We start from the raw sequence: 1,153,433 nt of genomic DNA on the forward strand, positions 1-1,153,433 counted from the left end.
TTGTATGACATGATGAGGCTAAAAGCAGGGTGTTACCGCTTGTGCCTTTTCTATAATTCCTGCTAACCACCTTGCCCGCCTTCTTTGATAGCTGAATGTCCAAAAAAGGAGTGTCCTCTGAGGACAAATTATATGTAAATCTAAGATTTATATCGTTCTTATTCATGTAATCGATGCATTAAAAAAATCTGGTCTGTGGAGTTCCAGATCATCACAATATCATATATGAACCTCCTATACCACACGATCGAGGACATGAAAGTGTTATCCTTGGTCATGAGATGACACTCCTCCTTCCAAATATATATATTTGCAAACGAGGGGGAGAACTTCGCACCCATGGATGCTCCCCCTCGTCTGCAAATAAAAATTCCCATTGAAGGAGAAGTAATTGTGACTGAGCAGGAACTCCACAGACATATAAAGAAACTCTTTGAGAGCTGGACTATATTTACTGTATACGTACAGATGTCTTTTCAAACTATACAAGCCCAAGTGGTTTGGGATTGAAGGGTAAAGTGCCACCACATCGCATGTGGCCCACCTGAAGCCCTCCCTCTATTCTATTCTACTTACAATATCCAGAACATGCTTTGTGTCCCGCAAATAACTGGGAATACATTTCACCAATGGTTGTAAGTAGTGATCCACCCATTCTCCCAATCGCTCCCCCAAACTCCCTATTCCTGACACTATAGGTTGCATCGGGGGAAGAAAGATTTTTTTATGTATTTTGGGGAGCGAATGGAAGATTGGAACCACAGGTCTTTCCACCATGACGTAATCCCTGGTTTTTACATCCAGCACTCCCATAGAAACTCCTTCATACAAAATTTTACTCAGGGCTAAACCAAACTCCCTAGTGGGATCTGCTTTCAACATCCTATATATAGAGGAATCAGTAACTCCTCATTGCACCTCTTGTAGAGGCCTGCATTTAAGATCGCAGTGCAGCCTGCATTTCCAAAAATCTGCTGCAATTTTTCTACAATTTATAAGTGCAAATAAGTGTGTTCATAGCAGAGGATGGATGGATTTAATTAGGCCTTTATTCCTTACCAAAAACTTCACTTGGTCTGTATTTCTTATCAAAAAAACTGTTACAGTTTTGCTACCATTTATAAGTGTGCACTTTAGGGCATTTTAGTGTGTCAATACCAATTTGTGTTTGTGCGTTTGTAGCAGGAGACATTTAATAGGGCCAGAATTTTTTACCCCAAATAATAGTTGCAATTTTGCTATTGTTTTTGGTGCGTCAATACTAGTTAATAGTGTGTTCTTAGCAGGAGACATTTAATGTATTTCTTATACAAAATAAACGTTACAGCTTTTCAAATGTATTAATAAGTGTGCACTTTAGTGTGTTAATACCAGTTTACAGTGTGTTCGTAAAAGGGAGTATTTAATTGGGCCTCTATTTATTTTTTTTAAAAACAACAGTTGCAATTTTTCTCCATTTTTTTTTATTTTTATTTTGCACTGAAGCATTGTTAACACCATATTTATAAAACATATTACAAAGGACTTACACCACCCACACATTACCCTCCCACAATCCATGGATGCCAGCTGGAAAAAGAGAAAAAAACAAAAACAAACATCATTTACCTTTCCGCCTTTTCTGCCATTCTAGCTCTTATCCACAACCCGTCCACAAACACCAGACTTTATTCCATTTGATTTCTTGGTTAATAATCTGATAGTAAATATCCTATAGCCATATTCAACAAACCTTTCCATTCCTTTATATCTGGGGATTTTTCTGAACACCATACTCTGGTAAAAATAACTTGTGCTATTAAAAGCACTCGTAAAATACATTTTCGTTTATTTCCACCCTCAATACCTTTATCCACATCACCAATCACTGCTACTTCTGGAATATCAGGACATTTTTTTATCTTTCTCTCCTTCATCTGAAAGATCTGGTTCCAATAGTCCCTTATTTTAGGGCAAGCCCATATTAGATGCAGGAAATCCGCCTCTCCTTGTTGACAGCTCCGACATTTAGAGTTATTTTTTAAATTACTCCTATACAGTAATTTGGGAGTATAATAATATCTATGCAAGATATTAAATTGGGCCATCCTATGTTGTTTTGAGGAATCTTTAATATTCCCATATACCTTTCCCTATTGAATTTCGCCTCTTAGGCCTTTATCTCTTTTCCATTTCCCTGCACTTTTAAATATTGTTACTTCAGCCAAATATTTTTTTTTAAATATATTTTAGAAAGTGAAATTTGTGTTCCCTTAGTTTAATAACATAATTCCATAACCTTGTGAGGTTTAATATAAAATAAATCTCTTTGCAACGTGTTTTCATAAGCATGTATAAGCTGAAAATATCTAAATCTTATCATTATATTTCTTTCATCACCTATATTCATCTCTGATAGTGCTAATAAAATCTTACCTTCTTTAAATAAATGTGAAACTAAATAAACACCCTTATCTTTCCAATATTTACAATCTTGAACTTTTTAAAATTCCGGTAGGTGAATATTGTGCCATAGCGGGGTAAAGGCAAAGGAATGTTTAATGCACAATATTCTTTTAAGCCATAAGACATATGACAAACCTCGTATTTTCTATATGATATATTTTTCAACGTCCCGGATTCCAGAACCTCAAATATATTTGAAAATCTACCTTCCATTTTATTTACTATACCTGTAACAAAAGAACTTTTAGTACCTTCAGACGTGATCCATTGTATTTGTGAATAGGGATGAGCGAACCCGAACTGTATAGTTCGGGATCGTACCGAATTTTGGGGTTTCCGTGACACGGACCCGAACATTTTCGTAAAAGTCCGGGTTCGAGTTCGGTGTTCGGCGCTTTCTTGGCGCTTTTTGAAAGGCTGCAAAGCAGCCAATCAACAAGCATCATACTACTTGCCCCAAGAGGCCATCACAGCCATGCCTACTATTAGCATGGCTGTGATTGGCCAGTGCAGCATGTGACCCAGCCTCTATATAAGCTTGGGTCACGTAGCGCTGCACGTGACTCTGCTGATACAAGTGTAGGGAGAGGTTGCAGCTGCGACGTTAGGGCGAGATTAGGCAGTGATTAACTCCTCCAAAAGACTTCATTCAGTGATCGATCTACAGCTGTGGATCATTGAACTGCTGCTATTCAATTGCTCAGTGTTTTTAGGCTGCCCAGAGCGTTTTTCAGTCACTTTTTTCTGGGGTGATCGGCGGCCATTTTGTGGCTTGTGGTGCGCCAGCACAAGCTGCCACCAAGTACATTTAACCATCAATAGTGTGGTTATTTTTTGCTATATCCTACATCAGGGTCAAGCTTTCATCAAGTGCATTTAACCATCAATAGTGTGGTTATTTTTTGGCCATATACTACATCAGGGGCAAGCTGAGCCTGTCACCCAAGTGCATTTAACCATCAATAGTGTGGTTATTTTTTGGCTATATCCTTCATCAGGGTCAAGCTGTCATCAAGTGCATTTAACCATCAATAGTGTGGTTATTTTTTGGCCATATACTACATCAGGGGCAAGTTGAGCCTGTCACCCAGCGCCTAAAAAATAGGCCTCACATTTATATTCATCCAAATCTGTCATTACTGCTTTAGCTGGTCAAGTTATTTAGTGTCCGTCAAAGCACAGTTTTTGTTCTGGGTTGAAATACAATTCCCAATTTTGCAATTCTCAAAATTAGTGGTTTCTGCTGTATCAGGCCTACTTTAAATCTATCCCTAAAAGGGTATATTAGATTCAAGGTGCTGATAGGGTATTTCTCAATAACTTCACACACACGCTACAGTGCAGATCCAAGTCTAATTCTGTGATTAAACGTATACCTGTCACCCAGCGCCTAAAAAATAGGCCTCACATTTATATTCATCCAAATCTGTCATTACTGTTTTAGCTGGTCAAGTTATTTAGTGTCCGTCAAAGCACAGTTTTGTTTCTGGGTTGAAATACAATTCCCAATTTTTCAATTCTCAAAATTAGTGGTTTCTGCTGTATCAGGCCTACTTTAAATCTATCCCTAAAAGGGTAGATTAGATTCAAGGTGCTGATAGGGTAATTCTCAATAACTTCGCACACACACTACTGTGCAGATCCAAGTCTAATTCTGTCCGTAAACGTATACCTGTCACCCAGCGCCTAAATAATAGGCCTCAAATTTATATTCAGCTAAATCTGTCATTACTGGTGTGCCTGTATTAGTGTAAGGGCTCTTTCACACCTGCGTTATTGTCTTCCGGCATAGAGTTCCGTCGTCGGGGCTCTATGCCGGAAGAATCCTGATCAGGATTATCCTAATGCATTCTGAATGGAGAGTAATCCGTTCAGGATGCATCAGGATGTCTTCAGTTCCGGTACGGAACGTTTGTTGGCCGGAGAAAATACCGCAGCATGCTGCGCTTTTTGCTCCGGCCAAAAATCCGGAACACTTGCCGCAAGGCCGGATCCGGAATTAATGCCCATTGGAAGGCATTGATCCGGATCCGGCCTTAAGCTAAACGTCGTTTCGGCGCATTGCCGGAGCCGACATTTAGCTTTTTCAGAGTGGTTACCATGGCTGCCGGGACGCTAAAGTCCTGACAGCCATGGTAAGTGTAGCGGGGAGCAGTGTACTTACCGTCCGTGCGGCTCCCCGGGCGCTCCAGAGTGACGTCAGGGCGCCCCAAGCGCATGGATCACGTGATCGCATGGATCACGTCATCCATGCGCATGGGGCGCTCTGACGTCATTCTGGAGCGCCCCGGGAGCCGCACGGACTGTAAGTATACCGCTCCCCCGCTCCCCGCTCCTACTATGGCAACCAGGACTTTAATAGCGTCCTGGGTGCCATAGTAACACTGAAAGCATTTGGAAGACGGTTCCGTCTTCAAATGCTTTCAGTACACTTGCGTTTTTCCGGATCCGGAGTGTAATTCCGGCAAGTGGAGTACACGCCGGATCCGGACAACGCAAGTGTGAAAGAGGCCTAATACGGTACCTAAATAGATAGCCAGATAGTGTTAGGTGTCTGTAAAAAAAGGCCTGAATTTGAATTCAATACATTGGCCCGAATAATATTTTTCTTATTGTGGTGAACGGTAACAATGAGGAAAACATCTAGTAAGGGACGCGGACGCGGACATGGTCGTGGTGGTGTTAGTGGACCCTCTGGTGCTGGGAGAGGACGTGGCCGTTCTGCCACAGCCACACGTCCTAGTGTACCAACTACCTCAGGTCCCAGTAGCCGCCAGAATTTAGAGCCATATTTGGTGGGGCCCAATGCCGTTCTAAGGATGGTAAGGCCTGAGCAGGTACAGGCATTAGTCAATTGGGTGGCCGACAGTGCATCCAGCACGTTCACATTATCTCCCACCCAGTCTTCTGCAGAAAGCGCACAGATGGCGCATGAAAACCAAGCCCATCAGTCTGTCACATCACCCCCATGCATATCAAGGAAACTGTCTGAGCCTCAAGTTATGCAGCAGTCTCTTATGCTGTTTGAAGACTCTGCTGGCAGGGTTTCCCAAGGGCATCCACCTAGCCCTTCCCCAGCAGTGGAAGACATAGAATGCACTAACGCACAACCACTTATGTTTCCTGATGATGAGGACATGGGAATACCACCTCAGCACGTCTCTGATGATGACGAAACACAGGTGCCAACTGCTGCGTCTTTCTGCAGTGTGCAGACTGAACAGGAGGTCAGGGATCAAGACTGGGTGGAAGACGATTCAGGGGACGATGAGGTCCTAGACCCCACATGGAATGAAGGTCGTGCCACTGACTTTCACAGTTCGGAGGAAGAGGCAGTGGTGAGACCGAGCCAACAGCGTAGCAAAAGACAAAGAGGGAGCAGTGGGCAAAAGCAGAACACCCGCCGCCAAGAGACTCCGCCTGCTACTGACCGCCGCCATCTGGGACCGAGCACCCCAAAGGCAGCTTCAAGGAGTTCCCTGGCATGGCACTTCTTCAAACAATGTGCTGATGACAAGACCACTTTCAGGCCAGTCTCTTCGAAGTGACTCAGAGGGAGGTTTTTTGCAACAGCAGAGGCCAGGTACAAATGTGGCCAGACAGGGCCCACTACTGGAGGACGAGGAGGACGAGGATGAGGAGGAGGTGGAGGAGGATGAGGATGAAGCATGTTCACAGTGGGCTGGCACCCAACGCAGCTCGGGCCCATCACTGGTGCGTGGCTGGGGGGAAATGCAGGACGCCTCCCACAGAGGACAGCTTGTCCTTACCTCTGGGCAGCCTGGCACACATGAGCGACTACATGCTGCAGTGCCTGCGCAACGACAGCAGAGTTGCCCACATTTTAACGTGTGCGGACTACTGGGTTGCCACCCTGCTGGATCCACGGTACAAAGACAATGTGCCCACCTTACTTCATGCACTGGAGCGTGATAGTAAGATGCGCGAGTACAAGCGCACGTTGGTAGACACGCTACTGAGAGCATTCCCAAATGTCACAGGGGAACAAGTGGAAGCCCAAGGCGAAGGCAGAGGAGGAGCAAGAGGTCGCCAACGCAGCTGTGTCACGGCCAGCTCCTCTGAGGGCAGGGTTAGCATGGCAGAGATGTGGAAAAGTTTTGTCACCACGCCACAGCTAACTGCACCACCACCTGATACGGAACGTGTTAGCAGGAGGCAACATTTCACTAACATGGTGGAACAGTACCTGTGCACACCCCTCCACGTACTGACTGATGGTTCGGCCCCATTCAACTTCTGGGTCTCCAAATTGTCTACGTGGCCAGAGCTAGCCTTTTATGCCTTGGAGGTGCTGGCCTGCCCGGCGGCCAGCGTTTTGTCTGAACGTGTATTCAGCACGGCAGGCGGCGTCATTACAGACAAACGCAGCCGCCTGTCTACAGCCAATGTGGACAAGCTGACGTTCATAAAAATGAACCAGGCATGGATTCCACAGGACCTGTCCATCCCTTGTGCAGATTAGACATTAACTACCTCCCCTTAACAATATATTATTGTACTCCAGGGCACTTCCTCATTCAATACTATTTTTATTTTCATTTTACCATTATATTGCGGGGCAACCCAAAGTTGAATCAACCTCTCCTCTGTCTGGGTGCCGAGGCCTAAAAATATCTGACAGTGGCCTGTTCCAGTGGTGGGTGACATGAAGCCTGATTCTCTGCTATGACATGAAGACTGATTCTCTGCTGACATGAAGCCTGAATCTCTGTTATGGAACCTCTCTCCTCTGCCTGGGTGCCTGGGCCTAAATATGTGACAATGGACTTTTCCATTGGTGGGTGACGTGAAGCCTGATTCTCTGCTATGACATGAAGACTGATTCTCTGCTGACATGAAGCCTGAATCTCTGTTATGGGACCTCTCTCCTCTGTCTGGGTGCCGGGGCCTAAAAATATCTGACAGTGGCCTGTTCCAGTGGTGGGTGACATGAAGCCTGATTCTCTGCTATGACATTAAGCCAGATTCTCTGCTGACATGAAGCCAGATTCTCTGCTATGGGACCTCTCTCCTCTGCCTGGGTGCCTGGGCCTAAATATGTGACAATGGACTGTTCCAGTGGTAGGTGACGTGAAGCCTGATTCTCTGCTATGACATGAAGACTGATTCTCTGCTGACATGAAGCCTGAATCTCTGTTATGGGACCTCTCTCCTCTGTCTGGGTGCCGGGGCCTAAAAATATCTGACAGTGGCCTGTTCCAGTGGTGGGTGACATGAAGCCTGATTCTCTGCTATGTCATGAAGACTGATTCTCTGCTGACATGAAGCCTGAATCTCTGTTATGGGACCTCTCTCCTCTGTCTGGGTGCCGGGGCCTAAAAATATCTGACAGTGGCCTGTTCCAGTGGTGGGTGACATGAAGCCTGATTCTCTGCTATGACATGAAGACTGATTCTCTGCTGACATGAAGCCTGAATCTCTGTTATGGGACCTCTCTCCTCTGCCTGGGTGCCTGGGCCTAAATATGTGACAATGGACTGTTCCAGTGGTGGGTGACGTGAAGCCTGATTCTCTGCTATGACATGAAGACTGATTCTCTGCTGACATGAAGCCTGATTCTCTGCTATGGGACCTCTCTCCAATTGATATTGGTTAATTTTTATTTATTTTATTTTTATTTTTATTAATTTCCCTATCCACATTTGTTTGCAGGGGATTTAACTACATTTTGCTGCCTTTTGCAGCCCTCTAGCACTTTCCTGGGCTGTTTTACAGCCTTTTTAGTGCCGAAAAGTTCGGGTCCCCATTGACTTCAACGGGGTTCGGGTTCGGGACGAAGTTCGGGTCGGGTTCCGAACCCGAACATTTCCAGGAAGTTCGGCCGAACTTCTCGAACCCGAACATCCAGGTGTTCGCTCAACTCTATTTGTGAAGCAACAAAATAACCCTGGAAAGATTGAAGTGCTAAAGTGCTAAGCCTCCCATTTCCTCAGGTAACCATAAATACTGCTGCTTTATTCTGACCCTTTCAGTCCTCATATATGTTCGTAATTGTTCTTTAAATCTAAAAGAATATCCTCTATCCACATCATACAAGGGGCTAAAACATATAGTATTTATGGAAGAATTATCATTTTAAATAATCCAACTGTATCCATTCTAATAATAGGTGGCTGCTGCCATACACTCACCTTAATTTTTATCTTACTGAGAATTGGGGAGATATTTTATCTTGGGTACTCTTTAATTTTAGCCAATATTTTAACGCCTAGGTACTCAAAGCAATCTGTTTTACATAGTACTTTTAAACATTTCATTGATTTTGTTCTATCACTATCCAGTGGGAGTAATGTTTATTTACTCTGATTGATCTCAAATCCTGACTGAAATCTTAATTTACCTTAAATAGCTTAGAAAGTGTATGTTGGATATCTTTTAAAAATATGTTGTCCGCATATAAACTAATCTTTTCCTTGTCCTCTTCTACCCCAAAACCACATATTTCCTCATCATCTAAAATTTTACAGACAAGCGGTTCTAAAAAAAAAAAAAATTTTAAAAATTGCAAATAGCATCGGTGATTTTGGGCATCCTTGTCTGGTACCTCGACCTAGATTAAAGCTAACTGTTTGTTCCCTATTAATTTTTATTTTTGCCTTAGGTTCATGATATATCAGTTTAACCCAATTTATAATGTTTTCTCCCAATTTCATTTTATCCGATACCTTCCAGAGGAAGGACCACTCCACATTGTCAAAGGCATTAGCGGGATCCAGCGACAGGATGGTGCAGTCCTTCTCGTCCCCATTTGAAACATTCAATAACGCTCTTCGTATATTTATCTTAGCGCTCCTTTTGGGAATAAATCTGCATTGATCCAGAAGAATTAATTCAATAATAACCCTTTTAATCTATTTGCAAGCAGTTTTGCAAAGATCTTGAAGACCGTATTTAGTAGTGAAATGGAAGAGTAAGATTTCACTTCTGAACAATCATTCCCTTTTTTTTAACAATAGGGTTATTAATGCTTCTGATTGGGATAGTTGCAAGGAGCCACATTTACACAATTCATTAATACTTTCAAATAGAAGGGGAAGTAACGTATCTTCATATTTTCTGTATACCTTGAAAAGAAGTCCATCTTTCAGCCCCTTTCCATATAAATAATGGAACCCATCAAGGTTGCCCACTTTCACCAATCCTGTTCATACTATCATTAGAACCTCTCCTAGCAGCCATCAGAGCACACCCAGACATTAATGGATTTGATGATGGCACCCGGACATACACAACACGGCGGCATACGCTGATGATATTTTATTAATTCTGACTAATCCATCCTCCGCTTTCCCTGCTCTTCAATCGTTGCTTCAGGAATATGGACAAATTTCTAATTTTTAATTTAATACCACTAAATCGGAGGCCTTGGGTTTTAATTTGCATAGTAAGGAGACCGAACTACTTCAAACACTTTATCCATACCATTGGCCCAAATCTCACATCACATATCTCGGCCTGAAGATCAGCTCTACATGGAAAGACCTGTATGCACTGAATTACGCCCCCATTCTATCAAAATTCAAACTGACCTTAGACTCGTGGGCCCTACCATTCTTATCATGGATGGGTCGCAAGAATCTTATAAAATCCATACTCCTCCCTAAACTACTATATCTTTTTCAAACCCTCCCCATTTCACAATTTTTCACAAACATCAGGAGACTGATTAGCAACTATCTCTGGTGAGGCAGCCGACCCAGATTGAGCCCCAACCTGTTAGTTCAACACAAACTGAGAGGGGGAATGTCCCTACCTGATTGGAGACTTTATTATAACACAGTACATTTATCCAGGGTGGTACATTGGTTGCGTGAAGGAGACAAAAAACTTGGTTTTTCATTGGAGACATACCTAGCTAAATTTCCGTTAAGATCTCTCCTATGGCAAAATGAAAACGAAAACTACAAACCTCCCAGCCAACTCTCCTCGAACGCCATCACTCAAACCACCTTAAAAATTTGGAACATATATAAAAAAAACATTAGCCCATTCTCTCTCCTCTGATGTCAATAGCTGACACCTTATACTTACACCTGCCAAAATTCAAAGGAATTAGACTCAACCTTCAAGAATTACAAAATATATGCCTTATAAACTTCTTCAATAATGACTCTGCAGAAGACCCACTAGAAAGCGTTTCCCTTCAATACATACAAAGAATGCATAAAACTAAACTTATAGCTCCTTACATACGTCACGCTGGTGCCCCAAGAGCTCTCACCTCCTTTGAAGAATTGATCTCCTTTAAAAACCCACCGCCACACCTCCTCTCAAAAGTTTATGCCATACTGAAATCTATAAGATCTTCCACAGATAGAAACTATATTTCAGACTGGGGTAAGGATCTGACAACCACATGGACTCCTCATAAAATCAAACAGATTTACAGGAAATCTCATGGCATCTCACGTTGTATCCGACTACAAGAAAACTCTTTTAAGCTTGTCTCTAGGTGGTATCCTACCCCAGTAAGGCTTAAACAAATGGGATGCCTTGACCTAGACACATGCTGGAAGTGCAACTCTGCACAAGGCACATACTTACATATGTGGTGGTCATGTCCTGTATTAACTCCCTTCTGCTCAGCGGTATTGAACCAGACCAAACAAATATGCTCTTTGACCTCAGATCCCACCTCAGCCTCCATCCTCCTCAACATTAGACTTGAAGGTATCCCCCCCCACCCCCCCCCCCCCAGAAAAGCATCCTTTTCCAACACCTCATGGCCGCTGCAAAATGACTAATCCCACAACAGTGGAACCAACAGAAAGCCCCTAACATAGCTCAATGGTTACAAAAAGTTAATTTCATCTTCCTGATGGAAGAACTATCAGCGTGGGAACTACGCTCTATTAAACAAAGTCCCTTTTAGAGACCCTCGGGATATTTATATTAGTGCAACAATGGTCTTTGAGACCTAGAATCCCTATAGGGGTCCCTAACTAAAGTTAAAATTATATCTTTATTGATTAATTAAAAAAAAATATTGTTTTGCAAACACACACTCTAAAGAAGAAAAATCATTTAAAATTATCAGTGTCTAGTGTCATATGGGATTATTACGGTTGGAGTAGTGTAATCACATTCACAATTGTTTTGTCAGGGTCCCTTGATTGGTGTATCTCATCCCACCTTTTCCATATAGGATGGTATTCACACTGGCAATTTATTGTGTTGGTTTTTGTCATGTAATTACATGCGGAGCACTAGTGGAGGTGTCACTATCACTATTTGTCCCCTGTGCTCAGGGTGACCATACAGCTGACAATGTTGCTGTCCTTATATTAGTTGTAGCTACTTGTCTCTACCGCAGGGCTACCTCTAACTCCCTAGTCTCTCTCTCAGCTGTCTCCCTACTCTCTCTCTCTACTAAGGCTGCGCTAAATACTCTATTACTATTCATAGAGGTCTCAGTGACGCTGTGAATACCTGTTTCCCTCACTCAGACACTCTCCTTTGTGCTACGCTGCTGCTACAGTGTGCTTTTATCAGTTACTCCCTGCAACTAGACGCTGTTTAAAATGTATCACACTATACCACCCCTCCCGACATGTTTCGCCACATGCTGTGGCTTCGTCAGGGGATGTGGGGTATATGTGTGCGCGCACTCACTATGACCTTCCTTTATGCTTTTACAGGTCCCGCCCACCTGTCAAGACTCTCACTTGCGACCAATCACAGTCGCTTCCTCCGGTCAAATCCACTATGCGCAGACTGGACCCGTCCGCAGACGTGTATCCTGTGCGCTCCCCTCTTCCTCCTCGTCACCTGTGACGCCAGGTAAACAAAACATGTTGCATGAATGGGAGGGGAGTTGCGGTCTATCTATGAGGGATGCGATCGTCACGAATCTCCACCCCCTCTACTCATCGCACCCCCTCCTCCTCCTCAATCGAGCTTTAACCCATTCATGCCGCCCAGTTACGTCAGTCTACCCATATTGTATATTATCCTACACATTTTGTACATTATTCATCTCTAGGTAGAGGCATACATCAAAGGGGGCTTGTGATGTCATTTGTGGTTGGGGAGAGATCTAAAAAAAAATTTTACATTTTTTATCAGAGTTGCCAGGGTATAGTCCATCCACCATACTTTGTACTGTTCTATGGAAGTGACACTGTGACTGGCCTTCTTTTTTAGCTATGTGACTATCCTACGGTTGTGCGGCGGTACCAATCTCTAATTAAGCTGAGGTCTATAGTAATATTCCTTCTAGTTTGTTGTTTTGCTGTAATATTTTTTACTTTTGCTTTTTGTGCTTTCTTATTGTGCTATGTTAGATTTATATGAAGGCCGTATATGAGAAACCCTCATTTAGGCCACCTGGACTCAGGGTCTGTAATTTGTATATCCATCTGGCCTCTTCCTGCAGAAGTTTTACATCTAGGTTACCTCTTCTTGGTCCCAGAGTTTTTTTCTCCAGTCCCCAGAATTTTAGGACCTCCGGATTTCCACCATGGTCATATGTTATATGCCTATATAGTGACGTGTCTTTACCCGTGTTTATGGCACTTATGTGACCAGATATTCTGCGCCTCAGCTCCTGTGTAGTTTTGCCCACATATAATTTGGGACAATTGCATGAGGCGATGTAAATAATGCCACTGCTCCGACAGTTGAAGAACTCTCTGATCACATATTCACGTTCATCTATGGGTTTTTTAAATTTTTCTACTCTAGGTAAATATTTACAAAAGGTGCAACCTCCGCAAGGGAAAGAGCCAGTAATACTGGATTTTAACCAACTCGTATTTATCGTCTGTCTTTCAGGAAGGAAGCTATGAACAAGCTTGTCCATAAGATTTGGTCCTCTCCTGTATGTGACGCTGGGATATGATGGTAGTACAGCTCTCAATTGTTCATCGCTGGTAAGTACCTTCCAATGCTTCTTTAGAATCTTCATCACCTGTTGATTGCCACAATCATAGGTCCCTATGCACCTAATCCTTTTATCTTTTCCTTCTTTCCTCTGATTAGCTTTGTAATCCTGAGCTATTAATTCATCCCTATTTATGCTTTTGACACGGTTAAATGCCTTTTTTAGGCATTTTCGTGGGTAACCCCTGCTCCTAAATCGATTATAGAGCTCATCAGCCTCTTTCTTAAATGTCTCTTCCGTGGCGCAGTTCCTTCTGGCTCTCAAGTACTGCCCCACTGGTATTCCTTTCCTCAATGCCCAAAGACTATTTGTTGAGGTGGGTTTTCGGAATATTTGCGTTAGGATTTGCCCATCCATGTCCTTCTGGATCAACAGATCCAAAAAGCATATTTGACTAGGGTGGATTTTGAAAGTGAAGTGCATGCCTATTTCATTGTGGTTTAACCTATCAACAAAGGTGACAAACTCCCATTCCTCCCCCTCCCAAAATAACTGAACATCGTCGATGAATCGACCCCAAAATAAAACGTGACTAGTGAATTGTGCCATACTGTCAATAAAAACAATAGTGTCTTCCCACCACCCCAAAAACAAATTAGCAAAAGTCGGTGCACATGGAGTCCCCATCGCGGTACCCTTCATCTGTTGATAGAAGGCACCGTTACAGAGGAAATAATTGTGAGTTAGAATAAATCTTAATAAAGATAAAATAAATTCGTTGTGCTCGTGGAAATTAGTGCTCTTGGTGTCCAGAAAGTGCTTTGTGGCCTGAATGCCCAGCTCATGATCTATATTACTGTAGAGAGCTTCCACATCTAAGCTCGCCAGGAATGTGGATGAAGATAAAGAGATTCCCCTAATTCTTGTTAATACATCAGTCGTATCTTTGATATACGAAGGGAGAGATGACACAAAAGGCCTCAATATCTCATCCACATATTCACTGGCAGGTTGGCTTAGAGAGTCATTACCCGAAACTATCGGGCGCCCAGGTATTGGGTGCTTCCTCTTATGCACCTTGGGTAGTGCATAGAAGGTGGGGATCATGGGGCTTTTATTATATAGGAAATCAAACTCGTCTTTAGATATGAGATTGTTTTCTCTGGCTGTTCCCAAGATCCCTTTAAGGTCCTCCAGGTATCTCCTGGTTGGATTTTCCTGTAGGATCTGGTATACTTCTTTATCCTCCAGTAACCTGTTTACCATATCTTCATAGTCATCCCTATCCAAGATAACTATGTTACCCCCCTTGTCACTCGGCTTCACTATTATATCTTTGTTGGCTCTCAGTTCATCCAGTGACCCAAGTTCTTCCTTGGTTAGATTCCCAGGGATCAGTTCCTTGTTTATTCTAACTTTATTGATGTCCTGAGATACCAACTGTACAAAAGTGTCAATCTTTTGAAACTGTGAGAAGGGGGGGGTCCACTTGGACCTTGGTTTGAGGTCTGTTAGTGGAGGTGTGATCTCTGCACTAAAGCCCTCACTTTCCAATTGTAGGCTCTCCAGTATATCTAACTCTTGTTGCTCTTTCTAGTTTCTGTATTTGTACTGGAAAATTGCTTGTGCAGTGCTAATTTGCGTGCAAAGAGGTTGATGTCTTTTATCCAGTTGAATTTGTCAAAATTCGGTACTGGCGTGAATGTGAGTCCTTTTTCCAATAGAGTGACTTGTGCTTTTGTGAGAGACTGTGATGAAAGGTTTATAATTTGGGTAGATTCAACATTTCCATTTTGGGCTATTTCGTGTTGTATCCCCACTTGTCCCTGTCCCTCAACTGGACATTGCTCGGTCCTAAAAAAAAGGGGGGCTATGGGTGATGTGCCAAATAGGTTTGATTGCCCTGGCATAATTGGGCCTTGATTTTGTAATGCCACCGCATTTGTACCACTCATGCTTACATGTGTGGGTACTGATGATGTTATTTCCAAGGGGGTCGGTGCGGCGGAAGGTACTTTTGACCTCACTGAGACCACTTGGTCTATCTTGTTCTGGGCTCCCATGTTTACATTGGAGAATGCAAAACCACCCAAAAAAGAAGGTGCCCCACTTGTTGGGGGCTGAGTACATTCCGATATATTGTTTTTTGGATTACCAGTTTTTTTCTGGTTTCTGAATCTGCTAGATCGCACCTTTCTTTTAGTTCCCCCCCTAGTCCTGGGGTCTTGATTGTTTGTACTTTCGGTGCCAGATGTATCAGACTCAGAATAGTCTGTATATCGTGTACTTCTAGTCGGGTAGTTCTGCCTATTTCTCCAATTGTAAATATGATTGGTGTCAAAATCCAGTCTATCCCGGATGTATTTACGATGTTTCCTTTCTTTTATTTCCTCTTTTAGGATTTCCAAGTTTTTCTGCAATTTTAATTCCTGATTTTTAAATTCCGGATGTTGTCCAAAGGTAAGTATCTCTTTTACTTCCTGATTTAATTGTTCTACTGTGCGTTCGAAGCACTGTTTTTCATAATCCACCATATATCTCATGAGCTTCAGCGAGCTCTCTGTCTGGATATCCTCCCACCCCTTTATATATTCAGGGTCCTCAGTGTGGATATTGGGTCTCAAGGTGCTTCTTAGGCCTCTATACACTATTTTATGGTTAAAATAGGTCTCAAGACTAGCTATTTCCCACCAGGATCGATAATATTGCTTATAGGTTTTACTGAGATTTTTAAAACCAACACAATAAATTGCCAGTGTGAATACCATCCTATATGGAAAAGGTGGGATGAGATGCACCAATCAGGGGACCCTGACAAAACAATTGTGAATGTGATTACACTACTCCAACCGTAATAATCCCATATGACACTAGACACTGATAATTTTAAATGATTTTTCTTCTTTAGAGTGTGTGTTTGCAAAACAATTTAAAAAAAAAATTAATCAATAAAGATATAATTTTAACATTAGTTAGGGACCCCTATAGGGATTCTAGGTCTCAAGGAACTACGCTCTCACACTAAATTTCAAAAGATCTGGCATGACTGGATTGAGTTCCGGTCAACTCCTCAGGTACTACAACAGATCGCTTCATTGTCACAAACTACTCCGGACTGATTCTAAAACACAGAATCCGAACCCTGCCCCCCTTTCATCTCTACTCCCCTCTCTCCATTAATCCCTCTCCCTCGCCCCCCCCCCCCACATTTATAACTTTCATAATACTCCTAGTATGGAACTATATTCTTTATTTATTATTACGTGCAAGATACCTCTGTATTAGAGCGATATGCATCTATCTGTACATCGTGATTGTCCAACTTATACTCAGATGTTGTAACATCATAGTCTATCTCTGACTCTGTATCTTGTATCACAATTGTTCAATTGTTTTTCTGTATTTGTTACGGACTTTACTATAAAATCAATAAAAAGAGAATTGAAAAGAAAGAAAAGAAGTCCATCTAAGCCTGGAGTTGTATTCTCTTTAATACTATACAGTGTTTAAAGGGCTTCTGTCACCCGACTAAACTCTTTTTTTTTTTTTGGTGTACTTGTAATCCCTATCCTGCCATATTGCCATACATTATGTTATTAATAATTTTCGTTCAGTAGATTTAGCAAAAAACGTACTTCTGTTGATTGACAGGGCCAGCCGCGATCTCCTCCTCCGGCCAGCCCTGTCAGCATTTCAAAAATCGCGCGCAGGCGCACTGAGGGAGTGCTGAGGAGGCGAGCCTCCTTATCTCAGAGTGCCGACGCCGAATCAACACAGGCGCGCGATTTTTGAAATGCTGACAGGGCTGGCCGGAGGAGGAGATCGCGGCTGGCCCTGTCAATCAACAGAAGGAGGGGGCGGTTTTCTGCGGCTGCTACCAGCAAGTAGACGCCCTACTTGCTGGTAGAAAGGTAATTAGCATATCATAAAAGTACGTTTTTTGCTAAATCTACTGAACGAAAATGATTAATAACATAATGTATGGCAATATGGCAGGATAGGGATTATAAGTACACAAAAAAAAAAAAATTGTTTAGTGGGGTGACAGAACCCCTTAACCACCTCAGCCCCCAGTGCTTAAACACCCTGAAAGACCAGGCCACTTTTTACACTTCTGACCTACACTACTTTCACCGTTTATTGCTCGGTCATGCAACTTACCACCCAAATGAATTTTACCTCCTTTTCTTCTCACTAATAGAGCTTTCATTTGGTGGTATTTCATTGCTGCTGACATTTTTACTTTTTTTGTTATTAATCGAAATTTAACGATTTTTTTGCAAAAAAATGACATTTTTCACTTTCAGTTGTAAAATTTTGCAAAAAAAAACGAGATCCATATAGAAATTTTGCTCTAAATTTATAGTTCTACATGTCTTTGATAAAAAAAAAATGTTTGGGTAAAAAAAAAATGGTTTGGGTAAAAGTTATAGCGTTTACAAACTATGGTACAAAAATGTGAATTTCCGCTTTTTGAAGCAGCTCTGACTTTCTGAGCACCTGTCATGTTTCCTGAGGTTCTACAATGGCCAGACAGTACAAACACCCCACAAATGACCCCATTTCGGAAAGTACACACCCTAAGGTATTCGCTGATGGGCATAGTGAGTTCATAGAACTTTTTATTTTTTGTCACAAGTTAGCGGAAAATGATGATTTTTATTATTTTTTTTCTTACAAAGTCTCATATTCCACTAACTTGTGACAAAAAATAAAAACTTCTATGAACTCACTATGCCCATCACGAAATACCTTGGGGTCTCTTCTTTCCAAAATGGGGTCACTTGTGGGGTAGTTATACTGCCCTGGCATTCTAGGGGCCCAAATGTGTGGTAAGGAGTTTGAAATCAAAATCTGTAAAAAATGACCAGTGAAATCCGAAAGGTGCTCTTTGGAATATGGGCCCCTTTGCCCACCTAGGCTGCAAAAAAGTGTCACACATCTGGTATCTCCGTAATCAGGAGAAGGTGGGGAATGTGTTTTGGGGTGTCTTTTTACATATACCCATGCTGGGTGAGATAAATATCTTGGTCAAATGCCAACTTTGTATAAAAAAATGGGAAAAGTTGTCTTTTGCCAAGATATTTCTCTCACCCAGCATGGGTATATGTAAAATGACACCCCAAAACACATTCTCCACCTTCTCCTGAGTACGGCAATACCAGATGTGTGACACTTTTTTGCAGCCTAGGTGGGCAAAGGGGCCCATATTCCAAAGAGCACCTTTCGGATTTCACAGGTCATTTTTTACAGAATTTGATTTCAAACTCCTTACCACACATTTGGGCCCCTAGAATGCCAGGGCAGTATAACTACCCCACAAGTGACCCCATTTTGGAAAGAAGACACCCCAAGGTATTCCGTGAGGGGCATGGCAAGTTCCTAGAATTTTTTATTTTTTGTCACAAGTTAGTGGAAAATGATGATTTTTTTTTTTTTTTTCATACAAAGTCTCATATTCCACTAACTTGTGACAAAAAATAAAAACTTCCATGAACTCACTATGCCCATCAGCGAATACCTTGGGGTCTCTTCTTTCCAAAATGGGGTCACTTGTGGGGTAGTTATACTGCCCTGGCATTCTAGGGGCCCAAATGTGTGGTAAGGAGTTTGAAATCAAATTCTGTAAAAAATGACCTGTGAAATCCGAAAGGTGCTCTTTGGAATATGGGCCCCTTTGCCCACCTAGGCTGCAAAAAAGTGTCACACATCTGGTATCTCCGTACTCAGGAGAAGGTGGGGAATGTGTTTTGGGGTGTCATTTTACATATACCCATGCTGGGTGAGAGAAATATCTTGGTCAAATGCCAACTTTGTATAAAAAAATGGGAAAAGTTGTCTTTTGCCAAGATATTTCTCTCACCCAGCATGGGTATATGTAAAATGACACCCCAAAACACATTCCCCACCTTCTCCTGAGTACGGAGATACCAGATGTGTGACACTTTTTTGCAGGCTAGGTGGGCAAAGGGGCCCATATTCCAAAGAGCACCTTTCGGATTTCACAGGTCATTTTTTACAGAATTTGATTTCAAACTCCTTACCACACATTTGGGCCCCTAGAATGCCAGGGCAGTATAACTACCCCACAAGTGACCCCATTTTGGAAAGAAGAGACCCCAAGGTATTCGCTGATGGGCATAGTGAGTTCATGGAAGTTTTTATTTTTTGTCACAAGTTAGTGGAATATGAGACTTTGTATGAAAAAAAAAATAAAAAAAATCAGCATTTTCCACTAACTTGTGACAAAAAATATAAAATTCTAGGAACTCGCCATGCCCCTCACGGAATACCTTGGGGTGTCTTCTTTCCAAAATGGGGTCACTTGTGGGGTAGTTATACTGCCCTGGCATTTTCCAGGGGCCCTAATGTGTGGTAAGTAGGTAAATGACCTGTGAAATCCTAAAGGTGCTCTTTGGAATGTGGGCCCCTTTGCCCACCTAGGCTGCAAAAAAGTGTCACACATCTGGTATCGCCGTATTCAGGAGAAGTTGGGGAATGTGTTTTGGGGTGTCATTTTACATATACCCTTGCTGGGTGAGAGAAATATCTTGGCAAAAGACAACTTTTCCCATTTTTTTATACAAAGTTGGCATTTGACCAAGATATTTCTCTCACCCAGCATGGGTATATGTAAAATGACACCCCAAAACACATTCCCCACCTTCTCCTGAGTACGGCGATACCAGATGTGTGACACTTTTTTGCAGCCTAGATGCGCAAAGGGGCCCAAATTCCTTTTAGGAGGGCATTTTTAGACATTTGGATACCAGACTTCTTCTCACGCTTTGGGGCCCCTAGAATGCCAGGGCAGTATAAATACCCCACATGTGACCCCATTTTGGAAAGAAGACACCCCAAGGTATTCAATGAGGGGCATGGCGAGTTCATAGAAATTTTTTTTTTTTGGCGCAAGTTAGCGGAAATTGATATTTTTAATTTTTTTCTCACAAAGTCTCCCGTTCCGCTAACTTGGGACAAAAATTTCAATCTTTCATGGACTCAATATGCCCCTCACGGAATACCTGGGGGTGTCTTCTTTCCGAAATGGGGTCACATGTGGGGTATTTATACTGCCCTGGCATTCTAGGGGCCCTAAAGCGTGAGAAGAAGTCTGGAATATAAATGTCTAAAAAATTTTACGCATTTGGTTTCCGTGAGGGGTATGGTGAGTTCATGTGAGATTTTATTTTTTGACACAAGTTAGTGGAATATGAGACTTTGTAAGAATAAAATAAAAAAATTCCGCTAACTTGGGCCAAAAAAATGTCTGAATGGAGCCTTACAGAGGGGTGATCAATGACAGGGGGGTGATCAATGACAGGGGGGTGATCAATGACAGGGGGGTGATCAGGGAGTCTATATGGGGTGATAACCACAGTCATTGATCACGCCCGTGTAAGGCTTCATTCAGACGTCCGGATGCATTTTGCGGATCCGATCCATCTATCAGTGGATCCGTAAAAATCATGCGGACGTCTGAATGGAGCTTTACAGGGGGGTAATCAATGACAGGGGGGTAATCAATGACAGGGGGGTGATCAGGGAGTCTATATGGGGTGATCACCACAGTCATTGATCACGCCCCTGTAAGGCTTCATTCAGACGTCCGTATGCGTTTTGCGGATCCGATCCATCTATCAGTGCATCCGTAAAAATCATGCGGACATCTGAATGGAGCTTTACAGGGGGGTAATCAATGACAGGGGGGTGATCAGGGAGTCTATATGGGGTGATCACCACAGTCATTGATCACGCCCCTGTAAGGCTTCATTCAGACGTCCGGATGCGTTTTGCGGATCCGATCCATCTATCAGTGGATCCGTAAAAATCATGCGGACGTCTGAATGGAGCTTTACAGGGGGGTAATCAATGACAGGGGGGTAATCAATGACAGGGGGGTGATCAGGGAGTCTATATGGGGTGATCACCACAGTCATTGATCACGCCCCTGTAAGGCTTCATTCAGACGTCCGGATGCGTTTTGCGGATCCGATCCATCTATCAGTGCATCCGTAAAAATCATGCGGACATCTGAATGGAGCTTTACAGGGGGTTGATCAATGACAGGGGGGTGATCACCACAGTCATTGATCATGCCCCTGTAGGGCTTCATTCAGACGTCCGGATGCGTTTTGCGGATCGGATCCATCTATCAGTGCATCCGTAAAAATCATGCGGACATCTGAATGGCGCTTTACAGGGGGGTGATCAGGGAGTCTATATGGGGTGATCACCACAGTCATTGATCATGCCCCTGTAAGGCTTCATTCAGACGTCCGGATGCGTTTTGCGGATCGGATCCATCTATCAGTGCATTCGTAAAAATCATGCGGACATCTGAATGGAGCTTTACAGGGGGGTAATCAGGGAGTCTATATGGGGTGATCACCACAGTCATTGATCATGCCCCTGTAAGGCTTCATTCAGACGTCCGGATGCGTTTTGCGGATCGGATCCATCTATCAGTGCATCCGTAAAAATCATGCGGACATCTGAATGGAGCTTTACAGGGGGGTGATCAGGGAGTCTATATGGGGTGATCACCACAGTCATTGATCATGCCCCTGTAAGGCTTCATTCAGACGTCCGGATGCGTTTTGCGGATCGGATCCATCTATCAGTGCATCCGTAAAAATCATGCGGACGTCTGAATGGAGCTTTACAGGGGGGTAATCAATGACAGGGGGGTAATCAATGACAGGGGGGTGATCAGGGAGTCTATATGGGGTGATCACCACAGTCATTGATCACGCCCCTGTAAGGCTTCATTCAGACATCCGGATGCGTTTTGCGGATCCGATCCATCTATCAGTGGATCCGTAAAAATCATGCGGACATCTGAATGGAGCTTTACAGGGGGGTGATCAATGACAGGGGGGTAATCAATGACAGGGGGGTGATCAGGGAGTCTATATGGGGTGATCAGGGGTGATCAGGGGCTAATAAGGGGTTAATAAGTGACGGGGGGGGGTGTAGTGTAGTGTAGTGGTGCTTGGTGCTACTTTACAGAGCTGCCTGTGTCCTCTGGTGGTCGATCCAAACAAAGGGGACCACCAGAGGACCAGGTAGCAGGTATATTAGACGCTGTTATCAAAACAGCGTCTAATATACCTGTTAGGGGTTAAAAAAAACACATCTCCAGGCTGCCAGCGAACGATCGCCGCTGGCAGGCTGGAGATCAACTCTCTTACCTTCCGTTCCTGTGAGCGCGCGCGCCTGTGTGCGCGCGTTCACAGGAAATCTCGGCCATCGCGAGATGACGCGTATATGCGTGACTGTGCGCAGCGCTGCCACCTCCGGAACGCGATCCTGCGTTAGGCGGTCCGGAGGTGGTTAAAGGGCTTCTATCACCAGATTTGGTCCTATTTAGCTGACTGACACTAGCAATGTGCTAGTGTCAGCAGTCCATACTTATCATCTGTCTGCTGCCGTTCATCTTAAAAACGTACTTTTATAGATATGCTAATGAGCCTCTAGGTGCTATGTGGGCGTCATTAGCACCTAGAGGGCTCCGTCCACTAACCATTTCAGCCGCCCATCGCGTCCCTCCAGCCCGCCCCACTCCTGTTGATTGACGTGAAACTTCTCAGTATCTCGTACCAATTCCCGCGCCTGCGCCGTGCGCTTCTGTATTCGGCGCAGGCGCAGTGAGTGAATGCCGCGCTCCTGGTGCCGATGTTCCGTGAAAAGTTGGTACCTGTAAAAAGTTTGTACCCTCGTCACTTCCGGTAGTGACGTAGAGGCATCAGAAGGCTCAGAAGGAGGTGTGTCGCCGAGCTCGCCACCTCAGTGGCTGAAAAGAAGGTGTGTTAGCGCCTGCGCAGAACTAACTATGGTACCAACATTTCACGGCAAGTGAATGTGAACGCGCCGACGGGGGCGCGGTAGGTTAGATTTATGGCCCACGCGCATGCGCAGGGAGCCTCAGCAGAGTTGGGGTAGGCAAAAATTATGGGCCAGTGCGCACGCGCGGCGGACAGGGAGATCTATCATAACGAAAATGTTCTATTAAATCTCACTACCACTCACCTGATCATCGAGCATGCTGACTGTTCTATCAGGTCAGTCTCTCCCTGCTCCCAACACTCACAGACATGTGGGGTCTGCGCAGTATATGGGGGACTGCCTGCGCACATTATATTGGGGGGTCTGCGCAGTATATGGGGTGCTGTCTGCGCAGTATATTGGGGGGCCGTCTGCGCAGTATATTGGGTGCTGTCTGAGCAGTATATTGGGGGTGTCTGCGCAGTATATTGGGGGGCTGTCTGCGCAGTATATTGGGTGCTGTCTGCGCAGTATATTGGGTGCTGTCTGCGCAGTATATTGGTGGTGTCTGCGCAGTATATGGGGTGCTGTCTGCACAGTATATTGGGGGGCTGTCTGCGCAGTATATTGGGGGCCTGTCTGCGCAGTATATTGGGTGCTGTCTGCGCAATATATTGGGGGTGTCTGCGCAGTATATTGGTGGTGTCTGCGCAGTATATGGGGTGCTGTCTTCGCAGTATATTGGGGGCTGTCTTCGCAGTATATTGGGGGGCTGTCTGTGCAGTATATTGGGGGGCTGTCTGCGCAGTAAATGGGGGGCTGTCTGCGCAGTATATGGGGGGCTGTCTGCGCAGTATATGGGGGACTGTCTGCGCAGTATATTGGTGGTGTCTGCGCAGTATATGGGGGACTGTCTGCGCAGTATATTGGTGGTGTCTGCGCAGTATATGGGGTGCTGTCTGCGTAGTATATTGGTGGTGTCTGCGCAGTATATGGGGTGCTGTCTGCGCAGTATATTGGGGGTGTCTGCGCAGTATATTGGGGGGCTGTCTGCGCAGTATATTGGGGGGCTGTCTGCGCAGTATATTGGGGGGCTGTCTGCGCAGTATATTGGGGGACTGTCTGCGCAGTATATGGAGGACTGTCTGCGCAGTATATGGGGGGGTGTCTGCGCAGTATATTGGGGGTGTCTGCGCAGTATATTGGGGGTGTCTGCGCAGTATATTGGGGGTGTCTGCGCAGTATATTGGGGGTGTCTGCGCAGTATATTGGAGTGTCTGCGCAGTATATTGGGGGTGTCTGCGCAGTATATTGGGGGGCTGTCTGCGCAGTATATTGGGGGCTGTCTGCGCAGTATATTGGGGGCTGTCTGCGCAGTATATGGGGTGCTGTCTGCGCAGTATATATTGGGGGGTGTCAGCGTAGTATATGGGGTGCTGTCTGCGTAGTATATTGAGGGTGTCTCCACAGTATATTTTGGTGGGTCTACGCAGTATATTGGGGGGTGTCTGGGCTATATATTGGGGTGGTCTTTGCATTAGATTGGGGGTGTCTGAAGTATATTGGGGTGGCCTGTGCATTAGATGTTTGGGGGCAGTGTATTACATGGGGGGCTGTGCGTTACATGTGGGGGGGCAGTGTATTATATTTGGGGGCTGTTCGTTAGATGAGGTGCAGTGTATTACATGGGGGGCTGTGTGTTACATGTGGGGGGGCAGTGTATTACATGGGGGGCTGTGTGTTACATGAGGGGCAGTGTATTATATTTGGGGGAGCTGTGCAGTACGTCTGGCCTGTGTGTTAGATGTGTACAACCCTATTTTCACCCCCAAATTTATTTTTTCCCTAGATCTCATCTGCCATGTCATGCTTTTTGCTATGAAACTGCAGCCATCTAGTCAGTCAGAGAAGGATGAGAAGCTGCCCCCCAGCCAGAGGGACTGCCCCACATCTGCCACCAAATCCGTCACTCACTGGATTCAGTAATCTCCGTCTCTGTGTCTCCCACAATCTGTGTGTCTGTCTGCTGTGTATATGTGGACCGTCAGTCTGCATGCACTGCGTCTGTTCTGCCACTTACTCTAACCTGTTTTTTTTTTTGTTTTTTTTTGGGTCACAACTCTGACCAGCATGTTCTCCTATGGAACACGAAGTACCTGAAGTGGAATGAAGAAGCCCATGTTTGAGGCCCGTGCCCCTGGCTGGGGCATTGAAGGGGCATCTGACACTTGACAAGCTGCTCTTGTTTGCACAGCTACTTCACCATTGTGTACTGTGATCACCGCGAGTTCAGAGGTCGGCAACCATAGGCCGTCCAGATGCTGTGAATTACATCTCCCATCATGCTGGCAAAGCATTATGGGAGGTGTAGTCCAAAACATCCGGAATACCAAATGCATATGAATGAAAAGCATAGTGTGTGTGACTGGTCAGTAACAAGGGTTGGAGCCTTGACGTGGCGTTACTGCTCACATGTATATCCATGTGCCAATTCAACCAATGTGAGTGACTGTAATACTACACTGCTTACACCGTGACCGTATCTCCTACACACTGCTTACACCGTGACCGTATCACCTACACACTGCTACTCTTTTTATTATAAAAGTACAAAACTTTACAAAATAAAACAATTTCAAATAAAACAATACTCCTAAAACAATGTTATTACTGGCCCAGCCACATACATCCACACTCGCATTCATGCCCAAACAACATATCAAGCTTAACAACTAACCTTATAACTATAAAACCTTACCTGGCCGCCCGGCTGTAAAACCCAAACAAAAATAGGACTAATCGTCATAAACAGAAAAGTATATAATGAACAGAAAATAACAAACATAAACATAAATAAATCAATAAAGTAACTAAATAAATAAAGGCGACCTTTGCCAAAAATAAAAAACAACAACAAGGCGACTTTGCCAAATATATACAGAATTATTTATATATTATTTTTCCTTTTTTTTTTTTTTCTCCCGTCACCTGTTTATAGAAAAATCACCAACCTAACCTATTCTATCCCTACTCACACTATCCTTTTACCCATCACCCGACACCCAGGGCTGACCTTCGCCTCATGTCTCTATCATGTCCGCATAGTCCAAGGCCAGCCCTTCCGTCACCACCCACATCTAGCCCCTCGCCCCATGTCCTCCCATGTCTGCATAGTCCAGGGCTAGATGCAGGCCTCCCCACTCAAAACACAAAAGGACACATAAAATTATCCCCCCCTTCCTCACCCACCCAACCTAACTAATCCCAACTTTCCCTCCTCTAGCAAACATAACTCACGTAACTACATAACAATCTCCCGAAGGCCCAAGTTCGGTCTTTGCAAGCCTTTTTCAAAAACCTCAACTTACTACAAAACAAAAATCTAGTGTGGAAGCGTCAGCCCACCACCAGGAACAGTATGACTAGACTTACGGTACATCAAAAGCAAAGCCTCTCCAGAGGAGAGAGGTCCTACTGGTACCCAGTCTCTCATACTCAAGAGAACGCACCTTCACCAGGCCACCCAAGATGTTCCTACAAACCTCGTCCACCGGGAGGACTTTCTGCTGCGTAGAAACTAAACACCGTGCGCTCCACGTGTAGAACCTAACCACTATGCTAACTAAAAAACTTGTGCACGGGTCCCTCCTTCCCAGGTCTCTGAACACTCCGTAGGCCCACTCCGCATAGGAGAGGCTGGCTAGCCTTGGCCAGCCAATGGAAGCTCCCACCCGTTCATACACCTCTGTATTAAAAGGACAATGAAGCAGGAAGTGCTCCATACTTTCCAGTATAAAGCCGCACTCCTCCCGGGGACAACCCCTTTCCTCAGAGTTCCTGTACTTCAGGTTGTCCCTTACATACAGCCTCCAGTGAAAGCAGCGCCAAGCCAAGTCCCAAAACTTCAAGGGGATCCTTGCAGAATTTAGCAACTGTAACCCCTTGTCTAGATCCCGGCTTGGGCAATCCTTGAGGGCCAGGGGCTTCTGAAAGTGGGACAACAAGACCCTCTCGTCAAGGGATCTCCTTGACAGAGTCCTGATTTCCCTCACCTCCAAACCCAACTGGCGGATCACCTTCAGAATCGGGGTGACATAAGCCGGAAGATATCCGTGAGGCATACGCAAGTCCTTCACTCGCCCTCCTGTCTCCCATTCCTGGAAGAAAGGCCGAAACCACCCCCTGCAGGAGACTATCCACGGAGGAGCCCTCTCCATCCAGAGGTTTGCCAAATTGATCTTAACAAAGGTGTTCACGAGAAACACCACGGGGTTGACCATAGATAACCCCCCTAGTCTCCTCGTGCGATAAGTCACCTCTCTCTTGATCAGGTTTAGCCTATTCCCCCATAAAAGCTGGAAGAACAGGCTATAAACCCGAGTCCAGAGAGGCTCTGGCAAGATACACACGCTACCCAAATAGATAAGCAAAGGGAGAAGGTAAGTCTTGATCAGATTCACCCTTTCCCTGAGGGTCAAAGACCAACCCTTCCACTGGCCGACCTTCTGAGCGGCGATCTTGAGCCTGTCGTCCCAATTTTGGGTGGGATAATCCCCGTGGCCGAAATGGATGCCTAGAACTTTTGCTGACGACTGGGGCCCCGGAAGGGTGTCCGGGAGATCGAAAACTGGATCACCCCCTCCCAGCCAGAGACTCTTGCACTTATCCCGATTGATCATGGACCCGGATGCCTCCGAGTAGCTGTCCACCTCAGACATCACGTACTCCGCCTCCCCTCTCGAGGACACGAAAACGGTGACATCGTCGGCATATGCTACTGCCCTCAGAGCGGCTTCCGGCGCTGCCGGATCCATCCCGACTCCCGCCAACGAACCACGATCGATCCTCTTAAGAAAGGGATCGATCGCGAACACGTATAAAAGCGGGCTCAAAGGACAACCCTGACGAACGCCAGACCCAACCTCGAAAGAGCAGCCAGACCAACCGTTCACAAGCGGGAAACTCTCCGCCCCCACGTACAAGATCTTTAACCAATCAACAAACCGCCCCGGCAGGCCGTACTTCAGAAGGACCGACCAGAGGTACTCGTGGTTCACCCGATCAAACGCCTTTGCCTGATCTAAGGACAGCATGTACCCCTTCCAGTGACCCGCTCTACTCCGCTCCACTGCCTCTCGGACACCGAGCACAGCACTAAGAGTACTGCGGCCTGGAACCGAGCAATTCTGGGCCACCGAAAGGAGCTGGGGTGCAAATTTCACCAACCGATTGAACAGTATCTTGGCCAGAATCTTTCTGTCCATATTGAGAAGCGCTATGGGACGCCAGTTCTCAATACGGCTCGGATCTTTACCCTTTGACAGAAGGATCAGGGCTGACCTCCTCATTGACTTCGGCAGAGTGCCCGAGGATAGACACTCATTGAATACATCAGTCAAGAGGGGACATAAAGAGTCCTTAAAGGCCTTATAAAACTCGGATGTTAAGCCATCCGGGCCTGGCGACTTCTTCAGAGCTAACCCTTCCACCGCCAGGATTACTTCCTCCTTCCTGATCTCTTCCACCAAAACGTCAAAAGAGAGATGAGCTCCCGACTCAGGGGTGATGTCAGCCAGGAAAGCCGACATCTTGTCCCGATCCAGATCCTTCTTTCCCAAGAGGCGCGAGTAGAAGGATCTGACGACTTCCAGGATCCCCGATCTGGACCTGTTCAGAGATCCCGTACTATCGACCAGTCCCGTCACCAACTTACTACTCACTGACATCTTGCAGTTTCTGTAAGGGTTGGGCGAGCGGTACTTCCCGAAGTCCCTCTCAAAAACCAAAGATGTGTGCCTATCGTACTGGCACCCCCTGAGCAAAGATTTCACCCTGGAGATATCCTCGCGGCTACCTCCAGTCGAGACCAGACGCTCGAGTTTCCTCCTCAGACCCTGATACAGGCGGTACCTGTCCAGGGACCTGAGGCTCGAGAGCTGGCGGAAGAACTTTGCCGCCCGATCTTTGAATATCTCCCACCACTCTGACTTAGTATCACAGAGATCCAGCAAAGTTACCTGACTCTGAAGGAAGTCCTCAAAGGATTGTCTCACCTCCGCTTCCTCCAGGACACCCGAATTCAGCTTCCAGTAACCTCTTTCTATTTGGGGGGACTCTGAAATATTCAAAGAAAACATAATCAGACAGTGATCGGAGAATTCTACCTCTACGACCCTTAAGGGCGAGAAGATAGCCTCCTCCTTTAAATAAAAGCTGTCTATTCTAGACCTAGTCTGACTTCCTCTATAATAAGTGAAACCCCCGTGGCCTGGGGTATGCCTGATGTGGACATCCACCAGACGAGCCTCGCTAGCTACGCTATTCAAAGAGATGCTATCGCAAGCCAGCCGGTCTCTGGCGCCTCCCCTATCCTGGGACCTCGTGATCGTGTTGAAATCCCCTCCAAAGACCACTTGCCGACTCATAAAAAGAAAAGGCTTGATCCTCATAAAGAGACTTTTCCTGTCCCCTTTGGTCTGGGGCCCATAGATGTTAATTAGGCGCAGTTCTTGTCCCTTCATGAGAACATCCAGGATCAAACACCTCCCCATTTCCAACTCGATCACTCGTCGGCTTTCTACCGGTGCAGTAAAAAGGACCGCCACTCCGCTATACGGCTCGGCCGCAAGAGACCAGTAGGAGGGCCCTGATCTCCACTCCCTCCTGGCTTTGTGAATCGCTGCCAAATCTGGCAGCCTGGTCTCTTGCAAAAACAAAATGTCAGCCCCAATTCGGCTGAGAAAATCAAAGGCCGCAAAACGAGCCGCATCCAACTTAATGCTGGCGACATTAATGGTCGCCAGTGTCAGCAGAGCGGGTGCCGCCATACAGAGTGATCGAGTTAGACGGCCTTCTTCCCAACACTCCCTCTCCCGGGGCTGTCTTCTAAGGCGGCACGACCCCTCTTGAGGGAGACGGTGGTGTCCATCTCATTTGTCACCACCGCCTCCCCCCGCGCACCACCCCTGGCTTCCTCGGTCTCAGGGCCCGGTTTTGCCACCCCTCCTGAGGACTTTACATCCCCACCAGAGGGGGGCGCGGGGCCTCCTGAAGGCCTTCCCTCCTTCGCCCCCGGTCTCCCACCTTCAACCTCCTCCCCAGAAGAAGAGGAGGCGGAGGTCTCATCCAAGGTGAGAAACCGGTTGGAGAGCTCCAGAGGGGAGTCGGTTAGGCCCTCCCTGGCTACTTTGGTCGAGCCAGGTCTTTTCTTAGTACGGCGTTTCCGTCAAATTATTTTGGACTCCGTCCCGCTATCCTCTGCGGCGCTTTCATAGTGCGAGGACAGAGTCCCCTCGGCACGCTCCAGTCTTTCGTTCTCCTCATTCAGCTCCCTGTCCCCTAGGGTCTCCGATGCAGGAGGGGCAGCCGCTTGGGAAGGGGCAGGCATCACCCCAGGACGGGGTTCCTCCCGCTCCCTCTCCGCCTGGCGTCTCTCCCTCCGCCTCTGCCGGGACGGACCATCTTTGTTCTTCACCGACCCCTGAACTCTGCTGTCTCTGCCAGCACCCGCCTCAGCCGAAGGGACCTCCCGGCCCGCTCCTGCGTGAGCTCGGGCCGCATTGACCTCAGAGAGAGGACAACGACTGAAAGGGTGACCGAGTTCACCGCACAGGTTGCATCTAATCTCCCCACAAGATGCAGCTAGATGACCAGTCCCCCCACACAGCGCGCACTTCTGCACTTGGCAGCTGGCGCTGAAGTGTGAGGGGCTGCCGCACTTGTGACAGAGCTTAGGCTGCCCCCTGTAGAAAACCAAAATCCTGTCACGGCCGATAAAGGCAGATGATGGAATGTGGGAAACCGTACTCCCCAGACGCTTGAGTTTGATGTTAAACGTCCAGGCGCCCGACCAAATGCCAAACTCGTCCAGGTTCTTGGATGGAACCCCCTGGATCTCTCCATACCTGCCCAGCCAGGTCATGATGTCAACACAAGAGAGCGACTCGTTACGGGTCAAAACGGTCACTCTCTTGACCTCACTCTGACGGGTTATTGCTTTCGCAAGGAAACCGCGCCAGTCCGGCGTGTTCTTCGCCAGCTCATACCCGGACCAGAAGAGCTCCAGCCCCTCCGGCCGGACAAAGCTGACGTCGAACTCCTTGGAGCCGTACGGATGGATCAAGGCAAAGATGTCGGTCGCCTAGGAAAACCCATCCCAAGCAGGAGCTCCGCCACCCTCTTTCTTGTAGGGCAAGCTTCATCGCTACTCCACTTGAGACAGACCACATTCCGTCTGACCCCAGGGCCGGTTGTAGGTGACGACCAGGCGGTCTCGCCCCCGTTCTGCTCTCGGAAAGCCCTCACGCCATGTCTGTTGAACCAGAATGACAGATCAACCTTCTTTCCCTCTACAGTGATGGAGCTCTCCCCCTTTTTGAGGGCCTCCAGCAGTCGCCGCTGCAAGTCACCATCACTGGACTGTGAGAGCGAGGAAGCCAACGAGGACAGCCCCTCCCCCCCCACGGCCGCAGCCACACTGGCATAACTTCTGCCAGGCGCCACGGACGCGGGAGGGGCAGCCGAGACGGCCCCCCCCTCCCCCACCATGCCTAACGCAGATACTGCACCCCGTCCCCCCGGAGGGGCCACACGGGGGCCCGCAGCCGCTTTCTCAGCGGCCGATCGCCCCCCCGCATTTACCCCACCACCAGAGACCGGGCCCGCAGCCCTAACACACTCCTCCACACTCTTTTGGCCACTGACCCCAGAAGCCCGAGAGGCCACGGAGGCACCGGCCGGCTTAACAGGCACACCAGCAGCTACTCCAGCCACCGGTGTCCCACCGACCCCCACCTCCATAGCCCCCCCAGCCCCAGCGGCCAGAGACCCATCACACGTTTGTCCGCTAGGAGCAACCCCTTTTCCAGGAGCCGCCTCCCGCGAACAAACCGCTGGGCCAGCAGAGACTTCCATTACGGAATTCATTACAGCATTCGTATTCACATCTATGTTATCGCTGCCGGCCTCCCTCAATACTTGGGCGCCGGTTACCACTACCTCCCCCTTTCCAGCGCTTGATTCAGCGCCGGAGGAGGAGGCAGAGGCCCCAGCAATAAACCCAGTCTTTATGTATTCGGCCACTGCACTGGGGGATGCAAACCCCGCTTTTAATCTCTTAGCCTTTTTGGCCCTCTTAACATTCTTCACCTTTTTTATTTTAATTTTAATGGGGAACTGGTGCGCTGTAGAACCACTGCTCCCAGCCACACCAGTCCCCGCTTCTCCTGCTGCCGCCACTCCCGCCGCCACTGTGCGATGCCGCCTGGGCGTGCCCCCGGACACACCCCCAGCTCCGCCCCCAGACAAGGGAGCATCGCCGGGAGCATCCCCAGGCACGCCCCCAGCCGCGCTCACCGCACCGCCTCCCGTCTCCATCTCCAGGACCTTTAGGCTCCGCCCATGTGTGGGAGGAGCAGCGTCGCCGCCGTACCGCCTCAGCTCCACGCCACAAGCGCTCACCGAGGCAGCGGACGGGGACACTTTTTCCATGGGAGCGCACCCCATCACCAAGCCACTCCCCCCTCCCACAGGAGAGCAGCCCACAGCGCCGGGGGCTCCCAACTGGCCAGCACCGCAGCTAGCCCCGCCTCCTCTATTGCCGGCAAGACCGCGTCCTGCACCATCTTTCCTGCACCTGATGACTCCGCCATGACAGCGGGACCCAGAGGACCAACCTGCGGCTCACCCTGCACGGACTTTTCAGCCTGCACAGAGGGAGCCACAGGAACATATACATAGCGTACTTCAAATTTTTGGTCTTTGTTCTTTTTGCTTTTTTTGTTGTTTTTTTTCTTCCCTTCTTTGTCTTTCAATAATTCGTCGACAAAGGCAAAATCCTTGAACTCCATAGGGGATTCCAGCAGCCGGATCTGTTCCATCAGACCCCCACCGCTCCCGCTCTCTTCCTCGCTGAAGTCGCTTGCATAGGAGGCGCTGTCGTCAGATGGAGGTAATCCAACTTGCTCAGCTGGGATCCAACTTCTGCACTCCAGGCTCTGCAACGGCTCCCGGAATTCAGGGGGTGCAGGGGCAGGCTCAGGCTGGGCTTTCACCATGGACCCAGTTACTTCACTGGGTTTTGGGATGTCTGCCTCACTATCACTGCCCTCACCACACTGCTCCCCTTTCCTCTCCATTTCCATGAAGCGGTCCTCATTTTCCAGCTTTTCTCTGAAAGGACCGCTTTCATTAAGCAGCTTCTCCTTTTCCACCTCGGCAGCTTCAATCACTACCTTTAGGTCCCTGATCCTCTCCGCAATAGGGAGTCTCTTTCTGCTAGAGGTATTATTTGCTTTTATCCTTTCAAGCTTTAGCTCATTTCTCAGAGCTTTGAGGTGTCGCCCCAGCTCCTTATACTTCTGTAGGTTGGCTGCTACCCGGGAGCTGTAGGTGGCGGTGGACTCTCCCTCCCACCGGACCCCCAACCTACCTGGGACGACACCTCCATAGCCTCCGCAGGGACTTCACTCTTCCTTCTTGGGTCTTCATGGGGGACCTGGCTGTTATCACCAGGTTTCTTGACCCCACTTCCGCTCAGGGCCGGTTTCCTGGACCCCCTGCTCCCCCCCGACCCTGACCGGAGAGCAGGGGTCCTCGTCTTGGACACCATGGTCCAAGACCCCACCAACTCCCTAGGGAGAGGCAGGGCCTGGACTGGGAGTAGCTGGTAAAACTCCCTGGAAGACAGGTGGCTCTACAGAGGAAAAGTTGGTGAATCACCCTGGAGCACAAGCTGGGATGCAGGAGCTCCACCCAGGCACGTCTGATCCCAGGCACGTCACAGCTGCTAGCACCAGACTGAGCTCAGCAATCTCCGCCTCTGCTTACACCGTGACCGTATCTCCTAAACACCGCTTATACTGTGATCCGTCTGGTAACTGCACAGACGGATCCGCACCTATAATGCAAACGATTGTATCCGTTCAGAACGGATCCGTTTGCATTACCATCAACGAATAAAAAAAAAAAATATATATATTTTTTTTTTTATTCATGATAAGGCAAACGGATCAGTTTTGACTTACACTGAAAGTCAATGGGAGGCGGATCCGTTTTCAATTGCACCATATTGTGTCAATGTAAACGGATCCGTCCCCATTGACTTACATTGTAAGTCAGGACGGATCTGTTTGGCTCCGCATCACCAGGCGGACATCAAAACGCTGCAAGCAGCCTCCAGAGCAGAATGGAGGCTGAACGGAGGCAAACTGATGCATTCTGAACGGATCCTTATCCATTCAGAATGCATTGGGGCTAAACTGATCCGTTTTAGGCCCCGAAACGGATCTCACAAGCGGACCCAGAAACGCCAGTATGAAAGTAGCCTGATCAGCGAGTTTGAATTTTATTTTTTATTTTTGACTTTTTATTTTGTTTTTAGTTATTTTTATTATTTTTTCTGTTAGGTTTATTGAAAAGTCCTGGAACACCCTCCTTCCCCCACACACGCACACTATATAAAGTTTTACACGCACACACACACTCCCCTATGGCCCGCAGGACGTTCTCGGCCAAGGAGGCATACACCCAGCTTGCCTCCAAGTCCGAGAGCCCCAGTGAGGATGAGGATGACCGCACATCCTCCTGTCATATAGCGATGATGATGAGCCCCCAAGGCGGCGGAGATGCCGCCAGGCGGAGATGCCGCCAGGCGGAGCAAGGGAACCGCCATGCTAGGGACCCTGTGGCCCACACTAGTACGAGCTGCTCTGGGGCTCGTACTAGTTTTCCGGCCCACCAGTTAAAGGATAACTGTCATATTTATTTTTTGCTAAAGTGTAGGGCAAGTGGTAGGGAACAATTTTGCAATAGACTTTATTTAGCCAAAACGTTTATTTTTGGTAGAAAACTGGGGCTGAAATGGCCCTTAGCAGCACTCTTCAAAAGAACATTGCTAAGGGCCATCCGTCCATTAGAAAAGACGGGCTGTGCAGACGCTGTGCTTCCCTGGGAGACAGAAGGCTGGGCACAGGAGTCTTAGGAGTTAAAATTACATTTATATTCCCCCTTTCTATGCAATCTAATGCTCTGTTACATTCACTGACCTGCGATCCCTGTGATAATAATTCATGAATCAGCAGCCGGCTCACTGTGCACAGTGCTTCTACTTCCGGAGGCTGATTCATGAGATATTATCACAGGTGATCCTGCCTATGACCGTCTGTACAAAATCAAGCCGGTCATCGATCACTTTGGGGCCAAATTTTTGGAGGCCTATGTACCTGGAAGGGAGGTCGCGGTTGATGAGTCTCACATTCCTTTCAAGGGGAGACTCATTTTCCGCCAGTATGTTCCCTCTAAGCGGGCGAGGTATGGTGTGAAGCTGTACAAACTTTGTGAGAGTACCTCAGGGTACACTTACAAGTTTCGTTTGTACGAGGGGTGAGATTCCCGTATTGAACCCCCAGAATGTCCCCCCACTCTGGGTGTTAGCGGGAAACTTGTGTGGGGCCTTATGCACCCACTGCTAGATAAGGGCTACCACCTTTACGTGGATAACTTTTATACTAGTATCCCCTTGTTCCAGTCGCGGCCTCCCTACCTACCCCCTCCAGGTACCTATCCCCAGGGGTGGGTAAGACCCGTGCCCTTACCACTGGAAACCTATTGTTGGTCAAATATAAGGACAAGAGGGATGTCCTTGTACTGTCTACAATCCACGGTAACAGCATCACCCCCGTCTCTGTGCGAGGTACCGCGGCAACGATCCTCAAGCCCAATTGTATCGTCGACTACAATCGGTATATGCGAGGAGTTGATCTCTCTGATCAAGTCCTCAAGCCATATAACGCCATGCTCAAAACCCAGGCATGGTACAAAAAGTTGCGGTCTACTTTGTGAACGTTGTCTTTTACAACTCGTTTTTTTAAAAAGTTGATAAACGGGACTCTTCCTAGTTGATAAATGGGACACAAAGCCTCATTGTTTGGGGAATAAAGATTTTTAGGTATGGCGGATTCCATATTCTTTTTACCAAATATAACATGTTTTTATGTTTTATGTATCAATAAACATCATTTGAACAACAATTTCACAGGTTTATAGTTTTATCATTATAGTATTTATCAGTCATTATTCATTTATTTATTCAGTTCAGGCAGTGACTCATACCGAATATTGCATCATGCCTTCCCCATGATCATCCCTTGGGTCATGTGCTTCATAAATAGCAGTAGTGAGCGGGCCGTAGTGAAAGGGCTGCACCCCAACATGTGACTGGAGACTGAAGATGTAGGAGGACTGACTACCAGACAACAGCTCTTCCTCTGTCACCCTTAAACTACACCTCCAAGCACCCCAACCTGCACTTCTCTATCTGCTGTATAACTACAACCCTCAGCGTAGCCTGGAGGACAAGCTGGCCAGGGTACCTGTGCGACAACTGCTTTGTGCTCCAGGCAGACACTTGCTGGAGGGAATTTAAACTGAAATCAGCTGATCACGAGCGCTCAGGTTGAGTGATTGCATTTTCCTACAGCACTCCTTCAGGAACATCAGGGTATTACAGTCTACAGATAAAGGCCTGGAGAGCACTATTGAGTACCCGGATGGTCGCCACCATGGCTTCTTTTTGTGTATACTGTGTGGTCAACCCTACTAACCCCCACCCACCCAACTATTATAGTGATATAAAACTCCAGCAAGTTTTTGAATTGCTTAATTAAACAAACAATTGTTACAGTGGAAACCTATTTTTTTTTTATTCAATATCGAGATCAAAAATTTTGCATTACAAAACGGTTTCTTCACCCAGGACACTAAAACACAAGTTGAATCTCCCAGTTGAAACGCAAGACACCAAGTGCGGTGAATTAATTATGCTTTAGCTTTGCATATACATCAGACCTTGGTGAAATGGTGGTAGGTGGGGGTGGATCTGGCGGCAGAGAATATATAGGGATACTACAATACTGAAAAAAAACAAAAACTATTTTGTTATTATTTTTTTAAAACAGTGTGCCAGGAAATGAAAATGTCAAAAAGACCACAGGGGTTATAAAGCAGATAGGTGTGAACCTGGTTTCAAAGGGGTTCTCCGGGTTTCTAAAGCATAAGATCCATATGATCCGTAAGTGAAGAGATTTTTGGGAACTATGGCTACTGGGGTGGAGCTGGACGGATTGTACGGATTAAATCAATGCACGTATAACATGACAAAGACTACTTCAATAAACTTTATTTATAAAGAACCACCCAGAGGACCCCTTTTAAATCTAGCACAGACAAGGTAGGCTGCGGTACATTCAGTGCAAGGCCACAGGACTGACAGACAGAGTTATAGTTCAGGGCAATAGATGCAGAGTCAGACAGGGATTCACAGTCATCTAAAATATTTTATATAACCACAATATATATCACAAGATGTGTGCCGACAAATACGATACTTCAAACTCTAGGGAGTCAACACAAAATCCAAAAGGATGCAAAAAAAAATAATTATATTTATATATATTTTTTTCCCCCTCTTGGTAATCAGTTAAGCAGGGGCATCAACTAAATCGGCCTTAACCAACCGGGAGGGGAGTTTTAAACTAAAGGAGGAGATCCCCACTCAATAACAAAAAAACATAATATCTCCCCCCCGATAAGAGACCAAGGCCTGATTAATCCTATCTATGCACTTTTATTTGCCCAGAGTGCCCGGACGCACCTTCCGCCGGTGCAGCATTCAACAAAAAGCTCCATAAGCAACAGAAATAAAACAATGTTGAGGGCACAAAAATATTCAGAGTGCTGAAGCAAAGGCAAGTGAGTGTATATCAGGGTGTAAGGGGACTCTTATTGACAACACACCTCCTGAAGAGGGCACCCTTAAGGTTTAGAACCCTGCCAAGGAGTGCTACATCGCTCTGCCCAATACAGTTATTACGATGGTACAGTCTTAAATGCCAACCCCCAAGGTTCTTTTGGAGAGCAATCAGGCAGACATGTCTTGAGAGTGAAGAGAATGGAGAAATTTAAGGGGTTGTGGGCGGAGGTGCCAGGACCTGGACTCAATATTGTTGAATGGGGACCACAATAGCAAATATTTTTGATCATTAATCTTTTGGGTACCCCATGCTGACAGCTTCCTTTCGGCAATACCACACAAACTCAACTCCCCACCAATACCCCCTTTCATTAAACTCCATCCAGTGATGTGTCCTTGAAGTGCACAGTTCAGTGACTTTCAACCTGGTGGCTTTGCAACCGCTTCCCAATTGGTCAGTCTTGTGTGTGATGTCATCAGTGATGTCATGAGGAATTGCAGGTCCTATATACATATTGAAGAACTGCCTTTAACGTTCACCCAAGTCCAAAAAGTCATCTTTGGGGCTGTTACTGCGCAAAATAATTCTGTTTTTACAGGTCATTTACAAGTTCTTAGTCCTCCTCAGGTTTTGCACAGCCGCCTTGAACGAAGCCAGGCGTGGGTGAACAACAGACGAAGACAAGCAAAACTTGAAGAGGCGTATCTATTATATATCTATAGAGATTTCTATATGCCAACAATGTGTCTCCGAGGAAATATTTACAGAAGGCACGGAGGATACGAAGCTCTAGTCACTAAAAAACCTGCAAGGAGAAGAGACAAGAACGCTCAGCTCACATCCTGTAACACACAGCAATCTGCTGCGAGGCATTCAGGAAGATGTAGCATACAAGGTATAAACACTACATCTCCCACAATGCAAGACTGCAGAAAACAAAACAAACATATGTAATTATGCAGCTTCTGCAGTAACTGGAGCAAGACATGCAACCCACGTGGGAATGAAATGTAAGTATAATGCGTGAGGTCATGCAGTTCTAGTTCTGACAGCAGAATTCTGAATGGAGCTCTGGATGTGAATAGAGTACTATAAGAAGATGTGACCCTGGTACAGCTCTAAAGGCAGCTTTGTGAGTGAATAGAGTACAAGTTGTGAGAATTCGAATTATAGTATAGCATAAGATGTGACCCTGGGATCCATCAGGTGAACTCTAAAAATCAGCTTTGGAAGTGAATAGAGTTTAAGGTGTGATTTAAAGTGAAGTGAATCAGTCCTAGCCCTGCCAGCAGAAATGTAAATGGAGCTCTGGATGTTGAGGGAGGAGTATAAAGTAAGATGTCACCTGGTAGCCAGCAAGAGAACTCTTTGGAAGTGAATAGAGTACAAGGCTTGATATAAAGAAAGGTCATGCCATCGTAGTGCTGATAGCAAAATTCTAACAAGTGCTCTGGAAGCAACTGGAGTAGAACTTTAGGGCTCATGCACATAAACACGGCCCCCAGCTGTTTGTGCATCATGGATACGGACCCATTCACTTCAATAGGTCTGCAATCTGGGAGGTGCGGTGCGGAACAGAAGCACTAAACCCCACAGAAGCACTACGGAGTTCATGTTCTATTTTTTGGCAGTGCAGAGGGATCACGGACCCATTCAAGTTGAATGGGTCTGCATCAGTGTGCGGAAATGGCACAGATGTTACCCATGCATTGGGGGCCGCAATTTGCACTGAACAGCCAGCACATGTTCGTGTGTATTAGCCCTTATGATGTGACCCTGGGAGCCAACAGTAGAAGGCAGCTTTGGATGTGTGTGGAGCATAAAACTAGCTTAATATATAAAAAGATCAATGCAGTACATATATAATATATAAGCCTGACCCAAGACAAAAACGTGCACTTACTTTCTGGTCAGGTAGCATTGGGCTACTCTGAATTTTTTTTTTTTTAAGAGGATTTAAGTGTCTATTAAGAACACCGGAGGGCCGGTCGTGTTCACTGAAGATGGTGCTGTTGACGTAGTGGCACCAATCTGTTTCTGCATGTGGCACATGTGAAGCACTGAAATAAAATGGTGACAACTATAAGTTGTTGGGGCCCATGATATAAATCAATACATGTATGTGCTTCTTAAACGGAAAGTACAGCTTAATGAAGGTAAATAAGACGGACATACTTAAGGCTGGATTTACGTGCTGTCTTACCTTAAGTTGATACACGCTGCCTTGTGCCCGCATCACCATTTCGCTGGCCAGAATGGACTGTCCGCACGCACTGCACTCCCCCGCTGCTCCCAAATAACCGGTCAGAGTTACAAGAGTCAGTACATACAGGAACAATAAAAATGGCTCCACACGCTGGACCTGACAATAAAACCGCCCGCTACTTTGATCATCGTATATATCACAGTCTGGCAGCCATCTTAATTTATTGCACAGAAGCAAACACTGAATGTGATTTAAAGGGTCATTTTGTCAGACACTAATGTTACAAGGGCGGGAGCCATTACTGGACTCAGGTCTCACTTGTTGTGTTGGTAATGATCTATATACATATCACCATTATATAATACTGTATATACCGATGCAGTGTAAGTAGCCGAATACCCAGACAGACCTGACGGACATCAAGCTATAACGTAGATACCCAAATAGATCGGAGGAGCCTCCAGATACATTTTACATATCCACACAGACCTGAAGTTCATGCAGATACACTTTACATACACAGATAGACCTGAGGAGCATCCAGATATCTCAAAGGCCTGAGGAACACACAACCAGATGGACCTGAGGTTCATGGAGATACATCTCATATACCCAAATAGACCTGTGGGGCTCTCAAATTTGGCCGTAAACCTAAGAGCCTCTGTTGAGCGGAGGGATCCGGTAGGGGACCCCGATTGTCCTGAGCATATGCATGAGGGACAGGAGGGCTGGCGTTGGTGATCCGTTCCGGTTCCGCCTCAGGAGGTTGTTCAGGCTCCTGAGTGTTTCTGGAAGTTCTGTAGGAAAAAATAAATGAAAAAGTTAAGAATTATCCTTTAAATACAGCATCCATGTTCTATGCTATGGCTACCTTATACCACAGGGGGCTGGCCAAAACAGGGGAGCCAAACACTCCGCTGTATCAGACAGCCCCTTAAAAAAATTTTTTTTACAGTTCTTACAAAAATTGACCTTCTTGGTGGCATTGTGCGTCGCAGGAACCCCAGGGGCACCATATAGATGTATGTAGACCCTGAGGTTGCTCCAGAGCTACTTGGGGCATGAACCTCCTTGTTATAGTCCCTCCTGAAGTGGTCCCCCTCAAGGCGGTTGGCTCCTTCACTTTGGATCTGTAATAATCAAAAATGAAGTTAAAACTCACCAAAATGTAACCAGAAACACAGTATAAGCAGTGTTTAGGAGATATAGTCACAGTATAAGCAGTGTTTAGTAGATACGGTCACAGTGTAAGCAGTGTTTAGGAGATACGGTCACAGTATCAGCAGTGTTTAGGAGATACAGTCACAGTGTCAGCAGTGTTTAGGAGATACGGTCACAGTGTTAGCAGTGTTTAGGAGATACAGTCACAGTGTAAGCAGTGTTTAGGAGATACGGTCACAGTGTTAGCAGTGTTTAGGAGATACGGTCACAGTGTTAGCAGTGTTTAGGAGATACGGTCACAGTGTAAGCAGTGTGTAGGAGATACGGTCACAGTGTAAGCAGTGTGTAGGAGATACGGTCACAGTGTAAGCAGTGTGTAGGAGATACGGTCACAGTGTAAGCAGTGTTTAGGAGATACGGTCACAGTGTAAGCAGTGTTTAGGAGATACGGTCACAGTGTAAGCAGTGTTTAGGAGATACGGTCACAGTGTAAGCAGTGTTTAGGAGATACGGTCACAGTGTAAGCAGTGTTTAGGAGATACGGTCACAGTGTAAGCAGTGTTTAGGAGATACGGTCACAGTGTAAGCAGTGTTTAGGAGATACGGTCACAGTGTAAGCAGTGTGTAGGAGATACGGTCACAGTGTAAGCAGTGTTTAGGAGATACGGTCACAGTGTAAGCAGTGTGTAGGAGATACGGTCACAGTGTAAGCAGTGTTTAGGAGATACAGTCACAGTGTAAGCAGTGTTTAGGAGATACAGTCACAGTGTAAGCAGTGTGTAGGAGATACGGTCACAGTGTAAGCAGTGTGTAGGAGATACGGTCACAGTGTAAGCAGTGTTTAGGAGATACAGTCACAGTGTAAGCAGTGTTTAGGAGATACAGTCACAGTGTAAGCAGTGTGTAGGAGATACGGTCACAGTGTAAGCAGTGTTTAGGAGATATGGTCAGGGTGTAAGCAGTGTTTAGGAGATATGGTCAGGGTGTAAGCAGTGTTTAGGAGACACAGAGGCGGAGATTGCTGAGCTCAGTCTGGTGCTAGCAGCTGCAGTGATCAGACGTGCCTGTGTGAAGCTCCTGCATCCCAGCTTGTGCTCCAGGGTGATTCACCAGCTTTTCCCCTGTAGAGCCACCTGTCTTCCAGGGAGTTTTTCCAACTACTCCCAGTCCAGGCCCTGCCTCTCCCTAGGGAGTTGGCGGGGTCTTGGACCATGGTGTCCAAGACGAGGACCCCTGCTCTCCGGTCAGGGTCGGGGGGGAGCAGGGGGTCCAGGCAACCGGCCCTGAGCGGAAGTGGGGTCAAGAAACCTGACAGCCAGGTCCCCCATGAGGACGCAAGAAGGAAAGGTGATGTCCCTGCGGAGGCTATGGAGGTGTCGTCCCAGGTAGGTTGGGGGTCCCGGTGGGAGGGAGATTCCACCGCCACCTACAGCTCCCGGGTAGCAGCCCACCTACAAAAGTATAAGGAGCTGGGGCGACACCTCAAAGCTCTGAGAAATGAGCTCAAGCTTGAGAGGATAAAAGCAAATAATACCTCCAGCAGGAAGAGACACCCTATTGCGGAGAGGATCAGGGACCTAAAGGCAGTGATTGAAGCTGCCGTGGTGGAAAAACAGAAGCTGCTTAATGAAAGCGGTCCTTTCAGGGAAAAGCTGGAAAATGAGGACCGCTTCATGGAAATGGAGAGGAAAGGGGAGCAGTGTGGTGAGGGCAGTGATAGCGAGGCAGACATCCCAAAACCCAGTGAGGTAACTGGGTCCAGGGTGACAGCCCAGCCTGAGCCTGCCCCTGCACCCCCTGATTTCCGGGAGCCGCTGCAGAGCCTGGAGTGCAGAAGTGGGATCCCAGCTGAACAAGTTGGATTGCCACCATCTGACGACAGCGCCTCCTATGCGAGCGACTTCAGCGAGGAAGAGAGCGGGAGCGGTGGGGGTCTTATGGAACAGATCCGGCTGCTGGAATCCCCTATGGAGTTTAAGGATTTTGCCTTTGGCGATGAATTATTGCAAGACAGAGAAGGGAAGAAAAAAAACAAAAAAAGCAAAAAGAACAAAGAACAAAAATTTGAAGTTCGCTATGTATATGTTCCTGTGGCTCCCTCTGTGCGGGCTGAAAAGTCCGTGCAGGGTGAGCCGCAGGTGTGTCCTCTGGGTCCCGCTGTCATGGCGGGGTCAGGTGCTGGAAAGACGGCGCAGGACGCCGGTCTTGCCAGCAATAGAGGAGGCGGGGCTAGCTGCGGTGCTGGCCAGTTGGGAGCCCCCGGCGCTGTGGGCTGCTCTCCTGTGGGAGGGGGGAGTGGCTTGGCGCTGGGGTCCGCTCCCATGGAAAAAGTGTCCCCGTCCGCTGCCTCGGTGAGCGTTTGTGGCGTGGAGCTGAGGCGGTACGGCGGCGACGCTGCTCCTCCCACACATGGGCGGAGCCTAAAGGTCCTGGAGATGGGGACGAGAGACGGTGCGGTGAGCGCGGCTGGGGGCGGGCCTGGGGATGCTCCCGGCGATGCTCCCTTGTCTGGGGGCGGAGCTGGGGGTGTGTCCGGGGACGCGCCCAAGCAGCAGCGCACAGTGGCGGCGGGAGTGGCGGCAGCAGGAGAAGCGGGGACTGGTGTGGCTGGGAGCAGTGGTTCTACAGCGCACCAGTTCCCCATTAAAATTAAAATAAAAAAGGTGAAGAATGTTAAGAGGGCCAAAAAGGCTAAGAGGTTAAAAGCGGGGTTTGTATCCCCCAGTGCAGTGGCCGACTACATAAAGACCGGGTTTATTGCTGGGGCCTCTGCCTCCTCCTCCGGCGCTGAATCAAGCGCTGGAAAGGGGGAGGTAATGGTAACCGGCGCCCAAGTATTGAGGGAGGCCGGCAGCGATAACATAGATATTAATACGAATGCTGTAATGAATGTCTCTGCTGGCCCAGCGGTTTGTTCGCAGGGGGCGGCTCCTGGAAAAGGGGTTGCTCCTGGCGGACAAACGTGTGATGGGTCTCTGGCCGCTGGGGCTGGGGGGGGCTATGGAGGTGGGGGTCGGTGGGACACCGGTGGCTGGAGTAGCTGCTGGTGCGCCTGTTAAACCGGCCGGTGCCTCCGTGGCCTCTCGGGCTTCTGGGGTCAGTGGCCAAAAGAGTGTGGGAGAGTGTGTTAGGGCTACGGGCCCGGTCTCTGGTGGTGGGGTGAATGCGGGGGGGGCGATCGGCCGCTGAGAAAGCGGCTGCGGGCCCCCGTGCGGCCCCTCCGGGGGGACGGGGTGCAGTGTCTGCGTTAGGCATGGTGGGGGAGGGGGGGGCCGGCTCGGCTGCCCCTCCCGCGTCCGTGGCGCCTGGCAGAAGTTATGCCAGTGTGGCTGCGGCCGTGGGGGGGGAGGGGCTGTCCTCGTTGGCTTCCTCGCTCTCACAGTCCGGTGATGGTGACTTGCAGCGGCGACTGCTGGAGGCCCTCAAAAAGGGGGAGAGCTCCATCACTGTAGAGGGAAAGAAGGTTGATCTGTCGTTCTGGTTTAACAGACATGGCGTGAGGGCTTTCCGAGAGCAGAATGGGGGCGAGACCGCCTGGTCGTCACCTACAACCGGCCCTGGGGTCAGACGGAATGTGGTCTGTCTCAAGTGGAGTAGCGATGAAGCTTGCCCTACAAGAAAGAGGGTGGCGGAGCTCCTGCTTGGGATGGGTTTCAAGGCGACCGACATCTTTGCCTTGATCCATCCGTACGGCTCCAAGGAGTTCGACGTCAGCTTTGTCCGGCCGGAGGGGCTGGAGCTCTTCTGGTCCGGGTATGAGCTGGCGAAGAACACGCCGGACTGGCGCGGTTTCCTTGCGAAAGCAATAACCCGTCAGAGTGAGGTCAAGAGAGTGACCGTTTTGACCCGTAACGAGTCGCTCTCTTGTGTTGACATCATGACCTGGCTGGGCAGGTATGGAGAGATCCAGGGGGTTCCATCCAAGAACCTGGACGAGTTTGGCATTTGGTCGGGCGCCTGGACGTTTAACATCAAACTCAAGCGTCTGGGGAGTACGGTTTCCCACATTCCATCATCTGCCTTTATCGGCCGTGACAGGATTTTGGTTTTCTACAGGGGGCAGCCTAAGCTCTGTCACAAGTGCGGCAGCCCCTCACACTTCAGCGCCAGCTGCCAAGTGCAGAAGTGCGCGCTGTGTGGGGGGACCGGTCATCTAGCCGCATCTTGTGGGGAGATTAGATGCAACCTGTGCGGTGAACTCGGTCACCCTTTCAGTCGTTGTCCTCTCTCTGAGGTCAATGCGGCCCGAGCTCACGCAGGAGCGGGCCGGGAGGTCCCTTCGGCTGAGGCGGGTGCTGGCGGAGACGGCAGAGTTCAGGGGTCGGTGAAGAACAAAGATGGTCCGTCCCGGCAGAGGCGGAGGGAGAGGCGCCAGGCGGAGAGGGAGCGGGAGGAACCCCGTCCTGGGGTGATGCCTGCCCCTTCCCAAGCGGCTGCCCCTCCTGCATCGGAGACCCTAGGGGACAGGGAGCTGAATGAGGAGAACGAAAGACTGGAGCGTGCCGAGGGGACTCTGTCCTCGCACTATGAAAGCGCCGCAGAGGATAGCGGGACGGAGTCCAAAATAATTAGACGGAAACGCCGTACTAAGAAAAGACCCGGCTCGACCAAAGTAGCCAGGGAGGGCCTAACCGACTCCCCTCTGGAGCTCTCCAACCGGTTTCTCACCTTGGATGAGACCTCCGCCTCCTCTTCTTCTGGGGAGGAGGTTGAAGGTGGGAGACCGGGGGCGAAGGAGGGAGGGCCTTCGGGAGGCCCCGCGCCCTCCTCTGGTGGGGATGTAAGGTCCTCAGGAGGGGTGGCAAAACCGGGCCCTGAGACCGAGGAAGCCGGGGGTGGTGCGCGGGGGGAGGCGGTGGTGACAAATGAGATGGACACCACCGTCTCCCTCAAGAGGGGTCGTGCCGCCTTAGAAGACAGCCCCGGGAGAGGGAGGGTTGGGAAGAAGGCCGTCTAACTCGATCACTCTGTATGGCGGCACCCGCTCTGCTGACGCTGGCGACCATTAATGTCGCCAGCGTTAAGTCGGATGCGGCTCGTTTCGCGGCCTTTGATTTTCTCAGCCGAATTGGGGCTGACGTTTTGTTTTTGCAAGAGACCAGGCTGCCAGATTTGGCGGCGATTCACGAAGCCAGGAGGGAGTGGAGATCAGGGCCCTCCTACTGGTCTCTTGCGGCCGAGCCGTATAGCGGAGTGGCGGTCCTTTTTACCGCGCCGGTAGAAAGCCGACGAGTGATCGAGTTGGAAATGGGGAGGTGTTTGATCCTGGATGTCCTCATGAAGGGACAAGAACTGCGCCTAATTAACATCTATGGGCCCCAGACCAAACGGGACAGGAAAAGTCTCTTTATGAGGATCAAGCCTTTTCTTTTTACGAGTCGGCAAGTGGTCTTTGGAGGGGATTTCAACACGATCACGAGGTCCCAGGATAGGGGAGGCGCCAGAGACCGGCTGGCTTACGATAGCATCTCTTTAAATAGCGTAGCTAGCGAGGCTCGCCTGGTGGATGTCCACATCAGGCATACCCCAGGCCACGGGGGTTTCACTTATTATAGAGGAAGTCAGACTAGGTCTAGAATAGACAGGTTTTATTTAAAGGAGGAGGCTATTTTCTCGCCCTTAAGGGTCGTAGAGGTAGAATTCTCCGATCACTGTCTGATTATGTTTTCTTTGAATATTTCAGAGTCCCCCCAAATGGGAAGAGGTTACTGGAAGCTGAATTCGGGAGTCCTGGAGGAAGCGGAGGTGAGACAATCCTTTGAGGACTTCCTTCAGAGTCAGGTAACTTTGCTGGATCTCTGTGATACTAAGTCAGAGTGGTGGGAGATATTCAAAGATCGGGCGGCAAAGTTCTTCCGCCAGCTCTCGAGCCTCAGGTCCCTGGACAGGTACCGCCTGTATCAGGGTCTGAGGAGGAAACTCGAGCGTCTGGTCTCGACTGGAGGTAGCCGCGAGGATATCTCCAGGGTGAAATCTTTGCTCAGGGGGTGCCAGTACGATAGGCACACGTCTTTGGTTTTTGAGAGGGACTTCGGGAAGTACCGCTCGCCCGACCCTTACAGAAACTGCAAGATGTCAGTGAGTAGTAAGTTGGTGACGGGACTGGTCGATAGTACGGGATCTCTGAACCGGTCCAGATCGGGGATCCTGGAAGTCGTCAGATCCTTCTACTCGCGCCTCTTGGGAAAGAAGGATCTGGATCGGGACAAGATGTCGGCTTTCCTGGCTGACATCGCCCCTGAGTCGGGAGCTCACCTCTCTTTTGACGTTTTGGTGGAAGAGATCAGGAAGGAGGAAGTAATCCTGGCGGTGGAAGGGTTAGCTCTGAAGAAGTCGCCGGGCCCGGATGGCTTAACATCCGAGTTTTATAAGGCCTTTAAGGACTCTTTATGTCCCCTCTTGACTGAGGTATTCAATGAGTGTCTATCCTCGGGCACTCTGCCGAAGTCAATGAGGAGGTCAGCCCTGATCCTTCTGTCAAAGGGTAAAGATCCGAGCCGTATCGAGAACTGGCGTCCCATAGCGCTTCTCGATACGGACAGAAAGATTCTGGCCAAGATACTGTTCAATCGGTTGGTGAAATTTGCACCCCAGCTCCTTTCGGTGGCCCAGCATTGCTCGGTTCCAGGCCGCAGTACTCTCAGTGCTGTGCTCGGTGTCCGAGAGGCAGTGGAGCGGAGTAGAGCGGGTCACTGGAAGGGGTACATGCTGTCCTTAGATCAGGCAAAGGCGTTTGATCGGGTGAACCACGAGTACCTCTGGTCGGTCCTTCTGAAGTACGGCCTGCCGGGGGGGTTTGTTGATTGGTTAAAGATCTTGTACGCGGGGGCGGAGAGTTTCCCGCTTGTGAACGGTTGGTCTGGCTGCTCTTTCGAGGTTGGGTCTGGCGTTCGTCAGGGTTGTCCTTTGAGCCCGCTTTTATACGTGTTCGCGATCGATCCCTTTCTTAAGAGGATCGATCGTGGTCCGTTGGCGGGAGTCGGGATGGATCCGGCAGCGCCGGAAGCCGATCTGAGGGCAGTAGCGTACGCCGACGACGTCACCGTTTTCGTGTCCTCGAGAGGGGAGGCGGAGTACGTGATGTCTGAGGTGGACAGCTACTCGGAGGCATCCGGGTCCATGATCAATCGGGATAAGTGCGAGAGTCTCTGGCTGGGAGGGGGTGATCCAGTTTTCGATCTCCCGGACACCCTTCCGGGGCCTCAGTCGTCAGCAAAAGTTCTAGGCATCCGTTTCGGCCACGGGGATTATCCCACCCAAAATTGGGACGACAGGCTCAAGATCGCCGCTCAGAAGGTCGGCCAGTGGAAGGGTTGGTCTTTGACCCTCAGGGAAAGGGTGAATCTGATCAAGACTTACCTTCTCCCTTTGCTTATCTATTTGGGTAGCGTGTGTATCTTGCCAGAGCCTCTCTGGACTCGGGTTTATAGCCTGTTCTTCCAGCTTTTATGGGGGAATAGGCTGAACCTGATCAAGAGAGAGGTGACTTATCGCACGAGGAGACTAGGGGGGTTATCTATGGTCAACCCCGTGGTGTTTCTCGTAAACACCTTTGTTAAGATCAATTTGGCAAACCTCTGGATGGAGAGGGCTCCTCCGTGGATAGTCTCCTGCAGGGGGTGGTTTCGGCCTTTCTTCCAGGAATGGGAGACAGGAGGGCGAGTGAAGGACTTGCGTACGCCTCACGGATATCTTCCGGCTTATGTCACCCCGATTCTGAAGGTGATCCGCCGGTGGGGTTTGGAGGTGAGGGAAATCAGGACCCTGTCAAGGAGATCCCTTGACGAGAGGGTCTTGTTGTCCCACTTTCAGAAGCCCCTGGCCCTCAAGGATTGCCCAAGCCGGGATCTAGACAAGGGGTTACAGTTGCTAAATTCTGCAAGGATCCCCTTGAAGTTTTGGGACTTGGCTTGGCGCTGCTTTCACGGGAGGCTGTATGTAAGGGACAACCTGAAGTACAGGAACTCTGAGGAAAGGGGTTGTCCCCGGGAGGAGTGCGGCTCCATACTGGAAAGTATGGAGCACTTCCTGCTTCATTGTCCTTTTAATACAGAGGTGTATGAACGGGTGGGAGCTTCCATTGGCTGGCCCAGGCTAGCCAGCCTCTCCTATGCGGAGTGGGCCTACGGAGTGTTCAGAGACCTGGGAAGGAGGGACCCGTGCACAAGTTTTTTAGTTAGCATAGTGGTTAGGTTCTACACGTGGAACGCACGGTGTTTAGTTTCTACGCAGCAGAAAGTCCTCCCGGTGGACGAGGTTTGTAGGAACATCTTGGGTGGCCTGGTGAAGGTGCGTTCTCTTGAGTATGAGAGACTGGGTACCAGTAGGGCCTCTCTCCTCTGGAGAGGCTTTGCTTTTGATGTACCGTAAGTCTAGTCGTACTGTTCCTGGTGGTGGGCTGACGCTTCCACACTAGATTTTTGTTTTGTAGTAAGTTGAGGTTTTGAAAAAGGCTTGCAAAGACCGAACTTGGGCCTTCGGGAGTTTGTTATGTAGTTATGTGAGTTATGTTTGCTAGAGGAGGGAAAGTTGGGATTAGTTAGTTAGGTTGGGTGGGTGAGGAAGGGGGGGATAATTTTATGTGTCCTTTTGTGTTTTGAGTGGGGAGGCCTGCATCTAGCCCTGGACTATGCGGACATGGGAGGACATGGGGCGAGGGGCTAGATGTGGGTGGTGAAGGAAGGGCTGGCCTTGGACTATGCGGACATGATAGAGACATGAGGCGAAGGTCAGCCCTGGGTGTCGGGTGATGGGTAAAAGGATAGTGTGAGTAGGGATAGAATAGGTTAGGCTGGTGATTTTTCTATAAACAGGTGACGGGAGAAAAAGAAAAAAAGGAAAAAAAAAAAGAAAAATATATAAATAATTATGTATGTATTTGGCAAAGTCGCCTTGTTGTTGTTTTTTTTGGCAAAGGTCGCCTTTATTTATTTAGTTATATTGATTTATTTATGTTTATGTTTGTTATTTTCTATTCATTATATACTTTTCTGTTTATGACGATTAGTCCTATTTCTGTTTGGGTTTTACAGCCGGGCGGCCAGGTAAGGTTTTATAGTTATAAGGATAGTTGTTAAGTTTGATATGTTGTTGGGGCATGAATGTGAGTGTGAGTGTGGATGTATGTGGCTGGGCCAGTAATAACATTGTTTTATGAGTATTGTTTTATTTGAAATTGTTTGTTTTATTTTGTAAAGTTTTGTACTTTTATAATAAAAAGAGTAGCAGTGTTTAGGAGATACAGTCACAGTGTTAGCAGTGTTTAGGAGATACGGTCACAGTGTTAGCAGTGTTTAGGAGATACGGTCACAGTGTAAGCAGTGTGTAGGAGATACGGTCACAGTGTAAGCAGTGTGTAGGAGATACGGTCACAGTGTAAGCAGTGTGTAGGAGATACGGTCACAGTGTAAGCAGTGTTTAGGAGATACGGTCACAGTGTAAGCAGTGTTTAGGAGATACGGTCACAGTGTAAGCAGTGTGTAGGAGATACGGTCACAGTGTAAGCAGTGTTTAGGAGATACGGTCACAGTGTAAGCAGTGTGTAGGAGATACGGTCACAGTGTAAGCAGTGTTTAGGAGATACAGTCACAGTGTAAGCAGTGTTTAGGAGATACAGTCACAGTGTAAGCAGTGTGTAGGAGATACAGTCACAGTGTAAGCAGTGTGTAGGAGATACGGTCACAGTGTAAGCAGTGTGTAGGAGATACGGTCACAGTGTAAGCAGTGTGTAGGAGATACGGTCACAGTGTAAGCAGTGTTTAGGAGATACAGTCACAGTGTAAGCAGTGTTTAGGAGATACAGTCACAGTGTAAGCAGTGTGTAGGAGATACGGTCACAGTGTAAGCAGTGTTTAGGAGATATGGTCAGGGTGTAAGCAGTGTTTAGGAGACACAGAGGCGGAGATTGCTGAGCTCAGTCTGGTGCTAGCAGCTGCAGTGATCAGACGTGCCTGTGTGAAGCTCCTGCATCCCAGCTTTTGCTCCAGGGTGATTCACCAGCTTTTCCCCTGTAGAGCCACCTGTCTTCCAGGGAGTTTTAACATCTACTCCCAGTCCAGACCCTGCCTCTCCCTAGGGAGTTGGTGGGGTCTTGGACCATGGTGTCCAAGACGAGGACCCCTGCTCTCCGGTCAGGGTCGGGGGGGAGCAGGGGGTCCAGGCAACCGGCCCTGAGCGGAAGTGGGGTCAAGAAACCTGGTGATAACAGCCAGGTCCCCCATGAAGACGCAAGAAGGAAAGGTGAAGTCCCTGCGGAGGCTATGGAGGTGTCGTCCCAGGTAGGTTGGGGGTCCCGGTGGGAGGGAGATTCCACCGCCACCTACAGCTCCCGGGTAGCAGCCAACCTACAGAAGTATAAGGAGCTGGGGCGACACCTCAAAGCTCTGAGAAATGAGCTCAAGCTTGAAAGAATTAAAGCAAATAATACCTCCAGCAGGAAGAGACTCCCTATTGCGGAGAGGATCAGGGACCTAAAGGCAGTGATTGAAGCTGCCGTGGTGGAAAAGGAGAAGCTGCTTAATGAAAGCGGTCCTTTCAGGGAAAAGCTGGAAAATGAGGACCGCTTCATGGAAATGGAGAGGAAAGGGGGGCAGTGTGGTGAGGGCAGTGATAGTGAGGCAGACATCCCAAAACCCAGTGAGGTAACTGGGTCCAGGGTGACAGCCCAGCCTGAGCCTGCCCCTGCACCCCCTGAATTCCAGGAGCCGCTGCAGAGCCAGGAGTGCAGAAGTGGGATCTCAGCTGAGCAAGTTGGATTGCCACCATCTGACGACAGCGCCTCCTATGCAAGTGACTTCAGCGAGGAAGAGAGCGGGAGCGGTGGGGGTCTTATGGAACAGATCCGGCTGCTGGAATCCCCTATGGAATTTAAGGATTTTGCCTTTGGCGATGAATTATTGCAAGACAGAGAAGGGAAGAAAAAAAGCAAAAAGAACAAAGAACAGAAATTTGAAGTTCGCTATGTATATGTTCCTGTGGCTCCCTCTGTGCGGGCTGAAAAGTCTGTGCAGGGTGAGCCGCAGGTGTGTCCTCTGGGTCCCGCTGTCATGGCGGGGTCAGGTGCTGGAAAGACGGCGCAGGACGCCGGTCTTGCCGGCAATAGAGGAGGCGGGGCTAGCTGCGGTGCTGGCCAGTTGGGAGCCCCCGGCGCTGTGGGCTGCTCTCCTGTGGGAGGGGGGAGTGGCTTGGCGCTGGGGTCCGCTCCCATGGAAAAAGTGTCCCCGTCCGCCGCCTCGGTGAGCGCTTGTGGCGTGGAGCTGAGGCGGTACGGCGGCGACGCTGCTCCTCCCACACATGGGCGGAGCCTAAAGGTCCTGGAGATGGGGACGAGAGACGGTGCGGTGAGCGCGGCTGGGGGCGTGGCTGGGGATGCTCCCGGCGATGCTCCCTTGTCTGGGGGCGGAGCTGGGGGTGTGTCCGGGGACGCGCCCAAGCAGCAGCGCACAGTGGCGGCGGGAGTGGCGGCAGCAGGAGAAGCGGGGACTGGTGTGGCTGGGAGCAGTGGTTCTACAGCGCACCAGTTCCCCATTAAAATTAAAATAAAAAAGGTGAAGAATGTTAAGAGGGCCAAAAAGGCTAAGAGGTTAAAAGCTGGGTTTGTATCCCCCAGTGCAGTGGCCGAATACGTAAAGACCGGGTTTATTGCTGGGGCCTCTGCCTCCTCCTCCGGCGCTGAATCAAGCGCTGGAAAGGGGGAGGTAATGGTAACCGGCGCCCAAGTATTGAGGGAGGCCGGCAGCGATAACATAGATGTGAATACGAATACTGTAATGAATGTCTCTGCTGGCCCAGCGGTTTGTTCGCAGGGGGCGGCTCCTGGAAAAGGGGTTGCTCCTGGCGGACAAACGTGTGATGGGTCTCTGGCCGCTGGGGCTGGGGGGGCTATGGAGGTGGGGGTCGGTGGGACACCGGTGGCTGGAGTAGCTGCTGGTGCGCCTGTTAGACCGGCCGGTGCCTCCGTGGCCTCTCGGGCTTCTGGGGTCAGTGGCCAAAAGAGTGTGCGGGAGTGTGTTGGGGCTGCGGGCCCGGTCTCTGGTGGTGGGGTGGATGCGGGGGGGCGATCGGCCGCTGAGAAAGCGGCTGCGGGCCCCCGTGCGGCCCCTCCGGGGGGACGGGGTGCAGTGGCTGCGTTAGGCATGGTGGGGGAGGGGGGGGCCGGCTCGGCTGCCCCTCCCGCGTCCGTGGCGCCTGGCAGAAGTTATGCCAGTGTGGCTGCGGCCGTGGGGGGGGAGAGGCTGTCCTCGTTGGCTTCCTCGCTCTCACAGTCCGGTGATGGTGAACTGCAGCGGCGACTGCTGGAGGCCCTCAAAAAGGGGGAGAGCTCCATCACTGTAGAGGGAAAGAAGGTTGATCTGTCGTTCTGGTTCAACAGACATGGCGTGAGGGCTTTCCGAGAGCAGAACGGGGGCGAGACCGCCTGGTCGTCACCTACAACCGGCCCTGGGGTCAGACGGAATGTGGTCTGTCTCAAGTGGAGTAGCGATGAAGCTTGCCCTACAAGAAAGAGGGTGGCGGAGCTCCTGCTTGGGATGGGTTTCAAGGCGACCGACATCTTTGCCTTGATCCATCCGTACGGCTCCAAGGAGTTCGACGTCAGCTTTGTCCGGCCGGGGGGGCTGGAGCTCTTCTGGTCCGGGTATGAGCTGGCGAAGAACACGCCGGACTGGCGCGGTTTCCTTGCGAAAGCAATAACCCGTCAGAGTGAGGTCAAGAGAGTGACCGTTTTGACCCGTAACGAGTCGCTCTCTTGTGTTGACATCATGACCTGGCTGGGCAGGTATGGAGAGATCCAGGGGGTTCCATCCAAGAACCTGGACGAGTTTGGCATTTGGTCGGGCGCCTGGACGTTTAACATCAAACTCAAGCGTCTGGGGAGTACGGTTTCCCACATTCCATCATCTGCCTTTATCGGCCGTGACAGGATTTTGGTTTTCTACAGGGGGCAGCCTAAGCTCTGTCACAAGTGCGGCAGCCCCTCACACTTCAGCGCCAGCTGCCAAGTGCAGAAGTGCGCGCTGTGTGGGGGGACCGGTCATCTAGCCGCATCTTGTGGGGAGATTAGATGCAACCTGTGCGGTAAACTCGGTCACCCTTTCAGTCGTTGTCCTCTCTCTGAGGTCAATGCGGCCCGAGCTCACGCAGGAGCGGGCCGGGAGGTCCCTTCGGCTGAGGCGGGTGCTGGCGGAGACGGCAGAGTTCAGGGGTCGGTGAAGAACAAAGATGGTCCGTCCCGGCAGAGGCGGAGGGAGAGGCGCCAGGCGGAGAGGGAGCGGGAGGAACCCCGTCCTGGGGTGATGCCTGCCCCTTCCCAAGCGGCTGCCCCTCCTGCATCGGAGACCCTAGGGGACAGGGAGCTGAATGAGGAGAACGAAAGACTGGAGCGTGCCGAGGGGACTCTGTCCTCGCACTATGAAAGCGCCGCAGAGGATAGCGGGACGGAGTCCAAAATAATTAGACGGAAACGCCGTACTAAGAAAAGACCCGGCTCGACCAAAGTAGCCAGGGAGGGCCTAACCGACTCCCCTCTGGAGCTCTCCAACCGGTTTCTCACCTTGGATGAGACCTCCGCCTCCTCTTCTTCTGGGGAGGAGGTTGAAGGTGGGAGACCGGGGGCGAAGGAGGGAGGGCCTTCGGGAGGCCCCGCGCCCCCCTCTGGTGGGGATGTAAGGTCCTCAGGACGGGTGGCAAAACCGGGCCCTGAGACCGAGGAAGCCGGGGGTGGTGCGCGGGGGGAGGCGGTGGTGACAAATGAGATGGACACCACCGTCTCACTCAAGAGGGGTCGTGCCGCCTTAGAAGACAGCCCCGGGAGAGGGAGGGTTGGGAAGAAGGCCGTCTAACTCGATCACTCTGTATGGCGGCACCCGCTCTGCTGACGCTGGCGACCATTAATGTCGCCAGCATTAAGTCGGATGCGGCTCGTTTCGCGGCCTTTGATTTTCTCAGCCGAATTGGGGCTGACGTTTTGTTTTTGCAAGAGACCAGGCTGCCAGATTTGGCGGCGATTCACGAAGCCAGGAGGGAGTGGAGATCAGGGCCCTCCTACTGGTCTCTTGCGGCCGAGCCGTATAGCGGAGTGGCGGTCCTTTTTACCGCGCCGGTAGAAAGCCGACGAGTGATCGAGTTGGAAATGGGGAGGTGTTTGATCCTGGATGTCCTCATGAAGGGACAAGAACTGCGCCTAATTAACATCTATGGGCCCCAGACCAAACGGGACAGGAAAAGTCTCTTTATGAGGATCAAGCCTTTTCTTTTTACGAGTCGGCAAGTGGTCTTTGGAGGGGATTTCAACACGATCACGAGGTCCCAGGATAGGGGAGGCGCCAGAGACCGGCTGGCTTACGATAGCATCTCTTTAAATAGCGTAGCTAGCGAGGCTCGCCTGGTGGATGTCCACATCAGGCATACCCCAGGCCACGGGGGTTTCACTTATTATAGAGGAAGTCAGACTAGGTCTAGAATAGACAGGTTTTATTTAAAGGAAGAGGCTATTTTTTCGCCCTTAAGGGTCGTAGAGGTAGAATTCTCCGATCACTGTCTGATTATGTTTTCTTTGAATATTTCAGAGTCCCCCCAAATGGGAAGAGGTTACTGGAAGCTGAATTCGGGAGTCCTGGAGGAAGCGGAGGTGAGACAATCCTTTGAGGACTTCCTTCAGAGTCAGGTAACTTTGCTGGATCTCTGTGATACTAAGTCAGAGTGGTGGGAGATATTCAAAGATCGGGCGGCAAAGTTCTTCCGCCAGCTCTCGAGCCTCAGGTCCCTGGACAGGTACCGCCTGTATCAGGGTCTGAGGAGGAAACTCGAGCGTCTGGTCTCGACTGGAGGTAGCCGCGAGGATATCTCCAGGGTGAAATCTTTGCTCAGGGGGTGCCAGTACGATAGGCACACGTCTTTGGTTTTTGAGAGGGACTTCGGGAAGTACCGCTCGCCCGACCCTTACAGAAACTGCAAGATGTCAGTGAGTAGTAAGTTGGTGACGGGACTGGTCGATAGTACGGGATCTCTGAACCGGTCCAGATCGGGGATCCTAGAAGTCGTCAGATCCTTCTACTCGCGCCTCTTGGGAAAGAAGGATCTGGATCGGGACAAGATGTCGGCTTTCCTGGCTGACATCGCCCCTGAGTCGGGAGCTCACCTCTCTTTTGACGTTTTGGTGGAAGAGATCAGGAAGGAGGAAGTAATCCTGGCGGTGGAAGGGTTAGCTCTGAAGAAGTCGCCGGGCCCGGATGGCTTAACATCCGAGTTTTATAAGGCCTTTAAGGACTCTTTATGTCCCCTCTTGACTGAGGTATTCAATGAGTGTCTATCCTCGGGCACTCTGCCGAAGTCAATGAGGAGGTCAGCCCTGATCCTTCTGTCAAAGGGTAAAGATCCGAGCCGTATCGAGAACTGGCGTCCCATAGCGCTTCTCAATACGGACAGAAAGATTCTGGCCAAGATACTGTTCAATCGGTTGGTGAAATTTGCACCCCAGCTCCTTTCGGTGGCCCAGCATTGCTCGGTTCCAGGCCGCAGTACTCTTAGTGCTGTGCTCGGTGTCCGAGAGGCAGTGGAGCGGAGTAGAGCGGGTCACTGGAAGGGGTACATGCTGTCCTTAGATCAGGCAAAGGCGTTCGATCGGGTGAACCACGAGTACCTCTGGTCGGTCCTTCTGAAGTACGGCCTGCCGGGGGGGTTTGTTGATTGGTTAAAGATCTTGTACGCGGGGGCGGAGAGTTTCCCGCTTGTGAACGGTTGGTCTGGCTGCTCTTTCGAGGTTGGGTCTGGCGTTCGTCAGGGTTGTCCTTTGAGCCCGCTTTTATACGTGTTCGCGATCGATCCCTTTCTTAAGAGGATCGATCGTGGTCCGTTGGCGGGAGTCGGGATGGATCCGGCAGCGCCGGAAGCCGCTCTGAGGGCAGTAGCGTACGCCGACGACGTCACCGTTTTCGTGTCCTCGAGAGGGGAGGCGGAGTACGTGATGTCTGAGGTGGACAGCTACTCGGAGGCATCCGGGTCCATGATCAATCAGGATAAGTGCGAGAGTCTCTGGCTGGGAGGGGGTGATCCAGTTTTCGATCTCCCGGACACCCTTCCGGGGCCTCAGTCGTCAGCAAAAGTTCTAGGCATCCGTTTCGGCCACGGGGATTATCCCACCCAAAATTGGGACGACAGGCTCAAGATCGCCGCTCAGAAGGTCGGCCAGTGGAAGGGTTGGTCTTTGACCCTCAGGGAAAGGGTGAATCTGATCAAGACTTACCTTCTCCCTTTGCTTATCTATTTGGGTAGCGTGTGTATCTTGCCAGAGCCTCTCTGGACTCGGGTTTATAGCCTGTTCTTCCAGCTTTTATGGGGGAATAGGCTGAACCTGATCAAGAGAGAGGTGACTTATCGCACGAGGAGACTAGGGGGGTTATCTATGGTCAACCCCGTGGTGTTTCTCGTGAACACCTTTGTTAAGATCAATTTGGCAAACCTCTGGATGGAGAGGGCTCCTCCGTGGATAGTCTCCTGCAGGGGGTGGTTTCGGCCTTTCTTCCAGGAATGGGAGACAGGAGGGCGAGTGAAGGACTTGCGTACGCCTCACGGATATCTTCCGGCTTATGTCACCCCGATTCTGAAGGTGATCCGCCGGTGGGGTTTGGAGGTGAGGGAAATCAGGACCCTGTCAAGGAGATCCCTTGACGAGAGGGTCTTGTTGTCCCACTTTCAGAAGCCCCTGGCCCTCAAGGATTGCCCAAGCCGGGATCTAGACAAGGGGTTACAGTTGCTAAATTCTGCAAGGATCCCCTTGAAGTTTTGGGACTTGGCTTGGCGCTGCTTTCACGGGAGGCTGTATGTAAGGGACAACCTGAAGTACAGGAACTCTGAGGAAAGGGGTTGTCCCCGGGAGGAGTGCGGCTCCATACTGGAAAGTATGGAGCACTTCCTGCTTCATTGTCCTTTTAATACAGAGGTGTATGAACGGGTGGGAGCTTCCATTGGCTGGCCCAGGCTAGCCAGCCTCTCCTATGCGGAGTGGGCCTACGGAGTGTTCAGAGACCTGGGAAGGAGGGACCCGTGCACAAGTTTTTTAGTTAGCATAGTGGTTAGGTTCTACACGTGGAACGCACGGTGTTTAGTTTCTACGCAGCAGAAAGTCCTCCCGGTGGACGAGGTTTGTAGGAACATCTTGGGTGGCCTGGTGAAGGTGCGTTCTCTTGAGTATGAGAGACTGGGTACCAGTAGGGCCTCTCTCCTCTGGAGAGGCTTTGCTTTTGATGTACCGTAAGTCTAGTCGTACTGTTCCTGGTGGTGGGCTGACGCTTCCACACTAGATTTTTGTTTTGTAGTAAGTTGAGGTTTTGAAAAAGGCTTGCAAAGACCGAACTTGGGCCTTCGGGAGTTTGTTATGTAGTTATGTGAGTTATGTTTGCTAGAGGAGGGAAAGTTGGGATTAGTTAGTTAGGTTGGGTGGGTGAGGAAGGGGGGGATAATTTTATGTGTCCTTTTGTGTTTTGAGTGGGGAGGCCTGCATCTAGCCCTGGACTATGCGGACATGGGAGGACATGGGGCGAGGGGCTAGATGTGGGTGGTGAAGGAAGGGCTGGCCTTGGACTATGCGGACATGATAGAGACATGAGGCGAAGGTCAGCCCTGGGTGTCGGGTGATGGGTAAAAGGATAGTGTGAGTAGGGATAGAATAGGTTAGGCTGGTGATTTTTCTATAAACAGGTGACGGGAGAAAAAGAAAAAAAGGAAAAAAAAAAAGAAAAATATATAAATAATTATGTATGTATTTGGCAAAGTCGCCTTGTTGTTGTTTTTTTTGGCAAAGGTCGCCTTTATTTATTTAGTTATATTGATTTATTTATGTTTATGTTTGTTATTTTCTATTCATTATATACTTTTCTGTTTATGACGATTAGTCCTATTTCTGTTTGGGTTTTACAGCCGGGCGGCCAGGTAAGGTTTTATAGTTATAAGGATAGTTGTTAAGTTTGATATGTTGTTGGGGCATGAATGTGAGTGTGAGTGTGGATGTATGTGGCTGGGCCAGTAATAACATTGTTTTATGAGTATTGTTTTATTTGAAATTGTTTGTTTTATTTTGTAAAGTTTTGTACTTTTATAATAAAAAGAGTAGCAGTGTTTAGGAGATACAGTCACAGTGTAAGCAGTGTTTAGGAGATACGGTCACAGTGTTAGCAGTGTTTAGGAGATACGGTCACAGTGTTAGCAGTGTTTAGGAGATACGGTCACAGTGTAAGCAGTGTGTAGGAGATACGGTCACAGTGTAAGCAGTGTGTAGGAGATACGGTCACAGTGTAAGCAGTGTGTAGGAGATACGGTCACAGTGTAAGCAGTGTTTAGGAGATACGGTCACAGTGTAAGCAGTGTTTAGGAGATACGGTCACAGTGTAAGCAGTGTGTAGGAGATACGGTCACAGTGTAAGCAGTGTTTAGGAGATACGGTCACAGTGTAAGCAGTGTGTAGGAGATACGGTCACAGTGTAAGCAGTGTTTAGGAGATACAGTCACAGTGTAAGCAGTGTTTAGGAGATACAGTCACAGTGTAAGCAGTGTTTAGGAGATACAGTCACAGTGTAAGCAGTGTGTAGGAGATACGGTCACAGTGTAAGCAGTGTGTAGGAGATACGGTCACAGTGTAAGCAGTGTTTAGGAGATACAGTCACAGTGTAAGCAGTGTTTAGGAGATACGGTCACAGTGTAAGCAGTGTGTAGGAGATACGGTCACAGTGTAAGCAGTGTTTAGGAGATATGGTCAGGGTGTAAGCAGTGTTTAGGAGACACAGAGGCGGAGATTGCTGAGCTCAGTCTGGTGCTAGCAGCTGCAGTGATCAGACGTGCCTGTGTGAAGCTCCTGCATCCCAGCTTTTGCTCCAGGGTGATTCACCAGCTTTTCCCCTGTAGAGCCACCTGTCTTCCAGGGAGTTTTAACATCTACTCCCAGTCCAGACCCTGCCTCTCCCTAGGGAGTTGGTGGGGTCTTGGACCATGGTGTCCAAGACGAGGACCCCTGCTCTCCGGTCAGGGTCGGGGGGGAGCAGGGGGTCCAGGCAACCGGCCCTGAGCGGAAGTGGGGTCAAGAAACCTGGTGATAACAGCCAGGTCCCCCATGAAGACGCAAGAAGGAAAGGTGAAGTCCCTGCGGAGGCTATGGAGGTGTCGTCCCAGGTAGGTTGGGGGTCCCGGTGGGAGGGAGATTCCACCGCCACCTACAGCTCCCGGGTAGCAGCCAACCTACAGAAGTATAAGGAGCTGGGGCGACACCTCAAAGCTCTGAGAAATGAGCTCAAGCTTGAAAGAATTAAAGCAAATAATACCTCCAGCAGGAAGAGACTCCCTATTGCGGAGAGGATCAGGGACCTAAAGGCAGTGATTGAAGCTGCCGTGGTGGAAAAGGAGAAGCTGCTTAATGAAAGCGGTCCTTTCAGGGAAAAGCTGGAAAATGAGGACCGCTTCATGGAAATGGAGAGGAAAGGGGGGCAGTGTGGTGAGGGCAGTGATAGTGAGGCAGACATCCCAAAACCCAGTGAGGTAACTGGGTCCAGGGTGACAGCCCAGCCTGAGCCTGCCCCTGCACCCCCTGAATTCCAGGAGCCGCTGCAGAGCCAGGAGTGCAGAAGTGGGATCTCAGCTGAGCAAGTTGGATTGCCACCATCTGACGACAGCGCCTCCTATGCAAGTGACTTCAGCGAGGAAGAGAGCGGGAGCGGTGGGGGTCTTATGGAACAGATCCGGCTGCTGGAATCCCCTATGGAATTTAAGGATTTTGCCTTTGGCGATGAATTATTGCAAGACAGAGAAGGGAAGAAAAAAAACAAAAAAAGCAAAAAGAACAAAGAACAGAAATTTGAAGTTCGCTATGTATATGTTCCTGTGGCTCCCTCTGTGCGGGCTGAAAAGTCTGTGCAGGGTGAGCCGCAGGTGTGTCCTCTGGGTCCCGCTGTCATGGCGGGGTCAGGTGCTGGAAAGACGGCGCAGGACGCCGGTCTTGCCGGCAATAGAGGAGGCGGGGCTAGCTGCGGTGCTGGCCAGTTGGGAGCCCCCGGCGCTGTGGGCTGCTCTCCTGTGGGAGGGGGGAGTGGCTTGGCGCTGGGGTCCGCTCCCATGGAAAAAGTGTCCCCGTCCGCCGCCTCGGTGAGCGCTTGTGGCGTGGAGCTGAGGCGGTACGGCGGCGACGCTGCTCCTCCCACACATGGGCGGAGCCTAAAGGTCCTGGAGATGGGGACGAGAGACGGTGCGGTGAGCGCGGCTGGGGGCGTGGCTGGGGATGCTCCCGGCGATGCTCCCTTGTCTGGGGGCGGAGCTGGGGGTGTGTCCGGGGACGCGCCCAAGCAGCAGCGCACAGTGGCGGCGGGAGTGGCGGCAGCAGGAGAAGCGGGGACTGGTGTGGCTGGGAGCAGTGGTTCTACAGCGCACCAGTTCCCCATTAAAATTAAAATAAAAAAGGTGAAGAATGTTAAGAGGGCCAAAAAGGCTAAGAGGTTAAAAGCTGGGTTTGTATCCCCCAGTGCAGTGGCCGAATACGTAAAGACCGGGTTTATTGCTGGGGCCTCTGCCTCCTCCTCCGGCGCTGAATCAAGCGCTGGAAAGGGGGAGGTAATGGTAACCGGCGCCCAAGTATTGAGGGAGGCCGGCAGCGATAACATAGATGTGAATACGAATACTGTAATGAATGTCTCTGCTGGCCCAGCGGTTTGTTCGCAGGGGGCGGCTCCTGGAAAAGGGGTTGCTCCTGGCGGACAAACGTGTGATGGGTCTCTGGCCGCTGGGGCTGGGGGGGCTATGGAGGTGGGGGTCGGTGGGACACCGGTGGCTGGAGTAGCTGCTGGTGCGCCTGTTAGACCGGCCGGTGCCTCCGTGGCCTCTCGGGCTTCTGGGGTCAGTGGCCAAAAGAGTGTGCGGGAGTGTGTTGGGGCTGCGGGCCCGGTCTCTGGTGGTGGGGTGGATGCGGGGGGGGCGATCGGCCGCTGAGAAAGCGGCTGCGGGCCCCCGTGCGGCCCCTCCGGGGGGACGGGGTGCAGTGGCTGCGTTAGGCATGGTGGGGGAGGGGGGGCCGGCTCGGCTGCCCCTCCCGCGTCCGTGGCGCCTGGCAGAAGTTATGCCAGTGTGGCTGCGGCCGTGGGGGGGGAGAGGCTGTCCTCGTTGGCTTCCTCGCTCTCACAGTCCGGTGATGGTGAACTGCAGCGGCGACTGCTGGAGGCCCTCAAAAAGGGGGAGAGCTCCATCACTGTAGAGGGAAAGAAGGTTGATCTGTCGTTCTGGTTCAACAGACATGGCGTGAGGGCTTTCCGAGAGCAGAACGGGGGCGAGACCGCCTGGTCGTCACCTACAACCGGCCCTGGGGTCAGACGGAATGTGGTCTGTCTCAAGTGGAGTAGCGATGAAGCTTGCCCTACAAGAAAGAGGGTGGCGGAGCTCCTGCTTGGGATGGGTTTCAAGGCGACCGACATCTTTGCCTTGATCCATCCGTACGGCTCCAAGGAGTTCGACGTCAGCTTTGTCCGGCCGGAGGGGCTGGAGCTCTTCTGGTCCGGGTATGAGCTGGCGAAGAACACGCCGGACTGGCGCGGTTTCCTTGCGAAAGCAATAACCCGTCAGAGTGAGGTCAAGAGAGTGACCGTTTTGACCCGTAACGAGTCGCTCTCTTGTGTTGACATCATGACCTGGCTGGGCAGGTATGGAGAGATCCAGGGGGTTCCATCCAAGAACCTGGACGAGTTTGGCATTTGGTCGGGCGCCTGGACGTTTAACATCAAACTCAAGCGTCTGGGGAGTACGGTTTCCCACATTCCATCATCTGCCTTTATCGGCCGTGACAGGATTTTGGTTTTCTACAGGGGGCAGCCTAAGCTCTGTCACAAGTGCGGCAGCCCCTCACACTTCAGCGCCAGCTGCCAAGTGCAGAAGTGCGCGCTGTGTGGGGGGACCGGTCATCTAGCCGCATCTTGTGGGGAGATTAGATGCAACCTGTGCGGTAAACTCGGTCACCCTTTCAGTCGTTGTCCTCTCTCTGAGGTCAATGCGGCCCGAGCTCACGCAGGAGCGGGCCGGGAGGTCCCTTCGGCTGAGGCGGGTGCTGGCGGAGACGGCAGAGTTCAGGGGTCGGTGAAGAACAAAGATGGTCCGTCCCGGCAGAGGCGGAGGGAGAGGCGCCAGGCGGAGAGGGAGCGGGAGGAACCCCGTCCTGGGGTGATGCCTGCCCCTTCCCAAGCGGCTGCCCCTCCTGCATCGGAGACCCTAGGGGACAGGGAGCTGAATGAGGAGAACGAAAGACTGGAGCGTGCCGAGGGGACTCTGTCCTCGCACTATGAAAGCGCCGCAGAGGATAGCGGGACGGAGTCCAAAATAATTAGACGGAAACGCCGTACTAAGAAAAGACCCGGCTCGACCAAAGTAGCCAGGGAGGGCCTAACCGACTCCCCTCTGGAGCTCTCCAACCGGTTTCTCACCTTGGATGAGACCTCCGCCTCCTCTTCTTCTGGGGAGGAGGTTGAAGGTGGGAGACCGGGGGCGAAGGAGGGAGGGCCTTCGGGAGGCCCCGCGCCCCCCTCTGGTGGGGATGTAAGGTCCTCAGGACGGGTGGCAAAACCGGGCCCTGAGACCGAGGAAGCCGGGGGTGGTGCGCGGGGGGAGGCGGTGGTGACAAATGAGATGGACACCACCGTCTCACTCAAGAGGGGTCGTGCCGCCTTAGAAGACAGCCCCGGGAGAGGGAGGGTTGGGAAGAAGGCCGTCTAACTCGATCACTCTGTATGGCGGCACCCGCTCTGCTGACACTGATGTTGTACTTTATCCTAATGAGAAAGATTTCATAATAAGGATTTGGAGAAGGGGCAGAGGGATAGCAGAGCAGGGTGAGGCTGGTGCTGCTACTAGGGGGTCATACCATGGGGAGTAATAAAGCCCACCATAATGCCCCCCCCAGTAGTAATAATTCTCCTTATAATGTGACAGTGCAAAAATACCCCCTTGTAATGCCCCCAGTTAAGCTAATGTCCCCATAGTGCCCCCATAATGTCCCAGTATAAAATACCCCTATATAGTGCCCCCAGTAAATTCCCCTATAGTGCTCCTCTCCCCCCTTCCTGCTAGTGCCCCCCATAATGTACCAGTATAAAATGCACCATATATAGTGCCCCAGTGGATGCCCCTCAGTGTCCGGCCTCTGATAGGCTGCCGGCCTAGTGTCCCCCATAATGCCCCCCAATAATGTGCCAGTAAGTGTCCCCATAGATGCCCCCCCATCATGTGCCAGTATCAAGTGCCTCTCTCCCCCCCCCCCCACATGTCCCAATATCATAGTGCCATCTCCCCCCCTCCACAAAAAAAAGTGCCAGTATCAAGTGCCTCTCTCCCTCCCCCCATGTGCCAGTATCCGGTGCCTCTCTCCCTCCCCCCCATGTGCCAGTATCCGGTGCCTCTCTCCCTCCCCCCCATGTGCCAGTATCCGGTGCCTCTCTCCCCCCCCCCATGTGCCAGTATCAGGTTCCAACCCACCCTCCCCCCAGGTGCCAGTATCAGGTGCCAACCCCTCTCCCCCCCCATGTGCCAGTATCAGGTGCCTCTCCCCCCCCCCCCCCATGTGCCAGTATCAGGTTCCAACCCACCCTCCCCCCAGGTGCTAGTATCAGGTGCCAACCCCTCTCACCCCCCATGTGCCAGTATCAGGTGCCTTTCTCCCCCCCCCCCATGTGCCAGTATCAGGTGCCAACCCCCCTCCCCCATGTGCCAGTATCAAGTGCCTCCCGCTCCCCCCATGGCAGTAACAGTCGGGTATTAAAAAAATAAAATAAACACTTCTACTTACCTCCATGTCAGCGATGCGATGCGATGCAGCCTCTTCCTGTGTCCCGCCCTGTATTGTGTCCTGCATATGTCCTGTATGTCCATATATGTAGTCAGTGCTTGTATTTCAAAAAAGTTTCTGCTGGGATTCGAACCCACGACCTTCTGTATAAGAGGCAAAGCACTTAACCACAAGACCATAAAAGCTGCCTTGCTGCTGACTGAAAAAATATGAGACTTCTACTGTTACAATGCAGCCTTTATGACTGTGTGGGTATATGCTTTGCCTCTGATACACTGATACATTGGAGGTTGTGGGTTCGAATCCCAGACACATCAGGAGACTTTAGGAGACAGTAAGATTAGATCACATTAGCGAGGGGGCCTGGTCAGCCGCCGCTGCTGCTGTGAAGGGGCCCTGAGAATGGATATTTAACTAACTTGAAAATAAACTGTGACACACGCTGCCGGGGCGCTGGGCCCTGTTGGCAGCCCGGGCCCCGAAGCAGCTGCTTCCCCGGTAGTTACGCCACTGGCTCCAGGGTGATTCAGCAACTTTTCCCCTGTGGAGCCACCTGTCTTTCAGGGAGTTTTTAACATCTACTCCTAGCACAGGCCCTACCTCTCCCTAGTTGGTGGGGTCTTGGACCATGGTGTCATGGTGTCTAAGACGAGGACCCCTGCTCTCCGGTCAGGGTCGGGGGGGAGCAGGGGGTCCAGGCAACCGGCCCTGAGTGGAAGTGGGGTCAAAAAACCTGGTGATAACAGCCAGGTCCCCCATGAAGACCCAAGAAGGAAAGGTGAAGTCCCTGCTGAGGCTATGGAGGTGTCGTCCCAGGTAGGTTGGGGGTCCCGGTGGGAGGGAGAGTCCACCGCCACCTACAGCTCCCGGGTAGCAGCCAACCTACAGAAGTATAAGGAGCTGGGGCGACACCTCAAAGCTCTGAGAAATTAGCTAAAGCTTGAAAGGATTAAAGCAAACAATACTTCTAGCAGAAAGAGACTCCCTATAGCGGAGAGGATCAGGGACCTAAAGGTGGTGATTGAAGCTGCCAAGGTGGAAAAGGAGAGGCTGCTGAATGAAAGCAGTCCTTTCAGAGAAAAGCTGGTAAATGAGGACCGCTTTATGGAAATGGAGAGGAAAGGGGAGCAGTGTGGTGAGGGCAGTAGTGAGGCAGACAGCCCAAAACCCGGTGAAGTAACTGGGTCCAGGGTGAAAGCCCAGCTTGAGCCTGCACCTGCACCCCCTGAATTCCGGGAGCCGTTGCAGAGCCTGGAGTGCAGAAGTGGGATCCCAGCTGAACAAGTTGGATTACCTCCATCTGCCTCCTATGCAAGCGACTTCAGCGAGGAAGCGAGCGGGAGCGGTGGGGGTCTGATGGAACAGATCCGGCTGCTAGAATCCCCTATGGAGTTCAAGGATTTTGCCTTTGGCGATGAATTATTGAAAGACAGAGAAGGGAAGAAAAAAAACAAAAAGAGCAAAAAGAACAAAGACCAAAAAATTGAAATACGCTATGTATATGTTCCTGTGGCTCCCTTTGTGCGGGCTGAAAAGTCCATGCAGGGTGAGCCGCAGGTTGGTCCTCTGGGTCCCGCTGTCATGGCGGGGTCAGGTGCAGGAAAGATGGCCCAGGACGCCGATCTTGCCGGCAATAGAGGAGGCGGGGCTAGCTGCGGTACTGGCCAGTTGGGAGCCCCTTGCGCTGTGGGCTGCTCTCCTGTGGGAGGGGGGAGTGGCTTGGCGCTGGGGTCCGCTCCCATGGAAAAAGTGTCCCCGTCCGCTGCCTCGGTGAGCGCTTGTGGCGTGGAGCTGAGGCGGTACGGTGGGGACGCTGCTCCTCCCACACATGGGCGGAGCCTAAAGGTCCTGGAGATGGAGACGGGAGGCGGTGCAGTGAGCGTGGCTGGGGGCGTGCCTGGGGATGCTCCCAGCGATGCTCCCTTGTCTGGGAGTGGAGCTGGGGGTGTGTCCGGGGACGCGCCCAAGCAGCAGCGCACAGTGGCGGCGGGAGTGGCAGCAGCAGGAGAAGCTGGGACTGGTGTGGCTGGGAGCAGTGGTTCTACAGCGCAACAGTTCCCCATTAAAATTTTAATAAAAAAGATAAAGAATGTTAAGAGGGCCAAAAAGGCTAAGAGATTAAAAGAGGGGTTCGTATCCCCCAGTGCAGTAGGCGAATATATAAAGACCGAGCTTATTGCTGGGGCCTCTGCCTCCTCCTACGGCGCTGAATCAAGCGCTGGAAAGGGGGAGGTAGTGGTAACCAGCGCCCAAGTATTGAGGGAGGCCGGCAGCGATAACAAAGTAATGAATATGAATGCTGTAATGAATTCCGTAATGGAAGTGTCTGCTGGCCCAGCGGTTTGTCCGCGGGAGGCGGCTCCTGGAAAAGGGGTTGCTCCTAGCGGACAGACGTGTGATGTGTCTCTGGCTGCTGGAGCTGGGGGGGCTATGGAGGTGGGGGTTGGTGGGACACCGGTGGCTGGAGTAGCTACTGGTACGCCTGTTAAACCGGCCGGTGCCTCTGGTGGCTGCCCGACTGTTTAGGGAGGGTAGACAGGGACTGGGGGTCTCCTTCCCCTTCTCCTCCCCCCCCCCCCCCCCCCCCTTGCTATCTCCTTAGGGCACTTGTATGGCTCTAGTTTGGGAATTTAAGGTTGTAGGAGTATGAAGGGTTAATGTAGTGCACGGCAGGAAGAGGAGGCGGGTAGCGGGAGGGTACTTATGTGCTGCCCCGCCTATCCTCTTCCTCTTTATCAGAAGCGCGGTGCCGTGGTGAGTCGCACCGGCGCTCTGTCTGTATAAGAGATTACGATGGCCGCGGGTGATGCCCGTCTGAGGGAGGTGTTGCTGGCGCGCATGGCGGAGGGAGGTGAGGGATGGCTGTGCTCGTTTTTGTATAGCCTGGGTTCTCTTGATCCCTCACCCCCTTCTGTCTGTGCGCCTGCTGCTGAGGTTCCGGTGCAGCCGTGCGGTGTCTCGATCGCTCCTGCGGGGGGCAGGCGGTCCTCCCGGCTTATCCGCTCCCTCGTGTGTCTCGGCCATAGCCCCCCTCCTTCCCCGCTTACCTTCGGCTCCCATTTCAGTGCAGCTGCAGGATCGCTGGAGATGCAGGCTGCCGGCTCTGTGCTGAGGGCGGTAGCTCCGCCCCTTCCTCCCCCCCACGGCCTCCAGCGCTTCCCTCCTCACATGAGGTCAGTGGAAATTTGTATGCGCATGCAGGCAGCAGGATGGGGTTGCAGGTTAGCAGCCATTCTTCCCAGAGTCTCCCCCCTACCCCTCCTTCCACTCAAGTCACTGAGCCCCCTGCCGTTAATGACCAGCAGGCGGGTTTGAGTTCCACAGTTCCTTCCCTGGCCATGCTGCCTGCAGTGACCCCTGGTGGTGCTGAGGTGCCTTTTCCCCCTATCACTGCACTGTCTCAGCCGCTCGTGCCCCCTCCCCCTCCTGCCCCCGAACGGTCACGTGCCCGCAGAGGAAGGTCCAGCTCTTCATCCTCCTCTCATGAGAGCCGGAGCCGCCATGGATCCTGCAGGCATCGGTCGCGTCGCAGGTCTGGTGACTCAGCCTGGAGCAGGCGATCCAGATCCTCCCGGTGGCGGTCCCCGTCGTCCTCTGAGGGGTCCGTTGCCGCGTTGGGGGAGTCTGTGCGGGCCCTGCACAATAGGCGGACGTCTGGTCGGTCTTCCAGGGCTCAGAGCCTGGTTCTGGCAGCTTCTCTTCAGCCTGAGGTTCCCGTGCCTGGTCCCGCGGTTGCGCCAATACCGCCTCCGTCCGGTGAGTACCAATTTACGGGTGCGTGGGGGGTGGGTGGTGGGGGTTCTGATATGGCTACACTGTTAAAACGGTTAGTGGATCGTTTGCAGCCTACTACTGACCAGTCCCATCCGTCTCCTCCTGCTAAGCCAGCTCCGGTGTTAGCGGGGGTGCATAAAGAGTCGTGTTTTTGTGGGGTTAGTTTTTTGGGTGCCCATTTGGACGAGGCCGTCCGGGAGAAGGTTTGGGCTAACCAATATGTAAATATTTGGTCTCTTATATCAGTGGATCAACATACTGTTGACAAGGAAAGGCGTTTTTCGGACAAGCCGTATAAACGTAGGCCCATAGTCGCCAGAACCTTGAACAATTGGTTGCAGGCTTTTTCGGTGTTGGGTTGCGTTATGGGTCAGCGTCACCCCGAGCGCTGTTCTGAGTTGGGTTTTTTTCAGGACATCATCTATAGCGCCTACAAGTCCCATGGGGGCAGCGCCTGGTGGCGCTATGATGAGGAAGTTAGGCGCCGTCTGGGTTTGCAGCCGGAGATAGGTTGGGGGGGTTAAAGCCACGGATGTGTGGCTTAGATTGATGGTGTCACAAAGACCACCCCCCTTTCCAGGGGCGGCCGCTGGTTCAGGGGGATCTCCTTCGCCGGGATCGGTGGCCGTCCGCCGACCCGGGTCATGCTGGTTATTTAATGAGGGTAACTGCAGGTTCGCAGGGCTGTGCAGATTCAAACACGAGTGCTCGGCCTGAGGCGGTTCCCACCCGGCTAATAAATGCTCCCGCCCCCCAGTTAAGCTTCCCAAGCAGTTCGAGCATGGGGCTCAGAAGGACCCCGGTGAGCGTAGCAGAGATGGGCCCCTGGCTAGACAGATACCCCAATAGGCAGGCGGCTGCTCAGCTCCATGTTGGTTTTTCGTTTGGTTTTTTCCTCCCTTTTATTCTGAGCCGGTCCCCGTTTTTTTCGGATAACCTGAAATCGGCCCGTGATCTCCCCGAGGTCCTCAGGGAGAAGGTCGGTAAGGAAGTTTCTCTGGGTAGGATACGGGATCCGTTTACTGAATTGCCGTTTCCTAATCTGAGGGTCTCCCCGTTGGGCGTGGTCCCGAAAAGAGAGCCAGGCAAGTTCCGGTTGATCCACCATCTCTCTTACCCTAAGGGTTCGTCGGTGAATGACTGCATCTCTCCTGAGGATGCGTCTGTGTCTTATGTATCCTTTGACCGGGCGGTTGCGTTGGTCAGGGATGCGGGTAGGGGGGCCCTTCTGGCTAAGTCGGATTTTCAGCTTCTTCCGGTTTATCCGGATTGTTTCCACTTGTTAAGTTGCTGCGTTGATGGCCTTTTTTATTATGACACGTGCCTCCCTATGGGTTGTTCTATTTCTTGCCATTATTTTGAAATGTTTGGGTCTTTCCTGGAGTGAGTCGTTCGTTATGAGTCAGGTTCTACATCAGTTTTGCTTTATTTAGACGATTTTCTCTTTTTGTTTCCCCTGGTAGTGGTGGTGGTTGCCTATCCCTGTTAACTGTTTTTCTGGAAAGGATGGCGCAATTTGGCATTCCCACTTCGGGTGGGAAGACTGAGGGCCCGGTCACACGGCTGTCGTTTTTGGGCATTGAGATTGACACGTTGGATATGGTTTTCAGGTTGCCGCCGGAGAAGTTGCAGAAGCTTATGGGATTGATGGTTTCCTGTCGGTTAGGAAGGTTACCTTGTTGCAGCTTCAGTACCTGTTAGGTCTGTTGTGTTTTGCATGCCGAGTTATGCCCATGGGCCGGGTTTTTGCTCGTCGCCTATCGTTGGCCACGCGGGAAGTGTTAAATCTCCCCGGCACCACATCCGGCTCTCTAAGTCCCTGAAAGATGACTTATGGGTCTGGAGGTCCTTTTTGTTGTCTTACAATGGCCACACGTGTTACATGTCCAAGGAAATCTCTAACGCTGAGTTGTCTTTGTTTTCGGATGCGTCGGGGTCTCGTGGTTTCGGGACCATTCTGGGGAAGAACTGGTGCGCTAGTGGCCTGAGTCGTGGCGGTCATCGGGGTTGTGTAAGAACCTTACTCTGCCCATTATTGTGGCGGTGGAGCTGTGGGGGGACAGGTTGTCCAACAAACATGTGTCTTTTTGGACGGATAATCTGGGAGTGGTGTATTGTGTCAACAGCTTATCCTCCTCTTCTCTTCCTGTCTTGTCTCTACTGCGTTACTTGGTTCTTCGGTGTCTCGAATTAAATGTTTATTTTAGGGCCCGTCATGTTCCGGGGGTTGAAAATAAGGTTGCTGATGCTCTTTCCCGTTTTCGTTGGCAGGAATTCCGATCCTTTCTCCCGGAAGCGGAACAGGAGGGCCGGGAATGCCCCCCGCACCTGTGGGATTTGGTGGACAGCAACTGATGTCGCTTGTCAGATCCTCGGTTTCTCCTCCTACCTGGCAGGCACACGGTAATGCATGGGTTCAATGGTGGGCGATGGTGGGTGCACGAGATGTTGGCGCTAGCGATGATCTGCGGCTGGAGGTGACTGTGGAATGGTTATTGTATTTGCGATCCTTGCGGGTTTCTGCAGCGGTTGCGCAGCGTCGACTATCGGGCATTGCGTTTCACTTTAGGCTGCAGGGGTGGCCGGATGTTACCAAGCAAATCGTTATTCGGCAGGCTTTAAAGGGTTGGAGGAAGAAGTATTTTTCCCGGGAAAGTCGACGACCAGTCTCGTTTGGCTTACTTGGCAAGCTTATTTCCCTGCTTCCTGAGGTTTTCTAATCTCCCTTTGAGGTGGCCCTGTTTTCAGGCAGTTTTAGGTTGCCCTTTTTTGCGGCCCTTAGGGTCAGCGAGTTGGTTGCTCCTTCCTGTCGTAAACCGGGGGGGCTTTCTAGTGATGACGTTGTCCTGGGGAATGATTCACTTAGGATCCGGGTCCGGCGTTCGAAGCCGGACGAATTTAGTAGGGGTGCCTGGATTCCCCTCCACCCGGTTCCTGGTGTGTCTTGCCCGGTTTATCTGATATCGCAGTATAGCTCTTTGCGTTCCCCTAGCTGCAATTTCTTTGCGCATGCGGACGGCTCCCCCCTTACCAAATTTCAGTTTGTCACGGTTTGTCACGGACATCTCTGGCATCTCTTCCTTAACCTGCAATCTGTCACACTACATTGACATTCACTCTCCCTTCCTGGTCCACTGAGGAAGGGAGAGTGAATCTACCCGTAACGCGTATGGTGAAACAAGTGATGTACCTGCATTGAAAAGCCTCCGATAATACTGTATGGCCATACAGAAGAAAATCTCTACAGTAAAGGATTAACTATTCTTATCGTCGAAAGCTGCACCAAAGGAAATTGCGGAACAGAGTGGCAACTCCTGCGATCTTTGGAACTCCTGCGAAATTTAAACCAGCTTGCTGTATGGAGCGACTGAATAAGCCGGCAAATATTTAAAGCTCCATTGAAGCAATAGGGAGACAGCAGACGCTAGACGGTAAGCCAAACATCGATTTAAAGTTTTCTCCAATCCAAAGCTCATATCGAGCTTAAAAGGATCAGCTATAAGAGACTTTTCACATTATCAGGATTCCTGTGGACACTTTATGAACATGTTGCGCTCCCAGTGAATACACCTACAACATTTTCAGTGACATTCAGTTTCCCAAATTGGGATAGAGCGCTAGAAGATAATACCCCCTCTTCCCAAATAACAGCATATACTTGAAGTTTCTTGGTGTGATATATATTATTGAATTTATCGACACTATTGAGTCATATGAATATAGTGTTGATCATATCTACCACAATATGTGACTGTAATGTTGTATATTATTGCTACATTGTTCTTATAAATTTTATTACTTGTATTTTATGGGGATATAATAAATATTTTCTGCACATGTCAATTTGGTTGCCAAGTGTATGAGTGCTCGCTCATTACTCTATTACTACATTTGCCTTTAAGAGAGGGTGGGGTGATTCCCTCTATATGAGCTTGCAGCACCATACCTTAACTACTTGCTAGTGAGCCACCACAACCTACCACTATTTTTTATAGAACCTTACGGTTTAAACGAATCACTGGAGAGTAACTGTTTTTGACCAGTCCTCTCCCAACCACTAGCTCTGGGTCATGCATTTTTCCTTATCAGCCCACTGCCTTATCAGCTATGCTCCAATCACTTCACATCACCCGTAGCCCCTACCATCACCACACTACACGTCCTCTACCACCAATTTCCCCAGCTGCCACTTGCCATCCACCTCATACCTCTTGTCGACATACCCTTTACATAGGATCATTTCCCTTCAGCACACAGCCCTCCTGCCATCATCCCTTACCCCCAATCACCCATATATACCCACGTACCCATACACCAGTTCCATCCCACTGGCTCAGCCCCCTACCAGTCCCTATATGTTGTATAATCACCCCTACACCAGTTATCTATATATCAGGGCAATATAAATGCTCCCCCATTCCAATTGTGCCCACCCCACCAGTATTCACACTTACATGTCCATCCAATCATATATTTCCCTTATCATCCAGTCCACCACTGCCCAATACTCTCAGTCACATCACCCAACCAGCCCTTAGCCTCCAAACCACCCCACACCCCCCCCCCCCCCCCTTTCATTTCCCCCATCTAGCTATCACCCCTTTTTGGTATGTTCCCTGAGAGCGATCCCTTCCCTGTGGCTTAGAGAGCCAACATCCCACACAGCGCTCGGCGCATGCGCTGTTCACAAAGACAGCTCCGGGCCGACAGACTGAACAGCTGTCAATCCCAAACTCCGCCCCCCTCCCTCCTGCTCTTCTGAGTGCGCCTTCCAGCAGGCGTGCAAGGCCGCGCTCCAAGCCCCAGCACGGACCCGACAGGTAAGAACAGCAGCCATGTGCTCCACATCTCCTCATGCCCACCTTGTTAATTCAAATCATTTTAGGCTCACTCCCCAGTTGTGCCGTTCCGGTCGGCACTGTCTGTATCCTACAGTGGTTTGAACCATCTGTACATCAATCGCTGCATCTCCCCCATCCATTCAGGCTATTGTATTATGACTTATTCAGCTATTTATTCATCCATTGGTTATTTTTCCTTCCTATTGTTTGAATCAATGTGGGACCGGCAATCCCAGTCTCATTTGGTTGCCCTGGCCATGCTTTTCACTATACATGGTTGTGATGTGGGCACATCTGTGTACATGCTTATATCTCCTGTGTCCATTATGCCTGTGCAGGTGTGGGCACATCTGTTTGTATATGTACATGCTTGTTACTATTGTTATTATGCACGTATAGATTTCCAGACTCCATGCCAAACTAGGATACATCTTATTGATGTGTATACACAGCGATCCGACCACTATTAATGAAGCCACTATCAGCTATACCATCACATTTGTGGTATTGTTTATGATGACCATCGTTATTGATTTATATATGATATATACCACCATATCTATGGCACTCAAGCCTATTTTAATTAATTAATTTTTTATTTCCATCAGTGGCTCCAGCCCTATATTTAATTACACATGCGGACACGCATGCGCTTGCATGTGTGTTTGCATGCATCCCCCCATATACACACATTTCTCCATGCATTTTATTTTATTTTAATTTCACGTCATAATATTAATTTACTATACTATCAACTCCTTACCCGTTCTCATTTGTGTTATCATCTATGTGTGGACAATTTTAATTTCTCCAAACGACGCATTTTAGTGCTCTTGCTCTTTGTTTTATTTGACTTGTATATGTGCACAGATTCCTACGTGCACATCTACTCCTAATCCATTTTTAACACGTGTATACATTTTTTATATAATTTCATTTACTTTTATTCTGTACCAAAAAACCTCCACCCCTTTAAACCTGTGATTTCCTAGACTTGAAAAAGGAGTGTACCAACTCCGAAACGCGTTGTCTATCATCAATAAAAGACCCCCTTATCTATCCACCGGGGTCGTGTTTTTGCGCCAGAAGGTATCAATTGGTGCACCATACCAGTGCACCATCAATCTTTTTCTGTTTGCATATACACAGCAGACAGACACATAGATTGTGGGAGACACAGAGACGGAGATTACTGAATCCAGTGAGTGACGGATTTGGTGGCAGATGTGGGGCAGTCCCTCTGGCTGGGGGGCAGCTTCTCATCCTTCTCTGACTGACTAGTTGGCTGCATTTTCGTAGCAAAAAGCATGACATGGCAGATTAGATCTAGGGAATAAAAAAATTTGGGGTGAAAATAGGGTTGTACACATCTAACACACAGGCCAGACATACTGCACAGCTCCCCCAAATATAATACACTGCCCCTTATATAACACACAGCCCCCCATGTAATACACTGCCCCCCCACATGTAACACACAGCCCCCCATGTAATACACTGGACCTCATCTAACGAACAGCCCCCAAATATAATACACTGCCCCCCACATGTAACGCACAGCCCCCCATGTAATACACTGACCCCAAAAATCTAACGCACAGGCCACCACAATATACTTCACAGACACCCCCAATATACTGCGCAGACAGCACCCCAATATACTGCGCAGACAGCACCCCAATATACTGCGCAGACAGCACCCCATATACTGCGCAGACAGCACCCCATATACTGCGCAGACAGCACCCCATATACTGCGCAGTGTAAAATAACATATTAACACTTTTTAGTAGGATAGGGTATTTCAAGGACCATGAGAGGTCAGCACTTGTGTGAAGTGTCAATTTTGACAGTTCTTGAGACGACAATAGTATTTGGGAAGATTAGGAATCCTCCTCCTCAGCATATTATTATTAGCTTTACAAATAAGGTATAGTTAGAAAATCATGATGTAAGGGGGTTTTTACTTGTTAACCATATATGTTTGTTAGAATGGTAAATTTAGGATACAATGTAACTCTATGAAGAGTCAACCTATAAAATGGCTTTGTTTCATGACATTGGCAGAGCATTCTTTGACAAGACACCTGTTGCTCTCTACACACACAGATTCACACATACACATTACTTTAAGGGAATTACTTTTTCACTCATTTTAAATTGGTTTATTGCTTGCTTGTAACCTTTTAAGATTCATCTGCTGTATTTATTTTTCTTCCTAAACTTTGTAACCTTTCTTTTTATGCAAATTAAATCCTTTTAACTTTTATCTTTCATCAAGAACTCTCCATATTTTGTTGGCTCCTTCTTCTGAAGCATTTCTTACAAAATTAAGAAATGCTGGACGATATTTAACAAATGGCGAGCCACCGATCAGATTTTTTTCTCTGATTTTCCTTTTGCTTGCAAAGGGGGTCTACTAAGTAATTATTATTACAAGCTTTAGGAAATCAACAAAAACAAACTTATACAAGAAGGAGTGAGCCATACATCTGTTGCACGTGTTCAAAGTGTCACTTCCCAGACGTATTACAGACGGAGGCCTGTGAAGAAACTACACAGAGATCCTTCCATAGACTGTGAAACAAGACGTGAAGAGGACATCGAGGACATTGTACCTGAGTAAGTAATGGAATTTCTTGATTCTTATTCTGATAAAAGTAAATTGGAGTTTAGAGTTGTGAGTAGTCATACTAATGCACAACTATGGGCAAGTTTATATAGTCAATGTGAAGAGGAGAACAAAAGAATTGATAAAAAGTTGTTATGTATAGATAAATTACAGAAGAAACTTAGAAATGTGTTACATATGGTCAAAATATTCAATACATTAGTTCTTGAAGACAGGCAGCCACAGAATCAGACACATAGTATATGTGTGAATATTAAAGATACACATAATACTGACACACAAGAACATTTAGAGGAGGTTGATTTTAATGAGTGTCTAAATTGTCACATTTTGGCACAACACATAGAAGATCTGGAAGATCAGATGGAAACTAGGACACAACTAATATCAAAATTACGCCAAAGTATGAAAACAGTTTCTGTTCTTACAAAAAGTGGCAAAGATACGGGTGCGTCCTACCTTCCAGACACTAGTCCAGCTGATGTAGATGAAGACATAGAGGCTGAGGAAATCAAGAGGAGGAAATTACATGATAGGGCAGCCAAACTAAATTTAAAAATACATGATCAGTTAATGAAAATTACTAAAGATATCCCAACTTATAATGATAAGATGGATGCATTTCACAATGCTGATATCTTTGAATCTAATACTGATAAGTTTAACCTTAATAATGAGCAGAAAAATAAAGTATTTAAAGTATGGATTCCTTCACATATGGCAAGGAGATTAGAGACCACGCCAAGAACAAATGATGAGCGTGAAATAATACATAGTTCCCCAGCAGATCGATTGAGGCAACTACTTTTATTTACTACTGGAGATACTCCTACATTTGAAATCCTTGACATGTTACAGCCAACTTTACAGGATGATCCATTTGCATTCTTAATAAAATTTGAACAGGCTTATAGAATGGTCATGGAAATTGAGGATGATTCTGAACCCACCTCAATGATAAAGTCATTTGTAAAAAGATTCAAATACCTTGATCCAGTCTCCAGGGAGTTAGCATTAGGAAAGCTTAGTTTACAAGAGGCTGCAACTTTTATTGATCGGATTGGGAGATCGATGAAAAAAGTAGTGTTAAGGCCAAAGTTGTTGCTGTCCAAAAAAAGGATGAAAAACAGGTAACAAATTCAAGTCATCTTAAATCAAACCCTCCCATGAAAGGGGAATATTCCAAACAGAAAGGAAAGGTGTCATTTCACAGAGGACAAGTTACTTGTTATCATTGTGGGAAAATAGGACATTTAAAATGGCAATGTAGGAAATTCTTTAGTGAGACACAAAATTCAGGGAAAGAAAATGGTTTTGTGCCAACAGCTCCTTCTCCAGAGCAGTATCAGTCACAGTCACCGTATGCACCTCTAATACGACAAATTAGAGAATTAACATTAAATAACACAATGTACAAGGGGAAATCTTATGGTGATAAGATAGAGGGGACAAGTGGTAGGCAATTAAGAGTGCCGTATTTGTGTGAGGGGACGCGGGGCTTTCACTATTTAAGCCTGGCTCTCCTGCCCCCACTGGTCGGTTTGAACGCTTTCGAATCGGCTCGTGGGTTGGCTATCCGTTCCAGAGAAGTCGCGTGTCTCTTTGTTAGTTCGCGTGGTCGGGTGCGTCGGGCTCATCGCTGCGGAGAATAGGTAGGCCGGGTGGCTGCCCACCCGTCTCGTTTATTTATGTTATGTGATGCTGCCGAGCGTTGCCGTCTGTCCCCAGCCGCACCTGTGTCTTCCCCGCACTTTCCGCTCCTGTTCAGGCACCCCGCTCACACATGCAGCGTCCCCCTGGCGAATGGTGCTACAGCCTCCTTGGTCACCCCTCACCTGTGGCTTCTCTGTGGCGAGTTGCACTCCCGCACTCATGCCATCGCGCGCAGCGCAGCGTTCACGCCGCTCACTGGCTTCACAGGGCGGCTTACTGGCCTTCGGCGCTCCAGCAGGTTCTTGTCTTAAGAGAGGGCGACACCTACAGGCCATTCTGGTACTGCAGTCTAGGAACTGGGCTCCTTGCTCAGCACCAGTTCTAGGCACACTGGGGCAGGCGTCAGTCGTTAAAATAAAAAAAAAAAATAGAAAAAAATATATAAATAAATAAAAGGGGTGGTTAAGGTGAAAAGGGGGAATTACATGTACAGATGCAGAGCGACATAATTAGTAACAGCCCACTGGTTTGTCAGCAGCATCTCCGTTCGGATTGCCACTACACCGCGTGCACGTAGCCTGGCCGCTCATAGCCCATACGGTACGTTGGGAGTTAGTGGGTCGGTTTCGGGGCGCAGCCGCAACAAGCTGGTTGTTAGCTAGGGAGCAGTTGCGTGGGTGAGGGGTCACTCGGCCGGGGTTCGCTCACTCACACGTCTGTCCTTGTTTATTCAGGTCCGCAGGTGCTTGGCTACTTTGCGATACTGCGGGGTTTGTGGCTGTCATGGCCACCAGGTGAGTCAGGGGTGGTGCGCATGCGTGGGCCACCCCTTTACTCCTGCGTGGGCTTGGGGGACTGGGTATTGTGGCCTATCTATGCTCAGGCCGCTGACACATGTCTTGCAGGGTGGCGCCTACAGTCGTGGCCTTTGGTGGGAAGTTGGCATAATTAAAAAAATAAAAATAATAATTTCCAGGTCTGTCACGACTATAGACTCGTTATAAAGCCCTGCCATGACCGCAGGCATTAGTCTGTCATGACTACAGACTCGTTATAAAGCCCTGCCACGACTGCAGGCATTAGTCTGTCACGACTACAGACTCGTTATAAAGCCCTGCCACGACTGCAGGCATTAGTCTGTCACGACTACAGACTCGTTATAAAGCCCTGCCACGACTGCAGGCATTAGTCTGTCACGACTACAGACTCGTGATGTAATACTACCAAGTCTACAGGCGATGGTCCGTTACCGCTACTCTCGATGTAGGGTCCCCTCACGACTACAGGGGCTAGTCGGTCACGTCCACAGACTCGGTTGCACTCCTGTTTTGACCACAGGCACTTGGTGGGCATCTACGGGAAGTTGCGTCACGCACGCGGGTCAGCCACGGCCTGAAAGGTCAGCCTTCACGGTGACAGGTAAGTCCGGTGAGGCCTCAGTCTCCCAGCGGGTTCCAGTCACAATAACCAGCCCCTAGGTGAGGGGGGGCACTCCCGCACCGGCGCACAATGCCAGGGAGCTATGCGGCTCCCCACGCGGTATGGGTGCCCAGCCGACGGGGGGTCGGCCCCCTAGGTGAGGGGGGCACCCCCGCACTGGTGCACTCTGCCAGGAAGCAGCGTGAGCTCCCCACGCGGCGGTGTGTAAAGGTGCAGGGGACACCGTGTCCCCGCTCCTCATCTTCAATAAACGCCGTGCCGTTAGTTAGGCAGGGGATCAGGGGAAGGAGTACTAGGCTCGGTCAGGGGGAGCAGATCATAGGCGGTGGCTGGCTTCCTTCTGCCGGCCGTACATAAGGTTTCCAAGGGGGTTATTTAGGCACAGGGTGTTAGTTAGTCCGTGCAGGTGATCTGCGTTATACCATGCTCTTCATGCTCATACTCATGGCTGTGCCCACACTGGAGCTGCTTAGGTGGTTTATAGTTTAGAAGAAAAAAATTAAAATGAAATTATAATTATAATCCGCAATTTCAGTCTCTCACGCATGGCGTCTCCGTTTTAGGTTTACACATGACTCCGCCATTATAGTCTCTCACGCATGGTTTCTCCGTTTTAGGTTTACACATATGACTCCGCCAGTAGTCTCTCACGCATGGCTCCGCCATTAGTCTCTCACGCATGGCTTCTCCGTTTTAGGTTTACACATATGACTCCGCCAGTAGTCTCTCACGCATGGCTCCGCCATTAGTCTCTCTCGCATGGCTTCTCCGTTCTAGGTTTACACATATGACTCCGCCATTAGAGTCTCTCACGCATGGCTTCTCCGTTTTAGTTTTACACATATGACTCCGCCAGTAGTCTCTCACGCATGGCTCCGCCATTAGTCTCTCACGCATGGCTTCTCCGTTTTAGGTTTACACATATGACTCCGCCAGTAGTCTCTCATGCATGGCTCCGCCATTAGTCTCTCACGCATGGCTTCTCCGTTCTAGGTTTACACATATGACTCCGCCATTAGAGTCTCTCACGCATGGCTTCTCCGTTTTAGGTTTACACATATGACTCCGCCATTAGAGTCTCTCACGCATGGCTTCTCCGTTTAGGTTTACACATATGACTCCGCCATTAAAGGCTCTCACGCATGGCTTCTCCGTTTTAGGTTTACACATATGACTCCGCCATTAGAGTCTCTCACGCATGGCTTCTCTGTTTTAGGTTTACACATATGACTCCGCCATTAGAGTCTCTCACGCATGGCTTCTCCGTTTTAGTTTTACACATATGACTCCGCCAGTAGTCTCTCACGCATGGCTCCGCCATTAGTCTCTCACGCATGGCTTCTCCGTTTTAGGTTTACACATATGACTCCGCCAGTAGTCTCTCACGCATGGCTCCGCCATTAGTCTCTCACGCATGGCTTCTCCGTTTTAGGTTTACACATATGACTCCGCCATTAGAGTCTCTCACGCATGGCTTCTCCGTTTTAGGTTTACACATATGACTCCGCCAGTAGTCTCTCACGCATGGCTTCTCCGTTTAGGTTTACACATATGACTCCGCCATTAGAGTCTCTCACGCATGGCTTCTCCATTTTAGTTTTACACATATGACTCCGCCAGTAGTCTCTCACGCATGGCTCCGCCATTAGTCTCTCACGCATGGCTTCTCCGTTTTAGGTTTACACATATGACTCCGCCATTAGAGTCTCTCACGCATGGCTTCTCCGTTTTAGGTTTACACATATGACTCCGCCATTAGAGTCTCTCACGCATGGCTTCTCCGTTTTAGGTTTACACATATGACTCCACCATTAGAGTCTCTCACGCATGGCTTCTCCGTTTTAGGTTTACACATATGACTCCGCCATTAAAGTCTCTCACGCATGGCTTCTCCGTTTTAGTTTTACACATATGACTCCGCCAGTAGTCTCTCACGCATGGCTCCGCCATTAGTCTCTCACGCATGGCTTCTCCATTCTAGGTTTACACATATGACTCCGCCATTAGAGTCTCTCACGCATGGCTTCTCCGTTTTAGTTTTACACATATGACTCCGCCAGTAGTCTCTCACGCATGGCTCCGCCATTAGTCTCTCACGCATGGCTTCTCCGTTTTAGGTTTACACATATGACTCCGCCATTAGAGTCTCTCACGCATGGCTTCTCCGTTTTAGGTTTACACATATGACTCCGCCATTAGAGTCTCTCACGCATGGCTTCTCCGTTTTAGGTTTACACATATGACTCCGCCATTAAAGTCTCTCACGCATGGCTTCTCCGTTTTAGTTTTACACATATGACTCCGCCAGTAGTCTCTCACGCATGGCTCCGCCATTAGTCTCTCACGCATGGCTTCTCCGTTTTAGTTTTACACATATGACTCCGCCATTAGAGTCTCTCACGCATGGCTTCTCCGTTTTAGGTTTACACATATGACTCCGCCATTAGAGTCTCTCACGCATGGCTTCTCCGTTTTAGTTTTACACATATGACTCCGCCAGTAGTCTCTCACGCATGGCTCCGCCATTAGTCTCTCACGCATGGCTTCTCCGTTTTAGTTTTACACATATGACTCCGCCATTAGAGTCTCTCACGCATGGCTTCTCCGTTTTAGGTTTACACATATGACTCCGCCATTAGAGTCTCTCACGCATGGCTTCTCCGTTTTAGGTTTACACATATGACTCCGCCATTAGAGTCTCTCACGCATGGCTTCTCCGTTTTAGGTTTACACATATGACTCCGCCATTAGTGTCTCTCACGCATGGCTTCTCCGTTTAGGTTTACACATATGACTCCGCCATTAGAGTCTCTCACGCATGGCTTCTCCGTTTTAGGTTTACACATATGACTCCGCCATTAGAGTCTCTCACGCATGGCTTCTCCGTTTAGGTTTACACATATGACTCCGCCATTAGAGTCTCTCACGCATGGCTTCTCCGTTTTAGGTTTACACATATGACTCCGCCAGTAGTCTCTCACGCATGGCTCCGCCATTAGTCTCTCACGCATGGCTTCTCCGTTCTAGGTTTACACATATAACTCCGCCATTAGAGTCTCTCACGCATGGCTTTTCCGTTTTAGTTTTACACATATGACTCCGCCAGTAGTCTCTCACGCATGGCTCCGCCATTAGTCTCTCACGCATGGCTTCTCCGTTCTAGGTTTACACATATGACTCCACCATTAGAGTCTCTCACGCATGGCTTCTCCGTTTAGGTTTACACATATGACTCCGCCATTAGAGGCTCTCACGCATGGCTTCTCCGTTTTAGGTTTACACATATGACTCCGCCATTAGAGTCTCTCACGCATGGCTTCTCTGTTTTAGGTTTACACATATGACTCCGCCAGTAGTCTCTCACGCATGGCTCCGCCATTAGTCTCTCACGCATGGCTTCTCCGTTTTAGGTTTACACATATGACTCCGCCATTAGAGTCTCTCACGCATGGCTTCTCCGTTTTAGGTTTACACATATGACTCCGCCATTAGAGTCTCTCACGCATGGCTTCTCCGTTTTAGGTTTACACATATGACTCCGCCATTAGAGTCTCTCACGCATGGCTTCTCCGTTTTAGTTTTACACATATGACTCCGCCAGTAGTCTCTCACGCATGGCTCCGCCATTAGTCTCTCACGCATGGCTTCTCCATTCTAGGTTTACACATATGACTCCGCCATTAGAGTCTCTCACGCATGGCTTCTCCGTTTTAGTTTTACACATATGACTCCGCCAGTAGTCTCTCACGCATGGCTCCGCCATTAGTTTCTCACGCATGGCTTCTCCGTTTTAGGTTTACACATATGACTCCGCCAGTAGTCTCTCACGCATGGCTCCGCCATTAGTCTCTCACGCATGGCTTCTCCGTTTTAGGTTTACACATATGAATCCGCCATTAGAGTCTCTCATGCATGGCTTCTCCGTTTAGGTTTACACATATGACTCCGCCATTAGAGTCTCTCACGCATGGCTTCTCCGTTTTAGTTTTACACATATGACTCCGCCAGTAGTCTCTCACGCATGGCTCCGCCATTAGTCTCTCACGCATGGCTTCTCCGCTTTAGGTTTACACATATGACTCCGCCATTAGAGTCTCTCACGCATGGCTTCTCCGTTTTAGGTTTACACATATGACTCCGCCATTAGAGTCTCTCACGCATGGCTTCTCCGTTTAGGTTTACACATATGACTCCGCCATTAGAGTCTCTCACGCATGGCTTCTCCGTTTTAGTTTTACACATATGACTCTGCCAGTAGTCTCTCACGCATGGCTCCGCCATTAGTCTCTCACGCATGGCTTCTCCGTTTTAGGTTTACACATATGACTCCGCCATTAGAGTCTCTCACGCATGGCTTCTCCGTTTTAGGTTTACACATATGACTCCGCCATTAGAGTCTCTCACGCATGGCTTCTCCGTTTTAGGTTTACACATATGACTCCGCCATTAGAGTCTCTCACGCATGGCTTCTCCGTTTAGGTTTACACATATGACTCCGCCATTAGAGTCTCTCACGCATGGCTTCTCCGTTTTAGTTTTACACATATGACTCCGCCAGTAGTCTCTCACGCATGGCTCCGCCATTAGTCTCTCACGCATGGCTTCTCCGTTTTAGGTTTACACATATGACTCCGCCAGTAGTCTCTCATGCATGGCTCCGCCATTAGTCTCTCACGCATGGCTTCTCCGTTCTAGGTTTACACATATGACTCCGCCATTAGAGTCTCTCACGCATGGCTTCTCCGTTTTAGGTTTACACATATGACTCCGCCATTAGAGTCTCTCACGCATGGCTTCTCCGTTTAGGTTTACACATATGACTCCGCCATTAGAGGCTCTCACGCATGGCTTCTCCGTTTTAGGTTTACACATATGACTCCGCCATTAGAGTCTCTCACGCATGGCTTCTCTGTTTTAGGTTTACACATATGACTCCGCCATTAGAGTCTCTCACGCATGGCTTCTCCGTTTTAGTTTTACACATATGACTCCGCCAGTAGTCTCTCACGCATGGCTCCGCCATTAGTCTCTCACGCATGGCTTCTCCGTTTTAGGTTTACACATATGACTCCGCCAGTAGTCTCTCACGCATGGCTCCGCCATTAGTCTCTCACGCATGGCTTCTCCGTTTTAGGTTTACACATATGACTCCGCCATTAGAGTCTCTCACGCATGGCTTCTCCGTTTTAGGTTTACACATATGACTCCGCCAGTAGTCTCTCACGCATGGCTTCTCCGTTTAGGTTTACACATATGACTCCGCCATTAGAGTCTCTCACGCATGGCTTCTCCATTTTAGTTTTACACATATGACTCCGCCAGTAGTCTCTCACGCATGGCTCCGCCATTAGTCTCTCACGCATGGCTTCTCCGTTTTAGGTTTACACATATGACTCCGCCATTAGAGTCTCTCACGCATGGCTTCTCCGTTTTAGGTTTACACATATGACTCCGCCATTAGAGTCTCTCACGCATGGCTTCTCCGTTTTAGGTTTACACATATGACTCCACCATTAGAGTCTCTCACGCATGGCTTCTCCGTTTTAGGTTTACACATATGACTCCGCCATTAAAGTCTCTCACGCATGGCTTCTCCGTTTTAGTTTTACACATATGACTCCGCCAGTAGTCTCTCACGCATGGCTCCGCCATTAGTCTCTCACGCATGGCTTCTCCATTCTAGGTTTACACATATGACTCCGCCATTAGAGTCTCTCACGCATGGCTTCTCCGTTTTAGTTTTACACATATGACTCCGCCAGTAGTCTCTCACGCATGGCTCCGCCATTAGTCTCTCACGCATGGCTTCTCCGTTTTAGGTTTACACATATGACTCCGCCATTAGAGTCTCTCACGCATGGCTTCTCCGTTTTAGGTTTACACATATGACTCCGCCATTAGAGTCTCTCACGCATGGCTTCTCCGTTTTAGGTTTACACATATGACTCCGCCATTAGAGTCTCTCACGCATGGCTTCTCCGTTTTAGTTTTACACATATGACTCCGCCAGTAGTCTCTCACGCATGGCTCCGCCATTAGTCTCTCACGCATGGCTTCTCCGTTTTAGGTTTACACATATGACTCCGCCATTAGAGTCTCTCACGCATGGCTTCTCCGTTTTAGGTTTACACATATGACTCCGCCATTAGAGTCTCTCACGCATGGCTTCTCCGTTTTAGGTTTACACATATGACTCCGCCATTAGAGTCTCTCACGCATGGCTTCTCCGTTTAGGTTTACACATATGACTCCGCCATTAGAGTCTCTCACGCATGGCTTCTCCGTTTTAGGTTTACACATATGACTCCGCCATTAGAGTCTCTCACGCATGGCTTCTCCGTTTAGGTTTACACATATGACTCCGCCATTAGAGTCTCTCACGCATGGCTTCTCCGTTTTAGGTTTACACATATGACTCCGCCAGTAGTCTCTCACGCATGGCTCCGCCATTAGTCTCTCACGCATGGCTTCTCCGTTCTAGGTTTACACATATAACTCCGCCATTAGAGTCTCTCACGCATGGCTTTTCCGTTTTAGTTTTACACATATGACTCCGCCAGTAGTCTCTCACGCATGGCTCCGCCATTAGTCTCTCACGCATGGCTTCTCCGTTCTAGGTTTACACATATGACTCCACCATTAGAGTCTCTCACGCATGGCTTCTCCGTTTAGGTTTACACATATGACTCCGCCATTAGAGGCTCTCACGCATGGCTTCTCCGTTTTAGGTTTACACATATGACTCCGCCATTAGAGTCTCTCACGCATGGCTTCTCTGTTTTAGGTTTACACATATGACTCCGCCAGTAGTCTCTCACGCATGGCTCCGCCATTAGTCTCTCACGCATGGCTTCTCCGTTTTAGGTTTACACATATGACTCCGCCATTAGAGTCTCTCACGCATGGCTTCTCCGTTTTAGGTTTACACATATGACTCCGCCATTAGAGTCTCTCACGCATGGCTTCTCCGTTTTAGGTTTACACATATGACTCCGCCATTAGAGTCTCTCACGCATGGCTTCTCCGTTTTAGGTTTACACATATGACTCCGCCATTAAAGTCTCTCACGCATGGCTTCTCCGTTTTAGTTTTACACATATGACTCCGCCAGTAGTCTCTCACGCATGGCTCCGCCATTAGTCTCTCACGCATGGCTTCTCCATTCTAGGTTTACACATATGACTCCGCCATTAGAGTCTCTCACGCATGGCTTCTCCGTTTTAGTTTTACACATATGACTCCGCCAGTAGTCTCTCACGCATGGCTCCGCCATTAGTTTCTCACGCATGGCTTCTCCGTTTTAGGTTTACACATATGACTCCGCCAGTAGTCTCTCACGCATGGCTCCGCCATTAGTCTCTCACGCATGGCTTCTCCGTTTTAGGTTTACACATATGACTCCGCCATTAGAGTCTCTCATGCATGGCTTCTCCGTTTAGGTTTACACATATGACTCCGCCATTAGAGTCTCTCACGCATGGCTTCTCCGTTTTAGTTTTACACATATGACTCCGCCAGTAGTCTCTCACGCATGGCTCCGCCATTAGTCTCTCACGCATGGCTTCTCCGCTTTAGGTTTACACATATGACTCCGCCATTAGAGTCTCTCACGCATGGCTTCTCCGTTTTAGGTTTACACATATGACTCCGCCATTAGAGTCTCTCACGCATGGCTTCTCCGTTTAGGTTTACACATATGACTCCGCCATTAGAGTCTCTCACGCATGGCTTCTCCGTTTTAGTTTTACACATATGACTCTGCCAGTAGTCTCTCACGCATGGCTCCGCCATTAGTCTCTCACGCATGGCTTCTCCGTTTTAGGTTTACACATATGACTCCACCATTAGAGTCTCTCACGCATGGCTTCTCCGTTTTAGGTTTACACATATGACTCCGCCATTAGAGTCTCTCACGCATGGCTTCTCCGTTTTAGGTTTACACATATGACTCCGCCATTAGAGTCTCTCACGCATGGCTTCTCCGTTTAGGTTTACACATATGACTCCGCCATTAGAGTCTCTCACGCATGGCTTCTCCGTTTTAGGTTTACACATATGACTCCGCCATTAGAGTCTCTCACGCATGGCTTCTCCGTTTAGGTTTACACATATGACTCCGCCATTAGAGTCTCTCACGCATGGCTTCTCCGTTTAGGTTTACACATATGACTCCGCCATTAGAGTCTCTCACGCATGGCTTCTCCGTTTTAGGTTTACACATATGACTCCGCCATTAGAGTCTCTCACGCATGGCTTCTCCGTTTAGGTTTACACATATGACTCCGCCATTAGAGTCTCTCACGCATGGCTTCTCCGTTTTAGGTTTACACATATGACTCCGCCATTAGAGTCTCTCACGCATGGCTTCTCCGTTTAGGTTTACACATATGACTCCGCCATTAGAGTCTCTCACGCATGGCTTCTCCGTTTTAGGTTTACACATATGACTCCGCCATTAGAGTCTCTCACGCATGGCTTCTCCGTTTAGGTTTACACATATGACTCCGCCATTAGAGTCTCTCACGCATGGCTTCTCCGTTTTAGGTTTACACATATGACTCCGCCATTAGAGTCTCTCACGCATGGCTTCTCCGTTTAGGTTTACACATATGACTCCGCCATTAGAGTCTCTCACGCATGGCTTCTCCGTTTAGGTTTACACATATGACTCCGCCATTAGAGTCTCTCACGCATGGCTTCTCCGAAAAAAAAATATATATAACATTTTCCACTTTTCTTTCAGGTTTGTCCAGGGGCAGATCGGTTGCCAACGCCAATTCCTCACCAGTCCCAGCTGCGCTTGGACTAGTCTCTCATCTCACCGTAGCTAAGAGACTGATGGCCAATTCCTTGTCCAGTATACTCTGAGGGCTTACAAGACAGCTTGGCGCCTGTTTCAGAAATATGAGAACATCTACCCGGCCGCTGGCCTGGGGCCTATCACTCACCTATTGGGCTTCGTCGGGTTTTTGCCACTCTCAATTAAACCTGTCCTATAGCACTGTTAAACTATACCTGGCAGGTAGTCAGCACCATTGGTACATGCTACATCTGGACCTACCGTCACTCTTCTCCGCCCACCCTATCAGAGCGGCGTTGAATGGTTTGCGCAAGATGTCTGTTGTGAAACGACATGTGCGTCAGCCATTTACTGGTAGCTTGTTCAGGTCCGTGACAGACAAACTGCAGGCTAAACCGTTCGGCCCGCAGGTAAGCTCTCTAGTAGAAACAGCCTTGTACCTGGCCTTCCATGGATTCCTCAGGCCAAGCGAGCTCAGGGGGACCAATACGCCGGCTGAGTGCTTGCGCAAGGGTTGGCTCACCCAGCACGGGTCCATCTATGTCCTCACCTTGGCCTCGTCCAAGACATAACGGCCGGGGGAATAGGTGGAGGTCAGATACTTCCCCATGGCCAACAGATGATGTCCGGTGCAGGCCTTGGATGCTTGGCTGCGTAGTATTGAGTCCAAGCCGGCATGTTCTCCAACTAGGTAATGCCCGGCTAACCACCGCGGCCTTTTCTTAGGCACATTCGGGTTTGGTTGACAGGTTCAGGGGTCGATCCTCTCTCGATCACAGGACATTCCTTCCGCATTGGCGCGGCAGCTGCGGCGTCCATGCATAAGGTGCCAGTACATGTCCTCAAACGGTTGGGTCCTTGGAGTTCCGCGTGTTACATGTGTTATATCCCGGATCCTTAATACGAAATGTCACTGGCTTTCCGAGTTTTGGTTTTGTAGTTTCTGTTATTAAAGTCTTTTCAAACTCATATGCATGGTTCTTTTGGCCCCTTTAGGCTACCCTTCGATAGGCAGTTCCGGCATAACTCTGCTGCTTCTAGGTAGGGGGGGAGTATAGGCTTAGGTAGGGGATCCTCTCATCATGAGCCGATCCGAGCACAAGTGGTAGGCAATTAAGAGTGCCGTATTTGTGTGAGGGGAGGCGGGGCTTTCACTATTTAAGCCTGGCTCTCCTGCCCCCACTTGTCGGTTTGAACGCTTTTGACCCACCCAGAAGCCCTCCCTTCTTCTCAGGACTCATCATTGGTGTGGCCCCCTTTAGGCTACCCTTCGATAGGCAGTTCCGGCATAACTCTGCTGCTTCTAGGTGGGGGGGGGAGTATAGGCTTAGGTAGGGGATCCTCTCATCATGAGTCGATCCAAGCACAACTGGTTTGTTACCTTCCCCATGACTAGGACGAACTATGACCTCTCGTCCTTTGGAACTAGTAGCTCCAGTTTCATTAGATGAGTGTGGGAGACCTTTTGTAAGGGGATCTTTACAGGGCAAAGAGGTTACATTTCTCATTGACACAGGAGCTCATTTAAGTGTGACTAACCAGGAGTTACCTCTAACTCCAAATGCACCTGTTTGTACAATTGTTGGTTTTAGTGGAAAGAGCGGTACTAAAGCGATTTTAGCTCAGAATGTGGGTTTGGAAATACCTGGCTATCTGAAAACTGAAATTTACATTTGGCATAGTGCTAACTCTGAAAACATCATAGGAACTGACATCATGAAAAAATGGGGTTGGGTCATTGACTTAGGGAATAAGGTGATCTGGAAAGATGTTGATGGATCTAAACCTGTAGTCATTGATCCCACTGAATACAGTCAGGTTGGGACTGTTAGCTTAACAGAAGTTGTTTCTTCAGAACATTTGTGGCCAGATACTGGTGATGATGAAGTTTTAAAAGGAATTGTACAATGTACTCCTTCTTTGTGGGCACAATTCAGAAATGAGGTGGGCACAATGAAGGAAGTACTTGTGAATGTGGAGGGGAGTGCTCCTCCTCCCCAAAAGCAGTACAAATTGCCACCTGAATCAATTGGTCCCATGTCTAAAATCATACAGGAACTGCTTGATCAGGGTGTCATTAGAAAAGCTAATTCAGTAACGAACAATCCTTTGTGGTGTACCGTGAAGCCTGATGGTTCAAATCGAATGTTATTGGACCTAAGACTGCTGAATAAGTATACTCCAAATGTGGCACCCATTGTTGCAGATACTCATGACATGATGGCACGACTGAATGCTAAGGCAAAGTTTTTCTCTGTTTTAGACATCCGTAATGGTTTTTTCAGCATTTCTCTTGCAAAAAGTTGTCAATACAAGTTTGCATTTTGTTTCATGGATGAACAATATGTATTTTGCAGATTGCCTCAAGGAGCTCATTTATCACCTAGCATATTTCATCAGGCAGTTGCAAAAGTATTGTCCAAATTTTCAAAACCCGATTGTCTGTTGCAATATGTTGATGATATTCTTTTAGCCACTGAGGATAAAGAGTTGCATCTGTCTCTCTAGCAGAATTGTTTTCATTGTTGCATGAAGCAGGTTTGAAATTGAATACCCAAAAAGTCAAGTTGTTTCAAAATAAAGTGAGATATCTTGGAGTGTTAATCAGTCCAGGAAAGAGACAGCCTCTTCAAGAAAGGATTGAAGCTATTGCTTCTCTTCCCATTCCAACATCACACAAGGCTCTAAGACGTTTCTTGGGTCTGGTAAACTTTTCCAGAGAATTCATAGAAGGCTTTGCAGAAAAAGCTAAACCTCTTTATGATCTCTTGAAAAATAATGATGATGACTCTTTTGGACCATGGGAAGAGGAACAACAGAAGGCATTTGAACTTTTAAAGCAAAATATGCAAAACTCTCCAGCATTGTCAACAGCTATGCCTCTGGCACCTTTTGCTTTGCAGGTTCATACCTCAGACACGGCTGTGACAGCTGTACTCTTGCAGTTGCAAGGGGGAGAATGGCGGATTTTGGGCTATTTCTCCAAGCTTCTCACACCTGTGGAAAAAGGGTTTGAAACTTGTGCAAAACATTTGGTGGGTGTTCATTTTGCTGTCAAGGCAATAGAACACATAGTTGGATTTAACAAAATCATTCTGCAGACTTCTCACTCAACATTAAAACTTCTCCTTGAGAAAAACATCCCGGGTGTGTCACATCAAAGATTTGTACATTGGTTGTTGTCTTTATCATCAAAGCAAATTGAGATTGATCACAAAGCCAAGTATGTACTTCCTCAACTAATGCAGTATGAAGGGAAAGTGCATGAATGTTTAGAGACATTTTGTGAACCAAATTCATCTCTTTTTTTAGAAGAGATGCAGAGAACGTTGATGAACCAGTGTTTGTAGACGGCTCAAGATTCTGGACAGAGGGAAAATACTATTCAGGTTATGCTATCTGGTATCCTAAGAGAAGATATGCAGTTCAGCATAGGCTACCAGGACACTATTCAGCTCAGAGAGCAGAGTTAGAAGCTGTCAAGACAGTACTGACAATTCATGAGAAAGAAAACAAGAGTCCCTTGGTTATTTATAGTGACAGCTCATATGTCGTGAGATCACTGACAGACTATTTACCAGTGTGGGAGAAAAGAGGTTTTGTAGATTCCTCTAACAAGGTCCTGGTTCATAGTGATACACTCAAGGAAGTGTTCAAGTTGGCTACTAAAAATCCAAATGGGTATGCTATAGTCAAAGTTCCCGCACATAAAAAAGGCAAACATGAGCTAGTTATTGGAAACAATACAGTAGATGCATTGGCTAAGGAAGCAGCTAGGACAGGAAAGTTGGAGGGAGAAAATGAATCTTTGAAAGCTTTACCAGTTAGGAAAATAGACACGCATTTGCCTTCCTTTGCAGAAGAACAAGCGAAGGGTTCGTCCATTGCTACTTCTCAGGTTGATCCAAAACCTCCCTTTGTTTGTGAAAACGGGGTTTTGTGTCATGACTGTAAGGGGGAATTGCGTCCTGTTGTCCCAAAACACCTACAAATTGAATTCACCAAATACAATCATGAGAGTTTAGGTCATTTGGGTCAGGAAAAATTGTTAGGAGTTCTCAAAGAGAAATTTGACTGAGACAAAATGGAGAAGACTGTCCAAGATGTTGTTCAGTCATGTCTCATTTGTGCTCAAGTCAACCCGCGACCTAAAGGACAAAAGCCTGCACTTTTACGAATTGCACCTGCAGATGGTCCTTGGTCTACATTACAGATAGACTACATAGGTCCTCTACCTTCAGGTAAACATGGACTGAGGTATGCATTAGTGGTGGTGGATGTATTTTCAAAATGGGTAGAGATCTTACCTGTCAGGAAGGATGATGCTCTGCCTACAGCAAGGGCATTGATGAATCATGTGTTTTGTACTTGGGGGATCCCAAGAATGATTACATCTGACAGAGGAAGTAATTTTACATAGAAACATAAAAACATAGAATGTGTCGGCAGATAAGAACCATTTGGCCCATCTAGTCTGCCCAATATATCTGAATCCTATGAATAGTCCCTGGCCCTATCTTATATGAAGGATAGCCTTATGCCTATCCCATGTATGGTTAAACCCCTTCACTGTATTTGCAGCTACCACTTCTGCAGGAAGGCTATTCCATGCATCCACTACTCTCTCAGTAAAGTAATACTTCCTTATATTACTTTTAAACCTTTGCCCCTCTAATTTAAAACTGTGTCCTCTTGTGGTAGTTTTTCTTCTTTTAAATATGCTCTCCTCCTTTACAGAGTTGATTCCCTTTATGTATTTAAACGTTTCTATCATATCCCCTCTGTCTCTTCTTTCTTCCAAGCTATACATGTTAAGGTCCTTTAACCTTTCCTGGTAAGTTTTATCCTGCAATCCATGTACTAGTTTAGTAGCTCTTCTCTGAACTCTCTCTAGAGTATCTATATCCTTCTGGAGATATGGCCTCCAGTACTGCGCACAATACTCCAAGTGAGGTCTCACCAGTGTTCTGTACAGCGGCATAAGCACTTCACTCTTTCTACTGCTTATACCTCTCCCTATACATCCAAGCATTCTGCTGGCATTTCGTGCTGCTCTATTACATTGTCTTCCCACCTTTAAGTCTTCTGAAATAATTACTCCTAAATCCCTTTCCTCAGATACTGAGGTCAGGACTGTGTCAAATATTCTATATTCTGCCCTTGGGTTTTTACGCCCCAGGTGCATTATCTTGCACTTATCCACATTAAATTTCAGTTGCCAGAGTTCTGACCATTCTTCTAGTTTTCCTAAATCCTTTTCCATTTGGCATTTCCCTCCAGGAACATCAACCCTGTTACATATCTTTGTGTCATCAGCAAAAAGACAAACCTTACCATCGAGGCCTTTTGCAATATCACTTATGAAGATATTAAACAAAATTGGTCCCAGTACAGATCCCTGTGGAACCCCACTGGTAACATGACCTTGTTTTGAATGTTCTCCATTGACTACAACCCTCTGTTGTCTGTCACTCAGCCACTGCCTAATCCACTCAACAATATGGGAGTCCATGCTCAATGACTGCAGTTTATTGATAGGTCTTCTATGTGGGACAGTGTCAAAAGCCTTACTAAAATCTAGATATGCGATGTCTACTGCACCTCCACCGTCTATTATTTTAGTCACCCAGTCAAAAAAATCTATAAGATTTGTTTGACATGATCTCCCTGAAGTAAACCCATGTTGTTTTTCATCTTGCAATCCATGGGATTTTAGATGTTCCACAATCCTATCCTTTAATAGGGTTTCCATTAATTTGCCTACTATTGATGTCAGACTCACTGGTCTATAGTTGCTCGATTCCTCCCTACTACCTTTCTTGTGAATGGGCACGACATTTGCCAATTTCCAATCTTCCGGGACGACTCCTGTTACTAATGATTGGTTAAATAAATCTGTTAACGGTTTTGCCAGCTCACCACTAAGCTCTTTTAATAATTTTGGGTGTATCTCATCAGGCCCCTGTGACTTATTTGTCTTCACCTTAGACAGCAAACTTAGAACATCTTCCTCTGTAAAGATACATGCATCAAACGATTTATTAGTCATTCTTTCTAGTGGAGGTCCTTCTCCTTTTTCTTTTGTAAAAACTGAACAGAAGTATTCATTAAGGCAGTCGGCTAGCCCTTTATTCTCTTCTACATACCTTCCGTCCTTTGTTTTTAATTTAGTTATTCCTTGTTTTAATTTCCTTTTTTCATTTATATATCTGAAGAATGTCTTATCCCCTTTTTTCATAGACTGAGCTTGTTTTTCTTCTGCCTGCGCTTTAGAAGTTCTTATAACTTGCTTGGCCTCTCTCTGCCTAATCTTGTAGATTTCCTTATCTTCATTGCTCTGGGTTTTTTTATAATTCCAAAATGCTAGCTTTTTATTTTTAATGATTTGGGCCACTTCTGCTGAGTACCACAGTGGTCTCTTCCTTTTTTTGCTTTTACTGACAAGTCTAATGCAATTTTCTGTTGCCTTCAATAATGCACCTTTTAAGTAGTCCCATTTCTCCTGGACTCCATGTAATCCGTTCCAGTCTGATAAGGACTCATTTATGACTAATTTCATTTTTGAAAAGTCTGTTTTTCTAAAATCTAAAACTTTTGTTTTTGTGTGGTGGGACTCTTTCACAGTTCTTATATTAAACCACACTGACTGGTGATCACTAGATCCCAAGGTTTCGCCTACAATGACATCATATACCGAATCCCCGTTTGTGAATACCAAATCCAAAATGGCCTCCCTCCGGGTTGGCTCCTCAACCACTTGTTGTAGAGATAACCCCAGTAGGGAATTTAGAATATCTGTACTCCTGGTAGAACTTGCTATTTTGGTTTTCCAGTTTATATCTGGAAGATTGAAATCTCCCATAATGATAACTTCTCCTTTCATTGTCATTTTAGCTATTTCTTCAACTAGTAGATCATCTAGTTCTTTAACTTGACCAGGTGGTCTATATATCACACCTACACGAGTTACTGCATGGTTAGCAAACTGCAACGTAACCCAAACTGACTCTATGTTGGCCTCACCAACTTGTATTAGGTTAGATTTAATGCCATCTTTCACATACAGGGCCACTCCTCCTCCTTTCTTGCCTTCTCTGTCTCTTCTGTATAAAGAGTACCCTAGTATGGTTATGTCCCAGTCATTTCTTTCATTAAACCATGTCTCCGTAACAGCCACTAAATCTACAGTCTCAGATGCCATTATTGACCCAAGTTCATTTATTTTTTTTACCTAAACTGCGAGCATTTGTAGACAGGACTCTGAGCTTATCATTTCTTAACCTCTGTGCTTCTGACCTGTTCTGGCATTGTTTCGGGGGGCAATTGGACTCTTTTATTTTCACTCTTTTGCCCCCCCTTCCTAGTTTAAATACTCTTTCGCAAATTCTTGGAGTTGTTCACTAAGTACATTTGTTCCTTTGAGAGAAAGATGCAAATCATCTTTTTTGTACAGTTCCTTTCTATTCCAAGTAGAGCTATCATGAGAAACAAAGCCAAATCCTTGCTCTTGACTCCATTTACCAAGCCATATGTTGAACTCCTTTATGCGCCTCTGCCTATCATTCTGAACATTATGCACAGGCAGAACTTCAGAAAATGAAATGGTGGATGCAAAATCCTGTACGTCATTACCAAGTGTGATAAAATATTTTTTCACCTCTGACACTTCATTGCAAGCCAGGTCATTTGTCCCTAGATGGACAAGAACATCCACGTCCCCTTCCTGCTTTGCTTGCTTAACAATATTAATAATACGTCTTCTAGCAGTAGCCCCAGGGAGACATCTCACAAAACCATTTTCTTTAAGCTCCACACTTCTTATGATTGAATCACCCAGCAACAGCTGCTTCCTTTGAGACTTCACTTTATCTTTTTTGTTGCATACATTAGACATAGGAGTCGATGGTTTCTCACCCTCTGTGCTTGAGTCCATATCCATGTTGTCCTTACATTCTGAGAGTGCTGCAAATAAATTATGGAGAACCACCGACTGTGGGACATGTCTTCTATACACCACTCTAAGACTTCCCGAACCTACAGTAACCCATCTGCCATTTCTGGGGGTCCTCTGTGGCAGTGGCATTGCAGCAGTCCTAGCTGGAGTTTGTTTAACAGATAATTTAAATATTTCAGATTTCAAAAATGCAATTTCCTGCTGCAGTAAGGAGAACTGTCTACAGATCTGACAGCATCCGAATCTCCAAAGAGTGGAACATGAAATAAATGCACAACAATTCCTGCACTGAACCAAGTCTGCCATTTTAAAGAGGAGAAAAAAAAAAAAAATAATTTGTAAATTTAAATCAAACAAATCTTACCTTTTTTTTTTTGTATTGTTTCCACCTTCCAGCCTACTTTCTGACTATCTCCTGCAATATCTCTTTACTGTACTTAATGTAGTACTTGAAGGTAGTACTTGCAGCTAATGAATTAGGCCAGCTAATGAGTCTGTCTCTATATATATATATATATATATATATATATATATATATATATACACACACTGCTTCCCAAGCTCCTCCCCCAGCAACAAATGTAACACCTTAGTGAGCTAGGCTCATTAGCAAACGCACAATAGCAAACACCTGACCAAATTCCTTACCTCTTTTCAAGCAATGGTCAGAAAAAACACAGATGAGCCAGTTGCAGACTCCAAGCCAATCTCTTGCAGTATCTCTTCAATCTCTTCAGTCTCCTGCAATATCTCTTTACTGTACTTAATGTAGTACTTGAAGGTAGTACTTGCAGCTAATGACAGGTAAAATCATGCAAACAGTTTGTGCTATTCTAGGCGTAAAACAACGGTTCCATGTATCGAATCACCCACAATCTGCAGGTATTGTGGAAAGAATGAACAGAACAATTAAGACAAGGATTGAAAAAATGTTATTAGACAAAGGGCATACATGGGTTGATGCAGTACCCTTTGTACTGATGAGTATAAGAGGAACTGTTTCCTCTACGACACAATATACTCCATTTGAATTGATGATGGGAAGAACAATGCCATTAATTTTCACAAACGAACCATTCTTGTCTACTCCTCAAAAAGATGCAGTAGCAAGGTCCAGGTGGTTACAGTTATTACAAGAGAATTTAAGTACAATTCTTCCATATGCGGCATCCAAAATGCAACGCATGATCCCACCCCATTCTTCTAAATTTGTGAAAGGTACTTTTGTAATGATTAAGACCTTCCGGAAGAGTGGACCTTGGGAAAGTAATTGGGAAGGTCCCTTTGAAATCATTGATACTATGGGACAAGTAATGATTTTGGTTCAAAGAGCACAGAATGCTTTAAAGAATACTCGCAGACAACAAAATTGTGGGTACATGTTGATCAATGTAAATTGTATGTACCAAAATAATGATACTGCTTTTCTTCATTAGGGAATGGAATTCTTCATGGAATATGCATTCTACAACGGAAAAAGATGTCTTTAGAAAAACAGTTTCATGATGAGAATGTCATTGTTGATGATGTTCACAACTACGTTCGCAGAATTGTTTCTTGATAAAAAGAGTGACCATGATACAGAGACTTCAATCCTTGCATGAAGGAGAAGAGGATTTCATCTTGAGGATTTTTCTGGAAGAACAAATTCAAGATAATTCCAGAGACATTTCCGGAAGTCTTTGCATGGGTTATGGCGTTAACTGTTGTATTGAATTACACTTCAGACATGATACACACATTGAATTACATGCAACAGCAGGACCCAAAACAAAGTTCACTCAATTGCAAGGAACATTCACACATAACAATAGAACAGGTACATGGGAGTGTACATCGATAGATGTATTATACTGGAGTAACGTGATAAAAGGAAATGAGTCAGCTACATGGTCTGGAGACCTCACAAATGATAAGATATCATTAGGAAAAGTGGGAAAATCTCGAGAGGAAATTTGGTTTCAAACCCAGAATTATGTAAAAATAATGGATTCATCAATATTTCCCATAGCAGGAAAAGTTGATGAAGATTGGGTGGAAAATTGGAGATTCCAAATAACTAAGGAACCTGTTGAAGTTAATATAACCATAAATTTCAGAGGTACAAATGTTATTAATCCTGAAGTTCAAATCGCTCCAACATTGGTGAATATTCAGGAAGGAACAGATCCATTATATTTAAAGTGCAACACAAGATTGGAGATTCCATCTGAATCAGTGGTAACTTGGACAAAAGGAGAGGTATTTTTAGGTAGTTTCTCTAATGGTCCAACTAACATGATTCATAAAGGTCAATCTGGGAATGTGAAATGGTTTGATAAAAAGTTAATATTTTATCAAGACCATCCATCTTCCAAAGATTCAGGAATTTATCAGTGTTGCATATTAACTATAAATAATCATAAACAATGTGAAACTGTAAATGTCACTGTGTGGTCACCTACAGAAAATATTTGTACCAAGGTTAAATTTGAATCATCTAGTCCTTTCCAGATTAATCACTTCCAGTCAAAGTCTCTTTTGAGAAATGGTAAATATGTCACCATAATGTGGACATTTAATATATCAGACTGGAAAATATCATCAAAGTATCCTCAATGTGGAAAGCATCTTGCTCACATGGAGGAAGGTTTAGAACGATGGTTTAAGAAGAGTATTTCCAAACAAACTAGAACTAAAAGAAATATAGTAGAGGGTATTTTAGGAGGAATAGGTACCTTTGGAAGCTTGGTCAATACAATGAATATAAATTCATTACAATCAGATTTAAAAAACATAGGTTATCTGGGAAAGAAAGGAATTAAAGTACAGAAAAGTCTAAATCAGCTTTTGGAAAAAATTATTGTAAATTCTGTAGTTGTTTTAGGATCTTCTGTTTCGCATCTTCAAGATGTTACTTTAAGTTTGATCCGAAGTGAACAAGAGTCAGAAGTAGCCAGGGCATGTATTGAAATCCAAATAGAATATTCTACGAATTTAAAAATGATGGCTCAGGCTTTACAAAGTGGAATTACTCCACTTGGTATACTGGAAAATTTACCTATGAAATATAATTATAGTATGAGACATATATACTTATGGGTAAATAAGTTGTTAGGATGTAATGAGAACACATGTACAGCGACCTCATTGATTCCAGTAGCTGGAAGAGAACAAATGGTCGTTCCAATAATAGTATTAGGAATTACTGTGAGTGAAACACAGTTGATTTATTATCAATTGCAATATACTGAATTTGCATATGATGGTTCTCATATAGAACAATTGGATCTTTCTTCATGTCTACACTTTGTTTCTAAAATAATCTGTTTACCGGAGCAAGATAAGGCGATTTATCATTCTTGTTTCCATAATCAAACTTCTTGCCATGCACGGATTGAGAATGTGTACTCAATTCATGATTTGGTAACTCAAGTTGGTTTAAACAAAGTTTGTGTACAAGTGATGTCTGAGAAAGAAAAGGTCGTAGCATTCTTTTCTTCTTGTATACATTACGAAAATTTGACGAGGTCAATATTGTTTGGAAGGAGATTTGAGAGCTATTTCTATGAATTTAGGAAGACTTAATATTTCTTCCATGAATATAAATCAATTGAAAATCCTTCCAATACAATTCAATCTCACTCAAATTGACAAATTTCCGTGGGATGAGTGGACAGAAGAAATTAAAAAGGATAAAGGTCTTTTAAAAATATTAAACGAACAAGTAAAAAAAGCTGAAATTGCATTTAATCACCATCAAGGACAATTATCAGAAATAGAACATGAATGGAATACTATGTCTGGAACATCTTGGTGGGGAAAATTGAAGAAATCTGTAAATATGTGGACAAAATCTTCTGCACAAACAGCAGTTGGGAATACTTTGTCCCATCCTATTATTATTATATTTATTGTGATATTTTTGTGTGTTATCTATCAAATTTTTATTATGTATAGGATTAGGAAAACATATAGGAATATAAAGGAAGAAATAAATAAGGGAGACAACATTTTAAAAGAAATGTTAAAAAGAACTCAGTATTCCAATTCTATATTGAATACTGAATCAAAAATTGATCAATCAACCAAGTGCTATAACATGGTCAATGAATGAATGTGATATGAATGTGATACCGATGATGAATAATTGCGTTAAATTAGAAGGTTATGATTGAAAATTTAGATTTAAAATCATAATCAGGGGGAAATGTAAAATAACATATTAACACTTTTTAGTAGGATAGGGTATTTCAAGGACCATGAAAGGTCAGCACTTGTGTGAAGTGTCAATTTTGACAGTTCTTGAGACGACAATAGTATTTGGGAAGATTAGGAATCCTCCTCCTCAGCATATTATTATTAGCTTTACAAATAAGGTATACTTAGAAAATCATGATGTAAGGGGTTTTTACTTGTTAACCATATATGTTTGTTAGAATGGTAAATTTAGGATACAATGTAACTTTATGAAGAGTCAACCTATAAAATGGCTTTGTTTCATGACATTGGCAGAGCATTCTTTGACAAGACACCTGTTGCTCTCTACACACACAGATTCACACATACACATTACTTTAAGGGAATTACTTTTTCACTCATTTTAAATTGGTTTATTGCTTGCTTGTAACCTTTTAAGATTCATCTGCTGTATTTATTTTTCTTCCTAAACTTTGTAACCTTTCTTTTTATGCAAATTAAATCCTTTTAACTTTTATCTTTCATCAAGAACTCTCCATATTTTGTTGGCTCCTTCTGAAGCATTTCTTACAAAATTAAGAAATGCTGGACGATATTTAACAGCAGACACCCCCAATATACTGTGCAGACACCCCCAATATACTGTGCAGACAGACCCCCAATATACTGCGCAGACAGACCCCCAATATACTGCGCAGACAGTCCCCCATATACTGCGCAGACACCACCAATATACTGCGCAGACAGCCCCCAATATACTGCGCAGACAGCCCCCCAATATACCGCGCAGACAGCCCCCCAATATACCGCGCAGACAGCCCCCCAATATACCGCGCAGACAGCCCCCCAATATACCGCGCAGACAGCCCCCCAATATACCGCGCAGACAGCCCCCCAATATACCGCGCAGACAGCACCCCATATACTGCGCAGACAGCACCCGATATACTGCGCAGACAGCACCCCATATACTGCGCAGACAGCCCCCAATATACTGCGCAGACCCCCCCAATATAATGTGCGCAGGCAGCCCCCCATATCTGCGCAGACCTCACATGTATGAGAGTGTTGGGAGCAGGGAGAGACTGACCTGATAGAACAGTCAGCATGCTCGATGATCAGGTGAGCGGTAGTGAGATTTAATAGAACATTTTCGTTATGATAGATCTCCCTGTCCGCCGCGCGTGCACACTGGCCCATAATTTTTGCCTACCCCAACTCTGCTGAGGCTCCCGGTGCATGCGCGATGGGCCATAAACCTAACCTGCACTGGCCATGAAATTTTGGTACCCAACTCGCGCGTGCACACTGGCCCATAGTTTTTGCCTACCCTCTCTGGTACGGCTCCCGGCACATGCGCGTGGGCCATAAATCTAACCTACCGCCCGCCCGTCGGCGCGTTCACATTCACTTGCCGTGAAATGTTGGTACCATAGTTAGTTCTGAGCAGGCGCTAACACACCTTCTTTTCAGCCACTGAGGTGGCAAGCTCAGCGACACACCTCCTTCTGAGCCTTCCGATGCCTCTACGTCACTACCGGAAGTGAAGAGGGTACCAACTTTTTACAGGTACCAACTTTTCACGGAACACTGGCTTCCTCGAATGTAACGTAGTTGGCGCAGGCGCAGTGAGGAAGCCGGCGTCGGGAGAATACAGAAGCGCACGGCGCCGGCGCAGGAATTGGTACGAGATACTGAGAAGTTTCACGTCAATCAACAGGAGCCTGTTTATTTTTTACACTTTTTTTTACGGTGTTGATCTGAGGGGTTAGGTCATGTGATATTTTTATAGAGCAGGTTCTTACGGACGCAGCGATACCTAATATGTATATGTTTTTTTTTATTTACTTAAGTTTTACACAAAAACAGCATTTAAAAAAATCAAACAAAAAAAACAATGTTTTAGTGTCTCCATATTCTGAGCCATATTTTGTTTTTTTGGCCGATTGTCTTAGGTAGGGACTTATTTTTTGCGGGATGATGCGACGGTTAGATTGGTACTATTTTGGCGGACATACGCCTTTTTGATCGCTTGGTGTTGGTACTAGAGTTGAGCGAACCCGAACTGTAAAGTTCGGGTTCGTACCAAACTTTAGGTTTTTCGGCACCCGGACCCGAACATTTACGTAAAAGTTTGGGTTCGGTGTTCGGCGATTTTTATGGCGCTTTTTGAAAGGTTGCAAAGCAGCCAATCAACAAGCGTCATACTACTTGCCCCAAAAGGCCATCACAGCCATGCCTACTATTGGCATGGCTGTGATTGGCCAACTGCAGCATGTGACCCAGCCTTTATTTAAGCTGGAGTCACCTAGTGCCGCCTGTCACTCTGCTCTGATTAGTGTAGGGAGGGGCTGCAGCTGCTGTGAGGGAGAGATCAGGGAGCGATCTTATCAACAACTGGTTTATGTACTCAGCGATCTACAGAAAAAGTGTTTTGTGTGTGCAGTGCACAATTTTTTTAAGCCTGCCCTGAGCCAACTACTGCTGAAAACGAACATTTTTTTTCTTCATTTCATCAATATCAATACCTGATTGGCAGCCATTTTATGCAATGATAGTGCACCAGCATAGGCTATCTGCAAGTCCAGAAATACAGCTTTGGCATACTGGGGTGAAAAAACCCTCTAATATACTGCACATCTGGGATTAGACAAGCATAAGTGACTGTCACATTTAGGACAGAAATACAGCTTTTTGGTTAGGGTGAAAAAACCCTCTGATATACTGCACATCTGTGATTACACGTGCATAAGTCATTGTCACATTAAGGCCAGAAATCCTGCTTTGGCCTACTGGAGTGAAAAAACCCTCTAATATACTGCACATATCTGATTACACGTGCATAAGTGATTGTCACATTATGGACAGAAATCCGGCTTTGGCATACTGGGGTGAAAAAAACCTCTGATATACTGCACATCTCTGATTATACGTGCATAAGTGATTGTCACATTTAGGCCAGAAATACGCCTTTTTGGTTACTGGGGTGAAAAAAGCCTCTAATATATTGCACATCTGGGATTACACGTGCATAAGTGTCACTTTTAGGCCAGAAATACGCCTTTTATGTTACTGGGGTGAAAAAAGCCTCTGATATACTGCACATCTGGGATAAGACGTGCATTAGTGAGTGTCACATTTAGGCCACAAATACCGCTGTCATATAGAGTTTTAAAAAAAAAAATTGTGCAATACCCTACATCAGGGTTTTTATTGGCAGTTGATTTTTTTTAACAGACTTAACCACTTTTTACTTTGCTTTGTAAACGCTAACTATGAGGCAAACATCTAATAAGGGACGCGGTCATGGTCGTGGTCTTGGTGGAGCCTCTGGTGCAGGGAGAGGACGTTGCCGTTCTGCCACAGCTACACGTCTTACTGAACCTACTACCTCAGGTCCCAGTAGCCGCCAGAATCTACAGCGATATTTGGTCGGGCCTAATGCCGTTCTAAGGATGGTAAGACCTGAGCAAGTACAGGCGCTATTCAATTGGGTGGCCGACAGTGGATCCAGCACGTTCACATTATCTCCCACCCAGTCTTCTGCAGAAAGCGCACAGGTGGCGACTGAAACCCATGCCCATCAGTCTGTCACATCACCCCCGTGCATATCGGGGAACCTGTCTGAGCCTCAAGTCATGCAGCAGTCTCTTATGCTGTTTGAAGACTCTGCTGGCAGGGTTTCCCAAGGGCATCCATCTAGCCCTTCCCCAGGGGTGGAAAACATAGAATGCACTGACGCACGACCACTTATGTTTCCGGATGAGGACATGGGAATACCACCTCAGCACGTCTCTGATGATGACGAAACACAGGCACCTCCGTCACCAAGCATCTCCACCATGTCACACAGAAGCGTTCAGCTCTCCATCTCACAAACCTTTGAGAGAAAGCGTAAATTCCCACCTAGCCACCCTCGATCCCTGGCCCTGAATGCCAGCATTTCTAAACTGCTGGCCTTTGAAATGCTGTCATTTAGGCTAGTGGAGATGGACAGCTTCAAACAGCTCATGTCGCTTGCTGTCCCACAGTACGTCGTTCCCAGCCGCCACTACTTCTCCAGGAGAGCCGTGCCCTCCCTGCACAACCAAGTATCGGATAAAATCAAGTGTGCACTGCGCAACGCCATCTGTGGCAAGGTCCATCTAACCACAGATACGTGGACCAGTAAGTACGGCCAGGGACGCTATATCTCCCTAACTGCACACTGGGTAAATGTAGTGGCGGCTGGGCACCAGGCGGAGAGCTGTTTGGCGCACGTCCTTCCGCCGCCAAGGATCGCAGGGCATCATTCTTTGCCTCCTGTTGCTTCCTCTTCCTATTCGGCTTCCTCCTCCTCTTCTTCCACCTCCTCATCCGGTCAGCGACAGACCTTCACCACCAACTTCAGGACAGCCAGGGGTAAACGTCAGCAGGCTGTTCTGAAACTGATGTGTTTGGGGGACAGGCCCCACACTGCGCAGGAGTTGTGGCGGGTTATAGAACAACAGACCGACGAGTGGTTGCTGCCAGTGGGCCTCAAGCCTGGCCTGGTGGTGTGCGATAATGGGCGAAATCTCGTTGCAGCTCTGGGACTAGCCGGTTTGACGCACATCCCTTGCCTGGTGCATGTGCTGAATTTGGTGGTGCAGAAATTCATTCACAACTACTCCGACATGTCTGAGCTGCTGCATAAAGTGCGGGCCGTCTGTGCGCGCTTTTGGCGTTCTCACCCTGCTGCTGCTCGCCTGTCAGCGCTGCAGTGTAACTTTGGCCTTCCCGCCCACCGCCTCATATGCGACGTGCCCACCAGGTGGAACTCCACCTTGCACATGCTGGAAAGACTGTGCGAGCAGCAGAAGGCCATAGTGGAGTTTCAGCTGCAGCACGCACGGGTCAGTCGCACTGCGGAACAGCACCACTTCACCACCAATGACTGGGCCTCCATGCGAGACCTGTGTGCCCTGTTGCGCTGTTTCGAGTACTCCACCAACATGGCCAGTGGCGATGACGGCATTATCAGCGTTACAATACCACTTCTATGTCTCCTTGAGAAAACACTCAGGACGAGGAAGAGGGGTCATCTCTAACACTTTCAGGCCAGTCTTTTAGAAGTAGCTCAGAAAGAGGATTTTTGCAACAGCAGAGGACAGGTACAAATTTGACCAGCCAGGGCCCACTACTGGAGGACGAGGAGGATGGGGATGAAGCATGTTCACAGCGGGGTGGCTTCCAACGCAGCTCGGGCCCATCATTGGTGCGTGGCTGGGGGGATACGGAGGACGCAGACGATACGCTTCCCACAGAGGACAGCTTGTCCTTACCTCTGGGCAGCCTGGCAGACATGAGCGACTACATGCTGCAGTACCTGCACAACGACTGCAGAGTTGCCCACATTTTAACGTGTGCTGACTACTGGGTGGCCACCCTGCTGGATCCCCGTTACAAAGACAATGTGCCGTCCTTAATTCCCTCACTGGAGCATGATCGTAAGATGCGCGATTACAGGTGCACGCTGGTAGACGCGCTCCTGAAAGCCGGGGGACAAGTGGAAGCACAAGGCGAAGGCACGGGAGGAGGAAGAGGTTGCCAACGCAGCTGTGTCAGCGCCAGCACCTCAGAAGGCAGGGTTAGCATGGCCGACATGTGGAAAAGCTTTGTCACCTCGCTGCAACAACCGACCCTAACTGCTGATATGGAGCGTGTTAGCAGGAGGCAGCATTTGAAGAACATGGTGGAACAGTACCTGTGCACACGACTAAACGTACTGACTGATGGTTCTGCCACATTCAACTTCTGGGTCTCTAAAATTGTCCACATTGCCAAAGCTTGCCCTGTATGCCTTGGAGGTGCTGGCCTGCCCTGCCACCAGTGTACTCTCTGGACGTGTATTTAGCACGGCAGGAGGCGTCATTACAGACAGACGCAGCCGCCTGTCCACAGCCAACGTGGACAAGCTCACGTTCATTAAAATGAACCAGGCTTGGATACCACAAGACTTGTCCGTACCATGTGCAGAATAGACATTTATACCACCATCAAACATAAATTCTTGTACTCAAGTGCACTTATTCTTAGTTTTATTTTGTTATATGTCCCAATATTTTGGGGGATACCCTAATAAAAAAAATAAAAAATAACACAAATCAGTGTTGACTACCTATTCCTCCTTCACCGCCGCTTCCACCTACACCGCCATGTCAACCTACACCGCCACATCCACCCATCCACCCTCCTCAACCTCCTACTCCTAGATCCAGATTGTTATTTTAAATGTTTCTGTATTTTATGTTATTTTAAGTCATTTCCCTATCCACATTTGTTTGCAGAACAGTTGCCATGCTCTTAAGCACATTTTGATGCCTTTTGCATCCCTCTAGCCTTTTCCAGGACTATTTTAGAGCCATTTTAGTGCCCTAAAGTTCGGGTCCCCATTGACTTCAATGGGGTTCGGGGTCAAGTTCGGGTCCCGATGGGGTTCGGGTAGTTGGTACTTTTAGTGATGTAAGGTGACAAAAAAATGGTTTATTTAGCACATCTCTGTAAAGAATAAATCAAGGCAACTGGACTTACTGTAAATTTCTTGAAAACGTTTCACTCGTTCTTCCAACAAGCTTTCTCAATTCTGAGTGACTGTACAAGATATGTAACTGAATCAGCATCTGGTATTTATACCCAGCATAGGGTCAGAGGTCATTATACTCATGCTGGGTATAATTACCAGATGTTGATTCAGTTACATATTTATTCCCAGAGAATTCTTGTACAGTCACTCAGAATTGAGAAAGCTCGTTGGAAGAACGAGTGAAACGTTTTCAAGAAATCTACAGTAAGTCCAGTTGCCTTGATTTATTCTTTACAGATATACCATGACCTGGATAAATGAGAACCTTCACAGGCTTTATTTAGCAAATTTTTTCAATTTTTTTTATGGTGTTCATCTGAGGGATTAGGTCATGTGATATGTTTATAGAGCCGGTCGATAAAGACGCAGTGATACCTAATATGTCAACTTTTATTTTTTTCCCTATTTTTCAAAAAAAAATTTACTTTATTTGGGGAAAATTACATTTATTTTTTTTTTACTTGAAACTTACATTTTTGGGGTGGGGGGGAATTATTTTTTCAATTTTTTTTAACTTTATTTTTTGTCCTACTCTGGGACTTCAACTTTTGGGGGTCTGATCCCCTTTACAATGCATTCCAATACTTCTGTATTGGAATGCATTGGCTGTATGAGTAATACAGTGTATATTACTCATACAGCCTCCTGCCTGTGAGATCGATGGGGCTGGATCTCACAGGCTCTCCACCGGAAGGCAGCCCCAATGCCTAAGGAAGGCAGCGGGCTGCCTTCCATGCCAATGGGTCCCCGTCACAGCAGCATGAGGACCCTATGGCAGCTCCAATACCCGCCCGACATCGCACGTGCCGCGGTCAGTGCTGACCGCGGCACATGAAGGGTTAATGCGCTGGCAGCGGCTATCAGTGACTTCCGGACCCCTGCTGCGGATCCCCATGAAGTACATGTACGTCACGGGTCTTTAAGTCCCGCAAAGAGGTTAAAAAAAAACATGTCAGGAGTGGTGAAAGGTCCTCTTTAACCCCTTAATGACCATTCTGATTTTTGGAAATCTGACATGTCACTTTATGTGGTAATAACTTTGGAAAGTTTTTACTTATCCAAGCCATTCTGAGAATGTTTTCCTGCGACACATTGTACTTTATGTTAGTGATAAATTTGAGTTGTTTAAACCACCTTTATTTATAAAAACATCCTAAATTTGCTAAACATTTGGGAAAATGTGTAATTTTCTAAATTTTAATTTCTCTCCCCAAAAGGAGAGAAATTAAAAGGAGAGAAATTTTAATTTCTCTCCTTTTAAGGCAGATAGTGATACCTCACAAAATAGTTATTAATTTACATTTCCCATATGTCCACTTTATGTTTGATAATTTAGTAAATGTTGTTTTATTTTTTAAAGACATCAGAAGGCTTAGAATTTTAGAAGCAATTCTTAAAATCTTTAAGAAAATTTCCAAAACCTACTTTTTAAGGACCACTGATTTTACAAACTTTGTTAACCCTTTAGGTGTTCCACAAGAATTAAAGGAAAATGGAGTTGAAATTTATAAATTTCACTTTTTTGGCAGATTTTCAATTTGAATAAATGGTTTCCTGTAACACAGCAAGGTTTAACAGCCAAACTAAGGCTACTTTCACACTCGCGTTTTGTGCGGATCCGTCATGGACGGATCAATTCAGATAATACAACCGTCTGCATCCGTTCAGAATGGATCCATTTGTATTATCTTTAACATAGCCATGAACACCATTGAAAGTCAATGGAGGACGGATCTGTTTTCTATTGTGCCAGATTGTGTCAGTGATAACGGATTCATCCCCATTGACTGCCAGGACAGATCCGTTTGGCTTAGTTTCATCAGACGGACACTAAAACGCTGCAAGCAGCGTTTTTGTGTCTGTCTCCAAAGCGGAATGGAGACGGAACTGATGCATTCTGAGCTGATCCTTTTCCATTCAGAATGCATTAGAATGCAAACTGATCCATTTTGGACCACTTGTGAGAGCCCTGAACGGATCTCACAAACAGAAAGACAAAACGCGAGTGTAAAAGTAGACTAAAATCAAGATCTATTACCCTGATTCTACAGTTTATAGAAACACCCCATATAGACCCCTGTATGGGCGCACAGCAGAGCTCAGAAGGAAAGGAGCGCCATTTGGATTTTGGAAGGCAGATTTTGCTGGACTGGATTTTAGGCACCATGCCACATTTGAAGCCCCCCTGATGCACCCTACAGTAGAAACTCCCAAAAAAGTGATCCCATTTTGGAAACTACGGAATAAAGTGACAGTTTTATTGGTACTATTTTGGGATACATATGATTTTAAGCTTTTTGTGAGGCAAGGTACTGTAACCAAATAATGGCTGTTCTGGCAGCTTCTATTTAGTTTTTTATGATGTTCACCTGACAGGTTAGATCATGTGATATTTTTATAGAGCAGGTTGTTACGGACTCGGCAATACTTAATATTTTTTTTTGGTCATAATAAACCATTTTTGAAATCATGTTTTGTGTCTCCATTTTCTGAAAGCCAAATTATTTTTTGGGCGATTGTCTTATATAGTGGCTCATTTTTTGCAGAATGAGAAGACTGTTTGATTGTTACTATTTTGGTCTATATTGGACTTTTTGATTGCTTGGCATTACACTTTTTGTATGTAAGGTGACAAAAAATGTTTTTTTAGCAGTTTTTTTTAATGGCATTCACCTTAGGGGTAGATCATGTGATGTTTTTATAGAGCAGGTTGTTACAGACGCGGCAATAACTATTATGTTAACTTTTCTTATTTTATTTCAGTTTCACACAATAAAAGCATTTTTGAAAAAAACAACAATTTTTGTGTCTCCATTTTCTGAAATCCATATATTTATATTTTTTTGGGGGTGAGTGGCTCATATAGGGGCTCATTTTGTGCGGGATGAGTTGACGGTTTTATTGGGACTAAATTGGGGTACATATAACTTTTTTGTTCACTTTTCAGACAATTTTTTGGGAGGTGAAGTGGGCAAACTTGCAATTCCATCAGTTTTTTTTTGGGCATTCACCGTACGGTAAAAGTAAGTCCTCTGTCACATGGGCGTGTCCGGATTAGGTGCATTGCGGCAAACCCGCGCGAGTAGGTACGCAATTGCAGTCAGTTTTGACTCCGATTGCGTTCCGAGGATGTTCAGTTTTTATCGCGGGGGTGCAATGCGTTTTGCATGCGCGTGATAAAAAACCGACTGTGGTACCCAGACCCGAACTTCTTCACAGAAGTTGAGGTTTGGGTTATTTGCAGTGTAGATTGTATTATTTCCCCTTATAACATGGTGATAAGGGAAAATAGCATTCTGAATACAGAATGCATAGTAAAATAGGGCTGGAGGGGTTAAAAATAAATAAATAATAATTTAAATCACCTTAATCCACTTGTTCACGCAGCCCGGCTTCTCTTCTTTCTTCATCTGTGAGCAATAGGACCTTTGATGACGTCACTGCGTTCATCACATGGTCCATCACATGGTCCATCACCATGGTGATGGATCATGTGATGAGCGTAGTGACGTCATCAAAGGTCCTATTGCTCACAGATGAAGACAGAAGAGATGCCGGCTGCGTGAACAAATGGAGTAAGGTGAGTTAAATTTTATTTTTATTTTTTTAACCCCTCCAGCCCTATTTTACTATGCATTCTGTATTCAGAATGCTATTATTTTCCCTTATAACCATGTTATAAGGGGAAATAATAATGATCGGGTCCCCATCCCGATAGTCACCTAGCAACAGTGTGTGAAAATCGCACCGCATCCGCACTTGCTTGCGGATGCTTGCGATTTTCATGCAACCCCATTCATTTCTATGGGCCTGTGTTACGTGAAAAACGCACAAAGAGGAGCATGCTGCGATTTTCACGCAGCGCACAAGTGATGCGTGAAAATCACCGCTCGTGTGCACAGCCCCATAGAAATGAATGGGTCAGGATTCAGTGCGGGTGCAATGCGTTCAACTCACACATTGCACCCGTTCGGAATACTCGCCCGTGTGAAAGGGGCCTAACATGATCATGTTATAGATCAGGTTGTTACAGACGCTGCAATACCAAACATGTTTAGTGTTTTTTTTACCCAATTATAAATGTGCAGATATGGGAAAAAGTTAGATTTTTTTTAAATACTTTTTGGAACCAGACCCAATTGGTTCTTGAAGATCCAGTGGTTTGGATGCCCCTACCATACACTGCCTCTGGCAGGAACCTGTCAGACTTACATACCATGAGAAGCCTTAACATAGGCGTGCGCACGGGGTGTGCCGGGTGTGCCTGGGCACACCCTAATAGGTTCGTCACCTCCGTGCGCACTGCCCCCCAGCTGATTCCCCTTGTCTGTTTTGCTGCCTGCCGCCGCCCGCCGCACTGTCAGTTCATTTACAATACCTGGCTGTGGGCTGCCGGCGGGTGGTGGCTAGTATTCAAATAGGGGGGCGGAGTCCTGGACCCGGCGGAGGCAGAATGGGAGTGCGTGCTGTGCTGCGCAGGCTGAGTTGACGTTACGTCACGTCACGCTGCATCTGAGACTCTGAGTACCCTGCGCGCCTGGCCACCTGCCAGTGCTAGCTGGTGAGGTGAGGGCATATAAAAAAAGAAGTATGTACCCCATGTGCCATGTCCCACAGTGCTACGAATCCTCTGTTGTCGCCTGGATTACCCTGATATCCCTCAGTTATATAATATATCTGAGGGATATCAGGGTAAATTATACAGGGGGTAATATAACTAGGGGTATCAGGGTACATGAGGGGCAATATAACTGAGGAGGGCTAGGCTACTATCAGACATTTTACAGGGGTAATATAACTTATCTTACCCCTCACCCCTGTATTATGTCCCTGATAGCCCTGCTCACTTATATTACCCCTGTATAATCTACCCTGATACCCCTCAGTTATATAATACAACTGAGGGGTATCAGGTTAAATTATACAGGGTGGGGTAATATAACTAAGGGGTATCAGTGTAAATTATTATACAGGGGTAATATAACTAAGGGGTATCAGGGGACATTATTATACAGGGGTAATATAACATAGGAGGGCTATCAGGGGACATTATACAGAGGTAATATAACTTGTATTACCCCTGTATAATGTCCTTGATAGCCCTCCTCAGTTATATTACCCCTGTATAGTGTACCCTAATACCCCGTAGTTATATTACCACCTGTATAATTTACCCTGATATCCCTCAGTTAAATTACCCCTGCATAATGTCCCCTGATAGCCCTCCTCAGTCATGTCACCCACAGATCCCCCATAAAAATGTGTCATCCACAGATCCCCCATAAAAATGTGTCATACACAGATCCCCCATAACAGCGTGTCATACACAGATCCCCCATAACAGTGTGTCATACACAGATCCCCATAACAGTGGGTCATACACAGATCCCCCATAACACTGTGTCATACACAGATCCCCATAACAGTGTGTCATCCACAGATCCCCCATAACAGTGCACCTGTGCACTATGGAGAGACTGAAAGGAGGGGAAGATCCGCGAAAGCAAGCAGAGGACGGCACAGCAGACGACTGAATAGCTTCTTTTGTAAGTAAATTATTTTATTATAGTGCTGAAACTGCTTTAAACTCTAAAAGTTTAGGCAACGTTTCAGATCATACAAAGGCTGCTTGAAAAAGGCTCTTTGTATGAGCTGAAACATTGCCTACACCACATGGGTGAATAAACCACTTATTTTTATAACTGGAGTGCTGTTCGGTTTCCTATATATATATATATATATATATATATTATACATAAATACACACGTGCGCGGGGCGTGTGTGTTTGTGCTTTAGGGTGCACACCCTAATGCAATAGGCTGCGCACGCCTATGAGCCTTAATGCCTGTGTAAGGTGTCTGGTTCCCATGGTAACCATCACAGCACAGCGGCCCGATGGAGGGAGCTCCATCTATGTTAATCCCTTCCATACAGCGGTCCCTACAGACTGCAGCATGGATGTCACGGATGAGGAAAAGGAGTAAACACCACACTGACAACCAGGGGGGAAGGGAAAAGCCACTAGGCCTCAACGCTAGGGAAGAGATAGGGTCACCAGCTAAAGAACACTACTCTGGGCCCTGACTCCTAACCATATGGGCACCCCTTGAATGTAGAAATGCCCATACACAGGAACCTGGAAGCCCTGAGGAGCGCTAAAGATATTGGCAGGGCTGAGACAACTCGTTCCTTCCAAGATGAAGGAACAAACGTCTCCCTGACGCCTAGTAACCACAACCAAGAGGAAAGACAAAATACAAACAAGCGAGACACTTAGCTTCTGTTGTAGAAGGATGAGCAGGAACTCCGGGAGAATCACACTCCAGCTCTTTCCAAAACCAAATGAAGCAATCTACCGCATAGTCAGAAGAGTGGGGTCAGGCTATAAAGGGTAGAAGTGATGACCACTGAGCAACAGCTAAGACAAGGGAAGTGGTCATTAACCCTATAAACACGGATTTAAGAGATATCAAGGAGGCTGTTAGATTCCTCCATGCTCAGCCAGTCTCCTTGATCTCCTGACATCACTCACCTATGGGACCTTGACAATGGAAGGGGTTAAACGGCCACCATCGGTGTCGGCCGTTACAGCTTGCACTGTGCTACTGCTCGACCATCCTGAATAATTGCAGGGGTGGGAGTCCTGATGATTATGGGGGGTCCCGCTCGCCATCCTGAATGGGAAGGGGGGGTAATCGGGGCATTATAAACACAACAGCGCAGCCCCGACCTTCTCAACACAAGATTGGCCAGTCAAACCTGTACATCACCACCCTCTGCCTCTTCTGGGAGGCCAATAATTCTTATATTGCTACGGTGGGATCTATGTTGAAGATGGGTGATTTTAATCTTCAACACACAATTTTTATTTTCCAAGTGGCTAATAGCCTCATGAATATTATTCATGTCTATTTTAACTCCTTAAAGAGGACCTTTCATTACAATATAAAATCTAAACTAAGTATGCTGACATGGAGAGCGGCACCCAGGGATCTCCCTGCACTTACTATTATCCCTGGGCGCCACGGGTATATGTAAAATGACACCCCAAAACACATTGCCCAACTTCTCCTGAGTACGGAGATACCACATGTGTGACACTTTTTTGCAGCCTAGGTGGGCAAAGGGGCCCACATTCCAAAGAGCACCTTTCGGATTTCACCGGTCATTTTTTACACATTTAGATTTCAAACTTCTTACCACACATTTGGGCCCCTAGAATGCCAGGGCAGCATAACTACCCCACAAGTGACCCCATTTTGGAAAGAAGACACCCCAAGGTATTCCGTGAGGGGCATGGCGAGTTCCTAGAATTTTTTATTTTTTGTCACAAGTTAGCGGAAAATTATGATTTTTCTTTTTTTTTTTTCTTACAAAGTCTCATATTCCACTAACTTGTGACAAAAAATAAAAACTTCCATGAACTCACTATGCCCATCAGCGAATACCTTGGGGTGTCTTCTTTCCAAAATGGGGTCACTTGTGGGGTAGTTATACTGCCCTGGCATTCTAGGGGCCCAAATGTGTGGTAAGAAGTTTGAAATCAAAATGTGTAAAAAATGACCGGTGAAATCCAAAAGGTGCTCTTTGGAATGTGGGCCCCTTTGCCACCTAGGCTGCAAAAAAGTGTCACACATGTGGTATCTCCGTACTCAGGAGAAGTTGGGCAATGTGTTTTGGGGTGTCATTTTAAATATACCCATGCTGGGTGAGAGAAATATCTCGGCAAAAGACAACTTTTCCCATTGTTTTATACAAAGTTGGCATTTGACCAAGATATTTCTCTCACCCAGCATGGGTATATGTAAAATGACACCCCAAAACACATTGCCCAACTTCTCCTGAGTACGGAGATACCACATGTGTGACACTTTTTTGCAGCCTAGATGCGCAAAGGTGCCCAAATTCCTTTTAGGAGGGCATTTTTAGACATTTGGATCCCAGACTTCTTCTCACACTTTAGGGCCCCTAAAAAGCCAGGGCAGTATAAATACCCCACATGTGACCCCATTTTGGAAAGAAGACACCCCAAGGTATTCAATGAGGGGCCTGGCGAGTTCATAGAAATTATTTTTTTTGGCATAAGTTAGCAAAAATTGATTTTTTATTTTTGGAAAGTCTCACTTTCCGCTAACTTGGGACAAAAATTTAAATCTTTCATGGACTCAATATGCCCCTCAGCGAATACCTTGGGGTGTCTTCTTTCCAAAATGGGGTCAGTTGTGGGGTGTTTGTACTGCCCTGGCATTTGAGGGTCTCCGCAATCATTACATGTATGGCCAGCATTAGGAGTTTCTGCTATTCTCCTTATATTGAGCATACAGGTAATGAGATTTTTTTTTTCCGTTCAGCCTCTGGGCTGAAAGAAAAAAATGAACGGCACAGATTTCTTCATTCGCATCGATCAATGTGGATGAAAAAAATCTCTGCCAAAAAAAAAAAGGAGGGGAAAGGCGTCTGCCAGGACATAGGAGCTCCGCCCAACATCCATACCCACTTAGCTCGTATGCCCTGGCAAACCAGATTTCTCCATTCACATCAATCGATGTGGATGAATAAATCATTGCCGGGATTTTTTTATTTTTTTTTTATATACAAAGTGTTTGCCAAAGCATAGGAACACCGCCACCTCCTCAGCTGATATGCCTTGGCAAACGTATCTTTTACTGCAGAGGAGAAATCTCGTCTTGCAGAGCCGCATACACCGACTTGTGTGTAATCTGACAGCAGCGCAATGCTTCTGTCAGAATGCACATCAGTGCTGCAGCTAGTCGATCGGTTGGTCCACCTGGAAGGTAAAAAAAAAAAAAAAGAAAAAACCAGGCCGCAACGCAATAATTTTATTAACTTTGGAACAGAACATATAAACTTTAACTTTTTGAACTGAACATTAACCTTTTTGCTTACTGGTGTTTTTTTTTTTTTTTCTTACCTTTATAGAACAAACCTCTCCTTCCCCATGGGTCAATGTGCAAAGCGCAAATCGCTCAAAGATGTGGCGAAGTACATTATGCACTTTGTCCCATGTGAAAGGAGACGTTTGCAGCAGCTGTGAGTGAATGGGCCCTAATAGCCCTGTGTGCCTGTCCTGGTGAGATGTGATCCCTATGCTAGGTGTACCTGTGTGTGGTACTTCCGGAAACACTCCCCTAAGCATAGGGCAGGGTGGTCAGGACAGTCAGGACAGAAATAGCGGGTGTCACGCCTTATTCCACTCCTGCTACAGACACGACATCTTTTTCGGGGTGACGGTTGGGTTGAGGTACTGGCAACGACATTGGGGAAATGTCGCTCGTGTAGACGGCTAACTATACTGGTGGATGGGGCCACGGAACCTTCTGGATACAGGAGGTTCTCGATGATCTCTTCCTGAAATTTGAGGAAGGATCGTGTTCTCCCAGCCTTACTGTAGAGAACAAAACTATTATACAGAGCCAATTGAATCAAATATACAGACACCTTCTTATACCAGCGTCTGGTTCTGCGGGACACTAAATACGGAGACAACATCTGGTCATTGAAGTCCACCCCTCCCATGAGCGCATTATAGTCGTGGACTGAGAGGGGCTTTTCAATGACACGGGTTGCTCGCTCAATTTGGATTGTCGTGTCTGCGTGAATGGAGGAGAGCATGTAAACGTCATGCTTGTCTCTCCATTTCACCGCAAGCAGTTCTTCGTTACACAAGGCAGCCCTCTCCCCCCTTGCAAGACGGGTGGTAACGAGCCATTGGGGGAAGCCCCGGCGACTAGGTCGCACGGTGCCACAGGCGCAAATCTGTTCTAGAAACAAATGCCTAAAGAGGGCTACACTTGTGTAGAAATTGTCCACATAAAGATGGTACCCCTTGCCGAATAAGGGTGACACCAAGTCCCAGACTGTCTTCCCACTGCTCCCCAGGTAGTCAGGGCAACCGACCGGCTCCAGGGTCTGATCTTTTCCATCATAGACACAAAATTTGTGGGTATAGCCTGTGGCCCTTTCACAGAGCTTATACAATTTGACCCCATACCGGGCACGCTTGCTTGGGATGTATTGTTTGAAGCCAAGGCGCCCGGTAAAATGTATTAGGGACTCGTCTACGCAGATGTTTTGCTCTGGGGTATACAAATCTGCAAATTTCTGGTTGAAATGGTCTATGAGGGGCCGAATTTTGTGGAGCCGGTCAAAAGCTGGGTGGCCTCTGGGACGGGAGGTGGTGTTGTCGCTAAAATGCAGGAAACGCAGGATGGTCTCAAATCGTGTCCTGGACATAGCAGCAGAGAACATGGGCATGTGATGAATTGGGTTCGTGGACCAATATGACCGCAATTCATGCTTTTTAGTTAGACCCATGTTGAGGAGAAGGCCCAGAAAAATTTTAATTTCGGAAACTTGGACTGGTTTCCACCGGAAAGGCTGGGCATAAAAGCTTCCCGGGTTGGCGGTTATAAATAGTGTGGCATACCGATTTGTTTCTGCCACAACTAAGTCTAAGAGCTCCGCAGTCAAGAACAGCTCAAAAAATCCCAGGGCCGAACCGATCTGAGCCGTCTCAACCCGAACTCCAGACTGGGCGGTGAAAGGGGGAACTAATGGTGCGGCTGAAGTTGGTGACTGCCAATCAGGGTTTGCCAGCACCTCAGGGATTCTAGGAGCTCTACGGGCCTGTCTGTGCGGTGGCTGCGACGGGGTAACTACTGCACGTGCCACCGTACCAGCTTCAACTGCCCTTCTGGTGCTCGCTACTTCACCATGTTGTACGGCAGTACTGGTACTAGGTCCAGGAAGGGCTGCGCTGCTGGTGTATGCCTCACCACGTGATCCGGCAGCGCCAGCCCCACTCTGCTGCTCTTGAAGCGGATCCTGCGCAACCTGTGGTCTAGCGACACGGGGCCGGGTACGCCTGGTGCTATCAGGGACCTCAGCCTCCTTGTCCGAACTTTGGGTCAGAGAGCCACTGCTTTCTACAGGTTCATATTCTGACCCGCTAGATTCAACAGATGAGGGTTCCCACTCCTCATCCGACTGGGTCAGAATCCTGTAGGCCTCTTCAGAAGAATACCCCCTGTTTGACATTTGGGCAACTAAATTTAGGGATATTCCCTGAGACTACCCAAGAAAAAAAGCAAGCCTGTCTTACAAATGGGAGGCTAGCGAAGTACCGCAGGCCGCTGCGGTTGATAAAAAATATCAAAACAGATTTTTTTATCGCCGCAGCGCGTGTAAAGTGAATGTGCAGTGCAAATATATATTTTTTGTCACTGCGGTGGGGCGGGCGTGGGTGAACGCACGTGTGGGCGACCGATCAGGCCTGATCGGGCAAACACTGCGTTTTGGGTGGAGGGCGAGCTAAGGTGACACTAATACTATTATAGATCTGACCGTGATCAGTTTTGATCACTTACAGATACTATAATTGTGGCAGGGGCTGAGGTGTACATTGGCGTAGAGTCGGGAGGGATGCCTATCACCCTCCATGATCCATCTGGCTGAACTGTGCCCAAAGCCAGTGCGGGGTAGGCCTGAATAAGTGGGCAAAAAGACTACCCACGCTGTAGGAGGGAAATAGTTAATTGAACCGAACGACACGGGAGGTATCAAGGGCCTGAGTGATTCAGGCAGGAGCTGGGCTGTTAAATGACCTGAGTGCTTCGGGAAGACACTGGGTATTTAGTAAAGTGACGGTCCAGGATGATAGTGGAAGAGCAGGCTTGGGTGATCCAGGATGAGAGAGGCCACGTAGGCCTGGGCGATCTAGGATGAGAAAGGCAACGCGGGCCTGGGCGAACCAGGATGACTGAGGTAGAGCGAGCCTGGGCGATCCAGGATGACAGGAACAGAGCGGGCCTGGGCGATCCAGGAACAGTAACAGTGCAAGCCTGGGCGATCCAGGATGACGGGAGCAGAGCGAGCCTGGGCGATCCAGGATGACGGGAGCAGAGCGAGCCTGGGCGAACCAGAATGACGGGAGCAGAGCGAGCCTGGGCGAACCAGCATGACGGGAGCAGAGCGAGCCTGGGCGAACCAGGATGACAGGAGCAGAGCGAGCCTGGGCGAACCAGGATGACCGGAGCAGGGCGAGCCTGGGCGATCCAGGATGGCAGAGACAGAGCGAGCCTGGGCAGTCCAGGACGACAGGCGCAGAGCGAGCCTGGGCGATCCAGTGCGACAGAACGAGCCAGGGCGATCCTGGATGACAGGGGTAGAGCGAGCCTGGGCGAACCAGGATGATAGAGACAGAGAGAGCCTGGGCCAGCCAGGATAACCGAGACAGAGAGAACCTGGGCGATCCAGGAAGACAGAGGCAGAGCGAGCCTGGGCGATCCAGGACGACCGAGACAGTGTGAGCCTGGATGATCCTCGATGGCCGAGGCAGAACGAGCCTGGGCGAACCAGGATGACAGAGACCGGGCGAGCAAGGGGACCTCAGATGACGTGAGAGTATGTCAAGAAGCAGGGAAGACAGACAGAAGACGTATGCACGATACCTCAAGAATTCGGGAAGCTGATGAGCAGCTACTTGGCTGATCGGGAGGACTGAATATCAGACAGTGCCGCAGCCCTGTCTGTATTAAGAAAAGATGCCCAAAATGGTACATTAGGAACCGGAAAATAGCATAGCAACAAAACCCCACAACTAAGACGACATTCATGGAGTTAGCTACACTAGAGGGGATAACTTGTGTTGCATCTAGTAGCAGCAGTGGAGGGTGCAGTTTCTGGCCCCAGTCGAGAAGGCATAGAGCGATTGTGCAGCACTTGATTGGCACTGTGAGTATAGGGGTCCACTGGAGGTTCCAACTTAAACTTAACCTGGGCTAGTGGTAGTATAGGTGACGGGAATCAGAGCAGCAGTCCCTGACCCCGCGGCAGAGTCCGCAAGGCAGCACCCTACAGATCACACCGATGTCCGGTCTCCCCGCAGCATTCATAAAGCCCCTTTTTTTAATTTTTTATCTCGTTTTCTGTACCCAGGAATAGAAGCTCTGGCATACGCTCCCACCCCACTGTCTCCACACTTGAACCCCCCCTCTAGCAGAAGCAGGACCAGCCCACTCCCACCGGAATGGAAAAACATACCGGCCAGCCCCGTGCCCGCCAACTGATGCCAACCATGGCTTCCCGGCAGAATGTACTGAAAAAAAAAAAAAAAAAATAGAAAACAATACATGCAATTATACCTAATGACAGTTGAAGATACCCCCAGGTCTGGCGTACTGAAGAACTACTTTTACCAATAGATTTTATTATTTTAATAAACACCGCTTTAGGAGAGTGGACGGGGAGCAAGGAAAGATGACAGAGGTAGAACGGGCCTGGGCGATCCAGGGTGACAGAGGCTGAACGGGCCTGGGCGATCCAGGGTGACAGAGGCTGAACGGGCCTGGGCGATCCAGGGTGACAGAGGCAAAACAGGCCTGGGCGATCCAGGATGACAGAGGCAGCGTGGGCCTGGGCGATCCAGGATGACAGAGGCAGCGTGGGCCTGGGCGATCCAGGATGACAGAGGCAGCGTGGGCCTGGGCGATCCAGGATGACAGAGGCAGCGTGGGCCTGGGCGATCCAGGATGACAGAGGCAGCGTGGGCCTGGGCGATCCAGGATGACAGAGGCAGCGTGGGCCTGGGCGATCCAGGATGACAGAGGCAGCGTGGGCCTGGGCGATCCAGGATGACAGAGGCAGCGTGGGCCTGGGCGATCCAGGATGACAGAGGCAGCGTGGGCCTGGGCGATCCAGGATGACAGAGGCAGCGTGGGCCTGGGCGATCCAGGATGACAGAGGCAGCGTGGGCCTGGGCGATCCAGGATGACAGAGGCAGCGTGGGCCTGGGCGATCCAGGATGACAGAGGCAGCGTGGGCCTGGGCGATCCAGGATGACAGAGGCAGCGTGGGCCTGGGCGATCCAGGATGACAGAGGCAGCGTGGGCCTGGGCGATCCAGGATGACAGAGGCAGCGTGGGCCTGGGCGATCCAGGATGACAGAGGCAGCGTGGGCCTGGGCGATCCAGGATGACAGAGGCAGCGTGGGCCTGGGCGATCCAGGATGACAGAGGCAGCGTGGGCCTGGGCGATCCAGGATGACAGAGGCAGCGTGGGCCTGGGCGATCCAGGATGACAGAGGCAGCGACTAAAGCTGACAGAGGTACTGTAAGAAATCAGCTGATGTGACTGCCGCCTACCACGCTTACTGATCCCTGATATGTAAGGGGGTCTTCACACGCCGCGGACCCTGCCGCAGAAAACTCCAGCCCCATTCAAATCAATAAACTTAACTTCAGTTGCGGAATTCTCTGCAACAACATTCGCCGCACGCGAAGGCACCCTGAGAGTACTGACACTAGTCAGACATTGTCCTGTTCATGTTTGGAAAAAAAAAAAAAAAAAAGAACTTATCAGCACCCAAGTATAGACAACAAGCAAAATCAGCACCCCGGTGTAACGCGGCGGTGCCACACGCATGTGCACAGGAGGGCGGCACGGAACAGTATGTGCCAAACCTGAGCATGAGAGGACGGCATGCATGAGAGGACGGCACTACAGTGGTGCCACACGCATGCGCCCGGGAGGGCGGCAGGCAAAGCCGCCAGGCACGTGTGCACAGGAGGGCGGCACCGCACCACTGCGCCATAAACAAATGCACAGGGGGCGGTAGACATACGGTGTGATGCACATGCGCAGGAGGCGGCATAGCGGGTGTCACAGACATGTGCATAAGAGGCGGCATAACACGGCCGTAAAAAACGTGGTGTAATGCACAAGCCTGCTGGTAGCACACAAATCATACAACCCATCGCAATAACAAGGGGCAGAAGTGCTCAAGTCAGAGCTGCACCCCTTCCAGTCTCCTCAGTTCTCCTTGCAGGGCTGAGCATGTGATGCACCATTTTTTAGGCCCATAGGCACACGCTGGCTGTGTATGCTCATGTTTATAAGTAAGTCACTTGCTCTGTTGCTTCAGACATTACACATCTCCAGGCAGCTGCTGACTCTGGAGTATAAATAGGTCACGTGTAACGTATTAGAACATAAGCATGGACATACACATTCCCTTGTAGTATCCGAGGTGCACTTACACAGTCAGAAACAACTCAGGGTAGCAATCAGCAGTTTCGCTACATAGAAAGAACCGTAATCAAAAACATGATCATGAAAGTTATGGTTAATAATTACATACACATTAGACTAAACTTGACTTGTGCTCCATACATATTACACAGGCTGACAATCTAATGCGTATGGGGGCCCGTGACCATGAATGTCGGTGAAAAGGAGGATTGGGCATGTTGCCTTTTTTCCCCTTGGGAGCCAGACCGCCGTCGGAAACGGTCTGGCATAGCCTTTCCCCCACTCCACGTTGAAGTAAGCATGACAAGCATGGATGCTTATGGGGACATCGAGGAAGCAAGCTTAGCCGCTAGCAAATGTGAGGTAGCCGCTAGCAAATGTGAATAGGTTTTAAAAAATTGATGGCCTGTTCTCATGTTAGATCGGTGAGGTCAAACTCCTGGGATCCCTGCTGATCAGTTGGGACTCAGCGACCCCTTCACACAGCTGATCGGAGGGGGGGGGGGGGGGGGGGGGTGAAAAGAGTCAACCCAACCTCTAATGATGATGGTGTAGCCTGAGAAATGGCCAACCCATATAATGTCCAGCACATTAGTACTACAGTATTTTTAGTGTTAGAATTTTTGACAGAAATAACATGCCGGATGTAAACCAGTCAGTATCGGCAGCTTTGCTGTGGCTGAAGTGTCAGGGTGACCGGCCATTGTTTCAGGTGGTCAGGACATTATGCAGACTGCTACTCACCTTACAGACAGTTCGGGTCGCTGCATGATGAAATGAGGTGAACGTAAACTAGTGATGGAGGGGGCTTAGACACTTGCGGCGCAGGCTGAGCCCGGCAGGAAAGAACCACCCCCTGAAGCGCCGTGGAGCCGGACCCGCCGAACCCTAACCGCGGACAATCGGAACATACCTGATATGAGGAGGCTCCCCCCGGAGCTGAAGGGGAGAGGAAGACTGGCCAGGCCCGGCTGGGTGCCGAACGAGCGCTGCCCCCAGCTGAGGAAACCTGCCGAGACTTACCCGGAAGTGACGCGCCGCGAACCGGAAGTGACGGGACAGACCGAGGAAGCAAGCCTGAAGCGACCGTCCACAGGGTGAGGTCGCGTGAGAATAAATAGTCAGCAGCCCCGCCCACAAATACAGGCTGTAACCAGCCTTAATACAAGTACAAATGCTGATTAGCGATACGCTAAACAGCGAATAAGTGACTGCGGTGCGGTGGGTTGGGCGCTAACTGATCCCTAAACTACCTAACCAAGGGGCCTAAACTATCCCTAAAACCTAACAGTCAATACCAGTGGAAAAAAAAAGTGACAGTTTACACTGATCACTTTTTTCCTTTCACTAGTGATTGACAGGGGCGATCAAAGGGGTGATCAAAGGGTTAATTGGGGTGCAGGGGGGTGATCTGGGGCTAAAGTGTACTGTTGGTGCTACTCACTGTGATCTCTGCTCCTCTGCTGGATCCAACCGACGAAAAGGACCAGCAGAGGAGCAGACAAGCCATATAACAGATCATATTTACTAATATGATATTAGTAAATATGATCTGTAATATGGCTTGTCTGCTCCTCTGCTGGTCCTTTTCGTCGGTTGGATCCAGCAGAGGAGCAGAGATCACAGTGAGTAGCACCAACAGTACACTTTAGCCCCAGATCACCCCCCTGCACCCCAATTAACCCTTTGATCACCCCTTTGATCGCCCCTGTCAATCACTAGTGAAAGGAAAAAAGTGATCAGTGTAAACTGTCACTTTTTTTTTCCACTGGTATTGACTGTTAGGTTTTAGGGATAGTTTAGGCCCCTTGGTTAGGTAGTTTAGGGATCAGTTAGCGCCAGACCCACCGCACCGCAGTCACTTATATATGGCTTGTGTAAAGGGGGAATATTAATCACCAATATTTATGCAAATATCGATAATTAATATTCATAAATGGGAAGAGCCGTCTATTGATGACTCCGCCTATTTATGCCTTTATATAATAATAACAATACTTTCGCTATGCTTTACACTAATCACTATGCTAGCTGCATGCGCCTTACTAACTAACTATCGCCAATAACTACACGTTACACAGATAGTTACAAATATAACGGTATTTATTAACAATACACTACGCAATACACTAACAATACAGCACTAAATATACAGTACTCAACTACACTACACGTTCCCAAATTCCACCCACAAACTAACTATACAGTTCACACATACAAGTATATTAACAATAACCCACCCATCTGCACTGTCCCGGGGTACAAGAGGGTTGATTACACAATTGTGGCACTGCAGGGGTTAATGCCTGCAGGCCAAGGAACACAGGGTTAAAGGGATTGTTTGCAGAGCAGAGGCATGCTCTACAGAGACAACCAAGGTAGGGAACCAGGGTAACCACCAGGGGTTAATCAGGGTTAACAAGGGGTGTATAGGGTTCCAGGGGTCAGTAGGGGATCAGGGGATATAGGATTAGGGTTATAGGATTACCAGGGGTACCAGGGGTGTATAATAGGGACCAGGGGTGTATATGGACAGGGTAGGGAACCAGCGGATGCAGGGGTAGGGGTATCGTTGGTGGGATAGGGGTTTGGGCTCAGGGGTGTAAGGGTTAGGGGATCAGGGGTCGTTGGTGGGGTTGGGGTGGATATAAGGGGGTGATACTAGTATATACTTGCTCGTTCGTCCAGGGTGATTCTACGCTCTTTCTGAGCGCCGATCGCGCTCTCTCCTCATGGTGGGGTAGGGACGGCAGGCGTCCGGTCAGGCTGTCCTGAGCGCAGGATGCGCTCTCAAGGTGGGGGGGTCCCGATCTCGAACCCAGAGTGCCGGGGCCGCCGGATATTTATCCCCCGGCGGCCCGCACTCCCGCGCCGCCCACCAGGGGGTGCGCGCGCGCGTCCCCATCATCCATGTGGGCCGGCGCAGTGATATGACGTCACTGCACCGGCCAGCACATCGGGGACGCGCTGCAGACAGGCGGGAGAAGCCTTTGATCTCCCGCCTGCTGCACCTAGCATTCCGGACAGTGCGATAGCAATCACACTGTCGGAATGCGCATAATAGAAGGAGGAGAGGCTTCTCCCCTTCTTCTATCATGTGTAATTATCTCCAGCGGCGCTGGTTATAATTACAACAAAGGGCTCAGATTCTGTTGAATCTGAGCTCTTTGTATCCATCAGGATGACCGGACCCTTGTCCGGTCATTCTGATGCAATTAGCCAGATTGCATCGGTGCGAATGCTTGGGGCACATTCACACCGATGCACCTGGTTTCAGTTGTAGGAGGGGGGGGGGAATATATATAATATACATGCGTATGGATGCTTGGGGCACATCCATACACATGTATACATTAATATTAGGGACAGACCTATCTAGAGGGGGCACAAGCCCCTACATCACAAGGGGGCACAAGCCCCTACATTATAAGGGGGCACAAGCCCCTACATTATAAGGGGGCACAAGCCCCTACATTATAAGGGGGCACAAGCCCCTACATTATAAGGGGGCACAAGCCCCTACATTATAAGGGGGGCACATATTTCCCACAGGGGCCACCATGAGCCCCTGGGGATCACCATGGGCAGACGTGCGCAGATGCTGGGCACATTTGCGCACATCGTCCCATGATGCTGTGGCTAATGTATGCACATATATACCATACATGCCCGCACGTGTTTGCAGGCATGCATGGATATATATGCATACGTCTCAACCGTTCCTCAACAATCCCCCTGTTGTCGGACTATATAATACGACAATATAATGGGGGAACGGGTTGAGATATATTTGCCTCCCTTCAACCCCATCTTTGGTGGAAGTTCAGGAAGAACTGTAGTGCACACTGATCTTTAGGTACTTAGACATCCCTAATCCAGCTTCCTCCGACCTGCCCTTCACCGTAACCTACTCCTCAGTCCACAGGATACACCGTCTTCTTCTTGACATCTTTAGGATACCACACACCCACAGTCTCTAACAGTCTTTTAGTGTCGGCCACCCCCACTTTGGAGTGACCACACCCCCACAGTCTCTTGGTAATTCTGCCGATCTTCAGGTATCTTCGTCCCCCCCCAATTCTGGAGTGGGTTCACCCTTACAGTCTTTAACTGGCCTTTCTTTAACAGTCTCTTGGTGTCGGCCACCCCCACTTTGGAGTGACCACACCCCCACAGTCTCTCGGTAATTCTGCCGATCTTCAGGTATCTTCGTCCCCCCCAATTCTGGAGTGGGTTCACCCTTACAGTCTTTACCTTTCTTTAACAGTCTCTTGGTGTCGGCCACCCCCACTTTGGAGTGACCACACCCCCACAGTCTCTCGGTAGTTCTGCCGATCTTCAGGTATGGCCCGCCTCCAAGGCATCTGGAGCGGGTTCACCCTCACAACCTCAGTCCCAACTTTCTTCTATCCAACGTCTGTTTCCATCTTGATGGGTGCGGTTCTCCCGTGGACAGATTAATAGGTCTTTACAAGGCAGGTCAAACTCTTAAGCGGTGATGTCATAGTACCTAAATTCTACTGCGGAGAACACCTTCGCCACACTACACATCCAGCCCTTCCCTTAAGAACTTCACCGTTCCAGGGTTCAAGGTGGCAAATGAATGATACCTGTCCCTATCGTGACCTAACCTTATCCCCATTCACACAAGATACAGGTCACATCCCTCCCAACACCACCAAAATCATTATATGTATGTGTACCCATAGAGACTCATGCAACCTGGCATATCTCTACACCTCCAAAGACACAGGTAGGTCGCAGACCCCCGTGTCAATGGGAAACGACTATAGGATGCAAATGTGTACAGCCAAATATAGGCTGTCACACATTTGCACCTAGAGTGTCCATGGGTACACAATCAACCAACAAACAAAATCAATAAATACAATGTGCTATGGGGTTTCAGGGTAGTACAAGTTATACGTCCCGAACCCTCATAGGAAACAAAGTGTGTCCATACAATATTTGGCTACAGGAACAATGTTAGCGTTATGTCCTGAGCCTCCTCCTTTGGTTAGTTCGGTAAAGTTCTGTCTGGTTCTGGTGTATTTGGTCAATAAGTCCCTTGACCCTCCGATTACGATGACCAGAACCAGAAGAAGTTTCACTGGGTGAAACAAGTGAATAAGTTCTTCCACCCGAACGTCTCCCAAGTCTTCCTCCAGAGCCTTAAATAATGCTCCCGCTGGATTGTGGCACAGTCTTCCATCTCTAGAACACCTCTAGGCAGAGGTCGCTTAGTTGCCAAAATCCAGTGGGATCCTCTGGAGCTTCACAACAGTGTCAGGGGGATAGCTGGCCTCTTCTGTGGCATCTCCTGGGTTTTTCTTCCGCTCCATATAAAATCACACCTATGGCAGAAGAAAACACCAGGCGCTCCCGGGGGAATTTCTCCCCTAACAGTGCAATTAAATGTGAAAATTCCCAGCACCAATACCTTTGACCCATGGGTAGAGAAAGGTATTGGGCTGTCCTTTATCTCACAGGACCCCTCATTATCCCAACACTGGTGTCTGAACACCCTACCTTCAGAGGAGCGTCCTCTGCTGCACATCCCTCTGCACCAACAGATAAGGATGGCCACCCTACTAGGTTAGGATAACTGGAGTTCTGTGGACAAAGCACCATCTTGTTATTGATGGCACCGCATCCCTGTCCACTCATGTGTACCCAGGCCGATTTCCCCCTGTGATCCCGTCTTGTGGGGGCCCGCAGAACCAATGGCAAAGTCGTGCCCTGGATCCCCAGGACCCCACAACACAAGAACACAGTCCACACTCTGCTGCCAAACACTCTGCGTCCAATCCCTCAGAGCTGTGCTGCCTGACCGGACTAGAATCAAGTGCGCGGCACAACATTACACCAATGTTTTCTGTCCGCCCCAGTCCCCAGCGCAACACAGCCCTACCGAAAACCTTGAGCACAACAGCGCTATCTGTATCGATCCGAGACCCTGGCTGCCCAGAATAAAATCACATCATCCTTTGTGTAGGATTTCCCGTGTGAAATTATCTGCTCGCGAGCCTATACGTTCTCGATCCACAGTATAACACTGTTCCACTGCAAGGGGACACAGAATGAAACAAACAGCAGACGGGACTTACAGCAAGGAATGTAAACGACAAAAATCAGCATGGTGGAACACATTCGCAGACAAGGACTACCACCATCAACATCAAGAAAAATGTACAGATAATAAAAACACACAACATGGACATATACAGGGAACAAACTGTGTAACAAATAGTACAGGGGTGTCAAATGTTGCCTAGCCTAGCTTGGCCACTCTGACCTCTCAGCGCCTGATGAGTCATGTGTCGCTGAGAGGTAACGCCTTTATGGCCAAGCTGACTAGACCCCACTGCACAATTTGTTACCTGAATCCCATCATTGGACACATTGCAATTACTTGCACAAGGGCAATTCCTTGCAATGTCTCCTTTGTCCCCACACCTGTAGCACCTGATTGGGCTTACTGTCTTGTGTGTTTTGCAGTGCTTTGCTATATGACCCAAGCCACCACACGCAAAACATTTGATGTTTGCCCGGCATGGCTTAGGTCCGTCCACACTGCAACCGCGCTCCCTGAATTGTTCCATCCTCAGGGAGGCACTTTTCACGATGTTTCTTTTTCCCAAAGTCAGGGAAAAATCTCTGTTAGTCTGGACCGGCTTGACCTGATGATTAGACCGGTCACAGACTACTCTCCCCCCTTGTGGCCCTGCACAGGGCAACGTTTTGGGAGATTCCGACCCTGGCTTTACGGAAAAAGAAAGGGCCGGCACCAACTTGGTGATAACCTGTTGCATGCCAGACATTAGCTGGGACCTTACAGCAACCTCAGCCTTCAATTTGGCTACCGTCACGTCAGTAGAGGCAGTCCGCTCCTTGAAGGCCTTGACCTCAGTATAAGACTGAGTCAACTTAGCCTCAATTTCCTCCTTCTGCCTCTGCAGCTCTACTAACTGTGACTCTATCCTAGCCACCTGCGCATCTCGGTCAACAGTAGACTGCACATTCTCTGCCAGCTGCGCCTGCAATGCCGAAACCTGGTCCGAATTACTGGTACAGCACTGGCAGTGAATGGCCGGAGGAATTGTCTCCGTTGACTGAGACACCAGCGCCACTTCCTTTGGCTTACAGATGCTAGCCTAAAACGTATGAACGAGTTTGGCCAGCATCTGAAGCCGTTTGGTGGCCTTGTTCAACACCATCCGTTTGTTCACACAAAGCTTGTCATAACTGCAAGCCTGTGCCAACAAATCGGACCACAGCATTTCTGCTGACATGTATGTGGTTGGGAGGATGGGGTTAAATGTGCTGTGTCTGCTCAAGTGTTGCAGCGTGGGGAAGTCCATACTCACCGTTTGATGAGCGTCCATCTTCTCCCTCGCAATCACTTGAGCGATGTAGTGACCGTGCAAAGCAAATAGCAAAATATTAATTCACAGAACAGATTATAGATTCTCTGCTAAAGATTTTGATCTGCGCTTGGTGCTGTAAGGAAGAGTCGCGTTACCTGTCCGAATTATCAGGTCCTAGACGCTCAGACCGCTGACCACGTCTCTCTTGCCTGACAATTCACAGGATGACCGACCTCTAATCTCAAAACCAAACACAGATTTCAAAATCTAAGCAGTGGGCCTCTACTCGCCAATGTAAAGGGGGAATATTAATCATCAATATTTATGCAAATATCAATAATTAATATTCATAAATGGGAAGAGCCGTCTATTGATGACTCCGCCTATTTATGCCTTTATATAATAATAACAATACTTTTGCTATGCTTTACACTAATCACTATGCTAGCTGCATGCGCCTTACTAACTAACTATCGCCAATAACTACACGTTACACAGATAGTTACAAATATAACGGTATTTATTAACAATACACTACGCAATACACTAACAATACAGCACTAAATATACAGTACTCAACTACACTACACGTTCCCAAATTCCACCCAAAAACTAACTATACAGTTCACACATACAAGTATATTAACAATAACCCACCTATCTGCACTGTCCCGGGGTACAAGAGGGTTGATTACACAATTGTGGCACTACAGGGGTTAATGCCTGCAGGCCAAGGAACACAGGGTTAAAGGGATTGTTTGCAGAGCAGAGGCATGCTCTACAGAGACAACCAAGCTAGGGAACCAGGGTAACCACCAGGGGTTAATCAGGGTTAACCAGGGGTCAGTAGGGGATCAGGGGATATAGGATTAGGGTTATAGGATTACCAGGGGTACCAGGGGTGTATAATAGGGACCAGGGGTGTATATGGACAGGGTAGGGAACCAGGGGATGCAGGGGTAGGGGTATCGTTGGTGGGATAGGGGTTTGGGCTCAGGGGTGTAAGGGTTAGGGGATCAGGGGTCGTTGGTGGGGTTGGGGTGGATATAAGGGGGTGATACTAGTATATACTTGCTCGTTCGTCCAGGGTGATTCTACGCTCCTCCTGAGCGCCGATCGCGCTCTCTCCTCATGGTGGGGTAGGGACGGCAGGCGTCCGATCAGGATGCGCTCTCAAGATGGGGGGGTCCCGATCCCGAACCCAGAGTGCCGGGGCCGCCGGATATTTATCCCCCGGCGGCCCGCACTCCCGCGCCGCCCACCAGGGGGCGCGCGCATCCCCATCATCCACGTGGGCTGGCGCAGTGATATGACGTCACTGCGCCGGCCAGCACATCGGGGACGCGCTGCAGACAGGCGGGAGAAGCCTTTGATCTCCCGCCTGCTGCACCTAGCATTCCGGACGGTGCGATAGCAATCGCACTGTCGGAATGCGCATAATAGAAGGAGGAGAGGCTTCTCCCCTTCTTCTATCATGTGTAATTATCTCCAGCGGCGCTGGTTATAATTACAACAAAGGGCTCAGATTCTGTTGAATCTGAGCTCTTTGTATCCATCAGGATGACCGGACCCTTGTTTGGTCATTCTGATGCAATTAGCCAGATTGCATCGGTGCGAATGCTTGGGGCACATTCACACCGATGCACCTGGTTTCAGTTGTAGGAGGGGGGGGGGGGGGAATATATATAATATACATGCGTATGGATGCTTGGGGCACATCCATACACATGTATACATTAATATTAGGGACAGACCTATCTAGAGGGGGCACAAGCCCCTACATCACAAGCCCCTACATTATAAGGGGGCACAAGCCCCTACATTATAAGGGGGCACAAGCCCCTACATTATAAGGGGCACATATTTCCCACAGGGGCCACCATGAGCCCCTGGGGATCACCATGGGCAGACGTGCGCAGATGCTGGGCACATTTGCGCACATCGTCCCATGATGCTGTGGCTAATGTATGCACATATATACCATACATGCCTGCACGTGTTTGCAGGCATGCATGGATATATATGCATACGTCTCAACCGTTCAACAGCTTGTGATTCGTTTTTTTGAAAATAGCCAGCCTGCCAGCCAATGATCGTTGCTGGCAGGCTGGTGACGAACTTGTACTTTAACTTTTGCCGGCCCGCGATGCGCATGCGCGGGCCGGCTCTGACCGAAATCTCGCGTCTCGCGAGATGACGCACGGATGCGTCCAGGAGGAATGAATCAACCACCTTCCGGACGCATCCGTGCGTTAGGCGGTCCGGAGGTGGTTAACAATCCCTTCCACTTCATTTTATCCCGCATTTTATTCATGTCATCTTTGATCAATGTTATATCTGTTTGAACTGTGCCCATTGGAGTGAAAAGTTCTGCCAAAAAATGATTAGTTTTATTAATTGCTTAGGAGGAACTCATCTAGCTTGTCATTTTATAGCATTATTTTCTTTTTTCCTCTCCTTCCATTGTTTCCAGTGGGCTACACTTGAGTTGGCTCAGTTGTTAATAATGCAGTATCCTCTATTCCCTCTGCCACCTGTTGTTGTTTTTTTTTTTGCCATTTCTTGTTTTAGTTGGTGGTAGAGATTTAAAAAATGTCTCAATTTTATATTAGTTATTACTAACCGTATCCTTTGGCTACGCCGTACTAATTGATTTTCTAGTTAGTGATTTTCTCCTGTTTATAAGTGTACAAATAAGCATATTTTCCAGCATCACCAACAGCACATAGTTTCACCACAGACTGTTCAATAGTGTCATTTTTCAAAACAACTTAGCACAGACTAGTGTGCCTAACTTGACCTATTGGTTAGTGCAGGCTGAAATGCTGTTTCAGACCTACGGCAAGCTTGGGTGCTGGGAAAGGTTATGTGGTCCCATATGGTCAGTTGTCTCCAGACTGCTGAACGATATTTTATTTTATTTGTCCAAGTGCGTTTAAAAAAAAATAATAAATTGATGAAACTTTTCTGGCAAAAACTCTATGGCCCTGATTTATCATACCTTCACTCCAGAATTCTGGCATCAAAAAGTTGCAAAATAGGGCTTTTGTGACTTTTTTGCACTTGCTTGCACAAAATGTATGCAACTTTTTGCATGTGTACACCACTCACTCCAGTTTTGTAATATGTGTGTAAAAGTGGGCGTGGTGAGCTATGCTAATGAGTTTCACTCCATATTTATAATTATTTATCAAGTTCCAATCTCACTCCAGGAGCAGGGTGGAGTAGGAAAACTGGAGGACCTTCTCTAGACAGAATTGTTAGGTTTAAGGACAAGCCAAATTTATCAAACATTTGATAAATGTGGCACAAAGTACTCCAATAGAGACTGAAGCAAAACTGACTTCAAATATTATCCTACTGATAAATTCCCTCCTCTGTATGAAAGTCATGTCCTTACCTAACACGTTATACTGGATGAAGAGTTGTGTGCCTAACCTAACATCCATTTGCCCAGATTTATTAATGTCCTGCAGCACACCGAAAATAGGTGTAAAAAGTGGTGCAGATTGGTATTTTCCACAATTTGACAAAGCTAGAGATTCTAGTTTTTTACATTCTTAAAAGGGGGCGGGTGTGCTCACTGTTGTTGACACACCACTTTCTCTTGTTCTTGGTTCAAATTATGTCAGGTATGGCCATGTAGCACCCAGTGTGCTTTAATTTTCATGGTTGCACACCCACATTAGTGTGTTTTTACCTTTTAGCCCCTCCTGCAGTGTGCAGCATGCACGTCTCTGAAATAACCACCTCTCAGGAATGTAGCCTCGGCATAATGGGGGATAGGTATGATCTAACTATCCCTAACCCACTACATTACAAGGAAGACTTTATTACACAGGGTATTAAAGATAATATAAATGAGACAGAATTAAAGGGGACAGAACCAATCATTTCTTGTGATTCAATAAAGGATTACTTTGTATCATATGCTAGGTGTGCTCACTGTTGTTGGCACACCATTTTCTCTTGTTTTTTGTTCATATTATGCTAAGTATGGCTGTGTAGCACCCAGTGCAATTTCATTTTCATGGTTATGCACCCACATTAGTGTTCTGCTTCACCTAGAATGAAGTCTTCAATGGAGTCCCAACCATTGTATGTGTGTAACAGAGTTTTTACCTTTTAGCCCCTCCTGCAGTGTGCAGCACGCACGTCTCTGAGATAACCACCTGTCAGGAATGTGGCCTCAGCACAATGGGGGATATGTATGATCTAACCATCCCTAACCCACAACATTACAAGGAAGACTTTATTATACAAAACATTTAATATAATATAAAAGAGACAGAAATAAACCAACCAATCAGTTCTTCAAAATACTCTTACAATACATTCTACTTTAATTCATTTTAAAACAACCAACATCAGGACCTATTCTAGAAATATAGCTTAGTCATTTGACAGAAAACAACTTTTGAACCATTGAATTTCTAAAAACAAAAACTGTGTTGGAATAGTAAGAAGTGCCTTTCACGGAGGTCTTTACTTCTGATCTTCTTGTATACTAAACTTACAAAGTCCATTCTCCATTCTTTGGTGTTCTGTGCACTGAACTGCATGGCCTTCTTTGTCCCACAACACATATGTTGTTTCCAACTCTTTACAAAGTTGCCTCTTACCCCTCCTTTCTCTGCGTTAATGTAAGAGGGGATTGCAGGTATAATCACAATTCTTAGTGCAGGTTTCAGAGCCTGTTATCAGTGATTGTAGGACAGTTCATAGCCTTGTCTGTGGGAGGACCTTTGACAGGGGAACTTCCTCCCCTCACTGTTCTGCAGGTCATTGTATCAGCCCTGCTGGTTGGTCAGGAAGTCTTGGGCAGACGATTACCTTTGAGGTCCACCACTAGATAGCAATAGTACGAGCAGCAAGGCCTTATTCAGCATGGCAGACTGGTGGTTGAAGTCTTTTCTTGTTTGGTGGCAGTCGGGTCACCGAAAGCTGTGTTTTACCACATCTGGTCATTAACTTGGGCAGCCCCTGAACACTGCTGAGGTTTTTATTCCCAGCTCTGTTAAACAGCTGATACAGCCTGCACTTAGCTAAAGAGGTACTTGAACAGTTCCACATAGTGTAGCAGATGTCAATAAATTCAATTCAGTTTCAAAAAGCTCAGTCTATAGTTTTAAACTCAGTCCAGGATAACTCAGTCTATAGCAGAATGAGCCGCTGATGGAGTGAATTTGGTTTTCTCTCCACCCTTGCATCAAATGGATCAAACAAAAGTCCTTAGAACTTTTTTGTCGTCCAACACTGCATTTAAATAACTTTCCAATGGTACCATAGAGTTCCTCTGCCAAAGCAAAATAAACGTTGCTAAACCCGGAACCTAGTCTAATTGTTTCTATGTTTCAAAACAAACTTATACATTTCAATTTTACAAGTAATAGACATCCTCGTCTTCATTCGTCAACATATTAGATAAACAATATCAGTCAATTACTTGTGAAGTTTTAGAACAGTCTACTAAATATCACAGTTCTTTCCAGTTATGTTAAATTTGCATGTTCATATCACATTGGGGTGTGAAACCCAAAACATACATGTGATGTAATTCATGGGTATCTTTTTAATGTAAGCCTAGATAATAAAACACAAGACCATTAATATCACATTTAATTGTAAACCACCGAAGATCTCCAATTGTTGTTTTGTGGTTTACTCTGCACTTAATACCCTTTGGCAATTTGGTTTGCAGATGTACCCAGCTTTTCTTGATGTTGAAACAAAAGACTTTTTCCATAATGGCATACACCGGAACACAGAACTTCTCTTCTTTAATGGCAGTGTCCTGTAATTAGGGGATGGGCAAAAGGGCTGGCTTTGTCTCTGTGTCTTCTACTTTATCTGCCTCCATTCCCTCTAGGTCATCTAATCCACCCCTTTTGGTCAGAGGGTGCGATCCTCCCACTTTTAGTCACTCTACTTTTAACCAGTCATGAAGACACATCTCTGGTGTGCCCAGAACATTTAAAATGTCACAGTCAACATATAATACAAACATAGAAACAAAGCTGACAATACAGAAATGAACACATGAAGGGCCGATAGTAAATGTTTCCATCACATTACTTTCTTGAATTCAATAAAAAGAAATTGAGCTCAAATCAGAAATTTTGGCACCAAAAAAAAAAAAAAAAAAAAAATCCGCCACGAAAAAAAAAGCCCTCAATGCACATTATAACAAAAAATAAAATTGTACTCCACTTTCTTGTGTCATACACTGACATTTTCATTCATTCCTTGCTGCAGCATCATTTATTCACATCCACACACAGCTAATAACCATGCACTTATTCTTGAAGTACAGACTGCACACACTACTCTACTAGGCATCAATTTGTCCTCACTACCACTTCAAAGATATTCAACACAACTGTAACTTAAAACCGCACCCATTCACATTCCAAAGAATGTTTTATGGCTGCCTTACCAGCTACCCAGCCCTCTCCGATGTTCCTGAAACTTACAAAACACATAGCTTTTTTGGAAACAAATGCACACACAACAAACCCAGAATTTCTGATAATCTCTATGGCTTATTTCTGCCATTATTTGCCAACATCTTCTGATCTTCACTCTGCAATCAAAAGCTTATAACAAGACAGCATACTCTACAATCATAAAACACCTTGGTTACAGACAAACAGGATTAAAAGTAATGAAGTGGCCAACCCAATATCCTGACTAGGGTTAAGTGAATGAAAGCATCCAAAGTGGAATTCGATCCGACGTTTTGGAAAAACTTGATTCGAAACAAATCTGAATTTCCTAGCGCTTTGTGGTAACAAATCAATTTTTACCTAAAATGGCGGCGACGTGTTACAAAGTGAAAGTAAAACGCCCGGGAACAAAAGATCACCTATAATACAGTGCAGCCAGCTAATCAACAGCTGGCCAGCCCCTGTGATGTCACAGCCCTATAAAAATCATAATCCCGCCTAATCTCAGCCATTTTACATTGAACTGAGCATAGAGAAAAAAGTGACAACTGCTAGGGACAGTGTTTAACAAAGCTTTAATTGTACAATCTTGGATAGGGAGACTGCAGGGATAGTGTTGGGAGATCAGAGTTGCTAAACACTGTAGGGAGAGCACACCTTAGAACTACCAACAAACTAACTATAGGGAAGGACTGAAACTGAGGCTGTAGGCCACAGCTCAGACAGTACAAGCTAAAGGCTATGTGGCAGGAGAATAAATGAGACAACCCTAACAACATACAGTCATGGATGTGGTCTCCTATTAGGTCAAATCCAACGAAGGACAGGAAAACCATTAGCCGAAGTGGGATGACAACTATAGTAGAATTAAGTTCTAATCATATATTATACTAACATAAACCTGTAATAAATACATGCTCCATTCATAGCAAACCAAAAGAGGAGATTCAAAGCTGTGTTCTGCAACACATACCACACCCAACATGTGCTGGTGTTTAACCACCTCAGCCCCCAGTGCTTAAACACCCTGAAAGACCAGGCCACTTTTTACACTTCTGACCTACACTACTTTCACAGTTTATTGCTCGGTCATGCAACTTACCACCCAAATGAATTTTACCTCCTTTTCTTCTCACTAATAGAGCTTTCATTTGGTGGTATTTCATTGCTGCTGACATTTTTACTTTTTTTGTTATTAATCGAAATTTAATGATTTTTTTGCAAAAAAAATGACATTTTTCACTTTCAGTTGTAAAATTTTGCAAAAAAACGACATCCATATATAAATTTTGCTCTAAATTTATTGTTCTACATGTCTTTGATAAAAAAAAAATGTTTGGGTAAAAAAAAAAAATGGTTTTGGGTAAAAGTTATAGCGTTTACAAACTATGGTACAAAAATGTGAATTTCCGCTTTTTGAAGCAGCTCTGACTTTCTGAGCACCTGTCATGTTTCCTGAGGTTCTACAATGCCCAGACAGTACAAACACCCCACAAATGACCCCATTTCGGAAAATACACACCCTAAGGTATTCGCTGATGGGCATAGTGAGTTCATAGAACTTTTTATTTTTTGTCACAAGTTAGCGGAAAATGATGATTTTTTTTTCTTACAAAGTCTCATATTCCACTAACTTGTGCCAAAAAATAAAAACTTCTATGAACTCACTATGCCCATCACGAAATACCTTGGGGTCTCTTCTTTCCAAAATGGGGGTCACTTGGTGGGGTGGTTATACTGCCCGGCATTCTAGGGGCCAAATGTGTGGCAAGGAGTTTGAAATCAAATTCTGAAAAAATGACCTGTGAAATCCGAAAGGTGCTCTTTGGAATATGGGCCCCTTTGCCCACCTAGGCTGCAAAAAAGTGTCACACATCTGGTATCTCTGTATTCAGGAGAAGTTGAGGATGTGTTTTGGGGGTGTCTTTTTACATATACCCATGCTGGGTGAGATAAATATCTTGGTCAAATGCCAACTTTGTATAAAAAAATGGGAAAAGTTGTCTTTTGCCAAGATATTTCTCTCACCCAGCATGGGTATATGTAAAATGACACCCCAAAACACATTCCCCAACTTCTCCTGAGTACGGAGATACCAGATGTGTGACACTTTTTTGCAGCCTAGGTGGGCAAAGGGGCCCATATTTCAAAGAGCAACCTTTCGGATTTTCACAGGTCATTTTTTACAGAATTTGATTTCAAACTCCTTACCACACATTTGGGCCCTAGAATGCCAGGGCAGTATAACTACCCCACAAGTGACCCCATTTTGGAAAGAAGACACCCAAGGTATTCCGTGAGGGGCATGGCAAGTTCCTAGAATTTTTTATTTTTTGTCACAAGTTAGTGGAAAATGAGACTTTGTATGAAAAAAAAAAAAAATAAAAAAATCAGCATTTTCCACTAACTTGTGACCAAAAATGAAAAATTCTAGGAACCTTTCCATGCCCCTCACGGAATACCTTGGGGTGTCTTCTTTCCAAAATGGGGTCACTTGTGGGGTAGTTATACTGCCCTGGCATTTTCCAGGGGCCCTAATGTGTGGTAAGTAGGTAAATGACCTGTGAAATCCTAAAGGTGCTCTTTGGAATATGGGCCCCTTTGCCCACCTAGGCTGCAAAAAAGTGTCACACATGTGGTATCGCCGTATTCAGGAGAAGTTGGGGATGTGTTTTGGGGTGTCATTTTACATATACCCTTGCTGGGTGAGAGAAATATCTTGACAAAAGACAACTTTTCCCATTTATTTATACAAAGTTGGCATTTGACCAAGATATTTCTCTCAACCCAGCATGGGTATATGTAAAATGACACCCCAAAACACATTCCCCAACTTCTCCTGAGTACGGCGATACCAGATGTGTGACACTTTTTTGCAGCCTAGATGCGCAAAGGTGCCCAAATTCCTTTTAGGAGGGCATTTTTAGACATTTGGATACCAGACTTCTTCTCACGCTTTGGGGCCCCTAGAATGCCAGGGCAGTATTAATACCCCACATGTGACCCCATTTGGAAAGAAGACACCCCAAGGTATCAATGAGGGGCATGGCCGAGTTCATAGATTTTTTTTTTTTTTTTTTGGCACAAGTTAGCGGAAATTGTTATTTTAATTTTTTTCTCACAAAGTCTCCCGTTCCGCTAACTTGGGACAAAAATTTCAATCTTTCATGGACTCATTATGCCCCTCACGGAATACCTGGGGTGTCTTCTTTCCGAAATGGGGTCACATGTGGGGTATTTATACTGCCCTGGCATTCTAGGGGCCCTAAAGCGTGAGAAGAAGTCTGGAATATAAATGTCCTAAAAAATTTTACGCATTTGGATTCCGTGGAGGGGTATGGTGAATTCATGTGAGATTTTATTTTTTGACACAAGTTAGTGGAATATGAGACTTTGTAAGAAAAAAAAAAAAAAATTCCGCTAACTTGGGCCAAAAAAATGTCTGAATGGAGCCTTACAGAGGGGTGATCAATGACAGGGGGGTGATCAATGACAGGGGTGTGATCAATGACAGGGGTGTGATCAATGACAGGGGTGTGATCAATGACAGGGGGGTGATCAATGACAGGGGGGTGATCAGAAAGTCTATATGGGGTGATCACCACAGTCATTGATCACGCCCCTGTAAGGCTTCATTCAGACGTCCGGATGCGTTTTGCGGATCCGATCCATCTATCAGTGGATCCGTAAAATCATGCGGACGTCTGAATGGAGCTTTACAGGGGGGTAATCAATGACAGGGGGGTAATCAATGACAGGGGGGTGATCAGGGAGTCTATATGGGGTGATCACCACAGTCATTGATCACGCCCCTGTAAGGCTTCATTCAGACTTCCGGATGCGTTTTGCGGATCCGATCCATCTATCAGTGGATCCGTAAAAATCATGCGGACATCTGAATGGAGCTTTACAGGGGGGTGATCAATGACAGGGGTGTAATCAATGACAGGGGGGTGATCAGGGAGTCTATATGGGGTGATCCCCACAGTCATTGATCATGCCCCTGTAAGGCTCATTCAGACGTCCGGATGCGTTTTGCGGATCCGATCCATCTATCAGTGCATCCGTAAAAATCATGCGGACATCTGAATGGAGCTTTACAGGGGGGTGATCAGGGAGTCTATATGGGGTGATCACCACAGTCATTGATCATGCCCCTGTAAGGCTTCATTCAGACGTCCGGATGCGTTTTGCGGATCCGATCCATCTATCAGTGGATCCGTAAAAATCATGCGGACGGTCTGAATGGAGCTTTACAGGGGGGGTGATCAGGGAGTCTATATGGGGTGATCACCACAGTCAGTGATCACGCCCCTGTAAGGCTTCATTCAGACGTCCGGATGCGTTTTGCGGATCCGATCCATCTATCAGTGCATCCGTAAAAATCATGCGGACATCTGAATGGAGCTTTACAGGGGGGTGATCAATGACAGGGGTGTAATCAATGACAGGGGGGGTGATCAGGGAGTCTATATGGGTGATCACCACAGTCATTGATCATGCCCTGTAAGGCTTCATTCAGACGTCCGGATGCGTTTTGCGGATCGATCCATCTATCAGTGGATCCGTAAAAATCATGCGGACGTCTGAATGAGCTTTACAGGGGGGTGATCAATGACAGGGGTGTAATCAATTGACAGGGGGTGTGATCAGGGAGTCTATATGGGGTGATCACCACAGTCATTGATCATGCCCCTGTAAGGCTTTATTCAGACGTCCGGATGCGTTTTGCGGATCCGATCCATCTATCAGTGGATCCGTAAAAATCATGCGGACGTCTGAATGGAGCTTTACAGGGGGTTGATCAATGACAGGAGGGTAATCAATGACAGGGGGGTGATCAGGGGCTAATAAGGGGTTAATAAGTGACGGGGGGGGGGGGGTAGTGTAGTGTAGTGGTGCTTGGTGCTACTTTACTGAGCTACCTGTGTCCTCTGGTGGTCGATCCAAACAAAGGGGACCACAGGAGGACCAGGTAGCAGGTATATTAGACGCTGTTATCAAAACAGCGTCTAATATACCTGTTAGGGGTTAGAAAAAAACACATCTCCAGCCTGCCAGCGAACGATCGCCGCTGGCAGGCTGGAGATCAACCTCTTACCTTCCGTGCCTGTGTGCGCGCGTTCACAGGAAATCTCGTGTCCGCGAGAGGATGCGCCGGCGCGTCCACTCGGAATGAATCAAACCACCTCCAGACGCGTCTGTGCGTACAGCGGTCCGGAGGTGGTTAAGATCAGGGCTCAGAAACAGACTAGGTCTTAAGCCTGACTACATAAAATCCCTTTGGAGCGCCAGCAGGACCATTTGATCTGCTGTCATCACCAGGCGACCGGTAGGGAGGTGCCTCTTAACATTGCTACGGTCCCATGCTACCTCTCACCACCTCTCTCATGCCTCCCTAGGGCCACCGCTGAAGGGAACTTTGGCCAGGTCTTACAGTGCAAGCAAAGCCTGGGCACAGATAAACAGAGTAAGTAAGTAAGGAATAATATAAACAGAGGAGGAAGAGCCACCCCTTTCACCAGGAACCCTGTGAATCCTCATATGAATCTTCCTTCCTTTTATCAGGGGTAGGAAACCCTGACCTGTCTGCTTGTCCGTTGTTTCCTGTCCAAACAGGGTGGGGACAATATCAGGTGTGCTGTCATGGAGATGACAGAGAAATAAAATAAAAAAAAGTTAAGATTCTTGGGATGTGGAGATGTAAAAACTAGTGGTAATGTTGATGATTTTCCATCCCCCCCACAAAGAGTTAATAAAAGTTAGTCAGCAAGTTCTGTGCATCCAAAACACTGCCATTGAAAACTACAACTTGTCCTGCAAAAAACAAAAACCTCAAAGTTAAGTTGGCGGAAAAATAAAACCGTTATAGCTCTGGAATGAGAAGATGGAAAAATGAAAAAATAAATAAATAAATAAATAAATAATGCTGGTCACTAAGGCCCAAAACAGGGTTAGTCACTAAAGGGTAATAGCATTGATATACCAAGTATACAGTAGTTTATAATGTCAGTTTAATAACATTGTGAATATGTGCAATAAAAGGTGAAATGAAAAATTTGCAGCAGTAGACATTTCAGTATTAGAAATACTTTCTGAGTTCATCAGCCTCTGCTTTCATCTCTTCCTCAGATCTCCACTTCTCTGAAGCTGACAGTTCTTCTTTGTCATTGTTATGCAAAACTTCATACACTGTGTCATTTTTTTCGAAATCCCCTGTTCTCCTGGGTAAAATGTGCACATGAACATGAGGAACAGTTTGTCCTGCCTCTGGAACCATCCTGGATTGAGATGGTTAGAGAAGTTGCCAACAAAGTGTTTCTCTACTTATGCTGGATACTCTCTGTACTGTGATAAAGAGGTCACTTATTTCTTCAGGCATCAGATCTTTAAAACGTTGCAGAGGCCTTATAGGACAAACTAGCACATGACCTGGTACCACTGGTTTCCGATTCACAAGGGCAAAAGATAACTCCGTCCTTAAGAAGATAACTGTTGGCTTAATGAGTTGTTTACCAAACCACAAAGACATGGCAGAAAAAAAAATTGTGAGCAATTGAAAGATTCCTTTATAGACTTAATTTTAAAAAAGTATTGCGTTCTTCTGAAGATAGGAAAGTATAATAATTTTTTATGGGAATGGCAAGAACCATCAAATTAATGTATTTATTTCTGGTTGGAATAAGATACAAAACTCAAACTGAAGTGAGACTCAATGCTTTAACATTTAAAATCCGATTGTCCAAAGTTTCATAATTCTAGAACTGGATGCTGTACCAGAATTAACAGTATGTTTCATGCTGAAAGACAAGAAAACAAGAATGTTAGTACTTTTTGATATTTTTTACAAAATCAGAAAAACAAACTGAACTGTGCTAGTGAATCCATTACTAGAATTAGAAGCAAGAATTTTTTTTAAAATAGAAATCTTTTAGAAAAAAGATTTAATTAATTAATTTATTTTTTTAAAGGGGGGGGGGGGGAAAGACTTATTTTTCAATTAAGGAGTGTTTCCACTTATGAAAGTTATTCCCTATCTACTGGAACCTCCACTGATCGTGAGAATGAATAGAGCAGCAGCACACATGCTTGACCTGCGATCCATTTGGATGATGGAAAGGGACCCATTCTCAAGATCTTTGGGGTCCCAAAGGTCAAACCCCACTGGTCAGTCAGTTGATCTCTGATATGGTGGATAGGCAATAACTTGCAGGACCTCAAACACTCCTTTAAACTTTTTTCAAACTCAAAAGGTTGGACTTGTGCGTATTAATCAAATTAATTCAATTAATTCGTCCTTTGAGGATACTGTATCAGAATCGTCAAAATGATTGCCCACCACTAAGCCCGACCACTGTCATCTATTTCCCCCCCTCTCCTTTCAGTGCTGCTGTTCTAATCCTCCCCACAGGGCAGGCTGCATTTACAGGTTAGCTGAAAGTCTATGGAAGTTCTGTTCAAAATAATAGCAGTCAGACATCACTAACCTGATCAATCACTGTTTTTGGTAGAAATTATATTTCTACATGGCAAATAATTTACTAGCAGGTGTAGTAGAGTAATAGAAATCCAACAGTCATGCCATGCATGCTGCTGATTCTCTGTAATTCAATCACTTAGGGGCATGTTCAAAATAATAGCAGTGTGAGTTCAATTAGGTGAGGTCATTCATTCTTTGAAAAACAGGTGGCAATTATTGCCCTTATTTAGGAATGCAGCAAATGTTGTACATGCTGGTTACAGTGCATTTCTCTCTGAAATTCTGAGGAAACTGGGTTGTTCCAGACATTATTCAGAAGAACAGCGTACCTTGATTAAAAAGTTGATTGGAGAGGGGAGAAAACATATAAAGAAGAAGAAGTGCCAGAAAATGATAGGCTGCTCAGCTAAAATGATCGCAAATGCTTTAAAATGCGCAACCAAATCCTGAAAGACGTGAAAGAAAGCGAAAAAAACTACTATTCGAATGGATAGAAGAATAGCCAAAATGGCAAGAATTCAGCCAACAATTAGCTCCAGGAAGATCAAAGAATGTCTAAAAGTTACCTGTGAGTACTGTTACAATAGAAGACGCCTATGAGAAGCCAAGCAATCTGCCAGAAGCCCCCGCAAAGTCCCACTGTTGAAAAAAAAAAAAAAAGAAGACATGTGCTGAAGAGGTTACAATTTGCCAAAGAGCACATTGACTGGCCTAAAGAGACATTTTGTGGACTGATGAAAGCAAGATTGTTCTTTTTGGGTCTAGTGGCTGGAGACAGTTTGTCAGATGACCCCCAAACACTTAATTCAAGCCACAGTACACATGGTGGCGCAAGACAATAGAAAGCTTGTGGGGTGACATCAAAAATGCAGTTTCTAAGGCAAAACCAAGAAATAGAGAAGAACTGTGGAATGTAGTCCAATCATCCTGGTCTGGAACACCTGTTCACAGGGGCCAGAAGTTGGTTGACTTCATGCAACACAGATGTACAGCAGTTCTCAGAAACAGTGGTTATACCACTAAATATTAGGTAAGTGATTCAAAAGGAAAGCAAAATATGCAAATATTTTTCAGTTTATATAGTGAATGTTTGAGTTTGTAAAGAAGAATACAAACACTGTATATCAATTGACCTCACAGTACAATGTCAACGTTTACTATTTTAAGCGAGCTAATTGATTGTTCAACTGGACCTAGATACGTCTTTGGATCATGTACTGTTTAATTTTAACAAACTTTTCTTTTATTTACTTTTAAAATCTTTCATCACTTAACACTATCCATACATAGACACTACATAGACGAATTAAAACCGTCAGTGGTGGTGGCAGCTCTATCTTATTGATCAATACTATCACGGTTATTTCCCAGCTACTGTTTATTTGCCACAGTTATTTATGGCCTGTATTTTCTTATAGCAAGTAGATCTATTGTCGCCTATATAGCTAGGGACTTAGAGAATTTTCTCTTGCTCCGTAACCTTGCGATACATCACGCACACTCCTGCATGCGCGCAGACTTAGTGTTTCTAAAAAAAAAGGGTCTAAATCTGCGTGCGAGTGTGCATGATGTATCGCGAGGTTACGAAGCAAGAGAAAATATCTCTAAGTCCTCGCGCATGCGCGAGTATATATAAGACATTGCGGGAATAGAACCGGGAGGCATTAGAAAACTTCTAAAAGTCCGGGCGCATGTGCGAGGTTACATGACACATCGCAAGATAATGACGTATTCAGCTCCCACGATTACGAACCTATCAGAAGAATAAGGCGTGGCACTAAGTAAAAAAGATATCACGATCCGGCACATCACTGGTAGTTGAAAACATGTGAAAATACGAATATTTAAGAGATGGTCTCCGCTCCCAACACTCATACCTGCACGATCCTCTGAAGACGCTGGTTCTCAGCTAAACATGTAGGGCGGGATGCAGGGTGTATGGGTGTCAATTTTAATACAGTGGTAGTGAGGGAGCTCCATAATAGGAGCGAATCTATAGCTATATAGGTGATAAGAGATCATTACTATAAGCAAATATAGGCTAGAAAAAACTGTGGCAATAAACAGTAGCTGGGAAATAACAGTGATAGTATTGATCAATAAGATAGAGCTGCTCGCACCACTGACAGTTTTAATTCGTCTATGTAGTCTCTATGTGTGGATAGTGTTAAGTGATGAAAGATTTTAAAAGTAAATAAATAAAATAAAAGTTTAAAGGGTTTCTATCACTTTGTTTCACCTATTTAGCTTTCAGACACTAGCGATCCGCTAGTGTCTGCTTTATCTAACCATCCTAATATAAGAGCTTATTGTCCTGCCGTTTAGCTAAAAAAATAACTTATATAGATATGCAAATGAGCCTCTAGGTGCTATGGGGCGTGATTAGCACCTAGAGGCTCCGTCTACCTTAACAAACTGCCGCCGCCCAGCGCGTCCCTCCAGCCCGCCCATCTCCAGCTGAAGCGATCCTCTCCGTGCGCGTCTCTGTTCTGCGCATGCGCAGTGAATGTCTGATCGCTTCCCTGCTCAGACATCTCCACTGCGCCTGTTCCTCGGAGCACTATGACGTCATCGGCGCAGGCGCAGTGGAGATGTCTGAGCAGGGAAGCGATCAGGACATTCACTGCGCATGCGCAGAACAGAGACGCGCACGGAGAGGATCTGCTTCAGCTGGAGATGGGGCGGGCTGGAGGGACGCGCTGGGCGGCGGCAGTTTGTTAAGGTAGACGGAGCCTCTAGGTGCTAATCACGCCCCCATAGCACCTAGAGGCTCATTTGCATATCTATATAAGTTATTTTTTTAGCTAAACGGCAGGACAATAAGCTCTTATATTAGGATGGTTAGATAAAGCAGACACTAGCGATCCGCTAGTGTCTGAAAGCTAAATAGGTGAAACAAAGTGATAGAAACCCTTTAAGTGAGTATAAACAGGTACATGATCCAAAGACCTATCCTAGGTCCAGTTGGACATCAATTAGCTCGCTAGAATACAAACACTGACATATTTTTGAACAGTCTAATATTCACTTTTCTTTATTTTTCTTTTTTAGAGGAACAACACAAAGCACTGCAGGTCTATACAGTCTTGGTATTTTTCCAGTTTAACAAAAAAAAAAAAAAATAGAGAGATTCAAATGCAAAATTAACCATGGTGTTGAAAAAAATAATTGAGATTTTATTTTTTGGCAAAAAAAAAAAAAAATCACCCAGCCTTACTTAAAGGAGTTGTCTACCTTTGAGTAAGTGATCTCAGGATAGGCCATCATGGGCTGATCAGACAGGTCCAGCACCCCTGCCAGTGTTTGCCAACAGCTCTGGTGCAGAAAGCAGAGTGCACTGTCTACTTTGCAGTGGTCTGAGCCCAGCATTGCGGTGCTGCTCCCACTGACTTTAAGGCTTTGCAAAAAACTTTAGCGATATTTTGAATTTTAACCACCTCCGGACCGCTGTACGCACAGACGCGTCCTGGGAGGTGGTTGTTTCATTCCGAGTGGACGCGCCGGCGCGTCCTCACGCGAGACGCGAGATTTCGGTCACAGCCGGCCCGAGCATGCGCATCGTGGGCCGGCAAAAGTTCGAGGACAATTGCATCAGCAACCTGCCAGCCAATGATCGTCGCTGGCAGGTTGCTGATTTTTAAAAAAATCGAATCACAAGCCATATAACAGATCATATTAGTAATATGATCTGTTATATGGCTTGTCTGCTCCTCTGCTGGTCCTTTTCGTCGGTTGGATCCAGCAGAGGAGCAGACTTCACAGTGAGTAGCACCAACACTACACCTTAGCCCCAGATCACCCCCCTGCACCCCAATTAACCCTTTGATCACCCCTTTGATCGCCCCTGTCAATCATTAGTGAAAGACAAAAAGTGATCAGTGTAAACTGTCACTTTTTTTTTTTCACTAGTATTGGCTGTTAGGTTTTAGGGATAGTTTAGGCCCCTTGGTTAGGTAGTTAGCGTCAGTTAGCGCCCAGCACACCGCACCGCAGTCACTTTTATTCGCTGATTAGCGTATCGCTAATCAGCATTTGTACTTTTATAGTATCTGTAAGTGATCAAAACTGATCACGGTCAGATCTATAATTGTATTAGTGTCACATTAGCTCACCCTCCACCCAAAACACAGTGTTTGCCCGATCAGGCCTGATCGGTCGCCCACACGTGCGTTCACCCGCGCCCGCCCCACCGCAGTGGCAAAAAATTATTTTTTTTTGATCACTGCACATTCATTTTACACGCACTGCGGCGATAAAAAAAAATCAGTTTTGATATTTTTTATCAACCGCAGCGGCCTCCAGGACTTCACTAGCCTCCCCTTTGTAAGACAGGTTTGCTTTTTTTCTTGGGTAGTCTCAGGGAATACCCCTAAATTTAGTAGTCCAAAATGTCAAACAGGGGGTATTCTTCTGAAGAGGCCTACAGGATTCTGACCCAGTCGGATGAGGAATGGGAACCCTCATCTGACGAATCTAGCGGGTCAGAATATGAACCTGTGGAAAGCAGTGGCTCTCTGACCCAAAGTTCGGACGAGGAGGTGGAGGTCCCTGATAGCACCAGGCGTACCTGGCCCCGTGTCGCTAGACCACAGGTTACGCAGGATCCGCTTCAAGAGCAGCAGAGTGGGGCTGTCGCTGCCGGATCACGTGGTGAGGCATACACCAGCAGCGCAGCCCATCCTGGACCTAGTACCAGCACTGCCGTACAACCTGGTGAAGTAGCGAGCACCAGAAGGGCAGTTGAAGCTGGTACGGTGGCACGTGCAGTAGTTACCCCGTCGCAGCCACCGCACAGACAGGCCCGTAGAGCCCCTAGAATCCCTGAGGTGCTGGCAAACCCTGATTGGCAGTCACCAACTTCAGCCGCACCAGTAGTTCCCCCTTTCACCGCCCAGTCTGGAGTTCGGGTTGAGACGGCTGAAATCGGTTCGGCCCTGGGATTTTTTGAGCTGTTCTTGACTGCGGAGCTCTTGGACTTAGTCGTGGCAGAGACAAACCGGTATGCCACACAATTTATAACCGCAAACCCGGGAAGCTATTATGCCCAGCCTTTCCGGTGGAAACCAGTCCAAGTTCCGAACTTAAAATTTTTCTGGGCCTTCTCCTCAACATGGGTCTAACTAAAAAGCATGAATTGCAGTCATATTGGTCCACGAACCCGATTCATCACATGCCCATGTTCTCTGCTGCTATGTCCAGGACACGATTTGAGACCATCGTGCGTTTTCTGCATTTTAGCGACAACACCACCTCCCGTCCCAGAGGCCACCCAGCTTTTGACCGGCTCCACAAAATTCGGCCCCTCATAGACCATTTCAACCAGAAATTTGCAGATTTGTATACCCCTGAGCAAAACATCTGCGTAGACGAGTCCCTAATACATTTTACCGGGCGGCTTCAAACAATACATCCCAAGCAAACGTGCCCGGTATGGGGTCAAATTGTATAAGCTCTGTGAAAGGGCCACAGGCTATACCCACAAATTTCGGATCTATGAGGGAAAAGATCAGACCCTGGAGCCGGTCGGTTGCCCTGACTACCTGGGAGCAGTGGGAAGGACAGTCTGGGACTTGGTGTCAACCCTTATTCGGCAAGGGGTACCATCTTATGTGGACAATTTTTACACAAGTGTGGCCCTCTTTAGGCATTTGTTTCTAGAACGGATTTGCACCTGTGGCACCGCGCGAACTAGTCGCGTGGGCTTCCCCCAACGGCTCGTTACCACCCGTCTTGCAAGGGGGGAGAGGGCTGCTGTCAGTATGGGATCTGCATCTCCACTGCAGGGTGGCAGACCGCTGTCTACACATTGCAGCACTATGGGTCCCAGTACTGGCTTACCTTATAGGAGACGCAGGTGCCCGCCAGCATACCGCCGCATCCGTCCTCTTTGCCAGGTGTCATCTGATGTGCTATAGCATGCGCGGCTCGCACCTCTCCCTTTCTTATAGGAGTAGGCAGCTGGTTCCTGATTACCATCCCCACCCGGAGCGGGACTATTTGTATTTAAGACAGCTTCACTCATCATGAAGTGCCCAAGCGTGGTTGTTGTACCTCTTGACTCCCGCTGAAGCATTCATCTGTGTCTGTTTATTGGATTTCCTGGATTCTGACCTCTGCTTCGTTTGACCACGCATCTGCCTGCTGTCTGTTTATTGGATCACCTGGATTATAGACCTCTGCACTGCCTGACTACTCATCTGCCCATCTCCTCCTGTAAGTCTGCCTGGATCCAGATCCTGCACTGCCTATGAGACTGCTTATACCTGCACTGCCTGACAACGAGACTGCTTATATCTGCACAGGCCTGACTACTCATCTGCCCATCTCCTCCTGTAAGTCTGCCTGATCCAGACCCTGCGCTGCCTATGAGACTGCTTATATCTGCATGCTATATTGCTCTGAACTTTGTGTTGCCTGTATCTGTCAAGTGACTTTTTGAATATTGTCTGCCAGTAATGACCATCTGTTCCTTTATTCTGCTGTGTTGGACTCTGTTCACACTACTGCAGGTAGCTGCATTCAAGGTAACCAGTGCAGACACCAGGGTCCTGTCTCTGAGAGTCAGCAGTCAGCAATATTGGACTATTCCCCAGTCCTCTATCAGCTGACACAGAGGATCCACATCCTCTGGTCGTAACAGTACGCTTGGGCCATGGATCCCGCTGGCTCTAAACCAGAATGTCTGAACTGGAACAACAGCGTACCACCCAGAAACAAGTGATTAATTACTTGCAGCATGTTAGCTGCTCGCCTGACTCCCTTTCTACAGCACAGTCTGCACAGGCTCCTACTGCTTCTGCTGTCCCTGTTGCGGCTGCAGCACAGCCAAGCGTTTCCGGACCACGATTATCTGCTCCGCCCCGTTACATGCGGCAACCCGAAAGTCTGTCGTGGGTTTCTTAACCAGTGTACAATTCACTTTGAACTGCTTCCTCATCACTTTCAATCCAGACCCGCGCTAAAGTGGCGTTTATTATCTCTCATCCTCGAGGGTGAGGCTCTGGCCCTGGGCGAATCCAATATGGGAGAGATCTGGTCCTATCACCAGTAATGTGGCACTATTTATGACTCTTTTAAGAGGGGTGTTTGAGGAGCCAGGTCGAGCTTCTTCTGCGGCCTCCTCTCTGCTGCACGTCCGTCAAGGAAGCTGGTCGGTGGGCCAATATGCGATTCAGTTCCGCACCTTAGCGTCTGAAGTTTCGTGGAATGAGGAGGCTTTGGTGGCGGCCCTTTGGGAAGGTTTGTCTGGACGTATTAAGGATGAACTTGCAGGTCGTGATGTGCCTACCTCCCTTGAGGCTCTGATCTCTCTGGCTATTAAAATCGACATACGGTTTTCGGAGCGAGCTCGGGAGGCCCGTCGAGAAAAAAGACTTCCACAACAACTGTTTAAGTCTAATACGTCTCAACCTCCATACGCACCTCCTTTCGGATCCTGAACCCATGCAGGGTGAATTCACTCGCTCTCGGATGAGGAACGTCGTCTTCGCATGGTCTTCTGGACTCTGCCTCTACTGTGGTGGTCCGGGTCACCGTGTCCGAAACTGTCCCAGAAGTCGGGAAACTCAATGCTTAGGGTCTTTGGAGAGGCGGCCCTAGGCGAAAACTGTTCCACTCTTCAAATTCCTGTGACTCTGGTTCTTGGGGGCATCAAGGTCTCCATATCTGCTTCCTTAGATTCCGGGTCTGCGGGGAACTTCATACACCAAGCTATGGTGAGTCAATACCACATTCCTGTACGCCTGCTTAAAAATCCCCTGCTGGTGACTGCCGTCAGTGGACAAGTACTGACGGATCCAGTCCGGTTCATCACTGAGCCGTTGGAACTGCAGGTAGGGTGGTTACATGTTGAAAAGATTTCTCTATATGTGCTCCCTGAACTGTCCCATTCTCTTTTGCTGGGGTTGCCCTGGCTTAGGATGCACAATCCAGTAATCGAGTGGAGCTCTGGAGAGGTTCTTCAATGGGGTCAGCTGTGCCAAGGCAAGTGCTTATGTTCTATTCAACGAAGGGTCTCTATATCCCTCCCTAAAAACCTGGAGGCCTTGCCGGTGGTCTATCATTCCTTTGCGGATGTGTTCGATAAAAAAGAGGCTGAGACACTACCTCCCCATCGCCCCTATGACTGCCCAATTGATTTACTACCTGGGACTTCTCCTCCTCGGGGTCGTGTTTATCCTCTGTCTCCTGCTGAATCGCAGGCAACGGCAGATTACATTAAGGAGAACCTTGAGAGGGGTTTCATCAGGAAGTCTTCCTCACCTGCAGGGGCAGGATTCTTTTTTGTGAAAAAGAAAGATGGGTCTCTTCGCCCCTGCATAGACTACCGTGGTCTGAATAAGATCACCATCAAGAATAAATACCCTTTACCGTTAATTTCAGAATTATTTGATAGACTCCGTGGGGCTCGGATCTTCTCTAAGCTGGACTTGCGGGGGGCATATAATTTAATACGGATCCGTGAGGGTGACGAATGGAAGACAGCTTTTAATACCAGGGATGGCCACTATGAATACCTCGTGATGCCCTTCGGGCTCAGTAATGCCCCTGCTGTCTTCCAGGAGTTTGTCAATGACATTTTTCGAGATCTCCTCTATTCTTGTGTTGTTGTCTATTTGGATGATATTCTTATTTTTCCCAGTGACATCAGAACTCATCGCAGGCATGTGCAGGTGGTCTTACAACGCTTACGAGAGAATCGTCTGTACGCTAAATTGGAAAAGTGTGTCTTTGAAAAGTCGTCCCTGCCCTTCCTGGGGTACATCATCTCAGATCATGGTCTCAAAATGGATCCTGGAAAGGTGGCAGCAGTGCTCGACTGGCCCCGTCCTTCCGGCCTGAAGGCAATACAAAGGTTCTTGGGTTTTGCCAATTATTATCGTCAATTCATCCGTAATTTTTCTACCCTGACAGCTCCTATTTCCGGTCTGACCAAGAAGGGTGCCAATCCCAAACAATGGTCCCCTGAAGCAGAGACGGCATTTTCCTCCCTCAAGCAAGCCTTTTCTTCAGCTCCAGTCCTTAGACGCCCAGAACCCAACAAACAGTTCTTCTTGGAGGTGGACGCATCCTCCGTGGGAGCCGGGGCGGTCCTGTCACAGAAGAATGCCTCAGGTCGTATGTCTCCTTGTGGTTTTTTTTTCTAAGTCATTTTCCACTGCCGAAAAAAACTATTCTATTGGGGACAGGGAACTCCTAGCAATTAAGTTGGCTCTAGAGGAATGGAGATATCTTCTAGAAGGTTCTAGCCTACCGGTCATAATTTACACCGATCATAAGAACCTCACCTATTTGCAGACAGCTCAACGACTTAATCCTCGTCAGGCCCGTTGGTCTCTCTTCTTTGCCCGATTTAATTTTCAATTGCATTTTCGGTCCGCTGACAAAAATATCAAAGCGGACGCTCTCTCGAGGTCCTTTGAAACCACAGATTCAGAAGACGAACCCCAGTTCATCATTGAACCAACTAAAGTAGTCCCAGTGGCTCCAGTTAACCTGTCCAAGGTTCCCCCAGGTAAGATCTTTGTTCCGGAATCTAAACGAAGGAAGGTTTTATGGTGGGGGCATTCATCCAAGATTGCTGGCCATCCAGGTCAACGGGGGACCTTGAATCTCATCTCCAGACATTACTGGTGGCCATCCATAACCGCGGATATTGTAGACTTTGTGGCTTCCTGTACCTTGTGTGCTCAGAATAAGTCTCCCAGACTGAAACCTGCAGGTTTATTATTGCCTCTTCCGGTGCCTGAGGTCCCCTGGCAGCATATTGGTATGGACTTCATAACTGATTTACCTGCCTCAGAGGGCTGTACAGTCATTTGGGTTGTCGTTGACCGTTTTTCTAAGATGTCGCACTTTATTCCGCTTCCAGGTCTGCCATCTGCTCCTCGTCTGGCTGAACTATTCATTTTACATATCTTCCGCCTTCATGGATTTCCCCTCCATATCGTCTCGGATAGAGGAGTACAATTCACCTCCCGGTTTTGGAGATCTTTATGTAAGTCTCTGAATGTCTCTTTGGACTTTTCTTCTGCCTATCATCCACAATCTAACGGCCAGGTGGAACGCATGAACCAAATATTGGTCAGTTTCCTGCGACATTTCACCAATGACCATCAGGATGACTGGGTGAAGCTTCTTCCCTGGGCGGAATTTGCTCATAACAATAGAGTCAACCAAGCCACAGGTAAATCTCCATTTTTTGTGGTCTATGGACGACATCCAAGTGTTCCTCTTCCCGTGCGGCCTTCTTCTGGAGTTCCTGCGGCAGATTCCTGTGTGGAGCAGCTGTCTCAGGTCTGGTCTGACACTAAAGTATCGCTTCGGAGAGCAGCGGACCAGATGAAAAGGTCTGCGGATAAGAGGCGCAGACCTCCTCCTCAGTTTGCCATTGGAGACAAGGTATGGCTTTCTTCTAAGAATATCCGTCTCAGACTTCCCTCCTACAAACTGGCTCCGCGATTCTTGGGACCTTTTTCTGTGATCAAGAAAATTAATCCTGTTGCCTACAAGCTCAAACTACCTGCTACCTTGCGGATTCCCAACTCATTTCATGTTTCGTTACTTAAGCCAGCTGTCTTTAACAGGTTTTGCAAAGGCACTTCACAGAACCCTCCTCCTGTCACTATGGATGATGAGTTTGAAGTTAAGGACATTCTAGACAGGAGGATTGTCAGAGGTAAGACCTTCTATTTGGTGGACTGGAAGGGCTACGGGCCTGAAGAAAGGTCATGGGAATCTGCAGAGAATATTCATGCCCCTCTGTTGCTGAAGAAATTCCTCTCCAGGTCAGCCGTGTGGAGGTGTCACGGCTGTATGTGGGCAACAATAGTAATACACAGTACAGAGCTACTGACTGGACCCAGAACTAGGGAGGATAACGGGTGACCCCTGTCCGACCCTCAAGCTCTCCCTATTCTGCTAAAGCACATGCCCGGATCCAAATGGCGGAAAGAGGCATGCCCACGTGCCTAAGACTAATGACCACTGTAACCCCTACAATAGTGGAAGGGGCACGGCCACCAGTGCCCTACTCAGTATATGGAGGGAACCGTGGCCACCTCAGATCCAGTCAGAAAATAAACAGGAACACAACAATGTCTGCACACTTAGCTGACGGTGTTGCAGCCGCAGAGAAGACGGATCCAAGGACAGGCTGGCAATATCCTGAGTGCTAGCTGCAGCAGAACACAGGTCCAGTGAACTGATAGCTACAAGTGAAGAAACTAAAGCCAGAGCTACAACTGAAGTGAGAACTATAATCCACATCCTATCATAGGAGGGGGGGGTGATATAAAGAGAGGAAAATCAAACACATGAAGGACAGCTGTGGTGAAAGAAACCAAAAGTAAACAGAGTAGTGAGAACTCCTCCCAGCTCTAGTAGTGACATCATCACAGGGGTGGAGAAACAGAGCTGTGAGAACGTCCCAAAGCTCTGGTAGTGACAGGAGGAGGGGGCGTAAGAGGGGGGGTACTGTCAGTATGGGATCTGCATCTCCACTGCAGGGTGGCAGACCGCTGTCTACACATTGCAGCACTATGGGTCCCAGTACTGGCTTACCTTATAGGAGACGCAGGTGCCCGCCAGCATACCGCCGCATCCGTCCTCTTTGCCAGGTGTCATCTGATGTGCTATAGCATGCGCGCGCGCACCTCTCCCTTTCTTATAGGAGTAGGCAGCTGGTTCCTGATTACCATCCCCACCCGGAGGCGGGACTATTTGTATTTAAGACAGCTTCACTCATCATGAAGTGCCCAAGCGTGGTTGTTGTACCTCTTGACTCCCGCTGAAGCATTCATCTGTGTCTGTTTATTGGATTTCCTGGATTCTGACCTCTGCTTCGTTTGACCACGCATCTGCCTGCTGTCTGTTTATTGGATCACCTGGATTATAGACCTCTGCACTGCCTGACTACTCATCTGCCCATCTCCTCCTGTAAGTCTGCCTGGATCCAGATCCTGCACTGCCTATGAGACTGCTTATACCTGCACTGCCTGACAACGAGACTGCTTATATCTGCACAGCCTGACTACTCATCTGCCCATCTCCTCCTGTAAGTCTGCCTGGATCCAGACCCTGCGCTGCCTATGAGACTGCTTATATCTGCATGCTATATTGCTCTGAACTTTGTGTTGCCTGTATCTGTCAAGTGACTTTTTGAATATTGTCTGCCAGTAATGACCATCTGTTCCTTTATTCTGCCTTTGTTGGACTCTGTTCACACTACTGCAGGTAGCTGCATTCAAGGTAACCAGTGCAGACACCAGGGTCCTGTCTCTGAGAGTCAGCAGTCAGCAATATTGGACTAATTCCCAGTCCTCTATCAGCTGACACAGAGGATCCACATCCTCTGGTCGTAACAGCTGCCTTGTGTAATGAAGAACTGCTCGCGGTGAAATGGAGAGACAAGCGTGACGTTTACATGCTCTCCTCCATTCACGCAGACACGACAATCCAAATTGAAAGGGCAACCCGTGTCATTGAAAAACCCCTCTCAGTCCACGACTATAATGCGCTCATGGGAGGGGTGGACTTCAATGACCAGATGTTGGCTCCCTATTTAGTTTCCCGCAGAACTAGACGCTGGTATAAGAAGGTGTCTGTATATTTAATTCAATTGGCGCTGTATAATAGTTTTGTTCTCTACAGTAAGGCTGGGAGAACACGATCCTTCCTCAAATTCCAGGAAGAGATCATCGAGAACCTCCTGTATCCAGAAGGTTCCGTGGCCCAATCCACCAGTGTAGTTAGCCGTCTACACGAGCGACATTTCCCCAGTGTCGTTGCTGGTACCTCAACCCAACCGCCACCCCGAAAAAAATGTCGTGTCTGTAGCAGGAGTGGAATAAGGCGTGACACCCGCTATTTCTGTCCTGACCACCCTGCCCTATGCTTAGGAGAGTGTTTCCGGAAGTACCACACACAGGTACACCTAGCATAGGGATTGCATCTCACAGGACAGGCACACAGGGCTATTAGGGCCCTTTTACTCACAGCTGCTGCAAACCTCTCCTTTCACCTGGGATAAAGTGCATAACGTACTTCGCCACATCTTTGGGCGATTTGCGCTTTGCACATTGTCCCATGGGGAAGGAGAGGTTTGTTCTATAAAAGGTAAAAAAAACTAAAACAAAAAAAAAATTACCGGTAAGTAAAAAAGTTAAAAAAAGTTAATATGTTCTGTTCTGAAGTTAATAAATTTATTGCGTTGCGGCCTGGTTTTTTCTTTTTTGTTTTGTTTTTTTTACCTTCCAGGTGGACCAACCGATCGACTAGCTGCAGCACTGATGTGCATTCTGACAGAAGCATTGCGCTGCTGTCAGATTACACGCAAGTCGGTGTATGCGGCGCTGCAAGACGAGATTTCTCCTCTGCAGTAAAAGATACGTTTGCCGAGGCATATGAGCTGAGGAGGTGGCGGTGTTCCTATGCTTTGGCAAACACTTTGTATATATATAAAAAAAAAAAATCCCGGCAATGATTTATTCATCCACATTGATTGATGTGAATGGAGAAATCTGGTTTGCCAGGGCATACGAGCTAAGTGGGTATGGATGTTGGGCGGAGCTCCTATGTCCTGGCAGACGCCTTTCCCCTCCTTTTTCTTTTTTTGGTAGAGATTTTTTCATCCACATTGATCGATGCGAATGAAGAAATCTGTGCCGTTCATTTTTTTCTTTCAGCCCAGAGGCTGAACGGAAAAAAAAAAATCTCATTACCCGTATGCTCAATATAAGGAGAATAGCAGAAACTCCTAATGCTGGGCATACATGTAATGATTGCGGAGACCCTCAAATGCCAGGGCAGTACAAACACCCCACAAATGACCCCAATTTGGAAAGAAGACCCCAAGGTATTTGCTGAGGGGCTTATTGAGTCCATGAAAGATTGAAATTTTTGTCCCAAGTTAGCGGAAAGGGAGACTTTGTGAGAAAAAAATAAAATAAAAAAAATCAATTTCCGCTAACTTGTGCCAAATTTTTTTTTTTCTATGAACTCGCCATGCCCCTCATTGAATACCTTGGGGTGTCTTCTTTCCAAAATGGGGTCACTTGTGGGGTATTTATACTGCCCTGGCATTTTAGGGGCCCCAAAGCGTGAGAAGAAGTCTGGTTTCCAAATGTCTAAAAATGCCCTCCTAAAAGGAATTTGGGCCCCTTTGCCCACCTAGGCTGCAAAAAAGTGTCACACATGTGGTATCTCCGTATTCAGGAGAAGTTGGGGAATGTGTTTTAAGGTGTCATTTTACATATACCCATGCTGGGTGAGATAAATATCTTGGTCAAATGCCAACTTTGTATAAAAAAAAAAAATGGGAAAAGTTGTCTTTTGCCAAGATATTTCTCTCACCCAGCATGGGTATATGTAAAATGACACCCCAAAACACATTCCCCAACTTCTCCTGAGTACGGAGATACCACATGTGTGACACTTTTTTGCAGCCTAGGTGGGCAAAGGGGCCCATATTCCAAAGAGCACCTTTCGGATTTCACAGGTCATTTACCTACTTACCACACATTAGGGCCCCTGGAAAATGCCAGGGCAGTATAACTACCCCACAAGTGACCCCATTTTGGAAAGAAGACACCCCAAGGTATTCCGTGAGGGGCATGGCAAGTTCCTAGAATTTTTTATTTTTTGTCACAAGTTAGTGGAAAATGATGATTTTTTTTTTTTTTCATACAAAGTCTCATATTCCACTAACTTGTGACAAAAAATAAAAACTTCCATGAACTCACTTTGCCCATCAGCGAATACCTTGGGGTCTCTTCTTTCCAAAATGGGGTCACTTGTGGGGTAGTTATACTGCCCTGGCATTCTAGGGGCCCAAATGTGTGGTAAGGAGTTTGAAATCAAATTCTGTAAAAAATGACCAGTGAAATCCGAAAGGTGCTCTTTGGAATATGGGCCCCTTGCCCACCTAGGCTGCAAAAAAGTGTCACACATCTGGTATCTCCGTATTCAGGAGAAGTTGGGGAATGTGTTTGGGGTGTCATTTTACATATACCCATGCTGGGTGAGAGAAATATCTTGGCAAAAGACAACTTTTCCCATTTTTTTTATACAAAGTTGGCATTTGACAAAGATATTTATCTCACCCAGCATGGGTATATGTAAAAAGACACCCCAAAACACATTCCCCAACTTCTCCTGAATACGGAGATACCAGATGTGTGACACTTTTTTGCAGCCTAGGTGGGCAAAGGGGCCCATATTCCAAAGAGCACCTTTCGGATTTCACTGGTCATTTTTTACAGAATTTGATTTCAAACTCCTTACCACACATTCGGGCCCCTAGAATGCCAGGGCAGTATAAGTACCCCACAAGTGACCCCATTTTGGAAAGAAGAGACCCCAAGGTATTCGCTGATGGGCATAGTGAGTTCATAGAACTTTTTATTTTTTGTCACAAGTTAGTGGAATATGAGACTTTGTAAGAAAAAAAAAAAAATCATCATTTTCCGCTAACTTGTGACAAAAAATAAAAAGTTCTATGAACTCACTATGCCCATCAGCGAATACCTTAGGGTGTCTATTTCCGAAATGGGGTCATTTGTGGGGTGTTTGTACTGTCTGGCCATTGTAGAACCTCAGGAAACATGACAGGTGCTCAGAAAGTCAGAGCTGCTTCAAAAAGCGGAAATTCACATTTTTGTACCATAGTTTGTAAACGCTATAACTTTTACCCAAACCATTTTTTTTTTACCCAAACATTTTTTTTTTATCAAAGACATGTAGAACAATAAATTTAGAGCAAAATTTATATATGGATCTCGTTCTTTTGCAAAATTTTACAACTGAAAGTGAAAAATGTCATTTTTTTGCAAACAAATCGTTAAATTTCGATTAATAACAAAAAAAATAAAAATGTCAGCAGCAATGAAATACCACCAAATGAAAGCTCTATTAGTGAGAAGAAAAGGAGGTAAAATTCATTTGGGTGGTAAGTTGCATGACCGAGCAATAAATGGTGAAAGTAGTGTAGGTCAGAAGTGTAAAAAGTGGCCTGGTCTTTCAGGGTGTTTAAGCCATAGGGGCTGAGGTGGTTAACACTAAATCACTCTAGTTTTAAAATGTGGGAAAGTGAGTGTCCTAGCCTATCAAGCTGATTCAATCAGCAGTTTTGACCATGCTAAACACTACACAAGGCTGAGGAAAGCAGTTCAAAAATAGCTTTCTCTCAGAAGTTTTGTGAATATGATAGTTTATTCTCCCATATTCTGCCCCTTATAAACTAGTGGACAATCCCTATAAGTGATCATAGGCCATCATTATCTAATTGGTGGGGGGGGGCAGCTGTTCTCTCAGAGGCCAAAGCTGTGAAGTTATGCACCAGATCTACTGCAGAACAGCTGATCAGTGGGGATGCAGTCCGTCTCACCACCGCTAAACAGATAGAGATAGCCTACCCCGAGGACAACCCTGCTGAACTCTCCTCTCTTAGACATCAAATAGTGGAGATTTTAGAACAAAAATCAATTGCTTTGTATTAGAGACAAGATACGTAAGGGATATTATGAATACAGGGAGGGATACATGTGTCAAGTGGTTGGCCAGGGATCTCCATCCTAGTCTCAGGAGATGGCCTTGAATTCCTCTGCTGGTGGCTTGGTTCAGTCCCCTAAAGAAATATTGGAAGAATTCCAGGCATTTTATTCAGACCTTTATTCTATAAATAGTGATCCCAGTAGATCACACAACCTGCTACAAGAGTATATTGTCCATTATCTAGCAAAGATTCCAGAACCCGCTTCGGTTACACTAGGTGGGGATTTTTCTGCAGCTGAACTAGAGGAAGCGATTAAGGGTCTAAAAGTAGGAAAGAACCCAGGCCCTGATGGCTATACCCCAAGGTTTTAAAAGGTTCTTAGGCCCCTTTCACACGGGGAGAGTATTCCGCGCGGATGCGATGCGTGAGTTGAACGCATTGCACCCGCACTGAATCCCGACCCATTCATTTCTATGGGGCTGTTCACATGAGCGGTGATTTTCACGCATCACTTGTGCGTTGCGTGAAAATCGCAGCATGCTCTATATTCTGCGTTTTTCATGTAATGCAGGCCCCATAGAAATGAATGGGGTTGCGTGAAAATCGCAAGCATCCGCAAGCGGGTGCGGATGCGGTGCGATTTTCACGCACGGTTGCTAGGAGAAGATCGGGATGGAGACCCGATCATTATTATTTTCCCTTATAACATGGTTATAAGGGAAAATAGCATTCTGAATACAGAATGCATAGTAAAATAGCACTGGAGTGGTTAAAAAAAATAAAATAAATAACTTAACTCACTTTAATCCACTTAATCGCGCAGCCGGCATCTCCTTCTGTCTTCATCTTAGCTGTGTGCAGTAACAGGACCTGTGGTGACGTCACTCCGGTCATCACATGGTCCATCACCATGGTAAAAGATCATGTGATGGACCATGTGATGACCGGAGTGACGTCACCACAGATCCTGTTACTGCACACAGCTAAGATGAAGACAGAAGGAGATGCCGGCTGCGCGATCAAGTGGAATAAGGCGAGTTAAATTTTTTCTTTTTTTTTTTAACCCCTCCAGCGCTATTTTACTATGCATTCTGTATTCAGAATGCTGTTATTTCCCCTTATAACCATGTTATAAGGGAAAATAATACAATCTACAGAACACCGATCCCAAGCCCGAACTTATGTGAAGAAGTTCGGGTTTGGGTACCAAACATGCGCGATTTTTCTCACGCGAGTGCAAAACGCATTACAATGTTTTGCACTCGCGCGGAAAAATCACGCGTGTTCCTGCAACGCACCCGCACATTTTCCCGCAATGCCCGTGTGAAAGAGGCCTTAGGCCTTCTCGCTCTCCGTTTGTACTCAAGGCTTTTAATGCCATCTCCAGGGGGTGTCCCTTCCCTCCACAGTCCTTGGGAGCTCACACAACGGTGATTCCTAAGCCAGGGAAGGATCCTTCCTTTTGTGGGAATTACCGCCCTCTCCCCTTAAGTAATGCTGTTAAACTGTATGTCAAGATGACAGACCTACGTCTTTAGTCATTCATGCCCGGTTTAATTAATTTGGAACAAGTGGGGTTTGTACCTGGCCGCAAGGCTAGGGACAACTCATCAAAATGATGTCTCACCTCTGCAGCTAAACTTTCCAATTCACCACTATGCTTATTGACAGCGGATGCCAAAAGGCGTTTGATAGAGTTAGTTGGAGATTCCTGGAAGCTATTCTATGTAAGTTGGGATTGGGTGTTATGATAGAATACCATGATCCACTCCTGCATCCTAACACCTCTCCACAAATTAGTCAATGGATCCTTGTCTACTTAATTTCCCATAGGGAACGGGATGATGATTCTGATAATGGAGTCTCTGGTCAATGCTCCAAGACATAATCCCTCTATACAGGGTCTTTAGATGGGTGGGATGGTGCACAAGTCGTCCCGCTTTGCTGATGACCTTTTAATTTTCATCCCTTGAATAAAAGTCTCCCCACTATCCTCCAGGAGTGTCACTGAGTAACTTTAATGTCAATGTCCATAAATTTGTAATGGTCAAAATTACCCTCCCTTCCTCTGAAGTGAAGCACCTGAGTGAGGTTGTTACAGGAAAATATGGTTCTCAGCCAGAGCCTGTCCGATGCCCCCACAAATATGCCTAATAATTTAATATAGTTTATACAGATATTATTCAGTGATATTCACACATTTGAGTGATCTCAGTATGACCAGAAGCCATTTGGTCATTGTGTCCCTGCAACCCCTGGACGAACAGCACTTCAGGAGCAAGCTGAGTTATATTATATGTGTGCTTTCTGTGTATGTATACAAGTATAATAATCCCAGTGGACATTATGTGTACATATAGATATTTGTAGTCTGTAGTTGTATTCCATTTACACATGGGTCTGTGGATCCTATGGCTTGTACGGGTTTATGGAGTAGATTATATATGCATGAGTCTCCTATGTACAGTGGGGAAAATAAGTATTTGAACACTGGCAATTTAGCAAGTTTTCCCACCAACAAAAAGAGAGAGGTCTGTAATTTTTATCGTAGATATACTTCAACCGTGAGAGACAGATTCCAAAAAGTTTGTTTATATAAATATAATTAATTTGCATTTTATTGCATGAAATAAGCGATACAATAGAAAAATAGAACTTAATATTTGGTACAGAAACCTTTGTTTGGTAGTTCTTGACCACTTGGCAGCAGCGATTTTGACCCACTCTTCCATACAGATCTCCTCAGGATCTTTCAGGTTTTGGATCCGTCGCTCAGTTACATTGAGTTTCAGCTCCCTCCAAAGATTTTTGATTGGTTTCAGGTCTGGATACTGGCCCCACCCATCCTCCCTTCAATATGGTGCAGTCATCCTGTCCTCTGTACAGAAAAGCACCCCCAAAGTATGAGGTTTCCACCCCCATGCTTCACAATTAGGATGGTGTTCTTGGGGTTGTACTCATCTTTCTTCCTCCAAACACAGCGAGTGTAGTTGATATATATATATATATATATATATATATATATATAAAAAAAAAATCTACAGTATTTTGGTCTCATCTGACCACATGACCTTCTCCCATTCCTCCTCTGGATCATCCAGATGGTCATTGGCAAACGGGCCTGAAAACATACTGGCGTGAGCAGGGGGACCTTATGTGCCCTGCAGGATTTTAATCCATGATTGCGTAGTGCGTTACTAATGGTAATCTTTGAGACTGTGGTCCTAGATCTTTTTCGGTCATTGACCAGGTCCTCCCATGTAGTTTTGGGTTGATTTCTGACCTTTCTCAGAATCATCCTTACCCCACGAGGCGAGATATTGCATGGAGCCCCAGACCGAAGAATATTGATAGTCATCTTATGTTATTTCCATTTTCTAATAATTGCGCCAACAGTTATTGCCTTCTCACCTAGCTGCTTCTCTATTGTCCTATAGCCCATCCCAGCCTTGTGCAGGTCTACATTTGTGTTCCTGGTGTCCTTAGAAAGCCCTTTGGTCTTGGCCATGATGGAGAGGTTGGAGTGTGATTGTGTGGACAGATGTCTTTTATACAGGTAACGAGTTCAAACAGGTGCAATTATTACAAGTAATGAGTGCAGAGTTGGAGGGCTTCTTAAAGAAAAACTAACAGGTCTGCGAGAGAGAATTATTTCTGGCTGGTAGGTGATCAAATACTTTTTTCATGCAATAAAATGCAAATTAATTATTTACAAATCATACATCATTTTCTGGATTATTATTTTATTTTTGTTAAATAAAAATTACAGATCTCTTCATTCTTTGTAGGTGGGAAAAGATGCAAAATCACAAGTGTATCAAATACTTTTTTTTCCCCACTGTACATGTACTGGACGAGAGTTGGTTAGTAGTTTAGATTCAGTAGACTGTATATATTGGGATCTGGATATTGTATATACATACACATTATTAGCCACATTTGCTTAGTATCCAGGGATGCAGTAAATTAGGCAGCTGTGTGTGGTGGTATATTCTATGTAATGTGTTGTATTTGTAGTATCTCTATCTTCAAGTAATGTCTATTGCTTTGTCACCACTATGTTATCAGTAAAGTATTTTTATATATAATTATCTGTGAGGGTTCTATGTTACTCCTGGGGTGTATGAAGGACTGGAGAGGGTGTATATCACAAAATAAGTGGGTTATATAGCAAACAGTCTAGGAACTGAATACAGAGATAGATAAATCTCCAAATTCCAATAAACATTTCCCTTTGTCAGAGGTCTTCTCATTCCGCTGGCAGACTATCACTGTACCTGCCCCTGACTTCTTCAAGGTTTTTTTGGTTAACTATAATGCTATGTTTCTGGAGCTTGAGTCAGTTCGTGGTTTGGGTGAGTGAATGTTCTAAAACACCCTTCCTAAGCTTCTATACCTCTATCAGACAATACCCCTTGACCTCCCTAGGTCCTTTGTAGACCATGGAAATCCACCACCCCTCGGACCAGGCTGAACTGGGTTGAGACTCTTCATCAGATCATGAGAATGTAGGAACTTAGTGCCATAGATGCTCAATCTCAGTAGAGCTTTATCAAATACTGGAGGCCATGGTCAGATTTCAGAACCTCTCCTAGCTAAGTCTCAATAGCTAGGTCTCAATTCTGGGAGGCCGCCCTCTATTCATTTCTATGGGACTGCCAAAAATAGCCAAGTAGTGGTGCTCGGCTATTTGTGGGCATTCCATTGAAGTGAATGGGAAGTGCACCGTGCAAGCGCATCCACCACTCCGTTCACTTCTATGGGGCTTATGGAAATAGCCGAGCCAGCTTTCGGCTATTTTCAGAAGTCCCACAGAAATTAATGGATGGTGGCCGGGCATGTGCGGTGTGCCCTCCAGCACTTTGCGGGCTCCATTGAAGTATAGGTGCGGGTCCTAGCAAAATGCCCCTAATGTCCAAGATGGGAATTGTGACGGAACCCCAGTACTCAGGAAGAGTATGTCCGCCTCTGTATTCTTCCTTACTCAGGAGATATTGCAAACCACTGGTCTTAAGCTCCCAGTTTTCGAGACTCAGTGTAGGTGAAATAAAGTCTATTTTATTGAGCAACTACACAAACTTATATACAGAAATTGATCAGATGAAACTGTAATGTCATCACATTCCCCTCCCCAGACAGACATTCTGTCTGCACCACACCAGAGGTCCACCTGATAAAATAGCTCCAGACAGCCCTAGCAGGAACCTAGCCAAAATGTCATTGTCCTGAGCTCTTTCTGAGTACAATGGGAGACAACAGGCAGGGGGGGTGCTAGCAGTCTTTTGATAACAAGTTACACAGTATAACATAATTACACATATCCAACACCAATACACATTTAACTCAAACGGATGACCATGTCGTCACATAGCTCCCCCAAGTTAAAGGATGGCAGACCCAGTGAGACCCTCTACGTGTCCACTTGGGGATGTCCATGTTAGTCACCCTTCCAGTTCTGTTTGGCGAGATAGCCATTAGCATTCACATTGTGTTTCCCAGGCTGGTATTAGATTGTGAAAGTGAACGGCTGTAGGTACAGGCTTCACTGCAACAGCCGTCCATGTGCCCCGGACGACCGGTTCAACCAAACAAGGGGGATCTCCAAAATCCTAGGTCCGTAGTCGCTAGGAAGGAGGCTGGCCCTCAGGCTTCTCCAGCAGCCCCAGTGACTGTTCAGTCCGTCACAGGAATACCCCTTTAAGTTATCCCATATGCACAGGTTAGAGGATAACTATTAGATCAGTAGGAACCCTACTACTGGGACCCTAACTCCTCATTAGAAAGGGGGATTCGTACCCCATTGAGCCCCCTTAAATGAACGGGGTGGCCAGTCAGGCATGTGAGCAGTTGCTCCATTCATTTCTATGTACAGCACTCTATTATATCCAAAACGCCCAAAGAATTCAATGGAAAGTCTGCTAGCATGCCAGTGATTTAATCATATGCATTGGTGGCGCAGTGGCCTCCCCCTCAGTATTATAATCATGTTAAAGAGGACCTTTCATCAGTTTAGCCCTAGTCAAATTATGGCCTTACCTTATAGGGCAGCCCCCACTGATGCCATGTCATTTTTTTATTCTCATTCTCCCTGGCTAAGAGCGGCGCGCTCTGGTTCGATGCGCTCACAGCCAGGGAGAAGAGAACCACCCCCAGCGAAACTGCGAGTCCCCACCAAGTATAACAGAGTCAGCTCATTATAATATAAGGCGCCGAAATCAACGCAGCCAACAACGGACGAACGGGGGATGGGTCTTTGGAAGAACAAAAAAAAGTGCCATGTAATCAGTGGGGGCCGCCCTATAAAAGGTAAGGCCATAATTAGACTAGGGCTAAACTGATGAAAGGTCCTCTTTAATTATATGCATTGGTGGCGCAGTGTGCCCCCCATTGTTATATTCATTGGTGGCAGTGGCAGCATCTGATTGGAGCCCCAGCAGTGAAAACATGGCAGCCAGGATGCTACTGAAGCCTTCCCTGCTGCTGTGTGCACAAAGCACAAACCACCCGATTTTCACCAAATTTGGAACACAGGCACATCAGATGTCCGGGAAGGTTTTAGACAGGTCTCAGCTCTCTAGGACGTACAGTTCCTGAGATAGTCCCCAAAAATGACCTGCATTAGCTAATACAAGTCTCTCTTCAAATCCCAACTGACATACACACGGTCACATATCCCTTTTCAGCCAATAGAAGCTCACAGGCCCTTAGTCTCCACATACACACAGTTTTACTCCAGGTTTCCATAACAACCCAGCCATTTTTCTTCACTGCTGTAGGTCAGCTTTAGGCTAGGGCTACAGGACGACGTGTCACACGACACATAGGGTACAACTACACTGATATACACTCACCTAAAGAATTATTAGGAACACCTGTTCTATTTCTCATTAATGCAATTATCTAGTCAACCAATCACATGGCAGTTGCTTCAATGCATTTAGGGGTGTGGTCCTGGTCAAGACAATCTCCTGAACTCCAAACTGAATGTCAGAATGGGAAAGAAAAGTGATTTAAGCAATTTTGAGCGTGGCATGGTTGTTGGTGCCAGACGGGCCGGTCTGAGTATTTCACAATCTGCTCAGTTACTGGGATTTTCACGCACAACTATTTCTAGGGTTTACAAAGAATGGTGTGAAAAGGGAAAAACATCCAGTATGCGGCAGTCCTGTGGGCAAAAATGCCTTGTGGTTGCTAGAGGTCAGAGGAGAATGGGCCGACTGATTCAAGCTGATAGAAGAGCAACGTTGACTCAAATAACCACTCGTTACAACCGAGGTATGCAGCAAAGCATTTGTGAAACCACAACACGCACAACCTTGAGGCGGATGGGCTACAACAGCAGAAGACCCCACCGGGTACCACTCATCTCCACTACAAATAGGAAAAAGAGGCTACAATTTGCACGAGCTCACCAAAATTGGACTGTTGAAGACTGGAAAAATGTTGCCTGGTCTGATGAGTCTTGATTTCTGTTGAGACATTCAAATGGTAGAGTCCGAATTTGGCGTAAACAGAATGAGAACATGTATCCATCCTCTGATGGCTACTTCCAGCAGGATAATGCACCATGTCACAAAGCTCGAATCATTTCAAATTGGTTTCTTGAACATGACAATGAGTTCACTGTACTAAAATGGCCCCCACAGTCACCAGATCTCAACACAATAGAGCATCTTTGGGATGTGGTGGAACGGGAGCTTCGTGCCCTGGATGTGCATCCCTCAAATCTCCATCAACTGCAAGATGCTATCCTATCAATATGGGCCAACATTTCTAAAGAATGCTTTCAGCACCTTGTTGAATCAATGCCACGTAGAATTAAGGCAGTTCTGAAGGCAAAAGTGGGTCCAACACCATATTAGTATGGTGTTCCTAATAATTCTTTAGGTGAGTATGTGTCTCGCGACAATTTTTATGATAGTCTATGGTGTTGCACTGCAACATGTGACATGCGACTGCGACAGTCGCACAAAAATCCCCTTTTGTGAGACTGTCGCATCGAAGCAGGTCACATGTCGTAGTGCGACACCATAGCCTATCATTATAAAAATTGTTGAGACAAAATGTTGCATCGTCGTGTAGCCCTAGCATTAAAAGGGATAGGGTGCTGTGGAGGTCACTGTTAAGGGGGCAGGGGCAACTGCTGAGGAGGTCACTGTTAAGTGAGAGCGGTGGAGGTTACTGTCAAGGAAGCGGGGTGCTGTGAAACTCACTGTTAAAAGGGGTGGGCTGGTGTGAAGGTCGAAGTTAAGGGGGTGGGCTACTGTGGAGGTCCCATTTTAAAGTGGTGGGGCACTGTGGAGCTCACTGTTAAAGGGGCAGGGTGCTGTAGAGGTCACTTATGGGAGATACTGTTGATATCTTTTAACGACACACACACATACATTAAATGAAACAGATTAAATATACCAGTGCGAAAACGGGTCCTTCTGCTAGTAATGATATATAAGAAAAAAAAATGAAAAAAAATAAATCAACATTTTAGATCACAACCTTTCCCAATTTTACATATAAAAAATATATACACACAATAAAAAATAAACATATTAGGCATCGCCGCTTCCAAAAAAAAGTCACAACTATAAAAAAAATAATAATACTCTCTCATATGTGGTTAATGCTGTAACAGAAAAACAAACAAAAACATTTTTTTAGTCACCTTGTCCCCCCAAAATATAGGACTGTCCTATTATGGGCCGGACATTCCATAAAATATGGAATGCATATGGTTTTTTGGCGTTTTATTTTTTTTAAATGGTATCGAATGGCATCGAGTATCGCAATACTCTATGGTATTGAAATCAAAACAAAATTTTGGAATCGTGACAACCCTAGTCACAAATTTGAACTTTTGTCCAATTTTTGATAATCACTGTACGTTAAAGTTGCATGAAGGTGTTTTTTGTATTAACCTCTTCCTACTGCAGCGATTTAGTTTCTTTTTTTTCTCTGCCATTCCAGAGTCATAACTTTTTTATTTTTCTGTCCACATAGCAATTAGGGCTTTTTTATTTTTTTTGCTGGACAAGTTGCACTTACTGGCACCATTAAAATTTTTCATGCAATGTAGTGGGAGGCTGTAAAAATTCTTTATTGAGAAGAAAAAAAAAAAAAAAAAAAAAAAAGCAAATCCGCTACAGTTCTACGAGTTTCATTTTTATGGTGTTCCCTATGCAGTAAAACTGACCTATTAACGTAATTCTCTGGATCAGTATGATTACAATGATATTTTTGTTGTTTTAATATTTGCAAAGAATTTTTTTTCAAAGTTTATTTATTTATTTTTTTCATTGTCATATCGTGACTCCCATAACTTTTTATTTATATTTAATGTCTATGAAGCTGTGCGAGGGTTCATTTAAAAAAAAATTTTTAGTTTTATGCGAATAGATTTCGGCTGAATCATTAGAAGTCGATTCGTTCATCCCTAGTTATTACATGGGGAATGCATGTAGCTATTAAAAACAGACATGTCAAGAGTGGTGACGGGTCCTCTTTAAACCATGTTGTGTAATACCACAGATTTCCCACTGAAAACAATGGTAGACAGATTTTGTTGTGGAATCCATACTGACATGCGCAAGGAAAAATGCTGTGTAAGGAGACTCAAATACTGCATTCATAGTGCCATATTACATTATGGAGTTCTATATAAAAAGTGTTTTTTTGATGCATTTTTTTTTTTTTTTTAAATCATCCAAAATGAAGCAGCCCCCCGTAGGTTACCTGCACACAGGTGCAAGTGTTCAAACAGAATTTCAGCACAGACTTTTGTGGATTCTGATGAAAATTTGCCCTAATCTCTTTGCAATGTACATGGTTAAGTCTGCATTAAATATGCAGACATACAATTAAAACGCTGTGGATTTTAAAATTGGTAAGGTATGTACATTTTTGTATGTAAAAAACCTAATAACCCTTACCGGTAATTTCCTTTTCACGAATCCTCCACGACATCACATACAATGAGATGACCCTCCTCCCACTAGGTAGGGACAGGAAGCAATAAATCAGATCCTCCTTCAGCTCCACCTCAGTGTCTTTTTGGAACCAGACAGTGTGGCAAACCCAGCCACTGTATATTGTCATTCCTGTATGTACGATGTTATTGCATATGTGTATGCCACTTTAAAGAACCAAGCGTATATATGTTTTGTGTAATATGGTTCAGGTGGGCTGTAACGTTCCTATGCTGGCTGCATGAAAACCGCCAGCATTCATGCAATTGTATTGTATGTTATGTGAGGGTACCCAGTTAGCTCATTTTATTGTATTCATGTTGTCTGAGTGCCATTCACCTAATAATATGCACTCAGACTTGAGCTGTCTGGGAATGTGTTAAATGTCTATGTGTATTGTAAAGGGTGGGACATTGTATGTTTGAGTCATCAACCCAGTGTGAGGTAATTCTATCATGGACAGAGGGGAGGATTTTGTGTGGGAGTGTCTGAGTGTATGGTACGTGGTTCTTGGCTGTTTTTCCAAAACCCTGGGGTGGTAACTTTGTTGGAAGATGTGTATAAAATGCTTGTGTGTTAAAATAAAGTCAGTTCCTGTTTTACACTCAACATAGAGCCTCGTCTCATGTGTATGGGGATTGCTATACGCTGTATACTCCCCTGGCTATAACTCCTAGCTCTTGTAAGAGCTTGCTCCTGGTTCCTGTCTCTGGATTTAGGAGAGGTTCACCCACTGGAGCCTTGTCATAGGTCCAGGGTGGGTAGGAGACGGCGAGACCTCCACCAAGCTTCGGCGGTTCGTGGGGTCTGCAGTGCTGACGGGGTCAAGTGGAGTGCTTGGAGTCCTCTGGAAGCACTAGGAGCATCTATCGACGGAGGTACCCGGTCGGGGTGCTAGGCGTTCCGGTACAGTTCTTGGGAGGGAAGGATTGTATGCTGTACCGGCCTATTTGGATCATTGCCTGCTTTTCCTGTCTACCAGCGGAGACCTTGTGGATCGTGCTACCGCTCCGCTACAGACAGCCTAGGAGAATCAGCAGCCCCACCACATACAACTTATTTCTAATTATGTAATTTTTCATCCCTTTATTTCTCATCTATATACCTACTTTTTTTTTTTTTTCTTGGAGTGGGAATCCACGACGGCACATACAATAAAACCTACCAGATAACTATCACTTTAGGGCGGGACTACTGCCTGAACCTGAAGCACTTTCCTACCGAAAGATACCTCATCAGCCCTAAACACATCAATTCTATAATGCTTAATAAATGTACTCAGGGTAGACCAGGTCGCCGCCTTACATATTTGATCAATAGAAGTCCCTCTCAGCTCTGCCCATGAAGTAGACAGAGCCCTGGTAGAGTGGGCTTTCAATTTAGATGGGGATCCTTATTTCTTGCCTTTTAACCCTCACAGATTTTTAATCCAATGACTCAAGGACGCTTTAGAGGCTAGACTATAGCCCTTCCTGTTACCTTGAAACTGTATAAAGCAAAAATCCGAATTTCTACATGACTTGGTGGAGTCAAGATACTGAATCACTGAGCGTCTAACATCCAAACTATTAAATCTCTCTATGGTAGATATGAATTTATCACAAAAAGAAGGAAGAACAATCTCCTCCTGTCTGTGGAAATTCGTCACCACTTAGAGAAAAAGAACGATCAAACTTTAGAATAATCCTATCATCCAAAATTTTTAAAAATGGTTCTTTAGATTTAAGGGCCTGGATTTCACCTACCCTTCTTGCCGAGGTGATTGCCACAAGAAAAAGTGTTTTAAGAGTATGAAGCTTAATAGAAATGTCTTCTAATGGTTCAAACGGGTACTCTGATAATCCAGAAAGAATAATATTAAAGATCCCAAGGAGGAACTAAGAACTTTAATCTAGACCTCAATCTATTTACCCCTTTGAGGAATTTAATCACCCAGGGATGTAAGGCAATTTTTTTGTCAAATATTGTGCTAAGAGCCAAAACCTGAACCTGCAGAGCACTAGGCCTTAGCCCTTTTAGGAACCCCACTTGTAGGAAATTTAGCACCGCCTGAACAGAAAAAGAATCCGATGAAATGTTCTCATTACTACACAAATTGCGATATTTATTCCAAATTCTAGAATATATTTTGGATGTGATCTCTTTCCTGCTTGTTGACATAGTGCTAATGACTCCATCCGAAAGGTCCTTAGCTCTTAGTTTTAACCTTTCAGCATCACTGAAATGCGAGATTGGTCCCAGAGTCAAAAGATTTTGGCTCCATGGATAAGGCCATGCGCCACAATGGGAACCAAGGTTTGTTTGGCCATATGGGGGTAATAAGGGTTACTTGCGACTTTTCCTTCCTAATCTTTTTTAGTACTCTTGGAATCAGAGGAAGGGGAGAGAATGCATAAGGGTACTTTCACACTTGCGGCAGGACGGATCCGACAGGCTGTTCACCCTGTCGGATCCGTCCTTCCGCTATTTCGCCGTGCCGCCGCTCTGTCCCCATTGACTATAATTCGGGGTGAGAGGCAGCCGGAGTAAAAAGTCGGACATGCAGGACTTTTAGATAAATTGAAGGAGTTTTTATAGACAATAAATTTATTTATACCAGAAAAAAATATATATACATAAAATATTATTAAACATATATTTGCATGCTATATAGACTTATAGTCACTTTAAAATTATTAAAATTGCAAACATCCATAAAAAGCAATACTAAAATATAAAATTATGTAAAAAATCCTAGGGAAGAAATGTCCTGAATAGAGTCTCAGATTTTTCTGTTATTTTCTATTACTCTGAATGTCCGTGTTACATTAATTGTCCAGTGGACCTGATATCCACGCTATTTGGACGCAGTCCGTGGTAATCAGGATTTTAGGAAGTTCACAGGTTAGTTTCAATGTAGCCGAAGTGAGGATGTGTGGTTGAGTCACTCACATTTCTTTTGCTACAAGTTTAGCAATACATCCACTGAGGAAGGAGTCCAGTTAACTCTGAAAAGCGTCTGGTGAAGGATAACCCCATGAGACTAAATATACATTGAAGTGCTTCAAATCGACCAGGAATAGTGGGATCGGTATCCAAAAAATTTGGTAAAGAAAAAACCTGAAATCAACAGCCGCAGTGACATCTGACCTGCTTGCTTGATTGAGCACCTGTGCAGGAACTAAACCACACAAAACCACTGAGACGGCACTCCTACAGTTGATTGCTGCAGATCCCTGAATCTATCTCCTGGAAACTACATCGCAGCCTGTAAGCGTACTAGACGTGGGACGCCACGTCAACCGCAGTACAGCCGGCATCAAATCGACAGAACTGTAAGTAAAACCAATGCCGTATGGATGTATACACAGGCAAAGTGATTGGATGTATTGCTAAACTTGTAGCAAAAGAAATGTGAGAGTGACTCAACCACACATCCTCACTTCGGCTACATTGAAACTAACCTGTGAACTTCCTAAAATCCGTTCCCATTATAGTCAATGGGGACGGAGCGGCGGCACGGTGAAATAGCGGTAGGACGGATCCGACAGGGTGAACAGCCTGTCGGATCCGTCCTGCCGCAAGTGTGAAAGTAGCCTTACTTAGATGATAGCTCCATTCCTGACTTGATGCGTCCACTCCTATTCCCCTGTCCCCTAGCTTTAGGGAATAAAACATTTTTACTTTTGCATTGAACTTTGAGGCAAACAAGTCTATCGGTCTAGTTTTACTCGACATAAAAAAAATGCTTTTATATTTAACTCGCCCTTTATATGGACTGCCGGCAGGGAGCGTAGATGACGTTCTGCCCAACCAAAAATGTTGAATGCCAACTGCTGCATGAAATGACTTCTCGTCCCCCCTTGACGATTTAAACAAGAGACCACTGTTACATTGTCGGACCTCATCTGAACATTAGAATCCAGTATATGACTGGACAGTGGCATCCAGACTGCCAGAAACTCTCGGAAGTTGGAGGACTTTTCCGACTGTTCCCGAGACCATTTCCTCTGAAGAGAGGTCTGGGAAAATTGGGCCCTGCAGCCCCATTGACTCACGTCTGTCATGATTATATTCAACTGGTAGTAATTCCAAGGGACCCCATTTTGTAGACTCTTTGTATCCTCCCACCAAGTCAAGGACAGACTCACCTCCTGAGAGATCACAAAGCGATCACAAAGTTTTGTTCCAAGAGTCTAGGATTGCACTCTGAAGTAATCTGGTGTGAGAATGGGCCCAACGAAATGCTGGGATACAGGCTGCTAAGGATCCCAGAAGGCCCATCGCCCGACGAATAGAGCAAAACGAAAAAGATTTCTGAAATCTCTTTCTCTACCAGGAGAAAACTCATCTGCCTGACTCCCCAAGATTGTACTAAACAGGATTGTTATATCTTAGGTCTTATCTTTTGTAGTATCCAAGGGAAGTGTCTTTTTTACAACACTGGATCCAATTAACCTGACAGTTTCTTCCAATTTATAATCCAAATGGGTCAACTCCTGAATCATCTGGGGTGGAGGATTGAGTTCTCCAATGAGATAGCAGAGTTGCTCATCACCAACAGGTCGTCCAGATATGGAACAATCAAAACATTCCTCCTTCTTAGGTGGGCTACTACTTCTAACATTATATTCGTGAATACCCGGGGGGCTGTTAACCCATAAAAGGAAGAGCCTGGAACTGAAAGCGTTTTAACTCCTCTTTTATGTATACCGCTAGTCTCAGGAATTTTTGATCCTTCAAGCAAATAGGAACATGGTAATATGCATCCCAAAGATCTAGGGAAGCCATGAAGTCCCCCTCCTGAAGTAGATTTATCGTAAATTCTACAATTTCCATTCTGAATTTCTTGCATCCTATAAAATTTGTTCAGTTTAAGATTTATTATCAATCTGAACTTCCCGCTGGGTTTTTACACGAAAAAAAAAAAAACGTTGAATAGTATCCCCGACCACATTCGGCTAGAGGGACTGCCAACAATACCTTTCCCAAAAGCAAGTCCTGAATGCCATACTCGAATGCTTTTTGAAGATGAAGGGATTTCTGAACCGGAGATATTTTGAAATACGGTTGAGGGGCAGACACAAAAAGGAATGGAATACAGGGCTCCAGACTAAAAAAAAAAAATATCAAGGAGTCATTGGCTCCTAATCAGAAAAATTTAGGTGCCAAATTTTAATTTTTAGTCGCCAAATTTAAAATACATATAATTACGGTATAATAAAAATAAAAAATTAAATTAAAAAAAACACACGTCTTACCTAGGGTTGTCACGATACCAAAATTTTGACTCTATTTCGATACCATAAAAAAGTATTGCGATACTCAATACCACGTGGAAAAAAATAAAAAACACCAAAAAAGCCGCATGCATTCCACATTTTATGGAACGTCTGGACCATAATAGAACAGTCCTAACCAAATTTTTGTCGGGTCAAGGTGACAAAAAAAAATGGCAAATTGCATATTTTTTTTTTTTTCCGTTATGGCGTTCACCGCATAGGAGATATATTTTTAAATATTTTAATAGTTCGCACTTTTTTGGGCGTGACTATATAAAATATATAAATAAATAAAATTACATATGTAAAATTGGGCAAGGGGGTGATTTAAACTTAATATTTTGGTGTTTTTTTTTTTTTTAACCTTTTTATTTAATAACTATTTCCCCCTTAGGGGCTAGAACCTGGGATCTTTCATCCCTTGTCCTATTCACCCAGATAGCTCTCTATCAGGGTGAATAGGACTTTACACTCTGCTCTGTGCATAGTACACACAGCAGCAGGGTGCCGACTATGGCAGCCAGGGCTTCAGTATCGTCCTGGCTGCCATGGTAACCGATCGGAGTCCCAGGCTTACACTGCTGGGGCTCCGATCGGAACTGCCACTGCCACCAATGATTAGAATACTTGAGGGGGGTGCACTGCGCCACCAATGAGTATAGTTTATGCCTGAATACAAATGCAGGCTGTGGGTGCCGGACATACCCCATACCCAGCCTCTATGACTGCGAGCTGCAATCCGCGGCACCTGAGGAGTTAAAAGCGGCAGATCACAGCGTGCAGTCATAGAGGCTGGGTGCCGGGTATGGGATATGGCCGGCACCCGCAGCCTGCGTTTGTATTAAGCATAAGCTATATTCATTGGTGGAGCAGTGGCCACAGCCCCTCCCCTCCTCCTCGCTTCTATCAGCCCATTGGTGACAGCGGTACAGGGGGGAGGGACTGCCTCCTTCTCCCCTGTGTGGTTGAGAAGAACATGGCACGCGCTGACAGCAGCACGTGCCATGTCAGTTTGTGAAAGCGACAGAGCAGTGGAGGGTCTAGGTGCAAATGGCGACAAGACTTATTTGCGACCATTTTGGTCGCCATCTGGAGCCCTTCAATATCCGTTTATTAAACTTAGAATCCATGGATACGTTTCCCTATTCCTTGTGAAAAAAAAAAAAAAATATATATATATATATATATATATATATATATATATATCCTCCCCCCTACCTGTTCCACATCGGCATTGCTTACCAGAATCAGTTGTCTTGGGATTAAAGAGGAAACCCCTAGATCTGCCACCTCTATTAGATTTCCACTTTTCCCCTTTTTTAGGTTGAGAAACCCAATTTTTTAAACCTAGAAACAGATATTTACATTTCCTACTAAAGGGGAAACAATTTCTTATTGTCAGAAGCTTTTTTCAATATTTTTTCCAGATCATAACCGAACAACATGGTACCATGAAAAGGGAGACTACAGAGAGCTGTATTAAAGGGAATCTGTCACTAGCATATTAGCAAAAAATTTTTATATGAATCCATGTGTAATAAAGTACCTTATTTCCATATGTCTTGTTCTTTTTATTCTGTGTCTTGTCATTTCTTCAAAAAAACGGTTTTTATGATATTCAAATGAAGCTGTAAGGAGCCCAGAGGGACGTTATTCTTTGTCCACGGTGCCCAGGAAGTGCCGTGCCCGCCTAAATTTGAAAACGAAGAACTCCTCCAAGATCGCCTAAATCGCCTCCCAGAGGCGAGGCTAAGTGCTCCCCCCCCCAGCGCCGCGCTCTGCGGCAAACACCCCCGATCCTCCTCTCGCCCGCATCCGAAATCCCGCACAGGCGCAGTGGCGGCGATTGCCTGCGCGATAAGACGACTAAGGGCAACAGCTTCAACAGCGTCACTGGGCATGCGCTGATCCCAGCTGGCTGAGGAAACAGCGAACACGTCACTGGGATCGGCGCATGCCCAGTGACGCTGTTGAAGCTGTTGCCCTCAGTCGTCTTATCGCGCAGGCAATCGCCGGCACTGCGCCTGCGCGGGATTTCGGATGCGGGCGAGAGGAGGATCGGGGGTGTTTGCCGCAGAGCGCGGCGCTGGGGGGGGGGGGGGGGAAGGAGCACTTAGCCTCGCCTCTGGGAGGCGATTTAGGCGATCTTGGAGGAGTTCTTATTTTTCAAATTTAGGCGGGCACGGCACTTCAGAGGGGCGTTCCTGGGCACCGTGGACAAAGAATAACGCCCCTCTGGGCTCCTTACAGCTTCATTTGAATATCATAAAAAGCGTTTTTTTGAAGAAATGACGAGACAGAGAATAAAAAGAACAAGACATATGGAAATAAGGTACTTTATTACACCTGTATTCATAAAAACATTTTTTTGCCAATATGCTAGTGACAGATTCCCTTTAACCATTTTTTAGGGACTAAGCCACAGAAGTAGAAGCTATGTTTGGTTTAAAACATAGGTACTGCTGAATCCCAAGGTTTTTTTTAAGACAGGCATCAATTTTCTTGTCCATTAGGTCTTTTAATGATCCTGTTTCCTCAAATGGAAGCACATTAGCCCCCCCCCCCCCTTTTGATAACTTGGTTAATGAGACATCCACCTTAGGACAAGTTTCAAGGAATTCCTCGTCGTCCTCCTCCTCAAACGGGAATCTACGCCTAATAGTCCTTGGTAAAGAGTTTCCTATCTGGCGGTTTCCACTCTCTAATCATAGAGTGTATGTTTATATGGACTGGAAACACACGCTTTTCCTGTACGGATCTTTGATCTTTAGAGTCTGACAAATTCATAGTGGATCTAACTGCCTTTAGTATCATCAGAGGAGAACAAGAACTTTTTATATTCTGAACCAGACGAGTCATCAGATTAGGGCTGTAACGATTAATCGACATTATCGATAATAATCGATAACTGGATTCATTGTCGACGATTCCAGTTATCGAATAAATCGGCCGATTTGTTGCTATGCGGGCGGGAGCGGGCGGCAGCGTGTAAAAAACTTACTAGTACACTTCGTAGCATGCAGGAGGCCGGGCAGCGGCAGCGTAACTCATTACGTCAAGCGCCTGCTCCTCCCACTTTATGAATGAAGGCGCAGGCGCATGACGTAGTGAGTTACGCTGCTGCTGCCGCCCGTCCAACTGCCTGGCCTCCTGCGATAGTTTAATACACTATTAAAAAAAATAAAAGGGAACACTTAAACAACACAATGTAACGCCAAGTCAATCACACTTCTGTGAAATCAAACTGTCCACTTAGGAAGCAACACTGAGTGACAATCAATTTCACATGCTGTTGAGCAAATGGGATAGACAACAGGTGGAAATTATAGGCAATTAGCAAGACACCCCCAATAAAGGAGTGGTTCTGCAGGTGGTGACCACAGACCACTTCTCAGTTCCTATGCTTCCTGGCTGATGCTTTGGTCACTTTTGAATGCTGGCGGTGCTTTCACTGTAGTGGTAGCATGAGACAGAGTCTACAACCCACACAAGTGGCTCAGGTAGTGCAGCTTATCCAGGATGGCACATCAATGCGAGCTGTGGCAAGAAGGTTTGCTGTGTCTGTCAGCGTAGTGTCCAGAGCATGGAGGCGCTACCAGGAGACAGGCCAGTACATCAGGAGACGTGGAGGTGGCCGTAGGAGGGCAACAACCCAGCAGCAGGACCGCTACCTCCGCCTTTGTGCAAGGAGGAACAGGAGGAGCACTGCCAGAGCCCTGCAAAATGACCTCCAGCAAGCCACAAATGTGCATGTGTCTGCTCAAACGGTCAGAAACAGACTCCATGAGGGTGATACGAGGGCCCGACGTCCACATGTGGGGGTTGTGCTTACAGCCCAACACTGTGCAGGACGTTTGGCATTTGCCAGAGAACACCAAGATTGGCAAATTCGCCACTGGCGCCCTGTGCTCTTCACAGATGAAAGCAGGTTCACACTGAGCACATGTGACAGACGTGACAGAGTCTTGAGACGCCGTGGAGAACGTTCTGCTGCCTGCAACATCCTCCAGCATGACCGGTTTGGCATTGGGTCAGTAATGGTGTGGGGTGGCATTTCTTTGGAGGGCCGCACAGCCCTCCATGTGCTCGCCAGAGGTAGCCTGACTGCCATTAGGTACCGAGATGAGATCCTCAGACCTCTTGTGAGACCATATGCTGGTGCGGTTGGCCCTGGGTTCCTCCTAATGCAAGACAATGCTAGACCTCATGTGGCTGAAGTGTGTCAGCAGTTCCTGCAAGATGAAGGCATTGATGCTATGGACTGGCCCGCCCGTTCCCCAGACCTGAATCCAATTGAGCACATCTGGGACATCATGTCTCGCTCTATCCACCAACGTCACGTTGCACCACAGACTGTCCAGGAGTTGGCAGATGCTTTAGTCCAGGTCTGGGAGGAGATCCCTCAGGAGACTGTCCGCCACCTCATCAGGAGCATGCACAGGCGTTGTAGGGAGGTCATACAGGCACATGGAGGCCACACACACTACTGAGCCTCATTTTGACTTGTTTTAAGGACATTATATCAAAGTTGGATCAGCCTGTAGTGTGTTTTTCCACTTTAATTTTGAGTGTGACTCCAAATCCAGACATCCATGGGTTGAAAAATTTGATTTCCATTTTTTTTTTTTGTGTGATTTTGTTGTCAGCACATTCAACTATGTAAAGAACAAAGTATTTCAGAAGAATATTTAATTAATTCAGATCTAGGATGTGTTATTTTTGTGTTCCCTTTATTTTTTTGAGCAGTGTATGTATACAATTTTTTGATTTATGCAAGTTTTATACAAGGATTTCATTTTTGAAACAAAAAAAAATATAAAAAGAAAAAATCATGTTTTAGGGTCTCCATAGTTTCTGGGCGATTATCTTGGGGTACTTTCACACTTGCGGCAGGACGGATCCGACAGGCTGTTCACCCTGTCTGATCCGTCCTTTTCGCTATGCCGTCGCTCCGTCCCCATTGACTATAATGGGGACGGGGCGAAGCTCCGGCGCAGTACGGCAGTTCGCGGCGAGAGGCCGCCGGACAAAAAGTCGGACATGCAGAACTTTAAGTCCGGCAGCCTTTCGCCGTGCACTGCCGTGCTGCGCCGTAGCTCCGCCCCCATTATAGTCAATCGGGACGGAGCGGCGGTCCGGCGAAATAGTGGAAGGACAGATCCGACAGGGTGAACAGCCTGTCGGAGCGGTCCTGCCCCAAGTGTGAAAGTAGCCTTAGGTAGGGTCTAATTTTTTTGCGGGATGAGATGACGGTTTGATTGGCACTATTTTGGGGTGCATATGACTTTTTGATCGCTTGCTATTACACTCTGTGATGTAAGGTGAAAAAAAAATTCATTTTTTACACTGTTTAATTTTTTTTTACGGTGTTCACCTGAGGGGTTAGGTCATGTGATATTTTTATAGAGCAGGTTATTACGGACGCGGCGATACCCAATATGTATACTTTTTTTTATTTATGTAATTTTTACACAATAACAGCTTTTTTAAAACAAAAAATTAAATAAAAAAATTATGTTTTAGTGTCTCCATATTTTGAGCCATAGTTTTTTTTTATCTTTTGGGCGATTGTCTTAGGTAGGGGCTCATTTTTTGCGGGATGAGGTGACTGTTAGATTGGTACTATTTTGGTGTTCATACACCTTTTTGATCGCTTACTGTTGTACTTTTTGTGATGTAAGGTGACAAAAAACATATTTAGTTTACCAGAAAATTGCTTTCCAGGAGTCCGGAATGACAGCACCCATGTAGGATGTCCTATTGGCTTCTGTTAGGACAGAAAGAGAGGCAGTTTAAAAGGCCCCTCCCCACCCCCTCTCTCCAGTGTTCTTATAACTTACTACACCGGATAGGATGCCACATCTTTATTCTGAGAACAATGTTAATTCACACTGTATACAGTAGCAGTACAAGCAATACCAACCAAATAACGTACAAGAAAAAAAAGGGGGGGTAATACTGGGTGCTGTCATTCCGGACTCCTGGAAAGCAATTTACCGGTAAACTAAATATATGTTTCCAGGACGTCCTCCATGACAGCACCCATGGAGAACTAACTTAGTACATAATCTTAAGGGGGGGGGGGAAGACCACTGCCTGCAGGACTTTACAGCCAAAAGCTAAGTCCTGATTGGCCACTGAGTCTAGTCTGTAATGTCTGACAAAGGTAGTGGAGGAAGACCAGGTTGCGGCTTTGCAGATCTGATCAATGGACGCTCCTGCTTTTTCCGCCCAGGTTGTAGCCATGGCTCTGGTAGAATGAGCCCTCAAAGATATGGGGCAAGACAAGTCCTGTAGTCTATAACATTCCCTGATGGTCTCCTTGATCCAGCGGGCTAAAGAGGTTTTTGAGGCTTTGCACCCTTTGTTTCTACCACCGAATTGGATGAAGAGGTTTGGTGATTTTCTCCAAGGTTTCGCTCAATGTAGGCGAGAACTGCTCTTCTCACATCCAGACAGTGGAACCGTTCCTCCTGTATGTTTTTGGGAGCGGTACAAAATGAAGGAAGTATTATCTCCTGTTCACTGTGAAACACTGAGACAACCTTGGGTAAAAAGGAATGATCCAATTTAAGAACTAGACTATCATCTAGGACCTTCAAAAAGGGTTCCCTAACTGACAGGGCCTGTATCTCGCCTATCCTACGGGCGGTAGTGATAGCTAGTAGAAATACTGTTTTGAAGGATAGAAATTTGTCAGATATATTCTCAACGGGTTCAAAGGGAGAATTACATAAGCTGCTCAGTACTACATTTAAGTCCCACGTGGGAACCGTCTGTCTTAAGGTGGGCCGCATTCTGGAAACTGCCCTGATGAACCTCTTAACCCACCTGTGTTCTGCTAAGCGAAAGTCTAAGCAACTACTTAAAGAGGACCTTTCACTACAATAAAAAAATCTAAACTAAGTATACAGACATGGAAAGCAGCACCCAGGGATCTCCCTGCACTTACTATTATCCCTGGGCGCCGCTCCATTCTCCCGGTATAGGCTCCGGTATCTTCAGATTTTTGGCTCAACTGGATGGAGCCTGCCGGCGTCTTCTTCTCCCAGGCTGGAGTGCTGGCCAATCGCAGTGCTTAGCTTATAGCCTGAGAGAAAAAAAAAAAACTCTCAAGCTATGAGCCGAGCGCTGCGATTGGCCAGCGCCAGTTGTTGTTGGAGAGGAGATACGAAGTGAGTCAACTGGAAGGTTTGTGGGGGAGGACTTCGGAAATCTATCCTAAAGCCGTCCCTGATGGAGTCCAGGATCCATTGATTGTGGGTGACTCGCTTCCAATTTTCCCAAAAGTGACGAAGTCTCCCCCCTACCGGTCTGGCGTCATCGTTTCCCAGTGCTGATATTGGGGTTGAAGAGGAATCCCCTTCCCCTACCCCCTTTGGGGTGGCTCCAACGACCTGACTTACCTTTCCCTCTATAAGACGTCGTCTGACCCTGGCCAGAGGCTCTACGAAAGGGCTACGTTTTTTTTGATTTTTCTTCAGGAAAACCTTTGTTATAGGCCGCGTTTTGGAGGATGGAGTCCAAGGCTTGGCCGAACATAAAGGAGCCAGAGAAGGGTATAGAGCAGAGTCTGTTTTTAGATGCTACATCTCCAGACCAGGACTTAAGCACGTCTAGCACTGTTAGTCTGTGACTGCGACTTAGCTGCGAATCTAATAGAGTCTGCTGAGGAGTCAGCCAGGAAACTTGAGGCCATAGAAACATCTTTAGCAAAGGGAGTGACTCTAGGATCTCTTCCCTGGATGCCTTAGCCCTGAGGTGATTCTCCAGCTGATTTATCCATAGGACTAAGGCCCCTTTCACACGGGCGAGTATTCCGCGTGTATGCGATGCGTGAGTTGAACGCATTACACCCGCACTGAATACCGACCCATTCATTTCTATGGGGCTATTCACATGAGCGGTGATTTTCACGCATCACTTGTGCGTTGCGTGAAAATCGCAGCATGCTCTATTTTATGCGTTTTTCACGTAACGCAGGCCCCATCCGCAAGCAAGTGCGGATGCGGTGCGATTTTCACGCACGGTTGCTAGGAGACGATCGGGATGGAGACCCGATTATTATTTTCCCTTATAACATGGTTATAAGGGAAAATAATAGCATTCTGAATACAGAATGCATAGTAAAATAGCGCTGGAGGGGTTAAAAAAAATAAAATAATAATTTAACTCACCTTAATCCACTTGATCGCGCTACCCGGCATCTCCTTCTGTCTTCATCTTAGCTGTGTGGAGCAACAGGACCTGTGGTGACGTCACTCCGGTCATCACAGGTCCTGTTGCTCCACACAGCTAAGATGAAGACAGAAGGAGATGCCGGACAGCTTGATCAAGTGGATTAAGGAGAGTTAAATTATTATTGTGGTCGTGGCAACCAAGAACGTACCCAGTCCTACCTGAGATACCCTACCCCTAAGCGGTTAGAGTTGTGCCGCAACCGCGTCGTGGAGGGACGCCTGAAAGAGGGCAAAAAGACATACTGATTGGCAGGAGTAATTTTATTACAACGTAATTACAAAACCAGATTCTGAAAAGCCGCTGACATCTCAGTTTCGGGGCGAGGTATGTAACGGCTAAAACACGTGGAGCGCCAACGCCCTAATTTCTGAATGACATGTGCTGGCACCTGATTTTTGGAGGCCGAAGACGCAGCACCTATGCGGAATGAATGTCCTGAAATCGTGGAAGGGTCGCCACCCAAGCTGGCCACAAGGGAGCGTACGTGGGACACGAACTGATGGGTGGTGAGTGGTACCACCCCGAAGGGCAACAGTGGACTATTTGGCCCGGACCCCGACAAGGCTGACCGTAGTTAACGGAGCACCGTGACGGGGCACCATTGATGAGACGTGGGGAAATAGGACACCGGGACTGGGGGACCCACCTGTGAGGTTTTGGACGTCCTCAGCAGTAGCACGTACCCTTCGGCGTTTTGGACTAGCTGGCTGACTGTGAGAAACCCGCTACTGCCAGGAGAACAAGTGAACTCCCCAGGTCTCAAGAAGCCATAGAAGGCTAAATAGACGGCGGATTTGAGTACCAAGCTGGGCAAAACCCCGAAAGGATTTCTATCCAGGACGTCAGATAGTCTACGGAAAAGGAGCCCGGTGATCGCTTGCCTACGCACTTGGCCTTGGGGCCCACATTTGCTCAAACCCTTAAGCGCGGCTTTGACAGCGTGCATGGAGAACACCGATGCCCGTTCGGGATGACTGACGGAGAAGAAATGTTGCACTCCTGACAAGTATGACCTCACCGTATTGTGGGAGAGCTTGAGTTCTGAGTGGCAGTAGCCAATGAACGCCAAGATGTACTCTACAAAACTGGATTCTCCCTGAGGACATTCCCCCTGAAACCTGCAAAACGCCTTCCACCCGGTGTTATATGCCCTGGTTGTGTTTGGTGAAAGGGAATTGGATATCAAAGCGTGGGCCGTCTCCAGGTGACTGGTTACACTAGCATTAAGGACTCGTGAGGAGGGACGGTAGCGCCCGCTACATCTGCCTCTGGCATGACCTGCAAAAAAGGAGAAATTAGCCCTCGATAAGGCGTCAGCAGCCAAGTTTTGCGAACCTGGCACATGCGCACTATAAACATGGAAATGGTAATGTAGGGAGAGTTGCACTAACTGTCTTAGGAGACACATGATGTGAGCTGACTTTGACAATCCACTGTTTACAATGTCTACCACTGCTGTATTGTCAGTCACAAACAAAACAGACCGATTCACCCAATGATTGCCCCATACGTGGGCGGCTACCACAATGGGGTACAGTTCGAATAGTGCCGAGGTCTGGAGGAACCCTGGGATCTGTCTCCAGGCCATTCGTCTGCGACCCAGTGGGTGCCAAAAATGGCGGCAAAACCTGAGCTCGCGGCCGCATCTGAGAAGACTACAGGAGATTGACATGACAACTCGGGTACGAACAAGGACACCCCATTCCATTGGCCAAGAAATTGATCCTAAATGTGGAGATCAGCTAAGGCCTGACTATCCAGGCACACTGGGCTGTCCTGCTCCGGGGCAGTGACCAAGAGCGCCAGCAGGCGGGATATGAACGACCTGCCTTGCGGAATGATGCGCATGGCGAAATTCAACATGCCCAGTAGTGACTGTAAATCAGTCTTAATGACCACGGTTGTGACTGCAAACCTATGGATGACTTCTCTAATTCTCACTAGTTTGTCCGAAGGTAACCTAGCTAACATGTCCTGGGAGTCTAGTTTGATGCCCAGAAAGGTGATAACTGGACGGGCCCTCTACTTTCTTAGGGGAGACCGGGACACCTAACTGGGAAAAACACCTCAACCTCCCCAGCCCTAGGGGGGCTGCCCCTGGCCTCTCGATCAGCAGGAAGTCATCTAAGTAGTGGATGACAAAATCACAGTGAATCTTGTGTTCCAGAACCCAGTGGAGGGCCTGAGCCAACTGATCGAAGAGCCACGGGCTGCTCTTGGAACCGAAGGTGAGTTTGGTGGAAAAATAGTATAGGTCCTTCCACTTAATGCCGTTCCATTGCCAGAGCGCTGGCATGATGGGAAGCAACTTAAAGGCATCCGATATGTCGGCCTTGGACAACATCGACCCGGGACCTGACTTCATGATGATGGCAATAGCCTGGTCAATTGAGGAATATCTCATGCCCACTTCTTCTGAAGGAATAAGGGAGTTGAGGCTGGGGACCTGGGAACCATGTGGGGCTGACAAGTCAATGATGAGTCTCTCCTTTTTGCTAAACTTTCCCGTGACCACCCCCACAGGACTGACTCTCCACCGTTGGAAAGGAGGCACTTCGAAAGGACCGATCAAGAACAGAATTAGGATTCCTCTCGGCAGACTGAAGGTTCCTGCACTCGTACGTGAATTCTGGAGTCGTGATTAATCCTGTATGGAAGCCCTCGTGAAACCCTGATACCAGGAACTGCACGAACCCTGGATTGTGGTGACCTCGCAAGTACCCCTGTAGACAACTGGTTTTGACCACACTCATGTAATTTTTCATTGACTTTAATGAGCATGCGACTCTGGGATGGGCCCTGAAACAGTTGGTGCAGATGTGTAACAGACGGCATTGCCCGAAATTACAAGCCGCGTAATTGTAATTGTTACAGATCTGGGCCCTTCCTAGCTGAACAATGGGCCGGCCTAGCTTATCCACCGAACTGTGGGGGTCTGAAAACATCGAGTGGCCCAGCTGACGAGCCGGAGGGGTATGATGAAGTGCTGGTGGCTGACTTGTGGCACCACTCTACGGAGTGGAAGATGGACTAACAAGCGGAACAGGAGGGAGCTTTCAGGCCTGCAAAATAGTTCTGTATCTAGGTTGGACCAATCTGTGACATGTTGGAACTGAGAGAGAGCAGCTGCTGCCTTGGCTGAAAACGAACAATGGTAATCGTAGAACGAATTCCCTCCATACCTATGACCCAACTCTGTAACCCGAAAGAGGTACAGATCGAGTTCCTCCCTCCTGTCCGGCCTGGCAGAACATATGACATCCCTGAAAAGGCTAAACGCCATGACGAACTCGAGGATGGTTAACTTGCGGTTAAGCTTGTGGTCACGGCCTCTCAGCACCACCGAGACTTCCCCGCAAGCTATGACTTTGTTGTCAGATAAGTCCCTGGAGGCTATCAGCAATGAAGCGAGGTTAACATCCCTACCCTCTAGGATGTCTTTCCTGATGCTGATCGGGACGAAATGAGACGGAGCCACATTGGGGATGGCCTGGACAGTACGGATTTCCCCTACAGCAGAGGTGGTAGCGACCGGAACCACAGGGGAAGAAACTGGAATGACCGAGCCGTGAGACTCGACTGACTCCAACCTCGCCTGTATTGAAGTGACAGCAGATGTCAGACTGTTCAGCATAACGTGCAACTGAGCAAGTGACGTCTGCATCGTGGTCGTGGGGGGGATCATCACTACTGGGCACCAAGGAGTCTTTCCACAGCCGATATAATTCCGCCTTTCTGGCGGAAGCCGGGAAAGGGACGCCCCTCTTCGACAGCTCCGACATAAGCCTGGGGATGGTCCATGCTCGCAGGGACGGTATACTGCCCCCCTCGGACATTCCTGCTACGTTCTCGTCCACAGACGCCTCGACGATGTCAGATGTGTGTGACATCACAGCTGTGGAAACAGTAACGTAAAGTGACCGGCTAAACTGGACGACCAACCAGCATCCGTGAAACTGCTTAGCAACGTATGGAAAAGGTGTACTGCCCCCGTGTAGTTACGCACACTAACACCAGAAGAACCGTGAGGGAGTGGCCAGGAACCGCCACCCAGAAATGCACACAGGGGAGATATGATGTACTTACCTGCTCAGAAATCTATACACTGACCACCGCGGAAAGCTTGTGAAACAGCACAACCTGGACGTGAAATAGTGCATGAGACACAACCCCGCTGGTGGGTACCTCCTTCCCCTCCCCCAACGTGTACCCCTACTACCTTGCCGACAAGCCACAATCACAGAATGAGATCAAGACCAAATTTGGACCTGAAACAAAACAATTAACGCGTCAACTGTGGAACGTGCATACGCTGTAAGGGACCATACAAGCAAGACATGAAAATGATTGAACGTGAGCTGCAAGCTAAAGGACGACCGGTGGAAGGGAGTTAGCCGCTGGCTAACATTGTTCCCCCCCCAACTGTTCCTAGCGTTGTCACGGACCCCTACCTATCTATGCGGCACGGCGGCCCGTGCCAGACTTTAGTGAAGGCGCGGAGCGGGGCCATTGCGTCCCCCGCACCCCTCCACGATAACCGCGTGGGGAGCGCAGAGCTCCCTGGCACCGTGGCCCAGAGTGGGGAGAACCCCTTGCGCAACGGCCCCCGCCCCACACTAACACGGATCGAGAGCCACGTGGAAAGCTAGCGCGGCTCCCTGGTAGAGCTCCCAGTGCGGGGGTGCCCTCCTCTGCCCAAGGGGCTGACCCGCCTGCCGGCTGAGCACTCCTACCGCGTGGGGAGTAGCGCAGCTCTCTGGCATGAAACCGGCGTAGGGGGGGCCCCCAAACAACGCGGGCCCCACCTCACCGGTCAGTGGATATAGCCGCGTGGGGGGCCTCACCGCTCCCTGGCAGTGCGCCCAGTGCGGGGGTGCCCCCCTTTCGCTTGAGGGGCCGACCCACCGCCGGCTGGGCACACCCACCACGTGGGGAAACGGCGCAGCCCCCTGGCATTTTGGAGCCGGGACAGGGGGGAGGCCTTATGTGACACGGCCCCCACCCTTCACCGGAAAAACGTTTTTGCCACGTGGCGCTACACCGCTCCCTGGCAGGGCGCCCGATGCAGGGGTGCCCCCCTCCGCTTGAGGGGCCGCGGGTTGAGCCCGCCCACCACGTGGGGAAGCGGCGTAGCGCTGGCCAGATATCGGATGCGGCGGGGGGGGAGCCCTCTCCATCGCAGGCCCCGCACCCCGCCGGTAAGTGACTGCCATACTGGTTTCTCCGAGCGGCGGAGAAGGGGAGCGCTGTCTCCGTCGCGACTCCGCCCCCCCGCTGGAGACAGACAGCGCACCGCAGCCGTGGACGGGGGAGGAGGGAGCCTTGCCTCCGTCGTGGTCCCGCCCCCCGCTGGCTTGGATCCCCACTCACCTAGGGGCCGACCGCCAACCGGACTTCAACTTACCCTGCCTGCTGGACTGAAGTGCCAGGTACGAGCGCACGCTTCCTGCAAAACTCTGCACGTCGTACGATTGTGGGAGGGCGCTGGCCGTTGAAGTAGGCAGCCAAGCCCCTCCCACAAATACAGGCCAATGAATCGGCCTTACACTTATTTTTTTAACCCCTCCAGCGCTATTTTACTATGCATTCTGTATTCAGAAATGCTATTATTTTCCCTTACAACCATGTTATAAGGGAAAATAATACAATCTACAGAACACCGATGCCAAGCCCGAACTTCTGTGAAGAAGTTCGGGTTTGGGTACCAAACATGCGTGATTTTTCTCACGCGCGTGCAAAACGCATTACAATGTTTTGCACTCACGCGGAAAAATCGCGTGTTCCCGCAACGCCCTTCTGAAAGAGGCCTAAGGCTCTGGAAGCTGAAGTTGCAGCGATGTTAGTATTAATTGCAGCCGCCCCTGACTCCCAGGATTTTTTCAGTAAACCATCCAACTTCCGATATATGGGATCCATTAGCTGCGACGAATCCTCAAACGGGATTGAGTTTTTTTTTCCACTACTTTGGCCACTTGGACATCTACTTTCGGGACCTCGTCCCAGAGTTTGGTGTCCGTCGGATCAAAGCGCAGCCCGTTTTTAAATTCTCTATCGTATCTGCCCATTCTTCTGTAATGAGGTCTTTAAGTTTTTATTTACCGAGAAGACCTTTCTTTTCCTGACTTTTAGGCCGCCAAACATCTCGTCCTCAACGGAGCGCGCCTGTCCCTCCTCCTCAATAGCCATGGTTTGTCTTCTAGCGGTGAGTAGGGGGTCTAGATCCTCTGATGAAAATAAATATCTTCTCTGTTCTTCCTGAGGATTTGACACTGAGCCCTCATCTTCCATTTTATCTGAACCACATAATCCCTCTTCCTCTGAATCAGAGTCTAACTGGATCCTGGTTCTTTTGGAGGGGGGGGGGGGGGGGAAATGGTACTGGGTCTGGGTTCTGGCCTGAGGTTGCCGTCTGTACCTCCTCTCTAACAATAGCTCTCAAATCCGAGAGTAGAGATGACCGTTAGTCCTTAAGAATTTTGGAAAGGCATTCTGGACATAAAAGGTTTTTTATATGGCTCGAGAAGCCTTGCTTGGCAGGTCGCACACTTTCTTCACTTCTTTTTCGGGTCTCCATGAGATTTGTGCCCTGACTCTTTTGTGGTCTAGGGGGAAACGGAATAGAGACTATTTTTAGCGTCGTAGTTTCCCATAAACCCCTGCTTAAGCCCATAAAGAAGCTACTTACAGGGGCCTGGACGGGGGAGTCTGAGCAAGTCTCCTGCTTGTTAGACGCCTGGACCTCCATGATGCAACCTCACCAGGTTGCCATCTGACATTTAAATAGGGTCTTACTTACCGGTCCGCCAGTCACCGCCTGGCTCCGCCTCCTCCTGCTCTTCACGGGGGGGGGGGGGACTCATTCCTAGGAAGAGTCGACCCCCTAGAAATGCGAGACCTCCTGATGCAGAGGTCTCTAGCATGCCGACGCGCGCCGCCATCATGCTTCCGGTGACGCGTGTAGGCTTCCGGTCACGCTCGGCAATCCAGGCCTAGTGCACGCAAGGGAGCGCAGGAGCCTCTGCCGAGCCCAGAGCTCACTGAAAGGAGAAGCGGCATCGGCGTCCCCGATCCTTGCGGCCATGCTCCAGAGTAGGTACCGGGGACTAAACCAGGGGACAACTTCCCAGAGGGGTGCTGGTTAAGGGGCTGCATGAGTCTGAAGAGGAGAGGTAGGAAACCCCCGACCAGACTCTCCCCATTCCCTACCTAACTCAATAGGCGGGTGTCTGTCTCACTCCCCCTATCCCAGTAGGGACAGGAAGAACACTGGAGAGAGGGGGTGGGGAGGGGGCTTTTAAACTGTCTCTTCCTGTCCCAACAGAAGCCAATAGGACATCCTCCATGGGTGCTGTCATGGAGGACGTCCTGGAAAATGGTTTATTTAGCACTGTTTTATGATTTGAGCAGGCACCGGGTTCCGATCACCGCCTGCCGCAGTGATCGAAAATACACAGGGCGTACAGGTACCTGTACGCCCCGTGTCCGTAACAGGTTAAGAAAACAGCAGATCTAGTCTCCATAACCCCATAGTCGTCCTAATGCAGTAACCTTCAGCTGCATTACCCACTTCATTATGGTTAGGAGCAAGCCAGGGTACCTCCGCATAAGAGATCCTGGCACGGCCACTTATAGGTTAGGATCGAACCCAGGCAATCAGAGAACCCACCTATAGGCTCGGACTCAGCCAGGTGGGCTCCGGGCTGCTAAGGGACCTCTACCCGAGAGGTATTAGCAAGGCTATTAGAGACCTGGAAGGAGAGGCACATCCTCCCAGCTGATTGAAGAGAAGGCAGCACTCCTTGCAAGTGCCGCTTCCTCTTCATTACACTACACGTCGTCTCTTCTGGAGCAGTGGCATAGTGTAATTACAAGTGCTCGCTCCATTCAAGTAGCTTCAAACAGCTGATCGGCAAGGATGCCAGGTATTGGACTCCCACCGATCTGATATTGATGACCTACTGTGACAATAGGTTATCAATAAACATGGTCTGCACAACCCCTTTAACTACACACACTGACATCTTAGTAGTCATACTATAGGTGCTCTAACTGAAAGGTCCCCATGGTAGTCATTTACATATCTGACTGAGACGTAAGTTTTGTAGCAATCTGACACTTCTATGTGCGATATTTTTTCGGCAATGAGGGACTAGTTATATCCAATAGTATACAGGTTTATCCAGCCAGTCAAACTACGTATTTGACGAGTATAGTGTTTTATGTAAGCAGATTTCGGCAGGCTGTGCATTCGAAAATCAATGCATCATTGGGTTAGTGAGATGCATTTAATTTGTATTTTACCATGTAGATAATACAGCGCAGTTGTCATGCATGAAAAAAACTGCATGTGGCTGACTGCATGTAGTTACTGCATCAACAAACAAGCAAATGCCTGTGCGCAGTCTGAAAAACACAGGCTGTGACATCGGGTCCTGATCTGAATTCACTGCCACGTAGGGGTGGGCGATATGGCCTAAAATTTATATTGCGATATAATTTTAAGCATGTGCGATATGCGATATATTGTTTTCTATATTGGGGGGGTGTTTAAACTTTTTTTTTTTTTTACTTTTTATTTAATAACTATTAGCCTCCTTAAGGGCTAGAACCCTTGTCATATTCACCCTAATAGAGCTCTATTAGGGTGAATAGGACTTTGCACTCTCCCTGCTGCCCTGTGCTTTGTGCACACAACAGCAGGGAGCTGACCATGGCAGCCAGCCTCTCATGTGCCCCCCCAGCCTCTGATCTGTTCCCCCCCAGCCTCTGATCTGCTCCCCCCCCCCAGCCTCTGATCTGCCCCCCCCAGCCTCTGATCTGCTCCCCCCCCCCAGCCTCTGATCTGCTCCCCCCCCCCCCCAGCCTCTGATCTGCTCCCCCCCCCCCAGCCTCTGATCTGCTCCCCCCCCCCCCCGCCTCTGATCTGCCCCCCCCCCCCCCCCAGCCTCTGATCTGCTCCCCCCCCCCCCCAGCCTCTGATCTGCTCCCCCCCCCCCCAGCCTCTGATCTGCTCCCCCCCCAGCCTCTGATCTGCTCCCCCCCCCCCCCCCTGACCTGCTCCCCCCCCCCCCAGCCTCTGATCTGCTCCCCCCCCCCCAGCCTCTGATCTGCTCCCCCCCCCAGCCTCTGATCTGCCCCCTATGGTAACTCAAACCTCCCCAGTATTAATCATTGGTGGCAGTGGCCACAGGGTCCCCCCCCCATCATCATTGGTGGCAGTGGGCAGTTCCGATCGGAGTCCCAGCAGTGTAATGCTGGGTCTCCGATCGGTTACCGTGGCAGCCAGGACGCTACTGAAGTCCTGGCTGCGATGGTATGTTACTGAGCAGCATTATACTCACGTGCGCCGTGGCCGCCGGTCGCTCCTTCTTCTCATAGGTCTGTGCGGCGCACGTGAGTATAATGCTGCTCACTAACATACCATCGCAGCCAAGACTTCAGTAGCGTGACTCCTGGCTGCCATGGCAACCGATTGGAGCCCCAGCATTACACTGCTGGGACTCCGATCGGAACTGCCCACTGCCACCAATGATGGGGGGGAGGAGGGGGACCCTGTGGGATATGGCCGGCACATTCATTGGTGGCGCAGTGGCCACAGTCCCTCCCCTCCTCCTCCTACTCTGTCCTCATTGGTGTTCAGCGGCAGCCGCGCACAGTGGGGAGGGACTCCCTCCTTCTCCCTCCACTGTGCCGGCCGGCTCAGGAGAAAATGGTGCGCGCAGAGATCATATCGCGGTCCGGCGATATAGGCGATATGGCGAAAATCCATATTGTGGCCCAAATTTATATTGCATATCGCCTATACCGCCCACCCCTACTGCCACGTAGTGATTTATGGTTCAATGAGCTATCGGACCCTGGGTTTGTTGTACTGTACATCCATCAACATGCAAGTACAGTACAAAATAACTGCGTTTAGAAATAAAATCACTATCATGCAGTGCGTTCGGGTCAGAGGAACCACAAGGGTCATGATTCCATGTGCCCTTACAGAATTTAGTCATTATAGCAGCCTATTTAATCACAATTTTAGCAGTATGAACATACCTTCATGCCTAGATTTACTAATGTGTCTGTATCAAAAATCTGTCTAAAGCGCACAAATTGTCACATTGAGAGTTTCTACACAATTTTTTGGCATTTGACAAAGGGCGGAGCTTCACCAAAAAGGGGGCAGGGCCTAAGCGGCATAATTTTGCTCCAAAACTGAGACACAATTCTGCTATAAAATTCTGTTTCAAAGTAAACCAAGCAACAGATAAGTGTCTATCCCCACCACAGATCTGTCCTCCAGGCTGCGCCCTGTGACACATCCTGGGCATCCGCCACCTTTAGGATTAGTACATCTGGGCCCGCCTCAATGTATTTCTCAACTCCAGTCCTCAGGACCCACCTACCGGTCAGGATTTAACCCCTTAAGGACTCTAAGTGCTGATAACTTTAAAACGCTTTCACTTATCCAGGCCGTTCTGAGATGGTTTTTTCTTCACATATTATACTTCCTGACACTGCTAAAATTGGGTCCAAAAAGTAAAAAAAATTTTGCATAAAAAAATACCATATTTACCAAAATTTTGAAAAAATTTACAAATTTCAGGGGGCGTGGCTAGGCTGCCGAACGAGATGGCCGCTTGAGTGAAGAGCTCCTGCACCTCAGCGACTAACCTAGCCTGCTCGATTCTATCCACCGCAAAGACACCACCCTTCTACCCTCCCAGATGCTCTATTCCTCTGCGGTCACAATGGGGAAAGCGAGGAAGCAATTACAAATGATGCAGAATGGGAATCTCGAAAGTTATTTCGACTGGCGCCAAAGGAGCGGACAAGACGGCACTGAGTTCCCCCATTAGCGCGATGTCACCAGCGCTCACAGCCCGCTCACCCTCCCCACCGGACTTATCGGGCACCAATGACCTGCTCCATGTGACTCCCCCGTCGCTTCCTCCGACACCGGAGGAGGCCAGAGCTTCACGGCAAGCAGCACTGAGGATCCAAGATGGCGCCCGTCCTCTGGAGCGGCAAGAACAGCCGCTTAGCCTCCAGTACCCGCAGCCGACCACGTTAAATCCCGGTGGTCATATGCAGCCGAGTGAGTACACCCCTCATAACACGGTGCCCCTGGACCCCTTCCAATTACTCCCCACCTCAGATAAACCAGTCATTGAGGACTCTCTTAAAAACATGCTTCTGGCACTGAAATCCTCCCTGCGGGCAGATATGGCAGGACTGATTAATCCCCTGGCTGCCAGGCAACAAACCACAGAGGACAAGGTGCAGCATGTGGAGGTGAAAATGGGTGAATTTGCTGCATCACAAAATGCCATAATTGATGCCCATAATGCTATGGCCGATGAGCTGGAGGCCCTCAAGTGGAAAATGGCAGATCTGGAAGATCGCTCCAGACTAAATAATATAAAATTTAGGGGTATCCCTGAAGATGTAGCCTCCCAAGATCTGCAAGCATACCTGAAGGGGCTAATAAAGGCTCTCTTGCAACAGATTCCAACTCCTGATATGATCATTGATAGGGCTCACAGGCTTCCTAAACCTCCACACCTGGGCCCTAATATTCCGCGCGATACCCTAGCGCTCATCCATTTTTTCCACACCAAGGAGGCAATTATGGCTGAAGCGAGGAATAAGTCTGCGCTACCCGCTCCATACCAGAAGGTTAAACTCTACACTGACCTCTCCATGGTCACCCTCCGAAGGCGCAGAGCACTACAGCCTATTACATCTGCTCTTAGGGATAATGACTTCCCATACAAATGGGGCTATCCTCTAAAGATCCTCGTCCGGAAAAATGGACAAACACACGCCATTAAGACCCTGGAGGAAGGAAAGCAGTTACTTCTCCTCTGGCAGATCCCTCTGTCCTCCAGCAAAGTGGGTGCGGACCCCACCACCGTTGTTCCTGATACCCCGCTTACATCGGAGGACTGATCTCCCATGAGTGATGGCTATCGTGCAGGGACTTCTGCAGTGGCGCTATATAGCTCTGTCTACAGTATTGGGACTTACTGTGTTCTATACTCGAGCGCTAACTTAGCGAAGTATCTGGTTAGGTGCAGGTCCCTCTGTCACCATTACCTGTTTTGGTTTATTCTAATCTAGCATTGGAATTTTACCCTGTCTTTACTTAGACGGTTATTCCCGTCCAGTTCAAAACCTACTGAATCTTAGACGGATATTTAAGTCTTATTTGTTTGTCTGTTATTCCTCCCTCTCTCCTCCCTTTCTTCCCCGTTGTAGAACCATAAGTGCCTGTAATCTCTGTCTCATTGATATTTGACCCTGATATTGTGTTTTTTTTTTTTTTCTTCATCTGCTCCAAGAGTTGCAAATAGTGGTTCCCTCTTGACATCATGGGCCTCAAGATTATGTCCCTTAATGTTAACAGTCTGAACTGCCCTCAGAAGAGGTCTTATATGTGGAAAGAAGCTCTGACGGCTAATGTTGATTTTTCTTTTTTTCAAATATCTTTTTATTACGTTTTGTGAGTCTCCATACAGTATCATACAATTCGGTAGCATTACAATCGCTTCCATACAGCATTTCGATACATAAATCATTTCAAAATACAGTACATTTCAAATAGTACAATTGGAGTCTCATTTTCATTTTTCCCCCCCCCCCCACCCCCCTTAAATCATCAATACCCACAGACAAATATCCCTCCCAGTTCCCACCCCCCTCTCCCCCCCAATTGATACGATATGTTGCCCTAGACAGATTCCAGTAAAGACATAGTCACACTGATGGCGCCTCAACATATATAATTTTATAATGAAAAGAAAGGAAAGAAAAGAGAAAGTCCTCCCCCTTAGGGATTTCAGAAAACAACTGGAATATCCTCCCCTCTTCTGGCCGCCTATTTTGACTGATTAATGTATCAATCTAGATTGTTACTGAGATTAACAATAGAATATTAACTGGGAGTTTTTAATGGTCCCAAATCCCCCCTCAAGTCTTCTTTTAGGTACCATGCCGTCAACCTGAATGGGCTCATTATTTTCATGTACTCTGTGTGTGGAATAAACGTCAGGACAAATAATTTCCATGTTTGATAAAGTCGCTGTCCTAGCTTCTCTTTACACTTTAGCACGTCCAACCATTCCAGATGGAATAGGTTGCGCATTTGTGTCACCACCATTTCCATAGTAGGGATCTCTATCGATAGCCATAGACGTAACAGACATTTTTTTGCGACCATAATTAGTTTATGGCCCACTAATGTTGATGTTTTATGTATTCAGGAGACCCATCTACTGCAAGCAGATGCCGACAGAGTACGCCACCGCTTATTCCCTGTTATCCTGCAATCGCACTGTGACAAGAAAAAGAGAGGTACCCTGATTGCGGTTAAAAACACTGTCGCCTACACTCTTATTAAGTCCAAAATTGACCCACAAGGTCGATATATCATCCTAGTTTGCTCCATCAACAGCATTGTATATACGCTGGTGAACCTATATGCCCCTAACTCGCACCAGTTGGCTTTCTTAGGGCTCTTTCACACCTGCGTTCTTGTCTTCCGGCATAGAGTTCCGTCATCGGGGCTCTATGCCGGAAGAATCCTGATCAGGATTATCCCAATGCATTCTGAATGGAGTGAAATCCGTTCAGGATACATCAGGATGTCTTCAGTTCCGGAACGGAACGTTTTTTGGCCGGAGAAAATACCGCAGCATGCTGCGCTTTTTGCTCCGGCCAAAAATCCGGAACACTTGCCGCAAAGTCGGATCCGGAATTAATGCCCATTGAAAGGCATTGATCCGGATCCGGCCTTAAGCTAAACGTCGTTTCAGCGCATTGCCGGAGCCGACATTTAGCTTTTTCTGAATGGTTACCATGGCTGCCGGGACGCTAAAGTCCTGGCAGCCATGGTAAAGTGTAGTGGGGAGCGGGGGAGCAGTATACTTACCGTCCGTGCGGCTCCCCGGGCGCTCCAGAGTGACGTCAGGGCGCCCCAAGCGCATGGATCATGTGATCGCATTGGACACGTCATCCATGCGCATGGGGCGCTCTGACGTCACTCTGGAGCGCCCCGGGAGCCGCACGGACTGTAAGTATACCGCTCCCCCGCTCCTACTATGGCAACCAGGACTTTAAAAGCGTCCTGGGTGCCATAGTAACACTGAAAGCATTTTGAAGACGGTTCAGTCTTCAAATGCTTTCAGTACACTTGCGTTTTTCCGGATCCGGAGTGTAATTCCGGCAAGTGGAGTGCACGCCGGATCCGGACAACGCAAGTGTGAAAGAGGCCAAACAAACTTATGCGCAATGTAAACAAGCTTAAACAAGGGAAAGTGGTTATATGTGGATATTTTAATGCTGTCCTGCACCCTACTATTGACTCCTCATTTTCTGCCAGGCGCTCGGATGCGGGAATATCCACCTTCCTGCACTCTGAGGGCCTCACAGATGTGTGGAGAGCACAACATAGTCTTGAGAGAGACTATACCTTTTTTTCCCCGATACATATGTCCTACTCACGAATTGACATGTTCATGGTGGATCACACAGCTTTACTCCATACTCTTTCCACTGATATTGGCCTAATTAAGTGGTCCGACCATGCCCCGATTACCATTATCCTAGAAGAGCAGTTTCAGTCCACTAGGCCCCCTATATGGAGGAATAACACATTTCTCTTTAACAACCCAAAACATGTATCTGAGCTTTCTGCACAGTTAACTGAATACTTCCAGTTCAACAATGGTTCAGTTTCCAATAAATTCATCTTGTGGCAGGCCCACAAAGCGTATATGCGAGGCTCTCTAATCAAACTGAATTCCGTTGTGAGAAGGCTCAGAGAACGCGATATTACTCAGACATTGGAGGACATCGCTAGATTGGAGACAACCAATAAGTCAGCTCCAAACTATCAATGCTCCACCGAGCTTAGGGAAGCACGAAATAAGCTTAGCAGCTTACTTCTCCAAAACCACAAGTCCCTCCTACGGCTTCGCTCTAAATTCTATTCTCAGAGCAACAAAGCTGGCAGACTCTTAGCCCAACAACTAAAATCCCAGCAATCTAAATCAAAAATTCCCCATCTGTTGCACCCCACGAGCAAAGCAAAGCAAAATTGACGGACCCCCGTGAAATTGCCAACCAATTTAAACTGTATTACCAGTCGCTTTATAATTTAAAAGAGACTGTCCCTCTCCCTGGTGATTACTCTACCTCGGTGGAGAGCTTCCTAACTCAAGCGTCTCTCCCGGCTTTCTCTCTCAGACACAACTGCAATTCCTTAACACTCCATTCTCACGTATTGAGATTAATAAAGTTATCGGGTCTCTTCAGATGGGTAAGTCCCCAGGTCCTGATGGACTATCTAATGAGTACTTCTGCCACTTCCAGAGTATTATTGCTCCTTACATGCTTGACATGTTTAAGTTAGTACAGGATGGTCATCTTTTTCCCCCAGATATGTTGGAAGAACTTATTGTCACTATTCCGAAGCCTGGCAAAATCCCTGATGTGCCCCAGAACTTCCGCCCTATTTCGCTGCTTAACTCCGACATAAAAATTTTCGCCAAACTTATCGCTAATAGGTTGGCTCCACTCCTCCCCTCCCTGATCCATCCTGACCAAACAGGGTTTGTAACTGGCCGATTAGTGTCTGATAACACTAAACGGATTGTAGACTTAATTAATTATGCTGAACTACGTACCCTCCCAATGCTCGCGATCACACTAGATGCGGAGAAAGCATTTGACCGCCTGCACTGGGACTACACGTTCTCTACTCTCCGTCAGATGGGCTTTTCGGGGCAGATACTGCAGACTATTCATAGCTTATATTCTTCTCCTTCTGCGAGGGTCTGGGTTAATGGTGTGGTGTCGGACCCGTTTGCAATTACCAATGGATCCAGGCAGGGTTGCCCCTTATCTCCCCTATTGTTTATCCTGGCATTGAAACCCCTAGCTCAGTCCATAAGAAACTCACCTTCAATAACCGGAATGGAAGTAGGGAATAGTTCCCATAAGATCACACTCTACGCGGATGATATCATTCTTACGTTAACCAACCCCAGTAAATCGCTAGACGCCGCCCTTACTATTATCTCACACTACGGGTCTCTTTCCTACTATAAAATTAATAGCGCCAAGTCTCAAGCCTTACCTATCAATATCCCATTAGCTGAGGTAGCTTCTTTGAAATCCTCCCATGATTTAGACTGGCAAACTTCGGAGATACCTTACTTAGGTGTTAAGATTACCTCTCCTTGCTCCTTGCTTTATAGTAAAAACTACCTCCCCCTTCTTGATACTATGCAGAGAGACCTTAACAGCTTTGCTATGAAAGCTTTGTCCTGGGTGGGTAGAGTGGCATCATTTCAAATGATGACCCTGCCCAAATTCATATACATTTTTCGAGCCCTCCCAATCCCTATGACATTTTTAAAAAAAGCACAGACTGTCCTAGGTAAATACATTTGGGGTCCGACCAAACCTAGAGTAGCATGTGCATTACTATCCAAGAAAAAACAAGTTGGCGGATTAGGCCTCCCGGACATTAGGGATTATTTTCAAGCAATAGCACTCTCTTTTGCCAGAGAATGGTGGTCCCCAGATGACACAAAGGCCTGGATCCAGATTGAGCAGCACACTATAAAACGAGCTTCATTGAAGGACTACCTGATTCATTTGTTGTGGAACCCTTCCCAGCCACGTGGAGACTTACTGACGATAAGACTGGTTGGTAGCCTGTGGTCTTCTATCCACAAGATACAGAGGGACACAGTAGCCACCCTTCTTACACATGCCACTATAGGAACTTTGGAGCTAACCATCCCTGATATTAATTTGACAGTCTGGAGAGAGAGAGGGATCACTTCAATCTCCCAGATTATGTCAAATGACTGTCTCCTCCCCTTTGATTCTCTACACCGCTTGTTTGCATTGCCGCATACAGAATTCTACAATTTTCTTAGAATCAGACACTTCATCGCTAAGATTAAGCAAAGTCCACCCTCTATTAACTCAGACATATGGAGACTGTTCCAACACCCGTCCCTTTTTAAAAAACATACTACGCGATATGTGTATGATGTTTTAGGGGATAAAGCCACTTTTGCCAAAACATTGCCCATCAGGAAATGGGAAACAGAATTGGGGAAAACTTTTCTAGACGAGCAGTGGGTTCAAGCAATCAGATTCCTAGTCTCAAATTTCAAATGTGTCTCCCACTATGAAGCAGGGTTGAAGACCCTCTTACATTGGTATTTCACTCCACAGAGACTGAGCAGAATCTACCCTTCGTCTTCCCCCAACTGTTGGAGGGAATGCGGGGCCAGAGGTTCCTTACTTCATATCTTATGGACATGTCCTGTAATCCACCAATTCTGGCGCAGTGTTTTTGACCTGATCACTGGTATCACCTCCCGGGTTATGGACCCTCACCCTGAACTGGCTCTCTTGTTTCTGGGCATTCACAATATCCCCCTAGTACACAGGAACTTGGTGGGTCACATTTTGCTTAGTGCTAAATTGATCATTACACGTTATTGGAAACAAACTGTTTCGCCAACCATAGCAGAGGTTATACTAGAGGTTAACAAATCATGCAGATATGAAAACCTAGTGCCTTCCACGATTATCCCCCCGAAGTCCAGGCTTCTCACTTGGAGTCCATGGATCATTAACCCAAACTACACCCCCTGAAGTGTAAGGAGGTTCCCAATCCTGGGTTGAGATTAGGGCGAAGCAACATATGCAGGGCGAAATTGATCCTTCAAATTACGACGACTTGTGACAGGGTCTGCCTTACCACCCCCTCTTTTTCCCCTTCCCCTTTTTACCTCGTTAATGTTACGGTCTAATTGTTACAGACCTTACTCACTATGCAAGCTTTTAATGTACACCATTGTCCTACTGTCTAGCTTACTGCGTAGGTGTACATTGTTATGCTTTCTATTACTACGATCTTTGGCTTGATTAGCCAATCATTGAAAATGCCAATAAAAATGATTTACTCTAAAAATTTGCAAATTTCAAAGTTTCAGTTTCTCTACTTCTGTAATACATAGTAATACCCCCAAAAATTGTTATGACTTTACATTCCCCATATGTCTACTTCATGTTTGTAGCATTTTGGGAATGATATTTTATTTTTTGGGGATGTTACAAGGCTTAGAAGTTTAGAAGCAAATCTTGAAATTTTTCAGAAATTTACAAAAATCCAATTTTTAGGGACCACTACAGTTCTGAAGTCACTTTGCGAGGCTTACATAATAGAAACCGCCCAAAAATGACCCCATTCTATAAACTACACCCCTCAAAGTATTCAAAACTGATTTTACAAACTTTGTTAACCCTTTAGGTGTTGCACAAGATTTAATGGAAAATAGAGATACAATTTCAAAATTTCACTTTTTTGGCAGATTTTCCATTTTAATATTTTTTTTCCAGTTACAAAGCAAGGGTTAACAGCCAAACAAAACTCATTATTTATGGCCCTGATTCTGTAGTTTACAGAAACACCCCATATGTGGTCGTAAACCGCTGTACGGGCACACGGCAGGGCGCAGAAGAAAAATAAATGCCATACGGTTTTTGGAAGGCAGATTTTGCTGGACTGGTTTTTTTTACACCATGTCCCATTTGAAGCCCCCCTGATGCACCCCTAGAGTAGAAACTCCAAAAAAGTGACCCCATTTTAGAAACTACGGGTTAGGGTGGCAGTTTTGTTGGTACTAGTTTAGGGTACATATGATTTTTGGTTGCTCTATATTACACTTTTTTGTGCGGCAAGGTAACAAGAAATAGATTTTTTGGCAAGTTTTTATTTTTTGTCATTTACAACATTCATCTGACAGGTTCGATCATGTGGTAATTTTATAGAGCAGGTTGTCACGGACGAGGCGATACCTAATATGTATACAATTTTTTTTATTTATGTAAGTTTTACACAATAATTTCATTTTTAAAACAAAAAAAATGTTTTAGTGTCTTCATAGTCTAAGAGCCATAGTTTTTTCAGTTTTTGGGCGATTATCTTAAGTAGGGTCTAATATTTTGCGGGATGAGATGACGGTTTGATTGGCACTATTTTGGGGTGCATATGACTTTTTGATCGCTTGCTATTACACTTTTTGTGACGTAAGATGACAAAAAATTGCTTTTTTTACACCGTTTTTTTTTTTTTTTTTTTTTTTTACGGTGGTCACCTGAGGGGTTAGGTCATGTGATATTTTTATAGAGCCGGTCGATACGGACGCGTCGATATCTAATATGTATACTTTTTTTTTTTATTTATTTAAGTTTTACACAATGATTTCATTTTTGAAACAAAAAAAATCATGTTTTAGTGTTTCCATAGTCTAAGAGCCATAGTTTTTTCAGTTTTTGGGCGATTATCTTGGGTAGGGTATGATTTTTGTGGGATGAGATGACGGTTTGATTGGTACTATTTTGGCGTGCATGCGACTTTTTGATCACTTTTATTAACTTTTTTGGGAAGTAAGGTGGGCAAAAGTTCAATTTTCTCATAGTTTTTATTTTTTTATTTTTATGGCGTTCACCGTGCGGCGAAAGTAACATGACCGTTTTATAGATCAGGTCGTTACGGACGCGGTGATACCTAATATGTGTAGTGTATTTTTTTTTATTCAGTGATAAATGTGTTTTTTTTAATCTTAACTTTTCTTTACATTTTTTTGACCCAGACCCACTTGGTTCTTGAAGATCCAGTGGGTCTGATGTCTGTATAATACAGCACAGTACACTATATAGGTTACTGTACTGTATTTTACTTACACTTTGTCTGAACAGATCTATGCCTTTAGCATAGATCTGTTCAGCACCATGGACAGCAGGATGCCTGAGAAGGCGTCCTGTTGCCATGGGAACCTTCCCCGTCTGCTCAGTTGTAGCCACAACTGCGCAGACGGGGAAGGGTAAGGACGGGGCTGTCTGGGGGCTCTCTCCCTCTCCCATCGGGGGGCTGCAAAGGCACAGCAGCCCCCTGATGGGAGAGGGAGGGTGCTCCCTGAGCCGTTAACCTTGGTTTAGGGAGCACCGCCTGCGACACCCCCCGCCCACATAATATCATTCAGGGGTGCAGGGGGGTTAATAAAACTTTATTTCAGGCATTTTAAAAAGTTTGGCGGGGATCAGAATCGGCTAAAAGCGTAACAAACCGCAGGTCAGAATTGACCTGCAGTTTGCTGCGATCGCCGATACGGGGGGGGGGGGGGGGGGGGGTCACATGACCGCCCCCGGTGTTGTGACAGGATGCCGGCTGAATGATTTCAGCCGGCATCCCGTTCAGATTAACCCCCGGGGCGCCGCAATCTTATTTTAAACTCATGACGTACCGGTACGTCATGGGTCCTTAAGGACTCGGGACCCATGCCGTACCGATACGTCCTAAGTCCTTAAGGGGTTAAGAATATCCCACAGAATCAATACCTGTGGTAAGTCCTGATGCATTGATACTAATTATAGCTCAATACTAAGGAAATCCTGAAAACGTGACTGTGCGGTATGCCAGACCTTGCAGGGGAATTATGTGTGAGGTCACGGTGTGAGCAATAGGTGGGCCGAGGCAAATACAGTTCTGGTTACTCACGGTTATGTCGTCCCTGGGCAGGCCTGCATAAGTGAAAAGGAGAATGGCACAAGGATTCTCTGGGGCATGCTCTGGTGTAAGGGACACAGGCCAGATGGTGGTTTGAGGTGCCCTTGGTGGTCTGTATTAATGTGCCAGTGGCAAGGTCCCTTGTAGTCGTGACGCCAGTACCTTTTGTATGGAGGTATAACTATTTACTATAGTGTTAAAGGGGTTGTCCGGGATTGGGGACATGGGTGTACATGTACAATGGTCCCCTAAATATTACATTCATGCCTGTCCTTCCCTTACCAGACAATTCTGATTGCCGTTTTTCAGCCGGAAGTGCAGTTTCTATCACCGTCAGTGACGTACCGGGTCCCTTTCTGCATAGCGAAGCCTCTTCTTCCATTTCGCAAGGAGCCCGGTGACGTCACAGTCAGCCTCTAATTATTCCAAGAGCATGGAGGGGCAGTAACTATGCGGCAACAGACCGCGCTAAGCCACACCCCTGACCGCGCTAAGCCACGCCCATCGAGCAGGGCGCATTCTTAGCAAGGAAGGAGGCGTTTAGGGGCGTGACTAAGGCGGAGGAATAGTTGCGGCAGGAGGCGGCATATGAATTAGGGGGGGTGGCTGCACGGAGGAGCAGGCACACACTCGAAACAACGCGATGCTGCGCTGGGACCCAGAAAGCATTGAGGCAGGAAGTTACCACACACAAACAGAAAGGTAAACAATCAGTGGGGGACTGTAGGAGCCCTGCTGAAGTGTAAAAATACCTAAAAACATCTGGGGGAGACCTTCAAACCGCTATTAATAGTGATTTAACTGGTTTTAAAAAAAAAAAAATCTTGATCCCGGACAACCCCTTTAATAGAGGAACTGAGTCTGAGGCAAGCAGAGGGAAACTCCGAATGGCACTTTACTGATGATGACTCTTGATTACAAGGCATTAAACAGTGTCTTGATACAATCCGGCATTAAGCACAATCTCCCATGCATATGGGGAAAGGGAAATGCAAATCCTCAATGAAGTACAGGCTCTTGTAATACATAAGAAAACTACTGCTCAGACTAGGCTGGTAATAATGAAAGTCTTAGACTGGTAACAACTCCCGCCTGATCCTAATCCTTGATTAAAGGTGCTTTTCTGAATCCTGAAACTTCTATTCCAATGCTGTTCTAACAGTTGGCCTGACTGTCCTCAATATTTAAACTGGAGATGTAGATGCTTCAAGCTATCTCCTACACCTAGTACAAAGGTGCCTAATAAATCCTCAGGTAATGACCATCTTGCTAATCCTTTGTCTTGCATGAACGTGATAATTCTTTAAAGGGAACCTGTCACCCCTACTATGCTACCCTCACTGAGCGTTTCTAAATGTTCATTGTGTTACCCTGAACATATAAATTACACTTTTAATTTCATTTGCAGACGAATTCAATAAGTATTATGCATTTTTGTACTTCCCGCCTTTTATGCAAATTAACATAAGAGTCATATCTTACTTGTGTGACCAGAGAAGAGTCATATTTTCAAGCTCTGACTTATCTCAGGTTAATTTGCATATGTATCAAATCAGTTTTTTTACACAATAAAAGCACACAGAGCTATGAGGACTGGATATTGCGGATGTGCTAGCGGCGATCTAGCAACCCATGTCCTCGGCTCTATACCCAAAATCCAGGTGACAGCTTCCCTTTAAATACTCGGCTGCATACATTTTAGACATTGGTCACCCTGGAAGAGCGATCTATAGTAGTGGATTGCTCACCTCTAGGAAGAATACTTTCAGGCCTTAAAGGGAACCTGTCACCAGGATTTTGTGCATAGAGCTGGGGACATGGGCTGATAGATGGCCGCTAGCACATCTGCAATACCCAGTCCCCACAGCTCTCTGCGCTTTTATGGTGTTAAAAAAACGTTTTGATCAATATGCAAATGAACCTGATCTGAGTCCTGTATCCGGATTTGAGTCCAGCGGAAAAGAGCCCAGCACCGCCCCGCGTCCTCCGAATCTCCTCCTTGTTGGCTGATGTCACAGAGCTGGAGCGCTGAAATCTCGCGATGCGCGAGCTAGCGCATGCATAGTTCGTTCCCTGTGCTGATGCCAGCACAGGGAATGAACATGATGCCGACACTGCGCATGCGCTAGCTCGCGCATCGCGAGATTTCGGCGCTCCAGCTCTGTGACGTCAGCCAGCAAGGAGGCGATTCGGAGGACGCGGGGCGGTGCTGGGCTCCTTTCCGCTTGACTCATCTCCGGATACAGGACTCAGATCAGGTTCATTTGCATATTGATCAAAACGGTTTTTTAACACCATAAAAGTGCAGAGAGCTGTGGGGACTGGGTATTGCAGATGTGCTAGCGGCCATCTATCAGCCCATGTCCCCAGCTCTAATCACAAAATCCTGGTGAAGGGTTCCCTTTAATGTCTAGTACATAATTAAGATACGTTTGCGGGGCCCACGGTTACTTGAATGGGACACTGCAACTGGTAGGTGGGTCCCAAAGAACGGAGTTGAGAAACCCTGGTTTACACCAAGGGTGACTGATGAAATCCTCAGGCTGTAAGCAGGGTACCTATACTACAAACGTGCGCACCTGGGTATTCAGTGTGGTTTCAATGTGCGTCACCTGTACAAGCTACACAGCCAAAAACCACGCAATACTTCTGCCATATGGTACGTGCTAGAAAACGTCTGCATGAAGGACAGACACAATTGCAATGCTCACCCAGTCCTTCACTGAAAGTCCCGGTGTAACGAAGTACTGACTTTCCCGAGCTTTTAAAACGAGGCTTGGAACACAGCCCCTAGAAGCGGTGACTTAAAAAACAAGATTCAAACCCACGTGATTTTTAGCTTGTCACGTGACACTGTGACACTGTGACATCACGAGGTCCTTAAGGCGCATGGAGTTAAGCACAACCGCAGCAGATTAGAAACCTAGTAGTGAAGGAAGAGCGAGATAATTACGTCCGGGCAGTGGTTGATCTGAAGCCTGCCATGAATTCCATTCTGTCCTACGAGAGCTTAGTCCACGCGGTGTCTGGAGCGATAGTAAGTCCAATAGTTTTCTTAGATTTGAGACTTCTATAATGTTGTTTGTTGCAAGGGATTATATTAAAGGCGTTGCTTACCTGTCACACAGTCCGAGTACTGGCACTAAAGGTACGGTCAGTGGGGGTTCCACAACATTAGGGGGTCACTGAGACCCCCTGTGATAAAAAGGAGTTGTGGTGCATATGTATGGCCACTTCTGTGGAGATACCTGTGCTGTATAGAAGTCCCAAAATGAAAGAAATCGTCCTTTCCCTTAAAACGTCCTTCATTCTAAAAACTAAATTGGTGTGCTGCCAAAATTGTTGCAAAAAACAAAAACAAAAAACAGCTAACATGATGGAAAAATAAAAATGAAGAGGATCTTTCAATGTGCAAAAAACACATCATTTTATTTTGAATAAAATGTTTGTTGTTCATAAGTATAAAAAAAACTAACAATTTGTAATTGCTGTTATTGTACTGACCCACAGGTTAAAATTTAGTGTACTACAGCAATACCAAATTTTATAATAATTATGTTTTACTTTTTATAAAAAAAAAAAAAAAAAAACATTCACTCCTATAATTTTATTTATTACCATATGTGTTAGGGAGTCTGCATGCGGTGTGGATTTCGTTTGAAAAAACCACAGCGTAAGGGCTCATGCACACGGCCGTATGCCCTCTGAGACACACTGTCCAATGCGCTATGATGCTGTGCGCTCCCGGTGCGCATGTTGTACGTATGCCGCTCAGGGACCGTTTGTTTTTGAGGGCATACGGTTGTGTGCATGAGCCCTAAGGCTAGGGATACACGGCGACATGTGTCGCACAACAATTTTAATAATGATAGTCTATGGTGTCACACTGCGACACGACAGTAGCAAAAAATCCTTCCAAGATGCGACACATGTTGCAGTGTAGTTGTGCCCTATGTGTTGCGTGACTTATTGCTGTCATGTAGCCCTAGCCTAAGGCTACACTCACGCAAAAGTAAGTATTTTGCGGTACACAAAATGCAGATCCGCAAAAAATATAGATGATGTGCGTGTTATTTTTATTTATTTTTTACAAAGCTATTGTAACAATGCCTATCCTTGTCCGCAAAACGGACAAGAATAGGACATTCTCTAGTTTTTGCAGGGCTACGGAACGGACATACGGATGCAGGACCCATTGAAATTAATGGGTCCTCATCCAATCTGCAAAAAACCGGAATGGACACGGAAACAAAATACGTTTGTGTGAATGTAGCCTAATACAGTATCGGGAAAGTGTATGAGATTAGACAAATCTCATGTACACTTTTCTTTTTTTTTCCTTCTGTGCGGATTTTGAAATCTGCAGCGTGTCTATTGTTTTGTTTTTCTTGTGCGGATTTTACCCTTTTCAATGGAAGGGTGAGATCTGTTTAAAATCTGCATCAGATCGACACCAAAAGTGGCATAAAAACACAATAAATAGTGCAGATTTATACTTGTGCTTTTATTGAGCAGGTTTTATGTGGATTTTCTTCACACACATCTAGACTGTTGTCTAATTGCAAAGTCTAAGGCTAGGTCTACACGACGACATTTGAAAAATTTGAAAAATAGGGCGCACCAATGTCGCGCGACAATTTTTATAATGGCAGTCTATGGTGTCGCACTGCAACATGCGACATGCTGCGACTGCGACGCAACAGTCGCAGAAAAATCCATCTCGATGGATTTTCTGCGACTGTTGCGTCGCAGTCGCAGCATGTTGCATGTTGCAGTGCGACACCATAGACTGCCATTATAAAAATTGTCGCGCGACATTGGTGCAACAAAATGTCGTGCGACAAATGTCGTCGTGTAGACCTAGCCTAAGTCTACATGAGATTTGTGTAATCTCATACAATCCCTTCCAAATTATTATACAAATTTATATTCTTCCCACATATACGGGTGCCCACCCTGTTAGCCCAAAGCCAATATATCTGCTATATACAGATCCCAAAAGCCTTGGGAATCTAGTGTCTAATATAGGACCTAGGCCAAAAATCAGAAGAGGGAAAGGAAAAAGAAAATCCCTAAGGCGGCTGACTGATGATATCAGGCATAGTATGTGTACATAGTACTCCTGGACTCTAGGCAATCATCCTAGAACAGGGATCAGCAACCTCCGGCACTACAGATGTTCTGAAACTACAACTCCCAGAGTGTTCCATTCACTTCTATGGGAGTTGTGAGAACAGCCGAGCATGTTTGCATGCTGGGAGTTGTAGTTTCACAGCAGCTGGAGTGCCGAAGGTTGCTGATCCCTGTCCTAGAACGTCAGCCTGTGCAGGTATTTCCTAAAAATATTGTAATCCCTCTATCTACAGTCTTACAGTTTTTTGCGGGAAGAGATGAGGTTTTTATTAGTACTATTTTTGGGTACATATGATTTTTTTTTTTTTGATCGTTCAATATTACACTTTTTGGGGCAAGGTGACTAAAAAATGGTTGTTTTGACATAGTTTTTATTTTACTTTTTTACAGCATTCACCTTAGGCGGTAGAGCATATGATATTTTTATAGAGCAGGCCGTTACAGATGCAGGGATACCTAATATATCAATTTTTTTATTTATTTATTTCAGTTTTACATAATAAAAGCTTTTTTTTTTTTTAAATCATGTTTTTGTGTCTACATTTTCTGAAACACATATAAAAAAAATTCAGGTGATTTTCCTAATGTAGGGATCAGGTGACCGGTGTTGGCACAGTTTTTTTTATTTACTTTTTTTTTTTTTTTTTTTTACGGTGTTCATCTGACAGGGAGAATTATGTAATATATTTTTATAGAGCTGGTCGTTACGGACGCGACGATACCTACGGTAATTATTTTTTCTTTTTACGGTTTTAGGCCTCATGCACATGGCCATTGCTCGCAATTTGCGGTCCTTAATGCATGGGCACTATCCGTGCGACTGACACAATGGATCCAGACTCAACTTGAATGGGTCCGTGATCCGTCCGCATCACATGTTCTATTTATTTTAATTTTTTTTGTGGTGCGGAGGCACGGACAGAAAACCACAGAATCTTCTGTGGGGTTCCTTGCCTCCATTACGCACTGCACCTTCTGGACTATGGACCCATTCAAGTGAATGAGTCCGCATCCGTGATGCGGTGAGGACACGGCCGGTGCCAGCTTATTGTGGACCTACTGTTTGCGGGACACAATACGGGCCTAGCCGGGCAACGGCCGTGTGCATGAGGCCTTTACCTTTTGGAACTACACTTTTTATTTCCATTACGCCCCATGACAGCACCTGTGAGAGATCCTCCCCCTTCCGGACAGGAAACAGGAACTTCCCAGATCTTTAAATTGGTCCACTGCCTTCCACCACTCAGTTCTTTCCTGTTTCCTGCCCAAGACGGGAGGAGTTCTTCTCAGGTCTGTTTTTTGGGGCTGCAGGACCTCTAGGGTTAAAAGGCTGAAACCTATTGGAGGTACCGGTCGGCGTAAGTCTCCACTAGGAGCCGCTGAGAAGCCCGGCGGTTTCCTTCAGCGTCATGGGGGGGATGCCTGGGGTTGCCTCATTGTCCCTTGCCAGGCCGGCGAAGTTTGGCGTGAGGGGGGAGGAGTATCTTCTCCTCTCATTTGGCGGCAGGCCGAATCTGGATGCGCGCGTCGCGCCGGAAGTGACGCGTGCGTTTCACCGGTCGGAAGGGGAGGAGACTAAACATGGCAGGCGTGCGCGGCACATTTGAAGAGGGAAACGCCAGCCAGCCAGCATAGAGGGAGCAGCGGCAAGCCAGATTTTTGACCGGACGGCCAGATCTTCCCTCCATTGCCCCCTTGAAGCAGCATCATGCAGGAAGAAGGGGAAGTTCAACTGCGCGCAGACAGGCAGGAGCTGCATTCTGAATACAGCACGGTACTCCTGGGGGTAAGAGGGGTTAACCCCCACCATCTCCCTTTTGGGGAGTTTATTGTTATGGTCAGAATTAGACTGATTGGGGCTATTTACTATATGCAGGTTAAAGAAGCCCCAAGGGAAGCTACCCACAAAACAAGAGCTAAAGAGTGTGGAATTTGCAAGCGAAAATTGAGCCTGTCCTACCATAAGACATGTTGCCAACCTTGTCTGGATAAGGTAGTAGCAGAGGAGTCGCCATCTTTATTGCAAAACATCCAAGAGTTAGTTAAAAAGGAAGTTCGTTCTTCTGTGGAACATCTTTAAAAAAATCCCTGCCTAGCTCATCCAGACATAAGAAGGCTCAGACAATAGTGGAGGATACTTCGGATTCTGTGTCTGAGGAGGAGGGCGCCATTGCAAGCTCAGATTCCTCCTCTGAAGATTTGACAGGGAAGCCCGTTATTCAGAGTGGAGGATACGGATCTACTATTGAAAGCGGTTAGATCCATGATGGAGCTGGATGAGGAAAAGGAGTCCAGGTCTACAGTCGTGGCCAAAAGTTTTGAGAATGACACAAATATTAGTTTTCACAAAGCTTGCTGCTAAACTGCTTTTAGATCTTTGTTTCAGTTGTTTCTGTGATGTAGTGAAATATAATTACACGCACTTCATACGTTTCAAAGGCTTTTATCGACAATTACATGACATTTATGCAAAGAGTCAGTATTTGCAGTGTTGGCCCTTCTTTTTCAGGACCTCTGCAATTCGACCGGGCATGCTCTCAATCAACTTCTGGGCCAATTCCTGACTGATAGCAACCCTTCTTTCATAATCACTTCTTGGAGTTTGTCAGTATTAGTGGGTTTTTGTTTGTCCACCCGCCTCTTGAGGATTGACCACAAGTTCTCAATGGGATTAAGATCTGGGGAGTTTCCAGGCCATGGACCCAAAATGTCAACGTTTTGGTCCCCGAGCCACTTAGTTATCACTTTTGCCTTATGGCACGGTGCTCCATCGTGCTGGAAAATGCATTGTTCTTCACCAAACTGTTGTTGGGTTGTTGGAAGAAGTTGCTGTTGGAGGGTGTTTTGGTACCATTCTTTATTCATGGCTGTGTTTTTGGGCAAAATTGTGAGTGAGCCCACTCCCTTGGATGAGAAGCAACCCCACACATGAATGGTCTCAGGATACTTTACTGTTGGCATTACACAGGACTGATGGTAGCGCTCACCTTTTCTTCTCCGGACAAGCCTTTTTCCAGATGCCCCAAACAATCGGAAAGAGGCTTCATCTGAGAATATGACTTTGCCCCAGTCCTCAGCAGTCCATTCACCATACTTTCTGCAGAAGATTAATCTGTCCCTGATGTTTTTTTTTGGAGAGAAGTGGCTTCTTTGCTGCCCTTCTTGACACCAGGCCATCTTCCAAAAGTCTTCGCCTCACTGTGCGTGCAGATGTGCTCACACCTGCCTGCTGCCATTCCTGAGCAAGCTCTGCACTGGTGGCACTCCGATCCCGCAGCTGAATCCTCTTTAGGAGACTATCCTGGCGCTTGCTGGACTTTCTTGGACACCCTGAAGCCTTCTTAACAAGAATTGAACCTCTTTCCTTGAAGTTCTTGATCCTATAAATTGTTGATTGAGGTGCAATCTTAGTAGCCACAATATCCTTGCCTGTGAAGCCATTTTTATGCAACCCAATGATGGCTGCACGCGTTTCTTTGCAGGTCACCATGGTTAACAATGGAAGAACAATGATTTCAAGCATCACCCTCTTTTTAACATGTCAAGTCTGCCATTTTAACCCAATCAGCCTGACATAATGATCTCCAGCCTTGTGCTCGTCAACATTCTCACCTGAGTTAACAAGACGATTACTGAAATGATCTCTGCAGGTCCTTTAATGACAGCAATAAAATGCAGTGGAAAGGTTTTTTTGGGATTAAGTTAATTTTCGTGGCAAAGACTATGCAATTCATCTGATCACTGTTCATAACATTCTGGAATATATGTAAATTGCTATTATAAAAACTTAAGCAGCAACTTTTCCAATTTCCAATATTTATGTAATTCTCAAAACTTTTGGCCACGACTGTAGACCAGAACTCATGTTTGAATGCCTGATGCCAAAAAAGTCTAGGGTGTTCCCTATTTAGGATTGTATCAAAGACCTGATTAAGCGTGAATGGGAAAAGCCAGACAAAAAATTCTTTATCCCTAGGGTGTTTAAGAGAAAGTATCCCTTTGATGATGAACAAGTATCAGGTTGGCAGGAGATACCCAGGATAGATGCCCCTGTAGCTAAAATAAATAAAAAGTCAGCTCTTCCAATGGACAAAAGGGCAGACGCCTACTTAAGAAAAAATTGGGAGGGGTCCACGTCAGCCTTCAAACCAAATATAGCAACTACTTCAGTGGCAAGGTCATTAAAGAGGACCTTTCACCGATTCTTACCCTATGAACTAACTATACAGATATGTAGAGCGGCGCCCGGGGATCTCACTGCACTTACTATTATCCCCGGGTGCCGCTCCGTTCTCCTGCTATGTCCTCCGGTATCTCCGTTCCCTAAGTTATGGTAGGCGGAGTCTGCCCTAGCGCTGGCCAATCGCAGCGCAGAGCTCACAGCCTGGGAGGTTATTTTCTCCCAGGCTGTGAGCTCTGCAATGCGATTGGCCAGCGTTAGGGCAGACTCCGCCTACCATAACTTAGGGAACGGAGATACCGGAGGGCATAGCAGGAGAACGGAGCGGCGCCCGGGGATAATAGTAAGTGCAGTGAGATCCCCGGGCGCCGCTCTACATATCTGTATACTTAGTTCATAGGGTAAGAATCGGTGAAAGGTCCTCTTTAAAAGTCTGGTTGGGGGAACTAGAGTCTCATATAGAGAATAAGACTCCTAGGGATCAGCTTCTGCAAGCTATCCCAACCATGTCCAGAGTAGTAGACTTTATTTCTGATGCCTCTGCTGATGCACTGAGACTATCTGCTAGAGCGGCCGCTCTATCTAATTCTGCCAGAAGGTCCCTATGGTTGAAAGGTTGGAAGGGTGATGTGGCATCAAAGTCTAAGCTATGCGCCCTTCCTTGTCAAGGAAATTTTTTTGTTTGGGTCAGCTTTAGATGACATTTTAGATAAGGCATCAGATAAGAAAAAAGGATTTCCAACGCCGTCCTTTCCTAAACAGGGAAAGCCATTTCGGTATAGCGAGAAAAATAGGGGTTTTGGGGATCAAAGAAAATGAAGAGAATGGAGATCAGATGAATCAAAAAGTGTGCTGTTTAAATCCAGATCTCAGACTTCGAATTCCTCTCAACAATGACGCCAGACCCCAGGTAGGCGGTCGTCTTTCTTCGTTTTCTCCTGCCTGGCGAAATATTACTGCAAGCACCTGGGTAAGGCGTATTTATAGAGGAAGGCTACCGCCTAGTCTTCAAAAAGCTACCACCCAGGACATTAAAAATCACATCCATAAACCAACATTCTCCAAAACAGGTGGCTCTTATGGAAGAAATAAACAGCCTCCTGGCCAAGCAGTCTTTGTACCAGTCCCAGAAAGCGAACAAGGAGAGGGCTTCTATTCGACCCTATTTTTGGTTCCCAAACCCAACGGTTCATTCCAACTGATAATAAATTTGAAGAACCTCAACCAATATCTGACGTACCAAAAGTTCAGGAAGGAGTCAATCTCCTCCACAGTCCTTCATCTGTTCCCCAACTGCGTGATGGCCTCAATAGATATAAAAGATGCTTACTATCACGCGCCCATTCATCTGTCATCTCAGAAATACCTCAGGGTAGCAGTAAAGATAGGGGAGTCGATTGTCTATCTGCAGTTCAGAGCACTTCCCTTCGGGATATCGCAGGCGCCGAGGCTCTTCACAAAACTAATGGTAGAGATAAGAAGATCAGACATCATTATAATCTCATACCTGGACGACCTTCTCTTGGTAGGGCACCCCCAGAGGTGTTAATATCTCAAATACAGGAGGTCCTAATAAGTCTCGGCTGGTTAATAAATTGGGAAAAATCATCCCTGATTCCAACCTCCAGATGTATCTTCCTAGGCGTCTGACTAGATTCCCAGACGCAGAAATTTTATCTTCCGATGGAGAAAAAGAGAGCTATTCAGCAGAAAATAAGGGCTTTCAGCAGAACCAAGAAGGTGTCCCTAAGAAAAGTAATGTCTATTCTCGGTCTGATGACGGCTTGCATTCCTGCTGTGAGGTGGGCCCAATTCAGGTCCAGAGTCCTTCAATTGCACATTTTGTCCATTTGGGACAGGAGGTTGCTATCCCTGGATCACATGATAAGGTTATTGGGGAAGTTCCCTCGGGTCCTCCCCACCCTATTTCAACCGTAACTACCAACCTCCCCCACCCCATCATCCCACCAATAAAGACACTGAGGCAGATAATTATAATTGGAATAATTGGAATTAAATGGCCACAGCAGCCTTTTATTAATATAACATAACATAAAACATGTACATCAAGAACCCGACGAAGGAGGTCCTGAAAGCCCTAGCTTCACTTTAAAACAAGTGCACCAAAAACACCCGGGTAAATACAACTTGCCTCCAGCCACACCACACCAGCTTGGAGACCCCCGAGTGCTGTATCTCCCTTAAACCGACCGATTACCAAAACCTGGGAGTCCACCCCCACCAATTGAGGCCCTCCCATCCACAAAACACCAAGTCCTAGCCCAGCTTCCAGGACCTCCTACCGCCACAGATGCGCAACTTGAAACAACTACTTCAAGCTTGCGCGCCCCTCCACACCACCAACGCCTGTTCAATCCCGCCCTGCAGACCCAGGGCCCATAAATCAACGCCCACCGCATTAAGGTGAACCCCGTTCGCTCTCCAAAAAGCCCCCTCGCCAGACTCCAAGTCAAAATGCCGAACCACCACCGAACCATTACGGGCCACAAATTTTCCGACCGCCCGATTCACCTTTATACGAGCCCTGTTGATCCACTCCAGACCGCGCTTCCCGCCAATTCTTCCTCGGGACAATATCTGACCACACCACCACCAGCCTCGGAAACAAGGCCCACAATCTCAGCAAATCAAATTTAATGTCTCCTATCAGCTCCCTCACCGGCTTCACTCCCAAATCCTTACCACCCGCATGAACCACTAGGACATCCTGGGGGCGATCCAGCTGAACAAAGCGATGCACCTCCCTCAAAACCCCTCCCCACAACATACCTCGATAGCCCATCCACCAGATGGCCGCAACACCCAGCTGCCGCCCGTTAGGCCTGACGTCAGCACGCAACGCCCCCCAGAAAACAAAGGAATGGCCGATAATCCACACCAGCGCCGGTGAACAACCTAAAATACAAAAGAAACAAACATAAGAAAACAAGACCCATTCCACAACCCATTAAACTTCCCCAAGACGCACGTATGAGCGGAACCTACTAGACTCCCAGTGCCCAATCCTCTGAATGACCGCATCACTCATACCCCTCCGCGCAGCCTCCGTGGCTGCCCCTATCCTGAACGAGTGACCCGTGTAGCACCTCGGATCCACCCCCAGACTCTGCAAACACCTCTTCAATACGGCCAGAAACTGATACCGAGACAAAAATGCTCCATCCTTGTGCCGAAGCAACGGGGCGCCCACCTCCCGCAAGCCCGCACAATACTCCCGCAAGCAGACCACCGGGCACATAGCACAGCCCGGGACTGGAAACAAACAAACACAATGGCCCCGCCCCTCTTGATCCGTTTTCGACGCCCTCAGCCGAATCACCACCCGATCCGGAAACACATCCACATCATCATCCTGCAACCCTCCAGCACAGCGAACACTCCCACTCACCAGCTCCCCCAACCGAAAAGCCCCGAAAAAGGCCAGCGAATATGCTGCCTTAAACAAACGAATCTCGCTCCCCGAGCTGCAGACCAACTCAACCTGCACCCCCAGTTTCAGCACCAAATCGAATGACACCGGCCGACGCCGATCCTCTGACCGCCAGCCCCTCAAAACCTGTCGAACCACAAAAGCCTTGGTAAAGTCCTCTAACCCCGCACCCGGAAACCAAACGCCAGACCCGCCATGCACCTGTTAACCCTGGCAACCGACCAACCCTCCTCCTTCTTCCACCCCAAGAACAGCACCAGAGGAATCTCCCCAGCATCCACCCCCACTCCCAACATACCACACCATCTCACCCAAGCGGCCTCGTACGCCGCCCACGTACCAGCCGACAGGGACGCCCTGAACAGCCTGCTCACCGTACCTCCAAGGTCTCCCACAACAACCCCGGGCACTCCATCCCGTCGACCTCCGCTTCCGTCACCAACTGCCGAAAACGATCCCACTGCAAACGAGAAAGAGAGCATCCGCAATACCGTTAGAAACACCCGGCACATGCACTGCCACAGCCCAAACATTCAACGACAAACAACTCAAAACCATATGCTGCAACAACCTTACAACCTGAGGGGAAGAAGCCGACAACTGATTAATTGCCTGCACTACCTCCAAATTGTCACAATGAAAACGCACCTTTTTGTTCCTAAACTTGTCCCCCCACAACTCCAATGCTAACACAATGGGAAACAACTCCAGCAACGCAACATTCTTGACCCAACCCCTCTCCACCCACAACGTAGGCCAGCGATCAGCACACCACTGCCCGTTACAATAAACCCCAAAACCAACCCCACCTGCCGCATCTGAGAAAAGGTAAAAATCCACACTATCCACCGCATCCCCCAAAACCAGCGCCCTCCCGTTGAATTCCTCCAAAAACCGAGCCCACACCCCCAAATCCCCCCGCAGCCCCCTCCCCAATCGGATGAAATGGTGAGGAGCTTTCACCCCAGCGGTCGCCGCCGCCAACCGCCTGCAAAATATACGCCCCATGGGCATAATACGACGAAATTCAACTTCCCCCAACAATGACTGCAAATCCCGCAAACGAATCTTAACTAACCGGCTCGCCCCGGCCACCTCCGCACGCAAATCCAACAACTTATCCTCGGGAAGCCTACACTCCATGGCCACCGTATCCAACACAATACCCAAAAAACTAAGTTCTGTCGTGGGCCCCACCGTCTTACCCACCGCCAACGGAACCCCAAAAGACGCAAACACCGATTGCAACGTAGCAAGCAATACTGCGCAAACCCAGGAATCAGCCAGACCTAAACACAAAAAATCATCCAAGTAATGGATGACCGACGTACTCCCCGCAACCTCCTTCACCACCCACTCCAAAAAACAACTAAACGTCTCAAAATACGCGCAGGACAGGGAACAACCCATCGGCAAACACCTGTCCACATAAAAACCCCCGTCCCAAAAACACCCCAACAAATGCAGGCTATCTGGAGGCAGCCGAAACACCACTTCGATATCCGTCTTTGCCAACAGTTTCCCCGGACCCAACCGCCGAACCCACGCCACAGCCGCATCAAACGAGGTATAGACCACCGAACATAATTTGGGGTCAATGCCCTCATTGACCGACGCACCCTTCGGGTATGATAGGTGATGAATCAACCGAAACTTGTTCGGCTCCTTCTTAGGAACCACCCCCAAAGGTGAGACCCGAAAATTAGGCAAAGGCGGACCCAAAAATGGGCCAGCCATCCTCCCCAACCCCACCTCCTTAGCCAATTTTTCCGCCACCACCCCGGATGGTCTCCCGCCGAACGCAAATTCTTACCCACAAAGGGGGCCGGCCCCGGATCCGACGGAATCCTGAACCCGGAACTAAAACCGTCCAACAACTGCGCCGCGACCCGATTCGGGTACCTATCTAGAAACGGCAACATCTTTTCCACCCGTACCGGCGTCCTGCCCTTTTCCACCATTTCCCCCCTCCCCGCTGCCTTCCACCCCTGAAACACCGGGACGCTCCATGCCCCCCACCGCAATTGGTGCACTCGTGCTTGAACTTGCACTTAGCGCAGAACTTACAGGTTCCATCATTAAAGAGGAAACGCAATCCCTTTGCCACCGCTGTTGACAAATCCAACGTGCCAGCCCCAGAACCCCCGTCCCCCCGAAAGGACTGCCCCGGCGCCGTCACCCGCATCCACAACCCGATATCCTTATGGTTCCACCGCAAAGTCGGGCGGACCGCTCTCCTCTGCCTGAATTGTTCATCATACCGAAGCCAACCCACACCCCCATAGAACCGATACGCCTCCCCAATCGCATCCATGTAGCAAAACCGCGCGGAGCAACACTCCGGCGCCTTTTCCCCAATCACGCTAGCCAGTATCGCGAACTCCTGCAACCAATTAGAGAACGTGCGCGGAATCAAACGATACTGCTGCTTCTCATCCTCTTCCTTCTTCCCCTCCTTGTGACGCGCCCTATCCAGGTTAAACCTCTCCAGCGTCAACAACGAAAAAATTTCAATATACTCCCCTTTCCAAATCCTCTCTCACATCCTGCTTCAAATGTGCCCCGAAGGGGCCCTCGAAACAGACGTATACCTCCCCTTGCGCAGCATCATCAACCTTGCGCCTCTCCTCCTCTCCACCCGCCTGCGTCTGCACCGAAACCGCCTCACTCGCTCGACCCGTCACACCAGGAAACCCAGCACAAACCCCGCCCGGCCCCGAGGAAGCCTCAGGCCCCCCCCACGCTGGCGACGGAGACACCCCCCCCCCCCCCCAAACCAGCCACCCATCCCGACGGACTACCTAAAAGTTGGCTAAGGCCCCCAATCAATTCCCCTTGACCGCCCCCAACCCCTACACCCCCTTGAACACTAGCTAATGCCTGCAATGAATTCCCCACGGTCCTACCTGGCTGCCCGGGCGCTGTGAACCCCGCAGCCGTGGATCCGGAATCCTGCTGATCCATCCTCTGCGACGAGACGTCATCAATGGGCACCACCATGGAACAGGAACCCTGCACCCCAGCCTCCATGCTGCTGGGTGCGCCAGAAGATGGCGAAGATGAGGCAGGCGGCTCCTCTTCACGCCTGCGCTCCGCTGGGCCCGCTTCATCCAACTCTGCATCCCAAGGCCTGGGCCGCCTGCCACCACGCGCCCAGCCTCGACTCTACCACATGCACTGCTCCCTCGTCGCGCAAGCCTCCCCACCCCAGGGGAGGGGAGGGGGGGGGGGGGGGGGGCTGGGGCACCCTGCAGGCCCTGGTCTGGATCCCACACCGCTAGCAGGGGAAAGCAGGGTGGTGGAAACCCTGCCCTGCACAGGGCTCCGCCGTGCTGCTGGGGGTCTGCTGAGTCCTTCCCGGCGCGGAGGGTCCCTTAAGGGGCTCCCAATCCGGCGCCGAGCCCATGGGGTATTACTCGGGCTAAGGCGCGCCGGCGGCCATACCCGCCGCGGCCGTCTGCCCTCTGGCGACACGCTGCCCTCTTCAGCTCCTCCCCCTTCCAGCTAACCGCTACCTCCCACCACTTAACCCCTTTCTCACCTCTCTAGCCCTCACCTACTTACCCTGCGTCCCCTCGCTCCCCAAAACCTATCATGGCAGCCTCCCTTAAAGGCTGTCGCCCCCCCCCAGTACAGCTGCACTAGATTTGTGATCCCGTGGTCAGTAACCCGGTCCCTAACTTGGTGGCTGAAATCTCCCATCCTGAGTCAGGGAGTAGATTGGTTGAAGCAGGATCCCCTAATAATTACCACCGACGCAAGCCCTTGGGGGTGGGGGGCCCATTCAGTTTTGGTTTTTTTCCAAGGCCCTAGGTCAAGAAGCCAGAGTGCTCAATCCCAAAATGCCAGGGAGTTAAGGGCTGTCCTGTGCGCATTAAAGAAAAGTCTCCCATCATTGCCTCAAAAACATGTCAGGATCCTATCCGACAACGCCTCGGTAGTAGCATACATCAACAGACAAGGGGGGACGAGATCTCCTCCGCTAATGCAGCTAGCATCCAGGATCTTCTTGCTAATACAGGGGAAAGCTCTTTCTCTCTCAGCGATCCATTTAAAAGGCTCAGAGAATCACCAGGCGGACTTTCTCAGCAGGCACAGATTCAGCCAGGCGAATTGGTGTCTGAATCAGGAAGTATTTCACCAAATAGAAGCCCTATGGGGATCTCCCACAATAGATCTATTCGCCTCGATAGAGAACAAAAAATGCGAAAGATTATTTTCTCTAAGCAGGGGAGATCAGTCTATAGGCGCAGATGTGCTCTCACAACCATGGGGGAAGGATCTAGTCTATGCGTTTCCTCCCATCAGCCTACTGCCCAGAGTGATTCAGAAGATCAGGAGGGAGCAGGCAACAGTGATCCTTATAGCACCGTTCTGGCCGAGAAGAGTCTGGTTTGCCTGGTTGAGGAGACTATCAATAGCGGATCCCTGGTTACTTCCAGAAGGGCAGGACCTACTATATCAGGGCCCTCTACATCATCCGGAGGTGAAGAACCTGCACCTGACAGCCTGGATTTTGAGAGGCGATTCTTCAGGTCCAGAGGTTCATCAGAGCAAGTGATTGGGACTCTTCTAGCTAGTAGGAAAAAGGTCACCTCCAAAATCTATCAGAGTATGGAAGACCTTCCTTCAGTTTGCGGGGCCAGGCCTTGATTTGAGCTCGCCCAAAATCCCTTTTAATTCTGAGTTTCTTGCAGGAAGACCATAACAAAAAGCTTAAACCTAGCACTCTCAAAGTCCAGGTCTCGGCACTGAGTGCCCTCTTTGTCTTTAGATTAGCTACTCATCCCTGGTCAAAAGGTTTATTAAGGGTTCCTCTGGAGTCTAGACTATGTCCTACAGTTAAATCGAAGTCTGCCCCGTGGGACCTTAACTTGGTGCTATCTGCTCTAACCAATGCCCCGTTTTAGCCCCTTGGAGACATCCCCTTAAACATGCTTTCCTATAAAAAACTGTATTTTTAGTGGTCATTACATCCGCCAGACGAGTAGAACTATCCGCTTTGTCATCTTCCCCGCCATATACCCAAATTCTAGAGGATAGAATTGTGTTCAAACCGGATCCTGCATTCCTACCGAAAGTAGTTTCTGTATTCCATAAATCTCAGGAAATAGTTCTCCCCTCCTTTTGTCAAAACCCAAAGAATGAGGGGGAAGAGTCCTTCCATACTAGACGTGAGAAGGTGTGTCTTCACATATTTAGAGTCTACGAAGGACTTTAGGAAAACCCCACAACTCTTTGTTCAGTTTCAGGGTCAGTACAGAGGCTTGAAAGTCACAAGCCGTAACTTAGCCAGATGGATTAAGAGAGCGATAGGTCTGGCATATTCACAGTCAGGTTGTCAAGTGCCTTTGGATTTTTCAGCTCATTCCACTAGGGCAGTAGCCTCTTCTTGGGCAGAAAAGGGGTGCGCTACCGTTGAGCAAATTTGTAGGGCAGCAACGTGGAGTTCTCCCTCCACGTTTTACAAGCACTACAGATTGGACCTTTCGTCTATGCCGGACATGTCTTTTGGGAGAAAGGTGCTGCAGGCTGTAGTCCCTCCCTAGTAGTCATCTAGTCTAATCTCTCACAGGTGCTGTCATGGGGCGTAATGGAAATACTTAAATTACTCTTACCGGTAATATGTTTTCCATGAGCCCATGACAGCACCTACATAATTCCCTCCCTAAAATAAATAAATTAAAAAAAAGAAATAATATATATATATATATATATATATATATTTTAATAGCAAAAAAAATTACAAATCTATATCTACATATAGGCAAGTGTTGTGTCAGAGGGTATATGCCCGGGCATATATTTGTCACAGTTTTTCTTGTGTTATTTTTTTGCTTATGTTCTTAGTTTCACTGTATATAGGTGTATTGCTGGTCCCAGGAATCTTGTCAAATACTGAGTGGTGGAAGGCAGTGGACCAATTTAAAGATCTGGGAAGTTCCTGTTTCCTGTCCGGAAGGGGGAGGATCTCTCACAGGTGCTGTCATGGGCTCATGGAAAACATATTACCGGTAAGAGTAATTTAAGTATTTTTGTCCCACTGTGGGACTTCAACCTTTGTGTATTGTAATGCATTATTAGCTGTCGGCTTTTACTCTGACAGAATGCCTATGAGATGTGGGGGCTGGATCTCGTAAGGTTCTGTAGAAGGCAAGCCCTGATGCCATTGGGTCCTCATCACTGCAGTGAGGGGGCCCGATGGGGTGGAGGAGGGTGCCCTCCGCAAACCCTGTGCATGCCGCAGTTAAACTGACATTGGGTTAATACGCCGGCATCTGTGCCCGATCAGAGTGCCTTAAGTCAAGGCTCGCAGTGCCGTACATGTACACAAATAGAGTCAAATAGACCCCTTTTTCAGGTGTCCGTTTTTTTTGTGAAAAAGAAAAAAAAGTCTTGCATGCAGGACTTTTTTGTCTGCTCTTTTTGTCTGCTCACATCACTTGTAAGGCCTTGTTCACACTTCAGTTATTTGATCATTTTTTCCCATCAGTTATTGGAAGCCAAAACCAGGTGCGGGTCAAAAACACAGAACAGGTGAATATCTTTTCATTACACCTGATCTCTGAGTAGCCTCTTCTCCTGGTTTTGGCTCACAAAAACTCATGGAAATAACTGACCAAAAAACTGATGTGTGAACTGGGCCTTACATGAGGTAAATCAAGCCTAAATGCCACCATACACGTTATTGTTTGTTTGGCTGAACCTGCAGTGAATGGCAGGTTCGACCAACAGTCTGTAAGGGGAACACCAGACTCTCCCCCTACAGATGTCGTCAGGGGAGAGAAGGATCAGTCAAAGTGAATATTTTTGCCAGATCATTTTTTTTTTTTTTTTCCTCCCAGGAGATGAGCTTTCTCTCCTCTCCGTACTGGCTGAACCTAATGTGTATGGGGAAGTTTTGAAGGAGTTGGGAGTGATAGCTGACGGCTGACAGCAGTTTAATGCGGTCCCCAATGCACGGGCAACTTCAGTGCAGCAGGCCGGACCCATTCAACTTGAATGGGTCTGTGGTCAGTCCGCACCGCAAAAAACATGACATGTCATATTTTTTTTTGCGGTGCGGAACAACGGAAAGAAACACCACGGAAGCACTCTGTAGTGCTTCCGGTGTTCTGTTCCGAATCTCCGGAATTGCGGACCCATTCAAGTGGCCGACCCACGGTTTGCCGGCCCCAATATGGCCACGGCCGCCCAACGGCCGTGTGCATGAGGCCTTAGGTTGCTTTCAGACGAGCATGTTGCATACTGCAGACTCGCAGCGTGAGTATAAGGCAGCTCCCGTCCTGAACTTCCAACACTGCCGGGGTTGCATAGCATTATATTGACTTATGATGCTATGTAACCCTTACTGTTCTGGAATGTATTGGATAACGCTGACATAATGATGTCAGTGTTATCCTACACACTCGCTCGTCTGAAAGCAGAGAAACCGCGTGCCTTAGCTCTGTAGATCCAGCATTGCCAGATGGTACTGGAATGCCCATCGGCCCCATTAACTGCAGAGAAAAAGGGGACAAAAAACGCTGCACTTTTCTTAGTGCTGCACCTCCGATTTTCCTCCAATTCTCTGTATGCAAGACTGCAGCAGTGACATCAAGGTGTATGGCAGCAGCTCAGTGGTTCGCACTGGACAACATCTGCATGCAGTTTGTATGTTCTCACGGTGCTTGCTGGGTTTCCTCCCACACTCCAAAGACATACTGATCGGGAACTTAGATTATGAGCCCCACTGGGGACAACTTGATGCTAATGTCTGTAAAGCGCAGCGAAATATGTCAGCACCATATAAGTGCATAAAATAAATAAAATGGCATGTGACTTATGCAGCCCATCACTGGCCTCAGTAGAGACAACAATCCACAGCCAACAGTCTCCAGTCCTCTTCCATTTTCTTCCCTAATAATGATCTTTGCTTCCAGCAGTATATGGCCTACAACAGAGGGCTGTGGAGTCGGAGTCAAGGAGTCGGAGGCAATTTTGGGTACCTGGAATCAGCAAAAAATGAACAGACTCCTACTAGATTTAAATTGGAATAAAAAAAAAAGCAAGTTTAAATGCCCAATTCACAAAAAGTTGAACCAAAAGGTGGGTTTTGAACTTATGGGGGCATCTGTGGATGGCACTGTTATGGGGGCATCTGTGGATGGCACTGTTATGGGGGCATCTGTGGATGGCACTGTTATGGGGGCATCTGTGGATGGCACTGTTATGGGGGATCATTGTGGGGGCATCTGTGGATGACACATATATAGCATCTTATCTTATGTGTCATCCACAGATTTTCCCTCCTCCCCATAACAGTGCCCCTGTGTAGTGAATAGGGGCTGGCATCTGTTTCTGTAATGGCAGCGGGGCATCGTGCCTGCTTCATTCATAAAGTGGGTGGAGCAGGCGCGTGATGTAGTGAGCTACGCTACGAGCGCCCACCCGGCCTCCTGACTGCCAAGAAGTTAGTAGAAAGTAGTACAGCGCTAGATTTAAGATGATTGGCATACTTTAACAATACCCACAAGTTAGATATGATTACCGTATACTACAGTGAGCGGGGCCCGGTGTAGTAGAATACAGTGACTGCACTGGGCCCCGCTGCCATTACAGAAACAGATGCCGGCCCCCAGCCCCTCCTCCCTCTCAGCCTATTCACCGGACGGTCGCAGCATTCACCCCATAAGACGCACTGCTATTTTCTCCCCACTTTTGCAAAAAATACGGTACTTCTCTACTGTAAGAATAAAGGCCAATGCATGCAGTGCGTCACGTTACCGCAAAACGAACACGTTAAGTGACCATGAAGAAGCATGCTTTTCATATGCTTCACTATATGGCACGCAACGCACAGTTAAGGAGCGGCAATACTTATACTTTCCATTGTGTTGTGTTCCGCTGTTACAGGGAACGCAACGCCCATGGTTAACCTAGCCTCTCACTGATAACTGATTAAGTAAATATGTTTTTTCCAGGACTAGACACTTGTATAAGTGAAGGGAATGGATAGTCAATAGTTCAAGACTGAAGCTGTAAACCATTTGAAAAACTGCTGTCATTCAGTTAAGGCTATAAAAACTTGTAAACTCAGATTGTTAGCTTAAACTTTAAACATGACTATGGGATTCTACTAGGGAAATCATGTTTTTAAAAAAATGCCCCTTCCTGGCTCCTCCCACTGCCCTATCTTCAGCAGAAGATCAGCACACAAAGGAGAAGGCAGCAGCTTCCTAGCCAGTAGTTCTGTGGTAATGGCATGTACTGTATGTTGCCTTTCTTTCCTTCAAGGAATGTATAAAATACATTTGCATATTAAATACAGAGGAGTCGGAAGTACCAAAAACTGAGGAGTCTGAGTCGGAGCATTTATCTACCGACTCCACAGCCCTGCTACAACATCCCTAGTTTTTAGAGGGAGTTGGTGAACAATAGAGCAAGCCAGAGGAGGGTGTGATAGGAAATTACATCACTTGCGCCATAAACCCAATACTGTTGCAACTTAGGACAAGGCCTAAGAGGTAGGGTTCAAGTTTGACCATATTGTTTCCAAAGTTAGTGATAAGTTAAAAAAAAAAAATTCCATCCACATAGCGATATGAGGGCTTGTGTTTTTTTTTTTTTTTTCATGGAACTTATTTTTTAGAATTAAAGATAACAGGTGCATACGGACATATGGGGTCATTTATTAAGACTTGTGTTTTAGACGCCGGTCTTAATAACCCCTATATGTGGCGGTGGATCTGCTGAAGTTATGAAGAGGCGCAGACCTCTACATAACTTCGGCGCATCCAGCACCAGTCTAAATGTAAGACTGCTTCCTAGCTGGCTTACATTTACATCATTTTCTACGTTAAAAACAGAAAATGATGAATGTGATGGACCTGCTGGCCTGTCCCCTGCCCACACCACACCCACTTTTTTGAGACCTGGCTTGAGCGGGGAAAAGTCGCACTGCGCTGATGAGTGTGGGGGAAAAGTCTAAGGCGTATTGGTATACCTTAGAACTTTTCCAGGGAGTAAAATCACTTGAACAAGCGTCACTGCGTCCTCTGTTTCTGCCTTATCCAGGAAATTAGTAGTTCAGGTGGTTAATGCTCTAGGCTGAGGCACACCATCATTCTCCACCAAATTCATTCAAGCTACGCACCTGGAATCTTAATTTTGTCTGCTGGAAATCTCACGCAGGCGCAGTACCAATAGTTCCTGAGGGAAACAGCCTCAAAAGTGTCACTGGGCGTGCGCCGAGCCCAGTGACGTCTTCTTATCGCTGTTGCCCTCAGGAGCTATTGAATCGCACAGGAGTAGGCGGTACTGCGCCTGCGTGAGATTTCCGGCAGACGAAATAAAGATTCCAGGTGCGTAGCTTGAATGAATTAGTTGACGTAGCAGAGGGGGCGGCACCGTTAAACTAGGCTGTGGGACGATAGTTCATAACAAGGAGGCGTGCTTGGGCTCTAAACTAAGGCGGGCTAGGCACTAGGGATCGACCGATTTATCGGTTTGGCCGATATTGAGGATTTTGAACTTTATCGGCATCAATTTTGCCGATATACCGATAACGTATGGGGAACACAGAACGCGCTGCTGACAGCGCTCTCTGTGTTCCCTCCGCAGCACAGGGGAGAAGGAAGCAGTGTCTCCTCCCCCTGTGCTGCTGCCGCTGCCGCCAGTGAGGGGATAGAACATAAGAGGAGGGGAGGGGCTGTGGCCGCTGCGCCACCAATGAAGATAAGCCTTTCATTCATTCATATATACAGGAGGCGGGAGCTGGCTGCAGAATCACATAGCCGGCTCCCGACCTCTATGAGCAATAGCTGCGGTCCGCGGTAGTTAACTCCTCAGGTGCCGCGGATCGCAGCTACCGCTGATAGAGGTCGGGAGCCGGCTATGTGATTCTGCAGCCAGCTCCCGCCTCCTGTATATGAATGATCGATAGACTTATCTTCATTGGTGGCGCAGTGCGCCCCCCCAAGCCCCCCAGTATTAATCATTGGTGGCGCAGTGCGCCCCCCACCCCAATCCCGGCCAATAGTAAAAACATTGGTGCCCGTTCAGTCCCTTTGGATGGAGTTGCCAAAAACTCCTAGGGATTGTTAGGGGCGAGAAGAGTGATTTGTGTCCGAAAAACACACGATAGGGTACCTCTTTGGCACACAGGGACGACCACAGTTTCAGGTTTTTAGGTATAAATACTATTTATTGTTCAGTTGACAACGCGTTTCGGAGTTTATAACTCCTTTTTCAAGTCTAAAGTGAAACAACAAAGAAAAAGAGGGAAAGAAATAACCAAAAATCCACAGAAAGGGCCCCCACACGGTTGGGGGGGAGGATAGAGATATATATATATATATACACAGTTGCAAGAAAAATATGTGAACCCTTTGGAATGATATGGATTTTTGCACAAATTGGTCATAAAATGTGATCTGATCTTCATCTAAGTCACAACCATAGACAATCACAGTCTGCTTAAACTAATAACACACAAAGAATTAAATGTTACCATGTTTTTATTGAACACACCATGTAAACATTCACAGTGCAGGTGGAAAAAGTATGTGAACCCCTAGACTAATGACATCTCTAAGAGCTAATTGGAGTAAGGTGTCAGCCAACTGGAGTCCAATCAATGAGATGAGATTGGAGGTGTTGGTTACAGTTGCCCTGCCCTATAAAAAACACACACAAATTCTGAGTTTGCTTTTCACAAGAAGCATTGCCTGATGTGAATGATGCCTCGCACAAAAGAGCTCTCAGAAGACCTACGATTAAGAATTGTTGACTTGCATAAAGCTGGAAAGGGTTATAAAAGTATCTCCAAAAGCCTTGCTGTTCATCAGTCCACGGTAAGACAAATTGTCTATAAATGGAGAAAGTTCAGCACTGCTGCTACTCTCCCTTGGAGTGGCCGTCCTGTAAAGATGACTGCAAGAGCACAGCGCAGACTGCTCAATGAGGTGAAGAAGAATCCTAGAGTGTCAGCTAAAGACTTACAAAAGTCTCTGGCATATGCTAACATCCCTGTTAGCGAATCTACGATACATAAAACACTAAACAAGAATGGATTTCATGGGAGGATACCACAGAGGAAGCCACTGCTGAACAAAAAAAAACATTGCTGCACGTTTACAGTTTGCACAAGAGCACCTGGATGTTCCACAGCAGTACTGGCAAAATATTCTGTGGACAAATGAAACCAAAGTTGAGTTGTTTGGAAGAAACACACAACACTATGTGTGGAGAAAAAGAGGCACAGCGCACCAACATCAAAACCTCATCCCAACTGTGAAGTTATGGTGGTGGGGGCATCATGGTTTGGAGCTGCTTTGCTGCGTCAGGGACTGGACGGATTGCTATCCTCAAAGGAAAAATGAATTCCCAAGTTTATCAAGACATTTTGCAGGAGAACTTAAGGCCATCTGTCCACCAGCTGAAGCTCAACAGAAGATGGATGTTGCAACAGGACAATAACCCAAAGCATAGAATAAAATCAACAGAATGGCTTAAACAGAAGAAAATATGCCTTCTGGAGTGGCCCAGTCAGAGTCCTGACCTCAACCCGATTAAGATGCTGTGGCATGACCTCAAGAAAGCGATTCACACCAGACATCCCAAGAATATTGCTGAACTGAAACAGTTCTGTAAAGAGGAATGGTCAAGAATTACTCCTGACCGTTGTGCACGTCTGGTCTGCAACTACAGGAAACGTTTGGTTGAAGTTATTGCTGCCAAAGGAGGTTCAACCAGTTATTAAATCCAAGGGTTCACATACTTTTTCCACCTGCACTGTGAATGTTTACATGGTGTGTTCAATAAAAACATGGTAACATTTAATTCTTTGTGTGTTATTAGTTTAAGCAGATTGTGATTGTCTATTGTTGTGACTTAGATGAAGATCAGATCACATTTTATGACCAATTTGTGCAGAAATCCATATCATTCCAAAGGGTTCACGTACTTTTTTCTTGCAACTGTGTGTGTGTGTGTGTGTGTGTGTGTGTGTGTGTGTATGTTGAGGTACCAGAGCCCATTTTGCAAAAGGGGGTGGTGGTCTCTGCATTACACTCAGGTTTGGAGGGGAGGGTGTTGGAAGCTCAGGGGGACGCCCCGGCCTCCTGCCCCTCGGGTAAACTGTTTGTGCCAGAAAATTTACGACTGGAGATACTAAAAGAACACCATAACTCCACACTGGCAGGACACCCAGGTAGTAGGGCAACCTCTGAGTTAGTGTCTCGTCGGTTCTGGTGGCCTAAATGGCGCCAGGAGGTGTTGAATTTTGTGTCTGCATGTGCTACCTGTGCTCGTTCTAAGGTAGATCATACTCGTCCGGCAGGGCGTCTTTTACCTCTGGCCATCCCCAACAGGCCTTGGACGCACCTGTCAATGGATTTCATTACGGATCTACCAGTATCAGCGGGGAAGACAGCAACAAACAAACTATATCAGAGATAGACTTATCCAGTCACGAGCAGAGAAGGCGATCCCAATCACGACAGTCCACGCCGGACAAGAGCTCCACAGCAACACCATCAAACGATCTCCTTCAAAGGTCAGAATAGAACTGGAAGTAAGGACTATATCTGGCAATGACTGCAAGTGAAAGTGAAACTAATATAGTAGCTGGGAGTGGCAGACAGGACTCACCTGAGAAGGATGCCTACAAACTCCCAGTCAGGACAAAAAGGTTCACAAGGCAAAACCCAGATGACATACCCTGAACCACGGAGCAAACTCACAAGCTATCGCGAGTAGCAAGTCGCTGCGACCTTCTCCTCCCAGACCTGTCTGGATCAGTCACAGTCGTGACAATTTATTAGAGAATGCTTCAACTATAGAATAAACCCAGGATATTTGCGTAGTTATCTTTTTTAAATTGGAGAAATATTATTCATAAGGTGTGCTAGGGCCAGAGTCTCCAGAGCAGGGGTGGGCAATTATTTTTTCGATGGGGCCACATGAGAAACTGAAAATATTTTGGAGGGCCGGGCCAAAAGGCTAAACTCAATACTGCATAAAATCACCGCGTCCTGGCACAGGCGGGCGTGATGACATCATCATGCCTGCCTGCGCTGGGATTTCACTACCAAATAGACCTCAGGCCTGTAGCCTATGACAAGTCTTGTCGCCATCTGCAAATTTTAAGGCGCATTGGCGACCATTTTGGTCGCCATCTGGAGCGCTGTATTGCATCAGTGACATGAACACTCTCCACATAGAATGTTATATTACATCAGTGACATCACCGCTCTCCACATATAAGTGATATTTTACATCAGTGACATCACCGCTCTCCACATATAATGTTATATTACATCAGTGACATCACCGCTGTCCACATATAGGCGATATATTACATCAGTGACATCACCGCTCTCCACATATATGTGATGAGCGGTGATGTCACTGATGTAATGTATTACTTACCGGTATATGTGGACAGCAGTGATGTCACTGATGTAATATATTACTTATGTGTGGAGAGTGGTGATGTCACTGATGTAATATATCACTTATAAGTAATATATTACATCTGTGACATCACCGCTCTCCACATATAAGAGGCATATTACATCAGTGACGTCATCCCTTGGCGCTGGGGTGCGCAGCCAGGGCCGGCCTTAGGTGTTCAGGCGCCCTGTGTGAGCTAACCTTGTGGTAGTGTTACCTGCAGTCCTATGTAAAACCACAGATAACACTAGTGCTAAATAATGTAGTAGTGTTACCTGCAGTCCTATGTAAAACCACAGATAACACTAGTGTAGATCATGTGGAAGTGTTACCTTCGTCCTTAGTGTGCCTCCCTGTGTCTATCGCACAGACTCCATGCTGGCGCTGCCTCCTCTTCCATCTTCTTCCCCGCACAGAACGTTCTGAAGCAGCTGCGTCAAGACATAGGAACACTGTGGGCAAGGTGATACACACAGGGAGAGACATACACACAGGGACGGGGACACACACAAAGGGACAGACACACTCACACACACACAAAGGGACGGACACACACAAAGGGACAGACACACACGGACGGACACACACAGGGACGGGGACACACACACAAAGGGACAAACACACACACACAGGGATGGACACACACACACACACACAAAGGGACAAACACACACACACAGGGATAGACACACACACACAAAGGGACAGACACACACACAGGGACGGACACACACACACACACAAAGGGACAGACACACACACACAGGGACGGACACACACACACTGGCACACTCAACATCAGCAGCAAGTCCAACCCTTAATGACCCCCACAATCCCTGGGGGGGGGGGGGTGATGTAGTAGCAGGCAGGAAAGCACACACTGTCCCCCTGTCCTATATGAGCCACCCCCACCCCCACCAAATACCTGTAAGTTCTGTTAGTTGCTTGGCTTTGGCTGTGGCTGCTGGCTGGGGCTCCGCCTCCTTCCTCTTTCTGCCTGTGCGGCAGCTGCATCACGCTCCAGCAGCCACTGGTCTGCTCTGTTAAAGAGACAGGCAGGCCAGGCAGCAGAGCGGAGCGCAGAGCGGCCGCGGGCCCCGCCCCCTCCTCACTCCGGACAGTGACTCCGTGCTGTTACAGGGCCGGCGGCGGCGGCGGCAACAAAAATGCCGGGGGCCGGATTAAAAGGTCCGCCGGGCCGTATACGGCCCGCGGGCCGTAGTTTGCCCAGGTCTGCTCCAGAGGGTAAAGAGGAAAGAAAATGCCTCAGTTGCAGATAGTTGTAAAATTCGTAACAAGGAATATTATGGATGATCTTGATGTAGTGGAAGGAACATGGGGTATAGTTTTGTATATGATTGCCCAAGTTGGTGAAAGTAGCACTTAGTGAGGTAAGCATTTATGTTCAGCAATTTTCGCCCCTCCAGCTGCTGTGAAACTACAACTCCCAGCATGCACAGTTCGGCTGTTCTTGTAACTCCGATAGAAGTGAAAAGAGAATTCTGTGAGTTATAGTTACATAATAACTGGTTGGAGATTACTGATCCCTGCTCTTTGTAGAGCTGATAAGGTCACAAAAGAGATAAGGAAGAGAATAATCTCTGGCACTTGTAGTTAAGCAAAAATCACTGAGAAAAGAGAAAAAAACAGAGCTAAAAACATCCTGCATGATATGATAAATAACTGTGAAAACTACAGGATTTTATGTTTTTTGTTTAAATCTAGATAGAAAATTAAAAACAATACCTAAAAATAAATAAATAAAAATTTAAAGGGCATCTGTCAGCAGATTTGTACCTATGAAACTGGCTGACCTGTTACATGTGCACTTGGCAGCTGAAGGCATCTGTGTTGGTTTCCTGTTTATTGTGCTGGCATTGCTGAGAATTTTTTTTAAATATATGCAAATGAGCCTCTAGGAGCAATGTGGGGGGGGGGAGGGGGGCCTTGCTTTTACAACAAAGAGCCTCTGTTCTCTCTGCAACTGCCAAGGCCAGACATGATGACATGTACCATTTAATTAGAGTGGGAGGTATTTCCTAATTTAGTTCTTTATTATAAGGCTGCCCAGTTGGTTAAGTTAGTGGTTGGCTAGACCCTTTAAATGGGAAGCTTTGTTATGGGGGAATGTGGCAATACCTATAGAAATGAAGAAACATGGGGGTCTTATGCATCATTCTGTTTTGTTGGTTAGGGAGATGAATAGAAGAATTACGTTATGTTCATTCAGATCCCTTAAGGATGTTAAACACTAAGATATCTGTGCTTTGACCAGGTTTGGAACAAGTACAATTTAGTTGGTAGGTATCTAAGGGATTCAATTATAATACATCCTTCCTGCAAGATGGAAATTTATTGAAATAGGAATAGTATGTTGATAAACTGGAAATTCCAGGGTGTGGACTAAATACCATAACATCTTCAGGCAGCATGTTGTACAGCAGGAAGCGATGAACCGATTGATATATGCCGTATTTTTCGCTTTGTAATATGCACCTCCCCCCCCCCCCCAAAAAAAAAGGGTGTGGGGGGGGGGGGGGGTGGTAGGTAGAGAGTCAGTGTGTGTTATAAAGCAAAACTGCCCAGAAACATGGCTGGCTGAACATTGCAGGCCAATATCCAGGAGCGCACTGCCAGTGTTGAGAAGTGAGGCGGCACCCTCTAGGAGAAAGTGTGGGGAAGGTGACAGCTATTGAAGTTGAATGCCACCAGCCTGCATTTCCTGTGCTCCGCAGCCGGAGTCCCACTGCAAAGCAGAGGAGCAGGAGAGCAATTATCCTCTGCACTGCCACACTGCATGTTGAGCTGATTGGTGGTGAGCGCAGGAACCGCTTCCACCAGTCGGCTCAGTCAGTCGCCCAGCTGCTCACCGCTGCTGTAAGATAAGAGAAAGGAGGGAGGGGATGTTGCTGGTCATCAGGCGCCTCTAAGTCACCACTGATATCCCCTGGGACTCCTGAACTGAAGTTCCTGGGTAAGTGACAGCCAGGATGTCAAAAAGGGGAGCTCGGTGGCCGACCCGGACATTAAATATGCTTGAAATATTGCAGTACATGTGTGTATTCTTATGGATGAGAGGGGTTATAGTCACATTATAAAAACACTGTCCAGGGATTGTACCGTAATTGGCCTAAGTGTTTATATTAAATGTGACCGTAACCCCCCTCATCCATAGGAATTCACCAATTTACTGCAGTATGTGGGTGCATTCCTATGGATGAGGGGGAGGTTATAAAACTTAGGCCAATTACAGTACAGTCCCTGGACAGTGTTTGTATTCAATTTGACTAACCCTTCTCATCCATAGGAATGAACCCATGTACTGAACATACTGTATTTTTTGAATTATAAGATGCATCTGATCAGGTTTTAAGAGACGGAAAATAAAATAAAAAATGTCTTTTTTCATCAGACACAAATACAGTATTTTAGCACACCATTTGGTTTTAAATATTTTTTTTTTTTCCCTTATTCTCCTCCTCTAAAACCTAGGTGTGTCTTATCAGGCTAAAAATATGGTAGTTTTGTGGGAAGCAGTTCAGTAAAACATGTAATTTATACATTTTAAATATCTGCTTTTTGCCCTGTATAAAACTATTAGTGACCGACAGTTGTTACACAGTGAATGCACTGGGCTGTGCTGCTGCGCAGTCTAGTATCTCTGAACATGAGCGTGCTGCAGTCTCTCCCTCCCCCCTGTGCTGCTGCTGCTGCCACCAATGAGAAGAGAGGGGCGGTCGCACTGCGCCACCAATGATAGGACTTTTCCTGGGTCCAGACTTTAAGTAGCAGACTACACAGAGCAGCGCTCAGAGATGTCCCAGCACTTACTATTATTCCTGGGCGCCGCTCCGTTCGCCCGCTGTGCCCCATTACTGTCTCCTGCTCCATATGCTAATTACTATCGGAGCAATGGGGAGGAGACATCAGCTTCTCTAGTGGGCGTTCCTTCTCCCTGGCTGTAGCGCTGTCCAATCGCAGCGCAGGGAGAAGGAACACCCACTAGAGAAGCTGATGTCTCCTCCCTATTGCTCCGATAGTATTTAGCATATGGAGCAGGAGACCGTAATGGGGCACAGCGGGCGAACGGAGCGGCGCCCAGGAATAATAGTAAGTGCTGGGACATCTCTGGCCGCCGCTCTGTGTAGTCTGCTACTTAAAGTCCGGACCCATATAAGGTCGTCTTTAACACATAATACAGGTGCCGGCAGCGGAATCGCTGCGATCAGCGGCAGTTAACTCCTCAGGTGCGGCACCTGAGGGGTTAACTGCCGCTGATCTGCTGCCAGTACCCGCCTCCTGTATTAAGGGTTAATTATCATTGTTGTCACAGTGCGCCCTCCCCTCTCAACCCCCAGTATTAAAATCATTGGTGGCAGTGGCCAGAGGGTCCCCTCCTCTTTATTGGTGGTGCAGTGGCAGTTCTGATCAGAGCCCCAGCAGTGTAATCCTGGGGCTCCGATCAGTTACCATGGCAGCCAGGACACTACTGAAGCCCTGGCTGCCATAATCAGCTCCCTGCTGCTGTGTGCACAGAGCAGCAGGGAGAGTGTGAGGTCCTTTTCACCCTAATAGAGATCTATTGGGTTGAATAGGACAAGGGATTAGAAGATCCCAGGTTCTGGCCACTAAGGGGGGAAATGGTTATTAACCGCCTCCGGACCGCCTAACGCAGGATCGCGTTCCGGAGGCGGCAGCTATGCGCAGAGTCGCGCATATACGCATCATCTCGCGAGACGCGAGATTTCGCTCAAAGCCGGCCCGCGCATGCGCATCGCGGGCCGGCAAAAGTTTAAGGAGTATTTTGTCAGCAACCTGCCAGCCAATGATCGTTGCTGGCAGGTTGCTGATTTTTAAAAAATCAAATCAGAAGCCATCTAACACCTTATATTTATAAATATAAGGTGTTAAATGGCTTCTCTGCTCCTCTGCTGGTCCTTTTGGTCGGTTGGTTTCAGCAGAGGAGCAGACATCACAGTGAATACACCCAACACCACACTTAACCCCCAGATCCCCCCCCATCACCCCAATTAACCCCTTGATCGCCCCTGTCAATCACTAGTGAAAGGGAAAAAAATGATCAGTGTATACTGTCACTTTTTTTTCACACTAGTATTGACTGTTAGGTTTAGGATAGTTTAGGTCCCTTGGTTAGGTAGTTTAGCGTCAGTTAGCGCCCACCGCACCGCAGTCACTGATTCGCTGATTAGCGTATCGCTAATCAGCATTTGTACTTTATAGTATCTGTAAGTGATCAAAACTGATCACAGTCAGATCTATAATTGTATTAGTGTCACCTTAGTTCACCCTCCACCCAAAACGCAGTGTTTGCCTGATCGGTAGCCCACACGTGCGTTCACCCACGCCCGCCCCGCCGCAGTGACAAAAAAAATTTTTTTTTTTGATCACTGCACAATCACTTTACAAGCGCTGCGGCGATAAAAAAAAAAATCTGTTTTGATATTTTTTTATCAATCGCAGCGGCCTCCGGTACTTCGCTAGCCTCCCATTTGTAAGACAGGCTTGCTTTTTTTCTTGGGTAGTCTCAGGGAATACCCCTAAATTTAGTAGTCCAAATTTCAAACAGGGGGTATTCTTCTGAAGAGGCCTACAGGCTTCTGACCCAGTCGGATGAGGAATGGGAACCCTCATCTGACGAATCTAGCGGGTCAGAATATGAACCTGTAGAAAGCAGTGGCAGACTGACCCAAAGTTCGGACGAGGAGGTTGAGGTCCCTGATAGCACCAGGCGTACCCGGCCCCGTGTCGCTAGACCACAGGTTGCGCAGTATCCGCTTCAAGAGCAGCAGAGTGGGGCTGGCGCTGTCGGATTACGTGGTGAGGCATACATCAGCAGCGCAGCCCTCCCTGGACCTAGTACCAGCACTGCCGTACAACATGGTGAAGTGGCGAGCACCAGAAGGGCAGTTGAAGCTGGTACGGTGGCACGTGCAATAGTTACCCCGTCGCAGCCACCGCACAGACAGGCCCGTAGAGCCCCCTAGAATCCCTGAGGTGCTGGCAAACCCTGATTGGCAGTCCCCAACTTCAGCCGCACCTGTAGTTCCCCCTTTCACCGCCCAGTCTGGAGTTCAGGTTGAGACAGCTCAGATCGGTTCGGCACTGGGATTTTTTGAGCTGTTCTTGACTGCGGAGCTCTTGGACTTAGTCGTGGCAGAAACAAATCTGTATGCCACTCAATTTATAGCCGCCAACCCGGGAAGCTATTATGCCCAGCCTTTCCGGTGGAAACCAGTCCAAGTTTCCGAATTAAAACATTTTCTGGGCCTTCTCCTGAACATGGGTCTAACCAAAAAGCATGAATTGCGGTCATATTGGTCCACGAACCTGATTCATCACATGCCCATGTTCTCTGCTGCTATGTCCAGGGCACGTTTTGAGACCATCCTGCGTTTCCTGCACTTTAGCGACAACAGCACCTCCCGTCCCAGATGCCAGCCAGCTTTTGACCGGCTCCACAAAATTTGGCCCCTCATAGACAACTTCAACCAGAAATTTGCAGATTTGTATACCCCTGAGCAAAACATCTGCGTAGACGAGTCCCTTATACATTTTACCGGGTGCCTTGGCTTCAAACAATACATCCCAAGCAAGCGCGCCCGGTATGGGGTCAAATTGTATAAGCTCTGTGAAAGGGCCACATGCTATACCCACAAATTTCGGATCTATGAGGGAAAAGATCAGACCCTGGAGCCGGTCGGTTGCCCTGACTACCTGGGGAGCAGTGGGAAGACAGTCTGGGACTTGGTGTCACCCTTATTTGGCAAGGGGTACCATCTTTATGTGGACAATTTTTACACAAGTGTGCCCCTCTTCAGGCATTTGTTCCTAGAACAGATTGGCTGCTGTGGCACCGTGCGACCTAGTCGCCAGGGCTTCCCCCAACGGCTCGTTACCACCCGTCTTGCAAGGGTGGGAGAGGGCTGCCTTGTGTAACGAAGAACTGCTCGCGGTGAAATGGAGAGACAAGCGTGACATTTACATGCTCGCCTCCATTCACGCAGACACGACAATACAAATTGAACGGGCAACCCGTGTCATTGAAAAGCCCCTCTCAGTCCACGACTATAATGCGCTCATGGGAGGGGTGGACTTCAATGACCAGATGTTGGCTCCCTATTTAGTTTCCCGACGCACCAGACGCTGGTATAAGAAGGTGTCTGTATATTTGATTCAATTGGGGATGTACAATAGTTTTGTTCTCTACAGTAAGGCTGGGAGAACGGGATCCTTCCTCAAATTTCAGGAAGAGATCATCGCAAACCTCCTGTATCCAGGAGGTTCCGTGGCCCCATCCACCAGTGTAGTGAACCGTCTACACGAGCGACATTTCCCCAGTGTCGTTGCTGGTACCTCAACCCAACCGTCACCCCGAAAAAGATGTAGTGTCTGTAGCAGGAGTGGAATAAGGCGTGACACCCGCTATTTCTGTCCTGACTGCCCTGACCACCCTGCCCTATGCTTTGGAGAGTGTTTCCGGAAGTACCACACACAGGTACACTTAGCATAGGGATTGCATCTCACAGGACAGGCACACAGGGCTATTAGGGCCCTTTTACTCACAGCTGCTGCAAACCTCTTTCACCTGGGATAAAGTGCATAATGTACTTCGCCACATCTTTGGGCGATTTGCGCTTTGCGCATTGTCCCATGGGGAAGGAGAGGTTTGTCCTATAAAGGTAAAAAAAAAAAAAAAAAAACACCGGTAAGCAAAAAAGTTAACGTTCAGTTCAAAAAGTTAAATAAAGTTTATATGTTCCGTTCAAATTTTATTATAAAGTTAATACATTTATTGCGTTGCGGCCTGGTTTTTTCTTTTTTGTTTTGTTTTTTTTACCTTCCAGGTGGACCAACCGATGAACCAGCTGCAGCACTGATGTGCATTCTGACAGAAGCAGATTACACAAAAGTCAGTGTATGCGGCGCTGCAAGACGAGATTTCTCCTCTGCAGTAAAAGATACGTTTGCCGAGGCATATGAGCTGAGGAGGTGGCGGTGTTCATATACTTTGGCAAACACTTTGTATATAAAAAAAAAAAAAATCCCGGCAATGATTTATTCATCCACATCGATTGATGTGAATGGAGAAATCGGGTTTGCCAGGGCATACGAGCTAAGTGGGTATGGATGTTGGGCGGAGCTCCTATGTCCTGGCAGACGCCTTTCCCCTCCTTTTTTTTTTTGCAGAGATTTTTTCATCCACATTGATCGATGCGAATGAAGAAATCTGTGCCGTTCATTTTTTCTTTCAGCCCAGAGGCTGAACGAAAAAAAATAAATCTCATTACCCGTATGCTCAATATAAGGAGAATAGCAGAAACTCCTAATGCTGGCCATACATGTAATGATTGCGGAGACCCTCAAATGCCAGGGCAGTACAAACACCCCACAAATGACCCCATTTTGGAAAGAAGACACCCCAAGGTATTCACTGAGGGGCATATTGAGTCCATGAAAGATTGAAATTTTTGTCCCAAGTTAGCGGAAAGGGAGACTTTGTGAGAAAAACAAAAAAATATCAATTTCCGCTAACTTGTGGCAAAAAAAAATAAAATTCTATGAACTCCCCATGCCCCTCATTGAATACCTTGGGGTGTCTTCTTTCCAAAATGGGGTCACATGTGGGGTATTTATACTGCCCTGGCATTTTAGGGGCCCTAAAGTGTGAGAAGAAGTCTGGGATCCAAATGTCTAAAAATGCCCTCCTAAAAGGAATGTGGGCCCCTTTGCGCATCTAGGCTGCAAAAAAGTGTCGCACATGTGGTATTGCCGTACTCAGGAGAAGTTGGGGAATGTATTTTGGGGTGTCATTTTACATATACCCATGCTGGGTGAGAGAAATATCTCGGTCAAATGCCAACTTTGTATAAACAAAATGGGAAAAGTTGTCTTTTGCCAAGATATTTATCTCGCCTAGCATGGGTATATGTAAAATGACACCCCAAAACACATTGCCCATACGGCAATACCACATGTGTGACACTTTTTTGCAGCCTAGGTGGGCAAAGGGGCCCACATTCCAAAGAGCACCTTTCGGATTTCACTGGCCATTTTTTTTACAGATTTTGATTTCAAACTACTTTGCACGCATTTGGGCCCCTAAAATGCCAGGGCAGTATAACTACCCCACAAGTGATCCCATTTTGGAAAGACACCCCAAGGTATTTCGTGATGGGCATAGTGAGTTCATGGAAGTTTTTATTTTTTGTCACAAGGTAGTGGAATATGAGACTTTGTAAGAAGAAAAAAAAAAAATCATCATTTTCCGCTAACTTGTGACAAAAAATAAAAAGTTCTATGAACTCACTATGCCCATCAACGAATTTTTACCCAAACATTTTTTTTTTTAATCAAAGACATGTAGAACAATAAATTTTGAGAAAAATTTATATATGGATGTCTTTTTTTTTTTTTGCAAAACTTTACAACTGAAAATGAAAAATGTCATTTTTTTTGCAAAAAAAAATCGTTAAATTTCGATTAATAACAAAAAAAGTTAAAATGTTAGAAGAAAAGGAGGTAAAATTCATTTGGGTGGTAAGTTGCATGACCGAGCAATAAACGGTGAAAGTAGTGTAGGTCAGAAGTGTAAAAAGTGGCCTGGTCATTAAGGGTGTTTAAGCTAAGGGGGCTGAAGTGGTTAAATAAGTGTAAAAAAAAACAAAACACCAAAATATTAAGTATAAATCACCCCCTTTCCCAATTTCACATAGAAAATATATAAACAATAAATAAATAAACATATCACACATCGCCACGTCAGAAAAGTCCAAACTATTAAAATATTAAAAAAATCTATGCGGTGAATGCCGAAACAGAAAAAATAAATAAATAAAAACTGCACGATTTGGCATTTTAAAAAATGCGGAATGCACGTGGATTTTTTTTTTTGCGTGGTATAGAGTCTCGCAATACTTTTTTATGGTATCGAAATCAAATCAAATTTGGTATCGCAACAACTCTAGTACCCAGAAAGATTATCAAAATTAGGGTTATTTAGTTTAGGGAATAAAAAAAAGACTGAGGGGAGATTGAATAACTATGTATAAATATGTCAGGGGTCAGTACAGAAATCTCTCCCATCATGTATTTATTTCCAGGGCTGTGACGAGGGGACATCCTCTGCGTCTGGAGGAAAGAGGGTTTGTACACAAACATAGATGAGGATTCTTTACGGTAGGAGCAGTGAGACTATGGAACTCTCTGCCTGAGGAGGTGGTGATGGTGAATTCACTAAAAGAGTTCAAGAGGGGCCTGAATGTATTTCTGGAGTATAATAATATTACAGGCTATAGCTAATTAGAGAGGGGTTGTTGATCCAGGGAGTTATTCTGATTGCCTGATTGGAGTTGGGGAGGGGATTTTATTTTTATTTTTTTTGCCTTCCTCTGTATCAATTTTCAGCATAACAGGATGAACTGGATGGACAGATGTCTTTTTTTCAGACTAATAAGCTATGTTACTATGAAGAAAGAGGAGTGATTTTAAATGTATAAATTGCAAGTTTTACTGAATATTTTCCCAAAAATATATATATCGATCTTCTCTGCTTCTCCTGCTCTATAGCCTGCTACCTACAGGTTGCATTGCATTTTGTGGTGACAGGTCCTCTCTAAACTGAAATTTCCCTTTAAATAGTTACTGTATCATTGTAAAATACATTTGCATACCTTCTTAATCTCAATCATTTTTTTTTCCTTCTTAGGGTAGCATGACTGCTATGACTGTCTTCTATCCATTAGACACTGCTCGTCTCATATTGCAAGGTAATCTATAAAGGTCTGTTTAATGTGGCAGTAGGGTTTTGACAAACCGCTTTGTCTCTGTTTTTCCTCTGTAAATGCTATAGCTGTTTACTGCTATATCCCTATAGGTACATTTAGATTTTTTTTTATCGTATTTATTGTGATTACTGCAAAACCCCATGGTAAAAAGTAGTACTGCTACATCTGAATATATACTAACAATAATTTTACCTCATTTCACTCCTGAGTTTAGCATAACCTCACAGCCAAGAAGAACAAAAGCGGCTGTACATCAGTCCTACTATAGCCTTCACCAGTTTAGCTATTTTTGTAAAAATACAAGCTGATGGGGAACATTTATCATTGGAAGTATGTGTGGGGGTTTTTTTTTTGGCAGTAATTTATTGCAAATTTTGGCATGTCATTTTCAGAGCAAGAACTGGAATTTCACCTGGACTGTGGGACAGTTATGTTAAAAGTGGCATCTCCACGACAGGCAACCCCCTGGTACTTATACAGCACATAACTTTTGCTTCAAAATTTGAGAAAACCTTACAAAGCAGAAACGGATATAAAAATTACACAAAAACCACCACAAAAGATCCCCCGCACCCATGTTTGTTTTTGTTTTAACTCCTTAGGCTACTTTCACACCTGCGTTAGGTGCGGATCCGTCTGGTATCTGCACAGACGGATCCGCACCTATAATGCAAACGTTTAGATCCGTTCAGAACGGATCCGTTTGCATTACTATGAACATTATGATGCAAACTGATCCGTTTTGACTTTACATTGAAAGTCAATGGGGGACGGATCCGTTTGAAAATTGAGCCATACTGTGTCAACTTCAAACGGATCCGTCCCCATTGACTTACATTGTAAGTCTGGACGGATCTGTTTGCCTCCGCACGGCCAGGCGGACACCCGAACGCTGCAGGCTGCGTTCAGGTGTCCGCCTGCTGAGCGGAGCGGAGGACAAACGGTGCCAGACTGATGCATTCTGAGCGGATCCGCATCCACTCAGAATGCATTAGGGCTGGACGGATCCGTTCGGGGCCGCTTGTGAGAGCCTTCAAACGGAACTCACAAGCGGAGCCCCGAACGCTAGTGTGAAAGTAGCCTTAAGGACACAGCCATATTTCACCTTAAGGACCAGGTCAATATTTGCAAATCGGACCAATGTCACTTTATGTGGTGACAACTTTAAAACGCTTTGACTTATCCAGGCCATTCTGAGATTGATTTTTCGTCACATATTGTAATTCATGACACTGGTAAAATAGAGTAAAAAAAAAAATCTTTTTTATTTATAAAAAAAAAGCCAAATTTACCAATTTTTTTAAAAAAAATTAGCAAATTTCCAAGTTTCAATTTCTCTACTTCTAGAATACATAGTAATACCTCCAAAAATAGTTATTACTTTACATTCCCCATATGTCTACTTCATGTTTGGATCATTTTAGGAATGACATTTTAGTTTTTGGGGACGTTACAAGGCTTAGAAGTTTAGAAGCAAATCTTGACATTTTCAAAAACCCAATTTTTAGGGACCAGTTCAGGTCTGAAGTCACTTTGTGAGGCTTACATAATAGAAACCACCCAAAAATGACCCTATTCTAGAAACTACACCCCTCAAGGTATTCAAAACTGATTTTACAAACTTTGTTAACCCTTTAGGTGTTGCACAAGAGTTATTGGCAAATGGAGATGAAATTTGAGAATTTAAATTTTTTTTGGGCAAATTTTCCATAGAAACATAGAATGTGTCGGCAGATAAGAACCATTTGGCCCATCTAGTCTGCCCAATATATCTGAATACTATGGATAGCCCCTGGCCCTATCTTATATGAAGGATAGCCATATGCCTATCCCATGCACGCTTAAACTCCATTTTAATCCATTTTTTTTCCCAGTAACAAAGCAAGGGTTAACAGCCAAACAAAATGCTATATTTATTGCCCCGATTCTGTAGTTTGCAGAAACACCCCATATGTGTCCGTAAACTACTGTACGGTCACACAGCAGGGCGTAGAGGGAAAGGTGCGCCATGTGGTTTTTGGAAGGCAGATTTTGCTGGACTGGTTTATTTACACCATGTCCCATTTGAAGCCCCCCTGATGCACCCCTAGAGTAGAAACTCCATAAAAGTGACCCCATTTTGGAAACTACGGGATAAGGTGGCAGTTTTGTTGGGACTATTTTTAAGGTACATATGATTTTTGGTTGCTCTGTATTACATTTTTGTGAGGCAAGGTTACCAAAAATAGAAATTCTGAAATTTCATCTCCATTTGCCATAAACTGTTTAGGAACACCTAAAGGGTAATAAAGTTTGTAAAATCAGTTTTGAATACCTTGAGGGGTGTAGTTTCTTAGATGGTCGCTTTTATGAAGTTTTTACTTTAGGGGTGCATCAGGGGGGCTTCAAATGGGACATGGTGCCAAAAAAAAGGCTATCAAAATCTGACTTCCAGAAACCATACGGCGTTCCTTTCCTTCTGCACCCTGCCGTTTGGTCATACAGCAGTTTATGACCACATATGGGGTGTTTCTGTAAACTGCAGAATCAGGGTAATAAATATTAAGTTTTGTTTGGCTGTTAACCCTTGCTTTGTTACTGGAAAAAAACTGATTTAAAATGGAAAATTTGCCCAAAAATTGCTGTTTTGGCACCGTTTTTTTCTGACCGTGTTCATCTGAGGGGTTAGGTCATGGAGTATTTTTATAGAGCAGGTTCTTACGGACGCAGCGATACCTTTTTATGTCAACTTTTTTTTATTTATTTTAGTTTAACTAAATAATATTTTTGAAATTTTTTTTTGTTTTAGTGTCTCAAGTCTGAGAACCATAGTTTTTTTTTTTTTTATCCTATTGTCAGTGGCTAAATTGGGGAAGGGGAACATAAATTTAGTACTCCATGGAAGTGTGGTACCCACTGAAGCAACCAATAATGCAGAGGCCTGGATGATCGAGGAACGTGTCACGCTGAGTAGTGGTGTCCTTCCGTATCCCCCCTCCTGTGACGCACTCTGCACCTTTTATGGGTCTGTCCCTTCTTTCCAGTATGGGGGACCACACCTGGAAAGTGTTGGCCAGGGACGATCCGGGCGCCTCCAGTTCCCGAGGTACTCCGGCCTGCTCTTTCCCTGTGCGAAAAGATCAGGGCCTTGAAGTGCATCATAGAACTGAAGGAATGTCCGTGTTGCCAGTGCTCCGTTTGTACAAGGCAACCTGTACCAAGTAGACCGCAACTTTTTTGTACCATGCCTGGGTTTTGCGCATGGAATTGTATGGCTTGAGGACTTGATCAGAGAGATCAACTCCTCCCATATACTGATTGTAGTCGACTACAAATCGGGCTTGAGGACCGTTGCCGCGGTACCTCGCACAGGGACAGGGGTGATGCCGTTATCATGAATTGTGGACAGTACAAGGACATCCCTCTTGTCCTTTATATCTGACCAGCAACAGGTTTCCACTGGTAAGGGCACGGGTCTCACCCCTGGGGATAGGTACCTGGAGGGGGTGGGTAGAGAGGCCACGTTGATTTTTCCGCACAATCCCACAAGCGGACGTGGATCTGGCGGCGAGGGACTGGAACAAGGGGATACTAGTATAAAAGTTATCCACGTACAGGTGGTAACCCTTTATCTAGCAGTGGGTGCATAAGGTCCCACACAAGTTTCCCGCTAGTACCCAGAGTGGCGGGACATTCTGAGGGTTGAATACGGGAATCTCGCCCCTCGTACACACGAAACTTGTAAGTGTACCCTGAGGTACTCTCACAAAGTTTGTACAGCTTCACGCCTGTGGCGAAAGCCACTTCGCCACAGTGTTTTGGAGGGGGCTGTTTGCCCGCCTCCTGCCCCAGGATTATGGCCCATACTAACTTTGAAGGAGAAGACAGACCGGCCGCACAGCTTAAATCTGTGGAACTGTTTTGAGCAGGAAAGCCATGCTTGCGGCCGGCCAAATGTGACTTCCATGGAATTCGGGAACCCCTGCTCGGATCTGGGTGATTTTTGGATATGTTTGCCCAGATCAGAGCTATGCATGGATGTATACATTATGGGGATATGTGGGGTTTCTGGGTGTTTTCTGTGTTTGGGGGAAAAATGTGTGTTTTCTGTCTGTGAGTGATTAAGTTAGCCCATTACGTTTGGTAATTGTATTTTGTGGATTGCGTCTCAGACAATGCCAGTGTGTTAGTTAATTGCGTCACAGACAATGCTCATTGTATTTTGTTGATTGCGTTACAGACAGAGGGAAGGGGATTTTGTGTACAATTGCTGGGAAGGTTCAATACTGTAAATGCATGTGATTGGCTAAAATATAAACTGTCACAGTCTTTTACAAGGGCCCCAGGGGGAGTGTCCCTTGCTAGGAGACCTGCATAAAAGGCTGAAAAATAACCCATTAAAGAGCTCTGCTTGACCTCAAAACGAAGTGTCGTCTCGTTATTGGGGGAATTGGATTGTATGCTGATTGCCAGGAGTGTAAGCCGATTGTATGCTTTTCCTGTTCCGCGGTTTCCAGTGTTCGTGTAGTTTTCAGTTCGGCAGACTGGTGCTTGCAGTAGCTGCCTGTGCATTGGAAAGGGGAATATCGTCTGAACGGAGTTGTGTGCTGAACGGTCCGTTACAACGCCATACCTCGCCTGCTTAGAAGGAACATACTGGCGGAAAATGAGTCTCCTCTTGAATGCAACGAGAGACTCCTCAACCGCGACCTCCCTTCCAGGTACATAGGCCTGCACAAATTTGGCCCCAAAGTGATCGATGACATGCTGCATTATCTGCATAATGTAGGCATTTCCGGATGGCCTCAAACCGGGAGCGTGTCATGGCCGTACTGTAAAGTGGGGTCTGGTAGAGGACTTTCCCACTCCAGTAACGCCTGACACTAGGTTTCTTGACTAGGCCCATGTGCAGCACGAGGCCCCAAAACGTCCTCCTCTCAGCTGTACTGACCGGAATCCAGCCACCGGGCCTAGCCAAAAAGGAGCCCGGGTGTTGAGCAACAAACTGTTGGGCGTACAGGTTTGTTTGCTCCACCATTAGATTTGCAAAGTGGTCACTGAAAAAAAGACTAAAATAGTCATATTCAGTGAAGCCCACTGTGGAAATCTGGATTCCTGGTTGGCCTACAAAATCAGAAATCACGGGCTCAAAACTCTCTGGGGTATACCAGACAAGTTCACCGGCAGGGGGCTCCAGTGGACTTAACTGGTGGGTCAGAAAAGTAGTACGAGGCCCCAGAGCTGCTCGTACTAGTGTGGGCCACAGGGTCCCTAGCATGGCTGTCTCCTTGCTCTGGGGGGCTAATCATCATCGCCAGATGATGAGGAGGACGTGGATGACAAAAGGAACGTGGGGTCATCCTCGTCCTCACTGGGGCTCTCTGACTCGGAGGCAAGCTGGGCGTATGCCTCCTCGGCCGAGAACATCCGGCGGGCCATAGGGGAGTGTGTGCGTGATAAACTTTATTTGGTGTCCGTGGGCACGGGTGTTCGCGAACTTACCCTATACCTAACAGACAAAAATAAATAAATAACAAAAAAGGGCAAAAAATGTGAAAAAATAAATTCGTTGATCAGCGGTGGGGTGTGAGATGCGCTAACAGTGGCCGGACGCTAAGAGTGGCGGCCACAGTCAGCGTATGCAGAATTTTTTTTATAAAATGCTTGCGCCCCCAACAAAAAGTTGTGGGGGGGAGCAGGGGGCACGCTGCAGCACCCCTGGGGGGGTCTAGGGTCACACAGCTTTTTTTTTTTCTTTTCACTAACTTTTTCCCTGAATATCCCTGTCTAACCTAACCTTTCCCTAAATACCTTGGTGCACAGATGGGGGTGCTGGGGCACAGATGGGGTGCTCGCTCTGAGATCCCATGCTGCTCCCCTCTCTCCTTGGCTCCCGGACTGAAAAGGAGCAGGAGAGGAGCGCTGCAGTAATTTGAACTGCTCGCCCGCCCAGCCGACCAATGAGAGGCGATCCTGAGAGGTCGCCATCACCTCTCAGGATCGCAGGGTGGTGATCGGTGGTGTGATAATACACCACCAAACACCATCCTGTATCGGGTTATCGGGTCCCCAGAGACCCGAATAACCCGGAAATGCAGCAAACCGCAGGTCTGAATTAACCTGCGGTTTGCTGCGATCGCCGACATGGGAAAGGTCTTTCAGGCTCCTTAGTACCCAGTGATATCCTGGCAACACTGTGTGGTGGCAAATGAGCAGAGACTAAAGGTCCTTTTACACTGACCAATGATCAGGCAGATTATCGGGGATTAGTGTTAGTATAGCTCTAGTTCTTGATAATTGGCCTATCGGCAATCACCCGATGAGCAGGCAAACCCTCGTCCATTGGGTGATCGTGTAATAGGAATAATCATACCTATGCAGCAGATCGTACTGTCTAAGCAGCGATATGCGGCTCAGAATCAATTCTTTTCCACGGGGACAACATATTGCTTGTCCCCATATAGCGGAGGTGATTTGCTGCATATGAAAGCAGCCCTCCTCTCCGCTGACGAGCAAGCAATAATCAGGAATGTCTGGTTAATTCCCGATAATTGCTTGATACATTGGTCCAGTTAAAAGGACCTTTTAACTGGACCAATGTGTCAAGCATTTATCTGGGTATAGGGGATAACTAATAGGATCCATTCACACATCCGCATAATGGGTCTGCATCAGTTCTGCAATTTTGCTGAACGGGTGCGCTGACTCATTCACTTTCAATGAAAAAAAAATAGGGCATGTCCTATTCTTGGCTGGCACCATCGTAGAAATGCCTATTCTTGTCCATGGATGCGGATATGCGCTGTCCGCAAAATGCAGAACACACATGGCCAGTGTCTGTAATTTGCGGACCGCAAAACAGTTGCAGACGTGTGAATGGATCTTTAGATTGGTGGGTGTCCTACCGCTGGGTCCTCCCCAATCACTAGAACAGGGGCCCCGTACCCTCTGCAGCCCCCTGAAATGAACGGAGTGGCCATGCATGCAGCTGGTCCATTAATTTCTATGGGAATTCTGGAGATGGCCAAGCTCACCGTCTCTTCCTCCCTGTACCAAGGCTACTAATTAGCATACAGGGCGGCAAAGTACATTTTGGGTACAGCAGGGGAATGGAGGTATCTGAATAAAAGAAAAAAAAGAAAAAACGCACTGACCTCTATTGATCATGCCCTTTCCTGCCATGTACTCATATTTTAATGTCAGGACCAGTGAAAGGTCCTCTTTAATCTAAATGGAATACCCCTTTAATGCAAATGAAGGCATCAATCTTCTTTCTTGCAGGTGTAGAGCAAGGACTGTAAATGCCTACCACAGGTGGTAACAAAATTTCATATAATTTTCCCTGCTGACAAGTTTTAGGAATTTTGCTTGCCCTAGATCACGCTTTCTAGGATGGAAATGTTTGTTTGTTATGCAAGTCATCTAATGTGTCTTTGCGGATTCTATGGTGCATTAATACAGCCAGATTATTGGGCCAATTATTAGGAACAAGCATTTTATACAAATCAGGGTGGATTTGATTTAAAGAGAACCTTTCACTAGAATAAAAAATCTAAACTAAGCATACAGACATGGAGAGCGGCACCCAGGGATCTACCTGCACTTACTGTTATACCTGGGCGCCGCTCCGTTCTCCCGGTATAGCCTCCGGTATCGTCATATGTTCGGCTCTCAGGCTATGAGCTGAGCGCTGCGATTGGCCAGCGCTACAGCATGGGAGAAGGAGACGCTGGCAGGTTCAACTGGGTGGAGCTGAACATATGAAGATACCGGAGGCTATACCGGGAGAACGGAGCGGCGCCCAGGTATAACAGTAAGTGCAGGGGGATCCCTGGGCGCTGCTCTCCATGTCTGTATACTTAGTTTAGATTTTTTATTCTAGTGAAAGGTCCTCTTTAAATCAAAATGATTTAAATCACTAGTCAGTAAGGCTTGCTGGTATAACTTATAATATGCAAGTAGATGACGATTTTTAGAATAACAACTTTTCATATTAGTTTGATTAGGTTGATTCTGCATTCATAGGTTTGTAGAAGTTAGGATTAAGGTATTTTTCTTAAAGGGTTTCTGTCACCCCACAAAACTCTTCTTTTTTTTTTTTTTTTTTTTTTTTTTGGATAGTTAGATTCCTCATAGCGCGATATAGGAGAATATAATAGTCTTACTTACTTTCATGCGGCCGATTCTTTATAAAACGAAGTTTTATAATATGCAAATCAGGGCTCTACCAGCAAGTAGGGCGTCTACTTGCTGGTAGCCGCAGCAGAAATCCGCCCCCTCCTCTTGTTGATTGACAGGGCCAGCCGTGATCTCCTCCGGCCGGCCGGCCCTGTCAGTATTTCAAAAATCGCGCGCCTCTGGTCATTCGGCGCAGGCGCTCTGAGATAAGGAGGCTCGTCTCCTCAGCACTCCCTCAGTGCGCCTGCGCCGATGACGTCTTCTCTTTCGGTGATGTCATCGGCGCAGGCGCACTGAGGGAGTGCTGAGGAGACGAGCCTCCTCATCTCAGAGCGCCTGCGCCGAATGACCAGAGGCGCGCGATTTTTGAATTACTGACAGGGCCGGCCGGAGGAGGAGATCACGGCTGGCCCTGTCAATCAACACGGCGAGGGGGCGGTTTTCTGCTGCGGCTACCAGCAAGTAGACGCCCTACTTGCTGGTAGAGCCCTCATTTACATATTATAAAACTTCGTTTTCTAAAGAATCGGCCGCATGAAAGTAAGTAAGACTATTATATTCTCCTATATCGCCCTATAAGGAATGTAACTATCCAAAAAAAAAAAAAGAGTTTTGTGGGGTGACAGAAACCCTTTAACTCTGTTCATGTTATTAAATTTTTTCTGTGAAGAGGCATGTGATCTCTGCTGAGTCAAATTCAGTTTTGAGAACTGCAAAAGTAAACCAAGCATCTGTGATAATATCTTGTAGGCAGAGAAACTGCCCAATAATCTTACAAAAACCTCTGGAAGAGCATGACATTGTGAATGGATTAATGGAATTTATTTACCAGAAAAATTACACATATAGAAACATAGAATGTGTCGGCAGATAAGAACCATTTGGCCCATCTAGTCTGCCCAATATACTGAATACTATGGCCCTATCTTATATGAAGGATGGCCTTATGCCTATCCCATGCATGCTTAATCTCCTTCACTGTATTTGCAGCTAGCACTTCTGCAGGAAGGCTATTCCATGCATCCACTACTCTCTCAGTAAAGTAATACTTCCTGATATTACTTTTAAACCTTTGCCCCTCTAATTTAAAACTATGTCCTCTTGTAGCGTTTTTTTCTTCTTTTAAATATTCTCTCCTCTTTTACCTTGTTGATTCCCTTTATGTAGTTTCTATCATATCCCCTCTGTCTCGTCTTTCTTCCAAGCTATACATGTTAAGGTCCTTTAATCTTTCCTGATAAGTTTTATCCTGCAATCCATGTACTAGTTTAGTAGCTCTTCTGTGAACTCTCTCCAAAGTATCAATATCCTTCTGGAGATATGGTCTCCAGTACTGCGCACAATACTCCAAATGAGGTCTCACTAGTGCTCTGTAGAGCGGCATGAGCACCTCCCTCTTTCTACTGGTAATTCCTCTCCCTATACACCCTAGCATTCTACTAGCATTTCCTGCTGCTCTATGACATTGTCTGCCTACCTTTAAGTCTTCTGAAATAATGATCCCTAAATCCCTTTCCTCAGATACTGAGGTTAGGACTGTATCACTGATTTTATATTTTGCTCTTGGGTTTTTACGCCCCAGGTGCATTATCTTGCACTTATCAACATTTAATTTTAGTTGCCAGATTTTTGACCATTCCTCTAGTTTTGCTAAATCCTTTTCCATTTGGTGTATCCCTCCAGGAACATAAACCCTGTTACAAATCTTTGTGTCATCCGCAAAAATACACACCTTACCATCGAGACCTTCTGCAATTTTGCTGATAAAGATATTAAACAATATGGGTCCCAGGAGGTACCCCACTGGTAACAAGACCATGGTCTGAATATACTCCATTGACTACATTTTATTTTATTTTTTTAAATCATTGATTTTTATCCACCCTGATACAAATGCTTTCTCCCAATAATTGACCCATGTAAATATGCTGCTGATCACCCAAGAAATGGGCAAAAGCTTTTTGATGTAATTGTTTATGCACCACATAAAATCTTTAGTCAATAGCATCTTGCTCTGTGTAAAAATAGCAGCCGACAAACAATGTCACAGTATGGGAGCATAGAATCATAGTAATGATCATTTATCCCCATACTAGGGAGGTGATAATTGCATGGAAATGCAGCTAATGAACAGACAATGATGGGGAAGAAACAGTTTGTATCTAGGTTTGAGCGAACCCGAAAGCTGTGATTGGCCAGTGCAGCATGTGACCCAGCCTCTATATAAGCTGGAGTCACGTAGCGCTGCATGTTACTCTGCTGTTACTAGTGTAGGGAGAGGATGCTGCTGGTAATTTTAGGGAGAGAATCATTGTTCAGAACATGAATCTAACTCATTGATCGACATACATTTAGTTTTGTGGGTGCAGGGCACAATCTTTTTACCCTGCCCTGAGCCCAGTGACCGAAAAAATAATATAACTTTTATCCGTCTGTTAGGTGGGCGGCGGCGGCCATTTTATGCAAGCTCAGTGCACCAGCACTGCATCTGAGCTTTTGTGACATTGAAATCCATTCTTGGAAAACTGCTCTAATAATCTGGTTGTAAAAAAATCACCCTTTTTTGACAATCTACAACATCTGGTGCATTTGCAGGATTAGTCGGTGTGCAATTTAAGCTAAAAATACAGCCATAATTTTCTGGATTTTTAAAAACCTTTTTTTTTTCCTTTCAAAATCCACTATAATATATACAGCTTTCATATTCTGTTAGTAAAAAAACACACTTTTTTGGCAATATACAACATCTGGATTAGTCAGTGTGCAATTTAAGCTAGAAATACAGCCATAATTTTTATTTTTTTTTAAAACACCCTTTTTGTGCAAAATACACTATTTTACATCCCTAGCTGCATCTGCACGTGTGAAATTCAAACGTTATATACAGCTTTCATATTTTGTTATTAAACAAACATCCGTTTGGGGGAAAAAAGTTTATTTTGCAGCCTTTGCTGCATATGTCATTGTGAGATACATACTTTAGATACTGTGGTTCTATTCAGGTATTTGAAATGCAGCCATTTTGGGCAAACAAATTTAATCGAGGCCTAGTCTGGATCAGGGCGTGTGAGATACTCTTGTTCTATTCTGCTATTAATTAAACTCCCATTTAGGGCAAAATTTGAGAAATGCGAGGAGAGCGTTAAATAAGGGACGTGGCCCAGGACGTGGTGCTGCTGGTGGAGCTCCTGTTGCAGGGAGAGGACGTGGTCGATCTGTGCCAGCTACATGCACAAGTGAAACCCCTTCCTCAGGTGCGAGTAGGCGACGGAACCTGCAGCAGTATTTGGTCGGGCCTAATGCGGCTCTACGAATGTTGAGGCCTGAACAAGTACAGGCGATAGTAGATTGGGTTGCTGACGGTGGCTCCAGTTCCTTCACATTGTCTCCTACCCAGTCTACTGCTGAAAGATCAGAGTTGGCACCTGCAGCCCATGTCCATTAGTCTTTCACCTCACCCCTTTGCAAATCAGCCAAGCAGTCTGAGCCCCAAGTCATGCAGCAGTCTCTTCTGCTTTTTGATGACTGTTAGCAGGGTTTCCCAGGGCCATCCACCTAGCCCTGCCCCAGAAGTGGAAGAGATTAAGTGCACCGATGCCTAACCACTTATCTTTCAAGATGAGTACATGGGAGGACCATCGCAGCACGTCTCGGATGATGATGAAACACAGGTGCCAACTGCTGGGGCTTTCTGCAGTGTGCAGACCGACAAGAAGTGCAGGGGTGAAGACTGGGTGGAAGATGATCTAGAGGACGATTAGGTCCTCGACCCCCACATGGAATCAAGGTCTTGCGAGTGACCGATGTAGTTCGGAGGAAGAGGCGGTGGTCGCATAAAGCCACCAGCACAGCAGAAGAGGGAGCAGGGTGCAAAAGCGGAGCGGCCGTCTTCTAGACAGTACGCCTTCTACTGCCCACCAAGGGACAGAGGACCCCAAAGCCAGCTCCAAGGAGTTCCCTGGCGTGGCAGTTCTTCAGACAATGTACTGACGACAAAACACGATGTTGTGCAATCAGAGCCTGAAGTGCGGCATAAACGTTCTCATCCTGAGCACAACCTGCATGACCAGGCATTTAAAGGGAATCTGTCACCTATTTTGACCATATAAAACCGTTAACATAGCAATGTGCAATAAAGTACCTTCTTACCTACATGTGTCTTCTTTCTTTTATTCAACTTTTCATTCTTATTAAAAAGAGATTTTTCTGATATGCAAATGAGGTCTCAAGGTGCCCAGAGGGGCGTTATTACTCTGCTCTAGTGCCCAGTAACGCCCCCCTGCAGTGCCCAGCCCGCCTTTCTTCCAAGCCCAGCACGCCTCCTCATAAATAAATGTCCTCCCACATACTTGCCGAACGGCGCCGCCCCCTCCCCACTACGTCATTTAATTTATTCACTGCACGCATCGGCCCTTGCTTCCTCCTCTCTTGTCCTCCGAAATCCCGTGCAGGCGCAGTATCGCTGAGTGCCAGTGCCTGCGCCTGCACGATGCTCCTGCTCCAGAGGGCAACAGCCTCACTAGTGTCACTGGGCATGCGCCGAGCCCAGTGACGTAATCAGAGCGCTGTTGCCTCTGAGAGATTCTAGAGGAGGAAGCAAGGGCCGATGCGTGCAGTGAATAAATTAAATGACGTAGTGGGGAGGGGGCGGCGCCGTAGGCAAAGCGGAGGGAGCACAGACGAATCGGTGAATAAATTAAATGACGTAGTGGGGAGGGGGCGGCGCCGTTCGGCAAGAATGTGGGAGGATATTTATTTATGAGGAGGCGTGCTGGGCTTGGAAGAAAGGTGGCTGGACACTGCAGGGGGGCGTTACTGGGCACTAGAGCAGAGTAATAACGCCCCTCTGGGCCCCTTGAGACCTCATTTGCATATCAGAAAAATCTCTTTTTAATAAGAATGAAAAGTTGAATAAAAGAAATAAGACACATGTAGGTAAGAAGGTACTTTATTGCACATTGCTATGTTAACGGTTTTATATGGTCAAAATAGGTGACAGATTCCCTTTTAAGTGCTAAGCACGAGTTGCAGTGGAGTAGTCACCTCAAACTAAGAAAGGTCTCAGGCTCCTGCTGCTTCCTCTTCTGCTGCAGTCTCTGCCTTTTCATCCACCTCTTAAGTGACAGTGCCACCTGCCACCCCGCAACCAGAGGATCTTCCAGCAACACCACCACCTGGGTCACCAAGCATCTCCACAATGTCCAATGGAAGCGTTCAGCTCTCCATATCCAAAACACTGGAGAGGAAGAGAAAGTACCTCCCTACCCACCCGCGATCCCTAGCCCTGAATGCCAGCATTTCTAAATTACTGGCCTTTGAATGCTGTCATTCCGTCTGGTGGAGACGGATAGTTTTAAAGGCCTTATGTTGGTGGCTGTCCCACAGTACGTCGTGCCCAGCCGCCACTACTTTTCCAGGCGAGTCATCCCTTCCCTGCACAACCAAGTAGGGGACAAAATCAGGTGTGCACTGCTCAACGCCATCTGTGGCAAGGTGCACCTCACTACGGATGCGTGGACCAGTAAGCACAGTCAGGGACGTTATATCGCAGGAGCTGTGGACGGGCCTTGAACAACAGACCGATGAGTGGTTGGTGCCAGTGAGCCTCAAGCCCGGCCTGGTGGTGTGCGATAATGGGAGAAATCTCGTTGCAGCTCTGGGATTAGCCGGTTTGACACACATCCCTTGCCTGGCACATGTGCTGAATTTGGTGGTGCAAAGATTCCTTAAAAACTACCCCGATATGTCAGCTGCTGCATAAAGTGCGGGCCATCTGTGCGGGCTTTCAGCGTTTTCACCCTGCTGCTGCTCGCCTGTCAGCGCTGCAGCATAACTTTGGCCTTCCCGCTTACAACCTCATATGCAACGTGCCCATAAGGTCGAACTCTACCTTGCACATGCTGGCCAGACTGTGCGAGCAGCAGGCGATAGTGGAGTTACAGCTGCAGCACGCACGGGTGAGTCACTCTGCGGAACAGCACCACTTCACCACCAATGACTGGGCCTCCATGCAAGACCTGTGTTCCTTGTTGCGCTGTTTCGAGTACTCCACCAACATGGCCAGTGCCGATAACTCCGTTCTCAGCGTAACTATCCCACTTCTATGCCTCCTTGAAAAAATGCTGCTGGCAATGATGGAAGAGGATGTGGCTACGATGGTGGGTTCCTGCACCCACAAACGCCAGGTACACAATTGTCCAGCCAGGGCACAGTTCTGGAGGATGACGAGGTAGAGGATGAGGAGGAACCATGTTCACAGCAGGGTGGCACCCAGACCAGTTCACGGCCATCACTGGTGCGTGGCTGGGGGGATACAGAGGACACAGACGATACACCTCCCACAGAGGACAGCTTTTCGTTGCCTCTGGGCAGCCTGGCACACATGAGCGATTACATGCTGCAGTGTCTCCGCAACGACCTCTGAGTTGCCCACATTCTAACTTGTGCTGATTACTGGGTGGCCATGCTGCTGGATACCCGTTACAGTGTACCGTCCTTAATTCCATCACTGGAGCGTGATCGTAAGATGCGCCAGTACAAGCGCACGCTGGTAGACGCGCTGCTGGTGGCATTCCCACCTGACAGCGGGGGCACAGTGGAAGCACAAGGCGAAGGAAGAGGAAGAGGTCGCCAACGCAGGTGGGGCACTGCCAGCACCTCAGAAGGCAGGGTTAGGCTATTTTCACACTTGCGTTAGGTGGGGATCCGTCTGGTATCTGCACAGACTGATCCGCACCTATAAATACAATCGATGGTATCCGTTCAGTACGCATTCGTCTGCATAACAGCTTTTTCAGATCCGACAGTATATTTTAACACAGAGGCGTTCCCATGGTGATGGGGACGCTTCAAATTAGAATATACTAAGAACTGTGTACATAACTGCCCCCTGCTGCCTGGCAGCACCCGATCTCATACAGGGGACTGTGATCCGCACAATTAACCCCTCAGGTGCCGCACCTGAGGGGTTAATTGTGCGGATCTCAGCCCCCTGATTGGGTGCTGCCAGGCAGCAGGGGCCAGACCCCCCTCCCTCCCAAGTATTAAAAGCATTGGTGGCCAGTGCGGCCCGCCCCTTCCTCCCTCTCCAGTATTAAAAGCATTGGCCTCCCTCCCCAGTATTAAAAGCATTGGTGGCCAGTGCGCCACTTGGGGGGTTAATTGTGCGGATATCAGCCCCCTGATCGGGTGCTGCCAGGCAGCAGGGGCCAGACCCCCCTCCCTCCCAAGTATTAAAAGCATTGGTGGCCAGTGCGGCCCGCCCCTTCCTCCCTCTCCATTATTAAAAGCATTGGCCTCCCTCCCCAGTATTAAAAGCATTGGTGGCCAGTGCGCCACTTGGGGGGTTAATTGTGCGGATATTAGCCCCCTGATCGGGTGCTGCCAGGCAGCAGGGGCCAGACCCGCACTGGCCACCAATGCTTTTAATACTGCGGAGGGAGGGGGGTCTGGCCCCTGCTGCCTGGCAGCACCCGATCAGGGGGCTGAGATCCGCACAATTAACCCCTCAAGTGCCGTTAATTGTGCGGATCACAGCCCCCTGTAAGAGATCGGGTACTGCCAGGCAGCAGGGGGCAGTTATGTACACAGTTCTTAGTATATTCTAACTTGAAGCGTCCCCATCACTTTGGGAACGCCTCTGTGTTAGAATATACTGTCGGATCTGAGTTTTCACGATCTAACTCAAATCCGATGGTATATTCTAACATAGAGGCGTTCCCATGGTGATGGGGACGCTTCAAATTAAAATATACCATCGGATTGGAGAAAACTCCGATCCGATGGTATATTAATAGGGACTCCTGACTTTACATTGAAAGTCAATGGGGGACGGATCCGTTTGCAATTGCACCATATTGTGTCAACGTCAAACGGATCCATCCCCATTGACTTGCATTGTAAGTCAGGACGGATCAGTTTGGCTCCGCACGGCCAGGCGACACCAAAACGCTGCAAGCAGCGTTTTGGTGTCCGCCTCCAGAGCGGAATGGAGGTAGAACGGATCCTTATCCATTCAGAATGCATTGGGGATGAACGGATCTGTTCGGGGCCGCTTGTGAGAGCCCTCAAACGGATCTCACAAGCGGAACCCCAAACGCAAGTGTGAAAGTAGCCTTAGCATGGTCGAAATTTGGAAAAGCTTTGTCACAACAACCAGCACCACCAGCTGATATGGAACGTCTTGGCAGGAGGCAGCATTTCACCAACATGGTGGAGCAGTATGTGTGCACACGCCTACACTTACTGAATGACTGGTCTGCCCCCTTCAACTTCTGGGTCTCCAAATTGGGCACATGGCCTAAGCTTGCCCTTTACGCCTTGGAGGTGCTGGCCTGCCCTGCAGCCAGTGTATTATCTGAACGTGTGTTTAGCACGGCAGGTGGCGTTATCACAGACAAGCGCAGCCGCCTGTCCACAGCCAATGTGGACAAGCTCACGTTCATTAAATGAACCAGGCATGGATCCCACAGGACTTGTCCATACCTTGTGCAGAATAGACATGTATACCTGCCTTAACCAGCCATTGTTATACTGCAGCGCAATTGCTCATTCTTGTACAGGTCCTTCTCAACAAAATTAGCATATTGTGATAAAGTTTATTATTTTCTGTAATGTACTGATAAACATTAGACTTTCATATATTTTAGATTCATTACACACAACTGAAGTAGTTCAAGCCTTTTCTTTTAATATTGATGATTTTGGCATACAGCCCATGAAAACCCAAAATTCCTATCTCAAAAAATTAGCATATCATGAAAAGGTTCTCTAAACGAGCTATTAACCTAATCATCTGAATCAACTAATTAACTCTAAACACCTGCAAAAGATTCCTGAGGCTTTTAAAAACTCCCAGCCTGGTTCATTACTCAAAACCGCAATCATGGGTAAGACTGCCGACCTGACTGCTGTCCAGAAGGCCATCATTGACACCCTCAAGCAAGAGGGTAAGACACAGAAAGAAATTTCTGAACGAATAGGCTGTTCCCAGAGTGCTGTATCAAGGAACCTCAGTGGGAAGTTTGTGGGAAGGAAAAAGTGTGGCAGAAAACTCTGCACAACGAGAAGAGGTGACCGGACCCTGAGGAAGATTGTGGAGAAGGACCGATTCCAGACCTTGGGGGACCTGCGGAAGCAGTGGACTGAGTTTGGAGTAGAAACATCCAGAGCCACCGTGTACAGGCGTGTGCAGGAAATGGGCTACAGGTGCCGCATTCCCCAGGTCAAGCCACTTTTGAACCAGAAACAGCGGCAGAAGCGCCTGACCTGGGCTACAGAGAAGCAGCACTGGACTGTTGCTCAGTGGTCCAAAGTACTTTTTTCGGATGAAAGCAAATTTTGCATGTCATTCAGAAATCAAGGTGCCAGAGTCTGGAGGAAGACTGGGAAGTGGGAAATGCCAAAATGCCTGAAGTCCAGTGTCAAGTACTCACAGTCAGTGATGGTGTTGGTCCACTGTGTTTTATCAAGGGCAGGGTCAATACAGCTAGCTATCAGGAGATTTTGGAGCACTTCATGCTTCCATCTGCTGAAAAGCTTTATGGAGATGAAGATTTCATTTTTCAGCACGACCTGGCACCTGCTCACAGTGCCAAAACCACTGGTAAATGGTTTACTGACCATGGTATTACTGTGCTCAATTGGCCTGCCAACTCTCCTGACCTGAACCCCATAGAGAATCTGTGGGATATTGGGAAGAGAAAGTGGAGAGACGCAAGACCCAACACTCTGGATGAGCTTAAGGCCGCTATCGAAGCATCCTGGGCCTCCATAACACCTCAGCAGTGCCACAGGCTGATTGCCTCCATGCCACGCCGCATTGAAGCAGTCATTTCTGCAAAAGGATTCCCGACCAAGTATTGAGTGCATAACTGAACTTAATTATTTGAAGGTTGACTTTTTTTGTATTAAAAACACTTTTCTTTTATTGGTCGGATGAAATATGCTAATGTTTTGAGATAGGAATTTTGGGTTTTCATAAGCTGTATGCCAAAATCATCAATATTTAAAACAAGAAAAGGCTTGAACTACTTCAGTTGTGTGTAATGAATCTAAAATATATGAATGTCTAATGTTTATCAGTACATTACAGAAAATAATGAACTTTATCACAATATGCTAATTTTTTGAGAAGGACCTGTATTTTAGATATTTCACTCTCTCTTTTTTGGAGTGTACCCTAATAAAAAAAAAAAAAAATAAAAAATAATAATAATTTAAACCAAAAACCAGTGTTGGCTACCTCGTCCTCTTCCACCGCCGCTTCCACCTACACCGCAAAGTCCACCGCCTCCTCAAACTCCTACTCCATATGGAATTCCACCTCATAAATCAAATATTTTTTATTAAAATTTTTTATATTTGTACGTATTTTTTATTTTGTCATTTCACTACTTTGTCAGTTACATTTTTCGGGTGAAATTCACAAATTTTTGGGTGTAATATACCCCTCCTCTACCTAGTTGACAGCTTAATAAATTTCATAAATTTTTTTTTTTACATTTTCGGGTGACAAACAATTTTTTTTTCTCTCCTAGACCCCTACTTTATCTAGTAGACAGGTTAATACGTTTCTGTAATTTTTCTGATACATTCTTGGCTTGACATTTTGGACGTGAATAAACCCCTGCTCTGCATAGGTGACAGGGAATAAAATTTCTGAAATTCTTCTTTAATTGATGCGCGCCACCTCCTTTCATTCAATGCTTAAACTTTAACATTTGCGCTTCAATAAATTTTCCCACATTATGCTTCAATAACTTTTCCCACATTTGCGCTATCCACATTTGTTTGCAGAGCACTTGCCATGCTCTTAACCACATTTTGATGCCATTTGCAGCCCTCTAGCCCTTCCCATGACATTTGTACAGCCATTTTAGTGCTCAAAAGTTTGGGGTCAAGTTCGGGTCCTGAACTCAACTTTTTTGTGAAGTTTGGCCGAACCCATCGAACCTGAACATCCAGGTGTCCGCTCAACTCTATTTGTATCAGCCCAGGTTAAAAGGCCCTAAGCGAGAGGCTAGTTACATCAACTTTTTATTAATGCCACTTAACTATATTTAGGACACTTTTTATAATCCTTAATTTAATCTGTTTGTGTAGGTACCGTGACTGGCCCAGTTGTATCTGTTCACACTTGCGTTTTTCTCTTCCGGCATAGAGTTCCGTCCTAGGGGCTCTATACAGGAAAAGAACTGATCAGTTTTATCCCCATGCATTCTGAATGGAGAGCAATCCGTTCAGGATGTCTTCAGTTCAGTCTTTTTGACTGTTCAGGCCGGAGATAATACCGCAGCATGCTGCGGTTATATCTCTGGCCAAAAAAACTGAACACTTGCCTGAATGCCGTATTCGGCATTTTTTCCATAGTGCCAGATCTGGCATTAAAAATACTGCAGACCTTTAAAAATGTGAAGAAAAAAAGAAACTGATCCGTTTGTCCGTATGACAGACTGATCCGTTCTTGCAATGCATCTGTGAGACGGATCCGCATACGGATCAGTCTACAAATGCTGTCCATTCGCATGCAGATTGCCGGAACCGGCAGGAAGTTCCAGGGACGGAACTGCTTGCCGCAGGTGTGAAACTACCCTTAACCATCTGTAATAGTGGCCCTGTTCATACTGCTGCCATATACAACTGCAGTAATTCACCCTTAGGATACCAGAGGTTGTTTTGTTTTCATTTTTCTTCCTGGAGCCATAACTTTTTTTTATTTATCCATATAAGGGTCTTTTTTTTTGTGGGACAAGTTGTACTTTCTAAGGCCACCATTTAAAATGGCATACCATGTATAGGGAAGCGGGAAAAATATTGCAAATGGGGTGGAATTGGAAAAAAATCACCCCCTTTTCCTTAAAAAAAAAAAAGAAAATAAATAAAATATATAGATATAGATAGATAGATAGAGAGATATGAGATATAATATACACACACTCACCTAAAGAATTATTAGGAACACCATACTAATACGGTGTTGGACTCCCTTTTGCCTTCAGAACTGCCTTAATTCAACGTGGCATTGATTCAACAAGGTGCTGATAGCATTCTTTAGAAATGTTGGCCCATATTGATAGGATAGCATCTTGCAGTTGATGGAGATTTGAGGGATGCACATCCAGGGCACGAAGCTCCCATTCCACCACATCCCAAAGATGCTCTATTGGGTTGAGATCTGGTGACTGTGGGGGCCATTTTAGTACAGTGAACTCATTGTCATGTTCAAGAAACCAATTTGAAATGATTCAAGCTTTGTGACATGGTGCATTATCCTGCTGGAAGTAGCCATCAGAGGATGGATACATGTTCTCATTCTGTTTACACCAAATTCGGACTCTACCATTTGAATGTCTCAACAGAAATCGAGACTCATCAGACCAGGCAACATTTTTCCAGTCTTCAACAGTCCAATTTTGGTGAGCTCGTGCAAATTGTAGCCTCTTTTTCCTATTTGTAGTGGAGATGAGTGGTACCCGGTGGGGTCTTCTGCTGTTGTAGCCCATCCACCTCAAGGTTGTGCGTCTTGTGGCTTCACAAATGCTTTGCTGCATACCTTGGTTGTAACGAGTGGTTATTTCAGTCAACGTTGCTCTTCTATCAGCTTGAATCAATCGGCCCATTCTCCTCTGACCTCTAGCATCCACAAGGCATTTTTGCCCACAGGACTGCCGCATACTGGATGTTTTTCCCTTTTCACACCATTCTTTGTAAACCCTAGAAATGGTTGTGCGTGAAAATCCCAGTAACTGAGCAGATTGTGAAATACTCAGACCGGCCCGTCTGGCACCAACAACCATGCCAAGCTCAAAATTGCTTAAATCACCTTTCTTTCCCATTCTGACATTCAGTTTGGAGTTCAGGAGATTGTCTTGACCAGGACCACACCCCTAAATGCATTGAAGCAACTGCCATGTGATTGGTTGACTAGATAATTGCATTAATGAGAAATATATTTAGGTGAGTGTATATTTCCCCAGTCGTCTCCATGACAGCACAAACTGAGATTGCCTTCCTCTGATAGGACAGGAAAAAGCACACAGAGAGGTTAAAAAACCCACCCCCACCCCTCATCGCCAGTGTTTTTTCCTGTCAAGGAAGGAATGCCAGAGAGGTGCTGGGAGCCCTTCTGGGTTCCCTAGTTTCTTTTTTATTTTTTTTTATTTTTACCCTTTTTCTTCTCACCCTGCTACGGCGGGGTGTCACCTGTTAGACCGGAGGTCGGTTCCGGGGTCCGGCTCTCCCTCCTCCAGGCGCGGTCTATGCTCAGGTCACCCTCACTCATGGTGATACCGGCGAAGTTCCCTCTACGGCGGCCCAGACGGGCTTAAAGCAGTAAAGTAGGGCGGCTGGAGCGACGCTGTGGCGCGCTTCCCTCCAGTCGCCAGGTGATGACGCCAGATGCCGGGAGGCGTGGCCAGCGTCGTGAGAAGATAAGCGCCCCTACAGCCACTGGCTCGGGTCCTGAGCCCCCTACCACTCTGGGCGGTGTGAGTAGCCTGCTGGCACCCTTTCATATTGCTTTTTTTTCCCTGCAGTGGTTGACCCTTTCCTCCCTTGGTGTTGCAGGGAGAAAAGGAGTCTTCCTCCTCCGTTAAATCCAGACCCAGGAAGTGCGGCGTCTGTTCTAAGTGCCTTGCTTCCTCAGGGTCCAAGTTACTATGTAAGGACTGCACTTCTACCGTGGTGAAGGCAGAGTCCTCTAGCTTCATGTAGGAGATCAAGACCCTTGTCAGAACGGAGGTCCAATCAGCGTTGGCCGCTAGGGACCCCCCTGCCTCCCCTATACCCCAGCCCGGTCAGGGCCGCAGACCACCCTCTTCCAGAGGCCTGGACTACTCCGGGAGTGATCTGGACTCGGCCGACTCTGTTTTGTCAGATGCGGGGACTTCGGCTAGATCTCAGGAATTGGAGGAAAGTAGTGAGTACAGGAGATTCCTCTTTAACCCAGAGGATATAGAAGAATTGATCCGAACCATCAGGGCTACTATTAAGATGGAGGTCCCTAAGAGGTCCAAGTCAGTCCAGGAGGAGATTTTCGGGGGTTTAGGGGAGAGGCACAAATCGGTGTTCCCGGACAATATCCAGAAGATGATACGGGCAGAATGGGAGAAGCCAGAGAAGGGTTCCTTTATCCCACGGGGCCTCAAAAGGCGATACCCCTTCGACAAAGCGGACTGTGCTGACTGGGAGGCCATTCCCAGGGTGGATGCTCCCGTTGCTAAGGTAGCGAAACGAACGGTCCTTCCGTTTGAGGACGCAGCGCAGCTCAAGGACCCTCTAGATAGGAAAGCCGAGAGTCTGCTCAAGAGAACCTGGGAAGCTACAGCAGCTCTCCTAAAACCGGGGGTAGCAGCGACATGTGTGGCTCATACACTCGCAGTGTGGCTTGAGCAACTAGAGCACCATATAGCGAATAAGGCCCCTCGGGAGGAGATCCTGGATAGTATTCCTCTTCTGAAGAAGGCTACTTTCTTCCTTGCCTATGCCGCTGCAGAATCGGTTAGGCTTTCTGCCCGCACGGCGGTTCTGTCCAATACCACCAGACTGGTACTATGGCTTAAAGCCTGGTCGGGCGACACCGTATCGAAAAATAGGCTGATATCTCTATCCTTTCACGGTCAGTACGTGTTCGGGTCCGACCTGGACAAAATCCTTGAGAATGCCACGGACCGTAAGAAGGGCTTTCCAGAGGACAAATCCAAGTCCAGGAGACAGTTTTTTCGGAGGCCCTAGCAGGATCCCAGGGCCGATAGGAGGAGCCGCGAGGGTCGCGGATTTACGAGAGGCGGGAGAGGAAAAGTTTTTTTTCCCTTAATCCCAACAGGGGAGATCCCTCTCCCTCTTCATCAAAACAATGACATCATCCCGGTCGGAGGAAGGCTCAGCTCCTTTCTGGGGGTTTGTGAACAAACCATCCCGGATCCGTATATATTAGGCATCGTAGAACATCGCTACACAATAGAACTGGATTCCCTTCCTCCGCAGAGATTTGTCCTGACCAAGATCACCAGGGGCCTCGAGTCTCCCTTATCCGAGAGCGTAAGAAGCTTATTACACCTGGGGGCAGTAGAAAAGGTACCTGCCAGAGATTTGGGGAGGGGTCACTATTCCCCCTTATTCCTGGTCCGGAAATCGAATGGCAATTTTCGGACCATCATAAATTTAAAACCCCTGAACAAACACATCACCTACCACAAGTTCAGGATGGAGACAGTCAAGTCAGCGGTGAAGCTCATCAAAAGAGGGTCTATGATGGCTACAATAGACCTCTCCGACGCATACTTCCATATCCCAATACAGGTCCGTTCCAGAAGATATCTGAGGTTCGCGGTGGAGCAAGGCGGGACAGTTTGCCACTATCAGTTCAAATGCCTCCCGTTCGGCATATCATCGGCACCCCGCATATTCACCAAGGTGATGGCGGAGGTCGTAGCCTCCTTAAGCAAGGAGGGGATAATAATCGTCCCTTACCTAGACGACCTGCTAATAGTAGCAGAAACCTCAGATCTCCTTCATAGACACATCCAAGTGGTTCTCTCGCGCCTCCAGAACTTGGGCTGGTTGATCAACCGGGAGAAGTCCGACATGTTCCCAGACCATCGGAAGGTATTCCTGGGTATTCTCTTGGATTCAGTTCTTCAAAAATCTTTTCTCCCTCCGCTAAAGGTACAGAAGCTGAGGTCAAGGGTCCTCCACTTCACCAAGCAGTCCCGTTGCTCAATAAGGCAGGGCATGGAAATGCTGGGTCATCTCACCTCCTGCATCCCTGCGGTAGCCTAGGCCCAATTCCATACGAGACCTTTACAGAAGCTGGTTCTAAAACAATGGAACGGGTATCAATCATCCCTGGACCAGGAGTTGTCGGTGTCCGGGAGGTAATTGCTTCACTGGGCTGGTGGCTCAAGACCAAGAACCTGGAATCGGGAGTTCCATGGAGGCAGGAAAGTGTGTTTTCCCTCACGACGGATGCCAGCTCTTGGGGCTGGGGGGCCCTCACGGCTTCGGAGACTTTTCAAGGGATTTGGTCCGAGGGCCAGAGAAAGATGTCCTCCAACTACAGAGAACTCCGTGCGGTGTGGGAAGGCCTCAGGTCCATCCAAATACAGGCCAAAAATCGCCACGTCCTGGTCCATTCGGACAATTCCACAGCGGTGGCATTTATCCAGCACCAAGGAGGAACAAGACACTGTCATCTCCAGAGGCTCTCAGACCGAATCTTCCTTTGGGCAGAAAAGAATCTACAATCCCTTGCGGCAGTACATCTAAAGGGATCCCTGAATCTCCAGGCGGATTACCTCAGTCGGCAAAGTCTGGATCCAGGCGAGTGGTCTTTGTCCCAGACCGCTTTCCAACAGATTTGCGACCGTTGGGGGAATCCCATCCTAGACCTGTTCGCATCAGCAAAGAATCTCAAGGTTCAGAATTTCTTCTCCCTCAATCGAAGAGACCCATGTGTGGCAATAGACGCTTTTACCCAGAGCTGGATGACGGTCCTAGTCTACGCTTTTCCCCCGATACCAGTAATCCCAAGAGTGCTCTAAAAGTTTCAGTCCGAAAGGTGCACACTGATTCTGGTGGTCCCATTCTGGCCCAGGAGAAGCTGGTTCGGGCTCCTCAGGTCCCTCAGCCCGGAAGATCCCATTCGTTTCCGGCCGGAGGCGGGTCTTCTAACCCAGGGTCCCATACCGCACCCCAATACCAACCTCCTCAAGCTGTCTGCTTGGATTCTGAGCAATCCCTCTTGCTAGGGCTAGGGCTCTCTGAAAGAGTAGTTAAGACCCTCTTACTCAGTAGGTAGTCCAACACCTCCAAAGCGTACCTCAAGGTTTGGAGGAAGTTCGCCTCCTGGGGCGGAGTCGGGTTCAACCAGTCCACCCCTAATATCCCACTTATCCTGGAATTCCTCCAGGATGGGCTGGATTTGGGTCTTGCTCCTAACACATTGCGAGTTCAGGTGTCTGCCTTGGGGGCCCTCTATAATACCAGCCTTTATGAGGTCCCCTGGGTAGCAAGATTCCTGAAAGCGGCAGATCGACTAAAACCCCGAGTCAGGAATATGGTCGCACCATGGAACCTCAACACCGTCCTTGTAGGGCTGTCAGATGTTCCGTTTGAGCCTCTGCTCTCCCTATCTATTAAGTGGCTCACTCTGAAAACCATCTTCCTAGTGGCCATATCCTCCGCAAGGAGGGTTTGCGAGCTCCAGGCCCTGTCCATACAGGAACCCTTCTTCAAGGTGCTAGACGACAAGCTTGTTTTTCAAATTAGACCCCTGTTTTCTCCCCAAGGTGGTCTCCTCCTTTCATAGGTCGCAAGATATAGTTATCCCGTCTTTTTTTCCTAACCCTAAAGACGAGCAGGAATCTAGATTCCACAATTTAGATGTTAGGCGTTCAGTTCTTCATTATTTACACACCACAGAGGAGTGGCGTATCGACAAGAATTTATTTATCCAGTTTTCAGGTCCAAATAAGGATAAGAAGGCAGCTAAGAGCTCTATATCCCTCTGGATTAGATGCACCATTTCCGAGGCCTATAAAGCATCCGGTAGAGAGGCTCCTCCATCCCTTAGAGCCCACTCAGTTAGATCGGTCTCCACTTCTTGGGCTGAAAGAGCCTCTGCTTCGTTAGAACAGATCTGCAGGGCAGCTACCTGGAAGAGGGCCCACACCTTCACCAAGCATTATAGGGTGGATGTGTTTGCTGACGAGGACTTGGCCTTTGGACGTAAAGTCCTAGGTTCTGTAGTCCCCCCTTAAGTTACTTTGTTAGTTCTCAGTTTGTGCTGTCATGGAGACGACTGGGGAAATGAGTATTGCGCTCACCGGTAATCCGGTTTCCTGGAAGTCTCCATGACAGCACAACTTTGTCCCGCCCTTGTTTTTTCTTTGTCAATAGACTATTTGGCTAGTTTTACGTTCTACCCCTTGTCCTAGTCCTGTTATAATACACTGGCGATGAGGGGTGGGGGTGGGGTTTTTAACCTCTCTGTGTGCTTTTTCCTGTGTGCTTTTTCCTGTCCTATCGGAGGAAGGCAATCTCAGTTTGTGCTGTCATGGAGACTATATATATATATATATATATATATATACGGAAAATGCAAATGTGATCGCACACTACATCCAGCACTCTGCCCTCCATGCTGGATGAGACATTGGTTTATATTTTGGCCAAAGCATAGTAAGCCACTCACCGCGTCAAGGCTGTCTCATGAGTGGTCCCTAACTCTTGTTCCTACCTGTTCATGGGCCATGACAGCCACACAAAATCCAGGGAATGCAGGTCAGCATGCAAGCCAAGTACACTTTGCTTGTAACCCCGTCCGGTGCCATTACAGCTTTCATCGGATCCAGGGATGCAAGTACCAACATGCATGCTGAACCCACCATACACTTCTCCTGGAGCCAAATGGCTAATGGTAGGCTCTATCCACCAGACCCAGTTCTATACTGACTTCAAAACCAGCCTCAAGGACAGACCAACTGGTCAGGTGTGCAATGACTCCAAGGAGATCGCCACGCCTCCAATATATACTACAAAGAAAAAAATAAGGGGTTGGGTCAGCACAACCTGCCTGTAGGTGCAGATCGCTATGGCGAAATACATATACAAACGGAAAATGCAAATGTGATCGCACACTACATCCAGCACTCTGCCCTCCATGCTGGATGAGACATTGGTTTATATTTTGGCCAAAGCATAGTAAGCCACTCACCGCGTCAAGGCTGTCTCATGAGTGGTCCCTAACTCTTGTTCCTACCTGTTCATGGGCCATGACAGCCACACAAAATCCAGGGAATGCAGGTCAGCATGCAAGCCAAGTACACTTTGCTTGTAACCCCGTCCGGTGCCATTACAGCTTTCATCGGATCCAGGGATGCAAGTACCAACATGCATGCTGAACCCACCATACACTTCTCCTGGAGCCAAATGGCTAATGGTAGGCTCTATACAAGCAGACCCAGTTCTATACTGACTTCAAAACCAGCCTCAAGGACAGACCAACTGGTCAGGTGTGCAATGACTCCAAGGAGATCGCCACGCCTCCAATATATACTACAAAGAAAAAAATAAGGGGTTGGGTCAGCACAACCTGCCTGTAGGTGCGGATCGCTATGGCGAAATACATATACAAACGGAAAATGCAAATGTGATCGCACACTACATCCAGCACTCTGCCCTCCATGCTGGATGAGACATTGGTTTATATTTTGGCCAAAGCATAGTAAGCCACTCACCGCGTCAAGGCTGTCTCATGAGTGGTCCCTAACTCTTGTTCCTACCTGTTCATGGGCCATGACAGCCACACAAAATCCAGGGAATGCAGGTCAGCATGCAAGCCAAGTACACTTTGCTTGTAACCCCGTCCGGTGCCATTACAGCTTTCATCGGATCCAGGGATGCAAGTACCAACATGCATGCTGAACCCACCATACACTTCTCCTGGAGCCAAATGGCTAATGGTAGGCTCTATACAAGCAGACCCAGTTCTATACTGACTTCAAAACCAGCCTCAAGGACAGACCAACTGGTCAGGTGTGCAATGACTCCAAGGAGATCGCCACGCCTCCAATATATACTACAAAGAAAAAAATAAGGGGTTGGGTCAGCACAACCTGCCTGTAGGTGCAGATCGCTATGGCGAAATACATATACAAACGGAAAATGCAAATGTGATCGCACACTACATCCAGCACTCTGCCCTCCATGCTGGATGAGACATTGGTTTATATTTTGGCCAAAGCATAGTAAGCCACTCACCGCGTCAAGGCTGTCTCATGAGTGGTCCCTAACTCTTGTTCCTACCTGTTCATGGGCCATGACAGCCACACAAAATCCAGGGAATGCAGGTCAGCATGCAAGCCAAGTACACTTTGCTTGTAACCCCGTCCGGTGCCATTACAGCTTTCATCGGATCCAGGGATGCAAGTACCAACATGCATGCTGAACCCACCATACACTTCTCCTGGAGCCAAATGGCTAATGGTAGGCTCTATACAAGCAGACCCAGTTCTATACTGACTTCAAAACCAGCCTCAAGGACAGACCAACTGGTCAGGTGTGCAATGACTCCATATATATAATTAGTGGGTTGCGAAAGTTTGGGCAACCTTGTTAATCGTCATGATTTCCCTGTATAAATCGTTGGTTGCTACGATAAAAAATGTCAGTTAAATATATCATATAGGAGACACACACACAGTGATATTTGAGAAGTGAAATGAAGTTTATTGAATTTACAGAAAGTGTACTGTAATTGTTTAAACAAAATTAGGCAGGTGCATAAATTTGGGCACTGTTGTCTTTTTATCGATTCCAAAACCTTTAGAACTAATTATTGGAACTCAAATTGCCTTGGTAAGCTCAGTGACCCCTACATACACAGGTAAATCCAATTATGAGAGAGTATTTAAAGGGTTTCTATCACTTCGTTTCACCTATTTAGCTTTCAGACACTAGCGATCCGCTAGTGTCTGCTCTATCTAACCATCCTAATATAAGAGCTTATTGTCCTGCCGTTTAGCTAAAAAAATAACTTATATAGATATGCAAATGAGCCTCTAGGTGCTATGGGGGCGTGATTAGCACCTAGAGGCTCCGTCTACCTTAACAAACTGCCGCCGCCCAGCGCGTCCCTCCAGCCCGCCCATCTCCAGCTGAAGCGATCCTCTCCGTGCGCGTCTCTGTTCTGCGCATGCGCAGTGAATGTCTGATCGCTTCCCTGCTCAGACATCTCCACTGCGCCTGTTCCTCGGAGCGCTATGACGTCATCGGCGCAGGTGCAGTGGAGATGTCTGAGCAGGGAAGCGATCAGACATTCACTGCGCATGCGCCGAATACGAGGAGCATCGCATTCCGGAGGAGATGGGCGGGCTGGAGGGACGCGCTGGGCGGCGGCAGTTTGTTAAGGTAGACGGAGCCTCTAGGTGCTAATCACGCCCCCATAGCACCTAGAGGCTCATTTGCATATCTATATAAGTTATTTTTTTAGCTAAACGGCAGGACAATAAGCTCTTATATTAGGATGGTTAGATAGAGCAGACACTAGCGGATCGCTAGTGTCTGAAAGCTAAATAGGTGAAACGAAGTGATAGAAACCCTTTAAGGGGGTCAATTGTAAGTTTCCCTCCTCTTTTAATTTTCTCTGAAGAGTAGCAACATGGGGGTCTCAAAACAACTCTCAAATGACCTGAAGACAAAGATTGTTCACCATCATGGTTTAGGGGAAGGATACAGAAAGCTGTCTCAGAGATTTCAGCTGTCTGTTTCCACAGTTAGGAACATATTGAGAAAATGGAAGACCACAGGCTCAGTTCAAGTTAAAGGGCTTCTGTCACCCCACTAAACTTTTTTTTTTTTTTGCTTACTTATAATCCCCACACTACGATTTATGCCTACATAATCAAATTAATCATTTTGGTCCTGTAGATTTTGTTTAAAACATGCTTTTAAAATATGCAAATTACCTTGCTACCAGCAAGTAGGGCGGCTACTTGCTGGTAGCAGCCGCATCCTCCGATCCTAAAGACGCCCCCTCCGCATTGTGATTGACAGGGCCAGGGAACGGAATCGTTCTCTGCTGGCCCTGCCTGTTAGCATTCAAAATCTGGTGCCTGCGCCGCGGCCGTACCTGTCTTCAATCGGCGCAGGCGCACTGAGAGGCAGCCCTCGCTCGGCCACTCCATCCTCAATGCGCCTGCACCAATGACGTCACATCTACACCAGGCGCATTGAGGATGGAGCGGCCGAGCGAGCGCCTGCGCCGATTGAAGACAGGTACGGCCGCGGCGCAGGCGCCAGATTTTGAATGCTAACAGGCAGGGCCAGCAGAGAACGATTCCGTTTCCTAGCCCTGTCAATCACAATGCGGAGGGGGCGTCTTTAGGATCGGAGGATGCGGCTGCTACCAGCAAGTAGCCGCCCTACTTGCTGGTAGCAAGGTAATTTGCATATTTTAAAAGTATGTTTTAAACAAAATCTACAGGACCAAAATGATTAATTTGATTATGTAGGCATAAATCGCAGTGTGGGGATTATAAGTAAGCAAAAAAAAATAATAATAAGGTTTAGTGGGGTGACAGAAGCCCTTTAAGGCTCGAAGTGGCAGACCAAGAAAAATCTCGGATAGACAGAAGCGACGAATGGTGAGAACAGTCAGTCAACCCACAGACCAGCACCAAAGACCTACAACTTCATCTTGCTGCAGATGGAGTCACTGTGCATCGTTCAACCATTCGGCGCACTTTACACAAGGAGATGCTGTATGCAAGAGTGATGCAGAGGAAGCCTTATCTCCGCCCACAGCACAAAAAGTGACGCTTGAGGTGGGCTAAAGCACATTTGTACAAGCCAGCTTCATTTTGGAATAAAGTGCTGTGGACTGATGAAACAAAAATGTAGTTATTTGGCCATAACAAGGGGCGTTATGCATGGAGGAAAAAGAACACAGCATTCCAAGAAAAACACCTGCTACCTACAGTAAAATATGGTGGTGGTTCCATCATGCTGTGTGGCCAGTGCAGGGACTGGGAATCTTGTCAAAGTTGAGGGACGCATGGATTCCACTCAGTATCAGCAGATTCTGGAGACCAATGTCCAGGAATCAGTGACAAAGCCGAAGCTGCTCCGGGGCTGGATCTTTCAACAAGACAACGACCCTAAGCACTGCTCAAAATCCACTAAGGCATTTATGCAGAGGAACAAGTACAACGTTCTGGAATGGCCATCTCAGTCCCCAGACCTGAATATAATTGAAAATCTGTGGTGTGACTTAGAGAGCTGTCCATGCTCGGAAGCCATCAAACCTGAATGAACTAAAGATGTTTTGTAAAGAGGAATGGTCCAAAATACCTTCAACCAGAATCCAGACTCTCATTGGAACCTACAGGAAGCGTTTAGAGGCTGTAATTTCTGCAAAGGAGGATCTACTAAATATTGATTTCATATTTTTTTGTGGTGCCCAAATTTATGCACCTGCCTAATTTTGTTTAAACAATTATAGCACACTTTCTGTAAATCCAATAAACTTCATTTCACTTCTCAAATATCACTGTGTGTGTCTCCTATATGATATATTTTACTGACATTTTATATCGTAACAACCAACGATTTATACAGGAAAATCATGACGATTAACAAGGTTGCCCAAACTTTCGCATCCCACTGTATGTGTGTGTGTGTGTGTGTGTGTATATATATATATATATATATATATATATATATATATATATATATATATATATATAATTATAATATGAAAATAACTTTATTTACCCATATGGCTGATGCGACGTTTCGGCTCTACACAGGAGCCTTCCTCAGGCAGTGAGGAAGGCTCCTGTGTAGAGCCGAAACGTTGCATCAGCCTTATGGGTAAATAAAGTTATTTTCATTTTTATCCGCTGGAGTGCTGCCCGTTTTTACACGTTGTATTCATCTGGATTGGCTTATATCCACATTGGGCTTGTGCACCCTTCATCCATTTTTTCCATTTATGACGGTGCTGCCATTATATTATAATCCAGCGGGAGCACCAACCAGGATTTGGGTGCAAAGTCCAGTGCAGGGTAACGGCTATACCCAATATTGTAGAGACGAAGAAAGTAGGACTGCACTCCAGAATAATGGTGAAATAAAGTGTTTAATCACCCATAGTATGGCAAACTTGCGACGTTTCGGCTCACAAGAGCTTGAGGAAGGCTCTTGTGAGCCGAAATGTCGCAAGTTTACAGTTTAAATTTTTGTAGTCTCTTTAGGAGGCCACAATGTCCACTACTACATTTTCTTTTTTATTGTTGAATATTTCCATACTGCAAAAAGCAGTATAGTAATATGTGGATTGCTCATTTCTTATGTTGGCCTGCCACCTGCCACCTCTCTTCAGACCCAGCCTATTAGAATTCATTACCTGCATCCCTAATCGTCAAACGGGGATGCCGATGTTAACCCGGAAGCGCTCTCTTCTGGGTTTTTCATTCTTAAGATGTTGTGATCACACGATTTAGTGTTAATCTACCTATTGGTATGCAATCTATGCTATGCTACAAGAAAATTGTGAAACTTTTAAGGGCCCTTTACATGGGCCAAGAATCGCAGATTATCGCTAACAAGCATTCATAGTAACACTCGTTAGAGATGATTAAGGTGTGTAATTGTACTGCCAATTACCTGATTGAGTGAAATGCTCGTTCATCGTTCATTTGTGCACACGTAAAAATGATCGTTTACCGGCAGCAGATTGTGCCGTGTAAACACGATCTGCCAGTAAACAACGAGTCCCTATGGGGAACAACGATGGCATTAGCAATCATTCCTCCCCATACTCTGGAGGAGATCACTGCATTCCTCCGCTAGCTATCAGCAGAACGCTTCCTTCCCAACAATCTGCTGTAATATTGGCACGTGTAAAGGGACATTTTCTCAATAGTGTGTCCAATCACTCTCCAATACATACCGAAGTAATGTTGGTTGGGGGTTTTCAAATTAGGAATGCTGTTTAGAAGTTAAAAACTTTTTGGATTCAGCTAGTGAATGAAGGGAAAGCTAGTGTCACAGTTTGAGACACTATGAAAGCCTATGTTTTGGCTATATGTTTAGAAAATAAGTTATCACCAAACCAGAATTGGGGAGTTCACAGAGATTCTGCAAAACATGTATTATACGTAGAATGAGCGTTTATGGATTTCTGACTTCAGAAGCCAACTGGTGGAGACTCATTTTGACCGTTTGAGAACCTGGAAGATTTAGTGTTCAGGACCAGACGCTGTTCAGATGTTTTTCCTATGTTAGGCCTCATGCACACGACCGTATTTTTTTGCGGTCCGCAAAAACGGGTTCCGTTTTTCCGTGACCGTTTTTTCGTCCGTGGGTCTTCCTTGATTTTTGGAGGATCCACGGACATGAAAAAAAAGTCGTTTTGGTGTCCGCCTGGCCGTGCGGAGCCAAACGGATCCGTCCTGAATTACAATGCAAGTCAATGGGGACGGATCCGTTTGACGTTGACACAATATGGTGCAATTTCAAACGGATCCGTCCCCCATTGACTTTCAATGTAAAGTCAGGAGTTAATATACCATAGGATCTGAGTTTTCTCCAATCCGATGGTATATTTTAACTTGAAGCGTCCCCATTACCATGGGAACGCCTCTATGTTAGAATATACTGTCGGATAGGAGTTAGATCGTGAAACTCAAATCCGACAGTATATTCTAACACAGAGGCGTTCCCATGGTGATGGGGACGCTTCAGGTTAGAATATACTAAAAGAACTGTGTACATGACTGCCTCCTGCTGCCTGGCAGGTGCTGCCAGGCAGAGGGGGCAGCCCCCCCCCTGTAGTTAACACATTGGTGGCCAGTGCGGCCGCCCCCCCCTCCCTCCCCTGTAGTTAACTCGTTGGTGGCCAGAGGGCCCCCTCCTCCCTCCCCTGTAGTTAACTCGTTGGTGGCCAGTGGGCCCCCCTCCCTCCCCTGTAGTTAACTCGTTGGTGGCCAGTGGGCCCTCTCCCTCCCCCTCCTAATTAAAATCTCCCCCCCTATCATTGGTGGCAGCGGAGAGTACCGATCTGAGTCCCAGTTTAATTGCTGGGGCTCCGATCGGTAACCATGACAACCAGGACGCTACTGCAGTCCCGGTTGCCATGGTTACTTAGCAATTTGTAGAAGCATTATACTTACCTGCGAGCTGCGATGTCTGCGTCCGGCCGGGAGCTCCTCCTACTGGTAAGTGACAGGTCTGTGCGGCGCATTGCTTAATGACCTGTCACTTACCATTAGGAGGAGCTCCCGGCCGGACGCAGACATCGCAGCTCGCAGGTAAGTATAATGCTTCTACAAATTGCTAAGTAACCATGGCAACCGGGACAGCAGTAGCGTCCTGGTTGCCATGGTTACCGATCAGAGCCCCAGCGATTAAACTGGGACTCCGATCGGTACTCTCCGCTGCCACCAATGATCGGGGGGGGAGATTTTAATTAGGAGGGGGAGGGAGGGGAGAGGGCCCACTGGCCACCAACGAGTTAACTACAGGGGAGGGAGGGGGGGCGGCCGCACTGGCCACCAATGTTTTAACTACAGGGGGGGGGGGGCTGCCCCCTGCTGCCTGGCAGCACCTGCCAGGCAGCAGGGGGCAGTCATGTACACAGTTCTTTTAGTATATTCTAACCTGAAGCGCCCCCATCACCATGGGAACGCCTCTGTGTTAGAATATACTGTCGGATCTGAGTTTTCACGAAGTGAAAACTCTGCTCTGAAAAAGCTTTTATGCAGACGGATCTTCGGATCCGTCTGTATTAAAGTAACCTACGGCCACGGATCACGGACACGGATGCCAATCTTGTGTGCATCCGTGTTCTTTCACGGACCCATTGACTTGAATGGGTCCGTGAACCGTTGTCCGTCAAAAAAATAGGACAGGTCATATTTTTTTGACGGACAGGATACACGGATCACTGTCTCGGCTGCAAAACGGTGCATTTTTCGATTTTTCCACGGACCCATTGAAGGTCAATGGGTCCGCGAAAAGAAAACGGAAAACGGCACAATGGCCACGGATGCACACAACGGTCGTGTGCATGAGGCCTTACTTTAACAACTAGAACTTGTGATTTAAATTTACCACTTTATAAATTCCTCGTAAAACACATCTTGAATATTGGCTCCACTTACTATAAGGGGTATAGGAAAGCTAAAAGGGTTCATAGGTAGGCAGTAGGGGTGGGCGATATGGCCTAAAATCTATATTGCGATATAATTTGAATCATGTGCGATATATATTGCGATATAATATTTTCTTCTGTATGTATACAAAAAATGCAAATTAATAAACTTTGCAAGAAATTGATCTTTTTCTAAACAATGTAAAGATGAAGTGTTAGTAAAACACACATTTCTTGAAAATAAAGTGCAAATTGCAAAATGTAAAATAATAAATAACATCACATTTCTTCCTCCTATCCTGATTACTTAGGCTCCCCTCCATCCATATCACCGTTTCTCCTTTTTGGCTCGGTTGAGGAGCAGGAGAACGGAAAGGACGGATTTGGCACATAACTGACCACTAACTGAGCGTAACAGAGCCTAAAGACCCCATAGACAATAATGGGGTCCGTTCCGTGTCCACTCAGAACATGATTTTTGAGCGGAGACAAAAGTCGTGCATGCAGGACTTTCGTCTCTGCTAAAAAATCATGTTCTGAGCGGACACGGAATGGACCCCTTTATTGTCTATGGGGTCCTTAGGCTCCGTTACGCCCAGTTAGGTGTGTCAGTTATCTGCAGAATCCGTCCTTTTCGTTCTCCTGCTCCTTAATGGAGCTGGAGAACGGAAAGGAGAAACGGTGATGTGTGAACGAGCCCTTACTTATATTGCACAAAAATAAAAAGTTGCACATATTTGAACGAAAAAGCCTTCAAGTTCAACAGGTTTCTTAACGGTAAACTGTTAAAGGGAACTTGACACCTCTCATCAACTTTATGCTGCCCAGACTAACAGCAGCATAAAGTAGAGACAGGTGAGTTGATTTCATCAGTCTGCATAGTTTCAAAGTAAGTGGTTGCCCGAGAACCACCATCACATTAATTGCTGACTGGGCCTGGAAAAGAGTCATGGCCACCTGAGAAGAGTCATGGTTATTCATGAATTCCTGCTGTCCCTGCCCACCAGCTGATGACTGACCGGCTTCTACCTAGTTTTCTCCCTTTCTGTCTAGGAGAGAACTGCCAATCATCAGCAGATGGACGGGAGAGCAGGAGATTCTGAGTAACCAGGACTCTTCTCAGGTAGATCTGACTCTTTTCAAGGCCTGTGCTGCAGTGATTATGATGCTGGTTCTCAGCAACCACTTACTTTTAGTTAATGAGAGACACACCGCTGAAATCAGAATTTTTGTCATTATTTTATGCTGCTGTCAGTGAGGTCAGCATAAAGGTGATGACAGGACAGGTTCCCTTTAAATATATAACAAATTGCAAACTTGCAAATCAATATGTAGTGCGAGTGCGACTGAACATCAGCCTTGCGTGCCGTCATTACATTTAATATCTCCTTATTGGTCCAGAGGACCTGAGCGAGCGTTACTTTCGCACACTCACTGAATAGTTTTATAAAAATTCTACTTTATTGATATATCCTTTAAAATCACTTTGTGTTAGACAAGGAACTCAAAAATGTGATTAAAATTACTCAGGGAGGCCACGTCCCTTCCCTATAACCTGAACTCCCTGAGTAATTTTAATCACATTTTTGAGTTCCACTTCCTTGTCTAACACTAAGTGATTTTAAAGGATATATCAATATCAATAAAGTAGAATTTCAATAAAACTATTCAGTGAGGGTGCGAAAGTAACGCTTAGGTCCTCTGGAGTCGCCAGTAAGGAGATAATAAATACAGGAGTATAGCGTTGCACGCCTCCTCAGGGGTCCTGTCATTACATAATGCACTTCAGCCAAGGTTTTTCGCCAGGAACACAAGTTTGTCCACAGTCTCGGGCTTCAGTGCAGATCGGTGGCATGTTACTATATTGCCACTGGTGCTGAATGCCCTTTCTGAAGGGGCACTTGTGGCAGGAATGCAAAGATATTTCTTGGCTAGGCTTGCCACCCTGGGAAAATTAGCCTGGTGCAACCTCCACCACTCCAGTGGGTCAGCTTCTCCTTCTACATCCAGTGCCTGCAGGTAACTCTTAAGCTCAATTTTAATCACTTCTCTGCCAGTGAGGGCAGCTGGGCCAGGCTGAGCAGATGCATTTTTTAAAAAGCTGCCCAGACTTCGTTTACTCCTCTTGGGTTCTCTCTGGGCTTCTCCAGCAGCTCCTGTGCTTGTGTGTGATGGTGGTGCTGACTCTGTGGCAGACACAGCTTGCGTCTCTAGCAGTGCCTGAATTTCTGCTGCTGCCTTTGTGAAGATGAACTCTCTTCGGTCATCTGCTATATATGATGATCTGAAGCGTGGGTTGACCAAGGAGGCCATATCCAGGAGGTCATCAGTTGCAACGTCCGAGTACTTCTCATTTAAATACTTGAGGATGGCTGTCTTCGTGTCCTCCGTCAGTTCTGTGTCAATGTTGTCATCAGCTAGAGGAAGAACTGTGGTGTTTAGAAGGTGGAGCACAGGTTTGACAGTCGACACACTCACATACTCTTCTCCAGACAGAGCATCTGTAAACTCCAACAGGGGACTGAGGGTCTTGTTCATAGATTCTAACACATCAATGTCCTGCCAAGTTGGTACCAGGTGCCTGGTTTTCCGGTCTGCTTTCAGGACCTGTGATATGGCCTTCTCTTGTTCGAGCAGCCGCTGAATTATTTGCTGTCGAGACCCCCATCTTGTTGGTGTTTCAGTGATGAGGCGGTGAGGAGGCAGGTTTAGCTCAGCCTGGGCATTAGCCATTTCTCTCTTCCTTTTCCAAGCGTAAGAAAAGGCACTCACTATTTTCTTGCATTTGCCAATGGCATGTTCAACACGGGCGTCTTTCACACTTCTCTCTAAGGACAAAATTGGAAGATATCATTAGCACATCAACCCCAGTGCATAATGTAACTAGTCTAGGACTAAAAGAAACGTCTACCTACCTATGGCGAGGTGGAGCCTGTGACCAAAGCACTGCAGTCTTGTCCAGCCGTTAATTTCCACTGCTTTAACAATATTTGCGCCATTGTCGGTGGTTATGCAGACTTGTAACTCTTCTTTAAGTCCCCATGACTCGAGCGCTTCCTTCAATCCCTGAGATATCAGTTCACCTGTATGATCCTCGGGAAAATAAGATGTCTGTAGGCATCTGCTGCACAACTTCCACTCGTCATTGATGAAGTGGACTGTGAGACTAATGTAAGGTTTCATTGTGCGACTGGACCACAAGTCCGTAGTAGTTGCATAGTGTTTTATGCTCCAGAGTTCGTTCTTTACTTGCTCACGGACTTTGTCATACAGTTTGGGCATTTCAGTTTGGCTAAAGTATTTGCGGCTAGGTACCTCGGAACGTGGATCGAGTGTCTTAATAATGTTCTGAAAGCCGCGTTTCTCCACTGTAAGAAACTGCACCATGTCCTTACACAGGTATAGGGTAATGGCATTTGTAATATCAATCCACCACCGATTTTTATTTTTTTTTGTCATACGGAGTGCCTTTAGAAAATGCTTTCACAATATCGGTCTGCTGGTGGGCAGGGCCACCTTTTTTCTTTCCACTAGACTGACTGGCTGTTTGTGGAGGAGGGCGCAGTTTTTGGCTATCTTGGTATTCCAAAACGTGCTTAATTTTGAGGTGATGAAACAAATTGGTTGTATTCCCTCTCTTCGCTATTATTGTCGCCCGGCAAACTTTGCAGATTATATTTTTCTGCTCCACATCCGACTTCTTAAACCCAAACCAGGTCCATATGACAGACGTCGCACCGGTCTTCTATATGAGCACCTCCTCCTCTTCCTCCTCCCCACATGCTGTAAGCTCCTCCATGAAGTTGACCAAAACAGGCACAACTTAAGTTGATCTTGATGACATATAGGGCGCCTGCAGGAAACGATTATTTTAGCAATCGAGTACTCGTCTCTAATAAGACAAACCGTCTCTTAAACTATTGCTAACGTATTGCTAATTGCTTTTTAAAAACAATATTTTTATGTGGTATAGCAAATCATCAGCCCCATGCCATTTGCTGTCAGTCAGCGTCAGACAGACCCATGGCATTTGCCAATTGCCATCATCAGACATGTCCCCCAGAGCCAGTGCCATCAGCCCCATGGCATTTGCCATCATCTATCAGACTGTGTGATGATGGCAAATGCCATGGGGCTAATCTGATGGCACTGGCTCACTGCTGGGGGACACATGTCTGATGGCAAATGCCACATGGGGCTTAACTGATTGCACTGGCTCACTGCTGGATGACACATGTCTGATGACGGAAAATGCCTTGGGCATGGGGCTAATCTGATGGCACTGGCTCACTGCTGCGGGACACATGTCTGATGGCAAATGCCACATGGGGCTAATCTGATGGCACTGGCTGACTGCTGGGGACACACACATGTCTGATGGCAAATGCCACATGGGGCTTAACTGATGGCACTGGCTCACTGCTGGGTGACACATGTCTGATGACTGCAAATGCCATGGGGCTAATCTGATGGCACTGGCTCACTGCTGGGGGACACATGTCTGATGGCAAATGCCACATGGGGCTAATCTAATGGCACTGGCTCACTGCTGGGAGACACATCAGACATGCCCCCCCCCCCCCCCCAGCATTTGAGCCAGTGCAATCAGATCAGCCCCATGTGGCATTTGCCATCATCTGACATGTGTCCCCCAGCAGTGAGTCAGTGCCATCACACTTGAGCTCAACCCCATGTGGCATTTGCCATCAGACATGTGTCCCCCAGCAGTGAGCCAGTGCCATCAGATAATGTGGCATTTGCCATCATCAGACTTCATGTGTCTACTCCCCTGCTATACATTCAGAGAGCATGGTCTCAGACTCTCAGTGCCATCAGAAGATGATCACTGCATGACTGCAGCATCAGCCCCCATGGCCATCATTTCCTTATCCCCTCCGATCCTCCAGAGTCCCCCTCCGATCCTCCAGAGTCCCCCTCCGATCCTCCAGAGTCCCCCTCCGATCCTCCAGAGTCCCCCTCCGATCCTCCAGAGTCCCCCTCCGATCCTCCAGAGTCCCCCTCCGATCCTCCAGAGTCCCCCTCCGATCCTCCAGAGTCCCCCTCCGATCCTCCAGAGTCCCCCTCCGATCCTCCAGAGTCCCCCTCCGATCCTCCAGAGTCCCCCTCCGATCCTCCAGAGTCCCCCTCCGATCCTCCAGAGTCCCCCTCCGATCCTCCAGAGTCCCCCTCCGATCCTCCAGAGTCCCCCTCCGATCCTCCAGAGTCCCCCTCCGATCCTCCAGAGTCCCCCTCCGATCCTCCAGAGTCCCCCTCCGATCCTCCAGAGTCCCCCTCCGATCCTCCAGAGTCCCCCTCCGATCCTCCAGAGTCCCCCTCCGATCCTCCAGAGTCCCCCTCCGATCCTCCAGAGTCCCCCTCCGATCCTCCAGAGTCCCCCTCCGATCCTCCAGAGTCCCCCTCCGATCCTCCAGAGTCCCCCTCCGATCCTCCAGAGTCCCCCTCCGATCCTCCAGAGTCCCCCTCCGATCCTCCAGAGTCCCCCTCCGATCCTCCAGAGTCCCCCTCCGATCCTCCAGAGTCCCCCTCCGATCCTCCAGAGTCCCCCTCCGATCCTCCAGAGTCCCCCTCCGATCCTCCAGAGTCCCCCTCCGATCCTCCAGAGTCCCCCTCCGATCCTCCAGAGTCCCCCTCCGATCCTCCAGAGTCCCCCTCCGATCCTCCAGAGTCCCCCTCCGATCCTCCAGAGTCCCCCTCCGATCCTCCAGAGTCCCCCTCCGATCCTCCAGAGTCCCCCTCCGATCCTCCAGAGTCCCCCTCCGATCCTCCAGAGTCCCCCTCCGATCCTCCAGAGTCCCCCTCCGATCCTCCAGAGTCCCCCTCCGATCCTCCAGAGTCCCCCTCCGATCCTCCAGAGTCCCCCTCCGATCCTCCAGAGTCCCCCTCCGATCCTCCAGAGTCCCCCTCATAAAACTTACCTTTCCTGCAGGGTGCTCGGCAGCGGCTGGCTAATGGAGTCTGCGGGCGGTGTGGCGTCTTCTTCCAGCACTGGCGGGACCTCACTGACGTCACACACAGCGTCAGCAAAGCGGCCTGACGCTGTGCGCACGCCGGCCCTGGCCAGTACAGCGGTATTGAGGAGTCTGGAGGCCAAAAGAAGCTTCTGGGTAATGATTCAGGTGGTCATATCGCACTACGGCGATATAGGCGATATGGCGAAAATCCATATCGTGGCCCAAATTTATATCGCATATCGCCTATACCGCCCACCCCTAGTAGGCAGCCTTATTATTAAATGGGGTGGAAGGTTTCTCTTAGGCTTTCTGCACAAGACCGAATCCATCTTGTGGTTCGTGGATCCGCAAAACACGGACAACAGCTGTGTCCCACGCACTTTCCCATTTCATATGCCCCGCCCTATGCTAAATATGCCTATTCTTGTCCAAAAAAAGGAACAAGAATAGGAGATATTCAATCTTTTTTTTTTTTTAGGGATCAAACGGTCACACAGATGTGGACAGCACACTGTGCAATCTGCATCTTTTGCAGCCCTGTTGAAATGAATTGGGTATTCTCTCATTTTCATGTGTGTATGTGTATATATATGTGTGTGTATGTATGTATGTATGTATGTATGTATATGTAATATATATATATATATATATATATATATATATATATATATATATATATATATAATGTATGTGTTGGGACACTATACAAATCGTGAATAAAAACTGAATGCAATGATGTGGAAGTGCCAACTTCTAATATTTTATTCAGAATAGAACATAAATCACGGAACAAAAGTTTAAACTGAGAAAATGTACCATTTTAAGGAAAAAATATGTTGAATCAGAATTTCATGGTGTCAACAAATCCCCAAAAAGTTGGGACAAGGCCATTTTCACCACTGTGTGGCATCTCCCCTTCTTACAACACTTAACAGACGTCTGGGGACCGAGGAGACCAGTTTCTCAAGTTTAGAAATAGGAATGCTCTCCCATACTTGTCTAATACAGGCCTCTAACTGTTCAATCGTCTTGGGCCTTCTTTGTTGCACCTTCCTCTTTATGATGTGCCAAATGTTCTCTATAGGTGAAAGATCTGGACTGCAGACTGGCCATTTCAGTACCCGGATCCTTCTCCTACGCAGCCATGATGTTGTGATTGATGCAGAATGTGGTCTGGCATTATCTTGTTGAAAAATGCAGGGTCTTCCCTGAAAGAGATGACGTCTGGATGGGAGCATATGTTGTTCTAGAACCTGAATATATTTTTCTGCATTGATGGTGCCTTTCCAGACATGCAAGCTGCCCATGCCACACGCACTCATGCAACCCCATACCATCAGAGATGCAGGCTTCTGAACTGAGCGTTGATAACAACTTGGGTTGTCCTTGTCCTCTTTGGTCCGGATGACATGGCGTCCCAGATTTCCAAAAACAACTTCGAATCGTGACTCGTCTGACCACAGAACAGTCTTCCATTTTGCCACACTCCATTTTAAATGATCCCTGGCCCAGTGAAAACGCCTGAGCTTGTGGATCTTGCTTAGAAATGGCTTCTTCTTTGCACTGTAGAGTTTCAGCTGGCAACGGCGGATGGCACGGTGGATTGTGTTCACTGACAATGGTTTCTGGAAGTATTCCTGAGCCCATTCTGTGATTTCCTTTACAGTAGCATTCCTGTTTGTGGTGCAGTGTCGTTTAAGGGCCCGGAGATCACAGGCATCCAGTATGGTTTTACAGCCTTGACCCTTAGGCACAGAGATTGTTCCAGATTCTCTGAATCTTCGGATGATGTTATGCACAGTTGATGATGATAGATGCAAAGTCTTTGCAATTTTTCGCTGGGTAACACCTTTCTGATATTGCTCCACTATCTTTCTGCGCAACATTGTGGGAATTGGTGATCCTCTACCCATCTTGGCTTCTGAGAGACACTGCCACTCTGAGAAGCTCTTTTTATACCCAATTATGTTGCCAATTGACCTAATTTGTGTTAATTGGTCTTCCAGCTCTTCGTTATGCTCAAATTTACTTTTCCCAGCCTCTTATTGCTACTTGTCCCAACTTTTTGAGGATTTGTTGACACCGTGAAAATTGGAATCAACGTATTTTTCCTTACATTTACTCGGATTAAACGTTTGATCTGTCATCTACGTTCTATTACAAATAAAATATTGACATTTGCCATCTCCACATCATTGCATTCAGTTTTTATTCACAATTTGTTTAGTGTCTCATATATAGATAGATATATATATATATATCTATCTCTATCTATCTCTCATAGAACCTGGAGACATTCATTTTATGTGGAGGAAATGCGATTTAGGGTACATTCACTTCACCGTGCTGTGTTTTGCAGTCCTGAAATTGTGGATCCTCAAAACGCAGATACTGGCAGTGTGCGTTCTGCATTTTGCAGAATGCACAGGGTCGGTGCTATATAGAAAATGAATGCCTATTCTTGTCAGCGATTGCGGCCAAAAATAGGACATGCTCTTTTTTTTGCGGGTCTGCAGAACGGAATCACGGATGCGGACAGCACATTGTGTGCTGTCTGCATCGTTTGCAGCCTCATTGCGGAACGGATGCGGACCCATTCATATGGTCCACTGGGCTGTCAATGGGGTACAAACTGTTTTCCGCAGATAATTTGCACCTCAATGGAAGGGGAGCTGCTGTGTTGGGGAGAGAATTCTGCCTGGGGTGGCAATGCATTTAAACTAGGGACAAGGGAGAAGGTTATGACTATAAATATGGAGGTAGAGAGGGGTCAGAATACATTGGTGGGGGGGAGATTAGAAAAGTGGATAAGGAGATCCGTCCGTTACAAACCAACTCTGAAGGAGGAAAAAATTATCATAAAAAAATAAAAATTACTACAATTTGATGACACAAATGCCAGAAGCCTAGCAATCAAAATGTGATATTGTGGTACTGGAGAAACATAATGATTTAGTTGGTGTTGCTGTGACATGGCTGGACTTGTCTCATGATTGTGCTGTAAATGTTCAAGGTTTTACACTCTTTAGAAATGATAGGGATAAACACAAAGGTGGTGATGTATGTTTGTATGCTAGGAGTGATATGAAAGTGAGTGTGAATAAAACAATTAGGGATGACTGTTGTGAAGATGTTGAAACCTTGTCGGTGGAGTTACAGAGGGAAAAAAAAGATGAAAAAATAATTATTGGTGTGATCTATAAACCCCCCCCCCCCCCCCCCCCCCCCCCAAAAAAAAAAAATATCACAGAGGAGATAGAAGATCAACTACAGTATATGCGCAAATGGAGCAGGCGGCGTAGGCTGGCACAGTGGTGATAATGGGAGATTTTAACTATCCAAACATAGATTGTGGTTCTGCTTCTGCTGCAAAAGGCTAGGGCTACGCGGTGACATATAGGGCACAACTACACGACGACATTTGTCGCACCAATGTCGCGCGATTTTTATAATGATAGTCTATGGTGTCGCACTGTGGCATGTGACATGCAGCGACTGCGACACGACCATTTTGAATGTGTTTTTTTTTTTGTGACTGCAGTGACAGCATAGACTTTCATTATAAAAATTGTCGCGCGACAAATGTCGTCGTGTAGCCCTAGCCTAATTCCTCAGTTTTTTGCAGCATCATTTTAGGGGCCAGTTTGTAGAAGATCCTACTAGAGGTGATTCTCTTCTGGATCTTGTAATTTCATTATTATTTATTTTTTTCTTTTATTAAATAATCAAACATTTATACAGTTAAGATTTCCATTCAAAATACAACATCAATTCGACTATTACAATTTTAAATCATCCTTTTCACCCACCCTTGTCTACCTATCCTATCCTAAGGCCCCTTTCTCACACGGGTGAGTATTCCGCACGGATGCAATGCGTGAGTTGAACGCATTGCACCCGCACTGAATACCGACCCATTCATTTCTATGGGGCTGTTCACATGAGGGGTGATTTTCACGCATCACTTGTGCGTTGCGTGAAAATCGCAGGATGCTCTATATTGTGCGTTTTTCACGCAACGCAGGCCCTATAGAAGTGAATGGGGTTGCGTGAAAATCGCAAGTGCGGATGCGGTGCGATTTTCACGCACGGTTGCTAGGAGACGATCGGGATGGAGACCCGATCATTATTATTTTCCCTTATAACATGGTTATAAGGGAAAATAATAGCATTCTGAATACAGAATGCATAGTAAAATAGCGCTGGAGGGGTTAAAAAAAATATAAATAGTAATTTAACTCGCCTTAGTCCACTTGATCGCGATGCAGGCATCTCCTTCTGTCTCCTTTGCTGAACAGGACCTGTGGTGAGCATTCATTACAGGTAAAGGACCGGAGTGACATCATCAAAGGTCCTTGACCTGTAATGACTGCTCACCACAGGTCCTGTTCAGCAAAGGAGACAGAAGGAGATGCTGGCATCGCGATCAAGTGGACTAAGGGGAGTTAAATTTTTATTTATATTTTTATTTTATTTTTTTACCCCCTCCAGCGCAATTTTACTATGCATTCTGTATTCAGAATGCTATTATTTTCCCTTATAACCATGTTATAAGGGAAAAATAATACAATCTACAGAACACCGATCCAAAGCCCGAACTTCTGTGAAGTTCGGGTACCAAATATGCGTGATTTTTCTCATGCGAGTGCAAAACGCATTACAATGTTTTGCACTCGCGCAGAAAAATCGCGGGTGTTCCCGTAACGCACCCGCACATTTTCCCGCAACGCCTGTCTGAAAGAGGCCTAATTCTCGTTTTCCCTTTCCATTCCACCCTTAATTTAGTAGGAAATATCATTGAATATTGAACCCCCCCCCCCCCCCTTCTTCATGCAGAGCTCCTTTTTTAATTTCAATAAATCGACCTCCATCCTTCTGGGTCTGTCTCGCATAATTCGAAAATAGCATCACTTGGGGCCCCCTTATAATCTAGTTTCTTTTTCTTCCTCGCCCTGTGGATGATTTCATCTCTATCCCTCGAAGATAAAAACTTGACCAATAGTGTCCTGGGTCTTGCTCCAGGGGGCGGTACTTTGGTGGATAATCTATGTGCACGTTCTACAAAGTCTGAATGCCTTATCACCTCCTGTCCAAACATTTCCCTAATCATTTCCTGCATAAAAAGGGCCCCATCTCTTCCCTCTACCCCCTCAGAGAACCCCATACACTTTATATTGGCTCTCCTAGATCTGTTTTCCATATCAAGTAGCTTAGTTTTAATTGCTTTGTTTTCATTCACCCCCCCCCCCCCCCCCCCCGGATCTCTTTAACTGTTCTCTGTAATAAATACACTACATCTGAAACACTCTTTTCAGCCTCTTCCAATCTGTTCTTATACACTGCTCAAAAAAATAAAGGGAACACAAAAATAACACATCCTAGATCTGAGTTAATTAAATATTCTTCTGAAATACTTTGTTCTTTACATAGTTGAATGTGCTGACAACAAAATCACACAAAAATAAAAAAAATGGAAATAAAATTTTTCAACCCATGGAGGTCTCGATTTGGAGTCACCCTCAAAACTAAAGTGGAAAAACGCACTACAGGCTGATCCAACTTTGATGTAATGTCCTTAAAACAAGTCAAAATGAGGCTCAGTAGTGTGTGTGTGGCCTCCACATGCCTGTATGACCTCCCTACAACGCCTGTGCATGCTCCTGATGAGGTGGCGGACGGTCTCCTGAGGGATCTCTTCCCAGACCTGGACTAAAGCATCTGCCAGCTCCTGGACAGTCTTTGGTGCAACGTGACGTTGGTGGATAGAGCGAGACATGATGTCCCAGATGTGCTCAATTGGATTCAGGTCTGGGGAACGGGCGGGCCAGTCCATAGCATCAATGCCTTCGTCTTGCAGGAACTGCTGACACACTCCAGCCACATGAGGTCTAGCATTGTCTTGCATTAGGAGGAACCCAGGGCCAACCGCACCAGCATATGGTCTCACAAGGGGTCTGAGGATCTCATCTCGGTACCTAATGGCAGTCAGGCTACCTCTGGCGAGCACATGGAGGGCTGTGCGGCCCTCCAAAGAAATGCCACCCCACACCATTACTGACTCAATGCCAAACCGGTCATGCTGGAGGATGTTGCAGGCAGCAGAACGTTCTCCACGGCGTCTCAAGACTCTGTCACGTCTGTCACGTGCTCAGTGTGAACCTGCTTTCATCTGTGAAGAGCACAGGGCGCCAGTGGCGAATTTGCCAATCTTGGTGTTCTCTGGCAAATGCCAAACGTCCTGCACGGTGTTGGGCTGTAAGCACAACCCCCACCTGTGGATGTCGGGCCCTCATATCACCCTCATGGAGTCTGTTTCTGACCATTTGAGCAGACACATGCACATTTGTGGCCTGCTGGAGGTCATTTTGCAGGGCTCTGGCAGTGCTCCTCCTGTTCCTCCTTGCACAAAGGTGGAGGTAGCGGTCCTGCTGCTGGGTTGTTGCCCTCCTACGGCCTCCTCCACGTCTCCTGATGTACTGGCCTGTCTCCTGGTAGCGCCTCCATGCTCTGGACACTACGCTGACAGACACAGCAAACCTTCTTGCCACAGCTCGCATTGATGTGCCATCCTGGATAAGCTGCACTACCTGAGCCACTTGTGTGGGTTGTAGACTTCGTCTCATGCTACCACTAGAATGAAAGCATCGCCAGCATTCAAAAGTGACCAAAACATCAGCCAGGAAGCATAGGAACTGAGAAGTGGTCTGTGATCACCACCTGCAGAACCACTCCTTTATTGGGGGTGTCTTGCTAATTGCCTATAATTTCCACCTGTTGTCTATCCCATTTGCACAACAGCATGTGAAATTGATTGTCACTCAGTGTTGCTTCCTAAGTGGACAGTTTGATTTCACAGAAGTGTGATTGACTTGGAGTTACATTGTGTTGTTTAAGTGTTCCCTTTATTTTTTTGAGCAGTGTATTTATGCAGATCCGCTCGAAGTAGTCCTAGATTTTCTTTTACATGTCCCACCTGAAGAGAGAGGTTCATTATTGCAGAGTTACACTTTTTTTTTATCTCTAAAAAGATTTCTTGCAGGCTAGGTAATTGCCCTACATCTGTTTTACTAGCCTCTGCTCCTGAGTTTAACTCTGATACCTCGCTCTTCAATCTGGGAATCATCCCCCTCCTTCCTTCCCTTATCAGGTATATAAAAAATACTCTGTTCTGCTAGCTGGGACTCCAGATTTCCTCCCTCTAGAGAGGCATCTTCCGTTTTTTTTGTTTTTTTTTTTGTAAACATTTTTTGGGGGAGCTCATCTGCTTGCTCATACTCGTTATGAACTGTTGTTTGGACCGGTCTAATTTCTTTGCGCCTGGGGAAATAGAATTGTCCAAATTCAGTTGAGTTTTCCTCCCACCTGTTTCGCCATAATGTCTTTTTCGCTTTTTTTCCCTCCCCTCTCACCTCTCCCTATCCCTATATAATCGATAACGTCGATTTAATCTTTGCAGCCCTAATATTTTCAGATTCCCTAATGACAGGCATTGTACCAAGGGACTGGCGCAAGGCGAATGTGGTGCCCATTTTCAAAAAGGGTGGTAGGTCTTCACCATAAATTATAGACTAGTAAACTTAACATCCATGGTGGAAAAAATGTTTGAGGGCCTTCTACTGGACTACATACAATATTATGTAACTGTAAATAATATAATAAGTGATAGCCAACATGGTTTTACTAAGAACAGAAGTTGTCAAACTAACCTGATTTTGTTTTTATGAGATAGTGAGTAGAAGCCTGGACATAGGGAAGCTGTGGCTATTGTGTTTTTGGAACTTGTGAAGGCATTTGATACTGTCCCACACGGCTAATTGGTAAATTGAGGTCTATTAGTTTAAAGGGATTCTGTCACCAGTTTTCAACCCCGTCCGCTAAACATATGCTGATGCTCAGGGCCTCATCACGATTCCTAATGTGTGCTTATAAATGTGATCTGTGGGCTTATTTAGCTAAAAACAGCTTTTACTAACCTGTCTGTCAATCAAATAAGGTGCCCAAGGGGATGTGAAGCGATGCCAGGTGCCGGCCGCACCCGCCGCCGTTCGTGCCCAGCGCCGCCTTTCCGGACTTCTGCGCCGCCTCCTAATCCTTGTGCCGCCTCTCGCTCTCCCTCCCTCCCCCCTCCTCTTGCTGTAAGATCTTGCGCGTGCGCACAGGCCTCTGCCTGATGCGCCCGTGCGGACTTCTCCATTTGGCTTTTTCCAGCGAAGTGCACATGCGCCGGCACTTCACTCAACCGAGATCTTACAGCAGGAGGAGGGGGAGGGAGAGCAAGAGGCGGCACAAGGATTAGGAGGCGGCGCAGAAGTCCGGAAAGGCGTCGCTGGGCACGAACGGCGGCGGGTGCGGCCGGCACCTGGCATCGCTTCACATCCCCTTGGGCACCTCATTTGATTGACTGACAGGTTAGTAAAAGCTGTTTTTTAGCTAAATAAGCCCACAGATCACATTTATAAGCACACATTAGGAATCGTGATGAGGCCCTGAACATCAGCATATGTTTAGCTGACAGGGTTGAAAACTGGTGACAGAATCCCTTTAAAATATATAATTTGTCATTGGATTGAAAATTGGCCTCATGAATGGGGTTAGAATGGGGCGTGGCTTGCCGGCTGAGTAAGATGGCTGCGTGAGGTGAGAGCTCCGGCGTTGCTCCTGCTTCGGCTATCCCAGCGACAGCGGTATAACGGACCCCGTACTCCGCAATTGAGCCTACGCTACGGCTGAAAAAGTGGGAATTGGTGAGAATGACCAGAGTTATGAGGTCCGGGAAGAAACAGGGGAAGTTGGATGCTTTCGTGGAAAAAGGAACCCCTCCTGGAGACATTCCATCGCCTCCACTATTGCCTCTACCACCCCATCAGCGAAACCCGGAAGCAGAAGAGGCTCGGAACATCCCCCGATGTGAGACGACGGCAAATTCACAGTCGGATGCACTTCCACCTGCAGCGGTAGGTCTCCAAACCGGGCGTGAGAGGCCCAGAGATCCCCGCGGTCCGCAGACGGAGAGCCCTCAGAGGTATGTTACTCCTCTGATTCCATCTTTAAAGCCGCTTGGAGAGGGACAGATACGAGTGAGAGTACAGCTCGAGGGGGAGACTCCGATGATTGAGGTGAGCGAGGTGATCGATTATACCACCCTAACAATTCAGGCGATCCCTACTGATGATCAACCTGCATCAGGCAATTTATTGAAAGACATGCTGGTCTTTTTTAGTGATTCTATTCATAAAGATTTAACTTCCCTGGTTCGCCCGCTTCAGATTGCGGTGGCAGAGGTGGGGAACAGGGTGGACTCTATTGAATCTAAGATGGAGGACTACGCTGTCTCCTATAATCAGCTTAAAGAGGCTCACAACGATTTGAAGGGGGAAATAGCGTGGCTCAAAGCAAAGGTAGTTGATTTAGAAGATAGATCACGCCGGAACAATCTTAAATTTTGAGGGGTTGCTGAGGAAATTGCTCCGAAAGATCTTATTCCTTACCTATAGAACCTAATGAAAGTCCTGATCCCAGAGCTTACTTTACAGGATTTAACCCTAGATAGAGCGCATAGGGTGATGAGACCAAAGTATCTCCCCAGCTCACTACCGAGAGATCTCCTGGTACGAGTTCATTTTTTTCATATTAAAGAAGCGCTGCTTGCAGCGTCCAGAAAACTAGGTACTTTGCCTTCCCCGTACTATCAGATTAAAGTTTTTGCGGACTTATCTGCTACTACTCTGCAACAGCGCCGTCAGTTGGGCGCGTTTACTGCTGCTTTGCGATGGAGTAATATTCCTTATAGATGGGGATTCCCGACCAAAGTCCTGATCCACCATCAGGGAACTGTTCATGTTATAACTTCCCTAAAGTCCGGGAAGCAGTTGTTAGACTCTTGGAATATCAAGATGGAAATTCCGGACCAAAGTCAAAGTCCACCTACCTCCCTGGACTCTGAATGGCATTTAGTGACTCAGGGGAAGAGGTCCCATCGTTGAATGGGCCCATGGGAATCTATTGGGGTAGAGATTGCTGGGGCAGCGCCGAGCAGTCCTTTTTGGCCATGAGCCGAAGTATATGTCCCTTCAAAGGATTAACGGCATTACATGCCGGGTTTTTGTTTGTCTTAAATTAATTATGCTTTATTTTGTTGTTTTCTTACGCAGAATTGTTTGTGATTTTATGTTTTTTGTTTGGCAGTGCAAGGATAAGATATATTGCCTACAGGCTTTAATGTGGGATAGACTTGAGTCGGCAGGGGAGCAATCCCTCCACAGCATGGACCCACGGACCTATGGTTCATAAAATTGTTGCAATAAATGTGAAGGGCCTAAACAGCCCGTTCAAGAGGTCCATGCTGTGGAGGGAAGCAGAGACCCTGAAAGGGGATATAGTTTGTGCAACTGAGACACATCTGTTGAAGGAGGATGCGTATAGACTTAAAAATATCCATTTCCCATATATCTTGCATTCTCACTATACGAAAAAGCAGAGAGGAGTGATGGTGGCAATTAGGGATTCGGTTGCGTTCCAAACGCTTGAATCCATAATTGACCATAATGGGCGATACATTATTATGGTGGCATCCATAAATAGTGTGATTTACACCATGGTATTTGTATACGCTCCGAATAAGCATCAGCTGGATTTTTGACGTAAATTAGTGACTAAGGTGAATGCTGTTAAGAGGGGCTTGATCCTCTGGGGTGGAGATTTCAACTCTATTTTGGATCCAGTTATGGATTCGTCATCTGGGGTTGGAGGGTCCCCCCGGGGTCTCAACTCCCTCTTATTGAGAGAGGATCTCTATGATGTGTGGAGGTTTCACCATGATGGAGAAAAGTATTTTTCCTTTTTTTCAAATGTTCACCAAACATACTCCAGGATTGATCTCTTTTTGGTCAATCGCCATTTGTTAAGCACAGCAGTATGTTCCACCATAGAGATGATTACATGGTCCGATCATGCGCCGGTTACCTTGACAATTGGCGAGGATTCTAATAGACCCCCCTGCTTTCTTTGGCGTAATAATACATACTTATTGGAGCACCCTAAACATAAATTAATACTGCAGGAGGGTCTAAGAATTTTTTCGCATCAATGATGGATCTGTGTCTAATCCCTTCTCTCTCTGGAATGCCCACAAGGCTTATATGCGAGGTCTGCTCATTAAAGCTGGATGTAGAGCAAAGAAGGAGAGAGAGGAGCGGATAACCGCTTTGACTATACAGATTAGGTCCTTGGAATCTAGTAATAAAATGAGCCCCTCTGACATTATGGGAACTCAGTTGCAGAATCTCCGCCTTCAATTGAAAGAGCATTTACTTTGTAAATATGAGAATGATTTAAAAAAGACCCGTGCATTATATTATGCACAGGACAATAAATCAGGGAAACTGTTAGCCCGTAGATTAAAGGAGAGAACTACTAAAAGTAAGATCCCTTATATAACGTCAAAACCGACGAATAAAAAGATTATTGATCCACAAGGTATAGCAAATTCCTTTCAGGATTTTTATAAAACCCTCTATAATTTAGAATCTTCGTCGGATATGTCTCCCGTAACATCGGTGGCCATAGATCAGTTTTTAGATTCCATTGACCTCCCGAGCCTTACTGAGGCCCAGCTAGGGAAATTAAATTCCCCAGTGACAGAGCAGGAAATTCTTGAAGTTATTGTGAAACTACCGAATAATAAAGCGCGAGGACCAGACGGTTTCTCAAACACATATTATAAGTTATTCCAAAAAGAACTTTCTCCCTATTTATGTCAATTTTTTTTGGAAATGGTGAACACGGGTTGTCCTCCAAAAGAGATGCTGGAGGCGACGATAGTCACCATTCCGAAAACTGATCCTCCCTCTGATGACGTAAGGGGTTACCGTCCGATTTCGCTGTTAAATACAGATGCAAAAATTTATGCAAAAGTTTAGGCAAGCCGTCTAGCCCCTTGTATTACAACGCTTATCCATATGTACCAGGTGGAATTCGTAAGAGGAAGGCAGCTACAGGATAATACCAGGCGGACATTAAATATCCTGGACTATATCCAGAGAGTGAAAATTCCAACTCTTTTGGTCACTTTGGACGCCGAGAAGGCGTTTGACCGCATTAATTGGCGGTTTGCCTTCTCGGTGTTAGGGAGGATGGGATTCTCGGGAGCAATTCTGGCGGCTATCAGGGCACTTTATACCCAACCAAGTGCTAGAGTGTCGGTCAATGGAGCACTTTCGGACCCCTTTGATATTAGTTATGGTACCCGCCAGGGTTGCCCCCTGTCTCCCTTGATATTTATTTTGACCATAGAGCCCTTAGCTCAAGCCCTTCGCCATTGTCCAGATATGGAAGGAGTTGGTATAGGGGGTATAGAATATAAAGTCAGCCTATATGCAGACGACATCATTTTGACGTTGTCAAAACCCCAAACATCTCTTACAGCTGCCATTGATGTTATAACCCGATTCGGAGATCTCTCATTTTATAAACTGAATGCTCTCAAATCTCAGGCTCTTCCAATAAACATCCCTCCTATCCAGATGAAGAAGCTGAAGGATACCTTTGATTTAGACTGGCAAAATAGCCAAATTGACTATCTGGGGATAAAGCTTACAGCGTCATTTAAGAAGTTATTCGCGGTAAATTATGTCCCACTGTTAAGGGTCTTAGAGAAGGACCTTGATAATTTGGCTAAATATGAGGTGTCTTGGGTGGGTCGTATTGCATCCTTTCAGATGTTCACCCTCCCAAAACTCCTGTACATATTTAAGACACTACCTATCATTCCCCCAAGCAGTTTCTTTCAGAAGTGCTCCAAGTTGATTAATGCATTAATTTGGAAACGGCATAGACCCAGAATAGCAACTGCAATAATGCAGAGATCTAAACTTCGGGGTGGACTGGGTCTCCCGAATATCTATGAGTACTTTCTGGCTTCGCAGGTATCACAATTAATGGTATGGTGGGTGAGCAACTATGTGAAACAGTGGGTACGTATAGAAACAATATTATCCCCGGGCAGCAGTTTAAAAACCCTCCTACTGGCAGCTCTTCATCCGACATTTAATCGGCCATCCCTTCCGACGTTAGTATTCATGGCTTTGGAAAATTGGGTCTGATTTCATAGATTGTGTACTTCGGAGTCTGGATCCTTTCCACCCAGCGCCCCAGTAACTATACTTAATTTTCTTATTCCGAATATCTCGGTATTGTCTTGGGCGCTGGGTGGATTGGACCTTCTCTCCAAACTATTTCTCGGACACCCTCTGCCCCTTTGAACACCTTCATAGACTGTTCCTGATTCCACACACAGATTTTTATAAATACTTGTGTATTAGACATTTTTTAACAGCTAATTGCCCGTTTAATCTGGTGTGCAATCAGGAAGTCTTTAAACTGTGGTCATTGGCCCCGCCACAAGGCACACGATTGCGGCCTTTGTATATGATGATGGGGGATAAGGGATCATTTTGTTAAAACGACCCCACTGCTTACTTGGGAAAGGGATTTGGGGTTAACGTTCTCTGGTGAGCAGTGGTCCGCGGCCTTTTCCTGTATATCAAAAAATATTAGATGTGCTTTGCATTATGAGTCCTTGATGAAGACCACATTAAGGTGGTATTATACGCCTGATCGCTTGAGTCATATCTCTCCCGATTTCTCATATTTATGTTGGCGGGGATGTGGCGGTAGAGGTACATTGTACCATATTTTGTGGTCTTGTCCGAGGCTGCGGGACATATGGAGGGCTACATTCTCTCTTGCCTCGAATTTGCTGGGTCTCCAGCTCCCGCCATCTCCTTCATTGACTCTCTTATGGATTGATTTGGTTAGGATACCATGTGAGGGGAGGGTGGTACTGGGACACCTTTTTCTTTCACCCAAATTAGCCATAGCAAAAAACTGGAAATCACGGCACGTTCCTAGCCTAACTGAGATCATCCGTAGGCTAAATTCTACTTATATACATGAGCGTGTGCTGACGGGAGCTGGGGACGCAGCAGGGAGGTTCGAGAGGGAATGGGGCATATGGAGAGCCTCCCCGCTCACCTTACCATCCTCTGACTGATGTACTCAAAGCACACTCAACATATAGCTTGATGTCCTGTAGTATAAAAGTATATCTCTACAAAACTATACCTGTAAAAAATTATACCTGGGCAAATATTGTCTAATGACTGCACTGTATGTTTTATGTTTTTCTTTTTTCTCTTCCTTTTTTTTCTTAGTCCGTTTTTGTTTGCTGCGTATTTTACTGCTGTATGGATTTCGGCTAAGTTGGTGCTGCCAATGTGGCTATGTAAAGCGCTGACTGTGTAGCCATTTGTCTTTTTTATGTATAACAATGTATGTCTTTTCTCTTAAAACTAATAAAAAATATTGATAAAGAAAATTGGCCTCATGATCGTATCCAAAGAGTTCTGATCAATGATTTCTACTCTGAATGGTCCCCGGGTTATAAGTGGTGTACCCCAAGGTTCTCTGCTGGGTCCACTATTATTTTCTTTATTCATTAATGACCTGGAGGTTAGACAGTGCAGTTTCTAGGTAAAATTTCTCTCAGGGCGAGTGTCAAAAAAACTTTCCCCCTCCCCCATCAAAACTGCTCGATGAAATCATATCAAAAGAGTACTTGCAACAGTCTCACCATATTATTTTTTTTTATTTTGTTTATGCTTAACACAAGATTTATTGAGAGCAAAAGAAAATCATAAATTACTGCTTAAACTGCTAAAAGTCGCAGGCAGTGTGGTACAGGAGAACTGCAGTATAAAGGAAGGCAATACCCTTAGAAGAGTAGTCATGAAATACAATCATCAATAATGTGCAAAACCAAAAAACTGTCATGTTAGCATTTAATAACTAACTAAAACCCAATCACAGCAGGTCTCGACTACCACACGCAAGTAAATGTAAAAAAAAAAAAAAACAATTCAAAGCATAGATGGCAAGGCGGATTACTGTATATAAAATGTATGGAGGTTACACCATGCCGGACAATATAACCTCTGTGCCATGCTGTACAATAAATAGTGTAGAGGTATACTGTATATTGTGTGGCACAGTGTAGGCTATATGTGTATAACATAAACATACTGCACATGAAAGCTTACAATTACTTGGCTTGGCCCTTGGGGATCTCGGACACCACTTCAACACTTTGGCTGGGGGGCTCGGTGGAGCTGATGTTGTGCTTTATCCTAATGAGAGAGAGATTTCATAATAAGGATTTGGAGAAAGGGCAGAGGGATAGAGTAGGGAGAGGCTGGTGCTGCTACTAGGGGTCATACCATGGGGGAGTAATAAAGACCACCATAATGCACCCCCAGTAGAAATAATTCTCCTTATAATGTGCAAAACATACCCCCTTTGTAATGCCCCCAGTTGAGCTAATGTTCCCATAATGTGCCAATATAAAATACCCCTTCTCAGTGCCCCCGTAGATGACCCCATAGGACTCCCCTTCCCCATAGTACCCACCATAATTTGTCCCAGTATAAAATGCCCCTATACAGAGCCCCCCATATAAAATACCCCTTCTTTTTAGCCTCAGTAGATGCCCCTATAGTGCCACCCAATAATGTGCCAGTAATAAGTGCCCCCATAGATGCCCCCCAATCATGTGCCAGAAATAAGGGCCCCCCCACCATCATGTTCCAGTAGCTCGTAGCCCCCCCTATCATGTGCCAGTAGCCCCCCTATCATGTGCCAGTAGCCCCCCCCCCTATCATGTGCCAGTAGCCCCCATGGGGGCGATACAGATGACTATGGAGATGAGTGAGCGCTTCCACAATGGAAGCACAGCGCTCATCTCCTGCCGTGCCCTGCCGGCGCCCCCCTTCTGACAGCGTCCAAGAAACGGCCCTGAGGTTAGGATTGATAGTGCCGTTTCTATTTTTTGCAGATGACTCCAAACTTTGGAATATGGTAATAAGTTACAAGCTGACTTGGACAAACTTACTGTTTGGACCTCCACTTGGCAAATGAGGTTCAATATAGATGAATGTTCTATATTCTATGAATGTCCGCCAAGCGTATCCTTGTGGTACGAGAAAATGAACCACCTGTGCAGAATGGAGGAGTTGGCGAGTTGGGAGACTCCTAATAGGCAAGGCTTCTTGAACACTTGGCAACCATGGTTGACACATATCGAAACACAGCAGAGGAAAGACACTCATCCCGATCAGAGCGCTCAGGGTCCCCCCCCCTCAGTAGAAATTAGGATTTAATGGTATGTTGGAACCCTGGGAACTGACAAGTTAGGAGCCAAACTGCTCTTCCCTACTACAACATTCTGTTGGTATCTGAACAGGTGAATGTGGTGTGAGGTTAGAAATAGCATTATGCGGGTATATGGATTTAAGCTTATGTCAGGCTTACTTATGGAGTGAACTTGCTCGACTTTTTGTTTTTGTTTTTTTCCCTTTATGTTGATGTTTGTTATACACAGATTCTGGAATCATAAATGCATAAGAATTCGTAGGATTCACAATTCCTGATTTTGCTTTAGGTTATACTTGTGACTTACGATGTATAGCTCTATTGACCAGTTGCACTGGTTCGAACTTTTCTAAAGATCTAGTGTATATGTACTTATATGCTTTTTGTTGTTGATAAACAAAATAAAAAGAGAATGATTAAAAAAAATATAGATGCATGTTAAGTTACGCACCTCGGGGCTAATCATCTGCATGCAGCATATGTACTAGGGGGGAGTAAAACTGGAATAGTCACTTGCTGATAAGGATCTGAGTATATTAGTAGATCATAAACTAAATAAAAGCAATAAAAGTAGTCTGCCTCTAAGACCAACAAACTTTTGTCTTGTATTAAGAGGTATGGACTAAACCCGTAAAGTACCTGGAAGATCTTAGCTATGAGCAAAGATTAAAATAACTGAATTTGTTTAGTCTTGGGAAAAGACATCTATATGGGGCATGATTAACCTGTACAAACATATAAAAGGACCATACAAAAATATCAAGGGAAGCTATTCTGTGTTGAACCCCCTCAAAAAACAAGGGGCCAGTCCCTACACCTGGAGAAAAAAAAGATATTCAAAAGAGGAGACAAGCATTCTTTACAGTAAGGGCTGTGAATCTCTGGATTGGCCTGCCGCAGGAGCTGGTGACAGCAAATACAGTAGATGGCTTCTAAAAATGTCTGTCTTTATTTCAAAATAACGTTGAGGCCTTTGACAGTGTATAGAAATCATGTTCTACACACCCTTTCCCTTTTGGCCCAACACCTCCTTTAAAGAGGACCTTTCACCAGTTTTTACTTTATAAAAGCGATAGCATCGGAACAGGGAGGAGGAGACATCCGATTTTCTCAGTGGGTGTCTCTTCTATCTGGCTGTGGCGCTGTCCAATCACAGCGTCGCAGCCATTGAGAAAAAAACAGCTCGCCTTCTCCCTGGCTGTGACGCGCTCCGCTGTGATTAGACAGCTCCACAATCAGATAGACACCCACTGAGAAAAGCTGATGTCCGAAGCTAAGAACGCGGGGCACAGCGGCGCCTCGGAGGAGCATATGAAAAAAATTACCGATATGACATCTTGGGCTACAGTGTGTGAGGTATCACTTTTATAAAGTAAAAACTGGTGAAAGGTCCTCTTTAAAAGGAAGATGGATACTGATCCAGGGGTTTGTTCGATGGATCAATATAGCAAGATTACAGGTTGGACTTGATGGACTTTTGTCTTTTTCCAACCCTTAACTATGTAACTGTGATACAGTGAGGAACAGAAGTATTTGAACACCCTGCAAAATCGCTGTTGCAGTGTGTGCAAACCTGGTCAGAACTACAGGAAACGTTTGACCTCTGTAATTGCAAACAAAGGCTTCTGTACCAAATATTAACACTGATTTTCTCAGGTGTTGAAATACTTATGTTCAGTGGAAGAAAAATTATTAAAAATAATAAATAAATCATACAATGTGATTTCCTGATTTCCTTATTTTATTCTGTCTGAGTGGGAATGCACCTACAATGTGAATTTCAGACCCCCTCCATGCTTTCTAAGTGGGAGAGCCAAATTGCAGGGTGTACAAATACTTCTGTTCCTCACTGTATGTATATGTATATGTGTATATATATATATATATATATATATAATATATATATCTATATATATATATATATATAATGTGTGTGTGCGCGTGTGTATATATATATATATATATATATATATATATATATCACATTTAATCGTGTTGATCCATCCGCAGTCGCAAAAGTTCCTAAGAGTGGTAGTCTTTGTGCAGGAAGAGATAAGTACCAGTAGCACAGCTGCCTAGGTTTTAAAAGCCCACTTACAGAGAAAGTTTATGGTTATCTGTAAGTTGGGAGAAATCATATTCATCCCTCTTCTCCCAAATCATGCCTAGGGTGCCCTATTTGCCCCCATTGTACAACCTTCACAGTAGTTTTGTACAGATGTGTGCCTCCTCACAGTAGTTATGCCCACATTGTGCCCTCTCACAGTAATAATCCCCATTGTGCCCCCTTCACAGTAATAATCCCCACTGTGCCCCCTTTATAGTAGTAATGCCCATTGTGCCCCCTCACAGTAATGCCCATTGTGCCCCCTTCACAGTAATGCCCACTGTGCCAGTAATGCCCTCTGTGCCTTCTCCATAGTAGAAATCCCCATTGTGCCCCCTTCACAGTAATAATGCCCACTTCATAGTAGTAATGCCCATTGTGCCCCCCTTCACAGTAATAATGCCCACTGTGCCCCCTTGACAGTAATAATGCCCTCTGGCTCTGTGCTCCCTCCATAGTAGAAATACCCATTGTAACCCATTCACATAAGTAATGCCCTCTGTGCCCCGTCCATAGTAGTAATGCCCTCTGCTCCCCCAGCTGTTTGAAGAGAGGGCAGCGCCATAGCTCGCCATAGCATTTGCAGTGATGAGCAGGTAAACGGAGCAGAGAAGGCAGCACTCGTACAAAAAAAAAAAAAAACGGACAACCCCTTTAACCACTTCCCGCCACGCTAACGCCGAAAGGCGTCATTTCTGCGGCGCTCCCAGGTCACACTAACGCCAATAGGCGTCATCTCGCGTGAGCCGAGATTTCCTGTGAACGCGCGCACACAGGCGCGCGCGTTCACAGGAACGGAAGGTAAGAGAGTTGATCTCCAGCCTGCCAGCGGCGATCGTTCGCTGGCAGGCTGGAGATGTGTTTTTTTTAACCCCTAACAGGTATATTAGACGCTGTTTTGATAACAGCGTCTAATATACCTGCTACCTGGTCCTCTGGTGGTCCCATTTGTTTGGATCGACCACCAGAGGACACAGGTAGCTCAGTAAAGTAGCACCAAGCACCACTACACTACACTACACCCCCCCCGTCACTTATTAACCCCTTATTAGCCCCTGATCACCCCATATAGACTCCCTGATTACCCCCCTGTCATTGATTACCCCCCTGTCATTGATTACCCCCCTGTAAAGCTCCATTCAGACGTCCGCATGATTTTTACGGATCCACTGATAGATGGATCGGATCCGCAAAACGCATCCGGACGTCTGAATGAAGCCTTACAGGGGCATGATCAATGACTGTGGTGATCACCCCATATAGACTCCCTGATCACCCCCCCTGTCATTGATTACACCCCTGTCATTGATCACCCCCCTGTAAAGCTCCATTCAGACGTCCGCATGATTTTTACGGATGCACTGATAGATGGATCCGATCCGCAAAACGCATCCGGACGTCTGAATGAAGCCTTACAGGGGCATGATCAATGACTGTGGTGATCACCCCCATATAGACTCCCTGATCACCCCCCTGTAAAGCTCCATTCAGATGTCCGCATGATTTTTACGGATGCACTGATAGATGGATCGGATCCGCAAAACGCATCCGGACGTCTGAATGAAGCCTTACAGGGGCATGATCAATGACTGTGGTGATTACCCCCCTGTAAAGCTCCATTCAGATGTCCGCATGATTTTTACGGATGCACTGATAGATGGATCGGATCCGCAAAACGCATCCGGACGTCTGAATGAAGCCTTACAGGGGCGTGATCAATGACTGTGGTGATCACCCCATATAGACTCCCTGATCACCCCCCTGTCATTGATTACCCCCCTGTCATTGATTACCCCCCTGTAAAGCTCCATTCAGACGTCCGCATGATTTTTACGGATCCACTGATAGATGGATCGGATCCGCAAAACGCATCCGGACGTCTGAATGAAGCCTTACAGGGGCATGATCAATGACTGTGGTGATCACACCATATAGACTCCCTGATCACCCCCCTGTCATTGATTACCCCCCTGTAAAGCTCCATTCAGATGTCCGCATGATTTTTACGGATGCACTGATAGATGGATCGGATCCGCAAAACGCATCCGGACGTCTGAATGAAGCCTTACAGGGGCGTGATCAATGACTGTGGTGATCACCCCATATAGACTCCCTGATCACCCCCCTGTCATTGATTACCCCCCTGTCATTGATTACCCCCCTGTAAGGCTCCATTCAGATGTCCGCATGATTTTTACGGATCCACTGATAGATGGATCGGATCCGCAAAACGCATCCGGACGTCTGAATGAAGCCTTACAGGGGCATGATCAATGACTGTGGTTATCACCCCATATAGACTCCCTGATCACCCCCCTGTCATTGATTACCCCCCTGTAAAGCTCCATTCAGATGTCCGCATGATTTTTACGGATGCACTGATAGATGGATCGGATCCGCAAAACGCATCCGGACGTCTGAATGAAGCCTTACAGGGGCGTGATCAATGACTGTGGTGATCACCCCATATAGACTCCCTGATCACCCCCCTGTCATTGATCACCCCCCCTGTCATTGATCACCCCCCTGTCATTGATCACCCCCCTGTCATTGATCACCACCCCTGTCATTGATCACCCCCCCTGTCATTGATCACCCCCCCTGTCATTGATCACCCCCCTGTCATTGATCACCCCCCCTGTCATTGATCACCCCCCTGTAAGGCTCCATTCAGACATTTTTTTGGCCCAAGTTAGCGGAATTATTATTATTTTTTTCTTACAAAGTCTCATATTCCACTAACTTGTGTCAAAAAATAAAATCTCACATGAACTCACCATACCCCTCACGGAAACCAAATGCGTAAAATTTTTTAGACATTTATATTCCAGACTTCTTCTCACGCTTTAGGGCCCCTAGAATGCCAGGGCAGTATAAATACCCCACATGTGACCCCATTTCGGAAAGAAGACACCCCCAGGTATTCCGTGAGGGGCATATTGAGTCCATGAAAGATTGAAATTTTTGTCCCAAGTTAGCGGAACGGGAGACTTTGTGAGAAAAAAATTAAAAATATCAATTTCCGCTAACTTGTGCAAAAAAAAAAAAAATTTCTATGAACTCGCCATGCCCCTCATTAAATACCTTGGGGTGTCTTCTTTCCAAAATGGGGTCACATGTGGGGTATTTATACTGCCCTGGCATTCTAGGGGCCCCAAAGCGTGAGAAGAAGTCTGGTATCCAAATGTCTAAAAATGCCCTCCTAAAAGGAATTTGGGCACCTTTGCGCATCTAGGCTGCAAAAAAGTGTCACACATCTGGTATCGCCGTACTCAGGAGAAGTTGGGGAATGTGTTTTGGGGTGTCATTTTACATATACCCATGCTGGGTGAGAGAAATATCTTGGTCAAATGCCAACTTTGTATAAAAAAATGGGAAAAGTTGTCTTTTGCCAAGATATTTCTCTCAACCAGCATGGGTATATGTAAAATGACACCCCAAAACACATTCCCCAACTTCTCCTGAATACGGCGATACCACATGTGTGACACTTTTTTGCAGCCTAGGTGGGCAAAGGGGCCCACATTCCAAAGAGCACCTTTAGGATTTCACAGGTCATTTACCTACTTACCACACATTAGGGCCCCTGGAAAATGCCAGGGCAGTATAACTACCCAACAAGTGACCCCATTTTGGAAAGAAGACACCCCAAGGTATTCCGTGAGGGGCATGGCGAGTTCCTAGAATTTTTTATTTTTTGTCACAAGTTAGTGGAAAATGATGATTTTTTTTTTTTTTTTTTTTTTCATACAAAGTCTCATATTCCACTAACTTGTGACAAAAAATAAAAACTTCCATGAACTCACTATGCCCATCAGCGAATACCTTGGGGTCTCTTCTTTCCAAAATGGGGTCACTTGTGGGGTAGTTATACTGCCCTGGCATTCTAGGGGCCCAAATGTGTGGTAAGGAGTTTGAAATCAAATTCTGTAAAAAATGACCTGTGAAATCCGAAAGGTGCTCTTTGGAATATGGGCCCCTTTGCCCACCTAGGCTGCAAAAACGTGTCACACATCTGGTATCCCCGTACTCGGGAGAAGGTGGGGAATGTGTTTTGGGGTGTCATTTTACATATACCCATGCTGGGTGAGAGAAATATCTTGGCAAAAGACAACTTTTCCCATTTTTTTTATACAAAGTTGGCATTTGACCAAGATATTTATCTCACCCAGCATGGGTATATGTAAAAAGACACCCCAAAACACATTCCTCAACTTCTCCTGAATACAGAGATACCAGATGTGTGACACGTTTTTGCAGCCTAGGTGGGCAAAGGGGCCCATATTCCAAAGAGCACCTTTCGGATTTCACTGGTCATTTTTTGCAGAATTTGATTTCAAACTCCTTACCACACATTCGGGCCCCTAGAATGCCAGGGCAGTATAACTACCCCACAAGTGACCCCATTTTGGAAAGAAGAGACCCCAAGGTATTCGCTGATGGGCATAGTGAGTTCATGGAAGTTTTTATTTTTTGTCACAAGTTAGTGGAATATGAGACTTTGTATGAAAAAAAAAAAAAAAAAAAAATCATCATTTTCCACTAACTTGTGACAAAAAATAAAAAATTCTAGGAACTTGCCATGCCCCTCACGGAATACCTTGGGGTGTCTTCTTTCCAAAATGGGGTCACTTGTGGGGTAGTTATACTGCCCTGGCATTCTAGGGGCCCGAATGTGTGGTAAGGAGTTTGAAATCAAATTCTGTAACAAATGACCTGTGAAATCCGAAAGGTGCTCTTTGGAATATGGGCCCCTTTGCCCACCTAGGCTGCAAAAAAGTGTCACACATCTGGTATTGCCGTACTCAGGAGAAGGTGGGGAATGTGTTTTGGGGTGTCATTTTACATATACCCATGCTGGGTGAGAGAAATATCTTGGCAAAAGACAACTTTTCCCATTTTTTTATACAAAGTTGGCATTTGACCAAGATATTTATCCCACCCAGCATGGGTATATGTAAAAAGACACCCCAAAACACATTCCTCAACTTCTCCTGAATACAGAGATACCAGATGTGTGACACTTTTTTGCAGCCTAGGTGGGCAAAGGGGCCCATATTCCAAAGAGCACCTTTCGGATTTCACAGGTCATTTTTTACAGAATTTGATTTCAAACTCCTTACCACACATTTGGGCCCCTAGAATGCCAGGGCAGTATAACTACCCCACAAGTGACCCCATTTTGGAAAGAAGAGACCCCAAGGTATTTCGTGATGGGCATAGTGAGTTCATAGAAGTTTTTATTTTTTGTCACAAGTTAGTGGAATATGAGACTTTGTATGAAAAAAAAAAAAAAAAAAAAAATCATCATTTTCCGCTAACTTGTGACAAAAAATAAAAAGTTCTATGAACTCACTATGCCCATCAGCGAATACCTTAGGGTGTGTACTTTCCGAAATGGGGTCATTTGTGGGGTGTTTGTACTGTCTGGCCATTGTAGAACCTCAGGAAACATGACAGGTGCTCAGAAAGTCAGAGCTGCTTCAAAAAGCGGAAATTCACATTTTTGTACCATAGTTTGTAAACGCTATAACTTTTACCCAAACCATTTTTTTTTTACCCAAACATTTTTTTTTTATCAAAGACATGTAGAACTATAAATTTAGAGCAAAATTTCTATATGGATCTCGTTTTTTTGCAAAATTTTACAACTGAAAGTGAAAAATGTCATTTTTTTGCAAAAAAATCGTTAAATTTCGATTAATAACAAAAAAAGTAAAAATGTCAGCAGCAATGAAATACCACCAAATGAAAGCTCTATTAGTGAGAAGAAAAGGAGGTAAAATTCATTTGGGTGGTAAGTTGCATGACCGAGCAATAAACGGTGAAAGTAGTGTAGTGCCGATTTGTAAAAAAGGGCCTGGTCTTTAGGGGGGTATAAACCTGTGGTCCTTAAGTGGTTAAAGACATGCTTGGAAAACATTACATACGGTGCTACAGAACATACGGGGTAATACAGCGCCACATACCTCTTACATCCAGTGACTTCTCTTCTCTGATGTAGATATTCTCTTTCCTCTTCTTCTCCTGTTAGACCAGACCACCATGGTGACTTCTTTCAGCCGTGCCTCATCTCTGCAGAGTTTAACAAACAACAGACATCTTATTTTCTTTTCCATCTTCTTCCCACCTTCTCAACACCCCATCCTGCCACCCCTAATACTGTGTCCACTGTGCTTCCCAATACTTTCCTGCAGAAACAGTCCCCCTGAAAATACTGATGCCACACAGATAGTGCGTCAGTACAAAAACAACCCTTTATTTTCCTTTCAGATCAGATCCCCCCCCCATCTCAGACCAAACCCCCTTTAGACCTCTGTCAGACCCCATATAAGACCCCAGTTTTAAACTTCAGATCAGACCCCCATTAGACATCCATGTAGGACCCCGACCCAATATCAGACCTCAAAATGTCAAGCAGAACTTACGTTCTTTGGATGCCAGATGTTTGATTAGTTACCTAAACTCTACTACAGATTAGAGGAGATTCTCTCACTTGTTTGTCCAGTTTAATAACAAGTGTGATAGTCTTGTGCAAAGATTTAGTTGGATTGTAAGGGCCGTATGTTTAGTCTATTCCTTAGCTTCCGGGTTTGAAGCTCATTCAACAAGGGCAGACTCTTAGATGACAGCCAGTGCTTCAGTTGATCAAATTTATAGGGCTGCAACTTGGAGCTCACCTAATTTGCTCACCTAATTTGTTTAGACATTAGAGATTAGGCCTAGAAAATAATGAACAGCTAAGGGCCCCTTTTCCCCTCAACACTGGCCAAGCATAGGCCAGATAATTGCTAACATGCATTCGTAGGAACGTTGGTTAGCAATTCTCTGCCTGTGTAAAATTGCAGCTCATTGCGAAACGCTCATTCATTGGGTGATGAGATCATTTGTGCGGTCACCTAAATCGTTGTTTTGCCAGCAGCAGATTGTGCTGTCTAAACAGCCTCTGCTGCCAGCAAACAATGATTCTGTATGAGGATGAGCGATGGCATTAGCAGGAGATTGCTAAATGTAAATGACGAGCTTGGCAGAAAAGGAACGCTTCCCTCTCGACAATCGGCTATCGGTGTAAAGTGGCCTTTAACTTTTAGCAGAAAGGTTCTTCAGGCAGTTGTAAAACTCTTGTCTGCTATTCTAGTTTGTTCTCTCAAGGTTCTGTCATTGGTGTAGGGTAAGTATAAGATTACATTAATTGGTAATCAGTTTTCCATGAGCCCATGACAGCACCCACCTTTTTCCTCCCTTGTTTGGTGAACAAAAAACGCTGAAATATGTAGATTTCTACATATTTAAAGGTGTTTTGTAAGATATTTTTATGGATGCCCCATCCTCAGGATAGGTCATCAATATCGGAACGTTCAAGATTATAGGAACGAGCCCTCCAATTGAAGTGTAATGGGGCTTCTTGTAATTACACCTGCTCATTGCTGCAATGTTAATGGTGAGCACGTAAACAATTAAGGGAAGGCTGTGCTGCATGGCTTGCTGCTTTCTTTTCAGTCGCCTGATCGGCGGGGGTGCTGGGTGTTGGATTCCCGTCGATCTGATATTGATGACCTAACCTGAAGATAGGTCATCAATAAAAATATCTCGGAAAACCCCTTTAAACTTGACTAAAGATGGTATTGTTGATATAAACTGCAGTGGTAGGGGTAACATGGTAACCTAGTAGATAAGGCCGAAAAAAGACATTTATCCATCCAGTTCGGCCTGTTATCCTGCAAGTTGAGGTAACTGTGAGGTAGAAGGCAATTTTCCCCACTTCAGGGGAATAAAAAATTCTTTCCCGACTCCAATCAGGCAATCAGAATAACTCCCTGGATCAACGACCCCTCTCTAGTAGCTATAGCCTATAATATTATTACGCTCCAGAAATGCATCCAGGCCCCTCTTGAATTCCTTTATTGTACTCACCATCACCACCTCCTCAGGCAGAGAGTTCCATAGTCTCACTGCTCTTACCGTAAAGAATCCTTTTCTATGTCTGTGTAAATGAGGTTGTCCGGGTTCAGAGCTAGGGGAGCACTAAAACCCGCCCATCAGTGCCAGGGACGTCACCGACAAGACAAATTTAAACGAGATACAGCACAGGGCACGGGAGAGCATTGAAGCATGAAATGCTCCGATGCTCATATCAGAGAGTTTAGCTCTGAACACGGACAACCCCTTTTAAAGCTCTCCATAGGTGTTTCCTGTCCTGGGCTGGAGCGATTCTTTCATGGGCTCATGGGAAATCGGTAAGTGTGATCTTATATTTCTAAAGTGTTTTCGAGGGGCATTTATGGAGAAAAAGCCATTTCGCCAGTGTTATATTTGTACTTCAAATTTACTACATTGACATTTTACATTACATTTTACTTTTATTGTATGGATCTGAACAATTAAGGTGATGCCAAATATTTATAGTTTTATTTGTTTTACTACTTTTGCACAATAATAGCACATCTTATGCAAAAAAAAAAAGTTTTTTTTTCATTTTGCTGTATTCAAAGACCCTTAACTTATCCATAACAGTTATTATTTTTGGAGGGAAGGGGGAAACATGCAATTTCATTGTAATTTTTTTTTAATGATGTTCACTGGGTGGTTTCATGAACATATTCTCTTTATTATATGGGTTATGACAAATGGCATAAATACCATATATGTGTGCATGTATTTTCTTAAAAAAAAATGTTTTCACTTTTTATGTAAAACTTTTATTATATATATATATAATATATATATACCTTTTTTGGCATTTTTATTTTTTTTGTCCCACTGTGCAATGTCACAATGCAATCAATTGATCACTTGTATAATGCTTTGGTAAACCTTGTATACTAGTGTATTATAGTTTATCATTGTAAGACTGACTCTTTCTATTGCTATTCTTATGGTACAGTCTAATAGGCATACAGTCATGAACCTAGCCTCATTCTGCTGTATTGCAGTGGTTAACCCCTTCTTTGGTTCTGTGTGCAGTTGGTAGGCTGTTTCTAAAGTTTTAATCAGCTTCTGCTATATACACTCACCTAAAGAATTATTAGGAACACCATACTAATACGGTGTTGGACCCCCTTTTGCCTTCAGAACTGCCTTAATTCTACGTGGCATTGATTCAACAAGGTGCTGATAGCATTCTTTAGAAATGTTGGCCCATATTGATAGGATAGCATCTTGCAGTTGATGGAGATTTGAGGGATGCACATCCAGGGCACGAAGCTCCCGTTCCACCACATCCCAAAGATGCTCTATTGGGTTGAGATCTGGTGACTGTGGGGGCCATTTTAGTACAGTGAACTCATTGTCATGTTCAAGAAACCAATTTGAAATGATTCGAGCTTTGTGACATGGTGCATTATCCTGCTGGAAGTAGCCATCAGAGGATGGATACATGTTCTCATTCTGTTTACGCCAAATTCGGACTCTACCATTTGAATGTCTCAACAGAAATCGAGACTCATCAGACCAGGCAACATTTTACCAGTCTTCAACAGTCCAATTTTGGTGAGCTCGTGCAAATTGAACCCTCTTTTTCCTATTTGTAGTGGAGATGAGTGGTACCCGGTGGGGTCTTCTGCTGTTGTAGCCCATCCGCCTCAAGGTTGTGCGTGTTGTGGCTTCACAAATGCTTTGCTGCATGCCTCGGTTGTAACGAGTGGTTATTTCAGTCAACGTTGCTCTTCTATCAGCTTGAGTCAGTCGGCCCATTCTCCTCTGACCTCTAGCATCCACAAGGCATTTTTGCCCACAGGACTGCCGCATACTGGATGTTTTTCCCTTTTCACACCATTCTTTGTAAACCCTAGAAATGGTTGTGCGTGAAAATCCCAGTAACTGAGCAGATTGTGAAATACTCAGACCGGCCCGTCTGGCACCAACAACCATGCCACGCTTAAAATTGCTTAAAGCACCTTTCTTTCCCATTCTGACATTCAGTTTGGAGTTCAGGAGATTGTTTTGACCAGGACCACCCCCCTAAATGCATTGAAGCAACTGCCATGTGATTGGTTGACTAGATAATTGCATTAATGAGAAAAAGAACAGGTGCTCCTAATAATTCTTTAGGTGAGTGTATGCTGTGCTGTTTCTCACACTCTGCCTGAACAATAGGTTATCTAGCTTGCGAAGGTGTGCTGTTTGGTTTGTCTGCCCGTGTACCGAACTCTGCCTGTTTCCTGACTCTGGCCCTCTGTTGTCTAGCCTGATTTAGGCCTGATGACCATATTGACCCTCTGCTGCCTGCCCTGACGTTGCACTTGTTTTACGGATTTATACAAACTCTGCCTGCTCTGACCTAATTTTTAGATATTCTCTAGGTACTGGTACAGTATGTGCTGTCCATATTCAAAAACAGATACCACATTTATACACAATTATAGACTAGTAAGTTTAACTTCTATTGTGGGAAAAATATTTGAAGGACTCTTAAGGGACTATATACAGGAGTATGTGACTGTTAAGTGTTAATAGTAGGGTTGTCCCGATACCACTTTTTTAGGACCGAGTACAAGTACCGATACTTTTTTTCAAGAAGTCACCGATACCGAATACCGATACTTTTTTTAAATGTCATGTGACCGTTTTGGGGGATCTGTGGATCTGTGGATGACGCACTGTCATGTGGGGGATCTGTGGATGGCACTGTTATGGGGGATCTGTGGATGGCACTGTTATGGGGGACCTGTGGATGGCACTGTTATGGGGGATCTGTGGATGGCACTGTTATGGGGTGGGGGGATCTGAGGATGGCATTGTTATTTGGTGGGGGATCTGTGGATGGTGCTGTTAAAGGGGATCTGTGGATGGAACTGTTATGGGGAGGATCTGTGGATGACACTGCTATATGTCATCCACAGATCCCCCTCATAACAGTGTCCCCCAATACACCGGGCCCCGCCGCTCACCGAAGTATTTATAAACGTGAATCCTTATCCTGTTATTAAGTTGAACTAACGCTGCCCTCTCCCATGTTCCCCTGTATCCCCCTGTATCCCCACAGCACTTACTTAAGCTTCCATAGCAGGCAGAGCGGACGGCACCAGTAACGTCACTCACTGACGTCGCGCGTCTGCTCCGCCTGCTTCATTCATAAAGTGGGCGGAGCAGGCGCTCTACGTCAGTGAGTGACGTTACTGCTGCCGTCTGCTCTGCCTGCTATGGGAGCTTACAGGGGTATACAGGGGAACATGGGAACATGGGAGAGGGCAGCGTTAGTTCAACTTAATAACAGGATAAGGATTCACGTTTATAAATACTTTGGTGAGCGGCGGGGCCCGGTGTAAGAGTACAGTGACTGCACCGGGCCCCGCCCCTAGTTACGGACTCCAGCCCCTCCTCTCTCCCGATGCTGCATCTTTGCCGGGCCGCAAAAATATTCATTGCGGGCCGCATGACACCCATGCAGTAAGTAATACCCAGTCACATACCAGCAATAATTATCGTTGCCGGCTCTCTCCACCCCTTCTCAGCTGCCGTTCACTGCCCCCTCTATGCACCGCTCACCAGCCCGCTTGATGTAAAAAAAAAAAAAAAAGTATTCTATTTATGTATCGGGGCGGGGTATCGGCGGCTGAGTCTCGGAATCGGTCCCGATACCGATACTAGTATCTGTATCGGGACAACCCTAGTTAATAGTATCATAAGGGATAACCAGCATGGGGTTACCAAAGACAGAAGTTGTCAGACTAACCTGATTCATTTTTATGAAGAGGTGAGTAGAAGCCTGGACATAGGGGCGGCTGTGGATTTAGTGTTCTTGGATTTTGCAAAGGTATGTGATACTGTCCCTCAAAGAAGTTTAATACATAAAATAAGGTTGATTGGCTTAGAAAGTATAGTTTGTAATTGGATTGAAAACTGGCTGAAGGACTGTTTTCAGAAAGCCGTGGTCAATGATTCCTATTCAGAATTGTCACGGGTTATAAGTGGTGTACTGTATTTACATTTAGTCTGAGACTACTAATTGCCTGCTCTTGACATGTGCATATTTTGTTTTTTTGTATTTTTAAAATGTAACTTTTATTATTTGCTTATTTAATAAATTATGAACAGTTTTGTCTAACCTACTATATTAAAACTATCTACAGTAGACCCTTTTTTTGTGTGCTGTACTCGCGTTTATTTCCCTCTTTCATTAGCTATTTTTGCAGTGGCAGCGTATTTGTTACACTTGCTGACTTCTTGCTAGCTGCTTTCATATATACATTGGATCTGCTATAATTCCTGTAACGGCGCTATTTCTTTCTATACTGCCTACTAGCTATTCAGTGTCTGTTTCTTTTGACACATTTGTATAACTATGTTGCCCTTGTTTGTAACTATTATTTGATAGCTGTTCAATTGCTACACTTGCTGCCTTCTGACTGTCTCCTTTCGTTCATTCAATTCATGTGCTTCAGTTCTGGTGTCGGCGCAATTGCTTACTAAACTACCTACTAGCTACTCAGTAGCTAGCACACTTTTACTGGGTCTGCTGCCTAAAAAACTAAACACTGCCCCCCGACATGTTTCGCCATCTACATTGTATTGTACAGTGACCATAAAGGCATCTTATCTTATAAGGCTCAGTGCTAGAGGAGAGGGGCGGGCTGGAGCGCGCTGGGCGGCAGAAATGGTGAGTGGACGGAGCCTCTAGGTGCTGAAAAGACGCCCCCATAGCACCTAGAGGCTCATTAGCATACCAATAAAACTACGTTTTTTAGGGTAACCGCTGCACAGAAAGGGATTACAATAGCATGGTTAGGTAGAGCAGACACTAGCAGATCGCTAGTGTCTGACAGCTAAATAGGTGAAAATGTGGTGGTAGAAACCCTTTAAGGACTAATATAGGTGTGCTATCGATATGTGTGATACACAGAGGGGTGTGATATACTTATAATATACTTTTATAATAAGTCAAAAACACATAGATCTATGTAGTGATCACCTGGAAGTCAGGGGCTAGGGGCCTACTAGGACCATTTTTATATAGTGTAAGGTTCCGGACGGGGTCGATCTTATCAGGGCGGGTGGTCTGTGGTTAGGCTATCAGGGCCAGAATACCACCCCCCTGTAGGGCAATATCATGGACAGTTCTTTGCCCACCCTGTCCCTCAATACCACATCATCATCTAGCCCAGGGATGGGTGTTTTTTTGCTTTCCCTCCTGGATTCATCGATGTGCACTGGAACCACCCGGATTGTGGTAGGAGATATGGTTTCTGATTTGGTGCCGCTGAGTACCGTATTTTTCGCCCTATAAGACGCACTTTCCCCCCCCAAAAGTGGGGGGGAAATAGCAGTGCGTCTTATGGGGCAAATGCTGCGATTTTGCCGAATTTTCAATGATACATCCGCCGCGATGCCGCGCGGCGGGTGTATCAGCTGTGAGGGAGGAGGGGCTGGGGGCCGGCGTCTGCTTTTATAATGACAGCGGGGCCCGTGCAGTGACTGTATTAATTGTTATGTATATAATCTGGTAATCAGCGCCTGTCTACTTACAACTACAAGCACTCGGTAGCAGAGAGGAGGCAGGCCGGGAGGACTGGCGCTGGCAGCGTGAGTCTCTGCGCCGCCCACTTTATGAATGAAGCAGGCGACGTGGGCGCATGATGTAGTGACTCGCGCTGCCAGCGCCTGTCCTCCCGGCCTGCCTCCTCTCTCCTCTCTGCTACCGAGCGCTTGTAGTTGTAAGTAATACAGGCGCTGATTACCCGATTATATACATAACAATTACCTAGTACAGATATGATAATATACAGTGAGCGGGGCCCGTGTAGTAGAATACAGTCACTGCACGGGCCCCACTGTCATTATAAAAGCAGATGCGACCCCCACCCCCTGTATTGAGGGTTATTCACTACAGGGACACTGTTATGGAGGGGATCTGTGGATGACACATAGCATAAGATGCTATATATGTGTCATCCACAGATTCCCCCCCCCCATAACTGTCATACACAAATCCCCATAACAGTGCCATCCAGAGACCCCAATAAGAGCCACCCACAGATCCCCAATAAGAGCCACCCACAGATCCCCAATAAGAGCCACCCACAGATCCCCAATAAGAGCTACCCACAGATCCCCAATAAGAGCCACCCACAGATCCCCAATAAGAGCCACCCACAGATCCCCAATAAGAGCCACCCACAGATCCCCAATAAGAGCCACCCACAGATCCCCAATAAGAGCGCCCCCCCACAGATCCCCCCCATAAGAGCGCCCCCCCACAGATCCCCCCCCCATAAGAGCGCCCCCCCACAGATCCCCCCCCCATAAGAGCATCCCCCCCCCATAAGAGCGACCCCCCCACAGATCCCCCCCCCATAAGAGCGCCCCCCCCCACAGATTCCCCCCCCCCATAAGAGCGCCCCCCCCACAGATCCCCCCCCCCATAAGAGCGCCCCCCCCACAGATCCCCCCCCCATAAGAGCGCCCCCCCCACAGATCCCCCCCCCATAAGTGGGTGAGCGGAACTGGTGCAGACCCATTCATTTTCAATGGGGCCAGAATGTGCTGTTCGCATTTGCGGATCCACATCCGCATTTGCAGATCCGCACTTCCACATCTGTACTTCTGTTTCCGCAAAAAAATAGAACATGTCCTATTCTTGTCAGTGCGCCCCCCACCCCCATCCCAGTATTAAAAACGTTGGTGGTGCAGTGCGGATCCCCTCTCCCCTGCTCCTCCGATCGGAGCCCCAGCAGTGTAAGCCTGGAGCTCCGATCTGTTACCATGGCAGCCAGGACGCTATTGAAGCCCTGGCTGCCATGTTCAGCTCCATGCTGCTGTGTGCACAAAGCACAGAGCAGCAGGGACAGTGTGAGATCCTATTCACCCTGATAGAGATCTATCAGGGTGAATAGTACAAGGGTTCTAGTCCCTAAGGGGGCTAAAAGTTAGTAAAAAAAAAAAAAATTGAATATTAAGTATAAATGAAAAAAAGATTGAAAAAAAATAAAAACAATAAACATTAATTTTCAGCAGATTTGTGTAGGATTTTTTTTTTTCAAAAATGAAAATTCCCAGAATATTGGAATAAATTATCGGCTATCGGCCTGAAAGTTCACAAATTATCGGTATCTGCCCTAAAAAATCAATATCGGCCGATCCCTAATACTTTCTATGTTAGAAAGTATATTATAGTGCATTTGTATTGTGCGGCAGTAGTGTGCGGTTCTGCTGCGATACTGCAGGTATATAGAGGGACAAGCGTTATTGGAACAAATAATTTCTACTGGTGTGATATACCAGTCCCCCAAAAAAACAGATTGAAGCGGGGTGTTATATACCAATATATTTTCTTTATAGTGCATTTGGGTACTGTATAGTGCATTTGCGCATGCGCGTACGCGAAAATTATATTGGCGATATTTCGCATTGAAAAAAAAAATTAATGGAGATCGCAAATTCGAATTATACATTTGGTATGTCACTGTCCATGTTGTGGGACTATTTGTGCACTTCTAGTAATTATTTCTTGGCTGCAAATATGAGCTGAATTTTTTTCAGGTTCGCCTGCCATTAAAATGAATGGGACCCGCCACTAACTTGCTGTTCGCGAACATTTGATCGCGTTCGCGAACTGTCCCGGCAGATGTTCGTCCATCGCTATACAGGACTACTCCAGGAGGTAGCGGCCTACTCCCCTGCAGCGAAATCCAGATCCCTATATACAGGTTAAAGTGTAAATACCAGGTGACTTCGAGGATCATGCTCTTAGGTTTAGTCGAAAGTCAAACGGGTTGGTTGACACAGTGGTGCCACACCAACTGCTCATAAAATACACATTGTCGCTCATGTAAAAGAGGCCTTACTAATTTGTTAAAGGGGTTGTCCGGGTTCAGAGTTGAACCCGGACATACCCTTATTTTCACCCCGGCAGCATCCCTGAGCCTAGCATCGGAGCATCTCATGCTCCGATGCGCTCCCGTGCCCTGTGCTAAATCGCGCAGGGCACGGGCTCTTTTGTTTACAATAACACACTGCCGGGCGGTAACTTCCGCCCGGCAGTGTGTTCGGTGACGTCACCGGCTCTGAGGGGCGGGCTTTAGCTCTACCCTAGCCGTTTTACTGGCTAGGGCAGAGCTAAATCCCGCCCATCAGTGCCGGTGACATCACCGGGGTTCCTGTCAGCCCCATGGAGAGCCCCGGTACGTCACCGGAACACCTAAAAATGCCTTTGCCCTGCGCAATTTAGCGCAGGGCAAAGGAGAGCATCGGAGCATGAACTCCTCCGATGCTCATGTCAGGGGGGCTGCCGGGGTGAAAATGGAGGGATGTCCGGGATGTAAGTAGCCCACTCAATGCTGATGCTCTTTAATGACATCACAACTACTGCTGCAGTTGTGATGTCATTAAAGGGGTTATGCCTTGATTTATGTGTAAAATGGAAATCGGACATTGTAATACATCAGTCTCTTTGTAACAGATTTATTTCCATCTTTGTACTTCACGTGGATCTAGAGATCTCCCCATTTATTGCCCCAGTTACTTTGCTAGATTTTTTTCAGGGCAAGTGTCCTTTCTCCTGCAGCTCTTCTACTTTAACTCTCACAGCTTCTAACAGTAGCTATAGCTGGTAGCGGTTGAAGGATGGAACTGAGCACATGCTACCATACTCATCCAGTGAAGAAAATATCTCACAACTGGAGCTTGTTTGTAACGGAAAGTACATTCTAAAGTAACTAGAAAATTGCTTTACAGCAGCCACATTACATAGACTCAATGGACAGGAGGGGACCTGATTGACTTTTATGGGGGAGTTTTGTAGGCATGCTCTCTGATGTGCAAAGGTCATGAGGGAGTACATAAGCTTTGACAATCTATTGTGACTGGTGGATCCTGTGTTATCTGTATGTAGATATGCTATTTGTCATTCTAATCCTGCCTGTAATGATAAGCAGATAGCTGCAGTAAAGTGACCAAGAACTGGGGACTACTATTAGGCTTAGTGGCCAGTACAAAAACTGCAGTATTTTATGTTTTTTGTTTAAATATAGATATTCAAAAGACTAATTATGGGAAGCTCATCAAAATAGAGCACGGCCTGCTACCACCCAATAGCCAAACAATAAATATACAAAAGAATGGCCAGCTCACAAGAAGTTAATTGCATACAATGTAATCCCAACCTATAAAATTAAGCCAAGTGTACATATACATACATATACGTTCTTATGCTGACATAGATATACCGTATGGCAGCATGCAATCAAATGTATTATTAGATCCAAGACTTGACAATAAAAGTTAATGCATAAATATATATAAATATATATATATATATATATATATATATATATATATATATATATATATATATATATAATAATTTATAAATGATCACGGTCCCTCCTTTATACTAAGCTGCTGAGCTCTCGCAGCTTACTCTATAATGTATGGACTGCAGCCCTACGTTTTTTTCTTATTCAATTTTCCTATTGGTGTATTTTCCTTGAGTTGATAAGGTATTCAATAGAACATATGCGAGTGTTCAATGTCTCAGTTCACACTAATGAGTGCGTTAGATAGTTAACAGTGGTGATGTGCGAGTCCACTTACATATCCGGACAGTTCGCCGCCTTTTGATGTAACAAATGATTTTTGCAGCGCTTATGCGCTTCTTACCCAATACAGGTGGTGTCTGCACGGTGGAGTCTAATGGCATACGGTTCAGATGTCAGCCGCTCCACGGGTAGTCTCCGGCCGTCGATGACACTGCGCGCCTGCGCTGTACGATGTTCCGGACGCCGACTGCTCCACGTGTGGACCCCGATTCCTAACAGTGCTAGACACCTGCGCAAAATAGAAAGTTCCGGCTGCTCACGGCCTGCAGATCACTGCACTATACTGGTTCAACCTCGCACTCGTAGATTTTCCAATTTTTCGATTCCCGATGGTAGGGGTATTGCACCAATTGTAACAGGGGTGCAGAAAAGTGATCGGGGTCCACACGTGGAGCAGTCGGCGTCCGGAACATCGTACTGCGCAGGTGCGCAGCGTCATCGATGGCCGGAGACTACCCGTGGAGCGGCTGACATCTGAACTGTATGCCATTAGACTCCACCGTGCAGACACCACCTGTATTGGGTAAGAAGCGCATAACCGCTGCAAAAGAAAATCATTTGTTACATCAAAAGGCGGCAAACTGTCCGGATATGTAAGTGGACTCGCACATCACCACTGTTAACTATCTAACGCACTCATTAGTGTGAACTGAGACATTGAACACTCGCATATGTTCTATTGAATACCTTATCAACTCAAGGAAAATACACCAATAGGAAAATTGAATAAGAAAAAAACGTAGGGCTGCAGTCCATACATTATAGAGTAAGCTGCGAGAGCTCAGCAGCTTAGTATAAAGGAGGGACCGTGATCATTTTTTAAATTTTTTTTTATATATATATTTTTATGCATTAACTTTTATTGTCAAGTCTTGGATCTAATAATACATTTGATTGCATGCTGCCATACGGTATATGTATGTCAGCATAGGAAAGTATATTTATGTATATGTATGATTAGCCAACACTTGGCTTAAAGGGTTTCTGTCACCCTGCAAAACTCATACTTTTTTTTTTTTGGATAGTTAGATTGCTCATAGTGCGATATAGCAGAATATAATGCTCTTACTTACATTCATGCGGCCGATTCTTTATAAAACGAACTTTTATAATATGTAAATTCGGGCTCTACCAGCAAGTAGGGCGTCTACTTGCTGGTAGCTGCTGCAGAAATCCGCCCTCTCGCCGTGTTGATTGACAGGGCCAGCCGTGATCTCCTCCTCCGGCCGGCCTTGTCAGTAATTCAAAAATCGCGCGCCTCGCGTCATTCGGCGCAGGCGCTCTGAGATGAGGAGGCTCGTCTCCTCAGCACTCCCTCAGTGCGCCTGCGCCGATGACGTCTTCTCTTTCGGTGATGTCATCAATTACTGACAGGGCCGGCCGGAGGAGAAGATCACGGCTGGCCCTGTCAATCAACACGGCGAGGGGGCGGATTTCTGCAGCAGCTACCAGCAAAGAGACGCCCTACTTGCTGGTAGAGCCCGAATTTACATATTATAAAAGTTCGTTTTATAAAGAATCGGCCGCATGAATGTAAGTAAGAGCATTATATTCTGCTATATCACACTATGAGCAATCTAACTATCCAAAAAAAAAAAAAGAGTTTTGCAGGGTGACAGAAACCCTTTAATTTTATAGGTTGGGATTAAATTGTATGCAATTAACTTCTTGTGAGCTGTCCATTCTTTTGTATAAATATAGATATTGACATGGGACCCGCACCTACATCGAGAATGGATCTCTGAAAGTTGTGGAGGGAGCACTGCTTATGCGCAGCCACCCTGCATTCATTTTTATGGGGCCGCCGAAAAAATCAGAGCAATGGCTCGGCTATTTCATTCGACCCCATAGAAATGAATGTGAGCGGTGGCCGTGCAAGCGTGGTGCGCTCCCATTCACTTCTATAGGGAGAGCGCTTGGCGGTGGCTGGACCTCCAGCCACCACCTTCTCTGTTCCGTTCTCAGTGGGACCTGCACCTATCGGACAATGGGGGCATATCCTAGAGATATGATGCAGATGCATGACACATTTCCTTTAAAGAGGACCTGTCACCCCTCATGACATGTCTGCTTTAGTGTCTACTTGCATTTGCCCATGTAGTAAGAATTCTGGGGCATCTTTTCATATTATTCTAGTAGGAATAATGGCCCAACAAAGAAGTTTATGAATGGATTGCCAACTGAGTGTTACCACTTGGGGGATGATGTCCTTGCATAGTCTGCAACTCACTATACAGGGACACACCCTCAACTGGTAACACAAAGTTATACATTTTCCCTTAAATTTCTAGTAGGTATAATGTATCAATGACTCAACAAAGTCACAATCAGATATTGCATGTAATGTGAACTACAGTTATTTATTAAAACAAACCTGTCAGAAGTGGTGAAATATCCTTTAAGAATCTTAAAGCACCGTAGCAGGTCAGAAAGGAGGAGATTCTGTTTAATTTAAAGGGATTATATATTGCAGTACATATTGATGACCTATCAGGCTGGCACCTCTGCTGATCAGCTATTTGAAGAGGAGGCAGTGCTCTATGCCAGTGCTGCTTTCTCTTCATTACACTGCGCGTGGTCTCTCTTGCAGCGGTAGCACAATGTAATTACATGTACTTGCTCCATTCAAGTAAATGGAGCGAGTACTTGTCATTACACTGCACTGCCGAGACTTTCGAGACAACGGGCAGTGTAACAAAGAGGAAGTAGCACTCACATGGAGTTCCGCCTTCTCTTCAAACAGCTGATGGTCAGGGCACCTTGTCAGACCTGAGGATAGGTCATCAATAAAACTGCCTGCACAACCCCTTTAATACCCTGAACAGAATACAATATTTCAATGCTTCATACAATTTTTCATTTTCTAACACTGTATACTTTTATCTTAGTGGATGAAAAGCGGAAGTCTCGCAGTACTCCAGCTGTATTGATGGAAATTATAAAAGAAGAGGGCCTGTAAGTATAAAACACTATTTAGACTCCTTTCACTCCCTAGCATCCTGGATTATGTTTATAAATGTTGCATATATCAGCAACCCTGTATAAATGCAGAATTAGGGTGCTTTTACACTGGTTTCAGTGGTGGTGTGCTGCTTGTGGCTTACCTAAAATATAATTATAGCCGGAAAAAAAAACTTTAGTAGGAGGTCACAAGCACAAATACAAAGGGGGGTCATTTAATAAACAAATACGCCTAAATTAGGCATATATCTGGTGCAGATTGCAGTGCAAAGATCCTTTGTGCCGCAATCTGCGACTTTTCTCCCCGCTCACGCTAGGTCCTAAAAAGGGGGTGTAATGTGGGCAGGAAACGGGATTCGTCATTTTCTACGACTGTTTTAACTAGGAAGCTGTGTTGCAATTAGAAGCTGGGGTGGACCCCCAGAAGTTATGTAGAGGCCAGCGGATCCACTGCCAGTACAGGGCTTGATTAAGACTAGCATCTAAAACAGCGGTGGGGAACCATTTTGCTGCCAAGGGCCATTTGGATATTTGTAACATCATTCGGGGGCCATACAAAATTCTCAATAAAAATTTTTTACTGCTGTATTTGGTCAAACATATAATTGACTTAGGGATAAGTTACAGAAATTGCACTTCAATTAAAATAATCTAGAGGGCTGTATTTTTGCAGCACAAAATAGCGCCTGCACTATATATATACAGTATATTACATACAATACAGGCGCCATATTGACCACACATAGCAGTCTAATTTTTAAGTTCAGAATGTTACTTATTTGACATTAATGGCAGGAAGCTAAACCCAGGGGGTCCAGAGAGGGGTTCACCCAGCTTTCACTCTCCCTGCCTCTTTCTTCGCAACTGTCCCTGCCTTTGTCCCTTTCTCAGCAAAATATCTGCCCCCACCTCCATCAGCCTGAAATCAGCCTCCTATCAGACCCCCCAGGCCTACATCAGCCTCAGATCAGACTCCCATCAGACCTCTAAGCCTCAGATTAGACCCCAATCAGACCCTTCCCAGCTTCAGATCAGACTCCCATCAGACCCCCAGCCTCAGACCAGACCCGGATCAGACGCCCAGCCTCAGATCAACCCCCATCAGACCCCCCAGGGTCAGATCAGCCCCTATAAGACCCCCCAGCCTCAGATCAGACCTTCATAATACCCTCCCTAGCCTCAGATCAGCCCCCATCAGACCCTCCCCAGCCTCAGATCAGCCCCCATCAGCCCCCCTAGTCTCAGATCAGACCCCTATCAAACCCCAGCCTCAGATCAGACCCTCCCAAGCCTCAGATCAGACCCCCATCAGACCCTCCCCACCCTCCTTTAGCCTCAGATCAGCCCCAATCAGACATCAGATACTGTATTTAAGATAAACAAATAAACTTACCTCTCCAGCTCCGTACGGCGCTGCCTCTTGGCAGATTCACTTACCCTCCCTGTTCTTCTTCCTGCCGCACTATATTGTCACCTCACACCGCACAGCGTCAGGTCATAGTGCACGTCTACGTGCACTGCGTCCTGACGCTGGATGTGTCAGGACACAGTGTGGGGCTGAAAGAAGACCAGGGAAGGTGAGGACAGCCAGTGCAGTGCTGTTCTCACCTTCCTGTGCCTCCCGTATGCTAATGACCGCTTCCATAATGGAAGGGGTCATAAGCATTTTCACATTATGTTCTGGCAGGGGGCCGGGGGCCACATGAAATGATACCGTGGGCCGCATACGGCCCTCGGGCCGGAGGTTCCCCACCCCTGATCTAAAACGAGCCCTCACACAGCTCAGTCAACCAAAAAAATTAACAAAATTTAATCTTGAGCTTCAGAACATATTTTGGGAGGCCCTCCAAAACATTTTTGATGATGTACTGGTCAATTTCACAATTATATGTTATCCTGAAATGTATGCTGGACCCCATGAACCCGATGGTGGCTTATAAGAAATGGAAGGTAGGGATAGATAGTCTGGATGTGACTACTTGTATATTGAATGTTCTGGGAAACTTCAGACGTCACAATGGGGCTGAGCGAGATACCAAGCACAGCCGCTGTACTTGGTAAGCACGGAGAAGGCCATGATGCTCACAGGAGCTCAGATGCCTTCTCAAACAGCTAATCGGTGGGGGTCCCTGATGTCAGACCCCATCTAATCAGAGGACAGGTCATCAGTATCAAAATGCTGGAAAACCCCTTTTAAAGTGTTTATTCTGCTTTGTGAATGCCACAATGAAAAAAAAATCTATATGCCCAAATAGGTCATTGTTTGTCACCTTGCACCCCCCCCCCCAAAAAAAATGTAATGAAAAAAGATCACGAAGTCATATACCTCAAAATGGTACCAATAAAACTGCAGCTCTCCCCACAATAAATAGGCCTTCACAATGGTGCGACACAAAGCAATTTTGTTTTTTCAAATTTTTTCTTTTTCAAAGTAGTAAAACTATATAAATTCTGTATTTTTGGAATCATACTGGCCCCGACAATAAAGCTAATGTTCTGTTGCAAGCAGTGTGTGTGGAACCACTGTGCCAACCAACCAGTTTGACTTTTGGCTAGACCTAATAGCTTTGTCCTTGTTGGTTCCCTGACTCTGTCTGATGTTCTTAGAGGGTAGCCAGACTTTTGTCACCAGAAGAGAACTGAGGTGGAGACTTGTCCATCCAAACAGTGGACTGTGCATGAGCAGCTGCCAAATCTGATAAAAACAGAAGTCCGCTGCCAGCACCCCAGTTTGGCAACTGTACTTGGTAAAAAAAAAAGTAGATTCATTAGCATGGTTATTATAAGAAAGTTACACCCAGTGGCCCAGTCATCTTGATGTACAGTACATTGTTAAAGTGGCACAAGTAGTTGGTTAAAACTTTGGTTTTGTGCTCCACTTGGCCATTAGCCTGCAGGTGGTAGGCGGAAGAAGAGTCCAATTTGACATCCAGAAATTTGCAGACTGCTCTCAAAAACTTAGCCGTAAACCAAAGTTCCCTATCGGACACAATGTACCGAAGGAACCCATGAAGATACGTGAAGATGGATGTGGATAGATTGGAGGCTTGGGCAGAAAAGTGGTAGATGAGGTTTAACACTGACAAATGTAAGGTTATGCACATGGGAAAGAATAATGCAAGTCACCAGTACATACTAAATGGTAAAACACTGGGTAACACTGACATGGAAAAGGACCTAGGAATTTTGGTTAACCACAAACAAAGCTGTAAAAACCAGTGTCAGGCAGCTGCTGCCAAGGCCAATAAGATAATAGGTTGCATCAAAAGGGACATAGATGCCCATGATGAGAACATAGTCCTGCCACTTTACAAATCACTAGTCAGACCACACATGGAGTACTGTGTACAGTTCTGGGCTCCTGTAAACAAGGCAGACATAGCAGAGCTGGAGAGGGTCCAGAGGAAGGCAACTAAAGTAATAACTGGAATGGGGCATCTACAGTACCCTGAAAGATCAAAATTAGGGTTATTCACTTTAGAAAAACGACGACTAAGGGGATATCTAATTACTATGTATAAATATATCAGGGGTCAGTACAGAGATCTCTCCCATCATCAATTTATCCCCAGAACTGTGTCAAGTGGACATCCTCTGCGTCTGGAGGAAAGAAGGTTTGTACACAAACATAGAAGAGGATTCTTTATGGTAAGGGCAGTGAGACTATGGAACTCTCTGCCTGAGGAGGTGGTGACGGTGAGTTCACTAAAAGAGTTTAAGAGGGGCCTGGATGTGTTTCTGGGGTGTAGTAATAATACAGGCTATTGCTACTAGAGATGGGTTGTTGATCCAGAGAGTTATTCTGATTGCCTGATTGGAGTCTGTAAGGAATTTTTCCACCTCATCCACCATGATGGCCACAATGAGATTGATCCTTGACCTCTGTAGGGGCAGGAACACAGAGTTTAAATTCCCTCCACCCCCTCAATGTTTTCCTGCCCCTACGGGGGTTAAAACGTGGAGAGAGCCCTCCTTGTGAAGGGAGGAAAGAAAGAAGAAGCCTATGGTGTTACCAGATCTCCAGCTGTCCTCCCGCGGCAAGGGCTAAGGCTGGGCAGCAGGTGCATCAAGGACCCTCGTTCTGGCTTATGCTGGAAACTGCGGTCCCAGCCAGCATACCTCCTCCATCTTGGGGAAGTAGTCAGCTGCGCTGGATTCAGAGAGAGGTATGCACGTGAATCCGGCGTCCTCTTGTACTTAACCCGGTGACCGGCAGGGGATTAGGTGTGGAGAAGGAGTTAAGGGGCTGTGCGGCGCATGAACAAGCAGACAACCCGGGGCGCAGAAGTTGAAAGAATCGCAGGACTTCACTCAGCATCTGCCTGCAGTCACTCCGCGATGTCTGAGACACCTACTCCTCGTCAGGAGGTCCCGGATCCCTCTGCAAGCGCCAGTACTGTGAGTCCCCTGCGGGGGTTTAAGTGCTAGACACCACATTTCTTTTTATGCAAGTGTACTAGCTCTGTTAGCTGAGTGTATATTAGGTTGTTCCTTTGATTCCAGGGCACAAAAGACTCTAGATCAAAAATAAGGATACTAAAGTTCAATGCCTGCTCTAAGAAACTCCCTGAAAATTATAAGAAAAGACTTGTCTGTCTGAGATATGGAAGGAGGAACAACCAAATATTTTTAGAGATAAAATCCTTTATTCAGGATGAAATAAAGTCCTTCTTAGCATCTTTGTCCACTCCCAGTGGTTCCCTTCATCCTCCAAAAAAAACGGAAGCTTTCTGTCCAGTCCTCTGACGCAGACGAGGCTGAAGAAATTTCGGTCTCCTCTAAACAGGTTATTGAGGAAGATCCTCTATCCGAGGGAGAGGTCATAGAGGAGGATAAGTATATTTTCTCATCTGAAAAGATGGAGGAACTATTAAGAGCCGTCAGATCCACTATGGGGATTGAGGACACTCCTAAACCACACACAGTCCAGGACGAGATGTTCGGAGGCCTTAGATCTAAGAAATCTATTGTTTTTCCGATAAATGAAAACATGAGAGATGATTATAGACGAGTGGCTAGACCCTGAGAGGAGACTATGTGTCTCTAAGGAATTTAGAAACCGACTTTGTTTTGACCAGTCTGAGTGTAAAATCTTTAATGAGACACCTAAAGTAGACATTCAGGTGGAGAAGGTGGTTAAAAGAACAGCGTTATCATTTGAGGACCCAAATTAGGTGACCCCATGGCCCGTAAAGCTGACAGGTTGTTAAAAAAGGCCTGGGAATCGTCTATGTTCAGCGTAAAAGCTAACATGGCAGCAGTTAGCCACATCAGTGGCTAGGGCCATGTACATCTGGTTAGGGGAACTGGATGAGCATCTTAAAAACAAAACCCCTAAAGAGGAGATCAGAGACTCAGTCCCTTTACTTAGATCCGCTACGGCCTTCTTAGCCGACGCCTCTATTCGTTTCTCCGCTAAGGAGGCAACTCTATCAAATGCCGCTCGAAGGGCCTTATGGATGAAAGCCTAGTCTGATGGCAAGGCTTCAAAGGATAAGCTATGTTCAATCCCCTTCTCAGGAGAGTTTGTTTTTGGCCCTACACTAGACAAAATATTTAAAAAGGCCGCTGATAAGAAAAAAGGATTTCCGGAGGATAGGGATCAAAAGAAAAAACCTTTTCGGCAGTTTCAACCCCATCAGAGATCATATAGGGGAAAAGGAAAATCGGGCAGATGGAGCTACCCCAAAGGGGGAAGAGGAAGGGGCTTCATCCTTAACCCTCAAAACTGACAGTCTAGTAAACAAGGACGCCAAGGTGGGGGGCAGACTGATAAGGTTTCTATCTTTGTGGGAGCAGATCGCAACAAATCCCTGGGCACTAAACATTATTGCTCAGGGATACAGGATAGAATTTTCTTCAGTTCCCCCCAAAAGATTCCTAACCTCATCACAAAACGGGTCAGAATTACCCAAGATATGGCAGGGGGTTCAGGAACTTTTAAGCTCGGGTGTAATCCAGAGGGTCCCAAATTCAGAAAAAGGGGAGGGTTTCTACTCAAACCTTTTCCTAGTAAAGAAGCCCGACCAGTCTTTTTTCGTACAATAATAAATCTAAAACCGCTAAACAGATCCATTCTGTACAGAAGATTCAAAATGGAATCCATCAGATTCACAATCCCGCTTATACCAAAAGGGGCATTCATGTCCTCAATAGACCTCAAAGATGCCTATTATCACATTCCCATCCACCAACTCTCACAGAAATTTCTGCGCTTTACAATAAAAGATCCGCGAGGTAGCCTACACCACTTCCAGTACGTTGCACTTCCATTCGGCATTTCTTCCGCACCCAGAATATTCACAAAGTTAGTGGTGGAAATGGTTGCTTACCTTCGCAGGGAAGGAATAATCATTATCCCCTACCTCGACGACTTCCTGATTGTCGGCAGGTCAAAGGAAGAAAATATAGAGGCAACCCAAAGATTCTTAAACGTCCTTGCAGGGTTATGATGGATTATAAACATAAAGAAATCGTCTCTCACTCCATCAAAAAGGATAAGATTCCTACGAGTAGAATTGGATTCGGACTCTCAAAAGGCCTTCCTACTACAGGACAAAGCGGAGAGTCTTATACAGAAGATTGCAGGGTTCCAAAGATCTCGCAAATGCTCCATAGGAGAGGCTGAGTCTGTTGGGAAATCTAACTGCCTGTTTGATTTTAGTTCCTTGGAGCCAGGCCCACTCAAGAATAACACAGAGTTGGATCCTGAAAGAATGGAACGGAAATCAGACGGATTTGGACAGGAAGATCCTAATACCACAATGGGTGAAGACCGATCTCAGTTTGTGGGGCGCAAAAATCGGAAATAATTTTTTTCAGGGTACCTGGCCAGAAAACATAAAAAGATCATCCAACTTCAGAGAATTATACGCAGTCCTCGTGACTCTAAAAGAAGGAGAGTGGCTTCTAAAAGGACAACATCTAAAAGTTCTGTCCGACAACATAACAACGGTAGCATATCTAAAACACCGAGGGGGAACAAGAGCCAACCATCTAGGAGAGGTAGTATGGAAGATTTTCTCTTGGGCAGAAGAAAATTCCCTATCGTTATCTGCAATCCACTTGAAGGGTTCCGAAAACATAGAGGCAGATTACCTAAGCAGAAGAAGAATAGATGCAGTAGAATGGTCTCTAAACAGGGACATCTTCCGGGAAATAATCTCCAGATGGGGTCGCCCAGAGAGAGATCTATTTTCCTCAAAAGAAAATGCTTAGGTAGATCTCTTTTTGTTCCCTAGATCCAAGGGACAAGCCTTGGGCGGTAGACGCCCTTTCAATAAGCTGGAATTGGAGACTGGTATATGCGTTCCCTCCAATACCCCTTATACCCCGGGTCATTCAGATGATCCAAAGAGAGACTGCTACGATAATCCTGGTAACCCCTCTATGGGCCAAGAGAATCTGGTTTCCTATTTTAAAATGACTAGCACTGGAGGATCCATGGGAAATTCCTTTCCAGAGGGATATGCTTGTCCAGTGCCCTCTAATTCATCCAGATCCCCAGATATTCAGGTTAGCTGTATGGCAGCGGTTAGATTGATGCCTACTCTAAGGTCCAGAGTTCCCACGTAGGATCTGAACACGGTACTTGAGGGATTAACAATGCCTCCCTGTATTCCATTATCTAACATTTCGATAAAACACCTATCTCTAAAGACTGCCTTCTTAATAGCTATAACTTCGGCTAGACGTATTGGGGTTACAGGCACTTTCTTGCAGAGAACCATATCTTCAAATTCTAGAGGACCATATTAGTCTGAGATTAGATCCAGGGTTCATGCCATAAGTGGTCTCTTCCTTCCACCGAGAACAGGAGATTTTCTTGCCTTCCATTCCCAATCACCATGAGAAGGAGGTGGAAGACAAGATGAGACTCCTAGACATTAGAGATATGGTTATTCAGTATCTTGAAGTCAGCAGGGAATTCAGGAAGGACGATAACTTGCTGGTCCAATTCTCAGGGAAGAAACTTGCTCTTTAGCCAGGTGGATTAGATCCACTATTGAGTGCTGTTATTCCATCCAAAATAAGTCCTGCCCGGGGGTTGTTAGGGCTCATTCTACTAGAGCCACTGCCTCCTTTTGGGCAGAAAAAGGTGGAGTATACCTAAATCAGATCTGTAAGGCCGCCACTTGGTCTAGTGTAAATACTTTCGTTAGACCCTATCGCCTTAGTCTCCCTGATTCTACTGAAATTCAGTTTGGCCGGAAGGTTCTACAGGCGATATCCCACCCAGGTTGGTTATTTGTTAGTTCTCATTGTGGCTGTCATGGTGGATGAGGTGGACAAACCGTAATTGGTCTTACCGGTAATTTTGTTTCCTTGAATCCACCATGACGGCCCATACTAACCCCATCCCAAAAATCCCGCCGATCAGAAGTTGGTGATATATCCAGAGGATGGATCATCAGTTAAAACAAACTGTAGAACCCCTTTAATGTATCATTTAACAGACTGACAGAGGGTAGACAAGGCAGGGGTATAATATTGGCCATTTCTTCCACTTGGATAACCGCCATAGACTCTATTACCGATTTTACGATGTGCTGCCATGGGTAAAGGACAAAGTAGTCCAGCTGGTTTCTCTTTTGGAATCTTATTCTGGGCAAAAGTTGTACAGGCAGAGACAGTCAGGTATTTCCTCTGAAGGCAGTAGGCAACCGATAAGATCTGGTAATCGGGTTGGCACTTTTGCATTGTCCAGGATGACCGGCGCTCTTGGAGCGATGTCTCCAGGATAGGACTTGCTTTCTTGAAAGTTTTACCATGTGGTAGATCTTTCAATTGGACAGAAGCCACTTTCACTATTTTGGCAGGATCAATGATATGCTGTGGTACCTTCTCCAGGTCAGTTGGAACAAAGGACCGGGACAAGGCATCCTCCTTAATGATCTTGTCTGAAGAACGGAAATGTAGCAAGAAATCAAAAAAGGGAAAAAACTGGAAAAAAATAGGACTATTCTAATATGTGCTGGACGTTCCGAAAAATGGGGATTGCATTTGTGTTGTATTTTTCTTTCGAATGTTATCGAGTATCACACTACTTATTTTTTATTTTTATGGTATCGAAATCTAATCAAAATTTTGTTATCGTGACAACCCTATAGATGACTAGCGCAAAGTGAAACTGAAAGTACCGGTCTCACAGCTAGAAAAACGGTTAACCCTTTGTGCCAGAATATCTCAACGTCAATATTTTTATAAAGGCCAATTGAAAATATGATTTTTAGCAAAATATAAGTAAATGCATTCAAACAAATTGCCTCCAAAGGTGTACATAGCCGTGAAAGGGCTACGGTGCTCCTTAGAAATTTTATGGCATATTTACAGGTTCCTGCACCAGTGTTTGTTAGGTCGGATAGAGGTAGACTTGCATCTAGCTCCAAACATGTGTCCCCTGATGCCCATCTCGCCTGGTGAGATAGCTACGGACCACCATGTCTAGGAGGAGAGTGCGGCACAGTCCATTCACTACTGTGGGAGTCACATTAACCAGTAACAAGCAAGCTTTGACCCCCCCCCCCCACACCACCACTGAAGTAAATGGACAAAGCCGCACATATGCAGGCCATCCCTCTATTGCCCCCTGACTTGAGCATCGAAACAATTAATGCTCCAATGCCATCCTTTGCAATGCGCTGAATCGCAAAGGCATTTGTGGAGTTTAGGGCTGCCAGGTGGAGGCTTCCGCCCAGCAGTGAGCCTGGTGACGATGGGCGGGCTTTAGCGCTGCCCTAGCCTGTAAAACGGCTAGGGCAGCACTAAAGCCTGCCCATCAGAGACAGTGACTCCACCGAGCAAACTGCTGGGCAGAAGTCTCCGCCCGGCAGTGTGTTATTGTAAATAAAAGATCCCTTGCCCTGCGCGATCCAGCCCAGGGCAAAAGAGCATCGGAGCATTAAACGCTCCGATGCTAACATCAGGGGGGCTGCCTGGGTGAAATTATGGATGTGTCCAGGTTCAGCATTGAACCCGGACAACCCCTTTTAATTGGTATAAAGCCCAGTGCCATAAAGAACGGTGTTAAACAAAACTGATACTAATGATTAGTTTAAAATGTTTTTTTTATGTATGTGTTTTTTTTTGTTTGTTTTTTCATAGCCTTGCACCATATCGTGGCTGGTTTCCTGTCATCTCCAGTCTCTGCTGCTCCAACTTTGTCTACTTTTACACATTCAACAGTCTCAAGTCTTTATGGTTAAAAGGCACTGCTCCAACAACCAGCAAAGATTTGACTATTGGCTTCATTGCTGGTAATTTCAGAAGTAAATGTAAATTAGCATAATGTATACTATATCTAATTGGAATGATACTTTATAGGCAGGGGATACATAAATCTCATAAGATCCCATAGCAAAGAGTAAGGGCTCTTACACACTTGCTGCAGGACGGATCCGACATGCTGTTCACCATGTCGGATCCGTCCTGCCGCTATTTCGCCGTGCCGCCGGACCGCCACTCCGTCCCCATTGACTATAATGGGGACGGGGGCGGAGCTCTGGCGGTGCACGGCGAAAGCCGCCGGACTAAAGTCCTGCATGTCCGACTTTTTAGTCCGGCGGTTTTCGCCGTGCTGCGCCGGAGCTCCGCCCCCGTCCCCATTATAGTCAATGGTGACGGAGCGGCGGTCCGGCGGCACGGCAAAATAGCGGCAGGACGGATCCGACATGGTGAACAGCATGTCGGATCCATCCTGCCGCAAGTGTGAAAGAGCCCTATGAGATTTCTTATGTATTTATAATTTATTTTATTACGTGGAGAAAATGTTTATTACATATTTTTTTCCTGACTTCCGTATTGAAAAACTGAAGCAGGTGCTTCATAAATATGGTGCTCATTCTGATCACCATGTATCTCAATGTATTTATGCCAGGCAATGGGTATATACAGTTGCAAGAAAAAGTATGTGAACTCTTTGGAATTATATGGATTTCTGCACACATTGGTTATAAAATGTGATCTGATCTTCATCTAAGTCGCAACAATAGACCATCACAGTCTGCTCAAACTAATAACACACAAATAATTTAATGTTACCATGTTTTTATTAAACACACCATGTAAACATTCACAGTGCAGGTGGAAAAAGTATGTGAACCCTTGGATTTAATAACTGGTTGAACCTCCTTTGGCAACAATAACTTCAACCAAACGTTTCCTGTAGTTGCAGATCAGACGTACACAACGGTCAGAAGTAATTCTTGACTATTCCTCTTTACAGAACTGTTTCAGTTCAGCAATATTCTTGGGATGTCTGGTGTGAATCACTTTCTTGAGGTCATGCCACAGATTCTCAATCGGGTTGAGGTGAGGACTCTTGACTGGGCCACTACAGAAGGCGTATTTTCTTCTGTTTAAGCCATTCTGTTGTTGATTTGCTTCTATGCTTTGGGTCGTTGTCCTGTTGAAACACCCATCTTCTGTTGAGCTTTAGCTGGTGGACAGATGGCCTTAAGTTCTCCTGCAAAATGTCTTCATAAGCTTGGGAAATTCATTTTTCCTTCGATGATGGCAATCCGTCCAGGCCCTGACGCAGCAAAGCAGCCCCAAACCATGATGCCCCCACCACCATACTTCACAGTTGGGATGAGGTTTTGATGTTGGTGTGCTGTGCCTCTTTTTCTGCACACATAGTGTTGTGTGTTTCTTCCAAACAACTCAACTTTGGTTTCATCTGTCCACAGAATATTTTGCCAGTACTGCTTTGGAACATCCAGGTGCTCTTGTGCAAACTGTAAACGTGCAGCAATTTTTTATTTTTTTTTAACAGCAGTGGCTTCCTCTGTGGTATCCTCCCACGAAATCCATTCTTGTTTAGTGTTTCACATATCGTAGATTCGCTAACAGGGATATTAGCATATGCCAGAGACTTTTGTAAGTCTTTAGCTGACACTTTAGGATTCTTCTTCACCTCATTGAGCAGTCTGTGCTGTGCTCTTGTAGTCATCTTTACAGGATGGCAACCTAGGGAGAGTAGCAGCAGTGCTGAACTTTCTCCATTTATAGACAATTTGTCTTACCGTGGACTCATGAACAGCAAGGCTTTTGGAGATACTTTTATAACCCTTTCCAGCTTTATTCAAATCAACAATTCTTAATCGTAGGTCTTCTGAGAACTCCTTTGTGCGAAGCATCATTCACATCAGGCAATGCTTCTTGTGAAAAGCAAACCCAGAACTGGTGTGTGTTTTTTATAGGGCAGGGCAGCTGTAACCAACACCTTCAATCTCATCTCATTGATTGGACTCTCACTCCAATTAGCTCCTGGAGAGGTTATTAATTTCGGGGTTCACATACTTTTTCCACCTGCACTGTGAATGTTTACATGGTGTGTTCAATAAAAACATGGTAACATTTAATTCTTTGTGTGTTATTAGTTTTAAGCAGACTGTGATGGTCTATAGTTGTGACTTAGATGATCAGTTCTTTGTCTCCTGTTTCACTAAATATGTAACACTATCTGCCTGCAGCCGCACCAAGGGAGGGGCTCAGTGAATTGCAATTAATACAGTTGCCGTTTACCTCCCTGGCAATTATAAACTCTCCCCTAGCAGTGACAACTGGCAAATGTTGTGGATTTATTTCTGGAACAGGAGGAGTTTATTTCTAAGCTCCCTAGCCAGTTGTGTAACTCTAGGTAATGCAAGGGTCCTAACCAGTTCCCATGCTATCGGACCCTTCAGGGTTCCAGCAATGCTGACATTTATTTCGGGAACAGTAGTTTAGTGCCAGTCTTCATAGCCAGTGGTGTAACTGTGGGGAACGCAGGGGTCGTATTTTCCACCAGGCCACTATCGGATCCTTCAGGGGTCAGCAGGCAATGTGCGCCAGGTGCAGAGCATGGGTGCCTGTTTTCGCCAGGCTGAGGGATAGAGGTCACTCTACTGCCTGTTGTAATTCGGAGTTTCACTGAAAAAGCATTATGAAACTTATCTAGCCTGCAGGACGGGTAATTTTGTGTTTAATGTAGTATATATATTATGCCATCCACTGCCATAATAGAACCATTGGCTTATCAGTCACTTGCTTGTAATCTATGTTTAAAGTGTTTCTCCAGTGTGGTAAAATTCATGGAGAGGTGTCAGCTCTAGGAGTGAGTGGAGAGCTGCAGAAAGGCTGGTTGGGGCATTCAATATTTTGGTACGGGCACCAGAAATTTTTGGTTACACCCTGCTGATAGCAATCAGCCTGCCTTTATGGTAGATACAGGAGGTTCAGGAGTTCTTTGCAACCAGAGCTTGCCAACAGGAATTTCAGGGACCCATACAAACCACGTGAGACTCCCAATGGTCCCTCTAACAGTCATCGGGTATACAGTTGCAAGAAAAAGTATGTGAACCCTTTGGAATTATATGGATTTCTGCACAAATTGGTCATAAAATGTGATCAACAATAGACAATCAGTCTGCTTAAACTAATAATACACAAAGAATTAAATGTTACCATGTTTTTATTGAACACACCATGTAAACATTCACAGTGCAGGTAGAAAAAGTATGTGAACCCGTAGACTAATGACATCTCCAGGAGCTAATTGGAGTGAGGTGTCAGCCAACTGGAGTCCAATCAATGAGATGAGATTGGAGGTGTTGGTTTAAGCTGCACTGCACTATAAAAAAAAAAAAAACACACACCAGTTCTGGGTTTGCTTTTCACAAGAAGCATTGCCTGATGTGAATAATGCCTCGCACAAAAGAGCTCTCAGAAGACCTACGATTAAGAATTGTTGACTTGCTGTTCATGAGTCCACGGTAAGACAAATGGTCTATAAATGGAGAAAGTTCAGCACTGCTGCTACTCTCCCTAGGAGTGGCTGTCCTGTAAAGATGACTGCAAGAGCACAGCGCAGACTGCTCAATGAGGTGAAGAAGAATCCTAGAGTTTCAGCTAAAGACTTACAAAAGTCTCTGGCATATGCTAACATCCCTGTTAGCGAATCTACGATAATTAAAACACTAAACAAGAATAGATTTCATGGCTGGTTAATATTATATTCTCACAGCCATGGCCAAAACAGCCATAACTTTTTTTTTTTTTTGCCTCAGACCATTTAGCCATTCACATGTCAGGTTTTAAGGTCTATCAATTCTATTTATTTAATTGTGCACTAACAATTGTGCCATTTTTTTTTTATTTTTTTTTTATTTTACACAGTTTACCAATCACCATAGATTTTGTGTTCTTTATATTGTACGGGTCAAACAATGTTAGTGATATTTAATAATAAGTATATTACAAAAAAACACATTATATAGTGGTTTTTACTCTATTATTTTATTAGTAATATTTACTTTGTAGTAAAATGTAACTGTTTTACTTTCCAGCTCTTCGTTTATGGTAAACGTTCCATTTTTATGTCATAACCTTGTTCCTGTTAGGAATTGAACCGCAGACCTTCATGGCAGGTGTCAAGTTTACTAGGGCTCCAGATGGCGACCAAAACGGTCGCCAATGCGCCTTAAAATTTGCAGATGGCGACAAGACTTTTTAGTCTTGTCGCCATTTGCGACTGTACCGCCGCGATCCTGCGCAGCCTACGTTCTCTTCACTAGCACACTGCACAGTGGAGAAGGAAGGAGTCCCTCCCTCTCCACTGTGACGCGGCCGCCACTACCACCAATGGGGATATAGCAGGGAGGAGGAGGGGAGGAGCTGTCGCCACTGCGCCACCAATGAATGTAAAACATAAGTAGTATAGGCAGCGGTATCACAGACCCGGCACCCGGCCTCAATAACAGGGCATGCGATACGTGGCAATTAACCCCTCAGGTGCCCCAGATCGCATGCCCTGTTATTGAGGCCGGGTGCCGGGTCTGTGATACCGCTGCACACAATTGTATAAAGGAGTTAGAGGACCTTTCGTGGGTCCAAAGAATATGAACTTATCAGCAGGCTGCATAGAGCGGCGCCCAGGGATCTAAGTGCACTTACTATTATTCCTGGGCGCCGCTCCGTTCGTCCGCTGTGGCCCCCGGTATTTTCAGCATTCAGAGGAAGGAGGAGGAGGAGGAGACGCCAGTGTCTCTCCTTCTCCCTGACAGCAGCGCTGTCCAATCAGAGCGCAGAGCTCAGAGCCAGGGAGAAAAAAACCTCCCTGGCTCTGAGCTCTGCGCTCTGATTGGACAGCGCTGCTGTCAGGGAGAAGGACAGACACTGGCGTCGTCTCCTCCTTCCTCTGAATGCTGAAAATACCGGGGGCCACAGCGGACGAACGGAGCGGCGCCCAGGAATAATAGTAAGTGCACTTATGCCTCGTTTCCACTGAGCGGATCGGTTCGGGGCGGTACGGTACGGTTCGCTATTTTGGGTGTTTCCACTATGAAAGCGATCCATACAAGCGAACCGTACCGCACCATTCAGGGTCCTGCTTCAGATGTAGGGCCATAGAAAAATGGAACGGTTCGGATAGGGCGGAGCTACTTGCGTCACACAATACATTCTCCTGATTGGCGGCCTGAATTACGTCAAACGTAAGCGCAACATAAACACCACGCCGCGATTAGTTCAGATAATGGGAGAAGGATGCCTGCAAACAGCAGCAAGCTGTGGTCGTCTCAGGAACTAGCCACTTTTTTAACTATTCTTGGGGATGGCGCTATTCAGAGTGAGCTTGATGGATCAGTGAGAAATGAAAAGGTGTTCCAAGATATTTCTCAGCGGATGGCGGCGGAAGGATTTGAACGGACGTCGGGTCAGTGTAGGGCAAAGCTTAAGAAGCTTAAAGTACAATATAAAAAAATTAAGGATGCCAACGGCCGTAGTGGAAACAGTCGCAGTACCTGGAAGTGGTACGATGCCATGGACGCCATTTGCGGTCATAGGCCGGCAAACCAAGGCAGGGAGGGAGGTCTGGACTCTGCTACTGCACTTCTCGAGTCCATGATAGAACCTGTTGGTAAGTGTTTTTTTTTTTTGATTCTGCATATCATTTCGCTCTGCTAACCATTATAAAAAAAATATCTAACCATACTTGCATTTTCAGATACAGTTGAAGGACTCTCCAATGATGCGTCAAACTTGTCTGATGATGGTCCGTCAATGTCGTTCAGCAGCACCAGCACTATTGCATCACCACCTTCCAGCCAACCACATAGTACGCCCAATGCACCCCGGCAAACAGGTAAGACATGATTAGGTTTTTTTCTTATTTTTTAATTTGTGCATATATTTTGTCCACTCACACTTGAAAGAGTACATAGCAAGATTACTTGTGAACTTTTTTGTGTCTATACTCTATTCTGTTCTGTTGTATATTCCAGGAGACGCTCGCAGCTGGATCTGCGCACAGTCATGGAGGATATGCGGGCAGCCGAGGAAAGGCAGCTGGAAAGGCTGGATATCCTTTCTGAGCGGAGGTTTCGGGCACTGCGTCAGGATGCCCAGGAAGCTATGCGCCAGGAGGCTGAAATTGCACGGCAGCAGATGGAGCAGTTGGCTACATTCAACCAGGCCTTCCTGGGTGTCCTTGGGCAGCTTGTTCAAGTGCTAGCAGCCAGTCATGATACCAGACCACCGCCAAGGGAGTAGTCCCTCTCTGCCAGCAGTGTTCTGATGTAAAGATTTGATGTACATATGTATATTTCTTAGTATATAGCAAGATTACTTTTTGGTTTGAAAATAAAAGACATGAGAGACCCTGGTTGTGTCTGATGTAAGGTAAACTTTATTTGAGCAATAAAAAATTAAACAACAATAAAAATTAAGCGATAAGGTATCGCATCAGAGCCTGACGTACCTCATTGCACTCTTCCTCCATATCCTGTGCTACTACCCGTACTGGCTCTTCTGCATTCGTATTCCAGTCCTGGTAGAAGTCTTCTCCATGTCTTTCACAAATATTGTGAAGAGCACAGCAAGTAAGCACCATGGCTTTTGCAAGTTCAATGTCACTGTCATTCCTTTTCATAAGACACCGCCATCTACCCTTTAGTCTTCCAAATGCATTCTCTACAATCACCCTTGCCCTGGATGTTTTCCTGTTGTAGATTTGCTGTTCTGGTGTCAGGCGGCCATTGTCACCAAATGGTTTCAGGAGCCAATTTTGTAAAGGGTATGCAGAATCCCCGAGCACATAATAGCCAACATTCACCCCTGAAATGTTCCTTGTGTGGCCAGAGTACAGGCCTCCCTGTAGACAATGTGGACAATCTTAGAACTCGAGCATCATGCAAACTTCCAGGTTTTCCCACATTCACACTCCAGAATAGTCCTTTTCCATCCACTACTCCCTGGAGGATGATGGAATGCCAGCCTTTTCGGTTAAAATAGTCAGTGTGGTATACTTGTGCTATTATTGGTATGTGTGAACCATCAATGGCGCCAACACACTGTGGAAGGCCCCACCTGTCCTCAAAGTAGTTAGCCATGTCTTTTAGCTTTTCACTGTCTGGAAAATGAACAATCTCAGGAGCTAGCAGTGTGCAGACAGCCTTACAGAAGTCCTGCACACACCGGCACACTGTTGATTTGCTCACACCGAAAAGGTGGCCTATACTTCGGTATTCACTGTTGGTAGCCAGCTTCCACAGTGCAATGGCAACTCTTTTCCTCACTGGCAAACTAGCTCTGAAGTTGGCGCTTTGCTTCTCCATTGCTGGACTTACCTTTGCGCAAAGGTATCCAAAGGTTTCCTCCGACATTCTGAAATTGAGCAGCCACTGTGTGTGTGTAAATCCGAGGACGGTCACATCCCACCACTCATTGGAACGGGGTAGAGCCCAAATGACTGGTCGGCGGCGCTGCTTTAACGAAAGGAGAAGCATCTAAAAAACAAGTTTAAAAAACAAAGGGTAAGATTGCATCATTTATAAAAGCGGGCAACAAATAACAAGGAGTATTTTATGTGGAATACGATGTCAATTTAACATACGTGTGCATACAGTAACGCATACAGTTGATGCTTACCCTATAGCTCTGCCGTCTTTGTCGTACAAGGCTGTATTTCTCCTCCCGGCTCAAGATCCAAGCTCGAAGTTTGCGTCTCTTTTCTGCTGTATTTCTCTTTGCAGCTCGCAACCTTCTCTGATACACAACAGCGTGTATTTTAACAACCATACACCAAAATGCAAGTAGTGAAAACACGAGCTGCTGGATGACCTCCATCTTTGTTGTTTACAGCGTCGCGTTTGTTGTCGCACTAGTGTGACGTCACGCGACGCATTTTTTTCTAAACCACATATGGACCCGGCGGCCCGGGTTGCAGTGGAAATGCTCACCTAAATAGACCGGACCATTACAAATCGTCCAAACTGTGCCGACCCGAACCGATCCGCTCAGTGGAAACGAGGCATTAGATCCCTGGGCGCCGCTCTATGCAGCCTGCTACTAAGTACATATTCTTTGGACCCATGAAAGGTCCTCTTTAAACATTCATTGGTGGTGCAGTGCGCTCTCCCAAAGCCTCTCCCCCCCCCCCCCATTATCACTGGCCACAAGTCGTCGTGTCCCCCCCCCCCCCCATTGTTATATGGTGGCCACAGGGTCCCATCCCCTCCATTGGTGGCAGTGGCAGATTACACTGCTGGGGCTCCGATTGTTACCATGGCAGCCAGGACGCTACTGAAGCCCTGGCTGCCATGTTCAGCTCCCTGCTGCTGTGTGCACAGAGCCCAGGGCAGCAGGGAGATGTGTGAGATCCTATTCACCCTGATAGATCTCTATCAGGGTGAATAGCACAAGGGCTGAAAAGATCCAGGTTCTAGTCCCTAAGGCAGTGATGGCGAACCTATGGCACGGGTGCCAGAGGCGGCACTCAGAGCCCTCTCTGTGGGCACCCGCACCCTGGAGAAAGTCTATGGTGTACCAATATGCCTTTGACTTTTACTGCCATTCATCAGTGCAGGACATGCTATGAACAGCACAGGCAGCACATTGAATGTAGGAAGGTTATTATAGCTAAATGATAAAGTACATGGAAGATATATGAAATTGGTGTTCAGGTTAAATTGCCGTGTTGGCACTTTGCGAAAAATAAGTGGGTTTTGGGTTGCAGTTTGGGCACTCGGTCTCTAAGAGGTTCACCATCACTGCCCTAAGGGAAGAAATGGTTATTAAATAAAAAGTTAAAAAAAAACAAAAAAAACCACCAAAATACTAAAAGTTTAAATGGCCCCCTTCCCAGTTTTACATATAAAATTTACAAACTATAAAGAATAAACATATTACATATCGCCACGTCCCAAAAAGTGTGAGCTATTAAAATATAAAAAAATATTTCCGCTCGGTGAAGGCCGTAACAGAAAAAAAAAACTCAAAACCACGCAATTCGCCATTTTTAGTCACCTTGTCCCCCAGAAAATGTCCCTGGATGTGAGAGGTATGTGGTGCTGTTTTTTCCTATATGTAGTGCTGGCTCACTACTGTGACCTGCCTCATCTTCTCAAAGTCCTTTTTTAAAATTTATATGCATTTTAAATTTGGCGACTAAAAAATTTAATTTGGGTCCTAAATTTTTTAGTTTAGGAGCCAATGGCTCCTGGTCATTTTTTTTTTGTCTGGAGCACTGCACTATAGTATAAAACCACATTATAATGATAGGATTTTCTTTGCTTAAAAGGCTAACAGAGACCTGTAAAATAATTTCTTTATTAAAGGTTATGGTAGAAAAATTTTACTTTCAAAATCTTATTTTGCTATAAAAGAAAAGTTGCTAAGTAAAGGTGCCTAAATCCTACTAAACAGTAATACTAAATATTTATTATTCCTCTAAAGAAAATAGTAATACTATTTAGCAGCTTTTAAGGCACAGAAAATGCTAACCGTACAACATCCATTCAGAAAGTCAGGGGTTTAAATCCTGGCTGAGACCTATAAAATGTTTTTTTCAGTAAATGTCTTTGTGCTGGGAGAGGTCCCCTCTCCCAACCCATGTTGAACTGAAGCTTCACTAGTATTCACTGTAATGAAGTGAATAATAATGAGGCTGAGGATGTCTGGCCCCCTATCTGCTCTGTGGGCATCTGACTGTAGTACAGCCCTGATGGGCCCTTTTTGCTATACACTTGTAGCATTAATGAGAATCTGCCGCCATGTATTGCAATGCAATCTGCAGGCAGCGTGTTATAGAGAAGATGAAGCTGAGCAGATTGATATATAGTATTGTGGTAAAAGATTTAGTAGTATTTGTAATCTATACATTTAAAGCTCTGCTTTTTCTGATTTAAGGTGTACATTGGGGCCATCTGTTATTGACACTATTCTCTGTTTAAGTGGGTATAGAGAGATAGTTGTCAGTCACTGATATTTGTGCACAGGACGATATTAAAGGGAACCTGTCACCGGGATTTTGGGTATAGAGCTGAGGACATGGGTTGCTAGATCGCCGCTAGCACATCCGCAATACCCAGTCCCCATAGCTCTGTGTGCTTTTATTGTGTAAAAAAAATATTTGATACATATGCAAATTAACCTAAAAGAGTCATATCTTACTTGTGTGACCAGAGAAGAGTCATATTTTCAAGCTCTGACTCATCTCAGGTTAATTTGCATATGCAGGGCTGGGACAAGGCCATTTGGTGCCCAGGGCGAAGATGGCAAACTGCGCCCCCCCCCCCCCCCCCCCCCCGTTTTTAAGAAAGAATCAATGTTGTTTCAAAACAAGAATATACTTAAAGCAATAGAACAAAGGACTGTGGGACTTTGAAAGTCACAGACACTATAAAGTTCCCCCCCATCATCATGTGCCAGTTTTGTAATAAGCCCCCCCCCAATGTGCCAGTAACACTATTGTAAAAAAAAACAAAAAAAAAACACTTATACTTACCTAAGTGTCAGCGATGCGATGCAGCCTCTTCCTGTGTCCCACGCTGTAATGTAAGGCTCAGGCGGCACGATGACGTCATTGCGCCGGCCTCTGATAGGCTGCCGGCCTAGTGCCTGCAGCCAGGGGCGTACATAAAAATCACTGGGCCCCATAGCAGGAATCTAAATTGGGCCCCCATTCCCCTTTTATAGCCCCTCCCTTTGTTCCATGAACTATTCTTGCTGCTGCGTTTTATAATTTATGCCATCAGGGCCGGAATGGGATTACAAAACAGCCCTGGCACACAAAAGAGGTATAATAGATGCAGATGTATATTATATACAGCAGTGTACAGTTATGTGAGGTACGCGGTATAATAGATGCAGTGTGTACAGGTATATAGTATATTCCCTAGTGTTCTGATATGTGAGGTACAGGGTATAATAGATGCAGTGTGTACAGGTATATAGTATATACAGCAGTGTACTGATATGTGAGGTACGGGGTATAATATATGCAGTGTATACAGTATATACAGTAGTGTAATATGTGAGGTACGAGGTATAATAGATGCAGTGTGTACAGGTATATAGTAAATACAGCAGTGTATTGACACCTCGTACCTCACATATCAGTACACTGCTGTATATACTATATATCTGTACACACTGCATCTATTATACCTCGTACCTCACATATATAGTATATACAGAAGTGTACTGATATCTGTACACACAGCATCTATTATACCTCATACCTCACATATCAGTGCACTGCGGTATATACTATATATCTGTACATATTGCATGTATAATACTGTGTAATATATGCAGTGTGTGTGCATGTATGTGTGTGTGTGTGTATATATATATATATATATATATATATACAGAGCAGTGTATTGATGTGACACATAGAAGGTATAATACTGTAGATGCAGTGTTTATAGAAATATGTGGTCAGTTATGCATTATAGTCACTGTGAGGTACATGAGGTAGTGGTAACTGTCTGAAGTAGTATACATGAGTGAGCAATGAGTAAAAACAGGGCATGGAGGGGGGGGGGGGTAAATGATGAAAAGTGGAGGACCTCCTCTTACCTCTCCATTCCAGTCTGTATGGATCAATACAGAGCTGCTTGTGAACTTTTAATACTTGCTGTTAGGGGTTGAAGGACCTGTGATGATGTCATCACAGGTCCTGGCAGATGTACCTTTGAAACCTAGGAACTACACCATTTTTGGTGCAGTTCCTTTGCTAGATTCTGCAGGACCTGTGATGTTGAAGATGATGTCATCACAGGTCCTGGCAGATGCACTGTTCTAACCTGGGAACTACACTTTACACTGTGCAGTTCCCTTACACTACCTGTGATGACATCATGAAAGGTCCTTTAGCTTTAGAAAGGTAAACAGGAGTAATTAGGGGGCGGGGCCTCTCCTCCACTTCGGTGCCTGCCTGCAGCCTATCAGAGGAAAGGGAAGGGACACGCCTCTCCCTCCCCTGCACCTCCGCTGGCACAGACAGTTTACAATGGAGATGAGCGCAATGGAAGCGCTCATCTCCCTGTGCCCGGCGGCGGCTGCTCACTTGGGGGGGGGGGTCATTTTAGTTGGGGGGGCACAGCATGATGTAGGGGGGGCCGTGGCTGGCACTTCACCTGCGCCCCCCTCCTGTCCGCAAATGGTAGCGCCCAGGGCACCCGCTCCTTCGGCCCCTGCCTTGTACCGGCCCTGTGCATATGTATCAAATCGGTTTTTATATACAGGGTGGGCCATTTATATGGATACACCTTAATAAAATGGGAATGGTTGGTGATATTAACTTCCTGTTTGTGGCACATTAGTATATGTGAGGGGGAAACTTTTCAAGATGGGTGGTGACCATGGCGGCCATTTTGAAGTCGGCCATTTTGAATCCAACTTTTGTTCTCTCAATAGGAAGAGGGTCATGTGACACATCAAACTTATTGGGAATTTCACACGAAAAACAATGGCATGCTTTGTTTTAACGTAACTTTATTCTTTCATGAGTTATTTACAAGTTTCTCTTTGTTTACAGCCATTGACATGTCGCCGAGGTTAACACGTGAGGAGCGGATAGAAATTGTGTTGATGTCTGGTGAACGCAGTAACTGGGTCATTGCAGCAGATTTCAATGCAAGACACCCTATGAGACCACCCATCTCCCATGCTACAGTTAGCAAACTGCTTGCTAAGTTTTGTGAAACTGGTTCAGTGTTGGATTTGCCAAAATGTGGACGCATGAAATCTGTCTCTAATGAAGAAACATCAGTGGCTGTCCTAGCTTCATTCAGCAAGAGCCCACAGCGTAGCACTCGCCGCATGTCACTGGAGAGTGGCCGCCATGGTCACCACCCATCTTGAAAAGTTTCCCCCCTCACATATACTAATGTGCCACAAACAGGAAGTTAATATCACCTACCATTCCCATTTTATTAAGGTGTATCCATATAAATGGCACTCCTTGTACAATAAAAGCACACAGAGCTATGGGGACTGGGTGATTTGCTAACGGCGATCTTGCAACCCATGTCCTCAGCTCTATACCCAAAATCCAGATGACAGGTTCCCTTTAAGTTCAGAAAGAGCAGAGTGTTATATGTATAGATTACAGTTTTACTGATTGTTTTCTAACAAATCTGCTACGGTGACAGGTTCTCTTGAAGGAGAGAAACCCAATGCAAAACAAAAAACTGTCCGAAACTGGGATATTAGAAAGGCACGAGTCCCTCCTCCTGGATCCCCTCCTATCCACAGATTGGCCCCCATGAAGTGACAGAGTGAACTGCGCAAGCCCAGCCATTCACTGCCATGGTAGTATAGTAGTCTTCTGAAAGGTGTTTGCATCGAGACAGGATTCAAATTAACGAATCTTTCTTGAGGAACAGATTTGTCACTAACAAGACGTTGTTTTTCAAGATTTTTGGAGTTTGTAGTAAACTACTAGTCTGTAGATCAGTGCATAGTTTGTTACAAAGTTGTAATTTAGCATAGTGATGTAGGAATTAATATTTGGAAGTTTTTTTTTTTCTTTTTTTTTCTTTAAGGCTATTTTTACACTAGCGTTTCACGGATCCGTTTGAAATGGATCCGTCACGCAAATGACAAAATGGATGCGAACGGAAACTATTTAAACGGATCAGTCTGTAAAGCGAATCAGTTTGTCACATTTGTTTCCATTTTAGCTTCCGTTTAGCGGATCTGTTTTTGAGGAGGCGTGTCTCAAAGCGTCCACCCACTTTTACAGTGTATTTAAGCAGTGAAACCTCCATTTAGGCTTTTTGTGTTTTGGAACCATGTTGCCTGCACACTTACGTCTGCGATTGATGTTACTAATCCTGAAAGCGAGATGGAGAAGACTTGCCCAGGAAAGAAGATGCCGGTATTGGGTCCACCCGATAACTTCCAAACGGATGACGAGAGGTGTTTTTTTTTGTTGTTTTTTTCTTCTGTCCTGTATTTGGAGCTTCGTGCTTATCCAATAAAAAATTTCAGCTATATGCGCATGACTGTCGAGAGTTATGACCAGCATTTCGACAAACATCGAAAGACAGGATACCCGCTACAGAAGGGCAATTTCTCCTGCCAAGCGGCTAATGGTGACAATAAGATAAGGATTGTCCTAATGTTTTTTTTTGTTTTTTTTTTGTGCAGCTGTATATATGATTTTTTTTTTTTTTAATATTTATTTATATTTTTTGACTGGTTTCTTGCTACGGAAGAAAGTCTGTCATCGAAAATCTCCGGTATAGTCCGCGATATTTGTCATCCCTTGTGGGAGGTATTGCACGAGGATTACATCGCACATCCAAATACAGAACAGTGGCTTCAGATTGCAGAGAAGTTCCTGGAAACCTGCCAATTCCCTAATTGTGGATGGGAAACTTATACGGATTGTAAAACTTTCCGGAACTGGCTCTGAATTCTTCAACTACAAAAAATATTTCTCAATAATCTTGATGGCCATTTCGGATGCTTATTACCGGTTTATCGTCGTTGACATTGGAACTTATGGGCGGACAAATGACTCGATTGCTTTCAAAAACTCAACAAAGGGACGCCTCCTGTATTCAAAGGACTTTGGATTGCCACCTCTTAGACCTTTGCCAGGTACTGATGGACCTCGATTGCCACTTGTGGTAGAAGGGGACGAGGCGTTCCAAATGTGCGAGAACCTCATCAAGCCGTACTCTAGCCGTGACTTGAAAACTGCAAAGTGCGTGTTTAACTACAGACTGACATGAGCAAGACGACTGATGGGAGTGCGCCTTTGGCATTTTAGTTGCCAAATGGCGTATTCTCACCAAATCCATAAATCTTAATGTTGAAACCATAGACGATATAGTTAAAGCCTGTGTAGTTCTACATAACTATCTTTTATCAGAGGAACCACTGCACCTGGACCCGCAAGAGGTTGATTGCACACTCTGAAGGCTGCAACATCTCTGATATCGTTCAACCCTTGCCGTGGCCGGAATAAGGGATAGTTTTGCCGATTTTATTTTGTTTCTGAAGCAGGCAGAGTGAGTTGGCAGGATAATGTTTAATTGTTGTTTAAACTGTTTGATTTAGTAAATCAAAGATTTTGTGGTATACAACCTTGTGTCGTCTTCTTTTGTACACAAGAATGCTTCTGCTACACTGGCGATATCGTGTTTTCCTGAAAATAAGACATACACATAAGATGAGCTGTAGCAGGATTTCTAAATATTTGCGCAATATAAGACATAGTGATAGGTGTGGCTAAGCGTACCGGTGCGGAGCGGTAAAGACGACTGGCAGCCCTTAGCAGCTGTCACGATGGGGGCAGATATCTCGGAGGTGACCGGAGAGGTGCCAGCAGCGCCATCAACAAGGTCGGCTCCCCCTATCAGGTCCCGGTCCTTCTGTGTGTGCTGCAAGCTGAGGCATAGAGGGAGACATAGAAAGTGAAAGTAAAAGTCTCCTCAGTGAAGTGAGGAGCAGGAAGTTCTGCTTTAGGTATTGTGTGTCCTCAGGGGAAGAATAAAGCTGTGGCTACCGTTTTACTCAGCACTGTGGGTCTCTCACCCATCACCAACCAGCAAGAGTCTGGGGCTCTCACCCCCTACAAACACCAGTAAAGCTGCTGCTACCCAACACTGACCAGCAACAGTCTGTGGGTCTCGCTCACCCCACACAAACACCAGGGGAGATTGTTGTATCATATTTAATAAGAAGACAACATCCCCTGAAAATAAGCCATTGTGTGTCTTGAGGAAAAATAAATATAAGACCGTGTCTCATTTTCAGGGAAACGCTGTATATTTTTTATTTTTTTCACACAAGCTAATGCAACCCATGACGTCTGAATTTTGTGCATGGCATAGTTCACGTTGTAGCATCACTCTTGTGAACATGCACACGGTCCAGATCCTCGTGGGTGGCATTAGCTTTTGTGAAATAAACGTGAAGGGCAGTAGCCACATATATGGTTATTAAAGGGGGTGTCTCATCTTAGACATTGGGTGCATATTGCTAGGATATTCCCCCCCCTTTATAGGTGCGGGTCCCAACGCTGGGACTCGCATCTATATCAGTGACATAACCACACCATGTGTTTGCTGGAGGTGTCCGGTCCCGCAACCATCAAGCGCTTTCTCTATAGAAGTGAATTGGAGTACACCGCACATGACCGGCCACTGCTTCCGTTCACTTCTATGGGCCCGATGGAAACAGACTATCCAGTGTTCGGCTATTTTAGGAGGACCCATAGAAAAGCAATGGAGGGGATGATGTGCTTGCACAGTGCGCTCACCAGCACTTTCATGTTCTCGATATAGGTGCATGTACATGCGCTGGTGTACCCTACTATAAGCTATAAGTCAATGGTGGCATATCCTAGCGATATGCCCCCATCGTCTTTGTTGAGACAACCCCTTTAACCACCTCAGCCCCCTTAGCTTAAACCCCTTTAACCACCTCAGCCCCCAGTGCTTAAACACCCTGAAAGACCAGGCCACTTTTTACACTTCTGACCTACACTACTTTCACCGTTTATTGCTCGGTCATGCAACTTACCACCCAAATGAATTTTACCTCCTTTTCTTCTCACTAATAGAGCTTTCATTTGGTGGTATTTCATTGCTGCTGACATTTTTACTTTTTTTGTTATTAATCGAAATTTAACGATTTTTTTGCAAAAAAATGACATTTTTCACTTTCAGTAGTAAAATTTTGCAAAAAAAAACGACATCCATATAGAAATTTTGCTCTAAATTTATAGTTCTACATGTCTTTGATAAAAAAAAAATGTTTGGGTAAAAAAAAAATGGTTTGGGTAAAAGTTATAGCGTTTACAAACTATGGTACAAAAATGTGAATTTCCGCTTTTTGAAGCAGCTCTGACTTTCTGAGCACCTGTCATGTTTCCTGAGGTTCTACAATGCCCAGACAGTACAAACACCCCACAAATGACCCCATTTCTGAAAGTACACACCCTAAGGTATTCGCTGATGGGCATAGTGAGTTCATAGAACTTTTTATTTTTTGTCACAAGTTAGCGGAAAATTATGATTTTTTTTTTTTTTTTTTTTCTTACAAAGTCTCATATTCCACTAACTTGTGACAAAAAATAAAAAGTTCTATGAACTCACTATGCCCATCAGCGAATACCTTGGGGTCTCTTCTTTCCAAAATGGGGTCACTTGTGGGGTAGTTATACTGCCCTGGCATTCTAGGGGCCCAAATGTGTGGTAAGGAGTTTGAAATCAAATTCTGTAAAAAATGACCTGTGAAATCCGAAAGGTGCTCTTTGGAATATGGGCCCCTTTGCCTACCTAGGCTGCAAAAAAGTGTCACACATCTGGTATCTCCGTACTCAGGAGAAGGTGGGGAATGTGTTTTGGGGTGTCTTTTTACATATACCCATGCTGGGTGAGAGAAATATCTTGGTCAAATGACAACTTTGTATAAAAAAATGGGAAAAGTTGTCTTTTGCCAAGATATTTCTCTCACCCAGCATGGGTATATGTAAAATGACACCCCAAAACACATTCCCCAACTTCTCCCGATTACGGAGATACCAGATGTGTGACACTTTTTTGCAGCCTAGGTGGGCAAAGGGGCCCATATTCCAAAGAGCACCTTTCGGATTTCACTCCTCATTTTTTCCTGAATTTGATTTCAAACTCCTTACCACACATTTGGGCCCCTAGAATACCAGGGCAGTATAACTACCCCACAAGTGACCCCATTTTGGAAAGAAGACACCCCAAGGTATTCCGTGAGGGGCATGGCGAGTTCCTAGAATTTTTTATTTTTTGTCACAAGTTAGTGGAAAATGATGATTTTTTTTTTTATTTTTTTTTTCATACAAAGTCTCATATTCCACAAACTTGTGACAAAAAATAAAAACTTCCATGAACTCACTATGCCCATCAGCGAATACCTTGGGGTCTCTTCTTTCCAAAATGGGGTCACTTGTGGGGTAGTTATACTGCCCTGGCATTCTAGGGGCCCAAATGTGTGGTAAGTAGGTAAATGACCTGTGAAATCCGAAAGGTGCTCTTTGGAATGTGGGCCCCTTTGCCCACCTAGGCTGCAAAAAAGTGTCACACATCTGGTATCTCTGTATTCAGGAGAAGTTGAGGAATGTGTTTTGGGGTGTCTTTTTACATATACCCATGCTGGGTGAGATAAATATCTTGGTCAAATGCCAACTTTGTATAAAAAAATGGGAAAAGTTGTCTTTTGCCAAGATATTTCTCTCACCCAGCATGGGTATATGTAAAATGACACCCCAAAACACATTCCCCAACTTCTCCCGATTACGGAGATACCAGATGTGTGACACTTTTTTGCAGCCTAGGTGGGCAAAGGGGCCCATATTCAAAAGAGCACCTTTCGGATTTCACAGGTCATTTTTTACAGAATTTGATTTCAAACTCCTTACCACACATTTGGGCCCCTAGAATGCCAGGGCAGTATAACTACCCCACAAGTGACCCCATTTTGGAAAGAAGAGACCCCAAGGTATTCGCTGATGGGCATAGTGAGTTCATGGAACTTTTTATTTTTTGTCACAAGTTAGTGGAATATGAGACTTTGTATAAAAAAAAAAAAAAAAAAAAAAATAAGCATTTTCCACTAACTTGTGACAAAAAATAAAAAATTCTAGGAACTCGCCATGCCCCTCACGGAATACCTTGGGGTGTCTTCTTTCCAAAATGGGGTCACTTGTGGGGTAGTTATACTGCCCTGGCATTTTCCAGGGGCCCTAATGTGTGGTAAGTAGGGAAATGACCTGTGAAATCCTAAAGGTGCTCTTTGGAATATGGGCCCCTTTGCCCACCTAGGCTGCAAAAAAGTGTCACACATGTGGTATCGCCGTATTCAGGAGAAGTTGGGGAATGTGTTTTGGGGTGTCATTTTACATATACCCATGCTGGGTGAGAGAAATATCTTGGCAAAAGACAACTTTTCCCATTTTTTTATACAAAGTTGGCATTTGACCAAGATATTTCTCTCACCCAGCATGGGTATATGTAAAATAACACCCCAAAACACATTCCCCAACTTCTCCTGAGTACGGCGATACCAGATGTGTGACACTTTTTTGCAGCCTAGATGCGCAAAGGTGCCCAAATTCCTTTTAGGAGGGCATTTTTAGACATTTGGATACCAGACTTCTTCTCACGCTTTGGGGCCCCTAGAATGCCAGAGCAGTATAAATACCCCACATGTGACCCCATTTTGGAAAGAAGACACCCCAAGGTATTCAATGAGGGGCATGGCGAGTTCATAGAAATTTTTTTTTTTTGGCACAAGTTAGCGGAAATTGATATTTTTAATTTTTTTTCTCACAAAGTCTCCCGTTCCGCTAACTTGGGACAAAAAATTCAATCTTTCATGGACTCAATATGCCCCTCACGGAATACCTGGGGGTGTCTTCTTTCCGAAATGGGGTCACATGTGGGGTATTTATACTGCCCTGGCATTCTAGGGGCCCTAAAGCGTGAGAAGAAGTCTGGAATATAAATGTCTAAAAAATTTTACGCATTTGGATTCCGTGAGGGGTATGGTGAGTTCATGTGAGATTTTATTTTTTGACACAAGTTAGTGGAATATGAGACTTTGTAAGAAAAAAAAAAAAAAATTCTGCTAACTTGGGCCAAAAAAATATCTGAATGGAGCCTTACAGGGGGGGGGGGGGGGGGTGATCAATGACAGGGGGGTGATCAATGACAGGGGGGGTGATCAATGACAGGGGGGTTGATCAATGACAGGGGGGTTGATCAATGACAGGGGGGTGATCAGGGAGTCTATATGGGGTGATCACCACAGTCATTGATCACGCCCCTGTAAGGCTTCATTCAGACGTCCGGATGCGTTTTGCGGATCCGATCCATCTATCAGTGCATCCGTAAAAATCATGCGGACATCTGAATGGAGCTTTACAGGGGGGTAATCAATGACAGGGGGGTGATCAGGGAGTCTATATGGGGTGATCACCACAGTCATTGATCATGCCCCTGTAAGGCTTCATTCAGACGTCCGGATGCGTTTTGCGGATCGGATCCATCTATCAGTGCATCCGTAAAAATCATGCGGACATCTGAATGGAGCTTTACAGGGGGGTGATCAATGACAGGGGGGTGATCAGGGAGTCTATATGGGGTGATCACCACAGTCATTGATCATGCCCCTGTAAGGCTTCATTCAGACGTCCGGATGCGTTTTGCGGATCGGATCCATCTATCAGTGCATCCGTAAAAATCATGCGGACATCTGAATGGAGCTTTACAGGGGGGTGATCAATGACAGGGGGGTGATCAGGGAGTCTATATGGGGTGATCACCACAGTCATTGATCATGCCCCTGTAAGGCTTCATTCAGACGTCCGGATGCGTTTTGCGGATCGGATCCATCTATCAGTGCATCCGTAAAAATCATGCGGACATCTGAATGGAGCTTTACAGGGGGGTGATCAGGGAGTCTATATGGGGTGATCACCACAGTCATTGATCATGCCCCTGTAAGGCTTCATTCAGACGTCCGGATGCGTTTTGAGGATCGGATCCATCTATCAGTGCATCCGTAAAAATCATGCGGACATCTGAATGGAGCTTTACAGGGGGGTGATCAGGGAGTCTATATGGGGTGATCACCACAGTCATTGATCATGCCCCTGTAAGGCTTCATTCAGACGTCCGGATGCGTTTTGAGGATCGGATCCATCTATCAGTGCATCCGTAAAAATCATGCGGACGTCTGAATGGAGCTTTACAGGGGGTTGATCAATGACAGGGGTGTAATCAATGACAGGGGGGGTGATCAGGGAGTCTATATGGGGTGATAACCACAGTCATTGATCACGCCCCTGTAAGGCTTCATTCAGACGTCCGGATGCGTTTTGCGGATCTGATCCATCTATCAGTGGATCCGTAAAAATCATGCGGACATCTGAATGGAGCTTTACAGGGGGGTAATCAATGACAGGGGGGTGATCAATGACAGGGGGGTGATCAGGGAGTCTATATGGGGTGATCAGGGGTGATCAGGGGCTAATAAGGGGTTAATAAGTGACGGGGGGGGGGTGTAGTGTAGTGTAGTGGTGCTTGGTGGGACTTTACTGAGCTACCTGTGTCCTCTGGTGGTCGATCCAAACAAATGGGACCACCAGAGGACCAGGTAGCAGGTATATTAGACGCTGTTATCAAAACAGCGTCTAATATACCTGTTAGGGGTTAAAAAAAACACATCTCCAGCCTGCCAGCGAACGATCGCCGCTGGCAGGCTGGAGATCAACTCTCTTACCTTCCGTTCCTGTGAGCGCGCGCGCCTGTGTGCGCGCGTTCACAGGAAATCTCGCCCATCGCGAGATGACGCATATATGCGTGACTCTGCGCAGGGCTGCCACCTCCGGAACGCGATCCTGCGTTAGGCGGTCCGGAGGTGGTTAATGACCAGGCAACTTTTTACACTTCTGACCTACACTACTTTAACTGTTTATTGCTCGGTCATGCAACTTACCACCCAAGTGAATTTTACCTCCTTTTCTTCTCACTAAATAGAGCTTTCATTTGGTGGTATTTCATTGCTGCTGACATTTTTACTTTTTTTGTTATTAATCGAAATTTAACGATTTTTTTTTGCAAATGATATTTTTCACTTTCAGTTGTAAAATTTAGCAAAAAAAACGACATCCATATATAAATTTTTCTCTAAATTTATTGTTCTACATGTCTTTGATAAAAAAAAATGTTTGGGTAAAAAAAAAAATGGTTTGGGTAAAAGTTATAGCGTTTACAAATTATGGTACAAAAATGTGAATTTCCGCTTTTTGAAGCAGCTCTGACTTTCTGAGCACCTGTCATGTTTCCTGAGGTTCTACAATGGCCAGACAGTACAAACACCCCACAAATGACCCCATTTCGGAAAGTAGACACCCTAAGGTATTTGCTGATGGGCATAGTGAGTTCATAGAACTTTTTATTTTTTGTCACAAGTTAGCGGAAAATGATGATTTTTATTTTTTTTTCTTACAAAGTCTCATATTCCACTACCTTGTGACAAAAAATAAAAACTTCTATGAAAGTATCACACATCTGGTATCCCCGTACTCAGGAGAAGTTGGGAAATGTGTTTTGGGGTGTCTTTTTACATATACTCATGCTGGGTGAGAGAAATATCTCGGCAAAAGACAACTTTTCACATTTTTTATACAAAGTTGGCATTTGACCAAGATATTTATCTCACCCAGCATGGGTATATGTAAAATGACACCCCAAAACACATTGCCCAACTTCTCCTGAGTACGGCGATACCAGATGTGTGACAGTTTTTTGCAGCCTAGATGCGCAAAGGGGCCCACATTCCTTTTATGAGGGCATTTTTAGACATTTGGATCCCAGACTTCTTCTCACGTTTTAGGGCCCCTAGAATGCCAGGGTAGTATAAATACCCCACATGTGACCCCATTTTGGAAAGAAGACACCCCAAGGTATTCAATGAGGGGCATGGCGAGTTCATCGAAATTTTTTTTTTTTTGGCACAAGTTAGCGGAAATTGATATATATTTTTTTTTTCTCAGTCTCCCTTTCAGCTAACTTAGGACAAAAATTTCAATCTTTCATGGACTCAATATGCCTCTCACGGAATACCTTGGGGTGTCTTCTTTCCGAAATGGGGTCACATGTGGGGTATTTATACTGCCCTGGCATTCTAGGGGCCCTAAAGCGTGAGAAGAAGTCTGGAATATAAATGTCTAAAAATTTTTACGCATTTGGATTCTGTGAGGGGTATGGTGAGTTCATGTGAGATTTTATTTTTTGACTCAAGTTAGTGGAATATGAGACTTTGTAAGAAAAAAAATAATAATTTCCGCTAACTTGGGCCAAAAAAATGTCTGAATGGAGCCTTACAGGGGGGTGATCAATGACAGGGGGGTGATCAGGGAGTCTATATGGGGTGATCACCCCCCTGTCATTGATCACCCCCCTGTAAGGCTCCATTCAGATGTCCGTATGTGTTTTGCGGATCCGATCCATGTATCAGTGGATCTGTAAAAATCATACGGACATCTGAATGCAGCCTTACAGGGGGGTGATCAGGGAGTCTATATGGGGTGATCACCCCCCTGTCATTGATCATCCCCCTGTAAGCCTCCATTCAGATGTCTGTATGTGTTTTGCAGATCCGATCCATGTATCAGTGGATCCGTAAAAATCATACGGACCTCTGAATGCAGCCTTACAGGGGGGTGATCAATGACAGAGGGGTGATCAGGGAGTCTGTATGGGGTGATCACCCCCCTGTAAGGCTCCATTCAGACGCCTGTATGTGTTTTGCGGATCCGATCCATGTATCAGTGGATCCGTAAAAATCATACGGACATCTGAATGCAGCCTTACAGGGGGGTGATCAATGACAGGGGGGTGATCAGGGAGTCTATATGGGGTGATCATGGGTCCATAAGGGGTTAATAAATGACAGGAGGGGGTGTAGTGTAGTGGTGTTTGGTGCTACTTTACTGAGCTACCTGTGTCCTCTGGTCGATCCAAATAAAAGGGACCACCTCAGGACCAGGTAGCAGGTATATTAACACTGTTATCAAAACAGCGTCTAATATACCTGTTAGAGGTTAAAAAAAATCGCATCTCCAGCCTGCCAGCGAACGATCGCCACTGGCAGGCTGGAGATCCACTCGCTTACCTTCCGATCCTGTGAACTCGCGCGCCTGTGTGCGCGCGTTCACAGGAAATCTCGTGTCTCACGAGATGATGCGTGACTCTGCGCAGGGCTGCCGCCTCCGGAACGCGATCCTGCGTTAGGCGGTCCGGAGGCGGTTAAGCTATCGGCTCAATATTGCAAAGCACAATTGTGTTTTTGTTGTTTGACAACATCACGCAATATGCCTTGTCACGAGAAATAATGCTTGTTAAAGGGGTTATCCAGGTTTAGAGCTGATCCCGGATATACCCATATTTTCACCCAGATCGGCCCACTAAGCTGAGCTGAATCGAGCAGGGCAGAGGCATTTTATGGAGAGTCGGTGACGTACTGGGGCCTTCATAGCACTGCCAGGTGGAGGCTTGCGCCCTAGCGCTGCCCTAGCCTGTAAAACGGGCTATTAGAGCCGGTGACGTCACCGAACACAGTTTGGCAGAATTCTGAGCCTAGCAGTGTTTCAACTCTTGCCCTGCCCGATCCTGCCCAGGTCACGGAAGAGCATTGGAGCTTGAAATTCTCAGTTTGGGCGCTGCCCGGGTGAAATTCTGTGTAGGTCCGGCTTCAGCTCTGAACCCGGACAACACCTTTTAACAGCAGAATGTCTCTTGCATGTCCCTTGTGCTAAATGCTAGTTATGTGAGAGCGTCATCTGGAAATCATTAACTAAAGAGTGAAATTTAAATTTAGCGCTCTGTAGTAAATGAATTCATGATAATGCTGATTCGCGTGGACCGTGACTCCCACAAGGGCTCATGTGAAAGGGCACAAGATTGACCAATGAACAAGCAAATGCTTGTTCATGTGCCAATCGAACGGAATACGATCAATAAGGAGTTAAAAGATAGCCCATTATTGATCATGAACACATATATACATAAATAACAAATGTTTTATTAAATAGTCACATAAAGGACAATCAGACAATAATAAATATAATTAGTACATAGCAGTAATGCAGTAGCGCAGCGAATCTGCCCTACGCCAAGGTTACACCGGATCACTGTACCCCCACAGTGCACCCCTCCTAATGGCCTGCAATAATGTAAGTGCAGAGATAAGAAATCTCCCCAGCAGGCCAAAGGAAAACGTGGATTGTGATAATCATACAGGTGATAACATGCTAACCAAGTTGCAATGGTAATTGGAAATAATATGTAATATCAGTATCAAAAACATCAGACACACTCATGTGCCAAATCCATCTGGAACCCAAATCACCGCAACAGGCATGTAAAACACTAATCAAGCATGTAAAGGGGGCCAAACCTTAGAGCCCTGGTGAGCGCACCCCGACGCGCGTTTCGCTAGGCTTTTTCAAAGGGGTGCCCCTTTGAAAAAGCCGAGCGAAACGCGCGTCGGGGTGCGCTCACTAGGGCTCTTGTTTATTGGGTATATTGAGTTTATGCTCACACATGATTTTTTCATCTTTGTTGATGATTATTTTGGTTATACCATTATTGATCATGCAACATGGGAATTTTAATTTCACAGTAAGGTTGCTGATCCCCTGTACTGGACATATATATATATATATATATATATATATATATATATATATAATTATACACAAAAAATAAATAAACTATAACTGCTGAAACTTAGAAGGGGAGGTGGACTGTTTTGGGCTGGCAATGCTAGCCCCCCTGTCCTCTGAGTTGGCTGAATAAAAAGAACGGGGCCCAGGAAAGGATGCAGGATGAATTTGTAGGTTGTGGAGAGAGGAAGGGTCAAAACTAGAGGGTTCCCGAGCATGTGTGGAGTAGGGAGTTTGGAAAGAAGTGGGAGGAAGATAGTGTGAAGGAGAAGAAGAAAATGAGGCAAAAGGAAACGCATGCTTGGGGGGGGGGGGGGGGGGGAGAATTGGGAAAGTTGTCGGAAAGGGGATGGGGGGCAATGCAAGATTTCCCACGATCCGTTCTCAACCATGTTTTTGAACTCGTGCACCTGCTCGGGCGACATTTGGTCCATCACGGGGACTAAGGTTGGTGCATAAAGGTGGTAAGGGCTGAGTTGATGCACCGACTCCGCCCCCTCCCAGCGGCATATCAAGTCATCCCTCATTAACTTTATCTCTTCCGCAAAACTTTCTAGAGCATCATACACAACCTCTACAAGGTTTACAAAGTAACTGTGATGGCTCCTACCGGATCTCTGGCTGTTTAACAGGGGTCTCAAATTCTGGCAGAAATTTAAGAGTCTCTGTTGAACATAGGGAACCGGGATTGTTCTGAGCAGGTGCATGACTGACAGGAGGGCTGGGGGTGGCGGTCGGTTCCGGATCCACCTCAAGAGGTGTGGCAGGCGCCCGAGTGCTGCTGGCAGTTCTGTAGGAAAAAAAAAAGTTTATAATTTTGCCTTCAAATACTGAATCTAGGTTTTATGCTATGGCTACCTCCGACCGTAGGGGGCTGCTAGAAACAGAGGGGCCAAACACTCCTCTGTCTCAGACAACCCCTTGCACTCAAAGGGAGAAGAAAGCAAATGCTTTTTCTAGTTCCGTCTTAGGAACCCCAAGGCCACACTATGCATATATGGCGACCTTGGGTTGCTGCGGATAGAAACATAGAAACATAGAATGTGTCGGCAGATAAGAACCATTTGGCCCATCTAGTCTGCCCAATATATCTGAATCCTATGAATAGTCCCTGGCCCTATCTTATATGAAGGATAGCCTTATGCCTATCCCATGCATGCTTAAACGCCTTCACTGTATTTGCAGATACCACTTCTGCAGGAAGGCTATTCCATGCATCCACTACTCTCTCAGTAAAGTAATACTTCCTGATATTACTTTTAAACCTATGCCCCTCTAATTTAAAACTGTGTCCTCTTGTGGTAGTTTTTCTTCTTTTAGATATGCTCTCCTCCTTTACCGAGTTGATTCCCTTTATGTATTTAAAAGTTTCTATCATATCCCCTCTGTCTCTTCTTTCTTCCAAGCTATACATATTAAGGTCCTTTAACCTTTCCTGGTAAGTTTTATCCTGCAATCCATGTACTAGTTTAGTAGCTCTTCTCTGAACTCTCTCTAGAGTATCTATATCCTTCTGGAGATATGGCCTCCAGTACTGCGCACAATACTCCAAGTGAGGTCTCACCAGTGTTCTGTACAGCGGCATAAGCACTTCACTCTTTCTACTGCTTATACCTCTCCCTATACATCCAAGCATTCTGCTGGCATTTCGTGCTGCCCTATTACATTGTCTTCCCACCTTTAAATCTTCTGAAATAATTACTCCTAAATCCCTTTCCTCAGATACTGAGGTCAGGACTGTGTCAAATATTCTATATTCTGCCCTTGGGTTTTTACGCCCCAGGTGCATTATCTTGCACTTATCCACATTAAATTTCAGTTGCCAGAGTTCTGACCATTCTTCTAGTTTTCCTAAATCCTTTTCCATTTGGCGTTTCCCTCCAGGAACATCAACCCTGTTACCTATCTTTGTGTCATCAGCAAAAAGACAAACCTTACCATCGAGGCCTTTTGCAATATCACTTATGAAGATATTAAACAAAATTGGTCCCAGTACAGATCCCTGTGGAACCCCACTGGTAACATGACCTTGTTTTGAATGTTCTCCATTGACTACAACCCTCTGCTGTCTGTCACTCAGCCACTGCCTAATCCACTCAACAATATGGGAGTCCATGCTCAATGACTGCAGTTTATTGATAAGTCTTCTATGTGGGACAGTGTCAAAAGCCTTACTAAAATCTAGATATGCGATGTCTACTGCACCTCCACCGTCTATTATTTTATTCACCCAGTCAAAAAAATCTATAAGATTTGTTTGACATGATCTCCCTGAAGTAAACCCATGTTGTTTTTCATCTTGCAATCCATGGGATTTTAGATGTTCCACAATCCTATCCTTTAATAGGGTTTCCATTAATTTGCCTGCTATTGATGTCAGACTCACTGGTCTATAGTTGCTCGATTCCTCCCTACTACCTTTCTTGTGAATGGGCACGACATTTGCCAATTTCCAATCTTCCGGGACGACTCCTGTTACTAATGATTGGTTAAATAAATCTACACTTGGGGCCTACACTTGGGGCCTGAACCTCCCGGTTGTAATCCCTCTTGAAGCGGTCCCGGATTGACTCCCACTGAATGAGTACCTTTTGAACTGTAAAATGTTTATTTTTTTAAAAAATTAGCTTGCGGTTAGGTTAACAGCAATATGAATGTGGTAAAAATACATATTGCTGTACTTACCACATTGCCTTTTGAGCCGCCGTGGTGAGATCCCCCAGGTGGTGAATAATGCCTCACCGATCTCCCTCCAGAGCCGCTAGGTGTGCTGATGGTCGGCATGGGGGCGGTCGGTGTGGTCCCATAAAGCGGAACGCGCCTCCACCAGTTGGATGAGGGGTTCATTATCGATGTGAGGGACAACAAACTCCTCATCTTCCCTGGTGGAGACTCTGGAACCCTGGAAGAAAAAGGAAAAACTAAATTTAGTGAAAGTCCAAAATCCAAATGCAAATTAGATATAACTACATATTCGATACTTGCACGTCCCCGACCGCCACAGACTCTCTCTCGAACTCGGGAGGAGACTGGGGGATCCTGCCTGGCGGCTCTAGGTGCAGGTTAAAAAAATAAATACATTTTAAATCATAATTATATTTATTTTTTAGAGAATATACAGTGTATATAAAGTCTACACACCCCTGTTAAAATGTCAGGTTTCTGTGATGTGAAATAATGAGACAAAGAGAATTCTTTTTTTCCACCTTTTAATGTTGCCTATAAACTACCACTCAATAGAAAAACAAACTGAAATCTTTTAGGTAGAGGGAAGAAAACAAAAAAAAACTAAAATGATGTGGTTGCATAAGTGTGCACAGCCTCTTATAACTGGGGATGTAGCTGTGTTCAGAATTAAGCAATCACATTCAAAATCATGTTAAATAGCAGTCAGCATACACCTTATATCATTTAAAGTGCCTCTGATTAACCCCAAATAAAGTTCAGCTGCTCTAGTTGGTCTTTCCTGAAATTTTCTTAGTCGCATCCCACAGCAAAAGCCATGGTCCACATAGAGCTTCCAAAACATCAGAGGGATCTCCTTGTTAAAAGGTATCAGTCAGGAGAAGGGTACAAAAGAATTTGCAAGGCCTTAGATATACCATGGAACACAGTGCAGACAGTCATCATCAAGTGGAGAAAATATGGCACAACAGTGACATTACCAAGAACTGGACGTCTCTCCAAAATTGATGAAAAGACGAGAAGAAAACTGGTCTGGGAGGCTACCAAGAGGCCTACAGCAACATTAAAGGAGCTGCAGGAATATTTGCCAAGTACGGGCTGTGTGGTACATGTGACAACAATCTCCCGTATTCTAATGTCTGGGCTATGGGGTAGGCGAAAGCCTTTTCTTACGAAGAAAAACATCCAAGCCAGGCTACATTTTGCAAGAACACCTCTGAAGTCTCCCAAAAGCATGTGGGAAAAGGTGTTATGGTCTGATGAAACCAAGGTTGAACTTTGTGGCCATAATTCCAAAAGATATGTTTGGCGCAAAAACAACACTGCACATCACCAAAAGAACACCATACCCACAGTGAAGCATGGTGGTGGCAGCATCATGCTTTGGGGCTGTTTTTCTTCAGCTGGAACTGGGGCCTTAGTTAAGCTAGAAGGAATTATGAACCGTTCCAAATGCCCGCAAACTAACAAGAATAGCGTGCTGTTAAACAGGCAGGAAGAGCACTTCCTGCCTGTTTAACACCACGCTATTCTTGTTAGTTTGCTTGTATATGGAGGTGTATAAACTCCAATTTAAATGTGCCTGTTTTCCATCTACAGGTTACATTTATGTGCACCTGTGAAGCCTGGGCCATACCAGCCAGTCTTGAGTGGGACTCGCAGACTCCTCCCTCCTCCCATTGCTAGCATGGTAGATGCTGGAGTTAACTGGTGAATTGTCTGAGTCGGTCACACTCCTGTAATTTGCCCACTGGCCCCTGGTATTGCCCATACGGCTCAGGTAGGTGAGTGTTAGGACCCGAGCTACTTGAGAAACCTTGGCGCGGTGCTTGGGCTCAGACATGTCCTCCTGATAGGACATGTTTGCTAATCTCTCAATTTTAACATCCGTTTTAGGGCTTAGGAAGATCGCAGAGTGCACCTGTCCTTGTTATTAGACAGTTCCAAATACCAGTCAATATTGGCTAGAAATCTGAACATAATGAGGAACTTCATTTTTCTGCATGACAACGACCCAAAGCATACATTCAAATCAACATGGGAATGGCTTCACCAGAAGAAGATTAAAGTTTTGGAATGGCCCAGCCAGAGCCCAGACCTGAATCCGAATGAAAATCTGTAGGGTGATCTGAAGAGGGCTGTGCACAGGAGATGCGCTCGCAATCTGACAGATTTGGAGTGTTTTTGCAAAGAAGAGTGGGCAAATCTTGCCAATTCAAAATGTGCCATGCTGATAGACTCATACCCAAAGAGACTGAGTGCTGTAATAAGCTCAAAAGGTGTTTCAACAAAGTATTAGTTTAAGGGTGTGCACACTTATGCTACCATATTATTTTATTTTTATATTTTTTTCTTTCTACCCAAAAGATTTCAGTTTGTTTTTCAATTGAGTTGTACAGTTTATAGGTCACATTAAAGGTGGAAAAAGTTCTGAAATGATTTATCTTTGTCTCATTTTTTTACATCACAGAAACCTGACATTTTAACAGGGGTGTGTAGACTTGCCAGCCCTGGTCCCTGCTTGGTCCACCTCCCCTTGGTGACGCCGAGGCCCCAGCAGGTGAGCCGGAGGATGATAATGAAGAAGACTAGAATAAAGCAAATAATGATTAATGCAGTGCAGATTAAAAACTGTATATGAACATGTTTAGAGCACCATTGACAGAGATATTATATTTATAAAATATTTATTTCAAGAACTTACTTTCGAGTAGATAAGCTGGTTCTTTTCCCATGGTCATGTTTTTGAAGTGGATAAAAGAAGTGACTGTAGATGAGTGGCATGGCAGAAAAAGTGAGGCTGATGAGAAGCATGGGGTCTGAAGAGAAGCACGGTGGCAGATATGAGGCATGGGGCTCTAAAATGAGGTCTGAATGGGGGTCATTCACATTAGGGTCTGAGCAGAGGTCTGATTGTGGGGCAGGGCAAAAAAAATAGGTTGTATATATATATATATACACTCACCTAAAGAATTATTAGGAACACCATACTAATACGGTGTTGGACCCCCTTTTGCCTTCAGAACTGCCTTAATTCTACGTGGCATTGATTCAACAAGGTGCTGATAGCATTCTTTAGAAATGTTGGCCCATATTGATAGGATAGCATCTTGCAGTTGATGGAAATTTGAGGGATGCACATCCAGGGCACGAAGCTCCTGTTCCACCACATCCCAAAGATGCTCTATTGGGTTGAGATCTGGTGACTGTGGGGGCCATTTTAGTACAGTGAACTCATTGTCATGTTCAAGAAACCAATTTGAAATGATTTGAGCTTTGTGACATGGTGCATTATCCTGCTGGAAGTGGCCATCAGAGGATGGATACATGTTCTCATTCTGTTTACGCCAAATTCGGACTCTACCATTTGAATGTCTCAACAGAAATCGAGACTCATCAGACCAGGCAACATTTTTCCAGTCTTCAACAGTCCAATTTTGGTGAGCTCGTGCAAATTGTAGCCTCTTTTTCCTATTTGTAGTGGAGATGAGTGGTACTCGGTGGGGTCTTCTGCTGTTACAGCCCATCCGCCTCAAGGCTGTGCGTGTTGTGGCTTCACAAATGCTTTGCTGCATACCTCGGTTGTAATGAGTGGTTATTTCAGTCAACGTTGCTCTTCTATCAGCTTGAATCAGTCGGCCCATTCTCCTCTGACCTCTAGCATCCACAAGGCATTTTTGCCCACAGGACTGCCGCATACTGGATGTTTTTCCCTTTTTACACCATTCTTTGTAAACCCTAGAAATGGTTGTGCGTGAAAATCCCAGTAACTGAGCAGATTGTGAAATACTCAGACCGGCCCGTCTGGCACCAACAACCATGCCACGCTCAAAATTGCTTAAATCACCTTTCTTTCCCATTCTGACATTCAGTTTGGAGTTCAGGAGATTGTCTTGACCAGGACCACCCCCCTAAATGCATTGAAGCAACTGCCATGTGATTGGTTGACTAGATAATTGCATTAATGAGAAATAGAACAGGTGTTCCTAATAATTCTTTAGGTGAGTGTATATTAGGGCTGCAGCTATCAATTATTTTAGTAATCAAATCTATCGATTTAATTGAGTATTCTAATAAGAAAGAACTAATAAAAAATAAAAAAAGGATTTCCTTGATACAATGTCTTCAGACCTCTGTGTCATCACTCCCAATGCCATTAGTCCTCAGTGCCATCGGCTCCCCCCAGTACCATCAGGCCATCAGCCCCCGCTCCTCCGTGCCATAATCTCTCCCAATGCCATCAGCCCCCCAGTACCATCAGCTCCTCCCAGTGATTGATTGATAGATGATAGATTGAGATAAAGAAAGATAGATAGACATTAAAACTTTCTATACTTACCAGTTTCTTTGCCAAGTTGATCTTCCAAGATGGTCGATCATCAGAATGGCTGCTGTGGGAGGGGACTATTCTTGAGCAAAACGTTTTGAAACTGATCCGCCTCAAACTGAGCCATTACATACTGATCCGTCCCAATTGACTTACATTGTGTGTCAGAACGGATCAGTTTGGCTCCGCTTCGTCAGGCAGACAGCAAAACGCTGCAGGCAGTGTTTTGCTGTCCGCTTCCAGAGCAGAATGGTGACTGAACGGAGGCAAACTGATGCATTCTGAGCGGATCCTTTTCCATTCAGAATGCATTAGGGCAAAACTGATCCGTTTTGGACCGCTTTTGAGAGCCCATGACGGATCTCGCAAACTGAAAGCCAAAATGATAGTCTGAAAGTAGCCTTAGTTGTTTTATATTATGTTCTAAACACTTCTTCAATTAAAAGAGGGAAAAGTGTTTAGAGATTCATATACTGTATCTTTTTTCTACTGTTTATCACCATTTAAGTATGTTCTCCATGGAAAAGGCTACAGTGCTGTGTCTTGTGCAATGTACTGTATGCATGCCTTGGACAGCCTTTGATACCCTGGCCAGTTTTACAAAAAGTATAACAGAAAACTGACAGATTACACCTGAAATCTGCTCCGGCTCATTGCTGGCGCAGATTTTATTTTCTGGTGCATAGAACTTCCACAGATGTACCAGAATTAAGAGGCCACCGCCTCTTAATAATTTTGACACATCTTAAAGGGACTCTGTCACCACTTTCTAACCCCCCCTTTTAAAAGTATTGTTCTCTCCATGGCGCCCTTGTGATTACAAAGGTGTTGTTATAACATAAATTCGCCGTCTCGTTTTGATAAAAATACCTTTTATCTAACCTGTCAATCTTGTGGATAAGGTGCCCAGGGCGTTTCTGAAGGTCTGAAGCTGCCGCCCGCCGCCGCCGCCGTTGGTGCCCAGCTCCTCCCCTGATCCTTTCAGCGCCGCCTGAATGTAAAGAAATCCGCCTCCGGCTCTCGCTCAGTGCCCCCTCCTCCTTTTCAAAGATCCCGCGCGTGCGCACAGGCCTGTGCCTGATGCGCCCGTGCGGACATTTAGAATCAGCCTCATTGAGCGAAGTGCGCATGCTTGGCAGGCTCTAAGTGGCTGGCTGCAGTGCTCGTCTTATGAGGAGGTTGAGCGAAGTGCGCGCATGCGCACTTCGCTCAATGAGGCTGATTCTAAATGTCCGCACGGGCGCATCAGGCACAGGCCTGTGCGCACGCGCGGGATCTTTGAAAAGGAGGAGGGGGCACTGTGCGAGAGCCGGAGGCGGATTTCTTTACATTCAGGCGGCGCTGAAAGGATCAGGGGAGGAGCTGGGCACCAACGGCGGCGGGCGGCAGCTTCAGACCTTCAGAAACGCCCTGGGCACCTTATCCACAAGATTGACAGGTTAGATAAAAGGTATTTTTATCAAAACGAGACGGCGAATTTATGTTATAACAACACCTTTGTAATCACAAGGGCGCCATGGAGAGAACAATACTTTTAAAAGGGGGGGTTAGAAAGTGGTGACAGAGTCCCTTTAACCCATTGGATTTCTTTATTAAGACTGCCATAAGAAACATCAGTCTTAATACATGGAGGATGACTGCTCTAGGAAAGATGGGAATAGTACTGCAGCAAAGGCCAGGCAGATACTGGGTCATCTGGTGCTAAGACCGTAAATGCTGAACAGTAAGTTGTCTTTAGGGAATCTTCGTCTATGTTCACACGACCGTCACAACCATTCTTAGGGCTGATTGAAGTCAATGATGCTATTCACATGGCTGTGGATAAGAATTGTGATAAAGTGGAGGAATAGGGAGTTATTGTGGGTCAAAATTGTGAGGAAACAGAAGTGGAAGGTTAGCAGGCTGATTGTGTCAGGGTGACATGAATTGTTTTGGGGATTTTATTAAATGGTATCTGCCTGGGTGGGTTGATTTGCTTTCCTTTTGAATGGTGGATTCGTGGTAGACTGAGAACGGTTCCTAGTCTGCAAGAGTGGTGAGGAATTATTGGTGGTGGTTACTGAAGGAAGGGGTTATGAGATGGGAAGTGTTTGCAAAGATTTTATTAAAGGGATTCTGTCATCAGAAATGAGCCCTATAAGCTAAACATATGGCGATGTCCCTTGTAAAACACGGAATCCTAAAGTGAGTTTATCAAATGCCCCTGTGGTTTATATCACCTGTCAATCACTTCAAAATGTGTCCAAGGTGACGTCTCATGGTGAAAGGTGCCCGGCTGCAGCCATGTCGTTTAGGTGCCCAGCGCCGCCTTCTGAGCTGAAATAGCCTCCCTCCCTTTCATGCGATCCGCCTACCTCACGTCATCACTGCCTCTCTAACCACCGCTCACTTCATCCAGATCCTGCGAGCTTTGAACCAGGCTGTAGGAGGTTGGATGGCTGGGATGGGCTGTAATAGGGCAGTCAGTGTAGGTTCGAGCGAAGTGCGCCGGCCGGCGCATGCGCACTTCGCTATACGAGGCCGCTGCCAGTATTCCGCACCGGCGCATCAGGATATACCTAGTGCGCACGCGCGGGATCTGGATGAAATGAGTGGTGGTTAGAGAGGCAGTGATGACGTGAGGTAGGCGGATCGCATGAAAGGGAGGGCGGCGATTTCAGCTCAGAAGGCGGCGCTGGGCACCTAAACGACATGGCTGCAGCCGGGCACCTTTCACCATGAGACGTCCCCTTGGACACATTTTGAAGTGATTGACAGGTGATCTAAACCGCTTTTTTAGGAATATAGAGCCACAGGGGCATTTGATAAACTCACTTTAGGATTCTGTGTTTTACAAGGGACATTGCCATATGTTTAGCTTATAGGGCTCATTTCTGATGACAGAATCCCTTTAACTTCTCAAGAGGACAGCCTTATTTCACCTTAAGGACCAGGCAATTTTTTGCAAATCTGACCAGTTTCACTTTAAGTGGTGATAACTTTAAAACGCTTTTACTTATCCAGGCCATTCTGAGATTGTTTTTTCGTCACATATTGTACTTTGACACTGGTAAAATGAAGTCAAAAAAATTCATTTTTATTTATAAAAAAAATACAAAATTTACCAGAAAATTGCAAATTTCCAAGTTTCAATTTCTCTACTTCTATAATACATAGTAATACCTCCAAAAATAGTTATTACTTTACATTCCCCATATGTCTACTTCATGTTTGGCTCATTTTGGGAATGGCATTTTAGTTTTTGGGGACGTTACAAGGCTTAGAAGTTTAGAAGCAATTCTTGACATTTTTAAAAACCCAATTTTTAGGGACCAGTTCAGGTCTGAAGTCACTTTGTGGGGCTTACATAATAGAAACCACCCAAAAATGACCCTATTCTAGAAACTACACCCCTCAAGGTATTCAAAACTGATTTTACAAACATTCTTAACCCTTTAAGTGTTCTGCAAGAGTTAATGGCAAATGGAGTTAAAATTTCAGAATTTAGATTTTTTGGCCAAATTTTCCATTTTAATCCATTTTTTCCAGTAACAAAACAAGGGTTAACAGCCAAACAAAATGCTATATTTATTGCCCTGATTCTGTAGTTTGCAGAAACACCCCATATGTGGCCGTAAACTACTGTACGGGCACCTGGTAGGGCGTAGAGGCAAAGGTGCGCCGTATGGTTTTTGGAAGGCAGATTTTGCTGGACTGGTTTATTTACACCATGTCCCATTTGAAGCCCCCCAGATGCACCCCTAGAGTAGAAACTCCAAAAAAGTGACCCCGTTTTGGAAACTACAGGATAAGGTGGGAGTTTTGTTGGGACTATTTTTAGGGTACATATGATTTTTGGTTTATCTATATTACATTTTTGTGAGGCAAGGTTACCAGAAATGGAAATTCAGAAATTTAATCTCCATTTGCCAATAACTCTTGTGGAACACCTAAAGGGTAAACGACTTTTTAAAAATCAGTTTTGAATACCTTGAGGGGTGTAGTTTCTTAGATGGGGTCGCTTTTTTAGAGTTTTTACTCTAGGGGTGCATCAGAAGGCTTCAAATGGGACATGGTGCCAAAAAAAAAAGGCCATCAAAATCTACCTTCCAGAAACCATACAGCGTTACTTTCCTTCTGCGCCCTGCCGTTTGGTCATACAACAGTTTCCGACCACATATGGGGTGTTGGGTATGAGGGTAATAAATATAAAGTTTTGTTTGGCCTTGCTTTGTTATTGGAAAAAAAACTGATTAAAATGGAAAATTTGCCAAAAAATTGCTTTTTTGGTACTGTTTTTATTTTAATTTTTTTTACCGTGTTCATCTGAGGGGTTGGGGGGGTGTTTTTATAGAGCAGATTCTTACGGACGCGGCAATGCATAATATGTCTACTTTTTTTAAAATTTATGTTTTACACTATATTATCTTTTTATAAACAAAAAAATAACATTTTAGTATCTCCATAGTTTGTCATTATATTTTTTTAGTTTTTACCCGATTATCTTAGGTAGGGGCAAATTTTTTGCAGGATGAGAGGACGGTTTTATTGGCACTATTTTGGGGGGCATATGACTTTTTGATCGCTTGCTATTACAATTTTTGTGGTGTAAGGTGACAAAAACCTTTTTTTTGCACTTTTTTTTTTTTTTTTTTTTTTTCAGTGTTCATCTGAGGGGTTGGGGAGGATTTTTATAGAGCAGATTATTATGGACGCGGTGATACCTAATATGTCTACTTTTTTTAATTTTTTTATTTTCGTTTTACAAAATAATATTTTTGAAAAAAAAAAACATTTTAATTTTAGTGTCAAGTCTGAAAACCAATTTTTTTTTTATCCGATTGTCAGTGGCTAAATTGGGATATAAATTTAGTACTCCATGGAAGTGTGGTACTCCCTGAAGCAACCAATAATGCAGAGGCCTGGATGATTGGGGCACGTGTCACACTGAGTACTGGTGTCCTTCCGTATCCCCCTCCTGTGACACACTCTGCACTTTTTTTGGGTTCGTCCCTTCTTTCCAGTATGGGGGACCACACCTGGAAAGTGTTGGCCAGTGACGATCCGGGCACCTCCAGTTCCCGAGGTACTCCGGCCTGCTCTTTCCCGGTCCGAAAAGATCAGGGCCTTGAGGACTGCCTCATAGAACTGAAGGAATGTCCCTGTGTTGCCAGTGCTCCGGGACAGCACAAAAAAGTTGTACAAGGCAACCTGTACTAAGTAGACCGCAACTTTTTTGTACCATGCCCGGGTTTTGCGCATGGCGTTATATGGCTTGAGGACTTGATCAGAGAGATCAACTCCTCCCATACACTGATTGTAGTCGACGATACAATCGGGCTTGAGGACCGTTGCCGCGGTACCTCGCACAGGGACAGGGGTGATGCAGTTACCATGAATTGTGGACAGTACAAGGACATCCCTCTTGTCTTTATACCAGCAACAGGTTTCCAGTGCTAAGGGCACGGGTCTCACCCCTGGGGATAGGTACCTGGAGGGGGTAGGTAGGGAGGTCACGTTGATTTTTCAGCACGGTCCCAGAAGCGGACGTGGATCTGGCGGCGAGGGACTGGAACAAGGGGATACTAGTATAAAAGTTATCCACGTACAGGTGGTAACCCTTTATCTAGCAGTGCATAAGGTCCCACACAAGTTCCCACTAACACCCAGAGTGGGGGGACATTCTGGGGGTTGAATACGGGAATCTCGCCCCTCGTACACACGAAACTTGTAAGTGTACCCTGAGGTACTCTCACAAAGTTTGTACAGCTTCACGCCATACCTCACCCGCTTAGAGGGAACATATTGGCTGAAAAGGAGTTTCCCCTTGAACGCAAAGAGTGACTCCTCAACCGCGACATCCCTTCCAGGTACATAGGCCTGTACAAATTTGACCCCAAAGTGATCGATGACCGGCCTGATTTTGTACAAGGGGTCATAGGCAGGATCACCTTGGGGGGGGACATGCTGCATTATCTGAATAATGCAGGCATTTCTGGATGCCTCAAACAGGGAGCGTGTCATGGCCGTACTGTAAAGTGGGGCCTGGTAGAGGACGTCCCCACTCCAGTAATGCCTGACACTAGGTTTCTTGACTAGGCCCATGTGCAGCACGAGGCCCCAAAATGTCCCCATCTTGGCTGCACTGTCACGGATGTAGTAGGGGAGAACATCAAAAGACAACAAGAAGGAATGGGAAAGACACTAGGCCTCACCGCTAGGGAAGGAAAAGGGTCACCACCTATAAAACCCTGCTCCTGGCCCTAACTCTGGTGACCCTCAGATGCCCTAAAGATAATGACAGGGCAGAGACCACCCGTTCTTTCCCTGGTGAAGGAACTAGCGTCTCACTGAGGCCTAGTAAACAACCAGGGGGGGGGGGGGGGGGGGGGGGAATACAAAACGCAACAAGCGGAACACTTAACTTCAGAGGATGATGGATGAACAGGACTTCAACACGAACCACATTCCAGCTCTTCCAAGACCAAATGAAGCTATCCCAAGCAAGGAGTGATGGAAAAAGTCAGACTAAATAGGGTGAGGTAAAGGTCACATGAAAGAGGCTGTCAGATCACTAATGCGTAGATAATCTTTCAGACCTTCTGAGACCTTTCACAGATGTGACATGCACTGACAGGAGTCCAGCCACCGGGCCTAGCCAAAAAGGAGCCCGGGTGTTGAGCAACAAACTGTTGGGCGTACAGGTTTGTTTGCTCCACCGTTAGATTTACAAAGGGGTCACTGAAAAAAAGACTAATAGTCCTATTCAGTGAAGCCCACTGTGGAAATCTGGATTCCTGATTGGCCTACAAACTCAGGAATCGTGGGCTCAAAACGCTCTGCAGTATACCAGACAAGTTCACAGGCAAGGGGCTCCGGTGGATTTAACTGGTGGGCCGGAAAACAAGTACGAGCCCCAGAGCTGCTCGTACTAAGGTGGGCCACAGGGTCCCTAGCATGGCGGTCCTCTTGCTCCGCCTGGCGGCGTCTCCGCCACCTTGGGGGCTCATCATCGCTAGATGAGGAGGACGCGGATGACAAAAGGAAAGTGGGGTCATCCTCGTCCTCGCTGGGACTCGGAGACAAGCTGGGCGTATGCCTCCTCGGTCGAGAACATACGGCGGGCCATAGGGGCGTGTGTGTCTCCGTGTGTGTGTGTGTGCGTGCGTGTTAAACTTTATTTGGTGTGTGTGGGGGGGCACGGGTGTTCGCAAACTCATCCTAAACCTAACAGAGAAAAAATAAAATAAAAAAAGGGCAAAAAATTTGAAAAAATAAAAAAAATTTAAATCGCTGATCAACCGCCCGAAGTTGATCACGCTAAGAATGCCGGCCACAGTCAGCGTATGCACAAAAAATTTTTTTTTTTAAAAAAATGCTTGCGCCCCAAAAAAGTTGTGGAGGGGGGGGAAGGGGGGCAAACTGCCACCAGACACCTGATTTATTTATTATTTTTTTTTCTTCCACTAACTTTCCCTGAATATCCCTGCTTAACCTAACCTGTCCCTAGCCTTTCCCTAAAATACCTGGGTGGTGCTGGGGCACAGATGGGGTGCTGGCTGGAGATCATGCAGCTCTAGATCGACGTGCAGTGCTCCTCTCTCCTCGGGCTCCTGGACACAATTTGCAGCCAATCAGAGCCAATCCTGAGAGGTGATGTCACCATCACCTCTCAGGATCTAAGGACTGTGTTTGGTGGTGTTTTATCACACCATCGATCACCATCCTGTTAGGGACCCCCCTTGCCTACACAGGGGGGTCACAGGACCCCCCCCTCGCATTTAGCCAAGGTGCCTGCTCAATGATTTGAGCAGGCACCGGGTTCCGATCACCACCCGCCGAGCGGCGGTGATCAGAAATACATAGGACGTACCGGTAGGCCCTGTGTCTAGAACAGGTTAAAGAAGCAGAATGTATTCTGTCAGACCAATCAACCATGTATCAACCATATAGGTACATCAGAAATGAAGGCCAAAAGAAAAAAAAATAAACACATTGCGACTCTTTAAATCTTCACATTTGTGTGTTTTCTTAGGATATATTAAGTCATTTCTGACAATTAAGCTAATAACTAACACATTAACTATTGGCTGCCTATTGTCTTTTGATTTTGCTGATGTGAAAGGATGGGATGTCTAGCGGGCAACAGGATGGTGCTCTTTGCATCATGTCATCTATTGGGGATCCATCCTATCCCAACACTTAGATTTCTATCCTGATACCATGTATTGAGAGAGAAACAAGTATGCAGTTTGAATTGAATTGAATTGTCTGAGCTAAAAGAGCTATGAACTTTCCCCAGACTTCAAAAAAGTGTTTTATGTTACTTTCTTTATGGTGTGCTGCCTGTACCCAGTCCACTTTCTTTACATAGGACAGTTCATCCAAAAATAGAGTTGACGAGGGGGCTAATGGTTGTTTCCATACTTGCAGTATAGCTTTGTGGTCAGCTGCTACCATGTGTAGTATTCTATAGATAAACATATAAGGTTATTATGTTTTTTTATATATACTATGTTTTTCTATGAAGCTAAAAATAGCCCAGGTGGAGTCTAACGGGGCTTGTGGTGCGAGGTGTTTCGTGGTAAAGGGGTGTGTTCTCTTCCAGAATGCTTTTATTTGTGGACTTTCCTACATGCAGTTATAAAGTGAGGTGTCTGCAGCTTCCTATTTGAAACAGTGCGAGGTCAAATATAAACCAATCTTATATCCCAGTAACAGCGTTAGATATGATCTATGGGTAATCTTCAGCATAATTTCAGTATCTAGAAGAAGGGAGAAATCTATGTCTGGTCAATGGCCAGTAAGATCAGTGAAGGGGTAAGGTCAGGGTCCTCTTGTTGCCATTTGGTTAAGACCAGGTTAGAAGTAGAGTAGTCTGTGAACGTATTTATAGATTTGTGTTATAAGGGCTTTGCGAGTAGTCATGTTAGTAAAGTGGGTAGTGAAGGATCATGTCCACTCTTGCGGGGATATTTTTCGTAACACCTCTCTTACATAGCTTTGTGTTTGTAAGAAGTAGAAGAAAAGGAATTTAATGTTTGGAAATTTGTTTTGTAGCTCTTGTGGGATTTCCTCTGCTGAAATTGTGGGTTATTAGACAGGAGCGGGCATCATCTTTAAACACCTGCCCAGCGCTGTACATGTATGGCGCTGGGCGTGAGAGGGTTACGTTTTGAGAGCATTATAAAGATATCGTCTGAAATCCCTTGCAAGATGTCTGTGGTTTATAAATGGCGTAGTAGAGGGTCACGTGAGATGTTAAAAAGCAAGGGGGATAGGGGACAGCCTTGTCTAGTACCGCAAAATATGTCTATTGGGGTGGATTGTTTACCAAAAACTAATCAATGGCAGGTATGTTTATCGGGTCCGCCTTTACAGATCTTTTTTATTATTATTTATTATTAAAGCGCCATTCATTCCATAGCGCTGTACATACTGTATGATAAGCGGTGCACATACATAATACAGACAACTGCACTAATCATAAACAAGACAAGTTACAAAGTGGTACAGAAGGAGAGAGGGCCCTGCCCGTGAGGGTTTACAATCTACATGGTATGGGAGAAGGACACAGTAGGTGCGAGTTAAGTTGGTCATGGCGGTATAGAGGCAGCAGGGTCACCGGTTGTAGGCTTGTTTGAAGAGGTGGGTTTTCAGGTTTCTTTTGAAGGATTCCAATGTAGGTGAGAGTCTGATATGTTGGGGTAGCGAGTTCCAGAGTATGGGGGATGCACGGGAGAAATCTTGGCGTCGATTGTGGGAAGAGGCGATAAGAGGAGAGGAGAGAAGGAGGTCTTGTGAGGATCGGAGAGTGCATGTGGGGATGTATAGGGAAAGTAGCTCAGAGATGTAGGGAGGGGACAGGTTATGGACGGCATTGTATGTATTTGTTAGTACTTTGAAGTGATTTCGCTGGGCAATGGGGAGCCAGTGAAGGGATTGGCAGAGGGGAGAGGCAGAGGAGTAATAGGGTGAGAGGTGGATTAGTCGGGCAGCAGAGTTGAGGATAGATTGGAGGGGTGCGAGAGTGCTAGATGGAAGGCCACAGAGGAGAATGTTGCAGTAGTCTAGGCGGGAGATAATGAGGGCATGTACAAGAATTTTCGCAGATTCAAAGTTAATGAAAGCACGGATGCGGGAGATGTTTTTGAGTTGGAGGCGGCAGGTGGTGGAAAGAGCTTGGATTTGCGGTCGGAAGGAAAGTGCAGAATCCAAGGTCACTCCAAGGCAGCGGACTTTGTTGACCGGGGAGAGTGTGCAGCCATTGATCATGATAGATAGGTCTGTTGAGGGGGTTGAACAAGATGGGGGAAAGATTAAAAATTCTGTCTTATCCATGTTAAGTTTTAGAAAGCGAGAGGCGAAGAAGGATGATATAGAAGATAGACATTGGGGGATTCTTGATAGTAAGGTGGTGATGTCTGGACCAGAGAGGTAGATTTGTGTGTCGTCAGCATAGGAGTGATACTGAAAGCCATGGGACTCTATGAGCTGTCCCAGAACAAAAGTGTAGATAGAGAAGAGCAGGGGTCCTAGGACAGAGCCTTGCGGGACACAAACAGAGAGGGAATGAGACGAGGAGGTGATGCGAGAGTGGGAGACGCTAAACGTCCGGTCTGTGAGGTATGATGTGATCCAGAAGAGGGCCAGGTCGGTGATGCCAAGAGATGAGAGAGTTTGCAACAGAAGGGAGTGGTCAACAGTGTCAAAGGCAGAGGACAGGTCAAGGAGAAGGAGGACAGAGTATTGTTTCTTGGTTTTGGCTGTCAGTAGGTCATTGATGACTTTGGTAAGGGCATTCTCGGTCGAGTGGTGGGGTCGGAAGCCAGATTGTAGGCGGTCAAAGAGGGAGCAGGAGGAGAGGTGGGAGGACAGTTCTGAATGGACATGTTGTTCAAGTAGCTTTGAGGCATACGGAAGAAGTGATAGGGGGCGATAACTGGACAAGGAAGATGGGTCAAGTGAAGGCTTTTTGAGGATGGGTGTAATGGTAGCATGTTTAAAAGCAGAGGGGAAGACACCAGAGTTTAGTGATAGGTTGAAGAGATGAGTTAGGGTTGGGATAAACACTGTGGTGAGGTTAGGGATGAGGTGGGATGGGATTGGGTCAAGTGCACAGGTGGTCAGATGAGATTTGGAGAGTAGAGTGGAGAGTTTTTCTTCTGTAATGGTGGAGAAGCGGGTTTTGGGAGAAGAGGACCGAGCAGTTGTGTAGAGGGTCTGTGGGGACTGTGTAGTGAAGCTTTCCCTGATGTTGACTATCTTTAGTTTGAAATATTTGGCAAAGTCCTCAGCTGAGAAGAGAGGAGAGGGTGGGGGCGCTGGGGGACGGAGAAGGGAGTTAAAAGTGCTAAAAAGTTGTTTAGGGCTGTGTGACAGGGAAGATATGAGAGATGAGAAGTAGGCCTGTTTTGCATCAGCGAGTGAGGATTTAAATATGACTTCATAGAAGTCTATTGTTCTATGGCAGGGATCAGCAACCTTCGGCACTCCAGCTGTTGTGAAACTACAACTCCCAGCATGCTCTATTCATTTCTATGAGAGTTCTGAGAAGAGCAGAGCAAGTATGCATGCTGGGAGTTGTAGTTTCACAACACCTGGAGTGGCGGAGGTTGCCTACCCCTGTTCTATGGTATTGGGGTTACGTGTTGTGTGTCCTATAGTTGGATTTCTGATTTGCAGGATTGTGCGTTGTCTGTTTGGGTCAAGTCAGTTTTGCTAGAATGGAACCTACCCTGTTGCCCCTAAAATAGCAATGTTGTGTATTTTTGCAGATTTATCTTTCAAGACTTCAGCATGTAGTGGCTGAAATCGCTGCCTATGTTTTTTCCCTTTTATATGCAAGGTTACTGATAATGTGCCCTCGCATGACTGCCTTGGAGGTGGCCCACAATAATCCCTATGTCTTTTCAATGGGGAATGTTATCTTAAATGTAGTTTGCACAATTTATTTGTAGGTTTGGTCAAAAGTCCTTTGAATCATAAAGATAGGAAGGAAATCTCCATATGTTGATGTTAACACATGCAGGGCAACCGCCCAAACTGAGAGTGATCGGGGCATGATCTCATATAATTATTGGATAAATGTAAGTTTCTAATATGTCTTGAAACAGGTTATCAGAGGTAAGTAGTAAATGTATTCTAGAGAAAAAAATTATGGATAGAGTAATGTGTAAATTCTTTACTCGTTGGATGTAAGAGGCGCCACGGGTCACCTAACGCAACTTGGGACATGGGAATGGCTAGTTGGGGGTCAAGGGGGTGTTTGACTGAGGCGAGCGGTCTAGCAAAGGGTTTAGAGCTATATTAAAATCTCCCATCGCAATCAAATATGAGAGATCTTTCTGTAATAAGAGTGCCAGAATTTGGGGAAAGAGATCATGGTCAGGTTGGTTAGGTGCATAAATGTTTAACAATGAGAATCAGCAGTCTCTGCTTTGGATAACTAGGTAAATGAACCGCCCCCTTAACCTATGTAGGTATCCTTTAATGGAGTATAGCAGGCAATGTCTGAAATAAATCTCCACTCCCCTAGATTTGGAGGAATGCGTGGCTATGACAGGAGGATCTAACCAATGAGCCTTAAGAGGTACAAAGTGATCAGTTTTCCAATGAGTTTCTTGTAAGCAGATAATATCTGCCCTTAATTTTTTAGATGTGTGAGGACCTTTCTGCTTTTTTTCCCCAGGAATATTGAGGCCTGCCACATTCCATGTAATGAACTGTATATGAGTAGAAAGAGAACAATCAAAGGTAGGGTCACAGATATGGTACTCATTTGGTTCCAGTAGTGGAGACAAATACGTCGGGGGTCAGTCTTATAAGTGACTGGTCACTCTTCCCAGCGAGCGAGAGGCCCATCACGCGTCGGGTGGACATCGGGTCTATAAAGGGGATCTAATAACACATACGTCCTGGAAAGAATCAGTTGTAGACAGTTATGGCAGCCCATATACACAAACCAAACAAAACATCAAGCAAACAGATAGAAGTAGCCAACTGTGGCATGTAATAGGGTATCCTAGCAGCCTGAAGGCTGAAGAATAGAAGGTCTAACAGGACATTGTTAGGCTTAGATCAGCAAAAGTGTAAAGCCCTGTAAGGGAAGGGGGGGGGGGGTCCCTCCCATTATGATATTTAGTATTAAGGATCAGTCATTTGCAGCAAGATTAAAGTGACGACTGGCAACCGCAGGGTCTTCATAAAATCAAGGTCTTCCGTCTTCATTGTTCCATGACACTTAACTTAGCTGGGTAGAGGAGTTGGAAGCGAATATTGCTGTCATGTAGGAACTTGCAAATTGGATTAAACGCCTTCCGCTTTTGTGTCACTTGAGATGAAAAGTCCTGAAAGATAAGGATCTTACATTCCTGGATGATCACCGTTGCGGAGCGTCAATATACTCTAAGAATTTGATCTTTGATAGTCCAGTTATGATATCTTGCTGTTTCTGGTCTCGGACTCCCTGGTCTCATGGAGGTCCAATACAATGAGCCCTTTCTATAGTTAGCAGATCAAAAGGGCAGGGGAAATTTAAATCCCGTGGTAGGTCAGTGGTTAGGTATGCAATCAGTAAGTCTTGAGTTACTTCTTCAGGGATGCCGAGTTAAATCTGAGGTTATTTCGCCTCTCCCGATTCTCCAGATCATAAAGTTTGTCCTGAAGTGTATTGGTCGTAGTCTGATAGTATTTCCTTCTAACAGTGAAGTGTTTATTGTAGACAGCAGGCAGAGGTAAGAGTATTCATGCAGTGTTGGTGCCTCAAGTGCCCACTTGGATGGCAGCAGCTCACAGTTCGTGTGTGACCAGGGAGTACCCCAATGGTTGTTGTAGAGGTGGTCTCCCACAACATTCTTCCCCCTGTACCTTGTATCCACTGGGCTCAAGGACCCGTCCTACTCCCGCTCCTTTGCTGGGTCCTTTTCAGTGTTCTCTAGGCCACTTGCCTGTCCTCCTGCAGCCTCAGTAAATACAGGATTTCTATATGTCTTCCTCTCCTCTTGCCAGGCCACTCGGTGTACACCACAAGGTGCCTTATGAAGATGGGGATACGGATTGTTCCTTGGTGGTGGGGTGGCAGTGATGGCTGCTTGATTCTGCAGATGGGCTGGGGAGCTATGTTAAAACACGATCATACCAGAAGTCCCAGACAAACCGCTTTATAAACGCTTAAAGACTGAATAGAAGCTTTCTAGTCATTTATCAAAACAGCAGCCACCGACAAACTTATAAACAAAAAAGAAAAACTATTTCTCATGATCAAATGACCATCCCCTTTTTTACCACCCAAAATCTCCCCGGTAGCTTGATCATCTCAGGAATAGGCTCATTAACAAGTAATCTGTCCCATTTTCTTGATTTTACATTTACAAAAATGGGTAGTCACCCATCCCTCCTATGTAAAAGACTCCTCCTAAATCATTTGTGAGCTGAATTCAATTACCAGTACCACATATACACCTTGGTATATCTCTAATCACAGCAGATGTCGCCTCTTTGTATTCCAATATCCATCATAACAAAGGGATCTTGACTGTTGAACATACCTCTCTCTGGATCATAACATGCCTCCTGAACAGAAACAGTTTCTCACCAATGATATCTCTCTTATCCTCCACAACAATATGTTTGACTTTCAAGGCACCTTATACCAACAGACAAGGTGTTGTGCCATGGGCACTCGTTTCACTCCATCTTATACAAATTTGTGCATGAACCTTTTTGAACCACTGCACATTCATTACCAGGATACATACAAGAACAATATTACAATATACCACCGCTATATAGATTACCTGTGGTGTGGTTTCCCTGAGGATATTGTTTCATTTTTCAATGCTCTTAATAACAATGACTTTGGGCTTTCCTTGTTCCTTGATCTCCTACTTACTAAGAAAGATACAAAAACTCTTGAAACCAGTACACATTTTAAAAAAGTTAACAGATTTTACAGTGCCCTCTATTTCCACCCCTCCCCCCCCCCCCCCCTTACTTTGGACAAATCCAACGCATCCACAGAGACTGCTCAAGTGACAGTACTTTTACACAACAAGCCCAAATCCTAGAAAACTGCTTGAGAAAAACATTATCCCTCACAACTAAACAAAATTTCCATCTAGAAAAACACTGCTTTGATCCAAGCTGACTGCCTCTTCCCCCTCCAAAAAAATCTTTTCAAACTAACACAGGTTCTTTCTCTCATAATTTCATCAGCACATACAATTCAGGTCACACTATATTATCATAAAGATCCTCCATTGCCACTGGCACATGTTGAAGAGCGATAACATCCTAGGCAAAGAGATTCCAACCTCCCCTAATCACTTTGGGCAACATCCTAGCCCTCAGTTATTTACGTAGACCCCTCTGCTACCAAGTCATTAAACCATTTTACAAACATCACTACAGATGTGGTTCCAAACGGTGTCTTCATTGCCAAACCGTACCACACAGAACAAAATCCTTTTCATCAACGGTAACTGGTGAATACTTCTCGATCAAGACCTTGGTGAACTGTAATGCTGAATCTGTCATTTTGTTTACACCAGTGCCTATGCAATCTTCAATATATTGGCTGGACCACACAACTATTTCACTGTTTGAATAAACAAAGATCAAACGTATTGAATAACTACCCAAAGCATAGCGTTTCCAGACATAACTCTCAAACAGATAACAGTAAGGTCTCATTCAGATGACAATATGTGCTTTGCGGTCTGCAAATTGCCTATGATAGAGATGCTTAGGACATGTCTTAGGACATCTTTTTGCGGGGTCGCGGAACGCATCTTTTGTGGCCCCATTGAAATGAATGGTCCGCATCCATTCCGCAAAATTGCAGAACGGATGTGGACACAAATTCAGTAGTGTGAAATGAGCTCTAAATTTGACTCTTATAATATTCTTTCCCATTGAACAAGTTGATTTCAACTGATAACCCCAACAGACTGAAGCAACGGGAAGCTTTTTGGATCTTTGAGCTGTCAGCTTTACAGCCTAATGGACTGAATGAGAACATTGATACCTCATTTTGAACTCTTTGATTTGTTTTAATATTCCTGATGTATGTACATATATTTGTATATCTCCACTTTTGCTTATTACTTGTAAGGGAGAGTTCACCTCACTGTTATTTTTCTGTTCTTCTGATCCGTCAAAAAAAAAAAAAAAGCTGGTCCTGTAAAAAAAAAAAGACCCTGTGCATCAGTTTTTTACAGAATTAAGTCATACATACAGTTTTCTTTTTTTGTTTTCTGTTCTTCTGACTGATCAGAAGGAAAAATAGTGATGTGAACTCTCCCTAACCTATTTTCCCACTACTACTACTCCCCGCCCTATCCACACCACCTACCTCGTCAATAACCTTTTATAAACTCTGACTTTGTGCATTTTTATATATGGCCTGTTGAAATGACTACTATTCCAGTGAGGAAACCATTGCCAAATAAAGCCTAAGTTTTCTCCTATCAACACATTCACCATTGGAGTGTTCTTTCAACTTGGCAAGCACCCTTCACCTGTTTTTCACTTTTCTCTAATATGTCCTGTTTTTGGCTGTTTTCACAGCTAGACAAACCACATTGAAAACAACTGTACTGTTATAAACATCCGTTTAGACAGGAGTGCACCCGTTTAATGGCCGTTAACAATGAGTACACTAGTGAAAAATGGTTAAAAAAAAATAAAAAATCATGTCATCCACTTTCATGCATAGACAGGTGTTCCTGTCTTGATGCAGAAGGACTTGCATCTCCAGCGTGGTGACATCCTTCTGCATCAAGTGAAGAACAGCTGTCCCTAGCTGTGCAAGTAGATGAGGTATTTTTTTTCCTGAATAATAAAAACGCACATTATTATGGGATCGAGGCGTGGGTTAGCAGAGTAACGGGGGGGGTTCCAAAAGTCCAACTTTTGAGGGTGATCTGAATGGCCACCCTAGTTTCACTCGTGTTTTTGGCTTTTAATTACGGATTCAAAATACTGATCAAATACGGACTATGTGAAAGTGACCAGAGGGTGGATGCAAGAATAAATAATTTAGCACGCACATAGCTCAAGTGAATTATTAACATTTAAGTGGTCATACAAAGCAAATATTACTAACCGTGGGGGAGATTTATCAAACTGGTGTAAAGTAGAACTGGCTTAGGCTACTTTCACATCTGCGCTTTCCCTTTCCGCTATTGAGATCCGTCATGGGATCTCAATAGCGGTGGAAAACACTCTCGTTTTGTCCCCATTCATTGTCAATGGGGGCAAAACTGAACTGAACGAAACGGAATGCACCAGAATGCATTTCGTTCTGTTTGGTTGCGTCCCCATCGCGAACAGAATAACGTTGCAAGCAGCGTTTTTCTGTCCGCGATGTGGTGCGGAGCAAGACTGATCTGTCATGACTCACATTGTAAGTCAATGGGGACGGATCCGTTTTCTGACACAATAGAAAACTGATCCGTCCCCTATTGACTTTCAATGATGATCATTACTGATCCGTCATGGCTATTTTAAAGATAATGCAACCGAATACGTTCATAACGGATGCAGACGGTTGTATTATTGAGACGGATTCGTTTTTGCTGATCCATGACTGATCCAGCAAAAACGTTTGTGTGAAAGAAGCCTTAGTTGTCCATAGCAACCAATCAGATTCCACCTTTCATTTATGACAGCTCCTTTGGAAAATGAATCTGGTTGCTATGGGCAACTAAGCCAGTCCTACTTTACACCAGTTTGATGAATTTCCCCCCAGTATTTTTACATGGTCTCCATGTTGTCTGATCTGAATGAGGCCCGCTATTGTTTATTATAACGCCAAGATCATAAGGGTTCCAGCTGAAGGTTGGATGTGAGAATAAATAGGTTCACACACATAGATGAGTGAATTAATTTTAAGTGATTATACAATGCAAATACAGGATATTCAAATACTACATCCTAGTATCAGTTGTGAGTAGTACGTCAGTGATCTCTCTCAGGAATTTTTGTCCTGACAATATAACATAATTAAATAAAATTGCTTGGGTGCTGTTAAAGGGGTTTCTCACTTCAGCAAATAGCATTTATTATGTAGAGAAACTTAATACAAGCCATGTACTAATGTACAGTCGTGGCCAAAAGTTTTGAGAATTACATAAATATTGGAAATTGGAAAAGTTGCTGCTTAAGTTTTTATAATAGCAATTTGCATATACTCCAGAATGTTATGAAGAGTGATCAGATGAATTGCATAGTCCTTCTTTGCCATGAAAATTAACTTAATCCCAAAAAAAACTTTCCACTGCAGTTCATTGCTGTCATTAAAGGACCTGCTGAGATCATTTCAGTAATCGTCTTGTTAACTCAGGTGAGAATGTTGACGAGCACAAGGCTGGAGATCATTATGTCAGGCTGATTTGGTTAAAATGGCAGACTTGGGGGCGTGGTTTGCCGGCCGAGCAAGATGGCTGCGTGAGTTTGAGCTCCGGCACTACCTCAGCGACAGCGGGATAATATAACCCACAAACAAGATTTCAACTGCAGCCGAGAGACCACAGACGGTCCGGATGATGACTAGAGGCAAGAGATCCATGAAAAACCAGGGAAAGCTGGACTTTTACCTGGGTAAAGGCGTCCCTCCTAGAGATGCTTCTCCTCAACCCGGCCAGCAAAGCCTCGATGTTCCAGAGGCCCGGAACTGCTCTCAGGTTGACACGACAGTTGACTCAGCAGACGCCACGTCTGACCAGCTACCACCTGCCTCATTCGGATCCCCGACGGGGTATGTGCAGCCCGGAGCGTCCCGCGGATCACAAGCAGGGAGCCCACAGAAGCGCGCCAATACACCGGCGCCATCTTCAAACTCGCCTAAAGCAGGTCAAACACGAATGCAGCAGGCCAAAGAGGCACCGAACGGGGAGGTGAGTGACCACACTACCCTGGCTATACAGGCGATTCTGACTGATGATAAGCCTGCTTCCAGCAACCTATTAAAGGACATGTTAGTCCTTCTTAGTGAGTCCATGCATAAGGACTTAACCGCCCTAGTCCGTCCACTTCAAGCTGCAGTGCTGGCGGTGGAGGGCAGAGTGGATCATATTGAGACCAAGATGGGGGATTTTGCCTCATCACACAACCAGCTTATTGATTCCCACAACGATTTATCTGAAGAAATAGACCGGCTCAAGGCTAAAGTAGTGGACCTGGAGGACAGGTCACGCCGGAATAATCTTAAATTCCGGGGGGTCCCCGAGGAAATAGCACCTAAGGATTTAACCCCTTATCTACAGAGCCTCATGTCAGCCCTGATACCAGATCTCTCTCCTCATGATCTTACCTTGGATAGAGCGCACAGGGTGATGAGGCCAAAACACCTTCCCAGCACGTCGCCGAGAGATGTCCTGGTGCGGGTCCATTTCTTCCATATTAAAGAAGCCATATTAGCAGCATCCAGGAAACTAGGCGCACTGCCTTCTCCATACAGCCAAATCAAGATCTTCGCGGATTTGTCGGCCGTTACTCTTCAACAGCGGAGATCCCTCAGTGCCTTTACTTCCACTCTACGGCACAATACCATTCCATACAGGTGGGGGTTCCCGACCAAAGTCTTGATCCATCACCAGGGAGCCGTCCACGTCGTCACCTCCTTAGAATCCGGGAAGAAACTTCTGGACTCTTGGAACATCCTGATGGAGGTCCCAGACCAGGGACACAGCCCATCTGCTCCCCTGGACTCTGGTTGGCAACTAGTATCCCAGAAGAGGAAATTCCACCGTGACAGGTGATCGTGGGTTTACAGACACACTACTGATCGCGGTAGTGTTGTGCAGTCCTTCCCGGCCAGGAGCCGTGATATTTGCCCTAACGAATGTTTCGCGGCACCATATGCCGTGTTTTTGTTAGTCTCTTTCCAGTTTTGATTTTGATTTTGTTATCTGAGTTATGCAGATATGTTTTTCTTTGTATGTCCTGTTACTCAGTACACTCACATGATGGGAAGTTAATAGGCTCTACTGCTATAAATTGCCTTTATTTGCAATGCTCTATATCTTATTGGTGCGCTACACCTGCACAGCATAGTCTTCTTCCAACATGGTCTTTAAAGTGATTGCCATCAATACTAAGGGCCTGAACAGCCCATTTAAGAGGTCTATGCTGTGGAGGGAGACGAGAGCTTTGGGAGGGGATATCATCTGCGCAACTGAGACACACCTGTTGAAAGAGGATGCCCATAGACTCAAAAATACTCATTTCCCCCATATTTTCCATTCACATTTTAAGAAAAAACAGAGGGGTGTGATGGTTGCAATCAAGGATTCGGTTGTGTTTCAGTTGTCCAGATCTTTAGAAGATCAGAATGGCCGATATATTATACTGATAGCATCTATAAATAATGTGACATACACGATGGTGTTTGTATATGTCCCTAACAAACACCAATTGCACTTTTTACGTAAATTAATGAATAAGGTGAACGCAGTGAAGGAAGGCTTGGTCCTCTGGGGGGGAGACTTTAATTCCATTTCAGATCCTCGCTTGGATTCAACATCCAAGACCAGAGCTCACCCACAGAGTCTCAACCAGATTTTACTGAGGGAGGATCTCTATGATATTTGGAGGTTACACCATGATAGAGAAAGGGACTATTCGTTCTTCTCGAATGCCCACCAAACCTACTCCAGAATTGATATCTTCCTAGTTGATCGCCACCTCCTGCGAAATGCCACTCACTCCTCCATAGAATTAATCACATGGTCTGACCATGTGCCCATCACTTTGACTATTAGTGAAACCACCAATAGACCCCCCTACTCCCCATGGCGCAATAATACGTTCCTGTTGGAACATCCTAAATACAAACTAACACTGCTTGAAGGCCTGGAGGAATTCTTCCGCATTAACGATGGGTCTGTATCAAACCCATTCTCGTTGTGGAATGCCCACAAGGCATTCATGCGGGGACTATTTATAAAAGCTGGATACAGGGCAAAAAAAAGATAGAGAGGAGCGAATTCATACGTTAACCCAACAGATCAGATCCTTAGAATCCTGCAATAAAACCAACCCTTCCGATACTGTTGGAACCCAACTGCAGAACCTGCGCCTCCAACTAAAAGAATGTCTCCTCTATAAATATGAGAAACACCTAAAAACAGTTCGTGCGACATATTACGCGCAAGACAACAAATCAGGAAAGTTACTAGCTCGTAGATTGAAGGAGAGATCCGCTAAAGCTAAGACCCCCTTCATTACGGAACAACAGACGGGTAAAAAGATAATTAACCCTCAGGGAATTGCGAATTCCTTCAAAAGCTTTTATGAAGCTCTCTACAACTTGAAGCCACAGCACGACACTCCCCCTCAAACAGCAACAGCGGTTGACCAATTTTTAAGCTCTCTTGCTCTCCCTAGCCTCACCAAGACCCAACTAGAAGCCATAAACTCTCCCATTACACAACAGGAAATCCTTGGTGTCATTTCTAAGCTGCCTAATAACAAAGCTCCCGGCCCAGACGGGTTTTCGAATGCATATTACAAGAAATTTAAAAAGGAACTTTCCCCATACTTAGGCCAAATTTTCTGCCAAACTATGAACACAGGCAGTCTCCCCAAAGAGATGTTAGAAGCGACAATAGTCACTATACCTAAAACTGACCCCCCCGCGGATGACACAAAAAAATACCGCCCGATATCGCTCTTAAACACTGACACAAAAATATACGCGAAGATCCTAGCGAATCGCTTAGCACCCTATATGTCAATCCTTACCCACGCTGACCAGGTAGGTTTTGTAAGAGGCAGACAGCTACAAGATAACTCCAGACGTACCCTAAATATATTGGACTATGTACAGAGATCGAAACTTCCTACTCTGCTGGTCACATTAGATGCCGAGAAGGCATTTGATCGTATTAACTGGTCATTTGCCTTCGCAGTCTTATCGAAGATGGGATTCTCTGGGGCCATCCTGGCGGCTATCAAAGCATTATATACCCAACCTAGTGCTAGGGTGTGGGTCAATGGGGCACTTTCAGACCCATTTGACATTTCCAATGGTACCCGCCAGGGTTGCCCCCTATCCCCTTTGATATTCATTTTGACTATTGAGCCCCTAGCCCAGGCCTTGAGACAGTGCCAGGGAATAACAGGCATTAATATAGGAGACAAAGAACACACGGTCAGCCTATATGCTGACGACATTATTCTGACATTGACAAATCCCCAAACGTCTCTTACAGCAGCTATCAACATTATATCTCAATTTGGAGACCTCTCCTTTTATAAACTTAATGCTGCCAAGTCCCAGGCCCTCCCAATAAATATTTCCCCTGAACAGGTAAAAACGCTTAAAAATACTTTTGACCTGGATTGGCAAGATAGCCAGATTGACTATCTAGGGATAAAGCTGTCAACATCATTCAAGAAGCTATATGTCATAAACTATATCCCATTCTTAGAAATATTAGAGAAAGACCTCTCCAATCTCTCCAAATACGAAATGTCTTGGGTGGGTAGAATCGCCTCGTTCCAAATGTTTATCCTTCCCAAACTTTTGTTCCTATTTAAAACATTACCTATTACTCCACCTGATAGTTTCTTTAGGAAATGCACTTCGCTGATTAGTAAACTAGTATGGAAGGGACACAGGCCTAGGATTGCAACTACGATAATGCAGCGAGACAGGCGTCGTGGGGGACTTGGCCTCCCTCATATATATGAGTACTTTTTGGCCTCACAAATCTCCCAGTTGAGAGAATGGTGGATAGACAACCAATCCAAACAGTGGGTACAAATGGAAGCAACTCTATCCTCGGTTGGTAGCCTTAAATCTCTCCTGTTGGCAGCTCTCCATCCATCATTCCACCGACCCTCCTCATCCTCGACTCTAGTTTCCATGGCGTTAGAAAAACTGGTCCCAATTCCACAAATTAAGCTCCCCGGTATCTGGACCCTTCCTACCCTTGACTCCAATAATGGTACTCAACCATCTAATCCCCAACATTTCAATCTCATCCTGGGCGACAAAGGGATTGGATCTCTTCTCAAAGCTATTTTCATCTGACACCCTATGTTCCTTTGAGTTACTGCACAAGGAATTCCAGATCCCAAATACAGATTTCTATAAATACCTGTGTATTAGGCACTTCCTTACAGCCAATGCTCCCCTCACGCTTCTATGTAACCAGGAAGTATTCAAAATCTGGTCACTAGCTCCCCCATATTGCACACGCCTCCGGCCCCTATACAGTATGCTCAGAGATAAAGGATCTTTTACTAAAACGTCCCCTCTGCACTCCTGGGAAAAAGAGCTGGGACTATCGTTTTCAGATGAGCAGTGGTCCTCAGCATTTGCCTTTATTTCCAAAAACCTTAGATGCACTTTACATTATGAATCTCTAATGAAAACAACGTTGAGATGGTATTACACCCCTGACCGCCTATGCCATATCTTCCCAGGATCCTCACACCTTTGCTGGAGGGGTTGTGGCCAGAGAGGCACATTATATCATATTCTTTGGTCTTGTCCATTGCTGCAGGGTATTTGGGGATCCACTTTCTCCCTGGCTTCGGATCTATTGGGTAGCCAGCTCCCGCCGACTCCTGAACTTGCCCTCCTTTACATTGATTTGAATAAAATGCCATGTGGCGTCAGGGTGGTGCTGGGACATCTCTTCCTATCTACCAAATTGGCTATCACCCAAAACTGGAAAACCCAAACTATCCCTAGCTTAACAGATATCACCCGCAAACTTAACTCCACCTACATACACGAGAAGATGTGGGCGAGGGCTGGTTGCTCATTCGCAGCGTTTGAGAGAGAATGGATTTCATGGAGCTCTTCCCCGCTTGCATTGCAATCCTCTGACTGACCTTGCTTTGACTGACCTTGCTTTGTCTGCTTGTTCAATCTAGACCTGATGTACAGTGGGGGAAATAATTATTTGACCCCTCACTGATTTTGTAAGTTTGTCCAATGACAAAGAAATGAAAAGTCTCAGAACAGTATCATTTCAATGGTAGGTTTATTGTAACAGTGGCAGATAGCACATCAAAAGGAAAATCGAAAAAATAACTTTAAATAAAAGATAGCAACTGATTTGCATTTCATTGAGTGAAATAAGTATTTGAACCCTCTAACAAAAAAAGACTTAATACTTGGTGGAAAAACCCTTGTTTGCAAGCACAGAGGTCAAACGTTTCTTGTAATTGATGACCAAGTTTGCGCACATTTTAGGAGGAATGTTGGTCCACTCCTCTTTGCAGATCATCTCTAAATCCCTAAGGTTTCGAGGCTGTCTCTGTGCAACTCTGAGCTTGAGCTCCCTCCATAGGTTTTCGATTGGATTAAGGTCCGGAGACTGACTAGGCCACTCCATGACCTTAATGTGCTTCTTCTTGAGCCACTCCTTTGTTGCCTTTGCTGTATGTTTTGGGTCATTGTCGTGCTGGAACACCCATCCACGACCCATTTTCAGTTTCCTGGCAGAGGGAAGGAGGTTGTCGCTCAGGATTTCACGATACATGGCTCCGTCCATTTTCCCGTTTATGCGAATAAGTTGTCCTGTGCCCTTAGCAGAAAAACACCCCCAAAGCAAAATGTTTCCACCCCCATGCTTGACGGTGGGGACGGTGTTTTGGGGGTCATAGGCAGCATTTTTCTTCCTCCAAACACAGCGAGTTGAGTTAATGCCAAAGAGCTCTATTTTGGTCTCATCAGACCACAGCACCTTCTCCCAGTCACTCTCTGAATCATTCAGGTGTTCATTGGCAAACTTCAGACGGGCCTGCACATGTGCCTTCCTGAGCAGGGGGACCTTGCGAGCCCTGCAGGATTTTAATCCATTGCGGTGTAATGTGTTTCCAATGGTTTTCTTGGTGACTGTGGTCCCTGCTAATTTTAGGTCATTAACTAACTCCTCCCGTGTAGTTCTAGGATGCTTTTTCACCTTTCTCAGAACCATTGACACCCCACGAGGTGAGATCTTGCGTGGAGCCCCAGAGCGAGGTCGATTGATGGTCATTTTGTGCTCCTTCCATTTTCGAACAATCGCACCAACAGTTGTCACCTTCTCTCCCAGCTTCTTGCTAATGGTTTTGTAGCCCATTCCAGCCTTGTGCAGGTCTACAATTTTGTCTCTGACATCCTTGGACAGCTCTTTGGTCTTTCCCATGTTGGAGAGTTTGGAGTCTGCTTGATTGATTGATTCTGTGGACAGGTGTCTTTTATACAGGTGACTAGTTAAGACAGGTGTCCTTAATGAGGGTGACTAATTGAGTAGAAGTGTCTAACCACTCTGTGGGAGCCAGAACTCTTAATGGTTGGTAGGGGTTCAAATACTTATTTCACTCAATGAAATGCAAATCAGTTGCTATCTTTTATTTAAAGTTATTTTTTCGATTTTCCTTTTGATGTGCTATCTGCCACTGTTACAATAAACCTACCATTGAAATGATACTGTTCTGAGACTTTTCATTTCTTTGTCATTGGACAAACTTACAAAATCAGTGAGGGGTCAAATAATTATTTCCCCCACTGTATAAGGCATTTCATAGGTACACGTTTACCCCATGGATGTACTGAGAACTTTTTGTTGTTCATTATTATTATTTATTATTTGTTTGTTTGTTTTATGATTATGCAATGATGTACCGCAATACGGTTCAGTGGGCGCTGCCAATGTGGCTATGTGAAGCGCCGACTCTGTAACTGTCCAGTGTTGATCAGTAATATGTCTAAAAGTCAATAAAAACACATTAATTAAAAAAAAAAAATGGCAGACTTGATATATTAACCCCTTAAGGACTCAGCCCTATTTCACCTTAAGGACTTGGCAATTTTTTGCAAATCTGACCAGTGTCACTTTAAGTGCTGATAACTTTAAAACGCTTTGACTTATCCAGGCCGTTCTGAGATTGTTTTTTCGTCACATATTGTACTTCATGACACTGGTAAAATGAAGTCAAAAAAATTTTTTTTTTTGCTCAAAATAATACCTAATTTACCAAAAAATTTGAAAAATTTGCAAATTTCAAAGTTTCAGTTTCTCTACTTCTGTAATACATAGTAATACCCCCAAAAATTGTGATGACTTTACATTCCCCATATGTCTACTTCATGTTTGAATTGTTTTGGGAATGATATTTTATTTTTTGGGGATGTTATAAGTAGGGTTGTCCCGATACCACTTTTTTAGGACCGAGTACAAGTACCGATACTTTTTTTCAAGTAGTCACCGATACCGAATACCGATACTTTTTTTAAATGTCATGTGACCGTTTTGGGGGATCTGTGGATCTGTGGATGACGCACTGTCATGTGGGGGATCTGTGGATGGCACTGTTATGGGGGACCTGTGGATGGCACTGTTATGGGGGATCTGTGGATGGCACTGTTATGGGGGATCTGTGGATGGCACTGTTATGGGGGATCTGTGGATGGCACTGTTATGGGGGATCTGTGGATGGCGCTGTTATGGGGGATCTGTGGATGGCGCTGTTATGGGGGATCTGTGGATGGCACTGTTATGGGGATCTGTGGATGGCACTGTTATGGGGATCTGTGGATGGCACTGTTATGGGGGATCTGTGGATGGCACTGTTATGGGGGATCTGTGGATGGCACTGTTATGGGGATCTGTGGATGGTGCTGTTATGGGGGATCTGTGGATGGCACTGTTATGGGGATCTGTGGATGGCACTGTTATGGGGGATCTGTGGATGGCACTGTTATGGGGGATCTGTGGATGGCACTGTTATGGGGATCTGTGGATGGTACTGCTATGGGGTGGGATATCTGTGGATGGCATTGTTATGGGGTGGGGGGATCTGAGGATGGCATTGTTATTTGGTGGGGGATCTGTGGATGGTGCTGTTATAGGGGATCTGTGGATGGAACTGTTATGGGGAGGATCTGTGGATGACACTGCTATATGTCATCCACAGATCCCCCTCATAACAGTGTCCCCCAATACACCGGGCCCCGCCGCTCACCGAAGTATTTATAAACGTGAATCCTTATCCTGTTGTTAAGTTGAACTAACGCTGCCCTCTCCCATGTTCCCCTGTATCCCCCTGTATCTCCACAGCACTTACTTAAGCTTCCATAGCAGGCAGAGCGGACGGCACCAGTAACGTCACTCACTGACGTTGCGCGCCTGCTCCGCCTGCTTCACTCATAAAGTGGGCGGAGCAGGCGCTCTACGTCAGTGAGTGACGTTACTGCTGCCGTCTGCTCTGCCTGCTATGGAAGCTTAAGTAAGTGCTGTGGAGATACAGGGGAACATGGGAGAGGGCAGCGTTAGTTCAACTTAACAACAGGATAAGGATTCACGTTTATAAATACTTCGGTGAGCGGCGGGGCCCGGTGTAAGAGTACAGTGACTGCACCGGGCCCCGCCCATAGTTACGCCCATAGTATTCTATTTATGTATCGGGGCGGGGTATCGGCGGCTGAGTACCGCCGAGAAAACTCGGAATCGGTCCCGATACCGATACTAGTATCGGTATCGGGACAACCCTAGTTATAAGGCTTAGAAGTTTAGAAGCAAATCTTGAAATTTTTCAGAAATTTACAAAAACTCAATTTTTAGGGACCAGTTCAGGTCTGAAGTCACTTTGCGAGGCTTACATAATAGAAACCACCCAAAAATGACCCCATCTAAGAAACTACACCCCTCAAGGTATTCAAAACTGATTTTACAAACTTCGTTAACCCTTTAGGTGTTGTACAAGAGTTATTGGCAAATGGGGATGAAATTTGAGAATTTCATTTTTTTGCCTAATTTTCCATTTTAATCCATTTTTTCCACTAACAAAGCAAGGGTTAACAGCCAAACAAGACTGTATCTTTATTGCCCTGACTCTGCCGTTTACAGAAACACCCCATATGTGGCCGTAAACTACTGTACGGCCACACAGCGGGGCGTACAGTGAAAGGTGCGCCGTTTGGTTTTTGGAAGACAGATTTTGCTGGACTGGTTTTTTGACACCATGTCCCATTTGAAGCCCCCTGATGCACCTCTAGAGTAGAAACTCCATAAAAGTGACCCCATCTAAGAAACTACACCCCTCAAGGTATTCAAAACTGATTTTACAAACTTTGTTAACCCTTTAGGTGTTGCACAAGATTTAATGGAAAATAGAGATACAATTTCAAAATTTCACTTTTTTGGCAGATTTTCCATTTTAATATTTTTTTTCCAGTTACAAAGCAAGGGTTAACAGCCAAACAAAACTGATTATTTATGGCCCTGATTCTGTAGTTTACAGAAACACCCCATATGTGGTCGTAAACCGCTGTACGGGCACACGGCAGGGCGCAGAAGGAAAGGAATGCCATACGGTTTTTGGAAGGCAGGTTTTGCTGGACTGTTTTTGTCCCATTTGAAGCCCCCCTGATGCACCCCTAGAGTAGAAACTCCAGAAAAGTGACCCCATTTTAGAAACTACGGGATAGGGTGGCAGTATTGTTGGTACTAGTTTAGGGTACATATGATTTTTGGTCGCTCTATATTACACTTTTTGTGCGGCAAGGTAACAAGAATTAGCTTTTTTGGCACCGTTTTTTTTTTTTTGTTATTTACAACATTCATCTGACAGGTTAGATCATGTGGTAATTTCATAGAGCGGGTTGTCACGGACGCGGCGATACCTAATATGTATACAATTTTTTTAATTTATGTAAGTTTTACCCAATGATTTCATTTTTAAAACAAAAAAAAGGTTTTTGTGTCTCCATAGTCTAAGAGCCATAGTTTTTTCAGTTTTTGGGCGATTATCTTAAGTAGGGTCTCATTTTTTGCGGGATGAGTTGATGGTTTGATTTGCACTATTTTGGGGTGCATATGACTTTTTGATCGCTTGCTATTACACTTTTTGAGACGTAAGATGACAAATTGCTTTTTTTACACCGTTTTTATTTTTATTTTTTTACGGTGGTCACCTGAGGGGTTAGGTCATGTGATATTTTTATAGAGCCGGTCGATACGGACGCGGCGATACCTAATATGTATACTTTTTTTTAATTTATGTAAGTTCTACACAATGATTTCATTTTTGAAACCAAAAAAAATCATGTTTCCATAGTCTAAGAGCCATAATTTTTTCAGTTTTTGGGCGATTATCTTAAGTAGGGTCTCATTTTTTGCGGGATGAGATGGCTATTTGATTGTTACAATTTTGGCGTACATGCGACTTTTTTGATCACTTTTATTACCTTTTTTTGGGAAGTAAGGTGGGCAAAATTTCAATTTCATCATAGTTTTTTATTTTTATGGCGTTCACCGTTCGGGTAAAGTAACATGACCGTTTTATAGATCAGGTCGTTACGGACGCGGCGATACCAAACATGTGTAGGGAATTTAATTGTTTTCATTTTTAATCAGTGATAAATGTGTTTTTTGATTTTTACTTTTTTTTTCACTTTTTTTACTTTTTTTTTTACCCAGACCCACTTGGTTCTTGAAGATCCAGTGGGTCTGATGTCTGTATAATACAGTACTGTACTCTATATAGGGTACTGCACTGTATTTTACTTACACTGAACAGATCTCTGCCTTCAGCACAGATCTGTTCAGCACCATGGACAGCAGGACGCGTGAGCAGGCGTCCTGTTGCCATGGGAACCTTCCCCGTCTGCTCAGAACTTCGCAGACGGGGAAGGGTGAGCACGGGGCTGCGGGGGGCTGTCTGGGGGCTCTCTCCCTCTCCATCGGGGGGCTGCAAAGGCACAGCAGCCCCCCGATCGGAGAGGGAGGGAGCTCCCTGAGCTGTTAACCTTTTCCATACAGCGGTCTGTACGGACCGCTGTATGGAAAGGGTTAAACGGCTGACATCGCATCACCGATGTCAGCCTTTATACCAGGGTGCCAGCAATGTGCTGGCACCCTGGTATATCCACTGTACACCAACGATTATTCAATGGGAGGCGGGCGGGGGATCGCGATCCCGCCCGCCTCCCGCACCGCCCCCACCGCCCGCAACCCCCCCCCTGCACCTCCCACCGGGCTAAAATCATTCTGAGGTGCAGGGGGGGTGATAAATATATATTTTTGCCATACTAAAGTTTCTGATCGCCGCGGTCAGGGACCGCAGCGATCAGAAACTGCCGAAAGCGCAACAAACCGCAGGTCTGAATTGACCTGCGGTTTGTTGCGATCGCCGACATGGGGGGGTCACGGGACCCCCCCCGCGCATTTAGCCGAGGTGCCTGCTCAATGATTTGAGCAGGCACCGGGTTCCGATCACTGCCAGCCGCACGGCAATGATCGGAACAACACATGACGTACCGGTACGTCATGGGTCCTTAAGGACTCGGGAAACATGCCGTACCGATACGTCATGCGTCCCTAAGGGGTTAAAAGGAGGGTGATGCTTGAAATCATTGTTCTTCCATTGTTAACCATGGTGACCTGCAAAGAAACACGTGCAGCCATCATTGCGTATAAAAATGGCTTCACAGGCAAGGATATTGTGGCTACTAAGATTGCACCTCAATCAACAATTTATAGGAATATCAAAAACTTCAAGGAAAGAGGTTCAATTCTTGTTAAGAAGGCTTCAGGGCGTCCAAGAAAGTCCAGCAAGCGCCAAGATCCTCTCCTAAAGAGGATTCAGCTGCGGGATCAGAGAGCCACCAGTGCAGAGTTTGGTCAGGAATGGCAGCAGGCAGGTGTGAGCGCATCTGCACGCACAGTGAGGCGAAGACTTTTGGAAGATGGCCTGGTGTCAAGAAGGGCAGCAAAGAAGCCACTTCTCTCCAAAAAAAACGTATGGTGAATGGACTGCTGAGGACTGGGGCAAAGTCATATTCTCCGATGAAGCCTCTTTCCGATTGTTTGGGGCATCTGGAAAAAGGCTTTTCCGGAGAAGAAAAGTTGAGTGCTACCATCAGTCCTGTGTTATGCCAAAAGTAAAGCATCCTGAGACCATTCATGTGTGGGGTTGCTTCTCATCCAAGGGAGTGGGCTCACTCACAATTTTGCCCAAAAACACAGCCATGAATAAAGAATGGTACCAAAACCTCCAACCTCCAACAGCAACTTCTTCCAACAACAGTTTGGTGAAGAACAATGCTGTCACTACCAGAGCTTTGGGACGTTCTCACAGCTCTGTTTCTCCACCCCTGTGATGATGTCACTACTAGAGCTGGGAGGCGTTCTCACTACTCTGTTTACTTCTGGTTTCTTTCACCACAGCTGTCCTTCATGTGTTTGATTTCCCTCTCTTTATATCACCCCTCCTCCTATGATAGGATGTGGATTATAGTTCTCACTTCAGTTGTGGCTCTAGCTTTGGTTTCTTCACTTGTGGCTATCAGTCCACTGGACCTGTGTTCTGCTGCAGCTAGCACTCCGGATTTTGCCAGCCTGTCCTTGGATCCGTCTTCTCTGCGGCTACAACACCTTCAGCTAAGTCTGCAGACATTGTTGTATTCCTGTTTGTTTTCTGACTGGATCTGAGGTGGCCACGGTTCCCTCCATATACTGAGTAGGGCACTGGTGGCCGTGCCCCTTCCACTATTGTAGGGGTTACAGTGGTCATTAGTCTTAGGCACGTGGGCATGCCTCGTTCCGCCTTTTGGATCCGGGCATGTGCTGTAGCAGAATAGGGAAAGCGTTGAGGGTCGGACAGGGGTCACCCTTTATCCTCCCTAGTTCTGGGTCCAGTCAGTTGCTCTGTACTGTGAATTACTATCGTTGCTCACATACACCCGTGACATTATAATCCACCAAAACCGTCCTTTTTTGACATGGATCCGCTTTCTGACCTGGTTGACCGCATGCAGGGTCTTTCTTTGGAAGTAGCGGATCTCCGTCAATCTATGATCCAGCTTCAAGCATTGGGCCCTGCTCCGGCTCATGGAGTCTGTTGCGAGCCAAAAGTCTCACTTCCGGAGACGTTCTCCGGGGGCAGTGAGAATTTTGTTCGTTTCAGAGAGGCATGCAAACTCCATTTTTGCTTGTGTCCCCACTCTTCTGGTAATCAAGAGCAGAGGGTGAGGATTGTCATCTCCCTGCTCAGGGGTAATGCTCAGACTTGGGCTTTTTCGCTGCCATCAGGGGATCCCTCCCTTCGATCCGTGGAGGGATTTTTTGTGGCCCTGGGGCAGATTTATGATGACCCGGATCGTGTTGCTCTGGCCGAATCTAACCTACGTGTTTTATGCCAGAACAAACTGTCTGCGGAGCTTTATTGTTCTGAATTTCGGAGATGGGCAGCTGATTCGGGTTGGAATGATGCTGCACTCCGGAGTCAGTTCTGTCATGGTCTCTCGGAGAGATTAAAAGATGCGTTTGCTTTCCATGAGAGACCAACGTCCTTAGAGTCTGCCATGTCATTGGCGGTACGCCTTGACAGGCGTCTAAGAGAAAGAAACGAGACCTCTCTGTCCAACCATTGTCAGTCTAGGGGCAGTGGTGCGGACTCATTCAGTGTGCAGGGGCCTCATCCTGTCTCGCTCCCCTCTGAGGAGGAGCCCATGCAGCTAGGTCGACTTGCCCCTGATAAAAGAGGATTTAGTCCTCAGAGTATGGTCTGTTTTTGTTGTGGGGGAATAGGTCATTTGGCAAATGTTTGTCCGTCTAGGAGATTCTTGAACTGTACTAAGAGCGATAATAAGAGAAAAATCTCAAAAGGTAAATCATCGAGTTGTGCTTCATCTGCTACTTTGGGCAAAGTTGATGTAGGATTTGATGCTTTTCCTCTGACCTGCAGTTCCCGTTTTCTCCTGTCTGCCAGGGTGGCGCTAGAGAGCAAAGTCATTTCTTGTGAGATTTTTGTCGATAGTGGAGCGGCCGTCAATCTTATTGATACTCAATTTGTAGCCATGCATGGTTTTCAGGTTTGCACATTAGATAAAGATATACCTGTTTTTGCTATTGACTCTGCTCCACTCTCACAGAGATCTCTGAAGGGCATTGTTCACAATATCCGGCTAGCTGTAGGTGACACTCATGTGGAGGATATATCTTGTTTTGTCCTTAACGGATTGCCGTCTCCTCTAGTTTTGGGGTTACCCTGGCTCACTAGACATAACCCCACTATTGATTGGCAAGGAAGGCAAATAAATGAGTGGAGTGATTTTTGTAGAGAGAATTGTCTCACAGCGACTTTTGCAGAGGTGTCTACTAAAACGGTGCCATCATTTCTCTCTGATTTCTCGGACGTGTTTTCCGAGAGCGGTGTTCAGGAGCTACCTCCTCACCGGGAGTTTGACTGTCCCATTAACCTCATTCCCGGCGCCAAGCTGCCAAAAGCACGCCTCTACAATCTCTCACAACCGGAAAGAATCGCAATGCGAACTTACATCTCCGAGAGTCTCGAAAAGGGGCATATTCGTCCCTCAAAGTCACCTGTGGCCGCGGGTTTTTTTTTTGTTAAAAAGAAAGATGGCTCTCTGAGACCTTGCCTAGATTTTAGGGAGCTGAACCGTATCACGATTCGCGATCCCTATCCCCTTCCTCTGATCCCGGACCTCTTCAATCAAATTGTTGGGGCCAAGGTGTTTTCCAAATTGGATTTGAGAGGCGCGTACAACCTGGTCAGGGTCAGAGAGGGGGATGAATGGAAAACGGCCTTTAATACCCCTGACGGGCATTTCGAGAATCTCGTTATGCCTTTCGGCCTGATGAATGCTCCGGCCGTCTTTCAGCATTTTGTTAATAGTATTTTCTATCATTTAATGGGGAAATTCGTATTGGTATATCTTGATGATATTTTGATTTTTTCCCCTGATGTTCAGACCCATCAGGATCATCTTTTTCAGGTTCTGCAGATTCTGCGGGAAAATAAATTGTACGCCAAGCTCGAGAAATGTCTTTTTATGGTATCGGAGATTCAATTTCTGGGTTTTCTCCTGTCTGCTTCTGGTTTTCGCATGGATCCCGAGAAGGTCCGTGCTGTACTTGAGTGGGAGCTTCCTGAGAATCAGAAGGCATTGATGCGCTTTCTGGGTTTTGCGAACTATTACAGAAAGTTCATTTTGAATTATTCCTCTGTTGTCAAACCCCTCACTGACATGACGAAAAAGGGGACGGATTTTTCCTCTTGGTCGGAGGAGGCGCTTGCAGCCTTTTTTAAGATTAAAGAAAATTTTGCGTCTGCTCCCGTCTTGGTGCATCCCGATGTTTCCTTACCTTTTATTGTTGAGGTGGATGCTTCCGAGGTGGGTGTGGGTGCGGTTTTGTCCCAGGGCCCTTCCCCTGCCAAGTGGCGACCCTGTGCCTTTTTCTCTAAAAAACTCTCCCCGGCAGAGAGAAACTATGATGTGGGAGATAGGGAGTTGTTGGCCATCAAGTTGGCTTTCGAGGAATGGCGCCATTGGTTGGAGGGGGCCAGGCACCCTATCACCGTTTTTACCGACCATAAGAATCTGGCATACTTGGAGTCGGCCAGGCGTATGAATCCGAGACAGGCCAGATGGTCTCTGTTCTTCTCCAGATTCAATTTTGTTGTTACATTCCGACCTGGGATAAAAAATGTGAAGGCTGATGCTCTCTCTCGCTGTTTTCCGGGAGGAGGAAACTCCAAGGACCCGGGTCCCATTTTGGCGGAGGGGGTAGTTGTTTCTGCTCTATATTCCGATTTGGAGGCCGAGGTCCAGGCTGCCCAGACTGAGACACCTGCCCGTTGTCCTTCTGGGAAGTTGTTCGTGCCTCCTGAGCTACGTCACAAACTCTTTAAGGAGCATCATGATACGGTTCTTGCTGGTCACCCCGGGAGTAGAGCCACGGTGGATCTCATTGCTCGGAGATTTTGGTGGCCGGCTCTTCGTAAGTCGGTGGAGGGTTTTGTGGCTGCTTGTGAGACGTGCGCTCGCGCTAAGGTCCCTCGTTCACGGCCTTCAGGTTCCCTTCTCCCGTTACCCATTCCTTCCCGTCCTTGGACACACCTGTCCATGGACTTTATCACGGATCTTCCTCGTTCCTCGGGGAAGTCGGTGATCCTGGTGGTGGTGGACCGTTTTAGCAAGATGGCTCATTTCGTACCTTTCCCTGGTTTACCCAATGCTAAAACGTTGGCGCAAGCTTTTGTCGACCATATTGTTAAATTGCACGGCATTCCCTCTGATATTGTTTCCGATAGAGGCACGCAGTTTGTGTCCAGGTTCTGGAAAGCTTTCTGTTCTCGCCTGGGGGTTCGGCTGTCCTTCTCTTCTGCTTTTCATCCGCAGTCGAATGGTCAGACTGAGCGCCTCAATCAGAATCTGGAGACATATTTGCGCTGTTTTGTTTCAGAGAACCAGGAGGATTGGTGTTCATTTCTCTCTCTTGCTGAGTTTGCTCTGAACAACCGTCGTCAGGAATCTTCTGATAAGTCACCATTCTTTGGTGCATATGGGTTCCATCCGCAGTTTGGTACATTCTCGGGAGGGGCTCTTTCTGGTTTACCTGAGGAGGAGAGATTTTCCTCGTCTTTGTCTACCATTTGGCAAAAGATTCAGAGTAATCTTAAAAAGATGAGTGAGAGGTATAAGCGTGTGGCTGATAAGAGACGTGTGCCTGGTCCGGACCTGAATGTGGGTGATCTGGTGTGGTTGTCTACTAGAAACATTAAGTTGAAGGTTCCCTCCTGGAAATTGGGTCCCAAGTTTATTGGGCCTTATAAAATCTTGTCAGTCATCAATCCTGTTGCCTTCCGTCTTGATCTTCCACGGGTTTGGAAGATACATAATGTATTTCACAGATCTCTCTTAAAACCATATGTCCAGCTCACGGTACCCTCCTCTTTGCCTCCTCCTCCGATTTTGGTTGATGGCAATCTGGAGTTTGAGGTTTCCAGAATTGTGGACTCTCGCATGGTCCGCGGTTCTCTTCAGTACCTCGTTCATTGGAAGGGTTATGGTCCTGAGGAGAGGATGTGGGTTCCGGTGTCAGACATTAAAGCCACTCGCCTCATCAGGGCATTTCATAGGGCTCATCCTGAGAAGGTGGGTCCTGGGTGTCCGGAGTCCACCCGTAGAGGGGGGGGTACTGTCACTACCAGAGCTTTGGGACGTTCTAACAGCTCTGTTTCTCCACCCCTGTGATGATGTCACTACTAGAGCTGGGAGGCGTTCTCACTACTCTGTTTACTTCTGGTTTCTTTCACCACAGCTGTCCTTCATGTGTTTGATTTCCCTCTCTTTATATCACCCCTCCTCCTATGATAGGATGTGGATTATAGTTCTCACTTCAGTTGTGGCTCTAGCTTTGGTTTCTTCACTTGTGGCTATCAGTCCACTGGACCTGTGTTCTGCTGCAGCTAGCACTCCGGATTTTGCCAGCCTGTCCTTGGATCCGTCTTCTCTGCGGCTACAACACCTTCAGCTAAGTCTGCAGACATTGTTGTATTCCTGTTTGTTTTCTGACTGGATCTGAGGTGGCCACGGTTCCCTCCATATACTGAGTAGGGCACTGGTGGCCGTGCCCCTTCCACTATTGTAGGGGTTACAGTGGTCATTAGTCTTAGGCACGTGGGCATGCCTCGTTCCGCCTTTTGGATCCGGGCATGTGCTGTAGCAGAATAGGGAAAGCGTTGAGGGTCGGACAGGGGTCACCCTTTATCCTCCCTAGTTCTGGGTCCAGTCAGTTGCTCTGTACTGTGAATTACTATCGTTGCTCACATACACCCGTGACAAATGCATTTTCCAGCACGATGGAGCACCGTGCCATAAGGTAAAAGTGATAACTAAGTGGCTCGGGGACCAAAACGTTGACATTTTGGGTCCATGGCCTGGAAACTCCCCAGATCTTAATCCCATTGAGAACTTGTGGTCAATCCTCAAGAGGCGGGTGGACAAACAAAAACCCACTAATTCTGACAAACTCCAAGAAGTGATTATGAAAGAATGGGTTGCTATCAGTCAGGAATTGGCCCAGAAGTTGATTGAGAGCATGCCCAGTCGAATTGCAGAGGTCCTGAAAAAGAAGGGCCAACACTGCAAATACTGACTCTTTGCATAAATGTCATGTAATTATCGATAAAAGCCTTTGAAACGTATGAAGTGCGTGTAATTATATTTCACTACATCACAGAAACAACTGAAACAAAGATCTAAAAGCAGTTTAGCAGCAAACTTTGTGAAAACTAATATTTGTGTAATTCTCAAAACTTTTGGCCACGACTGTAGTCCCAGCTCTCTTTAGGTCACTGATCAGGTCCTCCCTTGTAGTTCTGGGCCGATTCCTGATCTTTCTAGGAATCCTCCTTACCCCATGAGACAAGATCTTGCATGGAGCCCCAGACCGAGGAAGGTTGTGTTTCTTCCATTTTCTAATAATTACGCCAACAGTTGTTGCCTTCTCACCAAGCTGCTTGTATATTGTCCTGTAGCCCATCCCAGCCTTGTGCAGGTCTATAATTTTGTCCATGGTGTCCTTAGACAGCTCTTGGCCATGGTGGAGAAGTTAGAGTGTGATTGTGTGGACAGGTGTCTTTTGTACAGGTAACGCGTTCACACAGGTGCAATTAATACTGGAAATGAGTGTAGAGTAGGAAGGCTTCTTAAAGAAAAACTAACAGGTCTGTGAGAGCCAGAGTTCTTGCTGGTTTGTAGGTGATCAAATACTTTATTTCATGCCATAAAATGCTAATTAATTATTTAAAAATCATACAATGTGATTTTCTGCCCTTTTTTCTGATTCTGTCTCTTACAGTTGGAGTGTACCTATGATAAAAATTACAGACCTCTCCATTCTTTGTAGGTGCGAAAACTTGTAAAATCGCCAGTGTATCTTTTCCCCACTGTATTCATTTTGAGCAAAAATAAACACAGCCGTAAAAGGATACACACAATACATTTCCAAAACACAAATGTTAAAAATTAAACATAACTCATTACTGAGCACCTTACCATCTATTTAATATGTATATCATGAAATAGCCCAGTTTTACCAAAGAAACAATGAGGCTGTGGTGGCTGCTTTTTTGGAAGTGTCTGGCCTTCTCAAAGAAGAGTTGGCAAGTCTATATTTACCAGCTACTCTAGACTTCTTGATCATGCTGGCCACTCTCATAGATCTCCACTTCAGGGAGCGTCTCAGGCAGTCTGCTTGAGAAGCTTCAAAACTTGTACTGTCCTTTTAAAGGCCCTTGGTCCCTGGTTTCCCCAGTGGAACATATCCAACTGGATATGGTCAAGTTGTCAGAGGAGGAGCGCCAACACAGACACTGTAATAACTTGTGTCTTTACTGGGAAGGTAGAGGCCATTTTGTGATGGTGACTTTGGCATAATCTGTAGAGAACTGGTGGGCTTGGAATTGAAGTACACTGACTAAGGCTTGGTAGGTCCTGGGATTTTCTTCATAATGTGGAATCATTTGGAGGTGTAATCTGATACTGCTGTAATGAGAGGTATACAGTGGCTAATGAACAAGAGCTATGGCTTGAGGAAACAGACATGCAGAGATGATCATATATTGGACAGAAAAATGTATTGCAGCACACCATTACACATGCAAACAATAGAACTAGTGATTAGGGATTATTCTGGATTAAAATGGTACTATACCTACTATACAACATAGAAACATAGAATGTGTCGGCAGATAAGAACCATTTGGCCCATCTAGTCTGCCCAATATACTGAATACTATGGCCCTATCTTATATGAAGGATGGCCTTATGCCTATCCCATGCATGCCTAAACTCCTCCACTGTATTTGCAGCTACCACTTCTGCAGGAAGGCTATTCCATGCATCCACTACTCTCTCAGTAAAGTAATACTTCTTGATATTACTTTTAAACCTTTGCCCCTCTAATTTAAAACTATGTCCTCTTGTAGCAGTTTTTCTTCTTTTAAATATTCTATCCTCTTTTACCTTGTTGATTCCCTTTATGTATTTAAAAGTTTCTATCATATCCCCTCTGTCTTGTCTTTCTTCCAAGCTATACATGTTAAGGTCCTTTAATCTTTCCTGGTAAGTTTTATCCTGCAATCCATGTACCAGTTTAGTAGCTCTTCTCTGAAAACTCTCCAAAGTATCAATATCCTTCTGGAGATATGGTCTCCAGTACTGAGCACAATACTCCAAATGAGGTCTCACTAGTGCTCTGTATAGCGGCATGAGCACCTCCCTCTTTCTACTGGTAATTCCTCTCCCTATTCACCCAAGCTCTTTGCGCACATTTGTGATCAAACGTGTGTCGGGCCCATCTACCGGCGTCAAGCTGGCTTCTGCAGATGGGTACCTAACACTAAGAGAACTGCCTCTCCTGGACCTAACCTGAGCCTACAATGTTCAGGGTGGTGTGGCAGTTTAGGAACCAGCTATATTTGTACTCTGAATAAAAAATAATAGTAGAAACGTACAGTGGTTCTACCACACTGTGCAAAAATGGTCAAGGTGCTCACTCCACGGCACACCCACTGCTGAATAAATATAAATATAATGTTTAAAAAAAATACAGATTGGTAGTTTGGAGGGCACTCTACTGTCCGGTTCAGCATGGAGATGGACGTATACGGTATTCAGCAATAGACCTTTTAATTTAATAAGGAATAAATGAAAGTAGTAAAACTGTAATAAAATATAAAAAAAAATCCTAATAAGCTAAATTAATCCTAAATATACCTCTAATACATCATGATTATAAATACATTTTACTTGGTGACATCATGATTATTTCATATATACATAGCATACTAATTTCATATATACAGTTGCAAGAAAGTATGTGAACCTCTTCGAATGATATGGATTTCTGCACAAATTGGTCATAAAATGTGATCTGATCTTCATCTAAGTCACGACAATAGACAATCACAGTCTGCGTAACCACCTGCCGCCACGCTAACGCCGAAAGGCGTCATTGCTGTGGCGCTCCCAGGTCACACTAACGCCAATAGGTGTCATCTCGCGTGAGCCGAGATTTCCTGTGAACGCGCGCACACAGGATCGGAAGGTAAGCGAGTGGATCTCCAGCCTGCCAGCGGCGATCGTTCGCTGGCAGGCTGGAGATGCGATTTTTTTTTAACCCCTAACAGGTATATTAGACGCTGTTTTGATAACAGCGTCTAATATACCTGCTACCTGGTCCTCTGGTGGTCCCTTTTGCTTGGATCGACCACCAGAGGCCACAGGCAGCTCTGTAATAAGTAGCACCAAACACCACTACACTACACCCCCCCTCACTGTCACTTATTAACCCCTGATCACCCCATATAGACTCCCTGATCACCCCCCTGTCATTGATCACCCCCCTGTAAGGCTCCATTCAGACGTCCGTATGATTTTTACAGATCCACTGATACATGGATCGGATCCGCAAAACACATACGGACGTCTGAATGGAGCCTTACAGGGGGGGTGATCAATGACTGGGGTGATCACCCCATATAGACTTCCTGATCACCCCCCTGTCATTGATCACTGCCCTGTAAGGCTCCATTCAGACGTCCGTATGATTTTTACAGATCCACTGATACATGGATCGGATCCGCAAAACACATACGGACGTCTGAATGGAGCCTTACAGGGGGGTGATCAATGACGGGGGTTATCACCCCATATAGACTCCCTGATCACCCCCCTGTCATTCATCACCCCCCTGTCATTGATCACCCCCCTGTAAGGCTCCATTCAGACGTCCGTATGATTTTTACAGATCCACTGATACATGGATCGGATCCGCAAAACACATACGGACGTCTGAATGGAGCCTTACAGGGGGGGTGATCAATGACTGGGGTGATCACCCCATATAGACTTCCTGATCACCCCCCTGTCATTGATCACTGCCCTGTAAGGCTCCATTCAGACGTCCGTATGATTTTTACAGATCCACTGATACATGGATCGGATCCGCAAAACACATACGGACGTCTGAATGGAGCCTTAAAGGGGGGTGATCAATGACGGGGGTTATCACCCCATATAGACTCCCTGATCACCCCCCTGTCATTCATCACCCCCCTGTCATTGATCACCCCCCTGTAAGGCTCCATTCAGACGTCCGTATGATTTTTACAGATCCACTGATACATGGATCGGATCCGCAAAACACATACGGACGTCTGAATGGAGCCTTACAGGGGGGGTGATCAATGACGGGGGTGATCACCCCATATAGACTCCCTGATCACCCCCCTGTCATTGATCACCCCCCTGTCATTGATCACCCCCCTGTAAGGCTCCATTCAGATGTCCGTATGTGTTTTGCGGATCCGATCCATGTATCCGTGGATCCGTAAAAAACATACGGACGTCTGAATGGAGCCTTACAGGGGAATGATCAATGACAGGGGGGTGATCACCCCATATAGACTCCCTGATCACCCCCCTGTAAGGCTCCATTCAGACATTTTTTTGGCCCAAGTTAGCAGAAATTTTTTCTTTATTTTTTTTTCTTACAAAGTCTCATATTCCACTAACTTGTGTCAAAAAATAAAATCTCACATGAACTCACCATACCCCTCACGGATTCCAAATGCGTAAAATTTTTTAGACATTTATTTCCCAGACTTCTTCTCACGCTTTAGGGCCCCTAAAATGCCAGGGCAGTATAAATACCCCACATGTGACCCCATTTCGGAAAGTAGACACCCCAAGGTATTCGCTGAGGGGCATATTGAGTCCATGAAAGATTGAAATTTTTGTCCCAAGTTAGCGGAAAGGGAGACTTTGTGAGGAAAAAACTAAAAAAAAAATCAATTTCCGCTAACTTGTGGCAAAAATTTTTTTTTTCTATGAACTCGCCATGCCCCTCATTGAATACCTTGGGGTGTCTTCTTTCCAAAATGGGGTCACATGTGGGGTATTTATACTGCCCTGGCATTTTAGGGGCCCTAAAGCGTGAGAAGAAGTCTGGGATCCAAATGTCTAAAAATGCCCTCCTAAAAGGAATGTGGGCCCCTTTGCGCATCTAGGCTGCAAATAAGTGTCACACATCTGGTATCGCTGTACTCAGGAGAAGTTGGGGAATGTGTTTTGGGGTGTCATTTTACATATACCCATGCTGGGTGAGATAAATATCTCGGTCAAATGCCAACTTTGTATAAAAAAATGGGAAAAGTTGTCTTTTGCCGAGATAATTATCGGCTTTCACCGGCCATTTTTTACAGATTTTGATTTCAAACTACTTCTCACACATTCGGGCCCCTAAAATGCCAGGGCAGTATAACTACCCCACAAGTGACCCCATTTTGGAAAGAAGACACCCCCAGGTATTTTGTTATGGGCATAGTGAGTTCATGGAATGTTAGTGGAATATGAGACTTTGTAAGAAAAAAAAAAAATCATAATTTTCCGCTAACTTGTGACAAAAAATAAAAAGTTCTATGAACTCACTATGCCCATCAGCGAATACCTTAGGGTGTCTACTTTCCGAAATGGGGTCATTTGTGGGGTGTTTGTACTGTCTGGCCATTGTAGAACCTCAGGAAACATGACAGGTGCTCAGAAAGTCAGAGCTGCTTCAAAAAGCGGAAATTCACATTTTTGTACCACAGTTTGTAAACGCTATAACTTTTACCCAAACCATTTTTTTTTTTACCCAAACATTTTTTTTTTTATCAAAGACATGTAGAACAATAAATTTAGAGAAAAATTTATATATGGATGTCGTTTTTTTTGCAAAATTTTACAACTGAAAGTAAAAAATGTCATTTTTTTGCAAAAAAAACGGTAAATTTCGACTAATAACAAAAAGTAAAAATGTCAGCAGCAATGAAATACCACCAAATGAAAGCTCTATTAGTGAGAAGAAAAGGAGATAAAATTCATTTAGGTGGTAAGTTGCATGACCGAGCAATAAACCGCTAAAGTTGTGGAGTGCCGATTTGTAAAAAAGGGCCTGGTCACTAGGGGGGTATAAACCTGTGGTCCTTAAGTGGTTAAACTAATAACACACAAATAATTAAATGTTACCATGTTTTTTATTGAACACACCATGTAAACATTCACAGTGCAGGTGGAAAAAATATGTGAACCCCTAGACTAATGACATCTCCAAGAGCTAATTGGAGTGAGGTGTCAGCCAACTGGAGTCCAATCAATGAGATGAGATTGGAGGTGTTGGTTACAGCTGCCCTGCCATATAAAAAAAACACACCAGTTCTGGGTTTGCTTTTCACAAGAAGCATTGCCTGATGTGAATGATGCCTCACACAAAAGAGCTCTCAGAAGACCTATGATTAAGAATTGTTGACTTGCATTAAGTTGGAAAGGGTTATAAAAGTATCTCCAAAAGCCTTGCTGTTTATCAGTCCACGGTAAGACAAATTGTCTATAAATGGAGAAAGTTCAGCACTGCTGCTACTCTCCCTAGGAGTGGCCGTCCTGTAAAGATGACTGCAAGAGCACAGCGCAGACTGCTCAATGAGGTGAAGAAGAATCCTAGAGTGTCAGCTAAAGACTTACAAAAGTCTCTGGCATATGCTAACATCCCTGTTAGCGAATCTACGATACGTAAAACACTAAACAAGAATGGATTTCATGGGAGAATACTACAGAGGAAGCCACTGCTGTCCAAAAAAAACATTGCTGCACGTTTACAGTTTGCACAAGAGCACCTGGATGTTTCACAGCAGTACTGGCAAAATATTCTGTGGACAGATGAAACCAAAGTTGAGTTGTTTGGAAGAAAAACAGAACACTATGTGTGGAGAAAGAGGCACAGCACACCAACATCAAAACCTCATCCCAACTGTGAAGTATGGTGGTGGGGGCATCATTGTTTGGGGACATTTTGCAGGCGAACGTAAGGCCATCTGTCCACCAGCTAAAGCTCAACAGAAGATGGGTGTAGCAACAGGACAACGACCCAAAGCATAGAAGTAAATCAACAACAGAATGGCTTAAACAGAAGAAAATACGCCTTCTGGAGTGGCCCAGTCAGAGTCCTGACCTCAACCCGATTGAGATGCTGTGGCATGACCTCCAAGAAAGCGATTCACACCAGACAGACCAAGAATATTGCTGAACTGAAACCGTTCTGTAAAGAGGAATGGTCAAGAATTACTCCTGACCGTTGTGCACGTCTGATCTGCAACTACAGGAAACGATTGGTTGAAGTTATTGCTGCCAAAGGAGGTTCAACCAGTTATTAAATCCAAGGGTTCACATACTTTTTCCACCTGCACTGTGAATGTTTACATGGTTGTTCAATAAAAACATGGTAACATTTAATTCTTTGTGCGTTATTAGTTTAAGCAGCCTGTGATTGTCTATTGTTGTGACTTAGATAAAGATCAGATCACATTTTATGACCAATTTGTGCAGAAATCCATATCATTCCAAAGGGTTCGCATACTTTTTCTTGCAACTATATATCCAGAATAAAATAATAATTTATCAATATACTGTAATTGTGAATTTATAGATGGTTGGATATTAGTGAAGTATGATTGATAAAGAAAAAAACAATTTATAAAAAAAAAAAGGAATCATCTCCAATAATATATTGAAATTAATTGATTGTGCTTGTTTATAGTTTTTAGTTTAGCCTTTACTTAGCTTAAAAAAATACTACATTTTTTTTAAGTAAAACACTTATGGGGGCCCAGAGTGTCAAAAGAGGTGTGGTAGGGGGTCCTCTGTGCCCTCCAGACCGTAACACCTCTCCCATGTGAAGTCACACCCGCTCCTTTGGTTGACACCAACGGCTCACTTGACAGGGACGTGTTGAGATCCTGTGCATGTTCCATGAATGGGGATTGTGGTACACAAATGTGGAGTCTGTAGGAACTTGAGACTGTGCATGCACCGCAATCCCCATTCACAGCGCATACAGGATGTGTGTGTGTCAAAGAAGGTGCAGGCATTAACTCACAGGGCAAAAACAATGGTGCTTATAGAACAGACTACACAGTGTAGAGATATACTGTATATTGTGTGGCACAGTGTATGTGCTATGTGTATAACAAACATATTTCACATAAAAACGTACATTTACTTGGGGGAGTAATAAAGCCCACCATAATGCCCCCCCCCCCCCCAATAGAAATAATTCTCCTTATAATGTGACAGTGCAAAAAATACTGCCTTGTAATGCCCTCAGTTATGCTAATTTCCCCACAGTGCCCTCGTAATGTGCCAGTATAAAATACCCCTATATAGTGCCCCCAGTAAATGCCTCCATAGTGCTCCTCTCTGCCCTTCCTCCTAGTGCCCCCATAATGTACCAGTATAAAATGCCCCATATATAGTGCCCCAGTAGATGCCCTCAGTGTCCCCCATAATTTGAAAGTAGAAAATACCCCTCTTAGTGCCCCCCGTAGATTACCCTATAGTACTCCTCTCCCCCACAGTACCCACCATAATGTGTCCCAGTATAAAATGCTACGGTACAGAGCCCCCCATATAAAATACACCTTCTTTGTGGCCTCAGTAGATGCCCCTATAGTGCCCACCAATAATGTGCCAGTAAAAAGTGCCCCCATAGATGCCCCTCAATCATGTGCGAGTAACAAGAGCACCCCCCCCAATCATGTGCCAGGAACAAGAGCATCCCCCCTTATAATGTGCCAGTAACAAGAGCCCCCCCTAATCATGTGCCAGTAACAAGAGCCCCTTCCAATCATGTTCCGGGAAAAAGAGCACCCCCCAGGTCCCCAATCATGTGCCAGGAACACGAGAACCCCTCCCCCAATCATGTGCCAGTAACAAGAGCACCCCCCCAATCGTGCCAAGAACACGAGAACCCCTCCCCCAATCATGTGCCAGTAACAAAAGCACCCCCCAAATCATGTGCCAGTAACCAGAGCCCCCCCCCATCATGTGGCAGTAACCAGAGCACCCCCCCATCATGTGGCAGTAACCAGAGCCCCCCCCATCCGGTGCCAGTAACCAGAGCCCCCCATCATGTGCCAGTAACAAGAGCACCCCCCCATCATGTGCCAGTAACAAGAGCACCCCTCTTAATCATGTCCCAGGAACAAGAGCCCCTTCCAATCATGTGCCAGGAACAAGAGCACCCCCCAGGTCCCCAATCATGTGCCAGGAACAAGAGAACCCCCCCCCCAAATCATGTGCCAGGAACACGAGAACCCCTCCCCCAATCATTTGCCAGGAACACGAGAACCCCTCCCCAATCATGTGCCAGTAACGAGCACCCCCCCAATCATGTGCCAGAAACACGAGAACCCCTCCCCCAATCATGTGCCGGTAACCCGAGCCCCCCCCATCATGTGCCAGTAACAAGAGGGCCCCCCCATCATGTGCCAGTAACAAGAGCCCCCCATCATGTGCCATTAAAGGGGTTGTCCGAGTTATGAAAAAAAATATATAGCACTGAAAATCTGATGGGCAGCAATATATAACTAAGCTAAGCAAGTTTCAGGCAAAAAATTTATATATATTTACTTATTTCCCTGGTTCTCTTCTGGCCCTTGTTTACATACAATAAAAATAATCTCTGCCCCTCCCCCTTCTCTGCTAAGGGAGTGGATACAAGAGCTGCCCTGAGTGCTGGGAGAATCAGCAGCATGTTGTATGTGTAGGACTACAAGTCCCAGCTGTATAATGACACTGCTAATACACACAGGATCTTCCCCCTACCTTCTTGTGCAATGCTCTCTAGTCTGTCAGCTCCTGTGCCCAGCATTGTCTCCTCACTGCTGCAGCTACCCAGTCTGTGCAGCTGAAGGGGTTAAGAATCCTAGGACAGAGCAGACTGCAGTGAAGGGGGGGCTTGGCCAGCACAGTGATGTCTGTTTACAGGCTTGAAAACTAACTTTATCAGAGCAGGGAGAGAAGCTGACATGACAGGTCATGTGACCCTCAGTGAAATCTGAGAAACCAGGCACTGGAGATAGTGAGTGAATTGGAAAGCTGTTACATTTGCTTAGTTAGGAACATAGAAAGAATAAAAAAAATAACTCTGACAACCCCTTTAACAGGAGGGCCCCCAATGCCCCATCATGTGCCAGTAACAAGAGGCCCCCCCATGCCCCATCATGTGCCAGTAACAAGAGGCCCCCCCATGCCCCATCATGTGCCAGTAACAAGAGGCCCCCCCATGCCCCATCATGTGCCAGTAACAAGAGGCCCCCCCATGCCCCATCATGTGCCAGTAACAAGAGGCCCCCCATGCCCCATCATGTGCCAGTAACAAGAGGCCCCCCATGCCCCATCATGTGCCAGTAAAAAGAGGTGCCCCCCCCCCCCCCATCATGTGCCAGTAAAAGACTTTTACTAAAAGTATGGTATTACATATATAAAAAAATAAAAAAACACTTATACTTACCTCCATCTCAGCAATGCGATGCAGGCCTCTTCCGGCCTGTGTCCTGCGCTGTACGGCTCAGACGGCGCAATTACGTCATCGCGCCGCCTGCACCGGCCTCTGATAGGCTGTCGACTCTAGGCCGGCAGCCTATCAGAGACACAGGGGAGGGACACGCCTCTCCCTGCCCTGCCGCAGCACAGCCATCTGTATCGCGATCTGAGGACAGCGATACAGATGATTATGGAGATGAGCGCTTCCACAATGGAAGCACTCATCTCCCTGTGACGGCACAGCGCCCCCCACTTTAAGTTTTCACCAGGAACAGGGTTTAGGGCCAGCTCGGGGGGGTGGGCAATTGCGGGCTGCTGCCCTGCTGGGCCTATTTGCACGCAGGGGCCTGGAGCTGCAGCTGCATCCGCCCCTACGTTATTCCGTCCCTGACTCTACCTATGAAATAAATATATATATATATATATATATATATATATATTTATAGAAAGAAAGCTGATATTGAAACTGAGGTATTGACTATATTCAGTGAGACTTGGATAAACTAGTGCTTGCATCGAGTAATATGGAATTCAGATATCATTATTAAAAAACTATATACAAGCACAATCAATTAATTTCAATATATCATTGGAGATGATTCATACTTTTCATTTACAGAGTGATTCATTTATTAATTCGTGCATATAAAACAGCGCTATTATATGGACATTTTTCATAATTACCTTTTTTTTTAAATAAATGTTTTTCCTTTATCAATCATGCCTCACTAATATCCAACTATCTATGAATTCACAATTATATTGATATTTTATTCATTTTTTATTTTGTGTATATATGAAATTAGTATGCTATGTATGTATGAAATAATCATGATATCACCAAGTAAAATGTATTTATAATCATGATGTATTAGGCTAAATTTATCCTAAATATACCTCTATTAGTTTTTTTTTTATATTTTATTACTGTTTTACTACTTTTATTTATTCCTTATTAGGATACTTTCAGACTTGCGATGTTGGATTCCGGCAGGCAGTTCCATTGCCGGAACTGCCTGCCTGATCCGGAAATTCGTATGCAAACGGATAGCATTTTTTTCCGGAACCGGCTGACAAATGCATTGAAACACCGGATCCATCTCTCATGGTGTCATCCGGAAAAACAGATCCAGTATTTTTTATTTTATTTTTTTCACTTTTTTAAAGGTCTGTGCATGCGCAGATCGGGAAACAAGATCCGGTTTTCCGGAACACTTGGTACCGGATCCGGCATTAATACATTTCAATGGAAATTAATGTCGGATCCGGCATTCCGGCAAGTGTTCCGGAATTTTGGCCAGAGAAAATACCGCAGCATGCTGCTGTATTTTCTTCGGCCAAGTACTGTAAGAGTGACTGAACTAAAGACATCCTGATGGATTCTGAATTGAAAGCATTCCGTTCAGTATGCATTAGGATAAAACTGAAGCATTTTTTTCCGGTATTGAGCCCCTGTGACGGAACTCAATACCGGAAAACTTTAACCCAAGTGTGAAAGTACCCTTAATTAAAGGCCTATTATTGAATATATGTCTGTCTTTATGCTGAACCAGATAGTAGAGTGCCCTCTAATCTACCAATCTGTATTTTTTTTAAACATTAGAAGAGAAGACCAGTCTTAGTTTGAAAAAAAGTGTTGGAGAAATATCCAACAAAAGGGAACAGGCTTCTTAAATTTGTCACATCTTCTGCTGTCTGTGTGGCAGAAGCCTTAGGCTACTTTCACACTAGCATTTTAGTTTTACGGTACCGAGATCCGTCATAGGGGCACAATACCGGAAAAAAACTCTTCAGTTTGGTCCCCATTCATTGTCAATAGGGACAAAACTGAACAAAACGGAATGCTCCAAAATGCATTTCATTCCGTTTAGTTGCGTTCCCATACCTGAGAGCAAACCGCAACATGTTGTAGTTTGCTTTCCGTCCTGGGATGCGGAGCAAGACGAAGCCAGCATTACTCCCAATGAAAGTCAAAACGGATCTGTTTTCTCTGCCACAATCTTCCACAATAGAAAACTGATCCGTCCTTCATTGACTTTCAATGGAGTTCATGACTGATCCGTCTTGGCAATGTTAAAGATAATACAACCGGATCCCTTCATAACAAATTCAGATGGTTGTATAATCAGTAATTGGAAGCGTTTTTGCTGAACCCTGCCAGATCCAGCAGAAACGCTAGTGTGAAAGTAGCCTTAGGAGCTGGAGTAGATTTCAGTTATAATTAATGCAGTTTTATGGCCTAATAAACTCCGCCCACTTTTTTAAATGAAGTGTCGCACTCTTTTATGCAAAATAACTTTTTGTACCAAATTTTGCAACTTTTTTACACCTAAAACCAAAGAATTTGTAAATGACCCCCCACTGTGTATTGTTAGTTTAGTTTGATTGCGTTTGTCTACAACTGTGATAACACATTTCATTAGTATTATCATGCAGAAATTCTGTTAATTCCAAAGAGCTCATTTATCCTTTTTTCTTGCAACTGTAAATATGTACTGTTTTTATGTTAGAAATGTTTATTTAATATTTTCATGACGGCCCTGGAGCATTTTTTGGGCCAACAGCTGCTATCATTAACCATCTTCAACCTTCTAGTGGATGGAGCTTGTTACGACAGTGCTGCTCCCATTGACGTCATTGTGAGCACCATTGCAATGGCTAGCTCTCACCACTACACAGTTAGAGCTGTCTAGTTCCAGCAACAACTTACAGTAACAGAGCTACGGTAAACCTGAACAGCTAATCAGTGAGGGGTGTCACTCATCTAGTGATGACTTATCCTGAGGATATGCAATCCCTTAGTAAAATCTGGACAACCCGTTAAATATACAGTATAATTAAAATGCTATAATACAACAACATGCTATCTTACTCCTGCCTTTCTAGAATCACTATAGGAAGAAATAAAAGAGCACAATACCATTTCCCCCATCAGGATTGATTAAATAGCAGTGTTTAATGACATTCCTTCCTCTACCTGTAATTATTATTAGGAAAGAAGTTTAGTCGTGTGATGGATTGTGGCTTCATAAAAACAATGCTCCTATTGTGAAGGAGAAGAAAAATATGTTCAGTTTTACATCTGTAGTCTCCTTATAAGAAGAAACAATCCATTAAAAGGAATCTGTTGCCAATTTTAAAGTGTCCTCCCAAAGCGCAGCATAGACTTGTGACAGATCCCCTTTAAACTTCTAGGACATTTTAAGAAATGTCTTTTCAAAATTGTGCTGGTTTTATATTCTTTTCTACTGTGATCTCTAAACCTATATTCATAGTCAGTTTCTGACTTATCTTTTTGTAAAAATGATGGAAAAAATACTGTTCTTTATTCTTGAAAAAGAAAAAAAAAAACATTTGGATAGTGGTGAAAATTTGTTAATGTAACGTTTTACTTTCATTAGGCGTAGTTAATGTCCTCGTCACAACTCCTCTGTGGGTGGTAAATACAAGACTGAAACTTCAAGGCGCCAAGTTTAGAAGTGTTGATATAAAACCTACAACATATACTGGAATTTCAGGTAACTTTATACAAATGTTTTCGCATGCGTAACTTGTATAATTGCACTTTTTTTTATTCAGTTTTATGCACAGGCAAAATTGATTTGGAAAAAGGCAAAAGGTAGTCAGACTAGCAATTCGACTTAAAGGTCATCAATATACAGTATATTGCTGCACAACCCATTATTTTTTTTTTATTCTTCTGAAAATCCTTAGAAAAATGAAACAACGTATACATAATTTGAATTGTGAACTTTTAGATTTGTACTCTCCACAAAAGGGTTTAATATGTGTTTTAATGAAATGCATCTTGAACCATCTACTGATGTTATGGAGCAGTTGCATATTTGTTTGACTCATTTTGAGGAAATGCTATAAGATTGGAGAAACATACAGAATAAGAAAAATAAGTAATAGTTATCGTGGCCAAGCTTAGAACAGTATTCACCAGGTTGACGTTCAAAAATACTGTGTGTGTGTGTGTGTGTGTGTGTGTATATATGTGTGTATGTATATATATATATATATATATATATATATATATATATATATATATAGTGCTCCAGAAAGCCGAAGTAAACTTTGCAGACCACATTATAAAATGGATTTCCTTCTGCCGAAAAACGATATCAATAAAACTGCATATTTTTATATTGTGCTTCCCCAGAGAAAAGCCTTAGGCCTCCTGCACATGACTGTATCCATTTTTGCAATCTGCAAATTGGAGATTCCCAAAACATGGATACCACCCATGTGTGTTCCACATTTTGCGGATTACTACATACTGCCGTCTGTTAGAAATGCCTTTTCTTGTCCGCAACACGGACAATAATAGGACATGTTCTATTTTTGTTTTTTTACAGAGCCTTGGAACGGAAATATGGATGTGGACAGCACATGATGTGCTGTCCGAATCTTTTGTGGACCCATTGAAATGAATGGGTCCCCATCCAATCCACTTGTGTGCATAAAGGCCCTAGGTTCTATTTGGGTGGTGTGGTAAAGCCACATCAAAAACTAATTGGAAAAAAAATGAATTACTAATTTCTTAATGCATCAAGACATGCCATTCCTTTAGGTTGAAATTGAGGGAGCATCCCACCATTTAGCAGTACTGAGAGCACTCCTAATGGCCATGGAGTCTAATGGTGCCTTTACACGGAACAAGAATCAGGCTAATTATCGGGAATGAGCGTTTGTAGAAACAATCGTTCATGACAATTGGCGTCTTTATGGGGTCATAGTGTTCGCCTGACACTTAAACCATTGTTTCTGTGCATTGTTTCAGATTGGCCTTGTATAAACAGGGATCTTCTGCCCAAAAAAAATTATTTTCCCCGGCACCTTCACAAAGGCACTGACAGGGGGGTGTCCCTGCCCCCAGGACAGGAAACAACGCAGGAGCACATGACTTAAAAGGCCTCCTCCCCCTTACCTATCCAGTCGTTGTTTCCTGTCTTTGGGCTACGTAGAAGCCGCTCCTGCAGTGCTGTGGGAGGGCTGGTGCAGGGGACGAGTCTCCCGGGGACACACGTTCCTCCCTTTCCCATCCCTCTGAGTAAGACCTGCGTGCAGGCATCCCCGGGCTCATGATTTTTCCCATGAGAAGAGGGAAATCGCACTGGATCTATGTCGTCACCAGGTGAGATTCTCCTTGGGCAAGATAATCTCGCAAGATTTCCGCCTAATTCCGGGAATAAGAGGCGGGCTAAGATGCCGGCATTTGCGATGAAGTCTGCCATCCAGCTCACCGATTGCTGCCATGCTCGCTCCAGTAGAGGACACCGCTAAAAAGCCTGGTGATCCCGATGCCTCTGCCCTCAGCCCAGTAAGCCTCCTCTCCTGGGGGATGATTATGCTACCTGCTACTGTACAATCTAACCCTGTTGTTTGAATCACTATTGGGGAAGTATTGTTATGGGAAAAAAAAATTTACTCTGGTGAGGTGGTGGCCCTAAGTGCAAGTGTCGGGTTCATGATCCTACTGCACTGAGACCATGACTCCCAAGCCAGCCAGTGGGGAAGCAGGACGCAGAAAATGCGCCATTTGCAAGAAATCCTTTACCTCAAAAAATTGAAAACCCTTGTGCCAGAAATGCACAGAAAAGGTTGTTTCTGAGGAGTCTCCCTCCCTCCTAGAGTCCCTGAGAGCGATTATTAAGGAGGAGGTTAATACGGCTGTGGACTTAAAAATTGGTCGTGGAGATCACCACATCCCAGATATCCCATACCTCTGAATTGCCTTTTGATCTTGATGAGGGAGAGTTGGTTTCTGAATCCGATTCGGCCTCTTCTGATGGCTCAGGCAGGCCCTTATTTCTGTCTCCTAAAAACCATTCGTGCTACTATGCACATTGAAGATATTGAAAAGAGTCGCATTCTAACATGGCCATGCTACGCCCTAGCAGTGCCTCTACTTGTACGGCCAGAACTCTATCGATCTGGCTTAATCAGCTAGAAGAACACATTGCTGCGGGTACCCCTAGGGAAGAAATCCTTGCATCCCTACCCATGTTAAAAAAAAGCTTCAAACTTTCTAGCGGATGCCTCTGCCGACTTAGTCAAATTTTCCGCTAGATCAGCTGCACTTTCAAAAGAGGCCCAAAGAACAATTTGGCTTTGATCCTGGTCATGGGACGCAGGCTCAAAAAGTCACCGGTGTTCCATCCCCTGTGAGGGGGACAGATTATTTGGTTCTGGGTTAGATGACATCCTTGAAAAGGTGTCTGATAAAAAGAAAGGATTCCCCCTGGAAAATAGGTACTTTCATCAGAGACGGTCCTTTCAAAACCAAAGAAGGGCCTGAGTGGGCTCCAGAAAGTGGCAATCTTCCAAAGGCAGAGGTAGAGGGTTCTTACTTAACCCCGAAAGTTCTTCTCGCCCTACCCAATGATGCCAGAAGTCAGGTAGGAAGCAGGTTAACGGGTTTCATTCCTGCTTGGGAACAAATCCATGCCTCCCCGTGGGTAATAAACACTCTAAAGGAATGATTAAAACTGGAGTTTTTATCCCCCTCCGTTAAATCAGTTCACAATAAACAAAAAGCTGTCTCCTCTACAAAAACAACTTTGTCTAGAGTCAGAAATCTCCTTAATAGAAAAGAAGGTACTCCTTCCTGTCCCAAAAGATCAATACAGAAGGGGGTTCTATTCTCCAGTCTTTTAGTACCAAAACCAAACGGGGCCTTTCAGTTGATAATAAATCTAAAATCCCTAAACAGGTCAATTTTATATACAAAAAGTTCAAGATGGACACCATAAAATCTACCGTAAATCTGCTCCCTCAAGATTGTTTCATGGCAACAATAGATTTACAGGATGCCTATTACCATGTTCCAATATATCCACCACAGCAAAAATATTTACGAATCGCTGTTTTCATGGGAGAAAATTTGTGCCACTTCCAATTCAGAGCCCTTCCGTTCGGTCTCTCTTCAGCCCCAAGAGTGTTTTCCAAATTCATGTCCGAAGTCCTAAAACACCTACATCTCCAAAAAATTCTAATACCATATCTGGACAACTTCTTAGTAGCATCTCGCTCAGAATAACTCCTCAGACTCCATCTCTCCCTGGTTCAGGACTGTTTCACCATCCTGGGGTGGATCATAAACTTAAAAAAATCTGATCTGTCCCCAGACAGAAGAAAGATCTTCCTTGGGGTTCTATTGGACTCTCATCTACTAATGCCCTTTCTACCCACAGAAAAGAGGACCAAGTTGTTGGACAGTTCTGGGCCTTCTCACTTCCACAATCCCGTCAGTCAGATGGGCGCAGAGCCATACTCGAGTCCTTCTTTCCTCGTGGGACGGAACAGTCTCTGCCCTAGAAAAGAAGATTTACATCCCAAATTCTGTAAGAAAAATCCCTCATGTGGTGGAAAGTAGGAAAAAACCTAAACACAGGGGTTTACTGGAGACAAAAATATCAAATGATAATCACCACAGATGCCAGCGGATCAGGATGGGGAGGCCATGCAAATGGTAAGATAGTACAAGGCAGATGGGGCCAGGATATGTTAAAAGCTTCTTCAAATCTAAAAGAGCTTACGGCCATTTACAAAGTCATCACTTCTCTACAGACGCCCTCATCCTCAAAACACGTAAGTGTTATTGGACAACACCACAGCGGTCGCTTACCTCAACAGGCAGGGCGGAACCAGAAGCCACTCCCTAGCAGCTGTAGCTCGCGACATATTTCTCTGGGCAGAGAAAAATCTTTTGTCCTTATCCGCAGTCCATGTCAAGGGAGAACAAAATTTTGTTGCAGATTTCCTCAGTCGAACAACCTTGAAGGAAGGGGAATGGTCTATAAATCCCCAGGTGTTCTGCAAGATCTGTGAAAAGTGGGGAAATCCGGACTTGGATCTGTTTGCCACAGGCGTCAACAGGCAGACCGAAAAATTTTGCTCTGTCTCCTGGCAAGATCAGCCACTTTGGATAGATGCCATATCCCAGCCTTGGCCAAACACTCTTTTGTATGCATTCCCTCCTTTCAGTCTAATGTCAAGGACGCTTATGAAAATAGAGGAACAGTCTCAGGTGATCCTCATTACACCGTTTTGGCCGACGAGGGCCTGGTTTCCCATGCTCCTCAAACTATCTGCGGGGGTGTTCTGGACCTTGCCACAAATCCCGGACCTTCTCCATCAGGGTCCGATTTATCATCCAGGACTAAAACAGCTCAACCTGACTGCCTGGAAGTTGAACGGTCAGCCTTAAAAAAGAAAGGATTGTCAGATGAGGTCATTTCCACTCTTATGCTGAGTCGTAAACCAATTACCTCAAAAATGTATTTAAGAGCCTGGAAAGCCTTCCTGTCCTTCTCAAAAAAATATCTTTTTCCCGACATACATCAAATACTTAAATTCTTACAATTTGGTTTGAACAAAGGTCTTTGACCCGCCACTCTAAAAGTGCAAATATCTGCCCTAAGCACCTTCTTAGATAAAAAAAAATTAGCTGACTCACCCCTTATTAAACTCACAGAATGAAGATAACCCTGTTCAAGGGAATATAGTAGAATTAGGTCAGTTAGTAAACCGATTTCACAGAATTACCATTAATTCTAAGACATAGCTTTTAATAATCATTGTTAAAATATTGGACCCTTTTGATACAAAAATAAATAATAAATACAAAGTTAAATCAAAAAACCTATGTGCCACTTGTCTCCTTTATGCAGGAAAGGCAGCCAAGTATGATTTTGATAGGCTAAAGGGGCAATGTCCCTAATGCTCCCCCTATTCAGGTAGCCCTGCCTACAAACGGAATAGCCGCCCCGATAGGGGCGATCCCGTATCTCGTACCTCCTATTGATCCCTGGAGGGCCCTAGTACGGGTGAATAAGGCTATTCCTAGTTGGAGACCTGGACTAGTCTATACAATTACAAAAAACAACAAACAACATGTATAGAACACCCCCCGTGTGGTGGTAAATAGACCAACCATTGATAGATTGTGCAAGGAATAAATCGTGAAAAATGTAGTAATAATGTAGGTCAAGTGTCAAACTGGCACTTCTCACCCTCCCGTCCCAACGCGTTTCGCCTCGTTGGTGTTAGGCTCCTCAGGGGGCAAAAAAACAAAAACAGCAGAGTGTCCTACACCATAGATTATAACAACAAAGAAGAAAGAAGAGAAACCACGATATGTATTACTCTCCTAAAATAGAGCCCTCCAGGGATCAATAGGAGGTACGAGATATGGGATCGCCCCTATCGGGGCGGCTATTCCGTTTGTAGGCAGGGCTACCTGAATAGGAGGAGCATTAGGGACATTGCCCCTTTAGCCTATCAAAATCATACTTGGCTGCCCTTCCTGCATAAAGGAAACAAGTGGCACATAGGTTTTTTTATTTAACTTTGTATTTATTATTTACCCCTTATTAAGCGCTTCATTAAAGGGGCCACAAGAATGTTACCAACTGTCTGTTCTGTAATCCCACCATGGGATCTAAACTTGGTCCTCTCCGTATTGATGGAGCATCCGTTCGAACCAGTGGACAAAATTTCCTTGAAGCTACTAACCTACAAAACTGTATTTTTAGTTTCAATAACCACTGCGAGAAGGATTTGGGAAATACAAGCCTTTTCCTGTAGACCACCTTACCGAACAGGTCAGAAGCACAGAGGTTAAGAAATGATAAGCTCAGAGTCCTGTCTACAAATGCTCGCAGTTTAGGTAAAAAAATCTATGAACTTGGGTCAATAATGGCATCTGAGAATGTAGATTTAGTGGCTGTTACGGAGACATGGTTTAATGAAAGAAATGACTGGGACATAACCATACCAAGGTACTCTTTATACAGAAGAGACAGAGAAGGCAAGAAAGGAGGAGGAGTGGCCCTGTATGTGAAAGATAGCATTAAATCTAACCTAATACAAGTTGGTGAGGCCAACATAGAGTCAGTTTGGGTTACGTTGCAGTTTGCTAACCATGCAGTAACTCGTGTAGGTGTGATATATAGACCACCTGGTCAAGTTAAAGAACTAATTGATCTACTAGTTGAAGAAATAGCTAAAATGACAATGAAAGGAGAAGTTATCATTATGGGAGATTTCAATCTTCCAGATATAAACTGGAAAACCAAAATAGCAAGTTCTACCAGGAGTACAGATATTCTAAATTCCCTACTGGGGTTATCTCTACAACAAGTGGTTGAGGAGCCAACCCGGAGGGAGGCCATTTTGGATTTGGTATTCACAAACGGGGATTCGGTATATGATGTCATTGTAGGCGAAACCTTGGGATCTAGTGATCACCAGTCAGTGTGGTTTAATATAAGAACTGTGAAAGAGTCCCACCACACAAAAACAAAAGTTTTATATTTTAGAAAAACAGACTTTTCAAAAATGAAATTAGTCATAAATGAGTCCTTATCAGACTGGAACGGATTACATGGAGTCCAGGAGAAATGGGACTACTTAAAAGGTGCATTATTGAAGGCAACAGAAAATTGCATTAGACTTGTCAGTAAAAACAAAAAAAGGAGGAGACCACTGTGGTACTCAGCAGAAGTGGCCCAAATCATTAAAAATAAAAAGCTAGCATTTTGTAATTATAAAAAAACCCAGAGCAATGAAGATAAGGAAATCTACAAGATTAGGCAGAGAGAGGCCAAGCAAGTTATAAGAACTTCTAAAGCGCAGGCAGAAGAAAAACTAGCTCAGTCTATGAAAAAAGGGGATAAGACATTCTTCAGATATATAAATGAAAAAAGGAAATTAAAACAAGGAATAACTAAATTAAAAACAAAGGACGGAAGGTATGTAGAAGAGAATAAAGGGCTAGCCGACTGCCTTAATGAATACTTCTGTTCAGTTTTTACAAAAGAAAAAGGAGAAGGACCTCCACTAGAAAGAATGACTAATAAATCGTTTGATGCATGTATCTTTACAGAGGAAGATGTTCTAAGTTTGCTGTCTAAGGTGAAGACAAATAAGTCACAGGGGCCTGATGAGATACACCCAGAATTATTAAAAGAGCTTAGTGGTGAGCTGGCAAAACCGTTAACAGATTTATTTAACCAATCATTAGTAACAGGAGTCGTCCCGGAAGATTGGAAATTGGCTAATGTCGTGCCCATTCACAAGAAAGGTAGTAGGGAGGAATCGAGCAACTATAGACCAGTGAGTCTGACATCAATAGTAGGCAAATTAATGGAAACCCTATTAAAGGATAGGATTGTGGAACATCTAAAATCCCATGGATTGCAAGATGAAAAACAACATGGGTTTACTTCAGGGAGATCATGTCAAACAAATCTTATAGATTTTTTTGACTGGGTGAATAAAATAATAGACGGTGGAGGTGCAGTAGACATCGCATATCTAGATTTTAGTAAGGCTTTTGACACTGTCCCACATAGAAGACTTATCAATAAACTGCAGTCATTGAGCATGGACTCCCATATTGTTGAGTGGATTAGGCAGTGGCTGAGTGACAGACAACAGAGGGTGGTAGTCAATGGAGAACATTCAAAACAAGGTCATTTTACCAGTGGGGTTCCACAGGGATCTGTACTGGGACCGATTTTGTTTAATATCTTCATAAGTGATATTGCAAAAGGCCTCGCTGGTAAGGTTTGTCTTTTTGCTGATGACACAAAGATAGGTAACAGGGTTGATGTTCCTGGAGGGAAACGCCAAATGGAAAAGGATTTAGGAAAACTAGAAGAATGGTCAGAACTCTGGCAACTGAAATTTAATGTGGATAAGTGCAAGATAATGCACCTGGGGCGTAAAAACCCAAGGGCAGAATATAGAATATTTGACACAGTCCTGACCTCAGTATCTGAGGAAAGGGATTTAGGAGTAATTATTTCAGAAGACTTAAAGGTGGGAAGACAATGTAATAGAGCAGCACGAAATGCCAGCAGAATGCTTGGATGTATAGGGAGAGGTATAAGCAGTAGAAAGAGTGAAGTGCTTATGCCGCTGTACAGAACACTGGACCTCACTTGGAGTATTGTGCGCAGTACTGGAGGCCATATCTCCAGAAGGATATAGATACTCTAGAGAGAGTTCAGAGAAGAGCTACTAAACTAGTACATGGATTGCAGGATAAAACTTACCAGGAAAGGTTAAAGGACCTTAATATGTATAGCTTGGAAGAAAGAAGAGACAGAGGGGATATGATAGAAACTTTTAAATACATAAAGGGAATCAACTCGGTAAAGGAAGAGAGCATATTTAAAAGAAGAAAAACTACCACAAGAGGACACAGTTTTAAATTAGAGGGGCAAAGGTTTAAAAGTAATATAAGGAAGTATTACTTTACTGAGAGAGTAGTGGATGCATGGAATAGCCTTCCTGCAGAAGTGGTAGCTGCAAATACAGTGAAGGGGTTTAAGCATGCATGGGATAGGCATAAGGCCATCCTTCATATAAGATAGGGCCGGGGGCTATCCATAGTATTCAGTATATTGGGCAGACTAGATGGGCCAAATGGTTCTTATCTGCCGACACATTCTATGTTTCAATATTGGACGACCATATAATCCTAAGGCATTGCCCTTCGTTCCTTCCCAAAGTGGTCTCTAGATTTCACTGTGATCAGGAAGTCCTCGTTGCCTTCATTTTGTCCACACCCAACTACCTAAAAAGAGAAGAACTTCCACAACCTGGATGTTAGGAGGACTGTGTTGGCTTACCTAAAAGCCACAGAGTCCTTCAGACTCTCAGATCAACTTTTCCTTCAATACCAAGGTCCCAACCAGGGAAACGGGGCCAGCAAGTCATCTATAGCAAGATGGATTAGAGATGTCATTGCAACAGCTTATATCAAAAAGGATCTCCTTCCTTCTACAGGAATAAGAGCTCACTCTACAAGGACCGTGTCATCCTCTTGGACAGAGTCGGCCTCGTCTCCTTAGACCAGATCTGCAAAGCGGCCACGTGGACAAGCCCTATGACCTTCTACAAACATTATGGACTTGATGTTCAAAAAAATCGAGACTTACCCTTTGGTCGTAGAATTCTTGCTGCTGTCGTCGTCGTTTCCCCCCCCCCCCCCAGTGGATTACTCTGTTAATCCTCCTGTCAGTGCCGTTGTGGAGGTGTTGGGGGGGAAAAGCAGAAAGGTAGAAATTGCTCTTGCCGATAATTGGTTTTTCCAATAACCTCTACATTTTTCCCTCCCTTGTAGATTTATATTATGTGATATTATGCTTCTATTATGTTATCCTTTTGTCAAATGATGTAATTTGATATTTAATACAATTTTTCCCTGGCACCTCCACAACGGCACTGACAGGAGGGTGTCCCTGCCCCCAGGACAGGAAACAACGCAGGAGCAACTATTTAAAAAGGCCTCCTACCCCTTACCTCCCCAGTCGTTGTTTTCTGTCCTCTGATCGTAGGAGCGCTCCTGCAGGGCCAGGAAGATCTATTTTGCCCAGCCTGGATCTATTCCCCACGTGTTGGGAGGGCTGGTGCAGGAGACAGGTTCCCCGGGGTCGCGCTCGCCGTCCTTTCCCGTCTCTGGAGTAAGCCCTGCTTGCAGGCATCCCCGGGCTTTACAAGTCCCGTGCGCATGTGGGAATCGCACGGGATTTCAGGTCACCAGGCGAGATTCTCCTTGGGCAAGAGAATCTCGCGAGATTTCGGGGGCGTCGCTTCCGGGTTAGGGGTGAGGAGCTGCGATGCCGGCGTTTTGTGACTGCAGCCGGCCATCCAGCTCATGCTCACCTGCGGCCAAGCATGCTTGCCTGAGGAGAAGATACCGCCAGGAAGCCTGGTGATCCTGCCTCTGCCCATAGCCCGGTAAGCCTCCTTCCCCAAGGGAGATAAATTTTAATATATATGCACAGATGTTTTATGAACAATCGCCCTATATTGGGTACTTGTGTGCACATCTAGTGAGGTGGTGGCCCTGGTTTTATTATGGTGTTTTATGGTCCTATTACCCCTATGTCTCCCTTTTAGGGCAGTGAGAACATGACTTACAAGCCAGCCAGCGAAGTGTGTCGCAAAAGATGCGCCATTTGTAAAAATACTTTGCTTCAAAGAGCAAGAAAGCTTTATGTCAAAATTGCACAGAAAAGATAGTGTCTGAGGAATCACCATCTCTCCTTGAGTCTGAGAGCAATTATAAAGGAGGAAGTTAATTCCGCTGTTGATTTAAAAAGGACTTCAGTCACCACGGCCATCTACCTCACAGAGATCCCACACCTCTGATGTTCCCCTTGAATTTGATGAGGGAGATTTAGTTTCTGACTTTGAATCATCCTCTTTGGATGACTGCTCTGGCAGACCCCTATTTCTTCCAGAAGAGACTGACGGTCTAGTAAAATCTATCCGTGCGACCATGCATATTGAGGATGTTAAAGAGGTCCACTCCATACAGGATCACATGTTTCCGGGGCTGGGTTAAAAACGTAGAAGGGTCTTCCCGATCCATAATAATATTAAAGCTTTAATATCGAGAGAATGGAAAGACCCTGCAAAAAGAACCATGGTCCCCAACTCCTTCAAAAGGAAATATCCCTTTTGAAGAATCAAACACATTTATGGGACAAAACACCTAAGGTGGACATTCCAGTTGCCTGGATTTCATCCATGGATCCCATGGATAAGAAATCTGAAAGCATGTTAAAAAAATCCTGGGAAACAAATACAGCAATGTTACGTCCTAGCATTGACTCTACCTGTACAGCCAGAACCCTCTCGGTCTGGCTATATCAGTTAGAGGAACACATTGCAGCAGGTACCCCTAGAGAAGAAATTTTGGCGTCCCTTCCCATGCTTAAAAGAGCATCTAACTTTTTAGCAGATGCCTCGGCTGACCTCGTCAGACTCTCAGCCAGATCTGCCGCACTCTCCAATGCGGCTAGTAGGACAGTCTGGCTTCGCTCATGGTCGGGAGACGCAGGCTCTAAGAGTCGCCTGTGTTCTATCCCCTGTGAGGGAGACAGACTGTTTGGTTCTAGAAAATAAATACTACCATCAAAGGCGGTCCTTTCAGAATCAAAGAAAGACCAGAATAGACCCTAAAAAGAAAGAGGGCTCCACGAAACGGCAACCTTCCAAAGGTAGGGGTAGGGGTTTCCTACTTAACCCCGAGAGTACTTATCGCTCCACCCAATGACGCCAGAAGTCCTGTAGGGGTCAGATTGAGGGCTTTTTTTTCCAGCCTGGGAAAACATCTATACCTCCCAGTGGGTTTTAAATACTCTAAAGGAGGGTCTAAAACTCGAATTTACCTCCCTTCCCCCAGATCGATTTACAATAAACAAGAGACTCTCCATAAAGGGAAAACATCTTTGTCTAGAGTCAGAAGTATCTTCCCTAATAGAAAAGAAAGTACTCCTTCCTGTTCCAAAAGATCAATACGGGAAGAGGTTCTATTCTCCGGTCTTCCTAGTGCCAAAGCCAAATGGGTCCTTCCGACTGATAATAAACTTTAAATCCCTAAACAGATCAATCGTTTACAAAAAGTTCAAAAAGGAAACCATAAAATCAACAATAAACCTCCTTCCTCAAGACTGGTGGCTACAATAGATTTACAAGATGCTTACTATCATGTCCCAATATATCCACCCCATCAAAAATATCTAAGAATCGCAGTCTTTATAGGAGACAAATTGCGCCACTTCCGATTTCAAGGTGCTTCCTTTCTGGCTTGCCTCAGCTCCAAGAGTATTTTCCAAAGTCCTGTCCGACGTTATAAAATACCTACATCTCCAAAAGATATTAATAATACCTTACCTGGACGATTTTTTGGTAGCAGCAAGCTCCAAAGAGATGTTCCCGGGTCCAAGCCTGCTTTACCACTCTAGGGTAGATCATAAACTTCAAGAAGTCGGATCTGTCCCCAGAAAGAAGAAAAGTCTTTCTCAGGGTTCTTCTGGACTCTCATCTTCTGATGTCCTTTTTACCGGCAGACAAGAAGGCGAAAATAATGCTGGAAGTGTACAGATTCTGCTCCCAAAGGACGGCCACCCTCAGGAACATAATGACGATCCTGGGCCTTCTCACCTCCACGATTCCATCTGTCAGATGGGCTCAGAGCCATACTCGGGTAATCCAGTCTTTTCTCCTTTCTTCATGGAACGGAACGATCTCTGCCCTGGAGAAAAAGGTTTACCTCCCGAGTGAGGTAAAAACATATTTAAGATGGTGGCAAGTACAGAAACGCCTAGTCCCGGGGGTCTATTGGAGACAGAAGGACGTGATGCTAATTACCACAGACGCCAGTGGTTCAGGATGGGGAGGCAATGCAAACGGAGGGTACATACAGGGCGAATGGGGCCCAGACATGATAGATGCCTCATCAAATGTAAAAAAGCTCATGGCCATCTCAAGGTCGTTACTTCTCTTCACACGCTCTCTTGCTCAAAGCACGTGAAAGTATTGTCCGACAATACTACAGCGGTCGCCTACCTCAACAGGCAAGGGGGGACAAAAAGTCGCTCTTTAGCAGCCGTAGCTCGGGACATTTTTTTTCTGGGCAGAAAGAAACCTATCATCCCTTTCGGCAGTTCATGTGCCGGACAACAGTCAAAGAAGGAGAATGGTTTTTAGATCCCCAACTATTCATTTCTGCGAAAAATGGGGCTGTCCGGAAATAGACTTATTCGCCACAAGGGTAAACGAGCAAACCAAAAAATTCTTCTCCCTCTCCGGGCAGAGTTGCCGCTTTGGTTAGATGCCCTAGCCCAACCTTGGCCGAGCACACTATTGTATGCTATCCCCCTTCCTTCAGCCTAATACCGTCAACGCTGATGAAGATAGAGGAAGAGCGAGCTTGTGTGATCCTCATCGCACCTTACTGGCCAAGGAGGGCTTGGTTTCCTCTACTGCTGAAACTGTCTGAGGGGATTTACTGGACATTTCCACAGAACACTGACCTTCTTCATCAGGGTCCCATGAGGCATCCAAACTTAAAACAACTGAACCTGACGACCTGGAAATTGGACGGTCAGCGCTAAAAGAGAAAGGTCTGTCAGATGAGGTGGTTGCTACTCTCATGCTGAGCCGCAAACCAATTACCTCGAAAATATACCTAAGGACCTGGAAAGCCTTCCTGACCTTTTCAAAAAATTCTCTTTATCCTGACATCCCTCAAATTTTGGAGTTCCTGCAAGCAGGTCTAAACAAAGGTCTTTGTCCTATTACTCTAAAGGTTCAGATATCTGCCCTCAGCGCCTTTCTGGATTTTAGACTAACCGATTCCCCTCTTATTAAACGCTTTATCAAGGGGGCTACCAGAAAGATTCCGACTGTTCGTTCCATGGTTCCACCTTGGGATCTGACTCTAGTCCTCTCTGTGTTAATGGAGCCTCCATTTGAATCGGTGGATGAAATCTCTCTAAAACAATTAACTTAGAAGACAGTATTCTTAGTGGCAATAACCACCGCCAGAAGAATTGGGGAGATACAAGCCTTCTCCTGTAAGACACCCTATTTGTCTATACTAGACGATCGTATAATTCTAAGGCACTGTCCCTCATTTCTTCCTAAAGTGATCTCCCACTTCCATTGTGGTCAAGAAGTCTCGCTGCCATCCTTTTGCCCACATCCTTCCTCTGAAAAAGAGAAGAAATTTCATAACCTGGATGTAAGAAGATCTGTCTTAGCCTATCTAAAAGCCACGGAGGCTTTTAGACGATCGGACCAACTTTTTCTTCAAAACCAGGGTGCCAATAAAGGAAAAGCCGCCAGCAAGTCTTCCTTAGCCAGATGGATTCGGGATATCGTCTTCACTGCTTACATCAAGAAAGGCCTTTTACCTCGTGTAGGAATAAGAGCCCACTCCACTAGGGCAGTTTCATCCTCCTGGGCAGAATCCGCCTCGGTCTCTTTAGATCAGATTTGTAAAGCGGACACCTGGGCGAGTCCCATGACTTTCTACAATCACTATAAACTAGATGTGCAAAAGAACCTGGACTTATCCTTTGGGCGTAGAGTTCTTGCCGCTGTTGTCCCGCCCTAGTAGATTACTCTGCTATTCCTTCTGTCAGTGGCGTTGTGGAGGTGCCGGGGAAAAGTGTAAATTACTCTTACCGGTAATTGGATTTTCCATTAACCTCCTCAACGGCACTGCATTTTCCCTCCTAATTTAAATGCAAGTATTATGTTTATGTTGTCAAATGATGTAATTTTGATATTTAATACCATTTTCTTTTGCATCTTCTTCGAGTACTCTCTTACTGACTGGTGAGGTAAGGGGGAGGAGACCTTTTTGAATAGTTGCTCCTGCGTTGTTTCCTGTCCTGGGGGCGGGGACACCCTCCTGTCAGTGCCGTTGTGGAGGTTACTGGAAAATCCAATTACCGGTAAGAGTAATGTACACTTTTCTTTTTGCATCACTTCCGAGTACTCTCTTAGTGACTGGATAGGTAAGGGGGAGGAGACCTTTTAAATTATGTGCTCCTGCCTTGCTTCCTGTCCTGGGATATCCTCCTGTCAGTGCCGTTGTGGAGGTTATTGGAAAAACCAATTACCAGTAAGAGTCATTTCTACTTTTCTATGGGGACAACCGACTGCTGCTTGTCCCAAACAGCGGAGATGATTGCTGCATAAAAATGCAGCCATCATTTCCGCTTACTATCAGACAGTTATTTGGTTTATTCGCGATAATTGCCTGAAACATTGATATGTGTAAAAGGACCTTAAAAGGGGTATTCCGTGTTTTGGTTTTTATGTAATTGTTTATATAAAAAAAATTAAATATACGGTTGTATTAAAAAATTTGCTTACATACCTTTCTTGTAGCAGGTTTTTGACACCTATCTGTACATTACTATAAAATGGTATACCCCATGAATCGGTCAGTCTTGTGTAATACATATTTTGCCTATCTGAAACATGGCATCAGTCTTGTGACACCCCACTGACATTCAAGTAATAGTGTTACATGGCATATATACTACTCCCAAAAAGTTAGGGATATTTGGTTTGTGGGTAAAATTTCAGGATGAACCTAAAATGCACTCTACCCTTTACAGGTAAACTTAATGTGACCTTCTCTATACTTTTGAATGCACATGTCCAGCTGTTCAGTGTTTCAGTACTTTTTGCACAACTTGCTGTTCTAACAAGAAGCTGAACGGCAAAATTCACAACAGGTGTTTGATCCATGAATCACCCATTACATTTCCTGGTTTAATTAGAATTGGTATTTAAACAGTCCTCCTCATCATGCTGTTCACATTTTGACATCATGAGACCAAGACAACACCTAACAATTGATCAACAGTACCTCGCCATTGCGAAGCTTTAAGCAGAATGTTCTGACAACCTGTAAGGGTTCCTGACCACACCAACAGGCACAGGTGTCAACATCTTGCATGGGCCACGGAGCATCTACACTGGACGAGGGACTAGTGGGCCTCAGATCTGTTCACTGATTGAAAGTCGATTCACGCTGAGCAGAAATGATAGCCGCCAACGATGTTGAAGTCAAGGATACATTACATACATGTACTGCACTATGGACAGTGATTTAAGTCCAAGTGCCGTACATCTATGGCTCACAGGCCTCTGCTGAAACGCTGCAACGGCGTGGTTCTGATGGCTGCTATGGTAGCCCAATGCCTTACACAGGCCACAAGAGTATGTATTGTACTGCATTGAAACACAGATCAGACCCTAAAAAAAAAAATAGGAGCCATAACAGCCATTTTTTGTCACCTTTCCTCACAAGAAGTTCAATTTCGAGCAATCAAAAAGTTTGTATGTACCCCAAAAGGGTACCAATGAAAAACGTCACTTCACCCCACAAAAAATGAGCGGCTGGCTCTATAAAAATATCACATGATCTACCCTGTCAGGTGTATGCCATAAAAAAAAAAGATAAAAATGGTGCCAGATCAGCCATTTTTTAATCATATTGAATATTAAGCAATCAAAAAATGTAATATCAAAGGATCAAAAAGTCGCATGTACCCCAAAATGGTACCAATGAAAATGTCGCCTCATCCCGCAAAAAACAAGCCCCCACACAAGTCAATCAGCAGATAATTTTTTTTTAAAGAAGACCTTTCATGGGTCCAAACATTATAAACTTAGTATCAGAATACGTAGGGCATAGTGCAGGAAACTAAGACAATCGGTCAAAAAATAAAAAAGCTTTGACTGTGGCTCTTTTTTGTGTTTCAAAAATGCTATTATTGTGTAAAATGTAAATAAATAAGAAAAAGTATACATATTGGGTATCGCCACGTCTGTAACGATCTGCACTATAAAAATGTCACATGACCTAACCCCTCAGACGAACACTGTAAAAATAAATATATAAAAACTGTGCTAAAACAACCAATTTTTTGGTCACCTTTTCCCATAGTGTTATAATGATCAAAAAATCATATGTACCCAAAAATGGTACCAATAAAAACGTCAACTCTTCCTGCAAAAAAACGAGCTCCTGCACAAGACGATCGGCAGAAAAATAACAAAAAATATGGCGTTCAGAAAATGGAGACACAAAAACATAATTGTTTTTCAAAAATGCTTTATTATGTAAAACTGAAACAAAGTAGACATATTTGATATCATTACGTGGGCTTCAAATGGGACATGGCATCTAAAAACCAGTTAAGCAAAATCTGCCTTCCAAAAACCATATGGCGCTCCTTTTCTTCTGTGCCCTGCCGTGTGCCCTTATATCAATTTACGACCACATGTGGGGTGTTTCCGTAAACCGCAGAAACAGGGTAATAAATATTGAGCTTTGTTTGACTGTTAACCCTTGATGTGTTAAAGAAAAAAATGGATTAAAATGGAAAATCTGCCAAAAAAGTAAAATATAAAAATTTGATCTCCATTTTCCTTCAATTCTTGTGGAACACCTAAAGGGTTAACAAAGTTAGTAAAATCAGTTTTGAGTAACTTGAGGGGTGTAGTTTATACAATGGGGTCATTTATGGGGGTAAACACTATGTAAGCCCCAAAGTGACTTCAGACCTGAACTGATCCTTAAAAAGTGGGTTTTGACAATTTTCTAAAAAAATTCTAAGCTGCCCAACGCCCTAAAAAAATAAAATAAAATAACATTTACAAAATGATTCCAACATAAAGTAGACATATGGGGAATGTTAAGTAATCAATATTTTATGAGGTATCACTCTCTGTTTTTAAAGTAGAGAAATTGAAATTTTGAAAATTGCGCATTTTGAAAATTTATGGGTAAATTTGGGATTTTTTTTCATAAATAAAGGTGCAATATATTGACTCAAATTTATGACTATCATGAAGTACCATGTGTCACGAGAAAACTGTCTCTGAATGGCTTGGATAAGTAAAAGCGTTCCAAAGCTATTACCACAAAGATTTGCAAAATTAGGCCTGGTCAGGAAGGGGGCAAATGGCCCAGTTGTGAAGTGGTTAAAAATGGCCTTAAGAAAATGGTGATGCAAAAAAGAATTTTTTTTCTTAAGTGCTTTGTGTAAAAGTGGCAAAACATAAAAAAAACTATATTAAATTGGTATCACTTACCAGCAGAATTAAGATAACATGTCATTTTTCCCGCACGGTGTATACCGCAATAATAAAACCCAAAAAGTAATGGCCGACAGAATTGCTGACTTTTTTCTTTATTTTGCTTCCCAGCAAAATAAAATAAATAGTAATCAAAAAGTCATATGTACTCCGAAAATAGAACCAATAATGATGGCAACTCATCCTGCAAAAAAATAAGCCCTCACACAGCTCCATTGGGAGAATAATAAATGTATGGTTGTCAGAAAATGGCTGTACTGGTAACTTAGACACTGGTCAATAGCAACATGGCACCCATAAACCAATCCATCAAAACCTGTGCTGCAAAAAGCAACAGCAGTTTTCATCCACATTTATGGCATTTCCGTACCCAGCATTTCCGTACCCATTTCCTCACAATGTAAAGGGTGTGATGTCTCAGATGTCACATCCGCAAAAAAAAAAAATGTAAATGACTGCATTTCGTTTCCATATGTCCACATGGCTGTTCTACAAAAAAGATAGAACGTGTCCTCTTCTTGTCTGTTTTGTGGACAAGGATAGGCAGTTACAATGGATACGCAAAAAAAATGCATGCAGTACAGATGTCACATAGAAGTCATCCGTATATTTTGCAGATCCGTGTTTTGTAGATCGCGTGCATGAGCCCTAATAAATACCTTGATGGGCGGAGTTTTCAAAATAGGGTACACTTCTTGTGGGTTCCATTAATTATTTTACCCCATAGCCACTACAGTTTTCTGAACAAGATGTGCAAATCACCATATGCGGCCTCAAATGCACGTGATGCGCTTTTACTCCTGAGCCCTGGTATATGTCCAGACAAAAGATTAGAGACACATTTATGGAGTTTATAAAAGCATAATAATAAAAGGACTTGCTTTTCGCATTGGCACATGCTGGGTACAACATATTTGGCACTGAAATGGCATATCTGTGTAAAAATTTCAATTTTCATTGTCACCATCTGCTGTGAAGTAAAGGGAATGTGTCATCGGAAAATGACCTATTGTATAAATCACAATTTTATGTTTAACATATTTTTAAAGAATTTTTGGTGGTTATTTAAAATTTTCCATGTCATCTATATTTAAACAGAAACCATAAAATCCTTAAGACTGACCACTAAGCCTAATAATAGGCACCATTTCTTGGTCTGTTCAGATCACTTTACTTTAGTTATATAATATTTTAAGGGCCCTAATATACAGGCAGATATAAGGGCTATTACATGCAGCAATCTCCTCCTCCATATAGGGACGAGCGATTGCTAATGCATCGCCCGTCCCTATACTTTCTCATTGTTTGCCAGCAGCAGAGTGTCTATTACAAAGTGGGATCTGCCGCCGGCAAACCAGGACTTTTTAACATGTTAAAAGATTCCGATTACCTGATGAATGAGGGTTACACTGCCAGATGATCACTAAGGCCCCTTTCACACGGGCGAGTATTCCGCGCGGATGCGATGCGTGAGTTGAATGCATTGCACCCGCACCCATTCATTTCTATGGGGCTGTTCACATGAGCGGTGATTTTCACGCATCACTTGTGCGTTGCGTGAAAATCGCAGCAAGCTCTATTTTGTGCGTTTTTCACGCAACGCAGGCCTCATAGAAGTGAATGGGATTGCGTGAAAATCGCAAGCAAGTGCGGATGCGGTGCGATTTTCACGCACGGTTGCTAGGAGACTATCAGGATGGAGACCCGATCATTATTATTTTCCCTTATAACATGATTATAAGGGAAAATAATAGCATTCTGAATACAGAATGCTAAGTAAAATAGCGCTGGAGGGGTTAAAAAAAAAAAAAAAAAATGTAACTCCCCTTAATCCACTTGCTCGCGCTGCCCGGCATCTCCTTCTGTCGTCTTTGCTGAACAGGACCAGTGGTGACGTCACTCCGGTCATCACATGATCTTTTACCATGGTGATGGATCAGGAGATGCCGGGCTGCGCGATGAAGTGGACTAAGGGGAGTTAATATATTTTTATTTTTATTTTTTTTAACCCCTCCAGCGCTATTTTACTATGCATTCTGTATTCAGAATGCTATTATTTTCCCTTATAACCATGTTATAAGGGAAAATAATACAATTTACAGAACACCGATCCCAAGCCCGAACTTCTGTGAAGAAGTTCGGGTTTGGGTACCAAACATGAGCGATTTTTCTCACGCGAGTGCAAAACGCATTACAATGTTTTGCACTCGCGCGGAAAAATTGCGCGTTTTCCCGCAACGGCCGTGTGATAGAGGCCTAAGAGCGTTCATACGAACTCTTGTTAGCGATTATCTTAACAATAATTTGTCAGTGTAACAGGACCTTAAACCTGCCTGTAATAAGGAGATATCACCTCTATGTACATATAAGACTGGATCCACCATTCACAGTAGGTGATTGTCAAAGCTTATCTATTCTTTATTTGTACAATGACTTCTGAATAGAGCATGCCTAGAAAACTTTCTCATAGAAGTTAATGAGGTCCCCTGCCAATCTATGGACCATGGGGCTACCTTAAAGCAATTTTTTGATGCTTTGTAAATGCTGTTAAGAACAGCTCAGGCAAGATGGCCGCCCCCATAATCATGTTCAGTAAAAAGAATTAAAAATACCGTATTTATCGGCGTATAACACGCACTTTTTCCCCCTGAAAATAGGGGGCAAATGATGTATGCGTGTTATACGCCGATATTCATTGCGGCCCGGCAAAGATGCAGCATCGCAGACTGCGCTGTATGAGCCGGGAGAGAGGAGGGGCTGGAGTCCGTAACTAGGGGCGGGGCCCGGTGCAGTCACTGTACTCTTACACCGGGCCCCGCCGCTCACCAAAGTATTTATAAACGTGAATCCTTATCCTGTTATTAAGCTGCCCTCTCCCATGTTCCCATGTATCCCCATAGCACTTACTTAAGCTTCAATAGCAGGCAGAGCAGACGGCAGCCGTAACGTCACTCACTGACGTCGAGCGCCTGCTCCGCCCCCTTTATGAATGAAGCAGGCGGAGCAGACGCGCAACATCAGTGAGTGACGTTACTGGTGCCGTCCGCCCTGCCTGCTATGGAAGCGTGTGAATCGTAAGTGCTGTGGGGATACAGGGGAACATGGGAGAGGGCAGCGTTAGTTCAACTTAATAACAGGATAAGGATTCACGTTTATAAATACTTTGGTGAGCGGCGGGGCCCGGTGTATTGGGGGACACTGTTATGAGGGGGATCTGTGGATGACATATAGCAGTGTCATCCACAGATCCTCCCCATAACAGTTCCATCCACAGATCCCCCCCACCCCATAGCAGTACCATCCACAGATCTCCCACCCCATAGCAGTACCATCCACAGATATCCCACCCCATAACAATGCCATCCACAGATCTCCTACCCCATAACAATGCCATCCACAGATCTCCCACCCCATAACAATGCCATCCACAGATCCCCCATAACAGCACCATCCACAGATCCCCCACCCCATAACAGTGCCATCCACAGATCAACAGTTGCTTTTACTGTCCTTTTACATTATTTACCTTATAAGTGGTAATAATATTAATAAAAAAAAGTTCTGAGCTACCCTTATTTTGCTTCAAAGTTCTTTATTTGAAATTTAATTTTTTTTCCTGAAATTTCCCTTTAAATGAAGGTGCGTGTTATATGCCGATAAATACGGTATATGAAATCAGAAAATAAAATCATATTAGATAAAAAGGATGTCTCACTATCTGGTTTTAACTGGCAGATACTATTTTTTTCGTGACACATTTCCTTTTGATTTTTGCAAAGCACTTGTGGGGTCAAAATGCTCACTACACACATTGATAAATTCTGTGAGGCGTTTGGTTTCTAAAATGGGGTCTCTTCTTGGGGGTATTTTATTTATTTATTATTTATTTATTTTTTCTTCACCTCAGAGCCTCTGCAGTTGTCGGCCAGTGCTGTATAAATCTTTAAACTAGGCCTCAAATGCACATGGTGCTTTCTCTCGCTTCTGTACCCTTTTGTGTACCCACAGCAGTTTATGACCACATATGGGTTGTTGTCCTATTCAGTAGAAAATTGATCACAAATTGTGGAGTGCATTTCATCCAGTTACCCCTTGTAAAAATGAAAACGTTGGGGCTAAAGTGACATTTTCTTGTAAAATATGTCATGTTTCATTTGCAGGGCATGTATGAAATGTCTGTTGGGCTAAAGTGCTCACTACACCTCTTTACACTCCCCACTTTTAATTTCCAAAATTAGATAACTTTTTGTGAGTTTCTCCTGTAGGGGTACCTCAGTGTCTTCAAATGCAGCATGGCACCTAAAATTTATTCAAGTGAAATCTGGCTTCTAAAGTCCATATGGCACTTCTTCACTTGTCCTGTCATGTGCCCATGCATTAGTTTACAAGGACATATGGGGTGTCGGTGTATTTAGGAGAAAATGGGTAACAAATCTTGTGTAGCATTTTTTCTTATTATCCATTGTGAAAGTGAAAAATATTGGCCTTAAAGGGGTATTCCCATCTTGCTACTTCATCCTCAATTGCTGCCAGCTAGCTGTTCACTTCCTTGTTTTCTGCTGCTAATGCTGGGGGGCTTAGGCAGTTTGAGTGAAAGCCGGCCACACCTTCTTATGACATCACACTGAGAACTCAGTCCTTGCGTGCTAGTTCATCTGAAGAGTATGACTCATCAGTCTGGCAGCCTGCAGTGTCTGTGAGGCCCCTCCCCCTGTTGGGGAATCATCAGAGAGCCATGTGAAGTGAACTCAGTGTACAGTAACATGTGGCTGTTCTGCACAGTTTTACACACAAAATCTCAGTCTGATCTTTTACAAACCCATTCTGTGCATCAAAAACTATAATTCCATATTATACATTAGCTCAAAAGCTTGACCAACCCACACCCACCAGCACTGATGCAGATTGGTTTCCATTACAGCTGTACTCCAGTTGTGTATAAACCTTACACTATGTATCTTTATAGATGCATATACAGCTCTGCTACATGTGGCTACTCCAGTCCCCTAACATCACTTTGGCTGAATGGCTTCCTATACAGCCCTGCTACAGCTTTATTCTACTCCCCCACTAGCACTGTCTGAAAAGCTTCATATACAGCTGTGGCGAAACCAACCTCGCCACTGGGTTTTGGAGAGGCCTGGTTATCAGCCTCTTGCCTCAGGATTATGGCCCATAATAACTTTAAAGGAGCAGACAGACACAGCTTAAATCTGTCTTTGCAATTGTATTTTGTTATGTGAGGGTACCCAGATAGCTAATTGTATTGTATTCGTGTATTCTGAGTGCCATTCACCTAATGATATGCACTCAGACTTGAGCTATCTGGGAATATGTTAAATGTCTGTGGGGGTGTGACATTGTGTGTTTGGGTGGTGATTTCTGTCCGGTTGTCCCCACATGTGTATTGGCGGTTCCCTTTGCCTTGAGAGAAAATTGCATCGGGTGTCTCCAGGGCAGAGAGGAGGAAACCATGATGCATTGTGGGGATGTGTTGTGTCTGTGTATCCTGAGTTGCTGCATATCTGTCCTGTGTCGCAATCTTACTTCTGGTCCACTAGGGGAGTGTCCACCAGATGGGGACCTGCATAAATACGGGCGGGTAGCCCTCAATAAAGGAGTTCCTGTTTTATACCTTCATGAAGTCTTGGCTCATGTTTGGGGGATGGAATAACTACACTCTTGGGGATTGCTATATCACAATACTCCCCTGAGTATAAGCTTTTGTAAGAGCTTGCTCCTGGTTCCTGTCTCTGGATTTAGGAGAGGTTCACCCACTGGAGCCTGGAGCCTTGTCGTAGGTCCAGGGTGGGTAGGAGACGGCGAGACCTCCACCAAGCTTCGGCGATTCGTGGGGTCTGCAGTGCTGACGGTGTCAAGTGAAGTGCTTGGAGTCCTCTGGAAACACTAGGAGCAACTATCGACGGAGGTACCCGGTCGGGGTGCTAGGCGTTCAGTTACAACAGCTCTGCTACATCTGTCTGTTTATCTCTTCAACCAGCACTGTGTCAGAAGAGCCGCATATTCAGCTCTGCTACATCTGTTTCTCTCTTCCACCAGCATTGATGCTGACCCGCCAAATATACAGCACTGCTTCATCTGTCTATTCCCTTCCCCATTAGAACTGTCTGAACAGCAGCGTATTCAGCTGTGCTACATCAGTTTCTCTCTTCCACCAGCATTGATGCTGACCTGCCAAATATACAGCTCTAATACATCTGTCTATTCCCTTCCCCATTTGAACTGTCTGAACAGCAGCGTATTCAGCTCTGCTACATCAGTTTCTCTCTTCCACCAGCATTGATGCTGACCCGCCACATATACAGCTCTGCTACATTAGTTTCTCTCTTCCACCAGCATCGATGCTGACCCACCACATGTCCAGCACTGCTACATCTGTCTATTCCCTTCCCCACTAGAACTATGGCTGAACCGCAGCATATTCAGCTTTGCTACATCCATCAGCCCCCCAGTGCCTCCATCCGCCCCCCCCCCCAGTGCCTCCATCAGCCCCCCCAAGTGCCTCCATCAGCCCCCCCCAAGTGCCTCCATCAGCCCCCCCAAGTGCCTCCATCAGCCCCCCCCAAGTGCCTCCATCAGCCCCCCCAAGTGCCTCCATCAGCCCCCCCCAAGTGCCTCCATCAGCCCCCCCAAGTGCCTCCATCAGCCCCCCCCAGTGCCTCCATCAGCCCCCCCCAAGTGCCTCCATCAGCCCCCCCAAGTGCCTCCATCAGCCCCCCCAAGTGCCTCCATCAGCCCCGCAAGTGCCTCCATCAGCCCCCAATCGTTGGTGGTACCCGTAGAAATAATACTTACCCACCGCTTATGTCCTCTGACGCTGTCCGCACTGTCTCTTCCCTGCACAAACCGTTAGGGCGGCCGCGCATGCGCAAAACTATTAGCCGCGGCTCAAAAGAATATGGATCCGCCTGCGCGGGATTTCTGAGGCCAAGAGAGGAGGAAGCAAGAACGGTGCAGTGAATAAATTAAATGACGTAGTGGAGGGGACGGCACCGTTCGGCAAGGATGTAGGAGTACATTTATTTCTTAGGAGGCGTGCTGGACTTGGAAGAAAGGGGGGCGTTACTGGGCACTAGAGGAGAGTAATAACGCCCCTCTGGGCACCTTGAGACTTAATTTGCATATCAGAAAAATCTCTTTCATCTGAATGAAAAGTTGAATAAAAGAAAGAGGACACATGCAGGAATGAAGGTACTTTATTGCACATTGCTATGTTAGCAGTATTATAGGCTCAAAATAAGTGACAGATTCCCTTTAAGGTGAGAAGTGGCTTGCTACTGAAGCTAGATAAACCAAAAAGGAGAAAAAACTGGAACTGCAAATAGCATTTGCTTTTGGGCGCTGCTCGGCTGAATATTGCTACTGAAGCTGTTAAATATGGTTCACCTGTAAAACACCTGTAAAATAAAAAAAAATGCTACTGCAGCTAAATCCACAACAAAAAATACATGCTGTTTTTAATCACATTTTTTTCTTAACAAAACACAAAAATAAAATCCTAAAAGAAACCAAAGGTTGGTATATAGATGTTATTTTGGAACACAGGCTACATCTTTGATGACAGACAGATTAATGTTTCAAATGTCCTAAGAAAGGGTATCATCATTTAAAGGGGTTGTTCAGTTTCAGTAGAAAACCTGACAATGGTGGTGAAAAGCCTGCAATATAGAATTGAGAAGTACCTACCTTGCAGATTCATTTCTACTCCTCCAGTTGTTCTAGCTGGGCTTCTTTACCCAGATGCAGCGGTGATGTCATGTAAGTCCATGAAAACTAGAGCAACAGCGCTGGATCCACAAGTTACCAACTGCTAAACACCAAAAAATAAATACCATAAATATCTCGCGTGGAGTTATTCGTATATCACCTATAACGCTCAAAAAGCTACCACACAAGTAATTATAATCAATTAATCCTTTATTAGACATCCGTTTACAATACATTAGTAAAAAATATTATAAAAAGCAGCAGCCATGGGAACACAGAAGTGTTACAGAAAAATTAAAAACAGAGTGAGCTCCAGACCATGAGGGACTAGTATACCCACAGTTTAAGCAACATCAGATAAGTGGGCCTCATATAGCAAAGTGCACACAGGATATCAATTACAATGCACCGCAAGCACTATCCGTGCACAGCGGTGTGAGCCTTCGTGCACCCCTACAAAATGAGGGTGCTGAGGGGAAAGAGGTACATAAAGTCACATATCTTACTCACCCAGTCTGGAGCAGCCGCCCGACAATCGTTTCGCTTCACGCTTCCTCTAGGGGCATAGTCCACTCACCAACAGTCCACTCCTATATACTCCTTTAGTTTAACCTCAGGCAATGACTGCGCTTCTACACAGCCGTTCGCAATCACACAATCAATCACCCAGGTACCTTTTCGGAGAGGGGGGAGTGAGTATTTTGGAGTCTGATCACATATCATTCACATAGCTGCCACGTCATCCGCTTCTTGACCCGCCCACCGGAACAGCAGAGCCACATGACACAAAACCAGAGTCATGCGGCGCAGCAGGCCGCGTCAGACAACAACGCGGCCCGTCCCATGGCAACCGGCTCACGAGGCGGGTCACGTGATCAACATGCCACCGCTAGGTGACGTATATGCTGTTCCTCCCACAAACACCACTCCAATCGCTCAAACCAGGAGTACACGGCATGTAGCCCCATCGACACCACGTAGTTAGACTTATCAAAATAACAAATCGGAATCTTAATTAAGCAGACCGTTGTCAACCACTGATCTATATACAGTTGCAAGAAAAAGTATGTGAACCCTTTGGAATGAAATGGATTTCTGCACAAATTGGTCATTAAAATGTGATCTGATCTTCATCTAAGTGACAACAATAGACAATCACAGTCTGCTTAAACTAATAACACACAAATAATCAAATGTTACCATGTTTTTATTGAACACATCATGTAAACATTCACAGTGCAGGTGGAAAAAGTATGTGAACCCTTGGATTTAATAACTGGTTGAACCTCCTTTGGCAGCAATAACTTCAACCAAACGTTTCCTGTAGTTGCATATCAGACGTGCACAACGGTCAGGAGTAATTCTTAACCATTCTTCTTTACAGAACTGTTTCAGTTCAGCAATATTCTTGGGATGTCTGGTGTGAATCACTTTCTTGAGGTCATGCCACAGCATCTCAATCGGGTTGAGGTCAGGACTCTGACTGGGCCACTCCAGAAGGCGTATTTTCTTCTGTTTAAGCCATTCTGTTGTTGTTTTACTTCTATGCTTTGGGTCGTTGTCCTGTTGCAACACCCATCTTCTGTTGAGCTTCAGCTGGTGGACAGATGGCCTTAAGTTCTCCTGCAAAATGTCTTGATAAACTTGGGAATTTATTTTTCCTTCGATGATGGCAATCCGTCCAGGCCCTGACGCAGCAAAGCAGCCCCAAACCATGATGCCCCCACCACCATACTTCACAGTTGGGATGAGGTTTTGATGTTGGTGTGCTGTGCCTCTTTTTCTCCACACATAGTGTTGTGTGTTTCTTCCAAACAACTCAACTTTGGTTTCATCTGTCCACAGAATATTTTGCCAGTACTGCTGTGGAACATCCAGGTGCTCTTGTGCAAACTGTAAACGTGCAGCAATGGTTTTTTTGGACAGCAGTGGCTTCCTCTGTGGTATCCTCCCATGAAATCCATTCTTGTTTAGTGTTTTACGTATCGTAGATTCACTAACAGGGATGTTGGCATATGCTAGAGACTTTTGTAAGTCTTTAGCTGACACTCTAGGATTCTTCTTCACCTCATTGAGCAGTCTGCACTGTGCTCTTGTAGTCATCTTTACAGGACGGCCACTCATAGGGAGAGTAGCAGCAGTGCTGAACTTTCTCCATCTATAGACAATCTGTCTTACCGTGGACTGATGAACAGCAAGGCTTTTGGAGATACTTTTATAACCCTTTCCAGCTTTATGCAAGTCAACAATTCTTAATCGTAGGTCTTCTGAGAGCTCTTTTGTGCGAGGCATCATTCACATCAGGCAATGCTTCTTGTGAAAAGCAAACCCAGAACTGGTGTGTGTTTTTTATAGGGCAGGGCAGCTGTAACCAACACCTCCAATATCATCTAATTGATTGGACTCCAGTTGGCTGACACCTCACTCCAATTAGCTCTTGGAGATGTCATTAGTCTATGGGTTCACATACTTTTTCCACCTGCACTGTGAATGTTTACATGGTGTGTTCAATAAAAACATGGTAACATTTAATTTTTTGTGTGTTATTAGTTTAAGCAGACTGTGATTGTCTATTGTTGTGACTTAGATGAAGATCAGATCACATTTTATGACCAATTTGTGCAGAAATCCATATAATTCCAAAGGGTTCACATACTTTTTCTTGCAACTGTATATACAATCAGGGACACCATGATTGAAAAGACATGAAATACATCAATACAGTACAATTATACAAAGTGCAATTTATAAAGAATACATGATTACAGTCCAAATTTAAAAATATAATTCTAAAAAAATATGTTGTGTGATATATATTAAATATAACATATAATAAATACCAGTTAATACTAGTTATTCTCTACTAAAGCCTATGCCATGTTGTGCACTACCTTTAAGATACCCAGTGTGGGCAGTGGACAAATCTCCCACTGACATGGTGTGTATATATGAGACCAACATGCCCTATGCATCTAACAGATAATGCATCATGACATATATTAGTCACAGTTCATCCTAATGCATAATAAGATCAATGTGTAACGCCTCATTTATTTAATCCCACTTCACATCAAATATTATATAAAAACCATACATCTAGAGACGATATGTTATATACTCTGATATCATCATTCTCCCAGGTGCAAGTGCATGTGAAGACAGAAGAGGAAAAAGGAGAGAAAAGAAGGAGGAGAGGTGGTGAAGTGCAATGTGCAGAGTGCTCAGTGAACAGAGTGCAACGAATGATGGTATCAGGGTTCGAATTCACCCTTCTCGATTCCTTAGTTAAGTCTTGTACATGTCATATACCTTAGTGCCGCAACCTACATTCCCTAAACCCACAGGTTATTCCTATACCATATATCAGCGGCATAATTATTCATATACATCTATGATCCCACTTTCCAATAAATAAAAGGTGACAGAGCAACATCAAACACCCCCCACTCCCCTGCCAACTTCCGGTATTGTGTGTGCGTGATGACGTCATCCAATCGCATCATCCCATCGGCTGATTGATCCATATTTTGAGGTAGATAGTACTATATCAGTCAAAATAAACTAGAAGCAAGGAGAGAAATATGGCAATCAGTGATTATATGATTCAAACCACCACGTAGCTAAGAAAGAAAGAAAAACTACAAAGCGGGCAACGGTTAAAAGACACCTTATTTTATCAAAAGACAACAGTTAAAAGAACCCATCCTACCTGGTGGTTCCACAATGATCCTGGTCGTTCGAAGTAAAATGGGCAACAATCTACAGTATAAGAATGGAACATAGCTGTTATAATCATTTAACCCTAATGGGGCCATAGTTTTCAGAGTGTATAGCCAGCGTGTCTCTCGTTGGGCCAGTAGTTTCTTCCAGTTACCGCCTCTTTGGGAGATCATTACATGATCAATCCCTCTGAAGCGTAGAGCTGATCCGTCACAGGCATGCTCTGCCTTGAAATGCCTTGGTATTTTCGTGAGCAGTTGTACATCAGTCACCTCCTTGGCGGCTTCAATTGACAGGACATGCTCGCGGATCAGTTTTTTAAACTGGCGAGAGGTCATCCCCACATATATTTTCTTGCAGGGACAAATGGCCCAGTAGATCACCCCTATCATTGCACAGTCAATGGGGTATGTAATTTTGTATTCTTTCTGGTGTGTGGCATCCCACAAGATCTCACTTCTATCCATATTCGCACAAGCCACGCATCTCCCACATTGTTTGTTACCCCACCGCGGGCCTCTTGATCCAAACGGGTTTGGATAGCGTACTACATAGTGGCCCTTTACTAAATGATCTTTTAGATTTTTTCCCCTCCTGAAGGTAATGCTTGGATACTCTTTTAATTTATCCTTCAGACATGGGTCAAGTTTTAAAATCTCCCAATGTCTGGCTAATATATTGGTAATCTCCTTACTCTTATCATTAAATGTTGTTATGAATCTGACCTCCTCCACGGTCTCCCTTGGTTTCTTATCTTGTAGCAGATTTGAGCGTCTAGATAGACCTGCCCGTCTATACGCCCTTTCAACTGATCTTTCCGTATAGTTTCTGGACTGAAATCTGTTACGCAAATCTCCGTGGAACATATCCGTCTCGCCCTCAGGAATTGCCCCACAGGGATGTTATCAATCAATCTCCTGGGGTGTGCGGATTTAGCTGATAATATACTATTAACAGAGGTCGGTTTTCTATATAAATCTGTCACTATTTTCCCTTTCTCACCCACATGGATTTTTACATCGAGGAATTCCACCTCCGTCCGGCTCACGGTAGAGGTCAGTCGGATATTCAATTTGTTCCTATTCAGTTGGTTCATGAACAGGCCAAACTCCTCACTGGTACCCTGCCATATGATTAGCAGATCGTCAGTTTGTCCCTGCAAGAAAATATATGTGGGGATGACCTCTCGCCAGTTTAAAAAACGGATCCACGAGCATGTCCTGTCAATTGAAGCCGCAAAGGAGGTGACTGATGTACAGCTGCTCACAACAATACTAAGGCATTTCAAGGCAGAGCATGCCTGTAACGGATCAGCTCTACGCTTCAGAGGAATTGATCATGTAATGATCTCCCAAAGAGGCGGTAACTGGAAGAAACTACTGGCCCAACGAGAGACACGCTGGATATACACTCTGAAAACTATGGCCCTATTAGGGTTAAATGATTATAACAGCTATGTTCCGTTCTTATAGATTGTTGCCCATTTTACTTCGAACGACCAGGATCATCGTGGAACCACCACGTAGGATGGGTTCTTTTAACTGTTGTCTTTTGATAAAATAAGGTGTCTTTTAACCGTTGCCCGCTTTGTAGCTTTTCTTTCTTTCTTAGCTACGTGGTGGTTTGAATCATATAATCACTGATTGCCATATTTCTCTCCTTGCTTCTAGTTTATTTTGACTGATATAGTACTATCTACCTCAGAATATGGATCAATCAGCCGATGGGATGATGCGATTGGATGACATGTCATCACGCACACACAATACCGGAAGTTGGCAGGGGAGTGGGGGGCGTTTGATGTTGCTCTGTCACCTTTTATTTATTGGAAAGTGGGATCATAGATGTATATGAATTATTATGCCGCTGATATATGGTATAGGAATAACCTGTGGGTTTAGGGAATGTAGGTTGCGGCACTAAGGTATATGACATGTACAAGACTTAACTAAGGAATCGAGAAGGGTGAATTCGAACCCTGATACCATCATTCGTTGCACTCTGTTCACTGAGCACATTGCACTTCACCACCTCTCCTCCTTCTTTTCTCTCCTTTTTCCTCTTCTGTCTTCACATGCACTTGCACCTGGGAGAATGATGATATCAGAATATATAACATATAACATATCGTCTCTAGATGTATGGTTTTTATATAATATTTGATGTGAAGTGGGATTAAATAAATGAGGCGTTACACATTGATCTTATTATGCATTAGGATGAACTGTGACTAATATATGTCATGATGCATTATCTGTTAGATGCATAGGGCATGTTGGTCTCTTATATATATACACACCATGTCAGTGGGAGATTTTTGTCCACTGCCCACACTGGGTATCTTAAAGGTAGTGCACAACATGGCATAGGCTTTAGTAGAGAATAACTAGTATTAACTGGTATTTATTATATGTCATATTTAATATATATCACAAACATATTTTTTTATAATTATATTTTTCAATTTGGACTGATCATGTATTCTTTATAAATTGCACTTTGTATAATTGTACTGTATTGATGTATTTCATGTCTTTTCAATCATGGTGTCCCTGATTGTGTATATATATAGATCAGTGGTTGACAACGGTCTGCTTAATTAAGATTCCGATTTGTTACTCTGATAAGTCTTACTACGTGGTCTCGATGGGGCTACATGCCGTGTACTCCTGGTTTGAGTGATTGGAGTGGTGTTTGTGGGAGGAATAGCATATACGTCACCTAGCGGTGGCGTGTTTATCATGTGACCCGCCTCGTGACCCGATTGCCATGGGACGGGCCGTGTTGTTGTCTGACGCGGCCTGCTACGCCGCATGACTCCGGTTTTGTGTCATGTGGCTCTGCTGTTCCGGTGGGCGGGTTGCGAAGCGGATTACGTGGTAGCTATGTGAATGATATGTGATCGGACTCCAAAACACTCACTCCCCCCTCTCCGAAAAGGTACCTGGGTGATTGATTGTATGATTGCGGACGGCTGTGTAGAAGCGCAGTATTGGAGTGGTGTATGTGGGAGTAGCAGCATATACGTCACCTAGCGGTGGCAAGTTGATCATGTGACCCGCCTCGTGAGCCGGTTGCCATGGGACGGGCCGCGTTGTTGTCTGACGCGGCCTGCTGCGCCGCATAACTCTGGTTTTGTGTCATGTGGCTCTGCCGTTCCGGCGGGCGGGTCGCAAGTCGGATGACGTGGCAGCTGTGTGAATGACGTGATCGGACTCCAAAACACTCACTCCCTCCCTTACCGAAAAGGTACCTGGGTGATTGATTGTGTGATTGCGGACGGCTGTGTAGAAGCGAAGTTATTGGCTGAGGTTAAACTAAAGGAGTATATAGGAGTGGACTGTTGGTGAGTGGAGTATGCCCCTAGAGGAAGCGTGAAGCGAAACGATTGTCGGGCGGCTGCTCCAGACTGGGTCAGTAAGATATGTGACTTTATGTACTCTTTCCCCTCAGCACCCTCATTTTGTAGGGGTGCACGAAGGCTCACACCGCTGTGCACGGATAGTGCTTGCGGTGCATTGTAATTGATATCCTGTGTGCACTTTGCTATATGAGGCCCACTTATCTGATGCTGCTTAAACTGTGGGTATACTAGTCCCTCATGGTCTGGAGCTCACTCTGTTTTTAATTTTTCTGTAACACTTCTGTGTTCCCATGGCTGCTGCTTTTTGTAATATTTTTTACTAATGTATTGTAAACGGATGTCTAATAAAGGATTAATTGATTATAATTACTTGTGTGGTAGCTTTTTGAGCATTATAGGTGATATAAGATAACAACTGCTGTATACTTTATTGCAGGCTTTTCACCAGCGTTGTCCGGGTTCTTACAGAAGCTAGGCAACTTCTTTAATGCATAACACCATCGCTAAGATAGGGAGACCCATTATTTATGCCCTCCTCCCTTACCAATGAGATTTATCATATCTTAACCCCTTCCCGCTCAGTGATGGATTAATATGTGACAGATCACTGATAATTAGCGCTCTGTGCTGCAGTAATAATTTGTGGCAATGATATAGGCTCAGGAGCTGTACCCACACCATCAGTTGTGGATGCCAGCTGTATTATACAGCTAGCACCAGGCTCTCACTGTGAGGATTGGACATAGCTCATTGGACATAGCTTAACTCTTCAGATGCTGTGGTCAATGTCACGGCGCAGTGTGGTAAATACACTCCACACTGTACACAGAAGGGAAAAGGTATTAGGCCTGGAACCTAGGGAAAGGGAAATGCTCACACCTAGTGAGTTCCTACGCCGAGCCCTGACTGCTATCAGTATGAACAGACCTTGATGGTAGGAATGTTCATACGCAATACCCTTAGCCCTATCTAACCCTAACGGGGCCCTGCAGATAGTCAGGACACGGATGGCCTATTCCTTCCCAGATGAAGGAATAGGAGACCCCCTCAGGACTAATAGCAGGTAGGGGGAAAACAACAAAGAAGATTAAAGTAACTTCCAGAAGAATGCGGACGAGCAGGAACTCAGAGAGAACAAACACCAAGACTTCCACAAACAAGTAGCTATCAACCACATAGCATGATGGGTGAGGCCGGACTAAATAGAATACAAAGAGATGCTGAGTACATAGATATGCTGAGAACAGAAACGTGCTGGGTAATTATTCTGGACAATAAGGAAAATACACAATAAGGGAAAATGTGTTCAAAACAGTAGATAGATGCAGAGGGGGAGGAGAGATCGGGGTGCTGATAAACAGCCAGACATCGATTTCCTGTCCCCAACAGTCATCCACCCCAAATTCGGTCGACGGGTTGTACTAGAGGAATCCAAATAACTCCATCTCTGCATTTAGGCCTCTTTGAGACAAAGTATCGAAATCAAATATTCTCTTGCGCTCAATTCTGGACATATGTGCTACGTGATTCCCTCCCCTCCAGGGTCTTTTGACTTTGTCTAATGCTACATAGAACAGAGTTGAAGGATCACAATTATGGTGTTCCTTTAAATGGACAAAGAGTGTAGCTCATATCCCTGTCTAATATTTGCCACATGTTCCGCAATTCTCTTCTTTAAAGTCCTGTTTGTCCTTCTAATATATTGTTTCTGACAGGTGCATTGTATGAGATATATAACAACTGTGGAATCGCAAGTCAGTCCTTCCTTTATACCCAAACTGAATGTGTTCTGAGTGGAATTTACTTTGAGGGTCTTTTTTGGAAATACAGTAACCCTATAATTAGCACACCGCCCACATCTATAAAATCCGTTAAAAGACATCCAGGAACTCTTAATACTTCTCTCATTCTTGACCAAAGGAGCTACCTGTAATCCTAAGTTCGTAACTTTGGTATAAGTGATACATGGGGTATTTGTCAATATAGGCCCAATAATCTTATCGTTGAGTAAATGACACCAATGTCTAGCGATGATCCTTTCCACCATCTTATATTCAGAATGATATAGTAAGATTACTGTAAGTATATCTTCTTTACCTATTTCTAGTTTGGGGGAGAAGAACTCTTTTCTGTTTATAATCCTAACTTTACTCAGTGAGTCTTCTAATAAATTGGCTGGATAGTCTTTTTCCAAAAATTGATGTTCATGGTCTAAAGCTTCCTTTTCAAAGTGATTATCATCAGTCCAATTACATTTTAACCTACAAAATTGACTCTGGAGATGGCAACTAGACAAGCGGATAAAACTATTTCTCATCACTGGTTTCAAATACATAGTAACATAGTATATAAGGCCGAAAAAAAGACATTTGTCCATCCAGTTCGGCCTCTTATCTTGCAAGTTGATTCAGAGTAAGGCAAAAAAAAAAAAGCTGTGAGGTAGAAGCCAATTTTCCCCACTTAAGGGGGAAAAAATTCCTTCCCGACTCCAATACCTCTCTAGTAGCTATAGCCTGTAATATTATCACACTCCAGAAATCAATCCAAACCGCTCTTGAATTCTTTTTTTGTACTCCCCATCACCACCTCCTCAAGCAGAGAGTTCCATAGTCTCACTGCTCCTACCGTAAAGAATCCTTTTCTATGTTTGTGTACAAACCTTCTTTCCTCCAGACGCAGAGGGTGTCCCCTCATCACAGTCACAGTCCTGGGGATAAATAGATGATGGGAGAGATCTCTGTACTGTCCCCTTATATATTTATACATAGTAATTAGATCTCCCCTCAGTCGTCTTTTTTCTAAAGTGAATAACCCTAATGTTGATAATCTTTCAGGGTGCTGTAGTTGCCCCATTTCAGTTATTACTTTAGTTGCCCTCCTCTGAACCCTCTCCAGCTCTTTGCCTGTCTTGTTCACAGGAGCCCATAACTGTACACAGTACTCCATAAGTGCTGCATACAAGATTTTGTTCCCTCACTGTAATATTGAGATCCAAAAATTGTATATTAGTCCTACTGATGGCAGGAATCTCATTTTTACTCCGATCATTCACATTAATGTCTTGTAAAAAGTGGTTCAAAGATTCCATTGTGTCTTGCCAAATAAACACAATGTCATCAATACATCTTCGCCATAGCACCAGACTTGTCCCCAGCTTGGGTTGAATAACCTCCATTTCCCACTGGGCCATGAATAAGTTGCTGTAGCTGGGGGCTAATCTGGTGCCCATGGCGGTCCCCCTGTGTTGCACATAATATTCTCTCTCAAACACAAAATAATTGTGGGTCAAGATGTAGTTCACACCTTCTAACCCAAATAAAAATTGTTATTCTTTCATTATACTTTTTCTCAAGATGTTTGTGTACCGCTTCCAATCCTACTGAATGTACCGCTTCCAATCCTACTGAATGATCTATAATCGTGTATAGAGAGCTAACATCTAATGTGCCCAATATCCAATCATCCATCCAGACAAATTCTTCCAGTGTCTTAACTACGGTATAACTGTGGTATCCTTAATATAGGAAGAAAAAAGGGAAGTTTATCCAACCACTCAAGGATCTGGAAAAATCCCCAGTGTGTATGAAAGTAGGCGCCGACAGTGGTGGTACAGAGTGGTACAGTAGGTCCGAGTAGCGCAAGGAAGGCAGCTAAAGAAGTGCCAAATGAAGGCACTCTATGTAAAAATGAGATACACAAGGGAGAAGGTCAATTGAACGGAGTTCAACTGACCAAGGGAGATGGAGAAAGGTACGAAAGCGCCAATCCAAGCTGAGAGTGGGTGGAGAATGTAATGTCTCGGTGGTACAGTAGTACACAATAAAAAAAAATATATAAAAAAAAAAATACAAAGGTCACTTCCCGCATCAGTATCAGCAGGAGATTAAAAACACTAGGTTAAAAACAAGAAATAAAAGCATGAGATAAAATGGATGGGAAACATCCAGTGAGGCACTTACTTCACTGGGGGGTTCGTCAGCAGGATAAGCACATGAGACCTGTGACGGTTCCCCCCTGGCCAGGATCGTGTGTAGAATCTCAGTGAATGATGGCAGCGAGGCACAGCGCTTCTGATCAAATCACCTTTATTGTACAATATATGGCTCAACGCGTTTCGGGGATCAAGGTTTCCCCTTCATCAGGAGCAAGAAAGATACAGTGGTACTGTTGGCATGTCAGGCAGGGTCGTCTTTACCAGGGGGCAAAGGGGGCAGCTGCCCCGGGCCCAGTTGCTCCTGGGGGGCCCAAGGCAGCTGCCTCTTGAGCCCTGCTAGCCACTGCCCCGGGTGTCAAGCTGTCAGCTACACAGGGGTGCTGCCATGCCTGCTTGCACTGAGTCCAGGCATCATGATCGGACTGTGTTAAAGTTGTGTTTAGGACCTTAGTGACATCATCACCATGTGACCAGTAACCTAGCAAATACTGGTCACATGGCTATGAGGTCATCACAGGTCCTGTTGCAGAAGTTAACTGTGGAGCTTTTTTGTGTGAAGATTACATCAGAAAAAGGTGACAGGGGCTGTTATGTTAATATACTGTAAACTGCTGTATACTGTGTGGTGGGCTGTATACTGTGTGGGGGCCTGTATACTGTGTGGGGGCCTGTATACTGTGTGGGGGCCTGTATACTGTGTGGGGGCCTGTATACTGTGTGGGGGCCTGTATACTGTGGGGGGGGCTGTATACTGTGGGGGGGCCTGTATACTGTGGGGGGGCTGTATACTGTGGGGGGGCTGTATACTGTGGGGGGCTGTATACTGTGGGGGGGCTGTATACTGTGGGGGGGCTGTATACTGGGGGGGCTGTATACTGTGTGGTGGGCTGTATACTGTGTGGTGGGCTGTATACTGTGTGGGACTGTATACTGTGGGGGGGCTGTATACTGTGTGGGACTGTATACTGTGGGGGGGGGCCTGTATACTGTGTGGGGGCTGTATACTGTGTGGGGGCTGTATACTGTGTGGGGGCTGTATACTGTGGGGGGGGGCTGTATACTGTGGGGGGGGGGGCTGTATACTGTGGGGGGGGCTGTATACTGTGTGGGACTGTATACTGTGTGGGACTGTATACTGTGGGGGGGGGCTGTATACTGTGTGGGCTGTATACTGTGTGGGACTGTATACTGTGTGGGACTGTATACTGTGGGGTGGGACTGTATACTGTGGGGGGGGCTGTATACTGTGGGGGGGGCTGTATACTGTGGGGGGGGGCTGTATACTGTGGGGGGGGGCTGTATACTGTGGGGGGGGGCTGTATACTGTGTGGGGGGGCTGTATACTGTGGGGGGGGGCTGTATACTGTGGGGGGGGGCTGTATACTGTGGGGGGGGCTGTATATTGTGGGGGGGGGCTGTATATTGTGGGGGGGGGCTGTATACTGTGGGGGGGGGCTTTATACTGTGGGGGGGGGGCTGTATACTGTGGGGGGGGCTGTATACTGTGGGGGGGGGCTGTATACTGTGGGGGGGCTGTATACTGTGGGGGGGGGGCTGTATACTGTGGGGGGGGGCTTTATACTGTGGGGGGGGCTGTATACTGTGTGGTGGGCTGTATACTGTGGTGGGGGCTGTATACTGTGTGGGACTGTATACTGTGTGGTGGGCTGTATACTGTGGTGGGCTGTATACTTTGTGGGGGGCTGTATACTGTGGGGGCTTGTATACTGTGGGGGGGCCTGTATAGTGTGGGGGGCTATACTGCTGTACTGTATACTGTGGGGGTCTGTATACTGTATACTGTGGGGGTCTGTATAGTGTGGAGTGCTATACTGCTGTACTGTATAGTGTGGGGGACTGTATCGTGTATAGTTTGGGGTGCTGTATACAGTGAGGTGTTGTATACTGTGAGGTACTGTATACTGTGGGCTGCTATACTGCTCTACTATATACTGTGGGGTACTGTATAGTGTGGGCTGCTATACTGCTCTACTATATACTGTGGGGTACTGTATAGTGTGGGGTGCTAAACTGCATACTGTGTGGTGCTGTATACTATAGGGTATATACTGTAACACTAGGGTGAGCCGAGCCCTGGTCTCCTTCCTGCAGAGCGGTGCCCACTTCCAGCCTGAGCCCAGCTGCCCAGAGCACTGATCCTGAGCCACTGGAGTCTTCAGAACTGGAAGTATTTACAGTCATTCACTGTACTCTACCAGATGTGTGGATTTTTTGTGTGTGTGTTGTGGTGGAGGGCGTGATTGCCTGCTAAGGTGTGGGAAGGCGGGATCCAGGGGGCCCAAGTAAATTTTTGCCCAGGGTCCAATCAATATTAAAGACGGCCCTGATGTATAAATACACAGATCAATTACGAATTTGGCGCAAAAAAGACCGAAACCGGAAGTGGTGGGGTGTCACTTCCGGTCGGTGGAACGCAGACTGCGTTCCAAAGGGCGGAAATGAAGTGATCATATCAGACAAGAAATAATAAAAAAAAAATAATAAAGTGCGGTATAATAAAGTTAGGGTATAATCTAGTGGAGCGCTTGTAGTTGAATGTGCGGGCTATGAGGACGTGGCAGAGGACAAGTATTATTGCGGAGGGATGTAGCGATCCGATGCACTTCCTCCCCGTGGAACGCTTGGTGGAACGCACATTCGGGGGGTGGGGTTTACTGGTAGTTCCGTGCGCATGTCTCTCTATCCGGCAGCACGGAGGGGCCGGTGGGTGTGTGAGGCACTGCCTGTGTGGTCATGTGATATTGGTCACATGACCAGGAGAGGTGCCGAGTGTACTTATGGAAAGCTGATGTGTGAATCATTTTTGCATGCTGGAGTTCTTAGGAAAGAGATTTTATGAAAAAGGCTACCCAAAAAAACACAGATTCCAAAAAAGGAATTCTAACAACAGAACGGGACATCAAATATGGGGGATTAAACCCAATAAAACCAAAAAATTCTGATCCAAGTAACAGTATTAAACATTTCCCACTAAATCTAATTACTCGTTACAACACCCAACATACCACCATTAGAAAAATACTCATAAAACATTGGCCAATATTACTCAAGGACCCAATCATCGGCCGCACCATCCCCCAAAACCCGATTCTCACATTCCGGAGAGCCAGGACACTAACGCAAATTCTAGCTCCGTCCTGTCCCAAATCTAAGACAACCAAAGGGGGGGACATATTTGGAAAGCCCTCTAGTTATACAGACCATTCCAGAAGAGGGACTTTTAAATGTGGAAAGACACGTTGTAAATGCTGTGCCACGATCGCACATGACGTCAGGGAAGTTTCCCTTACCTTCTCTACTGTTCCTGTAACATCTATTACATAGGCCGTACTACCCAATCACTACGAGAACGTATGAATGACCACCGATCCAACATCTCTCGTAGAATAGTCACTCATAGCGTATCCCGTCACTTTTCCAATTGTCATGACGGTGACCCCTCCTCGCTTCATGTCATCCCTTTGGAGTCATGTCATCCCTTACCAGACATTGTGCCGCAAGGAAATGTTCTGGATCTACAAATTGAACACCCTAACCCCATTCGGACTCAATTAATCCCTGGAATATGTCAATTACTAACCTACCCACCCCACACCCTAGTTTTACTATTCCTCTATTACACAGGAACAACAAACCAGACAGTATTCCATTCCCAGCAGCAATGAATGGAATGATCGTCCCCCTATGGGACACGAGATTGAACCTCCTTGGCCCACGACCACTATAACTTACACTCTTCTCAAAACATTCACCCGTATTAGCTCCCCTTCTCCCGCCAACAGCGTATAAAGACTTATATAAATACTTATATAAATACTTATATAAATATATATTTACACTCTAGATCTAGAAATTGGATTGCGAAATATGTTGTTGTTTGTCAATACATGGATGTAGTTGGATGTATGTCCAATTATTCTACAAATGATTCCATATATACTCCATATATACTCCATATGTACTCGATATACGCCATAAGGTCAGATGTATGTATAATTACTCTAATATCGAATACTCTCCATCTGTCCAACTCATTCAATGGACATAGGAAGTAATCCAACTCATTGCCAGTAGCATTTACAGGTATCATTGTGATGTGTATGTGTGTATGTATATATATTTATATGTGTGTGTGTGTGTATATATATATATATATATATATATATATATATATATACAGTACAGACCAAAAGTTTGGACACACCTCATTCAAAGAGTTTTTTCTTTATTTTCATGACTATGAAAATTGTAGATTCACACTGACGGCATCAAAACTATGAATTAACACATGTGGAATTATATACATGACAAACAAATGTGAAACAACTGAAAATATGTCATATTCTAGGTTCTTTAAAGTAGCCACCTTTTGCTTTGATTACTGTTTTGCACACTCTTGGCATTCTCTTGATGAGCTTCAAGAGGTAGTCCCCTGAAATGGTTTTCACTTCATAGGTGTGCCCTGTCAGGTTTAATAAGTGGGATTTCTTGCTTTATAAATGGGGTTGGGACCATCAGTTGCGTTGAGGAGAAGTCAGGTGGATACACAGCTGATAGTCCTACTGAATAGACTGTTAGAATTGGTATTATGGCAAGAAAAAAGCAGCTAAGTAAAGAAAAACGAGTGGCCATCATTACTTTAAGAACTTAAGGTCAGTCAGTCAGCCAAAAAATTGGGAAAACTTTGAAAGTAAGGGCTATTTGACCATGAAGGAGAGTGATGGGGTGCTGCGCCAGATGACCTGGCCTCCACAGTCACCGGACCTGAACTCAATCGAGATGGTTTGGGGTGAGCTGGACCGCAGAGTGAAGGCAAAAGGGCCAACAAGTGCTGAGCATCTCTGAAAAATCCTTCAAGAATGCTGGAAGACCATTTCAGGGGACTACCTCTTGAAGCTCATCAAGAGAACGCCAAGAGTGTGCAAAGCAGTAATCAAAGCAAAAGGTGGCTACTTTGAAGAACCTAGAATATGACATATTTTCAGTTGTTTCACACTTGTTTGTTATATATATAATTCCACATGTGTTAATTCATAGTTTTGATGCCTTCATAGTCATGAAAATAAAGAAAACTCTTTGAATGAGAAGGTGTGTCCAAACTTTTGGTCTGTACTGTATGTACTCAGCACTGCATGATTGACTGTGTACTATAATAGTATGAATATGAGTGTCATAGTCCGACACATATGGAGTGGCAAAGCATTGAACCATTGGCCTTTTATGTATCCAGCTTGTACTCAGCATATCTTTGTATTCAGCGCACTGATATATTCAGCATATAAATCACGCAATTTGCTGATGGTTATAACCATCTAAAGTTTAAAGGGGTATTCCCATCTTGATGATCATGTTTCAAAAGTTTACACTGGTGCCATACTTCATTTTTCTAAATAGCTACTGTTATTTATAATGCACCATTTAGATAAATTGCCTTCCCTCCTACTCCATTGTTTACACTTGGCAACCCATAGATACGGCCACCGCTCCACGGCCGCATCTATAGGCAGCGCTTGCGTAGACCGCACTTACTTTTCACCCAGGCAGCCGGTCATTCGCACGAGAGCGCGCAAGTCTGATACAGAGCCACGCATGCTCTGTATGCAGCGCGGCCGTAGGGGGAGAGAATGGTGGAAAATCAGGGGAGAAGGAGGGGAGCTGTCCGGGCTTTGTGATCGATTTGCAGCGTTCAGCAGCGCAGCCCTGATCTCCTCAGTGAGTGGTGAGGAGATCAGGGCTGCGCTGATGTATATAACTGTGCCGACCCCCCCCTCCCTTTTCAATTTCAGAATAGCCGAGCGGAACCCCATGCCCCATGCTGGCACTGATGTCGGTGTTAACCTCTTCCATCCCGCGGTCCGTAGGGATCGCTGTATGGAAGGGGCAGGGAGCTCGGGCTCTGCGCTGCTGTGTCAGCCCCGATGGTTTTTATGGCAACCGGATGCCTTCACAGGCATCCGGCTTGCCATGGTATATCTAAGCCTGATCAGGCTCCTGTTAAAGGCAGGAGCCTGACCAGGCTAAGTGTAATAGAAAATATACTGCAGTACACTATACAGTGTACTGCAGTGTATTATAGAGGCATCAGACCCAATGGATCTTCAAGAACCAAGTGGGTCTGGGTAAAAAAAAGTGTAAAAAAAACTAAATGAAAAACACACTTTTAGAAATCAGTAAAAATTAAGAAAATAAAATACCCTAAATGTTAGGAGTCGCCACGTCTGTAACGACCAGCTCTATAAAAAATATCACATGACCTAACCCCTTAGGTGAACACCGTAAAAAAACAAATAATAAAAACAGTGCCAAAAAAGTTTTTTTTTTGTCACCTACTATCACAAAAAGTGCAACACCAAGCGATCAAAACGTTGTATGCCTCCTAAAATTGTACTAAACAAACCGTCACCTCATCCCGCCAAAAATTAGCCCGTACCTAAGGTTTTTGGCCAAAAAATAAAAAAGCCATGGCTCTCAGACTATGAGGACACTAAAACATCTTTTTTTTTTTAAATGCTATTATTGTATAAAACTTAAATAAGAAAAAGTATAAAACTTAAATAAGAAAAAGTATACATATTAGGTATCGCCGCGTCCGTAATGACCGGCTCTATAGAAATGTCACATGACCTAACTCCCCAGATGAACACCGGAAAAAAAATTAAGAGCCACAAAAGCAATTTTTTGTCGCCTACCACGACAAAAAGTGCAACACCAAGCGATCAAAAGGGCGTATGCCCCCCAAAATAGTACCAATCAAACCGTCATCTCATCCTGCAAAAAAATTAGCCCCTACGTAAGACAATCAGTTTAAAAATAAAAAAGCTATGGCTACTAAATAATAATAAATAAAGCTATGACCTGCTGTATAGGAATAGGCAGCCCAACGCGCTCTTTTATGAGGTAATAAATTGCCATAGCAGCCAAGAGGAAGCTTTTTTGGCCTCCATCAGGTAAATACAGGCCTATGGCTACATATGCCACCTGTGTCCACTGGTTTATCAACACTGGTGCATGGTACAGAGCAGCGCTCAGTATTTTGTCCAGAAAATTGAGATATGCCCTGTTCTTTTTCAGTTATTTGCTTAAAAGGATATGAATAAGGGTAGGTTCACACAGAGATTTTTGGAGGAGGTTTTGAGGAAAATTTTCCTGCAGGTTTTGCATTCAAAACCAGAAGTGGGTTCTAAAGGAATCGGAAATGTAAAAGAAGGACTCTACGTCGCCTTCCTTCTGGATTCATTTCTGGCGTTGGCTGAAAAATCTGAAGGGAAATCTGCATCAAAACCTGCTTCAAAAAACCTCAGTGTGAACCTACCCTTAGGGCTCATGCACAAGAAAGTATTTTTTTGTCCGTGTCCGTTCCATTTTTTCCCCCCCGCCCGTATATTGAAATATATATATATATATATATATATATATATCAGAGCTGTATCTGAAGCTGTTATGCCAGAGTGCTAGTGGGGGAGGGGAAGACAGATGTAGCATTGCTGTATCTGAAGCTGTTCTGCAACAGTGCTAGAGGGTACTGGCGAAGACAGATATAGCAGAGCTGTATAGGAAGCGGTTCTGCCACAGTGCTAAAGGGTACTGGCGGAGACAGATGTAGCAGAGCTGTATAGGAAGCGGTTCTGCCACAGTGCTAGAGGGTACTGGCGGAGACAGATGTAGCAGAGCTGTATAGGAAGCGGTTCTGCCACAGTGCTAGAGGGTATTGGCGAAGACAGTTCAGTCATAAAGACTGAACTGAAGACATCCTGATGCATCCTGAACGGATTTCTCTCCATTCAGAATGCATGGGGATAAAACTGATGCGTTTTTTTCCCGGTATTGAGCCCCTAGAACTGAACTCAATGCCGGAAACGAATAACGCTAGTGTAAAAGTACCCTTAGGTGTATACACAACTGTAGTAGAGCTGTAATGGAAACAAATCTGCATCAGTGCTGGTGGGTGGGCGATGGTAATATTTTAGGGGAGGCAAAAGCACAGATAATTTGGCTACTAGCTAACATGCTTTTGGGCTGATGTATAGTAGTGAATTATTGTTTTGCTGTTCAGAATGGGGTTTTGTGTGTAAAACTGTATTAGACTACAGGACAGCCACATTTTACTGTCTTCGCTCACTTCCCATGGCTCTCTGAGCATGATTCCCCAGCAGGGGGGAGGGGCCTCAGACACTGCAGGCTGCCAGACTGATGACTCACTCTTCACATGAACTAGCACGCAAGGACTGAGTTCTCAGTGTGATGTCATAAGGAGGTGTGGCCGGCCTTTACTCAAACTGCCTAAGCCTTAGCAGCAGGAATCCAAGAAGTGAACAGCATAGCTGGCTGCAGAACACTGGATGAGTAGTAGCCAGGCGAGGCTTCTGGTGACATATGATTGATTTGGGACATATCGGATTATATCATTGCATCTGGACTTTTGCATTTGGATCATTGCATCTGGACTTTTGAACAGGTGTCCCTTTAACAAAAAAGCTCAAAGTGCAGGAGTGGATGTCCGTGATTGCATATTGTAACAATTGATTACATATAGTCAGGACCAATTATCCCAAAAGGGGGGGGCCGTCCATACTGCATATACTGCATGACAGCTGTTGTCGTTTTAAATCATATGTTTATTCTTTTATATGCATTTTTATCTTTATTTTTATAGTCTATTAAATGGATTTTATTTATTTTTTTTAAACTGTAGATTTTTATTAGCTGATTTTCAGTGGTACAGAAAAGGGGGGGGGAGGAGAACCTGAAATTGGTACAATACATTTATTACATAAACATTATGTAAATCAACAAGATTTGAATAATCACAGGTAAAATGTTGGACTATATCACAGTAGACTTATAACAAAGTGATAGACATCTGACAGGAAACAAAAGGAAAGAGGCGGGTGTGGGAGAGGGGGAGGGAGGTTTTAGGGGGATGCCAAGTACTTATCCCAGGGTAACCAGATCTTTAGGAATTTTTCAACAGTGTTGTTAAGGGACGCCGTTAGGCCATCCATGGACCGAAACTCTCGGACCCTGGCCAGAAGCATGGTCTTAGTGGGGTAGGAAGGTTGTTTCCAAGATTTGGCAATTAATGTTTTGGCTGGGTGCATAGCGAGAGGAACAGTCTGGAGGAATGTTTCTCCAGCCTTGGAGGAGGGAGGTTGAGTAAGTACAGCTTTGGGTCTAGGGGTATTTGAATACCAAAGAGGGAGCGAGCCACTTCGCTCACTTCCACCTAAAACGGAGTGATGCCGGGGCACGTCCAAAACACATGGTATAAGGAGCCCACATCGTTCAGGCATCGCCAGCAGACCGATGGGGTTTATGGAGTGTAGGAGTGCAGGGGTATGGTACCAGTGCATTAGCAGCTTATACTGCGTCTCCTTATACGTGGTGCAGATGGATTAAAAAGAAAAGAGGTCATGGAAGAATGCTGGGAAGCTAAAGCAAATCGTTTATGGCAGGCGTCCCATATGTGTTTAGTAAAGGGTGTTTAGTGTAAGGGTTTACGGGGTCCGCTGCCACAACAGGGTATTCGGATGAGCTGGAGCAATCCAGAGTTTGTCAATCTCCATCCATTTGCTGTAAGCCTGTTGGGATGCCCAGAGAGGTACCACCCGTAGATGGGAAGCCCAGTAATAATGGATAATGTTAGGGACCGATAGGCCACCTCTGTCGGTGGCTGTGAGCGTGACCTTGCGGAGATGCGGTGGCGTTTACCTTGCCATATAAAGTTAAAGATCGCCTGTTGAAGAGAACGTAGTTCTGACAGGGGAACTCGGACTGGGAGGTTCTCAAAGTAATATAATAGTTTTGGGAGGAGGGACATTTTCACAGCTGCTATGTGGCCTAGTAGTGATATATATAAGGGCTTCCATTTTACTAGAAGGGACTTATGTTCTCGGAAGAGGGGAGGGAAGTTGTTTGAGTACAATGAGGTGTATGTGGAGGTGATGTGGACCCCTAAATACTTCAGTTCAATGTCAGACCATTGGTAGGAGAAATTGCTTTGGAGTAAAGTTAGGACCTGGGCGGGTATAAGGACTGGTAAGGCCTCTGTCTTGGAAGCATTAATCTTATAACCCGAGAGTTCGCCGTAGTGGGCTAGGGCCTTATGCAGGTTGGGTAACGAAATGTGAGGGTTGGTTAAGGTGAGGAGGACGTCGTCTGCGTACAGGGAAATCTTAAATTCCTTATCTCGCACTTTAAGTCCCTGTATGTCGGGATTCAATCGGATGTGAGCCGCGAGGTGTTTGATGCATAGAGCAAAAATAAGGGGCTAGAGCGGGCAGCCCTGACAAGTGCTGTTGGAGACGTTGAACGGGGTAGAGGAGCTGAGGGGTAATTTAACTAGCGCCGTTGGAGCAGAATAAAGGTTGAGAATGGCGTGTAGGAAGGGTCCCGTGATACTGAAGGTTTGGAGGGTTTCAAACAAAAAAGACCAATCTAGCCGATCAAAGGCCTTTTCTGCATCAATATAATTTGGGTTTATAGTGGCTCACCCTTCTGATTACCAGGGTTGGTGCTCTAACTATGATGTGGTTCACCCTAACCACATAAGAATTGACAGTAGAGAAGTAAATAAATTATAGTGAGCACTCGATATCTGTGGTCATATATCAGGTTAAATAATTTAATTTATTAGGTCATAAAATTATGCATACAATAAATGGGATAAAAATAGGCAGTATATAGGATATAGTATAAAAATAAAAAGATATATTTGGTAGCTTACTCTATTATAAATAGACAGTATATTATATAAACGAATATAATCACAATGTAGTTATACTAATAAAAGCAATAATATCATTAAAACTTGGTATGTCCTTGTGAACGCTGTAACTTTGTTCTTATGAGCGCTGTAGCTTTATTTCTTATGAGCGCTACAGCTTTGTTCCTAACGATAAAAAGTCTCAATTATATCCTGCGATAGGTGAGGAGGGTAATTCACTGAGTTATGCGGTATATCCATGAGTCTATATAAATCCAGAGATACTCACTGTTTGAAGTCCGGCTTGTGTATAACTGGCCGTGGTGGCGTCCCACCGTAGGTCAGTACACTCACCCTGTGTGTTTCTATGGGATATCTCCCAATGCTCGAAGTCCGTGATATCTTTACGGTGATTCCGGTACCTGCTCCCAAATAACCGCTGTGCGTCCCACGTGTGGCTGGCGTCCTGCGCTTTTTGCCGGCACTGCACGTGATCAGGGCGCCGGGAAAGTCAAGGAAGTCTTTACCTGTGAGCGGTTCAAGGCTTCTATGGTAAGTCAGGGAGTCAGGAATAATTTCAATCACCGATGCGGTCGTATCCGTCACTGCGAGTACTGATCAGCTCCAATGTCTTAAGGTGTCTTGTCCACTATAAGGGTCCCAACCGCTATACGCGTTTCAAGGTCTCTGACCTCTTCCTCAGTAGCTGGTTATGGGATCCAAAGATACTTCCTTATATACCCTAAACGGGTTACACCTTATTTGCTTAATTAGGGCTCATTTCAAAACCTGGTTTGGAATTAGGTAACTTTGAAATCCCTCCTTACATTTTTAAATGAGGATATTCAACATTTTTAAATGAGGATATTCAACATTATACACATATATTACACATTGACATTAAGTAGACCTAGCTAAAATCCTTTATACATTTCGCCAAAAACCTTAGTATATTTTTGCATAAATTCATATATGTTTATAATCAATACCTATTAGTAAAAAGATAATAATAATACTATAAAGCTATACAATTACATTTCTCCTCTGTATATGGTGTTAGGATATTAGAGATATATTTATTTTTTTTAAAATATATTTATTTTTATTGATTCCATTAAAACATTAATTTATTAATTTATTAATTTAATTAAAACCAGTATAAATTCATCTGTAATTTCTTGTTTGTAGTGATGTAAAGGAGGTGGGGGCTCTCAACTAAGGCTGCTAAATATCCCTAAAGGACAGTTTAGGAGGCTACGGCGTAATTGCACAAAAGAAGAGGACTATATGAAAGAAGCTATATCCATGAAGGGACAATTCTTAACGAAAAAATATCCCTTACAACAGGTTGAGAAAGCCCTAGTAGAAGTAAAAAACATGGATAGAAAAATCTTCTTTGAAGAAAAAACAAGGACCAGAATAGAAACTGACCCCAAAATGGGGGATGAAATTAGGATTGTGTTACCCTATAGTGCTCAATATAGGAAGATTGAAGCCATTATTCGAAATCATTGGCATCATATTACAAACTACAAACTAATAGGACCATATTTGACCAATGGTCCACAAATAGTTTATACAAAAGCACCTAATCTGGCCATTAAAGTAGCACCAACTGTAAAAACTAAAAAGGAAAAAATCTATAAAAATTATTTTAATTTGAAGGGATTTTATAGGTGTAATACTTGCAGCAATTGTAAAAATACGAAATTTCCGAAAAAAACAAGTCTAATTTCTTCCACATCGAACTCATTTTCGTATACTATCGATACATTTTTATCATGCAATACAGCGAATGTTTTATACATGATTGAATGCCCCTGTAAAAAACAATACATAGGGCGAACGAAAAGGTTATTAAGTCAGAATTGCAGAACATATGACTAAGATTAGAACAGGATATGAGAAACATTCACTGTCCAAGCATTTTAAATATCATCATAATCGGGACCCCTCCCTATTAAAGTTTACGGCATTTGAAAAAATAGATATACATTGGAGAGGAGGGGATCATATCTCCAATATGTCAAGACAGGAGGCGAGGCGTATATATGATTTTAATACTTTATTACCTGAGGGTCTTAACGCAGACTTTGAAATATTTGGTTTTCTGTAGATCAAGAGGTGGGTGCTCTTGACGGACGGGACATCGGTGTTTTAGCTGTAAAATCAGCACCCCGATCTCCCCTTAGTTGGGAGCCCCCACCTCCTTTACATCACTACAAACAAGAAATTACAGATGAATTTATACTGGTTTTAATTAAATTAATAAATTAATGTTTTAATGGAATCAATAAAAATAAATATATTTAAAAAAAAAATATATATATCTCTAATATCCTAACACCATATACAGAGGAGAAATGTAATTGTATAGCTTTATAGTATTATTATTATTATTATTATCTTTTTACTAATAGGTATTGATTATGAACATATATGAATTTATGCAAAAATATACTAAGGTTTTTGGCGAAATGTATAAAGGATTTTAGCTAGGTCTACTTAATGTCAATGTGTAATATATGTGTATATTGTTGAATATCCTCATTTAAAAATGTTGAATATCCTCATTTAAAAATGTAAGGAGGGATTTCAAAGTTACCTAATTCCAAACCAGGTTTTGAAATGAGCCCTAATTAAGCAAATAAGGTGTAACCCGTTTAGGGTATATAAGGAAGTATCTTTGGATCCCATAACCAGCTACTGAGGAAGAGGTCAGAGACCTTGAAACGCGTATAGCGGTTGGGACCCTTATAGTGGACAAGACACCTTAAGACATTGGAGCTGATCAGTACTCGCAGTGACGGATACGACCGCATCGGTGATTGAAATTATTCCTGACTCCCTGACTTACCATAGAAGCCTTGAACCGCTCACAGGTAAAGACTTCCTTGACTTTCCCGGCGCCCTGATCACGTGCAGTGCCGGCAAAAAGCGCAGGACGCCAGCCACACGTGGGACGCACAGCGGTTATTTGGGAGCAGGTACCGGAATCACCGTAAAGATATCACGGACTTCGAGCATTGGGAGATATCCCATAGAAACACACAGGGTGAGTGTACTGACCTACGGTGGGACGCCACCACGGCCAGTTATACACAAGCCGGACTTCAAACAGTGAGTATCTCTGGATTTATATAGACTCACGGATATACCGCATAACTCAGTGAATTACCCTCCTCACCTATCGCAGGATATAATTGAGACTTTTTATCGTTAGGAACAAAGCTGTAGCGCTCATAAGAAATAAAGCTACAGCGCTCATAAGAACAAAGTTACAGCGTTCACAAGGACATACCAAGTTTTAATGATATTATTGCTTTTATTAGTATAACTACATTGTGATTATATTCGTTTATATAATATACTGTCTATTTATAATAGAGTAAGCTACCAAATATATCTTTTTATTTTTATACTATATCCTATATACTGCCTATTTTTATTCCATTTATTGTATGCATAATTTTATGACCTAATAAATTAAATTATTTAACCTGATATATGACCACAGATATCGAGTGCTCACTATAATTTATTTACTTTTCTGCATCAAGGCTCAAAATTACCGTGGGGGTCAATGTGCGCGTTGCTGCGTCAATCAAATTATCAACCCGGCGAGTGTTATCTCCGCCTTGACGATAGGGAATGAACCTCACTTGGTCCTTATGAACCAGGCTGGGGAGCCATACATTCAAGCGGGCGGCCAGAATTTGAGTGAAGATCTTAAGGTCTGCATTGATAAGGGCTATCGGTCTATAATTAGCGCAGTCTTAAGGATCTTTACCCATCTTGGGGATGACCACAATATGAGATGTCAGTATGGACGGCGGGATTGGAGAGTCTTGCAGGAAAGAGTTGAGCCATGCCAGGAGATTGGGGGGGGGGGGGGGAGTTCTGAGTGAAGCGTTTTGTAATATAGGTCTGTGAACCCATCAGGTCCTGGGGATTTGCCTGTTGGGAGGGTTTTGATCACATCCCCAAGTTCTTCGGTCGATATGGGGCATTTCAGGGAGGCGACCGCCTCAGGGGTAAGCTTAGGTAGTTTACAAGAGGATAGATCATTTCGAATACAAAGTGTTCGGGAAGTATGCGTACGTTTGTCAGTGAGGTTATAAAGCTTGGAATAATAGTCGCAAAAACATTGGGCAATTACGTCAGGATGATATTGGAGACAGCCAGTAGTGTCTTTCACTGCTTGTGGGGTACGCTTGGCGGCTGTGTCTCTTAGTTGACGGGCTAGTATAGTGTGAATTTCTGCTTTGAGTAGAGCAGCATACGCTCCACATTGTGCATTACAATATCCTTTAATTTCACTCGGGCCTCCACAAGGTCTCGGAAAAGGGAGAGGCTTGGCCTAAGGTTCAGACGGGACTGTAGAGACTCAATCTTTGCTGTGAGTTCCCAGACTCGAAGCGTTCTGTTCTTTTTTAAGTCGTAAGCCAATGCAATACATTAGCCCCTGACTACGGCCTTGTGGGCCTCCCAGTGCGTGGCTTGGGATGAAACCGAACCAACATTTTCTCCAAAGAACGTTAGGCTGTACCCTGCAATGTCCCCTCGGGTGACTGGCGATTTCAATAGGGAATCGTTTAGGCGCCAATGACAGGTGCGTTGTGGCTTAAGTTGGGAAGAGAGGGTGAGGGTGACTGGGGCGTGATCCGACCAGCAGATAGGCCCGATGGAGACATCGCTCATCATCTTGAGGGTCAGAGCGTTGCCAAAAAGTCTGTCTGGGTGTGCAGTTTGTGAGGGGGGGGGGGGAGTAGAAGGTAAATGTTCTATTTGTGGGGTTGTCCACCCTCCATAGGTCATAAAGGGCGTATCTCCTGATCACAGCACAAAAATCCCGGGCCAGGCGACCCTGGGCCGAAAGTGGAGGGGTGGAGAGAAGGGACGGTTTCGGAAAAAAGCATATTAAAATCCCCGCCCAAAATCCACGTGGCAGGTGATGGTCCCTGAAGTTCACTGAGGACCCGATGCACAAACTGGAGTTGGGAGGTGTTAGGGGCGTACACAGTGCAAAGTATGATAGGGCGGCCCTGATAAGATCCTTCTAAAATGACATAGCGGCCTGCTGGGTCTATGTGGGAGGAGGTTATTGAAATAGGACAGGAGGCCGATAGCAGTATGGCTGCACCTGCTTTTCTGCGACTATGGTTAGCTATGTAGACATGTGGATAGTGGTGTTTGGCAAAAGCAAAAGATCCCGTCTGGTCGAAGTGGGTCTCCTGGAGGAAGGCCACATCTGCCCTCAGATTGCGGAGTTCCCGAAGCACCAAGCGTCTCTTGGTATTGGAGCCAAGCCCCTTAACGTTCAAGGTGACACAACTGACCATTGTGGTAGGGAAGGGAAACAATGTGTCTTACCCGCCTTGTAGGTAGGGGAGATGTTTTCAGTAGAGAAGGAGCTTCCTCCAATCTGTTTCCTGTGGGATAAAAGAAAGTGGGGGTGTGTGGGAAGAGGATAGAGGGGGTAGGCTTTTCTTGGAAACAATAGGAGGTAGGGGGACGTGGACACCACAAAACTACACAAAAGAGAAACCAAAAAAAAAGTCAAGGGACTGTATCTGTGTAACAAACAGACTAGTCAAAAAGACTGGTTTGTGGAGAGACAAATCCAGCTGGACCTAAAGCCCGCATGGTGGACTTAGTGAGCCCCACTGTCTGGGGACCGAACAAGTCACGTCCCAGGAGGGTGGGGGGAGAGAGGACCCGAACAGAACCAGCAGGTCAAGAACAATAATAAGAGAATACCAAACGTGAGCAGCACACGGCGGCAACGCCACCAATATGTAATTCCGGGCCCTGAGCAAACTGTGATGATGAGGACCCTAGAATAAAGATGAGACAGACGATGAATGTTCAGGTACGGTGGTGAGTCCCTCTGCGATAGGGAGTGGCTCCTCTGGTTTCTGGGGACGCTAGTCTGGATGCAGGGGATGTTCCTCTAGGATCAGCAGACCCCACAATGGGTGAAGGCAGTCAGCGTCGCTTGGGTCCACTCGCGTTCTGCCAGACCAGTGGTAAGCTCCCAATCAGAGAGGTTAGGTACTGGTAGGTCCAGCGCAGCACAAAATGGATCGAGGTCAGCGTAAGTGCGCAAGACCACCGTGCGGCCATTTATCCGGGCATTTAGGGCAAAGGGAAACCCCCAACGGTATGGGATTTGGTTGTCTCTCAGGGTGTCCACTAGGGGCCAAAGATGTTGACGCTTTTGCAGCGTGATCCATGACAGATCTTGAAAAAGTTGAACCGGAGCCCCTTCAAAGTCCAGGATTCGAGAGTTTCAGACTTTTGCCATTATCGCCTCTTTCCAGGTGAAATCATGGACGCAGCATATAATGTCCCTGGAATAGGGGTGGATTTTTTTGGATCTAAGGGCTCTGTGGGCTCTATCCAACTTAGTAGTGCGAGACGGTGGTTCCCCCATAATTTTGTTGAAGAGCGCGCCTACGAAGGCCCCGTCTCCTGATGTTGTTTCTCCGTCCACTGTTGTCTAGATCTTCTACGTGACGCTGTAACTCGCGGAGTCCTGCGTTCTGTGAGGACACCAAGGTATGGAGTTGGGACACACATGACCGTGTAGATTCTTGTTCCTTCTCAAGGGTTTCCACCCAGGCGGCAATAGAGTGCAGATCGCGTCTGACCGCTGATATTTCGGTGCGGCACATGGCAGTGACCTCAGTGATCAGGGCTTGGAAATCCCCTTTAGTGGGTAACTGGGAAAGTATTGGAGCCCAGTCCACATGGGGGGGGTGCCGCTGGGGGATTCGCGGTCAGAATATGGGGAATGAGCAGGAGCAGAAGCGGCATACCGCTGCATACTACTAACAGCCAAAACCAAGAAACAATACTCTGTCCTCCTTCTCCTTGACATGTCCTCTACCTTCGACACTGTTGACCAGTCCCTTCTGTTGCAAACTCTCATCTCTTGGCATCACTGACCTGGCCCTCTCCTGGATCACATCATACCTCACAGACCGGACGTTTTGTGTCTCCCACTCCCGCACCACCTCCTCGTCTCATTCCCTCTCTGTTGGTGTCCCGCAAGGCTCTGTCCTAGGACCTCTAAGGCTCTGTCCTAGGACCCCTGCTCTTCTCGATCTACACTTTTGGCCTGGGACAGCTCATAGAGTCCCATGGCTTTCAGTATAACTCCTATGCTGACGACACACAAATCTACCTCTCTGGTCCAGACATCACCACCTTACTATCAAGAATCCCACAATGTCTATCTTCTATATCATCCTTCTTCGCCTTTCGCTTTCTAAAACTTAACATGGATAAAACAGAATTTATCATCTTTCCCCCATCTTGCTACCCCCCCCCCCCAACATACCTATCTATCACGATCAATGCCTGCACACAATCCCCGGTCATCCAAGTCCGCTGCCTTGGATTCTGCCCTTTCCTTCTGACCGCACATCCAAGCCCTTTCCACCGCCTCCAGCTCAAAAACATCTCCCGCATCCGCGCTTTCCTTAACTTTGAATCTGCGAAAATGCTTGTACATGCCCTCATCATCTCCCGCCTAGACTACTGCAACACTCTCCTCTGTGGCCTCCCATCTGCACTCTCGCACCCCTCCAATCTATCCTCAACTCTGCTGCCTGACTAATTCACCTCTCACCCTATTACTCCTCTGCCTCTCCCCTCTGCCAATCCCTTAACTGGCTCCCCACTGCCCAGCGAATTCACTTCAAAGTACTAACAAATACATACAAGGCCTTCCATACCCTGTTCCCTCCCTACATCTCTGAGCTACTTTCCTGATACATCCCCACAGGCTCTCTCCGAACCTCGCAAGACCTCCTTCTCTCCTCTCCTCTTATCACCTCTTCCCACAATCGCCTCCAAGATTTCTCCCGCGCATCCCCCATACTCTGGAACTCGCTACCCCAACATATCAGACTCTCACCTACAGTGGAATCCTTCAAAAGAAACCTGAAAACCCACCTCTTCAGACAAGCCTACAACCAGTGACCCTGCTGCCTCTTTACCGCCATGACCAACTTCACCCGCACCTACTGTGTCCTTCTCCCATACCATATAGATTGTAAGCCCTCACGGGCAGGGCCCTCTCTCCTTCTGTACCAGTCTGTAACTCGTTTTGTTTATTATTATTGAAATTGTTGTATTATGTATGTGCACCCCTTATCACATGTACAGCGCTATGGAAGGAATGGCGCTTTAATAATAAATAATAATAATAGGCGCTACCCCCTCCATTATGTCATCCTCCAGTTGCAGGGAGGAGAGGGGAACAGAGGGCTCTGCCACGGTGGTGTTTACCTCAAGGGGTCCCCTTCTGTTGGGGGAAAGAGCCGGGGGTGAGGGTGTTTGCGGGGGGTCAGGATAAATCAAATGTGATTGGGATGAGGGCCTCCCCAGACTCCACCGCCTCAGCATGTGCGAGTGCCATCTTGGATGCAGAGTGTCCTTGCTGGGCCCAGGTCGCAGGCAGCAATGTACAGGCCTGAGGCTGAGAGGTTTGATCGGCCACCTTCAGCGTGTTCGCCTGGTCAGTGGAGGGATCGTGGTCCCCTGGGATCCTGCAGCGCTGGGGGAGTGCGTCGGCAGGAGCTTTTGGGCCTGGCGGGAGAGGCGGCAGCGTGCTCTGTTCGGAGCGCAGGACGAAGTCCCGGAGGGTGCCCCGCCGAGGAAAGTCAGCTGGAGGTAGCGACCCTTGCTACGGATTTCTGGGCAGCTTTTTGCCCATGAGGGGGGTCTGTATAGCTGGCTCAGGGCGGCTTGGTGGCGGAGCTCAGCGCTTACACGTTGGCACGGTAGGTAAGATAAGGGAAGGAAACAGAACACGACAAGGCAAACAAAACAACGGACTAGGCCCCAAATGCTAGGGAAAAAAGGGGTCACCTCCTAGCAATCCCTAAAACACTTTCCCTAAGCTGCTATGCCAATGTGCATATCTCGATGGTAGATATGCACATACCCACGTACCTAAGACTATAACACACTGAACCAAACCCTCAGCTGTAGGGAAGAGGGAAAGAGACACCCAGCTCCTTCAACAACCGAAGGAGCTAGCGTCACCCTAGAGGCCTAGTAAAAACAGACACAGAAGGAAAAAAGGGAAAAGGACTTATCTAGAGATGTGTTGGAGCAGACAATCGACCAAACTTCCAGAGGTCACACAAGGCAGAACTATAACCCGCAAAGGCTATAGGGAGAGGGAGGAATAAATAGCCTCACCAATTAGCTAAAGAACAGGAGGTGGGATTCAGTTCAAACCCACAACAAAACAAACTGTCAGATTGAGTCACGTGCAGCAACTCTGACAGATCTCCTCAGAACACCCACAGGGCAGGGCATGACAGTACCCCCCCCTTCTCTACGGGTGACCTCCGGACACCCAGGTCCAACTTTATCTGGGTGTGCCCCGTGAAAGGCAATGGCAAGGCGGCTAGCATTAACATCGGTAGCCAGAACAAACATTCTTTCCTCTGGACCGTATCCCCTCCAATGCACCAGGTATTGAAGGCAACCCCGAAGAACACGTGAGTTGAGAGTTCTAGAGATCTGAAACTCCAGATGGTTCCGCAGGTTCCACATATTTTTTTCAACAAGGACCTGTGAAACACATTATGGATCTTCCAGGCCTGCGGAAGTTCCAGGCGAAACGCCACCAGATTGACAATGGCCGAGATTTTGTAAGGGCCAATAAATCTTGGACACAATTTCCAAGAAGGTGCCTTCAGCTTAATGTTTTTAGTGGACAACCACACCAAATCACCATACATTTATATTTTTCACTCCTTTTTTTCAAATTAACTTGACTCTTCCACCACATAGATGAGAGAGTAAGAGAATCTCTCCTCTTACGGTATCCCAGAAGATTCGGTCCCAGAAAAAGTACCAAACTGAGGGTGAAAACCATATGCGCCAAAAAATGGTGACTTCTCAGTTGACTCCTGCTTACGGTAATTCAAGGCAAACTCAGCTAAAGACCAGAACGAGGACCACTCATCCTGATTCTCAGCAACAAAACACCTCAAATAGGTCTCCGGGTTTTGGTTAGTGCGCTCAGTTTGACCATTCAACTGAGGATGAAAAGCCGAAGAGAAAGACAACTGAATACCCAGACAAGAACAAAACGCCCTCCAAAACCTCTAAACAAATTGCGTCCCCCCTATCAGACACCACATCAGAGGGAATGCCATGTAATTTCACAATGTTATCAATAAAAACCTGAGCGAGAGTTTTCGCATTGGGCAAACCTGATAATGGTACAAAGTGAGCCATCTTGCTTAATCGGTCCACTACCACCAAAATCACAGTTTTCCCAGAGGAACCCGGGAAATCAGTAATGAAGTCCATGGACAAATGCGTCCAAGGACGAGATGGGATGGACAAAGGAAGAAGAGATCCTGATGGCCGAGCGTCAGCCACTTTCGCGCGTGCACAGGTCTCACTAGCTGCTACATAACCCTAAACACTTTTACGCAACCCTGGCCACCAGAATCTCCAGTTCGGGGTAAAGAGCGGAAACTACCACCCCATCAGCCAGAATCAAAGCGGGATCCTCCTAATATTCCCCCTCCCTGGAAAGCTACGTGACAACACATCCGCTTTGATGTTTTTAATCTCAGGGCGATAGGCGACCAGAAAATTGAATCTGGTAAAAAACAATGACCATCTAGCCTGCCTAGGATTTAAACGCTTTGCAGATTGCAGATAAGCCAGATTCTTATGGTCAGTAAATACCGTAATCGGATGGGTAGCCCCTTCTAGCAAATGACGCCACTCTTCAAAGGCCAATTTGATGGCCAACAACTCTCTATATTCCCAACATCATAATTTCTTTCGGCGGCCGAGAGTTTCTTGGAGAAAAAAGCACACAGGCGCCATTTGCTAGGAGAGGGACCCTGCGACAAGACTGCTCCGACTCTTACTTCTGGCGCATCAACGTCCACAATGAAGGGTTGAGACACATCAGGTTGCATCAGAATGGGAGCAGAAGCAAAACCTTTCTTAATAGCAGAAAAAGCCTGTAATGCCTCATCCGACCAGACAGAGAAGTCAGCGCCCTTCCTAGTCATATCTGTCAAAGGTTTGAAAATGGTGGAATAATTCAGGATGAATTATCTGTAATAATTAGTAAATCCTAAAAACCGCATCAGGGCTTTCTGATTCTCCGGCCGGTCCCATTCCAGTACCGCACGGACCTTTTCGGGATCCATACGAAAACCGGAGGCAGAAATAAAGTACCCCAAAAACGGCAGCTCCTGAACTGCAAACACACATTTTCCAACTTGGCTTACAATTTATTCTCCCGCAGGATAAATAACACTTGTTTCAAATGATCCTGATGAGTCTTCATATTGGGTGAGTAAATTAGTATGTCATCGAGGTAAATAACAACGAACCTCCCCACCAAATGATGAAAAATGTAATTGATAAAGCGCTGAAAGACTGCTGGAGCATTAGTTAAACCAAGGGGCATGACTGGGTTCTTGAAGTGACCCTCGGGGGTATTGAAGGCCGTTTTCCATTCATCTCCTTCCCTGATTCTGATCAGATTATAAGCTCCTCTTAAATCCATCTTAGAAAACACCTTGGCACCAACAATCTGATTAAATAGATCCGGAATCAAGGGACGGGGATAAGGATCATGGACAGTAATGAGATTCAGTTCCCGGAAATCTAGGCACGGTCTAAGGGATCCATCCTTCTTTACGAAAAAGAATCCAGCAGCCATAGGAGACTTAGATGGTCTAATATGTCCCTTTGCCAAACTCTCGGCAATATACTTCCGCATAGCTACTCTTTCGGGTTGTGAAAGATTATATAACTGGCAATTTGGCAATTTTGCTCTGGGCATAAGATTGACCGGAAAATCATACTCTCGGTGAAGGGGCAACTCCTGAGCTCCACCCTCCGAGTATACATCCGAAAAATCGGAAAGAAACTGAGGCAACACCTTAGTGGACACCCCTGAAATAGAGGCACTAGGACAGGTGTTCATACAAAATTCACTCCAATTACTGATTTGTCTTGTTTGCCAGTCAATGGTAGGGTTATTTTTTTATCAACTATGGTAAACCCAGAACCATCGGAGCAGGCAAACCTTTCATAACAAAGCAAGAAATGAACTCAACATGAGAATCACCCACCCTCAAATGAATATCCTGAACAATATAGTTAGACATCTTTGCGAGAGGGGGGGGCGGAATCTATAGCAAACACTGGTATCTCTTTGCTTAATGCGCTAGGTTTAAAACCATGACTCTGAAGAAATTGAAAATCAATAAGATTAACCCCTGCGCCACTGTCAACAAATACCTTTAACTCAAAATTTCCAGAATCTAGCGCCACCATGGCAGGCAGGAGGAATCGGGTACTGCAGGGAGGATATGAATATGCCTGCTCTGACACTACCAAGAGTAAGGGAGTTTTTTGTTTTGTTTTTTCTTTTGAAGGAATCCCCTATTTGTTTTTCATTACCACTTCGAGGTTTAATAAAAGGGCACACATTAACGAAATGAGCTTCTTTACCACAGAAGTTACACAGTCTATTCAGCTTCCTAAAATTCCTATTACCAGAGCAAGAAGTAACCTGATCCAATTGCATAGGCTCCTCTCCAGCCCCTAATTCAAGTGTCCTAGTTCCCCGAGGGACAGGAAGGACTGATTCACCACCAGACAGCACCCCCGCCCGATGGGACCCTTGCACCTCTCCCAAAAATGTCTGTCAATCCGTACGGCCAAAGACATGGCCGCCTCCAAAGAATCAGGTTTTTTCATGAAATGCAAGGGCATCTTTTAATCTCTCAGATAGCCCCTGACAGAACTGACTACGAAGTGCAAGATCATTCCACTCCGCCCATCTTCTAAATTCAGCACAATAGGACTCAGCAGTACGTTCTCCCTGGCACAAGCTGTGCAACTTAGATTCAGCCATAGAGACCCTGTCTGGGTCATCATAAATCCAGGCCCAGGGCTCCGAAAAATTCATCCACCAACCGGAGGGACTGTGAACCGGTCGGCAGAGAAAAAGCCCAAGTCTGAGCATCACCTTTTAGCAGAGAAAGTATAATCCCTACTCTTTGGTTTTCATCTCCAGATGAAATCGGACGCATACGAAAATACAATTTACAGGACTCCCTGAACCGAGCAAAGTTCCAGGCAGACCTGGTTTCCCCCGGCGGCGCCAGACTCTAAAGTACTCTGATACCGTGCAACCAAATTGCGGAGGTCAGTTACCTCCAAAGACAATCCCTGCATGCGATCAACCAAAGCATCAATAGTTTCCATTTTGAAAAACGGCAAGGGAAAAAATTACGGTATGGGGGGTTATAATGTCACGGTAGGTAAGGGAAGGAAACAGAACACGACAAGGCAAACAAAACAACTGACTAGGCCCCAAATGCTAGGGAAAAAAGGGGTCACCTCCTAGCAATCCCTAAAACACTTTCCCTAAGCTGCTATGCCCATGTGCATTTCTCGATGGTAGATATGCACATGCCCACGTACCTAAGACTATAACACACTGAACCAAACCCTCAGCTGTAGGGAAGAGGAAAAGAGACACCTAGCTCCTTCAACAACCAAAGGAGCTAGCGTCACCCTAGAGGCCTAGTAAAAACAGACACAAAAGGGAAAAGGACTTATCTAGAGATGTGTTGAAGCAGACGATCCACCAAACTTCCAGAGCTGACACAAGGCAGAACTATAACCCGCAAAGGCTATAGGGAGAGGGAGGAATAAATAGCCTGGGATTCAGGAGGTGGGATTCAGTTCAAACCCACAACAAAGCAAATTGTCAGATCGAGTCACGTGCAGTAACTCTGACAGATCTCAGAACACCCACAGGGCAGGGCGTGACACACGTCTTGCTCCATGCGCTGTTAGGCCACGCCCCCATGATATGGCATTTTAATATCGCTATTGCTGAATAAAGGTGTATTTTTTATCTATCACAGTCCATGCCCTTCTGGGTGTAGAGTGCCCCTCATCTTTATATTTTTGCTGCAAATATCTAACCATGCTTATTAATCTGAGATGATTAGAATAGAATTGTATTATTTAGTTTTATTTTATAAATTATTTTATCTTTTGATCTCTTTGGGGTATCTTGAATGACATAATGCTGTCAGTGTAATACAATATATACCAGAACTCTAAGGGTTACACAGCATTATAAATCAGTATAATGCTGTGCGATCCTGTTGGAGGAGGGAGATCAGAACGGGAATTTACACTGACACACAGTTCCTCACACCGAACATAGGAGAAAAAAGAAATAAGGCCTGAAAACTGGGGATGGAAGATGGACACCTCCTAATGATAACCCTAATCAAAGCCCTGACTGACTACCAGCATGAACAGACCCCAGAGGTAGGTGTGTTCATACACAGGAATACCTAAGTCCTGTCTAACCCTAAAGGACCCTAGTACTAATGATAGGAATGAGACATGTAGTTCTTCCAAAAGGAAGGCTGAACGGGAGTCTCCCTAAGGCCTAATACAAAACATCAAAGAAATGCAAAACAGAGAAAAGACAAAATATAAAGGGAAAGGTAACACTTAACTTCCAAAAAGCTATGGCCGCACCAGGAACTCAGCTGAGATCCAAACACCAGCTATTCACAGGTCCAACTGAAGCTATAAACCAACCGTCTTTTGCCTCAGTACCATATTATACCTTTCCAAGAATCTAGTACACCAGGATACAGTGGCCTTAAATCTGTTGCTGTGATCTGTGTTAGATTTGGCCCACTGAAGTGCAAACAAACGTATTTTATTTCGTGTCACTACATTACCGTTTTGGCGATGCTCATTCAACATGTTTGCTACATGTTTTTCGAGTTCTGGCCAATGTGTTGTGCCTCTTTTTAATGCACACTTACCCCATGGCATACTCTTTAATGCTTTTTCATTTGCTTTCCAGTCCCGAACCATCTTTTCTGTTACTCCATATTGTCTTGCAGCAGCGCAGTTATTATGTTCCATGGCAAAGTTTACAACTTTTAAACTGGCTTCATATTTCTTCTTCCTGGTAGAGCCATGATGGGGTCTTGACTGTTAGCCATTTGTATACTGTACTGTATGTACTGGAGCTATACTTTATGAACCGGTACATATACTGGTGCTGTACTGTATGTACAGATAATGGTGCTGTATTGTATTCATCACCACATGTATCTGCTCCCCAGATAGACTCTGTTTTTTCACCACAGATAAGGTGCACACCAAACTTCATTAGAGATCCGCCGTTCCAACATTAGAATTGGCTGAAGTGCAGATGCTCCTGCTTCCCCCTGCCTTCCCTCAGAATCGCCAATCCAACCCAGTGTACAACAACCAGCCAATCACGGCAAGCGATGTACCGGTATTTTCTGCGCACACTGCATACAAAGCCTGCTTGGATTGGGTGGGTCAGCATTCCCTGCCTACCCAGCCCTCCCTCTCTTCAAGACGATCTGAGCGGTAGTACGCAATGTGATACTGCCGGCATGAGAAAACCACTGAGAGCAGGGAGAGCGGGCTGCTTCAGGACCGGCTGGCTGGGATGCAGCGCACAGTGGCTCAGCTAGAGGGTGCCTGTCCCTGAAGCTGGAGAAGGGCAGCTTCTCCAGTCCGGCTAGGAAGTAAGCTTCAGCACGCCGTATACCAGCATATAAGATGACACCCGGCGTATAAGACGACCCCCGACTTTTGAGAAGATTTTCATGTGTTAAAAAGTAGACTTATACGTAGGAAAATACAGGGAGTGCAGAATTATTAGGCAAGTTGTATTTTTGAGGATTCATTTTATTATTGAACAACAACCATGTTCTCAATGAACCCAAAAAACTCATTAATATCAAAGCTGAATATTTTTGGAAGTAGTTTTTAGTTTGTTTTTAGTTTTAGCTATTTTAGGGGGATATCTGTGTGTGCAGGTGACTATTACTGTGCATAATTATTAGGCAACTTAACAAAAAACAAATATATACCCATTTCAATTATTTATTTTTACCAGTGAAACCAATATAACATCTCAACATTCACAAATATACATTTCTGACATTCAAAAACAAAACAAAAACAAATCAGTGACCAATATAGCCACCTTTCTTTGCAAGGACACTCAAAAGCCTTCCATCCATGGATTCTGTCAGTGTTTTGATCTGTTCACCATCAACATTGCGTGCAGCAGCAACCACAGCCTCCCAGACAGTGTTCAGAGAGGTGTACTGTTTTCCCTCCTTGTAAATCTCACATTTGATGATGGACCACAGGTTCTCAATGGGGTTCAGATCAGGTGAACAAGGAGGCCATGTCATTAGATTTTCTTCTTTTATACCCTTTCTTGCCAGCCACGCTGTGGAGTACTTGGACGCGTGTGATTGAGCATTGTCCTGCATGAAAATCATGTTTTTCTTGAAGGATGCAGACTTCTTCCTGTACCACTGCTTGAAGAAGGTGTCTTCCAGAAACTGGCAGTAGGACTGGGAGTTGAGCTTGACTCCATCCTCAACCCGAAAAGGCCCCACAAGCTCATCTTTGATGATACCAGCCCAAACCAGTACTCCACATCCACCTTGCTGGCGTCTGAGTCGGACTGGAGCTCTCTGCCCTTTACCAATCCAGCCACGGGCCCATCCATCTGGCCCATCAAGACTCACTCTCATTTCATCAGTCCATAAAACCTTAGAAAAATCAGTCTTGAGATATTTCTTGGCCCAGTCTTGACGTTTCAGCTTGTGTGTCTTGTTCAGTGGTGGTCGTCTTTCAGCCTTTCTTACCTTGGCCATGTCTCTGAGTATTGCACACCTTGTGCTTTTGGGCACTCCAGTGATGTTGCAGCTCTGAAATATGGCCAAACTGGTGGCATCTTGGCAGCTGCACGCTTGACTTTTCTCAGTTCATGGGCAGTTATTTTGCGCCTTGGTTTTTCCACACGCTTCTTGCGACCCTGTTGACTATTTTGAATGAAACACTTGATTGTTCGATGATCACGCTTCAGAAGCTTTGCAATTTTAAGAGTGCTGCATCCCTCTGCAAGATATCTCACTATTTTTTACTTTTCTGAGCCTGTCAAGTCCTTCTTTTGACCCATTTTGCCTAATAATTATGCACACCTGATATAGGGTGTTGATGTCATTAGACCACACCCCTTCTCATTACAGAGATGCACATCACCTAATATGCTTAATTGGTAGTAGGCTTTCGAGCCTATACAGCTTGGAGTAAGACAACATGCATAAAGAGGATGATGTGGTCAAAATACTCATTTGCCTAATAATTCTGCACTCCCTGTACAGTATATGGAAAGTTAAATGACCACAATAGCAACACCTGGAGGTTAAGGGTATGGCCAATACCAGAAACAACACAGACTCTTATTGATCCACAAGGTAAACATGTCAAACCAAACCACGTGTTGCCAGTCTCAAAGATCTCCTGCCACTCACTGTCGTGGAGACGTCCGTATGTCTTGGTACTTCCGGGACAGTACCCCCCCTTCTATGAGTGACCTCCGGGCACCCAGGACTGACCTTATCCGGGTGAGACCCCTGAAAAGCTTTCACCAAATGACTGGCATTATCGTCAGATGCCGGTACCCACATCCTCTCCTCAGGTCCATAACCCCTCCAGTAAACAAGATACTAAAGAAATCTATGGAGAGCTTGAGAGTCAATTATTTTTGGCGATCTGAAATTCCAAACTACCGTCCACCATGACAGGAGCAGGTGGCAAGAAAGACTACTCCAAAGGTTCAACCTATCTCTTCATCAAAGATTTATGAAACACATTATGTATTTTCAAAACCTGAGGAAGTTCAAGACGAAAAGCTACAGGATTAATAATGGCCGTGATCTTATATGGACCAATAAATCTTGGACCCAACTTCCAGGAAGGTATCTTCAACTTAATGTTTCTTGTGGACAGCCACACCAAATTACCCACTCTTAGGTCCGGACCCTTCATAGTTTCCTGTCAGCCACACGTTTATACTTGTTGCCAATTTTCATCAAGTTATTTTTAATTTCCCCCCCATATAGATGATGATAATGACAAAAAACATTCCTCCTCAGGAATACCAGAAGTACCTGAACCAGAAAAAGTGCCAAACTGTGGGTGAAACCCATATGCCCCCAAAAAAGGCGACTTACCAGTTGACTACTTGAGAATGATAAAAGGTGGAACGGCTCACTCTCTATATACACGGATTGGTGCCTAGGTCCGAATTAGAATCACCCCTTCAAAATAGTAACAATCTAAGTAATATTGGACCGGCACTCAAACATATGGGTTCACGCTGAGCAATAAATTTTGGTAAATAGTGCAATTTAATAAAACATAAAATACATATAAAAACATATAATGCACACAATAGTGGGATATGAGATGATGTTTGAATTAACTAGTAATAAAGTCCATACAATGCAGTTGGTGAATAGTTAATGTCCCATGATTCTACGATTAAGTAGATGGAAAAAATCGATAAAAAATCCAAAGGAAAAAATCAATAGCTGGCAGTCATTGACTATATTGAGTAGAATACTCACTTTTGGCGCAGTTCTGTGGCGTCCCACATGTGAGAGCGCTTACCTCGGTGTCGCTTTAATCAAGTACCGGTGGCAAAGTATAGTTACTTAACTGACATCCTGAAATCAGGTCTCCATATGATCGCTTCAATTTTCACGAGGTGAGCTGTTTCTTTTCCTTTTTTCTTTTCAGATTAAACAGACTCTATCAATCTCGGTTAACGTTGTGATGAAGCTTCGATCTTTTGGATCATGAATATTTGTCCGTTGCCATCCGTTAGTGAAATCGATCACCAGACAATTTGCTTGCATTTGTTTCGTATGATAATTTCCAAGGTCTCTTTCAATATTGCATGGCCATGCTTCAAATTTCGGACTCTTTATGAATATCCCATCGATCCCAGACGCGTTTTCGAAATAGATCCCTATTTCTTCCTCAGTGGGTATGTCCATATTCAAGAGTCCAAGACCTTATATACCTGTCTGTTGATTGCTGGGTTGGAACCCAGCAAATCAAACAGAATGTGCAACACATGGGTGGGTCAGCGCTAATTTACCGCCTCTTTTCTGTCAAAAAATCGCATTCCGGTAATGATGCGTTTTCGATGCTTTTTTTTCGCATATATGCGTTTTTTCGTGCATAATTGCAGAATAGCATATTAACCACTTAAGGACCACAGGTTTATACCCCCCTAGTGACCAGGCCCTTTTTTACAAATCGGCACTCCACAACTTTAGCGGTTTATTGCTCAATCATGCAACTTACCACCCAAGTGAATTTTACCTCCTTTTCTTCTCACTAATAGAGCTTTCATTTGGTGGTATTTCATTGCTGCTGACATTTTTACTTTTTTTGTTATTAATCGAAATTTAACGATTTTTTTGCAATAAAATGACATTTTTCACTTTCAGTTGTAAAATTTTGCAAAAAAAACGACATCCATATATAAATTTTGCTCTAAATTTATTGTTCTACATGTCTTTGATAAAAAAAAAATGTTTGGGTAAAAAAAAAAATGGTTTGGGTAAAAGTTATAGCGTTTACAAACTATGGTACAAAAATGTGAATTTCCGCTTTTTGAAGCAGCTCTGACTTTCTGAGCACCTGTCATGTTTCCTGAGGTTCAACAATGCCCAGACAGTACAAACACCCCACAAATGAACCCATTTCGGAAAGTACACACCCTAAGGTATTCGCTGATGGGCATAGTGAGTTCATAGAACTTTTTATTTTTTGTCACAAGTTAGCGGAAAATGATGGGTTTTTTTTTCTTTTTTTTTCTTACAAAGTCTCATATTCCACTAACTTGTGACAAAAAATAAAAACTTCCATGAACTCACTATGCCCATCAGCGAATACCTTGGGGTGTCTTCTTTCCAAAATGGGGTCACTTGTGGGGTAGTTATACTGCCCTGGCATTCTAGGGGCCCAAATGTGTGGTAAGGAGTTTGAAATCAAATTCTGTAAAAAATGACCAGTGAAATCCGAAAGGTGCTCTTTGGAATATGGGCCCCTTTTCCCACCTAGGCTGCAAAAAAGTGTCACACATCTGGTATCTCCGTATTCAGGAGAAGTTGGGGAATGTGTTTTGGGGTGTCATTTTACATATACCCATGCTGGGTGAGAGAAATATCTTGGCAAATGACAACTTTTCCCATTTTTTTATACAAAGTTGGCATTTGACCAAGATATTTCTCTCACCCAGCATGGGTATATGTAAAATGACACCCCAAAACACATTCCCCAACTTCTCCTGAATACGGAGATACCAGATGTGTGACATTTTTTGCAGCCTAGGTGGGCAAAGGGGCCCATATTCCAAAGAGCACCTTTCGGATTTCACTGGTCATTTTTTTGGGGTGTCTTCTTTCCAAAATGGGGTCACTTGTAGGGTAGTTATACTGCCCTGGCATTCTAGGGGCCCAAATGTGTGGTAAGGAGTTTGAAATCAAATTCTGTAAAAAATGACCTGTGAAATCCGAAAGGTGCTCTTTGGAATGTGGGCCCCTTTGCCCACCTAGGCTGCAAAAAAGTGTCACACATGTGGTATCTCCGTTCTCAGGAGAAGTTGGGGAATGTGTTTTGGGGTGTCATTTTACATATACCCATGCTGGGTGAGAGAAATATCTTGGCAAAAGACAACTTTTCCCATTTTTTTATACAAAGTTGTCTTTTGCCAAGATATTTCTCTCACCCAGCATGGGTATATGTAAAATGACAGCCCAAAACACATTCCCCAACTTCTCCTGAGAACGGAGATACCACATGTGTGACACTTTTTTGCAGCCTAGATGCGCAAAGGGGCCCACATTCGTTTTAGGAGGGCATTTTTAGACATTTGGATCCCAGACTTCTTCTCACGCTTTACGGCCCCTAAAATGCCAGGGCACTATAAATACCCCACATGTGACCCCATTTTGGAAAGAAGACACCCCAAGGTATTCAATGAGGGGTATGGCGAGTTCAAAGAAATTTTATTTTTTTTGGCACAAGTTAGCGGAAATTGATTTTTTCCGTTTTTTCTCACAAAGTCTCCCTTTCCGCTAACTTGGGACAAAAATTTCAATCTTTCCTGGACTCAATATGCCCCTCAGCGAATACCTTGGGGTGTCTTCTTTCCAAAATGGGGTCATTTGTGGGGTGTTTGTACTGCCCTGGCATTTGAGGGTCTCCGCAATCATTACATGTATGGCCAGCATTAGGAGTTTCTGCTATTCTCCTTATATTGAGCATACGGGTAATGAGATTTTTTTTTTCCGTTCAGCCTCTGGGCTGAAAGAAAAAATGAACGGCACAGATTTCTTCATTCGCATCGATCAATGTGGATGAAAAAATCTCTGCCAAAAAAAGAAAAAGGAGGGGAAAGGCGTCTGCCAGGACATAGGAGCTCCGCCCAACATCCATACCCACTTAGCTCGTATGCCCTGGCAAACCAGATTTATCCATTCACATCAATCGATGTGGATAAATAAATCATTGCCGGGATTTTTTAATTTTTTTTATATATACAGGGAGTGCAGAATTATTAGGCAAGTTGTATTTTTGAGGATTAATTTTATTATTGAACAACAACCATGTTCTCAATGAACCCAAAAAACTCATTAATATCAAAGCTGAATATTTTTGGAAGTAGTTTTTAGTTTGTTTTTAGTTTTAGCTATTTTAGGGGGATATCTGTGTGTGCAGGTGACTATTACTGTCCATAATTATTAGGCAACTTAACAAAAAACAAATATATACCCATTTCAATTATTTATTTTTACCAGTGAAACCAACATAACATCTCAACATTCACAAATATACATTTCTGACATTCAAAAACAAAACAAAAACAAATCAGTGACCAATATAGCCACCTTTCTTTGCAAGGACACTCAAAAGCCTGCCATCCATGGATTCTGTCAGTGTTTTGATCTGTTCACCATCAACATTGCGTGCAGCAGCAACCACAGCCTCCCAGACACTGTTCAGAGAGGTGTACTGTTTTCCCTCCTTGTAAATCTCACATTTGATGATGGACCACAGGTTCTCAGTGGGGTTCAGATCAGGTGAACAAGGAGGCCATGTCATTAGATTTTCTTCTTTTATACCCTTTCTTGCCAGCCACGCTGTGGAGTACTTGGACGCGTGTGATGGAGCATTGTCCTGCATGAAAATCATGTTTTTCTTGAAGGATGCAGACTTCTTCCTGTACCACTGCTTGAAGAAGGTGTCTTCCAGAAACTGGCAGTAGGACTGGGAGTTGAGCTTGACTCCATCCTCAACCCGAAAAGGCCCCACAAGCTCATCTTTGATGATACCAGCCCAAACCAGTACTCCACCTCCACCTTGCTGGCGTCTGAGTCAGACTGGAGCTCTCTGCCCTTTACCAATCCAGCCACGGGCCCATCCATCTGGCCCATCAAGACTCACTCTCATTTCATCAGTCCATAAAACCTTAGAAAAATCAGTCTTGAGATATTTCTTGGCCCAGTCTTGACGTTTCAGCTTGTGTGTCTTGTTCAGTGGTGGTCGTCTTTCAGCCTTTCTTACCTTGGCCATGTCTCTGAGTATTGCACACCTTGTGCTTTTGGGCACTCCAGTGATGTTGCAGCTCTGAAATATGGCCAAACTGGTGGCAAGTGGCATCTTGGCAGCTGCACGCTTGACTTTTCTCAGTTCATGGGCAGTTATTTTGCGCCTTGGTTTTTCCACACGCTTCTTGCGACCCTGTTGACTATTTTGAATGAAACGCTTGATTGTTCGATGATCACGCTTCAGAAGCTTTGCAATTTTAAGAGTGCTGCATCCCTCTGCAAGATATGTCACTATTTTTGACTTTTCTGAGCCTGTCAAGTCCTTCTTTTGACCCATTTTGCCAAAGGAAAGGAAGTTGCCTAATAATTATGCACACCTAATATAGGGTGTTGATGTCATTAGACCACATCCCTTCTCATTACAGAGATGCACATCACCTAATATGCTTAATTGGTAGTAGGCTTTCGAGCCTATACAGCTTGGAGTAAGACAACATGCATAAAGAGGATGATGTAGTCAAAATACTCATTTGCCTAATAATTCTGCACGCAGTGTACAAAGTGTTTGCCAAAGTATATGAACACCGCCGCCTCCTCAGCTCATATGCCTCAGCAAACGTATCTTTTACTGCAGAGGAGAAATCTCGTCTTGCAGCGCCGCATGCACCGACTTGCGTGTAATCTGACAGCAGCGCAATGCTTCTGTCAGAATGCACATTAGTGCTGCAGCTAGTCGATCGCTTGGTCCACCTAGAAGGTCAAAAAAAAAAAAACAGGCCGCAACGCAATTAATTTATTAACATTAACTTTAGAGAACATTAACTTTTATAAACTTTTGAAACAGAACAATAACTTTTTTGCTTACCGGTGATTTTTTTTTTTTTTTTTTACCTTTATAGGACAAACCTCTCCTTCCCCATGGGACAATGTGCAAAGCGCAAATCGCCCAGAGATGTGGCGAAGTACATTATGCACTTTGTCCCAGGTAAAAGGAGAGGTTTGTAGCAGCTCTGTGTGAAAGGGCCCTAATAGCCCTGTGTCACGCGATCCCTACACTAATAGTGTACCTGAGTGTGGAACTTGCGGAAACACTCCCCTATGCATAGGGCAGGCTGGTCAGGACAGTCAGGACAAAAAACGGTGGTGTCACGCCTTATTCCAGCCCTGCTGCAGACACGACATCTTTTTCTTGGGGAACGTTGAGTTGGGGTACCAGGATAGACAGACGGGAAGTGTCTGCCATGTAGCCGGCTCACTACATCAGGGCCTTGGGGCACGGACCCTCCTGGATACAGGAGTTCCGAAATGATCTCTTCCTGGAATTTTAGGAAGGATCCTGTTCTCCCAGCCTTACTGTAGAGAACAAAACTATTATACATCGCCAATTGAATTAAATATACAGACACCTTTTTATACCAGCGTCTGGTGCGTCGGGAAACTAAATAGGGAGCCAACATCTGGTCATTGAAGTCCACCCCTCCCATGTGAAGGTTATAGTCATGGACAGAGAGGGGTTTCACAATGACTCCAGTTGCCCGTTCAATTTGGACAGTCGTGTCTGCGTGAATGGTGGACAGAAGGTAAACGTCCCTCTTGTCCCTCCACTTCACCGCGAGCAGTTCTTGGTCACACAAGGCAGCCCTCTCCCCCCGTGCAAGTCGGGTACTAACGAGCCTTTGGGGGAAGCCCCGGCGACTAGGTCGCGCGGTGCCACAGCATTGAATTCCGACTAGATGTAAGTGCCGAAAGAGGGCCGCGCTTGAGTAAAAATTGTCCACGTATAAGTGGTACCCCTTGTGGAGTAAGGGTGACACCAAGTCCCAAACAATCTTGCCACTGCTCCCCAGGTAGTCAGGACATCCGACCGGCTCCAGTTTTGAGTCTTTTCCCTCATAGACCCTAAAACGATATGTATAGCCTGTGGCCCTTTCACAGAGCTTATACAGTTTGACCCCATAACGGGCGCGCTTGCTGGGGATGTACTGTTTTATGCCAAGGCGCCCGGTAAAATGTACTAGGGACTCGTCTATGCAGATGTTTTGATTAGGGGTATACGCATCTGCAAATCTGGATGACAAATGGTCTATGAGGGGCCGAATTTTGTGGAGCCGGTCATAAGCAGGGTGGCCTCTTGGATGACAGGTGCTATTGTCCGTAAAATGCATAAAGCACATTATGACCTCAAAACGTGCCCTAGACATTGCAGCAGAGAACATGGGCATGTAATGTATTGGGTCTTTAGACCAATATGACCGCAATACATTTTTTTTAGTTAGACCCATGCTGAGGATAAGGCCCAAAAAAATTTTAAACTCTGAAACTGTGACTGGTTTCCACCGGTAAGGCTGGGCATAGAAGCTTTCCGGATTGGCGGTAATAAACTGTGTGGCGTAGCGGTTGGTTTCTGCCACAACTAGGTCATAGAGATCCGCGGTGAAGAACAGCTCAAAAAACTGAAGGGCCGATCCTAAATGAGCCGTCTCCACGCGAACTCCAGACTGGGCGGTGAAAGGGGGCAATACGGGTGCGGCGGAAGCAGGGGAGTGCCAATTGGGATTTGCCAGCACCTCTGGGAGACTAGGGGTTCTACGGGCCTGTGAACGCGGTGGCTGCGACAGGGGAGTTACTGCACGTGCCACCGTACCAGCTGGAACTGCCCTTCTGGTGCTCGCCACTTCACCAGGGAATACGGCAGTGCTGGTAGAAGGTCCAGGGTGTGCTGCGCTGCTGGTGTATGCCGCACCATAAACAAGATCAGCGCTAGCACCACTCTGCTGCAAATGAGGCTCATCATGCAGGGTAGGCAGAACCCTGACATGGGATCGGGTACGTCTGGCCGTAGCAGGGACCTCTACCTCGTCATCCTCACTAGCGGTTAGAGTGCCACTGCTGTCTACAGGTTCATATTCTGAACCACTGGATTCAGCGGGTGAGTCGTCCCCATCGCTTTCATCCATCAGGGCCAGAATCCTGTAGGCCTCTTCAGCGGAATACCCCTTGTTTGACATTTTGGGTTCACTAAATTTAGAGGATATTCCTCTGAGACTACCCAGGAAAAAGAGCAAACCTACCTAGCAAAAAGGAGTGCTTGCAAAGGAAAGCTGCGACCGCTAATAAAGATCCAAAAAGCTCAAAAGTGATCTTTATAGCGGCGCAGCGATTTTACCGTGTTTTTGCAGTGATCAGAAAAAAAAAATTCTGTCACTGCGGTGGAGCGGACTGAACGCAAGTGTGCGCAAAAGATCAGGCCTGATCGGGCGAACACTGCGTTTTGTAGAGCCTAAGGTGACCCTAATGTACTTATATAGATCTGATTGCGATCAGTATTGATCACTTACAGATACTATATAGTACTAGTGCTGATTAGCGACAGCGATGACGCTAATCAGCGACTAATCAGTGACTGCGGTGGGCTGGGCGCTAAACTACCTAGCAAGTAGCTAACTAACTGGCGGTGATAAGGGACCCTTACAGGGGGGGTGATCAGTGACAGGGGGTGGACAAGGGGGTGATCAGGGTGATCAGGGAGTCTAATATGGGCGATCAGGTGCTAAATAAGGGGTTAATAAATGACAGGGTAATGTGTAAATGTGTAGTGTGGTGTTTGGTGCTACTTACTGAGCTGCCTGTATCCTCTGGTGGTCGATCCAAGCGAAAGGGACCACCAGAGGACCAGGCAGCAGTTATATCAGACGCTATTTTGAAAATAGCGTCTGACATAACCTTTTCATTCGTCGATTCAAAAATCTACAGCCTGCCAGCCAATGATCGCGGCCGGCAGGCTGCAGATGAACTTGTGCACTATGCGTTCCTGTGAACGCGCGCGCCTGTGTGCGCGCGTTCACAGGAAATCTCGGCTCACGCGAGATGACGCCAATCGGCGTTAGTGTGACCTGGGAGCGCCGCAGAGATGACGCCTTTCGGCGTTAGTGTGACGGTAAGTGGTTAATATGCTATTCTGCAATTATGCACGAAAAAACGCATGTATGCGAAAATACCGAGGTAAGCGCTCTCACATGTGGGACGCCACAGAACTGCGCCAAAAGTGAGTATTCTACTCAATATAGTCAATGACTGCCAGCTATTGATTTTTTCCTTTGGATTTTTTATCGATTTTACTTTCTACTTAATCGTAGAATCATGGGACATTAACTATTCACCAACTGCATTGTTTATTAGTAGTTAATTCAACTATCATCTTATATCCCACTATTGTGTGTATTATATGTTTTTATATGTATTTTATGTTTTATTAAATTGCACTATTTACCAAAATTTATTGCTCAGCGTGGACCCATATGTTTGAGTGCCGGTCCAATATTACTTAGATTGTTACCAGTTGACTACTGTTTACGATTATTTATGGCAAACTCTGACAAAGACAAAAAAGTAAGTCTCCATTCTCTGATTAGTGAGTTCCGTCTGTCCGTTCGACTGAGGATGAAAAGCCAAAGAAAAAGACAGTTGTACCCCCAACCGAGTACAGAACACCTTCCAGAATCTGGACACAAACTGATTCCCACGATCCGAAACCAAGTCAGAGGGAATGCCATGGAGTTTCACAATGTTGTCAACAAACACTTGAGCAAGTGTTTTAGCATTAGGTAGGCCATACAACGCTATAAAGTGCACAATTTTACTAAAACGATCAACCACCACAAAAATAACTGTCTTTCCTAACAAATTAGGCAGATCAGTGATAAAATCCATAGATAGTCCATGGTCTGGATGGGATAGGCAATGGAAGTATGGATCCAGAAGGCCGAGTATGTGTCACCCTAGCGTGTGCACAGACACTACAGGCAGACACATAATCCTCAACACACTTATGGAATTCCAGCCACCAGAATCTACGGGAGATGAGGTCAACAGTAGATCTGCTCCCAGGGTGTCCTATAAGCACTGTACAGTGATGTTCCTCAAACACCTTTGTTACGCAATTCCGATGGCACAATTTCCCAGAGGGGCAAGAATCCGGTGCGTCTCCCTGGGCCTCTAACTCCTTCACCTCTAGGTCAGGGTATAGGGCGGATATCACCACCCCTTCCGATAGAATAGGACTCGAATCTTCAAAATCACCACCTCCAGGAAAACTACGTGATAAGGCATCTGCCTTGACATTCTTAACCCCAGGACGATAAGTGACAATGAAATTGAATCTGGTGCAAAACAAAGACCATCTCGGCTGCCTCGGGTTCAGTTGTTTAGCCGACACCAGGTAAGCCAGGTTTTTGTGATCGGTGAACACCATGATCGGATAAATCGCCCCTTCCAACCAATGACGCCATTCCTCGAAAGCCATCTTAATAGCTAGCTACTCTCTGTTACTCTGTTACCCACATCGTAATTTCTCTCTGCGGAAAAGAGGTTTTTTTTGTTGAGAAAATGGCACATGGATGCCATTTACCAGGTGACGGGCCCTGCAAAAAAAAAATGCTTCTACTCCCACCTCAGATGTGTCCACTTCCACAATGAAAGGTTGTGATACATCCGGCTGCACCAATATAGGGGCCGAAGAGAAGTATTCCTTAACTGCAGAAAAAGCTTGCAACGCAGAATCAGACCACACTGAGACATCCATCCCTTTCTTAGTCATATCAGTTAAGGGTTTTACCACTGTCGAATAATTCTGAATACATTTTTGATAATAATTGGTGAACCCCAAAAAACTCATAAGAGCCTTCAGATTTTCGGGTCGATCCCAGTCCAATACGGCACGGACTTTCTCTGGATCCTTTCGAAAACCCGAAGATGACAACAGGTATCCCAAAAATTGCACCTTGTTTACAGCAAAAACACACTTCTCTAATTTTGCATACAATTTATTATCCCTTAGGATCTGCAACACCTGTCTAATGTGATCCTGATGTATCTCCACGTCTGGAGAATAAATTAGTATGTCCTCTAAATACACAACTACAAACCTCCCCACCAAAGGATGAAAAATTTTATTCACAAAATGCTGGAAAACCGCAGGAGCAGGTTCTCAAAGTGCCCCTCAGTAGTATTGAAAGCAGTCATTCATTCATCCATCCCCTTTATTGATCCTGACCAGATTATATGCCCCCCTTAAGTTCAATTTGGAGAACCCCTTGGCACCAACAATCTGGTTAAACAAATTGGGAATCAAAGCAAGGGGGTAAGGCTCACTGACAGTAATCCGATTGAGTTCACGGAAATCCAGACATGGCCAAAGACCTCCGTCTTTTTCTTTAACAGAATAAACCCTGCTGCCACTTTGTGTCCTTTTAGCCAAACTCTCAGTAATATACTCTCTGATGGCCAGTCTTTCAGGTCCAGAAAGGTTATACAACCTAGATTTGGGCAACTTAGCTCGGGGAATAAGGTTGATAGGACAATCGTATTCCCAATGTGGAAGTAAATCCTGGCATCCACTCTCAGAAAATACATTGGCAAAATCAGATATAATTGAAGGCAATGTCTTAGTAGTTAAAACAGAAAAAGATGTATTAATACAATTGTCAACGCAATAATCGCCCCAATCCAGAATCTGTCTAGCTTGCCAATCGATGGTTGGATTGTGCTTGCTCAACCACGGCAAACCCAAAGCCACCGGAGCAGGGAGACCCTCCAACACATTCTTAATCCTATATCATGCACCACTTTCAATAAACACTTCTGAGCTAGAGGTGCAGACTCAATAGCAAAAATGGAAATATTTTTCTCTAATGCACTCGGTGACAACCCGTGCATACGGACGAACTGAGCATCAATCCAGTTTATGCCTGCCCCGCTGTCGATAAACACCTCAATCCCCACAGTTTTTTACTTTAGTGCCACCTCAGCAGTCAGGAGAAATCGGGTACTACCAGTCAGTCAATGCGTATGGCAAGAGACATAGCCGCCTCCAGAGACACATGAGTTTTATGAAAGGCCAAAGCGTCCTTCAGCCTCCCTGATAAACCCTGACAAAACTGGCTACGGAGAGACGGATTGTTCCATTCAGTAACCGTAGCCCACCTCCTAAACTCAGAGCAATAAATCTCAGCAGAACGATCTCCCTGATGAAGGCAACGTAGCTTGGTTTTGGGATGTCCATTTCGGATCGTCATAGATAAGACCCAAAGCTTCGAAAAATTCATCCACCGACCAGAGACTGCAATCCGGTCGGCAGAGAAAAAGCCCATAACTGCGCACCCCCCTTAAAGAGGACCTTTTACTAGTGTACAAACTAAAAACTAACTATATCTGTGGGCAGAGCGGCACCCTCTGTTGTACTGGACTGATTTTTTTGTATGAGGCGTGTCCCTTGCTGCTGCGATTGGCCCGCGCTGCAGCAAGGGAGACGCCTCATACAAAAAATCAGTCCAGTACAACAGAGGGAGCGCAGACACCGGAGCCTATACCGGGCGAACGGAGCGGCGCCCGGACATATTAGTAAGTGCAGGGGGACCCCTGGGTGCCGCTTTGCCCACAGATATAGTTAGTTTTTAGTTTGTACACTAGTGAAAGGTCCTCTTTAAGTAATGAAATAACCACACCGACTGGCTATTTTTCATCCCGGCTATTTTTCATCCCCAGATGAGTGTGGTCGTAGCCTAAAATACAGTTTGCACACCTCCCTAAACAAAATGAAATTCTCCTGTCCCCTAGACAATCTGTCCGGGAGGGCAACATTAGGCTCCAGATAGGCCTGTTTTCCACCACAAGGACTAACAGCCTGTGGTCTCTGAATCTGTGAGATGGTCGTGCGGAGATCGGCTACTTCCAAAGACTGCCCTTGCAACTGTCCTGCCAGTGCAGCAATTGGATCCATGGCTGCACTCGAACAAACAAAAAAAAAAAAATGACGGTTTAGGTGGTTTATAATGTCCCGCTCTAGTGTGGGAGGGAAACCCCCACGCCGAACATAGGAGGGAAAGGGAAAAGGAAATAAAGCCTGAAAACTAGGGAAAGGAAGATGGACACCTCCTAATGATAACCCTAATTAAAGCCCTGACTGACTACCAGTATGAACAGACCCCAGAGGTAGGTGTGTTCATACACAGGAATACCTAAAGTCCTGTCTAACCCTAAAGAACCCGGATACTAATGACTGGAATGAGACCTCCTGTTCCTCTAAAAGCAAGGATGAACGTGAGTCTACCTAAGGCCTAATAGAAAATGGCAAAGAAATGCAACACACAGAAAAGCCAAAATATAAAGGGAAACGTAACACTTAAAGAGGACCTTTCATGGGTCCAGACATTATGAAATAAGTAGGGGTTGTGTAGGGCATAATTCATGGATGTAATATCGCTTACTAGTTTATCTGTCCGGTAGCATCGGTACAGGGAGGAGGAGACTTCCCTGTTTCTCAATGGGTCCAATCACAGCAAAGAGTGTCACAGCCAATTTGACCGTGCTACAACCAGGGAGTAGGAGACGCCCATTGAAAAACAGGGCAGTCATTTCCTCCCTGTACCGATGCTATTCATTCGCATATCAGGCGGGTAAAGTGAACGTGGGCCACAGCAGGTGAACAGAACGCTGGACAGACTCACTAATAAGCGATATTACATCCATGAATTATGCCCTACACAACCCCCTACTTATTTCATAATGTCTGGACCCATGAAAGGTCCTCTTTAACTTCCAAGAAGCTATGGCAGCACCAGGAACTCAGCCGAGATCCAAACACCAGCTATCCACAGGTCCAACTGAAGCTATAAACCACACAGCATTGTGGGAGAGACTACTATAAATAGGAAAAGTTAAATGACCACAAAAGCAACACCTGGAGGTTAAGGGTGTGACCAGTACCAGAAACAACACTGACGCCTATTGATCCACAAGGTAAACATGTCAAACAAAACCATGTGTTGCCAGTCTCAAAGATCTCCTGCCACTCACTGTCGCAGGGAGGTCCGTATGTATCGGTACGTCAATGACAATTTAACTCTCTCGTGTGTGTCTGGCCTTAGGAGTCATGAAACCCATGCAAAATATCCAATTACTCTCAGTTTGGAAAAGTGATTTAATTCTCCTCCTCGTATGCCCAATGTTATTTGGCAAATTCCCCACCTTTTCAGTGCTCTGGCATATGAGTTGTAGTTAAAGGGGTATTCCGGTTAGGTAACTTTTTGTTCAACTCCTGTAGAGTTGGTGTATGTGTGTGGTGCACTTAAACTAACCTGATATATTTCAACCTCTGAAGTGACTTGGTTTTAAAATTATGCACCTCACTTAGGGTGTTTTTCCCACAAAAGCAGGGCATTATAGACCAAACCCAGTCCCGATAGGCCACACCCTAACTCTTGCTGGCAGCATAAGAAGAGGAAAAAAAAGTATGTGAAGACCTGAAGGTGAGCTGTGCAGGGCCCAAGGTGCTTCTCTTACTCAGTCACAGAGTGACATGTCCGCTGGCTCTATTGACTGACTGGGAGTGAGAGAAGCCTCAGTCAATTTGTTGCTGCAGCTCACGCTCAGATAGTACAATGCTGCTGTCTGAGCATGGTGCTAGTGAAAAGGAGGACACTCCTGCGCTGGACAGGGTGCCAGGAGACCAGACTGTCCGGCCTAAAGCCGGATGTCTGGCCACCCTAACTCCACTTCTTCCACCTCTGCTCCCTTTTCCTGAAACACACAGTGGAAAGTGCATCCTCTGTCATGTGATGTTTGTAAGAAGTGATACAGAGAGAGAGAGAGATGGAAAAAATTGTGAAATACATAGCAATAAACCGTGTCGTACTGGGGTGCCTTGGGCCCACCAGTGGAATTGATTCTGGGGGCCCACCGTACAGCTACCATAAATAGAAATGTTTTCGGTCTCATGCACTTGACCGTGTGCATTTCAGTACATAATACAGTGGGCAAAACAGAATTATATTGTGCATTATTACACTATATCAAAGTTTTTTCATAAAGCAACGAACACATGGCTATTAGTTGATAACTTGTTGGTTATTTATAGTCGGCAGGAGAACAGGCCGAACTGGATAGATGTGTTTTTTTCGGCCTTATAAACTATGTTACTAGCAGCGTGGATTGTACTAAATGATTCACCCAGTCCTTCAGCCAGGCTAAACAAAATCCAAAGTGAAGAAAATGTTTGCCGGCAACTGAAAAAGTTTATTGGAGTGAATATATCATAAGGATAGGGCTACACGGTGACACTGGCCGCACAGCAACTGTCGCGGCCAGGATCGCTAAGTAGTGGTGATCCTAAAGAAATGAATGGGATCTTCATGACAATCATAAGAAATCCAACAAATAAAAATTATTTAAGTAACGAAAAACCCTTTTGGCTGTGAAAAATATATAAATAAAAAAATGGAAAATGTACCTGGTCATGAAAAGCTCAGAAAGAGGACAAGTCCTTAACAGTCTAAACTTTTATTTTTATTTTTTGTAAAAGAATGGGAAAGAAAGGAAATCAGCTTTTTTTCATGGCATGCACTGTAATTAAATTTTTATTTAAAAAAAATTGTGGAATAGAAAAAATAATATTTTGTGTTTTACTTTATACACTGTCACCATGTACTGGAAATGCTATATCATATACAGTATATTACTAAGAGGTGCCATTGTTGTAAGGATGCTGTTCTACCTAATGGCTGCCGCATGGCCAAACACCAGAAGTCTGCAAATTTACTAAGGTTTACTACTTGCTGATTTCTTAATGGCTGTGTGATTCTAGGCAATCTCTTCATTTATTTGTATACCGTACAGACTTTAGTTTTTTGCTACATGGGATGACACCACTGTTCAGAATGTTGGCTGTGTAGAACTGCTAGCAACAGCAAATGATGGTTTGGATGCAACATCGGTGACCATCATTATTGCAATGTAAGGCCTCTTTCACACGGGCGTCACGTTTTGGCTCAGGGTGCGTCCCGGGTGCATTCCGGCAAACCCGCGCGAGTAGGTACGCAATTTCAGTCCGTTTTGACTGCTATAATATAACATGGTTATAAGGGAAAATAATAGCATTCTTAAAACAGAATGCTTAGTAAAATAGGGCTGGAGGGGTTAAAAAAAAATTAGTGCAGTGATGTCACCACAGGTCCTTTTCCTCACAGATGAAGAAAGAAGAGAAGCCTGGCTGCGCGACCAAGTGGATTAAGGTGAGTCAAGCCCTGTTTTAAGAATGCTATTATTTTCCCTTATAACCATGTTATAAGGGAAAATAATATAATGATCGGGTCCCCATCCCGATCATCTCCTAACAACCGTGCGTGAAAATTGCACCGCATCCGCACTTGCTTGCGGATGCTTGCGATTTTCATACAGCCCCATTCACTTCTATGGGGCCTGTGTTGCGTGAAAAACGCACAAAATAGAGCATGCTGCGATTTTTACGCAACGCACAAGTGATGCGTGAATATCACCGCTCGTGTGGACAGCCCCATAGAAATAAATGGGTCCGGATTCGGTGCAATGCGTTCACCTCACGCATTGCACCCGCGCGGAAATCTCGCCCGTGTGAAAGAGACCTAAGGGTGCAGATTTTGTGGCAGAATTGATTGCCATACCAGTGCCAGACGCGCGACCACTCAGTATCAATAGTGGTTGCACTCGTGCTCCACGTCTAAAGAACGCGATAGTACATGCGACCTCTCATCATCAGAGGGGACCGTGCTTATCGCGTATAGGCTCATATCAGCAGCGTTATCGTGACCTCACACCACCAGAGGGGGCCACATTTGTCTCTTAGGTGCTTTTGTAACTCTATTAATTTGATTCAATGTGTCCAGGAGAAACTGAGCATGAGCGACCAGCAGCAGAAGAGAGCAGACAGGTTGTAACTGAGGGATGCAGACATGGAATCAAGGCAGAGGGAGACTAAGTAGTAAGTAGATATTATTAGAGAACACTGCAAGAACATTTATTACAATATATCAGACATTTGTAAAACCTGAACACTGCTTTCAAAGCAAACTCAATTCAGGGAAACGGAATATCCCTTTAGGTATACAATGTCAGGCAGCTGGTGGGGGTTGGAAAGGTTTATTTACTCATGGATTCAGTTTCCAATTTTTTTAGTTTTTAATGCAATTGATATTTTCTTGAATCCTTATTCTCAGTTTGCAGCTAGTTTTTTCTGTATAGAATTAGCCATATGTACCGGGGTGTAACTACCGATGTAGCAGCCGTAGTGACTGCTATGGGGCCCACACAAGCAGAGGGCCTAGGCCGCTAGGACCAAGATGGCAGGAAAGGACAAATTATTTGCTTTCAGTGCCCACCACACGCAGCAGAGTGCCTGGCACGTACCCCTACAGTGGCACTGGCACAGTAGACAGACTGGGGTTGGGTAGGGGTGGGGTGCAATTTCATTGGCAAGATAGCTCAGCACTGGAGGGAGATAAGTGGTGGTGAAGGACCTGATTAATGTCATCATGAGAATTGGTAAAGGACATGTGGAATGTCATGATGTGAGGGGGCGGAGCGCCTGTGCTATGCATGGAGGAGTTGGTAAAGGACATGTGGAATGTCATGATGTGAGGGGGCGGAGCGCCTGTGCTATGCATGGAGGAGTTGGTAAAGAACATGTGGAATGTCATGATGTGAGGGGGTGGAGCGCCTGTGCTATGCATGGAGGAGTTGGTAAAGGACATGTGGAATGTCATGATGTGAGGGGGTGGAGCGCCTGTGCTATGCATGGAGGAGTTGGTAAAGGACATGTGGAATGTCATGATGTGAGGGGGCGGAGCGCCTGTGCTATGCATGGAGGAGTTGGTAAAGGACATGTGGAATGTCATGATGTGAGGGGGGGAGCGCCTGTGCTATGCATGGAGGAGTTGGTAAAGGACATGTGGAATGTCATGATGTGAGGGGGCGGAGCGCCTGTGCTATGCATGGAGGAGTTGGTAAAGGACATGTGGAATGTCATGATGTGAGGGGGGGAGCGCCTGTGCTATGCATGGAGGAGTTGGTAAAGGACATGTGGAATGTCATGATGTGAGGGGGCGGAGCGCCTGTGCTATGCATGGAGGAGTTGGTAAAGGACATGTGGAATGTCATGATGTGAGGGGGCGGAGCGCCTGTGCTATGCATGGAGGAGTTGGTAAAGGACATGTGGAATGTCATGATGTGAGGGGGCGGAGCGCCTGTGCTATGCATGGAGGAGTTGGTAAAGGACATGTGGAATGTCATGATGTGAGGGGGGAGCGCCTGTGCTATGCATGGAGGAGTTGGTAAAGGACATGTGGAATGTCATGATGTGAGGGGGGGAGCGCCTGTGCTATGCATGGAGGAGTTGGTAAAGGACATGTGGAATGTCATGATGTGAGGGGGCGGAGCGCCTGTGCTATGCATGGAGGAGTTGGTAAAGGACATGTGGAATGTCATGATGTGAGGGGGCGGAGCGCCTGTGCTATGCATGGAGGAGTTGGTAAAGGACATGTGGAATGTCATGATGTGAGGGGGCGGAGCGCCTGTGCTATGCATGGAGGAGTTGGTAAAGGACATGTGGAATGTCATGATGTGAGGGGGGGAGCGCCTGTGCTATGCATGGAGGAGTTGGTAAAGGACATGTGGAATGTCATGATGTGAGGGGGCGGAGCGCCTTTGCTATGCATGGAGGAGTTGGTAAAGGACATGTGGAATGTCATGATGTGAGGGGGGAGCGCCTGTGCTATGCATGGAGGAGTTGGTAAAGGACATGTGGAATGTCATGATGTGAGGGGGGGAGCGCCTGTGCTATGCATGGAGGAGTTGGTAAAGGACATGTGGAATGTCATGATGTGAGGGGGCGGAGCGCCTGTGCTATGCATGGAGGAGTTGGTAAAGGACATGTGGAATGTCATGATGTGAGGGGGTGGAGCGCCTGTGCTATGCATGGAGGAGTTGGTAAAGGACATGTGGAATGTCATGATGTGAGGGGCGGAGCGCCTGTGCTATGCATGGAGGAGTTGGTAAAGGACATGTGGAATGTCATGATGTGAGGGGGCGGAGCGCCTGTGCTATGCATGGAGGAGTTGGTAAAGGACATGTGGAATGTCATGATGTGAGGGGGCGGAGCGCCTGTGCTATGCATGGAGGAGTTGGTAAAGGACATGTGGAATGTCATGATGTGAGGGGGGGAGCGCCTGTGCTATGCATGGAGGAGTTGGTAAAGGACATGTGGAATGTCATGATGTGAGGGGGGGAGCGCCTGTGCTATGCATGGAGGAGTTGGTAAAGGACATGTGGAATGTCATGATGTGAGGGGGGGAGCGCCTGTGCTATGCATGGAGGAGTTGGTAAAGGACATGTGGAATGTCATGATGTGAGGGGGGGAGCGCCTGTGCTATGCATGGAGGAGTTGGTAAAGGACATGTGGAATGTCATGATGTGAGGGGGCGGAGCGCCTGTGCTATGCATGGAGGAGTTGGTAAAGGACATGTGGAATGTCATGATGTGAGGGGGGGAGCGCCTGTGCTATGCATGGAGGAGGTGGTAAAGGACATGTGGAATGTCATGATGTGAGGGGGGGGAGCGCCTGTGCTATGCATGGAGGAGTTGGTAAAGGACATGTGGAATGTCATGATGTGAGGGGGCGGAGCGCCTGTGCTATGCATGGAGGAGTTGGTAAAGGACATGTGGAATGTCATGATGTGAGGGGGCGGAGCGCCTGTGCTATGCATGGAGGAGTTGGTAAAGGACATGTGGAATGTCATGATGTGAGGGGTGGAGCGCCTGTGCTATGCATGGAGGAGTTGGTAAAGGACATGTGGAATGTCATGATGTGAGGGGGCGGAGCGCCTGTGCTATGCATGGAGGAGTTGGTAAAGGACATGTGGAATGTCATGATGTGAGGGGGCGGAGCGCCTGTGCTATGCATGGAGGAGTTGGTAAAGGACATGTGGAATGTCATGATGTGAGGGGGCGGAGCGCCTGTGCTATGCATGGAGGAGTTGGTAAAGGACATGTGGAATGTCATGATGTGAGGGGGGGGAGCGCCTGTGCTATGCATGGAGGAGTTGGTAAAGGACATGTGGAATGTCATGATGTGAGGGGGGGAGCGCCTGTGCTATGCATGGAGGAGTTGGTAAAGGACATGTGGAATGTCATGATGTGAGGGGGCGGAGCGCCTGTGCTATGCATGGAGGAGTTGGTAAAGGACATGTGGAATGTCATGATGTGAGGGGGCGGAGCGCCTGTGCTATGCATGGAGGAGTTGGTAAAGGACATGTGGAATGTCATGATGTGAGGGGGGGAGCGCCTGTGCTATGCATGGAGGAGTTGGTAAAGGACATGTGGAATGTCATGATGTGAGGGGGCGGAGCGCCTGTGCTATGCATGGAGGAGTTGGTAAAGGACATGTGGAATGTCATGATGTGAGGGGGCGGAGCGCCTGTGCTATGCATGGAGGAGTTGGTAAAGGACATGTGGAATGTCATGATGTGAGGGGGCGGAGCGCCTGTGCTATGCATGGAGGAGTTGGTAAAGGACATGTGGAATGTCATGATGTGAGGGGGCGGAGCGCCTGTGCTATGCATGGAGGAGTGGTTAGTGTTTTTTCTTTCTCTAGAAGTTGTCGTTTTTCCTTATACTGACTTCCTGTAATCTCCTCTAATGGCCCATAATAACTGGTCATACTAGAAGTTGTAGTTCTCTCAATTTTTACTCCTCTCCCTATAATGTCTACTGAAGCCTAATAATAACAGTCTGGTTTTGCTGGGAGTTGTAGTTTTTTCCTCATATCCCTCTCCCTGTAACGTCCACTATATCCCTATAAAAACAGTCTGAACATTCTAGTAGTTTCCTTGTCTTATACCTCTCCAAATATAATGTCCTCTGATAACCCACAATAACATCCTAGAAATGCTGGGAATCCTCTATGTAGCAAGTGACACTATGTGGCCAGTCATTGGGTGAAGAGATTAAAAAATTTCTTTGGAGCCCAGTCATTTATAGTTACGCCCCTGCACAGGTACATTGCAGTGCATATACCACCACATTCATGGTACAGCTAATGTGCTCGGTAATGTGGTAATTTTTACTTTTATACGTATTTTGCAAGCTATACATACTCCACAAGGGGAAAAAAAGCCAGGACATTTCATCGTTATGCTTTTCCATAGTGACATAACCAGGGACGAACTGGGAACTTAAAGTGGCCCTGGAAAAAAAAAGAGGGGGGGGGGGGGGCCCATGTTGTAGGCGGGTCCAAAGGCAGAAAGTCAAAATAAGTAGGCAGTGCCAGCAATAATGTAGTGCAGCACAAAATACTGCCCAGCAGAACCAAACACACAGTACAGCACAAAATCCTGCTGCAGCACTCTATCACTGTCCTGAGGATGGCAATACAGTTGAATGCAGGAGGGCACTTTATTCTGCCAGCCAGGTGGATAAGTACCAGATGCTCCTAGCATTAATTAATGCTGAGAGCATCAGATCGCTATGTACCCAACAGGAGGTCTTGGGTGGTCCCCTAGGCATCGGCCCACCGGGAAATTTCTATGGCCTATGGCCAGTCCGCCCCTGGAAATGACTCAGCAGTCATTAGATATCAACAAAGCAGTGTGAAAAAAATTGAGCATGAAAAACAACATTCATGCTGTGTGAAAAACAAATGCAGCTTCACTTTCAAGGCAACTCTGTGTACGTTGCTCAAAAACGATAATAATGAAGTGTGAAAAAACGGAGCATGAAACACAGCATGTTAGGAGTATTCCCAGCAGAGATACGGTTTGTGGCTATGCTGGGAGGGTTGCCATGCCGACCTCTAACGCTTCCGTTTGACAATCTATCAGTGAGGCTGGAAGCCGAGCCAATCTAGTTTCTGGTTCAGTGACCAAGAGCTAGATGGGGTATTTTAAGGGGTTGTGTCACTTCGACAAATAGCATTTATTATGTAGAGAAAGTTAATACAAGGCAATTACTAATATGTTGTGACTGTCCATATTGCTTCCTTTGCTGTCTGGATTCATTTTTCTATCACATTATACTCTTCTCATTTCCATGGTTACGACCACCCTGCAATCCATCAGCGGTGGTCGTGCTTGCACACTATAGAAAAAAGCATCAGCTTGTGTGCGCTCCCAGACACCAGAGACGCCAGCACATTTTCCTATAGTGTGCAAGCATGACCACCACTGATTGATTGCAGGGTGGTCATAACCATGAAAACAAGCAGTGTATAATGAGATGGAAAAATGAATCCAGCCAGCAAAGGAAACAATATGGATAATCACAATACATTAGTAAGTGGCTTGTATTAACTTTCTCTACATGATGAATGCCACTTGCTGAAGTAACACAACCCCTTTAAGTCTGCTAATAAGCCATGTTGATTGGTGCTGGTGATAGCATATATGCAGTGACGTAACTAGAGTGTTATGGGTCCTGTTGCAAACTTTGGATTGCATTGTACACTGCGTGCAGAATTATTAGGCAAATGAGTATTTTGACCACATCATCCTCTTTATGCATGTTGTCTTACTCCAAGCTGTATAGGCTCGAAAGCCTACTACCAATTAAGCATATTAGGTGATGTGCATCTCTGTAATGAGAAGGGGTGTGGTCTAATGACATCAACACCCTATATTAGGTGTGCATAATTATTAGGCAACTTCCTTTCCTTTGGCAAAATGGGTCAAAAGAAGGACTTGACAGGCTCAGAAAAGTCAAAAATAGTGAGATATCTTGCAGAGGGATGCAGCACTCTTAAAATTGCAAAGCTTCTGAAGCGTGATCATCGAACAATCAAGCGTTTCATTCAAAATAGTCAACAGGGTCGCAAGAAGCGTGTGGAAAAACCAAGGCGCAAAATAACTGCCCATGAACTGGGAAAAGTCAAGCGTGCAGCCACTTGCCACCAGTTTGGCCATATTTCAGAGCTGCAACATCACTGGAGTGCCCAAAAGCACAAGGTGTGCAATACTCAGAGACATGGCCAAGGTAAGAAAGGCTGAAAGACGACCACCACTGAACAAGACACACAAGCTGAAACGTCAAGACTGGGCCAAGAAATATCTCAAGACTGATTTTTCTAAGGTTTTATGGACTGATGAAATAAGAGTGAGTCTTGATGGGCCAGATGGATGGGCTCGTGGCTGGATTGGTAAAGGGCAGAGAGCTCCAGTCCGACTCAGACGCCAGCAAGGTGGAGGTGGAGTACTGGTTTGGGCTAGTATCATCAAAGATGAGCTTGTGGGGCCTTTTCGGGTTGAGTATGGAGTCAAGCTCAACTCCCAGTCCTACTGCCAGTTTCTGGAAGACACCTTCTTCAAGCAGTGGTACAGGAAGAAGTCTGCATCCTTCAAGAAAAACATGATTTTCATGCAGGACAATGCTCCATCACACGCGTCCAAGTACTCCACAGCGTGGCTGGCAAGAAAGGGTATAAAAGAAGAAAATCTAATGACATGGCCTCCTTGTTCACCTGATCTGAACCCCATTGAGAACCTGTGGTCCATCATCAAATGTGAGATTTACAAGGAGGGAAAACAGTACACCTCTTTGAACATTGTCTGGGAGGCTGTGGTTGCTGCTGCACGCAATGTTGATGGTGAACAGATCAAAACACTGACAAAATCCATGGATGGCAGGCTTTTGAGTGTCCTTGCAAAGAAAGGTGGCTATATTGGTCACTGATTTGTTTTTGTTTTGTTTTTGAATGTCAGAAATGTATATTTGTGAATGTTGAGATGTTATATTGGTTTCACTGGTAAAAATAAATAATTGAAATGGGTATATATTTGTTTTTTGTTAAGTTGCCTAATAATTATGCACAGTTATAGTCACCTGCACACACAGATATCCCCCTAAAATAGCTAAAACTAAAAACAAACTAAAAACTACTTCCAAAAATATTCAGCTTTGATATTAATGAGTTTTTTGGGTTCATTGAGAACATGGTTGTTGTTCAATAATAAAATTAATCCTCAAAAATACAACTTGCCTAATAATTCTGCACTCCCTGTATAGCAGGGTAATCTAGGACATTTCCCCTAAGTGCTACCACACAGTACTAATGCCCACATTGTAGTAATGCACATACAGTCCTGATCAAAAGTTTAAGACCACTTGAAAAATTTCTAAAAATCATATTTAGCATGGCTAGATCTTAACAAGGTTCCAAGTAGAGCTTCATCATGCAACAAGAAGAAATGGGAGTGAGACAAAACATTTTTTCAGCATTCAAATTTTATGAAAACAACGAATAAACTGAAACAGGCTGTTTTTCAGCTGATCAAAAGTTTAGGACCACACCTCCATAAAAAAACTAAACTCCCCCAAAACAGAAATCCAACTTCCAAACATGAACTCAGTAATGAGTAGCTCCGCCGTTATTGTTTATCACTTGCAAGCGTTTCCATGAGGTGAGTGGGAACATTTCTCCAAGTGGTGAAGACGGCCGCACGAGGGCCATCTACTGTCTGGAACTGTTGTCCATTTTTGTAAACTTCCCTTGCCATCCATCCCCAAAGGTTCTCAATTGGATTTAGATCAGGGGAACACGCAGGATGGGCCAAAAGAGTGATGTGATTCTCCTGGAAGAAGTCCCTTGTCCTGCGGGCATTGTGTACTGTAGCTTTGTCCTGTTGAAAAACCCAGTCGTTACCACACAGACGAAGGCCCTCAGTCATGAGGAATGCTCTCTGCAACATCTGGACATAGCCAGCGGCCATTTGACGCCCCTGCACTTCCTGAAGCTCCATTGTTCCACTGAAGGAAAAGGCACCCCAGACCATTATGGCGCGCCCTCCACTGTGGCGCGTAGAAAACATCTCAGGTGGGATCTGCTTGTCATGCCAGTAACGTTGGAAACCATCAGGACCATCAAGGTAAAAAAAATTCTCATCAGAGAATAAAACTTTCTTCCACCTTTTGAATGTCCCATGTTTGGTGCTCTCTTGCAAAGTCCAAACGAGCAGTTCTGTGGCGTTCAAGGAGACGAGGTCTTTGAAGACATTTTTTGTTTTTGAAGCCCTTCAGTCTCAGATGCCGTCTGATGGTTATGGGGCTGCAGTTAGCACCAGTAAGGGCCTTAATTTGGGTCGAGGATCGTCCAGTGTCTTGACGGACAGCCAATTGGATCCTCCGGCTCAGTGCTAATGAATTTTTTTGTCTTCCACTTGACTTTTTTGTTCCATAACCCTCAGGATCATTTAAGAAATTCCAAATGACTGTCTTACTGCGTCCCACCTCAGCAGCGATGGCGCGCTGTGAGAGACCCTGCTTATGCAGTTCAACAACCTGACCACTTTCAAAAAGGGAGAGTTTTTTTGCCTTTGCCATCACAACGTGTGACTACCTGACAGAAAATGACAATGAATCCACATCTTTGCACAGATTTGGCCTTTTAAAGGCATGTGGTCCTAAAATTTGGATCAGTTGAAAAACAGCCTGTTTCAGTTTAATCGTTATTTTCAATTAATTGCATGTTGAAGCTTTACTTGGAACCTTGTTAAGATCCAACAATGTAAAATATGATTTTTTTTGCCATTTTTCAAGTGGTCTTAAACTTTTGATCAGGACTGTATCTGGGCATTACTACTTAGTATTCATAAATGTATGTGAATAACTAAAACAGTTTCCTGCATAGTGCTGAATAGCCCACACTGCAGTTATTGATAGAAATTGTTAAGACGAGTGCTACAAATGTTGCTACAATGTGTGCTCATACAAAAAAAATTAGATCAGGCTAGTTTCACACTAGAGCAAAAATCATCCAGCTGGCTGTTCCAACAGCCTGCTAGAGTTCATTGCACCTGGCTATTGCCTCTTTCACATGTCTAAACACCAAAAAGCGAGGATTCTATTGATAAAAAATATTTTATTAAATTACATAGAACAATAAATACAAGTTTACGTCAAAAGGGATAGGTCATGAAGAACCGAGCCTCTATAATAGGGCTCAACAATGTGGTGAATCGCACTTGAGGAAAGTTGCACCCTGAACAGCCAAAATTGCAACAGTATTGGAGAGTCAGATGACAATGGAGTAGGTAATGGGTGGTAATGATAATACCTAATCTCTACAAACATATAACATACCATCCGAACTATCCTGGCATCCTACTCATAAGAAACCCAGGTGGATGGTAGGACTGCGGCTATATAATCATGTAGCTGATGGCTAATGACCCACACAGAGTCTCACATTACATACCCATGTTGTTGCTGCTCATTGGTGTCAATGGATCCCCAAGTGCCTCAACCTCAAGAGATCAACCTCTTGAAGATCCAGTGGGGCTGATGGCTGTACTATACTTTGCATTGCAAAGTATAGTACTATCAGGTTTCCTAATAGACGGCAACACTGGACACCTTTTGCAAAGCGTCCGGTTGCCATGGCAACCACCGGGCCGCAGCGCGGCAGCCCGATGGTTGAGAAAGGGAGCCCCCTCCTTTTATTGACCCCATCGATGCTGCTGTGGCGTCTAATGAGTTATAGCAGAGTGTCAGCATACAGCTGACACACTCTGTTGATGGCTGCGGCTTTCCAAAGCTAAAGCCATCACATTCAGCAGGACCGCAAGGGCGGGGCTCTGATAGGGGCAGTGTTGTTAATGCCAGGGCCCGGCACATGCAGAGCACAGCCAGCAAAGTTAAAAGCAGGGGGCACAAATGGGCAGCTGGCGCTGATTGGGCGGAGGGCACGGAAGAGGCTGGCAGGACACATTACAGGGGACAGATGGGGGCTCAGATTGGGGGCAAAGATCAGCTAATGCCTGATTTCAGACTCTGATCTGCAGAGTGCAGATCAGAGCCTGAAACCGGCATTTTTACACTGCTGCGCTCCAATTGGTTAGTTTGCATAGACTAACCAATTGGAGCGATCGCCGACAAGGAACCACTCTGATTGGTCCCTTGCCGGCATTACTGGACTCTGCACTGTCCCTGACTTCGGCAGTGCAGGGGCAGAAGCTTTAATCCAAGCGATTTGCAGCACTTGGATTAAAGAGCTGCCATGACGTCTATACACGTGCTAGCTGCATGGGGCATGTGTAATTAGCATGTATACAGGGAGTGCAGAATTATTAGGCAAGTTGTATTTTTGAGGATTAATTTTATTATTGAACAACAATCATGTTCTCAATGAACCCAAAAAACTCATTAATATCAAAGCTGAATATTTTTGGAAGTAGTTTTTAGTTTGTTTTTAGTTTTAGCTATTTTAGGGGGATATCTGTGTGTGCAGGTGACTATTACTGTGCATAATTATTAGGCAACTTAACAAAAAACAAATATATACCCATTTCAATTATTTATTTTTACCAGTAAAACCAATATAACATCTCAACATTCACAAATATACATTTCTGACATTCAAAAACAAAACAAAAACAAATCAGTGACCAATATAGCCACCTTTCTTTGCAAGGACACTCAAAAGCCTGCCATCCATGGATTCTGTCAGTGTTTTGATCTGTTCACCATCAACATTGCGTGCAGCAGCAACCACAGCCTCCCAGACACTGTTCAGAGAGGTGTACTGTTTTCCCTCCTTGTAAATCTAACATTTGATGATGGACCACAGGTTCTCAATGGGGTTCAGATCAGGTTAACAAGGAGGCCATGTCATTAGATTTTCTTCTTTTATACCCTTTCTTGCCAGCCACGCTGTGGAGTACTTGGACGCGTGTGATGGAGCATTGTCCTGCATGAAAATCATGTTTTTCTTGAAGGATGCAGACTTCTTCCTGTACCACTTCTTGAAGAAGGTGTCTTCCAGAAACTGGCAGTAGGACTGGGAGTTGAGCTTGACTCCATCCTCAACCCGAAAAGGCCCCACAAGCTCATCTTTGATGATACCAGCCCAAACCAGTACTCCACCTCCACCTTGCTGGCGTCTGAGTCGGACTGGAGCTCTCTGCCCTTTACCAATCCAGCCACGGGCCCATCCATCTGGCCCATCAAGACTCACTCTCATTTCATCAGTCCATAAAACCTTAGAAAAATCAGTCTTGAGATATTTCTTGGCCCAGTCTTGACGTTTCAGCTTGTGTGTCTTGTTCAGTGGTGGTCGTCTTTCAGCCTTTCTTACCTTGGCCATGTCTCTGAGTATTGCACACCTTGTGCTTTTGGGCACTCCAGTGATGTTGCAGCTCTGAAATATGGCCAAACTGGTGGCAAGTGGCTGCACGCTTGACTTTTCCCAGTTCATGGGCAGTTATTTTGCGCCTTGGTTTTTCCACACGCTTCTTGCGACCCTGTTGACTATTTTGAATGAAACGCTTGATTGTTCGATGATCACGCTTCAGAAGCTTTGCAATTTTAAGAGTGCTGCATCCCTCTGCAAGATATCTCACTATTTTTGACTTTTCTGAGCCTGTCAAGTCCTTCTTTTGACCCATTTTGCCAAAGGAAAGGAAGTTGCCTAATAATTATGCACACCTAATATAGGGTGTTGATGTCATTAGACCACACCCCTTCTCATTACAGAGATGCACATCACCTAATATGCTTAATTGGTAGTAGGCTTTCGAGCCTATACAGCTTGGAGTAAGACAACATGCATAAAGAGGATGATGTGGTCAAAATACTCATTTGCCTAATAATTCTGCACGCAGTGTATAGCCGTATGGCAGTCGGGAAGGGGTTAATGCTAGGAGCAACAGCCACAGGCACCCACCTGAACTCAACTGTATCACCAACCTCAGGATTGTGATACAGTTGAATATTGTGGTGAGGGGTGAGTATTTTGTGCAGCACTGTGGCACTTGGTTCTTTTGAGGTAGTATTTTGTGCTGCACTGTGGTATTTGGCTCTGCTGGGTTGGTATTCTTGCTGCACTACAGTATTAAAGGCCTTGCCTACTTGTGTTGCCCCTCCTTCTGTCAATTTGGACCAGCCTACAACATGAGGACACTTTTTTAGTTTTATTCCAGAACCACTTTAAGTTCCCAGTCCGCCCATGACAGTGCCACTGCCACAATCTAGATTGCGAGAAGGTTAATGAGGAAGAGGATGCGGTGCTCACATGGCCTCTTCAAACAGCTTATCAGCAGGGCTGCTGGGTGATATTGATGACTGATCTGATATTGATATATATTGAAATCCAGCATCAACTTCACTGCTAGGATATAGTGCTGTATTTTTTTAAATTATTCCTAAATATATATTTTAAAAGTAGATTAATAAAGGAGAAGGGAAATATTTTAAATTAACTATATCCCTTTCTTTATAATTTTTCCTTTTCCCAAGCTTGTGTCAAATGTCAAAAACATGAGCAATATGCCAATCTGCTAAATAGCCTCTCTCTACAGTACAATAGTACACAGAGGCATAGCTAGCAGAAAGTGTGGGGGCTGCCGCACTGGTCCCACTGAGGAAGGGGAACCTACCAAGGGCACAGATGGGCGGGCTAGTAGCCTCCAAATTGCTGTGTACCAGTGGCATCCTTCACTTTACACATTGTTGCATGTAATTGACATCGCAGCAGGATCATCTGCGGCCCGGCAATGCAGATCATGGACGTCGGTGACCTGCTGCAATATCATTTACATGCAGCCATCCCCATTCATAATAGTAGGCCGCCTTCCGCCAGGTCCTTTAATATAGAATTGAGTTCCTGGTAGGCATGATGTCAATTGAAGAGACTGAGCCATGTGGACTAATGTGTAGGGTCTCTTAGATTAGAGGAAGAGTCATTGCACGTTGGTGTGGTGAAGACTTTGGAATGGGTTGTAGTTGTTCTATGTTGTAGGAGCTGAGGAGAGGGGTGTGATGTTATTTACATGGGACTCCCCTCACTTCATTCCCCTTCAACATACAGTCCCATAAGGAGTGATGTTATTTACATAGGACTTTATGCTGGAGGAGCTGAAGGAAGGAGAGTGATGTTATTTACACTGGACTGTATGTTGAAAGGGGCTGGAGCCTCTTCTCTAGAGTCCACTAGAATGGAATTTCTTTGAGCAGCTCCTGCAAGCAACTCCAGTCTAGTCATTTCAGCAATGAAGTGTCTAGAATGTAGTTGCCCCTGGCAGCTTCTCCATTCAAGCATCCTTACTACTAATCTGTCTAGAGTGGATTTTCTCCTGGTAGATCCTACCTCCAGCAACTCAATTCTAGCCAACTCACCAGTGAACTGTCTAGAGTAGAGTTCCTGTATGAAGGACCTGCCAGGAGCAACTCCATTGTAGATGCAACCTTAAATCGGTTGTCCACTTTAAAATGGATAGATAAATACAACTTTATTGCCATTGTAATTACTAACAACAAAATTTGTTTCGTAGTTCAGAGTTGTGCTATAGCCATGTACAACGTTCACATATCATATACAGAACCATATTTGTGACACATAAATACCAAGATACATATGTGCAATCCAGATGGGTCTTGACTTATAATAATCTATACCATCTAAACATAAACCCCATCCTTCCAGCTCATTCATCAACAATCCACAACTTTAACTCAACATACAAGAACAGCGCATCACTCAACCACCACAATCAATTATTAAATGCATCTGCATTTATGAAAGCAAAGGTGAAGAAACATTCATGTTGGCCGATATAAACAGCCCTGCAAAAGAAGTTATTCCTCAGCCTATTTGTCTGTGCTTTAAGGATCCTGCATGTCCTACCATATCAAACATGCCATAACCCGGATAGGTTGGAACTTTGATTATATCGCTGACTCTCTTAGTCTCTTAGGCTACTTTCACATCTGCGTTTTTGCTGTCCAGTTTTGAGATCCTGCATGGGATCTCAAAACCACAGCAAAGTGCTTCAGTAGTTATTATACAACCGGCTGCATGCGTTCAGAATGGATCAAGTTGTATTATATTGAAAATTAAGAAACCGGATCTGGCACTATAACCATTGTGGGTGCCGGATGCATTTTTTTCCATTGACTCGCAAGACTTCGCAAAGTAATAACTTCAGCTCATCGAACATTCTAATACTGTACCATCCAAAGTCTATTCGCTCATCCCTAATCCTGACGTTAGTTACCCTGGGTGCACATTTGGCATAATAATGTGAGGTACTTGGAGCGATCAGTACCATTAATGTGAGGGACATAGTAACCTAGTTTATAAGGCTGAAAAAATACATCTGTCCATTTAGTTCCGCCTGTTATCCTGCAAGTTGATCCAGTGGAAGGCAAAAAAAAACTGTGAGGTACAAGCCAATTTTCCCCACTTTAGGGGAAAAACATCAATCAGGCAATCAGATAATTCCGTGGATCAACGACCCATCTCTATGCTGGCGAGACTAGGTTTTCACTGCGGCAGCCACAACTATGTCTGCCCGCTGCAGTCAATGACAATAGGAGGTGGAAGGTAATACCTCCATCAACAAACAAATTTGTGAAGCCATTGGCCACTACAGGTTGGGGAGTGTTGCACTTTGCACATGGGTGGCTGCCATCTGGAAACTGAGCCATAACCTCAAATTATTAACCCTATGCAACTCGCTTTAGTAGCCCATGTGCCTCACATAATTATCATTAATGTGAGGCACATGGGTATCCATGAGATTATTCATGTAGTAACTCCATGTATCTCGCATTAATTTCCTCCATTTGTCTGACATTTAGGCCTCTTTCACACGGGCATGTGCGCCCCGTGGTCGTGCTGCGGGCTGCAAAATGCAGACCGCAATGCACGAGCACAGTCTGTGGGGCAGCCGCAGCGGATCATGGACCCATTCACTTGAATGGGTCTGCGATCCGGCCGTTCCTCAAAAAGATAGGACATGTTCTATCTTTTTGCAGAACGGAAGTACGGGACGAAACCCCACGGAAGCACTCCATAGTGCTTTCGTAGGGTTCCGTTCCGTACTTCCATTCCGCATCTCCGGATTTGCGGACCCATTGAAGTGAATGGGTCCGCATCCATGATGCGGAATACCCACGGAACGGCACCCGTGTATTGCGGATCCGCAAATGTGAAAGAGGCCTTATACTCCCATTTGTCTCAAAAGGATGTAATAAAATAGTGCTGAATTGTGCATTTTTTGCTTGGTTTTGCAGCAACAGTAAATGTATTTGTGCATAAGCTGCACCAAAAATGCATGGAGTGCTACTGCTGAATGCCACCCAGCAATTATCATTACATTTTCCTTTTAATTGGTGTAGGACACGTGCCAGATACTCTGGATGTTGGACAAAACATTTACCGACTCTCTAACCTCTAAGGCTCTATATATGTGCCATCATCATTACTAGCAGCATATAGGGGGTTAACCAATTGGGTAAACACTCCAAGCATCAGATATGGACATGGTGGTGAGATGGGAGAGGGATAGTGTGGCGAAACCAACCTCACCACTAGGTTTTGGAGGGGCCTGGCTACCAGCCTCTTGCCCCAGGATTATGGGCCCATCAGCCAGGCTTCCTTTGTTCACAAAGGACTTGTACTAACTTGAACCCCTGGTCTAATTCGTGCCATTTTGGGATGTTAAATGACTGTGTATTGAAAAGGGTGGGACATTGTATACGTTGAGTAGTGAGGTCTGTTCCATTGTCTCTCTGTGTGTATTGGCGATGTCTTTTGTCCTGAGAGATAATTGAATTACGTCTCGGTTGTCTCCAGGACAGAGGACATTGTGTATTCTCCTGCCTGTGATGATTGCATCAACCCAGAGTGAGGTAATTGTGTCAGACAGAGGGGAGGATTTTGTGTGGGAGTGTCTGAGTGTATTGTACGTGGGAATTGGCTGTTTTTACAAAACCCTGTGGGTGGTAACCTTGTTGGAAATGTGTATAAATCAATGCTTGTGTGTTCAAATAAGGAGTTCCTGTTTTACCCTTCATCATGTTGAGGCTGGTGTTTGGGTAACTGATCGGCACTGGGGGATTGCTATACGCTGAAGATTTGCTATACTCCCCTGGCATAACTACTAGCTCTTGTAAGAGCTGTTCCTGCTCTTGGGATTTGGGAGAGGTTCACCCACTGGAGCCTGGATCCTTGTCGTAGGTCCAGGGTGGGTAGGAGACGGTGAGACCTCAAACAAGCTTCGGCGGTTCATAGGGTCTGCAGCGCTTACGGTGTCAAGTGGAGTGCTTGGGGACCTCTGGAAGCACTTGGTGCATCTATCAACGGAGGTACCCAGTCGGGGTGCTAGGAGATCCGTTACATTGGTGGCAAGCAGTGGGATGGCTTCCTAGTGAGAGGAGAAGCAGCTCGGAGACACTGTTCGTGGATTTACAAAATTGAGGGCAACGCTAGTATCCGTACAGCGCCCCTGGCTACAGCAATATGGATGCCGTTGGTTCCTGCACAGCATTCCATGAGGAAGATCACCCGGATTACAGGGATGCCGAGCGGAAAGGCGTATGGCACCAGGCCCTGGAGGACGTGCAGCGTCGGAGGGGTGAGAGTCTTCCCAGTGAGGAGCAAAGATTACGAATGCGATTGGCGCTGCGACTACCTCTACTGGGAGAGCAACCAATGACGGAGTGGGTGTCAGAGCTTGAGACACTGGTATGGCAGGAAACCTGGCTGGATGACGCTTACCAAGCACTATGGTGGGACACAGTACGACAGTCTCCATGGATGGAGGAGTATGCCAAGCCCGAGGGTGAGGAATATAATGGCCCTGGTTTATTGTGGGAGTCTTTTGAAGACATTGACTTTGGGAGCACAGAAGAGTCTAGATTTTGGGACATTACTGACTACAGGGGGGACTTGCACAATTGGCCTACAACTAGTGGGGTGAGGGCAGATCTGACCTTTCTGGTCCAAAGGGAGTGGGAGCTGGAGCAAGATTATCAACAGTTGTTTTGCTCTATTCAAGCCCAGCGCAAGATACAAGACAGTTGGATACCAGGTCCAGACCTGCAGCCCTACCCCTGGCAAGTCACAGCTGAGGTATCCCCTACTTCCTCACCAACTGTGGAGGTAGGGGACTTCATAGACTGGTACTGGGAGGAACCCCAGTCGGCAGGTGGAGATGGGACCGTAGTCACTCCACAGGCCCAACAGGGTAGCTGGGCAGGCGGCCCAGATCCCCAACTGCCACTGGGAGTACAGGGAGAGGAGATTGTCGGTCCCTCATCTCTGCAACAACCAGAATCACTGGTAGTGGAGACAGTCGGTCTCACTCCCCAGCGGCAGTGTACTTTGAAGGGAGAGGAGACAACCGGTCTCTCTCCCCAACCACAGGGGGACAGCACCCCTAACTCCAATGATGCAGATGGGACCGCAGTCTCTGCACCAGGCCTACCGGGATGCTGGGCGGCCGACCGGTACAGAGTCCCCACCAACCCCGCAGAAATGCCAGCTGATCCGCAACAAGGTCCTGGGGGTAGGATTCCCTGACCCCATCCCAGCGGAAGAGCTGGCATCTGAGCAGAGCGCAGTTGGCCTCTGCCCTCCTCTATCCTCTTCTCCAGAGGCTGACTCCACACCGGCTTCCCCAGCAGAAGAGCTGGCATCTGGGCAGAACACAGTTGGCCTCTGCCCTCCTCTATCCTCTTCTCCAGAGGCCGACTCCACACAGGCTTCCCCAGCGGAAGAGCTGGCATCGGGGCAGAACACAGTTGGCCTCTGCCCTCCCCTATCCTCTTCTCCAGAGCCGGACTTTCCACAGGCTACCCCAGCAGAAGAGCTGGCATCTGGGCAGAGCACAGTCAGCCTCTGCCCACCAAGTACCTACAGCTCCAAGCTAGAGAACAACAAGGAAGCAAGGAGTAGCAGATTCCCCCTCAACAGCTGGGGACATACAAAACAAAGCCAGGCCCCATAATTCAACAGGTCCAGTATTGGGTTGTGGGTGGACTGCCAGACTAACTCAGATACCGACCAGCGTGAGGTCAGGTATCTGGTTAGTCTTCCCTGGGAGGGGGAGATGTGTGGCGAAACCAACCTCGCCACTAGGTTTTGGAGGGGCCTGGCTACCAGCCTCTTGCCCCAGGATTATGGGCCCTCTCATCAGCCAGGCTTCCTTTGTTCACAAAGGACTTGTACAAACTTGAACCCCTGGTCTAATTCGTGCCATTTTGGGATGTTAAATGACTGTGTATTGAAAAGGGTGGGACATTGTATACGTTGAGTAGTGAGGTCTGTTCCATTGTCTCTCTGTGTGTGTATTGGCGATGTCTTTTGTCCTGAGAGATAATTTAATTATGTCTCGGTTGTCTCCAGGACAGAGGACATTGTGTATTCTCCTGCCTGTGATGATTGCATCAACCCAGAGTGAGGTAATTGTGTCAGACAGAGGGGAGGATTTTGTGTGGGAGTGTCTGAGTGTATTGTACGTGGGAATTGGCTGTTTTTACAAAACCCTGTGGGTGGTAACCTTGTTGGAAATGTGTATAAATCAATGCTTGTGTGTTCAAATAAGGAGTTCCTGTTTTACCCTTCATCATGTTGAGGCTGGTGTTTGGGTAACTGATCGACACTGGGGGATTGCTATACGCTGAAGATTTGCTATACTCCCCTGGCATAACTACTAGCTCTTGTAAGAGCTGTTCCTGCTCTTGGGATTTGGGAGAAGTTCACCCACTGAAGCCTGGAGCCTTGTCGTAGGTCCAGGGTGGGTAGGAGACGGTGAGACCTCAACCAAGCTTCGGTGGTTCATGGGGTCTACAGCGCTTACGGTGTCAAGTGGAGTGCTTAGGGACCTCTGGAAGCACTTGGAGCATCTATCAATGGAGGTACCCGGTCGGGGTGCTAGGAGATCTGTTACAAATAGCAAAGCCACATTCATACGGGCACGATGTGCGGCCCCAATCCGGAAATGCGGACCCGCAATTCTAGGTCCGCATTTCAGTTCGCGAAAAAAATAGAACATGCCCTATTGTTGTCCGCAATTGCAGACAAGAATAGGCATATTCTATTAGTGCCGCTAATGTGCAGTCCGCAAAATGTGGAATGCACATTGCCGGTGTCCGTGTTTTGTGGATCCGCAAAACACACGAATGTGTGAATGGACCCTAATATGAAGCAATCCTTGGGAATGTGTTAGGGCCCATGCACATGGCCGTTGTTTTAGTCCACATCCAATCCGCTTTTTTTTTTTTGTGTCGTGTGTGGACTGATTCACTTAAATGGGGCCACACCGTGTGCTGTCTGCATCCATATGTCCCTTCTGTGGCACCCGCAAACAAATAGAACATGTCCTATTCTTGTCCGTATTCTGGACAAGAATAGCACAGTTCTATTATGGGCCAAACGTTCTGTTCCGCAAAATGCGCACTGCAAAAATGGCTATGGCCTTGTGCAAGGGAGATATTTTCTTTCAAATATTCTCTTCTGTTGCTCCTGTATAGGCCTGGATTCCACATGTGCCTCAGTTACATCACATGCGTGTGCGTGCCTCCAGAGACGCATATGTTCCTTTTGATCTGTAGTTCAGTGGAGTGAAGGAAGTGCCGTCACGCCAGCGTGAATTCCAGGCTGGAGCGCGCAGGTTTGTCTCATAGGCTGTATGTGGAGTGGATGGGGAAGTGACGTCACATCTGTAAATGTTCTAGGTTGGAGCAGATAATGCCGCCTTATATGTGGGTATATATAGGAGCACTGACAGCAACATGTGCGTTCTCTATTCCATCAGGATGCCACCATTATCTATCTAGCTCATACCATAAGGATACCACTATTTATTTTTAGGTTTATCTTTACAATATTTTACCATCTTGATCTTCAACTTTGGTCCCCTGAAGAACCATATATCACCAGGGCCTTATAGGTGACAGTACAAAGGCTTAGCCACTGAGAAGTGGGGTTTCCCCTTTCGGGGCGGATTCTTGCTTGTAAGCAAGGATAGCCTCAGGGGCACAGCAGGTTAAGATGTAAGCTGATCCCAACTTCACAGTGGCTGCATGGGGTCCACAATCCTGACCAACGTAACAGTGAGTAAGAAGGACCATATTACTGCTATAGCAGAGTGGTCATCTTCAGAGATAACCTTTATTACTTGTTTTGCTATACCGTCACACTAAGGGCCTGCTATTTGTATCTGTTGTATTGCCATTATGTACACAGTTTTTTGTTTGTTTTTGTATCGATTTTAAGTACTGTATAAATTTTCCATGCATTTGTCCATTATATGAATTTTGATCTATATTGTGTTTTTAAAAATGCTATTAAAAGTGCCATTTAGATACTATGATAGTTAAAGGGGTTGTCTGGGATTGGGGACATTGGTCTAATAGTAATCTACTGACATACACATTACAAACATGCATGTACTACTTTTTGAACATATTTCTCAAGCCCCGTTTTCATCCAGTAAATTATTGGCCGGAAGTGAGTATTTTCTTGTATTCAGTGATGTACCGGGTCCCTGGCAGGCAAGCAAAGCCTCCTCTTCCGCTGCTCAGGGAGCCCAGTGACGTCACTGGCAGCCTAGGTAATTATGTAGAGAGGATGGAGGGGCGGTAACTAGGCTGGCCGACATCGCACTATGCCCCGCCCCTCCTGTCCGGTGATGTCACCGGGCATGAAGCTTTATAATGAATGGAGGCAGGAGGATGAATATGTATGAGGGGGGCAGACCTATAGAGTGGACGATGTGTAGGAGGCATGAATATGTATGAGGGGGGCAGGTGCAGGGACGCGATGTTAGACAGTAGAAACCAGGAGATGCGGCGCTGCACTGGGACCCACAGTGCAGTGCGGCAGGAGGTGATCGCACAGATAAACAGATATGTAAACAATCTGTTGGGGACTGTGGGAGCCATGCTCCAGTGTAATAGCTACCTAAAACCATCTTGGGAACATAGACTTGGCTACTAAAGGTGAGTAAGATGTTTTAAAAAAATTAATTTGATCCCGGACAACCCCTTTAAGTGCATTGTTTTTGAAAATTATACCACTGCGAATATTTGTAATGACTGTCTATGGGTGACTGTACACATTCAGGTTATGACCTTGTATTCTAATGCTGTTTCAAACCAAAGCCAGAAGTGGATTAAAAAAAAAAGAGTAGTATATGTCCTAATACTTTTTCTTACTTTACCATCCACACTTGATTTTACAAGTAGGCTCAAAATTGCATCAGAGAACTCTATATGCACTGACACCCTAAGGGTGTCTAATTGGCAATGGCTAACAGGCACACAATTTTGCCCGAAATCTTGCGTGGTTTCTGCCATCTTCAGCACCCAAGCTATATTTTTTACCCTTATCCTCAACATAAATGTCGAAGCATTTTTTTCTTACGAAAACATTACTGTATGATACAAAGTTGCTAAAAATTTAAATAAATGAAAAAATAGAAGCTCTTTGCGTACATTTGTGATCAAACGTGTGTCAGGCCCATCTACCAGGCGTCAAGGTGGCTTCTGCAGATGGGTGCCTAACACTAATATACCGCCTCTCTTGGACTTACCTAAGCCTACAAATTTCAGGGCAGTGCAGGAACCAGCTACATTTATACTCTGCTCAGAAGCCCCAGGCAGATGGGCGTTGCTCAGTCTAAATCGTTGCACTACCCTCAATATATACTACAAGAAATTTTAGACTAGCACATTCATAATCATAATCACAGGTGTATATCATCAAGCAAACATGGTTGATAAAAAAAATGGCTGCACAACATTTCACATGCAAACAATAGAATTGAGAAATGGGGATCATATAAATGAAAAAATAGAAGCTCTTTGCACACATTTCTGATCAAACGTGTGTCGGGCCCATCTACCAGGCGTCAAGGTGGCTTCCGCAGATGGGTACCTAACGCTAATATACCGGGGATCATTCTAGATTAAAGTGGTATTTTCATTTATAGTGGGTATTATACCACTTTAATGTAGAATGATCCCCATGTCTCAACATGTGAAATGTTGTGCAGCCATTGTTTTATCAACCATGTTTGCTTGTAGTATATATTGAGGGTAGCATCTCGATTTATACTAAGCAACGCCCATCTGCCTGAGCCTTCTGAGCGGAGTATAAATGTAGCTGGTTCCTGCACTGGCCTGAAATTTGTAGGCTTAGGTAAGTCCAAGAGAGGCGGTATATTAGTGTTAGGTACCCATCTGCAGATGGGCCAGACACACGTTTGATAAAAAATGTGCGCAAAGAGCTTCTATTTTTTCATTTATAGTAGGTATAATACCACTTTTATCTAGTATGGTCCCCATTTCTCAATTCTATTGTTTGCATGTGAAATGTGCAGCCATTTTTTTTTATCAACCATGTTTGCTTGATGGATATGCACCTGTGATTATGATTATGAATGTGCTAGTCTAAATTTTCTTGTAGTGTATGATACAAAGTGCGTAAAGGTCCCTATAAATGTAAAGTGCTGGGTAGCGTTTTCACAGTGGGCTAAGAGTCTACTTTACAAAATACAGGTACATGGGTAGGAAGGTATAATATGGGACATGTTCATACAACCAAACTACAGCTGTCAACATTCCTTCCTTGTGTTAAAACTTTAAAGGGGAATTCTGATAATACCATGTTATTACTATTCCCAGCAGTAGAACCCTCACCGATCACAGAAATGGGGGCCCCGTATTCTGTGGAGCACCCCTGAAATGGACAAAGTGGCTGGTCAGAAATTCACGCCACCGCTCCATTCATTTTTATGGAAGTGCCAGAGATAGCAGAGTATAGTCGAGTATCCCCTGTTAGGGCAAAACTTATTATCACCAGAATAACCCTTTAAAATGTACCTACAGTGGATATAAAAAGTCTACACACCCCTGTTAAAATGTCAGGTTTCTGGTATGTAAAAAAATGAGACAAAGATAAATCATTTCAGAACTTTTTCCACCTTTTAGGCCTCTTTCACACTACCGTTTTTTTCTTCCGTTTTTTGCGTTCCGTATATGGAACCATTCATTTCAATGGGTCCGCAAAAAAACAGAATGTACTCCGTATGCATTCCGTTTACGTATCTCCGTTCCGTGCAAGGATAGAACATGTCCTATATTTGGCCGCAAATCACGTTCCGTGGCTCCATTAAAGTCAATGGGTCTGTAAAAAATCTGAATGCATACGGAACGCATCCGTATGTCATCCGTTTTTTGCGGATCTGTCATTAACAAATGCTCGGCCCAGCCCACTGTGGCCACGTGTTTCTTGTTGCCAAACTTTGGCTGAGCACATGTGCAGGTGCTGAAACCGGTTTCAACCTGTCTGGCTTGGCTGCAAATCAAGAAGAAGATGGATGTGGAGAAACTTATCTCTTTGATCCAAGAGCGTCCCCAGCTATGGGACACCCACTCGGATACCTACCACGACAAAATATTTAAGGAGCGTGGCTGGGATGAGGTGACACAGGAGATGGTGGCCCGAGAGTGGGAGAAGGGCAATTCCGCCAAACGCCGCAAATTAGGTAAGCTAACCCATGCATATGTGTATTACTTTTGAATAGTATGTATTAATTTTAACTATGTTTTCATTACCGTCCTTGTATGCGTTATTTGTAATTTTTTTTATGGCCAACAGATATATTTTAATGCATCATAAAAAGAACATGTAAATGATTGATTCAATCACCGTTTTTTCAAGAAAGCAACCTTTTTTTCTGTATGGATTTTAAAAGCTTATTACTGGTCACTTACTGATTTATAACAGCAGCCTTGACCACTGTAGTATGTCCTGCTGTAGGGATAGTATAATTTCCATCATGGCCTGCTGTAAGCAGGTAGCTATATTATGTCTGGACATGCTTTAAGTTGTAGATTCTAATAAACAGCAGTATATCTGCATATATTTTGTCCCTGTATGTAAACGTAAAACTTTGGATAAACATTTAAATCCCTGTCACGTTTCCATGGTTACAACAACCCTGCTATCCATCAGTAGTGCACATGCTTAGTATTGTGAAAACGTGCCACCCTATCATTTGGCTGGGAACAGTATAGCTTGGATAAATCAGCTAATGTACCTGTACTGAGCATGGTCACTGCAGATGGATTGTATGGTTTTATTTTAACCATGGAGACAATAACTCTATGACGCTATTTAAAAATGTCGGTAACAAGATTATTGTGAAATGTATTGAAACAACATATATTATACAAACACTTTTTATGAATGTCCTATACGGTACTTAATAAATGGTAGCAAACTACTTTTGGCCTAAGCCCTTTATAATCAAATTCATTGCTAATATACTTTTTTTTTTGTGTTTTCCATGTGCAGTTATCATTGTGTATGTATATAATCCTATTGAAAGGTTGTTATCAGTGATGGACAGTTCGCATTGTTCGTCCGCGAACATATGCAGGCTGCCATCTTTTTTCACAAGTCCGGCGAGGCACAAGTAAGCCCTTACCTGTGCCGCGAGCCGGTCTGAAAACAAATGCGGTCAGCGGGAGCAGGCAGTTCCAAGAACAGCCCAATGAAGGCCCCCGGTGGCTGTTCTTGGAACTGCCTGCTCCCGCTGACCGCACTTGTTTTCAGACCGTCTCGCGCACAGGCACAGGTAAGGACTTACCTGTGCCTCGCCGGACTTGTGAAAAAAGATGGCAGCGGGCGAACAATGTGAACTGGCCATCACTGGTTGTTATGTCATATTTCTACAGTCCAAAGTGTGAAGACCTGCTGGCTGTCCTGCCGAGACCAGTACTGGCGGGAACGCATGCAGGCACTAGAACATAGTGGCGAGGGTGGCCGCCGGAATAAGCCCTATATATATACACCCGGCAACTCAACTTCTTGAGACCAGTGCTGGATGTGAGGACGTGAGTATACTTTTTTTTTTGTAATGTATGTAATTTATATACTCTACAAGAAAAATCAAACCTAGCTTCTGGCTTTGATTTTAGTTGGATTTAAAACATCCGAGAAAGTAATGTATTAAAGGGGTATTCCCATCTTAGACAATGGGGGCATATCGCAAGGATATGCCCCCATTGTCTGATAGGTGCGGGTCCCCCCCGCTGGGATCCGCACCTATATCGAGAACGGAGCGGGGAGCACTGGGCACTGTCTACCACTAAGGGGTCATTTGTGGGGTACTTGTACTGTCTGGGCATTGTAGAACCTCAGGAAACATGACAGGTGCTCAGAAAGTCAAGGCTGCTTCAAAAAGCGGAAATTCACATTTTTGTACCATAGTTTGTAAACGCTATAACTTTTACCCAAACCATTTTTTTTTTACCCAAACATTTTTTTTATCAAAGACATGTAGAACAATAAATTTAGAGCAAAATTTATATATGGATGTAGTTTTTTTTGCAAAATTTTACAACTGAAAGTGAAAAATGTCATTTTTTTGCAAAAAAATCGTTAAATTTCGATTAATAACAAAAAAAGTAAAAATGTCAGCAGCAATGAAATGCCACCAAATGAAAGCTCTATTAGTGAGAAGAAAAGGAGGTAAAATTCATTTGGGTGGTAAGTTGCATGACCGAGCAATAAATGGTGAAAGTAGTGTAGGTCAGAAGTGTAAAAAGTGGCCTGGTCTTTCAGGGTGTTTAAGCACTGGGGGCTGAAGTGGTTAAAAGGCTATGCTGAAACTTTACCTGGTTTGCACATGCCTGGTACACTTTTGTATCTGTAAAGTACTATACTGCCCTTGTCCACACCATGCTAGAATAATATTTGCATCTAGCATTGCTAAAATACTGACATGACCTGCACAAATGGATGACATTCTAAACAGGTGAGGAGTGCGCAAAGGAGCATCCATAAGTGTCGGTCCATTTGGCAGGTGGTCAAAATTGCTACGAGGAAGTCGCTGTCTACCATATTGTTGACAAGGACAGTACATCACTGACAGTACCAAAAGAGAGCTTGACCTCTGCAAATCAGCATATGGCTATTGGAAACCGTGTACCAATACATGTTCAAATTATGTAATGTCTTTATCCTCCACTAGACATTAATGGCCGATAGAACAGTAGTGTATAAACATTAGTAGGAATAGTCTATATTAAATGTCAAGGGGACAGCTGGCACTGAGTGGTGGTGCTGAGACTGCTGACAGCGGATGCTCTCTGTGGCTGAGAGTGCTGGGAATGTGTTTTATTATACACTTTCTATATACAGTCGTGGCCAAAAGTTTTGAGAATTACATAAATATTGGGAATTGGAAAAGTTGCTGCTTAAGTTTTTTTTTTTTTTTATCATTTTTATTATTACACATTTTAGATCAATATAAATAGACAGTACGTTATAGTATACAAGACAATTTACATACAGGATAGCCATTTGTCATCAACAACCAACTACCCTGTAAAAGTTGGCAAAACCCTAACAAATTTATACATAGTACTATAACATCCAAATTTATAAACACATCATAGAATTATACCATACCCCCCATACACCCCCTTCCCCCAATGCTCAATCTTATATACCCTAGCGGTATTAATTATAACTAAACAGTCATGCGTGCCGCTCTCCGTTTCCTTTCAATCTCCTCAAACATTCTGATTTGTTGAAGGTACATAATCCATTCATTTACCGAGGGCCGGGAGGCAGAGCCCCAATGTTTGACTAACATAACTTTTGCCACCATCAGACCCCTCATCCAAATCTGTCTGACCCGAACCGGGATTTCCATTTCTGGAGCAAAGTATCCCAATATCACCGTCAACACCCTGGGGTTGAATGTCACATCAGACTCCTTTTGTAAGGATGTAAAAACCTGCTCCCAATAATTTTGTAATTTACTACAATTCCAAAGTAGATGAGCGAAGTCCGCATTCACATATCCGCATTTAGGGTAGCAACAATCCCGATCTTTATTTTGGGGAAATTTAGCCTGCATTTTTGGCGTATAGTACAGTCGGTGAAGGATCTTAAATTGGATCAATCTATGAGCATTGGAAACTGTAGCTTTCCTTACATTCCTGTAGATATTAGTCCATCGTAATGGGGGGCAGTGCAACTCTTGCTCCCATTTACTAGGGCTTTTAAAAAGTGTCACAGTTGCCAAAGCCGTTCGGAGTGTACCATATAATCTAGATATCTTAACCTTCCCTTCCTTCTGAGCGTAACAATAATCAAAAAATAAATTATCTCGTGGAAAAATATAGCCTTTATTTCTAGAGGCTTCAAATGTGTGTTTTAAACGTGCATACATAAACAAATCTAATGGTGAACTATCAGTCAAATTAAGTTCTCTAAAAGATTTAAAATGTCCCCCATAAAACAAGTGACACACATTTATGACTCCCTTACGTAGCCAATACACGAAATCTGTAATTTAGAAAAATTCCACCAGAGCCCTATTCTCCCACAGAGGGGAAAAGGTAAAAGGACAAGAAACTTTAAGAATCTCCTTAAGCTTATTCCAAGCCCTCTGTAGGGAGCAAGGGATCGGCAAAGACTTCCTCAATCCCATATTCCCCGACTCCAAACATGTGAAAATACTCTCTATTGGTTTATCCATCACCTTTATCAAATATTGTGCAAGTGAGTTCTCTTTATAGTTACAACAACGCTGAATCTATGCACATAAATAATATCCTTGAAAGAAAGGAAATGACAGGCCACCATCTAACTCCGACAACCATAGATATCTCTGCTTTATACGCACCCTCTTCCTTCCCCAAATTAGATCATTAATAAGGGTCTCCAATCTATGAAAAAATATGTCATCGATCCAAACAGGGGAAGCACACAACGGGTACGTGATGTAAGGTAAGATAATCATTTTGACCAATGCTATTCGATCTGTCTGTGCCAATATCAGTTTCTGGCAAGCGCATATTTTGGACTTAACGTTATTCAAAACCGCGACCAGATTGAGCTCATAAAATCTGTTTATAGGAACCCCAATTCTAACCCCCAAATAATCCAAGGTATCATTAGGGGCCAAAACACTAACTCCACTCCCCACATCTACGGCCTTACGGTTCAGCGGGAGGAGCGATGACTTAGTCCAGTTGATCAAATAGCCTGAAAGTTTACCAAAATCCTCTATTACTTCTATCACATAAGGGAGAGTTTTCCATGCCTGATCCAGGAACAGAATCACATAATCGGCATATAGACTTATTTTATCGCTCACTCCCGCCACCCCGAAGCCCTCTATACGCTTATCTATTCGAATCCTACAGGCCAACGGTTCGATAAAAAGGGCGAACAGAAGGGGGGACAGGGGGCAGCCCTGTCTCATCCCTCGCTGCATTGTAATGGGGGAAGATCTACCACCATTAATATTAATGCATGCCACCGGTTGCTCATATAACATTTGGGTAATTTCCATGAACATATTTCCCAAGCCAAATTGAGACATGGTAGCCCACAAAAAAGGCCACTCTATCCTATCAAACGCCTTTGCGGCATCCAAAGACAGGATGGAGTGGTCTATACTACCCCTGACAGAGAGGTTCAAATGCACCCTATATAAGCTCATCTGTATTTGTCGACCCGGGATAAAACCCGTCTGATTGGGGTGTACCAAGGAAGCTATAATCCTCTTCAAGCGATTAGCCAATATTTTAGCGAATATCTTGTAATCCGTATTTAAAAGCGATATGGGTCTATATGACCCCATATCGCTTGTGTCTTTATCCTTTTTTAACACCAGGGTGATCAATGCCTCTCTAAATGATCGAGGTAAAGAGCCATATATACAGGATTCATTCAGGACCCGCAGAAGAATCGGGAGGAGCGATTTAGCATGATACCTGTACAGTTCAAACGGGAGACCGTCTGGACCAGGGGATGAATTATACTTTAGGGATTGGATTGTCGATTGCAGCTCCTCCAAAAGTATAGGACGATCTAACATCTCTCCGTCCTGTTCGACTAGCTGAGAGAGATCCAATTGTTGTAAGTATTGGTCCATATCATTGCGACTACACCTAGAATCAGACTTATAGAGAGTGGAATAATATTTCACAAATTCATCCCTTATCTCCTCTGAGGCCCTCACCCTATTTCCTTGTGCGTTCCTAATTTCCCTTATGGTAGTGGGCTCTCTCTGATTGGCTACTAATCGTGCAAGAAACTTGCCCGTTTTACCCGATTCACAAAACCGATTTTGGCCTTGAAAAAGAAGCTTATGTTGTGCTTTACTGTACAAAAGGGTCTTGAGCTGTAGATTAGTTTCTTTTAACTCATTTATATTTTGCGCATTATGGCGGACAATTAATGAGGCACGTAAAATCCTAATTAACTCTGTCAGCTGTTGTTCCCTTTGACGTCATTCAAATCTACGCCTATTAATTTTAGTGAAGTATAGGCCCCTTATATGAGCCTTCAATGCATCCCACACATAGTGTATATGTGTTGAGCCTACATTAAAGCCCCAAAATTCCTGTATATCCTGGTCAATTCGACATTGCTCCCCTATCACATCAAACCAGCGCGAATTCAATTTGAAGGTTCTACCCGAAGCTGGAGCCTCCGCCCCCCTGAACACAATCAGGACTGGGGAATTATCTGAAATTCCATGGGGCTCATACTTCATTTTCAGTACCTGATGACTCAGATCATGAGTTGCAAGAGCCAAGTCAATACGGGACATTGACCATATGACTGGCTAAAGCAAGAAAAAAAAATCTTATTGCCATAGAGGTGGCGCCAGATATCCACCAACGCCAGCTCCTGGCAAATACTACTCAGAGGCGATCCTGTCCGACCCTGTCCAGAAGAGGTGGAGAACCGATCCAACTCAGGGTCAAGAACTGCGTTGAAATCTCCTGCCACTAATAATAATGCGCATAGATTTTTAGTGGCTATATATTTGGCTAATTGAGAGAAGACAGTTGATTTGTATGGTGAAGGAATATAAATAAATGCAAATATCATCTCCTGCCCTCTCCAAAAGCCATAAATAAATACAAATCTCCCTTCTTTATCTATCATGTTATCTATAGGGTGAAACTCCATCCCACGGTGAATATAAACACTGACACCTCTTACGTAGGACGAATAATAAGCGTGGTACTCAAAAGAAGCCCATTTCCTTTTCAATGTATAGAGCCTATCTGCAGTTGCGTGGGTCTCCAATAAAACCACAATAGCCGGCAAATGACAAACCACAAGATCAAACACCACCGTCCTCTTCACTCTGTCTCCCAGCCCTCTCACGTTCCAAAATAAAATATTACCAGGCATAAACTATAGATATAGATGCGACTCCCAGCCCCCCATCTAGTAGAGAGGCACGCAGACCTACAAAGCAAGTGACGAGCCAATCCCTCCCTTAAACCCACTCCCTAAAACCCCCCCACCATGATTGACAAGGTATTTTGTACTACCCATCAACCTCTTACCTACCACAGCGCAATTTTGATTTGCCCCACAGGATTCTTATTTTTGTTGATCAATTATTTACACAGATGGATCTGGATTAACCACAAGTGACTGTCTTTATCTGGATTCCGTTTTTCACCTTTTTATAATACTGGCACTTGGATGTCGGGACTGTTCTTTATTATCAGCACATTGGGAATTTGTGTGTTTTTTCACATTTTTTGTATAGGTAGTAGATGTATTGATTATATTTGCTCAGACAATACCCCCTTACAGCGGGAGCCTCTATGCGTATATAGATTGGATGGATCTGACACCAAGCGCTTGCACTTTTGACACGTTTTGTAATTTTCTCTGAATGCACCTGAATTTTGCGGAATTCGCCCAAGAAGACCCCCACGCCCGGCTTCAGCGCTGTGGAACTCCAAACTACAACAGTGCGAGAGGCCGCGGTCGGCAGATTCGACTCGGGACCCTCACGCTGCCTACACACTCTGAAAAGGCTTACCCGCACTTACAAAAGTGGCGAGCCATCTAGGGGGCCACCACACCAAGCACTTGCACTTTTGGCACAATTTACAATTTACAATTTTTTCGGAACGCACCTGCACTTTGTGGAATCTGCCTAAGAACACCCCCAAGCCCGGCTCCAGCGCTGCGGCACGACAAGGGGAGGGCCGGAGCCGACAGAGGGACGGCGCTCGGCGTCTTTACGCCGCATCACACATAAAAAAAAAAATGTACACGTACCACGGACGGGTCCGGGGGTCCAGGGGACACGCCCGTCTGAGCCCGCCCGGGCCAGAAGAGACCAGAGAAACCAGAGCGGTCACCCTGGGTCGCATACCCCTGATCTGCGAATCAAGTACGACTCACAACAACTGCTGGCACTACAAAAGAGGGGCACAGATATCCCTGGTGCTATTTTAACCAAAGCTTTTAAACTTAAGATTTTAAAAACACCTATTTTTAACCATTCGCCACAAACCATAGATAGCATAGACCTAAAATATCCAGAACAAAATAAATGGCCCCCGAAAAGAAAATCCCTCCACATTGACCTAAGATGTGCCTTAATAAACGCCAGATCGGCAGTTAAGAATAAATATGAAATTCGCGATCTATGCATAGATAGAAACTTTGAATGTCTGTTCATTACGGAATCATGGTTTACAGAAAAGTCCAGGGTAGACATCGGGGAAATTCTCCCACCAGACTACAACATCATCATAAAGAATAGGCCTAACAAACAGGGGGGAGGGATAGCGATTGTACATAAAAACACAATAAAAATAACAGAAATTAACCTCCCCATGGAAAACCCATCATGGGAAACGCTCATAGCACGTTTGACGTTAGAAAATAAATATACAATAATAACAGCGTTATGTTACAGACCCCCAGGACCCCGCACTCATTTCACAGACAACTTCATAGACTGGGCCACGGATCTCACAATAAAACATCATAGACTTCTTATTCTAGGGGACCTTAACCTTTGGTTCAACGATAAACAAGATACCTCAGCCCAAAAAGTCATCACACAGCTCGACTTAGCCCAGCTCACTTTAAGGGTTGACAAACCCACACATAAAGCGGGTCACCTGCTCGATCCGATTTTTGAAAAAAATCTAAAATTAACGGTAGAAGATCCCGAAGAATTGCTCTGGACTGACCATAGACTCATAGCCTTCGAACTCCACATCCCAATTAATACGAAGCAGCTAACCACAGGAAATGTGAAAAAAAATTGGCGAAGAAATAACAACAACCTGACATATGACAAAATTCTACCTACCCTAGAAGAACACATCAGCAAAATTGACCTCAAACTGCCCTGTGAGAAACTCACATTACAATTTGACGACATCGTTAAAAAAACGGCGGACCAACATGCCCCCTTGAGATTGGTAAAGAAATCAGGGAAAAAAGCACCGTGGTATACGAGAGAACTAAAAATAGTGAAAATAGAATGCAACAGACTAGAGAGGGCATGGAGGAAAAATCCGATAGAAGAATCACAGCTAAAATATAAGACCCAACTGACGATTTACCACAAAGCAATCTTCAAGGCCAAACAAGACCATTTTGCTAGCGAGATCGAAAACGCTGCTCAAAAGCCTAAAAAGATCTTTCAGATCATTTTCGATCTAGCTAACCCTGATGGCCTCAAAACCACTATCCCCGAATCCCAAGACCTCTGCAACGACATCTCGAAATTATTTAAACAAAAAGTCGATGACATCCAAAACGACATCCTGCTAGCTCAACAGGCAACTGTCCCCCCCATGGAGAACAACGTGACAAACCCTACCCACACCTTCACTCTATGCCCATTAAAACTTGAGGACCTAACTAAAAGCATGAAAAACATGTCCAAAGCAACTTATCCCCTCTCCAATATCCAAACTAAATCTCTTATTGAATGCACGACCACCATTGCCCCGTTAATTCTAACAATTATAAATGACTCCTTTCTCAGTGGTAACGTCCCCGAGACTCTCAAGTTAGGAATCAGAACTCCCCTCCTCAAGAAAGCAGGAGCAGACATAAATATGATGGCCAACTTCAGACCGATTACCAACATCCACCTAATAGCTAAAATCATGGAGATAGCAGTGGCAAGCCAACTCCAGCTGCACGTAGAAAAGCATCGACTTCTAGATGAACATCAGTCGGGCTTCAGGCCAACACACAGCACGGAATCAGCCCTGGTCAGCCTTTGGGATGAAGCCCTAGGGGTCGTTGACGAGGGAGGGGGGACCTGGCTGGTTCTTATAGACATGTCGGCAGCATTCGACACTATCAGCCATTCCATCCTCCTAAATAGATTAAAAGCTGACATTGGAGTAGATAACCACGGACTTGCCTGGTTTGACTCTTTCCTGAAAAACAGAACTCAGAGAGTCAAACTGGGCTTATTCTTTTCCCCAGTCGAGAAGGTGGAGTGGGGAGTCCCTCAGGGATCTCCCCTCTCGCCATTACTTTTTAACATTTATGTCCGACCTCTGCTCGCCATTCTGAAGGAGTATAACATCAGCTATGAGTCTTATGCGGACGATACACAGATCCTTTTGAGAGTATCGAAATCCGCTGATGACTATAAACTCACGCAAGAAGGACTAAATAAGGCCAGGAACTGGCTAGCACAAAACCACCTCAAACTCAACCCGACCAAGACTGAGCTTATTGCACTACATAAAACACCTGAGGCTGCTGCCCCGTCTATCTTTGGGGAAAACGTTGCCATCGCCACACAAGGAAAGAGTCTGGGGATAATTTTGGATCAAGAAATGAGCCTCCATCCCCAGATTAAAGAAGTAATACGGAAAGCAAACTTCGCCCTATTCCTTCTAAAAAAAGCCCTACCGTTTCTCCCCAACACATGCAGACAGGTCGTGGTGGGAGCGCTAGTCAACTCTCACCTGGACTATGGCAATGCAATGTATGCGGGGCTACCAGAGAAAGATCTGAGAGCTTTGCAACTCTGTCAAAACAGAGCCATCCGGCTCATCAAGAAACTAGACTGGACAGACTCTGTTACAAAAGCACGCAGGGAACTCCACTGGCTCCCAGTGAAAGAGAGAGTGCAGTTTAAGCTGTGCTGCTTAACACACAAAGCTCTCTACAAAACAGGCCCCATTTATCTGCAAAAAAAATAACACGTTACCATCCTCCTAGAGAACTGAGATCCACCTCAGCCTCCCTTTTGTCGGTGCCAAGAACCCGCCTCAAGACAAGGGGGGGACAGACGTTTCTCAGTATTAGCCCCCAAGATCTGGAACTCCCTCCAAGAACATATTAGAACTATACCAGATTACCTGGAATTCAGGAAGCTGGTTAAGACCTGGCTATTTGTGTAGGATGACGTAGGGGCCCACCAATATAGCCGTCCACAAGCGCTTCGATCGGATTGAGTTCCTCTAGAGCGCTATACAAGGACTTAGTAACATCACATAACCAAACCTCCCCCCCCGCCATCTCCCCTCTTATCCTCCCAGCCTCTACATACTCATTCATAAGCCCATTGAGTCCAACCATTACACCGCATCCGTTTCTGTGGAAAAGAACCGAACAGAATCATTGTGTACCACCCTCAATTTGGCGGGGTATAACATTGAATACTTAATCTTAGCCGCAGCCAGTCTTTTTTTCACATCTAAGAACGTTCTTCTTTTAATTTGGGTCTCTCGGGAGAAATCTGGGTATATTGATATTAAATTACCATCAAAATATATATCTGCTGCTTCTCTTTTACCTCTAAGTACCCAATCACTATCCTTTGAACAAACAAATTTTGCTAGGATTGACCTAGGGGGGCCCCTGGAGGAGGTTTTTTAAAAGGGATTCTGTGAGCCCTTTCCACACAAAAGCTGAATGCATCATGATCAGGACCTAAATTTTCCACCAGCCATTTTTGAATAAAATTCAAGGGATTATCCTGTTCTGCCCCTTCTGGGAACCCTACCAGCCGCAAGTTGTATCTGCGTGACCTATCCTCCAACTCTGCCACTTTCTTTCTAAACCAGACACGATCTCCATCTACTTCTTCTAATCTCTTTTTTAATACACCATTCTCTGAGGTGACAGAGCTGACTGCGAGTTCCAATTCCTTCACCTTTAATCTCAGCTTTGTCATTTCATCTCTAATAATCGTGACATCTCCTTGTACAACTGAGAGGGAGAGGGTCAATTCTGCCACTGAGGAATTAGTAGCGTTTACAACACCCAGTATATCCGCAAATTTTTTATTAATACATTCCAGGCCTTCACTCTGGAGCAAGCTGGTCTTTAATGGGCCTTGTTCTTCTATGTTAACCGATCCGGGCTCAGCCTGCTTAAGTTTTTATAATAGCAATTTGCATATACTCCAGAATGTTATGAAGAGTGATCAGATGAATTGCATAGTCCTTCTTTGCCATGAAAATTAACTTAATCCCCCCAAAAAATTTCCACTGCATTTCATTGCTGTCATTAAAGGATCTGCTGAGATCATTTCAGTAATCGTCTTGTTAACTCAGGTGAGAATGTTGACGAGCACAAGGCTGGAGATCATTATGTCAGGCTGATTGGGTTAAAATGGCAGACTTGACATGTTAAAAGGAGGGTGATGCTTGAAATCATTGTTCTTCCATTGTTAACCATTGTGACCTGCAAAGAAATGCGTGCAGCCATCATTGTGTTGCATAAAAATGGCTTCACAGGCAAGGATATTGTGGCTACTAAGATTGCACCTCAATCAACAATTTATAGGATCATCAAGAACTTCAAGGAAAGAGGTTCAATTCTTGTTAAAAAGGCTTCAGGGGTCCAAGAAAGTCCATCAAGCGCCAGGATCGTCTCCTAAAGAGTGCCACCAGTGCAGAGCTTGCTCAGGAATGGCAGCAGGCAAGTGTGAGCGCATCTGCACGCACAGTGAGGCGAAGACTTTTGGAAGATGGCCTGGTGTCAAGAAGGGCAGCAAAGAAGCCACTTCTCTCCAAAAAAAACATCAGGGACAGATTGATCTTCTGCAGAAAGTTTGGTGAATGGACTGCTGAGGACTGGGGCAAAGTCATATTCTCCGATGAAGCCTCTTTCCGATTGTTTGGGGCATCTGGAAAAAGGCTTGTCCGGAGAAGAAAAGGTGAGCGCTACTATCAGTCCTGTGTCATGCCAACAGTAAAGCATCCTGAGACCATTCATGTGTGGGGTTGCTTCTCATCCAAGGGAGTGGGCTCACTCACAATTTTGCCCAAAAACACAGCCATTAATAAAGAATGGTACCAAAACACCCTCCAACAGCAACTTCTTCCAACAATCCAACAACAGTTTGGTGAAGAACAATGCATTTTCCAGCACGATGGAGCACCGTGCCATAAGGCAAAAGTGATAACTAAGTGGCTCGGGGACCAAAACGTTGACATTTTGGGTCCATGGCCTGGAAACTCCCCAGATCTTAATCCCATTGAGAACTTGTGGTCAATCCTCAAGAGGCGGGTGGACAAACAAAAAAAACCCACTAATTCTGACAAACTCCAAGAAGTGATTATGAAAGAATGGGTTGCTATCAGTCAGGAATTGGCCCAGAAGTTGATTGAGAGCATGCCCAGTCGAATTGCAGAGGTCCTGAAAAAGAAGGGCCAACACTGCAAATACTGACTCTTTGAATAAATGTCATGTAATTGTCGATAAAAGCCTTTGAAACGTATGAAGTGCGTGTAATTATATTTCACTACATCACAGAAACAACTGAAACAAAGATCTAAAAGCAGTTTAGCTAATATTTGTGTCATTCTCAAAACTTTTGGCCACGACTGTACACATTGTTTGTATAACATTCTCTCTCATTCCACAGCACTGTTGACAGCCTGGAGCCACAGAGGGAAACGGCCAACACCAGCAGTGATTCCGACCAGGCAGCGTATGGCCCGGACTCCCCTCGTCCTGGGGATCAAGAGGTCGAACCTGTCCAGCAGCTGCCACATCGAGAGGGAGGAGTCCTCTGCTCTGGAGGGACCATCTGGAGCCATAGAATCTAGTCCCCAGCCAAGAAGGAGACAGTCACGCAGGAGAAAGGTGGCACCTCCGAACCCTGATTCTGCCGCATATACTCAAGCACAGGTACAGACTCAGGTGCTTGAGTATTTGAGGCAGAGACATACAGAAGGGAGTGAGGAGAGAATACTTAGCGGCCTTGCTCATCTTCTGAAAGAGCTGCCTTTGTATAAGCAAACCCTTTTTGTGGATGTCATGACATCAGTTGTGACTATTTTTAAGACCCAATTAGATCCACATGAGGTGGTGTGTTGTGTGGATAACCTTAAAAACCGAGCTTTCATGGTAAGCACACAACCACAACCAGTGCCCAGCATGGTCCCTCAACATGCTAGGCGCAGCTCGGCTTCGCAGCCCCTTTTTTCGCAGGAGCAACCATTTATGCACCACCAAAATTTTCCAGGAGCAGTCACCTACCCACCCCCAAGTCATGTGGCTGACCCTCATCACCAAGGGCAAGGTCCTTTTACACAGGAACTTTTCAACCTGTAATTTGTTAATTTTTACTTTTCTTTGTATAAAAGCTGAATATAAAGCCAGATTTTTGTTGGTTATGTTTTAATTACCATATAAAAAAATACACCACATTCTATGTGTCGACTTTTATTAAATCATTCACTATAATCTCTAATGTTATACTTTCAATATACTTACAGTGCAAATATTGTACGGAGTCTTTATTTGATTATACACATACATACAACTAGGACTGTGCATATACTCTTTGCCGCAGGGTGATCATTTCTGCTGTAATACAAACATACATATGGCTCATGGATTGATAGCCAATTCTTTGGAAAAAAAAAAAGTGCGGACATCAACTCAAATGGTAGGATCCTTGGACAGCGGTGTGAAATAATCTGCTTGCGTAAAGAAAAGATGTGTTACGATTTCACAAACTATCATTGCAAGTCTGCAAACTCTACAACATTACTTATTTTAGAGGTATTAGAGGGTTATTGTAGTCCAAAAAAAATATAATTTGATCACTAACATGTTATCATTGGACATGATTGACAACATAGATTTTTTTTTGGGCTACAATTTAACCCCAGCCCACAAGCCCATGTCAAGGGTCCTCTTTGTCTTGTGAGTCCCTACACTATCTGCATATAACCCCCCCTCCCCCCCCAAAAAAAATAAAATAATATTTACTAGAAAACAACAAATACTAAGATGACCAGAGTCCAGACACTTCATAGTCTGCCATGAACTACGTCCATCTGCTACGGCAATGCACCCTCAGAACTTGAAAAATATTACACCTAGAGGGCCCAAACTGCAAGCCCTGCTGTTCCAGGTTGTCCATGTAGGGTCTGGTCCAACTCTCCAGATGATGAAGAAGTACCAGGTGCAACATCATCAATTTCTGACGGAGCATGATGAATCCTAACAAAGTTATGCAGGATCACACATGCTTTAATAACCAGGGTGGCATTGTCTGGCGACATCTGTATGGATGACAGTAATACTCTCCACTTGTGTGAGAGTATTCCAAATGCACATTCAACATACCGACGGGCCGATAGTTAAATATACGTCTGCTGTCATCCAGGTTGCGTCTGGGTAAGGGCCGCATGACATGTGGTTTCAAAGCAAACCCTTCATCAGTGACAATAACAAATGGAGCCGGTGGTCCCGCAGAACCTGGCAGCAATCTGGGCTCTGGGAGGGCAAGCTGGTTGGCTCGAAGTCTCTCACACATTCTAGAAGTATTGAAAATGCGCGCATCTGCAGTGCTCCCATAGGCCCCAATATCCACAATTATAAACTTGTAAGTACTGTCAGCCAAGGCCATTAGCACGACAGAAAAATACTGTTTAGAATTGTAGTACCGGGACCCTGAGTGAGGAGGTTTCTCAACACGTATGTGTTTACCATCCAGTGCCCCAATACAGTTAGGAAAATGTGCATTGACATGAAAACCCTCAGCAATTCGGATCCAATCCTCAGCCTTGGGCTCTGACATCACCGCTTCCCGGAGTCGCTGCAAAATCAAATCACAGGTTTGACTAACTATCCGACAAATCGTTGAGACTCCCAGCAGGAACTCATAATGCAGAGATGAAAATGAATTCCCAGTTGCCAAAAATCTGAAAGACACAATCAAAAAAAGCGTAATGCAACACACATATACTGTCACTCCCCACATTTTACATTTATCATTAGATGCACATGATCACATTGCATCTACACTATCACATAAATATATAAATAATGATAAATATACATACCTCAACGTGACGATGAGCCGTTACTCTGGAAAAATGCAGCGCCACAGATGTGTGTCCTGGTATGTGAGGCCAGAGACGCTAACAACAAGTCAAAGCTGTTCACAGACATACGACAATACCCATGAAATTTCTCAGGATTGTGTCGCAGATCCATGTACAGCGTGTGGAAATGACCCTTCCTGCGCCGCTGAGAGACAATTGGGTGAACCCAATGCCTCCTCCTCGGTTTCACGTTCACCATAGTAGGCTGATGTCCGTGTTCCTGAGAAATCGGCCAGCACAAGAGAACCATTTCCTCCGCAGCCATGATGCAACATAAAATTGTAGCCAGAAACCAATGTCTGCCAAACACAGGATTCCAAGTACGCTCTCAATGCTGCAAGTAGCTGCATAAAATGGAGTCACAACTATCACATGACCAAGTTAAATAGGGGGAGTGAAAAAGGGGATGTGTCCAAAATTATGTCAATTTTTTTAATCTTCCGTTTTGTATGCGTAAAAAAACGGATCGTATATAGAAACCATACTGAATGGTTTTTGCGAACTTACGGAACGGAAACACAACGGAGACACAACGGAAACATAAAACTGAACAACGGATCCGTGAAAAACGGAACGCAAAACACTGAAATAGCCATACGGTAGTGTGAAAGAGGCCTTAATGTGACCAATAAACTGTACCACTCAATTGAAAAACAAACTGAAATCTTTTAGGTGGAGGGAAGAAAAAAAACTAAAATAATGTGGTTGCATAAGTGTGCACACCCTCTTATAATTGGGGATGTAGCTGTGTTCAGAATTAACCAATCACATTCAAAATCATGTTAAATAGGAGTCGGCATATACCTGCCATCATTTAAAGTGCCTCTGAGTAACTCCAAATAAAGTTCAGCTGCTCTAGTTGGTCTTTCCTGAAATTTTCTTAGTCGCATCCCACAGCAAAAGCCATGGTCCACAGAGAGCTTCCGAAACATCAGAGGGATCTCATTGTTAAAAGGTATCAGTCAGGAGAAGGGTACAAAAGAATTTCCAAGGCATTAGATATACCATAGAACACAGTGAAGACAGTCATCATCAAGTGGGAGAAAATATGGCACAACAGTGACATTACCAAGAACTGGACGCCCCTCCAAAATTGATGAAAAGACGAGAAGAAAACTGGTCTGGGAGGCTACCAAGAGGCCTATAGCAACATTAAAGGAGCTTCAGAAATATCTGGCAAGTACTGGTTGTGTGGTACATGTGACAACAATATCCCGTATTCTTCATATATCTGGGCTATGGGGTAGAATGGCAAGACGAAAGCCTTTTCTTATGAAGAAAAACATCCAAGCCAGGCTACATTTTGCAAGAACACATCTGAAGTCTCCCAAAAGCATGTGGAAAAAGGTGTTATGGTCTGATGAAACCAATGTTGAACTTTTTGGCCATAATTCCAAAAGATATGTTTGGTGCAAAAGCAACACTGCGCATCACCAAAAGAACACCATACCCACAGTGAAGCATGGTGGTGGCTGTTTTTCTTCAGCTTGAACTGGGGCCTTAGTTAAGCTAGAGGGAATTATGAACAGTTCCAAATACCATTCAATATTGACCCAAAACCTTCAGGCTTCTGCTAGAAAGCTGAACATGAAGAGGAACTTCATCTTTCAACATGACAACGACCCGAAGCATACATCCAAATCGACAAAGGAAGTTTTGGAATGGCCCAGCCAGAGCCCAGACCTGAATCTGATTGAAAATCTGTGGGGTGATCTGAAGAGGGCTGTGCACAGGAGATGCCCTCGCAATCTGACAGATTTGGAGTGGTTTTGCAAAGAAGAGTGGGCAAATCTTGCCAAGTCAAAATGTGCCATGCTGATAGACTCATACCCAAAAAGACTGAGTGCTGTAATAAAATCAAAAGGTGCTTCAACAAAGTATTAGTTTAAGGGTGTGCACTCTTATGCAAAAATATAATTTTATTTTTATATTTTTTTCTTACCTCTACCTAAAAGATTTTAGTTTGTTTTTCAATTGAGTTGTACAGTTTATAGGTCACATTAAAGGTGAACAGGTGAAAGGTGACATTTTAACAGGGGTGTGTAGACTTTTTATATCCTTTTGTATCTACTTTTTCATAAATCAGCAATGTACATACAGTACATAAAACTTGGTATTTTCCATTTAACCATCTATCCAGTACAAATTTTTTCATCCATTTTATGTTCTATTTTAGATGCTTTTCAAAAGATATTGCAACAGGAGGGAGTGCTAGCACTTTGGAATGGTACATTACCTTCTTTACTTCTGGTTTTCAACCCAGCCATCCAGTTCATGTTCTATGAAGGATTAAAGCGTCAGCTCCTAAGGCAGCAGGCAGAGGTAAAATCATAGTTTAATTTTGTGTTTTAAGGGTTATATTGTGTTCCATGGTGATACTTGATGTGGTATGTAATGTTTGTGAATGTTATTTTTAGTCCATAATATTATACTTATAAGTTACTGCTGAGATTTGTTCTAATGACTATCTGGCGTCTATATCTTTGTAGCTGTGCATATAGTATGGATAAAACAAAATTCATCATCTTTCCCACATCTTGCTCAACCCCCCCCCCTTCCCCAACAAACCTATCTGTCACAAGCAAAGGCTGCACACTCTCCCCGGTCAACCAAGTCCGCTGCCTTGGAGTGACATTTGATTCTGCCCTCTCATTCCGACCGCACATCCAAGCCCTTTCCACCACCTGTCTGCCTCCAACTCAAAAACCTCTCCCTCATCCGCGCTTTCCTCAACTTTAAATCTTGTACATGCCCTCATCATCTCCCGCCTAGGCTCCCGCAACATTTTCCTCTGTGACCTTCTATCTAGCACTCTCGCACCCCTCCAATCTATCCTCAACTCTGTTTCCTGACTAATGAACCTCTCACCCTGTTACTCCTCTGCCTCTCCCCTCTGCCAATCCCTTCACTGGCTCCCCATTGCCCAGCCAATTCAGTTCAAAATACTAACAAATGCATACATGGCCGTCCACAACCTGTCCCCTCCATACATCTCTGAGCTACTTTCCCGATACATCCCCACACGCAATCTCCGATCCTCACAAGACCTCCTTCTCTCCTCTCCTTTTATAACCTCTTCCCGACAATCGCCTCCAAGATTTCTCCCGTGCATCCCCCACACTCTGGAACTCGCTACCCCAACATATCAGGCTCTCACCTACAGTGGAATCCTTCAAAAGAGACCTGAAAACCCACCTCTTCAGACAAGCCTAAAACCAGTGACCCTGCTGCCTCTATACCGCCATGACCAACTTCACCCTCACCTACTGTCTCCTTCTCCCATACGTTGTAGCTTGTAAGCCCTCACGGGCAGGGCCCTCTCTCCTTCTGTACCAGTTTGTAACTAGTCTTGTTTATGCTTGGTGCAGTTGTCTGTATTATGTATGTATACCCCTTCTCAAATGTACAGCGCTATGGAATGAATTGCGCTTTTTTAATAAATAATAATAATACTATACATATATCTACAGTGCATTTGGAAAGCCTTCCGAACCCTTCACTTTTTTCACATTTTGGTTTTATGCGGCCTTGTGCTAAAATAAAGTTTTTCCCCATCATTCTGTACTCAATACCCCATAATGAGAAAGTGACAACAGAATGTTTTAAATCTTTGCTAATTTATTGCTGGGGACCATTGGTGAACAGCCATTTTCAGGTTTCTCCAGAGGTTTTCGATTGGGTTTATGTCGAGGCTCTTGCTGGGCCACTCAGGACACTCAGAGTTTTTGCTAAGCCACTCCTGTGTTGTCTTTGCTGTGTGCATAGGGTCATTGCTTTGTTGAAAGATGAAACTTTGGTCCGGTCTGAGTTCCTGACCTCTGTGGATAAGATTTTCATTAGGAATATCTCTGTACTTTGCTCCACGCAGCTTTCCCTCAACCCGGAATAGTTGCCCTTTCCCAACTGCTGAAAATTACCCCTACAGCATGAAGTTACCACCACCAGGGATGGTATTGGACAGGTCATGAGCAGTGTCGTTTTCTCCAGACATGACACTAAGGCCTCATGCACACGACCGTTTTTTTTTTTTGCGGTCCGCAAAACGGATTTCCGTTGTTCCGTGATCCATGACCGTTTTTTCTTCCGTGGGTCTTCCTTGATTTTTGGAGGATCCACGGACATGAAGGAAAAAGTAATTTTGGTGTCCGCCTGGCCGTGCGGAGCCAAACGGATCAGTCCTGACTTACAATGCAAGTCAATGGGGACAGATCCGTTTGACGTTGACACAATATGGTTCAATTGCAAATGGATCCGTCCCCCATTGACTTTCAATGTAAAGTCAGGAGTCCCTATCATACCATCGGATCGGAGTTTTCTCCAATCCGATGGTATATTTTAATTTGAAGCGTCCCCATTACCATGGGAACGCCTCTGTTAGAATATACCATCGGATTTGAGTTAGATCGTGAAACTCAGATCCGACAGTATATTTTAACACAGAGGCGTTCCCATAGTGATGGGGACGCTTCAAGTTACAATATACTGAGAACTGTGTAATAACTGCCCCCTGCTGCCTGGCAGCACCCGATCTCTTGCAGGGGGCTGTGATCCGCACAATTAACCCCTCAGGTGTCGCACCTGAGGGGTTAATTGTGCGTATCATAGCCCCCTGTAAGAGATCAGGTGCTGCCAGGCAGGAGGGAGCAGACCCCCTCCCTCCCCTGTATTATATTCATTGGTGGCTAGTGCGGCCTCCCCTCTCCCCCCCCCTAATTAAAATCACCTTCCCCCATCATTGGTGGCCAGTGCGGCCTCCCCTCTCCCCCCCCCCTAATTAAAATCACCTTCCCCCATCATTGGTGGCAGCGGAGAGTTCCGATCGGAGTCCCAGTTTAATCGCTGGGGCTCCGATCGGTTACCATGGCAGCCAAGACGCTACTGCAGTCCTGGCTGCCATGGTTACTTAGCAATAGAAGCATTATACTTACCTGCGATGTCTGTGACCGGCCGGGCGCTCCTCCTACTGGTAAGTGACAGGTCTGTGCGGTGCATTGCTTATAGCACAGACCTGTCACTTACCAGTAGGAGGAGCGCCCGACCGGTCACAGACATCGCAGGTAAGTATAATGCTTCTATTGCTAAGTAACCATGGCAGCCAGGACTGCAGTAGCATCTTGGCTGCCATGGTAACCGATCGGAGCCCCAGCGATTAAACTGGGACTCCGATTGGAACTCTCCGCTGCCACCAATGATGGGGGAAGGTGATTTTAATTAGGGGGGGGAGGCCGCACTGGCCACCAATGTGTTAAATACAGGGGAGGGAGGGAGGGGGGCCGCACTGGCCACCAATGAGTTAAATACAGGGGAGGGAGGGGGGGCCGCACTGGCCACCAATGAATTTAAAACTGGGGAGGGAGGGGGTCTGCCTGGCAGCACCTGATCTCTTACAGGGTGCTATGATACGCACAATTAACCCCTCAGGTGCGGCACCTGAGGGGTTAATTGTGCGGTTCACAGCCCCCTGTAAGAGATCGGGTGCAGCCAGGCAGCAGGGGGCAGTCATGTACACAGTTCGTAGTATATTCTAACTTGAAGCGTCCCCATCACTATGGGAACGCCTCTGTGTTAGAATATACTGTTGGATCTGAGTTTTCACAAAGTGAAAACTCCGATCTAAAAAGCTTTTATGCAGACGGATCAGCGGATCCGTCTGTGTGAAAGTAGCCTATGGACACGGATGACGGACGCGGATGGAATCTTGTGTGCATCCGTGTTTTTTCACGGACCCATTGACTTGAATGGGTCTGTGAACCGTTGTCCGTCAAAAAAATAGGACAGGTCCTATTTTTTTGACTGACAGGAAACACTGACGCGGATGTACAACGGTGCATTTTCCGAGTTTTCAACGGACCCATTGAAAGTCAATGGGTCCGCAGAAAATCACGGAAAACGGAACAACGGACACGGATGCACACAACGGTCGTGTGCATGAGGCAAAAAGTTCCGTCTTGGTTTCATCAGACCAGAGAATCTTATATCTTACAGTATGAAAGTCCTTCAGATGCTTTTTTTGCAAACTCCAAGTGGGCTTTCATATATATCTTACTAAGGAGAGGCTTCTTTCTGGCCACTCTGCCATAAAGCCAAGAATGGTGGAGTGCAACAGCGATGGTTTACCTTCTGGAAGTGCCTTCCATTTGCACACAGGATCTTTGGATCTTAGCCCAAGTAACCATTTCTTGGTCAACTCTCTTACCAAGGCCCCTCTCCACTGATTACTTAGTTTGGTGAGGCAGTCCTCTATAGTAAGAATCCTGGTTGTTCCAAACTTCTTCCATTTAAGAATTATAAAGGACACTGTGCTTTGGGGTACTTTCAGTGCAGCAGAAAATTTTTTGCACCCTTCTCCAGATCTGTGCCCAATCCTGTCTCTGAGTTCTACAGGCATTTCTTTCCTCCTTATTGCTTAGTTTTTTCTCTAATATACATTGTCAACTTTGAGATCTTACATAGACAATAATGTCCGGTCAACTGAATTTACCACAGATGGACTCCAGTCAAGATGTAGAAACATCTCAAAGATGATCTTAGTTTTTCCTAATAATTTTAGTTTTTTCCTTTTTTAATGAATGCAAGTTGCTGGGGGAAAACTTTATTTATTATTTTTTTCATTTTGGCAGAAACCCGAAACATAACTAAATGTGAAAAGGTCCGAAAACTTTCCGAATACATTGTATATGTGCCTGTGTAAATGCTCCAAAAGAACACCTCTTTCAAAAGACCACCCAATTTACACACCATTGTTTCCCACTGTGGATTCTTGTCCACGTACCAAGGAAGCTGTAATACACAGATTTGTGCCATATTAACTTTTTAGAAGGTCTTTGATTTGCGCACACACACACACCAGTGAGCCTTGGGCACCATGACCAAATCACCAGTTGTGTTTTCTTAGATCACTTTTCATAGGTATTTACTACTGGATACCAGGCACTCCCCACAAAACCCATCATTTTGGAGATGCTTCAATTCAGTTAAGTCAGCACAGTTTGGCCCTTCTCAAATTTGGTTAGATCCTTACGCATGTTCATTTTCCTGCTTCCAACGCAGAAACCTCAAAAACTGACTGTTAACTTGCTCATAACCCTTGATAGGTGACATTGGTAGTAAATTATCAAAGTTAACATTCACTTTACCTGTCAGTTGCAACTTGCCCCATAACAGGCTGAACTAGATGGACAGATGTCTTTTTTTAGCCTTATAAACTATGTTATGTTACTATGTTACTAGTTGTTTGAATGTTACTATATCTATACTGCAATTAATCCGCAAAGTACCATATCTGTGGTTGATACATGTCAGCAGTCTTACATGGGTATCAAATCAGATGTACACTACAGGCAGTGGCGGTCTGAGAACTTAAAGTGGCCCCGGAAAAAAATCTAAATTGGCCACATGCTGTAATTGGCCACCATACTGCCTCAGCAAAACCAAATGCCACAGTGCAGCACTATATACTGCCATAGCTAAAATACCACAGTGCAGCACAAAATACCACCCAGGCTAACCAAATACCACAGTGAAGCACAAAATACCTCCCCAGAAGCTGGCCCTCTGTGGTGGCCAGCACCAGCTGCCATGTTCTGTCCTTATCCTATTATGATGTGTGTGTTATGAAGGAGAGGGCTGAGGAGGTGAGAAATTGGCCACTGCACCGAGCCATCCCTACCTTCAGCATGCTGTCGGGTATTTTAGCACTACCAAACGTACAGGAGAATACAGCACTACATACCTTTTACATCCAGTGACATTTTATCTGATATAGACATTCTCTATTCTCATCTTTACCATTTGCCCTGCACCTCTGACTGCTTCTTTTTTAGCTATGTCTCATCTTATATTCCTGAATCTTCCTTCATTCTCCCTACCTTCTCAACACAAATCCCCATTCTTCTGCCACCCCCATACTGTTCCTACTGTATTCCCAAATGTCCTCAAATACTATACTGCAGAACAAAATAGTGCCCCACTGATAATTATGCCCCCAGAAATATAATGTCACTTAAAATGTCCCCAGCAATAATTGTGCCCCTATAGTGTCCTGAAAATGGCTATACAGTTGAATTTAGGAGACCATCTGCGGCCGCTGACCGGGTACATAAGTACCTTAAACGTTCATCATTAATTAATGATCAGGAAACATTAAAACGGGAAAAAAAAAATTTTTTAAATGCAGGCTACCATTCAATGAGTAAAGAAACTATATAGTTTATCCAATCCCAAAATAATTATTAATCTTTCTGTTGTAGCTATTACTATGCAGTATGTTAATTTGGCTCCTTCTGTTTTTATCAGCTTTCTTCTTTTCAAGTGTTTGTAATTGGAGCTATTGCCAAAGCTATTGCCACAGCAGTCACATATCCTTTGCAAACTGTGCAATCAGTACTTCGGGTAAGTATAAATCTAAAGTAATATTGCTAAATTATTACTGGTATTTTCCCTTCACCCATGTACAAGAAGGAGAGAGAGACAGGCCTGTCTCTAGAGCTGTTAAATAGGGAATACTTCCTCCTTTGATGTTCTGTCTTAGGCACACATGATCCTGGAACATGCAGCTTCTAGAGCTATGAAGCATGTAACACCTTGATGATGAACTGATCTCCAGTAGGAACTGCAGTAAATGTACGACTCTGCTAAACCTCCACCAGAAATAATTCAGCAATCTAAGTATTCCTCCCCTCTTCTTCAACCATTGCCCTGGCCTCTCTTCATAGTTTGGCCTCATGCCTCTTTGTTGTTTGTGTAGTGTGACTGGTTGACTTGGCTGATCTGACCTCTTCCCACTAGGTATTGCCTTTAATCTTCTCCCTTCAGTCAGGGTAGAAGAAGCCAAATGCCAAACACTAACACCAGATGCAAGGCATGAAGTTTATGATGAGAGGTGTGCGTTTTTGTTTTTTAATTTAATGAGTTGATTGTAGAAGATAATTGTCTCTCAAGATATTGTGTAAGTTATTAGTAGTCTGGTGTGGTTACAGTCAGATGTTGAGGAGGGGCCCACCAGTAAATTCCTTTTGGTACAGGAGCATGTGTTTTGTTTTTCTAAGAAATATCGTATGTTATGTTAAGTCTGGGGAAACCATAAGAAGCCCATCTTCTAGTGGGCTAATTGGCTAATCTGGAGAGATCAGAAAAGGCCCACTCCATGCTCCCAGTGTGGAGTGATAATATGAGCTGGATGGCATTAACTCTGGTGTAAACAACAATGAGGCAGCCTATGCACTTTGCTTGGAAAGACTTTGCTATGATTAAGGACACATATTCAGGTGTTGTTGATTTTAAGGATGTGACAATAAATGATCAAGATTTTAGATTTTTAGATGTGCTGGATAATTCTTCCTTGAAATGAGCATCCTGCTGCCAGTCTGGGTTTTCTCTGTGCACCCCTGACCGTGGTGAGTTGATTGCTTCCTGCTTGGTTTCTACTAGACAGGGGTACCTTTTATCTCCTTCTATTCTTGTTTTAGCTATGGAGCTGTTAGTAAGGATAATCAGAACAATGATATACAGTGAGGAACAGAAATATTTGAACACCCTGCAATTTTGCAAGTTCTCCCACTTACAAATCATGGAGGGGTCTGAAATTCACATTGTAGGTGCATTCCCACTCTGAGAGACAGAATTTTTTTTAAAAAAAATCAGGAAATCACATTGTATGATTTTTAAAGAATTTATTTGTCTTGCACTGCTGAACAAAAGTATTTGAACACCACAGAAAATCAGTGTTAATATTTGGTACAGAAGCCTTTGTTTGCAATTACAGAGGTCAAAGTTCTTGACCAGGTTTGCACACACTGCAACAGGGATTTTGGCCCACTCCTTCACACAGATCTTTTCTAGATCTGTCAGGTTTCAGGGCTATCGCTGAGCAACACTGAGTTTCAGCTCCCTCCAAAGATGTTCTATTGGATTTAGGTCTGGAGACTGGCTAGGCCACTCCATAACCTTGATATGCTTCTTATGGAGCCACTCCTTGGTTATCCTGGCTGTGTGATTCGGGTCGTTGTCATGTTGGGAGACCCAGCCACGACCCATCTTCAATGCTATGACTGAGGGTAGGAGGTGGTTGCTCAAAATCTCACAATAAATGGCCCCATTCATCCTCTCCTTAATACGGTGCAGTTGTCCTGTCCCCTTTGCGGAAAAGCACCCCCAAAGCATGATGTTACCACCCCCATGCTTCACAGTAGGGATGGTGTTCTTGGATGCAACTCATTCTTCTTTTTCCTCCAAACACGACGAGTGAAGTTTAGACCAAAAGTTCTACTTTGGTCTCATCTGACATGACTTTCTCCCATGCCTCCTCTGGATCATCAAGATTGTCATCGGCAAACTTCAGACGGGCCTGGACATGTGTTGACTTGAGCAGGGGAACCTTCCGTGCAATGCATAATTTGAAACCATGACGGCGTAGTGTTCTACCGACAGTGACCTTTAAAACTGTGGTCCCAGCTCTCTTCATGTCATTGACCAGCTCCTCCCTTGTAGTTCTGGGCTGATTCCTCACCTTTCTTATCATCAGTGATACCCCACGAGGTGAGATCTTGCATGGAGCCCCAGTCCGAGGGAGACTGACGGTCGCCTTCAGCCTCTTCCATTTTCTAGCAATTGCTCCAACAGTTGATCTATTTTCACCAAGATGCTTGGCAATTGCCCCCTAGCCCATTCCAGCCTTGTGGAGGTCCACAATTTTATCTCTGGTGTCTTTTGACAGCTCTTTGGTCTTGCCCATGGTAGTTGGCGTCTGACTGACTGTGTGGTGGACAGGTGTCTTTAAAGAGCTCAGACAGGTGCTACTAAGTTAGATTAATGAGTGGAGTAGAGGTGGACTTTGGGGTAGAGGTGGGAGAACTTGCAAAATCGCAGGGTGTTCAAATACTTCTGTACCTCACTGTAACAGGAGTAAAGGCTTGTTCACACAGATTTTTTTGGAGCTGACTTTGGAGCGTTTCTGCTTCAAAATCGGCTCCAAAAAATGCCTCAAGACAGCCTCCCATTCATTTCAATGGGAAGCAGCAGTTGATTTATTTTTTTATTACCCACGTAAAAAAGCAGCACCTTTTTGTGTATTTTCTGTGCTTTTTTGGGTGCATATCTGCTTCAAAAGCATCAAGCAGAAAATTCAGCCTTGTAATGAAATGAGCACCCATTGATTTAAAAAAGACGCATAAAAAATGCATCAAAAATGTGTTAAACGCATAATTTTTCGTGCTGAAAGAAAACACATGTATTCGACGCAGATTTTTTTTAACCGCCTTACGCAGGGATGCATCCTGCGGGCGGTCGGTTTGTTCCTCGTAGACGCATCGGCGCGTCCAGATTTCCTGTGAACGCGTTGATCTACAGCCTGCCAGCGGCGATCATTCGCTGGCAGGCTGTAGATGCGATTTTTTTAACCCCAGAATGGTATATCAGACGCTGTTTTGTTAACAGCGTCTGATATACCTGGTCCTCTGGTGGTCCCTTTTGCTTGGATCGACCACCAGAGGATACAGGCAGCTCTGTAAGTAGCACCAAGCACCACACTACACTGCACCCCCCCCTCCTGTCACTTATTAACCCCTGATCACCCCATATAGACTCCCTGATCACCCCCCTGTCATTGATCACCCCCCTGTAAGGCTCCATTCAGACGTCCGTATGTGTTTTGCGGATCTGCAAAACACGGACATCGGCAATGTGCTTTCCGCATTTTGTGGATCCACACATTGCCAGAACTATATAGAAAATGCCTTTTCTTGTCCGCAATTGCGGACAAGAATAGGACATGTTCTATAGGCTCTACAAAAAACGCAGTGTTCGGCCGATCAGGCCTGATCTTGTGCGCACACTTGCGTTCAGTCCGCCCCACCGCAGTGACAGAATATATATTTTTTCTGATCACTGCAAAAACACCGTAAAATCGCTGCGGCGCTATAAAGATCACTTTTGAGGGGCATGGTGAGTTCATAGATTTTTTTTTTTTTGGCACAAGTTAGCGGAAATTTATTTATTTATTTTTTTTATTGCAAAGTCTCATATTCCACTAACTTGTGACAAAAAATTAAATCTCACATGAACTCACCATACCCCTCACGGAATCCAAATGCATAAATTTTTTTTGACATTTATATTCCAGACTTCTTCGCACGCTTTAGGGCCCCTAAAATGCCAGGGCAGTATAAATATCCCATATGTGACCCCATTTTGGAAAGAAGACACCCCAAGGTATTTCGTGAGGGGCATGGCGAGTTCATGTAAAAAAAAATTTTTTGTCACAAGTTAGTGGAATATGAGACTTTGTAAGAGAAAAAAAAAAATCTTTTTCCGCTAACTTGTGCCAAAAAAAATATATTCTAGGAACTCGCCATGCCACTCACGGAATACCTTGGGGTGTCTTCTTTCCAAAATGGGGTCACTTGTGGGGTATTTATACTGCCCTGGTATTTTAGGGGCCCTAAAACATGAGAAGTAGTTTGGAATCCAAATGCTTAAAAAATGCCCTGTGAAATCCTAAAAGAACTCATTGGAATTTGGGCCCCTTTGCGCACCTAGGCTGCAAAAAAGTGTCACACATGTGGTATCGCCGTACTCAGGAGAAGTAGGGCAATGTGTTTTGGGGTGTACTTTTACATATACCCATACTGTGTGTGAGAAATATCTCTGTAAATGACAACTTTTTTTAAATTTTTATACAAAGTTGTCAATTTACAGAGATATTTCTCTCACCCAGCTTGGGGGTATATGTAAAAATACACCCCAAAACACATTGCTCTACTTCTCCTGAGTACGGCGATACCACATGTGTGACACTTTTTTGCAGCCTAGGTGCGTAAAGGGGCCGAAAGTCCAACGAGTACCTTTAGGCTTTACGGGGTTGCTCACAATTTAGCCCCGCTCAAAATGCCAGAACAGTAAACACACCCCACAAATGACCCACTTTCGGAAAGTAGACACCCCAAGGTATTCACTGAGGGGCATATTGAGTCCATGAAAGATTGAACTTTTTGTCACAAGTTAGCGGAAAGGGAGACTTTGTGAGAAAAAAATAAAAAATATCAATTTCCGCTAACTTGTGCCAAAAAAAAAAAACTTCTATGAACTCGCCATGACCCTCACGGAATACCTTGGGGTGTCTTCTTTCCAAAGTGGGGTCACATGTGGGTTATTTATACTGCCCTGGCATTTTAGGGGCCCTAAAGCGTGAGAAGAATTCTGGAATCCAAATGCCTAAAAATGCCCTCCTAAAAGGTACTCATTGGAATTTGGGCGCCTTTGCGCACCTAGGCTGCAAAAAAGTGTCACACATGTGGTATCACCGTACTCAGGAGAAGTAGGGCAATGTGTTTTGGGGTGTATTTTTACATATACCCATGCTGGGTGAGAGAAATATCAATGTAAAATGACAACTTTGTATAAAAAAATGGGAAAAGTTGTCTTTTACAGAGATATTTCTCTCACCCAGCATGGGTATATGTAAAAATACACCCCAAAACACATTGCCCTACTTCTCTTGAGTACGGCGATTCCACATGTGTGACACTTTTTTGCAGCCTAGGTGCGCAAAGGGGCCCAAATTCCAATGAGTATCTTTACGTTTTCACAGGGCATTTTTTACGCATTTGGATTCCAAACTACTTCTCACGCTTTAGGTCCCCTAAAATGCCAGGGCAGTATAAATACCCCACAAGTGACCCCATTTTGGAAAGTAGACACACCAAGGTATTCGCTGAGGGGCATATTGAGTCCATGAAAGATTGAACTTTTTGTCACAAGTTAGCGGAAAGGGAGACTTTGTGAGAAAAAAATAAAAAATATCAATTTCCGCTAACTTGTGCCAAAAAAAAAAAACTTCTATGAACTCGCCATGACCCTCACGGAATACCTTGGGGTGTCTTCTTTCCAAAGTGGGGTCACATGTGGGTTATTTATACTGCCCTGGCATTTTAGGGGCCCTAAAGCGTGAGAAGAATTCTGGAATCCAAATGCCTAAAAATGCCCTCCTAAAAGGTACTCATTGGAATTTGGGCGCCTTTGCGCACCTAGGCTGCAAAAAAGTGTCACACATGTGGTATCACCGTACTCAGGAGAAGTAGGGCAATGTGTTTTGGGGTGTATTTTTACATATACCCATGCTGGGTGAGAGAAATATCAATGTAAAATGACAACTTTGTATAAAAAAATGGGAAAAGTTGTCTTTTACAGAGATATTTCTCTCACCCAGCATGGGTATATGTAAAAATACACCCCAAAACACATTGCCCTACTTCTCTTGAGTACGGCGATTCCACATGTGTGACACTTTTTTGCAGCCTAGGTGCGCAAAGGGGCCCAAATTCCAATGAGTATCTTTACGTTTTCACAGGGCATTTTTTACGCATTTGGATTCCAAACTACTTCTCACGCTTTAGGTCCCCTAAAATGCCAGGGCAGTATAAATACCCCACAAGTGACCCCATTTTGGAAAGTAGACACACCAAGGTATTCCGTGAGGGGTATGGTGAGTTCATGTAAAATTTTATTTTTTGTCACAAGTTAGTGGAATATGAGACTTTGTAAGAAAAAAAAAAATAATAATCATTTTCCGCTAACTTGTGACAAAAAATAAAAACTTCCATGAACTCACTATGCCCATCAGCGAATATCTTAGGGTGTCTACTTTTCGAAATGGGGTCATTTGTGGGGTGTTTCTACTGTCTGGGCATTGTAGAACCTCAGGAAACATGACAGGTGCTCAGAAAGTCAAAGTGCGTAAATTCACATTTTTGCACCATAGTTTGTAAACGCCATAACTTTTACCCAAACCAATAAATATACACTTATTGCTTTTTTTTTTTATCAAACACATGTAGAACAATAAATTTAGAGAAAAACTTATATAGAAATGTAGTTTTATTTGAAAAATTTTACAACAGAAAGTGAAAAATGACATTTTTTTACAAAAATATCGGTCAATTTTGATATAAAAAAAAAGTAAAAATGTCAGCAGCAATGAAATACCACCAAATGAAAGCTCTATTGGTGAGAATAAAAGGAGGTAAAATTCATTTGGGTGGTAAGTTGTATGACCGAGCAATAAACCGTGAAAGTAGTGTAGTGCAGAATTGTAAAAAGTGGTCTGGTCTTTAAGGGGGTTTAAGCTAGGGGAGCTGAGGTGGTTAAGTGTGTTTTTTAAAATCAGTTGTATGAACTGGCCCTACAAGTGGGTAGTAGAGAGTATAAATTAAGCCTATTTGCCGATGATATATTACTTTCTTTGACAAAACATTGACTTCTCTCCCTAATCTTATTAAAGTGTTAGATGATTTTGAGGTCCGGACTACATATTCATTTAGCTAAATCTGCGATTTTTTTTATTTACTTATATACATTTTTTTATTATTGTAATATGAAAGATTGTACATACAAAGTATTGTCCATTATTTTTGATTGTATTAAAAAATATATATATTTCCTACTTGAAGGGGTTTTCCGAGACATTATAACTGATGACCAGTGTTCCCTCTAAGCTGCGTGGCCACGCAGCTTCTACAGCACCCTGCTCAGGGCCTCTATCGACCAGCTCACTGCAGCAAGCCCAGCCAAAGTCAGTGCTCAAAACATCCTGACACTATCGCCAGGATTTTCTGTGAGGATTGCGAACCTGGTGCCTCCTCCTCCTCCTTCTTCTTACTACACTGCTGCTACCCCTCTGCATGTTAGTGAATCTACGGTGTAGCTGTGATGTGGAGCTTTTCTGTGCTTGTGCCTCCATCTGCTTGAGGGGGCGGTGAGTGATTACCTGCCCTCTGACATGAGGACCGGCAGCAATAAACAGAAGAGAGGAAAACTTAAGATGAACCCCCAGGATTCTGGCCCCAGCTTGTCCAGTATGGTGACATTTTATTTTATTTGTCTGTATGAGTATATAGCTACAGTATGTGTACAGAGTGTGTAAGTACATAGGTATAATATCCCCTTAGGGACGCATTACGTACCGGTACGGCATGTTTCCCGAGTCCTTAAGGACCCATGAGGTACCGGTACGTCATGGGTTTAAAACGCGATTACGGCGCGGCGGGGGTTAATCGAAACAGGATGCCTGCTGAAATCATTCAGCGGGCATTCTGTCACAACGACGGGGGGGTCATGTGACACCCCCCCCCCCCCCCCGTATCGGCGATCGCCGCAAACCGCAGGTCAATTCAGACCTGCAGTTTGCGGCTTTACCTGCGGTTGCGGCGGCTGTGCGGCGGTGCCATCGGGTCCCCATGCGGCTGTAGGGGGGACCCGATGGCATGAAAGGCAGCGTGATGTCTAAGGAAGGCATCGTGCTGCCTTCCGGTGAAGAGCCTGTGAGATCCAGCCCTCTCAGATCTCACAGGCCCTGGAAGCTGTATGAGTAATACACACAGTATTACTCATACAGCCAATGCATTCCAATACAGAAGTATTGGAATGCTTTGTAAAGGAATATACCCCCCAATGTTCAAGTCCCAAAGTGGGACAAAAAAAAAAGTGAAAAAAAAGTTGAAAAAAAAAAGTTTTCCCCAAAAACTAAGTTTCAAGAAAAAATAAACAAAAACTTCATTTTCCCCAAATAAAGTACAAAAAAATTGGTAAAAAATAGGGGGTGAAAAAAAGTATACATATTAGGTATCGCCGCGTCCGTATCGACCGGCTCTATAAACATATCACGTGACCTAACCCCTCAGATGAACACCATAAAAACTGTGCTAAATAAACAATTTTTTTGTCACCTTACATCACAAAAAGTACAACAGCAAGCGATCAAAAAGGCGTTTGCCCACCAAAATAGTACCAATCTAACCGTCACCTCATCCTGCAAAGAATTAGCCCCTACCTGAAACAATCGCCCAAAAAAAAAAAAAAACTATGGCTCAGAATATGGAGACACTAAAACATCATTTTTTTTGTTTGAAAAAAGCGGTTATTGTGTAAAACTTACATAAATAAAAAAAAAAAGTATACATATTTGGTATCGCCACGTTCGTATCAACCGGTTCTATAAAAATATCACATGACCTAACCTCTCAGATGAACACCGTAAAAAATAAAAACTGTGCTAAAACCATTTTTTGTCACCTTACATCACAAAAAGTGTAATAGCAAGCGATCAAAAAGTCATATGCACCCCAAAATACTACCAATCAAGCCGTCATCTCATCCCGCAAAAAATGAGACCCTACGTAAGAAAATCGCCCAAAAACTGAAAAAACTATGGTTCTCAGAATATGGAGACACTAAAACATGATTTTTTTTGTTTCAAAAATGAAATCTTTGTGTAAAACTTACATAATTAAAAAAAAAGTATACATATTAGGTATCGCCGTGTCCGTATCGACCGGCTCTAAAAAATTATCACATGACCTAACCCCTCAGATCAATACCGTAAAAAATGTAAAATAAAAACTGTGGTAAATAAACCATTTTTTTTTCACCTTACATCACAAAAAGTGTAATCGCAAGCGATCAAAAAGTCACACGCACCCCAAAATAGTGCCAATAAAACTGTCATCTCATCCCGCAAAAATCATACCCTACCCAAGGTAATCGCTCAAAAACTGAAAAAACTATGGCTCTCAGACTATGGAAACACTAAAACATTATTTTTTTTGCTTCAAAAATGAAATCATTGTGTAAAACTTGCATAAATAAAAAAAAGTATACATTTTAGGTATCGCCGCATCCGTGACAACCTGCTCTATAAAAATATCACATGATCTAACCTGTCAGATGAATGTTGTAAATAACAAAAAATAAAAACTGTGCCAAAACAGCTATTTCTTGTTATCTTGCCTCACAAAAAGTGTAATATAGAGCAACCAAAAATCATATGTACCCTAAACTAGTACCAACAATACTGCCACCCTATCCTGTAGTTTCTAAAATGGGGCCACTTTTTTGGAGTTTCTACTCTAGGGGTGCATCAGGGGGGCTTCAAATGGGACATGGTGTCAAACAAAACAGTCCAGCAAAACCTGCCTTCCAAAAACCGTATGGCATTCCTTTCCTTCTGCGCCCTACGTGTGCCCGTACAGTGGTTTACGACCACATATGGGGTGTTTTTGTAAACTACAGAATCAGGGCCATAAATATTGAGTTTGGTTTGGCTGTTAACCCTTGCTTTGTAACTGGAAAAAAATTATTAAAATGGAAAATCTGCCAAAAAAGTGAAATTTTGAAATTGTATCTCTATTTTCCATTAATTCTTGTGGAACACCTAAAGGCTTAATTGTAAAATCAGTTTTGTATACCTTGAGGGGTGTAGTTTATAGAATGGGGTCATTTTTTGGTGGTTTCTATTATGTAAACCTCACAAAGTGACTTCAGACCTGAACTTCTAAACTTCTAAGCCTTGTAACATCCCCAAAATATAAAATATCATTCCCAAATTGATCCAAACATGAAGTAGACATATGGGGAATGTAAGGTAATAACTCTTTTTGGAGGTATTACTATGTATTATAGAAGTAGGGAAATTGAAACTTTGAAATTTGCAATTTTTTTCAAATTCTTGGTAAATTTTGTATTTTTTTTTAAATAACTTAATTTTACCAGTGTCATGAAGTACAATATGTGACGAAAAAACTATCTCAGAATGGCCTGGATAAGTCAAAGCGTTTTAAAGTTATCAGCACTTAAAGTGACACTGGTCAGATTTGCAAAAAATAACCTGGTCCTTAAAGGGAACCTGTTACCAAAAAATCGCCTATTAAGCTGTCAAGAGTACCTTATAGTGCTACATAGTTGTGTCCTATAGCACTTTTTCGTCCTTTTCCTGCATTTATCGTCACTGAGAAATTGATGTTTTAATCAGCAGCTGCCCTGTGTTTCAAGTCAGGCTTGAAGTCAAGGGGGCAGCGGCCTAGGTGTCTCAAATCCTGCTTTTCCGGCCTCTCGCCGCCTTGATTGACACTCCGCATCTTAGTGCCGGGACCGCGCTCTCAGCCCGCATGCGCAGTAAAGGCCGGAAAAGCAGGATTTGAGACGCCTAGGCCGCTGCCCCCTTGACTTCAAGCCTGACTTGAAACACAGGGCAGCTGCTGATTAAAACATCAATTTCTCAGTGACGATAAATGCATGAAAAGGACGAAAAAGTGCTATAGGACACAACTATGTAGCACTATAAGGTACTCTTAACAGCTTAATAGGCGATTTTTTGGTGACAGGTTCCCTTTAAGGTAAAAAAGGGCTGAGTCCTTAAGGGGATATACAGTATGTGTATAGATACCTGTATGTGTCTAGTTTGTGTAAGTATATAGGTATAATGCACAGTGTATGTGTGAGTATATAAGTATAATCTACAGTGTGTAAGTATATAGATATAATGTACAGTGTGTGTGCGCGTATAGGTATAATGTACAGTGTATGTGTGAGTATATTAATATAGTAACATAGTACATAAGGCCGAAAAAAGACATTTGTCCATCCAGTTCGGCCTGTCATCCTGCAAGTTGATCCAGAGGAAGGCAAAAAAAAAAAAAAACTGTGAGGTAGAAGCCAATTTTCCTCACTTTAGGGGAATAAAAAAATTCCTTCCCGACTCCAATCAGGCAATCAGAATAACTCCCTGGATCAACGACCCCTCTCTAGTAGCTATAGCCTGTAATATTAATATACAGTGTATATAGATGTGTACAGTATGTAAGTATATAGGTATAATGTACGGGGTGTGTGTGTGTATATAGATGTAATTAGCGTTGAGCAAATCAAGCTTCGGATCATAGATCTGAAGTCGAATTGTTCTAACACTTCGTTTCAATGCTGTACGGAAACCTACCTCCATACAGCATTAAAATGTATTGCCTCCATGGAGGCAAAATTAGTTTCACCCGAAGTCACGTTTATTTCTACATCTTTTAAAAATATTTCAAATTTGGAATACGAAGTCAGATTTGGCTTCCTTACTTCCTATCTTCTAAATCACCAACTCTTATTATGGGTGATTTTAATATCCCCTTTGAATTGATGATCCTATCTCCCCATCAGCCTCTCACATTTTTTTCTATAACCTCCTCTCTTGGCCTATCACAACTTAGTTCCTCTGCCACGCATGAATAGGGCAATACATTTGATCTAGTCTTCTTCCGTCACTGCTCAGTCTCAAACATTAGTAACTCATCCTTCCCACTTTCTGACCACAATCTTCTCATGACAATCCTACTTTTCACACTGATAGAAACCTACACAGCATTAACTGCCAGCAACTTATTGACACCCTGCAATTAGCTCTTACCGCAATCTCTTTCCTGTCCAGGCCTGGCAGCCAACCATTTCTACCATAACCTTAAAACCACCCTAGATGAAGTTGCTCCAGTATCAATCCGACCCTCCCGACACAGAAGAAGGCAACCCTGGCACAAATCTGAAACACGTTTTCTCCAGCGCTGCTCCAGATCAGCATACTTTCCTCCATTAAAAATTTATGCTTAAAACATACAATTCGGCCCTCAACATTGCCAAACAAAAGTAATTTACCTCTCTCATCTCCTCACTCTCAAATGAGCCATAACGACTCTTTGACACTTTTCATTCCCTTCTAATCCCTAATGTTCCAAAACCTGTCGCTGACCTCTGTGCCGATGGCATGGCCACTTACTTCTGAGACAAGATTGTCAGTGTCCGGCAGGAAATGATCTCAGTCCCCAAATAATTTCAATCCTCCTCCCTCCCATTCTTCCACATGCTCTCTCTCCTCTTTTGACCCTATAACGGATGAAGAGGTCTCCAGGCTTCTTTCTTCTTCTCGACCCACGACCTGTAACAGTGATCCTCTTCCATCACACTTTCTACAGTCCCTCTCCCCGGCTGTCATTACTCACCTAACTACAATTTTTAACCTCTCTCTCTCTTCTGGTATCTTTCCCTCCTCTTTCAAACACTCTGTTATAACCCCTCTTCTTGACCCCTTACAATCTGCCTTTCGCCTCTTCACTCTGCAGAAACTGCCCTTACTAAACTGTCTAACAATCTACTGACGGCAAAAAGTGATGGTGATTATTCTCTACTGATTTTTCTTGATCTCTCTGCAGCGTTTGATACCGTCGACCATAAACTCCTCCTCACCATGCTCCACTTTATTGGCCTTAAGGCTCTCTCTTGGTTCTCTTCCTATCTCTCTGGCCACTCCTTTAGTGTATCATTTGCTGGCTCTTCTTCTTCTCCTCTTCCTCTTGATGTTGGCGCTCCTCATGGCTCAGTACTAGGTCCTCTACTCTTCTCCCTCTACACAGCCTCCATCGGACAAACTATCAGTAGGTTTGGCTTTCGGTACCATTTCTATGCTGATGACACCCAACTATACACTTCATCCCCTGACATCACCCCTGCTTTACTCCAAAACACCAGTAATTCTCTGGCAGTTGTCTCTAACATCATGTCCTCTCTGTATCTAAAACGGAACCTCTCAAAAACTGAACTTTTTGTCTTTTCTCCATCTACGAACCCACCTAAACTTGATATTTAAATTTCAGTCTGCAGCACCATCATAACTCCTGTGCAACATGCCTGCTGCCTTTGGGCCACGTTTGACTCAGATCTTTCATTTGTTCCCCATATTCAATCACTTACATGCTCTTGTCGTCTGCACCTCAAGAATATCGCAGAATCCTCCCTTTTCTTACGGTGGAAACGGCAAAAACTATTGTTGTTATATAGTTAATACGGTTGGAAAAAGACATAAGTCCATTAAGTTCAACCAAGGATAGGTGGGGACGCAAATCCCAGAAGGAAATGACTCAGATTTCTACACGTTTTCATAAGCATTAATGTTTACTTTTAAGAATTCATCTAAACCCTTTTAAAAACTGTCCACTGTTGCTGCTGTGACCACATCCTGAGGAAGTCTATTCCAGAGATCCACAGTTCTTACAGTAAAGAAGCTTTGACGCTTCTGGAGACCTGAATTTTTTCTTCTCCAGTCGGAGGTGGTGCCCCTTTGTCTTTTGAGGGCATTTTACATGGAACAGTTTTTCACCGTATTTTTTGTATGGCCCATTTATATATTTGTATAAGTTAATCATGTCCCCCCTTAGACATCTCTTCTCAAATTAAATTATTTTATTCTTTTTTCATAACAAAGACCCTCCATGCCCCTTATCAATTTAGTCACTCTCCTATGTACTTTTTCAGCCACCTTTGCCCAAAATTTTTTTTTTATCAAAGACATGTAGAACAATAAATTTAGAGAAAAAATTATATATAGATGTCGTTTTAAAAAAAAAAAAATTACAACTGAAAGTGAAAAGTCATTTTTTTGCAAAAATTTTGGTAAATTTCGATTAATAACAAAAAAAAGTAAAAATGTCAGCAGCAATGAAATACCACCAAATGAAAGCTCTATTCGTGAGAAGAATAGGAGGTAAAATTCATTTTGGTGGTAAGTTGCATGACTGAGCAATGAACGGTGAAAGTAGTGTAGTGCAGAAGTGTAAAAAGTGGTCTGGTCATTAAGGGTGTTTAAGCTAGGGGAGCTGAGGTGGTTAATTGGATCATGTGTGAGTGGGTAGGCGAGTGCGAACCAACCTGACCCGCTATAAGACAGCCCTGGAATGGGTGGGATGAATACCCCTGACGAAGCTCGAATGAGCGAAACCCGGGTCGGGTGATTGATCCATTGTATATTGCTCTTATATACTTGTACATTGTGAGTATAATAAAACCATTTTTACTCCAATTTGCATGACGGTACTTCACTATTTGCTGCAATTTTTGGTGTTCCATAGAAGCTTGGAAGTTAGAGGAGGAAAGGCTTTGATTGGCCTGTTTGCTTCCCCATGTCCGTGAGTATTTGACTGGCTTCGAATGTGGATTTCCTGTGACTTCTGAGGCAGCGTGGTCCAAAAAAAAGAAACGCTATTAAAGGGGCGGTCACCGTGAAAGTCAGTGTTAAAAAGGCGGTCACTGTGAAAGTCACTGTTAAAGGGGCGGTCACTGTGAAAGTCACTGTTAAAGGGGTGGTCATTGTAAAAGTCACTGCTAAAGGGGCGTTCTTTGTGAAAGTCACTGTTAAAGGGGTGGTCACTGTCAAAGTAAATGTTAAAGGGGGAGTCGCTGTTTAAAGGGTGATCAATGCAAAAGTCACTGTGAAAGGGGCGGTCACTGAAAGTCACTGTTAAAAGTCACTGTCAGAAGTCACAGGAAATCCACATTCGAAGCCAGTCAAATAATCACGGACATGGGGAAGCAAACAGGCCAATCAAAGCCTTTCCTCCTCTAACGTCCAAGCTTCTATGGAACACCAAAAATTGCAGCAAATAGTGAAGTACCGTCATGCAAATTGGAGTAAAAATGGTTTTATTATACTCAGGAAAATCTTGGCTCACGCGAGATGGCGCCGATCGGCGTTAGTGTGACCTGGCAGCGCCGCCGCAATCACGCAGTTAGCGAGACGGGAGTTGGTTAACAGGGACTTTCACAGTGACCGCCCCTTGGTCATGTACTTTTTTATGGACTGGTGCCCAGAACTGAACTGCATATTCCAGATGAGGCCGCACCAACGCTTTGTAAAGTGATAATATTACATCCCTGACCCGTGAGTCCATGCCTCGTTTAATGTATGACAATATCCTGGTGGCCTTAGAAGCAGCTGAGTGACATTGTATGCTGTTATTCAATCTATGATCTACAAGGATACCCAAATCCGTTACATCCCATAGGACATATGAAGCACAGAGATTATTTACTACAAAGATGCATAACTTTACATTTATCCGCATTGAACCTCATTTGCCAAGTTGATGCCCAATCACTCAGAGTGTTCAAGTCAGCTTGTAGTGTATGGACATCTTCCATAGACTGTACAGTAATACATAGCTTGGTGTTATCTGAAAAAATAGAAATGGTGCTATTAATCCTGTCCTCAATATCATTAATAAATAAATAAATTAAATAATAAAAGACCCAGCACTGAACCTTGGGGTACACCACTTATAACCTTGGACCATTGTTGCCTTGATTCAATCTGCCCTGGAATATCAGGTCAGTTCACAACTTTTTCACCTTCAAACCTGCCTTAAAAACACATCTTTTCCATAGGCCTCCCCAATGGCTCTAAGCAGGAGGGTACCCTGCCTCCCAGGGGCAGGAAACAACGTGGAGAAACAATGATTTAAAAGCTTCCTCCCCCTTTACTTTGTCCAGTTGTTTCCTGTCCCTTGGGATGAAGTGGAGAAATGTGGCAGGGGTTCCCTCCTGCTTAGGCTCTCGTTCAGCTTTGGTGTGAGTTGCCCTGACCTGTGTCAGTAGGGCTGATGCAGGGCAACTGGGTCCGGGACGAGATAAGGGTCCTTCCATCTGCCTTAGCCTAAGCGCAGCTTGTGGCAGGCATCTCTGTGCGTTTTGTGCGTCTTCTGGTAAGGTTACTGGGGGAGGGAGACGGCATAGTGTTGCTCCAGGGGCGGAGTCTCGCGATACTAGGTCATTTGGGTGATTTGCATCAGCGCTGCGTGCGGCGGCGTCCCACGTGACCCGGAAGTTCGGGATAAATTTCGGGTCAGTGCGTTCGCCCTGAGTGGAAGCAAGCAGCCATGTCCCTTCCTACATAAAAATCTGCTGATTTTCCCAAGGCTCAGAGCTGGTAAGCCTCCTCCCATGTTAATTTTTCTATATGCACCATTCCATGTATCGGCACTTTGGGGTCATTTTTTGTGGTGAAGGTTCCTCTTATTTTTAAACTAGCTCCTTGCTGAGGGAGTTAATTCTTTATTGCAGGGCAGAGATGCCAGCAAAAGTGGGGAACCTTCACTAAAGAAGAAATGTGCCATCTGCAAGAAGCAGTTAGCCGGTCATGTAAAGAAAAACACTTTGTCAAAAGTGTACAGGTAAGATCATGTCTGAAGAAGCCCCATTCTTGTGGATAGCCTAAAGTCTCTTATAAAAGAGGAAGTTAGCTCTGCCATTGAAGCAAAGGTGGCTGTAATCCATCAGAAGGCCTCTACTTCCAGAGCTAATCCTGAAGCACACTTTAATGTTGATTTTGACTTTGACAGTGAAATTTCATCAGATTCAGACTCTGCTTTTTCAGACGACGAGTCTGGTAGACCCTTGTGTTCCATTGAAGAAACTAATCTTTACTTAAAACCATCAGGTCTATCATGAATATTGAGGAGTCCAGAGAGACCCATTCCATTCAGGACCAAATGTTTAAAGGTCTAGGTTATAGGAAGAAACAAGTATTTCCTGTCCAAGAAAGCATTAAAAAATTAATTGCAGACGAGTGGAAAGACCCAGAGAAAAGATCAGGAGTCTCAAGGGTTTTTAAGAGAAAATATCCGTTGGAGTCCGACTCAGCCCACTGGGATAAGATTCCTAGAGTTTATGTCCCTATAGCTAGGATCTCTAAAAGTTCCTCCCTACTTTTTGAGGATGTAGGCCTTTTACGAGATTCTATGGATAAGAAATTTGAGTCGATTCTTGGGAGACCTGTACCTCCATGTTAAGACCCAGCATTGCGGCCACTTACACTGAAAGCACCCTTTCTTTGTGGCTGTCTCAATTAAAGTAACATTTAGTTTCAGGGACGCCCAGGGAGGATACTTTATCCTCCTTTCCAGTTCTAAAACGGACTACAAATTTTTTATCCGATGCTTCAGCGGATTTAGTTATACTCTCTGCCAGGTCTGCAGCCCTTTCTAATTCAGCCAGAAGATCCATTTGGTTGAGATCTTGGTCAGGAGACAGTACTTCTAAAAGCAGGCTGTGTAGTATTCCCTGTGAAGGGGACAGATTCTTTGGGTCGATAGTAGATGATATCTTGGATAAAGCATCTGATAGAAAGGTTTTCCCATCAGAATCTAGATTTTTTTTCCACCAACGCCGCTCCTTTCGTAACCAAAGAAAGGGTAGGCCAGATAAAAAAGAAAGGGGAGTTCAGGCTCCTGGCAGCCCACGAAAGGTAAAGGTAGGGGTTTCCTGTTTAACCCGGATAAGCCCACAAAACAGTCCAGCCAGGGACCCGGTGGAGGGAAGATTAAGATTTGTTTCCGCATTGGAAGGTATTTCAAAATCCCCCTGGATTCTAGATTTAATTCATCATGGCTGCAGACTATCTTCTAGAGTCACAGATTCGGACATTTCTAAAAAAGGAAGTCATTGTTCCAGTGCCAGCAGGTCAGAAAGGGAAGGGGTTTTACTCCCCAATCTTTCTAGTGAAAAAGCCGAACGGCACTTTCGGATCCATAATAAACCTGAAGGGTCTCAACAGGCATATATCGCATACAAAAAATTCAAAATGAAAACTGTCAAATCAACAATCTATTACCTTAAGACTGTTATATGATGACTCTAGATTTAGCATACGCCTACTACCATGTTCCCATACACAGAGATCATCAGAAATACCTACGTTTTGAAATCTACCTAGAAAATTGCCTGGTTCACCTACAATTTCAAGTCCTCCTCTTCGGTCTGTCCTCTGCTCCCAGAATTGTAACAAAGCTCATGGCGGAAGTCTCGGAAATTCTTCATCAACAAGAGATCCTATTCATTCCATATTTGGACGATTTTCTTATTGCAGCCCATGCAACAGAAATTCTCTTCAGGAATTTCCAGATAGTCAAGGACATCCTTCAGTCCCTAGGTTGAAAGCTAAATCTAGAGAAATTGGACTTGATTCCCAGCAACAGGAAGATATTCCTGGGAATTCTTCTGGACTCACCTTATGACATCCTTTTTTCTGGATCAGAAGGTACAGGACATAATATCAAGGATCTCATCATTCCGTTCACATCTGAAGGTGTCCTTCAGGGAGATGATGGTAGTTCTGGGTCTAATGACTTCAGCTTTCCCAGTAGTCAGGTTGGCTCAATTTCACGGAAGAATTTTGCAGGATTTTCTCCTAACCGCCTGGAACAAGAGCCAATTCTCCCTACAAAACAGGATATCTCTTCCTACTCATGTGAGGACTTCTCTACAATTGTGGTTACATCCAGAAAATCTGGACCAGGGAGTTCAGTGGAGATCGTCAGACCAGATAGTTATAACAACAGACGCAAGCGGGTCAGGTTGGGGGGCCCATTGCAGGGATCAGCTAGTCCAGGGAATCTGGAGTCGGAGTCTTCTTCCGCTATCCTCAAACTCAAAGGAACTCTTAGCAGTTTTTCTAGCCTTGAGAGCCTTTCTTCCAATTATCCGTTGGAGAAACGTCAAAATTCTGTCAGACAACAGAGCCTCAGTAGCCTATATAAACAAACAGGTTGGCACGAAAAGCAGGAATCTTTGTCAGACTGCGTTCCAGTTATTCTCCTGGGCTCAAATACACATAAGTTTAATCTCAGCGGTCCATCTAAAAGGAGAAGAAAACGCCCTGGTGGATTTTTTTTTAATTTTTTTTCTGAGCAGAAAAAGTCTAAAGCCAGGAGAGTGGTCTTTAAACAAGAAGATATTTTGTGCAATATACAACAGATCTTGGACCTCTTTGCTTCCAGGGCAAACAGGCAGGTCGATCAATTCTATTCCCTATCCTACAAGGACAATCCATTGAGAGTGGATGCATTTTCGGGGCCTTGGCCGGTGGGAATGTTGTATACCTTCCCCCCAATATCTCTGATACCCAGGGTTCTGACAAAGGTAGTGGAAGACAATTGATTCTGATAGCTCCATATTGGCCCAAGAGAACGTGGGTCCCTCTTCTGCGGAGTCTTTTAAAAGGGAAATTTTGGTTAGTCCCACAGATTCTGGAGTTGCTTTTTTAAGGTCCGGCCCAGCATCCAAATGTACGCCAGTTGAATCTAACAGCCTGGATGTTGAAAGATCCATCTTAAAATACAAGGGGCTATCAGATACAGTCATCAATACCCTACTAAGTAGTAGGAAGCCTATCACATCAAAAATGTTTCTCTGGAATGCTGATGTTAAAGTCATTCTGGATTTCCTGCAGAAAGGCCTGGAAGATGGATTAAGGGTTAGTACCCTAAAGGTTCAGGTGGCGGTCCTTAGTGCTTTCATGGATGTAAAGTTAGTTGACACAGGTTTAATCAGACGTTTCTTTAAAGGGGTATTCCCATCTCAGACAATGGGGGCATATCGCTAGGATATGCCCCCATTGTCTGATAGATGCAGGTCCCACCGCTTGGACCCGCACCTACAACAAGAACTGAGCGGGGACAGCTGTGGCTGGAAGACCCCAGATTTCCCGGGGTCCGTCCACCACAAAGCTCTGCTCCCATAGAAGTGAATGGGAGCACACCGTGCACGCGCAGCCCCTGCTCCCATTCATTTCTATAGGGCAAACGGAAATTTTCGGCGGCCCCACAGAAATTAATGGAGGGTGGCTGAGCATGCGCAGTGCGCCCTCCGTTCGTTTCCGTGCTCCGTTCTCATTGTAGCAATATGCCCTCATTGTCTGAGATAGGACAACCCCTTTAAGAGAGCCTATAGATTTAACCCAGCGGTTAGATCCACTGATGCTCCTTGGGACCTTAATCTGGTGCTCTCAGTACTCATGGATCCTCCATTTGAGCCTCTTAATGAAATCCCACTATCTTGCAGGCCACCATATCTAATCGTCCTGGATGACAGAATAGTTTTAAAACATGAGCCTTACTTTTTGCCTAAGGTATTTACAAAATTTCACAGTCAGCAGGAAATGTCATTATCTACTTTCTGTCCACAGGCCAGATGCGACAGAGAAATTAGATTTCACAACTTAGACGTCAGGAGATGCGCCTTGTTTTACCTGGAAGCTACCAAGCAAATAAGGAAGTCTGATCGACTTCTAATTCAATATGCAGGGCAGAACAGAGGTCAGGGGGCTTCAAAAGTAACCATCTCCCGCTGGATCAAAAAGACTATTGCTATGGCTTACAGGGAAAAGGTGTTGCCCCTCCTTTGAATCTGAATGCTCATTGAACAAGAGCAATGTCAACCTCCTGGGCGGAATGTGCCTCTGCTTCCTTGGCCCAGATTTGTCAGGCTGCCACCTGGTCCAGTCCTTCTAACTTCTTTAAACACTACAGACTAGATGTTATCTGTAATGGGGACCTTTCATTTGGATATAAGGTCTTATCTGCGGTGGTCCCTCCCTAATTATAGATTTATTTGCTAATCTTCCTGCTTGGTGCCGTTGGGGAGGCGTATTGAAAAGATGATAATTACACTTACCGGTAATCAGATTTTCGATTTAGCCTCCACAACGGCACTGGGAATTCCCACCCTAATTTATGTTGGATTTCTGATAGTCTTTTTGTTGTATTTTTTTGTTATATGCTTTATACCGTCTCACCAGATAAAGAAAGAGAAGAGAATATAAATAAATATACCTATTCAGCATAATCTATGGTTTCTTGGATACTTACTGGACAAGGTAAAGGGAAGTAGGCTTTTAAATCTTTGTTTCTCCACGTTGTTTTCTGTCCCTGGGAAGCAGGGTACCCTCCTGCTTAGTGCCAGTGTAGAGGCTAAAACGGAAAATTCAATTACCAGAAATTGTAATTATCATCTTCTTAGGCAGCTTATCAAGCTACATAAAATTACTATTCCCCAAGTAAACCTCTCCCTCACCAACTCCTAGCCTGAACCCGATCCGCTAACAGTCCCAAACCCGAAGCAGAACGGCTGGCACCACTTCTTTCAACAACAACAACAACAACAACAACAAAACATTTGTAAAGTTCAATAATGGCTTGAATCCTACTTATCACAATCAACTGCCTTATGTGTCACCCCCAATTCCTCATAAGATTGTAAGCTCCTGCATGCAGGGCCCTGACTCCTAGTGTTTTAGTTGTATATTAGCCAGTTCCTTTTGTATTGTGCATGAACCCTATGAATTTGTAAAGCGTTGTGGAATATGGTGGCGCTATATAATTAAATATTATTTGGTACCAGCTGGTACCTTAGTACCAAACCTAACTTCGGATTGCTAAATTGAAACCTTTTTAAAGATGTAGAAATAAATGCTGAATATATTCACCGAAGTCTCGGTGAAAATGTATTGCCTCCATGGAGGCAAAATTTGTTTAATGCTGCACGGAGACAGGTCTCCATACAGCATTAAAACAAAGTGTTAGAACAAACTGACCTCAGATCTATGATCCGAATCTTGTTTTGTTTAACACTAGATATAATGTACAGTGTGTTTAATATATAGATATAATGTACAGTGTGTTAATATATAGATATAATGTACAGTGTGTTAATATATAGATATAATGTACAGTGTGTGAATATATACAGTTGCAAGAAAAAGTATGTGAACCCTTTGGAATGATATGGATTTCTGCATAAATTGGTCATAAAATGTGATCTGATCTTCATCTAAGTCACACAATAGACAATCACAGTCTGCTTAAACTAATAACGCACAAAGAATTAAATGTTACCATGTTTTATTGAACACACCATGTAAACATTCACAGTGCAGGTGGAAAAAGTATGTGAACCCTTGGATTTAATAACTGGTTGAACCTCCTTTGGCAGCAATAACTTCATCCAAACGTTTCCTGTAGTTGCAGATCAGACATGCACAACGGTCAGGAGTAATTCTTGACCATTCCTCTTTACAGAACTGTTTCAGTTCAGCAATATTCTTGGGATGTCTGGTGTGAATCACTTTCTTGAGGTCATGCCACAGCATCTCAATAGAAGGCGTATTTTCTTTTGTTTAAGCCATTCTGTTGTTGATTTACTTCAATGCTTTGGGTCGTTGATCTGTTGCAACACCCATCTTCCGTTAAGCTTCAGCTGGTGGACAGATGGCCTTAAGTTCTCCTGCAAAATGTCTTGATAAACTTGGGAATTCATTTTTCCTTCGATGATAGCAATCCGTCCTGGCCCTTTTTTGGACAGCAGTGGCTTCCTCTGTGGTATCCTCCCATGAAATCCATTCTTGTTTAGTGTTTTACATATCGTAGATTCGCTAACAGGGATGTTAGCATATGCCAGAGACTTTTGTAAGTCTTTAGCTGAAACTCTAGGATTTTTCTTCACCTCATTGAGCAGTCTGCGCTGTGCTCTTGCAGTCATCTTTACAGGACGGCCACTCCTAGGGAGAGTAGCAGCAGTGCTGAACTTTCTCCATTTATAGACAATTTGTCTTACCGTGGACTCGTGAACAGCAAGGCTTTTGGAGATACTTTTATAACCCTTTCCAGCTTTATGCAAGTTAACAATTATTAATCGTAGGTCTTCTGAGAGATCTTTTGTGCGAGGCATCATTCACATCAGGCAATGCTTCTTGTGAAAAGCAAAACCAGAACTGGCGTGCTTTTTTTATAGGGCAGGGCAGCTGTAACCAACACCTCCAATCTCATCCCATTGATTGGATTCCAGTTGGCTGACACCTCACTCCAATTAGCTCTTGGAGATGTCATTAGTCTAGGGTTTCACAAACATTTTCCACCTGCACTGTGAATTTTTACATGGTGTGTTCAATAAAAACATAGTAACATTTAATTCTTTGTGTGTTTTTAGTTTAAGCAGACTGTGATTGTCTATTGTAGTGACTTAGATGAAGATCAGATCACATTTTATGACCAATTTGTGCAGAAATCCATATCATTCCAAAGGTTTCACATACTTTTTCTTTCAACTGTAGATGTAATGTACAGTGTGTGAATATATAGATGTAATGTACCGTGTGTGAATATATACAGTCGTGGCCAAAAGTTTTGAGAATTACATAAATATTGGAAATTGGAAAAGTTGCTGCTTAAGTTTTTATAATAGCAATTTGCATATACCTCAGAATGTTATGAAGAGTGATCAGATGAATTGCATAGTCCTTCTTTGCCATAAAAATGAACTTAATCCCCAAAAAAACTTTCCACTGCATTTCATTGCTGTCATTAAAGGACCTGCTGAGATCATTTCAGTAATCGTCTTGTTAACTCAGGTGAGAATGTTGACGAGCACAAGGCTGGAGATCATTATGTCAGGCTGATTGGGTTAAAATGGCAGACTTGACATGTTAAAAGGAGGGTGATGCTTGAAATCATTGTTCTTCCATTGTTAACCATGGTGACCTGCAAAGCAACGTGTGCAGCCATCATTGCGTTGCATAAAAATGGCTTCACAGGCAAGGATATTGTGGCTACTAAGATTGCACCTCAATCAACCATTTATAGGATCATCAAGAACTTCAAGGAAAGAGGTTCAATTCTTGTTAAGAAGACTTCAGGGCGTCCAAGAAAGTCCAGCAAGCGCCAGGATCGTCTCCTAAAGAGGATTCAGCTGCGGGATCGGAGTGCCACCAGTACAGAGCTTGCTCAGGAATGGCAGCAGGCAGGTGTGAGCGCATCTGCACGCACAGTGAGGCGAAGACTTTTGGAAGATGGCCTGGTGTCAAGAAGGGCAGCAAAGAAGCCACTTCTCTCCAAAAAAAACATCAGGGACAGATTGATCTTCTGCAGAAAGTTTGGTGAATGGACTGCTGAGGACTGGGGCAAAGTCATATTCTCCGATGAAGCCTCTTTCCGATTGTTTGGGGCATCTGGAAAAAGGCTTGTCCGGAGAAGAAAAGGTGAGCGCTACCATCAGTCCTGTGTCATGCCAACAGTAAAGCATCCTGAGACCATTCATGTGTGGGGTTGCTTCTCATCCAAGGGAGTAGGCTCACTCACAATTTTGCCCAAAAACACAGCAATGAATAAAGAATGGTACCAAAACACCCTCCAACAGCAACTTCTTCCAACATTCCAACAACAGTTTGGTGAAGAACAATGCATTTTCCAGCACGATGGAGCACCGTGCCATAAGGCAAAAGTGATAACTAAGTGGCTCGGGGACCAAAACGTTGACATTTTGGGTCCATGGCCTGGAAACTCCCCAGATCTTAATCCCATTGAGAACTTGTGGTCAATCCTCAAGAGGCGGGTGGACAAACAAAAACCCACTAATTCTGACAAACTCCAAGAAGTGATTATGAAAGAATGGGTTCCTATCAGTCAGGAATTGGCCCAGAAGTTGATTGAGAGAATGCCCAGTCGAATTGCAGAGGTCCTGAAAAAGAAGGGCCAACACTGCAAATACTGACTCTTTGCATAAATGTCATGTAATTGTTGATAAAAGCTTTTGAAACGTATGAAGTGCGTGTAATTATATTTCACTACATCACAGAAACAACTGAAACAAAGATCTAAAAGCAGTTTAGCAGCAAACTTTGTGAAAACTAATATTTGTCATTCTCAAAACTTTTGGCCACGACTGTAGATGTAATGTACAGTGTGTGTGAGTATATAGATATGTGTCAGTGTTCGTGTTATAAATTCATATCTATTTTTTAAAGGCCTGAATAATCCTTATGTACACTACAGCCCGGCAACATAATTTTATGGGTTTTGTACATGTAGATACATCTTTATAACACAAACACTGGCATATATCTATATACTGACACATACACTGTACATTATATCTATATACTGACACACACACACTATACATACACTACTCACAAAAATAGATATTTGGCTTGTGGGTGAAATTTCAGGATGAACCTAAAATGCACTCCAACATTTACAGGTGAACATAATGTGACCACCTCTAAACTTTTGAATGGACATGTCCAACTGTTCAGTGTTTCAGTAATTTTTGCACAACTTTCTGTTTTCTAACAAGGCGCTAAACAGCAAAATGCATACAGGTGCTTGATCCATGAATTGCCCAATAAATTTCCTGGCTCAATTAGATTTGATATTTAAACAGTCCTCCTCATCATGCTGTTCATATTTTGACATCATGAGACCAAGATGACACTTAACAGTTGATCAACAGTGACTCGCCATTGCGAGGCTACAAGCAGGATGTTCTCGGACGAAGTGGCCACTGAGCTTAGAGTGTCATCAGCAGGTTGCAGCAGAGATACAGAGGGACTGGGAGAGTCACAGAAAGGCATAGAAGTGGGCATCCTTGGGCCACATCCCACACTGATGACTGCTTCATTGTGAACATTGCCCTGCGGAACTGGATGATCAATGCCACACAACTCCAGGCACATTTAAGGGAGGGAAGAGGCACCTGAGTGTCACATCAGACCATTTGAAAACCTGTTTATATCAGCGTAGTCTGCGTGCTAGATGACCTGCAAGGGTACCTGACCACACAGGCGTCATCATCTTGCATGAGCCAGGGAGCATCTACGCTGGACAAGGGACCAGTGGGCCTCAGTACTGTTCAATGATGAAAGTCGAATCACGCTGAGCAGAAATGATGGGCACCAACAATGTTGAAGACGTCAAGGAGAGGACTATGCATCAGCCACTGTTGTCACCAGACAGGCCTTTGGTGGTGATGGTGGTACAGTGTGTGAAGGTGTGTCAATACAAAACTGCCCTACACTTTGTGAATGGTACAGTGACAAGCCCATACTACTTGAATAACATCATTAATCCAGTAATTGTGCCTCTGCATGAACAACACAGGCCTAATTTAATCTTCATGGACAACAATGCACCAGCCCATCGAGGTCGCATCATTAGGGAATGGCTGCTGGAGACTGGGGTACCTCAAATGGAGTGGCCTGCCTTTTCTTCAGACCTGAATTCTATTTAAAACCTATGGGATCAGCTGAGTCGCCAAGTAGAGGCAATGACACGAGGGCCGCCTTTCAAGAAGAGTGGGATGCCATGCCTCAGCAGACAATAAGTCGACTTGTAAACAGCATGAGACGTTGTTGTCAAGCTGTAATTGATGCCCGAGGCCACATGACAAATTTATTAAGACATTGACATTTTTTTGAGTGGTATACCCACCACTTTTCTTGGCTTTTGTTTCAATAAATTTCAATAAATTGTTTGAGATGAAATCATTATTGCATGCTTCTACTTAAATGCCCTACTTTCATGATATAATATCACTATATCGTGAACTTTTTACATTTCCATAAATTTCACCTGAAAGCCAACTATCCCTAACTTTTTGTAGTAGTTGTACATTATACCTACATACGCACACATACATTGTACATTGTCTATATACTTACACATACACTATACATACATCTATATACTCCGATACACTGTATATACATTTATATAAACACACGTACGCAGTACATATATCGTTATTTTATCTCTGTAGTAAGCATGGTTCTGCTATGTGTTACACAGGTGGGACCCACATTTTCCACACAGCCCAGGTTCCATAGTAGCCTTAAGGCCACGTTCACATCTGCGTTTTGAACTCCAGAAGTCTGTCAAGCAGAGGAACATACTGCCAGGGTTTACTGTATGCAGCATATCTGCTGGCTTTTGGACAGACATAAAAATCTACATGAAGCATTCTTTGTCCAGCCAAAAGCTGGCATAACTGATGGAAGAAGCATCTGGATCCTGGCTGGATTCCATTATAGTGAATGGGAATCTGGTGGTGCGCAGTGGAATGCGGCTATGCCGGATACAGTGAGTTCCGGGAATCTGTTACTCTCCCCGGATCAGACTACTGAAGTTCAGAATGCAGATATGAACCTGGCCTTATCTGCCCCTGCCTTATCTGCACTTGGCACCCTTGCTATCACTGTAGTATGCAAATGAAGCTCTATTCTTGAGACAGAGTCTGCATCTATTGGACTTTTATGGTATATCCACAGAAAAGTCAGAGATGGGAAATATAAACCTTTAAATGATGGCCGCACTGTATTGCAGGTTACCCCGTGTTTACTACATGGGACTGCACCCTTATTAACAGATTGGTAACTTTTTACGATGTATCGCCCAGCTACCTAATCGCTCCTCTCAGTGACAGAGGGAACACTGCTGATGACCTAGCCTCAGATTAGGTCATCATTATCTGATTGGTGGGGTCCGACATCCGTCAAGTGCCGCTGTCTTCTCACGGCTTCTCCTAGGCCAGGGATGCCCTCTAGCTGTTACAAAACTACAACTCCCAGCATGCCTGGACAGGCTACAGCTATTAGGGCATGCTGGGAGTTGTAGTTTTTGAAACAGCTGGAGGGCTGCAGGTTGAGAATCCCAGTCCTAGGCCATTGACGACACTTTCATCGGTCACGTGGCATAGGTTCAGCTCAGCCCAATTCAAGTGAATGGGGTTGAGCACAATATCAAGCACAGCTGCTATACAATGTACAGCGTTGGTAAGTTATAAAACGCTGTACATTGGAAAAACCCTAACCCCTTTAGGACCTTTGCTGTACATGTACAATGGAAGTCCGGTCTTTAAACAGCGGGCGCCACATGTATGTGATCAGCCATCACATACATTTTCCCTTTCAGATGCCGTGGTCAAATGTTCCCACTACATTGTATGCAACTGTAAATGACACCATTAGAAAGTACAACTTGTCCCGCAAAAAATAAGCCCTCATAAGGCTATGTGAGCGGAAAAATAAAAAAGTTAGGACTATAGAAAAGCGGGGAGTGAAAAAACAAACGCAAAAATGGAAAATCGCAGGGTCTTTTAAGGGTTAAGTGTGAATATATCCAAGTGTTATGACTATCTTTACAAATGGAATTATGTTAAAACTTATCAGAAAATTAAAGGAGAGCTGAAGAAATGGACTTAATTGGTAGAATTAATGTAGTTAAGATAATCATATTGCCAAAAAGGGTAACAATGTTTTAAACTTTTGACTTTCAGGCTCCGCATCTCACCATCCACTACAGCTTAGAACGTGAGACTACCATTGTGAGGGATACCGCCCCTCGTGCCCGCTCGACGTCCACTACGACGAGCTCACGAGACGCGGTATGGTCCCTGGTTACCAAGGGGTGACCTTACATCCTCCCAGAGGAGCATGTAAGGTCAGCTTGGTACAGTTTACACAGACACTTCCTGTCCACGCGGGCACAGAGAGGCAACAAGCTTAGAGAGCCTTTTCACTGCCGCAGTGAAACGGCGCTTTCTCAGCCCAGGTAATCTGCCAGCAGATTCTCGTTTGATATAAGCCCGATTCGCTAACGGGATTATATAGGGTGAGAAACTAGGCCCAAACACGGACGTAGGGATTTGTAATCGAGATACAAGACAGCACAAGATTAAATTATATATTTAATATCCTTAAGGGCACACTAGATAACACAATATACACTAAGAATCTATACAGTGATCTGAGGTTACAAATACAGGTAATATGGTACACACAGGATTACACAGAGCACAAGTCGGTTACCGGGTAGATGAATGTTCCTTTGCGTTCTGATTAGTCCTTTTCTGTATTCACATGGAGGGCAGTGATGTCAGCTTGTTGCAGGTCCCTCTAAACGCATGGCACGATGTGACCCTCCTTCAGAGAAAGACACGCCCGCTTGCTGGCACAAGAATTTTAACCTGTAGCCAGTCCCTTCCCTCCCGGCCTTCGGGAGGGGTCCACCCCCCCTCTGCTGGACTGGCAGCAAATGACCCACAAAACCCTTTAGGGTTCATAGCTTCAGGCCAGAAGGTCACAGGGAAGATGGTTCTGGGACCAACGATCCGCCTGGGTTCCTGTTACCAGTAGAGTCCAAGCATGGCACCGTTATAGGGTTTCCCTTCCCTGGCATCCCACCACCAAACTAAGATCATGGGCATGTTCATCATGGCCACGGGACACAAATATGTACCTGGTTTGCGCCTGTTATGGCCGGGCAATTTATAATTTCATGCTGTCTGCTAGATTTGATTGAACTGGGGAATGGCTTAGACCCCCTGCAGGGAGGTTTTCCTCCAGGATCCGTGCTGTCTGAATGGAGGTGTGAAATGTAACCAAATGTGGCCTGCTAGGAGTTTTCTGGCTGGGGCTTTGAAGCAGGGCCCTCCTGTGGAGTCCACTTCTTCTTTTAGCTGACAGCTAATGGCTGGTGTGGGAACATGGCTGACATTAAATAATAATCCATATTCCTCACAACCATCATTTTATGCACAATCATGTTGGCTATCTCATACATAAATAAATGACTTAAAACTATTGAGCATGTGATTAGTTATGCAGATTCTTGTCATGTTACTGTTTTACTTCTAAAATTCTAAATTTAAATTATTATTTTGTTAGTATTTTTTAAAGGGTAACTGTCATTTTTATTTTATTTGCTAGTTTATTAGAGCTAGGCATGTATACCTGAGTTAGTCTGTCAATGATTGTCAAAAGATCTGTAATTACCTTCTAATAACAGCTTTCATTAATGTCCTCTTCCCCTTTCCACTGCTCCCTTAAAAGACTGTTGCTAGGGCTTGTCTGTATTGCCTGCATTAGGCTTCAGAGTGAGGAAGCGTGTCTCTCAGTAATCCAATCTGATTGGCTGGCAGGGAGCTGCTGCCTGTAACAGGGCACCGAAGGTGCACTCGGTCTCCCATCAGCCGCAGACCTGCTGCTTAGCTTCGGGAGCGAGGATCTGTGTTCAGCCTCGTTCCCAGGGCGGCTTTTGCTAGCTGGGAGGCTCCCTGCTCCTAGGTCTGCCTTGAGCACCGAGCTGATCACTCAGGTTGCCTGTGATTTTGGTCCCTTAGGCTGTGTATTATTATTGTTATTTAGCTTACCTTTGGATTTGACCCTTGATCTGCTTCCAGACTCCTCTTCTGCCTTCTCCCTGAACCTTGATGCTACCTCTCCGATTTTGACCTCGGCTTGCTTTTGGATTTTGTCTTTGCCTCTTCTCTTGTACTGACGTGACCTCCTGGACTGACCCCGGCTAGTTGACCCGCCTCGCCCTTTTGGGTGGTACCTTGCCTGTTCTACCGTCCGCTTGACTGCTACCTCTCATTGGCTGTCCGCTTCCCTGCTGTCTCTATCTCTCTGCTTGCACTTACTCAGGTCAGGGACTGTCGCCCAGTTGCGCCCCCCGTCACCTAGGGCATTTGGTGCAAGTAGGCAGGGACTGGGGACCGGGTGGCAGCTCAGGGGGTGCACCTCCGCTCTATCTTTATACCCGTGACGCTACCCCAGAATCACAGGCCTTCATTTTGCATGGACCCTCTACAGAGCCTCACCGAACATGTGCAGGGTTTTGCTCAAATAGTACAGGAACTGGTGGAGATACTACAGGTTCAGGAGACCGTCCGAACTCCCCCCATTCTTGCTCCCGCCACCGTTCAGGTGGAACCACACATTAAATTACCCGATCGGTTTTCGGGTGACCGCCAAAGTTTTTTAGCTTTCAAGGAAAGCTGTAAACTTTATTTTTGACTACGTCCTCACCACTCTAGTCATCATCCACAGAGGGTTGGTATTATCATCTCCCTGCTTCAAGGGGACCCCCAGGAATGGGCCTTTTCTTTGCCTCCGGATTCCCCTTGTCTTAATTCTGTGGACCTCTTTTTCCAGGCGTTAGGGGTTCTTTATGATGAACCAGACCAAGCCTCTGTGGCAGAATCCAATCTTAAGGCCCTCACTCAGGCCCTCCACTTTGTGGATTCAGGGTCAGCTTTTAGTTTTATTGATTGCAAATTTGTTAAACAAATGGGAATTCCTATACTAGAATTGTCCACCCCGATCCAGGTTGTCGCCATCGATTCTACCCCCCTGCTAGGGGCAGGGTAAAACTCTGTACTCCGGAGGTTACCCTGCCTGTGGGGGTCTGCCACTAAGAGAAATGCTCTTTCTTTGTTTTAGAGAATCTTCCTGTTCAGGTAGTCCTTGGTATGCCCTGGCTTCAGCAACACAATCCGGTCATTAACTGGAGTTCGGGCGAGTTAGAGAGATGGGGGCCTAACTGTAGTTCTTGCTTAACCGTAGTTCAAGCTGGGGTTTCATCAGATATTATTCCTCATTTTATTTCTGATTATTCAGATGTTTTTTCCACCACTGAGACAGATACTCTCCCTCCCATAGGTCTTATGACTGTGTTATCGACTTGGTACCCGAGTCCAAATTTCCTAAAGGACGGATTTATAATCTTTCCGGTCCTGAGCACAGGGCCATGAAAGACTATACAGAAGGGGAGAGTCTCAAGAAGGGACATATTAGGCCCTCCACCTCTCCCCTGGGAGCAGGATTCTTTTTCGTGAAGAAGGACGGTGGTCTCAGGCCCTGCATTGACTATAGAAATTTGAATATAATCACTATTAGGAATCAGTATTCCATCCCGTTGATTCCTGATTTGTTTAACCAGATTTTGGGTGCTTCGTGGTTTTCTAAATTTGATTTGAGGAGCGTATAACCTAGTTCGTATTACGGAGGGAGATGAGTGGAAAACTGCTTTGTATACTCCAGAGGGACACTTAAGTATCTTGTTATGCCATTCGGTCTTTGCAATACCCTAGCTGTGTTTCAGAATTTCATGAATGACATTTTTAGAGAACTCAGCGAAGTTATGATTGTTTATCTCGATGATATTCTTGTCTTTTCACCTGACTAGGATTCTCATGTGTCTCACATCAGATTGGTTCTTAAAATCCTCAGGGAGAATCATCTGTCCGTTAAATTAGAGAAATGTGTGTTTGGAGTTCAAGAGATTCCTTATCTCGGCTATATTCTTACTCCTCATTCATTTAAAATGGATCCCAGTAAGGTTCAGGCTATCCAAGACTGGGTAAGACTATCCTCCTTAAAGGCACTCCAACGCTTTTTAGGATTCGCCAATTTGTACCGTAAATTCATAAAGAATTTTTCTGTTATTGCCAAGCCCCTTACTGACTTAACTAAAAAAGGTTCTGATCTGGTTAACTGGTCATTGGAGGCCTGTCGGGCCTTTGATACCCTTAAAAATTGTTTTCAGATGGCTCCAGTCTTGGTTCAGCCCGATACCGAGGAACCTTTTGTGGTGGAGGTTGATGCCTCAGAGGATGGTGTGGGGGCCATCCTTTCTCAGGGGTCTCCTAACCTCACTAATTTAAGGCCATGCGCCTTCTTCTCTCATAAGTTCTCTCCTTCGGATCTTTCCTCTGAGATTCAACGGGCTCAGCAACTTGCACCTCCACAAACACCGGCAGATAAGTTATTTGTTCCTGAGTGCTTTAGTTTTCAATTATTGGGTGAATGTCATGACTCCGTGCTCTCTGGTCATCCAGGTATTGCTGCCACTAAGGAATTGCTGCTGAGGTCTTTCTGGTGGCCCGATTTGTCTAAGGATGTACGGTCTTATTTTTTGGCTTGCGATGTTTGTGCCAGGTCTAAGACCCCAAGAACACTTCCCGCTGGTGAACTACAACCACTGCCCATTCCCTGCAAGCCATGGTCTCACATTTACATAGATTTTATATCTGATCTGCCCCCTTCTGAGGGGAAATCAGTGGTGTGGGTAGTGGTTGACCGTTTTAGCAAGATGGTGCACTTTGTTCCTTTAAGTAAGCTCCCTGATGCGAAGACCTTGGCATCCTTGTTCATCGAACATGTGGTAGGTCTGCATGGTGTCCCTGAGAATATTGTCTCTGATAGAGGCGTTCCGTTTGTTTCTGGTTTCTGGAGGGCTTTTTGTTGAAGATGCAACATCTCTTTATCCTTTTCGTCTGCTTTCCATCCACAGACCAATGGGCAGACGGAACAGTTAAATCAGGCAGTGGAGCTTTTTCTAAGGTGCTGTGTATCACATAATCAACTTATGGGTGAGATACCTCCTGTTGGCAGAATTCGCTATTAACATTCGAGTTAATTCTTCCACGGGGGTGTCTCCTTTTTTTGTAACAGTGGTTTGCATACTCACTTTTGTTCTAGTCCCTCTGTATCCTCACTCAACCTGCAGGCAGATTCTTTTACCTCTAGACTGTGCACAGTCTGGGCACAGGTTCAAACAAACCTGGAAAAGGCCCAGGAAACCCAGTGTAAACATGCCAAAAAGAGACGTTCCAAGGGGGTAAATTTTGCACTCAGCGATAAGGTGTGGTTGTCGACTAAGAATCTTGCTTTGAAAGAGTGTTCTAGGAAATTCTCTCCTCGTTTCATTGGACCATACAATATTATTGAAGTTGTTAACCCAGTGTCCTTTAGACATAAGCTACCCGACTCCTTTCGTATACATGATGTGTTTCATAAGTCGTTGCTTAAGAGATATGTGTCACCAGTGGTTCCGGTTAAAAAACCTCCTTCACCTGTAGAAGTTGAAGGTCAGGAGGAATTCATCATCTCTAGAATTATTGATGTTAGAAAGGTTAGGAACTCCTTTCAATACCTGGTCCACTGGAAGGGCTATGGACCCGAGGAGAGGTCTTGGGTCCCAGCTACTAAGATCCACGCCTCGAGGCTCATCAAGAAGTTACATGATGAGCATCCTGGGAGATTTGTACCCAAGGGCTTGGGTCCGGTGGCCCCTCGTAAAAGGGGGGGTACTGTAACGGGGCACCGAAGGCACACTCGGTCTCCCATCAGCCGCAGACCTGCTGCTTAGCTTCGGGAGCGAGGATCTGTGTTCAGCCTCGTTCCTAGGGCGGCTTTTGCTAGCTGGGAGGCTCCCTGCTCCTAGGTCTGCCTTGAGCACCGAGCTGACAACTAGACTTGTTTGTCTGTCGGTCATGTGACGCTGGCCACGTCACATGACCCTCACTCCCCACTATAAATACAGGCAACCTGCTGGCTACAGGTTGCCCGTGATTTTGGTCCTTTAGGCTGTGTATTATTATTATTTAGCTTACCTTTGGATTTGACCCTTGATCTGCTTCCTGACTCCTCTTCTGCCTGCTCCCTGAACCTTGACGCTACCTCTCGGATTTTGACCTCGGCTTGCTTTTGGATTTTGTCTTTGCCTCTTCTCTTGTACTGACGTGACCTCCTGGACTGACCCCGGGTAGTTGACCCGCCTCGCCCTTCGGTTTTGGGTGGTACCTTGCTTGTTCTACCACTCTGTCCGCTCGAGTGCTACCTCTCATTGGCTGTCCGCTTCCCTGCTGTCTCTATCTCTCTGCTTGCACTTACTCAGGTCAGGGACTGTCGCCCAGTTGCGCCCCGTCACCTAGGGCGTGTGGTGCAAGTAGGCAGGGACAGGGGACCGGGTGGCAGCTCAGGGGGTGCACCTCCACTCTATCTTTATACCCGTGACGCTACCCCGTGACACTGCCTACAGCAAGTGTGTATGGGAAGTGAGGGAAAGCAGTTTGGGCCTCAGAGAACTGGCAGAGGAGCTATCTTGAGAAGGTCCTCATATTGTAAATGTTTAAACAGCTGTAACTAAGGGAAAAACTCAAGGAAAACAGTGGTATGTGAAGAAACTAAAGATTTATTTTTGCATAATGCTGCTGCAGCAGTGACATACAGTTGCAAGAAAAAGTATGTGAACCCTTTGGAATGATATGGATTTCTGCACAAATTGGTCATAAAATGTTATCTGATCTTCATATAAGTCACAACAATAGACAATCACAGTCTGCTTAAACTAATAACACACAATGATTTAAATGTTACCATGTTTATATTGAACACACCATTTAAACATTCACAGTGCAGGTGGAAAAAGTATGTGAACCCTTGGATTTAATAACTGGTTGAACCTCCTTTGGCAGCAATAACTTCAACCAAATGTTTCCTGTAGTTGCAGATCAGACGTGCACAACGGTCAGGAGTAATTCTTGACCATTCCTCTTTACAGAACTGTTTCAGTTCAGCAATATTCTTGGGATGTCTGGTGTGAATCGCTTTCTTGAGGTCATGCCACAGCATCTCAATCGGGTTGAGGTCAGGACTCTGACTGGGCCACTCCAGAAGGCGTATTTTCTTCTGTTTAAGCCATTCTGTTGTTGATTGTCTTCTATGCTTTGGGTCGTTGTCCTGTTGCAGCACCTATCTTCTGTTGAGCTTCAGCTGGTGGACAGATGGCCTTAAGTTCTCCTGCAAAATGTCTTGATAAACTTGGGAATTCATTTTTTCTTCGATGATTGCAATCCGTCCAGACCCTGACGCAGCAAAGCAGCTGTTTTTTTTGGACAGCAGTGGCTTCCTCTGTGGTATCCTCCTATGAAATCCATTCTTGTTTAGTGTTTTGCGTATCGTAGATTCGCTAACAGGGATGTTATCATATGCCAGAGACTTTTGTAAGTCTTTAGCTGACACTCTAGGATTCTTCTTCACCTCATTTAGCAGTCTGCGCTGTGCTCTTGCAGTCGCTGTGCTCTTGCAGTCATCTTTACAGGACGGCCACCCCTAGGGAGAGTAGCAGCAGTGCTGAACTTTCTCCATTTATAGACCATTTGTCTTACCGTGGACTCATGAACAGCAAGGCTTTTGGAGATACTTTTATAACCCTTTCCAGCTTTATGCAAGTTAACAATTCTTAATCGTAGGTCTTCTGAGAGCTCTTTTGTGCGAGGCATCATTCACATCAGGCAATGCTTCTTGTGAAAAAAAAAACCAGAACTGGTGTGTTTTTTATAAGGCAGGGCAGCTATAACCAACACCTCCAATCTCATCTCATTGATTGGACTCCAGTTGGCTGACACCTCACTCCAATTAGCTCTTGCCGATGTCATTAGTCTAGGGGTTCATATACTTTTTCCACCTGCACTGTGAATGTTTACATGGTGTGTTCAATAAAAACACGGTAAGATTTAATTATTTGTGTGTTATTAGCTTAAGCAGACTGTGATTGTCTATTGTTGTGACTTAGATGAAGATCAGATCACATTTTATGACCAATTTGTGCAGAAATCCATATAATTCCAAAGGGTTCACATAGTTTTTCTTGCAACTGTATGCTAAAATAGATTTTTTGATGAAAACATGACAGTTACCCTTTAAAGGATAACTATCATATTATTATTTTTTTTTCTAAAGTGTAGGGCAAGTGATAGGTAACTATTTTGCAATAGACTTTATTTAGCCAAAATGTTTGTTTTTGGTAGAAAACTGGGGCTGAAATGGCCCTTAGCAGCACTCTTCAAAAGAGCATTGCTAAGGGCCATCCGTCTCCTATAATAAAAAGGGGAGACGGGCTGTGCAGACGCTGTGCTTCCCTGGTAGACAGAAGTCTGGGCACAGGAGTCTTAGGAGTTAAAATTACATTAATATTCCCCCTTTCTATGCAATCTAATGCTCTGTTACATTCACTGACCTGCGATTCCTGTGATAATAATTCATGAAGCAACCGCCGGAAGTAGAAGCACTGTGCGCAGTGAGACGGCTGCTGCTTCATGAATTATTATCACAGGGATCACAGGTCAGTGAATGTAACGGAGCATTAGATTGCTACTTCTATAATACATAGTAATACCTCCAAAAATAGTTATTACTTTACATTCCCCATATGTCTACTTCATGTTTGGATCATTTTGGGAATGATATTTTATTTTTTGGGGATGTTACAAGGCTTAGAAGTTTAGAAGCAAATCTTGAAATTTTTCAGAAATTTTCAAAAACCCAATTTTTAGGGACCAGTTCATAGTTACATAATAGAAACCACCCAAAAATTACCCCATTCTATAAACTACACCCCTCAAGGTATTCAAAACTGATTTTACAAACTTTGTTAAGAATTAATGGAAAATAGAGATACAATTTCAAAATTTCACTTTTTTGGCAGATTTTCCATTTTAATAATTTTTTTCCAGTTACAAAGCAAGGGTTAACAGCCAAATCAAATTCATTATTCATGGCCCTCATTCTGTAGTTTACAGACACACCCCATATGTGGTCGTAAACCGCTGTACGGGCACACGGCAGGGCGCAGAAGGAAAGGAATGCCATACGGTTTTTGGAAGGCAGGTTTTTCTGGACTGTTTGTTTTGACACCATGTCCCATTTGAAGCCCCCTGATGCACCCCTAGAGTAGAAACTCCATAAAAGTAACCCCATCTAAGAAACTAAACCCCTCAAGGTATTCAAAACTGATTTTACAAACGTCGTTAACCCTTTAGGTGTTCCACAAGAATTAATGGAAAATAGAGATACAATTTGAAAAAATTTCACTTTTTTGGCAGATTTTCTATTTTAATAATTTTTTTCCAGTTACAAAGCAAGGGTTAACTGCCAAACCAAACAATATTTATGGCCCTGATTCTGTAGTTTACAGACACACCCCATATGTGGTCATAAACCGCTGTACGGGCACACGGCAGGGCGCAGAAGGAAAGGAATGCCATACGGTTTTTGGAAGGCAGATTTTGCTGGACTGGTTTTTTTGACACCATGTCCCATTTGAAGCCCCCCTGATGCACTCCTAGCGTAGAAACTCCAGAAAAGTGGCCCCATTTTAGAAACTACAGGATAGGGTGGCAGTATTGTTAGTACTAGTTTAGGGTACATATGATTTTTGGTTGCTCTATATTACACTTATTGTGAGGCAAGATAACAAGAAATAGCTGTTTTGGCACAGTTTTTATTTTTTGTTATTTACAATATTCATCTGACAGGTTAGATCATGTGATATTTCTATAGACCAAGTTGTCACGGATGCGGCGATACCGAATATGTATACTTTTTTTTAGTTATGTAAGTTTTACACAATGATTTCATCTTTGAAGCAAAAAAAAAACATGTTCTAGTGTTTCCATAGTCTGAGAGCCATAATTTTTTCAGTTTTTGGGCGATTACCTTGGGTAGGGTATGATTTTTCCGGGATGAGATGACTGTTTTATTGGCACTATTTTGGGGTGCGTGTGACTTTTTGATCGCTTGCTATTACACTTTTTGTGATGTAAGGTGACAGAAAATTGTTTATTTAGCACAGTTTTTATTTTTAATTTTTTACGGTGTTCATCTGAGGGGTTAGGTCATGTGATATTTTTATAGAGCCGGTCGATACGGATGCGGCGATACCTAATATGTATACTTTTTTTTATTTATGTAAGTTTTACACAATAATACAATTTTTGAAACAAAAAAAAAATGTTTTAGTGTCTCCATATTCTGAGCCATAGTTTTTTTTTGTTTTTTTTTTGGGCGATTATCTTAGGTAGGGTCTCATTTTTTGCGGGATGAGATGACTGGCACTATTTTGGGGTGCATATGACTTTTTGATCGCTTGCTATTACACTTTTTGTGATGTAAGTTGACAAAAAATGGTTTATTTAGCAGTTTTAATTTTTTACGGTGTTCATCTGAGAGGTTAGGTCATGTGATATTTTTATAGAGCCGGTCGATACGAACACGGCGATACCAAATATGTATACTTTTTTTAATGTAAGTTTTACACAATAACCGCTTTTTTCAAACCAAAAAAATGATGTTTTAGTGTCTCCATATTCTGAGCCATAGTTTTTTTTTTTTTTTTGGGCGATTGTCTCAGATAGGGGCTCATTATTTGCAGGATGAGGTGACGTTTAGATTGGTACTATTTTGGTGGGCAAAAGCCTTTTTGATCGCTTGCTGTTGTACTTTTTGTGATGTAAGGTGACAAAAAAATTGTTTATTTAGCACAGTTTTTATTTTTTACGGTGTTCATCTGAGGGGTTAGGTCATGTGATATTTTTATAGAGCCGGTCGATACGGACGCGGCGATACCTAATATGTATATTATTATTTTTTCCTATTTTTTACCAATTTATTTTTACTTTATTTGGGGAAAATGACGTTTTTGCTTATTTTTACTTGAAACTTTTAATTTTTTGGGGGGAAAACTTTATTTTTTTCAACTTTTTTTCACTTACCGTATATACTCGAGTATAAGACGAGTTTTTTGGCACATATTTTTGTGCTCAAGAAGCCCCCTCGTCTTATACTCGAGTCTAGGTCTGTATTATGGCAACTTACATTGCCATAATACAGACCATGACATGTTGGGGGCCGGAGAAGCTGTTACTTACCTTTACAGCTGCTCCGGTCAGCTCCCAGCACATCCGCGCGGCACCTCTGTTAAAGGGACACTGACAGGCCCAATAAGTATCCAGCCGTTCTGAAGCCCCGCCCAGCTCATCAATATTCACTTCGCTGGGCGGCGGCTACAACTCTCCCCGACTCAAGTGCCCGGCGCATGCGCATAAAGCAGAGGCTGCAGCGGCCTCTAAGACGCAGACTGTCTGTACGCAGGCGCGATGTGACCCCGGCCGGGCGCATGCGCTGAAGATTAGACGGAGGACGTGCCCAGAGGATTGAATTGGCCATGCGCAGTATCTTGAGTCGGGGAGAGTTGTAGCCGCCGCGGCTGGCTGGGCGCATTTTGAGATGAAACGCCGCCCCTTGGGCAGATTGGAGACGGGACAAGCAGGTTATAAAACTTTAGTTTTTGGTATTTATAAGGTGGACAGGGGGGATACTTAGATGATTTTAATACACTTGATAAGACCTGTACTGTCATATATATACCTAAATATGCTTATTGGGCCTGTCAGAGTCAGACTCCCATTAATCTGAGTCACCCTCTTGCAGATGTGTGTATATAATGTAGAGTGTGTGCATTATTCAGGGTGGGCCATTTATATAGATACACCTTAATAAAATGGGAATGGTTGGTGATATTAACTTCCTGTTTGTGGCACATTAGTATATGTGAGGGGGGAAACTTTTTCAAGATGGGTGGTGACCATGGTGGCCATTTTGAAGTCGGCCATTTTGAATCCAACTTTTGTTTTTTCAATAGGAAGAGGGTCTTCTGACACATCAAACGTATTGGGAATTTCACAAGAAAAACAATGGTGTGCTTGGTTTTAACGTAACTTTATTCTTTCATGAGTTATTTACAAGTTTCTGACCACTTATAAAATGTGTTCAATGTGCTGCCCATTGTGTTGGATTGTCAATGCAACCCTCTTCTCCCACTCTTCACACACTGATAGCAACACCGCAGGAGAAATGCTAGCACAGGCTTCCAGTATCCGAAGTTTCAGGTGCTGCACATCTCGTATCTTCACAGCATAGACAATTGCCTTCAGATGACCCCAAAGATAAAAGTCTAAGGGGGTCAGATCGGGAGACCTTGGGGGCCATTCAACTGGCCCACGACGACCAATCCACTTTCCAGGAAACTGCTCATCTAGGAATGCTCGGACCTGACACCCATAATGTGGTGGTGCACCATCTTGCTGGAATAACTCAGGGAACGTGCCAGCTTCAGTGCATAAAGAGGGAAACACATCATCATGTAGCAATTTCGCATATCCAATGGCCTTGAGGTTTCCATTGATGAAGAATGGCCCCACTATCTTTGTACCCCATATACCACACCATACCATCAATTTTTTTGTTCCAACAGTCTTGGAGGGATCTATCCAATGTGGGTTAGTGTCAGACCAATAGCGGTGGTTTTGTTTGTTAACTTCACCATTCACATAAAAGTTTGCCTCATCACTGAACAAAATCTTCTGCGTAAACTGGGGGTCCTGTTCCAATTTTTGTTTTGCCCATTCTGCAAATTCAGTGCGCCGATCTGGGTCATCCTCGTTGAGATGCTGCAGTAGCTGGAGTTTGTAAGGGTGCCATTTGTGAGTAGCTAATATCCGCCAAAGGGATGTTCGACTAATGCCACTCTCCAGTGACATGCGGCGAGTGCTACGCTGTGGGCTCTTGCTGAATGAAGCTAGGACAGCCACTGATGTTTCTTCATTGGAGACAGATTTCATGCGTCCACATTTTGGCAAATCCAACACTGAACCCGTTTCACGAAACTTGTAGCATGGGAGATGGGTGGTCTCGTAGGGTGTCTTGCATTGAAATCTTCTGCAATAACCCGGTTACTGCGTTCACCAGACATCAACACAATTTATATCCGCTCCTCATGTGTTAACCTCGGCGACATGTCAATGGCTGTAAACAAAGAGAAACTTGTAAATAACTCATGAAAGAATAAAGTGACATTAAAACCAAACACACCATTTTTTTTCTTGGGAAATTCCCAATAAGTTTGATGTGTCACATGACCCTCTTCCTATTGAAAAAACAAAAGTTGGATTCAAAATGGCCGACTTCAAAATGCCCGCCATGGTCACCACCCATCTTGAAAAGTTTCCCCCCTCACATATACTATTGTGCCACAAACAGGAAGTTAATATCACCAACCATTCCCATTTTATTAAGGTGTATCCATATAAATGGCCCACCCTGTATACACATAATAAAATTTACCAGTAGCTGCTGCATTTCCCACCCTAGTCTTATACTCGAGTCAATAATTTTTCCCATTTTTTGGGGGTAAAATTAGGGGCCTCTGCTTATATTCGGGTCGGCTTATACTCGAGTATATACGGTACATTTTTTGTCCCACTTTGGGACTTGAACTTTGGGGGGTATATTCCTTTACAATGCATTCCAATACTTCTGTATTGGAATGCATTGGCCTTATGAGTAATACTGTGTGTATTACTCATACAGCTTCCGGGGCCTGTGAGATCCAGGGGGCTGGATCTCACAGGCTCTTCACCGGAAGGCAGCGCGATGCCTTCTTTAGACATCGCGCTGCCTTCCATGCCATCGGGTCCCCCCCACTGCAACCGCAGGTGAAGCCACAAACCGCAGGTCTGAATTGACCTGCGGTTTGCGATGATCGCTGATATGGGGGGTCACATGACCCCCCCCCCCCCTTCCCCCCGGCGTTGTGACAGTTACCCGCCGCGCTGCAATCGCGGTTTAAACCCATGACGTACCGGTATGTCATGGGTCCTTAAGGACTCGGGAAACATGCCGTACCGGTACGTCATGCGTCCCTAAGGGGTTAAATCCACCTTTGGCTTTGAACACTGCCTGAATCCTACTGGGCATGCTCTTGATCAGATTCAAGCATGTCTCGACCAAAATCTGTTCCCAGGTCTCTTCTACACATTCCCAATGTTGACGCATACTGGTCGACTCACTTGGTTACAAATACAGCTTTTTCTATAACTCTCCCCACAAGTGTTCGATTGGGTTGAGGTCTGGGGACTGTGGGGGCCAATCCAGCACCACTACTTCATTGTCATTGAACCATTTCTTAACCAATCTTGACGTATGCTTCGAAACGTTGTCCTGCTGGAACACTATGTTGTCCTTTTCATACCCATTGTACTTGAGTGTACGAAGTAACTCAGCTTGTAGAATACTCACATATAGCTCAGCATTGAGACCACCATCAATCCTGGTGAAGTATCCATTGCCTTTGGCTATGAGACAACCCCATATCGTCATGCCTCCACCAAACTTGACTGTTCCTTCAATTTCTCAATTTGTTAGCCCCCTCTACCCTTGTTTCTTCCAGACCCATTTGCACCCATCCGAGCCTAGTTATTGACTTTCGTCTCATCGCTCCAAATCACCCGTTTCCAATCTTCTACTGTCCACTCTTTTTACAGACTCGAGCCAACACGTGTTACGACATTATTGAAATTGAGGCTTCTTCATCTATTTTTGGGCCACCATTCCAGACTTTTGTGCATGTCGGACAGTGCTTGCATGGACGTCTGTGATCTCACTATTACGAAGCATGCGAGCGACCTCCACTGCCATGTTTGTTGCGCCAGAACTAATAGACCTTGTGATGAGCCGACTTGTTGACTACGATATTTTGCCTGGACGTTCACCTCTTAGTTTTGGAATGGATAGACGGGCTTCATTTTGTATTCTTCCAACTGTCATGGCACTCACATGATGCAGTTTGGCAATTTTCTTGGCCAAGTTACCGCTATCAATGAGGTGGATGATGCGGTTTCTCTTTTCTTGGGAAATTTTATTCATGGCTGCTCCTGGATTGGAATCGGTTACCTTTTGATTCGGAATCCACCTGATAACACACTGAGCTTTTGGAGAAAGTGAGAACAGGTTGAAATTTGTAGTATACAAGAAGAAAGATTGTTCCACCACCAGGAGCAAAACGGTAACAATGCAGTAACATGACAAGAATCTGCATAACTAATCATATGCTAAATAGTTGCAAGTCCAATGTATGTATGAGATAGTCAAGATAATTGTGTATAAAATGATGGTAGTCTCACTTTCAAAGCTGTAGTGGATGGTGAGATATGGAGCCTTAAAGTCAAATGTTCTAAACCAGGCATGCTCAACCTGCGGCCCTCCAGCTGCTGGAAAACTACAACTCCCATAATTCCTGGACAGCCTACAGCTATCCGCCTATAGAAGGGCATGGTGGGAGTTGTAGTTTTACAACAGCTGGAGGGCTGCAGGTTGAGCATCCCTGTTATAAACATTGCTACCCTTTTGCTTGTTAGTGTAATTATTTAGATGTATACCAATTGTCCCATCTCACACATTGGTGGCAGATTGCTAGGATATGCCACCAATGTCAGATAGCTGAGGGTCCCACCTCTGGGACCTGCACCGATCTGTAGAACAGGGCCCACAAAATGAAGGAGAGCGCACTGCAATTGTGCATCGTGCTCTCTATTCAATTTTTTGGGGGTTCCAAAAAGAGCCAATCAGGCACGCTTAGCTATTTCTGGACCTCCCATAGAAGTGAATGGGGAGCACACTGTCCAAGTGCAGCCACCTCACCTCTATAGGAGTTCTCGAAATAGCCGACCCAGCGCTCAGCTATTTTCGACACTCTCTTAGAAGTGAATGGAGGGCGGCCAATTATGCACCCCTCTGTGCCCTTACTGTATACTGCTAGCAAATCATTCATAACTTCTAGTAGAAATAATAAAGGAATGGCACAACATACAGCCATAAGAATAGATGCTTCAGAATTTATATTACACAGGGAATACATGTAGTTATAAAAATAAACATGTCAGGAGTAGTGACAGGTCCTCTTTAACCGCCTAACGCAGGATCGCATTCCGGAGGCAGCTGACTCAGGCACAATCACACATCTGCGCGTCATCTCGCGAGAGGCGAGATTTCCTGTGAACGCGCGCACACAGGCGCGCGCGTTCACAGGAACTGCAGGTAATCAAGTGGATCTGCAGCCTGCCAGCGGCGATCATTCGCTGGCAGGCTGTAGATCCGATTTTTTTTTAACCCCTTAAAGGTATATTAGATGCTGTTTTGATAACAGCGTCTAATTGTCACGAGGGTATCGAGAACCACGCCTGACTCCGTTATACTCGGGGTCAGGAAGTCGCAGCGGTTGGCTGCACGCTCTATTTAAGATAGGGCTGTTTTCCTTATGGTAGCTTTCTGGGTTTGCTTTGCAAACCCTTTTGGCTCACTCAGGGATCTGTAGCTCCTTCTCCTCAGCTGTTCCTTGTCCAGCACTCCCAAACCTCCTTAAATTCCTCTCTCACACTTCTCTGGTTGCCAGATATAGAGCTTCCTGCCTGGACATCTATTCTGACCTTCTGGAGCTGTGTTGCTGCGTTCTCTGGTAGTTGGTCCAGAACGCTACCCTCCGGATCCCTGTTGGACCTTTGTGGTCTATTGTGGTCGCCCACCTGGGTGTATGTGTTTGTCTGTTTTTTCTCTGTGCTCTCCCTGGTGTTTCCCTCTTAGTGACAGTGGTGCGGACTAGCGATCCCACCGGCCCGTTCACTATCTAGGGCTCATTTTAGGGAAAGCCAGGGTTTAGGCACGTGATCGCCGCACGGGTGAGGAACCCGTCTAGGGACGTCAGGTGCCAGCCGCAAGGTGAGTTAGGGGTCACCACCTTTCCCTCTCCCTTGGGCAGGGCTTTCCCTTTTTTCCTCCCTGCGCGTGACGTCGGTCATTACACTAATATACCTGCTACCTGGTCCTCTGGTGGTCCCTTTTGCTTGGATCGACCACCAGAGGACACAGGCAGCTCTGTAAAGTAGCACCAAACACCATTACACTACACCCCCCTTCCCCCTGTCACTTATTAACCCCTTATTAACCCCTGATCACCCCATATAGACTCCCTGATCACCACCCTGTCACTGATCACCCCCCTGTTATTGATCACTCCCCTGTAAGGCTCCATTCAGACGTCCGTATGTGTTTTGCGGATCCGCAGATCCGCAAAACACATACAGACGTCTGAATGGAGCCTGACAGGGGGGTGATCAATGACAGGGGGGTGATCACCCCATATTAGATTCCCTGATCACCCCCCTGTCATTGATCACCCCCCTGTAAGGCTCCATTCAGACGTCCGTATGTGTTTTGCAGATCCGCGGATCGCTGCAGCGCTATAAAAAGATCACTTTTGAGGGGCATGGCGAGTTCATAGAAGATTTTTTATTTTTTTGTCACAAGTTAGCGGAAATAGATTTTATTTTTTTTGTTGTTTTTTGTTTTTTCTTACAAAGTCTCATATTCCACTAACTTGTGACAAAAAATAAAATCTCACATGAACTCACCATACCCCTCACGGAATCCAAATGCGTAAAAATTTTTAGACATTTATATTCCAGACTTCTTCTCACGCTTTAGGGCCCCTAAAATGCCAGGGCAGTATAAATACCCCACAAGTGACCCCATTTCGGAAAGAAGACACCCCAAGGTATTCGCTGAGGTGCATATTGAGTCCATGAAAGATTGAACTTTTTGTCACAAGTTAGCGGAAAGGGAGACTTTGTGAGAAAAAAAAAAAATAAATAAATTTCCGCTAACTTGTGCCCAAAAGAAACCTTCTATGAACTCGCCATGCCCCTCACGGAATACCTTGGGGTGTCTTCTTTCCAAAATGGGGTCACATGTGGGGTATTTATACTGCCCTGGCATTTTAGGGGCCCTAAAGCGTGAGAAGAAGTCTGGAATCCTAATGTCTAAAAATGCCCTCCACATGTGGTATCGCCGTACTCAGGAGAAGTAGGGCAATGCGTTTTGGGGTGTCTTTTTACATATACCCATGCTGGGTGAGAGAAATATCTCTCTAAAATGACAACTTTGTATGAAAAAATTGGAAAAGTTGACATTTACAGAGATATTTCTCTCACCCAGCATGGGTATATGTAAAAAATACACCCCAAAACACATTGCCCTACTTCTCCTGAGTATGGCGATACCACATGTGTGACACTTTTTTGCAGCCTAGGTGGGCAAAGGGGCCCACATTCTAAAGAGCACCTTTAGGATTTCACAGGACATTTTTTACACATTTGAATTTCAAACTAAGTTTGACCCCATTAAACAAGTGACCCCATTTTGGAAAGAAGACACCTTAAGTTATTTCGTGATGAGCATAGTGAGTTCATGGAAGTTTTTTTTTTTTGTCACAAGTTAGTGGAATATGAGACTTTGTAAGAAAAAAAAAGAAAAAAAAATCATCATTTTCCGCTAACTTGTGCCAAAAAAAAAAAAAAATTCTAGGAACTCGCCATGCCCCTCACGGAATACCTTGGGGTGTCTTCTTTCCAAAATGGGGTCACTTGTGAGAAGTAGTTTGAAATCCAAATGTGTTAAAAATGCCCTGTGAAATCCTAAAGGTGCTCTTTAGAATTTGGGCCCCTTTGCCCACCTAGGCTGCAAAAAAGTGTCACACGTGGTATTGTCGTACTCAGGAGAAGTAGGGCTATGTGTTTTGGGGTCTATTTTTACGTATACCCATGCTGGGTGAGATAAATATCTCTGTCAAATGACAACTTTGCATAAAAAAAATTGGAAAAATTGTCTTTTAGAGAGATATTTCTCTCACCCAGCATGGGTATATGTAAAAAGACACCCCAAAACACATTGCCCAACTTCTCCTGAGTACGGTGATACCACATGTGTGACACTTTTTTGCAGCCTAGTTGGGCAAAGGGGCCCAAATTCTAAAGAGCACCTTTAGGATTTCACAGAACATTTTTTACACATTTGAATTTCAAGCTACTTCTCACGCATTAGGGCCCCTAAAATGCCAGGGCAGTATAACTACCCCACAAGTGACCCCATTTTGGAAAGAAGACACCCCAAGGTATTTTGTGATGGGCATAGTGAGTTCATGGAACTTTTTATTTTTTGTCACAAGTTAGTGGAATATGAGACTTTGTAAGAAAAAATCATCATTTTCCACTAACTTGTGACAAAAAATAAAAAGTTCTATGAACTCACTATGCCCATCACCTTAGGGTGTCTACTTTCCGAAATGGGATCATTTGTGGGGGTTTTCTACTGTCTGGGCATTGTAGAACCCTAGGAAACATGACAGGTGCACAGAAAGTCAGAGCTGCTTCAAAATGCGGAAATTCACATTTTTGTACCATAGATTGTAAACTATAACTTTTACCCAAACCAATAAATATACACTTATTGCATTTTTTTTTTATCAAAGACATGTAGAACAATAAATTTAGAGAAAAATTTATATAGAAATGTATTTTTTTTTTTTTTTAAATTACAACTAAAAGTGAAAAATTTCATTTTTTTGCAAAAATTGTGGTAAATTTCGTGTAATAACAAAAAAGTAAAAATGTCAGCAGCAATGAAATACCACCAAATGAAAGCTCTATTAGTGAGAAGAAAAGGAGGTAAAATTCATTTGGGTGGTAAGTTGCATGACCGAGCAATAAACCGTGAAAGTACTGTAGTGCAGAATTGTAAAAAGTGGTCTGGTCATTAACCACCTCCGGACCGCCTAACGCAGGATCGCGTTCCGGAGGTGGCAGCGCTGCGCACAGTCACGCATATATGCGTCATCTCGCGAGACGCGAGACTTCCTGTGAACGCGCGCACACAGGCGCGGGCGCTCACAGGAACGGAAGGTAAGAGAGTTGATCTCCAGCCTGCCAGCGGCGATCGTTCGCTGGCAGGCTGGAGATGTGTTTTTTTTAACCCCTAACAGGTATATTAGACGCTGGTGGTCCCCTTTGTTTGGATCGACCACCAGAGGACACAGGTAGCTCAGTAAAGTAGCACCAAGCACCACTACACTACACTACACCCCCCGCCCCGTCACTTATTAACCCCTTATTAGCCCCTGATCACCCCATATAGACTCCCTGATCACCCCCCTGTCATTGATTACCCCCCTGTCATTGATCAACCCCCTGTAAAGCTCCATTCAGACGTCCGCATGATTTTTACGGATCCACTGATAGATGGATCGGATCCGCAAAACGCATCCGGACGTCTGAATGAAGCCTTACAGGGGCGTGATCAATGACTGTGGTTATCACCCCATATAGACTCCCTGATCACCCCTCTGTCATTGATTACCCCCCTGTAAAGCTCCATTCAGATGTCCGCATGATTTTTACGGATGCACTGATAGATGGATCGGATCCGCAAAACGCATACGGACGTCTGAATGAAGCCTTACAGGGGCATGATCAATGACTGTGGTTATCACCCCATATAGACTCCCTGATCACCCCCCTGTCATTGATTACCCCCCTGTAAAGCTCCATTCAGATGTCCGCATGATTTTTACGGATGCACTGATAGATGGATCGGATCCGCAAAACGCATCCGGACGTCTGAATGAAGCCTTACAGGGGCATGATCAATGACTGTGGTTATCACCCCATATAGACTCCCTGATCACCCCCTGTCATTGATTACCCTCCTGTAAAGCTCCATTCAGATGTCCGCATGATTTTTACGGATGCACTGATAGATGGATCGGATCCGCAAAACGCATACGGACGTCTGAATGAAGCCTTACAGGGGCATGATCAATGACTGTGGTTATCACCCCATATAGACTCCCTGATCACCCCCCTGTCATTGATTACACCCCTGTCATTGATCAACCCCCTGTAAAGCTCCATTCAGATGTCCGCAGGATTTTTACGGATCCACTGATAGATGGATCGGATCCGCAAAACACATACAGGCGTCTCCCTGGAGCCTTCCAGGGGGGGTGATCAATGACTGTGGTTATCACCCCATATAGACTCCCTGATCACCCCCCTGTCATTGATTACACCCCTGTCATTGATCAACCCCCTGTAAAGCTCCATTCAGATGTTTGCATGATTTTTACGGATCCACTGATAGATGGATCGGATCCGCAAAACGCATACGGACGTCTGAATGAAGCCTTACAGGGGCGTGATCAATGACTGTGGTTATCACCCCATATAGACTCCCTGATCACCCCCCTGTCATTGATTACACCCCTGTCATTGATCAACCCCCTGTAAAGCTCCATTCAGATGTCCGCAGGATTTTTACGGATCCACTGATAGATGGATCGGATCCGCAAAACACATACAGGCGTCTCCCTGGAGCCTTCCAGGGGGGGTGATCAATGACTGTGGTGATCACCCCATATAGACTCCCTGATCACCCTCTGTCATTGATCACCCCCCTGTCATTGATCACTCCCCCTGTCATTGATCACCCCCCTGTCATTGATCACCCTCTGTAAGGCTCCATTCAGACATTTTTTTGGCCCAAGTTAGCGGAATTATTTTTTTTTTTCTTACAAAGTCTCATATTCCACTAACTTGTGTCAAAAAATAAAATCTCACATGAACTCACCATACCCCTCACGGAATCCAAATGCGTAAAAATTTTTAGACATTTATATTCCAGACTTCTTCTCACGCTTTAGGGCCCCTAGAATGCCAGGGCAGTATAAATACCCCACATGTGACCCCATTTCGGAAAGAAGACACCCCCAGGTATTCCATGAGGGGCATATTGAGTCCATGAAAGATTGAAATTTTTGTCCCAAGTTAGCGGAACGGGAGACTTTGTGAGAAAAAAATTAAAAATATCAATTTCCGCTAACTTGTGCCAAAAAAAAAAAAATTCTATGACCTCGCCATGCCACTCATTGAATACCTTGGGGTGTCTTCTTTCCAAAATGGGGTCACATGTGGGGTATTTATACTGCCCTAGCATTCTAGGGGCCCCAAAGCGTGGGAAGAAGTCTGGTATCCAAATGTCTAAAAATGCCCTCCTAAAAGGAATTTGGGCACCTTTGCGCATCTAGGCTGCAAAAAAGTGTCACACATCTGGTATCGCCGTACTCAGGAGAAGTTGGGGAATGTGTTTTGGGGTGTCATTTTACATATACCTATGCTGGGTGAGAGAAATATCTTGGTCAAATGCCAACTTTGTATAAAAAAAATGGGAAAAGTTGTCTTTTGCCAAGATATTTCTCTCACCCAGCAAGGGTATATGTAAAATGACACCACAAAACACATTCCCCAACTTCTCCTGAATACGGCGATACCACATGTGTGACACTTTTTTGCAGCCTAGGTGGGCAAAGGGGCCCATATTCCAAAGAGCACCTTTAGGATTTCACAGGTCATTTACCTACTTACCACACATTAGGTCCCCTGGAAAATGCCAGGGCAGTATAACTACCCCACAAGTGACCCCATTTTGGAAAGAAGACACCCCAAGGTATTCCGTGAGGGGCATGGCGAGTTCCTAGAATTTTTTATTTTTTGTCACAAGTTAGTGGAAAATGCTGATTTTTATTTTTTATTTTTTTTCATACAAAGTCTCATATTCCACTAACTTGTGACAAAAAATAAAAACTTCCATGAACTCACTATGCCCATCAGCGAATACCTTGGGGTCTCTTCTTTCCAAAATGGGGTCACTTGTGGGGTAGTTATACTGCCCTGGCATTCTAGGGGCCCAAATGTGTGGTAAGGAGTTTGAAATCAAATTCTGTAAAAAATGACCAGTGAAATCCGAAAGGTGCTTTTTGGAATATGGGCCCCTTTGCCCACCTAGGCTGCAAAAAAGTGTCACACATCTGGTATCTCCGTACTCAGGAGAAGTTGGGGAATGTGTTTTGGGGTGTCATTTTACATATACCCATGCTGGGTGAGAGAAATATCTTGGCAAAAGACAACTTTTCCCATTTTTTTATGCAAAGTTGGCATTTGACCAAGATATTTATCTCACCCAGCATGGATATATGTAAAAAGACACCCCAAAACACATTCCTCAACTTCTCCTGAATACAGAGATACCAGATGTGTGACACTTTTTTGCACCCTAGGTGGGCAAAGGGGCCCATATTCCAAAGAGCACCTTTCGGATTTCACAGGTCATTTTTTACAGAATTTGATTTCAAACTCCTTACCACACATTTGGGCCCCTAGAATGCCAGGGCAGTATAACTACCCCACAAGTGACCCCATTTTGGAAAGAAGAGACCCCAAGGTATTCGCTGATGAGCATAGTGAGTTCATGGAAGTTTTTATTTTTTGTCACAAGTTAGTGGAATATGAGACTTTGTATGAAAAAATAAATAAATAAATAAATCATCATTTTCCACTAACTTGTGACAAAAAAAAAAATATTCTAGGAACTTGCCATGCCCCTCACGGAATACCTTGGGGTGTCTTCTTTCCAAAATGGGGTCACTTGTGGGGTAGTTATACTGCCCTGGCATTCTAGGGGCCCAAATGTGTGGTAAGGAGTTTGAAATCAAATTCTGTAAAAAATGACCTGTGAAATCCGAAAGGTGCTCTTTGGAATGTGGGCCCCTTTGCCCACCTAGGCTGCAAAAAAGTGTCACACATCTGGTATCTCCGTACTCAGGAGAAGTTGGGGAATGTGTTTTGGGGTGTCATTTTACATATACCCATGCTGGGTGAGAGAAATATCTTGGCAAAAGACAACTTTTCCCATTTTTTTATACAAAGTTGGCATTTGACCAAGATATTTATCTCACCCAGCATGGGTATATGTAAAATGACACCACAAAACACATTCCTCAACTTCTCCTGAATACAGAGATACCAGATGTGTGACACTTTTTTGCAGCCTAGGTGGGCAAAGGGGCCCATATTCCAAAGAGCACCTTTCGGATTTCACAGGTCATTTTTTACAGAATTTGATTTCAAACTCCTTACCACACATTTGGGCCCCTAGAATGCCAGGGCATTATAACTACCCCACAAGTGACCCCATTTTGGAAAGAAGAGACCTTAAGGTATTTCGTGATGGGCATAGTGAGTTCATAGAAGTTTTTATTTTTTGTCACAAGTTAGTGGAATATGAGACTTTGTAAGAAAAAAAAAAAAAATCATCATTTTCCGCTAACTTGTGGCCATTGTAGAACCTCAGGAAACATGACAGGTGCTCAGAAAGTCAGAGCTGCTTCAAAAAGCGGAAATTCACATTTTTGTACCATAGTTTGTAAACGCTATAACTTTTACCCAAAGCATTTTTTTTTACCCAAACATTTTTTTTTTATCAAAGACATGTAGAACAATAAATTTAGAGCAAAATTTATATATGGATCTCGTTTTTTTTGCAAAATTTTACAACTGAAAGTGAAAAATGTCATTTTTTTGCAAACAAATCGGTAAATTTAGATTAATAACAAAAAAAGTAAAAATGTCAGCAGCAATGAAATACCACCAAATGAAAGCTCTATTAGTGAGAAGAAAAGGAGGTAAAATTCATTTGGGTGGTAAGTTGCATGACCGAGCAATAAACGGTGAAAGTAGTGTAGGTCAGAAGTGTAAAAAGTGGCCTGGTCTTTCAGGGTGTTTAAGCACTGGGGGCTGAGGTGGTTAAAGGGCTTCTGTCAGCCCACTAAACCGTTTTTTTTTTTTTTTGCTTAATAATAACCCCTACACTGCGATTTATCCATACATAAGTAAAATAATAATTTTGGTTCAGTAGAATTTGCTAAAACCCTATTTTTATAATGACACCACAAAACACATTCCCCAACTTCTCCTGAATACGGCGATACCACATGTGTGACACTTTTTTGCAGCCTAGGTGGGCAAAGGGGCCCATATTCCAAAGAGCACCTTTAGGATTTCACAGGTCATTTACCTACTTACCACACATTAGGTCCCCTGGAAAATGCCAGGGCAGTATAACTACCCCACAAGTGACCCCATTTTGGAAAGAAGACACCCCAAGGTATTCCGTGAGGGGCATGGCGAGTTCCTAGAATTTTTTATTTTTTGTCACAAGTTAGTGGAAAATGCTGATTTTTATTTTTTATTTTTTTTCATACAAAGTCTCATATTCCACTAACTTGTGACAAAAAATAAAAACTTCCATGAACTCACTATGCCCATCAGCGAATACCTTGGGGTCTCTTCTTTCCAAAAAGGGGTCACTTGTGGGGTAGTTATACTGCCCTGGCATTCTAGGGGCCCAAATGTGTGGTAAGGAGTTTGAAATCAAATTCTGTAAAAAATGACCAGTGAAATCCGAAAGGTGCTTTTTGGAATATGGGCCCCTTTGCCCACCTAGGCTGCAAAAAAGTGTCACACATCTGGTATCTCCGTACTCAGGAGAAGTTGGGGAATGTGTTTTGGGGTGTCATTTTACATATACCCATGCTGGGTGAGAGAAATATCTTGGCAAAAGACAACTTTTCCCATTTTTTTATGCAAAGTTGGCATTTGACCAAGATATTTATCTCACCCAGCATGGATATATGTAAAAAGACACCCCAAAACACATTCCTCAACTTCTCCTGAATACAGAGATACCAGATGTGTGACACTTTTTTGCACCCTAGGTGGGCAAAGGGGCCCATATTCCAAAGAGCACCTTTCGGATTTCACAGGTCATTTTTTACAGAATTTGATTTCAAACTCCTTACCACACATTTGGGCCCCTAGAATGCCAGGGCAGTATAACTACCCCACAAGTGACCCCATTTTGGAAAGAAGAGACCCCAAGGTATTCGCTGATGAGCATAGTGAGTTCATGGAAGTTTTTATTTTTTGTCACAAGTTAGTGGAATATGAGACTTTGTATGAAAAAATAAATAAATAAATAAATCATCATTTTCCACTAACTTGTGACAAAAAAAAAAATATTCTAGGAACTTGCCATGCCCCTCACGGAATACCTTGGGGTGTCTTCTTTCCAAAATGGGGTCACTTGTGGGGTAGTTATACTGCCCTGGCATTCTAGGGGCCCAAATGTGTGGTAAGGAGTTTGAAATCAAATTCTGTAAAAAATGACCTGTGAAATCCGAAAGGTGCTCTTTGGAATGTGGGCCCCTTTGCCCACCTAGGCTGCAAAAAAGTGTCACACATCTGGTATCTCCGTACTCAGGAGAAGTTGGGGAATGTGTTTTGGGGTGTCATTTTACATATACCCATGCTGGGTGAGAGAAATATCTTGGCAAAAGACAACTTTTCCCATTTTTTTATACAAAGTTGGCATTTGACCAAGATATTTATCTCACCCAGCATGGGTATATGTAAAATGACACCACAAAACACATTCCTCAACTTCTCCTGAATACAGAGATACCAGATGTGTGACACTTTTTTGCAGCCTAGGTGGGCAAAGGGGCCCATATTCCAAAGAGCACCTTTCGGATTTCACAGGTCATTTTTTACAGAATTTGATTTCAAACTCCTTACCACACATTTGGGCCCCTAGAATGCCAGGGCAGTATAACTACCCCACAAGTGACCCCATTTTGGAAAGAAGAGACCTTAAGGTATTTCGTGATGGGCATAGTGAGTTCATAGAAGTTTTTATTTTTTGTCACAAGTTAGTGGAATATGAGACTTTGTAAGAAAAAAAAAAAAATCATCATTTTCCGCTAACTTGTGGCCATTGTAGAACCTCAGGAAACATGACAGGTGCTCAGAAAGTCAGAGCTGCTTCAAAAAGCGGAAATTCACATTTTTGTACCATAGTTTGTAAACGCTATAACTTTTACCCAAAGCATTTTTTTTTACCCAAACATTTTTTTTTTATCAAAGACATGTAGAACAATAAATTTAGAGCAAAATTTATATATGGATCTCGTTTTTTTTGCAAAATTTTACAACTGAAAGTGAAAAATGTCATTTTTTTGCAAACAAATCGGTAAATTTAGATTAATAACAAAAAAAGTAAAAATGTCAGCAGCAATGAAATACCACCAAATGAAAGCTCTATTAGTGAGAAGAAAAGGAGGTAAAATTCATTTGGGTGGTAAGTTGCATGACCGAGCAATAAACGGTGAAAGTAGTGTAGGTCAGAAGTGTAAAAAGTGGCCTGGTCTTTCAGGGTGTTTAAGCACTGGGGGCTGAGGTGGTTAAAGGGCTTCTGTCAGCCCACTAAACCGTTTTTTTTTTTTTTTGCTTAATAATAACCCCTACACTGCGATTTATCCATACATAAGTAAAATAATAATTTTGGTTCAGTAGAATTTGCTAAAACCCTATTTTTATAATGACACCACAAAACACATTCCCCAACTTCTCCTGAATACGGCGATACCACATGTGTGACACTTTTTTGCAGCCTAGGTGGGCAAAGGGGCCCATATTCCAAAGAGCACCTTTAGGATTTCACAGGTCATTTACCTACTTACCACACATTAGGTCCCCTGGAAAATGCCAGGGCAGTATAACTACCCCACAAGTGACCCCATTTTGGAAAGAAGACACCCCAAGGTATTCCGTGAGGGGCATGGCGAGTTCCTAGAATTTTTTATTTTTTGTCACAAGTTAGTGGAAAATGCTGATTTTTATTTTTTATTTTTTTTCATACAAAGTCTCATATTCCACTAACTTGTGACAAAAAATAAAAACTTCCATGAACTCACTATGCCCATCAGCGAATACCTTGGGGTCTCTTCTTTCCAAAAAGGGGTCACTTGTGGGGTAGTTATACTGCCCTGGCATTCTAGGGGCCCAAATGTGTGGTAAGGAGTTTGAAATCAAATTCTGTAAAAAATGACCAGTGAAATCCGAAAGGTGCTTTTTGGAATATGGGCCCCTTTGCCCACCTAGGCTGCAAAAAAGTGTCACACATCTGGTATCTCCGTACTCAGGAGAAGTTGGGGAATGTGTTTTGGGGTGTCATTTTACATATACCCATGCTGGGTGAGAGAAATATCTTGGCAAAAGACAACTTTTCCCATTTTTTTATGCAAAGTTGGCATTTGACCAAGATATTTATCTCACCCAGCATGGATATATGTAAAAAGACACCCCAAAACACATTCCTCAACTTCTCCTGAATACAGAGATACCAGATGTGTGACACTTTTTTGCACCCTAGGTGGGCAAAGGGGCCCATATTCCAAAGAGCACCTTTCGGATTTCACAGGTCATTTTTTACAGAATTTGATTTCAAACTCCTTACCACACATTTGGGCCCCTAGAATGCCAGGGCAGTATAACTACCCCACAAGTGACCCCATTTTGGAAAGAAGAGACCCCAAGGTATTCGCTGATGAGCATAGTGAGTTCATGGAAGTTTTTATTTTTTGTCACAAGTTAGTGGAATATGAGACTTTGTATGAAAAAATAAATAAATAAATAAATCATCATTTTCCACTAACTTGTGACAAAAAAAAAAATATTCTAGGAACTTGCCATGCCCCTCACGGAATACCTTGGGGTGTCTTCTTTCCAAAATGGGGTCACTTGTGGGGTAGTTATACTGCCCTGGCATTCTAGGGGCCCAAATGTGTGGTAAGGAGTTTGAAATCAAATTCTGTAAAAAATGACCTGTGAAATCCGAAAGGTGCTCTTTGGAATGTGGGCCCCTTTGCCCACCTAGGCTGCAAAAAAGTGTCACACATCTGGTATCTCCGTACTCAGGAGAAGTTGGGGAATGTGTTTTGGGGTGTCATTTTACATATACCCATGCTGGGTGAGAGAAATATCTTGGCAAAAGACAACTTTTCCCATTTTTTTATACAAAGTTGGCATTTGACCAAGATATTTATCTCACCCAGCATGGGTATATGTAAAATGACACCACAAAACACATTCCTCAACTTCTCCTGAATACAGAGATACCAGATGTGTGACACTTTTTTGCAGCCTAGGTGGGCAAAGGGGCCCATATTCCAAAGAGCACCTTTCGGATTTCACAGGTCATTTTTTACAGAATTTGATTTCAAACTCCTTACCACACATTTGGGCCCCTAGAATGCCAGGGCAGTATAACTACCCCACAAGTGACCCCATTTTGGAAAGAAGAGACCTTAAGGTATTTCGTGATGGGCATAGTGAGTTCATAGAAGTTTTTATTTTTTGTCACAAGTTAGTGGAATATGAGACTTTGTAAGAAAAAAAAAAAAAATCATCATTTTCCGCTAACTTGTGGCCATTGTAGAACCTCAGGAAACATGACAGGTGCTCAGAAAGTCAGAGCTGCTTCAAAAAGCGGAAATTCACATTTTTGTACCATAGTTTGTAAACGCTATAACTTTTACCCAAAGCATTTTTTTTTACCCAAACATTTTTTTTTTATCAAAGACATGTAGAACAATAAATTTAGAGCAAAATTTATATATGGATCTCGTTTTTTTTGCAAAATTTTACAACTGAAAGTGAAAAATGTCATTTTTTTGCAAACAAATCGGTAAATTTAGATTAATAACAAAAAAAGTAAAAATGTCAGCAGCAATGAAATACCACCAAATGAAAGCTCTATTAGTGAGAAGAAAAGGAGGTAAAATTCATTTGGGTGGTAAGTTGCATGACCGAGCAATAAACGGTGAAAGTAGTGTAGGTCAGAAGTGTAAAAAGTGGCCTGGTCTTTCAGGGTGTTTAAGCACTGGGGGCTGAGGTGGTTAAAGGGCTTCTGTCAGCCCACTAAACCGTTTTTTTTTTTTTTGCTTAATAATAACCCCTACACTGCGATTTATCCATACATAAGTAAAATAATAATTTTGGTTCAGTAGAATTTGCTAAAACCCTATTTTTATAATATGTAAATTACCTTGCTACCAGCAAGTAGGGCGGCTACTTGCTGGTAGCAGCCGCATCCTCCGATGGTAATGACGCCCCCTCTGCTTGTTGATTGACAGGGCCAGGGAACGGAATAGTTCTCTGCTGGCCCTGCCTGTTTTCATTCAATATCTGGCGCCTGCGCCGCGGCCGTACCTATCTTCAATCGGCGCAGGCGCACTGAGAGGCGGCCACTCACTCGGCCGCTTCATCCTCAATGCGCCTGCGCCGATGACGTCACATCTACACCCGGCGCAGGCGCATTGAGGATGAAGCGGCCGAGTGAGTGCCTGCCTCTCAGTGCGCCTGCGCCGATTGAAGATAGGTACGGCCGCGGCGCAGGCGCCAGATATTGAATGCTAACAGGCAGGGCCAGCGGAGAAAGATCCCGTCTGCTGGCCCTGTCAATCAACAAGCAGAGGGGGCGTCATTACCATCGGAGGATGCGGCTGCTACCAGCAAGTAGCCGCCCTACTTGCTGGTAGCAAGGTAATTTACATATTATAAAAATAGGGTTTTAGCAAATTCTACTGAACCAAAATTATTTTACATATGTATGGATAAATCGCAGTGTAGGGGTTATTATTAAGCAAAAAAAAAAAAAACAGTTTAGTGGGCTGACAGAAGCCCTTTAAGGGGGTTTAAGCTAGGGGAGCTGAGGCGGTTAAGTTGTACATGGGGGAGGTGTTATCATTGATTAATAGCATTCTCAGTTTAAGTGTGTGTTGTACAGAGATAGCTGTCAGATAGCTATCAGCTGTGGGATGTCAGGTCATAGTGCAGTGCGGGCCAGTATTTTTCGTCTCATCTGAGATTTGATATTGGGGTCTGACTTGAGATCTAACATGGGTGTCTGATCGCGGTCTGACATGCGTGTCTGATATGGGGGGTCATCCTTGCTGATCAGCTGTTTGAAGAGAAGGAAGTGCCTGCTCGTTATTTACCTACTTGCCATCGCAACTGCAGTGGCAAGCTGCTGTAATTAAAACTATGGCATCCCCATTCACTTTAATGGTACGGCTCTGTCCTGTTCAACTGAATAGGACGGAGCTGACCCATTGAAGTGAATGGGGACGCCATAGTTGTAATTACACCTGCTGCCACTGTGGTTGCGAGAGATCCCTTTTCTTTTGATAGCTGATCAGTGGTGGTGCCGGGAATAGGGCCCCCCAATCGATCTGATATTGATGACCAATCCTGAGTATAGGTCATCAATATAAAAAAGGCGACAACACCTTTAAAGGGGTATTCCCATCACAGACAATGGGGGCATATCGCAAAGAGATACGAAAATGGAGCGGGGAGAGTTGTGGCTGGAGGACCCCAGGGTCCGGCCACCACCAAGTGCTGCTCCCAAGTTAATGGGAGAACACCGCCCATGCGCGGCCCCTGCTCCCATTCCTTTCTATGGGGCTGAAGGAATTAGCCAATCCAGAGCTCTGCTATTTTTGGCGGCCCCATAGAAATGAATACAGGATGGCTGTGCATATGCAGTGTGCCCTCCACTACTTTCCCCGCTCCGTTCTCCATGTAGGTGTGGGTCCCAGAGCTGGTACCCACACCTATTAGCCAATGGGGGCATATCCTAGCGATATGTCTCCATTGTCTGTGATGGCAAAACCTCTTTAAGGCCTCATCCCTTTCTCTCTCTCCTGACAGTACAATGATGCGTTTCCAAATCTTATGCAGGCTCCATCTGCTGTGCTTTCTGCACCTGCGCACTCCACTACCTTTTGTGGGCTATTGCCTCAGGCATGTGTTCTGCGCAGGCTCCTGTGTATGATTTGGAGAGGTTAGAGAAGGAGCATACATCAGGGGAAAAGAAGCGGCTTGGGCACTGTCAGGATAACGGCTACCATCAAGCGCAAACAGCGATACTGCTGCTCTAAACTGCCCGGACCCACTATCCCCACCTACTTGCGTGATCACCCTAGGACAGGGATGGGCAAACTGCACTCTCCAGCTGTTGTAAAACTACAACTCCCAGTATGCCCAGTCTGCCTACAGCTATCAGCCTACAGCAGGGCATGATGGGATTTGTAGTTTTACAACAGCTGGAGAGCCGCAGTTTGCCCATCCCTGCCCTAGGAAGTGACCCACAACTGGACGACAGTCCCTATACTGCAATACGTGAAGTGCGACACACAAACGGGAACAAACAAACACTGAGAGAGTAGTTCATACAGATATAGGGTCAAAAGCCAGTTGGTCTATACAGTACAAGTACTCCAGAGGCAAAAGAGAAACCAAAGCAAGCCAAAGAGTCAGAATCAGGAGATGAAATACAATACCAAAATGGCAGAAGCCAAAACAGTCTGCCCGTTAGTTTCCGGGTGAAAGGCTGAAGAGATTGAGAGAGTGACACTCAAACGATTACAAAATGATCTCCAAAACTTCTAGACAAATTGAACTGTCAGATACAATATTTTCAGGAATGCCATGAATCTTAACAATATGATCTAAAAATACCAAGGATAATTCCTCAAAGTTTGTTTAAAGGAACAAAATCGGACATTTTTGAAAACCTGTCCACCACCACCAACCAGATCACGGCCTTCCCTTGGGAGCATGAAAGATCCTTGATGAAATCCATGAAGATCCGTACAGTATTAGAATGTATTGGCTCCGATGAGCCAAAGTAATTGCTAATAACTTCATAAAATTTTTTTTACTGTAAAAAAACATTTCCACTTGTTCCAAGTGGTTCCTTATCTGGCTAGTTAAGAATGGGAGCTTCAACGAAAACATTTTTCAGTGTTTCAAAGGCAACTGTAGCTTAATGTTTCCAGTTAGCAATGTCAACACCTTTCCTGGTAAGGTCAGTAAGAGTTTGGCGATAAAGGAAAACTTTTTAATATGTTTTTTATAATTTTGGGAAGTTCAAGAATCTCTGCAGGACACCACTGTGGCTCAGTGGTTAGCACTGGTGCCTTGCAGTGCTGGGGTCCTAGGTTTGAATCTGACCAAGGACAACATCTGCATGGAGTTTGGATGTTCTCCCAGTGTTTGCTTGGGTTTTCTCCAGGTACTCCGGATTCCTCCCACACTCCAAAGACATACTGATAGGGAACTTAGATTGTGAGCCCCATTGGGGACAGCTTGATGGTAATGTCTGTAAAGCGCTGGGGAATATAGCAGCGTTATGTAAGTGCATTAAATAAATAAGGCCTTGAGAGACTTTAGTTGCACCCAGTCACTAATTACTTGAACTGGTTCCATACAAAAAGAGCCTGGGGATGCGATATATCCCAAGAATGGCACTTCTTTGACTAGAAACAAAAATTTTCCTAACTTCACAGATAACAAATTATTGCACAGTATCTGTAAGACAGACTAAGGCCTCATGCACACGACCGTTCTGTTTTTTACGGTCTGCAAATTGCGCATCTGCAAAACACGGAAGCTGCCCGTGTGCCTTCTGGAATTTGCGGAACAGAACAGGCGGCCCATTGTAGAAATGCCTATTTTTGTCTGCAACAGACAAGAATAGGACATGTTATATTTTTTTTGCGGGGCCACGGAGCGGAGCAAAGGATGCGGACAGCACACGGAGTGCTGTTCGCATCTTTTGCAGCCCTATTGACGTGAATGGGTCCACTCCTGAGCCGCAAAAACTGCAGCTCGGATGCGGACCAGAACAACGGTTGTGTGCATGAGGCCTAACATGTCAAACATGAGACCTCAAATCAGAAGAGTACACCAGAATGTCATCTAAATAAACTACGAAAATTTTTCAAACTAATTCCATAAACAAATCATTCACCAAGTTTTGAAAGACTGCATGGGCATTGCTTAGAGTCTTAGACCAAATGACATCAACAAATATTCAAAGTGTTCTGGGTTATTAAACACGGTCTTCCACAAATCCCCCTCCTTGATGCAAATAAGATTATAAGTAGGGGTGAGCGGATTTGTTCAAAAACTTTGTTTTAATGCTGTACAGAGACCTGTCTGTACATGACATCAACAAGTAATTATTTCATAACCAGAAATGATCAAATTTCAGAGTAAAGGACCCCTAAAATATGGTAATTTCAGGAGTACAGAATTCAATACCATCCTTCCCCAAAATGGTGGAATCAATCGCCGTCACCTGAACAGGAAAGAGCAATGGAGATAAAGGAAGATCTAAGGACAAGTCAAATTTCTCACTAATAAAATTTGCAGCAGCCCCACAAATCTACAAAAGACTCTCCTGTCAACTTCTTTTTCCCAAACTGAATACAAATGGGTGACATACCGTATTTTTCGCTTTATAAGTCGCACCTGATAAGACGCACCTAGGTTTTTGAGGAAGTAAATAATAAATAAATAAATATTTTGAACAAAAAGGTGTCCTTTTGGTGGGTTTTGAACTAATGGTGGTCTGTGGATGACACTATTATGGGGGATCTGTGGATGACGCACTGTTATGGGGGCATCTGTGAATGACGCACTGTTATGAGGGATCTGTGGATGACACTGTTATGGGGATCTGTGGATGACGCACTGTTATGGGGGCATCTGTTGATGACGCACTGTTATGGGGACATCTGTGGATGACGCACTGTTATGGGGGCATCTGTGGATGACACTGTTATGGGGATATCTGTGGATGACACTGTTATGGGGGGATCTGTTGATGACACATATATAGCATCTTAGGCTATATATGTGTCATCCACAGATCCCCTCCCATAGCAGTGTCCCTGTGTAAATAGTGACCCCCAATACAGGGGATGGAGGCCGGCAACTGCTATTGGAATTATGGTGGGGCCCGGTGCAGTCACTGCACTCTATTACATGTAGTAGAGATTGAGGCACTCAGGTTTTTGTTGCGTTTAAGAGGAAATTTATTCATACATTATTTTCATGTTCCAGTTGCCCAATTATCCCCAAAATCAGAAAATAAAGAAAGCTGACCGATGTTTCGGTCTCAAATGGACCTTCCTCAGCGGTCCAATTTTTTTTCTGTAAGGCATGTGGGGTAGTCGACAGGGCGCTGGATAGGAAGGTCCATTTGAGACCGAAACGTCAGCTTTATTTATTTTCTTATTTTGGTGATAATTGAGCAACTGGAATATGAAAATAATGTATGAATACATTTCCTCTTAAACGCAACAAAAACTGGAGTGCCTCAATCTCTACTACATGTAATGTGGCTATTTTAGCCTTTTTCTGGCACCGGAACTTTCAGAGTGCGGTTCTCAATTTCTCTTCAACTGCACTCTATTACATCAGGCCCCGCTCACATTACACCGGGCCCCGGTCTGTGACTTCTCCCTGCCCATGCCAGGTCTATAAAAGTGGGCATGGAGTGTTTTAGGCATAGAAATGGTTTAAATATAAGCCAGCAAGGAAGCTTACATTTAGCTTGGTGCAAGATACATCGAAATTATGTAGAGTACTGCGCTTCTTCATAACTTTGGAGGATCCACTGCTAGCGCAAGGGGTTATTAAGAACTGCGTCTAAAATGCTGGTCTCAGTAAATGACCCCATTCGTTTTTTTATGCCACTTTCTTATTTGGTAAAACTGAACTGTTCCCTTCTTTCCCTGGGTCAGTATGATTACAGCGATTCCACATAAATAAAAAAAATTACATTTTTTTTGTGGTTTAATACTAATTTTTCTTTGCATTGCCATATTCTGGCCCTTACTTTTTTATATTTATGTCTATGGAACTGTGTGAGGGATCATTTTTTGTGGGGCGATCTTTACTTTTCAGTGATACCATTTTGGACTGTGTGTCTTTTTGATACTTTATATTCACTTTTATTCACTTTTTTATTAAATCTTTTTGGGGGGTAAGTGACACGACGAAAAAAACTGAATTGGTCATTTTAATATTTTTTTTTTTCGTTAGTGTTCACCATGGTAGAATAAATACATTTATATTTTAAAAGTTTGGGCATTTTGGGATGCGGACATGCAAATGATCTGTATTTTTGTTTTTATTATGAGAAAAATAAGTGAATGTTTTTGGTTATTATTTTTGCTTGGTCAGTAGACTGCAGTGAATTACTGTTGCAGCTTATGGGACATTTAATACATTCCTGTAGAGTCCTGAGAGACTGAGGTTACCACAGCAAACTAATGACTCCCTGATTGATAATGCTCAGTAGTGACCACTGTGTCTGAGTGGCTTTTCCCCAGGAGGGCCCGAACAGATTTCCTGCGCTGAGATTGGCAAAGCCATTGGTTTGCTGTGATAGCCTTGGTCCCTTTTGAATTCATTGCAGCCTATGGGACAAGTGATCTAACAATCGCATGTTTAAATAGGTTGTCCGAGTTATATGTATTTCTGGTAATGTGGCTTATAACTTAATTAAAAATACATTTGTAATTTACTCTCCATGTATTATGCCGTGTTTCTGCGCGGAAGATGTGGGTCACGTGACCCCCGACCTCATCCACCAGGCTCCTGTGATGACATTTCGTGCACAGGCTTATCCCTGCCTCAGGGAGTGGCCCAGCTCTGTACACGAAACGTCAGAGCCTGTGTGCCGGCCCTCCTCTCCCTGCCAATGGCTGTCGGCTGGCTCCTGTGAGGGATCGTGCATGCTTAATCCCTACCAGTGCCGGCAGCCGTGTTAAATCATTACTGGAGACAGATACTGGCAATCGGTTCCCAAAACCACCCCCACGAGCAGACAAAAGTAAATTGATGCTCTTCAGAGAAAAAAATATAAATAAATAATAATAACTCACCTAAAGAATTATTAGGAACACCATACTAATACGGTGTTGGACCCCCTTTTGCCTTCAGAACTGCCTTAATTCTAAGTGGCATTGATTCAACAAGGTGCTGATAGCATTCTTTAGAAATGTTGGGCCATATTGATAGGATAGCATCTTGCAGTTGATGGAGATTTGAGGGATGCACATCCAGGGCACGAAGCTCCCATTCCACCACATCCCAAAGATACTCTATTGGGTTGAGATCTGGTGACTGTGGGGGCCATTTTAGTACAGTGAACTCATTGTCATGTTCAAGAAACCAATTTGAAATTATTCGAGCTTTGTGACATGGTGCATTATCCTGCTGGAAGTAGCCATCAGAGGATGGATACATGTTCTCATTCTGTTTACGCCAAATTCGAACTCTACCATTTGAATGTCTCAACAGAAATCGAGACTCATCAGACCAGGCAACATTTTTCCAGTCTTCAACAGTCCAATTTTGGTGAGCTCGTGCAAATTGTAGCCTCTTTTTCCTATTTGTAGTGGAGATGAGTGGTACCCGGTGGGGTCTTCTGCTGTTGTAGCCCATCCGCCTCAAAGTTGTGCGTGTTGTGGCTTCACAAATGCTTTGCTGCATATCTCGGTTGTAACGAGTGGTTATTTCAGTCAACGTTGCTCTTCTATCAGCTTGAATCAGTCGGCCCATTCTCCTCTGACCTCTAGGATCCACAAGGCATTTTTGCCCACAGGACTGCCGCATACTGGATGTTTTTCCCTTTTCACACCATTCTTTGTAAACCCTAGAAATGGTTGTGCATGAAAATCCCAGTAACTGAGCAGATTGTGAAATACTCAGACCGGCCCGTCTGGCACCAACAACCATGCCACGCTCAAAATTGCTTAAATCACCTTTCTTTCCCATTCTGACATTCAGTTTGGAGTTCAGGAGATTGTCTTGACCAGGACCACACCCCTAAATGCATTGAAGCAACTGCCATGTGATTGGTTGACTAGATAATTGCATGAATAAGAAATAGAACAGGTGTTCCTAATAATTCTTTAGGTGAGTGTATGTATATATATATATATATATCAATCAGTAAACATATATTTCTATATACATATATACCAATGATATGTGTGTATGTATATATGTGTGCTGTAATAAAATCAAAAGGTGCTTCAACAAAGTATTAGTTTAAGGGTGTGCAACCATATTATTTTATTTTTATATTTTTTCTTTCCTCTACCTAAAAGATTTTCAGTTTGTTTTTCAATTAATACAGTTTATAGGTAACATTAAAGGTGGAAAAAAGTTCTGAAATGATTTATCTTTGTCAAATTTTTTTCAGCACAGAAACCTGACATTTTAACAGGGATGTGTAGACTTTTTATATCCACTGTATATATATGTGTGTGTATATATATACATATATATATATATATATATATATATATATATATCATCTGTATATATTTATATAGAGATATTTACTGATCTATATATACATAGATCGATGATATATATAGATATATATGTATCAGTAAATGTATATCTCTAGCTATTGTGACACAGTGAGAGGTTTTGTCTGGCAAAACAGTTATTTTCCTCACAGCATGTGCTGCTGGGCTGATTTACAGCCAGGTGAGGTCAAATACCGGACTGGATTTTAAGTGCCGGTCCGGGTTTTGGCAGCACCTGGCTGTTCTTAAATAGGCAGCTGGGCTCAGAAGCCATGTCTCTGTGTTGGGATCTGGGAGCCTTGTGTCTGAATGAAGGCTTGCTACCTGTTTGGCGTGAAAACAGGTTGGTGCTGCTATGGTCAAGGACTCTTTTTGAGGCAGAATTGCCGCATGGTGGGAATTATCACCTACACCGCAAGGTGACTTTTTGTTTGCTTATGGCTGCTTGTTTTGTCACTTGCCTAAAGTGTCAATAAAACACTGAACTGTTTGATCCAAAGAACTTGTTGTTTCCTCTATACTGCATCCGCTACTCCTGTCTACCAGAGCGAAACCTCACAATTGGTGGAGGATGCATGCATGCGCAATGAGGCTGGCGTGAACGCCGATTTTTGTTTCTGCATTTTTCAGGCACGTTTGTATGTCCTACATTAAACCAGCTGTATTTTAACAAGTGCCCCAAGACAAAATGAAGGCTGTTGTGAAGGCCCTCATAGAGGCTAATCTGCAGCAGCGAGAGACAAACCTGCATCAACTTCAGGAGCAACCACGAGCGTCCACGATGCCTGGAAAGCAGTCTGTGCCGTGATTCCTAAGATGACCCCCCGCAGACAACATCGAAACCTACCTGGCGATGTACGAGAAAGTGGCCATCAGGGAAAAGCTACCCAGTGACCAGTGGGCTGAGTTTGTCACTCTAGATCTAACCCACCAACACGTTCTCGGGGTGACCTGGGGCTGCAGAAAACTCAGGATCGTATTCTACAGCGGTTTTACTGGCTCAGCATATTCAAGGAAGTGGAAGAGTTTTGTAATACTTGCCCGACCTGCCAGATAACTAGCCCCCAGCCACATTTCCGTAGTCCCCTAGTACCTCTCCTGATTACCGAAGTACCATTTGACCGAATAGCTATGGACCTCATAGGCCCAGTACCGAAGTCTGCCAAAGGGCATCAACACATCTTAGTCATTCTAGACTACGCCACTTAGTACCCAGAGGCTATGCCACTGTGACATACCTCGGCCAAACTGATAGCTAAGGAATTAATGGAGATGTTTTCCCAAGTAGGACTACCTAAAGAGGTTCTGACCGACCAAGGGACCACTTTTATGTCCAAAGTGATGAAGGAACTCTGTAAGTTGCTGCACATAAAACCGATACGGTCGTCTGTTTACCATCCGCAAACAGACGGTCTGGTAGAAAGGTTTAACCAAACATTTAAAAATATGTTGAAAAGGGTAGTGGCTAAACATGGGAAGGACTGGGACCTCCTTCTGCCCTATCTCATGTTCGCAGTGTGAGAGGTACCCCAGGCCTCTACTGGGTTCTCACCCTTCAAACTGCTATATGCTGTGGTTATTAACGGTACACACTCATATTGGGTCACTGTCACTAGTGGGGTACCTCAGGGGTCGGTATTGGGCTCTATTCTCTTCAATATATTTATTAATGATCTTGTTGAAGGCTTGCATAGTAAAATATCAATTTTCGCAGATGACACTAAACTGTGTAAAGTAATTAACACTGAAGAGGACAGTATACTACTAATCTGAATAGATTGGAGGCTTTGGCAGATAAGTGGCAGATGAGGTTTAACACTGACAAATGTAAAGTTATGCACATGGGAAGGAATAATGCAAGTCACCCGTACATACTAAATGGTAAAACGCTCGGTAACACTGACATGGAAAAGGATCTAGGAATTTTAATAAACAGCAAACTAAGCTGCAAAACCCAGCATCAGGTAGCTGCTGCGAAGGCCAATAAGATAATGGGCTGCATCAAAAGGGGCATAGATGCCCGTGATAAGAACATAGTCCTACCACTTTACAAATCGCTAGTCAGACCACACATGGAGTACTGTGTACATTTCTGAGCTCCTGTGAACAAGGCAGACATAGAGCTGGAGAGGGTCCAGAGGAGGGCAACTAAAGTAATAACTGGAATGGGGCAACTACAGTACCCTGAAAGATTATCAAAATGAGGGTTATTCACTTTAGAAAAAAGACGACTGAAGGGAGATCTAATTACTATGTATAAATATATCAGGGGTCAGTACAGAGATCTATCCCATCATCTATTTATCCCCAGGACTGTGACGAGGGGACATCCTCTGCGCCTGGAGGAAAGAAGGTTTGTACACAAACATAGAAGAGGATTCTTTACGGTAAAAGCAGTGAGACTATGGAACTCTCTGCCTGAGAAGGTGGTGATGGTGAGTACAATAAAGGAATTCAAGAGGGGCCTGGATGTATTTCTGGAGTGTAATAATATTACAGGCTATAGCTACTAGAGAGGGGTTGTTGATCGAGGGAGTTATTCTGATTGGAGTCGGGAAGGAATTTTTTATTCCCCTAAAGTGGGGAAAATTGGCTTCTACCTCAGTTTTTTTTGGCCTTCCTCTGGATCAACTTGCAGGATGACAGGCCGAACTAGATGGACAAATGTGTTTTTTTGGCCTTATGTACTATGTTACTATGTATATAGCAGACGTGGCCAAAGAGGTGTGGGAACAACAACCCACTCCTCATAAAAGTGTCATTGAGTACGTTACCCAGATGCAAGATCGGATAGAGACAGTGTTGCCTCTTGTTAGGGAGCATATGGAGGCAGCTCAGCGAGCCCAGAGTCGGGTCTATAATCGGCAGGCTCTGGTGTGGATCTTTAACCTGGGTGATTGGGTTATGGTTCTGGTGCCAACCGTGGACAGTAAGTTCCTGGCTAGGTGGCAGGGGCCCTACGAGGTTTACCATGTGAATTTACTCAAACCCTGAAAAGATTGGGAAATCTGTACAGAAGACAGCCCGCGGACGGGTTTTCTAGGAGAATAGGTACCGACCCCTCTGTCTAATGCAAGAGAGGTGGCTGCCACAGTAAAAATTGCTGACAGCCTCTCTAACCAGATTCAGGAGGCCAGGGAGTTCGTTAGTCGGAATACGGATGTGTTCTCGGACCTCGTTGGATGCACTTCCATAATCCAGCATGATATTGTCACTGAGAACTCAGGCAAAAGTCTGATTAAAACCATACCAGGTACCCGAGGCTCGGCGACAAGCCATATCGGAGGAGGTGCAGCTAATGTTGCAACTAGATGTCATTGAGGAGTCAAAAAGTGAGTGGGCCAGTCCTATAGTATTGCTACCCAAGCCGAACGGGACGTTGCGGTTTTGTAACGACTTTCGAAAACTTAACAAGGTTTCCAAATTCAATGCGTATCCCATGCCCCGGGTGGATGAGCTCATTGAGAGGTTAGGACAAGCCCGGTATTTTTCAGTTTTGGACCTCACGAAAGGGTACTGGCAGGTACCCTTAACGGAGGCTGCCAAAGAGAAAACTGCCTTCATCACGCCTGAGGGGCTTTATCAATATAAGGTCTTAGCCTTTGGTCTGCATGGCACCCCCGCTACTTTTCAGAGACTAATGGACATCGTGCTTCATCCACATCGTCGGTACGCTTCAGCTTACCTGGACGATATTGGAATCCACAGTACCAACTGAGAAAGTCACCTACCCAAAGTGCAGGTTGTAGTGGACTCCCTTCTGAAAGCTGGCCTAACCGCTAACTGAAAAAAATGTGCAATAGGGTTAGAAGAGACTAAGTACCTGGGGTATGTTATAGGGCGTGGAATCATCAAACCCCAAGTGAACAAAATTGAGGCGATACGGAATTGGCCTCGACCTGTCACCACTAGGCAAATGGTCATTCCTGGGAATTTTTGGGCTATTACATGAGGTTTGTTCCTCACTTTGCTACTCTAGCCGCGCCCTTGACAGGACTCTTGAAGGGACACAAGTCAATAATGGTTCGCTGGGATGATCAGGCGGAAGAGGCTTTCTCCGCTTTTTAGTTGGCCTTGTGCGGGACGCCCAACTTTAAAAGGGAGTTTATCGTACAGACCGATGCCTCCGAAGTAAGCCTTGGTGCTGTACTGTCTCAGGAGGTCAATGAGGAGGAGCGTCCTGTTGTCTTCCTCAGCCGTAAGCTCACCCCAGCCGAGACCCGGTATAGTATAGTGGATAGAGAGTGCCTGGCTATCAAGTGGGCACTAGAATCTCTCTGCTATTATTTATTGGGGAGAAAATTTTGCCTGGTGACTGACAACTCCCCTCTCAAGTGGATGAGCCAGGCCAAGGACAGAAATACCCAGGTCACGGGGGGGGGTGGAGTCTAGCAGCCGAGCCGGATGCAGGCTGTGTGAAGAGCTCCGTCGCTGACCGAGTCCTCCTGAGCGCTCTAAGCCATTATCACAGCTTCAAAATGGGAAAACTCCGCAAGGAGAAGCCTAAAGAAACACTGGGGAAGCTGAAAACCGTGGCAAATCTGAGCGATTTGGACAGATTTGTCCGGAGGACAGACCTGAGGTCTGAATCCAAGATGGCGCCGGCGCGCCTCGCGAACCCTGCGGAAGACAAGGACGCCGATTCAGAGGGTGAGGGAGACAGTGAGCAGGAACAACCTAATCCGGCTGATGACTTACCTCTCTCCAGGGCGTTTATGAAAGATCTTCTACATATAAAAAAACTAAAACAGAAAAAAATTACAGAACTTACCTTAGAAATTTCCAGGTTGGAAAAGCAACATAGAAGATCACTGAATACTGCTACTTTGGCACATCTGGAAACCCTGAGATCTGAATTAAAAAAACATATTAAATACTAATACAGCCAAACTCTTCCTCTCAACCCAATATAAATACTATGCCCATGGCAATAAAGCCTCAATGCTAATGTTTTCTCAACTTAAAAAGAGAAAAGCTGCGTCATACATATCTTGTATTAAATATCCGGACTCGCAGCTAGTCCATAAAACAGATCTCATAGCAGAACAATTTTGCAATTACTATAAACAGTTATATAATCTACGAAGTGATGTAACTCCAGACCAGACAGTTGTGAGGAAACAACACATACAATAATGGCTGAGTACGTTGAATATGCCCTCCCTGTCTACTGCCCAAGTAGCCAAGCTAAACTCCCCTTTCACGTTGTCAGAACTGCAAACAACTTTAAAAAACTCCCCTATCAATAAAAGTCCATGCCCTGATGGACTGCCGATCATTTATTATTCTACCTTCAAAGTACTACTACTACCCAGGCTATTACATGTCTGCAATAAGGCACGGGATAGCGCAGCCTTCTCCGGCGATATGCTATCAGCACAGATTACTGTAATCCCTAAACCTAATAAGGACCATACACTCTGCTCGAATTATAGGCCAATCTCACTTTTAAACAATGACCTAAAATTATACGCTAAACTGCTGGCTTAAAGTGTACTTACCGGATCTTATATCGGCAGAGCAAGTAGGATTCATTCCTGGTAGAGAAGGAAAAAACAACATAATCAGAATTATTCAACTCATGCAACTAGCCAATAAAAAAAGAATACCGTTGGCCATTCTCAGTATGGATGCTGAAAAGGCTTTTGATAGGGTAGACTGGATATTTATGTCTCAGGCTATGGTCAAATTCGGCATTCCGGACACCATCATAGCGGGAGTTATGGCTATGTACCAAGAACCCACAGCACGCATCCTAGTAAATGGTACCCTATCACCAAGGTTCCCCATAACAAATGGCACGAGACAAGGTTGTCCTCTTTCACCATTGCTATTTGTACTAGTAATTGAAACTCTCCTGCAGTTATTTAGACAAAACATAGACATTGTGGGTATGTCTGTGGGGGACACAACTCATAAAACCGCTACCTTTGCAGATGATGTTTTGCTGCTGATTACAAATCCCAAGACTGCATTTCCAGCCATTGTGTCAACCCTTCAGACATTCCATGCACTCTCCAACTTCTCGGTGAATATTTCAAAATCTATCGTTCTAAATGTGTCGATCCCAGCAACAGATTTAAACGAGTTAAAGAATCTCACCTCCTTTCAGTGGACTTAACACTTAGTAACATTCTTAAGGGTTAAACTCACACCTGAATTCATACACCTTTTTAAAGAAAACTTCCTTGCACTTCCCAAACGGCTTGAGGACATGATAGGCTCATGGGATATTCCCTTTATCTCATGGTTTGGCCGAAGAGTGTTAATTTAGTCCATTCTTATGCCCACTATCCTTTAATACCTCCAAGCTCTACCTATACCAATTTCTAAAGAATATTTTACAAAACTTCAAAAAATTATCTCGAGATTCCTTTGGGGTGGAAAGAAAGCTAGACTGCCGTATAAACAAATACAGCGATCTGCAACAGGTGGTCTTGGAGTCCCAGATCTATACACGTACCACAAGGCGATAGTGTGCTCTAGATGCCTGGACTGGTTGAGACCATTCGAGAAACGATTAGACATAGTAGTTAAGAATAGCATATCTCCTCTACCGATCCGCTCTCTGCTCTTTCTAGACCGCCATCACATAAATAAAGCAATACACTCTCACAGCCTCATCACAGGATACACACTACGTATGTGGAAAGAGTCTGATTGGTTGACACAATTAGCTCCGAATTATCAAGTACTATTGCAAGTAAGAGATGTGTTTTTCAATTCCTCTATTCACTTTCAGGAAACTTTACCAGAGAGAGCGAAAATTATTTCATCCCCGGCCCTTGACCTTTGCCCAGACAATGATGTCCCGTCACTCGAGACCCTGAGGGAACATCCTTTATTGGTTAGCTTGTCTACCTTTCATTTGATGCATTTTACTCAATATATGAAACAACATCTAATAGGGTTATCTGACCATCCAGAGCATTCTCTTTTTGAAAAATTAGCTTTACAAGTCAAAGAACCAAAAGGCAAAATATAAAAGCTATATAATCTCCTATTATCTCTAATAGGTTATGACACCCAACCTTGTATTACTCGATGGGAAAAAAGACCTAAATATCACATTTAGCCCCAATGAAGTCAAAAATGCATTATTAAACCTATCCAGGGTTTCCAGGTGTGCCAAACTACAGGAAAATAGCTACAAGATACTATCTCAGTGGTATCATACACCGTATCGTCTCAGCCGCATGTTCCCAGATTGCGCCCCAGAGTGTTGGAGGTGTCGGGGTGAAGTGGGCACTCATGGTCACATTTGGTGGTCCTGCTCTAAAATAAAACCCTACTGGCAACTTGTCTGCAAAACCATTTCAGACCTCAGTAAGGTTTCAATTACGGCATCCCCGAAATTGTGCCTTTTCGGGATATACAGTGATATCCAGTGCTCAAGACACACTCGTTCCCTCTGCAATATTCTGCTAGCGGCAGCTAGGTTATTGATTGCGGTGAATTAGAAGTCTATTGACCCCCCCCCCCCCCCCCCACACAAAGCAACATTGGATACAGAAGTGTGATCAGTTATATCGCCTTGAACAGATAGCACACTGGGACTCCCGTACCGCTCATAGATTTGAAAATATTTGGGGACCCTGGAGAAAATACAGGAATTTTTCCAGCACCTAAAATGGCAGGGATTATAAAGTGACGACGTTTTCGATTACAATTACAATATTATACGAGTCACCTTATACTAACTAAATTACATTTATACAATGTCTCTCTTTCCAAGTGAATTGACTCATGTAGTGCCTTACCTGTCGCAGTACTCTACCTACAACCAAAACTTGCCTTCTGACCGCCCATTTCTCCGAATGACCTTTTTCCTCTCTCCCCACCTTGTTCATAACTGGTTTTGAGTTATTGTATTGCAATATTGTAATGTTATATAGCTATGTACAGACTTTTGAAACTATATCTTGTAACTGCATTCTGATACCTGACTGTACTAATACCTAATGGTTACGCTATGCACTTGAGTGTTACAATGCATAATGTACCAACTTCTGTGACCTAGCTTATTGTCCATGACAAAAAACAATAAAAATTATTTTACAAACAAAAGAAATGCCCGGGTTACCTGATAGTTTCTCTCCCTACAAATCTTTACGTTTTCGGTGGAACACAGGGCAGGCCGGTTACAGGGAAACGCAGATGCCCTGTCCCGGGTACACTGTCTGGCGTGTGTTCACCCCCTCAGGGTTGAACAAAGGCAGGAGTATGTGACACAGTGAAAGGTTTTGTCCGGGAAAACAGGTATTTTCCTCCCAGAATGTGCTGCTGGGCTGATTTACAGCCATGTGAAGTCAATTACCAGACCGGATTTTAAGTGCCGGTCTGGGTTTTGGCAGCACCTGGCTGTCCTTAAATAGGCAGCTGGGCTCAGAACCCAGGTCTCTGTGTTGGATGAAGGCTTTCTACCTGTTTGGCATGAAAACAGGCTGGTGCTGCTATGGTCAAGGACTCTTTGAGGCAGAATTGCTGCATGGTGTGAATTACCACTAACACCGCAAGGTGACTTTTTGTTTGCTTATGACTGCTTGTTTTGTCACTTGCCTAAAGTGTGAATAAAACACTGAACTGTTTGATCCAAAGAACTTGTTGTTGCCTCTATACTGCGTCTCCTGTCTACCAGAGCAAAACCCTATATATAATATATATATATATATGTAGATCAGTAAATATATATATATATATATATATATATATATAGCTAGAAATGTATATTTACTATACTATCTATATACACTCACCTAAAGAATTATTAGGAACACCTGTTCTATTTCTCATTAATGCAATTATCTATTCAACCAATCACATGGCAGTTGCTTCAATACATTTAGGGGGGTGGTCCTGGTCAAGACAATCTCCTGAACTCCAAACTGAATGTCAGAATGGGAAAGAAAGGTGATTTAAGCAATTTTGAGCATGGCATAGTTGTTGGTGCAAGACGGGCCGGTCTGAGTATTTTACAATCTGCTCAGTTACTGGGATTTTCACGCACAACCATTTCTAGGGTTTACAAAGAATCGTGTGAAAAGGGAAAAACATCCAGTATGCGGCAGTCCTGTGGGCAAAAATGCCTTGTGGATGCTAGAGGTCAGAGGAGAATGGGCTGACTGATTCAAGCTGATAGAAGAGCAACGTTGACTGAAATAACCACTCGTTACAACCGAGGTATGCAGCAAAGCATTTGTGAAGCCACAACACGCACAACCTTGAGGCGGATGGGCTACAACAGCAGAAGACCCCTTCGGGTACCACTCATCTCCACTGCAAATAGGAAAAAGAGGCTACAATTTGCACAAGCTCACCAAAATTGGACTGTGGAAAAATGTTGCCTGGTCTGATGAGTCTCGATTTCTGTTGAGACATTCAAATGGTAGAGTCTGAATTTGGCGTAAACAGAATGAGAACATGTATCCATCATGCCTTGTTACCACTGTGCAGGCTGGTGGTGGTTGTGTAATGGTGTGGGGGATGTTTTCTGGGCACACTTTAGGCCCCTTAGTGCCAATTGGTAATCGTTTAAATGCCACGGGCTACCTGAGCATTGTTTCTGACCATGTCCATCCCTTCATGACCACCATGTACCCATCCTCTGATGGCTACTTCCAGCAGGATAATGCACCATGTCACAAAGCTCGAATCATTTCAAATTGGTTTCTTGAACATGACAATGAGTTCACTGTACTAAAATGGCCCCCACAGTCACCAGATCTCAACCCTATAGAGCATCTTTGGTATGTGGTGGAACGGGAGCTTCGTGCCCTGGATGTGCATCCCTCAAATCTCCATCAACTGCAAGATGCTATCCTATCAATATGGCCCAATATTTCTAAAGAATGCTATCAGCACCTTGTTGAATCAATGCCACGTAGAATTAAGGCAGTTCTGAAGGCAAAAGGGGGTCCAACACCGTATTAGTATGGTGTTCCTAAGAATTCTTTAGGTGAGTGTATATATCATCAATATACACTCACCTAAAGAATTATTAGCAACACCATACTAATATGGTGTTGGACCCCCTTTTGCCTTCAGAACTGCCTTAATTCTACGTGGCATTGATTCAACAAGGTGCTGATAGCATTCTTTAGAAATATTGGCCCATATTGATAGGATAGCATCTTGCAGTTGATGGAGATTTGAGGGATGCACATCCAGGGCACGAAGCTCTCGTTCCACCACATCCCAAAGATGCTCTATTGGGTTGAGATCTGGTGACTGTGGGGGCCATTTTAGTACAGTGAACTCATTGTCATGTTCAAGAAACCAATTTGAAATGATTCGAGCTTTGTGACATGGTGCATTATCCTGCTGGAAGTAGCCATCAGAGGATGGATACATGTTCTCATTCTGTTTACGCCAAATTCGGACTCTACCATTTGAATGTCTCAACAGAAATCGAGACTCATCAGACCAGGCAACATTTTTCCAGTCTTCAACAGTCCAATTTTGGTGAGCTCGAGCAAATTGTAGCCTCTTTTTGCTATTTGTAGTGGAGATGAGTGGTACCCGGTGGGGTCTTCTGTTGTTGTAGCCCATCCGCCTCAAGGTTGTGCGTGTTGTGGCTTCACAAATGCTTTGCTGCATACCTCGGTTGTAACGAGTGGTTATTTCAGTCAACGTTGCTCTTCTATCAGCTTGAATCAGTCGGCCCATTCTCCTCGGACCTCTAGCATCCACAAGGCATTTTTGCCCACAGGACTGCCGCATACTGGATGTTTTTCCCTTTTCACACCATTCTTTGTAAACCCTAGAAATGGTTGTGTGTGAAAATCCCAGTAACTGAGCAGATTGTGAAATACTCAGACCGGCCCGTCTGGCACCAACAACCATGCCAAGCTCAAAATTGCTTAAATCACCTTTCTTTCCCATTCTGACATTCAGTTTGGAGTTCAGGCGATTGTCTTGACCAGGACCACCCCCCTAAATGCATTGAAGCAACTGTCATGTGATTGGTTGACTAGATAATTGCATTAATGAGAAATAGAACAGGTGTTCCTAATAATTCTTTAGGTGAGTGTATGTATATAGAGATATAAAACTTTTAATTTTTTTTACATCTTTTTTAACTTTATAATTTTTTTGTCCCACTCTGGGAATTCAACTTTTGGGAGTGTTATCACCTTTACAATGCATTACAATTGTAATGCATTGGCTGTAAGTGTATTACCAGTGTAATACACTTACTCCTTCCTGCCTGTGAGATCCAGGGGGCTGGATCTCACAGGCTCACACGAATGGCAGCCACGATGCCTAAGGAAGGCATCGGTCTGCTGTCCAAGCCATTGGGTTCCTGTCAGGATACCGTACGTGCAGCGGTTAGCGCTGACCACGACAGTGCAAGTGTTAATGCGCCGACATCAGTGTTTTTACCGATGCCGACGCATACAGCAGGGGTCCGGTTATCAGTGACTGACGGAGCTCTGCAGCTGATTACACGGGCGCAGCTTCTGTGCCCGCCCGATCAGCGCGCCATACTTACACGGCGCTGGGATTTCTGACCTAGTTCCCAGCGCTGTACTTATACGGGTTCAAATGGCTGATTTGCCAAAACATAAATGAATAAAGTGATCAAAAAGTGGGGATTTTTACCTTTTTAAAAGGATTTTTTTTTAAACTGTATTTTAAAAAAAATAAATAAAATGGGAAGAAGAATTTGGCAAAGTTTTGCCTTTAGAAATGTGGTGAATGTTGCGAAGAAGTACTATGCAGTGCTCACTAAGAAACGTCAGTAAAATTGTTACTTAGATACTATTTAGCAGCCAAAAAATTAATCAGAACCTATGCAAGTTGCAGTGATAAATATTGTAGTATGTGGTGAAATGGGCTGTTTGATACATATGTGGTGGGCCTGTCCAAAAGTGCATTCATTTTGAATAAACATCTCAGAGGCTGTATTGCGTGTATTCAGAAAAAGGCTGGAATTTTCAAATATTTTATTTTTTTCCGGCAAAACCTAATGTGTGGTCAGTGTGCAATAATACGTTATTGCAGTTTATGTTCGCTTCTAAAGTTTATTTACCTAAAAGCTGGAGAAATAGTGAATTGTCAGTACATCTGGCTATGGGGAGGATGAGCAAGATTTTCTGTGGAAAAAACACTGAAGCAATTTGATAGGAGAGAGAAACTGAGAAGATTTGGTATCCCTGGTTTGTTTTTTTCAAATAATGATGAAATAAGATTTGTTTTCTTGTAATTTGTTAAAGTTAGATTTGTTTGCTATTTTTTTGCCCCCTTTGGAGGGGGGAGGTTAGGGGATGGCTTGTTTTTTTATTTATTATTATTTTGGTATTTTTTTTTATTGTATGCATATGCATTCGAAAAATGCCCGTACTATTAAAATATGAATGTATTTATGCCATACGATTAACGCCATAACGGAAAAAGAAAATAAAAATGGCCAATTAGCTGTTTTATTCGTTGTTTCACCGCCCCAAAAAAAAAAAGAATTTTTTTTAAATCAAAAAGTCACACTTTAAAATGGTATTAAAGGGGTTGTCTGGCCATATATATTGATGACCTATCATCAGGATAGGTCATCAATATAAGCTGATTGACCAACCATTCTGTCCCCAGTGGGGCTCACAATCTCGGTTCCCAAAATGTCTTTGGAGTGCAGGAGGAAACTCTTTTATTTAACCATATTGGATTACTCACATTCCTAACATGTTTATTTCCATAAGGTATATATCTCTTCTCAGACAGACAGGTTTAAAATGTCCAATTTAAAATGGATGTCTGAGTTAATTAAAAATCTCAGACAAGTCCTAGTTTCCCAAAAAAATTATGTTAAGCGCCCCCATTGCTCCAGTAGCATTCTCTATGGCACTGATCCAGTCCTCCACCTGCTGCCTATTTACAAACTGCAATACTGATGTGCCAGAATATGGTACATAACCACTGCAGCCAATCATTGTCTTCAGTGGGCTAACGCTGAGAACTGTGATTGGCAGATGCAGTTATGTACCATCCACCTGCACGTTACTTGATTGCTGCAGTCTGTAAACAAGTAGCAGGAGGACCAAGCCAGTGATGTAGAGAATGCCACTGGAGAAAGGGTTAAGTAGAACATCAATTTTTATTTTAGGCTATTGGAGGGCATACATATATAAAGTTTATGCCAGTAAGGTAAAACAGACCTTCCTAAAGTTTTGTGTTTTACTAACTCTTCGACTAAGCATATACAGTATTATAAATTATATAATAATTATCATAATAAAAAAAAGTTGTATTTATGGAAAGATGCCATATTATTGGAACCATCCATTTCTTATAGGGGACAGTTGTGGTGTCTTATGCTATCATTTGGCAGCAGAGTACTTAGAAAGTAATATGGGTCTTCTGTTCAGTCTCTGTGTGATGCCATACAGGGTTCCATTTTCTTAGGTTATTGAATTGAATACCATCTCATTGAAGTATACAAAAAAAATGCAATGTACTCTGCTATGTATACTGTGGGTAAATTGGGTGATTCCTTACTGCTATACAGTATATTTTTTCTTTATAATATATGTTTACATTTTACCTGTTAGAAAAATATAATATATATCAGTGATTTAATTTATAATTAAAAATTTTCACTAAAAATAGTTGATGCAATTTTAATTATTCGAACAGTATATTATTGTGTGTGGTGACATGTTAGTGTTACATTTTGAACTTTGTTTTAGGCTGATGCACACGTTTATTTGTAGAAGTGTGATAATACTTTTTATATGTATTCATTTTGTAAAAATTTTCTAGCTTTTGACCTTTATGCATTTCCATTCTGTTTTGTAGTTTGGCCATGAAAAACTTAATCCAGACAAACGGAAATTAGGAAGTTTGTTCAGTGTCATTTATCTTCTCAAGCAACGGATTAGGTATGCTTTGTCCAAGGTTCAATCGTCCATTGATTTTCTCTGTTAGAGGAGTGTGCAAGGGGCACACAAAATGACAAGGTGCTTTGAGAGGGAGCAGACAAAAGGTAGCATGATAACTGGAAAAAATTATTTTCAGATCACTGTGGGCGCGGCCAGGGTGTGGATTAAAGGAACATCGGGAGCGATGTCTCAGATGCACGATAATCTTTATTCACAAGGTCATCTACATGTTTCTCGGGCAGAATTGCCCCCTTCATCAGGACTATGTACATCTGATAGTGTTACAGAACATTTAAAACTAAGGGTTTTAGCACGTAGGCCAGGGGGAGGAAAGTAGGCGTGTTCATATGGACTGACAGTTGTGATGTCATCTGGGATTAGCATAAATAAACAATGGGTGCATCAGTCTTTATTTGTGTTTATTATCTCTGATACACACTTTGGTTAGGGAGTGGGGGATAGCTCAGATTCTTCATGCGCTGGGAGAAGTATCTCTAAATGATGTATACTTTGGGCTTTGGTTAGGGCGCGGGGGTCTAATATCTAGAAACTAAAAACAGAATCAGAGAGGGCATGCTCCCAAAAACATATTACTCCAAAACACCCCACTCTGATCACTCACCCCTCCTCATTGATCTTCAAGCAACCATGCTAGACCATCAACCCAATTCAGCGACTGAGACTCCATCCGTTGACATTAACCACTTCAGCCCCCCTACCTTAAACACCCTTAATGACCAGGCCAATTTTTACACTTCTGACCTACACTACTTTCACAGTTTATTGCTCGGTCATGCAACTTACCACCCAAATGAATTTTACCTCCTTTTCTTCTCACTAATAGAGCTTTTATTTGGTGGTATTTCATTGCTGCTGACATTTTTACTTTTTTTGTTATTTATCGAAATTTAACGATGTTTTTGCAAAAAAATGTCATTTTTCACTTTCAGTTGTAAAATTTTGCAAAAAAAGCGATATCCATATATAAATTTTTCTCTAAATTTATTGTTCTACATGTCTTTGATAAAAAAAAAAATGTTTGGGTAAAAAAAAAAATGGTTTGGGTAAAAGTTAGAGCGTTTACAAACTATGGTACAAAAATTTCCGCTTTTTGAAGCAGCTCTGACTTTCTGAGCACCTGTCATGTTTCCTGAGGTTCTACAATGGCCAGACAGTAGAAAAACCCCACAAATGACCCCATTTCGGAAAGTAGACACCCTAAGGTATTCGCTGATGGGCATAGTGAGTTCATAGAACTTTTTATTTTTTGGCACAAGTTAGCGGAAAATGATGATTTATTTTTATTTTTATTTTTTTCTTACAAAGTCTCATATTCCACTAGCTTATGACAAACAATAATAGCTTCTATGAACTCACTATGCCCATCACGAAATACCTTGGGGTGTTTTCTTAATTCCCCAACTTCTCCTGAGTACGGAGATACCACATGTGTGACACTTTTTTGCAGCCTAGGTGGGCAAAGGGGCCCACATTCCAAAGAGCACCTTTTGGATTTCACCGCCCATTTTTTACAGATTTTGATTTCAAACTACTTACCACACATTAGGGCCCCTAGAATGCCAGGGCAGTATAACTACCCCACAAGTGACCCCATTTTGTAAAGAAGACATCCCAAGGTATTCGCTGATGGGCATAGTGAGTTCATGGAAGTTTTTATTTTTTGTCACAAGTTAGTGGAATATGAGAATTTGTAGGAAAAAAAAAAAATCATTATTTTCCGCTAACTTGTGACAAAAAATAAAAAATTCTAGGAACTGGCCATGCCCCTCACGGAATACCTTGGGGTGTCTTCTTTCCAAAATGGGGTCACTTGTGGGGTAGTTATACTGCCCTGGCATACTAGGGGCCCTAATGTGTGGTAAGTAGTTTGAAATCAAAATCTGTAAAAAATGGCCGGTGAAATCCGAAAGGTGCTCTTTGGAATGTGGGCCCCTTTGCCCACCTAGGCTGCAAAAAAGTGTCACACATGTGGTATCTCCGTACTCAGGAGAAGTTTGGCAATGTGTTTTGGGGTGTCATTTTACATATACCCATGCTGGGTGAGAGAAATATCTCGGCAAAAGACAACTTTTCCCATTTTTTTATACAAAGTTGGCATTTGACCTAGATATTTCTCTCACCCAGCATGGGTATATGTAAAATGACACCCCAAAACACATTTCCCAACTTCTCCTGAGTACGGCGATACCACATGTGTGACACTTTTTTGCAGCCTAGATGCGCAAAGGGGCCCACATTCCTTTTAGGGGGGAATTTTTAGACATTTGGATTCCAGACTTCTCACTCTTTATTTAGGGCCCCTAAAATGCCTGGGCAGTATAAATACCCCACATGTGACCCCATTTTGGAAAGAAGACACCCCAAGGTATTCAATGAGGGGCATGACGAGTTCATAGCAATTATTTTTTTTTTGCCACAAGTTAGCGGAAATTGATTTTTTTTTTTTTTTTTTTTCTCACAAAGTCTCCCTTTCCGCTAACTTGGGACAAAAATTTCAATCTTTCATGGACTTAATATGCCCCTCACGGAATACCTTGGGGTGTCTTCTTTCCAAAATGGGGTCATTTGTGGGGTGTTTGTACTGCCCTGGCATTTGAGGGTCTCCGCAATCATTACATGTATGGCCAGCATTAGGAGTTTCTGCTATTCTCCTTATATTGAGCATACGGGTAATGAGATATTTTTTTTTCCGTTCAGCCTCTGGGCTGAAAGAAAAAATGAACGGCACAGATTTCTTCATTCGCATCGATCAATGTGGATGAAAAAATCTCTGCCAAAAAAAAAAAGGAGGGGAAAGGCGTCTGCCAGGACATAGGAGCTCCGCTCAACATCCATACCCACTTAGCTCGTATGCCCTGGCAAACCAGATTTCTCCATTCACATCAATCGATGTGGATGAATAAATCATTGCCGGGAATTTTTATTTATTTTTTATATACAAAGTGTTTGCCAAAGCATATGAACACCGCCGCCTCCTCAGCTCATATGCCTCGGCAAACGTATCTTTTACTGCAGAGGAGAAATCTTGTCTTGCAGCGCCGCATACACTGACTTTTGTGTAATCTGACAGCAGCGCAATGCTTCTGACAAAAAAGACAAAACAAAAAAGAAAAAACCAGGCCGCAACACAATAAATTTATTAACTTTATAATAACTTTTGAACAGAACATATAAACTTTTGAACTGAACGTTAACTTTTTGGCTTACCGGTGATTTTTTTTTTTTTTTTTTTTTTTATAGGACAAACCTCTCCTTCCCCATGGGACAATGTGCAAAGCGCAAATCGTCCAAAGATGTGGCGAAGTACATTATGCACTTTATCCCAGGTGAAAGGAGAGGTTTGCAGCAGCTGTGAGAGAAAGGGCCCTAATAGCCCTGTGTGCCTGTCCTGTGAGATGCAATCCCTATGCTAAGTGTACCTGTGTGTGGTACTTCCGGAAACACTCTCCAAAGCATAGGGCAGGGTGGTCAGGGCAGTCAGGACAGAAATAGCAGGTGTCACGCCTTATTCCACTCCTGCTACAGACACAACATCTTTTTCGGGGTGACGGTTGGGTTGAGGTACCAGGAACGACACTGGGGAAATGTCGCTCGTGTAGACGGCTAACTACACTGGTGGATGGGGCCACGGAACCTCCTGGATACAGGAGGTTCGCGATGATCTCTTCCTGAAATTTGAGGAAGGATCCCGTTCTCCCAGCCTTACTATAGAGAACAAAACTATTGTACATCGCCAATTGAATCAAATATACAGACACCTTCTTATACCAGCGTCTGTTGCGTCGGGAAACTAAATAGGGAGCCAATATCTGGTCATTGAAGTCCACCCCTCCCATGAGCACATTATAGTCGTGGACTGAGAGGGGCTTTTCAATGACACGGGTTGCCCTTTCAATTTGTATTGTCGTGTCTGCGTGAATGGAGGAGAGCATGTAAACGTCACGCTTGTCTCTCCATTTCACCGCGAGCAGGGGCACACTTGTGTAAAAATTGTCCACATAAAGATGTTACCCCTTGCCAAATAAGGGTGACACCAAGTCCCAGACTGTCTTCCCACTGCTCCCCAGGTAGTCAGGGCAACCGACCGGCTCCAGGGTCTGATCTTTACCCTCATAGATCCAAAATTTGTGGGTATAGCCTGTGACCCTTTCACAGAGCTTATACAATTTGACCCCATACCGGGCACGCTTGCTTGGGATGTATTGTTTGAAGCCAAGGCGCCCGGTAAAATGTATTAGGGACTCGTCTACACAGATGTTTTTCTCAGGGGTATACAAATCTGCAAATTTCTGGTTGAAGTGGTCTATGAGGGGCCGAATTTTGTGGAGCCGGTCAAAAGCTGGGTGGCATCTGGGACGGGAAGTGCTGTTGTCGCTAAAGTGCAGGAAACGCAGGATGGTCTCAAAACGTGCCCTGGACATAGCAGCAGAGAACATGGGCATGTGATGAATCGGGTTCGTGGACCAATATGACCGCAATTCATGCTTTTTAGTTAGACCTATGTTCAGGAGAAGGCCCAGAAAATTTTTAATTTCGGAAACTTGGACTGGTTTCCACCGGAAAGGCTGGGCATAATAGCTTCCCGGGTTGGCGGCTATAAATTGAGTGGCATACCGATTTGTTTCTGCCACGACTAAGTCCAAGAGCTCCGCAGTCAAGAACAGCTCAAAAAATCCCAGGGCCGAACCGATCTGAGCTGTCTCAACCTGAACTCCAGACTGGGCGGTGAAAGGGGGAACTACAGGTGCGGCTGAAGTTGGTGACTGCCAATCAGGGTTTGCCAGCACCTCAGGGATTCTAGGGGCTCTACGGGCCTGTCTTTGCGGTGGCTGCGATGGGGTAACTACTGCACGTGCCACCGTACCAGCTTCAACTGCCCTTCTGGTGCTCGCCACTTCACCATGTTGTACGGCAGTGCTGGTACTAGGTCCAGGGAGGGCTGCGCTGCTGGTGTATGCCTCACCACGTAATCCGACAGCGCCAGCCCCACTCTGCTGCTCTTGAAACGGATCCTGCACAACTTGTGGTCTAGCGACACGGGGCCGGGTACGCCTGGTGCTATCAGGGACCTCGACCTCCTCGTCCGAACTTTGGGTCAGACTGCCACTGCTTTCTACAGGTTCATATTCTGACCCGCTAGATTCGTCAGATGAGGGTTCCCATTCCTCATCCGACTGGGTCAGAATCCTGTAGGCCTCTTCAGAAGAATACCCCCTGTTTGACATTTGGACTACTAAATTTAGGGGTATTCCCTGAGACTACCCAAGAAAAAAAGCAAGCCTGTCTTACAAAGGGGAGGCTAGCGAAGTACCGGAGGCCGCTGCGATTGATAAAAAATATCAAATCAGATTTTTTTATCGCTGCAGCGCTTGTAAAGTGATTGTGCAGTGATCAAAAAAAAAAAATTAGCGAAACGCTAATCAGCGAATAAGTGACTGCGGTGCGGTGGGCTGGGCACTAAACAATCGCTAAACTACCTAACCTAAACTAACCTAAAACCTATCAGTCAACACCAGTGAAAAAAAAAAGTGACAGTTTACACTGATCACTTTTTTCCTTTCACTAGGTGATTGACAGGGGCGATCAAGGGGATGATCAAGGGGTTAATTCGGGTGATGGGGGGTGATCTGGGGCTAAGTGAAATGTTTGGTGCTACTCACTGTGATGTCTGCTCCTCTGCTGGGACCAACCGACGAAAAGGACCAGCAGAGGAGCAGACAAGCCATTTAACACATCATATTTACAAATATAATGTGTTATCTGGCTTTTGATTTGATTTTTTTAAAAATCATCAGCTTGCCAGCCACGATCATTGGCTGGCAAGCTGATGAAGTGACCCCCCTCTAACTTTTGCCGGCCCGCGATTCGCATGCGCGGGCCGGCTTTGAGCGAAATCTCGCGTCTCGCGAGATGACGCATATATGCGTGACTCTGCGCAGGGCTGCCGCCTCTGGAACGCGATCCTGCGTTAGGCGGTCCGGAGGCGGTTAATAACCTTACTCTACACCTTAACCCCACTCCTACCAGCCCTTAAGTTCTACCAACCCATCACTATCCGCATTCACCACTGATACCATTGTTGTCAACAACACCAGCTCAGTGTCTTGTACTTTGGTGCGAATCACAGCTCCACCCCAGCCCCCTCACGACAAAATCATCCATTACTACAAACCCACACCCGGAAAGAGAAAAAAACACTACGAGTTAAAAGGGGAGGCAGACAGAAAACAAAAACTGGAAAAACACCAATAAGTTCCACCAGCGCCACAACAACCTCAGATGACAATTGTCACTCTACAATTAAGATTTTCAACCTTTCTAACCATAAACTTACACCGTCCAAAATTAAACTTTTACAGAAAGGTCTCTCCTTCTGCCCCTACAATAGGGTAAACCCCATAGAACTATATATCGACATACAGAAATTCAGGAGAAATCTTACCATCAGAAGACATTTTGAGATAGAACATATCAAAAATATTCCAAACAAGACCATAGAAAACAATCTAGACTACTCTGAAAGCCCTACATATAGGCACTTGGATGTCAGACCCAAATCTAATTTCTTCCCCGTACAAAGTCAAGGACACATCGTTCCCACATTCTTTGAATTCATATCGTAGGAACTAAAAGTAAAAACAAACGATATAAATACATTTGATTACAAAGGAAACTTATGCAAAAGAGAGAGAGCAGCCCTCAATAACTTAAAGAACGGGGCCCGGTGCAGTCACTGTATTCTTTTGCAGCGGGCCCCGCTCACTGTAGTAATCCTATCTATAACTGTAGGCATTGTTTAACTATAATCTTCAATACAATCCATTAATCTTCACTTACTAACGTCCGTATCAGGCAGGAGAGCGGGCAGTCACTGGCAGTGTAACTCACTATGTCACGCGCCTGCTCCGCCCACTTTATGAATGAAGCAGGCGGCGCGGGCGTGTTACGTAGTGAGTTACGCTGCCAGTGCCCTCCCGCCCTCCTGCCTAATACGGACTTTAGTAAGTGAAGATTAATCGATTGTATTGAAGATTATTATAGTTAAACAATGCCTACATTTAGATAGGATTACTACAGTGAGCTGGGCCCGGTGCAATAGAATACAGTGACTGCACTGGACCCTGCTGCCTTTAAAAAACTAGATGCCGGCCCCCACCCCCTGTATTGGGGGTTATTCACACTACACAGGGACACTGTTATGGGGGGGATCTGTGGATGACACATAGCATAAGATGCTATATGTGTCATCCACAGATGCCCCCATAACAGTGCCATCCACAGATGCCCCCATAACAGTGCCATCCACAGATGCCCCCATAACAGTGCCATCCACAGATGCCCCATAACAGTGCCATCCACATATCCCCCATAACGGTGCAATCCACATATCCCCCATAACGGTGCCGTCCACATATCCCCCATAACGGTGCCGTCCACAGATTCCCCCATAACGGTGCCGTCCACAGATTGCCCCATAACTGTGTCGTCCACAGATTGCCCCATAACGGTGTCGTCCACAGATTGCCCCATAACGGTGTCGTCCACAGATTGCCCCATAACGGTGTCGTCCACAGATTGCCCCATAACGGTGTCGTCCACAGATTGCCCCATAACGGTGTCGTCCACAGATTGCCCCATAACGGTGTCGTCCACAGATTGCCCCATAACGGTGTCGGCCACAGATTGCCCCATAACGGTGTCGTCCACAGATTGCCCCATAACGGTGTCGTCCACAGATTGCCCCATAACGGTGTCGTCCACAGATTGCCCCATAACGGTGTCGTCCACAGATTGCCCCATAACGGTGTGTCGGCCACAGATTGCCCCATAACGGTGTGTCGGCCACAGATTGCCCCATAACGGTGTGTCGGCCACAGATTCCCCCATAACGGTGTGTCGGCCACAGATTCCCCCATAACGGTGTGTCGGCCACAGATTCCCCCATAACGGTGTGTCGGCCACAGATTCCCCCATAACGGTGTGTCGGCCACAGATTCCCCCATAACGGTGTGTCGGCCACAGATTCCCCCATAACGGTGTGTCGGCCACAGATTCCCCCATAACGGTGTGTCGGCCACAGATTCCCCCATAACGGTGTGTCGGCCACAGATTCCCCCCCATAACGGTGTCGGCCAAAAACCTAGGTGCGTCTTATAGGGCAAAAAATACGGTAAGTGACAAAAATATCAGTTTCCAGAAAAAACAGTCACCTTGATTCTGGTGTTCGTTCACACCAGGCAGTAACGCAGAAGTCCTTGTATACAGCAGAATCCACGTGCTTTCACACAAACACAGTAGCAGGCCTTAATCCCGCCCCAAACTCCCAGGCCCCAACACAGAGACTGGCAGCGCTCCACTGTCAGAGAGGAGTTATCCACACCACCCGACAGTGCTGCCTGTGTTTTATATCCCAAACCAAGACCCGGCATGGAACGTGGGGAGTAGCCACCCACCCATCACTTTGATTGCTCCCAATAAGAGCCGTCCCGGGTTCAGCCAATACTAAAACAGCTGAAGTGTCAGACTGCAATCTGCAAAGCTGACACCTTGAGAAAAAACGGCTCTTACCTCCTTGGTGACACGTACCGACCATCAATGACGACCCCTTGTTCCATCCTACAATATATTTGTATATATAGTGCAATAGACACAAGTGAAACACGGAAACACCCCCCTGTAAAATCTATATCCCATTATACCCATTGTAAAGCTATTTCCCACTATACCCACTGTTAATCTATACCCACTGTAATATTTATATATCCATTACAAATCTAACATGTACACCTATTGCACGCTGGATGCCGCATGATATTCTCCACGAGCACCCTATGCGAATTTTGGTATTATCTGAGACGCAAATACAAATATAGAGCGCATCAAATACATGAGAAATATGATGAAATATTCACCTGGCGCGCTAGTTGCCACGCGATAACTCGTGCGAGCGCTATAGGTGAATCCTCTCACCCTACTTTTCCTATAGGCAGACATAGTATCTTTTGGTATATATCGAGCCCGAAGTATGCATCATTTAGAGATACTTCTTCCAGCGCATGAAGAAAAAGAGCTATCCCCCGCTCCCCAACCAAAGTGTGTATCAGAGATTATAAACACAAATAAAGACACATGCACCCATTGTTTATTTAGGCTAATCCCAGATGACATCACAATAGAGAACTGTCAGTCCATAGGAACACTCCTACTTTCCTCCCCCTGGCCTATGCACCAATACCCCTTGTTTTAAATGTGCTGTAACACTATCAGATGTACATAGTCCTGACGAAGGGGGCAATCATGCCCCAGAAACACGTAGATGACCTTGTGAATAAAGATTATCATGTATCTACTACATCGCTCCTGATGTTCCTTTAATCCACACCCTGGCAGCGCCCACAGTGATCCAAAAATAACTTTTTCCAGTTATCAGTCAAGCCTGTTGTTTGCCTTGGAGCTACACAGAGGACCACGGCTGCAGCCAAGCATAAACCGCCCACTGGTCGGGATCATAAATAACCAGTAAAGCTATTTACAGCCGTTGTGACGTGATCTGGTAAGCACATTTGTGTTTTATTAAAAACTACCTTTTAATAACTGATACCGCACATGTGGTGCTCTCTTCTTCCTATGTTTATCTTCACAAAAGGTAGCATGAGGGATTGTCGAATATCTTTTATATAAAAAAAATCTTCATATAAAAGAGATGATAAATAAATCAGGATTATCCCCATGCATTCTGAATGGAGAGAAATCCATTCAGGATGCATCAGGATGTCTTCAGTTCTGGAACGGAAAGTTTTTGGGCCGGAGAAAATACCACAGCATGCTGCGCTTTTTGCTCCGGTCAAAAATCCTGAACACTTGCCGCAAGGCCGGATCCGGAATTAATGCCCATTGAAAGGCATTAATCCGGATCCGGCCTTAAGCTAAACTTCAGTGCATTACCGGATTCGACGTTTAGCTTTTTCTGAATGGTTACCATGGCTGCCAGGACACTAAAGTCCTGTTTGCCATGGTAAAGTGTAGTGGGGAGCAGTATACTTACCGTCCGTGCGGCTCCCGGGGCGCTTTAGAGTGACGTCAGGGCGACCCACGCGCATGGATGACGTGATCGCATGGATCACGTCATCCATGCGCATGGGGCGCCCTGACGTCATTCTGGAGCGCCCCGGGAGCCGCACGGACGGTAAGTATACTGCTCCCCCGCTCCCCACTACTACTATGGCAACCAGGACTTTAATAGCGTCCTGGGTGCCATAGTAACACTGAACGCATTTTGAAGACGGATCCGTCTTCAAATGCTTTCAGTTCACTTGCGGTGTTACGGATCCGGCGGGCACTTCCGGCAAATGGAGTACACGACGTATCCGGACAACGCAAGTGTGAAAGAGGCCTTATACAGTAGGAATAAATGTTATCCCTTGACTCTGTTTCCTTATGACCAATCAAAAATATATGATATTAATATGATAAAATATCCAGCTCAGCAATCAGACTATGGAAAATAACTTTCCAAGGGTTTAGTCCTCTTTTTAAATAATATCAGATCTTCCATTAGCAATATGCATCTTTGCTAAGAGAATAATCAGCATTATGGAGGCGCCTAACACTATATATTCCCACAGTATGGGGACTTTTGGCTATATACCGAGATAAATATCTTGTTAATATCACGAGCAATAAGTACAGTATACGGGGGGGCGTGGCCAACTGCCGGAATGAGCGCACGCACTTGAGAGCGGCTCCGTTCCCTGTACTGAATCCTGATTAATCCTGCCAAGCTGCCTACGGCAAATTCTGAGTGGCAAGTGCAGAGGAGAAGGAGGAAGCCCAGACAGCACGATATGGGCCCCAGCAAGGCGCAGTCCGCGGCTGAGAAGCTCAAGGAGTATGCCCGCCAGGACAGCAAACATTGCGCCGTGGCTCCCACCACTCCACGTGCAGCTGTGACGCGCGGGCAGGCCGCGCAGCAGATGGAGCCTGATGATACTGGGGAGCCAGAAATCACCCTGAAAGCGGTGTCGGAGCAACTCCTAACGGCAATCTCCTCCTGCCAGTCCTCCCTCACGTGTAAAATCGAGGAGGTACGAGTGGATTTGGGCCTGCTGAGACAGGACGTACAACTATTAAGGGAGAGAGTGAAGCAGACGGAGGACCGTGTGTCGGCTCTGGAGGACTACACCAGACCGATGGATTCAAGACTGCAAGAGGTTGAGCGATCTGTTGGACTATGGCGCCAGAAATGCGACGACCTGGAGAATCGGGCCCGGCGCAGCAATGTGCGGATCCTGGGTATACCAGAAAGAGAGGAGGGGCGAGATCCTGCCAACTTCCTTGAGGTATGGTTTAAGGCCCAATTTCCTGATGCCACGTTCTCCGCAGCATATGCTGTTGAAAGGGCGCACAGGATCACTGCCAGACCACCTCCCCCGGGAGCTCCGCCGAGGCCCCTGCTAGCCCACCTGCTCAATTGGAAGGACCGGGACTTAATCCTCAGCCAGGCAAGGAGCAAGGGAGCGCTGATGTATGAGAATGCCAATGTGTCACTATTACCGGACTTCTCTGCGGACTTGCAAAAGAAAAGGGCCACTTTTGTCTCGGTTAAGAGACGTCTTCGAGAATTAAATCTGCAATATTCGATGGCCTACCCAGCACGTCTCCGGGTAATAGATGGGAACAGACCAGTCTTTTTCACCGACCCAAAGGAAGCGGAGGACTGGATCTCTAGGCGGCCAAGACCGGGCTAGCCGTTCTACTAGATCTGGGCTGCAAGTATTTTTCTGGCGCTGCACTGTGCAATATGGGTGCCTTGCCATACGGCATACATATTAGGACATCGTCAGACATCATCCACAACTCCATCCTCCGTCAGGCAAAACTCCCTCCTACCTCAGACTTTAGACAAAACTCCATCCTCCCTCATCCAAAACTCCATCAGACCTCAGACAAAACTCCGTCCTCCCTCATCCAAAACTCCATCAGACCTCAGACAAAACTCTGTCCTCCCTCAGACATCAGCCAAAACTCCATCAGACCTCAGACATCAGCCAAAACTCCATCAGACCTCAGACATCAGCCAAAACTCCGTCGTCCCTCTGCCAAAACTCCGTCGTCCCTCTGCCAAAACTCCGTCGTCCCTCAGCCAAAACTCCATCAGACCTCAGACAAAACTCCGTCCTCCCTCAGACATCAGCCAAAACTCCATCAGACCTCAGACATCAGCCAAAACTCCATCAGACCTCAGACATCAGCCAAAACTCAGTCGTCCCTCTGCCAAAACTCCGTCGTCCCTCTGCCAAAACTCCGTCGTCCCTCTGCCAAAACTCCGTCGTCCCTCAGCCAAAACTCTGTCAGACATCAGCCAAAACTCTGTCAGACATCAGCCAAAACTCCGTCAGACATCAGCCAAAACTCCATCCTCCCTAACTCAAAATATGCCCTACTACACACACTCTTCACCTGACAGAGCTGCTAGCTGCTGGAGAGGCAAAGCACCTGTGATGATGTCATGACCATGTGATGAGTCACGTGTGTGGGAGGGGTCAGATGTGCACAGCAGCTGGTAGAGTGTACAGAACTGTAGCCATCAAATAGAGCTCTGTACTAGAGATGTGTGTGTAACCTGCATGTAGCAGATCTGTATGTGTACCCTGCATGTAGCAGAGCTGTATGTGTACCCTGCATGTAGCAGAGCTGTATGTGTAACCTGCATGTAGCAGAGCTGTATGTGCAACTGCATGTAGCAGTGCTGTGTACTGTGTAGCAGAGCTGTATGTGTAACCTGCATGTAGCAGAGCTGTATGTGTAACCTGCATGTAGCAGAGCTGTGTACTGTGTAGCAGAGCTGTATGTATAACCTGCATGTAGCAGTGCTGTGTACTGTGTAGCAGAGCTGTATGTATAACCTGCATGTAGCAGTGCTGTGTACTGTGTAGCAGAGCTGTATGTGTAACCTGCAAGTAGCGGAGCTGTGTACTGTGTAGCAGAGCTGTATGTGTAACTTGCATGTAGCAGAGCTGTGTACTGCGTAGCAGAGCTGTATGTGTAAGTTGCATGTAGCAGAGCTGTGTACTGTGTAGCAGAGCTGTATGTGTAAACTGCATGTAGCAGAGCTGTATGTGTAACCTGCATGTAGCAGAGCTGTTTGTGTAACCTGCATGTAGCAGAGCTGTATGTGTAACCTGCATGTAGCGGAGCTGTGTACTGTGTAGCAGAGCTGTATGTGTAACCTGCATGTAGCAGAGCTGTGTACTGCGTAGCAGAGCTGTATGTGTAACTTGCATGTAGCAGAGCTGTGTACTCTGTAGCAGAGCTGTATGTGTAACCTGCATGTAGCAGAGCTGTGTACTGTGTAGCAAAGCTGTATGTGTAACCTGCATGTAGCAGAGCTGTGTACTGTGTAGCAGAGCTGTATGTGTAACCTGCATGAAGCAGAGCTGTGTACTGTGTAGCAGAGCTGTATGTGTAACCTGCAGGTAGCAGTGCTGTGTACTGTGTAGCAGAGATGTGTACTGTGTAGCAGAGCTGTATGTGTAACCTGCATGTAGCAGAGCTGTGTACTGTGTTACAGAGATGTGTGTGTAACCTGGGAACTATAAAAAAAGTGTAAAAATAAATAAATAAATCAGATCACCTCCCTTTTCCCAAAATGAAAATAAAAGAACTGAAAAAATACACATCATGGGTGTCGCAATGTGTAAAAACACCCATTGTATAAAAATATATTCCCCATACGGCAAACAGCAAAACAGAAAAAAAAAGAGTCCAAATGTCCGATTCGCCGTTTTTGGTCGCTTCATTTGCTACAATTTTTTTTATAAAAAGTCTTAAACACCCCAGAATGGTATCAGTGAAAAGTTCAGATTGCCCCGCAAAAAATGAGCCCCACCCAGCTCTGTACACATAATTACAAAAAAGTTATAGGGGTCAAAATATGACGACAAAAAAAAAATTCTGATTCTGGAAATCTCCTGTCACTCCGAGTTACTCAGAATTGGTAGCCCTAATTAATAAATACATGCAACATGAATGCATATATGCCACTTCACACAAAACTAGATCACAAGTGTTAGGCCTCTTGCACATAAACGTTGTTGGTCCATTCCGTGCATTGGGGACAGCAATTTGCAGTCCCCAATGCATGGGCAACGTGCGTGCAGCGGCCGGGACAGATCCAGACCTATTCAACTTGAATGGGTCCGTGAGCATGTTCTACTTTTTTGCTGTGCGGAGGCACGGCCAGAAACACCACGGAAGCACCCTGTAGTGCTTCTATGGGGATCCGATCCGTGTTTCCGTTCCGTTCAAGTGAATGGGTCGACATCACGGATGCGGGATGCACACGGCTGGTGCCCTGTGTATTGCGGAACTGCCGTATGTGGTCCACAATACAACCACAGGCACACAGCGGCCATGTGCAAGAGGCCTTACAAAGATGGGATTTATGGTGCACATCCTCTTATGCTTCCCATATTCCACAGATTTATATCACACAGCTACTTACAGTTGTGCTGATAAATTCTGCAAGGGTATGTAAACTTATGATTTCTTAAAGGGGTATTCTTTCTCATCTTCCCTTTTCATACTTACCTTCCTTGAGCGCGACGTTCACTTCCTGGATTCTTCTCCCGGCCAGGCCGTGCTTGCGCAGAAGACTGAAGATTTTCTCCCGGCCGGGCCGCTCAATGTCCTGAACGCGCACGGCGCTGCGCATGTGCCATGGTGACTTATTCCTGGCCTGTATATTACAGAGTCGGCGTGCGCGTTCGCGGCTCTGTACTATACTGGCCAGGAAGAAGTCATCATGGCGCATGCGCGGCAGCATGCGCGTTCAGGACATTGCGAGGCCCGGCCGGGAGAGAATCTTCAGTCTTCTGCGCAAGCGCGGCCCGGCGGGATTCGACGGGAGAGGTGGCCGTAACCAGGGGAGACCAAAGACAACATCAGGTAAGAGGTGACTTATTTTCTAAAAAAGGGTGGGAATTTGGTTAATAATTTATAAAATGTATTTAGAAAAATGATCACTGTCAAATCATTAACAAGTTTTAACAGTGATCATTAAGATGAGAATACCCCTTTAACCATTGTGCAGAGAATATAATTGATAACACGGACACTTTTCTCTCGCTCATGGTTAGTGGTCGGCTGAAGCCATTTATGTCAAGCAACTGTGTTTACTATTCTTTATAAATCATAATCACAACACAAACTCCCCAAATGACCCTGATCAGAAGTTTACACACCCCAGTTCTTAATACCATGTAATGCCCCCTGACAGCTTGAAGTCTTTTGTTGTAGTTGTGGATGAGGCTCTTTATTTTCTCAGATGGTAAAACTGCCCATTCTTCCTGTTGAAAAAAAAAAAGCAATTCCACCACAGTTTTACGGGATTTTTATTTACGACATTCGATGTGCGATAAAACTGACTGGTTACTTTTATTCTACAGGTCAGATCGAATCCGGCGATACCTTATATGTATAGTTTTTCTTGCGTTTTAATAGTGATAAAAAAACAAAAAAAAAATCAGATTTATTTTTTTCTCGCCATATTTTGAGCCCTATAACTTTTTTGTAATTATGTGTACAGAGCTAGGTGGGGGCAAATTTTTGGCGGGGCAATCTGAACTTTTCACTGATACTATTATGGGGTGTTTAAGACTTTTTGATCACTTTTTATTTAAATTTTTGTAGCAAGTGAAGCGACCAAAAACAGCGAATCGGACATTTGGACTCTTTTTTTTTTTCTGTTTTGCTGTTTGCCTTATGGGGAATATATTTTTATACAATGAGTGTTTTTACACATTGCGAAACCCATGATGTGTATTTTTTTAGTTCTTTTATTTTCATTTTGGGAAAAGGTCTGAATTTTTATGTTTTTTTTTTTTCTTTTTTATAGTTCCCAGGTTACACACACATCTCTGTAACACAGTACACAGCCCTGCTACATGCGGTTAGACACACTGCTCTATATACACAGTACACAGCTCTGCTACATGCAGGTTATACACATACAGCTCTGCTACATTCAGGGTACACATACAGATCTGCTACACAGTACGCAGCACTGCTACATGCAGGTTACACATACAGCTCTGCTACATGCAGGTTACACATACAGCACTGATACACAGTACACAGCTCTGCTACATGCAGGGTACACATACAGATCTGCTACACAGTACACAGCCCTGCTACATGCGGTTAGACACACTGCTCTATATACACAGTACACAGCTCTGCTACATGCAGGTTATACACATACAGCTCTGCTAAATGCAGGGTACACATACAGATCTGCTACACAGTATGCAGCACTGCTACATGCAGGTTACACATACAGCTGTGCTACATGCAGGTTACACATACAGCACTGCTACACAGTACACAGCTCTGCTACATGCAGGGTACACATACAGATCTGCTACACAGTACACAGCACTGCTACATGCAGGTTACACATACAGCTCTGCTACATGCAGGTTACACATACAGCACTGCTACACAGTACACAGCTCTGCTACATGCAGGTTACACATATAGCTCTGCTACATGCAGGTTACATATACAGCTCTGCTACTCAATACACAACTCTGCTACATGCAGTTACACATACAGTTCTGCTACATGCAGGTTACACATACAGCTCTGCTACACAGTACACAGCTCTGCTACATGCAGGTACACATACAGCTCTGCTACATGCAGGTTACACATACAGCTCTGCTACATGCAGGTTACACATACAGCTCTGCTACACAGTACACAGCACTGCTACATGCAGGTTACACATACAGCTCTGCTACATGCAGGTTAGACATACAGATCTGCTACACAGTACACAGCACTGCTACATCCAGGTTACACATACAGCTCTGCTACACAGTAAACAGCTCTGCTACATCCAGGTTACACATACAGCTCTGCTACATGCAGGTTACACATACAGCTCTGCTACATGCAGGTTACACATACAGCTCTGCTACATCCAGTTTACACATACAGCTCTGCTACACAGTAAACAGCTCTGCTACATGCAGGTTACACATACAGCTCTGCTACATGCAGGTTACACATACAGCTCTGCTACATGCAGGTTACACATACAGCTCTGCTACATGCAGGTTACACATACAGCTCTGCTACATGCAGTTTACACATACAGCTCTGCTACACAGTACACAGCTCTGCTACATGCAACTTACACATACAGCTCTGCTAAGCAGTACACAGCTCTGCTACATGCAGGTTACACATACAGCTCTGCTACATGCAGGTTACACATACAGCTCTGCTACACAGTACACAGCTCTGCTACATGCAGTTACACATACAGCTCTGCTACACAGTAAACAGCTCTGCTACATGCAGGTTACACATACAGCTCTGCTACATGCAGGTTACACATACAGCTCTGCTACATGCAGGTTACACATACAGCTCTGCTACATCCAGTTTACACATACAGCTCTGCTACACAGTAAACAGCTCTGCTACATGCAGGTTACACATACAGCTCTGCTACATGCAGGTTACACATACAGCTCTGCTACATGCAGGTTACACATACAGCTCTGCTACATGCAGGCTACACATACAGCTCTGCTACATGCAGTTTACACATACAGCTCTGCTACACAGTACACAGCTCTGCTACATGCAACTTACAAATACAGCTCTGCTACGCAGTACACAGCTCTGCTACATGCAGGTTACACATACAGCTCTGCTACACAGTACACAGCCCTGCTACATGCAGTTACACATACAGCTCTGCTACATGCAGGTTACACATACAGCTCTGCTACACAGTACACAGCTCTGATACATGCAGTTACACATACAGCTCTGCTACATGCATTTTACACATACAGCTCTGCTACACAGTACATAGCTCTGCTACATGCAGGTTACACATACAGCTCTGCTACATGCAGGTTACACATACAGCTCTGCTACACAGTACACAGCTCTGCTACATGCAGGGTACACATACAGATCTGCTACACAGTACACAGCACTGCTACATCCAGGTTACACATACAGCTTTGCTACACAGTAAACAGCTCTGCTACATGCAGGTTACACATACAGCTCTGCTACATGCAGGTTACACATACAGCTCTGCTACATGCAGGTTACACATACAGCTCTGCTACATGCAGGTTACACATACAGCTCTGCTACACAGTACACAGCTCTGCTACATGCAGGGTACACATACAGATCTGCTACATGCAGGTTACACATACAGATCTGCTACATGCAGGTTACACACACATCTCTAGTACAGAGCTCTATTTGATGGCTACAGTTCTGTACACTCTACCAGCTGCTGTGCACATCTGACCCCTCCCACACACGTGACTCATCACATGGTCATGACATCATCACAGGTCCTTTGCCTCTCCAGCAGCTAGCAGCTCTGTCAGGTGAAGAGTGTGTGTAGTAGGGCATATTTTGAGTTAGGGAGGACGGAGTTTTGGCTGATGTCTGACGGAGTTTTGGCTGATGTCTGACGGAGTTTTGGCTGATGTCTGACGGAGTTTTGGCTGAGGGACGACAGAGTTTTGGCTGAGGGACGACGGAGTTTTGGCTGAGGGACGACGGAGTTTTGGCTGAGGGACGACGGAGTTCTGGCTGAGGGACGACGGAGTTTTGGCTGATGTCTGAGGTCTGATGGAGTTTTGGCTGATGTCTGAGGTCTGATGGAGTTTTGGCTGATGTCTGAGGGAGGACGGAGTTTTGTCTGAGGTCTGATGGAGTTTTGGCTGAGGGACGACGGAGTTTTGGCTGAGGGACGACAGAGTTTTGGCTGAGGGACGACGGAGTTTTGGCTGAGGGACGACAGAGTTTTGGCTGAGGGACGACAGAGTTTTGGCTGAGGGACGACAGAGTTTTGGCTGATGTCTAAGGTCTGATGGAGTTTTGGCTGATGTCTGAGGGAGGACGGAGTATTGTCTGAGGTCTGATGGAGTTTTGGCTGATGTCTGAGGGAGGACGGAGTTTTGTCTGAGGTCTGATGGAGTTTTGGATGAGGGAGGACGGAGTTTTGTCTGAGGTCTGATGGAGTTTTGGATGAGGGAGGACAGAGTTTTGTCTAAAGTCTGAGGTAGGAGGGAGTTTTGCCTGACGGAGGATGGAGTTGTGGATGATGTCTGACGATGTCCTAATATGTATGCCGTATTGCCACTATGTTTATGTGTATCTGTTGTTGCACAATTCTTCTTCACTTGCATAATGTGAGACGTTCTCGAATATCAGACCATTAAGAAGCACAAGCTAGTTATTGTTGTTCATTATAGCTGCTAAGGGAGGTCTAGATTCACATATATGTACCTACCTGTTATACTGTGCAACCGCAGCTGCACTACTACAATGTACAGGGAATGTTCGGTTACCGGTACGGGCTTAACACATACTTTCCCGTACGGGTCCCCGAACACGTTGCCACGAAACTAACGCAATAATGTATGCACTGGATGTATATTTAGAGATGTTAGTTCACCACATGTTATGTTTAGTCTTTTTTATGTTATTGAAGGCATGGTCATCTAAGTACTCTGCATGGGTTTGGAATGAGAGACGAATACTTGTGAAGAGGAGGGATCTCCTCCGTATTAATGACGAGATCCTGTATTGCACGAGGGGTATCCCCATAATTAGATTATAGGGTCTTTAGCGGTGATGTCCTGGAATGTAAGAGACTTGGGCGCTCCGAATAAAAGAATTGCGGTGTTTTCACATATTAGACGGTACGGCCCTCACATTCTGGGACTTCAGGAAACCCACTTGACGGCAGACACCGGGCATAGAATAGCCAGTGGCGATACTGGTCCGCAGGGGTCTACTATGGGAACCACAGCAGACTGTCGTGGACCCTGAGGGGCAATATCTATTGGTGTATGGATTTATTAATCATGTGCCTTACGTTATTAATCTATACAACCCCCTCCCCAGCGCAATACCCCTCAGCCCGATTACTCTGTATGGGGGACTTCAATATGGTTATGCGGGAGGAGCTAGATAGGCACCGCCCACCTGGGTTGAGGACAGCTGAGACTCCTTCTAACACCACACTATTTAGAATTGCCGCAGAGTTGGGATGGCTGGATTTGTGGAGACTTAGGAACCCGCGGCTGAGGGAATATTCCTGTTTCACCCCCGCTAGAGGGGCGTTATCTAGGATCGACTATGTTCTGGGTAACGCTATAATATACACTGACCTGATTGATATTAATTATGCGCCACAGGGTCCCTCGGATCATGCTCCGGTTGTGGCACGCTTAAATGTTCCTGGGGCCGTCCCTAGGGGGGGTAAAATGAGAATTCATCCTTTTTGGCTCACCCTTCTGACCCAGAATGACAGAATACCTGATCAGTTAAAGGTCTTTTTAGAGATGCAGGGTGATGAGACGGAGGGTTTACTATTATGGGATACCCTGAAAGCTTACCTGAGGGGTTGTTTAAAATCCTCCATCTCTTATGTGAAAAAGAGTACGGTTCGACAGGAACTCGATTTACACGCCAAATGTAGAGAAGCTGAGGCCTCTTTCTGTTCTGACCCCACGGAACTGAACAGGATAGAATGGATGGCTAGGGGAAGGTCCTACATGCTGCATCTCAGAGAAAAAAGTGAGCGCAGGATATTCTTCATGAAACAGCAGTCATTTGAATCTGATGATAGAGCAGGCAAACTCCTTGCTCAAATCGCTAGAGCTAATCAGATGTCCCCCCCAGTTTTACGTATATTAAGCTCCGAGGGGCAACTGATAGAATCTGTGGAAGGAATTTTAGACAGTTTTAGGAGCTTCTATCAATCGCTCTATAGCTCTGCAGCAAATTACTCTGATAGGGAGTTAAGTAATTATATTGCCGAGGTGTCTCATCCTAGACTCAGCACGGAGGATACACATCTGCTGGATAAAGATATCTCTTTAGAGGAAATCCAACTTGCTATTCAGGACATACCTAAAGGGAAGGCGCCGGGCCCGGACAGGATCCCTGTAGAAGTTTATTCTAGATATAGTGAGATTCTAGGACCCCAACTCCTTAAAATGTATTCAGCGTCGTTTCAACGACATCAACTCCCTGAAACTTTGTATGAGGCTACCGTTGTAGTAATATTGAAACCAGATAAAGACCCAAATGAATGTGGATCTTATAGGCCAATCTCACTATTAAATTTAGATTACAAGATTTTAACTAGGCTCCTAGCCTCTCGATTGAACAAAGTGATAACATCCATAGTACACCAGGATCAAGCAGGATACATGCCGGGTAGGACGATCTCTGACAATATCAGAAGAGCGCAGGTCATAGCACAGATAGGGGCGGCAGAGGGGAAAAGATGGGCACTGGCGTCTCTCGACACGGCCAAGGCTTTCGATTCTGTCGAGTGGCCTTTCCTGCTACAGATCTTAAAGGAATTTGGATTTGGCCCTAAGTTTGTAAGATGGGTTGAAATCTTGTATCAGAGACCTAAAGCTAACATACTAGTAAATTGCGCTCAATCTGACTCCTTTACACTTCACAGGGGCACCAGGCAGGGCTGCCCCCTCTCCTCGCTGCTGTTTGCCGTGGTAATTGAACATTTGGCACTACGTATTAGACAGGATGGATCCTTCTTGGGGATTTCTAGGGGAAATAGAGAAGAGAAAATTGGGCTCTATGCTGACGATCTACTCCTTTTTATGGGCAAGCCCGAACGAACACTCCCGAGTGCGATTGATGTGATAGAGAAGTTTGGCACTTTCTCGGGCTTGCACATAAACTGGACGAAATCTGCTGTTATGCCTCTCTGGACACATGATTGGCCGGGAAGTCTTCATAACTTAACAGTGGTGGATCACTTTAAATACCTTGGTATAGTAATCACAAGGGACCCCCACGTGTCGGTGGCAAGAAATATAGACCCTATAGAATCTCTGTTCATTGATAAGTTTAAGACCTGGAAATCTTTGCCGCTTTCGGTAACGGGAAGATTTAACTTAGTCAAAATGATATTACTTCCAAAGGGTCTTTACCTCCTGTCACATGCATGTGCTCCAGTCTCCAAAGCCTTCTTTGACAGATTGCATTCATTAACGGCGGCCTTCGTTTGGGGTAAGGCTAGAAGGAAGCTCTCCTTGAGTGTACTACAGAGATCCAAGCTTCAAGGGGGGGCAGCCCTGCCTGACTTTTTCCTATACTATATAGCTGGTCAGCTAAAGAACATTGCGGCATGGGTGAAGCAAGGGGACCTGCCGGGGCCGGAGTACTGGCTGAAAGAGTATCTTAACTTGACTACATTGTGGCCTGTGCTGGAGTCTCCGGGCTTAGTTCCTGGGAGGCTACTTCCTGCTCATAGGTTGGCTAATTAAGTCTGGAAAGCAGCTAAACTTAACTCATACAAAGATTTGCCTGATGCAGTTCCAATCTGGGACAATCCCATGTTCCCGCACCTAGCAGACCTGGAGGGTTCGAGGGTTTGGAAAGGGTGTGGAGTCCAGTCCCTGGAGGACTTGTATGCTGGGGGTGTGTTAAGATCTCTGCAGCAATTACAGGAGAAGTTTGAGATTCCCCACATTCTATTCTTTAGGTACCTTCAATTGAGACATGCCCTAAGTGCTCAGTTTAGCGGCGCGAACCGTAACATCTCCAAGTATCCCTTGATAGGGGCGTTAAGATCTCAGGGCCCCAAGGGTATCATATCTGTGCTGTACACACATCTGTTAGGAGACCGCATGCTACTCCAACCCCTGGAGGTAGAGGTGAAGTGGAAAGCTTCCATCCCCACGCTTGATGCTGAGGAGTGGGAAGAAGCTCTGTTAGTGCCCGCCAAGGTCTCTCCATCGGTCAATAATAGACTAACTCAGCTGTTTATACTGCATAGAAGTTATTTATCCCCTCTCAGATTGTACAGAATGGGGAGATCGTCTAGCAGCAGGTGCCATAGATGTCAGGAGGAAAGAGCTGATTTCTGGCATTTGATTTGGGGCTGTGGTCATCTACAGGCCTTTTGGGAAAGAGTTGTAAATGTCCTGTCGGTATTGGTCCCTGCCCCGATAGCAGTCTGTCCTAAAATATGCATCCTAGGAGTGTTAGATGAGGAATTGTGGACGCATCATAAGTGTTTCTAGGGAAGGCCCTGTTCCTGGCTAGAAAGGTGATAGCGTTGAGATGGATGGCAGGCAGACCCCCTACAGTCACTCAGTGGAAAGCGTTAGTAAATTATGCTATCTCTATGGAGAAAGTAGTTTATGCCCATAGAAAGTGCCCGCAGAAATTTCAGAAGGTGTGGGGAGAGTGGTGCTCATCTTCTCAGACCTTGCATTCTACACACATGTACTCTGTGCAGGGAGAGCCCTGATTGCAATACTCCGCTAATTGACACTCTGTAAGGACATAATAAGTGTCTGTATAGTATGCAATGGAACACAATTTTCTGTCGATTTTGATGTGATTGTTTCTTATGTGAGATATCGTCTCTTTTGTCAGGCTCTTGAATAGTGTAATATGAGGCCTGTGACTCCCCTGCGTGGGTTGTAACGGCTTCTTGATGTCATGATTCATGCCTCTTGTTAAACTTCAATAAAACGAGTTTTAAAAAAAATAAGTACAGTATACGTTACTGGGTCAAAGGTAGACAGAGTTTCAGATGGGACCGGTTCTCAAGAACTTTCCTAGTAGTCAATAAATAATCCAAGTTTCTTTTGGTATATCTTTCTTGTGATCAGTTTCCTTTGTTAGTTTTTCTTTTGGTTTGTGAGTGATCCCTAACGCTCTGCACACGAGTGATTATTCCCCACCTTATCTAAGAATTATCCCCTTCTGGATTAGTGATTTCCAATCAGGTGGGTGTATTTGTATGCTAATAACACAATGATGTCATATTAACCCTTGATATGGTATAAAAAAATGGTAAATGATGTAATATTGTCCATCTGCCTCCAGATGGCACTGTTGTAACATCAGAATTTTAAGCGAAAACTTAGATAACATAGCTTTATTTTATTAGGTACCTTTTAACCTTTCTCAACGTAAATCAAATAGGAGGGATACTTTTTTGACACCCTGAAGTAATCTTTCCAGACTTACTGGAACCAATTTGATGGTTCCCATACCATCTTATTTATGCTCAGATAAGATATACAATGGGCCTTACACTCGCATTGTGGGTTTGTGTATCTAACTGTCCAAGCTATTGAGTAACGACGCCTGGAATAACATTATCTCTTCTGAGAAACTTCTATTAGCAGAAAACCTTAGTGTTTTCTATGCCTTCTAAGACTATATTCATTCAGTAAAATACACACGGCATAAAGTATACCTTAATATTTGGTTAGAATATATATCAATATTGCGTATTATAAATGAATTATTGATATGTTCATACTAAAAAGCTAAATATATGCACACATGAATATATGAATAGACACCACACACCAGATGTGTCTTAAGGATATCAATTATTATCTTGTCATGGCTTAGCCATGAAACAAACATTGTTCCCTTTAGACAGACATGTCTGAAGAAGCCAGTATACTCCCTATAGATAAACCCATATCTTTTAGCAATAAATTTTAAAATACAATGTCCGTTCATATTCACGATGACTCTTATATAAACTGAACTTGCCATGAACTCATCTTGGCCTCTTCAGCCACATAACAGAACTTCGGTTCAAGCTGATTTCCTCTTAAAGGCAATGACATTCATTTCGGCTATAATATCATTAGATAATACTGTACAGTCGTGGCCAAAAGTTTTGAGAATGACACAAATATTCGTTTTTACAAAGTTTGCTGCCAAACTGCTTTTAGATCTTTGTTTCAGTTGTTTCTGTGATGTAGTGAAATATAATTACACGCACTTCATACGTTTCAAAGGCTTTTATCGACCATTACATGACATTTATGCAAAGAGTGAGTATTTGCAGTGTTGGCCCTTCTTTTTCAGGACCTCTGCAATTCGACTGGGCATGCTCTCAATCAACTTCTGGGCCAATTCCTGACTGATAGCAACCCATTCTTTCATAATCACTTCTTGGAGTTTGTCAGAATTAGTGGGTTTTTGTTTGTCCACCCGCCTCTTGAGGATTGACCACAAGTTCTCAATGTGATTAAGATCTGGGGAGTTTCCAGGCCATGGACCCAAAATTTCAACGTTTTGGTCCCCGAGCCACTTAGTTATCACTTTTGCCTTATGGCACGGTGCTCCATCGTGCTGGAAAATGCATTGTTCTTCACCAAACTGTTGTTGGATTGTTGGAAGAAGTTGCTGTTGGAGGGTGTTTTGGTACCATTCTTTATTCATGGGTGTTTTTGGGCAAAATTGTGAGTGAGCCCACTCCCTTGGATGAGAAGCAACCCCACACATAAATGGTCTCAGGATGCTTTACTGTTGGCATGACACAGGACTAATGGTAGCGCTCACCTTTTCTTCTCCGGACAAGCCTTTTTCCAGATGCCCCAAACAATCGGAAAGAGGCTTCATCGGAGAATATGACTTTGCCCCAGTCCTCAGCAGTCCATTCACCAAACTTTCTGCAGAAGATCAATCTGTCCCTGATGTTTTTTTGAGAGAAGTGGCTTCTTTGCTGCCCTTCTGTCACCACCAGCTCTCTGAGAAGCTCTGACAGACGTTCTTCTGTACCTCTTGGATGATGTTCTTTGTTTTGGTTTCACTTTGTCATCCCTTTTCCTTCTCCCAGCTGTCATCTATTTACACTGATTGCCTCCCTTTATATCCCCTCCCATACTGCCTCACTTTGCGGTTTATACTACTTCCTGGATTGTGCTCACTGCTAGATGCTGCAACTGCTGGTTCCTCAGATAAGTCTTTTCCTTGGTGTTTCTGTGCTGGCTTGATTCTAGGTGACCCTGACTCCCTCCGTATTAAGTGCAGGGAGCCGGTGGTCGTGTTCCCTCACTATTATAGGGTTTTCAGGTGTCACACAGTCTAGGTACGAGGGCATGCAATTTTCTATCATAAAGATCTTTGCATGGGCAGAGCAGTCAGGGAGAGTTCTAGGGGTTTTATAGGGCTCACCCATATGTTCCTTAGTTTGGGATCAAGTCAGTCGGATGTTTATTTATAACTTCCAGTTTTCTGCAACACCATCCGTGACATTATAAACCGCCGAAACCGCCTTACGCATGGATCCTGTTTCAGCCTTGATTGACCTCATGCAGGGTCTTTCACTGGAGGTAGATCTCCGTAAAACTGTGTCTCAGTTTCAGGTGACCGGTTCTGCTTGCGTTCATGGAGTTTGTTCCGAGCCTAAGATCTCGCTTCCGGATACGTTCTCCGGGGGAAGTGAGAATTTTGTTTGTTTTAGAGAGGCTTGCGAACTCCATTTTCGCCTACTTCCATATTCCTCTGGTGATGAGGAGCAGAGGGTAGGTATCATCATCTCGCTGCTCAGGGATAACGCTCAGTCTTGGGCCTTTTTGCTGCCGGTGGGGGCACGGCCCCTCCGATCGGTGGATGAATTTTTTGTAGCCCTGGGGCAGATATATGATGACCCGGATCGTATTGCTCTGGCTGAATCTAAACTGCGTCTTTTATGCCAAGGTAAACAGTCCGCAGATATATATTGTTCAGAATTTCGGAGATTGGCAGCTGATACTGGTTTGAATGATGCTGCACTCCGAAGTCAATTTTGCCATGGTCTTTCGGAGGGATTGAAAGATGCATTTGCCTTTCATGAGAGACCTGCCTCGTTGGAGCCTGCCATGTCTCAAGCTGTTTGTATTGACAGGCGTCTTAGAGAGAGAGGAGAGATCACTCCTTCCTGTCATATTCAGTCCAAGGACAGTGGGGCGGTCTCATTCAGTGTGCAGGGGCCTCAGTCTCTCTCAATCCCCTCTGAGCAGGAGGCCATGCAGCTGGGTTTGCTTGCCTCTGATAGTAGAGGATTCATCTCTCAGAGGAGGGTTTGTTTCTGTTGTGGAGGTATAAATCATTTGGCAAATGTTTGCCCCTCTAGGAGATTCAGGGAGTTTTCTGAGGGTAATAAAGAAACAAAAAGAAAAAAACCCTCTAAAAACTTTCCATCTGTTACTATTGGCAAGGTTGATGTGGAAATTGAAGGTTTGCCGTTTGCTTGTAGTTCCCGTTTTGTCCTACCTGCCAGGGTGGCGCTATATAGCAAGAACATTGTTTGTGAGATTTTTGTAGATAGTGGAGCAGCTGCCCATCTCATTGATAATTCATTTACTATAACACATGGTTTCCAGGTATGCACTTTGGGAAAGGATATACCTGTTTTTGCTATCGATTCCGCTCCACTTTCTCAAAAATCGTTAAAGGGCATAGTTCACAATATCCGTTTGACTGTGGGTGATGCTCATGTTGAGGATATGTCAGGTTTCGTCCTAAGCGGATTACCTACTCCTCTAGTGTTGGGGCTACCCTGGCTCACTAAACATAACCCCACCATTGATTGGCAAGCAAGGCAAATAAATGGTTGGAGTGACTTTTGCAGAGAGAATTGCCTCACGGCGTCTCTTTCAGAGGTTTCTACCAAGACTGTACCATCTTTTCTCTCAGAATTTTCGGATGTGTTTTCCGAGAGTGGTGTGCAGGAGTTGCCCCCTCACCGGGAGTACGATTGCCCTATTAATCTCATCCCAGGCGCCAAGCTGCCAAAATCACGTTTATACAATCTCTCCCAAACTGAAAGGGTCGCTATGCGTACTTGTATCTCTGAGAGCCTGAGAAAGGGACACATACGACCCTCGAAGTCACCTGTTGCCGCAGTTTTTTTTTTGTTAAGAAAAAGATGGTTCTTTAAGACCATGTCTGGATTTCAGGGAGCTGAACTGTATTACAATTCGTGACCCTTATCCGCTTCCTCTGATCCCGGACCTGTTTAACCAGATTGGTGGGGCTAAAGTTTTTTCTAAGTTGGATTTAAGAGGGGAATACAACCTAGTCAGGGTCAGGGAAGGGGATGAATGGAAGACGGCCTTCAAGACCCCTGAGGGCCATTTCAAGAATTTGGTTATGCCCTTTGGTTTGATGAATGCTCCAGCCATCTTCCAACATTTTGTGAACAGCATTTTTTATCATTTAATGGGGAAATTTGTACTGGTGTATCTAGATGACATTTAGATTTTTTCTCCTGATTTCAAAACTCATAGGGACCACCTACGTCAGGTCTTGCTCATTCTGCGGGTGAATAAATTGTACGCTAAACTGGAAAAATGTGTGTTTGCGCATGGAACCTGAGAAGGTCCGCACTGTGCTTGATTGGGAGCTTCCTGAGAATCAGAAGGCGCTGATGCGGTTTTTGGGTTTTGCCAATTATTACAGGAAGTTCATTTTGAATTATTCCTCTGTTGTTAAGCCACTCACTGATATGACTAAAAAGGGGGTAGATTTTTCCTCCTGGTCGGTAGATGCGCTTAAAGCCTTTTCTAGTATCAAAGAGAGTTTTGCTTCCGCTCCCATCTTGGTACAAAATGATGTCTCTCTGCCTTTCATTGTTGAGGTGGACGCTTCTGAGGTGTGTGTGGGTGCGGTCTTGTCTCAGGGTCCCTCTCCTGCCAAAAGGCGACCGTGTGCCTTTTTCTCAAGGAAACTCTCCTCCGCAGAGAGAAATTACGATGTGGGAGATAGGGAGTTGTTGGCCATCAAATTAGCTTTTGAGGAATGGTGCCATAGGCTAGAGGGAGACAGACACCCTATTACCGTGTTTACCAACCATAAGAATCTGGCCTACTTGGAATCAGCCAAGCGTCTGAACCAGAGACAGGCCAGATGGTCTTTATTCTTTTCTAGGTTTAATTTTGTTGTCACGTTCCGCCCTGGGGTTAAAAATGTGAAGGCTGATGCCCTGTCATGTTGTTTTCCGGGAGGGTGGAACTTTGAAGACCCAGTCCCATTTTGGCTGAAGGGGTGGTCGTCTCTGCTCTTTATCCTGATTTGGAGGCAGAGGTTCAGGCAGCCCAGGCAGAGGCTCCTGATCTTTGTCCTCCTGGGAGGTTGTTTGTGCCTCTCGCTTTACGACACAAGGTTTTTAAGGAGCACCACGATACTGTTCTTGCTGGGCACCCGGGGAGTAGAGCCACAGTGGATCTCATTGCTCAGAGATTCTGGTGGACGGCTCTTCGTAAGACGGTTGAGGGTTTTGTGGCAGCCTGCGAGACCTCCGCTCATGCCAAGGTCCCTCATTCACGGCCATCGGGTTCTCTCCTCCCGTTACCCATTCCTTCCCGTCCTTGGACGCATCTGTCCATGGACTTCATTACGGACCTGCCTCGTTCCTCGGGGAAGACTGTGATTCTGGTAGTAGTGGACCGTTTTAGCAAAATGGCGCATTTCATTCCCTTTCCTGGGTTACCCAATGCTAAAACGCTGGCGCAAGCATTTGTTGATCACATTGTCAAATTGCATGGCATTCCTTCAGACATAGTTTCTGATAGGGGCATGCAGTTTGTTTCCAGATTCTGGAAGGCTTTCTGTTCTCGCTTGGGGGTTCGGTTGTCGTTCTCTTCTGCTTTTCACCCGCAGTCAAATGGCCAGACTGAACGCGTCAATCAGAATCTGGAGACATATCTGCGCTGTTTTGTGGCAGAAAATCAGGAGGATTGGTGTTCTTTTTTGTCCCTTGCTGAGTTTGCTTTAAATAACCGTCGCCAGGAGTCCTCTGATAAGTCACAATTTTTTGGTGCATATGGGTTTCATCCGCAGTTTGGGACAGTCTGGAGAGGGGTCTTCTGGTTTACCTGATGAGGAGAGATTTTCCTCGTCTTTGTCATTTATTTGGCAAAAGATTCAGGGTAATCTGAAGAGGATGAGTGAGAGATATAAGCGTGTGGCGGATAAGAGACGTGTGCCTGGTCCGGACCTGAATGTGGGTGATCTGGTGTGGTTGTCTACAAAGAATATCAAACTGAAGGTTCCCTCCTGGAAGTTGGGTCCTAAGTTTATTGGGCCTTTCAAGATCTTGTCCGTCATCAATCCCGTTGCCTTCCGTCTTGATCTTCCTCAGACTTGGAAGATCCATAATGTTTTTCACAGGTCCCTATTAAAACGTTATGTCCAACCCACTGTACCCTCCTCTTTGCCTCCTCCTCCGATTGTTGTTGATGGTAATCTTGAATTTCAGGTCTCTAGGATTGTGGATTCTCGCATTATCCGCGGTTCTCACCAGTATCTCGTTCATTCGGAGGGTTATGGTCCTGAGGAGAGGATGTGGGTCCCAGTGTCGGACATTAAGGCCACTCGTCTTATCAGGGCTCTCCATAGGTCCCATTCTGAGAAGGTGGGCTCTGAGTGTCCGGAGTCCACTCGTAGAGGGAGGGGTACTGTCACCGCCAGCTCTCTGAGAAGCTCTGGCAGACGTTCTTCTGTACCTCTTGCATGATGTTCTTTGTTTTGGTTTCACTTTGTCATCCCTTTTCCTTCTCCCAGCTGTCATCTATTTACACTGATTGCCTCCCTTTATATCCCCTCCCATACTGCCTCACTTTGCGGTTTATACTACTTCCTGGATTGTGCTCACTGCTAGATGCTGCAACTGCTGGTTCCTCAGATAAGTCTTTTCCTTTGTTTGTGTTTCCGTCCTGGCTTGATTCTAGGTGACCCTGACTCCCTCCGTATTAAGTGCAGGGAGCCGGTGGTCATGTCCCCTCACTATTATAGGGTTTTCAGGTGTCACACAGTCTAGGTACGAGGGCATGCAATTTTCTATCATAAAGATCTTTGCATGGGCAGAGCAATCAGGGAGAGCTCTAGGGGTTTTATAGGGCTCACCCATATGTTCCTTAGTTTGGGATCAAGTCAGTCGGATTTTTATTTATAACTTCCAGTTTTCTGCAACACCATCCGTGACACCTTCTTGACACCAGGCCATCTTCCAAAAGTCTTCCTCACTGTGCGTGCAGATGCGCTCACACCTGCCTGCTGCCATTCTTGAGCAAGCTTTGCACTGGTGGCACTCCGATCCCGCAGCTGAATCCTCTTTAGGAGACGATCCTGGCGCTTGCTGGACTTTCTTGGACGCCCTGAAGCCTTCTTAACAAGAATTGAACCTCTTTCCTTGAAGTTCTTGATGATCCTATAAATTGTTGATTGAGGTGCAATCTTAGTAGCCACAATATCCTTGCCTGTGAAGCCATTTTTATGCAACGCAATGATGGCTGCACGCATTTCTTTGCAGGTCACCATGGTTAACAATGGAAGAACAATGATTTCAAGCATCACCCTCCTTTTAACATGTCAAGTCTGCCATTTTAACCCAATCAGCCTGACATAATGATCTCCAGCCTTGTGCTCGTCAACATTCTCACCTGAGTTAAAAAGACGATTACTGAAATGATCTCAGCAGGTCCTTTAATGACAGCAATGAAATGCAGTGGAAAGTTTTTTTTGGGATTAAGTTAATTTTCATGGCAAAGAAGGACTATGCAATTCATCTGATCACTCTTCATAACATTCTGGAGTATATGCAAATTGCTATTATAAAAACTTAAGCAGCAACTTTTCCAATTTCCAATATTTATGTAATTCTCAAAACTTTTGGCCACGACTGTACACTCATGAAAATGCACAACAGGATACAAGTCAGCAGAGTCTCGGTGAGAAAGGGTGACAGACATTCTGATGGGATCAGTGGGGGAAACAGTGGTGAAAGGACCATTGAAAAAAAAAACTGCTGTAGCTGCTACAGTGTATGTACAAAACATATACATGCAACAAGTGTCGTAATGTGGCTTGCCAGTGCCTGTGGCAAGTCAAGTGCCCCTAACTTGTGGACATGCCCTTTTTTTTAATCGAAATATGCCCAACAGTATACCAAGACCAACCGTTATACCATTACCACTAATAACACTATATAAAGGCCAAATAATATTGTTATACCATAAGCACATAAGGTTAGAATATTACCACCATACTGATACTGAATAAAAACACTATACCAAAACCAACATTAACTTTTTTTAAGAGACAAAGTGTACTGCTAGGATCATGAACATATATTACCACCACATAGTGACTGAATATTACATTATACTGATTTTGCATATAATACACTATATACTGAAACTGAAGTAATTTTCTTTTCTTCTCTATCCAGCCTAAACCACCATGACAAATAAGTTATGTGCCAGTTCTTTGTATTGACCACACATATACAGTACAGACCAAAAGTTTGGACACACCTTCTCATTCAAAGAGTTTTCTTTATTTTCATGACTATGAAAATTGTAGATTCACACTGAAGGCATCAAAACTATGAATTAACACATGTGGAATTATATACACAACAAACAAGTGTGAAACAACTGAAAATATGTCATATTCTAGGTTCTTCAAAGTAGCCACCTTTTGCTTTGATTACTGCTTTGCACACTCTTGGCATTCTCTTGATGAGCTTCAAGAGGTAGTCCCCTGAAATGGTTTTCACTTCACAGGTGTGCCCTGTCAGGTTTAATAAGTGGGATTTCTTGCCTTATAAATGGGGTTGGGACCATCAGTTGCATTGAGGAGAAGTCAGGTGGATACACAGCTGATAGTCCTACTGAATAGACTGTTAGAATTTGTATTATGGCAAGAAAAAAGCAGCTAAGTAAAGAAAAACGAGTGGCCATCATTACTTTAAGAAATGGTCAGTCAGTCAGTCGAAAAATTGGGAAAACTTTGAAAGTAAGGGCTATTTGACCATGAAGGAGAGTGATGGGGTGCTGCGCCAGATGACCTGGCCTCCACAGTCACCGGACCTGAACCCAATCGAGATGGTTTGGGGTGAGCTGGACCGCAGAGTGAAGGCAAAAGTGCTAAGCATCTCTGGGAACTCCTTCAAGACTGTTGGAAGACCATTTCAGGGGACTACCTCTTGAAGCTCATCAAGAGAATGCCAAGAGTGTGCAAAGCAGTAATCAAAGCAAAAGGTGGCTACTTTGAAGAACCTAGAATATGACATATTTTCAGTTGTTTCACACTTGTTTGTTATGTATATAATTCCACATGTGTTAATTCATAGTTTTGATGCCTTCATAGTCATGAAAATAAAGAAAACTCTTTGAATGAGAAGGTGTGTCCAAACTTTTGGCCTGTACTGTATATGCACATGTAACTAAGAACACTTCTAAACTGAACAAGCCTGATTTTTCAGTGGGGAGGTAGCTCATTTGTCCATGGCTTTGGTGGCTGTTACTTTACTTTGTATGTTTTCTTTTGTGTGTGTGTGTGTGTGTGTGTATGTGTATATGTGTATATGTATGTGTATATATATATATATATATATATATATATATATATATACACTCACCTAAAGAATTATTAGGAACACCTGTTCTATTTCTCATTAATGCAATTATCTAGTCAACCAATCACATGGCAGTGCTTCAATGCATTTAGGGGGGTGCTCCTGGTCAAGACAATCTCCTGAACTCCAAACTGAATGTCAGAATGGGAAAGAAAGGTGATTTAAGCAATTTTGAGCGTGGCATGGTTGTTGGTGCCAGACGGGCCGGTCTGAGTATTTCACAATCTGCTCAGTTACTGGGATTTTCACGCACAACCATTTCTAGGGTTTACAAAGAATGGTGTGAAAAGGGAAAAACATCCAGTATGCGGCAGTCCTGTGGGCAAAAATGCCTTGTGGATGCTAGAGGTCAGAGGAGAATGGGCCGACTGATTCAAGCTGATAGAAGAGCAACGTTGACTGAAATAACCACTTGTTACAACCGAGGTATGCAGCAAAGCATTTGTGAAGCCACAACATGCACAACCTTGAGGCGGATGGGCTACAACAGCAGAAGACCCCACCGGGTACCACTCATCTCCACTACAAATAGGAAAAAGAGGCTACAATTTACACGAGCTCACAAAAATTGGACTGTTGAAGACTGGAAAAATGTTGCCTGGTCTGATGAGTCTCAATTTCTGTTGAGACATTCAAATGGTAGCGTCCGAATTTGGCGTAATCAGAATGAGAACATGTATCCATCCTCTGATGGCTACTTCCAGCAGGATAATGCACCTTGTCACAAAGCTCAAATCATTTCAAATTGGTTTCTTGAACATGACAATGAGTTCACTGTACTAAAATGGCCCCCACAGTCACCAGATCTCAACCCAATAGAGCATCTTTGGGATGTGGTGGAACGGGAGCTTCGTGCCCTGGATGTGCATCCCTCAAATCTCCATCAACTGCAAGATGCTATCCTATCAATATGAGCCAACATTTCTAAAGAATGCTATCAGCACCTTGTGGAATCAATGCCACTTAGATTTAAGGCAGTTCTGAAGGCAAAAGGGGGTCCAACACCGTATTAGTATGCTGTTCCTAATAATTCTTTAGGTGAGTGTGTGTGTGTGTGTGTGTGTGTGTATGTGTATATATATATATATATATATATATAATCTTTTATCATAGTAACATACACTGAACAAAAATATAAACGCAACACTTTCAGTTTTGCTCCCATTTTGCATGAGCTGAACTCAAAGATCTGAAACATTTTCTGCATACACAAAAGACCCATTACTCTCAAATATTGTTCACAAATCTGTCTAAATCTGTGTTAGTGAGCACTTCTCCTTTGCCGAGATAATCCATCCCACCTCACAGGTGTGGCATATTAAGGTTCTGATTAAACAGAATGAATATTACACATCAGGCAATCAGAATAACTCCCTGGATCAACAACCCATCTAGTAACTATAACATGTTATATTATTACACTCCAGAAATACATCCAGACCCCTCTTGTACTTTAGTGAATTCACCATCACCACCTCCATAGTCTCACTGCTCTTACCATAAAGAATCCTCTTCTATGTTTGTGTACAAACTTTCTTTGTGTGCTGCCAAACCTGAAGATTGTGGAAAATGGCCCGTTACTTCTGGCCACGTGCTTCAGACACTATTCTGATGCTGCCACCAACCTGATGCCACACACCTGCTGACTCTGCTGCCATCTTCTTCTGCTGCTGCCACCATCTATTACTGTTACTGACACTGCTGTTGCCCCCAACCTCCCTACTGTGACTGGGCCACTATGTTGACTCTGCATAGTTTTGTCACCCTCACAACCCTGTGATTGGGCCACTATGTCGATTCATCTCGCTGTTGCCACTCTCACCACTCTGTGACGGGGCGCTAGTTTCCCTGTTTGACCTTGTTTACATCAAAGTTTATTTTACACTTCTTTTGACCTGTCAGAAGAACTGAAAAATGAAAAACACAGCGGATTCTGTCTTTGAACCATCCATAAGGCCTCTATCACACGGTCAGTATTTTGCATCAGGATTTGATCATGATTTGGAAGCCAAAAGCAGTAGTAGGTCCAAAACTTGGAAAACATGCAAATATTCCCGTTACGTGTCATCTCTGTTTTGGACCCTCTCCTGTTTTTGCATTACCAATGCTGATCAAGAAGGCGGATGCTCAAAAGACAGGTTGTTCTTTTGACGGATCAGAAGTGAAAAATAAACAGTGACATCAACACAAACTTACTGCTGACACCCTCCCCACTCTACATTTTCTCCTGAGGAAGAGGAACCTATGTCCCCGAAATGCGTTGAGCCATACATTTTTTGCTGAATAAAGTGATTGACCTGAAGCCTTCCTGTGGTGCTGCCGTCTGTCACTATCACTCTACATACCGTCCTGGCCGGGGGGGTTTCTTAGGTCTCAGGTGTCATGTGATTATCCTAATGACCACCCCTTCCCCCCCAGTGAAGTGAGTGCATGATTAACTTTTATATTACCTTTATATTATTTTATATTCTATTTATTACCAATTTTTATAAAATCTCAGGTATATCATAAGGTCCATTTAATATTATTTTCAACATCCTCTTGCTAGCGCTATCGGGTGTTATAACATATTAACATAGTCACTATTCATCCTTGTTCAATTGTACTATTACCAATCTACAATAATTGTATTTATCAACGGAGTGGCGCTCACTATTTTTCATCGGTTTTCTTTTACTCTTTATATACAGTACAGACCAAAAGTTTGGACACACCTTCTCATTCAAAGAGTTTTCTTTATTTTCATGACTATGAAGGCATCAAAACTATGAATTAACACGTGGAATTATATACATAACAAACAAGTGTGAAACAACTGAAAATATGTCATATTCTAGGTTCTTCAAAGTAGCCACCTTTTGCTTTGATTACTGCTTTGCACACTCTTGGCATTCTCTTGATGAGCTTCAAGAGGTAGTCCCCTGAAATGGTCTTCCAACAGTCTTGAAAGAGTTCCCAGAGATGCTTAGCACTTGTTGGCCCTTTTGCCTTCACTCTGCGGTCCAGCTCACCCCAAACCATCTCGATTAGGTTCAGGTCCGGTGACTGTGGAGGCCAGGTCATCTGGCGCAGCACCCCATCACTCTCCTTCATGGTCAAATAGCCCTTACTTTCAAAGTTTTCCCAATTTTTCGGCTGACTGACTGACCTTCATTTCTTAAAATAATGATGGTCACTCGTTTTTCTTTACTTAGCTGCTTTTTTCTTGCCATAATACCAATTCTAACAGTCTATTCAGTAGGACTATCAGCTGTGTATCCACCTGACTTCTCCTCAACGCAACTGATGGTCCCAACCCCATTTATAAGGCAAGAAATCCCACTTATTAAACCTGACAGGGCACACCTGTGAAGTGAAAACCATTTCAGGGGACTACCTCTTGAAGCTCATCAAGAGAATGCCAAGAGTGTGCAAAGCAAAAGGTGGCTACTTTGAAGAACCTAGAATATGACATATTTTCATTTGTTTCACACTTGTTTGTTATGTATATAATTCCACATGTGTTAATTCATAGTTTTGATGCCTTCAGTGTGAATCTACAATTTTCATAGTCATGAAAATAAAGAAAACTCTTTGAAAGAGAAGGTGTGTCCAAACTTTTGGTCTGTACTGTATATATTTTTTTGTGTTTTTTTCTATTCCTTTCCAGCAATGGGTGACGTTTCATTGTGAAAATTTCGCATTGTCATCACCCTCTGCTTCTGCACTCTTGACATTGCCATTTGAGAGTGTTCTGGGTCTCTCAGAACACTATATATAGAGCTGCCTTCCATAACCCTACTGTCTTCTACCTCTTTAATACCTAGTCCACACCCCTGTCGGCGCACAGCTTTATTTCATACTGTGGTGGGATTTGACGATCCCTCTAGGTTTGAAGTAACTTCCTTTTTTTTTTCTCTTTTTATTGCTATTATCCCCTTCCCACTCTGTCATAGGGCCACTACTTGTATGAGTGGCTAAAAGAATTGATCTATCAATCTATGTGGAAGCAACTAGCAGTGTAAAATTAGACTGCACTTTCCCACTATATTAGAATCTTGGGCCACTACACTACAGTGACCTGTAAGGCTGAGTTCACACTTCAGTTATTTGGTCAGTTAATTCCAGCAATTACTGTAAGGGGAGCCGATCCTAATCTCAAAATAAGGTATCATGAAAATATCGCCACCTGTTCTGTGTTTTTGACCTGTAACTGACCAAATAAGTGAAGTGTGTACTGAGCCTACGAGTGACGCCTATGACCTGCCTGTCATACTGATGCACAGTAACTGTTTCACTACCAGAAAGGACTAGCTATGCATGTTGCTACAATGCACAATGATATTCGCCGAGATACACTCTCCCTGCATGCCTGGATATAGCTGACTTAACGTGCTTCGTGACGAATTAATTCAGAATGAAGCAAATTCTTTTCGAAAAATTTGGCTAAGCATCCAAATTGTATTTTTTAAAACTTCGCTCATCTTTACCTATCATGTTTGATAATACAGTTGCAAGAAAAAGTATGTGAACCCTTTGGAATGATAATAACTTCAACCAACGTTTCCTGTACTTGCAGATTAGATGTGCACAACGGTCAAGAGTAATTCTTGACCATTCCTCTTTACAGAACTGTTTCAGTTCAGCAATATTCTTGGGATGTCTGGTGTGAATAGCTTTCTTGAGGTCATGCCACAGTATCTCAATCGGGTTGAGGTCAGGACTCTGACTAGGCCACTCCAGAAGGCGTATTTTCTTCTGTTTAAGCCATTCTGTTGTTGATTTACTTCTATGCTTTGGGTCGTTGTCCTATTGCAACACCCATCTTCTGTTGAGCTTCAGCTGGTGGACAGATGGCCTTAAGTCCTCCTGCAAAATGTCTTGATAAACTTGGGAATTCATTTTTCCTTCGATGATAGCTGTCATGCCCTGCTCTGACTATGTGCGGAGGTCGGCCAGAATAGCAGCACATGTTTAGTTTTGTTTTGTTTTGTAGTCGTGCTGGACCCGCCTCCCATCAGGTGCAATGGGTGGGGTCATTGGTTTAAATATCACTCTAGTCCAGTGTTCTGAGCAGGTTATAGAAATCAGTCTGGCCTTGGAAGCAAGGAAGGAAGGTTGTCTGTTCCAGCTCAGAAAAGATAAGTGTGGTTTCAGTTTTTGTTGATTGCTGTCTAGGTTGTGTTTGTGTCATCTTTCCCATCCAGGTTCTGTGCGAGCAGGATGCTCCTTTTCCCCTTTTCACCATCTCAGGGAATCTAGGGTGTTTTAGCCCAGGCACGAGGACACATCATTCCTACCTTCTAGGTCTGAATGTGGGCTGAGCAGTGCAGGGAAAGAGGTCAGGGTTTAGCTAGGAGGTGACCCTTCCCCTGCTTCTCGCCTAGAGCCTGGTTGTTGGTTTATCTGTGTGTCTGAGTTCCCCGTCCGCTGTGACAATAGCAATCCGTCCAGGCCCTGACCCAGCAAAGCAGCACCAAACCATGATGCCCCCACCACCATACTTCACAGTTGGGATGAGGTTTTGATGTTGGTGTGATGTGCCTCTTTTTCTCCACACAGTGTTGTGTGTTTCTTCCAAACAACTCAACTTTGGTTTCATCTGTCCACGGAATATTTTGCCAGTACTGCTGTGGAACATCCAGGTGCTCTTGTGCAAACTGTAAACGTGCAGCAATGTTTTTTTGGATAGCAGTGGCTTCCTCTGTGGCATCCACCCATGAAATCCATTCTTGTTTAGTGTTTTACATATCGTAGATTCGCTAACAGGGATGTTAGCATATGCCAGAAACTTTTGTAAGTCTTTAGCTGACACTCTAGGATTCTTCTTCACCTCATTGAGCAGTCTGCATTGTGCTCTTGCAGTCATCTTTACAGGACGGCCACTCCTAGGGAGAGTAGCAGCAGTGCTGAACTTTCTCCATTTATAAACAATTTGTCTTACCATTGACTGATGAACAGCAAGGCTTTTGGAGATACTTTTATAACCCTTTCCAGTTTTATGCAAGTCATCAATTCTTAATCGTAGGTCTTCTGAGAGCTCTTTTGTGCGAGGCATCATTCACATCAGGCAATGCTTCTTGTGAAAAGCAAACCCAGAACTGGTGTTTGTTTTTTATAGCACAGCTGTAACCAACACCTCCAATCTCATCTCATTGATTGGACTCCAGTTGGCTGACACCTCACTCCAATTAGCTCTTGGAGATGTCATTAGTCTAGGGGTTCACATACTTTTTCCACCGGCACAGTGAATGTTTACATGGAGTGTTCAATAAAAACATGGTAACATTTAATTCTTTGTGTGTTATTAGTTTAAGCAGACTGTGATTGTCTATTGTTGTGACTTAGATGAAGATAAGATCACATTTTATGACTAATTTGTGCAGAAATCCATATCATTCCAAAGGGTTCACATACTTTTTCTTGCAACTGTATCTAATAAGCTTCTATACCTAAGGGCTCATGTACACAACCACAATGAGCCTTAGAAACACGGTTCATTTACTGCACCTGTTTGAACTTGTTACCTGTATAAAAAAACACCTGTCCACACACTCAATCAATCACACTCCAACCTCTCCACCATGGCCACGAACAAAGAGTTGTCTAAGGACACCAGGGACAAAATTGTAGACCTGCACAAGGCTGGGATGGGCTACAGGACAATAGGCAAACAGCTTGATGAGCAGGCAACAACTGTTGGCACAATTATTAGAAAATGGAAGACACACAAGATGGCTGTCGATAGTCAATCCTCGGTCTGGGGCTCCATGCAAGGTCTCGCCTGGTGGGGTAAGGATGATTCGTGACACTTTTGCTGCGCATGATGGTTGCCGGTGGCAATGTGTTTGTTGTGCATGCGTGTGCACTTCCCCTTTAAGGCTTTCTTCCATCCCTTTCTGGTATGAACGAGGTTAAGAGGTGTGTAAGGTGGAGCTGGGTGTAGCCTCATGGCTCATGTTCTGGAGTTGTGAGCCTGAGGTCAGATTGTCTTCAGTGTCTTGAGGATTTGGTGCTATTCCATCTGCCCAGTCCTTAGGGCCACCTTATGGGACATGGATGTCACCTGATGTCTTCTGATGTCACCCCTTTGTGTCTGTTACCCTAACTCACTGGTAGTTTGTTTGGTGTGGGTTTATGTTTTGGGTTTGTTGTCTGGTTTGGTGTTTCATGTCTGGCCTGTTTGGTGTTTCAGGTCAGCATGGATACCAGACATATCCTTTGTATGTCCTTACCTTCGGAAGAGGGTCCCTGGCGTTCCCTGAAGGAGGAACTACAAGCAGCTCGGCCTGGTGCCGCCATGGTTCATGCCTTATGGTGGTCCAGGTTGTTTCTACAGTATTGTGCCTTTGGGCCTGTACGCATTTCCAGGATCCAGTGGTAGCGGCATGGATGGCTTGAGTTCCTGTTGCAGCTGTGTAAGTTAGCTGTCCATGTTGGTCCTGTTGGCAGTGGTGTTTTCTGCCTCTGGACACTTACCCGTCGTGTCTTCCACTGCTGGCTGCTTTCTTCCCCTTTGTTGCTAGACCTGTTGGAGACTCCGGTTCCTCCGTGTAGTGGAGGAATCTGTTGTCTCAACCTTCTGACACGATATTGCAGGGACCTTTAGGGTCAGTAGGGCCCAGTTTCGAGAGTATGAGCCCCCCTACCATCGAGGGTGGCTCATACAGTCAGGAGGTCAGGGATAGGATTTAGGATGCTTAGTTGGTGTCACGGGAAGCACGGGGAAGGAAAGACAACCTAAGGGAACCACAACTAAACAACAGACTAGGCCCCAAATCTAGGGAGTAAAGAGGTCACTGCCTAGCATTCCCGGATACTCACCCTAAGCTACTAACAACATGTGAAAATCTCAATGGTAGAAATGCACAGGAACCTGAGACTGCTGAAACACTGCACCAATCCCTCAGCTTAGGGAACAGGGAAAGAGGCAACCGACTCCTTCCAAACTGAAGGAGCCAGTGTCTCCCTAAAGGCCTAGTCAGGACAGACACACCAAGAAAAGGGAAAGGACTTAGCTTGAGATGTAACTGGAACAGGAGAACCACCACACAAGCAGATCACTCTACAGAAGAGCTATCAGCTGCAAGGAAGCAAGTGAGAGGCGGAACATATAAAGAGCCACCTGACTGATAATGAGCAGCATGTGCGAAGGGGTGGAAACCTCTCAGCAACAATGAAAACAAGAGAGATCTGTCAGATAGACTCCTGAGTCTTCCGTCTATTTGAACTTCTAAGATCTCTCCCAGGGTCGGCGGTGACAGTTGGTTACCAGCTCCCTTTTACTTGTTTCCAGGCTTAACTGCTATCCTATAATCCCCACATTGTACGGTGGGTGGTTTCCCCCACTCTCCACCTGAAGAGAGCTGAGACCACAGTTTCAAAGATTACCACTAGTAACACACTACGCCGTCATGGATTAAAATTGTGCAGGACACGCAAAGCCCCCCTGCACACACTAGCACATGTCCAGGCCCATTTGAAGTTTGCCCTGCTCACACCAGCACATGTCCAGGCCCGTTTGAAGCTCGTCAATGACCATCTGGATGATCCAGAGGAGGCATGGGAGAAGGTTATGTGGTCAGATGAGACCAAAATAGAACTTTTTGATATCGACTCCACTCGCTGTGTTTGAAGGAAGAATGATGAGTACAACCACAAAAACACCGTTCCAACCGTGAAGCATGGAGGTGGAAACATCATACTTTGGGGGTTCTTTTCTGCAAAGGGGAGAGGACAACTGCACTTTATTGAAGGGAGGATGGATGGGGCCATGTATCACAACATTTTGGCCAACATTTTTATCTTCCAGCATGACAATGACCCGAAACACACAGCCATGGCAACAAAGGAGGGCTCCATAAGAAGTATTTCAAGGTCCTGGAGTGGCCTAACCAGTCTCCAGACCTAAACCCAATCAAAAATCTTTGCAGGGAGCTAAAACTCAGTGTATCCCGAAGAAAGCCCTGAAATCTGAAAGATCTGTAGAAGATCTCTATGGAGCAGTGGGCCAAAATCCCTGCTGCAGTGTGCAAGAACTTTGTCAAGAACTAAGGAAATGTCTGACCTCTGCAATTGCAGGTTTCTGTGCCAAATATTAAGTTCTGTTTTTCTATTGTATCAAATAATTATTTCATGCAATAAAATGCAAATTAATAATTTAAGAAGTCATACAATGTGATTTTCTGGATTTTTTAATATTTTTTTTAATTCTGTCTCTCACAGTTAAAGTGTACCTACGATAAAAATTACAGACATCTCCATTCTTTGTAGGCGGGAAAACTTGCAAAATGCCACAATGTGGGCTATTGTCCATCCTTGTCCTTTTCAAATTTGGGAGGTATGTAGGTAGATAGATATATATGAGATAGACCAGGGTAACAACACTCAAGCTGTTATGAAACTACAACTCCCAACATGCATACTTGCTCTGCTCTTCTCTGGACTCCCATTGAAATGAATGGAGCATGCTAGGAATTGTAGTTTCACAGCTGGAGTGTCGAAGGTTGCTGATCCCTTGGATAGATTATTAAATAGATATGAGACAGATATAGATGTGTATATATATAAAGATGTGTGTGTGTGTGTGTGTATGTATGTATGTATATATATATATATATATATATATATATATATATATACTTTACAAATGACGAGGCAGCACTTCCAGCTTTAAGGTGACAGGGTGAAGACCCCAAAAAACTTTAATCCCGGCAACGTTTCGGCCTGCTCAATGAGGCCTTTATCAGCTTGATAAAGGCCTCATTGAGCAGGCCGAAACGTTGCCGGGATTAAAGTTTTTTGGGGTCTTCACCCTGTCACCTTAAAGCTGGAAGTGCTGCCTCGTCATTTGTAAAGTATATATCTTGGAGGAGGGGCCGGCCTCTGTGAGGAATTGCACCCAGTGCACAACATCTGACTGTGCTGCTGCAGTATTTGGGATTTTTTATATATATATATATATATATATATACAGTACAGACCAAAAGTTTGGACACACCTCATTCAAACTGTTTTCTTTGTTTTCATGACTATGAAAGCATCAAAACTTTGAATTAACACATGTGGAATTATATACATAATAAACAAGTGTGTGTCACGGCTGTATGTGAGCAACAAGAGCATACACAGTGAATTAGCTACTGACCGGACCCAAACTAGGGAAGATAAAGGGTGACCCCTGTCAGACCCTAAAAGCTCTCCCTATGCTGCTAAGCACATGTCCAGATCCAGATGGTGGATCGAGACATGCCCGCGTACCTAAGGCTGATGACCACTGTAACCCCTACAATAGTGGAAGGGGCACGGCCACCGGTGCCCTGCTCAGAATATGGACGGAACCGGGGTCGCCTTGGATCCAGTCAGCAAACAAACAGAAACATACAATGTCTGCACACTTAACTGAAGGAGCTGCAGCAGCAGTGAAAACAGATACAAAGTCAGCAGACAATATCCAAAGTACTTGCTTCAGCAGAACTCAGGTCCATTGAAAGATATCACACCAGTGAAGATACTGAAGTGAGAGATACAGCTCAAATAAAAAATATAATCCATACCCTACAAAGGAGGAGGGGTGATTTAAAGGCAGAGAAATCAAACACAGGAGGGACAGCTGGGAGGAAGGAAACTGAAAGTAAAGACCTCAACACAGGGGCGGAGAAACAGAGCAGAGAGAACTCCTCCAAGCTCTAGTAGTGACATCATCACAGGGGTGGAGAAACAGAGCTGTGAGAACGTCTCAAAGCTCTGGTAGTGACAGTACCCCCCCCCCTCTACGGGTGGACTCCGGACACCCAGGACCCACCTTCTCAGGATGAGCCCTATGAAATGCCCTGATGAGGCGAGTGGCTTTAATGTCCGACACCGGGACCCACATCCTCTCCTCAGGACCATAACCCTTCCAATGAACGAGGTACTGAAGAGAACCGCGGACAATGCGAGAGTCCACAATTCTGGAAACCTCAAACTCCAGATTGCCATCAACCAAAATCGGAGGAGGAGGCAAAGAGGAGGGTACCGTGGGCTGGACATATGGTTTTAAGAGAGATCTGTGAAATACGTTACGTATCTTCCAAACCCGTGGAAGATCAAGACGGAAGGCAACAGGATTGACGACTGACAAGATTTTATAAGGCCCAATAAACTTGGGACCCAATTTCCAGGAGGGAACCTTCAGTTTAATATTTCTCGTAGACAACCACACCAGATCACTCACATTCAGTTCCTGACCAGGCACACGTCTCTTATCAGCCACACGCTTATATTTCTCACTCATCTTTCTAAGATTACTCTGAATCTTTTGCCAAATGGTAGACAAAGACGAGGAAAATCTCTCCTCCTCAGGCAAACCAGAAGGAGCCCCTCCCGAGAATGCACCATATGCACCAAAGAATGGTGACTTATCAGAAGATTCCTGACGACGGTTGTTCAGAGCAAACTCAGCAAGAGGGAGAAACGAACACCTATCCTCCTGGTTCTCTGCCACAAAACAGCGCAAATTTGTCTCCAGATTCTGATTGACGCGTTCAGTCTGACCATTCGACTGCGGGTGAAAAGCAGAAGAGAAGGACAGCTGAACCCCCAGGCGAGAACAGAAAGCCTTCCAGAATCTGGACACAAACTGCGTGCCTCTATCGGAAACAATATCAGAGGGAATGCCATGCAATTTAACAATATGGTCGACAAAAGCTTGCGCCAACGTTTTAGCATTGGGTAAACCAGGGAAGGGTACGAAATGAGCCACCTTGCTAAAACGGTCCACCACTACCAGGATCACCGACTTCCCTGAGGAACGAGGAAGATCCGTGATAAAGTCCATGGACAGGTGTGTCCAAGGACGGGAAGGTATGGGTAACGGGAGAAGGGAACCTGAAGGCCGTGAACGAGGGACCTTAGCGCGAGCGCACGTCTCACAAGCAGCCACAAAACCCTCCACCAACTTACGAAGAGCCGGCCACCAAAATCTCCGAGCAATGAGATCTACTGTGGCTCTACTCCCGGGGTGACCAGCAAGAACAGTATCATGATGCTCCTTGAAGAGTTTGTGACGTAACTCAGGAGGCACAAACAACTTCCCAGAAGGACAACGGGCAGGTGCCTCAGTCTGGGCAGCCTGGACCTCGGCCTCCAAATCAGAATACAGAGCAGAAACAACTACCCCCTCCGCCAAAATGGGACCCGGGTCCTCGGAGTTTCCTCCTCCCGGAAAACAGCGAGAGAGAGCATCAGCCTTCACATTTTTGATCCCAGGGCGGAATGTAACAACAAAATTGAATCTGGAGAAGAACAGAGACCATCTGGCCTGTCTCGGATTCATACGCTTGGCCGACTCCAAGTACGCCAGATTCTTATGGTCGGTAAAAACGGTGATAGGGTGCCTGCCCCCCTCCGAACCAATGGCGCCATTCCTCGAAAGCCAACTTGATGGCCAACAACTCCCTATCTCCCACATCATAGTTTTTTTTTTAGAGAAAAAGGCACAGGGTCGCCATTTGGCAGGAGAAGGGCCCTGGGACAAAACCGCACCCACACCCACCTCGGAAGCATCCACCTCAGCAATAAAAGGTAAGGAAACATCAGGATGCACCAAGATGGGAGCAGACGCAAAACTCTCTTTAATCTTAGAAAAAGCTGCAAGCGCCTCCTCCGACCAAGAGGAAAAATCCGCCCCCTTTTTTGTCAGGTCAGTGAGGGGTTTTACAACAGAGGAATAATTCAAAATGAACTTTCTGTAATAGTTCGCAAAACCCAGAAAGCGCATCAAAGCCTTCTGATTCTCAGGAAGCTCCCACTTAAGCACAGCACGGACCTTCTCCGGATCCATGCGAAAACCAGAAGCAGAGAGGAGAAAACCCAGAAATTGAATCTCCGATACCATAAAAACACATTTCTCCAGCTTGGCGTACAATTTATTTTCCCGCAGAATCCGCAGAACCTGAAAAAGATGATCCTGATGGGTCTGAACATCAGGGGAAAAAATCAAAATATCATCAAGATACACCAATACAAATTTCCCCATTAAATGGTAGAAAATACTGTTAACAAAATGCTGAAAGACGGCCGGAGCATTCATCAGGCCGAAAGGCATAACGAGATTCTCGAAATGCCCGTTAGGGGTATTAAAGGCCGTTTTCCATTCATCCCCCTATCTGACCCTGACCAGGTTGTACGCGCCTCTCAAATCCAATTTGGAAAAAACCTTGGCCCCAACAATTTGGTTGAAGAGGTCCGGGATCAGCGGAAGGGGATAGGGATCGCGAATCGTGATACGGTTCAGCTCCCTAAAATCTAGGCAAGGTCTCAGAGAGCCATCTTTTTTTTTTAACAAAAAAAAAACAGCGGCAACAGGTGATTTTGAGGGACGAATATGCCCCTTATCGAGACTCTCAGAGATATAGGTTCGCATTGCGATTCTTTCCGGTTGTGAGAGATTGTAGAGGCGTGCTTTTGGCAGCTTGGCGCCGGGAATGAGGTTAATGGGACAGTCAAACTCCCGGTGAGGAGGTAGCTCCTGAACACCGCTCTCGGAAAACACGTCCGAGAAATCAGAGAGAAATGATGGCACAGTTTTAGTAGACACCTCTGCAAAAGTCGCTGTGAGACAATTCTCTCTACAAAACTCACTCCACTCATTTATTTGCCTTCCTTACCAATCAATAGTGGGGTTATGTCTAGTGAGCCAGGGTAACCCCAAAACTAGAGGAGACGGCAATCCGTTAAGGACAAAACAAGATATATCCTCCCCATGAGTGTCACCTACAGCTAACCGGATATTGTGAACAATGCCCTTCAGGGATCTCTGTGAGAGTGGAGCAGAGTCAATAGCAAAAACAGGTATATCCTTTTCTAATGTGCAAACCTGAAAACCATGCATAGCTACAAATTGAGTGTCAATAAGATTGACGGCCGCTCCACTATCGACAAAAATTTCACAAGAAATGACTTTTCTCCTTTCTGCCAAGGTGGCGCTAGAGAGCAAACGGGAACTGCAGGTCAGAGGAAAAACATCAATTCCTACATCAACTTTGCCCAAAGTAGCAGATGAAGCAGAGTTTGATGATTTACCTTTTGAGGTTTTTCTCCTATTATCACTCTTAGTACAGTTCATGAATTTCCTAGACGGACAAACATTTGCCAAATGACCTATGCCCCCACAACAAAAACACACCATTCTCTGAGGACTAAATCCTCCTTTATCAGGGGCAAGTCGACCTAGCTGCATGGGCTCCTCCTCAGAGGGGACCGAGACAGGATGAGGCCCCTGCACACTGAATGAGTCCGCCCCACTGCCCCTAGACTGACAATGGCTGGACAGAGAGGTCTCGTTTCTTTCTCTTAGACGTCTGTCAAGGCGTACCGCCAATGACATGGCAGACTCTAAGGACGTTGGTCTCTCATGGAAAGCAAACGCATCTTTCAATCTCTCTGAGAGACCATGACAGAACTGACTCCGGAGTGCAGCATCATTCCAACCTGAATCAGCTGCCCATCTCCGAAATTCAGAACAATGAAGCTCCGCAGACAGTTTGTTCTGGCATAAAAAACGTAAGTTAGATTCAGCCAGAGCAACACGATCCGGGTCATCATATATCTGCCCCAGGGCCACAAAAAATCTTTCCACGGATCGAAGGGAGGGATCCCCCGATGGCAGCGAAAAAGCCCAAGTCTGAGCATTACCCCTGAGCAGGGAGATGACAATCCTCACCCTCTGCTCCTCATTACCAGAGGAATGGGGACACAAGCAAAAATGGAGTTTGCATGCCTCTCTGAAGCGAACAAAACTCTCACTGCCCCCGGAGAACGTTTCCGGAAGTGAGACCTTTGGCTCTCAACAGACTCCATGGGCCGGAGCAGAGCCCAATGCTTGAAGCTGAGTCATAGATTGACGGAGATCCGCTACCTCCAAAGAAAGACCCTGCATGCGGTCAACCAGGTTAGAAAGCGGATCCATGTCAAAAAGGACGGTTTAGGCGGATTATAATGTCACGGCTGTATGTGAGCAACAAGAGCATACACAGTGAATTAGCTACTGACCGGACCCAAACTAGGGAGGATAAAGGGTGACCCCGGTCAGACCCTAAAAGCTCTCCCTATGCTGCTAAGCACATGTCCAGATCCAGATGGTGGATCGAGACATGCCCGCGTACCTAAGGCTGATGACCACTGTAACCCCTACAATAGTGGAAGGGGCACGGCCACCGGTGCCCTGCTCAGAATATGGACGGAACCAGGGTCGCCTCGGATCCAGTCAGCAAACAAACAGAAACATACAATGTCTGCACACTTAACTGAAGGAGCTGCAGCAGCAGTGAAAACAGATCCAAAGTCAGCAGACAATATCCGAAGTACTTGCTTCAGCAGAACTCAGGTCCATTGAAAGATATCACACCAGTGAAGATACTGAAGCGAGAGATACAGCTCAAATAAAAAATATAATCCACACCCTACAAAGGAGGAGGGGTGATTTAAAGGGAAGGAAACAGAAAGTAAAGACCTCAACACAGGGGCGGAGAAACAGAGCAGAGAGAACTCCTCCAAGCTCTAGTAGTGACATCATCACAGGGGTGGAGAAACAGAGCTGTGAGAACGTCTCAAAGCTCTGGTAGTGACAGTGTGAAACAACTGAAAATATGTCATATTCTAGTTTCATCAAAGTAGCCACCTTTTGCTTTGATTACTGCTTTGCACACTCTTGGCATTCTCTTGATGAGCTTCAAGAGGTAGTCCCCTGAAATGGTCTTCCAACAGTCTTGAAGGAGTTCCCAGAGATGCTTAGCACTTGTTGGCCCTTTTGCCTTCACTCTGCGGTCCAGCTCACCCCAAACCATCTCGATTGGGTTCAAGTACGGTGACTGTGGAGGCCAGGTCATCTGGCGCAGCACCCCATCACTCTCCTTCATGGTCAAATAGCCCTTACTTTCAAAGTTTTCCCAATTTTTCGACTGACTGACCTTCATTTCTTAAAGTAATAATGGCCACTTGTTTTTCTTTACTTAGCTGCTTTTTTCTTGCCATAATACAAATTCTAACAGTCTATTCAGTAGGACTATCAGCTGTGTATCCACCTGACTTCTCCTCAACGCAACTGATGGTCCCAACCCCATTTATAAGGCAAGAAATCCCACTTATTAAACCTGACAGGGCACACCTGTGAAGTGAAAACCATTTCAGGGGACTACCTCTTGAAGCTCATCAAGAGAATGCCAAGAGTGTGCAAAGCAGTAATCAAAGCAAAAGGTGGCTACTTTGAAGAACCTAGAATATGACATATTTTCAGTTGTTTCACACTTGTTTGTTATGTATATAATTCCACATGTGTTAATTCATAGTTTTGATGCCTTCAGTGTGAATCTACAATTTTCATAGTCATGAAAATAAAGAAAACTCTTTGAATGAGGTGTGTCCAAACTTTTGGTCTGTACTTTATATATTCCCGTATGTTTTTATTCTTATTTAGCAGAATTACCCGACTTTGCACAGGTCTAGTTTATTTGTTTTATGTGTGTGTGGTTAAAAGACATCTATAGCATCCAACAGTGACATCTACAGCGTTCCTATAACCGTCACATTCACAGAATCCTTATAATGATGACATCCACAGAGTCCCCCATAAGGGGTGATGTCCACAGAGTCCCCCATAAGGGGTGATGTCCACAGAGTCCCCCATAAGGGGTGATGTCCACAGAGTCCCCCATAAGGGGTGATGTCCACAGAGTCCCCCATAAGGGGTGATGTCCACAGAGTCCCCCATTACAGAGCCCAGCAAAGGCTTCTCACAGAAGCCTTCTGGGCAGGGGTAAACGGTGCTGTCGGCTCCATTCGTAGCAGAGATGAACATCAGCAAGGACGTCCAGGGAAGAATTCCTGGTGCATGCCTAGTGCGCAGATGTCGGGAAGGAAGATGGCTGGCCCATAAGTTGCAGGAGGTGGTGACGTCAGTGATGACGCGCCATCTCCTGTTGAAGAAAGGAAGACAGAAAATGGAAAGGGACCTAAAGTGCTCAAAAAGCTGAACCATTACGTGACCGTGAAGAGGATCTAGGAAATGCTGCTGGTAAGTACTGCTCTCCCAATCTTCTCTCCACAGGTTAGATTGAGGGGAAATTTTTTATCTTAGGGCTGAAGTTCATTTTTTTTCCTAAATCTCAGAATTCACTATAATACAGAGACTTTCCATCCTATTCAATAATCTGGTTGACCGCCTTCCACTTAGCTTTCTTGTAACCAGAATACACAAATCTGTCTCTTGTTCAGTTGTCGCTAGTTTTATTCTAATTAGTGTATTTGCAGTAATACAATTAATGTGGCCTAGGTGCATTACTTTACATTTACCAAAATTAAAATTCATCTGCCATGTTTTTGCCCATGCTGCCATCTTGTCCTAGGCTGCTCCTTCCCGCTTGTTAAATGTTCCGGATTGTTCCCATCCGGAGGTGTCTCATTTCCAGGAGATCCATGGGAACGTACTGTCCTCCTCTTGTGACTAGCCAGAAGACACGGAGACGATAAATACCTCCATTTCTGAGCCTTTTTGCCTAAGGTAAGGCGCCTCAAACCTTAGAGCCACAACTTAGCTTCCTCTTAGACATCATAGTGATCGTGCTATAAGCCAAATTTCTTCAGGCTATGATGCAGGGAAGGGAAAACAGAAAAAAAAAACACCCTTCTATTTGCGGGCTTTGCATTACATAATGGCGGGATTACGGAGTAAAGACACCCCCATGCTTTCTTTGATATTGGTGGACGATATCTAAAAAGTCAGTCAGTAATGTTTGCTTTGTGCAGTATTATAGGTTACCTGGTTATACCAAGATAAGGAAACTGTGTGTTGGACACCTTATGCTAGCGAGCAGGAACCTCGAGGAAACCGTTATATGTTTTATCTTTGTACGTCATTTATATGTAATTCACGCAGCACTTTGTATTAATTGGGCTCCGTTGTCTGTCAGTGTAAAAAGAAAGTTTGTTGAAATGTTCCACCACTGTGATTTGTGCTAAAAGAGAATCTATTTCCTTCTTCTGCTCCTTCTTCAACTTCGTCTCAAGAGCCATATAAACACCTCTGACGTACGTTTTGTGTGATTCCCAAATCACTGGGTATGAAACTGGGGTTGGCACATTAGTTGCAAAGAAAGAGGTCATGTGCTGCTGTATATAAGCTCTATGTTGATCTGTTCCAATCACCTCTCGGTAGGTTGAACAACTCGCCCACAGCGGAGCAGGGAGCATGTTCAGATACCATAAAAATTGCCAATCGTGGCCGAGGTGAAGCAGGAGATGGTGGCAGATACCTAGGCGCTGGAAAGAATACATAGTAACCGTGTAAAAGGCTGAAATAAAGACATCTGTCTATCCAGTTTAGCCTGTTATCCTGCAAGAATGATGCAGAACAGAACGTAAGGACTAGTCTCTCATAGAAGGATTGCAGTATCGCCAGATATCAAGAAGGTGTAGTGAGTGCAATTTATCTTTAAGCTTGGTAAGCTGAGCTTGGGGGATCTGGAACTTCCTGGTGGAGGAAACCCCAAAGGGGTCAATAGCGAGGTTCAGATCAGAGCCCTAGACTATAGGGCCCTCAGCAAATAAGTGTAGAGTGTCTAGAGCTTTGAGAAGCCAGGGAACTTGAGCTATGTTTGGGGAGTAGAAATTAGCAAAGGTGTACATTTGAGACACAATCTCTCCTTTAATCAGGAGCCAACCTTTAGTATCAGTATATTTTTGTTTCAAGGTATAGGGAGTGGAGTGGTATATGGCTTTGGAGATGCATTTGAATGCCGAAATAGGGTCACAGTTATGGAACCATTGTTTGAATGGGGACTTGGGGAGTTTATTTTATTTTTTTGAGCCTTTAAAGTGAGCTTCCTGAATAAAAACAACTTGGGATTTCAACTTCGCAGCAGAAGATGCACATGGTTTCTCTTGTTGAGTGAGTTAAAGCCTTTAACATTAAAGATCGGAAATGTGCATAGTGACATGTAGATAGCCTGTTATGAGTACTTTAGGGTTGGGAAACGGAAGAAGAAAAAGAAGGGAAGGGTTACAGGTAAGGGGGTGAGGAAGGTTAATGTGGTGGTGAAGAGAAGTAGGAGTAGGATTAGGAACAAGTATGAGTCCACTATTTATATCCTCATTCCCAACTATTTCCACTTTTCCCAAACCGGCTTTGATCTTCCACCCTCTTGGCGCCCGTCCTGATATCCCACATATTTCGGGTTACTATCCCTAATATATATCAGATGCTTTAACCTCTTTTTTATTTTTTTCCCCCATCCTGCTCTATAGCCATCAATCTCGAGAGCTAAACAAAGAGTGGCAGACAGTCTGACCGACACTAGACCAAGCTGATTAGCAGACAGGGGGGGGGAGGATAAACGGGCAAAGACTCAAAAGGTCCTGACCAACAGTGTGCAAGTACGTTTAAATATATGTATAGTATGCTATCAAAGAATGACAACAAATCAAACAAAAAACTTATGCCAGGCATACAATGGATGCGAATGAGTTAGGGACAGTGCTATGAAGGAAAGAACAGATATGTCATGAAAAGGGAAGAAACATGAAAATGCTATAAATCGTGAAGTAAAAAAGGCCCAGGAGAAAGCCAGCTAACAAATAAACTGTAAGCTATAGACTGTAAACTACAAACTGTAAATCTGAGAAGCTGGTAAGAGGTCATGAGAAGGAATAAAGTGGACAGTGAAGTAATCGGCAATCTTAAAGCATAGTAAAGTCCAACTATAATGAACAGTCAAGCAGTCAAACAATCGAGGCAACTGCAGGAGACTAATCAAACTGGGATTAACACACCACACAGTCCTATTCCTATGTGGTGTAGGTAGCGTGAGTTTAGCTACTGGGATAGTTTTGAAGGATCAGGTGGGAGACAGAGAAGCTTCGGGTAGGTGAGAGGGATAGGGGATATCGGTGCACACACCACAAACAGGAGCTTCACAATACATTGGAAAGATCTCCACTATGTCCATCAATAGCGGCTAACAGGCGGCAGTAAAGGCTCAGCATCCAAGATGAGGAGCGGGGAGCCAGCTAGGAGCAATGGAGAATCCTCATGGTGGGACTGGCTGGATCCCCGCTGTCTGCTTGTCATGCCTCTGGTGTCTGCTGCGGACCTTCTTCCAAGGTTCAATCCACAGGAGTGATGGTAGAGGAAGGGCGGAATCAACCGGCATCCATGATGGTAAATCCATAGGCAGGATGTTGAGAAAGGACCAGGCTTTCTGTAGTTCTTCTGGAGTGTGAATCCTGATGCTTCGTTCATAGAGATAGAGAGGCCAAAGGGGTACAGCCATGAATACAGGATGTTCTTCTGGTGCAGTTTCTCTGAGAGGGCGTAATGATCTCTGCTTGGCCAGTATTAATGGAATTTTTTTCACTGCAGCGAGGATCGTGGCCGCGTTCACATACGAGAGAAGGCCACATACGATATCCCTAGGGGGGGTCTGAGGGGCAAGGATCGAGAGACCTGTGGATGCTTTCAAAGACCACTAATTCCGCTGCTTCTTACCCCTTCAGGTCAGAGGAAATATCCATAGCCACCTTTCCAAGGGACTCTGAAGCCCACGACTCAGGGAGGCTCTTAAAGCAGATATTTTTCATCCTAATTCTGTTTTCCTGATGTTCTTTCAGAAAGGGCTCTGTTTAGGTGCATGACATGGGTGACTGTGTGTGCCTCTAGAGCGGTGGAGTGGGTGACTATAGCGGTGCAGGCAGTCTCCAGGCTATTCAACAGAGTTCTGATTTTCTTGATTTCCGCTTTGATGTTGGAGAAATTTCCCCGTTACAGGCCATAGAACATGTGCAATCTCTTGCCTAAAGAAGGCTTTAGAGGTGATGGCTATTTCTCAATCCCCTCTCTCTCGCTCGCTGCTACGCTACCCCTGTCCGACTCATCTGCGCTGGGAAAATCTGCAGTGGGTGGATTTGGGGTGACCCCAACACTACGCTGTGGTGTACCGCAATGGGAAATTGTCCCTAGAGTCAGGATCTGCAGTTAACCAGGGTGCTCCTTTACTGGGAGAATTCAGATACAAAACAATACTGGCGAGGCATAGGGCTGACTTCTCTAGTCTCTTCCCTGGCAGAAGAAGGGTTTGATGCTGAGGAAATGCCTGAGCTAGCTATCCCTCTGTCATGGACGTACGAGACATACGGACGTCCTGGCGACAGTGGGTGGCAGGAGATCTGAGAGACTGGCAACACGTGGTTTGATCTGACAGGTTTTACTTGTGGATCAATAGGCATCTGTGTTGTTTCTTGTAATGGCCACACCCCTTGCCTCCAGGTGTTGCTTATGTGGTCATTTAACCTTCCTTATTTATAGTTGCTTCCCCACTGTGCTGTGCTGTTTATAGCTTCTGTGCCTGTCGATTGTTTGTGGTTGGTACTCGGCTGAGTTCCTGGTGCTTCCATAGCCTCTTTGAAGTTTAGGCTACTTTTAGACTCGCGTTTGGTGCGGATCCGTCTTGTTACTGCACAGACGGATCTGCACCAAAAATGCAAATGCTTGTATCCATTAATAATAAAATAAAAGAGTAGAAGGCTGGCACTCAAATATGTGGTTCAATCGTAGGATGGCTATTTATTAAGATACTTAGTTAAAACCAGCATATTATTCACAAAAAAAAAAAACATAATAAAATACAATCACTTGTGATGGAAATAAGATGCAATAAAATAAGATGCAATGCAAATGAGATGCAAATACAGACTACCAATACCGTCTTTACCACTTAGGGAAACGTTGGAGATGTCTCTTGAGTAACTTAGGATAAATATATCTCTCAGTTGGGTCTACAAGGAACTATTGGAAAGAATCACTTTGTATCATATGGCTGTGTCCTCCTTAGAATATGTTCCCTATTGGGGATATTCAATGGTCCAGAGTCTGCACTATGGCCGTATATTAGTTCCAAGAAGAGAGTGTATAATGCTGATGGATGTTGACACAGAACAATATGGATATAAAGCTGCAGGTGGAGAGTAAGGTGGTAAGGTATAACCGTATTTCTTACCCTTCTAGGTCGGAGCCGGTGGATGGAGAATTCCTCTCTCTGACCGCCACTTACCACGCTGTGCAGCCGTCCTCTCTCACTGTTTGGCATCCTCGTTCGAGACTTCCGTACCACGTGATGGTTGTCTCGCGGGATTTTGCCCGTTAGTGCGTTCAGTCTTATCTCTCCTTAAGGCGATTTCAGGTTGATATTCAAATGGAGCGCTCCAATATTTAAGAAGTTTGCAAACTTTCCTGATGACTCCGTATCGTTCTTTATGGGGGTGAACTACGCCAGACGCGTTTCGGGGACGTCTCTCCCCTTCCTCAGTGGCTCTCCCCCCATTGTGGCATCATTTCCTTTTATAGTCCATTCGGTATGGTCAAAATCCCGGATTTAGGATCAATTTTGGCTACTTGCGGCATCGATGCGTTTTTGATGCGATTTTTTTTAGTACATATGCGTTTTTTCTGTATTATATTGTTCTTGTTGCGATAAAGCTATATGGTAAAAGAATTACTTCTGCGGCATTGCTTTTGCACAAGAAAGCATAAAAACATAGAAAATATATATATAGGTGTGGCCAACTTTCATTACTGGATAATCCTACGATCTTATACATACACATATTATTTCCCAAGGATATAATAAAATTAATAAATAAAAAATGATATATAAAATTAGTATATAAAAAATGTGAAGAGAATGATAAGACAATATCTAAAACAATAACTGTTTATTTTGTAATAGGTCAGCAATAAAAGTAAACCTTCATATAAGAAGGAAACATAGTTCCCGGATTTGTTCAATAAATTATTGTATTATCCTATAGTCCATTTTTAATTGTTCTTTTCTCATTTATTAATGTCGTAATGGGTATGTGAGCCTCTCTCCAAGGGGGGGTCGCAGCGCCGATAAACGGCCAGGCGTGTGATCCCCCATTAGATGAGAGGCACACAACCAAGGATCTAGAGGAAGCCAAAAATTTCAAGTTCGGCGTTTAGGCCCGCTGGGATCAAACTACCAAAATCGTAAATGCGTCGGGACTCCGCCCGAGACATTCTCTCTACATGTTTCCCCCCTCTCCAATGTGTGTCTATTTTCTCCAAGGCCATAAATATCAGTCCCCTGGGGTCTTGGTTATGGGCTTCTTTGAAGTGCTTTAAAAGTGAGTGTTTCAAATATCCTTTTCTGATATTCGACATATGTTCGGATATCCTCACTTTCAAAGTCCTCTTGGTTCTTCCAATATACTGCCTAGAGCAGGGGCACTGAACAGGATATATCACACTAGTAGAATTACAGGTCAAAAAATGCTTCATCTCCCATGAAAAACTGTTTTGGGTCGAATCTATCTTTTTAATATTTCTTGGGGCTTTTGTTACTTTACAGCCGGCACATTGGCCGCATCTGTAAAAGCCCTTTAGACTCATCCAATTAACAGTTTTTGGGGATCTTTTCAATTTGTTTTTGACTGATGGTGCTACTTTTATTCCCAGATTTGGTGCCCTTGTAAAGGTGATCTGGGGCCTCGCTGGGATAAGTGTGCCCAAAATGTTATCCTGCGATAGGTGGTGCCAGTGTTTTTTAATTATCTCTTTAATTCCCCTATATTGTGCAGTATATGGAAGTATTATCCGAATTTGCAGTTCTTGTTGTGTTCCCTGAGGGGGTTTGTTTGTGAATAGAGAACTTCTGGGTAGTTTCCTCACATTTTCCAATGCATCGTCTAATGTCGCGCTTGGATATTGCTTGGCAATGAAATTCTTCCTCATGGCCGATGCCTCTATTTCAAATTGGGAATCTTCGGTACAGTTCCGTTTTAATCTCCGGAACTGCCCGAACGGAACATTAAGTAACCAATTAGGCAAAAGACAACTGGAATGTAGGATAAAAGCATTTCTAGCTGATAATTTTTGTATATTTATTGTCCCTCTTACTTATTGACAAATCCAGGAACTCGGTTGCCTCCAAACCAATTTTGGCAGTAAACACTAAGTTAAAATCATTATCATTCAATATGGATATAAAAGAGCGTAAAACCTCTTCCTTTCCTTTCCAAATTAAAATCACATTGTCTATATAACGCTGCCAGAGCACCAGGTCGCCCCCCCCCCCCCCGATATGGATCAATTACAGCCTGTTCCCATTGGGCTAGGAACAGGTTTGCATAGCTGGGGGCGAACCTGGTGCCCATGGCAGTCCCTCTAATCTGCAAATAAAAATTATCTTCAAAATAAAAATAATTATGTTGTAAAATGTGCCTAATTCCTTCTAATATGTATTCTGTTTGATCCAACTCCATTGTACTATCTTTTTGTAGTTGTGTCCTAATAGCAGCTATCCCTTGTTCGTGGTTTATTACTGTATAGAGTGACTGGATATCAAGCGTTGCCATGATCCAGTCTGATTCCATGGTTAGTCCTTCCAATATATCAACAATTTGTGTTGTGTCTTTCAGATAGGACGGTGTCATTTTCACCAGGGGTTGTAGCCAGGTATCTATATATCTCGAAAGATTCGCTGTCAGGGAGCCGATACCTGATACTATCCACTATTGTGTTACTACATTGTATCCGTTAATAATGGATCCGTTTGCATTATTCATAAAAAAAAAAGTGTAAGTCAAAACGGATCCGTCTTGACTTACATTGAAAGTCAATGGGGGCGGATCCGTTTTCAATTGCACCATATTGTGTCAGTGAAAAACGGATCCGTCCCCATTGACTTACATTGTAAGTCAGGACGGATCCGTTTGGCTCCGCATAATCAAATGGTCACCCAAATGCTGCAAGCTGCGTTTTTAGTGACCGTCTAAAAAACGCAACAGAGACCAAACACAGCCAAATTGATGCATTCTGAACGGATCCTTATCCATTCAGAATGCATTGGGGCAGAACTGATCTGTTTTGGGCCGCTTGTGAGAGCCCTGAAACAGATCTCACAAGCGGACCCAGAAACGCCAGTGTGAAAGTAGCCTAAGTCTTTCCTTTCCCTTTTTGTATTTTGTTTGGGTTCTGTGTGTTGTATTAGGCCTGAAGTAGACTCCTGTTTGTCCTTCCTTTTGGAGGGACAGGTAGTCTCGTCCCAGCCATTAGTACCAGTATCCTATAGGGCTAGATAGGACTCTAGGTATTCCTGTGTATGAACTCACCTACCTTTGGGGTCTGTTCATACTGGTAGTCAGTCAGGATTTTGGTTAGAGTTTTCACTAGGAAGTGTCCATCTTCCTTCCCTAGTTCTCAGGCCTTATTCCCTGTCTTCCCCTTCCCTCCTATGCTCGGTGTGGTGTTTCCCGCCACACCGAAGCGTGACATTATAAACCGCCAAAACCAACATTTTTTGTTTGTCTGCAGCCATGGATCCTATTGCTTCACTGGCAGGTCAGTTGCAAGGGCTGTCTTTGGAGGTAGCTTACCTCTGCACGACCATCTCGCAGATACAGAGTTGTTGAGACCAGGCCTATCTGGAGCCTAAAATTGCCCTCCCAGACAGATTGTCTGGGGGATGTGATAATTTCATTTTGTTTAGGGAGGCGTGCAAACTGTATTTTAGGCTACGTCCACACTCATCTGGGAATGAGAAACAGCAAGTCGGTGTGGTTATTTCCTTGCTTAAGGGGGATGCGCAGTCATGGGCTTTTTATCTGCCGATCGGATCGTAGTCTTTCCGGTTGGTAGAGGAATTTTTTGAAGCTTTGGGTCTTATCTATGATGATCCGGATGGAACCTCTATAGCCGAAACCAAGCTGTGCGGTCTTCGTCAGGGTGATTGTTCTAGTGAGATTTATTGCTCTGAGTTTAGGAGGTGGGGTACGGATACGGAGTGGAATGATCCTGCCCTCCATAGCCAGTTTTGTCAAGGGTTATCAGAGAGTCTGAAGGACGCTTTGGCCTTCCATGAAACCCCAATGTCTCTGGAGGCCAGTGGCGTCTCTAGCTTTAAAATTTTGGGTGGGCACACTGGGGGCCAGGACAAAAGTAGGGGGGGCAGCTATAACAACGATACATTTACACAAGTACGCTTAGAAATGCTGCGATATTTTACCCAATACCTAAAACCGCAACAGGGAAGAAAGGTCCAGCTGTCTGTGGATGACACTTTTATAGAGAGGGGGATCTGTGGATGACACTGCTATGGGGGGGATCTGTGGATGCCACATACCGTATATAGCATCTTATGCTATATGTGTCATCCACAGATCCACCCCATGACAGTGTCATCCCCATTTCCCCCTCCATAACAGTGTCATCCACAGATCTCCCTCCCTATAACAGTGTCAGCCACAGATCTCCCTCCCTATAACAGTGTCAGCCACAGATCTCCCTCCCTATAACAGTGTCATCCACAGATCTCCCTCCCCGCCTCTCACAGGAGTGTACATATATAAAATAAACATATTTCACATGAACACTTACAGTTACTTGGCTTGGCCCTTGGGGATCTCGGACGCCACTTCAACACTTGCCCGGGGGCTCGGCGGAGCTGATGTATTTTATCCTAATGAGAAAGATTTCATAATAAGGATTTGGAGAAGGGGCAGAGGGATAGCAGAGCAGGGAGAGGCTGGTGCTGCTACTAGGGGGTCATACCATGGGGGAGTAATAAAACCCACCATAATGCCCCCCAGTAGAAATAATTCTCCTTATAATGTGCAAAACATACCCCCTTATGCCCCCAGTTGAGCTAATGTCCCCCATAATGTGCCAGTATAAAATACCCCTATATAGTGCCCCAGTAAATGCCTCCATAGTGCTCCTCTCCCCCTTCCTGCTAGTGCCCCCCATAATGTACCAGTATAAAATGCCCCATATATCGTGCCCCAGTAGATGCCCTCAGTGTCCCCCATAATTTGCAAGTATAAAATACCCCTTCTTAGTGCCCCCCGTAGATGACTCCATAGTACTCCTCTCTCCCCTTCTCCATAGTACCCACCATAATGTGTCCCAGTATAAAATGCTACTGTACAGAGCCCCCCATATAAAACACCCCTTCTTTGTGGCCTCAGTAGATGCCCCTATAGTGCCCACCAATAATGTGCCAGTAACAAGTGCCCTCAATAACGTGCCACTGCCAGTAACAAGAGCCCCCCAATGTGCCAGTAATAAGCCCCCATACATGCCAGTAACAAGAGCCCTCATCACGTGCCAGTAATAAGCCCCCTATCACGTGCCAGTAATAAGCCCCCCATCATGTGCCAGTAATAAGCCCCCCATCACGTGCCAGTATTAAGCCCCCCATCACGTGCCAGTATTAAGCCCCCCCATGTTCCAGTATTAAGCTCCCCCATCATGTGCCAGTATTAAGCCCCCCCATCATGTGCCAGTATTAAGCCCCCCCCCATCGTGCCAGTATTAAGCCCACCCCCCATCATGTGCCAGTATTAAGCCCCCCCCCCATCATGTGCCAGTATTAAGCCCCCCATCATGTGCCAGTATTAAGTCCCCCCATCATGTGCCAGTATTAAGTCCCCCCATCATGTGCCAGTATTAAGTCCCCCCATCATGTGCCAGTATTAAGTCTCCCCATCATCTGCCAGTATTAAGTCCCCCCCCATCATGTGCCAGTATTAAGTACCCCCCCATCATGTGCCAGTATTAAGTCCCCCCCATCATGTGCCAGTATTAAGTCCCCCATCATGTGCCAGTATTAAGTCCCCCCCATCATGTGCCAGTATTAAGTCCCCCCATCATGTGCCAGTATTAAGTCCCCCCCATCATGTGCCAGTATTAAGTCCCCCCCATCATGTGCCAGTATTAAGTCCCCCCCATCATCATGAGCCAGTATTAAGTCCCCCCCATCATCATGTGCCAGTATTAAGTCCCCCCCATCATCATGTGCCAGTATTAAGTCCCCCCATCATGTGCCAGTATTAAGTCCCCCCCATCATGTGCCAGTATTAAGTCCCCCCATCATGTGCCAGTATTAAGTCCCCCCCCCATCATGTGCCAGTATTAAGTCCCCCCCATCATGTGCCAGTATTAAGTCCCCCCATCATGTGCCAGTATTAAGTCCCCCCCATCATGTGCCAGTATTAAGTCCCCCCATCATGTGCCAGTATTAAGTCCCCCCATCATGTGCCAGTATTAAGTCCCCCCCATCATGTGCCAGTATTAAGTCCCCCCATCATGTGCCAGTATTAAGTCCCCCCCATCATGTGCCAGTATTAAGTCCCCCCCATCATCATGAGCCAGTATTAAGTCCCCCCCATCATCATGTGCCAGTATTAAGTCCCCCCCATCATCATGTGCCAGTATTAAGTCCCCCCATCATCATGTGCCAGTATTAAGTCCCCCCCCATCATCATGTGCCAGTATTAAGTCCCCCCATCATGTGCCAGTATTAAGTCCCCCCCATCATGTGCCAGTATTAAGTCCCCCCATCATGTGCCAGTATTAAGTCCCCCCCCATCATGTGCCAGTATTAAGTCCCCCCCATCATGTGCCAGTATTAAGTCCCCCCATCATGTGCCAGTATTAAGTCCCCCCCATCATGTGCCAGTATTAAGTCCCCCCATCATGTGCCAGTATTAAGTCCCCCCATCATGTGCCAGTATTAAGTCCCCCCCATCATGTGCCAGTATTAAGTCCCCCCATCATGTGCCAGTATTAAGTCCCCCCCATCATGTGCCAGTATTAAGTCCCCCCCATCATGTGCCAGTATTAAGTCCCCCCCATCATCATGTGCCAGTATTAAGTCCCCCCCATCATCATGTGCCAGTATTAAGTCCCCCCCATCATCATGTGCCAGTATTAAGTCCCCCCCATCATCATGTGCCAGTATTAAGTCCCCCCCATCATCATGTGCCAGTATTAAGTCCCCCCATCATCATGTGCCAGTATTAAGTCCCCCCCCCATCATCATGTGCCAGTATTAAGTCCCCCCCATCATCATGTGCCAGTATTGTAATAAGCCCCCCCCCCAATGTGCCAGTAACACTATTGTAAAAAAAAAAACACTTATACTTACCTCAGTGTCAGCGATGCGATGCAGCCTCTTCCTGTGTCCCGCGCTGTAATGTAAGGCTCAGGCGGCGTGATGACATCATCGCGCCGCCTGCGCCGGCCTCTGATAGGCTGCCGGCCTAGTGCCTGCAGCCTATTAGAGGAAGGGGAAGGGACACGCCTCTCCCTCCCCTGCACCTCCGCTGGCACAGACAGATTACAATGGAGATGAGCGCAATGGAAGCGCTCATCTCCCTGTGCGCGGCGGCGGCTCACTTGGGGGGGGGGCATTTTAGTTGGGGGGGCACAGCATGATGTAGGGGGGGCCGTGGCCCCCTCTGGCCCCCCCCCTGCGACGCCACTGCTGGAGGCTATGTCTCTGGCTATACGCATTAATAGACGTCTGAGAGAGAGATCTAGGGGCCCCTACTTTCAGGACGTACTATCACATGTCCATACATTCAACGGCAAAAAGAAATAAGAGGGACATTTATTTCCATCTGACTCTTGGAGGGGTGAGACGTGTGTGAAAAAAACTGAAGGTATACAAACAACATCTCAGCAACAATCCGTGAAAAACGCATCGCATCCGCACTTGCTTGCAGATGCGATTTTGACGCAGCCCCATTCACTTCTATGGGGACAACGTTGTGTGCAAAACTAAGGATATAGAACATGCTGACATTTTCACGCAACGCAGAACTGATGCGTGAAAACCAATGCTCATGTACACACAGCAATTGAAATGAATGGTTGTGGATTCAGTGCGGGCGCAATATGTTCGCATCACGCATTGCACCCGCGCTGAATAGTCACTCGTCTGAAAAGGGCCTAAGAGTGAGTGACTTTCATCAAGAATTTCATGTTTTGTGTTGGAGGGTCTCCCTGCTCCGGTGGTTCTGTGTTTACAGTGGTTAAGCAAGCACAATCCAACCTTCGATTGGCAAGCTAGACAGATTCTGGATTGGGGTGATTATTGCATTGACAATTGTCTGAATACATATTTTTCTGTTTTAACTACTAAGACGTTACCCTCTTTTATACAAGGTTTTACCGATATATTTTCTGAGATTGGATGCCAGGATTTACCTCCGCATCGGGAATATGATTGTCCTATACCTGAAAGATTGGCCATGAGACAGTATATTGCCGAGAGTTTGGCTAATGCACACATAAGATCTTCCAAGTCTCCAGTGGCAGCAGGGGTCTTTTTTGTTAAAAAAGGACGGTGGTATTCGGCCATGTCTGGATTTCTGTGAACTCAGTCGGATTACTGTCCGTGATCTTTACCCTCTTCCTTTGATTCCTGATTTGTTTAACCAGATTGTTGGTGCCAAGATGTTCTCCAAGTTGGACTTAAAGGGGCATATAATCTGGTTAGGATCAAGGAAGGGGATGAATGGGAGACGGCTTTTAATACTCCTGAGGGGCACTTTGAGAACCTGGTCATGCCTTTTGGGTTGACCAATGCTCCTGCGGTTTTCCAGCATTTTGTGAATGACATTTTTCATCATCTTGTGGGGTGGTTTGTAGTCGTGTATTTGGGTGACATTCTAATTTATTCTCCAGACATGGAGATACATCAGGATCACGTTAGGTGTTACAGATCCTAAGAGATAATAAATTGTACGCTAAATTAGAGAAGTGTGTTTTAGCTGTACACGGGATGTAGTTTTTGGCCTACCTGCTGTCATCTTCGGGTTTTCGAATGGATACAGAGAAAGTCCGTGCTGTATTGGACTAGGATCGACCCAGAAATCAGAAGGCTCATATGTGGTTTTTGGGGTTCACCAACTATTTCCGAAACTTTATTCAGAACTATTCGACAATAGTAAAACCCTTAACTGACATGACTAGGAAAGGGACAGATGTTTCAGTGTGGTCTGATTTGGCGTTGCGAGCTGTTTCTGCGATTAGAAATGTTTCTCTTCTGCTCCTATATTGGTGCAGCCGGATGTATCACAACCTTTCATTGTGGAAGTGGATGCGTCCGAGGTGGGGGTAGGAGCAGTTTTATCGCAGGGCCTGTCACCTGGTAAATGGCGTCCATGTGCCTTTTTCTCTAAAGAAAAAACTCTCTTCCGCAGAGAGAAATTATGATGTGGGTAACAGAGAGTTACTCGCCATTAAGGTGGCTTTTGAGGAATGGTGTCATTGGTTGGAAGGGGCGATTCATCCGATCACAGTGTTCACTGATCACAAAAACCTGGCTTACCTGGAGTCAGCTAAACTCCTGAATCCGAGGCAGGCCAGATGGTCTTTGTTTTTCACCAGATTTAATTTCACTGTCACCTATCGTCCTAGGGTTAATAATGTCAAGGCAGATGCCTTGTCACGCAGTTTTCCTGGCGGTGGTGATTTTGAATATCCGAGTCCTATACTGTCGGAAGGGGTGGTGATATCCGCTCTATACCCTGAACTAGAGGTGAAGGTGTTAGAGGCCCAGGGAGACGCACCGGATTCTTGTCCCTCTGGGAACTAGTTTGTGCCATCAAAATTGCGTCACAAGGTGTTTGAGGAACATCACTGTACCGTTCTTACGGGACCCCCTGGGTGCAGATCCACTGCCGTCCTCATCTCTTGTAGATACTGGTGGCCAGAGTTGCGTCAGTGTGTTGAGAACTATGTGTCAGCCTGTAGTACCTGTGCACGTGCTAAGGTGACACATACTCCGCCTTCCGGATCTCTACTTCCGTTGCCCATCCCGTCCAGACCATGGACTCACTTATCCATGGATTTTATCACTGATCTACCTAATTCTTCAGGAAAGACAGTTATTCTGGTGGTAGTTGATCGCTTTAGTAAAATGGTGCACTTTATAGCATTGCCGGGCCTACCTAATGCTAAAACACCTGCACAAGTGTTTGTTGACAACATTGTGAAACTCCATGACATTCCCTCTGACGTGGTATCGGATCGTGTGACTCTGTTTTCAGATTCTGGAAGGTGTTCTGTACTCGACTGGGGTTACAACTGTCCTTTTCTTTGGCTTTTCATCTTCAGTCGAACGGACAGACGGAGTCTTTGTGTGTTGGACAAATCTAGATTCCTCTCAAGTGAGTGAGGGGAGTAAAGAGTAAGAGAAAAAGGGGCGCACAATAGGGTAGTATGTATATACAGATAAAATTATAACATCATAGGAATTGTAAAGGCTCACCTTTTTGAGTGGTGCACATTTAGGCACAACTCTATTGGAGGCTTTTAGTGATGAGACTTATCTTCCGGAACTGCAGATTGTGTGTTCTTTTTGATGGGATGTCCAGTCCCACAAAAGGAAAAATGGCAATAAAAGAAAGATTCTGTTTCGGCGCAAGTCCCCAATGGAAACAGTCTCAGTTGTATGAAAAATCTTCTTTAATGGAAACAACGCGTTTCGGGGAGTAAACCTTCCCCTTCATCAGGTTTCATAGTAATACAATATACAGATAGATATTTATAGGTACAGAACAACAATATGTCCCATAAAAATAAAAACAATATACTAATAAACATCATATTATATAAATGTGCCCATTGAGTATCTCCCTCTAACACACATAAAAAATCTAGTATTAGGGAAATGGCACATTGGCAAACAGTCTAAATCTATTATATATCATATATTTGTAATATAAACCCTTTTACCTAATATTCTTATCAACCATTGAGTAGCTTTTACATCTATTTCTATATAGTTTTTACTAAAATTGTGCTATTTATTTACCTTTATTCATATTATCCATTTCTTTTATATGCATTCTTTTATATGCATCCTATTATCTATTAACTAAGTATTTGATAACCCTTCATCCTTTTATCTATTTATTCATAGTAATTATCATTTTAATATGCACTCTAAACATATATCATATGTAGAGTTATCCTAAACTAGTATATTGAGCTGCAAGCCGATGGATCGAAGCCCCTCTATACACCCGAACTGAGCATCATAACATCACCTATTTGCGGCCTGAAACTGCAGCATTTCTGTTGTCTAGGCAACGGACCATGTGACCGCAAGGTTGCGATCACGTGGTCATGACGTCACACACTAACACCACCCCCTTTTTATTCACAGCCGGCCGCGTCCCACACACAGCAGTGTATGCACCCACACAGAGACAGAAGCCTATAGCGATCGACCTCTCTCTTTTTCCACCTGCATTTTCATATGTGAGAGGGCCGATCACTAGGGGATGTGCCTGCTTCCGGTCTGCTGTCAGATCATGTGACCTACTGCAGTCACATGATAAATATGTGATATCAACATAAAAACATTCTTACATGTAATAAATTGTCTAGGATGTTCGTTTTTTTTATGAATCTGCATAGAATCATATGGGATCACACCATAGAGCCATCAGTATATAGACCAAACTGAGATTTGTTTAGATAGAGTTTATCTGATGTCTAAAGTGACACCTGTAGGTAGCTCCTCCCCTAGGGACGGTTCCCAGGTGGATTTTTTTTGGCGTTTTTTTTGTTGTCTTTTGTTGTTCTGTACCTATAAATATCTATCTGTATATTGTATTACTATGAAACCTGATGAAGGGGAAGTTTCACTTCCCGAAACGCGTTGTTTCCATTAAAGAAGATTTTTCATACAACTGAGACCGTTTCCATTGGGGACTTGCGCCGAAGCAGAATCTTTCTTTTATTGAACGGACAGACGGAGCGCACTAATCAGAGTGTGGAGACTTACTTGAGATGTTTTGTCTCTGAGAACCAGGAGGAGTGGTCTTCGTTTTTGTGTTTGGTAGAATTTGCCATAAATAATCGTAGACAGGAGTCCACTGGGAAGTCGCAGTTTTTTGGGGCATATGAGTTTTACCCGCAGTTTGGCACATTTTCTAGTTCAGATACTTCTGGTGTCCTTGAGGAGGAACGTTTTTCGTCATTGTCATCTATATAGGGTGGCCAGACGTCCGGTTTTAGGCCGGACAGTCCGGTTTTCAGGCTCCCTGTTCTCCGTCCGGCGCAGTGCCTGGACGGACGCAGGGATGTCCTCCTTTTTAGTGGCTCACGTCTCAGACAGCAGCATTGTGCTGTCTGAGCGTAAGCTGCAGCAACTGACCGAGGCTTCTCTCACCCCCAGTCAGTCACTAGAGCCGCAGAAATGACTCCCTGTGGCTGACTGAGGGGGAGAGAAGCCCCCCGGCTGCCCCGCTCACCTTCCAATGACAAAGTTCTTCCCACTCCTCCCCCGTGTTTTTCCAGCCGATTGTGGGGGCGTGGCTTCATGCCGTTTGGAGGCGTGGTTTTGATCATTGTGGGGGTGGTTTGTGGCGTTGTGGGTGTGGTTTGGGGTGTTGTGGGTGTGGTTTGGGTCAGTCCGGCTTTCTAGGGTGAAGCCAGTGGCCACCCTACATCTATATGGCGGAAAATTCAAGATAACTTGATGAAGATGGGCAAAAAGTATAAACGTGTGGCTGACAGGAAACGTATGAATGGTCCAGACCTAAGAGTGAGTGATTCTGTGTGGCTGTCTACAAGAAACATTAAGTTGAAGGTACCTTCTTGGAAGTTGGGTCCAAGGTTTATTGGTCCATATGAGATCACTCCCATTATTAATCCTGTAGCTTTTCATCTTGAACTTCCTCAGGCCCTGAAAATTCATGATGTGTTTCATAAGGCCTCATGCACACGACAGTGTTTTTTCACTGTCAGTGATTTGGCTTCAGTGGTCTGTGTCCGATTTTGCTTCAGTTGTGTTTCCTTGTATCTTCCTTTTTTTTTTCTCTGACAGGGGAAAAAATTGAAGGTTAATGAAAAGTGTAATTTTATTGCACCAAGGTCTTGTAGAAAAAAACGGACGCGGACACAGATGACATACCAGTTGTGCATCCGTTTTTTTGATGGACCCATTGACTTGAATGGGTCCACCGTTTTCCACTGACAAGAATAGGACAGGTTATATTTTTTTGACGGACTGGAATCACGGACGCGGAGAAAAAATGGAGGACTATCATTTTTTTTTCGTAAAGCTTTGTTGAAGAGATCACAGAAAAAACAAAGGTAAAAACATCCTGCCATGTATGATATATAAATGTGCGGATGTCCCTGCACATATTATTAAAGAAAATCACAGAAATAAGATAATAATGCACTTAGTAAAGTAGATGCAAGCATTATATATGGACAAAGTCCTCACTCTGATATGATAAAATCTGAGCCAATATATTTTGATCAAAACACATCTGTGCCCGCCTACCAAGCGCCAAGGTGGTCTCAGGTCAGGCGGGTCCTACGCTAAACTTACAAGTGTGAATGCACACCTATTTTATCTTGGGAGTAGCATTCCTTTGCACTTTTGCCCTTCGTATCCAATAGAGCGCCTTGATTAGGTGGTACATACAGGTGTGCTTGCTCCTCCTCCCATCGGTTGCTTGATGCACATGGAGGTGACTAGGAGCAGCACACCATATGTGCGGCGTCCGCGCTCCTGAAAATAGAAGCCTAATGGCTTAGATAGGTTTAGCGTAGGACCCGCGTGACCTGAGACCACCTTGGCGCTTGGTAGGCGGGCACAGATGTGTTTTGATCAAAATATATTGGCTAAGTGTCTCAGATTTTATCATATCAGAGTGAGGACTTTGTCCATATATATTGCTTGCATCTACTTTACTAAGTGCATTATTATCTTATTTCTGTGATTTTCTTTGTTGAAGAGATACGTTGAACCTTTGGAGTTGTCTTCCTTGCCACCCGCTCCTGTCATGGTGGACGGTAGTTGGGAATTTCAGATCGCCAAAATAATTGACTCTTCAGTATCTTCTTCACTGGAAGGGTTATGGACCAGTGGAGAGGATGTGAGGCAAAAAGAAAAGATGTAGGCGTGCTCAAACCCTGTTGCACCAAGCACGGACCATGCCGGGAACCACAGCTTAACTTAAGTAAAGGAGAGAGAAAAGTCCAGCTCGATTAAAATGTTACCTTTATTTTTCAGTGCAGATTAAAAGCCAGTTACACTCCAGTCTACATGTTTCGGATTAAGGACAATAGCGATCCTTCCTCATGACATACACATACTGAGGAGGAGGTTGAATATATAGCGCCTCCACCTGATAGCAGGTGGACGCACTAACTACAAGCCTCCTTTAAATGAAATTGACAACACATGCTGAAAGGCATGGTGAATTAAAACAAAAGAACACACATAGCTTATGGATCAAAAAATTCAGTAATGTAACATCAAATCGTGTTTCCGATTAAGTCCACTCGGTATGGTGGACCCCATTTTGAAGATCCAGAACGACTCACGATTCAAAAGCTTCTTTTTGTAATTCCCACCCCTTAATGGTGGAGTAACCCTCTCCAGGCCTTGCACAGTTAAACCCTCTGTGTCACCACCATGCACCGCTGAAAAATGCAGGCTGACTGCAGACACATTCCTGGCATGTGAATGAGGAATGTCAGAGATGTGCCTGCACAGTCTAACCTTAAGGCCATTAGTGGTGCAGCCAATGTACTGGAAGGAACAGAGAGTACATGAAATACAATACACCACATGAGTGGTGTTACAGTTGATGTATTGTTTGATGGAAAAACATTGATTCATGGCATAGGAAAAGACTTCCTTGCCAGGTCGCATATAGGAGCAACACGTACAGATCTTATGCCCACATTTATAACTGCAGAGAAACCGCAACCAAACTGGAGAGGCTCGTGCCCCCTCAGTAATAAGAGAGGGGCAGAGTCTATTACCCAGCGTGGGCGCTCTGCGGGCTGAGCATAAAATGGCACCTTTCAAGATGCTACACCATTGGTCATCCGTTGACAATATAGGTAAGTGCTTTCTTACTATGTTGCAAATCTGCGAATATTGTGTACTATAGGCAGTGACAAAAACAGGCAAACGAGAATGCCGTGACTGGTTAGTATTCTCAGAGCGACGTGTGCGATTATGGTGAGTAAATAATAATGTCTGTCTGGGTATGGACAGAGCCTGCTTCTGGGCGTGTTCCAAACCATGCTGGGAATATTGTCTGATAGAGAGGCGAGAGGCCGCAGAGCGCATCTCCATGCGGCATGTTGCGTCCTGAGTGCAGTTTCGTCTAATGCGAATAAACTCACCCTTGGGAATATTTTTGGCAACATGAGGAGGATGGCAAGATGCCGCATGGAGAATTGTATTGCCCGCAGTTTCTTTGCGAAAGGTGCGGGTATAAATTAAATTGGTGCTCGTGTCGCCCTCAAGAGACAAATCCAGAAAAGAAATACAAGTGGCATAGAAATGCAGAGTGAATTTCAAATTGCATGTGTTGCAATTTAAAAACTTCCCAAAGAGTGGTATGGCCGCCACATCGCCCGACCATATGAATAGCAGGTCGTCGATGTAACGGCCATACCACTCCAGCGAGGATGCCCAGGGACTGGTCGGGGAGAACAAAAATGCCTGTTCCCACCAGGCCATATACACGTTGGCCAGGGAAGGGGAGAGGATGTGGGTACCGGCATCTGACGTGAATGCCAGTCGTTTAAAAGCTTTTCACAAGTTTTACCCAGATAAGGTCGGTCCTTGGTGCCCGGAGGTCACCCGTAGAAGGGGGGGCGGGGTACAGTCACGGACGTCCAGTCATACGGACGTCCAGGCGACAGTGAGTGGCAGGAGATCTGTGAGACTGGCAACACGTGGTTTGATCTGACATGTTTTCCTTGTGGATCAATAGGCGTCTGTGTTGTTTCTGGTAATGGCCACACCCCTTGCCTCCAGGTGTTTATTTAACCTTCCTTATTTATAGCTGCTTCTCCCACTATGCTGTGCGGTTTATAGCTTCTGTGCCTGTTTTTCCTTTCCCTTTTGTATTTTGTTTGGGTTCTGTGTGTTGCATTTCCCTATCGTTTGTATTAGCCCTGAAGTAGACTCCTGTTCGTCCTTCCTTTTGGAGGAACAGGTAGTCTCGTCCCTGCCGTTAGTACCAGGGTCCTATAGGGCTAGATAGGACTCTAGGTATTCCTGCATATGAACTCGCCTACCTTAGGGGTCTGTTCATACTGGTAGTCAGTCAGGATTTTGGTTAGGGTTTTCACTAGGAAGTGTCCATCTTCCTTCCCTAGTTCTCAGGCCTGATTTCCTGTTTCCTCCTTCCCTCCTATGCTCGGTGTGGTGTTTCCCTCCCACACCGAAGCGTGACACCCTCTCTCTCTTTAGAAGGCTGGTACCCTGGTCCAAGGCTGGTGATCCAGGGTCTGTAGCAGAGGATCCCCGTCTGTGTCTTCTTCTGGTCACACAGTAGTCTGGCAGAGTCTCCACTTCCAAGCACGAACTGCAAGTCCCTAACTGCAAAACACTAAGGGCTCTGACTGCTCTCCTTATATACCATTTCTAGCTAGACTGGAACTTTCTAGTGGGAGGGGTAGAGTGAAGAATCTCAACACAAACAAATACATTGTAACACTTTCCGTCTCTCATAGACTTACATTAGAGCTTCATTGGCGTACTCAATGGCAATGACACAGCAGTTTTTCCAGACAAAAACTAGTTTCCATACATAAAAACAGAGCTAAACCAGACATTCAAAAGGTCAGTCTGTCGGATTTTGGTGGTAAACAGCGTCTGTCTTTTTTCCTCCAAAACATGCTCTTATTTAAAGGGAACCTGTCACCGGGATTTTGTGTATAGAGCTGAGGGCATCGGTTGCTAGATGGCCGCTAGCACATCCGCAATACCCAGTCCCCATAGCTCTGTGTGCTTTTATTGTGTAAAAAAAAAACGATTTGATACATATGCAAATTAACCTGAGATGAGTCCTGTCCCTGACTCATCTCACATACAGGACTCATCTGAGGTTAATTTGCATATGTATCAAATCGGGTTTTTTACACAATAAAAGCACACAGAGCTATGGGGACTGAGTATTGCGGATGTGCTAGCGGCCATCTAGCAACCCATGTCTTCAGCTCTACACCCAAAATCCAGGTGACAGGTTCCCTTTAAACTTCAAGGCAGCTGTGAAAAATGACCAGCTTCTCACTCAAATTCCTAACCGTCTCTCAGTGTTGATTAACCCTTTCCACAGAGCCTTGCAAATACAGTGCAAATGAACAGGATATATATATATCACAACATGCATAAAAAATGCAGTAACACAGTAAAAAACTGTGTAAGTTAACCCTTTCAAGAGGAATAAAGTAAGTTTTAACTTTGCATAGGAGAAATAGGCAAACATCCACAAATGTCCAGAGTCAAAGTACTTCCTGCTTCAGGGCACTACAAATCCTATGGTACCATCTTAGCACTCCGTGATGGGGAGGCCACAATCTTCTGGGTAAAGAACTTGTGGAGGTTTGGCTGGCTCTTAAGGGGTTGCATTTCGGGCAGGCAGTCCGCTGTTCTGTCCGTGCCATATTTGAGCATTGCTGGGGACAATATGTTGGCTGTAAAAAGGCACTCTCAAGGACTTAATTAGGAGAAGTCACCTCACGTGTCTTCCTCCATTAGCGGTCTGGCTCTACCACATATCATATTTGTCAAATCTACCATGTAGTAGTTACATGAATCCACCTTTTACTTTACTTTTTTCTTAAATATTGGTACAACATCAGCTGTTAGCCAGTCCTGTGGCACTGACTCTGTTATAAAAAGATGAGATACAATGGTCTATTAATTACCAAGCTCAATTTTCTCCATACCCATGGATGAATACCACCTGGGCAGGGTACTTTATCCATATTTAATTGCTCAGGCGCAACTGTATTACTTATTGTGCAACGATCTTTCATTTGATTTACTTACGGTCACCCTGAATGATACCTGGCACTGGCAACTCATTGGTGAACTAAGATTAAAAGAATGCTCATGTAATATTGTTATTATTATTTTTATTATTAACATCATATAATACAGTAATCTGTTAAATTCCCTCTAGTGGTGGTGCAGGCAGCCAGAATATTGAAGGAGATTTTTGAAATTGCCTAAAGGAAAATCTGGCTTTGTTGCCTATAGCAACCAATTACAAATCAGCTTGCAATTTACATTATGCTCTGGTAAACTGAAAGCTGCATTGTGTTTGGCTGCTATGAGCAACAAAACCAGTTTTTCTTTTGGGAAATTTAATAAATCTCCCTCTGTTTTTTATCCATGTCTACACTGAGGATTGATCAGCATATCACATTCATTTGAGGTTTGGAAGTATAATGTACAGTACAGAGAATTACTTGACTTGTAATTCCTTAATGCATTCAAGCAGTGGAACTCCTGCTTCTGCAAGCATTTCTATTATTGTTCTGTACTCTTGGAAGGGTATCTTTCTCTTATCCACAGACCCATTCCTTTTTGTCACCTCAGACAAGGTTTGGAAATACATTGGATGGAGTAAAGCATACTGAAAAAGGAAATATAGTATGTGATGTAACTAATGAAGGAGTAGGGACCATATTTAATCATCCCCAGCTACTGCGCTGTACAGAGCTTCTAATCTCTCAAATCAATCCCTGTCTCCAGTAGAAGATTGTATAATATACATATATTTGTGTTTTTTCATATGATTTTACAAAGTTGTGTTTATTGTCACATATGTTTATGTTCTTTTAGGCGTTTAGGATTTTTGGGTCTTTACAAAGGTCTTGAAGCAAAGCTCCTTCAAACAGTCTTAACAGCTGCACTTATGTTCCTTGTATACGAGAAATTGACCACCCTCACATTTCGACTTATGGCACTAAAAGTTTAATAAAGAAAGCTGAATGTTGTAATTTGAAGCTATGCCTGTTTCTTCTCATTTTACATGCTGAACTAAAATGTCGAAAAAAGCATCTTTAAAATAAATTAAAAAAAGTATTTCAAATGTGGACAAAAGCGTTTTTACTATTCAACCTAAACATACAAAAAAAACATTAAAGGGGTTGTCTCACTTCAGCAAATAGCATTTATTATGTAGAGGAAGTTAATACAAGATACTGTACTTACTAATGTATGGTTATTGTCCATATTGCTTCCTTCGCTGGCTGGATTCATTTTTCCATCACATTATATACTGCTAGTGTCCATGGTTACGGCAGCCCTGAAATCTGGCACCGGCTTCTCTGGTGGCTGGGTCCATGAGAGCTCACATAGGCTGGTGCTTTGTTCTATAGTGTGCAGGCACAGCCACCGCTGCTGGATTACAGGGTGGTCATAACCACTGGATACGAGCAGTGTATAATGTGATGGAAAAAATCAATCCAGCCAGTAAAGGAGGAAATATGGATGATAACAATACATTAGTAAGTGGCTTATATTAATTTTCTGTACATGATAAATGCTATTTGCTGAAGTGAGACAACCCCTTCAAGATCATCAGATCACCAGATATCAGAGATCATAAAAGATTTGGGTAAATGCAGGCAATATGATAAAATAATAAAAGAAGCAATACTCTCCTGTTATATCTCCACTGCAGCAGCGCTACCACTCTGGTCCTTCCCACAGTTTTTCGTTTCCCTGGCTGCAGTGATGACATTTCTATATATGTTACAGCAGTCGCTAATCACTGGCGTCAGCACTGTAAGGCTAGAGTCCACTGTGACCAGTGATTGACTGCAGCATGCATGTTTTTAGAAGGGCATGTCATCACTGGAGCCAAGTAAAGAAAACAAAAACAGATAGGGGCATTAGAGGGGTATATTACAGGTGTTTTTTGTTCATTTATGTGCTTTTAATCATATTATCACATTGCCTGTCTTTGTCAAAAAAAAAAGTGATCTTGCAAAGTCACCTAAATTACTTACAACACACCTGTATAAGAAAGTTTGAAATATACTTATTTGTGTGGATCCGCCTCCCAGGTACCCAGTCACGTGACACTTCTCTTGGAATCCAGATTCCAACAACATCACATCCTTTACCAGGATTCCGGCCTAGGTCATGGATGGGCCATCACTTCCACTGTGTTTGGGGCCAACACTATTTCTCTCCCTGGTGCATGTGCAAACTCTTATATCCACCTCATGTGCACATGTGTCAGGGAGAGCAATAGTACTGGTCCAGTCCATAGCCTAGGCTATAAAGATTAATAACTTGTTGTAGCGAATAAGCTGATATTGTCCAAATACAGTAATTTTCCTAATTACCATATTTGAACTACTAAGTTTTAGGCTGCTTTAACAGAAAGAAAGTGAGCATGGTTAGGCTGAGTTCACATCACCATTTAGCTTTCCGTTCTTTTGATCTGTGAGAAGAACAGAAAAAGTAAAAAAAAAAACAGATCCGTTATTTTGTGTATCAGTTTGTACCAAAGCAGATCCATCTTTTTTTAACTGATCCATTTTTATTTTATTTTTATGCTCTTCAGACGGATCAGAAAAACAGAAAGCTAAATGGTGATGTGATCCCTGCCCAAGTCTGTCAAGCTGATATTAGCAACATTTATCAATTCACAAAAATTGTTGCAATCTTACTTCGGTAAGGCTGAATTCACATGTCTGTGGAACACGGTCCATGAGATACCGGACTGGCATCCTGTTTAGTGCAGGTCAGGAGCGCACGGCGTCATTGGTTGCTATGATGCCATGCACGTCGTGCTGCTGTACAGTAATATACTCGTATGATCTATACGAGTGTATTACTGTACAACAGCAGCGGCACAAAGCGCACGGCATTATAGCAGCCAATGACGCCGTGCGCTCCTGACCTGCACTAAGCAGGATGCCAGTCCGGTATCTCAAGGACCGTGTTCCATGGACGTGTCAATTCAGCCTAATTCGGTGATTCAAAAGTGGAAAACATCTCAAGACAGTAGTGCTAAGCTCGTCCAAATGTTTTATTAAACATTGTGCGGCCTTCATAATTTATGGAACTACAGACTCCTGTAAAACAGATTAAAAAATTCCCCTTGAGATAAATCTCATAGTCCAATCAATGAATGTGTTAATAAATCCAAAAATTACCACAAAATCTCTTAAGCTTTAAAGGAAACTTTTCACCACAAGAGCAGGGAGCAGCTGAACAGATTGATTTATATCAGCATGCCTTCATAAACAGTGGTGTAACGCTATGGGCCCCAGGGCAAACTTTCGATCGGGCCCCTCCCCTGCCACCCTATGCCCGGTCGCACCCTATGTGACTGCAATAGTTACACTTCTGGTCCCTGATTCCCCCAGTACTGCCCCCTGTAATGTCTCTTACTGCCCTCAGTAATGTCCCCCCAATGACCGCAGTAGAGTCCCCCACTGCCCCCAGTCTTCACCTACATATAATGTCGCCCGGCACGGTCACTGTACTTCACGCTGGGCCCCGTCAGAGCACTAACCTCGTCCCCATCATATGCGCTCCAGGCTTTGGCACTGCCCTACTAGAATTAGTCACAAATTAAATGGGTGGGCAGAGCCTAACCAATGTTAGGCTGTGCCCACCCATTTAATTTGTGACTAATTCTAGTAGGGCAGCATCGGGGCCTGATTCTGGAGGCCTGGAGCGCATATAATGGAGGTGAGATTAGCGCTCTGACAGAGCCCAGCCTAAAGTACAGTGACAATGCCGGGCCCTGTTGAGTGCAGCGGGCCCCCACCCTCTCTCGGGGCCGGTCACAGTCTCTCTGATTGTTACTCCCCTGTTCATGAGGGATCGGTTATTTCAAACTAATTTAATCAGTTTCCATGAGGCGTTAAGTTCTAGACTTGACATGTCGAATCAATGGATGTCCTATATCTTGAGTTCTCCAAAGCATTTGATACTGTGCCACATAAAAGGTTAGTATATAAAATGAGAATGCTTGGACTGGGAGAAAATGTCTGTATGTGAGTAAGTAACTGGCTCAGTGATAAAAAACAGAGGGTGGTTATTAACAGTACACACTCAGATTGTGTCAGAGAAGTGGTAGATGAAGTTTAACACTGATAACTGTAAGGTTATGCATATGGGAAGGAATAATGCAAGTCACCAATACATACTAAATGGTAAAACACTGGGTAACACTTCAATGGAAAAGGACTTAGGAATTTTAGCGAACATCAATCTAAGCTGCGGAAACCAGTGTCAGGCAGTTGCTGCTGCTGCTGCTGCCACTGCCGCGGCCAATAAAATAATGGGTCCTGCCACTTTACAAATCACTAGTCAGACCACACATGGAGTACAGTCGTGGCCAAAAGTTTTGAGAATTACATAAATATTGGAAATTGGAAAAGTTGCTGCTTAAGTTTTTATAATAGCAATTTGCATATACTCCAGAATGTTATGAAGAGTGATCAGATGAATTGCATAGTCCTTCTTTGCCATGAAAATTAACTTAATCCCACTGCATTTCATTGCTGTCATTAAAGGACCCGCTGAGATCACTTCAGTAATCGTCTTGTTAACTGAGGTGAGAATATTGACTAGCACAAGGCTGGAGATCATTATGTCAGACTGATTGGGTTAAAATGGCAGACTTGACGTGTTAAAAGGAGGGTGATGCTTGAAATCATTGTTCTTCCATTGTTAACCATGGTGACCTGCAAAGAAACGCATGAAGCCATCATTGCGTTGCATAAAAATGGCTTCACAGGCAAGGATATTGTGACTACTAAGATTGCACCTCAATCAACAATTTATAGGATCATCAAGAACTTCAAGGAAAGAGGTTCAATTCTTGTTAAGAAGGCTTCAGGGCGTCCAAGAAAGTCCAGCAAGCGCCAGGATCGTCTCCTAAAGAGGATTCAGCTGTGGGATCGGAGTGCCACCAGTGCAGAGCTTGCTCAGGAATGGCAGCAGGCAGGTGTGAGCGCATATGCACGCACAGTGTGGCGAAGACTTTTGGAAGATGGCCTGGTGTCAAGAAGGGCAGCAAAGAAGCCACTTCTCTCCAAAAAAAAAACATCAGGGACAGATTGATCTTCTGCAGAAAGTTTGGTGAATGGACTGCTGAGGACTGGGGCAAAGTCATATTCTCCGATGAAGCCTCTTTCCGATTGTTTGGGGCATCTGGAAAAAGGCTTGTCCGGAGAAGAAAAGGTGAGCGCTACCATCAGTCCTGTGTCATGCCAACAGTGAAGCATCCTGAGACCATTCATGTGTGGGGTTGCTTCTCATCCAAGGGAGTGGGCTCACTCACAATTTTGCCCAAAAGAAGTGATTATGAAAGAATGGGTTGCTATCAGTCAGGAATTGGCCCAGAAGTTGATTGAGAGCATGCCCAGTCGAATTCCAGAGGTTCTGAAAAAGAAGGGCCAACACTGCAAATACTGACTCTTTTCATAAATGTCATGTAATTGTCGATAAAAGCCTTTGAAACGTATGAAGTGCGCGTAATTATATTTCACTACATCACAGAAACAACTGAAACAAAGATCTAAAAGCAGTTTAGCAGCAAACTTTGTGAAAACTAATATTTGTGTCATTCTCAAAACTTTTGGCCACGACTGTACTGTACTGCGAACAAGGCAGACATAGCAGAAATGGAGAGGGTTCAGGGGAGGGCAACTAAAGTAACAACTGGAATGGGTGGACTACAGTACCCAGAAAGATTATCAAAATTAGGGTTATTCACTTTAGAAAAAAGACGACTTGGGCTACTTTTACACTATAGTTTTTGCTGGATCCATCAGGGTTCAGCAAAAACGCTTCCGTTACTGATAAGACAACCATCTGCATCTGTTATGAATGGATCCGGTTGTATTCTCTTTAACATAGCCAAGACCCATCCGTCATGAACTCCATTGAAAGTCAATGGGGGACGGATCCGTTTTCTATTGTCAGATTATGCCAGAGAAAACAGATTCATCCCCATTGACTTGCATTGTGGGTCATGACGGATCCGTCTTGCTCCGCATCCCACGACGGAAAGAAAACTGCAGCTTGCTGCGGTTTGCTTTCCGGTATGAGAACGTAACCAAACGGAACAGAATGAATTTTGGAGCATTCCGTTCTATTCGGTTATGTTTTGTCCCCATTGTCAATGAATGGGGACAAAGCGGAAGCATTTTTTCTGGTATTGAGACCCTATGACGGATCTCAATACCGGAAAATAGAAATGCTGGTGTGAAAGTAGCCTAAGGGGAGATCTAATAACTATGTATAAATATATCGGGTCAGTACAGAGATCTTTCCCATCATCTATTTATGACTGTGACGAGGGGACATCCTCTGCATTTGGACTAAAGAAGGTTTCTATACAAAGAGGATTCTTTACAGTAAGAGCAGTGAGACGATAGAACTCACCCTCCTGCCTGAGGAGGTAGTGATTGTGAATTCACTAAAAGAGTCTAAGAGGGCCATGGATTTATTCCTGGAGTGTAATAATATTACAGGTTATAGAAACTAGAGATGGGTTGATGATCCAGGGAGTTATTCTGATTGCCCGATTGAAGTCGGGAAGGAATTTTCCCCTAAAGTGAGGAAAATTGTCTTCACCCTCACAGGGGTCTTTTTGCCTTCCTCTGGATCAACTTGCAGGATAAATTTATAAACTATGTTACTATGTTATTTTTGTGTAAAAAGATTCAGTAAAACTTGTAATTCATACTTTTAAACCTCTGCTATTTCTGATCTCGCTTGTACACGACGAAGGTCTCATCACTGATAGCGTGGAGCGGTAAGTATGTGATATAATGCTATCTCACTGGGAGCAAAGTCTGATCTGCAGCATTGCCGGCATCCTGTCACCAAGACAACCAGACCAGGCTATAGAAAGAACCGGTTGCTTGATGTACAGAGAGGCTGGGTATCTCAGCGCCCCTTGCAAGCCAAAGTCACTTCTGGGTCAGGTAGGATGTCTGACCAATCAGCATCCAGGCCAACGTCCCATGGTGATCAGTAAACAGATAAACTGTCACGGATGGTGTTGCAGAAAGCTGGAACATATAAATACACATCCGACTTGATCCCAAACTAAGGAGCATATGGGTGAGCCCTATAAAACCCCTAGAGCTCTCCCTGACTGCTATGCCCATGCAAAGGTCTTTATGGTAGACGAATGCATGTCCTCGTACCTAATACTATGTGACACCTGAAAAAAAACCTACAATAGTGAGGGGACATGACCACCGGTTCCCTGCACTTAATACGGATGGAGTCAGGGTCACCTACAATCAAGCCAGCAAGAAGACACAAATAAAGAAAACAGACTTATCTGAGGAATCAGGAGAAGCAGCATCCAGCAGTGAACACAATCCAGGAAGAAGTATAAACCGCAAAGCGAGGCAGTATGGGAGGGAAATATAAAGGGAGACAATCAGTGCAAATAGGTGACAGCTGAGAGAAGGAAAGGAGATAGAAAGTGAAACCAAAACAAAGAACATCATACAACAGGTAGAGAAGAACGTCTGCCAGACCTTCTCACAGAGCTGGTGGTGACATAAACTGAAAGTCACTAGTTTCTGTAATCTTTCGTGCTGCACTAGCCTCTGATTGCTGAGTTCTGTTTGTGGATTCCTTCATTTCTGTTTGCTTGACTTCGTTATTTTGTTCTGACATTTTGGGCTTTGATGTGACCTCCTGATATTGGACTTCTGGATTGGAATTGTGACATTGTCTCTTCTCTGCAAAAAAAAGGGGGATTAGTCAGCACCTCCCAGTGCGCAGGTGCACGCCGCCATGGCAAAGACCTATGCAGCAGCACTCTGCAAATCAGACAAAGTACAACAATGCTTACAAAAATTATGGTGCTAATACTACGCTTATTTATAAAAGCGAGATGCTTGGTCAATGCATTTTGTACAAAACCATCTAAGCCCGTATGCCAAACGTCAAGGCGATCTCTGTTACACGGGTCCTAACACTAAATACTACCTGTTATGCGCCATAATGACCGCCATAAAATTCAGGGAGTGTTGGACCCACATGCATGTTGGATCCACTCTGCCTTTTTCCATTTTTTGTGCCAAAATGGCCTCCATTACAAGGGATGCAGGTACCAACATGCATGCTGAGCCCACTCTATACCCTTCCTGGTGCTAGACAGCTTCCAATGAATGTAGTGAGAGCAGGCCACAGCTTTATACTGAAAATAATTAAAATCAGCCTATGGGGCAGACAGGCTAATCAGGAGTGCACGACTCGCTGGAGTGCCACATCTCCAGCATTGTAAATCTACAAAAAAAAGCGGGATTAGTCAGCACCTCCCAGTGCGCAGGTGCACGCCGCCATGGCAAAGACCTAGAGGAAAAAAAAGGAGACAATGCAGCAGCACTCTGCAAATCAGACAAAGTACAACAATGCTTACAAAAATTATGGTTATTTATAAAAGCGAGATGCTTGGTCAATGCATTTTGTACAAAACCATCTAAGCCCGTATGCCAAACGTCAAGGCGATCTCTGTTACACGGGTCTTAACACTAAATACTACCTGTTATGCGCCATAATGACCGCCATAAAATTCAGGGAGTGTTGGACCTCTTCTCTGACCATCTTCTCTGTCTCTTCTCTGACTATCAGTGGCTGCCGGGCTCCTGCTGCCAATTGGGTGGGCGCAGCTCCTGCACCCCCCTTCCCTTCCCAATCAGTGCACCGTACCTGTACAGTACTGGGGCTTAAATCATGTACCACAGCGCCATACATATACGGTGGGGTCGGGCAGGGGCTAATGTAGTGTAGGGGCAGGGGTTGTAAACATTTCTGTAATATGATTTATAAGGGAAAGATATTATTTTGTACTAGGAAAAAGGGTGTGAAGTATCTCTGTGCAACTCCGCAAATAAGCATTGCTAAAGAGAGTCTCCCTTCGGTCTTCAGTTCTACTGAGTGCTGAAAATGCTAGTGTGTAACATGAAAGGCTTCCAGCCTGCCTCTTGTCACTACCCCTGTCCCTAAATATGTATGTGTCCTTTATCACTGTCCATCTCTCTGCTTATAGAACGCGGAAAACAGACTCTACTTAGCTTTGCTACAAAGACTCTTTACACCCTGTTTTGTAATACAAAGAAACATATTTCCCTAAGAAAGTATACTTTAAAGTCTGCTCCCACATAAAGTCGATGCACATATTTCACACCCTGTTGCAAACAACAATCAAAACACTACAAGTCATAGAAACCACTCTGGGTGGTAGGAAGCTAAGGCTACCACTACAGGGGAAACTCAAAAAATTTGAATATTGTGCAAAATTCATTTATTTCAGTAATGCAACTTAAAAGGTGAAAATAACACATGAGATAGAGTCATTACATGCAAAGCAAGATATTTAAAGCCTTTATTTGGTATAATTTGGATGATTATGGCTTACATCTTATAAAAACCCCAAAGTCTCAATTTTGAGGTACCATTTGCTCAGGGGGTATGGATTGAGGGGGGTGTGACACTTTGAGCCTAGAATATTGAACCTTTTCACAAAATTTTTATTTTAAGCTGCATTAATGCAATTCCTTTTAATTTGCATCACTGAAATAAATTGACTTTTGCACGATATTCAAATTTTTCGAGTTTCACCTGTAGGTTCTTCACTAGAGCAAGGCCGATGGACTTTGCTGTTGGGGACCCAGGCTACATCTGTGGAGCTGATAACGGAAAAATGAGAAAACTGGTGCTGGTTCACTAGTGGCAGACCTTCCAGAATGACCAGGGAGGTTCAAAGGGGAGTCGGCAAGTGGGGTCAAAAGCAGGAGAGACAAACACGATCAATGTAGTATATAAGCGGATAATCCAGAGGCAAGCCAAGGTCAGTTACAAGGTAAATCCAAAAACAAGCCAGAAGTCATTTCACCAGAAAAGTCTCATTATGAAGTTTCACAGTATAGAGCCCTAATACAAATGCAATTGCAGGCAATTTAATCCGGAATAATGGCAAACCTGAGGTGGCTTCACTTGTTGATTGGGATGTAGTAGGTGCTCTAGGTCTAATCTGACTCATCCAGTGAGTAAGAAGTTAATAAGAAAATAGAAATGTAGACCGGCACTCTGTATCCAGGAATGGATACATGCAATAATCTGTTTACTAATTATTAATTAAAAAGTAATATATGAAGGGCATAAATAGTAGGGCTGTTACTTTCAACATGTATTTGCGCGCATCAAAATGCCTAGAAATATGCTGAATACATATAACAATAATACAAAAATATAATAAAAGGGAAAAAAGAAGATAAATGAGAACATAAAAAGTGGATAAAAAGTAAATAAAAAATGGATAAAAAAAACAATGTGTCCTCAAGTATATCATCAACTGTCCAGGATGATACCGATGAACAACATAAATAATGGTCCGGTACAAAATCCCTCTTCTGAAGTATATCTAGTGTCTTTCAAATGTTAGTAATAATTGTGTAGTCCCATGGTACTTTCGATTAGTTTGATCCAATCTATTATATTCCGCAATACCATAGTATTATAGTGTCGGCATTTCAAATGTTCCTCAGAAGTTCCAATAGCGCATTCTAATAAATATGGCTATGTGAAATACAATTGCATAATAGTTCTCCGTACTTAGGGATTTATATGAGCAAGCGGGCCAGTGTGAATATGTGCCTCCGGTGGCGTCCCACCATGCACCGATATACTGGTCGCAGTTACCTCTCCGGGAGTCTTCACGGACTGTGTCCGCTGATGTATCGCTGGTACCGTGTGATGGCGTCCCATGTGGTTCTGTAGTAAGGCATTTGGGTACTAGGCCACAAGCGCTAGCCGGAGGAGGTAAGTATACTGGCTGCTGCTGTATAGTCGGTGGTGTGCACGCGAGTCTGGGCGTCGCACATGGTTCTATGCTGATGTGCCGGGATATCAGACAGCATACACTGGCCGGTATAGTTGGATCACTTAAATTCAGAGAAGCGCTTCCCAATTTTGCATCTGCCAAAGATCATCCTGGTGTGGAAGTGTGCGGGTACAGTAATAAATTGCACCAGACGCGTTTCAAAGTCTTACTCTGCCTTCTTCATCAGTGGCAACCCGCTACTTCCCATTCTGCACTTTTTACCCTGCCAGAGCCAGACAGAAAATCTGGGATGGATTATAGGATCATATTCCGTTTTTCTGGGCATTTGTTCGTTCATGAGCTTTTCCCAAAGTGAGTTCATCATACATATTACTTTGGATTAGTATTCATACTCTGCGTTATCTTTCGAAAAAGGATGTTTAATTTTTTGTTTGTTTTAGGCTACTTTCACACTAGTGGCACGGACCTCTGGCAGGCTGTTCCGTCGGGTGAACAGCCTGCCGGACCCGTCCTGCCGCTAGTGACAGTGTGCCCCCGGACTGCCGCTCCGTCCCCATTGACTATAATGGGGACGGGGTGGAGGCACGGCAGTGCACGGCGAGAGGCTGCCAGAATCCATGTCGGACATGTCGTAGTTTTTATTCCGGCAGCCTCTCGCTGTGCGCTGCCGTGCCTCCACCGGAACTCTGCCCCCGACCCCATTATAGTCAAGACGCATAAAAAAATTAAAATAAAAGGAATAATCTTTCATATCAGGAGATCCAGGTGATAAAACAATTACAAATACAAAATTATACAACGATTAGGCTGGCAGATAAGGAGGGGGGGGGCTATTGTCATTCTAGAGACTGAGAAATACAATCAAGATTGTTATAAACAACTATCAGATCAAAACACTTATAAAAAAACTAACTGAAGATCCTACTAAGGAATTCTATCAGAACTCTGTCATGAAGGTATGGTGAATAGGATTTTATCAGAACAAGAGGCTAAATTCATTCTAAACACACAACAAAGACTCCCAGTATTTTATTGCTTGCCTAAAATATATAAAGATCTCGAGAACCCACCTGGATGCCCTATTATCTCTGGCATTGACTCTGTAACATCGAATCGGTCACAGTATATTGATAGATTTCTCCAACCTATAGTTAGAAACACAAAATCATATATCAAAGACACAACACAAATTATAAAAATTATTGAAGATTTAAAATTTGAACCATAATGGACTTTAGGCACCTTAGGCTACTTTCACACTCGCGTTTGGTGCGGATCCGTCATGGATCTGCATAGACAGATCCGCACCGATAATACAACCGCATGCATCCGTTCAGAACGGATCCGTTTGTATTATCTTTAACATTTAATTCCTAAATGAGAGGTCAGAACTGATGCATGCCTGCGCTCTAGATTACCTGAAGTCAAAATATTATTTAGAAAAGGGTAATCCTAAAACATAACATTTATTAATAATGCAGATAAAATATATAATGTCCTAAATATAGTGTGCAAAGACAAACATTGGGATAGAGGGTAGTGGACCCCCAATTAGTACAATGATTGATATCCCAAATGAAAAACATACAAAGAATAAAGTGCACGGCGGCACTAGTAACCAGCAAGTCCTACCGGTACCAAGGGACGGTCACCAGATCCTTCACCACAAGCTGTATTCATGATGTACCCATCTAAGGATGATGTCCAATGAATAATATTTATCTTTAACCCTTTCATGACCAAGGGTCATTGATGCCCCAGTGTCCAGGTCAAAATTTACAAATCTGACATGCGTCACTTTATGTGGTAATTGCTTTGGAACACTTTTATTTATCCAAGCCATTCTGAGAGTGTTTTCTCGTGACATATTGTACTTCATGATAGTCATAAATTTGAGTCAATACATTTCACCTTTAATTATGAAAAAATCCCAAATTTATAAAAAAAATTGAAAAATTCACAATTTTCAAAATTTCAATTTCTCTGCTTCTAAAACAGAAAGTCATACCTAATAAAATATTTACTACTTAACATTTCCCATATGTCTACTTTATTTTGTCATTTTTTTGGAAATGTCATTTTATTTTTTTAGGACGTTAGAAGGCTTAGAAGTTTAGATGCAATTCTTCAAATTTTTAAGAAAATTTCCCAAACCCACTTTTTAAGGACCAGGTTCAGGTCTGAAGTCACTTTGCGGGGCTTACATAGTGGAAACCCCCCATAAATGACCCCATTGTAGAAACTACACCCCTCAAGTTACTCAAAACTGATTTTACAAACTTTGTTAACCCTTTAGGTGTTCCACAAGAATTAAAGGAAAATGGAGATGAAATTTCTAAATTTCACTTTTTTGGAAGATTTTCCATTTTATAAAATTTTTTTCTTTAACACATTGAGAGTTAACAGCCAAACAAAACTCAACATTTATTACCCTGATTCTGCGGTTTACAGAAACACCCCACATGTGGTCGTAAACTGATGTAAGGGCGCACGGCAGGGCGCAGAAGGAAAGGAACGCCGTATAGTTTTTGGAAGGCAGATTTTGCTAAACTGGTTTTAGATGCCATGTCCCATTTAAAGCCGCCCTGATGCACGCATACAGTAGAAACTCCCAAAAAGTGACCCTATTTTGGAAACTAGGGGATAAGGTGCCAGTTTTATTGGTACTATTTTGGGGTACATATGATTTTTAATTGCTCTATAATAAGTTTTTTGTGAGGCAAGGTAACTGAAAAATTGCTGTTTTAGCACAGTTTTTTTTTTACAAGATTCATCTGATAGGGTAGATCATGTGCTATTTTTTATAGAGCAGGTTGTTATGGATGCAATGATATCAAATATGTCTACTTTCTTTGTTTGTTTCAGTTTTACATAATAAAGCACTTTTGAAAAAGAAATTATGTTTTTGTGTGTCCATTTTCTAAACGCCATGTTTTTTATTTTTCTGCCGATCGTCTTGTGCAGGGGCTCGTTTTTTGCAGAAAGAGTTGAGGTTTTTATTGGTACCATTTTTGGGTACATAGGATTTTTTGATCATTCATTATTACACTTTATGGGACAAGGTGACCAAAAAATTGGCTGTTTTGGAACAGTTTTTATTTATTTATTTTTACAGCGTTTATCTGAGGGGTTAGGTCATGTGACAGTTTTATAGAGCAGATCGTTACGGACGTGGCAATACCTAATATGTATACTTTTTCTTATTTATTTAAGTTTTACACAATAATAGCATTTCTGAAAAAAATGATATTTTAGTGTCTCCATAGTCTGAGAGCCATAGATTTTTTATTTTTTGGGCGATTTTCTTAAATAGGGTATCATTTTTTGCGAGATGGGGTAACGGTTTGATTGGTACTATTTTGGGGGTCATAAGCCTTTTTGATCACTTGCTGTTGCACTTTTTGTGATGTAAGGTGACAAAAATGGCTTTTTTTACTTTTTTTTTTTATGGTGATTATCGGACGGGGTCTATCATGTGATATATTTATAGAGACGGTCGTTACGGATGCGGTGATACCTAATATGTGTATTTTTCATTTTTTATAGGAAAAAGCAATTTCTTTTTTTAATTTAAAATTTTAATTTATTTATTTTTACTTTTATTATTTTCACTTTTTTTTTTTATCAAGTCCCTCTTGGATCTTGAAGATCCAGTGGGGCTGATGGCTGTACTATACTTTGCAATGCTCTTGCATTGCAAAGTATAATACAATCAGATGCCCTGTAGGTGGCAACAGCGGACGCTTTTGCAAAGTGTCCGGTTGCCATGGCAACCATCGGGCGCTGCAATCGCAGCGCAGCAGCCCCGATGGTGGAGAGAGGGAGCCCCCTCCCTCTATTAACCCCATGGATGCCGCTGCCGCGGCATCTATGGGGTTACAGCAGAGTGTCAGCATAGAGCTGACACTCTCTGCTGATGGCGGTGGCTCAGGAATGGAGCCATCACACACAGCAGGGGGACCGCACAGCATGAGGGCAGCGCTGGAAAGGGGAAGTGTCACGGCCAGCATTGAGGGGGCAGGAGGAATGTATGGGGCGCGGAGGGGGAGGACCGCAGGAGGCAGGAGATTAGCGCTTCAGCGGCAGACGGACACAAGGGGGGGCTTAGAGGGGCACAGATGGGGGGCACACAAGGGGGGCACAGATCGGGGAGGGGGGGCACGAGGACACATTACCTGATTTCAGGCTCTGATCTGCATTTTTTCACTGCCGCGATCCGATTGGTTAGTCTGCACAGACCAACCAATCGGATCGATTATCGACAAGGGGCCACTCTGATTGGTCCCTTGCCGGCATTACTGAACTGGGCAGCAGCGCTTGGATTAAAGAGCTGCCATGACGTCTATACACGTGGTAGCTGCACGGGGTATGTGCAGCTATCACGTATATATACAGATTGCGGTCGGGAAGGGGTTAACATTGCCAAAACAAATCCATTTTGAACACCATTGAAAGTCAATGGGGGACGGATCTGTTTTCTATTGTGCCATATTGTGTCAGTGAAAAAGGATCCATCCCCATTGACTTACATTGTGTGTCTGGACGGATCCGTTTGCCTCCGCATAATCAGGCGGACACCAAAACGCTGCAAGCACCGATTTGGTGTCCGCCTCCAGAGCGGAATGGAGGCAGAACGGAGGAAAACTGATGCATTCTGAACAGATCCTTATCCATTCAGAATGCATTAGGGAAAAACTGATCCATTTTGGACCGCTTGTGAGAGCCCTGAAACAGATCTCACAAACAGAAACCAAAACGCCAGTCTGAAAGTAGCCTTAGATGTACATAATTGAGCACGAACAGGGAATCAATGCTATGAAAACACAGAAAAAAGCAACCTTTATCAAACCGAACAAATTGAATACTTAGCTAAGGGAGTTGACTATATTTTAACACACAATTATTTTTCCTTTGAATCTGAATTTTTCCTCCAAACCAGAGTCACAGCCATGGGCACCAGGTTCGCCCCCAGTTACACCAATCTTATTATGTCCGAATGGGAAGACTGCCACATCACATCTAGACTGGTTACGGACCTGGTGCTATGGTATCGATATATATCGATTAAATCATTTTTATTTGGAGAAAGAGCGATGCTGATCTTTTGGACTTCATACGGGAAATCAATTACAACTCCATACATTTATGTTTCTCCTCCAATATAAGTAAGACCCAGATCAAATTTTTAGATATACAGATTAGGGTAGCTCAGGATAGGCTGGTCTTCAGTACGTATCAAAAACCTACAGCGAGGAGCAGCTACAGTCTCTTTTCTAGTTGCCATTTACGCTACCTAGTTGGCTTCTCAATATACCGACAGGCCAGTTCAGACGTTTAAAAAGGAACTGTACAGATGATACACAATTTGAGCAGGAAGTGGAAATAATGACAAAACAATTTATTGCTAAAGATTACCCTACAGCAGAGATAGAAAAATCAGCAACCAAAATTTGAAATCTGGATAGAAACACTTTTTTCAATAAAGATGACATTAAAACCCACACAGATAAAGATAACGATATTTGCATTGTTTTACCTTTTAATGCCCAGTATAAAACAATTGAAAAGATTATAATAAGACACTGGCACTTTATTTTGAAAGATAAGTTGTTACATCCTTTTATTTCCACTTATCCACATATAGTGTGCACAAAAGCACCAAATCTATGGTTGAAGATTGCACCGTCTGTCAAAACAAACAAAAAACAGGATAAGACAATAAGTGGCTGGTTGAATTAAAAAGGGTTTTACAGGTGCAAAACAGCTTTCTTCCAAAGGAAGACAGACACTATCCACTCAACAACCAATTTGTACACACATGAAATCAAAGACTTCTTAACTAGTACCAGCACAAATGTAATATATATTATACAGTGTCCCTGTAAAAAACAATATGTGGGACGAACCAAAAGGACAATAAAGAAAAGAATATCAGAACATATCAATAATATCAGAATATTACGAAAAACACTCTCTCGCCAAACATTTCAAAACACATCACAATCAAGACCCGAAGGGATTAATTTTTACAGCAATAGAGAAAGTCCCAGAACATTGGAGGGGAGGAAAACACATGTGAATGTCATGTGTGGAGTCTAAATATATTTTTGAGTTCAATACACTTCTACCAGAAGGTCTAAACACAGAACTTGAACTATTCGGCTTCCTGTAATCTTGGGATGGGTGCCTCATCACCAATGGCGGCTCGGACTACGGCTGTTTACCAGCACTCCGATTCCCCCTCGAGAGGTGAGGCCCCCACTCCGTTCCCTACTGATACCTCCGTCCTTCTTCAACCGATATGTATAATGAAGAAGATAGAATCTAACAGCTGTACATGGAGATTCGTGATATGGGGATCTACACTCTTTTAAGCCTTACACTCACTTATATTTGGATACATTGTAATGTTCAGCGTTCCTTCCATTCTATATTTTCCACATTATGAAATATACACTTGTTCATACTATGTGAAAAAACTCACCTTCAGGATTCATAGTATTGCTCTATGCGGAATGACGATCACAGTTCATTTAGCCCCCATCTGTGATCGACATATGATTATCTGTCTGATGGTATTAAGAATAAAAGACTTAAAAAATTAAACATTCTTTTTCAGAAGATATCGCAGAGTATGAACACTAATCCGAAGTAATATGTATGATGAACTCACTTTGGGAAAGCTCATGAAAGAACAAATGCCCAGAAAAACTGAATATGATCCTATAATCCATCACAGATTTTCTGTCTGGCTCTGGGAGGGTTAAAAGTGCATAATGGGAAGTAGCGGGTTGCCACTGATGAAGAAGGTAGAGTAAGGGTCCATTCACACGTCCGTTTTTTCTTTCCTGATCTGTTCCATTTTTTGCGGAACAGATCTGGACCAGATCTGGACCCATTCATTTTTAATGGGTCCTGGAAAAAATCGGACAGTACAATGTGTGCTGTCCGTTTCCGTTGTTCCGTTCCGCATGTCCGTTTAAATATAAAACATGTCCTATTCTTTTCCGCAAAATTCGGATCCTGGTACAATACAAAGTCAATGGATCCGCAAAAAACGGAAGACATTCGGATGTCATTACGTATGTCATCCGTTTTATGTGGATTCCGTTCCTGGAAATTACATTTTAATTTATTTTATTTTTTTTAAAAGAAATCCAAACAACTTTATTTGCTTATTGAAATTTATACATGTTTCCGTTTTTTGCGGATCCGCAAAAAACGGATGACATACGGAAACATTTTCAGGAACAACGGATCCGCAAAAAACGGACCGAAAATCGGGATATAGAAAAATACTGACGTGTGAATGTAGCCTAAGACTTTGAAGCACGTCTGGTGCAATTTATTACTGTACCCGCACACTTCCACACCAGGATGATCTTTGGTAGATGCAAAATTGGGAAGAGCTTCTCTAAATTTAAGTGATCCATCTATACCGGCCCGTGTATGCTGTCTGACATCCGGCACATCAGCATAGAACCATGTGGGACGCCCAGACTCGCGTCTACACCACCGACTATACAGCAGCAGCCAGTATACTTACCTCCTCCGGCTAGCGCTTGTGGCCTAGTACCCAAATGCCTTACTACAGAACCACATGGGACGCCATCACACGGTACCAGCGATACATCAGCGGACACAGTCCGTGAAGACTCCAGGAGAGGTAACTGCGGCCAGTATATCGGTGCATGGTGGGATGCCACCGGAGGCACATATTCACACTGGTCTGCTTGCTGCACTATTATGCAATTTTATTTCACATAGTGCAATCTAATAAATATGGCTATTAGAACTTCTGAGGAACTTTTGAAATATCAACATTCTATCAGATGGTCATTACCTGTTACATGAACTGGTATTGCGTAATATAATAGATTGCATCAAACTAATAGAAAGTACCATGGAACTACACACATTATTACTAACATTTGAAAGACACTAGATGTACTTGTGAAGAGGGACTTTGTACCGGACCATTATTTATGTTGTTCATGGGTATCATCCTGGACATATGAGGATATACTTGAGGAGTGGACACACAGTTTTTTTATCCATTTTTTATTTACTTTTTTATCCACTTTTATGCTCTCATTTATCTTCTTTTTTCCCTTTTATTATATTTTTATATTAAGTTATATGTATTCAGCATATTTCTAGGCATTTTGATGCATGCAATTACACATTGAGAGTAACAGCCCTACTAGTTATGCCCTTCATATATTACTTTTTAATTAATAATTAATAAACAGACTATTGCATTTATCCATTCCTGCGTGACCCGGTCTACATTTCTATTTTCTTAATCAGGAATAAGCAGTCTTAAATCTCTGCCAGCTCTAGGATTGGTCACAGAATGAGCAACCTGATTTGCTGGGCTTCAAGTCACACTGACAGGTCAACCAGTGTAGTATTACTATTAATAAATGATGTAATCCGGTATTCCTTAGAATCAACCAAAGCGTAGTACAAATGCAAGAAAAAGGGGGTCAGTCAGCATATCCCAATGCGCAGGTGCACGCTGCCATGGCTAGAAACATGAAGAAGAAAAAATACAATGCAACAGCACATTTGCAAACCAAATAAAGTACAATAATGCCATAATTATAGAAAATATTCTGGTGCTAATGCTACGCTTATTTTATAAATTTGAGATTCTTGGCAAATACATTTTGTACAAAATTATTTGGGTTCCTCTGCCAAATGTCAAGGCGATCTCTGTAAGTCGGGAACCTAACACCTGTTATGTGCAATAACTGCCACCATAAAATTCAGGGAATGCAGGTTTCACATGCATGCTTTGCCTTTTACCATTTTTGGTGCCATAATGGCCTCCATGAATCTCAAATATTTATCAAATAAGTGTAGCATTAGCACCAGAATATTGTCTACAATTATGGCATTATTGTACTTTATTTGGTTTGCAGAATGCTGTTGCATTGTATTTATGTTATATATTTAGTTTTCTCTGACACTAGACTGGGAGAGAGTATGCTACCTAACGTAGGTGGGCCATCTGGTAGAAAAATTACATCCCTGACTTAAAGGTGTTGCCTCATCATAGACAATGGGGGCATATCGCTAGGATATGCCCCCATTGTCTTATAGGTGTGGGTCCCACCACTGGGACCCCCACCTATACAGAGAACGGAGCCCCGCAAGGTGGTGGATGGAGGTCGCTGGTCTGGCCACCACCAAGCCGGCTCCCCATAGAAATTAATGGGAGCGTACCGCGCATGCGCGGTCCCCGCTCCTTTTCATTTCTATGTGGCTGACAGAAAAAGCTGAGCCAGTGCTCCATAGAAAATGGCTCCATAGAAAATGAATAAAGGGTGGCTGCACATGCGCAGTGCACCCTCCTTCACTTGTGGGGCTCCGTTCTTGATATAGATGCATGTCCCAGTGGTGGTGGGACCCGCACCTATGAGACAAGGCGGGCATATCTTAGCGAGATGGTGGAAGATTTATACCAAGATGAAAAACAAAAAATGCCCAATTTTAGGGCCCTCAGGATAATTTCACAAGTACTCAATTCGGTCAGCGGACCGACAAAAATCCCTGTAGGGGTCCTAAACTAAATAACTTTATTGTTACATATCTAAAATCTAAAGACCTACAGGGATAAGTTAAAACTATCAGGAATGAGAGGGGGGTGACGGTTCCTCACTTGCAATTGGTGCCGCCTCACACTTTATGGACAATTTGATTATTTTATGGGCGCAGAGCCTGTCACAGAACTGAGGATAGCTAGACTACATTAAGGATCAGGTGTAGTTTACATGTGTGGAACTGCTGTGCGAGACTGAGAGTTCATTAATAAACAATTAGGTGCAATCTAAGTTGCTACCATTGAATGTTATCTTGCAGTCTCCCAGAAACTCGTAGCAATTATTGCCAATGGTAATGGAATTGTTTGATTCGTGCAACTCACATTTGCTCCAAACTCCTGATGAAACCGCATCGCGGCGAAACATGTCGGGTGGAGTGTTAGGCGTGGCATTTTAGGCAGGAATGAAGGTTGAATGTGACCCGTGTATGTGTGTGACCACCATTGTTTGTACAGGGGCAGATATCTTAGGCCTGTGATACACAATACAGAGATATAGCTTTTAGGGACAGGAATTAAGTTTTGTGTGTTTGTACTGAGCCACAGTACCTATACAACAGAACTGATTAGTACCCTTGGTCTGAATGCTAATTGATCAAATGTGAGTTGCACGAATCAAACAATTCCATTACCATTGGCAATAAGTGCTACGAGTTTCTGGGAGACTGCAAGATAACATTCAATGGTAGCAACTTAGATTGCACCTAATTGTTTATTAATGGTCTCGCACAGCAGTACCACACATGTAAACTACACCTTATCCTTAATGTAGTCTAGCTATTCTCAGTTCTGTGACAGGCTCTGCGCCCATAAAATATTCAAATGGTCCATAAAGTGTGAGGCAGCACCAATTGCAAGTAAGGAACAGTCACCCCTCTCTCATTCCTGATAGTTTTAACCTATCCATGTAGGTCTTTAGATTTTAGATATGTAACAATAAAGTTATTTAGTTTAGGACCCCTACAGGGATTTTTGTCGATTTATACCAAGAGCTTCAACGCCAGAGCTGCAGTGTCTAAACACGATATCTGCCCGTCTGGACGCGCTCTCTCCAACTCCTGCAAATCCTGTTGCATTGTATTCACACCATGGCATAACTGCTGTCCAGCTGCCTTTGCCTCCACGCTACAGTGGCGATCCGAAAGCCTGCAGAGGGTTCCTGAATCAGTGCCTGATCCACTTTGAGCTACATGGAGACAAGTTCCAGTCTGACTGAGCGAAAGTAGCTTTCATAGTCTCTCTGCTCTCTGGAGAACCTCTAGCCTGGGCTAATCCTATATGGGAGCGAAGCGGACCTAAGACTGCAAACTCCCAGAACTTCCTAACTGTCTTCCGTACGGTGTTTGAGGAACCAGGTCGTACCTCTGCGTTCCTTAGTCTGAGTCAAGGCGCAATGACAGTGGGACAATACGCAATCCAGTTCCATACTCTGTCTGCAGAACTGTCCTGGAATGATGAAGCCCAACAAGTCGTATTCTGGGAGGGTCTTAGTGACCGTATTAAAGATGAACTTGTGGGAAGGGACCTTCCTGTCTCTCTGGACGCTTTGGTCACATTGGCCACACATATTGATGTGCGATTTCGACAACGTTTCTCTCAAGAAGCAAGGGTGAGGCGGACATCTAGACTCACACCTGTCTTCCAGAGGACTGTTCAGACTGCTGCTGTGGTTCCGCCTGAAGAACCTATGCAGGTGGAACGCCTGAAGCTCTCTGACCAGGAGCGCCAGTGGCGGCGAGCAGAAAACTTGTGCCTCTACTGTGGCGGAAAGGGTCACGTTGTTCGTACCTGTCCCCAGAAGGCGGAAAACTTCTGCGCCTAGGCTCTATGGGAGAAGTGACCCTAGGTAAAAAAGACAATTCTCCCAAACTTCTTGTTCCTGTAGTCTTGTCCTCTGGGAAAACCAGTATATCTGTACCTGCCTTCCTGGATTTTTGTTAATCAAGCCCTGGTGACCCAGTGTCAGTTATCCACTACTCATCTTGCGAAGCCTCTGGTGGCAACTATTGTAAATGGACAACCCCTGCCCAGACCTATTCAGTTCATCACTGCTCCTGTTAAACTCCAAGTCAGGGTGCTACATTCTGAAGAAATAACTTTCTATGTCCTGCTCGATTACACGGACCCAGTGCTTCTGGGATTGCCCTGGCTACAGCAGCACTCTCCCGTCTTAGACTGGCGTACGGGGGATATTCTCCGCTGGGGTCCTCAGTGCCATACTTCCTGTCTGTCTGTGGTTCGCCCAACGACTCCTCGTCCGGTCCCTATGAAACTGTCAGGTCTGCCTCCGCAATGTTTGGCTTATGAGGACGTTTTCTGTAAGAAGAGGGCCGAGACTTTACCACCTCATCGGTCTTATGAGTGCCCGATCGATCTTCTACCTGGGACTTCTCCAACTTGCGGAAGGGTTTATCCATTATCTCTGCCCGAGACTCAGGCTATGGCCGAGTATGTTGAGAACCTCAAGAGGGGATTTATCCGAAAGTCTACCGGTTTCTTCTTTGTGGCCAAGAAAGGCAGGTCACTCCGTCCGAGCATAGATTATCGTGGGCTGAACAAGATCACGGTCAAGAACAAGTACCCTCTGCCTCTGATTTATGAACTGTTCGACCGAGGCGCCCAGATATTTTCTAAGTTGGATCTGCGTGGTGCATATAACCTGATCCGAATCCGTGAAGGCGAAGAGTGGAAGACGGCGTTCAATACCCGTGATGGCCTAAGCCATGCTCCTGCAGTTTTTCGAGAATTTGTGAACGATATGTTCCGGGACCTCTTGTACAACTGTATAGTTCACACTTTGCGATAGTTCATAAAGGCGATACCTCTGCGTTTTTTGTGCAGGGTATTGAAAGTTACCACACCAATTAGAGGGGGAGATCGCAGACAGAAACTTTTCAGTAGTGAGACATACTGGATGTTTAATCTTGGAACATTCAAGTAGTATAGTGGGACATGTTTCATCAAACTTAAAGTGACAGGTGCCCTGCCCCTTTTTCACACCATAACCCCTCCCAGAAACGCCCTAACCCCAACCAGATCTGCCCATTTCTCTCCCCTTGCCGCCCCAAACCATGCCTACATGCCTCCCACTTTGATATGATTTTCCTATCATTTTATATGGTTTAATATAAAATTTTTTTCAAATGATAAGCTTTTTATATCACTTTATATCCCATTTATAACATTTTGATACAGTTTTATACCACTTTTATGTCATTTTGTGATTTGATATCACTTTGATATCATTTTGATATGTCTTTTATATATTAACATGCCCGGACATGTCCAAAAGACGGCAAGGCGTCTTTTAATTATAATAGCAACGATAAAAAATCAAGGATGACAAATTTAAATCTTTTTAAAAAGTTTCATTAATTTAATTATAATGCTAAGCCATGTAAATTAAAAACGCTCTTATAACTGCAGCCTTTCATATACGGCGTACAGTGTATGCATGTCTATGAAAAGTAAGTTCAATCTACCCCCATTGTGAGTGCATGAGTGTAATTCATGAGTCAACACACTGAATTGGAATAAAAAACCTGAAATGTCACATTCCTGCTATACTACTTGGTAGTTCATTTTAATTCAAGAAGTGCAGCTGTCATGAGTACATCCTGTCAACTATACAACCATTTCATTAAAATACCCTCAATACATTTTTCCACAGGTCCACAAGCGTACATTAGATTGAAACTTGAAGTGGGTTATGATCATAGCACAGGATGACAGCTGTTACCTGAAACTCACAGTCCATACATCCTAACATCAAACTTTTCATTTCCTACAAGACCACACACATGAGTATCAGGTAACAGCTGTGACAACCTGAGAGGTGTTAATTTTCTCGGGATCTGTCTATAGCAGAGTTAACACAAAACTACAGGTATCGTTTCAACAGCTGAGGCAAACACTATGCAGTATCTATACATATTTTTATAGCATCTCTTTTCAGGAAACAAAATGATTGTGATTGGCTGTATCACCGCCAAACACCTATTGCATATGCTAATGATAAGAAAAATGGCTTAATATAAATTTTAGATCAAATGATAAGCTTTACATATCACTTTATAAGTTCTTATCAAATGATAAGCTTTTATTAACACTTTATAACCCATTTATAACATTTTGATACAGTTTTATAACACTTTTATATCATTTTGTGATTTGATAACACTTTGATATCATTTTGATATGACTTTTATATATTGGCATGCCCGGATATGATCAAAAGACGTATTCTACACGGCCGGGCGTCTTTTAATTATAATAGCAACGATAAAAATCAAGGATGACAAAATGTAAATCATTTAAAAAAGTTTTATAAATTTTTCTTTATTTACAACACGTCAACTTACATTTTTAACAACTACTTAGGGGCCGACAAGTTTGTGTGTAATTACAACAGCGTATACATAATTGTTTCATGCGCTTCACTACAAAAGAGCGCACAACACGATAATTTTTTCTAAAATCACTCGTAAACATTTTTAATACACTTTCAAAATGTATTCCTTTTAGTTTCAGGTAACAGCTGTCGTCCTGTGCTATGATCATAACCCACTTCAAGTTTCAATCTAATGTACGCTTGTGGACCTGTGGGAAAATGTATTGAGGGTTTTTTTATGAAATGGTTGTATAGTTGACAGGATGTACTCATGACAGCTGCACTTCTTGAATTAAAATGAACTACCAAGTAGTATAGCAGGAATGTGACATTTCAGGTTTTTAAGGCTACTTTCACACTTGCGCTTGATCGGATCCGTTCTGAACGGATCCGATCATATTAATGCAGACGGAGGCTCCGTTCAGTACGGATCCGTCTGCATTAATAACTTAGAAAAATTTCTAAGTGCGAAAGTAGCCTGAGCGGATCCGTTCAGACTTTCAATGTAAAGTCAATGGGGGACGGATCCGCTTGAAGATTGAGCCATATGGTGTCATCTTCAAGCGGATCCGTTCCCATTGACTTACATTGTAAGTCTGGACGGATCCGCACGCCTCCGCACGGCCAGGCGGACACCCGAACGCTGCAAGCAGCGTTCAGCTGTCCGCCTGGCCGTGCGGAGGCGAGCGGAGCGGAGGCTGAACGCCGCCAGACTGATGCAGTCTGAGCGGATCCGCATCCATTCAGACTGCATCAGGGCTGGACGGAAGCGTTCTGCTCCGCTCGTGAGCCCCTTCAAACGGAGCTCACGAGCGGACAGCAGAACGCTAGTGTGAAAGTAGCCTAATTCAAATTCAGTGTGTTGACTCAGCTGTCCGGTGTGGTGGGAGTTAAATTACACTTATGCACTCACAATGGGAGCAGATTGAACTTACTTTTCATAGACATGCATACACTGTACACCGTATATGAAAGGCTGCAGTTATAAGAGCGCTTTTAATTTACATGGTATAGCATTATAATTAAACGAATGAAAGTTTTAAAATGATTAAAATTTTGTCATACTTGATTTTTTATCGTTGCTATTAAAATTAAAAGACGCCTGGCCGTGCAGTATACGTCTTTTGGACATGTCCGGGCATGCCAATATATAAAAGGCATATCAAAATGATATCAAAGTGATATCAAATCACAAAATCACATAAAAGTGGTATAAAACTGTATCAAAATGTTATAAATGGGATATAAAGTGTTAATAAAAGCTTATCATTTGATAAGGACTTATAAATTGATATAAAAAGCTTATTATTTGATATAAAATTTATATTAAACCATATAAAATGATAGGAAAATCATATCAAAGTGGGAGGCATTTAGGCGTGGTTTGGGGTGGCGAGGGGAGAGAAATGGGCGGATCTAGGCGGGGTTAGGGCATTTCTGGGAGGGGTTATGGTGTGAAAAAGGGGCGGGCACCTGTCACTGAGTTTGACGAGACATGTCCCACTATACTACTGATTCTTTACAGTAAGAGCAGTGAGACTATGAAACTCTGTCTGAAGAGGTGGTGATGGTGAGTACAATAAAATAATTCAAGAGGGGCTTGGATGAATTTCTGGAGTGTAATAATATTAAAGTGGATGATATGTTAGGATGCATGGCATCCTATTCATTGACTTGGGTTTCTCTATTGGCTGACTCGGTGGTATGTGTTTTGGTTCCATTGCATGTCGGGGGTATCCTCGTTGAGTAAATTTTATGGACATTCCTTCTCTTCTCTCTGGTAATGGGATCTGATACGATTCTGTCTACACAAAGACTGGGGTCGTCAAACGGTGTGTTGTCTTCCTGGCGCTCGAGTTTGACATATAGCGGATTGGGTTTACAGATTACTGGGAGGGGCTGGTGAAGACCCAGCAGTCATGATTCATTTTGGAAACAATTACAAAGTTAGAGACAGGGGGAGCGTCCTTAATTTCAGGGACTTAGGTCTCATTTCGTCTGCTTTCAAACACGTCACACGAGTATACAAAAATGTTATTCGTTCTTGGTGGGAGGTTCAATCCTTAGACAATTACATAAAAAATTGGATTGCATAATCCCATAGTTCCAGCTGCCCGCCTGAGATCTGGCGACTTTATAAAAAAATGGGGGAAAAAAGAGTCCATTGAGTCATCTATTAGGCTAATGCAACTGCTGTTAGATGAGGAAAAAACCGTGCTGTCCACTACTGAGTCAGAGCTAAAAGAAAGTATTGAACAAGTTAAAAAATTCAGTACTCATACTGAATTTAATAAGAAAAAGACCTTCCTTCAAACTACAACTGAGAGATATACAGCGCAGCTCAAGGAGAAAAAACATGTTTTCTTTAATAGAGATATTAGAGACTTTAAGGAGGGCAAAGTCTTTGACTACAGTTTCAAGCACACTGATACACTTGAACTAGACACTGAAGTGTCCTCTTCTGACTGTGAGACGGAGCCTGAACAAACAGTCTCAGACAGGGGACTACACACACAAGTGTACAGGAGAGCGTACGGTGGTAGAGGTGTGAGGGTTTTTTTTTTTGTTTTTTTTTTAGCTAATACCCCCCACCCTCCCGTGTCCCAATACATGTTGAGAAACAAGAAGTAACCCCCATATACCCCATATTTACCAACAAAGATGACCTGCAATTGGTCAACCTATCATCTCATACTATATCTGATATCGAGATGCAGGTTCTCCGCAAGGGCCTTTCATTTGTTCCCATCCGGAGATTTGACGGCCAGTTAAAGAGGGCAAGAAGGAAATGCCCATACTTATAAAGCTAAATACAACTGTATTATATGAGCCAATCATAGTAGGGGGGGACGAAATAAGTACCATAAGGGGTACTGGTAGTGTGAGTGAGAATATATAAGAAGATGTATGAATAGAAAGATATGGACATACTAGTGGAATGATAAGGGACATGGTGCATAGTATAGGAATAGATAACCATATACAGTCAGGTCCATAAATATTGGGACATCGACACAATTCTAACATTTGTGGCTCTATACACCACCACAATGGATTTGAAATGAAACAAAGAAGACGTGCTTTGACTGCAGACTGTCAGCTTTAATTTGAGGCTATTTACATCCAGATCAGGTGAACAGTGTAGGAATTACAACAGTTTGCTTCTGTGCCTCCCACTTGTTAATGGACCAAAAGTAATGGGACATAAAAATAATCATAAATCAAACTTTCACTTTTTAATACTTGGTTGCAAATCCTTTGCAGTCAATTACAGCCTGAAGTCTGGAAAGCATAGACATCACCAGACGCTGGGTTTCATCCCTGGTGATGCTCTGCCAGGCCTCTACTGCAACTGTCTTCAGTTCCTAGTAAAAAGTATACTGGGCACACTCACTTATGCAGAATCATACAATTTATTAATAGACATATAATATATAATAGAATAAAATACAATCAATTAATCTAAAAACGCAATCACACAATATATATAATAATACAATAAAACCCTTAATTGGTGTGTGGAATAAATAGCTAATAAATTGCTGGTAATAAATACAATGGATTAAATAATTGTAGCCAGCCTTGGTAAGGCTGAAGATGGAAATATGTTCAGTCCATATAATGAAAAAACAGAAATATCCCAACTGATAGCTTGCGTTAGTTGAATGACTAGCCTCACAAAGTCATATAGTTCACAGTCCTGACTCTTTGGAGGAGAGTAATCTTGCTGTAATCAGAGCAATTCACTTAGGTGAGTATACTTGCGGCGTCCCGCTTGTACTCACTGTGTAAAGTGGTTCTTTGTGCTGGAAAATTTGAAAATCTATATCGTTCTCGGCTACTCCTGCAGCAGCTGGATGATGCTGTACCTTTTTGCGTGTCCTTGCGGTCCTCTGACTGCCGCTCCGTAATGGCAAGGAGCCGGTCAGTACTGGGACTTACAATTGCTCTTTCCCCACGTCGGCTAGTATACGACACACTCCTGTATAACCTCGTGTGTTTGCGTTTGTAGCCGCCGGCGTGTCAGGGTCTGGTAAGACGCGGAAATTCTCAAGGAGTTTAAATTGCCGCACGATTTTTAATAGTTCCAGCATATACTTCTTAGGATTGTCCTGGGGGTCTCTTCACCAAACGCGTTTCGGGGTCCTTGCCCCTTCCTCAGTGGTACTGACTCCCCCACAAATGTCTGCTTTTATAATGCCATACCGATTGTAATTATTCAAACACTTGGTGATCTTCCTCATTTTGCTCAAAGACTGATATGGAGTAAAAATCCATTCCATTCAGTTCCACCCAATTATCCACAGTAAAACTTTAAGTCCTACTAACATACTACTTAATATACATTAGTATTCACCGCTTCCTATATATAATACGCTCCTGTATATAGTCATTATATGTATTTCATTCCTTTTATTCACCAAAAACATTTATACATTTCCCTGGATTTATTTATCTGCAAAAAACCTTTTGCGGTATCTATGCGGTATTATTTAATAGTCGGGGAATTATAAATAACATTTTAAATAGCGGTCATTCTTTATTATCCCCTATCATTTTCATGTAATTGTAATTTATAAATAGTGACATAAAAATGAAAATGAAAATACTACACCAACAGTGGGATAGTCAGATGCCTATTGGGGCATTAACCCCCTGATAACCAAATAAGATGATGATTTCATGTTGCTTCATTACATCTTGCATATCCCACTGTTACTTCTTCCTATGGGGACATATACATCATTCCTAACAAAAAAAGGTTTTCATATCTAATATTTTAAAATATATAATTTATTAATTAATTAAAAAATGGAATAAATAAATATAAAAATCAAAAATACTTCCATTTTTCATCCTCATTCGGATACCAGGGTGGATTGAAACTTCCTCAATTCAGGGAGTAAGATGTTGGGTGGAGGTCCCATCTTACTCCCTGAATTGAGGAAGTTTCAATCCACCCTGGTATCCGAATGAGGATGAAAAATGGAAGTATTTTTGATTTTTATATTTATTTATTCCATTTTTTAATTAATTAATAAATTATATATTTTAAAATATTAGATATGAAAACCTTTTTTTGTTAGGAATGATGTATATGTCCCCATAGGAAGAAGTAACAGTGGGATATGCAAGATGTAATGAAGCAACATGAAATCACCATCTTATTTGGTTATCAGGGGGTTAATGCCCCAATAGGCATCTGACTATCCCACTGTTGGTGTAGTATTTTCATTTTCATTTTTATGTCACTATTTATAAATTACAATTACATGAAAATGATAGGGGATAATAAAGAATGACCGCTATTTAAAATGTTATTTATAATTCCCCGACTATTAAATAATACCGCATAGATACCGCAAAAGGTTTTTTGCAGATAAATAAATCCAGGGAAATGTATAAATGTTTTTGGTGAATAAAAGGAATGAAATACATATAATGACTATATACAGGAGCGTATTATATATAGGAAGCGGTGAATACTAATGTATATTAAGTAGTATGTTAGTAGGACTTAAAGTTTTACTGTGGATAATTGGGTGGAACTGAATGGAATGGATTTTTACTCCATATCAGTCTTTGAGCAAAATGAGGAAGATCACCAAGTGTTTGAATAATTACAATCGGTATGGCATTATAAAAGCAGACATTTGTGGGGGAGTCAGTACCACTGAGGAAGGGGCAAGGACCCCGAAACGCGTTTGGTGAAGAGACCCCCAGGACAATCCTAAGAAGTATATGCTGGAACTATTCAAAATCGTGCGGCAATTTAAACTCCTTGAGAATTTCCGCGTCTTACCAGACCCTGACACGCCGGCGGCTACAAACGCAAACACACGAGGTTATACAGGAGTGTGTCGTATACTAGCCGACGTGGGGAAAGAGCAATTGTAAGTCCCAGTACTGACCGGCTCCTTGCCATTACGGAGCGGCAGTCAGAGGACCGCAAGGACACGCAAAAAGGTACAGCATCATCCAGCTGCTGCAGGAGTAGCCGAGAACGATATCGATTTCCAAATTTACCAGCACAAAGAACCACACTACACAGTGAGTATAAGCGGGACGCCGCAAGTATACTCACCTAAGTGAATTGCTCTGATTACAGCAAGATTACTCTCCTCCAAAGAGTCAGGACTGTGAACTATATGACTTTGTGAGGCTAGTCATTCAACTAACGCAAGCTATCAGTTGGGATATTTCTGTTTTTTCATTATATGGACTGAACATATTTCCATCTTCAGCCTTACCAAGGCTGGCTACAATTATTTAATCCATTGTATTTATTACCAGCAATTTATTAGCTATTTATTCCACACACCGATTAAGGGTTTTATTGTATTATTATATATATTGTGTGATTGCGTTTTTAGATTAATTGATTGTATTTTATTCTATTATATATTATATGTCTATTAATAAATTGTATGATTCTGCATAAGTGAGTGTGCCCAGTATACTTTTTACTATTATTTATTCACTTTTGAGGAAGGGCGGATCCTCTTTACTGGCAGCACCTCCTCCCTATTTTTCTTTGGTCCTGTGCGTCTCTCAAACTTTTCTTGTCTTCAGTTCCTGCTTGTTCTTGGGGCATTTTCCCTTCAGTTTTATCTTCAGCAAGTGAAATGCATGCTCAATCGGATTCAGGTCAGGTGATTGACTTGGCCATTGCATAACATTCCACTTCTTTCCCTTAAAAAACTCTTTGGTTGCTTTTGCAGAATGCTTTGGGTCATTGTCCATCTGCACTGTGAAGCGCTGTCCAATGAGTTCTGTAGCATTTGGCTGAATATGAGCAGATAATATTGCCCGAAACACTTCAGAATTCATCCTGCTGCTTTTGTCAGCTGTCACATCATCAATAAATACAAGAGAACCAGTCCCATTGGCAGCCATGCATGCCCACGCCATGACACTACCACCACCATGCTTCACTGATGAGGTGGTATGCTTAGGATCATGAGCAGTTCCTTTCCTTCTCCATACTCTTCTCTTCCCATCAGTCTGGTACAAGTTGATCTTGGTCTCATCTGTCCATAGGATGTTGTTCCAGAACTATTAAGGCTTTTTTAGATGTCGTTTGGCAAACTCTAATCTGGCCTTCCTGTTTTTGAGGCTCACCAATGGTTTACATCTTGTGGTGAACCCTCTGTATTCACTCTGGTGAAGTCTTCTCTTGATTGTTGACTTTGACACACATACACCTACCACCTGGAGAGTGTTCTTGATCTGGCCAACTGTTGTGAAGGGTGTTTTCTTCACCAGGGAAAGAATTCTTCGGTCATTCACCACAGTTGTTTTCCGTTGTCTTCTGGGTTTTTGTTGTTGCTGAGCTCACCGGGGCGTTCCTTCTTTTTAAGAATGTTCCAAACTGTTGTTTTGGCCACGCCTAATGTTTTTGCTATCTCTCTGATGGGTTTGTTTATTTTTTTCAGCCTAATGATGGCTTGCTTCACTAATAGTGACAGCTCTCATCTTGAGAGTTGACAGAAACAGATTCCAAATGCAAATAGCACACTTGAAATGAACTCTGGGCCTTTTATCTGCTCATTGTAATTGGGATAATGAGGGAATAACACACCTGGCCATGGAACAGCTGAGAAGCCAATTGTCCCATTACTTTTGGTCCCTGTGGGAGGCACATATGAAAACTTTTGTAATTCCTACACCGTTCACCTGATTTGGATGTAAATACCCTCAAATTAAAGTCTGCAGTTAAAGCACATCTTCTTCCTTTAATTTCAAATCCATTGTGGTGTTGTATAGAGCTAAAAATGTAAAAATTGTGTCGATGTCCCAATATTTATGGACCTGACTCTATAATAATCATGATCCAAACCAATGAATAACACCAATTCTAGCAAGTAACCTAGTTCTATGCATCTATAGGTAATGGTATATTGGGGTAATCTATGTAGCGGGTATCTATGCTATAGGGGTGAAAAAAGGGGGGGATAGGGGGTAAAAAAGGCAAAGGGGGGGGGTTGGAAAAGGGTGGAGGGGTGGAAATCTCACCCATGGAGAAAGGACTATGTGGCTCTGGAGGGACCCCCGGACTAATGCATCTGTAAGGAAAAGAAGCGATAAATCAGGCGATATATAAAAACATTATACAGAATTATACATTATAAAAAAAGTCGCATTATCTGTTAAGTCCTTTTGGAGATAAGTTATCCAAACGGTGTATCCACGTTGTTTTAGGAGTAAAGTCCGGTTTCCTCCCCGGCGTGGGGTCTCTACCTGTTCGAGAACCTGAAACCGTAGTGTTGAAATTGAATGGTTGTGTTTTTTTAAATGTGCCGGAATCGGTAGGAGTAGTTGTTCAGTTCTAATCGTGGATTTGTGTTTAGAAATTCTGTCATGTATGTGTTGGGTTGTCTCGCCAATATAAATCCGTCGGGGTTGTGTACTTAATGACATGTACATGTGGCATAAAATACGTTGGTAAAACGAAACATGAATTTAGGGGGTGTATTAGCGAGCACATTTCAGACATCAAGAAAATGAAGGATACACCGTTAGCTCGCCATGTGTCTGAATTTCATGATGGCAGGATTCAATCTGTCATGTTTCAAGGTATTGAGCTCATTAAAAGATCTCAGAGAGGGAGAAAAGTGGATATTTAAACTAAATACAGTTAAGCCCACTGGCCTCAACGACACGATATCCTATGTACCATTTATTTAAAGGGAGTCTTTCACCTATACTGACCGTTATAGAACACTAACACTATTATCAGCATTATAGTCCCCATATGTGAATGCTACTTACTGTTTAGCTGTCGGTCGCTTATTTTCTTCAAAAAACACTTTTATTCAATATGCAAATTAGGTCTGAAGGTGCCCAGTGGCGGCGTTCAAGCGGTTCATCTGAAACCCATCCCCTTTCACCACTCTGGCCCGCCCTAGGTTCTTCTGATTACCTATTCCCTTCAGTGTGAAATCCTGCGCCTGCGCTGTGCATCTGAATCACCGCACCTGCGTACAGCATTACCCATTATGGGCATCAGCATCCGAGCGTTTATTGAACATGCGCAAGCCCCAATATCTCGATCTAGCAGGCAGCTGTTTACTTCCACCGGCTATTTATATTTATTTTTCCTCCAAAAAACACACTATGGCTTATTTTCAGGGGATGTCTTATGGCTTATTTATCAGGGATCCAGTGAGAACTGGGTCCAATCTGTACACTGATGCTGGGACAATGTCCTCAAAAATAAAAAGGGAGCCACAAAATTAGATATTTTAAAAAGTTTTCCATATTATGAGAGGTACATACCTTATGGGAATAAAGTGGTGAGAAACAAAAAAAAAACAATGTGGATAAATAGAAATGTCAAGGGATCAATAAATGACAAAAAGAAAGCATTTAAATCACTAAAACAGGAAGGTATCCAGGAAGCCTTGATAAAAGCAGCTAACTCTGAGTTTACGGCAAGATGGATGGAGCTAAATACAGGGCAATCCTGGAAGAAAACCTGGTAGAGGCTGAAAAGTACTTGGGAATGTGGCAGAGGTTCACCTTCCAGCAGTACAACCACCTTAAACATCCAGGATTGGAAAGGTTTAGATCACAGCACATGCATGTGCTAGAATGGCCCAGTCAAAGTTCAGACCTAAGTCCCTTGAGAATCTGTGGCAAGACTTAAAAATTGCCTTTCACATATGCTCTTCATCCAATCTGACTAAGCTTGAGCTATTTTGCATAGCAGAATGGGCAACAATTTCAGTCTCTAGATGTGCTTTGATAGAGACATAGCTAAAAAGACTTGCAGCTGTAATTGCAACCAAAGGTAGTCCTGCAAAGTATTGACTCAGGGGGGTTGAATACAAATGCACAGCTTGCTTTTCAGATTTTTATTTATTAAACATTTTGAAAACCATGTATCATTTTCATTTCACTTCACACATGCTTGCTACTTTCTGTTGGTCTATAGCATAACATTTCCAAAAAACACATTTAAGTTTGTGGGTGTAAGTGAAAAAATGTGGAAAAGTTTAAGGTGTGTCAATACTTTTTCAAGACACTGTATACATTTAATTTCCTGTCACTCTGGTCTTTGAACTCAAGGAGTCAGTGATTAACAACCTTTCCTGAATGCCTGTGCATACAGAGATAGCTGTCAATCACTGATAGGACCGCCTCCTTTATTTCAAAGCCTAGAATGAGCAGGAAGTTAAATGTATAAGTTAGGCTACTTTTACACTTGTGGCAGGACGGATCGGACAGGCTGTTCACCCTGTCAGATCCGTCCTTCCGCTATTTCGCCGTGCCGCCGGACTGCCGCGGAGCTCCGACGCAGTACGGCAGTTCGCGGTGAGAGGCCGCCGGACTAAAAAGTCGGACATGCAGGACTTTTAGTCCGGTGGCCTTTCGCCGTGCCCTGCCGTCAATGGGGATGGAGCGGCGGCATGGCAAAATAGCGGAAGGACAGATCCTGTCGGATGCGTCCTGCCGCAAGTGTGAAAGTAGCCTTAAACGTTATACTGAATTTTGCCCCACCATACTATATACCAATCTGAACTCCTCTACTAACAAAGTAATAACTATGAGCGTGGTAATATAACCGTGTTAACACCAAAAAAAAACACGCAATGGGTAAATAGTAAAATATATTCTTAATTATATCCAATACATTAAAAATAAATATCATAAAGTGATTGCATCAAAAGCGGTTAAAAAAGGATCCTATGTAGCAGCACATGGTAGGTTACACCCACGAACAGTGGTCCGCAAATACCAGAAATATAGCAAGAAGTCCACAGATACATGGCAGCGAGCGCTGTGTATACAGATCAGGAAGCGCTGTGCGCCGGGGCCGGGGGAGCGCAGGAGCTGTCGGGTCTTTCACAGACCACGATCTGCCCTGCACTTAGGCTGTACAGCGTTGTGTTCTGCTGTACAGCCTCTCTGGGGGCTATATTTCCACTGTAACTGGGGCTACTATGTCAGCCCCAGTTACAGGAGAAATCAAGAGTGAAAAAAAGTTAAATGTCCCCCAGAGGTCTTGTATGACCTTATGGGGGATGCAAAGTGTAAAATAAAAATAAAAAAAGGTTTCACATGTAAAAAAAAAAAAAAAAAAATCCCCAATTAACCACCTCAGCCCCCAGTGCTTAAACACCCTGAAAGACCAGGCCACTTTTTACACTTCTGACCTACACTACTTTCACCGTTTATTGCTCGGTCATGCAACTTACCACCCAAATGAATTTTACCTCCTTTTCTTCTCACTAATAGAGCTTTCATTTGGTGGTATTTCATTGCTGCTGACATTTTTACTTTTTTTGTTATTAATCGAAATTTAAAGATTTTTTTGCAAAAAAATGACATTTTTCACTTTCAGTTGTAAAATTTTGCAAAAAAAACGAGATCCATATAGAAATTTTGCTCTAAATTTATAGTTCTACATGTCTTTGATAAAAAAAAAATGTTTGGGTAAAAAAAAAATGGTTTGGGTAAAAGTTATAGCGTTTACAAACTATGGTACAAAAATGTGAATTTCCGCTTTTTGAAGCCGCTCTGACTTTCTGAGCACCTGTCATGTTTCCTGAGGTTCTACAATGCCCAGACAGTACAAACACCCCACAAATGACCCCATTTCTGAAAGTACACACCCTAAGGTATTCGCTGATGGGCATAGTGAGTTCATAGAACTTTTTATTTTTTGTCACAAGTTAGCGGAAAATGATGATTTTTATTTTTATTTTTATTTTTCTTACAAAGTCTCATATTCCACTAACTTGTGACAAAAAATAAAAAGTTCTATGAACTCACTATGCCCATCAGCGAATACCTTGGGGTCTCTTCTTTCCAAAATGGGGTCACTTGTGGGGTAGTTATACTGCCCTGGCATTCTAGGGGCCCAAATGTGTGGTAAGGAGTTTGAAATCAAATTCAGTAAAAAATGACCTGTGAAATCCGAAAGGTGCTCTTTGGAATATGGGCCCCTTTGCCCACCTAGGCTGCAAAAAAGTGTCACACATCTGGTATCTCCGTACTCAGGAGAAGGTGGGGAATGTGTTTTGGGGTGTCATTTTATATATACCCATGCTGGGTGAGAGAAATATCTTGGCAAAAGACAACTTTTCCCATTTTTTTATACAAAGTTGTCATTTGACCAAGATATTTATCTCACCCAGCATGGGTATATGTAAAAAGACACCCCAAAACACATTCCTCAACTTCTCCTGAGTACGGGGATACCAGATGTGTGACGCTTTTTTGCAGCCTAGGTGGGCAAAGGGGCCCATATTCCAAAGAGCACCTTTCGGATTTCACTCCTCATTTTTTCCTGAATTTGATTTCAAACTCCTTACCACACATTTGGGCCCTAGAATACCAGGGCAGTATAACTACCCCACAAGTGACCCCATTTTGGAAAGAAGACACCCCAAGGTATTCCGCGAGGGGCATGGCGAGTTCCTAGAATTTTTTATTTTTTGTCACAAGTTAGTGGAAAATGATGATTTATTTTATTTATTTTTTTTCATACAAAGTCTCATATTCCACAAACTTCTGACAAAAAATAAAAACTTCCATGAACTCACTATGCCCATCAGCGAATACCTTGGGGTCTCTTCTTTCCAAAATGGGGTCACTTGTGGGGTAGTTATACTGCCCTGGCATTCTAGGGGCCCAAATGTGTGGTAAGTAGGTAAATGACCTGTGAAATCCGAAAGGTGCTCTTTGGAATGTGGGCCCCTTTGCCCACCTAGGCTGCAAAAAAGTGTCACACATCTGGTATCTCCGTACTCAGGAGAAGTTGAGGAATGTGTTTTGGGGTGTCTTTTTACATATACCCATGCTGGGTGAGATAAATATCTTGGTCAAATGCCAACTTTGTATAAAAAAATGGGAAAAGTTGTCTTTTGCCAAGATATTTCTCTCACCCAGCATGGGTATATGTAAAATGACACCCCAAAACACATTCCCCAACTTCTCCCGATTACGGAGATACCAGATGTGTGACACTTTTTTGCAGCCTAGGTGGGCAAAGGGGCCCATATACAAAAGAGCACCTTTCGGATTTCACAGGTCATTTTTTACAGAATTTGATTTCAAACTCCTTACCACACATTTGGGCCCCTAGAATGCCAGGGCAGTATAACTACCCCACAAGTGACCCCATTTTGGAAAGAAGAGACCCCAAGGTATTCGCTGATGGGCATAGTGAGTTCATGGAACTTTTTATTTTTTGTCACAAGTTAGTGGAATATGAGACTTTGTATGAAAAAAAAAAAAAAAAAATCATCATTTTCCACTAACTTGTGACAAAAAATAAAAAATTCTAGGAACTCGCCATGCCCCTCACGGAATACCTTGGGGTGTCTTCTTTCCAAAATGGGGTCACTTGTGGGGTAGTTATACTGCCCTGGCATTTTCCAGGGGCCCTAATGTGTGGTAAGTAGGTAAATGACCTGTGAAATCCTAAAGGTGCTCTTTGGAATATGGGCCCCTTTGCCCACCTAGGCTGCAAAAAAGTGTCACACATGTGGTATCGCCGTATTCAGGAGAAGTTGGGGAATGTGTTTTGGGGTGTCATTTTACATATACCCATGCTGGGTGAGAGAAATATCTTGGCAAAAGACAACTTTTCCCATTTTTTTATACAAAGTTGGCATTTGACCAAGATATTTCTCTCACCCAGCATGGGTATATGTAAAATGACACCCCAAAACACATTCCCCAACTTCTCCTGAGTACGGCGATACCAGATGTGTGACACTTTTTTGCAGCCTAGATGCGCAAAGGTGCCCAAATTCCTTTTAGGAGGGCATTTTTAGACATTTGGATACCAGACTTCTTCTCACGCTTTGGGGCCCCTAGAATGCCAGGGCAGTATAAATACCCCACATGTGACCCCATTTTGGAAAGAAGACACCCCAAGGTATTCAATGAGGGGCATGGCGAGTTCATAGAAATTTTTTTTTTTTGGCACAAGTTAGCGGAAATTGATATTTTTTATTTTTTTCTCACAAAGTCTCCCGTTCCGCTAACTTGGGACAAAAATTTCAATCTTTCATGGACTCAATATGCCCCTCACGGAATACCTGGGGGTGTCTTCTTTCCGAAATGGGGTCACATGTGGGGTATTTATACTGCCCTGGCATTCTAGGGGCCCTAAAGCGTGAGAAGAAGTCTGGAATATAAATGTCTAAAAAATTTTACGCATTTGGATTCCGTGAGGGGTATGGGGAGTTCATGTGAGATTTTATTTTTTGACACAAGTTAGTGGAATATGAGACTTTGTAAGAAAAAAAAAAAAAATTCTGCTAACTTGGGCCAAAAAAATATCTGAATGGAGCCTTACAGAGGGGTGATCAATGACAGGGGGGTGATCAATGACAGGGGGGTGATCAATGACAGGGGGGTGATCAATGACAGGGGGGTTGATCAATGACAGGGGGGTTGATCAATGACAGGGGGGTTGATCATCGACAGGGGGGTGATCAATGACAGGGGGGTGATCAGGGAGTCTATATGGGGTGATAACCACAGTCATTGATCACGCCCGTGTAAGGCTTCATTCAGACGTCCGGATGCGTTTTGCGGATCCGATCCATCTATCAGTGCATCCGTAAAAATCATGCGGACATCTGAATGGAGCTTTACAGGGGGGTAATCAATGACAGGGGGGTAATCAATGACAGGGGGGTGATCAGGGAGTCTATATGGGGTGATCACCACAGTCATTGATCATGCCCCTGTAAGGCTTCATTCAGACGTCCGGATGCGTTTTGCGGATCCGATCCATCTATCAGTGCATCCGTAAAAATCATGCGGACGTCTGAATGGAGCTTTACAGGGGGGTAATCAATGACAGAGGTGTAATCAATGACAGGGGGGTGATCAGGGAGTCTATATGGGGTGATCACCACAGTCATTGATCACGCCCCTGTAAGGCTTCATTCAGACGTCCGGATGCGTTTTGCGGATCCGATCCATCTATCAGTGCATCCGTAAAAATCATGCGGATGTCTGAATGGAGCTTTACAGGGGGGTAATCAATGACAGGGGGGTAATCAATGACAGGGGGGTGATCAGGGAGTCTATATGGGGTGATCACCACAGTCATTGATCATGCCCCTGTAAGGCTTCATTCAGACGTCCGGATGCGTTTTGCGGATCCGATCCATCTATCAGTGCATCCGTAAAAATCATGCGGACATCTGAATGGAGCTTTACAGGGGGGTAATCAATGACAGGGGGGTGATCACCACAGTCATTGATCATGCCCCTGTAAGGCTTCATTCAGACGACCGGATGCGTTTTGCGGATCCGATCCATGTATCAGTGCATCCGTAAAAATCATGCGGACATCTGAATGGAGCTTTACAGGGGGGTGATCAGGGAGTCTATATTGGGTGATCACCACAGTCATTGATCATGCCCCTGTAAGGCTTCATTCAGACGTCCGGATGCGTTTTGCGGATCCGATCCATCTATCAGTGGATCCGTAAAAATCATGCGGACGTCTGAATGGAGCTTTACAGGGGGGTAATCAATGACAGGGGGGTAATCAATGACAGGGGGGTGATCAGGGAGTCTATATGGGGTGATCACCACAGTCATTGATCACGCCCCTGTAAGGCTTCATTCAGACGTCCGGATGCGTTTTGCGGATCCGATCCATCTATCAGTGGATCCGTAAAAATCATGCGGACGTCTGAATGGAGCTTTACAGGGGGTTGATCAATGACAGGGGGGTAATCAATGACAGGGGGGTGATCAGGGAGTCTATATGGGGTGATCAGGGGTGATTAGGGGTGATCAGGGGCTAATAAGGGGTTAATAAGTGACGGGGGGGGGTGTAGTGTAGTGTAGTGGTGCTTGGTGCTACTTTACTGAGCTACCTGTGTCCTCTGGTGGTCGATCCAAACAAAGGGGACCACCAGAGGACCAGGTAGCAGGTATATTAGACGCTGTTATCAAAACAGCGTCTAATATACCTGTTAGGGGTTAAAAAAAACACATCTCCAGCCTGCCAGCGAACGATCGCCGCTGGCAGGCTGGAGATCAACTCTCTTACCTTCCGTTCCTGTGAGCGCGCGCGCCTGTGTGCGCGCGTTCACAGGAAGTCTCGCGTCTCGCGAGATGACGCGTATATGCGTGACTGTGCGCAGGGCTGCCACCTCCGGAACGCGATCCTGCGTTAGGCGGTCCGGAGGTGGTTAAGTGATTAAAAAAATAGAAAAAATAGAAAAAAAATAAAATAGACATATTTGGTATTGCTGCGTCCATAACGACTGGTTCTATAAATATATCACATGATCCACCCCGTCTGATGAACACCATAAAAAAAATAAAAACTGTTAAAAAAAAACCTAATTATTTACCGGTAATTCCCTTTTCATTATTCCGGCATACCATGAGAGATGACCCGCCTCCAACCAGGTAGGGACAGGAAGTATAAATTAGAGCCTCCTCCAGCTCTTCCTCAGTGTCTTTCTGGACCGATAGCCTAGAGAGTCTTATCCTCACATATAAAGGATTATTATATATCTACAATTATTTTATTTTATTAATTTTTTTTGCATTCACACCCACACACACCTTCACCTAATTTTTTGGCCTATATGTGGACCTGTATGTACATATTCCTACATATATTTATTCATATACGTAATTAGGGTGGGAAATCCGTGCCGTCATGGAGGATTCATGAAAAGGGAATTACCGGTAAGTAATTTGGTTTTTCCCTTTCATCCTCCATGACGGCATACCATGAGATATAACAGATTAAAATTCTTATTTGGGGGGGGACTATGGCCTGAAGCACCTTCCTGCCGAAAGCGAGCTCCTGACTAGCTATAGTATCCACTCTATAATGTTTAATAAATGTATGAGGACTTGACCAGGTCGCTGCTTTGTATATCTGTTCTAATGAGGCACTTGCCCTCTCTGCCCAGGATGCAGCCACAGATCTTGTGGAATGTGCTGTAAAGGACTTTGGTGGAGGAATATCTGACACTTTATATGACTCTGAAATTGCCATTTTTATCCATCTGGATAATGAGTTTTTTGTGGCTTTTTGCCCTTTGTGCGTTCCACTGAACTGGACAAATAGATAGTCCGTTTTCCTGAACGTTTTTGTAACCTCTAGATAGAGTAACACAGCCCTACGTACATCTAAATTGTGAAATTTCCTTTCCCCTTCTGTTTTTGGGTTTGAGCAGAATGATGGGACAATAATCTCCTCCTGCCTGTGGAAGTTTGATACCACTTTAGGAAGAAAAGACTTGTCCAGTCTAAATACAATTCTGTCCGGAAATATAGTGCAGAAAGGTTCCGCTATTTTTAGAGCTTGGATTTCACTCACTCTTCGCGCTGAGGTGATTGATACCAGGAATAAAGTCTTTAGAGATAAATATCTCAACGAGGTTTCTGACAGAGGTTCAAACGGGGCGTTTGTCAAACCTAATAGCACTACATTGGGATCCCAAGGGGAAACTGTAGGTCTTAGGAACGGTCTTAACCTATCTGCTCCTTTTAGAAACCGGATCACGCAAGGATTTTCTGCAATTTTTTCACCGAACACTGCGCTTAAGGCCTCTTTCACACGACCGTTTTTTTTCCCCCGTTTACGGGCCGTTTTTTGCGTTCCGTATACGGTCCGTATACAGAACCATTGATTTCAATGGTTCCGCAAAAAAAAATGGAATGTACTCCGTATGCATTCCGTTTCCGTATTTCCGTTTTTCCGTTCTGTTAAAAGATAGAACATGTCCTATTATTGTCCGCAAATCACGTTCCGTGGCTCCATTCAAGTCAATGGGTCCGCAAAAAAACCGGAACACATACGGAAATGCATCCGTATGTCTTCCGTATCCGTTCCGTTTTTTTGCGGAGCCATCTATTGAAAATGTTATGCCCAGCCCAATTTTTTCTATGAAATTACTGTATACTGTATATGCCATACAGAAAGACGGAACGGAAAAACGGAACGGAAACACGAGGGAAACAAAAAACGGAACAACGGATCTGTTTAAAACGGACCGCAAAACACTGAAAAAGCCATACGGTCGTGTGAAAGAGGCCTAAGGCTGATATATGAACTCTTAGTGTGTTTGGGCGTAAGCCTTTTTCAAAGCCGGACTGCAGGAAACCTAGAACTGCTTGGACTGAGAACTTCTGTGAAGAAGTCTTTTCCTGGATGCACCAATGGCAAAATTTATTCCACACCTTACGGTAAATTTTAGTAGTTACGTCTTTTCTGCTGGCTGACATAGTGTTAATTATGGCTTCTGATAGGCCCTTAGCCCTCAAAATCATCCTTTCAGGTTCCAAGCCGTTAGGTGTAACCTTTCTATCTGGGGATGGTAGATCGGGCCCTGGGATAGTAGATCCTGTTGCCATGGAATGATCCATGGGCCCTGGACTGAAAGAGTTTTTAGTAACGGAAACCATCGTTTTTTTGGCCATAGGGGGGCTATTAGTATCACATGAGCCCTGTCTAGCCGAATCTTTTTTAGGACCCTGGGAATTAATTGAAAAGGGGGGAAGGCATATGCTAGTTGAAAGTCCCATTTTTGGGACAGTGTATCTACCCCTATGTTTCCTTCGAATTGATTCAGAGAAAAAAACTTTTTTAGTTTTGTGTTTGAGGCTGAAGCAAAAAGATCTACTTGTGGGGTTCCCCACAATTTTGTGATTTGGAGAAAGACTTGTCTTTCTAGGCTCCATTCTGTTGTTTTTAAGGAAGTTCTGCTTAGAAAGTCTGCTTCTATGTTTAGGGATCCTTTTAGATGGATTGATGATAGGGATCTTAAATGAATCTCCGCCCAGGAGAATATTTTTTCTGTTAGTTTGCCCAATGCTAAGCTTCTTGTCCAGCCTTGATGGTTCAGGTAAGCGACGACTGTTGTATTGTCCGTTCTTACCTGAACGTCTTTGTTTTGTACCAGGTGGGAAAACGCCTTTATCGCTTCCCAGACTGCCGTGAGTTCTTTTTGATTTGACGACAGAGATTTTTGAGTGCCAGACCACTCTCCTTGGGAATAGAGATGAGAACAATGCGCTCCCCATCCCCAAAGACTTTAACAGATGGTTTGATTGTTTCCACCACTGTAGTGACTAAAAACACTGGTCCGGGAATTTGAATTATTTCCTCTAGAGACTCCGGGCTCCTGTTCCAACTCTCTAAAATCCATTGTTGCAGGATCCGGGTGTGGAACTAAGCCCATCTTACGGCCGGGATGCATGAGGTCAGAGAGCCCAGTAGTTTCATTGCTTTTCTGACCGTACATACAGGTTGATTTTGGAAATTTGTTACCTTTTCGCTTATCCCCATTACCTTCTGGTCTGTAAGAACTGTCTCTTGGTGGATCGTATCTAGACGAATCCCCCAGGAAGGTTAGGTTCTGGGATGGGCAAGGATTTGACTTTTTCCAGTTTATTAGCCACCCTGTATGGTACAAAGTTTGGCAAGTCAAAAACAGATTGTTTTTGAGATCTATCTCTGAATTGCCTACGATCAACAGGTCGTCTAAGTAAGGGAAAATCAGGATATTTTGTCTTCTTAAGTGGGCCACTACCTCCAACATTACCTTGGTAAATACCCTTGGTGCGGAGGTAATTCCAAATGGGAGCACCTGAAACTGGAATTGACATAATTTTTTTCCTAAGAAAACCACTATGCGGAGGAACTTTTGGGATTCCTCGCAAATTTGGATATGGAAATAAGCGTCCTTTAGGTCGATTGATGCTAAAAAATCTCCTTCTTTTAGCAGGTTTATTATGGACCTTATTGTTTCCATTTTGTTTTATGAATGTTTAATTTTTTTAAATGTATTATTAGTCGCGATTTTCGGTCTGGTTTTCTTACAAAAAAAACGGTTGAATAATAACCTTTCCTCTGTTGAGAGAGGGGAACCGGGGCAATGGCCTTTTGGCTGCATTTTTCTGTAATGCAGCCGATCTTTGGATGGGGGTTATTCTGAATACATTTGGGGGAGGAAGAAGGCAAAAGGTTATATTGTAACCTTTTGAAATGATGTTTAACACCCAGGGGTTTGTTGTGATATTTTCCCATTCCTTTGAGAATAACTTCAGTCTTCCTCCTACCTCTCTGGCATCATTTAGTGGAATCTGTATTTCTTGGGGTAAATAAGAACCCTCTGTTACCACTTTTTTGATTTTTCCCTTTTGACCAAGGAGCGTCCCTATAGGTTCTCTTGGCCTGGAAAGAACTCCCTTTTTTATTCCTACAAAAGGGAAACTGTCACGAGTGTGTCAAGAGCCACGCCTGACTCCATTATACCCGGGGTCAGGAAGTCGCAGCGGGTGGCTGCGTGCTCTATGTCTAAAGACAGTGCTGTTTATTAATGGTAGCTTTCTGGGTTTGCCTTGCAATCCTTTTTGGCTCACTCAGGGATCCGTAGCTTCTCCTCCTCAGCTGTTTCTTGTCCAGCAATTCCAACCTCCTTATATTCCTATCTCTCACTTCTCTGGTTGCCAAATATAGAGCTTCCTGCCTGGACTTCTATACTGACCCACTGGAGCTGTGTAGCTGTGTTCCCTGGTTGTTGTTCCAGAACGTTACCCTCCGGATCCCTGTTGGGCCTTGGTGGTCTGCTGTTGTCGCCCACCTGGGATTATATGTTTGTCTGTATTGTCTGTCCTCTCCTTGGTGTTTTCCTCTTAGTGTCAGTGGTGCGGACTAGTGATCCCACTACATAGGGCTCATCTTAGGGAAAGCCACGGTTTAGGCACGTGATCGGCGTACGGGTGAGGAACCCGTCTAGGGATGTCAGGGCAGTCAGGTGCCAGCCGCAAGGTGAGTCAGGGGTCACCATCTTTCCCTCTCCCTTGGACAGGGCCTTCCCATTTCCTTCCCTTTGCGTGACGCCGGTCATTACATTATATCTGGCCCTTATTTTGTGTAGGTAAAAAAAATATATATATTTTCTTTCTACCTACTTAGAATCCAGTATGTATCCAATTGCTGCTTTGTCAAAGCAACTTCAAGGCCTGTCTTTGGAGGTGGCAGGATTGAAGGCGTCGGTCCTCCAGCAACAGCAGCAATTGCTACAGACCGCAAGCCCAGCGGTTGCTACAGGTAACCTGGTTGTTGCGGAACCCAAGGTTGCTCTTCCTGACAGATTTTCTGGGGGAAGGGACAAATTTGTGACGTTCCGTGAGGCCTATAAATTATATTTTAAACTGCGCCCTTACTCCTCTGGTAATGAAGAACAGCGGGTGGGGGTTGTTATTTCCCTGCTTCAGGGGGACCCGCAATCCTGGGCGTTCTCTTTACCCACTGATTCCCAGGCTCTCCGGTCAGTGGATGAATTTTTTGGGGCTTTGGGTCTCATATATGATGACCCTGACCGAATCGCACTGGCTGAATCAAAGTTACGGAGACTCCTACAGGGAGAGCGGCCAGTAGAGGAGTATTGCTCAGAGTTCCGTAGGTGGGCTACGGATACCCAGTGGAACGACCCGGCTCTCAGGAGTCAGTTCTGCTCTGGGTTATCCGAAAGGATTAAGGATGCGCTTGCGCTGTATGAGACTCCCTTTTCCCTTGATGCGGTTATGTCCCTTTCTATCAGGATAGATAGACGTCTTAGGGACAGATTGAAAAATCCGGAGCAACTGGTAACCCCTCCCAAGCAGCAGTTAGTCTGTACGGACTTAGACGAGCCTATGCAGCTAGGAGGAACTACTCGTCAGGTCCGTCCTCCTGAGGCTCGCCGTAGGCGTGGGGTTTGTTTTTTCTGTGGGGAGAGGGGTCATTTTATTAATGTCTGTCCTTCCTTTCTCAAAAACAAAAGACCGTTGGAAAACTACTAACCCCAGGCTGTGTGGAGGATGTCAGCCGGGGGGTATACGTTTCCTCCATACGAACATCGCAATTTGTGTTTCCAGCGGGTGTTGTTTTTGGTGTTAAGACGGAGACTATTTCTTTTTTTCTAGACAGTGGAGCAGGAGTAAATTTGATAGATGCCCACTTTGCCCACACTATGGGTTTGTCTCTCTGTACGCTACAGAGACCTATTCCCATATTCGCTATTGATTCTGCTCCTCTGTCTCAGAGAAACCTCACTCACATTGTCCATAACTTACACCTTCGGGTAGGGGACCACCATAACGAGTGGCTTTCATGTTATGTTCTGGAGGGGCTTCCCACTCCTGATGTGTTGGGTCTTCCCTGGTTGGTAGCGCACAATCCAGTGGTGGATTGGCAGGCCAGGGAGATATTGAAGTGGAGTGAGCATTGCAGAGAAAATTGCTTAAATAGCAATTGCTTAGTCGCCTCTATAGCTACCCTAGCCACATTTGTTTCGGGCTTTGAGGACGTTTTTTCTGAAAAGGGTTGCCAGAAGTTACCACCTCACCGTCCTTATGATTGCCCGGTTAACCTGATTCCCGGTGCAAAATTACCCAAGACCAGGTTATACAATCTTTCGGGTCCGGAGAGACAAGCCATGAAAGATTATATCTCTGAGAGCTTGGCTAAGGGACACATCAGACCCTCTTCTTCACCCGTGGCTGCAGGGTTTTTCTTCGTTAAAAAGAAAGATGGGGGCCTGCGTCCTTGCCTAGATTTTCGCGAATTAAACCGGATAACCATCCGAGAACCATACCCTCTTCCTCTCATTCCTGACCTGTTTAATCAGATTGGGGTGCTAGGTGGTTCTCCAAACTTGATCTTAGGGGGGCCTACAATCTGATTCGTATCAAGGAAGGGGATGAGTGGAAGACAGCTTTTAACACCCCTGAGGGGCATTATGAAAATCTAGTCATGCCTTTCGGTCTGACCAATGCTCCTGCTGTCTTCCAACATTTCGTTAATGACATTTTTAGTCATCTTATCGGCAGGTTTGTGGTGATATACCTAGATGATATTTTAATTTATTCGTCTGATCTGAAAACACATGAGGTGCATGTCAGACAGGTACTGCAGGTCCTATGGACGAATAAATTATATGCTAAAATTGAAAAGTGTGTCTTCGCCGTTCAGGAAATACAGTTCCTAGGTTATTTATTATCTGCTTCAGGTTTCCGTATGGATCCTAGGAAGGTCCAGGCAATTTTAGATTGGGATCTTCCTGAGAACCTCAAAGCACTGCAACGGTTCTTGGGCTTCGCAAATTTCTATAGAAAGTTCATTAAAATTATTCGGTGATTGTAAAACCCCTTACTGACATGACTAGGAAGGGGACTGATTTTTCTAAATGGTCTGACGCCGCTAAAATTGCTTTTTCCTCTCTAAAAGAGAGGTTTACCTCGGCACCTGTACTAATCCAACCTGATGTCTCCCAGCCTTTTATTGTTGAAGTTGATGCGTCAGAGGTGGGAGTGGGGGCTGTGCTGTCTAAGGGTCCGTCTCCTGGCAAATGGCGTCCTTGTGCGTTCTTTTCTAAAAAAAACTATCTGCAGCAGAGAAGAACTATGATATTGGCAATAGGGAACTATTAGCTATTAAACTAGCGTTTGAAGAATGGCGTCACTTTTTAGAGGGGGCAATCCACCCCGTCACTGTGATTACGGACCACAAAAACCTTCTGTACCTCGAATCAGCTAAGCGTCTCACCCCTAGACAAGCTAGGTGGTCGCTATTTTTTACCAGGTTTAACTTTGTTATTACCTATCGTCCTGGGGCAAAAAATACCAAGGCAGATGCACTATCTCGTTGTTTCCCTGGAGGGGGTAATGTGAATGATCCGGTACCCATTCTACAAAGAGGAGTGATTGTCTCTGCAGTACACTCTGTTCTGGAGGGGAAGGTGTTAGAGGCCCAGGGGGATGCCCCGGTCTCTTGCCCCTGAGAGAAATTGTTTGTACCGTTAAACCTGCGTCTCGAATTATTAAAGGAACATCATAATTCGGCACTTGCTGTGCACCCGGGTAGTAAAGCAACCTTGGAGCTATTGTCTCGTCGTTTTTGGTGGCCAAGGTTGCGTCAGGATGTAATGGATTTTGTGTCTTCCTGTTCTACTTGTGCGCGCGCGAAAGTCTCTCATACACGTCCTGCAGGGTCTTTATTGCCACTTGTCATTCCCAATAGCCCATGGACACATCTGTCAATGGATTTTATCACTGACTTACCTTTGTCTGCGGGTAAAACAGTTATCTTGGTAGTAGTGGACAGGTTTAGCAAAATGGTACACTTCATTGCGTTATCCGCACTACCTAATGCTAAGACTCTTGCTCAGGTATTCCTCAATAAAATTGTGAAGCTTCACGGGGTCCCTTCCGATGTTGTTTCGGATCGGGGAACCCAGTTTATTTCTAAATTTTGGAAAGCTTTTTGTTCCCGTTTTTTGGGGGTACACTTGTCCTTTTACTCAGCTTTCCATCCTCAGTCGAATGGACAGACTGAGCGTACCAACCAAAACCTTGAGACATATCTAAGATGTTTTGTGTCTGAAAACCAAGAGGTGTGGTCATCATATTTACCGTTAGCCGAGTCTGCCATAAATAATGGCCGTCAGGAATCTACTGGCAAGTCACCATTTCTTGGTGCATATGGTTTTCATCCCCAATTCTGTACTTTCAAAGAGGGGGGGGGGTCTTCTGGGGTTCCCGAAGAGGAACGGTTTTCGTCATCTCTTTCTTCTGTATGGCAGAAAGTGCAAGCTAATTTGAAAAATATGGGAGGTAAATATAAATGCATGGCTGATAAGAGACGGTCGCCAGGTCCGGACCTAGGAGTGAATGACTATGTGTGGTTGTCTACTAGGAATATTAAATTAAAGGTTCCCTCTTGGAAACTGGGTCCTAGGTTCATTGGCCCTTACAAAATAGTAGCCATCATTAACCCCGTGGCTTTTCGCCTGGAGCTACCTCAGACTTTTAAAATCCATAACGTCTTCCATAAGTCGTTACTCAAGAAGTATGTTCCACCTCTAGAACTGTCACCGCTGCCACCTCCTCCTGTTGTTGTGGATGGTAATCTACAGTTTCAAATATCCAAAATTGTTGATTCTCGTCGGGTCCGCCGCTCTCTTCAATATCTGGTGCATTGGAGGGGTTACGGTCCCGAGGAAAGAATGTGGGTTCCAGCGTCTGAGGTAAACGCCGACAGGTTAGTTCGGGCTTTTCATGCCTCTCATCCTGAGAGACCTAGTCCTGAGTGTCCGGAGGCCCCTCGTAGAGAGGGGGTTACTGTCACGAGGGTGTCAAGAGCCACGTCTGACTCCGTTATACCCGGGGTCAGGAAGTCGCAGCGGGTGGCTGAGCGCTCTATGTCTAAAGACAGTGCTGTTTATTAATGGTAGCTTTCTGGGTTTGCCTTGCAATCCTTTTTGGCTCACTCAGGGATCCGTAGCTTATCCTCCTCAGCTGTTTCTTGTCCAGCAATCCCAACCTCCTTATATTCCCATCTCTCACTTCTCTGGTTGCCAGATATAGAGCTTCCTGCCTGGACTTCTATACTGACCCACTGGAGCTGTGTAGCTGTGTTCCCTGGTTGTTGTTCCAGAACGTTACCCTCCGGATCCCTGTTGGGCCTTGGTGGTCTGCTGTTGTCGCCCACCTGGGATTATATGTTTGTCTGTATTGTCTGTCCTCTCCTTGGTGTTTTCCTCTTAGTGTCAGTGGTGTGGACTAGTGATCCCACCGCCCCGTTCACTACATAGGGCTCATCTTAGGGAAAGCCAGGGTTTAGGCACGTGATCGGCGTACAGGTGAGGAACCCGTCTAGGGACGTCAGGGCAGTCAGGTGCCAGCGGCAAGGTGAGTCAGGGGTCACCATCTTTCCCTCTCCCTTGGACAGGGCCTTCCCATTTCCCTCCCTTTGCGCCGGTCATTACAGAAACTTCCTTTTATTTGTATCTTTGGGAAATGATTTTTTTGAGTCCGCGGCCTTCTCTAAGATGGATTCAAGATCTTGGCTGAACAGTAGTGTCCCATGAAAGGGCAAACTACAAAGCCTTGTTTTTGAGCCGGTGTCACCGGACCAGGATTTTAACCAGAGAGCTCTCCTAGCTGCAACTGCTAGGCCCGAGGTCTTAGCGGCCATTCTGACTGACTCTGCCGTGGAGTCTGACAGGAAATCAACTGCTTTCACTAGTAGGGGAAAGGAGTCTTTTAAGGTATCATAAGAGGCTCCTTCTTTCAGGAGAATCTCTAACTGAAACAGCCACTGTTTTAAAGACCTTGATACAGATGTGGCCGCCAGATTAGGCTTGAATAGTGCTGTGCTAGCCTCCCAGATTTCTTTAAGGACCTGATCAGTTTCTTTGTCCATGGAATCCCTTAAGGTCCCATGGGAGAGCATTAGCCCCTTTCATTAGTTTGGATAAAGATACATCCACTTTGGGGCAAGTTGTTAATAGGGCCTCGTTGTCACGGATGGTGTACAGGAAACAAGACAATGCAATACAATAATGACTCACTGGATGCACAACTAAGGAACAAAAGGGAGACCCCTACATGAGACCTGCCACTCTCCCTAATTGCTCAGCCTATGCGAACACCCCAAAGGTGGATGGGCGCATATCCACGTACCTCGGCTATCTAATACCTGAAGACCCTACAATAGTGAGGGGACACGACCACCGGCTCCCTACACTAGACACGGAGGGAGTCAGGGTCACCTGAAAATCCAGCAGACAGAAAATCACAAATAAAGGAACAGCACTTATCTTGCAGAGGACTGGGAAATAGAAACAGCAAGCACACACACTCCAGGAAGTTGTATAAGCCGCAACCTAATGCATCATGGGGAGGAACTTAAAGGGAAGCAATCAGTCCAACTGCATGACAGCTGAGATAGACTAACGAGATAAGGAACTTAACCAAAACAAAGAAACTCAAGGAGTAGGATCTGGAAAGCTCCTGTCAGAGCTTCTCAACTGTCTGGTTGTGACACTCGTCTTCTTTACAGAATGGGAGGTGACGTTTGATTGTTTTTGGGACAAATAGTTTTTTATCTGGGGATTTCCATTCTCTTTTAATTAGTTCCATCATGTTTTAATGGACCGGAAATACCCTCTTTTTCTTTTGTTCTAGACCGCTATACATTTGGTCCTGGACAGACCTCTGCACTTTCTCGTCTGAGAGCCCCATAGTAGCCCTAATGGCTTTTACTAACTCCTTCGTGTCCCCAGAGGAAAAAAGGAAGTTTTTATACTCCGAATCAAACCCGGAAGAGATTTCGGAATCTTCATCCTCCGAATCCGACTCAAGCTCTGAAACAGAGGATGGCACGGAGATGCTCAATTTAGGATCTCTGTGTTTAGAGCTAGATGTCCCAGGAGTAACGACCGGACTTTCTGCCATAGCAGATCTCATTTCTTCCCGTATAACATCTCGTAGCTCCTCTCTAATTGACGGAACTAAGTCCTTCACCATATTAGAGGGACATTTTTTGAATCAATGTGTTTTTATTGACTTTTAGACATATTACTGATCAACAATGGACAGTTACAGAGTCGGCGCTTCACATAGCCACATTGGCAGCGCCCACTGAACCGTATTGCGGTACATCATTGCATAAATATAGAACAAACATACAAACAAACAAATAATAAATAATAATAATAATGAACAACAAAAAGTTCTCAGTACATCCATGGGGTAAACGTGTACCTTTGAAATGCCTTATACATCAGGTCTAGATTGAACAAGCAGACTAAGCAAGGTCAGTCAGAGGATTGCAATGCAAGCGGGGAAGAGCTCCATGAGATCCATTCTCTCTCAAACGCTGCGAATGAGCAACCAGCCCTCGCCCACATCTTCTCGTGTATGTAGGTGGAGTTAAGTTTGCGGGTGATATCTGTTAAGCTAGGGATAGTTTGGGTTTTCCAGTTTTGGGTGATAGCCAATTTGGTAGATAGGAAGAGATGTCCCAGCACCACCCTGACGCCACATGGCATTTTATTCAAATCAATGTAAAGGAGGGCAAGTTCAGGAGTCGGCGGGAGCTGGCTACCCAATAGATCCGAAGCCAGGGAGAAAGTGGATCCCCAAATACCCTGCAGCAATGGACAAGACCAAAGAATATGATATAATGTGCCTCTCTGGCCACAACCCCTCCAGCAAAGGTGTGAGGATCCTGGGAAGATATGGCATAGGCGGTCAGGGGTGTAATACCATCTCAACGTTGTTTTCATTAGAGATTCATAATGTAAAGTGCATCTAAGGTTTTTGGAAATAAAGGCAAATGCTGAGGACCACTGCTCATCTGAAAACGATAGTCCCAGCTCTTTTTCCCAGGCGTGCAGAGGGGACGTTTTAGTAAAAGACCCTTTATCCCTGAGCATACTGTATAGGGGCCGGAGGCGTGTGCAATATGGGGGAGCTAGTGACCAGATTTTGAATATTTCCTGGTTACATAGAAGCGTGAGGGGAGTGTTGGCTGTAAGGAAGTGCCTAATACACAGGTATTTATAGAAATCTGTATTTGGGATCTGGAATTCCTTGTGCAGTAACTCAAAGGAACATAGGGTGTCAGAAGAAAATAGCTTTGAGAAGAGATCCAATCCCTTTGTCGCCCAGGATGAGATTGAAATATTGGGGATTAGGTGGTTGAGTACCATTATTGGAGTCAAGGGTAGGAAGGGTCCAGATACCGGGGAGCTTAATTTGTGGAATTGGGACCAGTTTCCTAACGCCATGGAAACTAGTGTCGAGGATGAGGAGGGTCGGTGGAATGATGGATGGAGAGCTGCCAACAGGAGAGATTTAAGGCTACCAACCGAGGATAGAGTTGCTTCCATTTGTACCCACTGTTTGGATTGGTTGTCTATCCACCATTCTCTCAACTGGGAGATTTGTGAGGCCAGAAAGTACTCATATATATGAGGGAGGCCAAGCCCCCCACGACGCCTGTCTCGCTGCATTATCGTAGTTGCAATCCTGGGCCTGTGTCCCTTCCATACTAGTTTATTAATCAGCGAAGTGCATTTCCTAAAGAAACTATTAGGTGGAGTAATAGGTAATGTTTTAAATAGGAACAAAAGTTTGGGAAGGATAAACATTTGGAACGAGGCGATTCTACCCACCCAAGACATTTCGTATTTGGAGAGATTGGAGAGGTCTTTCTCTAATATTTCTAAGAATGGGATATAGTTTATGACATATAGCTTCTTGAATGATGTTGACAGCTTTATCCCTAGATAGTCAATCTGGCTATCTTGCCAATCTAGGTCAAAAGTATTTTTAAGCGTTTTTACCTGTTCAGGGGAAATATTTATTGGGAGGGCCTGGGACTTGGCAGCATTAAGTTTATAAAAGGAGAGGTCTCCAAATTGAGATATAATGTTGATAGCTGCTGTAAGAGACGTTTGGGGATTTGTCAATGTCAGAATAATGTCGTCAGCATATAGGCTGACCGTGTGTTCTTTGTCTCCTATATTAATGCCTGTTATTCCCTGGCACTGTCTCAAGGCCTGGGCTAGGGGCTCAATAGTCAAAATGAATATCAAAGGGGATAGGGGGCAACCCTGGCGGGTACCATTGGAAATGTCAAATGGGTCTGAAAGTGCCCCATTGACCCACACCCTAGCACTAGGTTGGGTATATAATGCTTTGATAGCCGCCAGGATGGCACCAGAGAATCCCATCTTCGATAAGACTGCGAAGGCATATGACCAGTTAATACGATCAAATGCCTTCTCGGCATCTAATGTGACCAGCAGAGTAGGAAGTTTCGATCTCTGTACATAGTCCAATATATTTAGGGTACGTCTGGAGTTATCTTGTAGCTGTCTGCCTCTTACAAAACCTACCTGGTCAACGTGGGTAAGGGTTGACATATAGGGTGCTAAGCGATTCGCTAGGATCTTCGCGTATATTTTTGTGTCGGTGTTTAAGAGCGATATCGGGCGGTATTTTTTTGTGTCATCCGCGGGGGGGTCAGTTTTAGGTATAGTGACTATTGTCGCTTCTAACATCTCTTTGGGGAGACTGCCTGTGTTCATAGTTTGGCAGAAAATTTGGCCTAAGTATGGGGAAAGTTCCTTTTTAAATTTCTTGTAATATGCATTCGAAAACCCGTCTGGGCCGGGAGCTTTGTTATTAGGCAGCTTGGAAAAGACACCAAGGATTTCCTGTTGTGTAATGGGAGAGTTTATGGCTTCTAGTTGGGTCTTGGTGAGGCTAGGGAGAGCAAGAGAGCTTAAAAATTGGTCAACCGCTGCTGCTGTTTGAGGGGGAGTGTCGTGCTGTGGCTTCAAGTTGTAGAGAGCTTCATAAAAGCTTTTGAAGGAATTCGCAATTCCCTGAGGGTCAATTATCTTTTTACCCGTCTGTTGTTCCGTAATGAAGGGGGTCTTAGCTTTAGCGGATCTCTCCTTCAGTCTACGAGCTAGTAACTTTCCTGATTTGTTGTCTTGCGCGTAATATGTCGCACGAACTGTTTTTAGGTGTTTCTCATATTTATAGAGGAGACATTCTTTTAGTTGGAGGCGTAGGTTCTGCAGTTGGGTTCCAACAGTATCGGAAGAGTTGGTTTTATTGCAGGATTCTAAGGATCTGATCTGTTGGGTTAACGTATGAATTCGCTCCTCTCTATCTTTTTTTGCCCTGTATCCAGCTTTTATAAATAGTCCCCGCATGAATGCCTTATGGGCATTCCACATAGAGGGACATTTTTTGCAAAGTTTTTTGTTATAAGCGTCGGGCAATTTAGCTGAACACAACACATTTTTTAGTTTTTGGACTAGCTTTTTTCTGAGCTATATCCTTATCACTCTGCATTCATACAGGGAGAGCCATAGAGGGGGAAAGATAGAGATGAGAGGCACATACTGGGGTTAGCAAGGTAATACAACCAGCACTCACCCACCCCCAGGACCTTACTTACAATAGAGGGTCCCTGAGAGATTTCCAGCTGGCCAGGTTGTTCAGACATGTTGCAGCAACCTTCTCTACAAAACCCCCTTTAAATACTCTCACCTGCAGACCTCAGATCAGTAGGCGACTTCCGCCATGATCAGCGTGCCGATTTGCTGCTCTGCCCCCACAGCGTGCGTTCCACAGAGCGGAAGTTCCGGTTGGAACGCACGTGAACCGCATAGGACTTCCGGTGGCGTTCTTTGCGAGAGCCGAAACTATGGGATCGCAATGCGGAGCTGTTGGACAGACCGGAGGGACTCCCTCAGTGTCCGGTTGCACATGGACCTCCACGCCCGACACGCCATGCGGGAGCTAAGGAGCAGGGGTCCTGACAGTCTTTACAGCCCCACAATACCCAACTAGGGCACGGGTGCTGTCTGCTTCCCTCATGTGCTAAGGCATTTCTTTTCTTCTTACCGCCTCTGCCTGCCTGAAACAGAAACGGGCTCATAGCATGTGCCATGAGGATGATCCATCTCCTACCTGGAGGGACAGGAAGACACTGAGGAAGAGCTGGAGGAGGGTCTAATTTATACTTCCTGTCCCTACCTGGTTGGAGGCGGGTCATCTCTCATGGTATGCCGTCATGGAGGATGAAAGGGAAAAAGCCATTTTGTCACTTTACATCACAAAAAGTGCAACTCCAAGTGATCAAAAAGGCATATGTCCCACAAAATGGTACCAATAAAACAGTCACCTCATCCCGCAAAAAATGAGCCCCTACATGAGAAAATCGCTCAAAAAAATAAAAAATAAAATATTGCTCTCAGAACATGGAGACATTAAAACATAATTTTTTTATTTCAAAACTGCTATTATTGTGTTAAAGTGAAATTTTTAAAAAAGTATACATATTAGGTATTGCCGCATCCGTAACAGCCAGCTCTATAAAATTATCACATGACCTACTGTAACCTCTAAGGTGAACACCGTAAAAATAAAAAAAACTGTGCAAAGAAAAGCCATTTTTCGCCACCTAACATCACATAAAGTGCAACACCAAGCGATCAAAAAGGCATATTCCCCCCAAAATATTCCCAATCAAACCGTCTCCTCATCCTACAAAAAATGAGACCCTAAGACAATCGGTCAAAAAATAAAAAAGCTATGGCTCTCAGACTATGGAGACACTAAAACATAATTTCTTTGGATTAAAAAATGCTATTATTGTGTAAAACTTAAATAAATAACAAAAAGTATACATATTAGGTATTGCCACGTCTGTAACGATCTGCTCTATAAATATGTCACATGAACTAACCCCTCAGGTGAACGCTGTAAAGATAAATAAATAAAAACTGTGCTAAAATTGAAAAAATATTTGGTCACCTTGACCCATAAAGTCTAATAATGAATGATCAAAAAATCATATGTACCCAAAAATGGTGGCAATAAAAACATCAACTCTTCCTGCCAAAAATGAGCCCCTGCACAAGACTATCGGTAGAAAAATTTTAAAAAAGTATGGCGTTCAGAAAATGGAGACACAAAAACATAATTTGATTTTCAAAAATGCTTTATTATGTAAAACTGAAACAAATAAAGAAAATAGACATATTTGATATCATTGCGTCTGTAACAACCTGCTCTACAAAAATAGCACATCATCTACCCTGTCAGATGAATTTTGTAAAAAATTAAAACAGTGCCAAAACAGCCATTTTTTTGTTACCTTGCCTCACAAAAAACATAATATAGAGCAATTAAAAATCATAAGTACCCCAAAATAGTACCAATAAAACTGGCCCCTTATCCCCTAGTTTCCAAAATGGGGTCACGTTTTGGGAGTTTCTATTGTAAGAGTGCATCAGGGGGGCTTCAAATAGGACATGGCATCTAAAAACCAGTTCAGCAAAATCTGCCTTCCAAAAACCATTTCTTCTGCGCCCTGCCGTGTGCCCTTACATCAGTTTACCACCACATGTGGGATGTTTATGTAAACCGCAGAATCAGGGTAATAAATATAGAGTTTTGTTTGGCTGTTAACTCTCAATGTGTTAAAGAAAAAAATGGAATAAAATGGAAAATCTGCAAAAAAGGGAAATTTAGAAATTTCATCTTCATTTTCCTTTAATTCTTGTGGAACACCTAAAGGGTTAACAAAGTTTGTAAAATCAGTTTTGAGTAACTTGAGGGATGTAGTTTCTACAATGGGGTCATTTATGGGAGGTTTCCACTATGTAAGCCGCAGAAAGTGACTTCAGACCTGAACTAGTCCTTAAAAATTGGGTTTTGGAAATTTTAATGTTAAGAATTGCTTCTAAAATTCTAAGCCTTCTAACGTCCAAAAAAATAAAATTACATTTACAAAATGATGCCAACATAAAGTAGACATATGGGGAATGTTAAGTAATAAATATTTATGAGGTATCACTTTCTGTTTTAAAAGCAGAGATATTACAATTTTGAAAATTGCGGATTTTTCAAAATGTTTTGTAAATTTTGGATTATTTTATAAATAAAGGTGAAATATATAGACTTAAATTTACCACTGTCATGAAGTACAATTTGTCACGAGAAAACAATCTCAGAATGGCTTGGATAAGTAAAAGCGTCCCAAAGTTATTACCACATAAAATGACACATGTCAGATTTGCAAAATTAAGCCTGGTTAGGAAGGGGATAAATAGCCCAGATGTGAAGTGGTTAACCCCCTAACAGTCACGTTAAAATGAGAAAAACCCTCCCAAAAATGTCAATTTTATATTTTTAATGTGTGTTTGCAGTAAATGTTGTTGGCGCACAACTCAGGGAACACTATTGTATTTTTAACCCCTTAGTGGCTGTGGCGTACATAGAGAAGTAAGGGCCCCATAGCAAGGAACAAACCAAGCCCCCACACACAGAACAGAAGGGTTTCTGCCTAAACCCTTGGGCCATTTTTTTCCTCTGCCTCATTTGATAAAAGTTGTTCCTTTAGAGGATAGATAGAGTCCTGACCGAGTTTTCACCCCCAGTAGAAGAGGAGATGATCCCAACTAAGACTGGACCCCTTCTTGCCCTGAGCCCCATAGCAGTCGCCTGGTCTGCCACTATTTTAGTTACGCCCCTGCTTAGTGGCATCATTCATTTTAGCCTAAAGAACCAATAATATTTACCCCCTTTGTGTTCTAGCAGTCATTAATTTTTTCTTCACATTTTTTTTTATTTTGCGGGATTAGTTGTAGGTTTTTTAGAAACCATTTTGGGGTATATATAGTGTATTAAAAAACATTTAAATTTTTAAACACTGAAGGGCAACTAGACACCCCAGAGGTCGAAGCGGCATGACGTAGGGGTGCGTGCCGCGCTCTTACCCTCGCCGCCTTCTCCCCCCCTCCCCCTGTCTCCGAAGTGGTATGCGGAGCCCTGTGTGTGTGACCAGTCGGGAGCCGCCTTGTCTGTAGCACGGTGTATGGCGCTAATTTTAAAAATGGAGCCGGCATGGAGCTGAGGATGAGAGTCTAAACTGGCTAATCTAGCTGCAAGTAAGCAGTAGAGTACGCGGTCTGGACCGGTGGAGGCACACGCGCTTACCTGGGGTGGACGTCGGGAGTCGGTGGGATCCCTTTGGAGCTGGTGTACGAGCGCTGCTGCACTTTGCTTTATCCTTGCCTTGTGGTGGATGCACTGGATTCTCTCTCTATTGGCCCTGCTGACCATGCGGTGGATGCTCTCCGCTTCTTTGCTTCCTGGCCCTACTGACCCTGCGGTGGATGCTGGTGTGGCGTGCAGGCGCCGCTGCCTTTTTTTTCCCTTCAAAATCTGCGGTTGTGGCTGGTGAGCCGTAGCGCCTGTACGTGGACATCGGGGGAGCCGTGAGTAAAAGCTGGATTGTGTTAATCTGTGAGGGGTCTCCCCTGGATATGCTGGGCGTTAGGGGTTGAGACCTCGGATGAAGATCTGCTGTGACTGCTTTGCCATTGGTGACTTTCAGGTGTATCTGTGGGTACACCTGGTTGGATTTGCCTTATGAATAAACACCTGGCGTTGGGAGGATTCTGGCCGGGTGACCTGATAACTTTCCCTATTCGGTGGACAAGGCCTATTTGGGAGCTTTATGGGTCGGGTAGGATCGGAGGTTAAAGGGGGCACCTATTTGATCCATTATAGTTGACCTGGGTGTTAAAGTATTCGGTTATCAGTTTTTTTGCTTTATAGTGACTTTTCTCTGATGCCCTCTGGACTCTCTCTAGTGTAATGGTACTTAGATAAGCCCTTTGTCTGAATAGTGTGCCTATAAGGTGAGATAGGGGAGGAAGTCGGCAAATTGAGGAATACTTGTATGTCTCTGCGCCAGTTAATATGCACCTATGTCTCTATGTTTTTATGTTTTCCCTTTATATGTATTCAGCTCTGTCTCTGGAAATTAGGCGCCATATTTACCTGTATTTAATTTAAGCACGGGTTATTAGAGGTTTCATGACTATGAATTAAGTCGCCTGGGCTATATAATTGTTAACGGGTGTCTCCCTTTCCCGATCCGCTCTATTAGTGGAGCGGGTATTGGAAACCCCTCTGCATGTTATATCCCCAGGCTCTATTATTGGGTTTCCCACGTGTGAACTGTTCATACAGGGTCCTTTAGAAATCCCGCCTAAATATCGTAGATCAGGAGAGATGGCCTCGCCGAAAGGAGGTCAGGGGGGAAGCCCCCAGACTCGTTTAGATAAATTCTTAAAGTCTCCTCCACCTAAAAGTAGGGGAGGTACACAGAGAGCTGCTTTACAGGTTGAGCAGGGAGTGGGTGCTGCGGACCGGTCAGAGGGTGGTATAATAGAGGCTAATATACCCCAGATCGAAGGTTTTGAGAATATTAATAAAAAATTCTCTGACATTCTGGGAGTAGTAAACGTCACTAATACCTTGGTGGCAGAGATGGCGTTATCCCTTTCAGCAGTTCAAGGTGACGTCGCGATAATTAGAGATGAGATGGCTAAATTAAGAGCGAAGGTGAAGGAGCTGGAATCTGCAGTGGATTTTGCCACTTCAGAGACCAGTTCACTAAAAAAGAGACTGGAAGAGGCAGATATACACTGCGTGCAGAATTATTAGGCAAATGAGTATTTTGACCACATCATCCTCTTTATGCATGTTGTCTTACTCCAAGCTGTATAGGCTCGAAAGCCTACTACCAATTAAGCATATTAGGTGATGTGCATCTCTGTAATGAGAAGGGGTGTGGTCTAATGACATCAACACCCTATATTAGGTGTGCATAATTATTAGGCAACTTCCTTTCCTTTGGCAAAATGGGTCAAAAGAAGGACTTGACAGGCTCAGAAAAGTCAAAAATAGTGAGATATCTTGCAGAGGGATGCAGCACTCTTAAAATTGCAAAGCTTCTGAAGCGTGATCATCGAACAATCAAGCGTTTCATTCAAAATAGTCAACAGGGTCGCAAGAAGTGTGTGGAAAAACCAAGGCACAAAATAACTGCCCATGAACTGAGAAAAGTCAAGCGTGCAGCTGCCAAGATGCCACTTGCCACCAGTTTGGCCATATTTCAGAGCTGCAACATCACTGGAGTGCCCAAAAGCACAAGGTGTGCAATACTCAGAGACATGGCCAAGGTAAGAAAGGCTGAAAGACGACCACCACTGAACAAGACACACAAGCTGAAACGTCAAGACTGGGCCAAGAAATATCTCAAGACTGATTTTTTTAAGGTTTTATGGACTGATGAAATGAGAGTGAGTCTTGATGGGCCAGATGGATGGGCCCGTGGCTGGATTGGTAAAGGGCAGAGAGCTCCAGTCCGACTCAGACGCCAGCAAGGTGGAGGTGGAGTACTGGTTTGGACTGGTATCATCAAAGATGAGCTTGTGGGGCCTTTTCGGGTTGAGGATGGAGTCAAGCTCAACTCCCAGTCCTACTGCCAGTTTCTGGAAGACACCTTCTTCAAGCAGTGGTACAGGAAGAAGTCTGCATCCTTCAAGAAAAACATGATTTTCATGCAGGACAATGCTCCATCACACGCGTCCAAGTACTCCACAGCGTGGCTGGCAAGAAAGGGTATAAAAGAAGAAAATCTAATGACATGGCCTCCTTGTTCACCTGATCTGAACCCCATTGAGAACCTGTGGTCCATCATCAAATGTGAGATTTACAAGGAGGGAAAACAGTACACCTCTCTGAACAGTGTCTGGGAGGCTGTGGTTGCTGCTGCACGCAATGTTGATGGTGAACAGATCAAAACACTGACAGAATCCATGGATGGCAGGCTTTTGAGTGTCCTTGCAAAGAAAGGTGGCTATATTGGTCACTGATTTGTTTTTGTTTTGCTTTTGAATGTCAGAAATGTATATTTGTGAATGTTGAGATGTTATATTGGTTTCACTGGTAAAAATAAATAATTGAAATGGGTATATATTTGTTTTTTGTTAAGTTGCCTAATAATTATGCACAGTAATAGTCACCTGCACACACAGATATCCCCCTAAAATAGCTAAAACGAAAAACAAACTAAAAACTACTTCCAAAAATATTCAGCTTTGATATTAATGAGTTTTTTGGGTTCATTGAGAACATGGTTGTTGTTCAATAATAAAATTAATCCTCAAAAATACAACTTGCCTAATAATTCTGCACTCCCTGTAGACCGATCCTGGCTTCTGGAAACTGACAGATCTGGAGGATAAGTCCTGCAGATATAACTTGCGATTAGTAGGTTTTCCAGAAGGGACAGAACAGAATAACTCGGCAAACTTCATTCAAAAATGGTTGGTGGAACATTTGGGCCCGGATCATGATGTATCTATTTTCTGTGTGGAAAGGGCTCATAGAATCCCCTCTAAAAAGCCCCCCACCAGGGGCTCCTCCTAGGGCAATATTGGCAAAATTAGTTTGCTCAAAAGATCGCGACTGGGCACTTAGGCGTAAAAGAGAAGTATAAGAGATATATTTTGATGGTAACTTGATATCAATATATCCAGACTTCTCACGAGAGACCCAAATTAAAAGAAGAGCCTTCCTGGAGATAAAAATTTTTTATTAGCTGCAGCTAATATTAAGTACTCAATGATGTACCCAGCTAAGTTGAGGGTGGTACATAATGACAAGGTCCATTTTTTCTCCACACAGACAGAGGCTGGTCAATGGCTGGACACGGCGGGACTATAAAGGAAAATAAGGTGGTGGGAGTGGGGAGGAGTTAGGGGGAAGGTTGGTTAGGGGGGAGGTTTGGTGGATTGGAAGAGGTTGATGGGTAATATATTTTTCCTTATCAACCATGGAGGGGATATTTTGGGGGTGGGAATGGGGAGGGATTGGCTGTCGTCACTCGTTTTATAGCCTTATGTGTCTCTCTCCTAGATGGGAAATTAGGATTCATTAACTGTCTATGTTAGGTAACATTCTATTCTGGAATGTGAGAGGGTTGGGAGACAGGGTGAAGAGGACGGTGGTGTTTGATCAGGTAGCCCATCATCTGCCGGCTATTGTGGTACTGCTAGAAACCCATGCAACAGGGGAAAGGCTTTGTGAATTGAAAAGAAAATGGGCCTCTTTTAAATATCATGCTTACTTCTCTTATTCAAGAGGGGTTAGTGATTATATCCATGGTGGTATGGATTTCTACTGGTGGATAGCATGATCGATAAAGAAGGAAGATTTGTCTTTTTGCATGGGTATTGGAAAAGGCAGGAGATAATAATGGCATTCATCTATATTCCACCGCCATATAAATCAATTGTCTTCTCCTTATTAACTAATTACCTTGCCACAAAGAACCCCTGTCCATTACTAGTAGCCAGAGATTTTAATTCTGTACTTGGCTCTCGATTGGATCGTTTTTCTACCTCTTCTGGGCAAGGTCGGACTGGATCTACTTTGAGTTCGGTCTGCCAGGAGCTGGCGCTGGTTGATATCTGGCGCCACCTCTATGGCAATAAGATAATTTATTCTTGCTTTAGCCAATCCTATGGCTCAATGTCCCGTATTGATCTGGCTTTTGCAAGTCGTGATCTCTGCCAACAAATTGCGAAAATGAAGTACGAACCCCATGTAATCTCAGATCATTCTCCAGTCCTGATCTCGTTCAGAGAGGTGGATTCTCCAGCCTCAGGCAGAACTTTTAAATTGAATTCCCACTGGCTGGACGTGATAGGAGAGCAGGCTCAGATAGACCATGAAGTACAGGAATTTTGGGGCTTCAATGTAGGTTCGACACATATTCACTATGTGTGGGATGCATTGAAGGCCCATATAAGGGGTATTTATTTTTCTAAAATTAATCGGTATAGATCCGAACTTTGCCAAAAGGAACAACAGTTGACAGAGACAATTAGGAGATTACAGGGTGTATTGATGGCTCACCATAATGAGCAAAACATAGCCCAGTTAAAAGAGGCCAATGCACAGCTTAAAGAGGACCTTTCACTAGTTTAAAAACTAAAAACTAACTATATCAGTGGGCAGAGCGGCGCCCAGGGATCCTCCTGCACTTACTAGTATGTCTGGGCGCCGCTCCGTTCGCCCGGTATAGGCTCCGGTGTGTGCAGCTCCCTCTTTTGTACGGGGCAGAGTTTTTGTATTAGGGTTGTCCCTTGCTGCAGCGCTGGCCAATCGTAGCGCACAGCTCATAGCCTGGGACTCCTGGGACTCCGGCCTATACCGGGCAAACGGAGCGGCGCCCAGACATACTAGTAAGTGCAGGGGGACCCCTGGGCGCCGCTCTGCCCACTGATATAGTTCGTTTTTAGTTTTTAAACTAGTGAAAGGTCCTCTTTAAGATACTTTTATATAGCAAAGCTCAACATAAGCTTCTTTTTCAGGGTCAAAATCGTTTCTGCGAATCGGGTAAAACAGGAAAGTTTTTGGCACGTCTGGTTGCTAATCAGAGAGAAGCTACCAGTATAAGTGAGATCAGGGACTCAAAATGTAATGGGGTGAGGTCCTCAGAGCTGATTAGGGAGGAATTTGTGAAATATTACTCTATACTCTATCAAAATGTATAATAATAGCGGGCAGGCACTCTATTTATGGGTTCATGAAAAGGCAGTTTTTATTTAGTTGATTTAAAATACCATAAAACAATAGATAATAGCAATATAGCAACAATAAAATAGTAATAAATATCTATAGAATATATCTTAAAGTTATCTAAATATAGCAGCAGTTAATAACAATATCAATTAAATAGTGGCAGTTGAATAGCAGCAATGTTCGTACGATTATGATAAAGGGTAGATAGCAAAAACGAATTATCAGACGCTATTGGCATCACATCCTGGAAGATAAAACTATAGGTACACTAATATCAAAAAACCCACAATTTGTGTACACAAAAGCACAAAACCTAGGATGCAAAATAGCGCCAACGACAAAACAAACCACAATAATATTACAACAGTGGAACCATTTAAAAGGATTTTTTAGATGCGGGAGATGCTCAAACTGTAAACAAACCACTTTTCCGAGAAAAACATTAGAAGTACAATCTATACAAAATAATTTTAAAATTGAAATAAATGATTTACTCACATGTAACTCTGATAATGTACTGTACTTGATCCAATGCCCTTGTGGGAAACAATATATAGGTCGCACTGGTTCATCATAATCAGACGGGATTCATTCCGGGCTGACAAAAACAGATGAGTCTCTATAGGGTTTATCTGAACCTTTCGGGGTAGTATAGACCACTCCATCCTGTCTTTAGATGCCGCAAAGGCATTTGACAGGATGGAGTGGTCTTTTTTGTGGGCTGCTATGTCTCATTTTGTATTGGGAACTGCATTTATAGAGATGACTCAAATGTTATATGAAAAGCTGTTTGCCCGGATAAATATCAACGGTATCTGTACCTCCCCCATTATGATGCGGCGGGGGATGAGACAGGGATGCCCTCTCTCTCGCCTTAATTATTGAACCATTGGCCTGTAAGATCCGTTTGGATAATAGCCTAGACGGCTTTGGGGTGGCAGGAGTGAGTGACAAAATGAGCCTCTATGCCGATAACGTTATTCTCTTTTTGGATCAGGGATGGAAAATCCTCCCTTATGTGATGGCAGTAATAGAGGACTTTGGTAGATTCTCGGGCTATTTGATTAATTGGTCCAAGTCTTCGCTCCTCCCGCTAAACCCCAAGGCCGTAGATGAGGGGAGCGGAGTAAGGGTTCTTGCCCCGAATGATACCCTGGATTATCTGGGGATTAAGATTGGTCTCCCCATTAAGAGGTTTTATGAGCTTAATTTAGCTCCGGTCTTGAACAAAGTAAAGTCTAAAATATGCGCTTGGCAGAAACTGATCTTAGCTCAGACGGATCGAATAGCGCTTATCAAGATGAGTAACCTTCCTATTGTGATGTACCCGATGTGTGATTCCCCAGTATGGATTGATGATATCTTCTTTTATAGATTGGAGACCCTTTTTAACGATCTAATATGGGGAAGAAAGAGGGTGAGAATAAAACAAAAATATCTATGGCTGTCGGAATTAGATGGTGGGCTATCACTCCCTTTCTTTCAGGGATATTATTTATGTGCACAGGTTCAGCGGTGTTGTAGATTCACTGATAGTTTATTAGCACAATATTTATTGCAGGTTTTGGGAAAACCAATAGACAATATTTTTACATGTTTGGAGTCTGGTTATTTGGGGGTGAAGAAGTCCCTATTGATCCCTTGCACCCTACAAAGAGTTTGGAATAAGCTGAAGAGGATTTTGAAAGTCTCTCACTCTTTTGCTTTTACCCCTTTGTGGGAGAACAGGAATTTGACGGAATTCTTTAAAATCACAGACTTTTCTTACTGGTCACGCAGGGGGGTGGTAAATATGTCTCACATTTTCGTATGTGGACATTTTAAATCCTTATCAGATTATAATTTCACGAGTAATACACTATCAGATGTGTTTATGTATTCACATTTAAAAACACGCCTATGAGGTCTCTAGGAACAAAGGTTATATGTGTCCACGGGAGAACGCATTTTTTGATTATTGTTATGCCCAGATAGGTGAGAGGGTTAAGATAGCTAGCCTATATGGTAAATTAGCAAAACAGCATTAGCAATTGTGACTCTATATAAAAGCTCGAGTAAGTGGGAGCAAGAGTTACATTGCTCGGCACTACAATGGCCTAGTATTTACAGGAATGTAAGGAAGGCTACACTCTCTAATGCCCATAGATTAATCCAATTTAATATCCTCCACCGGTTGTACTATACACCAAAAACCCAAGCTAAATTTCCCAGGAATAGAGGCCAAGATTGCTATTGCCCAAAATGTGGTTATGTGAATGCAGACTTTAGGCATGTACTCTGGGACTGTAGTAAAATAAAAAGATATTGGGAATTAGTTTTTGAAGCTTTACAGAAAGAGTCATCTTCGAGGTATAGTCCTGGGATGGTGACGGTGCTGCTGGGAGATTATGCCTCAGATATGGAAGTCCCGGCCCAGGTTAGACAGATCTGGATGAGGGGTTTGATGGTGGCAAAAGATATTTTAGTCAGACATTGGGGGCTCTGTTTCTCCACCCTCGATAAATGAATGGATCCTTTACCATCAACAAGTTAAAGTGTATGAAGATATGGAAAGGAAACGGAGAGCGGCACGTAGGACTTTTTATACATAGTTACTGGTGAACGGTGCTGGTTTTTACCGGAGCTGGTAGTGGCAACAGCCAATAGGGGGGGGGGGGGAATGGGAGGGGTGCTTACAGTTATATTATATGTTTTAAGTATTAATTAACAGCCCTATTTATAATTCCTCTAGGATTCTGCTATGCGTTTGTAGGATGGCGGTCTATTTTTGTATAGTGGTTTCTTGTGTATTGGCTGTTTTTTCTACTATAATGTGTGTTGTTTCTTATTTATGATGGAAAAAAAAAACATTTAATTTTTAGGGCGAAATAAAAAAAACACAGAAAATACAAAGATAAAAACATCCTGCACGGTATGATATATAAATGTGTGGATGTCCCTGGCCATATTATTGAAGAAAATCACAGAAATAAGATAATAATGCACTTAGTAAAGTAGATGCAAGCATTATATATGGACAAAGTCCTCACTCTGATATGATAAAATCTGAGACACTTAGCCAATATATTTTGATCAAAACACATCTGTGCCCGCCTACCAAGCGCCAAGGTGGTCTCAGGTCTGGCGGGTCCTACGCTAAACCTACAGTGGGATGCGAAAGTTTGGGCAACCTTAATCGTTAATCGTCATGATTTTCCTGTATAAATCGTTGGTTGTTACGATAAAAAATGTCAGTTAAATATATCATATAGGAGACACACACAGTGATATTTGAGAAGTGAAAGGAAGTTTATTGGATTTACAGAAAGTGTGCTATAATTGTTTAAACAAAATTAGGCAGGTGCATAAATTTGGGCACCACAAAAAAGAAATGTAATCAATATTTAGTAGATCCTCCTTTTGTAGAAATTACAGCCTCTAAACGCTTCCTGTAGGTTCCAATGAGAGGCTGGATTCTGGTTGAAGGTACTTTGGACCATTCCTCTTTACAAAACATCTTTAGTTCATTCAGGTTTGATGGCTTCCGAGCATGGACAGCTCTTTTTAAGTCACACCACAGATTTTCAATTACAAACCGGATTCCAAAAAAGTTGGGACACTATACAAATCGTGAATAAAAACTGAATGCAATGATGTGGAGGCGCCAACTTCTAATATTTTATTCAGAATAGAACATAAATCACGGAACAAAAGTTTAAACTGAGAAAATGTACCATTTTAAGGGAAAAATATGTTGAATCAGAATTTCATGGTGTCAACAAATCCCCAAAAAGTTGGGACAAGGCCATTTTCACCACTGTGTGGCATCTCCCCTTCTTCTTACAACACTCAACAGACGTCTGGGGACCGAGGAGACCAGTTTCTCAAGTTTATAAATAGGAATGCTCTCCCATTCTTGTCTAATACAGGCCTCTAACTGTTCAATCGTCTTGGGCCTTCTTTGTTGCACCTTCCTCTTTATGATGCGCCAAATGTTCTCTATAAGTGAAAGATCTGGACTGAAGACTGGCCATTTCAGTACCCGGATCCTTCTCCTACGCAGCCATGATGTTGTGATTGATGCAGAATGTGGTCTTGCATTATCTTGTTGAAAAATGCAGGGTCTTCCCTGAAAGAGATGACATCTGGATGGGAGCATATGTTGTTCTAGAACCTGAATATATTTTTCTGCATTGATGGTGCCTTTCCAGACATGCAAGCTGCCCATGCTACACGCATTCATGCAACCCCATACCATCAGAGATGCAGGCTTCTGAACTGAGCGTTGATAACAACTTGGGTTGTCCTTGTCCTCTTTGGTCCGGATGACATGGCGTCCCAGATTTCCAAAAAGAACTTCGAATCGTGACTCGTCTGACCACAGAACAGTCTTCCATTTTGCCACACTCCATTTTAAATGATCCCTGGCCCAGTGAAAACGCCTGAGCTTGTGGATCTTGCTTAGAAATGGCTTCTTCTTTGCACTGTAGAGTTTCAGCTGGCAGCGGCGGATGGCACGGTGGATTGTGTTCACTGACAATGGTTTCTGGAAGTATTCCTGAGCCCATTCTGTGATTTCCTTTACAGTAGCATTCCTGTTTGTGGTGCAGTGTCGTTTAAGGGCCCGGAGATCACGGGCATCCAGTATGGTTTTACGGCCTTGACCCTTACGCACAGAGATTGTTCCAGATTCTCTGAATCTTCGGATGATGTTATGCACAGTTGATGATGATAGATGCAAAGTCTTTGCAATTTTTCGCTGGGTAACACCTTTCAGATATTGCTCCACCATCTTTCTGCGCAACATTGTGGGAATTGGTGATCCTCTAACCATCTTGGGCTTCTAAGAGACACTGCCACTCTGAGAAGCTCTTTTTATACCCAATCATGTTGCCAATTGACCTAATTAGTGTTAATTGGTCTTCCAGCTCTTCGTTATGCTCAAATTTACTTTTTCCAGCCTCTTATTGCTACTTGTCCCAACTTTTTGGGGAATTGTTGACACCATGAAAATTGGAATCAACTATTTTTCCTTTAAAATGATACATTTACTCGGATTAAACGTTTGATCTGTCATCTACGTTCTATTACAAATAAAATATTGACATTTGCCATCTCCACATCATTGCATTCAGTTTTTATTCACAATTTGTTTAGTGTCCCAACTTTTTTGGAATCCGGTTTGTATATTCAGGTCTGGGGACTGAGATGGCCATTCCAGAACGTTGTACTTGTTCCTCTGCATAAATGCCTTAGTGGATTTTGAGCAGTGTTTAGGGTCGTTGTCTTGTTGAAAGATCCAGCCCCGGCGCAGCTTCAGCTTTGTCACTGATTCCTGGACATTGGTCTCCAGAATCTGCTGATACTGAGTGGAATCCATGCGTCCCTCAACTTTGACAAGATTCCCAGTCCCTGCACTAGCCATACAGCCCCACAGCATGATGGAACCACCATCATATTTTACTGTAGGTAGCAGGTGTTTTTCTTGGAATGCGGTGTTCTTTTTCCTCCATGCATAACACCCCTTGTTATGGCCAAATAACTAAATTTTAGTTTCATCAGTCCACAGCACCTTATTCCAAAATGAATGATATATTTAACTGACATTTTTTATCGTAACAACCAACGATTTATACAGGAAAATCATGACGATTAACAAGGTTGCCCAAACTTTTGCATCCCACTGTACCTAAGCCGTTTGGCATCTATGTTCGAGGAGCGCAGACGCCGCACATATGGTGTGGTACATATAGTTGTGCTTGCTCCTCCTCCCATCGGTTGCTTGATGCACATGGAGGTGACTAGGAGCAGCACACCATATGTGCAGCGTCTGCACTCCTGAACATAGAAGCCCAACGGCTTAGGTAGGTTTAGCGTAGGACCGGCCTGACCTGAGATCACCTTGGCATTTGGTAGGCGGGCAAAGATGTGCAGCCTGTCAGCTCCTCAATTGCCCATCTTCTCATCCAGACTGACAGGGAGGGGGGGGGCTGCTTTATCTGCTCATATCTCTGGTTTGGTACTTTGTATCATTTGAAAGCTGGCATTCAAAGCTTTCATGCAATACCATAATGACAGCAATCTGTTCAGTACATGGGAAGATATCACTGTTAGAAATCGGTATGCAGTGAATACAGCTGAAAATAAAAGCAGGTTTTATCCACCATTATTCCCGACACAATTTCTAACAGTGATATATCCTGTTTGGCTGAGACTAATGCCAGTTTTCAAACAAGACCAGTAACATGTTTCTAGCTGCTACCATTCAGGAGATAGCAGTATCTAAAGCAGCCCTCCCCTCCATTCGGGCAGAACAGTTAACTACTTTTCCCAATGCCGAAGCTGGACTCCGACAAAACTGTTAGGTGGTTAAGTCAAAGTTCATTAGTGAAATTGGCTGGAAATTAGAAGGGAGGTCTGGAGACTTCCAGGGTAATATAGTTTGTAAGGCTGAAAAAAAACATATGTCCATCCAGTTCAGTCTGTTATCCTTCAAAGTTGATCCAGAGGAAGGCAAAAAACCCTCAAAAGGTGAAGTCAATATTCCTCATTTTACATAGTAACATAGTTTATAAGGCTGAAAAAAACAAGAGTAAGGAAAAAAAAAAAAAAGGTAAAGGTAAAAGGTAAAAAAAATTCCTTCCTGACTCCAATCAGGCAATCATAATTGTTCCCTGGATCAACAACCCACCTCTAGTAACTATAACATGTAATATTATATATACTTCCAGTCCCCTCTTGAACTCTTTTAGCGAATTCACAGAAAAAAAATACCAAACATCCTGCACGATATAATGTGTGGATGTGGATGTGCATGGCTACATTTATAAAGTCACAGAAAATAATGCACTATAGCAATAGATGCAAACACAACATATAGACTAAGCCCTCACTGATCAAAACACATCTGTGCCCACCTACCCAGCGTGCATTATTTTCTGAGACTTTATAAAAGTAGCCATACACATCCGCATATTTACTATCATATTGTGCAGGATGTTTTGTATCTTTTGTCTGTGATTTTTTTTTATTTGTCTTGAAGGAGTGGCATCTTCAGGTGTGAATGCGCTTCTATCCTGGGAGTAGAATTCATGTGCACTTTTGCCCCACCTATCTAATAGGCGAACTTGATTAACCCTTTCAAGACCAAGCCAGTTTTTACCTTCAGGACCAAGCCACATTTTGCAAATCTGGCATGTTTCACTTTATGTGGTAATAACTGTGGAACACTTTTCCAAGCCATTCTGAGATTGTTTTTTCGTGACACATTGTACTTTATGTTAGTGATAAATTCGAGTCAATGTTTTACCTTTATTTATATAAAAATCCAAAATTTACTTAAATTTTGGAAAAATTCGCAATTTTCTAAATTTTTATTTTTCTGGTTCTCTGACAGACAGTGGTACCTCACAAAGTAGTTATTACTTTACATTTACCATATGTCTACTTTATGTTTGCATCATTTTGTAAATGTTATTTTATTTTTTGGGATGTTAGAAGGCTTAGAAGTTTACAGGGAGTGCAGAATTATTAGGCAAGTTGTATTTTTGAGGATTAATTTTATTATTGAACAACAACCATGTTCTCAATGAACCCAAAAAACTCATTAATATCAAAGCTAAATATTTTTGGAAGTAGTTTTTAGTTTGTTTTTAGTTTTAGCTATTTTAGGGGGATATCTGTGTGTGCAGGTGACTATTACTGTGCATAATTATTAGGCAACTTAACAAAAAACAAATATATACCCATTTCAATTATTTATTTTTACCAGTGAAACCAATATAACATCTCAACATTCACAAATATACATTTCTGACATTCAAAAACAAAACAAAAACAAATCAGTGACCAATATAGCCACCTTTCTTTGCAAGGACACTCAAAAGCCTGCCATCCATGGATTCTGTCAGTGTTTTGATCTGTTCACCATCAACATTGCGTGCAGCAGCAACCACAGCCTCCCAGACACTGTTCAGAAAGGTGTACTGTTTTCCCTCCTTGTAAATCTCACATTTGATGATGGACCACAGGTTCTCAATGGGGTTCAGATCAGGTGAACAAGGAGGCCATGTCATTAGATTTTCTTCTTTTATACCCTTTCTTGCCAGCCACGCTGGGGAGTACTTGGACGAGTGTGATGGAGCATTGTCCTGCATGAAAATCATGTTTTTCTTGAAGGATGCAGACTTCTTCCTGTACCACTGCTTGTACCAGAAGGTGTCTTCCAGAAACTGGCAGTAGGACTGGGAGTTGAGCTTGACTCCATCCTCAACCCGAAAAGGCCCCACAAGCTCATCTTTGATGATACCAGCCCAAACCAGTACTCCACCTCCACCTTGCTGGCGTCTGAGTCGGACTGGAGCTCTCTGCCCTTTACCAATCCAGCCACGGGCCCATCCATCTGGCCCATCAAGACTCACTCTCATTTCATCAGTCCATAAAACCTTAGAAAAATCAGTCTTGAGATATTTCTTGGCCCAGTCTTGACGTTTCAGCTTGTGTGTCTTGTTCAGTGGTGGTCGTCTTTCAGCCTTTCTTACCTTGGCCATGTCTCTGAGTATTGCACACCTTGTGCTTTTGGGCACTCCAGTGATGTTGCAGCTCTGAAATATGGCCAAACTGGTGGCAAGTGGCATCTTGGCAGCTGCACACTTGACTTTTCTCAGTTCATGGGCAGTTATTTTGCGCCTTGGTTTTTCCACACGCTTCTTGCGACCCTGTTGACTATTTTGAATGAAACGCTTGATTGTTCGATGATCACGCTTCAGAAGCTTTGCAATTTTAAGAGTGCTGCATCCCTCTGCAAGATATCTCACTATTTTTGACTTTTCTGAGCCTGTCAAGTCCTTCTTTTGACCCATTTTGCCAAAGGAAAGGAAGTTGCCTAATAATTATGCACACCTAATATAGGGTGTTGATGTCATTAGACCACACCCCTTCTCATTACAGAGATGCACATCACCTAATATGCTTAATTGGTAGTAGGCTTTCGAGCCTATACAGCTTGGAGTAAGACAACATGCATAAAGAGGATGATGTGGTCAAAATACTCATTTGCCTAATAATTCTGCATGCAGTGTAGAAGCAAATTTAAAAAATTTTCAGAACATTTCCAAAACCCACTTTTTAAGGACCAGTTCATGTCTGAAGTCACTTAGTGGGGCTTATATAATAGAATCCACCCAAAAATGACCCCATTTTAGAAACTACACCCCTCAAGGTATTCAAAACTGATTTTACAAACGTTGTTAACCCTTTAAGCGTGCCACCAGAATTAATGGAAAATGGAGGTAAATTTTTTTAAATTTCACTTCTTTTGCCGATTTTTCCATTTAGATCAATTTCTCCTGCAACCCAGCATGGGTTAACAGCAAAATAAACCTCAATATTTGTTACCCTGATTCCTAAGTTTACAGAAACACCCCATATGTGGTCATAAAGTGCTATATGGGGGCACAGCAGGGCTCAGAATGGGAGGAACACCGTGTGGCTTTTGGAAGGCAGATATCGCTGGAATAATTTTCAGGCACCATGTCGCATTTGAAGACACCCTGAGGCACCCCAACAGTGAAAAAAAAACAAAAGTGACCCCATTATGGAAAATACACCCCCCAAGGAATTTTTCAAGGGGTGCACTTAGCACTTTGATGTGAGGTTCAAAAGTCTCTAGGACCTAAGCGTAGCTTTTGCACACCTGTTGTATAAAACATAATTCTTTATTATATACTCTTAAAAACTCTTAGAACTTTTGGGAACTGGTTAAAATTCCTCAGGTTTAGAGAGGTGGGAATTTGTGTTTTTTACATTTTAGGTGTATCCATTATTATGATACACTCTATCCCGGTGGGGTGCCTGATTGTTTCTCAGGTCTTTCCCCCTTGTTCTTTGGTTCTCTCTATCATTATCTCAATGGCTTCTTCCACTCTGGGACCCCTGCCTCTCTAGCCTGAACTAAAATCTATTGCCTGCATCCCTACATGTTTCGCCGTTCAAGTCGGCGTCTTCAGGGGATAGCGTGCAGGTTTAGCATGTGGGGGCGGTCGCTGGGCTTTAAACCCTCAGTTTCTGTGGGCGGGTTCTTTCTACCCTATCACCAAGTGTCATAAACATGAAAGGCAGTTCTATCATCCAATCAATTTCCGAGCGCCTGCGCCCTCTATTGGCGTAATTTGTCCTGTACTGATGACGCGCAGTCGCACTTCTCCGATGTACTCTCCTCGTCCTCTGACTCTCAGTAAAGACGTCACCTCTTTTCTATACTGCGCCGGGTACGACCCTGTTGTCTTAAGCCAGGTTTCTTTTGATGATGGTGCGGAGCCACTTTCAAAGATCTTCCAGAAAAAAAGAAACCTGGCTTAAAACAACAGGGTCGTACCCGTGTGGAGCATGCAGGTTCTGCAAGTACATGAGTCCCAAGAAAGAATTCACCAACCCAGTAGATGGGAAGATTTATAAGATCAGAGAATATATGAACTGTAGGAGCACTGGCCTTGTGTATGGAATACAGTGTGAGTGCAACAAGTTATATATAGGGAAGACATTTTAGTGTCTTGAACACAAATGAGGAAACACCTCTATCCAGACATCTGCAAAGGTACCACAATGGTCAAACTATAGGCCTCAAGATAGGGGGGATACAAAAAATAAAGGCAAGACCTAGACAAGGCAGTATAGATAAAAAAAAAACTGCAACAAGAGGAGACTAGGTGGATATACCGTCTCCACTCATTAGCACCCAATGGTCTTGTGACAAACTGCCATTTGCCACTGGGCATTGTAGAAAACTTATGGCTAGCCTCCTGCCCTACGACTATGGCCCCGGGACATATTACCTTCTTCCATACTGAACTTTCAGCTCCAGAGACTAAGTCCCGTTCGAAGATGGGACTTAGTCGTTTTTCTGCATGAAATTGGTCATTCAATTGGTCGGTCATAAAATTGGTCATTCAAATTGGTCGGTCATAAAGGACTTCCACTAAACTTTTGATCCGCTGGAGGGATTTGTGTGATTTTTGGAAGTGTTTATGTTTGATGTATGCTGAGTTTAAATATGTAATTTTTATGGAGATGGAATGTATGGTTTTAAAGTTACAGTGTATTTTTAAAAACGGTATTTTTACTGTCTGTGATAGTTATGTTAATCTATAATTATATCCCAGACAGAAGGGAGGATTTTGTGTATTTGGGTGGTGATTCCTGCCCTGTTGTTCCCGCATGTGTATTGGTGATTTCCATTTGTCCTGAGAGATAATTGAATTGCTCTTCGGGTGTCTCCAGGGCAGAGAGGAGGAAACCATGATGCATTGTGGGGACCTGCATAAATACGGGCGGGTAGCCCTCAATAAAGGTCAGTTCAGTTCATGTTTTTCTAACCCTTCAAAACGCAGCCTTGTCTCGTTATTGGAGGGAATTGCTGCATCCCGCTGGGGATTGCTATGCTCTGCATATTCCCTGGAGGAGAGATCTTTCCCACACGGTCCTGACTTTTGGAGGTTCATTCAGGGTGGAAGGAAGACGGCGCGGCTCCAGTTAAGATACGGCGGTTGTGGAGTCTGCGGTGGTTGTGGTGTCCAGTGCGGTGCTTGTGGTCCTCGGCGCAAGCTAGGAAGCGTCCATTAACGGAAGGGGATCCGTTACATTGGTGGCAAGCGGTGGGATGGCTTCCCTAGTGCGAGGAGCAGCATCCTGGAAACACCAAGCAGAGCTGGATTATTGGTATAGTCACGTACCGTTTGACACTATGCTGAAGAGGCGGTTGGCTATCTACGGGCCCCACCTAACAGAGGAACTTGTACCGGAAGTGAGGAGAGAACTGGCAGAGTATCTGCAGCAGGAAGCAGAATATCGGGCAGAGATAGCGAAGTATTCCGTCCCTGCGCCCCAGCAAAAACATGAGTTACAGGGGGCCGAAGGTGTCGTCCTTCCCCCCCAGCGGCAGTGTGTACCCCAGGGAGCTGAAGGTGTCGTCCTTCCCCCCCAGTGGCAGTGTGTACCCCAGGGGGCCGAAGGTGTCGTCCTTCCCCCCCCAGCGGCAGTGTGTACCCCAGGGGGCCGAAGGTGTCGTCCTTCCCCCCCAGCGGCAGTGTGTACCTCAGGGGGCCGAAGGTGTCGTCCTTCCCCCCCAGCGGCAGTGTGTACCCCAGGGGGCCGAAGGTGTCGTCCTTCCCCCCCAGCGGCAGTGTGTATCCCAGGGGGCCGAAGGTGTCGTCCTTCCCCCCCAGCGGCAGTGTGTATCCCAGGGGGCCGAAGGTGTCGTCCTTTCCCCCCAACGGCAGTGTGTACCCCAGGGGGCCGAAGGTGTCGTCCTTCCCCCCCAGCGGCAGTGTGAACCCCAGGGGGCCGAAGGTGTCGTCCTTCCCCCCCAGCGGCAGTGTGAACCCCAGAGAGCTGAAGGTGTCATCCTTCCCCCCCAGCGGCAGTGTGTACCCCAGGGGGCCGAAGGTGTCGTCCTTCCCCCCCAGCGGCAGTGTGTACCCCAGGGGGCCAAAGGTGTCGTCCTTCCCCCCAGTGGCAGTGTGTACCCCAGGGGGCCGAAGGTGTCGTCCTTCCCCCCAGCGGCAGTGTGTACCCAGGGGGCCGAAGGTGTCGTCCTTCCCCCCCAGCGGCAGTGTGTACCCCAGGGGGCCGAAGGTGTCGTCCTTCCCCCCAGTGGCAGTATGTACCCCAGGGGGCCGAAGGTGTCGTCCTTTCCCCCCAGTGGCAGTGTGTACCCGAGGGGGCCGAAGGTGTCGTCCTTTCCCCCCAGCGGCAGTGTGTACCCCAGGGGGCCGAAGGTGTCGTCCTTCCCCCCCAGCGGCAGTGTGAACCCCAGGGAGCTGAAGGTGGCGTCCTTCCTCCCCAGCGGCAGTGTGTGTTACAGGGAGCTGAAGGTGCCCTCCTTCCTCCCCAGCGGCAGTGTGTACCCCAGGGGGCCGAAGGTGTCGTCCTTCCCCCCAGCGGCAGTGTGAACCCCAGGGAGCTGAAGGTGTCGTCCTTCCCCCCCAGCGGCAGTGTGTACCCCAGGGGGCCGAAGGTGTCGTCCTTCCCCCCCAGCGGCAGTGTGTACCCCAGGGGGCCGAAGGTGTCGTCCTTCCCCCCCAGCGGCAGTGTGTACCCCAGGGAGCTGAAGGTGTCGTCCTTCCTCACTAGCGGCAGTGTGTACCCCAGGGGGCCGAAGGTGTCGTCCTTCCCCCCCAGCGGCAGTGTGAACCCCAGGGAGCTGAAGGTGTCCTCCTTCCCCCCCAGCGGCAGTGTGTACCCCAGGGAGCTGAAGGTGTCGTCCCTCCTCCCCAGCGGCAGCCTGTGTTTCAGGGAGAGGAGCGAAGCACCCTCTCTCCCCAGCGGCAGCTTACCATAACAAGGGGAGACAACAATCGCCCAGACGCCGCAGATGGGACCGTGGTCTCTGCGCCTGACCTACCTTGATGCTGGACAGCCTGTCCAGATCCCCCACTACCCTCACCAGGACAACAGGAGGAGGGGGTAAGTACAAATTCCCCTCCCCAGTTAACTCCTAACGTGGCCTCAGGGTTAACAGAGGCGATGTTAACCCCTGCTGACTCCCATGTTCCTCTGGCTACTGAGCCGGACTATGGTCTCAGCACCCCAGCAGAAGAGCTGGCAGCTGGGCAGAGTGCAGTCGGCCTCTGCCCTCCCTCAAGTCCCCACAGCATGTTTCCCCATCACCACAGCAAAATACCCAGGTGCAGTAACTGTTTCTTGTGGGTGGGTCACCCTTGTACCTGTTTGTTGTGGGTGGGCTACTCGGGCATTTGGTTACTGTGGGTTGGTGGATCGACTAACGGAGGCACTGACCGACAGAAGGTCAGGTGCCTGGTTAGTCTTCCCCCCAAAGGGGAGATGTGTGACAAACTGCCATTTGCCACTGGGCATTGTAGAAAACTTATGGCTAGCCTCCTGCCCTACGACTATGGCCCCGGGACATATTACCTTCTTCCATACTGAACTTTCAGCTCCAGAGACTAAGTCCTGTTCGAAGATGGGACTTAGTCGTTTTTCTGCATGAAATTGACCGACCGCACAGCCCAAATCTATGGAACTGTTTTGGGCAGGAAATTGTGCTTGCGGTCGGTCATAAAGGACTTCCACTAAACTTTTGATCCGCTGGAGGGATTTGTGTGATTTTTGGAAGTGTTTATGTTTGATGTATGCTGAGTTTAAATATGTGATTTTTATGGAGATGGAATGTATGGTTTTAAAGTTACAGTGTATTTTTAAAAACTGTATTTTTACTGTCTGTGATAGTTATGTTAATCCATAATTATATCCCAGACAGAAGGGAGGATTTTGTGTATTTGGGTGGTGATTCCTGCCCTGTTGTTCTCGCATGTGTATTGGTGATTTCCCTTTGTCCTGAGAGATAATTGAATTGCTCTTCGGGTGTCTCCAGGGCAGAGAGGAGGAAACCATGATGCATTGTGGGGACCTGCATAAATACGGGCGGGTAGCCCTCAATAAAGGTCAGTTCAGTTTATGTTTTTCTAACCCTTCAAAACGCATCCGTGTCTTGTTATTGGAGGGAATTGCTGCATCACGCTGGGGATTGCTATGCTCTGCATATTCCCTGGAGGAGAGATCTTTCCCACACGGTCCTGAATTTTGGAGGTTCATTCAGGGTGGAAGGAAGACGGCGCGGCTACAGTTAAGCTACGGCGGTTGTGGAGTCTGCGGTGGTTGTGGTGTTCAGTGCGGTGCTTGTGGTCCTCGGCGCAAGCTAGGAAGCGTCCATTAACGGAAGGGGATCCGTTACATTGGTGGCAAGCGGTGGGATGGCTTCCCTAGTGCGAGGAGCAGCATCCTGGGAACACCAAGCAGAGCTGGATTATTGGTATAGTCACGTATGGTTTGACGCTATGCTGAAGAGGCGGTTGGCTATCTACGGGCCCCACCTAACAGAGGAACTTGTACCGGAAGTGAGGAGAGAACTGGCGGAGTATCTGCAGCAGGAAGCAGAATATCGGGCAGAGATAGCGAAGTATTCCGTCCCTGCGCCCCAGCAAAAATGTGAGTTACAGGGGGCCGAAGGTGTCGTCCTTCCCCCCCCAGCGGCAGTGTGTACCCCAGGGGGCCGAAGGTGTCGTCCTTCCCCCCCAGTGGCAGTGTGAACCCCAGGGAGCTGAAGGTGTCGTCCTTTCCCCCAGCGGCAGTGTGTACCCCAGGGGGCCGAAGGTGTCGTCCTTCCCCCCCAGTGGCAGTGTGTACCCCAGGGGGCCGAAGGTGTCGTCCTTCCCCCCCAGCGGCAGTGTGTACCCCAGGGGGCCGAAGGTGTCGTCCTTCCCCCCAGCGGCAGTGTGTACCCCAGGGGGCCGAAGGTGTCGTCCTTCCCCCCAGCGGCAGTGTGAACCCCAGGGAGCTGAAGGTGTCGTCCTTCCCCCCCAGCGGCAGTGTGTACCCCAGGGGGCCGAAGGTGTCGTCCTTCCCCCCCAGCGGCAGTGTGTACCCCAGGGGGCCGAAGGTGTCGTCCTTCCCCCCCAGCGGCAGTGTGTACCCCAGGGGGCCGAAGGTGTCATCCTTCCCCCCCAGCGGCAGTGTGTACCCCAGGGGGCCGAAGGTGTTGTCCTCCCCCCCCAGAGGCAGTGTGTCCCCCAGGGGGCCGAAGGTGTCGTCCTTCCCAGCGGCAGTGTGTACCCCAGGGGGCCGAAGGTGTCGTCCTTCCCCCCCAGCGGCAGTGTGAACCCCAGGGAGCTGAAGGTGTCCTCCTTCCCCCCCAGCGACAGTGTGTACCCCAGGGAGCTGAAGGTGTCATCCTTCCTCCCCAGCGGCAGCCTGTGTTTCACGGAGAGGAGCGAAGCACCCTTTCTCCCCAGCGGCAGCTTACCATAACAAGGGGAGACACCAATCGCCCAGACGGCGCAGATGGGACCGTGGTCTCTGCACCTGACCTACCGGGATGCTGGACAGCCTGTCCAGATCCCCCACTACCCTCACCAGGACAACAGGAGGAGGGGGTAAGTACAAATTCCCCTCCCCAGTTAACTCCTAACGTGGCCTCAGGGTTAACAGAGGCGATGTTAACCCCTGCTGACTCCCATGTTCCTCTGGCTACTGAGCCGGACTATGGTCTCAGCACCCCAGCAGAAGAGCTGGCAGCTGGGCAGAGTGCAGTCGGCCTCTGCCCTCCCTCAAGTCCCCACAGCATGTTGCCCCATCACCACAGCAAAATACCCAGGTGCAGTAACTGTTTCTTGTGGGTGGGTCACCCTTGTACCTGTTTGTTGTGGGTGGGCTACTCGGGCATTTGGTTACTGTGGGTTGGTGGATCGAATAACGGAGGCACTGACCGACAGAAGGTCAGGTGCCTGGTTAGTCTTCCCCCCAAAGGGGAGATGTGTGACAAACTGCCATTTGCCACTGGGCATTGTAGAAAACTTATGGCTAGCCTCCTGCCCTACGACTATGGCCCCGGGACATATTACCTTCTTCCATACTGAACTTTCAGCTCCAGAGACTAAGTCCCGTTTGAAGATGGGACTTAGTAATTTTTCTGCATGAAATTGACCGACCGCACTGCCCAAATCTATGGAACTGTTTTGGGCAGGAAATTGTGCTTGCGGTCGGTCATAAAGGACTTCCACTAAACTTTTGATCCGCTGGAGGGATTTGTGTGATTTTTGGAAGTGTTTATGTTTGATGTATGCTGAGTTTAGATATGTAATTTTTATGGAGATGGAATGTATGGTTTTAAAGTTACAGTGTATTTTTAAAAACTGTATTTTTACTGTCTGTGATAGTTATGTTAATCCATAATTATATCCCAGACAGAAGGGAGGATTTTGTGTATTTGGGTGGTGATTCCTGCCCTGTTGTTCCCGCATGTGTATTGGTGATTTCCCTTTGTCCTGAGAGATAATTGAATTGCTCTTCGGGTGTCTCCAGGGCAGAGAGGAGGAAACCATGATGCATTGTGGGGACCTGCATAAATACGGGCGGGTAGCCCTCAATAAAGGTCAGTTCAGTTCATGTTTTTCTAACCCTTCAAAACGCAGCCTTGTCTCGTTATTGGAGGGAATTGCTGCATCACGCTGGGGATTTCTATGCTCTGCATATTCCCTGGAGGAGAGATCTTTCCCACACAGTCCTGAATTTTGGAGGTTCATTCAGGGTGGAAGGAAGACGGCGCGGCTCCAGTTAAGCTACGGCGGTTGTGGAGTCTCCGGTGGTTGTGGTGTCCAGTGTGGTGCTTGTGGTCCTCGGCGCAAGCTAGGAAGCGTCCATTAACAGAAGGGGATCCGTTACAGGTCTAAATAAAGGATTTACTTTTTCTCCCTTTTTGTAATGATGAGGGATTTGTTCCTTCTTTATAATGGGGAGAGAATGGCAATATATAAGTTCAGAAAAAAGAAAACAATAAAATGAAGAGTTATGATATAAAGATAAGAGGAACTCCAAAGTGTCTAAGGGGGGCTTCCTGAAAAAGAAGATAATACACAGGTAAAAAATACTCACCTATGAGTGTGGGCAACATTCAGCAGAGGGTTCACCTGGAGGACGAGTCATCTGAAAATAAATAAACAATAAAGAAAATAAGAAAGAGAGTCCCACACCAAGTGAAAAAACAAAAATAAATAAAAAATGCAGAATATAAGAGGAGAGCATCTAACAACAGATATATAGAAAGAATGTAAAACAGAAAATACCCAAAATGTACTAATAAATAATAATATTAAAAATAATAATAAAAATAATAATAAAAAATAACACAAAAAGAGGAAGTAAGTGAGAATAAAGAATTGAAAGATATAAAAAGCAACTAATAGTGTATAGCACCTGGCATGGAGTGTCAAGGACATAAAAAAGAGAAAAAAAATGAAAATAGAAGAGATTGTGTAATAGCAATAAGGCAGTCACCCAGGGGCGATTGACAGGTAGGGACCTAATCAAGTAATGCAAGTCGGAAGAGACATCCAATAGCCCCATTGAAATAAAGATTACAAGTTCCAAAATATAATAAAATAAAAAGTATAGGGGGCCTTCTGACAAATCCGGAACAAACGCAGGAAAACAACTTTAAGAATCCTCTAAGTGGGGACGCATGCGCATTGAATCAACCTTCCAGAGTCAGGTAAAAGAAGACTGGTCGAATCGCATTACCTGGAGAGACGCCAGAAATTCTCTAAGTCCCAGCGCAGGTCGAACTTGGAAAGATGCCGGAAATTTTATAAGTCCCGGCGCAGGCGCAATATAGAAAAGAGGTGGCGTCTTTACTGAGAGTCAGAGGATGAGGAGAGTACGTCACAGAAGTGCGACTGTGCGTCATCAGTACAGGACAATGACGCCAATAGAGGGCGCAGGCGCTCGGAAATTGATTGGATGATAGAACTGCCTTTCACGTTTATGACACTTGGTGATAGGGTAGAAAGAACCCGCCCACAGAAACCGAGGGTTTAAAGCCCAGGGACCGCCCCCACATGCTAAACCTGCACGCTATCCCCTGAAGACGCCGACTTGAACGGCGAAACATGTAGGGATGCAGGCAATAGATTTTAGTTCAGGCTAGAGAGGCAGGGGTCCCAGAGTGGAAGAAGCCATTGAGATAATGATAGAGAGAACCAAAGAACAAGGGGGAAAGACCTGAGAAACAATCAGGCACCCCACCTGGATAGAGTGTATCAGACTAAAAGGGTGAAAGACCTGAGAAACAATCAGGCACCCTACCGGGATAGAGTGTATCATAATAAAGGATACACCTAAAATGTAAAAAACACAAATTCCCACCTCTCTAAACCTGAGGAATTTTAAACAGTTCCCAAAAGTTCTAAGAGTTTTTAAGAGTATATAATAACGAATTATGTTTTATACAACACCAGTCAGACAGGTGTGCAAAAGCTACGCTTAGGTCCTAGAGACCTTTGAACCTCACATTATAGTATATATAGGGTCGCAACCTCCTGAAGGACCTACAAGTTTGTCAGTTGAATGAACACTTAGCACTTTGGCCCAATAGCCGTTTCATAGAATTTAGAAAGACTTGGCAGTGAAAATGAAAAATGTCATATTTTACAAGAATATCTCGCTTTAGGCCCAAATTTCCCAATTCATTTTAACAAGGCGTATCAGGAGAAAATGCACCCCATAATCTGTTAACCATTTTCTCCTGAATATGTCAACACCCCATATGTTGTTGTAAAGTGCTGTATGAGCACACAGCGGGGCTCAGAATTGGAGGAACACTGTGTGACTTTTGGATGGCAGATTTCACTAGAATAATTTTCAGGCACTATGTCGCATTTGAAGACACCCTGAGGCACCCCAACAGTGAAAACCGCAAAAACGAGGCTCTAGAGGTGCCAGAACATAAAAGAAAATTGAAGAAATGTCTCATTTAATAAAATCCAAAAGAAATCCCATGGCAAGACATTTTCAGTTGAGCATTTTTCCATGTGGCAATTCAATAATAGCCCCCCCCCCCCAAAAAAAAAAAAAAAAAATAAAAATAAACTTAAAAATTCCCATTATACCCCTAGATGAATACATACAGCCAGGACGCGTTTCGGCAAGCATGCCTTTATCAACCTATTGATAAAGGCATGCTTGCCGAAACGCGTCCTGGCTGTAGGACAATTTTAATTTGATGAAATAAAACATCCCGATTATACAAGACACGACTGCTGGGATTTCTTTTGGATTTCAAGTGGATATTGTTTCCTATCCCGTGCGGCGTGCATTGAGTGAGTGCCGGCTGTTTCTTCTAATTTCATTTAATAAAATGACACCTTTTAATGTATTCATCAAGGGGTATAATGGGAATTTTTAAGTTTTTTTATATTTTTTTTTTTTGGGGGGGGAGCTATTATTGGATTGCCACATGGAAAAATGCTCAACTGAAAATGTCTTGCCATGGATTAATTAAGAAATTAGTGAAATGGACTTAATGGATATCAGTGGAGGTGTGAAAAACTTGAAAGCACTCTCCAATTCAGAGGCCCGGTTTAGAGGGGCAGGTCTGACAGTAGTGAGTGGTGTCTTTCCAAATCCCATCTTTTTTGGGGTCGCCTTTTTTTTTCTGTGGGGGGGAAGTACTCGAGGGAAATGCTGCCCACGTATTATTCTTGATATCCCAGAAGCACTGCTGGCGAAAAAACTGCCCTCTCCTTCCTGAACGCCAAAAATCTATTTTTTTTATAATTTTTTCCTGAAATTCCAAGAAGGTCCCCCCATGACCAGCTGTTCTGTGGATGACAAAGGCATTATATAGTGACACTTGGGTTAGGTACACAGCTATTTTTTTGCACCACACCTTAGATTTTCTTAAGGCACTGTTGGGCTGAAGTACCTGGTCTGAAAGATCCACTCCACCCATGAACTTGTTGTAATACTGAATACACACAGGCTTGATGTTCTGCTCTGTGGTTCCTCGGACTGGGACTGGGGTGGACTGATCTGCATGGATAATAGTTAACACAAGAACATCCCGTTTGTCCTTGTATTTTAGCAGCATCAAATTTTCTGAGCAAACAGCCCTGCTTTTCCCACGACGCACTGTCTGATCTATAAAGGATTTAGGGAGCCCTTTTTGATTTCTTCTAATTGTGCCACATGTGCCTATGCCTCTGGCAGCAAGGCACTTCAGGAGAGAGACACTATTGTATAAGTTGTCCAAATACAGATGGTATCTGTGGTCCAGCAGGGGGTGGACTAAATCCCATACTATCTTCCCACTTATACCCAGAACCGGGGGACAATCAGGTGGTTCAATTTTGGAATCTTTTCCCTCGTAAATACGAAAGCGCAATGTATACCCAGATACACTTTCACAGGCCTTATACAACTTCACGCCATACCTAGCTCTTTTATTGGGCAGGTACTGGCGGAAATGTAATCGGCCTTTGAAGTGGACCAATGATTCATCCACTGAGAGCCATTTTTGGGGGATATATACTTTTTTTTTAATCAAATCATTTTTATTGATCTTTTAAGATAAGCATTTTCTGCAATTACATTTACATTTCGCCATGGTAAGAAACAAAGTAGAATATACTAACAAAGTACGTCATCAGACGACATGTCCATTTCAACATTAGGCATTATGCACAGTCATGAGTAACTGAAATGGTATACAATGTACACTCGCCTAAAGAATTATTAGGAACACCATACTAATACGGTGTTGGACCCCCTTTTGCCTTCAGAACTGCCTTAATTCTACGTGGCATGGATTCAACAAGGTGCTGATAGCATTCTTTAGAAATGTTGGCCCATATTGATAGGATAGCATCTTGCAGTTGATGGAGATTTGAGGGATGCACATCCAGGGCACGAAGCTCCCGTTCCACCACATCCCAAAGATGCTCTATTGGGTTGAGATCTGGTGACTGTGGGGGCCATTTTAGTACAGTGAACTCATTGTCATGTTCAAGAAACCAATTTGAAATGATTCGAGCTTTGTGACATGGTGCATTATCCTGCTGGAAGTAGCCATCAGAGGATGGATACATGTTCTCATTCTGTTTACGCCAAATTCGGACTCTACCATTTGAATGTCTCAACAGAAATCGAGACTCATCAGACCAGGCAACATTTTTCCAGTCTTCAACAGTCCAATTTTGGTGAGCTTGTGCAAATTGTAGCCTCTTTTTCCTATTTGTAGTGGAGATGAGTGGTACCCGGTGGGGTCTTCTGCTGTTGTAGCCCATCCGCCTCAAGGTTGTGCGTGTTGTGGCTTCACAAATGCTTTGCTGCATACCTCGGTTGTAATGAGTGGTTATTTCAGTCAACGTTGCTCTTCTATCAGCTTGAATCAGTCGGCCCATTCTCCTCTGACCTCTAGCATCCACAAGGCATTTTTGCCCACAGGACTGCCGCATACTGGCCCTAGAAATGGTTGTGCGTGAAAATCCCAGTAACTGAGCAGATTGTGAAATACTCAGACCGTCCCGCCTGGCACCAACAACCATGCCACGCTCAAAATTGCTTAAATCACCTTTCTTTCCCATTCCGACATTCAGTTTGGAGTTCAGGAGATTGTCTTGACCAGGAGCACCCCCCTAAATGCATTGAAGCAACTGCCATGTGATTGGTTGACTAGATAATTGCATTAATGAGAAATAGAACAGGTGTTCCTAATAATTCTTTAGGTGAGTGTACATCATCAAAATTAAATATGGCAAAATTTTAAAAGGCACAAAGCATATCAAATTAAAGCCCAATCCCCCCTCCCCACCCCCCTCCCCCCAAAGGACAGCCTCTCTTAACAAACACACTTTTTTCCATGATCAACATGTCATTCACCCTCCTTACAAACTCATCAATCGTTGAAGGACTCCCCTGGATCCACCTCTGCGCCACCAGCTTCCTGGCCACATATAACAGCCTTCCCACCGCCACCTTGACCAGATCACTTCCTCCAATCTCCGACATATATCCCAACACACAGACCTTAGGATCCTTTTGCAATCTCAGCGCCAATTTGTGATTAATCATGGTCAGCACCTCATCCCAATATCTACCTATCACAGAACACGACCAGAGCATATGCATCAGATCCGCTCCTTCCTCCATGCACTTCGGACACTTATCATCGTTCCTAACCCCAATTTTTTGTAAAAATACCGGTGTTTTGTATACTCTGTGGATGATGAAAAGCTGTGACAATTTAGCCTGCTCGCTTAAAGACACTCTGGGAACTGCCTCTAATATATCTTCCCACTGATCTTTAGACACGGCACCCAAATCACCCTCCCACTTCATCATCCTCGACAGAGGGAACCCATCTAGAAACTTGTCCAGCAATAGAGTATATACCTGCGATATCAATCCTCTCTTCCCCTCCTTTGGGAGAATAAGTTTCTGTACCACATCCATTTTAGCTATATTACACCCTTTCCTCACCGTGACATCATAAGCGTGCCTCAGTTGCAGATACTGATAAAACCACATCTTGGGGACATTAAATTCTTGCTGTATTCCCTGAAAGGATTTGAATACATTACCCTCCGTTAGTTGACCTATACTCATTACCTCATGAGATTCCCAATTCCTAAGTCCTGACAAAGACGTGAATTCTGGCAATAAATTATTGTTCTATATTGGGGAAATCTCTCCAACTCCTCCCACACCTCTGAGCAGTTTCACCTTCGCCCATACCTTCTTCATAAGTTCAATAAGTAGGACTTTCTCTCTCCCCACATGCATTCCCGCCCCCTCCAGTATACACATAAGGTCTCGACTGCCCAACCAGTGCTGCAGTATCTTGCCTGTCACACCCGGAGCCTGAAAATCAATCCAGTCCTTAAAGTGCTGACACTGAGAAGCCAAGAAGTAGATCCAGGCATTCGGGACCGCCAAACCACCTTCTGTCTTAGGGTATTGCAGCGTCTCTAGTTTGATCCTTGCTTGGCCATACTTCCAAATGAGATCTCTGAATATGGAATGTATTTTCCTGAACCTATCTAGAGGGATCCAGACAGGAGCATTATTGAGTACATAAAGCAGCTGAGGCATCATTACCATTTTTAAAAGATTCACTCTACCCACTACAGATAGAAAGAGCCTACACCAAGTCCTTACCTTAAGTCTGAAAGTAACAATCAAGGGGGTCAGATTTAGTTCTTCAAAGTCCAGCAATCTAGGCGTTATGTACAACCCTAAATATTTGAACTTGTCCACCCAGGGAATCCTACTATCAACTCGCTCAGCTAACAAGGCCTGCCCATCCACAGGCATCAAAGCAGACTTTTGCCAATTAATGTTAAGTCCAGAGAAGTTCCCGAATCTATCTATCAGTGACATGGCAGCATCCAGAGATGTCCCAGTATCGCCCAAGAAAAGCAAGGTGTCATCAGCATACATAGCCACCTTATTCTGAACCTCACCGTATCTGAACCCCACAATATGAGGTGACAGGCGTATTAGAGCTGCTAGTGGCTCGATGGCACGCGCAAATAATAAAGGCGACAGTGGGCATCCCTGCCTGGTGCCTCTAGCCAAAGTAAAATTGTCTGACAGCCCCCCCATTGGCTCTAATGCGGGCCCTAGGACTTGAATACAACACCTGTACCCACTGTATAAACCGGGCTCCAAAACCCATAGCTCTCAAGACTCCCCACAGATAATTCCACTCTACACTATCGAATGCCTTAGCGGCATCGAGATTAAGTAAGGCCCTGTCTCCACGATTATCTGCCGGGATATTCAAACTAGCATATAGCCTGCGGATGTTTATAGCAGTCGACTTCCCAGGCATAAAGCCTGTCTGATCTGAGTGTACAATAGTCAGAATCAACCTGGACAACCTGTTCGCCAGCACCTTAGCTAGGAGCTTTACATCAGCTGTTAGAAGCGAAATCGGCCTATATGAGTCTGGAAATTTGGGATCCTTCCCAGGTTTGGGAATGACTACAATTATAGCCTCCTGCATTGAGTGTGGTAGCGAACCCGTCTCCAGTGAGTGTTCCAGCACCTTAAGCAATTCAGGAAGAAGCACCCCCTGCAATTTCTTGTATACCTCCACAGGTAGTCCGTCTGCCCCTGGGGCCTTACCATTCGCCATACCTCCAAGTGCTGCTTCCAGTTCCTCAAGTGAAATCGGCTCTTCCAGTCTCTCCATATCCTCATCTGACAACACCGACAGCTGCGCCCCCTCTAAAAAGACGGTCAGACCATCCCCAGAACTAGGGACAGTGGATTCATATAGGGACACATAAAAACCCTTTAATATATCCAATATTCCTTTTGTATCTTGCCTACTGTTCCCAGTTCCATCCCTCAGTTCCTGTATACAAGAGGATCCCCGTTGAGCCTGAGAGACGACAGACAACAGATGGCCTACTTTCTCGCCGTCCTCAAAAGATCTTTGGCTGTAAAAACTACGCTTCTGCTCCGCGGCCTGAATTAAGTGGCACCTCAACTGCTCCTGAGCAACCGCCAGTGCTTCACTATTAACCAGGGAAGGCAACCTGCCAAACACCCGTTCGGCTTCTGCCACTTGTAAATGTGCCTTCACATCCGCTTCTCTAGACTTGGATTTGTGCTTACTAATTTCATAGCATCCCAGACACCGTGAATTGAAGCCGTCCCTACATTAACAGTAAAGTATTCTCTAACCGCCAAAGAAATTTCAGATAAATCACCCAGTACGTTAAGCCAATGTGGGTTGCATTTCCACAACCTCTGTCCCTGTCTGAGCGCCCCCAAGCACAAGTCAATCTGCACCAAGGAATGGTCAGACAACGACCGAGGGTGATAGACAATATCCCGGATCAGAGGCAACATAGAGTCATTAACAAGCGCCAGATCTATACGTGATAGTGAATGATGCGTAGCAGATCTGCACGAATATTCGTGCCTATTAGGGTTGCGTACTCTCCACACATCCACCAAACCAGTTTCAGTCATAATATTTTTCAAAGCTGCACTTCCTGGTGATCCGCCTGATCCCTCCACCCGACATCTATCCAAAGAGTCATCCGGCGTGCAGTTAAAATCCCCCACTAGTAGCCACGGTAGCCCAGGGAATTCCGACACGAAGGACATAATTGCACGCACCAAAGGAGAAGCAAATGGCGGTGGCACATAAACTGACACTAACACCACCTGGATCCCATCAATCTTACATACAATACAGACATACCTGCCCTCAGCATCCACACACTGCTGCACATGTTCATATCTAATACTCTTATGCACTAACACACATACTCCCCTGGAATGTGAGGAATGCGTCGCATGTACCACCTGTCCCACCCAGTTTTTGCTCAGCCATTGTACAGTATCACTAGTCAAATGCGTTTCCTGCAGGCAACAAATGGCAGGCTGAAAACGCCTTAAGTAGTGGAAAATCACCTGTGTCATGGTAAAACATATTGACATACCTGAGTCTCACACCCCACTCAAGCCTCATCCATTCAGAGTTCTCACCCCTTACCCTACTCCTACCTAACTCCCTACCCTCCCCCCATCCCTCCCCCTCATTATCAGAATACTACAAATGGGAACTGGGGGGGATATATACTTGACCAAATTTGGAATTGTAGTGGTCAACCACTGGCCTAATTTTAAAGAGTCTGTCATAACTGGGGTCGCTTGGGGGTTGGCATTCATTATTATTGCTGAAGTGTAGAAATCCTAGAAGAGCTTTGAAACGGGCCCAGGGCATGGCAAGACAGTGAAGAGGGGTGTGATATAAAATATCTTTGTTCCAATACAAAAGTATTGTTGTTTTTTTTATAATGCCCTTGCTTAGGAGAAGTCCCCAAAACCTTTGCATTTCACATTTGTTAATAGGGGTCCATTTGCGGGGCCTTGAGAGATAATTGTCTGGATGGGAGGCAATAAATTGCTCTGCATATATATTTGTTTGTTCCATATGAGAGAAGATCTAAATCGCACATCTTCAATACTATGCTTTTGATATAAACAACTGTTAAACATTACAGCATGATACAACGTGACTATACAGCACTATTATCAATCTATTACTGTTCACTATTAGGAGGCATTAGTATACAGTTTGATCAAAGAGCATAGGCCCACTTACCACGACAAGGTTGCCTCTTTCAAGTGGGGACCTACTCTATCTTTGGCGCGGCACTATGCGGCGACCGTCGCGCCCCCACGCCGCTCCAGCAGGTAATGGGACCCAGCAGCCGCACAACGCCCTCACTGTGCGGCAAAGCCACCTAGGCCCCATCACTCCACCAGCACAGCACAGAAGCAGCGATGGCCACCATCCAGCACCGCATAATGTGAACAGGTGCAAAGAGCTCACCTGTTCACAGCCTCTCAGGAACTCCAACTGAGAGGTGGTAGGAATTTATGAACCCTTTGCAGACGTCTGCTAATTAAAAGCACCTAAGCCGAATGGGGAAGAGTGCTGATTCAGAGGGGGGAAAAAGAAAAAAAAGTCTATATAATGTATTCAGATGTATAATAGTGCTGTATAGTCACGTTGTATCATGCTGTAATGTTAAACAGTTGTTTATATCAAAAGCATAGTATTGAGGATGTGCGATTTAGATTTTCTCTCATATGGAACATATTATACAGTGGCGGAAATAATTATTTGACCCCTCACTGATTTTGTAAGTTTGTCCAATGACAAAGAAATGAAAAGTCTCAGAACAGTATCATTTCAATGGTAGGTTTATTGTAACAGTGGCAGATAGCACATCAAAAGGAAAATCGAAAAAATAACTTTAAATAAAAGATAGCAACTGATTTGCATTTCATTGAGTGAAATAAGTATTTGAACCCTCTAACAAAAAAAGACTTAATACTTGGTGGAAAAACCCTTGTTTGCAAGCACAGAGGTCAAACGTTTCTTGTAATTGATGACCAAGTTTGCGCACATTTTAGGAGGAATGTTGGTCCACTCCTCTTTGCAGATCATCTCTAAATCCCTAAGGTTTCGAGGCTGTCTCTGTGCAACTCTGAGCTTGAGCTCCCTCCATAGGTTTTCGATTGGATTAAGGTCCGGAGACTGACTAGGCCACTCCATGACCTTAATGTGCTTCTTCTTGAGCCACTCCTTTGTTGCCTTTGCTGTATGTTTTGGGTCATTGTCGTGCTGGAACACCCATCCACGACCCATTTTCAGTTTCCTGGCAGAGGGAAGGAGGTTGTCGCTCAGGATTTCACGATACATGGCTCCGTCCATTTTCCCGTTTATGCGAATAAGTTGTCCTGTGCCCTTAGCAGAAAAACACCCCCAAAGCAAAATGTTTCCACCCCCATGCTTGACGGTGGGGACGGTGTTTTGGGGGTCATAGGCAGCATTTTTCTTCCTCCAAACACAGCGAGTTGAGTTAATGCCAAAGAGCTCTATTTTGGTCTCATCAGACCACAGCACCTTCTCCCAGTCACTCTCTGAATCATTCAGGTGTTCATTGGCAAACTTCAGACGGGCCTGCACATGTGCCTTCCTGAGCAGGGGGACCTTGCGAGCCCTGCAGGATTTTAATCCATTGCGGTGTAATGTGTTTCCAATGGTTTTCTTGGTGACTGTGGTCCCTGCTAATTTGAGGTCATTAACTAACTCCTCCCGTGTAGTTCTAGGATGCTTTTTCACCTTTCTCAGAACCATTGACACCCCACGAGGTGAGATCTTGCGTGGAGCCCCAGAGCGAGGTCGATTGATGGTCATTTTGTGCTCCTTCCATTTTCGAACAATCGCACCAACAGTTGTCACCTTCTCTCCCAGCTTCTTGCTAATGGTTTTGTAGCCCATTCCAGCCTTGTGCAGGTCTACAATTTTGTCTCTGACATCCTTGGACAGCTCTTTGGTCTTTCCCATGTTGGAGAGTTTGGAGTCTGCTTGATTGATTGATTCTGTGGACAGGTGTCTTTTATACAGGTGACTAGTTAAGACAGGTGTCCTTAATGAGGGTGACTAATTGAGTAGAAGTGTCTAACCACTCTGTGGGAGCCAGAACTCTTAATGGTTGGTAGGGGTTCAAATACTTATTTCACTCAATGAAATGCAAATCAGTTGCTATCTTTTATTTAAAGTTATTTTTTCGATTTTCCTTTTGATGTGCTATCTGCCACTGTTACAATAAACCTACCATTGAAATGATACTGTTCTGAGACTTTTCATTTCTTTGTCATTGGACAAACTTACAAAATCAGTGAGGGGTCAAATAATTATTTCCGCCACTGTATAGACTTTTCTCTCTTTTTCCCCCCTCTGAATCAGCACTCCTCCCCATTCGGTTTAGGTGCTTTTAATCAGCAGAAGTCTGCAAAGGGTTCATAAATTCCTACCACCTCTCAGTTGGAGTTCCTGAGTGCCCTGTTCACATTATGCGGTGCTGGATGGTGGCCGTCGCTGCTTTTGTGCTGTGCTGGTGGAGTGATGGGGCCAGGGCCTAGGTGGCTTTGCCGCACAGTGAGGGCGCTGTGCGGCTGCTGGGTCCCATTACCTGCTGGAGCAGCGTGGGGGCGCGACCAAAGATAGAGTAGGTCCCCAATTAAAAGAGGCAACCTTGTCGTGGTAAGTGGGCCTATGCTCTTTGATCAAACTGTATACTAATGTCTCCTAATAGTGCACAGCAATAGATTGATAATAGTGCTGTATAGTCACGTTGTATCATGCTGTAATGTTAAACAGTTGTTTATATCAAAAGCATAGTATTGAGGATGTGCGATTTAGATTTTCTCTCATATGGAACATAATATATATTTGTTTGTTCCACCATCAAGTTAATTAGGTGAAGAATAATTGAAGAATAATTGGAAAAAATGTATTTCACTGAAACCTGTGGTATCTACATTGATGCCTGGAGTGGCTGTAAATTCAGGCACCTGGGGCACATAGTTATCTGCGGGGATCCATGAAAAGTCACTTGTACGGGGCTGCGACTGCGCACTACCCCTAGGACGCCTACGAGGGGGTTCATCATTAGATGAATCATCTGAGGAAGATGAAACAAAAAATGGCACTTCATCTCCACTGTTGGAGTCAGTGTCCTCAAAAACCATAGCATATGCCTCTTTGGCATTGAAAAGTCTTTTTTTAAATCTTTATTTTTTATTTTATTTTTTATAGCAGACTAAAATACTGTATATCCTTTAGGATAGGATAAAAACTTCCAGAGTCACTTGGCAGTTATTGACAGGTGTCACAGGTAGCACAGATGGCTGGCGATGAGCCAAGGGTCTAGTATGGGGCACGAGTTTATACACACAGGAGGATGGCACACCTATTGACGGTTCAGTGAAGAGAGAAGAGACTGCTGCAGCGCGAGCAGGTGGATAAGGTGAGTTTTTTTTTTTGTAAAGTCAACAACAACAACAAAAAGTGGTGGGCCATTATGGGGGCATTATTTAAACCATGGGGGAAATTATTTAAGATGGGGCCCTACATTGGGGGCATTATTAAAGCTGGAGACATTAAAAAAATTATTCCTACACTATGGGGGGCATTATTTTAGCTGGGGGCCTACATGATGGCATTATGAAAGCTGGCGGCACTATAAAAAATAATTTACACCGTGGGAGACATTATTTTAGCTGGGGCCAAAATAGGGGGCATTATTAAAGCTGGGGGCAGTAAAAAAAAAAAATCCTACACTATGGGGGACATTATTTTAGCTGGCGGCCTACCATCCTGTGGGTCTAGAAATAACTGCCAATCAAATTCATTGATCTGTCATGAACATTTTTACCAAAACGAACATGCAAAACGGACATCAAAAAGGGACACACGGCCAGAAAATGGATGCACACACTGATGCAAAATGACCATGAAAAACTGACAGTGTGTCCGTTTTTCACTGTCATTTGCATGTAGCCTTACCCTTTTATTCCCATAAGGTATGTACCTCTCGCAATTAGAGTTTAGGATTGATCACTATTACCCAGGAGTCCCCCAACCTGCACATCTGTTGTTCTGTCAGGTTGATTGGTTATTAAGAAGTCTAGTATGACTGTCCCTTTAGTCGAGTCCTGAACAAATTGTGAAAAATAATTGTCTTTGGTTATTGCCATGAACCTGTTTCCTTTATGAGATGTACAGGTTTCATTTTCCCAGTCTAAATCTGGGTAGATGAAGTCCCCCATAATGACCTCATGACTTGCTGCTTCATCTATCTCGTTTAGAAGTAGATTTTCTGTGGACTCTGGTATATTAGGTGGCTTATAATAAACTCCTATTAGTATTTCATTGTTTTTGGCTCCATGTATTTCTATCCACAGTGACTCCACATGTTCATGTCTCTCACTTATATCTTCCCGGACCGTGGGCTTTAGACAGGACTTTACATAAAGGCAAACCCCTCCCCCTCAGTCCTTAGTTTAAACACTTCTCCAACCTTATAGCCATCTTCCCCCAAAAAAACAGCTGCACCTTCTCCATTGAGGTGCAGCCCATTCCTAAGATAGAGCCTGTAGCCGACAGAGAAGTAGGCCCAGTTCTCCAGGAACCCAAACTTTCTAATTAGTTTTTGAGCCATTTGTTAATGTCACGCCTTGCCCTGTGAATGTGCGGAGATCTGTCAGACTAGCTGCACGTGTCTGACTTCTTGGTTTGTTTTGATTTGGATTTGAGCTGGATCCACCTTCCCTCAAGTGTACTGGGTTTCATTGTTAGTGAGGCTATTTATCCCTCCTTCCCCCAGTGGCCTGTGCGGGATATAGTTATTTTCCTGTGCTCTTGATTTGTGGTGGATCGTCTGCTCCAGCTCTGCTCAAGATAATTCCTCTACTTCATTTCCCCTTGTGTGTTTTAACCAGGCCTCTAGGGAGACGCATGCTTCTTCCTGGTTTGAAGAAGCAGGTTGCCTCTTCCCTTTTCCCTGCTGCTTAGGGTTTGCCCAGGGAGTTCAGGTTTAGGCACGAGGGCATGTGCATATCTACCCTAAGGGTATGCACATGGGCACTGCAGCTTAGGGAAAGCTTTTAGGGATCGCTAGGAGGTGACCCTTTCTCCCTAGCTTTTGGGCCTAGTTGTTTGTTCAGTTTGTTTTCCCGTGTTTGGTTGTTTCCCTGCTTACCTACCTGTCGTGCCATTTTAACCCGTCGAAAAACTGTCATATCCCTGCTGTTTGCGAAATGGAGGCTATGGATGCCTTTGTTGATCGCATGCAGGGATTATCGTTGGAGGTTGCTGATTTCCGCAGTTCTGTTGCACGGTGTCAGAATGCTCTGGCGTCTGGCGCCATTAGAGGAAATCAGGTCTGCTTAGAGCCTAAAGTCGCTCTCCCTGATAGGTTCTCAGGGGGTGGTGATGACTTTATACGATTCAGGGAGTCCTGCAGGTTGTATTTTCGTCTGCGGCTGTTGTCATCTGGTGACGAGAATCAAAGAGTGGGGATCATTATATCTCTGCTCAAAGGGGACGCGCAGTCCTGGGCTTTTTCTCTGACCGGTTGCCAATCCCTCTGGTCGGTGGATGAATTTTTTAGAGCCTTGGGCTTGATTTATGATGACCCAGACCACGTCTCTATGGCTGAATCTAAGCTGCGCAGTTTGTTACAAGGAGAACGTACTGCGAAGTCGTATTGTGCAGAATTTAGAAGATGGGCAACTGACTCGGGGTGGAATGATCCTGCACTCCAGAGTCAGTTTTGTCAGGGGCTATCTGAGAGGTTGAAAGATGCCCTTGCTTTTCATGAGTATCCCGATTCATTAGAGACAGCCATGTCTTTGGCAGTGCGGCTTGATAGACGTCTTAGAGAAAGGTATAAGATTCCTCTCGAGCGGGGGGTACCGTCTGTAAGTGGATCTGTCCCACCTAGTCCCCGAGGTAATATGACTTTTGAATCTGGGGCAGGAGAGGAGCCTATGCAGTTGGGCCAGGTTTCCTTTCGCTTAGGTGATAGGGATTTTGGGAAGCTGAATAAGCTATGTTACTTCTGTGGAAAAGAAGGTCATTTTGTTTGTGCATGTCCTTTTGTTAAACCTCAAAGCAGTAATGAAAAACTATGGAGGTATTCACATAAAGAGAAAAAAAAAGACTTCCCTGACTCTTGGTAGTGTGAATGGGGAGTCTGAGCAAGCAAATATGCATTCTCCCTGCAATACCCGTTTCCTCCTGCCTGCCATGCTGGCGCTAGACTCAGGAAATTTTGATTTTGAGGTATTTGTTGACTGTGGTGCGGGGGTAAACCTTATTGATTTTCAGTTCCTCCAAAATCTTGGTTTTAGAACTAGTACTTTAGATAAAGAGATACCAGTGTTTGCTATTGATTCCTCCCCTCTCTCACAAAAGAGTCTGACTCATATCGTTCATGACATTAAGTTAAGGGTGGATGATTCACATGTTGAGTCCATTTCTTGTTTTGTTATGAAGGGCTTGCCTGCTCCGATGGTTCTGTGTTTACCATGGTTGATAAAGCATAACCCTACTATTGACTGGCAAACAAGACAAATCAGTAGCTGGAGTGAATTTTGTTTGGACAACTGTCTTGGTGCTTCTATCTCAGGGGTGTCAACTACGGTCCAACCTCAGTTTCTCTCTGATTTTGCGGATGTATTCTCGGAGGGTGGAGCCCAGGAGCTGCCTCCACATCGAGAATATGATTGTCCGGTCAATCTCATCCCTGGAGCTAAACTGCCAAAATCTCGACTATACAACCTTTCCCAACCCGAAAGAGAAGCTGTGCGGAAGTATATTGCAGAGAGTTTGGCAAAGGGACATATTAGGCCATCTAAGTCCCCTGTGGCCGCCGGCTTCTTTTTCGTAAAAAAGAAAGACGGATCACTTAGACCGTGTTTAGATTTCCAGGAATGGAATCTCATTACGGTCTGTAATCCGTATCCCCTTACTTTGATTTCTGATCTATTTGATCAAATTGTCGGAGCCAAGGTGTTCTCCAAGTTGGATTTAAGAGGAGCCTATAATCTTATCAGAATTAAGGAAGGAGATGAGTGGAAAACTGACTTCAATACACCTGAAGGTCATTTTGATAATCTTGTCATGCCCTTTGGTTTAACTAATGCGCCAGCGATCTTTCAGCGATTTGTAAATGATATTTTCCATCATTTAGTGGGAAGGTTCATTGTTATTTACCTTGATGATATACTAATTTACTCACCCGATTTGGAGACCCATCAGGATCACGTGAGACAGGTGTTGTTGATCCTTCGGGAGAATAAATTGTATGCAAAATTGGAAAAATGGGTATTTGCTGTCCACGAGCTACAGTTTTTAGGATACCTGCTTTCTGACTCTGGTTTTCGTATGGACCCCGAAAAGGTCCGGGCGGTACTGGAATGGGACCGGCCTGAGAATCAGAAAGCTCTGATGCGGTTTTTGGGTTTTACCAATTACTACAGAAAATTAATCTTGAATTATTCCACCATTGTAAAACCTTTGACAGATATGACTAAAAAAGGAGTCTGGTCGGATGAGGCATTACAGGCCTTTTCTGCTATTATGAAATGTTTTGCGTCTGCTCCCATTCTGATGCAACCTGATGTGTCTCAACCATTTATCGTGGAGGTTGATGCATCAGAAGTGGGGGACGGAGCAGTTCTGTTGCAGGGTCCATCCCCTAGCAAATGGCGTCCGTGTGCTTTTTTCTCCAAAAAACTCTCGGCCGCTGAAAGAAATTGTCAAGTAGGTGATAGAGAGTTGCTGGCCATTAAATTGGCCTTTGAGGAATGGCTTCATTGGTTGGAGGGGGCTACTCATCCTATTACGGTAGATACTGACCACAAGAATTTGGCTTACTTGCAGTCTGCTAAGCGCCTGAATCCTATGAATCCTAGACAGGCTAGATGGTCACTGTTTTTTACTAGGTTCAATATTGTGGTCACCTTTTGCCTTGGGGTTAAAAACGTCAAGGCAGATGCGTTGTCACGTAGTTTTCCTAGGGGGAGTGATTCGGAGGCTCCCGCTCTGATTTTGGCTGATGGGGTGGTGGTTTCCGCTCTGTACCCCGAGTTGGAGATGGAGGTGTTGGGGGCCCAGGTGGAGGCTCCTGATTCTGTCCTCCAGACAAGTTGTTTGTTCCTGCTGAACTGCGATACAAGGTGTTCAAGGAGCATCTTGATACGGTCCTTGCAGGACATCCTGGAAGCAAATCCACCATAGATATTATTTCCCGGAGATTCTGGTGGCCAGGGTTGCGCAAGGGTGTGGAGGGTTATGTGACAGCTTGTGAGACCTGTGCACGCGCGAAGGTGGCTCACACTCTGCCTTCAGGATCCCTTATTCCTTTATCCATCCCTTCTCGTCCTTGGACACATTTGTCCATGGACTTTATTACCGATTTACTGTGTTCCTCTGGGAAAACTGTCATTTTGGTGGTAGTGGACCGCTTCAGTAAGATGGCCCACTTTGTACCGTTGCCTAGCTTGCCCAATGCCAAAACTCTCGCTCAGGTTTTTATCCATAACATTGTGAAACGACATGGCATTCCCTCTGATGTGGTGTCTGATAGGGGGACACAATTTGTTTCCAGGTTTTGGAGGGCGTTCTGCTCTAGTCTGGGAATTCAACTGTCTTTTTCTTCGGCTTTTCATCCCCAGTCGAACGGTCAGACAGAGCGCACTAACCAAATCCTGGAGACCTATTTGAGGTGTTTTGTTGCCGAGAACCAGGATCACTGGTCCTCGTTCTTGTCGCTAGCCAACCGTAATAACCATAGACAGGAGTCCACTGATATATCGCCATTTTTTGGCGCATATGGTTTTCACCCACAGTTTGGTACTTTTTCTGGGACTGGATCTTCTGGGATGCCAGAAGAGAAGATATTCTCTTCTGCCTTGTCATCTATCTGGCGGAAGATTCAAGTTCATTTGGAAAAGATAGGTGAAAGATATAAACGGATGGCTGACCGGAGACGTATGACTGTTCTGGACCTGTGTGTGGGTGATTCGGTGTGGTTCTCCATTAGAAACATTAAGCTGAAGGTACCATCTTGGAAATTGGGTCCAAAATTTATTGGCCCTTACAAAATCTCTGTGATTGTCAACCCGTGGTGTTTTGTCTGGATCTTCTGCAGACCTGGAAGATCCATAATGTGTTTCACAGGTCTTTATTAAATTAAAGAAATATGTGGAACCATCTCCATTGCCACCTCCCCCTGTCCTGGTGGATGGCAATTTGGAGTTTGAAATCTCTAAGATTCTCGACTAACGTGTTCTTCCCTCCAGTACCTGGTGCACTGGAAGGGATACGGTCCCGAGGAAAAAATGTGGGTTCCGGCTGCTGATGTTAGTGCTAGCCACCTGGTGAGGGCCTTTCACAGGGCAAGTCCGGATAAAGTTGGTCTGCGGTGTCCGGAGGTCACCCGTAAAAGGAGGGGTACTGTCACACCTTGCTCTGTGAATGTGCGGAGATCTGTCAGACTGGCTGCACATGTCTGACTTCTTGGTTTGTTTTGATTTGGATTTGAGCTGGATACACCTTCCCTCAGGTGTACTGGGTTTCATTGTTAGTGAGGCTATTTATCCTTCCTTCCCCCAGTGGCCTGTGTGGGTTATAGTTCTTTTCCTGTAAGCTCTTGATTTGTGGTGGATCGTCTGCTCCAGCTCTGCTCAAGATAAGTCCTTTCCCTTTGTGTGTTTTAACTAGGCCTCTAGGGAGATGCTTGCTTCTTACTGGTTTGAAGAAGCAGGTTGCCTCTTCCCTTTTCCCTGCTGCTTAGGGTTTGCCCAGGGAGTTCAGGTTTAGGCACAAGGGCATGTGCATATCCACCCTAAGGGTATGCACATGGGCACAGCAGCTGTCACCGCCAGTTCTGTGAGAAGATCTGGCAGACATTTTTCTCTACCTCTTGTATGATGTTCTTTGTTTTGGTTTCACTTTCTCATCTCCTTTCCTTCTGCCAGGTGTCACTTATTTCGACTAATCATCTTCCTTTATAATCCCTCCCATACTGCCTCACTTTGCGGTTTATACTACTTCCTGGATGAGGTGTTCACTGCTGGAGGCTGCTTCTGCTGTTTGTACAGATAAGTCCTTTACTTTATTGTGTTTCCTTACTGGCTTGATTCTAGGTGACCCTGACGCCGTCCGTATTAAGTGCAGGGAGCCGGTGGTCGTGTCCCCTCACTATTATAGGGTTTTCAGGTGTCGCACAGTATTAGGTACGCGGGCATGCAATCGACTACCATACAGACCCTTGCATGTGAATATTAGTCAGTGAGAGCTCTTAGGGTTTTATAGGGCTCACCTATAAGCTCCTTAGTTTGGGATCAAGCCAGTCGCTCATTTATTTATATGTTCCAGCTATCTGCTAACTTCATCCGCGACATTATAAACCGCCATAACCGTCTTAAGCATGGATCCGGTTTCAGCCTTGATTGACCGCATGCAAGGTCTTTCGCAGGAAGTAGCAGATCTCCGTAAAACTGTCTCAGTTTCAGGTGACCGGTTCTGCTGGCGTTCATGGAGTTTGTTCCGAGCCTAAGATCTCGCTCCCGGATACGTTCTCCGGGGGTAGTGAGAACTTTGTTCGCTTTAGAGAGGCTTGCAAACTCCATTTTTGCCTACTTCCCCATTCCTCTGGTGATGAGGAGCAGAGGGTGGGGACCATCATCTCGCTGCTCAGGGATAACGCTCAGTCTTGGGCCTTTTCGCTGCCGGTGGGGGCACGGCCCCTCCAATCGGTGGATGAATTTTTGTAGCCCTGGGGAAGATATACGATGACCAGGATCGTATTGCTCTGGCTGAATCTAAACTGCGTCTTTTATGCCAGGGTAAACAGTCCGCAGAGATATATTGTTCTGAATTTCGGAGATGGGCAGCTGATACTGGTTGGAATGATGCTGCACTCCGAAGTCAATTTTGCATGGTCTTTCGGAAAGATTGAAAGATGCATTCGCTTTTCATGAGAGACCAGCGTCGTTAGAGTCAGCCATGTCTCTAGCTGTTCGTATTGACAGGCGTCTTAGAGAGAGAGAGGAGACTACTCTTTCCTGTCATATTCAGCCCAAGGGCAGTGGGGCTGTCTCATTCAGTGCGCAGGAGTCTCAGTCTGTCTCAATCCCCTCTGAGGAGGAGGCCATGCAGCTGGGTTTGCTTGCCTCTGATAGTAGAGGATTCAGCTCTCAGAGGAGGGTTTGTTTCTGTTGTGGGGGTATAAATCATTTGGCTGAGGTTTGCCCCTCTAGGAGATTCATGGCGTTTTCTGAGGGTAATAGAAACAAAACCAAAAAAAAAAAAAAACTCTAAAAACTTTCCATTTGCTACTATTGGCAAGGTTGATGCGGAAATTGAAGGTTTGCCGTTTGCTTGTAGTTCCCGTTTTCTCCTACGTGCCAGGGTGACACTAGACAGCAAGAACATTGTTTGTGAGATTTTTGTAGATAGTGGAGCAGCTGTCAATCTCATTGATAATCAATTTGCAACAACACATGGTTTCCAGGTATGCACTTTGGAAAAGGATATACCTGTTTTTGCTATCGATTCCACTCCACTTTCTCAAAGATCGTTAGAGGGCATAGTTCACAATATCCGTTTGACTGTGGGTAACGCTCATGTTGAGGCTATGTCATTTTTCGTCTTAAGCGGATTACCTACTCCTCTAGTGTTGGGGCTACCCTGGCTCACTAAACATAACCCCACCATTGATTGGCAAGCAAGGCAAATAAATGGTTGGAGTGAATTTTGCAGAGAGAATTGCCTCACGGCGTCTCTTTCAGAGGTTTCTACCAAGACTGTGCCATCTTTTCTCTCTGAATTTTCGGATGAGTTTTCCGAGAGTGGTGTCCAGGAGTTGCCCCCTCACCGCGAGTACGACTGCCCTATTAATCTCATCCCAGGCGCCAAGCTGCCAAAATCACGACTATACAATCTCTCCCAACCTGAAAGAGTCGCTATGCGTACTTATATCTCTGAGAGCCTGAGAAAGGGACACATCCGACCCTCAAAGTCACCTGTTGCCGCTGTTTTTTTTTTGTTAAGAAAAAAGATGCTGCTTTAAGACCTTGTCTGGATTTCAGGGAGCTGAATCGTATGACGATTCGTGACCCATATCCGCTTCCTCTGATCCCGGACCTGTTTAACCAGATTGTTGGGGCTAAAAAAAAAAATCTAAGTTGGATTTAAGAGGGGCATACAACCTAGTCAGGGTCAGGGAAGGGGACGAATCGAAGACGGCCTTTTAATACTCCTGAGGGTCATTTCGAGAATTTGGTTATGCCCTTTGGTTTGATGAATGCTCCGGCCGTCTTCCAACATTTTGTGAACAGCATTTTTTATCATTTAATGGGGAAATGTGTACTGGCGTATCTAGATGACATTTAGTTTTTTTCTTCTGATTTCAAGACTCATCGGGACCACCTATGTCAGGTCTACGCTAAACTGGAAAAATGTGTGTTTGCGGTTCCGGAGATTCAATTTCTTGGTTTTCTTCTCTCCGCTTCTGGTTTTCAGATGGACCCTGAGAAGGTCCGTGCTGTGCTTGATTGGGAGCTTCCTGAGAATCAGAAGGCGCTGATGCGGTTTTCGGGTTTTGCCAATTATTACAGAAAGTTCATTTTGAATTATTCCTCTGTTGTTAAGCCACTCACTGATATGACTAAAAAGGGGGTGGATTTTTCCTCGTGGTCGGTAGATGCGCTTAAAGCCTAGTATTAAAGAGAGTTTTGCTTCCGCTCCCATTTTGGTACAACCTGATGTCTCTCTACCTTTTATTGTTGAGGTGGATGCTTCTGAGGTGGGTGTGGGTGCGGTCTTATCTCAGGGTCCATCTCCTGCCAAATGGCGACCGTGTGCCTTTTTCTCAAGGAAACTATCCTCTGCAGAGAGAAATTACGATGTGGGAGATAGGGAGTTGTTGGCCATCAAAATGAGCTTTTGAGGAATGGCGCCATTGGTTAGAGGGAGCCAGACACCCTATTACCGTGTTTACCGACCATAAGAATCTGGCCTACTTGGAATCGGCCAAGCGTCTGAACCCGAGACAGGCCAGATGGTTTTTGTTCTTTTCTAGGTTTCATTTTGTTGTTACGTTCTGCCCTGGGGTTAAAAATGTGAAGGCGTATTCCCTGTCACGTTGTTTTCCGGGAAGGTGGAACTTTGAAGACCCGGGTCCCATTTTGGCTGAAGGGGTGGTCATCTCTGCTCTTTATCCTGATTTGGAGGCAGAGGTTCAGGCAGCCCAGGCAGAGGCTCCTGATCTTTGTCCTCCTGGGAGGTTGTTTGTGCCTCTCGCTTTACGACACAAGGTTTTTAAGGAGCACCACGATACTGTCCTTGCTGGCCCCCGGTGAGTAGAGCCACAGTGGATCTCATTTTTCGGAGATTCTGGTGGCCGGCTCTTCGTAAGACGGTTGAGGGTTTTGTGGCAGCCTGCAAGACCTGCGCTCATGCCAAGGTCCCTCATTCACGGCCATCGGGTTCTCTCCTCCCGTTACCCATTCCTTCCCGTCCTTGGACGCATCTGTCCATGGACTTCATTACGGACCTGCCTCATTCCTCGGGGAAGACTGTGATTCTGGTGGTAGTGGACCGTTTTGGCAAAATGGCACATTTCATTCCCTTTCCGGGGTTACCCAATGCTAAGACACTGGCGCAATCGTTTGTTGATCATATTGTTAAATTTCATGGCATTCCTTCAGACATCGTTTCTGATAGGGGCATGCAATTTGTTTCCATATTCTGGAAGGCCTTCTGTTCTCGCTTGGGGTTTCGGTTGTCGTTCTCTTCTGCTTTTCACCCGCAGTCGAATGGTCAGACCGAACGCGTCAATCAGAATCTGGAGACATATCTGCACTGTTTTGTGGCAGAGAATCAGGAGGATTGGTATTCTTTTTTGTCCCTTGCTGAGTTTGCTTTAAATAACAGTCGCCAGGAGTCCTCTGATAAGTCACCATTTTTTGGTGCATATGGGTTTCATCCGCAGTTTGGGACATTCTCTGAAGTTGGGTCTTCTGGTTTACCTGATGAGGAGAGATTTTCCTCGTCTTTGTCATTTATTTGGCAAAAGATTTAGGGTAATCTGAAGAGGATGAGTGAGAGATATAAGCGTGTGGCGGATAAGAGACGTGTGCCTGGTCCGGACCTGAATGTTGGTGATCTGGTGTGGTTGTCTACAAAGAATATCAAACTGAAGGTTCCCTCCTGGACATTGGGTCCTAAGTTTATTGCGCCTTACAAGATCTTGTCCCTCATCAATCCCGTTGCCTTCCGTCTTGATCTTCCTCAGACTTGGAAGATCCATAATATTTTTCACAAGTCCCTATTAAAACCTTATGTTCAACCCACTGTACCCTCCTCTTTGCCGCCTCCTCCGATTATTGTTGATGGTAATCTTGAATTTCAGGTCTCTAGGATTGTGGATTCTCGCATTATCCGCGGTTCTCTTCAGTACCTCGTTCATTGGGAGGGTTATGGTCCTGAGGAGAGGATGTGGGTCCCAGTGTCGGACATTAAGGCCACTCGTCTCATCAGGGATTTCCATAGGTCTTATCCTGAGAAGGTGGGCTCTGATTGTCCGGAGTCCACCCGTAGAGGGAGGGGTACTGTCACCGCCAGTTCTGTGAGAAGATCTGGCAGACGTTTTTCTCTACCTCTTGTATGATGTTCTTTGTTTTGGTTTCACTTTCTCATCTCCTTTCCTTCTGCCAGGTGTCACTTATTTTGACAAATCGTCTTCCTTTATAATCCCTCCCATACTGCCTCACTTTCCAGTTTATACTACTTCCTGGATGAGGTGTTTACTGCTGGAGGCTGCTGCTGCTGTTTGTACAGATGAGTCCTTTACTTTATTGTGTTTCCTTGCTGGCTTGATTCTAGGTGACCCTGACTCCGTCCGTATTAAGTGCAGGGAGCCGGTGGTCGTGTCCCCTCACTATTATAGGGTTTTCAGGTGTCACACAGTATTAGGTACGCGGGAATGCAATCGTCTACCATACAGACCCTTGCATGTGCATAGCAGTCAGGGAGAGCTCTTAGGGTTTTATAGGGCTCACCTATAAGCTTCTTAGGTTGGGATCAAGCCAGTCGCTCGTTTATTTATATGTTCCAGCTATCTGCTAACTTCATCCGCGACAGCAGCTTAGGGAAAGCTTTTAGGGATCGCCAGGAGGTGACCCTTTCTCCCTAGCTTTTGGGCCTAGTCGTTTGTTCAGTTTGTTTTCCCGTGTTTGGTTGTTTCCCTGCTCACCTACCTGTCGTGATAGTTAACCTCCCTAATCTCCTGCTGCCATTCTTGTGTGGTTCGTGGTACAGGTAGTATTTTGGAAAACACTACCTTTGAGGTCCTTGACCTAAGCTTGTTACCTAAATCCCTAAAATCATTTTTAAGGATGCTCCACCTACGTCTAACTTTGTCATTGGTTCCAATATGGACCATGACTGCTGGATCTTTGCCAGCCCCTTTCCAGTAATCTGTCAACCTGATCCGCGATGTGTCAAACTCGAGCGCCAGGAAGACAACACACAACCCGGTCTTTGTGACATATCGCCTTATCTGTACCCCTAATAATTGAGTCTCCCAATACCAGCATCGGTCTGGTCTGCCTTGCTCTCCTGCTGTCATGCCCTGCTCAGGTTATGTGCGGAGGTCTGCCAGGTTAGCAGCACATGTGTAGCCTTTTGTTTTTGTTTTGGAGTTGAGCTGTATCCGCCTCCCTTCAGGTGCACTGGGTGGGGTCGTTGGTTTGAGTTTAAATTATGCCCACTCCCATTGTCCTGTGCGGGTTATAACTTCTGTCTGGCTCAGAGGAAGGAATGAAGAATTTGCTGTTCCTGCTCAGTAACAAGATAAGTTGGTTTTGTTTTCTTGTGGTTGTCTGTCTAGGCTGTTAGAGAGACGCCTGCCCCTTCCAGGTCCTGAGGGAGCAGGCTGCCTCTTTTCCCCTTTCACCATCTTAGGGATTTTAGGGTATCTTCAGCCTAGGCACGGGGACACGTTATTCCCACCTTCAGGGTCTGAACGTGGGCATAGAAGTCTAGGGAGAGCTGGTAGGGATTTGTCAGGAGGTGACCTTTATCCCCAGCTTCTTGCCTAGACACTTGTTTGGTGGTATTCTGTGTATCTTGTATCCTGTCCACCGTGACATTATAACCCGCCCATACTTTGACTGCCATTTCTGCTGATCTGATCATGCTGATCTGCGTAATTCGGTCACACGGTGTCAGAATGCTCTGGCATCAGGTGCAATAGAAGGAAGTCTAATTTATGGGGAGGCTAAAGTCACTCTCCCTGATAGATTTGCAGGGGGTGTGGATGACTTTATCCGCTTTAAAGAGTCATGCAAGCTGTATTTTCGGCTGCGTCCATCTTCGTCTGGTGATGAGAGTCAGAGGGTATGGATAATCATATCCCTGCTTAAAGGGGACACGCAATCCTGGGCCTTTTCTCTGCCGTCTAGTTCTCTGGCCCTCCGGTCGGTGGAGGAATTTTTTAAAGCCTTAGGATTAATTTATGATCCAGATCGGGTCTCGATGGCGTAATCTAAATTGCGTAATTTATTACAAGGTGAACATACTGCAGAGGCTTACTGTGTTGAGTTTAGGAGATGGGCTACTGAGTCAGAGTGGAATGACCCCGCGTTATGTAGTCAGTTTTGTCAGGGGTTATCTGAGAGATTGAAAGATGCCCTTGCTTTTCATAAATACCCGGATACATTGGAGAATGCTATGTCTTTGGCAGTACGTATTAGAGAGAGGTGTAAGGTTCCCTCCGCGCAAGGGATCCCTTCTGTGAGTGGTTTCGTCTCACCTGCTCCCCAGGGTGATATGACATGTAACTCTGGGGTAGGGGAGGAACCCATGCAGCTGGGTCAGGTGTCTATCCGTTCTGGTAGTAGGAACTTTAGGAGGTTGCATAAACTATGTTATTACTGTGGAAAAAGTGGTCATTTTATTTTTGCTTGTCCTTTTGTTAACCACCTCAGCTCCCCTAGCTTAAACCCCCTTAATGACCAGACCACTTTTTACAATTCTGCACTACACTACTTTCACGGTTTATTGCTCGATCCTACAACTTACCACCCAAATGAATTTTACCTGCTTTTCTTCTCACTAATAGAGCTTTCATTTGATGGTATTTCATTGCTGCTGGCATTTTTACTTTTTTTGTTATTAATCGAAATTGTAAAAAATTTTCAAACAAAACTACATTTCTATATACATTTTTCTCTAAATATATTGTTCTACATGTGTTTGATAAAAAAAATGCAATAAGTGTATATTTATTGGTTTGCGCAAAAGTTATAGCGTTTACAAACTATGGTACAAAAATGTGAATTTCCGCATTTTGAAGCAGCTCTGACTTTCTGAGCACCTGTCATGTTTCCTGAGGTTCTACAATGCCCAGACAGTAGAAACACCCCACATTTCGGAAAGTTGACACCCTAAGGTATTCGCTGATGGGCATAGTGAGTTCATGGAAGTTTTTATTTTTTGTCACAAGTTAGCGGAAAATGATTTATTTATTATTATTATTAATTTTTTTCTTACAAAGTCTCATATTCCACTAACTTGTGACAAAAAATAAAATTTTACATGAACTCAGCATACCCCTCACGGAATACCTTGGGGTGTCTTCTTTCCAAAATGGGGTCACTTGTGGGGTATTTATACTGCCCTGGCATTTTAGGGGACCTAAAGCGTGAGAAGTAGTTTGGAATCCAAATGCGTAAAAAATGCCCTGTGAAATCGTAAAGATACTCTTTGGAATTTGGGCCCCTTTGCGCACCTAGGCTGCAAAAAAGTGTCAGGGAGTCTGGTATCGCCGTACTCAGGAGAAGTAGGACAATGTGTTTTGGGGTGTCTTTTTACATATACCCATGCTGGGTGAGATAAATATCTCTGTAAAAGACAACTTCTCTCACCCAGCATAAGTATATGTAAAAAGACACCCCAAAACACATTGCCCTACTTCTCCTGAGTACGGCGATACCACATGTGTGACACTTTTTTTGCAGCCTAGGTGCGTAAAGGGGCCGAAAGTCCAACGAGTACCTTTAGGCCTCTTTCACACGGGCGTTGCGGGAAAATGTGCGGGTGCGTTGCCGGATCACCCGCGATTTTTCAGCGCGAGTGCAAAACATTGTAATGCGTTTTGCACTCGCGTGAGAAAAATCGTGCATGTTTGGTACCCAAACCCGAACTTCTTCACAGAAGTTCGGGCTTGGGATCGGTGTTCTGTAGATTGTATTATTTTCCCTTATAACATGGTTATAAGGGAAAATAATAGCATTCTGAATACAGAATGCATAGAAAAAAAAGCGCTGGAGGGGTTAAAAAAAATAAAAAAATAATTTAACTCACCTTAGTCCACTTGATCGCGTAGCCCGGCATCTCCTTCTGTCTCCTTTGTTGAACAGGACCTGTGGTGAGCATTAATTACAGGAACAGGACCTTTGATGACGTCACTCCGGTCATCACATGATCCATCACCATGGTAAAAGATCATGTGACATACCATGTGATGACCGGAGTGACGTCATCAAAGGTCCTGTTCCTGTAATTAATGCTCACCACAGGTCCTATTCAACAAAGGAGACAGAAGGAGATGTCGGCATCGCGATCAAGTGGACTAAGGTGAGTTAAATTATTTTATTTTATTTTTTAACCCCTCCAGCGCTGTTTTACCATGCATTCTGTATTCAGAATGCTATTATTTTCCCTTATAACCATGTTATAAGGGAAAATAATAATGATCGGGTCTCCATCCCGATCGTCTCCTAGCAACCGTGCGTGAAAATCGCACCGCATCCGCATCCGATTTTCACGCAACCCCATTCACTTCTATGGGGCCTGTGTTGCGTGAAAAATGCAGAATATAGAGCATGCTGCGATTTTCACGCAACGCATAAGTGATGCGTGAAAATCACCGCTCATGTGAACAGCCCCATAGAAATGAATGGGTCGGTATTCAGTGCGGGTGCAATGCGTTCACCTCACGTATCGCATCCGCGCGGAATACTCGCCCGTGTGAAAGGGGCCTTAGGCTTTACAGGGCGAGTTCCTAGAATATTATTTTTTTGTCACAAGTTAGCGGAAAATTCTTTTTTTTTTTTTTTTCTTCCTCTTACAAACTTGTGACAAAAAATAAAATTTTACATGAACTCGCCATGCCCCTTACGAAATACCTTGGGGTGTCTTCTTTTCAAAATGGGGTCACATGTGGGGTATTTATACTGCCCTGGCATTTTAGGGGCCCTAAAGCGTGAGAAGAAGTCTGGAATATAAATGTCTAAAAAATGTTACGCATTTTGATTCCGTGAGGGTTATGGTGAGTTCATGTGAGATTTTATTTTTTGTCACAAGTTAAGGGAATATGAGACTTTGTAAGAAAAAAAAAAAAAAAAAAATCTATTTCTGCTAACTTGTGCCAAAAAAAAAAAATCTTCTATGAACTCGCCATGCCCCTCAAAAGTGATCTTTTTATAGCGCCGCAGCGATTTTACAGTGTTTTTGCAGTGATCAGAAAAAAATAATATTCTGTCACTGCGGTGGGGCGGACTGAACGCAAGTGTGCGCACAAGATCAGGCCTGATCGGGCGAACACTGCGTTTTTTGTAGAGCCTATAGAACATGTCCTATTCTTGTCCGCAATTGCAGACAAGAAAAGGCATTTTCTATATAGTTCTGGCAATGTGCGGATCCGCAAAATGCGGAAAGGCACATTGCCGGTGTCCGTGTTTTGCGGATCCGCAGTGTCCGTGTTTTGCGGATCCGTGGACACATATGGATGTCTGAATGGAGCCTTACAGGGGGTGATCAATGACAGGGGTGATCATGGAGTCTATATGGGGTGATCACCCCCCTGTAAGGCTCCATTCAGACGTCCGTATGTGTTTTGCGGATCCGTGGACACATACGGACGTCTGAATGGAGCCTTACAGGGGGGGGATCAATGACAGGGGGGTGATCAGGAAGTCTTTATGGGGTGATCACCCCCCTGTCATTGATCACCCCCCTGTAAGGCTCCATTCAGACGTCCGTATGTGTTTTGCGGATCCGTGGATCCGCAAAACACATACAGACGTCTGAATGGAGCCTTACAGGGGGGTGATCAATGACAATGGGGTGATCAGGGAGTCTATATGGGGTGATCACCCCCCTGTAAGGCTCCATTCAGATGTCCGTATGTGTTTTGCGGATCCGCGGATCCGCAAAACACATACAGACGTCTGAATGAAGCCTTACAGGGGGGTGATCAATGACAGGGGAGTGATCAGGGAGTCTATATGGGGTGATCACCCCCCTGTCATTGATCACCCCCCTGTAAGGCTCCATTCAGACGTCCGTATGTGTTTTGCGGATCCGCGGATCCGCAAAACACATACGGACGTCTGAATGGAGCCTTACAGGGGGGTGATCAATGACAGGGGAGTGATCAGGGAGTCTATATGGGGTGATCACCCCCCTGTCATTGATCACCCCCCTGTAAGGCTCCATTCAGACGTCCGTATGTGTTTTGCGGATCCGATCCGTGGATCCGCGGATCCGCAAAACACATACGGACGTCTGAATGGAGCCTTACAGGGGGGTGATCAATGACAGGGGGGTGATCAGGGAGTCTAATATGGGGTGATCAGAGGTTAATAAGGGGTTAATAAATGACAGGGGGGGTGTAGTGTAGTGGTGTTTGGTGCTACTTACAGAACTGCCTGTGTCCTCTGGTGATCGATCCAAGCAAAAGGGACCACCAGAGGACCAGGTAGCAGGTATATTAGACGCTGTTAACAAAACAGCATCTAATATACCTTTTTGGGGTTAAAAAAAATCGCATCTACAGCCTGCCAGCGGCTGTAGATCCACCCGTTTACCTCCCGATCCCGATCCTGTGAACGCGCGCTCCTGTGTGCGCGCGTTCACAGGAAATCTTGCATCTTGAGAGATGACGCACCGATGCCTCGAAGAGGAACAAATCGACCGCCGCCAGAACGCAATCCTGCGTTAGGCGATCCGGAGGCGGTTAAACCGCATGTTGATGAGAAAGAATCACAAAGAGGTTTACTTAAAGAGAAAAAAAAAACATCCCTGACTCTTGGTAGTGTGAAAGGGGTGGTGGAGCAAGCAGGTATGCAAGCTCCCTGTAATACTCGTTTTCTCCTTCCAGCTATGGGTGGCGCTAGACTCAAGAAAATTTATTGTTGAAGTATTCATTGACTGTGGTGCTGGGGTAAACCTTATTGATTTTCTTTTTCTTCAAAATCTGGGTCTAAGTACTTGCCCTTTTTGAAAGAGAGATTCCGGTTTTCGCAATTGATTCTTCCCCTCTTTCTCAAAGGAGTCTCACTCATATTGCAGTTAAGGGTGGGTGATTCACATGTTGAGATCATGTCTTGTTTTGTCATGAAGGACTTGCCCGCTCCTATAGTCTTAGGTTTACCGTGGTTGACAAAACATAACCCAATTATAGATTGGCAAGCAAGACAGATCATTGGTTGGAGTGAATTTTGTTCGGACAATTGTCTTAGCATATCTATCTTTGGTGTGTCTACTACGGCTTTACCTCAGTATCTCTCAGATTTTGCGGATGTCTTTTCGGAGGGTGGGGCTCAGGAATTGTCCAGTTAATCTTATGATTGTCCAGTTAATCTCACCCCAGGGGCTAAGTTGCCAAAGTCTCGGTTTTACAATCTTTCTCAACCTGAAAGAGAGGTCATGCGGAAGTATATTGCCGAGAGTTTGGCATAGGTCATATCAGGCCATCTAAGTCTCCGGTTGCAGTTGGTTTATTCTTTGTAAAGAAAAAGGATGGATCGCTGAGACCTTGTTTGGATTTCCGGGAATTGAACCGTATTACGGTCCGTGATCCGTATCCCCTTCCTTTGATCTCCGATCTTTTTGATCAAATTGTTGGAGCCAAGGTGTTCTCCAAGTTGGATTTAAGAGGGGCCTACAATCTGATCAGAATCAAGAAAGGGGATGAGTGGAAAACGGCCTTCAACACGCACGAGGGTCATTTCGAGAATCTGGTTATGCCTTTTGGGTTAACTAACGCATTTCAGCGATTCGTCAATTAAATTTTCCATCATTTTGTGGGGAGGTTCGTGGTAGTTTACTTGGATGACATTCTAATTTACTCTCCTGATCTGAAGACCCATCAGGATCACGTGAGACAGGTTTTGTCGATCCTTCGGGAGAATAAATTATATGCCAAATTGGAGAAATGTGTGTTTTTTGTGCAGGAGCTTCCGTTTCTGAGATATCTGCTTTCTGACTCTGACTGGTTTCCGTGTGGACCCCGAAAAGGTCTGTGCGGTTCTGGAATGGGACCGACTGGAGAATCAGAAAGCTTTGATGCGTTTTTTGGGGTTTACTAATTATTATAGAAAATTTATCTTGAACTATTCTACAATTGTGAAACCTCTGACCGATATGACTAAGAAGGGCGTCGACATCTCTGTCTGGTCGGATGAGGTATTGCAGGCCTTTTCGGCTATTAACCACCTCAGCCCCCAGTGCTTAAACACCCTGAAAGACCAGGCCACTTTTTACACTTCTGACCTACACTACTTTCACCGTTTATTGCTCGGTCATGCAACTTACCACCCAAATGAATTTTACCTCCTTTTCTTCTCACTAATAGAGCTTTCATTTGGTGGTATTTCATTGCTGCTGACATTTTTACTTTTTTTGTTATTAATCGAAATTTAACGATTTTTTTGCAAAAAAATGACATTTTTCACTTTCAGTTGTAAAATTTTGCAAAAAAAACGACATCCATATAGAAATTTTGCTCTAAATTTATAGTTCTACATGTCTTTGATAAAAAAAAAATGTTTGGGTAAAAAAAAAATGGTTTGGGTAAAAGTTATAGCGTTTACAAACTATGGTACAAAAATGTGAATTTCCGCTTTTTGAAGCAGCTCTGACTTTCTGAGCACCTGTCATGTTTCCTGAGGTTCTACAATGCCCAGACAGTACAAACACCCCACAAATGACCCCATTTCTGAAAGTACACACCCTAAGGTATTCGCTGATGGGCATAGTGAGTTCATAGAACTTTTTATTTTTTGTCACAAGTTAGCGGAAAATGATGATTTTTTTTTTTTTTTTTTTTTCCTTACAAAGTCTCATATTCCACTAACTTGTGACAAAAAATAAAAACTTCTATGAACTCACTATGCCCATCAGCGAATACCTTGGGGTCTCTTCTTTCCAAAATGGGGTCACTTGTGGGGTAGTTATACTGCCCTGGCATTCTAGGGGCCCAAATGTGTGGTAAGGAGTTTGAAATCAAATTCTGTAAAAAATGACCTGTGAAATCCGAAAGGTGCTCTTTGGAATATGGGCCCCTTTGCCCACCTAGGCTGCAAAAAAGTGTCACACATCTGGTATCTCCGTACTCAGGAGAAGGTGGGGAATGTGTTTTGGGGTGTCATTTTATATATACCCATGCTGGGTGAGAGAAATATCTTGGCAAAAGACAACTTTTCCCATTTTTTTATACAAAGTTGTCATTTGACCAAGATATTTATCTCACCCAGCATGGGTATATGTAAAAAGACACCCCAAAACACATTCCTCAACTTCTCCTGAGTACGGGGATACCAGATGTGTGACACTTTTTTGCAGCCTAGGTGGGCAAAGGGGCCCATATTCCAAAGAGCACCTTTCGGATTTCACTCCTCATTTTTTCCTGAATTTGATTTCAAACTCCTTACCACACATTTGGGCCCCTAGAATACCAGGGCAGTATAACTACCCCACAAGTGACCCCATTTTGGAAAGAAGACACCCCAAGGTATTCCGTGAGGGGCATGGCGAGTTCCTAGAATTTTTTATTTTTTGTCACAAGTTAGTGGAAAATGATGATTTTTTTTTTTTTTTTTTTTTTTTCATACAAAGTCTCATATTCCACAAACTTGTGACAAAAAATAAAAACTTCCATGAACTCACTATGCCCATCAGCGAATACCTTGGGGTCTCTTCTTTCCAAAATGGGGTCACTTGTGTGGTAGTTATACTGCCCTGGCATTCTAGGGGCCCAAATGTGTGGTAAGTAGGTAAATGACCTGTGAAATCCGAAAGGTGCTCTTTGGAATGTGGGCCCCTTTGCCCACCTAGGCTGCAAAAAAGTGTCACACATCTGGTATCCCCGTATTCAGGAGAAGTTGAGGAATGTGTTTTGGGGTGTCTTTTTACATATACCCATGCTGGGTGAGATAAATATCTTGGTCAAATGCCAACTTTGTATAAAAAAATGGGAAAAGTTGTCTTTTGCCAAGATATTTCTCTCACCCAGCATGGGTATATGTAAAATGACACCCCAAAACACATTCCCCAACTTCTCCCGATTACGGAGATACCAGATGTGTGACACTTTTTTGCAGCCGAGGTGGGCAAAGGGGCCCATATTCAAAAGAGCACCTTTCGGATTTCACAGGTCATTTTTTACAGAATTTGATTTCAAACTCCTTACCACACATTTGGGCCCCTAGAATGCCAGGGCAGTATAACTACCCCACAAGTGACCCCATTTTGGAAAGAAGAGACCCCAAGGTATTCGCTGATGGGCAAAGTGAGTTCATGGAAGTTTTTATTTTTTGTCACAAGTTAGTGGAATATGAGACTTTGTATGAAAAAAAAAAAAAAAAAAAAAATAAGCATTTTCCACTAACTTGTGACAAAAAATAAAAAATTCTAGGAACTCGCCATGCCCCTCACAGAATACCTTGGGGTGTCTTCTTTCCAAAATGGGGTCACTTGTGGGGTAGTTATACTGCCCTGGCATTTTCCAGGGGCCCTAATGTGTGGTAAGTAGGTAAATGACCTGTGAAATCCTAAAGGTGCTCTTTGGAATATGGGCCCCTTTGCCCACCTAGGCTGCAAAAAAGTGTCACACATCTGGTATCGCCGTATTCAGGAGAAGTTGGGGAATGTGTTTTGGGGTGTCATTTTACATATACCCATGCTGGGTGAGAGAAATATCTTGGCAAAAGACAACTTTTCCCATTTTTTTATACAAAGTTGGCATTTGACCAAGATATTTCTCTCACCCAGCATGGGTATATGTAAAATGACACCCCAAAACACATTCCCCAACTTCTCCTGAGTACGGCGATACCAGATGTGTGACACTTTTTTGCAGCCTAGATGCGCAAAGGTGCCCAAATTCCTTTTAGGAGGGCATTTTTAGACATTTGGATACCAGACTTCTTCTCACGCTTTGGGGCCCCTAGAATGCCAGGGCAGTATAAATACCCCACATGTGACCCCATTTTGGAAAGAAGACACCCCAAGGTATTCAATGAGGGGCATGGCGAGTTCATAGAAATTTTTTTTTTTTGGCACAAGTTAGCGGAAATTGATATTTTTAATTTTTTTCTCACAAAGTATCCCGTTCCGCTAACTTGGGACAAAAATTTCAATCTTTCATGGACTCAATATGCCCCTCACGGAATACCTGGGGGTGTCTTCTTTCCGAAATGGGGTCACATGTGGGGTATTTATACTGCCCTGGCATTCTAGGGGCCCTAAAGCGTGAGAAGAAGTCTGGAATATAAATGTCTAAAAAATTTTACGCATTTGGATTCCGTGAGGGGTATGGTGAGTTCATGTGAGATTTTATTTTTTGACACAAGTTAGTGGAATATGAGACTTTGTAAGAAAAAAAAAATAAAATTCTGCTAACTTGGGCCAAAAAAATATCTGAATGGAGCCTTACAGAGGGGTGCTAAATGACAGGGGGGTGATAAATGACAGGGGGGTGATCAATGACAGGGGGGTGATCAATGACAGGGGGGTGATCAATGACAGGGGGGTGATCAATGACAGGGGGGTGATCAGGGAGTCTATATGGGGTGATAACCACAGTCATTGATCACGCCCGTGTAAGGCTTCATTCAGACGTCCGGATGCGTTTTGCGGATCCGATCCATCTATCAGTGCATCCGTAAAAATCATGCGGACATCTGAATGGAGCTTTACAGGGGGGTAATCAATGACAGGGGGGTGATCAGGGAGTCTATATGGGGTGATCACCACAGTCATTGATCATGCCCCTGTAAGGCTTCATTCAGACGTCCGGATGCGTTTTGCGGATCGGATCCATCTATCAGTGCATCCGTAAAAATCATGCGGACATCTGAATGGAGCTTTACAGGGGGGTAATCAATGACAGGGGGGTGATCAATGACAGGGGGGTGATCAGGGAGTCTATATGGGGTGATCACCACAGTCATTGATCATGCCCCTGTAAGGCTTCATTCAGACGTCCGGATGCGTTTTGCGGATCGGATCCATCTATCAGTGCATCCGTAAAAATCATGCGGACATCTGAATGGAGCTTTACAGGGGGGTAATCAATGACAGGGGGGTGATCACCACAGTCATTGATCATGCCCCTGTAAGGCTTCATTCAGACGACCGGATGCGTTTTGCGGATCCGATCCATGTATCAGTGCATCCGTAAAAATCATGCGGACATCTGAATGGAGCTTTACAGGGGGTGATCAATGACAGGGGTGTAATCAATGACAGGGGGGTGATCAGGGAGTCTATATGGGGTGATAACCACAGTCATTGATCATGCCCCTGTAAGGCTTCATTCAGACGTCCGGATGCGTTTTGCGGATCCGATCCATCTATCAGTGCATCCGTAAAAATCATGCGGACATCTGAATGGAGCTTTACAGGGGGGTAATCAATGACAGGGGGGTAATCAATGACAGGGGGGTGATCAGGGAGTCTATATGGGGTGATCACCACAGTCATTGATCATGCCCCTGTAAGGCTTCATTCAGACGTCCGGATGCGTTTTGCGGATCCGATCCATCTATCAGTGCATCCGTAAAAATCATGCGGACATCTGAATGGAGCTTTACAGGGGGGTAATCAATGACAGGGGGGTGATCACCACAGTCATTGATCATGCCCCTGTAAGGCTTCATTCAGACGACCGGATGCGTTTTGCGGATCCGATCCATGTATCAGTGCATCCGTAAAAATCATGCGGACATCTGAATGGAGCTTTACAGGGGGGTAATCAATGACAGGGGGGTAATCAATGACAGGGGGGTGATCAGGGAGTCTATATGGGGTGATCACCACAGTCATTGATCATGCCCCTGTAAGGCTTCATTCAGACGTCCGGATGCGTTTTGCGGATCCGATCCATCTATCAGTGGATCCGTAAAAATCATGCGGACGTCTGAATGGAGCTTTACAGGGGGTTGATCAATGACAGGGGGGTAATCAATGACAGGGGGGTGATCAGGGAGTCTATATGGGGTGATCAGGGGTGATTAGGGGTGATCAGGGGCTAATAAGGGGTTAATAAGTGATGGGGGGGGGGTGTAGTGTAGTGTAGTGGTGCTTGGTGCTACTTTACTGAGCTACCTGTGTCCTCTGGTGGTCGATCCAAACAAAGGGGACCACCAGAGGACCAGGTAGCAGGTATATTAGACGCTGTTATCAAAACAGCGTCTAATATACCTGTTAGGGGTTAAAAAAAACACATCTCCAGCCTGCCAGCGAACGATCGCCGCTGGCAGGCTGGAGATCAACTCTCTTACCTTCCGTTCCTGTGAGCGCGCGCGCCTGTGTGCGCGCGTTCACAGGAAATCTCGCGTCTCGCGAGATGACGCGTATATGCGTGACTGTGCGCAGCGCTGCCACCTCCGGAACGCGATCCTGCGTTAGGCGGTCCGGAGGTGGTTAAGGAATGTTTTGCGTCTGCTCCCATTCTGGTGCAGCCCGATGTGTCTCAGCCATTCGTGGTGGAGGTTGATGCATCAGAAGTGGGGGTTGAAGCAGTGCTGTCGCAGGGTTCATCTCCTGGCAAATGGGTTCAGTGTGCTTTTTTTTCCAAGAAGCTCTCGGTTGCCGAGAGGAATTATGATGTAGGAGATAGGGAATTGCTGGCCATCAAATTGGCCTTTGAGGAATGGCGTCACTGGTTGGAGGGGGCGTCTCATCCCGTTACGGTATATACTGATCATAAGAATTTGGCTTACCTGCAATCTGCCAAGCGTCTGAATGCTAGACAGGCTAGATGGTCACTGTTCTTTACCAGGTTCAATTTTGTGGTTACTTTTCGCCCGGGGGTTAAAAACGTCAAGGCAGATGCGCTGTCTCGCAGTTTTCCTGGGGGATGTGATTCAGATTATCCTGCTCCGATTTTGGCTGATGGGGTGGTGGTCTCTGCTCTGTACCCCGAATTGGAGATGGAGGTGTTGGGAGCCCAGGAGGAGGCTCCTGGTTCTTGTCCCCAGGGAGGTTGTTTGTTACTGATGGACTGCGATACAAGGTATTCAAGGAACATCACGATACTGTCCTTGCTGGACATCCTGGTGGTAAGTCCACCTTTGATCTTGTGTCCCGGAGGTTCTGGTGGCCCGGGTTACGTAAGAGTGCTGAGGATTACGTAGCAGCTTGTGAAACCTGTGCACGGTCAAAGGTTGCTCACACTCGACCTTCTGGTTCACTTCTCCCTTTGTCTATTCCGTCTCGTCCTTGGACGCACTTGTCTATGGACTTTATTACGGATCTGCCGAGTTCCTCCGGGAAAACAGTAATTTTGGTGGTTGTTGACTGTTTTAGTAAAATGGCTCACTTTGTATCGTTAGCTAGTCTGCCCAATGCTCAGATTTTTGTTGATAATATCGTGAAATTACATGGCATTCCCTCGGATGTGGTTTCTGATAGGGGCACGCAGTTTGTCTCCAGGTTTTGGAGGGCGTTTTGCTCTCGGCTTGGCATTCAACTTTCGTTCTCTTCGGCTTTTCATCCGCAGTCGAATGAGCATACTAATCAAAACCTGGAGACCTACTTGAGGTGCTTTGTGGCTGAGAATCAGGAGGACTGGTCCTCATTCTTATCCCTAGCAGAGTTTGCTTTGAATAACCGTAGGCAGGAGTCCACGGGTAAGTCGCCATTTTTTGGCGCATACGGTTTTCATCCTCTGTTTGGTACCTTTTCTGGGACTAGTTCCTCTGGGATGCCAGAGGAGGAGAGATTTTCTTCTGCCTTGTCTTCTATCTGGCGGAGGATCCAAGTGAATTTGGAGAAGATGGGTGAGAGGTATAAGCGAATGGCTGACAAGAGACGTATGACTGGTCCGGACCTGTGTGTGGGTGATCTGGTGTGGTTATCTACTAAAAATATTAAACTGAGAGTACCATCTTGGAAACTGGGTCCAAGATTTATTGGACCTTACAAAATATCTGCGGTGGTCAATCCAGTAGCGTTTCGTCTGGATCTTCCGCAGACTTGGAGGATCCATGATGTGTTCCACAGGTCTTTACTGAAGAAATATGTGAAATCGGTGGAACCATCGCCATTGCTTCCTCCCCCTGTTCTGGTTGATGGAAATTTAGAGTTCGAGATCTCTAGGGTTCTCGACTCAAGAGTTCTTCGGGGTTCCCTTCAGTATCTGGTACACTGGAGGGGATACGGCCCTGAGGAGAGGATGTGGGTTCCGGCTGTGGATGTTAGTGCCAGCCGACTGGTGAGGGCTTTTCACAGATCCCACCTGGATAAAGTTGGGCCGGGGTGTCCTGAGGTCACCCGTAGAAGGGGGGGTACTGTCATGCCCTGCTCAGGTTATGTGCGGAGGTCTGCCAGGTTAGCAGCACGTGTAGCCTTTTGTTTTTGTTTTGGAGTTGAGCTGTATCCGCCTCCCTTCAGGTGCACTGGGTGGGGTCGTTGGTTTGAGTTTAAATTACGCCCACTCCCAGTGTCCTGTGCGGGTTATAGCTTCTGTCTGGCTCAGAGGAAGGATGGAAGAATTTGCTGTTCCTGCTCAATAACAAGATAAGTTGGTTTTGTTTTATTGTGGTTGTCTGTCTAGGCTGTTAGAGAGACGCCTGCCCCCTCCAGGTCCTGAGGGAGCAGGCTGCCTCTTTCCCCCTTTCACCATCTTAGGGATTTTAGGGTACCTTGTTGGGGTGTGTCACATCAGTGCTAGCCTCCCTGGCACTCTTGCCTCTACCCCACTTTCTGTTATCCAGCTACCTACCTCACTTTCCTGAGCCTCCATGCTACCACCCTCCTCCGGATCTACCCCATAGAATCCCTGCTCAGTGAGCAGCAAACTCTGTTCCACATTGCCAACGCTTCTCAGTGTTGAAACTCGCTCGTTTAGATACACGATGTGCAATTCCAAATAAGTCATTTGCTGACATTGTGAACAAAGATATGCACCCTCAAACGGCTGTTCCAGAACTGCATACGTTAGACAAGATGTGCACTGGACTGCACTATCAATAATGGAACTTACTAATAGGGATTACACAAGAAAAGAGAAAGGAAAGAAAATACAATACAACAGTGCAATGATAAGTAACTGACTTACTGTAGTGCCCTCCTGAAATCTCTGAATCTCAAGTCACATAATCTAAAGTCACACACTTAATACAAACACACACTGGAAATCAAACACACGAACTCTCACAAACTTGCGCTGTTTGTCTGCTTGTACAAGTGCTGCTCCAAAACAACTTCACACCAGACTGCTTTTTTCCCTCTGGATTCAAGTGAATGGGTCCGCATCTGTGATGCGGGGAGCACACGGCCGGTGCCCGCATATTGCGGACCCACTGTTATCGGGCCGGAATACGGCCATGGCCGGGCAACGGCTGTGTGCATGAGGCCTTAGGCAGAGAGTTCCATAGTCTCACTGCTCTTAAAGTAAAGAATCCTTTATTTATGTAGAAACCTTCTTTCCTATAGACGCAGAGGATGTCCCCTCGTCACAGTCACAGTCCTGGGGATAAATAGATGACGGGAGAGATCTCTGTACTGACCCATGTTATATTTATACATAGTTATTAGATTTCTCCTTAGTTGTCTTTTTTCTAAACTAAATAACCCTCATTTTGTTAACCTTTTTGGGAACTGTAGCCCACCCATTCCGGATATTACTTTAGTTACCCTCCTCTGAACCCTCTTCAGCTTTGCTATGTCTGCCTTGTTCACAGGAGCCCAGAACTGAGTACTCCATGTGTGGTCTGACTAGTGATGTGTAAAGTGGTAGGACTATGTTCTCATCGCGGGCATCTATGCCCCTTTTGATGCACCCCATAATCTTATTGGCCTTGACAGCGACTGCCTGACACTGGTTGCTATATTTTATGGACAACAAAATTCCTGAGTCATTTTCCATGTCAGTGTTGCCCAGTATGTATGTACTGTGACTTGCATTATTCCTTCCCATGTGCATAACCTTATATTTATCAGTGTTAAACTTCATTTGCTACTTTCTGCTCAATCCTCCACTCTGGGGGCTGTAATAATGAATCTAACCAAGGGCATAGGTTTTCATTTAAGGACACAAGGTAAAACACTCACTATATCCTCCTTAAAACAAAATTATGATCTTACTATTATAATGGCTGATAAGGGGGTCCATAGTATTACTCAAGACTGTCCTGTATATTCTATTAAATCAAAAATTATTAGATGATGACTGTTCTGTCCTCAGATGCAAATCTAGTTATTTGTGAGTGTATACCAGTGCGGACGTTGCAATTTCCTGTATTTTAATATAATTTGTATTACCGTATTTTTCGCCCTATAAGACGCACTTTTCCCTCCCCCAAAAGTGGGGGGAAAATAGCAGTGCGTCTTATGGGGTTAATGCTGCATTTTTCCAAATTTTCATTGATACGCCGCGCCGCGGGTGTATCAGCTGAGAGGGAGGAGGGGCTGGGGGCCGGCATCTGCTTTTATAATGACAGTGGGGCCCGTGCAGTGACTGTACACGGGCCCGGCTCACTGAATATAATCTTATCTATAATTGTAGGCATTGTTAATATATAAAAGTTCAGGGTAATCAGCGCCTGTATACTTACAAGCGCTCATAGCAGAGCGGAGGGAGGAGGCAGGCCGGGAGGACGGGCGCTGGCAGCGTGAGTCACTACATCATGCACCCACGCTGCCTGCTTCATTCATAAAGTGGGCGGTGCAGGCGAGTGACATAGTGACTCACGCTGCCAGCGCCCGTCCTCCCGGCCTGCCTCCTCTCTGCTACGAGCGCTTGTAAGTACGGTATACAGGCACTGATTACCCTGAACTTTTATATATTAACAATGCCTACAATTATAGATAAGATTATATACAGTAAGCGGGGCCCGTGTAGTAGAATACAGTCACTGCACGGGCCCCGCTGTCATTATAAAACCAGATGCGACCCCCACCCCCTGTATTGGGGGTCATTCACACCACAGGGACACTATTATGGGGGGGATCTGTGGATGACACATAGCATAAGATGCTATATATGTGTCATCCACAGATCGCCCCCATAACAGTGTCATCCACAGATCCCCATAACAGTGCCATCCAGAGACCCCAATGAGAGCCATCCAGATATCCCCCATAACAGTGTCACCACACAGATCCCCCATAACAGTGTCACCCACAGATCCTCCATAACAGTGTCACCCACAGATCCCCCATAACAGTGTCCTCAACAGATACCCCATAATAGTGTCATCCACAGACCACCATTAGTTCAAAACCCACCAAAAGCACACCTTTTGGTTCAAAATATTTATTTTCTTATTTTCCTCCTCAAAAACCTAGGTGCGTCTTATGGGCCAGTGAGTCTTATAGGGCGAAAAATACGGGTATATTGTATGGTAATATCACCACCTACTAGTAGTTTAGTGCTTTTCTCCTAGCCTGAAGTTTCTATGCATTGTGGGAAGTTCCCGGTGCATTATGGTTCTGTTCCCGTTTAGTAGCTGCAGCAGCCATCTTATGTCTGTCTGAGGAGCCACACTCCATGTCTGTTTTCTGCCCCATGTTCAATGTCTATAGCCTGTTTCAAGCATAGTCGGTAAGGGCAGTAGTTATGTGTCGTTATACTGTAAATCATCAGGAAATTGTTCATGTTCGTACAGTTGGTCCAACATATGGAGGGTGGAAACGTTGCATATCAGCCTAAGTTGGGGGATGTCGTATATCTAGACTTCTCCAAAGCATTTGACACTGTACCACATAAAAGGTTAGTATATAAAATGAGAATGCTCGGACTGGGAGAAAACGTCTGTATGTGGGTAAGTAACTGGCTCAAGATAGAAAACAGAGGGTGGTTATTAATGGTACACACTCAGATTGGGTCACTGTCAGTAGCGGAGTACCTCAGGGGTCAGTATTGGACCCTATTCTCTTCAATATATTTATTAATGATCTTGTAGAAGGCTTGCATAGTAAAGTATCAATTTTTGAAGATGACACTAAACTGTGTAAAGTAATTAACACTGAAGAGGACACTATAAAGCTACAGATGAATCTCGATAGATTAGAGGCTTGGGCAGAGAAGTGGCAGATGAGGTTTAACACTGACAAATGTAAGGTTATGCACATGGGAAGGAATAATGCAAATCACCCGTACATACTAAATGGTAAAACACTGGGTAACACTGACATGGAAAAGGACCTAGGAATTTTAATAAACAGCAAACTAAGCAGTAAAAACCAGTGTCAGGCAGCTGCTGTCAAGGCCAATAAGATAATGGGTTGCATCAAAAGGGGCATAGATGCCCGTGAGGAGAACATAGTCCTACCACTTTACAAATCACTAGTCAGACCACACATGGAGTACTGTGCACAGTTCTGGGCTCCTGTGAACAAGGCAGACATAGCAGGGCTGGAGAGGGTTCAGTGGAGGGCAACTAAAGTAATAACTGGAATGGGGAGATCTAATTACTATGTATAAATATATCAGGGGGCAGTACTGAGATCTCTCCCATGATCTATTTATCCCCAGGACTGTGACGAGGGGACATCCTCTGCATCTGGAGGAAAGAACGTTTGTACACAAACATAGAAGAGGATTCTTTACGGTAAGAGCAGTGAGACTATGGAACTCTTTGCCTAAGGAGGTGGTGATGGTGAGTACAATAAAAGAATTCAAGAGGGGCTTGGATCAATTTCTGGAGTGTAACAATACAGGCTATAGCTACTAGAGAGGGGTTGTTGATCCAGGGAGTTATTCTGATTGCCTGATTGGGGTCGGGAAGGAATTTTTCCCCCCTTAAGTTGGGAAAATTGGCTTTTACCTCACAGGGGTTTTTCGCCTTCCTCTAGATCAACTTGCCGGATAACCAGCCGAACTGGATGGACAGATGTCTTTTTTCGGCCTTATATAATATGTTACTATGTTACTATGATTCCGTTCTGCCGCTGCAGCTCAAGGAGGGTGTGCTTTGCAGTGTATGAGTGGCTGAAGTGCATGCAAAGTTTCCTGGCCTTTTTAGGATGTCTTGCAGATGGGTGGAAGACTTCTGGAACCGCTTGACAACCAGATTGAACACGTGTGCCATGCAGGTCGCATGGCTTAGCCCTCCTTGATGCAGCGCCGACACAATGTTCTTCCCATTGTCGGTCACCCTGGTTCCGATTTTCAGTTGTCGTGGAGAAAGCCAGGATTCGATTTCTTGCTAAAGGACATGGAGCAGTTCCTCCCCTTTGTGACTCGGTTCGCTCCGGCAAACAAGGTGCAGAACAGTGTGACGCCGCCGTGCCCTGCACATGTGGTATGCTGGAGGGGCACTGTGAATTGTCCCTGCAGTGGAGGCTGAGGACACGGTGGAGGATGAGGAGGCAGAGGCGGACATTGTCGCTGGACCAACGGCGTGGCAACGTGGAGGCGGAAGTGGCGTCACCTGGCCAAGTTGCTGGTGTGGCTGTGCAGGAACCACATTGACCCAGTGGGCACTGCCGTGCACTTTGTCAGACATTGACAGGCTCAAGGACTGGCCCACCTTCTGTTTTACATGTCTGTGCAGGGCTGGTACTGCCTTTTTGGTAAAGAAATGACAGCTTGGGACTCTCCACTTTGGCTCGGCACAAACCATCAGTTCTCTGAAAGGTGCAGAGTCCACCACTTGTCAAGGGAGGGACTGCAACACCAGAAAATTGTACAGGAGCACGTTCAGCTTCTGCGCCGTTGGATGCTTGCACGCATATTATCTCTTGGCAATCGCTTCGGTTATCGATTGCTGACGGAATGAGTGATGAGGAGGAGCAGGAGCATCAGGACCAGCAGATGATGAGAAGGGCAAACATCTCCCTTCAGCTGAGGTGGTGGAGCCTTGACTGCCTAAAACCGGGTGCATGCCACTGGGTGATGTAGCGGTATCTGCGGCAGGTTTAATACCGCCTCTTGGAGCCACGGTTCTCCCAGGCCACTTTATAGCGACGCTGCATATGTTGATGCAGGGCAGTGGTGCCAACATTGGCACCCTGGCCACGCTTCACCTTTTGCCCACAGATTCTACATATGGCCACGTTCACCTCCTCCGGGGGCTAAACAAAAAACTGTCACACTGCCGAGTAGGTGATTTTACCCCCAACACTATGCACTGACTGACTGCTACCGCAGCTGCCTCCTTAAACCCCAGCACCGCTACTTCCTTGGCAAGCAGGCTCCCGCGAAGCAGGTGGTCTACCCTGGGCACGTTTGGCTACCGACCTCCCACTGCTGCCACCCTGCTGACTCCCGTCCCACACTAGCGACTTGCTGGCTCATGGGCAAGTTGCCACCTTCGTCTCCCGATGATGATGAATCCCTTTCGTCACCAGGCTCCCAAGTGCGATCAGCTACATCATCGAGTACTGACATTACTGATGTCCTCCTCAACCGTCTCTGGGTCATGAGCCTGACCGCTCGCAACACCAGCTCCCATGCCACTCTCCTCATCACTACTTGCCCGCCTATTGGAGGAAGCGACGGATGTCTCCTCCAGATCATGGCTGGGCAGTAGCTGCTGACTGCCCTCTAGTAGCTCTTCCTCGCTGAAAAGTGGAGCCGAGCTTATGGCATATAATACTTCTCGCGGTGAGGGAACTGAAAATGACAGAAGGTTCAGGACAGGTGGGGGCAAAGGACATGCTCCCGAGCCATGCCAACTAAGCATCGTGTCAGAGTAACCCACCCCTTTTTGGATGGGGGTGTCTGATGTCACTTGGGACGAAGTGGATGACCAAGTCCACCATTCAAGAACCGCTGGGTTGCTGGTCAAGACACAACTGCTAGATGACACCGGGAGCTCAGGCCTCTCTCTGTGACCCCTGCTGCCATGCCCCCCTACTCTGCTGCGACCTCTGCCTGCGCCAGAAACATTTTGGCCTCTGCCACTCCCCTGTGCAGGGCCTGGCACTTCTCTGCCTGACATACTGTTAGATCAAGTAACCAAATGTTAGATCAAATATTTTATTTTTTGCCACTAATACACAGCAAACAGGGCTTTAGAATATATCACTGCACCACTGATCGGCAATTAGGCCCTAATTTTTTTCTACTTTTAAACAACACAAAAGGCTTTTCAACAGATGAGTGCAACGTTTAAAGGCGATTATAATTTTATTTTGCCACTAATACACGGCAAAAAGGGCTTCACAACATATAACTGCACCGCACAAGGGCAAATAAGACGTAATATAGAGTTAGTTTGCCTGGAATGGAACCTTCTGTCCATTCTAGCCCTCTCTAGAGAGGGAGGAGTTTAGTTAGTGAGGAGCAGTTCAGAGTCTCGTCTCCTAGCGGGAGGCAGCAGGGCCTCGTCCCTGGTGGACGAGCCCTGCAAAGACCAGCCAGAGCACCCCTGAGCTCTGCTGGGCATAGAGTCCCAATCTACAAGACTCACAAGCTAGGAAGAAAGATTCCCAGGTCAAAGATAAAGATACAGATAAAGATAAAGACTGAGTCAGACTACAGAAAACTAAATTCAGCAGAAAGGAAAATTTTCTACTTAATCCTGATAGTACAGCAGGGCCAGAGTAACAGATGTAGCAGAATTGAATGTGTTTGCCTGCAAGAATTCAAGCCAAAACCTGCTGGTGACCAAGATAAAGTTGGAAGATTGTGGAGGAAGATACTGGACACTTGATCCTCAGCTCCTTTAGCCACCGATGTTTTACCGCGGCTCACCGTACCTGAAATTAATACACAACCTCTGAGTGGGTCTCATCAGTGCCCTGCAGCGGCAGACATAACCCGGGAACGCCATCCCCATGCACTTACACAAGCAGCAGTGCTCCTCTGTCAGCACGCGCCTTCAGTCGCTCCATCACTCAGTGGAGCCCTGAAGCTGCACTTCTTAAGGTGAGGCGGTTGGGCTGAGTAAAGAGCAGAGAGTCACTTTGCTCGCTTCTCCTGCTCCCCATTATTAATAGAAATGGACTCAGTAGCGCTGGGCACCCCCCCCCCCCCCCCCAAAAAAAAAACTGTGTAGAGGGGTTCAGCAGTGTTAAATAATCTGAGGCAAATTCTCCCGCCACAGCGGCCATATTGGACACACGCCTCACAGCAGCCACAGTTAAGGGCACACAAAACCCATTCTGCTGCGCTCCTTATACCCCCCTCCCCCCGCAGATACTGTATAACAGAACTCACGCAACGAGGGGGTCTGCAGCAAACCATAAAAGTCCAAGAGGACCAAAAGAAGAGCTAAATCAGCTGCACCACGTAAGCTGACAGATTTCTTTGAGCTTGTGGATCCATCGGGGGCCGACCAAATCGAATCAGCCCCAGCCTCACCACTCGCTATGAGCCTCACTTTACTAAACGCAGGCCCTTTGGAAGATGGTGTCCCCCCTTCTCAGGTCCATGAAGACACACCGTCTCTGCCAGGAGCGAGTGAGGAAACAGGGAAAAGGAGACCACTAGCGTCACCCTCTGCCTCTCCTAATAGCAAAAGCCCGTCATATAAGAAGAGTTATGTGCAAGATGATGAGGAAGCAATCTCTTCAGTACTGCCTCAATATGATATTTCTCAGTTCCCGCATCCTCTGCCCCAGTAACAGTGGACACTTTAAAAGATATGCTCATTTTACTGCAAAACGGAATGAACTAATCTGTTTCGTCACTCATCCGTTATCTCCAATCTAACGTCTCTGCCATAGGGGAATGTACAGATCATCTGGAACGTAAAATGTATTAGTTCTCTACAGCCCATAATGAGCTGGTGGATGCGCACAATGCCTTGGAGGAAGATGTTAAATGGCTCAAGGCTAAAACTACAGACGCTGAAGACAGGTCCAGACGTAATAACATCAAAATCAGGGGCATCCCTGAGGAGGTGTCACCGCTACTTCTGTGAGAAGGTCTGACAGACGTCCTTTTCTACCTCTTGCATGATGTTCTTTGTTTTGGTTTCACTTTGTCATCTCATTTCCTTCTCCCAGGTGTCACCTATTTAGACTAATCCTCTTTCCTTTATATTCCCTCCCATACTGCCTCACTTTGTAGTTTATACTACTTCCTGGATTGAAGTGTTCACTGCTGGAGACTTCTGTTGCTGCTTGTTCAGATAAGTCATTTCATGTATTGTGTTTCCTTGCTGGCTTGATTCTAGGTGACCCTGACTCCCTCCGTATTAAGTGCAGGGAGCCGGTGGTCGTGTCCCCTCACTATTATAGGGTTTTCAGGTGTCACACAGTCTAGGTACGTGGGCATGCAATCGTCTACCTCTGAGACCCTTGTATGTGCTTAGCAGTCAGGGTGAGCTCTTAGGCTTTTATAGGGGTCACCTTTATGCTCCTTAGTTTGGGACCAAGCCAGTCGGATGTTTATTCATAACTTCCAGCTATCTGCAACATCATCCGTGACAGGAGGTCTCCACTCCTGAACTTATGGACTATCTTAAGCATCTCTTCAAAACACTTGTGCCAAATCTGACACCCATGGATCTTATCCTGAACTGGGCGCACAGAATTCCCAAATCCAAAGCAGCTCCAGAAAATACCCTGCGAGATACCTTAGTGTGAGGGTACATCTCTATCACATCAAAGAACATATTCTGTTTGAGGCTCGCAAATACGGCTCATTCTCACCGCCTTATACTGCACTTTCCTTGTTTTCGGGCTTATCCGCGGCTACGCTGCAAGACTGCAGAGACTTCCTACCTGTCACCAAACTGCTAAGGGAACACAACATCAAAAACAGCTGGGGATTCCCAGTTAAGCTTGTGGTCATGCGAAACGGTACCACCACTATTATTTCTTCAGTGACAGAGGGCGCGAAGATTATGGAGAAGTGGAACCTACAGGAGGGAAGAGCATCACCTCAATGTTCTCATCGGCACCCAACATCTTCAATTAAGGCTGACTGGACCACAGTTCCTGTTATAAAAAAGACGGGTTGAGGACTGGTCCTAATGGGGCCTCAAGGCCTGGGCTTGTGATACCATTTTTCAGGTTCTTAGTTTACATCATACCAAACATCAATGTGGGACTGATATTATCCCCCTTATATGCTACAATTCTGTCTCAGTTCATTCCAGAGGCTGACGAGCTATACAAGTTGGCTTTCATTTACAGTTTATGTTAACAGTTGTTTTTTTTCTGTTCCTTTTCAACTATCAAGTACAAATAGATATGCATCTCCTTTGCTAAACTTGAAGGTGTTGGGTAGGGCTGCTCGAAGGCGGCGTGAAGGGATTGCTTGTTTCACATCCTTGAAATGGTAATATCCATTGCATCTTTAAATGTGAACGGTCTCAATAGCTTCTTCAAGCATAGTATGGTTTGGAGGGAAGCTAGGAATCTCCGCTGCGAGATACTGTTTTTGCAGGAAACTCACTTCCACAAAAGTAAGCCACCCAAATTTACTAATAAGATGTTCCTTCATATTTTTACGTCATCATGCCTATCGTATCTGGTAATGATAATTTAACCCAAGGTATCAGCGAGTATGTGGATCAGATTTTAAGACCTTTTGTTACCAGCCTCCCATCTTATATTAGGGACACGAAAGACCTTCTCTTGAAAATTAATGATATGGTACTAACACCAAATACCATTCTGGCAAGCTTGGATGTTGAATCCTTATACAGCAACATACAACATTCACCAGGTGTAAAAGCCACAAAAAAAATTCTGAGCACCAAAAGCAGTAACTTTGCACAGCATAATCACTTAGTACTCTCCATGTTAGAATTTATTTTAGAGCACAATTATTTTCTTTTTCAGGGTAAAATATACCAACAAACTAATGGTACCGCAATGGGTACGTCATGTGCACCCACTTATGCAAACCTTTTTTTGGGGTGGTGGGAGGATAATTTAGTTTTCACGGATGGGATGTCATCATATGCCTGCCACATTATGTTTTGGGGCAGGTATATTGATGACATACTCATCTTCTGGGATGGCGACAAATCACTTTTTCACGAATTCACCCAAGCTTTAAATGAGAACTGCATAGGAATGAAATTTATGTATGAGATTCAGGAGAGGGAAATAGTGTTCCTAGATTTGAAAATTAAAATCACCGAAGATGGACATCTGAGCACCGAGATACATAGGAAACCGACCTCTACTAATAGCTATTTGCATTGGTCCAGTTGGCACCCCATACCTTTGAAGAAGGGTATACCCACTGGCCAATACTTGAGGGCTCGACGGAACTGCTCAGATGAAGCCTCTTTTATGAGGGAAAGTGGACAACTACGGGAGAGATTCAAAAAGAGGGGATATCCTACAACCTCCATCAAAAGAGCCTTTAATAGGGCTAAGACCACTGATAGAGGGGACCTACTTAAACCAACATCTATAAAAAAGAATGAGATCATCAGATGCATTGGCACTTTTGATGGATATAATAAAGAAATTTGTCGTATTTTAGAAAAGCACTGGTACATCATTCAGACAGACAGAGATTTAAAATCAGTACTCACCCCAAATCCTAGTATCACGTATAGGAGAGGTCCCAACCTGAAGGACCAATTGGTCCATAGCCATCTGAAAGAAAGAGAAACGGTAAATACATTATCAAGAGCAAAATATAGTGGGTCAACTCCATGTGGAGACTGTTCATTTTGTAAATACACTGCTCAAAAAAATAAAGGGAACACTTAAACAACACAATGTAACTCCAAGTCAATCACACTTCTGTGAAATCAAACTGTCCACTTAGGAAGCAACACTGAGTGACAATCAATTTCACATGCTGTTGTGCAAATGGGATAGACAACAGGTGGAAATTATAGGCAATTAGCAAGACACCCCCAATAAAGGAGTGGTTCTGCAGGTGGTGACCTGACCACTTCTCAGTTCCTATGCTTCCTGGCTGATGTTTTGGTCACTTTTGAATGCTGGCGGTGCTTTCACTCTAGTGGTAGCATGAGACGGAGTCTACAACCCACACAAGTGGCTCAGGTAGTGCAGCTTATCCAGGATGGCACATCAATGCGAGCTGTGGCAAGAAGGTTTGCTGTGTCTGTCAGCGTAGTGTCCAGAGCATGGAGGCGCTACCAGGAGACAGGCCAGTACATCAGGAGACGTGGAGGAGGCCGTAGGAGGGCAACAACCCAGCAGCAGGACCGCTACCTCCGCTTTTGTGCAAGGAGAAACAGGAGGGCCCGACGTCCACAGGTGGGGGTTGTGCTCACAGCCCAACACCGTGCAGGACGTTTGGCATTTGCCAGAAAACACCAAGATTAGCAAATTCGCCACTGGCGCCCTGTGCTCTTCACAGATGAAAGCAGGTTCACACTGAGCACATGTGACAGACGTGACAGAGTCTGGAGACGCCGTGGAGAACGTTCTGCTGCCTGCAACATCCTCCAGCATGACCGGTTTGGCATTGGGTCAGTAATGGTGTGGGGTGGCATTTCTTTGGAGGGCCGCACAGCCCTCCATGTGCTCGCCAGAGGTAGCCTGACTGCCCTTAGGTACCGAGATGAGATCCTCAGACCCCTTGTGAGACCATATGCTGGTGCGGTTGGCCCTGGGTTCCTCCTAATGCAAGACAATGCTAGACCTCATGTGGCTGGAGTGTGTCAGCAGTTCCTGCAAGACGAAGGCATTGATGCTATGGACTGGCCCGCCCGTTCCCCAGACCTGAATCCAATTGAGCACATCTGGGGCATCATGTCTCACTCTATCCACCAACGTCACGTTGCACCACAGACTGTCCAGGAGTTGGCAGCTGCTTTAGTCCAGGTCTGGGAGGAGATCCCTCAGGAGACCGTCCGCCACCTCATCAGGAGCATGCACAGCTGTTGTAGGGAGGTCATACAGGCACGTGGAGGACACACACACACTACTGAGCCTCATTTTGACTTGTTTTAAAGACATTACATCAAAGTTGGATCAGCCTGTTGTGTGTTTTTCCACTTTAATTTTGAGGGTGACTCCAAATCCAGACCTCCATGGGTTAAAAAATTTGATTTCCATTTTTTTTTTGTGTGTGATTTTGTTGTCAGCACATTCAACTATGTAAAGAACAAAGTATTTCAGAAGAATATTTAATTAATTCAGATCTAGGATGTGTTATTTTTGTGTTCCCTTTATTTTTTTGAGCAGTGTATATCCCCCGTATTAAGAAATTCATTAACCCTGGAGACAGGAAGGAATATAATATCAGAGAATTGATTACATGTAAAACTACGGGGGTTATATATATAGCATCGTGTCCGTGCCCCATGCTATATGTTGGCAAGACCACACAGGAGCTAAGACGCCGTATCTCGGGCCACCTGAGCTCTATTGAGACGGGAAAAGATACCCCAATCGCAAGACATATCAAATATGTATAATAAGAGAAAGGGGTTTTAGCAGCTCTCACCTCTAGTCACCTGCATGAAGCACGGAAAGGAGTGGCTTGAACCTATCAAATATGTACATGAGAATAAAACATCAGTTTTGCGTTTTTTGGGGTATTGAAAAATTTAATCTAGGCCCTAGAGGTGGTAATCTAGATAGGAAGCTCCTGCAGTGTGAAGCACGGTGGATAGATATATTGAACACAATGAGCCCTAATGGCCTCAATGAAGGCTTCTCCTTTTCAGCATTTATATGAATAGAGGGGGAGATATACCATCCCCAATGCTGTAAAAATGACAAGTATCAATTTATGAACGTATTAAAATTATATAAAATTATTTAGCTCTCCTTCTTTAGTTATAAATAATATATATTTGAATAGTAATAGTTAAATTAACACATTAAAATCAAAATATAGAAGTTGAGTACTAATAGGGCAAAATTACCGTCACTATATGACAGATGTATAGTATAGACTATCCCAATGGGGTCATACAACCTATGCAGAAATGATACAGGAATAGTGATATTTTTCATCTACAGGAACTGTAATCTATGAGGGCCATTCAATGGAAACATAGGGCAATGTTTTTTTGCATATATATAAGAATTTTTTTGTTTTAATGGTTCCACCCAGTTTTGGCTGGACTGAAAAACAAGACTAATAGTATGGGACAATTATTATTCTGTGTAAAATATCTGCCAACAGTCCTTAAATATATATTGAAACCCTCAAAAGAGTAAAGATCGATGCGAGTCCAGGATCTCCTATGTACCTGACTTAGGAGCAGGTATAGATGAGCCATAGCACCCCAGCTTCATAGGTGTATATGAGTGGATACCCTTATTTAAGTGAAAAGCAAACCTGTAATAGTATCACTTCTCTGATAGCCTAAGTCCCGACGCATGCGCAAAGAGTCCTTTCGAAGTGTTAAGTTCTGACGCATGCCCAGCGAAAATCGGGATCTAGACAAGCCGACGTTTAAGTATAAGCGCAGGCGCATATGGCCCCCTTGGGATTGACCTCCACTAGATGACATCATAATGAAGAGACGGAACGGTGATTGGCCCGAGTGACGATGACAACACGGGGTTTAGATCCTGATTGGACAAGATGGTTTAATGACCCGCCTCAGGATTATAAAGTACATTGCGTCGCAAACACTCGTGTTGCCTGTAGCTCCATTCCCCTGAAGAAGCCGCCGAGTGCGGTGAAACATGTTGGGGGAGCTGCGTCGTATCACATTTTAAAAATATGTCGGGGATAGTTGATCTGTAGCACTGCGATCTGCAGACGCAGCGTGCATCAAATCATAATACAAGGGTAGACTGATATAGTTGGCTGTGCTGACAGAGAGCAGGTTTCTATACCATCCCAGCAGGATTATCCATTCAAATAGTGATTTATACAGCGCAAACGGATCATCCATTATATCAGTTGAATGATAGTTTCTAGTCTGGTGAGAGATAACACGAGCTGATAATCCACAGTGAGAATTCATGCCAGAGGCAAGCTCCAGTGGATACATTACTTAAAACTGAGGAAACATCATTCATAAAAGGATACAATTTCTACATAGCCAGTACCTAGTGACACAGTGTCACAAATCTACCTTTGTACTCTATTCCCCTCCATATAGATTTTTAAGCACTCTCAACATATTTTTTCTTTTTTTTTTGTGTGTGTCATATATGTTAATAAATATTAAAAGTTAAGTTTTAAAAATAGACCAGAAACAGGAATTATTAGTCTTTTGACTATTGGATTATATTATAAATATTGACCTCCTGGGTCCAGTGGGTCTTTTGGAAACAATTAAAGCTAGGAATCTCCGCTGCGAGATACTGTTTTTGCAGGAAACTCACTTCCACAAAAGTAAGCCACCCAAATTTACTAATAAGATGTTCCTTCATATTTTTACGTCATCATGCCAAACCAAACGTAAAGGAGTGGCCATAGCGATCAAAAACTCAGTAGCCTTTTCACTTCATGATACCATAGTGGACCCACACAGTCGCTATCTACGGGTGATTTGTGATATCAATAATGTTACTTATACAATTTTCAACGTGTACTTTGCGAACAGGCATCAATCTCGATCCCAGCAGATCGCTTCGGTCCAAGATAGAGACGGTGAGCAAAGGGATACTGGTGGTGGGTGGGGATTTTAACTCCATTCTGGATAGTCAACTAGACACTACTGCTCCTGGGAGGCATCTCTCCTCACTTGCAAAATCTCTAATAGAAGAGGGATATTATAATGTGTGGCGCTGTCAGCATGACAGTTAAAGGGATTACACCTTTTTCTCCCCTCCCCATAACTCTTATTCTCGAATTGACTTCTTTCTGGTAAACAAGACATCACTACTCCAGGTAGTTTCTTCTGATATTAAAACTATTACATGCAGTGGCGTAACTAGAGTGTTATGGGCCCCGGTGCTTCCCAATTTATACAAAGAGGCAGCAATTTTTTTTTTTTACACTAAGGCTAGTTTCACACTTGCGGCAGGACGGATCTGACATGCTGTTCACCATGTCGGATCCGTCCTGCGGCTATTTCGCCGTGCCCCCGGGCCGCCGCTCCGTCCCCATTGACTATAATGGGGATGGGGGCGGAGCTCCGGCGCAGCACGGCAGTGCACGGAGAAAGCCGCCGGACTAAAAAACCTGACATGCAGTAATTTTAGTCCAGCGGCTTTTGCCGTGCACCGCCGTACTGCGCCGGAGCTCCGCCCCAGTCCCCATTATAGTCAATGGGGACGGAGCGGCGGCCCGGGCGCATGGCGAAATAGCCGCAGGACGGATCCGACATGGTGAACAGCATGTCGGATCCGTCCTGCCGCAAGTGTGAAAGTACCCTAAGCCCAATGCATGGCTACACTCGCCCAGTTCTAATAAAATCTGGTCCTATCTCATCCAGGGTGTCGCTGGTGTTGGGGTGATGTCCACTAGATCCAGAACAAGGTCCCTGTGGTGATAGAGAAAAAAAGAATAATCACATAAGGAAGGGATGGTGACTGCCCCTGTGAAATTACCAGCAGGGGGTTCTGTGCTGGCCTGTAAGACTGAGCCATGCCAATGTATAGCAGGGTAGTCTAGGACATTTCCCCTAAGCGCTACCACACAGTACTAATGCCCACATTGTGGCCCCTCACATTAATGAAGCCCACCTTGTGGCCCTTTCACAATAGTTATGTGCTCCTTGTGGCCACTCACAGCAGTTATGCCCACCTTTGTTCCTGTCACAGTAGTTACACTTTTGTGCCCCCTCACAGTAGTTATGCCCAGATATGTGCCCCTCTCACAGTAGATATGCCCATATATGTGCCCTCTAACAGTAGTAATGCTCAGATATGTGCCCCCTCACAGTAGTAATGCCCATATATATGCCCTCTCACAGTAGTTATGGCCAGATATGTGCCCCCTCACAGTGGTTATGGCCAGATATGTGCCCCCTCACAGTAGATATGCCAGATATGTGCCCCCTCACAGTGGTTATGGCCAGATATGTGCCCCCTCACAGTAGTTATGTCCACTTTTGTGCCCCCTCTCTAGTTATACAAGATATGTGCCCCTCTCACAGTAGATATGCCCAGATATGTGCCCCCTCACAGTAGTAATGCTCAGATATGTGCCCCCTCACAGTGGTTATGGCCAGATATGTGCCCCCTCAAAGTGGTTATGGCCAGATATGGGCCCCCTCACAGTGGTTATGGCCAGATATGTGCCCCCTCAACGTGGTTATGGCCAGATATGTGCTCCTTCACAGTAGTTATACCCAGTTATGTGCCCCCTCACAGTAGTTATGACAGATTATGCGCCCCCTCACAGTAGTTATCCCCAGTTATGTGCCCCCTCATAGTAGGTATGCCCACATATGTGCCCCCTAACAGTAGTTATGCCCACATATGTGCTCCCTCACAGTAGTTATGCCAGATTAAATGCCCCCTCAAAGTAGTTATGGCAGATTAGATGACCACTTTTGTGTCCCCTCACTCTTGTTGTGGCCCCCCAGTCTGCAGCTTAAAACAAAAACACAAAAAAAAACCACATACAGTCAGGTCCATAAATATTGGGACATCAACATAATTCTAAATTTTTTGGCTCTATACACCACCACAATGGATTTGAAATTAAACAAAAAAAGATGTGCTTTAACTGCAGACTGTCAGTTTTAATTTGCGGGTATTTACATCCAAATCAGGTGAACGGTGTAGGAATGACAACAGTTTGCATATGTGCCTCCCACTTGTTAAGGGACCAAAAGTAATGGGACAGAATAATAATCATAAATCAAACTTTCACTTTTTAATACTTGGTTGCAAATCCTTTGCAGTCAATTACAGCCTGAAGTCTGGAACGCATAGACATCACCAGACGCTGGGTTTCATCCCTGGTGTTGCTCTGCCAGGCCTCTACTAAAACTGTCTTCAGTTTCTGCTTGTTCTTGGGGCATTTTCCCTTCAGTTTTGTCTTCAGCGAGTGAAATGCATGCTCAATCGGATGGAGGTCAGTTGATTGACTTGGCCATTGCATAACATTCCACTTCTTTCCCTTAAAAAAACTCTTTGGTTGCTTTTGCAGTATGCTTTGGGTCATGGTCCATCTGCACTGTGAAGCACCGTCCAGTGAGTTCTGAAGCATTTGGCTGAATATGAGTAGATAATATTGCCTGAAACACTTCAGAATTCATCCTGCGGCTTTTGTCAGCAGTCACATCATCAATAAATACAAGAGAACCAGTTCCATTGATATCCATACATGCCCACGCCATGACACTACCACCACCATGCTTCACTGATGAGGTGGTATCCTTAGGATCATGAGCAGTTCCTTTCCTTCTCCATACTTTTCTCTTCCCATCACTCTGGTACAAGTTGATCTTGGTCTCATCTGTCTATAGGATGTTGTTCCAGAACTGTGAAGGCTTTTTTGATGTCCTTTGGCAAACTCTAATCTGGCCTTCCTGTTTTTGAGGCTCACCAATGGTTTACATCTTGTGGTGAACCCTCTGTATTCACTCTGGTGAAGTCTTCTCTTGATTGTTGACTTTGACACACCTACCTCCTGGAGAGTGTTCTTGATCTGGCCAACTGTTGTGAAGGGTGTTTTCTTCACCAGGGAAAGAATTCTTCGGTCACCGTGATCTTCCGGGTCTTTTGATGTTGCTGATTCCTTCTTTTTAAGAATGTTCCATGTTTTGGCCACGCCTAATGTTTTTGCTATCCCTCTGATGGGATTGTTTTGTTTTTTCAGCCTAATGATGGCTTTCTTCACTGATAGTGACAGCTCTTTGGATCTCATCTTGAAAGTTGACAGCAACAGATTCCAAATGCAAATAGCACACTTGAAAAGGAACTCTGGACCGTTTATCTGCTTATTGTAATTGGGATAATGAGGGAATAACACACACCTGGCCATGGAACAGCTGAGAAGCCAATTGTCCCATTACTTTTGGTTCCTTAACAAGTGGGAGGCACATATGCAAACTGTTGTAATTCCTACACCGTTCACCTGATTTGGATGTAAATACCCTCAAATTAAAGCTGACAGTCTGCAGTTAAATCACATCTTATTCGTTTCATTTCAAATCCATTGTGGTGGTGTATAGAGCCAAAAATGTTAGAATTGTGTTGATGTCCCAATATTTATGGACCTGACTGTATCTTCTTCCCTGATGATGCGCTCCCACACTCACATCGCGCTGCTGGCTGTGTTGGAGTCCGATTCCCAGGCTTTCAGTGCTCCTCCCACAGCCAGCAGCATGAAGTGCGGCCAGCAGGGGGAGTGCCGGAGCTCAGAAGAAAATTGAAGCAGAGAGAGGAGAGATCTCCCTGCTTCACTCTGGAGATGACAGCCCGGCAGTTGCAAGAACTGCCGGGTGAGTATGCATGCTGCCCCCCCACTTGCCTGTGTGTCGGGGGCGCATAATATACATGTTTGAAGAGCGCTCTGACGAGGCCCGGCATTGTCACTGTACTTCATGCCGGACCCTGTCAGAGTGCTCCCATTACATGTGAGCCCAGCGGGCCCCCTCCCCCCGCCGGGCCAAACCCTTTGCGACCGCGATCGTTATGCCCCTGATCAGATGGTCTGCTCCCATCTTTATCACTTTATCAGAAAAATTTTCGGCGCCCCTCCCATCTCATTGGCGTTTGAACGACTCTTTACTTAGCCACCTGGACTATAAAGATAAACTGAGGTCGGCACTAATTTCATACTTTGAAGTTAATAACACTCCTGATATAGATCCCCAGATTCTGTAGAATGCGCACAAGGCTGTCATGAGAGGCACACTCATTCAGTGTTGTGCACAGATGAAAAAGAAACGCAACCAAGAGATCACTGACATACTCTCCTCTATTCAAAAGATAGAAACCTTAAACAAAGCCTCTGTAAGCACGTCTCATTACATAACCTTGAGGGATCTTAGAAGGCGTCTTCAAACGATTTTGTTGTCCCAACATGAATATTTCCTTAAAAGATTTAAGTTGCAATGTTATGTACATAACAATAAAGCAGGGGCCTTTTTAGCCACATGGCTTAAGCAATCCACTGCTTCATCTCGCATTGGTTATCTGCTAGTTGAACAAGGACACAAAATTACAGACCCCAGACTAATAGTAGATCAATTCTACGAGTCCCTTTATAACTTACAAGGAGATGGCAAACCCCACAGCCATCCAGGGAAGCAATCAATTCCTTTCTGGACGCTGTCCATTTACCCCACCTATCATCGGAATAGGTTCAAGCCCTATGACTCCCTATTACGGGGGAGGAAATTCGTTCGGCTATCAAATCTCTACCGTTAAATAAAGCCCTGGATCCAGATGGATTTACTAATGCCTACTATAAGCACGTTTCACCTATACTAGCACCACATCTAGCAGCGGCTTTTAACAAAGCTGCTGCAGAAAGTACCATAAATTTCATGAGGAGATGCTCATGGCCCATGTAGTTACTCTCCCCAAACCAGGCAAAGACCCGACAACCCCAGCAATAAATTTCCGCCCCATATTTCTATTAAACTCAGAAAAATCTACGCAAAAATTATTGCAACACGTTTATTAAAATATATCCCACTTCTGATTCATCTGGATCAGGTCGGATTTGTGGCGGGGAGACAAGCATCTGAGTAACAAGAAGGTTCATCAATCTGGTTCAAGTGGATGAGCGCACGCGGACGCCTTCTTTGTTTCTGGCGTTGGACGCAGAGAAGGCGTTCGATTGGGTATATTGGGGATATCTCTCTGCCACATTGGACAAGTTCAGGTTCCAGGGATTTATCAAATCTGCCATACTAGCCCTGTATTCCTCGCCGTCAGCCAGGGTATTCTCCTCAGGCTTCTTGTCAGACAGCTTTACAATATCCAATGGAACTAAACAGGGATGTCCATTGTCTCACATTATATTCACTTTAGTAATGGAGCCTTTCGCAGAGATGGTCAGGCAATCCCCTGATATTTCAGGCATTTTAGACAAGGGTACTTCACACATACCTTAGAATTATATGCTGACGACGTCATACTTTCACTGTCCCATCTGGAGACATCCCTCCCAGGTGTGCAAAGGGTCATCGACATGTTTCAAAATGTATAATATTATAAGCTCAATTTGACCAAAACACAGGCCTTTACGGTCAGAATGGATCCCCCAGTAAGGGCAAAACTTGTCTCCCAATATCCTTTTAATTGGCAGGATAAAGGCTTCACATATTTGGGATCACATTAAAGGGAGTCTGTCACCACAATTTGCCCTTATAGACCACTTACATAGCACTGTAGCATAACTATAGATCAGTCAAATGGTACCTTTGTCTTTTTGTTTGGATGTTCACCAGGGGCAAAAACTGAGTTTTATTCATATGTAAATGAGGGCTCCCAAGTGCCCAGGGGCGGCGTTCGGGCTGTAAGTGCCCAGGCCGATCTTCCTTCTACTCACATAACCCCTCCCCAGCCTGTTGCCTGTAAGCCTCTTACTTGTGTGACCAGAGAAGAGTCATATTTCAAGCTCTGACTCATCTCAGGTTAATTTGCATATGTATCAAATCGGTTTTTTTACACAATAAAAGCACACAAAGCTATGGGAACTGGGTATTGCGGAAGTGCTAGCGGCCATCTAGCAACCCATGTCCTCAGCTCTATACACAAAATCCTGGTGACAGCTTCCCTTTAAAGTTATGTACCTTTTTTAGTATTGTTTTAATATTGTTCTTTGGATAAAAGAATATAGTGTTTTACAGATGAGTCTCATCCAAGACTTGTTGAATGTATCGTTAACATCTTTTGTACATTTATTGATCTCTGCGTGGATCATAAGCAGTGTAATGTAAATTTAATGCTTTGTTACAGATATGATTGTAACTTGATACTCTCAATACAGGGAGTGCAGAATTATTAGGCAAATGAGTATTTTGACCACATCATCCTCTTTATGCATGTTGTCTTACTCCAAGCTGTATAGGCTCGAAAGCCTACTACCAATTAAGCATATTAGGTGATGTGCATCTCTGTAATGAGAAGGGGTGTGGTCTAATGACATCAACACCCTATATTAGGTGTGCATAATTATTAGGCAACTTCCTTTCCTTTGGCAAAATGGGTCAAAAGAAGGACTTGACAGGCTCAGAAAAGTCAAAAATAGTGAGATATCTTGCAGAGGGATGCAGCACTCTTAAAATTGCAAAGCTTCTGAAGCGTGATCATCGAACAATCAAGTGTTTCATTCAAAATAGTCAACAGGGTCGCAAGAAGCGTGTGGAAAAACCAAGGCGCAAAATTACTGCCCATGAACTGAGAAAAGTCAAGCGTGCAGCTGCCAAGATGCCACTTGCCACCAGTTTGGCCATATTTCAGAGCTGCAACATCACTGGAATGCCCAAAAGCACAAGGTGTGCAATACTCAGAGACATGGCCAAGGTAAGAAAGGCTGAAAGACGACCACCACTGAACAAGACACACAAGCTGAAACGTTAAGACTGGGCCAAGAAATATCTCAAGACTGATTTTTCTAAGGTTTTATGAACTGATGAAATGAGAGTGAGTCTTAATGGGCCAGATGGATGGGCCCGTGGCTGGATTGGTAAAGGGCAGAGAGCTCCAGTCCGACTCAGACGCCAGCAAGGTGGAGGTGGAGTACTGGTTTGGGCTGATTCCCACTGATGAAGGAGCAGTAAGCTCCGAAACGCGTATGGGGTAATTTGAGGTAGCCATACTCATACCAAGCTAGTTAAAATAAAAGGATCCTAATCTTCAACAGCTCCGGAGCATCCTTAACTTTTGAAAAAACCCGCAGCCTCTTATTCCCGCCATCGGACACCACGTGTAAATGCCGATGAGAATTGAGCGGGAGAGTCAGCGAGCGCGAGTGACGTCACCGGAAGTGACGTACAGCCACAGCAGCAGACAGGCTGAGCATACAGCTCCGTAAGCAGGAACAAAGATCTTGAACGGGAAGGACACACGTGGACGCCACCCGCCCGCCAGGAGCCGCTCACCAATCTACCTCTGATCTACAGGAGGGTAACGTACCTGCTAAAACAGCAGTACTTTATTATAACACTACTGCTGGATAACTGTGGAAACAAATAACTACCAACCGGAGGGCAAATTCTGATTGAATACTATTTCCCTCAAAAGGGGTGTCCCCACTTCTCACCTATATTTGTTCCTTTTATGACATCATTGCACTTGATACCTACACCTACCTCCAATAGGTTTACTCGATTTTTATACAATCATCTGACTTTTTATATCACCATCACCTTATTTATTGTATGCATTGTTATTCTTTACATTGATATTTTATTGTCTAAATTATATACTTCCAAGGAGAATGTCATTATGTGCCTAGGATTTGTCACTATCTACACACCTATTAGCTGACAAAGACTAGCCACATATTGGTCTATGCCAGCAATCTACTTTTTACTTTTTATGCATTGTTGTTATATTGTCCACAATTTGTGCATTGATATATACTGTCTACATATTACTTCCAGGAGAACGCTATTCTGTATCAAGGTTTAACATTATTTATTCAGACTACTTTTATACTTATATCCACTGCCAACAGCTGGCATAACCCAGCCAGGTATTACTAATAAAATACTCTTTTCCATGCAATACCTATGACTAGAGTGCCATCCCTATACTTTTCCTAAAACTCCTCACATACAAGCGTTGGGTACGCTCTGCTTGGATAGAGCACATTATTCCATTTCTTGGGCTTTAGTGAGCCGCCCTATATTTATACTTCTATTGTTTTAATATTGTTCTTTGGATAAAAGAATATAGTGTTTTACAGATGAGTCTCATCCAAGACTTGTTGAATGTATCGTTAACATCTTTTGTACATTTATTGATCTCTGCGTGGATCATAAGCAGTGTAATGTAAATTTAATGCTTTGTTACAGATATGATTGTAACTTGATACTCTCAATACAGGGAGTGCAGAATTATTAGGCAAATGAGTATTTTGACCACATCATCCTCTTTATGCATGTTGTCTTACTCTAAGCTGTATAGGCTCGAAAGCCTACTACCAATTAAGCATATTAGGTGATGTGCATCTCTGTAATGAGAAGGGGTGTGGTCTAATGACATCAACACCCTATATTAGGTGTGCATAATTATTAGGCAACTTCCTTTCCTTTGGCAAAATGGGTCAAAAGAAGGACTTGACAGGCTCAGAAAAGTCAAAAATAGTGAGATATCTTGCAGAGGGATGCAGCACTCTTAAAATTGCAAAGCTTCTGAAGCGTGATCATCGAACAATCAAGCGTTTCATTGAAAATAGTCAACAGGGTCGCAAGAAGCGTGTGGAAAAACCAAGGCGCAAAATAACTGCCCATGAACTGAGAAAAGTCAAGCGTGCAGCTGCCAAGATGCCACTTGCCACCAGTTTGGCCATATTTCAGAGCTGCAACATCACTGGAGTGCCCAAAAGCACAAGGTGTGCAATACTCAGAGACATGGCCAAGGTAAGAAAGGCTGAAAGACGACCACCACTGAACAAGACACACAAGCTGAAACGTCAAGACTGGGCCAAGAAATATCTCAAGACTGATTTTTCTAAGGTTTTATGGACTGATGAAATGAGAGTGAGTCTTGATGGGCCAGATGGATGGGCCCGTGGCTGGATTGGTAAAGGGCAGAGAGCTCCAGTCCGACTCAGACGCCAGCAAGGTGGAGGTGGAGTACTGGTTTGGGCTGGTATCATCAAAGATGAGCTTGTGGGGCCTTTTCGGGTTGAGGATGGAGTCAAGCTCAACTCCCAGTCCTACTGCCAGTTTCTGGAAGACACCTTCTTCAAGCAGTGGTACAGGGAGAAGTCTGCATCCTTCAAGAAAAACATGATTTTCATGCAGGACAATGCTCCATCACACGCGTCCAAGTACTCCACAGCGTGGCTGGCAAGAAAGGGTATAAAATAAGAAAATCTAATGACATGGCCTCCTTGTTCACCTGATCTGAACCCCATTGAGAACCTGTGGTCCATCATCAAATGTGAGATTTACAAGGAGGGAAAACAGTACACCTCTCTGAACAGTGTCTGGGAGGCTGTGGTTGCTGCTGCACGCAATGTTGATGGTGAACAGATCAAAACACTGACAGAATCCATGGATGGCAGGCTTTTGAGTGTCCTTGCAAAGAAAGGTGGCTATATTGGTCACTGATTTGTTTTTGAATGTCAGAAATGTATATTTGTGAATGTTGAGATGTTATATTGGTTTCACTGGTAAAAATAAATAATTGAAATGGGTATATATTTGTTTTTTGTTAAGTTGCCTAATAATTATGCACAGTAATAGTCACCTGCACACACAGATATCCCCCTAAAATAGCTAAAACTAAAAACAAACTAAAAACTACTTCCAAAAATATTCAGCTTTGATATTAATGAGTTTTTTGGGTTCATTGAGAACATGGTTGTTGTTCAATAATAAAATTAATCCTCAAAAATACAACTTGCCTAATAATTCTGCACTCCCTGTAAAAATGTAAAGTTTAAAAAAAAGTTGGAAGATTGTTTCTCTGATGAAAGTTTATTCAAGTAAAATTGCTGTTCAACATTATCCAAGGTCTGGACTGAATTTATTTCATCATCCCCTTCATCCACAACCCCCTTTTCATTCCTGCGTAGCCAACGCCTGGGGTCCAGCATATCCAGGTAGGAGCACCATGACACATGCACAGCCACATCTACAGGGATATTATCGGCTACCCTTACACCACTCTGGCATTCCTACACTGGGTACCACCAACACCATCTCCTTAAGGGGACTCTGTGTATATATATCAGTGTATATATATATCCACAGATGCTTGGGGCACATCTATAAACATATACACATTCATACATACATACAAAATCGGGGGTATGAATGGGCAGCAATAAGCCCACCTACATACTGTCATGCTGACATAAGTGTATATACATAGACATGCGTGCAAATACATACACACATATCTATATATACACACACACTCGCATATACCTGGGGCATCACATACAGGGGACATACATATGTCCCCACTTGCCATACAGGGCCAATATATACACGGCCATACAGGAAATATATCCCTATTGGCCATATAAAGGGGCCCATATATATACATATCAAGAAAGGGGCAGATACATATATATATCCATATACATACGCCCACCTGACTTCCCTCTACAACAACTATTTCATGTTTAACTAAATTTTTTTAATTCAAACTACAGATGCTTCCATGGGCACTCCCCATCACTTGCTTAATATCAATGTAGCGGTGCGGGAGGAACAGTATAAATTTACATTTGACAACAGATTTGTGTCTGATCTTCTAGGTTATGGCCACTACATTGATGACAGTCATTATTTGGACTATCAATGTAGAAGCCATATCAAATTTCATTGGCTACATCACAATGAATATAACCTTAGATTTACCCATCAATATGACAAATCCAGTATTCTATTTTTAGATCTCATCTTGATTGGTGATGCAAGTTCTGGACGAGTAATTACTCACACATACCATAAGCCTATTTCTAGCAATATAATTCTGAGTGTGTTTTTGTGTCATCCTAAACACAGTATTAGAAGTTTCCTCGTAAGAGAACTTATTTGTGCAAAACTGAATTGCTCTATTCATGGTTTATACCAACAGATCAAAGATTGTTTATAGAGGATGGGATATTCTAATATTATTATTTTAAATAGAGCTAAAAATTGTCTGCATCAGAATGATAGACGCTCTCTATTTCAACATACAACATTATATATATATATATATATATATGTAGAAAAAGAAGGATGGATCCAGCTTCCCATAAAAAACTTTTTCTTTATTCTTGTTGCGGTAAAATGAACATTGGACACCACAGTCTACACGTTACAGACAAAATAAATCTTAGTCCTTATTCATGACAGAGCAAAGTGTAAAAGAAAACCTTTTCCTTTTAAAGCAAAAAGACCCAACCCCCGTGCTGATTGCCTATTCCCGACACCTGAGTGAAGGGAGGAGGAAAAAAACTGCCAGGGAGACACCCAGTTTGTGCATACATATATGAAAACATATTAAAAGCATGAAAAACTTGCTATTTATATTGTAAAACCAAATCATGTTTTTTATTTAAACCATTAGGTGCGCAGCTCCCCAAACTAAACATCCAAAATGCTTCTCTACTCAGAAGCTTGGATTTATGATCACCACTAGAGATGTCGCGAACATAAAATTTTCCGTTTGCGAACAGCGAACGCGAATCTCCGCAAATGTTCGCGAACGGGCGAACCGCCATAGACTTCAATGGGCTGGCGAATTTTAAAACCCACAGGGACTCTTTCTGGCCACAATAGTGAATGAAAAGTTGTTTCAAGGGGACTAATATCTGGACTGTGGCATGCCGGAGGTTGATCCATGGCAAAACTCCCATGGAAAATTACGTAGTTGACGCAGAGTCGGGTTTTAATCCATAAAGGGCCTAAATCACCTAACATTCCTAAATTGTTTGGAATAACGTGCTTTAAAACATCAGGTATGATGTTGTATCAATCAGGTAGTGTAAGGGTTACGCCCGCTTCACAGTGACAGACCAAACTATGACAGACCAAACTCCCCGTTTAACGCACCGCAAACATCCGCAAGCAGTCCATTTGCACAAGAGCAAACTCCCCATTTGCACAAGGTTGGATACCAAGCTAGCCATGTCCCGTTCCTTGTCCTCACTGACGTCATTGAAGGTCTCTTCCTCCACCCAGCCACGTACAACACCAAGGGTCCCCGAAAGGTGACAACAAGCCCCCTGGGACGCCTGCTGTGGTTGGTTTTCCATCTCCTCAAAGCCACCTTCCTCCTCTGACTCTTCTTCTTCAGATTCCTCTCTCTGCGTTGCCGCAGGTCCATAGCCCAAGGCATCTCATCAGGCCTTTTTTAGTCAAATGCATCCGCCACTGTCAGTCCCTTCGGGATCCATCCCTCATTCATCTTAATAAAGGTGTGGTAATCTAGACTTTTTTGACCTAGGCGACTTCTCTTCTTAGTGACAATACCTCCTATTGCGCTGAAGGTCCTTTCTGACAGGACACTTGAAGCGGGGCAGGCCAGAAGTTCTATCGCAAATTGGGATAGCTCAGGCCACAGGTCAAGCCTGCACACCCAGTAGTCAAGGGGTTCATCGCTCCTCAGAGTGTCGATATCTGCAGTTAAGGCGAGGTAGTCTGCTACCTGTCGGTCGAGTCATTCTCTGAGGGTGGACCCCGAAGGGCTGTGGCGATGCGTAGGACTTAAAAAGCTCTGCATGTCCTCCATCAACAACACGTCTGTAAAGCATCCTGTCCTTGCCGGCGTGGTCGTGGTAGGAGGAGGATTACTTTCACCTCTTCCCTTGTTAGATTCCCGTTGTGCTGTGACATCACCCTTATACGCTGTGTAAAGCATACTTTTTAACTTGTTTTGGAACTGCTGCATCCTTTCCAACTTCCGGTAATTCTGTAACATTTCAGGCACTTTCTGCTTATACCGGGCGTCTAGTAGCGTGGCCACCCAGTACAGGTCGTTCTCCTTCAGCCTTTTTATACGAGGGTCCCTCAACAGGCATGACAGCATGAAAGACCCCATTTGCACAAGGTTGGATGCCGAGCTACTCATGTCCCGTTCCTTGTCCTCACTGATCTCATTGAAGGTCTGTTCTTCCCCCCAGCCACGTACAACACCACGGGTACCAGATAGCTGACAATGATCACCCTGGGATGCCTGCTGTGGTTGGTCTTCCTCCTCCTCAAAGCTACATTCCTCCTCTGACTCCTCTTCCTCAGACTCCTCTTCCAGCGTTGCCGCAGGTCCAGCAAGCGATGCTGATAAGGCTGTTTCTGGTGGTGGTGGTGACCACAACTCTTCCTCATCACGCTCATCTACGGCCTGATCCAGCACTCTTCGCAGGGCACGCTCCAGGAAGAAAACAAATAGGATGATGTCGCTGATGGTGCCTTCGGTGTGACTGACTAGGTATGTCACCTCCTCAAAAGGACGCATGAGCCTACAGGCATTGCGCATGAGCGTCCAGTAACGTGGCAAAAAAATACCCAGCTCCGCAGAGGCTGTCCTAGCACCCCAGTCATACAAATACTCGTTGATGGCTTTTTCTTGTTGGAGCAGGCGGTCGAACATTAGGAGTGCTGAATTCCAACGTGTCGGGCTGTCGCAAATCAAGCGCCTCACTGGCATGTTGTTTCGCCGCTGAATATCTGGAAAGTGCACCATGGCCGTGTAGGAATGCCTGAAATGGCCACACACCTTCCTGGCTTGCTTGAGGACGTCCAGTAACTTATGCACAAAGGGTTGTACGATCAGATTCAACACATGTGCCATGCACGGCACATGTGTCAACTTGCCCAAATTCAATGCCGCCAACAAATTGCTTCCGTTGTCACACACCACTTTGTCGATCTCCAGTTGGTGCGGAGTCAGCCACTGATCCACCTGTGCGTTCAGGGCGGACAGGAGTGCTGGTCCGGTGTGAGTCTCTGCTTTCAGGCAAGTCAACCCCAAGACGGCGTGACACTGTCGTATCCGGGATGTAGAATAGCCCCTGGGGAGCTGGTGGGGTGCAGTTGATGTGGAGCAAGACGCAGCAGCAGAAGAGGACTCAGCCGAGGAGGTTAGCGAAGAGGATGGAGTAGGAGGAGTAGAGGAGGTGGCAGCAGGCCTGCCTGCAAGTCGTGGCAGTGTCACCAACTCCTCTGCAGAGCCACGCATTTCATGCTTGGCAGCCGTCAGCAGGTTTACCTAATGCGCAGTGTACGTGATATACCTGCAATGACCGTGCTTTGCAGACCAGGTATCAGTGGTCAGATGGACCCTTGCCCCAACACTGTGTGCCAGACATGCCATGACTTCCTTTTCCACAATAGAGTACAAATTGGGGATTGCCTTTTGTGAAAATAAAAAAAATTCAGCCGGGTACCTTCCACTGCGGTGTCCCAATAGCTACAAATTTTTTGAAGGCCTCAGACTCCACCAGCTTGTATGGTAAAAGCTGGCGGGCTAAGAGTTCTGACAAGCCAGATGTCAGATGCTCGGCAAGGGGGTGACTCTGTGACATTGGCTTCTTACGCTCAAACATTTCCTTGACAAACACCTGACTGTGGGCAGATGAGCAGGAACTGCTGAAGGTGAGAGGCGGAGTGGCGGATAGTTGAGAGAGGGCAAGGAGGACAGCAGTGGTTGACGTGGCTGAAGATGCTGGACCAGGAGGAGGATGGTGGCTTTGAGTTTGTGTGCTGCTTGTACTCATCATGTGTTGATCCCATAGGCGTTTGTGATGTGAGATCATGTGCCTTCGCAAAGCAGTTGTTCCTAGGTGGGTGTTGGACTTCCCACGACTCAGTTTCTTTTGGCACAGGTTGCAAATGGCATCGCTGTTATCAGTGGCAGACACACAAAAAAAATGCCACACTGCTGAGCTTTGCAATGATGGCATTCTGGTGGTGGCAACAGCATGCGTTGATTGGCGTGCTGTCTGGCTGACCCCGGGTGCCGATATATGCTGTCTGACTGTGCCACTAGCTCCTTGCGACGACCTCCCCCTGCTTCCAACTCGTCTCCTCCTCCTCTCTGTCTCCCCATCTGAACTTTCCCCCTGTTCTTCTTCTCTTCGAGCGGGCACCCATGTGACATCCACAGACACATCGTCATCATCAACCGCTTCACTTGTATCTGACAGCTCAGCAAAGGAAGCAGCAGCGGGTACAACATCATCATCATCACACCGTACGTCCATGTGTGTAATGCTGCCTGACTGAGACATATCCCTGTTATCTACAGAGTGGGCCTTTTATATGGATACACCTTAATAAAATGGGAATGGTTGGTGATAATAACTTCCTGTTTGTGGCACATTAGTATATGTGAGGGGGGGGAAACTTTTCAAGATGGGTGGTGACCATGGCGGCCATTTTGAAGTCGGACATTTTGAATCCAACTTTTGTTTTTTCAATAGGAAGAGGGTCATGTGACACATCGAACTTATTGGGAATTTCACAAGAAAAACAATGGTGTGCTTGGTTTTAACGTAACTTTATTCTTTCATGAGTTATTTACAAGTTTCTGACCACTTATAAAATGTGTTCAATGTGCTGCCCATTGTGTTGGATTGTCAATGCAACCCTCTTCTCCCACTCTTCACAAACTGATAGCAACACCGCAGGAGAAATGCTAGCACAGGCTTCCAGTATCCGCAGTTTCAAGTGCTGCACATCTCGTATCTTCACAGCATAGACAATTGCCTTCAGATGACCCCAAAGATAAAAGTCTAAGGGGGTCAGATCGGGAGACATTGGGGGCCATTCAACTGGCCCACGATGACCAATCCACTTTCAAGGAAACTGTTTTATCTAGGAATGCTTGGACCTGACACCCATAATGTGGTGGTGCACCATCTTGCTGGAAAAACTCAGGGAACGTGCCAGCTAGATGAACAGTTTCCTGGAAAGTGGATTGGTCGTCGTGGGCCAGTTGAATGGCCCCCAAGGTCTCCCGATCTGACCCCCTTAGACTTTTATCTTTGGGGTCATCTGAAGGCAATTGTCTATGCTGTGAAGATACGAGATGTGCAGCACCTGAAACTACGGATACTGGAAGCCTGTGCTAGCATTTCTCCTGCGGTGTTGCTATCAGTGTGTGAAGAGTGGGAGAAGAGGGTTGCATTGACAATCCAACACAATGGGCAGCACAATGAACACATTTTATAAGTGGTCAGAAACTTGTAAATAACTCATGAAAGAATAAAGTTACGCTAAAACCAAGCACACCATTGTTTTTCTTGTGAAATTCCCAATAAGTTTGATGTGTCACATGACCCTCTTCCTATTGAAAAAACAAAAGTTGGATTCAAAATGGCCGACTTCAAAATGGCCGCCATGGTCACCACCCATCTTGAAAAGTTTCCCCCCTCACATATACTAATGTGCCACAAACAGGAAGTTAATATCACCAACCATTCCCATTTTATTAAGGTGTATCCATATAAATGGCCCACCCTGTACATCCTCTGGCAATAATGGTTGCGCATCACTCATTTCTTCCAACTGATGTGTAAATAACTCCTCTGACAGATCAAGAGAAGCAGCTGTGGTGCTAGTGTTGGTGGTGGCAGCAGGCGGGCGAGTGGTAACTTGAGAGACGCCCGAAGCTGAGCTGGAGGAGGATGGTGCGTCAAGGTTCCGAGTGGAAGCTATAGAAGATTGGCTGTCCTGTGTTAGCCAGTCAACTATGTCCTCAGAACTTTTTGAGTTCAGGGTACGTGGCCTCTGAACACTGGGCATTATTCTAGGGCCAAAGGAAATCACAGCACCATGACCACGACGGCCCCTGCGGCCCCTGATTAGTTGTATTATGCGTGCAAGCTACTGTGACACCAGATATGAGTGGTGGCACTGGGCACTGGCAGTAGTGGGCACAGTACACACTGTGGGCCTGACACACACGCTGGCAGGCAACTGCAATTAGATTACAGTGAAAAATATATTTATTTATTTTTAAATGCAAGCTACTGTGACACCAGATATGAGTGGTGGCTCTGGCAGTAGTGGGCACAGTACACGCTGTGGCGGGCCTGACACACACGCTTGCAGGCAACTGCAATTATATTACAGTGAAAAAATTTGTATTTTTTCTTTTTAATGCAAGCTACTGTGACACCAATTAGATGACAGTGAAAATTTATTTTTATTTTTTTAAATGCAAGCTACTGTGACACCAGATATGAGTGGTGGCACTGGGCACTGGCAGTAGTGGGCACAGTACACTCTGTGGGCCTGACACACACGCTGGCAGGCAACTGCAATTAGATTACAGTGAAAAAATTGTTTTTGTTTTTATTTAAATGCAAGCTACTGTGACACCAGATATGAGTGGTGGCACTGGGCACTGGCAGTAGTGGGCACAGTAGACACTATGGCGGGCCTGACACACACACTTGCAGGCAACTGCAATTATATTACAGTGAAAAAATTGTTTTTTGTTTTTTTTTAAATGCAAGCTACTGTGACACCAGATATGAGTGGTGACACTGGCAGTAGTGGGCACAGTACACTCTGTGGGCCTGACACACGCTGGCAGGCAACTGCAATTAGATTACAGAGAAAAAAATAAAAACAGACTGATGTACTAGCCCTAAAAAGGGCTTTTTGGGGTGCTGTCAGGACGCTGTCCTTACAGCAGATCAGATGAGTCTTTTAGGACTGGAGTAGACACAGAACACTGGCCTAGCTAACGATTTCCCTATTAAATCAGAGGCAGCTGCACTGTCCCTGCTCTCACTAAGGCCTCATGCACACGACCGTATTTTTTTGCGGTCCGCAAAACGGGGTTCCGTTTTTCCATGATCCGTGACCGTTTTTTCGTCCGTGGGTCTTCCTTGATTTTTGGAGGATCCACGGACATGAAAAAAAAGTCGTTTTGGTGTCCGCCTGGCCGTGCGGAGCCAAACGGATCCGTCCTGAATTACAATGCAAGTCAATGGGGACGGATCCGTTTGACGTTGACACAATATGGTGCAATTTCAAACGGATCCGTCCCCCATTGACTTTCAATGTAAAGTCAGGAGTTAATATACCATCGGATCGGAGTTTTCTCCAATCCGATGGTATATTTTAACTTGAAGCGTCCCCATCACCATGGGAACGCCTCTATGTTAGAATATACCGTCGAATTTGAGTTACATCGTGAAACTCAAATCCGACAGTATATTCTAACACAGAGGCGTTCCCATGGTGATGGGGACGCTTCAGGTTAGAATATACTAAAAGAACTGTGTACATGACTGCCCCCTGCTGCCCCCCCCTCCCTCCCCTGTAGTTACCTCGTTGGTGGCCAGTGGGCCTTCTCCCCTCCCTCCCCCTCCTAATTAAAATCCTCCCCCTATCATGTCAGGTCATGTCACTTACCAGTAGGAGGAGCTCCCGGCCAGATGCAGACATCGCAGCTCGCAGGTAAGTATAATGGTTCTACAAATTGCTAAGTAACCATGGCAACCGGGACTGCAGTAGCGTCCTGGTTGCCATGGTTACCGATCGGAGCCCCAGCGATTAAACTGGGACTCCGATTGGTACACTCCGCTGCCACCAATGATAGGGGGGAGATTTTAATTAGGAGGGGGAGGGAGGGGAGAAGGCCCACTGGCCACCAACGAGTTAACTACAGGGGAGGGAGGGGGGCCCACTGGCCACCAATGAGTTAACTACAGGGGAGGGAGGGGGGCCCACTGGCCACCAATGAGTTAACTACAGGGGAGGGAGGGGGGGGCGGCCACACTGGCCACCAATGAGTTAACTACAGGGGAGGGAGGGGGCCCACTGGCCACCAATGAGTTAACTACAGGGGAGGGAGGGGGGGCGGCCGCACTGGCCACCAATGAATTAACTACAGGGGAGGGAGGGGGGCCCACTGGCCACCAATGAGTTAACTACAGGGGAGGGAGGGGGGCCCACTGGCCACCAATGAGTTAACTACAGGGGAGGGAGGGGGGGGGGCGGCCACACTGGCCACCAATGTGTTAACTACAGGGGGGGGGGCTGCCCCCTGCTGCCTGGCAGCACCTGCCAGGCAGCAGGGGGCAGTCATGTACACAGTTCTTTTAGTATATTCTAACCTGAAGCGTCCCCATCACCATGGGAACGCCTCTGTGTTAGAATATACTGTCGGTTCTGAGTTTTCACGAAGTGAAAACTCAGCTATGAAAAAGCTTTTATGCAGACGGATCTTCGGATCCGTCTGTATGAAAACTAACCTACGGCCACGGACACGGATGCTAATCTTGTGTGCATCCGTGTTCTTTCACGGACCCATTGACTTGAATGGGTCCGTGAACCGTTGTCCGTCAAAAAAATAGGACAGGTCATATTTTTCTGACGGACAGGATACACGGATCACGGTCTCGGCTGCAAAGCGGTGCATTTTCCGATTTTTCCACGGACCCATTGAAAGTCAATGGGTGTCACGGCCAGGCCCATGACCGTGACTTCTTACCGCATGCAGTTGCCGGCGGTTTTGCATGGGTCTTCAACCACGGGTGAGGGCCGCTTGTCTGTGGCCTCACTTGTGGTTGCCGCAGGCAACCAGTGTTGGGGTTTAGCAGCAGAGCAGCCTGAGCGTTGCTAGGCAGCTTGCTGCCCTGGCATGCGGTCACACCTAGCAACCTTTTTGTTAGGTGTGTGTGTTGTGTGCACTGTGTTGTATGTTATTGTGTGCACTTTCCCTTTATGTATGTGTGTTTCCCTTCTGTGGCATTGGAAGGGTTAACTTCCTTCCCAGTGTGTGTGTGATGTCACTGGGTGTGTCCAACCTTTGGGTGTGGCCACTTTGGCCTATATATACCCTCTCTCTAGCAGGGCTCAGTAGGTTGCTTCAGGCTTGCTAGCTGAGGCAGCCTCCTGTGCTTTCCATTCCTCTGTGAGAGCCACCACTGTGGTCATAGGTTTAAGTTCAGGTTTTATGTCTTATTAAGTTTATGCTTACCTGTATGTGTCATGTCTGGGTGATGGTCTGTTGGGATTTTCCTATGTTGGTTTGTGCAGCTAATGGTTCTGGATTCTCTGTGTCAGGGATCCAGTCAGCAAGGCTGTGGCAGGTTGGTTGAGCTACTGAGTTCACCTGCCATTTCCGTTAGTCTGTTTATGTTTCCCCTTTTTCCCAACAGCTTGGCCGTTGAGACTCCTGCTCCTCCGTGCCTAGGAGGAGTGGGTTGTCTTACTCAGCTCCTAGCTTAGGGCCATCTTGAGGGCTAGCAGGGACTTCTAGGTTCCAGAGCATGAGCCCTCCTACCATCAAGGTTGGCTCATGTAGCTAGGAGCCAGGGTCAGGTTAGGGATGCTTTTAGGAGGTGACCAGCTCCCTAATCCTGTCTTCTTGGTCAAGCAGCCATACCACCACCTGGCTGCACACGGCTGAGGATTTCCCCCATCCTCAGCCCTGACAATGGGTCAGCGAAAAAAAACCCGGAAAACGGCACAACGGCCACGGGTGCACACAACGGTCGTGTGCAGGAGGCCTAACACTGCAGCTTCCGAATGAATCTAAGATGGATGCTGTCCTTGCTTTTTGATAGGAGGTGGGAGGGTCTGGGAGGGAGGGTATGCTGCTGATTGGCTGGAATGTGTCTGCTGACTGTGAGGTACAGGCTCAAAGTTTGCTCAATGATGGCGTATAGGGGGCGGACCGAACATCGCATATGTTCGTCCGCTGCGCGAACAAGCGATGTTCGCTGGCGAATAGTTTGGGACATCTCTAATGACCACCCCTAATAGGGCGTGATACCCTTTCGATTCCCTGGGTATCACGCCCTATTGGGGGTGGTGATCATAAATAGAGATGGCCTTGCGGTTCGCCCGGCGGTCGCTTCGCGGCGAACTTTGCGTGTTCGCGATTCGCCGAACATGCAAACATATGGAGAAATTCGCGCCCGCCATATTCTTTTACATTGTGAAGAACTTTGACCCATGACACATCCATCAGGTGGTACAGGACAGCCAATTGAGACATTTCAGCACATGGACCCCCTACCTCATAAATAAACCTGATCTGGCCGCCATTTTACATTCAGTGTTTTGCCAGTGTAGGGAGAGGTTGCTGTGTGGGGCAGGTACAGGATGTTAGGGACACCAAACGCTAGCTAATGGGGCCACAAAAGTCATTTTAAGCACTAGTATAGGTGTGCTATCGATATGTGTGATACACAGAGGGGTGCGATATACTTATAATATACTTTTATAATAAGTCAAAAACACATAGATCTATATAGTGATCACCTGGAAGTCAGAGGCCTAGGGGCTAGGGGCCTACTAGGGCCATTTTTATATAGGGTAAGGTTCCGGACGGGGTCGCTCTTTTCAGGGCGGGTGGTCTGTGGTTAGGCTATCAGGGCCAGAATAGCACCCCCCTGTAGGGCAATATCAGGGACAGTTCTTTGCCCACCCTGTCCTTCAATACCACATCATCATCTAGCCCAGGGATGGATATTTTTTTGCTTTCCCTCCTGGATTCATTGATGTGCACTGGAACCCCCCCGGATTGTGGTAGGACATATGGTTTCTGATTTGGTGCCGCGGAGCACTTGTTATTGCCTACCACATCTATGCTTTTTGCTTAACTTTAATAATTAAATTTATTTTCATTTTGAGGGATATCTTTTCCATTCACACGTCCGCAAAATGGGTCCGCATCCATTCCACAATGTTGCGGAACGAGTGCAGACCTATTCATTTTCAATGGGGCCGGAATGTGCTGTCCGCATCCGCATTTGCGGATCCGCACTTCCGCATCTGTGCTTCCGTTTCCGCCAGAAAATAGAACATGTACTATTCTTGTCCGCAATTGCAGACAAGATTAGGCATTTTCTATTCTAGTGCCGGCGATGTGCGGTCCACAAATTGCAGAATGCACATTGCCAGTGTCCGTGTTTTGCGGATCCGCAAAACACTTACGGACGTGTAAATGGACCCTCATAGTAAAATTAGTTAAAAGGTTATGTTTTATCTTCATGTATATTCTAATGGATTGCCTTCCTTGTACAATGTTATAATATACTTTCTATGTTAGAAAGTATATTATAGTGCATTTGTATTGTGCGGCAGTAGTGTGCGGTTCTGTTGCGATACTGCAAGTATATAGAGGGACAAGCGTTATTGGAACAAATAATTTCTACTGGTGTGATATACCAGTCCCCCCCCCCCCCCCCCAAAAAAAAAAACTGATTGAAGCGGGGTGTTATATACCAATATACTTTCTTTATAGTGCATTTGGGTACTGTATAGTGCATTTGCGCATGTGCGTACGCAAAAATTATATTGGCGATATTTTGCATTGAATTTTTTTTTTATGGAGATCGCAAATTCAAATAATACATCTGGTATGTCACTGTCCATGTTGTGGGACTATTTGTGCACTTCTAGTAATTATTTCTTGGCTGCAAATATGAGCTGAAGGTTTTTTTAGGTTCGCCTGCCATTAAAATGAATGGGACCCGCCGCGAACTTGCGGTTTGCGAACATTTGATCACGTTCGCGAACCGTTCCAGCAGATGTTCGTTCGTCCATCACTAATCATAAATCCAAGCTTCTGAGAAGAGAAGCATTTTGGATGTTTAGTTTGGAGAGCTGCTCACCTAATGGTTTAAATAAAAAAACATGATTTGGTTTTACAATATAAATATCAAGTTTTTCATGCTTTTAATATGTTTTCATATATGTATGCACAAACTGGGTGTCTCCCTGGCGTTTTTTTTCCTCCTCCCTTCACTCAGGTGTTGGGAATAGGCAATCAGCACGGGTGTTGGGTCTTTTTGCTTTAAAAGGAAAAGGTTTTCTTTTACACTTTGCTCTGTCATTAATGAGGACTAAGATTTATTTTATCCGTAATGCGTATACTGTGGTGTCCATGTACAGTACAGACCAAAAGTTTGGACATACCTTCTCATTCAAAGAGTTTTCATTATTTTCATGACTATGAAAATTGTAGATTCACACTGAAGCCATAAAAACTATGAATTAACACATGTGGAATTATATACATAACAAACAAGTGTGAAACAACTGAAAATGTCATATTCTAGGTTCTTCAAAGTAGCCACCTTTTGCTTTGATTACTGCTTTGCACACTCTTGGCATTCTCTTGATGAGCTTCAAGAGGTAGTCCCCTGAAATGGTTTTCACTTCACAGGTGTGCCCTGTCAGGTTTAATAAGTGGGATTTCTTGCCTTATAAATGGGGTTGGGACCATCAGTTGCGTTGAGGAGAAGTCAGGTGGATACACAGCTGATAGTCCTACTGAATAGACTGTTAGCTGCTTTTTTCTTGCCATAATACCAATTCTAAGTAAAGAAAAACGAGTGGCCATCATTACTTTAAGAAATGAAGGTCAGTCAGTCAGCCGAAAAATTGGGAAAACTTTGAAAGTAAGGGCTATTTGACCATGAAGGAGAGTGATGGGGTGCTGCGCCAGATGACCTGGCCTCCACAGTCACCGGACCTGAACCCAATCGAGATGGTTTGGGGTGAGCTGGACCGCAGAGTGAAGGCAAAAGGGCCAACAAGTGCTAAGCATCTCTGGGAACTCCTTCAAGACTGTTGGAAGACCATTTCAGGGGACTACCTCTTGAAGCTCATCAAGAGAATGCCAAGAGTGTGCAAAGCAGTAATCAAAGCAAAAGGTGGCTACTTTGAAGAACCTAGAATATGACATATTTTCAGTTGTTTCACATTTGTTTGTTATGTATATAATTCCACATGTGTTAATTCATAGTTTTGATGCCTTCATAGTCATGAAAATAAAGAAAACTCTTTGAATGAGAAGGTGTGTCCAAACTTTTGGTCTGTACTGTATGTCATTTAACCGCAACAAGAATAAAGAAAAAGGTTTTTATGGGAAGCTGGATCCATCCTTCTTTTTCTACATTGTTAGGCCTCATGCACACGACCGTTTCTCGGGTCCGCATCTGAGCCGCAGTTTTTGCGGCTTGGGTGCGGACCAATTCATTTCAATGGAGCCGCAAAAGATGAGGACAGCACTCCGTGTGCTGTCCACATCCGTTGCTCCGTTCCGAGGCCCCGCAAAAAAAATATAGCATGTCCTATTCTTGTCCATTTTGCGGACAAGAATAGGCATGTCTACAATGGGCCGCCTGTTCTGTTTTTTGTGGATCTGCGGTTTGCGGACCGCAAAAAACAGAACGGTCGTGGGCATGAGGCCTTAAGCCGGGTCCGGGCTTTCATCCGTGCCTCCCAATACGTACACAGGTGAGCGCTGCAGTTGCTTTTCTTCTATATATATATATATATATATATATATTATAGTGAAGAATACACTACATAGTTACCTAGTTGTTAACCCTTTCATGACCGGGCCTGAATGTCCAGGCAACTTTTTGTGATTTTGTGCATGCGGTGGTTTAGTGACCGTAGTTTTTTTTTTTTTTTTGTTCGACTACCAAAATAATTTTTGCGACTTTTTTTTTTTTTCTTGACACATGTTGTTTTTTTAGATTATTTTTTTCCTTTTTTCAGGTTTAATTTGGAGGAAAGCCCGTAATTTTTTTTAAATTATAACTTTTTAAGATGCGAGGTAAAACCCATTTTGCTAATGTGGATATGGAAAAACAATTTTTCCCTCACATCTCCCTTTTGGCACTCATGCATTTACCGAAAGCTACGCTTCCTGCTAATATAAGAGATTTCCCTGTTCTGTGGAATACTATTCAAGCCTGGCATAAAGTAAAGAAATACTTTAAACCCTTTTTGGGTCATCCTGGGTTTCTGGGGGGCAGACCACCCAGGATATATACTACTCTAGCATCACAGGGATGTATTTGGATTCTTGATATGTTAGATTCCAGTTACTCTGTTCCCGGCATTTAATCATAACAATTTATATATCTACAAGCTCGTAGTTTTGCTCAACGTTCTATGAACAATATTCTGGGACACTCAAGAGGGGCATGCCTAAACACAGAGGCGGCTCTTCCATTAGGCCACTTAGGCCGCCGCATAAGGCCTCGCGCTTGTGGGGGCCTCCCCAGTGGCGTTGCGAGGGGGGTGCAACAGGCAGCAGTGGCAGGGCACAGGGAGATGAGCGCTTCCATTGTGGAAGCGCTCATCTTCATAGTCATCTGTATTGCCATCCTTAGGACGGCGATACAAATGACTGTGTTGTGGTGGGGCAGGGGAGGGAGAGCCTGTTCCTCTGATAGGTTGCGGCCCTTGTGCCGGCAGCCTATCAGAGGCCGGTTCAGGCAGCGCAGGACACAGGCCGGAAGAGGCCTGCATCACATCGCTGCCATAAGGAGGTAAGTATAGGGGGGGGGGAGAGGCACTTGTTACTGGCACATGATTTGGGGAGGAGAAGCACTTGTTACTGGCACATGATTTGGGAGGAGGGAGGCACTTGTTACTGGCACATGATTTGGGAGGGGGGAGGCACTTGTTACTGGCACATGATTTTGGGGGGGAGAGGCACTTGTTACTGGCACATGATTGGGGGGAGAGGCACTTGTTACTGGCACATGATTGGGGGGGAGAGGCACTTGTTACTGGCACATGATTTGGGGGGGAGAGGCACTTGTTACTGGCACATGATTTTGGGCGAGGGAGAGGCATTTGTTACTGGCACATGATTTAGGGGGCATCTATGGGGCCCTTCTTACTGGCACATTATTGGGGGCACTATGGGGACACTTACTGGCACATTATATGGGGGCACTATGGGGCACTTTTTACTGGCACATTATTGGGGGGCACTATGGGGGCATTTTTTACTGCCACATTATGGGGGGCACTATGGAGAAGGGGGGGCAGGATCACAATAGGGGCATCTACTGGGGGCCCTAAATACTGTCAAATATTATGGGGGGTTCTACTGAGGGCCCTATATACTGGCACACATTATGGGGGGCACTATGGGGGAATCTACTTGGGGCCCTATACTGGCATGCATTATGAGGGGGCATTATGGAGAAGTGGGGGAGAAGAGAACTATGGGCGCATTATAAAGGGGCATTTAATACTGACACCCATTTGGTGCCACTATGGGGAAGGGGGAGAGAAGCATTATGGGGGCATCTATGTGGGGCAGTCTATAGGGGCATTTTATACTGGCACATTATGAAGGGCACTACGGGGACAGGGGAGGAGCACTTGGGGGCATCTTCTGGGGGCACTATATAGGACAGGGAGGAGCACTATGGGGGCATCTTCTGGGGGCACTATATAGGAGTATTTTATACTGGCACAAATTATAAGGGCACTACGGGCACCTTAGCTCAACTGGGGGAACTAAGTGTTTTTGTAGTGGCACACAGTACAGGTCATTTGATCACATGAGGGCACTCTGGGGACATTGGCTCTACTGGGGGCACTAAGAGGAAGTTTTTTGTTTTTTTCCTGCCATACAACAGGGCATTTCATTTTTTGTACTGGCGCACATTATAAGGGGGCTTTATTACAACTGGGGGATTATGGGAGCATTATTACTTCTGGGACACAATTACTGTTGGGGGCACTGTAGGAGCACTATTACTACTAAGTGCACTCTGGCACAGAATTATTACTATTGCTGGGATTTTGTAGAGCACTATTACTGTGGAGGCACCCTGGCACAGTATCAGTTATTTTTGGGGGACATTATGGTTACACTATTAGTGTCAGGGGCCTGCACCCTTTGCTGGGTGCAGTTATTTTTTAGAGCATTGTGTTCCAATAATTTATTGAAGGGGCGCTATCTGTGTGTCACTAGTATTTTCAGGGAGTTTATCTATTTCTACAGTATAGTTTTCGGGGGCAAAGCATCTCCGTATTGGGGGTGCATGATGGGATGTTGAGAAGGTGGGAGGAAAAGTAGGAAACTAAGATGTCTGTCAAACTCTGAAGTGATGAGAGATGGCAGAAAAAAATCATTATGGCGGTCTGGTCTGAATGGAGAAGACGAAGAAAGAGAACATCTATATCAAAGGAGACGTCACTGGATGTAATAGGTATGTGGCACTGTATTAGGCTGCCTTCACATATGCGTTAGTGATTCTGGCAGGCTGTTCCAGCTGAGAACAGCCTGCCCGAACTTACTGCATCCGGCACTGCTTTAACTTTGATTTCTTTCAACATATTTTTGTTAAATGTTATATGGCTAAAAAAATTATTGCTTGGGGAGGGGGGGGGGGGGGGGGGGGGGGGGGGGGGGGTTGACTAAGGATACTATACCAAGCATTTTTGTTTGTAGTTGATCTTTATTATCGCTTGCATATCTTGTGTTCATGGGGGCCTCATGTTCGAGTTTCGCCTAAGGCCTCATAAAGTCTAGAGCCGCCTCTGCCTAAACATATTTCTTAAAAGATTTCGAACTCAGATTTCTTCCACTAGTACTATCTACAGATTCCTCAGACCAGTAATAGATTGGGATGTGGTCACCGCAGGAGCGAGGAAATGGATCAAAGACTTTCCAAATTTGGAAGTCAAAACATTATTAAAGGCCACATTGAAAATACACAAACATTCCCCGGTCAGCAGCTATATGGATATGGATTTGATGATATTCTATAGAGCATATGTGACACCGAGCATTAAAAATAAAATGTCTCCTGATTGTACCTATTCTTGAGCAAGTTCGATCCCACATATTAACAACTTACAATATAACCTTTACTGCTACTCCTCAGTGGTCTATTTTTAACATTTTTCTGAGGAACAACTCAGACTTCCTAGACGAGATAAAGCTTTATTACACATTTGGGTGGCTGCTACAAAAAAAAGCCTTCTACATCAATGGCTAAACTCAGAAATACCTTCTATCCCTTTCATCCAAGCCAAAATAACCTTCCTGTTTAATATGGAGTGGATTTGATCAGATAAGGGAAAAAATTACCAAAAGTCTTTTTGAAAAATGGTCTTTATTTATGAACACTTTTTCCACTTGCATCAAATTTAAACTGATTTTACATTTTGAGCATACCACATAGTATTTATATGAGGTTCTTCATGGACACACATCAGTTCAAATTTCGGCTAGCATTTGAGGTTTCCCCGAAGTGCAAATTATTTAGGTTTGGCGCACAGGATTGGGGGAAGCAGAGGAGGGAGGCGGAGAAGGGACATTGTTTTTGATATTAATGTTCACCAAGGTTTGTACCTCTCAGTATATAATATTATCTTAACTGTTTGAGGGAGAACACCAGCTGGTGTGGAGCCCAATCTACCGTTCAACCCACGGTATCAGTTCAGATGCTGCATATATTCATGCGTTAATACTATATGCTATAGTCTTTTTTCACAACATACCACTGAGGAAGAAACAAACTGTGTTTCGAAACGCGTCTGGTTTGTAAGGGCCGATGCGAAGATATTGAGGACGGTGTCATTTCTTTCTTTTTGTGCACAAGAGAAATATCCACTGACTGGCATAAGGCATTACAGCGGGACTGAGGTTTCTGCGCTTGTGTTCTAAAGCGGCGGTGACTGTAGCCGCCGAAGCTGTTCTGAGCCAGCTATGAGTGACGCGATCCGAACAAGGAACACACAGCAAGGACACACACAAGTGGTGGAGAATCCAGCAGAGAGGAGTAACTTGAAACAACTATCTGGCTTGAGTATGAACATATTATGAACCATCAAACACAGCGCATTTATACCATAGATTATGCATTTTTCAACTGGTATTTTTCTTAAACTGGTACAGCAAAATCGCCAGCCACTAAATCCCATACGGTTATTATCCATGTGAAAGGACATATTAACGCATGAATATATACAGCATCTGAACATCAACCTAAACGTCAAATTTTCACTTGGGATCAATTGCAGCTTAATCAATGTGAATAACAACATATAGGCATTAATGTTTGCTGAATCGTCAATTAATGTGAACAACATATGGACATTAATATCCATTAAATCACCGTCCAAAAAATACAGATTTGTTATATCAGTTCGGCCAATTTTTGTAATTTCATTTAGTTTTATGAGTGAGCTCCGCATATTATAAGCCTAGATCACCAAATAATGTATTTTTATTATTTAATATATGTTTATATATGAGATGAATTAATAAAATACAGGTGATGTGTTAAGAGCCAGTCATATTAGTGAATTACCTCTCAGTATATGTTGCCTTGTTAATGGCTATGTTGAATTGTATTTGATTATTGTTATAATGGCAAAACAATAAACAGCGATGGAAAAAAAAATGATAGCTTTTTATTTCTTAAAAATGATACAAAAATTAATTATTGCAATGGGTTCCCTATTTTGTGATGATCGTTTGATATATAACATGTATAGGTTTGAGAGAACGGGGCGACTATGGTGACTGTTAGCGACAGCATTTTAAAAAAAATTTACTTTTTTTATTTGTATTTTTTTTTTTACTTACAGTGGATATAAAAAGTCTACACACCCCTGTTAAAATGTTTCTGTGATGTAGGGGGAGCAGTCCCACCGCATGTGGACCGCAGCAAATGACCATCCCCAGCAAAAAATGCGTACAATGGAGGATGCCGGCGCGGTCCACATGTGGTGCATGCATCCGTTTGGTGCATTTTTTTCTGTGATTTATATATTTTCATCCGCACAATGCTCCGTTTTGTGTAGGATGCCTTTGTGGTGCATGTGGACTGCGCCGGCATCCTCCATTGTACGCATTTTTTGCTGGGGATGGTCGTTTGCTGCGGTCCACATGCGGTGGGACTGCTCCCCCAATGAGAAACACGCTACAGTGTTTGGGGTTTGAGCAGTTCCCCCATATTTGCCACTATATTTCTGTGATTTTGTTTTATATGTATTGAATGTGCCTTTACCTGGCATTTAAACATTCTTTTGCACCTGGTAGCCTCCATCACACGGTCTGATATGGGTGTGGCTTACAGTCTTGCTTTATTCACATTGCATTAGTTGTCCTGCTATGAGGTTGTGTGGAAGCTTGGCTGTGAGCTGGATTTCATCACCTTCAGACCGTGTTCACACCATAGTTAGCGTAGTGGTAGGACCCTTGCCATGCTGAGAGACCGTGACGTGGTGCATGATGGGCTCCGATGTGTTCCTGACAGGAATATATTGGCAAAAGTCTCAGCTTTTAATATCTGCTTGTATGACTAGCTAGTATAGTCAGTGGCATATCCGTTTGGTGCATTGTTTTCTGTGATTTATATAATTATATTTTCACCCGCACAATGCTCCGTTTTGTGTAGGATGCCTTTGTGGTGCATGTGGACCACGCCGGCATCCTCCATTGTACGCATTTTTTGCTGGGGATGGTCGTTTGCTGCGGTCCACATGCGGTGGGACTGCTCCCCTAATGAGAAACACGCTACAGTGTTTGGGGTTTGAGCAGTTCCCCCATATTTGCCAGTATATTTCTGTGATTTTGTTTTATGAGTCTATCAGCATGGCACATTTTGACTTGACCAGATTTGCCCACTCTTCTTTGCAAAAACATTCCAAATCTATCAGCTTGCAAGGGCATCTCCTGTGCACAGCCCTCTTCAGATCACCCCACAGATTTTCAATCGGATTCAGGTCTGGGCTCTGGCTGGGCCATTCAAAAACTTTAATCTTCCGGTGAAGCCATTCCTTTGTTGATTTGGATGTATGCTTTGGGTCGTTGTCATGCTGAAAGATGAAGTTCCTCTTCATGTTCAGCTTTCTAGCAGAAGCCTGAAGTTTTTGGGCCAATATTGACTGGTATTTGGAATTGTTCATAATTCCTTCTAGCTTAACTAAGGCACCAGTTCCAGCTGAAGAAAAACAGCCCCAAAGCATGATACAGCCACCACCATGCTTCACTGTGGGTATGGTGTTCTTTTGGTGATGTGCAGTGTTGTTTTTGCGCAAAACATATCTTTTGTAATTATGGCCAAAAAGTTCAACCTTGGTTTATTCAGACCATAACACCTTTTCCCACATGCTTTTGGGAGACTTCAGATGTGTTCTTGCAAAATGTAGCCTGGCTTGGATGTTTTACTTCGTAAGAAAAGGCTTTCGTCTTGCCACTCTACCCCGTAGCCCAGACATATGAAGAATACATGTTGTCACATGTACCACACAGCCAGTACTTGCCAGATTTTCCTGCAGCTCCTTTAATGTTGCTGTAGGCCTCTTGGTAGCCTCCCAGACCAGTTTTCTTCTCGTCTTTTCATCAATTTTGGAGGGACGTCCAGTTCTTGGTAATGTCACTGTTGTGCCATATTTTCTCCACTTGATGATGACGACTGTCTTCACTGTGTTCCATGGTATATCTAATGCCTTGGAAATTCTTTTATACCCTTCTCCTGACTGATACCTTTTTACAATGAGATCCCTTTGATGCTTTGGAAGCTCTCTGTGGACCATGGCTTTTGCTGTGGGATGCGACTAAGAAAATTTCAGGAAAGACCAACTAGAGTAGCTGAACTTTATTTGGGGTTAATCAGAGGCACTTTAAATGATGGCAGGTGTATGCTGACTCCTATTTAACATTATTTTGAAAGTGATTGCTTAATTCTGAACACAGCTACATCCCCAGTTATAAGAGGGTGTGCACACTTATGCAACCACATTATTATTATTTTTTTGTTGTTTTCTTCTCTCCACCTAAAAGATTTCAGTTTGTTTTTCAATTGAGTGGTACAGTTTATAGGTGACATTAAAGGTGGAAAAAGTTCTGAAATGATTTATCTTTGTCTCTTTTTTTTACAACACAGAAACCTGACATTTTAACAGGGGTGTGTAGACTTTTATATCCACATCCACAGGAGCCCCAGTTACAGGGGACAACAGACACACAGGTAGAGCTGATCAGGGTCTCCTTTGACCCTGCAGCTCTGCTCCTGCCTCAGACACCCCCGGCGGTCACGTGGGCGCTGGGACTGACAGAGGAAGCGGCTCTGCTCCCTTCACCATGAGCTCGTTCAGTGCTGTCCTCCCGGAACAGGAGAGGACTCCACTCCTGTCTTCTTCTCAGGGTCCACGCTGTGTCTGTCAGCCGGGACTCGACCTGCCCCTGCTAGATTACAGGAGCAGAAGCTTTAATCCCAGCACTGATCAGCGCTGGGATTAAAGCGCAACCTGCATGTGCACAGGGCATGTGCAGATCGTACGTATATACACAGTGGGCAGGCGGTAAGGGGTTAAGGTTGGAAAAAGACAAAGTCCATCAAGTCCAACCTGTAATCCTGCTACAGTATATTGATCCACGTAACAAATCCCTGGATCAATGTCGATCTTTCTTTTAAAAAGGGGTTAAGCCCCTTTAAAAAAGGGGTTGGGAAAGGGTGTGTAGAACAAGATTTCTATACATTTTCACAAGCCTCAATGTTATTTTGAATTAGAAAGTAATCTAAACCTTTTTTTTAAGCCATATACAGAATTTGCTGTTACCAGCTCCTGTGGCAGGCTATTCCAGAGATACACAGATCTTACTGTAAAGAATGCTTCTCGCCTAATGACCATATTTTTTTTCTCCAGGCGTAGGGAGTCGCCCCTTGTTTTTTGAGGGGGTTTAACCCAGAATAGCTTCCCTTGATATTTTTTGTATGGTCCGTTTATATATTTGTACAGGTTAATCATGTCCCCCCTTAGACGTCTTTTTTCAAGGCTAAACAAATTCAGTTCATTTAATCTTTGCTCATAACTAAGATATTCCAGGCCCTTTATGAGTTCAGTTGCTATCCTTTGTACTTTTTCTAACTTTCCAGAACTGAAACACGTATTCCAGTTGAGGCCATAACAACGCTTTGTATAGTGACAATGTTCCTTCCCTCTTCAGCAAGTCCATACCTCTTTTAACAGCACTATTAATCCCATCCTCTGTCATTAATGAGTAATTTAAATAATAGTGGACCCAGCACAGAACCTTGGGGTTAAACTTATATGAAAACTTAGAGTTGCAAGAAAAAGTATGTGAACCCTTTGGAATGATATGGTTTTCTGCACAAATTGGTCATAAAATGTGATCTGATCTTCATCTAAGTCACAACAATAGACAATCACAGTCTGCTTAAACTAATAACACACAAATAATTGAATGTTACCATGTTTTATTGAACACACCATGTAAACATTCACAGTGCAGGTGGAAAAAGTATATGAACCCCTAGACTAATGACATCTCCAAGAGCTAATTGGAGTGATGTGTCAGCTAACTGGAGTCCAATCAATGAGATGAGATTGGAGGTGTTGGTTACAGCTGCCCTGCCCTATAAAAAACACACACCAGTTCTGGGTTTGCTTTTCACAAGAAACATTGCCTGATATGAATGATGCCTCGCACAAAAGAGCTCTCAGAAGACCTACGATTAAGAATTGTTGACTTGCATAAAGCTGGAAAGGGTTATAAAAGTATCTCCAAAAGCCTTGCTGTTCATCAGTCCATGGTAAGACAAATTGTCTATAAATGGAGAAAGTTTAGCACTGCTGCTACTCTCCCTAGGAGTGGCCATCCTGTAAAGATGACTGCAAGAGCACAGCGCAGACTGCTCAATGAGGTGAAGAAGAATCCTAGAGTGTCAGCTAAAGACTTACAAAAGTCTCTGGCATATGCTAACATCCCTGTTAGCAAATCTACGATACGTAAAACACTAAACAAGAATGGATTTCATGGGAAGATACCACAGAGGAAGCCACTGCTGTCCAAAAAAACCATTGCTGCACGTTTACAGTTTGCACAAGAGCACCTGGATGATCCACAGCAGTACTGGCAAAATATTCTGTGGACAGATGAAACCAAAGTTGAGTTGTTTGGAAGAAACACACAACACTATGTGTGGAGAAAAAGATGCACAGCACACCAACATCAAAACCTCATCCCAACTGTGAAGTATGGTGGTGGGGGCATCATGGTTTGGGGCTGCTTTGCTGCGTCAGGGCCTGGACGGATTGCTATCATCGAAGGAAAAATGAATTTCCAAGTTTATCAAGACATTTTGCAGGAGAACTTAAGGCCATCTGTCCACCAGCTGAAGCTCAACAGAAGATGAGTGTTGCAACAGGACAACGACCCAAAGTATAGAAGACAATCAACAACAGAATGGCTTAAACAGAAGAAAATACGCCTTCTGGAGTGGCCCAGTCAGAGTCCTGACCTCAACCCGATTGAGATGCTGTGGCATGACCTCAAGAAAGCGATTCACACCAGACATCTCAAGAATATTGCTGAACTGAAACAGTTCTGTAAAGAGGAATTGTCAAGAATTACTCCTGACCGTTGTGCACGTCTGATCTGCAACTACAGGAAACATTTGGTTGAAGTTATTGCTGCCAAAGGAGGTTCAACCAGTTATTAAATCCAAGGGTTCACATACTTTTTCCACCTGCACTGTGAATGTTTACATGGTGAGTTCAATAAAAAACATGGTAACATTTCATTATTTGTGTGTTATTAGTTTAAGCAGACTGTGATTGTCTATTGATATGACTTGGCCTTGGTGAATGGTGTCTGAACCAAGGGTTTGGCTTTGTGTCTCATGTTAGCTCTTGTTGGAATGGAAAAGAACTGTACAAGAAAGATGGTTTGCATCTTTCTCTCAAAGGAACGAATGTCCTCGGTGAACAGTTCCAGGTATTTGCTAAGAAGCATTTAAACTAGGAAAGGGGGGCAAAAGAGTGATAATCCAGCAGTCCAACTGCCCCCGGAACAATGCAGAAGAGGCCAGTAGCACAAAGGTTAAGAAATGACAAGCTCAGAGTCTTGTCTACAAATGCTCGCAGTCTAGGGAATAAGATCAATGAACTTGAGGCTATAATGGCATCTGAGAATATAGATGTAGTGGCTGTTACTGAGACGTGGTTCAAGGGGGAGTAATGACTGGGATATATCAATACCAGGGTTCTCTCTATACAGGAAAGACAGAGAAGGCAAGAAGGGGGAGGGGTGGCCCTGTATGTGAAAGATAACATAAAATCTAATTTGATACAAGTTAGCGAGAACAATTTAGAGTCAGTTTGGGTTACCGTGCAGCTTGATAATCATAAGGTAACTCGTGTAGGTGTGATATATAGACCACCTAGCCAAGTCAAAGAATTAGATGATCTACTAGTTGAGGAAATAGCTAAAATGACATTAAAGGGGAAGGTATCATTATGGGAGACTTCAATCTTCCAGATGTTAAACTGGAAAACCAAATAGCTAGTTCTGCCAGGAGTACAGATATTCTAAATTCCCTACTGGGATTATCTCTACAGCAAGTAGTGGAGGAACCAACCCGGAAGAAGGCCATTTTAGATTTAGTATTCACAAATGGGAATTTGGTAATCTGATATTACTGTAGGGGAAAGCTTGGGATCTAGTGATCAACAGTCCAGTGTGGTTTACTATAAGGTAACAGTGACTGAGTCACACCACACAAAAACAAAAGTTTAGATTTTAGAAAAACAGACTTTTCTAAAATTAGATTAGTGGTATACAAGTCCCTATCAGACTGGAACAGTTCATTGGAGTCCAGGAGAAATGGGACTACTTAAAAGTGCACTATTGAAGGCAACAGAAAATTGCATTAGGCTTGTCAGTAAAAGCAAAAAAAGAAAGAGACCACCATGGTACTCAGCAGAAGTGGCCAAAATCATTAAAAACAAAAAGATAGCATTTAGGAATTATAAAAAAAAACTAAACGAGGATAACAGACAAATTTATAAGATTAGGCAGAGAGAGGCCAAACAAGTTATAAGAGCTTCCAAAGCACAGGCAGAAGAGAAATTAGCTCAGTCAGGAAAAAGGCAAGAAGGGCATTCTCAGATACATAAATGAAAAAAGGAAACTAAAACAAGGAATTACCAAATTAAAAACAAAAGAAGGAAGGTATTATGGAAGAAAATAAAGAACTAGCTGACTGCCTCAATGAATATTTCTGTTCAGGTTTTTACAAAGGAAAATGAAGGAGAAGGACCTCAGTTAGGAAAGAAGACTAATGAATCTTTTGATGCATGTGTCTTTACAGAGGAAGAGGTTCTAAGTCAGCTGTCTAAAATTAATACAAATAAGTCACAGGGGCCTGATGGGATACACCCAAAGCTATTAAAAGAGCTCAGCGGTGAACTAGCAAAACCATTAACAGATTTATTTAACCAATCACTGGCAACAGGAGTCATCCCATAAGATTGGAAATTAGCAAATGTTGTGCCCATTCACAAGAAAGGTAGTAGGGAGGAATCGGGCAACTATAGGCCAGTAAGCCTGACATCAATAGTGGGGAAATTAATGGAAACCATACTTAAGGAGAGGATTGTGGAACATCTAAAATCCCATGGATTGAAAGATGAAAAACAGCATGGGTTTACTTCAGGGAGATCATGTCAAACTAATCCTATTGATTTTTTGATTGGGTGACTAAAATAATAGATGGAGGAGGTGCAGTAGACATCGCTTATCTAGACTTTAGTAAGGCTTTTGATACTGTCCCACATAGAAAGCTTATCAATAAAGTGCAGTCTTTGGGCTTGGACTCCCATATTGTTGAATGGATTAGGCAGTGGCTGAGGGGACAGGCAACAGAGGGTTGTAGTCAATGGAGTATATTCAGACCAAGGTCTTGTTACCAGTGGGGGTACCTCAGGGATCTGTTCTGGGGACCCATATTGTTTAATATCTTTATCAGCGAAATTGCAGAAGGCCTCGATGGTAAGGTGTCTTTTTGCTGATGACACAAAGATTTGTAACAGGGTTGATGTTCCTGGAGGGATACACAAAATGGAAAAGGACTTAGGAAAGCTAGAGGAATGGTCAAAAATATGGCAACTAAAATTTAATGTTGATAAGTGCAAGATAATGCACCTGGACGTAAAAACCCAAGAGCAGAATATAAAATCAGTGATGCAGTCCTACCTCAGTATCTGAGGAAAGGGATTTAGGGGTCATTATTTCAGAAGACTTAAAGGTAGGCAGACAATGTCATAGAGCAGCAGGAAATGCTAGCAGAATGCTTGGGTGTATAGGGAGAGGAATTACCAGTAGAAAGAGGGAGGTGATCATGCCGCTCTACAGAGCACTAGTGAGACCTCATTTGGAGTATTGTGCCAGAAGGATATTGATACTTTGGAGAGAGTTCAGAGAAGAGCTACTAAACTGGTACATGGATTGCAGGATAAAACTTACCAGGAAAGATTAAAGGACCTTAACATGTATAGCTTGGAAGAAAGACGAGACAGAGGGGATATGATAGAAACTTTTAGATACATAAAGGGAATCAACAAGGTAAAAGAGGAGAGAATATTTAAAAGAAGAAAAACTGCTACAAGAGGACATAGTTTTAAATTAGAGGGGCAAAGGTTTAAAAGTAATATCAGGAAGTATTACTTTACTGAGAGAGTAGTGGATGCATGGAATAGCCTTCCTGCAGAAGTGGTAGCTGCAAATACAGTGGAGGAGTTTAAGCATGCATGGGATAGGCATAAGGCCATCCTTCATATAAGATAGGGCCAGGGGCTATCCATAGTATTTAGTATATTGGGCAGACTAGATGGGCCAAATGGGTTCTTATCTGCCGACACATTCTATGTTTCTATGACTTAGATGAAGATCAGATCACATTTTATAAACCAATTTGTGCAGAAATCCATATCATTCCAAAGGGTTCACATACTTTTACTTGCAACTGTATAACCGGGTATTAAGATAATTGTTAAAAAGCATTTACTATTGTCACAGCATGTTTTAAGACAAATATTACAGGGCATCTGTCCCTCAGATTTGTCCTATAAAACTGGCTGACCTGTTGCATGCGCGCTTGGCAGCTGAAGGCAACTGTGTTGGTGCTATGTGTAATGCTCCAATGGGTGTGGATCCGCTGTGCCACTTACCGATTTGGCTTTGGGCCAAACTTGGGAACGGAATCTAAGTGTTCCCCTGGTCTTCACCCTTTATCCCGCTCCAGGATGCGGAAGCTGGTCTTAGCTGCAGTGGGAGACACCAGGTTGCTACCGCAAGAATGGTTCGGTTAAGTGGCAGCTGGCCGAGCAGGCCAGAACGCCCCGGTGCAAGCACTGGGGATACAGGCAGGTGGAGCAAGCTGTAGATGGATGAAGAAGCGCAGCAGCAGAGTCATGATGAAGTAAGAGCTGAGTTGGTGATTAAGCAGAGCTGGAGCTCAGATGCAGCGGTGTAACAAAGCTGAACAGCAGAACAGAGGCATGGTCGACAATCCAAATCATACACTTTAGAGCAGCGAGGTACAGGAGCATCAGGCAGAGATGAGGTCAGGATACAGGCTAAGGTCAGAAGCAGGATAACAAGACAGGAACAACGAGCTGGAACCTTTGCTGTAGAAAACTACAATATTGCTCAGGCATCACAGGAAGGGGGAAGCACCTTATAAAGGTGGTGCCTGGACGGGATTGAGAGAAGGCGGAATCAGGGGCGTGCACAAACCCTTAAAGAAACAGGATGCGTGCGGCTCCTACAAGGTGCAACTGAAGCTGTCGCCGCCTGCCACAGTGCAGGAAAAGCGGGTCCGGAGCCTGCAGCGGAGAGGAGGAGCCTTGTGTGCAGTTCAACTGAAGTACATAGCAGGATGTGCTGCACGCTGGTGGCTGCCAACTGCCATTGTTACAGTATCTCCCTCTCACGCCCCTTCTTCTTGGTCCTGAAGTGCTTAAAAATATTTTGAGAAGATTCGGAGCATGTACATTTTCCTCCGGCTTCAGGAACGTTCCTCAGCACCATAATTCTTCCAGTCTACAAGGAAGTACCTCTTGCCACCACTACCTTGAAATCGAGGATGTTCTGTACTTCAAATTCAGATTCTTCACCAGTAGGAAGAGAAGTAGTGGTGGAGGGGGGGGGTCTTGAAAAGGAGTTGAGGACCAATGGTTTCAGGAGAGATACATGAAGGAGTTTGGAATCGGAGGGTAGGAGGCAACCAGAGTTTGTAGGAAACAAGAGTGATATGCTCTAGGATCTCAAACGGGCCTAGAAACCGGGGAGCAAATTTGTAACAGGGTACCTTCATGCGGATGTTCCAGGAGGAAAGCCAGACTTTGTCGCCAGGAGAGAACTGAGGAGGTAGTCTACGTCTGGTATCTGCATTCTTCTTCATACGGGTAACTGCCTGAGAGATGAGTCCTTAGTCTGTCTTCAGATGCTGAGGAAGGTCTCTGAACAAAGAATTAGCAGCTGTAACCTCAGAAGATGCAGACTGGGTAAAGGAGGCACGGGATGAAATCCATACACTATATAGAAGGGAGAAGAGCCCGTAGATTCTCCGGAATGGCTGCTGTTACAAGAATTCCGCCCAAGGCCAGGAGCCGAACCCAGTCAAAATGCTGAGCAGAGACAACGGTAGTTCTCCAAGATCTGGTTAATATTCGTTCAACTTTCCCATTAGACTGAGGATGGTAACTAGAAGAGAAATCCAACTTGACCTCAAGTAGCCCAAAAAGCACTCGCCAGAATCTGGAGTGAATTGTACCCTGCGATCAGACACAATGTGCAGAGTTAGACCATGAAGGCGGAAGAGGTGTGTCACCACCAGTTCTGTGAGAAGGTCTGGCAGACGTCCATCTCTCCTCTACATGATGTTCTTTGTTTTGGTTTCACTTTGTCATCTCCTTTCCTTCTCTCAGGTGTCACAATTTAGACTAATCGTCTTCCTTATATTCCCTCCCATACTGCCTCACTTTGCGGTTTATACTACTTCCTGGATGAGTGTTCACTGCTGGAGGCTGCTGCTGCTGTTTTACTCAGATAAGTCTTTTCATGTATTGTGTTTCCGTGCTGGCTTGATTCTAGGTGACCCTGACTCCGTCCGTATTAAGTGCAGGGAGCCGGTGGTCGTGTTTCCCTCACTATTAATAGGGTTTCCAGGTGTCACACAGTCTTAGGTACGTGGGCATGCAAATCGTCTACCATTGAGACCCTTGCATGGGCATAGCAGTCAGGGAAAGCCTTAGGGTTTTCACCTATATGCTCCTTAGTTTGGGATCAAGCCAGTCGGACGTTTATTCATAAGTTCCAGCTATCTGCAACATCATCCGTGACATTATAAACCGCCGTAACCATCTTAAGTATGGATCCGGTTTCAGCCTTGATTGACCGAATGCAAGGTCTTTCGCTGGAGGTAGCAGATCTCCGTAAAACTGTGTCTCAGTTTCAGGTGACCGGTTCTGCTGGCGTTCATGGAGTTTGTTCCGAGCCTAAGATCTCGCTTCCGGATACGTTTCTCCGGGGGGTAGTGAGAATTTGTTAGCTTTAGAGAGGCTTGCAAACTCCCTTATCGCCTATTCCCCATTCCTCTGGTGATGAGGACAGATGGTGGGGATCATTCATCTCGCTGCTCAGGGAAAATGCTCAGTCTTGGGCCTTTTCGCTGCCGGTGGGGGCACGGCCCCTCCGATCGTTGGATGAATTTCTTTGTTGCACTGGGCAGATATATGATGACCCGGATTGTATTGCTCTGCTGAATCTAAAGTGCGTCTTTTTATGCCAGGGTAAACAGTCCGCAGAGATATATTGTTTCAGAATTTCGGAGATGGCAGCTGATACTGGTTGGAATGATGCTGCACTGAATTTTGCCATGGTCTTTCGGATAGATTGAAAGATGCATTTGCTTTTCATGAGAGACCAGCCTCGTTAGAATCTGCCATGTCTCTAGCTGTTCGTATTGACAGGCGTCTTAGAGAGAGAGAGGAGACTATTCCTTCCTGTCATATTCAGCCCAAGGACAGTGCGCAGGGGTCTCAGTCTCTTCTCAATCCCCTCTGAGGAGGGAGGCCATGCAGGCTGGGTTTGCTTGCCTCTGATAGTAGAGGATTCAGCTCTCAGAGGAGGGTTTGTTTCTGTTGTGGGGTATAAATCATTTGCTAATGTTTGCCCCTCTAGGAGATTCATGGAGTTTTCTGAGGGTGATACAAAAATAATAATAATAAAAAAAACCTCAAAAAACTTTCCATTTGCTACTATTGGCAAGGTTGATACGGAATTGAAGGTTGCCGTTTGCTTGTAGTTCCCAGTTTCTCCTACTGCCAGGGGTGGCGCTAGACAGCAAGAACATTGTGAGATTTTTGTAGATGGTGAATCAGCTGTCAATCTCATTGATATCAATTTGCAACAACGCATGGTATTCCAGGTATGCACTTTGGAAAAGGATATACCTGTTTTTGCTATCGATTCCGCTCCACTTTCTCAAGAATGGTTAAAGGGCATAGTTCACAATATCCGTTTGACTGTAGGTGACCTCATGTTGAGGATATGTCATGTTTCGTCCTAAGCGGATTACCTTCTCCTCTAGTGTTGGGGCTACCTGGCTCACTAAACATAACCCCACCATTGATTGGCAAGCAAGGCAAATAAATGGTTGGAGTGAGTTTTTGCAGAGAATTGCCTCACGGCGTCTCTTTCAGAGGTTTCTACCAAGACTGTACCATCTTTCTCTCTGAATTTCGGGATGTGTTTTCCGAGAGTGGTGTCCAGGAGTTGGCCCCTCACCGGGAGTACGACTGCCCTATTAATCTCATCCCAGGGCTCCATGCTGCCAAAATCACGTTTATACAATCTCTCAACCTGAAAGAGTCGCTATGCGTACTTATATCTCTGAGAAGCCTGAGAAAGGGACACATCTGACCCTCGAAGTCCCTGAAGTCTCCTGTTGCCGCTGTTTTTTTTTTTTTGTTTAGAAAAAGATGGTTCTTTCAGACCTTGTCTGAATTTCAGGGAGCTGAAACCGTATCACAATTCGTGACCTATATCCGCTTCCTCTGATCCCGGACCTGTTTAACCAGATTGTTGGGCTAAAGTTTTTTCTAAGTTGGATTTAAGAGGGATATACAACCTAGTCAGGGTCAGGGAAGGGACGAATCGAAGACGGCCTTCAATACCCCTGAGGGTCATTTCGAGATTTGGTTATGCCCTTTGGTTTGATGAATGCCCTGGCCGTCTTCCAACATTTTGTGAACAGCATTTTTTATCATTTAATGGGGAAATTTGTTCTTGGTGTATCTAGATGACATCTTGATTTTTTTCTCCTGATTTCAAGACTCATCGGGACCACCTATGTCTGGTCTTGCTGATTGTGCGGGAAAATAAATTGTACGCTAAACTGGAAAAACGTGTGTTTTGCGGTTCCGGAGATTCATTTCTGGTTTCTTCTCTTCCGCTTCTGGTTTTCCGCATGGACCCTGAGAAGGTCCGTTGCTGTGCTTGATGGGAGCTTCCTGAGAATCAGAAGGCGCTGGATGTGGTTTTTGGGGTTTTGCCAATTACAGAAGTTAATTTTGAATTATTCCACTGTTGTAAGCCACTCACTGATATGACTAAAAAGGGGGTAGATTTTTCCTCGTGGTCGGTAGATGCGCTTAAAGCCCTTTTCTAGTATCAAAGAGAGTTTTGCTTCCGCTCCCATTTTGTACAACCTGATGTCTCTCTACCTTTTATTGTTTGAGGTGGACGCTTCTGAGGTGGGTGTGGTGCGGTCCTTATCTCAGGGTCCCTCTCCTGCCAAATGTGACCGTGTGCCTTTTTCTCAAGAAACTCTCCTCTGCAGAGAGAAATTACGATGTGGGAGATAGGGAGTTTGTTGGCCATCAAATTACTTTGAGGAATGGCGCCATTGGTTAGAGGGAGCCAGACACCTTATTACGGTTTTTACCGACCATAAGAATCTGGCCTACTTGGAATCAGCCAAGCGTCTGAACCCGAGACAGGCCAGATGTCTTTGTTCTTTTCTAGGTTTAATTTGTTGTTACGTTCCGCCCTGGGGTTAAAAATGTGAAGGCGTATTCCCTGTTACGTTGTTTTCCGGAAGGTGGCACTTTGATGACCCGGGTCCCATTTTGGCTGAAGGGGTGGTCGTCTCTTGCTCTTTATCCTGATTTGGAGGCAGGGTTCAGCAGCCCAGGCAGAGGCTCCTAGATCTTTGTCCTCCTGGGAGGTTGTTTGTGCTCTCGCTTTACGACACAAGGTTTTTAAGGAGCACCACGATACTGTCCTTGCTGGGCACCCGGAGAGTAGAGCCACAGTGGATCTCATTGCTCGGAGATTCTGGTGGCCGGCTCTTCGTAAGACGGTTGAGGGTTTTGTGGCAACCTGCGAGACCTGCGCTCGTGCCAAGGTCCCTCATTAACGCCATCGGGTTCTCTTCCTCCCGTTACCCATTCCTTCCGTCCTTAGACGATCTGTCCAAGGACTTCATTACGGACCTGCCTCGTTCCTCGGTGAAGACTGTGTTTCTGGTTGTAGTGGACCGTTTTAGCAAAATGGCGCATTTCATTCCCTTTCCTGGGGTACCCAATGCTAAGACGTTGGCGCAAGCGTTTGTTGATCACATTGTTAAATTGCATGAAATTTTTCAGACAATCGTTTTCTGATAGGGGCATGCAATTGTTTCCCACATTCTGGAAGGCTTCTGTTCTGCTTGGGGATTCAGTTATAGTTCTCTTCTGCTTTTCACCCGCAGTCGAATCGTCAGACCGAATGCGTCAATCAGAATCTGGAGACATATCTGCGCTGTTTTGTGGTTGAGAATCAGAGGATTGGTATTCTTTTTTTGCCCCTTGCGAGTTTGCTTAAAATAACCGTCGCCAGGAGTCCTCTGATAAGTCACCATTTTTGGTGCATATGGGTTTCATCCGCAGTTTGGGACATTCTCTGGAGAGGGGTCTTCTGGTTTCCCTGATGAGGAGAGATATTCCTCGTCTTTGTCATTTATTTGGCAAAAGATTCATGGTAATCTGAAGAGGATGAGTGAGAGATATAAGCGTGTGGGCGGATAAGAGACTGTGCCTGGTCCGGACCTTAATGTGGTGATCTGGTGTGGTTGTCTACAAAGTATATCAAGCTGAAGGGTTCCCTCCTGGAAGTTGGGTCCTAAGTTTATTGGGCCTTACAAGATCTGTGTCCGTCATCAATCCCGTCTTGATCTTCCTCAGGCTTGGAAGATCCATAATGTTTTTCACAGGTCCCTATAAAAACCTTATGTCCAACCCACTGTACCCTCCTCTTTGCCTCCTCCTCCGATTGTTGTTGATGGTAATCTTGAATTTCAGGTCTCTAGGATTGTGGATTCTCGCATTATCCGCGGTTCTCTCCAGTACCTCGTTCATTGGGAGGGTTATGGTCCTGAGGAGAGGATGTGGGTCCCAGTGGCGGCGATTAAGGCCACTCGTCTCATCAGGGCTTTCCATAAGTCTCATCCTGAGAAGGTGGGCTCTGAGTGTCCGGAGTCCACCCGTAGAGGGAGGGGTACTGTCACCGCCAGTTCTGTGAGAAGGTCTGGCAGACGTCCTTCTCTACCTCTTGCATGATGTTCTTTGTTTTGGTTTCACTTTGTCATCTCCTTTCCTTCTCCCAGGTGTCACCTATTTAGACTAATCGTCTCTCTTTATATTCCCTCCCATACTGCCTCACTTTGCGGTTTATACTACTTCCTGAATGAAGTGTTCACTGCTGGAGGCTGCTGCTGCTGTTTACTCAGATAAGTCTTTTCATGTATTGTGTTTCCTTGCTGGTTTGATTCTAGGTGACCCTGACTCCATCCGTATTAAGTGCAGGGAGCCGGTGGTCGTGACCCCTCACTATTATAGGGTTTCCAGGTGTCACACAGTCTTAGGTACGTGGGCATGCAATCGTCTACCATTGAGACCCTTGCATGGGCATAGCAGTCAGGGAGAGCTCTTAGGGTTTTATAGGGCTCACCTATATGCTCCTTAGTTTGGGATCAAGCCAGTCGGACGTTTATTCATAAGTTCCAGCTATCTGCAACATCATTCGTGACATTGTGTTCTATAAACAGACAGGCCAATCGATTAGCAGAAGGCAATCCAGGAAGCGGAATAAAATGTGCCATCTTCGAAAATCTGTCTACCACTACCCAGATTATGGAACAGCCAGGCGAGGATGGGAGATCTGTGATAAAGTCCATAGCGATGTGCTGCCAGGGGACTTCAGGAATGGGTAACGGTAGTAGCAAGCCCGTGGGTTTGGTTGGGAAGCCTTGTTGCGGGCACAGGAGGTAAAGGCAGACACAAACTCCCGGACATCTTTGGGTAGGGTCGGCCACCAATAGTGACGGGACAGCAAATCAAGGGTCTTACGCACCCCAGGGTGACCAGCATACTTGGAGCAATGTCCCCAAGAAAGAATTTTCCTCCTCTTGGCCTGCGGAACAAAGATCTTCCCCAGAGGAATATCTTTCACACGGACTGGTGCCACAGAAACCAGACAAGATGGTTCTATGATATGTTGAGGTTCTTCAATCTGATCCGCTGGGTCGAAAGAACGGGAAAGTGCATCAGCCTTTACATTTTTATCAGCCGGTAGGAAATGCAGAAGAAAATTGAATCTGGCAAAGAAAAGTGCCCATCGGGCCTGATGTGGATTTAGTCGCTGTACGGACTGTAGATACTGTATGTCAGATTCTTGTGGTCAGTGTATATCACCACAGAATGCAGAGCCCCCTTCAGAAGGTATCTCCATTCTTCCAAGGCCATCTTGATAGCCAGCAGCACTCTATCGCTGATGGAATAGTTTCTTTCCGCAGAAGAGAAGAGCTTGGAGAAGAAGCCACACGAGACAAATCTCCCTTTTGAGTTCTTCTGTAGCAGGACGGCACCTGCTCCAATAGAGGAAGCATCCACTTCAAGGAAGAACTGTTTGGAGGTATCCGGATGACGGAGAACAGGAGAAGCGGCAAAGCAGTCTTTGAGATGCAGGAAAGCAGACTCAGCTTCAGGGGTCCACTCCTTTGCATCCACCCCTTTCTTCGTCAGAGCAGAAATAGATGCTGTGAGGGAAGAGAAGTTTGGGATGAACTGGCAAACCCCAGGAACCTTTGAATGGCACGGAGACCTTGAGGAACAGGCCAGTTCAGGACGGCTGAGACCTTGTCGAGGTCCATTTGCAGACCAGAGCAGGAAACAATGTATCCCAGGAAGGGTAAGGTGGACTGCTCAAAGACACATTTTTTGAGCTTGGTGTACAGACCATTCTCCCTTAATCGCTGCAAAACCAGGCACACTTGCTTCCGGTGAGTGGTCAAGTCGGGGCAATAAATGAGAATATCATCGAGATACACCACTACACAGTGTAAAAGAAAATCACTGCAGCTCTCACCTACCACCTCCCAGTGGAGCACGGAAAGTCAGACCCGGACTGAGTCAGGTGCAAAATACGAAAAAACAAAGGGATCCAGCTCCTCGGAATTAAAATGCTTTATTCGACTTCCATAAAATCCAACATCAAATAGGACACTTTGCTGGACGCGTTTCGGGCTACAACATCTTAGCCCTTCATCAAGACAAACAAATAGACTTAAAAACCTCAATTTTATACACAGGCAAGAGACATGCCCACTTGATTAAATAATCCCCACCACCTGGAATCAGCACCTGATGGCTGGTCAAATTTTGACAGAAGGGAGATTCAGTCAAGTGGAACGGAGACTCAATACAGACGAAAAATATATAATTTATATTGTAGGGTTAAGTCATGCTTTTTATTGAATCCCTTTGGTATGCATGTTCCAAGATTAAACATCCAGTATGTCTCTCTACTGAAAAATCTGTAAAGAATAGATCAAGGCAACTGGAATTACTGTAGATTTCTTGAAAACGTTTCACTCATTCTTCCAACGAGCTTTCTCAATTCTGAGTGACTGTACAAGAATTCTCTGGGAATAAATATGTAACTGAATCAACATCTGGTAATTATACCCAGCATGGGGTCAGAGGTCATTATACCCAGCATGGGGTGAATGAGAACCTTCACAGACTCTTGGTGTGGTAACTCTTTCAATACCCTGCACAAAAAACGCAGAGGTATCGTCTTTATGAACTATCGCAATGTGTGAGGTGGCTGCTCATACATTTTGCGTTGAAATATGCGGGACATCACTCAAGTGTTTACGAATTCTCACCTTGAGCTGGTTCATAGTACATCCCACATATTGCAACGCGCAAATTCGACAAGTGATGATATACACAACATATTCTATATTGCAATTGATATATTGTTGCAGTTCATGTGTACTGCCATTCGATGTGGATACAATGTTTTTACTAACTGACATATGAAAACAACAAATACACTTTTTACTTCCACATTTAAAATTGCCCTTTGTAGTCAGCCAAACTGGTTCACAAATAGTGTTCTACGAAAATAAGCTGGGACTTACTTTTTATCCAATATTCGGTCGGTGCTTTCTTCGCTATGCATTTAATACCTGCCTCTGCATTATCTCCCCAGCCCTCATCGAAACCTATGACTGGGAAATGTTTACGTAGAATGGTGCAGATAAGGGGATATTAAGCACTATAATTTGTGACAAGTCACAGGTTCACTCAAATTTCGAACACAAATTCGATCACATTTTCGTTTCTTAGATTTTTTCTTATGGATTTGTTTCATGCTCTTGGTTCGAGTAAGCACAAGAGAATTTCTATCCATGATTATCGCATGTTCTCTCGCCTTGCGAATATTTTCCATCGAATATCCCCTAGTCTGCAACCTTGCTGAGATTTCAGAAGCTTCCCTTAAAAATAAATCCAGGGTGGAAGTTACGTCGAGCCCTCATCATTTCCCCTCTAGGGATGTTTTTGGCTACATGAGGGGGGTGGCAGGATGAAGCAGGGTATTGCCCGCAGTAGTTTTATGATGTGTGCAAGTATAAACCCTATGGTTCCCTCGATCTCCCCACAATGAGAGATCCAAGAATACGATAGAGGAAAAATCACTGACAATAGTGAGTTTAATGGAGGGGACACAGTTATTTAAATACTCCACAAATAACATCAGATCTTTAACATCACCCTGCCATACCCACAGCATGTCATCAATAAAGCGCCCATACCATTTCATGGAGATCAAATATGGGTTACTGTCTGAAAATAAAAAGCAATTTTCCCACCATGCCATAAATACATTGGCCACAGAAGGAGAAAATTTCGCACCCATTGAAACTCCGGATAGTTGTAAATAATATGAACCATTAAACATCAAAAAATTATGTTTAAGTAAAAAATCTGTGCGTTCTCTGAGTTCCAGGGTGTAATTGCTGTACATATCCAGAAACAATTTTAAAGCTAAAATAGCCAAGTGGTGTGGAATGTTGGTATATAGTGAATTAATATCGGCAGTAACCCATATATACTCTTTTTGCCATGTAAATTGATAGAAATTCTGGAGGATGCTGCATGTGTCTTTAAGATAGCCCGGTATAAGAGGCACAAGGGGTTGCAGCAGGGAATCAACCCATTCCGAGTCAACCCATTCCAAGAGTCGTTTGGAATAAGACCCTATTCCTGCCACAATTGGTCTTAAGGGTGGAGGAAAACCCTCCTTGTGCACTTTAGGGAGAGCATGAAATATGGGTGTGCTCGGGTGTTCCACATATATAAATTCTTTCTCTTTTTCAGACAGAATACCCAGGCACACTCCTTCCCAAAGGATGTCGTATAACTTGGACTGATATTGGGGGAGGGGGTTAGTTGCCAGTGATGAATACACATTTGTATATTTCAACATATTATCGATTTGTATTCTATAAATCTCACTATCCAGCAACACCACTGCTCCCCCCTTATCAGCCCTACGAATAACGACATCCTTCATATTCGATAAATCAGTGAGAGATATATGTTCCTCTCTAGATAGATTTTTATAATGACTATTACGTCTAATATGGTTTTGCAAGGAACAAAGATCTTTCTCCACTAATTCTTGGAATCTATCGAGGGCCAGGGATCTTGATTGAATAGGATAAATTATTAGAGGTTCTCAAACCTGCAGAGGAATTCTGCATAGGTGTAATATCTGTCTCTCAATACATTCCCTGTAGTGAAGAGATCTGAACAAGTTCAGAAAAATCTAACACATTATGATTAAGTAATATATCAGTGTCCAGCATTATCTCCCCAACTGGGGTATCACCAGAAGCCAGCGATTCTTCTATAGCTCGATCTTTATCAATGAAGGCGAAATGCTTTCTTAGGGTCAGGTTTCTCGCCAAACGGTTTACATCTATAATGGTACGATACAGGTCAAAATGGCAGGACAGGGAAAAAGAAAGACCTTTACATAATACTTGTTCCTGTACTGATGAAATAATTTTAGATGAAAGGTTAATTACCTGTACAGTCGTGGCCAAAAGTTTTGAGAATTAGATAAATATTGGAAATTGGAAAAGTTGCTGCTTAAGTTTTTATAATAGCAATTTGCATATACTCCAGAATGTTATGAAGAGTGATCAGATGAATTGCATAGTCCTTCTTTGCCATGAAAATGAACTTAATCCCAAAAAAAACTTTCCACTGCATTTCATTGCTGTCATTAAAGGACCTGCTGAGATCATTTCAGTAATCGTCTTGTTAACTCAGGTGAGAATGTTGACGAGCACAAGGCTGAAGATCATTATGTCAGGCTGATTGGGTTAAAATGGCAGACTTGACATGTTAAAAGGAGGGTGATGCTTGAAATCATTGTTCTTCCATTGTCAACCATGGTGACCTGCAAAGAAACGCGTGAAGCCATCATTGCGTTGCATAAAAATGGCTTCAGAGGCAAGGATATTGTGGCTACTAAGATTGCACCTCAATCAACAATTTATAGGATCATCAAGAACTTCAAGAAAAGAGGTTCAATGCTTGCTAAGAAGGCTTCAGGGCGTACAAGAAAGTCCAGCAAGTGCCAGGATCGTCTCCTAAAGAGGATTCAGATCGGAGTGCCACCAGTGCAGAGCTTGCTCAGGAATGGCAGCAGGCAGGTGTGAGCGCATCTGCACGCACAGTGAGGCGAAGACTTTTGGAAGATGGCCTGGTGTCAAGAAGGGCAGCAAAGAAGCCACTTCTCTCCAAAAAAAACAACAGGGACAGATTGATCTTCTGCAGAAAGTATGGTGAATGGACTGCTGAGGACTGGGGAAAAGTCATATTCTCCGATGAAGCCTCTTTCCAGTTGTTTGGGGCATCTGGAAAAAGGCTTGTTCCGAGAAGAAAAGGTGAGCGCTACCATCAGTCCTGTGTCATGCCAACAGTAAAGCATCCTGAGACCATTCATGTGTGGGGTTGCTTCTCATCCAAGGGAGTGGGCTCACTCACAATTTTGCCCAAAAACACAGCCATGAATAAAGAATGGTGCCAAAACACCCTCCAACAGCAACTTCTTCCAACAATCCAACAACAGTTTGGTGAAGAACAATGCATTTTCCAGCACGATGGAGCACCGTGCCATAAGGCAAAAGTGATAACTAAGTGGCTCGGGGACCAAAACTTTGACATTTTGGGTCCATGGCCTGGAAACTCCCCAGATCTTAATCCCATTGAGAACTTGTGGTCAATCCTCAAGAGGCGGGTGGACAAACAAAAACCCACTAATTCTGACAAACTCCAAGAAGTGATTATGAAAGAATGGGTTGCTATCAGTCAGGAATTGGCCCAGAAGTTGATTGAGAGCATGCCCAGTCGAATTGCAGAGGTCCTGAAAAAGAAGGGCCAACACTGCAAATACTGACTCTTTGCATAAATGTCATGTAATTGTCGATAAAAGCCTTTGAAACGTATGAAGTGCGTGTAATTATATTTCACTACATCACAGAAACAACTGAAACAAAGATCTAAAAGCAGTTTAGCAGCAAACTTTGTGAAAACTAATATTTTTGTCATTCTCAAAACTTTTGGCCACGACTGTATATCCTCAGTCGCTATTTTCGACGAGCAGAATACCGTCGGTATTTTGTGATGCTTTCTCCCCGCCCTGCGTTTTTTACCTGCATCTTATGATTTATATTCTCCTTAACGGCTGGACCTTGATCCATGGAATTTTCTCCCACAGAGAAATCGGAGGCTCCCGGATCTTCCACAGAATCAGGAACCAAATCATGCGAGTCTGCTTCAATCGAACTAAAAGATACCCTGGAATCTCGCTTATTCCTTGATCAATTTAACCTTTTCAGAATGGATCGGGGAGTACCCGATCTACTGTTAGACCACGTGTACACTGTGTTGGTACTATAGTCCAAAAGATCACGATTGAATTTACCCTGTTTAAAGTCCATAAGGCTCTTCTCCAATTCATTAAGGTTCTCCTTTAATTTCAAATAGATACTGATGAACTTAGGGTCGAATTCATAACATGAAACTCCTTCTTGTAGTGTTTTTATTTCATCATGAATTTCCTTAAGTGCGGTTTCCTCATAAGCGACAATAAGCCGCATCAGCTGAAATGAGCACTGTAACGGATCTCCTGGCACCCGACCGGGTACCTCCGTTGATAGATGCTCCTAGTGCTTCCCGAGGACTCCAAGCACTCAGCTGTTCTTGTGGTGATTTTGGTGTAGAGCGCTTACAAGAGCTAGTAGTTATAGCCAGGGGAGTATAGCAAATCTTCCGCATATAGCAATCCCCAGTGTCGATCAGTTACCCAAACACAAGCCTCAACATGATGAAGGGTAAAACAGGAACTCTTTATTGAACACACAAGCATTGACTTATATACACATTTTGCAACAAGGGTACCACCCCCGTGGACCTAATTGGGAACTGAGGACATGACATAGCAGCCAATCCTTTACAGCTTTACAGTTTAAACACAAAAACTAACCCTATTCCACAAACACAATGGCATTGTCTGTGACGCAATTAACAAACACAATGGCATTGCCTTTGATGCAATCAACAATGAATAACATGCAAATAGACATCTTCACCCCCTCCATAATGAATGAATAGGGAGGGAGGAGACACATGTGATGGGATTATCTCCTGAGTGTATCATATGGTGATCTACTCATCTAGGAGTCGGCTGCTATTATAATCAACTATCTTAATCCCATCACTAACACAATCAGTGGGAGTCTCAGTGCAGAGTTAACCCTTTTTGTGTTGCTGAATCCACACTATGTCTTTTTAATGGGCAATAGGAAATATGTGGCATATAAATTAAACACATAAATCAGGGTTCATAGTTCCTTGTAACCCCAAAAGGTCTTAGGGGGTCTCCATAGTTCTGGGTCCATAGTCTGTAGGAAGGACGCTGGCCCTCAGGCTTCTCCAGCAGCCCCAGTGACGGTTCAGTCCGTCACAAGCACTCCGTAAGGATATCATGCCACTGTGTAGTAAAAAGATCGGAATATGCAGTGGTGGGTTTCTTTTTTATACGTAAATCTCGAGGTATCATACTTTTATCAAGGTACCCTTTAAAAGAGGTCAGGTCCCACCACGTACTTAATTCCTTAGTTAGTCTCTCCAATGACGTCATTTTGATTTTGAGATCCATCTTGCTCTGTTCAGGCTTATCAGGTGTGTTGAAAATGTTGTCCATTTTTCTCAGCCGATCCTCATATTCTTCCACGGATCGTAATGCTGCCGACATAACGATATTACACCCAGGATCGAGGAAGCAGAATATATAATATAATAGCAACGGTGAAGGGAGTGCACGCTGTCCAGAATACTTGAAAATGAGGTGAAAAGAAAATCACTGCAGCTCTCACCTACCACCTCCCAGTGGAGCACGGAAAATCAGACCCGGACTGAGTCAGATGCAAAATACGAAAAAACAAAGGGATCCAGCTACTCTGAATAAAAATGCTTTATTCGACTTCCATAAAATCCGACATCAAATAGGACACTTTGCTGGACGCGTTTCGGGCTACAACATCTTAGCCCTTCATCAAGACAAACAAATAGACTTAAAAACCTCCATTTTATACACAGGCAAGAGACATGCCAACTTGATTGAATAGTCCCCACCACCTGGAATCAGCACCTGATGGCTGGTTAAATTTTGACAGAAGGGAGATTCAGTCAAGTGGAACGGAGACTCAATACAGATGAAAAATATATAATTTATATTGTAGGGTTAAGTCATGCTTTTTATTCAATCCCTTTGGTATGCATGAGTAGTATAGTGGGACATGTCTCGTCAAACTCAAAGTGACATGTGCCCCACCCCTTTTTCACACCATAAACCCTCCCAGAAATGCCCTAACCCTGCCCAGATCCGCCCATTTCTCTCCCCTCGCCGCCCCAAACCACGCCTAAATGCCTCCCACTTTGATATGATTTTCCTATCATTTTATATGGTTTAATATAAATTTTATATCAAATGTTAAGCTTTTTATATCACTTTATAAGTCCTTATCAAATGATAAGCTTTTATTAACACTTTATATCCCATTTATAACATTTTGATACGGTTTTATACCACTTTTATGTCATTTTGTGATTTGATATCACTTTGATATCCTTTTGATATGCCTTTTATATATTTGCATGCCCTTTTGATACAGTTTTATACCACTTTTATGTCATTTTGTGATTTGATATCATTTTGATATGCCTTTTATATATTGGCATGCCCGGACATGTCCAAAAAACGTATACTACACGGCCAGGCGTCTTTTAATTATAATAGCAACGATAAAAAATCAAGTATGACAAAATTTTAAGCATTTTAAAAAGTTTTATTAATTTAATTATAATGCTATACCATGTAAATTAAACGCGCTCTTATAACTGCAGCCTTTCATATATACGGCGTACAGTGTATGCATGTCTATGAAAAGTAAGTTCAATCTACCCCCATTGTGAGTGCATGAGTGTAATTTAACTCCAACCACACCGGACAGCTGAGTCAACACACTGAATTTGAATTAAAAACCTGAAATGTCACATTCCTGCTATACTACTTGGTAGTTCATTTTAATTCAAGAAGTGCAGCTGTCATGAGTACATCCTGTCAACTATACAACTATTTCATTAAAACACCCCCGGTTCATTTTCACACAGGTCCACAAGCATACATTAGATTGAAACTTGAAGTGGGTTATGATACTGCAGCAAAAATTCAAGCCTTTTCTGCCAATACAACTTTGTTAGCATCCGTCTGCTTCGGATTTCCATACACAGTAGGGTTTGCTAAACTTTGTTTTAGACACACATCTGTAGCCCCATGGTTCATATTGGTGGGGAGCTGCTCTACTGTTGCGTAATGGTCCGCCCACACGAACCTTCGAAACTGACACTCACCTTTGACGTCAATGGCACATGGGGCTCCTGAGTTTCCACGTCACTTATTCACAATTGTGCTATTTGTCCACTCCACTATTTCACCACAACAGCATGCAAACAGTTCACTAACTGCGCAGTTTCAGAAATACTGCCACCCTTGGCCCAAAAGCCAATAATCATCACTTTTTGCAACTCTGATAAATTGCCCCTTTTACCCATGACAGCAACGAGGGATATGTATTTAGAAATACATATTATATACCCACCAAGCCAGCTCACGACTTCCTTCCTGAACTATGTCATGCCGAAGTCGAAAGTAGGAAGTGGTAACAATAATGTGACTCGACCGTGTAATAGTGAGCAATGGGCTTTTCTTTATTCCGTGAATACCAGAGCTTCTAGATGTGCTACCCATCTCGAAGTATCAAGGAAATTCCTTTATAGACGGTCCTACAACCCGTTTAGGCTCTCCTTAATCTTTCCAAATACATCTGATATATATATATATTGGTGGTGTTTTGGAAGTAGACTTATTACTACATGTGTGGTAGGAGTGTCAGATTATTTAGCCATTTTGGCTTAGCTCTTTTAGTAAATATTATTAGTACTCCCATCCCTTGAGGTCCTGAGATAGCTTTATTATAACTGACCTTGCACACCATTACATTTAGTGACACCATTATTGTGTTTCATATCTTTACGGTAACTCGGACTTCTATAGCAAAGATCTGGAAGAGCACTGGTGTCCCATTTACAATGGAAATTGTAAATACTAGTGCATCTCAATAAATTAGAATATCAAAAAGTAAATTTACTGTATTTAAGTATTTCAATTCAAAAAGTAAATCTCATTATATAGGGTGATCTATTTCAATCATTTTTATTTTTATTTTTTAATGTTGATGATTATGGCTTATAGCTAATAAAAACCCAAAAACTTGAATATTATATGAAACCAATTATACAATTTTTAATACATAAATGTTGGCTACTGAAAATTATGTACTGTATATTCACTCAGTACTTAGTCAGGGCACATTTTGCACGAATTTCTGAATCAATGTGGTGTGGCATGGAGGCAATCAGCATGTGCACTGCTAAGGTGTTTTATGGAAGTCCAGGTTGCTTTGATAGCAGCTTTCAGCTCATCTTCCTCTTGACAATACTCCATAAATTCTCTATGAGGTTTATGTTGGGCAATCAAGCACAGTGATACTTTGGTTATTAAACCAGGCACTGTGCTTTTGGTAGTGTGGGCAGGTGCCAAGTCCTGCTAGAAAATTAAATTAGCATTTCTAAAAAGCTTGTCAGCAGAGGGAAGCATAAAGTGCTCTACAATTTCCTGGTTGATGGCTAGGATGACTTTGGACTTGATATAACACTATGGACCAATACCAGCAGATGATATGGCTCCCCAAACCATTACTGACTGGAAACTTCACACTGGACCTCAAGCAGCCTGGATTTTGTGCCTCTCCGCTCTTCCTCCAGACTCTGGGATCTTGATCTCCAAATTAAATGCTAAATTTACTTTCATCTGTAAACAGGACTTTGGACCACTGAGCAACAGTCCAGTCCATTTTCTCATTTTGAATGATGTGTCTGTGTCATGAGTGGCTTGACACAAGGAATACAACAGTCGTAAGCCCATGTCCTGGATACATCTGTGTATGGTGGCTTTTGAAGCACTGACTCCAACTGTAGTCCACTCCTTGTGAATCTCCACCAAATTCTTGAATGGCCTTTTCTTGACAATCCTTTCAAGGCTGCATTATCCCTGCTTATGCAACTTTTTCTACAACACTTTTCCTTCCACTCAACTTTCCATCAATATACTATTAATATGCTTTGATACAGCACTCTGTGAACAGCCAACTTCTTTGGCAGTGATCTTTTGTGGCTTACCCTCCTTGTGGAGGGTGTCAATGACTGTCTTCTGAACAACTGTCAAATCAGCAGTCTTCCCCATGATTGTGTAGACTACTGAACCAGACTGAGGGATTATTTAAAGGTTTAGGAAACCTTTGCAGGTGTTATTTGTTGATTAGCTGATTAGAGTGTGACACCATAAGTCTTACAATATAGAACCTTTTCACAATATTATAATTTTCTGAGATACTGACTTTTGGGTTATCATTAGTTGTTAGTTGTAAACGCTTGAAACAGATCACTCTGTATGTAATGAATCTATAGGAGTTGAATTTTTTTTAATTGAACTGCTGAAATAAATTAACATTTTGATGATTTTCAAAATTTATTGAGATGCACTAGTAGGGCGCAACCTAATTATGTTTTTCTTGAAACTGAGAAAATGGGTAATTTTTTATTTTAAAAAAATGGAAGATAGATGGTTAATCTTTGCTGTGGTGTGGATTCTAATTGAATGCATAGTGAGAACCAACTCAGATTTCTTTACGTATATCTCTGTCAGTGACACACATGCATGACAATTGTTGGGTTAGCTTTTGTGTATGTTCCTTTTCGTTATCTCTCCATAAGACTTTATATTTCAGAAGCTATTCCTACTGTAAGGAGTTATTTTTCTGTATTCTCTATCAATATGTATTTTGTACTCTAGTATATTACTCCTAGTACATATGGTTTTATGTATATGTATTTTACTTTATGTATAAGTATTTTTGTCAATAAAATAATGGTTAAAAAAAAAGCAGATATACAGTATCTTGCAAAAGTGAGTACGCAACTCACATTTTTGTCAATATTTTTATTATATCTTTTCATGGGTTAACACTGAAGATATGACACTTTGATACTATGTAAAGTAGTCAGTGTAAAGCTTGTATAACGATGCAAAGTTGGTGTGCCCTCAAAATAACTCAACAGAGTACCTAAACTGCTGGTAAAAAAAAAGTTTGTATACTCCTAAGTGAAAATGGCCAAATTCTGCCCAAAGTGTCAAAATTTTGTGTGGCCACCATTATTTTCCAGCACTGCCTTAAATCTCTTGGCCATGGAGTTCACTAGAGCTCCACAAATTGGCTGATCCATGCCTGATTTAGCTTGACAAAGGTCAGTCTCTCCATATTTTGGGTGGACAGGCGAGTTCTTCTTGGGGTATTATGGCCCCTGCTGCACTAGACATTCCCTCTGATGCCACACTACTGGCCGGGCAGGACAGCTTTTTCTAGGGCAAACTGCCAGTTGCGGCCACAAATCCAGTTTGGCTGCCCAGTATTCCAGCGTATCTTCAATGTGGGGTGGTAGGGTGTTCTCCAAGTATGCCATCACCTGCTAGATCAGGTCCTGCTCCAGGTCTAGCTGCTGCTGCTACTACTGGTAAGTAGTTTCTTCACTTGGCGGGTGAGGAAAGCTGCTCATCAGCAACTCTACACTCAAGTTGCTGCTACTGGAGCTGGAACTGCTCCTTCCCCCACCCTGCCAAAGCAGACATGAAAGAGGAACATGGGCACAGAGGGCCCCCCCGGTCAGACCTGTGAGAGGATGGACGATGATGCAGATAGGCAGCGGCCAACTGACTACATATGATGTTTCTATAGTAGTTCAGTTTGTAAACCCTCTCAGCGGGTGTAAAAAAGGCCCCCATTTTGGACCGGTAGCGAGGGAGCAACAAGGTGGAGAGCCAGAAGTAATCCCTCTGCCGAATTGTGACAATTCAGCTGTCACTATGCAAGCAAGTGAGCATGTATCAGGCCATTTGTGCAAGTGACTCGGAGGGAATCCCTGCCTCCATCTCCACTGCATACTGCCGCTTTGTGTCTGGGTCCTCTGCCTCGTCTTCCTCATCGCCCTGTAGCTCCTCTGGCTGCTCCTGCTCCTCCTCTCCTGTCACCTGTGTATAAAAACCATCCATTTCACTATACATTGCTTGTGCTCCAATGTCCTTCTCCCCCTCCTCCAGTTCAGCCCCCACAGGGCTCATGTGGCCATGAGATCTAGGCGTCACGTCTCCAGTTCCCTGACCAGCCAAGTTTACCAGCATCTGTTCCAGGAAATGAAGCAGTGGAATGATGTTGTTCATCCCATAGTCCTGGCGACTGACAAATAACGTGGCCTCCTCAAAGGGCCTGAGCAAACGGCAGGTGTAATGAATGAGCTGCCACTGACTGACATCGAAGTCACACAGGGGAGTACTCCTGTCCGCTTGGACCATCAAGAAATCGTTTATGACCTATCTCTGTTCGTATAGTCGGTCCAACATACGGAGGGGGATGCCGTTCTGCCGCTGCAGCTCAAGGAGGGTGTGCTTTGCAGTGTACAAGTGGCTGAAGTGCATGCAAAGTTTCTTGGCCATTTTTAGGATGTCTTGCAGATGGGTGGAAGACTTCAGGAACCGCTTGACAACCAGACTGAACACATGTGCCATGCAAGACGCATGGCTCAGCCCTCCTTAACGCATCACCGACACAATGTTCTTCTCGTTGTCGGTCACCATGGTTCCGATGTTGAGTTGTCACAGAGAAAGCCAGGATTCGATTTCTTCATGAAGGACATAGAGCAGTTCCTCCCCTGTGTGACTTTGTTTGCCCAGGCAAACGAGGTGCAGAACAGCGTGACACCGCCGTGCCCTGCACATGTGGTATGCTGGAGGGGCACTGTGAATTGTCCCTGCAGTGGAGTCTGAGGACACGGTGGAGGATGAGAAGGCTGACATTGTCGCAGGACCAAGGGCGCGAGAACGTGGAGGCGGAAGCGTCGTCGTCTGGCCAAGTCATGTATTGTCCCTGACCATAGTTACAGCTTCACACGTCGGCGCTGCCATTCACTTTGGCAGACACCAACAGGCTCAAGGACTGGCCCACCTTCTGCTCTACATATGTGGGCAGGGCTGGTACTGCCTTTTTGGCAAAGAAATGACGGCTTGGGACTCTTCACCTTGGCTCGGCACAAGCCATCAGTTCTCTGAAAGGTGCAGAGTCCACCACTTGAAAAGGGAGGGACTGCAGCACCAGCAACTTGGCCAGAAGCACATTCAGCTTCTGCGCCCTTGGATGAGTGCACGCATACTATTGTCTCTTGGAAATTGCTTCGGTGATCAAAAGCTGATGGAATGACTGACTAGGAGGAGGAGCAGGAGCATCAGGACCAGCAGATGATGAGAAGGACAGACAGCTCCCCTCGGCTGAGGTGGTGGAACCTTGACTGCCTGAAATCAGATGCGTGCCACTGGGTGATGCAGCGGTTGCTGCGGCACGCTGGACCACCACATCTGAGCTACGGTTCTCCCAGGCCACTTAATGGTGACGCTGCATATTGAGAGAAGGAACAAAGTGCCATAATAGATGATAGATACGTGTCACCGAGGTGCCTGGCCTCAGTGAAATGAACCGGTAATGTTTTGTCAGTAACCCTAGGTTACTGACAGTTGCTAGAAGTAGTTTAACTGCTAGCTGCAGCTGATCCGGGCCGGGTTTCATTGGAGTAGTCAAAGAGCAGGGTTGGCTGACTACTCCCACATATCCAGGCCAGGTGTTGGCTGGCCTATTTAAGCCAGGAATCCCAGGAGAGCTGGGGGTCTGGTTCCTAGTCTGGAAGTGTAACAGACTGGGAGTAAAGCTGTGTGGTGTGTTGCTGTGTATAAGCCTGCCGTTGCCTACTCTTTTCCGCCCTCTCCAGCAGGTGGTGGAACTCTGGAACTACAGAGGACTGTGAGTTGTACCATTTCATATGGACTGTGTTTCGTTGTGTTTACCCGCTGAAGTAAGCAAGCATTTGTTAAGTCTGTGTTGAACAAAATAAAATACTATTGTTAAATGACACCTGAAGTCACTGTTTGAGCTGATCCCCACAAGTGGTGGAGGATGCATGCATAAACCCGCGGTTGAATTACATGTCTGTGGAAGAAGGGCAGCAGTCGGTTGCTAGGGGCAACAACAAGACAAAGAGCAGGTGCTACTGAGTGCTGCTTTGTTGCCGTGTGATGCTTAAACAGCCGGAAGCCTCTTTCGTCCAGTGGAGCTGTGGCTTGTGCTGTTCTGGACTCTTGTTACTATTTTGCTGTGCGGTGATTTAAAGGGCCAAAAAATATAAAAAACTGACCTGTGAAAATGACCGCGGCTTGGTATCATCCATGGGAGAAGGACTGCCAGCTGGTGGTTGGGGGAATCCCGCTGGAGGTCACTCTAGATGCCCGCCAGCAGGTAAAGTACTGGACTTTCTGGAAAGAGGGCCAGAGACTGATACCACCGTGTCTCTGACCTTTGTGACAGAGTATGGCTCTGTGCAATGGGAGCTGTTAAAATGTGAGACACTGGAAGTGGAATTTGTGCTGGGCAAGAACTTTCCATTGTTTGGGCAGTTGTGGAGCGGAGCTCCTGCTAAAAAGCAAAGATATGCTGTTGCCAAGGGCAACATTCGGGAAGACAAAGAGGTGGAGAGCGGTGCAGTTCTCATGAGTACATATCTTCTCTGCGACTGTGCACAAGATTCTAAAGGGTGCGGCTGGAATGACCGTCCAGGAAGAGTCTCAACTGCAGGCCAAGTTGTTTCCGGTAGCAACTGTTGGAGTAAGTAGTCTGCAGGTGATCATGGTACCAGGAATCAAGGGCAGGTCTCCAGAGGCTGGATTTTGGAGGATGGTCTCGGTAGAGATGTCCGTGGGATGTCCTCGTCTACCGAGACTTCTGAACCCGTGACAACGAAGGGTAAGACTGTTCCTGTTATTAACTGTATGGCAGACCCAGTGACAGTGAGCCGGCGGCAGTTGATACCTGCTGGGCCAATAGGTAATAAGTCACACAGAAAAAAAAACTGTGTCTGAACAGGCGGATAAGCCTACCTATAAGAAAAACTCTAATAAGGTGTAAAAAATACACTGGGGTCTAGAATGATATACTGAAACCAACAAGAGAAAAAAGACCAATAACCCCATCGAAGAATGAGAGAACACTCATATAAAATATATGTAGTTTATTAGGGCGAAAAATAATAAACATACAATAACATGAAGACACGAGGTAAAGGGGGATGGGACGCCCAGTGTAGCGGGACCGTGAACCCCCACCCTCACATATACCAGACTAACAAGGAAAAGATGTCATTAAAACACTGGGTGTAAAACCGCATATTAATGGGGAAACTGTAAATTTGCCCAGAGTGACATATAAGCATATGTATTGCACACATGGAAAGGATCAATAAGGTCACACATAACAGACTTGCCCACCACTAGTAACTATTGTGGCCATCTCGTATAATACAGGCAGCCAGATGACATAATAACTAAAGTACGGGTGAAGCAAGAGTGGTATGTGTAAGCAATGACACTAAGGTAACACACTAGACATGTATAAAACAAAACATAAGTTACCCATGATATGCGGAAACACAAGGTGTCTGACCGGAGCTTCACCCGTACTTTAGTGATTATGTGATCTGGCTGCCTGTATTATACAGGATGGCCACAATAGTTACTAGTGGTGGGCAAGTCTGTTATGTGTGACCTTATTGATTCTTTACATGCGTGCAATACATATGCTTATATGTCACTCTGGGCGAATTTACAGTTTCCCCATTAATATGCGTGTTTTATGACATCTTTTCCTTGTTAGTCTAGTATATGTGAGGGTGGGGGTTCACGGGCCCGCTACACGGGGCATCCCATCCCCCTTTACCTCGTGCCTTCGTGTTATTGTATATTTATTATTTTTCGCCCTAATAAACTACATATATTTTATATATGTAGTATGATATTTTATAAAGGAGAATGGTGGTACTCCTTTGTCTGATGCGGCAGCAGAACAGTGTAAAGAGCCGCTGGAACAGGGGGCCCAAGAGTGGGACGCTTCCAACAAGCTAGTGCGAAAAACTAAGAAGGAACAGAAGTTTGGCCAGCTCCTGGCTGAAGAGAAATACATATCGGCTCGGTATGCCGAAGAACGTGACCGAGTGGAGACTGATGCTCGGGAGAAAGAGTCCAAGGCCCTCTCCTTGGCTAGAGCAATTGAAGAAGTGCTTGAGGAGCGAAAGGAATTAGAGAGGCTGAACAAGCAACTCAGAGCAGAGATGGAAGCTCTCATGAGCTCAAAAGATGGCATCTATGAGTTGGAGAAGCCTAAGCGTGCTCCTGCACAGCAGGTGGAAGAAAATGAGAAACCGGAAGAGGAAGATCCTCTGGAAGGTGCCAAGAAGTCAGAAACTGGTAAGAGTGGGTCTGGAGATGGTGGTGCCGGGGTGCTGGCCAAGGCAGAAAAGGTGCAAAAGGTATCGGCTGAACCAGTTGATGGGGCTGAGGTGGATTCAGAAGCCAAGAGGCTCCTGACACTGAGCAGCCCGGGCCTGAGCATGAAAGTTGTCCCCTCTGCCGTCAATGCCTTCCATAAAGCCAGGGGTCTGATGGGGAACAATATCCTGGGTGAACCTCTAAAGGGATTGCCAGAAGATAACGAGTCTGGTGAAGACCCCGTTGTCCCCAGTGTCTCCAACCTTGATGCGAAAGGGGAGGAGGAGTTAAGAAAGCAAGGATATGATGCCATGTCCCTGAATGGTGAGAAGGCTAATAAAGTGAAGGAGGACGCCATAAAAACAGAGGCCAAGGAAGCTAAGGCTGAGCTCTTGAAGTGGGAGAAATCCTTGGATGTTCCAGAGATCAAGCGTAAAGCCAAAGTGGGGAGAGCCAGTGAAGAGGCAGAAAACCCTGAAACTGAGGCACCATCTGAGAAAACCACTGCTGAAAAAGAAGCATGCGGGGGCAAGCCAGCTCTGTTGATGGAGCTTCGCAAAGACAAGAAGAAAAGGCCTAAGCATCTGCAAGAGCCAGCAAAGTCAAACAGAGTCTGTCGTTTGCATAAAAATATATTCTGAAGGGAGTTCCAGAAGCCGAGATCGAAATTCTAAGAGTAAAGGAAAAAGAAATGTACGATCTGCTGTTAAAATAAAGAGACAAAAAGAGGCGAGTCGTAAGAAGCGTAGTCGGCTGAAGCAGCTGTGTAAGTCAAAGAGAGAGAAAGATAAAAAAATAAAAAGAGAGGGTCTGCCTGTCACATGGACATGGGAACCTTGTAGACAATGTCTCTTGGGCAAGATGTCAGTGTGGGTAACAAACCAAGCACTGATGGCATGGGTCTGGCAAAATAAAGGGAAGCCTCTGATGCTGACCACATCTTCCAGGGGGAAGGTTGAGGCAGGCGATGGCAAGATAATGTGGATGCCCTGTCACAAGCATCCGGTTGGTACAAGTGTTCACCCCCATGGGTTTGAACAGGGGGGGGGGATATGTGAGAAGGAACAAGGTGCCATAATAGATGATAGATACGTGTCACCAAGGTGCCTGGCCTCAGTGAAATGAACCGGTAATGTTTTGTCAGTAACCCTAGGTTATTCACAGTTGCTAGAAGTAGTTTAGCTGCTAGCTGCAGCTGATCCGGGCTGGGTTTCATTGGAGTAGTCAAAGAGCAGGGTGGGATGACTACTCCCACGTATTCAGGCCAGGTGTTGGCTGGCCTAATTAAGCCAGGAATCCCAGGAGAGCTGGGGGTGTGGTTACTAGTCTGGAAGTGTAACAGACTGGGAGTAAAGCTGTGTGGTGTGTTGCTGTGGATAAGCCTGCCGTTGCCTACTCTTTTCCGCCCTCTCCAGCAGGTGGTGGAACTCGAACTATAGAGGACTGTGAGTTGTACCATTTCATATGGACTGTGTTTCGTTGTGTTTACCTGCTGAAGTAAGCGAGCATTTGTTAAGTCTGTGTTGAACAAAATAAAAGACTATTGTTAAATGACACCTGAAGTCACTGTTTGAGCTGATCCCCACAATATGTTGACGCAGGGCCGTGGTGCCAACATTGGCACCCTGGCCACGTTTCACCTTCTGCCCACAGATTCTACAAATGGCCATATTCACCTCCTCCGGCGGCTTAACAAAAAACTGCCACACAGCTGGGTAGGTGATTTTACCCCCAACACTCCGCACTGACTGACTGCTACCGCCGCTGCTTCCGTGAATCCCTGCACCACTACTTTCTGGGCAGATAGGCTCCTGCGAAGCGGGTGGTCTACCCCGGGCATGTTTGGCTCCCGACCTCCCACTGCTGCCACCCTGCTGACTCCCGGCCACACTAGTGACTTGCTGGCTCCGCTGTTGCTTCACAGGCAAGCTGCCACCCTCTTCTCCCGATGATGATGAAGCCCCTAATTCACCCGGCTCCCAAGTGCAATCAGCTACATCATCATCATCGAGTACTGTCTGTACGTCACTGATATTCTCCTCAACGGTCTCTGGGTCACGAGCCTCACCGCTTGCAACACCAGCTCCCACGCCACTCTTCTCATCACTACTTGCCTGCCTACCTGAGGAAGTGGCGGATGTCTCCACCACATCTTGGCTGGGCAGTAGCTGCTGACTGTCCTCTAGTAGGCCGTCCTCACTGTATAGTGGAGCTGAGCCTACAGCATATACTTGTCTGGCTGAGGGAACAGAAAATAACAGAGGCAGGTTGAGGACATGTGAGGACACAGGGCCTGCTCCTGGGCCATTCCAACTAAAGGTTGCATCTGACGAACCCACCGACTCTTGGCTGGGTGTGTCTGATGTCACTTGGGACGAAGTGGATGACAGTCAAACATTCAAGAACCGCTGGGTTGCTGGTCAAGACACGACCGCTAGATGACCCGGGAGCTCAGGCCTCTCGCTGCGACTCCTGCTGCCATGGCCCCTTACTCTGCTGCGAACTGTGCCTGCACCAGAAACATTTAGGCCTCTGCCACTCCCCTGTTCAGGGCCTGTCACTTCTCTGTCTGACATACTGTTAGATCAAATAAAAAGGAAATTCAAGCACCCCAAAAAAGTCTGTAATTTTCTCACTTCGCCACATAACAGCTAATAAGCCCTTTTTTCCACTAACACACGCCAAAGAAGGCTTTATAACATATAACTGCACCGCTGAACGGCAAATAATATATATTTTTTGCTACTAATACACGCCACAAAAGGCTTTAGAACATATAACTGCACCGCTGAATGGCAAATATATATTTTTTGCCACTAATACACGTCAAAAAGGGCTGTAATTTTCTCACTTCACCACACAATGGCTAATAAGCCCTTTGTTCCCACTAATACAAGCCCAAAAAATGCTTTAGAACATATAACTGCACTGCACAAGGGCAAATAAGACATAGACATATTTCCTTGTAATAAACCCTGTTAATGGCTGTATCAAACAGCACTTGCACCCCAATAACAAGAATGGTTTGCTGGAATTATAGAGCTGTATAATGGCAATTTGAATCCCCAGTCAGTGCAGCAAGGTGCAATAGGATTGTTCTTATTACCCAGGCTGTAAACTCCCCTACTGAACCCTGTTCTGCTTCACTACTGTGGAATGATTCCTCACTATCCTTTCCCAGAACTTCTATACAGAAAAATAAAAGTTTTAAAGTCTTTTCTACCACTGTCCCTAGGACCTGCTGACGTCACTCCCTGCACAAAGTACACTAGAAAATGGCTGAATCCAAATGGCTGAGGCTATTTATAGGACTGTGACATCATAGGGGGCTGGCTGGCTGCTGATTGGCTGCATTCATGGCATTGTGGGAAATGTCTCTTTCCCAGAGTTCCTTGCTCCATGTCCTAACATGTGCAGCAGCCGTTTTAGGAAAAAAAATTGATTTGTTACCACGAAGCGTGAGGAAATTCGGATTTGGTGCGAATCAAATTTTTCCTGAAATTCGGATTGATTTCTACTTCGTCAACTTCGACTCGCTCATCTCTAGTTATCATGTTGGTATACTGCCCTGCGGCCCAGTTCCCGAAGGGAGGGGTTCATGCTCTGCTTAAGTATGTCACAGTACATGTTTTTTGGATTTATGGTTCCCTCAATGAACTGTAGCTCCCCATAGCACTCATGCAGCCCCAAACCATGACACTCCATAACCATGCTTGACTGTAGGCAAGACACAGTTGTGTTTGTACTGTTCACCTGGTTGCCGTGACACATGCTTGACATCATCTGAACCAAATAAGTTTATGGCTACTTTCACACCTGCGTTCAGGTGTCCGCTCATGCGCTCCGTTTGAAGGGGCTCACAAGCGGCCCTGAACGCAGCCGTCCGGCCCTAATGCATTCTCAGTGGAGGTGGATCCACTGAGAATGCATCCGCCTGCCAGCGTTCAGCCTCCACTCCGCTCAGTGAGCGGACACCTGAACGCTGCTTGCAGTGTTCGGGTGTCCGCCTGGCCGTGCGGAGGCGAGCGGATCCGTCCAGACTTATAATGGAAGTCAATGGGGACGGATCCGCTTGAAGATGACACCATATGGCTCAATCTTCAAGCGGATCCGTCCCCCATTGACTTTCAATGTAAAGTCTGAACGGATCCGCTCAGGCTACTTTCACACTTAGAAATTTTTCTAAGTTATAATGCAGACGGATCCGTTCTGAACGGATGCAAACGTCTGCATTATAGGAGCGGATCCGTCTGATGAAACATCAGACGGATCCGCTCTGAACGCTAGTGTGAAAGTAGCCCATCTTGGTCTCATCAGACCACAGGACATGGTTCCACTAATCCATGTCCTTAGTCTGCTTGTCTTCAGCAAACTGTTTGCAGGCGTCCTTGTGTATCATCTTTAAAAGAGGCTTCCTTCTGGGACAACATACATGCAGACCAATTTGATGCAGTGTGCGGCGTATGAGCACTGACAGGCTGATCCCCCATCCCTTTAACCTCTGCAGCAATGCTTCAGCACCCATACGTCTATTTTGAAAAGACAACCTCTGGCTATGGCACTGAGCATGTGCACTTAACTTCTTTGGTCGACCATAGCGAGGCCTGTTCTGAGTGGAACCTGTCTTGTTAAACTGCTGTATGGTCTTGGCCGCCGAACTGCAGCTCAGTTTCAGGGTGTTGGCAATCTTCTTATAGCCCATCTTTATGTAGAGCACCAATTCTTTTTTTTCAGATCCTCAGAGAGTTCTTTGCCATGAGGTGCCATGTTGAACTTCCAGTGATTAGTATGAGAGAGAGCTAACACCAAATTTAACACACCTGCTCCCCATTCACACCTGAGCCCTTGTAACATTAACGAGTCACATGACACTGGGGAGGGAAAATGGCTAACTGGGCACAATCTGGCCATTTCCACTTAGGGGTGTACTCACTTTTGTTGCCAGCAGTTTAGACATCAATGGCTGTGTGTTGTTGTTTTGAGGGCACACCAAATTTACACTGTTATATATGGATGTAGCAGGGTTAACACACATGCTTTATGAGACATATTATCTAAACTAAATGCACTAAGCAATTGCTTTTTCAATGGCCTTTGTTTCAAGATAACGCGATGGGTTAAGAAATTTAAGTTGAGTGTGTGTGTGTGTTACCCCTGCTACATCTGTAAGCTGTACACTGACTACTTTACATTGTATCAAAATGTCATTTCTTCAGTGTTGTCCCATGAAAAGATAGAATAAAATATTTACAAAAAAATTGAGAGGTGTACTCACTTTTGTGAGATACTGTACATGAAATAAATTGGAAGACCACTTTGTCCCACTAAGGACTGCTTGGCACAATAACAGCCACATGCACCTTCAAGAGCATATTCAATGCAGGATCAATATATCTATATTGGGGGTGGTTCATATATTTGACATTGCTTATCAGAGATTACCTTATCCCTTTGATGAATATCTATACCCCTAACCAGCTTGACCAAGAATTTTATCCCTTCTTACTAGCTTTTTTTGTTGTTGTTTTTTTTGTTTTATTATTACAATGTTCTTGTCCAAACTTTACTGTGAGTGACATCTCAGACAGATGACTCACACCATACCCCTAACATATATTTTTCTCAATTTGTAGAACAGCTGAAACTTTGCGACCTTGAAGTTTATCTAATCCTAAAGCGAAGGCTGGGTTTACATCCCCGTTTAGCTTTTTGTTCTTCTGATCTGTCAGAAGAGGAGAAAAAAGGATCCTTTATTTTGTGCATCAGTTATGCTCAGTTAGCATCAGTTTGCACTTAAAAAAACTTGTCTATCTTTATTTTGAGCATGAAACCTGTAGATCTCATAAAGGAAAAAATAGAATATGTTCTGTCTTCATACATGTTCACACAGTGTGCAGTCTGAATTCAGAATAAACCATTCCTGTCTTCCATAAAAGAGGGCTCCTCTGCATTGGGTTCGTGAGGCGAGTGGATGGACAAAAGGCGCAATTCACAACCCAATTGTGGATACAAAGTATTTTTTATTTAGCAAAGACGACGCGTTTCGGGGTACACAGGACCCCTTTATCAAGTCTGTATCCTTGTCACCGTGGGCTTACTGAGGGGCACTTCTGTTCAAATCCCTTTTCAAGGGAATAGCAGTCGGCACAGCTGAGGGATGCGGCCGGTGAATGTCCTGGTGTAATAGCGCTTCTGCACGTGCAGCCTGTGGTGCAGAAGTGCTGTTACCTAACAAATAACTACAGGAATACAGAAATTGCAGCAGAATGAATTAGAAATGAAATAGACGTTAACTGAAATGAATCTCCCTCTGCTGGAGGCAGAACACTCCCCGTCGGGCGTTAGACGCCACCACTTAAAGGGGTTGTCCGGGATCCAATTTTTTTTTTTTTTTTTAAAGAGTACTCACTATTAACAGCTGATTAAAGTTTCCCCAATATGTTTTTAGGTATTTTCACCACTTCTACAGGGCTCAGACGGTCCCCCACGCATTGTTTACATCTATGTTTATCTTTGCCTAACTTCCTGCCGCACTGCCCTGTGGATCCCAGCGCAGCGCGGCATCACATGGTTACAGCTGACTATCATCTCCGCCGTAACTCCGCCCCCCTCATTAATATTCCACCTCCTTCATTCATTAGAAAGTGCCATTCCCGGTGACGTCACCGGAGGGGCGTGGCTTAGCACAATGTCTTCCAGCTAAGTCACCGCACCTCCCTGCGATCAGCATAATTACTGAGGCCAATGATGATGTCACCGGGCCAGAGGGGGCGTGGCTTAGCGTAAGGTCTTTCTGCATAGTTACCGCCCCTCTCTGCGATCTGAATAATTACTGAGGCTGTTGGTGACATCACCGGGCTCCCTGCGAAGCGGAAGAAGAGGCTTTGCTCTGCAGCAAGGGACCCGGTACGTCACTGTCTATGAGAAAATAGGCACTTACGGCTGAGAATTTGCGATATGAAAACGGGGCATCAGACATGTGTGGCAAAGGTAGTACAGGCATGTGTGTAATATTTGTGTCACTGTTGTACCCTTAGAACAATGTCCCCAATCCCGGACAACCCCTTTAATCCTTCTTCTTAGCAACCTATTTTGGTCAATGGTGGGACTAAGCTTTTCCAAAGTGTTGTATTTTTGGAGACTGTTTGGCTTTTGCTGAGGTAGTTTATTTCCTTAGCATGACATTCACATTGTATTGTGCAAATTATTATGTTCTTGGACCTTTTCAGATTCGGAGCGGTAAAGGCATGTTTGCAGTGATGCCAACCTTTGCAGGGCTTCTGGCTCACAGGTAATGTCTGAGCTGTATGAACTACAGAGCCTAAAGCACAAAAGAGCAACATCCAGATGGAGAACCTGTTGAAACGATAGGATTTGCTTTGGTGGTTCGAAGTCACTATGCGTAGACTAGATACTTCAGGTCGGATTTCATCATCTGTATCTGGGTCTACCAATTCGAATGTGTCGGATCCGATGTTGCAAGACGTTGAATGGTACAGGAATGCAGGACCGGTAAACCATGGTAAACCATGTTGTGTCTTTTAGGTGGCTTGGTGTGACAGATCTAGTCGCGTGGTCTGCAGGATTATTCTGTGTAGGCACGTATTGCCACTGTTTAGGACAAGTGGATCTCCTGATCCTTAGCACCTGACGTCGGCAGACGTAGACGTAAAAACGGCAGGTTTCGTTGCAGAAATATCCTAGGACTACCTTTCTGTCCGTATAAAACTCGACTTCCTCAATTTCCAGGTTCATTTCTGATGTTATAAGTTCAGCCAACTCAACTGCTAGCACAGAAGCGCAGAGCTCCAACCTGGGAATCGAGTGGTGCCAGTTTGGTCCAGCTCATGACAAATCCTATATGGAATTGTTCTTTGACATCAATAGTCTTTAGGTATGCTACGGGAGCAATTGCCTTGACTGAAGCATCGCAGAAGATACAGTTGCAAGAAAAAGTATGTGAACCCTTTGGAATTATATGGATTTCTGCACAAATTGGTCATAAAATGTGATCTAATCTTCATCTAAGTCACAACAATAGACAATCACAGTCTGCTTAAACTAATAACACACAAAGAATTAAATGTCACCATGTTTTTATTGAACACACCATGTAAACATTCACAGTGCAGGTGGAAAAAGTATGTGAACCCTTGAATTTAATAACTGGTTGAACCTCCTTTGGCAGCAATAACTTCAACCAATCCTTTCCTGTAGTTGCAGATCAGACTTGCACAACGGTCAGGAGTAATTCTTGATCATTCCTCTTTACAGAAATGTTTCAGTTCACCAATATTCTTGGGATGTCGCGACTGCTGGGGAAGGACTGTTCCCGAAGATGTGCACTCTTATTCGGTACTCTACAATGTCTTTATTGGGGTCCTTGTTGCGGTACCAGAAGAACCTCAAGTAGTTTCTGTGTTCTTCCTTGACGAGGAAGCAGTGGAACATCTGTTGTATGTCGGCCATAAATGCTACAGAATCTCAGCGAAAGCATAAAAGTGCCTCTAGAAGTCTGTTGTTGAGGTCTGGACCAGACAGTAAGACATTATTCAGCGAAACGCCGTTTGCACCTGGCGCTCGAGTTGAATACTACCATTATCTGCCCTGGCTTTTCAAGATGATACACACCAAATATGGGTAAGAACCAACACTCCTCGGAGTCTTGGAGTGCAGGTGCCATTTCTGCATGGTTGTTCTGGAATATTCTTTCCATGAAGGCAAAGAAATGTTCTTTCGTCTCTGGTGTTCTCTGAAGTTTGTGTTTGAGGGAGATAAATCGTTGTCTCCGGGGTTTAAACGGTAAAGGTGCGACCCAGATTGTTGACTGGTCTTTTATTATTCCTTGATCCATGATATCCAAGAACAGCCTGTCTTCTATGGACATTGCGACCCTGTTGTCTTCTCTTGTCCTGTGGAAAACTGTGCACCCTAAGTGATCTTTCTCACCATCGCAGGCGTGGTCTTCACAGGAGGGATCCACAAAAGGACAATGCACAGGAGCTCTGTGTGGCAATTCTTTTATTAGGAAACTGCTGTGACTGAGGTTGGCTTGTGTGCTCCTCCTAGACAGACGTCTCCTATGATGACCCATCATAGGTCAAGTCACTGGGCGTATAGAGCGTTCTGAGAGGTGTTAATCTGTCCCCTAGCCTTGTGAACTCGTAGTATGTCTCTTCCAAGGAGTAAGACTATCTGGGCTTCTGGGTCCAGTTCCGGAATCAGGTCAGCTATACGCTTCAGGTGGAGGTGGTATGCTGCCACCTCTCGTGTAGGTATCTCAGACCGGTTGTCGGGAATGCAATTGCACTCCAATATGGTTGGCAGGGACAAGCAGGTCTGACCATCTATGGACTCCACCTTGTACCCAGTTGCTTTCCTCCCCACCGTCTCAAAGGTACCTGCATATGTCCTTAACCTGCTAGGGACACAGGGTGCACAGGTACACCCTGATGTCCTGGTACTTAAGGACACAGGGCGTACCTGTACATTCTGTGTATTTCCGATCACCGCCGTGCGGCGGGCGGTGATCGGAACAAGGTGCCTGCTCAAATTATTGAGCAGGCACCTTGGGTAAATGCGCGGGGGGGTCCCGTGACCCCCCTGTGTCGGCAATCGCTGCAAACCGCAGGTCAATTCTGATCTGCGGTTTGCGGCTTTTACTGGAGGTTGCGGCTGCGGTGCCATCGGGTCCCCTTGCAGCTGTAGGGGGGACCCAATGGCATGGAAGGCAGCGCAATGCCTTCCTTAGGCATCGGCGCTGCCTTCCGGTGACGAGCCTGTGAGATCCAGCCCCCTGGATCTCACAGGCCGGAAGCTGTATGAGTAATACACACTGTATTACTCATATATCCAATGCATTCCAATACAGAAGTATTAGAATGCATTGTAAAGGGGATGAGACCCCAAAAGTTGAAGTCCCAAAGTGGGACAAAAAAAAGTAAAAAAAAATAGTTTTCCCCCAAAATATTAAAAGTTTCAAGTAAAAAAAAACAAAAAAAAACCACATCATTTCCCCCAAATAAAGTTAAAAAAATTGGTAAAAAATATATAAAAAAAAGTTGACATATTAGGTATCGCCGCGTCCATATCGACCGGCTCTATAAACATATTACATGACCTAACCCCTCAGATGAACACCGTAAAAAATAAAAAATAAAAACTGTGCTAAATAAAGCATTTTAGTAAGCGATCAAAAAGGCGTATGCCCACCAAAATAGTACCAATCTAACCGTCACCTCATCCTGCAAAAAATTAGCCCCTACCTAAGACAATCGCCCAAAAAATAAAATAACTATGGCTCAGAATATGGAGACACTAAAACATCATTTTTTTGTTTTAAAAAAGCTGTTATTGTGTAAAACTTACATAAATAAAAAAAAGTATACATATTAGGTATAGCCGCATCCATAACGCCCTGCTCTATAAAAATATCACATGACCTAACCCCTCAGGTGAACACCGTAAAAAATAAAATAAAAACAGTCTAAAAAAAGCTATTTTTTGTCACCTTACATCACAAAAAGTGTAATAGCAAGCGATCAAAAAGTCATACGCACCCCAAAATAGTGCCAATCAAACCGTCATCTCATCCCGCAAAAATCCTACCCCACCCAAGATAATCGCCCAAAAATTGAAAAAACTATGGCTCTCAGACTATGGAAACACTAAAACATGATTTTTTTTGTTTCAAAAATGAAATCATTGTGTAAAACTTACATAAATAAAAAAATAGTATACTTATTAGGTATCGCCGCATCCGTGACAACCTGCTCTATAAAAATACCACATGATCTAACCTGTCAGATGAATATTATAAATAACAAAAAAGAAAACAGTGCCAAAACAGCTATTTTTGTTACCTTGCCTCACAAAAAGTGTAATATTGAGCAACCAAAAATCATATGTACCCTAAACTAGTATCAATAAAACTGCCACCCTATCCCATAGTTTCTAAAATGGGGTCACTTTTTTGGAGTTTCTACTCTAGGGGTGCATCAGAGGGGGCTTCAAATGGGACATGGTGTTAAAAAACCAGTCCAGCAAAATCTGCCTTCCAAAAACCGTATGGCATTCCTTTCCTTCTGCGCCCTGCCGTGTGCCCGTACAGCAGTTTACTACCACATATGGGGTGTTTCTGTAAACTACAGAATCAGGGCCATAAATATTGAGTTTTGTTTGGCTGTTAACCCTTGCTTTGTAACTGGAAAAAATATTATAAAATTGAAAAAATCTGCCAAAAAAGTGACATTTTGAAATTGTATCTCTATTTTCCATTAATTCTTGTGGAACACCTAAAGTGTTAACGACGTTTGTAAAATCAGTTTTGAATACCTTGAGGGGTGAAGTTTCTAGAATGGGGTCATTTTTGGGTGGTTTTTATTATGTAAGCCTCACAAAGTGACTTCAGACCTGAACTGGTCCTTAAAAAGTGGGTTTTTGAAAATTTCAGAAAAATTTCAAGATTTGCTTCTAAACTTCTAAGCCTTGTAACATCCCCAAAAAATAAAATATCATTCCCAAAATGATCCAAACATGAAGTAGACATATGGGCAATGTAAAGTAATAACTATTTTTGGAGGTATTACTATGTATTATAGAAGTAGAGAAATTGAAACTTAAAAATTTGCTAATTTTTCAAAATTTTTGGTAAATTTTGTATTTTGTATAAATAAAAATGAATTTTTTTGACTCCATTTTACCAGTGTCATGAAGTACAATATGTGACGAAAAAACAATCTCAGAATGGCCTGAATAAGTCAAAGCGTTTTAAAGTTATCACCACATAAAGTGACACTGGTCAGATTTGCAAAAAATGGCCTGGTCCTTAAAGGGAACCTGTCACCAGTTTTATGGTGTCCTAACTAAGGGCAACATAAATAAGTGATTGATTCTCTTAGCACAATGCTGGGTCACTTTCTTTAATTGACCCAGTCAATCTGCCAACATCTTGTATTGAAAAGCTCCAGCTGATAATGATGAGTCATGAATATTCATGAGCTCCTGACTCTCCCCGCCCACCTGCTGCTGAATGACAGTTTGTTTCCATATGAACCAGCAGCAGGTGGGGAGGGGAGTGGCTATAGCTCTGAATTAAATATAGGCTGGACTCCATGACATCACGCTGGACTCAAATCAGCTCATTAGCATGCGGCATCTTTGTGTGTATATTATGAGATAACCATCTGTCACACCAGTAAGTGAATACATCTAAGGTACTTTTTAGTAGTTAATGATTGTATATAATTAGTTAGATTATAATCAAATATCCACATGACAGGTTCCCTTTAAGGTGAAATATGGCCGTGTCCTTAAGGGATTAAGGAGTAGGGAGAACTGGGCCCTACAATGTTGAAGGTGTCGAAGAAGGTGGACCCTCATGGTCGATTTCTTATACTAATTTGCACTCTGAATACCGAAATCTTCACGATTGTGTCACTATATGCCCCTAACCAAGGCCAATTACCCTTTTTTAGAAAATTAATGAAGTTAGTCCACAAGAAACAGCAAGGGAAAGTAGTGATCTGTGGAGATTTTAACCTGACAGTTGATCCATCAATAGATACGTCATCCACACCACTGAGAAATGGTCCTTCCCTGGCATCTACTTTCTGGAAGGAGGAGCTCTATGATGTATGGCGCATCCACCATGCATCTGCTAGAGACTATACCTTTCATTCTGGAGTACACAATATGTATTCTAGAATCAACATGTTTCTTGTAGACAGGACGCTTCTCCCTTACGCTAGAGACTTCTCCCTAGAAACGATCAAATGGTCAGACCATGCCGCTATAACATTGGTGATTTCGGAAACCGTCAACTCTCCTCAGGTGTACTTGTGGTGGAGCAGTCCTACACTGTTAACTAACCCCCAATACGGAGCACTTATTGAATCGGACGTAAGGGACTTTTTCAAGTTTAATGAATCTTCCCATACGGACCCAGTTGTTTTTTTTGGAATGCACACAAAGCTTGCATTCGAGGGTCATTCATTCAACAGGGTGCGATACGTAAGAAACGGATGGAGGCGGAAATGTCAGCCCTTTTGTCTCAGATACAACACGCAGAGTCCAGGAATAAAAAAAAAACCACTCCCTCACTGGCAGAGGAACTTAGACTTCTTAGACAGATTTTACGAAAAAATGTTGCAGAAATCCAAAGCTAGGTATTACTCCCAGGATAATAAAGCTGGAAAGCTTTTAGTCACTAAATTTAAAGCCCGTCACATTAAAAGCCACATTACGCACCTTATATATCCTACCTCCCAGGAGAAGCCATATTCCCCTCTAGATATAGCAAATGGGTTCCAAACGTACTATTATGACCTCTATAATTTAAAAAATTCCCATCCTACCCTGACAGAACTGGGAGACATGGTTGACTCCTATCTGAACTCCCTACATCTACCTAAGTTAAATAGTACCCAACTTCAGACTCTCAACTATTCTATTTCAACGGAGGAAGGCCCCTGGACCGGATGGGTTTGCAAATCATTATTATAAACATTTTAAGACCTTGTTAAGCCCGTACCTGAAAAACTTTTGCCAGGCAGCTATGGATTCTGGGGACTTACCGTCTGAGAATCTGCAAGCCCTTATTATCACGCTCCCTAATCCCGGAAAACCTTCTGACAGACCCCAGAACTTCAGGCCCATTTCCCTCCTAAATCAGGATGTGAAAATCTACGCTAAATTATTAGCTATTAGAGTGGCAAAAATCCTCCCTTCTATAATCCATATAGATCATGGTGGCTTGGTCCCGTCTCGGAAGACTTATTTTAATACTAGACGTCTGTTGGGGGTGTTACATCACGTGAAGGCCTGCGGGACTCCCATGCTGGCTTTGGCCTTGGACGCCGAGAAGGCGTTTGACAGGCTGCGCTGGTCATTCGCCTTCTCGGTGCTCCGGAGGTTGGGATTTAAAGGGGTTGTCCGAGTTATGAAAAAAAATAATATAGCACTGAAAATCTGATGGGCAGCAATATATAACTAAGCTAAGCAAGTTTTATGCAAAACTATATTATATATATATATATATATATATATATATATATATATATATATATATTTCCTCATTTCCCTGATTCTTTTCTGGTCCTTTGTTTACATGCAATAAAAACAATCTCTGCCCCTCCCCCTGCTAAGGGAGTGGATACAAGAGCTGCCCTGAGTGACATGTCTGCCTGCTGGGAGACTCTGCCGCATGTTGTATGTGTAGGACTACAAGTCCAAGCTGTATAATGACACTGCTAAGGGAGTGGATACAAGAGCTGCCCTGAGTGCTGGGAGAATCAACAGCAACTTGTAAGTGTAGAACTACAAGTTCCACCTGTATAATGACACTGCTAATACACACAGGATCTTCCCCCTACCTTCTTGTGCAATGCTCTCTCTAGTCTGTCAGATCCTGTGCCCAGAATTGTCACTGCTGCAGCTAGCCAGTATGTGCAGCTGAAGAGGTTAAGAATCTTAGGAGAGAGAGCAGACGACAGTGAAGGGAGGGGGCAGCGCAGTGACGTCTCGTTTACAGGCTTGTAAATGACCTTTATCAGAGCAGGGAGAGAAGCTGACATCACAGGTCATGTGACCCTCAGTAACATCTGAGAAACCAGCCACTGCAGATAAAGTAAATTAATTGGAAAGCTGTTCCATTTGCTTAGTTAGGAACATAGAAAGTGATTAGACAGGACACAGCTATTTCTGGGGTAGTAATAGGAGGGCGGTCGCATACAATCTCTTTATACGCAGACGACGTATTTCTATCTCTTACAAATCCGGAACAATCCTTAGCGGCGGTGATGGCCCAAATTTCCCGCTATGGGGAACTTTCGTATTACCATCTGAACTCTGCTAAAACGCAAGCACTACCGATTAATATCCCAGAGAATGTGTGCCGAACCTTCAGAGGGATCGGCTGTTCGACTGGTAGCCTCACAGTATCAAATACCTAGGCACAAATATGATCGCATCCATGTCTCACCTTTAAACCTTAAATTATAATTCGCTCCTCCAATCCACAGAAAAGGAACTTGTGGAATACGCTAAATATGACTCCTCATGGCTTAGCAGGATAGCCTAATTTAAAATGTTCACCCTCCCAAAGTTTCTTTACTTATATCGCACCCTGCCCATATGCCTTCCAGAAAGGTTCTTTTCCAGAGTGCATGCTTTACTCTCTAAGTACACCTGGGGAAATAAGCGCCCGAGGATTGCCCGTGCTATCATTACCAGAGAGCGACTTAAGGGTGGCTTAGCCTTGCCGGATCTGAAATTATACTATATAGAGACGTTGGTTTTGATGTTGAGGGGTTGGGTTAGGCCATCTTTGGACATACCATGGGTACATTTAGAGGAACATTTAACTAATGGATACTCCTTATCAGAGTTACTGCACCTTACTTTTTGGAACGTCCCTCTGCCACAAGGTCTTAGCCCAACTGTTCAAGCATCTCTTGCCGCTTGGTCTAAGTACCATGAGTTGGCGGACGCAGATGAATCCCCCACTCTTGCATCTATCCCCTTCTCACTGATCCAGTCTCTCTTGCCTCATTCTGACCTGTCAACCTGGCGATCGAACTCCAGTCACTGTGTACGGGACCTAATGGAGCAAGGAACACTGCAAACGTTTCACTCTCTGTGTGAGAAATTCTCTCTCTCAGCGAAGGACTTTTATAAATACCTCCAGATCAGGCACCTAATCCAGGGTCTACGCCCCACAGGGGTTAAAATGGATAGGCTAGCAAGAGTGTATATCACAGGTAATTCAAAGGAACTAAAGTCTTTGTACAATGCAATCTTACACCCGTCCCAGTTTAAGCGCTCCCACCCAATGATGGCTTGGCAGACAGACCTGGGTCAACCGTTTTCAGACGCAGAATGGACATGCGCTATCAGCATGATACACAAACATTTGACATGTATATCGCATGTTGAGTCTGCGCTGAAGACGGTTCTCAGATGGTATTATACCCCTGACAGGTTGGCGTGTATGTATGCATTGGTCTCTAACTGTTGTTGGAGGGGGTGTGGTTGCAGGGGAACTTTATACCATGTGTTATGGCAATGTCCTATTATACAAAGTTACTGGTCAGCATGTCGCGACTTGCTGACCCAAACACTCCCAATTAAGATGAATTGGAATCCACAACTGGTTATTCGTAGGAGTCGATCTCCTGCCATCCTCTCACAGGCAGTTTCTTCGTATATTTTGTATCGCAGCAAAACTGGTGTTGCTGAGATGGAAAACTCCAGATGTACCGTCTCTTAGTGACTTAATCACCGCTCTTAATAATACATATACATATGAGAAGATTTTCTCGTTGGGGAAAGGTGGCTTTACCAAATTTATGCTTCTCCCCGTAACTTACCCTGTCCCACTAAGTAAAACTGGATAGGTTATACCGTGGATGTGGGATGCTAGGTAGTCCTCTATTTAGGCAGGCACCTCTTTGATGTGTAACACAGCTATTTATCAGGCAATAGTTTTATGTAATTGTGTTTCTTTTGTTGATTTTCTGCTCCTATGTTTCCCTGTCCCACTAAGTAAAACTGGATAGGTTATACCGTGGATGTGGGATGCTAGGTAGTCCTCTATTTAGGCAGGCACCTCTTTGATGTGTAACACAGCTATTTATCAGGCAATAGTTTTATGTAATTGTGTTTCTTTTGTTGATTTTCTGCTCCTATGATAACCCCCTGATTCTGTACCTATTTGTTTATTGAAAATGGAAATAAAAACTATTGAAACGAGAAGTGACTACTTGGGTATTTATGTCGGTGTTAATCTGCTTTCCGTCATGCTCCTCTGCTTGGGATGATACCTGAGAGGATGGTCCAGGGTGAAAAGCTGTGTTGTGTTCTGTGCTACCGCATTCTGTTCATGTCACACTGACCTTACAGTTCCTGGCAAAGTGCGATGTCATAGTGCATCGCCTGAAGCAGATGTTTTCTTTGAGGAATTCTTTGCGGTCCTCTAAAGACTTCTCCCTGAAGGCTCTGCATTTTAATAGAGAATGTGGTTTCTTGCGCAGGGGGCATTCTTTGATAAGATCTTTGGGTATGTTCTCTTCTTGAGAAGACTTAGACGACCTGTAAGGAGAACCTGCGGAGGCAATGTTAGTTTTGTGGACTGCCACTGGTGTTTTATGAGGTTTGACACCAGGGGTAGTGGGACATGACAACGTAAAGTCAGAACTGGGATAGTTTTTGATCCTTGCCTGTTGAGTAACAAAGTCTACAAGCACCACAAAGAAGGAAATGGTACATTGTGAACCTATTTATAATAAAAAACCATGTGGTTCAAGGTAGGATCTTTAGCACTCTGTATTAGCTGGGCTGATATACTGGATCACAGTTGTCATCTGTCTTGGGATGCTGATGGACATATTCTGAGACGCGCTGTGCAGGATCTTGTTCATCTAGGTCTGTCCCAAGTACTTGGCTGTGTTTCTCGAATTCGGAGAACTCCAAGGCTTCTAGGAACTCTGCTTTAGCTACTTCTTTCTCTGCGGCGAGTTTTTCCAGTGACACTTGCAGGAGTACTCTCTCCTCCATTAATGCTTGACGGCGTACTCTCTCTTCTTCCATTGACACTTGACAGTGTATTCTCTCTTCTTCTAGTAATGCTCTCTCTTTTTCCATTGACGCTTGCATGCATGCTCTTTCTGTTTCTATTGATGCTTGCACGCATGCTCTTTCTGTTTCTTGATCTGCTTGCTTTAGCTTTAGTTGCATCTCTTGTGCGGCAAAGGAAACCTTAAGTTTGCTGCTTCAGCTTCTGCACGTGCGAAAGCAGCCTTTTCTATTATTGAGGATTTGCTAGAGCAGCTTTCTTGTGACTTGGTCCTGTATGATGATGCCCGGCTAGTGGACATTGTGTGCCTTTTGATGGCTGCACAGTGTGCAGTCTGACATTCAGTATAAACCATTCCTGTCTTCCAAATAAGAGGACTGTTTTCTGTTGTCTAACTTGTTTATTGGTCAACAGCAGGGGTGTACTGACAACTCATGAGGCCCCCGGGCAATAGGAGATTATGGGGCCCCTGTGTCCCCGCCCACCCTCAAGCCACACACACACACACAGCCCCACCCACATATCGCGCCGCGTCGGCTCCAGGCTCATGTGGGCGATAAAGTCTCAGTGGGCCCCCCATACAGTGATAACTCTGAGTACAGATAATATAGTAGATGTCCCCTGCAGTCCTATGTAACAACACAGATAACACTAGTGTTGATAATGTGGTAGTGTTACCTGCAGTCCTATGTAAAAACACAGATATCACTAGTCCTGATAATGTGGTAGTGTTACCTGCAGTCCTATGTAAAAACACAGATAACACTAGTCCTGATAATGTGGTTGTGTTACCTATGTCCTTAGTGTGCCTCCCTGTGTCTCTCCCACAGACTTCATGCTGGCGGCGCTGCCTCCTCTTCCATCTTCTTCTTCTTGTCCCGCACAGAACGTCCTGATGCAGCTGCGTCAAGACATAGGAACACTATGGGCATGGTGATGGTGACACACAGGGACAGACGCACACACACACAGGGACAGACACACACACACAGGGACAGACGCACACACACACACACAGGGACAGACGCACACACACACACACACAGGGACAGACGCGCACACACACACACACACACACACACACACACACACACACACACACACAGGGACAGACGCACACACACACACACACATACACACAGGGACAGACACACAGCTAGGCCTCACCACACTCCAGCCAGGCTCTTCTCCATACAGGAACACACAGGGTCACTACTGGAGGGGAGCAGGGTTACTAGTGGGGTGACAGGAGGAGGTAGCAGGGTCACTAGTGGGGTGACAGGAGGAGGGAGAGCAGGGTCACTAGTGAGGTGACAGGAGGAGGGGGAGCAGAGTCACTAGGGGAGGACAGAAGAAGGGGTAGACAGGGTCACTAGTGAGGTGACAGGAGGGGGGACAGGAGGAGGGGGGAGCAGGGTCACTAATGTGGTTACAGGAAGAGGGGCAAGCAGGGTCACTAGTGAGGTGACAGGAGGAGGTAGCAGGGTCACTAGTGGGGTGACAGGAGGAGGGGGAGCAGGGTCACTAGTGTGGTAACAGGTGGAGAGGGGAGCAGGGTCACTAGTGGGGTGACAGGTGGAGGAGGGAGCAGGGTCACTAGTGGGGTGACTGGACAGAACTATGATTGGGGGAGGGGGGAATCACTTACTTGAAGACTGACAGGCCAGGCTTTTCACTGCCACAACACGGCCGGGGGAGGGGGGCATCAGAGGCCCAGGGTCAGCTTTTCTCCCAGACCAGTTCAGTCACATGAGTACAGGGCTCCCCAGGGCCCTTGGGCAGTGCGCCCCGCTCTCCTTAATACATTCACTACCGGGAGCCAGCCCCTCCTTCTTCCTGCTCTCACCGGCTTCCCCTGCCTGACCCGACTTGTATCACCAATACCCAACCAATAACAAAGCTCCTTGCTGTAAGGAGCTTTGTTATTATTTATTTAGGGCACAGGCAGCATCGCTGCGCTGCCCGTGCCATTCGCAGCACTCCCTGCACTGATGAATGTGGGGGACTTTTTCCAGGGAGTAAAATGTATTATTTTGTAAAAGCAGTGGCGTGCCTAGCTTGTTTGGCTCCCGGGGCGGGTCCTTTCTCTGGCACCCTTCCCCCTTCCCCAATACTTAAAAATCATAATCATACCCCCTCACAGTAGTATTGCCCTCATTGTACAACCTTCACAGTAGTATGTGTGCCCCATAACAGTAGTTATGCCCGCATTGTGCCCCCTAACAGTTATGCCCACATTGTGTCCCCTTAAAGTACTTATCCCTTCATTGTGCCTCTTCATAGTAGTTATGCCCTCATTGTGCCCCTCTCACAGTAGTTATGCCCTCTCTGTGGCCCTTTCACAGTAGTAATGCCCTATCTGTGCCCCTTCACAGTTGTAATTCCCTTTTTATGCCCCCCTCACAGTAATAATCCCCATTGTGCCTCCTTCACAGTAATAATGCCCCTTAATAGTAGTAATGCCCATTGTCCACCTTCACATTAATAATGCTTATTGTGCCCCCTTCACAGTAATAATGCTCTCTGTGTCTCCTCCATTGTAGAAATTCCCATTGTGCCCCCTTAATAGTAGTAATGCCCTCTGTGCTAGTAATGTCCATTGTGCCCCCTTCACAGTAATAATGCCCTCTGTGCCCCCTTTATAGTAGTAATGTCCTCTGTGCACTGTGCCCCCTCCATAGTAGAAATGCCCATTGTGTCCTCTTCACATTAGCAATGCCATCTGTGCCCCCTCCAGAGTAGAAATGCCCATTGTGCCCCCTCCATAGTAGAAATGTCCATTGTGCCCCCTTCACATTGGCAAATGCCATTGTGCCCCCTCCAGAGTAGAAATGCCCATTGTGCCCCCTCCAGAGTAGAAATGTCCATTGTGCCCCCTTTACATTAGCAATGCCCATTGTACCCCCTCCAGAGTAGAAATGCCCATTTTGCCCCCTTCCATTAGCAATGACCATTGTGCCCCTCTGTGTTAAAAAAAAAAAAAAAAAACACCAAAAAAACCACAGTTACTACTCACCTTGTCCTGCTCCTGAAGCTCATAGTCCTCTCTCCCCTGCAGGCACAGATCGCTCTGCAGCACTGTGTGCGCAGAGCTTATGCAGACTCCCGGGCTGCAGGCTCCACCCACACAGGCCGGAAGCGCGATCCGTGCCGGCAGGGTGAATGGTGGAGTGGGGAGAAGTCTTCCTGCTCTACCATTCAGAGCGCCACCGGCCTGAAGGAGGGGAGGTGCGCAGGGGAGCTGAACAGTGAGTGGCAGGACCCAGCTCCCTGCGCTCCAGCAATGAACGCTTCTATCTGTGTTGATAGAAGCGCTCATTGCTTCTGGCACCCCAGTAAGACACGGCAAACCCCCCCCCCCCCCCTTAGTACGCCACTGATAAGTTATTGCGACCTCTGGCTGCAGGAGTGAGCAGGCCCCCTAGTGGCCGCGGGCCCTCGGTCCATGCCCAAGTGACGAATGGTCAGTCCGCCCCTGGTCAACAGGATTGTGAATTGGTAAAACTACAAGAATACAAATGGCTTATGTAAGTAAAACATATAGAATAGCATGTACAGTAATACATTGACAGATAAAGCAGATGTCCAAAATGGCTGCCTATACATAGAACTGCAAGTCTAGCATGAAGCACAAAGTATTAGAACAGAGTTTTATGCAAAAAGACTTTTGGATGTTTCATTCAAAGTCAATTCGCTCATATTGCAGGTTATAGTTACTAGAGATGGGTTGTTGATCCACAGAGTTATTCTCATTACTGATTGGAGTTGGGAAGGAATTTTTTTTCCCCTAAAGTGAGGAAAATTGGCTTCTACCTCAGTTTTTTTTTTTCCTTTGGATCAACTTGCAGGATAATAGGTTGAACTGGATGTTCAGCCTTATTTCAGCCCTATAATCAGTTTGTGTCAGTTCTACCAGAGATCAGTTAACGTATGTTTCGCTATATAAGACACACAGCAGCTTTAGACAACAGTAAATTAGAAAAAATATGTTCTACATCCTCTTTGAAGTGAATGTGGGTTACTCGTGTTTTACTGAAATAGAGGGGTCAAGGTCAATAACTTCAGGGTGTAGAATGGGGAGGGGGGAATAGTTTTGGTCAGCTCCTGTTACTGTTAGGCCCCTTTCACACAAGAGAGTATTCCGCACGGATGCGATGCGTGAGTTGAACGCATTGCACAAGCACTGAATCCTGACCCATTGATTTCTATGGGGCTGTTCACATGAGCGGTGATTTTTCACGCATCACTTGTGCGTTGCGTGAAAATTGCAGCATGCTCCTCTTTGTGCGTTTTTCACGTAACGCAGGCCCCATAGAAATGAATGGGGTTGTGTGAAAAGTGCGGATGCGGTGCGATTTTCACGCACGGTTGCTAGGAGACGATCGGGATGGAGACCCATTTTGCTGTGTGCAGGAAAAGGAAAAGGACCTGTGGTGACGTCACTCCGGTCATCACATGGTCCGTCACATGATCTTTTACCATGGTGATGGATCATGTGATGGACCATGTGATGACCGGAGTGATGTCACCACAGGCCCTTTTCCAATACAAGAGTCTAATCAATAAATATGTATAAGAGTATACTTATACAAGAAAAGGTTAAGGACCCTGCCATATTTCACCTTAAGGACCAGGCCATTTTTTTTTGCAAATCTGACATGTGTCACTTTATGCGGTTATAACTTTAAAACGCTTTTACTTATCCAGGCCATTCTGAGAATGTTTTCTCGTCACATATTGTACTTCATGACAATGGTAAAATTGAGTCCAAAAAAATCTATTTTTATTTATAAAAAACCCCCACCAAATTTACAAAAAAATTCAATTTCTCTACTTTTATAATAGATAGTAATAACTCCAAAAATAGTTATTACTTTACATTTCCCATATGTCTACTACATGTTTGGATCATTTTGTGAATGCCATTTTATTTTTTTGGGGACGTTAGAAGGCTTAGAAGTTTAGAAGCAAATCTTGAAATTTTTCTTAAAATTTCCAAAACCCACATTTTAAGGACCAGTTCAGGTCTGAAGTCACTTTGTGAGGCTTACATAATCGAAACCACCCAAAAATGACCCCATTTTAGAAACTACACCCTCAAGGTATTCAAAACTGATTTTACAAACTTTGTTAACCCTTTAGGTGTTCCACAAGAATTAAAGGAAAATGGGGATGAAATTTTCAAATTTAACTTTTTTGGCAGATTTTCCATTTAATCTATTTTTTGCCACTAACAAAGCAAGGGTTAACAGCCAAACAAAACTCAACATTTATTGCCCTGATTCTGTAGAAACACAGAAACACTCCATATGTGGTTGCAAACTGCTGTACGGGCACACAGCATTGCACAGGAGGAAAGGAAAGCCATGTGGTTTTTGGAAAGCAGATTTCACTGGGATAATTTTACGATAATAGTTTTTTATTGGAATTTTTGACTCTTCAAAGAACAGAACATGGGTTCCATAAACGTCACAATGTGAATAAACTCGACATGGATCAAGTACATATGTAGTAGAATAACAGCGTAGGCCAAGTACAATGAGTTACATTCGATTAAAAATAGTCAAATATAGTATGTTTGTTCATGGAAGAAAACATGAGGGAAAACTTACAACATATATATCAAGTACTCTTAGCGATCTCCAAGCTAGAAGACAATTAGGGTTTATTGGCTAGGTATGACTGCATGAGTGGACGATAACCAGAATTTCCACGATTTTTCAAAACGTGGGTAGGTGTGATTCATGTAGGCAATCATTTTTTCATATGTGCAGGAAGAGTTAACTAGATCCATTACTTCCCTCAATTGAGGGATCGTTGGGGATTTCCAATACCTTGTGATGACCAGTTTAGTAGACAACAGAATGCGAGCTACGATTATGCGGGCGTTTACTGGGAATTCCATAATGTTGTGGAATAGTAATGCCAATTCTGGGAAAGGGGTCGTCTGAATTCCTGTGATAGACAATAGGAGGGTGAAACTAGCCGCCCATAATCCTCTAAGTTTGGGGCACGACCATAAAATGTGGAGAAGGGTACCTCTACCTCCACAGCCCCTCCAACACAGGTTGGTAGTCCCCGGGTAGATGTGACTTAATCAATCTGGTGTGAGGTACCATCTGAGCATCGTCTTAATAGCCAATTCAAAGAGAGAAACACAGGTAAATGAGGACGCTATAAAAGCGAGAGATGATGCCCAAATAAAATCCGGGAACTGTTTACCCAATTATTTTTCCCATGAGAGGAAGGGATTTGGTGAATTTCTGTTTGGAGTCCATCAAGTTATAGATGGGTCTTAGGCCCCTCCCTGGGGGACTTTTAGTATCCCAAAGGTCTAGTATTTCTTTGCATGCAGTTACTTTTAGGGAGTCTTTGCACTGGAGGAAATGTCTCATCTTAAGATATTTATAGAAGTCTTTATGAGGTATTGAGTATAGGTCATGGAGAGAGGTGAACTGCTTAAGTTGAGACATTTCAAAGAGTTGTGAGACATGTGTTAGGCCGCTATTCACCCAGTTATTAACTTCAAGGTCGGGAATGAAAAATGTCAGGATTTCAAATGGGGCATATGAATAAAGAGAGAACGCTACTCTAGAAGTTTTGGAATGAAAAGTCCTCCATACCATTATTGAGGTGCGAATGAAGTTAGGGAGATCTTTCGTGGGAAGTGTAGGATCTAACATGGCCACAAGCAAGGCTTTTAGATTATGGCGTGGAGAGATAGTCGATTCAATGTGCAGCCAATGGTGTTGTAAATCTCCTTTCCACCTTTCTTTCATAAAGCTCATGTGGGTAGAAATGTAAGGCTACTTTCACACTTGCGTTTGGAGCGGATCCGTCTGGTGTCTGCACAGACGGATCCTCTCCTATAATGCAAACACTTGCATCCGTTCAGAACGGATCCGTCTGCATAACTGTTTTTTACAGATCTGATTTTTCACTTCGTGAAAACTCAGGTCCGACAGTATATTCTAACACAGAGGCGTTCCCATGGTGATGGGGACGCTTCAAGTTAGAATATACTAAAAGAACAGTGTACATGACTGCCCCCTGCTGCCTGGCAGCACCCGATCTCTTACAGGGGGCTGTGATCCGCACAATTATTGTGCGAATCATAGCCCCCTGTAAGAGATCAGGTGCTGCCAGGCAGGAGGGGGCAGACCCCCTCCCTCCCCAGTATTAAATGTGACCAGTGCGGCCCCCCTCCCTCTATATTCATTGGTGGCCAGTGCGGATTCCCAGTATTAAATGTGACCAGTGCGGCCCCCCCTCCCTCTATATTCATTGCTGGCCAGTGCGGATTCCCAGTATTAAATGTGACCAGTGCGGCCTCCCCTCTCCCCCCCTTTAATTAAAACCCCCCCCCCCCCCCATCATTGGTGGCAGCGGAGAGTTCCGATCGGAGTCCCAGTTTAATCGCTGGGGCTCGGATCGGTTACTATGGCAGCCAAGATGCTATTGCAGTCTTGGCTGCCATGGTTACTTAGGAATAAATAGAAGCATTATACTTACCTGTGAGCTGCGATGTCTGTGACTGGCCGGGAGCTCCTCCTACTGGTAAGTGAAAGGTCTGTGCGGCGCATTGCCTATCGCACAGACCTGTCACTTACCAGTAGGAGGAGTGCCCGGCCGGTCACAGACATCGCAGATCGCAGGTAAGTATAATGCTTCTATTTATTGCTAAGTAACCATGGCAGCCAAGACTGCAATAGCGTCTTGGCTGCCATGGTAACCGATCGGAGCCCCAGCGATTAAACTGGGACTCCGATCGGAACTCTCCGCTGCCAGCAATGATGGGGGGGGGGGTGATTTTAATTAGGGTGGGGGAGAGGGGAGGCCGCACTGGTCACATTTAATACTGGGAATCCGCACTGGCCACCAATGAATATAGAGGGAGGGGGGCCGCACTGGTCACATTTAATACTGGGGAGGGAGGGAGGGGGGGGGGGGGCCGCACTGGCCACCAATGAATATAGAGGGAGGGGGGCCGCACTGGTCACATTTAATACTGGGGAGGGAGGGGGTCTGCCCCCTCCTGCCTGGCAGCACCTGATCTCTTACAGGGGGCTATGATTCGCACAATAATTGTGCGGATCACAGCCCCCTGTAAGAGATCGGGTGCTGCCAGGCAGCAGGGGGAAGTCATGTACACAGTTCTCAGTATATTCTAACTTGAAGCGTCCCCATCACCATGGGAACGCCTCTGTGTTAGAATATACTGTCGGATCTGAGTTTCACAATCTAACTCAAATCCGATGGTATATTCTAACATAGAGGCGTTCCCATGGTGATGGGGACGCTTCAAGTTAAAATATACCATCGGATTGGAGAAAACTCCGATCTGATGGTATATTAATAGGGGACTCCTGACTTTACATTGAAAGTCAATGGGGGACGGATCCGTTTGAAATTGCACCATATTGTGTCAACGTCAAACGGATCCATCCCCATTGACTTGCATTGTAAGTCTGGACGGATCCGTTTGGCTCCGCACGGCCAGGCGGACACAAAAACGCTGCAAGCTGCGTTCGGGTGTCCGCCTGCTGAGCGGAACGGAGGCCAAACGGTGCCAAACTGATGCATTCTGAGCGGATCCGCATCCACTCAGAATGCATTGGGGCTGTACGGATCCGTTCGGGGCCGCTTGTGAGAGCCTTCAAACGAAGCTCATAAGCGGAACCCCGAACGCAAGTGTGAAAGTAGCCTAATAGTCATGTATATTGGGTAGTCCTAAGCCTCCTGATTTTTTGTGTTTTATCATTATTTTGTGTGCAATCCGAGGTTTCCTGGGGGTCCAGATAAACCTATGTAGTAATCTGTTAATATTGTTAAAGAAAGCTTGTATTATCAGTATAGGTACAGTTCTAAACTTATATAAAATCTTGGGGAGGGTTAACATCTGAAAGATCGCAACCCAGCCTACCCAAGATATTTTGTGTTTGCTGTATTGGGCTAGGTCCGTTTCTACTTCTTTAAGCAAAGGGAGATAGTTGCTGCCGTATAGCTGTTTAAACGTTTTCGTAACTTTAGTGCCTAAATATTGGACCTGTTCAGGTTGCCAGTCTAGGTTAAAACTGGATTGTAACCTTGACAAAGATGTAGCCTTAACATGAATAGGGAGGGCTTGAGATTTCTGCTCATTAATTTCATAGTAGGAAAGTTCTCCAAATTGGCGAATAACCTCCATGACAGCTGGTAGAGATTGTTCTGGGGATCCTAAGGTCAAAATGATGTCATCTGCATACAATGAGAGTTTGTGGGTTCTCCCCCCTATGTAAATTCCTCTAATACGTTCAGAGAGTCGGATCGCTTGTGCTAGGGGTTCTATGGACATGATAAATATGAGCGTGGAGAGGGGACAACCATGCCGGGTGCCATTAGTGATCGAAAACTAAGATGATGAAGTATTGTTAACATATACCCGGGCTGAAGGGTTGCAGTATAAGGCTTTAACCACTCCTAGGAAAGGGCCACAGATTCCCATTATCTGAAGTACATAAAATGCAAAAGACCAGTTAATGCGGTCAAAAGCCTTTTCCGCGTATAGGGTTACCAGAACCACCTCCAGGCCTAACCTCTCGATGTGGTCTACAATATTCATGACTCATGGTGTTCCCTATGATTTGTCTACCTTGAATGAAGCCTGATTGATCACAATTGATCAAGGTCGGTAGGATGGGAGCAAGTCTATTAGCTAAAGCTTTGTCATAGATTTTTAAATCTGTGTTCAGTAAAGAAATGGGTCTAAAATTTTGTTGGGAGTCTGGTGTTTTACCTTGCACTATGACTGCAGATAGCATTTCTGCTGGGAAGCTACCAGTTTCGAACCCTTTCTGAAGAACATCCCGTAAGTGGGGGAGAAGGATTGTTTGGAAGGATTTGTAGTAACAATTTGATAGACAGGGTCAGGGTCCTGGGGCTTTCTGCAAGGGGAGGGAATTAATAATCTTTTGAAGTTCGACTTCAGTAAACGGATTCCACATTGATTCTGCTTGTTCCTCGATTAATGTCGGCAGATGGAGCTTAGTAAGAAATTAATTGATGTCAACTGGAGAATTTTGAGAGGGGTTCGTCTGAGGGTTCAAGTTATAAAGGGAGGAGTAGTACTCCATAAAGCTGTCCGCAATACTTTGCGGATCCATGATTTTGGAACCATCTAAAGAAGATTTTATATACGGGATCCTTACTTTTGCCCTCTGAGTTTTTACACGCTGGGCTAATAAATTGTCTGCTTTGTTATTTTGTGAATATCTAGCTTTCACTTTTTGCAGGTTCCTCTCGTATCTATATGAGAGACAGTCCTTGAGATGAAGTCTAAGGTCCTTCAAAGTGTCTGAATATAGGGGGATTTGTTTATTTCTCCTCTCTAGGTCCTCTATTTTGGACAGTAAGTCAGAGATCTTATTATCTCTGGCATTTTTAGCTGCCGCGCCTACTTTGATAAAAATTCCTCTGATAAATGCCTTGTGAGCTGACCATAATGTAAAGTGAGAGGAAACTGACCCAACATTATGCCGAAAGTATTCTTGTAGGGCAGATTAAATTTCCGCCTTGTAAGATGTACAGTCAGGTCCATAAATATTGGGACATGGACACAATTCTAACATTTTTGGCTCTATACATCAGCACAATGGATTTGAAATGAAACAAACAAGATGTGCTTTAACTGCAGACTCTCAGCTTTAATTTGAGGGTATTTACATCCAAATCAGGTAAACAGTATAGGAATTACAACAGTTTGCATATGTGCCTCCCACTTGTTAAGGAACCAAAAGTAATGGGACAGAATAATCATAAATTAAACTTTCACTTTTTAATACTTGGTGGCAAATCCTTTACAATCAATTACAGTTTGAAGTCTGGAACGTATAGACATCACCAGACGCTGGGTTTCATCCCTGGTGATGCTCTGCCAGGCATCTACTGCAACTCTCTTCAATTCTTGCTTGTTCTTGGGGCATTTTCCCTCCAGTTTTGTCTTCAGCAAGTGAAATGCATGCTCAATCGGATTCAGGTCAGGTGATTGACTTGGCCATTGCATAACATTCCACTTCTCTCCCTTAAAAAACTCTTTGGTTGCTTTTGCAGTATGCTTTGGGTCATTGTACATCTGCACTGTGAAGCGCTGTCCAATGAGTTCTGAAGCATTTGGCTGAATATGAGCAGATAATATTGCTTGAAACACTTCAGAATTCATCCTGCTGCTTTTGTCAGCAGTCACATCATCAATAAATACAAGAGAACCAGTTCCATTGGCAGCCATACATGCCCACGCCATTACACTACCACCACCATGCTTCACTGATGAGCTGGTATGCTTAGGATCATGAGCAGTTCCTTTCCTTCTACATACTCTTCTCTTCCCATCACTCTGGTATAAGTTGATCTTGGTCTCATCTGTCCATAGGATGTTGTTCCAGAACTGTGAAGACTTTTTTAGATGTCGTTTGGCAAACTCTAATCTGACCTTCTTGTTTTTGAGGCTCACCAATAGTTTACATCTTGTGGTGAACCCTCTGTATTCACTCTAGTGAAGTCTTCTCTTGATTGTTGACTTTGACACACATAGACCTACCTCCTGGAGAGTTTTCTTGATCTGGCCAACTGTTGTGAAGGGTGTTTTCTTCACCAGGGAAATAATTCTTCGGTCATCCACCACAGTTGTTTTCCGTGGTCTTCCAGGTCTTTTGGTGTTGCTGAGCTCACCGATGCGTTCCTTCTTTTTAAGAATGTTCCAAACAGTTGTTTTGGCCACGCCTAATGTTTTTGCTATCTCTCTGATGGGTTTGTTTTGTTTTTTTCAGCCTAATGATGGCTTGCGTCACTGATAGTGACAGCTCTTTGGATGTCATCTTGAGAGTTGACAGCAACAGATTCCAAATGCAAATAGCACACTTGAAATGAACTCTGGACTTTTTATCTGCTCATTGTAATTGGGATAATGAGGAAATAACACACACCTGGCCATGGAACAGCTGAGAAGCCAATTGTCCCATTACTTTTGGTTCCTTAACAAGTGGGAGGCACATATGCAAACAGTTTTAATTCCGACACTGTTCATCTGATTTGGATGTAAATACCCTCAAATTAAGGCCCCTTTCACACGAGCGAGTTTTCCCGCACGGGTAAAATGCTTGACGTGAACGCATTGCACCCACACTGAATCAGGACCCATTCATTTCTACGGGGCTGTTCACATGAGCAGTGATTTTCACGCATCACTTGTGCGTTGTGTGAAAATCGCAGCATGTTCTATATTCTGTGTTTTTCACGCAACACAGGCCCCATAGAAATGAATGGGGCTGCGTGAAAATCGCAAGCATCTGCAAGCAAGTGCGGATGCGGTGCGATTTTCACGCATGGTTGCTAGGAGATGATCGGGATGGAGACCCGATCATTATTATTTTCCCTTATAACATGGTTATAAGGGAAAATAATAGCATTCTTAATACAGAATGCATAGTACAATAGGGCTGGAGGGGTTAAATTTTTTTTTAAAAATAATATAACTCGCCTTAATTTACTTGATCGCGCAGCCCGGCTTCTCTTCTGTCTTCTTCTTTGCTGTGCACAGGAAAACGACCTTTGGATGACGTCACTGCGCTCATCACATGATCCATCACCATGGTAAAAGATCATGTAATGGACCATGTGATGAGCGCAGTGACGCCATCAAAGGTCCTATTCCTCAAAGAAGAAGACAGAAGAGAAGCCGGGCTGCGCGATCAAGTGGATTAAGGGGAGTTAAATTATTTTAATTTTTTTTTAACCCCTTCAGCCCTATTGTACTATGCATTCTGTATTAAGAATGCTATTATTTTCCCTTATAACCATATTCTGTGAAGAAGTCCGGGTTCGGGTCTGGGTACCAAACATGCCAATATTTCTCACTCGTGTGCAAAATGCATTACAATGTTTTGCACCCGCGCGGAAAAAACTCAAACATGGAACGCAATCGCAGTGAAAACTGACTTGTTTTAGTGTCAAAATCGCGCCATTTTCCCTGAACGCATCCGGCCCCAATCCGCAACGCCCGTGTGAAAGGGGCCTAAAGCTGACAGTCTGCAGTTAAAGAACATCTTGTTCGTTTCATTTCAAATCCATTGTGGTGGTGTATAGAGCCAAAAATGTTACAATTGTGTCGATGTCCCAATATTTATGGACCTGACTGTATGTGCCATTAGAAAGGTATTGTTGCGCCAAAGAGTTTGGTGGGTATATGCCTCCTGTAGTGACAAAGTGATAGCCCGATGGTGCGACCACTTTATTATACCTATGGAGGACTCTAAAACCTTTGGGATCAGTGACCTGGAGAGGAGAAACAAGTCTATTTGGGAATATGTTCTGTGAGCAGTGGAAAAGAAAGTGTAATCGCTTTCCATTGGATGGTGGGTGCGCCATACATCATAGAGTTCCTCCGAAGAGATCGAATTCTGGAAGGGTATATTTTGGGATCTAGAAGGGGCTGAGGAGTCTAAGTCAGGGTTGGGAGTTAAATTAAAGTCCCCACATAAAATCAATTGATCCTGTTTTATTTTATCAATTTTCCTAAAGAGCTTTTTCAAAAAGTGCAACTGATGGGAGTTCGGAGAGTATAACCCCGCTATTGTGTACAGGACATTATTGATAGAGCAGACTTGAATGATAAACCTGCCTGCTTCATCTACAATTGTCGATATAGGGGTAAATGCTAGGGTATCCCTGAAAGCAAGGAGAACACCTCTTTGTTTTTTTAGTAAAATGCGATTGAATAATGGTCGGGAATTTAGGGTGGCGGATTCTGTGACTATCTTGAGCCACTATGTGAGTTTCCTGTGCGCAAAGAATATCACATTTTAGGTTGAGGGCCTCCTGCCATAAAAAGGATCTCTTCGGAGGGCTGTTAAGACCCTTTACATTTAGCGATACTATCTTAATAACCATTTTGCACGATGTAACCGCCGATGTAGAAAGACGCATGGCGCTGAGCTCCTGGATAGTATCCTGTATATAATCGCTCACCCGCTTCCTACCTGACCTCAGAGGAGACCGATCGTGACTGGAAGCCTCCCTGAACGCTGGGGTTTACTCCGGGATCGATATGACCCGCCAAAAGCAGAGGGAGAAGGAGAGTAAGGACGGCAGCACAGACACGCCGGCTAAACAAAATGGCGCCGGGCAGAATGCTAAGTTCTCTGATGTGGCGGCGAAGCTGGGGAAGTATGCCCGTACCCCAGCAGCTGCAGTAGCTGATCCGGAGCCTGATGCTCAGATGTCCGATGAGACTGGAGGAGAGGAGTTCGTGGAACAGGCCTCATATGCATCAGTGACAAAGCTGAAGGTGGGTCCTGAGTTGCCGCCAGAAGCGGCGCCCATTTCTGAACCCACTATAGCGGACGTATATAAGATGGTGGCACAATGCAGCACAGCCCTCACGTCCCTAAATACCAATATGGGAGGCCTTAAGGAGGAAGTTTTGCTGATAAGGCAAGATATGCGGCAGTTTAAAGAAAGAGTGGGAGAGTTGGAGGGTCGCGTAAGCGACATGGAGGATCAACTACCGCCTGTTAAAAGGGACTTGCAACGTGTTATACATAACGTATCCCTACTCATATCCAAATCTGATGATATGGAAAACCGTCTAAGACGGAATAATGTGCGGTTTATTGGAATACCGGAGCGCACTGAGGGCTCAGACCCTGTCTCATTTATGGAAAAGTGGCTGGTGGACATAATTGGGAAAGAAAAGTTATCCCCACTCTTTGCAATAGAACGTGCACATCGGGTGCCATTTCGCCCGCCACCTCCGGGGGCGCCTCCAAGACCTCTCCTGATTAAGGTCTTACATTATAGAGACCGGGATGCCATACTCAAAGCAGCCAGGGATAACCCTGATATTCAAATTGGCGATAGCCGAGTTCTAATGTTCCCGGACTTTTCTGCAGAAATACAGAAGAGGAGAGCGAAATTTTTGGCAGTAAAGAAGAGATTGAGATCATTGCAGTGGCCTTATTCCATGTTGTATCCGGCAAAGCTTCGGGTGGTGGCGAATGGATCCACACATATGTTTGAGGATCCGTTAGAGGCAAGCCAGTGGCTGGACACTCATGAAAATGATCGGCGTGACAATAATACCTGATGAGATGGTGACACCTACAATGGAACCGTTTTTGTTTTTTCTAGTGTCTCTTATTTGACACACAGTATTGCTAGAAATAGTATTGAGTTATCTAATGCTTTTTTCTAAAAAGGAAGGTGTTATATGCTGGTTTTTCACTGGTTCGGTTTCACACTGTATGGGTTAATATGTGGTTGGGGGGGAGGTTGGGTGAGCCAACACACTGGCGCATCCAGGGTGTAGCGCTGGTATAAGCTAAGCACTTATTTTTTTCATCTGTGCCTTTAGTGTTAACCCATGACGGTTAGGTTCACTTTCAATGTCTATGGTGTACCCCTGTTTATTGGGTTCATGACTGACAGAATGTTTAGGGTAGTTTGGGGACAGTTGGGAGGGGGGAGGGTTAAGGTAGGATATATTTTCAGTATTACTACTAGGGGCAGGTTCGCTTGGGGTTGTCGGCACCACACTCTGCATTTGCTTATGAGATACCATGATGTCTTCCGTTAATATTTGTGCATGGAATGTGAGAGGAATGTCTTTGGCATCTAAGCGTTCAGCTATTTTCCATGCTATAAAGGATATACAGCCAGCTATTGTATGCTTATCTGAGACCCACTTGACTGCTGATAAGACACACCTAGCACATAAAGCATGGGTGGGGAGTGAATTTCACTCTACATACTCCACACATGCTAGAGGGGTTAGCATTTTAGTGCATAAAGCTATTCCGTTCAATGCTCAGGAATCGTATGTTGATGATGATGGAAGATTTATATGCATAGACTGCTGTATTTTTCAGTTTAGGATTATCTTAGTGGCGGTGTATGTTCCCCCTCCATATTCGGCTGAAATTATGAAGATGGTTATTACCTTTACTTCTAAATTTCCGTTAGTTCCTATATTAATTGTAGGTGACTTTAATACTTATCTTAATGGTTTTTTGGATAAATTCCATAATGGGTCGGGAACATACACTGCTGCCCCTACCTCTCTGGCGAAACTGATAGGGGAGATAGACCTGTGTGATATATGGAGGACCAAATATCCTGATCGGCGTCAATATTCATGTTACTCAGCATCACATAGCTCCCTGTCCAGAATAGATTTGGCAATAGGATCCTCATCATTGGTAGCCCTAACAAAAGAGATTTTATATCTGCCACGTAGCCTTTCTGATCATTCTCCACTGTTGATTACACTGGAGGTGGGGAGGCACATATGTGCTCCTAGACCCATCTGGCGATTAAACCCATTCTGGCTATCAATAGTGGATACAGGAACTGATATATCTAAAGCTATCACTGATTTTTTATCTATTAATATAGGCTCAACTTCAGGGGCGGTGGTTTGGGACACCCTGAAGGCGTTCGTGAGAGGTCTATACATTAAGCGCATTAGTGTTAGGAAAACTAAGAGTCGTCTTCTGGACAGGGAGCTATCAGATAGAGTTACGCAACTGGAAACAAGGTATATAACACAACCCACGTTGTCTAATGAAGCACAATGGAAGGAAGCTCAGAAGCTTTTGAGGGAACATATACAGACTAGAGCAGATGATAAACGTCTATTTATGGCCCAGAGGTACTTTGCTGAAGGGGAAAGTGTGGGGCATCTGCTGGCTACAATAACTAAAGCACAGAATGGTCCCTCCTGCATAGCCTCGCTTAGAAGAATAGATGGACAACTAATAACAGGAGATGAGAATATCCTGGGAGAATTTTATGCCCACTTTGGAGAGGTATATAGGTCCAGACTGGTCACCACTACTTCTGATAGAGCTGGTTATCTTGAAATAATTAGTATCCCTACCTTATCTATGGAGAATAGCTCACTTCTTGAGGAGGATATAACTCTGGAAGAACTGGAGATGGCCCTGAATTCTATGCCCAATGAAAAAGCACCTGGTGCAGATGGTCTTCCTGGGGAATTTTATAAAAGGCATGGGGAGATATTACTTCCACATTTATTAACGGTTTTTAAAGGTGCATACGGTGAAGGTAAATTGCCATGTTCCATGAGAGAAGCCATAGTTGTAGTGATACCCAAGCCGGGAAAAGACCCTTCGCTCGTAGATTCATATAGGCCCATCTCACTCCTAACGGCGGATGTGAAAATTTTGGCCAAAGTCTTGGCTAATCGTTTGTCTAGGGTCATTCAGTCTATTATTCATGATGATCAATCTGGGTTCATGCCTGGAAAATCCACGGCATTGAATCTTAGGCGCTTGTTCATAAACCTGCAGTTGGAGGGGAGGGAAGGTCAGGATAGTGAAGCTGCTGTGATCTCACTTGACGCTGCCAAAGCTTTTGACAGCGTTGAGTGGGAGTATTTGTGGGCGGTCATGACTAGGATGGGCTTTGGAATAAGTTTTCTAAAATGGGTTAAGCTTCTGTACAGTGAGCCCAGAGACAGAATTAGAGTGAACGGTCAATTATCACCCTCAGTTGCATTGGAGAGGGGGACGAGACAGGGCTGCCCGTTGTCTCCCTTGCTATTTGCAATAGCGATTGAGCCATTGGCGTGCCTTTTACGATCTACTCCACTGATGAGAGGGCTAGGGAGGGGCTCTAGTGAGGAGCGCGTATCTTTATACGCAGATGACATGCTAATTTATGTAGGTAATCTGGTGGACTCCATAGACTCCATAATCTCTATAATATCGCAGTTTGGTGATCAGTCTGGACTTCGCATAAACTGGGATAAGTCAGTAATTCTCCCGGTATCTTCTCGAATGCATACCACTCATGCTACTTTCTCTGAACTCAAGGTGGTGCAATCTTTTAAATATCTTGGAGTGACTGTGTCAATGAACCCTGCAGATTATATTCCTAGCAATTTAATACCTTTGTTAGGGAGGTTTAGAAGTAAGGTTGCTGTTTGGCATAAATTGCCTCTCTCTATGATCGGTAGGGGCAATTTGCTTAAAATGATATTCATGCCTCAGTTGCTTTATATTTTGCATAATTCCCCCATATGGATCCCAGTGCATTTCTTCCATAAAATACAGCAGCTGTTCCGGTTTTTTATTTGGAAAAATAATAGAGGAAGAATAAGATATGAAATTCTGCAGAGGAATAAAGAAGCCGGTGGTCTGGCTTTGCCTAATCCTATGCTTTATTTTCTGTCGGCTCAACTCCAACATTTTAAAGGGTGGGGGGTAATAGATGACATGGGAGGGAAGAGTGGTCAGCTGATAAAGTGGGCTGCAAATAGGTCTCCCCCGTTGGTAGCCATTGAAGGAGAAATAAAAGGAGAAATGGGAAATATTCCGACCTTGATTCTTATGAGGAAAGTATGGAATAAGGCAAAGAGTATTTTAGGGATGACAGGGTTGATGAACATCTCGCCTTTATGGCATAACCCCGCACTTCAGGAATTGGAAAACCTGAATGGATTCTCCCAGTGGAATAAAAAAGGGGTGTGGAATCTGAGCCATATTTATTTTAAAGGAACTTTAAAACAATACCAACAATTGTGCTCTGAATATGGGCTGCCTTCTTCACAGTTCTATCGATACTTACAACTTAGACATGCTTTAGAAGCTCAATCTAAGATAGCCCCAGTGACATTTATGTCAAGCCAGACATTGAATATGGTGGTTTCAGCTGGTTCAGTGAAGGGGGCAATCTCCATGGTGTATCAGGCCCTTTTAGAGGACTTTCTTAAGGGGTATCCATTAACAAGTAGACGTCAGTGGGAAAAAGATCTAGGGGTACTCACGGATGAGCAGTGGACTGAGGTGGTGGAACTTACCCCTATTTTATCCCTTAGTGAGGCAGCACGGTTATCCCATCTATATTTAATACATAGGGTATATAAGACCCCAGTGTTCTTGCATAAAATAGGCTACAGAGATAGTCCAGCCTGTCCGAAGTGTGGAAGTGATGAAGCTGACCTTTTACACATGATGTGGTCATGTTCATCACTGTCATCTTATTGGAAAGCAATACTAAATCTGGTGAACAAAGTATATAGTGCTAGTTTTAAGTTGGATCCCAAACTGTGTGTATTAGGCCTGGTACCAGATAATAATTTACAGTCTGTTATAATTACTGGAATAGGGAGAATGCTATATCAAGCTAGGAAAACATTGGCGGCAAAGTGGATCCAGCCCATACCTCCTGATATATCAGAATATGTTGCTAGATTAAATACTGTGATTCGCTTAGAAAGAGGAGTATATCAAAAAAGGAAGTGTCTGTCCAAATTCGAAGCAATCTGGGGCAGCTGGATTGATAACTCTGGGTGCTGTAGCTCCTGGCTGGCACTTACAAGGACTTTTTCTATGACAAGGTGAATGCAGTGAGAATGGATGATATATATGGAATATCGGATGGTAGCAGGTGTGTGGTGCATTTATAGAAACCTGATAGTGAGGGGGTTACCTGGAATTAGAATGTGGCTGTATGGGAAGATTGATGATGGACTGTGATGTTATATGGAACATCGCTGATTGGAATTAGATGATGGTGGATGGCTTATTTAGGAGTAATGACTAAGGAAGATGTTTTAAGAGTGTGTCCTGCCTTAACCCCTTAAGGACACATGACGTATGGGTACGGCATGTTTCCCGAGTCCTTAAGGACACATGACGTACCGGTACGTCATGTGTTGTTCCGACCACGGCCGGCTGTGATCGGAACAAGGTGCCTGCTCAAATCATTGATGCGCGGGGGGGTCCCGTGACCCCCCCATGTCCGCGATCGCAACAGACCGCAGGTCAATTCAGACCTGCGGTTTGTTGCGCTTTCTGCTGTTTCTGATCGCTGCGGTCCCTAACCGCGGCGATCAGAAACTTTAGTGTGCCGAAAATATATTTTTATCACCCCCCCTGCACCTCTGAATGATTTTAGCCCGGTGGGAGGTGCAGGGGGGGTGTTGTGGGCGGTGGGGGCGGTGCGGGAGGCGGGCGGTGCGGCAGGCGGGATCGCGATCCCCCGCCCGCCTCCCATTGAATAATCGTTGGTGTAGAGTGGGTATACCAGGGTGCCAGCACATTGCTGGCACCCTGGTATAAACGGCTGACATCGGTGATGCGATGTCAGCCGTTTAACCCTTTCCATACAGCGGTCCGTACGGACCGCTGTATGGAAAAAGTTAACAGTAAGAGGAAGCTCCCTCCCTCTCCGATCGGGGGGCTGCTGTGCCTTTGCAGCCCCCCGATGGAGAGGGAGAGAGCTCCCAGACAGCCCCCCGCCAGATCCCATCCTTACCCTTCCCCGTCTGCGCAGTTCTGAGCAGACGGGGAAGGTTCCCATGGCAACAGGACGCCTCTCAGGCGTCCTGCTGTCCATGGTGCTGAACAGATCTGTGCTGAAAGCATAGATCTGTTCAGTGTAAGTAAAATACAGTACAGAACAATATATATTGTACTGTACTGTATTATACAGACATCAGACCCACTGGATCTTCAAGAACCAAGTGGATCTGGGTAAAAAAAAAAGTGAAAAAAAGTGAAAAAAAAGTAAAAATCAAAAAACACATTTATCACTGATTAAAAATTAAAAAAATAACATTCCCTACACATGTTTGGTATCGCCGCGTCCGTAACGACCTGATCTATAAAACGGTCATGTTACTTTACCCGAACGGTGAACGCCATAAAAATAAAAAATAAAAAACTATGATGAAATTGAAATTTTGCTCACCTTACTTCCCAAAAAAAGGTAATAAAAGTGATCAAAAAAGTCGCATGTACGCCAAAATTGTAGCAATCAAACCGTCATCTCATCCCGCAAAAAATGAGACCCTACTTAAGATAATCACCTAAAAACTGAAAAAACTATGGCTCTTAGACTATGGAGACACTAAAACATAATTTTTTTTGTTTCAAAAATGAAATCATTGTGTAAAACTTACATAAATAAAAAAAAAGTATACATATTAGGTATTGCCGCGTCCGTATCGACCGACTCTATAAAAATATCACATGACCTAACCTCTCAGATGACCACCGTAAAAAAAAAAAAAAAAAACTGTAAAAAAAGCAATTTTTTGTCATCTTACATCACAAAAAGTGTAATAGCAAGCGATCAAAAAGTCATATGCACCCCAAAATAGTGCCAATCAAACCGTCATCTCCTCCCGCAAAAAATGAGACCCTACTTAAGATAATCGCCCAAAAACTGAAAAAACTATGACTCTTAGACTATGGAGACACTAAAACTTTTTTTTGTTTTAAAAATGAAATCATTGGGTAAAACTTACATAAATTAAAAAAATGTAATACATATTAGGTATCGCCGCGTCCGTGACAACCTGCTCTATGAAATTACCACATGATCTAACCTGTCAGATGAATGTTGTAAATAACAAAAAAAAAAAACGGTGCCAAAAAAGCTAATTCTTGTTACCTTGCCGCACAAAAAGTGTAATATAGAGCAACCAAAAATCATATGTACCCTAAACTAGTACCAACAATACTGCCACCCTATCCCGTAGTTTCTAAAATGGGGTCACTTTTCTGGAGTTTCTACTCTAGGGGTGCATCAGGGGGGCTTCAAATGGGACATGGTGTCAAAAAAAACAGTCCAGCAAAACCTGCCTTCCAAAAACCGTATGGCATTCCTTTCCTTCTGCGCCCTGCCGTGTGCCCGTACAGCGGTTTACGACCACATATGGGGTGTTTCTGTAAACTACAGAATCAGGGCCATAAATAATGAGTTTTGTTTGGCTGTTAACCCTTGCTTTGTAACTGGAAAAAAAATATTAAAATGGAAAATCTGCCAAAAATGTGAAATTTTGAAATTGTGTCTCTATTTTCCATTAAATCTTGTGCAACACCTAAAGGGTTAACAAAGTTTGTAAAATCAGTTTTGAATACCTTGAGGGGTGTAGTTTCTTAGATGGGGTCACTTTTATGGAGTTTCTACTCTAGGGGTGCATCAGGGGGGCTTCAAATGGGACATGGTGTCAAAAAAACAGTCGGCGCACCTTTCACTCTACGCCCCGCTGTGTGGCCGTACAGTAGTTTACGGCCACATATGGGGTGTTTCTGTGAACAGCAGAGTCAGGGCAATAAAGATACAGTTTTGTTTGGCTGTTAACCCTTGCTTTGTTAGGGGAAAAAATGGGTTAAAATTGAAAATTAGGCAAAAAAATGAAATTCTCAAATTTCATCTCCATTTGCCAATAACTCTTGTGCAACACCTAAAGTGTTAACGACGTATGTAAAATCAGTTTTGAATACCTTGAGGGGTGTAGTTTCTTAGATGGGGTCACTTTTAGGGAGTTTCTCCTCTAGGGGTGCATCAGGGGGCTTCAAATGGGACATGGTGTAAATAAACCAGTCCATAAAAATCAGCCTTCCAAAAACCAAACGGCGCACCTTTCACTCTACGCCCCGCTGTGAGGCCGTACAGTAGTTTACGGCCACATATTGGGTGTTTCTGTAAACAGCAGAGTCAGGGCAATAAAGATACAGTCTTGTTTGGCTGTTAACCCTTGCTTTGTTAGTGGAAAAAATGGGTTAAAATGAAAAATTAGACAAAAAAATCAAATTCTCAAATTTCCTCCCCATTTGCCAATAACTCTTGTGCAACACCTAAAGGGTTAACAATGTATGCAAAATCAGTTTTGAATACCTTGAGGGGTGTAGTTTCTTAGATGGGGTCATTTTTGGGTGGTTTCTATTATGTAAGCCTCGCAAAGTGACTTCAAACCTGAACTGGTCCCTAAAAATTGAGTTTTTGTAAATTTCGAAAAAATTTCAAGATTTGCTTCTAAACTTCTAAGCCTTATAACATCCCCAAAAAATAAAATATCATTCCCAAAACAATTCAAGCATGAAGTAGACATATGGGGAATGTAAAGTCATCACAATTTTTTGGGGTATTACTATGTATTACAGAAGTAGAGAAACTGAAACTTTGAAATTTGCAAATTTTTCCAAATTTTTGGTAAATTAGGTATTTTTTTGTGCAAAAAAAATAATTTTTTTGACTTCATTTTACCAGTGTCATGAAGTACAATATGTGACGAAAAAACAATCTCAGAATGGCCTGGATAAGTCAAAGCGTTTTAAAGTTATTAGCACTTAAAGTGACACTGGTCAGATTTCCAAAAAATGGCCTGGTCCTTAAGGTGAAAATGAGCCCGGTCCTTAAGGGGTTAAAGGGATTAGGGAGGGGGGGGGGAGGTATGGGTTTATTTGTTTAGGATGGATAATTGTACTCACATTGAAAATACTTTTGATACCAGAGTTTATATGTGGATTTATGCCATGTCTTATGTAGATATGTGTAATATAATGTATATATTATATATGACAGATAATGTATACATCTGTGGTCTACAAAATATCATGTTAATGTGATAAAATAAGACTGGAAAATGTTAATAAAGAAACATCTGGTTTAAAAAAAATAACCATTTTGCAACACTAAGTTATACATTACAATGACCCGGTTGCCCCACCCAGAGGATGTGAATCTGGTGTGTCCAGAAGCATTTGTAAGGTATTCTTGGAGATCGTCAAGCAGCTGAGAGTAGGTAGAGGAAAACTGAAAAACATAGTAAACATAAGAAAACAAACCAAAGTAAAAGTGAAATAAATGCCAAAATACTCTGAGCAGTACTAAAAACTGCTGCATTTTTGTGGGGGTAAAGTCCACTCTGAGGAGTTAGGAGCAGTCAAGTTCTAAACCCCTGAGAGCATCAGCTGTAAACATCCCTGTGAAGTGAAGTTTCTAGACAGGCTTCAATGCTTGGTGCCCCTTCCGGATTCCACTCTGCGCCATTCTTCAGGGAGACGCTGGGGGTCTGGAGACTTCTCTTTTTGGTGCTCAGCAATGTCAATGTTCCATGATGAGAGAAGGGATTTGCCTGCTTCCACCAAGCTAATGGTGTGCCAGAAGTTGATTAGTAGCTTCACTGGGAATGCCCAGCGGTACGCGATTTTATGATCTCTCAGAGCCAATGTTACCGGGGCTAGCTGACGGCGTTGTTTCAATGTAACTGCTGATAAATCGGCGAACAATTTAATAGAGTTGTGGGGGGCAGGTTGTGGATGCTTCCAGTATCTGTTCCTTTACGTGATAGTAGTGAACTCTCGCCAAAACGTCTCTCGGGATGGAGGTTGGAAGATGGCTGGGTCTTGGGACCCTGTGGATGACCAAGTCGTTAGCAGTAAGAGACGGTCCCAGGGCTTGGAACAATGAGCAGAGATATTGCTTGAGGTCCCCATTAAGGACATCCTGAGGTATACCCCTGAACTTAATATTGTTCCTGCGGGATCTGTCCTTCAGATCATTAAGCTTAGCCTTAACCCTCTCCAGCTCTTCAGAGAGCTCTGAGTGTGCATCCGCTAGATTATTATGTGAGGAAGCAAACTCTCCCATTTTATTTTCAATATGGGACACTCTGGGGAGGAGGCTTTGAATGGTGGTTTGGATAGGGGAGATCAATGCTTGTAGATCTGCGTGCAGGGATTTGATGACTTCAATTAACATTTCTTTAAGTAATGTCCCTGAAGCAGATTGATTTGAGGTCTGAAAATGAGCTAGGCTAGGAGTCGCTGAATACACATTTGGGGAGACTGTATGTCCATTCACCACCGTGGAGTTGCCTGAGGATCTCTGTTTCTCTGGGATGCAGAAGGAGAACAAAGATGGCGCCTGCCGCGTGGGTGAGTTGGCTGAATCGCTGTTGTCCCAGCTGTCCGGAGGTGGTTGTGAGTGATGGAGCGCTTTGCGCTGCTTCTCTTCCATGTGGCTCGAGGTGGTGCGGGGGGCTCTCATAATGTCTAGACTCTCTATGTCTGGTGGAGTAGGAGATATCCCCGGTATCTGCTGCTGCGGGGATACTGATGAACGAGAGCCAGGCAGGGACCGGGAGATGGTGGAGCCTGGGCTGCTGTTTTTTTTCGCTGGGTGCGGGAGCTTCACTATAAAGCGGCCATTAGCTTCGGTTGCCAAACCACGCCCCCCTCAATGGGATAATTTTAAGCTGCCATGTCAAAATTGAAGACCCCCTGATGCACGCCTAGAGTAGAAACTCCAAAAAAGTGATCCCATTTTAGAAATGGCACCACTCAAGGTATACAAAACTGATTTTACAAACTTTGTTAACCCTTTAGGTGTTTCATAAGAATTTATGGAAAATATAGATGAAATTTCAGAATTTCACTTTTTTGGCAGATTTTCAATTTTAATTCATTTTTTCCAGTTACAAAGCAAGGGTTAACAGCCAAACAAAACTCAATATTTATGGCCCTGATTCTGTAGTTTACAGAAACACACCATATGTGGTCGTAAACTGCTGTATGGGCACACGGCATTGCGCAGAAGGAAAAAAAAACACTATTCGGTTTTTGGAAGGCAGACTTTGCTGGACTGGTTTTTTGACACCATGTCCCATTTGAAGGCCCCCTGATGCCCCCCTAGAGTAGAAACTCCCAAAAACTGACCCCATTTTGGAAACTACGGGATATGGTGGCAGTTTTGTTGGTACTATTTTAGGGTACATATGATTTTTGGTTGCTCTATATTACACTTTTTGTGAGGCAAGGTAACAAGAATTATCTGTTTTGGCATCATTTTTATTTTTTGTTATTTACAACATTCATATGACAGGTTAGATCATGTGGTATTTTTATAGAGCAGGTTGTTACGGACGTGACAATACCAAATATGACAACTTTTTTGGGTTGTTTGTTTCAATTTTACATAACAAAGCATTTATAAAATATATATATTTTTTAGTGTCTCCACATTCTGAAAGCCGTAATTTTATTTATTTTTTAGGCAACTGTCTTGTGTAGGTCACAGAAAAAATGCACCAAACGGATATGCCACTGACTATACTGGCTAGTCATAAATACAGATATTAAAAGCTGAGACTTTCGCCAATATATTCCTGTCAGGAAAATATCGGAGCCCATCATTGCACCACGTCACGGTCACTCAGCATGGCAAAGGGTCCTACCACTACGCTACCTATGGTGTGAACACGGTCTGAAGGCGATGTAATCCAGCTCGCAACCAGGCTTCCACACAAACGCCTAGCAGGACAACTAGTGCAATGTGAACAAAGCCAAGACTGCAAGCCACGCCCATATCAGACCCTGTGATGGAGGTCACCAGGTGCAAAAGAGTGTTTGAATGCCAGGTAACGGCACATACACTACATATAGAACAAGACAAAAACACAGAAATATAGTGGCAATACTGGAGGAGCGGCTCAACCCCTAACACTGTAGCGTGTTTTACATTGGGGGAGCAGCCCCACCGCATGTGGACCGCAGCAAACGACTATCCCCAGCAAAAAATGCATACGGTGGAGGATGTCGGCGCGGTCCACATGCACCACAAGAGCATCCTACACAAAACGGAGCATTGTGCGGATGTAAATACAATCATATAAATCACAGAAAAAATGCACCAAACGGATATGCCACTGACTATACTGGCTAGTCATAAATACAGATATTAAAAGCTGAGACTTTCGCCAATATATTCCTGTCAGGAAAATATCGGAGCCCATCATTGCACCACGTCACGGTCACTCAGCATGGCAAAGGGTCCTACCACTACGCTACCTATGGTGTGAACACGGTCTGAAGGCGATGTAATCCAGCTCGCAGCCAGGCTTCCACACAATGTGATTTATATGATTGTATTTACATCCGCACAATGCTCCGTTTTGTGTAGGATGCTCTTGTGGTGCATGTGGACCGCGCCGACATCCTCCACCGTATGCATTTTTTGCTGGGGATAGTCGTTTTCTGCGGTCCACATGCGGTGGGGCTGCTCCCCCAATGTAAAACACGCTACAGTGTTAGGGGTTGAGCCGCTCCTCCAGTATTGCCACTATATTTCTGTGTTTTTGTCTTGTTCTATATGTAGTGTATGTGCCGTTACCTGGCATTCAAACACTCTTTTGCACCTGGTGACCTCCATCACAGGGTCTGATATGGGCGTGGCTTGCAGTCTTGGCTTTGTTCACATTGCACTAGTTGTCCTGCTAGGCGTTTGTGTGGAAGCCTGGCTGCGAGCTGGATTACATCGCCTTCAGACCGTGTTCACACCATAGGTAGCGTAGTGGTAGGACCCTTTGCCATGCTGAGTGACCGTGACGTGGTGCAATGATGGGCTCCGATATTTTCCTGACAGGAATATATTGGCGAAAGTCTCAGCTTTTAATATCTGTATTTATGACTAGCCAGTATAGTCAGTGGCATATCCGTTTGGTGCATTTTTTCAGTGATTTATATGATTGTATTTACATCCGCACAATGCTCCGTTTTGTGTAGGATGCTCTTGTGGTGCATGTGGACCGCGCCGACATCCTCCACCGTATGCATTTTTTGCTGGGGATAGTCGTTTGCTGCGGTCCACATGCGGTGGGGCTGCTCCCCCAATGTAAAACACGCTACAGTGTTAGGGGTTGAGCCGCTCCTCCAGTATTGCCACTATATTTCTGTGTTTTTGAACTGTCTTGTGTAGGGGCTAATTTTCTTTTGGGATAAGATGATTGGTACTATTATAGGGTGCATATGACTTTTTGATCACTTGCTATTACACTTTTTGTGATGTAAGGTGACAAAAAATGGCTTTTTTGACACTTTTTTTTTTACGGTATTCATCTGACATGTTAGGTCACGTGATATTTTTATAGAGCAGGTTATTACGGACGCGGCGATACCTAAGATGTCTACTTTTTTTATTTATGCAAGTTTTACACAATGGTTCTATTTTTTAAACAAAAAAAAAATATCATGTTTTAGTATCTCCATAGTTTGAGAGCCATAGCTTTTTTTTTTTTTTTTGGGCGATTGTCTTAGTTAGGGTATGATTTTTGCGGGATGAGATGACGGTTTGATTGGCACTATTTTGGGGTGCATATGACTTTTTGATCGCTTACTATTACACTTTTTGTGATGTAAGAAGACAAAAATTTTTTTTATTTTTTATGGTGGTCATCTGAGGGGTTAGGTCATGTGGTATTTTTATAGGTTGTTATGGACGCGGCAATACCTAATACGTATAATTATTTTATTTACTTTAGTTTTACACAATAATAGCATTTTTTTTAAACAAAAAAAATGATGTTTTAGTGTCTCCATATTCTGACCCATAGTTTTTTTTTGGGTGAATGTCTTAGGTAGGGGCTCATTTTTTGCAGGATGAGGTGACGGTTAGATTGGTACTATTTTGGGGGGTATACTCTTTTTTGATGTAAGGTGACCAAATTTTTTTTTATTTAGCACAGTTTTTATTTGATTTTTTTTTACGGTGTTTACCTGAGGGGTTAGGTCATGTTTATTTTTATAGAGCCGGTCGATACGGACGCGGCGATACCTAATATGTGTACTTTTTTTTCATTTCCCTTTATTTTGGCAATAAACTAATTTTATTTTTGTCCCACTCTGGGACTTCAACTTTTAGCGGTCTGATCCCCTTTACAATGCATGACAATACTTCAATGCATGACACACTTTAATACACTTAAAGCCTTCCTGCCTGTGAGATCCAGGGGGCTGGATCTCACAGGCTCTCCCGGAAGGCAGCCACGATGCCTAAGGAAGGCATTGTGCTGCCTTCCATGCCATCGGGTCCCTGTCAGAGCAGCACGGGGACCCGATGGCTTCTTTCTCCCTGCACGGACATTGCACGTGCCACGGTCAGCCTTGACCGCGGCTGTGCAGGAGTTAATGTGCCGTCATAGGTGATTTCACAGATGCCGGCGCATGCAGCAGGGGTCCGGCTATCAGTGATTGCCGGACCCTTGCCGCTGATCTGGTGGGTGCAGCTCCTGCACCCGCTCGATCACCATGACGTACATGTACTTCTCTGGTCCTTAAGTCACGGCCAGAGATGATTTACATGTACGTCATGGGTCCTTAAGGGGTTAAAAAAATATATAAACTTATAAATAACCAAATAAGTAAATAAATAAATAAATAAATAGACTCATGAAGCAATCATGATTAAGTAAATAAATAGATAAGTAAATATCGATCATGGTACTATGGGAAAGTATGGGGGCGCCTACAGAGAAAGGAGAATGTATACATGTACACTGCGTGCAGAATTATTAGGCAAATGAGTATTTTGACCACATCATCCTCTTTATGCATATTGTTTTACTCCGAGCTGTATAGGCTCGAAAGCCTACTACCAATTAAGCATATTAGGTGATGTGCATCTCTGTAATGAGAAGGGGTGTGGTCTAATGACATCAACACCCTATATTAGGTGTGCATAATTATTAGGCAACTTCCTTTCCTTTGGCAAAATTGGTCAAAAGAAGGACTTGACAGGCTCAGAAAAGTCAAAAATAGTGAGATATCTTGCAGAGGGATGCAGCACTCTTAAAATTGCAAAGCTTCTGAAGCGTGATCATCGAACAATCAAGCGTTTCATTCAAAATAGTCAACAGGGTCGCAAGAAGCGTGTGGAAAAACCAAGGCGCAAAATAACTGCCCATGAACTGAGAAAAGTCAAGCGTGCAGCTGCCAAGATGCCACTTGCCACCAGTTTGGCCATATTTCAGAGCTGCAACATCACTGGAGTGCCCAAAAGCACAAGGTGTGCAATACTCAGAGACATGGCCAAGGTAGGAAAGGCTGAAAGACGACCACCACTGAACAAGACACACAAGCTGAAACGTCAAGACTGGGCCAAGAAATATCTCAAGACTGATTTTTCTAAGGTTTTATGGACTGATGAAATGAGAGTGAGTCTTGATGGGCCAGATGGATGGGCCCGTGGCTGGATTGGTAAAGGGCAGAGAGCTCCAGTCCGACTCAGACGCCAGCAAGGTGGAGGTGGAGTACTGGTTTGGGCTGGTATCATCAAAGATGAGCTTGTGGGGCCTTTTCGGGTTGATGATGGAGTCAAGCTCAACTCCCAGTCCTACTGCCAGTTTCTGGAAGACACCTTCTTCAAGCAGTGGTACAGGAAGAAGTCTGCATCCTTAAAAAAAAACATGATTTTCATGCAGGACAATGCTCCATCACACGCGTCCAAGTACTCCACAGCGTGGCTGGCAAGAAAGGGTATAAAAGAAGAAAATCTAATGACATGGCCTCCTTGGTCACCTGATCTGAACCCCATTGAGAACCTGTGGTCCATCATCAAATGTGAGATTTACAAGGAGGGAAAACAGTACACCTCTCTGAACAGTGTCTGGGAGGCTGTGGTTGCTGCTGCACGCAATGTTGATGGTGAACAGATCAAAACACTGACAGAATCCATGGATGGCAGGCTTTTGAGTGTCCTTGCAAAGAAAGGTGGCTATATTGGTCACTGATTTGTTTTTGTTTTTGAATGTCAGAAATGTATATTTGTGAATGTTGAGATGTTATATTGGTTTCACTGGTAAAAATAAATAATTGAAATGGGTATATATTTGTTTTTGGTTAAGTTGCCTAATAATTATGCACAGTAATAGTCACCTGCACACACAGATATCCCCCTAAAATAGCTAAAACTAAAAACAAACTAAAAACTACTTCTAAAAATATTCAGCTTTGATATTAATGAGTTTTTTGGGTTAATTGAGAACATGGTTGTTGTTCAATAATAAAATGAATCCTCAAAAATACAACTTGCCTAATAATTCTGCACTCCCTGTATATAGATCAGGGTGTAAGAAAAATCAATAATTGGTATACTCTAGTGCCTCGTTTAGACCAAACGGTGTCAAAACGGTATATCCAAAACATTTCCTTGCTACACAACTGTTGGTAAGATTGTGGGGACCATTCTATCGGAGTGACTTGTAAGGGGGTAGGATCTCCATTATGGCATAATGAAAAGTCACTATGCTATGGGTCATTATTTTCCTGGTTATGTTTGACCGATGCTCATTCATTCTTTCTCTTAGTGTCTGAGTAGTGCATCCTACGTAGAGTAATTTGCAAGGGCATTGTAATAAGTATACCACATTACTTGTGCCGCAATCCATTCTATGGCAGGTACTAATAGTTTATCCATTTTGGGGGACTAGGATTTCTCTAGTGTTATGTGTAATGATGATGCAGCATTTACACCTACTTATTCAGCATTTGTAGGCCCCTGTATCTTTCTGTGAACTGATCTGCTTATTGGAAATATTAAGTTTCGTACAGGAGGGGGCTATTAGGTCTCTCAAGGTCTTGGCTCTACGGAAGATAATGGTCGGAGCTTTAGGGATAATTTTGCCTAGGATGGGGTCCTTTATTAAGAATTTTTTGTGAGAGAGTTCCTAATGTGGGTATGTTGAGAATTATATCTGGTGATTACACTCAGCTGGCGGGTGTGTGTTTGTAGCTCTTGTTCTTTAGATTTCTTTTTACATGTATCGCGTGGTAGTAGGCTTTCTTTCTGTGAGATTTTAAAAATTATTTTAGAGGATTCCTCCAAAAGTTTTTTGGGTATCCCTTCTATTTAAATTTATTCTTTAGAAGATATATTTGGCTCCTCATTGTTTGATTATCTGAGCAGTTTCTCCTGATTCATTTCATTTGGCTGTATGGGATGTTACGTTTCCATTTTTGATGATGGCAGCTGTTATAATCTAGATAACTATTGGCATCCACGTATTAGAAATGTGTCTTAGTGGAAATTTTCTTGTTGTGGATGGTGAGGTGTAAATCCAAAAACACTATTTCAACTGGGTACTATTTAAGAGTAAAGGAAAGGTTCCAATCATTGGAGTTAAGGGATTTAACTAGTAAAATAAGTTTGTCTACCTCTCCTTGCCAAATAAAAATGATATTGTCGATATATCGGTGGTAGAATTTGATTTGTAGGTGTGCTAGTAGTCTGAATTTCTCTTCAAAGGTGCCTATAAAGAGGTTGGCGTATGTTGGCACGAATTTGGTTCCCATCGCAGTTCCATTAGTCTGAATGTAGAAGGTGTCATTGAAAGTGAAATAGTTGTGTTGAAGTATGAAATCAATGGCTTGGAGGATAAATTCTCTCTGAGTTTTAGGCATAGCTAAATCGTTGATAAGGGTATGCAATATGGCTTTAAAACCCAAGTCATGTCTGATATTGCTGTATAGTGATGAAACGTCAAGTGTTTTCCCAAGTAAGTGGTTCGAGTAGCTGGATAAGATGAGAGGTGTCCCTTAAGAAGGAGGAAGTGAAGGAACATAGTTCTGTAGGAAACTGTCCACATATTCTGACAGGTTGGAAGTTAAGCAGCCTATCCAGGAAATGATGGGTCTTCCGGGGGGTTTAGCAAGAGATTTATGGTTTTTTGGTAGGAAATAAAAACAGGGGACGGATGGATGTGGAATTTTGAGATAGGCTCTTTCTTTTTTTATCAATGATGCCTTGTCCATACCCTACATCTATTAGCTCGAAAAGTGATTTTTTGAACGCCTTTGTTGGGTCCTCTTATGATTTTATAGTACCCTTGATCGGATAATATCCTCGGTGATTCTGCTAGATAGTAGTCCGCTCCCATTATGACCACCCCTCCCCCTTTGCTCGCACTTTTTTATTACTATCTCTTTGTTACTCATAAGATTCTTTAGGGCCAATTGTTCCTCAACAGTGAGGTTATTCCTACTAGACGTTTCCTTAGATTTTATGAAAGGGTTACCAAACTGTTCTTTCAAATCATCCAAAACCATATTATAAAACATTCAAAGGTGTGGACCCCTACTCTCCAGTGGATAGAAAGATGATTTATCTTAACATTAGAGGGAATAGGTTTAGGTTCGGAGGATGAAATCTCTACAGTGGAGGAGATGCACTAACCTCTGGTTAATGAAGGGATTTATAAGCAAGGTGTTTGAGGGTAAATTTCTGTATAAATTGATTAAGCTTTACAAAGAGTTCAAATAAATCTGGTTTATTAGTTGGGTAGAAAGAGAGGCCTTTACTGAGAAGGGTCAATTCGTCCGGTTTTAATTTATATTTGGACAGGTTAAAAATACCTCTTGTTTTTTCATCTTTTTCTAATAGAAACATAGAATGTGTCAGCAGATAAGAACCATTTGGCCCATCTAGTCTGCCCAATATACTGAATACTATGGATAGCCCTATCTTATATGAAGGATGGCCTTATGAATATCCCATGCATGCTTAAACTCCTTCACTGTATTTGCAGCTACCACTTCTGCAGGAAGGCTATTCCATGCATCCACTACTCTCTCAGTAAAGTAATACTTTCTGATATTACTTTTAAACCTTTGCCCCTCTAATTTAAAACGATGTCCTCTTGTAGCGGTTTTTCTTTTAAATATTCTCTCCTCTTTTACCTTGTTGATTCCCTTTATGTATTTAAAAGTTTCTATCATATCCCCTCTGTCTCGTCTTTCTTCCAAGCTATACATGTTAAGGTCCTTTAATCTTTCCTGGTAAGTTTTATCCTTCAATCCATGTACCAGTTTAGTAGCTCTTTTCTGAACTCTCTCCAAAGTATCAATATCCTTCTGGAGATATGGTCTCCAGTACTGCGCACAATACTCCAAATGAGGTCTCACTAGTGCTCTGTAGAGCGGCATGAGCACCTCCCTCTTTCTACTGGTAATTCCTCTCCCTATACACCCAAACATTCTGCTAGCATTTCCTGCTGCTTTATGACATTGTCTGCCTACCTTTAAGTCTTCTGAAATAATGACCCCTAAATCCCTTTCCTCAGATACTGAGGTTAGGACTGTATCACTGATTTTATTTTCTGCTCTTGGGTTTTTACGCCCCAGGTGCATTATCTTGCACTTATCAACATAAAATTTTAGTTGTAGATTTTTGACCATTCCTCTAGTTTTCCTAAATCCTTTTCCATTTGGTGTATCCCTCAAGGAACATCAACCCTGTTACAAATCTTTGTGTCATCAGCAAAAAGACACACCTTACCATCAAGGCCTTCGCTGATAAAGATATTAAACAATATGGGTGCCAGAACAGATTCCTGAGGTACCCCACTGGTAACAAGACCTTGGTCTGAATATACTCCATTGATTACAACCCTCTGTTGTCTGTCCCTCAGCCACTGCCTAATCCATTCAACAATATGGGAGTCTAAGCCCAAAGACTGCAATTTATTGATAAGCCTTCTATGTGGGACAGTATCAAAAGCCTTACTAAAGTCTAGATAAGCGATGTCTACTGCACCTCCTCCATCTATTATTTTAGTCACCCCATCAAAAAAAAATCAATAAGATTAGTTTGACATGATCTCCCTGAAGTAAACCCATGCTTTTTTTCATCTTTCAATCCATGGGATTTTAGATGTTCCACAATCCTCTCCTTAAGTATGGTTTCCATTAATTTCCCCACTATTGATGTCAGGCTTACTGGCCTATAGTTGCCCGATTCCTCCCTACTACCTTTGTGAATGGGCACAACATTTGCTAATTTCCAATCTTCTGGGACGACTCCTGTTGCCAGCGATTGGTTAAATAAATCTGTTAATGCCTTTGCTAGTTCACCGTGGAGCTCTTTTAATAGCTTTGGGTGTATCCCATCAGGCCCTTGTGACTTATTTGTATTAATTTTAGACAGCTGACTTAGAACCTCTTCCTCTGTAAAGACACATGCATCAAAAGATTCATTAGTCTTCTTTCCTAACTGAGTTCCTTTCCCTTCATTTTCCTTTGTAAAAACTGAACAGAAGTATTCATTGAGGCAGTCAGCTAGTTCTTTATCTTCTTCCATATAACTTCCTTCTTTTGTTTTTAATTTGGTAATTGCTTGTTTTAGTTTCCTTTTTTCATTTATGTAGCTGAAGAATGCATTATCGCCCTTTTTCCCTGACGGAGCTAATTTCTCTCCTGCCTGTGCTTTAGAAGCTCTTATAACTTGTTTGGCCTCTCTGCCTAATCTTATAAATTTGCCTGTCATCCTCGTTTTTTTTTATAATTCCTAAATGCTATCTTTTTGTTTTTGATGATTTTGGCCACTTCTGTTGAGTACCACGGTGGTCCCTTCCTTTTTTTGCTTTTACTGACAAGCCTAATGCAATTTTCTGTTGCCTTCAATAGTGCCACTTTTAAGTAGTCCCATTTCTCCTGGACTCCAATGAAACCGTTCCAATCTGACAGGGACTCGTATACCACTAATCTAATATTAGAAAAGTCAGTTTTTCTAAAATCTAAAACTTTTGTTTTTGTGTGGTGTGACTCAGTCACTGTACTTATAGTAAACCACACTGACTGGTGATCACTAGATCCCAAGCTTTCCCCTACAGTAATATCATATACCAAATTCCCATTTGTGAATACTAAATCTAAAATGGCCTCCTTCTGGGTTGGCTCCTCAACTACTTGCTGTAGAGATAATCCCAGTAGGGAATTTAGAATATCTGTACTCCTGGCAGAACTAGCTATTTTGGTTTTCCAGTTTACATCAGGAAGGTTGAAGTCTCCCTTAATGATAACTTCCCCCTTCAATGTCATTTTAGCTATTTCCTCAACTAGTAGATCATCTAATTCTTTGACTTGAAGAATGTCTGTGAATTGCTTTCTATTGGTTTTTGGGATTTAGTTTTTTCTTTAGTGGTGGTCTTGTGTCTCCCTCCCCTGCATCCTCTGTGTCGGAGATGTGTCTTTTTCTTGTAGGGGTTATTGGGGAGTAAAAGTGTGTGATTTTCATTGAGTTCACATTTCGGGATGTGCTTGGTAATGGTAAATTCGGTGATGAGAGCAGGGGGCTTAGAAGTTGAATCGTGGACCAAGTCTTCCTCATTTGTGGGGTATGTTGTTGTTCATCACTGTTGGCGACCCGTGATCTAAAAATGGACTACCTGATAGACTGGTCGGTAGTGCTAGAAAATGGTCTGAACTGTTGGGGGATTTGGAATGAGTGGATATTTTGGTCAGAGAGCAAAGAAACACAAAGAAAAAAAAAAAAACACATTGCAACAGCACTCTGCAAACCAAATAAAGTACAATAATGCCATAGTAATAGAAAATATTCTGGTGCTAATGCTACGCTTAATTTGTAAAATTGAGATTCTTGGCAAATAAATTTTGTACAAAATTATTTGGGTCTGTCTGCCACACGCCAAGGCGATCTCTGTAAGACAGGAACCTAACACTAAATGCTACCTGCTATGTGCCATAACAACCACCATAAAAGTCAGGGAGTGCGGGTTCTACATGTATGCTGTCCACTCTGCTTTTTATCATTTTTGGTGCCAAAATGACCTCCATTAAATTCAGCGGATGCAGGTTTAAATGTGCATGCTGAGCCCACTGTATACCTCTCCTGGTGCCAAATGGCTTCCAATGAATGCAATGAGAGTCCACACTATACCTCTCCTGGTGCCAAAAGGCTTCCAGGGAGAGCAGGGTACAGCTTTATACTTACACTAATTAAAATCAGCCTATGGGGCAGACAGGCTGGTCAGGGGGGCAAGACTAAATGGAGAGATCATCTTGACATGTGGCAGACGGGCCCAAATAATTTTGTACAAAATGTATTTGCCAAGAATCTCAATTTTACAAAATAAGCTTAGCATTAGCACCAGAATATTTTCTATTACTATGGCATTATTGTACTTTATTTGGTTTGCAGAGTGCTGTTGCATTGTGTTTTTTTTTTCTTTATGTTGTTCAGAGAGTCATTAGACTGACAAATCGAAATAGCTGTGTTGAGTATTTGAGGGATAGTCGTTAATGAATCTGTCGGGGGTTTTATTTAATGTTCCAGATGTGTTGGACATAGTCAGGTCCATAAATATTGGGACATGGACACAATTCTAACATGGCTCTATACACCACCACAATGAATTTGAAATGAAACGAACAAGATGTGCTTTAACTGCAGAATGTCAGCTTTAATTTGAGGGTATTTACATCCAAATCAGGTAAACGGTGCAGGAATAACAACAGTTTGCATATGTGCCTCCCACTTGCTAAGGGACCAAAAGTAATGGGACAATTGTCTTCTCAGCAGTTCCATGGCCAGGTGTGTGTTATTCCCTCATTATCCCAATTACAATGAGCAGATAAAAGGTCCAGAGTTCATTTCAAGTGTGCTATTTGCATTTGGAATCTGTTGCTGTCAACTCTCAAGAAGAGATCCAAAGAGCTGTCACTATCAGAGAAGCAAGCCATCATTAGGCTGAAAAAACAAAACAACCCCATCAGAGAGATAGCAAAAACATTAGGCGCGGCCAAAACTACTGTTTGGAACATTCTTAAAAAGAAGGAACGCACCGGTAAGCTCAGCAACACCAAAAGACCCAGAAGACCACGGAAAAAAAACTGTGGTGGATGGCCGAAGAATTATTTCCCTGGTAAAGAAAACACCCTTCACAACAGTTGGCCAGATCAAGAACACTCTCCAGGAGGTAGGTGTATGTGTGTCAAAGTCAACAATCAAGAGAAGACTTCACCAGAGTGAATACAGAGGGTTCACCACAAGATGTAAACCATTGGTGAGCCTCAAAAACAGGAAGGCCAGATTAGAGTTTGCCAAACGACATCTAAAAAAGCCTTCACAGTTCTGGAACAACATCCTATGGACAGATGAGACCAAGATCAACTTGTACCAGAGTGATGGGAAGAGTATGTAGAAGGAAAGGAACTGCTCATGATCATAAGCATACCACCTCATCAGTGAAGCATGGTGGTGATAGTGTCATGGCGTGGGCATGTATGGCTGCCAATGGAACTGCTTCTCTTGTATTTATTGATGATGTGACTGCTGACAAAAGCAGAAGAATGAATTCTGAAGCGTTTCGGGCAATATTATCTGCTCATATTCAGCCAAATACTTCAATACTCATTGGACAGCGCTTCACAGTGCAGATGGACAATGACTCAAAGCATACTGCAAAAGCAACCAAAGAGTTTTTTTAAGGGAAAGAAGTGGAATGTTCTGCAATGGCCAAGTCAATCACCGAACCTGAATCCGATTGAGCATGCATTTCACTTGCTTAAGACAAAACTGAAGGGAAAATGCCCCAAGGACAAGCAGGGACTGAAGACAGTTGCAGTAGAGGCCTGGCAGAGCATCACCAGGGATGAAACCCAGCGTCTGGTGATGTCTATGCATTCCAGACTTCAGGATGTAATTGACTGCAAAGGATTTGCAACCAAGTATTAAAAAGTGAAAGTTTGATTTATGATTATTATTCTGTCCCGTTACTTTTGGTCCCTTAACAAGTGGGAGGCACATATGCAAACTGTTATAATTCCTACACCGTTCACCTGATTTGGATGTAATTACCCTCAAATTAAAGCTGACAGTCTGCAGTTAATGCACATCTTGTTCGTTTCATTTCAAATCCATTGTGGTGGTGTATAGAGCCAAAAATGATAGAATTGTGTACATGTGCCAATATTTATGGACCTGACTGCAGGTAATTTGTGTATAGTCATAGGGGTTTTGTAAATGGAATTGTTTTGATCTTCTGCCTGGGGGCTAGTGAGTTCCAGTGTTGTTGCCTTGCATAAAAATAGGGTTTTGCCCTTATCTATCCTAGGTGTGTTCTGCCCAGGACTGGGGCTTCTGATGTCTGTAATACTGGACTGTTCACTAGGTGCATTGTACAGTGATAGATCTTTTATCGGTAGGGGTTTCTGAGCTGTAGGGTCATTGGGTGCCCCAGAGGGAATGTTCATGGTGATCAGCCATGGTTTTTGGCTTTGTCTGGGAATTTATTTTGGCCGTGGAGATATGGGAAGAGGCAACTGTGCCCGATGGGGCTCTAATGGTGCAGTTGTGATATTGTTTGAATACGGTTCTACCTTTGAAGGACCTTTTTGCAACCTGTGCGTAGGTGTAAGGTGCCCTAGATTGTGGTGTGGCTTGTGGAAGATAACCTGTTTCCAATGGATGGTTGTGTGTTATTTTGTGAGTGTTCCGGCTAAGGGCCACTTTATTGTCTGTCCGTTCCCATATATGTACAGTTTTGATTTTGTAATCTAATAAATCCCTTAACATTTTGGAACATTTAGACCTCACCTCTTTGTATTCAAAGACCCTCAATGTCCTACGTTTAAAGGATAGGGGTGAGAAGGAGTTATTGTTTGTTCCGGAAAAGTGCAAAAAATGTTTTATAGTTCGAGCAAGATAGGAGCAGATAGAGCGGCTTTTGTTGTATTTTCATATATTCTTTTGAACAGTTGTCACTGATATTGAGCCAGTCAATTGAAAAGTCCAAATCACTAAAGGAATGTGGGTTTGAGAGATGATCTCAAACCACGTGGAATTATGTTCATATTTTGATAAAGAGAAAATACCAGTCAATTTAGTCATGTAAAAACTCCTTAACCGTGTTTATCTTCCATCCTGCTTTATCCACTTGGTGTTCTCCCCACCCTCTGGCGCCCAATACACCCTATATATTTAGGGTACACGTCCCTAATATATACCTTCACCTCTACTTTTTAAGATATTTATTTTTTCTTTCTTTCCACTATAACATCAAAGTTACACAGGGGAGTGCTCCTGTCTGCCTGCATCCTCAAGAAATCGTTTAGGCCTTCCTCTGCTCCGATAATTGGTCCAACATGTGGAGAGTGGAGTTCCAATAGGTGGAAAAGTTGCATATGAGGAGATGTTAAGGAACACTAATCTGCTTTTTCAGCTCAAGAAGGTGTGCTTTGCAGTGTAACAGTGGCTGAAGTGCATGCACAGTTTCCTGGCCATTTTCAGGATGTCTTGCAGATGGGTGGAAGACTTCAAGAACCGATTTACAACCAGATTAAACACGTGCGCCATGCAGGGAGCATGCCTCAGCCCTCCTTGATGCAGCGCCGACACAACGCTCTTCCTGTTGTTGGTGACCATGGTTCAGATTTTCAGTTGGCAAGGAGACTGCCGGAATTTGATTTCTTGATGGAGGACATGGAGCAGTTCCTCTCCTGTGTGACTCAGTTCACCCAGGCAAAGTAGATGCAGAACAGTGTGACACCACCGTGCCCTGCACATGTGGTATGCTGGAGGAGCACTCCAAATTGTGCCTGCAGTGAAGGCTGAGGAGGACATTGGCGCAGGACCCACAGCTTGAGAATGTTGAGGTGGCAGTGCCGTCACCTGGCCAAGTTGCTGGTATGGCTGGGCAGGAACCACATTTACTCAGTGGGCTGTAAAGGACATATCACTCACCTAAAGAATTATTAGGAACACCATACTAATACGGTGTTGGACCCCCTTTTGCCTTCAGAACTGCCTTAATTCTACGTGGCATTGATTCAACAAGGTGCTGATAGCATTCTTTAGAAATGTTAGCCCATATTGATAGGATAGCATCTTGCAGTTGATGGAGATTTGAGGGATGCACATCCAGGGCACAAAGCTGCCGTTCCACCACATCCCAAAGATGCTCTATTGGGTTGAGATCTGGTGACTGTGGGGCCATTTTAGTACAGTGAACTCATTGTCATGTTCAAGAAACAAATTTGAAATGATTCGAGCTTTGTGAAATGGTGCATTATCCTGCTGGAAGCAGCCATCAGAGGATGGGTACATGTTCTCATTCTGTTTACGCCAAATTCGGACTCTACCATTTGAATGTCTCAACAGAAATAGAGACTCATCAGACCAGGTGGGGTCTTCTGCTGTTGTAGCCCATCCGCCTCAAGGTTGTGCGTGTTGTGGCTTCACAAATGCTTTGCTGCATACCTCGGTTGTAACGAGTGGTTATTTCAGTCAACGTTGCTCTTCTATCAGCTTGAATCAGTCGGCCCATTCTCCTCTGACCTCTAGCATCCACAAGGCATTTTCGCCCGCAGGACTGCCACATACTGGATGTTTTTCCCTTTTCACACCATTCTTTGTAAAACCTAGAAATGGTTGTGTGTGAAAATCCCAGTAACTGAGCAGATTGTGAAATACTCAGACTGGCCCGTCTGGCACCAACAACCATGCCACGCTCAAAATTGCTTAAATCACCTTTCTTTCCCATTCTGACATTCAGTTTGGAGTTCAGGAGATTGTCTTGAGCAGGACCACCCCCCTAAATGCATTGAAGCAACTGCCATGTGATTGGTTGACTAGATAATTGCATTAATGAGAAATAGAACCAGTGTTGCTAATAATTCTTTAGGTGAGTGTATAGTGGTTGACCGTAGTTACACTTCCACACGTCAGCGCTGCCATGAACTTTAGCAGACACAGACAGGCTCAAGGACTGGCCCACCTTCTATTCAACAGACGTGTGCAGGGCTGGTACTGCATTTTTTGAGAAGTACTGATGGCTTGGGACTGTCCACAAGCCATCAGTTCTCTGAAAGGTGCAGCCTCTACCACAGTGTCTTTGAGTAAAGCTATGGCTCTTATTAAATCCTTTGGGGAACTTTCCTTCTATAAGCTTAAAGGGGTTCTGCACTTTGCTTAAACTGATGATCTAGCCTCTGGATAGATAATCAGCATCTGATCGGTGGGGGGCTGACACCCGGGACCCCTGCCAATCAGCTGTTTGAGAAGGCAGCGGCGCTCCAGCAGCGCCGCGGCCTTCTCATTGTTTACCGCTGGCCCAGTGACGTCACGACTAGTATCAATGGCCTGGGCGGGACTAAGCTCTGTTCACTTGAATGGAGCTTATCCCCGCCTAGGCAAGTTGATACTAGTCGTGACATCACTGGGCCAGCGGTAAACAATGAGAAGGCCGCGGCGCTGCTGGAGCGCCGCTGCCTTCTCAAACAGCTGATTGGCAGGGGTCCCGGGTGTCAGCCCCCCACCGATCAGATGCTGATTATCTATCCAGAGGCTAGATCATCAGTTTAAGCAAAGTGCAGAACCCCTTTAAGCTTATAGAAGGAAAGTTCCCCAAAGGATTTAATAAGAGCCATAGCTTTACTCAAAGACACTGTGGTAGAGGCTGCACCTTGCAAAACTGCTCCAGCTCCTTCAAGTTGGATGGTTTGCGCTTGTGAATAGCAATCTTTAAGTCTGACCACAGATTTTCTATTGGATTGAGATCTGGGCTTTGACTAGGCCATTCCCAAACATTTACATGTTTCCCCTTAAACCACTCAAGTGTTGCTTTAGCAGTGTGTTTGGGGTCATTGTTCTGCTGGAAGGTGAACATCCGTTCTAGCATCAAATCACACACAGTGGGACAGGTTTTGCTCAAGAATATCCCTGTATTTAGCACCATCCATCTTTGCCTCAACTCTGACCAGTTTCCCAGTCTCGGCTGCTGAAAAACATCCCCACAGCATGATGCTGACACCACCATGTTTTGATGGTGTTCTTTGGGTGATGTGATGTGTTGGGTTTGCTCCAGACATAGTGTTTTCTTTGATGGCCAAAAAGTTCAATTTTAGTCTCATTAGACCAGAGCACCTTCCTCCATACATTTTAAAGGTCTCCCACATGCCTTTTCGCAAAATCACAACGTGCCTTTTTGTTTTTAGCAGAAAGTTATGGCTTTCTTCTGGCCACTCTGCCATAAAGCCCAAATCTATAGAGTGTACAGCTTATTGTTGTCCTATGTACAGATATTCCAGTCTCTGCTGTGGCACTCTGCAGCTCCTCCATGGCTACCTTACGGCTCTGTGCCGCCTCTCTGATTAATGCACTCCTTGGCCAGTCCGTGAGTTTTGGTGGGCGGCCGTCTCTTGGCAGGTTTGCTGTTGTGCCATGTTCTTTCCATTTGGATATGATAGATTTGATAGTGCTCCTGGGGATCATCAAAGATTTGGATATTTTTTTTATAACCTAACTCTGACTTGTACTTCTCAACAACATTGTCCCTTACTTGTTTGGAGAGTTCCTTGATCTGCATGGCAGTGTTTGGTTAGTGATGCCTCTTGCTTACGTGTTGCAGCCTCTGGGGCCTTACAAAAAAAGGTATTTGTAATGACAGATCATGTGACACTTAGATTGCACACAAGTAGACATCATTTCACTATTTATGTGACTTCTGAAGGTAACTGGTTGTACCAGAGCTTTTTATGGGCTTTCTAACAAAGGGGTGAATACATACACACATGCCAATTTTCTGTTTTCTATTTCTAAACAATAGTTTTATTTATATATTTTTCTCATTTCACTTCACCAACTTAGACTATTGTGGGCGGGAGGGCCGCGATCATCAGGGCGGTGCTGGGGGGGCAGGCAGGCACGCGATCATCCGCCCACCCCCTCTCTCAGGATGGCCGAGCACATTGCTGACACTCTGCTTGAAACGCCTGACATATGTGCTGGCACAGATGTCAGGCGTTTAACCCCTTCTATGCCGCAGTCCGTAGGGACCGCTGTATGGAAGAGGTTAACAGGGAGGGAGGGCCCTCCCTCTCCCATCGGGGGCTGCTGTGCCTTTTCAGCCCCCGATGGGAGAGGGAGGGGACCCCCCTCCCCCACTGCTGTGTCAGCGAGTGATGGTTACCATGGCAACCGGACGCCTTCACAGGCGTCCGGCTGTCCATGGTGCTGATCAGACTTTGTAAAGTGAAAATACAGTACAGTACACTATATAGTGTACTGTATTGTATTATACAGACATCAGACCCACTGGATCTTCAAGAACCAAGTGGGTCTGGGTAAAAAAAAATTCCTACACGTATCACCGCGTCCGTAACGACCTGATCTATAAAACGGTCATGTTACTTTCCCCGCATGGTGAACGCCATAAAAAACTAAAAACTATGATGAAATTGAAATTTTGCCCACCTTACTTCCCAAAAAAGGTAATAAAAGTAATCAAAAAAGTCGTATGTACGCCAAAATAGTACCAGTCAGTCACCAAAAAATGAGCCCCTACATGAAACAATGGCCCAAAAAATAAATAAATATGGCTCTCAGACTATGGAGACACTAATACATGATTTTTTTGTTTCAAAAATGATAGTGTAAAACTTACATAAATAAAAAAAGTATACATATTAGGTATCGCCGTGTCCGTAATAACTTGCTCTATAAAAATATCACATGACCTAACCCCTCAGGTGCATGGTGCATAGCGAAAAAAAAAGTAAAAAAAAAAAGCCACTTTGTCACCTTACATCACAAAAAGAGTAATAGCAAGCGATCAAAAAGTCACACGCACCCTAAAATAGTGGCAATCAAACAGTCATCTCATTCCGCAAAAATCATACCCTACCCAAGATAATCGCTCAAAAACTGAAAAAACTATGGCTCTCAGACTATGGAAACACTAAAACATGATTTTTTGTTTCAAAAATCAAATCGTGTAAAATTACATAAATAAAAAAATAGTATACATATTAGGTATCGCCGCGTCCGTGGCAACCTGCTCTATAAAAATACCACATGATCTAACCTGTCAGATGAATGTTGTAAATAACAAAAAACGGTGCAAAAACAGCCATTTCTTGTTACCTTGCCTCACAAAAAGTGTAATATAGAGCAACCAAAAATCATATGTACCCTAAACTAGTACTAACAAAACTGCCACCCTATCCTGTAGTTTCTAAAATGGGGTCACTTTTTTGGAGTTTCTACTCTAGGGGTGCATCAGGGGGGCTTCAAATGGGACATGGTGTCAAAAAACCAGTCCAGCAAAATCTGCCTTCCAAAAACCGTATGGCATTCCTTTCGTTCTGCACCTTGCAGTGTGCCCGTACAGCGGTTTACGACCACATATGGGGTGTTTCGGTAAACTACAGAATCAGAGCCATAAATATTGAGTTTTGTTTGGCTGTTAACCCTTGCTTTGTAACTGGAAAAAAATAAAAAAATGGAAAATCTGCCAAAAATGTCAAATTTTTAAATAGTATCTCTCTATTCCATTAATTCTTGTGGAACACCTAAAGGGTTAACAACGTTTGTAAAACCAGTTTTGAATACCTTGAGGGGTGTAGTTTCTAGAATGGGGTCATTTTTGGGTGGTTTCTATTATGTAAGCCTCACAAAGTGACTTCAGACCTGAACTGATTCTTAATTTCAAGATTTGCTTCTAAACTTCCAAGCCTTGTAGCGTTCCCCAAAAATAAAATGTCATTCCCAAAATGATCCTAACATGAAGTAGACATATGGGGAATGTAAAGTAATAACTGTTTGTAGGTATTATTATGTATTATAGAAGTAGAGACATTGAAACTTGGAAATTTGCAAATTTTTCAAAATTTGGTATTTTTTTATAAATAGAAATGAATTTTTTTTTACTCCATTTTACCAGTGTCATGAAGTACAGTCGTGGTCAAAAGTTTTGAGAATGACACAAATATTAGTTTTCACAAAGTTTGCTGCTAAACTGCTTTTAGATCTTTGTTTCAGTTGTTTGTGATGTAGTGAAATATAATTACACACACTTCATACGTTTCAAAGGCTTTTATCGACAATTACATGACATTTATGCAAAGAGTCAGTATTTGCAGTGTTGGCCCTTTTTCACGACCTTTGCAATTCGACTGGGCATGCTTTCAATCAACTTCTGGGCCAATTCCTGACTGATAGCAACCCAGTCTTTCATAATCACTTCTTGGAGTTTGTCAGAATTAGTGGGTTTTTGTTTGTCCACCCGCCTCTTGAGGATTGACCACAAGTTCTCAATGGGATTAAGATCTGGGGAGTTTCCAGGCCATGGACCCAAAATGTCAATGTTTTGGTCCCCGAGCCACATAGTTATCACTTTTGCCCTATGGCACGGTGTTCCATCGTGCTGGAAAATGCATTGTTCTTCACCAAACTGTTGCTGGATTGTTGGAAGAAGTTGCTGTTGGAGGGTGATTTGGTACCATTCATTATTCATGGCTGTGTTTTTGGGCAAAATTGTGAGTGAGCCCACTCCCTTGGATGATAAGCAACCCCACACATGAATGGTCTCAGGATGCTTTACTGTTGGCATGACACAGGACTGATGCTAGCGCTCACCTTTTCTTCTCCGTGCAAGCCTTTTTCCAGATGCCCCAAACAATCGGAAAGAGGCTTCATCAGAAAATATGACTTTGCCCCAGTCCTCAGCAGTCCATTCACCAAACTTTCTGCAGAAGATCAATCTGTCCCTGATGTTTTTTTTGGAGAGAAGTGGCTTCTTTGCCTGCCTTCTTGACACCAGGCCATCTTCCAAAAGTCTTCGCCTCACTCTGCGTGCAGATGCGCTCACACCTGCCTGCTGCCATTCCTGAGCAAGCTCTGCACTGGTTGCACTCCGATCCCGCAACTGAATCCTCTTTAGGAGACGATCCTGGCGCTTGCTGGACTTTCTTGGACGGCCTGAAGCCTTCTTAACAAGAATTTAACCTCTTTCCTTGAAGTTCTTGATGATCCTATAAATTGTTGATTGAGGTGCAATCTTAGTAGCCACAATATCCTTGCCTGTGAAGCCATTTTTATGCAACGCAATGATGGCTGCACGCGTTTCTTTGCAGGTCACCATGGTTAACAATGGAAGAACAATGATTTTGAGCATCACCCTCCTTTTAACATGTCGTCTGCCATTTTAACCCAATCAGCCTGACATAATGATCTCCAGCCTTGTGCTCGTCAACATTTTCACCTGAGTTAACAAGACGATTACTGAAATGATCTCAGCAGGTCCTTTAATGACAGCAATGAAGTTTTTTTTTGGATTAAGTTAATTTTCATGGCAAAGAAGGACTATGCAATTCATCTGATCACTCTTCATAACATTCTGGAGTATATGAAAATTGCTATTATAAAAACTTAAGCAGCAACTTTTCCAATATTTATGTAATTCCTAAAACTTTTGGCCACGACTGTACAATATGTGACGAAAAAACAATCTCAGAATGGCCTGGATAAGTAAAAGCATTTTAAAGTTATCACCACTTAAATTGACACTGGTCAGATTTGCAAAAAATCGCCTGGTCCTTAAGAAGATAATAAAAATGGTTTACATTTTTTTTTTTTATAACTATATTCTGACCCCCATAACTTTCTTCTTTTATACTCATGTCTACTGAGCTGTGTGGGGGCTAATTTTTCGCAGGACACTGTAGTTTTTATCGATACCATTATGGAGCGTGTGACTTTTTGATCACATTTTATTAAATTTTTTGGGGTAAGAGAAGCGATAAAAAGAAGTGGCAAATCGGCCATTTTGACCCTTTTTCCGTTACGCCATTCGCGAAAAATATTTTAATAGTATGGGCTTTTGGGACGTGGTGATGTCCATGATGTTTATATATATATTTTTGTTATTTATGTATTTATTTTTTATTCTACGGAAAAGGGGGCGATTAAAATTTTTATATATATTTTTGTCATGCTTTTGTAGCCAGCGTTTGAGGCTACAAGACTCACAAAAGTTTTTTTATTCTATATTATCTTTCATAAAGAACCATGATAATACTTGAATTGCTCATTTATGTTGGCCTCCCACCTGCTGGCCAAAATAAGAATTGCAGCTCCAATATGCGCTTCAGTTTTTTTTATTTTTTTCCTTTTAGATGCTGTGATGACAGTTGTTCACAGCATCTAAAAGGCTTTAATGACCGCGATTGGCATTATTGCAGTCATGGTCATTAGCTACAGTTGTCTGCTGTTTGAAACAGCGGAGACCCACGAGCCAGGTTTATCCATCACTCTAGTGCCATACATGTACAGTGCTGGTAGCGAAAGGGTTAAAAACCTAGCTACCCAAGGAATTTCCACTAGGCTGGTGTTATACAAGGCACCTAAGCCTGAGACTTGGACTCTGGGGTATTAGGAGAGAGTCCCAAATCGAATCCATCTTGAAGGAAATCTAAGATCATAGTAATGTTAGGTTTAGGCCTCTTGCACACGACCGTATGGCTCTTTCAGTATTTTGAGGTCTGCAAAAAATCTGGATGACGTCCGTGTGCATTCAGTTTTTTGCGGAACGGAACAACTGGCCTCTGATAGAACAGTACTACCCTTGTCCGTTATGCGGACAATATTACGACATGTTCTATCTTTAAACAGAGCGGAAAAACAAAATTATGGAAACGGAAGGCATATGGAGTACCTTCCGTTTTTTTTGTGGATCCATTAAAATGAATGGTTCCGGTATATGGTCCATATACGGAACGCAAAAAACGCAATGTAAACGGGAAAAAAAAATGTGTGTGCAAGAGGCCTTAAACTGATCAAATCTCTCCCCACACCAGGAAGAATTTTTTTTTCCAGATCTCAAAGTATGCTTTGTTGGTATTTGATTTTCTACTAAGTAGTAGGGTGTCTACTGCTCTTTCAGATAACCCTAATTTTAATAGGATAGATTCCCGAGAATCCAAGCTGAAATTTTCAGGATTTTAAAATCGGGATGCAAATGGGTCCCTGAGACAGAAGGTCCGACCTCAGAGGGAGAATGGGATCCTCTAGGCTGAGTGATTTCAATAGGGCGAACCAAGTACTTTTGGGACAGAAGGGGGCCACTAGGATCAATGTACACTTTTCTCTCCAAAATTTTTGAAGGACCCTGGGAATCAATGGAATGGGAGAGAGGGCATATAATAGATGAGATGTCCAATCCTGATTGAAGGCATCCACTTCTGCTGGGGAGTCCCTGGGGGTTGATGGAAAAGAACACATCTACTTGGCAATTTTTCTGAGAGGCGAAGAGATCCATTGGTGGACTGCCCCCCCCCCATTGCTCCGTTATCATCTGAAATACTTCTGGACATAGTGACCATTCCCCAGGATCTAGGTTATGATGGATTAGACAATCCGCTTTCTCATTTAAGGATCCCTTCAGATGTACTGTGGAGATTGAGATTATATATTTTTTTCTGCTCACAAAAATATTTTGTCTAACAGATTTTGCAGCAGAGTATGTCTTATTGCTCCCTGATGTTGTATGAAGGACAGTGCTGTTGAATTGTCAGAATGTATCAGAATATGACGTTTTTTCGTTATATCTGCTGTTACCTTCAGGACTTCCCAAATATTTTGAAGTTCTCTGAAATTTGAGGTCTCCTGTCTCATAATGAGTAGTGATGAGCGGCATAGGCAATATTCTTTTTTGTGAATTTTTCGCATAATATTCGCGAATTCGTGATCTCCAGTTATTTTCGAGATTGTGCAAATCGGCACTAATGATGTGCATATTTTTTGCCCAATACTTGCAACTTCACATTTTATCAGGTCTGAGTAGATATTACTGATTGGTGCACTAAGTATTGTTGTGACATCACAGCACTATGTATGTAGCATGTATGTATGGACAGCAGAGAAACACTAAGTCCTATCACACTACCGAACACCCTGTACTGGAACCTATCAGCTACACTATATCACTATCTAACCTACACTGACTATCTCCCACTAGCTATCTGTATTATATACAGTATATGAGCAAACTAACTATCTAATGTAATTGGATAAGGACTAGGATCCAGATGAAAGCACAGAGCACAGCAATGTCACTGCTCTCTCTCTCAGAACTGCAAAAAAAAAAAAAAATGCAGAAAATGGCTGTTGGGGAGTTTCTTATATAGTAAAGGGGTAGGCAACTTTCCAATTGGTTGCTAGGAATGTTGCTAAGCTCTGACAAAGATAGTGCAGCCTTCTCATTGGCCCACAAGCAAGAAGCATGTTTTCATGGCTGCCCTGATAGAACAGAAAGTTATTTTCCTGGACTTTACCTGGGACTGTAAATGTTGTTACTTGTGGGGTGGAAGAAATGACCTCTGGGAGTAGGAATCAAGTAAAATCCCTAGGAGGGTCTTTCGGCTGTTTGGTGTTAAACTGGATTTTTCCCAGTTAATGATCCATCCCAGGGACTGAAGATGGGTCAAGACTATCTGCAGATGACATAACAGTTGATTTTGGTTGTCCGCCAATACCAGAAGGTTGTCCAGATATGGGATGACAAGGATTGCCTCCCGTCTGAGTGCTGCCACAACATCCATGATTTTGTTAAAAATTCTTGGTGCGGAGGAGATCCCAAAGGAAAGACATTGAAACTGGTAATGTTAGATGTGATACCCTATCTGTATTGCAAACCTAAGAAAATTCCTTGAACTTTTGTGGATAGGGACATAATACCCATCCCTTAGATCAGGGGTGCACAACCTGTGGCCTGGGGGCCACATGTGATACATGTCTGTTCCCAGATGGTTGGGGACTGTACAGAATGGTATGTCTTGTGGTTGCTCACATGTATTTTCTTATGTTTTCTCCCATTAGATGGGAGTCCTGGAACTGTAACTAGAATGTGATATACTGTATGTACAATTTGCCATAGAGTATTTCAGTAGTTAATATCCCTTAAAATTTTATTTTACATTGGTTCAGGCTGACAATGTGGCCCCCAATCCACAAAACGTTGTGCACCACTACCTTAGATCAATGGAGGCTATTACTGCTTGTCTTTTTATCAATTTCCCTGTTCTTAGTGTTTCCATTTTGAATCATTGATAATAAATGTGTTTGTTTAGGGGTTTTAAGTTTATGATAGTATTGTACATCTCCTCTTATTTTTGTATTTTTATGAGGAACAGGCGAGAGTAATGGCCCTGGCCTTCCTGATTCTTTGAAACCGGTTCTATTGCCCCTAATTTTAACAAATCTCTTATGCATTTGTTTAAGGTATTTTGTTTAGAGGGAGGGAGATAAGTTATAGTGAATTTTTGGGAAGGGGGGGGACTCTAAGGCTACTTTCACACTTGCGACAGTAGGGTCCGGCGGGCTGTTCCAGTAGGGGAACAGTCTGCAGGCTCCGTGCTAACACTAGCCCACCAAGCCACCGGAAGTCCACTCCGGCCCCATTCACAATAACGGCCACAGCACGGAAAACATGCCGAGAGGCGGCCGGACAAAAACTACAGCGCCATCTTCCCTATAGGACAAGAGTTTGATGTTACTTGCTCCCAGGTGTTCAGAAAGGAGCTACCTGGATGGCATCATTATTTTGAAGTGAAGGAAGAAGATTCACCCCTGTTGGGGTTGAAAAGGACATTTCTTCCTTTACCCCCCTTGCCACAACTCCACCTTTCTGTTTTACCTTTGTCCTTTTTCTGCTCTGATTGGTACTGACAGCCACAAAAATTTGTCTCCTGGATCCAACTGTGTCTTCCGGAAAACCTTTTTTACAGTCAGTGGCAATCTCTAGGATTTTATCCAGGTCAGGTCCGAATACATACTGGCCATGAAAGGGTAGGGAGAGAACCCTATTTTTACATTAGGTCTCCTGCCCAAGATTTAAATCACAAAACATGTCTAGTCGTATTAGATAACACTACTGTACATGCAGAAAGTATGACTGTCTCGACCAAGGCATCTTCTAGAAAACTAGTTGCCATTTTGAGTAAAGTACACTTTCTAAAATTGTATCTTTAGGGGTTTTGTTAATTAGATGAACTTCTAACTGTTCTAAACACACATTTTGCGTGTCCTGGCTACACAAGTTGCTGCTACACCTTGAACTGATTAGTTTTTTTTAGGCACCTCCATCTGAATAGTAGCTCCAATAGCTTTTATGAGCTCATCAATGTCCTCCGGATTAAACAAAAACACTTGTATTTGTTATCTTTATCAGAAGAAGCATACTTTTTTTTATACGTTTCATTATCAGAAACCCCAGGCATATCACAGTCAGAAACCAGAATATGACTATCGCAGATAACAGGAGAAGGATTTTTAGAGGGGCCGGGCTCACAGGAAGCAAGTGCTGACTGAACTTCTTCCTTAATTAGAATCCTGATGTCTTCAAGAAAACTAGTGTAGTCTCCCTTTACAACATTAAAAGTACATTCTTTACATAAGGGCTTAATTCTGGCACTGGGTAAGCGCTTAACATATTCTACATTTCATTTTTTTTTTGGGAGTTTAGGATGAATCATTTTCTCCCTGAAACATGCAAGGGAGAGAAAGGTCAGCCAACCCAGGATTAAACACGTCAATACACTAGTGGCCTAATACCAGGCTACTCACAACTTCCTGGTTTGGTGCAGGCTCAGGTCCAGAGCTCGGCATGTTCACACTGCACCCATCTACCAATTATGAAGTATTCATCCCTGAGGATAAATCCATGTTGTCCAGACGCCATTATGCAGGTACCGGGGTCTTTCATGCTCGTGCGACCTGCCGTGCACGGAAGTGACGTCCCAACGTCCGGCCCACCCCCAGCACCTGACGTCACACTTCGCCAGCCGGAGGGAGCACATCTCAGCATTGCTCCGGCTGCCATCACTCCCTCCATGCATGAAGTCCTCCCGGACAGCCGCAGGGGATGCTTTCAGTGGTCACCCACTGTTGGCACCCGAGCCCAGGCTACCATAAGAGGAGGGAGAGCCGACCTCGGCCTGTGTCTTCTTTATTAAGGTAGGCCCCTTGTGAGCCTCATGCACCTCTCTGGCCTTCTTCCCTATAGGACAGGAAAAACACTAGTGATGGAAGGGAGGGGTGGGATTTAAACCTGAGGAAATCAGTCTCAGGATGTGGTGTCAGAGATGACCGGGGAAAGGGGTGGGAAAGTGTTTTATATTGATGTCCTATCCTCACAATAGTTCATCAATATCTGATCTACATGGATCAGACGGCCAGTATCCCTGCCGATGTATGAAGAGGAGATGGTACGCCATGCGAGAACAGCTTCCTCTTCATTGCACTACGCATCTTCTCCCTTGCAGCGGCAACGTATTGCAATTACAATTTCTTTCTCCATTCAAGTGAATGGAGTGAGTACCTGTAATCCCACTCACTTCCGAGATGACAGGCAGTGTAATTAACAGGAAGCAGAGCTTAAATGGAGTGCTGCCTCCTCTTCAAACAGATGATCAGCAGGGGTGCAGGGTGTCAAACACCTGCAGATTAGATATTGATGTCCTATCATAGGTCATCAATATAAAACCCCTGCAGTAGCCTTTTAACCACAGGTCCAATTTAAAAGCTTGGGATGACATACCATTGGAGGATATTCAGCAACTATATGACCATTCACATGCCGGAGTGGCAGCCAGTATTCATGTGACCCTGCCTCAACTTGTTCCTGTTAAACTGAAATAATTGAATAAAGTAAGATTGCCTTGACACAGCTATGGCTGTGCATCCAGATTTGTGGAATAGTCGTATACCATGCCAGATTAGGGAGATGGGATAAGTAAATTTCAAACGGAAGTATTAACTTTTGAGATCTAATATAACGTGGAATCTGCTATCTGAAAAGATTTCCTGATGGATGACCAAATAATACACTAATGCATTTACATATGTTGGCCAATACAGGAGGACTTGACACTATATTGTTTATACAGGATAGAACACTGTGGCAAGCACTCACCAGCTGGGGGGTGGGGGGTTGATGGGGAACGATTCCACGCCACCCACTCACCAGTGCAGCAGAGAGCAGCTCCTGCTACACTCACAGTCAGCACCCACATAGAAACTCTGTAGACAAATGTACAGTGTGACGTTGTACCAAGTGGGTGGAAGGAAGCAGTCTCATCCAAACTCACTCCACTATGCTGTGTAGTGGAGAGTGTCCCCCACGACACTAATATACGCCTTTGGTTCCGCTGCTTCACCAACCTGTAGCTAGCTGCTCCTGCTGCATTCAGTCTCCACATCAAAGACCTATACAGGGATGTACAGCATGATGTGTACGGTACGAAGCCAAGATGCAGTGGGGGTGCTCACCGACTTCTGTGCGCAATGGTTCCTACTCCATTCATTGCCCACATTGAAATGCTGTATAGGAAAGTACAATGTGATGTGGCTGCTAGCAAGCACAAGGGGTTCCATGCTTTAGTGGCTCCTGTGCCAAGTGGTTCCTGCTGCCTAAGCAGGAGGGGAGAGGATGCTCGTCTCTCATAAGTGGCCCAGTGCAGAGCGGCTCCTGCTGAATTCAGCTCATCCATTGAAATGCTGGGGAGGGGGAACGGTGGAGAAGGATACGTCATCCAGTCCCAGTGCACTATTATTCCTAAGTAATTTTGGTGAGCATGGATGGATATATATATATACATAAATTGCAGTCATTGTCCTAGGACAAGAACTCCACCCTTAAGTGTATGCATGTCACGGTCCTGGGACTGGCCATCTACTAGTTTATAACAGTAGACCTACAAAATATTTACATTTCATTGTTTTATTATACAGAAAATCGGATATTGCTAGGAGGAATGGCTTTTTTTATTGTCAAAATGTCCAGTTATTGAAGGAAAGTTAATGTAGGAAAAAAACTGGCAGAATTTGTTGTCTCTGAAATTTATAAATCCATTTAAGAAAGTAATATATGTTTTAACAGGTGTTGGCTGTAAGACAATATTTATGCCATTTCAAAAGGAGGAAAAGATTAGAGGACAACAGTCAGCAGAACATGAAACTGTTCATGATAATTTTATGATTCTTCAACACAATGTTTAAACATCTCCTGTAAGCTATGCGCTTCCTCCAAATTTACTAGATAGTTTGCTTATCAAATTCATCACTTTTGGGTTGCTCTGATATTTTGATATGTTGGCTGGGTTTTGGGCTACATCTTGAAATGCAGCCATCACCTCTGGATCCTGTTTGGGGGCAAAAAAACAATATCACAATTATTATTGCTTTACTATTATTGATCACATAATGAAAAGCTTTGTATCATCTGAAAACATTTAAACCAGGTTTTAATATAAAACATTCTATTTGACTACCCTTATATAAAAATGTAATCCTGAAATATTCCACCGACTCCAGATCTGTTTTTAGCTCTGCTATTTAGGCCTCATGCATACAATCATGTTTTTTTTTTATCTGCATCAGATCTGCATTTTTTTCCGGGTTGGATGTGGATCAGTTCACTTCAATAGAGGCGCAAAAGACAGCGTGCCGCCCGTTATCCATATGTTCATTCCGCGGCCCCGCAAACAAATAGAACATGTGATGTTCAAGGATAGGACAGTTCTACAGAGGGCCAGACATTCTGTTCCGCAAAATGAGGAACACACATGGCCAGTGTCCGCAAAAACAACAACGGTCATGTGCATGAGTCCTTAGACTTGGATAGGATCACCATCTCTTTGTAATTAGTGGGAGGGGAAATTTAAAGGGTTTGGGTCACCTAAGCAAATTGCATTTTTCATGTACAGAAAGTTAATACAAGGCACTTACTAATATATTGTTAATATCCATATTGCTTCCTGGATTCATTTTTCGGTCACATTCTACATTGTTCATTTCCATGGTTACGACCACCCTGAAATCCATCAGTGGTGGCCGTGCTTGTACGCAATAGGAAAAAGCACTAGCCTATGTTCGGTCCCAAGTTCCGGGCCACCATAAAACTTTGTTCTAATACTGTAAGGAGCAGGAGCTCAGTTCAGTATTAGACTGTATTGGCTCCGATGAGCCGCAGTTATTGCTTCGTGAAGTCTCGCGAGACCGCGCAATAACTCCATAAATAAATTTGTACTGTAAAAAAACATTTCCCGAACTCTGGTTCGGTTCCAAGTGGTAACTTGGAACCACTCATCTCTAGTCTTAACCATGGAAACAAGCAGTGTATAATGTGATGTAAAAATTAATCCAGCCAGCAAAGGAAGCAATATGGATAATAACAATACTTTAGAAAGTGCCTTGTATTAACTTCCTCTACATAATAAATGGTATTTGTTGACGTGAGACAACCCCTTTAATGATAGAAAGCTCTCAGGGCCTGACTGTGACCAATTCTAGCCTTGGGACAAGCACACAGCACTGGACCAGATGTAGCACGTAATCCGAAATGACTTGTAGGTCATTTGCAATGTATAGAACTGGCGCCATATGTGGCGAGTGCCGGTTTATAATACAGCAGATAAGTCACAATAACTGGGATTGAAGCCAACTCCCATCCAGGTCATTTAAGCCCCTCAGATACTGCAGTCAACGTCGGGGCTCCCTCTGTCCTCCGATCCATTGCTATCATATCCTGTGACCAGGGCCGTCTTTAATATTGATTGGACCCTGGGCAAAAATTTACTTGGGCCCCCTGGATCCCGCCTTCCCACACCTTAGCATGCAAGCACGCCCTCCACCACAACACACACACAAAAAATCCACACATCTGGTAGAGTACAGTTAATGACTGTAAATACTTCCAGTTCTGAAGACTCCAGCGGCTCAGGATCAGTGCTCTGGGCAGCTGGGCTCAGGCTGGAAGTCGGCACCGCTCTGCAGGAAGGAGACCAGGGCTCGGCTCACCCTAGTGTTACAGTGCACCCCACAGTATGCAGTATAGCACCCTATAGTATACAGCACCACACAGTATGCAGTATAGCACCCCACACTATACAGTACCCCACAGTATATAGTAGAGCAGTATAGCAGCCCACAGTATACAGCACCCCACAGTATAAAACACCTCACCGTATACAGCACCCCAAACTATACACGATACAGCCCCCCACACTATACAGTCCCACACAGTATACAGTACAGCAGTATAGCCCCCCACACTATACAGGCCCCCCACACACAGTATACAGGCCCCCCCCACAGTACACAGCCCCCCCCCCCACACTACACAGCCCCCCCCCAGTATACAGGCCCCACACAGTATACAGCTCCCCACACAGTATACAGCTCCCCACACAGTATACAGCTCCCCACACAGTATACAGCTCCCCACACAGTATACAGCTCCCCACACAGTATACAGCTCCCCACACAGTATACAGCTCCCCACACAGTATACAGCTCCCCACACAGTATACAGCTCCCCACACAGTATACAGCTCCCCACACAGTATACAGCTCCCCACACAGTATACAGCTCACCACACAGTATACAGCTCACCACACAGTATACAGGCCCCCACACCGTATACAGGCCCCCACAGTATACAGACTCCCACACAGTATACAGCACCCCACTATACAGTAGTTTACAGTATATTAACATAACAGTCCCTGTCACCTTTTTCTGATGTAATCTTCACACAAAAAAGCTCCACAGTTAACTTCTGCAACACTCCTGATAGGACCTGTGATGACCTCATAGCCATGTGACCAGTAATTGCTAGGTTACTGGTCACCTGGTGATGTCATTAAGGTCCTAGATCACAACTTTAACACAGTACGATCATGATGCCTGGACTCAGTGTCGGCAGGCATGGCATGGCAGCACCCCCTGTGTAGCTGACAGCCTGACACCCGGGGCAGTAGCTAGCAGGGCTCAAGAGGCAGCTGCCTTGGGCCCCCCAGGAGCAACTGGTCCCGGGGCAGCTGCCCCTTTTGCCCCTTGGTAAAGACGGCCCTGCCTGTGACCTTGTGAAAGCTCCCAGGACCATCATAGTAAACTGCCTGCAAAGCTGTGCCCAGGACACGGCCTGACAGAAAGCCCGTAAAAATCCAATAGATTGCAATAGTATTCTATAGCAGTATATGGTACAAGCAATCAGAAGATTACATGTTCAAGTCCCAAAAGGGAATTAAAAATTATATTGAAAATTCAAATCATCACCTTTCCCAATTTTACATAAAAGAATAAACAGTTAAAAAAATAAACATAATAGGTTTCCCCATGTCCGAACAATTAAAATATAATAATATTTTTCTTATGTGGTGAATGCTGTAAGGAGAAAAAAAATAAAATAAAAAATTTCAAAAAAGCATAATATGCCATTTGCTGGTCATTCTTTCCCTCCATAATGGTACCAATATGGAAATATATAAAAATAAGTTATAGGTGTCAGAATATGGAGATGCAATGAAAATTATTATTTTCAAAAGGTACTTATTTTTTTAAAAGTAGTAAAACAAATAAAAACCGATTCTTATCACCATAATTGTACTGATCCACAAAATAAGGTTGTCATATCATTTTTAGATCATAGTGGGTTTGCGAATGGATAATTTAAAAGTTTTAGTACTTGGTAGAAAAATTTAGAAACCAAAACCCCCTCACAGACTCTGCCATTGGGAGTCTGCTCTGTAGAATGGCAGTAACCCGGTAGCTATCGTGTCGTCTCAGCTACTGAGCAGGGACCACCTTTAAAGACCCAACACTTAGCAATCTGTTGCTTCATTCTGGAGAAAAATAACTTTTAATCCAAACCCAATTAAACAGTTAAGTACACTGTGGGCTGACCTGAGCCACTCCGTGCACTCATGCTTCTCTTGCTTTAATTGCCAGCCCCTTCCTTTCCTTCTTGATTGACCAAGTCAGGTTCTTGCATCGTCATCTCACCTGGCCCTGTTACATGAATGAAGCCACTCTCAATATAGCACCTACCTGCATAGCAGTCAACACTTCTGGGTCTGAGAGAATTTCACTCACTCCTGGCATTCCAGCCATGCCACCAGGGAATCCTCCTGCCATACCTGGCATCCCACCTGGAAATCCCTCTATAATAAAAGGTGAAATATGAATTTATTATAAAGTAACATACTTGAAATCAGTATTATATATATATATATATATATATATATATATATATATATATATATATACACATACACACAAATAAACAGCAGCACATTCTCTTTAAAAGTGAAATTGGGTGCAATCCCTCCTGGATTCCAGGCATGAATCCACAGGCAATGTCCAAAGAACAAATAATGAGGCAGCACTCCAAAGAAGGTGAGGGTGATGGACCCGTTTATTACCCCAGTCGACGGGTCCATCACCCTCACCTTCTTTGGAGTGCTGCCTCATTATTTGTTCTTTATATATGCAGGCGAAACTCGAAAATTAGAATATCGTGCAAAGTTAATTTCAGTAATGCAACTTAAAAAGGTGAAACTAACATAGGAGATAGACTAATTACATGCAAAGCGAGATATTTCAAGCCTTTGTTATAATTTGGATGATTATGGCTTACAGCTTATGAAAACCCCAAAGTCACAATCTCAGGTACCCTTTGCTCAGGAGGTATGGATTAATTAGCTGACTAGAGTGTGACACTTTGAGCCTAGAATATTGAACCTTTTCACAATATTCTAATTTTAAGTTGCATTAATGCAATTCCTTTTAAGTTGCATTACTGAAATAAATGGAGTTTTGCACGATTTTCAAATTTTTCAAGTTTCACGTGTGTGTGTGTTTATATACACTCACCTAAAGAATTATTAGGAACACCATACTAATACGGTGTTGGACCCCCTTTTGTTTTCAGAACTGCCTTAATTCTACATGGCATTGATTCAACAAGGTGCTGATAGCATTCTTTAAAAATGTTGGCCCATATTGATAGGATAGCATCTTGCAGTTGATGGAGATTAGAGGGATGCACATCCAGGGCAAGAAGCTCCCGTTCCACCACATCCCAAAGATGCTCTATTGGGTTGAGATCTGGTGACTGTGGGGGCCATTTTAGTACAGTGAACTCATTATCATGTTCAAGAAACCAATTTGAAATGATTCGAGCTTTGTGACATGGTGCATTATCCTGCTGGAAGTAGCCATCAGAAGATGGATACATGATCTCATTCTGTTTACGCCAAATTCGGACTCTACCATTTGAATGTCTCAACAGAAATCGAGACTCATCAGACCAGTCAACATTTTTCCAGTCTTCAACAGTCCAATTTTGGTGAGCTCGTACAAATTGTAGCCTCTTTTTCCTATTTGTAGTGGAGATGCTGTTGTAGCCCATCTGCCTCAAGGTTGTGCGTGTTGTGGCTTCACAAATGCTTTGCTGCATACCTCGGTTGTAACGAGTGGTTATTTCAGTCAACGTTGCTCTTCTATCAGCTTGAATCAGTCAACCCATTCTCCTCTGACCTCTAGCATCCACAAGGCATTTTTGCCCACAGGACTGCCGCATACTGGATGTTTTTCCCTTTTAACACCATTCTTTGTAAACCCTAGAAATGGTTGTGCGTGAAGATCCCAGTAACTGAGCAGATTGTGAAATACTCAGACCGGCCCGTCTGGCACCTACAACCATGCCACGCTCAAATTGCTTAAATCACCTTCTTTCCCATTCTGACATTCAGTTTGGAGTTCAGGAGATTGTCTTGACCAGGACCACCCCCCTAAATGCATTGAAGCAACTGCCATGTGATTGGTTGACTAGATAATTGCATTAATGAGAAATAGAACAGGTGTTCCTAATAATTCTTTAGGTGAGTGTATATATATATATATATATATATATATATATATATATATACACACACATACATACACACAGGGTGGGCCATTTATATGGATACACCTTAATAAAATGGGAATGTTGGTGATATTAAACTTCCTGTTTGTGGCACATTAGTATATGTGAGGGGAGAAACTTTTCAAGATGGGTGGTGACCATGGCGGCCATTTTGAATCCAACTTTTGTTTTTTCAATAGGAAGAGGGTCATGTGACACATCAAACTTATTGGGAATTTCACAAGAAAAACAATGGTGTGCTTGGTTTTAACGTAACTTTATTCTTTCATGAGTTATTTACAAGTTTCTCTTTGTTTACAGTCATTGACATGTCGCCGAGGTTAACACGTGAGGAGCAGATAGAAATTGTGTTGATGTCTGAACGCAGTAACCGGTTCATTGCAGCAGATTTCAATGCAAGACACCCTACGAGACCACCCATCTCCCATGCTACAGTTAGCAAACTGCTTGCTAAGTTTCGTGAAACTGGTTCAGTGTTGGATTTGCCAAAATGTGGACGCATGAAATCTGTCTCTAATGAAGAAACATCAGTGACTGTCCTAGCTTCATTCAGCAAGAGCCCACAGCGTAGCACTCGCCGCATGTCACTGGAGAGTGGCATTAGTCGAACATCCCTTCGGCGGATATTGGCTACTCACAAATGGCACCCTTACAAACTACAGCTACTGCAGCATCTCAACGAGGATGACCCAGATCGGCGCACTGAATTGGCAGAATGGGCAAAACAAAAATTGAAACAGGACCCTCAGTTTCCCCCCTCAGTTTCCCCCCTCTGATGTACCTGCGATTTCCGAATATATATGATCTACATGTGTTAGACTGTATGTTCCCGGATTGCGCAAATATTATATGAATTGATCTCAGTGTTATGCTTCTCTATAATATGTTGCATTGTGTGAGGGAGATCCCTCCAGGGCTTTGCAAGGATCCATAGGGATAATAGTAATGGATGCGTTATGATCATGCAGGTATCCATTCGACTTTCCCAGTGTTATGTGACGAATGTTCGCTTGACGGTGAACAGTTGTTTTTAGCTTTGATCCGATATTATATAGCCCGTATGAATGTAAGTATGAATGAGAAAGGCCCTGCGGTGGGAGATCTGGACCTACGCGATAATCTAGTCAGTTGGCTATGTGGGCATACACCTCTTCCAAGATGGCGATTTGATGTGAGAGACCAGTCTGCACACACTCTAGGAGATCTTCCTTCGTCATTATGATGTATAGATTACATACGCAAACCGCGGCATGCGCAGTAAGTTCTAGTGCACGCCAATGCAGACATTGTTGCAAGTGCGGGATTGCGGTTCATCGGTTCAGTGTTCTTCCAGCTGTCATCACTAAGTATCTGCACACGTCACTTTTTAACTATTTCAGCACTTGGGCTACATAAAGATATGATGTTTGGAAGCTATATAAGCGAATGAAATCCATATATGTCACATGCATATGCTTTATACAATTTCACTAATCATGTTTGAAATTAGTTGCAATAGTTTTTTATTGTTATCATGGAATTTTCGATTTGAGGTGTTTTTATCCTTTGTATTTTGACACTATAGAGTTAACTCACCAATTTTGTATTTGTCACGTCATGACATGACGTAATCAGTTGTGGGTGTATATATATTGTTCACTACGTCCTGCTATTTTGCTTGAGAAAGGCTCTAGTGCAGAGCCGAAACGTCGCCATTGCCACTGAGGTGAATAAAGTGTTTTTTTAATTTTATATTTTTGGAGTGCTGCCTTTTTTCCCTCTCTCTCTATATCTATCTATCTATATATAAAAAAAAAAGGCAGCACTCCAGATTAGTGAAATAAAGTGGATGGTTTATTCACCCATCTAGCAGCAACGTTTCATCTCTCTCATTGGAGCCTTTGTCTAGCTGAATAACATGTGCATAGTGGCATACATAAATAGTGCAAACAATTTCATAATCACAGATCCATGATTAAGTAATAAAGTGCAAGTGCGTCAAGAATATAACAATATTAAAACTACAATTCATCTAATATCATGATTATATCCAAATTGATTGTGAACATCATCATATAAAGTGCATAACGTGATCAATACAGTGGAAATATCGATAAACATACATGATTACCAATCAACGAATAAAGTGTACACAGTGCATAACAATCACAAGTTGATTAAGGGTACTTTCACACTTGCGGCAGGACGGATCCGACATGGTGAACAGCCTGTCTGATCCGTCCTGCCGCAAGTGTGAAAGTACCCTAAAACCTTAAACTTTGGATGAGTCACGTTGTTTCCCATGTTATAACTGTGTAAATTGTAACCTGATTGGGTGTTACGGGGTGATTCATTTGTTCACCCGGTTTCTGGTCAAATGATTAAAATCAAACAATATCTAACATGCCCCATGTTATTTATTTGTTGATTTGCCCTTGTCATCTCCTATACATAGGTGAAACTACTTGGGACTTAAAAACCCGACTCAACCAACATAGGTATTCCATTAGGAAACAAAAAATGGATCTTCCCGTATCAAAACATTTCACTGAGGCTAAACACTCTGAAAGGGATTTACGGTTTAGAATTTTGGAACAGATACCTCTTCTGATACGAGGTGGTGACAGGACCAAATTATTAAAGAGAACTTTTTTGGATTTTTAACCACCTCCCGTCCGCCCATAGGATATAAACGTCCGGGAGATGGTTCTCTATTTCTGAATGGACGTTCCAGAACGTCCGTTCAGAAAATGCAGCTGCACGCTAATCGCGCAGCTGCTGATTGGGTCAGTGACAGCAGGGCAACCCTAAGAGAAGGCAGGGACAGTGCCCAGGTGTCCCTGCCTTCTGGATCGCTGCATACACCGCGCTCACCGAGCGCTGTGTATGCAGAGCAGGAAGCGCTATGCTCTTCCTGTTCCGGCCCGGCGGTCATGTGACCGCCAGGACCGGAGAGTGCAGGAGCTGTGTGAGGTCTTTCAGAGACCTCGATCAGCCCTGCACTGAGGCTGTACAGCCTCTCTGGGGGGTGCATTTCTCCTGTAACTGGGGCTACTATGTCCCCCAGAGGTCTTGTATGACCTTATGGGGGACGAAAAGTGTAAAAAAAAAAAAAAATGTAAAAAGGTTTCACACGTAAAAAAAAAAAAAATTCCCCAAGTAAGGAATAAAAAGAAAATATGTTAAAAATCAAAAAAATAAAATAGACATATTTGGTATTGCCGCGTCCGTAAAAACCAGCTCTATAAAAATATCACATGACCTAACCCCTCGCGTGAACACCGTAAAAAAAAAAAGTCAAAACAAGCAATTTTTGTCACCTTACATCACAAAAAGTGCAACACCAAGTGATCAAAAATGCGTATGTCCCACAAAATGGTACCAATAAAAGTCACCTCATCCCGCAAAAAATGAGCCCCTACATAAGAAAATCTCTCAAAAAATAAAAAAACTATAGCTCTTAAAACATGGAGACACTAAAACATATTTTTTTTGTTTCAAAAATGGTATTATTGTGTAAAACTTTAATAAATAAGAAAAAGTATACATATTAGGTATCGCCACGTCCGTAACAATCTGCTCTATAAAAATGTCACTTGACTGAACCCCTCAGGTGAACGCTGTAAAAATAAATAAATAAATAGAAACTGTGCTAAAACAACCAATTTTTTGGTCACCTTGCCCCATAAAGTGTTATAATGAATGATCAAAAAATCATATGTACCCAAAAATAGTAGCAATAGAACTGGCACCTTATCCACTAGTTTCCAAAATGGGATCACTTCTTGGGAGTTTCTACTGTAAGGGTGCATCAGGGGGCTTCAAATGGGACATGGCATCTAAAAACCATGTGAAGTTCCTTTTCTTCTGCGCCCTGCCGTGTGCCCATACAGCAGTTTATGACCACATGTGGGGTGTTTCTGTAAACCGCAGAATCTGGGTAATAAATATTGAGTTTTGTTTGGCTGTTAACCATCGATGTGTTAAAGAAAAAATTGGATTAAAATGGAAAATCTTCCAAAAAAGTAAAATTTTTAAATTTGATCTCCATTTTCCTTTAATTCTTGTGGAACGCCTAAAGGGTTAACAAAGTTTGTAAAATCGGTTTTAAGTAACTTGAGGAGTGTAGTTTCTACAATGGGGTCATTTATGGGGTGTATCCAGTATGTAGGCCCCACAAAGTGACTTCAGACCTGAACTGGTCCTCAAAGTGGATTTTGGCAATTTTCTTAAAAATTTGAACAATTGCTTCTAAACTTCTAAGCCTTCTAACGTCCTAAAAAAATAAAATGACATTTCCAAAATGATGCCAACATAAAAGTAGACATATAGGGAATGTTAAGTAATAAATATTTTATGAGGTATCACTTTGTTTTAAAAGCAGAGAACTTGAAATTTAGAAAATTGCGTATTTTTCAAAAATTTTGGTAAATTTGGGATTTTTTCATAAATAAAGGTGAAATATATTGACTCAAATTTATGACTATCATGAAGTACAATGTGTCACGAGAAAACAATCTCTGAATGACTTGGATAAGTAAAGGCGTTCCAAAGTTATTACCACAAAGTGAGATATGTCAGTTTTGCAAAATTAGGCCTGGTCAGGAAGGGGGCAAATGGCCCAGATGGCAAGTGGATACTCTAGGGACTCTGAAGCCACAGGGTCTAAATGTAGAATTCAGGGTAATTTAGTCACCAGTTATGCATGTGCTCTTTACTTGTATCCTTTATAGGGAAAACAACATGTGCTATATGTCTGTGTACCCCTTTTTTTGTAGGACAACAATTTTGACTCTATTGTCAGGAATGGTCACGTTTGGTGAAATCTGGAGGAATTATCCACTATTATACGTTACAAAATAATCATTTTTGGTTGGGATACCAATTGGAATTTATGAACAGTGACAATCCCTGTCTGTCACTCGGTGCCTCTCTAGCCCCCAATGGGACTTGAGTGACACTGGCTCCTGACGGGTTGGTTTGTCCATTGATCATTCACCATATTATATTATGTAGTGCTCCGATGCAGTCTATCCGTGACTCCCCCCGCTTAGGGAGGGAATCGGGATTACATCATTGTGATACCCTGATGCCTATCCCTAATGCGGTGGGATTTTTGACATGGAGCGGATATGCTGACAGTTCTGGACAGTAAGGTGTATACGGTCTGATACTCCATGATGCCCCCCTGACAGACATTCCGGTACGGAGACTAGTGGTTACCCGCCGATCCTCCGTTTGCGGATCAGCTTTTATCTGCGGAGCTTTGGACACTTTGAGTGTGTCTTTGCAATTCTGTATAGGGAACTTGCGGCCCGTATGGGCATGAGCATGCGCCCTGCTAGAAAGATAGATAGCGGCCATCTTTATTGTGGTTCCCATATTCTCCTATATCACTACGTGTCTCGTGAGAGCACATGGAGCGGCGCATGTGCAGACCGCCCTTCCGGGCGCCAGCAGACTCCACCAAAGTTTTTTTTAAGGTTTTAATCAACTTGTGATTGTTATGCACCGTGTACACTTTATACGCTGATTGGTAATCATGTATGTTTATCGATATTTCCACTGTATTGATCACGTTATGCACTTTATATGATGATGTTCACAATCAATTTGGATATAATCATGATTGTAGATGAATTGTAGTTTTAATATCGTTATATTCTTGACGCACTTGCACTTTATTACTTAATCATGGATCTGTGATTATGAAATAGTTTGCACTATTTATGTATGCCACTATGCACATGTTATTCAGCTAGACAAAGGCTCCAATGAGAGAGCTGAAACGTTGCTGCTAGATGGGTGAATAAACCATCCACTTTTTTTTTTACTAATCTGGAGTGCTGCCTGTTTTCTTCTATATGTACTTGGGACCTTGGTCTCAGGCCCCCATAAGGACTTGCACCCGCGTTTATTGTGTTCTGCTTTTTTCTTATATATATATATTTTTTTTCTTTTATATCTCAACTATATAAAAAAAAAGACAAAAACCATAGCCATCGTGGTCATGCTTTGCAAAAATGCAATCTAGTTGAAGTATGGTAACCGCTGGAACCCCCACTGGACCACAGAATAACCCAGCTGTGTAGGGAAGTACACCAGAGGCACGTTTACTTCAATGAAGGTTGATCTACAATTAAAAATTGAAGGGACCCGTGTGCTTACATTTTCTGGATCAGCATAAGCCCCACATGTTAGATCCCCAAAAATAATACTGTTATAGCCATGTGCCACAACATTAAATAACAAAAATGTCTCTCTAAACTGGACATACACATGACATGATAAAAGAAAAATAGATGTCCTGCTACTACAGAAAACAATTTTGACTATGTCCAAAAAAAACAATCTCTAAATTAAAATGTGAAAATGTGTTTTCTTATCATTTGGACTACATTTTGTATTATAAGTGTTCTTATGGAAAAGGCAAAAGGTTTAAGTTAGGTATACACTATAGGGAAAGCAAAGTACGTTAGGAAACAAAATAACAAAGGGTATGAAGTGCAGGGTAAACGCAAATACACTGCTCAAAAAAATAAAGGGAACACAAAAATAACACATCCTAGATCTGAATTAATTAAATATTCTTCTGAAATACTTTGTTCTTTACATAGTTGAATGTGCTGACAACAAAATCACACAAAAAAAATAATGGAAATCTAATTTTTTTAACCCATGGAGGTCTGGATTTGGAGTCACCCTCAAAATTAAAGTGGAAAAACACACTACAGGCTGATCCAACTTTGATGTAATGTCCTTAAAACAAGTCAAAATGAGGCTCAGTAGTGTGTGTGGCCTCCACGTGCCTGTATGACCTCCCTACAACGCCTGTGCATGCTCCTGATGAGGTGGCAGACGGTCTCCGGAGGGATCTCCTCCCAGACCTGGACTAAAGCATCTGCCAACTCCTGGACAGTCTGTGGTGCAACGTGACGTTGGTGGATAGAGCGAGACGTGATGTCCCAGATGTGCTCAATTGGATTCAGGTCTGGGGAACGGGCGGGCCAGTCCATAGCATCAATGCCTTCGTCTTGCAGGAACTGCTGACACACTCCAGCCACATGAGGTCCAGCATTAGGAGGAACCCAGGGCCAACCGCACCAGCATATGGTCTCACAAGGGGTCTGAGGATCTCATCTCGGTACCTAATGGCAGTCAGGCTACCTCTGGCGAGCACATGGAGGGCTGTGCGGCCCTCCAAAGAAATGCCACCCCACACCATTACTGACCCAATGCCAAACCGGTCATGCTGGAGGATGTTGCAGGCAGCAGAACGTTCTCCACGGCGTCTCCAGACTCTGTCACATGTGCTCAGTGTGAACCTGCTTTCATCTGTGAAGAGCACAGGGCGCCAGTGGCGAATTTGCAAATCTTGGTGTTTTCTGGCAAATGCCAAACGTCCTGCACAGTGTTGGGCTGTACGCACAACCCCCACCTGTGGACATCGGACCCTCATATCACCCTCATGGAGTCTGTTTCTGACAGTTTGAGCAGACACATGCACATTTGTGGCCTGCTGGAGGTCATTTTGCAGGGCTCTGGCAGTGCTCCTCCTGTTCCTCCTTGCACAAAGGCGGAGGTAGCGGTCCTGCTGCTGGGTTGTTGCCCTCCTACGGCCTCCTCCACGTCTCCTGATGTACTGGCCTGTCTCCTGGTAGCGCCTCCATGCTCTGGACACTACGCTGACAGACACAGCAAACCTTCTTGCCACAGCTTGCATTGATGTGCCATCCTGGATAAGCTGCACTACCTGAGCCACTTGTGTGGGTTGTAGACTCCGTCTCATGCTACCACTAGAGTGAAAGCACCGGCAGCATTCAAAAGTGACCAAAACATCAGCCAGGAAGCATAGGAACTGAGAAGTGGTCAGGTCACCACCTGCAGTCTTGCTAATTGCCTATAATTTCCACCTATTGTCTATCCCATTTGCACAACAGCATGTGAAATTGATTGTCACTCAGTGTTGCTTCCTAAGTGGACAGTTTGATTTCACAGAAGTGTGATTGACTTGGAGTTACATTGTGTTGTTTAAGTGTTCCCTTTATTTTTTTGAGCAGTGTACAACACTGGGTATCAGAGTTGGGTAGATTTCTGAATAAATGTAATAGTAACAGTGTTGAGTTTTATTATCAAAAGGTAAACAAACTGATATTAATGGTTAAAATGTTTATATTGAAGATTTCAACAAATGAAAAATATCAAAACAAATGTGTTATTTTTTTACACCACAATGTGTTAAGAGTAGGGTTGAGCGAACCCGAACTTCAGGATTTTTGGACCCCGGACCCGAACATTTTAGTAAAAGTTCGGGTTCGGTGATTTCTCTGTGCTTTTTAAAAGGCTGCAGCCAATCAACAAGCGTTTAACACTGTGCCCTTAGAAGCCATCACAGCCATGCCTACTAATAGCATGGCTGTGATTGGCCAGTGCAGCATGTGACCCATGCTCTATATAAGCTTGAGTCACGTAGCGCTGCACGTCACTCTGCTGTGACAAGTGTAGGGAGAGGATGCTGCTGGACTGGTAATTTCAGAGAGAGAATAGGATAGAATCGAACTCCGCGATCTACATACAATTAGTTGTGTGGGTGCAGGGCAAAATCTTTTTACCCTGCCCTGAGCCCATTGACCGAAAAAAAATAACTTATCCGTCTGTTACCGTATTTTTCACCCTATAAGACGCACTTTTTTCCCTCAAAAGTGGAAGGTAAATGGCAGTGCGTCTTATGGGGCGAAGGCTGCTATTTTTACACTGATACACCGCCGACCGCAAGCTACACAGCGCGGCTGGCGTGTTCATCAGCGAGGAGGGAGGAGGGGACGGGGGCCGGCCATTAGTTTTGTAATGGCAGCGGGGCCCGGTTCAGTCACTGTATTCTATTGCACCGGGCCCTGCTCACAGTACTAATGGTATCTACTGTAACGGCAGGCATGCAATGGCTAACTATAGATATGTTCAATCCAGCGCTGAGCAGCCTGTACTTCTGATCATAGCAGGCTGGAGGCAGGAGGCTGAATGAAGCAGACGGTGGAGGCACGTGACATATCTATAGTTAACCATTGCATGCCTGCAATTACAGTAGATACCATTAGTATAGTGAGCGGGGCCCGGTGCAATGGAATACAATGACTGCAATGGGCCCCCGCTGCCATTTAAAAACTAGTGAAGATGCCAGCCCCCACCCCCTGTATTGGGGGTCATTCACAGTGGCTGACACTGTTATGGGGGGATCTGTGTATGTCAAATTGCATAAGATGCTATTTATCTGTCATCCACAGATCCCCCCCATAGCAGTGTCATGCCATCCACAGATCCCCCCATAGCAGTTTCATGCCATCCACAGATGCCCCCCATAGCAGTGCCAGCGACATACGCCCCCATAGCAGTGCCAGCCACAGACGCCCCCATAGCAGTGCCAGCCACAGATCCCCCCCATAGCAGTGCCAGCCACAGATCCCCCCCATAGCAGTGCCAGCCACAGATCCCCCCCATAGCAGTGCCAGCCACAGATCCCCCCCATAGCAGTGCCAGCCACAGATCCCCCCCATAGCAGTGCCAGCCACAGATCCCCCCCATAGCAGTGCCAGCCACAGATCCCCCCCATAGCAGTGCCAGCCACAGATCCCCCCATAGCAGTGCCAGCCACAGATCCCCCCATAGCAGTGCCAGCCACAGATCCCCCCCATAGCAGTGCCAGCCACAGATCCCCCCCATAGCAGTGCCATGCCAGCCACAGATCCCCCCATAGCAGTGCCATGCCAGCCACAGATCCCCCCCATAGCAGTGCCATGCCAGTCACAGACGCCCCCATAGCAGTGCCAGCCAAAGATGCCCCCATAGCAGTGCCAGCCACAGACGCCCCCATAGCCGTGCCAGCCACAGACGCCCCCATAGCAGTGCCAGCCACAGACCCCCATAACAGTGTCAGCCACAGGCTACCATGAGTTCAAAGCCCACCAAAAGCACACCTTTTGGTTCAAAATATTTTTTTTCTTATTTTCATCCTCAAAAACCTAGGTGCATCTTATAGGGCAAAAAATACGGTAGGTGGGCGGCGGCCATTTTATGCAAGCTCAGTGCACCAGCACTGTATCTGAGCTTTTGTAACATTCTAATCCAAGCTTGAAAAACTGCACTAATAATCTGGTTGTAAAAAAAATAAATAAAAAATAACCCTTTTTTGGCAATATACAACATCTGGTGCATTTGCAGGATTAGTCAGTGTGCAATTTTAGGTAGAAATACAGCCATAATTTTCATTTTTTTTTCAAAAACACCCTTTTTGTGCAAAATACACTATTTTACATCCCTAGCTGCATCTGGACGTGTGAAATTTAAACGTTATATACAGCTTTCATATTCTGTTAGTAAAAAAACACTTTTAGGCAATATACAACATCTAGATTAGTCAGTGTGCAATTTAAGCTAGAAATACAGCCATAATTTTCTGGGTATTTAAAAACACACTTTTTGGCCAAAATACAGCATTTTACAGTCCTTGCAGCATCAGCATGTGTGAAATTTAAGGGTTATATACTGCTGTCATATTCAGTTATTAAACAAACACCCGTTAGGGCAATAAAAGTTTATTTGGCAGCCTTTGCTGCATGTGTCATTGTGAGATACACCCTTTATTAATTTGGGTTATATTCAGATATTTGAAATACCGCCATTTTATACACAAATGTTTAATTGCGGAATAGCGTGGGTCAGGGCATGTAAGATACACCCTTTAAATACAGGGGATGTATTCAGGTATTTAAAATACAGCCATTTAGTGCACAAATCTTTAATTGCGGCCTAGTTTGGTTCAGAGCGTGGGAGATACAACCTGTATATACGGGGCTTATATTCTTCTATTAATAAAACACCCTTTTTTGGGCAAAATACACAATTGTTGTGCCCTTGCAGCATCAAGACGTTTGAAATTCCAGGGTTATATACTGCTGTCATATTCAGTTATTAAACAAACACCCGTTTGGGCAAAAAAATAAAAATTTGGCAGCCTTTGCTGCAGATGTCATTGTGAGACACAACCTTTATATATTTGGGTTATATTCAGATATTTGAAATACAGCCATTTTGTGCACAAATCTTTAATTGTGGCCTAGTGTGGGTCAGGGCGTCTTAGATACACCCTGTACATACTGTCGTTCTATTCTACTACTAAACACCCATTTAGGGCAAGATCCTAAATTCGAGAAATATGAGGACAGTGTCAAATAAGGGACATGGCCAAGGTCGTGGTTCTGCTGGTGGAACTCCTGTTGCAGGGAGAGGACGTGGTCGATCTGTGCCAGCTACATGTACAAGTGAAACCCCTTCCTCAGGTGCGAGTAGGCAACAGAACCTGCAGCGGTATTTGGTCTGGCCTAATGCGGCCCCAAGTCATGCAGCAGTCTCTTCTGCTTTTTGAGGACTCTGTTATCAGGGTTTCCCAGGGCCATCCACCTAGCCCTGCCCCAGAAGTGGAAGAGATTGTGTGCACCGATGCCCAACCACTTATCTTTCAAGATGAGTACATGTGAGGACCATTCAGCACACCTGGGATGATGACGAAACACAGGTGCCAACTGCTGGGGCTTTCGAAAGTGTGCAGACCGACAAGGAGGGCAGGGGTGAAGACTGGATGGAAGATGATGTGAAGGACGATGAGGTCCTCGACCCCACATGAAATCAAGGTCATGCGAGTGACCTATGTAGTTCGGAGGAAGAAGTGGTGGTTGCACAGAGCCACCAGCATAGCAGAAGAGGGAGCAGGGTGCAAAAGCGGAGCAGCCGTCCTCTAAACAGTACGCCTGCTACTGCCCACCGCAGCAAGGGACCGATCACACCAAAGCCAGCTCCAAGGAGTTCCCTGGCGTGGCAGTTCTTCAGACAATGTGCTGACGACAAGACACAAGTGGTTTGCACGCTGTGCAATCAGAGCCTGAAGCGAAGCATAAACGTTCTCAACCTGAGAACAACCTGCATGAACAGGCATTTAAGTGCTAAGCACGAGCTGCAGTGGAGTAGACACCTCAAAAACCAAGAAAGGTCTCTGGCTCCTCCTGCTTCCTCTTCTGCTGCAGTCTCTGCCTCTTCATCCACCTCTGGAGTGACAGTGCCACCTGCCATCCCGCAAACAGAGGATCTTCCAGCAACACCACCACCTGGGTCACCAAGCATCTCCACAATGTCCCACGGAAGCGTTCAGCTCTCCATCTCCCAAACATTGGAGAGGAAGAGGAAGTACCCTCCTACCCACCCATGATCCCTAGCCCTGAATGCCAGCATTTCTAAATTACTGGCCTTTGAAATGCTGTCATTTCGTCTGGTGGAGACGGATAGTTTTAAAGGCCTTATGGCCAGCCGCCACTACTTTTACAGGCGCGCCATCCCTTCCCTGCACAACCAAGTAGAGGACAAAATCAGGTGTGCACTGCGCAACGCCATCTGTGGCAAGGTGCACCTCACTACGGATACGTGGACCAGTAAGCAAGGTCAGGGACGTTATATCTCCATAAAAGCACACTGGGTAAATGCAGTGGCGGCTGTGCCTGAGGCAGATAGCAGTTTGGCGCATGTCCTTCCACCACCGAGGATTGCAGGGCGCTTCAGTTTGCCTCCTGTTGCTTCCTCCTCCTACTCTGCTTCCTCATCCGGTCAGCGTAACAACTTCACCACCGACTTCAGCACAGCCAGGGGTAAACAACAGCAGGCAGTTTTAGAACTTATCTGTTTGGCGGATAAACCCCACACTGCGCAGGGCTGTGGACGGGCCTTGAACAACAGACCGATGAGTGGTTTGTGCCAGTCAGCCTCAAGCCCGCCCTGGTGGTGTGCGATAATAGGCGAAATCTCGTAGCAGCTCTAGGACTAACCGGTTTGACGCACATCCCTATCCTGGCGCATGTGCTGAAGTTGGTGGTGCAGAGATTCCTTAAAAATTACCCCGATATGTCTGAACTGCTGCATAAACTCCACCTTGCACATGCTGGCCAGACTGTGCGAGCAGCAGCAGGCTATAGTGGAGTTTCAGCTGCAGCACGCATGGGTGAGTTGCTCGGCAGAACAGCACCACTTCACCACCAATGACTGGGCCTCCATGCGAGACCTGTGTTCCTTGTTGCGCTGTTTCGAGTACTCCACCAACATGGCCAGTGCCGATAACGCCGTTCTCAGCGTAACTATCCCACTTCTATGCCTCCTTGAAAAAAACGCTGCTGGCGATGATGGAAGAGGATGTGGCACAGGAGGAGGAGGAAGATGGATCATTTCATTGGGTTTCCGGCCAGTCATTCACAAGTGGCTCTGAGGGTGGGTTCCTGCACCCACAAACGCCAGGTACACAATTGTCCAGCCATGGCACAGTTCTGGAGGATGACAAGGTGAAGGATGAGGAGGAGGATATGGAGGAGGAGGAACCATGTTCACAGCAGGGTGGCACCCAGACCAGCTCATGGCCATCAATGGTGCGTGGCTGGGGGGGATACAGAGGACACAGACTATACAGCTCCCACAGAGGACAGCTGTTCGTTGCCTCTGGGCAGCCTGGCACACATGAGCGATTACATGCTGCAGTGTCTCTGCAACGACCGTCGAGTTGCCCACATTCTAACTTGTGCTGATTACTGGGTGGCCACGCTGCTGGATCCCCGTTACAAGGACAACGTACCGTCCTTAATTCCCTCAATGGAGCTTGATCGTAAGATGCGCGAGTACAAGCGCACGCTGGTAGACGAGTTGCTGGTGGCATTCCCACCTGACAGCGGGGGCACAGTGGAAGCACAAGGCGAAGGACGAGGAAGAGGTCGCCAACGCAGCTGGGGCACTGCCAGCACCTCAGAAGGCAGGGTTAGCATGGCCGAAATGTGGAAAAGCTTTGTTAGCACGCCACAACAACCAGTACCACCAGCTGATATGGAACGTCTTAGCAGGAGGCAGCATTTCACCAACATGGTGGAGCAGTATGTGTGCACACACCTACACGTACTGAATGCCTAGTCTGCCCCCTTCAACTTCTGGGTCTCCAAATTGGGCACATGGCCTGAGCTTGCCCTTTACGCCTTGGAGGTGCTGTCCTGCCCTGCAGCCAGTGTATTATCTGAACTTGTGTTTAGCACGGCAGGGGGAGTCATCACAGACAAGCGCAGCCGCCTGTCCACAGCCAATGTGGACAAGCTCACGTTCATTAAAATGAACCAGGCATGGATCCCACAGGACTTGTCCGTACCTTGTGCAGAATAGACATGTATACCGGCACTAACCAGCCATTGTTATACTGCAGCGCAACTGCTCATTCTTGTATTTTGGATATTTCACACTCTTTTGGAGTGTACCCTAATTTAAAAAAATTAAATTAAAACCAAAAACCTGTGTTGGCTACCTTGTCCTCCTCCACCGCCGCATCCACCGCCTCCTCAAACTCCTACTCCATATGGAACTCCACCTCATAAATCAAATTTTATTTATTTGTAAGTATTTTATTTTATGTCATTTCTCTACTTTATCAGTTACATTTTTGGGTGAAAGTCACCAATTTTTGGGTGTGATGTACCACTGCTATACCTAGTAGACCGAAAAAAAAAAAGAAAATAAATCATTTGTCAGTTACATTTTCTGGTGAAATACACCAATTTTTGGATGTGAAGTACCACTGCTATACCTAGTAGACAGGTTAAAAAAAATAATAATTGTCTGTTACATTTTTGGGTGAAATTCACAAATTTTTGGGTGTAATATACCCCTCCTCTACCTAGTTGACAGCTTAATAAATTTCAATTTTTCTTTTACATTTTCGGGTGACAAACAATTTTTTCTGTCATAGACCCCTGCTGTACCAAGTAGAAAGGTTAATAAATTTCAGTAATTTTTCTGTTACATTCTTGGGTTGACATTATACAATTTTAGACGTGATAAAACCCCTGCTCTGCATAGGTGACAGGGAATAAAATTTCAGAAATTCTTATTTAATTGATGCGTGCCACCTCTGATTCAATGCTTAAACTTTAACAAGTTGTACCACATTTGCGCTTCAATAATTTGTCACACATTTCCGCTTTACTCTTTTGGCCCACATTTGGGCTTCTGTAATTTGTCCATTTGCGCCTCAATAACTTTTCCCATATTTCCGCTTTACTCTTTTGGCCCACATTTGGGCTTCTGTAATTTGTCCCACATTTGAGCTTTAACAGCTTTTCCCACATTTCCGCTCGATCCCAAATATTCTTTTTTTTTTATTTAGCTCCCTTAAATTTGGTCTCTTTCTCACGCTCCCTCTCCGGCGTGGAACCCTGATTCGCCGATAACCGTGATCAACATGGTATGCTCCGAAAAGAACATTGAAAGTTGATAGAGAAGATATCGAAATGGATGGTGGATGTCACTGGGGCACCTCTACATAGGTGACAGGAACATAAATTTAAAAAAATCGATAGAAACTCCTGCTCTGCATAGTTGACAGGGAATAAAATTTAATAAATTCTTCATTAACCACCTCAGCATCCCTAGCTTAAACCCCCTTAATGACCAGACCACTTTTTACAATTCTGCACTACACTACTTTCACGGTTTATTGCTCGGTCTTACAACTTACCACCCAAATGAATTTTACCTCCTTTTCTTCTCACTAATAGAGCTTTCATTTGGTGGTATTTCATTGCTGCTGACATTTTTACTTTTTTTGTTATTAATCGAAATGGGTTTGCGCGAAAGTTATAGCGTTTACAAACTATGGTACAAAAATTTAACTTTTCCGTATTTTGAAGCAGCTCTGACTTTCTGAGCACCTGTCATGTTTCCTGAGGTTCTACAATGCCCAGACAGTAGAAACACCCCACAAACGACCCCATTTCGGAAAGTAGACACCCTAAGGTATTCGCTGATGGGCATAATGAGTTCATGGAAGTTTTTATTTTTTGTCACAAGTTAGCGGAAAATGATATTTTTTTTTTCTTTCTTACAAAGTCTCACATTCCACTAACTTGTGACAAAAAATTAAATTTTACATGAACTCACCATGCCCCTCATGGAATACCTTGGGGTGTCTTCTTTCCAAAATGGGGTCACTTGTGGGGTATTTATACTGCCCTGGCATTTTAGGGGACCTAAAGCGTGATTAGTAGTTTGGAATCCAAATGCGTAAAAAATGCCCTGTGAAATCGGAAAGATACTCATTGAAATTTTGGGCCCCTTTGCGCTTCTTGGCTGCAAAAAAGTGTCACACATGTGGTATCGCCGTACTCAGGAGAAGTAGGGCAATGTGCTTTGGGATGTATTTTTACATATACCCATGCTGGGTGAGATAAATATCTCTGTAAAAGACAACTTTTCCCATTTTTTTTATACAAAGTTGTCATTTTACAGAGATATTTCTCTCACCCAGCATGGGTATATGTAAAAAGACACCCTAAAACACATTGCCCTACTTCTCCTGAGTACGGCGATACCACATGTGTGACAATTTTTTGCAGCCAAGATGCGCAAAGGGGCCCAAATTCCAAATAGTACCTTTTAGGAGGGCATTTTTAGGCATTTGGATTCCAGACTTCTTCTCACGCTTTAGGGCCCCTAAAATGCCAGGGCAGTATAAATACCCCACATGTGTCCCCATTTAGGAAAGAAGACACCCCAAGGTATTCCGTGAGGGGCATGGCGAGTTCATAGAAGCTTTTTTTTTTGGCACAAGTTAGCGGAAATTGATTTATTTTATTTTTTCTCTCACAAAGTCTCCCTTTCCACTAACTTGTGACAAAAAATTAAATTTTACATGAACTCGACATGCCCCTCATGAAATACCTTGGGGTGTCTTCTTTCCAAAATGGGGTCACATGTGGGGTATTTATACTGCCCTGGCATTTTAGGGGCCCTAAAGCGTGAGAAGTCGTCTGGTATATAAATGTAAAAAAAAAATTTACGCATTTCGATTCCGTGAGGGGTATGGTGAGTTCATGTGAGATTTTATTTTTTTGTCACAAGTTAGTGGAATATGAGACTTAGAAAAAAAAATAAAAAATCTATTTCCACTAACTTGTGCCAAAAAAAATAAAAAATCTATGAACTCGCCATGCCTCTCAAAAGTGATCTTTTTATAGCGCCGCAACGATTTTACAGTGTTTTTGCAGTGATCAGAAAAAAATATATTTCTGTCACTGCACACATTGACTGTGTCCGTGTTTTGCGGATCCGCGTTGTCAGTGTTTTACGGACGTCTGAAAGGAAATCTCGAGATGCTGCGCCGATGCATCGAAGAGGAACAAATCGACCGCCGCCGGAACGCAATCCTGCGTTAGGCGGTCCGGAGGCAGTTAATTAATGCGCGCCACATCCTTTCATTCAATGCTCAATGTTCCACTTTTACGCTTTAATAATTTGTCCCGTAATTCCGCTCTATAATTTTAAATATGAAAAAATGTATCCTCCCTTGGATGTGGTCTCTCTTTCTCCAGCTCCCTCTCCGGCATGGAACCCTGATTCCCCGCCACCCGTGATCACCATTGTAGGCTCAGAAAAGAACATCGAAAGTTGATAAGAGAAGATATCCAAATGGATGTTGGATGTCATTGGGGCACCTCTAGATAGGTGACAGGAACATAAATAAAAAAAAAAGAAATAAAAAATCGGCAATTACATTGTCAGGTGACATTTTTCTAATTTTGCCGGATAGAAACCCCTGCTCTGCATAGTTGACAGGGAATAAAATTTTATAAATTCTTCATTAATTAATGCGCGCCACATCATTTCATTCAATGCTTAAACTTTAAAAAGTTGTCCCACTTTTACGCTTTAAATATTTGTCCCATAATTCCGCTCTCCAATTTTCAATTTGAAAAAATGTATCCTCCCTTGGATGTGGTCTCTCTTTCTCACGCTCCCTCTCCGGCGTGGAACCCCGATTCCCCGCCACCCGTGATCACCATGGTAGGAGCATAAAAGAACATCGAAAGTTGATAGAGCAGATATCAAATTGGATCGTGAACATCACGGGGACGTGCGACATGGTGGGGCAGTAAGTGTGCACACGCCTACAAGAACTGACTGACAGGGTTCAGCCGATGCAAATTCTGGGTCTCCAAATTGGGCACATGGCCTGAGCTTGTCCTTTAGGCCTTGGAGGTGCTGGCCTGCCCTGCAGCCAGTGTATTGTCTGAACATGTGTTTAGCACGACTGGAGGGGTTATCACAGGTTATATTTCTTAATGTTTTGGGGTGTACCCTAATTAAAAAAAATAAAAAATTTAGAAACCAAAAAGCAGTGTAGGCTACTACCTCCTCCACCTCCTCAACCTCCTACTCCATATGGGCCTCATCCTCCTAGATCAAGATTATAATTTTTTATTTTTACGTATTTTATGTTATTTAAACTAATTTCCCTATCCACATTTGTTTGCAGAGCACTTGCCATGCTCTTAACCACATTTTGATGCCATTTGCAGCCCTCTAGCCCTTTCCATGACATTTTTACAGCCATTTTAGTGCTCAAAAGTTCGGGTCCCCATTGATTTCAATAGGGTTCAGGTTCCAGGTCAAGTTCGAGTCCCGAACTCAAACTTTTTTCTGAAGTTCGGCCAAACCCGAACATCCAGGTGTCTGCTCAACTCTACTTATGAGTAGTGATAATCGAAGTTATGAAAAATTTGATGCAGCTGCTTCGCTGAATTTCACAAAGAAATTTGATTAGTTACGAAATGCATTCCTTTGTATGTAGCAGGCGAAATGATGGGGAACGGCGATCGCGCTGCCCCACGTCATTGAACCCCTCAGATGTCATGTTCATCACTGATCGCGACATCTGATGCTACAATTAATTCCTTTCAGGGTTAATCTGGTTTAAAAAAAAAATAAAAATACATACTCACTATCGATTTGCTCACGGAGAGGCTATTGCAGCCTTTTTGATTGAAGACACCATGGAAAGTTACGTGCGGTGACGTGAAGGCGTCATCACACTGGCCAGGGTTACTACTGTCACTGCGCCCGGCCAGCTTGCTGGCATGGTGACATCACACGTCACCCCGTGTGAGATTTTGTGCGGTATCATCAATCAAGATGGCCAATATGACCTCTGAGTGAGCAAATGGATGAGGTTTTACTGTCATTTCAGGAAAAATAGATTAGTTACCATGAAGCGTGAGGAAATTCAGCTTCACAGCAAATCAAATTTTTCCTGAATTTCCGATCAAAGTCAAATAGTTTGGCTTTGATTCACTCAACGCTAGTTATGAGTATACAGATATAATAGAACTAAGGCTACTAGCTGCTAGGCGGTTTTCAATATGTTAATAAGCTCCTGTTATATATGGCTTGCTGTTAGTCTTATTCACTGCCTTAGTATTACTGTTCTATCCTGTGTGTTGGCCTGTTGTCTGTCTTGAATGTTCCTGGAGGCAGCCTGACTGGTCTTCTGACACCAAACCATGTGGGTTCCTGGTCAAGTTTGTTCCTAATGGAGTTTTTCCTGATGACAGCTTGACTGGCCATCTTCCACTCCTAGCTAAGCTATGTGGGTTCCTGGTCAAGTTTCTTTCTGATGCCAGCCAGTCTGCTACATCTGTTTCTGACCAATTCAGTTCAACTTCTCCAGTGTAAGCATTATTTTCTGTTTCCAGTTGGTTATCCTGTGCGGCATGTAAGAGGTTGCTTTTCATTTTGCTATTATGTATGAACTCTGCTATTCCATTTGTCAACTCAGCTATCCTATATTGCTAATGCAAATATAAACATCTAAACTTCAGATCCAGCTTAGGCCTTGTTCACATCAGCGCTCAGCCTTTCCGTTCTCCTGCTCCGTTATAGGAGCAGGAAAACGGAAAGGACGGATTCGGCTCAGTTATGAGCCGAATCCGTCCTTTCCGTTTTCCTGCTCCTATAACGGAGCAGGAGAACGGAAAGGCTGAGCGCTGATGTGAACATAGCCTTATGTGAGCTTGCTAGTTTCCTCTGGATTCTGTCCTTGTGCCAAGATGGCTATCCTCCATTGCTATTGCAAAGTAATGTCAAGTATACAGACACTGCTCACCTGAGCCTGCGTGATTCTCTTGTGTTAATTCTTGGACTGTGTTCACACCTGTTTGTTCTTAGTTGCATCCACTTAAAGGCTATGGACACCTTTGGGGGCATTTATTTTATTTTATTGTTGCATTGTACTTATTTTGAGCTAAAAAAAATCATTTTTTCAATTGGACTTTGTACAGAGAAATGTGCTCAAAGCTTTAAATAGCATTGAGATTCTCTAGTAGCATGCTCCGTGTTTTTACATTGTTCCACTGGTGCCTCTTCATCTCTGACTCATAGCTCAATTCTTATCTTACTGATAAGAATGTGGCTTAAAGGGACACTGACAGGCCAAATCAGCATATATAGTTATATATATATATATATATATATATATATGACATTACAGGTCTTATACAGTCTATTAAAAGCATCTAAGTATCCCCCCTGTCCACCTTCTAAATACCGAAATATAAAGTTTTATAACCTGCCTGTCTCGTCACCAATCTGCCCAAGGGGCGGCGTTTCATCTTAAAATGCGCCCAGCCAGCCGCTCCCAACTGCCGTTCTGAAGCCCCGCCCAGCTCATCAATATTCACTTCGCTGGGCGGCGGCTACAACTCTCCCCAGTCACGATCCTGCGCATGGGCAGATTTGACATGAACGATGCCGGGATGATTCAATTGCCCATGCGCAGGATCGTGACTGGGGAGAGTTGTAGCCGCCGCCCAGCGAAGTGAATATTGATGAGCTGGGCGGGGCTTCAGAACAGCAGTTGGGAGCGGCTGGCTGGGCGCATTTTATGATGAAACGCCGCCCCTTGGGCAGATTGGTGACGAGACAGGCAGGTTATAAAACTTTATATTTCGGTATTTAGAAGGTGGACAGGGGGGATACTTAGATGCTTTTAATAGACTGTATAAGACCTGTAATGTCATATATATATAACTATATATGCTGATTTGGCCTGTCAGTAGCCCTTTAAATAAGTGTTTTTGAGCTATTATCAAAGGGGTTCTCTGGTCTTTTAATATTGATGCCGGTAAGTCATCAATATCAGATCGGCGGAGGTCTGACACCCAGCAACCCCAACGATCAGCTGTATGAAGGGATGGCGTGCGCAGTGCAAGCATGCTTTCTCCCTTCTCTCTTTCTACTCACTGCTGCCATATGTCTATAGCGAGCAAGACGAGAGAAGGGAGACGGCACGCACGCACTGTGCGCGCCTTCCCTTCATACAGCTGATCGGCAGAGGTGCTGGGTATGGGACCTCTGCCGATCTGATATTGATGACCTATCCTGAGGATAGGTCATTAATATTAAAAGCCTGGAGAACCCCTTTAATTTACAGATTAGGGTTATTAGATTGACACAAAGTGAAAGTACGATTCTCACAGCTAGACAGTAGTTAACCCTTTATGACAAGGCTCCTGAATATTTTTTTTTAATAAAGACCAATTGAAAAAATTTATTTTAAGCCCACAAAATTGCCCACGTAGGTGTACATAGCCTTTAAGGAGCCACATTCATATCATGCGGTACTGCATGCTGAATTTTAACCATTGGTCATCTGTACCATGAGCTTTCAATAACGTAACATTAAACCATATAAATAGGGATGAATAGGGGGGGGGGAATTCTAAAGAAAATATCCTTCACCATCCCACGGTTTGGAAATTTTTTCAACCATACTAACTATGCAACAGATCAACTGTCCATATTGCACATGATTACAAATTAGAGCTAAAAAAAAAAATATCCAAATGGGGTAGAATAGGGAAAAAATGCAATTCTGATAAAGGTTTTTATTTTTATTTTTTTACACTGTACACTAGGCGGTAAAATTGACCCATTATCTTCATTCTCCAGGTCAGTACGGTTCCAACGATACCACACTTGTATAATTTTTCTTGCGTTTTAATACTGAAAAAAATTTAAGCCTTTGAGGAAAAAAATAAATATTTGATAAACATATTCTGACCCCTATTACTTTTTTGTAGTTATGTATACAGGGCTGTGTGAGGGCTCATTTTTTGTGGAACGATCTGTTCTTTTCAGTGATACCAATTTGAAGTGTGTGCAACTTTTTGATCACTTTTTATAAAAATAATTATTGGGTAGTTGAAGTGACAAAAAATGGCAAATTGGCTGTTTTTATTTTTATTCCCGTTACGCCATTTGCCATTAATATTGTTCTATTTTAATTGTATGGGCATTTTCGCACGCAGCGATGCCCATGGTGTTATTTTTTTATTGTTTAAGTATTTTTATTTTAAGGAAAGGGGGGTGATTTGAACATTGTTTTTTTAATTGTAAAACCTTTTTTTTTACACTTTTTTAAAGTCACCTTGGGTGACCATAACTGGCGATCATTAGATTGCCCATTGTGTTCATTGATGGCTAAATAGCCATCCTTGAAAACAATTTACACTTTACCAATAGAATGCTGCCACCTAGTGGCCTGTATTGGTATATTCCTGAAATAGACACCGAAGCCTCAAGCAGGCGTCTGTCTATTTCAGGCATGTAACAGGTTCCATGATCTCAGTCGAGGAACGCTGTTAGCGGAGCGGAAGCGTGCGACTTCCGCTTAAGGCTGATCAGATGCCGCGGTCACATCTGACCACGGCATCTGAAGGGGAAAATGTATGCGATCAGCCTTATGGCTGATCTAATTGTGTCACGGGTCTCTGCTATTTAAAATAGCAGAAATCCTGTGGCTATGGCGCCATGTTTGGTGACCGGACTTCTGCCGTACATATACGGCGGAGGTCCTTAAGGGGTTAAATAGGTTTTCTGTGACTTGGATACTGATAAATCATCAATATCAGATCGATGGGAGTCTGACATCATGCACACTTACTAATAGGCTGCTGATGTTTGAAACTGTACATTGGATGGAAAGGTCTGCTCACTTGACTGGGAACTGAGCTGCAGTCTCCCAACACTGCCACTACACAGTGGTCATAACTAGAGATGGCCAGTTCGCAGTGTTCCCCCACGAACACATGCGATCTGCCATCTTAACTGACAAGTCCGGCAAGGCACAGGTAAGTCCTTACCTGTGCTTGTGCGCGAGCCGGTCTGAAATGAAATGCGGTCTCCGGGTGCAGGCAGTTCCCCCGGAGGCCGTTCTCAGAAACTGCCTGCACCCGGAGACCGCATTTCATTTCAGACCGGCTCGCGCACAGGCACAGGTAAGGACTTACCCTGTGCCTCACCGGACTTGTAAGTTAAGATGGCAGATCGCATGTGTTCACGGGCCAACACTGCGAACTGGCCATCACTGTAGTTTTTAGTGCCTGAAAAACAGCTGGATGTCTGTCTTGGACCACCACTGATCTGATATTGAGGACCTTTCATGAGGATAGGCCATCAATATCTATGTATCGGAAACCCCGTTCAAACTACTGTAACTGGTTACTATGAGCATTTTGTCTTGGTTTTTTTTGCAGAACAGGTTAGATAAGAGGTTCAACGCGTCTTCTGAATGTTCCATATGTGGCAATAGTACGGACTATGCCAGGACAAAAGGAGTAGTATTTGTGTAAAACCCACCTATCTGTTGGGGTGTTCCTGGGGAAATCTTAAATGTCCCTATTTTGGTCATGCAGATGCTGTCAAGTATGATGTTCACTGCATGGAAGCCAGCACCCAACATAAATAGTTTACTCAAGTAATGTGCTAACCAAATACCTCCTTTGTCTTTATCATTACACTACCAGAAGTCCCCGGCTTTACACGGGTATATTTCATCTATTTCATTTAAGGGTTGTGTTGACATTATCCCCTACAGTAGACATCTACAGTACCCCGCCCCCTTAACAGTGACCTCCACAGCCCCCCACCCCTTAACACTGACCCCCCCACAGTGCCCCACCTTAAAATGGGACCTCCACAGCAGCACACCCCCTTAACTTTGACCTTCACAGCAACCCACCCGCTTGCCAGTGGCCTCCACAGGGGCCCACCCCTTTAACAGTAACTTATACAGCACCGGCCGCTTAACACTGACCATAGGTTACAGTCCCCTTAACTGTGACCTTCACCATTCCCGGCCCCCTTAACAGCGACTGCCACAGTACCAGCTCTCTTAACAATGACCTCACAGTACCCTGGCTGCCCCTTTAATAGTGGCCTCCACAGTACCCTCCTCCCTTAACAGTGACTGCCACAGTGCCCGCCCCCTTTAACAGTGACCTCCACAGCGGCCTGCCTCCTTAACAGTAACATTCACAGCGCACTCCCCTTTAACAGGGACCGCCCCTTTATTAGTAAACTCCACAGCGGCCGTCCCTTTATTAGTAACCTCCACAGTACCCCGTCTCCTTAACAGTGATTTCCACAATAATCCGCCCCCTTAACAGTGACCTCAACAGCAGCTGCCCCTTTAATAGTGACCTCCCCAGTCCCCCCGCCCCTTAACAGTAACCTCCACAGCGCCCACCCCCTTAACAGTAACCTCCACAGGGCCCGCCCCTTTAACAGTGACCTCCACAGCGGCCGGCCCATTAATTGTGACCTCCACAATACCCAGTCTCAAGTGATTTCCACAATAACCAGCCCCCTTAACATTGACCTCCATAGTGGACCGTCCCCCTCAACTGTGACCTCCACCGTTCCCTGATTCCTTAACAGAGACCTCCACAGTACCCGCCCCTTTAACAGTGACCTTCACAGTACCCCGCCCCCTTAACAGTGACCTCCACAGTACCCCATCTCCTTAACAGTGATTTCCACAACACCCTGCCACCTAACAGTGGCCTGTACAGCAATCTGCACCTTAACACTGACCTCCACAGCGGACCATCCCCTTAACTGTGACCTCCACAGCACTCTGCTCCCTTAACAGTGTCATCCACAGCGCCCTGCCCCTTTAAAGCTGGCCTACAGCAGGGAAGAAAAATGGCTGGGTTTTTAATGAAACCTGGTCTTAAACTGTGTGTATGTGGAGACTAAGGGCCTGCGAGCTTCTATTGGGTGATAAGGGTCATGTATGTGTGTATGGCAGTTGGGATATGAGGAGAAAGACCTGCAGGCTTCTATTGGCTAATGTAGGTCATGTGATGGTGCCATATTAGCATTTTGGGGAAATGTCTCAGAAACGGTACGTGCTAGAGAGCTGAGACCTGGTATAAAACCTTCCCGGACACCTGATGTATCTGTGTGCCAAATTTCTGGATTGTAAATGCGATGGTGCAGATTCCTTTACCGGACATACATACACTCAGTTTTATATATTAGATTCACTGCAGCTAGTGTAGAGGTGCCAAAACGCAATTACTTATGCAACAATCTTTTGCTAGGTACAGCTGCATAACCATGCCTATTGCATGATAACTCGCAAATAACATGCACAATTCAAAAACAGGAATGCTATATAGGGACAGGTCAATAAAGCAAATGTAAAACAAAACGCTAGAGTAGCGAGTTAGGATAGGAATATCCCTTGGAAATCACTCCTGATCAATTTTTATTTAAAGGTGTTGCCCAGTTACTGATAATGATGACCTATGCTCATTCAGACCGGTGAGGGTCCGACTCCCGAGGACCCCACCGATCAGCTGTTTGAGGAAATCACAGGTCTCATATTAGCGCTGCATTTTCTTTGTTTACCTGCTAGTTGTTGACACTGCAGCATCAAGCAGTATAATTGCACTTGAATGGGACAGAGTGTAACTACAACTGCTCCTTCCCTTTCAAGTGAATGGGACGGAGGAAATGTAATTACACCTGCTTGCCTCTGCAATGTCAACGGCGAGCAAAGAGAATGCAGCGCTAATACAACACTGATCCGATGATGGGTCACATCAATATCGGTGACCAGACAAACCCTTTAATTACCATTGTTTTTAAATTAGCAACATATTCCAAAGCACTGTACATAAATTGTAAACCATTCACAATAGCCCCTAAAGTATTCTGTGGGCCACACACCATTATCTTTCTGTACATTTATCAATACAGGTAGTTACAAATCTACTGAAAATAGTCCACATTCACAGCTTTATTGGCACCAATTGTGATGTACTGGAATCGGCGTCAAAAACCACTTCAGATCAGCCTTTAATAGATTTCATTGGGAATGAGTGGCAGTCTCTTTCCAGCGGCTCTCTACATGTCAGAAAAAAAAAAGGAGCATACCATATCTGGGGGTGGAAACTGCGGAAGTGCATTTTCAACTGTGTGTGAACAAACCCATGGCACTGAAGATAGACTAGCATACCTGGGAAACCTCCAAACTGTGCTCCAGCTTGACGCCTTGCCTCTTCTTCCTGTTTAAATATTAAGGGAATTTTTTTTATTTTTAAACAGAAAAAAAGGCATAAAATGCGAGCCACACTGTACAAACAAGTAAGCAAAGCAAACAATTATTTTTTTTTTTGGGGGGAGGGAAGCACACAAAAGAATGTTTAGGTATATATATTTATTTTATTCATAGGATTATGGAGGCAACCATGTTACCAAAGTTCCTGTTCTGAGCTGACAATCAGTTTCAGAGATTTGTTTTAGGGCATCCATCAGTAACACATGCAGTTACTGATGCTGAATTGTAATCGTAATGCTGAAATCGTATCAATGAGTAGAGACAATACAACTCACTCATGACTTGGTACAACCATACCTCCTTTATTCTTCATACAGAAGACAAGTATACAGTATACAAATAGCAATCACAGGGGAGCAGACTCTCATTGTATCCCCGTTACAATCATGTGTAACTATGAAGGCTGCACACAGGTTTAAATACCCACATATGGGCATAGCGATCACCTTTACTAGTGTTAATACTTATAAAAAAAAAAAAACCTTTGGAAAAAATGGATTTTTATTTGCATCTCCATATTCTGACCCCCTACTTTTTTTTTATAGTTATGTCTATAGAGCTGTGTGTGGGCTCATTTTTTTGCAGGCTGATCAGTAGGTTTTATTAATATTTTGAAGTGTGTATGACTTGATTAGGAGGTGAAGAGAAGAAAAATAGCGAATAGGCCATTTATATTTTTTCCCCGTCCAGCTTTCATGCAAGGGATAAATATATTTACCGTACTTTTTAATAGTTTTGATATTTTGGGGTGTGGTGGTGCAAAGAATCTTTCATTTTTGTTTGTTTTCATATGGGGGGAGAGGGTGATTGAATTTTTATATTTTTAAAAACTTTACTTTTTTTTAAACTATTTTTTAAAGGGGACTTATGATCATTAGATCGCTTCTACCATAGACCACAAATAATTACTACTGCAATCTATGAAAGATTCATACATTCCTATGGATCAATCATAGGAATGTATTGATGTGGTAGCCTTAGAGTCTTCCAAAATGTTCAAGGCTATCGCACAGAACAAATGTCTTCACCAATCTCCATGAGAAGAAACTATTTAGGCCTTGGCAGCACAACTTCTCCCACAGACAGTAATGAATTACCCTTGTAGTCTTTGGGAGATACAATACATTGCTATGGGGCCCTGCCACAGGCAGAGCTCTATAGGAATGTATTACTGTGTTAACCTAGATTGTTACTAATGCTCCAGGCTACCACATAGAACAAATGGCTTCCCTCATCTCCATGTGGCCCCACTGTTCAGATATTGACCAATCCTAAGGATAGGTCATCAATCTAGGAGTCCCATAACATCAACGGTTGACAGTAATAATACTTCATATATTTGTCGCTCTACTTGTCATGTCTACTCCACTGTCAAAACACTACTCTTTTCAGGTGCAAAGACTTTCATATATTAATCCCTTAGTATAAACCATTAATTTAGCAAGCTTACTTTATGCCAGAGGCAACTTTTTGGTGCATATTTCTGTGCACAATGTCATATCTAAGCCATGCATCTTTCCAGAAACTACTCCCCTTTGTAATAGTCATGTAGCAAGAGTGTAAAAAAAAACAACAACATTTTAAAACATCTGGTGGCATTAGAGGCAGATCTTGCCGAGATCGTTTGCATCGTTTCTTCCCAGAATTCCAGAAAAGCATGTATGGCCTATAAGTCTTCACGCCAATTAAGGCACTCTCCCCAAGGAGAGAAAGTACCCCCCAAAACCAGGACTACTGAACACTAATGCTTTCATCAAGTGAAAGCTCTTGAATAATTAGACATTACCAATGTCATTTAGGGTGCTGGCACACAGTGCAGTTCTGACATGCATTCAGGATGCAGTTTTCAATTTAGTGTACTTTCACACTAGCGTTTTTGCAGGGTTAAGCAAAAATTCTGTTACTGATAATACAACCATCTGTATCAGTTCCGAACGGATCCGGTTGTATTATCTTTAACATACCCAAGACGGATCAGTCATGAACTCCATTGAAAGTCAATGGCGGACGGATCCGTTTTCTATTGTGTCAGAAAACTGGTCCGTCCTCATTGACTTGAATTGTGGGTCATGACTGAAAGCAAACGGCAGCATGCTGCGGTTTGCTCTCCGGTATGAGAACGGAACTGAATGCATTTTGGAGCATTCCGTTCTGTTCTGTTGACAATGAATAGGGACAAAGTGGAAAGGTTTTTTCCCGGTATTGAGACCCTATGACGGATCTCAATAACGGAAAATGAAAATTACTTACGGGTAATTGGATTTTCCTGAACACACAACAGCACAACGAGAGAGGATGGATCCTCCCCCCAAAGACAGGAAACCTGCGGCACAAAAAGGCAGAGACTCCTCTCTGCCCTCAGTATGACATTCCCACGGATTTGAGGAACTCCGCCGTAAATGTTAGTTTACTTTTCCATTTTCTCTTTTTTTGCGACACCGTGAAAACACTCCACCAGCCAAGAAGGGAGGGAAAAATTTAAGGGTGCTGTCGTGGGTTCAGGAAATCCAATTACCCGCAAGTAATTTTCATTTTACCCCTCACCCACGACACCACCACGAGAGAGAGAGAGAGAGTCAAGGAAAACTAGGGTGGGATGACAGCAGAAAGCACGAAGCTCCAAAGAATAAATCAGAAGGAGAGTTCAATTGTAACTGGTAGTGGTTAAAGAAGGTAGAAGGAGAAGACCAAACTGCCGCTTTACAGATGTCCTCGATAGAGACCGCAGCTCTTTCAGCCATGACGTAGATACGCCCTTGTGGAGTGTGCACGCAGACCCTCAGGAGGCTCTTTCCCCGAGGAAGAGTATGCCAGAGTAATTGCTGACTTGATCCATCTTGCCAGAGTCTTTGTTTTTTCCCTGAAAAAGAACAAAAAGCGAGGAAGATATCTCCACTCCCTAGTCTCATTCAGGTACTGGTACTGAGAGAGACATCTTCCTGAATCAGGCAATGGAAAACTTCCTCCCTGTCTGAAGCTGGATTGTCATAAAAGGAAGAAAGAATAATTTCTTGTGATCTATGAATTTAGTAGCTACTTTAGGTAAGAAAGCCGGGACAGGTTTTAAAATGACTCTGTCCTGAAGGATAGTTGTGCACGGGGGATTTATGAAAATTGCCTGGAACTCGGAAACTCTGCGTGCAGAAGTCAAGGCCACTAATAAACATAGCTTTGGGAAACATTAAGGGAACAACTGGGAAACGGCTTTAAAGAAAACACATAACCCAAGGATTAGACGCTAAGCGTTCGTTAAGAGGGCCGACAAGGCAGACACCTGGACTTTCAGAGTGCTTGGAGACAAGCCCATTTCTAGCCCCTTCTGAAGGAACTCTAGTACCTTATTTAAGGAAGGAGAGCCTGGAAGGTTTTTAAACTGAAGACCTGCGAAAGATAAAAACTTTCGCCAGGTTCTGGCATAAATAGACCTAGTTATTTTTCTGCTAACTAAAAGGGTGTTTGTTAGGTTGTCAGAAAATCCCTTACTCCTCAACAACTGCCTCTCAAGTTCCACGCAGTCAGGTGGAGGTTGTCCACCTGCGGATGGAAAATCGGCCCCTGAAAAAGAAGATCCTGAGTTGCAGGGAGCACCCAAGGATCTGAGATCGATAACTTTCTCAGCCATGTAAACCATGGTCTCTTCGGCCAAAATGGGGCGATTAGAATTACCTTTGCCTGGTCTTCCCTTATTTTCCTCAGCACACGGGGAATCAGAGGGAAAGGAGGGAAGGCATAGGCCAGAGGAAATTCCCACCTGTGGAGAAAAGCATACAGCCCACAGGGGATCCCTCTGGAGACAGGGGGAAAAAAAACACTCCACTTTTTTGTTCTGAGCCGTGGCAAACAGGTCTATAAGCGGGAGACCCCAACTTTTCGAGATCTGGATGAACACGTTCTGGTCCAGACACCACTCTCCCTGGGAAATCTGATGGCGACTCAAAGTCAGCCTGAATATTTTCCTTCCCCCTGATGTGGACTGCTGAGATAGACCTGCATTTGCCCTCTACCATCTGGAGGATGTAACTTAGAACTAGCATTAGGGCCCGACACCTGGTCCCCCCCTGCTTGTTTATGTAGAAAACAACTGTTGTATTGTCGGACATAATTCTTAGATCCTTGCCTACACATAGTGGAAGAGCCTCCCGAATTGCTTTCTTCACCGCCATTAGCTCCTTCATGTTGGAGGAAGCCTTTATTAAGCTTCCCTTCCAACATCCCTGAAAGGATAACTTCTGAATGTGGGCCCCCCAGCCCCACGGACTTGCGTCTGTTGTCAGACAAACAATCTTGTTTTTTAGCCAAGGAAGACCTTGATTTAAATTGTCTGTCCTCAACCACCACCTTAGGTTGAGTAAGGTCTGGGAGGATATTGTGAATTTCATATCTAGAGGCAAACTCCCTTTCTGCCAAGTCTCTAAAATCTCCCCCTGCAGCTCTCTTGTATGGAACTGTGCCCAAGTGACTGCTGGGATGCAGGAAGTCAAGCTCTCCAAGATCCACATACCTTTTCTTAGAGTGAACCGAGGATGATCTATTAAGTTTTGAATTTTCTGTTGTATACCGGCAATCTTCTCTTCTGTCAAAAAACACTTCTGGAGTCTGGAGTCCAAGATCAGGCCCAGGAACTGTTGACGTTGAATAGGTCTTGCCTTTGACTTCCTGTTGCTGAGAATCCAACCCAGTTTCCTCAAGATGCGGATTACTTCCAAGACTGCCAACTCGCAGGCTCTCTCCGTTTCTGCCACAATCAAAAAGTCGTCGAAATAAGGTATAAATAATATGTCCTTTTCCCGGATGTGAGCTGACATTTCTGCTATCACTTTGGTGAAGACCCTGGGGGACATTGCTAAACCAAATGGGAGTGCCTGGAACTGCCAGTGTTTTAATACCCCTTCCATCTGAACTGCAAATCTTAGGTATTTCTGATAGTCCTGATGAATCGGAACATGGAGATAGGCGTCCTTCAAGTCCAGAACAGCCATGAAGCATCCTGGGAAGAGTAGATTTATCGTTGAGTTGATTGTCTCCATTCTGAACTTTTTCTCCATTCCGAGCTTTTTTACCAAAAATAGAGAGGAATACAACCCTCCTCCTTCTTGATGCTTCGGGACTGCCACTAGGACCTTCTTTTCTTCTAATGACTGCACTTCTGACGTGATTGTCCCTCCATCTTTTTGCGCTGCTTCCGTAATCACGAACCTTGAAGGAGCTTTAACCCCTCTCAATGTGTCCAGAATCCAAGGGGTGCTGGAAATCTGGGTCCATGCAGGCAGAAAGTGTTTTAACCTTCCCCCTACATGGTCCCTGGCATCATTGCTGTTCAGACTTTTTCTCTCCTCTGGTCTGTTTGTTGAAGAAATAACCTCTTGCTCCTTCTCTTCGGGATCTTGGTTTGTAAGAGACTTATCTTCCTTGGTATTTTATCTGTTACTCCGAAAGGAACGGAATGTGCGAAAGGATCGGTTGGAACTTTCCCTGCAAAAAAAAGGCGCTCTGTGTAAGAAATTTTTTCTTCTTGTCAGCAGTCTTATCTAGCAGGTCATCCAGAGCTGATCCGAATAGATACTCTCCCTCACAAGGTACTGCACATAGTCTTTTCTTAGACTGTAAGTCACCCTTCCAATTTTTCCAGCTATAGAGCCCTGCGAAAGGAGTTAGCTAGTCCTGCCGCGCGGGCGGACAATCTAATAGCGTCCGCAGATGCATCCGCTAAAAAATCTACCGCCTTTTTAATAGTAGGAAGACTAGCTAAAACGTCCTCTCTAGGGCTCTTGTTCTCACTTTGAACCCGGAAGTTGCGGTCACGTGAGCAGATCGAAGACTCCTCCCCCTGGCCGGATCTTCTGCCTCTGCGCCGACGGATGCTTACTGGTGCTTGTTATCGCACCGAAGCATCATGCCCCTCCAGCGCTCAGGAATGCCAAACCATCACGCCTCTGCTTGCCTCCCTGCGCACAGCGTGCTGCATAAGACAGGTAACAGGGCAGCCTAGGGGGAAGGGGACGAACCACAGGCTTCCCCTCAAAGACAGGACACCATACTGAGGGCAGAGAGGAGTCTCCGCCTTTTTGTGCCGCAGGTCTTTGGGGGGGGGGGGGGGGCGGATCCATCCTCTCTCGTGGTGCTGTCGTGGGTGAGTGGTAAAATAGAAATGTGTGAAAGAAGCTTTAGCCAGTTTGGCCGCCTTATTAAATCCTGGTGTTCTGCATAGTGGGAAGGATTTAATTAATTTCAGCTAGCTACACAAAAAAAACGGCATCCTGAATGCATGTCCGAACTGCACTGTGTGCCAGCACCCTTAGACAGTTGGAATGTGGTCAAGTGGTCTCCAGGCAAATCTCCTTTCACAGAACTATAGTGCTTTCCGCCTCTGGTTTCCTTGGCTGCTTTGTGGTCACAAGACAGGAAAGGAAGTCACAGTGATGTCACCCCAACATGTTCCCACTAAAATTTACTGTACTGCATGCTTACATTATGACACTCTTAACCACCTCAGCTCCCCTAGCTTAAACCCCCTTAATGACCAGGCCACTTTTTACACTTCTGCACTACACTACTTTCACCGTTTATTGCTCGGTCATGCAACTTACCACCCAAATGAATTTTACCTCCTTTTCTTCTCACTAATAGAGCTTTCATTTGGTGGTATTTCATTGCTGCTGACATTTTAACTTTTTTTGTTATTAATCGAAATTTAACAAAATTTTTGCAAAAAAATGACATTTTTCACTTTCAGTTGTAATTTTTAATTTTTTTTAAAAAGACATCCATATATAAATTTTTCTCTAAATTTATTGTTCTACATGTCTTTGATGAAAAAAATGGTTTGGGTAAAAGTTATAGCGTTTACAAACTATGGTACAAAAATGAGAATTTCCGCTTTTTGAAGCAGCTCTGACTTTCTGAGTACCTGTCATGTTTCCTGAGGTTCTACAATGGCCAGACAGTACAAACACCCCACAAATGACCCCATTTCGGAAAGTAGACACCCTAAGGTATTCGCTGATGGGCATAGTGAGTTCATAGAACTTTTTATTTTTTGTCACAAGTTAGCGGAAAATGATGATTTTTTATTTTTTTTTTCTTACAAAGTCTCATATTCCACTAACTTGTGACAAAGAATAAAAACTTCCATGAACTCACTATGCCCATCACGAAATACCTTGAGGTGTCTTCTTTCCAAAATGGGGTCACTTGTGGGGTAGTTATACTGCCTTGGCAATTTAGGGGCCCTAATGTGTGGGAAGTATTTTGAAATCAAAATGTGTAAAAATGACCTGTGAAATCCTAAAGGTGCTCTTTGGAATGTGGGCCCCTTTGCCCACCTAGGCTGCAAAAAAGTGTCACACATCTGGTATCGCCGTACTCAGAAGTTGGGCAATGTGTTTTGGGGTGTCATTTTACATATACCCATGCTAGGTGAGAGAAATATCTCGGCAAAAGACAACCTTTCCCATTTTTTTATACAAAGTTGGCATTTGACCAAGATATTTATCTCACCCAGCATGGGTATATGTAAAATGACACCCCAACACACATTGCCCAACTTCTCCCGAGTACGGCAGATACCAGATGTGTGACACTTTGTTGCAGCCTAGATGCGCAAAGGGGCCCAAATTCCTTTTATGAGGGCATTTTTAGACATTTGGATCCCAGACTTCTTCTCACGCTTTAGGGCCCCTAAAATGCCATATAAATCACAGAAAAAATGCACCAAACGGATATGCCACTGACTATACTGGCTAGTCATAAATGCAGATATTAAAAGCTGAGACTTTCGCCAATATATTCCTGTCAGGAAAATATCGGAGCCCTTCATGCACCACGGTCACGGTCACTCAGCATGGCAAAGGGTCCTACCACTATGCTAACTATGGTGTGAACACGGTCTGAAGGTGATGTAATCCAGCTCACAGCCAGCTTCCCCTAAAATGCCAGGGCAGTATAAATACCCCACATGTGACCCCATTTTGGAAAGAAGACACCCCAAGGTATTCAATGAGGGGCATGGCGAGTTCATAGAAAAAAAAAAAAATTTGGCACAAGTTAGCGGAAATTGGTTTTTTTGGGTTTTTTTCTCACAAAGTCTCCCTTTCCGCTAACTTGGGACAAAAATTTCAATCTTCATGGACTCAATATGCCCCTCACAGAATACCTTGGGGTGTCTTCTTTCCGAATGGGGTCACATGTGGGGTATTTATACTGCCCTGGCATTTTAGGGGCCCTAAAGCGTGAGAAGAAGTCTGGAATATAAATGTCTAAAAAATTTTTACGCATTTGGATTCCGTGAGGGGTATGGTGAGTTCATGTGAGATTTTATTTTTTGACACAAGTTAGTGGAATATGAGACTTTGTAAGAAAAAAAATATAATAATTTCCGCTAACTTGGGCCAAAAAAATGTCTGAATGGAGCCATACAGGGGGGTGATCAGGGAGTCTATATGGGGTGATCACCCCCTGTCATTGATCACGCCCCTGTAAGGCTCCATTCAGACGTCCGTATGTGTTTTGCGGATCCGATCCATGTATCCGTGGATCTGTAAAAAACATACGGACGTCTGAATGGAGCCTTACAAGGGGGTGATCAGGGAGTCTATATGGGGTGATCACCCCCTGTAAGGCTCCATTCAGACGTCTGCATCTGTTTTGCTGATCCGATCCATGTATCCGTGGATCCGTAAAAAACATACGGCGTCTGAATGGAGCCTTACAGGGGGGTGATCAATGACAGGGGGGGTGATCAGGGAAGTCTATATGGGGTGATCACTCCCCTGTCATTGATCACCCCCCTGTAAGGCTCCATTCAGACGTCCGTATGTGTTTTGCGGATCCGATCCATGTATCCGTGATCCGTAAAAACATACGGACGTCTGAATGGAGCCTTACAAGGGGGTGATCAATCACAGGGGGTAATCAATGACAGGGGGGTGATCAGGGAGTCATATGGGGTGATCAGGGGTTAATAAGTGACAGGGGGGGGTGTAGTGTAGTGGTGTTTGGTGCTACTTATTACTGAGCTGCCTGTGTCCTCTGGTGGTCGATCCAAGCAAAAGGGACCACCAGAGGACCAGGTAGCAGGTACATTAGACGCTGTTATCAAAACAGCGTCTAATATACCTGTTAGGGGTTAAAAAAAATCGCATCCCCAGCCTGCCAGCGAACGATCGCCGCTGGCAGGCTGCAGATCCACTCGCTTACCTTTCGATCCTGTGAACGCGCGCGCCTCTGTGCGCGCGTTGACAGGAAATCTCGCGTCTCGCGAGATGACGCACGGATGCATCCAGGAGGAATAAATCGACCGCCTCCAGGACGCATCCGTGCGTTAGGCGGTCGGGAGGTGGTTAATTAAGTTTTATTTTAATCTTGGAAGTGTTTCATTCAATTATCTATTTGTTTTAGACAGTTCAAATGAATTTATGTTTGTATCATGCCTCCGGAGGGTGGAGTATGTCGAAGAGTGTTCAGTCTACGAAACGGGTTATCCCAATAAAGTGATACTTCATCAAACCAACTACCTGCCTAACTTCTTGGCCGCATGATCCTGTCCACCTGGTCAACTTGTTGCATTTGCAAACTGAGTAAATGTCTGTTTAAAGAGTAAACTGCATCCCACTCCATCTAAACATAACTCATACCAAAACAAACGTAGTATATTTTATTTCCCTTACTGTAATATTCAGAGCTCAATTGCTTATCTAAAGTTAACCTTCTTTGGCCTAGGTGACCCCTTTGAATTTGTCATCCACTGCTGGTTTATATGGCCTGTTCATCTTCATGTCAGCTTGGACACTGAAGGAAGTTTCCTCTTTATGCGGGGGCGTCATCTGCAAAGACTGATGTACCGCTTCTCACCCTCACTCAGAATGAACTGTGAAGTCTGATGAAGGAAGAGAAGCAGTGCATCAGGAGTGCGTGCACTCTCTTCAGATGCCACCCATACAAGAGAAAAAAATCTTCAGTGTCCAAGGAGCTGAATACGAACAGTCCATGGAAACAAGAAGATGGAAAATTCAAAGGGGACAACTAGACCCAAGAAGGCCAAGTTTAGGCAAGTAGTTGAGCCAGAAATATAACAGGGAAATTACGGTAAATTAATTCCATTTGTTTTGGTATGGGGCTGAACTACTGTGGAGGACAAAAAACACTATTGCGGTCTATGGGATTCTGAAAGGCTGCAAAGCTTTTCAGGCAGTTAGCCTTGGCTGTCATGGTAACTGATCGGAGCCCTGTGACTTCACCATAGGCTTCAGATAGGTAGGTAGAGACACCTCCCTCTGCCTAACCCCACAGATGCCGCGATTGTTATTGACCGTGGCATCCTGAGGGGTGTTCTCGCCAATCCCACTCATTACAAAGACACCAACCATCGCATAGAGTGGGCTCAGCGCATGAGCCTGCCTCGTAACGTTGTGGTGCATGTAAGGGTTACCATTCTAATTGTTTTTTTTTTTTATTTTTTTACTTTGTTCCACATCTAGGACATGCAACAGCAAAATGTATGTAAACTTTCATCCATCTGTGTGAAAAACTGTTCATTTTAGGGGGAAAAGGGCAGCAACAAGAGCGGCTAACATTCTCCTACAACACTCACCCACCAGTCTTAGTTTAAAGGTTGCCAGCAATGACATGATTTGTCATTATGTGACTATTGCCTATGTGTGACCACAAGCCATATTTGTAGATAATGCCAGTTGTATGGCATGTGGTCAACAAGGACACCGATTATCTGCAGTGATCAAACAGCGATGTCATCTCTTGCCAGTTGCAAGCAAAAAGTGGTGGACCAATGTAGAATACTATTCCCTTCCTGCCACAGTGATTTTCTTTTTTTTTTGTCTTCGTTTTTACTCCCTGTATTCCCACATCCATTACTCTTTTTATTTTTCCATTCACATAGCCATATGAGGGCTTGTTATTTGCGGGACAACTTGTACTTTCTAATAGCTACATTTTATATTGCGTAATTTGTAGCTGGGGGGGGGGGGGGGGGGGGGGGGTTGGCGTTGAGTAAAAAAATAAATTCGCCATAGTTTTATGGAATTCCGTATGTGGTAAAACTGAAATGTTAACTTCATTCTGTGGGACAGTAATTTTACAGTGATGCCAGTTTTTTTTCTTACTTTTTCTTGTGTCCACGGATTAATTAATCCTATTTCTTGTGTTTTAATAATTAAAGGGGTTGGCCACCTTCTTGTTATTGTTGATCAATGTGTTTGTGAGAGGAACATATGGCCTCTATTGAAATATAGCCTTTATTGAAATTCTGCACCATTTTCTATATTTCTTAACCGCTTTAGGACACAGCCTTGCAAGTCTGACCAGTGTCACTTTATGTGGTGATAACTTTAAAACGCTTTGACTTATTCAGGCCATTCTGAGATAGTTTTTTCGTCACATATTGTACTTTATGACACTGGTAAAATGAAGTAAAAAAAAAAATTCATTTTTAAAAAAATACCAAATTTACCAAATTTTTTTTTTTAAATTGCAAATTTCCAAGTTTCAATTTCTCTACTTCTATAATACATAGTAATACCTCCAAAAATTGTGATTAATTTACATTCCCCATATGTCTACTTCATGTTTGGATCATTTTGGGAACGATATTTTATATTTGGGGGATGTTACAAGGCTTAGAAGTTTAGAAGCAAATCTTGAAATTTTTCTGAAATTTTCAAAAACCCAATTTTTAGGGACCAGTTCAGGTCTGAAGTCAATTTGTGAAGCTTACATAATAGAAACCACCCAAAAATGACCCCATTCTAGAAACTACACCCTCTCAAGCTATTCAAAACTGATTTTACAAACGTCGTTAAACCCTTTAGGTGTTCAACAAGAGTTAATGGCAAATGGAGATAAAATTTCGATTTTTTGGCCAAATTTTCAATTTTAACCCATTTTTTCCAGTAACAAAGCAAGGGTTAACAGCCAAACAAGACTGTATCTTTATTGACCCGACTCTGCCGTTTACAGAAACACCCTATATGTGGTCGTACACTACTGTACGGCCACGCGGCGGGGCGTAGAGGTAAAGGAGCTCAGTGTGGTTTTTGGAGGCTGATTTTTATGGACGGTTTATTTACACCGTAAATCCCCCTCATGCACCCCTGGAGTAGAAACTCCCTAAAAGTGACCCCATTTTGGAAACTACGGGATAAGGTGGCGGTTTTGTTGGGACTATTTTTAGGGTACATATGATTTTTGGTTGCTCTATATTACATTTTTGTGCGGTAAAGTTACCAAAAATTTCAATTCTGAAATTTCATCTCCATTTGCCATTAACTGTTGAGGAACACCTAAATAATTAATAAAGTTTGTAAAATCAGTTTTGAATACCTTGAGGGGTGTAGTTTCTTAGATGGGGTCACTTTTAGGGAGTTTCTACTCTAGGGGTGCATCAGGGGGGCTTCAAAAGGGACATGGTGTCAATAAAAAAGGCCATCAAAATCGGCCTTCCAGAAACCATGTCGGTCCTTTCCTTTTTCGCCCTGCCTTTTAGTGATACAGCAGTTTACGACCACAAATGTAGCGTTTCTGTAAACTGCAGTATCAGGGTAATAAATATTAAGTTTTGTTTGGTTGTTAATCCTTGCTTTGTTACCGGAAAAAACGTATTGAAATGGAAAAGTGCCCAAAATAGCTGTTTTGGCACAGTTTTTAATTATTTTTTTTGACAGTGTTAATCTCGGGGGTTAGGTCATAGGGTATTTTTTATAGAGGAGATTCTTACGGACGCAGCGATACCTAATAAGTCAACTTTTTTATTTAGGTTCGACTATATTATCCTTTTTGATACCAAATTATTATTTTTTGTATCTCTAAAGTCTAAGAGTCATTTTTTTTTCTTGTTTTTTAGCCGATTATCTTATGTAGGGGCTAATTTTTTGCAAGATGAGAGGATGGTTTTATTGCCACTATTTTGGGGGCTATATGACTTTTTGATCGCTTGCTATTAAACTTTTTGTTATGGAAGGTGACAAAAAAAAAGTTCCTTTTTTGAAATTTTTTATTTTTTTTGGACCGTGTTAATCTGGGGGGTTAGGTCATGGGGTTCACACTCCAGTAATGCATGACACTAGGTTTCTTGACTAGGCCCATATGCAGCACGAGGCCCCAAAATGTCCTCATCTCGGCTGCACTGACCAGCGTCCAGCCACCGGGCCTAGCCAAAAAGGAGCCCGGGTGTTGAGCAACAAACTGTTGGGTGTACAGGTTCGTCTGCTCCACCATTAGATTTACCAGTTGGTCACTGAAAAAAAGACTAAAATAGTCATATTCAGTGAAGCCCACTGTGGAAATCAGGATTCCTGGTTGGCCTACAAAATCAGGAATCACGGGCTCAAATCGCTCTAGGTTATACAAGACAAGTTCACCGGCAGGGGGCTCAGGTGGGATTTAACTGGTGGACTGGAAAACTAGTACGAGCCACAGAGCTGCTCGTACTAGGGTGGGCCAGTGTCCTAACATGGGGGTCCCCTTGCTCCGCCTGGCGGCGTCTCCGCCTCCTTGGGGGCGCATCATCATCGCTAGATGATGAGGAGGACGCGGATGACAACAGGAAAGTGAGGTCATCCTCGTCCTCACTGGGACTCTCGGACTCTGAGGCAAGCTGAGCGTATGCCTCCACGGCCGATAACATCCGGGCCATAGGGGAGTGTGTGTCTGCGTGTGTATGTGCGTTCGTGTAAATCTTTATATGGTGTGCGTGTGTGTGGGGGCACGGGTGTTCGCGGACTTATCCCTAAATTACCTGGCTGATCAGATGGGGGGTGCTGGGGCACAGATCGGGTCCTGGGGCAAGGATGGGTGCTGGGGCACAGATGGGGTGATGCTGGCTGAGATCCGACGACGTGCAGGCAAGATTTGACACATCACCTCTCAGGATCGCAGGATGGCGATTGGTGGTGTAAAATCACACCACCGATCACCATCCTGTTCTGGGTTATCGGGTCCTCAGAGACGGGTGCTCAATGATTTGAGAAGGCACCGGGAACCGATCACCGCCCGCCGGGCTGCGGTGATCGGAACTATACATGACGTACTGGTACGTCATGTGTCCTTAAGTACCAGGACAACATGTGTCCTGAAGAGGTTAAGGTACGGTCCCTTGTTTACAAAGTCTTTTACGCTTTCCACATAGAGCTCCTGTCCATAAGATGGCTGCTGCTAGCCCCCATGTGATGTCGCCGTCATTCAGATACACTGCAACTGCCATCTACACTTGTTATGTTGAACGTTTAGTGCAGATGTAGTGTATTTGAATGGGGGAGACATCACATGAAGGTGATTTGCCTGGTCATATGACCCTCTATTAGCAGCCATCTTATGGACAAGGCCTCTGTGTGGACAGCACAAAAGACTTGGCAAACAAGGGGGCATACCATATGAAATATAGAAAATGGTGCAGGCTGTAATAGTAAGTGCCACCATCTCACAAACAGATTGGTCAACCATACCAGAAAGTGGGTTAACTTGGGTATGATAGTTTTGTAGACGTACTAATCAAAAACTGTTTACTGCCTAGCTGAAGTACGTTAAAAACGCTATGTAGTAATATTAAAAATGAATCTCCACATGAATAGGCTGATAGGATGAGCTGGAACTTTTACAGACCAATTATATGCTGGTTCCTAGATCCACCCTACCACAAGAACTCCTTTATATTTTGGAGTATGAAAAATAAGGGGTATATCCTCTTGTGGTCCTAAAGAAGTATTTATGCACTTCATACACAGGACTGTGGACCCCTCAGTAAATGCTGTATAGGACCTCACACTTAGAGGATAAATCCCTATCCGGGCTCAATATACAAACAAGAGTCAGTCTGCACGTGTTCACTGCACTGCAGTTAAATGCTCGACGCGTTTCCCTTTAATTCATCAGGAGCATTAGACCTAATGTTTGGCAGACATCTGTTGCGACCCTGATGGTGGGTATGCAATAATCTTGCCAAACACATTTAGATCTACTGACTAGAAAGACGCTGCGCGCTTCTGATAGCGTGCGTGCAGCAACGAGCCTCCCGGCACTGTAGTGGCCGTAACGCGCGCGATGTGTGCGCTGTTTAAATGGAGATGTCTCCTCCCCTTCCCTTGCCTCTAACAGGCATCCAATGGGCGTTCGATCGCTAGATGGCCGCGCCTCTTGCTGTCGTCATCACCAGTGGACAGACAGTCCATTACACAGCCGTTCAAGTAGACTACGCCTCCTCCTGTCATCATTCGTCGCTATGACAAGGGGGAGTATATGATCGTGACATATGCTTGAGTCACCATCTGGGCTGCAACATAACATCTATAAGATATCTTCATGTACAGGTAAAACCAGTGTTTCAATAATCGGAACAAATTTATCAAAAGTGGTTACCACAGAAATTGTAGAAAAAAATCGATCCTGCTTGAGGCAGAAAAAAAAATCGATCCTGCTTAAAGCATAAGGGATCCCATTGCATATAGTCCCTTAGGAATCCCCATAAGTAGCAGAAGCGTCAACCACCGACATTCATACTCAGGACATAACGGACACACTTGGGTCCCATTTCATGGATGATTTCCACATATAGTCGATAAGGAGAGGTCACAGTAAAAGAGAGTTATCAGAGGGAGCAATATATCTCTTCAATGAAAGACAGAGGATAAACCTCATGCACTGACCAACGAGGGTAGAGGGCTCTGCCCTTCATTCAATAAAACATGCAAATGAAATCGCATCGTTCAACCCCTTTGGTTTAACCGTATTTAGTGTAAAAATCCACTGTGCCTCCTTTCTGAGAAGCAGTGTATAAATATCGTCTTCCCTGGGCGGTGGTCTTACATGTTCAATGCCCTGGAATTTGAAGCAATCTGTTGTCCTGGGATGGCAAGTAGAACGTTCTCTCTACCGCCAGCTCAGGGGGGTGGCGATGGGCAGTCCCTGTGCACCAACTTTCGCCAACCTTTACCTGGGCTGGTGGGAAAGAGACGGTTTTTAACGAAGAGACGGAAGAATGGACCTCATCCATATTATTATGGATGAGGTTCATTGATGATATTTTCATCCTATGGAGAGGTACAAAGAAAAAATTCTCGGATTTTGTATCAAGGCTGAATATAAATACCTTAGGCCTGTACTTCACATCTGTAATTGACGAAAAACATATCACGTTTCTGGACCTTGCGATCAAGATTGACCCCTCTGGATATCTTAAAACAAAAGTGTTTTGTAAACCCACGGCCAATAATGCCCTCTTGAGGTGGGAGAGTGGACACCCATACCCACTCAAGAGGGGCATTCCTAAGGGGCAGTACCTTAGAATGAGACAGAACTGCTCTCAGTGGTCTGATTTTAAGGTAGCAGCGGATGACCTAGAAAAACGGTTTGTTGAGAAGGGATACCCTAAACCTGTTTTAAAGGAGGCCTATCAACATGCGGCTGCATGTGATAGGGAACATCGCTTGCATCCTAAAAATAGGACATCTGAGGATGCACAGTTACGCATCATAGGTACCTTCGACACAGCGCACAAGGAGATGCGTGCATTGCTGACTGAGCACTGGGAGATTTTAAAAACTGACCCAGATGTCGGGCATCTAGTAGGGGGATATCCCATGATCACATACCGTCGTGGGGGAAACATTAAGGATAAGGTGGTCCGCAGTGCCTTTAATTCTCCTGTGAATGAAACCTGTTTAGGGGCTAACATACCAAATGGCACAAATAAATGTGGAAACTGCATAGCCTGTAAAGTTATCTCAAAGGGTACACATTTTACCAGCTCGACCACAGGGCATGAATACTACATCAAATCCTTTATCAACTGTAAGACAGTAGGGGTGGTATATCTCGCGACCTGCATTTGTGGATTACAATATGTAGGGAAAACTAAGCGCAAATTTAGGAGGCGCATAGGGGAACACCTATTGAAGATCAGAAGCTTTGGTGATACCCCCATTGCGCAACACGTGGCTACTTGCCATCCCAGGGCATTGAACACGTAAGACCACCGCCCAGGGGAGGCGATATTTATACACTGCTTCTCAGAAAGGAGGCACAGTGGATTTTTACACTAAATACGGTTAAACCAAAGGGGTTGAACGATGCGATTTCATTCGCATGTTTTATTGAATGAAGGGCAGAGCCCTCTACCCTCGTTGGTCAGTGCATGAGGTTTATCCTCTGTCTTTCATTGAAGAGATATATTGCTCCCTCTGATAACCCTCTTTTACTGTGACCTCTCCTTATCGACTATATGTGGAAATCATCCATGAAATGGGACCCAAGTGTGTCCGTTATGTCCTGAGTATGAATGTCAGTGGTTGACGCTTCTACTTATGGGGACTCCTAAGGGACTATATGCAATGGGATCCCTTATGCTTTAAGCAGGATCGATTTTTTTCTGCCTCAAGCAGGATCGATTTTTTCTACAATTTCTGTGGTAACCACTTTTGATAAATTTGTTCCGATTATTGAAACACTGGTTTTACCTGTACATGAAGATATCTTATGGATGTTATGTTGACTCAAGCATATGTCACGATCATATACTCCCCCTTGTCATAGCGATGAATGATGACAGGAGGAGGCGGAGTCTACACGAACGGCTGTGTAATGGACTGTCTGTCCACTGGTGATGACGACAGCAAGAGGCGCGGCCATCTAGCGATCGAACGTCCATTGGATGCCTGTTAGAGGCTCGGGAATGGGAGGAGACATCTCCATTTAAACAGCGCACACATCGCGCGCGTTATGGCCACTACAGTGCCGGGAGGCTCGTTGCTGCACACACGCTATCAGAAGCACGCAGCGTCTTTCTAGTCAGTAGATCTAAATGTGTTTGGCAAGATTATTGCATACCCACCATCAGGGTCGCAACAGATGTCTGCCAAACATTAGGTCTAATGCTCCTGATGAATTAAAGGGAAACGCGTCGAGCATTTAACTGCAGTGCAGAGAACACGTGCAGACTGACTCTTGTTTGTATATTGAGCCCGGATAGGGATTTATCCTCTAAGTGTGAGGTCCTATACAGCATTTACTGAGGGGTCCACAGCCCTGTGTATGAAGTGCATAAATACTTCTTTAGGACCACAAGAGGATATACCCCTTATTTTTCATACTCCTAAATATAAAGGAGTTCTTGTGGTAGGGTGGATCTAGGAACCAGCATATAATTGGTCTGTAAAAGTTCCAGCTCATCCTATCAGCCTATTCATGTGGAGATTTTTAATATTACTAAATAAAGTGTTTTTAACGTACTTCAGCTAGGCAGTAAACATACCAGAAAGTGGCCAACCTCTAAGGCCTCTTTCACACTTGCGTTGTCCGGATCCGTCGTGTACTCCATTTGCCGGAAGTGCCCGCCAGATCCGTAACACCGCAAGTGAACTGAAAGCAGAAGACTGATCTGTCTTCAAAATGCGTTCAGTGTTACTATGGCAGCCAGGACGCTATTAAAGTCCTGGTTGCCATAGTAGTAGTGGGGAGCAGTATACTTACCGTCCGTGCGGCTCCCGGGGCGCTCCAGAATGACGTCAGAGCGCCCCATGCGCATGTATGACGTGATCCATGCGATCACGTCATCCATGTGCGTGGGGCGCCCTGACGTCACTCTGAAGCGCCCCGGGAGCCGCACGGACGGCAAGTATACTGCTCCCCCGCTCCCCACTACACTTTACCATGGCAAACAGGACTTTAGCGTCCTGGCAGCCATGGTAACCATTCAGAAAAAGCTAAACGTCGGATCCGGTAATGCGCCGAAACGACGTTTAGCTTAAGGCCGGATCCGGATTAATGCCTTTCAATGGGCATTAATTCCGGATCCGGCCTTGCGGCAAGTGTTCAGGATTTTTGACCGGAGCAAAAAGCGCAGCATGCTGCGGTATTTTCTCCGGCCAAAAAACGTTCCGGTCCGGAACTGAAGACATCCTGATGCATCCTGAACAGATTTCTCTCCATTCAGAATGCATGGGGATAATCCTGATCAGGATTCTTCCGGCATAGAGCCCCGACGACGGAACTCTATGCCGGAACAGAACAACGCAAGTGTGAAAGAGCACTAAAATAAAAAAACTCTGAAAATTATATTCTGACTCCTATAACATTTTTATATTTATGTATATCTAAAAAGGTACAGCACCTTAGATGTACATAAATATAAAAATGTTATAGGAGTCAGAATATATGAGTGGGGGCTCATATTTTTTGCAGGCTGTTTTTATTGATGCCATTTTGGAGTGTGTACGGGATAAATATTTTTATATTTTAATAGTACAGGCAATGCTATTTATGTTTATTTTTTGAACAGATTTTTTTTATATTTTAAAAAAGGAGATTTTTTGTGAAACTCACCTGTAAAAAATTTTCTTGTCTTTTCCATTGGGGGACACAGACCACGGGTATAGCCTAGGTCATTACTAGGAGGAGACACTATGCAAATAAAAAAGAAAGCTCCTCCTCCCGGGGCTATACCCCCATGCTCCACCTGGAGGACCCCAGTGCGTGCAAAAGCAGTAGGAGAAGGAGACCAAAGCAATAGAGACCAGAACAAAGGAATACCGCCATCGGACCGAAAACCTTCAGGTCCCGAAGAACTAAACCAACCCTTCCTACAACAGGCAAGAATGGGAGGGAGCTGTGTCCCCCAATGGAAAAGACGAGAAAAAGATTTTCCAGGTGAGTTTCACAAAAAATCTCCTTTTCTCGTACATTCAATTGGGGGACACAGACCATGGGACGTCCCAGAGCAGTCCATGGGGTGGGAAAAACCAGCACCTCCAGGGGAAAACGCCCAGCGGTCAAACAGGAACCACCGCCTGCAATACCTTGCGCCCAAGGACAGCATCAGCTGATGCCAAAGAGTGCAATTGGTAAAACTTTGTAAAGGTATGCAAGGAGGACCAGGTGGCCGCCTTACAAAGTTGAGATGCCGAGGCGCGATTACACCTATCCCAGGAGGCCCCCACCGCCCTGGTGGAGTGCGCAGTAACCCCGGCTGGGGGAACCCTGCCACGGGCACGATAGGCCGTGGCGATAGCTGACCGAATCCACCGGGCTACCGAGACTTTGGAAGCCGCCAGACCTTTACGAGGCCCTTCAAAAATCACGAAAAGGGAATTCGTACGGCGGAAAAAGGCAGTAACCGACAGGTACACTCGCAGAGCACGGAGAACATCCAGGGAATGGAGAGTGCGATCCTTCTGGTTCGCCGGGGATGGACAAAAAGAGGGCAGGACTATATCCTCATTAAGGTGGAAGGCGGAGACCACCTTGGGGAAAAATGAAGGGACCGGGCGTAGCACCACCTTATCCTGGTGGAAGACCAAATGGGGCTCCCTACAGGAAAGCGCGGCCAGCTCCGATACCCTCCTGATCGAGGTTATCGCCACCAAAAAGACCACCTTCCAGGTGAGAAGATTTAAAGAAACCTCCCTCAGAGGCTCAAAGGGAGCCACCTGGAAGGAAGACCGAACCAAATTTAGGTCCCAGGGGGGCAGGGGAGGAACATACGGAGGGACCGAATGCGCCACCCCTTGTAGGAAGGTCCTCACTGGACCGAGCAGAGCCAGGGATCGCTGAAAGAAAATGGCCAGAGCAGAGACCTGGCCTTTCAGAGAGCTCAGCGACATTCCCATCTCAAGACCGGACTGGAGAAAGGAGAGGACCACCGGAACCGAGAAACGAACCGGAAAAACGCCCAGTTTCTCACAAAAGGCAAGAAAGGCCTTCCAGGTAAGATAGTATATGCTGGATGAAACTGGTTTTCTGACCTTGATCATGGTCTTCACCACAGAGTCCGAGAAGGCCCTCTTCATCAGGATGGCGGTCTCAACAGCCACGCCGTTAAACGAAGTGACCGTAAATTCTGGTGGAAGAGCAGTCCTTGAGACAGTAGGTCCTCCCTGAGAGGAAGAGGCCAGGTAGTGTCTGCCAGCATCCGAGTGACGTCCGAGAACCAAGTGCGGCGAGGCCAATCGGGGGTGATGAGAATGGTCGGAATCCCTTCCGACGTGATTTTGTGAAGGACCTTCGGTAGTAGGGGCAGAGGTGGAAAGACATAAAGGAGGGGGAAGCCTCGCCACGGAGACACCAGCGCGTCCACCCCGTACGCCTCCGGGTCCCGAGCACGCGTCAGAAACATGGGAACCTTGTTGTTGAGCCTGGACGCCATCAGGTCGACGTCCGGGCGGCCCCACCGGCGACAGATGTCCTCGAAAACTTCTGGATTTAAGGACCACTCTCCTGGATCCACCGTGTTGCGGCTGAGAAAGTCCGCATTCAAATTGTCGATCCCTGGGATGTACACTGCCGACAGTACTGGAACATGAGTCTCCGCCCACTGGAGGATCCTTTCCGCCTCCTGCATCACCGTCCGGCTGCGGGTCCCACCCTGGTGGTTGATGTAAGCCACAGCTGTGGCATTGTCCGACTGGACCCTTACCGGGTGACCTGCCAGGAGAGGAGTCCAATGAGAAAGGGAGAGGAAAATTGCTCTGAGCTCCAGCACGTTGATCGGAAGGCGGGCCTCCGCCGCCGACCAAACCCCCTGCACCGTCCGGTGGAGAACACCACCCCAACCCAGGAGGCTGGCGTCGGTGGTGACAACAGTCCAGGAGATCAGAAGAAAGGATCTCCCTGAAATCAGGTTTTGGGGGGACAGCCACCACTGGAGTTCAACCCGAACCCGAAGAGGCAGACTGACTCGAGAGTCCAGACTGCGCGACGTCCTGTCCCAAAAGGACAGAATCGCCTGCTGTAGAGGCAGAGTGTGAAACTGGGCAAAGGGGACGGCATCGAAGGAGGCCACCATCAGCCCCAGAACCCTCATGCACTCACGGATGGAGAGTCGTCGGGAGCGCAGTAGGAGAGATACCGACTCCTGAATTCGAGAGGACTTGGAACATGGAAGGAATATCCGAGCTGCCGTGGTGTCCAGAACCATTCCTAGGAAGGTCACCCTCTGTGAGGGGTGAAGAGATGACATCTGGACATTGATCAGCCAGCCGAACTGCTCCAGTCTGAACAGTAAACCGGATGCTGTCCCTGGCCTGGGGAAGGGAGGAAGCCTTTATCAGTATGTTGCCCAGGTAGGGCAACAGAGATATGCCCCTGGTACGGAGGAGCGGCGCCAAGATCTTCGTGAATACCCGAGGGGCCGTAGCCAGCCCAAAGGGCAGGGCGACAAACTGGTAATGCTACGCAAAGGATACTAAGCAGGTGGCTCACTATGATTTGCCACGATAGGTGCACAAGTTCAAAAACACCCCTTGGTTCTAGTAAGTAAATATAAATTGGATAGAACCGGCACTCAAACAATCGGAGTATACGTGGAAATGAATAAAAAATTGTTTATTAAACAGTAAACGCTAATTTAAGCTATATCCTGTGTACATCAGGGTAAAATTCATAAAAATGACATAAAAAGCATATAAAACATATGTGTAGACCAATTGAATATATATCTCTGTTGTAGAGAGATCTCAATGCTGAGCACAACAGGCTGCATCCGTGTCCCCCCTGTATGGGTGAGGCTATTGGATCGCAGGCGTCTGTGACAAAGCAGAGTTAATAGATTTGAAATATATTCAGTGGTATATTTGCATACAATAGTGGTATGTTTAGATGGATTCAATACCATATATCCCACATAGTCTTAATTGCATAAGATTGCACCAACGTATAGGATGAGGGATAAAGGATAATCAAATGTGGTCTGTATTTTGAACCGTGGATAGATTGTCCAGCAACTGTAGCGGTCTCAGATTCAAAGTCAATTATCCAGCACGTCTGTAATCACAGTACCTGTGCCGCCTCTCATACAGAAAATCAGTATAGTTCCACTGAACTTGATGTTACTCACTGTGTCCCCGTGTAGGCTCACTCGGTTAGGTCTGCGGAGGGATTTCTACCGTGGCGTCCCACGCTTCAGCCTTTCTCCGCTGTGCTTGTGTCGGGTCCGGTTTACACTGGGACCCCGTCTCTACTCTCGCGAGAGACCTGTATTGGCTGTTTCAGCTGTTTCACTTCGGTGAGTCTTACAACACTTCTTTGATCTTCTGTAGGTGGATATATTCTCTCCGTCTTTTTAGTACATGGCCATGCACCGCTGAGATGATTCTTTCACAGGTAATACGCCCAGACGCGTTTCGAGATATCTTATCTCTTCCTCAGTGGGTATAACCTGTGAACACTAGTCTTGTGTTTTATATACTCTCATCTTAATTAATTAATTGCTTTCACCTGTTCCACAGTTTATGTGAGGAAATAGAGGCTTTGCTTTTCATTAACCTTTTCTTTTCCATATAATGTTTTTATCTTAGAATCCTCTTTCAATAACATTAATAGTATCAAACATCTCTGTATATATATATATATATATATATATATATATATATATATATGTTCACATATGGCAACTATATAGTCGATTATAAAAAAATAATAAATAATACATAAAAAAGGTGAATAAACCACTATATTATTATATGTTAGCAGACATCTGAAGTCCTACATTGTGGGGAAATGTTTTTATATCACCATCATGTAGTAAATAATTCTCCGCACATATATTCCAATATGAATATCCTGAGATATGGATATCCATGGTCGTCTCATTAGAAATTTTTGAGATTTTTTATGTATGTCAGTCCTGGGTGGTATAGCTCAATTCCCATCCTCTTAAAGCCTGATTAGCTAAATCTCAAAATGCTGTGGAATTATATTATTGTTTTTTGGGATATAGTCCTCCTTTCTAATCTATTTTCCTTCCTATATACATCTTTTTCCATAGTCTTTGTTTCTAATTTCGATATAGATTATACCTGCAATTTTCCAGCAATTTTTAACAGTTGCGTTTTTTTATTGCGTTTTTTTTCTTTGCGTTTTTTTTCTGCGGTTTTTATGGGGATGCGTTTTTTTCAAAAAATTTCTTATTTTTATTTTTATATATATATAGGATGGTTTAATCTTCCCTATGTTTAGGGGGTTTTAATTCCATAGATATTATATTTTCCATTTTTCTATATCTCAAAATCATTTCTTGTTTTTTCATAGTCAATCTTTATTTTATACTGCTCTTCATAGCTTACATCTCATAATCTAAATAGAACCAAAAATCTAAATAAAACCAAAAATCTCCAAGTCTGAATTCAACCCCGCAGGGAGGAGACTGCCAAAATCATAGATTCTTCTGGACTCAGCCCGTGACATTCTCATAATGTGATTACCTCCTCTCCAGTGTATGTCCACCTTTTCCAGGGCCACAAAAGAGAAACCCTTGGGGTCACTATTATGTGACACTTTAAAGTGTTTGGATAGAGAATGATTTTCATATCCTTTTCTAATATTATTTAGATGTTCTGTTATTCTCACTCTCAAGGGTCTTTTAGTTCTGCCAATGTATTGTTTCTGGCAGGGGCACTGGAAAAGGTAGACAACACTGGAGGAGTCACATGTCAAGCAACCCTTAATATCCAAACTAAATTGATTTTGAGTGGATTGGACCTTACTTATCTTTTTTGGGAATGTTGAGTTTTTACACCCCGAACATCTCCCACATCTATAAAACCCATTCATATTCAGCCATTTTTGGAGTGTAGGTGCCTCTTTTTTCTTGTGATTAATTATTGAAGGTGCTATTTTTAAACCTAGGTTAGGTGCCTTGGTGAAAGTGATAAGTGGGGAAGTGTGCAACATAGGTCCAATGACCTTATCTCTTAGTAGAAAGTGCCAATGTTGATTTATAATGTGCCGTACTTGTTTAGATTGTGAACTGTAAGGTAAAATTAATCTTAATTCCCCTTCCTTATTTGTGTTTTTGTGAGTATTTGGCTGAAAAAAGGTCTCTCTCTCTGTTTCTCTTATTTTTGTCAGAGCGTCCGTCAGGACTTTTTCGGGGTAACCTTTACATTCAAATTGTTCTTTCATTTTGAGGGCCTCAATTTCAAAATCCACTTCCTCGGTACAATTTCGCTTTATACGGCGAAATTGCCCTGAGGGAATATTTAGTAGCCACTGGGGTAGGTGGCAGCTTGTGAATGGTATAAAGCTATTTTTTGCTGTTGGTTTATAATGGGTATTACACCTGTATTTATTGTCACATTGTGTAATCTGAATGTCCAGAAACTCTATAGATACTTCCTTAATCTTGGACAAGAAGATCAAATTTTTGTCATTTTGATTCAGGGCCTCTAAGAATTCTTGCAATTGGTGTTCATCTTTTCTCCATACAAACAGGACGTCATCTATGTAGCGACGCCATAGGGTCAGGTCCGTCCCCAGTTTGGGGGTGATGTTTTCATATTCCCACTGTGCCAAAAATAAATTTGCATAACTGGGGGCGAACCTGGTCCCCATGGCCGTCCCACACAGCTGCAAATAGTGATCGCCCTCAAAATAAAAATAATTGTGATGGAGTATAAATTGAATACCCTCCATCAGGAATTCGATTTGTTTAGGGCATAAAGTCCCATTTATTTCTAATTGTGACTTTACTGCTGCTATACCTTGGTCATGTCTTATACTGGTATAGAGAGACTGGACATCTAATGTCCCAATGATCCAGCCTGGTTCTACATCAAGATCCTCTAACGTCCCAACAATATCTGTGGTATCTCGAATATACGACCTTGTTCTCCTCACCACAGGTTGTAATAATACATCAATGTATTGGGAGAGATTCGAGGTCATAGATCCTATCCCAGATATTATGGGACGTCCAGGTGGCTGTTCCAAATTTTTGTGGATTTTGGGCAGGCAGTAGAAGACTGGAAGTCTTCCCTGCGTGCCCAAAATAAAATTCCGTTCCTGGTCAGACAGTATCTTGTCACTTACACCTCTATTACACAGGTTTGTGAGACTTTTATTGAATTCCTGACCTGGGTCTGTTTTTAATTTTTTGTATGTCATGGTGTCCTCCAATTGTCTAAGACACTCATCTACATACTGTGTGGTATTCATAACCACAATAGCCCCGCCCTTGTCTGCGGGGCGTATTGTGATGTTCTCCTGTTTCTGCAATTCTTTAATGGCCCGAATTTCTCCCCCTGTTAAGTTATTTCTTTGGCTCTGTCTATCTTTGATCTTTCTCAGATCATTTTCGATTGATCTTTGGAATGTTGCCATATCATGGCCAATCTCATTTTTTGGGAATTTCCGTGATTTATTCTTTAGATTGGTATGTTGTACTCTTCCCATATTCTCATTATCGTCTCGTATAGGAGGTTCTACTATTATGGGATTTTTTTGGAAATATTTCCGTAGACATAATTTCCTCATAAATTTTTGAAGACCTATGTATGTATCGAACTTGTTGAGTTTGGATGTGGGTGCAAATTTTAATCCTTTGTCTAGGAGTTCCATTTGTGTATTTGTGAGTACTGTGGAACTTATATTGACTATTGAATCTAGTGTATTTATTAATTTCTCCTTCTGTCTCTCCCCCTTCTTCCTCTGTCCTCTTCTTGTCTTTCTTTCTCTGGTTTTGTGTGTTGATATTGATGGTATTGTCCCCTGTATGGTCGTTTGTATGGTTGTTGATAGTGTGTTGGGGACTGATTCCGCTGTCTCAGATTGTATGGATGAATTGGTGGGGTTTGCCGTGTGTGATTCCTTATTGGTGTCTGTGGGTGTTGATTTAATCTTGGTGAAGGTGATCTGTGTCTTATCCGTGGTTTGTGATGTGGTGGGGTCCTGTCTAAAAAATACTGGTCTTGTAAAGTTTCATATCTATTATGTGTTGGTATGTTATATCCTCCCTGACTATAGTTGGTATTTTGTGCTCCCTCCAATCCTCTCTCTTGTGGATATAACTCTCTCTCTATATTTGATACCTCCACTTGTGTCTGCGGTGGATCAAATCGGGGTTTAGAGTAGTTTTTATATTTCTTTGTTTTTTTGTTCATTATTTCCAGTTCTGTCCGATCTAGGCCTTTACATAATTTTTCTTCCCATTCCTCAAATTTACTATCTTTAGGGAATTTTTCAAGCAGCTGTTTATATTTGGCTATTTCAAGATTTAGATTATCTAGTATTTCCATTCTCCTTTTTATTATTACATGTATCAATGAAATGGATTGTGAGAATAGTAATTTCTCCCATTCTTGATTAAAGGATTCACTACAGAGGTCTTGTGCTGGTGTTTTATTAAGCATCAGCCCTCTGGGAATTTTCCCTTGTTCTATGAATTGTCTCAATGATCGTACCTCCCAGTGTTGTTTTAGCAGTTTTTGTAACAGGTGTTCTAGTTCTTTAAACGTTCCCGCTAATGTGGGTTTATTAAGGTGTTCATTGTTCACATTCCCTTCAAAATTGTAGGCTTCAGCTGTCTGCCGTTTCAATTCCACGTGATTCAATCCTATACGTTGGTGCAATCTTATGCAATTAAGACTATGTGGGATATATGGTATTGAATCCATCTAAACATACCACTATTGTATGCAAATATACCACTGAATATATTTCAAATCTATTAACTCTGCTTTGTCACAGACGCCTGCGATCCAATAGCCTCACCCATACAGGGGGGGACACGGATGCAGCCTGTTGTGCTCAGCATTGAGATCTCTCTACAACAGAGATATATATTCAATTGGTCTACACATATGTTTTATATGCTTTTTATGTCATTTTTATGAATTTTACCCTGATGTACACAGGATATAGCTTAAATTAGCGTTTACTGTTTAATAAACAATTTTTAATTCATTTCCACGTATACTCCGATTGTTTGAGTGCCGGTTCTATCCAATTTATATTTACAAACTGGTAATGCTGCCAGCCGACAGTGAAGCGCAGAAACCTGTGGTGAGATTCTGCTATATGGACATGCAAATAGGCGTCTCGTATGTCCACCGATGCGAGGAATTCCCCTGGAAGAAGAGAAGCAATAACAGATCGGAGGGATTCCATCCAGAACCTCCGGACCTGCAGAGACCTGTTTAAATTAGCTTCAGGTCTAGAACAGGACGCACCGATCCCTCCTTCTTTGGCACCACGAATAGGTTAGAGTAGAAACCTGCGCCTTGCTCCTCCAAGGGGACTGGAACAATCACTCCCCTGTCCAAAAGGGAAGAGACCGCCTGCAAAAGAGCCGAGGCCCGGACCCCGAGAAGAGAAGAAACGCTCCGGACGCCTGGAAGCGAATTCTATTTTGTAACCAGATGTTACAATTTCCAGGGCCCAGGCGTCCTGGATATGAGCTCTCCAAACCTGTTGAAAGGAGAGCAATCGGCCCCCCACCGTAAGAGGTGGGGGCGCCCCTTCAGGCGGAGGACTGCTTGGGAGCCGCAGGGCGGGCAGATTGTAGCCACGGGCGCCAGGAAGGCTGGGGCTTAAAGGCAGGCTTCTTACGGGAGTCCTAAGAGCCACCAGGGAAGGGGGCCGCCGCAGATCTGGAAGATGAGAAGTGACGAAAGGACTGGTTCCTAGAACCGGAGGACCGACCTCCAAAAAGGTGTGCTTGGATCTAGATTGGGGCAGGTTGGTACTCTTGCCCCCCGTCGCGTCCGAGATAATCTCGTCCAGCTTGGCACCGAAAAGGGGAGGTTAGTGAGGGAACGCTTAGAGGAAGCGTCAGCGTCCCAAACCTTCAGCCAGACTTTTCAGCGCTGTGTGACCGAAAGGGCCGAAATCCGCGCAAAGAGAATGCTAACATCAAAGGAAGCTTCGCAGAGAAACTTCATCGCCTGAGACATCTGGAGGACAAAGTTTAAGGTGTCCGCAGAGGCATCCTGCTCCGCTAGGTCCTGATGGTGGCGCTGCAACCATACGGAAAGCGCTCTGGATACCCAGGCCGATGCGAAAGCGGGCCACAGGCCAGTGCCTGCCAGAGTGAAGATGGCTTTGGACAGAGAATCCTAACGCCTGTATCCCGTAGAGACGAACCGTCCAAGACAGGAATGGCCGTATTCTTAGCCAATCTGGCCACCGGCGGGTCGACCTTAGGAGGAGTAGACCACTGCTGCACATTTTCTGCAGGAAATGGATAAAGAGTATCCATACGTTTCGTGGCAGAAAACCGGTGATTAGGGCGGTCCCAGGCCTTAGAGAGGACCTTGTTGAACTCGCCATATATGGGAAATACAACCGTTTGAGGTTTCCTAGAGTGGAAAAGAGGGAATTCCTGGCTACCAGCGGAAGGAGATTCCCCCTGGATATCAAAAGTATCCCGGACCGCCGCCACCAAGTCTGCCACCATAGTGGACAGCTTGGGCGAGGGCTCCAGCTCTGTGTCCTCATCAGAACTGGACCTTTCCCCTTCTGATCTATGGTCCCTGCGAGGAGGGGAAGTGTCTGAATGGGCCTCCAGGCGAGGAGGGGAAGCAGAATCATCCAAGGAAGGATGCTGCTGTTTACGCTGCCTCTTAGTGGCCGAGCGTCCTCTGTGGGAACCACTGGGAAGCGGATTGGTGTTAGCTGCAGGATCCGTGGACACCATGCGTTCCATGAAGACCATGGCGGCCCGAGAGACTTGGGCTAAGTCAGCGGCCGCCCTAAAATTGGCAGAGGCCCAAGCGGGTTCCGCGGGGCGGAGGGAGGACTGGGCTGAGTGAGAAGGGGTGGAGGGGGGAGAGGATGATCCTGTCCAGAGGCAAGGCAAGAGTCACAGGATCCCGTGACCGAAAGTGGCAAGCAACAAACCTTACATAGCCCCAGTGGGGCCTGAGGGGCCGACTTGGATTTTTGGGAGGCCCCAGGTTTCGGCATGATGGCGGCAATCCCTGCAAAGTAAGGGGTCAGGGTCTTCTACTGTTCCTGCAGCACGCAAGCCAATAACTATCCTACCGCGACAGAGTGGAGCCGGGAGCAGCCGCGTATGGAGAGCGCTGAACCGGAAGTGCAGAGAAGAATAGGGCACCGCCCACAAATCGCGTGAAAAATAACAGCCGCGGCCGCCGGAAGGGTAGGAGGGCCCGCCCCCCTAGACACCGGTGAGGGAGAGCAGAGGAAGTTGCCGCTTCTGATAGCGATGCCCCAGACAGGGATCCTTCCCCCGTTCAAACCACCCACCAAGCGGCCCTAAGTGTCACACCGGGAGACAGTGTACTTATCTGCGTCCTGCAGTCTTCGCCCTCAGATCCACACCAGCGGAGGTCACCTCTCAGTCAGCTGGCACAAGGAGTGGCAGTGATCTGGAAGAGGGCAGGAAGGTGACCCCGAATCTGGTAGGCCGCCGGAGCTGCAGGTCGAGCCCGGTTCCACTTAACTTCTGGGGGAGGGTGGGAGGTAGCCGGGGATGTCAGTTCGACCCCGGCGCTTGCTCCACCGAGAGACCAGCAGAATTACGACCCTGCGTCCCTGCTGAAAAAAATAAACGGGAGTAGAGTCGAAAATGTCACCTCCTTATCCGACACTAAGCAAGACTGGGGTCCTCCCGGTGGAGCATGGGGGTATAGCCTGGGGAGGAGGAGCTTTCTTTTTTATTTTCATAGTATCTCCTCCTAGTAATGACCTAGGCTATACCATGGTCTGTGTCCCCCAATGGAATGTACAAGAAAAAAATTTTACACTTAGGGCTCATGCACATGAACGTATTTTCTTTCCGTGTCCATTGTGTTTTTTTTGCAGACCATATGAAGAGCCATTCATTTCAATGGGTCCGAAAAAAATGTAAGGTGTGCATTCAGTTTCCGTATGTCTGTTCCACAAAAAAAAAAAAAAAATATATATAGAACATGTCCTATTACTGAAAAAACTTCAGATGGCCCGAGGCTGCCAAAGCAAGTAACATAGTAACATAGTACATAAGGCCGAAAAAAGACATTTGTCCATCCAGTTCGGCCTGTCATCCTACAAGTTGATCCAGAGGAAGGCAAAAAAACCCTGTGAGGTAGAAGCCAATTTTCCTCACTTTAGGGGAATAAAAAATTCCTTCCCGACTCCAATCAGGCAATCAGAATAACTCCCTGGATCAACGACCCCTCTCTAGTAGCTATAGCCTGTAATATTATTACACTCCAGAAATACATCCAGGCCCCTCTTGAATTCCTTTATTGTACTCACCATCACCACCTCCTCAGGCAGAGAGTTCCATAGTCTCACTGCTCTTAACGTAAAGAACCCTTTTCTATGTTTGTGTACAAACCTTCTTTCCTCCAAACGCAGAGGATGTCCCCTCGTCACAGTCACAGTCCTGGGGATAAATAGATGATGGGATAGATCTCTGTACTGCCCCCTGATATATTTATACATAGTAATTAGATCTCCCCTCAGTCGTCTTTTTTCTAACGTGAATAACCCTAATTTTGATAATCTTTCAGGATACTGTAGTTGCCCCATTCCAGTTATTACTTTAGTTGCCCTCCTCTGGACCCTCTCCAGCTCTGCTATGTCTGCCTTGTTTACAGGAGCCCAGAACTGTACACAGTACTCCATGTGTGGTCTGACCAGTGATTTGTAAAGTAGTAGGAATATGTTCTCATCACGGGCATCTATGCCCCTTTTGATGCAATCCATTATCTTATTGGCCTTGGCAGCCGCTGCCTGACACTGTTTTTTGCAGCTTAGTTTGCTGTTTATTAAAATTCCTAGATCCTTTTCCATGTCAGTGTTACCGAGTGTTTTACCATTTAGTATGTACGGGTGACTTGCATTATTCCTTCCCATGTGCATAACTTTACATTTCTCAGTGTTAAACCTCATCTGCCACTTATCTGCCCAAGCCTCCAATCTATCCAGATCCCTCTGTAGTAGTATACTGTCCTCTTCAGTGTTAATTACTTTACACAGTTTAGTGTCATCTGCGAAAATTGATATTTTACTATGCAAGCCTTCAAGTGAACAGCTCCCTCGATCTCGGTGCGGGGGAGCCATTCGATTGCTCCAGTACTACCTATTGTAAAGCAGGAACTCTGCTCTAAAATAGATAGTCATGATGTGATCTTCTGTCACGGCTGAGCAGTCTGACCGTAACAGGGATGTGATCAGCTAAGAAAACTTCATCATTAGTATCTATTGCAGAATTTCTGCTCTACAATAGATAGTAATGGAGCAACCGTACATAAGATATGCTGTCAGACTGAAAATCCTGATAGCAGATCTCACCAATGTGAAATTATTGCAGTGCTGATGCACAGTACAGCAAGGCCTCACTCTCATCTCCCCCAACCAAGTTGTAGAAGTGAAGGAAACCCGTTCTAGTCACATTCTAGGATGGGGTGCTGGAGGCCATGTTGATAACATTGCCAAAGAACCCCTTTAAACTCAACACCCCTGTCTAAGGATATTGCTCCACTTTTTGTGCCACCTAAGGGTTTTTTTGTGACTTAAAAAAACCTCAGTTGATAAATCGGGAGTAAAACTAAATAACATAGCAAACCACATCAACTTTCCTACTCACTTTTCAAAACTGGAGTAAGTGGTGTAAAAATACAAAACCTTGCAAAATTATTGAACAAAGAAATTCACAAAATAGGAAATCTCTATTTTACAACTTTTTGGAGCCAGAATTCTAGAGTACAGGACATAATGAAATCCCCCAATGTGTACTGTATGGCACTCTGAAGGGACTCATACAGTTGTAAGAAAAAGTATGTGAACCCTATGGAATTACCTCGATTTCAGCATGGATATGCAGAAAGATCAATAATTGAAATGAATAAAATACAGTCTGATTGTGCTAAACTAATAACACAGTTGATGTATTTTATTGAGCACATTTAGTAAACATCTACAAAGAAGGGATTTTGGACCATTCATTCGTGTATATGTGTTTCAGCTCAGCAATATTTCAGAGATGCCTTGTGTGCACAGCACAGTTAAGGTACTTTCACACTAGCGTTATTCTTTTCCGGCACAGAGTTCCGTCCTAGGGGCTCAATACCGGAAAAGAACTGATCAGTTTTATCCTAATGCATTCTGAATGGAGAGAAATCCGTTCAGGATGCATCAGGATGTCTTCAGTTCAGTCTTTTTGCCTTTTCAGGACGGAGATAAAACTGCAGCATGCTACGGTATTATCTCCGTCCAAAATTCCGGAACACTTGCCGGAATGCCTGATCCGGCAATTTTTCCATTGAAATGCATTAATGCCGGATCCGGCCCCGAGTGTTCCGGCAAAACGGATCTCGCATTGCGGTCAGCGCATGCTCAGACAGCAAAAAAAAAAAAAAAAGTGAAAAAAATTTAAAAAAAAAAGTGAAAAAAAGTAAAAAAAAAAAAGGAAAAAAATGCCGGATCAGTTTTTCCGGATGACAACGGCGACGGAACTGCCTGCCGGAATCCTCTGCCGCAAGTGTGAAAGTACCCTTAAGATCATGCCACAGCATCTCTATAGGGTAAAACTGATAATGCAGGCAATATATATTGACGAACTATTAGCGTAGGATAGGTTATCAATATCTGATCAGCAGGGGTCTGACACCAGGCACCCCAGCCGATCAGCTATTTGAAGAGGAGGAAGCAAAGCTCTATGAGAGCTCTACTTCCTCTTCACTGCCCGTCATCTTGGAAGTTTCAGTGGTGTACCATAATGATAAGTACTTGTAATTATACTATGCCAACGCGTCAGAGGAGATGACACATAGTGTAATGAACAGAAAGCAGAGTTCGCATGGAGCATGGCCTCCTCTTCAAACAGCTGATCGGCGGGGGTGCCAGGTATTGGATCCCAACCAATCTGATATTGATGACCAATCCTGACGATAGGTCATCAATATATATGGCCTGCACAACCCCTTTATGGTCTGGATTCTGACTTTGCTATTGCAAAACAGAAATAATCTTTTTCAATCATTCTTTCTATGACGTTCTTGTATGCTTGAGGTCTTTGGGCCAGATTTATCATTACTCTGACAGCTCACTCCACTTTTATATATGGCTAAAGTCAGTTTTAGCCAAGTCAGATTTATGATCGGCCCTTTAAGACTGTAATAAATGTGGTTTGACGGTAGCAGTTTATCCGTCAGTAAGCGGCTTTACAAAAGTCGCATAAGATAAGCATGGTACTCACTGGAGTAATTTTGCGCATTTTTTAGCGACTTTTTAAATTGTTGCAATAGTAAATCTGTCTAGAGGTTTATTTACATAAGAAAACACGCCAACTTTCAGAAAACTGGCGAGCATAGTGCAGAGCCAATAAAAGTCGCAATTTTTCCGACTTTTTCACTCCATTATTCTGACTTGAGCTAATGATAAATCTGGCCCTTTGTATTTTTGCACCTTCTACCATCGCTTCAGCCTGAGGTCATGGACTATTGCCCTTACATTCTGCTGTAAAACTTTGACACCATAGATTTCACTGCTCCTCCCTTCAGCATGTTTCATTGTTGAGCTGGGATTTTGGTGTTGGTGTGCAGTGTTCTTTTTCCTCCAAACAAAATTTGTATATTTGTGCCATCATCCATTTTTGTCTCGTTGTGGAACACCTCAGAATTTCAAAGAACCCACTTACTTTCTCTTGCAATTGTAGTATGTGATTAAATAGCTTAATACACTAAAACACTCACCCTCTGAGCCCTTTCATGTTCCTCTTTGGCTTTTTTCAGTCGCTCCTTGCGTTCATTAATTTCCTTTTCTTGACGCTTACGTTCATATTTTCGTTTGTGTTCTACAATTTTCTGGGCCTAAGTGAACATTTTTGTTTTTCCATTAAATATGTTTAAAAACATTAGCACTGTATACAATATATGGCCAACAATAGAAATAAGAGATTTAAGACCACATGCAGATCCTTAAACAATTAAACATTGGCGGATAATGATGATTTTTATGGGAAATAGACTCCATCTAATTTGCATTGGGGCATTCCGCCTCTTTAGTGCAGATGTTAGGGTTTCAAAAGCAGATGTCAGTTGGGGTGGATTTGGGGAGTTTAGGCCAACATGCCTGGTCCTTTTTTGTCTCAGAAGATACAGTGGGTGTTGTCTGGCAGCGGCTTATTTCTCTTTTCCCATTAGGACTATATGCTGAACTGAGCATGCATGTGGAATCGGGAGGAATAGCTGTCAACCTACAGCTATCTAAAGTGTATGGCTACCTTAAAGAGAAACCTCCAGTCAGGAGATAAATGATATGCAAGTCATGAGTAAAGGCTATTAATTTCCTCAAATCTCTTAACCTCACAGTGGTTATCAATGTCTGGTTTTGCTGCAGTGCCTAGTCTGGGACATCAAATTAATGGATTTGGCTATTTATCTATGTCCTTTAAAACCGATACATAAAATTAAGCATCTTCATAAACACGCTAGTTGCGCTAAACCTCACCAAACACATTTGTGATACATTGAAACCACAGGAACTCCTAATGTAAGCCAACAATCCAAACAGTGTTTTAGTAGCTGTGTGACATTTAGAAATATAGTTGTGGCTTACTACTCGGCCAGAAACCTTTATAAATGCATATTTAAATAAATGGACTATGGTAAGTACTCCCACTGAAATCAATGTAAAGGGTTTTAGTAGTGTTTGGAATGCATATAAGACATAGCATAAAACACGTGTTTTACGTGATCAAATACCCAGCATATTTTTGGCCATGTGAGCATAGCCTGATGGGAGCTTTACACCAGCAATGCATGGTGTTGATCAGTATATTTCAATCAGATTCAGATTTATACAGTATTCAAATCCAGAAGCTCTATATAGTGCGATCGGATGTTTATTAACTGGTTACACGCCGCTTGCTGTATATTTATGGCAGGCAGTCCAGATCTCTAGTGACCACGCCAGATTATATTTACAGTGCAGACTTTTTCTGGCTGTCCTACTCGGTGACCAACATTCTTCCATGTAGTAACTGTTAATGTGACAGCTATCAATCACTGATAGGACCACCAACCTAGAAAACACAAGTTTGCTTTTGTGTTGTCATTCTTTTGTGTCTTTTTGAAATTACCATTTGTTTACCATTCGGGATTAGGATTCATAACTAATCACAAAACAGCCCACCGTATACTTACCATGGCACAATACAATACAGTTAGAGCAAAAATGCTAATGTAATTTTTCCATTTTTAATAGAACCTTTGCAGATAATATTTATCTTCCAAGAAGAGCGGTTTGTTGAAAGTAGATCAGAGGGAAAAAATGGCACAGATGTGCCAGACATGAAGGGGCATCTTGTGGATTTTTTGGGTGTCCTTTTTAGTGGGATATTTTTCAGACATCATTCCAGGTTTGAACAACATGGGGGACGCTCACCAGCTATTCTGGAGCCCAGCCCACTGTCCACCCCTCAGTGCAAATATAAACCCAAACAAAAAAATGGCTGGCTCACAGTAATTAGCATTTAATTTTGCTAGTACAGGTCATAAAATCAAAATACATAAACTTCACTTTCACATAACCATATCTATAAATAAAAGTTCATTTTGTGTACGGTCCCTTTAAATTTAGAGCTCTCGCATGAAAAAAATACAAAATAGCAGCTTCCTTAGGCCCCTTTCACACGAGCGAATTTTCCCCGCGGATGCGTTGCGGGAGGTGAACGCACAGCATCCGCACGGAATCCTGACCCATTCATTTCTATGGGGCTGTTCACATTACCAGTGATTTTCACGCATCACTTGTGCGTTGCGTGAAAATCGCAGCATGCTCCTCTTTGTGCGTTTTTCACGTAACGCAAGCCCCATAGAAATGAATGGGGTTGCGTGAAAATCGCAAGCATCCGCAAGCAAGTGCGGATGCGGTGCGATTTTCACGCATGGTTGCTAGGAGACGATCGGGATGGAGACCCGATCATTATTATTTTCCCTTATAACATGGTTATAAGGGAAAATAATAGCATTCTGAATACAGAATGCATAGTACAATAGGGCTGGAGGGGTTAAAAAATAAATAATCATTTAACTCACCTTAGTCCATGGTGAATCACCATGGTAAAAGATCATGTGACGTACCATGTGATGACCAGAGTGACGTCATCAAAGGTCCTTTACCTATAATTAATGCTCACCACAGGTCTTATTCAGTAAAGGGGACAGAAGGAGATGCCGGGCCGCGATCAATTGGACTAAAGTGAGTTAAATGATTTTATTAATTTTTTTAACCCCTCTAGCGCTGTTTTACTATGCATTCTGTATTCAGAATGCTATTATTTTCCCTTATAACCATGTTTAGGGATCGACCGATATTGATTTTTTAGGGCCGATACCGATAATTTGTGAACTTTCAGGCCGATAGCCGATAATTTATACCGATATTCTGGGAATTTTCATTTTTGAGAAAAAAAATATAATTCCTACACAAATCTGCTGAAAATTAATATGTTTATTGTTAATGTGTATTTTTTTGTTTATTGTTAATGTGTATTTTTTTTTTATAAATCTTTTTCATTTATACTTAATATTTTTGTGTTTTTTTTTTTTACTAACTTTTAGCCCCCTTAGGGACTAGAACCCTTGTCCCATTCACCCTGATAGATCTCTATCAGGGTGAATAGGAGCTCACACTGTCCCTGCTGCTCTGTGCTCTGTGCACACAGCAGCATGGAGCTTACCATGGCAGCCAGGGCTTCAATAGCGTCCTGGCTGCCATGGTAACCGATCGGAGCCCCAGGATTACACAGCTGGGGCTCCGATCGGAGGAGGAGGGGATCCTGTGGCCACTGCCACCAATGATTAATACTGGGGGGGGGGCGCACTGCACCACCAACGTTTTTACTATTGGGATGGGGGGCGCACTGCGCCACCAATGTTTTTACTATTGGGATGGGGGTGGGGGGCGCACTGCGCCACCAATGAAGATAAGTCTCTCAATCATTCATATACAGGAGGCGGGAGCTGGATGCAGAATCACATAGCCGGCTCCCGACCTCTATGAGCGGTAGCTGCAATCCGCGGCACCTAAGGGGTTAACTACCGCGGATCGCAGCTATCGCTCATAGAGGTCGGGAGCCGGCTATGTGATTCTGCAGCCAGCTCCCGCCTCCTGTATATGAATGAATGGCTTATCTTCATTGGTGGCACAGTGGCCACAGCCCCTCCCCTCCTCTTATGTTCTCTCCTCTCATTGGCGGCAGCGGCAGCAGCAGCACAGGGGGAGGGAGACACGGCTTCCTTCTCCCCTGTGCTGCGGAGGGAACACTGAGAGCAGCGCGTTCTGTGTTCCCAATACGTTATCGGTATATCGGCAAAATAGATGCCGATACCGATAACGTTCAAAATCCTCAATATCGGCCGATAATATCGGCCAAACCGATAATCGGTCGATCCCTAACCATGTTATAAGGGAAAATAATACAATCTACACAACAACGATCCCAAGTCCGAACTTCTGTGAAGAAGTTCGAGTTTGGGTACCAAACGTGCGATTTTTCTCACGCGAGTGCAAAACGCATTACAATGTTTTGCACTCGCGCGGAAAAATCGCGGGTGTTCCCGCAACGCACCCGCACATTTTCCTGCAACGCCCGTGTGAAAGAGGCCTTATAGTTTCTATGTTCTGGGCGTGTGGTTTATAGTACCATTAGTTGTATGCTCTGTTGTCTATGTTATTCAGTGATAGGTTTATGACAAACTCTGTTGAATTGTTTAAATGTATCCACGTTCATAGACAGATTGCTACAACAGTCTGCGGTTAGTTGTTGCCATGTGTACACGTACTTTGTTAGTCATACATTCAGTCAGTCCGCAACTGATTTCGCCAATGTATTACTCACGGTTGCGACCATTGTGCCCGCTTTCTCTGCGACTTACCTCTTGACAGGTTACTTCAGTTGTGCCACTCCTTGCTGCGTGTCTCCCAACGCATGTATACTCGACCTGCTGGGACGCCTACAGCTTATAGAAGTCTTATCAGTACCAAAGCAAAGAAATGCCTCTGTCCACACTGCCTGTTCAGTGGCTGCCAACCAGATGCGTTTCGGAACGATACAGTTCCTTCCTCAGTGGAATAGAAAAAATAATGCATGAATTCTAGGACCCAACCTTCAGATTTTTAAACTAGTTTAGGTAAAAACTAATATCTGGACTGGATCATCATTTAGGAAACTTTATTATAGTTACTATTCGCATCAACTGCTAGATTCATAAACATCAGTTCGCAATATGCGTTTTCTTGCTTTGTTATAATAAAATATATGATTTTCCCTATATTCTTCTCTATCAACATTATAAAGACAGAGAAACATTAACACCTAAGTATAATAAAATTATCGCAAAATTAATAAAAATTAAAAAAAAATATATACAACTTGCTTATTGAGGTTTCAAGTCTTATATTTTATTTATTTTTATTTACATTTATTTTGTGATAATTTTATTATACTTTGGTATTAATGTTTCTCTGTAACATAGTAACATAATATATAAGGCCGAAAAAAGACAGCTATCCATCCAGTTCGGCTTGTTATCCTGCAGGTAGATCCAGAGGAAGAAGTCAATTTTCCCCACTTAAGCGGAAAGAAATTCCTTCCCAACTCCAATCAGGCAATCAGAATAACTCCCTGGATCAACGACCCCTCTCTAGTAGCTATAGCCTGTAATTTTATTACACTCCAGAAATACATCCAAGCCCCTCTCGAATTCCTTTATTGTACTCACCATCACCACCTGCTCAGGCAGAGAGAGAGTTCCATAGTCTCACTGCTCTTACCGTAAAGAATCCTTTTCCATGTTTGTGTACAAACCTTCTTTCCTCCAGACACAGAGGGTGTCCCCACCGTCACAGTCCTGGGGATAAATAGATGATGGGAGAGATCTCTATACTGACCCCTGATATATTTATACATAGTAATTAGATCTCCCCTCTCAGTCGTCTTTTTTCTAAAGTGAATAACCTAATGTTGATCATCTTTCAGGATGCTGTAGTCTCCCCATTCCAGTTATTATTTTAGTTGCCCTCCTCTGAACCCTTTCCAGCTCTGCTGTCTGCCTTGTTCACAGGAGCCCAGAATTGTACACAGTACTCCATGTGTGGTCTGACTAGTGATTTGTAAAGTGTTAGGACTAAGTTCTCATCATGGGCATCTATACCCCTTTTGATGCAACCCATTATCTTATTGGCCTTGGCAGCAGCTGCCTGACACTGGTTTTTACTGCTTAGTTTGCTGTTTATTAAAATTCCTAGGTCCTTTTCCATGTCAGTGTTACCGAGTGTTTTACCATTTAGTATGTACGGGTGACTTGCATTATTCCTTCCCATGTGCATAACCTTACATTTGTCAGTGTTAAACCTCATCTGCCACTTCTCTGCCCAAGCCTCTAATCTATCCAGATCCATCTGTAGCTGTATACTGTCCTCTTCTGTGTTAATTACTTTACACAGTTTAGTGTCATCTGCAAAATACTTCAATTACTCTTACAGGTAATATGTTTTCCATGAGCCCATGACAGCACCTGTGACAGCACCTGTGAGAGATCCTCCCCCTTCCGGACAGGAAACAGGAACTTCCCAGATCTTTAAATTGGTCCCTTGCCTTCCACCACTCAGTATTTGACAAGATTCCTGGGACCAGCAATGCACCTATATATAGTGAAACTAAAAACACAAGCAAGAAAGCACACCAGAAAAAAACACTGCGCCAAATATATGCCAGGCATATCTCTTCTCATTACCGGTAAGAGTAATTGAAGTATTTCCATTACGCCCCATGACAGCACCTGTGAGAGACTAGACTAGATAACTATTAGGGAGGGACTAAAGCCTGCAGCACCTTTCTCCCAAAAGAGATATCCTGCACAGATGAAAGGTCCAACCTATAGTGCTTGTAAAACGTAGAGGGGGAACTCCACGTTGCAGCCCTACAGATTTGTTCAATGGTAGCGCACCCTTTTTCTGCCCAGGAAGAGGCTACTGCCCTGGTGGAATGGGCTGAAAAATCTGAAGGGACCTGACAATCTGATTGTGAATATGCCAAACCTATCGCTCTCTTGATTCATCTGGCTAAAGTACGGCTTGTAACTTTCGAACCCCTGTTCTGACCCTGAAACTGAACAAAGAGTTGCAGGGTTTTTCTTAAGTCCTTCGTAGACTCTAAATATGCACAGACACACCTTCTGACATCTAAAGTATGAAAGGATTTTTCTCCTTCATTCTTTGGGTCCTGACAAAAGGAAGGGAGAACTATTTCCTGAGACTTATGGAATACCGACACTACTTTGGGAAGGAATGCAGGATCCGGTTTGAAAACAATTCTATCCTCCAGAATCTGAGTATATGGTGGGGAAGAGGACAAAGCGGATAGTTCTCCTACTCGTCTGGCGGATGTAATGGCCACTAAAAATACAGTCTTATAGGACAGCATCTTTAAGGGGACGTCCCCAAGAGGCTCAAACGGGGCCTTGGTTAGAGCAGAAAGAACCAGGTTAAGGTCCCATGGGGCTGACTTAGATTTAACTATAGGACATAGTCTAGAGGATCCCTTAATTAACCTTTTGACCCAAGGATGAGTAGCCAATCGAAAGTCAAATAGGACACTCAGTGCTGAGACTTGTACCTTGAGAGTGCTGGGTTTAAGCTTTTCGTTAAGGCCTTCCTGTAAAAAATGTAAAATTAACGGGATGTTGGTTGAGCTCAAGTCTAAGCCTGGACCTGCAAACTGAAGGAAGGTCTTCCATACCCTCAGATAGATTTCAGAGGTGACTTTTTTCCTACTAGCTAGGATAGTCCCAATGACTTGTTCTGATAGGCCTCTAGACCTGAAGAATGTCCTCTCAAAATCCAGGCTGTCAGGTGGAGGTTCTTGACTTCCGGATGATGTAGAGGGCCCTGATATAATAGGTCCTGTCTTTCTGGAAGTATCCAGGGATCAGCTATTGATAGTCTCCTCAACCAAGCAAACCAGACTCTTCTTGGCCAAAATGGTGCTATTAGTATCACTGTTGCCTGCTCCCCACTGATCTTCTGGATCACTCTGGGCAATAGGCTGATGGAAGGGAAAGCATAGACTAGGCCCTTCCCCCATGTCTGTGAGAGCGCATCTGTGCCTATCGACTGATCCTCCCTGCTCAGAGAAAATAAACTTTTGCACTTTTTGTTTTCCACCGAGGCGAATAGATCTATCGTGGGGGATCCCCATAGGGCCTCTATTTGGTGAAATACTTCCTGATTCAGACACCAATTCGCCTGACTGAACCTGTGTCTGCTGAGAAAGTCTGCCTGGTGATTCTCTGAGCCTTTCAAATGAACCGCTGAGAGAGAAAGAGCTTTCCACTGTATTAACAAGAAAATACTGGATGCCAGCTGCATTAGTTGAGGGGATCTTGTTCCCCCTTGCTTGTTTATATAAGCTACCACCGAGGCATTGTCTGATAGGATCCGGACATGTTTTTGAGGCAAAGATGGGAGACTTTCCTTTAATGCGCACAGGACTGCTCTTAACTCCCTGGCATTCTGGGACTGAGCACTCTGGGTATTTGACCAAGGACCTTGGAAAAACCCCAAAACTGAATGGGCCCCCCATCCCCAAGGGCTTGCGTCGGTGGTTATTATTAAGGGGTCGTGTCTCACCCACTCTACCCCCTGACTGAGGTTCGGAATTTTTAGCCACCAAGCTAGGGACCGGGTTACTGACCCCGGGATTACAATCTTGCGATATAGGGATAGCGACCTCCCGTCCCATTTGGACAAAATGTGCCATTGCAGTATTCTGGACCTGAATTGGGCCCACCTCACAGCTGGAATACAAGCCGTCATCAGACCCAGAATAGACATAGCTTTTCTTAGGGAAACTTCCTTGGTTTTGCTGAAAGACCTGATCTTCTGCTGAATACCCTCCTTCTTGTCTGCCGGAAGATAAGATTTCTGTGTCTGAGAATCTAATAGGATGCCTAGAAAAATGCATTTGGGAGGTTGGAATCAGGGATGATTTGTCCCAATTTATTAACCAGCCCCGTCAGGATCCCCAGGACCTTCTGTATTTGAGATCTCAACAGCTCTGGGGACTGCCCTACCAAGAGAAGGTCGTCCAGGTATGAGATTATAATTATGTCCGACCTTCTTACTTCTGCCATTACCTCCGCCATTAGCTTTGTGAAGAGCCTGTGATATCCCAAAAGGAAGTGCTCTGAACTGCAAATGGACGATTGATTCTTCCATCTTCACTGCTACCCTCAGGTATCTCTGGGACAAAGGATGAATAGGCATGTGATAGTAGGCATCTTTTATATCTATTGAGGCCATCACGCAGTTGGGGAACAGATGGAGGACCGTGGAAGAGATGGATTCCATCCTGAATTTCTGGTAGGACAGATATTGGTTGAGACCCTTCAAATTTATTATCAGCCTGAACGTACCGTTGGGCTTGGGGACCAGAAATAGGGTTGAATAAAAACCCTCTCCTTGTACGTTCTTTGGGACTGGAACAAGGACTGCCTTTTCCAGGAGGTTGTTTATTTCCTCCGTAAGTGCCGCCTGTTTTGGAGAATTTTGGTTTAATGAAGTAATTTTGAATGTCCTGGGTGGTAGCCTTTTGAAGTCTAAGCGATAGCCTTCCTTTATAACACCCTTTACCCAGGCGCTTGCGGTAATATTTTGCCAGGCTGGAAAAAATAAAGAAAGACGACCGCCTACTTGGGGTCTGGCGTCATTGTTGAGTGGAACTTGAAGTTTGAGGTCTGGATTTAAAAGCACACTTTTTGATTTATCGGATCTCCATTCCCTTCTTTTCTTTTGATCCCCGAAACCTTTCCCTCTCTCATTAGTCCGAAATGGCTTCCCCTGTCTAGGAAAGTAAAAAGTGCTGAAAATCCTTTTTTCCTATCAGATGCCTTATCTAAGATATCATCTAAGGCCGACCCAAACAAAAAAATCTGCTTGGCAAGGGAGGGCACAAAGCTTAGATTTTGAAGCCACATCGCCCTTCCACCCCTTCAACCATAAGGACCTTCTGGCTGACTTGGACAGTGCGGCCGCTCTAGCGGAAAGCCTCAATGCATCAGAGATAAAGTCCACTGCACTGGCCATAGTTGGTATAGCCTCCAGCAGCTGATCCCTAGGAGTCTTGTTCTCTATAGGAGACTCTAATTCCTCCAACCAGAGCTTTAATGACCTTGCCACCGAAGTAGTCGCTATATTTGGTTTAAAGGCAGAAGTGGAAGCTTCCCAATTTCTCCTTAAGTATGTTTCAGCCCTTTTGTCCATGGGATCTTTAAGGGACCCTAAATCCTCAAACGGGAGAGCTGACTTCTTATTTATCTTAGCTACGGGAGCGTCTACCCTCGGTACCTCCTGCCAAGCTGATACTTCTTGATTGTCAAAGGGGTACTTTCTCTTGACCGCTCTAGGGATAAAGAATTTTTTATTGCGTTTCTCCCATTCACGTTTAATCAGGTCTTTGATACAGTCCTGAATGGGAAACACCCTAGACTTTTTAAGGCTTTAGGCTCTCAAACATAAGCTCTGGTCTAGACCTGGACTCCTTTTCTTCCTCCAGCTCCATCGTGGATCTAACCGCCTTCAATAGTAGATCCGTATCTTCCGCTCTAAATAACGGCTTCCCTGTCAAATCCTCAGAGGAGGAATCTGAGTCTGCAATAGCGCCCTCCTCAGACCCCATAGTATCCTCCACTATCGCCTGAGCACTCTTATGTCTTGATGAGCTAGGCAGGGATTTTTTAAGATCCGCCACAGAAGAACGGACTTCATTTTTAACTAAGTCTTGGATACTTTGCAATAAAGATGGCGACTCCTCTGCCACTAACTTATCCAGACATAGTTGACAACATGTTTTGGGGTAAGACGGATCCAACTTCCGCTTGCAAATTCCATACTCCTTAGCTCTTGTTTTGTGGGAAGCTTTTCTTGGGGCTTCTTTACCCTGCATTTAATAAAACAGCCTAATCAGTCTAATCTGAGCATAATAATAACTCCCCAAAGGGAGATGGTGGGGGTTAACCCCTCTTACCCCCAGGAGTACCATGCTGGATTCAGAAAGCTGCTCCTGTCTGTCAGTGTGCGGTTGTACTTCCCCTTCTTCCTGCATTATAATGCTGCTTCAAGGAAGGCCAAAGGAGGGCCGCCTGCCGTCCGGTCGGTCTGCTTGCTGCTGCTCCCTCCACGCTGGCTGGCCGGCGTTCCCTTTTTCAAATGGGCCAGCGCAGCGCCCGCCATCACTTCCGGTGCGACGCGCACGCCCAGACTCTGCCTGCCTCAATGAGAGGAGAAGATCCACCTCCCCCCTCAACTTCGCCGGCTAGGCAGGGCCACAGGCAGCTACAGGCATCCCCCCATGGCTATTGAAGAAGGGATGAAAAGACGCCGGGCTTCTCAGAGGCTCCTAGTGGAGACTTACGCCGACAGGTACCTCCACTAGGTTTCCATTTAACCCTAAAGGTCCTGCAGCAAAAAAAAAAAAATAGACCTGGAAAGAAATCCTCCTGTCCCTGAACAGGAAACAGGAAAGAACTGAGTGGTGGAAGGCAAGGGACCAATTTAAAGATCTGGGAAGTTCCCGTTTCCTGTCCGGAAGGGGGTGGATCTCTCACAGGTGCTGTCATGGGGCGTAATGGAAAATGTATATTTTACTATGCAAGCCTTCTACAAGATCATTAATAAATATATTGGAGAATAGGGCCCAATACTGACCCCTGAGGTACTCCGCTAGTGACAGTGACCCAATCTGAGTGTGTACCATTAATAACCACCCTCTGTTTTCTATCCCTCAGCCAGTTACTTACCCACATAGACGTTTTCTCCCAGTCCGAGCATTCTCATTTTATATACTAACCTTTTATGTGGTAAAGTGTCAAATGCTTTGGAGAAGTCCAGATATACAACATCCATTGATTCGCCGCTGTCAAGTCTAGAACTTACCTCCTCATAGAAACTGATCAAATTAATTTGACATGACCAATCCCTCATGAAGTCATGCTGATATGGCGTTATTTGTTTGTTTTCTTTGAGATTCTCCAAGATAGCATCTCTTAGAAAACCTTCAGTCTACTTTCACACTGGCGTTTTGGCTTTCCGTTTGTGAGATCCGTTCAGGGCTCTCACAAGCGGTCCAAAACGAATCAGTTTTGCCCTAATGCATTCTGAAAGGAAAAGGATCCGCTCAGAATACATCAGTTTGCCTCCATTCTGCTTGCAGCGTTTTGGTGTCCATCTGACAAAACTGAGCCAAAATGATCCTGGGACACAATGTAAGTCAATGGGGACGGATCCGTTTTCTATGACACAATCTGGCACAATAGAAAATGGATCCGTCCCCCATTGACTTTCAATAGTGTTCAAGACGGATCCGTCTTGGCTATGTTATGAAAAAAAATAATATAGCACTGAATATCTGATATATAACTAAGCTAAGCAAGTTTTATGCAAAAAATATATATATATTTCCTAATTTCCCCATTCTTTTCTGGCCATTTGTTTACATGCAATAAAAACAATCTCTGCCCCTCCCCCTGCTCTGCTAAGGGAGTGAATACAAGAGCTGCCCTGAGTGACATGTCTGCCTGCTGGGAGACTCAGCAGTATGTTGTATGTGTAGGACTACAAGTCCCAGCTGTATAATGACACTGCTAAGGGAGTGGATACAAGAGCTGCCCTGAGTGCTGGGAGAAAACAGCAACTTGTAAGTGTAGAACTACAAGTTCCACTTATATAATGACACTGCTAATACACACAGGATCTTCCCCCTACCTGTAATGCTTTGCAGAACTTCTCTTTCATCTCCTGTGCCCAGCATTTGTCTCCTCACTGCCTGCAGCTACACAGTAAACACTTCAGCCCTGAGTCTGTGCAGCTGAAGGGGTTAAGATTCCTAGGATAGAGCACACAGCAGGCAGTGAAGGGGGGGGGGGGGCAGCACAGTGACATCTGGTTTACAGGCTTGTAAACGACCTTTATCAGAGCTGGGAGAGAAGCTGACATCACAGGTCATGTGACCCTCAGTGAAATCTGAGAAACCAGCCACTGGAGATAGTGAGAATTGGAAAGCTGTTACATTTGCCCAGTTAGGAACATAGAAAGAGCAAAAAAATAACTCGGTTAACCCCTTTAAAGATAATACAACCGGATCCGTTCTGAACGGATGCAGACGGTTGTATTATCTGAACGGATCCGCACAAAATGAGAGTGTGAAAGTAGCCTTACCCACAACAGATGTTAAACTTACCGGCCTATAGTTTCTGTCTTTATAATGTTGATAGAGAAGAATATAGGGAAAATCATATCTTTTATTATGACAAAGCAAGAAAACGCATAATGCGAACTGATGTTTATGAATCTACCAGTTGATGTATAAGAAAGTTTCCCAAATGATGATCCGGTCCAAATATTAGTTTTTACCTAAACTAGTTTAAAAATCTTAAGTTTGGGTCCTAGAATTCATGCATTATATTTTCAATACCACTGAGGAAGGAACTGTATAGTTCCAAAACGCGTCTGGTTGGCAACCACTGAACAGGTGGTATGGACAGAGGCTTATCAGTACCAAAGCTAAGAAAAGACTTCTATAAAAGCAGGTTGAGTATGCATGCGTTGGGAGACGCGTAGACTGTTGTAGCGATCTGTCTATGAACGTAGATACATTTAAACAAGTCAACAGAGTGTGTCATAAGCCTATCACTGAATAAAAGACAACAGAGCATAAAACTAACAGTACTATAAACCACACGCCCAGAAGAAACTGTAAGGAAGCTGCTATTTTGTATTATTTTAATTTTTTACATGCGAGAGCTCTGCATTTAAAGAGACCGTACAAAAAATGAACTTTTATTTATAGGTATTTTTGTGTGAATGTGAAGTTTATATATTTGATTTTAGGATATGTACTAGCAAAATTAAATGCAAATTACTTTGAGCCAGCCATTTTTTATCATTCCAGGTTTGCAGATGCCTTGAGGTACAAGAACGTAAGAAACACCCCCCCCCCCCCCCCCCCCCCAAACATCTTGCAACTCTAGGGGTCTAGTGAGCATTTTGACCCTACAGGTGATATTACAAAGAAAAGGCACAGTAGATGGTGCACAGTAACAACTGCAATTTTTTCACATATGTGATTTCATTGGCAAATATGGTGCGACAAGCTTGTTGCACTGAAGCCAAACACTCCACAAATTGTTATGGCAATACCCCACCGGTGACAACAATCTGCTGCCTATTCACGCGGCAGGGCTGAGAAGTGACGCACCAGCAATTTGGCTTTAGGAGCACAGATTTTGCTAGAATGCAGTGCTCCAGACTAAAAAAAATACCTGGTAGGCATTGGCTCCTGAACTGAAAAATTTAGTCGCCAAATCGAAACCGAATCAAAATTTTGGTATCGTGACAACGCTACGCCGATCAGATCGGTGTAGGGTTGTTTTGATACCAAAATTTAGATTCGCTTTCGTCACCATAAAAAAGTATTGCGATACTCAATACCGCGCAAAAGAAAAAAAAAAAAAGCCGCGTGCATTTCGCATTTTATGAAACGTTCAGCCCATAATAGAACAGTCCTATCCTATTTTTTGGGGTGACTAAAAAATGGCGAATGCTCACCGCATAGGAGATATTTTTAAATAATTGAATAGTTTGGACTTTTCGGACGCAGCGCTATATAATATGTTTATTTATTTATTGTTTATATATTTTATATGTAAAATTGGGAAAGGGGGGATTTAAACTTAATATTTTAGGGTACTTTCACACTAGCGTTTTTATTTTCCGGCACCGAGTTCTGTCACAGGGGCTCTATACCAGAAAAGAACTGATCAGGCATATCCCCATGCATTCTGAATGGAGAGTAATCCTTTCAGGATGTCTTCAGTTCAGTCATTTTGACTGATCAGGCAAAAGATAAAACCGCAGCATGCTACGGTTTTATCTCCGGCGTAAAAAAAGGAAGACTTGCCTGAATGCCGGATTCAGCATTTTTCCCCATAGGAATGCATTAGTGCCAGATCCGGCATTCAAAATACCGGAATACAGGATCCGTCCTTCCGGTCTGCACATGCGCAGACCGGTAAAAATGTGTAAAAAGATACAAGACAGATCAGTCTGTCCGCATGACAAGCAGAGAGATGGATTCGTTCTTGCAATGCATTTGTGAGACGGATCCGCATCCGGATGCGTCTCACAAATGCTTTCAGTCACATCCAGATTGGCGGATCCGGCGGGCAGTTCAGACGACGGAACTGCTTGCCGGATCACACTGCCGCAAGTGTGTAAGTAGCCTTAGTGTTTGTGTTTTTTTTTTTTTTTACTTACTATTAGCCCCCTTAGGCGAGATTTCTGCGCGGGTGCAATGCGTGAGGTGAACGCATTGCACCCGCACTGAATCCGGACCCATTCACTTCTATGGGGCTGTGCACATGAGCGGTGATTTTCACGCATAACTTGTGCGTTGCGTGAAAATCGCAGCATGCTCTATGTTGTGCGTTTTTCACGCAACGCAGACCCCATAGAAGTTAATGGGGCTGAGTGAAAATCGCAAGCATCCGCAAGCGAGTGCGGATATGGTGTGATTTTCACGCATGGTTGCTAGGATGAAAGTCTATTCACTGTGTTATTGTCCCTTATAACATGGTTATAAGGGAAAATAATAGCATTCTTTCATACAGAATGCTTAGTAGAAGGTCAATATAATAATTATATACACTCCAGTATAATAAACATTGGTGGCGCAGTGCCCCCCCCCCCCCAACACCCCAGTATAATAAACATTGGTGGCGCAGTGGGCAGTGCCAATGAGGGTTAAAAAAAATAAAAATAAAATTAACTCACCTCCTCCAATTGATCGCATAGCAGTCGGTCTCCTGTTCTTTCTTCAGAACCTGTCAAAGGACCTGTGGTGACATCACTGTGCTCATCACATGATCCATCACCATGGTAATGGACCATGTGATGAGCTCAGTGACGTCACCACAGGTCCTGAAGAAAGAACAGGAGACCGGCAGCTACGTGATCAATTGGAGGAGGTGAGTTAATTTTTTTTTAACCCTCATTGGCACTGCCCACTGCGCCACCAATGTTTATTATACTGGGGTGTTGGGGGGGGGGGGGGCGCACTGCACCACCAATGTTTATTATACTGGGGTGTTGGGGGGGGCGCACTGCGCCACCAATGAAGATAACTGACCTGTTAATACAAATACAGGAGGCGGGTGCCGGAATCAAATAGCCGGCACCTGACCTCTGACAGGGAGCTGCGATCAGCAGCAGTTAACCCCTCAGGTGCGGTACCTGAGGGGTTAACTGCCGCTGATCGCAGCTCCCTGTCATAGAGGTCGGGTGCCGGCCATTTGATTCCGGCACCGGCCTCCTGTATTTGTATTAACAGGTCAGTTATCTTTATTGGTGGCGCAAATTGGTTAACTATACAACTGGGCAGTTACCTTTTGAGAATTTATTTAATGGAAACTCTCAACCCAGAAATTGCTACAGGTTCTCCTGGGTGTAGCAACAGGTTTTCCCTTGCTTGGGCATATGGCAAAGTGCAAATGGGACAAAGCACCATGCAACAATTGAGGCCTACTTTGGTGATGTTTACTACATTGTTGTACATTATAAAACCCTGAAAAGTGGCCCCGTTTAGGAAACTACATTTAGGGGTGTAGTGAGTTTTTGTGAATCTACAGGTAGTTTAAAAAAAACAAAAACGTATGTGCTGTGGTTAGTGCAAACTTGCAAAATCACAAATTAGGTCATAAAAATTGTTGTGGACATGATTTCATAAAAGAGGCAACTAATTAGCTTGTAAAAATTTTTGGTGGTCAAAATAACATAGATAAAATGGTGGCACATCAATTAGAAACTACAATTTTATAAATAAACAAATCGTTATGCCTGCTTCCTAAAGGAGATGCATCATCATGCCACAAAATCTGGCAGGGGCGTAACTAGAAAAGGCTAGGCCACACAGCATATTTTTGAATGAGCTGCCCCTACAAGCAACTTCCCAGCCCCTCCCTCTTCTGCAGTTAGTCAAAAACGCCAATGCTTACCATAGAACCCCTCCCCCCACCTTCTCAGTAGTAATGGTTCCTTAGTTCCTCCTCAAAGTTGTACTCCCACTTAAAGGGGTTTTCAGACATTTTAATACTGATGACCTATCCTCTGGATAAATATCTATAAAAACATTTTAACTTTTGATCTTTTACGCAACAAAGTCACTGTTACTTCTAACTCTGTAATTATAATAATTTTATGGTATTTGACTGTATTTTATTGTTAAATATATTAAGCATGATGAAAAGTCACCACAATGATGAAACAAGTTGGTTTTTGTTTTTAACAAACATCCCATAACAAGCTTCTGGATTTGAACACTGTATAAAACAGAATCTGACTGAAATATATTAAAGAGGACCTTTAAATTTGGAATGGCTCAAGGGCCAGAGTGAGTTATAAGGTATTATCTAGAGCGAAGAGTTTGGGGGGAGCAGGTCTTCCTGATTTTCAAGCATACTATAGAGCCTCCATTGCAAATTGGGTACTGGATCTTATCCATAATCGTTCTCTGAAACTCTGGGTAGACATAGAACATACCCTGGCCCCACAACTAGTGCCGGGGATCTTCTGGCTCCCTGTTGCCGCACAAAACAATCTCCGCCATACTCTTCGTTCTCCTTTACTTCAAACTCTGACAAAGTCTTGGGGTAGATTTGCCTCCAAAATAAACCTAATTACCGCACCTGGCCCGCTGACGGCTATTGCGGCTCATCCCGACTTACCTTCCTCGATCAGAAACATGCCATCATTCCGGGTTTCTCCCCCTCCCTAGATTCTAATAAGAGATATTTTTAAGGGCTCAGGACTTCTCCCCCTTAATGATCTATCACACATCTTCTCTAACTCTCCAAGTCGCTGGTTTCATTACCTTCAACTCCGAAATTTTATGGGATCCCTGGCTCCCGGATCGCAACTATCCGCTCCTTTGACAAATTTTGAAAAGCTTTGTGCAGCTAGTACGGGTCCAGGCCATGGCATATCTCTGATTTATGGTCTGCTTGGTGCTGGGGAGGTGGGGGATATGTCGTTAACTGATCAGTTGAGGGGTGTCGGATTTGCCTCTGGTTGGGAGAGTGAACTGGCGGCCCAATTATCGGCCGAACAATGGAACCGTTCCCTACTATTTACTCATAAATATAGTTTGCGGAGAGTCACGTGGGTACGTGCTCTGGACGCTTTGGTCCGAATGGAGGAACTAGGGGCTGAAGCCCACAACCAAACCCAAATGTATGCGTCGACCTGGGAACCTTGGCTACAGTTTAGGAGCTCCTCTAACTTCCAAACCTGGTTGGATACAGGTGATTTCACCTAATGACATCTTAGACAATTTTTTCAGATGGCCCACTCCCCTTTTCCCTCCTACCTTCTCTGGTCTTTGTCTGTTTGTGTCCCGGTTTTGTATGTTTCATTGTCCTTGTTTGTTTATTTTTTCGTGTCTCCTACCATGAGCCACGTTTTCAGGAGCTTTATATTTGCATTACTATAATATGTAATTTAGGAACCTGATACAGGTGCTTGATACATCTACTTCCAGCATGTGAGGCTCTATAATTTGCATTGTATGTACTCTTTTTCTTCCCCCTTTTTTTCGTTTATGCCAATTTAAATGTTTGCACTTTATGAAACTAGAGAAGCCTCACCTTCCTCAGGTAGAGTGTTATTATCTTCCCAAGTCAGGATCTACCTTTTTTTGTACGTTTACTATTCTGCAAGGGGTCCCAGTTCCACAATTCCTATGACTTTGGGTGTTGTCCCCGGATCATTATGGCCCAAAATGTGACGTGAATGGAGGATTTTGTTGTAATGTATGATTGTTCTACCACTAATGCCTCTACCCGAATGTGGGAGAAGAATAAGGACATTTAATGTTTACATTGTCAAAAATGATATGACTACTTGCTTTGTCCTTCCTTATAATAATAAAAAGAGATTTAACAATAAAGAGGACCTTTCATGCGATTTTATTAAGGGAGATATATACCTGTACTTGCTGGGTACTGCCCGCTGATGCTGCCACCCTGCATGATTTAAAAAAAAATATGCCTCCTAAGCCCCGCCGGATTTCTCCAGCTCAGTATGCTAATACTAAGCATCGGAACAATGAGGAGGAGACTGAGTCTTTCTCCGTGGTCATTTCCTTCTCCCTGGCTGTAGCGCTGTCCAATCGCAGTGCAGAGCGCTACAGCCAGGGGAGAAGGAGACACCCACGGAGAAAGACTCAGTCTCCTCTGCATTACTCCGATGCTAAAATTAGCATACTGAGCGGGAGAAATCCGGCGGGGCAAAGCGGGGCACATTTTTAAAAAATCAAGCAGGGTGGCAGCATCAGCGGGGTGTACCCCGCAAGTACAGGTATATATTTCCCTTAATAAAAATGGCATGAAAGGTCCTCTTTAAGCCATCAGAGAGACGTTTTATGCCTAGACTAGGGATGAGCGAACTTGTGTTTTCAAGTTCAGCGGACGAGGTTTGGGTTATCTAAGAATTCCGTTACGGATTCCGCTACCACGGACCATAAGTTATGGTCCGTGGTAGCGGAATCCATAACTGAATTCTTAGATAACCCAAACCTGGTACGCTGAACTTTAAAACACAAGTTCGCTCATCCCTAACCAAGACATTTTCTCTCTCTGACCAAGGAGCAGCTGGTTCTCCTGGATGCTAACACGACAGGCTTGGAACGAGTGAAGCCTGTGAATAGCACAACTCCACGTGGTTTGTGCATATGTATGTGTCTGATTTTACTACAATATCCTTTGAGCACAATACTGCAACTAGGAAAAGACTTAGTGTTCCTTTTTGTCATCTCAATAATGGCCACAATGTACTTGAATCATGGTTCTGGTTTTTGAATGGGAAGTTAAAAAAAAAAAAAAATCACATAAAGATACATTGGGGGACATTTATTATTTGCAGTTGTTTTTGTATCAGTTTTAAGACAGTCTGTGCTTTGTGTGCCTGCCCCAAATTTACGAAATGGTGCACCTTAATATATATGGCTTGAGTGCAATGTGGTTTGCACACGTGTGTAAAAGTACACCAGTGGTTGCCTGGCGTAGGTTGAGACTTTTTTGTGACTTTTGCAAAAGTCGCATATAGTAAATGCACCCTAATCCAGATGTAATCTCACTTCCAGCTCTTAAATGTAGACCACTTTGAAAAGTGGTGAGGAACACCAAATGTCGCAAAAATTGCTGCAATCGCTAAGACTTGCCACAAAACTGATGTATCTGATTTGATAAATGTCCCCCATTATGTTTGGCTGTTCATATAGTTTTGGCCATATATTATAACACATACTACTTACACGTGGTTGCACTTCCTTAAGCATAGCACTTGCTTCTTCATCATAATCTAATTTACAAGCCATTGCCAAATCATGTGCAGCCTCTTCCCAGTGCCCCAGAAGCCTACAGAATAATGCAAGTTGTACAATATATATTTTAGTTGAATATACAATTGTGAAATTAAATAGCATATCTCAAAGAAATTTTCTAATGGACCCCTACACACATGAATTTGGCATTATACCTACACAATACAGAAGACAGGAACAAACCAACTTAGAGTACTTTCACACTTGCGGCAGAGAGATCCGGCAAGCAGTTCCGTCGCCGGAACTGCCTGCCGGATCAGGTAAAACGTATGCCAACTGATGGCATTAGTAAGACTGATCAGGATCCTTATCAGTCTTAAAAATGCCTGATCAGTCGAAAAAATGCATTAAAATGCCGGATCCGTCTTTCCGGTGTCATCCGGCAAAACGGATCCGGCATTTATTTTTTTCACCTCTTTTTCAGTCTGCGCATGCGCAGACCGAAAGGACGGATCCGGCATTCCGGTATTCTGAATGCTGGATCCGGCACTAATACATTCCTATGGGAAAATATGCCGGATCCGGCATTCAGGCAAGTCTTCATATTTTTTCGACGGAGATAAAACCGTAGCATGCTACGGTTTTCTCTTTTGCCTGATCAGTCAAAACGACTGAACTGAAGATATCCTGATGCAAACTGAACGGATTACTCTCCATTCAGAATGCATGGGGATATGCCTGATCAGTTCTTTTCCGAATTGGCGGCCCAATTATCGGCCGAACAATGGAACCGTTCCCTACTATTTACTCATAAATATAGTTTGCGGAGAGTCACGTGGGTACGTGCTCTGGACGCTTTGGTCCGAATGGAGGAACAGCATTATGTGAGTGCAGTACATTAGATCTGCAGTCAGACAAGGACTTACAGCATCGGATAAATCATAATGATGCCACAAATTTGGGTGATAGGAGCAGTGTTCAGTCAGGGAAATGTGGGCCACCATAGAGAGCTTGCTTCCCTGGCCACACACTCACACATATCAAAGTATCCTTAGAGGTCAGGGGGTGTCGGAGAAATATGCCATCAAATGGCTACTTTGAAGAATTTATCACAGAACAACTTTCAGCAGCTCTTATATGGTGTGTGATATATATATATATATATATATATATATATATATATATATATCGCTCTATATACAGTTGTGTCATCGCTAGCGCTCCCTCTTTTCGCATATCGTTACTACCGAATCGCGAGTTCTCATCCTTCGCTATGAACGAAACAAACACTGTACCTGCAATACACAACAAAGCCAGTAGATGACAGTGTTAACCTAAACTAGGTAATTACAATCCTCCGCTCTCACACTCCATCCAGCATAGGGCTGCTTCCCCAGGCTTTCCATCCAAGTCACCTCCCCCTCCTATCCACAGCAAAGACAAAGACTTATATACTAACGGCACATACTGCACCGCAGTGTCCGGCTCCACGTCTCACTCTGCCGATTCGGCTGTGTGCAGAGCAGTAGTTATGATTGCGATATTATGTCCCAGCTGTATATTCAGATTGTTACACGGGGGGGGGGGGCGGAGAACTTGGACATATCGCTGTCATAACTACTGCTCATCACGCAGCCAAATCAGCAGAGTGAGACATGGAGCCGGACACTGCCGTACAGTATGTACCAGTAATTCCTGTATATATCATTTGGGCAGAACATGCAATGTTTATCCCGTTCCATTCCCAGTGACTGACCGGCTATCAATGGCGGAGAACTTGGACATATCGCTGTCATAACTACTGCTCATCACGCAGCCAAATCAGCAGAGTGAGACATGGAGCCGGACACTGCCGTACAGTATGTACCAGTAATTCCTGTATATATCATTTGGGCAGAACATGCAATGTTTATCCCGTTCCATTCCCAGTGACTGACCGGCTATCAATGGCAGAGAACTTGGACATATCGCTGTCATAACTACTGCTCATCACGCAGCCAAATCAGCAGAGTGAGACATGGAGCCGGACACTGCCGTACAGTATGTACCAGTAATTCCTGTATATATCATTTGGGCAGAACATGCAATGTTTATCCCGTTCCATTCCCAGTGACTGACCGGCTATCAATGGCAAGAAAATACAGGTTTCTTTTCAGCCTTGAAGGGGTTAAATAAATAAAAAATCTTTAATAAAAATAGGTATGCACTCCTCCTTCTGGTTTTGCATATAGAGCTATAGATATATTGTACATTTATAAATTAAAAATACTGATAAAAATATACATACAAGTAAAATAGGAATGTCACGGCGGACAGGATACAAGATACACAGAAAATAAACAAACAAGTGTCTAGGCAAGAAGCTGGGGATAAAGGTCACCTACTGACAAATTCCTACCAGCCTTCCCTAGACATCTATGCCCAGGTTTAGACCCTGATGGTGGGAATAACGTGTCCTCGTGCCTAGGCTGAACATACCCTAAAATCCCTAAGATGGTGAAAGGGGGAAAGAGGCAGCCTGCTCCCTCAGAACCTGGAGGGGGCAGGCGTCTCTCTAACACCCTAGACAGACAACCACAAGAAAACAAAAACCATCTTAGCTTTACTGAGCAGGAGCAGCTAATCCTTCCTTCCTTCCTCTGAGCCAGACATAAGCTATAACCCGCACAGGACACTGGGAGTGGGCGTAATTTAAACTCAAACCAACGACGACCCCCAGTGCACCTGAAGGGAGGCGGATATAGCTCAACTCCAAAAACAAAACAAAAAGGCTACACACGAGCTGCTAACCTGGCAGACATCCGCACATAGCCTGAGCAGGGCATGACAAGGAATGGATATAAAAATTAGAAATAAAAAATGTATCTCAAAATGTCCTATAAAAAAAAATATGTTCAGTACATATAAGAATATGTTAAAATTACACAGGCAGTAATATAACCCAGCTATAGCGCTTATTAATATCATACTGGTGCAATCCAAACCAAGTATATTATTAAAGGGATTCTGTCATCAGAATTTAGGCCTATAACCTAAACATATGGCGAGGTCCCTACTAATACACAGAATCCTAAAGTGACCTTATCAAAAGCGCCTCTATAATCATATAAAACAGGTTTATATAACCTGTCACTCACGTCAAAATGTGTCCAAGGGGACGTCTCACGATGCAGGGTGCCCGGCTGCAGCCATCTCCTTTCGGTGCCCAGCACCGCCTTCTGAATTGAAATCTCCGCCCTCCCTTCCATTAGAGCCGCCTACCTCAGTTCATCGCCGCCTCTCTAACGTCCCCTCTCCTCAGCCAGATCCCGCGCGTGCGCACTCCTGGCAGCGGCCTCGTTATGCGAAGTGCGCATGCGCCAGCCGGCGCACTTCGCTTAGAGATTAGAGATTAGAGATTAGAGATTAGAGATTGAGATAGAGATAGAGATATATCGAATTAAAAGGGCAATATTGGCAAAACTATAGATATATATAATATAAAAATCTAATGGACACAATGGGGAGACTATTCATATAAATAATTATATATATATTTTAAAATGTGGAAAATAATGATCGTGCCAGTTGAAAAGATATTGGCACATATATATGGACAGAGTATGTGTATAATCCACAATAAATATGTATAAACACAGCAACAAGGGTACAATTTTTATTATATATTCTATCAATATATATTATTATATTTAGTTCAGCATGGGCATAGTAATTATAAGGAAGCCAATATATATTTACTTTAGGATTCTGTGTATTAGTAGGGACCTCGCCATATGTTTAGGTTATAGGCCTAAACTCTGATGACAGAATCCCGTTAAGCTATCTATTTATCGATCTAAAAGTAAAACTTTTTGGTATGCACACCTTCTGCTGGTCTTGCATCTAATTAAAAAAAAAAACATATAGTACAAATATATATTAATGTATATGGTGTTACTGTATGAATAAAAATGAATATATATATATATATATATATATATATATATATATATGTATATGTATATCTCTCTATCTATATACACTGCTCCAAAAAATAAAGGGAACACAAAAATAACACATCCTAGATCTGAATTAATTAAATATTCTTCTGAAATACTTTGTTCTTTACATAGCTGAATGTGCTGACAACAAAATCACACAAAAGAAAAAAATGGAAATCAAATTTTTTAACCCATGGAGGTCTGGATTTGGAGTCACCCTCAAAATTAAAGTGGAAAAACACACTACAGGCTGATCCAACTTTGATGTAATGTCCTTAAAACAAGTCAAAATGAGGCTCAGTAGTGTGTGTGGCCTCCACGTGCCTGTATGACCTCCCTACAACGCCTGTGCATGCTCCTGAGGAGGTGGCGGACGGTCTCCTGAGGGATCTCCTCCCAGACCTGGACTAAAGCATCTGCCAACTCCTGGACAGTCTGTGGTGCAACGTGACGTTGGTGGATAGAGCGAGACGTGATGTCCCAGATGTGCTCAATTGGATTCAGGTCTATAGCATCAATGCCTTCGTCTTGCAGGAACTGCTGACACACTCCAGCCACATGAGGTCTAGCATTGTCTAGCATTAGGAGGAACCCAGGGCCAACCGCACCAGCATATGGTCTCACAAGGGGTCTGAGGATCTCATCTCGGTACCTAATGGCAGTCAGGCTACCTCTGGCGAGCACATGGAGGGCTGTGCGGCCCTCCAAAGAAATGCCACCCCACACCATTACTGACCTAATGCCAAACTGGTCATGCTGGAGGATGTTGCAGGCAGCAGAACGTTCTCCACGGCGTCTCCAGACTCTCCAGACTGTCACGTGCTCAGTGTGAACCTGCTTTCATCTGTGAAGAGCACAGGGCGCCAGTGGCGAATTTGCCAATCTTGGTGTTCTCTGGCAAATGCCAAACGTCCTGCACGGTGTTGGGCTGTAAGCCCAACCCCCACCTGTGGACGTCGGGCCCTCATATCACCCTCATGGAGTCTGTTTCTGACCGTTTGAGCAGACACATGCACATTTGTGGCCTGCTGGAGGTCATTTTGCAGGGCTCTGGCAGTGCTCCTCCTGTTCCTCCTTGCACAAAGGCGGAGGTAGCGGTCCTGCTGCTGGGTTGTTGCCCTCCTCCACGTCTCCTGATGTACTGGCCTGTCTCCTGGTAGCGCCTCCATGCTCTGGACACTACGCTGACAGACACAGCAAACCTTCTTGCCACAGCTCGCATTGATGTGCCATCCTGGATAAGCTGCACTACCTGAGCCACTTGTGTGGGTTGTAGACTCCGTCTCATGCTACCACTAGAGTGAAAGCACCGCCAGCATTCAAAAGTGACCAAAACATCAGCCAGGAAGCAGAGGAACTGAGAAGTAGTCAGGTCACCACCTGCAGAACCACTCCTTTATTGGGGGTGTCTTGCTAATTGCCTATAATTTCCACCTGTTGTCTATCCCATTTGCACAACAGCATGTGAAATTGATTGTCACTCAGTGTTGCTTCCTAAGTGGACAGTTTGATTTCACAGAAGTGTGATTGACTTGGAGTTACATTGTGTTGTTTAAGTGTTCCCTTTATTTTTTTGAGCAGTGTGTATATATATATATATATATATATATATATATATATATATATATATATATATTTTTTTTGTTAAACTCACCTGTAAAATCTTTTTATCGACTTTTCCATTGGGGGACACAGACCATGGGTATAGCTTAGAGGTATTAGTAGGAGGGACACTATGCAAATACAAAAGAGCTCCTCCTCCTCGGGCTATACCCCCCGACTCCACCAGGAGGAACTCAGGCGTTGCACAAGCAGTAGGAGAAGGAGCAAGAAAAAATTATGGAAACCATCGGACCAAGCCATAAAGTCCAACCACCAACAGAAACTGAACTGAAGACCCCTCCTGCAACAGGCAGAATGGGTGGGAGCTGTGTCCCCCAATGGAAAAGTCGAGAAAAAGATTTTACAGGTGAGTTTCACAAAAAATCTCCTTTTCTCTGACACTTTTCCATTGGGGGACACAGACCATGGGACATCCTAAAGCAGTCCATGGGGTGGGAAACAATACCAGCACCGCCAGGAGGAACGTCCAACGGTCAAACAGGAACCACAGCCTGCAAAACCCTGCGGCCAAAGACAGCATCAGCTTAAGCCAGTGAATGCAACTGATAAAACTTCGTAAAGGTATGTAAGGACGACCAAGTGGCCGCCTTACACAGCTGAGACGCAGAGGCACGATTGCGTCTTGCCCAGGAGGCCCCCACCGCCCTAGTGGAGTGAGCGGTAATCCTAGCCGGGGGAACTCTACCACGAGCGCAATAAGCCGCGGAAATAGCCGAGCGGATCCATCGCGCCATAACCTTGGAGGCCGCCAGAACCTTACGAGATCCCTCGGGAATCACAAAGAGGGAATCTGAACGGCGGACCGAAGTAGTAGCCGCGAGTACTCCTTCAGGGCCCGTGCGACATCCAGAGAATGCAAAGCGTGTTCCTTGGGGTTTGCCGGAGAAGGACAAAAGGAAGGTAGGACAAGATCCTCATTAAGGTGGAAGGGAAAGACCACCTTGGGCAAAAAGGAAGGGACCGGACGAAGCACAACCTTATCCTGGTGAAAAAACAGAAAAGGCTCCTGGCAGGAAAGAGCAGCCAGCTCCGACACCCGCCTGATGGAAGTTATGGCCACAAGGAAGACCACCTTCCACGTCAGAAAAGTCAGGGAAACCTCTCTCAGAGGCTCGAGGGGGCCACCTGCAGAGCGCGCAGGACCAAATTGAGATCCCATGGAGGCAAAGGGGGAACGTACGGGGGGACCGAATGTGCTACCCCCTGAAGAAAAGTCTTCACAGGACCCAAAAGAGCAAGGGACTTCTGGAAAAAGATGGCCGGCGCCGAAACCTGACCTTTCAGGTAACTCAGCGACAATCCCAACTCAAGCCCGGACTGAAGAAAGGACAGCACCATAGGGATGGAAAAACGAAAGGGAGGGAACCCTGAGTTCTCACAAAAGGTCAGGAAAGCCTTCCAGGTACGATAGTAAATCCGGGAGGAAGCCGGCTACCTTGCCCTAATCATGGTTCTAATTACTGAGTCAGAGAACCCCCTCGACCTCAGGATGGCGGTTTCAACAGCCACGCCGTTAGACTAAGAGACCGTAAATTCTGGTTAAAGAGCGGGTCCTGAGACAGTAGGTCCTGTCTGTCGGGAAGAGGCCATGGGGCGTCCGCCAGCATCCGAGCCACGTCTGAAAACCACGAGCGGCGAGGCCACTCTGGGGCAATGAGAACGGTCGGGATCCCTTCCGCCTCGATCTTGCGTAGAACCTTCGGTAGTAGAGGAAACTGAGTGAAGACAGAGGAGACTGAAGTCCTGCCACGGAGACACCAGCGAGTCCACCCCGTACGCCTTCGGATCCCGGGCGCGAGCCAGGAACACTGGGAGCTTGTTGTTGAGTCTGGACGCCATCAAGTCCACATCCGGACGGCCCCATCTGTGGCAGATTTCTTCGAACACTTCTGGATGCAGAGACCACTCGCCTGGATCCACCTTGTTGCGGCTTAGAAAGTCCGCTGTCCAGTTGTCCACTCCTGGAATGTAAACTGCTGACAACACCGGAACAAGCGAATCCGCCCACGTCAGAATTCTCGTCACCTCCTGCATCACCATCCGGCTGCGGGTCCCGCCCTATTGGTTGATGTAGGCCACGGCCGTGGCATTGTCCGACTAAATCCTCACCGGGAGGCCCGCGAGGAGAAGAGTCCAATGGGAGAGAGAGTGGAAAATCGCCCTCAGTTCCAGAATGTTGATCGGAAGGCGAGACTCTGCCGCCGACCAAATCCCCGACCTCAGGTTCATCAGGGATAGCCACCAAGGGAGAGCTGCCCGAACCCGCTGAGACAAGCGGATGCAATCCTCTAGACCCCGAGAGGTTTGGTCCCAGAGAGAAAGAATCTCCTGTTGCAACAAGCGAGTATGAAACTGGGCATATGGAATGGCCTCGAAAGAGGCCACCATAAGACCCAGAACCCGCATGCATTCCCGTATGGAGAGGAACTGGGAGCGCAATAGATGCGACACTGCCCACTGGATCTGGGAGGACTTGGAGAGTGGCAGGAACACTCTGGCGGATGCGGTGTCCAAAATCATCCCCAAGAAGGAGAGCTTCTGGGGTGGGAGGAGCGAGGACTTTGGGACATTGATTATGCAGCCGAACTGGACCGCCAGGTCCTGGTGATGGCGCTGCAGCCACATTGAGAAAGCTCTGGCCACCCATGCCGAGGCAAAGGCAGGTCGCAGGGACGTGCCCGCCAGTGAGAATATGGATTTGGCCAGAGAATCTAGGCGGCTGTCCACCGCGTCCTGCAGAGAGGAGCCGTCCAGTACAGGGAGGGCCGTGTTTTGTGCCAACCTGGCTACCGGGGTATCCACCTTAGGGGGAGAGGACCACTTCTCCACGCTGTCCGCCGGGAAAGGATAGAGGGTATCCATGCGTTTTGTGGCGGAAAACTTTTGATTAGGGCGGTTCCATGCCCTGGATATAACAGCGGAAAATTCCTCATGGACCGGAAAGGCCGCAGCCTCCGGTTTTTTGGGAGGAAAGAGGGCGAACTCCCTCCTAGTGGAAGGAGGAGAATCCTCTTGGAGATTAAAGGTGTCACGGACAGCCGCTACTAGATCAGCCACCATGGTGGAGAGCTTAGGCGGAAGGTCCCGCTCCGTGACCTCGTCCGAGCCAGACAATTCCCCTTCAGACCTGCGCTGCAGGATTGGAAACGGCCATACGCTCCATAAAAGACATGGCTGCCTTGGCGAACAAGGCCAAATCAGAGGCCGCGCTGGACATGGCAGATGCCCAAGCGGGAGCTGCAGACTCCGCAGTGACCGGGGGAGGGGGGGTGGGGGCTGGTCTGGGCAAGAGAAAGGGGAGAAAGGTGATTCTGTCCAGAGGCAGGGCAGGAGGCACAGGTACCAGTGACCGAAAGTGGGAGCAGACACATCATACAGTACCCTATTGGGGTCTGAGAAGAGGTCTTACCGGACTTAGGCTTAGGCATGATGGTCCCTCACAAAAAGTGACTAGAATCAGTTGAGTGAAAAAAATTCTACCGCTCACGCAACAGCACAAGCAAACTACCCAGAGAGGAGCGGGGGAGCAGCCGTTCGGTGTGAAATGCTTCTCAGCAGAAGCAGGAAGGAGCCGGAGCGCAGAGCTAGGCTCCGCCCCCCGACCGCGTCATCGGAGCGCGTGCTCCGCTCTTTGTGTAAAGAAGTGAAATAAAATGGCTCCCGGCGCCGCTCGGTGTAGCGGGGGAATAACTAAAGTAAGGTGTCCCCTGCAAGGGGGATGGAAAGCCCAGAGAAAGCGGAGACTCGGAGGGGGAAGTGCACTGCTTGAGAGAATAAAGCTGCGCTGCTCAGAGAAGATGATATGCCGCCAGAGAAGGAGCAGGAGCGTCCCAGAGATGCCTGCCCAGCTAAGTGCCTCCATGACCCTTGCGCCCCAGACAGAACAAACAGTTGCACCTAGATCCCCATTCACCCAGGAGGCCCAAAGGTCTTTAGTGCGGAGATTCTTTTTTTTTTCTTTTTTTGAGAGAGGGAGGGAGGGCACGACGACAGAGGTGCAGCTTCATACTTACCTGCTCCTGCAGATCTTCTCCCTCGACTCCAGGACCAGCAGGGATGCACCTCTTCAGACTACCGACTCCTTGCCCAGGAGTGCAGTGCTCTGGTGGAGGGTGGCAGCAGGTGACCCAGGAGCTGGTGGGATGCCGGTGCTGACAGGTCGAGCCCGGATCCACTTGCCTTCTTGGGGGGGATAATGGAGGCAGCCTGGCAACGTCCAACAGACGGCAGCGGGCACTCCATGGGGGACCAGGAAGGCGCCATGCCGACCTGCGTCTCCAGCTAGAAGAAAAAATAACAAAAGGGAGACGAATCAAAAGGTGTCAACCTCCTTCATCAGACACTAAGCAAAGACTGAGTTCCTCCTGGTGGAGTCGTGGGGTATAGCCCGAGGAGGAGGAGCTCTTTTGTATTTGCATAGTGTCCCTCCTACTAATACCTCTAAGCTATACCCATGGTCTGTGTCCCCCAATGGAAAAAAGTCAGAGAAAAGAGGATTCGGCGGCACCAGTAAACTGGCTCAGGTGCAACGTCGAAGGGAATAAGCTTCTCACCCTTAATATATGCATGAAATCAGACAGCACTTAAACACTTAAAAAAAACATGATGTCTTTATTCACCCATGTGGAACAGTAGAAACGTTTCAGCTCACAATTGAGCCTTTCTCAAGCCAATATTTATATATTATATTATTATTATTTATATTATAATATAACTTGTAATGTATTTTTAGGTTTACAAAAAATGCATTGCTAGTTATCAATAATATCAGTTTTTACATTTCTATGCAGTCATGCATTGCGATTGGTAGTGGAACTATGTATATACACAATATACTGCTGCACTGGATATAAATATAACATAAAACACTTCTGAGGACTTAAGCTTATATTAGCAAATCGAATGTATATCATCAAATGAACTTTACTGGGGCTCTGAATAGGGTTGCATCCCCCTCCCCCCTACAGGCTGTCTGTGAATTAGATTGCACGCTATCTCTCTACACACTGATGCCCTGCTATCCCATTCACTGAAAGCCCGTAGACAAAAGGAACTCCCTGTTTGGGGGAAGGGGGGTATTGTCTGCAGATGGCTGAAAGTGCAGGTTATTTTCCTGCTGGAGACCCTTTCACTGCTGGTGCCTTTCACTGCGCTTCTGGTGGAGTACGTGTTTATTAACTAAAATCAGGACAATAGCTAAAATAATTACCAGCAATAAAAAACAGCAATGAATAAAAAGTCGGAATTAGTACTTACCGGTAATTCATTTTCCATGAGATCACCACGACGGCCATACAAGGAGATTGACCCCTGACCTCTGTAGGGGCAGGAAGAAGAGAAAGGTTTAAATACCCCCCTCCCACTACCAAACACCAGTGCTTCCAAAATACCAGAGTAAAGGGTGGTGGATACACACGTGAAAAAAATAAAACAGGAGAAGATATTTCATCATATCAACCCCCAAGTAATTAACAGGGAGGGAAATACGGGCCGTCGTGGTGATATCATGGAAAATGAATTACCGGTAAATACCAATTCCGGCTGTCCATATCATCACCACGACGGCCATACAAGGAGGTATATCAAATATGAATCTACGGGGGGGGGGGGGGGGGGGGGGGGGGAACGACGACGACACAGACTGAAGGACTTTTTGTCCGAAAGACATATCAGTCTTTTTGAAAAGGTCCAATCTTTAATGTTTGGCAAAAGTATGGATACTGGACCAAGTGGCTGCCTTACAGATCTCCTCAAGGGAGACACCCGCTCTTTCTGCTTGAGAAGATGACATTGCCCTGGTAGAGTGTGCTCTGATATTATCAGGGCAGGAAAGATTCTGTAAGGAATAACAAGAAGCGATGGTAGCTTTGATCCATCTGGCAATGGAGGACTTGGAAACTTTCTGACCCTTGTTTGTTCCTCCAAACTGGATAAAGAGGCAGTCTGACTTCCTAAAGTCTCTAGTGGTCTCTAAGTAATCCAGTACTGCCCGTCTGACATCAAGTGAATGAAGGGTAGATTCCCAATCATTAGATGGGTTGTTAAACAAGGAAGGAAGAGTGATCTCCTGGTCTTTATGAAATTTCGAGACTACTTTCGGTAGAAAACACTGATCTAGTTTTAGAATTATCCTGTCGTCCAGGACCTGTAGGTAAGGCTCTCTAATTGAAAGTGCCTGTAGTTCACTTATTCTTCTGGCTGAGGTGATGGCAACCAGGAATGCAGTTTTGTAGGATTTTAGCTTCAGAGAGCAGTCACTCAGAGGTTCAAATGGAGGATGTGATAGTCCCCTAAGGACGATGTCTAAATCCCAGGTAGGTACCTGAGACCTTAGAGTCGGACGTAACCTCGTTATTGCCTTCATGAATCGCTTTATCCACCTATGGTTCGCCAGTTCGGTGTCGTAAAAGCAACTGAGGGCTGATACCTGTACCTTGAGTGTGGATGGTCTTAATCCCATGTCAAAGCCTTTTTGTAAAAAGTCCAGAATCATTTGGATGTTTGGAGCTGAGGTATTCGGTGAGGGTGAATCTGACCATGAGCAGAACCGTTTCCAAATCTTCAGGTAAATTGAAAAGGTGACTTTCTTTTTGGAAGCCTTTAGGGTTGAAATTACTGCATCCGATAGTCCCTGATGCTTTAGGATCTGGGTCTCAGGATCCAGGCTGCTAGGTTGAGGAAGTCCGGGTCCGGGTGTAGAATCGGACCTTGGTGAAGGATGTCTCGTCTCTTTGGTAGAATCCAAGGATCCTCGCTGGCAAGGTTCCACAAGATTGGGAACCAGCTCCTCTTTGGCCAGTAGGGTGTTACTAGTATGACTGAAGTACTGTCCTGTATGATCTTCTGTACCACCCTCGGTATTAATGGAAGAGGAGGGAAAGCGTAATGGAGACCTCGGTTCCATCTGAAAGAGAAAGCGTCCAGAAATCTCGGGCTGTCTCTGGGATGTAGGGAACAAAAAACTGGCAATTTTGAGTTTACTCGAGTGGCAAAGAGATCTATTGTTTGTCTCCTCTACTTGTCTGATATCATCAGGAAGACTTCCTCGTTTAAGGACCATTCTGAGTGGTCTATCTTTGCCCGGCTTAGGTAGTCTGCTTCCACATTTAGGGACCCTTTCAGGTGGACTGCAGACACTGACTGGACATTCGCTTCGGCCCAGGTGAATATCTTTGCCGACAAATTCAGCAGGCTGCTCGAACCCGCGCCTCCCTGATGATTTAAATACTTTATCACTGTCGTATTGTCTGACTGGACTCTTACGTGATGGCCTTGAAGATGAATCTTTGCTTGCTTTAGACTTTCCCAGACTGCCATGAATTCTCGAAGATTTGATGACTGGAGACTGAAAGATTTTGGCCAGACTCCCTGGTAATAAACATCTCCGACCTTCGCTCCCCAACCGTACTGGCTTGCATCCGTGGTGATCTGGGCATAGGGATTCTTTGACCACTTCACCCCCCTGGAGATATTGAGCCTGTTTTTCCACCAAAGAAAGGAGGTTTTTATCCTCTGAGGGATGATCACCTTTTGGTCTAGGGAAGATTCCCTTCTGTCCCAGACCCTGAGGATCCACATCTGCAGGGTTCGGAAATGGATCTGACACCACTGAACGGACGGTATGTAGGATGTGAGGATCCCCAGGAGACTCATTGAGTCTCTGATAGAGCAGACATTGTCTATGTCTATGCTAAGCTTAGAGTGGTCTGATAGGAAGACAAGTAGAAATAGTCTATGTCTATGGCAAAATACATATACAAACACAAAATGCAATAGCACTCTGCAACCAGCATTCTGCCCTGCCTCTATGCTGGATGAGGCATTGGTGTACATTTTGGCCAAAGCGTAATAAGCGCCGGACGGGGTTGGAGGCAGAGTGTGCTTGGCGTGCATGCTGCACCTGCATTCTCTGGACTTTGTGTGGCTGTCATGGCCCATAAACAGGTAGGAACTAGTGTTAGGGATCACTCCATAGAGGCGACCTTGACGTGGTGAGTGGCTTATTACGCTTTGGCCAAAATGTACACCAATGCCTCATCCAGCATAGAGGCAGGGCAGAATGCTGGTTGCAGAGTGCTATTGCATTTGTATTTTGCGTTCATCCTCCATATGTCTAGAGGAGGAAGCCGAACCGCCATAAACTTCAGAAACGGATGAGATATAATAGTCTGATTTGTGGCGTTTGGCGGGGGGCTCTGAAACAACAGGTTTCTCTGTTTGAAGAGAAGAAAAAGCTGCAAAAGGAGGATTTAATCTCTTCCTGCATCATAGACTTAATCTCGTCCATGAGGGACGGCTGTTCCTCACGGACAATTTTAGAAATGCAATCCCTGCACAACTTCTTAGGGTGGTCATCAGGTAGTCGATTAAGACATGAAATACACTTTGATGACTTCTTGGGCTTTCTCAGAGAATCCTGAGCAGTCTGGAAAAGCCAAGAAAAAAACCTATCAATAATGTGCCCAGGTGAGAGAGGAAGAAAACTCTCCCTCATGGGGAACTGACGGACGGCAGAGTAGAGGCCTCAGTATGCTCAGACGCAGACATCCTGAAGTATAGCCAGAGAGGGTAGGCACTAACCGCAGGACGCTGCAGCAGGAGGATCCATTTGAATTCTCCCGCCTCCCGAAGCCAGCCCCCCGTCCGCGTCACTTCCGGAAACGTCACAGCTACCCGGAAGTGACAAATTCGTACAGCGCCGCATGGCGCACAAACCGGCATGGTTTCAGTGAACCAGCGGGCGTTCTGTGCTCCGGGAGCAGGCCCCAGATCAACCGGAGGAGAGTCTCTCCCATTCCCCTTGTCCGGCGTTAGTACGAGACCGCGGGCTGACAGGGGGGTCCCGCTGAAGCAGGTACGCGATTCCATCCACTTCGGGACCTTCATCTCCACAGCAGCTGCCTGCGGAGACCTTTCTCCACCCCTGTCCTCTGTAGGGACAGGAAACACTGGTGTTTGGTGGTGGGAGGGGGGTATTTAAACCTTTCTCTGCTTCCTGCCCCTACAGAGGTCAGGGGTCAATCTCTTTGTATGGCCGTCGTGGTGATGATATGGAAAATAGCAATACATATTAAATAGTTATAGATCCAGGAGCATACACAAACAAATAAATTAATATCCCATAAATAGGTCCTTCACTAACTGCCTGCTGTCTCTGTTAAATGGCAAATTCCATTAAAAGATCGAAGCACTGACATTGATAGTTACTTACCAACTACTGCCACCTTATCTATACTGCAACAAATTGCTGTGAACTTGGATACATATATATAAACTATGATATTTATGGGATATAAATGTATTTGTTTGTTTGTGCATGCTCCTGGATCGATCACCATTTTAAATTTAGTGCTATTTTTTATTGCTGGTCATTATTTTAGCTATTTTCCTGATTTTAGTTAATAAACACGTACTCCACTTGTAAGGCCCCTTTCATACGGGAGAGATTGCACCCGCACTGAATCCGGACCCATTCATTTCTATGGGGCTGTGCAGATAAGCAGTGATTTTCGCAGCATGCTTCTCTTTGTGCGTTTTCCAAGCAACGCAGGCCCCTTAGAAGTGAATGGGGTTTTCACGCACGGTTTCTAGGAGACGATCGGGATGGAGACCCGATCATTATTATTTTCCCTTATAACATGGTTATAAGGGAAAAAAAATAGCTTTCTTAATACAGAATGCATAGTACAATAGGGCTGGAGGGGTTAAAAATATATATATTTTTTTATAGGAACATAGCTAATAAATACACTCTGTATCCACTACTTCAGAGAAAAACAAATAAAAAATAAATATGGAAAACTGCATCAAGATACAAAACAATATACACTTAAAGGATAAAAAAGCAGATGAATGCAATAATATTGATTGTGCATCTGACATACTTGAAGCAAACTATCTTATTAATTGAAATTGGGACATTCTCTAATAACTTTCCTACGCCCCACTCTCAGTATGGCTACAATAGGATCTAAGGCCCCTTTCACACGGGCGAGGAGGGGCTGGAGGGGTTAAAAATTAATAAAAAATAATTTAACTCACCTTAATCCACTTGTTCGTGCAGCCCGTCTTCTCTTCTGTGCACAGGAAAAGGACCTGTGGTGACGTCACTACGCTCATCACATGGTCTGTCACATGATCCATCACCATGGTAACAGATCATGTGATGGACCATGTGATAAGCGCAGTGACGTCACTACAGGTCTTTTACCCAGGTCCTGAAGAAAGAAGACAGAAGAGAAGCCGGGCTGCGCGAACAAGGTGGATTAAGGTGAGTTAAATTATTTTTTATACATTTTTAACCCCTCCAGCCCCTCCTCGCCCATGTGAAAGGGGCCTATTTATTTATTTACAACTAGATTGGGTGAGTCTTTTAGCAGTGCACCTATCCATTATTACTCCTGGTTGAGCAACCCAATATTTTTATATGTACTCCTGTCATAAGGCCCATTAACCCTGGTGGTCACAGGTCATGGCTCTGCCAGCTCTCCAGGGCACAGGATTCCTGCTGGAGACCCTTTCACTGCTGGAGACACTGTATAGCGCACGGGAACTAACTGACTGTAGTTCCATGCGCCATCTGCTGTTCACAAACCAACATTGCACCCTGAATTTTCTCAATGGCTATTTACGCGATTCGGGTTTGCTAATTGAATTGGAAATCACTTTGCGCTGCCGCGATTCTGAAGGGAGCGCTAGCGATGCTATATCTGTATCTAATGTTAGTCTACCTGTCTGCTTATCTGTATCTCCATCTCCTATCTATCTCATCTACACACACATTTGGGGTCATTTATCAAACTGGTGTAAAGTAGAACTGGCTTAGTTGCGAAAGCAACCAGATTCCACCTTTCATTTTTACAGAGGAGCTATCAAAAATGAAAGGGTGAATCTGATTGGTGCTCGCTCATCACTAGTATGTACTGGATTAATTGCCCATAGCAACCAAAGCGTTCGGGTGTTTGATCTGAACGCATCGCGATATTCATGCGCTTGGCCGAGCACACGAGTATAATGGAAGTCAATAGGAGACAACCAGGCACCCCCTGCTCGGATGAGGGGAGGGTGCCTGGACCATAGGAAAAGGTCTGAAAGTGATGGAAACACCTCTGAAATCGATCAGCAGGGGGACCATGTCTGGATGCATCTTGGACACCAATGTCGCTGCTGGGAACCATGTTGTCCAAGTTGAACGCCACTTTAACAGACTGAGAAAAAAAAAAAGCAGACAAAACCCTGCCCCCACAAAAAAAAAAAAAAAAAAACTTGAGGAAAAATTCTTAGGAAACATTCTTTCCTGTAGATTCAATTGTATATACAGTGTAAGTGCTGCCAAAAATTACAAGGAAGAAGAGATACAGCCTCTATATCACCTAAAGGAGGGCCTCATTCACATGGTGCTAAAATTGTTCAGGTAGTGGGACTCCTACACTCATAAAGCCTATGCACTAAGTGAAAGGGCTGCCAAAAATTACAAGGAACTGGCATTACAATGCACCCTTTATTACACATAAAGAAGGGCATCATACAAACCCTTTAAAAATTATCATTGATGGCCTGCTGGTGACCCTCAAAAACATTAGGAGCAAGGGCCTGCTGATCTGACCATCTAAGAAGTTAATTGACCCGGTCAGCACAGGCTACCAAGAAAGAATGACCAATTTCTAATCGTAATGTTCCTTTGGGTGCCAGAGAACGTCACATACCAGAGTTAGCGCAGGGAATGGCGGTCAGCACTTGTTGCCTCTTTACATTATGGAACTGTACCACAATTACAAGCTGCAATCTGACTATCTTGGAATTCTATTGTCTACCTCAAAAAAAAAGATCTAGGGAAAGTGGCACATACAATGAAAAAAAGGAATGCAATTGTAATTCCTCCAGGCCCCAAAAGCGATAGGGTCTAATATCTCCTGAAAAGGCATCTGCAAAGGAGAGAGGAGAAATTGAGTCAAGCCTGACATATTTTTTTTTAAAAAAACATTGAAATATTTACCCCTGTGCCACTATATAAAAACCAGAATCCTGTAAAAAACACATGTGTGAAAGATTCGCCACTGAAGGAAACCAAATTATGTTTCCTTCCAAGTCTGAGACATAGAAAATAATATATGTCAGCTGACCCCCCAAAAAATTGAAGAGGGACATGAGGATATCTTATGCACTGATCCCCAAACTCTTATGCCTCCAAAGTCAGAAGAAGATAATGGGGGAGAATGGCAATTAGTGTTTCACTTGGTGGATGATGGGGATGAGACACAGTTGTCAATAAGTAGGGTTTTGTTTGGTCATCCTCCTGACTTGTGTTGACCTGAGTGAGAAAGTGGATTTGGAGATGGGGGACGATGACATCACTGACCCAACCTGGGAAGGTGGAAAGCCAAGAGAGGACAGCAGGACAGAGGGGGAGGGATCCACAGCACAGCAACAGGCTGGAAGAGGCTGTGTGGTGGCAAAAGGGAGAAGGCGGGTCACAATAAACAGGCCCGCAACTGTTCCCCCTTGTGCAAATCTCCCTTGACAAGGGGTAAGTGTTCCACAGTCTGGGGCTTTATTGAGGAAGGTGGGGACGAGAAAAGATTTGGAATTTGCCAACTAACTGTTATACCTAAATAAGAACTCAACATTTCATAAATAACAATAATCATACCATTTTACATCCTATGAATAAACTAACTAAAAACATAAAAATAAACACTCAGGCACGGGAACATAATGGGGGAAAAATGTATACTGGAGGTTAAATGAGTAGGGGTGGGAACAGTAGCAACCTCAACCCCACCAGCATGATCCGCCACATGGCATCACTGCACAATAATCGGTGGGCTGAACCCCTGGGTCCACAATCAGTGTCTGTGGGTCAGACAACTGCCTCCTCTTCCTCCCCTGTGTTACGTGTTGGCCAATCCTCTGTCCTAGACGCAGGCCTGGATGACTCCCGCCCGGCAGCTGGGCCTTCGCAAGCACCATCTGCTAGCACACCCCTTACCGTGTCCAAGCACAGCGTACAGATGTCCCAGGCCTTTGATCGTAAGCGCCAATACCCCGCCACCCACCCACAGGCTATAGCACTAAATGCACACCTTTCAAAATTTGTAGGCATGGAAATGTTACCATCTAGGCCTGTGGACACTGAGGCTTTCCTCAGCCGGCGGCCGTCCTTAGTTACCGAGTCCGCAGGCGCCGCTATTTTTCACGGTGTGCCGTCCCCGCATTACACCAGCCCTGCCCTGACATACGCAGTTTTTGGGAAGGTCCACTTAACGACGGACACATGGACAAGTGCTTTTGGCCAGGGACGCTACATTTCCGTTACGGCATACTGTGTGAATCTTGTGTAGGCCGTTAGCGAGTCGGACCCTGGGATGGCACAGGTGCCACAGACGCCAAGGATTGAAAGGGCACTACTTGCATCAGGATTTCTGCCACCACCTACATTAGTGGCAGCAACCCCTTCTCCTCCGCCTCTACCTCCTCCCCCACTGCAAACTCTGAATGCTCATGGGGAAGCGGCAAAAGGCCTCACTAAAATTAATTTGCTTGGGTGACAAAAAGCACACCGCCGCAGAGCTGGGGCACGATATAATGGACCAGGTTGGCTGTGTCTGATAATGCCCATAAGTTGTTGGCAGCTTTGTAGCTCGGCAAGCTCACACACATGGCACTCATACAGCATATATGTACCATGCACAACAAACATCCCAAACTTATACACTAATATAACTAAAAACCTAACAAACAAGAGGATTTAAACCAATGGCATGAACTTTTTAAGAACTCATAAATAATCAAATAACCATAACATTTTATTTTACAGCCTAGTCTGAAAATCAAACTCAAACAATAACCATAAAAACATGAAACCCTGGAACTTAACAGGCCCTACCCTCAGCGAACCAGGGCCATCATAGGGGCAGAAAACAACCTCTGCCCAGTTAAGAAGGTAAAATTGTACATGGGGCAAATGCCGATATGGCCATGTGGATCCCACCTTAATGTCCGGGATCCAGCCATACCATGCCTAGGCCACATTCTCAATTTTCTCCCAACCTCCCCCATTTTGCCTGAGCTACTGGTGAAGGTGCGCTTTGTGTGTGTACCCATTTCCAAAAGTCATCTACAGCTGCCGTCGGTTTGGCAATGCTGCTGCAGCGCTTGCATTTGCCATCTATCAGACTATTGAGCGGCGTGAGCACGCGCTGGAACTCTACGTTCTACATGTGGAACAGGCTTTGTGAGCAGCAGAGGGCAGTAGTGGAATACCAGCTGCAACATGCTCTTGTATGTCTGACCTCTGAGGTTTTACGCAACTTTTAGGGATAAACACCGATGGCGAGTGCCAATGCCGCCATTATCAGCTGAACCATACCACTTCTGTGAAACGCTGGCTGCTAACGATAAAGGCGGACGCCTCACATGTGGAAAAGGTGGAAATAGGGAGAAGACATTACACAGGGTGATAGCCAGAACACCATCAGTTCAGCTTCTCAGTATGAATATGATGATGATGATGATGATGATGAATTTGATGATTATGATGATTATGAATTTGATGATTATGATGATTATGAATTTGATGATTATGAATATGATGAATATGAATATGATGAATATGAATTTGATGAATATGATGAATATGAATATGATGATGAGGAATATGATGATGATGATGAGGAATATGATGATGAGGAATATGATGATGAGGAATATGATGATGAGGAATATGATGATGAATATGATGATGATGATGATGGAGGAGGAGCAAGAGACAGTTGCCTGCACTACAGAGGGTAGTAGCAATAGGTTTATTCCATCTGTTCTGCATAGATGGGCAGGAGAGGAGGAATAGGATATAGAGAATGAGAGTCATCCTCCTGATGACGACAGCAAAGTCTTGCCTATTGGGAATCTGGCACACATGGCTGACTTCATGTTAGGCTGCCTTTCCCGTGACCCGTGCGTTACACGCATGTTAGACAACACGGATTACTGGTTGTTCACCCTTATCGACCCCCCTACAAAGGGAACGTCTCATCTCTCATTCCTGTGGTGGACAGGACGACCAAACGATGCACTAACAGAATGTCCTTGTTTAAAAATTGCTTAGAAAATTTCCATATGACAACAGTGGAGGCAGAGAGTGGAGGTAAACCAATGGCAGGGCCTGTTAATTAACACATAAATAACCATAACATATTTTACAACCATAAACCATAACAACAAATACCAACTATAATACAAACCAAAAACTATAATAATCACAAAACAGAATGTCATTGCAGAAATAATTACAGCTGACATTGCTGGTGGCAGAGTATGTAGTTCCTTGGCCAAGCCAGGAGGGGAGATGAGGGGGACACACCACAGTTCCAACAGAGGCAGGACAACACTCTACAAGGCCTGGGACAGTTTCATGACACCCCGCCAGCACCCTCACCTTGATGCGCGGCCTAGTGTCACAAGGAGGGAAACATTGTGGAAGATTGTGAAAGAGTACATAGTAGACCGTGTCAGCGTCCTTGGTGATCCCAACTATTGGGTGTCCAAGCTGGACACATGGCACAAACTTGCACTCTATGCCTCATAGGTGCTGGGATGCCGCGCCACCAGCGTTTTGTCAGAGCGGGTATATAGTATTGCTGGGGGCATAATAACTGATAAGCGCATCCGTCTGTCAACTGAAAATGCTGACAAGTCGACTCTTAAAAAAAATGAGCAAGGCCTGGATTGCCCCTGACTTCTCTACTCCACCAGAGGAAAGCAGGTGAACAACAAGGCACTTTAAATGTGTTGCTTGTAAAGTACTGAATACACTGTATTCACATACACCTCTGCCACCACCAAAAAGGTTATATGGTTCAATCTTCCTTTTTTCTTCCTTCTCCTCCTCCATCATATCAACATGCTTTTTAGGCTGCCCTCGCTCATAATGTTTTATAGGGTCAGCGAAACCCTTGCACAGGTGCCAGGGGCGACACTCAGAGCCATCTCTGTGGGCACCCTTACTCTTGAAAAAGTCTATGGTGCACCAATATGCCTTACAGTTCTCCTGCCATTCATCAGCGTCGGATACGCCATGAGTGGCACAGGCAGCACATTGACTGTAGGCAGGCCACTATAGCTAAATAATAAGGAACATGGAAGACGTACTATATTGGACTACAGTATTCAGGGTAAATGATTGTGTGGGCAGTTTGTGATAAAGTGTGTTTGTGGTTGCAGTTTGGGCAATCAGTCTCTAAAAAGGTTCGCCATCGGCTTCACTGTTTTAGAAGGTTAGCGCACCTGGAGGCCCTCATCTACATTTTACTCTGTTTCATTGAGCCCAGGGCCACAGCCTCTGCGTGAACCATCAGCATCACGGCCACTTCCACGTCCCATACCGGCCGCCTTCTTAACACCTTAGGGACCCATGACGTATCGGAACGGCATGGTTCCCGAGTCCTTAAGGACCCATGTCCTGTGTCATTCCGATCACCGCCGCCCGGTAGGTGGTGATCGGAACAAGGTGCCTGCTCAAATCATTGAGCGATTGCCGCAAACCGCAGGTCAATTCAGACCTGCGGTTTGCGGCTTTTACCTGGAGCAGCGGCGGTGGTGCCATCGGGGCCCCATGCGGTTGTAGGGGGGACCCGATGGCATGGAAGGCAGCGCGGTGCCTACGGAAGGCATCGCGCTGCCTTCCGGTGAAGAGCCTGTGAGATCCAGCCCCCTGGATCTCACAGGCCGGAAGCTGTATGAGTAATACATACTGTATTCCTCATACAGCCAATGCATTCCAATACAGAAGTATTGGAATGCATTGTAAAGGATTAGACCCCCAAAAGTTAAAGTCCCAAAGTGGGATAAATAATAAAGTGGAAAAAAAGTGGAAAAAATAAAGTTTCCCACCCCCCAAAAATTAAAAGTTTCAAGTAAAAATAAACAAAAACATCAAAATTAGTTAAAAAAAAAAAAAAAAAGAAGTATACATATTAGGTACCGCGTCCGTATCGACCTATCACATGATTTAAAACCTCAGATGAACACCGTAAAAAATAAAAACTGTGCTAAATAAACAATTTTTGTCACCTTACATCACAAAAAGTACAACAAGCGATCAAAAAGGCTTTTGCCCACCAAAATAGTACCAATCTAACAGTCACCTCATCCCGCAAAAAATGAGCCCCTACCTGAGACAATCGCCCAAAAAAAAAAAAAAACTATGGCTCAGAATATGGAGACACTAAAACATCATTTTTTTGTTTTAAAAAAGCTGTTATTGTGTAAAACTTACATAAATAAAAAAAAAGTATACATATTTGGTATCGCTGCGTTCGTATCGACCGGCTCTATAAAAATATCACATGACCTAACCCCTCAGATGAACACCGTAAAAAATAAAAACTGTGCTAAATAAACCATTTTTTGTCACCAAAAAGTGTAATAGCAAGCGATCAAAAAGTCACACGCACCCCAAAATAGTGCCAATAAAACAGTCATCTCATCCCGCAAAAATCATACCCTAACCAAGGTAATCGCCCAAAAACTGAAAAAATTATGGCTCTCAGACTATGGAAACACTAAAACATGATTTTTTGGTTTCAAAAAAGAAATCATTGTGTAAAAACTTACATAAATAAATAAAAAGTATACATATTAGGTATCGCCGCATCCGTGACAACCTGGTCTATAAAAATATCACATGATCTAACCTGTCAGATGAATGTTGTAAATAACAAAAAATAAAAACGGTGCCAAAACAGCTATTTCTTGTTATCTTGCCTCACAAAAAGTGCAATATAGAGCAACCAAAAATCATATGTACCCTAAACTAGTACCAACAATACTGCCACCCTATCCCGTAGTTTCTAAAATGGGGCCACTTTTTTGGAGTTTCCACTCTAGGTGTGCATCAGGAGGGCTTCAAATGGGACATGGTGTCAAAAAACCAGTCCAGCAAAATCTACCTTCCAAAAAACGTATGGCAGTCCTTTCCTTCTGCACCCTGCCGTGTGCCCGTACAGCTGTTTACGACCACATATGGGGTGTTTCTGTAAACTACAGAATCAGGGCCATAAATATGGAGTTTTGTTTGGCTGTTAACCCTTGCTTTGTTACTGGGAAAAATTGATTAAAATGGAAAATTAGCCCAAAAATTTTAATTCTGAAATTTCATCTCCATTTGCCAATAACTCTTGTGGAACACCTAAAGGGTTAACGACGTTTATAAAATATGTTTTGAATACCTTGAGTGGTGTAGTTTCTTAGATGGGGTCACTTTTATGGAGTTTCTACTCTAGGGGTGCATCAGGGGGGCTTTAAATGGGACATGGTGTAAAAAAAAAAACAAAAAAAAAAAACAGTCCAGCAAAATCTGCCTTCCAAAAACCGTATGGCATTCTTTTCCTTCTGCACCCTGCCGTGTGCCCGTACAGTAGTTTACGACCACATATGGGGTGTTCCTGTAAACTACAGAATCAGGGCCATAAATATTGAGTTTGGTTTGGCTGTTAACCCTTGCTTTGCAACTGGAAAAAAATTAAAATGGCAAATCTGCCAAAAAAGGGAAATTTTTAAATTGTATCTCTATTTTCCATTAATTCTTGTGGAGCACCTAAAGGATTAACAAAGTTTGTAAAATCAGTTTTGAATACCTTGAGGGGTGTAGTTTATAGAATGGGGTCATTTTTGGGTGTTTTCTATTATGTAAGCCTCGCAAAGTGACTTCAGACCTGAACTGGTCCCTAAAAATTGGGTTATTGAAAATTTCAGAAAAATTTTAAGATTTGTTTCGAAACTTCTAAGCCTTGTAACATCCCCAAAAAATAAAATATCATTCCCAAAATGATCCAAACATAAAGTAGACATATGGGGAATGTAAAGTAATAACTATTTTTGGAGGTATTACTATGTATTAAAGAAGTAGAGAAATTAAAACTTGGAAATTTGCAATTTTTTTTTACAAATTTTTGGTAAATTTGGTATTTGTTTATAAAATAAAAATGAATTTTTTTGACTTCATTTTACCAGTGTCATGAAGTACAATATGTAAAGAAAAAAAATCTCAGAATGGCCTGGATAAGTCAAAGCGTTTTATAGTTATCAGCACTTAAAGTGACACTGGTCAGATTTGCAAAAAATGGCCAAATCCTTAAGGTAAAATAGGGCTGAGTCCTTAAGGGGTTAATATGAAATGTTATATATGCTTAAAAGTACCTAACACCTACAGTATTGTAGTATATGTACGTGTACGCGCCAATTAATTAACCACCTCAGCCCCCCTAGCTTAAACACTCTTAATGACAGGCCACTTTTTACACTTCTGACCTACACTACATTCACCGTTTATTGCTCGGTCATGCAACTTACCACCCAAATGAATTTTACCTCCTTTTCTTCTCACTAATAGAGCTTTCATTTGGTGGTATTTCATTGCTGCTGACATTTTTACTTTTTTTGTTATTAATCGAAATTTAACGATTTTTTTGCAAAAAAATGACATTTTTCACTTTCAGTTGTAAAATTTTGCAAAAAAAAAAAGACATCCATATATAAATTTTTCTCTAAATTTATTGTTCTACATGTGTTTGATAAAAAAAAAAAAAAAATGTTTGGGTAAAAAAAAAAATGGTTTGGGTAAAAGTTATAGCGTTTACAAACTATGGTACAAAAATGTGAATTTCCGCTTTTTGAAGCAGCTCTGACTTTCTGAGCACCTGTCATGTTTCCTGAGGTTCTACAATGCCCAGACAGTAAAAAAAAAACACAAATGACCCCATTTCGGAACTTAGACACCCTAAGGTATTCGCTGATGGGCATAGTGAGTTTTTATTTTTTGTCACAAGTTAGCGGAAAATGATTATTTATTTATTTTCTTACAAAGTCTCATATTCCACTAACTTGTGACAAAAAATAAAAACTTCCATGAACTCACTATGCCCATCACGAAATACCTTGGGGTGTCTTCTTTCCAAAATGGGGTCACTTGTGGGGTAGTTATACTGCCCTGGCATTTTAGGGGCCCAAATGCGTGCAAAGTAGTTTGAAATCAAAATCTGTAAAAAATGGCCGGTGAAATCCGAAAGGTGCTCTTTGGAATGTGGGCCCCTTTGCCCACCTAGGCTGCAAAAAAGTGTCACACATGTGGTATCTCCGTACTCAGGAGAAGTTGGGCAATGTGTTTTGGGGTATCATTTTACATATACCCATGCTGGGTGAGAGAAATATCTTGGCAAAAGACAACTTTTCCCATTTTTTTATACAAAGTTGGCATTTAACCGGGATATTTATCTCACCCAGCATGGGTATATGTAAAATGACACCCCAAAACACATTCCCCAACTTCTCCTGAGAACGGCGATACCACATGTGTGTCACTTTTTTGCAGCCTAGGTGGGCAAAGGGGCCCACATTCCAAAGAGCACCTTTAGGATTTCACAGGTCATTTACCTACTTACCACACATTAGGGCCCCTGGAAAATGCCAGGGCAGTATAACTAACCCACAAGTGACCCCATTTTGGAAAGAAGACACCCCAAGGTATTTCGTGATGGGCATAGTGAGTTCATGGAAGTTTTTATTTTTTGTCACAAGTTAGTGGAATATGAGACTTTGTAAGAAAAAATAAAATAAAATCATCATTTTCCGCTAACTTGTGCCAAAAAAAAAAAATTCGAGGAACTCGCCATGCCCCTCACGGAATACCTTGGGGTGTCTTCTTTCCAAAATGGGGTCACTTGTGGGGTAGTTATACTGCCCTGGCATTTTCCAGGGGCCCTAATGTGTGGTAAGTAGGTAAATGACCTGTGAAATCCGAAAGGTGCTCTTTGGAATGTGGGCCCCTTTGCCCACCTAGGCTGCAAAAAAGTGTCACACATGTGGTATCGCCGTATTCAGGAGAAGTTGGGCAATGTGTTTTGGGGTGTCTTTTTACATATACTCATGCTGGGTGAGAGAAATATCTCGGCAAAAGACAACTTTTCCCATTTTTTATACAAAGTTGGCATTTGACCAAGATATTTATCTCACCCAGCATGGGTATATGTAAAATGACACCCCAAAACACATTGCCCAACTTCTCCTGAGTACGGTGATACCAGATGTGTGACACTTTTTTGCAGCCTAGATGCGCAAAGGGGCCCACATTCCTTTTATGAGGGCATTTTTAGACATTTGGATCCCAGACTTCTTCTCACGCTTTAGGGCCCCTAAAATGCCAGGGCAGTATAAATACCCCACGTGACCCCATTTTGGAAAGAAGACACCCCAAGGTATTCAATAAGGGGCATGGCGAGTTCATAGAAATTATTTTTTTTTTGGCACAAGTTAGCGGAAATTGATATATATTTTTTTTTCTCACAAAGTCTCCCTTTCCGCTAACTTGGGACAAAAATTTCAATCTTTCATGGACTCAATATGCCCCTCAGCGAATACCTTGGGGTGTCTTCTTTCCGAAATGGGGTCACATGTGGTGTATTTATACTGCCCTGGCATTCTAGGGGCCCTAAAGCGTAAGAAGAAGTCTGGAATATAAATGTCTAAAAAAATTTAAGCATTTGGATTCCGTGAGGGGTATGGTGAGTTCATGTGAGATTTTATTTTTTGACACAAGTTAGTGGAATATGAGACTTTGTAAGAAAAAAAATAAAAAATTTCCGCTAACTTGGGCCAAAAAAATGTCTGAATGGAGCCTTACAGGGGGGTGATCAATGACAGGGGGGTGATCAATGACAGGGGGGTGATCAGGGAGTCTATATGGGGTGCTCACCCCCCTGTCATTGATCACCCCCCTATAAGGCTCCATTCAGATGTCTGTATGTGTTTTGCGGATCCGATCCATGTATCAGTGGATCCGTAAAAATCATACGGACGTCTGAATGGAGCCTTACAAGGGGGTGATCAATGACAGGGGGGTGATGAGGGAGTCTATATGGGGTGATCAGGGGTTAATAAGGGGTTAATAAGTGACAGGGGGGGGGTGTAGTGTAGTGGTGTTTGGTGCTACATATTACTGAGCTACCTGTGTCCTCTGGTGGTCGATCCAAGCAAAAGGGACCACCAGAGGACCAGGTAGCAGGTATATTAGACGCTGTTATCAAAACAGCGTCTAATATACCTGTTAGGGGTTAAAAAAAAAAATCGCATCTCCAGCCTGCCAGCGAACGATCGCCGCTGGCAGGCTGGAGATCCACTCACTTACCTTCTGATCCTGTGAACGCGCGCGCCTGTGTGCGCGTGTTCACAGGAAATCTCGCGTCTCGCAGAGGACGCGTATATGCGTCCAGGAGGAATGAATCAACCACCTCCAGGACGCGTCGCTGCGTTCGGCGGTCCGGAGGTGGTTAAAACAGGTATTTTGGATCCGCACACTTTACACAGGGGATGTAGCTCTGATAATGTCACTGACTACCATACACTGTCCGCGGATGAAGTACAGTATATGTTAGTAATATGTATGAAATGCACACACAGTAGATGTGGCACAAATATTTTACTTCTCACAAAAATACACTGTTTTCACATGTGGTACTGTATGGCACGCGCTATGGACACTAGATTTTGAACAGATTATTTTGTCGCTAGACACACAAATTTTAAATTTTACTCAGTATATGCCCCAGTAATGAACAGAATATGACTAGAATAACACTAGATTATGCACAGATTATTTAGATTGGCGCAACAGACACTTTTCAAATGTGATAGAGTATTTGTGGTCATGTCTACGGACAAAGAACCTGGATCCCTAATAAATAACAATCTAACTGACCTATCCTAACTAACCGCTTGCTGACCTGTCTGGAAAGCTGGTGGGGTGCCCTTAGCCATGTCGTGGGTAGGCCTATAAGGGGGAAAAAACTAAGCCATGTAGTAAAGGGAATAACTTTATTGAGTATGTACAACCGAATCATAAATGAAGGTGCGAAAAGCCTTGGATATTTCGGCATGAGGATTCGGGATATACCGAGCAAAACACGAAGAGTGCATATGACCCATATTGCGAATAACATGGCCTGGGACGATATGCCTTGAAGCCGCGGATGCGTCCCCAATACGGAACGAGTGCCACGAAATGGCTTTGGGATCAAAACCCAAGCCAGTCACTAGGGTACGGATATGGGAGATGAACTGAGATGAAGTGATGGCCCTGACCCTGAATGGAAGCAATGGGCTGTCCGGGGTGGAGTCACCTAAACCCAACAATAATTTCTTAAGAACCCGAACTAGGCACCATTCATTGAATGTCTGGAAGTACTTGACCTCCACCGGTGGCCCGACTTGAGACGATTTTGAAGACCTGAGATGTAATGGAGAAATGGTCGTTGCACCATACTAACTGACTCCTGGCTAAGCTTTTGGCGGAAATACTGGTGAAATCCCCTGGCCGCCTTGATGACTATACTAGAATGGTGCCCAAAAGGACGGTGGAAAGTTTTCTGAATAGTTCCCCTGATACCAGCTGTCTGCTTGGGACCATACCCCCACTACTCCTCTGTATGCCTCAGAGTGGCTTTGATTGCATGGATCGTAAAAACAGACCTACTATCCAGGTCTTCTAACATGGAAAAATGCTGAACCAGGGCCAAATACAATTTAATTGTGTTGTAGGAAAGTTTAAGGTTGGTGACGCAGTAAGCTATGAAAGTCATGAAACACGTGGTCTTGTCTGTGTTCTCCCTTGGGTGACGGAGTGTGAATCTGTTAAAAACATTCCAGGCAGTTTTGTAATTCCTGGCAGTGTTAACAGACAGACTTTTGCACGAGAGACCTGGCTGAAGAGATGTATGGTTTTAATCCATGATTAAAGTTTGGAAGGCTGGAGGGGGGATAGACCCATTTGTTCCGCCTCCGGCATAACCTGAAAAAAAGGCATGAAAATTAAAACGCGACAATGCATCTGCAGCAACATTTCGTATACCCTGAATGTACCTACATTACACATGAAAGTTGTGCTGCAGGGAGAGCCAGAGCAGCCTGCAAACAAAAGTTAGGATTCAGAGTACCTTTGATCTGCCCTTGGTAATGATATCTACCACCGCCTGATTATCGGTAATGAATGCCACCGAAGAATCGGCCCATTGCATGCCCCAAACTTGGGCAGCCGCTAGGATTAGGTAGATCTGCAATAAAGGAGAAGACTTCAAAAAATCTCTGGCTGAAGGAGATTTCCAAAGGCCAGGAACCTGTGAACCACTGATTCCCGCAAATTGCCGCAAAGCCCCCAGAAGAGGCAGCGTCTGAAAAAATCACGGCAGATGCGGGACCAAATTGCTGCACGAACAAGGAGACTCCGTTCCATTTGTCTAGGAACGTGTTACACATGGCCAAATCGGCTATTGCTTGGGCATCTAAACACATGGGGCTGTCTTGCTCGGGGGCTGATGGGAGCAACTGTAATAACCTGGACGCAGAGATTGTAATTCTACTTTTGTAAATATACTAGTACCTGCTGATTTGGAGATTACTTCGATTTTTGAAAGCTTCACCTCTGGTAGCCTGGCTTCCATTTTGATGGTATCTAAAACTATGCCCAAGAAAGTAATTACCGTTGTGGGGCCTTCTATTTTTGAAGGTGGCACCGGGACATTGAGTTTTGAAAAACCTTGGAGAATGGTCTGGAGTTTACAGGGTTTGCAGTCTGGTTTCTCTATCACTAGAAAATAGTCTAAATAATGGATGACCAGCGTACAGTCGCAACGGTTGACCAAGATCCAATGTAAAGCCTGCGCAAATTGATCAAAAGGCCAGGGGCTGCTCTTGGACCCAAAAGTCAGGAGATTTGCAAAGTAGTAGAGATCTTGCCACTTTATCCCATAGAACTTCCAAAGTTGCGGCCGGACGGCAAGCAGCTAGAAAGCGTCCGCGATGTCCACTTTGGCCAACCATGCCCCTCTGCCCACCTTGAGAATGAGTTGGATGGCCTCGTCTACTGAAGAGTACTACATGGAAAATTCCTCAGAGGGAACTAGGGAATTGAGACTGGGGATGCTTAAACCATGAGGTGCGGAAAGGTCATAAATCAATAGTTTTTTATTGGAAAATTTCTTTGTCACAATGCCAATAGGATTGACCCTCCAATAGTCGAAGGGGACAGTGGAAGACGGCCCAATAAGGAAACCCTTTGCAAGTTCTACCTGAATTAGTGCCCCTACTGACTCGGGATCCCTGGTAGCTGACAGAAGATTGGGACCTTCCCAAGTGGACTGGGGAAGAGCAACTAGACCTGTTTGGAACCCGTCGGTGAACCCGGAAACCAAGAATTGGATAAACTGGGGGTTGTGGTGACCTTGGAGGAGGGCTGCTAATAGGTCCACATTGACCGGCGGCTAGTCATGTGGGTCTGGAAGATCTTTGGAGGACAAGCTGTTTGGGGTGTGTCCTAAAACACACTGAACACACATGAAGGGCCCTACATTTATTGTAGTTGCAGACTGACCAGTTGTAATTGTTGCACACCTGGCTGTTGCCCAAGAAAACTATGGCTCGACCCAATTTGTCTGTGGTTGTACCAGGCCTTTGCTGGAACCCAGAGCTGCTGGAAAAAAATCTACCCTGAGTAACGGGAGAACCTACATTGGGGCACCAATCTGAGAAGTGGGAGATAGACTGGCAAGAGGCACATGCTGGGGCCTTGAGTCCCGCGAAAAGCCGGCAAAAGAGCTCCATGTTCATGGAAGCCCAGCTGGTGACGTGCTGGAATTGGGCAAGAGCGGTGGTAGCCTTAGCGGAAAACGAGTGGTTGTAGTCGTAAAAGGCATGCCCAACGTACTTGTACCCCAGATCTGTGATTCTGTACAGGTAGGTGTCCAACTCCTCCCGCCCTTAAGGGTGGGCTGAACAGATCATATCCCTGAATAAACTGAAGCCCAGGATGAACTCTGATGGACAATTTTTTGTTAAGGCGGGCATCCCTGGCTTTAAGAATGATAGATACGTCGCAGAAAGCAATCATTTTGTCTTCTACTGTGTTGTGGGTGGCTATGAGGATCGAAGCCAAGTTAACATCCTTTCCTTCCAGGATGTCTGTTTTAATGTTGGCAGGGATGAAATGAGAGGGAGCTACCTCAGGCGTGTTCGAGCCCCTATCTGGGGAAATGGTGCGTGAGGTAGAGGCTACTGGAATGGGCGATGCGGACTGGCTGGTTGCTGGCCCCCTGGATTCTACTGCCAGCAGCCTAGCTTGCACATCAGAGACGGAGGTGGAAATTGTATTTATCATGGAATGTAGCTGTGTCAATGAAAGTTGGAGGGTGGACATGGAAACATGCTCCAATGCTGGAGCTGCTGGCTAGGACATTAAGAGCCTGTATAATCCTGTTTTCCGGGCAGAAGCTGGGTAATGAATCCCTCTCTTGTTTAGTTCGGCAATTAGTTTAGGAAATGTCCAACTTCTTAGGGACTGAATGCTGGCATGCTCAGACACAGAAGTTTTTGGGACCAACAGGGCCTCCTCGATGTCTGATATGTACGACATGATGCGACTGAAATTTGTACGGAAGGATGACAGTTGACACACGTAAACCTAAATGACTTGAGCGTGGTGATTGACGAATTTGAGCCGATGCAGTGGATCTTATGGCTTAAAAACGCACCACCACACGGACACGTGCCAGAGAAGCACAGCTCCGTGCATAAGCATCGACCGGACCCCCCCCCCCCCCCATGTGCAGCAGATTGAACCCCACCCGACATGTCCGTTGCACCAGGATGACACTCTCCGTTATGCCGCCCATGAAACTCCTGCACATGCGGCGGCACCCAGCACGGCCGCCTCCAGCCCTCGGCACATACATACGCGGCGCGTGCGATGTGAATCCGGACGCGAGCCGATCCTCCCAAACTGACGGACCCCACGGCGCAGCCGCACGATGACACAAGGCGCCCTGCAGAGGAAGCCCCCACACAACAGGCACCGCGGGGAACACAGAAAGCGGCTGGAGTCTGCAAGGAGCAAGACGGGCCGATGCAGCAGAGCCGAATTAGTCTCCGGATCCCGTAGGGGCTGCGTTGGCCCGTGCAGATCGAAAATACTCTGCCACGCCGGCTGGAAAGAGCGGATGCCACAGCGGAAGGCGAACCAGTGTCGTCCTGCGCAAAAAGACCGCAGGCTGGCTTCAGCGAGCTGTGGCTCGTTTGTACTTACGGTCTCACTGCTGCCGAAGTGGAGGATGATGACCCGCTTGATCCTCTGGAGCAAAAAGGGGATTGAAACTCCGGCCAACGCTGTGGAGCTCCTGCACCTGCGACGAAACAGGCCCCCCAAGACTCCTGGAGCGCACAGGTGAGGCCGTGCCTCCGTAATTATGAGGCCTTCACCCCTCCCACAAATGCAGGTTGACTTATCAGCCTTGGAGTATGAAGATAATAGACGGCACTCACCGGTAAGAGTCCAAATGTTACTTTATTCATCCATACAGATACGGACCCAAAGACAGGCAGTAGGGGTGCAGGACGCTACACAGGCATCACAAGGCAACGGCCGTTTCGTGTGGAGTCACGCTTCCTCAGACCTCTTAGCGTAATGACGTCAGTGCGTCATATATATAAGTCAGCGCCAACCACACAGACATGGGCTCAACTAGCGCTGACAATACTATAAAATGCAATACAAAATTGTACAAATACCTGCTAAAAGTGATGCGGCAATACAACATAGCCTATAGAAAAACACAAGTCATTACGGTCATTAAGACCCAGTGGACCCATAGCATTGGCTCTGATAATCCAGCTAGCTTCTTTGCGTAATAATTGGATGTCTGTCGCCCCCTGTTGGTAAAAAGGGTACTCTCTCTAAACCTGAAAATGTTAGGACCCTGGGTTCGCCTCCATGCACCTCTCTGACATGCTTGATGAGACGCGGACATCCTTTTCCAGATGTCACAGAGTTGAAGTGTTCTCTTATTCTTTCAAATAATGGTCTAATCGTTTTGCCAATATAGAAGCGGCCACAGGGACACATTATCAGGTACACTAAAAACTTACTCCGACAAGTAATGAGGCAGTTAACCCTGCATTGCAAACCGCCAAAACACACTACTCTATGCTGAGGATTATACCTGCAAAATGAACAATTACCACATTTGCGGTTGCCCTTGGGTACATATTCTTTCAACCATGCGTCTGGCTTTCTTTCTAAATAACTACTTCTGACCCACCTATCTTTCAAGGTATGGCTAAGTCTGAAAGCTATTATGGGTTTGTTACGCACCACCTCCCCAGGGATTCATCCTCACTCAATATATCCCGATTATGGTAGATAGTCCTACGAATGGCATCCGCCATAGGACTATATTTGAATGAAAACACGAATCTATGAGATATATTACCTCCTTTACCCCTCTTCAATTTTTTTTCGCCAGGGAGCAAATCATCTTGGGTGAATTGTGCAGCTCTTGTCATAGCACTATGGAGATCCTTCAAGGGGTAGCCCCTTTTCAACAACCGCCTAGTTAGATCAAGGGCCTGGGATTAGAAATCTTCCTCCCGGCCATTGACCCACCGCTGAGGACCAGGCCATTTTTTGAAAATCTGACTAGTGTCATTTTGAGTGTTGATAACTTTAAAACGCTTTGACTTATCCAGGCCATTCTGAGATTGTTTTTTCGTCACATGTTGTACTTCATGACACTGGTAAAATGAAGTAAATTTTTTTTATTTTTTGCATAATAAAATACCTAATTTACCAAAAATTTTGAAAAATTAGCAAATTTCAAAGTTTCAGTAATACATAGTAATACCCCCAAAAATTGTGATGACTTTACATTCCCCATATGTCTACATCATGTCTGAATTATTTTGAGAATGATATTTTATTTTTTGGGGATGTTACAAGGATTAGAAGTTTAGAAGTAAATCTTGAAATTCTTCTGAAATTTACAAAAAAACAATTTTTAAAGACCAGTACAGGTCTGAAGTCACTTTGCGAGGCTTACATAATAGAAACCACCCAAAAATTACCCCATTCTACAAACTACACCCCTCAAGGTATTCAAAACTGATTTTACAAACGTCGTTAACCCTTTAGGTGTTGCACAAGAGTTAGTGGCAAATGGGGATGAAATTTGAGAATTTCATTTTTTTGGCCTAATTTTCCATTTTAACCCATTTTTTCCCACTAACAAAGCAAGGGTTAACAGCAAAACAAGACTATCTTTATTGCCTTGATTCTGCCGTTTACAGAAACACCCCATATGTGGCCGTAAACTACTGTACGGCCACACAGCGGGGCGTAGAGTGAAATGTGCGCCGTTTGGTTTTTGGAAGGCAGATTTTGCTGGACTGGTTTTTTGACACCATGTCCCATTTAAAGCCCCCCGATGCACCCCTAGAGTTGAAACTCCATAAAAGTGACCCCATCTAATAAACTACACCCCTCAAGGTATTCAAAACTGATTTTACAAACTTTGTTAACCCTTTAGGTGTTGCACAAGATTTAATGGAAAATAGAGATACAATTTCAAAATTTCACTTTTTGGCCGATTTTCCATTTTAATATTTTTTTTTCCAGTTACAAAGCAAGGGTTAATAGCCAAACAAAACTCAATATTTATGGCTCCGATTCTGTAGTTTACAGAAACACCCCATATGTGGTCGTAAACTGCTGTACGGGCACACGGCAGGGTGCAGAAGGAAAGGAATGCCGTACGGTTTTTGGAAGGCAGATTTTGTTGGACTGGTTTTTTGACACCATGTCCCATTTGAAGCCCCCCTGATGCACTCCTAGAGTAGAAACTCCAAAAAAGTGACCCCATTTTAGAAACTACGGGATAGGGTGGAAGTTTTGTTGGTACTAGTTTAGGGTACATATGATTTTTGGTTGCTCTATATTACACTTTTTGTGCGGCAATGTAGCAAGAAATTGCCAAAAAAGCTCAGTTTTTTTTTTTTATATTTACAACATTTATCTGACAGGTTAGATCATGTGGTAATTTTATAGAGCAGGTTGTCACGGACGCGGCGATACCTAATATGTATACAATTTTTTAATTTATGTAAGTTTTACACAATGATTTCATTTTTAAAACAAAAAAAAAAGTTTTAGTGTCTTCATAATCTAAGAGCCATAGTTTTTTCAGGTTTTGGGCGATTATCTTAAGTAGGGTCTCATTTTTTGCGGGATGAGATGATGGTTTGATTGGCACTATTTTGGGGTGCATATGATTTTTTGATCACTTGCTATTACACTTTTTGTGACGTAAGATGACAAAAAATGGCTTTTTTTACACCGTTTTTTTTTTTTTTACGGTGGTCACCTGAGGGGTTCGGTCATGTGATCGTTTTATAGAGCCGGTCGATACGGACGCGGCGATACCTAATATGTATACCTTTTTTTTGAAACAAAAAAAAAAAATCATGTTTTAGTGTTTCCATTGTCTAATAGCCATAGTTTTTTCAGTTTTTGGGCGATTATCTTGGGTAGGGTATGATTTTTGCAATTTTGGCGTACATGCGACTTTTTTGATCACTTTACCACCTTTTTTGGGAAGTAAGGTGGGCAAAATTTCAATTTCATCACAGTTTTTTATTTTTATGGCGTTCACCGTTCGGGTAAAGTAACATGACCGTTTTATAGATCAGGTCGTTACGGACGTGGCGATACCAAACATGTGTAGGGAATTTTATTTTTTTCATTTTTAAATCAGTGATAAATGTGTTTTTTATTTTTACTTTTTTTTCACTTTTTTTTTATTTTATTTTTTGACCCAGACCCACTTGGTTCTTGAAGATCCAGTGGGTCTGATGTCTGTATAATACAGTACAGTACACCATATAGTGTTTTGTACTGTATTTTACTTACACTTTGTCTGAACAGATCTATGCCTTTAGCACAGATCTGTTCAGCACCATGGACAGCAGGATGCTGCCATGGGGACCTTCCGTCTGCTCAGTAGTGGCCAGAACTGCGCAGACGGGGAAGGGTAAGGAGGGGGGCTGTCTGGGGGCTCTCTCCCTCTCCATCGGGGGGCTGCAAAGGCACAGCAGCCCCCTGATGGGAGAGGGAGGGAGCTCCCTGAGCTGTTAACCTTTTCCATACAGTGGTCCGTATGGACCGCGGTATGAAAAGGGTTAAACGGCTGACATCGCATCACAGATGTCAGCCGTTTATACCAGGGTGTCAGCAATGTGCTGACACCTTGGTATACCCACTGTACACCAATGAGTATTCAAGGGGAGGCGGGCGGGGGATCGCGATCCCGCCTGCCGCACAGCCCGCAACACCCCCCCTGCACCTCCCACCGGGATAAAATCATTCAGGGGTGCAGAAACATATATATTTTAAGAATACTAAAGTTTCTGATCCCGATCAGAAACTGCGATCGCCGACATGGTGGGGTCACGGGCCCCCCCCCCCCCCCCCGCTAATTTAGCCGAGGTGCCTGCTCAATGATTTGAGCAGGCACCTTGTTCCGATCACAGCCGGCCGGGCGGCAGTGATCGGAACACCACATGACGTACCGGTACGTCATGTGTCCTTAAGGACTCTGGAAACATGCCGTACCGATACGTCATGTGTCCTTAAGGGGTTAAAATCCCGGATGCCGTGGAGGAAAGTTGGGGCAGTGCTGTCATACCTGTTCGTCTCCCCATGTGTTTATTGAGGATCTATTTCTTCTCTCTTAAGGACAGAGCACGCTTCATATAACACGGTCGGGACTCCAAGATGGATTACGAAATGGAACCAGCAGCAGCAGAGGACACTACAACTCTGAAGGATGGCAGAGAAGGGGCAGGCGCGCATTTTACACAGTGCAATCAGCAAGATGCCTTACAAACCTAAGCACTAGGACCCTGGAATCAATATTATTCAAGCTAGCAGAAAAAGTAGTGCGTCTTTTTTGGACTGTCAATTCACTGAGATCATACAATGAAAGTAATAGAGTTCTACGTGGGCTGCACATATTTAAAGAGATGGCGCAGTTCCAAGATCACCTTCACAGAAAAGTGGCAAAATATGCATATGGATTTTTCTTTACAGATCCTGAGAATGGTGTTGAAAAGGAATGAGATTGAGTATGATATACTACTGAACGATCTTAATAAAGCTAAAGATGAATTACGATCCCGTTTTACTGAGAGCCAGTTACAAGCTTTCAATAAACATCTGGAAAAGTTGGTGCTTGTGCAAGCCAAAACCAAAGAAAGGAGAAGGGATACATTTCTCAGGGACAGACAGGACTATGATTCAAATAAAGTGTTCGACTGGAACAATAAACGACAATGCTGGAGGAGACAAACATCTCGTCGATTTTCGAATGATTACTGGACCACAGATTCGGACTCTAGCGTCTCTGAGGAGACTAGAGTTGTTGAGATACCAAATTTTTGATTTGATTTCGATACCATAAAAAAGTATTGCGATACTCGATACCATGCAAAAAAAATAAACCAAAAAAGCCACGTGCATTCCGCATTTTAAAAAATGGCAATTCGCGCAGTTCTTTTTTATTTTTTCTGTTCTGGCGTTCACCGCATAGATTTTTTAAAATATTTTAATAGTTTGGACTTTTCTGACGTAGCGATATGTGATGTTTATTTATTGTTTATATATTTTAGATGTGAAATTGGGAAAGGGGGAGATTTATACTCAATATTTTGGTGTTTTTTTTTTTTAACATTTTTTTTCGATTCACCCTGATAGAGCTCAATCAGGGTGAATAAGACTTCACACTCTCCCTGATGCCCTGTGCATAGTACACACAGCAGCAGGGAGCAGACTATGGCAGCCAGGGCTTCAGTAGCGTCCAGGCTGCCATGGTAACTGATCAGAGCCCCAGGATTACACTGCTGGGGCTCCGATGAAAAGCTGCCACCAATGAAGAGGGGACCCTGTGGCCACTGCCACCAATGATTAATACTGGGGGGTTGAGAGGGGCGGGTGCACTGTGCCACCAATGATAATTACCCCTTAATACAGAAGGCGGATACTGGCAGCAGATCAGCGGCAGTTAACCACTCCTCAGGTGCCGCACCTAAGGGGTTAACTGTCGCTGATCGCAGCTCCCTGTCAGAGGCAGGGTGCCGGCTATACGATTCTGCTGCCGGCACCTGCCTGTCCAATCGCAGCGCAGGGAGAAGGAACGGCCACTAGAGAAGCTGATGTCTCCTCTCCATTGCTCCGATAGTAATTAGCGAACAGAGCAGGAGACAATAATGGGGCACAGCGGGCGAACAGAGCGGCGCCCAGGAATAATAGTAAGTGCTGGAACATCTCTGGGCGCCGCTCTGTGTAACCTGCTACTTAAAGTCTGGACCCAGGAAAAGTCCAATTATTTATGGCGCAGTGCGCCCGCCCCTCTCTCATTGGTGGCAGCGGCAGAAGCAGCACAGGGGGAGGGAGAGACTGCTTCCTTCTCCCCTGTGCTGCTGAGGGAACCAGCGCACTCATGTTCAGAGATACTAGACTGCGCAGCAGTGCAGCCCAGTATAAAAAAAAAAAAAGGAAATCCCGGTATCGTATCGATACCGGGACAAAAGTATCGATTGGGTATCAAAATTTCGAGGGTATGTTGCGCAGGTATGTTGAATTAGATGTCCTCTCTAGGAGGACTGGCGAGAAGCTGCTCCCGGTGTCTCCTGCAAAACAGTCATGGTACTTTTTACCCAAAATTCACAAGAGTTTGGATAGCCCACCTGGGCGTCCCTGTTCTGTCCCCACATGAAGGCGAATGAGGTGTAACTGATAATGACTGTGACTGTCCTACCTTCGTATCCAAGCAGTGGAGCAGACCGGACCGGCAGATGCTCAGGTTTGATGGACCCAGACGTAGACACGAGGATGCAATCAAAAGTGGATTTATTTGATCCAAAGCAGCGACATACAATGATGCAATACAGTAATGCAGTAGCAGAGTAGATGCTGTCGCGTGGATGTCTTTCCTGAGGCTAACTGCTGGTCAAAAACTTGTGCCTTCACAAGCCAAGGTGTCTATCTCCAATCACACAGGAATGCAGCACTGAAAATGGCTTCAGGAAGTGACAAGGACCAAGGCTGCTTAAAACCACACCCAGCAGAGAAAAACTTTAACAACAAGAACAAGGCGTGCAGCATACGAATTCCGGCCAGCAGATGGCAGCAGAGAACAATACATTGAAACAACATAGTAAAAGAAGAGATAATAATACAGTGTATGAATTAAATTTGAAAGAACAGCACAGTCCCATTGTAGCTGGTATTGGTTCTGCCACTGCTCCCCTCTCTGAATACTTAGATTGGCTGCTCCGCCCACTGCTTAAAGACATCCCTTCATATCTCAAGGACACAAATGACTTCCACCTGTCTCTGAAATCCTTTCTTTAGATGTGGAGAGCCTCTATACTCGCATTCCACAGGAGGCAGGGGTCCTAGCGGTAAAACAGATCCTTGAAGGTACTAATAAAGGGGGCTGCCTATATACGGTTTGTTGAAGAAGCCCTTCAGTTTGTGCTAGGCAACAATGTGTTCAGATTTGGGGAGCAGTGGTATAAACAAAAACATGGAACAGCAATGGGGACTCCGGTGGCATGCACTTTAGCCAATATCTTATTGGCGAGGTTTGAAGATAAGTATGTCTATTCTCTAAGTAATCCATACCTGCGCTACATACAGCTGTTTTTACGCTATATAGACGATATATTCATCATCTGGTCAGGCACAGAGTCCCAATTTGGTGATTTTGTTAACTATCTTAATGCACACAACGGAATGAACATGAGATTTACCTTCAAGTATGGGGGTCTCAGGTTGGAATTCCTGGATGTACTAGTGACAGTGGAGGGCAATCAGTTGGTCACTAAGGGATACAGAAAGCCCACGGTTACGAATTCACTGTTGCATTATGATAGTTTTCACCCCCAGAGTGTAAAGTCAGCAGAGCCTTATGGCTAGTATATAAGGCTTAGGCTACTTTCACACTTGCGGCAGTGTGATCCGGCGGGCAGTTCAGTCGTCGGAACTGCCCGCCGGATCCGCCACTGACTGAATGCATTTGAGAGACTGATCCGTCTCACAAATGCATTGCAAGGACGGATCCGTCTCTCCGCTTGTCATGCGGACAGACGGATCCGTCTTGTATCTTTTTTCACATTTTTACCGGTCTGCGCATGCGCAGGTCAGAAGGATGGATCCGGCAGGATCCTTATCAGTCTTAACAATGCCTGATCAGTCGAAAAAATGCATTGAAATGCCGGATCCGTCTTTCCGGTGTCATCTGGCAAAACGGATCCGGCATTTTTTTTTTTCACCTATTTTCCAGTCTGCGCATGTGCAGACCGGAAGGACGGATCCGGCATTCCGGTATTCTGAATGCCGGATCCGGCACTAATACATTCCTATAGGAAAAAATGCCAGATCCGGCATTCAGGCATGTCTTCAGTTTTTTTCGCCGGAGATAAAACCGTAGCATGCTACGGTTTTATCTTTTGCCTGATAAGTCAAAACGACTGAAATAAAGAGATCCTGATGCATCCTGAACGGATTACTCTCCATTCAGAATGCATGGGGATATGCCTGATCAGTTCTTTTCCGGTATAGAGCCCCTGTGACGGAACTCTATGCCGAAAAAAGAAAAACGCTAGTGTGAAAGTACCCTTAGAAGGGTCAATGGCCAGGAGGAAGATTTCAAATCCCAGGCCCTTGATCTAACTAGGCGGTTGTTGAAAAGGGGCTACCCCTTGGAGGATCTCCATAGTGCTATGACAAGAGCTGCACAATTCACCCAAGATGATTTGCTCCCTGGCGAAAAAAAATTGAAGAGGGGTAAAGGAGGTAATATATCTCATAGATTCGTGTTTTCATTCAAATATAGTCCTATGGCGGAAGTAGGTATTTAGAAAGAAAGTCAGACGCATGGTTGAAATATGTACCCAAGGGCAACCGCAAATGTGGTAATTGATCATTTTGCAGGTATAATCCTCAGCATAGAGTAGTGTGTTTTAGCGGTTTGCAATGCAGGGTTAACCGCCTCCTTACTTGTCGGAGTAAGTTTTTAGTGTACCTGATAATGTGTCCCTGTGGCCGCTTCTATATTGGCAAAACGATTAGACCATTATTTGAAAGAATAAGAGAACACTTCAACTCTGTGACATCTGGAAAAGGATGTCCGCGTCTCATCAAGCATGTCAAAGAGACGCATGGAGGAGACCCCAAGGTCCTAACATTTTCAGGTTTAGAGATGGTAAAAAGGGTACTAACAGGGGGCGACAGACATATCCAATTATTACGCAAAGAAGCTAGCTGAATTATCAGAGCCAATACTATAGGTCCACTTTTAATGACCGTAATGACTTGTGTTTTTCTATAGGCTATGCTGTATTGCCGCATCACTTTTAGCAGGTATTTGTACAATTTTGTATTGCATTTTATATTCTTGTCAGCGCTAGTTGAGCGCATGTCGGTGTGGGTGGTGCTGACGTATATATATGACGCACTGACGTCATTACGCCTAGAGGCCTGAGGAAGCGTGACTCCACACGAAATGGCAGTCGCCTTGTGATGCCTGTGTAGCATCCTGCACCCCTACTGCCCGTCTTTGGGTCCGTATCTATATGGATGAATAAAGCAACATTTGGACTCTTACCGGTGAGTGCCGTCTCTTATCTTCATACTCCATGTTCATTTGTTCTGGCGAGACTGAGCACCACTGAGATCCCTTGTCAGTTCTTAGTGTCACTGCTGCAAGGAGTGTTTAAAATCCCAGATGCCGTGGAGGAAAGTTAGGGCAGTGCCGTCATACCTGTTTATCTCCCCATGTGTTGACTTATCAGCCTTACCTATTTGTCACATGTAATCCACAGTACATGGACAGTATATTTGGCAAAAAAACGTTAAATTTGTCCCAAATAGAAATAATTCTCTGCTGAACTACTGTATATATGGTTGCAGCCTAAACGCAGACACAGAGGTGCCCAAAAGTATTGAAATTTGGCCCAAATTGATATAATTCTCTGGTGACTAACTATATATGGTTGCGGACAAAATTCATGCACAAAAGTCACCCAAAGTAGGGAAATTTGTCTCAAATTGAAATAATTCTCTGGTGAGTAACTGTATATATGGTTGCTGCCTAAATTCACGCACAGATGTGACCAAAACTAGTGAAATTTGTCCCAAATAGAATTAAATCTATGCTGCCAGTTGCAGCCTAAATTCACACACAGATGAAACCCAAACTAGGGATTTAACCCTTGTTAGAAAAAAATAAAAATAAAAAAAATGCTGCACTGCTGTCAAACACACACTTTAGTCCTGAAGAGGACTGTTTTGTCTTTCAAGAGCTTTTTGGGAGTTCAATTGTTGTAATTTCAGAAAACTGCTATATGTCCTTGCCTACTGTTGGCTCTCCCTGACGCTGAATGATCCGAGCGCGGGACGTCAGCTCCTATATAAACTAGTACCACGTGTTCAGGCCAGCCAACCAGTGTTGACGTAATGGACTTGGAGAGCGGGCAGAGACTGGGGAGGAGTAAAGTGAAAAGAAGGCAGAGCAGCCTGGGCACCTACACACTGAACGCCGCCCCTGGGCACTTGCGAGTGCTCATTTGCATATGAATTAAACTTCGTTTTTCCTGCTTGTGCAAGTCTAAAGAAAAGAACAAAGGTACCGTTAGAATCCTGTATAGGTGTGCTACAGAGCCATGTAAGCACTGTATATGGCCATATGGAGGCGACAGACTCCCTTTAACCACCTCCGGACCGCCTAACACAGGAGTGCGTTCCGGAGGTGGCAGCGCTGCGCAGAGTCACGCATATACGCGTCATCTCGCGAGACGCGAGATTTCGCTCAAAGCCGGCCCGCGCATGCGCATCGCGGGCCGGCAAAATTAAAAGAAGTATTTCGTCACCAGCCTGCCAGCAACGATCATTGGCTGGCAGGCTGGCGATTTTCAAAAAATCCAATCCAAAGTCATATAACAGATCATATTAGTAAATATGATCTGTTATATGGCTTCTCTGCTCCTGTGCTGGTCCTTTTCGTCGGTTGAATCCAACACAGGAGCAGACTGAACTGTGAGTACACCAACACTACACCTTAGCCCCAGATCACCCACCTGCACCCCAATTAACCCTTTGATCACCCCTTTCAATCACTAGTGAAAGGAAAAAAAGTGATCAGTGTAAACTGTCACTTTTTTTTTCCCACTGGTATTGGCTGTTAGGTTTTAGGGATAGTTTAGGCCCCTTGGTTAGGTAGTTAGCGTCAGTTAGCGCCCACCCCACCGCAGTCACTTTTATTCGCTGTTTAGCGTATCGCTAATCAGCATTTGTACTTTTATAGTATCTGTAAGTGATCAAAACTGATCACGGTCAGATCTATAATAGTATTAGTATCACCTTAGCTCGCCCTCCACCCAAAACGCAGTGTTTGCCCGATCAGGCCTGATCGGTCGCCCACACGTGCGTTCACCCACGCCCGCCCCACCGCAGTGACAAAAAATATATATTTTTTGATCACTGCACATTCATTTTACACGCACTGCGGCGATAAAAAAATCAGTTTTGATATTTTTTATCAACCGCAGCAGCCTCCGGTACTTCGCTAGCCTCCCCTTTGTAAGACAGGTTTGCTTTTTTTCTTGGGTAGTCTCAGGGAATACCCCTAAATTTAGTAGTCCAAAATGTCAAACAGGGGGTATTCTTCTGAAGAGGCCTACAGGATTCTGACCCAGTCGGATGAGGAGTGGGAACCCTCATCTGACGAATCTAGCGGGTCAGAATATGAACCTGTGGAAAGCAGTGGCTCTCTGACCCAAAGTTCGGACGAGGAGGTGGAGGTCCCTGGCAGCACCAGGCGTACCCGGCCCCATGTCGCTAGACCACAGGTTACGCAGGATCCGCTTCAAGAGCAGCAGAGTGGGGCTGTCGCTGCCGGATCACGTGGTGAGGCATACACCAGCAGCGCAGCCCTTCCTGGACCTAGTACCAGCACTGCCGTACAACCTGGTGAAGTAGCGAGCACCAGAAGGGCAGTTGAAACTGGTACGGTGGCACGTGCACTAGTTACCCTGTCGCAGCCACCGCACAGACAGGCCCGTAGAGCCCCTAGAGTCCCTGAGGTGCTGGCAAATCCTGATTGGCAGTCACCAACTTCAGCCGCACCAGTAGTTCCCCCTTTCACCGCCCAGTCTGGAGTTCGGGTTGAGACGGCTCAAATCGGTTCGGCCCTGGGATTTTTTGAGCTGTTCTTGACTGCGGAGCTCTTGGACTTAGTCGTGGCAGAGACCAACCAGTATGCCACACAATTTATAACCGCAAACCCGGGAAGCTATTATGCCCAGCCTTTCCGGTGGAAACCAGTCCAAGTTTCCGAACTTAAATTTTTTTTGGGCCTTCTCCTCAACATGGGCCTGACAAAAAAGCATGAATTGCGGTCATATTGGTCAACGCACCCAATTCATCACATGCCCATGTTCTCTGCTGCTATGTCCAGGACACGATTTGAGACCATCCTCCGTTTTCTGCATTTTAGCGACAACACCACCTCCCGTCCCAGAGGCCACCCTGCTTTTGACCGGCTCCACAAAATTCGGCCCCTAATAGACCATTTCAACCTGAAATTTGCAGATTTGTATACCCCTGAGCAAAACATCTGCGTAGACGAGTCCCTAATACATTTTACCGGGCACCTTGGCTTCAAACAATACATCCCAAGCAAGCGTGCCCGGTATGGGGTCAAATTGTATAAGCTCTGTGAAAGGGCCACAGGCTATACCCACAAATTTCGGATCTATGAGGGAAAAGATCAGACCCTGGAGCCGGTCGGTTGCCCTGACTACCTGGGGAGCAGTGGGAAGACAGTCTGGGACTTGGTGTCACCCTTATTCGGCAAGGGGTACCATCTTTATGTGGACAATTTCTACACAAGTGTGGCCCTCTTTAGGCATTTGTTTCTAGAACGGATTTGCGCCTGTGGCACCGCGCGAACTAGTCGCGTGGGCTTCCCCCAACGGCTTGTAACCACCCGTCTTGCAAGGGGGCAGAGGGCTGCCTTGTGTAACGAAGAACTGCTCGCGGTGAAATGGAGAGACAAGCGTGACGTTTACATGCTCTCCTCCATTCACGCAGACACGACAATCCAAATTGAGCGAGCAACCCGTGTCATTGAAAAGCCCCTCTGTGTCCACGACTATAATGCGCTCATGGGAGGGGTGGACTTCAATGACCAGATGTTGTCTCCGTATTTAGTTTCCCGCAGAACCAGACGCTGGTATAAGAAGGTGTCTGTATATTTGATTCAATTGGCGCTGTACAATAGTTTTGTTCTCTACAGTAAGGCTGGGAGAACAGGATCCTTCCTCAAATTCCAGGAAGAGATCATCGAGAACCTCCTTTACCCAGGAGGTTCCGTGGCCCCATCCACCAGTGTAGTTAGCCGTCTACACGAGCGACATTTCCCCAGTGTCGTTCCTGGTACCTCAACCCAACCGTCACCCCGAAAAAGATGTCGTGTCTGTAGCAGGAGTGGAATAAGGCGTGACACACGCTATTTCTGTCCTGACTGTGCTGACCACCCTGCCCTATGCTATGGAGAGTGTTTCCGGAAGTACCACACACAGGTACACCTAGCATAGGGATCACATCTCACCAGGACAGGCACACAGGGCTATTAGGGCCCATTCACTCACAGCTGCTGCAAACCTCTCCTTTCACCTGGGATAAAGTGCATAACGTACTTCGCCACATCTTTGGGCGATTTGCGCTTTGCACATTGTCCCATGGGGAAGGAGAGGTTTGTTCTATAAAGGTAAAAAAAAACTAAACAAAAAAAAAATACCGGTAAGTAAAAAAGTTAAACGTTCAGTTAAAAAAGTTTAAAAAAAGTTTCTATGTTCTGTTCAACAGTTAATAAAAGTTATTGCTTTGCGGCCTGGTTTTTTCTTTTTTGTTTGGTTTTTTTTACCTTTCAGGTGGACCAACCGATCGACTAGCTGCAGCACTGATGTGCATTCGGACAGAAGCATTGCGCTGCTGTCAGATTACACGCAAGTCGGTGTATGCGGCGCTGCAAGACGAGATTTCTCCTCTGCAGTAAAAGATACGTTTGCCGAGGCATATGAGCTGAGGTGGCGGTGTTCATATACTTTGGCAAACACTTTGTATATATAAAAAAAAAAATCCCGGCAATGATTTATTCATCCACATCGATTGATGTGAATGGAGAAATCTGGTTTGCCAGGGCATACGAGCTGAAGTGGGTATGGATGTTGGGCGGAGCTCCTATGTCCTGGCAGACGCCTTTCCCCTCCTTTTTCTTTTTTTGGCAGAGATTTTTTCATCCACATTGATCGATGCGAATGAAGAAATCTGTGCCGTTCATTTTTTTCTTTCAGCCCAGAGGCTGAACGGAAAAAAAAAATCTCATTACCCGTATGCTCAATATAAGGAGAATAGCAGAAACTCCTAATGCTGGGCATACATGTAATGATTGCGGAGACCCTCAAATGCCAGGGCAGTACAAACACCCCACAAATAACACCATTTTGGAAAGAAGACACCCCAAGGTATTCGCTGAGGGGCATATTGAGTCCATGAAAGATTGAAATTTTTGTCCCAAGTTAGCGGAAAGGGAGACTTTGTGAGAACAAAATCAAAAAAATCAATTTCCGCTAACTTGTGCCCAAATTTTTTTTTTTCAATGAACTCACCATGCCCCTCATTGAATACCTTGGGGTGTCTTCTTTCCAAAATGGGGTCACATGTGGGGTATTTATACTGCCCTGGCATTTTAGGGGCCCCAAAGCGTGAGAAGAAGTCTGGTATCCAAATGTCTAAAAATGCCCTCCTAAAAGGAATTTGGGCCCCTTTGCCCACCTAGGCTGCAAAAAAGTGTCACACATCTGGTATCTCCGTACTCAGGAGAAGTTGAGGAATGTGTTTTGGGGTGTCTTTTTACATATACCCATGCTGGGTGAGATAAATATCTTGGTCAAATGCCAACTTTGTATAAAAAAATGGGAAAAGTTGTCTTTTGCCAAGATATTTCTCTCACCCAGCATGGGTATATGTAAAATGACACCACAAAACACATTCCCCACCTTCTCCTGAGTACGGAGATACCAGATGTGTGACACTTTTTTGCAGCCTAGGTGGGCAAAGGGGCCCACATTCCAAAGAGCACCTTTCGGATTTCACAGGTCATTTACCTACTTACCACACATTAGGGCCCCTGGAAAATGCCAGGGCAGTATAACTACCCCACAAGTGACCCCATTTTGGGGCATGGCAAGTTCCTAGAATTTTTTATTTTTTGTCACAAGTTAGTGGAAAATGATGATTTTTTTTTTTTTTTTCAAACAAAGTCTCATATTCCACTAACTTGTGAAAAAAAATAAAAACTTCCATGAACTCACTATGCCCATCAGCGAATACCTTGGGGTCTCTTCTTTCCAAAATGGGGTCACTTGTGGGGTAGTTATACTGCCCTGGCATTATAGGGGCCAAATGTGTAGTAAGGAGTTTGAAATAAAATTCTGTAAAAAATGACCTGTGAAATCCGAAAGGTGCTCTTTGGAATATGGGCCCCTTTGCCCACCTAGGCTGCAAAAAAGTGTCACACATCTGGTATCTCCGTACTCAGGAGAAGGTGGGGAATGTGTTTTGGGGTGTCATTTTACATATACCCATGCTGGGTGAGAGAAATATCTTGGCAAAAGACAACTTTCCCATTTTATTATACAAAGTTGGCATTTGACCAAGATATTTATCTCACCCAGCATGGGTATATGTAAAAAGACACCCCAAAACACATTCCTCAACTTCTCCTGAGTACGGAGATACCAGATGTGTGACACTTTTTTGCAGCCTAGGTGGGCAAAGGGGCCCACATTCCAAAGAGCACCTTTCGGATTTCACAGGTCATTTTTTACAGAATTTGATTTCAAACTCCTTACCACACATTTGGGCCCCTAGAATGCCAGGGCAGTATAACTACCCCACAAGTGACCCCATTTTGGAAAGAAGAGACCCCAAGGTATTCGCTGATGGGCATAGTGAGTTCATAGAACTTTTTATTTTTTGTCAAAAGTTAGTGGAATATGAGACTTTGTAAGAAAAAAAAAAAAAAAAAAAAAAAAATCATCATTTTCCGCTAACTTGTGACAAAAAATAAAAAGTTCTATGAACTCACTATGCCCATCAGCGAATACCTTAGGGTGTGTACTTTCCGAAATGGGGTCATTTGTGGGGTGTTTGTACTGTCTGGGCATTGTAGAACCTCAGGAAACATGACAGGTGCTCAGAAAGTCAGAGCTGCTTCAAAAAGCGGAAATTCACATTTTTGTACCATAGTTTGTAAACGCTATAACTTTTACCCAAACCATTTTTTTTTTACCCAAACATTTTTTTTTTTTATCAAAGACATGTAGAACAATAAATTTAGAGCAAAATTTCTATATGGATGTAGTTTTTTTTGCAAAATTTGACAACTGAAAGTGAAAAATGTCATTTTTTTGCAAAAAAATCGTTAAATTTCGATTAATAACAAAAAAGTAAAAATGTCAGCAGCAAAGAAATACCACCAAATGAAAGCTCTATTAGTGAGAAGAAAAGGAGGTAAAATTCATTTGGGTGGTAAGTTGCATGACCGAGCAATAAATGGTGAAAGTAGTGTAGGTCAGAAGTGTAAAAAGTGGCCTGGTCTTTCAGGGTGTTTAAGCACTGGGGGCTGAAGTGGTTAAAGTCTGGCCTTTGACTAGGCAACTGCAAAATGTTTAAAGGTTTCCCCTTAAAGGGGTTTTCCAGTTTGCATCAACATCCTTTAAAATAATCAAGTAGCTGTAATTTTGTTAAGCATCCCTTTTACCTTTATTGTTCCTATATTCTGTTCTTGGCTGTGGTCACATGACCATGTCCATGCAGCTCTTACTTCCTGTGATATAGTCATAGACATGTCAAAGCAGCAACAGGGGCAGAAATAGTGGAGTGTCTATTTAACTAGCTGGGTAGGAGGAGCTATAAACTAGCTGGGCACGGTAAGGAGCAGTACTGAAAGACATAGCAGTGCTAGAGAGGGTTCAGAGAAGGGCAACTGAAGTAATAACTGGTGGATTACAGTACCCAGAAAGACTATCAAAATTATAGTTATTCATTTTAGAAAAAAACGACAGAGGGGAGAGCTAATAACTATGTATAAATATATCTGGGGTCAGTACAGAGATCTCACCTGTGATTTATTTATGATATGGGTACTTCCTGTCTTATGTCACAATGATTCTGTACAAGTATGGTCGGGCAAAGGCACATAGCATTATAAATTATGATAATGCCATGCGCTCCTGCAAGTCCAGAACAGAGGATCACACTCACACACTGAGTGTGTCTGCAATTGTGTTCAGTATTTAGTTTTTTTCCTTGCAGATGCAACTATCAGTGATAACTGCATTGTACCCGGATGCCTTCCAATTAAAATGCAAGTCCCATTCATTTCTATGGGGCCAGGCTGCGTGAAAAATGCACAATAAAGCAAATGCTGCCTGCAGAGATGATGAGTGATAAACCATGTCTATAACGCAATGCGGAAAATAGATAATAAATAAAATGTGAACAGACCACTGAAATGAAAGGGTCAATTTAGTACAGATACTATCCGTTCACAAAGTGCATTGCATGTGGACAGAAAAATTGCTGGTGTGTAAGGCTCCATTCACACGTCCGCAAATGGGTCCGCATTCTTTCCCGCAATTTTGCGGAACGGGTGCGGACCCATTCATTTTCTATGGGGACAGAATGGATGCGGACAGCACACAGTGTGCTGTCAGCATCCGCATTTGCGGAGCGTGGCCCCGATCTTCAGGTCCGCAGCTCCGCAAAAGATAGAACATGTCCAATTCTTGTCCACAGCTTGCGGACAAGAACAGGCATTTCTATAGGGGTGCCGGGCGGGTGTGTTGCGGGTCCGCAACACACCATGGACGCGTGAATGGAGCCTAAGAGAATGGAACTACTCAACACTGAGTGCTAAAAAACTATCAGGGTCACAAAAGAAGAGACCACCATTCTTTGCATTCACTCTCTCATGTAAGACTAAGTAGATTGGTGATCTATACCTTTTAACAGTTTGCAAGGGTTTGTCTAGCTCAGAAATCCATGTTCCTGTTAGGGATCAACCGATATTGATTTTTTAGGGCCAATACCGATAATCTATGAACTTTCATTTTTGAAAAAAAAAAATATACATTTCCTACACAAATCTGCTGAAAATGAATATGTTTATTGTTAACGTGTAGGTTTTTTTTCTTGTAAATCCTTCTTTTTCATTTATAATTTTTAATTTTTTTTACCATTAGCCCCCTATCAGGGTGAATAGGACTTTACACTGTCCCTGCTGCCCTGTGCATAGAGCACACAGCAGCAAGGGAGCCGACTATGGCAGCCAGGGCTTTAGTAGAGTCCTGGCTGCCATGGTAACCGATCGGAGCCCCAGGCTTACACTGCTGGGGCTCCGATCAGAACTTCCACTGAGGAAAAGGGGACCCTGTGGCCACTGCCACCAATGATTAATACTGTGGGGCTTGGGTGGGGGGACACACTACACCACCAATGATTAATACTGGCAGGGCTTGGGGGGGCGCACTGCACCACACATGATTAATACTGGTGAGGCTTGGGGAAGGGGGGGGGGGGGGGGGCGCACTGCACCACCAATGAAGATACCTCTCTCATTAATTCCTATACAGGAGGAGCTGGCTGCAGAAACACATAGCCGGCTCCCGACCTCTATGAGCGTTAGCTGCGATCCGCGGCACCTGAGAAGTTAACTACCGCAGATCGCAGCTACTTGTCATAGAGGTTATGTGATTCTGCAGCCAGCTCCAGCCTCCTGTATATGAATGAATGAGAGTTATTTTCATTGGTGGCGCAGTGGCCACAGCCCCTCCCCTTCTCTTGTCCTCTCTCCTCTAATTGGCAGCAGTGGCACAGGGGGAGGAAACACGGCTTCCTTCTCCCCTGTGCTGCTGAGGGAACAAGGAGAGCGCTGTCAGCAGCGCGATCCTTGTTCCCCAAAAGTTATTGGTATATCAGCAAAATAGATGCCGATAACGTTCAAAATCCTGAATATCGGCCAATAATATGGGTAAAACTGATAACAGGTCGATCCCTAGTTCCTGTGTTACACAATTTGCTCTTCAGGGTATCCAGCAGCTCTCCTGGTTGCCTCTACCCCATGGAGAATGTCTGGAACTGGATGGGGCGATGGATCCAGCATGAACAGCAGCCAACAACCATGATGACTGAACTATGGCTCAAAGTTGAATGAGCTTGGAATGACATACCAAATGAGGATATCCAGCATCTTATGACTTACCACGCCAGAGTGGCAGCCTGTATGGCAGAAAGGGGAGATGCCATCCAGTATTATTGTGGCTCTGTCTTAACATATACCCTGTTGCAGAACCAAAAATAAAGAGTGCACCACCTTAGTTGTGTGATCACTGACTATTAGAAGTTCATACTTTGTCAATCTCAGATCAATCACATTAAGTTTTCCAGGTGTTCTTTTTTTCCATGTTTCGGTAGTGTATAATGTTAATGAGCACCTGTCAGCAAGATCGACCCTATTAAACCAGGCATACTGCCTGGTAGGGTTGCATCAACCCTACTATGCATAATGCCTGGATTTATAGTTAATCATGCTAAAAGTCACTCTAAGTTTATAAAGATAAGGAGTCTATAAGTTCAGGATACTCATCTGATAGTTACAAAGGTTGCCTCACGCTCTGGAGGTCCATGCGCATCTATAAATTACATAGAATCTCCCAGATTACAGCCAATCGCTAGGGGTTTCACAATGATGTTGACTGTGCTCTGTAAATCTGTACTGTAGCTCTGTGACATTTAGAAACTTAGGCTCCTTTCACATCACCGTTTCTCCTGCAGAATCCGGAAAGGATAACTGAGCGTAACGGAGCCTAAAAGACCCCATAGACTATAATGGGGTCCGTTCGGTGTCCGCTTAGAATCATATTCTGAGCGGACACTGAACGGACCCTATTATAGTCTATGAGGTCTTTAGGCTCTGTTATCTGCAGAATCAGTCAACGGAGCCGGAGAACGGAAAGGAGAAACGGTGATGTGAAAGGAGCCTAACCCTTTAAATTGCATAATTTGTCAATTGTTGTATATTCAATACACTAAACACACACTATGATTTTCTTGCTTTTTACAAGAGGATGTCTCCTTTGATTCACAAAAAAATTCTGAGGATACAGATGTACAGAGTCTAGCTGTCCTAGTTCTGGAAGACAAGGCTCCTTTACCATCACTTACATGGTTATATGACACTAAACATAGATGGAAAAAAATAAATAAATTACCTGTGTGCTTTTCCTCTCCACTTGTATGGCTGAGCTGAGTCCGGGTTGATGGCAATAGCTTTATCACAGTCACGGATTGCTGCATTTGGCTTTTGTAGTTTCACATAAATACTAAAAGAGAAAGGAAATCTAGATAGATGCATATATGTCTATACATGTATCTACATAGCTATTTCTAAATACAGATACAAATAGATAAAGACTATAAATATATACACACACACAGTGACCTTCAAGTGACAAGTTTAATTTGTTCAAGGACAACAATGTCATATAGTAGCATTGATTAAACAATTTCAATGCTTGTCTATATTCCTTATGCATTGCTATTTAGTAAAAATGTTAATTTTATATTCTATTATAATATACCTATACTGTATACATCTTATATACACACACACACGAAAGAGTTACATAGGTCCCTCATATATTCAGAGAAAGGCATGCTTAACTTCCCACGCTTTTACACATATTGCTTCCAGATGGAATACTGCGCAGACAATATAGGTTCAGCATATGTCACAATGCTATTGGTTGAGAGTGTAAGGGGTAAGCCCCAGGGTTTTTACTTCTTCTGGCAGAAAGATTGTTCATTGCACACATCTGTCTTACACACACATCTCCCTACCCCTAGAGGGAATTTTAAGGCTGCCCATAGACCTTCAATAGCCAAACGTGTACGAGTATTCTATAGGGAGAACAAAAAAAGCTGCTAGAGATTTCTGCAGGAGGCTTATCACCCAGGAGAATAAAAGGATTGGGTGAAAATAGTCATGTCGCCCAATCCTAGTCTCCCCTGACATCATGTTGGAGGCGAGTCGTGAGATTCCCATACACAGTGTGTCAGTCGAACCAGTAAGGCTACTTTCACACTAGCGTTCGGAGCGGGTCCGTCTGATGTTTCATCAGACGGATCCGCTCCTATAATGCAGACGTTTGCATCCGTTCAGAACGGATCAGTCTGCATTATAACTTAGAAAAATTTCTAAGTGTGAAAGTAGCCTGAACGGATCCGTCCAGACTTTACATTGAAAGTCAATGGGGGACGGATCCGTTTGAAGATTGAGCCATATAGTGTCATCTTCAAACGGATCCGTCCCCATTGACTTCCATTATAAGTCTGGACGGATCCGCTTGCCTCCGCGCGGTCAAGCGGACACCCGAACGCTGCAAGCAGCGTTCAGGTGTCCGCCTGCTGAGCGGAGTGGAGGCTGAACGCCGCCAGACTGATGCATTCTGAGCGGATCCGCGTCCACTCAGAATGCATTAGGGCTGGACTGATACGTTCGGGGCCGCTTGTGAGCCCCTTCAAACGGAGCTCACAAGTGGAGCCCCGAACACTAGTGTGAAAGTAGCCTTATTCTTGGCGGGTTCGACTGACAAAGGACTAATGTGTATGGCCAGCTTACAATTTGGAACATTCTTACCATGAATTCTACCATGACAATTGTAACGAGTCAATAATTTTATTAATTTTAATTAAAAAAAAATTAAAATTAGTAAAAGCCATAACACTAAACAAAGTACAGCACATGAAGTACTATACTGTTCTGTAGAGAGAGGTTCTACTAGACAGCCAATCAGTGCATGCACCAACAGGTGTTTTTACCAATGAAATGGAGATTTTTGCTTTTGAGTGAAATTTATGAAAAACTTGAAAAGTTCCCGCTACAGTGATATTATATTATGAAAATAGGGCATTTAAGTAGAAGCATGCAATGGTGATTTCCTAATCTCAAACATGTTATTGAAACTAAAGCCAACAGTGGTGGGTATACCCTCACAAAAATGTCAGTGTCTCAATAACTTGTCATGTGACCTTGAGCATCTATTACAGCTTGACAACATCTCATGCTGTTCACAAGTTGACTTATTGTCTGCTGAGGTCTGGCATCCCACTTTTCTTGAAGGGCAGCCCTCATGTCATTGGGGTTCTGGGGTACAGAGTTACGAGCCTCTACATGTTGACTCCATTTGATGTATTCCAGTCTTCAGCAGACCTTGATGAGCTAGTGTCGTCCATGAAGATGAAAGTAGGCCTGTGTTGTTTATGCAGAGGCATAATGACTGGATTAAAGTGGTTATTCAAGTAGTATTGGCTTGTCACTGTACGGCAGTTCTTAGAGACACCTGCACACACTACCACCACCACCACCACCACCAAAGGCTCATCTGGTGACAACAGTGGCTGATGCATAGTACTCCAACAACTGTTCGGCGTGCAAGGTTCGCTCAACACTACTCAGGAGTAAAAGAGCATCATGCAAATTCGAGGCCCAATTTGGCCATTTATGCAGTTTTCTACCCATAGCAACCAGATTCCACCTTTCATTTTCCAAAGGAGCTGTCAAAAATGAAAGGTGGAATCTGGTTTGTTGCTATGGAAAACTAAGCCAGTTCTCCTTTACACCAGTTTGATAAAAGACCCCATTTGTGCTGACAATTGTATATGCTCTGGGTGAAATAGTAAATGGAAACACCAAGAAGTGAAGCCAAATTTGGCATCTCCTCCCTTCAAGGTATTAAGGCGTCTGATGCCATAGACGTTTGCAGAAATTAAAGAGCAGGGTACTGTGCAAAATGAAAACTGAACGTTTTCCACAGACAATTTCAGTGCACAATTCATGCCATCTGAGACACACCACACCCTTTAAATTGTTAGGCGGGTTTTACTGGCTACTGAAATGACAAATGTGGACATAAACAGCTGTTTGGGTACACTGCAGGGTTTAAAAGGGAAAGACTACCTTATGGCTTTTGCAGCATATGTAAACTTGTGATTTTGTAGAAATGGGGAAATCTCCAGCACATGATTAAAATCTGTGCATTCTTTATGAATCTATATTTAAAGCATTCCAGGAGGAGCACAATTTGGGAAGCCACTTCCCACTGCACCTTAATAGAACGGAGGTTGGGAACGGGTTAAATGGAGGCGTAATGTAGACCACTGCTAAAACAAATTATTTATTTTATCTATGTTTTACAAGGTAAAAACACCTAATTGCTGCGATTGTCAATTTTTATACATAGAAAGTCAAATGGAAAGGGTTTATTAATAAGGCCCAATGCTCACGGCCGTGGAACACGGACGTGAGCGGTCCGTGGTATGCCGGCCTGGCATCCTGCTGACAGCAGGAGCGCACGGCGTCATTGGTTGCTATGACGCCATGCACTTCATGCCGCCGCTGCACTACAGTAATACACTGGTATGATCTATACGATTGTATTACTGTAGTGCAGCGGTGGCATGAAGCGCACGGTGTCATAGTAACCAAGCTGGATGTCAGGCCGGGATACCACGGACCGCTCACGTCTGTGTTCCACGGCCTTGTGCATTCGGCCTAAAAGAAACCCCTCTAGAGTAAGTGGACCAAGCAGTGACTATCTAGCTCATGTCAAGTCTGTTTAGTGCATTACTAGTGCCATTTGTTTCTGAAGCACACAGTATAGTAGGAGGCAATGTCCAATCATAACAAAAATAGCTATTTTAACTGTTCGCTAAGGCTTTGTGCCGGCGTCATAGCAACCAATGAAGCTGTGCACTCCTGACCTGCACTAAGCAGGATGCCAGTGTGGTATCTCACGGACCGTGTTCCACGGACGTGTAAATTCAGCCTAAGACCTCTTACTTTCCATGAAATACTCTTATGTTCATTTCAATGAAAAATCTACCCCAACACATACAAGTAAAAAAAAATTAAAAAAAAGTTTGAAAAGTAAAAACACAAATTAATAATAAAAACATTGTTAAAGATACCATATTTTTTTTGTCTCACCTTGCTCGTTTTGCATATAAAATAGCAATTCGTGGGTTAAGTTTAATAGCGTCTGTAAATAAATCAATGGCTTTCTGGAGTTCACCTGGAAAAACACAAAAAACCCAAAACATTTTTATATGCAGAATTTCTCAAGTAAGCCATCAAAGTATGGTCTGTACAAAATGTCTACATTTTAGAGACCACACGTGTATTTATTTAAACATTAGGGCACATTTACCAAACTCTATTGCAGTTTTCTGATTTAAAAAAAAAAAAAAAAAAAAAAAAAAAAGGAAAATTTTGACAAGCCCCACTTGTGCAAAAATTCAGCATTCTAAAAGGTGAATGCCTTGTGTCCCACAGAAGAGTCAAAACATTTGGGGTAGTCTAAAAAAAAAATAAGTGTGCAATATTCCCTTTTCAAGGGCTTTTAGCAGCAGATCCATAAATTCTTGTGTGATAACATGGGGATAACTGTGGCTGACAACCCAAAGGTCTGCCTTCTTTTCGGCAACTCTGAGCTATTCCCTATTACAACTGATAGAGCAGGGGTCGGCAACCTGTGGCACGCAGACCACTTTCTGCTGGCACGCCAGCTGTCACCAAATGACGGCAAGACATTTCAGTTGTTGGATGCCCTGCCGCCGCGCTGTACCTCTGAACTGCAGAGAATGGCACTCTGCTACACTACTGGCTGTCCTCTACTGTACCTCGCTGCTGCGCATCTCCACCTCCTCAGGACTGCCAGAAATGCTGCAAGAGGAATTTAAATGTACTGGGAGTTTGTGTGTGAACAGATTGGGGGTGGGGAGATTGCGAAACGAGCATGTGACCTGATTGGGACTGGGGGCAGGAAGGTAAGCTTGGGGAGATTAGCATGTCACCAGATTGGGGAGGGGAGGGGGGGGGGGGGGGGGGTGGAGAGGTGAGTTCGAGAGATGGGGGAATGAGCATATGGCCAGATATGCGGTAGGAGGAGGAAGGCGAGCTTGGGCAGATGGGAGAACAAACATGTGACCAGATTGGGAGGTGGGCAGGATTGTGAGTTTAGGGAGATGGGGGAATGAGCACTGTGACCAGATTGAGGGAGGGGGAGGTTGGGGAGCCTAAAACAAGATTGCTGGGGGATAGGGGAGGCTGGTTATGAAAGGAAACCAGCTTTCTGGCTACTTAGGGGGATTGGTGGAAGGAGTGATGAGCCTAAAAATGATTTCTGGGGGCGGGGCGGGGGGGGGGGGGATCGGTAAATAGCTGACTACTTTGGGGGGTGCGGTGGGGATGGTCGGAATGTGATTAGTCTGTGGGAAGGGGGGGGGGGGTGAGATTCAAGTGTTATTGGTGCAGCTCTGTGGGAGTCACCTGTATATGGGGTACCGATGTATTTCAGACAGTGGTGGTGGAGGGCAGCCCTCAGTCACTTAAAATGAGTGAGGGCTGCTCTTCCCCGTGCAGGTCAGGCAGTGTTGTAGAGAATTTTGGGGCATAGCTAGTAAATACCTGGTTTATGTCACATATTTGTGTTATATTACTTTCTGTATGGCTCACCACACAGAGCGCTTCAGATCTGATTTTAATTATTTTTTTAATCAGCACTCCGTACTAGGGATCGACCGATATAGATTTTTTTTTAGAACAGATACTGATAATCTGTGAACTTTCAGGCCGATAGCCGATAATTTATACCAATATTCTGTGCATTTTCATTTTTGAAAAAACAAAATTCCTACACAAATCTGCTGAAAATGAACGTTTATTGTTAACGTGCAGCTGTTTTTTTTGTAAATCTGCACCACCAATGAGGAGGGGAGAGGGGACCCTGCGGTCACTGCAACCAATGATTAATACTGGGGGGCTTGGTTGGGGGGCGCACTGCGCCACCAATGTTTTTAATACTGGGGTTAGGGGGGTGGCACTGTGCCACCAATGAAGATAACTCTGCCATTAATTCATATACAGGAGGCAGGAGCTAGCTGCAGAATCACATAGCCGGCTCTCGACCTCTGAGCGGTAGCTGCGATCCGTGGCAGTTAACCCCTCAGACACGGAGGGGTTAACTACCGCAGATCGCAGCTACTGCTCATAGAGGTCAGGAGCCGGCTATGTTATTCTGCAGCCAAATCCCGCCTCCTGTTGAATTTGAATGAATGAGTCAGTCAACATCATTGGTGGCGCAGTGGCCACAGCCCCTCCCCTCCTCTCATTGGTGGCAGCGGCAGTAGCGGCATAGGAGGGGGGGGGGGGGGAGACACTGCTTCCTTCTCTGCTGTGCTGCTGAGGGAACACGGATCGCGCTGAGAGCAGCGCGATCCTTGTTCCCGATTCGTTATCGACAAAATAGAGTCGCAGATGCCAATAACTTTCAAAATCCTGAATATCGGCCGATAATATCGGTAAAACCGATAATCGGTTGATCCTTCTCAGTGCCGACCCCTGTGATAGAGCATTTGTTAATGAAACTTTATACCAGTAATTACTGTAAATTGGGGACACTAAAATGAAATAAAAAGTCTTTATTTATTTTATCACTCAATTAAAAAGGTTGGGAAGGATGTGTTAAACACACAGTTGTCAGTGGTAGCAATAAACGTTGCAGGAAATAGACTGAAATAAACCCGCAAACCCAAATTGCCATTTGCGCCCCCAGACTTAAAGGTTGCACAATTGTTACCACTAATAAAAAGCTACAATATATTACAGGGTATAGTTCCACCCCATCTGTGCTTCAGTAGCTTATGTTGACATGACCCGACTGACTGCACATTCAAATCACGTAGCAGTGTGACACATAGGCGAATATCATAATTGCCTCAGATAACCAATACCATAAAAAGGAGGGACAATAAAAACCAGATTGCAAAATGATATTAACATGCAGAGAATCGATCAGTGAAGTATTAAGAGGGATAGCGCATATTAGAATGTGCAAAACAAGGAGTAATAGATTGCACACAATATATGGTTGCACAATTATCCAATGTGTATATAACAAGCTTTGCTGCCACACCAAATGTTGACTAGGTAGGCCAAAGCATAAAAGGAAAACATCTCCCATACTTCTGATGTAAATTATATTGTACAAGGGCATACTCTTCTGCAGGGCATCAGGTCCAAAGGGTGTACAAGTAGAGTGTGTTACTACAAAGATCTAAAGCCCAGGGCTATGGTGAAATAATTACCGTATTTTTCACCCTATAAGACGCACCTACGTTTTAGAGGAGAACAATAAAAAAAATTATAATTTTCATTAGACCTAAGGTCAGACCAGCAATCAGACCTCAGCTGACAGCCCAAATCAGACCCCCCAATGTTAATAAGACCCCAATATGATCTCAGATCAGACCCCAAAGTGAACGACCCCCAATTAGGGAGGAAAGAAAAATAATAATAATATATATATTTAAAGAGGACCTTTCACCTTGAAAAACATTGTGAACTAAGTATGCTGCCATGGAGAGCGGCGCCCGGGGATCTCACTGCACTTACTATTATCCCTGGGCGCCGCTCCGTTCTCCCGTTATGCCCACCGGTATCTTCGCTCTGTAAGTTATAGTAGGCGGTGTCTGCCCTTGTCCTGTGGGCGTCTCCCCCTCCTAGGCTGCAGCGCTGGCTAATCGCAGCGCACAGCTCACAGCCTGGGAGTTTTTTTTTTCTCCCAGGCTGTGAGCTGTGCGCTGCGATTGGCCAGCGCTGCAGCCTAGGAGGGGGAGACGCCCACAGGACAAGGGCAGACACCGCCTACTATAACTTACAGAGCGAAGATACCGGTGGGCATAACGGGAGAACGGAGCGGCGCCCAGGGATAATAGTAAGTGCAGTGAGATCCCCGGGCGCCGCTCTCCATGGCAGCATACTTAGTTCACAATGTTTTTCAAGGTGAAAGGTCCTCTTTAACCCCTTCAGGACAGAGTTTTCACCTCAAAGGGGTTTTGTCACTTCAGAAAATAGCATTTATTATGTAGAGAAAGTTAATATCAAGCACTTACTAAGGTATTGAGATAATCCATATTGCTTCCTTTGCTGGCTGGATAAATTTTTCCGTGATTATACACTGCTTGATTCCATGGTTACCACCAACCTGCAATCAGTGATGGCCAGTTCACCGTGTTCGCCTGCGAACACATGCGGGCTGCCATCTTAACTCACAAGTCCGGCGATGCACAGGTAAGCCTTGCCTGTGCCGCGAGCCGGTCTGAAACAAATGTGGTAACCGGGAGCAGGCAGTTCCAAGACCAGACGACGGGGGCCTTCATCGGGCTGTTCTCGGAACTGCCTGCTCCCGGTGACTGCATTTGTTTCAGACTGGCTCGCGGCACAGGCACAGGCAAGGACTTACCTGTGCATCGCCGGACTTGTGAGTTAAGATGGCAGCCCGCATGTGTTCGCGGGCGAACCCTGGCCATCACTGCCTGCAATCCATCAGCAATGGCTGTGCTTCCACACTATAAAAAAAGAAAAAGCACCAGCCTGTGAGTTCCCACGGTCCCGGCCACCAGAGAGGCCGGCACATTTAAAAATAGTGTGCAAGTACAAGCACTACTGATGGATAACAGGGTGGTAGTAACATGGAAACAAGCCGTGTATAATGTGATGGAAAAATGAATCCAGCCAGCAAAGGAAGCAATAAGGGTAATAACAATACATTAGTAAGTGGCTTGTATTAACTTCCTCTACATGATAAATGCCATTTGCTGAAGTGACAAACCCAGGTAGATTTCAGAAAATCTGACATGTGTCACTTCATGTGGTAATAACTTTTGAACACTTCTACTTATCCAAGCCATTTTAAGACTGTTTTCTCGTGACACATTGTACTTCATAATGGTGGTAAATTTGAGTCAATATGTTTTACCTTTATTTTTTAAAAAATAAAATAAATCCAAAATGTATCATAAAATTTTAAAAAAATTCACAACTTTTATTTTGTATTTCTCTGCTTTTAAGAGAGCAGAATCTGAGGAGTTAATCCGCTGACATCTATGTTTTCAGAGATGCCAACAGATACAGCAGGGACCCGGGTGTCAGTAACAGCCTGACCCCTGCATTGATTGGGCAAGCACAGCTCCTGTGCCCTCCCAAACGCAATGTCCCCTGTGCCGTACATGGAGCTAGACCTCTATGGGTTAAATATATGGGACAGGTGGATTCTGTTTTTATTCATTGAGTCCTCAAGATAATTCATTCATTTGATGAACAACTTGACACCCAGTCTGATGATAATAAAAGGAGTATATAAGAATCTGATATACACTATTGGGTGATATTAGAAAATGCTCCATCTCTGAGGGACAGAAGAACAAAGTAGCCATTTGGACTAGATGTCTTAGTAGCCTCCTCCAAAAGCTCACCATCTCAAAAATACAAATCACAAAGAGAGATTGACTATATTTATTTTTATGTAACTAGTGTATGTCATTTCATTTATATTGAATAAAAGTCAAAGGGGTTATTCGAGAGTATAAAATTCTCCCCCATAAGCCAGGACCCCCACACTGAATATACTTACCCCGCTCTCGGCGCTGCTCCGCCGCTGCTGCTTATCCCCATGCGTGGATTAAAACTTCCAGTGCCAATGGCAGTGCGGACAAGCATCCCTAGCATCGCGGGTGATGCTAGGGAGGCTCGTTCCAATCCTCACCTGCCATTGGCTGCTCCCCGACAACGAATGTTTTCATATGCGCATGGGGGGGGAAGCAGCAGCGGCGGTGCGGGGACCAGGAGCGGCGCAAGTATATTCAGTGTGGGGGGAATTTTATACTCTCCGATAACCCCTTTAAGTTTTAAACTGAAGGTCATAAACAGGGTCTCTACTAAATGATTGGTTTAACTGCTTTTTCTTGTCACACAGTGTCTTTTTGTTTGTTAATCTGATATGTGCATCATTCTACTGTTAATTTTCATAGCTGCTCTATATGCCCACTTTGGTAGGTACACTGTGAATAATGACTTCCTTACTAATGTATTGCCTAAAACTGTTATTGTACACCGATTCACTAGGAACATAATTATAGTAATAACACTTTATTGTTAATAAAAAAAAAGTGTGGATATTAATTTTGTCGGTCTTATTCAGGGACAAATGGTCAGAAACAGAAAAAAACAAACATTCAGCTTTGTTTTAATGTAGTTTATTCAATAAATATTTAGCCCCTCCCCAAACAAATTCCTCATGTATAGTAAAAAAAAAACACTCAATTTTAGCTTTAAATGGGTCTTCATCCCATAGCTTTAGGCAGTATCTGTACATGGATGATAATTATACAAGTACAGTTTCTTTATTTATTTTTTTGTAAAGAGGGTGTGCACTTTACCTTTACTTTTTATTTCTTCAGAATTTTTATTCCAGAATTATTATTTTTCCTTACATTTTACTGCATTATTTATTTTATTTTTTTTACAATGGGGTACACCCCATAGATCTCTGTTACCAATAATCTGAATATAGAATAAATATATAATACAAACTGAAATCTTTTAGGTAGAGGGAAGAAAAAAATATAAAAATAAAGTAATATGGTTGCATAAGTGTGCACACCCTTAAAACTAATACTTTGTTGAAGCACCTTTTGATTTTATTACAGCACTCAGTCTTTTTGGGTATGAGTATCAGCATGGCACATTTTGACTTGACAAGATTTGCACACTTTTCTTTGCAAAAACACTCCAAATTATCAGATTGCGAGGGCATCTCCTGTGCACAGCCCTCTTCATATCACTATACAGATTTTCAATCGGATTCAGGTCTGGGCTCTGGCTGGGCCATTCCAAAACTTTAATCTTCTTCTGGTGAAGCCATTTCTTTGTTGATTTGGATGTATGTTTTGGGTCGTTGTCATGCTGAAAGATGAAGTTCCTCTTCATGTTCAGCTTTCTAGCAGAAGGACCATAACGCAATTCTATGACGAAATGCCTTTAGAGGCATTCTGTTATTCATTCCGTCATAATAGAAGTCTATTGGCTGCAAAACGGATCCGTCCCGTTTCCGTTATGGAGGGGAGTCCTTTCCTGCATAACAGAAAAGGGACGGATCCGTTTTGCAGCCCATAGACTTCTAATAAATAGATAGATAGATATATATATATATATATCTATCTCATTAATGCAATTATCTAGTCAACCAATCACATGGCAGTTGCTTCAATTCATTTAGGGGGGTGGTCCTGGTCAAGACAATCTCCTGAACTCCAAACTGAATGTCAGAATGGGAAAGAAAGGCGATTTAAGCAATTTTGAGCGTGGCATGGTTGTTGGTGCCAGACGGGCCGGTCTGAGTATTTCACAATCTGCTCCGTTACTGGGATTTTCATGCACAGCCATTTCTAGGGTTTACAAAGAATAGTGTGAAAAGGGAAAAACATCCAGTATGCGGCAGTCCTGTGGGCAAAAATGCCTTGTGGATGCTAGAGGTCAGAGGAGAATGGGCCGACTGATTCAAGCTGATAGAAGAGCAACTTTGACTGAAATAACCACTCGTTACAACCGAGGTATGCAGCAAAGCATTTGTGAAGCCACAACACGCACAACCTTGAGGCGGATGGGCTACAACAGCAGAAGACCCCACCGGGTACCACTCATCTCCACTACAAATAGGAAAAAGAGCCTACAATTTGCACGAGCTCACCAAAATTGGACTGTTGAAGACTGGAAAAATGTTGCCTGGTCTGAGGAGTCTCGATTTCTGTTGAGACATTCAAATGGTAGCGTCCGAATTTGGCGTAAACAGAATGAGAACATGTATCCATCCTCTGATGGCTACTTCCAGCAGGATAATGCACCATGTCACAAAGCTCGAATCATTTCAAATTTAATGCCACGTAGAATTAAGGCAGTTCTGAAGGCAAAAGGGGGTCCAACACCGTATTAGTATGGTGTTCCTAATAATTCTTTGAGTATATATATATATATATATATATATATATATATATATATATATTTTTTTTTTTTTTTTATAGTGGGGTATTGCTCTGGTAGACAGGCTAACAGACGCAGTATATAGGCAATCACAAAGTCTTTAACTTAAACAGTTCGGTGTTTATCCACACATAAGGACAAACAAAATGACTGTTCACAGTCTGTGTTTGTTCACACCATGCAATGTCCATAGAACAAAATCTTCACCTGGTTAGCAGTTTTCCACTCTCAGTCCACAGCAGGCTTTAGGGGCCTGTTTCCCGCCATGCGGCTCTCAGCCCTTTAGCACGCACAAATTCACAGGTCCCAAAACACAGACTCCCCAGCTTCTTTGTCAGATGGAGGATAAACCACACCCTGCCGAGACTGCTGTCTGGGTTTTATATAGGCCAAAAAAGACCCGGCCTGCAGCGTGGGGAGAAGCCACCCACCCAGCACTTTGGCTACTCCCAGTAAGAGCAGGCCCGGATGGGCTTTACAGCCAAACTAACAACAAACAGTATCAGTCAGCACTAGCTACCGCTGACACTTAAAACTACCGGCTCTTACCTCACGAGGCCAGGAATCTCGGTGACACATACTGTACCTTCCATCAATGACGGCCCCTTGCGCCTTCCTACATACCTCCCTCTTTGTTCAACCCTGAGGGGGTGAACACCCGCCAGACAGTGTACCCGGGACAGGGCATCTGCGTTTCCCTGTAACCTGCCTGCCTTATGTTCCACGGAAAATTAAAGTTTTGTAACGACAAGAACAACCTGGTGACCCGAGCATTCCTCTCTTTGGCCTGGCTCATCCACTTGAGAGGGGAGTGGTCGGTCACCAGACTGTCTCCCCAACAGGTAATAGCGGAGAGACTCGAGTGCCCATTTGATGACCAGGCACTCTCTCTCCACTATACTGTACATAGTCTCGGCTGGGGTAAGCTTTCGGCTCAGGAAAACAACAGGATGTTCCTCCCCATTGATGTCCTGAGAGAGTACAGCTTCGAGGCCTACTTCAGAGGCATCGGTCTGTACCACAAACTCCCTCTTGAAGTCAGGCGTCACCAATACCGGGGACCCACACAGGGCAGACTTCAAAGCGGAGAAAGCCGTTTCCGCCTGCTCATTCCACTGAACCGTCACTGACTTGCGTCCCTTCAAAAGGCCTGTCAACGGTGCGGCGACTGTAGCAAAATTGGGGACAAACCTCATATAGTACCCCACTGTACCCAGGAACGACTTTACTTGCAGAGTAGTGACAGGTCGGGACCAATTCCTAATTGCCTCAATTTTGTTCACCTGAGGTTTGATAATTCTGCGCCCAATTACACACCCCCACGGGAGCGCCATGTAGACCAAAGGGTAAAACCTTGTACTGATATAGCCCCTCTGGCATGATGAAAGCAGTTTTTTCCTTGGCAGCCTCCGTCAAGGGTACCTGCCAGTACCCTTTGGTGAGGTCCAAGACAGAAAAATACCTGGCTTGGCCCAACTTTTTAAAAAGCTCATTCACTCGGGGAGTAGGATATGCGTCAAACTTTGACACCTCCCTGGCTGGTGTACCTTGTAATCTATCTCTCCAATTTTTTCAAGGACATCGTAGGGCCCCTGCCACCTAGCTAGGAACTTACTGTCTATGGTTGGTACCAGAACCAATACCCGATCACCCGGGTTAAAGGTCCGGAACCGAGCCTACCAATTATAGATCCTATTCTGGGCTCGCTGCGCTGACTCCATATGCTTTCTAACCAGAGGTAAAACGGTTTCCATCCGTCCTTGCATCTGGGTGACGTACTCAACAACACTTCTGTGCGGTGTGGGTTGTTGTTCCCACGTTTCTTTGGCCACATCCAACAGACCGTGAGGGTGTCTGCCGTATAGCAGTTTGAAGGGCGAGAACTTGGTAGAGGCCTGGGGCACCTATCGCACTGCGAACATAAGATAGGGCAGAAGAAGGTCCCAGTCCCTCCCATCCTTAGAGACCACTCTTTTTAGCATATTTTTTAAGGTTTGATTAAACCTCTCTACCAGGCCATCTGTTTGCGGATGATACACGGACGTCCATAGCTGTTTTATGTGGAGCAACTTACAGAGTTCCCTCATGACCTTGGACATAAACGGGGTCCCTTGGTCAGTCAGACCCTCATTAGGCAGACCCATGCGAGAAAACATCTCCATTAACTCCTTAGCTAAGAGTTTAACTGATGTATGCCGCAGTGGCACCGCATCCGGGTACCGAGTGGCGTAGTTCAGGACAACCAAGATGTGTTTGTGTCCTCTAGCAAACTTCGGTACCGGGCCTACGAGATCCATAGCGATTTGCTCGAACGGGACCTCGATAATCGTGAGCGGTACCAGGGGACTACGGAAATGTGGCTGGGGGCTCGTTATCTGGCAGGTTCGGCAAGACTTACAATATTATTTTACCTCTCTGAACACACTGGGCCAGTAAAACCGCTGTAGAATCCGGTCCCGCGTTTTGTTTTGCATTCCCAGAAGACCCCCGAGAACATGCTGGTGAGCTAACTAACACCAGTTTTTAATAATTTTTTCTGTTCCGGCGTTCACTGCAGAGATATTTTTGATGTTTTAATAGTTTGGACTTTTGACGTGGCGATATGTAATATGTTTATTTACACTTTATGTGTGAAATTGGGAAAGGGGGTGATTCATACTTATTATTTTGGTGTTTTTTTTTTTTTTTTTACACTTATTTAATAACTAACTATTTCCCCCCTTAGGGGCTAGAACCTGGGATTTTTATCATCCCTTGTCCTATTCACCCTGATAGAGCTCTATCAGGGTGAATAGGACTTCACACTGTCCCTGCTGCTCTGTGCACACAGCATCAGGGATGTTACCATGGCAGCCAGGGTTTCAGTAGCGTCGTCCTGGCTGCCATGGTAACCGATCTGAGCCCCAAGATTACACTGCTGGGGCTACGATCAGAAGCTGCCACTGCCACCAATGAAGAGGAGCGGAGGGGACCCTGTGGCCACTGCCACCAATGATTTTAATACTGGGGAGATTGAGAGGGGCGGGCGCACTGCGCCACCAAAGGATTTTAATGGGGTGAGCGGTTGGGGAGGGCGCACTGCACCACCAATGATAATTACCCCCTAATACAGGAGGCGGGTACAATTCAATGCTATCAGTATCATGCTCTTTGGAACATCTGGATATACAGCATACATCTATTGGGTGTTTATTATATAGAGGGTAGTAGTCCTTTCCTCTGCCTCTTGTATTACCATTGTGGGCCTTATAGCGCTATTGTTTCCCGATTTCCAACCACTTCCCCATATACTTACCTATTTTCCTGCATCGGGATGGCATTGCTATGAGGCTACATAGGTTTTGCTGTAAGCCTGATGTTTAAGTTTTCATCCTCTTGATCTGAGACTAAGTCCCTGAGCATCCACTGGCTGCGCAGGAGGTACCAGTACGGAATCAAAGATTGTAACCGGGCTAAGTGCCGGCGCATCTGCAAACAGCGCATGGTATGTGCACTAGATGGCAAACTAAGGAGAAACTCCGGAGTTCTCGCACAGCCTCAGTGGGTCCATTATCACTGGTTACTAAGTTCAGGCGCATCTGCGCCCCCCGCAGATAGTGATAAGAGCCAGACTCAGAGGCATTGTGATTGGAGGTAAGGTGGCTTGTATGCCCCTTGGGGTTGTGTGGATTGGTTGTCCATGTTAAGTATACACACCCATTTTTATAATGTCTGCAATTCCATGCACTGCGCCACCAATGATACTTACCCCTTAATACAGGATGCGGGTACTGGCATATCAGGGGCAGTTAACCCCTCAGGTGCCGCACCTGAGGGGTTAACTGCCGCTGATCGCAGCTCCCTGTCAGGGGCAGGGTGCCGGCAATGCGATTCTACTGCCGGCACCTGCCTCCTGTATTATGTGTTAAAGACTGACTACTTTATATGGGACGCCAGACTAAGTATTAGGCTACACAGAGCGGCGCCCCCAGAGATGTCCCAGCACTTACCATTATTCCTGGGCGCCTCTCCGTTCGCCCGCTGTGCCCCATTACTGTCTCCTCTCCTGCTCCATATGCTAATTACTATCGGAGCAATGGGGAGGAGACCATCAGCTTCTCTAGTGGGCGTTCCTTCTCCCTTGCTGTAGCGCTGTCCAATCGCAGCAAGAAGGAACACCCACTAGAGAGGCTGATGTCTCCTCCCCATTGCTCTGATAGCAATTAGCATATGGAGCAGGAGAGGAGACAGTAATGGGGCACAGCGGGCGAACGGAGCGACGCAATACTCGCAAAAACCCTATTTGCGATAAGCCTGGGGCACCACCAACTGTTCAATGGATTTACCTCGCAGCTGGTTTACTCGATACAACAACTCTTGATGAACCACAAAAAGGGGAAACACCGACTCTGCACCCGGTTGTTGTGGTTCCCCATCTATAATTAATAAATTTTCCCAGGCTCAGGATAGGGTTGGGTCCCGATGTTGTGCAGTACCAGAATTAACCCCGGAGACATTGAGGTCGGCTAGCTCCGGACCTGGCGGCAAGTCCTCCATGTCTCCCACTATCACACTTAGCGGGGTTGTCTCTCACTCTTACACCAAAGTGTCGGTCACCCCGACCGCTGGCCCTTCGGAATCAGGTTCCTAGAGTTCTGGTCTCCCTCCTGAGCCGGGCCACTCTGCTAGGGTCTCATCTGTCTCACGGGTTTCGGTAACTTTTGTGTCTGGCCATAGTGCCGGGAAACTGGGGTAGTCTCTCCCAATTATTAGTTCATACGGTAATTTTGGGGTGACGGCCACCTCATGAGTCCACCTGCAGGCCACTGTTGATCTAGAGACCAGGGGGGTGGGATAGTCCTTTAAGTCCCCAAGAATGCACACAACGCCAACCCTTTGGCCAGTATACTCAACGGGCCGCACCAGGGCAGCTATTACCAGGGACACCAGGCTCCCTGAATCCAGCAGTGCAACCGCCAGAGTGTCCCCCACTTCCACCTGGCACAGGTGGCTATTGTCTACAGTCTCAGAGGTACCTGTGGCACACAGCTTCCTGGCATACAATGAGTGGTGGTAGCCATAGTTAGTATCAATGGGTTCACTACGATGGGGACAGTCTGTCCTTATGTGTCCAGGCTCGTGACACCGCCTGCAAAAAAACCGGAGCTGGGTCTGCAGGGGATACGTCCCGGGCAGGTTTGTCTGTCACCAGCCGCAGGGTCTGGGGTGGAGATTTCCGGGGTTTGACTGGCCCCATCCCAAAAGAACACCCCTGCAGATTTCTGGTGGCCTTGCAGCGCTCCACTGGGTCGACCATCTCGAAGGCATTACCAGGAGACACCTGGCCGATTCAGTGCTGGAGAGGGTACAGCAAAGCCCTCCAAAACACATCCGCCAACAGACGGTCCAGCATAGCAGTGGGAGTCAATATGAAAGGCTGCAGGCATTTCTGCAACCAGTGTAGCAGGTCATAATATTGTGGTCTGGCGGGTTCAGCCAAGTTAAATTCGCACTGGTGCACCCGCTGAGCCCAGACCAATACATTCACCCCCAGTCTCGCCAGGATCTCGCCTTTCACGGTCGGGTAGTCGGCCGCTTAATCATCCGGGAGATCAAAAAAACACTTGCTGGGGTCCAGACGCAAGGAACGGAGCGACGACCTCAGCCCACAGGTCTCGGGGTAACTTCTCCCCCACGGCCACCTGTTCGAACATTGCCAGATAGATCTCGTCATCCGAGGGGGACATCTTAGAGCGCCGCATGGACAGCTTTCCGGCCATCGTGGACATTCTGGGACGCTCCGGCCGCTTGCAACGCCATTACATGTTGTAGCAGCAGCTGGTTAGTTTCCTGCTGCTCCAAGTTGGCGAGGGCTTTCACGACTGCCATCATTTTATCCAAGGACAGGGTCGGAACCTTGCCGGCTTAATATAGGACATACACTTGTGCCCGGGAAAAGCAAAAAAAAACTTTTCGGCCTTCAGGCCTGCCTTACTGCGTTTGCCTGCATTCGACAACAATTGTGGGCTAGCGGACGCAGTAAAGAGGCAAACACAAAGTGATTCACAAAATCTTCACCTGGTTAGCAGTTTTCCACCGCAAGTCCACAGCAGGCTTTAGGGGCCTGTGTCCTGGCATGCGGCTCTCAGCCCTTTAGCACGGCACAAATTCACAGGTCCTAAAACAGAGAGACTCCCTAGCTTCTCTGTCAGATGGAGGATAAACCACACCCTGCTGAGACTGCTGGCTGGGATTTATATAGGCCAAAAAAAGAGCCGGCCTGGAGCTTGTGGAGAAGCCACCCACCCAGCACTTTGACTGTAAAGCCGATCCGGGTCGGCTCTTACTGGGAGTTGCCAAACTAACAAACCGTGTCAGTCACCACTAGCTGCCGCTGTCACTTAACCTGTTTAGGACATAGGACGTACAGGTACACCCTGATGTCCTGGTATTTAAAGACAAAGGGCGTACCTGTACGTCCTATGTATTTCCAATCAACGCTGCGCGCCGGGCGGTGATCGGAACTGGGTGCCTGCTCAAATAATTGAGCAGGCACCCGAGGACTATGCGCGCGGGATGGGGGACAATCGCCACAAACCGCAGGTCAATTTAGACCTGCCGTTTGCAGCTTTTACATGTTGTGGCGGGCGGCGGTGCCATCGGGTCCCCGTGGGGCTGTAGGGGGGACCCGATGGCATGGAAGGCAGCGCAATTCCTTCCTGAGGAAGTCCCCTGGATCTCACAGGCAGGAAGCTGTATGAGTAATACACACTGTATTACTCATACAGCCAATGCATTCCGATACAGAAGTATTGGAATGCATTGTAAAGGGGATTAGACACCCAAAAGTTGAAGGACAACAAATAAAGTAAGAATTTTTTATTTATTTTTATTTGAAAAATAAATAAAGTTTCCCCCCCAAAAATTTAGTTTCAAGTAAAAAATAAAACAAAAAAAAGTAATTTCCCTAAATAAAGTAAAGAAAAATTGGTAAATAGAAAAAAAAGAAAAAAAAAAAGAAAGAAGAAGAAGTAGACATATTAGGTATCGCCGCGTCCGTATCGACCGGCTCTATAAACATATCACAAGACCTAACCCCTCAGATGAACACCGTAAAAAATAAAAACTGTGCTAAATAAACCTTTTTTTTGTTACCTTACACCACAAAAAGTACAACAGTAAGTGAACAAAAAGGCGTATGCCCAACAAAATAGTACCAATCTAACAGTCACCTCATCCCGCAAAAAATGAGCTCCTACCTAAGACAATCGCCAAAAAAATAAAAAAAACTATGGCTCAGAATATGGAGACACTAAAACATCATTTTTTGGGGTTTTAAAAAAGCTGTTATTGTGTAAAACAAAAAAAGTAAATAAAAAAAAGTATACATATTAGGTATCGTCACGTCCGTAATAACATGCTCCATAAAAATATCACATGAACTAACGCCTCAGGAAAATACCGTAAAAAATTTTTTTATTTAAAAGTGTAAAAAAAAAACAACTATTTTTTGTCACCTTACATCACAAAGTGCAATAGCAAGCGATCAAAAAGTCATATGCACCCCAAAATAGTGGCAATCAAACAGTCATCTCACCCCTGCAAAAATTATACCCTACCCTAGATAATCGGCCAAAAACTGAAAAAACTATGGCTCTCAGACTATGGAGACACTAAAACATGATTTTTGAAACAAAAAATAAATAAAATGAAATGATTGTGTAAAACTTGCATAAATAAAAAAATACACTGCTCAAAAAAATAAAGGGAACACTTAAACAACACAATGTAACTCCAAGTCAATCACACTTCTGTGAAATCAAACTGTCCACTTAGGAAGCAACACTGAGTGACAATCAATTTCACATGCTGTTGTACAAATGGGATAAACAGGTGGAAATTATAGGCAATTAGCAAGACACCCCCAATAAAGAAGTGGTTCTGCAGGTGGTGACCACAGACCACTTCTCAGTTCCTATGCTTTCTGGCTGATGTTTTGGTCACTTTTGAATGCTGGCGGTGCTTTCACTCTAGTGGTAGCATGAGACGGAGTCTAAAACCCACACAAGTGGCTCAGGTAGTGCAGCTTATCCAGGATGGCACATCAATGCGAGCTGTGGCAAGTAGGTTTGCTGTGTCTGTCAGCATAGTGTCCAGAGCATGGAGGCGCTACCAGGAGACAGGCCAGTACATCAGGAGACGTGGAGGAGGCCAACAACCCAGCAGCAGGACCGCTACCTCCGCCTTTGTGCAAGGAGGAACAGGAGGAGCACTGCCAGAGCCCTGCAAAATGACCTCCAGCAGGCCACAAATGTGCATGTGTCTGCTCAAACGGTCAGAAACAGACTCCACGAGGGTGATATGAGGGCCCGACGTCCACAGGTGGGAGTTGTGCTTACAGCCCAACACCATGCAGGACGTTTGGCATTTGCCAGAGAACACCAAGATTGGCAAATTCGCCACTGGCTCCCTGTGCTCTTCACAGATGACAGCAGGTTCACACTGAGCACATGTGACAGACGTGATAGAGTCTTGAGACGCCGTGGAGAACGTTCTGCTGCCTCCAACATCCTCCAGCATGACCGGTTTGGCATTGGGTCAGTAATGGTGTGGGGTGGCATTTCTTTGGAGGGCCGCACAGCCCTCCATGTGATCGCCAGAGGTAGCCTGACTGCCATTAGGTACCGAGATGAGATCCTCAGACCCCTTGTGAGACCATATGCTAGTGCGGTTGGCCCTGGGTTTCTCCTAATGCAAGACAATGCTAGACCTCATGTGGCTGGAGTGTGTCAGCAGTTCCTGCAAGACGAAGGCATTGATGCTATGGACTGGCCCGCCCGTTCCCCAGACCTGAATCCAATTGAGCACATCTGGGACATCATGTCTCGCTCTATCCACCAACGTCACGTTGCACCCAGGGTGGATAAAAATCAATGATTTTTTTTAAAAAATCAAAAAAAAATCTGATTTTTTTGATTTAAATCGGATTTTTTTTATATAAAATGCTTTTTGAGGAAAATATATTACCATCCAAAAGGTTATTCCATCATGAAATAAAGATTCGTTTTTTAATTATGTAGAATAAGGCTGTACGTAGACTCCCATATTATTGAATGGATTAGGCAGTGGCTGAGGGACAGGGCAACAGAGGGTTGTAGTCAATGGAGTATATTCAGACAATGGTATTGTTACCAGTGGGGTACCTCAGGGATCTGTTCTGGGACCCATATTGTTTAATATCTTTATCAGCGAAATTGCAGAAGGCCTCGATGGTAAGGTGTGTCTTTTTGCTGATGACACAAAGATTTGTAACAGGGTTGATGTTCCTAGAGGAATACACCAAATGGAAAAGGATTTAGGAAAACTAGAGGAATGGTCAAAAATCTGGCAACTAAAATTTAATGTTCATAAGTGCAAGATAATGCACCTGGGGCGTAAAAACCCAAGAGCAGAATATAAAATCAGTGATACAGTCCTAACCTCAGTATCTGAGGAAAGGGATTTAGGGGTCATTATTTCAGAAGACTTAAAAGGTAGGCAGACAATGTCAGAGCAGCAGGAAATGCTAGCAGAATGCTTGGGTGTATAGGGAGAGGCATTACCAGTAGAAAGAGGGAGGTGCTCATGCCGCTCTACAGAGCACTAGTGAGACCTCATTTGGAGTATTGTGCGCAGTACTGGAGACCATATCTCCAGAAGGATATTGATACTTTGGAGAGAGTTCAGAGAAGAGCTACTAAACTAGTACATGGATTGGAGGATAAAACTTACCAGGAAAGATTAAAGGACCTTAACATGTATAGCTTGGAAGAAAGACGAGACAGAGGGGATATGATAGAAACTTTTAAATACATAAAGGGAATCAACAAGGTAAAAGAGGAGAGAATATTTAAAAGAAGAAAAACTGCTACAAGAGGACATAGTTTTAAATTAGAGGGGCAAAGGTTTAAAAGTAATATCACGAAGTATTACTTTACTGAGAGAGTAGTGGATGCATGGAATAGCCTTCCTGCAGAAGTGGTAGCTGCAAATACAGTGGAGGAGTTTAAGCATGCATGGGATTCATATAAGATAGGGCCATAGTATTCAGTATATTGGGCAGACTAGATGGGCCGAATGGTTCTTATCTGACGACACATTCTGTTTTTAGATGTGTCATATTTTTGGTAAATAAATTTCATTAATCCATTCACAATGTCATGGTCTTTTAGATGTTTTTGTAAGATTATTGGGCAGTTTCTCTGCCTACAAGATATTATCACAGATGCTTGGTTTACTTTTGCAGTTCTATAAAAGTGAATTTGACTCAACAGAGATCACATGCCTCTTCTTCACAGCAGAAATGTTATAACATGAACAGAGTTGAGAAAAATACCTTAATCCTAACTTCTACAAACCTATGAATGCAGAATCAACCTAATCAAACTAATATGAAAAGTTGTTTTTAAATCTTCATCTACTTGCATATTATAAGTTATACCAGCAAGAATTAGTCTTTATGTAGAAAATTATGATATAAATCAAGCCTTACTGACTAGTGATTTAAATCGTGATTTAAAATAATTTTGATTTAAATCAAATCCACCCTGGTTGCACCACAGACTGTCCAGAAGTTGGCAGATGCTTTAGTCCAGGTCTGGGAGGAGATCCCTCAGGAGACCGTCCGCCACCTCATCAGGAGCATGCACAGGCGTTGTAGGGAGGTCATACAGGCACGTGGAGGCCACACACACTACTGAGCCTCATTTTGACTTGTTTTAAGGACATTACATCAAAGTTGGATCAGCCTGTAGTGTGTTTTTCCACTTTAATTTTGAGTGTGACTCCAAATCCAGACCTCCATGGGTTGAAAAATTTGATTTCCATTTTTTTATTTTTGTGTGATTTTGTTGTCAGCACATTCAACTATGTAAAGAACAAAGTATTTCATTAATTCAGATCTAGGATGTGTTATTTTTGTGTTCCCTTTATTTTTTTGAGCAGTGTAGTATACATATTAGGTATTGCCGCGCCCGTGACAACCTGCTATATAAAAATACCACATGATCTAACCTGTCAGATGAATGTTGTAAATAACAAAAAATTCTAACGGTGCCAAAACAGCTATTTCTCGTTACCTTACCTAAAAAAAAAGTGTAATAGAGCAACCAAAAATCATATGTACCCTAAAATAGTACCAACAAAACTGCCACCCTATCCCGTAGTTTCTAAAATGGGGTCACTTTTTTGGAGTTTCTACTCTAGGGGTGCATCAGGGTGGCTTCAAATGGGACATGGTGTCAAAACCAGTCCAGCAAAATCTGCCTTCCAAAAACCATATGGCATTCCTTTCCTTCTGCGCCCTGCCGTGTGCCCATACAGCAGTTTACGACCACATATGGGGTGTTTCTGTAAACTACAGAATCAGGGCCATAAATAATGAGTTTTGTTTGGCTGTTAACCCTTGCTTTGTAACTGGAAAAAAAATATTAACATGGAAAATCTACCAAAAAAGTGAAATTTTGAAATTGTATCTCTATTTTTCATCAATTCTTATGGAACACCTAAAGGGTTAACAACGTTTGTAAAATCTATTTTGAATACCTTGAGGGGTGTAGTTTCTAGAATGGGGTCATTTTTGGGTGGTTTCTATTATGTAAGCCTCACAAACTGACTTCAGACCTAAACTGGTCCTTAAAAAGTGGGTTTTTGAAAATTTCAGAAAAATTTCAAGATTTGCTTCTAAACTTCTAGGCCTTGTAACATCCCCCAAAAATAAAATATCATTCCCAAAATGATCCAAACATTAAGTATACATATGGGGAATGTAAAGTAATAACTATTTTTGGAGGTATTACTATGTATTATAGAAGTAGAGAAATTGAAACTTAAAAATTCGCTAATTTTTCCAAATTTTTGGTAAAATTTGGTATTTTTTTTTATAAATAAAAAATTTTTTTTACTTAATTTTACCAGTGTCATGAAGTACAATATGTGACGAAAAAACAATCTCAGAATGGCCTGGATAAGTCAAAGCATTTTAAAGTTATCACCACATAAAGCGACACTGGTCAGATTGGCAAAAAGTGGTCTGGTCCTTCAGGTGAAAATGAGCCTGGTCCCTAAGGGGTTAAAACTACCGTCTCTTAAGGCCCTTTCACACGAGCGAGTTTTCCACGCGGGTGCAATGCGTGCCGTGAACGCATAGCACCCGCACTGAATCCTGACCCATTCATTTCAATGGGTCTGTGTACATGAGCGTTGTTTTTCACGCATCAGTTCTGCGTTGTGTGAAAATCGCACCATGTTCTATATTCTGCATTCTTCACGCTGCCCTGGCCCCATAGAAGTGAATAGGGCTGCGTGAAAAATGCATTGCATCCGGAAGCAAGTGCGGGTGCGATGCGTTTTTCACTGATGGTTGCTAAGAGATGTTGTTTGTAAACATTCAGTTTTTTATCACGCGCGTGAAAAACGCATCAAAACGCATTGCACCCGCGCGGAAAAAAACTGAACAACTAAACGCAACCACAGACAAAACTGACTGAACTTGCTTGCAAAATAGTGCGAGTTTCACTGAACGCACTCTGAACGCATCTGGCCCCAATCCGCAACGCCCGTGTGAAACCAGCCTTACCTCACCGAGGCCAGGAATCTCGGTGACACATACCTTCCATCAATGACGGCCCCTTGTGCCTTCCTACAATATATATTTATACATATACAGTGCTGCCCATAATTATTCATACCCCTGGCAAATTTTGACTTAGTTACTTTTATTCAACCAGCAAGTATTTTTTTGACGGGAAATGACATAAGCGTCTCCCAAAAGATAAGACAATGTAAAAGAGGCATTATTATGGAAAAAAAAAAAAATTCTCAGCTTTTATTTACATTTGAGCAAAAAATACAAGATGTTCTGCACTGTGGAAAATCTCAGAGGACGTGGTCGGAAGCCAAAAGTGACACCTGTGCTGGCCAGGAGGATAGTTAGAGAGGTGAAAAAAAATCCAAGGATCATCACCAAGGCCATCCTGGTGAATCTGGGCTCTGCTGGTGGCAATGTCTCAAGGCAGACAATCCAAGGGACACTACACAATGCAGACCAAGGAGGACTCCACTTCTCCAGATAAGACACACAAAAGCTCGCTTGGCCTTTGCAAAAGCTCATCTGGACAAAGAAGAAGACTTCTGGTCTTCTGTGTTATGGTCAAATGAAACAAAAATTTGTTTGGTCACAATAATGTTTCCTTCATTTGGCGTAAAAAAGGAGAAGCCTTCAACCCAAAGAACACCATCCCCACTGTCAAACATGGTGATAGGAACCAAATGCTTTGGGGGTATTTTTCAGCCAATGGACCAGGGAACCTAATCACAGTAAACGGCACCAAGAAAAAAGAGCAATACATGAGGATTCTCAACGACAACATCAGGCAGTCTGCAGAGAAACTTGGCCTTGGGCACCAGTGGACATTTCAGCATGACAATGACCCAAAACACACAGCAAAAGTGGTGAAGAAATGGTTAGCAGACAACAATAACGTTTTGGAGTGGCCCAGCCAGAGTCCAGACTTGAATCCAATTGAGAATCTGTGGAGGGAGCTAAAGATCAGGGTGATGGCAAGAAGACCCTCCAACCTGAAAGATTTGGAGCTCATTGCTAAAGATGAATGGGCAAAAATACCCGTGGAGACATGCAAAAAGCTGGTCTGCAATTATAGGAAGCGTTTGATTGCTGTAATAGCCAATAAAGGCTTTTCTATTGATTATTGAGAAGGGTATGAATAATTTTGGACTGGACACTTTTTGCTCAAATATAAATAAAAGCTGAGAAATGTTTTTTCCCCCACAATAATGCCTCTTGTACGTCGTCTTATTATCTTTTGGGAGACACCTATGTCATTTCCCGTCAAAAAATTACTTGCTGGTTGAATAAAAGTAACTAAGTCAAAATTTGCCAGGTGTATGCATAATTATGGGCAGCACTGTACATACAGTATCTTTTCTGCATGCCTCCAAGCCCCTTCTGCACCAGGGAATCCCTGTGATGCAATTACTGACACCATAGGGTTCTCTAGCAACCAAAGACCAAGAATTACAAATAATTATTTCTGATCTCTGTCACAATACAGGATCTGATTGTGAGTGTGGCAGTCTGATTCTGCCAATGCTACTGCATGCAGTACTATCAAACAGCACATAAATTAAACAGGTTGCTGCACAGGGACCATGCCATTATCCCTTTAATTTTGTAAACTTTTTTTATTCCCCATTTTTTGGGGATCAGATGTGGATCGCACACGGTGTGCTTTCCGCAGCCATACGTCCGTTCCATGGCACCACAAAAAAATATAACATGTCCAATTCTTGTCCATTTTTTTGCAGACAAGATTAGGCATTCATAACATACTGCGGGACCTGAGGATGGGAAAATTTGGGATGCACACTGCTCGTATCTGTTTTTTGCAGACCGCGATTTACAGACCGCAAATACGGATATGCCCATGTGCATGAGGCCTTACACTGAATTATTCAGAAAGGGTTACTAGGAGCCACTGATCCAAGCACTATCAAACTGGGGTTCCTTGGGTCCGCCAGAGGAAATTATTCGAGGCCCAACCTCTATATCATTAATAAAGTTTATTGTGTTTTAAAACACAGATATGGACCTTTGTGGCAAGTGGTTAGCTCCAAAGGCAGACAATTTTTTTTTTAAGGATCTGTGGGGCCCATTATTGTATCAGAGCCTCGGCCAACTGGAGGATCCTTTGGTATTCTGGTGGGCCAGTTAGACGCTGGATCAGTGTCCAGTGTCAGCACCCGGATCAACGGCTGTTAGAGTTACACCTGCCTCTGATCCCCTCAGGGACACAGTGATCCAGGGGGAATGGAAGATCTAATATAAAAAAGCTAAGTGTATGTATGTATGTCCACTAAAGGAATCCGCACCGTCACATTTACAATCATGAAATTTGGCACACAGGTACATCAGGTGTCCGGGAAGGTTTTAGACCTAGCATGTACCATTCCTGAGATATTCCCAAAAAATGCATTAGCCAATAGAAGCCTGGTCACATGACCCTCATCAGCCAATAGAAGCTCACAGGCCCTTAGTCTCCAGATACACAGTTTTAAACCAGATTTCCATAACAACCGAGCAATTTTTCTTCACTGCTGTAGGTCAGCTTTAAAGGGGCAGGGCGCTGTGGATGACATTGTTAAGGGAGCGGAATGCTAGGGAGGTCGCAGTTCAGGGGCAGGTAGGGTGGCCATTCAGGCCACCCTCAAAAGACAGACTTAAAAATTCTGCCCCCATTCCCCCTAAGCCACGCCCCCTCCCACTGCGCAGCCGACGGGGATTGAAAAAAAATGAAGGTAAAAATAAACTTCTGTTAGCTGCAGGGGTGAGAGGGAGGGTGACTCTCTCCCTGCAGCTCATGCTCAGACAGCACAGTGATGCTGTCTGAGAGTGAACTGTGAGCAGGGAGGAATCATGACTTCAGATGGAAAAAAAGACGAATATTCTAAAAAAAACTAATATATTCGATATAGTGCTATATATTGTTTTTTTCTAATATTTGTAATATTCTAAAACAAGAATATATAGCAATATAGCGAGTATTCGAAAAAAATGAAACTAATGTAGAATTTAGCCAATATAGTGCTATAATTATGTTTTTTAATAGTTGTCATTTTTTTCCAATCTGAACTTCAGATGAGAAAAAAATTACAACTATTAGACAAGGAAGATTATAGCACTATATTAGCTAAATTGCTCTATTCTTTTTTTTCCCGAATATTTGCTATATATTCTTGTTTTTGAATATTAAGAATATTCTAAATAATGAATTTATTAGTCTTCTGGAATATTCTTTTTTTTTTTTATCTGTACAGTTGTTCCACTTTGGCATACTCGTCCCTAACAAGCGTCTCCGTCACCATGGGAACACCTGCTGGTTAGAATATACCATCGGATCTGAGTTTTCACGATCTCATTGATTCTCATTACGAAAATTCTCATTACAAAAATTCGCAATCAACACTACTCCTAACAAATATTCGAATTTGTGAATATTCAACTAATATTCTACAAAATATAGCGAATTCAAATATGACCCCTGCCGCTCATCACTAGTGATCAATAGTGTGACAGAGCATGCGAACCAAAGGGAACAGTGAGAGCTACAACTGAAACTGGGTGAAAACTAGCGAACGGCAGCAATTTTACCGAACGGAGAAAACAGCACAGTTGATTCGCGGAAGATTCCCTTCACCGCATTTAAAAGCTTTAACGAAAATGAAAGTGAGATCGATGGCTATCTGGCAGATTTTGAGCGCCAGTGTGCCCTACAGAGAGTGGCTGCCGACGAATGGGTCTCGATATTATCAGGAAAACTGTCGGGCAAAGCAGCTGATGCCTTTAGGGCTGTACCAGAGCAGAAGTCCACAGTTATGCATGAATGAAAGAGGCACTCCTAGCTCGGTACGCAGTAACCCCAGAGGCGTACCGCAGAAAATTCTGAGACTCCCGCAAAGTGGACAGAGACTCCTATGCAGAGTGGGCCTGCAGCTTGCAGCTCTCCGCTTCTAATTGGGTCCCAAGCTGCCAGGCCACCACAGTGGATGACGTCCTGCAGCTCATTTTACTGGAACAATTTTACGACCACATCCAGACCGACGTTAGGGATTGGGTAAGGGACCGCAGACCCCTCTCCATACCTGAAGCAGCCAAATTTGCGGAAGAGTATGCAGATACCCACAAAGCGGCACGTATGACACCACGGATACAACCCCTTCGGACCAAGACACCACCACCAACTAGGTATCAACCTCCCAGCAGACTCTCCAACCCACGACGCCCAGCTGGCAACGAGCCCCGCTGTTTTCGTTCCAATCAACTGGGGCACTTGTGCAACAACTGCCCACTGGAAGCCCCCAGGTCCAACTGGAACCGTTCCGGGTTCTAAAACTTTCGCGCTGCTGCCCATTGCGTGGACTGTGCTGGAGCTGAGGGACCGTATGGAGGAGTTGGCTCAGACAGTAAGGAAAAACCTCCGGGAGGCCCAGCAGCGCCAGAGTATGGTACCATCGGAGAGCCAGACACCAGAGGTTTCAAATTGGGCAAAAGGTCATGGTCCTCAAGCCAGTCCAAACCGACAAGCTCCAGGCGGCCTGGCAGGGCCAGTATAAAGTTATAGGGCAGGTGTGTGATACCACCTACACTATAGCCAGCTTCGAGAATAAGGATGTGAAAACGGACGTTTCACATCAATATGCTCAAGGCTTATAAAGAAAGGTCAGAGGAAGTGATGGCCATATGTGCCCCAGCAGGGGAGGACACAGAAGCTTTACCCTTAACCAGAACTGTTAGGAGGTGACGGGGAGACAAGGAACATAGAGTTGGTCCAGCTGGGGGAAAAGTTGGGACCCCACGAGCGGGCTCAAGCCAACCTCCTGCTGGAAGCCAAACGGGCCACGTTTTATTGGTATACCCAGTTACTCTGTTTCCCCGAAAATAAGACAGTGTCTTATATTAATTTTTGCTCCAAAAGATGCGCTAGGTCTTATTTTCAAGGGATGTCTTATTTTTCCATGAAGAAAAATACGGTACACATTAATTGTTGAACAAAAAAAAAAAGGAAATCAGGGTGGGGAGGGGGATCACTTAAAATGGCACAGGGTGATCAGAGAAGGGAATCAAAATGACACAGGGGTATCAGGGTGGGGAGGGGGATCACTTAAAATGACACAGGGGGATCAGAAGGGGGAATCAAAATGGTACAGGAGAATCAGAGGGGTGGGATTACTATAGCATTTTAGTACCCCCTTCTGATCCTCCTGTGTCATTTTGATTCCCCCCTCTGATCCCCCTGTGTCATTTTAAATGATCCCCCTCCCCACCCTGATCACCCTGTGTCATTTTGATTCCCCCCTCTGATCACCCTGTGTTATTTTAATTATCGTTTTTAGTCTCCCCCCCTCCCCATCTTCACCAGACATCCCCCACCTTCCATCAGATATTCCCCCCCCTACCTGTCACCCCGTCCCCTGTGTGTCCGTGCCAGCCAAGTTGTGAGACTCCATCAGGGCAGAGCGAGCAGCGGGCGGAAGAAGGCGGCAGCTTGTCCTGGCGGCGGCCAATCAGTGAGCTCCTTACATTCTGGGGTGGCTTGCTTTATTATCGGGGAGGCATTATGTCCGGCCGATGTTTTATAATCGGGGAGTCATTATGTTCGGCGGACGCTTTATAATCAGGGAGGCATTACGGTATATTCGGCCGATGCTTTATAATCGAGGAGGCCTTATTTTCGGGGGATGCTTTATTATCGGGGAAGCCTTATTTTCGGGGGGGGGGGGGGGGGGGGGGGGTGTCTTCTATTAGAGCGATAGGCAAAACTAGAGGCAGGTCTTATTTTCGGGGGATGTCTTATTTTCGGGGAAACACGGTAGCAATCCACAAGGTGGACACCCCAGGGCAGGCGCCCTTGAAACAACCTCCTTACCGCATTCCCGAAGCTGTTAGGGACGAGATGCAGAGGGAAATAGAAGAGATGCTTCGGCTAGGAGTAATAGAACACTCCGAAAGTCCTTGGGCCTCACCTGTGGTCTTAGTACCAAAGCGGGACTGCACGACCGGCTTTTGTGTCGATTACAGGCGGCTAAATGACAAAACGGTAACCGACGCCTATCCGATGCCCAGGATGGACGAACTACTTGACCGCAAATCTAAGGGGAAGTATCTCAGATCACTATTGACCTCTGCAAGGGATACTGGCAGATCCCCTTAGTGGAAGATGCTGTCCCCAAGTCCGCCTTCATCACCCCATTCAGCCTATACCAATTTCGGGTTACGCTGTTCGGGATGAACGCGCCCACCACCTTCCAAAGGATGGTAGACCGCCTCCTAAATGGACGCCAGGATTATGCGTGTGCATACCTGGACGACATTGCCATCTTTAGCGATACTTGGGAGGCTCATCTCAAACACATAGGGTCAGTGTTAGATAGGATTAGGGGGGACGGTCTGACCTTGAAGCCTGAAAAGTGTCACATCAGTATGGCGGAGGTACAATATCTAGGTCACCGGGTTAGATGTGGTAAGCAATGGCCAGAGCCAGCTAAGATCGAGGCCGTTGCTAATTGGCCCACTCCCTGTACCAAGACACAAGTCATGGCCTTCTTAGGGACAGCCTGTTATTACAGGCGTTTTAAACCAGACTATAGCGCCCTGGCCAAACCCCTGACCGACAGGTCCTGTGGTCTCCGGAGTGTGAGGTGGCTTTCCAAGGTCTAAAACAAGCTCTTGTCAATGCCCCTGTGTTGACTGCCCCAGATCCTAACAAGCGTTTTATCATCCATACAGACGCTTCCATGTTTGGACTGGGGGCAATTTTGAGCCAGGTCGGAGAGGACCCGGCGGCCTGAATCGCAAACTTTTGCCTAGGGAGGTCGGCTATGCGACCATTGAGAAGGAGTGTCTGGCCTTAGTCTGGGCCCTCAAGAAACTGACTCCTTATCTGTATGGCCGCGCCTTCACTCATCACAGACCACAACCCCCTGGTCTGGCTCAACCAGGTCTTTGGTGATAATGCCAGTCTGCTGCGGTGGAGTCTGGCCCTACGACTTCACTATTCACTATCGCCCAGGCAAGTTAAATGGGAAAGCAGATCGACTGTACCGAAAAAACAGACTTGTTATTTGAATAGTCGCTGGACACCCCGCCAGCCCCACTGGACCCGGACAGGTCCAACCGTGTCTGCCAGAGCAGGGAGAAAAACGAGATTTTTGTATAACTTACCAGTAAAATCTCTTTCTCGCTCTTTCCTTGGGGGACACAGAAGACCTTGGGTATAGCTCATCTCCATAGGAGGCGTGACACTAAGTGAAAGCTGTTAAGCCCCTCCTCCACAGCTATACCCTCAGCCTGGAGAGAGAGACTGCCAGTTGCGTGTCCAAGCAGTGAGAAAAGGCAAAGTCCAACAAGGAACCAACAAGCCAACTACCCAACGGGTAACACAAACTCGGAAACCGTGTAGAGAAAAACAATGAATGGGTGGGTGCTGTGTCCCCCAAGGAAAGAGCGAGAAAGAGATTTTACTGGTAAGTTATACAAAAATCTCGTTTTCTCGCCCAGTTTCCTTGGGGGACACAGAAGACCTTGGGACGTTCAAAAGCAGTCCAAAAGGGGAGGGACCACAGCTCCAAGGCGAAGCACCCGAAGGCATCAAGGAACCGCCGCCTGCAGACCCAGGCGGACCAAGGCAGCATACGCCGAAGCCAGAGTATGCACCCTGTAGAACTCTGTAAAGCGTGCACGGAAGACCTGTGGCCGCCCTGCTCAAATGCATGGCCGAAGCCCAATGTCTCCGGCCCAGGAGGCACCGATCGCTCTGGTGAAATGAACGGTGACAGCAAAGGCAGAATCCTGCCCTCGGTGCGGTAACCTCAGCAATAGCCAATCTGATAAGGCGGAGGAAAACCACCCTGGAGTCCGTCAACTCTAAGCGCGGACCTCCAGGAAACCCAAGAGACCAAACGTCGACAAGAGTCGGAGATCTCCAAGTAAAACCGGCAAGGCCCAAACAACGTCCAAATCGGTGAAGTGTTGAAGCGAAAGGCAAACACCACCTTCAGAAGGAAGGAACGGGATGTAGAACAGCCCTGTCCTGGGAAAGACATAAGGCTCAGAACAAAAAGGGGCCATTCAGGCACCAGTCAGAGACACGACTGATATGGAAACACAACCGTACAGGACAGACGGGGTAGAGAGAACTTCTGTAACGGCTCCAAGGACAAGATTGGAGCACCGAGAGCTCAGTATGAAGTTCCCAGGGCGATACCGAAGGACAGTACAGAGGAACCAAAGAGCCATTTCGAGTAAGAAGGTCTTGACAGGCCCAGAGGGCCGGGGAACGCTGGAAGAGGAAGAACAGCGCTGACACTTGACACCTCAAGTAAAGGAATCCCAGTCCCAGGTCCAGGCCGGACTGGAAAAAAGACAGAACCATGGGGAGAGAAAAGGTCAGAGTGGGGAATGCACAGCTTCCCACAGAACCCCAGACAAAAGAACCATAAGTCTTACGACAGATCCTGGACGAAATACAGCCAGGAGCGGACAGTAGCAAACCCGCTGGAGTCGCCTGGCAAGCGGGCGAAAAAAAAAAAAAAAAACAATGTGATCAGGCGCAGACCAGTAACACGGGCAGAAGTCGACAAAACTGGTCCCGTCGGCCCCCGGGCAACGTTGTCCCGTATCCACCCTAGCGGGGGAGTAGAAGGACAGACTGAAAGGAACCAAAGGGCCCGCCCAGCATCCGCCAGATGCCAGGACAAGACAGGCTAAAGTCCATGCTGATGTAGCCATGTTCTACAGTCCCGGTGTGGGAGATCAAAGGACAATCTGGACCGAAAGGTAGTCCCCCCAAGTTACCGAGAAGGTAAGTCTACAGCAGGACCATTGACTTAGAATGGACCACGCAATCTGCACTCAGCGGGAGGACAGAACGCGGTAGACTCGGTAAATAGGCACAGCTAATACAGCCAGTGTGGACAAGGGAGACAGTACGAGGCCAAAAGGAACACCGGAACCATCCACATGAACCCTGCTCTCCCCAGAGGGGAGGACAGTGAAGGAACAGCCTCTGAAGTCTGGCGGGACAGAAGCCACATCGGAGTGATCTGTACCGAGCGGGAGCCAAACAGAGCCGGCGAGATAAGGTAGTCGAGACAGAGGCCGGCATAACACCCTCCAACCGAAAGGAGGAGGAGTGGGCAACAGGGAAGCCATAGGACAGCTCAAAAGCAGAACCCTGCTACACTGTGAGATGCCCGGTTCACCGCCTCGCAGAAGGCGAATACCCTGAAGAACCCAAGGTGGAGGTCCTCCGGACCTGGGTAATCGAGCACCCAAGAGAATTTGGGTGACCTTCCCGAGAAAAGCGGCCCGCACCTGGTAGCAGATCAGACTGAAGCGTAGAGGCGCCAAGAGGAAGGACTCATACCACACTACATCCGAAGAGGAGGAAATTGCAGCAGGCAAGGGAACCGCAGTCCTGCCAGAGCCAACGAAGAATTCGAGGGGCGCTCCAGACAACAGCACTCCCGACCATGTGACCACTAACGCAGGGAAGCAATACCGCGGAAGGACGAATGGGCACGCATCTAGGAACCACGAACACTCCCTGGGATGAAGGGCCAACTAAATGAATGAGTACCACCCAGCTCCGTGCAGCAGAGAGCAAGTAGAGCCCGTCCGGGTCAGGTGGACAGAATGAACTCCTTAGAGACGAGTGCAAGGCTTGCGGCCAGCATCGTATCCCAAGAAAACAAAGGTATGCCGCAGGAAGCAGGTGAGGCATACATACGAGCAGCCCGTAAGCAGTGAGAAGGCCAACCCACCTACAGGAGGAGAAGGCATAAACGGCCCAAACAACGCACAAGAACGTTCGCTCACTGCAAAAAGGTTAATTCAGCGAAAAAGGGGGCTCGCCACAGAGTGCCACAGCATGTACGGAATTGCAAAGTGCAACCTGAAAGGGAGTTATGCACAAGCCTAGTATAGCATGCGATGGAACGCAAGCAGTCCGCCCCGAAAGGGGGGAAATTGTATCTGGCAAACTGCAGTCTGCAAGAGTGCAAAGGCCGGTCCCAAAAAGGAGTGATGCCTAAGGCCGTACCTACTTCAGAGAAGCAGGACATACCCTATAATCCAGCAGGAACGCAGGAGGTCCACCTAGTGAAAGGGGAACATGCACAGGGTTATCCTAGCATTAAGTGAGTGTGCAATAATACACCCAACACTGATTTAGCGAGAGTGCTACTACTCTGCCAATGAAGGGGGACATGTACAAGTCCAGTACAGCCATACAAGGACAGCCGTGAATCTCATGAGCGTGCCAAATTCTGCCCATGGAACAAGGGGTGGTCACGCACAAGGCCAGCACCGTATCCAATGGGAGTGCAAGCGTTCCACCCATGTTAGAGGGCCATGCTCATGGCCAGCAAGGTATCCGGTGAGAGTGTAGCATGCCGCCCAGAAAAAAGGGGGGGTAATGCACATGGCCAGCATCTCATCCAGGGAGAGTGCGTGCACCCGCCATGTATGGGAGTCATACACATGGCCAGCAACGTACTGGTGAGAGACAAACACAGTCAGTGAGAATGTGTGTATGTCACCTGAGGAAGGAAGGCATGCCCATGGCAGGCAGCGAATCCAGCGAGAGTGCGTACACCGCCCACGGAATAGGGGTCATGCATATGGCCGACAGCGGATCCTGCGAGAGTGCAAGCACCCCGCCATATATGGGGTACTTACACATGGCCAGCAACGTACCTGCGAGAAAACAACCACAGACAGAGGGATGTATGTATGCTGCCTGAATCATGCCTATGGCCGGCAGCGGAACCAGTGAGAGTGCAGCATAGTAACATAGTACATAAGTTCATCATAGCCCATCAGAGAGAGTGCAGCGTTCCGCCTATGGAAGGGGGTCGTGCACATAGCCAGTACCGAATCCGGTGAGAGTGCAGTATTCCGCCTAAAAAGGGGGGTCATGCACACGATCGGCAACAGATCCAGTGAGAGTGTAGCGTTCCGCCTAAGAAGGGGGTCACGCACATGGCCGACAGCGAATCCAGTGAGAGCGCTGCGTTCCGCCCATGGAAGGGGGTCACGCACATGGCCGGCAGTGAATCCAGTGAGAGTGCAGAGTTCCGCTTAGAGAAGGGGGTCACGCACATGGCCGGCAGCAAATCCATAGAGAGTGCAGCATTCTGCCTAGGAAGGGGGTCATGCACATGGCCAGCACCGTATCCGGTGAAGGTGCAGCATTCCGCCTAAAAGGGGGTCATGCACATGGCCAGCCGGCAGCCAGGGAGAGTGCAGTATCCCGCCTAGGAGGGGGGGGATGCACATGGCAGGCACCATAACTGGAGAGATGATGAATGCTGCCTACGGAAGGGCCGCATGCACTTGGCCAGCGCCGTATCCTGGAAGAGGGCAGGAAAACTGCCTAAAAGGGGAAATGCCCTAGCACCGACGCAGGTTGGGAGCGCAACACTATGCCGCCTGTGGAAAGAGGGCATGCAGACATGCAGCACTACTGATGAGGCTGCAGCATCCTGCGCAGTCCAATAGAAATCAGTTATTATATATATTATATATATATTTTTTTTTTTTTATTTTTTTATTTTTTATTTTTTTTTTTATTTTTTTTATTAAAAACACAGCCTCTCTGAGGCTAAAGGGGGCCACCATATAGGGGCACAGATAGTCAGGAAAAAGGGGGGGGCCAGCCATACAGGCCCATTGGGAGCCGGCCTGTACCCAAAAGGGTTAACATGGATCCGGCCTGGAGGGCGGCGCTGCGATCCCCTGGGGGCGGAGGAACCTTCCGGCGGGAAAAATTCGCGCCTGGAGAAGTTCCCGCCCCCTCCACCAGAGGCCAGGATTTTGCGGCCTAGCAGGCCGTGAGGCCGGGGTCTAAATTTGCGGCGCCCGGTATGTACCGCCGGAACCTGAGGCGGAGTGGCGCATCAAACCGGCCGCGGGTGCCCACCGCGCGGGCCGGTCGGAATTGCGGCCCAGCAGGCCGCGAAGCTTGGGCCACAATTTGCGGAGCCCCACCGACCGGCACCGACGGTCGGCCGGGGCCTGCTGAAGTCAAGCCCAAAGCCGGCCGCGGGAGCCCACCCCGCCGGCCGGAATGGCGGCTTGCCGGCCGCGGGAGCCCACCCCGCCGGCCGGAAGAGTCAGGGGCCCGGAATAGCGGCTTGCCGGCCGCGGGAGCCCACCCCGCCGGCCGGAAGAGTCAGGGGCCCGGAATGGCGGCTTGCCGGCCGCGGGAGCCCACCCCGCCGGCCGGAAGAGTCAGGGGCTCGGAATGGCGGCTTGCCGGCCGCGGGAGCCCATCCCGCCGGCCGGAAGAGTCAGGGACCCGGAATGGCGGCCTAGCAGGCCGCGGAGCCTGGGCTAAGATTTTTGCGGCGCCCGGTCGCACCAGAGTACCAATGTCGGCCGGAGGCGAGGCCTCACTCCACAGCCGTCAGGAGCCTCAGGCCTTGAGCAACACTCCGGTAGGAGATGGGGGAGGGACCCAGAGACCGGGTGCCTGTGGTAGAAATAAACTATGTTGCCGCTTCTGTAGCTGGCTGTGGAGACAGCCACTGGCTGCATGTCTATGGGAGCCAGGCAGGGGGGGGGGGGGGGGGGAGCCCACCCCGCCGGCTAAGGCAGAAGGAGATTGTCAGCATAGATCCAGCAGGGGACTAGAGGCCCAGTATGGGGGTCAGGCACGCAGGAGACCGGGGGGGACGGGGACGTAGGGCTGGAGAAGCCTCTCTCTTACCACAGCCGTCTTCACCCTCGGTCCATTCCAGCAGGGTCGCCCCTTCAGCTACTGGCACCGTAGTGGCAGGACGCTGGAAGAGGGACTTGGCGTGCGGGCGACCCTTGGGCTGGCGGGATGCAGGGGAGCAAGGCTGCCCTGGTCCACCTTGCCTTCTGTGGGGGAGGCAGCAGTGCGGGTGACCGGCACTGGCGCAGCTCAACCCCGGGAGAACAGAGAGGTCTAGTGCGACTCTGTTATCCCTGATGATCTGGAACAAAAAGAAAATAAAAAAGTAAAAATCTAAAATTTAAACAAGGAGCCTCCTTGGACACTAAGCAAAAAACTGGCAGTCTCTCTCTCCAGGCTGAGGGTATAGCTGTGGAGGAGGGGCTTAACAGCTTTCACTTAGTGTCACGCCTCCTATGGAGATGAGCTATACCCAAGGTCTTCTGTGTCCCCCAAGGAAACTGGGCGAGAAAAGGGGGGCCATTGTGAAGAACTTCCCAGTAACCGTTCGGTTATTTTACCTCCCCGCTACTTAATCCCCTTGGATACCTGCTTTTAACAATGGACGTAGACATCTATGTGTATCAAGAACATGTGTACACACACTTCCGAGACATTCGGTCTGCTTCTAACCACAAGACTGATCTACTTAATTAAAATACACAAGATAACACTCTTGGCCATTGTCTTGAAAAAGTCACAGTGATTGCTTGTAAGCTATGTGACCAAGCCCTGTTTTGTAAATTGAGTTTATTATGTTTTCAAAACTCCATTGTCTCGCTGGCTCAGAGGAGGAGTTTGATGCTGTTTAAATTGAATTTCCTTGCTTTCCATCAAACGTGTTTTGTTCCAGCATGAAGCTTTGGCTCCTGTGTGGATTATGGCGATATTAATTCATGGGAATAAGGGAATAATAGATGGTAACTCATATTCATACCGTCACAGTCACTGTTAAGAGAGCAGGGTACAGTGAAGGTCACTGTTGAGAGCGGTGTACTGTGGCAGTCACTGTTAAAGGGGCAGTCGCTGTGGAGGGCTCTGTTAAGTGGGCCGGGAATGGAGTAGGACACGGTTAAGGGGACTATAACATATGGTCAGTTTTAAGGGGTGGGTGCTGTAGAGGTCACTGTTAAGGGGGCGGGCCCCTGTAGAAGTCACTGTCAAGGGGCTGGGGTGCTGTGGAACTAACTATTTAAGGGGAAGGCTGCTGTGCAGGTCCCATTTTAATGAGAAGGGGCACTGTGGGGGTGTCTGGTATAGTGTATTACTGTACAGCAGCGGCTGCATGAAGCGCACGGCGTCATAGCAACCAATGACGTCGTGCGCTCCTGCTGTCAGCAGGAATCCCGGCCGGGTTACCACGGACCTCTCTCTGCCGTGGAACATGGCTGTGTGCATGAGGCCTAACTCCCAGGTTACATGTATGGCAAAGCATAACCAATGGCAAAGCAGTATCATCTCTGTATTTGAGCCTCAGAAGTCAGAGGAAGGATGCATATGTAAATCCTTCGTTTAGTCCATGTGGGACTAAGCTTTTTAGAGGGTAGATCCATCTTGCTTCGTTTTGCTGTAGTTTTCTATCCAAGTTGATTATTCTGGGGCCTAGTGTCATCTTTTGAATCCCCCAAAACTGGAGACCCTGGCTATTACCATTGTGTGTGATTTTAACATGTCCTGACAGGGTTGTATCAGAGTCTATATTAATGCAGCTAAGATGTTTGGATATACGTCTTCTGAGCTCTTGTGTTGTTTTAACTATATATAACCTATAATATATATACATATATATAGTGCCCCCATTGGAGGATCGACAATAACAACGACCCAAACAATGATGCCTCATTTTTTTAGTGCCCGGAGTACCATCCAGGGACGGGGACAAATAATACCAATACGAATTGGCCCAAAGTGGTAGTGACATCACAATAGGGAGGTTTCAAATTTAGTTCTCGCCCTCTCCCTTACTAGCAGTCTGCCCGCAACCTCTGAAGACACCAATGAGTTGGCGAAACATGTCGGCAGTTTGTGAAATGTTTTAAGCAGTGCGTGCACCGGTGACCTGGTTGCATTCCAATAATAACTATATTCTATTGTCTAGATCTCTTATAGATTATACTAACACTGTTGAGCAGTTCTCCTGGTCAATACTATACCGAAAACTAATAGTGCTAGCACCCTCTATAGGACAACCAGTAGACATCACGGTGGCACAGCTGACGGTTTTAAATCACTTAAAGGGGTTATCCGAGTTATGGGAAAAAAAATTAAAACCTCATAAAATTCATCAGGACATACATATACATTGGTTAAGCTTGATTTCTTAAGAGAGAAACCCATACATACACCTTTACATGGTTCTGTTATTGCTGTTTTTACATGCTGAGGGGGCGTATAGCAACAATGCCTGAGCTCTCCCTCATGAATATTTGTGGGCGTGAACAACCTGACCTTCCCCTCACCCTGCTCTGCACAACCTAAGTTTGCATTTAAAAAAACAGTCACATGATCATCTCCTAGCTCACACAGGCAGATCTTCCTGTCACATTGATGATACAGCTACGGCTCTATCTATAAGATGACATATAGCTGTATCCAAGCTACCCCTGTACCCAAGCTACCCCTGTACCCAAGCTACCCCTGTATCCAAGCTATATGATGGACAATTATTTACTTTTTTCCCGGGGGGGTATTAACAGTATAATGGAGACTTGTTGAGGGGGCCAGGGCTGTAATAACAATCCCCAGAAGCGGGAGGGGAACGTGTAAACTGGCCCAAGTGAGGGAAGGAGCCAGACACATACCCTGCTGCTGGAGAAAATCTATCACCTCGGCTCTGGTAAGTATCGCACATGAGCGATCGCTTACCATCACCGAGGCTGTGTGAGGAGAGGGAGAGAGGGGGCGGGCACCAAAGGCTCTGACGTCTCGTTTACAGAGCCGGGCCACTCCCTCAAGCAGGGAGAAGCTTGTAAACGAGACGTCAGTGCCTGAGCAGGGTTGATGACGTCGGGGGTCACATGACCCAAATGTGAACTGGCTAAACAGAGCAAAATAGCTAATGTAAGTGATTTACAAAATAGTTTCATATAATACTATAAGAGTTATTACCATAAATGTATTTAACTCTGATAACCCCTTTAAGCTAGAGCTAGGGTTTTATGACAAGAAATAAGTGCTACGTTTTAGAATGATATATTAGTAACACGTGTAATCAAGAAACCCCACGGAAGCACTCTGTAGTGCTCCCATAGGGTTCCGTTGCGCACCATTTCGCATCTCCGGATTTGTGGACCCATTGAAGTTAATAGGTCCGCATCCGTGATGCGGAATGGCCACAGAACGGCGTCCGTGTATTGCGGATCCACAAATGCGGTCTGCAATACGGCCACGTTCGTGTGAAAGAGGCCTAAGGGTGTGCACACTTATGCAACCATATTTAATTTTTATATTTTTTCTTCCCTCTACCTAAAAGATTTCAGTTTTTTAGATGAGTTGTACAGTTTAAACGTCACATTAAAAAGGTGGAAAAAGTTGTGAAATGATTTATGTTTGTCTAATTTTTTTACATCACAGAAACCTGACATTTTAACAGGGGTGTGTAGACTTTTTATATCTACTGTGTGTGTATATATGTATACACACTCCCCTTATTTTTCGCCCCCACCTCATTAGTGCTGGAGGACCGATCCCGCCCCCCCTTCCCTCCCCGGGCTTTGTACTCATTGCTTCCTGGTCCTTTGCCATCGACTGTGCTGTGACTACGCAGAGTGAAGATGTGTCAGGTCACAGCACAGCAGGAAGGCTACTTTCACGCTAGCGTTTTTGCTGGATCCGGCAGAGTTCAGAAAAAACACTTCCGTTACTGATAATACAACCATCTGCATCCGTTGTATTATCTTTAACATTGCCAAGACGGATCAGTCATAAACTCCATTGAAAGTCAATGGAGGATGGATACGTTTTCTATTGTGGCAGAGAAAATGGATCAGTCCCCATTGACTTGCATTGGGGGCCATGCCGGATTAGTCTTGCTCCGCATCCCAGGACGGAAAGCAAACTACATGTTGCGGTTTTCTCTCCGGTATAGGAACAGAACTAAGCGGAACGGAATGCATTTTGGAGCATTTCGTTCTGTTCAGTTAAGTCCCTATTGACAATGAATGGGGACAAAAATGTAGAGTTTTTTCCGGTATTGAGCCCCTATGACGGATCTCAATACCGGAAAACTAAAACGCTAGTGTGAAAGTAGCAGAAGAAAAAGAACTGAATCCTGAAAGCCCGCAGCATCTGGAGCAGGAGAGGCAAGTTTTTTTTTTATGTGCTCTGAGGCATGGGATTCTGATCTGAGGCATGGGGGTGACAACCCCTATTGCTCAGTGTCTATCTTCGTCGGTCGCAAGCCGATTTTTGTGACAATGGTGCTCGAGTTGTACCAGGGCAACAGTTCCCTGGTGAAGTCGCCCAAAAAGCGAAGAGGAGAAGGACCCAAAAAAGATGCAGGGCTTGTTACAAAAGGGGGATATGAAAGGACACCAATTATCATTGCGAAACCTGCCCTGAGCATGACGGATTGTTTCCGAATCTACCATCCTAATCTCATCCATTGATTAATTTAATTATTTATGCTACCTGTAGTTTTACCACTTTATATCTCTGATTTAGTCCACATAGCTTACATATCCACTTTTCACCAACCACAACATATTCATTTCTGTGAGACACCTGTACAGGGGTTCCCTTTCCAAAATGTGGTCACTTCTTGGAGTTTTCTATTTCTGGGTACCTCAGGAATTTTTTTTACATTTGACATGGCACCTAAAATCCATGTCTGCCAAATCTATATGTCGAAGTTATGTTGTGCGCCCATACAGCAGTCTACTAGGAAATATGGGGTGTTGCCAGGGAGAAAAATGTGTAACAAATAGTGGGATCATTTTTCCCGTTACCCCTTGTGAAAAAGAAAAATTGCACCTAAAGTGACTTTTTCATGTGTAATTTTTCATTTTTACAGACGTCTGCTTTTAAACAGTTTGACAAGTGTTTCTGCCTTCTGTGAAACACCCGTTTAGTTAAAGGCGCCCTTTCCACGCCTTTACAAAATGGTGTCACTTTTTGGGGCTTCCATTCTAGGGGTGCATCTGGCGGCCTTCAATATAGACATGACGCCTGTTTCAACCTTAAGTGACTTTCTTGTAAAAAAAAATGTACACCTTTGGAGTCCAAGTGCTCACTAAACGCTTTGAAAGATTCGTTGACGGTGTAGTTTCCAAAATGGGGTAAATCTTTTGGGGTTTCTACTCTAGGGGTGCATCAGGCAGTCATCAATTGTGACAAGTTGCATGAAAATTATTCCGGTGAAATGTGCCCCCCCCCCCCAAAATCTATACTCTGCACCCTCCTGTTTGCCCATACAGCAATTTACGACAACATACAGGATGTTTCTGTAATCTGCAGAATTAGGCCTCTTTCACACGGGCGAGATTTCCGCGCGGGTACATAGCGTAAGGTGAACACATTGCACCCGCACTGAATCCGGACCCATTCAATTCTATGGGGCTGTGCACATTAGCGGTGATTTTCACGCATCAATTGTGCGTTGCGTGAAAATTGCAGCATGCTTTTTTTTGTGCATTTTTCACGCAACGCAGGCCACATAGAAGTGAATGGGGCTGAGAAAAAATCGCAAGCATCTGCAAGCAAGTGTGGATGCGGTGCGATTTTCACGCATGGTTGCTAGGAGATGATCGGGATGAAAAACGAGCAAAATAGAGCATCCTGCGATTTTCACGCACCGCTCATGTGCACAGCCCCGTAGAAATGAATGGGTCCGGATTCAGTGTGGGTGCAATGTGTTCACCTCACGCATTGCACCCGCGCAGAAATCTCGCCCGTGTGAAAGAGGCCTAATTCTGCAGATTACAGAAACATCCTATATGTTGTCGTAAATAGCATTCTTAATACGATATATATTGCGATAAATGCTCATTTAGAATAAAAAAAACATTTACTAGTACTTCCTCGTTGACCCCATACATTATAATGTCTGGTTGATGTCCCCATACAGTAATATAGCTAAGTTACCCCGCCAAGAACAGGGTCACAATTCCCCCCCAATTTGATGGAGCGGCCAGTCAGGCATGCACCCTGCAGCTCCATTTATTCTCTATGGGAGTGCTGGAGATAGCAGCAATCCGGCATCTTCGGGTGCGCCCATAGAAAATGGGACATGCTAGCAGAAAACCCTGATAAGTGGGTTGTTCGGTGTGTCCCCTTTATAGGTACATACTGGCATCATAAACATGGCTTTCAGTCAAAGGAAATAATAAGGACAATTTTATTGGTACCATTTTTGGGTACATATGATTTTTTGATCGCTTGGTGTTGCACTTTTTGTGATGTTAGGTGACAAAAAAAAAAGGCACTGTTTAATTTTTATTTTTTTACGATGTTCAGCTGAGGGGTTAGGTCATGTGATATTTCTATAGTGCAGGTTGTTATGGACGCGGCAATACCTAATAGGTCTACTTTTTTATTTCACTTTAACACAATAATAGCATTTTTTTTTTTCATCGATTTTCTTATGTAGGGGCTCATTTTTTGCAGGATGAGGTAACCGTTTTATTGGTACCATTTTGTGGGACATCCACCTTTTTGATCGCTTGGTGTTGCATTTTTTTTTACATCTGTACTGTAATGCATTGCCTGTTAGTGTATTACTCTGTGTAATACACTTACAGGTTACCTAGGAGACCCAGCCTGAGGCTGGATTTCCTAGGCCCCCATAGAAGGCAAGTCCCAATGCCGTGCAAGGCATTGGGCAGCCTGTGCATGGCATTGGGCTGCCTTGTCATCCATCGGGTCCCCGCCACAGCAGAGCAGGGACCCGATGGGCTCAGTCACCCGCCGCAAACCTCTTCTATGCCATGGTCAGCGCTGCGCACGCCATATAAGGGGTTAATCGGATACAGCAGGGGCCCGGCTATCAGGGACTGCCGGGCACCTGCAGTAATCGGGCGCACACCGCTCTGGTTCACGCCCGATCACCATGACATAATAGTACATCAAAATGCGGCACTATTACGTCTTATGTCGGAAAGGGGTTAATAACTGTTTGCCCATTTAAGGGTCCAGAACTTGTGATCTTTTAATCCCTTGTCCTATTCACCCTAATAGAGGTCTAATAGGGTGAATAGGACTTTACACTCTCCTTGCTGCCCTGTGCACAAACCAGCAGGGAGCTTACCATGGCAGCCAATGATCAGTAGAGTCCTGGCTGCCATGGTAACCAATCGGAGCCCCACGCTTTCACTGTTGGGTCTTTGATCGGAAGCTGCCACTGCCACCAATGAATATTCTGAGGAGGAGGGGAGGGCACCCTGTGGCCACTGCACCACCAATGAATATAATTAATATATCACACAGCCGGCACCCAGCCTCAATGACAGGGATCCCGCCGAACCTTGCCAATTAACCCCTCAGGTGCTGCTCAATGCACTTATCATTGTTGGTGCATCGGCCACAGCTCCTCCCCACTCACCACACTTGTCATTGGTGGTGCAGCAGCAGCCAAATCAGAGGAGAGGGAGGGACTGTCTCCTTCTCCACTGTGCCGCATGTTTTAGAGGCAGTCAGCGCTCAAGTGCGACTGCCTCTATGACGTCACTTAAAATACCGCTGTAATTAAGAAACAGCGATATCGCCATTTAATACCATGGTATATCATCAATACCAGTATAATACCCAACCCTAAATCAGGGTAATAGATATTGAGTTGTGTTTGGCTGTTAACTCTTGCTGTGTTACATGAAAAAGAAAAATGGATGGAAATGGAAAATCTGCCATCACCATTTTCCTTTAACCCCTTAAGGACACGGCCATATTTCACCTTAAGGACCAGGCCAGTTTTTGCAAATCTGACCAGTGTCACTTTATGCGGTGATAACTTGAAAACGCTTTTACTTATCCAGGCCATTCAGAGATTGTTTTGTCGCCACATATTGTACTTCAGGACACTGGTAAAATGAAGTAAAAAAAAATTAAAAATTAATTTATTTAAAAAAAATACCAAATTTAACTAAATTTGGGAACAATTAGCAAATTTCCAAGTTTCAATTTCTCTACTTCTATAACATATAGTAATACCTCCAAAAATAGTTATTACTTTACATTCCCCATATGTTTACTTCCTGTTTGGATCATTTTGGGAATGCCATTTTAGTTTTTGGGGACGTTACAATGCTTAGAAGTTTAGAAGCAAATCTTGATAATTTTCAAAAACCCAATTTTTAGGAACCAGTTCAGGTCTGAAGTTACTTTGTGAGGCTTACATAATAGAAGCCACCCAAAAATGACCCCATTCTAGAAACTACACCCCTCAAGGTATTCAAAAATGATTTTACAAACATCATTAACTCTTTAGGTGCTCCACATGAGTTATTGGCAAATGGAGATAAAATTTCCGAATTTAAATTTTTTGCCAAATTTTCAATTTTAATCCATTTTTTCCACTAACAAAGCAAGGGTTAACAGCCAAACAAAACTCTATATTTAGTGCCCTGACTCTGCGGTTTACAGAAACACCCCATATGTGGTCGTACACTACTGTACGGCCACACGGCAGGGCGTAGAGGGAAAGGAGCGCAGTGTAGTTTTTGGAAGGCAGATTTTGCTGGACTGGTTTATTTACACCATGTCACATTTGAAGCCCCCCTGATTCACCCCTACAGTAGAAACTCCCTAAAAGTGACCCGATTTTGGAAACTACGGGATAAGGTGGCGGTTTTGTTGGGACTATTTTAAGGGTACATAAGATTTTTAGTTGCTCTATATTACATTTTTGTGAGGTAAGGTTACCAAAAATAGAAATTCTGAAATTTCATCTCCATTTGCCATAAACTGTTGAGGAACACCTAAATGGTTAATAAAGTTTGTAAAATCAGTTTTGAATACCTTGAGGGGTGTAGATTCTTAGATGGGGTCACTTTTATGGAGTTTCTACTCTAGGGGTGCATAAGGGGTTCTTCAAATGGGACATGGTGTAAAAAAAAAAAAAAAAAAAAAAAATCTGCGTTCCAGAAACCATATGTCATTACTTTCCTTTTGCGCCCTGCAGTTTGGTCATACAGCAGTTTACGACCACATATTGGGCGTTTCTGTAAATTGCAGAATCAGGGTAATAAATATAAAGTTTTGTTTGGCTGTTAACCCTTGCTTTGTTACCGGAAATAGATTAACTTCTACCATATACCGATTGTAGGCGACGATACAAATCAGGCTTGAGGACAGTTGCCGCAGGTACCTTGCACAGGGACAGGGGTGATGCAGTTACCGTGAATTGTGGACAGTACAAGGACATCCCTCTTGTCCTTATATCTGACCAGCAGCAGATTTCCACAGGTAAGGGCACGGGTCTCACCCCTGGGGACAGGTACCTGGAGGGGGTAGAAAGCCTGCATTGATTTTTCCACATGGTCCCACAAGCGGACGTGGATCTGGCGGCGAGGAACTGGAACAAGGGGATACTAGTATAAAAGTTATCCACATACAGGTGGTAAACCTTATCTAGCAGGTGGTGCATAAGGTCCCACACAAGTTTCCCGCTAACACCCAGAGTGGGGGGACATTCTGGGGGTTGAATATGGGAATCTCACCCCTCGTACACATGAAACTTGTAAGTGTACCCTGAGGTACTCTCACAAAGTTTGTACAGCTTCACGCCATACCTCGCCCGCTTAGAGGGAACATACTGGCGGAAAGTTAGCAACCGCGACCTCCCTTCCAGGTACATAGGCCTCCACAAATTTGGCCCCAAAGTGATCCATGACCGGCCTGATTTTGTACATTTCCGGATGGCCTCAAACCGGGTACGTATCCTGGCCAAACTGTCTGGTAGAGGACGTCCCCACTCCAGTACTGCCTGACACTTTTTATTTTTTGACTAGGCCCATGTGCAGCACGAGGCCCCAAAATGTCCTCATCTCGGCTGCACTGACCGGAATCCAGCCACTGGGCCTAGCAAAAAGAGAGCCCGGGTGTTGAGCAACGAACTGTTGGGCATACAGATTCATTTGCTCCACCATTAGATTTACAAAGTGGTCACTGAAAAAAAGACTAAAAGTAGTCGTATTCAATGAAGCCCACTGTGGAAATCTGGATTCCTGGTTGGCCTACAAAATCTGGAATTGCAGGCTCAAAATTCTCTGGAATACACCAGACAAGTTCATCGGCAGGGGGCTCAGGTGGACTGATCTGGTGGGCCGGAAAACTAGTACGAACCCCAGAGCTACTCGTACTAGCGTGGGCCACAGGGTCACTGGCATGGAGGTCCCCATGATCTGCCTTGGGGGCTCATCTTTATTGCTACATAATGAGGAGGACACGGATGACAACAGGAAAGTGGGGTCATCCTTGTCCTCACTGGGGCTCTCGGACTCTGAAGTAAGCAGGGCGTATGCCTCCTCGGCCAAGAACGTCCAGCGGGCCATAGGGGTGTGTGTAAATCTTTATTTAGTGTGTGTGGGCACAGGTCTTCGCGAACTTTGCCCTACAGCTAAAATAAATAAAAAAATAAATAAAAGTTATAAATGCGCTGTGGGGTGGGTGAAGCGTTAACAGTGGCCGGACGCAAAGAGTGCCGGCCACAGTCAGGGCCCGAAAAAAATAAATAAAAAATAAGTGTGTGGACCCCAGACACCCGATCAAGGTGCTAAAAGTGCGGAAGGAAAAAAAACAAAACTTTTTCCCCCTATCTATCCCTGCCGATAGGCATTGACCCACTGATTGATTTCAGCAGGCACCAGGTTCCGATAACCGCCCGCCCTGCGGCAGTGATCGGAACTACACATGACGTACTGGAATAGTCATGTGTCCTTAAAGGGACACTGACAGGCCAAAACAGCATATATAGTTAGATATATCACATTACAGGTCTTATACAGTCTTTTAAAAGCATATAAGTATCCCCCCTGTCCACCTTATAAAGAGCGAAATATAAAGTTTTATAACCTGCTTCTTCGGTCAGCAATCTGCCCAAGGGGCGGCGTTTCATGTGAAAATGCGCCCAGCCAGCCTTCCCAACTGCCGTTCTTAAGCCCCGCCCAGCTCATCATTATTCACTTCGCTGGGCGGCGGCTAGAACTCTCCCCAGTCCCGATCCTGCGCCTGCGCAATTCAATCCTCCGGGCATCGTTCATGCCCAATCTTCTGCGCCTGCGCCCCGCCGTGCCGTTAGATCGCGCCTGCGTACACACACCAGCCTGCGTCTTCGACACAGCACCATGGGTATATGTCCAACTACCACTAGGAGGTGACACTAGACATAAAAAAGTGTTGGCTCCTCCCCGTTGGGCTATACCCTCCCCACAGACACTAGGCAGATCAGTTTGTACCAAAAGCAGTAGGAGAGAGAAAAAAGGCAAGGAACCAACAACTCCCGTACCGGGAAAGATCAAGAGACCAGCCCGGAGAAGCGGAAGTAAAAAACATAGGGTGGGATCTGTGTCCCCCAATGCCTACTACGAGAAAAGGATTTTACGGTGAGTACAAAAAATCCTATCTTCTCGTGCATGGCATTGGGGGACACAGCACCATGGGACGTCCCAAAGAAGTCCCCGAGGGTGGGAAAAGAACAGCCATGCAAACTGTTGGGCATACAGGTGCGGAAGAACCATGTGACCCAACAGGAGAAGGCACGGAATAGGCAGGAAGCCACATAAGGGAGAAACCCCAAGGAAGCCACAGTAATGACTGCCAGCACCCCAGGACAAATGCCTGGGAGAACGACACAAATGCAAAGAGAAGGCAAAGGGGAACACCGAGCTCAGCCGAAGGCTGGAGAGAAAGTAGGACAGCACAGCGTATTGGAGCCACATAACATTCTAATAGTCTCACGCGAAAGCACAAACACCCTGAGGCCAACCCCTGACGGACCAGGGGCATAGAATCACTGAAGGCCAAGCGAGTGAGGGAAGCCATAGCAAGGCTCACATGTGAAGGGAGCAGGTCTCCCCTCACCGCAAAGCAGGTGAAGAAGTTAAGCTCCCTATTGAAAGGAAAAAAATCCCAAAGGCGCTAAGGGAAACCACCAACCCTTGGAAGGGAAAGGGGGTTGTAAGTAAGAAGCAGAAAAAGAGAAAAGATAAGACCTGCATCCCCAAACTAGGGGACGAGGAACGAGC

General features: G+C 44.9%; 3 protein-coding genes across 5 annotated transcripts in view; 1 reads left to right on the forward strand and 2 right to left on the reverse strand.

The window, feature by feature from the left end:
- Positions 1–141,024: 141,024 nt before the first annotated feature.
- On the reverse strand, positions 141,025–206,540 carry FHIT (fragile histidine triad diadenosine triphosphatase). Its single transcript, XM_040408264.1, is given in 5 exon segments — positions 141,025–141,983; positions 141,985–142,014; positions 142,016–142,036; positions 142,038–142,509; positions 206,444–206,540. Coding segments are annotated over 4 exon segments (447 nt in total). The 5' UTR covers positions 142,242–142,509; positions 206,444–206,540; the 3' UTR covers positions 141,025–141,791.
- Positions 206,541–206,609: 69 nt separating this feature from the next.
- On the forward strand, positions 206,610–697,185 carry SLC25A17 (solute carrier family 25 member 17). 3 transcript variants are annotated; one of them, XM_040407518.1, is made up of 10 exons: positions 206,610–206,769; positions 241,659–241,719; positions 321,255–321,321; positions 331,432–331,583; positions 414,390–414,506; positions 537,349–537,494; positions 543,468–543,563; positions 559,866–559,975; positions 623,180–623,262; positions 696,982–697,111. In XM_040407518.1, the coding sequence occupies exons 1-9, from the start codon at positions 206,716–206,718 to the stop codon at positions 623,217–623,219; spliced, it is 843 nt and encodes a 280-aa protein (XP_040263452.1). In that variant the 5' UTR covers positions 206,610–206,715; the 3' UTR covers positions 623,220–623,262; positions 696,982–697,111. The 3 variants fall into 3 exon arrangements, with proteins under 3 accessions (XP_040263452.1, XP_040263451.1, XP_040263450.1); XM_040407517.1 differs by lacking the exon at positions 559,866–559,975 and having other exon boundaries at positions 696,982–697,185; XM_040407516.1 differs by lacking the exons at positions 559,866–559,975; positions 696,982–697,111 and adding an exon at positions 623,399–623,676.
- Positions 697,186–965,161: 267,976 nt separating this feature from the next.
- Positions 965,162–1,153,433, reverse strand: part of ST13 (ST13 Hsp70 interacting protein) — a 325,403-nt gene continuing 137,131 nt past the window's right edge. The window contains exons 6-12 of the mRNA XM_040406554.1: positions 1,108,076–1,108,160; positions 1,104,300–1,104,410; positions 1,051,420–1,051,522; positions 1,031,747–1,031,863; positions 997,230–997,278; positions 969,166–969,278; positions 965,162–965,476 (exon numbers count right to left, since the gene is read on the reverse strand). Of these exons, the coding sequence (XP_040262488.1) occupies positions 965,348–965,476; positions 969,166–969,278; positions 997,230–997,278; positions 1,031,747–1,031,863; positions 1,051,420–1,051,522; positions 1,104,300–1,104,410; positions 1,108,076–1,108,160 (707 nt within the window). The 3' untranslated portion in view covers positions 965,162–965,347. The remainder of the gene's footprint in view (positions 965,477–969,165; positions 969,279–997,229; positions 997,279–1,031,746; positions 1,031,864–1,051,419; positions 1,051,523–1,104,299; positions 1,104,411–1,108,075; positions 1,108,161–1,153,433) is intronic.

Source organism: Bufo bufo, chromosome 9 (genome assembly GCF_905171765.1).
Source record: "Bufo bufo chromosome 9, aBufBuf1.1, whole genome shotgun sequence".
Taxonomy (NCBI): Eukaryota; Metazoa; Chordata; class Amphibia; order Anura; family Bufonidae; genus Bufo; species Bufo bufo.

Coding starts and splice junctions, on each gene's coding strand:
- SLC25A17 (XM_040407516.1), top strand. CDS start 206,716: ATGAATTCCATTCTGTCCTACGAGAGCTTAGTCCACGCGGTGTCTGGA. Junction 331,584..414,389: donor GACTATTGGCTTCATTGCTG/GTAATTTCAGAA, acceptor TACTTTCATTAG/GCGTAGTTAATGTCCTCGTC. Junction 623,263..623,398: donor CTTCTCAAGCAACGGATTAG/GTATGCTTTGTC, acceptor AATTATTTTCAG/ATCACTGTGGGCGCGGCCAG.